General features: G+C 48.5%; 1 protein-coding gene across 1 annotated transcript; it reads left to right on the top strand.

The window, feature by feature from the left end:
- The first annotated feature begins 236,326 nt into the window (after positions 1-236,326).
- Positions 236,327-852,189, top strand: LARP4 (La ribonucleoprotein 4). Its single transcript, XM_069653450.1, has 16 exons — positions 236,327-236,502; positions 318,592-318,736; positions 340,586-340,744; positions 367,150-367,237; positions 399,174-399,310; positions 419,781-419,884; positions 446,571-446,681; positions 538,567-538,620; positions 570,700-570,912; positions 608,486-608,589; positions 665,976-666,209; positions 690,639-690,687; positions 718,919-719,077; positions 793,784-793,905; positions 824,629-824,794; positions 847,931-852,189. The coding sequence occupies exons 1-16, from the start codon at positions 236,485-236,487 to the stop codon at positions 848,264-848,266; spliced, it is 2,199 nt and encodes a 732-aa protein (XP_069509551.1). The 5' UTR covers positions 236,327-236,484; the 3' UTR covers positions 848,267-852,189.
- Positions 852,190-1,153,433: the final 301,244 nt, after the last annotated feature.

Below are 1,153,433 nucleotides of genomic sequence, written 5' to 3'. Positions count from 1 at the left end.
AAAGCAAAAGGGGCGTATGCTTGAGGAAGGGAACTCCGAGAGGCCTAACAAAGTGGAATACCTATTATTTCATAATATTGAAGGAAAAGCTAAGTACATCCTGACAACATTTTATTTTGTATTGGAAACTAAAAGGGGCCTGAACTTGGGGAAGGGCACCCTGAGAGGCCTAGCCAAGTTGGAGACATATTGTTTTGCCGTGTTGAAAGGATTGAAGCTTGGGGAAGGAAACCTGAGAAGCTTCAAAAGGAACTGTTATATTTCTTTTGTGGTGTTTGGAACTTGGGCAAGTTGAAAGGGGATCGGAGCTTGGGGAAGGGAACCCTGAGGGCCCTAACCAAGTTGGAAACATATTGTTTTGCAGTGTTGAAAGGATTGACGCTTGGGGAAGGCAACCCCAAGGAACTAAAGACACTGACGTATTTGAAAATATTGCAAGGGCTCTGGAGAAGGCCTTACAAACAGTTTTTGATTGAACTCATTTTTGTGACATTAACCACACTACACCTGGTGAGAAGACCACCTTAAACTGTCGTGCGCCTCTTACCGTGGCGCTTGTGGTCTAGAGTGTGATTGGGAGGCCATGGGTTTGGCCGCCGCGTTAACCACGGCAGGTAGCAGTCTAGTGTTTCACACGCACACTGGACGCCCATTGTGCTCCACTCCGCGTTGCAAAGATTTCGGTTACTTTTGCTGCACAACGCTAGTGAGTTTTCCTCTTGTTCCCTGCTAGGAACCCTTCTGTTCCTTGTGTTTCCCTGTTTTTTCCTTTGCCCTCTGCTCCTCTCTGTTTCTCTTTCTGCTCTCTAGGTTGGCCGGCGTTCCCCAATTTGTCCGTGGCTCTCCGGCCCGCTCTCTCTTTCTCTCGCTCTCTTTCCTGTTTACTTGGCAGAAACCTACGGCTCTGTCTCTCCTCCCTCTGCAGCAGCCTCTCCTACCTTCCGTGGTCTTTCCCGTTGGCCCTTCTATTCCTCTGGTAACTGCAGTATTGTACTGTGTTCCTGTCCTTTGGGCTACTCGGACATCTTCCTTGGCTATTCCTCATTACAGTCATAGGAGCCCATCTGTCCTTCATCCTTGTGACAATCATCTGCTGGAATTCTCCTGATTTGCCAGCACAGGGTTTTTTTATGCCGTAATGGGCTTTTTCCCCCATTCTGTCGCCTTCCGGAAGGAGGTCACCAGAGGAGCTGTTACATAGCTTCAATTGTGGCTTCACTTCGGGAGAGAGACTCTCTTCCGAAAAACAAAAGTGAAGGATTACAACGCCCGCAGACCTCTGTTATATACCAACCCTGGTTCTGGATCTGCAGGTGAGGAGGAGGAGGAGGGGGAGAAACAGGACATTGGGAAAGCAGGTGCAGTGGAAGTTGACAGTTTGCAGCGCCCGATTAAAGAAATGGCCACCGCCGAAAAAATCCAGGGGCTAGTTGCAGTGGTCCAGAACATTTCGATTGAATTGCAGAATTTAAAGGCAGAAAACAATGTGCTTCACCAGATGGTGGCTACCCGGGACCCTAGACATGCAGATCTACCCACTATGTCTTTACCTACTGGCAAGTACGATGGGGCCCCAAAGAACCTTAAAGAATTCCTTGATGCTTGTCAAGTACATTTTGCCTTCCATGCGAATACCTTTACCACGGATCACTCCAAGGTGGGGTATTTAATCTCTAACATGACAGGTAAAGCCCTGGCTTAGGCTACTCCACTAGTGACCAGCTCCAGTCCATTGCTGCAGGACTTTGGGGCTTTTACGACTCAACTCAAGCAAACATTCAAGAGGCCAGAGATCGCTTATATAGCATGTTAAGACTTGCTAGATGCCCGACAGGGACAAATGGATGTCCTCTCTTATGTCACTTCATTTAAGAGACTTTCCACTGAAGCCGGATGGCCGGAGCAGTCCCAATATGAGATTTTTCGACACAGACTTAAGGAAGAGATCAAAGACGAGCTGGCAAGGGTGCCCCATCCTGCTTCATTTTCTGAGCTGGTATCTGCTGCTCTGCAGATAGAGTTCCGCCTCCAACAATGAAGACAAGAAAGATGTTGCTTGCATAGCCAATCTTCGATGGGCGAGAACCCCCCTCCTCCGGTCACTGCCTCACAGAGGAATGAAGAACCAATGCAGATTGGCACCACTGGAGCCCATCGAACACCAGAAGAACAGAGACGCCGGAGGGAAAAAGGCCTATGTGCCTATTGTGGTTCGGATGCACATCTGATTAAGAACTGTACAGAACTTCCATCCAGACTTTCGGGAAACGAGCATCCTCAGTCCTAGGAGGGATGAGTAACCGACGGTTTCCTTCTAGTCCCTATGTCTCACTTTCAATTGGACCTACCCCAACATCAGAGGACTCCAGACTCATGGTGATTGGAGTAAGCCTTGATATAGGCTCACAAAAACGTTAGAAGTTCTAGCCCTCCTTGTGGGGCGGCAGGCAACTTTGTGGACACCGCTTGGGCAGACAAGGTGGGGCTTCGCAGGCTGGACCGCAAGGAGGACCAGAAAGTCGAAGGAGTTGATGGTTGTCCCCTCAGTTCCAGCCTCATCACACAGACCACAGAGGACCTACACCTCACCATTCTGCAACATTCAGAAGTGCTGAGGTTTGATATAATATGTGCAGCACATTTTCCCATGATTTTGGGGATATATTGTCTTCGTAAACACAACCCTAGGATTAATTGGTCCACAAACCAGTTGACCTTTGACTCCTATTACTGCAAAACAAACTGTCTCCAGAACTCTAATCATCAGGAAGTGCACACTTTTCCGCCAAATACCAGCACCACTGTTAGGGTACATTTGGTTCCTTTATACGTTACCGAATATGATATGGTATTCGCTGATCCGGCCCCTCTTGAATTGCCCCCTCATAGACCAGAGGACTGCTCCATAGAGTTAGTACCAAATGCTTGGTTCCTTTTGGGCGGATGTTCTCCTTATCACAGATTGAGAAAAAGCTCTACGCTCTTACTTGGATGACAATCTGAGTAATGGACTCATCCAACCTTCGAAGTCACCTGCCGGGGCCTCCTTATTTTTCTTACCTAAAAGGGATTCACAAGAACTCCAGCCTTGTATCGATTTCAGAGGCCTCAATAAGGTCACCATCCGAATACTGTGTGATGCCATTCGGCCTGGTAAATGCCCCTGCGGTATTCCAGCGATTCATGGATCGTATTTCTCAAACCTCTTTTTTATTTCTGTAATCGTCTACTTAGACGATATTCTGTTTTTTTCCCGGAACCAGCGGGAATACGACATCCATCTTAGAGAAGTCTTGAACCGGTTAAGGACTCAACATCTCTTAGCCAAAAAAGAAAAGTGCCTTTTTGGGGTGGAGTCTGTCCCCTACTTAGGGTATGTGCTATTTCAGAATGGCATACAAATGGAGAAGAAGAAGGTAGAGGCCATCCTCAGTTGGTCAGCTCCTACTTCTGTTAAGGATGTACAGAGCTTCTTGGGGCTGGGAAATCTTTACAGACCCTTCATCCCTGCCTTCTCAGAGGTGATTCTACCTATAACACAGTTACTCAAAAATCCATTACTTCTTTTGTCTGGAACCCTAGAGCAGAAGAGAGCTTTATCAGGTTGAAGGAACTGTTCTGTACAGCCCCCATTCTGCTTCACCCATATCAAAGTAAACCCTTTGTACTGGAGACCGACGCTTCCGCCATCAGAGCGGTTTTGTCGCAAGTATCCCATAGGAGAAGAGCATCCGATTGCGTATCTTTCCCATACTCTCATCGAAAGTCAACGGAACTGTTCTGTATTGGAGAAAGAACTCTTAGCCATGAAGTTCGCCTTCGAGGAATGGCGACATCTCCTGCAAGGAGGCTCACATCCTTTCACGATAGGAACCGACCATAAGAATCTCCAGGTATTACAGTCAATGGACTGTGTGAATTCTCGGCAGGCCCAGTGGGCCCACTTCTTTGCCCAATATGATTTCAGGATCACCTACATTCTAGGCTCACAGAGCTCATTAGCAGACGCATTATCACGCAAGACAGCTCAGAAACCCGCCGCAACTCCTCTACCAGACCATTTTTTCCCTCGGAATTGCATCATCACGCAGATCACTAACTTTCTCCAGAAGGTCAAGGAAGCCTCCAGAGGCTGGCAAGGAATTGACAGAGCATGATGGTCTGTTATTCCATGAAGACTGTCTATATTTACCTACAAGTCCTCTTAGATCCCAGGCTCTGGCTTGGTGCCATGACGCTCGGTCAGCTGGGTATCAAGGGCAAACTGGGACACTAGAGCAACTCCAACTGTCTTTCTATTGGCCTACAATGACAGCTGACATCAAGAACTATGTTCAGTCCTGCGCAGTGTGTGCCAGAGCAAATGCTCCACCTCGCGACCTATAGGTCCCCTGAAGCAAGATACGACAACCACACGACCATGGAGCCATATCATCACAGACTTCATAGTTGACTTGCCGCTCTCTCAGTCCTGCACATGCATAATGGTAACAGTGGACACGTTGACCAAATTGGTGCATTTCTCCCCTTTACCTGGAATACGAACCGCCGCAGGTATTGCCAAAGTATTTCTTAAAGACATCTTTCGCATTCATGGGCTTCCAGAAAAGATCACCTCGGACAGGGGAAGTCAATATACCTCTAATTTCTGGAAATCGCTATGTTCTAACTTGGGCATTGAGTGAGCCTTATCTTCGGGGTTTCACCCCCAGCCCAATGGCCACACGGAGAGGTTGAATGCGACTTTGGAACAGTATCTTCGATGCTATACCAACTGTGAACAAGACAACTGGGTGTCCTTATTGCCCAATGCAGAAGTCGCCTATAAAAACTCTTGCCATTCCGCAACAGGACTTACTCCTTTCTATTGTACTTACTGACAACATCCTCTTGCAGTGCTTCCTTCTTTTCCGGTCCAGTCCAAACTACCTGCCATTGAGGACATTTTGTTCAGGTTATCGGAAGCACATAAGACTGCCAAGCTTAGCCTTATAGACAGTCGGAAGACATACAAGACCCAAGCGGATCGTCACCGCCAAGCGGTGCCTGAATGGAAGGTGGGCTGCAGGGTATGGCTATCCACTAAGTACTTACCTCGTTGGGTGTCACCTACTAAACTCTCACCAAGATATATTGGCCCTTATCCCATTACGGCTAAACTCAATCCAGTCACTTTCCGTCTTAAGTTACCCACTAGTCTTCAGCGCATTCACGCTGTTTTCCATTCCTCTCTTCTTAAGAGGGTATCTCCTGCCTTGGACTCTCGTCCATACCCTATTGGAACTCCCAGTCCCTCTGATCTAGAGTGTAAGGTGGCTCAGATATGTGACTCGAGATACAGACCGGGTCACCTGGAGTACTTGGTTCATTGGAAGGGGTACCCTAGATCTGAGCACTCTTGGGAGCCGTTTTCCCATATTTTGGCTCTGATACTCCTGAGGAAATACCACCGGGCGCATCCCGGAAAACCAGGAGGGAACCGTTTTGTTAGGAGGCATACTGTCATACGCCTCTTACTGTGGCGCTTGTGGTCTAGAGCACGATTGGGAGGCCATGGGTTTGGCCGCTGCGTTAACCACGGCAGGTAGCAGTCTAGTGTTTCACACGCACACTGGATGCTACTTAGCCACGCCCATTGTGCTCCGCTTTGCGTTGCAACCATTTCGGTTACTTTCACTGCTCGCTCCGGCTGCACAACGCTAGTGAGTTTTCCTCTTGTTCCTTGCTAGGAACCCTTCTGTTCCTTGTGTTTCCCTGTTTTTTTCTTTGCCCTCTACTCCTCTCTGTTTCTCTTTCTGCTTTCTAGGTCAGCCGGCCAGCGTTCCCCAATTTGTCCACAGCTCTCCGGCCCGCTCTTTCTCGCTCTCTTTCCTGTTTACTTGGCGGAAACCTACGGCTCTGTCTCTCCTCCCTCTGCAGCAGCCTCCTTTGGGCTACTCAGACATCTTCCTTGGCTATTCCACATTATAGTCATAGGAGCCCATCTGTCCTTCATCCTTGTGACGATCATCTGCTGGAATTCTCTGGATTTGCCATCACAGGGTTTTTTTTATGCTGTAATAGGCTTTTTCCCCCATTCTGTCTCCTTCCGGAAGGAGGTCACCAGGAGAGCTGTTACATAGCTTCAATTGTGGCTTCACTCCGAGAGAGACACTCTCTTCCAAAAAAAAAAGTGAAGGATTACAATGCCCACAGACCTCTCTTATATACCAGCCCGGGTTCTGGATCTGCAGGTGAGGAGGAGGAGGAGGGGTGAAACGGGACATTGGGAAAGCAGGTGCAGTGGAAGTTGACAAAAACCAACCTTGGTTTCCTATTTTCTGTTGAACCATTATTTTTCCCTTTAAAGACTTCCTAACACATTTTTGTAAAGAGTGAAGGCAAGCATAGGTTTAGACACAGACAGATTTTCTTTTTGGACTATCCCACAGTGACGGCCCTTTGAAACATTAGTTAAGGGAACCATCTCTTTAGAGTTAGGGCTAGTTAGGCATTACACCAAACCAGGAACCTTAGTGAATAAAGGTTTTGAAACTAACATCATTGAGTCTGTGTCTCTCTTGATACCATGCCTGTCTCACATCTGCCTGGCCATCATTAAGGGGACATGCCAGACCTCTACCTCTGCTGTTCACAGCACGCCTCTTCCTCATCCCAGCACCTAACTGGTGAAATAAACTAGTCTTCGTTGTTCCCGGTTGCTTCGTCCTCCTCTCAGTACTTTCTGTAGTTATGTATGAAGAATTCAGGGGAGTTGATTTTAATACCTGATGAAGATGGGGGAAGGGTTGAGTTGGTCATGTTTAGGAAAAGAGGGGTAACATGTCTCTCCCAAAGGCATCCCACTCCCAGTTCCCACAGACCCTCTACCCAGGTGATCCTCCTTTTCCTGTCCATCCTCAGGGTCAGGATACAAGGGTGATGGCCTTTCCCTTACCGCCTGTGCAGAGGATCCATAGGAAATAGGAGTGAGAACACCCTCATGTTTCTCACAGTAAGCACCTCTTTCCATTCCCCTCTCTCCATGTGACCTGGGAGCGTTTGTGAATAGAGCCCCTGTAACTCTTGTCTGGATTCTCTTGTAAAGTGGCCCCCTGCCTTGAGGCGGCCTCTTGCGTCCTCCGTCTTGGATTCGAGTCCCCGTAATAGCAGCAAGCTATATTTGTTCTCACTCCTTCTTCACTGCCACAGTGTTCATGATCCTTCCTTCCTGAGCTCGAAATTGCGCCCAACCGAGTTACATCATTTCTCGGCAGCCTTGTTCCTAACCTCGCTCCCTGCACCATCTACAATGTGTTCATACTGTAACTATAACCAACCTGCACTGAACCATAAACTTTCTACAAATCACTTTGCTACATGACTTTTAACCTAAGTGTTCCTATGGTGGATCTGCCCTTGCTCTGCGTGCATACTGGCCTGCACTGAACTATTAACTTTCCTGCACACTATACTACCTGACTTTTTATCCTAAGTGTTTCAATGGCTGTGCTGCCTCCATCTGCATTAGCCTATTACCTGCCTAATCTCAACCTGTAACTCGTTACTGAGACCAGCAAAATCTATCTGTGTACTACTTGGCAATTGCTTGCTATGTATTGTTAGGTTTTTTACCCCTATTTTAGAAAATCAAATTGGGGTGTTCTGAAACTACTGAATGTGTTTAAAAGTTAGGCTTTTTACCTTATTTTAGAAGACTAATCCATGTGCTTTTGTAATTGCTGCTGTGCTAAAAAATAGGGTTTTTACCTTATTTTAGAAACTCAAATCTGTGTGTTTTGAAACTCCGGGATGTGCCTTCATATTTACTTTCTCCCTCTCTTGGAAAGTCACATCTGTGTGTGCTTGCAATTGCTAGCTGCACCTAAGATTGTCCCCTCTGTCCTCTCATCTTGCTTCCTGGTATCATGCTTTCTGCTGTTTGTTGTAACCTTGGCCCTATCCCTCCTGGACACTTGACTTATTGTTAATTTGATTAGACTGCGCCTGTCCTGCTGCTAGGCCGCCTGGTGAGTTCCTCATGCACTGTGCAGTCCCCATGTCCGTTTCTCTCCCCCCTGCCTCCATGGTGCTCTCCATCTCCCCTATCTACTCTAACTGCTACTCTATAACCTATCCCACCTCCCTCTCGAAGACTGGAATGAAAAGGTTTAAGAAAGTACTCCTGGTCTCCAACCCATGCCTGCCCATCGCGGATACCTACGTCAATGCTTCCTCCAGGCAGACTATCACTGACAGCCTTTTTGTCGCCCCCTCTCCGGACCTATAGGCTCCCCATATGCTCTCAATCCTCTCCCCTTTCTCCTCTTCGCCCATTAATGGTGGAACCAGATAGGAAGAACTCTTGTCACACTTCCCATCCTCTAGGTGTATCATTAATGTCTATCAGAATGGCACTGCCATGGCCCAAGGCTCTCAGCCAAACCTCCTCCTTCTTGATAGGTGTCTTCCATCTCTCATCAACTTCCTTCTCTTGCCATTCCTCCTTCTGCCACCCCTGCGGTCCCTTCACCACCACCAAGTGTGCCACATCCCTGTAACCCTCTTCGGAAAACCTTCAAAGGAGGCAACCAGCTTCACTTAGCTACTCTCAATGCTCATTCTGCTATTAAACTGTCTTCTGACAACTGTCTACTTCTTAAAGACTCTGGCCTTGATGTTCTCGCCCTCACTGAGACATGGTTCAATGCCAGCTCTGTCACTTTTTTGACACTCTTTTTCCTGAGGGCTACAAGATCCTCTCTCTTATTCCAGGTCCAACCAGTCAGGAGGCAGAGTGCCCTGATCTTCCCAGAATAGGTCCCTGCTACCATCATACCTACTCAACCCTATTCTTCCTTCTAACGCTTTGTCTGCAGGCTTGGTGTTTCTTTTTTTCTTTTACATTTATTATATTGTTATTACTATCAACCTTTAATAACAATTAGATAATAGAACAACATTCATTTGTTTTAAATACAATTTAAAATTCATAGTAAATTCATAGAGAATAGCTAATTTCATTTCATATCACAAAACTCATAGATACACTTCTAAACAGTAATAAACATTTAGCAGCATATATATTTAAGCATTACAAAGTCCAATGGTTCATCATATGTTGTCAAATTGCAAGTTCAATGATTTTATACACTCGACAACTTCAATGACTCAAGAGGTTCTGCACCCAGATAGACATAAATCCCAAAAAACATCTATTCCAACAGACTGGAGTGTTGATCGATGTTTCCCAAAATATAACAAATGAGCATTCCCCAGACATGAACATTCAGTTACCAAGTGCCTTAGGGATTCGGGTGTGCCTGGTATATGGCAAAAGCGACAATTGGACTGTTCAGAAGAGATAATATGATATCGCACAAGGATTTGTTGGTAAGCAGCAGATTCCAATGAAAATGAAGAAAGGTGTCCCTTGTGAGCCTGTCGGGATAGATGCATAGAAAAGGTGCTGTGATACCCAGCTTTTTGTGATCCGTGCATAGATGACTTAATGATGGATAAGAATGCAACAAATTTGTTGTATTAATCCGATCAAAATGATGCAAAGATAATTTCACTTTTGCTGGGAAATTCACAATATCTTCAATAGAAGAATTGATGTTATCAAGTATAATATTCCATCTATTCATGATTAAACGAACCCAGGCACATACATCTATCTGCAAGATGTTAAAATCTTCAAACAAAGAGCCCTTGATAGGACATATGATCTTCTGATAGAGTGACAAAAATGTCCAGTCAGCTCTTGCCTGTAAAGATGTTATGCCAAGTTTGTATCGTATGGCAGCAATTGGTAAGGAATTTGGAAGTCTAAGTGTTAAGGGCTTCAAGAACTGGGAGACAATTTGTCACATGGGATAGGTCTCTATGGCATAAAGTAGTTTAGGTACCAATTTGCCCTCATACTTGTGATCAACCTTCAGTAGTTGAGAGGGCAAGGCATTAACACGATCTTTGAACCACTGTTTTAGACTTTCTATATATGGTTTTGAATGAATCAAGAATCCTAAATAGATCAATTAGGATACAGTGTTGCTATTTGAATCTCTGATCCTCCAACAGTAAGAGCTCTTAGTCCTAGATTTAGAAAATTGTAGCACCTTTGTCTTTTCAGGATTGAATTTCAGGGAGTGGGCTTCAACATAAGCAACAAAATAATGTTTTAAGCATTGAAGACCCACTGCAGGGAAGTCAAATAGTAGGTTATCATCAGCATATGCCAAGGAATGTAGTCTAAAATGACACAATTTGGGTGAAACAAGTACTGCCGATTTTAGATGGTCATCAATATCTGCAAAATAGAGATTAAATAGACATGAGGCCAAAAACACATCCTGTCGACCCCACAAGCAGTGGGAATAGATCTAGAAAGACCACCTGGGTTGTTCAGTCAAACCTCTATGTGAGTGTTGGTGTAAAGTCCCACAGTTAATTCTGAATCTTAAGCCTGATCAACCATATCAAATGCAGAACTAAGATCGAGTGAAGCAAAGAAAATTGACTGGTACGCCAGCCGAAGCAAGAAGTTGTAATGAATTGACCATCAGGCCATTTAACGATGTTCCTAAATGACGCCTGAATCCAGTTTGCCAATTGCCCAAAATTTCAAATTCAGTTATCCAAGACTCCAGATGGAATAGGAGTATTGAGGCAAATACCTTGCTTTCTGCATCTTGGATTGAAATTGGGCGATAATTCAGCGGGCAGGATCTATCCCCTCTTTTTTAAATTGAATAACAATGGCAGATGAGCAAAGAGGAGGGAGATCTCCAGTGATGACTATGTTCTGAAAGAGAGTTGACAAGACTTCAGCCCAAAGAGTAGGATCACTCTTAAATAAGAGGTTGGAAAGCCCACCGGGACCCAGAGCACAAGAGGAGGTAAGATTTAGTAAGGTTCGATAAACCACTTCAGGTCCAAAATGTTCAAAATTCATATGTGCAGCAGCATCAGAGAATGAATGCATAGAAAAGGTCTCATGAGTGTTTTTAAGAGAAAAAATATCCCTGAAGTGGTTGACCCAAACCTTTTCAGTGACTGCATTGATTTGTGTGATAGATTGTGATGGCTCTGAGTTGTTAATTTCCAAAATGCTCTAGAATTCATGTTCTTAAGACAATTTAGCATGGATTCAAAGTCCATCTGGAGTCTTTGTGCTCTGGTGTTTCGGATCCAGTTTTTATAGGACTGACAAATATCCCTAATGAGCTTTTGAGCATCATGTAATAGGATTCCGGATTGAGATCTGAGTGGTCTTATGCTCTTTCTCACGATTCTCCTTCTCATAACTAGTTCTGCATTTGTCGAAGTGAATGCTATGGCGAAGGAAAGAAAAACAGTCATTCATCAGATGCAAACGAAGGCCATTCATACAAGTCAGCCACCGCCTTCAATTACCTCTTTTATTAGAGGACCACACTCTTTTCCTACCAACTTCCCCCAAAGGTTCCGGATTGATGCAGTTAGAATTTAAATCCCCAACTATTATTAACTGACTGCATGGTGGGTATGTATGAGACCGGTCTTGTGCAAAAACAGTTACACAACAGAGTAGGGAATCAATATGTCTCAGTTTGTGGTGCCAATAAATGTCCACAATTAGATCATTCATGAGTTTTTCCCTATTGTGTTGTGTGCGAGTGGCCAAAATTCCAGTACATACTTGATATGATCCAAGTACTAACAAGTTGGGGGATGAACGAACACCCGTAATCAGGCCACCACAGGGGTAACCTAAAGGACCTTGCTTGGCAGGAGAGATGGTAACCATCCATCACAGGAGTTTCGACCAATCAAGTCTTCTGTAAAGCAAAAACAAATGCAGTTTGTAGTTTATGTCCAAGTTCAACATTAATGAACAGGTGTGCATGACCTCTTGTGTTTCATGAAATTACATGAGATTCTGATGTCGGGAAATTGTCAAGAGTAACAGAGGTTCACTTTTGTTGTGATGCTTTTATTAACCATGACCAGTTATTAGTGTGCTCAGAGGTTTAAATCATGTTTTTTAAGCATTGAATTTCAGCAGTTGCCACAGATTGTTTTCCATTCTCACATGCTTTGAGGTCTTTAGCGTGGGGCCATGTATGATGAGAGATATCAAAACCTAATGGTATTAAGCGCGTTATAAATAACATATCCTATCATATCATGTCATAATATGTTCAGAGACAAATTTCGATTTAAGATAGACAATAGAGCAACTTGCTCTAGAGCGATTGATAGAGTCTACTCTTTGTAAATCATTAGAAGACATTTCAGAGAAATCAGGTATTGCCGAAAACAATTCTAAGATGGTAGATCTTTTCAATATTACAGAATTGTTTTCGGGCAAAAGAGCTTCAAATAGAATTACATATAGGTGCTGCTGTAGATGTTCTTTTTCCTTGAACAAATATTCCATATTAGGCACATGCTGTAAAAGTACACTTGGGCCCACTAGAAAGCGCATGGAAAGACCCTTAATCAATTGGTCGGATGCATCATTCAAAACTTGGGATTGAGTAGACACCACGCCCATCATAGAATTGGCAGAAATTATGACAGGCTGTTGTATTATACTCAATTTTGAAGTAGGCATATTGTTGGAACTTTCTACTCATGTCATATGGGTTTTCCAGTTTGTTTGCCCAGAGGCAGGTACACTATAACCTTGTTCTGTAGGTGTTAACTCCGGAGAAACACCCATTTCCCAAATGTTCCTAAATGCTCTTCCCTAATGGGTTAAGGAAGAGCATCTAGGAACATGTGTCCCTTGTAATAGGGATGCAAGTTCTTGGTGACTGACCGAATAATTGTATTTTGAATTAAACTTAGATGGTTCATTAATCTCGCCTCCAAATCTTGTAGGTAACATTGTGAGCTTGTCATTGTGCTCATGATGGAGGAGGGACATTTTAGGTTCTCTGGAGTCTGAGAAGCATTCTCCAGATTCAACCTAAGCGATGCATGGCTGCATTTAGCTGTGCCATGCTTCACACTTATGTTCAAATTAACAATAGGACTATGTGTCATCACATGTGCTTTCCCAGGACCATCTTTAGAGTGCCCAATGATAAGGTAATGTTTAGCATCTTTTTCCTTATTTATAATTAGAATAGGTTTTGATTTGGTTGTGCACAAAGGTGGTTTATGTTCGAACCTTTGAGACAACACAGCTTTCACTGTGGGCTGATTAAGAAAAGAGGATATAAAATGTCTAGATGATCGATTGTTATTATTGTTATATAGAGGAGTGTATATTTTGTGTTTTAATCTGTTGCTGAAATTCATCAAAGTTGTTTTTTTCTGATAAATATTGGTAGTTATGATGGCCAAAGAGGAGGTATTTGTTATAGAACAAGAAGCCTCAGTATTAGAGTCAATGTTAATAATAATCGGAGGATCCATAGTTGTAAAGCAAACAATTTCGTCCTCAGATGCAATGGGCAGGCGATTTAGATGTTGATTTGAGAGAAGATGCTATATTTGATACCAATGTAGCCAATGATGGAGCATTCGCACTGGAACTTTCCTTGTGCACAAGGTCATTGTCAAAATTAGGATTGTTAGCTGTAATCCCCCACCTCAAATAATTCATAGTCGTCGTTTGTTCGGGCCCTATTGTTTGAAGTCATAAATGTTGTCGAATTTGAACATTAATGATTCCAGAGCCACAGAGTTTGCTTTTGCTTCCAACTTCAAACCTTCATAAAGCAAAACTAATATTATACACAGGACTAGATTGATCTCAATTAAAGTTTGATCAGATGGAGTGTTCCATCTGAAGTGCACGCCTGGAGTTATTGTTGAAAGTTTTCTGGGTTGAGCAGTCGCAGGTGAGGAGTCGAAAAAGGAGTCTGTGCATGAAGCAGCGATAGTTGGAGGAGTATCAGCAAAACTATGCTCCAAGAAATTCGACTTTTAAGAGTTGTCAAGAGTCAACCCTAGTTCACTTTGTGGGGTTGGTTGAAACATTGATAATGTAGATGGTATTAGAGTGCATGTATAAGTGGTACATTTATTTCCAATTTTAATTGTTCCTAACAAGGGAAAGAAGGATGTTATCAAATTGGTTTTGGCGGCATAGATTCTGAATAATTAGACTCAATCTCAGGAGAAAGAGGGAGAGTTACGTTAATAGCCGCTACAATTTCTACATCCGAAAAATATTGCGTTTTTTTCCACTGCAATGTGACAACGTTTTTCCACTACGTAGTTCACACATGAAGAATGAATTGCTTCCACAATGATAAACAAATAAAATAGTTTGATGTATTGTCTTAAAAAATGGGATGACAAAAATCAATTGGAATGTGATATTAATCACACAAATAAATAATTCAATGACGTAAATACTGTGGAAGGGCTATGTGCATGACTCCAATGCACACACTCCCAAACTGTGTGTCAGCCAGTAGTAAAAACAATTGAAAAGGAGCACATGGGTTATGAGCAAACCTTCTTCGCTCCACCAAGCCACTTTTTCACTCTGTTTATATCAAGAGAGCTTAGTAAAAGTGGAGGGGCTATGAGTATGTTTTACGTGCTCACACTCCCAAACCACATACAGGTTTAGTGCTAAGCAGCTGTGCAATAACGGAGGGCAGATAGTTCACAGGCACAGTTTAGATCCCAGACGTAATTCCAAAATACACACTAATGCAGTCACAATTGAGGAGTAAGTGGCAAAGGAGCTGGTTCTCACCACAACATGGGGTATCCCCTCACCAACTCCAGCTCCGCTTTCCAAACTCTTAACACAGAACACACTGCTAGCACACTGCGCTGCTCTCTGTGCAGGCACAGTGTATACAGAGTCAGAACTCCTCAATGCAGGGGAAAGTGAGAACAGACTGCAAAAGATCCAGCAATGCGATGTAGGTCCTTCCATTAGCCCGACACACTGCTAGCACACTGCGCTTTGTGGTTCACCTATCCTCTGAATGGGCCAACCTCACCTCTTCTCTCCTGACTTCTAACTCCAAGCTTCTCCACCTCAGAGACTTCAATATTCAGCTTGACTCATCTGATGCAGCCACTGTACTTCTCCGCGACCTCTGTAACTCTCTTTCCCTCACAATACTTCCCTCTGGTCTGACCCACTCAGCCGGGCACACCCTGGATGCGCTCATCTCAGCAGACATCCCCATCTCTAACCCTCTCACCACACCTCTCTCCTGGTCTTACCATGCTCTCCTCTCGCCTGGAGCTCTTGGGCCCCCTGGGTAAGATCTGCCTGCACCGTCAGTCTCCTCCATCATTCAACTGATGAAGCGAGTGTCATGAGGATTCGTATGAAGCCTGCTTCCAAGTTCAACAGCTCGTATGATTCCGACCTGTCTGAAACGCAAGTGCAGAGCTGCTGAATGGAAGTGGCAGTCATCAAACACATCCACTGACAAACTGGCCTGTTGCCTGCTCCAAAGGCAATACTGTCTCTCCATCCGCCCCAAGAAGAGGGCCCATATCCAATCTCGCATCTGTGGGTCCACAAACAATATGGCTGAACTGTTCAAAATCTGTATGGAACTCGCCAATCCTATTGCAGTTTCCACTTCTCCTCTTCCATCCGAGGCCCTCTGTACTGCACTGGCCTCCGATTTTACAACCAAACCCCAGGACATCCCGTCCTCAATCTCCTCTACCCCTTCCCTACTCCCCCCTGCTATTTCTCTCATCCATCGCACTCTCTACCAGCGGTGTCCCTCAGGGCTACATCCTATTGCCCTAACTCTTCAACATCTACCTTGCCCCTCTGGCCCACTTGATTTCCTGCTTCTCTGCTCATTTTCAGTATTATGCAGATGAGTCACAGCTCTCCTTCAAGCTTCCCTCCACTACCTCCTCTTCTTCCTCTCTCATTCCTGAATGTCTGACTGCTATTCAGGCATGGCGCACAGCTAAGTAGCGGTTCACATAACTTAATGCAACTACTCAATCTGACTACTGAATTGAATGAAAAGCACTGTTTGAAGATAATGACCTAATTTTGAATACCGAACTAAAAGAAAAGCTCAAACTTAACGAAAGGCACTACTTGAATCCAATTGCTTAATCCTGAATACCGAACGGAACAAACAATACTGTCTGAATGCAATTTCAGTCTTAAATACAAAACTGATTGTGAAGTACAGTGTGAGTGAAAATATGCAATATTAAATACTGTGATCAGTTTTTACTATGATCCGTTGACCCCACAGGAAGAATTTAAAATGCATAATGGCACGGAAAACAGCCAAAGCTTCCTTTAAACTACTAAGTAGTTCCTCTCAGCGCCCCTTAATGGCCTAGAAACAAAAGCTACCACGTGTTCCTCCTTCCCACTATCTTGTTGTGACAGTGACGCTCCCAAACCTAAAAAACTGGCAATCACGGTCAGTAATGTTTTCCACCCACTCACAAATCTCCCTAAAGATGGTGCATTGGTGATCTCCTTTTTATCTCTTGAAATGCCTTCCTACACTCTTCTGACCATGTAAATGTAACTCCTTTCTTGAGTAATGTCCTCAAGAGAGATGAGGCGAGGGCAAAGTTATGTACGAATTTGTGATAAAACTCTGACATGGCCATACATGACCTCAACTGATCCTTGCCTTGTGGTGCCGGGGCTTTACTGATAGCTTCCACCGAACAATATTTCGGTGACATTCCCTGAGCTGAAACTTTGTGCCCAAGATACTCTACATCACGCACACCAATCTTGCATTTGCTGTGCTGCGCTGTTAAACCAGCCTCACTCAACCTCTCTAGCACACTTCTCCGTATTCTGTCATGTTGCTCAATGCAATCTGCCAAGATAAGAATGTCATCCTGAAATATAATCACATTCCTGACACCCGCCAACACTTTCTCCATAATGCAGTGAAATACAGCTGCTGCTGAAGCCTATCCAGAGGGAATTCTGCAAAACTTGAATGTTCCTTCTGTGGTGATGAATGCTGTTACTTCCAGACGCACCTGCGACAACGGTACTTGGTAGTATGTAGCAGACAGATCAATCACTGTGAACCAGCTTGATTCTCCAAATACAACCAGAACCTCTGATATGGCAGGTAAAGGGTGTCCCTCTACTAAAATTTTCCTGTTCAGGTCTCTCAAATCAACACACAAGCAAAGCTTTCTGCTGCTCTTTGCTACTAATACCACTGGGGATATCCAATCTGTCCCTTCTATTTGTTCTATTACTCCCTATTGTATAAGAGTATCAGGTTTTCCTTGTAATTGCTCCTTCAGGTGGTGAGGCACAGGCCACATCTTGTGTACTAATGGTTGAGCATTTACTCTCATTTTGATACAATGCGCATAGTCTTACAATCTCCCAGGTTCCTCTGAGAACACTGTAGGAAACTCCAAGGCCCATTTGTCCTCTATTTCTGCTATTGTCACTAAGTCAGAAGCACATGCCTGGATGCGAATCCCTAAGTTCCTCTGTTCCTCCCATCGTAGCAAAGAAGATCCTTTCTTTGCCACAAAAAGTTCTGCTATACACTCTCTGCCCTTGTAGCCGATGTGTTCCTTGAACTTCCCCAAGAATTCAATTTCCGTCTCGCCATACCCACATGGCTGAATGTGGGGATCTTCCAACTTTTGCTCTACCACTGACAAAGGCCTTGTGAACTTATCTTTTGAGATGATAGTCCAAGGTGATGCGCTATCCAATTTCATTGAGAGGTGCGAGCCATTTATGCAGAATATATCTACCAGCCCTCTTTTTTCCCCCAGATAGTGCAGAAATTTCAAAGACCTAATGAGGTCTTTCTTCACTATGTTGAGATATTCGTGCTGTCTCCTGCTCCGACTGTGATTGTCTATGTTATACCACATTGATGGACTTTTCTTTGCACATGCATGTGACATGTACCTTGAGCCTGCACTTAATTCAGTCTGCATTCGTGGCTGGGCAGAATTAGCTGGACGCTCCATGTCTTGTGTTTCCACATCTGAAGCATTTTAGTTCTCTTCGTCCCTCACTGTTCTACCTTTGCCTCAAGGAACACACCTAATAGTTGGAGTTTTCTATTTGCATCTCTTTCATGTATTACGCCATCTGTTCAATACTCCTTGTAAGTTCCACAGCCTTTTCCAGCGTTACATCCTTTGCCAATAATTACTCTTGCACCCTGGTATTATTGGTGCATCTTACTGATTGATCTCTGATGAAGGAGTTGGTCAATGTGCCAAATACGCAGGTGTGGCTTAATATCATTAAGACAGCAATATACCCTTCCACAGGTTCCATTGGTTCTTGTACTCTTGGAAAGAATCTGTGTCTCTCAAAAGTCAAATCTTTTCTTGGTTCGAAATGGGCGTGGGTGTTGGCGCAGATGGCTTACAACTGGCACCAGTTCTGCTGGAGGAAGAGGCCTCTGCGCTCGCTTTCCGCACTCTAGTGTGGTGGTCTCCCAGTCGTCGCTAGTGTGAGGTTCATTAATTCACAACTATGCAGTTGGTACCGCAGCCGCAGGCAACCAATCTCCTTCCTAACTCATGTCCATTCTGGAACACAACTAAACCATAGCAGAGGGCTTTTTGTTCTTTTTAAAACATGGCTTACTATATAGAAGAGACACAACCACTGAAAGCCTGACCAAAACTCAATTGGTAGTCCCCAGAAACCACACAAAAGTGGTCCTTGAAATAGCCCATTCTCACCTAACAGGAGGACACTTGGGAGAGACCAAAACACAAGCACACATTAGCAATGCATTCTATTGGCCAGGTTTTCATGCAGATATTAAGACCTTTGTTCAAGACTTTGATATGTCAGAGAAGTAGTACTCATATACCACCATCAGCTCCATTGAATACCTTACCCATTATTGAAATGATTTGGGATGGACATAATCGGTCCCCTCGAGCCTTCTAAAATGGGTAACAAATATGTGCTAGTGATAATGGATTATGCGACCCAATACCCCAAGGCCTTTCCCCTGAGAAATAATACAGCACAACACATTTTAAAACATCTGCTCCCTTTCTTCTCTCAGGTTGGTTTCCCCAAGGGAAATATTTACGGATCAAGGCTCTAACTTCATGAGTAAGCGTATTGGATAAGTTAAGGAACTATTACATATAACTTCTTTGCGTACATCTGTGTATCATCCTCAAACAGATGGCCTTGTGGAATGGTTTAATAAGACTCTGGACAAAAATGAAGAAAGCTGGATTAACCATCCAGCAAAGATTGGTGCTCACACTTGTGTTCAGAGCTCTGGATAATGTTATTCAATTTTATAAATGGTTCTTGAGTATTCAATCAGAGTTCTTAGGCAAGTTCTTAAAAAAATTGTTACTTCACAATTTTATTGATGTTATGGTGCATGTACTTCATTCATTAATCTGCATGAATCATGTACTTGAAACCATCCGAGTCGACTGCAAAGAAAATATGGTTATCTGTGCCTATGCATTTCGGAGTCTAGCTCCTTCCTCAGGGCTGAAACCATATTTAATTAATTCTATTCCAATATAAATTAACAAATGCATTTCATATTCCAAAGAAAACACAATCACAATGTGAACAAATAATTAGTAAGCATACAGTACATATAGCAATACATACCACATTTCATGTGCAGTGTGTTGTAGAGAAAGGGAAATAAAAAAGGGAAATAAAAGATAATATGTATAAGGTTCAATAATCTATGCAAGATACTCATGATTCAGCCAATGTTAATGCCCAAATAAAATTATTAACAGTTTCTGTACCTGTTAGTCAACTCTCTTGTGACTTGTGTGTAGATCAAATCAAAGGAGTAAATAAAACTCCCTTGAATGCTAAGGGAAAAAGATGCACAGAAATAAACACGACTGTGAGTGGTGAAAAGTCTATAAGTATAAAGAAATTCATGTGAGTGCTCAAAATGGTAGTGCTGATGGTATCAGTTTGCTTATCAATGCATTCAAATGCGCGTCGGAACGCGAAAACCTCGCGGATCCAAGGATGTGAACCGCGTTCACTTCCTTGCTATATTAGTTGTCATGGCATCCCCGGTGAGGCACTGCGTAACGTCGATGGACGTATCGACGTAGCAGTGCCTCGCGTCCCGTATCTCCATGGTTACAGGTTTAATTAAGTAAGTATGCGGAAAGTGCCTCTTGATCTCCCCAATTGGTGAAAATGCGTTCAAAACATAATAGAAATTAGACTCGTGTTTAAAGAAGAAAATAAATGAAAGATCAATAGATGATTGTGCGAGAGAAAATAAATAAAGCCTGGAAAAATGAAAAGCCTGGAAAAATGAAAATATTCATGTAACAAAGAAAAATGTACTTAAGTACAAACATAAACTAAAATAAAGAAAATAAGCATCATGAATTGTTAGAGTGAAAATATTTAACAGTAGACCAAAAGGTATAACAACATTATCCGTAAATAAGGATACAAATAGGTTCACAGATAAGAAACCCCAGTATTGTCGCAGTCAGTATGTTGATAGAACTAATTCAAAATAAAAGAGTGAAGGAGAAATGGAAAGCCAAACAGTTACGGGAACATAAACACAAGAGTCGAAAGTCATGTCAGGTGCAGGGTACACAAATAGAAAATCACATCTGTGCATAAGCATCATTGCATGCTCTATATTTACTGCATATATTGTGTGCTTAATACATGCTCATGATTGTGGCATAAATGTATATGCTGGTATCTGCAACCTGTTATTACCTAATTAATCTACTATGGTAATAGATATCTCTGCAATATGTTCAAAAGCCAAAATTAAGAAATTAAAAAAATAGAATATAACATGGATAGGTTATAATGTGAAACTAAATCAATTTCTGTAAACCTAATCAAACTATATATAAAAAGTAATGAATACCTACTTTCTAACAGCATCATAAAAGTGTATGCAATGTACTATATGTTGTTATCACACTAAAAATAACAAGACCAGTTAATCTCCTCATTGAGTCCTCTGGGGGCAAGTGTTCCAAGTCTGTCTATCCAAAAACACTCTCTTCTGTCAAGTCTTAGTTGCAGATTCTCGTGAGGTTCATGTCTATGAATCACTTCAAATATCAGGAAACGTATTTGTGCCAAATTGTGCCCCTTCTCTACCCAATGTTTGGCCACTGATGAAGTGGTGTTTCTGTTCCGGATGCATGACCGATGCTCATTCCAGCGTAATTTCGCCTTTCTTTTCGACTGACTCACATAAACAATCCGCATGGGCATTTAATTGCATAGATAATGTTTGCCGTTTCACATGTCGCAAAATCTTTGATGGGTAATTTCTCACCAGTGTGAGGATGATTGATGCTTTGTCCTTTTAGTATGTACCCACAGTTGCTCCATTGTAGGCATGGGAATGTTCCTTTCCGTTTCGTCTCAAGTTTGTTCTGTACTGGACGTGTTTGTACCAAATGGTCTCTAAAATTCCTACTCCGTTGGTACGCGAAAGTGGATGAATCTTTGAACAAGTGTGCAATTTTTTTATCACATGATAACATGACCCTAAAAGTCTAGACAGAAATTAAGAAAGCTGGATTAACCATCCAGCAAAGATTGGCGCTCACGCTTGTGTTTAGAGCTCTGAATAATGAATTGAATTTTATAAATGGTTCTTGAGTATTCAATCAGAGTTCTTAGGCAAGTTCTTAAATAAATTGTTACTTCACAATTTTAATTGTGACTCTGAAAACTTTTTTATGGAAACTGGTAGATCAGGATGGGAAGAACTGGGACCAAATGATTCCGGGGGCTTTGTTTGCCATCAGGAAAACACCTCAGGCCTCCAATGCATTATCTCCATTTGAATTAATTTATGGACAGGAACTCCATGGACGTCTTAGACATGTTGAGAGATACTTGGGAGGAAAGAGAAGAGGCCCCAATTCCCCTCTCACAAATGGCAACCTGACTTAAAGAACACATGACTGCCGTGAAATCCTTTGTACAAACTTAGATGGTTAGAGGCAAGGAGCAAAATAAAACTTCTTATAATCAAAAGTTTTCTTGTGAACCTTCTCTATCAGACAAAAGGTATTGGTACTTCTACCTACGTCTGATAATAAGTTGGTTTCTAAGTGGCATGGGGCATATGAGGTAGTAGAGCAGGTGGGACCATACAATTATAAAATGTTGCTGTTAGATCGCTGCCAAAACACACAGGTTTATCATGTAAACCTGCTCAAGGAGTCGAAGGAAAATCGTGCTGAGGCCAATGCTACCATACTGTCCTGTTTGGTCCTAGAAGAAGTAGAGAATGCCACCTTAATTCCTTCTGACATTATGAATAATCAGACCTAGTTTTGTGAAGAGCCGGGATGTATGAAAGATATAAATCACCACATTGCCACGCCCCCAGGCAAGGTAGTACATTTAAAACCTTATTGACTACCTGAATCTCGAAAGAGCATCTTCATTAAGGAAATGGAACAAATACTCAAAGCCAATATAATGGAACCTTCAAACTGTCCCTGGTCTTCACCTATCATATTGGTAGCAAACCCTAACGGTAATTGGAGATTCTACATAGACTTTAGGAAAGTGAATACGATCTCAGCTTTTGACGCTTACCCAATGCCACATATTAACAACCTTATAGATAAATTGGGTAATGCTGTCTACTTGTCAACCCTAGATCTCACAAAAGGGTATTGGCAGGTTCCACTATTTGAACCTGACAAAGAAAAAACAGCATTTTCTGCTCCCATAGGACTATTCCATTTTAAAGTCCTGCCCTTTGGATTACATGGTGTTCCTGTAACATTCCAGGGATTAATGGACCGAATATTACAACCTTACTCAGATTTTTGTGGGGCATACATTGATGACATCGTACTCGACAGTAGAACTGGGAAGAGCATCTATACCATCTATATATAGTCATGAGAGCTCTAAGAAAAGCTGGTTTAACTGCCAACCTGAAAAAGTGTAAACTAGCCCAATCTGCTGTTCAATATCTTGGGATTTTCGTAGGTAATGATATTGTACAACAACAGGAAAGAGTGAGAGCTGACTTTGAAACCCCTACCCTAAAAACTAAACAGGACCTTAGAGCTTTCCAGGGACTAATAGGATATTTTCTATTATTTTTTTTTTTATTTGTTTAAACTGTTTTTGGCAGTTTTTACAAAATTGAGATTTCTGTTCCTTTATTTGACCGTTTCGTTGTCATTGGTTGCATCGTGTTGTAGGATATTACTGTAGGTTTATTCCAAGTTTTACTAATAAAGACCTACATACTTATACATTGCTAGCAGCACCTGCAGTTTTATTGCTGCCCCATTTTTTTGCTACAGGCGTGGTGATTCTTTCCCCTGAAGCATTTATGCACCAATTCAGCGACGCAGCTACAAAGTGATGTAGTACCTTCATGATGTTGAAAACATTTGATTAGTGACTTAAAGCAACTTTGTTTTGCAAATCAAGTAGACATAATGGATATAAACAAATCTTCAAATTGGTGCTTTCTGTTGCTCACTTTAACTTGCACAGATTTGCAAGGTAACTGGTGTTTTGTGAACTCTTTGAGTTGGAAATGTTTCATCATGCATATGAAAGGCTCTGCCACTGATAAATGAAATGTGTTTGGAACCTGAGCACCTTAATGTCCTGCATAGCCACGGATGCCCTGTGTGTGTGTCTACCTAGCTTTGACTTGGGAAACGAGCAGTGCTTGAAGGTCCGGCCTGAGCCGATTCTATATTTGGTTCAGGAGAAAGACAAAGCGTCAAGGATGCATTTCTTGAGCCTTTGAATTAAAGGTACACTCTGTAAAAATGAAAAGAACTACTGGTACAGTGTACCAATGATTTCTAATACACTTCCAGCTCTGGCCTAACCTGTAAAAATTGTCAGGCCCAGTCCCTATTATTTCAAAATGGTCAGCTCCTCTGAATAATTTAGTTCTCAGTACGCGCACTTCAATAAATCTGCACTCATGGTTTAATTGCCGATAGAACTGCTTCATGTATGGTAATAGGGAGCTCTGGCATATAGCGCATCAAAATTTGTTTCTTGGCTCACTCCTTATACTTCCTCAACCCATGTGTGCTCCTTCCCCATCAATTCCACTACTAGCCCATGCCAGCAGTTGCTTCTGCACCAAACATGTGGCATGGAGCAGCGGCAGTGTGATGGATTGGTGGCGGTTTGATCTATCACTGAGCCGGGCCACCGGCATTTGTGAGCCAAGATATTTTGGGCCATTCCACTTATTTTTTTTTACAAATTAAGCACTGAATCCAGCCTAGAGAGGACCAGAACTCTGGAGACATTGAGTTTCTAGGGGAAGGAAAGGAAGAAAGAATTGACCTCTGAGGAGGTGAAACTAAAAGTGGGCCTTCTTGGCAAGGTCTGTGATGTGAGGGGCGAAAGAGAGAGAGGAGTCAAAGATGTCACCAAGGTTTTTAGCCTCACAGGATGGGGAGGGAAGAGGTCCCAAGGAAGGCGGTGTGAGACAGGCATGGTATCACAAGAGATGACACAGACAACCGAACTCAAGTTTCAATGAGCTTTATTAAAATGTCAGGATGGTGTAAGGCCTAACTTGCTCTATAACTAATGTGTGGATTTCTATATCCGAAAGAAAACAAAGGAAAGCATGAGTCTGTAAGTCCAAATCAAAGTTCTGTCTGTGTCCCAAAACCTATACTTGCCCTCACATCTATAAATAATCAAAGTGTGTGATTTCTCTTAACCAAAATAGTTTTTTTTTTTTATTGACATTTAGTTTGCAAAAAAGGACAAACTTTTTAGTCATTCTTATCCACTTCAGCTACGAGCTCAACTTTCACAACGTTTCATGCTATTTCTCGTCAATTTATAACATCAATAGAGATGGTGTGGTAGGATCATGTCCATGAAGTTGTTATGAACCGCCGCCGCGTTCCCCGTCTCCAAGCATCTCCGATCTGGCAACGCTGGAGGTTACCATGGAGACGTGGCTTTTCCGCTGCCCGTGTTCCGGGTAGTCACGTGACACAACGTCTACGCGCAATACGCGCACAGTGACGCCTCCTTCCTCTTCAAATACGAGTGCCAAAGAAGTAAACGCTGCTTCTAATTAGCGTTACTATTGCAATTCCTTTGATCCAGAATCACTTCTTTAAATCTGAACTCGGAACGTCTTTTGACCACCCTACTGGATTACCCTTCGATTTGACGTACCATCCTGGCTGCTGCATCCTTGCAGCAGCTTTTTCAGCGGCTGCTTGCCGTCACTCCTCGCTGCCTTCGTTCCTTCAGGCAAACCATTCTGCCGGCGCGCCGCTCCTTGTAGCGGTTTCCTCACGCTGCCTTCATTTCATAAGGTAAGCCTTCTTGCTGGCCCTCTTCCCTTCACCCGACCACCACTCAGCCTACAACATTCCACATATGAGCAGTTGCTGTTTAAGGGGATACATGAACACATAACAGTCCTTGACCATCTCCTATCATTCTGGACCCATTGTGTGGACATCTGCGTTTGGAACTTTTCCAGCACCTGTGCACATTCTGAACGCTCTCCTGTAGTGCACCATCCCGGATCTAGTTTGCGACCCTCGTGCCGTTCGGGGTAGTTTTCCTTTACTAACCTTCCTGTTTGTTATTTTTTCCTCCCGTTGGTTAGTACTTTCACTACCCGAAAAAACACCTATTGGGTAAACCTTTAGTCATTTAGTTTGTTTTCCTAATAAGCATTAGACTACCATTCTTACCTGTCTCTCCTTATTTTCAGTCTTCTTGTTTTCGGACTACCCATATTGTCTTAGAGTCCTATCAAACCTTTACCAGGTATTGTTTGTTGGTTTACTCTTGAATTCACACAGTTGTCTCCAAGTCAGTGACATAATATTGTGCTTTGTTTCTTACAGTCTGGGTTTGGCAGTGTGGTTCTCCCTGCTCTTTTGGTTAATTGATTCCTCTGACTGTTGTGTTGTTCAGCAGAGGGGTACATTGCCTTAAAGAGGTCCTCGCGTTGAGGAGGTCTGGTTCTGGATTGTACCTTTGTACACTCCAGCTTAGACTGAAAACATTCCGGAGCTGCTCCCTCTTCGGTTATCCCAAGGTCGAGCAACGCCCGACCAGTTCAGCAACTGGTGAGAAACAGAAGTTCACAACTGCGCAAGTCAGTTGGCTGTTGGTTCCTGAGATTAGGTAACTCCACCAATCTCCCATGTTCCCATTTTTTGGTGCATAACTCCCAAGGTGAAGTGAACGCTGAGCTACTATTTTGGGACATCTTATTATCAGATGTTTACTTGTTTCAATGCTTGTTGCACAAAAGTGACATTTGTCACTTTGCGTGTTTCCGTGTTTTCTTCTCCATAGAACCTCATTGGTGGTATAGAGGTTTAGACGTAGTCTGAGGAACTGGTTCCTATGATATCGAGAAGGAAATTTGCTGAGGTATCTTGGTGGTTCGCCTATATTTTGACACAAAGTTCCCAGATCAATTACCAAATGATAGTTGGCTACGTTTTTCTATGTTTGTTATCCAGTACCAGTTCCTAAATTTGACTTTCGCCACTTGTGGGATTTGCAGGACTAGAGACAAACTTAGATCCGCTGCTTTTAGGATCTTCAGTATTTTCTTCTCCCAGATATTTAGTAAAAATGCTGACGGATCTGTGCTTTTTTTGTGTAGTATTTGAAACGATTTCGCGGTTGGCGACAGGCGCATTTTACGCAATACTAATATTGATTTCCACTGAATCATCGAATGTAATGAATCCAGGCCAAGTTTGTGTCTTACTGCTACCATAGATGTACTTTGTGGGAGTTTCAGGATTTTTCTCCAAAACAGACCCTCTAGGGTCGGCCAGATATTTTCGTCGATGTTCCAGCCAGCTTCGGTTCCGAAACAGATTGCTGGCGCAACCTTTTGCAAGTAGAATGTTATTATAGGTTGGAGAGAGAAGAGCCCATAATTAGCGTGCAATTTTGCTCCTTGTTGTGCGAAGGTTTTCATGCGAGTTGTTATGTCATTTATCCAGCTCCATTCTCTTATCGAGATGTTAAAGGAAATTCCTAGATAGCGGATGGCTTCGACTTTAGCCAAGGACTCATCTTGCACCTTCCACTTAAAATTCTTTTTCTTTATCCCTGGATTTGTGCCAATTGCAATGATCTGGGATTTCGTCACATTTATTTCAAGCTGGTTTCCGACTAAGTAGGTTTGCAGTGTTGTCAACAGCCGTTGAAGCCCAATTTCCGTTGAGTCTAGGAGTACTACATCATCGGCATAGATAACATGACTTATGGGCTTGCCATTAATTTTTGGTGGAAAGGTCTTTGCTTTTTCAAGTGCCACTGGGAGGTCCGAGATAAAAAGTTTAAATAGTAGAGCTGCCAGCGGACAGCCTTGTTTTACGCCTTTAGATGTTCTTATTTCATCAGACAAGGTGCCCTCGGCATTTAAGCGCACTCTAATTTTGGTATTAGCGTGCAGTACCATAAGTGGCGATAATAGGTCTAGTGGGCAACCCCATATCTTGAGTTTTTCCCACAGGAGTTCACGGTTTATACTATCAAATGCCTGTTTCAGGTCAACAAACGCAAGAAAAAGTCTTTTTTTGCATCGTAGGGTTTCCAATTTCGCTATGTTCAACAGAACCAAGTTGAGCTCCACCCCGACTCCTTTTGTGAAGCCTCTTTGTCTTTCATCAATTATGTTGGCACCGTTAGCCCAATTTGCGATTTTCTGCTGAAGAAAGGATGCAAAGATTTTTCCCGTGGTATCCAATAGGGCAATTGGACGATAATTTGTTGGATCTTCACGGTTGCCCTTTTTGAAAATTGGGACTACGATCACACTCCGCCAGGAATCTGGGATTTTTGCTACTAGTGCTATTTGATCAAATAACACCTTAATAAATTTTGCCCAGTTTTCTTTGTTGGCTTTGAGCATTGAATTGGAAATGCCGTCGAGCCCTGCTGCTCTCGGGGTCTTTAGATGTTGGATAGCATTTTCAATGTCCTCCACAGTTTCCGTTACTGACCAGTCACAGGGTTCCGTTATTATTGTTGCAATAGATGTTAAATTTTGGTTGTTAAAAACGTTGGAGTAATGTTTTACCCACTCTGATTCACTTACACCATTAGATAGCGCAAATGCCTGGTTTAAATGATCTGAGTTAATAATTTGCCAGATGTTCCGGGTATTGTTCTGAATGATTAGCTGTAACATGTATTCAGCTTGTGATTGTAGCCGTATCTGGTTGAATGACTTTAGCCAGTTTCGGTATTTCAAGTGCCTCTTGGTCGTCAGCAGATGTTGATTTATTCCACTGGTTTTCTTTAAAAGCCTTAAGTCCTTTTTTAGGGATTTCTTCGCCTCATTTAACACTGGGTCGAAAGGATGTTTACTCTTTGGTATTGTCAAGTTGTGTTTTTGAGCATTTTTAGAAAATTGCGTCAGCAAGGGTATGTAGTTAACTTCCACGTCTCTCATATTCATTTGGGTAACATTTTTTGTCAGATTAGTAATTTGATTAGAATTTATTCGTATTCTGTTTTGTCCTTGGTTTATACTTAGTGGACATTTATATTTCAACTGTTTTACGTTTTGTACATCCCAAAGAAGTATTAGAGCGTTGTGGTCGCTTTTTGCAGAATGTCTTATAGATAACTTTCGAATATATGCATGTAGATACCCATATATAATCGAGAGTTTTTTTGGATTCTCCACGGTGCCAAGTGTCTCCTGCTGGAATATCGCCTTTAGTGCATCCATTTAGCATCATGCAATGGCGTTGTGTTAGTTCGTATTGCCACTTTGTCCCTCGCTCTGCCGTTTCAGTAGGCACTTTGATCCTATCTGAGTTTTTGCGTACTTTGGCATCGTCAAACCACGAATAGTTTAGGTCGCCACATATTAGAATAAACGGATTGTCATATTCGTCTAGGCATTCATCAATTTGCAAGGTAATGGCCGCTAAGTAAGTGGGGTCTGTTATCATTGCCGGATTCCAATAAGTGTTTATGATCAGCATTTGTTGCTTGGGGATGTTGTCTTTGTTGTTGTTTTTCCTGTCTATAACTAGAGCCTGCACAAAGAGATTTGGATTGGACATTCTTATTACATTCCATCCTGCTGCATTATCAATCATGGTTATTAATCCGGAGAAAGGACGTCCAAATAGGTTTTTCCCAGCTGCATTTAGATAGACGGAATAACCATCACTTAGGGGTGTTTCTTGTAGCCATGTTTCCTGCAGACAGATTATTGTGCTTTTTAGCCGATTATGGCACTGTCCTTGAAAAAGATGGGCAAAGCCACGAGTGTTCCATGACGTAAGTAACTGGGCCAAGCTTTTTGACCCTTCTTTATCCTAATCATTTTTCCTGGTGTTTCTTGTAGCGTTTGTGGGATCAGATTGGGCTTTCAGCTCTTTCCACAGTTCTGCTCGATTCGCATTTTTTGTATTCGCTGAGCATTTGTTGGTGGGCTAGTTAGATCTTTGTGGATTCTCCTCTTCGCATATTGATAAATCGAAGCCAAAGAAAAGTAAATCTTCCTTGGCGTCGATAAGAGGTTTTGCAAGTTTTGTCGACTTCATATGAAGGATCACCCAGTCTGATCTAGCTTCAGATTTATATTCCACGATCGCAATATCATCAGATGTTAGATTGCGTAAAGCTGGTATATAATGTAATAATCTCATTACATTTGCTCTGTTGAGATTGACTTCGTTCTTGTCTTCCAAGATGTTTTCCAGTTCCAATCTTACCCAGTTGGAGTTCGCAAACTCTCGGGTGGAGATTTTTTCTTTAGTTTTCAGGTGCAATTGTTTTTGCAATTGTGTTGTTGTTTGTTTCGGGTTCAAGGTTGTTGTTTTGGGAGCGATTGACGATACTGCTTTCCGTCTTACCCATGATTCCTCCTTATCAATATGTGAGTTTTTTTTTGGTACAGCTAGGTTTCTAGAAGGAGTTCGTGGAGTGCCATGCCGATGCTGATTTTTTTTACCTATCTTCAGTTTGGCCTCGGCATCATAAGGTATTACTGGGCCGTCTTCTGTTATTTCCTCAAAGTCTTCCAACGCATCCTCGTCATCAATTGAGTATGTAGATAGGTCGCATAAATCAATCGAGGTATGTGTCTCATTTGCAGACGAGGAGGACAGGGAGACTCATCTTCGTTTTATTGATATGTATTTGGGTTTTTGTGGAATTTGATCGCTGTTTGTATTGTTCTTTGACTTTTCTATAGCATTTGCAGCTACAGTCGATGTTGCTGCCTTGGGGCGCGGTGGAGTTGTCAAATTTCTAATAAACTTCTTTGCCTCATTTGATCGTGTTTTTTTTTAGTTGGGGCCCTTTAGCAGTAGTTTTTTGTGCTTTGATTAGTTTACTTTTCAGCGAGGCCAGGTTTGCAGTTTTGGCCTCAAACGATTTTGCAGAACCAGAAAAAATTCCAAAGGACACTTTTGGAAGCACCAACGTCGGTTGTCCTTTCGACTCTTGGGGAACAGCTGAGTTTGAAGGTTCTTTTGGGTTCTTGATTTGTGCATGAACAGGCTCAGCAATTGGTTGTTGCGGAGTTAGCAGATCCTTTACTGCTAGCAAGGGACTTTCATTTCCTGTATTTACTCCTTCCTTTGGTTGTGGATTTTCTTTTACACCTTTTTTGTCCTGATTATTTTTCCGGTTGTTGGTCTTTAATGATTTCTTTGCCTCGTGTGCAATTTCGTCGTTTACTGGCACTTCTGTGTTTGCATGTGCCTTTGGCTGGGTGTTTCTTTGCGGCGACCTCGGCGCCTCAGTGGCCGGCGTTTGACAAGTGCATTTGTTAGCCAGCAAATTGTCACGCGATTGTACTACAACGTTGTGCCTAATCCACTTCGTGCATTCTATTATTGCTTCACTCAGATCAACTTTTTCCTGTACTTCTCTTTTCGTTATTTCATTTAGGCGAGAGTGCCATCCATGGGACGCAGCAGCTTCTGCGTTGAGGCGTTGTACAAGATGTTCATTGAATTTTTCCAATTCAAGTAACTTACTGTTGGGTGAACAGATCAAGGAGTTTTGGTCTTGTATCGAATCATTTAATGCCTCATATAGTTTCATAAATGGCATTAAAGCAATGGAGGTGGCGGCCAGAACATTGTTATGAATTTGAAGTCCTGCGGCGATGGAGATGTTTCCTTTTATTTCCGTGGAGTCTCCAGTGTGATCAACTTCTGGACGATTGCCTGTTCCTTGGTCTGCCGTTTCTTTTTCAATCGTCGTATGTGTGTCATCTCTGTTTCCGTATAGGCCATCTGCACTGCTTTGATGACCTATCGTTTGACAGACGTCAGTTGAATCTAAGTTTATTAGGCGGGCAACCGGAACTGAGTCTTTCCGCAATCATTCGTTCTTGCCTAGAATGGGCGCATCCTTGATTGTAGTACTTGTTTTTCGCTGTTTATCTAACTTTCCATCCTGTTTGTTTGCGAAGCTTTCATTTAGGCGATCGCGCATCAGCATGAAATCTGCCTTTAGACGTTCTGTCAGATGCGCTTCCCTCGCTACCACTTCATAGGACGTGGTGATATTTACAGTCTCTACAGTTCCAACTTCGTTTAAAGGTCGAACATCCGCCATTTCTTTTTTGTCCATTTTTACTTCATGATTTGCTTTTACATTAACTTTTTGAGGTAGTGAGGCGTATTTGTTATTTTTGCCAGAATTAGTGCTTTTTAGCAATCCCTTATCGGCTGAGGAGGTACTGTTTTTTTTTCCTGGTCCCGGTTCGTCAATCGATGATCTTTCGTTAAACAATGTTGAGTTTAGGGATTGCGAAGCAGCATTCTTTTGTGTCAGGAACCGATTGGGGGTTATTTGTATATTCTCTGACGGTGAGCGTATAGCTAATAGATCGGCATCGGTTATTTCGAAGTCAAAGGTGACATCTGATGCGTCAAGATAAATTGATGGAGGACGCAGACTGGGGGACAGTGGCTTTTCCGATCTTTGAGGGTCATCTGTTATGTTCATGTTTGCTACTTGGGCATGCTTTGATTGGTTAGAGGGATGGATTTTAGCACTGTCTTTTGACAATGTCTCTTTTTCGCCTTTGTTGGTCGTTCTGTTTTCATTCATAGTCTCACTCGGTGTTTTCAAAAGTAGGCCTTTGGGTGACAATTGAATGCCGGCTTCTGAGTCTATTTGAGTCGCTGGTCTCTCTATCTCTACCTCTGAGAGCGTATTACCTTGCGTCTTATGTGATGAAGTCAGGTCAGAAGCTCGTCCCGGCGGAGAGCCCGGGACTAGAGCGGGGACCGGGCTTGGAATTTGTGCTAGTATTGGTACAACAGATGTTTCTGGTGGCTTAAGGGTGTGGTGAGGTAGGGCTGTAGTGACAATGCAGTTTTGAGCGCTTACCTTTGCAGTTGCAGTCTTCAGTTTTTGCCGCTTTAACTGTTGTAGTCTGTTGCGGGTATGCGGTCCCCCATCCATCGGCACCGCCTCTGGGAAATTATCTGGGAGCGGCTCCATCTATAGTGTGTCGTGCAGCTCCTCTTACTCGATCGTCTCTTTGTGCCCACAGAGGACTTTGGGGGCGCTAAGGATAAGAACCTATTTTCTGCTGCCAGCAGACAGCAAAGCAGCAAACAGCAAAACAGTCGCTGCAAAAGTCACGCGCCCTTGTCTAGCGCGGACTTATCGCCGCAAGGGCGGCACGGTCGGTGTTTTGTTCCTGCTTCCTGGATGGGCGGAGCCTCGAGACTCCAGACGCTTAAAGGAGAAGGCTTTGATTTCCAGTGCCCAGTGCCCAGTGCTCCGCAGTGCTCCGCAATAGCGAACTCTCAGTCCCAATTTGAGCTCGTGTGGATGCGGATGGAGAAGTGGGCAAATGGTGTAGGCACAGAAGTGAGCGCAGCAACAGCGAAACAGTCGCTGCAAAAGTCACGCGCCCTTGTCGCCGCAAGGGCGGCGCAGGCAGTGTTTTGTTCCTGCTTCCTGGATGGGCGGAGCCTCGAGACTCCAGTCGCTTAAAGGAGAAGGCTTTGATTTCCAGTGCCCAGTGCTCCGCAATAGCGAACTCTCAGTCCCAATTTGAGCTCGTGTGGATGCGGATGGAGAAGTGGGCAAATGGGGTAGGGACAGCAGTGAGCGCAGCAACAGCGAAACAGTCGCTGCAAAAGTCACGCGCCCTTGTCTAGCGCGGGCTTAACCAAAATAGTTTTCAAAGTTAAAGTCTCAGCTGCTCTTAGCTCAAGTTCTTCTTGGGCCTTATACTTCATGCTTAATATAGTTCCAATAGCTGTTGGTCTAACCAATGTTCTGTGAAATTTGGGGTTCTCTTCTGCAAGTTCAATTTAGCACAGATTACAAAAAATGGGTATTGGGGTACCCTTCCCAAAAACAGTGTTTCTCAGTTCTTAAAGTTCTCAGGATTCCCTTCCCCAAGACTACACTGTAGTACTCAATTGACTTGCAACAAAGTCTCAGGCTTTTCACCACCTAGGGCCCCCTGGTCCCAGCGCAGTTGTCGAACCACATGGTTCACCCATCAGAGGTCACACAACCAGGAACCCTGTGCTTCTCCTTGACTTGCACTGTAGGTGAACTTCACAATGGTGAACTCTCAGGTCTAGGTGCAGTTGTCAGACCACACGGTCCACCAATTACAAGTCACATAACCATAAATTCCTCCCCTTTGCCTCTGTTGTTACACTTTTATACATCAGTCTTTTGCAAGTCTCCTCCATATTGGTTTGTTAACCCCTTTGCTTCGGTTCTGGAGTTCTACCTTTCATAGACCAGAGCCTTGTTAAAGGGGTCTAAGGTGTATGCTGTTAGTTACTATTTTCTGACCATAACAAGTCCAATTATTGGGACATGCATGGCCTTCAGTAGTGGATGGCTTCATACTCCTCTTCTTCATCCCAGTACTATAGTGGTGTTTTACACAGGCAGTGTGCATTACTCCGAGTCCCTTCTTCTTCGCCTCAGTACCAGACATGGGTGAATGTGGAGTTATGGGTTTGGATTGCATATAACCCATAAAGGCTGAGGAGGGGTCAGATATGTCATTGTTAGGAAAGGGGGATACCATGTCTCGCTCTCAGGCACTTCCTCCCCAATCCCCAAGAATCCTCCACCTAGGTGAGCCTCCCTCTCTTGTCCACCCCTAGGGCTGAGATCCAAAAACAATGGCCCTTCCTTGGCCACCTGAATAGAATATCTCCGGTGAGTAGACATGACAATACCTTCAGGTTTCTCACATAGCCTTCCCCAATGCGGGTTGGACCGTGATGCTTCACAGGGGAATCTGGAAAGGAAGCCCACATTCCCTTGTTCTCTTCCTTTCTGATGTTCCACTGAGAAACAGTGTGTTTGTAGGTCCAGCAACCACTGCATTACCCTGGGGTTTGATTCCTTTCTTTGGCTAATACAGACTAATGGAGAATTGTCTGATTAATCAGAATTTCTGCCCCAGTAAAAAGTACTTAAGATTTAATATCACCCATTTTATGGTTAAGGCTTCTAGTTCAATAACCAAGTAGTTTTTCTCTCTGTGGAACAATTTCTGACTAATGTACAGTATCAGATGTTCCAGACCATCTTGATTTTGTGATAAGACGCCACCTAGTCCTGTCAGGGAAGCATTGGTTTGTAGAATTCATTCTTTGGAAAAGTCAGCCACTTTTAAAATGGGACTCTGGCATAAAGTCTGTTTTAAATTATTGTAGCAGAAGTCATCTTCCTCATCCCATTTAACCTTTTGGGGCTATTCATTTTTTAGCTTAAGGGCCAGGAGTAGACAGTATACCCAATTATTTTTCACAGTGTTGCATAACTTGGAGAGCCTGCTTTTGAGGAGGCCGTTGATGCGTTTGTCATAAATCTCCCCCGTCTCACCTGTGATCGGGATCTCCCTTGTTCGGCCGCAGGACTCTTCCTGTGGGTGGTTCGGGTCTTGAATAGGTCTGCCCGAGCCTCGTCAGGTTGCAGAGCGCGTTCAGAGTTCCGGGAAGTTCGTGGTTCCAGGGTGTCCAGGATTGGCGATAAACAAGCAATGTAGGGGGGGAAGTCCAGGAACAGGAAAAAAGGCAAGGAAGGAAGTAAGAGGATCAAGGAAGCAAATGTAGAGAGCAAACACACGTCGGGTCACTATCGAAGATAGCGTTGAGACGCGCGGACCCGCAGGGGCGTGACCAATTTATAGTATGTGCTATGACATGAAAGCTAGTGCGTAGCACGGAGCTTGGTACGGCCATGTTGGGAGGAACAAGGAGTACAAGCCCTTCGTGACAATGACCATGAGGTCCAGAAGGGGCAATTTCGCCGGGTTATGACAGCATGCCCCCTCCGAAGACTGGTTCCTCCAGGCTTGTCTGGGTGAATAAGATGGAATCTTCTGAGCAAACGAGGGGTCTTTAAATTAGAAACATGTTCTCTCGCTAGGGGGGTAGCCTTTCCACTCGACCAGATATTGTAATCGACCCCTTCTATACCTGGAATCACATATCCTGGACACCTCATATTCCAACTGGTCGTCCACAATAACAGGTGTGGGTTTGAAGGGTTTTCGAGTAGAACTAACGTAGGGTTTCAACAGGGAGGTATGGAAGACTGGATGTTTCTTCTTCCAGGAATCCGGGAGCTTAAGTCGGAAGGAGACAGGATTGATGATCTCCTTTATAGAAAATGGACCATAATAGCGAGGAGCCAATTTGTTTGGTCGTAGATGTCGAGGTAACAGTTTTGGGGCTAGCCAGACTTGATCGCCAACTGAATAGGAAGGTGATGGTCTTCTCTTAGAGTCCGCATATCTTTTGGTTCGAGTCTGGGCCTGTTCTAACTGATCCTTGGCCTTTCTTTGTAAGTCGATCAGCGTCTGAATCAAGAGTCAAGGGTAGGTACCGGAGTAGATTCTGGAAGAACTGATGGTAAAACAGACGGATGATAACCTTGACTGCAATAGAAAGGGCTGATCTTGAGAGCTGAATGATCTGAGTTATTGTAGGAGAATTCGGCTAAAGGTATAAGGAGAGACCAATCGTCTTGAACCTTGGTGGCAAAACAACGAAGATATTGTTCCAGGGTTTGATTTACTCGTTCCGTTGCCCCATTGGTTTGTGGATGATAGCCTGAAGAAAGGGCACGTTGGATTCCTAGAACATGACAGAGATGTTTCCAGAATTGTGAAATATATTGAGGTCCCCGATCCAAAATAATCTTGGAAGGGAGGCCATGAAGACGAAAAATATGTTCCAGGAAAATTCCAGCAAGTTCTGAGGAAGATGGTAACTTATACAATGGTGTAAAATGAGCTAGATGAGTGAACAAGTCAATGGTTACCATGATGGTTGTATATCCTCGGGGAGGTGGTAATTCAACAATGAAGTCATTGGCAATAACTTCCCAGGGTCTGGTTGGCAACGTAGGTTGTAGAAGCAGACCCGCCGGCCTCTGATTATCCTATTTGTTCTGACTAAAAATTGCACAGGTCTTGATGTATTGAACTACACTGGACTTCATCCCTGGCCACCAGAACTGTCTTTGTATAAGATGGAAGGTGCTGGTTACCCCTCGATGGCCGGAGTGAAGAGTATCATGGCATAGATTCATTACCTTCTGTTGAAGTTCTTTTGTCTGAATGACCACTGAATTGCTCTTGAATAAATATCCTTCCTTGATTGTAAAACGCCAGGGATTTTTCTCGGATATGTCCTTCCAGAGTTCAGATGATTGAGTCTGTACTCTGATTTCTTCCAGGAGATTGATCGCTTGAGCTACAAAGATTGTAGGTGGAAACATTTTAGGATAGATCTCATCCTCCAAGGGAACGTAGTCGGGACGCCGATAAAGGGCATCGGCAATCATGTTTTGCGGTCCAGGAACATGTGAGATTTTAAATTAATATTGAGCAAAGAAGTAGGCCCATCGAGCTTGTCTACTGTTCCTGCACTCCATGGATTGAAGGACCTGAAGATTTCGATGATCAGTATGAACTTGAACTGGACATTTAGCACCCAGGAGTAGATGTCTCCATTCAGTGAATGGCATGACGAATGGGCAATAACTCCTTCTCCAGAACTGAGTAGTGAGTCTCACTGGTAGTCAGGGTCAGTGAAAGGTAAGCAATGGGATGTTCCAACTTATCATCGGATTCTTGTTTTAAAACTGCTCCTATGGCGTAATTGGAGGCATCTGTTTCCACTAGAAAAGGACGATTTATGTCAGGTTGGGCCAGAATGGGGGCCTGAGTGAATTCTTTTTTCAAGCGTTGGAATGCCTTGTCTTGTGGTATAGACCAGTTGAATGGAACGTCTTTCTTCAGGAGATTAACAATGGGTTGAACAATCTCGGAAAAGGTGGAAATGAATTTCCGGTAGTAGTTGGCAAGCCCCAGGAAGGACTGTATTTGCTTTACAGATGTTGGGGCAGGCCAAGCCAGTATGGCCTTCACCTTTGAAGGATCCATACTAATTCCTTCTGAACTAAGGACAAACCCCAGATAGTGAACTGATGTAGCATGAAACAAACATTTTTCTGGTTTGGCTAAGAGTTGGTTTTCAAGGAGACGTTGAAGTACTGCCTTTACATGTTCTTCATGTTTCAAGGAATCCTTTGAGAAGATCAATATGTCATCCAGGTAGACGATAACATTGAGAAATAACATGTCAGAGAACACCCTATCCATAAAACGCTGGAAGACTGCGGGAGCATTAGTCAGACCAAAGGGCATGACTAGGTATTCAAAGTGACCAAAGGGTGTTCTAAAGGCTGTTTTCCATTTGTCTCCTTCCCGGATACGGATCAAATGGTAAGCACCTCGGAGATCCAGTTTCGTGAATATCACTGCACCTCTCACAGCTTCAAGGATATCCGAGATCAGGGGTAGTGGGTATCTGTCTTTCAGGGTGTGTTGATTTAGGCCCCGATAGTCCAGGCAAGGTCTGAGCTGTTTGGTATCCTTTTTAGGAACGAAGAATAATGAAGCACCAGCTGGTGATTTTGAAGGTCTTATGGTGCCATTCTCAAGATTGGTGTCTAGGTATTCCCGGAGGGCTCTCTTTTCTGGTTCTGAAAGGATAAACATCCTGCCAAAGGGAATCACTGCTGAGGGTTCAGTATCTATGGCACAGTCTTTGGGTCTATGTGGAGGTAAGGCTTGAACGATGGCAGTAGAGAATACATCAGCATACCCTTGATAGATCTCTAGAACTTGTACAATATTGGAAACCATGAGTGGTGTCTCTGGACACCTTGGTGGACTTTTAGGGGCTGTGACTGAGGTATCCAGGTTTAAACAATGGTTCATACAGAACTCCGAGCCCAGGAATAAGGATCCAGCCGTCCAGTTGATATATGGATTGTGCCTTTGTAACCAGGGCATGCCCAAAACCAAGGGGTAATGGGCTGATTTTATAATGTCAAACAATTCTTTCTTGATGATGATTAATGGAAAGATGGATCTCCCTTGTTTGCAGACTTATGGGTCCTGAGGAAAGAGGTCTTCCGTCAATCGCTTCCACTGGCTGTGAAAAACTTCTTGCTTCTTACGGAATGTTATGACTTCTAACCCAATCTTGATCAATGAAGACTCCCATTGCTCCGCAATCCACCAAGGCCAGTATGGGGTAGACCTTGTCCTTGGATGGCGATAAAAAGGCCTGTAATATCACCAATTTGTTTTGTCCAGGAGTTCAAGGAAGGAATTGATGTGGAGCAAACATCGCTCTCCCGAAACCTTGTTCCATTCAGGATCGGGAGCTGACGTTTCCCGAGCATCGGGGAGGAGCCAGAGGACATTCTTTAACTAGATGTTTATCCGAGGCACAATACATGCATAAGCCTGTGTGTATTTTTCTTAACCTTTCCTGCGGGGAAATTGGTCCACGAAAGGCTCCAAGTTGCATGGGTTCAGAATCAGTGCTCGGACTCTTGGCAGATTCTGTCCTTGTAGTATTCTCTAGGGAGTATCTTTGAATTGATACTTTATTATTTTTCTTTTCGGCCTTTCTTTCTTGGATTCTAAAGTCTATTTGCATAGACAAGTCCAGGAGGGCCTGGAATGAACTAGGACGTGCCACCCTGGCTAGCTCGTCCTTAATCTCTTCATTTAGACCTCTGCAAAACAAAGTAAAACTGGCTTCCAGGGGCCAGTCCGCCTCTTTGGCTAGCTGTTTGAATCTGGTAACATAGGTCAACATGTCTTGGGATCCTTGTTGGAAGTCAAGTAGCTTTTCTTGAGCACTGTGAACCAGCTCTGGTCGTTCGAACATGGTCTTGAGTTCCGCGATGAACCCTTCATAATCATTCAGGAGAGCATCCCCTGAATTGAGTAATGGAGTGGCCCATGTAAGGGCATTACCGGAAAGATGCGATATTATGAAGCCCACCTTATCCCTAGGAGTTGTGAAATAGTAGGGCTTAAAGGTAAAATGTACCAAACAAGAATCCAGGAATCCACGTAAGGTCTTTGTTGAACCGTCGTATTTATCAACCACTCCTCCGAATAATACGCTGTCCTTGTTCGCGGAGTCACGTGACAAGACGAGCTGTCTTAGCACCACATTCTCGGCTTTTATATTCTGCATCTCTGGGTCATGACAGCGTTCCACCATCCCGTTTGCTAGTGGGTGGTAAATCAAACACATGCAGTGCTTTTTGCCCAATAGTGCTGTGATCTCTTTGAAGAGTTCCATTTAAAAAATGGGTGCCGTTGTCAGACCTCAAAATGTCACCCCCAATCGGGGGGAAAACCTCATGTATGAGGAATTTTGCAGCATACTTGGTATCTGGGTGGGCACATGGACCAGCCTGGACCCACCTGGAGAATGGACCCACCACCACAATTAGGTATCAAGCCCCATTGCATGTTTCTCCCATGTCTGCATAGTCAATATGCAGCTAAACACTTGGAAGGTGGTGCATTGGACCACCATCATAGAGAGGTATTCTTCTTGGGTGTCTGCTGCGATGTGTGGCTTGATTCTTTGACATGGGTATTGCAACTGCTCAAATGCCGTGCGTAGCAGTTCTACGGGCATCACTACTTTCCCATTGCATTGCTGTTTCCATAAGAGGTCAGCTGGAGACTGAGTGCATCGACCTTTGAGGCATATACCTTGCTCCTTATGGGGCACCCTACGTTGAAGCTCTATTACTTGGGTTATGAGCATGGCTGTGTATGGATCAGTGCCTGTCTTGCAGCCACTGCTGCAATTATGTATTCAGCAGGCATGGGCGGTATGCTGCAGCTTTGGATGCCGCGTCAGAGGCTGCGTTCCCCAACAGGATTTCGTTGTGTTGTTGGTGTGTGCTGCGCATTTAACAACTGCTACTACAGAAGGTTCTGCGAGGGCGGAAATCAGTGTATTGAGCAGGGTGGCATGCTGCACTGGTGAGCTGTCTGCCCGCCTGAAGCCCCTCCTTCTCCAGCGTGAAAGACATGTAGGCACTGTGGTGGTGACATATGCAGAGTCTGAGTCGATGGTGGCATAGCACCGCTTAGATGCCCAAAGGGCCTCAATAAGTGCTACAAGCTCCGCTGCCTGTGCTGAGTAGTGCATGAAGAGCCTTTTCATTACTAGTGCCTCATAATCATCACCCTCTAATCGCACCACTGCTGCCCTAACATGTCTCTGCACTGTGTCATGGTCGATTCTCGCTGACCCGTCAACAAAAAGTACTTCCCCTTCCTCTAAAGGGCTGTCTTTGGCTTTAGGGATTTCATCTTCTTCACCCTCATATGTTGCACAGTCATGCAGTTGTAAATCCTCGGCAGTGCACGGCTCTGTGAGGAATGTGGCAGGGTTCACTGTTCTATTCCTCACAATGGGGATGTGTGTGCTTGAAAGAATTATCTCGTATGCTGATAAGTGTGGATTTTGAGTGGTCTAGGATGGCAAATACTGAGTGCTCCACATACAAAGTTACTGAACACCCCATCACAATCGTGGAGCTTTTGTCATTTGCAAAGGCTGCAGCGGTGAGAGCTTGTTCGCAAGCAAACTGCTCCTGCATCACTGAGTCCAATGTGCCGCTGTAATAGGCCAGTGGCTTGTGGCCCATTGTACTCTTTTGTGTGAGTACCATTGTCATTAGGGAGACAATTTGGGAGACAAAGTTTGTTTATTGAAACTTTAAGTGTATGGAGTATCCAGAACCTATACTGAATAAACAAATTGGAATTAACATAACCAAGTGATTGAGTAATTCTTCCCAAGGAGCGCACTAAAGGGTAGCAACTTTATTTCTCACCATTGTCATTAGGTTGCCATTTAAGTTCGAGAGAAATAAAACTCTGCCGTGTAATCCGGCAAGGACGGGGGCTGTTGAAATTACTTCTTTTAAGTCATTAAAACTCTTGATCATATATGCAGTCCAATCTATCTTGCTGTTCTCCTTTTGTGCTTCCTTGAGGCCCTGCAAGAGTGGCCTTGTGTTGGCCGCATAGTCAAGAATCCATACTCTGCAGTAATTGCATAATCCTAGGAATTTCTGAAAGTCTTTCATTGTGAGAGGTTTGGGAGTGGCACACACTGTTGTTGCCCTGTCGGGGATTATTCTTTTTCTATCTGCAGAGATAACCTGCACTTGGTAGAGTAATTCCAGTTGGCAGTACTGGAGTTTTTCCTTGTCTACCTTGTACCCCTTACACACTGTATTCATATAAGGAAACCAGACTCTCCTATTCTTTCTTTTATAGAAGATGGTGCCAAATCTTTTTTTTCACAAGCCAACATGTACTCCAAAACACATGTTCAGTATAAAATATACACTTTTATTTTACATTATTTCAGTTTTCAATAGAAAAAATCTCACAATTTCATAAAAAAGCTTTTTTTCTTTTTAAGTTTAGAACCCTATAGCCAGGTCAGAAATACGAACACTTAGTACACATAAATGCTCTGATTACTTACCGGTAATCTTCTTTACTCCTAGTCCTACTCTTCCTCGTCACAGTACTTACTTCATGAGGCCCCTGCCTCCGACACAGGACCTTTTTCTATTTCTTTAAATTCCTATAACTCCTCCCCCACATCCACGTCACTCAGTTTCAGATTACCAAGCCAGAGCATGGGACCTTCCCCGCAGGGAGGGTGAGGAGGGTCGTCAGTACTGTGACGAGGAAGAGTAGGACTAGGAGTAATGAAGATTACCGGTAAGTAATCAGAGCATTACCTCCACGTCCACTCTTCCTCGTCCCAGTACTTACTTCATGAGGTATACCAAAGCAGCAACGGGGAAAAGGTCCCAATGAGAAACAGAGCTAAAAACAGTGCAGCAAACACACCCACAATAACTCTTAATTCTCATCCCCACAGATAAAACTCCAACCACGAGGGAACCAACCCCCCCCCCCTCCCCCCCGAGTGGGAGAAACTCAACCCATAGCGGTTGATGGAAATCCCTAGACCAGCCAAGGCGGCAGCCATACAAATCTCTTGCAGAGAAAAACCCTCCTTGCATCGGCCCAGGAAGCCGCCAAACCCCTGGCGGACCGCCCCTGATCGTGCGCAGGCACAGGCAGGCCAAAAGCCATATAGGCACTGGGATCACAACCCGGAACCATCGGAAAATGGAAAACCACAGATGCGTTTTGCCCAGCCCCAGCCGGACCACAAGCAATCAGAAGACTATCAGATTGGTGGGAAAAAGCAAACCTAGCCAAATACTCCAACACGTCCCGCCGGACATAATGTTAAGCCAAGCCACCTCCTCATGCATTCTCGGATCATGAAAGAAGTCAGGGAGAACCAGATCCTGAGAGGTATGAAAACCGAGATACAACTTAAGGGAGGAACTTCGGGCCACACCTCAGCAGCACCGAGTCTGGCAGCACCCTCAGGAAAGGAGGGTGACATAAGAGAGCCCCAATCTCCCCAAGCCTACGGGCAGAAGCGAAGGCAATAAGAAAAGCAGATTTCAGTGTAAGATGTTTGATATCAATCTCGGAAAAAGGCTCAAAAGGAGGCCCTTGAATGAACCGTAATACAAGAGGGAGATCCCAAGGGGGAAGCCCTTTATCAGAACACCTTCAGAGTGGAGGGTCTAAGAGCATCCATTATGTACTCAACTACAGGATCTGAGAACCCCAGAGATATCAACCTAGACTGAGCAATAGCCACACTGCCCATTGCATCCAGTGGAATTCCAACCACAGATCCCCTTGAAGGGGACATGGCCACCTCAGAATCAGCCAAGGTTCCTAGGACCGAAGCTCCAACAGAGAGGGGAGCCAACTCCGGCGGGACCAGAACTGAGCTAACTACAACACAGTCACCCTGGACACTCTGATGCGCCAAACCATACGGGGCAGAAGGGGAATAGGTGGAAAGGCATAAAGGAAAACCCCAAGGCCACTGTACAGAGAGGGTGTCCATTCCCCAATCCCCCCGGCCTGAAACCGAGAGCAGAAGAGGCGAACTTCTGCTGAGGCCGGGGATGCAAACAGGTCTAGAACCGGGGACCCTAATCTGACACAAGTCACTGCAAAGACCTGGGCCAACAGGACCAGTTCCGCTGAGGAGTGAAAACCAGCATCTGAGAAGATCCGCTTGAACATTGTCCACCCTTCTGATACGTGAGGCCACCAGAGACACCAGATGAGATTTCTCCCAGGTGCCTATCAGCGCTGCCAGAGCATGCAAGGAACAGCTGGAACCCCTTTTGAAGTTGACATATGCCAAGGCCGTCGTATTGTCCGATCAGATCAAAACCGCCGACCGTCCAGCAACTCCTTGTAGTACACCAGAGCTTGGACAATGGCACAACTCTTGCCAATTGGATGATCGCCGGCTCTCCCCAGATCACACAACCCTTGAGCTGAGAGGACCCCCAATGTAGACCCTTTCTGCTGGCGTTGGTAGTAAGAGAGGCCACAGTAGGATGGACCATGCACACCTCAGCCTGTAGACCTGAAACCCCCCGCTACCACAGCGGGGAGAGTCGCAGCGCTGGGGACATCGAAAACACAACTACGAAAGCCGAGACGTCGGAAACCAGTGGGAGAGAGTATAAGACACCAGGGGACATAACCGAAGACAGGCTCAAGGAACCGAAAAACGCAAGACGCCACATGCCCCGTAACTTCAGCAACAGGCGAGCCGAGACACACTGCCTTCTGAGAACCCAGCGCAGACCAGCCAGCAAGCGCCCCCCCCTGCACAACATCCAGAGTACACTCTCCCCAGACGTCCGGACAAGCAGTGCAGGGTCTCGAGACCCATAAGCAGTTGACACATCCTAGAAGGCATAGGGACCAGGAACACCCGCAAGTAGAAAACTTGACCCTGAACAGGGAGAAGAACGAGCAAGACGGTAACTACTTGGACCGTGAGCTGGGTACCAAAGTCCTAACCATGCAAACCTGGACAGGAGGAGACAAGAACTGCAACCGATACCCCCCTCCGGAAGGAGCCCATTACCCAGGAAGCCGAACCCCACCGGTCCCATACACCTCAGAGAAGATAGAGACGAGGAGCCAGGGAAAACCGCCAGTCACTGCACTTGCACCAGAGGAAAATCACAGGACGTTGAAGCATGCCTGCGCCACAATATAACAGCATGCTTGTCAGCCCACAAAAAGATCCGACTTATCAAAAGGAAGATACAGGACAGCCCAGAAGTCCAGCAGACCAGGGCCCCCCCAGCCGACAGAGGAGCCACCAGGCTGGTGTCAAAAGGGCAGAGTACTGTCACAAAGCAGGGCAAAGCAATCCATCCCGGATAGCAGACATCAAAGGCAACCCCCCACCTGTGGTATTCCTACACTGGAAAAACCCACTGAAGTGACATCCCCCTCCACCGGCACCAGGGGCTCTGAGAACCCCTCTAAGCACAGACATGTGCCACCATGTGCCATATCACTTCCCACAAGTCTAAGAGGAGGCGTGAAAGCAACACGTCAGCACCGGAGGACCTAGGCCCTAAAAGAAGAGACACTGGGAACCGTCTGAATGGCCATTACTTCCATGATGCATTTTCTATAATTCCATGCCGGACAAAAGAAAATCATCTCCTTTGACCTTCCCTCGTGCAGTTCAGAGGAAGAGGACAGGACAAGGAGTCTGCGTCCATAGCTAGCACAGACCCAAACACACCACTAACTCGCCACATTACTGAGAGGTGGCTTGAGCCCTGTATCCAGTAGCTGGTAGCCCCAAGCTCTAAATCGTTCCAATGCATCCGTCTAGGAAGGATGAAATGCCGAGACTCGAACCCAAAGTGTAGACTATGCCAGGCCGGTACCCTTCAGGCCGGTTGCAGACGCGTCCAAATCTGCGCCGTTTCACAGGCTGCATGCAAAGAATGCAGCCAACATTCGGTGCATCCTGGGCTGCGTGTGTCTGAGGAGCGGGTAGTATGTGACATGCCTGTGACAGAACAGAGCCCCAGCACTTTCAAAAACTCTCTGCCACTGTCACCCCACGACAAGAAGCAGAGAGGCCTCACAACAAAAAGGGAAGGCAAAGCCATACTGCCAAGTGCTTGCCATTATTTCCAATAAAGATGTGTAGACAGAGCACGAGGAAACGGCATGTTGAAGGAGTCAAGATGGCCATACCAGCAGGAGAGGGAAAAAATATCAAGCACAGTCCTCCCCTCTCCTTACCTTCCCCCAAAGAATGCAGCTAATATCCGGTGCATCCTGTGCTGTGTATGTCTGAGGAGCAGGTGGTATGTGACATGCCTGCGACAGAACAGAGCCCCCGCACTTTCAAAGACTCTCTGCCACTGTCACCCCACGACAGGAAGCAGAGAGGCCACACAACAAAAGGGAAGGCTAGCCCATACTGCCAAGTGCTTGCCATCATTTTCAACAAAAATGTGTACACAAAGCACGAGGAAACGGCATGTTGAAGGAGTCAAGATGGCCATACCAGCAGGAGAGGGGAAAAATATCAAGCACAGTCCTCCCCTCTCCTTACCTTCCCCCAGAGAATGCAGCTAACATCCGGTGCATCCTGTGCTGTGTGTGTCTGAGGAGCGGGTGGTATGTGACATGCCTGCGACAGAACAGAGCCCCCGCACTTTCAAAGACTCTCTGCCACTGTCACCCCACGACAAGAAGCAGAGAGGCCACACAACAAAAGGGAAGGCTAGCCCATACTGCCAAGTGCTTGCCATCATTTCCAATAAAGATGTGTACACAGAGCACGAGGAAAAGGCCTGTCGAATCAAGATGGCCAAAACAGGAGGAGAGGGGAAAAACATCAAGCCCAGTCCTCCCCTCTCCTTACCTTCCCCCGGGCCATGCAGGACCCGGGACACAATGCTCACGCTGCGGTCCGGAGCCCAGCAAAGAACCGAGCGAGGCAATCCCGCTCAACTGTGACCCCAAGCCCCGCAGGTGGCCCAGGAGCAGCGCCGCACTTGAGGGAGCAGAGGGCCCTGCCACACAGCCCCCCCCAGGGGGCCAGCAATCGGTGCTCCCCAGTGCCCCGCACCGGGAAGAAAAAGTCCAACCTGCCGGGGGCAGGAAAAATTAAACTGAGTGACGTGGATGTGGGGGAGGAGTTATAGGAATTTAAAGAAATAGAAGAAGGTCCTGTGTCGGAGGCAGGGGCCTCATGAAGTAAGTACTGGGACGAGGAAGAGTGGACGTGGAGGTAATGCACATTACACAAAAACCATTTAACATTTTGCTAAAAACCCAACAACACCAACATTTCAAATAAAAACTGACTCCGTTTGTGTTTGCATTTAACCCAACGTGTTTCTGTCTGAAGACCTATTAGTGTCAGACATTCATCTGGGGATCCTGTTGTCGACTTGAATTCCGTGAACGACCACTTATATCCTGGTAGGGGTCATTCTTATTGGGATTCTTTTTGAAGCGCTATAAAAAAACATAAAAAAACTCACTTAAACACCATGACACCATTTTTGCTCAGAGATTAATCCCCACCATCAATATTATGGGTCTCACTTTGTTAATAAAACAGCCCTATGTGTGTCCCAAGAACACAATAGCACAATCTTTCCGCTGTAAAGTACCTGAAATGGTCATGTTCCAATATTCCATTCAATGGGAAATGAAATCACAAATCCTTCTGAGTCGGACTTCTATAATTCTATAACAGCCTTTACGTGGGTACCGGATAAAGTACACTGTATAAACAGCCAACAACCACAAAATACATAGACTGCATTATCATTTAAAATTCACTCCAGTGCTACTCATAAGCCACGCAGTAGACTCACACTTCATACCTCTTGATAACGTAATTTTCCATATATCATAAATCAGCAACCACTTAAAAAGTCATTCCATATTATCACCAACAGCTCATATTAAGGTTCTTCTGCCTTGCTCTCTCCAGCGAGCTGTAAAAGCCAAATGCAGAGTTCTCAACCCCATGTTTTTTCTTTCAAAATGTCAGTGTTAGTTCGCCAACTCCACATAAGTTCACCAGTAATGTGCTGCAACACCAACAACCAACACTATTAATACCTGTATCATCCCAAACAAAATGTGCAAAGCACCGTCAAGAAAAACAACAAAGTTGCACAAAACAACAGCGTGACCCACACCATCGTGAAAATGCCACGTTACCCGATCAAAAAGGTTCGGCCACATTATTTTGCCTGCTTAACATCGAAAACTCCACATATACCGTGCCAGTGGTTTAAGGAGCCCTCACTCGCTTCTGATACTCATGGCGTTGTTAAGGCGTTGTTAACAGCTCATTGATTTAAAGAGCAGCCTCTGCCTCGCGTGCGCCCGAGAATGGTAATAGAAAGCGGACTGCCTAGTTCGTATATTTATGGCAACAACACCCACCATCATATACAATGGAGATAAAAAGAGGACAATTTCTTACCCCAAAACAACAAAAACCGCAACACTTCATATGCCCACTTTCCAATATGTTCTTCCATGGCCATTCACGTCGCCATGAGTGCCATTTTACACCAAAGCATGGTATCACAAAAATAAATGAATGTCATTTGTAGACAAAAGCACGGCATCACACAAGCAAATGAAACTGGACTCACAAGCATTCTTGAGACACACATTCCATCTAATGCACGACTTTGTCCCATACAGTCCATTTTTTAAACAGATGCAATGCGTAAAGACTAACAGATCCAAATAATTGAAGTTTACACTTTCGTTGGTATTTGCCATCACCCCAGTGCCACACTTGCAAAATTTTTAACAGATTTTGCATTTTTCATGACCACTTACATTTTTAGCAAAACAAACTCAATTGTTTCATTTGACCGATGATGTTATACAGTCCAAAAACCAAATGCAACACAGAAAAGTTATTAAATATCCATTTGTGACCCGCTTGATCTAAACAACAAAGCTGCATATTCACATAGAGCACCAGTCTATTGTTAACCAGATGCGATGCCTTACATTTGCACCACACCTATGTGTAAAATCCAACAGATCACAAGATAGGATTTCACACATTCCTAGCTATTTGCCATCACCCCAGAGCCACATTTGCAACATTTATAACAGATTTTTTCATGATCACTTTGATTTTAGCAAAAATGAACCCAACTGTTTCGTTTGACAGATGATGTTATATAGTCCAGGAACCAAATGCAACACAGAACAGTTATTACATATCCATTTGTGACCCACTCAATTTTAACAACAAAGCTGCATATTCACATCAAGCAACTGTCATTGCTAATGATGGCAAACATTATGCCATTCGATGTCCTCATTCAGATCGACTATATGGCTGCGTGTTTTGAAAATTTATTTTAGTTCTAAAGTGATCAACTTCTGATCAGTCACTTATTTCCTTGTACCATGTACTTGTTTCAAGATTACCCATGTAAAGTTGAGAGTTACTTTTCTCAATAAAATGCCTGACCATAGGTGCCTGGATCACCTTTGCTTTAATGCCGCATCTATGTTCGATCAGGCGGGTCTATCATTTACGGTTTGTTTTGCCTATATAGTGAAATTCACACAGAGAGGTGGTCATGTATACCACATTAATCCTGTTACAATTACACAACTCTGTAATTGACCATTTGGATGAAATCCCAATGTCAACTTCTTTGATTATCAATGTATATTGACACATAACACAGCAGCCACAAGGATGATTACCCAGCACCAGTGGTAGACCCCACAGCGTAGTCTGTCTAACTAGGGCCTGATTCTTTTCTCTAATGTTGTTTCTGATTAGAATATTCCTTGAGTTCTAGCTCTTCCTAAAGACTACCAAAGGTGTTGGACTTTCCTTCTTATACACCTTCTTCCAAACCTTGGAAAACAGTTGCAATAGGGCAATGCAGTCTCTTCGGCAGTTCTGCTCACTGTCATTACATACCAGTAAATCATCAACATCTTGAATTATTGTGCTGGATACCTGGATGTTACCTAAGTCTTTGTGCAGTATCCTATTGAATATGCTAGGGCTTTCGCAGTACCCCTGAGGCAAACAAGTGTGTGAGTAGCGCTTTCCGCCCAGGCTAAATGCAGTGAGGTACTGTGAGTCAGAGTGCGGGGGCACTGAGAAGAAGGCATTCTTTAAGTCTACAACTGTGAAATGGGTTGCTTCTTTGGGGATGCTGCACAAAATGGACGCCGGGTTGGGGACAAGTGGAAACTCCTTCTGCACTACGTCATTAATGTGGCAGAGATCCTGGATCATTCTCCAACTACCCCCTGTTGCCTTTTTGATAGGGTATATCGCTGTGTTGCATGGTGAGGTAGAGGGTAATATGATTGCTTGGTGTAACAAGGCTTGCATTGTTTCCCTGAGACCCTCCTCTGCTTTCCTGGACAATGGGTATTGCTTCACCCGGGGGAGCAATGCCCCCACCTTAAGTGTGATTCCTACAGGGGTGACTTCTTTTAACATCCCTAATTCATGTGGGTTGGTTGTTCATAAGTTTGTGGGAACATGCTGTAAGTCTGCCTGACTAAATGGGGGTGATGCGACAACAGCCATGAGGGGGTTCTGAACTTTTTGGCATTGCATCATTATCTCACAGGGTATGCAAATTTCAAGGATGATCTCTCTGTCATTGCTGTCATCTTCAAAAAGCTCTGCATCAGTCAATTCTTTGAGGGACACAGTAGGATCTATGCATAACACGGTGCACTACTGGTATCCGTGGGGGTCAGTGCCTAACACTACGATTCTTTTCGCTGACACTAGTCGGCCCTCTAGGTCTAGAGAGAGTATTGTTCCTGCAACTAACTGAAATGAAATCAGTGGGAAGTTCTGGTAATCCGGGGCATGGCTTGTGCAAGCACTGTGATGGCGTTAACAAACATACTGGAATTGACAGGGATGCCTTGTACCACTACATCATGTGCCATGGCATGTATCACGAGCATTGCGCTTAGTGAACACATGGCAGGTGTGGTGCAGATGATACCACTGTCTGTGAAAGAGATTGTCATGTTTAACTTACTTAGCAGATCCTTACCGAGCAAGTTGACAGGAGAACTCTCAGAGTATAAAAGGGGGGCCTTTACGACCTTCGCTCCCAGCTTCACATCTAAGTCTTTTATGTATGGAATCGTCAAAACAGCCCTAGAGAATCCCTATGTGTTGAGACTTTTTCCTGATAGTGGAAAGTCGCAATCACTTTCCACTCCCTGAGTCCACCCTAAATATGAATTGTTTGTTTCCCTATCTCTGCCCCCATCAACAGTTCTTCTTCTGGATTAAGGGTCATTGACAGTACTGGACACACAAGTGCTCTCTGTGGGCTGTCCTAGTCAGGGTATGTGTCTGTCCCAGGGAACAAAAAAGGGTTTCCCCCTATCACTGTAGCACCTTGAAACGGGGCCACTGTGCCATTAGGCGCACTGCTGAAAGTGTTCCTGTTCTCCACGTGCTCGGTATTGGGGCAGGGTTGGTACTGTTGCACTGCCTGCCCTTGGTTCTGTGGATGACAGGGGCCAGGGATTTATAAGGCTAGCTGTGTGTAAGCCTGGTGAATTTCATATGGTATTGAAGTCATTCTAGGAGGCAACCCTTGCAGGTTCCCCTGATGTGGAGGGTCATAGTACTGCTGATTGTAGTTGTAAATCCCTCCTTGCCTACTTTGGCACTTTCTCAAAAAATGCCCCCATCTCCCACATGTCCAGCACTGTCCTGGACCCGCTCCTCTTAGCCCCCAAATCCACCTCCCCTTGAACCTCAGAACCCACCTTGTCCTCTTTGCTGCTGCCCTCCTTGCCACTGGGGCCCGAGAACTGTGGGTTCCCGCCCCACTGTCCTTGTCCTCCTTCAGCCCACACCGCCGCTATTCTCGCATTCGCCGTATGAGGGGTGTACCCTTCCTCCTCTGCCAGCGCTGGCCCTGGCACTACCACAGCTACTTTCACTAGCTTATTTTGGACCAGTTTTGCTTCCTCTGCCTGTTGCCTCTGAATCGTTTCCTTCTTGCGCTCTTTTATTCCTCTACAATGGTGAACTATGATGCTTTGAATTTCGGGCCACCCTTTGGCTTCTACCCCCACTATTTTGTCAAGCGCGTTCTGTGCTTATTTAAGTAGGCCCTTTTTTACTATAAAATAGAAAAGTGAGGTTGATTGATCGCTGGCGCTGTCCGTTTCTGCTCTCCACATCTCTTGGACCCTGAGAATGTACTGAGCTGCAGCTTCATCATCCCCCATTGTGCACTGCATGATCGATTGTAAGTCTGGGGTATCCGGGAATGTTCGCTGCAGCGTATCCCATCCCCTTGCTCTAATCTTGTTAAACGATGCTCCATCATGGGCATCATTGTTCACCGTTACTCCTGGGTACCCTGCTTTGACCCACACAGTTTCTGCTTGGTCCCCAACTGCAGCCACTAACAGACTTTTAATATCCCTATTGCTAAGGGCACCCCTGCAGTGTTCTTTTCAAACGCATAGATCCACTTCCCAGTCCCTGCTGTGAGTTGTGGGAGCGCTGTCCGGTCATTTGGTCAACAGAAAATTGGTCGACAGACAAATGGTCGACGCAATTTGGTGGAAAGACAAATGGTCGAATTTTTTATTTTATTTTTGTATATATTTTTCAGGTTTTCGTTTAGGAAAATAAAGGGTTTTCTAAGCAAAAAAAGGGGGTTGGGGAGGACCCCCCAAAAAAAAAAAAAAGTGAAAATACAAAAACAAAAATAAATTCGACCATTTGTATTTCGACCAATTTGCGTCGACCATTTGTCCTGTCAACCTTTTTTTTCGACCAAATGACCGGTAACCGTGGGAGCGCCTTACGAAGATTGTTCTTGTTCATTTGCGCCCAGGTGTTATGGCCACTGGGCAAGGACCACTAGTTCCATCATACAAAGGGTCCAGGTGGACTCATGAGATTTCCGGTGCACATGTTATTTCCTCTTCTGCAGGGCCCCACATGCATCCAGATCGGGCGTGGCCATAGGAAAACATTGGGCTGCATGTGCAGCATCCTCTGAGAGTGGCAAGGTGGGGTCACTAGATGGAGTCAAGGGGGCGTGGCTGGGCCAGGCTATTTAAGCCTGCCCCGCCAGCATGCAAGCGCTTTGCGTTAGTCTGCTTATAGCTTATAGCTTATATGTCTTTAGATTGGCCTAGCGACACTAACTGCAACATCAGCTTGCTCTCGAACACTTCTTGCGCCTGGTCTGATCACCATATCATCACCTTCAACATTGAAGCAGTTCTTCCTCCTACGCCTCCCGTCGCTCCAGCCATCCCTACCAGAAATAAAAAGAACATAACCCCTGAAAAGTTACTCCCCCTCATCCTCCCTACCCTCAATAACGCCATTGACTCCTGTTCAGACCCCACTATTTTAGCCGACACCTATAACCAGACAGTGCTTTCAGCCATAAACTCCATCGCCCCGCTCAAACTTAGGAGACCCAAACAACATGCGCACCTCAACTCGTGGTTCACTCCACAGTTCAGAGTGCTGCGCAAAGAGAAACGCTGCGCTGAGTCACGCTGGAAAAGTCAACCTTCTGATGCCCACAAGAACAGCCTCTTCCTAGCCACTCTCAACTATAAAGAAGCTATACTCCAGGCCAAAAAAGAATCCTACAATAACTGCATCGTGTATGCACAATCAAATACCAAGGAATTATTCAAAATCCTCAAGAAACTTGAGACACCTGCAGCCTCCCCTGACTCCTGCCCTAAAGACAGCAATTGTTGTACTAATATACAGACAGCACTCCTGGGCAAAATTGCCACCCTCCAAACCAAAATCAGAGACAAACAAAAGTCCCTACAGCCAGACCAACCTCTGACCACCCCCATATCTAGTATCTGCCAAGCCAACTCGACCTATAAACTGTTTGCCTTCTCCCCTCTCACTACTCTTGAAGTCGAAGGAATTATAAACAACCTCAAGCCCTCCAACTGTCAAGGTGACCCCTGCCTGGCGCCTATCATCAAGGAAGCCTCTCACGACCTAGCCCCTTTTATCACAGCCTTCATAAACACCTCCTTCAAAACAGGTATAGTACCTGACAACCTCAAGGACGCCTGGGTGATCCCACTACTTAAAATACCATCCCTTGACTCCAACATACAGACCAACTTTAGACCGATCAGTACAGTCCCGTTCCTGCTCAAGATCCTTGATCCTTGATCGTGCAGCATACCCTACAATCTCCTGGGGCTAAGACAATCAGGCTTCCGCCCTAAACATGGCATGGAAACAGCCCTGATTGATCTGAAAACTTAGATGGAGACACTAAAGGACACCGGGAAATTAGTGTTACTCCTTCTCCTGGACCTCTCCGCGGCATACGATTTGGTGAACCACCAAATACTTTGCCAACATCTTAAATCAGCGGCTCACTTATCAGACTCTGCCAATGCCTGGATCCACTCCTTCCTTAGCAATAGGTCCATGCGGGTCTTTTCACCCACAGCCACGACAGACCCCTCTCCTATTCATTGCGGCGTCCCTCAAGGCTCATGTGTATCGCCCACGCTTTACAACATGTTCACCAAACCTCTTTTTGATGTACTCGATTATCTGGGTGTCTCCTATATCAATTACGCAGATGACACCCAGATACTCATTCCCATCACTGGTGATTACACAGCCGATACCAAATTCTTGAATGATGTCTACCTGGTCATTCAGGCCTGGATGGCGCAACACAAATTATGCCTCAACGACGACAAGACAGAGCTCCTACTAATAGGTTCAACTCAACGTCTCAACAAATTCGACCAAGCCTACAAGTCTTTCATCATTGATGGTAATGACATCAAGGTCTCGAAAGACACCAAAACTCTAGGCATCTATCTGGACTCTACCCTCTCCCTGAACAGACAAACAAATGGAGTAAGGTCGGCATCAGCATATACTTGCAAACTTATCACTGCTTGCAGGCCTTTTCTGAACCCTCATAACTGCATTACCCTTGCAAGCAGGGGTTTTGCTAGGTCTGGAAAAGACCCGGGGCTACGCTAATGTCGGAACGGTTGGGACCAGGGGCTAGCTAGCCTTTTGGCTGTAGCTCCTGAGATTCTATCCGGGGCTACAGCCAAAAGACCAGGGGCTATAGCCCCGTAAGCCCCCCCCTAGCAACGCCTCTGCTTGCAAGAACACTTATTATGTTCAAAATCGACTACTGCAGTGCCCTCTACTTGGGGACTAGCCAGTCTAACCTCAATAAACTGCAAACTATCCAAAATAATGCCATAAGGGCAGCTCTCAATATCCCTAGACGGTCTCATATTTATAACATCAGATCTGATCTACGATGGCTCCCAGTAAAACAAATAATTGCCCTGAAAACACTAGCCTTGACTTATAAATGCTTGGACAACAATGCCCCACCTTACCTCTCCTAGCCTCAAAACTTTGGCACTCACTGCCTACCTCCACCAGAACTGAGCCCTCATTCCTAACTTTCAAGAATAATACCAAATCTTGGCTGTTCATGCAGAACCTCTGAAGTTCCTTCACTTATGATATGCTAACGACTTGTACTATATCTCACCTATGTATATACGCTATAATGTGCCTGTACTATAACTTGTAAATTGGAACTTGCCTTATTATATGTATGTAATGTGTTTATATTGTATATATTGTAACCCGTATCTAAGATGATGCACCTGGTTGCCCAGGGGCCTGGCTGCTCTTTACAAATAAACTAAACTTCAAACCAAACTTCAAACATAGCAGCGTAACGCTCACCGCCGCCTGAAGCGCTCTTACCTGATTTCAGCACTACCATTGCTTGAAGCGCAGCTTACCTGACTCCAGCAACATCATCTCCAGCACGCATCTTACCTAATTCCAGCAATACCATCGCCTGAGCGCATCTTAACTGATTCCAGCAATACCATCGCCTGAGCGCATCTTACCTGATTCCAGTAATACCATCGCCCAAGCTCATCTTACCTGACTCCCGCAATCCCATCGCCTGCAGTGCATCTTACCTGATTCCAGCAGTCATCGCAGTCGGAGTGCATCCTCACTTGTTCTGGGCATCTAAGCTACGTGGGAGCTCTTCTCGTCCAGCATCCTCGCAAATCCTTCCATCCAGCAACCCCCAGCAGGCCTTGGGATAGCTGCCACTCGTCAGACATCACCAGGCCATCCCTGCAGGAGAAAAGGACAAACAAGGTTAGAAACAACATAAAGACTTTACCCTAAGGTGGCGCGCAGCACATTTCTCGCGCTTGACCTTAGAACCAAACTCACCTTCTACTTGAGACATTGTAAACTCCTCTGGCCCCCATTTGGACTCGCTTCCAATACCGCGACTTAGCTGAGCCCTTCACCACCTATTGGGGAGAAGGAAAGACATTATAAGGGTAAGGACAATAATCACAGAATAAAGACATTGCAAAAGGATACGGACAATAATCATTGTTGAGAAACACTTACCTTAGAAGTGGATCAGTCACAGCCGGTCTGGGCTACCACGCACATGGACCAGTGAAGGAACTAGGTCCATTAAAGGCGACCCTGCAGATGAGAAGCAGGACAGAGAGCTCATCCTCACAAACAGGTGAGACTATGGGCCTCATTACACGGTAGGCGGTGAACCATGGCGCTATTCGGGACCCTACATTCTCATTCTACGTGAACAATTCTTATGGGTGCGCTGTCTATTCTGAATAAAAAATCCCCTGACTTCCACTCATCTCTTGCTGGTTATGCTGGCCCCCCTATAGGCGGCACCGGTGTATCTACTTTAGCTGCATTGAATGCTGCCCTCATCCTGGCTAGTTCAGTCCGTGTGTTGATGCCAGTGCTACTTGTAGGTCTCTTGCGCTCCCCCCGGTGTGGGCAGAAATTTCTGGGGGGAGACATATGGTAGGGTGGTGCTGTACCTGGTGTTGCTACCATCGTGCCCGCCTACACATACGTTGGGTTCATATACCCTTCCGCTGGGCGATTTGCTAGCGGATATATCCCCTTTCTCACCTCCATATTCTTCCCAATTTCTCCTGAGCCTGTCTCTTAGCTACTGTCGTGGGTCGCCCCTTCCCCCTTCGGATCCTCTATGTCTTCAAACATTTTCCAGAGATTCAATACTTCCCTTCTATTTGCAAAGGTATCCCCTTGTATTTTGCTGTCAGTTACGTGGATATATGTTCCAACACGCTTCTGTCAAAAGAGCCCTTGTCTGGCCAGGAGTGGGGCATTCCCCCCTCTAGTCTCAGTTACCCATGGGTTGTGATATTTCTTAATCTTTTTGCAGTATAGGTGCAGGGCCTTGCATATGCGGTCTAGAGGTGTTTCTACCCCCATTGTTGTGTCTCTCATGTGTCTAGCCTAAGCTACTGCGCCACAGTTAAACAGTAATTCATTCAGTTCAATGGATATGCAGTTCAGTTTCGTCTCTAATATATCTTAATACTGTCAACAAATTTCACAGAGCAAAAATCATCAATTCACTTTGCCCCTCCCAATATCCCCCAGTAAAGCTTTTCAGGCATGCACCTCACGTTTTCCTAATACGGCCACACACACACCACATACACGCCCCGCCTGCCCCCCTTACACTTTAAAATACACCAACAAAACAAACTAAAATAACGAGCTAAAACAACAACCACTACTATTTCCAAGCTCTCTAATTATGTGGAGCTCCTATATTTATCCTTTTTTTCCCGCACTCACTCGAGGGGGTTCCGTCTATTCTGTTTTGCTTTACCTTAATATCCTTAAAAATGAATAATAAAAAACGAAAAATCAAACACTCCATAAACATGTCAAATTCTTATTTTCAGTCACCATGTGTTCACACTATACACACTGCTCCATACAGCCAACCCTACTTTGTTATCCCTTGTAGGCTGTACTCATGTACTCATGTGCTTGCATTCACCCAAAGGCCTCCGTTCACAGGGTTCCACAGCCGGCCTGCACCTCTCCTTGGGGCTGCACCCCAACTCCAAAGAGCAGGCGTGATTCTGCAAAGACGGCTCCCACAATGCCACTCAGCGTACATGTTTTGGGACTGTTGGGGCTGTAGGTGGGCACGGCCCTTCCGAAGAGGCCACCTGGATGCCTCTGTAGGTACGGGGGTGATGGGATCACGTCGGCAGGGTCACCAAATGAAGGCAACTCCCTGTTTACGCTCACGCCAGAATGGATGCAACCCTCTAGGGAAACAGGCCAAGAGATAGCTTGCAGGGATAACAAGGTTTAATTGTACAGAATCATGGGCGTAATTATAGGGGGGGACGATGGGTTTTGTCCCCCCCAATTTATGTGTCATGCCTTTTTGTCCCCCCCATCTTTTGGCAGGAGGGGCGGGGGGCAGAATTGCGATCGCCTGATACTTGATTTGACTTGATAATGAATGCGTAATTTGAGATTTGTGCGTGTGAATGTGTTCTTTATAAATGTATTGTTAGGGAACTTTAAAAAGAAGATTATAAATCGCAGTGCGCCGCTTGTTTTTTTCCTTCATTGTATGTAATTGAGTCAGTGGATGTTACTGGTGAAGCATCAGTCCTGAGTTTTATGATTAATAGGGAAACAAATTGGTGTTTGCCTGCAGAGAAAAACGGAGAGGGGAGTGTGTTTTCCATACTACTTGTGATAAACCCTAATCGGGGAAAAAACACATTTGTGCTTGTTGGCCCTCTTTGAGCAACAGCTGCACTCCATAAATAAAGTTGCTGCAAACTATCAGTTTTACCCACTAAAGACTGGGAAAAAAGGATAGCTAGGTAAGTGGGGTATGAGGTGCCACGTGGAAGGGAAGACCAGGAGAAGGTGAGGTAATGGGAGACAGCGCAATGAGAAGCAGAGACCTGAGGGGTGTGAGGTGAAGCGTCGGAGGGAATACCAGGGGGTAGCGACAGCAGCGTAGTCAGAAGCAGACAAGGGATGTGAGGTGCCACATGGGCAGGGATACTAGGGGAAAGTGAGGTGATGGGAGACAGGGCAGCAGCACAGTGAGAAAGCGTCAAGTGGGGGCGGGTGAGCTGTCGCGTGTAAGGGATGAACAGTTGAATATGAGGTGATGGGAGACTTGTCCAGGGGGGTGTGAGGTTCCACACATCCCCCTGGACAAGGAGGGGAGACCGGGGGTAGCTAGGTAGGTGAGGTGATGGAAGAGGAGCTTCGGGGGGAGGAAGCTCGGGCGAGGTGATAGGTGAAGTATAAGTTCAAATTTGGAAAGAAGGGGGTCAAGCTGGGAGTGGGCACATATAAAGGAGAATCTGAGATGGGGCAGATAGGTACTTGAAGATTAAGGACATTCTATGGGGCATGTAAGGGGATAAGAGAAGGGCAGTGATAAGCATAACAGGAAAGCCCAGAGAAAACTAGTGGGCAAAGGTCTAGCTTTGCCTCACAGGTCATTCTGAAGGGATGGGGGATGATAAGGCCGGTCTAGAGTTAGCAGAGGAGGCCTGCCCATGGTCTACTGAGGTAGTGGGGAAGGGGTTGGGTGAGCAGGGGAATTGCACGGCACAGGAATGTGAGGTGGCACAGCTGAGTGAGCTGGTGGCGAGTCATGCGCAGGGCAAGGCAAGGTGTTGCGTGATAGACAGGGCGAGGAGGAACATGCCAGTGTGCGGGAGGGGGGGTGGTAAGGTCAGAGATGGCACATTAAGTGATGTAAGAGGGTGTGGGCTGACCAGAAAGGGCACGCAGGCTGATGTTGGAGGGTCTGGGTAAAAAGCAGGGAGTCCGTAAATTCATAAGTGTTGCGCATTTAATGACCCCGCCCCGAGACTGAGGGAGCTGTAATACTTGTCATGTGTTGCTGTTTAAGTTGTTGGAGTTTCCATAAGTATATTACGACTGTTGCGGCACTCTCCCATCAACGCCCCACCCCCAAAACACCCAGAATTTGAGTGTTCTCATTTGGCAGACATGGGATGCGTGTATGTGGGGTGGGGGGCAGAGGGTGTGTGTGGGGAATCATGTGATTTGTGTGTGGGGAGGGTATGCATGTATGTATTAATTTTAATATAGCATGAACCTAGCCAGTGGTATAGATCATTTACTTGTGGGTGGGATGTGCATGCAGGAGTGCAGGTAGGGCTGGTCCATTTAAAGCACTGGGTGAATCACAATTTCCACCTGGTACTGCCCGTAGCCTTGGGGATTTGTCCCAAATTGTACCGTTTTTCTTAAATTTGTAATCTCCATCGTGATTGTTTCCTAGATCCTAATCAGGGTGCACCTTGATTAGGAAAGTAGAGTTCATTGTCTGTCACCAAGCAGACAGTAGCCAATGGCAAATCAATGCAGTGATATGTATGCAGCAATGGTTTGTTCTCTGCACAAGTCATTACCCAGTTGGTTAATGGAGTCTATGTGGTGCTCCCTTATGTAACAGCACTGTTTTTTTCTGATGTGCCCAATGTCCATACAAGGGCACACTGGAATGTTTTGTGTATGTGACTCTGACGAGCATGCCATACTGTGCCCACAATTAAACACATAATGCAAAGACGTTGCCTCAAATTGTAAATCCACTAGGCCATACACCCTTTCCACACTGCCACACCTTTATTTTCACTAGCTGCAGGACAGCACTAATAAGAGATGCTAATGCCAGCTCTGTTAGATAAAGCATGCGCCTGCTCTTTTTTGCCGAAATAACCCCTGAGGCCTGCGTTATAATGAGGAGGTAGTGGCTGAGGAGCTGTGGACCCTTTACCATTACATTAGAAGGCCGTTTTGTTCAAAACGCTTCATCAGCGTATTACTGGTCAGGCTAAAGTTTGAAAAAGCTACAAGCCTTTCTATGCATTGTTTATTGGGTCTCTCTTGTGCAGTATCCTGCCCTGTATGTAGATATAATTCCCTATAGATGTTTTTGTATTGGCGTTGGCATGCCCACAATGAGAGCTGGTGCCCCCTCCTCTAAAATTCTTCAGAAACAATAAGCAAAAGAGCCCTTGTACCCCATTTGAGTGGCTGATGTTGCAGCCATTTTATACTCGCATCCAAAAATATAAGCTGTCCAAATGAGCATGTATGGTTCATGGTATAAACATTTTAATGTTAGGGTATTGTCAACTGTGACTGTGACCCATCAGTCTTATGTAAGTTATAACCGAGCGCGTTGGCAATGCACTCTTGTCGTGTAGTAGTTTAGTCTTATCCCTCAGTGCAACGTCCGCCCACTCCACCCTGCCCCTTTCTTTCAGTTGTCATGATGCCCCCCAACATTTATAGCAAAGTTAATCCTCTGTACAGAATACAAAATATCAGAAAAAGACTCTGCTGCTCAAGAACGTTCCACCAGAGTCTGCGTGTGCATTATAAGGGCACACAGCGTCATCAGTGACATCATTACATACAGTCAAATTGTGCAAGGCTGGTTGGCGTGCCCCTTATTATGCTCACCTGGTCTCTGTAGAGGCGTTGAGGCACGGTTGCAGCCCTCCCGGGGGTGAGGTCGCTTGGGTCCGGCTCCGCCCTCTGTGCTTATGTGGTTACTGGTGGTAATAGGTGATGCTGCTCAGGACTGTTCCTGCGTGGATCATAGGGGGCGTGAGTATGCCAGCTTGTGCACCTGATCCCCTTCCAGATCCCTTCTCCCAAACCGTGGTACCCGTAGGATGTGCTGCACCTGGAAAGCTCACCTGTTGATTAGTTTTGGCTAGCACTCCGTCCTGCTCCTTCTGGCAGGGGCGCTTGTATGATCTGGACCGAGTTCCTTCACTGGTCCCTTGCACCTGGTAGTCCAGTCCTGCTGCGACTAAGCCACTATACTTCAGGTAAGTGTTACTGTTTGCCTTTGTCTTTCCTCGTCTGTTTTTGTTGTATTGTAAAGTTTGTTGTCTTGTATTGCTGTCCGTTCCACTTTTGATGTTTGCTCTTTTGCTTTCTTCCCTTGCAGGTGATGTTGCTGGCCCGGCTGAAGCTGCGGAGGGATTGAGCAACAAAGCTGCAGCGGTACAGTAGCTGGTAAGTTGTTAACTAGGCGGCGCGCGGGGTTCAAATGCAGTGCGGCCCTAGGACGGATGTTTTAACCTCGTCTTTCTTCTTCTTCACAGGGTCCGAGTCCGTGGATGCGGAGTGCGGTGCTGCGGCGTCGGGATCAAGATCACTGGGTGTCAGGAGATGAGTCTGTAGATGAAGCAATGAAGCATCGGTTTCCTGCAGGTGAGTATGCAGGAGAACGCCTGGTTTCAAAGGTAATGTCACGATGCCTGCCCCCAGACATCCGGAACAGATCCATCTATCCAGGGAACAGGCATCCACAAAGATCTAGGAATTCCCGAAACCCTGTCTAGGGGTTATATGAGTTCAGACCTGGCTCATATTGCCATCTTTAAACTGTGCAGGTCATCCTGCAAATAACTCAAATACAGGCCATCATGAGGCCATGAAGGGACTACTTTCCTTTAGGAACTGTTTTACTACTTGGGTGTGGTACTGGAACTCTTTACCTGGGAACTACTTTTTTGATGCTATTTAAACGACGCCCGAAGAGCAGCACATGCTTCGCGTTATTCTGCATCTCAGCAGCTTAACGCTCACTGTGTCTGCAGTCCAGTATTCAGTCTACAGCTACACCCGTTTGTGTCCGGAGCCGATCCTAGAGAAAAGGAAAGAAGAAGAGAAGGTTAGAACAGGAAGATTCCCATTTGGTCATCATCTTCTCCTGGAGCAGCCGCACCTGTGAGAAAGGGAAAAAACATTTAAAACAACCACGTCGCATTGCCAGCTGCAGCGCCGCGCCATACTCACCTATCATTAGCATCTTCACGACCCAGCGCGGTGCCTGTTGAATCGCCGCTCGCAACATCAGCATCTGAAAAACAAGAACAAACAAAAGGTGAGCGGGGTTCCGCCAAAGGCATTCACTTACTGCAAGATACTTACTTGGCATATTACCGCTCGAGGCAGCGCTGGTCACCATTCTATGCTCAACATTTTCGCAAAGGCGCCGCACCTGCAACGAAGATAGAGAACTATTGGTTAATCGCACTTGGAACAATATTACTTGCTAAACAGTGCTTGGTGCAAGCTGACTCTTACCAAGGCGCTACCTTCATCCATCGAGGCAAACTCGCTCCTTGGACTACGCTGCATGGGGAAAGGTATGAAAGGAGCATGAGTGAATTAACAGACATTTGAACTGTAAAAGAACTATACAGCTGGTTTACACATAACTTACCTCAGAGTCATTATTTGTCTGGAACTCTGCCAAATACCTTCGGATCAGTGAAGTAACTGAAGTTCTACGCGCCCCTGCACTCCAAACGCAGGATGCAGAGTTCATCCTTCCTAACTGTAAGTTGAGACTTTACGAAGGGGAATACTAGACGTTTTCGGGAAGATAGTGTTAGTGTTAACCCCTCTACCAAGGGTGGCTAATTCCCTTTACTGCTTCTAGGAAAATCCTCTTGCGGGCCAGGCAGACGAAACTGAGTGGGCAAGTGTGTTAGACAGAAACCTGTGCAGTTCCCTTAGGGACCACTGCAAAAGATTTAGGACTACAGGTGGTTGGCAGTAAACCCAATTGGTAGCAGTCTGTACCACCCAGATTTACATGGTAGCTGTGGCTGAGCAGTCAGACTTCTCTCAAGATGAGTTAGGCAGTATATAGAGTATACACAATAGGTACCAAGATACAGTAGCACAAGCAAACACTGACCAGAGCTTTGGTGTAAAAGTATATCATTATTTATTTAAAGACACACTTGTAAATTACACTAGCACAAAAAAGAGGTAGGTAAATTTAACACACAGTCACTATTATATATATACAACCCTAATTACTTATTAGACAAGTCCCAGTGAGAAACACCAGTTATTTTCAGACAGAGGTGAGCGCTTAACATAAGATGGCACTCTAATAAGTTATTTAAAAAGGGAGGGAAAAAGGCAGAGTTATGAAAGCACACAAATCTCAATACTTTTCAAAGAACCACAGTGAGGCAGGTTAGGCAAAGTCTACTGGAGAGCAAGGAAGTTCAAATGCCAGGCCCACTCTTAGAGAGAGCAAGCGAATGTGTCCAGGATCACACAGTGGGGTTATGCCCAAAGAGTCTTTGCAAATAGTTCACCAAAGATTGAGATCAAGTCAGGAAAGTTAATTAACAGGCCCTAGGCAAACCCAGGTTAGAAAGTCGAGGATTTACTGTCACCCCGAACGATCTGTCGCAAGGGAAGCCAGGCGGGACACAGTACCAGAAATAGGAAGAACGCTCCAGCGGGGGCAGTTGTTCCTGGCAGCGGGTGCAAGTCAGTGTTTCGTCCAGAGGAAGAGGAGGTCTCGACGTGGAGGAAAGCTGAAGGTCGTTGCACTGCCAGGGAAGAAACCAGCCATGGAGTTTCCCGGTTACAAGGTACTACCCTTTTCTTCGCGGTAGTGGTAAACCGTGGTATTCCGGTTGCCGGGGTGCTTGGCACGGGCAAGGCGGCCATGAGATGGTCCAGGAAGGTGAAAAGACGGGTAAACTGGTTATCCCCACCAGTCAAAGGAAGAAGACTCTCCGGACTAGAGATCTCCTCTGTCGTCGGGAAAAGTGGTGAGACGGTTCAGCGGGGCTCCAACGGTGGTGTCGTCGTTGCAGGTCGGCTCGGCTTCTCCCTCCTCGGTTTCTTTAGGTCCTGTGGTGACTTATGAAGTTCCAGTCCCCAAAGCCCTGCTTTTATGCAGAAAACCCCCATTCACTCAGCCTAGCTGTCACTCAAACATGCTAAGTGGTGAGCCGGGCGGCTCACCACTTGGGCCAATCACACAAGAGTGCGACTTGAGTTGCAGAGGCAACTCAGCCAGGGTGCCTAAACCCCCTCCCACAACCCCTGTGGTACCCAGACAGAGTGGCACCACTTTTGGAAGCTTCTGTGGAGAAGCCAGTCAAAAAGTGGAACAAAGGGCTCGACTTGGGTTGGAGTCACAGAAGCGAACACAAACGCCATTTTGGAACCAAGTTTCGGCAAAAAATACCAACCGGTGAATTTATATTAATTTAATAAACCGGCGGTATGTTCGAGGCTATATTAAAAAGTGGTAGCCTCGAACAATGGGAAAATCCCATAGGAATATATTCGCGGTCGAATATAAAAAGTAGTATACACTGCCACCAGCCAAAACTCAGTCGGGGGGGACTGGACAGTGCCCCCTCGAACAACAGACCCCGGGGTAATCGAATTGCCCCGACCAGTACGTCCACAAAATGATGGTTTGTACTGGTTCTGTTCACAATTTAAGACTAGTAAAGCCAATGGTGACATTACATGCCTTGGGAGACAGTAGTCAGTCCCAGGGTATGGAGTCTATGTTTGGGGGTCGCTACGACACCCCTGGGTTACTGCACGGAGGGTGCTGTGTAACCCATATATCAAAACACATGAAGCCCTATGGGGTAAAGGACCACATATCCCATAGAACACATACAAAGTCAAAGGAACACCTCAAATCATGTCTAAGAGTGGGAGAAAAAGAGTCTCACTCTTAGCAGGAGAAAAAAATAAACCCTAAAAATCCAGCAAAGCTGCTGAGGGACTCACTAAGTTTGGGAAATTAGCCTTTACAGAGAATTCTCCCTAACACTGCCTCCCCCCCCCAGACTAAGGGACAGGAGGATTTAATCGACTCCTGGATGAATCTCATACCTCTAGTCAATGACATACATCCTAGAGAGACCATCAGCATTTTGGTGGTGACACCCTGACCTGTGCTCAATGGTGAAATCAAACCCTTGCAGGCAGATTGACCATCTCAATAGTTTTGGATTTTCCCCTTTCATTTGCATCAACCATCTCAAGGGTTGGTGGTCAGTCTGAATGACTGTTTGTCCTTTGTCGTCTTCTTCTTTGAAGGTTTCTCTGTCTTCCAGGATGTCTGGGACTTGTACAGGTAAGGCCGGTGGTCCTCCGTATCCAGCGTGGAACGAAAGCAGACTCGGAGGAAGACAAGAGTTCAGGATTCCAACAAGGTAAGAGCAGTCAATGTCCGGGATTAAGCGCGGAACCAGGGAAGGGAAGCACTACTCGCAAAGTACTGGGATGAAGATGCGAGCGTGGAAGCATGGAAGTGGGCCCAGGGAGGAATGCACGGACGGCCTCGGAGAAGACAACATGCCGCTTCTAATACTCCAGGAATGAAAAAGGGAATATGGAAGGTATCGGACAATGGTACGAGGAAAAGGAAGGAAACGAGGAACACACTAGCTGCAAACTCGAAAAGGAGCGTTGAAGCGCACAGCGCCGCGGGGTGTGCCCGTTTTCTTGGAAGCCAGGGCTCCGGCGTAAACGCTAGACCGCAGCGTGGCTGATGCGCCAGCCATGTTGAGAGGAGAACGGCTGCAGCGGTACGGTGCACCATGGACCAGGAAGTCCAGAAGGGGAGTAAATGGCGAGTCATGACAGGGCTTGCTCCTTGGGGTTCACCTAGATTGAGTTTATTTTCCGGTCAAGGTGGCCTCCGAGGGAGCTTGCCCCTATCTCCATCAGAAGAAGGAGAGGAAGCCTAAAGAACTCAGGAAATCACGCAAGAAGAAGGACACTGAAATGCCTGACAGTTCTATTAAAGATGCAGGTGAGGAGAAGGATTGGGAGTCATCCCCGGGGTTTGACACCTATCAGAAGGTGTTTGCTGTTTGTTGGCACAGTGGTATCCTCAATACTGTAGGCCCTCTAGCCAAGATCCTCCAAATGGCAGAGGAAGCCAAAGGAGGTGAAGTCATCGGCCCCACATCCTAGCAGGATGGGAGCAACGAGCAGTGTGTCTATTGGGCAATGCAACTGCACCATCACCGCAGAAGAACAGTGGTACATTTTTGTCAAGATCGACCCTAAACTGGGGGAATTGGCATCCTCAGAAGCTGCAATGGCCACAATGGCAGACAAATGACTACTTTTTGGCAAGAACTTTCTCAAATATATGTCAAGGTTTGTCAGTACCCTCACCACCCTGATAAAGCCCAGTCATCCTTGAAGAGAGTATTTGCTCCCCGGGTTTTTGCCAGGGCTAGCAGAGGCTGCTCAGCCAGCCGCAGAGGCAATCAAAGGCCCCACATAAGCAACAGCTGGTGCCAAGAAGAAAGCAGACCCAACCCCTTCTTCCCTTCCCGTGGGCGGGGCAGAGGTCGAGGTTGGCACAGCGGCAACAGAACGCGGGATGCTGATGCAGGTGAGACTGCAGTCGCGCGCCCCCGGCTTAGCAGCAAGCAGCGTGATCCCACCCATCAGGGTCAGACTAGCAGTGCACAAACAGGCTTGGCAAGAGCTTACAGCGGACTCATGGGTCTTAGACACTGTACAAAGGTTCTGTCTCTAGTTTTTTCAAGAGTCAGTGCAAGCAAAACCACCCCTCCCTTGAGCAATGTCAGAAGTAGATCAGGCCTTCTTGGACAAGGAAAGGAACTAAGTGAGCTTCTAAGGAAAAGGGTGATAAGGCCAGTGGTACAGAGCTCAAGGCTTCCTGACCCATGTCTTTTTAGTAAAGAGGAAGCCGAAGGTCAGGCCGGTGATCATTCTCAGAGGCTTTCATGCTTTACTAGTATACCAGCATTTCAAGATGGAGGGCATCCATCTCCTCAGAGATATTCTTCAGAGAGGATATTGACTAGCCGGCAAAGACACGTATTTGGAAGTCCCCATCACGCTACCATTCCTCTGACAGGACGAGAGATGGGAGTTCACCTGCCTCCCCTTCAGTCTTGCATCAGCTCCTTGGTGTTTCACCAAGCTCCCCAGACCGGCAGTAGTGAAGCAACGTGAACTAGGTGCGCGACTGATAGTATGCCTCGACGATATATGCCTCATGGTGCAGGATCCTGACAGGCTGCGAGAGCAGATAGCCCTCACATTGGGGCTTCTGGAATCTCTGGGATTTTTCATCAACTGGGATAAGTCAGACATCAGCCTACAACAGAGAATTTGTCATAGACTTCCAGGTGGGGACGCTGGGTCTCTGTCGAAGGTCAATCGAACAGTCCTAGCCAGGGATCAGATTTTTCTCAGACAACTAGCAAGTAGAGTGGGGCGCTGTGAAAAACCTGAGGGGGTTTCAATGCCTAGATCCCGGGAATCCCTTACTCAGGCAGCCACGGCATGACCATTGCCTTTGGATCCAGACCCTGGGGGTGGACAAGTGCGGGAGGATCGCCTGGGTGAGGGCTCCTTGGGAAGTGGGGGAGGAACGCCCGATGGCGAGACATGGTATCCCCCCTTTCCAAATACCCCTGTCCCATCCTATTTTATAGGATTTTACAACTTCTCAGATCCCCCCTTCCCTTTTCTACACAAACACTGAGCCGAGGAAGAGGAGGTCTGAGGCTGAAAGGAGTACCACCCATGCAATAGATTGGACATGTCCCACTAATAAAATCAGACAGGGTCAAGTACTTGATCATAATTGCATACACTGGGTACGAATTAGCTCTCCTCACATGGTTAAAAGGTGGAACGCCGAGACACGCTCTGAGCAAGGCAGTGCACGAGTAAGAGCACTTATTTCAGAGCGACAGCGAAACAGGCGGAGCAGAGCGACAGGCCGAGGGACAGAACCGAGGTATGGAGAAACCTTGGACACCCCAGCGGGAGTTCGTTACCTCTGAAGGGCCTTGAAGGTTGTGCAAGGAAACCCAGCTAGAGAGAAGAGACAGACTTCTTTTTTGTTTCAAGGATACCAACCCCCCTCCTGGGTGAACAGCAGAGTTGGGGAGGTGCAGCGACAGTGGAGTATCTGCATTGACTTCAGGATCAAAGCCGCAAAAGACAAAAATGAATTAACACAGATGGTGAGTTGATGACAGCAATGAAAGTCCAGTCTGTGTTAAATGAAACTTGATGGCAACAGTATCTGACGAATGAAGGTTGTGCTTGTGCAGATAAGATGCGAGAGAAAGCAAAGCATTGTAAAGAACTGTAAATTAAAGATACAAGGTAACAGAGTGGTCCGGCGAAAGAAGATTGCCCAATTGAAAGTCTCTGTGAAATATCTGATGCCTTAGAAGCAGCGGGAAGAGAAAGAAACTGCGATGCAAGATTGGAACTGTTGTTAGGTTTGATCCCGGCAGATGGAAACCTGGATGTGAGAGATATCTTTGAACTTTGAAATAAGTACTGTGCTCGAAACTACATTTACCAAGAGGCCTTGGTGTAGGAGAGAAAAAGCGACGTTTGAGGACGGAGTGCTCATGCCGAGGTAAGAGCAAAAGCCTTGCAATTTCAAAAGTCTTCGACAGTGGAAAGAAAATGAAAGGAGGCTTGAGCCTGACGAAGGGAAGCCTATGAAGGTGTGATAGAAGCTTGTGGAAGGGACCCCCACAAATTGTGATTGAAAGGTTTGATCCTGGCGCAGGGAAACCTGTACTAAATTGTGGTAACCAGAAGGAAACAAACTTTTGTTGAACTGTATTAAAATCTAAAAGGTGACCTGGGCTGGAGTGAGAGAAAGCTGAGAGGTCTAGTGGCTAAACCAGTGACTTTTCGTGGAAGGCCAAGTGGGCCGTAGTCCATGAAACAAACTGCATCCTTGTGTCTGAAGCCAGAGTGTGTCGCAAGGTCCAAGTGTGCCAATTTATCCTGTGCTACAAAACGTGGGGAAGGGAGATTACTCAGCCATACTGATATTTCTTTTTAACACGGATTTTCCTTTTTGCATTACACATACCCTTTACACATTTATTGTATTAGAAAGAGGGCAGGCATTAGGTCTAATAGTATAGGTCATTATATTTTGACTAAGGACTAACTAGCACTGTATTTTCTTTTTGTTTGATGGTTAACAATACTCCCATCTTATTTTTTCTTTTTCTTAACTTTTTTATTTGCATTTTCAACACAAAACATAACACAAAACCACTTAAAACAACCCCCCCCACAACACATTTCTACTGGCACGTTCAGGTTTGAGTCCATATTATTCTTATCTGCCCGGTTCACGGCTAGGACTCCTTTCTCCCATCCTTGATGTTCATATGGTATTTTGTGCGTTCCACCCAGGTGCAAATGGGCCGGCCCTCTCCTCCCTGCGTCATTTCAGCACGTAGCCCCGAATGTCCTCCATCGTGCAGCAAGTCCTCCTCCTGGTCTCCCGGCTCGCCTATGCTGGCTCTTTCATTGCTTCTGAATAGGTCCTGCACAAAGGTGTTCTATGCTAATAGTTTAGCTCCACTATTTCCTTCGCCCCTTTTCGTCGCCCTTGTCCACACTGATGTTTCAGCTATCGCCCATTTATGCAGGTCCGCCCACCACCCCTCTATCGAGGGTCCTGTACTCGTGTTCCATGCCATTGCGATGCAGTGTTTTGCCAGTACTGTCATCAGGTTTTCATCTTTGCCAGATGTGTTCTCTGCTTGTCTCCTCTTGGGAACAGGCCCAGTACATAAGATGCCGGAGATCAAGCTTGCATTTGGATTCCCGCCTTCAGCACTCTTTCCTTGATTATGTCCCAAAAGGTCGTTATTCTCGGGCATGACCAGAACATATGTACCATGTCCGCTAACTCCGCCTCACATCGTGGGCAGCTTCTGGTCTGTCTATTCCCATACTTGACATTCTTTTAGGCATTAGGTATGCTCTATGTATGAGGTAGAGCTGCAACTCCCTGAACCTTGCGTTCCTGCAAACTTTCTTTGCGTACTGGAGGGCCCTATTCCATTCCTCATGCCTGAAGGGTTTCTGTAGCTCTTCCTCCCATTTGACATGTGTGTGTAATTCTCTTGCATTGTTAGTTCCTAGTAATTATTCGTAAAGTCAGGACACTGTGTTTCCCCCCTCTGAAACATAATACCATGCATCCAGTGCCCCTCCTGTGTCCTCTGCCTCCGGTAGGGTCTCCCATTTCCTCCCTATTGCTCCAACCATGCTATTGTACAGTATGAATTGACCCCTGTGTATGCCCTGCTCTTCTACCAGGGTCTGGAAGTCCACTTAGTGTCCATCCTGCTACAGGTCTCCTATTTGGGCTACTCCCTTATCTTCCCACTGTGTTCTGAACGTTGCAAGGTTTGTAATGCGGGTGTCCACCAATCCCGCTAGGGGGATTTGCCTGGAGCAGGGGACTCTCATGTCCTGGAGTTTCCACGCTCTTTTCCATAGAGCTCGGGGCAGCTTAACCATATTGGGGAGTACTTTGGCTTACTCTGTGTCCACCCACAGGAGTTCCCTTAAGTAATATCGCTGGAGCGACGGTCGGAAAAGTATTGAGTCTATGGATGTGTCCTTGCCCAGCCACTGCACCACGAATTGAAGTTGATCTGCCAAATAATATCGTTCAAAGTCTGGGAGCCTGATGACCCCCACTTGTAGCCCCTTTGTAGTGTGTTCAGCGCCACCCTGTTTCTCCCTCCTCCCCACAGGAAGTCCCTTGCCATGGTGTGCAGCAGTTTAAAGAATGACCCTGGGATGTTATAAGGAATGTTAGTGAAATAATCGAGGAGGCAGGGCAGGACCGTCATCTTCAACAGGGCCGCCCTGCCCATCATCCCTAACGGCAGTGTTCTCCAGAACTGCACGGCCTTCCCTGTTTTATCCAGGGCAACCTGTGTGTTAGCCTCGTGTGTCGCTTTAGTGTCGTGGTATATGTCCACTCCCAGATATCTAAAGGTGAGTGGGGTCCATGTAAGGCCTAGATCCGGAAACTGATCTGGTGGCATGCCTCTCAGGCCCACCAGTGGGAACAGCAAGGACTTTTCTTTATTAACAGCAATTCCTGACAGCCTGCCAAATGCTCCCAGGGCCTCGAGCAGGTCCGGCAAATGAGTCAGTGGGTTCTGGACATAAAGCAGCATATCGCCTTGCGTAGATTGATATTTGGTGCGCTTCCCCATCTACGATTATTCCGACGGCCCTATATTCAGCTCTTAGAAAGGCCGCAAATGGTTCTAGGGCCAGGATATATAGCATCGGGACAGTGGGCACCCCTACTTCGTACCCCGCGCTATACACCACTCCTCCGAAACATGTCCGCCTGTCTTTACCCTTGCCCTTTGTATAAGAGCTTGATCCAACGTAGGAACCCTTCACCTATCCCAAAGTGGGCGAGCACTCCCAGAAGCAAATCCCGAGTCAAATGCCTATATGGCGTCCAGCAATGCTACTGCACTTTCCCCCCCTTCCAGATTTGTATTGTCTATGATGTGGTGGAGTCTTCGAAGATTCCACGCGGTATTCTGTTCTAGTACATACCCCTTTTGGTCTGGTTGCGAGCGTGGAAGAATGGAAGTGGGCCCAGGAAGGAATGCACGGACGGAAGGAATGCACGGACGGCCTCGGAGAAGGTAGCCGTATCATTTCATTTAGGAAGAATGGGGCACATTCGAGTCTGAACAATCTAGATTCTGAGGTTGGTTCTTCTGATAACCATTTCGCCACATATTGTAGTTGGCTTTCTAGATAGTAGATCTCATAGTTTGGCAGTGTTATACCCCCGATATCATACGAATTTTGTAACTTCCAAAGGGCAAGTCTGTTCCTCGTCCCATGCCACAGGAATTCCCTACATATGCTGTGTATCCTAACGAAAAATCGCCTTGGTATCAGATATGGTATATTCCCAAAATAATGCAATAGTCTCGGCAGAACTACCATTTTCATCATTGCCCCTCTTCCCATCATCGCCAAGGGGAGTTTTGCCCAGAACTTCATACTATTTTCAATGCTCTTGACCGCTTTCTCAGTATTGTGTTGGACCACGGGCACCCCTGTCTACTACCCCTACTAAGTTGCCACCTTTCCTATATTATTGCTCCCATTTTAACCCTGGCCAGCGGTGCGCTATATAGCAGTTTCACTCAATTAAGATACCCAGGCCCTATCCCATGATTGGACAGGGCTGCACGCAGCCAAGGCAACTTGACTGAGTCAAAGGCCTTTATTGCATCCAACAATACAATTGCCATTTCGCCCGCGTCCCCTTTCATATGTTCAATAACTTGGTGAAGTCGTCTGAGGTTGTTGAATATATTTCTATGTGGAACATATCCGGTCTGATCGGGGTGTATTCATTTATTAATTTTTTTTTTTTTTTAAAACATTTTATTGGCATTTGTAAAAGTGCAAAACAAACAACAAACAGTGACTTAACAACCAACTGAAAACAAATTGACTAATTAACTACTTAACTTCCACAGCCTTCATAGAGCAGTGTATCGTCCGTGGTGGGGGGCGGAGGGGGGGGTTCGGAGTGCAGCAAGTCCGTGGTCGTGGGGGGCTGGGTATGGTGTTGGCCATTCTTGGAAACCAGTCACAGGCGGTATTCTGTTAGGAGCGAAAATTCAGGGGGGTTTGTGGTCGGAGGCGAATTGAATGTCACGCACCAGGGCCTTCCATGAGTCCAGAGCTTCATTGGAGTCGTCATCGTTCGAGCGAATGCCATCCTGCCAGGCCCTAGTCTCCGCCTCCGTCCACTTTTCCAGGTCTTTGAGCCAACGTCCGTGTCTAGGGCCCCTTGGGGATTTCCATGCCATCGCTACGGACCTCTTCGCAAGGATGCAAGCAAGGTCCATTAGTTTGACCTGATGCTTGTGTTTGCTGGGTCTGGGATGGGCTCCCAGCAGGCATTCCTTTGGGTTCCACTCGTATCTTGTGAGCCCCGCCTCAGTGCATGTACGTTCCACCATGGACCAGAAGTGCGCAGTCTTGGTGCAGGTCCAAAACATATGGATCAAGTCCGCCTTGTCGTTACCGCACCAGGGGCAGTGCGGAAGTGCACGATTGTTGAAGGTGGCAACTCTTAGCGGAGTCATGTATGTCCGGTATAGGACATTTAACTGGACTTGTTTAAATCTGGTATTCCTCGACACCTCTTTGGGGTATAGAAGTATTCGCTCCCATTCGCCGTCGGTGAGCGGGACCCCCAGGTCGGATTCCCATTTTTGTCTCAGCGGCGTGCTTTTTGGGTTGGGTCTGTCGTTCAGCTTGGCATATACGCGGGAGACCGGTCTCCAGCCATCTGCTAGGTCGTACATCTCCTGAAGAAGGGGGTCCGATGGGGGTTCCTCCGGCCAAACGGGCCATTGTGCCTTTGCCGTTCGCTTCCACAAGAACTGGGAGTTTGAAATGCCTTCATTGGCTTGTAGGGATTCGAGTTCTCTGAACATGCCATCTTCGAACAGATCCCCCCATGTGTAGATTCCAGCTCTCTCCCATTGTCTCGCTGTCGCTAAGTCTGCGTGGGTCTTGCACACGTCAGCCAGGATGGGGGCACTGGGGATGTAGGGGTGCTCTAGGTGTCGGAGAGAGCCGGTTCTGGCCCACACCTGCCGGCCCAAGGTGACAATCATGGGGACTCCTGAAGCTTGTTTCAACGGGTTCCAAAGCATCTCCCTGGGGAACAGCTTGGAAGTCGGGTTACGGAGGAGCTTCGTTTCCGACGAAAGTTCATCAGAAAGCCATTTCGTTGTGTGACTGAGCTGTGCGGCCAGATAGTACCTTTGTAGATCCGGTAGTTGTATCCCACCTTCTTTGTGCGGGAGCGTGAGTGTGGGGAGGGAGATCTTGTGTCTGGAGGACCCCCATATGAAGTCCTTGATGAGAGAGTCCAATTTTTTGAAGAAAGGCGGCCTGATGTAAAAGCATACGTTCGTGAAGTGGTACAAGAGGCGGGGGAGAATTATCATTTTGACTATTGCGGCTCTGCCCATTACCGCCAGTGGTAGCTTCGACCAAAAGTTCATGGATTTGCGAAGGGTCCTAACAGCTTTTTCCGTGTTATGGTCATGTGTGAGAGCTGGGGTATGGCACACGTCAATTCCCAGGTATTTAAAGTGCTCTAGTTGCCATCGTATCCCGACGTCTGGGAGGTCTGACTCAGCCAGGCCCCTAAGTCTCGCCAGCGGAAACGCACAAGACTTCAATTTGCTGAATGTTATTCCGGAGTATCGGGAGTAGTTGTCGAGGATATCGAGCGCGACGTGTGCGTTGAGCCGGGGGTTATTCAAGTACAGGAGGACATCGTCCGCATACATGGATATTATGGCATAGTCCCTGCCCAGCCCGATGCCCGCGTCAAAATGTTGTGCCCTGAAGTAGGCAGCCACTGGCTCCAGGCCCAGTATATATAACATTGGGGATAGTGGGCATCCTTGTCGGGTGCCGCGCTCTATCGGCCAGGCCTGGGACATCGTCGTTCCAGTCTTCACCCTCGCTGTCGGGGTGTTGTACAGTACCTCGATCCACCTCACGAAGCTCGCTCCAAAGCCGAATTCCTTTAGTACTTCAATTAACCACTCCCAAAAGATGGAATCAAAAGCTTTTATGGCGTCCAGAGAGAGTATAGCGAGGTCTTCATCTCGGTCGTGGGTCTCCGCCATGATATGTTGGAGCCTCCTCAGGTTCGCAGTGGTGTTGCGACCTGGCACAAAGCCATTTTGGTCTTCATGGATCAAGGTTCCAATCACCCTTGCCAGCCTCTTAGCTAAAATTGTGGTCAAAATTTTGCAGTCGTAGTTCAGCATGGCAATCGGGCGATATGACTCGCAGTTGTTGGCGGGTTTGTTAGGTTTAAGTATAGGGATAATAATTGTCTCTTTCATGGAGTCAGGTAAGGTCCCATTTTCAAATGCCTCCATATAGACCCTGTGGAGTGTCGGGGCAAGGGTCGCAGCGTAGGCTTTGTAGAATTCGGGCGGGAGTCCATCGCTCCCGGGGGTTTTACAAGTGGACAGCGACTGAATCGCATATGTCACGTCCTCAGCGGTGATCTCTGCATCCAATGACTCTCTCTGGGCCTCCGTCAGACTTGGGAGCTCAATCTCGGCCAGTGTGGTCCTGATGTCGTCCACTGGTATTTTGGTGTCATGGGCGTACAACCTGGAGTAGAAGGCCGCAAAAGCTTGGTTGATATCTCGTTGCTTCCGATGAGTCGTCCCCCTTTCATCCGTTATTTCGGTTGGGAGGTGTCTTGGAAACTCGCGCCGACACAGCCAGGCAAGCATTCTACCGGGCTTATCCGCTTCTTTGTGAGTTCTGGCTATGTAGGTCGCGTAGTCGAATTTGGACAGTCTGTTCCATGCCAATAGGCACTCCTCCCGGATGTCCTTCAGCTCTGTCTCGGCGTCGGGTGCATTGTTGAGTTCGGATTCAAGGTGGGTGATCCTGTCTTCCAATTTCTCCAGTTTCAGTTTCAGTTGCTTGCGAATACCTCCGGCACCTGATATAACTTCGCCTCTTGTGACAACCTTCATGGCCTCCCAGAGTGTGCTCCAGCGCGACACTGAACCTGTATTAATGTCGAGATAATCTTCGAGTTTGGTACCCAGTTCTTCCCTGAATGCGTGGTCCGTGAGTGCTGCGGGTGGCATTCTCCATAGCGGGATTGGTGGCCTGGGTCCTCTAGGGATCCATTGCATGATCAATGGCGAGTGATCAGATATGGTTCTACCTAGGTAAAGTGTGTCGTCCACCTGTTGAGCCAGCGCACGATCGATGAACAGATAGTCTATCCTCGTGTGGACCTTGTGGGGGGCCGAGTAATAGGAGTAGCTCCTCTCGATGCGATGTTGTTCCCTCCAAATGTCCACCAGATCGAGTTGTTCTATTGCCGTGTTCAGCGCGTTTGACGCGAGGTTGTTCGGGGAACGGGGGGGGTCCGACCTGTCCAGAGCGCCGTTCCTGACCGAATTGAAGTCGCCACCCCATATGAAAGCGCTCTCTCTCCTGGGAATGATTTTGGCAGTGAGCATTGCGAGGTGTGAGGGTATTCCTTGTTGCGGGAAATATGAGTTCACCAGGCACACCGGTATGGAATCGATGGTGCCCCATATTATTAGATATCTGCCCTCCTTATCGGCTTCGTGGCCCAACAGGTGGAAGGGGACAGTTGGGCTCACCCACGTGAACACTCCTCTGGCGAATTTGGAATAAGGCGCCCCTTTCCCAGTACCTCCCCACTTATCGGAGAGTTTGGCCGTTGCTTCGTCCGTGAGGTGGGTTTCTTGGAGCATTGCTATTGATATCTTTTTCCTACGCAGATAGGAGTGGATCCGATTCCTCCTCATGTACGTGCCCATGCCCCTCACATTCCACGTCATCACCTTGATTTGGGACGCCATGGAGTTATTGTTTCAGCCTCGTCTTCCACGCCTCCCCCGCCTCCAGGCGGTACATTATCCCCCTCAGGGTCTGGCGACGTCCCGTCCGCCGCCCCCAAGAGCCTCCGGTCCCATTTTTCTGCTTCATTAGTAGTCTGAGGGCTGTGGTATGAACAAAAACAAATAACAAAACTAAAACTGGTGCGCCCAGCAACGACAAAGTCTTGCGGGTGCTCAGGCGCTCTCGTACCGTCTGGACCCATCCGGGTATCGGGCACGAGGAAGGTCGGGCAGGCAACTGGCCTGACCTGTTCTGTTCGTGGGGGGTGGGGCCCTGTGCCTGGCGGGGGCCGAGCGAGGGCCGTTTCATCTTTGCAAACTGTTGAGTGATGTTACCTTCTTCATGGGTCGAGTGCCCAACGTCCGAGTTGAGTGTATGACATCTTCGCATCGGGCGTGGGGGTTCATCAATTCGCGGAGAGTTGAGAGTCATTGTCCGCTGCCAGATTGTTGTCCTCTAGCCACATGGTCGCCGCTGCCAGGGATTCCAAGAAGATCGCCCTGCCCTTGTGGATCACTTTTAGTCTGGAGGGGTAGAGCAACATATATTTTAGGTCTAGTTGTCTGAGCCGAGCCTTGATCGGCACGAATGAATTCCTCTCCCGTTGAACTTTCGGGGTGTAATCAGGGTAGATCGTGATCTTAGAGTCGTTGCGTTCGATAGGGCCCTCCTCTCTGGAGTGTCGGAGGATAATCTCCCTATCTCGGAAGTTCAGAACTTTAGCAATTATAGGGCGAGGGCGCGAGCCCTGCGGGGGTTTCTTCTGCAGCGATCTGTGCGCCCTTTCGATCGAGAATCCCTGCGTCAGCTTTCCTGCGCCCACCTCCTGTTGTATCAGGGATTCCACATAGGCCGTCGGATCCGGGCCCTCGCTTCCCTCCGGTACCCCCAGTATTCGGATGTTAGCGCGTCTGGCTCGGCCCTCGGCCTCTTCGGCCCTGGCTTCAAGTGTGAGTACCTTCCGTTCTAGGTCCGTCACCTTGGCCTTCAGCTCCTTTGTGTCTCCCGACGTCTCTTTAATGGTGGATTCGGCGGAGGTCACCCTTTCCGTCAAGTTGCGAGCGTCCTGACGCACAAGCTGCAGCTCAGATTTGAACTCCCCAATTCTCATGTCTATGAACGCACGCAATGACTCAATCGCCTCCAGTACTTGTGCTTGGTTTTCTGGGGAACCAGTTGGTTGCGCTCGGGGGGATTCAGGAGTGGAAGCGCTTGGCTGCAGGGGAGTCTTCGCTTTAGCGGACACGTAGGAGTCCATGGTGCTTGCCTTTGTCTTGTTCCTGGACGCCATTTTGGCGTCACTCGATCGTGTGGAGACAGGCGCCGGGGTTATTTGTCGGAAGCAGGGTGGTCGAGGCTCAAGTTTTCAAGAGGGTGTGCAGTGGGATATTTATTCTGTTGTCGATGGCCGGGGCCGTGCTCGGTGGTGTGGGTCTGAGCCCCGGTTTGGTTTCCCCGGCCAGGGGATCTGGTTAGTTCAGCTCAGCAGGGCCGGATAGAGGTAGAGGCTCCTCACCCCCGATGCAGTCGCAGCAGAGGTTAATAGGTCGGTTTGGCTGCAAGTTCTCCTGCGACATTAGTTTCGTAAGATGGCCGCCATCTTGGGTCCCGCCAAGGGGGGGGGACCGTTATCGGGACGAATCCTTGGGCTCGGGGGCCCGGATCCAGGGGAAGACCCCTGCAGCGTGTCCGGGCTCGGTTCCCCTCTCCTCGGAACCGATTCTTTCTATCCCAGGTGCGATTTTGAGTAGGCAAAAGGATCTGGAAACGGCGCCTCGGCCGGAGGACGGCGACTCAGCTTCCACTCGCCATCAGCTCCAGGCCACGCCCCCCGGTGTATTCATTTATTAATGATCCATCTCATTCTGTTTGCCAGGACTGCTGTGAGCATTTTGCTGTCTTGATTGAGCATTGATAGCGGTCTAAATGATCTGCAATCTTTGCCAGGCTTGTTGGGTTTAGGAAGCGGTATGATAATTGCCTCTCTTAGGGACTCTGGCAACCTTCCTATTTCGTATGCCTCATTTAGCATCTCTAAAAGCGGGGGTAGCACCTCATTTCTATACATTTTATAAAATTCGCTAGGGAGCCCATCGTCCCCCGGAGTCTTGCTGGTGGATAGCTGCACCACCACTTCTTCTAATTCCTCCAGAGTGATCGGGGCATCCAACTCCTCCCGCTCCTCTGTGCTGATTCGCGGCAAGCCTATGTCTTCCATTGTTTCTCTTATTTCCCTGCGGTCGCTTCCCCATTCATCCCCATACAAGTGTTGATAGTACTCTAAATATTCACGATTCACGCCCTCTTGGGTCTCCACTATACACCCATCCTCTTTCGTTATTGCTCTGATTGTGAATCTGGGGTTCTCGCTTTTATATAACCATGCCAGCACCCTCCCTGGTTTATCTCCTCCCGCATGTTGTCTCTCTATATACTTTTTATAGTTTAGATTGCACAGTCTCTCCCAGTCCAGCACATTTCTGTTGTAGCCTTTGTATAGTTTCAGTATCTTCCTTGGTGTTACCTTTTCTGCTCAACGCTGTTTCTAGTTCTTTTTCCACTTCCTGCAGTTCAATTAATCTCCCTCCTTGTAGTCCCTTGGACTTAGCTATGGCTATTCCCCTCACTACCACTTTAAAGGCTTCCCACAGCGTACTAGCTGACTCAACACTGCCAGTATTGGTCTCAAAGTAACTTATTATTCCTTCCCTCAAATCCTCTCTGAACATTGTATCTTTTAAGGCCTCAGCCCAGAGGCGCCACGTTGGTATCCTTGCTCTTGGGGGTCGGTATTGCCATATTAGGACCAGTGGTGAGTGGCCTGATAGGACCCTCGTTTTGTATTCTGTCTGCACTACTTCTGCCATCAGCTCCTGTGTGACGAACATGTAGTCTAACCTAGTATGCAAATTCTGTGGGGCCGAGTGATGTGAATACTGCCTATCCTGCAGGTGGCACACCCTCCATGCATCCTCGAAGCTGAAGTCTGTCAACAATGACTGCAACACCATGGCGGCCGGGGTGGGTCTGTCTATTTTGTTATCTGATCTGTCTATTCTTGGGTTTAGTGTACAGTTAAAGTCTCCTCCCCAGATGACCGCCTCCCCTAAGTACATGCTCATTTTGTTGTATAGTGTCTTAAAGTATGCCGCCATGCCCTGGTCCAGGGCATACATATTGATAATGCATATTTCTTTATTTTCCAGTAGCCCCCTTATTGCCACCATCTTCCCATCTGCTTCCACTGTGGACTCTAGTAACTGAAATGGGACATGCAGCATTACCCAGGTCATCGCCCCTCTAGCGTAAACTGAATATGTTGCACCGACAACGGTCCCCTTCCATTTCTTCCGGATCACCTCTAATCTTTCTTTTGTGAGGTGAGTCTCCTGTATTAGGGCTATATCTATTTTCTATCTATGCAGATACATCATAACCTTATTCCTCTTCAGGTAGCTATTGAGCCCTCTGACATTCCAAGTAATTACCTTATGGTCCCCCATGATCTAAGAACATCCCGCTCCTCTCTGTGCAAGTGTCCCGGTCTTGCTTGTAGGCCATCACACTTGTATGTAGGCTTGTTCCCCAACTTCAAAATAAACATTGCAACTTCCCCAACTCCACCCCTCCCTCCCTTGCCCCAACTTAAACTTCAACCCGTTACAATGAATAAGGATATCAGGATTTAGTCCTTTGAAATGGAGAAGTGTATATTAGATCACAGCGAAAGATAATTGGCCTTGGAGGTGTTTTTTGCAATTGTATATTGCTTGTTTCCATATACATTACTAATGAGGGACGTATTCAGTTTATGACAAGCCTCCCGTTAATCACCAAACCCAAAAACCTTTTTCTCTCAATTTATAATGAATGTGCTATAACGATGTTCTTAATAGTTTAAGACAAGCCGAGCAGGATTTCGTGGTATATTTACAAACTGAGCTCGTATTTCTGTTTACATATGGTAAACACGGGCGTGGTCTTCTGATAACACATTGCCAAGCCTTTAAAAAGAGGCTGAGTTCAAAATGGCACGCTTGTGCCACATGGAATGCTGTGAAAGAGGATTTGAAAAGTTTCACAGGTAAATGCTACAGTAAAGTGTAACATTGGTTTGCCACCAATGATGTGGGTGGCTGTGTGGTCCTGCTTGTTTGGAGTTAGGTTGTATATGTTTTGTTATCACAAGGATTCAGAGTGAGGTTGGAGTGAGAGTTATTTAAATTGTGTTTGAGATAAGAATTGCCATGATAGCGAGGATATGTTTTGAGGTTGCGAGTAGTCGGAAGGAAACAGACTGGGTATCTCTTTTTGTTTTCAGGATTAGCGATAATGAAACATTGCTAGGACTATTTTGAAGCCAGTGACTTGTCTGATTTGGCGCAAAGCAATATCGGTAAGGTCATTATTTTTAGTGAATCGGGAATGATTAAAATAAGCATCTGCTTTTGACCAATAACCTACTCAAACTTGATTCAAATGTGATTATTTTTCAGATTTATAATTTTGAAAATTGAAAGACTTGTTGAAGACTAGGGATTTCCAATTGAACTTTGGCCGTGTGCATTAGTTGGTGAGAATTTAACTTGTCCACTTCAAGCAAAGCATGGACAAATATAATTTTGAATGGACATTATCCCAATTGGGACTAATATAATCAGTGCATTCCAGTTGCAGTTTTGCAATTCATTCAAGGTATTGTTGTTGGTCATTTGAAATGTTGCATTTCATGTTAGCATAAGATTATGAAAGACAGTGTATCATTCAAGGTTTACATTTAAATGTCTCTGCAGATTTATCACAACTTCTTATCACTTGATGTACTCTTGAATTTACATGCGGAATGATTGGCACCTGTGGGTTTTGTTTTTCCGTCATGTTTCTTTAGGCTGGGTCGACTTCTTTTATTAAGTTCCTCACAATTTGCAGCATGATCTTTATTTGCTGCAATTTGAAAGTATGAGCAGATCATTTTAGTTGGATATTGCTCCCCCTCCTTCCTTTATCTTTTTACCCTTGATCATCTCCCTCCCCTCCCCCACCACCCCACTCTCTCCCTTTCACCTCTGTTTCCCTCCTGCTTCTCCTCCTCACCCCTCCCCCATCCCTCTCAGTCCTACTGCACTACTCTCCCTATTCCCTTCAGTTTAATTGCTCTTCTTACTGTTTTGCTGGACTGATTCATAATTGTAATGTGCTTCTACTGTTATAATGTTATATGTATCAAGTTGTTAAATGTTCAGCACTTTGGTGTAAAGCGCTAAATAGACAAAATAAATACAAATACAAATATTCTCATTGAGACTAACAAAGGATCTCAGAACCAAGTCAAGGCAAAGATAGAGTGAGCAGTCAGCTTTATCTGTTCATCAAGATCTCTTTTTTTTTAAAAAAAATTTTATTGTGATTTTGGTTGCTCGTAGTCAACCTTACACAGATCACAAGAAAAATACAGGTCATTTACAATTAAAAATCTTTTCCAATTAAACTAATTCAATTTTTGCAAAAATCAATAGAAAACAAATTTAAAACAATTCATACCCTGTAGAAAACACAAATTCCAATCTACCTATTTTTACATTGTGGCACATAACACTTTTCAAAATATAATTTCTCAGCATGAACCAATATGAGCAATGAATACATTACAATCTTAACTTTACTAAACCTGCTTCAGACAAGATTTTTAGAACAGCAATAGTAGCAAATGTTTCTTCCCTGCTTGCTATTCTTGTAAAAAAAATTGTACCCCAGATCCAACAGTTCATAAATGTGTATAAAGCGGCTTAACCATGTGTTTCTAACAGTTTTCTCTGTTCTGTGAATTCATAACCTGTAGAAAACAAAAATTCCAACCTACCTAGTTTTACATTGTGGCACATTACACTTTCAAAGTATAATTTCCCAGCAGGGCCCAATATGAGTAATACATACATTACTTTCTTAACTTTACTAAACCTGGTTCAGACAACATTTTTAGAACAGAAATAGTGTCAATTGTTTCCTCCCCGCTCGCTATTCTTGTAAAAAAGTACCCCGGATCCAACAGTTCATAATTGTGAATTAAGTGGCTTAATCATTTGGTTCTAACTGTTTTGAAAGCTGGGCAGTTCATAACAATATGTTCTCTGTTTTGTGTTACATGCAGACTTTTGCAGAGTTTACACCCTCTACCCATTTCAGTACCCAATGATCGAATATGGCAGATCTCACCAGTTGGTAACATATTCAGCCTAACTCTTAAAATTTGGCCTGCCCAATAGCCATTAGGACATTTTTTCAGGTATTTGGGAATTACACCCCATGGTTTGTATAGTGGTGACAGGCTATTATAGAATGTATACTCTAGTCTTAGCTATAGTATTAATCCAATAATTTCTAAACACGGTCTTCTTGACCTAATTCGGGTAGTCTGTTGAGTCTCTAGCGGACCGCTTATTTTCACTCAAGACTCGTTCAGCTCTTTCCCTAAAATTATTCAGAGCACTCACAGAACTCACAGTAGAGCGATGTAATGCCTACGCCAGATCTACATAAAGAGTATCTTTTAAGGGGATAAATAAGTTTCTGTACAACAATAGAAGTTTCCATTCCAAAAGGCAGTTCAATGAGGACAAGCCCAGTTCAAACCTTAATGCTGCAATAGGCACACAATCTGGTAGACTCAGAGCTCGCTTCAGAACCCACGATTCAATCTTATTATATGCTAGTGATTGTAGACCATGACTGATCTCAGTGCCATATAGTAAACCAGGTACCACCTTCATTTTATAGAACATCAACAGAAGGCATAAGAGAATCTGCAGTATCGGCATCTCCTTTTTTTCATCTGCGACATGGCATTCTCATGGCATTAAGCACGCCATGAGAATGCCCATATTATCAACTGTATCCATGTGGAATATGTCTCTAATATGCTTCCATCATTTGTATAATTAGAAGTGCAATATTTAATTTGCCTAGTACAATTACCAGGCCGTACTTCAGTACTAGTGCAGGCCGTTGAGAAAAAGTCTAACTTTTCTTTTTGCAACGTTAACAACTTTTGGGATTTAATGCTTATACTTGCTGGAGTTTTGCTTACATCATGTGTATCTTCTTCGTGGATCAATTCCGCCTATAAGGGTAGCTCCCCTGCAAAAAGATTTACTCAGCATCTGATGAAAGTTAGTAAAAAGTACATCAGAACTCAAGGGTACCATCCATTCTGGCGCCTTCATTGCTACTACTGTGTTCTTTCCTTGAGGCTGTGATGTAAAAGATTCTGTGTCCTCCACTGCCTTAAACTGCTTCGTTTCACAACCTTAGCAAGGCCCCTGTCACATCTCCCTCCACATGTTTTTTGCTTTTTGGTTTCAGTGGGGGAGCTATCGCAGAGGGATTTACTCCTGGCTTGTATACCAAATTATCTGATGCCCGTTTGCTACAAAGTTCATACATTTCTAAGCACAGCTAGAACCAGTAATAATCAGATTATCCTCTACTCACGATTCCTTCACCCGCAGTTAATCTTCACCTGCAAGACTATAGTAGTCCTTACTGTCCCATGCTCCCACCACGGACTGCCGTTGACTGACTCAGCACTGACTCCATAGTAGCCTTTCCTCTTTCTCAGCTGCACTGGATGAGCATCAAATGAAGCGGGTAAGCAAAAACAATCAGCTTGACTGCCGTAAACTGATTTAGCACCAATTGACTTAGCACCGGCTCTGTGGCGCTCTGTGTTTTGCATGGGTCTTTGTGTAGTAGCCCTTCCTCTTCCTCAGCTGCACTGGATGAGCATCAAACAAGGCAGGTAAGCGAAACAAACGGCTTCACTGCCGTTGACTGACTCAGCACTGACTCTGTGCTAGTCATAATTCTAAGTCTGTTTTGTCTGTTGATGGTTTGTAAGTCTCTATTATCGGCTTTGCAACACCTGCTATGAGGTCTCTCAGACTGTCATGTGTGAGGAACCTGAGGGCATTCTCGCTTCTTTTCCCCCTGTGTCCTCCTCTTGGGTGGCCAGGGAAAGGCCATCGCTCTTGGATCCTGACCCTGGGGGTGTATATGCAAGGATCACCTGGGTGGAGGGAACTTGGGGAGTGGGGAGAGGACGTCCAATGGTCAGACATAGTATCATCCATTTCCTTTTCAGAATTAACCCTCTATCCCACAAGCCTTCATTTACTATTGTCAGCCCTTTCCCTATTCTGACTGTAACACATTCCTTAAGAAACACCTTTTCAGTACTGGGACAAGGGAGAGACCAACTAGAGAAGCACATACTCATTTTATTAATACACACACATACACATACCGACCTCAACTTAGTAATCAGACGAAGAAGAGGACAACAAGAGCAAGACCAGACTACCATTTCCATAGTGAGCCGTCGAGCCTTTTCCGTGCTAATCATGGTGGTGGGAACTTTAAAAGCTGCCATCCTTGTAAACATGGAGTCGGCTTTGGGAGCAGTGATAAGAACTGCTGGGTACAGGCAGACCTCTCTGAGTCAGCGGTGTGGCAAGCAGAGCCCTCGAGACCTGAGAAAGGATGCATAGTTTATACAGTGGAAAGCAGAACTCAGAACGCTGGATGCCGGTGGCAGACCGAAGGAGGGAAGTTGGCGTGACCAAGCAAATCAGTCGTGGAAGCCCCAAGCTGCAGGAGGAGCATCGCCGGGTGAGCGGAGTCACAGAGAGACGCAGGTAGAAGGAGCGAGGTACTGCACGGGAAAGAGAGCACCCGCGGCTGTAGCGGACCTCGCAGCAAAGCCGTAAACTCCGACCGTTGAGTGTACCAAGAAGGGGCAACACTGGCAGGCAGACAAATATGTAAAGTAGATAACGAACATTGATTAAAAGCAAACTGAGCATTATTGTGAATGCTGAAAGAAGTGATAGTAAAGTAATTTCTAATTCTAAATGAAATTAAAGCAATCATAAGCAAGTTTGAATACTGAACAGAGTGGTAGCAAGTTGGGAGCACTTGTGAATAGTGAACAGAGTAAAAGAAAGATTGTGAATCTACCGGATGCAAATAATTGCAATATAAAGGAAACAAGCCAAGAGAATGCAAAGAATTGTATGTTATGAGGAAAACCCATTGGCAAGAGCCAGGAGAAAGTGTAACAAGTGCATTGTGAACAAGCAAGCCACCACACAGTGTCAGGAGAGTGTGACACACGCAGATAAAGCAAAGAGCACTGTCAAGTTGAAAGAGTGACCTAGTGTTGATGAAAAAGCAGCAAGGAAGAGGGACAGATTGCATGACCTGTAATGGGTGGACTGTGTGGTCTGACAACTGAGCCTAGACCGAGTGCACCCCTGTATGGAAAAGCCACTGAAAGCACCCATAAAGAAGCTTGTGTGTATAATAGAACAGATGTTTGTGTGAACTAGTGAAAAAGAGCCATATCATAAGAGCTGGGCATGGGGCAAGGGATTCCGATTGCAAACCAAGAGCTGGAAGAAGCTCTGAACTTTATTTTGAGCACTATTCATTTTGATGCCGACATCCCTAAAGATTGTATACAGTTAGATGTGAGGGCAAGTATAGGTTTTGGACACAGACATTTGATTTAGATTTCCTGACACAGACTATCCTTAGTTTCCTTTAGGTAGGGAAATTCCACCTTAGTATAGGGCAAGTTAGGCCTTACTCCACCCTGCATTTTGAGTTAAATAAAACTTTGAAGATACAACTTGACTCTGTTGTCTGTGTCTGCTTCATGATGTCTGCGCACATGTTACAGAAGAAATATCTGGTTATGATATGCATGGATGCAATGTTTGCTCCCCTAAAGATATATGGAATGAGAATGGAGTGAAGGTTTCATAGGATGGGATTGTGGGGGGAAAGTCTGGAATTGAAAATAGTATGTACTACCCTAGTTTACGGCAGCATTATAATATACTATTGAGTAGGCACTGCAAACTAACATATTTAAACAACTGTTTCGTGCTTGCGTGAGGTGACACTTCTGGCTTTTCTGCGCATGTCTTTGCGATGAAGGCTCTTTGCCTAGAGTGTAACTATGTTTGCCTTCACATCTCTCGCTTATGATGTGTTTTCCTTTTGGCATATGTATGCGTGTTTAAGGCTGCCGCTTTCTTAGGAAAAGCAGCATTAACAGACAGAAGTCATCATAGTTTAAGCGTCCAACATGTAGCAAAGCAGCTTGTACAAAAAATACTTGTATATTAGGGCTTTGCTTTGTTCCCGGTTGCTAACATTGTTTCAGCATGATTCCTTGCCAAGTCAGAACCCCTTCCATTAATGCATGTGTTCCTTTGGCTATAAGAAAGCGGTTTGTTCTCACTTGTGCCAAAGTCTCGTGCTGTCGTTGGTTTGTTTTTGTGCTGTTTTTGCTTTTACTAATACATTGTTCATCAATCCACTGGAATAGTCAGTGGTTATTTTTCCATGACAATGCTGACTGCCAGCTCTTCTCCTGCTACTCACACTCCTTTTGATTCTACTGCCATTGAAGCTATACTATCCTTCCCAGAGGTTTTTTCACCTGTTTGTTTTGTGCTCCTATCTTAGGCTTCACTCCCTCGAGTCTCCTATTGTCATACATCACCCTTGGAAGTACTGGCAGAGATGGAGATACACCTAAAATGGCTGACTGTAGTCCCACCTTGATGGTCTAGTCCTCCTCTAATATGGCTGCCTACTCTATAACACTAGGGGAAGTGCTCTCACTCCCTGCGTTGTATCTGTCTTTTGGTATTCGCTGCTAGTTCCTGTTTTCATACAGTGTACTCACGTTCTCCTATTCTTCCTCCTGCTTGCTTTCAGCCTAGTCTTCCGTCACCGCTCGGGTGGTTCACTCTATTTCTTCAGGTAACATTTGTAGCTCACTGCTTTCCCTGCGCACTTATTTTTCGTTTCCGTGTTCCCTTTCCTTCTAGCCTTTGGCTGTGTTTCCTTTTGTTTCGTCTCAAATTTCTCTCTGCTCTGATATCATTCTCTTGTTCCTTATCTACCTTTACTTATTTTCCGACTGCTCGTTCGCAGCTGCCGTAGGCTTCCAGCCCCGGGTAGCCACGGCCTTTTTAACTTTCCGCTCTCCGTTGGTCGCATCTGCCGGCTATACCTTTCCTCCCTTCTCCCGTGCTGCGACTCCTCTCCTCTCAGTCTATTGGAGGTCACGTCTGCCGGAAGTGCCTTTTCTTTCTAGCTCCGGGCAGCCGCAAGCAGCTTTACTCTTCCCAGTTCTGAGCCTCTTACACCGGTGTTACTTCTCTCCTCCTCCTGGTTGCCGAGACTCCTTTTCCTTTTTTCCTTTTTGCTTTCCATGCTTTCTTTGGTTTTCTTTGGTTTCTCTTCGGTATTTTGTTCTGTACCTATCTTTCACTAAAAGCTTGCACAGTCCTTTCCCTTCTTGCCCTGCCTTCTTTTGTTTACCTTTAGTTAGGTCTCCACGCCACAGGCTGTTATCTGTGGTATATTGGTCTAAGGAATATTCCCTTACCTGCAAGAAAGATTTCCAGGCTTCTACACCCCTATGGACAGTTTGCTTTGCATACTTCACACCGGATTTCTCCTTTTTCATCTCGCAACTCATCAACCGTCACGGACATTTCATCTTTAGCCAGTCTCCATCTAACGTGCAGCAATCTTGGGCAAACAATGGCAATTACATCTAACAGGGTTTTTTTTACACCAGGTGGCTTTTTCCCAGACTTTTTGGGGGCTTGTCACACTCTACCCCCGGCCTTACCTGTTTGTCCTTTGTCGTCTTCTTCTTTGAAGGTTTCTCTGTCTTCCGGGATGTCTGGAACTTGTACAGGTAAGGCCTGTGGTCCTCCGTATCCAGCGTGGAATGAGAGCAGGCTCGGAGGAAGACAAGAGTTCAGGATTCCAGGAAGGTAAGAGCAGTCATAGTCTGGGATTAAGCGCGCAACCAGGGAAGGGAAGCACTACTCGCAAAGTACTGGGATGAAGTTGCGAGCGTGGAAGCATGGAAGTGGGCCCAGGAAGGAATTCACGGACGGCCTCGGAGAAGGCAACAGGCCGCTTCTAATACTCCAGGAATGAAAAAGGGAATATGGAAGGTATCGGACAATGGTACGAGGAAAAGGAAGGAAACGATGAACACACTAGCTTCAAACTCGAAAGGAGCGTTGAGACGCACAGCGCCGTGGGAGTGTGCCCGTTTTCTAGGAAGCCAGGGCTCCGGCGTAAACGCTAGACCGCAGCGTGGCTGATTCGCCGGCCATGTTGAGAGGAGAACGGCTCCAGCGGTACAGTGCACCATGGACCAGGAAGTCCAGAAGGGGCATAAATGGCAAGTCATGACAGGGCTTGCTCCTTGGGGTTCACCTAGATTGAGTTTATTTTCCGGTCAAGGTGGTCTCCCAGGGAGCTTGCCCCTATCTCCATCAGAAGAAGGAGAGGAAGCCTAAAGAACTCAGGAAATCATGCAAGAAGAAGGACACTGAAACACCTGACAGTTCTATTAAAGATACAGGTGAGGAGGAGTGGCGGGAGTCATCCCCGGGGTTTGACACCTATCAGAAGGTTTTTGCTGTTTGTAGGCAGAGTGGCATCCTCAATACTGTAGGCCCTCTAGCCAAGATCCTCCAAATGGCAGAGGAAGCCAAGGAGGTGAAGCCTTCGACCCCCACATCCTAGCAGGATCGGAGCAATGAGCGGTGTGTCTATAGGGCAACGCAACTGCACCATCACCGCAGAATAACAGTGGTCAGTTTTGGTCAAGATCGACCCTGAGCTGGGGGAATTGGAATCCTCAGAAGCTACTACTTTTTGGCAAGAACTTTCTCAAAGATATGCCAAGGTTTGTGAGTACCCTCACCACCCTGATAAAGCCCAGTCATCCCAGAAGAGAGTATTTGCTCCCCGGGCTTTTGCCAGGGCTGGCAGAGGCTGCTCAGCCAGCCGCAGAAGCAATCAAAGGCCCCACAGAAGCAACAGCTGGTGCCAAGAAGAAAGCAGACCCAACCCCTTCTTCCCTTCCCGTGGGCAGGGCAGAGGTTGAGGTTGGCACAGCGGCAATGCAGGATGCTGATGCAAGTGAGACTGCAGTCGCGCGCCCCTAGCTTAGCAGCAAGCAGCGTGATCCCACCCATCAGGGCCAGACTAGCAGCGCACAAACAGGCTTGGCGAGAGCTTACAGTGGACTCATGGGTCTTAGACACTCTACAAAGGTTCTGTCTCTAGTTTTTTCAAGAGTCAGTGCAAGCGAAACCACCCCTCCCTTGAGCAATGTCACAAGTAGATCAGGCGGGGGGGCGCTGTTGCGCTCAAACAAGATGGCCGCTTAAACGTCTCGCTCCGGACTGGCAGAGCAATCGATCCTGCTTAACACCGCCCGACGCTGCATGTAACCCTGCAGGGCTACCTTCAATCCTCTGTGAGCCTTGCCGCCGTAAGCGTGCAAAGTTTGGAGCCTCTGCGTGTCCCGAGGACGGGGCTGCGCCTCCTTCCCCTGACTGCGGATGTGGCCTCCTGCTCTCTCCGCCCTGCGGCTCCGACGGCATCGGCTCGCTCATCCACCTGAAGCCGCAGCGCTGCGGGCCGCCTTGGGGGAGGGGCGCCCGCCCGGCGGGGCGCACCGGATCTTCGCGGCTGGCCGGACCTCTCCGCGTCCCCTCACGTCCCGACCTGGATCGTTGGTGACTGCCGGCCCCTCCAACTCGTCCGGCGGCCCCCCAGCTCCGGCTGGCTTCGTGCCCCCGAGCCACATCCCGAGTTCCTCCGGTGGCGGACCTGGCTCCCGCTTTCCCTCCCCTTCCCCCACCGCTCCTCCACTCCACTCAGAAGACGGCACCGGAGTGCACCAAGGTAGGGGGTATGGGGGGGGGTTGTGCCTGGCTACTGTGGCCCCGGACCGGAGACTCACTCTCTCTCCTGCTTCGGGGGTGGTCCCCCTGCACACGGGCCGGCGCCGCCGCTGGGCCTGAGGAGGGGCTGACCCCCCCACGCCTGCCTGGGTCCCGCCTGCCTGCTGACATTACTGCCCCTGCCTGAGGCCGACTGGGGGCCCCCGAACTCCTCCTGGTTTACACCAATGCCCCCACGGGCTCAACTGGAGCACCACACCTACCGCTCTGACTTCCATCGCCTGGTCACGCTTGGCCTCACGCGGGCGGCCCACCAGCCCCCCTCCTGCTGTCTCCCCTCGCCACCAATTTCAACGACATCTGCTCGCCAGCCCATGAGGGGTCACAGCCTCCTCTACTCCTCACCATCTGGGCTATCGGTGAGCCCATTAGTTGCCTCACGCTTGCACTGACCCTCTACATGCATCGGTCCTTGTGATCCGGGGAGCGGACCTCGCACTAATATCAAGTTCTCATATCTCCCCCTTCCTTTTCCTCGACCTCCGATACTGTCAGGATGACCAAAGGGGGCACGAGGAAGCAGAGCTCCATCAACATGTTCGCAAAGGCTACGGCGAGATCGCCTGGGGAGGCTGCCGTGCAGGCCCCTACTGCCTCGTCCGACGCAGCCCCGGAACCCCAAAATATGATGGACTTTATACGGGAGGGTTTCACTGCACTTCATTCAAAATTGGACGCGTGAACGGCACTATATCTTCTATCAAGGCCCACATTGAGAGGACTGACAGCCGGGTGTCGGAGGTTGAGACGCGGGTCGGCTCCGCTGAGGATGCGCTGGGTGCACTGCGTTCTGAGGTCGCCGCTCTCTCCAACCGAGTCCTCGAGGTGGAAAAGAAAAATGAGGATTTGGAATCCCGCTCGAGGCGTAACAATCTCCGCATTATCGGGGTTCCCGAGGATGAAGTCCACGAGCCAATGGAGGACTTTGTTCAGCGCACACTGCTGTCGCTCCTCGATGAGCCTGAGCTTTCCCCACACTTCGCAATTGAGCGGGCACACCGCGCTCTGGTGGCTAAACCTAAGCCCGGCGCTCCACCTCGGCCCATCATAGCTCGTGTGCTGAACTACCACGACGGGGACGCCCTCCTCAGGGCCGCAAGACTCAAGGGCGAGCTATTACTGGGCGGCGCAAGGATTCACCTTTACCCGGACTTTTCAACAGCCGTCCAGCGGGAACGCAAGACCTTCCAGGCGGTGAAACGTAGGCTGCGAGACCACTCAATCAAATATGCTATGCTCTATCCTGCCAAGCTTCGCATAGAACATGCCAACCAGGTGTTGTTCTTCACGATTCCAGAGAAGGCCTCCAAATTCATTGACAAACACTTCCCTGGCATATCCCTCTCCTCTGACCTTGGTTCAGCAGTTACCCTAGGTTCCCGGCGGGGGGCGCCCGGGCCCTTTCGCCTTCCCGCACAGGGGTCACGCTGATCCTCCATCCCGTAACCTGCTTGTTCAGTTCATCTTACAGAGTCCTCCCGGATCGCCATGTGCAAGTACTTTGCCCAAGCTACATGTGACTTCTATTGTGGGCATCCTATGTTCTACTGGCTCTGCTGCAACCCGGAGCGATACGGCCAGTCAGGCCTACAGGCCCCCAGGCGCTGATGCCTTTGTTTTGTTTTTGTCTAAGAGGGGTTGGGCTTGTCATCCCTCTGTTTGGGGGGGGGTGTGGGTCATGTTGGGAGTTTTGTTATTGAAAAGTTAGCGCTGGCAGCGAAGGCGGACTGTGCTGAGGCACTCAGGAACTGTTGTCGTAGGACCGCGAATCCGACCCTTTGGTCATTGACATTCTTCTCGTTCCAAACGCTACCACACTGTGATTGAGAGTGCCCTGGCCTTTATGAGCTGGAACGTACGGGGACTGGGTAATTATAGAAAGATGAGGCAGCTCCAGTTGCAGGCCGAGCGCCATGGATCCAAGATTCTCTTTTTACAAGAGACTCATGCCCGCTCCGAACAATGCATGCGTTTCGCCAAGTCCTGGGGCCCCCATAGATTTTTCACCGACTACTCCACTCAAAGCCGGGGAGTCATGACCCTCATCCACAAGAGCCTCCATTTCACCCTCATTTCCTCGATAATCGACCCCCAAGGCAGATATGTACTGCTTCATGCCATGCTACACCACAAGGAAGTGGTTCTTCTGAACATCTATGGCCCTAACCTAGATGACCCGGAATTTTATGTGCAGGTCACCTCCCTTCTCGATGGCTTTCCCCTTGTTCCTATCCTTTGGGGTGGTGACTTCAACACGATCTTCGATGTAGCTCTCGATAGATCCGGCTCCAGGCCCCGTCACCTCTCCAGGGCAGCTTACGCTGCACTGTCTTCCCTACCCCGTCTGGCCATGGTGGATGCATGGAGATTCTTCTACCCGGATTCTCGCATCTACTCTTTCTACTCCTCTGTTCATGATTCCTATTCCCACATCGATAGATGGGTGATCTCCAACGAATTGGTTAAGAATGTAACACAGCTAATGATCCTTCCCAGAACCCTGTCTGACCACTCTCCTGTCACTGTCACCGTCGACTGGGGTCTCGATCCTGCCCGAACCCGCAACTGGAAACTGAAACCCCTCTCCTTTCTGGACCCGGAGTTCTGTTCTGAGCTCGAGCTGTCGATTGAGGAGTTCTTCGAGACCAACACGGGCTCAGTAACGTCTCAGGCCACTCTATGGGAGTCCTTTAAGGTTTATATTAGAGGGATTGCGTTGTCCAAGGAGAATGGGGTCCTTAAGTCGATCCGGAGAGACCTTGCCACTAGCGAATCTAGACTATCAACCCTAGAAGCTGCATGCTCACTTCGCTCTACCCCGGGCAACCTGGCTGACATCGGGATGGAATTGGACAAGTTCCGTTCCCTTGCGAACCGTGAGCAGAGGTTCTTGGATAACCCTGGCATGGCAAGGAGGTATGGGGAGGGTGAGCGCCCCGGCCGATTCCTGGCTCGTTTGGTCCGGCACGAGACGTGGTCCCCACACATCCTTGGTGTTGAGAGGCCTGGCGGCTCTATGGCTGTCTCTTCACAGGATTTCAACAGGGAATTTTTCACATTCTACGAAACCCTATATTCCAACGCTGATGAGGCATCGGTGGCGGAGATCGACTCTTTTCTCGATGCCCTTCCTCTGTCAACTTTGTCTCCGAAGACCGTGGGTTCCCTCGACTCCCCTCTCACGCGGGAGGAGCTGTCAGACGCTATTGATTCCCTATCCTCGAGCCTTGCCCCCGGCTCGGATGGTATCCCGGTCGAATTTTACAAACATTTCAAGTCACAACTGCTCCCTCACTTGCTGGCTCTTTGGGAGGAGTCCGTGGAAGCCGGAGTATTCCCCCCGTCACTCCGTGAGGCTACAATCACAGTACTACTTAAATCTGGTAAACCCCCTTCGCAGTGCGGTTCGTATCGCCCGCTCTTACTTATAAATTGTGATGTCAAGATATACGCCAAGGCTCTGGCTCTCCGGCTGGCTCCCTTCCTGCCATCTATCATCCACCCGGACCAGGCTGGTTTTATCCCGGGTCGCTCTACCTCCCTGAACCTGAGGCGTCTATTCAACATCATCAACAGAATCAGCCCAGAGACGCACGCAGTGGCTGTTACCCTTGACATGCAAAAGGCGATTGACTCGGTTTCATGGAGGTATCTGTGGCGGGTCCTCGATGGTTGCAAATTCGGCCCCTCCTTTCTCTCCTGGGTCAGACTGCTTTACTCTGCTCCGGTTGCCAGGGTCCGCACCGGCGACCGTTGCTCCCCCCTTTTTAAGATCGCCAGAGGGACGAGACAGGGTTGCCCCTTCTCTCCCCTGGTTTTCGCTATAGCAATTGAGCCTTTTGCCGACATGCTCCGCCATCTCCACGCTCATAGGGGCCTCCGCTCTGCGGGACAGACGGACATAGTGTCCCTTTATGCGGATGACGCGTTGTTGTTTGTGCGCTCTCCCTCCACCAACTTACCCCCAATACTAGAGGACATCATTCGGTTTGGTCGAATTTCGGACCTTAAAGTGAATTGCTCGAAATCCACTCTTTTCCCTCTCATGGAATGCACTTCCCCTCCCCCCGACTCTCGGTTTCACATGGGCCCAATCCACATTTACCTACTTGGGGACAGTAGTGACGCGCCAGCGGGCGCTGACCTTCCAGGAAAACTATCAGAAGTATCTCACACACTTGACAGCTAAGATCCAGGTCTGGGATAAACTCCCGATTTCTTTGGCAGGCAGGATAGGTCTGCTGAAAATGGTGGTGTTGCCCCAGTTGCTTTACAGGTTCACTAACGTACCCTTGTAGCCAGGGTGTGGGCTTCTTTCGTGACCTGACCCGCACCGTGAATTCCTTCCTTTGGCACTCGGGTGCTGTTCGCCTTAAAATCGATACCCTTTCCACTCCCATGTCTAATGGGGGCTTCGGTGCCCCTGACTTTCTTAAATACTGGCTGGTGTCCCAAATCCAATATACTTCTCACTGGTTTAATACTACGGATCCCCCCCCGCATGTCCGACTTGAGAAGCTTGCGGTATTTGACCGGGACATCCGCTCCTTGGTGTTACAACCCGCTCCCTTGGTACAGGACTCACAGAGCCTGGTCGCCTGCACAGCCATCGCATTGGCGAAAATGTGGAAGCTGACTGGAACTGCCTATGCCTTCCACGGTAACCTCCCTCTTTGGAACTTTCTCCTGGGGGTCCCGTGGGTTCCACCGGGTACGGTACGCCGCTGGGTGGACGCGGGCTACGAGCTGCTACGTGACGTGTTTGACCAGGGTATATTCGTTGAATGGCCCGATCTCCCCCTGCCCTTGAGAAGCGACCAGAGTGTATGGCTCCAATATACATCCCTTCGTAGGACCCTTAAGCGTAATTACCAAACGTTCCCTCCATTGCCACCAGACGACCCTGCCATTGAGGAGCTCTCCTCCCCCGGCCCCACGAGGGGTAAGATCTCTAGGTTATATACTATGCTACAGTCCAGATCTGTCCCAGACTTCGCTAAACTGAAATGTGCTTGGGAGACAGACCTCAGTGTTGAGATGTCGGTTGAGCGCTGGGCACACCTATGCGAAAGCACACATCGTGTTTCCTTCAACTCCCGGTTTAAATTTATTCAGTTCAAAGTGCTTCAAAGGTTTCACCACACCCCGATCAGACTACATCGTATGTCCGGTGATCACCCTGCCAGCTGCCCCAGATGCGGCCAGGACGATGCCGACTATATCCACATGATTTGGTCCTGCCCCCGCCTCTCACAAATTCTGGGAGGCTGTTTGCTCGACAGTATCCGCTGTGATTGACCACCCCATTGCCCCCTCCCCGGTGGTATGCCTCTTTCACGACCTCCCAGGCCTCCCCCGTGATTCCAAGAAACTAGCTGGCCTCTGCCTGCTTCTCGCGGAGCGCTCCATCCTGCTCTGCTGGCTTCGCCCCTCACCTCCCACACACGCCCAATGGCTGAGAGCGGTCACGTGGGCCTCGGATTCTGAGGAAGCCTGGTCCCACTTGCAACCCACCCACTCCAGACCTAGAAACATTTGGCTCAGGTTCCGCTCTTACATGTCCGACCTTGTCGAGACACCGGATGCCTCCTCCCCTCCCGCTTCCCCCCACCAGCTTGGGTCCTCACCCCTATCATAGTTCCCTGTTGCCCTCTCCACGCTGTGTCTGTGTTCTTTGACTGTTTTCACCATGTGTAGTAACCTCTGCGCACCTACTTTATGCACACTGTTTTCATACTGTAACTGCCTGACGCTGTTCGCCTGTGTTTTGCTGCCACGCTTATAATAAAAAGAAGTTTTAAAAAAAAAAGAAGTAGATCAGGCCTTCTTGGACAACGAAAGGAACTAAGAGAGCTTCTACGGAAAAGGATGATAAGGCCAGTGGTGCAGAGAGCTCAAGGCTTCCTGACCCATGACTTTTTAGTAAAGAGGAAGCCGAAGGTCAGGCCGGTGATCATTCTCAGAGGATTTCATGCTTTACTAGTATACCAGCATTTCAAGATGGAGGGCATCCATCTACTCAGAGATATTCTTCAGAGAGGATATTGACTAGCCCGCAAAGACGCATATTTGGGTGTCCCCATCCACGAATCACACCAGCAGTTGCTACAATTCCTCTGACAGGTCCAGAGATGGGAGTTCACCTGCCTCCCCTTCAGTCTTGCATCAGCTCCTTGGTGTTTCACCAAGCTCCCCAGACCGTCAGTAGTGAAGCAACGTGAACTGGGTGCGCGAATGATAGTATACCTCGAAGATCTATGCCTCATGGTGCAGGATCCTGACAGGCTGCAAGAGCAGGTAGCCCTCACATTGGGGCTTCTGGAATCTCTGGGATTTTTCATCAACTGGGATAAATCAGACATCAGCCTACAACAGAGAATTTGTCATAGACTTCCAGGTAGGGACGCTGGGTCTCTGTTGAAAGTCAATCGAACAGTCCTAGCCAGGGATCAGATTTTTCTCAGACAACTAGCAAGTAGAGTTGGGTGCTGTGAAAAACCTGTGGGGGTTTCAATGCGTAGACCCCGGGAATCCCTTACTCAGGTGGCCACGGCATGACCATTGCCTTTGGATCCAGACCCTGGGGGTGGACAAGTGCGGGAGGATCACCTGGGTGAGGGCTCCTTGGGAAGTGGGGGAGGAACGCCCGATGGCGAGACATGGTATCCCCCCTTTCCAAATACCCCTGTCCCATCCTATTTTATAGGATTTTACAACTTCTCAGATCCCCCCTTCCCTTTTCTACACAAACACTGAGCCGAGGAAGAGGAGGTCTGAGGCTGAAAGGAGTACCACCCATGCAATAGATTGGACATGTCCCACTAATAAGATCAGACAGGGTCAAGAACTTGATCGTAATTGCATGCACTGGGTACGTGTTACCTCTCCTCACATGGTTAAAAGGGGGAATGCTGAGACACCCTCTGAGCAAGGCAGTGCACGAGTAAGAGCACTTATTTCAGAGCGACAGCGAAACAGGCGGAGCAGAGCGACAGGCCGAGGGACAGAACCGAGGTATGGAGAAGCCTTGGACACCCCAGCGAGAGCTCGTTACCTCTGAAGGGCCTTGAAGGTTGTGCAAGGAAACCAAGCTAGAAAGAAGAGATAGACCTCTTTTTTGTTTCAAGGATACCAACCACCCTCCCGGGCCGGGTGAACAGCAGAGTTGGGGAGGTGTAGCGACAGTGGAGTATCTGCACTGAATTCAGGTTCAAAGCCTCAAAAATGAATTAACACAGATGGTGAGTTGATGACAGCAATGAAAGTCCAGTCTGTGTTAAATGAAACTTGATGGCAACAGTATCCGACAAATGAAGGTTGTGCGTGTGGCGATAAAATGCGAGAGAAAGCAAAGCATTGGAAACAACTGTAAATTAAAGAAACAAAGTAACATAGTGGTCCGGATAAAGAAGATTGCCCAATCGAAAGTCTCTGTGAAATATCTGATGCCTTAGAAGCAGCGGGAAGAGAAAGAAACTGCGATGCAAGATTTGAAGTGTTGTTAGGTTTGATCCCGGCAGATGGAAACCTGGATGTGAGAGATATCTTTGAACTTTGAAATAACTACTGTGCTCGAAAATACATTTACCAAGAGGCCTTGGTGTAGGAGAGAAAAAGTGATGTTTGAGGACGGAGTGCTCATACCGAGGTAAGAGCAAAAGCCTTGCAATTTCGACAGCGGAAAGAAAATGAAAGGAGGCTTGAGACCGACAGAGGGAAGCCTATAAAGGTGTGATTGAAGCTTGTGGAAGGGAACCCCACAAATTGTGATTGAAAGGTTTGAGCCTGGCGCAGGGAAACCTGTATTAAATTGTGGTAACCAGAAGGAAACAAACTTTTGTTGAACTGTATTACAATGTAAAAGGTGACCTGGGCTGGAGTGAGAGACAGCTGAGATGTACAGTGGATAAACTAGTGACTTTTCGTGGAAGCCCAAGTGGGCCGTGGTATATGAAACCAACTGCATCCTTGTGTCTGAAGCCAGAGTGTGTCGCAAGGTCCAAGTGTGCCAATTTATCCTGTGCTACAAAACGTGGGGAAGCGAGTTTACTCAGCCATACTGACATTTCTTTTGAACACTGATTTTCCTTTTTGCATTACACATACCCTTTACATATTTATTGTATTAGAAAGAGGGCAGGCATTAGGTCTATTAGTAAAGGTCATTTTATTTTGACTAAGGACTAACTAGCACTGTATTTTCTTTTTGTTTGATGGTTGAGAATAATCGAATCTTATTTTTTATTTTTTTTAACCTTTTTTATTTGCATTTTCAACACAAAACAAAACACAAAACCACTTAAAACAACTCCCCTTGCCCCCAACACATGTGTACTGGCACGTTCAGGTTTGAGTCCATATTATTCTTATCTGCCCGGTTCCCGGCTAGGCCTCCTTTCTCCCATCCTTGATGTTCATATGGTATTTTGTGTGTTGCACCTGGGTGCAAATGGGCCGGCCCTCTCCTCCCTGCGTCATTTCAGCACGTAGCCCCGAATGTCCTCCATCGTGCAGCTAGTCCTCCTCCTGGTCTCCCGGCTCGCCTATGCTGTCTCTTTCATTGCTTCTGAATAGGTCCTGCACAAAGGTGTTCTATACTAATATTTTAGCTCCACTATTTCCTTCGCCCCTTTTCGTCGCCCTTGTCCACATTGATCTGTCAGCTTTCGGCCATTTTTGCAGGTCCGCCCACCACCCCTCTATCGAGGGTCCTGTACTCGTGTTCCATGCCATTGCGATGCAGCGTTTCGCCAGTACTTTCATCAGGTCTTTCATCTTTGCCAGATGTGTTCGCTGCTTGTCTCCTCTTGGGAACAGGTCCAGTAGATAAGATGCCGGCGATCAAGCTTGCATTTGGATTCCCGCCTTCAGCGCTCTTTCCTTGATTGTGTCCCAAAAGGTCGTTATTCTCGGGCATGACCGGAACATATGCACCATGTCCGCTAACTCCGCCTCACATTGTCGGCAGCTTCTGGTCTGTCCATTCCCATACTTGACATTCTTTTAGGCATTAGGTATGCTCTATGTATGAGGTAGAGCTGCATCTGCCTGAACCTTGCGTTTCTGGAAACTTTCATTGCGTACTGGAGGGCCCTGTTCAATTCCTCATCCCTGAAGGGTTTCTGTAACTCTTGACATGCGTGTGTAATTCTCTCGCATTGTTAGTAATTGTTCGTAAAGTTGGGACACTGTGTGTCCCCCCTCTGAAATATAATACCATGCATCCAGTGCCCCTCCTGTGTCCTCTGCCTCCGGTAGGGTCTCCCATTTCCTCCCTATTGCTCCAACCATGCTATTGTACAGTATGAATTGGCCCCTGTGTATGTCCTGCTCTTCTACCAGGGTCTGGAAGTCCACTTAGTATCCATCCTGCCGCAGGTCTCCTATTTGGGGTACTCCCTTATCTTCCCACTATGTTCTGAACATTGCAAGGTTTGTAATGCGGGTGTCCACCAATCCCGCTAGGGGGATTTGCCTAGAGCAGGAGACTCTCATGTCCTGGAGTTTCCACGCTCTTTTCTATAGAGCTCGGGGCAGCTTAACCATATTGGGGAGTACTTTGGCTGACTCTGTGTCCGCCCACAGGAGTTCCCTTAAGTAATATCGCTGGAGCATCGGTCGGAAAAGTATTGGGTCTATGGATGTGTCCTTTTCCAGCCACTGCACCACGAATTGACGTTGATCTGCCAAATAATATCGTTCAAAGTCCGGGAGCCTGATGACCCCCACTCGTAGCCCCTTTGTAGTGTGTTCAGCGCGACCCTGTTTCTCCCTCCTCCCCACAGGAAGTCCGTTGCCATGGTGTGCAGCAGTTTAAAGAATGACCCTGGGATGTTATAAGGAATGTTAGTGAAATAATACAGGAGGCAGGGCAGGACCGTCATCTTCAACAGGCCCGCCCTGCCCATCATCCCTAATGGCAGTGTTCTTCAGAACTGCATGGCCTTCCCTGTTTTATCCAGGGCCACCTGTGTCTTAGCCTCATGTGTCGCTTTAGTGTCGTGGTATATGTCCACTCCCAGATATCTAAAGGTGAGTGGGGTCCATGTAAGGCATAGATCCGGTAACTGATCTGGTGTCATGCCTCTCAGGTCCGCCAGTGGGAACAGCAAGGACTTTTCTTTATTAATAGCAATTCCCGACAGCCTGCCAAATGTTCCCAGGGCCTCGAGCAGGTCCGGCAAATGGGTCCGTGGGTTCTGGACATAAAGCAGCATATTGTCTGCGTAGATTGATATTTGGTGCGCTTCCCCATCTATGACTATTCCGGCGTCCCTATATTCAGCTCTTAGAAAGGCCGCAAATGGTTATAGGGGCAGCATATATAGCATCGGGACAGTGGGCACCACTGCTTCGTACCCCGCGCTATGCACCACTCCTCCGAAACGTGTCCGCCTGTCTTTACCCTTGCCCCTTGTATAAGAGCTTGATCCAATGTAGGAACCCTTCACCTATCCCAAAGTGGCCGAGCACTCCCAGAAGCCAATCCCTGTTCACCGAGTCAAATGCCTTTATGGCTTCCAGCGATGCTACTGCACTTTCCCCCCCTTCCAGATTCGTATTGTCTATGATGTGGTGGAGTCTTCGAAGATTCCATGTGGTATTATGTTCCGGTACATACCCCTTTTGGTCTGGGTGCACCATCATGGGTATCACCCTTTTGAGCCAGTTGGCCAGGACCGCTGTGAGGATTTTGGAGTCTTGATTTATCAGGCAGATTGGTCTAAAGGACCCGCACTCCAGAGGCAGTTTCCCTGGTTTTAGTATTGGTACTATTATGGATTCCGACATGCCCCCTCTCGTATGCCTCTTCTAACGTCTATACTAGTCTTGGGGCCAGTCTGTCATTGTATTTCTTGTAGAATTCCCCTTGTAACCCGTCAGGTCCCAGGGACTTTCCTGTCGGTGGCTGGGATATGACCGCCAACAGTTCTTCCGCTGTGAGGGGCGTATCTAACATACAGGCCTGCTCAACTGTTAGTTGTGGGAGGCTAATTCCTGCCAGAGCGTTGGCTATGTCTAACTCTCCTGCCTCCTGGACTCAGGAGTATAGTTCTCGTAAAATTGCAAGAAAACCGTGTTTATTCCTTCCTGGGTCCTAATCACCTCCTCCTGTTCATCCTTAATTAAGTTTATCGGTTCCCGCTTGCCCTCCTGTTTAGTTAGCCAGGCTAGGAGCCTGCTGGGCTTATCTCCCGCTGCATGTAACCTCTGTATGTACTTCCCATAATCCAGCTTTCCCAGCCTCTCCCAGATTACTATACAGTGTTGTATCAGGATAGTGAGATCTTCCAGTTCTCCTCCCATCTCGCCCGCCCGTGCCTGTACTTTTTTCGATCTCCTTCTCTACTCCCTCTAGTTCAGCCAAAATCTCTCCTCTGAGGCCACCCGTCTTACCCATCGCCGCTCCTCTGACCACCACCTTGAGGGCCTCCCAAACCATTTTGGTGATATCCACACTCCCTGCATTGTGCTTGAAATAGTCATCTATCGTACTCTGGATATACTCTTGGAATTCTCCATCTAACAATGCCTCTGCCCTCAGTCTCCATGTCGGTGTCGGGGCTTTTCTGTATGTGTGTGCCCAAGCCACTCCTAACGGGGCATGGTCGGACGGTGTACGTGCATGAATGTGTGCCCCAGTGAATTCTCCCAGTGTCTCTTGGCCCGTATACAAGTGATTTATTCAAGTGAATGTCCCATGCGGGGCACTGTAGTGTGTGTATCCGCTTTCGCCCTCGTGTACCTTTCTCCAGATATCTTCTAGCTCAAGTTGCTCCAATATCTTCCGTAGTGCTCTCGCCAGTGGCGCTGGTTTCTTATGTTTGTTGTCCGACATGTCCAGTCATGGGTCTAATGTGCAGTTGAAATTGCTGGCCCAGATGATCGTTGCGTCCCTGTATGGGGCCAGCCGGGGCAGAAGAGTCCTAGAAAATTCTGTTGCATTATGGTTGGGGGCGTATGTATTCACCAGGCACACCTCCCGGTTCTCCAGCATTCCGTGTATGATCAGAACCCTGTCCTCTGCGTTCTTTTCTTGGTTTATGAGTTGGAACGGGGTCCCTGGGGCAATTCATGTCACCACCCCTTTTGCATAGTTAGAGTACGTTGAACTGTACATCTGGCCTCCACATTTCTTGGCTACCTTAGCTTACTTTTCGGCTGTCAGGTGTGTTTCCTATAGCATTGCAATGCAGATCCTTGCCCTATTTAGCAAGGCGTAGGCCCTCAGCCTCTTGGCAAGGCGTTTAGTCCCCTGACGTTCCATGTGACTATATTTAGTGCTTCCTGGCCCATGTGTTTGTTGAGTTCGGTGGCCCGTTCGTTCCCATGGGCTTGTGTGCCATTATCCTTCTAGTGTGCGGTGCTTCCGGGAATTCATATCTTTCTTTTCCCCGGCCGTGTTTTTGTCGTACGGTGCTTCCTCCTCTACTCATTGTATCTCCAAACCTAACTAGCCTCACCATTTCTAACATTTGGTCTTTGTTGGCCCTCTTTCCTAGTGCACCACTCTGATTTCCTGTATTTGGTCATAGCTGTGTTTGCTCTTCCTCTGTGCCTCTGACATGCTTTTGTCGTTTGATGTGTCTTCCTCCTCTCGTGCCGTCCCTTAACAAACCCAACCCCCAACTAATACAACTACAAACAAACGCCCAGCCACCCTCCCCCTGCTCGGGCTCCGCTGCATTCTAGGTGCCGCCCTCCTTTCCATGGGCACACTTTTCGCGACGCGGTGCCTTAGAACTGACACCTCAAACTCCATCCACCTTGGGGTCTCTCCAGTGGTTCTTGATGGTACGCTCCCGGAAACTGTGACCTCCCGTGTTCAGACTGCTGGTTCAGGTCTCTTATACAGCTGCTCTGCTGTTTGTTTCGCTTCTTCATGTTCCGTCCAGGTACGACCCCGGGTTCCATTTTTCTGGTAAGTTCTTGTGGCATCCGGCGGCTTGCTCGAAGATTGTGCAAGTTCCCGCCAGTCAGGCAGTTGGTCTATGTCCCTGTTATATGTGCCTGTTCGCCGTTCCGCACTGTACTTCATGGGGTGCGTCCCTGTTTCTCCTGTTCCCTTCTCTTGGCTGTGGGATCCCCTGCTGGTCCATCCACTCTTGGGCGGCAGCTGTAGTCTCAAAGATATGTGGCCTCCCATCGTGTAACACTTTTAGTTTGGACGGGTATAAGAGCATGAATTTCACACCCACCGCTCGTAGGCACTCCTTGGTTGGCCAAAATTGCACCCGTTGTCTTTGCACAAGTGCTGTGTAGTCCAGGTAGATAGTTACTCTGGCGCTATTTCTTGTTATTACCCCGCCCTCCCTTGAAAATGCCAGCATCTTCTCCCTGTCTTTGGAGTTTATGATCTTCGCAATCATAGGTCTTGGGGGTGCTCCTGGGCGGGGTCTCCTGGTTAAAACTCTATGCGCCCTTTCCACTGCGAAACCCTGGGATAAGTCCCCTGCTCCTACTTCCTGAAGCAGCAGGTTCTCTATGTAGTTTGTGTGGTCTCTGCCTTCCTCCCCTTCTGGCAACCCCACTATGTGCACATTGTTGCATCAAGCACCCCCTTCTGCATCTTTAGCTCTGTGTTCCAGTGATGCGGATCCTATCCAGTATCTTTGACATTTGGGATTGGGAGGCAGTCACGTTTGCTGTGTTGCTTTGCACCTGTTGCTCCACCGGTGTCACTCTCTGCGCTAAAATCCTTGTGTCTTGTATGAGGAGCCCCACATCTACTATCACTGCATCTAGCTTGCCCTTTATCGATGCTTTGAGTGCTTCTGTGGCCTCCAGAATGGTTCCTTCTACTTGTCTGATTTCTGATTGGGTGGGGTTTGACATGGCTGTGGCCGCCTCTGTTGCTTTGGGCTGCGAATCCTCATTTTTGTGGGCAAATGTCTCCATGCTACTTTGCCTCCCTTTGCCTCCTTTCTGTTTGTCAGGCATGTCTGCTTCCTTGGCCTTGTACCTTTATGTCGGGGTCCCCTCATCTTCAGTTTTCAGTACAGGTGTCTCTCTTTCGTGGCTGGCGCACTCTCCCCCTGATGGGCCACTTCCGTCCCAGTGCTGCCCTCCTTGAGGCCCTGTTGTCTGTGCTGCTTCTGGGTGCCTTCCCTGTGTCCTGTGTTTGTGGGGACAGTGCCCCCTCAGATGCTTTTTGCTTTTCGGCTGGTCAATGAGTTGTGGTCTCCCACGTATATTGTATTCATTAAATGTGGCCTATCGCTCCTTGTTTTGCCCTTTACCCCGGTGGTGACGTCAGTACTGTTATGTTCCAGTTCTTATTAATGTTTGTGCAGGGGAAGCATTCCCACACGTGGGTCCCCTTATGCTTCTGAGTTGGTGGCGCCCCTTGTCTTGTATTGCCAAGGTCCCTGTGCTTTCCCCTCCTAGCCTCGGGCAATCTGATTGCGTCCCCTCAGGGACTTTTCCGAGGTGGGTTGCGATCTTCTGTCCCTAATATGTCCCTAATATGGAGGCCAGTTTATTGTTTTTCTGGGCATCCCTTTGGCTTTTTGTCTTGCCCCCCTTTCTTTCCCGGCTGACAGGATGGGTCTCTGATATGTAGCGGCTCTGGGGTTCTCACTCTCCGCCGGCTAGCGTTTTTCCTCTTTAGGACGAGTGTTTATTCAAACGGTTATACTCTACACTTTCCTTGCCTCCTTATGGTACAGGTCGAGAGTCCCCTTGCATTCAGCGTAGGCTTTTGGTTAGTGGTGACTCTCGACGGTGTTGGGGCTCTCTATGAAACCCCTCTCCTGTGTTTCACTCACTGGTGCCAGAGCCGATAGTGTCTTTTCTTTTTAGCCCCCACACCCTGATTTGCTCAACCCAGTTACCACTGTTTTTTCCGGTCTTGTTAGTCAGTTTCTGGTGCTCTGCTGGGGTGGCTGCCTGCTTCCTATTATCGGGTGGGTTGGGTGCTCCCACGTGTCCGGTGTCAGTTCGCACGGGACTGTCCCTCCTTTTTTTCCCACTGTTAGGGCCCCCGCTCCACTGTGCCCCTTCATATAGGTTGGGCTCCTCTGCTGTTTTCCTGCTGTCCATCTCACCCCTAGTTTAGTGACTTGTATGCACTGTTCCAGGTGCCTGCCTGCGGTCTCCTTGCTGCTCCCTGCTTCTAGGGGGACGTCCCTCCCCTGACTTGGTTGTTGATACAGCCCGTGTCCGGGTTGACGTTGAGTGGGCTGCACTCACCGGGTCGTTGAAGTGTGCTCCTCCGTTGCAGTATGTTCCTCCGGGCACCCCCGTGGGTCCGCTGCTTGTGTTGTGGCTGTGCACCTCGGGTCGGGCCTTCCTCCATGGCTCTTGGTCCTGTGGCGTTTTCCGGCCATGTAGGTTCCAATCAGCGGAACTTCCTTGTCGCGCCCAGTGTCTTTTGGTGCCAACCCGCCTCACCAGGCATGGGTGCCGGCTTGCCCTCTGTGTGTTCTCCTCCTTCTCCTTCGGTGATGCAGGTCCCTGACTGGGACTGCTGCTCCTCTGCTGCCTACCGCTGTCGACCCCTGCCGCAGCCGTCAGCGCTCCATGCCAGTCCCTGCATGGCTTCAGTGGAGCCCCACCTTGTCTCTTGTCCTCTGCAGGACGAGCTGTCCTCGGCTGCCTCGAGGTGGCGTCCGGTCATCTGGTCCCTTGCTGGGAGGTCTCCGGTGTCCACGGCTCTTCTCTCCCGCGCCAGCGACCTGCGCTCCAGCACCCAGCCTTGTGTCGCTTCTGTCTGCTCCTCTGCTTCCTCGAGGCAGAGCCATTCGTTTGGCGGGCAGCGCCCGCGATTTTGTGTAATGGTCTCTCGCTCGCCTCAGACTCCTTCCTGGCCATAATTCGCTCCGATTATCTTCAGAATTTCGAGCCTCTGGTCTCCAGACCTTCGGACGCCTCCTTGCCTCTTTATTTATTTGTTGCTGTCCTGTATAACCAACTGACAGGATCTAAGGCCGGATCTCTTGGGAGCTCCTAGAATTCGCTGACGCTCGCATGGCCGCCAAGCCACGCCCCATCTACTCCCATCTTAGTTACAGGGCAAGATAGGAGTTTTCCAACCTCTTTTAAACCATCAATAAAGATTTTGAAATGTGCAGCTCTTGTGTCAGTGTCTACTTGTGATACCATGCCTCCCTCACAGTGCTTTGCCTCGTCTATCCAAGCGATAGTTCAGGGGCCCCGTCATTATCGTGCCCTCCAACGGCTCATGATCCTTTTCCTCAGACAGGGATGGTCGTACGAGAAACTGGTTCCCATGTCAGAGGAAGCCAAGGCGGAGCTCAACTGGTGGCTCCGACACATGGAAGCATGGAATGGGAGGGCCATCTTTGGCTCCACTTCGGACCTTGCCATAGAGTCGGATGCCAGCCACAGGGGCTGGGGAGCTTGCTGCAGGTAGCTGACGACCGGGGGACGGTGGTCCTTGGAAGAGTCCAGGCTTCACATCAATTGCCTGGAACTACTTGCAGGCTCCGATTGTAAACAGGCACCCATCACAGGACAGAGTTCAGTGCTGAATCCTCATGAAAATGGACAACATTTCAGCAGGTAGCTGACGACTGGGGTCGGTGGTCCTTGGAGGAGTCCAGGCTTTACATCAACCGCCTGGGGGGGGGTACAAAGTCCAGGTGATTAGCAGAGCTGGCGAAGGATTTTTGGTACTTCGGCTTGGCGAGGGGTCTCAGCGTCACAGCAGAGAACCTTCTGGGAGTTTCCAATCAGGTAGCAGACTGGAACGCCAGACACCCTGAGAATTTCAGCCACTGGAAGCTGAACAGCGGTGTCTTCCATACCCTCATGCAGAGAACGGGTCCTTGTCAGATGGATCTGTTTGCATCCAGACTAAACTGCCAGCTGGTACGGTTCTTCAGCTGAAGGCCGGAGGCAGCAGCCATGGATGCTTTCCTACAGCAGTACGGTCAGCAGAGGAACAATGCCTTTCCCCCTTTGGCCATGATTGCAAGGACGCTGGAATATGCGAGGCAGCAGCGAGCAAGGCTAGTACTAGTGACGCTAGCCTGGAAGAGTTGAGTGTGGTTCCTGGACCTGCTGGAACTCGCCTATGACTCCTCGATTCTTCTGCCGGGCCTTCCAGATATACTATTAGACCGGGCAGGGCTCTTGCACCCGTTATTCGGGCTAAGGACCCTGCGTCTAATAGCCTGAGTCATGTCAGGGGTACCTGTGAAAGCAGAGACTATCAGGAGAAGCTGAGCTCTTCATCAGAGAATCCTAGGCTACCAAGACAGCTAAGTCTTACTGTCAGCTTGGCACAGATGGCACAAGCTGGTGTATGGCTAGAATGTGCATCCCGCTGCAGCGGTTATAGTCCACGTAGTGAACTTTCTGGCTAGTCTCGCCACACACGGCAAAGCCTACCAGACAGTGAACATGTTCAGGTCCGCCATCTATGTGGCGCACAAACAAATTGACAATGCCCCAGTCGGTGAGCATGCGCTAGTAACCCACCTGCTCAAAGCAGTGAAAGCCATCCGGCCTCCAGCACTCAAGTACTCACGTATGTGGGAGGTAAAATACGTCCTCCAGTTTTTCTTGGGTTGGCCGGAAAACAGTGCTCTGACCAGGAAGGCTCTTTCAGCCAAGTTAATGATGCTACTCTGCTTGGTAGCCTGCAGGAGAGTATCAGAGGTAGAAGCGCTGCAAGTGGACAGCAAATCATTTTCTCCAGAGGGAGTCACCTTTCATGTTAGGCGGAGGACAGCAACCTCCACCCGTCAGGCCTGCGGGGGAGTGCAGACTTTTCATTGCACTCTATAAGCCATTCAAAGCTGTATCCACTACCACCATAGCCAGGTGGGTGAGATGGGTTACGCAGGAAGCAAGTATAGATATGTCACATTTCGGGGCCCACTCTGCACAATGAGCCATGGTATTGAAAGCATTTGCTAGCGCAGCTCGATTGCAAGACATCCTCAAGGCCACAGACTGGTCGAGTGAGTCCACTTTCAAGAATTTGTATTTTAAGTCTGTCGAGCAGGTGGCTTTGTTAGTGGTAAGTAAGCTTTGAACAATCATAATATGAGCCTATGGGTCTTGACATAGAATTCAGATTTAACAAGACAAAAATAAGTTCCCAAGATAGGAACTTACGTCCCCTGCACACTATCTAGTATCTGGATGACCAGACCAACATTTATAGAAAGAGTAGTAAAGTAACTCTATGTAATAAAGTCTTAATACAAGTCGTGTTGGTATGAAAACAATAAATTCTTAATAAAGGACAACATTCAATCGTTTAAGGTTACAAGAACAATCTTCATTATTTATTCTTGGTGGTGGAGCTGTGGTAGGCCCAACGCGTTTCGAGTGAAACAGACACTCTTCATCAGGGGCAAAAACAATGATTCTAGGAAAAAATATGCACAATATTTAGTTTAGAGTGATGTATAAATCCAAATGAAAACATTAACCAAATGTCTTATCTGACTCGACAAAGCAAGTGGTAAGTTTTTTTGGATCTGAATTTCGTCATGTCTTAGAATGAACCATTCCAGGGCTGCTATGCCCTCATCGTGGGGGATTGAAGTGTAAAGACTACTAACGTCCATGGAGAATATTAATGGATCATCAAAATTGATCTGAAGGTTCTTGATACTTTGAAGGAAATGTGTAGTGTCTTTCAAATATGTAGGTATTTTTTGTACCAGTGGTTGTAGAGCCGTATCAAGGTAGACAGCCAAGGGTTGAAATATGCTGTCAGTGCCAGCAACAATCGGTCTAAATGGGGGGTCTTTGGAGTTTTTATGAATTTTGGGTAATCCATAGAACACTGGAATTATTGGATTGCTTTTAATCAAGAATTCTTCGGTTTTATCTGAAATCCAATCCATAGTACTAGCTTTCTCTACTGCTTGTTTGATAATGATGCTGATGTCATTTGTGGGGTCATGGCCCAGTGGTAAGTAGGTCTGTCTGTCTTCCAAAAGTTTGAGACACCCAGTGTTGTATAACGTAGTGTCCATGTAATAAGACATTTGGTTAATGTTTTCATTTGGATTTATACATCACTCTAAACTAAATATTGTGCATATTTTTTCCTAGAATCATTGTTTTTGCCCCTGATGAAGAGTGTCTGTTTCACTCGAAACGCGTTGGGCCTACCACAGCTCCACCACCAAGAATAAATAATGAAGATTGTTCTTGTAACCTTAAACGATTGAATGTTGTCCTTTATTAAGAATTTATTGTTTTCATACCAACACGACTTGTATTAAGACTTTATTACATAGAGTTACTTTACTACTCTTTCTATAAATGTTGGTCTGGTCATCCAGATACTAGATAGTGTGCAGGGGACGTAAGTTCCTATCTTGGGAACTTATTTTTGTCTTGTTATATATAGAGCAACCTAGGTGTCAAGGTTGCCTTTCTCTCCTCTGCACCTCTTACCTCTTTCTACTTAGTTTCCTAACAAACTTGAAACCAACCCCATCTTCTCAAATTTGTTACTCCTGTTACTAGGGTGTGCCTGTGGGTCCTACTCTCTTCTTTCCATGTATTGTTACCCTGTGAAGGGTTGACACCTTACCCTGGACCAGAGCACCCCGTCCCATTTGAAATGTCATTTTCAAAAATCAACAGCTTAACTGACAAAGCAGCGACTACTCTAGCTTTCACTGATGAGGAAGCTGTTAGGATTTTAGGCCTTATCAAAGACACCAGTACAGAAACTACTAATAGAGAAAATCCGGAAATACTTATTCAACGATTAGAAAGACTCATTCGGAGGGAGATTTCACAGAAACTCCACGCTACCACGCTTACGCAGTACTATAAGGCCAAAAGAATCCCGAGGGGACTTAGAGTGTATCTCCGTCCGACACTTTGTAAGGAAAATCAAGAATTTGTCAAACGTTGGGAACATATTTTGAACAAATGTTCCCTTGATCTAATATTATTAACCATAGAGGAACTTGCAAAATCACTCCATACAATTAACCAAGAGATTGAAGAGGTCTCTACGCAACTTCTTAAGCTGAAAACTGCATCTGAACTACAGACAATCTTAGAAGATACCAACAACAAGTTGGACAGTTACAAACGCGATATTGAACAACGGAAGATACGCAAATTTCGAAGAGACACATTAGACTACGCTAGAGAAATAGTATACACGTGGCAAGAATACTATAGCAACTACAGATCAAGACCTGGACCATCTGGAGTATTAAAGAAACCTTCCCTGAATAATAATACCGACAGCAGTGACATTACAAGTGGGGAACTAGAAGAACGACCTAGTACAAGCTCAGTTAATCTTACTGCCACACCCATAACAATAGAAAGTGCCATACCCACTCCAAGGTTAACTGATACATTGATTCCCGCAACTCCTGTCCAGCCTTTTTTAGGAGACGCCCGACCAGAAGAGGGAAAAAGAAAACCACGCCAAAAGAACAAATAGACTCTTCTTTGATTATCAATATTTCCTCTAGACAACTCTCTAAAGCTCAAATTGATACTCTGAGTTTAGGGACCTCATTCATCCCTACAAATTCAACGAATCTGTTCGAAGAAGAAGTCAATCTGTTTAAATTAATACGCAAAATGGAACTCAAGATCTTCTTTGATAACCTGGGTCAATTACCTCCAGCTAAAGAACATGATTTTCTAGAGATGAAGAATCAGAGTACGTTCCATCCACAAATTAACAACCCACTCATCAATTTATTCAAAACTAAAACTACTCGTGACCTGAAGAAAATTAAATACGATACATCTACCCAACACAATATTCGGCGACATCAACTAAAAATAATCAAGGAGCTTGCTGATGACGCCTCCCTGACGATTAAACAAGCTGATAAGGGGGGTGCACTTGTACTTATGGACACTACGTTATACAACACTGGGTGTCTCAAACTTTTGGAAGACAGACAGACCTACTTACCATTGGGCCATGACCCCACAAATGACATCAGCATCATTATCAAACAAGCAGTAGAGAAAGCTAGTACTATGGATTGGATTTCAGATAAAACCGAAGAATTCTTGATTAAAAGCAATCCAATAATTCCAGTGTTCTATGGATTACCCAAAATTCATAAAAACTCCAAAGACCCCCCATTTAGACCGATTGTTGCTGGCACTGACAGCATATTTCAACCCTTGGCTGTCTACCTTGATACGGCTCCACAACCACTGGTACAAAAAATACCTACATATTTGAAAGACACTACACATTTCCTTCAAAGTATCAAGAACCTTCAGATCAATTTTGATGATCCATTAATATTCTCCATGGACGTTAGTAGTCTTTACACTTCAATCCCCCACGATGAGGGCATAGCAGCCCTGGAATGGTTCATTCTAAGACATGACGAAATTCAGATCCAAAAAAACTTACCACTTGCTTTGTCGAGTCAGATAAGACATTTGGTTAATGTTTTCATTTGGATTTATACATCACTCTAAACTAAATATTGTGCATATTTTTTCCTAGAATCATTGTTTTTGCCCCTGATGAAGAGTGTCTGTTTCACTCGAAACGCGTTGGGCCTACCACAGCTCCACCACCAAGAATAAATAATGAAGATTGTTCTTGTAACCTTAAACGATTGAATGTTGTCCTTTATTAAGAATTTATTGTTTTCATACCAACACGACTTGTATTAAGACTTTATTACATAGAGTTACTTTACTACTCTTTCTATAAATGTTGGTCTGGTCATCCAGATACTAGATAGTGTGCAGGGCACGTAAGTTCCTATCTTGGGAACTTATTTTTGTCTTGTTATATATAGAGCAACCTAGGTGTCAAGGTTGCCTTTCTCTCCTCTGCACCTCTTACCTCTTTCTACTTAGTTTCCTAACAAACTTGAAACCAACCCCATCTTCTCAAATTTGTTACTCCTGTTACTAGGGTGTGCCTGTGGGTCCTACTCTCTTCTTTCCATGTATTGTTACCCTGTGAAGGGTTGACACCTTACCCTGGACCAGAGCACCCCGTCCCATTTGAAATGTCATTTTCAAAAATCAACAGCTTAACTGACAAAGCAGCGACTACTCTAGCTTTCACTGATGAGGAAGCTGTTAGGATTTTAGGCCTTATCAAAGACACCAGTACAGAAACTACTAATAGAGAAAATCCGGAAATACTTATTCAACGATTAGAAAGACTCATTCGGAGGGAGATTTCACAGAAACTACACGCTACCACGCTTACGCAGTACTATAAGGCCAAAAGAATCCCGAGGGGACTTAGAGTGTATCTCCGTCCGACACTTTGTAAGGAAAATCAAGAATTTGTCAAACGTTGGGAACATATTTTGAACAAATGTTCCCTTGATCTAATATTATTAACCATAGAGGAACTTGCAAAATCACTCCATACAATTAACCAAGAGATTGAAGAGGTCTCTACGCAACTTCTTAAGCTGAAAACTGCATCTGAACTACAGACAATCTTAGAAGATACCAACAACAAGTTGGACAGTTACAAATGCGATATTGAACAACGGAAGATACGCAAATTTCGAAGAGACACATTAGACTACGCTAGAGAAATAGTATACACGTGGCAAGAATACTATAGCAACTACAGATCAAGACCTGGACCATCTGGAGTATTAAAGAAACCTTCCCTGAATAATAATACCGACAGCAGTGACATTACAAGTGGGGAACTAGAAGAACGACCTAGTACAAGCTCAGTTAATCTTACTGCCACACCCATAACAATAGAAAGTGCCATACCCACTCCAAGGTTAACTGATACATTGATTCCCGCAACTCCTGTCCAGCCTTTTTTAGGAGACGCCCGACCAGAAGAGGGAAAAAGAAAACCACGCCAAAAGAACAAATAGACTCTTCTTTGATTATCAATATTTCCTCTAGACAACTCTCTAAAGCTCAAATTGATACTCTGAGTTTAGGGACCTCATTCATCCCTACAAATTCAACGAATCTGTTCGAAGAAGAAGTCAATCTGTTTAAATTAATACGCAAAATGGAACTCAAGATCTTCTTTGATAACCTGGGTCAATTACCTCCAGCTAAAGAACATGATTTTCTAGAGATGAAGAATCAGAGTACGTTCCATCCACAAATTAACAACCCACTCATCAATTTATTCAAAACTAAAACTACTCGTGACCTGAAGAAAATTAAATACGATACATCTACCCAACACAATATTCGGCGACATCAACTAAAAATAATCAAGGAGCTTGCTGATGACGCCTCCCTGACGATTAAACAAGCTGATAAGGGGGGTGCACTTGTACTTATGGACACTATGTTATACAACACTGGGTGTCTCAAACTTTCGGAAGACAGACAGACCTACTTACCATTGGGCCATGACCCCACAAATGACATCAGCATCATTATCAAACAAGCAGTAGAGAAAGCTAGTACTATGGATTGGATTTCAGATAAAACCGAAGAATTCTTGATTAAAAGCAATCCAATAATTCCAGTGTTCTATGGATTACCCAAAATTCATAAAAACTCCAAAGACCCCCCATTTAGACCGATTGTTGCTGGCACTGACAGCATATTTCAACCCTTGGCTGTCTACCTTGATACGGCTCTACAACCACTGGTACAAAAAATACCTACATATTTGAAAGACACTACACATTTCCTTCAAAGTATCAAGAACCTTCAGATCAATTTTGATGATCCATTAATATTCTCCATGGACGTTAGTAGTCTTTACACTTCAATCCCCCACGATGAGGGCATAGCAGCCCTGGAATGGTTCATTCTAAGACATGACGAAAATCAGATCCAAAAAAACTTACCACTTGCTTTGTCGAGTCAGATAAGACATTTGGTTAATGTTTTCATTTGGATTTATACATCACTCTAAACTAAATATTGTGCATATTTTTTCCTAGAATCATTGTTTTTGCCCCTGATGAAGAGTGTCTGTTTCACTCGAAACGCGTTGGGCCTACCACAGCTCCACCACCAAGAATAAATAATGAAGATTGTTCTTGTAACCTTAAACGATTGAATGTTGTCCTTTATTAAGAATGTATTGTTTTCATACCAACACGACTTGTATTAAGACTTTATTACATAGAGTTACTTTACTACTCTTTCTATAAATGTTGGTCTGGTCATCCAGATACTAGATAGTGTGCAGGGGACGTAAGTTCCTATCTTGGGAACTTATTTTTGTCTTGTTATATATAGAGCAACCTAGGTGTCAAGGTTGCCTTTCTCTCCTCTGCACCTCTTACCTCTTTCTACTTAGTTTCCTAACAAACTTGAAACCAACCCCATCTTCTCAAATTTGTTACTCCTGTTACTAGGGTGTGCCTGTGGGTCCTACTCTCTTCTTTCCATAGAATTCAGATTTTCCATACTAACGTTCAGGAAAGTCTTCATTCTATTAAAGACACAGAGGCAAAGTATTATCTCCCCCGTTCAATTGCTCAGTTCTGCATAGGCAGGGCGCAGTAGAGCGAAAAGCAGGGCGACTGCAGGCGCAAGAGGCACGGCCAGGAAGTGATGCAGCACGGCGATTGCCCACCCACAGTTAGTCTGAAATTTGGTTGTGGTTGCTGACACCAAACAGACGGTCTCCTGATTGCCCTCAGGGATGAAGCCACAAAGCGGTGGCAGAGTTTGCAGGTTCCGAGGACAGCATTATGTTCAGAGTTCGAGTTTCAGTCTGCCAGAACTCAAGGCGAATCGTCTCAGCAAGGGGCTGCCGAGAGTCAATAGAAGAAAGAGGAAGTTGTGAGGAGGAATCAGGAGTTGATGGTACAGAGACGTCGTGATTGGTGGACTATTACACGTGACATGGTTGAGGGCATAGAATTTTAAGTTCAAAGAATACATTGTCACAACAAGCTGTAGTTCTTTTTCTTACATATTGTTGAATGTTTATTTTCATGAAGGCTGCTCAAACTTTCAGTAAAGGAAGAGAAACCACAATACTTTGTCTCTTTGTCTTTAATAGAATTATGACTTTCCTGAACGTTAGTATGGAAAATCGTAATCTCGCCATCCTGAGAGAGAACACACTACGAGAGTCCAATGGGGATCAAGGCTAACACAGTCTCACATGAGGTTGGTAGGGTGGACAACTTTTTTATATCCTTTTGCGGGACACTTGCCCACAAGGTGGTGATGATGTCACAGCATCATTCACGTTTGGCCCGCCCCAGTTGTAATTTAAATTTATAAATGGCTCTTAACACCTGGCTTAATTGCAATGCAAATGGTTTGTCCTTGGGAGGTGATGGTCACGTTTTTTAACTGCAAACATGACCATCACTACCCCAGGAACAAAGCATTAGCATTGGAAAGAAGACAGGTGTCCGAGCGTTAGCAGCTCGACCTGCACGATCAAAAGGAGCCGGCCGCGGAGCTGCCCAGAGAAAGAAAGCAGCAGGTGGCAGCGCCATGGTGTGTAGACCGCCTCTTCAGTTTGCAGAGTGGCTGTGCCATAGCTCTCAACCATTTGTGTTGCAAAGGCGGGTGAAATCACCCGATTTTGTTTTTGGCGGGTGAGACGCCCATTGAAATGAATGGGCGTGCAGGAGGCTTGGCGGGTGAGTCAGCCCTTTAGAAGGCGGGTGACACCCGCCAAAAGCGTGTGTGTTGAGAGCTATGCTGTGCTGGACGCAGGTTGTCTCGACTTGCTGTCTCCCGAGAGTCACACTCCAGAGAACAAAGCAAGTCGGGACAACCTGCGTCCTGCACAGCCACTATGCAAACTGCGGGACAGTGTTCCCAATTACGGGACAATCCCGCAAAATACAGGACAGTTGCCCACCCTAGAGGTTGGGGCATTGCCTCGAGTTCAAGCCACAACATAGGCCAGCTACTTTTAAATACAGTCTAATTCCGAACTGTGCAGGATTTCCCAGACCACATGCGGACACCGCCGCACACTAGATCCTGCTGCCAAATGTGGCAGCTTAAAGGAGCTCACCGGCAGGGAATTGGCTTTCCTTTACTGTGCGCTCGTCCCATATAAAGCGGGGAAGACCTCACACTGCGTCCGCTCGGAGCAGGCCTTTACAAACCACATCGGGAGCACACTTCCGCTTATCATCCCAGTGATGAACATGGAGGCCACTCGCCTTCAATTCTGCGGCAGAACTGCGGCCAGGGTACACGTAGAGAGTCCAGGAAGGCCTCAAAGCGCTCTTGAGGATCTCAGACACATAATTCCAACCTTCAAATCTAAAGCAACAAATCCACAGGGGTCCTTTCTTACAGTCATCGCCTTTGGGTGGAGGAGATGACAGGTTGATGACTAGTGTTGCGTAGTGAATACGCTAATGCACGCATGCGCGAGCGGGATCGAGTCTCGCGCATGCACAGTTAAGAATAAAGACGGTCCTCGTCGGTTGACGCCGGGTACCCGAGCAAGCCACACGTCTCCGGCGTGGCTCATTGCGTGAGTGTGTGGGCGCACGTGTGAATGCCGGTGGGGGCCCCTGGCAAACCCCCGCCAACATAACATTGGCGACAAGGACGACTCCGGAGCAGTTCTCTGCTCCAACGGCGTCGGAGGGAAAGAACGTCGCTCCGTGTCGGCACGGATCCACGTGCACGGCCGGCGGCCATCTTGCTTCACACGCAGATTGCCAGCTGCATTTCACCTAACTTTTGGGACCAATTTTTGGAACTCCCACAGTCCTAGCTGCCGCAGGGCTGTGGCATCAAGTAAGAGGAAAGTAGTAGTGAAGGAGAGCAGGAAGAGGACATTGTGTCGCGAGTGGGCCCATCTATCCTAACCACCTCGACACCCACAAGGAACAACATCCTCCTGTGAGTACCATAAACCACCATGGGTGAGGAGGGAGAGCAAGAAGGTGCTGTTGCCCCAGTCCCACGCAGGATGCACAGTACTCTGGCTCCTATGCCCGAATTTGATACCATGGGCCCTCCATCCAAATTAGGACCGAAATGGCTCCTATGGGTCAAAAAATTAGAAATGTCCTCAGAACCTCGGGGGAGACAGAGGACGAGGCGAAGATAGCCATCATGGTATACTCAGCAGGGACGGAGGTTCATAGAATATATGACTCTCTCAACATCCCAGTAGTCACATATGACGCAGTGAAACAAGCACTCCGAGACCATTTTCTTCCCATGGCAAACGTACACTCTGACAGGTTTGTCATGGGCACCGAAAAACAACTGGATGAAGAATCGCTGGACCAGTTTTGTGCTCGGCTGAGGCACCTAGCAATCTCCTGCAGGTGGGTGAATGAAGAAAAAATGGTCCGTAACCAGCTGCTGCAAGGGTACAGTTCGGGGAAACTGAGGAGACAACTCCTGAGAGAACCTGGGCTGACTCTACAGCAGATTTTGGACACAGGGAGAGCCTACGAACTGGCTGAGGCCAGGGGGGCGAAGATTGATGCAGCCACACACTCTAGATTTGTGATCGGACGTCCTGGTCCAGGGAGAGCGAAATGGACACTAAGGAGTGGAGACGGCCCCACAGCACCAAGCACTGCCCCGTCGTGCTCCTTACTGTGGGTATGACTTGCCGCACGTGGGTGAGTGCCCAGCCAATCGAGAGTCTGTGGCCGGTGTGGCCGGTGTGGCACACCAGGACACTATGCTAGGGTGTGCAGGGCAGCGACACCAGCAGCAGCCTCGAGAGGGCCAGAGAGAGTTGGCAGAAGCAACGCTCAGAGAGTGAGGGGTGTATCGGCTGTCGAACAGGGCATGCAAGACCTCAACATTGCAGAAGAGGAAGAGGAAGAAGAAGAGATTTTCTTCATTTCAAGCATTGCCAAGGGCCCTGGCGGAAGTCGACAACCAACGTGTACAGTACTCATTGGAGAAGTCCCTACTCCAGTCCTCATAGACACTGGGGCATCTGTCTGTGTGCTAGCAACTGAACACTATAACACACTCCCAGGCCCGCCAGGTTTGACAGAATCCACAGCAAGGATATAGACATTTGGTGGGGATGCACCCCTTCCCATCCAGAGTGTTTGTGGCTCCAGTATCTCAGGGACAGAACAAAATAAAGCGAGATTCTTCGTCACCAGCGTAAGCCCACATTCCCTTTTAAGTTGTGCTGCATCGGACGCACTGAACATTGTGCACTTCACTTTGGCGGTGTATCATGCTTACCTAGAACGTCTGTTACAACGCTTTGAGATGATTTTCAACGACATAGGGAAACTAAAGGCTGACCCCATACGATTGCACATTGATGGGTCAGTGAGACCGACAGCGCTCAAACATCGCCTCATCCCGTTCCATCTGAGGGCACAGGTGGAAAAAGAGCTACAATCACTGATCGACATAGACATTATCGAAAGAGTGGAAGGGCCCACCCCTTGGGTCTCCCCAATTGTAGTGGCCCCAAAGCCCAAACAGCCGGGCGCAGTACGCATCTGTGTAGATATGAGGCTGCCCAATGTAGCAATCAAGAGAGAACATCACCTCACGCCCACCCTATATGACATTGTTGGTGAACTTCAGGGAGCAAAAGTCTTCTCAAAACTGGACTTGAGATCTGGCTACCACCAGTTGGAACTCCACCCCGAGTCGAGATATATTACCACCTTTACGACTCACAAGGGGCTATACCAGTACAAAAGGCTCCGCTTTGGGGTCTCGTCCGCAGCAGAGGTCTTCCAAAATGCCATTAGAGGGGCCCTGTCAGGACTCAAGGGGGTAATCAATGTGTTGGACGATATCCTGGTCTTTGCACGATCGGAGGCTGAACATCTAAAGCGCCTAGGAAACACCCTCGAGAGACTTCGCAGCCTCGGCCTGACCCTGCACAAAGGAAAGTGTGAGTTCTTGAAGGACAGGCTGGAATTTTTTGGATTCATATTCCATGCTGGGGGCATCTCCCTAGATCCCGAGAAGGTGAAAGATATTCAAGAAGCAGCTCCGCCAGTGTCCCGGGCAGAAATTAGAAGCTTCCTGGGGATGGTCAACAATTGTGGACGATTTATTCGTGACCTAGCATCCTTGTCAGAACCCCTGAGGGCACTTACCAGAAACGACGTAGCGTGGACCTGGACAGGGAAAGAACAGAGGGCATTCACGGCCATCAAGAATGCCCTATCGGGACAAGAGACCATGGCCTATTTCAACTCGGACCGCGAGTCAGAGATTGTGGTCGATGCCAGCCCAGTGGGGCTGGGAGCAGTCCTCAGGCAGGCAGACCATCAGGGGACTATGCGACTCATCGCCTACGCGAGCAAAGCTCTCACCGAGACAGAGAGGAGATATTCACAGATTGAACGTGAGGCCTTGGCCATATTGTGGGGGTGCAAACACTTCCGGATCTACATTCTAGGGAAGCCAGTTGTCGTTGTGACAGATCACAAACCTCTCATCCCAATTTTGTCAGGAACCTCGTCCAAACCACCACCTCGCATAGAAAGAGGGATGCTATCGCTTATGGAATATGGGGTCAGGCTACTCTACCGCCCAGGGACACACAACCCGGCGGACTACTTATCCCGCCATCCGGGCACAGGACGACCCAAGGACTCACAGGAGGTGGCAGACTGTATGGAGTCTACACACCTGGTGGTGGAATCGGCATTGCCTGTTGCCCTAGCGCGCCAAGAGATCGCGGACGAATCCAACACAGATGAAGCATTCCTGATAATAAAAGAAGCGGTGGCCAGTGGGGAGTGGCGTGAAGTTCTCCAGAACAACTCGCGTAGGAACGTCGGGGCACAAAAAGACCTGCAGGTGCTCTGGAAGGCGCGCCATGAGCTGTCGGTAGCAGAGGACGGTCTCCTGCTAAGAGGCCACCAGATCGTGATTCCAAGAACACTGGTGGACAAAGTCCTGCAGCTCGCCCACAAAGGTCACTAGGGGATGGCTAAGACGAAATTACATGTTAGATTGAAGGTCTGGTTTCCTTTCTGAAAGAAGGGTCGAAGAATTTGTGAGAGCTTGCATCTCCTGCCAGGCAGCGAGTCCCGCAGAGAGGGGGTCGCCCATTCAGGCCATGGAGAGGAGTGACCGCCCGTGGGGGACGGTGCATGCTGACTTCGGGTCCACCGGCCGAGGAACACACTTTTTGGTAGTGACAGACCAGTGGTCGAGCTATCCGGAGGTTGAGTTGGTTGAATCCACGGCCAGTGACCACACCATCCTAGCCATGGAGAAGATGTTCGCCACACATGGTTTTCCCCTGGAGATATGCTCGGACAACGGAGTACCGTTCAAAGGACAGCAATTTGCTTGCTATTGTGAGGAAAGGGGGATAAAACATCGTAAAGTCACCCCCCTCTGGCCGAGAGCGAACGGAGAAGTAGAACACTTCATGCGAACGCTCAACAAAGTGTTTCGCATATCCCTGAATGGGGGAGGAGACCTCCGGCGCAACCTGTTTGACTTCCTCCGAGAATACCGCACGACCCCGCACCAATCCACGGGGGTCGCACCTGCGGAGGCCCTCTTCAAACGAGTACCAAGAGGACTCCTACCTGAAGTTGAAGGGAGTGACACAGGTCAAGGGATCTATGGTCACCGCCGCCAATGCACGAGGGACAGTCACCAGGAACGTATCATTCTTCAAGCGCATGGGAGCTGCAAACTTGGAAGAGGTCGTCATGCAATGCCCAGACCATGACACAGAAGTGCCACAGGGAAGCGATGGACCGCCAGAGACTCCTGGGACACCAAAGGCGCCCAATGCTGAGACACTCAGGTACCCGTGCCGGGCGGGGCGCAAGCCGCTTCAGAGGTTCCAAGACTTTATCATGGACCCTGCCTCGTAACCAGTGACACAATGTCAGTTGTAATTCGAATGGAACACTGTTGATGCTAATGTTTGGTAATGTTTATTGTTTAAGGGAAAAGGGAGGGATGTTGCGTAGTGAATACGCTAATGTACGCATGCGCGAGCAGGATCGAGGCTCGCGCATGCGCAGTTAAGAATAAAGACGGTCCTCGTCAGTTGACGCCGGGGGACCCGAGCAAGCCACACGTCTCCGGCGTGGCTCATTGCGTGAGTGTGTGGGCGCACGTGTGAATGCCGGCGGGGGCCCCTGGCAAACCCCCGCCAACATAACAACTAGTCATGTCGCAAGCGTCCCTTCGTGGTCTGAGCATAGCTATTTTAATCACCCTTAAAGGTACCTGGCTCACACGGAATACATTGAAAAACGGGCATCAGCAAAGTCAATGGGTCTTGCTTTGTAAATGAAGAGTATAACATGTCTTCGTTAATATCCCGCTGGACAAAAAACGTTTTGTTTTTTTCACATGCAAAGCCAGACCTATTGGTTTTGTTAGCAGTGGTTATTGTAGATTTGCATTTGAAAAGAATTCTCAATACTTAAAATATTTGTTGATCATAAATGACAGGGTTGTATAACAATCTGCAGGCTGTGTGACATAATGAGCTTCTTATCCATTTTTATTTCAGTTTGTATTTGTATGCTTTTTTGTAGGTTCACATCACTTTGTATGCTGGACCTCGTGGGCTCCCATTCAGGATGGGGAACATAAGGGTACAATTATTCTGTTTTTGCACTTAATGTGTCCACAATTGTGTATACATTGTCAGGTTGGATTACTGTGTGACTTGTGTACTTTTAAAGACATCCCTTAAAAACAGACTATTCATTTAGGTTTTCAAGCCCAAACATGAACACATATTTTACCAATTCGTAGCTGGGAAGATATGTGGTCAAGTGCCTAGATTTCAGAGTAGGTTCAAATTCTGCTTTCCCCAACTAAGCAAAGTTTTTGGGCAACTCATTTAATCTCACTGTGACTTACCTGGCAAAATTAGGAGTTACTGGAAGGGATTCAGTTCGCAGTGTAGGTTATTCCAAAACCCCTCACTTACTGAACGAGTGCTGATCTCTGTATGATAATAGTTTCCATATATATTCACCATAAAAAGAAGCATTTGTTGTTTGCAATGATGTGTGTTGCTGGGAGAATCTTGATTACAGTTGCTGTTGCTCTTGTACCCTGGCTTTCAGTCCTGCAGCCAAACCCTCTTTCACACCCTGAAGTAAATTACGAATGCCCAGCAAAAAATGTAACTTTGTGCTGCAAGATTTTCTTTCCACCAATGCAATTCCATTGCAGAAAACAAACCTCCCTCTTCTCCCTTCACTTATCCCAAATTGTGTTCGCCATGGTTGAAAGATATGAATATACTGCACTGGTTGTAGTGCTGTTAGTATCACTTTAAAATGTATTTTATGTAATGCTTTGGCACTATGTTGTATTTCATTGTACAGCGCTGATTGCAGCGCTTTGGCTGTGACACATAAAAAGCATTAGGGGCCGATTCATGGAACAAACGTGCGCCGAAAATCTTTGCGCAGGCAGGCGCAAGCAGCCGCAAGCAGGCGCAAGTGCAAAAAAACAGGCGCACGCGCACGCGTGCGATTCATGGAAGTCCCTGCGCGTGTTTACCTTGGGATGTGCGCCAAACCCGTGCATGGCACACAAGTCACTGCAACATCCCGAAAGGCGTGCGCGACGCGCTCAGTGAAAGCGCACAACCTCGGCACATACACCAGAAAGTGGCCGGGACACGGGGCGTAATGCGCGAAATGGGGAACAATGCGCGAAAATAAGGGCGTAACTGGGGATGTACTGCAGGGAAGCAGACGGAACGCCCACACGCACTCGAACCACACGTATTCATGGAAACGAATAGGGCAAAGCCACGCACAGCCAAAGACACGCACAAGCTGAAACACGTCCGCCACACGAAGGCAGGCGGTAGAGTCCCAGCGCATCACAAAAGTGGCAACATACAGCAATTGGGCCTCTGCGAGCGGGGCACGTGTATTGCGGGGGTGCGCGGGAAGTTACACACGCGATTGAGCGGGGTACGTGTACATCGGGGGAGCGCGGGAAGTTACACACGCGATTGAGCGGGGTACGTGTATTTCGGGGGCGCGCGGGAAGTTACACACGCGATTGAGCGGGGTACGTGTATTTCGGGGGCGCGCGGGAAGTCACACACGCGATTGAGGGGGGTACGTGTATTTCGGGGGTGTGCGGGAAGTTACACATGCGATTGAGCGGGGTACGTGTATTTCGGGGGTGCGCGGGAAGTTACACACGCGCTTGAGCGGGGTATGTGTATTTCGGGGGTGCGCGGGAAGGTACACACGCGATTGAGCGAGGTACGTGTATTTCGGGGGTGCGCGGGAAGTTACACACGCAATCACATCAGGGTACGTGTATTTCGGGGGTGCGCGGGAAGTTACACATGCGATCTCATCAGGGTACATGTATTTCAGGGGTTTGCGGGAAGTTACGCACGCGATCTTATCAGGGTACGTGTATTTCAGGGTGCGGGGGAAGTCTCACACGCAACATCAGCAGGGTACGTGTATTCCAGGGGTGCGCGGGAAGTTCCACACGCAAATCCATCAGGGTACGTGTATTACAGGGGTGCGCGGGAAGTTCCACACGCGATCTCATCAGAGTACGTGTATCACAGGGGTGTGCGGGGAGCACCACACGTGAATTGCACGTGTGGGTCCTCCCAGGTGTTCCCTCTACACCCTCCACGGCCCCTGCAGGTGGCTCACACCACAGGGGCCTACCCTGCACATGTCCTGCAGGCACCCCATCCACCATGGCCATGCCCCCAGCCAACCCACATGTCAACTTGCACAACTGCCCACCAACGTATGTCCCCCTGCACCCCCAGCCACCAGGGGCACCCTCCACCAGGCCCCCACCCATGTCCCCCACTCCCCCAGCAGTGCAGGGGCACCCTCCACCAGGCCCCCACCCATGTCTCCCACCACCCCCACCCCCCAGCAGTGCAGGGGCACCCTCCACCAGGCCCCCACCCATGTCTCCCACCACCCCCACACCCCAGCACTGTGGGGCACCTGCCAGCAGGCCCCCACCCATGTGCAACTCATGTCTCCCACCACCCCCACCCCCCAGCCACCAGGGGCAGCCTCCACCAGGCCCCCACCCATGTCTCCCAGCACCCCCACCCCCCAGCACTGTGGGGCACCTGCCAGCAGGCCCACACCCATGCCCAACTCATGTTCCCCACCAACCCCACCCCCCAGCACTGTGGGGCACCTGCCAGCAGGCCCCCACCCATGTGCAACTCATGTCTCCCACCACCCCCACCCCCCAGCCACCAGGGGCAGCCTCCACCAGGCCCCCACCCATGTCTCCCAGCACCCCCACCCCCAGCACTGTGGGGCACCTGCCAGCAGGCCCCCACCCATGTGCAACTCATGTCTCCCACCACCCCCACCCCCCAGCCACCAGGGGCAGCCTCCACCAGGCCCCCACCCATGTCTCCCACCACCCCCACCCCCCAGCAGTGCAGGGGCACCAACCACCAGGCCCCCACCCATGTCTCCCAGCACCCCCACCCCCCCCAGCCACCAGAGGCAGCCTCCACTAGGCCCACACCCATGTCTCCCACCACCCCCACCCCCCCGCAGTGCAGGGGCAGCCTCCACCAGGCCCCACCCATGTCTCCCAGAACCCCCACCCCCCAGCCACCAGGGGCAGCCTCCACCAGGCCCCCACCCATGTCTCCCACCACCCCCACCCCCAGCAGTGCAGGGGCACCCTCCACCAGGCCCCCACCCATGTCTCCCACCACCCCCACCCCCCAGCAGTGCAGGGGCACCCTCCACCAGGCCCCCACCCATGTCTCCCACCCCCCCCACCCCCGCAGTGCAGGGGCACCTGGCAGCAGGCCCCCACCCATGACTCCCACCACCCCCACCCCCCAGCAGTGCAGGGGCACCCACCACCAGGCCCCCACCCATGACTCCCACCACCCCCACCCCCCAGCAGTGCAGGGGCACCCACCACCAGGCCCCCACCCATGTCTCCCAGCACCCCCACCCCCCAGCCAGCAGGGGCAGCCTCCACCAGGCCCCCACCCATGTCTCCCAGCACCCCCACCCCCCAGCCACCAGGGGCAGCCTCCACCAGGCCCCCACCCATGTCTCCCAGCACCCCATCCCCCAGCCACCAGGGGCAGCCTCCACCAGGCCCCCACCCATGTCTCCCACCACCCCCACCCCCCAGCAGTGCAGGGGCACCCTCCACCAGGCCCCAACTCATGTCTCCCACCACCCCCACCCCCCAGCAGTGCAGGGGCACCCTCCACCAGGCCCCCACCCATGTCTCCCACCGCCCCCACCCCCCAGCAGTGCAGGGGCACCTGCCAGCAGGCCCCCACCCATGACTCCCACCACCCCCACCCCCCAGTAGTGCAGGGGCACCCACCACCAGGCACCCATGACTCCCACCACCCCCAACCCCCAGCAGTGCAGGGGCACCCTCCACCAGGCCCCCACCCATGTCTCCCACCACCCCCACCCCCCAGCAGTGCAGGGGCACCTGCCAGCAGGCCCCCACCCATGACTCCCACCACCCCCACCCCCCAGCAGTGCAGGGGCACCCTCCACCAGGTCCCCACCCATGTCTCCCACCTCCCCCACCCCCCAGCACTGTGGGGCACCTGCCAGCAGGCCCCAACCCATGTCCAACTCATGTTCCCCACCACCCCCACCCCCCAGCCACCAGGGGCAGCCTCCACCAGGCCCCCACCCATGTCTCCCAGCGCCCCCACCCCCCAGCACTGTGGGGCACCTGCCAGCAGGCCCACACCCATGTCCAACTCATGTTCCCCACCACCCCCACCCCGCAGCACTGTGGGGCACCTGCCAGCAGGCCCCCACCCATGTCTCCCACCACCCCCACCCCCCAGCAGTGCAGGGGCAGCATCCACCAGGCCCCCACCCATGTCTCCCACCCACCCCCACCTCCCAGCAGTGCAGGGGCCCCCACCACCAGGCCCCCACCCATGTCTCCCAGCACCCCCACCCCCCAGCCACCAGGGGCAGCCTCCACCAGGCCCCCACCCATGTCTCCCAGCACCCCCACCCCCCAGCCACCAGGGCAGCCTCCACAAGGCCTCCACCCATGTCTCCCACCACCCCCACCCCCCAGCAGTGCAGGGGCAGCCTCCACCAGGCCCCCACCCATGTCTCCCAGCACCCCCGCCCACCAGCCACCAGGGGCAGCCTCCACCAGGCCCCCACCCATGTCTCCCACCGCCCCCACCCCCCAGCCACCAGGGGCAGCCTCCACCAGGTCCCCACCCATGTCTCCCACCACCCCCACCCCCCAGCAGTGCAGGGGCAGCCTCCACCAGGCCCCCACCCATGTCTCCCACCACCCCCACCCCACAGCAGTGCAGGGGCACCCTCCACCAGGCCCCCACCCATGTCTCCCACCACCCCCACCCCCCAGCAGTGCAGGGGCACCTGCCAGCAGGCCCCCACCCATGTCTCCCACCACCCCCACCCCCCCAGCACTGTGGGGCACCTGCCAGCAGGCCCCCACCCATGACTCCCACCACCCCCACCCCCCAGCAGTGCAGGGGCACCCACCACCAGGCCCCCACCCATGTCTCCCAGCACCCCCACCCCCCAGCCACCAGGGGCAGCCTCCACCAGGCCCCCACCCAGGTCTCCCACTCCCCCCACCCCCCAGCAGTGCAGGGGCACCCTCCACCAGGCCCCCACCCATGTCTCCCCCTCCCCACCCCCCAGCAGTGCAGGGGCACCCTCCACCAGGCCCCCACCCATGTCTCCCACCACCCCCACCCCCCAGCACTGTGGGGCACCTGCAGGCAGGCCCACACCCATGTCCAACTCATGTTCCCCACCACCCCCACCCCGCAGCACTGTGGGGCACCTGCCAGCAGGCCCCCACCCATGTCTCCCACCACCCCCACCCCCCAGCAGTGCAGGGGCAGCCTCCACCAGGCCCCCACCCATGTCTCCCACCCACCCCCACCTCCCAGCAGTGCAGGGGCCCCCACCATCAGGCCCCCACCCATGTCTCCCAGCACCCCCACCCCCCAGCCACCAGGGGCAGGCTCCACCAGGCCCCCACCCATGTCTCCCAGCACCCCCACCCCCCAGCCACCAGGGGCAGCCTCCACCAGGCCCCCACCCATGTCTCCCAGCACCCCCACCCCCCAGCCACCAGGGTAGCCTCCACAAGGCCTCCACCCATGTCTCCCACCACCCCCACCCCCCAGCAGTGCAGGGGCAGCCTCCACCAGGCCCCCAACCATGTCTCCCAGCACCCCCGCCCACCAGCCACCAGCGGCAGCCTCCACCAGGCCCCCACCCATGTCTCCCACCGCCCCCATCCCCCAGCCACCAGGGGCAGCCTCCACCAGGTCCCCACCCATGTCTCCCACCACCCCCAACCCCCAGCAGTGCAGGGGCAGCCTCCACCAGGCCCCCACCCATGTCTCCCACCACCCCCACCCCCCAGCAGTGCAGGGGCACCTGCCAGTAGGCCCCCACCCATGTCTCCCACGACCCCCACCCCCCCAGCACTGTGGGGCACCTGCCAGCAGGCCCCCACCCATGACTCCCACCACCCCCACCCCCCAGCAGTGCAGGGGCACCCACCACCAGGCCCCCACCCATGTCTCCCAGCACCCCCACCCCCCAGCCACCAGGGGCAGCCTCCACCAGGCCCCCACCCAGGTCTCCCACTCCCCCCACCCCCCAGCAGTGCAGGGTCACCCTCCACCAGGCCCCCACCCATGTCTCCCCCTCCCCACCCCCCAGCAGTGCAGGGGCACCCTCCACCAGGCCCCCACCCATGTCTCCCACCACCCCCACCCCCCAGCACTGTGGGGCACCTGCCAGCAGGCCCCCACCCATGTCCAACTCATGTCTCCCACCACCCCCACCCCCCAGCAGTGCAGGGCAGCCTCCACCAGGCCCCCACCCATGTCTCCCACCACCCCCACCCCCCAGCAGTGCAGGGGCAGCCTCCACCAGGCCCCCACCCATGTCTCCCACCACCCCCACCCCCCAGCAGTGCAGGGGCACCCTCCACCAGGCCCCCACCCATGTCTCCCACCACTCCCACCCCCCAGCAGTGCAGGGGCACCTGTCAGCAGGCCCCCACCCATGACTCCCACCACCCCCACCCCCCAGCACTGTGGGCACCTGCCAGCAGGCCCCCACCCATGACTCCCACCACCCCCACCCCCCAGCAGTGCAGGGGCACCCACCACCAGGCCCCCACCCATGTCTCCCAGCACCCCCACCCCCCAGCCACCAGGGGCAGCCTCCACCAGGCCCCCACCCATGTCTCCCACCCCCCCCACCCCCAGCAGTGCAGGGGCACCCTCCACCAGGCCCCCACCCATGTCTCCCCCCACCCCCCAGCAGTGCAGGGGCACCCTCCACCAGGCCCCCACCCATGTCTCCCACCACCCCCACCCCCCAGCACTGTGGGGCACCTGCCAGCAGGCCCCCACCCATGTCCAACTCATGTTCCCCACCACCCCCACCCCCAGCACTGTGGGGCACCTGCCGGCAGGCCCCCACCCATATCCAACTCATGTTCCCCACCACCCTCACCCCCCAGCACTGTGGGGCACCTGCCAGCAGGCCCCCACCCATGTCTCCCACCCCCCCACCCCCCAGCAGTGCAGGGGCTCCCTCCACCAGGCCCCCACCCATGTCTCCCCCCCACCCCCCAGCAGTGCAGGGGCACCCTCCACCAGGCCCCCACCCATGTCTCCCACCACCACCACCCCCCAGCACTATGGGGCACCTGCCAGCAGGCCCCCACCCATGTCCAACTCATGTTCCCCACCACCCCCACCGCCCAGCACTGTGGGGCACCTGCCAGCAGGCCCCCACCCATGTCCAACTCATGTTCCCCACCGCCCCCACCCCCCAGCACTGTGGGGCACCTGCCAGCAGGCCCCCACCCATGTCCAACTCATGTTCCCCACCACCCCCACCCCCCAGCACTGCGGGGCACCTGCCAGCAGGCCCCCACCCATGTCCAACTCATGTCTCCCACCACCCGCACCCCCCACCACTGTGGGGCACCTGCCAGCAGGCCCCCACCCATGTCCAACTCATGTTCCCCACCACCCCCACCCCCCAGCACTGTGGGGCACCTGCCAGCAGTCCCCCACCCATGTCCAACTCATGTTCCCCACCACCCCCACCCCCCAGCACTGTGGGGCACCTGCCAGCAGGCCCCCACCCATGTCTCCCACCCCCCCAACCCCCAGCAGTGCAGGGGCACCCTCCACCAGGCCCCCACCCATGTCTCCCCCTCACCCCCCAGCAGTGCAGGGGCACCCTCCACCAGGCCCCACCCATGTCTCCCACCACCCCCATCCCCCAGCACTGCGGGGCACCTGCCAGCAGGCCCCCACCCATGTCCAACTCATGTCTCCCACCACCCGCACCCCAGCACTGTGGGGCACTTGCCAGCAGGCCCCAACCCATGTCCAACTCATGTTCCCCACCCCCCCACCCCCCAGCACTGTGGGGCACCTGCCAGCAGGCCCCCACACATGTCTCCCACCCCCCCACCCCCCAGCAGTGCAGGGGCACCCTCCACCAGGCCCCCACCCATGTCTCCCACCCCCCACACCCCCCAGCAGTGCAGGTGCACCCTCCACCAGGCCCCCACCCATGTCTCCCACCACCCCCACCCCCCAGCACTATGGGGCACCTGCCAGCAGGCCCCCACCCATGTCCAACTCATGTTCCCCACCACCCCCACCGCCCAGCACTGTGGGGCACCTGCCAGCAGGCCCCCACCCATGTCCAACTCATGTTCCCCACCGCCCCCACCCCCCAGCACTGTGGGGCACCTGCCAGCAGGCCCCCACCCATGTCCAACTCATGTTCCCCACCACCCCCACCCCCTAGCACTGTGGGGCACCTGCCAGCAGGCCCCCACCCATGTCTCCCACCCCCCCACCCCCCAGCAGTGCAGGGGCAGCCTCCACCAGGCCCCCACCCATGTCTCCCAGCACCCCCACCCCCCAGCCACCAGGGGCAGCCTCCACCAGGCCCCCACCCATGTCTCCCACCACCCCCACCCCCCAGCAGTGCAGGGGCACCATCCACCAGGCCCCCACCCATGTCTCCCAGCACCCCCACCCCCCAGCCACCAGGGGCAGCCTCCACCAGGCCCCCACCCATGTCCAACTCATGTCTCCCACCACCCCCACCCCCCAGCACTGTGGGGCACATGCCAGCAGTCCCCCACCCATGTCCAACTCATGTTCCCCACCATCCCCCACCCCCCAGCACTGTGGGGCACCTGCCAGCAGGCCCCCACCCATGTCTCCCACCCCCCACCCCCCAGCAGTGCAGGGGCAGCCTCCACCAGGCCCCCACCCATGTATCCCACCACCCCCACCCCCCAGCCACCAGGGGCAGCCTCCACCAGGCCCCTACCCATGTCTCCCACCCCCCCACCCCCCAGCAGTGCAGGGGCACCCTCCACCAGGCCCCCACCCATGTCTCCCGCCCCCCCCCAACCCCAGCAGTGCAAGGGGACCCTCCACCAGGCCCCCACCCATGTCTCCCACCACCCCCACCCCCCAGCATTGTGGGGCACCTGCCAGCAGGCCCCCACCCATGTGCAACTCATGTTCCCCAGCCAACATGTCATCACAATCTAGATCCCTGGTCCCTATGGTCAGCCTCCAAATGGAAAACACCCACCCGAGTATTGCATCCACCCACTCATAATTTGCAATTACATCACAGAACACCAATTTCAAGTTCCGAAACAAACACATTTCCCTCACATACACCCAATGGGTGTCAGTGAATCTCAAAACCCATATCATGAAATGCATGAAACCAATGAGATACCACACATTGAAGTTCACCAAAAAAGATATGTATTAAAGGAAACATAAATGGAATAAAAAATAAAGAAACAGAAATGTGAATGTACAAAAATTAAAAGAAGCATGTCCGTGAAAAAAAGCAAAACCAAAAATAAAATTCCAAAGTAATGGTGTCCAAAGTCACTGTCCACAAAACAAAATCCAATGAGAAATAAAAAAGAAAGCCATTGCTCCATGGTTAAAATGTGAAAAAAAAATACAATCCAACAGTGAACTATGTACATGGGAACAAGCCAGGGTCCATTATCCCAACAAAAGAAAGGAAACCTATCTAACTACACTAACTAATAAAATAAACTATATACAAAAATGTGGCCAATGTCCGAAAGGTCCAAATAAAATCAAAACAAAAATGAAACCTAACACTACCTACATAACTATGTACAAGGGCAGCGGGCTAGTTTGATGGCTCACTTGTGGATGTCCCAGGCAAGGGCATCATCGAACTCCTGCTCAATGTCCCGGAGGCGGTCCTCCTCCATGGCCCCGAGGGTCCGCAGGGCCGTCGACGTGTCCACCTCCAAACCCCTGCGGATTGCCTCGAGGCACTCGGCCCGCCTCAGGGCCCTCCGCATGGAGTTCTCCGCCCTGACCATTGTGAGCCGTGCCTCTTCTGCCCGCTGCCGCTCCGCATCTATGGCGTGGCCCAACCGCTGCCACACGGAAGACACTCTCTGTCCTGGGTCCTCCTGCCCTCTGGCCGATGCCTGCCCCTCCGATGTTGAAGGCCCCGAGCCTTTATGGCTCCCACCACGTTGCTGCTGCTACTGTGCCTCTGCCCGTGCACTGCCTCCTGCTGCCTGCACATCCTCCGCCGGCTGGGGTGCAGTCGTTGATGTGGCCACCCCTGCTGGACGTCCGACTCCCAACTGTGGCAGGGATGCCTCCTCCACCAGCCTGGCCGCACCGTCAGAGACAGCTCCACAGGGCACCCAGGTGACTGATGGGTGGGAAGATGGCACGGAGGACGACTGGCGCGTAGGGGGTCCAATTGAGGAGGGGGTCGTAGCAAGCCCCATCATACGGAGGAATCCGGCCTGGGTGACCTGTCCCAGCAAACTGACGTGGTCAACGAGCCATTCGAGATGACGTGCAGTCTCCTCATGAAAAGACTGCAGGTCACCTCGCATGGCCCGTTGACGCAACGCCACACCAGTCAGGACAGGCTCAACCCGGACCCGGATAGCCATGTCCGCAGGCAGAGGAAGGCCAGTTGACGTGAGCTCATCCCCTGCCTGAAAACGGGTCTGGACGTAGGCATCCCTGCTGGTGCAAGATGATGCAGGGACAGGATCAGGGACAGGATTGCACACAAGCACCTCCGCGGCGGCCTGTGCTGCCCCCTGTCCCTGGTCCTGCACTGCACCACTAGCACCAGTGGGATCCCCACCTCCAGACTACCGTCTCTGGTGCTTGCACAGCCTCCTCCTCCACCAAACCCCCCACCAACCTGGATGACTCCGTGCCATCTTCCGCTGTTGGGCCCTGTGGGGTCCCAGGGTGTCCAGTCAATTCGTCGAAAAAAAACTGGTCGACTGCAATTTGGTCGACGCAATTTGGTCGAAAACCAAATGGTCGAATTTTTTTTTTATTTATATATTTATTTTTCGGGTTTTCGTTTAGTTAAAAAAGGGGTTTTTAGAGAAAAAAAGGGGGTTGGGGGGGGACCCCCCAAAAAAATAAAAAAAAGGTTAAAATAAAAAAAAAAAAAATTTCGACCATTTGGTTTTCGACCAAATTGGTTCGACCATTTGTCTGGTCGACCAATTTTTTTCGACCAAATGTCTGGCAACCGGGTCCCAGCTGCCCCTTCTGCTGCCGAGGAGTCCAACTCCAACCTCCGCCTCTTGGACCTCCCCCCGGCAGCTGCGGCCTGGGACGCGGCACCGGACTCCTCACTCCCCGACGAGATCACAACATGGGAGGGGAGCCGGGCCTTGCGTCTCCGGCTGGCGGTGGGATCCCCACCGCTGTGCTCCACAGCACCTTCTCCGCCCTCTTCATCAGTTGACGCTGCAGACAGGGAGAAACAAAACACAGGCATCAGGGCACTGTACAGTGGACACATACACACATGACAGTTGTACATGAGTGGCATTGGCAAACCTCAGACATGTCATCACAATCCCCAACACACATGTCATTTCAACTCGCACACATCAGCCATACCACAGCCATATCGCAACTGCCAGCACCATCCATACACATACAACAGCATGAGCAGGCAAAGGTGAGCCAGACATCACATGCAACACAGGAAGTGCACCACACATGTACACACACCACCACACTTGCATGCATGTGTACACCTCTGCCAAGTGTCGCAGTGTTCAGATGGGCATCCATGTCACATATGCCAATCAGGCTTCCACATACCGCTGTCACATGCATCCATGTTGCATCACTGTTGCACCTTTGTCAAATACACACACATGCACATGTACACAATGCTGATACATGCAGCCGAAAACAACATACATGCGTGACATCACGGACATGTCTACTTACATACACATTCATCAAACGTGTGCCCACACAACTGCATTTGGCATGCAAGCCTACACACACAAGCACCATCCATGTCTCACACATTCCAGCCCTCGCATGTGTTAGCCCCACAGCCCTGTACACCCCCCACCCATACTCGACCCCATACAAACAGATGTGCAACCTGCACACTACTGAAAAATCACCACACGCACTGCTCACAATCAGGATGCATGTACACTTACCGCTCGACTCCAGACGGGTCTGCCTCTCAAGGACCTGGACGTGGAGCGCTGGGGATATGCGTTCCAGGACCCTCATCTGTTCTTCCGACAAGTGGCCCCGGCGCCCCTTGGCATCCGCTGCCTTCAAGAGGCGCCGGGCCTTGTTCAGGGTCCTGGACCTGAAGTCCTCCCAGCGCTTCTTGACATGTTGTAAGTCGCGGACTGCCACCCCCTCCGCGTTGATGGCAGTCACAATGTCAGTCCAGATCCGAGTCCGTCCTTCCTTGTCGGCGTGGGAACTTCCGAAGAGGGCATCATACTGCCCCAGGACTTGCTCCACCAGGACACAAGTCCCTGGTGGCACTGAAGCTGGTGCCCCTCTGCCTCTCTGGCCGGGGGTTGTCAGTGGTCTCAGATGGTGTTTGCCCAGACATGACAACCCCAGAGGCAGGAGTGGGTGGGCAACTGGGTCCTGGGGCTGGGCTGTGGAGCGATGGAATCCCAGTCGGGAGTCTTCGGTTCCAGCAGGGGTGGTCACAGCAACAGCACCCCTGGCTGATGTGGAGGCAGCAAATGGCAGGGCACGTCGGCAGCAGGCAGTCAGGCAGCAGCAGATGGCAGGTGGGAGCGTGCTCGGGGCTCTGGGGGGCAGTAGTTCGGCCTTCTGGGCAGGAGCGTGGTCTTCCGTGTGCTTACGCGTGGCCAGCTTGATACGGAGTGATTTGGCACGTGAAAAATCTGCACGTCAGCGTGTAATTCGAGGAAAGGCTCTTAGCGCGTATGCACGGCAGCACGCATATGCGATTTCATTGGACCCGAGGCCCTTAGCGCGTGAGCGCGTCTGTGACGTGACGCGCGCGGGTGTTTCCCTCATTGCACGTGATGACAGAACACACGTGGATTTCCACCAATCGCGTGTGACAGTTCTCACGCACCCCGGAACACACGTACCCAGGCTAATCGCGTGTGGAACTTCCCGTGCACCCCGAAACACACGTACCCAGGCTAATCGCGTGTGGAACTTCCCGCGCACCCCGAAACACACGTACCCAGGCCAATCGCGTGTACGCTCACTCCCCTCCAATCACACGCGATGACACTCGGACGTACAGTCTTACCACGTATCCGAATACGGGAAACCTGCGCACGGCAAAAGACGTGCACAGGTGTGAACGCGTCCGCCCACACGAAGGCAGGCGGAGGCGTCCCCGCGCACAGCATAAAAGTGCGTGCAAACAACAAACGCATATATACAGCTACGATGAATGCCCCATTTGTCGCTGCACTGATCGCGGGACACCGCAGGAGGAGGAGAATAGCTAGGGCACGCATTTTCGCACCACGGCAAGCCTTTTTGGGATGCCTGACGACCAGGTCTACGGCAGGTATAGGTTTCCACCCCATATCATCCTAGATCTGGTCAGGGAGTGGGAAGATGACCTTACATCCCCCACCCTTTGCTCCCAAGCATTGAGCCCCTTGGAGAAGCTGCTCAATGTCCTGCATTTTTTGGCCACTGGGTCATTTTAGCGGACCACTGCCATAGTGGGGGGGGTCTCACAGGCCACGCAGTCACGCTGCCTACACCAGGTACTGGCAATCATGACAGCGCGCCCCTCAGTCCGCAGGCACATATACATGCCCAGAACACCCGCAGAAAGGCAGGCCGTTGTCCTGGATTTTTTCAGGGTGGCACACTTCCCCAAAGTGCTCGGTGCCATAGATTGCACCCATGTGGCCCTACGTCCACCTAGGGCCACTGAGCACATCTACCGAAACCGCAAGCACTGGCATTCCATCAATGTACAGGTGGTATGTGATGCAAAGGGAATCATCACCTCTGTCTATGCAAACTACCCTGGCTCCACCCATGACAGTTTCATATACAGAATGTCCGCCCTGAGCCGGGCCCTGGAAGCTGGGCAGCATGGTGACACATGGCTCCTAGGTCAGTACAAATGCCCTTGCACATGCATGCAAGTCACACACAGACAAATATCCAAACCCTAATAATCTCAAATATTATCACCTCCCCAGGGGACAGTGCCTACCCTCTGAGCAACCACATGATGACGCCAATCCGGAACCCCACCACACCACCCCAGGTAAGATACAACGCCGCCCATATTGCAACCAGGGGCATAGTGGAGCGCACATTCGGAGTGCTCAAGTCACGTTTCCGCTCCCTTGACCGCTCTGGTGGGCAACTACTCTATGCACCACCAGTAGTGTGCAGGATCATTGTGGCAGCATGTGTCCTGCACAATGTTGCAACACGGCAAGGCGTCCCGGTGGACATGGTGGTGCCCCCACATCCCCAACCACAGGCACAGGCGCTGCCCATGGGAGGGGACAGGGTACGTGGCGAGGAAGCCCGGACCCAGCTTGTGGCCACATTTTTCACCTAAACTCCCACCCCTGCGAAGTGCACACAGGCCTGGCACATACCAGGTGACAATCGATGATGACAAAGAGACAGTGAACTGTCACAACCCTACCACCCTGAGATAGTTGCCATGGAACTGCCACATCGTCTGCATCCCTAGCTACTTAAACACTAGCTATCCTGTGTGACCAAAAGGCACACATATGACATATGACATGATATGGCCCATACACAAGTATTTCAAGGCGCAATGGGGCAGGGAGGGGGGAACAAGGGAAGACAGACAACGGTACTACTAGCCAGGTGTCATTGAGATCGTGCAAGTGCAGGGGTAGGGGGAAGGGAAAAGTGCAAGGGGAGGGGTGGGGGGGAGTCCAGTACAGGGGAAGTAGCCCAAAAAACTAATACATAGGTCGGCTGGTGGCAACTGCAAAGGTAAGTGCAGACAAGTGCTGGGAAGGGAGGGCTGTAAGGATAGAGAGACAGTACTGCAGTGCAGGGGTTGCCAGGGAGGCAGTGCAAGTGGAGAGTGGCTGGGCCAGGGACCGAGGTCGGTGATAGTGGCCCAGTTGCATCTCCTGTGCAGTTCCAGTGAAGAATTCTGCAAGGGAGAGGCAGAGAGTAAGCAGAAGCAAAGAGGAAGGTCTTGAGGTGCTTCCAGAACTGGAGATGGTTCCCCTCAATTTCAAGTCAGGCAGGAAGTCTGTTCCAGGGGGAGGGCCCTGCCGCAGAGAGAAATCTACCCCCAGCTAGTTGCTCTGAGAAGCGGATGACCCTGACATGCAAGGTGTGCATCACACACACCTGCATAACAGGCCATGGCCATCACTGTCATGTCACTCAAACCCTCCCAAACATCAACATGACATGGCAAGCAATACCCATACACCAACACAGTAACGATAAGGTACACATTGCCATGTCCTAAATGTACAGTGGCATCAGACAATGATGCCTGACCCGGAATCAGATGAAATGACAGACCAACAAAATCTCCCACCCAAAATAAGTCATTTCCAAATGCATTACAACAGTCGTAGACGTAACATAACAATGAATGCCTGTCTACATGCACATTATGCATTGCAAAATCAACACTGCAGCTCATGTGTGCAGTGTCCTACTCCTGCAACACACTGCTCCGCGCACAGCACAGTGAACAGCCATTGTGTGTGATCCACACCCTGAGCATCACATCTAAGTGACAGACCACATCAAAACATCAAATTAGGCATGTACTGGAACCATAATCGGTCACAGAACATGTGCTGCAGGGACACAGTGGGCACCAGAAGGCAAACAGTGTACACGTGGATATGCAAGCGTGGGAGTACATGTAGTGCATCAGAGTGCAAGTGTGTGGTTCTGCAAGGACATGCACTCCACATATGCATGTGCACTCAAGTGACCATCAGTGTTCCCTACACATCACATGTGAACATTCACCATGTGTACACCCCAGCATGTCAAACCACAACTATCCCCTCGCACCTGAAAGGAAAACACAACACATGAACAGGCATTGATCAGCAGAACACAACATGTACATAGGATACCACCATTACAATGTCAGAGTTCCCATCACACTGCAGGGCAAGGCAACTATCAACAACAACCCCCCCTCCCTCACAAATGACCCACTGAAAAACTGTACCTGGGTCATGGAGCCTCCAACCCTCAATTCCACCTGGCCACAGGATCACTTTTACCCTTCGTCACCATCTCCCACCTTGTGTGTAAAAAGATGCCTGAACCCTCAGAATCCACACTCATTTCCAAAATCACAAAATCCAAGGCATAAAAACAAACCCGAACACCCTCCAGTAGATGACTTGACGTAGCAGTACCTCACAAAGGCCAAGTACTACCACAATGATGCAACAACCAAGGTAGCACAGTAAAACAATGTCACAACAGGATGTGAACCATGTGTGGTACATAAAATAGGAAGATGCATCATGAATGGATGTGTATTGTCACAGGTCCCGTGTACAGGCGCGGGAGTGTCACGAAACAACCACCCCCACCGTGTCCCGGGTGCCTGCAAGGTCAAACTCACACATACACAATCCAAACAAACTTGGACATCATTGTTATGGCCTTCTGTAGTCCAGGCTTAGGAGTGGTACGAACCAACCACCCCCTCTAGGGTTTTGGCGCCTGCAAGTTCGGGGAAAGAGGGGTAGGGAACGTTGCTTGGATAGGTACGGGAAGCAGGAACACCGGGTAGAGGGTACAGGGTTCAAAATTGCATAGGATTCCGGGTGATTAGGGGGAAAAAAACATACCAAATTGAATCACACATACATCCATGCATTAGTGCACCCCCCCCAGCAAGCCTATGCAGAGCAGTTTGAAAGAAAAACAACAAGACACTTAGCTCTGGTTTTGAGTGCTGGCCTCCTGCCTGCGCACTCTCAGGTCCGGTTACAGGAGCACTGCAATGCTGCAAAGAGAGCCACAGTCAACAACCTGTACGTGCCAATTACACAAAAACACAACACCAAACATGCCCCATAGCAACAAACTACTCTACAAACAGACAATCTGGTGTAGATGCTTTGTACCCATATATATCAGTACCCCTGTGACGGGTCATACACAGTCAATGCAGTAAGTCAGCCGCCGGTAGGTGCGTGGCAAATGGAACACCAATGTGTCACAATTCACACAACATGCAATGTTCCCTGGGTAAGCAGACAGACCCATATAGCAAGCCATGACTTCAGTGCAAGTTGCGTACCACCATGACCGAAACAAAGTTGGCAGTGCATTTATCATAAAGTACATGGAAATGAAATGCACTGCACCTGAGTATGTCCCTTGCTGTATGTCCCTGTGAGCTGCCCCTTTCCATGTCTCGGAAGGCTACATGGTTGATACAAGTGCCTCAATGGACCTTGGTGTACCGGAGGGTATGTGCCACTGCACCTGCATGCGTCCCAGACAACCCTACTATCAACAGCCATCAGTCCACAAACACATCTGAGCTGCATTGTGTGCTTCAACACCAATATTCGTCTAAGCTCACCCTCAGTGCTGTGACTAAGCCTGCATGTGCAACTCGCCTGGTGCAAGCTTTGCTGTGTCGTGGCCCCCCTGTGATGCTCACCTTGCCTGGAGTTCCTTGGAACATGTCAGCACCCGGATGTGGGTCTGCAATCACTGTGCCTCTGCTTGTGCACACATGTGCATGTGGGCACCAACAAACGGGTCCAGATTTCCGTCGTCCAATGGGCCATGTCTGCTGGCAAAGGTGCTCTGGAGGCTCATCCCCCTGCAGAAAGGGCATGAAACACATGATTAATGCTTCAAAGTCATCTGTGTGTGTCTCATCAGGCATCTCATTACTTGACCATGTCAGAGAGTCACATCACAAATCACACCATCAGTCCGTCTTTCACATCCAAAGTGTGGTACACTATCTACAGCATGCATTGCAACAAGCACGTGTACAGGAAAGATATGAAACATACTACACAATGCATAGCAATCAATGTACACATTATTCTTGACACACCCCATCTAGCAATAGCCGAACAGTGGACAATGACACCAAAATCATCCCCACTAGGGGTGTCAACACAAGTCACACAGCACCAGACATGCCACAGATATGACAGTCCAAAGCCCTTGTGTAATATTCTGTAACACCGAACCATCCTTGCGAGCCTATGGGTAAGGGCCTATGGATAAGGGAGGCAGGAGTGGCATATGTGAGTCAAGGACCCCAAGCAGCAAACACATACACAAGACAACCATGAAGGGCCGAGCTGGAACAGACAGTGGATGCCTTCAACAATGGAAAACCTACATTACCTATTTAAACTAACTATCAAACAGAAACTTAACTAACTAAACTAAAAGAAAAATCAAAAATGGCCACATACGACCCGGGGGGGAGGGGAGGCACCCAGGAGGGGGGAGGTACAGGGTGCTGCTCAACATCCACATGCGAAAAAAACCTCCATGGGCTCAACGCCTGCACAGCCCGACCTATGTGGGAGATAGATGGTCGTCCGAGTCTGGCTCATCCTGTAAAGGAGGACGTGGCACAGTAGCCTGGCCCCGCCTAGCCTCAGCTTGCCCCTCGTCGGCAGAAAGTCTGCTGGACGGGTGAGCCTGGTTCTGTGTGGCGATGTGACATAGGTCAGCATGCAGAACCTCACGTGATACACGTGCTTCCTCTTGCAAGGTAGCACGTGTAACACGGAGTTCCTCCTGCAAGGCCTGGCTGGACAACCACTGCACCTCCCGGCAAGCCTGTAGCTCAGCCGAGATGGTACGCTCAAGCTGTGCAAACCTCTCCTCTGCCTGCTGCCTCTGGGACATCATAAGGACACCCAGAGTGGATCTGAGGGAAGCATACTCCTCCCTCAGGGCATCCATGTGCGCCTCTGCATGAGCAGCAATTGCTTGACTCAGAGACGACATTTCAGCCTGGCGTGCCCTGTCTGAGGCCGCCATGCCCAGCATGAGCGAGCGGGCCGTGGACCGTGCCGCCTGCTGCTGGAGAAGCACCTGCCTAGCAGGGGGAGCACAGATCGGGCCACACGCTCCATGCTCTCAGCGATGTTCTCCATTGCTGCCCCCTGCCGTTCGCAATTGGCAGTCATGTCTTGCTCCCACTCAGTATACAGCGGTTGCATGCGGCGACCGCGTTGCCGGGCTTGACCCCTGTGGGACCCAAGGACCGGGGGTCCTCGCTGTGTTGGCACCGCCTGCGGCTGCACGACTACATTCCCCCGTCGACGTGATGTCCCAGGCACATCAGTGACTGGTGTGGAGGGTGACCCTGCGTCCCGATCCACCACAGGCGGAGGAACCAAGACTGTCTGATCCCTCAGTGCAGGTGTCGCAGACAGAGGAGTGTCCACATCAGAATCACTCACCCCTGACACATGGACTTGATGCTCATCCAACTCAACATGGACGTCAGAGTCGTCATCAAGGCTGGACTCATAGGCAGCCAGAGACAAGATGGACTGCAGCACTTGGGGGTTTTCGTGGCCTACCACCCCACGACCCCCACTAGTGCCGGGTTGATGTGGTGTTACCAACCCTGTGTCTGGCATGACAACACCATCCTCCGCCACCATTGCGTCATCACCTGAAAAATAGAGAGAAAAAAGGTCACTACACATGTCAGAAGCACACAACACACACATACACCAACAGCAAAGGCATCCGGCAGACATGTGACACACAACATATGACCTGGCATGCATGCTGGGTCTACTTTGAATAGCTTCTGTGATCAGACCTGTTGAAAGGTGGCAGTTTCCATGGAAGTGGGTCTATGCAGTGCATAAAATGTGTACACCACTCACTACCTACATGTACAAGCACTCCATGGTGTGTGCCAGGAAATGTGAAGGCAGTGCAATGTCAAATTCACACATCACGTGCATTGTGCATTCAATGTGTACCATGTTTAGAAGCCAAGCACCCCTCCACCCCAGTACCAAAGCAGGGATGCCTAGCATGGTATCAAAAGGCTGACCATACACCTGTGTATTGACAGGCAGGGATGACTGGCATCAACAGCTTAATGTGATTCAAATTACAACACTGCAAATGATGCTGGGACAGTAGGCAGGACACATGATGAAAACTCTGGAGGCCTCCCACGTGTGAAGAAGACACAACAAGAGTTGGAAAGAGTCATTGGCCATTGAACAGGCTGAGGCCTGTGAGCCACACAGATTGCCAGAGCCTAAACATGTGTGCAACGCAGGACTGAGCCACAGTTGACATGGGGAGGCCGATGATATGGCAGGCAATGTATGTAACCAAGGACTCATATTACAGTGATCATCCAGTCAAGGACACATAGGGGCATGCGTGCAATGCACATGGAGCATGAATGGGCACTCATGTCCCTGCGGGACATCTGACCCATGCACAGTACAAGTGAGATACCCTGCATCGAGTACTAAGGCTGTACCACACGGCATATGTCTGGCAGTTTCTACGCTGGAAGTTAGCATCTACACAGGACACATGAACAAGAAACTACACATTGGCAAGATTGAAGCAGACCAGTGCAAAGGTGGAACTGGGGTGCAGAGTGGCGGAGGAGGGGCAAGGGAGCATGCCCACATGGAGTCCCCCATGCAGGCAGAGGAGGCATGCATGACGGAAGCATTGCATTACTTACACATCAGAACCATGTACATGTCACATGTAGCAGCAATCATGCACAACACATCCCACAAGTGAAACACACACGTCCTCAACAAACACGCATCAACACTCACTGAACTGGGCATCAAAGTCCAGCATCTCTCCCACTCCTTCGGCCAATTCAGGTGGTAGGAACTCCGCAACGAGAGCCTCATGCGGAGTGAGTTCTTCCTCCTCTGGTGCAGGCCCACCGCCAGTCATCAGAGTCAAGTTGTAATTTGAGGCACGCTTGGCCTTAGTGCTGCGCTTGATGTCATTCCAACGCTTTTTGCACTCCTGCGCCGTGCGCACCTCATGGCCGAATGAACTGACATGTTCCGCAACATGCTTTCAGTGGGTGTCACGTTGGGCAGCCGTAGTCTGACTATTGGCACCCACTAGCACGTCAAGGCATGTCAAAAGGCTGACCATACACCGGTGTATTGACAGGCAGGGATGACTGGCATCAACAGCTTAATGTGATTCAAATTACAACACTGCAAATGATGCTGGGACAGTAGGCAGGACACATGATGAAAACTCCGGAGGCCTCCCACGTGTGAAGAAGACACAACAAGAGTTGGAGAGAGTCATTGGCCATTGAACAGGCTGAGGCCTGTGAGCCACACAGATTGCCAGAGCCTAAACATGTGTGCAACGCAGGACTGAGCCACAGTTGACATGGGGAGGCCGATGATATGGCAGGCAATGTATGTAACCAAGGACTCATATTACAGTGATCATCCAGTCAAGGACACATAGGGGCATGCGTGCAATGCACATGGAGCATGAATGGGCACTCATGTCCCTGCGGGACATCTGACCCATGCACAGTACAAGTGAGATACCCTGCATCGAGTACTAAGGCTGTACCACACGGCATATGTCTGGCAGTTTCTACGCTGGAAGTTAGCATCTACACAGGACACATGAACAAGAAACTACACATTGGCAATATTGAAGCAGACCAGTGCAAAGGTGGAACTGGCGTGCAAAGTGGCGGAGGAGGGGCAAGGGAGCATGCCCACATGGAGTCCCCCATGCAGGCAGAGGAGGCATGCATGACGGAAGCATTGCATTACTTACACATCAGAACCATGTACATGTCACATGTAGCAGCAATCATGCACAACACATCCCACAAGTGAAACACACACGTCCTCAACAAACACGCATCAACACTCACTGGACTGGGCATCAAAGTCCAGCATCTCTCCCACTCCTTCGGCCAATTCAGGTGGTATGAACTCCGCAACGAGAGCCTCATGCGGAGTGAGTTCTTCCTCCTCTGGTGCAGGCCCACCGCCAGTCATCAGAGTCAAGTTGTAATTTGAGGCACGCTTGGCCTTAGTGCTGCGCTTGATGTCATTCCAACGCTTTTTGCACTCCTGCGCCGTGCGCACCTCATGGCCGAATGAACTGACATGTTCCGCAACATGCTTCCAGTGGGTGTCACGTTGGGCAGCCGTAGTCTGACTATTGGCACCCACTAGCATGTCACGGCTGTGGCCCCGCACATAGTCCATGAGGAAGTCCAGTTCCTGCTTACAGAAAGGCTTCTTCCTCGACGTGCAGGAGGTCGTGGCTGTGTGTGGGGTCCCAGCCTGTGCTGCAGGTGCAACCTTCCTCCTCTTGGACTGTGGCGCAGACCTTGGCTGGCTAAGGGCACCCTGACCAGTATGGCCAGTGGGTTCGGTGGATTGAGCCAAGGGAGTGGCAGGTGGAGGGATGACCAAAGGCCTGACTTGTGTCAGTGGCAGCTGGGTGCCCACTAATGGACCCTGCGCAGCAACATCAGCTGTGGCAGGGTCATTGACAGCAACGGTCCTGGTTGGCAGACTCACAACCGGGGTGCTGTTGGGTGCATCTGCCCCTGCACTTGCCAACACCCGGCTGTTCGGGGCAGCAGATGACATGACTGCCCCAGGGACACGTGTCTTGGTCTGAGCAGCCCGGCGTGCCCCTATGGTTTCCCCCCTGGCCTGTTGGAGATCTACCAAGAGCTCTTCAAGTGCCAATGCAGCCTGCGCTGGCAGACCCTGAGCCTGGGTGGCGGTGTCCACAGCTGCACCTGCAGCTACCACTACCCTTGGGCCCGTGGCAGTCGATGGAACGGACTGCCGGGTCATACGGGTGCCAGTGCCAGATGCAGGAGCTGCATCCCCCGGAACCACAGGGGGTGGTGGCATGGCTGCACCGACACATGGCACAACATTGTGCTCAAGTGGCGCACCCCTGCCTCTTCCCCCTCTGTGGTTGCCCTGGACACCCTGGAGTCCCCCTACTCTCTGGTCACCACGGCCACGTCCCTGACCACGCCCGCCACGAGGAGGACGCCCAGCTGAGGCACCCCTCACCTTTGGTGCCCTCCCAACCATGGCACATATGTTGTAGTGCTGGCACAGATGGAGTGGTGCCAATGGGAGGTGTACACCACAATTGACCTGGGCAATTGGGGTGAAGGGGGTGGGAAGCAAGATGTTAACAGCCCCCCTGCACCTGCAAGGCTGTATGTGACCCCGGTGATGTGGTGACGGGTCACGCAACGCTCAGGCATCCCAAAACTGCAGTAAAACCGTGCACGCAACCCTGCAGCCTACGTGCGTGGATTCAACCTCCCGCAGTACGCGGTGGCACCCAGTAACACGAATAACGCGTACGCGTGGGACACGCAGGCTACTATGACATTGAAAATGGGTGCGATACACAGGGGCACCCGCAATCGGAAAAAGAGCGTGTGCGACTCACCGTCTGACTAGCGCGATGCAGAAAAACACGCGTAGCCAATACCCCCCGCCAAAAGAAGAGATACGTCCTTGATAGCTGTGAAGTTGTGATGGCGCGCGAAACAACAGGAAGCAGCAACACACGTCGGTCTCCACGAAAGGCACGTACAGCGAACTGCTGGGCCCGCTCACCTTTAACCCGTGCTGAGGGAAACGCACGCGCGCGTCACGTCACTTACGCGCATGGGCCCTCCTCGTATTACACGCGGACGTGCAGTTTTCCACGCGCGCTTACGCGCATGGGCCCTTTCTTCGTATTGCACGCGGATGTGCAGTTTTTCACGCGCGCTTACGCGCATGGGCCCTTTCCTCGTATTACACGCGGACGTGCAGTTTTTCACGCGCGCTGAAATGCCCATGCACGTCTGTACGCGTCACGTCACAGGGCCGCTTGCGCTTGAGGGGCCTTCTGTCCAATGAAAATGCGTATGCGTGCAGACGCGCTTACGCGCTAAGGGCCTTTCCTCGAATTACACGCTGACGTGCAGATTTTTCACGTGCCAAATCACTCCGTATCAAGCTGGCCACGCGTAAGCACACGGAAGACCACGCTCCTGCCCAGAAGGCCGAACTACTGCCCCCCAGAGCCCCGAGCACGCTCCCACCTGCCATCTGCTGCTGCCTGACTGCCTGCTGCCGACGTGCCCTGCTATTTGCTGCCTGCACATCAGCCAGGGGTGCTGTTGCTGTGACCACCCCTGCTGGAACCAAAGACTCCCGACTGGGATTCCATCGCTCCAGAGCCCAGCCCCAGGACCCAGTTGCCCATCCACTCCTGCCTCTGGGGTTGTCATGTCGGGGCAAACACCACCTGAGACCACTGACAACCCCCAGCCAGAGAGGCAGAGGGGCACCAGCTTCAGTGCCACCGAAGTTGGTGTCCTGGTGGAGCAAGTCCTGGGGCAGTATGATGCCCTCTTCGGAAGTTCCCGCGCCGACAAGGAAGGACGGACTCGGATCTGGACTGACATCGTGACTGCCATCAACGCGGAGGGGCTGGCAGTCTGCGACTTACAACATGTCAAGAAGCGCTGGGAGGACTTCAGGTCCAGGACCCTGAACAAGGCCCGGCGCCTCTTGAAGGCAGCGGTTGCCAAGGGGCGCCGGGGCCACTTGTCGGAAGAACAGATGAGGGTCCACGTCCAGGTCCTTGATAGGCAGACCCGTCTGGAGTCGAGCAGTAAGTGTACATGCATCCTGATTGTGAGCAGTGCGTGTGGGGATTTTTCAGTAGTGTGCAGGTTGCACATCTGTTTGTATGGGGTCGAGTATGGGTGGGGGTGTACAGGGCCATGGGGCTAATACATGCGAGGGCTGGAATGTGTGAGACATGGATGGTGCTTGTGTGTGTAGGCTTGCATGCCAAATACAGTTGTGTGGGCACACATGTTTGGATGAATGTGTATGTAAGTAGACATGTCCGTGATGTCACGCATGTATGTTGTTTTCGGCTGCATGTATCAGCACTGTGTACATGTGCATGTGTGTGTATTTGACAAGGGTGCAACAGTGATGCAACATGGATGCATGTGACAGCGGTATGTGGAAGCCTGATTGGCAGATGTGACATGGATGCCCGTCTGAACACTGCGACACTTGGCAGAGGTGTACACATGCATGCAAGTGTGGTGGTGTGTGTACATGTGTGGTGCACTTCCTGTGTTGCATGTGATGTCTGGCTCACCTTTGCCTGCTCATGCTGTTGTATGTGTATGGATGGTGCTGGCAGTTGCGATATGGCTGTGGTATGGCTCATGTGTGCAAGTTGAAATGACATGTGTGTTGGGGATTGTGATGACATGTCTGAGGTTTGCCAATGCCACTCATGTACAACTGTCATGTGTGTATGTGTCCATTGTACATTGCCCTGATGCCTGTGTTTTGTTTCTCCCTGTCTGCAGCGTCAACTGATGAAGAGGGCAGAGAAGGTGCTGTGGAGCACAGCGGCGGGGATCCCACCGCCAGCCGTAGATGCAAGGCCCGGCTCCCCTCCCATGTTGTGATCTCGTCGGGGAGTGAGGAGTCCGGTGCCGCGTCCCAGGCCGCAGCTGCCGGGGGGAGGTCCAAGAGGCAGAGGTTGGAGTTGGACTCCTCGGCAGCAGAAGGGGCAGCTGGGACCCCACAGGGCCCAACAGGGGAAGGTGGCACGGAGTCATCCAGGTTGGTGGGGGGTTTGGTGGAGGAGGAGGCCGTGCAAGCACCAGAGACGGGGTCTGGAGGTGGGGATCCCACTGGTGCTAGTGATGCAGTGCAGGACCAGGGACAGGAGGCAGCACAGGCCGCCGCGGAGGTGCCTGTGTGCAATCCTGTCCCTGATCTTGTCCCTGCATCATCTTGCACCAGCAGGGATGCCTACGTCCAGACCCGTTTTCAGGCAGGGGATGAGCTCATGTCAACTGGCCTTCCTCTGCCTGCGGACGTGGCTATCCGGGTCCGGGTTGAGCCTGTCCTGACTGGTGTGGCGTTGCGTCAACGGGCCATGCGAGGTGACCTGCAGTCTTTTCATGAGGAGACTGCACGTCATCTCGAATGGCTCGTTGACCATGTCAGCCTGCTGGGACAGGTCACCCAGGCCAGATTCCTCCGTATGATGGGGCTTGCTACGACCCCCTCCTGAACTGGACCCCCTACGCGCCAGTCGTCCTCCGTGCCATCTTCCCACCCATCAGTCACCTGGGTGCCCTGTGGAGCTGCCTCTGACGGTGTGGCCAGGCTGGTGGAGGAGGCATCCCTGCCACAGTCGGGAGTCGGACGTCCAGCAGGGGTGGCCACATCAACGACTGTACCCCAGCCGGCGGAGGATGTGCAGGCAGCAGGAGGCAGTGCACGGGCAGAGGCACAGCAGCAGCAGCAACGTGTTGGGAGCCATGAAGGCTCGGGGCCTTCAACATCGGAGGGGCAGGCATCGGCCAGAGGGCTGGAGGACCCAGGACAGAGAGTGTCTTCCGTGTGGCAGTGGTTGGGCCACGCCATAGATGCGGAGCGGCAGCGGGCGGAAGAGGCACGGCTCACAATGGTCAGGGCGGAGAACTCTATGCGGAGGGCCCTGAGGCGGGCCGAGTGCCTCAAGGCAATCCGCAGGGGTTTGGAGGTGGAGACGTCGACGGCCCTGCGGACCCTCGGGGCCATGGAGGAGGACCGCCTCCGGGACATTGAGCAGGAGTTCGATGATGCCCTGGCCCGGGACATCAACAAGTGAGCCGTCAAACTAGCCCGCTGCCCTTGTACATAGTTATGTAGGTAGTGTTAGGTTTCATTTTTGTTTTGATTTTATTTGGACCTTTTGGACATTGGCCACATTTTTGTATATAGTTTATTTTATTAGTTAGTGTAGTTAGATAGGTTTCCTTTCTTTTGTTGGGATAATGGACCCTGGCTTGTTCCCATGTACATAGTTCACTGTTGGATTGTATTTTTATTTCACATTTTAACCATGTAGCAATGGCTTTCTTTTTTATTTCCCATTGGATTTTGTTTTGTGGACAGTGACTTTGGACACCATTACTTTGGAATTTTATTTTTGGTTTTGCTTTTTTTCACGGACATGCTTCTTTTAATTTTTGTACATTCACATTTCTGTTTCTTTATTTTTGATTCTATTTATGTTTCCTTTAATACATATTTTTTTTGGTGAACTTCAATGTGTGGTATCTCATTGGTTTCATGCATTTCATGATATGGGTTTTGAGATTCACTGACACCCATTGGGTGTATGTGAGGGAAATGTGTTTGTTTCGGAACCTGCAATTGGTGTTCTGTGATGTAATTGCAAATTATAGGTGGAAGGATGCAATACTCGGGTGGGTGTTTTGCATTTGGAGGCTGACCATAGGGACCAGGGATCTAGAGTGTGATGATATGTTGGCTGGGGAACATGAGTTGCACATGGGTGGGGGCCTGCTGGCAGGTGCCCCACAGTGCTGGGGGGTGTGGGTGGTGGGAGACATGGGTGGGGGCCTGGTGGAGGGTGCCCCTGCACTGCTAGGGGGTGGGGGGGTGGGAGACATCAGTGGGGGCCTGGTGGAGGGTGCCCCTGCACTGCTGGGGGCTGGGGGGGGGTGGGAGACATGGGTGGGAGCCTGGTGGAGTCTGCCCCTGGTGGCTGGGGGGTGGGGGTGCTGGGAGACATGGGTGGGGGCCAGGTGGTGGGTGCCCCTGCACTGCTGGGGGGTGGGAGTGGTGGGAGACATGGGTGGGGGCCTGCTGGCAGGTGCCCCACAGTGCTGGGGGGTGGGGGTGGTGGGGAACATGAGTTGGACATGGGTGGGGGCCTGCTGGCAGGTGCCCCACAGTGCTGGGGGGTGGAGGTGGTGGTAGACATGAGTGGGGGCCTGGTGGAGGCTGCCCCTGCACTGCTGGGGGATGGGGGTGGTGGGAGACATGGGTGGGGGCCTGGTGGAGGGTGCCCCTGCACTGCTGGGGGGTGGGAGTGCTGGGAGACATGGGTGGGGGCCTGGTGGAGGCTGCCCCTGGTGGCTGGGGGGTGCTGGGAGACATGGGTGGGGGCCTGGTGGTGGGTGCCCCTGCACTGCTGGGGGGTGGGAGTGGTGGGAGACATGGGTGGGGGCCTGCTGGCAGGTGCCCCACAGTGCTGGGGGTGGGGGTGGTGGGGAACATGAGTTGGACATGGGTGGGGGCCTGCTGGCAGGTGCCCCACAGTGCTGGGGGGTGGGGGTGGTGGGAGACATGGGTGGGGGCCTGGTGGAGGGTGCCCCTGCACTGCTGGGGGTGGGGGTGGTGGGAGACATGAGTTGGACATGAGTGGGGGCCTGCTGGCAGGTGCCCCACAGTGCTGGGGGTGGGGGTGGTGGGAGACATGGGTGGGGGCCTGGTGGAGGGTGCCCCTGCACTGCTGGGGGGTGGGGGTGGTGGGAGACATGTGTTGGACATGGGTGGGGGCCTGCTGGCAGGTGCCCCACAGTGCTGGGGGGTGGGGGTGGTGGGAGACATGGGTGGGGGCCTGGTGGAGGGTGCCCCTGCACTGCTGGGGGGTGGGGGTGGTGGGAGACATGGGTGGGGGCCTGGTGGAGGCTGCCCCTGGTGGCTGGGGGGTGGGGGTGCTGGGAGACATGGGTGGGGGCCTGGTGGAGGCTGCCCCTGGTGGCTGGGGGGTGGGGGTGCTGGGAGACATGGGTGGGGCCTCGTGGTGGGTGCCCCTGCACTGCTGGGGGGTGGGGGTGGTGGGAGTCATGGGTGGGGGCCTGCTGGCAGGTGCCCCACAGTGCTGGGGGGTGGGGGTGGTGGGGAACATGAGTTGGACATGGGTGGGGGCCTGCTGGCAGGTGCCCCACAGTGCTGGGGAGTGGGGGTGGTGGGAGACTTGGGTGGGGGCCTGGTGGAGGGTGCCCCTGCACTGCTGGGGGGTGGGGGTGGTGGGAGACATGAGTTGGACATGGGTGGGGGCCTGCTGGCAGGTGCCCCACAGTGCTGGGGGGTGGGGGTGGTGGGAGACATGGGTGGGGGCCTGGTGGAGGGTGCCCCTGCACTGCTGGGGGGTGGGGGTGGTGGGAGACATGGGTGGGGGCCTGGTGGTGGCTGCCCCTGGTGGCTAGGGGGTGGGGGTGCTGGGAGACATGGGTGGGGGCCTGGTGGTGGGTGCCCCTGCACTGCTGGGGGGTGGGGGTGGTGGGAGACATGGGTTGGACATGGGTGTGGGCCTGCTGGCAGGTGCCCCACAGTGCTGGGGGGTGGGGGTGGTGGGGAACATGAGTTGGACATGGGTGGGGGCCTGCTGGCAGGTGCCCCACAGTGCTGGGGGGTGGGGGGGTTGGGGAACATGAGTTGGACATGAGTGGGGGCCTGCTGGCAGGTGCCCCACAGTGCTGGGGGGTGGGGGTGGTGGGAGACATGGGTGGGGGCCTGGTGGAGGGTGCCCCTGCACTGCTGGGGGTGGGGGTGGTGGGAGACATGAGTTGGACATGAGTGGGGGCCTGCTGGCAGGTGCCCCACAGTGCTGGGGGTGGGGGTGGTGGGAGACATGGGTGGGGGCCTGGTGGAGGGTGCCCCTGCACTGCTGGGGGGTGGGGGTGGTGGGAGACATGAGTTGGACATGGGTGGGGGCCTGCTGGCAGGTGCCCCACAGTGCTGGGGGGTGGGGGTGGTGGGAGACATGGGTGGGGGCCTGGTGGAGGGTGCCCCTGCACTGCTGGGGGGTGGGGGTGGTGGGAGACATGGGTGGGGGCCTGGTGGAGGCTGCCCCTGGTGGCTGGGGGGTGGGGGTGCTGGGAGACATGGGTGGGGGCCTGGTGGAGGCTGCCCCTGGTGGCTGGGGGGTGGGGGTGCTGGGAGACATGGGTGGGGCCTCGTGGTGGGTGCCCCTGCACTGCTGGGGGGTGGGGGTGGTGGGAGTCATGGGTGGGGGCCTGCTGGCAGGTGCCCCACAGTGCTGGGGGGTGGGGGTGGTGGGGAACATGAGTTGGACATGGGTGGGGGCCTGCTGGCAGGTGCCCCACAGTGCTGGGGAGTGGGGGTGGTGGGAGACTTGGGTGGGGGCCTGGTGGAGGGTGCCCCTGCACTGCTGGGGGGTGGGGGTGGTGGGAGACATGAGTTGGACATGGGTGGGGGCCTGCTGGCAGGTGCCCCACAGTGCTGGGGGGTGGGGGTGGTGGGAGACATGGGTGGGGGCCTGGTGGAGGGTGCCCCTGCACTGCTGGGGGGTGGGGGTGGTGGGAGACATGGGTGGGGGCCTGGTGGTGGCTGCCCCTGGTGGCTAGGGGGTGGGGGTGCTGGGAGACATGGGTGGGGGCCTGGTGGTGGGTGCCCCTGCACTGCTGGGGGGTGGGGGTGGTGGGAGACATGGGTTGGACATGGGTGTGGGCCTGCTGGCAGGTGCCCCACAGTGCTGGGGGGTGGGGGTGGTGGGGAACATGAGTTGGACATGGGTGGGGGCCTGCTGGCAGGTGCCCCACAGTGCTGGGGGCTGGGGGGGTTGGGGAACATGAGTTGGACATGAGTGGGGGCCTGCTGGCAGGTGCCCCACAGTGCTGAGGGGTGGGGGTGGTGGGAGACATGGGTGGGGGCCTGGTGGAGGGTGCCCCTGCACTGCTGGGGGGTGGGGGTGGTGGGGAACATGAGTTGGACATGGGTGGGGGCCTGCTGGCAGGTGCCCCACAGTGCTGGGGGGTGGGGGTGGTGGGAGACATGGGTGGGGGCCTGGTGGAGGGTTCCCCACAGTGCTGGGGGGTGGGGGTGGTGGGAGACATGAGTTGGACATGGGTGGGGGCCTGCTGGCAGGTGCCCCACAGTGCTGGGGGGTGGGGGGTCGGAGACATGGGTGGGGGCCTGGTGGAGGGTGCCCCTGCACTGCTGGGGGGTAGGGGTGGTCGGAGACATGGGTGGGGGCCTGCTGGCAGGTGCCCCACAGTGCTGGGGGGTGGGGGTGGTGGGAGACATGGGTGGGGGCCTGGTGGAGGGTGCCCCACAGTGCTGGGGCGTGGGGGTGGTGGGAGACATGAGTTGGACATGGGTGGGGGCCTGCTGGCAGGTGCCCCACAGTGCTGGGGGGTGGGGGTGGTGGGAGACATGAGTTGGACATGGGTGGGGACCTGCTGGCAGGTGCCCCACAGTGCTGGGGGGTGGGAGGGGTGGGAGACATGGGTGGGGGCCTGGTGGAGGGTGCCCCTGTACTGCTGGGGGGTGGGGGTGGTGGGAGACATGGGTGGGGGCCTGCTGGCAGGTGCCCCACAGTGCTGGGGGGTGGGGGTGGTGGGAGACATGGGTGGGGGCCTGGTGGAGGGTGCCCCACAGTGCTGGGGGGTGGGGGCGGTGGGAGACATGAGTTGGACATGGGTGGGGGCCTGCTGGCAGGTGCACCACAGTGCTGGGGGGTGGGGGTGGTGGTAGACATGAGTTGGACATGGGTGGGGGCATGCTGGCAGGTGCCCCACAGTGCTGGGGGGTGGGGGTGGTGGGAGACATGAGTTGGACATGGGTGGGGGCCTGCTGGCAGGTGCGCCACAGTGCTGGGGGCCGGGGGTGGTGGGAGACATGGGTGGGGGCCTGGTGGAGGGTGCCCCTGCGCTGCTGGGGGGTGGGGGTGGTGGGAGACATGGGTGGGGGCCTGGTGGAGGCTGCCCCTGGTGGCTGGGGGGTGGGGTTGGTGGGAGACATGGGTGGGGGCCTGGTGGAGGCTGCCCTGCACTGCTGGGGGGGTTGGGGGACATGGGTGGGGGCCTGGTGGAGGGTGCCCCTGGTGGCTGGGGGTGCAGGGGGACATGCGTTGGTGGGCAGTAGTGCAAGTTGACATGTGGGTTGGCTGGGGGTCATGGCCATGGTGGATGGGGTGCCTGCAGGACATGTGCAGGGTAGGCCCCTGTGGTGTGAGCCACCTGCAGGGGCCGTGGAGGGTGTAGAGGGAACACCTGGGAGGACCCACACGTGCAATTCATGTGTGGTGCTCCCCGCGCACCCCTGTAATACATGTACTCTGATGGAATCGCGTGTGGAACTTCCCGCACACCCCTGAAATGCGCGTACCCTGCTCGCACGGGCCCAATCGCGTGTGGAACTTCCCACGCACCCCTGAAATACACGTACCCTGATGGAATCGCGTGTGGAACTTCCCGCGCACCCCTGGAATACACGTACCCTGCTGATGTCGCGTGTGAAACTTTCCCCGCACCACGAAATACACGTACCCTGATGAATTTGTGTGTGGAACTTCCCGCGCACCCCTGAAATACACGTGCCCTGCTGAAGTTGCGTGTGAAACTTCCCACGCACCCCGAAATACACGTACCATGATGAAATTGTAACGCTCACCTGATTCCCGCAGAGGCGCCGGTCTTGACTGGGTGAATGCCGTATCTTCAAAGGTGATGTGTAACACACGGTTGGCGCTTTGGGCTGGACCTCTGTGCACTGTATGTCTGACTCGAAGAGTAAGATGTCTGCAGATAGAAAATATGGGATTAATGAACTGGGGTTATTGGGTGCCTCTCTCCTCTTCCCTTTCTCTTCTCCTGTAGAACCCCAAAGGTTAACGCCCTCACCTTAGGTAAGTGAACGCCGAGCTCTCCATCTGCCTCGGGGCAGGGTGCCGTAACCAGTTTCTTCACTGGATAAGGGTGCAGGCCTCTTGACCTCAGAAGACTGCTGTCCGTCGTTATCTGCACGAACGGTAAGTTCTGGGCACTTCAAATGTCTTAAAAGTCTTTAGTAATGATATCTCTTGTTTTGCAGGGTTCCGGCGATGGCGGATGGCGGGCTGATGAGAGTTGAGGATCGAACCCGCGTGAGGAATAGAAGCGCCTGGAAGCACGTAAGTAAGCGCTTGTAGCCTGCTTCACGATGCGCACTAACTGTCCCTTTTATCTTGCAGGTACAAGTTCGGAGCTTTAGAGAAGCTGAAGGGTGCTGGAATACCCACTGGATTCGGCGTGGGAAGGAGTAATGGCACGTGAGTAATAAAGTTGCCCAATGTCTTTAAACGCACCTTCTTTTGTCTTTCAGATGCGGGATGCAGCGCCGAAGGCCTCCGGAGCGTGCGAAGAGCTGGTAAGCTTTTGTCTTTCAGATGCCGGAATGCAGTGGGAAGACCTCCGGAGCATGCGAAGAGTAGGTAAGCCTTTGTCTTTCAGATGCCGGAATGCAGCGCGAGGCGTTGGTGACAGCCGATGGACCAGGTAAGAGATGCGCTGCCACTGAAGGCCATAGTGCTAACCTGTTCTTTCTTTGTCTTTACAGGTGCTGCTGAAGACTGGATTCCAGGATGGTAAGCCTTTGTTCCCTTAGGCCCAGGATCATAAGCAGAAGACACGATGAGCGTTCTGCTGCAGAGAATGCAGAATAACGCAAAGCAAGATTCATCCATCGGGTGTGGTTTAAATAGCCTCCTGTAGTGCTTAGGTGTCTCCTTCCACAGCCACGCCTAGGTAAGAAAAGAGTTCCTGCTTTCCAGAAGAGTTCCAGTGTTCTGAACCTAGGGAGTGGCTCCTTCCCCACCCAACAGGAAAAGTAGTCCCAAACAGAAGAGGATCAGGGGTTCAACTGGCAGGTAAGTAAGCAGCATGGTCTGCTGCAGGTAAGTCCACCCAAGCATTATGAGCCCGGCACTTCCAGCGCTGGGACTGGGCATCTTTATGAGCCTGGTGCCACTGGCGCCAGGACAGGGTCCAAAAGGTCCCAATTGGGACGGCTGGCACTCGGAACCGGGGTTATGGGTCTGCTTCCAAGGGAGTCGGGCAAGTCCTGATCTTTTGGAAGCAGAGGTCATGACAGAAATTGCGTGTGGAAATTCCTGCGCACCCCTGAAATACACGTACCCTGCTGCAATTGCGTGTGGCACTTCCCGCGCACCCCTGAGATACGCGTACTGTGCTCGCACGGGCCCAATCGCATGTGGAAATTCCCACGCACCCCTGAAATACACGTACCATGATGAAATCGCGTGTGGCACTTCCCACGCACCCCTGAGATATGCGTACCCTGCGGAAATCGCGTGTGGAACTTCCTGCACACCCCTGAAATACACGTACCCTGCTCGCACTGGGCCAATCGCGTGAGGTACTTCCCGCGCACCCCAGTGATACACGTAGCCCGCTTGCCGTGCTGGTACAGGGTTAGCGCAGCCCTTTGCGCAGGATTGGGTATATTGATGGCTTTTCCCATGCGCGAGAGGCGTTCTTGGGGGCGTAACTGGCGCTGCTGCAGGGTCGCTGCGCCACTGTGCGGCACGGCTGGTTTTGGTGGCTGGAATCCATGAATATGCTGTGCGCGGAAATGGATTTTAGCGCACGTGGCTGGCGCAGGGATTCGCACGCGCACACTGTGCGCCAGCCGCGTGCGCCACTTGTGCGCTGAATTCTATGAATTAGCCCCTTAATGTCACGATAACGTTGACAGCCACCTGTCATATCTTGTTCAATATAATTTCTAATGTATATAACATTTGCCTGCAAAGGAAGAGATTCTAAAATAAACAGACAATAGTCAATGTATATTACTGCAACACATATACATAATCTATTTATATATATTGTTCTTTCTTTATTCAAGTGCATATAGTTAACAACGTTTTAGACTATCAATAGAAAGATTTGTTTATTCAAAGAAACCAATTTACAATACACACATTTCTAGTTTAAAAACATCAATATGTTACTATTACTCTATACAAATTGATTTGTTAAAATAATACAATAAAGTAAAAGCCCCCTCCAAAAAGTAAGATAGGTTTCCCACTTGTTCTTCTAAGAAGCCTAAATAGCCATAGCACACAATCTCAAACAAAGCCCCAAAAGAATCAGATCTTTGTATCCAGCATAATTTGAGCTCTCAGCCAGACGTGATTCGCAGCAGAAACAATCACGTATGACTCAGCTGCAAAGAGACTACTCCAAAATTGGTCGCTCTCACGCGACCTATACTTATAATAGGCTTTGTCATAACTAGCACTCAAGTTTGGGCAGGACGTCAAGATATGTTTTGTGGTTTCAATTTGTTGCTCACCAATCCGACAAAGTCGCTGCCCAAGCGGGATGTTCTGTGTGGGCTACATTGACCCACTGAACAGAATTTTGCCAAAACCAAGCTGCATTTGCGCAGTAACAGCAAAATGATTGTGAGGGCTCCTGTGAGCACCATGGCCTTAAAACTGCATTTTGCAGCAACAAAAAGATGGCTGCACCGTCTTGCCAAGCATACATTGGGCAGGATGGAACAAAGGGACACACTGAGGGCGCGTGCCAGTGTGTTCTGACACATACAAATAGAATAAAGTGAAAAGGCATCACTGCTTTGCTGAAAGCGCAAAATCCCCATTAGAAAGGAAACTTTTTCACCTTTAAAAAATGCTGCTCTGACGTTATTTCTATCTGTACTTCCTTAAACCACTGTGATTAATAAGGCCCTGCCATGGCCAGTATATCTCATTGTGCTTCAGCAAAACCAGGCATGATTTCTGAATGACAGGCCCTGTCAAACCAACTCTGAGAAAAATCAACAAGGAACTCCACTTTTCCCCGCACGGCAAAACGCACTTATTTTCTTCACAATGTATCAAAGATCAGTGGTTCAAAAGAAACTCCAGCTATCTGAGCATGTCAATTTCAAGGCATCTGTGCTTCAAACAAAACTCTGGCATACAAGAAATAACTATAACTGCAAGACAGTGTGGAAATCCAGAGGGAGATGCAAAACCGAATTTAAAAAGAAATGCCAGCTTTTCACCACACATGTAAAATGGGCTTTGCAAAACTGAAGTAGAAAAATGCCTGTTTTAAAAAAAGTAAACTGTTGAATGAAAGCCTGCCATTACCTAGCAATGTGAAGGGTTTTGTTGCTGGGGAAAATACACACATGGGTTATTTTATTCAACTGGCTTGTTTAATTCAGGACCAAACATAAGAAAATAAAACTGTTAAACTATATGGGTTGGATTTTGCATGTTTCAAAAGGAAAATACGTTTCTGCTTGTCGGGGATGCTACCAACTGGAGGGCCTCTCTCAGCAGATACTAACACCCCAGTGATAATCATTAGGTTGGATAGAATCTATTTTAGGTTGAACCCACTGACAATGGAATTTCCAGGACAAGGCAAGGCAGTGATAAGTGGGGAGGGGGGGCAATAAACCTTCAATCAAGCTGAGAACCACCACCTTGCTCTGGAGGAATTGACAGTTGGAGGCAGCTGAAGAAAGAAAAAAATGGTCCAGTGACAGACAAAGGACTGCCATTTGTTTCCAAAAACTATTTACGAATAAAAATGTAAAGACTTTTATCTCTGCAGCAAGACTTTGTAAAAATGTAAACATTTCACAGTTTAAAAGTGATTTTATGGGCTTTCATTGAAGACATTGTAGAATTCACTGACCAATTGGGAATAGAAATGGCAAAGAATCAGTTATTACAAGGAAAGTATCCATGATTCAAATGCAAATTTGTATACTTACATCCCTTATGTCAATCCACACATGTGTATAAAGTTATGGAATTTTAGGCTGAATCGTTCATACTCAAAATTACCAAAAAGTATAAAAAGGGCAAAACAATGTCTCACGGATTGCAGAGTTGGAGTGCTATACTCTACATAAAATATGTAACCTGTGTATGTAATTTGCTAAGAGATTTCAATTGTGTAATTGTACCGTTTGTGGCAAATAACTGTGGGAGGTTTTTGTTACGCTCACCGGGACCCCACAGGGGTGTCGATCGGACCCGGACAGCTGCAGTCTCCTTCAATGTGATGCGTAGTGCAGAGATGACTGTCTGGACTGGCCCGCCTAGTCTTGTCTGCTGGACCCGAAGAAGTATTTTCCTGCAAGTGGAGACAGGGATTAACCACCTGTGGGTTTTAATGATGGCCTCCCAACTGTTCTTGCTCTCCCCCATTAATCACCTCCGATATCCCCTGAGTAACCTCACCTTATGTTCGTAAAAGATGAGCTCTCCATCCTGCGTGTCTTCCAGGGGTGCGTAGATACCAGTTACTTCACTGGTTTGAAGGCGTTGGGAGAGTTCCGGTAAGTATTGACTCTGAAGTCCCTGGCGGGATTGGTAAGTATCAAGTTCAAAGAGTTCAATGTGCCCGATGTTCACTCTTGTCCCCTTCCTTCCTTAAGTTGCAACTGAGTTCGTGAGAAAAAGGTCTCGTAGCTGCTGCTGGTGTTCAGGTAAATGTCTGTGTTACCCAATGCTGTCCGGTAACTATTGCATGCGTTAACGTGTTGTTTTTCTCCCTCTTTACAGATGCGGCATATGAAAATGTGGAGAGTTATGGAATAATACCGCCGGTGGTAAGTCTATGGTGGTAAGAGGTTGTATTTGTTGATTCCCTTGGCTCACCTTGTTTTTTCTTGTGTCCCCTAGGTGCCGGATTACGGCGAAGAAATGATGGAGACAGTGCCAGATCGAAAGATGCTGTGAGAACTGGTGAGTATGGCGCCGTGCTGGAGCTGGTGAAGCGACGCGTGCAGGACTGATGTACTTTCCAGGTCCGGAGATGAAATGGTTCCGGAATTAGGTGAGGAATTTGAAATACGTTCGTTTTCTAACCTTGTCCTTTTCTTCTTCTATATTCTAGGAGCTCCGGATTCGAGGCGGGCATGGCAGAAGACTGGATGCTGGCTGCAGGCATGCGGGCGTGGTAGAACACTGGATGCTGGCTGCAGGCACGGTGAGCGTCACGTTGCTGGATGCAGAATAACGCGAAGCATGTGCTGCTGTTCGGGTGTGGTTTAAATAGCCTCCAAAGTAGTTCCAGGTAAGCAGTTCCCTAGAGCCACGCCCGAGTAAAAAATAGTCCCTGTAACAAAATAGTCCCATCCAGGCCTCATGTAGGCTTGGACTCTTTTGCAGCATGGTCTGCATCAGGTAAGTAAAGTCTATGAGCCTGGCGCCTATGGCACCAGGACTGATTTCTATGATGAGCCTGGCGCCTAAGGTGCCAGGACTGGACCCAGACAGCCCCTAGCCGGGGCTGCTGAGGTTTAAACAAATGTCTGGATGCCTGCTCCCGGAGCTGAGGGCCTTGGTCCTGATGCCCGGGGGTAGGCATCATGACAGCACTCCCCCACCAAGGCCCCTCCTAAAGTTGTTCTTCCCCCTGGCCCCGGTTTGTCTGGAAAGTTCCGATGGAATCCTTTCACCAACCGAGGTGCATGAACGTGGTCGCTAGGCTCCCATGATCTTTCTTGTGGTCCGTAGCCCTTGCAATCGATCAAATAAAAAAGTTTTGATTTAATCATCTTGGAGTTCAGGATATTTTTTACCTCGAATTCAGGTTCTCCATCTATCAAGATGGGGTCAGGTGGTTTGGTTAATCTTGTCCCTGGTTGAACTGGTTTTAGAAGTGAAACATGAAAGACAGGATGAATTCGCATATTAGAGGGTAATTCCAATTTGACGGTCACCGGGTTGATAAGGGCCTTAATGGTGTAAGGTCCCAAATATCTAGGATTAAAAGTCTGAGTTCCCTTCAGAGGTATATGTTTTGTAGCCAGCCAAACTTGATCCCCAATCTGGTATTGTGGAGTTTCACTTCTATGTTGATCAGCATTTTTCTTGTATTTCTCTTTTGCTTGTTTCAAATGTTCTGTGGCTTCCTAAAAGGCTTGTGTAATAGTAGAGTGCAAATGACTAACTGCGGGCATTTCTAAGTGCTGAGGCGAATCGAGTTCTGAGGTTCGAGGGTGATGTCCATATATGGTATAAAAAGGGCTTTGTCCGGTTCCTAAATGTACAGATTTATTGTATGCGTACTCAGAAATCCATAAAATATCTTTCCAATTACTTTCGGTCTGGTGTAGCATGCAGCGTAGGTACTGTTCAAGGGTCTGGTTGGTCCTTTCCGTCTGACCATCAGCCTGGGGATGGTGACTTGTTGATAGCCTCACGTCGATTTGTGCCAGTTGACAACATTTCTTCCAAAAATGCGAGATAAATTGACTACCTCGGTCAGAAACCAATACGGAAGGGAATCTGTGTAATCGAACAATGTTTTCGAGGAACTCCTTGGCCAGAATTGAAGCAGAAGGTAACCCCTTTAAAGGAATAAAGTGAAAACCCAATAATCTCCCCTTAGAAAGGGGAAAGTGGTGGTTCCTTTTGCATCCTGAACCAGCCTGGCTTGCTCATCACTAACTGCATGCCCGCTGCAATCCTGCCATCCAGCTGACCTTTAATATCCAGTGACCATAATTGCCATTCCAGAAGTGCCATCCGGTGACCAGAACTGCCCTGCTGTTTGTTAGACGAACTGCCGTGTAGTGACCAGAACCATTGACGGTTCAAAATCCCTAACTAAAAGTGGACTTTAAGTATAATCCCTACCCCATAGAAATTCATAGTCTACTTGTCTAGCATTTGTCCTTATCCCATTCTCTAAGCCATCCTATCCTTATCCTGGTAACTTGTTAAAACTGTCAGAATTATCCGTGCAACCTTGCCCTTGATTTCTAGTGCTAGCACCATCTCTTTAGTAATTTTGTCTTGTGTAATCCTGTGCCATTATTCATATTTCGAGTGATCGGACTGGTTTCCGCCAGGGTTGGGCGCTGGGGTGATAGGGTTGAACTTGCAAATCAACCTTGGATCTTACTGTGTCCGTCTTTGGTGGTCTAGCCTGAATACTCTAGTGTAGAGTAAAACTGTTCTTGTCACAACTGATTTCCTTTCCTACTTCATGGTTTCATTTTACTCAAAGCGCACCTTTTTATACCTTGCATAACTCATCCTGTTTCATAGCTAGAGACCTATTTTCACTTCTAGAATATCCCTGTGATATACCTCTATCCCCGCACTCCAAATCAGTGTATTTCACCCATTTTTATTAAAAACCGTTTGGGTAATTTAAGGCGGGAATTGAAAAAATGCAACTTTTACCTGTGTCATTTGGCTGCAATCTGTTTTAAACTTTCCACTCATTTTTAAACTGTATGCTCTTGGTAATCCATTCTTTGTGATTATTAGTGTCTTTGCATTGTTGATTTAGTGAGGAATTATATTTGCTTCAAGGTTTTTAACACACACTCATTATTTATTTGTCCATTTCCGAGCGTCATTTCATAACATTGCAAGGGGTTTTTTCCTTCCTATTTGGAGAGGGAAGGTCAGATTTGGATTCTGTTTCCTGTTTCTTATTCTTGATTACCTGCTGCTTCTGTTTATCCACTCAGAATTGATTATTTGTGGGTTGAGGGAACATTGCAAGGGGAAATCCTAACTTGGGTGCTATCTTTCCTGAACCAAAAAGTGCTCCTATTCCGCTGTGCTGTGTATATGTTCCACTAGAAGGTTAAACCCAGTGCATTGCTCACATTCTCACTGTAATTATCACTCCATTGGTGATTGCTACCCCATATTTAAAAGTGTATGATTTCTTTTGAATTTTAAAAGAAATAAATACATATTGCATTTTACCAACCAGCCTGTTTCATGGTCCATTGGGACCCAGGGTATTTGAAAAGGGGGTGTGATATGAGTGGTGTACCATCTCAAAATTGAATCTCCATAAAATAAGGAGAAAAGTATCTCAAATGTGCGCTACATACTAGGCCGAGACCAAGGTGTGTGTGTCACTTGATTGAAATCCTTAACACCTGCCATGCTCCCCTGAAACCAAAAAATGGCAAAATGTCCAGGCGCAACTGTAGGACAAAGTGAATCAGAGCAGGGAGACGCCACTTGATCAAATACTGCTTTGGGCCCTGGGGAAAAAAACCTTGATGAGCATAATACGCATATTTACGGCTTCCCTCTAGAAACGCAAGAGTCTGGATCCTATCATGGTCTCTACTTGCAACATCAAGCTTGCTCAGAAAAACAGGAACCTCACGCTCAGAGCAGCATGACAAGGATAGCTCTAAACAGTAAGCTTCTACCATGCGCTCCAATTCCTTTTAGCACAGACTGCGGGAGCATCGTTCCACATGAGTCACACTAAAGTGCAGCAGCGAGAGGTACATGTTTCCGTCAAATCTTATGGTGACCCATAGTTTGCAGGCTGCCACCGTCCAGGTGGAGACCAGCGACTGCAAGCCCAATGCCAGTCTTATCATCTCCACGGGCCTTACCAGGCAAACCTAGCAGAGATCTCAGGATCTTTCGCTCTAATTTGGGAGACAGTTTATGGCTCTCCTGGGGAGAGTCTCCAGGGCGTAAAGAATTCCAGGCACAATGGCAGTTTGATATGTGATTATCTTTGCCTCTAGTGAACGTCCCCCCCACATATCAATCACCTTCTTGATGGTGAACCACTTTGCCCATACCTTGGGTATTATGGTGTTGAATAAATAAGTATGGGTTGGGGATGCCCTTACCTGTAGTCCCAAGTACCTGTAGCTATTCATAAATTCCAATTTATTAGGGCCCAAGTGCCAATTATACATCATTCTCCCCTGTCTTTTCCTACCAGATACCATTACCTTTGTTTTTACTAAGTTTATCCTAAGGCCGTTTTCCTCAGCATATGACTTTAGAGTGTTCACAGAGTATTGTAGGCCCTGGGTGTTCTGTCAAGATTGACAATGTCGTCTGCATATGTACATGTATTTGCTGCTTCTAACCCGTGCTGCGGAGGATGGTTGTGGGCAGCTTTCATCGCCTTGTCCAACTCGGCCATATATAGGTTGTATAATAGTGGGGCCAAGACACAACCTTGCTTTAAGCCCACATTTGTCTCGATGGACTGGGATAAGCTGTGTCCTGTTATAGACGGACCTTCACCGTGGTTTTGTGGTGAAATTGTTTCATAAAATGTAGCAGACAAGGACCTATATCCAGCTTCTCCAGTTTCTCCCACAGTTTCCTGCGGTTAACCTTGTCAAAAGTTGAGCTAAAATCAACAAAACAAATATATAATGGTGCATCAGGGTACCTATAGGCATCATAGATAAGGTTATTAAGTACCCATAGGGCGTGCTTCATGCCAAATCCCTTTCTGAAGCCAAAAGGATGTTTACTCAAAAGTTGGTTTTCATCAGACCACCAAACGAGCATGTCAAGCAAGATGGCAGCAAAGATTTTCGAGCTACAATCCAGCATAGCAAGCAGTCTATAACGGACAGGATCGGTACAGAGGTCCTGTTTATAAATGGGAATTAGAATTGATTCCTGCCAGGAGCATGGGTACCTCCTGTTTTACAAATATGGAGGAAAAGGGTTTTCAGCTGCTTGGCCCACATATCAGGATCCTTCTTCAATACTATATTAGAAAAGCTGTCCGGTCCCGTAGCCCTTGATGGTTTCGCCTTCCTGATTAACGCCACCAGGTGAGTGGCCTCTACCCGAGACCATACACTTGAGGCTTCCCTCGGGCAGACTTTAGTGCTAGGGACTCAGGCTCCCTGAGACCATACACTTGGGGTTACACCCGGACGGACCTTGGTAGTAGGAACAACTGCTCCTTGAGCCCAAAAGCATTTTTTTTATATGGGACACCCAATCCTCGTCAGCAATAGCACTAACCTCTAAGGCCTGTGTCATGATGCCTACCCCCGGGTATCCAGACCAAGTCCATCAACCCCGGAAGCAGGCATCATGTTACCCAGAGAAAACCCAGCAACCCCTGTTAGGGGCTATATGGGTACAGTCCTGGCGTCTATGGCGCCAGGCTCATATGGGGCATCAGTCCTGGCACCATAGGCGCCAGGCTCATATGTTAAAACTTACCTGATGCAGACCATGCTGCAAGAGATGCAAGCCCATGTGAGGCTTGGAAGGGACTACTTTACCTAGGGACTATTTTGTTACTCGGGTGTTGTTGTGGAAGAATACTTACCTGGGACTACTTTGGGGGCTATTTAAACCACGCCCGAAGAGCAAAACACGCTTCGCGTTATTCTGCATCCTGCAGCGTAACGCTCACCGTGCCTGCAGTCAGCATCCAGCCTCTTGCCACGCCCGCCTCGAGTCCAGAGCGCCTAGAAAGAAGGGAAAGAGGAAGAAAGGTTAGAACAAGAACATTATTGGGTTTCTTACCTGATTCCGGATTCATCGCACCTTTGAACCAGAAACAGACTTTATTTTAAACTTGTCGCATTGCCACCAGCAGCGCCTAGCCATACTCACCGTTCCTCGCAGCATCCCTACGATCCGGCGCTCTCTCCATCATTATTTTGCCGCATTTCAGCACGTAAGGGGGACAAGAAAACAACAAGGTGAGCCGAGGGAACAAACAAGGACAATCTCTTGCCACCATATACTTACCTGATTTTACCGCCGGAGGTATTATTCACCAGCATGCCAAATCTTCTTACGCCACACCTGTAAGAAAAGAGAAAGCAGCGAGTTAAACCTTGGCATCATTTAACGGACAGTGTGGGATAACACAGACTCTTACCTGAACGCTTTCAGATGCCACAAGACGATCTTCTTTTGGGTCTAAGCTGCAAGATAAACAAAGGAATTGGACAAGAGTGATTATTCAGACATTTTTGAACTCTTAAGAAAAATATACTTACGGTCCTTCGCCAGAACTCTTCCAATATCCTCAAGCCAGTGAAGTAACTGGCCATCAACGCGCCCCTGCGTTCCTCGCAGGATGGAGAGCTCATCATTCAAAACTATAAGGTGAGCTTTGTGAACGGGAATATCAGAGATGATAAATGGGGACGCAATGAGGGGCTATTACTCAAATCCACAGGTGGCTAATTCCCTTTCTCTGCCTTTAGGAAACTACTTCTAGGGGTCAAGCAGACAAAGCTAGGTGGACCAGTCCAGTCAGTCATCTCTGCACTATGCATCACGTCGGTGGAGACCGTGGCTGTCCAGTTCCGTTCGACACCCCTGTCGGAACCAGGTGAGCATAACAGCCTGTTGTCCACCTCTAATGGAGCATATCATGAACCTGAACTTCTTTGAATCGTGGGTACGTATGAATCTATTTATGTGCTGCCATTTAGCTGTAGTGTCTCTGTATCGATGCTCACTGAGCCACTGCTGGTATGTCCGTCTTAAGACAGACAACTTGTTTGTGATATCATTGGTAGAAAGTGAGCAACTCCTCTTTACTTTACGACACTCTGTGTTCATTATGGGTTTTTTATTCGCAATGGCAGCATCATAAGGTACCCAAGGTTTATTTCCCTTTAAATCAATGGTCCATTTCTTTTTGTCACTACCCTTTATTGAGGTAACCATCGTTTTTAGGTCCCAAACATACTTCACCAGGTATTCCTCACCTTGGTGGTCATGATATTTAATTCCTGTATTCAGATCATCTATGTTTCTAATAGACCAGCAAAGACAGATCACAAACTGCATTCATCATTGCCTTCCCTCTTCTCACTGTGCAGCGTTATCATCAGCAGCTGCTCCTTACCACCGGAGCCTGGCTGCTTTTTTCGCCCTGCTGGATCTACATCACCCTAAAGGTATGAGGGCGAAATTATGATGTTTTAAGCCAACATCTGCTGTTCCAATCTGCAATTTGCAATAAGAAATTAAAAAAAAAAAGATCTTTGTGTTTGGAATGTTCTTCTATCTCACAATGTGAGCCCAATGTTGCACCAATGTGCAACATTGGTTTATGCTTTGCCCTGCTTGGGCAATGCTTTTCTGGCTGATTAACAACTTTTAAGCCCTGTCAGCCTTTGTTTGCCGTTTTGCGGCTATTTCACACATGGCCGCTGCAATATTTTGATCACAGAGGCTGCCTCTCTGGGCCTCCCCACCCTCATCTGCTTACTGATTGGCCAGCAGACCAGACTTATTGGCCAACTGGGGACCAGCAGGCTTTAGCCGGCCCCCTTCTTCCAAGGCCCACTTTCTAAGGCCCCTGTCTGCTCCCTGTACGTTACTTTGGGTTCTTTCTGCACCCTGGCACCAGCACTTTCAATAATGTTGCCACTACACTCTTCTAAGAAGTATAGACTGCCTTGACATTCTCACCACCATAACCATGGGTTAGTTCTCTCCTTTCTGGACACACTTGGACCCCCTTTTGGGCTTTCACTCTCCCTCTCGACTTGTTTCCCCCATGTTCATACTCTGTATTACATTGCATTTGTTTACCCTTTGCTTGCATCTGAACCCAATTGTAAATTCACTTCTTGCAGTTTTTTTTGTTGCTTTTGGCTAAAAAGTCAAATCTTGCAGTTTTTGCTTATGGTTAAAAAGTCAAATCTTGCTGTTTTTGCTTTTGGTTAAAAAGTCATATCTTGCTGTTTTTGCTTATGGTTAAAAAGTCAAATCTTGTTTTTGCTTATAGTTAAAAAGTCAAATATTGCTGTACTCTGCTAACTTGCTCTGCACTTTGCTTGTAATCTGTTGCTTCTCTGTAACTTGCTGGCCCAGTGACTTTACCAATCTTTTTGTTCCACTCCTTCCTGCCTTTCCCCATCCCTCCTTTTCACGCTACCACTGCCATGGCATTTTCTGTTTCTCCTATCTTTTCCAACTGCTTCTCCATTGACTATCCTTCTCACTAAGTCTGGTAGGAAGAAGTTAAAATAATATCTTGGCCTCCAACCCTGGTCTCCCTATTGCTGACACTTATTCCAGTGCTTCCACCGGAAAAGACACTAACCAACATCCTCTTTGTCGTTCCTTTGCCAGATCGATGAACTCTTCATATGATCTCTGTGTCTGTGCTCTGTCCTGTCTCCTCCTCTCCCATTAATGGTTGCACCCAATGGGAAGCTCTCATGGCTCCCATAGACTCCTTTAAAGTCATCATTAATGTCTATCTTAATGGTTCTGTTATGGTCCAAGGCCCTCAGGCCAATCTCCTCCTCTTTGACAGGCGTTTCCCTCACCTCATCAATTTCCTTTCATCTCCTGCTGTCCCCCCTCTCTCCCCTTGGCTACCCTGCCCTCTCTTCCCTCCTCCTCTGCCCCACCTCGGGCTCCTTCTTCACCTCCGCTGGGTGTACCTCTGATTTGTACCCCTTCCCGAAAGGTCTGACCACTCTCAACACTCGCTCTGCTGTCAAACACTCTCTGACATCTGCCACCTCCTGGAAGAACTTGACCTTGATGTCCTTGGTCTCACTGAGACATGGTTCGCAGGCAGCTGTGTCATAAGCTTTGACACTCTCCTCCATGGCAGCTACAAGATCCTCTCGGGACCCAGATCAACACGGTCCGGAGGGGGTGTAGCCCTGATCTTTCCTGAGTGGATCCCTGCCTCTATCATTCCCATGCAGACATACTCCTCTTTTGAATGCCTTGTTGCAGGCTCTCTCTCTCTCCTAGCCACTCTCTTACTGTTGCTACTATCTACCAGCCACCTGGTCAGATCACCACTTTTCTCTCTGAGTGGGCGGCTGTCATGATGCCTACCCCCGGGGAACCAGACCAGGTCCAGCAACCCCGGAAGCAGGCATCAAGTTGTTTTGAGCAAGCCCAAAAGCCCCTGTTAGGGGCTGTTTGGGTGCGGTCCTGGCGCCTATGGCGCCAGGCTCATATGGAGAGTCAGTCCTGGTGCCATCGGCGCTAGGCTCATAGAGTAAACTTACCTGATGCAGACCATGCTGCAGAGCTCCAAGCCAAATGAGGCTAGGAAGGGACTATTTTACATAGGGACTATTTTTTACTCGGGTGGGGCTGGGGAAGAATACTCACCTGGGATTACTTTGGAGGCTATTTTAACCACGCCCGAAGAGCAGCACACCCGTTGCGTTATTCTGCATCCAGCAGCGTAACGCTCACCGTGTCTGCAAGCCTGCATCCAGTCTTCTGCCACGCCCGCCTCGAGTCTGCAGCTCCTTGAAAAAGGGAGGAACAGAAGGAGAAAGGTTAGAATAAGAGCAAACCTTCGATCCTTACCTGGATTCCGGATCCACCGCACCTTTGAACTGGAAGAAAGAAGCATTTACGTGCGCCGCCTCGCCTGCTGCAGCGCCGCGCTGAACTCACCCGCCCTTGCAGTATCCTCACGGTCCACCGCATCCTTCTGCATGTTCCGCCGCATTCTGGCACCTAAGGGGAACACAAGAACAGCAAAGGTGAGCCAAGGAAATAAATAGAGGCAATAGTAACTACCCCATAGACTTACCTGATTACCGCCGGGGGTACTATTCCTCTTCACGGGTCGGCGCAGTCTCCATTGCATCCTCGCCGCACCCCGGCCCCTAAGGGTAACAAAAGGATGACAAGGTGAGACAACGGGACAATAAGGGGAACTCTTCTCACCGCAATAGACTTACCTAATTTTACCGCCGGAGGCATAATTCCTCAAACTTCATATTTTCTCACCCCACCTGAATAAGGGAACAGGCAGCTTACATCCTGGCCTCATTTTATTGAACTGTGTAGGATAAGCCAAATCCTTACCTGAACTTCATCAGCTACCACGAGGAACTCTTCTCTGGGGTCAAGCTGCAAACTGCAAGGAATCGGACAAGAGTGAAAGTCAGACATGTGAACTCTTACGAACTACATATTTTTCGGAGTCATTATTGTTCTGGAACTCACCGATTCCTTCGAGCCAGAGAAGCAACTGGTTATCAGCGCGCCCCTGCGCTCAATGCAGGATGGAGAGCTCATCTTTTCAAACCATCAGGTGAGACTATAGGCGGGGACATCAAAGGTGATCTGTGGGGAGAACAGCGGGTTGGGGGGGGGATTTACACTCGACTCCACGGGTGGTTAATTCCCTTTCTCCATTTGCAGAAGGATATTCCTACGGGCCAAGCAAACAAAGCTAGGTGGGCCAGTCCAGTCCGTCATCTCGGTCCTACGCGTCACATTGGTGGAAACCGCAGCTGTCCAGATCAGATCGACGCCTCTGTGGGAGCCAGGTGAGCGTAACAGAATGCGAAGCCACCCACAAATTCCCACCCCGGCGTTATGGATATCTCAGAGACTGACCAATTGGCCCATTTACTAGGGGAACTGAGCACTGAAGTGCATTCGGCCCGTCAAGAAACTAATGCTCTTAGGAGAGAACTGATTTTGTCTAAGGAGAGAACTGATGACCTTGCTAGGCAGCTATTGCGAAGCCAGGCTGGACAGGCACCCCTACCTGGTTCCGGGGGTAACCCAGCTCCTATGTTATCGAGTAACCCTGTGCAAATAAACCTACCAGGAAATATTCCATTAGCTCCACCCGAACGCTTTGCCGGAGATCCCAAAAGGTTCGCCATGTTTATGAACCAATGCCGCCTGCACTTTTTATGCAGACCTGGAGCCTTCCCAAACGACCAAGCCAAGGTAGCCTTTGTATTGTCATATCTCAGCGGCAGTGCAGCTGATTGGTCAATTCCACTTTTCACTCAGGATGACCCAATTCTTTGGGATTTTCAGGGCTTTCAAACTAGCATGGAAAGACTATTTGCTCGGCACTCCCAAGGACATGCCCTGGATAACAAACTATTGTCCCTACGACAGGGTAACCAAGACCTTCTATCCTACATCGCGACCTTTAATAGGTTGATAGTGGAAACTGGATGGCCTGAGGAAAAACGAATCACGTTATTTCATCGAGGGCTTCGAGGAGAACTCAAGGATGTCTTGGCTCAAGTCGTGAACCCACCTCAAGACTGCGCTGAATATATAGACTTAGTGGTCCAGTTAGATCACAGACTTCAGAACAGAAAGGCTGATCGAGCCAAGTTTTAGAATCGGGTATTGGTCAAAACTCACGCTAACCCCAAAGGAGCATATGCTTCAGAACCCATGCAAATCGGAGGGGTAAAAGGACCCTTAACCCAGAAGGAAAGAGAAAGGAGATGACAAATGCAATTGTGTCTATATTGTGGAACTTCTGTGCATTTTCTACGGGATTGCCCTGTAAAACCATCCAAGAAGGTGGTAGGAGCTGCTGATAAAAGCCATATGGAGTCAGACTCGGGAAACGACCACGCCCGACAAGCGTAGAGGTCCGCTTGCCGAGCTTGAAGAAGGATACTCAGACCTCGCATTTCATCATACCAATGGTCCTCGTAGATCCAGGGCAGCCATCGCGTATGCACGCAGTAAGGGCATACATTGATATCGGGGCCATAGGAAACTATGTGGACTATGAATTGGCTTCAAGGATGAATCTACCTCTCTGCCGAAAAACCACCTCAGATGTCATCACCACAGTCGATGGAACTGAAATTGCCTCTGGGCCTGTAACTCATTCCACCGCAGAGATGACACTATTAGGTCAGGATGGGCATCGAGAGACTATTGTGTTTGATCTAATCAAAGCCCCACAGTTCCAAATAATACTGGGGATACCTTGGTTGGAAACACCTAATCCTTGTATTGATTGGTGAGAGAAGAGAATAACCTTCCCGGATTGTGCACAAACCTGTTACCCACAGAAAAATCAAAACGTAGGCCTGGCCACAGTAACCACAGCAGTCATGCAACTACCTCCAGAATACCAAGAATTCCAGGATGTCTTCCAAAAGGAACAGGCAAACACCTTACCTCCTCACAGATCGTACGATTGTCAAATCGATCTCCTACCCGGTGCACAACCCTCTTGTAGTAGGATCTATGCCCTTACGGAACCTGAAAACCTTCAACTACGACAATATTTAGACCAGTACCTTGCCAATGGCTTTATTCGCCCATCCAAGTCCCCTGCATCTTCAGCTTTGTTCTTCGTGCCCAAAAAGGAAGGTGACCTCAGAACATGCATAGACTACCGCGCATTGAACCAGATAACTGTTAAGAACCGATACCCATTGCCTCTGATCCCTGAACTATTAGACCAAGTGAAGGACGCCTGTGTATAAATCAAGTTAGATCTCCGGGGGGCATACCATCTGGTACGTGTAAAAGAGGGCGACGAATGGAAGACTGCTTTCCACACTAAGTATGGGTTATTCGAGTACCAGGTGATGCCTTTCCGGTTGTGCAATGCACCAGCAGCCTTCCAATACTTCATGAGCGATGTCCTTCGTGAACTCATTGACGTTTGTGTTGTTGTGTATATCGATGATATTCTAGTATACTCCTCTTCAGAATCTGACCATGTGAAGCACGTCCGAGCAGTCCTTGAGAAATTACGCCAGCACAAACTATACACTAAACTAGAAAAATGCGTTTTTCATGCCACAGAAGTTGAATTCCTTGGGTTTATCCTGACCCCAAAGGGAGTCCGAATGGACTCACGAAAGGTGGATGCAACCCTTAAGTGGCCATCACCAAGTTCAGTTAAGGGAGTACAAAGCATGCTCGGCTTTGCCAATTTCTACCGCAGGTTCATCCCAGATTTTTCACATGTCGTACATCCCATCACAGCACTCTTGCGAAAAAATAAACGCTTTATATGGACTGAAGAAGCTGAAAAGGCCTTCCAAGAGCTGAAAGCAAAATTCACGTCTGCACCTGTGTTAAAGCACCCACGCACTGAACTTCCATACCTAGTGGAAACTGATGCATCCAGTCTAGCCATGGGAGCTGCCCTGTCTCAAAAGGACCCTGAAACTGGCCAGCTTCACCCAGTAGCATTTTGGTCCAGAAAGTTCTCGGCACCCGAGTTAAACTATGCGGTTACTGACAAGGAGTTATTAGCCATTAAATCCGCCTTCAAGGCTTGGCGGCATTACCTTCTCAGTGCCAGGCATACCATTACTGTGATCACCGGAACTTACAGTATTTAAAAACAGCCAAGGCCCAATCGTCACGTCAACTCTGATGGGCATTGTTCTTTGCTGAGTTTGATTTCGTGATAACCTATTGACCAGGTTGTAAGAATGGTAAAGCAGATGCCTTATCCCGAATTGGGATGGGAGAGGCAGAAGTGAACCCAGAACCAGTACCGATAATTTCCGAACAAAGGATCCTTGGCATGACTACTCTACAGACACTAGAGGACATTCAGGTAAAGATCCAGCAACTCTTTGATCCTACAGCCCTGCAGGACTGGGTAAAGAAAGGGCCGGACTACTCTGTCACCAATGATCTGCCCTATTACCAAGGGCGACTGTTTCTGCCACACAAGGAACTACAAGAGCAAGTCATTTCTCGTTATCATGATACCCTGATGGAGGGGCACCCAGGTATTGCAAAAACTGAAGCTAAGATTAAAAGACAATTCTGGTGGTCCACCTGGAGAAAGGATATTAAATCATTTGTGATGCCTTGTGGCATTTGTGCCCATAACAAAAGTCAAAAGAAAAAACCAGCTGGACTCTTACAACCTTTAGACATTCCGCCTACACCATGGCACACCTTATCGTTGGACTTTACTACTGATCTACCTCCTTGTAATGGGTTTAACACCATTCTACATATTGTGGATCTTTTTTCCAAGATGGCCCACTTTATTCCTTTAAAAGGACTACCTTCAGCCTTAATTCTGGCCGAAGAATTCTTCAAAAACATTGTTTGCTTACATGGATTTCCGTCCGTGTTGGTCTCTGACCGGAGCAGTCAATTTGTTTTGGAAGAAATGTTGTCAATTGGCGCAAGTCGACGTGAGATTATCGACAAGTCACCACCCCCAGACCGATGGTCAAACGGAGAGGACCAACCGGACTCTTGAACAATACCTGCGTTGTATGTTACATCAAACTGAGAGCAATTGAAAGGACATCCTTTGGATCGCCGAATATGCATACAATAATTTAGTACATTCTGGAACTGGACAAAGGGCCTCATTACACGGTAGGCGGTAACCATGGCGCTAATAGCGCCATGGTTGCCGCCGGCATTTTACCGTGACCGCCTTGGTGGATGGCGGAATTACCGCCCTACTCCAAGGTGAGCGGGGGCGCTAATTCCCCATTCACCAAGGCTCTTCCCCATTCCCATTTTTGCCCCCATAGGGCATAATGGGAATGGGGAAGGTGCTAATTACGGTACCGCAAATTGCGGTACCGTAATTAGCTCCGAGGTCCCTTTGCGGCACCCTACTTTAACGGCTGGTAAAACCAGCCGTTAAAGTCAGGTTCCGCAAAGGGAACTCGTAGTAAGGCGGTAGGGGTTTACCGGTACCGGTGCCCTTACCGGTACCGGTAAACCCTTACCGCCTACCATGTAAGGAGGCCCAAAGTCCCTTTTATACCCTATATGGGCACCACCCTCGAACCTCAGACCTTGACTCACCCCAACACTTAGAAATGCCCGCAGTGGACCATCTACACGCTACGATTACACAAGCCTTTAAGCAGGTAACTGCACATTTGAAATAGGCGAAGGAGAAATATAAGAAAGATGCTGATCGGCATAGAAGTGATACTCCACAGTACTAGATAGGGGACCAAGTATGGTTGGCCACAAAACACATACCTCTCAAGGGAACGCAGACCTTTAACCATAGGTATTTGGGACCTTACTCTATTAAAGCCATTATCAACCCGGTGGCCGTCAAGTTGGACTTACCTGCTAATATGCGAATTCATCCCGTCTTTTATGTGTCACTTTTGAAGCCAGTGCAACCAGGGACAAGACTAACCAAGCCACCAGACCACATCCTTATAGACGGGGAACCCGAATTTGAAGTTAAGAATATCCTGGGCTCAAAGATGGTGAAGTCAAAACGTTCTTATTTAATCGACTGTAAAGGGTACGGACCACAGGAAAGGTCTTGGGAACCCATTGACCACGTGCATGCACCTCGATTGGTGAAAAGATTCCACCGAAATTTCCCAGACAAACCAAAACCACGGGGAAGAACGACTTTAGGAGGGGCCTCGGGGGGGAGTGCTGTCATGATGCCTACCCCCGGGGAACCAGACCAGGTCCAGCAACCCCGGAAGCAGGCATCAAGTTGTTTTGAGCAAGCCCAAAAGCCCCTGTTAGGGGCTGTTTGGGTGCGGTCCTGGCGCCTATGGCGCCAGGCTCATATGGAGAGTCAGTCCTGGTGCCATCGGCGCTAGGCTCATAGAGTAAACTTACCTGATGCAGACCATGCTGCAGAGCTCCAAGCCAAATGAGGCTTGGAAGGGACTATTTTACATAGGGACTATTTTTTACTCGGGTGGGGCTGGGGAAGAATACTCACCTGGGATTACTTTGGAGGCTATTTAAACCACGCCCGAAGAGCAGCACACCCGTCGCGTTATTCTGCATCCAGCAGCGTAACGCTCACCGTGTCTGCAAGCCTGCATCCAGTCTTCTGCCACGCCCGCCTCGAGTCTGCAGCTCCTAGAAAAAGGGAGGAACAGAAGGAGAAAGGTTAGAATAAGAGCAAACCTTCGATCCTTACCTGGATTCCGGATCCACCGCACCTTTGAACTGGAAGAAAGAAGCATTTACGTGCGCCGCCTCGCCTGCTGCAGCGCCGCGCTGAACTCACCCGCCCTTGCAGCATCCTCACGGTCCACCGCATCCTTCTGCACGTTCCGCCGCATTCTGGCACCTAAGGGCAACACAAGAACAGCAAAGGTGAGCCAAGGAAATAAATAGAGGCAATAGTAACTACCCCATAGACTTACCTGATTACCGCCGGGGGTACTATTCCTCTTCACGGGTCGGCGCAGTCTCCATTGCATCCTCGCCGCACCCCGGCCCCTAAGGGTAACAAAAGGATGACAAGGTGAGACAACGGGACAATAAGGGGAACTCTTCTCACCGCAATAGACTTACCTAATTTTACCGCCAGAGGCATAATTCCTCAAACTTCATATTTTCTCACCCCACCTGAATAAGGGAACAGGCAGCTTACATCCTGGCCTTATTTATTGAACTGTGTAGGATAAGCCAAATCCTTACCTGAACTTCATCAGCTACCACGAGGAACTCTTCTCTGGGGTCAAGCTGCAAACTGCAAGGAATCGGACAAGAGTGAAAGTCAGACATGTGAACTCTTACGAACTACATATTTTTCGGAGTCATTATTGTTCTGGAACTCACCGATTCCTTCGAGCCAGAGAAGCAACTGGTTATCAACGCGCCCCTGCGCTCAATGCAGGATGGAGAGCTCATCTTTTCAAACCATCAGGTGAGACTATAGGCGGGGACATCAAAGGTGATCTGTGGGGAGAACAGCGGGTTGGGGGGGGGGAATTTACACTCGACTCCACGGGTGGTCAATTCCCTTTCTCCATTTGCAGAAGGATATTCCTACGGGCCAAGCAAACAAAGCTAGGTGGGCCAGTCCAGTCCGTCATCTCGGTCCTACGCGTCACATTGGTGGAAACCGCAGCTGTCCAGATCAGATCGACGCCTCTGTGGGAGCCAGGTGAGCGTAACAGAATGCGAAGCCACCCACAAATTCCCACCCCGGCGTTATGGATATCTCAGAGACTGACCAATTGGCCCAATTACTAGGGGAACTGAGCGCTGAAGTGCATTCGGCCCATCAAGAAACTAATGCTCTTAGGAGAGAACTGATTTTGTCTAAGGAGAGAACTGATGACCTTGCTAGGCAGCTATTGCGAAGCCAGGCTGGACAGGCACCCCTACCTGGTTCCGGGGGTAACCCAGCTCCTATGTTATCGAGTAACCCTGTGCAAATAAACCTACCAGGAAATATTCCATTAGCTCCACCCGAATGCTTTGCCGGAGATCCCAAAAGGTTTGCCATGTTTATGAACCAATGCCGCCTGCACTTTTTATGCAGACCTGGAGCCTTCCCAAACGACCAAGCCAAGGTAGCCTTTGTATTGTCATATCTCAGCGGCAGTGCAGCTGATTGGTCAATTCCACTTTTCACTCAGGATGACCCAATTCTTTGGGATTTTCAGGGCTTTCAAACTAGCATGGAAAGACTATTTGCTCGGCACTCCCAAGGACATGCCCTGGATAACAAACTATTGTCCCTACGACAGGGTAACCAAGACCTTCTATCCTACATCGCGACCTTTAATAGGTTGATAGTGGAAACTGGATGGCCTGAGGAAAAACTAATCACGTTATTTCATCGAGGGCTTCGAGGAGAACTCAAGGATGTCTTGGCTCAAGTCGTGAACCCACCTCAAGACTGCGCTGAATATATAGACTTAGTGGTCCAGTTAGATCACAGACTTCAGAACAGAAAGGCTGATCGGGCCAAGTTTTAGAATCGGGTATTGGTCAAAACTCACGCTAACCCCAAAGGAGCATATGCTTCAGAACCCATGCAAATCGGAGGGGTAAAAGGACCCTTAACCCAGAAGGAAAGAGAAAGGAGATGACAAATGCAATTGTGTCTATATTGTGGAACTTCTGTGCATTTTCTATGGGATTGCCCTGTAAAACCATCCAAGAAGGTGGTAGGAGCTGCTGATAAAAGCCATATGGAGACAGACTCGGGAAACGACCACGCCCGACAAGCGTAGAGGTTCGCTTGCCGAGCTTGAAGAAGGATACTCAGACCTCGCATTTCATCATACCAATGGTCCTCATAGATCCAGGGCAGCCATCGCGTATGCACGCAGTAAGGGCATACATTGATATCAGGGCCATAGGAAACTATGTGGACTATGAATTGGCTTCAAGGATGAATCTACCTCTCTGCCGAAAAACCACCTCAGATGTCATCACCACAGTCGATGGAACTGAAATTGCCTCTGGGCCTGTAACTCATTCCACCGCAGAGATGACACTATTAGGTCAGGATGGGCATCGAGAGACTATTGTGTTTGATCTAATCAAAGCCCCACAGTTCCAAATAATACTGGGGATACCTTGGTTGGAAACACCTAATCCTTGTATTGATTGGCGAGAGAAGAGAATAACCTTCCCGGATTTTGCACAAACCTGTTACCCACAGAAAAATCAAAACGTAGGCCTGGCCACAGTAACCACAGCAGTCATGCAACTACCTCCAGAATACCAAGAATTCCAGGATGTCTTCCAAAAGGAACAGGCAAACACCTTACCTCCTCACAGATCGTACGATTGTCAAATCGATCTCCTACCCGGTGCACAACCCTCTTGTAGTAGGATCTATGCCCTTACGGAACCTGAAAACCTTCACCTACGACAATATTTAGACCAGTACCTTGCCAATGGCTTTATTCGCCCATCCAAGTCCCCTGCATCTTCAGCTTTGTTCTTCGTGCCCAAAAAGGAAGGTGACCTCAGAACATGCATAGACTACCGCGCATTGAACCAGATAACTGTTAAGAACCTATACCCATTGCCTCTGATCCCTGAACTATTAGACCAAGTGAAGGACACCTGTGTATACATCAAGTTAGATCTCCGGGGGGCATACCATCTGGTACGTGTAAAAGAGGGCGACGAATGGAAGACTGCTTTCCACACTAAGTATGGGTTATTCGAGTACCAGGTGATGCCTTTCCGGTTGTGCAATGCACCAGCAGCCTTCCAATACTTCATGAGCGATGTCCTTCGTGAACTCATTGACGTTTGTGTTGTTGTGTATATCGATGATATTCTAGTATACTCCTCTTCAGAATCTGACCATGTGAAGCACGTCCGAGCAGTCCTTGAGAAATTACGCCAGCACAAACTATACACTAAACTAGAAAAATGCATTTTTCATGCCACAGAAGTTGAATTCCTTGGGTTTATCCTGACCCCAAAGGGAGTCCGAATGGACTCACGAAAGGTGGATGCAATCCTTAAGTGGCCATCACCAAGTTCAGTTAAGGGAGTACAAAGCATGCTCGGCTTTGCCAATTTCTACCGCAGGTTCATCCCAGATTTTTCACATGTCGTACATCCCATCACAGCACTCTTGCGAAAAAATAAACGCTTTATATGGACTGAAGAAGCTGAAAAGGCCTTCCAAGAGCTGAAAGCAAAATTCACGTCTGCACCTGTGTTAAAGCACCCATGCACTGAACTTCCATACCTAGTGGAAACTGATGCATCCAGTCTAGCCATGGGAGCTGCCCTGTCTCAAAAGGACCCTGAAACTGGCCAGCTTCACCCAGTAGCATTTTGGTCCAGAAAGTTCTCGGCACCCGAGTTAAACTATGCGGTTACTGACAAGGAGTTATTAGCCATTAAATCCGCCTTCAAGGCTTGGCGGCATTACCTTCTCAGTGCCAGGCATACCATTACTGTGATCACTGGAACTTACAGTATTTAAAAACAGCCAAGGCCCAATCGTCACGTCAACTCTGATGGGCATTGTTCTTTGCTGAGTTTGATTTCGTGATAACCTATTGACCAGGTTGTAAGAATGGTAAAGCAGATGCCTTATCCCGAATTGGGATGGGAGAGGCAGAAGTGAACCCAGAACCAGTACCGATAATTTCCGAACAAAGGATCCTTGGCATGACTACTCTACAGACACTAGAGGACATTCAGGTAAAGATCCAGCAACTCTTTGATCCTACAGCCCTGCAGGACTGGGTAAAGAAAGGGCCGGACTACTCTGTCACCAATGATCTGCCCTATTACCAAGGGCGACTGTTTCTGCCACACAAGGAACTACAAGAGCAAGTCATTTCTCGTTATCATGATACCCTGATGGAGGGGCACCCAGGTATTGCAAAAACTGAAGCTAAGATTAAAAGACAATTCTGGTGGTCCACCTGGAGAAAGGATATTAAATCATTTGTGATGCCTTGTGGCATTTGTGCCCATAACAAAAGTCAAAAGAAAAAACCAGCTGGACTCTTACAACCTTTAGACATTCCGCCTACACCATGGCACACCTTATCGTTGGACTTTACTACTGATCTACCTCCTTGTAATGGGTTTAACACCATTCTACATATTGTGGATCTTTTTTCCAAGATGGCCCACTTTATTCCTTTAAAAGGACTACCTTCAGCCTTAATTCTGGCCGAAGAATTCTTCAAAAACATTGTTCGCTTACATGGATTTCCGTCCGTGTTGGTCTCTGACCGGAGCAGTCAATTTGTTTTGGAAGAAATGTTGTCAATTGGCGCAAGTCGACGTGAGATTATCGACAAGTCACCACCCCCAGACCGATGGTCAAACGGAGAGGACCAACCGGACTCTTGAACAATACCTGCGTTGTATGTTACATCAAACTGAGAGTAATTGAAAGGACATCCTTTGGATCGCCGAATATGCATACAATAATTCAGTACATTCTGGAACTGGACAAAGGGCCTCATTACACGGTAGGCGGTAACCATGGCGCTAATAGCGCCATGGTTGCCGCCGGCATTTTACCGTGACCGCCTTGGTGGATGGCGGAATTACCGCCCTACTCCAAGGTGAGCGGGGGCGCTAATTCCCCATTCACCAAGGCTCTTCCCCATTCCCATTTTTGCCCCCATAGGGCATAATGGGAATGGGGAAGGTGCTAATTACGGTACCGCAAATTGCGGTACCGTAATTAGCTCCGAGGTCCCTTTGCGGCACCCTACTTTAACGGCTGGTAAAACCAGCCGTTAAAGTCAGGTCCCGCAAAGGGAACTCGTAGTAAGGCGGTAGGGGTTTACCGGTACCGGTGCCCTTACCGGTACCGGTAAACCCTTACCGCCTACCGTGTAATGAGGCCCAAAGTCCCTTTTATACCCTATATGGGCACCACCCTCGAACCTCAGACCTTGACTCACCCCAACACTTAGAAATGCCCGCAGTGGACCATCTACACGCTACGATTACACAAGCCTTTAAGCAGGTAACTGCACATTTGAAACAGGCGAAGGAGAAATATAAGAAAGATGCTGATCGGCATAGAAGTGATACTCCACAGTACTAGATAGGGGACCAAGTATGGTTGGCCACAAAACACATACCTCTCAAGGGAACGCAGACCTTTAACCATAGGTATTTGGGACCTTACTCTATTAAAGCCATTATCAACCCGGTGGCCGTCAAGTTGGACTTACCTGCTAATATGCGAATTCATCCCGTCTTTTATGTGTCACTTTTGAAGCCAGTGCGACCAGGGACAAGACTAACCAAGCCACCAGACCACATCCTTATAGACGGGGAACCCGAATTTGAAGTTAAGAATATCCTGGGCTCAAAGATGGTGAAGTCAAAACTTTCTTATTTAATCGACTGTAAAGGGTACGGACCACAGGAAAGGTCTTGGGAACCCATTGACCACGTGCATGCACCTCGATTGGTGAAAAGATTCCACCGAAATTTCCCAGACAAACCAAAACCACGGGGAAGAACGACTTTAGGAGGGGCCTCGGGGGGAGTGCTGTCATGATGCCTACCCCCGGGGAACCAGACCAGGTCCAGCAACCCCGGAAGCAGGCATCAAGTTGTTTTGAGCAAGCCCAAAAGCCCCTGTTAGGGGCTGTTTGGGTGCGGTCCTGGCGCCTATGGCGCCAGGCTCATATGGAGAGTCAGTCCTGGCGCCATAGGCACCAGGCTCATAGAGTAAACTTACCTGATGCAGACCATGCTGCAGAGCTCCAAGCCAAATGAGGCTTGGAAGGGACTATTTTACATAGGGACTATTTTTTACTCGGGTGGGGCTGGGGAAGAATACTCACCTGGGACTACTTTGGAGGCTATTTAAACCACGCCCGAAGAGCAGCACACCCTTCGCGTTATTCTGCCTCCAGCAGCGTAACGCTCACCGTGTCTGCAAGCCTGCATCCAGTCTTCTGCCACGCCCGCCTCGAGTCTGCAGCTCCTTGAAAAAGGGAGGAACAGAAGGAGAAAGGTTAGAATAAGAGCAAACCTTCGATCCTTACCTGGATTCCGGATCCACCGCACCTTTGAACTGGATGAAAGAAGCATTTACGCGCACCGCCTCGCCTGCTGCAGCGCTGAACTCATCGGCCCTTGCAGCATCCTCACGGTCCACCGCATCCTTCTGCAAGTTCCGCTGCATTCTGGCACCTAAGGGGAACACAAGAACAGCAAAGGTGAGCCAAGGAAATAAATAGAGGCAATAGTAACTACCCCCATAGACTTACCTGATTACCGCCGGGGGTACTATTCCTCTTCACGGGTCGGCGCAGTCTCCATTGCATCCTCGCCGCACTCTGTCCCCTAAGGGGAACAAAAGGACGACAAGGTGAGACAATGGGACAATAAGGGGAACTCTTCTCACCGCAATAGACTTATCTAATTTTACAGCCAGAGGCATAATTCCTCGAACTTCATATTTTCTCACCACACCTGAATAAGGGAATAGGCAGCTTACATCCTGGCCTTATTTTATTGAACTGTGTAGGATAAGCCAAATCCTTACCAGAACTTCGTCAACTACCACGAGGAACTCTTCGCTGGGGTCAAGCTGCAAACTGCAAGGAATCGGACAAGAGTGAAAGTCAGACATGTGAACTCTTACGAACTACATATTTTCCGGAGTCATTATTGTTCTGGAACTCACCGATTCCTTTGAGCCAAAGAAGCAACTGGTTATCAATGCGCCCCTGCGCTCAATGCAGGATGGAGAGCTCATCTTTTCACACCATCAGGTGAGACTATAGGAGGGGACATCAAAGGTGATCTGTGGGGAGAACAGCAAGGGGGTGGGGGGAATTTACACTTGACTCCACGGGTGGTTAATTCCCTTTCTCCATTTGCAGAAGGATATTTCTACGGGCCAAGCAAACAAAGCTAGGTGGCCCAGTCCAGTCCGTCATCTCGGCCCTATGCGTCACATTGGTGGAGACCGCAGCTGTCCAGATCAGATCGACGCCTCTGTGGGAGCAAGGTGAGCGTAACAGTGGACCTCTCCTCCTCCCTCCTGGCCTCAACCTCTTAACTCCTCCTTCTTCGTGATCTCAATATCCATCTTGACACTTCCTGTACCTCCTTTGTACTCTTCCGTGACCTCTGTGACTCTCTCTCCCTTTCTATCCTCCCCTTTGGCCCAACACACTCTGCAGGGAACACACTTTATGTTGTGATCTCCTCTGACCTCCCCCTCACCATCCCTCTGACCACTCCTCTCTCCTGGAGCAATCACTCCCTCCTCTCCTCTTATGTCTCTGCCCCCCAGGCCAGGTCTACCCCAACACTGCCACCTACCTTCTTGGACATCCGGCCCATGAAGCATGGGTTACTGGAGGCGTTTGTGGCCACCTTCTCCCCCCCCACCTCTGCTAACTGTTATAGATAGCGTCACTTGGGCGCTGCGTACCTGTTCGTCCAGTTGATGACTTTGTAGATGATGCCAGAATGCCAGGAGTCCTGTGGAGATGTGAAGAATGACGCGGCGAACCAGCCCTGCTCCCGCCCAAATAGGAACTGGGTTGGAGGTGAATCAGCTCCCAACGCCACGGGTGCGCTCTCCCCTGATTAGCGTGGTGTCAGGACAGTGCAAGCTCTGACAGGGGGAGCCTTGTTGTTTAAAGTTCAAAGTTCTCTGGCGACAACTGGATCTAAATGATGGTGAGCCGAAATCCGGTGGTAAGTTCCAGGGATTGATGCTGACAACAAAAGGTAGAGCAGGCAAGAGGGCAAGGGGCACAGGGAGGACCAAAGACCCTAGACCTGATCCAGAGGAATCCAGGGGAACCACCCCAGAACAGAAAAGCAGGGAAAGCCCTAGAACAGGGAGGCAAGGGGAAACCCCCTACCCAGGACAAGGGGCTGGCAGGACAGAACCACGGACAGGAGGAAGGAACAGGAACCAGGCTGAGACTGACAGGAGGCAGGGAACAAATGGCGGAATAACAGGAGCGAGAAACGACGATCCGATTCAAACCGCACTGAGACGGGATTTGAATGAACCGCCAAGCTCCTTAAATATGGCCACCAACACCTGGGAGGCTTGGAACGCAAGCCATGCTGTTCCCCAGGTGTTGGTAGGCCCAAAGTGAGGCTTGGACAGCAGATCTGTACAAGCCGAGTGCCCTGAATACTGCGGAGGCACGGAAAGCGGGAAGCGGTCACCTGCGCACGTGCGGAACGTCATGCCCCAGGAACCCGGAACGCCCGGAACAGCCGACCGCGCATGCGTGAGACTACACGTCCCAAAGGTCCCGAAGCAACCGGAGCCCAAGACCGCCCTGCACCCCCCAGGCGAAAGCATGGGTACACCCTCCAGGACGTGGCACGCCGCATCAGGTAAGTTGGCTGCAAAGAGCGCAGGGCGGACGGCGTGACAATAACTCACATCCTGACACTGCCTTGTCCATGCTCTACTTTTCTATTTCCGATACTCTTGATGATCTTGCCCCTGTCATGAGGATCCAATTGATGCCCAAAGCCAAGTGCAATTCTTGGTATGACTCTGACCTAGCTACACTTAACCGTGTAGAGTGGCTGAGAGGACTGCTTGTTCATCCTCTTACAAACTGGCTTGTCACCTGCTCCAAAGGCAATACCGACTCTCTGTCCACACTAAGAAGAGGGCTCACATCCAAGCACATGTCTCTGCGGCATCTAACAACTCAGCTGAACTCTTTTAAAATCGCCAAGGTGCTGGCTAAACCTGCTGCAGTCTCTACCCCCTGTCGCCTTCCAGGCCCATTGCACGGCCCTTGCCTCTCACTTCATCTCAAAAACCCAGAACATCCTGTCCACCCTATCCTCCCCTCCACATTGTTGGATATTTTGTGTAAATTTGGGGTTTGGCAGTATTTTCTTACTGCCAAAAGATGAACGTTACCTTGGTAATACCTATCCTTGTGTTTAGATTGGGTTTGGCCTCACATCATTCTAGTGACCATACTTTGTTATACGATATTAGAGAATGTATTAATATGTACTATGGGTGGTATTTTGTGGTAGTAAATTACTAAGTGGTGAGCATAATGTTCCTTCCCTACATTATAACTCCATCATACAAAAAACCTTCCTTTCTATTAGAATACTTCCTAGTGATCTATAGAGGGCCTTGGACCTACACACAAGGGGACCAACAATTTTATGTATAGTGCCACCTACAGCCTGTGGCCGGTATCACTGATTTATTTACACCAATGATCTATGCGCCCATAGGCATCATTACTGGTTCATAGACCCCCAGTAATCTATGGGTTATATTAGAATCCCCCAAACAACATGCAAGGGGGAACACACACATACACCTATTTATAACCGCTTATTCTGTTTGTTATTCTATCTGCATGGGCAAATTGGCAAATGTATTACCGAAGAACACAAATCTTCCCCATGTCCGCATATGCAATTCCCAAAGCAATAAAAACTCTGAACCATTTGTTTTTATATTATATTATACTGCAGACAATTACAATTTCATGATACAAATCTTACCATATACATTTCAGCATTACCTGTAATAAAATAAGAAGAGAAAAAAAAACAACAGATACAGTGCAAATAAACCCTTTTTAAAAATAGGCATCACTTTTTATGATTCTAAACATGGCGAATGAAAATGCAGGGGATTTTCTTTTGCTTAGCTACTCTGACTGCCTGATATTTTTAGATCAGACATTCGTCAAACAACAGCACATGATAACCTCACTTCAACTTTGGATGCTTACCAAAGATTTGTAGTTCTCTTCCCCGGATGATCTTCTTTCACTCGCCTCAGAGGAACAGACCCAGTCAGTATGAACTGCCTCTGTAATCTTGGATGTTTGAAGTGCGCAGCGAAAACATAGGGTTCTCAAGCCAGCGCTAAGTGAGACCAGGCACGTCTGTCTCAGAGCCCAGTCATCCCGAACTAACTTCTCCCTCTGACCTGGTTCCCCCAGCAGAGCTCTGCACCTACCCATTTTGCCTCTGCAGATACTCTGCTCCAATCAGGTTGAAAGGCAGCATCACCCTTCTCTTCTGTACAATAGGCTCTTTACCCAGGAAGCAACTGTATCTAATATAATTTCCTGGTATGCAGGCTCTCTGCTTGCTGCAAACACAGAAAGAGAATGAAGAAAAAAAAAACTCCAGTGCACGTTTGAAAAACGAATTTCAGAATATGTATTTTCACCTCATTTTGCACATAGAGATCACATTATAATCTTAATGAGTTAGCGCTAGTGATTAGTAATTGTTAATTAAATCAGTCAGTTGTATAAATAATGTAGTCTCCTATACATGAGGTATTCCAAAGAAGAGAAGAAAAAAAAATGTGGTGGACTTTTAAACTTTGCAGCTTCACATTGAGCTTTTTGCTGCATTATACATCCTGTACCTTGCATGTCTCCAGCCATATACTCACATGTTATACTGGCAACATAGAACTGGCTATATGTGTGTGCCACATTATTGCTGGCAACAGAATGCCAATACATTCAGTGAAGCACTACACACTCCAAGACGCTGTAAAGCGCTATATATTGCTACATTATCCCTCCTTTTCTGACAATTTGACAATGTTCCAAGCCACAATTGGAAGAAACCCAACTTGCGCTCCTCTTTCCTTTTAAAATGTATGCGTATTGGGATATCTTTCATTCCCTATTGTTATAAGCAACATCTTCACATTTACGGACAAAATGATTAACCATCCTCCCATCACCAGTACCACTACAGCTAAACCCACCATAGTGCGTTCCACCCAGGTTCCCCAATTAAACATTTCCACTTCCATTATATCCAGGCTACTAACTGTAATATTGTTCTTTCTCAGACTCATTTTAACAGTGTGTTTTTCTTTATGATTCAATAAGAACTCCACATCCGGGTCTATTGGGAATGCATCCCTTTGAAAAAACTCAATATTTTCTACTTGGCTTTCCCAAATATTATTTGTAATATGGAACAACGTTAAACCCCCTATCGAAACAACTGTATCCTTTGGAACCTGTATGTAAAATACATTAAATTTCAATTGCTTAACAACGAATGTTCCATGATTTAAATGCACAATTCTTAAGTTCTTCATACAGATGCTGACCAGCCATTTATCTTTGACCATTTTAGCTTGTGCCAATTCCTCACCACCCATATTGCTAATGACTACTTCACATCCTCCTGATATACCCGGATCGGATTTCAAACCACAAATAGCATCTGTAGCATCAGGAACAAATGGATTACCTGGACACATGTAATTTTGTTTTTTTAATTTTATACAGGTTTCTAAGTTCGGGATCAAGAAAACCTCAGGCTCCCATGACTGAAATGCCACCACTTCTGGAGTCTTAATTTTTATAAATGTATCTTCTTGCCAAAATCCCATGTTATATACCCATTTAGTTTGATAAATAAGTTCAGGAGCTATATATGGGATGCATAATAAAAAACACAATTTCCATCCTTTCCAAATTCACATATAAGGGCATTGCATTGCCCATTTCAAATGCAATTTTCACTTGTACCACATCAATCTCCCTCCTGGTCAAACTCTCTATCATTTGATGAATAATATCTTGTGAAACAAAATACAATGGTATATGTACTCAAATTAATTGGGAAATTGCCGGTTGGACCTCTCTCATGTAATTTGTCAACAATCTATCAACAGGGTTTATTACATTCAGGATTTCAGGGGGGCGTGGCAAGAAGCCATGTAATAGGACGTGTCCGGCCAGAGTTCCTGCTGATCCGAACAGAATCCTGTGAACATCGCGCTACAACTGAACTATTTAGCCCGCAACGTAGATGCCCGTGCAGAGGAAGCAGTGGAGCATACATTGTAGACACAACACGCGGACCGCTGGTATTGGAAGCGGCAGCCGAAGCCTGGTTCAGATCGTGGGTGCCGCCTGAATAGCTGGTGAACAAAGAAGAGACTGGCCCGAGCACGGACTGTGTGAGAGGAATGTGGGGAGAGCCTGGCACCTGGACCGGGTGCACATGGTAGGCTCTGAGGTGTGGCACCATAATCCTGAGATCCACGAAGCCAGCGTGTGAAGCCAGCGTGCGAAGACGCCCGCTGCAAGGAGCGCTACGTGCAAGTAAGGAAGAAGCCGGGCCTGTTCGGAGTGCAACATTGTTTCCGACATCACAGGCTCCGGCGCGAGCGTACTGCAGGAGATGCATGTCAGGAGGGGTGGCCACCAGGAGAAACAGGAAGCAGCTGCTACATTTGTGCCCAGGCCGCTTCAGCAAGGTGTGTGGAAGCAGATCACTGCTGCTCGGAATACAGACGTCCATATGAGCGGAAACACAGGACGGTCGCTCGCCTGGAAGCATCGGTGAGCGTGCACGTCTATAGACCTCATTAGGAGGTAGGAACTGTGGCTCATGCATAAAGAAGAGTCCAGCCCTACAAGCAAGCTTCGGGCAGCGCTGGAGCACGTAGACACAAGTGATGCGCCCACACAAAGTAGACGGACATAGCGGACATTAATAAATTGTCAACATGCCCCCCATGATTAAGAGCTGCGCACAGCTGTCATAAAGGCAAGGGGAAGGAGACACCCCCTAGCCTACGCAGTAGGTGAATAGGGGGGGCACAGTGAAGCGTGCCTGGCAGAAAGCTCTGCAATTACCACCCACGTACAGGAGGTAACGGTGACCCGGCGGGGCTCAAGGCTGATACATGTTGGGCCAGCACTTGTACCCGAAGAGATCCATAAGCACTAGGATGTGTGCCCACAGAACTAGACCAACAGTGGCTAGGGCTCGCAGTTTGAGCGGACTGACTCACCCAAGCACAGCTACGTGGGAGGACACAGCCCACTCTAGGAGCGGATTTGGCAGTTCAAGGGAACTCTTAACACAGCCAGCCCGGGCCCTGGCACCAGAAGCAGTCTAACCTAATGAAGGCCAGCTGCCACACGTTGTGGGGCTCGCACACACAGCCCTGACTCACCGAGATGACTAACAAACTGCCTAGAGCGAAGGGCAAGCAACCCACGCTCAATGAATATGCCAGAACATCACCCGGGGCAGAAGGGGCCAGGAGCAAAGACAAAACCCTCTCTGGGGGCATGGACACTATGGGCAATACCAGGAGATCCTCGCTGCGATTGCTGACCTAAAAGTGGCTTGCTTGGGAAACCAAACTAGGATTGGCCATGAACAAGCTGAAGGCGGCACTAGAGCTCAAAGTCGGGGCAGTACAAGAGGAGGTGAACCTCCTTCGGCAAGACGTCAGAGCGCTGGCAGAACGCACAGGTGACCTAGAAAAGGAGGTGGCCCCGAACACAGCAGTGTGTGCAGCCCACAAATCTGAACTTCATGCTCTAGTACAACGCGTGGGCAACCTGGAAAGTAGGGCAGAGGAGGCGGAAGGACGTGCCCGAAGGAATAATATACGTATCGTTGGACTGCCTGAAGGAGCTGAGGAACCTAACCCTATGGAGTATATCGAATCAATGCTGCTGCAGGAGATAACCGGGGGAGGGCTGACCCAGGGGTTTGCTGTGGAAAGGGCGCACAGGGCCCTGATGAGGAACCCACCACCGGGAACACCCCCCTAGGCCGGTGATAGCTAATATCCTGAACTATCGTGAGCAGGAGAAAATCCTTGAGCACTTCCGGAAGGGTGGAACGATAAAAAGGGCGTCGGCAAACATAACTGCATATCCGGATTACACCCTGCAGGTGCAACGCCGACGCATGAACTTTGGGGCCGTGAAAAGAAGGCTGCGTAGCAGGTCACAAGTATATGCTGATCTACCCGGCAAAACTGAAAGTGTTCCATAAGAGCAGAACATTGTTTTTTGAAACCCTGGAAGACGCTATGGAATGGCTAGACATGCAGAGCTGCCCCCAAGAATCGGGCATCCAGAAGGATGATGGCGCAAATAAGTAACAATTGACTGTGGCACCCACGGTGTCGCAGTCTAAGACATTGGGACTTGAATATAGTAAGGGACATAGCCTGCTGGAGGCGTGTGACTAGGGCTATACATATATGCATGATCCTTGAGCACGAGGAACTTAGCTAATGGCGTAGGAGCCTAACGGAACCAGCCCTCATACCCCCACAACAAATAGATTAGTTGGGTCACCGGTAGACCGGTGACACCCTGCCGGGTTCCTGTCCTCGGCATCCCGAGGCAGGACCAAACACAGGGGAGCCTGAGATCCAGGGATGGAGCTGGGCACTTGTTGGGGTTGGGTAGAGTGGGGCGAGGGAAGGGTTGGTGTGCAGTGGTTGACAGTTGTGCAGGGGGGAGAGGGGGTTAGTTGGGGAGTTTTTGTTGGGAGTGGGAGGGGAACGAGCCCAATCTTGTGCCAAATCAGGTGGGAGGGGGAAACTGGGAGGGGAGGCGGGACAACCCACAGATGGCGTCGGGTAGCCTTAGAGTGGTGACCTGTAATGTGAGGGGCCTCAACAGCTACTTGAAGCGAAATAAAGTAATGATGTACCTAAGAAGGCTGAAGATTGACATAGCACTATTACAGGAAACCCGTCTCACTAGGAAGAAGCTGGAGGTGGTCAAGAGAAAGTGGAGAGGGTGTACCACGGGAGCCATATACTCAGATTACGTGAGGGGGGTCATCACGTGGGTGGCACCGCATGTACCATTTCAACTGCTTCAGACCACAATAGACCCAGATAGCAGAATGACAGTGGTGCGGGGGATGCTGGAAAACAGGGAAGTGAGCATTATAAATGTATACGCCCCTAACCAAGATACAGGGCCTACTTTAGGACCCCATATGGCAAAATTGGCCCCCTATTGGGCGGCGCGATCTTATGGGGAGGGGACTTTAACTATACATTAAATCCTAGAATGGACAGATCAGATGGTAAACCAGACAGACCCACTCCGGCCACAAAGGCATTACAGGCCCTGCCTAGAGACTTTGGACTCAAAGATATCTGGAGACAGCTACACCCAGCAGATAGGCAGTATTCACACTACGTGGCCCCACATAACCTGCACACGAGGCTGGATTACATGTTTGCCGCTTTGGAGCTGGTAGGAGAAATGATGGGCACAGAATACAAGGCCAGAGTGCTCTCGGACCACTCCCCCTTGGTCCTGGAGTGGCGACACCAGCCCCCTAGAGCGAGAATCCCGAAGTGGAAGCTCAGAGCTGAGACCTTGCAGGACTCGGGATTCAGGGAGGACCTGAGGGAGGCGATTACTGAGTATTTCAACACTAACACGGGAAGTATTCAATCGGTGGGAACCTTATGGGAGGCATTCAAAGTAGTAGTACGAGGCATAGCCATATCAAAATCCAGAGGGCTCCAAGGGGGCATAGAGCGGTAGTTACAAGAAACAGAGAGGGAGTTGGAAGGCATAATGCGAAAGGGGGGCACCTCACAGGAGGATGAGGAAAGGATGAAGCTGCTACAACAAGCAAGTAGTGAGCACTGGGATAGATTATGCAAGCTGAGTTACAAGAAATACGTCGAAAGGCAACACGCGGGAGGAGACAAGCCGGGTAGGCTGCTGGCCTGGTTATATAAAAATGAAACACCACGGCCAATGATCAGGGAAATCAGAGGGGATGAAGGCCAGAGCTGGGACACCCAAGAGGGAGCAAAGAGGGAGTAAGGGTTCCTTAGATACTACAAACGTCTTCATGCGGACACAGGGGAAGAGATGGAGCAAAAGATTCAGGAAACACTAGAGGCCATTGGCTTGCCCAAATTAGACGATCAGGAGCGGGAAGACCTGGACGCCCCAATCACGTTAGAAGAATTGGAGATAGTGATTCAGCACCTGCCCACGAGCAAACCCCAGGGTTGGACGGGCTCCCCAGTGAATTCTATAAAACATACAAACAAGAGGTGCTCCCCCCGCTGCTGGCCATGCTTATTGAGGTGTTTGAGCATGGTAGGTTGCCAAAGTCCCTACGGGAGGCGGTGGTCATCCCGCTCTTAAAACCGGGTAAGCCAAGCGTACAGACCCCTATCGATGCTTAATCAGGAGAGCAAAATCCTCACAGCAGCGCTGGCAAACAGGCTTAAGCAAGTCATTGGTAAATTGATACACCCCGACCAAACAGGCTACGTTCCTGGCAGGGACACATAACCGACAATCATAGGAGACTCCACCACATTATTGACCAAACAGAGAAGGACCCCGGCGAACTAGTAATAGTTTCGCTGGAGGCCATTAAGGCCTTCGACTCGGTAAAATGGCCTTGGTTGCTAGCGGCTCTGAGAGAATAGGGGTTGGGGCCGGGATACCTGAGGTCAAAATGCTATATAGTTCCCCAATTGCCAGGGTCAAAACGGGCGCAACAATCTCAGACAAATAGCAACTCAGCAGGGGCACTAGACAGGGCTGCCCCTGGTCGCCCATGCTGTATATCCTTGCATTGGAGCCACTGGCAGTCTGCCTCAGGCAACAGTACGGGGAGATAGGGATCCATACTGTGGGGGGTTCGCATCTCATATCATTGTACGCCGATGATATACTCTTATATCTGCGCTTCCCAGAGGAAAATCTACAATACGTCCTCGAGGTGATGGCACGTTACACCACCCTTTTGGGCATAGCAGTGAACCCCAAGAAATCAAGCATGTTCCCCCTGGGGAGGTACAGACGCACCCTGCCGAGGAGCCTACTGGTCTTGCCAATACCCTGGCAGACTGAGACGTTCCGATACTTAGGAATCAATATATACCACACGATGGAAGAGGAACACAAACAATACGGTAAAGGCAGTTGAAGGTATTAAGAATAGCATGGAGTTTTGGTCCAGACTACCCCATGCCATGATGGGTAGAGCGGCTTTGATTAAGATGGTAGTCCTGCCCAGATTATTACATTTTTTCGTAAGCATCCCGCATGTGATCCCCAAATGCTTTTTTTGTCAAACTCCACAGCCTTTGCAGGGATTTCATATGGCACAACTCCAGGAACAGGGTGGCGCTTTGGAAACTACAAAACTCGTGTGACAGGGGGGGTATAAACCTGCCGAACTTTGAGTTATATTATTTGGCGGGACAGCTGCAATATGTGGCCAGGTGGTTGTCTGAAGAAGAAACGGCCGAAGCCAGGCTATTGCATAAGGACCCTGCCCCCTTCTTCCTTAGAGAGACAGTGTGGTTGCCTAAACCAAAGGTGCTAGGAATGGTGAGACTGTTGGAGCTAGGCTGGGAAATATGGCGCAAGGCACGGCAAATAGTGGGAAACCCAACCCCATTCTCCCTGCAGGTGTCATTAGTGGCGCTATGCGGGGAGGACTCCCAAATAATAAAAGGGATCCGCAGATACTGGGAACCGATGGGCCTGGTGACCCTTGGAGATATATGACAGGAGGGGGCGGCACTAGACTTTCAGAGATTAATGGAGGACACCGGGGTGCATAAAGGCCAACACATTACTTATACCATAATTATTAAATGGGTGCGAGAAAGGTGGCCTGAGGTAGTGCTCACTGAACAACCTGATGCAACCATCGAGACGATGTATGATATTTCAGAGGGTTGGTATGAAATATCTCGTCTATATGAGCTACTGGGGACTAGGGTGGGAAAAGAGCTGCTCCAACTGAGGCAAGGCTGGGAGGAGGAGGTGGGAGAACCCATGTCGGATGGGCAATGGGACAGAGCCCAAAGGTATCATAAGAAGGTGTCCCAAAACGCGAGGCTTCAGCAGATTCAGTTATATGTTACTCATAGGGCATACATGACCCCCAGTACAATTGCTAGGTTTGGAGGCCCGGTGGCACAGAAATGCCCACGGTGCAGGGAGGAGGAAGCTGGGATGCTACATATGTTTTGGGCTTGCCCGGAGGTGGGTAGGTTTTGGACAGAGCTGAAGATATGCCTAGCGGAAAAAGGGATTACGCTGGAGGTGGAGTCAGCTTGGGCATGCATGCTGGGGGGTTTCACCAGACCACGCAACCTGAAGCACATCAGTAAGATGAAAGACCTGGCCTACATCCTGGCCAAACGGAGAATTGCAATGTGCTGGAAGGCAGCCAAACAGCTTAGAATTGAGATGTGGTGGGCGATCCTCATGAAGTGGACAGAGGCAGAAACAGCTGCTTGGTACAAAGCAGGCAGCAGGGGGGGAGATGGGACCCCTGAGAGCATGGAGAAAACTGGTGGCCTCAATGATGGGACCCTCCCAGGCCGACCATAGTGAAGATGATACGGAAGAGATAATTGAAGTAGACACACCTGGAGATAAGTAGGACAGTGACATGGAAGCTGGGGCTCGAGTTAAGGGGGCGGGAGGGGGGAGGACTGAAACGTTTAATTTGTTATATAATGATGTGAAGCATAAATGTGGATGTCCTCAACGTTTGTAATGTTTGGAGTGTTGTTAATAAAATAATAAAAATTAAAATAAAAATACATTCAGGAGTTCATTCAATATCCGGTCATGCTTAATTATTAATTTAATAGTACGCTGTACAACTGCAGCTTGCTCATTCGGTATAATTGCAGTTTCATTGATAAACTTCACTTGTTCATCCAATCCACCTCTAATTCCATCCAAAGTCTTTTGGATCATTTCCAAATCGAAACTCAACTGTTGTGCTTTAGTACTCAGTGTCCCTACTGAAATGGCATTGGCTGTTCACATTGTAGTACCTATTATAGCTCTAATAATAGACATTGGGCCTCATGACACGGACGGCGGTAACCATGGCGCTATTAGCGCCATGGTTGCCGCCGGTATTTTACCGAGTCCGCCATGGTGAATGGCGGAATTACTGCCCTATTCCAAGGTGTGTGGGGGCGGTAATTCCCCATTCACCATGGCCCTTCCCCATTCCCATTTCTGCCCCCATAGGGCTCAATGGGAATGGGGAAGGTGGTAATTACGGTACTGCAAATTGCGGTACCGTAATTACCTCCTAGGTCCCTTTGCGGGTCCCGTCCTTAACGGCTGGTAAACCAGCCTGGTAAAACCAGCCGTTAAGGTAGGGTCCCACAAAGGGACCTCGTAGTAAGGCGGTAAGGGTTTACCGGCTCTGGTACCCTTACCGGTGCCGGTAAACCCTTACCGCCGTCCGTGTAATGAGTCACATTACCAATGAGACCGCAAGCATTACTGCTCCTCTTTTTCCTCTCATTTTCTTTATGTCCGTTGAATTCACAAATGTTTTTTCTAATTGCATCAACATATCTCTTATTGACTGCTTGCCGTTCTCTTTTCTCAATTCTAGCCACTCTGTAGTCTACTGAACCCTAATTCCAGTGTTGTTAAAATGTTTTTCCATTAAACTATCAGGATTCAAAGGTATATAAATATTTTGAAAGATCATCCTTCTATTGCTCATTATGAACCCAGGCGCTTCTTCCACCGCAATGCCAGATGCTGGTCTGGGCTCAATGACAACCTGTGCTTCCAAAGATTTGAGATTCCCTACAATCATCAGCATTCCCATCCATGTCGCTGGCGCCATCATCAATGATATCCGTTTTATAGGTTTGGTCTTCGCCCCCGCCCGGGGCTTTTTCGGAATTTCTCCTCGTGGATTATTTGGACTCCATCGTCTCCCGTGTCTTCCGGTCCTGTGACCTCTGACCTCAAAACATAGGTTAATGATTCTACATCAAATAGAAAGGAAACAGATTAAGTACATAGCACAATACCAATGTCACCCTTTTACCAAAAATAAAATATTTAATCCAAAACATTTCGTCCCCTTTTTCTTTGGTCTCTGAAACTAGGCACGTTAGAGAGAAAACAAACATAACATCATTAAACATTAAACATATTTCAACCTTGCAATAAAATAATATCATTAGCTTCAGCCCCCTTTTTAATGTTTATCACATATGGTATTTTTATTTACATCTATTCCATCACAGGAATTACATCTATTTTTATTTCTCTGGTATTGGACACTATAAATAGAACCATGTGTTTTCTTTCATGAATTTAGGGCTCTTGAGTTATTTCTACTTGCTCAAGCCTCCTTACTTAATGTTTGGGATGACAGGACTTAATTTAGTTAACATGCACAAATTGCTCTGTTACCGTTTCACCCTCTGTTCTTACTATTTTATAAACCACTGGAGATACCTTAGCTATGATTTGAAATGGCCCCTGCCAGGCTGCCAGAAATTTAGAATTATTCTGTTTACCCTTTCCAAAATAAAATTTATACACCTGATCCCCTACACTATACTCTTTCACAGATATCTTTTTATCATAATATGATTTTGCACTGTCAGCGGCTCTTTCTAAATTCTGCTGCACAAAAGCAAATGCTTGTTGTAAATGCTTCCTCAGTTCTTCTGTATGTTCATGAACTGTAGATGCGCTTACAAGTGTCTGCTCATGTGTCCTGTATAGCAAGTGTTGTGGCAACACCATTTTCCTACCTGTCAATTCTTCATGGGGGCTGATACCTGTTGCTTTGGCAGGAGTTGATCTGATTGCCATCAAAACCAGAGGTAAACGTAAATCCCAACTGGAACCTGCCTCTTCTACAAACATCTTCAATATATCCACAACAAACCTATTACAACATTCAACATCCCCAGAAGAGGCGGGTTTGTATGCAATATGCAGTTTTCTTTTCACCCCCAGTATATGCCACACTTTACTCATTAAAGCACTTGTGAAATGACTTCCTCTGTCTGATTCTATTCTTTGTGGTAACCCAAACCTTGCAAATATATGATTTACCAGTAATGTAGCTGCTGTTTGCGCGCTACAATCTGGCGCAGGAATACACTCTATCCATTTTGACATCAAACAAACCACACTTAAAATATAACGGTTCCCCCTGCTTGACCTTTTTACAGGCCCTACATAGTCTATTTGCAAATCTGACCATGGAAGGGTTAAGCCCCTTTTCATGAGTAGGGCCCTATTCATTGGTGAAGCGGGTTTAAATTGGGCACATGCTAGACATCCCCTAGTATATAATTCCACATCTTGGGACAAAGGGCCAGTAAGCATAATCTTTCAGTATCTCTAAAGTTTTTTGTGCACCTCTGTGTCCTGCATTTATTGCATCATGTGCATGGTGTAGCATTAGTCCTCTGAATGAAAGGGGTACCACCCACTATATTTGTCCTGTTATGGATTCCCTAATCATGAGTCCATCCTGTAATCTGATTCGTTTTTTTATTCTTTAATAGCACCCTCAACTCTTCTTTTCCCGCACAATAATTTTCAGTTAAGTGATTTTGTTCAGGGTCTATCAAATGATTATAATAGATTGCCCAAATTGGATCATCTTTTTGTGCCTTAATCAGGTCTTGATCTGGTGTATCATAACTCTATTGCACTACTGGTTGTTCTATCTCTTTTGGAGTTTTAGAGCCTGTAACTGCATCAATCTGTATTTCACCAAGTAAGTCTTCAATAGGTAGAAACGCTCCCATCACAGCCCCAATTTTGGCTAAATGACCTCTGCCTTATCATTTCCCTCCTTATCTTCTCCTGGAGTTTTTAAAAGTCCAAGAATTTTCCTCCAGTAAATTGTTAAATCATTCTCTGACACCAATTTGTCTATAGCCTGTATCATTTTTCCATGTTTGAGAGGCTTTTTATTGTATGTAATCATGCCTCTTGCTTTCCATCCAGGCAAATATTCCACAAAGCTATTTCGTGCATAATCAGAATAAGTCACCAGGACAATTTCACTAAATTTATTATCAACTGCGGTAGTAATTGCTTTATAAATGGCTGCCAATTCCGATACTTGACTGCTCCTAGCCCCAATTCTCATCCCTATACTCGGAGTGTCCTCACATTTCAACCAGACATTTCCTATTCCTGATACCAATTGTTTATTACTGTAATTTACAATGTGAAAAGCACAACTGTCAACATATACAGTTGGCAAATCCTGGCATGTCTTTTCATCAAAAGCTTTGTGTGGTGATTGTTCAAACTCTTGTAAAATAGATTCCACTTCTACTTCATTTGATACATGTTCAGCTGCACAGCCATGTAAATCTGCCAAACCTTGAACAACTGGGCTCTTTTTATTTTGGCCATACCTTACTTCTACAGGAAAGTCTTGCAATGCCAGTGTCCATGAAGTAATTCTGGACTGTGCTAGGTTGCCTGACCTAATTCTTTTACTCTCTAAAATTTGCAATGGCTGATGATTTGTCTCAATGATTACCTTTTCTCCCTGAAAAACTGGGCGGAAATGCTGTAACGCCCACACAGTGGTCAAAAGGGCCATTTCACATTCACTGAATTTAATTTCAACTTGGGGAAATGCCTTACTTGCATAAGCAATGGTTTTGTGATTCAAATCATGTTTTGTGATAACACTGCTGACAGACAATGTTCAGGGAAACCTATTTCTATAAAGAAATCCCTATTCTTTATGGGATATGCTAAACATGGTGCCTTTATAAGACATTCCTTTAATTTAGTCACTGCTTCAGATTGCTCTTTTTCCCATTTCCAGGGTGTATTCAGCTTCAGCAGTTTAGTCAATGGCTGAATAATTTCAGCATAATTTTCAATAAACGTTCTGTTATACCCCGTCATTCCTAATAAACTTTTTAATCCTTTCACACTTTTAGGATCTTTTAGTTTTTGTATGGCCTCTACCTTCTTCTTTTGTGGGTTTAGTCCATGTTCGGTCACTTCATGGCATAGAAAATTCACCTTTTTCTTGCACCATTGTGCTTTCTGTAGAGATACTTTGGCACCTGCCTTTTGCAATTGGCCAAGAACATGTCTAATTTCGTCAAAATGGCCTTTTAAGCTTTCATTTTTTATCAGGACATCATCCACATAAACTATAGTTCCTCTTTCCGCTGCATCAGGCATAGCCTTTCTCAAAAATATCCCAAATTCACTCCCACTATTGACGTACCCGAATGGTGTTCTAACCCATGCGTATTGGGTCTTATCAAATGAAAATGAAAACAAATTATGAATCTCCTCTGCCAATTGCACACACCAATATCCAGATGTGAGATCCAATGTAGTAAACACTTTTGAGCCATGCACCTGAGCCAGGCCTTGATCAATGAATGGCAGTGGCCATCTAGACAACGGCACTCTTTGATTGAATCCTCTCAAATCTGCACATAAACGCCATTGACCATTTGGCTTTAACACACCCAAATTTTTAATTATCTCTGCCAACGACTCTAAACATGCCAGTGGTAATCGGTACTGGTGCACAAATACTGGCTTTCTGCTACACCCTTCCGGTAATGTGGCACATGTAAATTAGTTAGTCCGCAATCATATGCATCTTTTGCAAAGACATCTTTAAACTCCATAAATATTTTCCTCAATTATTTTTTATCTTCATCGCTATCGCATGCATCTGCTGACAAAATCTGCTCCTCTACCATTTTTGAGAATTCTGGGAAATCCTCCAGTGGAGGAATCTCTGTGCTTTCTTCCAACTGTGTGGCTGTGTCTCTCTGTAAAGCTGCCACTTTAAAATATTTTGGCATATCAGCTTCCACTTCAATGGGCTGATTTTCTGTTTCATTTTCATTTGAGTCAAATACTATATAATACTCTTGATGACAGCACACTGTCTCATTTGAATCATAAGGGTACACAGATTGAATCTTAAAGATCCCTTTGGGCTGAGAATCCAGGTATTCTGGCAACACACACCCTGCATCTACATACCTTTCAGGGATATTTCCAATTACCATGTTATTGAAATCTGCAGTATAATGTGATTTTTGTATGGCCATTCCTAATGAAGAATTTTCCTCTAAATGAATATCCTAAAACCCTTTATTATTCAACATAGTTTTTACAGACCCTTCTCCAACATCTATCAATGGAATGTATTTATAATCTAGGCCTTGCTGTTTTATGGATTCATTCAAGCACACAAATGCATCAGAATCTTTCATCTGCTGTCCATTTTTGCACTTTACTGTTATTGCAACCTGCTTGGTGAATGCAGGAACAATAGTATCCTTCCTCACCTGTAATTCAATTGCATATGGGACCAGTTGTGTGCAATGCTAAGCCTTTCTTTTGTCTTCAAATTCAGGTGCAGGCCCACCTAGCCATGACCATATTTTTTGATTAAGGAAATCTAACACTATACACATTCTGTGCATGATATCATTGCCCATGTAAACGTCATTTTGTGTTCCATTCACTACCCATACATTATGATAAATTGTCTTCTGCCCAATATTAATCTTTAGCATGCATCTGCCTGCAATTCGGTTTTCAAAGTCTGCACTGTTCAAGCCAGAGACATATTGGTTTTTAATTCTACATTTTGGGATCTCCTCCTCTCCATTCTTTTTCTGCAGTAATTTCTCATTAATAAAGCTTCTTTCCTGTTCAAGTGCTAAGGTGGCTTTTATCACTTTAGAATGGTCATTTATGCCGATGCGAACCCATGGTTGCTCATCTTCCATGTGTATTTCAGCAAGAGTAGTAATGTGTTTTTCTGTGTCTGTTTTAGTAGTAGTATTCTGTTTGCATTTCTTCTCTTCTAAATAGAAGCGCAAAGTGTGCTCATCTATTTCAGTTTGCCATTTTTTTCTAGGGTCTAAAGAAATCTGCACAGATTGTTTCTCATTTTCACTTTGCATTTTATCTTGACACATCAAGATAACAGTAACGCTAGTTATACAGCTATTTTGGAGGTATACCTCCACTGCATCATTCGTTTTGGCAACGGTGTGGCATTCATTTATATTGCTGTTTTGTGATTTTATTTTCTTAGGTCTCAATGGTTTTTTGGTTAAGGACCACAGTACTCCATTCACCCCATCTATGAGAGGAGACAATCTTTTCAGGCAATCTATCCCTATAACTAATGGAATTTCACAAATAGATGTGATCAATACCTCTTGTTTCATTCTGTGTTTTCCTATGTTTATTTCAACTTCGGTAACACCTATAATAGGCACCTCCTCACCGTTAGAATTATGCACTGGACCTTCACTTTGCCTCACTGTGATCTGATTCTGTGGAGATCTCCCTTCATTGATACTTATTACCAATTCTTTGGACATGATTGTGGCCTGTGCGCCGGTGTCAATCATCACAAATGTATTGAATTTCTCTTCTCCAATGATGGGAACATAATACCTGTCTTCAGCTTCCTCTAATATATAAAAAGTGTGAATTCTTACTGATTTTAGGACTCACTTTTCGCAGGCCTTTTTCACTTTTGGCTAAGCACATTGGTAAATGGAAAGACATTCTTCCCTCCTTTCTGCCCATTTCTGTTTGAGAGGCTTTATTCATTTCCCCACATTCAGATGTCTTTTGGAGTGTGGCCACTGTTCACCCTTTCATCTGGGGATCATCAGAGTTCACACTACAATCCTCCAACTGAGCATGTGTAGAGACATTACTTGGTAATTTGACATTTTCTAATTCTGTGTGTTTGTGGTTATTTGATATGGTACCAGTCCTTTTAACTTCTTCAAAAATCTGTGGCTCAAAGAATTCTTCGGGTGATTGATCTGTACCCTCCTTTTGAGTATTTATTTTTTCTGCCTGTGTTTAGTTAGTGTTTTGATTGCCCAGGGAAGGAGTTCTAGCGTCCCCACTTAACTCCCTGTTCACTGGTATTCCCCACGCATGAGTCATTTTTCTTAAATCTGTCTCTTTGTTCTTTTGGAATTTCATGTTTTCCTTTTTCATTTGTACAAATCTCCAATGTTTGACTTAGCTCTAGGTTAAACCAAACTTCTTTTTTAGAAGTATTTGCACTTTCTGTCACATGTTCAGTTCCTGGTACTTTCATTTTTAAATCATTAGGCATCTCAGAGTCATTATGCAAAATCATATCAGAGCAATCTGTTTTCTTAGCACTGCAGGTATCATTAATACTTAGTCACTTGTCAGAAACCACCCGGTCAGTGCTATGGCCTTCTGCCTCCTCCTTTGATGACTGCTTTCGTACTGTACAGAGCTTTCCTAATTGCTCAGCCAACATTTTCACGTGGGCCTCGAGACACTGGAATCTTTTCATTTCTCTAGAATCCTCTCTCTGTGGCCTAGATCGATATTGGTTGTTTTCCCCCTGATTGAATCTATTCTGATACCTCTCAGGAGAATAATTTCTATTGGGATTGTTCCTGAACTCTTGATTCATATGTGGAGGGGAGCGAGGTGCACCCACTCTTTGGTTGTAGTCCCCTGGTGGTGGTGATTCATTGTATTGACGTGCAGCATAATTCATATTCTGCCTCATGTCCTGTCTCTCATTCTGTGGGTACTGACCCCATTGTTGATTCCCATTATCAATAAATTGATCCACATATTGGGGTCTATCCTGATTACCATATATCATGGTGTTAGGGTCAAATCTGCTCTGTTTCCCCAATGTCTGTTAGGGACCATTATTTCTTTGATCCTGGCTTAGAATCTGGTTATTGTTCATACCTGAAATATCAGGCCGATATCGTGCCCGGGACCTGTCTCCCAAGTACCTAGGGCTAATATAGTGTTCCCTATTACTAGGATCATGTGATTGAAATGTTGGTGCAGGAAGTGACAACCTTTGTTGATTACCCCTTTGTTCAGGTACCAAATTATTTTTACCTGGACTTTGAGCAGACTCATGGGACATTTTGGCTGACCTGATCTCCATCACTGTTGCTGAGGGTTCTTTAGATTTTGGTCTAGTGTCTTTCATTTTATCATTTTCTCTACCCTGACAATAGAGTACTTCATACAGTTTTGTGCTTTGGTGTACAATCCATTCAAGGGACTTGTCACGGTCAAATTCACGGACCAACTGTGATATGATGTCTTTCTGTAGCCCATAGAATTAGGCAGTTTAAAAGTCATTGGAATTGGGGTCAAAAGATACATCAAACGAGAAAAAACTATTTTCAAGTCTTGCAAAAATTGTCGAGGTGACGTATTAGGCCCAGCAGTAATTGTGTAAGCAACCTTTTTCGCCTCTTGAAATGATTGGAAAGGAGAAAAATGACATCTAATCTCTTTTTCAAACTCTGCCCATGTCATGTTCTGCTGTTTAATCCTTTTATGATACTGGCTGTGGGAGCATCTAAAGTTTTTTTTTTTTTAATTTTCTATTATATTTTAACCAACAAAACAATGCAGATCAAATATCCAGTACAAGATGCAACAATACAGTTTCAAATGTGTACATCATACAATTTGACCTTCACTCCCCAAAACCCACCCCCCTAACGAGCCCATCAAATCAGTTTGCTCTGGGTTCTCGTTGCGCGGAGGGGTCCGTTCTCCGTTGGAATCCGCCCAAATCTGGCGTTGTTCCAAACAGTTCCGCTAACAGTGTCTTCCAAGCCAACAGGGTTCCTGCCTCTTCTCCCCCTCCCATCATACTGGACTCCTTCCATACCATAGTCTCTGCTTCCGCCCATTTTTGCAATTCCCTCCACCATATCTCCACCCTTGGTTTATGACAAGCCTTCCATCCCATTGCAATCCTCCTCTTAGCCAGCACATATGCCAAGTCCTTCAATTTGTTAACATGCTTCAGCTTCTGCGATCGAGGGAACCCCCCTAATAGACAGGCCCAAACTGATTCTACAACCAGTGTGACTCCTTTATTTGCCAGTTTCGCCGCTATCTCGCCCCAAAAGCACCCAACCACGGGGCAGGACCAAAACATATGCGTCATATCAGCCTGTTCTTCATCACATTTGGGACATGCTTGTCTGCCTGCATTTTTAAATTTTGATATCCTCAGGGGCGTCATGTAAGCCCTATGCGTAATATATAATTGTATTTGTTTCCACCTAGCGTTTCTAGACACCTTCTGATGATACCACAAAGCCCGCTCCCACATAACCATCCTCCATAGGAGCTCCCACCTCAGCTTCCCAATCTAATCGAAGTTGCATTGGTTCTCTACCAATCCTAACCATCAGCATGTCATACAGCCTTGAAATTTCATGCCCTACCTCTGCTATATCATATATGGTGTCTACAACCTCGTCCGGCTCTACTTCAAGAATGGTTTCGGGCCAGGTTTTCTTGATTTCCCGCACCAATCTGTAATATGTAACATATTGACCTACGTGTAGACCTGTTTCCTTGCCCAACTCCTCAAAACTTGCAATGACTCCCTCCCGCCAAACATCTCCCACCGTTGCCAATCCCACTGATTCCCAATGGTTCCTGATCAACCTTGGCAGTTGCACATTTCCCTTAGCCAGGGCCACCAGCGGTATCTGCGGGGAGCACGGAGCTGGGATTCCCATCATCCTGCACGCGCGGCGCCAAATCCTCCAACCTAGTATCATCATGTCGGGGCTCCCCTGCATTTCCGTTTCAGATAACCAGATCATTTCCTTTAAGTAAAATGGGGCACTGTCTGCACTAAACAATCTGGATTCAGGGGCACTTTCATCCGAGAGCCATTTAGCAACATACTGCAGTTGGCCTGCTATATAGCAGGCCTCATAGTTGGGGAGCCGTATCCCCCCTTTTTCATAAAAGTTTTGCAGTTTCCACAACGCCATCCTGCACCTGGTTCCTTGCCACAAAAAGTCCCTGCATATACTGTCATGTTTGGTAAAAAAACTTCCTAGGTATGAGGTATGGGATGTTTCCGAAATAATGCAAGAGTCTAGGCAAAACCACCATCTTAAGCATTTCACTACGCCCCATCATAGCTAGCGGCAACTTCCCCCAAAATTGCATGCTTTTCTCTATTTTCCCAACAGCTACTTCCGTGTTGTGCTTATGTTCTTGTTCAATCGTGTGATACACATCTATCCCAAGGTACCGAAAGGTATCAACCGCCCAGGGGACTTGCAATACCGGCAGCTGTTCTACGGGGAGTCCTTTATAGTTACCCAACGGGAAAATTACAGACTTCTGAGGATTCACAGCTATTCCAGACAACCCCGCATACCGATCCATAACCTCCAATATATGCTGGAGATTCTCCTCTGGATACTCCAGGTACAATAACATATCGTCTGCATATAAAGAAATCAAGTGTCGCTCCCCACCCACTTCTATGCCTATAGTATCATATTGTTGTCTGAGATATATAGCCAAAGGCTCCAATGCCAATATGTATAACATGGGGGACCATGGGCATCCCTGTCTGGTACCTCTACCTAACCGCCATCTCTCTGAGATGACAGCTCCCGTCTTAACTCTAGCAAGCGGCGCATTGTATAACATCTTTGCCCATCTTAAATATCCGGGCCCCATCCCAAATTCCGCCAGTGTCGACAGCAGCCATGGCCACTTAACAGAATCAAAAGCCTTTACTGCATTACAAGGACACTACTGCTAAGTCACTCTCAATTCCCCCCACCCGTTCAATGACTCGATGGAGTCGCCTATGATTGTGAGTTATGTTCCTGCTTGGAACATAGCCAGTCTGATCCGGGTGTATGAGTTTGTCTATGACTTTTCGCAATCTGTTTGCTAAAACAGCTGTTAGTATCTTGCTGTCTTGATTCAGCATTGATAATGGTCTATAGGAGCCACAGCTGTTCCCTGGCTTATTCGGTTTAGGGAGTGGAACTATAATTGCTTCCCTCAATGACTCTGGCAGCTGTCCCGTCTCAAACGCTTCATTTAGCATATTCAGCATCGGAGGGAGCACCTCCGCCATGTATGCCTTATAAAACTCACTCGGGAACCCGTCTGCCCCAGGGGTTTTGCTAGTGGGCAATTGTCTCACCACCGCTTCTAATTCCTCTAGAGTGATTGGTGTATCCAACTCTTCCCTCTCTTCAGCACTTATCCTGGGAAGACCTATATCTTCGAGTGTCTCTCTTATCCTCTCTTGATTATCCTCCTTGGCATCCCCATACAATTCACTGTAATACGTGACAAATTCCTGATGAACTCTCTCCTGGGTGTCCGCTACACTGCCGTCTTCCCTTGTTATTGCCCTGATGGTGGGTCGGGGGGTCTCACTCTTATATAACCACGCCAGAAGCCGTTCAGTTTTGTCCCCACCCGCATGCTGCCTCTCTTTGTGTTTCCTGTAATTCAATTTGCACAACCTATCCCAATGCTCTCCACACTTCTGTTGAAGCTGAAGTATCCTCTCTACATTTGAACTAGTATCATCAGCCTCCCTTTGTGCTTCCTCCAAGTCCCTCTCAGCTTCTCGTAAATCAACCAGGATACCGCCCTGCAGGCTTCGGGATTTCGCTATGGCCACGCCTCTCAACACTACTTTAAAGGCCTCCCACAACGTGCATGCCGAATCAACACTACCCGTGTTCTCCTCAAAGTAATTTATGATCTCCTCCCTTACCTCTTCTTTAAACACAGGATCTTTAAGCGCTTCTGCCCGGAGCCGCCACGTCGGGATCCTTGCTCTTGGAGGGCAGTATCGCCAGCTTACAATCAAGGGCGAGTGGTCCGATAGGGCCCTCGCTTTATATTCCACCCGCACCATTTCCGTTATTAGGCCTGACGTAGCAAAGATATAGTCTAGCCTAGTGGACAACTGTTGTGGAGCCGAGTAATGAGAATACTGTCTTTCTTGGGGGTGCTTCATTCTCCATTTATCAGTCAGGTCAAAATCATTAAGCAACGCTTGCAACGCCCGTGCCGCCGGGGCTGGTTTTTCCAGCTTCTGATCTGATCTATCCACCTTCGGATTCAGTACACAGTTAAAATCCCCACCCCAGATTACCGCACTTCCCATGCACACACCAAGGGCAGCACTCAGGGTTCTGAAATACATCGCTGTATTCTGATTAGGGGCGTATGTATTGATTATACTTATTTCTCTGTTCTCTACCAGGCCCTTAAGTATGACCATTCTCCCATCTGCTTCAGCAGTTTCCTGTAATACATGAAGGGGGACATGCGGAGCCACCCAGATAAGGACCCCCCTGGCATAAGCAGAGTATGTTGAACCCACCACCACCCCTTTCCATTTCTTCTTAATCATTTCCAGTCTCTCTCTTGTCAGATGGGTCTCTTGTAATAGCACAACGTCTATCTTTTGTCTACGCAAGTATAGCAGCACCTTATTTCTCTTCAAATAACTGTTTAGGCCCCTAACATTCCACGTGATTATTTTAAGGTCCCCCATGGCTCGTTATGATTTCCGTCCCCACCCCAACCGCACAGACCACCGCTCGTACCCATTCTTGTCTATATAGGCTCTTAAAACCAAACTCCCCAAAACTATATACACCCCAAACTCCCCACCCGCCCCTTCCCACCGCCCACCCCTTCCCCAACAACTCCCCCCCTAACTGTTGCCCAGCTCCATCCCTGGATCTCAGGCTCCCCCACATCTAGCCCTGTCTAATACGCTCAGAGCTCAGTAGGGTGAAGTCGCCCTAATGGCCACTTAACTATTAATACTGAATGGGGATATGAGGACTAGCCCTACGAAAGCTCCTTGATAGAAGCAACAGTCACAATGCACTCAACACATTATCTATCATACTCCAGTCCCGCCTACAAACAGATCGCAACCATGACTATAATCAAGTCCCATAGTCTGTAGCCGCATCATCTCCATGTACTCCCATTACTCTTTACTTATCTCGATCACCTTCTTCTTCCGCCTGGATGTCAGTCTCCTGGGGGCAGCCCTGCATATCAAGCCAACACATGGCATCCTCCGGAGTGTCGAAAAATAAAGTTCTGTTTTTATGAAAAACCTTCAATTTCGCCGGGTAAAGTAGCATGTATTTGCAACCCGCCTCCCTCAGTCTCCTCTTAACAGCCCCAAAGTTCATTCGGCTCTGCTGCACTGTCAAGGTATAATCCGGGTAAGCCGTTAAGTTTTCCTCCCCCCGTTTGATTGTTCCTCCTTTGCAAAAGTGTTCCAGTATCCTTTCCCGGTCTCGATAATTAAGGATTTTGGCAATAACTGGCTAGGCGGATTGCCTGGCGGCGGCCTCCTCATCAGAGCCCTGTGTGCTCGTTCCACAGCAAATCCCTGAGACAGAACTCCTCCAGTGATCTCCTGCAGCAACATGTTTTCAACAAATTCTGTGGGGTTATGACCTTCCATTCCCTCCGGCATCCCCACAATGCGGATGTTGTTCCTTCGGGCACGTCCTTCCGCTTCCTCCGCTCTACTCTCTAGGTTGCCCACTCTTTGTACCAGGGCATGCAGTTCCGATTTATGTGAGGCCCAGTCTGCTGTATTCAAGCTCCCTTCTTTCTCCAGGCTCGCCGTGCGCTCCGACAGGGACCTCACATCCTGACGGAGTAAGTTCACGTCTTCCTGCACTTCCCCGACCTTAAGGTCCAATGCTGTCTTCAATTCAGCCACAACTATTTCAAGCTTGGCCTCCTAGGCCGCCTTCAAATCCGCTTTCAGGTCCGCAATTGCAGCCAGAACCTCCTGGTTCGGACCCGCAGCGGCCATGCCACTCGCAGGGGGCTTGTCTTTAATCCTAGTGCTTTCCGGGCCCGGCGGTGTTCTGGTAAATTCGTCCAACGTGGGGTGCTTCACTTTTTGTCTCATAGACTTGTTAGACATGACGCAGCAGCCGTATGTTTTGGCTTCGCCCACCGTCTGTGTTCCGCAATTGGGGGGAGAAGGGCGCACACTACAATCCAGTGTCCAATGGTCCTACCCCAGCATGGGGGCCTCAGAACCTCACAAGCTCTGCCAGCCTTCTCCTTGGCGCACCCTATTAGCCTTTGCATACGCCAAGATACAATGCCACTGTGGTTTGCTCTCGTTGGTGGCGCAGCCTGCGTATGTTACAGGCCGTTTGCCATAGTCTCTGCCTTGGTTACACTGATGACACGTCTCATGCAGTTCGTCTGTGCTGTTGCTTACGTTGTAATGGACTGTGCTCTCCCACGTAATTAAACAAAGTTCACTCTTTCAGGGCTGTTCCTGCACTCCATGTCATCCGCACCCACCAGAGGGGGCGCTCTCTTCTTAGTGTCTTAGCACAGTTATACCGTTTTCCACCGTGCCATTACAGTCAGGGCCCACTGGGTCCCTATGATAGCAATGCCCTAGAACCATAAAGGGTGTGTGTCTTATTGTGACATGTGGATGCACATTAACGCCCTTTATGTGGGCTCACAGCCGCCCTACTGCTATTGTTACAAGCTTCTTCCTCAAGTCTCAATACTCAGAGCGTTCCCATTGAATCACTTCGCAACTCCGATCAGATGACAATGTAGCCTCTACCAGAGTGCCTGCCCGTCATCCAGCCTCAGGATCCACAATAGTCTCGTCGCAGGGAATTATTCACCAGCCTAATCCCACAGTCCGGCTCCGGCGTTCACATTAGCATGCAGGGGGGGCTGCTTCCGTACACCCTCCGCTCCAGTATTGGGGAACAGCACACAGTTTATTTCCCAAACTTCTCGGGGTGTCCTCCGCTCATCAGCCCACAACAGTGCATCTTTCTGCCATCCGAATCTTCTGTAGCAGACCCCAACCGCAATCCGTTCTGAGCGCGCTCCAACTGCACTCTAGGTGTTCCCTGCCCATTGATGTCATACAGACGCCATTTTGCGCATCTTGCATAGGGGCTACTTCCGAACAAATACGTGCTGGTGGCGGTGTCCAGCTCTCAGATCCTCTGGAGGGGTCGCCGCCACAATCCTCCACAATGTCAAAGCGCTGGGCCGACCCCTCCACCCAGCCTTTCACTAGTTTCCGGCATTGGGGCTGCACCCGCGTTACGCGCATCCAATCCCCACGCCTGCCAGGCAGACGCGCAGCCAGTGTCACCGATAAGAATTCTCCGCCGATCCCCTTCCGCACCGCTATTATTATCCTTTATGTTCCACACTTTGTATCGTTAGCAGAGTCCGCTAGCAGTTTGGGGGAACTTCCGTTCACGATCACGGCACACTCACACAGACGGACGTCCTTTGTTCTACTGTGGGCGCCATTTTGTATCTCCCTCCATGGTTCTTAAACAATCTTCTTCTGCTTGTATTTCCTTCATTTCAGTGTGGTCGCCTTCCGATCTTTCCCTGCTGCATCCTCGCCATATTCACACGCCTGTACCTTCAAAAGCAGCATCTCCCAGCTAACTCATAGTGCATATTTATCCGGATCAGTAGCGGATCGACAGGAGCACTCCGAAGACACATCCTACACCGTGGCCATGTAGCCACGCCCCTGGGAGCATCTAAAGTTAATTGAAAATATTACCTGTATTGTTCCTGAGGTATCTGGAGTGCTTTAAATGTATCATGCACCACTTGTAAGTGGTCCTCTATGCAACAATCCCCTCCTTTTTTAAATGGTTTGATCAGAGCTTTGATGGATTTCATTATCTTTATGAGGCTACTCGTTGCTATGCACAGAATTGCACTACTTTGTGATTCAATCCTGATTTCAGGTGTATGGGATTGATGGCGGCACCCAATGGGTGTGTCAAATCCCTCAAGGGCACTGCAAACAAGTTCATTCACTGACCCAGTCACTGGGGCTCTAGCTCTCTGTGTAGAAATAGAATTCACCTCAACTCCATTGAATGCGGTGCCCTGCCGTCTATTCTGGGACCTGGACATGCACATTTGCTGTGCTGTTCCAAATTCTTGCATTTTTTAAAGAGCCTCTCTGCCTCATTATGCAAATAGTTGTTTTCAACCCTCATCTTATTAATTACCTCCTGCATATCACCCATTTGCATTTGGCATTCATTGAATTCTTTGTTTCTCTTGTCTCTTTCTTGAAACATTTTAACCATTTCCTGTTCAGCATTTTGGAGATCACTTTCTTTTTCACAATGTTCTTTTTGCAAAATCTGCATTTCCAAAACAACCTCATCTTTGTCTTGTCTAATATGGTCTACCAACACTTTCAAATGTATCAATTCTTGTTCACTATCCCAAAACTGTTTCTTGCTTTGAGACAATTGAGTGTCAAGATCCCTATATTTTGACTGCATGTCTTTTTGACATACCTCCAATTCTGCTCTTAACATCTCCTCTTTTTCACTTGCCCCATCCAGATCAGCTTTTAACCTGCTAATCAGCTTGGCATCATGCTCTTGCATTCACAGGGACCCATTTAGGATAAACCATATCTTGGCACAAAGGCGTATCAGACAATCTTTCTCTGCATGTTTATTAGCTGCATTTAGTAGTCTCAACAGGCAGACCTGAATTATGCTGCCTTCTGCAAAAATGCTGTCTAATGGTTCTTTCTGTACTTCACCATAGATGTGGTCATGCCATTCTGTGGCATTATTTGATGACCATATCCCATGTGCATATAACTTTGCTTCTAGATATTGCACTAGCTCTGGGAATGTGGCTTCCATTTGAGACATTCTGAAATTCACTTTTAGTGTCACACTGCTATCATGAAATGGGTTCCCTCTAATGCACGTATGGTAGTGTGAGACACACTTGCCACGCCCAGTAGGTGCTCTATAATCACATTCCCGATATTTTTTGTACATTTGGGGTTTGGTGGTATTTTCTTACCGCCAAAAGATGAACGGTACCTTGGTAATACCTATCCTAGTGTTTAGATTGGGATTGGCCTCACATCATTCTAGTGACCATACTTTGTTATACTATATTGGAGAATTTAGTAATATATACTATTGGCGGTATTTTGTGGTAGTAAATTACTTAGTGGTGAGAATAATTTCCCTTCCCTACATTATAACCCCATCATACAAAAAACCTTCCTTTCTATTAGAATACCTCCTAGTGATCTATGGAGGGCCTTGGACCTACACACAAGGGGACCAACAATTCTATGTATAGTGCTACCTGCAGCCTGTGGTCGGTATCATTGATTTATTTACACCAATGATCTATGCGCCCATAGGCATCATTACTGGTTCATAGACCCCCAGTAATCTATGGGTTATATTAGAATCCCCCAAACAACATGCAAGGGGGAACACACACATACACCTATTTATTTATTTTTTTAATTTGATTTTATTAAGTTTTAACACGTAACAGTTCTCTCAATGAGAAAAGAGAAAAAAGAAAAAGTTACATATGCATCCATATTCGTTACACATGTGGAAGTAATTCCAATATACAGTGCTTAGTTTCATTTGTATACATCCAACGGTATAACAATGGAAAAAACCAACATATTTTTCTTGTTCTCTTTATACTTTTACACCTTTACCCCTACCCCCACCCCTCACAGATTAAGAAATTGTGTTATCAAGGAGTTGTGTTTTCATGGTCATGCGCTCGTTGTCGCAGGCTGAAACTGTTTCGATGTGGTGTGTTCGGGGACTCGCCATACGGAGGGTGTCTTGTCATGGTTTTACTGATGCCTGAGAGATAGCGTAGAAGCGGTCTCATAACAGGTAGTGGGTGAATGGTACCCCAGAGGAGAAGGACCTAGTTGGGCCCTATGGACAGTGAACCCTATCTCCATTTGGGGTTGGATGTCTGTTTGATGTGTGTTTGCTTAGGAAATCTGCCCACAGGACTTCACACTGTGTTGCCCTGCCGTGGAGTGATGCAGTAATTTTCTCCATGGTACATATGTTCATTGCAACATTAATCCATTCATTCTCGGCCCGGGTCGTAATTGATTTCCATTTGGTGGCAAGTAATGACCAAGCAGCGAGAAACAAATGGGGAGCTAGGCCTTGGACTCTCTGCCACTCGTCCTCTATTTTCTCAAGACCGAACAGGACAAGATGGGGGTCCGCCGTTCTTTGAATCCCGTCCAGGTGTCTAATCCACCCCAAGACCTCATCCCAATAGATCTTAATCTTAGGACATCCCCACCACATGTGCCAATAGTCTGCGACTTGTCCACATTGGCGCCAACAGAGGGGGGAGAATGATTGATACATTTTGGATAGTTTGTAAGGGTCATACTGTCAGCGGTGCAAGAGTTTGATGGAATGGAGTTTATATTGGCACGATATGGAAGTGCGTGTTGCCATGCGGCACATTTTATCCTACACGTCTTCATCAATTTCCGACCCCATGTCATTCCCCCAACGTGCTCTGAGGTTATGTGTGTTCCCTCTACCCGCCTCCACTAGTATTTTGTACATGGCGGAAATCAGGCTCTTCCTGTCAGTCTTGGAGTCCAACAGTTTTTTTCGAAGGGGGTGAGCTCCCTACTCAGTTTTTCCTTCCATGCTGCCTTTGTTAAGACCCCTTTGATCTGTAAGTAGTGGACAGCACGCCTATACTAGGGCCTCTGTTAGCTCCGGGAGAGTGATAAAGGAATCGTTTCGGAGACGCTGGCCCACCCTTTCTAGTCCAGCTTCATACCACGCCTGGAATCTTTCAACATTGGGGATATGGTTATTTATGCCCAGGGACCATAGGTGGCTCAGTGGAGACGGCCATGTTGTGATTTATCTCATCTCTGGACCCTCCCTCCATATTTCCCATATGGTGGCAAAGAGCGGATGCTCCTTCGTCCTCCTCAACACTCTCTTTCGTGGGGCCCATAGCCACTCCGAGAGTGTTGCTGGGTCTAATTAGTGGTTGTCCATTGCTATCCACTGTGGTTCTTTTTGGTTACGTAAGTGAGGGACGAGCACCCGTAATTGGGCAGCAACATAATACTTCTTGAGGTCTGGGAGGCCTACCCCTCCTTTATCTTTGGGTAATGTTAATGTGTTGTAGGCGATCCTGGCTTTTTTCCCACGCCACAGGAATTTCAGGGTCGCTTTTCTAACCTCGGTGAAGTATTGCTCCGGTATTTTAATGGGAAACATCTGAGAGGGGTAGAGAAACCTTGGGAGACAAGTCATTTTAATGGCGTTAAGCCGGCTAAGCCACGAGATTGTCAATTTGTCCCACCTGGCAAGAACTGCATGGAATTTGGCAAGAAGTTGTGGAAAGTTCGCTTCATAAAGAGTGTCTATTTGTTTCGTAATTCGAATCCCTAAATATCGCATGGTGTCCTGCTCAAGCGTTAGTCCAAGGGAGGAATATTTTGTTTCGTTTACCTCTGCCGTCCCCTGGAGGGGGAACAATATGGATTTGGCACCGATTGACCTTGAACCCTGATAACTGACCATATTCTTCAAGGAGGGATATAGCTCAGGGAATGGATCCTTCAGGATTGACCACATGCAGGAGAATGTCATCGGCATACAATGCCAACTTGTACTCTGTGTGTCCCAGGTGCATCCTTCTATACTGGTGTCCGTTCTCATCTTGTGTGCTAATGGTTCAAGCGATAAAGCAAACAGGATGGCCGACAGTGGGCATCCCTGTCGGGTACCCCTCTTCAGTTGGAACCACCTAGAATATACCCCATTTACAAATACCGAAGCTGTAGGCATCAAATAGACTGCCTGGATTCCCTTTCTAAGCTTGGGACCCGTCCAAATTTTTCGAAGGACTCCCATTAGAAAGTCCCAATCTATCCTATCAAATGCTTTTTCTGCATCGATGGAAAATAGTGAGGGATCAGTGTTCAGGTTGTGGGAGGCATGTACCAAGTGCAGGGTCTTGCGCATGGTGTCTGCACCCTGGCAACCCAGTATAAAGCCCACCTGGTCAGGGTGGATGAGGCGGGGCATGTATGATTCAATTCTAGCTGCCAAGACCCTTGTGTATATCTTTGCATCTAAGTTGAGTAGGGAGATAGGACGATATGATCCGCATTTCATGGGATATCTCCCTTCTTTTGGGATGACAGTTATGAGTGTTTTGACAAATGAATCCGGAGGTTTCCCTGTCTCTAGGATCTCATTAAATAGTTTCATTAGAAAGGGTGTGAGCTGTGAGGCAAATGTCTTGTAAAAACCTGCCGTATACCCGTCTTCGCCTGGGGATTTACCTAGTGTTAGTCGTTTGATGGCCTCCTGAATCTCCTCCTCAGTTATGGGGGCGTCCAGGGTCTCAGACTCAATGTATGTCAGTTTGGGCATATCGATACCAGCTAAATAGGATTGAATGCTAGACGGGTCTGATTCCGTCTCTGGGGTATACAGGGCTTCATAGAAGTCTGCAAAGACTTCGGGGATGGTGGTCCTACTTATAACCGTGTTGGGTCCTCCATCAACTATTTTCTGTACTCTGCGTCCTGCCTGCTGTGCTCGTAGCCTGGCTGCCAACAACGCATCTGCTTTGTCTCCTTTCTCATAAAGTGTTTGTCTTAGGAAAAGAAGTTTACGAGCTATTTGGTCGTGTTCTAGGAGACAGAGTTCCTCCCTTTTTTTCCTTGCTTCACTGACTTTTTCATGGTCCATTACGTCCCCTTCCTCTGGTTCGTTATCTAGTTGTGCGATTTCTCTACGGAGTCTATTTTCAATCAGGGTTCTCTCTCTCTTTTTACTGGCTCCCTCCCTCATCAGGACCCTCCTCCAGGTCGCCTTCCCCGCATCCCAAACCCCTTGTGTAGAGACCTCCCCGGTATCGTTCAATCGAAAGTAATCAGCAATTTCAGTTTCCATCTCCGATTTAAAAACAGGGTCTTTCCATAGGGTCTCGTTGCATCTCCATTTTCCACCTCTAACTAGTAGGGATTCCCATATTATATCGGCGGTCACCATGTCATGGTCAGACCATGTGATCGGTGTGATTTCTGTGTGTGAGGCTGTATCGCATAGATCTCTTGAGAGGTAGAGGTGGTCAAGGCGGATGAGTGTATTGTGTGGGGCTGAAAAAAAGGTGTAAGCTCTCACCGTGGGGTGCATTCGTCTCCACACATCAGTCAATCCATACGATTCCATCATCACCCTGAATTGAGCGTGGTCTCCTCCGAGTTTATCACGTGTTTCTGGGATACCTGGTTACCAATCTAACGTGGGATCTGCCCATGTATTAAAATCTCCTCCAAGGATGATATGGCCCGTTGACTCTAGCATGATTTTGGGGATTGTTTTGGAGTGGAATCTGCCCTACGTTGGGGGAGTAAATCGTGGCGATCGTAGTGGACACATTCCCAATGGTCCCTGAAACAAGCAAGGCTCGGCCTTCTGCATCTGACCAAACCTTTGTGGTCTTGAAGTCTATCCCCTTCTTAATGATTATTCCCACTCCCCCCCTCTTTAATGGTCCAGAGTCCCAGAATTCAATTCCGGATCGCCTCCACAGGACCGCCCTCTCCTCACCCTTCATATATTTAGTCTCCTGCAATAAAAGGATATCGATATTTGATCTGCGAAACTCTCTAAAGACAAGTGATCTCCTGGTCGATGAATTAAGACCTTTGACGTTCAGCGTTCCCACCCTTGTGGCACCCCTGCAATATGGTTCAGCGGTCATCGTAACAACGGAATCTGAGACCATACATACTCTCTGACCATTTCAACCCGCTTTCTCGGTGTTTAAACAACCACGTAACCATTGTACTGTTCATAGTTCTTGCATATTCCCTTGATTTGACACGTGCCTTTGTCCGTCTTCCCCACCCCCCCTCCCTTCCTTTCTCCTGAGTTCGGTGGCATCCGATAGAGCTTAGTTAAAGGCACTAGCCCAGAACCGAACCACCAGTGGAGACGGTTACCTCACGGTCACCTTGTAAAATAAGCGTCAAAATAACTAATGAGCCCCCGGTAACCTCCCCCCAGAGCGAGCACATTTCTGCAAGGTAAGTGGAGGTCTCAATCACGTTACCCCAATAAACACCCATGTTTACCCCTTATCAAATGTCAATTCAAGCAAAGAGTACCATACTTGTCGAAGATCAGCTGCCCCCTTCTGGGGAGCTGTTTCCCCTGCGATATTTCCTTGAGCCTTTCACCTTGTTCCTCTTCGGGCCCTGTATCTGCCATTCCCTCCCGTCCTTGGGGGCATGGTCACGGGATTCCTCCCGATCCTGCGGGCCTAGTAAGTCAGATATGCAAGCTTTGATTTGTTGCTCAGAGCTGAACCTGATCCTTGTGCCTTCATGTTCGAAAGAAAGAGAAAAGGGGTATCCCCATCTGTAGCGTGTGTCATGAGATTAAACCATGTCGTGAGTGGCTTACACATTTTCCTCAGGGCCAAGGTCAGGGAGGAGAGGTCTTAGTATATATTTGGGGTCCATTTAGGGAGATGGTGCTCCCGCTCCTCGCCTTTACCAACACTCTCATCCTATCCTGATAACGGTGAAACCTTGTCAGGACTGATCTCAGGCCTCCAGGTGGGCCTCCCGCTCTATGAATGCGCTCTGTCTTGGGTTCATCAATGTTGTCGTCGGCAACCAGGAGCTTGATGATGTCGTGAAAGGTTGTTTTCAGGTCCTCTTCTGTTTCCCCTTCTTTCTCGGGAATCCCAAAAAAACGTAGGTTGTTTCTCCTTTCACGATTCTCCAAATCGTCCATCTTAAGTCTAAACTCCTGCTCTCTTTGTTCTAGCTCAGTTATTCTGTGGGCCAGCTGTGTTTCCAAGACATCGATTGAGGCCTGGTTGTTTTCGACACCTTCAACCCTATCCTCTATGTTGTCAAGGCGCTGTGTAAGTTTATCAATCTTTCCTCCTATATTGGCTCCTATGTTCCTTATTTCCGCCAGTAAATCTGCTATGTCTCCTTTTGTGGCGGCGGTTTTTGTATCTGTGATTGGCGATGTGGCCATTTTGGAGCCGACGTCGATTTGGGGTATCGAACTGTATGTGTATATGGCAAGTTTCTGTCGGGCGTTCATGCGCCAGATGTCGTAGTTTCAACGTGTCGGACAGTGCCGCTGCTAAAATGCCTGTTGCCACAGAGGAGGCACACGCCCCAAGGTCACTTATTTTGTGCTTGTACTTTCCGTCCCAAGACAGACCGTTTTAAAAGTGTCTCCAGGGGCCTTTCCCTCTGTGAGGTAGATGCGTCCGTTATTACAGTCTGGGTAAGGTCCTTGCCCTCTGGCGGGTGAACGGAGGGGGGGACAAGGGCACACTTACTTCTCTTGGGCCGCGGGGAGCGCGAGCACCTCGCCGCGTGCGTCCCAGGTCCCAGGCCGCACCCAAGCCTGGTGACGGGCCCGCCTCGCTTGGTCCGTCAGGGGGAGGCCGCCGCGAAGGTTTGTTTCGGTGCAAGAGGAAGCACGGGGCCCGTGCCTCCGTTTTCTTCTCGGGGTGCCCGGCGTCAGACCGCTTCCAAAATTCTCCCCGCTCCTTTCCCCACTATTGCGGTCTACCGTCTGCTCCGCCGGGTCCACCAATACAGGAGTGGCGTTGTGTGGACACAGGGGTCCAGCCTCCAGCGTGCGCTCCACTGGGTGTTTCTCCCAGCAGGCCAGGAGTTCCAGGCAGAGTCGGGGCCGATTCTAGTTTCGTTTTCGCCTTTACAGTTTCACAATGATATTTGGTGGAAGCCAGGCCGTTTTCGCCTGGGATTTCTTCCGTACGTGGCGAGTACCTTCACAGACCTTTGTCTCGAATTTCCACCCAAGGGGGGGTCAAAAAACAGGGGCTCATTCCATTTTTCGGGACCTCTGCCGGGAGCTCACGCAGGAGAGGATCTCATCCACGCGCCCCCTGGTGGCCACCCCATACACCTATTTATAACCGCTTATTCTGTTTGTTATTCTATCTGCATGGGCAAATTGGCAAATGTATTAACAAAGAACACAAATCTTCCCCATGTCCGCATATGCAATTCCCAAAGCAATAAAAACTCTGAACCATTTGTTTTTATATAATATTATATTGCAGACAATCACAATTTCATGATACAAATCTTACCATATACATTTCAGCATTACCTGTAATAAAATAAGAAGAGAAAAAAACAATAGATACAGTACAAATAAACCCTTTTTAAAAATAGGCATCACTTTTTATGATTCTAAACATGGCGAATGAAAATGCAGGGGATTTTCTTTTGCTTAGCTACTCTATCTGCCTGGTATTTTTAGATCAGACATTCGTCAAACAACAGCACCTGATAACCTCACTTCAACTTTGGATGCTTACCATAGATTTGTAGTTCTCTCCCCCAGACAACCTTCTTTCACTCGCCTCAGAAGAACAGGCCCAGTCAGCATGAAGTGCCTCTGTAATCTTGGATGTTTGAAGTGCGCAGCGAAAACATAGGGTTCTCAAGCCAGCGATAAGTGAGACCAGGCACGTCTGTCTCAGAGCCCAGTCATCCTGAACTAACTTCTCCCTCTGACCTGGTTCCCCCAGCAGAGCTCTGCACCTACCCATTTTGCCTACGTAATCTATCTGCAGATACTCTGCTCCAATCAGGTTGAAAGGCAGCATCACCCTTCACTTTTGTACAATAGGCTCTTTACCCAGGAAGCAACTGTATCTAATATAATTTCCTGGTATGCAGGCTCTCTGCTTGTTGCAAACACAGAAAGAGAATGAAGAAAAAAAAAACTCCAGTGCCGGTTTGAAAAACGAATTTCAGAATATGTATTTTCACCTCATTTTGCACATAGAGATTACATTATAATGTTAATGAGTTAGCACTAGTGATTAGTAATTGTTAATCAAATCAGTCAGTTATATAAAAAATGTAGTCTCCTATGAATGAGGTATTCCTAAGAAGAGAAGAAAAAAAAATGTGGTGCACTTTTAAACTTTGCAACTTCACATTGAGCTTTTTGCTGCATTATAAATCATGTACCGTGCATGTCTCCAGCCATATACTCACATGTTATACTGGCAACATAGAGCTGGCTATATGTGTGTGCCACATTATTGCTGGCAACAAAATGCCATCACATTCAGTGAAGCGCTACACATTCCAAGACGCTGTAAAGCGCTATATATTTCTGTAACGCTCACCTGATTCCCGTAGAGGCGCCGGTCTTGACTGGGCGTATACCGTATCTTCAAAGGTGATGTGTAACACACGGCTGGCTCTTTGGGCTGGACCTCTGTGCACTGTATGTTTGACTCGAAGGGTAAGATGTCTGCAGATAGAAAATATGGGATTAAGGAACTGGGTTATTGAATGTCTCTCTCTTCTTCCCTTTCTCTTCTCCTGTAGAACCCCAAAGGTTAACGCTCTCACCTTAGGTAAGTGAACGCCGTGCTCTCCATCTGCCTCGGGGCAGGGTGCTGTAACCAGTTTCTTCACTGGATAAGGGGAGCAGGCCTCTTGACTTCAGAGGACTGCTGTCCGTCGTTTACTGCACGAACGGCAAGTTTCGAGTAATTCTAATGTCTTTAAAGTCTTTAGTAATGATGTTTCTTGTTTTGCAGGGTTCCGGCGATGGCGGATGACGGGCTGAAGTGAGTTGAAGATGGAGCCCGTGTGATGAATAGAAGCGCCTGGAAGCACGTAAGTAAGCGCTAGTTGCCTGCTTTACGATGCGCTCTAACTGTCTTTTTATTTTGCAGGTACAAGTTCGGAGCGGCTGCAGGGTGCCGGAATACCCACTGGGTTAGATGTGGAAAGGAGTAATGGCACGTGAGTATTAAAGTTCCCCAATGTCTTTAAACGCACCTTGTTTTGTCTTTCAGATGTGGGATGCAGCGCCGAAGGCCTCCGGAGCGTGCGAAGAGTTGGTAAGCTTTTGTCTTTCAGATGCCGGAATGCAGCGTGAGGCGTTGGTGACAGCCGATGGACCAGGTAAGTGAAGAGCTGTCACTGAAGACCGTAATGCTAACCTGTTCTTTCTTGTCTTTATAGGTGTTGCTGAAGACTGGATTCAGGATGGTAAGCCTTTTTCCTTAGGCCCAGGATCAGATGCAGAAGACACGATGAGCGTTCTGCTGCAGAGGATGCAGAATAACGCAAAGCAAGATTCATCCATCGGGTGTGGTTTAAATAGCCTCCTGTAGTGCTTAGTTGTCTCCTTCCTCAGCCACGCCTAGGTAAGAAAAGAGTTCCTGCTTTCCAGAAGAGTTCCAGTGTTCTGAATCTAGGGAGTGGCTCCTGCCCCACCCAACAGGAAAAGTAGTTCCAAACAGAAGAGGATCAGAGGCTCAACTGGCAGGCAAGTAAGCAGCATGGTCTGCTGCAGGTAAGTCCACCCAAGCATTATGAGCCCGGCGCTTCCAGCGCTGGGACTGGGCATATTTATGAGCCTGGTGCCACTGTCGCCAGGACTGGGTCCAAAAGGTCCCAATTGGGACTGGTTGGCACTCGGAACCTGGGTTATGGATCTGCTTCCATGGGAGTTGGGAAAACCTTGACCTTTTGGAAGCAGAGATCATGACAGTACCCCCCCTCAAGGCCCCTCCCAAACCGGGCTTCTCCGGGGGTTTTGGCTTGTCAGGAAATGTTCGGTGAAATCTTTTGATTAGGCGAGGAGCGTGGACATATTCAGCAGGTTCCCAGGATCTCTCTTGGGGGCCGTAGCCTTTCCAGTCAATTAGGTAAAATAGTTTAGATTTGGAGATCTTGGAGTCCAGAATGCTTTTGACTTCAAACTCGAGTTCTCCATCAACTAGGATAGGTTTTGGAGATTTAGTTAGTCGGGTTTGAGGTTGCACGGGTTTTAATAGAGAGACGTGGAAGACCGGATGTATCTTCATGTGCGGGGGCAAGTCCAATTTGACCGCTACTGGGTTTACTATGGTAGTGATGGAATAGGGACCAAGGTATCTTGGGTTGAATGTGCGTGGCCCTTTTAGAGTTAGATATTTGGTGGATAACCAGACTTGATCCCCTACTTGATATTGAGGGGCTTCCTTCCGATGTTGATCTGCTCCTTTCTTGTATTGTTCTTTAGCCCTTTGAAGGTGAGAAACAGCTTCCTTAAAGGCTTGGGTGATTGTAGAATGCAGGTAGTCTACTGCTGGTGTTTCAAGATCTTGGAGGGGATCCAACTCCGAGGTTCGAGGGTGACTGCCTTACAAAAGAAAAAACGGGGTTTTCCCAGTTCCCGAATGGACAGAGTTATTGTAGGCATATTCGGCTATCCAAAGGATGTCTTTCCAAGTTTTTTCAGTTTGTTGCAGCATGCAGCGTAAATACTGTTCCAGAATTTGATTGGTCCTCTCGGTTTGTCCGTCGGTCTGAGGGTGGTGACTGGTCGATAGTCTCACATAAATTTGAGCCGACCGACAGCAACTTCGCCAAAAATGAGAAATAAATTGACTACCTCGATCCGAAATTAGAACCGAAGGAAAACCGTGCAGTCGGACGATGTTTTCGAGAAATTCTCGGGCCAGAGTTGCTGCTGTTGGCAAGCCTTTGAGCGGAATGAAATGCGCCATCTTGGAGAATAAGTCCACGATTACTAGAATCGTATTGTATCCGGAGCATGGAGGTAGATCGGTGATGAAGTCCATAGAAAGCGTATGCCAAGGGCGAGGTGGGATGTCAATAGGGTGTAAGAGGCCTGCTGGTCTTTCCTTTTGACTCTTGTTTTGGGCGCATACTCCACAGGACATTATAAAGTCTCTGATATCTTTTTTCCAAGACGGCCACCAGAAGTAGCGCTTGATCTTTTCTGAGGTCTTGGCCATACCGGGATGTCCTTCCATTAAAGAATCGTGATAACAAGAGATTACTTTTTTCTGTAAATCTGTGCTGGGTAGGTATAATCGTTCTTGGAAATACAATAAGTTGTCCTTTACTGCAAAGTCCTTCCCTGCAGATGCCAATTCTGTATGTCTGCTGGAGTTACAAGTTGCCTGGCTTTATCCTTAACTTCCTCTATGGATTCTGTGGCGATTACACCCAGAATTCTTTGTTCGGGAATGATTGGTACAGGTGTAGGGTTGATCAAGTGTTCTTCCACTCCCATCCGAGAAAGGGCATCAGCTTTACCGTTCTTTGTACCAGGTCGATAGGTAATTATGAAGTCAAACTCGGCAAAGAATAATGCCCAACGGAGTTGTCTAGAGGATTGGGCTTTTGCGGTTTTCAAATATTGCAGGTTTCGGTGATCCGTAATCACAGTAACGGTGTGTCGGGCCCCCAGCAGATAATGCTGCCAAGCCTTAAAGGCAGACTTGATAGCCAGAAGTTCCTTGTCAGTAATCGTGTAATTGATTTCAGGAGGCGAGAATTTGCGGGACCAAAATGCCACGGGATGCAACTGATTGGTTACCGGGTCCTTTTGTGATAGAACTGCCCCCATGGCAAGGCTTGAAGCATCAGTTTCCACGATGTAGGGGAGTTCGGGGCGAGGGTGTTTTAAGATTGGTGCAGAGATAAATTTAGTCTTCAAATCCTGGAAAGCTTGTTCCGCCTCGGTAGACCATTCAAAACGTTTGTTTTTCTTTAACAAGGCAGTGATGGGCTGGACTATTCGAGAGAATTCGGGGATAAACCTGCGGTAAAAGTTAGCGAATCCTAACATGCTTTGCACACCTTTTACGGAGGATGGTGATGGCCATTTGAGAACTGCATCGACCTTCTTTGAATCCATACGCACTCTGCCAGGTGATAATATGAATCCCAAGAATTCAACTTCAGTCACGTTGAAAACACATTTTTCCAACTTAGCGAAAAGTTTGTGTTGACGCAATCTTTCGAGGACCATTTTCACGTGTTTCCGATGTTCAGATTCCGATGAAGAATAAACGAGGATGTCGTCAATGTAAACAACAACACACACATCTATGAGCTCTCTGAGGACATCGTTCATAAAATATTGAAAGGCGGCCGGGGCATTGCAAAGTCCGAAGGGCATGACCTGATATTCAAATAGCCCATACTTGGTGCGGAAGGCCGTCTTCCATTCATCGCCCTCTTTTACTCGTACCAAGTGGTAAGCTCCTCTAAGATCCAGCTTTGTATATATGCATGCTTTTCTGACTTGGTCCAGGAGTTCAGGGATCAAAGGTAACGGATATCTATTCTTAACGGTGATCTGGTTCAGGGAGCGATAATCTATACAAGTTCTAAGGTCTCTTTCCTTTTTTGGAACGAAGAACAAAGCTGAAGAAGCAGGGGACTTGGAAGGACGAATAAACACATTTGCCAGGTATTGATCCAGGTATTGTCGAAGGTGAAGGTTCTCAGGCTCGGTGAGGGCATAAATTCTACTACAAGGAGGAGTAGATCCAGGTATCAGGTCTATCTGGCAGTCATAAGACCTATGAGGAGGTAGAGAGTTAGCCTGATCCTTCCGGAAAACATCTTGGTATTCTAGGTATTCGGGAGGTAACTGGGGAGTCTCTGAAGAAATTGCTGCCAGTGCAACACCAGGTGGAGGGTGACAAGTAGAGACACATTCTGGAAACTGGACCGTTCTTGCTCGCCAATCGATCAGAGGATTGTGTTTCTCTAACCAAGGTATTCCTAGAATAATCTGAAACTGAGGGGCCTTGATCACATCGAACACGATCTTCTCATGGTGTCCACCTTGACTTACTAGCGTCACCTCTTGAGTGGTATGCGTTACTGGCCCGGAGGCTATCTCCGTACCATCCACCGTAGTAATGACGTCCTTTACAGCCTTGGGACAAAGAGTTAGATTCATCCTCAAAACCATTTCATGATCCACATAATTGCCGATGGCACCGCTGTCGACGTAAGCTTCAATTGCATGTAATCGATCCGGATTATCAGGGCTAATGAGGACCATAGGTATCACGAAATGCGAGGTCACGGAACTGGTTTTCACGCTCGGCAAGAGGACCTCTATTCTTGTCGGGCGAGGTCGTTTCCCTGCTCAGAGTTTGTGACCCTGGTAACTGCAGCTCCTACTGCCTTCTTGGCTGGTTTCACCGGACAGTCTCGAAGAAAGTGCCCTGAGTTTCCGCAATAGAGGCATAATTGCAACTGTTTTCTCCTTTCCCGCTCCTTTTGTGTTAGAGGACCTTTCAGACCCCCTATTTGCATGGGTTCCCCGGAGTCTACTCCTTTGGAAGGAGTTGGCGGTTTGGAAAATACTCGAGCATCAAACTTGGAACGATCGGCCTTCCTGTTCTGCAGTCTGTGATCTATTTGAACGACTAAGTCTATATAGTCCGAACAATCTTGTGGGGGATTCACTACTTGTGCTAACACATCTTTGAGCTCTCCACGTAGACCTCTATAAAACAGCGTAATCCTTTTGTCCTCAGGCCATTGAGTTTCCACTATCAGTCTGTTGAAAGACGCAATATAAGCCAAAAGGTCTTGATTACCTTGTCGCAACGAAAGAAGCTCATTTTCCAAGGCCTGCCCCTGTGAATGTCTTGCGAACAGTTTTTCCATACTGAGCTGAAAAGCTTGAAAATCATGGAGGACCGGATCATCTTGATTTACTAGAGGGATCGACCAGTCTGCCGCATTGCCACTAAGGTACGAAAGCACGAAAGCTACTTTAGCTTGATCAGTTGGAAAGGCTGCTGGCCGGCATAAGAAATGCAACCGGCACTGATTGATAAATACTGCAAACCTCTTTGGGTCACCAGAAAATCGTTCGGGCGGAGCCAGAGGTACATTCCTAGGTAGGTTGATCTGCACTGGATTCATAGAGGATGTAGAAGGAAGATTTCCCCCAGATGCGGGTAACGGGGTCTGTCCGGCTTGTGACTGTAGCAATTGTCTAGCGAGATCATCTGTTCGCTCCTTGGAAATAATCAGTTCCCTTCTTAGAGCGTTCGTTTCCTGACGGGCTGCATGCACTTCTGCCCTTAGTTCCCCAAGTAACTGGGCTAGCTGGTCGGTATCCGAGGTTTCCATAGCGCCTGGTCGGGAGTTTTGTGGTAGGCTTTGCGTTCTGTAACGCTCACCTGATTCCCGTAGAGGCGCCGGTCTTGACTGGGCGCATACCGTATCTTCAAAGGTGATGTGTAACACACGGCTGGCTCTTTGGGCTGGACCTCTGTGCACTGTATGTTTGACTCGAAGGGTAAGATGTCTGCAGATAGAAAATATGGGATTAAGGAACTGGGTTATTGAATGTCTCTCTCTTCTTCCCTTTCTCTTCTCCTGTAGAACCCCAAAGGTTAACGCTCTCACCTTAGGTAAGTGAACGCCGTGCTCTCCATCTGCCTTGGGGCAGGGTGCTGTAACCAGTTTCTTCACTGGATAAGGGGAGCAGGCCTCTTGACTTCAGAGGACTGCTGTCCGTCGTTTACTGCACGAATGGTAAGTTTCGAGTAATTCTAATGTCTTTAAAGTCTTTAGTAAGGATGTTTCTTGTTTTGCAGGGTTCCGGCGATGGCGGATGACGGGCTGAAGTGAGTTGAAGATGGAGCCCGTGTGATGAATAGAAGCGCCTGGAAGCACGTAAGTAAGCGCTAGTTGCCTGCTTCACGATGCGCTCTAACTGTCTTTTTATTTTGCAGGTACAAGTTCGGAGCGGCTGCAGGGTGCCGGAATACCCACTGGGTTAGATGTGGAAAGGAGTAATGGCACGTGAGTATTAAAGTTCCCCAATGTCTTTAAACGCACCTTGTTTTGTCTTTCAGATGTGGGATGCAGCGCCGAAGGCCTCCGGAGCGTGCGAAGAGTTGGTAAGCTTTTGTCTTTCAGATGCCGGAATGCAGCGCGAGGCGTTGGTGACAGCCGATGGACCAGGTAAGTGAAGAGCTGTCACTGAAGACCGTAATGCTAACCTGTTCTTTCTTGTCTTTATAGGTGTTGCTGAAGACTGGATTCAGGATGGTAAGCCTTTTTCCTTAGGCCCAGGATCAGATGCAGAAGACACGATGAGCGTTCTGCTGCAGAGGATGCAGAATAACGCAAAGCAAGATTCATCCATCGGGTGTGGTTTAAATAGCCTCCTGTAGTGCTTAGGTGTCTCCTTCCACAGCCACGCCTAGGTAAGAAAAGAGTTCCTGCTTTCCAGAAGAGTTCCAGTGTTCCGAATTTAGGGAGTGGCTCCTGCCCCACCCAACAGGAAAAGTAGTTCCAAACAGAAGAGGATCAGAGGCTCAACTGGCAGGCAAGTAAGCAGCATGGTCTGCTGCAGGTAAGTCCACCCAAGCATTATGAGCCCGGCGCTTCCAGCGCTGGGACTGGGCATATTTATGAGCCTGGTGCCACTGGCGCCAGGACTGGGTCCAAAAGGTCCCAATTGGGACTGGTTGGCACTCGGAACCTGGGTTATGGATCTGCTTCCAAGGGAGTTGGGAAAACCCTGACCTTTTGGAAGCAGAGATCATGACAATTACTACACCATCCTCTCCTCCTTCCTTCTGTGAACTCTGACCCTCCTTCAGCCCTCCGCCCCATCTTCTTTCTCCTCTTTTCCTCTTTTCTCCCCTGACGAGGTTGCTAGACAAGTCCAATCTATTAAAGTCTCATCAAAACAGGTTCATCCTTGTTCTTCTAAAACCATAAAGGACCACATTGACATCCTTGATCCTGCCCTGGCCAATTTCTGCAACCTCTCCTTTGCCTCAGGAGCCTTCCCCTCCCCTCTGAAACACTCCTTTGTGCATCCCCTTCTCAAGAAACCCACAGCTGATCCTTGTTGCCCGGCCAACTATCGTCCAATTTCCATTACTCCTTTCCTGGGCAAGCTCCTGGAAAGGCTGGCCATCTCTCAGCTTAAACTCCACTCTGATTCTGTTAGATGTCTACATGACCATCTGTCTGGCCTTAGAGCTGCCAGAAGCATGGAAACTGCTCTCCTGAACATCCGTGAAGATTTGCTCTCGAACCTTGATTCTAACATTCTCTCTGTCCTCATCCTACTCGATCCCTCTTTTGCCATCGACACGGTCAACCATACCATCCTGCTCAACCTTCTCTATGACAACCTGGGCATCACCGATCAGGCTCTGGTCTGGCTGACCTCTTTCCTCTCTGATCGACCCTCCCAGGTTCAACTTGGGTCCTTCTTTTCCTTTATCACTCTGTCTACCTGCGGTGTTCCCCAGGGGCCAACCTCTCACTGTGGTTCTTTAACTAATACCTGGCAACTCTCGGCCATCGTATTGCCATTTTCTGCTCAAATTTCCAGTGCTATGCTGACGACACTCAACTAATTTTCAGGCTTCCCTTGGCCACCTCTTCTTCTTCTCTCATCTCTGACTGATTATCTGCCATTCAGGATTGCTGTGTCGCCAATGATCTCTGCCTGAATGCCAGCAAGACTGAGATCCTCCTCATCAGCACACCTTCACCCTCCTTTCCTGTCACTCTCTGGCTGGTCTCCATTGCCCCTCCTCCTAACCCCACCTGTGAGGCCAAGAACCTTGTGGTATTCTTTGACTCTGCGCTTTTCTTCTCCGCCCACATCTCTGATTTCTCAAAAAAGTCAAACGCCCTTCGGCACCTCCTCAGAGGTATTCTGCCTTTCCTCTCCTTCCCCCAGAAGCTCACTGTCTCTCGGGCCCTGGTTCTCTCAAGGTTGGACTATTGAAATAGCCACTTTCTAAATATACTTGCCTCTACTCTCCGCCCTCTGCAACTTATCCCAAAGAGGACTGCGAGACTTGTCCTTGGCCTCAAGCCCTAGCATCGTATATCTCCAGCCCTGAAATCTCTCCATTGGCTCCCAGTGGCTGCAAGGATTAAATTCAAGACCCTAGGCATTGTCCAGAAGGCTTTCTGGGGCCCGGGTCCAAAATACCTTCAGCTGTCCCTCTGTAAATACCTTCCCTCTCAAGCCCTTCGCTCCTCCATCTCTAATTCCCTTAGGGTCAACCGTTTTTCTAACAAACAAGCTGGGGGTAGATCTCTGTCTTTGGCTGGGGCCTCCCTCTGGAACAGCCTGCCACTCTAAGACTTTTTGGAGAACCACCTCCGGTTCCGTAGGCACCTCAAGACCTACATCTTTGCTTCTGCCTTCTCTCCTCCTCTCCCCTGTTGATCTGGTCTGTATCAGCATCATGCACCTGATCTCCCTCTGTCTTTAGGGCTCAGGTACCTGCTCACCCTGCTACCCACTTGCACTGCCTCTGGGCAATTCCCTTGCATTGGGGTCTGTATCTGTAACCCTACAGTCCTCACCCCCCCCCATTTTCTTTTTCTGCACTTATTCAAACACATCCTGTCTGTTGCCTTATTCCTAGCACTTGCCACTTGCTTGCTGCACTACCACTGTTTGTTGCCTTTGTTATGTATTTATTTATTCACGTTTTACTTTATTTTTGCTCAGCACTTTCCATCTGTCCTCCTTCAATTGCACTTGCCCCTCTCCCTCTCCCATGCACTTGAGAGTTCTCAATGTCACTGGGCCTACTAAGATCGTTGTTTTTGTTCTCCCTTGTTCCCCTCCCTTGCCTCGTCATGCTCTGAAACACTTGTGTGCAAGCATGATACAAATAAAATATCAATATCAATTTGTGGCCGGGGATTATATAATCCCAAAACCAGTGTATCTCCAGGTACATGGGCAACCCCCCTTAGTACCACTGCCAAAAGAGTTGGATCTTCTTTAATGCACTTGTATTGTCTGGGAATATACTGAAATGTTGCCCATATAAATAAGCCATCCTTCGGATGGCTCCTGGGCACGGAGAGGGAAAGCCGAAAGATTGTGATATAACCATCCATGTAAAAAGGAGCAGTTAACCAGGTTTCCTGTAAGATAAAAAGGTTAGACATCCACAGTTCATACCCACAGTTCATACCCGCCCAGCGGGTTAGACAAAAAGGAACGGTGGCCACGTGTGTTCCAAGATAAAACAGAGGACGAAATCTCTGGACCAGCGAGTGGTCAGTTTCCACTGTCTTGAGCTTTCATCCAGCTGCCATGTATTCTGGGCCAGTTGGCAAAATCTTCATCCCCATAATTGGCCCTCATACTGTCGGCCCAATTATACACTTGCGAAAGGTCCCCGTTGGATGGTCTTTGTGACCTGTGCTTCATCCCTTCTTCGTTCAGTATTTTGTTTGGTACGAACAGAAGGACTTCGAGGCCAGGTTCATAAAAGGACTTGGCATGCATGCACACTCTTTCAGTTATCATTGGCGAAATGAAGGTGATCAATTCCCAATTGGAATGGCTGAAGAATTTTGGAAGCTCTACACACTCTAAGTCCTTTGAGGAGATTGTTGCTAGGTTCAGTATTACATCGAATAAGTCCAATAGCTGTGATCTATTAAAGAAGGGACTATAATCAGTTAGCGTCATTTCCACCATTTTTAGGTATTTAGAGGGAGACGCAATGCCATTTCTTGGCAAATGACCAGGTGGCCTCCGACCTGTCCATTTATGCCATGGAATGGGACATCATTCACCAGCCTGGGCTCCCCTGCTTGTCCATCTTTGTCTTTTTGCTTATGTTGAGAGATGTTGATATTTTCTGAAATAGGCGTTGTGTTTTGTTTGGGCATGGGCTGGCCGGTGGTTCTTTTGGCAAGAGGTGATTTTGTCCCTGAACCAAGGTTCTTCTTATGTTGCCCCCATAGTGGCTGTTTAATTGACCTTGGAACATTTGTTTCTTGTGGCCCAGCTGACACAGAGGAGGCTGCGATTGCGGTAGTAAGCTGAGCCGCGGCGATTGTCCAGGTGGTCCTAGGGCCCTGTAATGTTACCTCCCTTATGGTACCATCTGTTAGTATATTTTTCACTGGCTATCTATCACTTCCCATAGGCCCACAGCCGGTGACACTCGCCTGCCATTTCGCAGAGTGGTTGCTACTGGTTTTCATTATTGATTGTACAACCCCTCCTGCCTGCGAGAGCAGAGCTGTTGAGGTATTCTTCTTTCGAGATGGTCTGCAGGTTCAATTTGGTGCGTTGAGCATGGCCTGCTGTATGGCAATGATTTCAAGAGCTTGTTCCCTAGAGCTAGCCGTAACTCTAACAGTTTCAGCTGCAGTTTCCTGAGTTACCAGGTCAACCACCTTGTTCGTTTCAGGGAGCACAGTGAGATTTCTTTGCTTCGTGCTAACGTGGCAGTTGTTTAGCCCTTTGAATTTGTGGACACAACACTCCCGATGGGTATTAGTGCCCAAGCACTCGTGCTGGGTGTTAGAGTTCAGATAATTCCTATTGGAAGCCATGGCAATATCAGCCACAAGGCAAAACATGTGGTTGGTTTCACGCTGGGCATCGACCATTTTTGTGCACAATTGAAAGTGATTCAAACTTACTCGTTAGAGGGTTCCAGGCTGGGGTCCCTGGTACACTGTTTCCTTGGTAGGTTTGCTCAGGTTCATCATCATACACAGAGAAATTCTCCTGAAGAGCTTTCTGATGTTGTGACCAGTTTCTCCAGGTTCAGACTAGCTGACAGGTTTGCCTCAGAGGCTGAGTTCTCATTGTTACTCCTAGATGGAGTTGAATTGCCTTGAAGGCCCTTACATAGGTTCAACAAAGAACCATTGTTGTCAACAGAACAGCAGCTGTCGGATTTGTCTGCCATTGCGCCGAGTTTGGGGCAATGTTTGGATTTTAAGGTGGCGGGGTGGGGGGGGACCAAGACCCAATTTCCGTGCTCTCAGAGGCTGGGTTGTTTACAGTCTCATTTGGGGATGCAGATACTACCTCTGCCCTCCCCCCCCACTCCCCCATACCCCCTAGAGTGGCTGCCTTACTGCCAGAAAATGCAGAAATATTGCTTTGAGTCAAGACCTTATTGCACGTCTTTTTTCCCCTTCTTAGTGCACGGAGGCAGAGAGGCGTCAATTTGGTCATTTGTGGGGCTGCGTGCCCATTTTCCTGCAGTCGGTCCAGCACTGCGTAGACCTGCCCTGCAGGGTTTGTTTCCCTTCCTTTTTGCTGGCATGTTGGGTGTTTTGATCCTGGGAAAGTGACCGTTATCCAGCAAAGAACACTACAGTCCGAAAGAGAAGGGCCCCCCTCCTAGTCAGTAGGATTATAGTGCAGCCACACCAAGCCGCAGACTGTATGGTCCTCTTTGTTGGTGGGGCCATATGAGGAGGAAGTACAGGCCTGTGAACAAATTGCGAACAAATGACAAGGCACAGGGCATGGGCCAAGTGGGTCTCCCTAGACACAAGAGATGCTTGATTTTTCGTCGGGCTCAGGGAGATCAATATACAGCAAGAATGTTGTTGTTACAGTCCGTGCATATAACAAGTCCCCAAGGGGCTTACCGTGATTTGCCCAGACGGACCATGGCAGGCCACCTCTTCTCCACCTTTGCTACACTTTTCGCCGGTGAAGAGAGTTCAAGAGTCTTTAGCTGGAAGAGTCGGTGGGAGGCCAACCTCCGAAAACAGTAAACACTGTAAAAACACTCTGGGATTTCCGGACAGCACCACAGCAGACCACCTCTTCTCTACCTCCACTCCGCGTTCTGATAAATAAAAGTCAAATAAAGTTAAATAAAAGTCCAAATTTGATTGTGGGTTTGTGGCTTGGTGAAGCGTTGTTCCCTATACAATTCCACACTGGTTCACAAATCTGCACCAAAATTTGCAAAGTTACATGTTAGGACCCTCCAGACATTACTGGCTACTTGACATTTGGACACCCCACCCCTTTCCCAGAGCACCTTCACCATACATGTCAACATTCCGACCACCTGGGAGGGAGATTTCATCAGAGAAATCAGGAGAAAACAAATTTTCTAGAGGAATGCATTGGGGAAAAAATTATTTTACGCGGGTGAATATGAAAAACAGCAATATTTTTCACAGAAAAATTGGGAGTCTCCCGCCTAAATCGGGAGGGTTGGGATGTATGCTTCACACTTGAGACGGTTGCCTGAAATCGATGAAACATCAATGTGGCCGTAGAAGGACCAGTCTCAGTACGAGGAACAAAACTTGACACGTTTCAAAGCCCTAGGATGCATAGTTTCTGAGATATTTGCACTGCAAGGAATTGCACTACGCCAGGGTGAGTTCACAAGTGGGGAGAGAGCACAGAAGGTCCCAGTATGCAGCAGTACACCAACCATCGCCTCCCACCAATGTCTGCTCCAGGGTATGTCAGCCAGAAACACGTGCCCATTCTCAGTGCAGCTTACTTCAGGGTGCAAACCACATCAATAGAAAAGCAATTCAGAACAGGGACTTACAGGATCATTGATTTTCAACAATTGATGAGTGTGTTATCACATCTGTCTACAGAACCCGTTCAGAGAATGGGTATTTTTTGTTAATATATATATATATATATATATATTCACTAACAAAAAACCTTGTTAAAGAGACGTTATGGTTAAGTTGCACTAGCAAAAACCTATGAAATTTGCTGGAAAAACGTTGTTATAGGGACATTATGCTTACAGGTAAAATCAAAAAACCCACGAAATTCGACGGTTATGGTAAGATAAGCAACCATAACTAGTGCCACCAGTGTGCACTGCAAGGACTAACACCAATGACATCAAAGATGGCAACACAAACCTCATTTATGACATCACTCTTTCTTGGAGGGCATACATGCACAGATCTTCCACCAAGCCATCACCCACGATGAAAACTGTTCGTCTTGCCATGTTTGCCAGCCGCAGTACACAAAGTAATGGGGAAAGTTTCCTGTGACGCACACCCAAAGCACCTGATTTTCTGTTTGCCTGTCCTCAAAATTTTACAACATTCTTGTCATTGCCAATGGCGCTCAAATAAATGCCATTTCTACAGAACCACTGCATATTTTGCGACCTCATGATCTAATAGTGCCAGCAGTCTGCATAAACTGACGCATAATTCTGTTTATAACACACCTTCCGACTGCTGGCTGGGGACAAATTACACTGTCATGGACCCACACTGCTCTTGGTGTTATGCAGGAGAAAATCCCCTTGGCCGTAGGAAAAATATGCACCACTGCAGTCAGCAACCTCATCAGTAGACAAATTAATCGCCCACACGACATGTAACCCAAATGTGCACTTCCATAGTGCACCAGGACACAGTCCACGTTCGTTACGGACGCCACATATCTGCAAAGGCGAATCATCCCGCCGAAACTGCAGTCACCCTTACAGGCCCAGAAGGTGTCCACTCTTTCCAACCCGAAATTACCAGCAACGCCTCTTTGCATGCAACACCTGTGCAGATAGCGCACAAAGGTATCACCGACGATAAGCACTGTACGTCTCTCCATGTCGACCACCCTCACGACACAGTATTGTGACTAAATGGTACCGCCCCTTCCCATAAACCATGCCCTAAACTCCTAATTGTCTATTTCCGACAATTCCATTTCCACCCTGCTCATAATGGGAGGACGTGCACGTGTGCTTTCCCAGCTACAGTGAGGGCCATGGCCCAGTGAAGCTCTGACAATACTTCTTCCCTTTGCACTGTCACTTTTTGCAGTATTCCCCAAATTGGGTGCTGTCACATTTCAAAACACGCATGCACCAATCACATACAAAACCTCTGCATTGCACACTGTCATTTCTATACACCACTCCTTATTTACTGTTAAATACTCTCAGTATATGTTCCGTTTGATTGCAAAGCCCCTTCACCAGAAATGTCTGCTACAGAAGGCACTATTGCAGAATCCACAAACATCCTAACACATCCCCAGCACATCTTCAGCAATGCACACAACATTGCAACCCTTTCCACACCTACCACAACACTACACATCCAAGCAAGTGAACATGTGGGCATCTAACATTATGCACAAATGTTACATATGTAGCAGCAATTCTACCCATCTCCCCCAAACCATAAAACACTAATAAACGAAAACGGGTCACGCTTAGCAGAAGCCATAAATATAGTGCAGCCTGCACCACAGTCTATGGGAACAAAAAAATGTGGGACCCCCTATAACTCTCACCCCCCCCACACGAAACCTCACCCATCTTGACAAAAAAATTCAGAGCGGGCCATATACTTTTTTTGCAAAGTTTGGTGAGGGTTCGTCCAGGGGAAATGAGATTATAAGCCGCCGAAAAAGTGCTCTTCCTATTGTTAGGGAGAATTCTCTGTTAAGGCTAATTTCCCAAACCTAGTGAGTCCCCCAGCAACTTTGCTGGATTTTTGGGGTTTATTTCTTTCTCCTGCTAAGAGTGAGACTCTTTTTCTCCCACTCTTAGACATAATTTGAGATATCCTTTGACTTTGTGATGTGTTTATGGGCTATAGGGTCTTTTACTCCATAGGGTTTCATGTGGTTTTTGGTAAGTGTGTTACACAGCACCCTCAGTGCAGTAACACAGGGGTGTCATAGTGACCCCCAAACATAGACTCCATACCCTGGGACTGACTACTGTCTCTCAGGGTATGTAAAGTCACCATTGACTTTACTAGTCTTAAATTGGGAAAATAACCAGTACAAACCATCATATTGTGGAAGTACTGGTAGGGGTAATTAGATTGCCCCTGGGTCTGTTTTTCGAGGGGGCACTGTGCAGTCCCCCCTCGTCGAGTTTCTGGCTGGTGGCAGTGGTTACCACGCAAAATATTCCTTAAGAATATTTACTATGGGATTTTCCCATTCATTTTAAATGCACCACTTTTTGGTGCAATATTGAAGATACCGCCGGGTTATTTATTTAATATTTATTCCCCGGTTGGGTCTTTTCGCCAGGACTCGGTTTTAAAATGGCGTTTGTGTTCGCCTCTGTAACTCCAACCCAAGTCGAGCCCTTTGTTCCACTTTTTGGCGGGCTTCTCCACAGAAGCCTCCAAAAGTGGTGCCACTCTGTCTGGGTCTACAGGATGTGTGGGAGGGGGGTTTAGGCACCCTGGACTGAGTTGCCTCAGCAACTCAAGTCGCACTCTTGTGTGATTGGCCCAGTGGTGAGTCGCCCGGCTCACCACTTAGCATGTTTGAGTGACAGCTAGGACTGATGAATGGGGGTTTTCTGCATAAAAGCAGGGCTTTGGGGACTGGAACTTCAAAAGTCGCCACAGGACCAAAGAATCCGAAGAGGGAGAAGCTGAGCCGACCTGCAACGACGACACCACCGGTGGAGCCCTGCTGAACCGTCTCACCACTTCTTCCAACGACAGAGGAGATCTTCATCCCGAAGAGTCTTCTTCCTTTGACTGGTGGGGATAACCAATTTGCCCGCCTTTTCGCCTTCCCAGATCATCTCGTGGCCGCCTTGTCAGTGCCAAGCACCCCGGCAACCGAAATACCACATTTTACCACTACCGCAAATAAAAGGGTAGTACCTTTTAACCGGAGAACTCCGCGGCTGGTTTCTTCCCTGGCAGTGCAACGACCTTCAGCTTTCCTCCACGTCGAGACCATCTCTTCCTCTGGACGACGCCGTGACTTGCACCCGCTGCCAGGAACAACTGTCCCGCTGGAGGATTCTCTCCACTTTCAAGGTACTGTGTCCGCCTGGCCTCCCTTGCAATGGTCTGTGTGGGGTGTCTCTTAAATCCTCAACTTATCACTTGGGTTGGCCCTAGGCTGGCTAACTGAACTTTTCTGATCTGAACTGATTCCTTTTTAAACTCTTTGCAAGACTTTCCAAGCCTTTTAAACTGTGTGATCTTGGGCGCATTGGTGTTCTACTCTCTCCAAGAGGGAGCCTGGCCTCTGAACTTTTTGCTCACAAGTAGACTTTGACTTTCCTGCCTTGCTGAGTGCTTCTAAAGTATTGTGTTGTGGGCTGTTCCTAATTTCTGCCTTTTCCCTCCCTTTTTCTTAACTTATTGGAGTGCCATCTTTAGTTAAGCGCTCACCTCTGTCTGGAAAGAAGTGGTGTTAACTAAGACTTGTCTAATAAGGAATAAGGGATGTATATATATTAATAGTGACTGTGTTTTTGAACTTGCTTACAATAATAGTGATGGAGTGTTTCCAAGTGTGTCTTTAAATAAATAATGATATACTTTGTTACCAAAGCTCTGGTCAGTGTTTGCTTGTGCTACTGTATTTTGGTACCTATCTTGTATACTCTATATACTGTCTACTCTTCTTGAGAGAAGTCTGGCTGCTCAGCCACATCTACCAGGTAAATCTGGGTGGTACAGACTGCTACCAATTGGGTTTACTGCCAACACCTGTAGTCCTAAGCCTTTTGCAGTGGTCCCTAAGGGAACTGCACAGGTTTCTGCCTAACACATATGAGTTTAGCAACTTATCCATTACTACAAGGCTGCTACCGCGGGCTCGGTAATATTTATATGCTATTTGCAAAAGTAAAAATTCTATTGGAAGTTATGTAAAACACCACCAATCCTGAAGATTTTCTCAGTATGAAAAACACATACAGACCAGAAAACACTTTAAATCTGCACAGCTGACATATGAAGGAATTCTAATTTGTATCAGTCACCCCCCACCCCCTTTACTCTTAAAATTCAGGCCAGCAGAGAAGTGGCATTTTTGGTTCAAAATGCTGCTCTGACTGCATATGAATGTGAGGGTCTCCATTACTACTTTACCCACCAGCATGACGTCCATTGCTGACTCCGTTTCTGGCGCAATGTTAGCCATCTGTGGCCAGATTACAGAAATGTCGCATTGGTTGAAGTGCAAGGTTTGCACGGTATTAGCACTAGGGCAAAGTTTGCTCTATTTTTAAAAACACTGGGACACATTAAAAAGCCATTGCACCTCGACAAGTGCAGTTTGCCATATTAAAAGCACCAGGGCTAAAACTTCCCTAGTGCTATAAATATATTTTTCTGTATTAGCACTAGTGCAAACTTTGTCTGGGTGAAAACGTAGTGAAAATACATATTATTTTTCACTACAACAATTTTTACTCTGGGGCTCTTAATAGGCAAAACTGAACTTGTCAAGGTGCAATGGTTTTTTAATGTAATGTGTCCAAGTGTTTTTAAAAATAGGGCAAACTGTGCCCTAGTGCTAATACCATGCAAACTTCACACTTGCACCCGTGCAAAGTTTCTGTAGTCTGCATGGTTCTTTATGAGAACTCTGTGATACTGTTCTTATCTGCTTTCTTCATTCATTGGGGAAAAAAATCGTCCCGTTTCACGTGTTCTATTTTGTTCAGCAAGCATAATCCACTAAATTCTAATAAAAAACTAGTAGGCCAACATTCCAAGAGAACCTGTGTCAGTCTTGGACGCCATGATGGAGTAAAAGCACGTTAATTTCCATTGTTTCTTATGGCAACTTTTCCGCCTACACGGCTGCTAAATGAACGGAAAACGGCTGCTTTATGTTTTGCTCTGTAAAGTATGTTATGTTGGCCCTCTAGTTCTTTATTAGACCTCTGTGGAAAATCTTACTCTCTCCACAGAGTTCTGTATCGCTGCTTCCAGTCTTTCCTTTATGTCACTGCTGTCTGGATTGATCCCGGAAGCGCTCTTTCTGAAGGTAGGGTGACCCGGAAGCGGTGTGGTGTAGCGTGGTGCCCGGGATGTGACAAGCTCTCGCTAAGCGTAGAGTGTCAGGCTCCGCCGTGGCCTCTGAGTTCGCCCCGCCCCTCCCCCCGTATACCGGGTCCTCTCCAGCTTCCAATCCCGGGGGAGAGGATGCTCCTGTTCGTGGAGGTGAGTCCCCTAACTCTTGTCCCTCCCAATGCCGCCATGTGCCGCACGCAGGCCGCGTCTGACACAGCAGCTGTGGGCCGCGGCCTAGGTCTGCTCCAACCTCCTGAACCTGCTAGTGGTGTGGATTCTGTGTTGAGCTAGTGTGGTCTTTTGGTCATGGTGGGATCAAGTGACCTTATACAGTCGGCACAGGTTGAAGGTTATCCAATGGGGGAAAGGGGACTGGCCATCACATAGGGAGGCGCTGGGGGAGGGACGGTGCTGGGGATTGTGACGGAGACGGCTTTCGTGTGGGTAGGGTGGGGGGAAGGGGATGTAGGCAGTATCACATAGGGAGAGGGCCCTTCCGTGTAAGGGACTTTTTTTTATTTATTAAAGTTTTTACTCCAACTGTGACAACCAAAAACACGTTTGGCAACTGCTAATATAGTGTTATTGGCACCGCCCCCGCTTCAATTTATCTGGTACTCGCTCTCGGCCGTCTTTCTGTTTTTTATTTTGAATTTTAAACGTGTCATCCACTAGATGAAGGTCATTTGTCGTTCCCGTGGAAAAGTATAACATTGAACTTCTACCGTCCCCTGTAGCAATTTTGTTTTCTATAACTTGTGAAAGGTATACTATATTTAGCTCATTTCTACAGTACGGTTCTTTCTCCTGGGTCTTTCTAATCGGCATAACAAGTGCACAGTAGTGATAACCCCGTCCAAAACAATTCCCCACCGCCCCCACTGTATCCTTATCTCCACATGTAGGGATGCCCCTCCAACTCAGCGGGTCTCGGTATCCTGTCATACAGGGTATATAATGTTGTCTTGCTTTCCCAGCAAGAAATGCTTTTTAGCCGTTAACTAAAGCATGGCATTTTGGTTCCAACACTTGACCTTTTTGAAACCTAGTGGTCCATTTGTTTGCCCCGAATCTGAGAGTTTCTGGGTTCTTTCATCTAAGGGGGCGTCAACTCGCTGCTGAAAATGTTCAGGCTACTTGTCAGCGGGTTGAACGGTGACAATCTCTGATGGAGCCGCTTATATATCCCAGTAGAGTGCATTCGTTACTGACAGTGCTCCGAAACTTCGCACGGCGTGGTGATTCATATTGCCCAACCCATTGGATGGGTAGTTGAGTTTATTTGGGACTTCTTCTATTGATAATTATTTTGTGTCCTTGTGCGTTTCCCCTACACCCAAATAATGTTCTCGCAGAATCCAATGACTGACTAAACCCACGACGATGTCATGGTAACTCCGATCCAATGGAGGAATCTCGTAGCCCTTTTTGTAATTAGTAAAACGCAGTTTGAAAAAAAAAAACTTTTGAGGTGCAATTGTATTTTTATAAGGCCTGGTCAGTCAATTTAACGTAGACTTGTTTAATGCATTGTGGCATTTTCGGAATTAAACCGCTTCATCCTACTTGCCGATTGGGAAGGAACAATTGTTTACCCACTTAACTTGTGGAAAAAATGGTTCAGCTTAAATTGTTGGCAGGGTATCTCGACCACCTATTCTATCTAATGTAAGTTTGCAATCCCTTTGCTCTTTTCGCATATGCAATTCTAAATTTCTCCAATACTCTTGGCGAGCCCGTTTATGCGTCAGATAGCCACAGGCGTTCTCGCCCTTTTCGGCGAAAGGCTGTTGGCGTGTGTCGGAATCAGCTGACCGGTTTCCCAGCTCTGATCATATTGTTCGGTGGAAACGTCAGCCAGCCAAAGCTGCAACTTAGCAACTCGTGTCCATAAATAGAGGGGGCCGCCGCGTGAATGAGTCCAATCAGCAGAACGGTGCTTTTGGTGAGGGGGCCCGCTCTCTTAGCATTTGAGCTTATGATTCAGTTTATGTTCCGTTTTCCAAAATTGCTCTTCGTTGCTCATTTTAAAGTAATGCCATTTTGCGCACATAGCCATAGTACTGGTAATTGTTAATTAAATGAAAATAGTCGTAAACCTAGTAATTGACACTCCTTTACAAATATTTCCCAAACGCTCTCACTGGAACCTGTTTTTTAAATGCAGTGGACTCAGTTGGAGTCTCCATTGGTTACTGTTGTATAACATCTCCTATCCACATTGTTGCTACGAAGTATCGAAATGTATTTTTATGCGTTTTGTGCAGTATACTTTTGGAACGCATGACGGCAGCCCATCCAAGATAGCTGGTCCTTTCGTTTGTTTTCGTACCCCCCCCCCCATTTTTTGTTTTTGTTTGGTACTTGGCATCTGATTTTAACATAATAAGGGAAGCACCAACATTTCCAAAAGTATTTAAGTGGTGTTGAAAATTGGTATACGATGGTGAACTGCCTAATTTTTGTCAAACGTGTTATGGAGATTATTGTGCCACCTTCAGCTACGCAATACGATTTTATATACTGTGGCAGATTACCATGGTTGTCTCCTGGAGTCGAGATTTTGTTTGGTGAAATATTTACTTTTTTACTTTTGTGTAAAGCAGTACCAATAGCTGAAGTTTATTTTTTTTAATGGCAGAATGTTAGTTTTTAATTGCTAGGCCGGCTGCCGGCGGTGTAGGTCGTCATTGAAATAGACCATTGCATATTAATTTCTTAAATGCTCCATATTATTTTAATAATCTGCTTTGAAGCAATATGATTTCTGCACACTGAATATTTTTTATGGTTTGCATGTATATTTTTCATGCATATTTGGTTCCTGCAGAGTGCTTATCTCTTCCAAGACTACTGCACAGCACTCGAAAGGATGCCCCTGTGGTAAATGTTTTTGGTCATTACTCTCGTTTAAGGGGGCAGTTACATGTTGGGCTTTGGTCTTGAGTGCTGGAGAAGATTGTTTTGTGATGAGAGTTTGCTGCTGATGACCATTATGCAATTTTCTGTTGCGCTCTAGTTGTGGTTTATTCAGCTCTTGAATTCCGTGTGGCAACTTACCCTTTCAACGTGTGGCTCTGGATTTCCTTGCCATCTTGGGTTGTTCGATGAGAACACATTTTATGAGAGCTAATAGCAGGGAAACAAACACATCTATAAGTAAACCGTGTGACACTTCTAAATAAGATTAGAGCACAATGGGTCATAAATAATGTATACAGTTAAGTTGGCATTTTATATGAAAGTTAGGTTTAAATAACACGTACTAGTTCCTTAGTGGTAGCTCCTGGTAACTGCGTGATGCAGGATATCTGGATATCCAGCAGCTGCGTGTAGCTCCTGTTTACCCAATCCTAATTTCGAACCCTGAGCTTTATCCATGCCACTTGCAACCTCGTATGCCTATATACTGAACTGCCACTCCTGCCAAGGTAACCAATGCCAGAATTGTTACTAGCTCTATAAAGTACAAAGGTACCACAGGACTATATATTACCTACAGGCACTGCTTATTCGGCGAGAAAGCTCAATCCTACTCTTACATAACTTGGTTCATTAAGTAGAAATGGTCAAAAGTTTCCCACTTCGCCCACTAACATTATGGAGGCCCCAAAGAACTTCACTTCAACTAATGCATTTTGCCTCAGGGGGCATTATGTTCAGAACGCATCATGTCCTATTAATTTCAATATAGGCATTAATTACACTATACATATAGTACAGGGTCTCCGCCAATAAACTAATAATGTGCTTTTGGAAGACTTTCTTTTTTTATTTTGATTTATTATGCAAATTCAACTGTATCGTTGCCGAATTCCATAGGGCAATATTTTGCCTTTAAGTGCATATTGCAGCTTCTATTCCCAGGATGCATTCGGCCGCAGTACAGATGTCGCACCACAGAAGTTATGCCTCCAGTAGTGCAAATAACAGATTTACTTTTTTGATTTAACCCAGAACCCCCTGCTGCTAGCTATGTATGCTGCATCAAGATTTCCCATAAACCTTCTCCCCTCCTTTTTGTGTATTGGCGTTGACACTACATGCTACAGGAGGCATTCTGCTTTCCCATCTTATCACACAGGATAATATAATGTACATTGGTGAATTTCATTATAGCACAACAGAAAGGTTTTGGCTGTGAATTAATCATAACCACGGGCAAAGGTCTGGGCAACCCTCCAGACCATCGTTTTCCAGCCTGCCAAGCCATTACAGAAGTGGGAAAAACCATATGCAAATCAGACTTGGTCCTACCCCAAAAGGGGTAGTCCAGCCCGAACTGCTAGGTCACATCCCTTCTGCACGAGACCACAAGCATCCCCAGACATGTTTCAGCCCTATTGGGCGTCATCAGTGAGCAGTAGCTTGGGTCTCTAGGCCCGGCAGACTCAGGACCCACGTCTGGGCATACCCGTCCCACTCGGGGTGACTTTAGCAAAAGTGGTGGGGCCAAGCCTGATTTAAATATGGTCTTTCCACTTCTGTAATGGCTTGGCAGGCGAAGAACGATGGTCTGGAGGGTTGCCCAGAGCAACGCCAGTGGTTAAGATTTATTCTAAACCTTCCCGCCATCACCCCTGTTTCTGCTTTCATTATAGCATGCCTACATTTTTACAAATGCATTTAGTCTCACTCAATACACAAGCATTCAGAGCGCTACATGACCCCATATGATTTACTGTTGAAAAATAATTAAAATCAGTTCAGAACCCTTAAAGTGCTTACCCATCCAACGCACGTTATTACTCAGTACAGAGGTTCTTGCTGGATCACACATTTCGAGTAGCCACTGTTTCGTGTTTGTGGCAGATAGCAGGACATACCATCGAATACACCATAGTGAGGCAGGGGACATCCCTCCCTCCCCTACAGCAAGCTTGCTTGTCATAAGGAGTCCTCCCCCTAACTACAGAGACTTTAACATAGCAGTACCTGTCCCAAAATGTATGATTCAGTAGATCAATCTCAAGAACACGTGTCCCAAATCTCTTCCTAATTATTGCAGTTTTGCACTTTATGAATAACCTGCTGAACTAAATGGTAGTTGTCCGACTTGAGGGTGACGTGCAGAGTTTGCTCTTGTAGAATTAAAATAATTACAATTAAGTGAATTTTGGCGGTGTTCCTCTCTTGTACGGTCAATTTTTAGACCCTTAACTTGGACTGATATTCACCAGTGAGTCAAAGTGTATAGGGAAGATGGGTAAGTGATCTGCGCCAGCGCTTTTTTTTTTCTTTTCAAACTTTATTTCTTATTTTCAACAAGAAAGAAACATATCAACTACAAAACAAATGTTACTAGGCCAGCAGGCCATCATCCAGGTAACATGAACCTGAATCAAAGAAAACAATAACCTCGAAATGCATATTAACCGCAACACATTTAAAAACGTTGCCATGAGCGGTGGCCTGACATTCCCAAACATAACACAAGCATCCCCCCAAAACGTATCCATTAGATCTGATGCAAACCCATTCTATTACACAATTCCACTTTTTGTATAGATCAAATCAGCAAAGTAGTTTATTTTTAGTGCTGTTCTATTTGTATGAACATTGGTGCCAACATTATACAATTGGAGGCACGTACTTGTTTCTCCTGTATCTGGGATTTTTCAAGGCACAGTAGTGACTATGAAGTATCATGTACTCATTTCCAAATCTTAGTATCGGATATTTACATACATTGCAACATTGTTTTATCAATATTTACATTTTTGTTGTCTTAACATCTTATTGTTTCATCGCAATGAGCCAATGTGCATAGCTTTTTGTCTATAAAACTGCTTCCCAACGTTCATTCACAGTGGGCTAATGTCCATTATTCATTCTGTAGAAATAATTGGGTGGCGAAAGAGAGAAAATACGGATAGTTGGGGACAGCGTTCCAGATATGATTTTGCAGTGTGTGTTTTCCGCCCCATTTTTTTTAAAAGTTGGGAGTAAAATTATTTTTTGGGGAGTAAGTGTAACTCTAATTCCCCTTGGGAGTATTTTATAAGAGTGAAAATCTGGGAAACTGAAATATTCTTGTAATTATTTCTTTGCACCTATTTATTCAGACACATTAAAAGATACGTTTACTTCTTTCAAACAGGCATTAATAACAATTTCTTTTGTGGTACTACGTGAACTGCTGGTCCATATCCATTGAGCTGTGGGAGCGAAAACGGGGGCACATTGTCCGTTTCCCATATTTTAGCTTTTTTTTTTCTCCCTATTTTTTGGCAGTTTTGCTTATTTTTTGTGAGTAAAAGTTGCCGATGATGGCCCCTTACCTTTCGGTGGTTGAGCATTAACCTCCGTACAGAATGGTAGTATTTATTCTTTTTTTTTTTTAACAGTTCCAAATATACTGTTTCCAACGAGTGGGACAGTCTGGCAACGTTGCAGCTGATCTGCTAAAGTATGCTTTAATCAGGAACTTAATTTGATGCTTGAGGGAAATACAGACATGCTTGAATTAACGACTCTGGAGTTGATTCCCTATTGGAGGTTCAAAATATCACCCCGACAAGTTTGAAATAATCTTTTTGCCTTGGGAAAGACAACCGTCGACAACACGTGTTTGCTGTTCTCTGCACAAGTTATTACCAGGGAATAAACTGGATCGATATCTCACATAAGAGCCTGGGATCCAATTTTATGGATAACCTTTGTCAAAGATACTGCCTAACTGTACTGGCCAAGCGCTTCGCATCTCACCCAACTGTATGTTTAGTGGCATACAGGTTTACCACACACCCGTCACCACGAAGCTGGCACATAACATTGCATTTCCCCAGAGCAAGAGGACAGTTTACCCATGCCTAGCTTCTTACCCCTTATCTGTAGGGCTGTTTAGGGAGGGTTATGTTTCCAGTGTTAGGCTTATAAACATTACTAGTTATGGGCTCATCTTGCCTATAATTATTCTGTTATTAGTATCCCGGAGGATACCCGATTCTGTTCCTTCAGTTCATAGTATCTTGCTTCAGTATGTTTGTTAAATAACAATTTCTGAAACGCTGGAAAGAGTAATTCAACATGACCTATTCCTAATGTTTACTCTTTCAAATTACATATCTCTGATTTAAAATTATATTCCTGCTACCTCTTATGATCTGAGTATAGTGTCCACAGGTGGGTTTATTCAATATTCCTTTACGGTTGACCGAGCCATACTTTTCTATCTTTAGACCTGTGGAATTCAGTATCTCCCTCAGATAAAGGCACATCAAAGTGTAATGCTGGTAATTTAATGTTGCATGTCTTGAATGGTCTCTGATCTCTTTTCATTGTTCTATTGGTGGTTCAGTGACTTTATTTATTCATTTTATTGTGCATTTGTAAGGATCTTATGCACCAAGAGATTGTTTCAAAGCGCCCACAGGGCAAAGGGGAGGGAGGGTACAGGGGAACAAAAGGCACAATCAAACACTGATGAACGGACCAAGGTGGTCCTACTAGGCCATGTGAGCATTTGGAATGAGCGCAGAGAGAGAGGGGGAAGAGGGTAAGGAATATGAAATGTATTAGTTATGATCCAGTTAATACTCCACCATATATTATAGATGAACTGCTTGAAGTACTATGTGGATTCTCTCTCTACACCAGCACAATTGATATTAGCATAATAACACATTGCTGTTTAGTATGTCCGAGTATGAGTTCCACCTTGTCATATTGTCCTATTGGCTTTGACCACATTAACCAATACTTTCACGGTGCAACACCTGCCCATCTGACCCTTAGTTCGGCATTTCAGGATGTGTAATTATGCTACTCTGCATAGCTAGTAAGTCTCTTTAAGGTCCAACCACCTTGGTGCGTGTTCGTGACTATTGCAACGTGCATTATCAAATCGACAAGCCCTTTGTAAACTTAATATTACTGGCCTTCTTTTTAACGTTATTCAGAAGTCTTGAGTTTCAACACTTGAGCACCTTACTAACATTTTAATGTTTGAATAGGTAGGCACTGCACTTTAACCATATGATGTAGTTCAATGAAGATTTTTTTCTCTATAAAAGCCCCATGCACAAATGTGCGCAAATGTTGTTGTAAGATTGAATTCTGCTTCAGTTGTTGGTGACCTGTTTGGGTCAGTTTTATGTCCCTTCAGAACTTTTTCTAAATGGAAAAGTATCTCTTGACCATGTTTAACCCTGCCAAGTGTCAGGAAATATATCTTAATATTGCTTGCAGCTAATGATTTAGAATGTGAATAGTTACCTTGAAAGGCGGTTGCTTGTTCTGAGTAAGGTGTGACAAACCAGTTAAAATACTAGTTTCCTTTACCCTGGTAAGTGAGTTGCAAAACTTGTTTTAGGCAGACAAATATTCAAATTGTGCAGCAGACCTTAAGAAATTACCATATTTTGCTAGTATATCCTCCAAACATCTCGTACCAGATTCCACTCTTGCAGAATTTAGCCACGAAGGGCATTGAGTGGGTTAAACTTGCTAACCAAAACAACTATAGAGTGCTGTGCAAATTACAGTCCCAAATAATTACTAAGCTTATCCTGGATCACAAGGAGGACTTTGAAACTCTGGGTGTCTATCCCCATCTTTTTAACAGGATGGACATCGCATGGTCCTTCTTGGACTTTGCCTTACCGGCACCGTAGGACAGGGTCCCAAAAGGCCCTGTTTTGACTGCAGTAGTGGAGCCGAATAGCGAAATACTAACCCAACTTGCCTCTCTGACCAAGGCTCTAAATGGTTTAAGAAATTTGGAGCCACTTATTAAAGCGGCAGCTATAATGAAGGTAAGTATTCCTACTTATAACTATCCAAAATATCGTCTTGGAAGGTTATGCCTCATTTTGTGTTCAAGCACATCGTGTTTCTGTTGGCCGTCCTAGTGGCTGCCTTGCTATGCTTATTAAGACTAGTTTAAGATTAACAGCTAAGTTACTGGACCACACTGACTTTCGTGATTGTCGAATTGACCATTGTCGGAATTCCTACCCAGAAAATATTGTTTCAGTATATGTGAACCCTATGGCAGTATCTTTAGAAACGATTTTTCAATGTTTCAATGCTATGTTGCGGCACCCCATGCATGAAATCTTAATTGGGGGCAATTATAATGTAAGTTTGGATATGGAAGGAGCTAGCCCAGCTTCCATTGACGCTACGCTATAGGCAAAGCAGGCTGGTGCTAGGGGTAAGCAATGGACTGAGTTTCTCGAAGCCTGGCACATCCACCCACTTCCTTTAGCATTGCATAGTATTAAAGCCTCTTGGCAGCGTGGTACTTCTTGCTCTTCGGTTTTATATTTTGGCATCAAGTGAGTTGTCTGGTCTCCTCGATCCAATCCTGATTACCAACTTTGGAGTGGGCGATCATGGTGCCTTGCACCGATTTTCACCTCACTCTGACAGATATGCTCTTTCTGTCCGCTGGAATCCAGGCAACTGTAGGAAACTCGGTCAGTGTCCTGGGTCAACCGGGACATTTTGGTTAGTGCTGACCCTACTGCATCACCGCTCTATTTAGAAAAGGTCACTGCTATCAACCTAAAGATGATACGAGAACATCTAATAACTCTAACATTTGCATTCCAACTCTTAAAGCATCTGTCCGACGTCGCCGCTCTGAAACACACTGCGAAACGCCTGCATCGAACTCCTGCACTTTATTTATCTTATAAAAGTTCTATATTGGCCATATATAAGAAAAAATTGAAAGAACTACGTCATGCCCGCCATATTCTTGAAAATCTGAACATGATTGAGCTATTCAAGCGCAGCAAGGTATTTGTGGGTGATTATTGGAAAACCCTTTACGCACGCCAGCAAATAGCTTGGTTGCTGCTATAAACGGCGACAACTGGCAGGCCTAATTTAAGGAGAAATATGCCTTGTCTTGGCACGTGGACAGCTGTCCCCCCTTTTGATTATCGCACCCACATGCACTTGGGTGCTCAAGGACGTAATATGGGCAATCTCCAAATTAACATTCTCTAAATCGGCTGGTCCGGATGGGCTTCCTCCCTGCGTCGTCAAGGACGACCCACGTTTTTGGTCAAAGCACTTGCTTCTGCGCTGAGTCTATAATCCATTCTGGGATAATCCCTCTTCATGGCTGATGGCTATAATCATCCCTATCCACAAAAAGAGGCCTCTTGATAATCCTGCCAACCTTAGGCCCATGGTCCTAATTGACGTAGCAGCACAAATATTTGCTAGTCTTATACTAAACGATCTGGAGGCCTGCATAGCAACATCTGCAATTCTATCAAAGGCACAGGTTGGGTTTTGTAAGGCGATGGGCACCCATTTGAATGCCACCATCTATTGATGTCATCGCCTAACTCATCTAATGGGCCTATTTATATGGCCTCATTGGATTTATCATCGGCATTCAACAGTGTTCTTCGAAATCACTTATGGAAGAAAATGTTGGTATATGGAATTCCAGCAAATGTAGTAGTGTTGATTGCGCTCTTGCATAAAAACCTCTTACAGGTTGTGCATCAACTCTGAGGGTCTTTTGTCGGACAATATTCCCACCACAATTGGTGTGAAGCCAAGGATGCAACCTTGCAGCAATCCTTTAATTTGTATCAGGCAGACATTGACACTATATGGCATGCAAATGACCTCTTTGCTGTGAAATTGGTAAATCTCCGCTTAAAGTGGTTAGCCTTTGCTGACGACTTTATCCTGTTTGACAGAACGCCATTTGGGCTGCAATACAAGCTGAATTATTTTCCCCAATGCTGCTTGTTAAAAAAACTTGGTTATTCAGCCAAATCGAACATTCTAGTCTTGACCGCGAGGAGAAACTTGCCTAGATTTCGGTGGTACGTCGACTCAATGCAGATAGCCCAGATACATCATCTCGCTCTTAGTGGTTATCAGCTTTCAACAGCACCTCGCTTAACAAATGGCAAATATCTCTAAACTTTAAAGTGGTGCAATTGATAGCGCAGATGAAACTTATGTCATCTCCACTGCAAATTTTCTTTGCTTCCATTGAAACTTCTCAGTTGAAGGTCGAGCCTATACTACTGTACAGATTGGACCTGTGTTTGTTAGTTAAGCCCATTATTGAACAAAATCCAAGTGTGGAAAAGTGTTGGGGTTTCCGGGATATCTTCCAAGCCCTATCCTGGTTTATTAACTTGGTCTATATGCACTTGCTCACAGATTTGAATGGCTTATGCTAAATAACTTTATTAAGATGGTTTCACCCCCACCACGTTCTTTATACTAGGATCTCCATGAGATGCTGGCTGTTGACCACCCAGTATCAATCTCTCGCTTTCATGCATGCATGAATAAGGTTCTTGTTTCTCTTAATCTAACCAAGCAAGTCATCATGGAGCGCCCAGGGTTGGTAAAAACGCTTTCACTTGAATGCTTGGGCCAGGACAAAATTGCCGGCTATGCTTCCTTTACAAACTATACCAACTTTAGACGCGCGCAGAATCCACGTAATCGTTATCTCTTGTGCTTTCCCGATAATAAAGCTCGGGCAATGACTTGATGCACACAGGTTTCTGAATTAGTAAATGGAATGGTTATGGAGCATCTGATCTCGGGCATAATTGCAGATTTTGTGCAAACTCAAATGAAACAAACTCTTCAGCATCTATTCATGTATTGTCCCTAGTTTGAATGCAAACGACAGACATGTTTTGGTCCTTACATAGCAACTGCTTTGAACCATGATCGTCGCACTGTTTGGCTGCATTGTATGTGGGGTAGTAGCAACCCGATAATATTGGCCACGACTTGTGGGCAAGATTGAGGTTGCTCTAAAAGTAATAAACACTGGGCTAATAAATGTGATTGACTAGGTGCAAGTATGTGTATCTTACATATGATGGCGCTGTTGGGGGATGCTCATCTTCTGTTGGGGGGGGAAAACTCGATGTAGTATTCATGTTAAAATCCTTTTGGGTTACCTCTTAAGATGTATATCCTAAATACAGCATGTGGTAGATGCCATTAGATGTTTTTGACTCGGGTAGCACCCTGCGTTAGCAAGATCTTTCGCTATATTCCCTCCTCAGGATCGATCGAATTAACTGATCTCTGATTGTACCATGATGGGCCTAAAGGGAATAATGTGTGGAGTGCTTAAAGCAGAGCAGGGCCTCTGGCAAATTTGAAATGTTTTAGACCTGATGCAAGTATCACTAAGTTTTCATTTTTATGTGATGTCATTTCTATTTTGATTATGAATGAAAACATTTTACTAGGGAATTCACCCTGTTTGCTGTTTATCGAACCCTAATGAGAAATGGGGAAGTACATTTTATCTTTAGTAACACATTGTGGTGAGAATAATGCTTTTATCTTAAATGAGCTAAATAATTGTAATGTGTTAAACAGTGTTTTGGAATTTTTTGTACTATTATATTTTTGTCCGCTAATTTGTAAAGGTGTAATCTGTTTCACCAAAAACAAATAAAAAGAATTAAAACCGTTGTCTTGCATCAGCAAACTTCTTTTGAATGCAGAATCGCAGGTACATAGCTTTGTAACTGTTGTATTGTGATTGGAGTGAATGCAGGTGCACGATGATGCTGAGAATGTTGGTGTGCAAATGCAGGAATGACAGTCGCAAAGGTTCTGTGAGTTGAGCAGTTGGAGAAGCCTAGCGTGGGTGATGGGACGCAGTGGTTCACTGTTCTGAAGTTGTAACTGGAATAAAGCTTACCTGTGGAATCTGCTTTTCTATAGTAACGCCGACCATAATCTGCTAGCTCTGCCTCATATTTGTACGACATTACAACTCTTGCTCACCCTTCCCTTCTTTGAAGCCCATAAAGAATGCCCACACTCTTGGTGTGGGTTCGGATTTGTTTTGCTTTCCAAAAAGTGCAGATATATTACTTATTTTTCTCCTCAGTACACAAACTGAAAAAACAACCTTGGACGCTGGGAGACAATTATTCACACAGGCTCAGTTAGAGTATAATCTCAATCAGCATAAATAACAAAATAAATGCAGTAAGGAAAATGAATGATTAGTAGAAGAGTTTAAAATACGTCACTGTTGAGGGCACTGCAGAACACCATCTTAGTCAGCATCACAGATAAGCTCTGAAAACAGGACGGGCACAAAAGATTCCCCCTTCCACGGGAATGGATAGCTGCACGTCCATGCTTCGCCAAATCTTTTGGGTCTGGCTTTCCTCAGTGCTTGTCATTTTATACATCTCAGAAATGCGTAATGGCTTTTTTCAGAATTTTCTGGCTTTCCACCTGTTGCCAATTTCCCATGTATCCTCAGCCGAATGACTCGTGGAGCACGAAAGACAGCATAAGTTTCCTTCGGCTCATGCAACGTTATCGGGCGCCAGCTGGTACCTTTCTTCAAAAACAATCCTTGAAGCAGTGTGGAATAATATAAGCAGTGATCCTCGCTGAAAAACATTGGCAGTGAAAGTGTTCAAACTTCACATTAAATGCAGATCTCGCGGAGTAAGAAAATGCCCATTGCTGCTCTGGGCGCACCCAGAATGCATTTCACAGACTCCATATTTTAGTAAAAAACTTTACAATTCAAAAGCATTACAGGATTCCGCTCTAGTCTATCCCAAACTTAATGTCACACCAAAAAACGCAGCTCTACACCTTTCCTTGAGTACATCAGGACATTCAAATACATTTCACCCCTAACCTCTGCGCCAATCTCCCATCTTGGGGCGCCGCCCCTGTGCCTTCGGTCTCGTAGCTAGTAGCAATCGCAGTGCCAAGACTCTAACCACCCCTTTGCCTTATCCGCCCTTCCCATGAGGTAGAAGCTCCAGCAGGCAGGATTTCATTGTAAGCTGAACCCTACCTCGACCAATTGAAACAGCTTGGAGCAGGTAGCCACTACTTGATCACATTGCCACCACCACATGTGTACAATGTGCCGACCCCACCCCAATTCTCCAGCCTGTTGATCCCACTCTGCCATTTTAGCAACCTCAACTGGGGTAATGTTCTCCTGTTGCACTTCATTTGTACTGTGTCCACTGGAATGTAATATTCCTGGATACCCATTTCGTATAGGCCCCTGGCCCACTTGCCACCAGATAGTTGGACGACAATATCTGCCTGTCCGCTGAGTTTAAAGGCATGGTGTAGTAAAAAATGTTATTTAAAAAATAGATAGGCAACATAAAAAATACTAGCATTCTCTTTTTTAAAACTTCCTGTGTAAAATTTTGAGCTATTCAAGCTCAAAATTCGCAAAAGCAAGCACATGGGCGCATCCATTTTGTGAAATGGATGCCCTCCTGTGCTGGCTTTTGCTTTTGCGGCACTAATGAAGGAAAAGCCAGCCAGCTGTAGTAAACAAAAGCTACCGCTGGGTGGCTTTCCCTTCATTAGTGCTGTACGCGGAGGACGGGGACCGGAGACCAGAGCAGGAAACTGCAGCTGAATCTCGGTAAGTGCTATTTAGAATAGACCATGTAGTAGTTGTGCTGAACTGTGGTCCCAATACACAATGTTATCATTTATGCTGCAGAAGGAAAAACGGTATAATCCTGCTTTGGAGGAGTTACATTTTTTGAAAGCATTCATTTGTGGCAAATCATCCTGACAGACTATTTTGTTTTAACTTGTGGATAAGATTATTTTGAACTTCATTCTTAAGTGAAGCAGAGAAAGAACACGTTTGAAGTATTAGAACTTTCATTGTCCAGTGGAAGGTTCGAACTTTGTTACCAACCAAGACCTTTTTTATTTTCTTTTGAACTGTGGAATAAGAATCCTGGTTGAATCTGGGGAAGGGGAATTAGATCATAAGCCAGGACTGCGGTCCTGTTGCAGGTTCAATTGTCCTGTGTTGAACTGCCATGTATTTCCTTATTGATTTGTTGAATGTATAGTGTGACGGACAGTCGGATATACTTTTTAGAGTGTTTCTATTAGTTGCTTTAGGCAGAGAAATCTGGTTATGGTAGGGACAGTGAGACTTCATCCAACCCTTTTACATTATTAAAATGGGTAATTTTGAATACTCTTACAAAGTTGCCCACCTCACGTTTCTGACCCCTCACAACATGCACCGATATAACATATCAATTCACAGTGGAAAAGGGGTGCAGAATGGTGCTATATAAATGACAATACACCTGCCCTTTCAATACCTCGATACCTTTGTCAATGTGATATCCTTGATGGACAATACTTCTCATACTCCCTATTTGTAGAAGGTAGCGAGATGAGGGCTGCAGAATACTGGATGCCTGGAGCAGTCTGCACAGTCCAAGAAAAATGGGAACAAATATATAAAACCATAAAGGATAATTGCAAGAACCATCCGCTCGGTCAGTCCAAGGCATGAATTCGTTTTCAAAAATTGATTAGCACAGTGTGCTAATACACTTTTTCGTGATTAGCAAACAAACCCATTTGATTAGCAATTTTGTACTGTTTATAACGCCACCCGAAAATACTTGTACCAAAAATATAACCTGAGCAACAGAGACAGCAGTTTTGTATACTGCTGAAGTAAGACATTAGTGAGATGTCAGGCCTTGCACCATTTTATAGAAATAATTTCCATGTCACGCCAAACCAACTTCAGTTTGGCACACTGCTGCCAGCCATGCACAGTGAAACCTTTATTTGACATTTACTGCAAACAAAGTAAAGTTTAAATAAGTTTCCAACATCTCCTGCAAATAGTACTGGCCCTTCTTAAAATCTACTCGACAATGCGAGTGGGCAAAAATGCTTTGCAAGCCCTGGCTGAGCATCTGTAAAAAGGTTAGCTGCATGAATGGACACACATGGATATGATAAAAAGGCTCTGGAAACAGTTTGGCCAGGTCACTCTATTTCAGGTGCAAATATATAATGTAATCATAGAGTAAAGTGAGCTCTGGAGGCCATCTACAGTGTACAGTTTTGCAGTAGGTCTGTAGATGTACAGACTGGATGAAACTATTCATCGCTACTTTACCCACCCACACCTGGTCACTGCATTCGCATGGTGTCTTCACCTCACTGTGTTCCACAGTTGTGGTAAACTAGTGTTTTTCTCCCCTCGCAGGATTTTCAAACATAGGTGGCCTTTCCACTGTGTACCTAATATGCATTACTGTTCTGAACTGTGGTAAACTTGTGCCTGCCGCTCACTTCTGTCTGCGTGCTCTCGTATCGCCTGTCCCCCCCCCCCCCCCCCCCCACCCACCCCCACTCCCTTCTACTCCATGGTGCTCACTCCATGGTGCTCTCTATCTCGCCTATCTTCTCTAACTGCTTCTCTATTGACTATCCTGCTTTCCTCACTAAATCTGGTAGGAAAAAGTTTAAAAAGGACATCCTGGTCTCCAACCCAGGCCTCCCTATCGCTGACACCTACCTACACAAGTGCCTGCTCCAAGGAAACTCTCACTGACATCCTCTTTTTTGTGCCTTTGCCTGACCTATGGGTCCTTCATATGTGCTCTCTCCTTTCTCCTTCTCCCATTAATGGTGGCACCCATTGGGATGTCCTCTTGGCCCCCTTCTGCTCCTCTAAGGCCATCATTAATGTCTACACTAATGGGCCCGTCTTGGTCCAAGGCCCTGAGGCCAACCTTCACCTCTTTGATAGACGCTTCCCATGCCTCATCAACTTCCTTTCCTCTCCTGCTGTCCCTCCTCCTCTGTCCTCGGCTACCTTGCCTCTACCCTCCCTCCCTGCCCCCTCTCGTGCTCCTTCACCTCCTTCTACACCGCCGCAGGGCGTACCTCTGATCTGTACCCCACCCCGGAAGGCAAGGATGGCAACCTTCTCCACATTGCCACTCTTAACTCTCGCTCTGCCATCAAGCATTCCCCTATCTGTCGCCTTGAGGAACTGGACCTTGACGTCCTCTGTCTCACTGAGACATGGTTCACGGCCAGCTCTGACACACTTTCTTGACGGTTACAAGATCCTCTCTGTGCCCAGGCCCAACCGTGCAGGGGGGTTGTTGCCCTTATCTTCCCTGAGTGGATTCCTGCCACTGTCACTCCTACGCAGACCTACCCCCTCTTTTGAATGTCTTGTCTGCCGACTCTCTCACTCTCTCTCCCCCAGCCATTCCCTTACCGTGGCTACTATCTATCGGCCACCTGGTCAAATTGCCTCCTTCCTCTGAGTGGGCTGACCTCTCCTCACTCCTGTCCTCAACCACTCAACTCCTCTTTCTTGGTGACTTCAACATCCACCTGGATGCCTCCTGTCCCCCCACTGGACTCTTTCGTGACCTTTGCGACTCTCTCTCTATTCTCCCATCTGGGCCTACTAATTCTGCAGGGCACACTCTTGATGCTCTGATCTCTTCTGACCTTCCCCTCTCCGTCCCTCTCCTGGAGTGATCACTTTCTCCTATCCTCCCACCTCACCCTCCCTCCCCCACAGGCAAAGCCACCCTCATCACTGCCACCCACCTTCTCGGTCATCCGACCCATGAAGCGCGTGCCAGTTGAGGCTTTCGCTGCCACCTTCTCGCCTCTGCCTCCCCCTCCCCCTTCGGCTGACTCCCACCCTGACACAGCCCTCTCCATGCTCCACTCTGCTATATCTGATACTCTTGATATCCTTTCCCCTGTCATGAGAATCCGCCTGAAGCCCAAAGCCAAATGTAACTCCTGGTATGACTCGGATCTCGTCACCCTAAAACGCAAGTGCAGGGTGGCAGAGAGGAAATGGCGTGCTTCATGTTCATCCTCTGACAAACTGGCCTGCCGCCTTCTCCAAAGGCAATACCGTCTCTCCGTTCTCACCAAGAAGAGAGAGCCCTTATCCAAGCCCGCATCTCTGCGGCATCTAACAACTCGGCTGAACTAGCTTGCCAACCCTGCTGCAGTCTCTACCTCTCCTGCCCCCTCCCAGGCCCTCTGCACTGCACTGGCCTCTCACTTCATCTCTAAAACTCAGGACATCCTGTCCTCACTCTCCTCCTATCACCTCCCCCCTCTTCCCGGCTCTTCCTCTGGCCCTTCTGCAGCCATCCCTCCTTCTCTGCCTTTCCCCTGTTCTCTGCTGACGAGGTTTCCAGACAAGTCTGATCTATAAAAGTCTCGTCTAAAGAGGTTCACCCCTGTTCCTCCAAAACTATCAAGGACCACATCGATTCCCTGGCTCCTGCCCTGGCTGACTTTTGCAACCACTCCTTCGCCTCTGGAGTCTTCCCATCCCCCCCTCAAGCACTCCCTTGTGCACCCTCTTCTTAAGAAACCCTCTTCCGACCCTTCCTGCCCAGCTAACTATCACCCAATCTCCATCACCCCCTTCCTGGGCAAGCTCCTGGAGAAACTGGCCATCTCCCAGCTTAACCTCCATGCTGAATCTGTTGGTAGTTTTCATGACCATCAATCTGGCTTCAGAGCTGCCAGAAGCACGGAAACTGCTCTCCTGAACATCCGTGAGGATCTGCTCTTGAACCTCGACTCCAACACTGTGTTCTCATTCTGCTCGATCTCTCTTCTGCCTTTGAAACTGTCAACCATGCCATCCTGCTCAACCGTCTCCGTGAACCCTGGGTATCACTGGTCAGGCTCTGGCGTGGCTGTCCTTTCCAATCGACCCTCCCAGGTCCAACTTGAGTCCTTCCTCTCCGACATCTTTTTCTCCACCTGTGGTGTTCCCCAGGGATCTAATCTCTCTCCCTGGCTGTTCAGAGTATCTGGCACTCCTTGCCCACCGTATCCCCGCTCTCTGCCCCAACATTCAGTGCTATGCGGACGATACCCAGCTCATTTTCAGGCTACCCTCGGCCTCCTCCTTCCCTCATCTCTGACTGTCTGCTATCCAGGAATGGTGTGCCGCCAATGACCTCTGCCTTAATGCCAGTAAGACTGAGATTCTACTCATCGGCACACCCACTCCCTCCTTCCCTACAGCTCTCTGGCCAGCCTCTCTTGGCCCTCTTCCTACCTGCAAGGCAAAAAACCTCGGGGTCATCTTCGACTCCACACTCTCCTTCTCTCCTCATATATCTGATGTCTCTAAGAAGTCACACTACCAGCTGCACCTCCTCAGAGGTATTCTTCCCTTCCTCTCCTTCCCCCAGAAGATCACTGTCTCCCGAGCCCTGCTTCCCTCGAAGCTGGACTACTGTAACAGCCTCTATCTTAATCTGCCTGACTCTACTCTCCGACCTCTGCAACTCATCCAGAACAGAACTGCGAGACTTGCCCTTGGTCTCAAGCCCAGGGACCGTATCTCTCCAGGACTGAAATCTCTACACTGGCTCCCAGTGACTGCAAGGATTAAGTTCAAAACCCTCTGCATTGTCCACAAGGCCTTCTGGGGTCTGGGGCCTAAATACCTTCAACTCTCTTCCTAAATATCTTCCTTCCCGAGCCCTTCGCTCATCCGTCTCCAATTCCCTCAGGGTCAGCCGCTTCTCGAAGCAACGAGCTGGGGGTAGATCTCTCTCCGCGGCAGGGGCCTCCCTCTGGAACAGCCTTCCTGCCTCCCTGAAACTTGAGGAGAACCATCTCCGGTTCCAGAAGCACCTCAAAACCTTCCTCTTTGCTTCTGCTTTCTCTCTCCCTTGCTAAATTCTTCACTGAAACTGCACTGAATCTGCAACTGGGCCACTCTCGGCGACCTCGGTCCTGGGCCCAGCCACTCTCCACTTGCACTGCCTCCCTGGCAACCCCTGCACTGCGGGACTGTCTCTGTATGCCTACAGCCCCTCCCTTCCCAGCACTTGTCTGCACTTACCTTGCACTTGCCACCATCTGGCCCTATTTATTTATTTTTATTCTACTTACTTTGTACCCCCCCCCCCTTTCCCTTTGCACTTTTTCCCTCCCCCTACCCCTGCACTTGCGCGGTCTGAATGACACCTGGCCTAGTAGGATCGTTGTCTGTCTTCCCCTTGTTCCCCCTCCCTGCCTCGTCGCGCCTTGAAACACTTGTGTATAGGCGCGTTACAAATGCCATATCATATCATTTAAGTAAATATCAAGTTGGCTTTGTGTATTTATGTAAAAGCAGAGTGGATGGCGTAGCAGGCAGAAAACTAGGCAAAATATTGTAGTTTGCAACCATCTCGCTTTCAGGCTAGCGGGTATAAACCACGTGGTAAGGTGGATGTCAAGGAGTATAGGGTCAGCTCATGGGTTGAGCACCAGTTGCAAGCTGTACATAACCAGCAGGCCACAGGACTAGGTTTTCTATCAAAGCATTTGACCTCATGGTCATGTACATTTTCAAAAGTGTTCACTCGTCGATTTGATGCCTCTTTCCCAACAAAATTAAATCTAGATTTACACTTCACTGTAAAGCATGGAGACAAAGCAGTGTTTTACAGTAGCAATACTGTAATTATGTTTTGCAGCCTATTGCATTTTTTAAAAAAGGAATTAAAAGCCTTTTGTAAAAAAAAACATACTGGTCTTTGGCAGGTAGGTTACAGACAGCTTAATAACAGTATTATCCCGATTTTATTTCTGGTTTGCAATTATTAAATGTGTAGCCCTTCCACACAGGCCCTTTGGCATATGCGTGAAGGGGATGATTACTGCTGCACTCTCATTAGCCCCTTTGAACTTGAGTGATCAGAGAAAAGAGGGTGGTGAGAGCTCTGAAGGAATGCAGGGTGAGCTGTGCTTTCATTGAACAGGGTGACTTAAAGAGCAACTTTGCTACGCAAGTGCCAATTTAATTAGCAAACCTACGGAATTGCATAGCACATTGCTCTGCGACACTGCTTATTTCTATGCCTTGTAGTCCTTTGCTCTGAACACCCTAATGAAATTGTTTAAATAACCAAAGTTGCTTGAAGTATTTAAGAAATATAAACTGGAAGCTAGTCTTTAGGAACAGCTGCAGGATCACAGGATGCTGGTATGGAGCTCGGAGCAGGACTGCAAGGGGAGTTTCGGGCTGCCAAATGGCATCACTAAAAGGTGGTATGGGGATTCTACCCTACCTTCTGCCCTTACATAGACGCCCTGTGACAGAAGTCTAAGTGAGGTTCTTGATGAATCTAGTCTGCAGTCAGACCCTGGATGATGCTTGTAGGTCCCCTGACCTCTGCAGACAGCTGGAATGCGTGCCTATGGTGGTTGTGTGCGGAGTTCTGTGTTCCTCTCAGCCCAGTGTAATCCCCTTCTGAGGATGGAAAGACTAATCAAAGATGGTGGTTCTGGGATCGGGGGTAGGGTGGGTTCACGTGATCAGCCTGTGGATCGATGCTGGATAAAATGTCCCCTGACCTCTTATTCAAAGAAAATGTTCTAATGAATTTCTGTTCTGTTGATTAATATGGCAATCTAAAAATGCCTTAATATAGGCAGTGGCTGCAGCATAGAACCTTGAAGTATAGTATTTTTTTTCTTTATCTGGTACATTTTGGTCAATTGGCTTTAGAAGGCCTAACCTCCTGTTGGCACCACAAGTACTGTTGGGGAAACAAATACTATGATCAGAGAATGCAATTAATATTTTTCAGTCATCTACATATAAAGGGTGTATTGTATGATCTGTCTGGCACTTGTGTTTGTCCACCATGACCTTGGACCAAGCCAACTGACAAGGTGAATGTTCACAAACATAACGCCTTTTAAAATCATTGTCCTGTTTACAATGCATTTCCTCCAGGTAGTGCTTAAACTGCATAATGTCACTAAACGCACAACTACCCCAGGAAATGTGATGTCCTTTTTGATGTTCTGTTAGTCTGAGCAGTGCACGGTGGTGGCGCAAGTTATGGTTAAATAGTTTACCATAACTGGAATTTCTTTGGATTTTGCTGCTGCCATAAGGTCCTTGTAAAAAGATTTTATTGAAGCTAGTTAACCAGAAGGTTATGTTGGTAGACTTCATACAATGTGCTACTAGGCTAGTCTAACCTAATGTGACATTGAATGACTAGTATACATATGTCATTTATAACGCGCCTGTAAATAAGTGTTTCTAGGCACGGCAAGATGAGGGAGGTATGACAGAGGGAGGACCAGAAACTATCTTGGACCTTGTCATTCAGATTGTGCAAGAAGTGCAAGGGGTGGGAGAAGTGCAAGGCGGAGGGCCAAACAGGGCAGCAATGTTGGAAGTGCAGCCAGGGCAGCACAGCTCTGGGTAGTGCAAGGAGAACAAGGGACTGTAGGGTCAGCCCCTAAGTGCGTGGTAGGCCCGGAGGCAGTGCAAGGGTGACTGATCAAGAAAGAGCCTGGTACCCAGTAAGACTCTTGAGGGTAGCCACACAACTAGTCGGTATGCAAATTAACCCAAATGCAAGCCTGTTCTCTAGGGAATTGTCTTTGACAGTGCTACCTTGTACATGGCTTAGTGCTACTTTATACATGGCTTAATCAACCCAAAACAGACATTTTGCAAGGCTGTCGTGACCAATACACCGGTTTTCACCCTTAGACCTGATCAGTGCAGTATTGTCTGGTTGGGGCAGTATACAAAACACCAATAAAGTTAAGGTGGATTTAAAAAGGCTTGTGGGGGAGGGAGAATGAAAATGTGAAAGCAGGATCATCTTTGAGCCAGATCACACACACTCCACAATGCCACCCAGTAGCAATCGCTGGAAGTTCACCTCCCATTCCGAGCCACATCAGCAAAACAGTGTGGTTATGCAAATCAGCCCAAAGTGTCCTGGAGAAAAAGGCTTTAATTTGGGCTAAATTGCATACTCTCGATGCCTTGCCGATGCAGCTTAGAAGTGGAGATGAACTTCCAGCAGTAGCCACTAGGGGAGCTGTGGAATGTGACCTGGCTCAAATGGACTATCCGTATTCCCACATAAGAGTATACTCATGGTTGCTTTGCATGTTACGCCAGTAACGATACTATAGGAAAACATGTAAATGCTGACTCTCCCAGTATAGGATGACTTTACCAACATATGCCAGTATCACCATGTACAAGCCTACTCCTGTTGGCTTTGCTCGCATTGCCAGTAAAAGTTATGCCACTGTAAGAAAACGTGTCCATACAAGCTGTACAAAAACAGGTCAGTATGGCCACTTACGAACACCCACCATGTTGGCTTTGCCAATAATATAAGAAAAAAAGGTGATGGGTGGAAGGTGATTAATTCATCTTAACCACTGGCAGTGTCCTGCGCAAAATTCCACACCATTGCAAACCTAAAGGGACCAGCCATTTGGAAATCCCTGCCCAACTGCTAAATCTAATCCGCCCGATCTCTCTCATTCCCTGGGCAAACTCCTGGAGAAATTGGCAATCTGGCAGTTTTCCCTCCAAACTGAATCTGTTGGTTGTTTCCATGACCATCACTCTGGCTTCGAGCATCCAGAGGCACAAACTGCTCTTGACCTGCTTTACCCTCCTTCTGTCCCAATTCTTCTCGACCTCTCCTATGCCTTCAATACGGTAAACCACAACATCCTGATTCCCACGTCCCTGTGATTCTCTGGGCATCATAGATCTGGCCCTGGCGTGACTTGCCTCCTTTCTCTGACAGTCCTTCCTAGGTGGAACATGGGTCCTTTCTCTCTTTCTACATGTGGTGTCCCCCAGGGTTCTATTCTATCCCCCTGTTTCTGCAATCACTACATGGCCCCTCTGGTCCACAGGATCTCTACCTTCAGCTCTAAATGCAGATGACATGCAACTCTTTCAGGCTACCTTTGGCCTCTTCCTCCTTCTCGCTCATTCCTGACTGTTCACAATTAAGTCTTGCTGTCCTACTGATTTCTGCCTCAATGCCAGTAAAATGGAGATCATCCTCATTGGCACCCCTGCTCTCTCGTCCTACTTTCCCGCTGGCTGGCCTCCCTTGGCACTGCGCCCCCTCCTGTTAGTGAGGCAAACTATCTGGGTGTATTTTCGACTCCACTCTTTCCTTTTCGGCAGCTCCAGAAAGCCCCCCTTCAGCTGCACCTCAGAGGTGTTTGACATTTTCTCACTTCCCCAATGGCTCACCATCTCCAGAGCCCTGGTTCTCTCTCTGCTGGATTACTGCAACAGCCTCTAATCTTCCTACTTCTACTCTCTGTCCCCTACAACTCACCCAGAACAGAACTGCAAGACTTATCCTTGGCCTCAAGCCCATGGACCACATCTCTTGTGTGCTGAAATCCCTCCACTGGCTCCCTGTGGTTGCAAGGATCAAGTTCAAGACCATCTGCATAGTCCACAAGGCCTTCTGGGTCATCTACAATACTCTTCCTAAATACTCTCCCTCTAGAGCCCTCCTAACTCTTTGCAGGTGAGCTGTTTCTCCAAACATAGATTTGGGGGTAGATCTTTATCCCCTCCCGGTGCCTCCCACTGAAACAGCCTCCCGTCTTGAGCCAGGCCCCTCAAGACCTTCCTCTTTCTCTCTCCCTCTCCATTGTTAACCTCCTTCCTTTGCCCTTCTGCCTTTCTCCTCCTCTTCCCTAACTGTTCAGTTTTTGCTGACTGGTCGCCCGGTTCACCTCTAGAGTCTCTCAGGTCCCAGGCTCCTCCGCCAGTCTTTGCATTTGCCTTTGGGCCTCTACAATATGATCAGCACCACTACACTTTGAGCATTCGTTTCCATGAGAAGGGTAACCTTTCTGCACTTAACCCAGGGCTCTGCTGGACTGGATGCACCCGCCCCCCTTCCCCTCACACTTCTGTCTGTACACATGCATGTACCTGAATGTTCATTTGTCATCTAGGATGGCTCACCGGCAATGTGTTTGCCTTGGAAGCAAGACGACACGAAGCAACGCAGGTTTGATCCCCGGGTCCGCGCTTAGAAATCTCTGGGTATTTAAGTGTTATAAATACGCAACTAAAAACAAAAAAATAAACAATTAGTGCCTCAATGCCTGCAGGCTGTGTGAGCGCTTTAAAAATGCAAATAAATAAAAATCTCTCCTCCCTAACATGGTTGCACCTGAAACACTTTAAGAATGACTACTGTATTTCCTTGCTCGCTTCCTACCTTGAAGCACTTTAAAGCACTTAACCTGTGTATAAGCATTGTACATAAAAATAAAAGTAAATGGAACTACAAACAAACCCACACACGTCTGCATTATTGGCCTCCTGAGTGAGATGCAGATTTGTTCCCTATGCAACAGTGAGCAAGGGACTCGCTCTGGGCATGCCCTTACCACGTGGGGAGACGACTATAGCCAATAATGGGAAGGGTGGAAGTTTATGAATTCTCACTAACCACAACATTGCTCTGGGCAACTTGCCACACTATTGATTTTTTTTTTTTTAAAGCCTATCTGCTACTGCAGAAGGACCTGTCCCATGAAAACAGATTTGTTTGTGCTAACAAAGGGAGCAGTTTACATTGATAGATTTGAAATGGGGTTTATTTAAATGTGAAAAACGGAGTTGTTGCTTCGCAGGCTTTAAGGATACCAGGAATGTTTGTTGGGGTTTGATGTGTAGCAGTTAGACTTTTTTTGGAATGTGCTTAACCAGTTTATTAAAATTCCCTAGTCACTCCTTTATTCATGACATATAATTTAACCCATTAAGATTATATGCACGGTCTCAACATTCTATACACAGGGCACTGTCACTTTTCACATAAGGAAGTCTTGGAGCACACTTCACCAATTTTTACCTTAATGTAAAGTTCACAAAAACGTGCTTTTTAAAATTGTGCTTCATGCCAGAGTCCAGACTTTGAACACGGGACTGTGCTGCTTTACATTGTCTTTTTTCCAAGACACGAGTGTTGTCACTGAGCTATACAACTGTATACTTGTGTTATTTATAATGGTACTTGTGCCTGGCCTGGATCCTGCCCCTGCTTGTTCAGTGGGGGGCAGGAGAGGGAGGGGGTGCTAATTTTTTTGTATTTGCTGGGTTTTAAGATGGCGTTTGAAGTTTAAAAAAATAGGGCCTCTTTAATTTTTAATTTTGTTTAACGAGTTTTTAGCATATTTCTACTTTTTCAAATCAACTTGGGACACTATTTGCTACAATGTATAATGCCACTGAGGTTGGTTGTTTTGTAGTCTTTAATGCACGTATAAAAAATTTGAAAACCGTATCTAAATCTATTTCTTGATGAATTCAAGGCTTCATAGTTCCTGACCGTGATGTGCCCGAGTAAGTCCTAATGTAGTATTCATCTGTATGCTTCATATTTAATGATGGAATATAACTGTTCTCGGTATAGTATGTGCATCTCCTACTCTTTGACCATCCTTATGACATCTGTTTTGTGGGGTGAGGGGGGGGGATATGTATAATTTTATTTTGTTGTAAACAAAGCTTTCGCTTTTTCAAGTTTAGAAAAACGTTGGTCGACCGTCTTACTGCTTTTACATACCATGAGCCAATCCTGAGACTGGCTTTTTATTCCCCCTCTGATCTGCAGATCCAGCCTTTTTTTGGCTGAAACAATCATTTCATAGTTCCCAGGACAGAAAAGCAAAAAGCTTGACCAGAAATCATCCCAGGTGGCAGTTTTCTCAGGTAAGTACACAAGGTGGTGTGGATTTTACATGTGCAACAAATGCATTTACCGATGGGTGCATGATTCCATTTAATGCCACTGTTGCACTTAAACACGATTTGTACTAACATTATTTTAGTGAGAACTGTAATCGTCCTTTTCACAGCATAGTTTTTGTGCCTTTAACAAACGTGGCTTCATATTTAACCGGTAGTTTTTATACAATTGCAATCTGAAATAATTGATTAAGACTTTAATACGTTGAAAATATTATCTTTTGTTGCTTGAAGTTTTCTGTTCTCAAAATATATATAATAAATATTCTCTCCCCTAGTACAGGAAATTAAATGTGGTATTTCCCATAAAAATGGAAGGCTCCCTGCCTCAATTTCTTTTGTGGCCTCATTGCGGCGAAGGAGGGTTATGAGGGTACTTGCCCCCTTTGTTCACAATAGGCATGTATTTGCAGCAGACACTCATTTCACCCTTGATGTTTTTCCTGTTTGGTGCCAATAGTCACACTGTCCAGTTCTGAGGGCTGTACTTTGTGTTGATGACCCACTGCTTGTGTTCCAGGAGCTTTATTTGTTCAAGTCTAGTGCTTCTCGCTCAGTGTCACCATTGTTGCAGTTAAATAGAGAACACTATTTCCAGCTTCCAGTGCTGTTAGGCAATATGTCGATTTACTCCCGTTTGTATGGACCCCCAAACTTTTTGCTTTTCTTTAAATCTGATCTAACATCCCCTTTTTGCAGTGCAACGTCCAGTTTCAAAACGCTGGCTTTTGCTCGTTTTTCATGGGCAAACTGATTATCATTGTACCCCATTGTAAGATGCCCTAGATTAACATTCAGAGGATTTTTGGTTACTCTAGTTGTGCTAAAAGGATAAGCTGGTGGCAGCAGTTAATTTTGCCTTTTTAGTTTTTTTGGAGTGTTTGAATATAGCCTTCTGGCTACCAACTGTGGTTAGTGTTCAAACATGGCAGTGCAATAAGCTTTTCACTAACCTTTCTTCCTGGCCTATCCGGCCAGGAAAATCCTTATGCGGACTTCCAGTGTCCGGGAAAGCAGAGGCTTTTCGCAGGCTGCTTCAGGGTCATGTGTTTGCTGTCACGAAGTGGGTTGGGACTGTCTGGTTCCTAGCCACAAACCGGTTTCATTGTATCTGAATGGGATGCATGTGCCACCAGTGGTCCTGATTGGACCACTACTGGATTAGGTGTGGGCCAGATCTTTGATTGGCTACTAGGAGTTTCGGCTCTTACCTGACTTTTTGGATAAGCGGACCCCTGCACCCATCTGGTGAGATTTTGAATAAACCTGAAGGATTAAAGTATCCTGTGCAGCTGCAGGACCTGTAAGGAGACCATGGACCTGTCTGAAGGAGGCTGGCGATCAATTTCTGCTGCTGTCCTGGAAGAGCCTGGGTGTGATCAGCAGTTCTGCAAAGGAGCTGCGACCCTTCGAGTGGAGGGGACATCCCTTCTGCCAGCTTGGATTCCTGCAAAGAAAAGCCTTCGGAAGTGCCGGTGGACCACCCAGTGGCTGTCGAGCTCAAAGTTTAAGCTACCGTGCTGCAGAGGTCACCATTAAATCTTGAGGCCTGGCACTTGGGGAATGCCGGCTTATGCTACGAGACTCACCCCCCTGCCAAATGTCATGGTTCCAGTATCAAGGGGACCCTAGATAGGAGGTAATGTCTGACTGCGGCAAGTGTCCCCCTGTGTCTCCATGCATCCGTGGCTGTCAACCGAAACAGCTTACTTGTGTTCAATCCTGTGCCGAGAGGGGCCCTGGCATTTGTAGCTGACAGGCGAAGTTCTCGAACTTGCAATCGATGGGCATCAAGGGCTGAAGCTGATGGTGGGGGGGAAAAGCAACTTTGGAATCTCTTCAGATGACCTGCCAAGTCCTATGAAGAATCTGAGTACGGGGGTGAGTTGTAACCATACTTAACTGAAACCCTATCTCTCCTTTTTAAAAGTTTGGTAACTTTTTAAAATAAACTTAAGTTTGGCTTTGCCATTGCTTGCTCGATGAAACACTCCAACGTTGGACACTTTAGTTGGTTAGAATAACTTGTCTCCTACCACTTGGAACTCTTCGCTGGACCCCAGCAGTCCTACACTAATTTATTTAGTTTCACAAAATTGGGTGTAACTTAACTTTGGGCACAATATCCCATACATTTTAGGGATGGAATTCTAAAGTTAGTGTATCTCTGTGGACCTGTAGTGCTGCATATTAATACTTGCCTTACATTGGTTTTATATGTATTTTGCCCTACTCCAGTGATTGTATAGATCTTTTTAGTGTTGTCTAATAATCCTAGTAATTGTTATAGTGTTATATGGCCATCAATAAGTATTTGTATAACTGATTGTTGTCTGCTGACTTTTCACTGTGCTCATTGGGGGCCCCTTACAGTCTTGCCACCTCTTGAGACTCAGCCTAGACCATGCATCCACCTACCTTGAACTGGTTTGGCTACAGCTCCCAAAGTTGCCCCTGTCACTAGACTAGGATGGCCTTGTAGACATCTGTCCACCAGGCCAGAGTATAGAAAATCAGTCCGAACAAGTGCAAAATAAGTTTGCTCTGCAGCAAATCACAACAAATCCTGTTCAGTCAAAACGGAGGCATACAACTATGCTGTAGAATACACCATATAATTGTATGCTTGATTTGTGTATTGTGCTTAATGTGAGACTAATTTGCACTTTTAAGAATGCAAGCAGAACAGAATAGTGTTGATTGTCACCATTTTAAGGCTGAACGACCCAATGTCTGCCTTTTTGCGATAAAAATGTGCTTGTCAAACTTAAAAACTATGCATGAATTAATCCTCACAGTAGCAGATTTCAGAGCATGAAGGCCAAAGGATACAGAATAGTCAAGGGTTCCAGTGCACTCAACCTGTAAGGTAGGAAGCGGGGCCCTTTTGATGAAGGGGATGTAATACTAGGACTTCATCTCTGTATTTCTAACCTCACAATAAAAATTGTGCTTTGAAATTCGGATCTGTGATGCAATCCTAGTATTTAGTGTGCAAGGAATAACATGATATGAAAGGAACACAAGTCTTTAGTGCCAAAAGGTGTTGAAAAGTTTGCTGCCACAAAAATCGGTAACTGGAGTTGGAGAAGGTCTACATGAATATAGCCAGCTATGTTTGTTTAAAAATATTTAGTTTGTGCATTAATTTGAATAGGAGTTAATCAAATATGGCGTAATGTGTGTGGGAATTTGCTATAATTTGAATTTTCGCATGGAAACTCACATTTAATTTGTGTAAGGCCTGGGTGTCCGTCCTCTCAACCAACTGATTGATTTCACCCTTGTTTATAGGGGTGTCAAGAAATTGAAATTTTCCAAGCTTTATAATCTTGTAGAAGGAAACATTACCAGTAGGATGAGTTTTGCTACAGGTCAATGGCATGCATCTCACTTGAATTGTACGTAAAACGGTGGAAACGGAAACAAAATGGGGGAGAGGGGGGCACAAAATATCACAAGCGAAATCATTATGAAAGTCTTGGAGCTCAGTACCACAATATTGGTAATGAATAGACCTATTTTTACATTAGTACTGTGGAAAACTTTTAGCCTGAAAAATCCATGTTGGCGAAAACTGAGCGTTCTTAACCTGTCAAGAAGCTCTCATATCTTAACATAATCGATCGATGAGAGCCACTATTGTAAGGAATGGTGGCAGACTAATCGCCAAGAGCAGATATTCTCTGTATGGCTAATACTTCCATACCATAACTTGACAGGGGCTGTATCAAAGAGGTGTATATTCAGTTTAGTTGTGGGGCTTAGCTAAAAATGCATCCTGTCATTTTTGTTCCCTCAGACCCAGTAACAGTTAAAGGGAGAAGAATGCCTGGACTCTTCTTTATATGGGCAATGACATGTTTACAGTACTGGCTCACTGGATAAACTTGACTTGTCCCAGATCGCCCCGTTCCCACACTTCGTCCAGCATAAGGGGGTTTCATTGTGATAGTCTCTGTAGTCTTTGTGGGGTCATGTACCATCCAAGACAGACTTAGTACAACACTAATTGTGGTGCAGCTAGATTTATCGGATTGTGTGCCCAAGGGTCCTCCGAAACATGCACCCACAATTCCTGTTCCTACTTGTGTACATGTATGGTAGAAGATCCCTCGGCTGAGAGCTGTCGAGCAACTTGTATAAGCAAGAGATCCTCACTCTCTCCATGGTGACCTTTACTGTTCGATGTCCAGGCGTTTTGGTTCCAATATCCTTAACTGCCTGGTTTGAAATCCAATGGTGCACTTGTATGAAAGATCTCTGATCCTGCCTAATTGAAATTTGGTCTTGTATTCAATAGAAGTTAGTGGCCCACCTTTGTGAAAAGCCTACCTTAAAGGGTCCATGCCCACCAGCTTCCCCTACTCTTCACAAGAGTCCAGGTTTCCAATCACTTGTGACAGTGGAAACAAGCCAGCTGTCATACCAACAGAACCTATAGATCAAGGCACATGTAGTAACTGGAAATAAGGTGCTATTCCTGCCCCCATTATCCTCCCCGGTCCTAATTTGGATTTAAAAGGGTGGTTCTTTTAAGAACCCCGTGCTAAAGACCACCCCAAAATGGGGGCAATCTGAGGTGGTTGGGTAACGCTGTAATGAAGCGATTCCCAGCCCACCGAACATCATTTCGCAGAGGATTGTTTTGGAGGTACTCTGGCCATTTATTACTACATGTAAAGATGATTCTCCACTGGATGTTTAAACGGGACTATCGTGGATATTGATCAGTAGCGAACAAAAAAATAAGAATGCTAGACTCCGGGAAGAAGTAATTTTAATGCCTGCCACATGACCAAAACAGGCGATTCCTTGGATGACAATTGTACAAGTTCTCCCTTGCAAAAATTCCATATTGGAGGAATGTTAACTTTGTGTATTTATAGTCTATCTTTTACCCAGGTAGTTGAGATGCTGCCCTACAACTGCAAGGCATGAAGTGTTGCATAACAATTTGCTATGCAATTCTGGAGGTCATTCTGTAGTTGTGCTCATTTAAATTGGCACTTGTGTAGGAAAGCTAGCTATTTAAGTTGCCCTGTTGAATGAGCACACATCTCTTCCTGTATTCCTCTTGTCTTCAGGGCTTTCTCCACCCCCCTTTGTCTGCTGCAAGGTCAAAGAGGCTAATGGAGAGGCAGTGCAGTAGTAATAGTCTCCTCCACTCTTATGCCACCGGCTGCGTAAGAGTGCTGGGCAAGTATTTTTTCTTTATTAAATAATTGCAAACCAGAAGTAATAGTGATTACTTTTATTAAGGTAACTGTATCCTGTTTGGCAAAGACCAGTATGTGCCAACTTTGTTAAAGACAGTATTGCAATGCCATTCCTTAAATTGCTTAATTACAGAATGTAAAACATTGCATTGGCTGTAGGGTATATAGTAAAGTGTAGATTAGTGTACCGAAAACTCAGTGTGCACTGTTTCTTTTTGTTGGGGAAGATGCATCCTATTAACGAGTGAGCACTTTAAAAAAAAAAGTACATTATCACCCAGCCAAATGTTTTTAATGGCAAACCTTGTTCTGTAACATGCTGGCTGCATACTTCTGTAGGAATAGTGCTTAACCCATGAGCTGATAACGTACGCCTTGACATCCTATTTTATCACCCTATTGCGTTATACCAGCTACCCTGAAAGTGAGATTGCCACAAACTACAATATTCTGCCATGTTTTCCCAGTTTTCTGCCTGGTACGCCATCCAGTCTTAAATAGTACTTTCACATGATGACTACACAAAGCTAACGATGTTTGTAATGATCAATAGTTCCCTGTAGCCTTCTGCTCAAACTATTGCGTGCTGTCAACTCTGAGGGAAGTAAATGACGATGAGCACTGGAACCCTGAAAGTCACCAGGCTCCTTGAACTTCGGCGACAGTAGTGCCCTCTATCAATCCCACGTTCAACTCCTTTCTTCTTGCTACCACTGCGAATGTGCTCCACCAATCTCTATATATATCGCGCTTGCATGCTTATAACACGTTATAATAAACATTATATAAAGCCACTTCATACATCAATCTTAATAAGGTAATGCTAGGTACTTAACGGGCAGCCCGAGCAGCAAAGAAAGTGGAATGACTTGAGTGTTGGAGGATAATGGACATGGGGTGTGATGATTGGTGGAAGGAATCGTGTGACTTATTTCACGGACATCAAAAGAATGAAACTTTCGCACAAGACATTGGGAAATGTAGATTGGATGTGTTTATTTTTTGATGATGTAAAGTTTGGTTTGATTTATGCTGCTGGAGTTTGAGTAAAGATTGAAAAGCATGATACGAGCCTCCGTGTCTTGACCTAGAATTTCTAGACCTCCATCAGGGACATATCTCCTAGCACTTTAGCTAGGGCCTATAGGTTACTATTGCTTATAGTAGAGCATAGGGTCCTAGTTGCAAATAGTCTAGCACAGTTTTGATCCCCATCCCTTTCACCTCACGCACTAAAATTGCTCATGATGGGTATGGTTGTTGGGTTTGAGATCTCTGTGGGCTTCTGTCTGAAGGGTATTTCTGTGGAGAACGGCTGCATACTTAATCTGTAGTAACCTCCACAGCGATCACGCACGCACATACTGGGTTATTTTCACAGCTATATTTTGATACCATAACCACAGAAGGAATGTACACGTTTAGATGTTTCTCTTGTCACCAGCCCCTTTCACATGACATTTTCAAGGATGGAGATGATGAGCTGAATGACCTACGCTCATTTTTATCTAAAAGAGGAATGTCCTTCCTTAGGGAGGTTCCCATCTATTGACTGCTAGCTTTTGCAGTGACCCCCCAGGTTTTCGCTCCTGTTGCATTAGCATGTGATCAGGTGCACATGTTCCAAAAAAAACTTTCTAAGAGCAAGCATTATTGTAAGCACAGGTGTCGTAATTAGCAAGACAAAAATGGCAACTTAACAGTCTACCGCACCCCCTAGTCTAAACCTGTTAGTAAGCCTAAGTTATTGTTTAGTTTGGTCGTGCACCTGCACCTTTCTGGGGTAATGTGTTAAACGTTATACTAGTAATCCATTTCATACTACTGGTGCACTATGCATTGACTAGCAACCTACCCTTGAGTATGCCTTTCAAAAGAAACCTGAAATTATTTGGTCCCCATGCTTCAAACGTATTCGTGAATGTTGCACACTAGTCCATAGTGATCTGTAGGGACATAGGCAATGTTCCTAATGTGTGCTGCATTGTCGTGGATAGCTTATTCGTGATCGGGTATGAAAACACTGCAATCGTGTCTTATTAATGCACACATGCCACCTTTGCTGCTTCAAGGCATAAATTAATTTTAAGAAATTGATTAGTAGAGTTTGCTAATTAAAAGTATTTTGATTAGCAAACGGACCCATTTGATTAGCAATTTATGACTAATATTGTTAATGTCACCAGAGGTTATTTGTAGCCAAGACATGAAATGAGCAACAATACAGCAGTTTTGCATACCACTGAAATAAGACATTAGTTGGAGTCCGGCCTTGCAAATTCTTTAAAATTCAGCTAGAACTGCAGGTCGGGTAACTTAGTTTAACTATTCAACCTAAAAGAAATGCACTTGACCATAGCAATGGACGACAACAAAATTAAATTGCGATTTGTATGTATGTCACTACAAACCCGCTTTGTGTGGCACACTGCTGCCACACAGAGGCCAACCATGAACAGTGAAACTTTTGGTTGACATTAACTGCTTAGTAAATGTTGCATAAAAGTTTCAAACATCGCTTGCAAATTCTACACGCCATTCATAAAATGTACTCGGCTATGCAAGTGGGCGAAAAGACTTTGCAAGCCACAGCTGAGTGTATGTAAAATGTAAAAGGTTAGCTGCATGAATGGACACAAACAGATGTGATTAAAAAAGGCTCTGAAAACAGTTTGGCCACCTGTCTCCTGCAGGTGGTGATATATAATGCAATCATGATCATAAAGCAAAGCGAGCTCTAGAGGCTAACTACAGTGATTGGCATTGCAATAAATACAGATTGGATGGAACTATTGATCACTACTTTGCGTAAGCATCTAGTACTCTTTGTGTATTTATTATGTAAGAGGAAAGAAAGATGCATAGTGAATTGCGTAGCAGGCAGAGAACTGAGCAAACTAGATGGAATGTTTGTGGTCCTCTCAATTTCAGGGTACCTGGTATAAAGCAACTGGGTAATAATTTAGAATGTCAAGGAATATGGGCTCGCTCTGGGTGATAATTTAGAATGTCAAGGAATATGGGCTCGCTCATGAGTTGAGAGCCAGTTGCAAGATATATGCAACCTGCAGGTTACAGAACCTGTAAAGTTTCAAGTGTTCATCATTAGGATACATCTTCCCCAACAAAATGAAATGTAGTTGACACAATTAAATGTAGGTACACTAACCTAAACTTTACTATAAAGCATGGCAATGATGCAGTGTTTTACAGTATCAATACTCAAATTATGCATTATGTAACAACCAAAGTTTTAGGAATGGAATTGCATGGCTGTCTTGTTAAAATCTATAAAAGGTTGACCCATATTGGTGTTTCCCAGACAGGATATAGAAAGGTCAATAAAAGTAGCATCCCGATTATTTTGGGTTTGCAATTATTTGAGAAAGAAAAACATTCTTGCCCATCACTCCCACACATGCCTTTGGCACTTAGAGTGAGGGGATGATTATTGCTGCACTTTCTCTCCATTAGGACTTGAAGCAGAAAGAGTGGGAAGAGAGCACAGAGCAAGAGAGGAATGCAAGGCGAGCTTTGCTTTCATTGAAGTGGGCAACTTAAATAACTATCTTTGCTACATAAGTGTCCATTTGATTAGCAAACTGACAGAATTGCATAGCAAATTGCTATGCGACACTGATTATTTTATGCCTTGTGCTAGCGTCCTGTCTAGCGGCAGTCAGTTTTGCACGAGCATTGTCCTTAGTTCCCCATGTTCCTTGAACAGGGCATTTAACTGGTTTCATTGGCCACTAGCTCGAGCACTGCCTGCAGTCTCAAAAGAACAGTTCAGTCCGTGTAACAGCATATCGACAATCTCAAAGGCCCCAAAATACTCACCCCACTGCTACCCCACGCTAACCTCCCACAGACCATGAGAGCCCGTCAGGGCTCGCAAATTCTACTAGCCCCCTAGCATTGATGAGTAGTTTGGAAAGTATCATTTGCATGATACTCTACCTTGCTGGTTAAAATGGGGTGTTTTTGAGAATCCATTTACTGTAAACGCACTGTTGCAGTAAATGACAATGTGTTTCACTGTGCATGCTTTGAAGCATTGCACCAAGTATTGTGCTTATGGCGACATGCACCATTTTACAAAAAGCACAGGTAAATATTGTCACCCGTCACGTTGAGGCAAGTGCATTTCTCGTAGGATATGTGCCCCTATTTTTTTTTATTTAATAAACCCAGCCTGAGAACCTCACCCAATGCGGTGTCGATCTCCGTACTATAGATTGACATCTGTATTCAGTAGGGCTTTGGGGCGATAAGCCAAGCGATCTTCAGGATCCTCTCCCAGCCTCGGGAGCAAAGACGTGGCCGACTCTGCAATTGACTTTAGACACTTTCCATTTCCAAAAAGTTGTTCAACAACCTGGTGTGATGGAGGAAACGGGGCATGGGCGAATGATTTATAAAATGTGTGCTGAAGCCGTCGGGACCTGGGGCCTTCCTCAGGGGGGAGTGTATGGATTGCTTGCACAACTTGTTCCGTTATCTCGGACTACAGGGCTTCCTGTAACTCCCCAGGGATTTGGGGGAGAACCGCTGAGTCAATAAATGGTTGGTTGTGAACCAGGTCACCCTGATGCCTAGCCGAGACTGCCCTAAAGTACTCCATTATCGCCAGTATCCCAGAGGCTGTGAACACTTGAAACCCCTCTTTATCCTTTAAGGACACTATGGTTACTGATTGCTAACTTTCATAATTTTGCTTCCAGTAGTTTGTCTGCTTTCTTGCCTTTGGAATAATGTTTCATAAAGAGGATGGAGTGGCAGCTCTCTTCGATAAAGTGAGTTTCTAGCACCTGGTGTGCTATTCTAAGAACTCGCAGGGATCGGGATGCTCTTTGTGCGTGCTCCCTTTATTTATCCTTAACCTCCCATTACAGAAGGGATTGGTGAGCCATTAAAGATTTCTTAGAGCCGCAGTTTTCCCAATTATGGCACCTCTAACCGCCTTCCTAGTGTCCCATATTGTGCGCAAGTCTAGGTCGTCTATCATTTTCTCAAAAGTAATTGGTCAGGGACTCCAGAATGTGCCTTTATTGCTGTATCGCGGTGAACAAAATCGTTCAATCGCCAGGGAGGTCTGGCGGGTGGTGATGTCCTACCCGGATCCAAGGTCAGTTTAACAGTGGTGTGATCGTAGAGGGCCTTGAGATGCAAGTATTCCAGGGATCAGGGTACTGTCCAGGAGAACCATATAGTCTTGAGAACCCCTTGTCTACCACCAAGTAAAGTACAATCCTGCTCCGCGAGAAACGCCAAGTCTCAATGAGCGAATGGTCACGCAGAAAAGTAGTCATTGCCCGAAAAAATAAATAAATAATCCTCCTGCAATTGGTGGGTTCCAGGGATTTGTCCATGGTTGGGTCTAACACAGTTAAAATCCCCCAGTACTATCGCCCCCTCCTACCCCTCAGCAAATCCTGCCTGGGACCCCAGAGGTTGGTAGGAGAGGTGTCCTGCCCATCATTTGGAGCATAGAGTCCAGGGTAATCCTATGCTTTAGTGCTGTGAGTAATATGTTCCTGCCCGCCTCATTTTAGTGAATTCAAAACTCTTGCAGATGTTCACTTAATCATAATCGCAACTCCCTGTTTTGTGATGCACCTACTCACAAAATAGATCTTGGGGTAATTTCTGTTACATAGCCAGGGTTCATCTTTCGGTAGGAGATGGGTACGATGGCCACATCAAACATGCTATGCAGTACCGCTCTCTGCTTAACGGTCGAATTAAGCCCTGAACATTCAGCGTTAAAATAGATGGTTCAGGAGACACAATTATTAATCCTGTCAGTAGGTGACACTAACCTTGACATCAGTATAAATTGGAGCTTATAATCACTGCAGCAGCTCAATCTTAAAATGAAAATCCCCAGAAAGATGAACTAAATGTTAGACTTCTTGCGACAATTGCAAAACCGCGTAGAACATGTAATTCGGGGGATTTCAAGGACCGTCCCACCCAAATAACCCTGCCTGATTCTATGAACCATTTCTTTCTGCGGCCATGATGTATGATTTGGTTATTTATAACGCGATTAATACCTAGACGTTTCTAAGAGCAGACCCGGGTATCGAACCTGTGTTGCTCTGTCTGGCTTCCAAGGCAGGCACCTTGCCCCTGAGCTATCCTCCCGAGATGATCTGCTCTTTCTATTGGGAATACGTGTATTCCGGAAAGTACGTTGGGTATAACACAAAAGGAGGGGGGTAGGTAAAGGCCCTATGTGTGCGCTCTGTGCGTCCCAAAGTAGTTTAGGAGTTGAGCTGCGCTGCAAAAGCCAGGCATACCTACTCATACCCGGTAAAATGATAAATCTTTATAGGTAATAACCCGCAAATCGCGCTCTTCCTTGAATTAATAGTTTTTTGTACAAGCAAATATCGTGTCTGTATCAACCATACATAGATTCACAAGAACCTAGGTGAGACCTAATCTATCTTGTAATCATCTCTTAATTTGGCACTGAGCATGGTAATGTCATCAGTTACTCTTTCACTGTAATTGCACCACATATATCAAGGGCACTCATCTAGTACTGCCTCCTTGGATCTTTAACAGCTACTATAAAATGTTATTCTTTGACTTATAATTAAGTCAACACACCTAATTTTGGGGTACAGTTTGGTGTCCCTCTAAGGTGCTGTCCGCACATGTCTAATGCCTGACATACATGCTGAAAGCAATACCAATTTGTACCAAAAAAAGTAACAATCTGTCCTCTCCTGTTCGCTCTCTGCAACGCTTGTACCTGTCTTCACAAACTGGGTATGTGAACCCCTTACGTTCATTCTTTGATTATTTGATACTCTGTTGAACTAATGTGTGATGTTATGCTTATTCAATGTGAATTTACTTCATTACATGGGACTGTAACAATCTCTATCTACTTGAGAACGGCTTTTTTGTTGAAACACTTGTCGGCTGACACTGCGTGACAATAAATATTTGGTACTGACTCCGATTGTCTATATATATGTATATACTCATCTCACTAATTACAAAAAACTTGATTAATTCAGGGAAGAGCGCGATTTGCGGGTCATTACCTATAGATTTACATAGAAGGTTGCAGTGTTGCTGGAACGAGGAAGTAGACCCGATGTGTTCCTATCCAGTGAGAGCTCTGCACCAAGGAACAAACTAACCAACTGAATAAGTCCTGAAGGAATAGCTCTCGATCTTGCACCTGGCATAGAATTCGGTGCATCCGCACGTTGTTTCTACCTGAATTGTTCTCCAGTCCTCCTGCTTGCCCCACACCAGTTCAATCTGCTCTTCAAACAAGACTACTCGATTAAGAAGCTCAGCCTGATCGTGCTCACAGTGGTTTCCATGTTTTGCAACTTGAATTCTACTGCCAACGTGTCAATATCGGCAATGGATTTGATTTATCACTAGAGGCCTTGATCTCCGTTTTGTGTCTGACAGCATGCAAAAGAGATCCTGCCTAGGTATCAGTGGAGTACTGAGGGAAAGGAGGGTGGTGTGTGGGGGGCACAAATGAATCTCTGCCTGAGATTGCTTGGCCCTACTGTCCTGCATGATAAGTAAAGATGTGTCTGCAGGTTTGGATTTGCTGCTGATTTGGCTATACTGAGGTGAAGAGACTCCCACCTGACTCCGATCCCACTATGGCGGCACAGCATGTGACGTCAACTTGGTGAGGCGGTTACCTGCTGAAGGAGGGAGAACAAAGCTTCTCCGGGCCTCCCTTTTGGGGACAGTCCAGTGAGTGGCCAACAAAACATCTCCCAAATCAAATTGTGGGAGTGCACAGGGTAATGTTTTGGCCTGTCATTGGCGCACTCCCAAACACTGTGGTGCTGTTATTAAATTAGACCAGGGCTTACTCAGATTGGCTGGGACTACCTCTGGGCAAACCCTCTGCAGTCTCCTTTTTGGTGGAGTTGTGGGTCCGCGGCCACTCAATGTGCCGCGCAGCAGCCCTCCAGCCCCATGATGGGGACACTTCATGATGGGCGCAGTGAAGCCCCAGCTCCCTTTGATTATTCCCTCACCTGCCGGGAGTCGCCACAAGTATTCTATGGCCACTGACCTGTAATCCTTCTCATATGGCCTGCACTGCTTGATATTCGTTGACTGTGCCCTTATAAGACTGCTTGAATGCTGTGCTGATCCTTCAGGAGACGCAGGCTCTGGGAACCCTGCTTCAACGCACTGCCACGCTGGAGTGTGGCGCCGATCGCAATGCCCACTCTGGGTCACTACTCTCTACAGACGCTCTGGGCTGAGCTGGAAGTAGCCAGTCACGTCAGTTACCAGGTCTCTGCCAGCCACTGCTCTCAAGGTCTCCAGGGATCATTTGCTTCGTGTGCCTGGTCTCAAACTTAACTCTGCTGCTGCCACCATCGCCCATTTGAATAAATTGGCCGCTCGCACCTGGGTAATTTGTACTACTCCGCATTCCGCAAGACTTCAGCACACCCTGGGTGTCTCGGGTGTTCATGCAGATATCGAGCAGGGAAATTAATATATCTCCATGGGGGTTATGTAAGGTACAGCCTGGACACCCCATCTCCATTTCACTTAATATTTGTGATTGTTTTGGGGGTACGGATTTAAGTAATCCTGCCAAATCTGCAGTGTCTGGTTATTTGAATTTAGGATGCTTTATAGTTCCCTAACACACTTTTTACGGTTTGTATGAAGTGGCAGAAATGCTTCCTTTAAAGGATCGGATCTGATGTCCAGGCCTCGTGGTACGGCAGTGTGGAAACCCATTGGGTGCAGGATAATTATGTGCTTCTCTTTCCATATTATCCAGTAGATCTCCCCCTTAGTGTCTTTACCCAACTGACACTTTTAGTAGGTCCTCTTGAAGACATCACTTGTTTTGACGAGCCCCTCTCCCCCTTTCTGAAGTCACTTGACAGTTGTGGACTCTTGAAGGGTGAATGGTCCTTAAATTATTTTGTATTCTTTGAAATGTATGTGTCAGAAAGGCGGTGCTGGAGAGTGTGGGTCAGTGGAGTCAGGTGACTCAGACAATGGTGCTGAGGGGATTGGTTGGGTGATGTGGTGGCACTGTAGCTATAGGTGGGTAGTATATTGGAGGTGGGTCAGTCCTCATTACTGGGCAGTGTACTAGTGGGTGCTAGGACAGGGTGTTTCATGCTTCATCAATTAAGTTTCTTATTTAGTTTTTACTACCTTTGTTCACACAGTAATTCCTGTGCCTTACTTGCAGATTTCGTTTGTTCAAGGTGCAAAAATTGACTATTCTTTTGGATGTGGCTTATACCCTTTGGCATACAGTAAAACATGAACAGAGTTCAATTGTCCCTCCTGAAACGTGCCCCATCTGTGAAAACTCTTTACATTAAGTTCCAAGTGTTTTTCTGCTCTTCTACTACTGGTATTCCGACATCTTCTATTGCTACCTTTTACTAGACAAACACTGAACTCAAATTAACCATCCTTCACCCCCAAAACGGGGACAAGAGGGGTCTGAGCGTGAAAAAAATTGCTAAACCAGTGCCTTGAATATGCCATCAAACTGAGAAATCGCTACCTATGGAGAACAAGAAGTTATACATAGCATGATACAAATATATTTAACGTGAGACTTTCAAAGTAAATGGGCCTAGTTGTGATTAAATGTGTTGGACGGGTTTACGAATGCATATATACAATTTCCCAAACGCTGCATAGTTTCTTTGTATGGCTCCTGCTAGCTTTGGGAGTTAAAAGCTAACCAGGGGTCTTATAGGAAAATGCATCTCAAATAGTTGTGCCTTAAGAGGTGGTGTTGGGTATGCCATGCTACCAGCCCCTGAAAACTGCTCTTAATAAATTAATGGTAACCACAAACCAATCCGAGCTAATGGCCATCATTTATTTGGTTGACAGGAGTTCTAAAAAGGACTTTTGCAACTGACTTGTTCAAGTTACTGAAATCATGCAAAATCAAGGAGCTGTGTGGACAAATGGCTAAATAGTATGCACTTCGACTGTTGCAATGACGAGCTTCAGCCAAACAGTACATTGCAGTGGTTCTGGTCTCATTTACTCGTGTTAAAATATACCAAAGAGTTAGCCACAGGAACAGTACTGGGTAACGTGTCCACGTTTTTGACCTAATTAAATCGAGAGCTGTGTCTTCTCATATTTAAAATTGTGAAGGAAACGGGAAGCAATTTATTTCTATTATATCACTTCGAAATGCACTGGCTGATTGGGGTACGTTTTAGTAAACCCGTTGGAGCTCTGTGACAATGATAGAATTTATGATTTGAAATTAATCGGATTGCATAAAATTGTTCCATGATGGTCCTGGCTGAACAGATCTTAAGTATTTAGTATACTGTTTGTACAAATTAAATGGATTAAAAACTGTTATGCCGTGAGTAAATAACACGTAGATCACTGCTTGAATAGATTCAGGTGGTGGAAAAATGACAACCGGTAGCTTTTACAAGTGGCAGAATTGTTTGATCCAGGACAAATGCACTTATTATGAGGAAACTATTGATAGGATTAGATTTACAATCTGCTGAAACTGCAACACAAATAATGCTTCTTAGGGAGTTGGCTAACCCCAGGAGTAAACAAAAATACAGGGACTTTTGCAACTGACTTGTTCAAGTTACTGAAATCGTGCAAAATGATTTTTTACTTCAGCAATGCACAATTTTTTAGCGTCCAGTGAAACAGAAATATTGAATAACTTTTGGGAGGCTATTTAGTTTCTTGCTACAATTTCCCAAGATGGTTCAGCGAAATTAGTATATCAATACTATCAGTATAAAAACTGAAAGGCGGCAGGTTTGTTCAAGTTGCACAGAGAACGAAGAGTAACTCTTTCCAATATGAAACCAAATGGGTAGCGTTTGCTTCACAAAACCTATGCACAGAGCTCCATGAAAGAGTACAATGTACAGTTTCATTTTATATGCAAGAATAAATGCACGTCAACTTTTCCAGCTTCAAGCATTTTATTTTTTCAAACTTTATTTTGAGTCATAACAGCACCAACATATCACAGGTACATCACAATCAATACAACACAATTATGTTAACGCGTGCGTCAAAGGAGAGGTGGTATATCAAGGCGTAGATGAGGGGTAAGAATCATTATTGGCCAGTGTGTTGCACAGAATTTCTGAACGGAGCCCGAATATATTTGGGTCGGTAATTAGCTGATAGTACATATTATTCGGATTCATTAACTAGTACGAGATCTCACAGAAAATCGTCAATACAGGGTGCATTTATGGATTTCCAGTATTTCAATATGCAACGTTTCGCAACAGCACAAGAAACATTAAACGTGTGGTGGTGTTAGCCTCCTTGCCAATATCCCCAAACAAATATTTCAAGGGGGATAGTGATGCAGGGATTGACGCAATCTGTTCAAGGATATCTGCGACTGAGCCCCAGAAAGTAGTCATCGAAGGACATGCCCAATACATATGGCAGGCGCCCGCATTTGGTGCACCACATTTCAAACACTCCCCTGTGCAGTCGTCCACGAACTAGGCAAGTTTTGCAGGGATGTAGTTGAGCTGGTTAAGAATCTTGAATTGTATCAGCCGCAGACCAGAGTTCAAAGACACAGACTTGGTAAGTTGGCAATATCTGAGCCATTGGTCATCATTCAGCGTTTCTGCCAAGTCTGTTTCCCAAGTTAGTTTCATCGTATTTAAGAAGCTGGAGTGCAACTGCACTAAGGAATATAGGTTTGAGACCCCCCCCCTCCCCCACTCCCACCACTGGTCGTTGTCATGGCCCGTGTACATTCATGTGTGGAGGGTTCAATAGGAAATGTTGGCCATTTCGCGGCAAACGCAGCCTTCATGCGGTAGTACTGAAGCTCCCAGATTTACATGGGTACCCCCGGGGGAACATATCTTGCATTTTCAGTTGTTTGGATGGCTCTCGTGTCATTTGCATTACTTTATCAAAAGTGGGGGAGATGCCAGGAAAATGCCATAGTGGAACCTCGGGGTCATGGGGAACTGTAACTCGAATTCTTCATATAACTTGGACCATGCCTGAGCTATGGTACTCACAGGGTCGAACTTGCAAGGGTCCCTGTGGCTGGGGCTAAAAACGACAGACCACAGGTCGGCCGGGGGAGCTGTTTCTCAATGGGGATACGGGTGGCTGTATCGTCGGGGTCGAATGTGTTTGGCGAATTGGGCTTGAGCTATGAAATAATAGCAGCTTCAAGCATTTTCGTACTCTGCCATGTCCATCAGTGGGCCAGCTCTCCTCAACCCACCGCACACCCACCCCCCCCCCTAACACACTTGTTTTTTTAAATGACAAAATAATTCATTTTTCTTTTTCACTCTTCCTTGTAGCTGGAAAATGCAGGGGGAGGGAAATCCCACCCACAGTTTATTTATTTGTATTTGTAACGTGCAACTTACAGCCCGGAGGCATCGAGGCGCTTTCACAAGAATATGAAGGAGGTTTTTCATACAGGTTAATACAAGGCTTCTTGGTTAGTTACACATTACAGGAAACACATTTCATGGAATACAAAGTGATCAACGTGATAATCAAAGAAAGTAACATTAGCTTTTAGTTGAATAGCTTAGTTTTGATGGCTTTGCGGAAAACTTGTTGGGATTCGATCTGTCTTAGGTGAGAGGGGAGTGCGTTCCAGTGAGTGGCGGCCAATGTAGGAAAGCTGGAGCCGCCTGCACGGGCTCTACGGATTCTTGGCGTGAGGATCGTGTTAGAGTAGCCTTCTCTGAGTGGCCTAGTGGCAGTATGCCTGGTGAATCTGTAGAGGTATGGGGGTGCGAGCTCATGGAGGCATTTGTGGGTGATGACAAGGGTTTTAAACACAATTCTAAAGACAATTCTATCTTTGACCGGGAGCCAGTGAACCGGTCTTCTCACTTCAGAGATGTGGTCTCTTCTGGAACTTCCTGTGGCTGCCCTGAGTGCGTTATTTTGTACCAGCTGAAGTTTGTTGATGTTTTTTGGGATGTTCCAATGAGGAGGGCATTGCAATAATCAAGCCTTGAGCCGATTATAGCCCTAGCAATGGTGAGGCAGTTCTGGCGTGATAGGAAGGGTCTGGCTGCGTTAAGCACTTTCGTGTAGTACGCGGTTGATGATGCAATGGCGTTGACCTGTCTGTCCATAGTCAAGTCGGCGTCTTGGTAGACTCCTAGGGTCTTGACGTCGTTGGAGACTTTGATCGGGATGTTATCAATGGAAAATGAGTACTGCTTATCGAGATTGTCCAGGGTGGTGGGTGACCCTATGAACAGAGCACAGTTTTTTCGCTGTTGAGGCAGAGCCAATTGTCTTCTTTCAAGATTGGATGGTGGAGTAGATGGTGGTGAGTGTGTTGATCTGCTTCATAGTCCCCTGTGAGTGGGATAAGTACCTGCGTGTCATCCGCATAATTCGTATATGAGATGTGCAGGGCGTCGAGGATGCTGAACAGTGGTCTTGTAAAAAGGTTATAGAGGGTAGGTGCAATGCACGATCCCTGTGGAACTCCACATTTGATGTGGGTAGGGGTGGCACAGGCAGTCAGAGAATGCTTCCATGACACTCTGCTGGAGAAAGGAGGTGATCCAATCACAGACCTTAGGGGAAAAATTGGCTTCAGTAGCTAGATGGCGACACAAAGTGTTGTGATCAACCAGATCAAAGGCTGCTGATAGGTCTAGGAACAGAAGGAGCACAGGTTTGCCTGAGTCTCTGATATCATCCATTTGGTTCTTAAGGTCTAAGAGGGCCGTCTCCGTGCCATGACGAGGGCGGAAGCCAGATTGCCGCAGGCCAAGGAGACGATTCTCTTCCAGGTATTCTTGGACTTGCAGGTAAGCTGCTTTGTCGAGAATTTTAAGTAAAAATGGGACGGTGGTGATGGGCCTATAGTTCCCTGGAACTGTGGGGTCAAGGGTAGGTTTTTTGAGGAGCGGGTGCACCCATGCTTCCTTGAGACTAAATGGAACGTGCCTAGACTGGAATGGCGAATTAATGAATGCAGTAAGGAAGGGGGCTAGAATTTGTGCCGAATCTTTGACGAGTTGGGCAGGACAGGCGTCTCCTTTACAATTTGAGCGTTTGATAGATTTGAGCAGGGTGATTACAGTGCCTCATTTGCTCCAAATCTACCCACAAAACCCCCTTTCCTCATTCCCAAAATTATACTGATGCATTTCTTTATCCAGTAAATATTCTGGGTGAATTTCCTGAAAAAACATTCTGCACTAATTTAGTGCTGGAAACATTCTGCAATGAAATTACTGGATACAGTTTGTGGGTCGCACAAAAAGTAAAATGCCCTTCTAGGTTTCTCCTTTGGATCTTTGAGGCATTTGTGTTTGATATGATGGAATGTCAGTTATCAGCCTCCGGAAAGATGTTGCTACGATTTGCAGAATGTACAAAGCGGATGGCAGTGGCCAAACTGCTGTGCCTTTAAAAGTTTGTGTCGGGCCATCTTAAACTCTTCTTGCTGGAAATCTCCACCGAAAATGACTTCTAGTCTACTTTGTGCTGTGCGAAGCCTCCCTGTGTTCTGCTCTTTACCATTACTGCCGATTTGAACAAGAATAATATTTCTCTGCCCCAACCGTCAGTCCCAGGAGACTATGTATCTCTGCACTAAAACCTCTCATCTCACGATTTTAAGACCGCAAAGCCTTTTTATTATGTTCATTTTTGGTTGGCCACTGCCCACTGAGCATGCTTGTGGGGGTCAAAATGGTTGCTTGAGTGCAGACTGCAATTTTAAACTGGGACGTTACAATGGCGTCATGCCATAAATGTACAGGGTGTTCACCACTTCACTCTCATGTCCACATCTTCTAATTAATAGCCGAGCTGTCTTCTGAGATTCATATCTGTGCTGGTAACGGGCACAAGAAGCAGGCACTCTAGCTTTCACCAGAACACACGATCAATTGCTTCTTTTTACAGAACTACTCCAGTGCTGAGAGTTCTCTTTTGGTTACAAGTTTAACAAATGCACTTAAAAGCACTGTTTTTCCCACCGATCCCTTCAGGGCTGTGGCGCCTAATTCAGAGCAAAGATAACCAAATATCAACCTAAAAGGACACTGAGGTCCATTGACAATGTATTTGAAACCATGCACTACAGTAGAGTGGCATAGTGGATCAGCCTTCTCGAACATGGTGGTCAAACTCTGAACCATTGTTCCAAATCTGCACCTACCACCCTACTTAAGGAATATGCTAAAGACCAGAATTTTACATGTTCAGTCAACACCTGCTCAGCAACTAATGGGCGATTGGTCTTTGTGACGGCAGTTAACCTCGTCTGGAGGGCAAGACTGCTACTGACTGCCTAGGTCTTGACCAGCTTTTGCGGGGAATGCCATACTCCGGACCCCACCATCAATATTCAATGTTGCCAATTACCACACCAAATGCTTAACCCAAGGTGCTCACCCAGCCCTTCACTAATAACCTCCCACCCTAACACCACCCCGGTAATTTCACTGCGCTCATGCTAAATTTCTATAAAGTAAGCACATCAATTAAACAACCTTCCAAACGGACGTCAAACGGAGCTCTACAATCAACATGAAACAGCCCAGGCACGAAAGGCATACAAAGCTCTGTTGGGGAGAATTGTCATTTCTGTGCAAATTCCCTTCAACCTTGGAAGCCCCCAGCTCTTTTGCTGGACTTCAGGACTTTTTATAAAATGTTAAAACTGGAGTAGGATTTTTTCTCACTCTTGCGTTTTGACTGGAGTTGTATCGTTTCCTCTGTTTTTGGAGTCTGACAAACTTCATAGGCATCTACTTTTTGTATGGTGACACACAGCACCTTCAGTGCAGAGTCACTCAGAAATCTTTTGATTTCACATAAGGTTTAAATACCTTTCTTATGTGAACTACTGTTCTTAAGAATAGTAAAGTAAAATTGACTTCACTTACCTTTTCTCTTTGTGGGTCCAGCACACACACCTGGTGGCAGTGGTATGTTCCTACCATTGTGCTTTTCTACTGCAGGCCGACTCCTTGGCTGTAGTATAGCACCCATGGGTGACCATTTTGTCCAAATGGCCTGGTCTTTTTTTCACCATTTTTGTTTGAGGTCTTTCTTGGGTTTTACTCTGCACGCTGAGCATGGTTTGGGTCCTTTGTTCATTTTGCCTTTGGCGGGCGTCAGCCCTGAAGCTTGCCTCTGGCTCCACTGTCTAGAAAGGCAGGATGTGAGGGCGTTTCCTAAAACTCGCCTGTCCTTTTTGTTTCTAGAAATGCCTGATGCAAACAGTCCTGATTGGCTGGCTGTCCTAAAAGGACAGTCGCTCTGCTGTGATTGACAGCCTAGACTGTGCATGAATGGGAGAAACCCGCTTAAAAGGCAAGTGTTTTGGGACTAGAGGCAGAGTCAACCACTGGGAGAAACACCTGACAAACCATGAACGAAGCTTGCTGCATCCTCCTTGACCTTTTTGAATTGCACGATGAAGCCCTGCTGCTGTGCTGAAACTCCATTTTCTGATCGACAAGAGAATCTCCGGAAGGGACAACGGCTTCACTTTGTTTAGTGGGACCAACTAAACCTTGTTTAGTGGGACCAACTAAACCAGTACGAAATCCACTGGACCATCTTCCCTGATTGGCTGTACTTATTTGTTGCTGCGACCACAGTGTGCCAGGAGTCGCAAAATCCATAGTAGAGTAGGTTTGCAGTCTGGCCGGAAGCTACAAGAGTCTCATATGGACCCTCCAGAAGTAGGACAACCAGAGCTAGAGTCCCTTCTCCAGAGTGCAGGACCCAAGGAGAGAAGTCCAACCGGTATCGGACATCCGCAGTTGTGCTGTTTACCGAGCGCTGAAACAGCAAATTGCCGCTGATACGAAAAGAGCATGTAGCTGCTGCCAACCTCCAAATTGCTGCTGCAAGAGTCCTCGACTACCCCCCCCCCCCCATTCCCCCTACCCCCCCATGTCCCCACAACTGAGACCCAGGATCTGCATCGCAGCAACAGGACAGAATCCAGGTGGACCACTCTTCTTCAAACCAGGGGTACTATTTAGACTTGGGGTAATTACCTCGGTGTCTTTGAGCTGTGCTTTTCTCAGTTGAGACTTGCAGTGGCTTACCTGGAGTTGATGCCAACTCTGCTTTTCGCATGCTTAACCGTTTGTGACCCTACAGTGATTTTCTACGAAAACTTAACTTTTTGAAATACTTTTATTAACTATGAAGTACCTCAGCTCCATAGACTGTGCTCCAATTGACTCTTGCTGTCCTGGCTCCCTGCAGACTCCTCTAGTCCATTGACTTTGATATTTCTGTCCCTCATAGCTGGTAACCTGGTTTTAAACTTATTGCTCGGACTGGCTTGTCTAGAGGTCATTGGAAAATGAAGTATACTTGCATGCCCTGAAAACCTGTTTAACCTTGTTCCTTCCTTTAAGCTTTCCTTATACAACCACAGAATCTGCACTAGTGCTTGTGAATGAAGTCGCCTCTGGGTGCAGGAGGTGTGTAAAAAGTATCTCTAAAGAATATAACTTGTGCTGATTCTCGAAAGTATTTCAAAGTATATTTGTTACATATCTTTCCCTTGAACGCTTATTTCAAAATTGATGTTGGATAAAAACTATAACTGAAACCTTGAGTGGAAGTGTTACTTGGCTACTTGTATTTACGAATTTCATTGTTACAGCTCACACCTCTTGAGATGGGCCTGGCTGCTCGGTCACACTACCAACTTGTGTAGTACAGACCTATACCAAATGGTGGGTTACCTAATTCCAAGCAGATAAGTGTTGTCTAGTCTGTTACTACATGAATTTTTGCCTAACAAGCTCCACCTTGGACACGTCCCTCGAGTCTCTCGACTTGGGACACTTCGAAACTGACGATTGCGCAGAGCTAGGCGTTCTGGTTTGCAAACATCAACACAACAGCATCCTCCTTTTTCATTTCTTCCAACCTACCCCAGCCTCCTTTTCAGTTCTTCCAGAAGAGGTTCTGTAGACTATGCAAATGTCAGTGATACGCTGTTCAAATACCAATTACAAAACACTATTTGAGTAACACTAAACCAGGCGATCGCATTGGGACTGGCTACTTGAAGAATGACAGTAGAGCTAGAGCAGAGTCAGTTACAAGCGTGCCTGACCTGACTTTTGATCCCTTTTTAAGTGAAATCAAAGGAGTAACATTGGCAGGGGACACATGAAATGGAAATCTGTGAATGATCCAGGGATTGAAATAAGGATTTGATTAGCAGTAGCTAAAAGCATCTGAGTATGCAGGTACTACCTCTAGAAACCTGGATCTATTACATCGTGCCACAAATTGAACTCCCGCATTAGATGCCAACTATAACTGTCAATTTATCACCCATTGCTTTTTAAACATTGTCTGCATGTTTCACAGGGCTAATTACTAAATGCACCGGATTAATGTCATATGGGTATATTTATATAGCACCAGTTGGCTTGTGGAGGCAAATGTAGATCCTTATAGCTATTGGTTTCATGCCAACCTGGCTCTCCTGGGCTATAACATTAACAGCTAAATGGCTCTCGGCTCCCTTCAATTTCGAACCCTGATGATGGGAGGCTGATCTGCAAGACAAAGGCCTGTGAGTTAATGCAATATGAGGAATGCCATTGAAATCGGCAATACAATGTATCAATTTAATAATAGTACTTCTGAAACTGGCAAGTATAGTTGGTCATAAATCAGGTGTCGAAGGAAAGGGGTGAGCAAAACCGACTCTTCGTGCACTCTAGTCCTGGCAGGGTGTGCTGCGCAACTAGAACCTTCAGGTTCTACTCTCAGCCTCAAACAGATGCTGAATACTCGCATGTTTGTTCTGGTTGTTTGTGCTAACCTATGTAATAAAGATTACAATGATCGTATAAATTGGTAAACGGAAAGCTTGTTTTGTTATACAATGGGTAGAATTGTGACCGCCAACATCTTTCGACACTGGGCCTTTATCAAGGCTGATATTTACACAATATTCAAATGAAATCAATCAACCCAATATATTTTACGATGACGTTCATGTGAGTAAAAGTTGATGATGCGTACCGTTGTGGTGGTGGATGGGGAGGGAAAGGGGACAAATGTGGGGGAAAATCATACATTGAAAGTTCGATAACGGCACTATTCATCCATTGTCTTGGAGTCTAAAGTATGCATTGGCTCATTTGAGCTGGTGTCATAGGTGAAAGCGACCAAGTTCCCCAAATTGGAGGAATTTGGGTGCTTTCTCCATTCCACCTCTGCTCTTGAATGAACCAATGCACACTTAGAACAATGTTTCTGTATCCACTATTGATCTGTTCATATTTATTGTATATTACAACCATGTAATTTTTTAAATGCCAAAATACAAGCCTACTTCTATACTTGTAGAGTTGATACTGTCTCATATACATGTTATTCATTCAAATAACTAGGGCCTCAATTTCGATCCAGAAAATGTATCATGTAATATATCTCAGTGTCAACCCCTGTAGGTTATTGCTTCATGATATATATTTATATCCCACTCATACCCAAGTGTTTCAGGGTGCAACGAGGCAAGGGATGGGTACAAGGGAGGACAAAACAATCTTACTAGGTCCAGTGACATTGAAAATGTGCAGGGGAGTGGGGAGGGAGAAAGTGCAAGGGGACGGGGAGGAGTGGAAAGTGCTGAACACAGTGCAGGCAAGGGGACTGTAGGTTTGCAGATACAAACCCAAGTGCAAGGGTTCCCAGGAGGCAGTGCAGGTATGCGGTTGGATGGGAAGGGATCTGAGCCAGAAGTCGGAGGGTATCCAGGTGCACACTGCCGAAACACAGATCAGCAGGGGAGAGGAAGCGGAAGCAAAGGGGAAGGTCTTGACGTGCTTCTGGAACTGAAGATGGTTATCCAAGTTTCAGAGAGGCTGTTCCAGCAGGAGGCCCCTGCCAAAGAACGAGACCTACCCCCAACTCGTTCCTTGGAGAAGCGACTCAGCCCAAGGAGTTAGAGGAGCAAAGAGCTCGAGTAGGAAGGTATTTCCGAAGGGAGTTGAAGGTGTTGCGGACCTAGGACCCAGGCGGCCTTGTGGACAATACAAATGGTCTTGAACATAATTCTTGCAGCCACTGGGAGCCAAATAAGAGATTTCAAGGCTGGAGCGAAGTTTACTGGGCTTGAGGCCAAGGACAAGTCTTGTAGTCCTGTTCTGGTTGAGAGTGTTGAGAGTTAGTAGCATGCAGATTTAGAAAGAAGCTGAAGTAGTCCAGCCTAGAGAAATTGACCTCTAGACAGTGAGCTTCTGGGGAAAGGAGGAATACCTCTGAGGAGGTGCAGTTGGTAGTTTGACTTCATATTGAAGTCGGAAATGTGTGGAGAAAAGGAAAGCGTGGAGTCGGATGACCACGGTTCTTAGCCTCACAGGTGGGAGCAGGAGAGGGTCAAGGGAGGCCGGCCAGAGTGACAGGAAAGGAAGGTGCAGGAGTGCCCATGAGGAGGATCTGTTTTACTGGCATTAAGGCAGAGGTGGTTGGCAGCTGACCACTCCTGGATTGCAGATCTGAGATGAGGGAGAAGAGGTGGCAGAGAACCTGAAAATGAGCAGAGTCATCCGCAGAGCACTGAAATTGGAGCAGAGAGCAGCAATGCAGTGGGTGCCAGGAATTGGTTGAAAAGAGGAGGAGAGCAGTTAGTCTCCTCGGGAACAGCACAAGTGGAGTGAGAGATGGAGGAAAGGAAGCACCCAAGTTGGACCTGCGAGGGTCGGTTGTGGAGGAAGGTCAGCCAGGGCCTGATGGTGATACCCAGGTTATCACGGAGGCGGTAGAGCAGGATAGCATGGTTGAACGTGTGAAAGGCAGAAGAGATGGAGTAGGATGAGGACAGCGATTAGATTCAAGGTTGGAGAGCAGGTCTTCACAGATGTTCAGGCTAGCAGTTTCTGCTCTGGAGCCAGACTGATGCTCATGGAGACAACCAACAGAATCGGTGTGAAGATTAGGCTGGGAGAGGGCTTGAATTTCAAGGAGTTTGCCCAGGAAAGGAGTGGTGGAGCTCGAATGATAGTTAGCTGGACAGGAGGGGTCAGCTGTGGGTTTAAGAGGGTGCACAAGAGTGCTTCAGAGGGAGAGACGGACAGGATGTCCTGGGTTTTATAGATGGAATGAGAAGGCCAGGCTGGGCCGTGCAGAGGGCCTGAGGGGACTGGAGAAGCAGGGATTGCAGTTGTTAGATGCCGCAGGCTTGCATGTGGGCTCTCTTCTTAGTGCGGAGAGAGAGCTGGTATTGCCTTTGGAGCAGGCGACAGGCCAGTTTGTCGGACGATGTACAAGATTCCTGCCATTTCTTCTCAGCCACCCTACACTTGTGTTTTAAGGGTGACTAGGTCAGAGTTGCACTTCGCTGTGGGCTTCAAGCAGATCCTCATCACCGCAGCAAGGACATTGAGTTTCAGAGAGAGTGGAGCTTGGAAAGGGCAGTGTCAGGATGAGTCAGGTGGAGGGAGGGGCGGGAGGAGAGAAAGTGGCAGCAAAAGTCTCAACTGACACGCTTCATGGGTCGGATGACCGAGAGGGTAGGTGGCAGTGCTGGAACAGGCTTGGCCTGTGAGGTAGAGGGGAAGAGATGGGAGGAAAGGAGAAAGTGATCGCTCCAGGAGAATGGTGAGGGGGTTAGAGAGGTAGTTCAGAGGAGATGAGAACATCCAGAGTGTGCCCTGAAGTCGGGCCAGAGGGAAGAATAGGAGTCACAGATGTTGCAAAAGAGTAAGAAGAGGCAAAGGAAGCATCCAGATGGGATATTGAGGTCTCCAAGGAGGAGTGGAGTGGAGTGGTTGAGGCCAGGTGGGAGGGGGAGATGTCAGCCCACTCTGAGAAGAAAGAGGTAGTCTGACAGATGGTAGCAATTGTGAGTGGCCTGGAGTGAGAGCCTACAGATGAGGCATTTGAAGGAGTAGGCCGGAGTAGGAATCAGAGGCAGGAATCCCCTCTGGGAAGATCAAGGCTACACCCACACCGGATCTGGGCGTGAGCCTCTTGTAGCCATGAGGGAGGAGGGTATCAAAGCTGATAATGATATTTTATTTCTATCTATCGCACTCATACACAAGTGTTTCAGAACGTGACCAGGCAAGGGAGGGGAACGGGAGAAAAACAGCAATCTTACTAGGCCGTGTGACATTGAGAACGTGCAATTGCATGGGGGGAGAGGGAGGAGAGTGGAAAGTGCAAAGCAGAGGAGAAACAGATGAATAACGATTAATAAAGGCAACAAACAGTGGTAGTGCAGCCAGAAATTTGCAAGTGCTGGCTTTAAGGCAGCAGACAGGGTAGGTCAGATAAGTGCAGGAAGAAAAGGGGGGGGGGGGGGACCCAATGCAAGGGGTGTCCCGGAGGCAGTGCGGGAGGGTGGCCGGATGAGCAGGTACCTGGGCACGGAGGACAGAGGGTCGCCAGGTGCACGGTGCCAAGAGAACAGATCAGCAGGGGAGAGGGGGGCAAAGGCAGAAGAGGATGGTCTTGAGGTGCTTCCAGAACCGGAGATGGTTCTCCTCACGTTTTAGAGTGGCAGGGAGGCTGCTCCAGAGGGAGGCCCCAGCCAAAGACAGATCTACCCCCAGCTTGTTTCTTTGAAAAATGACAGACCCTGAGGGAGTTGAAGGTAGAGGAGCAAAGAGCTTGAGAGGGGAGGTATTTGCGGAGGGATAGCTGAAGGTATTTTGGACCCAGGGCCCAGAAAGCCTTGTGGACAATGCAGAGGGTTTTGAATTTAATCCTTGCATCCACTGGGAGCCAATGGAGAGATTTCAGAGCTGGAGAGATACGATCCCAGGGCTTGAGGCCAAGGACAAGTCTCGCAGTCCTGTTCTGAATTAGTTGCAGAGGGTGGAGAGTGGAGGCAGGTAGCTTTAGAAGGAGGCTGTTACAATACAAGCTAGAGAGAACCAGAGCTTGGGCTACCATGAGCTTCTGGGGGAAGGAGAGGAAAGGCAGATTATCTCTGAGGAGGTGGTGCAGTAGTAAGTCTCACTTTTTAGAGACCTCAGATGTGGGCGGAGAAGGAAAGGGTGGAGTCAAAGATGACCCTGTGGTTCTTAGCTTTGCAGGTGGGGTTAGGAGGGGGGGCCAAGGGAAGCCAGCCAGAGTGAGGGCAAAAGGTGAAGTTGTGCCAATGAGGATCTCCGTCTTGCTGGCATTCAGACAAAGATAATTGGTGGCACACCAATCTTGATTGGCAGTTAGGCAATCCGAGATGGGGGAGGAGGTGGCAGAGTCAGCCTGACAATGGGTTGTCAGCATAGCACTGGAAATTTGAGCAGAAAATGGCAATGCAGTGGGCGAGAGTTGGCAGGTATTGGTTGAAAAACCAGGGCAAGAGGTTAGACCCCTGGGGAACACCACAGGTAGAGGAGGATAGATAGGAAGGACCCAAGTTGGACCGGAGAGGGTCGATCGGAGGGGAAAGAGGTCAGCCAGGCCAGAGCCTGATCAGTGATACCCAGGTTTTCACGCAGACGGTTGAGCAGGATGGTATGGTTGACCGTGTCAAAGGCAGAAGAGAGATCGAGGAGGATGATGACAGAGGGAATGTTAATCAAGGTTGGAGAGCGGGTTCCATGCTTCTGGCAGCTCTGAAGCCAGACTGGTGGTCATGGAGACAGCCAACCGAATTGGAATGAAGGTTAAGCTGAGATGGCCAACTTTTCCAGGAGTTTGCCCAGAACGGGAGTAATGGAAATTGGAGCGATAGTTGGCTGGACAAGAAGAATCAGCTGTGGGTTTCTTAAGAGGATGCACACGGTAGTGCTTCAGAGGGGAGGGGGGGGGGGATCCTGAGGAAAAAGGAGTGGTTGCAAAAATCAGCAAGGGCCGGAGCAAGGGTGTCAATGTGGTCCTTGATGGTTTTAGAGGGATGGACCTGTTTTGAAGAGGCTTTCATAGATCAGACTTGTCTAGCTACCTCGTGAGGGGAGAAAAGAGGAAAGGACTAGGATGGTTGGGGGGGAGGAGTGGCTAAAGGAGAGGTCAGTAAGCCCAGATGGAGAGGGGTGGGGGATGGAGATGGTGGACAAGATGTCCTGGTTTTTTTTAAGTGAGAGGCAAGGGCATTGCAGAAAGCCTGGGAGGCAACAGGAGGGGTAGATTGGGAGCAGGGTTGGCCAGCTCTTTGCAGATTTTAAAGATTTTGGCCAAGTTGTTAGATGCCGCAGAGACACGAGCTTGAATGTGGACTCTCTCTTCTTGGTGAGGACAGAGAGTCGGTATTGCCTTTGTAGCAGGCGACAGGCCAGTTTGTCAGAGGATGAACGGGAAGCCCTCCATTTCCTCTCAGCTGCCCTACACTTACGTTTAAGTGTAGCTAGGTCAGTCATACCAGGATTGCACTTGGCTTTGGCCTTCAAATGGATCCTCATGACAGGGGCAAGAGCATCAAGAGTATCAGACATTGAAGAGTAGAGCAGAGACAGGGCTGTGTCAGGATGTGAGACAGCCAAAGGTGGAGGGGCAGGGGGAGAGAAAGTGGCAGCCTCAACTGACGCAAGCTTCATGGGCTGGATGTCCCAAGAAGGTAGGTGAGTGTTCGGGGTAGGCGTAGCTTGGGGGAGGAGAGGTGGGAGTGATCACTCCAGGAGAGAGGAGTGGTCAGAGGAGATCAAGACATGAGTGTGTGCCCTGCAGAGTGAGTCGGGCCAGAGGGAAGGATGGACGGAGTCGCAGAGGTCACAGAAAGAGTACAGAGGAGAAACAAGGAATCTAAATGTATATTGAGGTCAGCGAGGCGCAGGAGTTGAGTGGTAGAGGCCAGGGAGGAGGGGAGGTCTGCCCACTCAGAGAAATTAGGTGATTTGACCAGAAGGCTGGTAGATGGTAGCCGAGAGAGCCTACAGACAGGGCATTCAAAAGAGTAGGTGGTATGAGTGGGAATGATGGAGGCAGGAATCCACTCGAGAAAGATTAGGGCTTTCCCCCGCCCCCACCGGACCAGGAGGATCTGAGTGCAGGGAGGATCTTGTAGCCATCAGGGAGGAGTGTCAAAGCTTCTGACTGAGCTGACTGTGAAACATGTCTCAGTGAGACCAAGGACATCAAGGTCTAATTCTTCAAGAAGGTGGCAGATGTCGGAGGAGTGTTTGACAGCATAGCGAGAGTTGAGTGGTAATATGAAGGTTGCAAGCCTTAAGAGGAAGAGAAAATACAGAGACTTGACTTTTCAATCTTGGAATCAGATGTTGGCAAAGGGTTTTAGTAAGCACTGCGCATCAGAAAACAGTGATATTCAAAGGTGGTAGGAGTGAGTCCATAAAGAGGGAACTAACACATAGTTCTGGAGGAGGCAAAATCACAGCAGTCCAGATTTCTTGGTGTATTGAGGTGGCAGCATCATTAAGGTGTAGGGAGGACCCCAATTAGCGTTCCAGAAGCAGACAGGGGCCTTGGACGTGGGCCTTTGCTGAGAGGGCTGGCTAAAGCCTGCTGGTCCCTGATTGGATGGAAGAAAACACCCAGCAACCAATGGGAGTGCTGCACAGGGAGAGGTGGTTCAGCACAGCCTGTCTACACAACAAAGAAAACCACAGTGGCCATCTTGGAAGGGCCAGAAAACAGTCAAATAAGCACGCAATAGTGGGAAAAACTTGTGCTTCAAAAATAGCACAGCAGCTCCACGTATTAAAAAGCTCTAGAAATGGCAGCACAAAGAAAATGCCAAATAACGGTCCTTCCCAACAATTTTATACAAAATAATAATTCCCCTGGAGGTGCAGTAATGCACAAAGTGCACCTACCTAATGGAATGGTCAGCAGCCAGGCACAAACTCCACATGTGCAGGAAATCGGATGGCCAGGAGGGTGGGAACGGGACCTCTCACTCAGTGAAAAGCAGGTGAAGGAACCAGTTCCAGGCAGTGGGCCTTTCTGAGAGGGCCGGCTAAAGCTGGCCATGAACCATGTCTCGGTGAGGCCGAGAACATCGAGGTCGAGTTCTTCCAGGAGGTGTCAGATGTCAGGAGTGTGACAGCAGAGCGAGTGGCAATATAGAGGTTGCCAGCCTTGAAAGATTTCCAGGGAGGGGTACAAATCCGAGGTAGGCCCTGGAGAACTAGTACTAGTAACATCAAACTCTAAATAGTACCAAATAATGTTATCACAGCTGCACTGAATATACATGAGAATGAGCATTTTGAATGCATTGTGCCCTCCAACGAATTCCACATCTTTGACATGTAATGTCCACAGCTGTATACTTCGGAAACTTTTTCGGCAGAGGGCGTTGATGTCCCTCAAAGGCCTCCGTCGAGGGCGACGTCACCAGATGTTATAAATAGGACGCACGGCGCCCGTAGCCTCAGTTCCATTTTTTCCGCAACGTGTTTGCTTCAGAGACTCTGTGAGCCTCTTGTATTCCTTGTGAATATGTAGTCTTCTTCAACCTCTCTGACTCCGCGGTCTGGCTTTAAGACTTGCCAGGACTGCAAGTCTTAAATGTTCATCACGGACCCGCATCGCATTTGTTTGTGGTGTTTGGGTAAGCGTCATGACACTGACAGTTCCAAATGCCAGTCGCCTGTAAGGCCTTGCAGGAGCATAAGGGCAAGCTTCAGGTAGGTAGGGGGTTCTAAACCCGTAAGTCTCGTAAAAAGACTAAGGGATGTCCCGCAGTGGTTCCCTCCATTCGTCCTCGTCTCAGCATTCCAGGAAGCACCGTCATCGGTCGCCTTACCCATCGTCTTCAGAGGATGGCGCCACGAGGAAAGTGGCTTGCCCTACTAAGTCCTTGACTCCGGAGGAGTGGGCGGCCTTCAGAGAGCAGATGATGGCGATTTTCCAATCGCAGGGCACAGTTCCGTCTGTGCCTTCGCAAGAAGACGGCAACGAACAGTCTCGGTCTGTGGCTTGTGCGCCTTCGGGCTCGGGTCCTCTGTGTGATTCTCATCGGGAACCTTCGATGTCCCGTTCGGACAAGGTTCCGGTTGACCGCATGAGACTTGCTTCCAGGTCTCGGTCCTCGTCCCTGACAAGACCACAGAAATCTGGCAAGGGCTTGAGGTCGGCGTCGACTGTGTCCATCAGATAAGTATGTTGAAGCTTTGTCTTCGCACCAGCCCTCAGCGCCGTTATCGACATAGACGCCGAAGCCGTCGACGCCCTCGGGGCCTTTTGGCTGGAATTTGCCAATGGAAGTCCCTGGTACTGTGGATCCTCCAAGGAAGGCTACTTCAAAGTCTGTGAGGCCTGTTAAGGATTCCAGAACCTCATCTGTCCCGAAGCAGTTTTTTTTTCTCCCTCTGGATGACATCGATGAGGAGAGGTCAAATTTAGAATTTGAGCCTGATGTGGCTCCTGTCTTTTCCGGGGACCGTCAGTTGGAAGAGCTATGGCACTCTTCATGATGCAAGCGGGTTGGACACTTCTCCTGAGGTGGACTTTGGCAGACCTGAGCCTGAGTCTCATGCTGAGTCGTCCTACAGGAGACTGATGGCGAGGTCACTTAATATCTTGGTTGGTCTAGTCCTCCTGAAGCTTTTGTTCAGGATGACTTAACTGATATTTTGGATTAAGGTCTGTCCTCTGACCTGGAGTTACCTTTTCATTTGACGTTGCAGAAAAGGGTGGCGGCTGCTTGGCAAACACCGGAATCTCTTCAGGCAGTTAAATCGTTAACTAAAAAATAGTTCCCTTCTCGTAGCGACCCCAGCTACCTTTCCTCTCACCACACTTCCGAGTTTTTGGTGGTTCAGGCTGCTACGGCCACCTCGAGGCTGGCGGCATACCCTTCCTTCCATCCCTCCTGATGGGACGACCAACGCTTCGATGGTTGGACACGCAAGGTGTTTTCTGGAAGGAGTATCGCGCTGTAGTCAGCCAACTCCACTTGTGCCTTTGCAAGATTTTCACACACTATGGAATTGTTTCTCTAGCAGCTGAGCATATTCCCAAAGGGGAAGAAAGGGAGGGGTTCTTTGCTCTCGTGCAGGATGGCAAGGATGCCATGTCTGAATCTCTTCAGTCGGGTTTGGACACAGCCGACAGTGTTAGCCTGTCCATAGCTGTGAGCACCGTTAGATGCAGGTTTGCGTGGTTGCAGAAGTTTGGTTTTGCTCCTGATGTGTAAGCCAGTCTTCTGAACATGCCCTTTGATGGCGCGCATTTGTTTGGCAGCAAGGCTGACCAGAGCCTTGAGAGGTTGCAGACCTCCAAAGCTGCTGCTAAATCTTTGAGCGTAGCTGTGTCAACCTCCACCTTTTCGTCCTAGGGGACAGCAATGGAGGGGAGGTTTTTTTTGTTACTACTCCTCGTTTGGTAGGAGAGGAGCCACCAGTCAAGTGCCCAAAAAGTACTGGTGGTGGTTGGGGGGGAAATAGGGGTGCCAAAGCCGCTCAGGCAGCTGCCTCTTTGCCTTCAGGCGCTGCCTCAGCCGCTCCGAAACAGTCATGGGGCCATGTTCCATGGTTCGCTGGTTGGGGCAGACTGTTTCAGCATCTCGAAGAATGGTGAGCTATTACTTTGGATGTGCGGGTTCTGGATACTATAGCCCACGGCTACTGCCTTCCCTTCCTAAAGTGGCCTCACGACAATCCACTGAAGAATCTCTTTGAAACTTCCAGATCAGCCCCTTGTGCAGGAAATCCTGATCCTGCTGGAGAAAGGCACTCTAGAACTGGTGCCTGTAGCGGAGAGGAACAAGGGATGGTATTCCCATATTTTATGATTCCTAAGAAGGACGTGGGATTGAGACCCATCTTGGACTTGAGTTGGTTGAACAAACTTCTCAGGAAGGACAAGTTCAAGATGGTCACTTTCTCAAGTCCTCCAGGCCCTTGGTCTCCTGGATTGGCTGGTGTCTCTAGACCTACAAGATGTTTACTTCATGTGCCGATTCATCCAAAGCACAGACTACCTGAGGTTTGTGGCTGGCAGCTCGCACTTTGTTTTGGGTCCTGCCGTTCAGATTGATGTCCGCCCGAGGGTCTTCACCAAGCTCATGGTGGTGGTGGCAGCGTATCTCAGGCAAGGGGATTCACGTCTACCCCTACCTGGAGGACTGGCTGATCAGTGCACGTTCTCCCGAGCAAGCAACGGATAATCTCGGTCTCGCCTGCCACTCCCTCCGCAAGCTGGACTTCTCCCTTGATTTCAAGAAGTCTCATCTGACACCTTCCCACCAGCTTCAGTACATCGGGTCTGTATTGGACACGTCCTTGGAAGTGCTTGCCTCCCCAGGTGAGGGCACATCACATTGTGCTGATGGACAAGTTTCAACATGCCCAGCGTCTCCCGATTTCATAAGGTTGCTAGGCCTCATGACATCCTGCATTTTTCTGTTGCCATAGGTCACGCTGAGGATGAGATCCCTGCAATGGGTCCTCAAGATGCAGTGGTCGCAATTATCGGGCAAGATGTCGGATCCTGCTCATCTGTCTCCTAGGATCTTCTCTGGTGGGCCAACGAGGGGAACCTGATGAAGGGAGAGCCGTTTTGGCAACCGTGGCTGGAGGCGACTGTAGTGACGGACGGTTCCCTCACAGGATGGGGAGCTCGTGCTGACGATTTGACCGCCAGCGCTCATTGGTCTCCGGAGTCCAAACTCCACATCATTCTGTTAGAGCTGAGGGACATGCGGCTGGCCCTGAAGGCTTTTCTGCCGTCTGAGCGGGGGATGAGTGTCATGATCATGACTGACAAAGGTGGCCATGCATTACCTCAACCAAAAAGGGGGGGGGGACGGTAGCGTCACTCCCGTTTTGCAGAGAGGCAATCCAGCAGGGAATTTCGCTCTCAGCAGATCTGGCCGGACAGGACAATGTGGCGGACAATCTGAGCAAGCAGAGCACAATCTCTCACGAGTGGGAGTTGGCTCAGGAAGTCCTTCTGGAGATTTTTGCATTTTGGGGACTCCCACAAGTGGTTCTCTTCGCCACCAGTGGCAACAGGAAGTGAGAGATTCTGCTCAAGCGAATGTTCTCATAGGAGCCTTAGACTAATTCGTAGTGGATTGGTCATTCCCACTTCTGTATGCGTTCCCACTTCTGTATGCGTTTCCTCCGGTCCCCGTCATTCCCCAAGTGTTGAGGCGGTTCGGATCCCACATGATCCTCGTTGCTCTGGACTGTGCCAGGAGAGCGTGGTACCCGGACCTTCTAGAAATGACCATCTGCCCTCCACGCAGTCTCCCCTACCGACAGGCTGTTCTCTCTCTCAGGGAACGTTCGGGTTCTCCATCCAGAAGTCAGGACTCTCAACCTTCACGCTTGGTATCTGAAAGGTTGAGGTGTAAGGATTGGGACCTCCCAGTTGACTTAATGGAGGTGTAGCTTTCAGCCAGGTGGCCGGCAACCAAATCCCTGTACCATTTGGCGTAAGTTTTGCGACTGGTGCAGAGGACAAAATGTTTATCCTTTTCAGTGGTCCATTCCTGTGGCTCTGTCTTTCTTGCTTTCTTTGGCCCACAGGGGCCTTCACGTAGGTACCATTAAAGGGTTACCTGGCTGCGCTGTATATTTTAAGCGCTCGTCTGAAGAATGTTCTTACTGCCGATTCCTTTTTGATTTCTCAATTTCATAAAGGGCTCCATGTGTTCTCACCGTCCCCATTCCAGGTGCTGGTTTGGGATCTGAATTTGGTCTTGAAATTCCTGATGGGTGCTCTGTTGGTAACTTTGCACTTTTGCCCTTTGAGACTATTGTCTTTCAAGACCGTGTTCTTGGTTGCGGTTACTTCCTCGCGCAGAGTGAATTGCAGGCACTTTCATCTAAGCCACCCTTTACTGTGTTTTACAAGGATAGGGTTGTACTGAGGGTACATCCTTCCTTTCTACCTAAGGTAGTGTCTGAATTTCATTTAAGCCAGAAAGTATCCTCATCCTGGTGAGGAAGTGGAGACACTCCATAGGTTGGACCCTAGGAGAACTGAGCTTTTATATTTCCACGATCAGAATGGACAATCGACTCTCTGTGGGGTATGCTGGACCCCAATTGGGCCAGGCTGTTACCAAAAGGACCTTGTCCAGGTGGATTATCCTCACCATTATTGAATGTTAAAGATTGGCGGGCACGGACCCTCCTGAATGGTTGCGAGTGCATTCCACTAGGGGCGTGGCTACTTCCTCAGCCCTGCAGCGGGGATTTCCCATTAGGAATATTTGTGATGCAGCCACATGGGCTTCCATCCACACCTTTGTTAAACATTACTCCCTGGATGCACTCCATGGTCAAAATATGGGCTTTGGTAAGACGGTTCTGTATTCTGCCATCTGATTGGGTACTCCAAATTCTTTCCCCTCCTCCATTTTCTTGTACTGCTTTTGGAGTCTGTCAAAGGTGTTGAATGCGCTGGATACAATCCATTCGAAGAACAAGTTACTTACCAACTGGTAACGTTCTTTCGATTGGCTGTTCCTCCAACGTACTCCACACCGTCCTCCCAGCGTGCCCCTCTGGAGAATTTGATTGCAGCCTACGTTTCCGCAAGGCTATGTGCAGTCAAGCAGGCATTGGCTATATGTGCCCTCCTTCTCTGCTTTTCCACCTTTTTCTGCTGATGAGGTTTCCAGACAAGTCCGATCCATGAAAGCCTCGTCTAAACAGGTTCACCCCTGTTCCTCCAAAACCATCAAGGACCACATCGACTCCCTGGCTCCTGCCCTGGCTGACTTTTGCAACCACTCATTCGCCTCTGGAGTCTTCCCATCCCCCCTCAAGCACTCCCTTGTGCACCCCCTCCTCAAGAAACCCTCTTCCGACCCCTCCTGCCAACTATCGCCCAATCTCCATTACTCCCTTCCTGGGCAAGCTCCTGGAGAAACTGGCCATCTCCCAGCTTAACCTCCATGCTGAATATGTCGGTAATCTTCATGACCATCAATCCGCCTTCAGAGCGGCCAGAAGCACGGAAACTGCTCTCCTGAACATCCGTGAGGACCTGCTCCTAAACCTCGATTCCAACACTCCATGTGTTCTCATTCTGCTCGATCTCTCCTCTGCCTTTGACACTGTCAACCATGCCATCCTGCTCAACCGTCTCCGTGATAACCTGGGTATCACTGGTCAGGCTCTGGCATGGCTGACCTCTTTCCTTTCCGGTCGACCCTCCCAGGTCCAAATGGGCTCCTTCCTCTCTGACATCTTTTTCTCCACCTGTGGTGTCCCCCAGGGATCCAACCTCTCTCCCTGGCTTTTCAACCAGTATCTGGCACTCCTTGCCCACCGCATCGCCGCTCTCTGCCCCCACTTCCAGTGCTATGCGGACGATACCCAGCTCATTTTCAGGCTACCCTCGGCCTCCTCCTCTCCTTCCCTCATCTCCGACTGTCTGTCTGCTATCCAGGAATGGTGTGCCGCCAATGACCTCTGCCTTAACGCCAGTAAGACTGAGATTCTACTCATCGGCACACCCACTCCCTCCTTCCCTGCAGCTCTCTGGCCGGCCTCCCTTGGCCCCCTTCCTGCCCCTACCTGCAAGGCTAAAAACCTCGGGGTCATCTTCGACTCCACACTCTCCCACTCTCCTTCTCTCCTCATATATCTGACGTCTCTAAGAAGTCACACTACCAGCTGCACCTCCTCAGAGGTATTCTTCCCTTCCTCTCCTTCCCCCAGAAGCTCACTGTCTCCCGAGCCCTGGTTCTCTCAAGGCTGGACTACTGTAACAGCCTCTATCTTAATCTGCCTGCCTCCACTCTCCGCCCTCTGCAACTTATCCAGAACAGAACTGCGAGACTTGTCCTTGGCCTCAAGCCCAGGGACCGTATCTCTCCAGGACTGAAATCTCTTCACTGGCTCCCAGTGGCTGCGAGGATTAAGTTCAAAACCCTCTGCATTGTCCACAAGGCCTTCTGGGGCCTGGGGCCTAAATACCTTCAACTCTCTCTTCCTAAATATCTTCCTTCACGAGCCCTTCGCTCATCCGTCTCCAACTCCCTCATGGTCAGCCGCTTCTCGAAGCAACGAGCTGGGGGTAGATCTCTCTCCGCAGCAGGGTCCTCCCTCTGGAACAGCCTTCCTGCCTCCCTGAAACTTGAGGAGAACCATCTCCGGTTCCGGAAGCACCTCAAAACCTTCCTCTTCGCTTCTGCCTTCTCTCTCCCTCTCCCCTGCTAAACCTGCTTAACTCCCCACTGAATTCTGCACTAAACCTGCATCTGGGCCACTCTCAGTGACCTCGGTCCAGGGCCCAGCCACTCTCCACTTGCACTGCCTCCCTGGCTCCCCCTGCACTGTGGGACTGTCACTGTATCCCTACCGCCCCCTTCCCAGCACTTGCTCTGCACTTACCTCGCACTTGCCACCAGCTGGCCCTTTTATTTATTATTTATTATTATATTACGCTACTTAGCACTTTCCCCCCCACCTCCTCCCCCTGCACTTTCTCCTTTTCCCCTTACCTCTGCACTTGCGCGATCTGAATGACACCTGGCCTAGTAGGATCGTTTGTCTGTCTTCCCCTTGTTTCCCTCCCTCCCTGCCTCGTCGCGCCTTGAAACACTTGTGTATAGGCGCGTTACAAATACCATATCATACCATATCATATCATATCAGGTCGCACGTTATGCAGGAAAAAACAGAAACTGAGGCTACTGGCGCAGTGCATCCAGTGACAGGGTATGTTTCTCGTCCCCTTCACCTGGTAGGCACCAAGAACACAATTGCAAACTCGCTCAGCAGAGAACTACGTTCTTGCCACGAGTGGGAGCTTCGCCAGGACCAGCTGGTTTATTTTTTATTCCACAAATGGGGTCAACACCAGATCCATCTCTTCGCGACGGCGACTAAACAAAACAGAAGTTTGCCAGCAGGTTACCACAGTCAAGGAGCATGGGTTATGCATTCTCGTTCCCATGGGAGGGACGGTTCCTATAAGCTTTTCCTCAGTTTCTGCTACGAGTGATGAACACACTCCCAACAGTGTCACTGCAGAATGATACTTGTCGCTTTGGCGTGGCTGCCACAAATCTGGTATCCAGACCTGCTACATCTGTCAGTGGTTCTGTCCATCAAGCTGCCACTACTTCTGGCCCTTCTGTATAGAGGAGGCGCGCAGAGCTGCACGCCACCCAGTGTTGCTGAACCTTGGGGCCTGGCTCCTTCATTACTGGAGTTTGGACATTCAAATCAGCATATATCGAGTTACTCTTGTAAAACACAAGTGGCGACGTAGAAGACCTCCAACTACAGGCAGATCTCTAACATCCCCTACCCGGCAAAACTCCTAGAAACCTACGTATATAAACTAACCCAAGAACACGTAGGAAACACCACCTTCTGGACCAGGCCCAAGTCAGTTTCAGACCAGCAAGAGGAACGGAAACCGTACTATCCATCTGGGACGACCTCAAAACGAACGCAGACTCGAACACTACCTCAGCCCTTATTCTGCTCGACCTCTCCGCAGCCTTTGACAGTTAGCCACGACCCCCTGACCAAAACACTAGAAGACAAAACAGACACAGCACTACTCTGGACCAAATCATTCCTAGCAGACAGAACAGAACTCGTATGGATTAAGCCATTCAAATCCACTCCATGAGTTAATGACTGTGGAATGCCACAAGGATCCTCACTATCTCCACTATATTTCAACGTCTACCAGACTCCGGTCATCAGAATCTTCAAAAACTACAATATTACATGCTACAACTACGCAGATGATACTCCAATAATATACAAAATCAAAGACGGTGAAGCCGATAATTCAAACCGAATTGGCTACCTAAAGGAAGTCTTCAACTGGATGAATGCCAATAACCTGAAAATCAACCCAGGAAAGACAAATCATGATCGTATCGAAAGACCAAGAGAACGAAACCACCATCCTGTGGCCTACGGAAATGGGAAATGCACCAACACCATCTAAGGTAGTACAAAATCTGGGAGTACTAATGGACACCCTAACCTTGGAACCACAAATAAATGCAACAGTGAAGAAATGCTTTTTTCCTCCTCCACACGGCGAGAAGAATTCTACCTTTCCTCTCCTTCGCACACAAAACTCGCTATCGTCGCCCTCATGTCAAGAATCAACCATGCAAAAAGCTTCTACCTCGGAATACTGGACTACCTCCTGAAGAAACTACAACGGATCCAAAATGCAGCAGCAAGGCTACTTAAACTATCTAGAAGAGACCACATCACTCCTGCCCTAAAAACACTTCACTGGCTCCCAGTAAAACATTGCATCACCTTTAAAACAATGTGCATAGCGCACAGGGCAATCAGCGGACAAGGAGCTGAATTCCTACAAAAGAGAATCTACAAACCGAGACCCCCCAGATCAAGCAGCGAAATCCGCCTGGAACTTAAACCATATCTGAAGAAAAAACCTGGAGGCACCTCCTTCTACCACTTAGCCGAAAAAACATGGAACATCATCCCAAAAGAAATAAACACAGAAGATCACCAAAAATTAAGAAAATCACTAAAAACCTGGCTCTTCAACACCACAGACTCAAACTGAAAACCGAAACAAAGAAAAGATGACTAACCGGGAAAGGACGCAGAAAACCCCAGAACTGACAGGAAAGCTCCCACGGCACCCAGACGGGTGACTCTGGACAGACTAATACAGCCAACCCCACTCAACATCTTTACCCGCCCTTAGTAAGTGTTGTGGATTTGTAGAGAAATTGACAACCACCACTCTGAGTTGACATTGGCAGGGGCACTGGCCACAGGAGTGTGATGGGAGGACAGGTGGGACTGAGAGAGCCTGATAGAGGTGGGGGCCAGATGAAAAAGGGACCTTGAATGCCAGACGGGCCCAGATCAGGACAGAGGCGCATCAGGGGAGACCACGCAAGCCCAGCGCCTGAATTCAGGATAGAAATACCAACTAACCAACTCCACTAACCATTTCACCTTCTGCATACACCTCTCAAACTCCAAACCAAATGCAACCAAAAACCTACAGCACAACAAACCGCACAAACTTCACTACATTGCAACAACAAAACAATATTCACACACAGACTTGCACAACAGTACACAACGCCTAACGGCCGCAAACACCCCAGGCACAGCCAACGGACCCACTGGGCTGAGGCCGACAACAGCACATCACTGCTCTCTTGCACTTTTCCTGCTCCCCTCCCCCCACTAACTCAACCTCCCCTCCTCTTTCAGAGCCGCCAGGGGACCACTCCAGTGGTGATAGTGCGCGGTACAAATATCCTTTAACATTATGCTTTGCGAAGTGTAAGGACATCCTCTCCACAACCAGGGCCTCTTCAACGTTGACTTTCTACAGCCATAAGTGGAGGCGTTTTTCTGTATGGTGCATGACTCAGAAGATTAACCCTCTGCATGTCACAACTCTGCAGTTCCTGCCATACCCTCTTTCTTTGGCCAAGGGTAGACTGGCTCATTCCACTATCAAGGTTCACCTGGCGGCCATATACCATTAAACCAGGGTGCCAGGTAGTTCCTCAAATGACTATTCAGAACTTTTCCACCTGTGAAGGCTCCTGCCCTGGTTTGGGAACTCAAAGTGGTTTTGATTAAGCGCCTATGCACCTAGCCCCGCTTAAGTTTCTATTGTGAAAGACTGCTTTCCTTGTGGCGATCACTTTGACCAGATGGGTCAATGAGATTCAGGCCCGATTTTCCAAGTAGCCTTACTTGTCCTTCCATGCTTAGAGGGTGGTAGTGCATACCCACTCCATGTTCATTCCGAAGTTCCATATCAACAAGCCTTTGGTGTTGCCTGTCTTCTTGAATCCGTCTCCAGCGTAGAGGGCTTTGCGTTTGCTGGACGTTGCTCCTGCCTAGAGGTTTTAGGTGGCACATATGAAGAGTTTTTGAAAGGCTTCTCAGCTGTTTGACAATTATGGTCCTGTGAATCACAGACAGGCCTTGTTGAAAGCTTCCATCTCCAGGGGGCTCTCCGGCTGCTTCATGCCAGGTCATCGGCTGGCAAACAGACCCCTTCCAGGCCTGCTGAGAGCACATTCCACCAGACACATCGCAGCAAGTACAGCATTTCTCTGGTGTGCTCCTGCTCGACATCTGCAGGGCTGCTACATGGATGTCCATGCACACCTTCATGAGGTTCTACTGCATCGACAAGGATTCCAGGGAGGAGTTCTGAGTCGGTTGTGGGAGTCTGTTCCAGCAGTGACTGTTATTGCTTCTGTGTAGCCTTGCCACCTTCCATGGTTGTGTATGTACTGCTGTGTAATCTTTATTCATGAGCTGGTGAATACAAGCAAGACCCCATGCTGGCGAAGGTTTAAGTTAATTACTGTAACTATTGTTCTCCAGCCTGTCTGTCATGGATTGGCATGCAAATCCTCCTGCCTTCCCCTCTGGCTCTTCTTGGTTCATACTGACACTTAACGTGCTTACCAAATCTGAAGATGGCCACCAGTGGTGGAGCTTTGGGAGAGGACTCATTGGCTGGGGGCAGTATGAGCCAGAGAATAAGTGATTGCTTTAGAGGAGCAATACAGTTTTAAAGTGAGATTTTTTGTTTTTACCAAGGATTCTCAGCCTGACTGAAATATTAATGATCATGTGAATCCATGCCAGACCCAACCCAGGCTGCAAAGCAATAGTTGCAGGTAATTAACTTAAAACCACACCCTGCACATTTGATTAGCCTTGATCACACCTCTGAACGGGAATCCTGCATTCCTTTTGCACAATTGTTGCAGGGAGCTCGGATATAAGTGGTACCAGTGAGGGTCAGGAGATGATGCAAGCATGAGATTGCTGTTACCCCTATTCCCCCTCTTTCAGTCTACATGCTTCTTTCACCTTCCTGTGGCACAGCACCTCTTTAGGCCCAATGGATTGTGCACTTTGAGGAATCCAGACTCCACCTTTTAATATTTCCTGCTCCTTTTCACCATTATTAAACCTTGGCATGGTTTCGGCAATTTATGGTATGGCTGCAAAACCAGGCAATGGTTTACAGTAAGTGGGTGGGGGAGGGATTTAATTTTACTTTATTTTAGCATGTTAATTACGAGAGGAGTTTAAAGCTTGTTGGAAGCTATGGGGTAGACGTTTGTTGGAAACAAGGGATTCTGTCCCCTGCCACAGTTGCCTGCCAAGTGCGGCCAGATTGCCCAGATGTACTTTGCCCCAACAGTTCAAAGCACCAGCTCACCACACAGCATGGTAGCAGAACAAGTTGAGGTCTGTCAATCTACATACTAAGTAAGTTAAAAGGGAGGCCTCGGGCCTTGCTATGTCAAGCAGCTGTTTCTCTGAACCAACATTTTCTTGACTTGCATAAACCTAAACACCTGGCTTAAGCCAATGAGTTCATACAGACTCCTTTCTGCATCTGCAAATTTCCATATCCTTATGGCCCGCGAGTTAAAATGTATCTTTTGAGACTGGGCCTGATGATGGCAACCTGGGAAAGTGAAATGGGGCTAATCTAAAGGAGGCTAGTGTAGGAGCACATGGAGGACACCCGGCTTTTAAGGCTTTTTCCAGGTGCTTCTTTAATTTCTAATGTTTGGGCTTTCATGCTTTTTTGTATGCATTGCTGTGCCATGTTATAATCGGTTATGTGGTTTTAGGTTAGTTTGTCCATTGAAGTCTGAATGTTCCCCTCACTAAAACACTTAAATTCTAGGTTCCAAAACACAATCCGCTAAGCTGCCCACACACGGGCATCGACTACCTCTCCCAGACACGCAACATTAATAACATTAGTGCACTATACTTATAACCAACTTGTGTGCCGCTCCTTGGGCCATTGAATCCTAGGACCGTGGGCACATCAGGTTCCACTTCTGGTACACATGCTTCTATGCTCTTGACCCTGAACACCTATAAAATTATTCAAACGCAGAGCTCCAGGTACCTCTGGTGTCTCCCCATCCACACAGCAAAATTAGCTTGCATGTTCCCCTCTTACCCACTAACCTCACCCACCATCCTCTGTCAGATCCACCATTTGGTGTTATTTGCATTTTCTTTTCACCTCTGCTGTTTCAGCCCTACTATAGTTATTGCACTTGAGGCTACTGCATCTTGTAACAGTGAAATGTTTCATACTAATCAAAATGCTACATTTGTAATCACCAGCAAATGAAATGGGAATACAATCAATTGGTTAAGTGATTAACAAAGCTATTGTAAAGCGATACATTGCTTCCCGAATTTGGGTTCGTATTCAATCGCCATAATCTATTTAGTTTCCATTAATCTGGCTGTATGTTCTACCCAACCTTATTCGGAGTGAAACATCATTGAGCAGATTAACCATAATAGAACACAAGTAGCGTACCGCTAGCTATAGTTAATTGTGTACATTACTTTTCCCTAGAACCAGTTGTTGGCTCCCCACTAGTCACCCCTACGCCACAACCTGGTGAGTAGAATTAATTCTCAGTTGGGTCCCTCATTTAAATACTTGCTGGCCATGTATTCATGCTCTTCACCTTTCCCTCTATTTCTTTAACTTCGGACTTATCTGTCCATGATATGTATATGCACCCTTCTGTAGGATTGTAAAATGCTTACTACGTTTAATGTGTTCCTACATTATTGTGGATAAATGGAGCCATTGCGAGCAGGTAATGGTTGGCGTAGGCAGGGGGTACATTATTATTTTGAAGTGATGGGCTTTTATAATTGCATTTAAGTTTTGTTTAGTTACTCTGCAATCAAAATAATGTAACGGTATGGTTCAGATTACGTTTACTTGTGGAACCAGTCAGCAGCAACTTTAACTTTTCTGCTTGCCCTTCAGTAGTTTACTCTTTGGCACCAAAAGTCTGATATTGATTGCCTTCCATTTCTGTAGTTCTTGTTACTTCCTTGTAGTCCTAAATGCTTTTACTTTTAAGATGAGTGGGATACCCAGTTAAATCCTGGTAAAAGTGGGCTTTGCCTTGCACAATGTAAATTTGGATTGTATAGTGTTTTACTTTTTTATTTTTTTTTTCCGGTGGCCTTGCTGTGTGTGTAGCCCAGTAAGGAAAGCGTGGAGGGGCGGTTGGCTTTTAGTCGGATATAGAGATAAATGTTTGAATCCTGTGGTGATGTGTACAAGCTTGAAGTTGGATTCCTGAGTGTTTGGTATGGTATGCTTGGGGTATGTGTTTATCCAGAGGTAGAGAGCAAGATATTTTAACTTAGTACTGCAAATTCAGGTTAGCTGCTGATGTGGAGATTTGTGATACCTCTAAAGAGGTTAGCCTGGTGGTTAGCTTCACTAATCATGGTATCCTATAGGAGTGATATTGTAATATGCAGGGTATTTGTGTGTAATGTAATATGGTAGTAGATTTTAGATTTATAATGATAAAGTAAAAGTAGCAGGAATTGATCAGGTTGGTAACAGATGGCAGGGTGCATTGTCCACTTTTAATCCCTAGAAATGGGTAAATACTCTCAATAAGAAAGACATGTAGAATCTTGGGCCCCTGCTTTCACCATCACAGCTCCATGGTTATGTTTGCACCAGAAGTATGCATCACGTAGAACCGCAGGAAGAAACTATTTAAACTTTCGATTGCATGACTTAGCCATGCATCTAATGTGCATAAATAATTGGGTACACAAATTAATATTAGATTTTTATTCACTTAAAAAATATTCTCATTGGGAATTGGACTTACCCCCCACCCCAATCATTGTACTCCCAACTTTAAAAATGTGTGGAGTAAATTACTCCCACTTCCAAATCTTATCTGGTTGCACTGTTGGTAAGGGTCTATTCTATTAAAGTAATGTGGTGCCTAATCAATAACCATTTGCGCAAGTCACCTGGTCTTGTGGTATGTTTGTCTTTGGACAGAGGTGGTAGTAGTGCGCAGTATAAATCAACATAACACAAGCCTTGCTAGTCTTAACATTAACATGATTTTGGTTCTTTCAGTAAGCAGTGCCGTGATCCTGTGATGTCCTTTGTTCTTTATAGTAACTTGTGGCTGATGGCTGCAGAAATGTCCAGTATGATGGATGCATTAAAGAAAGTTACAAAAAGTTAATGGTTGCCCCTTAACTATTTATAGGATTTTACCAATATTGCTCCTTATTCATTCAAGTAATCTTAAATCCTAATTCCTCAGTCCATGTAAAATGCCCAAGTGTCTCGTATTGCTTCATAAAAGGCAGTGTGAATCCAAAGGTGTCCAAAACAAGATGATGCATTTAGGAATCTAGTCCGTCTTCAGTGCTCTGGAAGCCATCAACATGTTCATATACTGTAAATACAATCATGCAAACACATTAACAATCAAATACAATTGACACATACGCACCCAATGCCATAAGACAGACAAAAGGAAAAGGATCCATTCAAAAATTGCTAAATAACAATGTAACTATACAGAAGTCTAGTAGGTCAAAAAAGCAACCCATTTACATGACTGCTTTAACAATAATGAACATCTGTAGACTGACAAAGCCAGAACGCATGTCATACATTACTTGTGCACCATCAATTCTTTCAAACTACATTTTAATGTGTTAGAATGCGATGTACGGTATATTTACCTGGGCGAATCCAGTTATCACTGAAAGTAGATGAAGCAAGACTTGTCTACGTCTGTCTGAACAAAAATATGTACACCAAGAAAACGAGAACCATGCCTGTAAATTCATGATAGTTGGGGGTCGCTGTCATGATGCCTACCCCCGGGAACCCAGACCAAGTCCAGCAACCACGGAAGCAGGCATCAAGTTACCCCAAGCAAGCCCAACAACCCCTGCTAGGGGATATTTGGGCTCATGGAGAGTCATTCCTGGCGCCATAGGCGCCAGGCTCATAGATTAAAACTTACCTGATGCAGACCATGCTGCAAGAGCTCCAAGCCAAAAGAGGCTTGGAAGGGACTATTTTACCCAGGGACTATTTTTTTTTTTTTTTTTTTTTTTTTTTTTTTTTTTAAACTCTGTTGGGGCTGGGGAGAAATACTTACCTGGAACTACTTTGGAGGGCTATTTAAACCACGCCCGAAGAGCAGCACACGCTTCGTGTTCTGCATCCAGCAGCGTAACGCTCACCGTGCCTGCAAGTCTGCATCCAGTCTTCTGCCACGCCCGCCTCGCGTTTGGAGCACCTAGAAAAAGGGAGAAAGAAGGAGAAAAGGTTAGAACAAGAGCAATACCTTTGATCCTTACCTGAATTCCCGATCCATCGCGCCTTCGAGCTGGAAGAAAGGTTATTTTATGCGCGTCGCCTCATCTGCTGCAGCGCCGCGCTGACATCGCTTGCCTTCGCAGTATCTTCACATTTCACTGCATCCTCCTGCATGTTCCCGCCGCACTCCGGCACCGAAGGCGAAGACGAGAACAGCAAGGTGAGTCAAGGGAATACACAGAGGAATGCCCCCCCCCCCCCCCCCTCCTCCCAATAGACTTACCTGATTTTACCACCGGGGGTACTATTCCTCTTCACGGGTCGGCGCAGCTTCCACTGCATCCTAGCCGAACCCCTGCCCCTAAGGGGAAACAAAAGGACAGCAAGGTGAAACAAAGGGACTAACATTTTCTGGATATATTTGGACTAATTGTAACTCTGTCTTGGTATACTACCCGCATGAGAGTGGAGCCTTGTCACCATTCCCACACTACCCACTTGTAAAAGGTTTGGCTTGCCCTTCTTGTCCCTTTCTTGTTTTAGACCCCCCCCCCCCCCCATGGTTAATTTTAGCATCCTCAATAGAGGGTGGTGCAAGAACTGCCTCAATGCCCATGACCAACCTGCCCTGGAAGGCGAGGCATTACATAGCCCACAGAAATTTCACAATGAAGTTGCAGAATGCTTGATGATGGTACTCTTGATTTTTGTGGATTTTCAAAACTTTTCTGGCAGTTATTTATTCTCTTGAATGGGCAAAATGGGATTTTTTTTTTTCCTCACAACGGAATTAGATGATGGCAGGCTAGTTCATTAGCATTTTTATTTTGTTACGTTGGTCATCTGGCCTTACAGCTTTAGTGGTAGGTGCGCAATGGCTTCTGGTGTTTCCAGGATGAGATCTTGCTTGGATCTGATTAACGTTGGTTTAGCTTTGGTTGATTTTCAGGCAGTGGTGCTTTGGTGAAAATGCTGAATGGTATGGAGAGGTGCTCTCCCAATGGTAAATTGACTGGTGAGGAAACTGTAGTGAAACCCAGAAGACCGTGGCTGAGGTGTCCAGCCTTGAGTGGTTCCATGGTATGCTGCTTTTGCTGTTTGATAACCCTGACAATTGGACCTTCCTCAAAGTTGATAAAGATTGTAAGACCTCTGTTTTCCTCGGTTAGATAATTGACCTGAGTTGCAATGCTGACTGCAAGGAAAGGTTTGCAAGGAACAGTTTAGCTTTTGGCTTTGAAAGGTCGGTTGGGGTGCAGGAGAGCATTCTATCAATTTTACCTCAAATGAAAACTTATTTATACTTCCCTTGGACGGGTTGACCCACCTACTAGTATATCAAAACGCCAGTTAGAGGCAGTACTGCAGTATTGATCTTAATTTATATAGCTAGGTATTCATAACTGCGTTGATAGCAGGGTCGCTGTGCCCAAATTGCATTAGGTTTGATCCCAAACTGCACTGGTAGGCCTCTCTCCCACTATACAGGTGTCTCAAACTTAGCATGGCCTCTCTCCCACTGTAACACTCACCTGATTCCCGCAGAGGCGCCGGTCTTGACTGGGTGAATGCCGTATCTTCAAAGGTGATGTGTAACACACGGTGGGCTCTTTGGGCTGGACCTCTGTGCACTGTATGTCTGACTCGAAGAGTAAGATGTCTGCAGATAGAAAATATGGGATTAATGAACTGGGGTTATTGGGTGCCTCTCTCCTCTTCCCTTTCTCTTCTGTAGAACCCCAAAGGTTAACACCCTCACCTTAGGTAAGTGAACGCCGAGCTCTCCATCTGCCTCGGGGCAGGGTGCCGTAACCAGTTTCTTCACTGGATAAGGGTGCAGGCCTCTTGACCTCAGAGGACTGCTGTCAGTCGTTAACTGCACGAACGGTAAGTTCTGGGCACTTCAAATGTCTTAAAAGTCTTTAGTAATGATATCTCTTGTTTTGCAGGGTTCCGGCGATGGCGGGCTGATGAGAGTTGAGGATCGAACCCGCGTGAGGAATAGAAGCGCCTGGAAGCACGTAAGTAAGCGCTTTTAGCCGGCTTCACGATGCGCACTAACTGTCCCTTTTATCTTGCAGGTACAAGTTCGGAGCTTTAGAGAAGCTGAAGGGTGCTGGAATACCCACTGGATTTGGCGTGGGAAGGAGTAATGGCACGTGAGTAATAAAGTTGCCCAATGTCTTTAAACGCACCTTCTTTTGTCTTTCAGATGCGGGATGCAGCGCCGAAGGCCTCCGGAGCGTGCGAAGAGCTGGTAAGCTTTTGTCTTTCAGATGCCGGAATGCAGTGCGAAGACCTCCGGAGCATGCGAAGAGTAGGTAAGCCTTTGTCTTTCAGATGCCGGAATGCAGCGCAAGGCGTTGGTGACAGCCGATGGACTAGGTAAGAGATGCGCTGCCACTGAAGACCGTAGTGCTAACCTGTTCTTTCTTTGTCTTTACAGGTGCTGCTGAAGACTGGATTCCAGGATGGTAAGCCTTTGTTCCCTTAGGCTCAGGATCAGAAGCAGAAGACACAATGAGCGTTCTGCTGCAGAGAATGCAGAATAACGCAAAGCAAGATTCATCCATCGGGTGTGGTTTAAATAGCCTCCTGTAGTGCTTAGGTGTCTCCTTCCACAGCCACGCCTAGGTAAGAAAAGAGTTCCTGCTTTCCAGAAGAGTTCCAGTGTTCTGAACCTAGGGAGTGGCTCCTGCCCCACCCAACAGGAAAAGTAGTCCCAAACAGAAGAGGATCAGGGGTTCAACTGGCAGGTAAGTAAGCAGCATGGTCTGCTGCAGGTAAGTCCACCCAAGCATTATGAGCCCGGCGCTTCCAGCGCTGGGACTGGGCATCTTTATGAGCCTGGTGCCACTGGCGCCAGGACAGGGTCCAAAAGGTCCCAATTGGGACTGGCTGGCACTCGGAACCGGGGTTATGGGCCTGCTTCCAAGGGAGTCGGGCAAGTCCTGATCTTTTGGAAGCAGAGATCATGACACCCACTATACTGGTGTCTCAAGCTTAGCGGGGCCTCCGCGCCCAAGTTGCATTGTGTGATTCCAAACTGTATTGTTGGGCCTCTCTCCCACTATATGGGCGTCTCGGGCTTGGCGGGGGCCTCTGTGCCCAAATTGCATTAGGTTTGATCCCAAACTGCACTGGTAGGCCTCTCTCCCACTATACAGGTGTCTCAAATCTAGCTCCCTCGCACATTTAGTAAACTCCCAAGTGACACAGAAACCACCAGCGAATTATGGTGGTGGGTCACTCTGACTAGGGCCTCTCGCATCACAAGGCGAAAGTCCAAGCCACCCTCCAACCAGCTGATACCCTACCCACACAGCCTGCTCACCACTATAAACCGCGCGTAGGGGAACAGACAGTAAAAGAGAGCCACGATAACACCCAACTTAATAAGCCTTACCACCCCTCCTCCCCCCCCCTTCCCCTCCTAGGACAGCGACTGAACGAGTCGTCAACTCCAACTGGAATACCACCCATAGACGGAGCCAAATTAGTAGCGGACACCCCCTCACCAGCCACTACACCACAAGACAACTGGTCCAAAGCAGGACCAACTAGACTTAACCAAAAAAAGACTAAACCACTCTCAATCCTACAATGCCGCGCAAACGACCAATTCCGAGAAAAAGGCAAAGAGACGAAAGAACAAACACACCAGAACAGCAACCTAGAACAACCATAGACTGGACCCCCACAGGCAGGAAGACAAACCGAAGGAACTCTGAGAGAAGAGAAAAATCCCTCTACCTAACTCCATACCTCGCAGACAACTGGCCACCACCCCAATCCAACCCAACATTAGAAGCAGCAACATCATTAATCAACCTAACACAAGCAAGTAGAAGGATGATCAAAAAACAAACATACAGACGATCGACCCAATAACCACCTACATCACCAAAGCAAGAGGAACTTCCAATCAACAACCACAACCCCCGATGAAAACACAAAAAACCCAAGACAAAACCTAGAAGAACTCTTCGAACACGCTGACACCCCAAACCCCGCAGCCCAACAACTGACCGACCAAGAAGGAAACCTCCACCGAGCGGAAGACTACCTCGACAACCCAAACCAAACACCTCCAAACTTCACTGCAATCTAATAAACGCAAGATCCATGTCAAAATACTCAACAGATCTTCGACCTACTCGACGACAACGGCATTGACATCCTGTTCATCACAGAAAAATGGCTGGACGACAACTACAAAATCACACTCCAAAGCTGCCTTCCGACAGACTTCAAATGCCTACAAACAAACAGAAAAAAACAAAAAAGGAGGCGGCAACGCTATAGCATTCAAAGAACGCCTGAAAATAAAAACTGACAAACCACTCAACATCCTCAACACGAAACCATGGTAATTCACTTAACAGCGAACCCAAAAACCAACATCACATTCATCCTGGTATACAGACCACCAACATATGATGCAACATTCGTCGATAACTTCATAGAAGCCATCACCAATTTAGCCATCAACCACGAACACCTAATCATCCTGGGGGACTTCAACATCTGGTTTGAAGACAGCCACGCAAACTCCCAAAACTCACTAATTGAACAACTCAGCACCATGAAACTACAACTAGTCAAAGGAGCAACGCACTCGGCAGGTCACACCCTAGACGCAATTTTCGCTAAAGAAACTCATCACCACGGCACCTACGATACAAATACTATGGAGCGACCATCTCATCATCCCATTCGTGATCACTCTGCCTACCCAAGCCTACATCCAACACCCGAAACTCACAAACACCACCAAAAGAAACTGGAAACACGTTAAAAAAAACAACCTATTAGAACAACTGGAATTAACGAAACCCTCAACTACAGAACTAGAGCTAGCTGACCTAGCCGGCAAAGCAGAAATATTGCACAAATGGATCGCAGATACGATAAACAAGGGCCCCGGAAAAACCGTTCACCCCATCAAAAAAAGAGCAATGGCAAAATGGTTCACCCCACTATTAAACAACCTGAAAAAGGGAAACCAAGATGGAATTGGAATGGAGGAAAGAATACAACCCAGTGAAAAAAACACTGTACCTGAAACAAATCCATGCATACAAGAATGAAATTCAAAGGGCAAAGAAAAGACATTACGATAACAAAATCAACAATGCCACCAATAGTTAATTCTCATTGAAGACCCCACCAGGCTGTGATAACACCCCAACCCCCTCAGAAAAACTATGCAACGACCTGACTTAACCCTTTAAATGCCAGCGACGAGCCGGCTCGTCGGTAAAAACCGCTCTGACTCGTCGGTGGCACTTAAGGGGTTAATGAGGGGGGAAATGTTGGCGGGTTTGGGCGGTGAATACCGCAATTTAAAAAAAAAAGCCATTGGCACTGGGGGGGGGGGGGACCTCAATGGCACTTAAGAGGTTAAAAAAAAAAATCGGACATCCGTCAAACCATACGAAAGCGACCAACCACAACATACAACCCAACAAACCCAACTCGGAACCACAACACAAACTCTGAAGTTTTCCTGAAATATCAGCAGAGGTATTCGCAATGCTGGTTAAACGAAGCAAGAAAGTAGGATCACCCATGGGCCCATGTTCCCCAGACATCTACAAATCGATCCTTGCGCAAGGATCGCCAGCAGAACCCTACAGAAACGTTCTAAATCCATCGCTATCAACACGGACTGTACCAAAGATCTTCAAATCAGCATACATCAAGCCACTCTTGTGTCGATCTCTAACATCCCCTACCCAGCAAAACCTCTCGAAACCTATGTAGAAAAACAACACCTGCTGGACCAAGCTCAAATCGGTTTCAGACCAGCGAGAGGAACGGAAACAGCACTATCCATCTGGGACGACCTCAAAACTAACGCAGACTCGAACACTACTTCAGTCCTTATTCTGCTCGACCTCTCCGCAGCCTTAAGCAGGTAGCCACGACACCCTGACCAAAAGACTAGAAAACATAGGCATAACGGACAAAGCACTACGCTGGACCAAATCAGTCCTAACAGACACCGTATCGATAAAACCTTTCAAATCCACTCCACGAGCTAACGATTGTGAAGTACCACAAGGATCCTCACTATCTCCACTATATTCCAAAATCTACCAGAGACTGGTCATCAGAATCTTCAAAAAATACAACATTACATGTTACAACTACGCAGATGACACTCGGATCATCTACAAAATCAAAGACACCGATGCCGAGCATTCAACCCTTACTGACTGTCTAAAAGAAGTCTTCCACTGGATGGATGCCAACAACCTGAAAATCAACCCAGGAAAGACAGAAATCATGATCGTATCCAAAGACCAAGAGAACAAAACCACCATCCCATGGCCTACGGAAATGGGGAAACGCACCAACACCATCGAAGGTAGTAAAAAATTTGGGAGTCCTAATGGACAACAACCTAACCCTGGAGCCACAATAAATGCAACAGTGAAGAAATGCTTTTTCCTCCTCCGGACGGCAAGAAGAATTCTACCTTTCCTCTCCTTCGCGCACAAAACACTCACTATTGTCTCCCTAATCGTGTCTAAAATAGACTATGCAAACAGCCTCTACCTCGGAATACCTGAATACCTCCTGAAGAAACTGCAACGGATCCAAAATGCAGCAGCAAGACTACTCCTCAAACTATCCAGAAGAGATCGCATCACTCAAGCCCTATAAACCCTACACTGGCTCCCAGGTAATCATCGTATCGCCTTCAAAACAATGTGCATAACGCACAGGGCAATCAGCGGACAAGGAGCACAATTCCTACAAAAGAAAATAAGTCTACAAACCAACGAGACCCCTCCGATCACGCAACGAAATCCGCCTGGAACTCAGACCATACCTTAAGAAAAAACGTCCTTCTACCACTTAGCCGCAAAAACCTGGAACAACATCCCAAAGGAAATAAACACTGAATATCACCTAAAATTCAGGAAATCACTAAAAACCTGGCTCTACAACACCACAGACTAAACCTGAAAAACGAAACTGGTAAAAAGGATAACTAAACCGAAAAGACATGGACATCCCTGACAGGGGAGAGTAAAGCCCACGGCAGCTGGACGGGTGACATCGGATAGACGGGAACACAGGCGGCACACAGAGACTGAGTCAACTAACCCAGACAATCCCACTAACACTTTCGCCCGCCCCGTAATTTAATTACCGCCAGGTAACACGTTGGTGTGGAATTTTCGAGACATGGGCAATCTCCCCACTATATGAGAGGTTGTCATTAGCAGATGCACTGGCCATTAGTCTAAATGAAGGATAAGGGGAACCATGAGAGAGCATGTTAGAGGCGAGGACTAGAGGAGTATGGAACCTGTATGCCAGTCAGACCCAGATCAGGACAGAGCCGCAACAGGGGAGACTACGCAAGCCGAGCGCTTCAATTCAGGATAGAGATGCAAACTAACCAACCCTACTTGCAATTTCCATTTCTGCATACACCTCTCAAACTCCAAACCAAACCCGACCAAAACCTACAGCACAACAAACTTCACTACATTGCAACAACAAAACACACCACACATGGCCTTGCACAACAGTACACGACTACCGGCCGCAAACACCCCAGGCCCAGCCAACGGACCCACCGGGCTGAGGCCGCCAACAGCACATCACTGCCTTCTTGCACTTTTCCTGCTTCCTCCCACTAACTCAACCTCCCCTCTTTCAGAGCCGCCACAGCGCCAAGGGACCACTACGGTGGTGATAGTGCGCGGTACAAATGTCCTTTAACATTAACATTGTCCAGAACTGAATCAGCATCTTAAAAGAATTCCACTCTTGCAAGTGACATGCATATCCCAAAAAGTCTTGCGTGCCAGTTGCAAAACGAGGAAGAGGACTTCTATGTACAAGATGGCAGTTTGTCCTAGTCTTTGCTCAGTGATGCAACCTTGCTTTAGCTTTTTGAAAGCTGACCAAGAAATTAGCATGCACGCTGACGTGATTGAACTACAGTTGTTTGCCAATGGATGTGCTTTACTATAAAATCAAAGCTGGTTTCTCAAATGCCCATGACGGTCCATGGAACCAAACCTGTTCTGCACCTTTATCACATCACAACTAGAACCTTTATGAGAAGCCCTACAGTGTGTTGAAGTGCAATCTCGTACTGTCTGCTCAAGCTCCTAGAAATTGATGCAGCAGGACATCTAAATGTCAACCCTTGTAACTATTTTTTTCTTCAGATTTAATTGCTTTTTTTATACTCTTTCCTAAAATGAAAATGGGAGTAACGATTATAGTCCTATTGGTGCAAACAAAGCCAGGCTATCCTATTTACATGTAAAGGTCAGGGTGAGTTTTCAGAAGTAAATTTTGTCGGAGTAGGTTTCATGTTCAAAGTGGTATTCCGTTTTTGGCAATGATGGATTTTTCTAATTTCTGTTGAAATGTTCAAGTTGGTCCTTCCTATAACAACTTGTCAGTGCTTTAGAAGTAAACCTTGATATTGGCGATTAATTTGCTCAATTTGGTGGAACAGAGCTTCTTTTTGCAAATCCACAAGTTTGATGGTGAGAAGGGTTGCCTACCTAATTTTCCACCAAGGTTAATTCAATCTGTACCCGGGGTTCAATAGCAATACATGTTACATTTACAAGAGACTTGAATGCACCACTTTGAGTTAATAATTGTAATTCTTTTTAGGTAACATCTAAAGGTACTGGCCTCAACCCCAATGCAAAAGTATGGCAGGAAATATCACCAGGAAGCACTGAAGCAACGCAAGCAACCAATGGCACTTCTGACACTTGGCCGGAGCCTTCAACCTCAGCAAGGACACAGACTGAAGGTAGCACTTGACTCTAAATGCTGGTGTTTATCAGACCAAGATGAGTGTTATGTTCATGTGCTGATCCTTCATGACGTTCAGCTTTCAATTAGATTAAGTATTCACACTGGAACGAAGCCTTAGTTGACCACTGGTTTGGGGCGCTAGTAAAGCAAGTCTGAAGACTTAATTCAATGGGGACAGAATCCATTCTGTACTTGATTTGACAATCAAGGACCAGGGCTGCATTGCAGGTCTTATTTTAGTGGACCGGTCTGCTGCCATTGATACTATTGACCATATGCTTTTCTTATCCAGATGGCAGTGCGCTGGCATTGCTGGGTCAGTTCGTGAATGGTTTCATGCTTTAAAAAAAAAAATTCGTATGCAATTTGGTCACCTTTTCCTCTTTTTTAGATCTTCCCTTCAAGCTGTTACGTGTGGGATCCTGCAGGACTCTGCCCTCCCCTCTCCCCCTTGCTTTTCAACATGCACATGTCGGCCCTCATTCGCTCCTTTGGGTTCCAGTTATCCTATGCAGATACTCCAATCCTGTTTAGGCTGGATCTGGACCCGCTGTCCAATTGAAATCCTGTCTAGAAGTGATATGGGTCGGGATGGTGTCCAAATAGTAGAAACTCGAAGACCGAAGTCTTGATTATTGGTCCCGTCGCCACTTTGGAATGCTCAGCCTCTGATTTCTGCCCAGTGTTGCTGGCCCTCTCCTGGTTCCAGCTAAAACAGTTAAAGTGGGCATTATTCTAGTCCACGTGGACTATGAAAACCCAGATTAACACCACTTGTAGTTGGGCTTTCTTAAGCAATTTAGGAAAGTTCTCCTTTTATTACTAAGGATCTCCCCGCACATGTGGTATCAGCATGCCTCAATGGTAGTCTTGATTACTGCAACGCCACCCTTCTTTCCTAGCTGGCATATTTCATTAATTGTTGCAGGGTTTGCAAAAAAACAGCTGTTCGCCTGGTTAAGAGTAGTACCTTTGGACAACATGTATCCGTAGCACAGCATGCGCTACACTGGCTGCCTTTGCCAGAATTCACCTTAAGGCCTTGTGCATTATTTTTTGGCCACTGAATGGGAAGGGTTGCTTAGCTATGCAGGTCAAGATTGAGCGATATTGGCCAAGGTGCATACTAAGGTCAGTGGATTTAGTGCTACTGAAGATCCCGGGTTATCCTCCTGAACTGGTAAGAGGCAGAGATTTTTCGATTGCTGTCTTGAAACTCTGGAATGCTGCCTTTTTAGTGCTTGCTTTTCAAACAGTTTAAAATCCCACCTGTTCACCTAGTGTTTTCCTTGCCTTCACACCTCGATAGCGTCATGGTGACCATGCGCTCTACAAATACTTGATTGACTAATTGAGAGGGCTCTATAGATCATAGACCAAAACATGGCGTGAATTGAGCACTATTTTTTTTTTATTAAGCACTTGTAAAGCACTTGATACAGAATTGTTTCAAAGCGCCACGATATACCCAGGAGTGAGTGCACAAGAGCCATATTATAGGTATGTTGTAAGAGGTAGGTCGTCAGTTCTTAAGCGGAAGTAGACTGAGTTGTCTCGATTGCCACAAGGATGGAGTCAAAGGAACGGAGTGGAACATGAAGACTGGCCTTCTTTTCTCCTTGCAGGTCTTCCAGTTTATTGAAAGTTATTGCAAGGTGACTGTGTGCTGTCTGTGTTTATTTTTTAATTTCTGTTTGGCCGTTGGGTTGGCAGTTGTACCAGCACTGGTTGCCTTGAAGGTGAGGTAGTTTTAGACCAGATCCCAGCTGGGATGGGGAGGGGCAGGGGGGCCCATTGCAATTTGCACAAGGTGGGGAGGGGTGGCAGATTTCGAATATCCAGGAGCCAGTGTTTAGGAGAACCTGCAGCATAGTGGGCTGCTTTGATTGGGGGATGGAGTGAGGGGGCGGGAGGGTGGTCGGGCGAGCAGTCAGTAGCCCTGTGAGAATTGTTTCATCCCCGTTAGGACTTGCATAGCTTGATCTTGCGGAGTGGAGCTCTGATAACCAGCCGTTTGATCAATTTTTGTCAAGTTCCAAGGATGGATGGCAATAAAGTGAAGCCTAGGTATTTTTCTGAGGGTGAGCGGATGGTTGAGCCCATCCAAGCCCATTTCTTCCAGCCTTCGATTGGGTGTCTGCTTGGATGGGCCTCTCGGAAGTAATGGGATTAGTTTTAAATACACAACATACATGTTTGGTGGCAATACATGAGATGAGAGCGATGCCATTGGGGCCCCTGACCTTTAGGTACAATTATTTGCTTACTAGTGTATTGCAAAGTAGGGCGAGTCTAGGAATGAGCCTAGAGAGTACTTCACGAGATCAGATGACTGGCGAGAGAATACAACCCTGTGAAAGTCCACTGTGGGCGGCGTTCAAATCTCAGGGAGCCCATCTGTAAATCCTGGTGTATGCCAGATGGGTAGGATGTTAACTGATTCAAGATAGTTCCAGAGAAGCCCATCCTGTGTGCAAGGTGTGAGTAGTGTGCGATGGTAGACGGTGTTAAATGCATCAGAGGTCTAGCAGGCACAAGTCCCCTTTGATGCATTTTTGGTGGTACCTGGATTGGTAATTGTGCTGTTTCTGTTTAATTCGGTTACCAGCTACCATCTGATTAACTTGGCTGATAATGGTAGGCTCATGATGGATCGGTTTCAAAGCTGAATGTGGATTCTCCAGAAGTGGGTGTCAAAATCCTGTTTTTATCTAGGAACATACCCTTGCTGAGGGATATGTTGACTAGCCTAAGAGCAGGACCTGTGTTGGTGTTTTTTTTTTGCTTTGTTCTTTTGGGTATGGTGGCCTGGTGGATATCGGTTAGGTCTGCTTTTAAGGGTTTTATCCTCCTGGCCTGCCTTAACAGGGATAAGATTAACTGTGTACCTTTTTAAAAGAAATTGTAAGTGTGCTTTATGTTGCTGCTGAAATCAATTGCCACTACACCCCTGAAAGTTGGCAGAGAGGCAACCAAATGCAGACTAAAATGATCTCTGGCTATGCACACCCGGGGAAAAGGTGAGTCATTGGGTAACTGGCTTCTCATCTGGGTTAACTCTCCTCATGGCAGGCTCCCGGAGTAGGTCCAAACACATATGAATGGGATGTCAGTATGGTGAAATTTCTTTTTAGTACCTGGGGTTTTCCACTCCTAGACCTATTTGCCACACAATCAACTTAGAAATGTCATCTTGGCATTCTTGGGATGGGGGCCTAGGTGTGATTCCCTGCTGGGGGCAGATTGTCAGACTTTCCTCCTTTCTCCCTCGAATCTGAACTCGAGCGGGTCTCCGACTGCAGGATGCAGCCCATCCCATCCCATGCTGTCCTAGCAGTTATTGGCATTTCAACCTGCCTGAGAGGTCATTGGTTCCGTACTGCAAAATCCTTGTTGGAGCAACCTTATCCACAAGCTGGGTGGTTGTGGTTTTCCATCCCTCCCCCCAATCTGTAAGCTTGGCAGTCTGTCCCTTTGAACATTGTTTTTGAGAACCTAGACCGCAATCAGAATTGCTGTCTCAGGACAGCATGAGGGCAGCCGGGAAGACTTCTAGTTTCATTATGCCAATAAATGGACCATATGTTTCTACTGGTGACTGCACAGCAATATAAAAACCTTTAGGCTGCCCTTGGTTAAGTGTTCTTTCAGTACTCCATTTGCTGTATTTCAGGGATATGACTGGACTGTCCTTGCATATCTCTTACAAGTGCTTCCAAGGCTTAAAGCAGTATTTCTCCCTGCCAAACTGCATAGTGGAAATATTTCAACTTGCCTGTTTCCACAGGTTGGACCGTGCCATCCTTGTCGGAACGTCATGCTTTCAGCTGACGTGCAAGCCTTTTGAGCCCATTGCCAGCACACGTGACAGGGAAGACCTGCTTCCTGGTTGTAGTCATATCGGCACCCAGAATCTGGTGTATACTAACAATGGACCATAGAATTGAGGATGTTCAAACGCTACTCACTACCTATTTTCTTACAGTATTTTTATAAGAGGTTTGAACAGTCATTTGTGGAAGAAAAAACACCATAGGTCCTTCTCAGTCATACAATCCATTAAAAATTCTATTTAATTCCTCCATCGCTCACTTGCACTCAACCAATCATACACAATTTATTTTTGTCAACAGTAATGCATGGTTCCATAATACATATAACCAAGCTGCTCTGTACAGCTAGAAAATGCTTATGACTGGAGCTTCTCAGTGGGTATCTCTCAAATGTGCTGTCATTACATGCCTCAGTTTAGTCATGGGAACACTGGAGTGGAAACTTCCTCACGTTCGTGGGCAGTTCTGCGCACAGTGATTTCTTTAAACTGAATCCATTGCCAGTGGGAGGTTATCTGTACTTTCTATGGATTAGATTAAAATTCCTGAACGCTAATGAAATCTTGGGGGGGGGTTAGGCGGAATATTTCTAGGAAAAATGGAACTTGCAGATTGTGTAAAGGTACGCTATGGGGTCTCTCCGGCAGGAATGTGAGATACTGAATGATATAAGGCAATTATATTTAGATACACTTTTATTAGGTTTTCGGTGGAATATGCTGGAGGGGCCTAGTGTGAGCTTTACATTGTATCTTGTGAGGTATTTTAAATCTACTAACATGTTTCATTTTGTAAGATCTTTTATAGATTGTATTTTCAAATTTTATTTGTAGTTTCTAATGTCTTTTGCTGCTACAGCATGTGATGTGTGCGTGATTTAATTGTAATGTTAGTTTATTTGCTAAATTCATTTGTTTTCCTTAGTTGTGAAAGGTTTGAGCCAAGTGCAATAAATAATAAATACATTTTATCTTGGCAACTCTCCAGACCATTGTTCTTCGCCTGCCAAGCCATTACAGAAAGGGGAAAGACCATCTGCAAATCAGTCTTGGTCCCACCCCACATGGGGCAGTTCAGCCCGAACTGCTTGGTCACATCCCTTCTGCACGAGACCAATCCTGATTTGCATATGGTCTTTCCCTTTTTTGTAATTGTTTGGCAGGTGGTCAAGGCTCTGGAGGGTTGCCCAGAGCAATGCCACAGGTTAAGATGAATTCTAAATCTGACAGGTAACAACCTTTTTGTTTTGCATTGATTTTTAATGTCACCCCTGTTCATTGGAGGGTGGTTTTAAGGAACAATAGTCTATATTCCTAGTCACCATTTTTTTGGTTATCAAAACTGCTTCTCTTCCCAGCTTTAGATGGCAATTGTTTCAGTGCTTGGAAGACCGGTCTGTTGCTAGAACCTTTGTGAGCCAGTTGTACAGAGATTGCACTTTTCAAATGGATTGTATCCTTCAATGTATTCCACATCTTTGTCATGTCCAGTCCACAGCTGTGCACTTTTGAAACCTTTTTGGCAGAGGGCGTCCTGTGTCGATTACGTCTGGTTCGATGTCCCTCGAAGGCCTCAGTCGAGGGCGACGTCACCGGATGTCATAAATAGGATGCAAAGCACCCGTAGCCTCAGTTCAATTTTTTTTCCTGCAAACTTGTTTGCTTCAAGAACTCGGCGTGCCTCGTGTCATCGCAGAGATGGCTTTTTCTTCGACCCCTCTGACACTGCGATCTGGCTTCAAGACTCACCGGGACTGCAAGTCAAATGTTGCTCACTGACCCGCATTGCATTTGTTTGTGGTGCTTGGGCGAGAGTCACAACACTGTTTTGCTGACTGCCAAGGCCTTGCGGGAGCGTAAGGGGAAGCTCCAGATAGGGGTTCTAAGCCCATTAAGTCCCGTACATCTAAATCGAAAACCAAAGGGGTGTCCAGACTATTCGAGGGGTGGCTCTCTGCATCGATAGGAGGCCCGGGGTTGTCGCCCTGGAGTGCTTCCCACCTTTCTTCCTCGTCGCGGCGTTCTCGGAAGCGCCGTCACTGTTTGCCTTCCCAGTCGTCCTCGGAGGATGGAGCCGTGAGGAAAGTGGCATGCGCAACAAAGTCCTCGACTCCGGAGGAATGGGCTGCCTTTAGGGAGCAGATGTTGGCAATATTTCAATCGCAGGGCTCGTTTCTGGTCGCGCCTTCTAACGAAGACGGCAAGGAACGGTCTCGTACCGTGGTTTGCACGCCTTCGGGCTCGGGTCCGCGACACGACACCCACCAGGAGCATTGGAGGTCCCGTTCAGACAAGGCTTTACATAGTCTCAAGAGACGTGCTTCCAGATCTCGGTCCTCGTCTCCAGCGAGACCGCTGCAACCTGCTAAAAACTTGAAGCCGGCGCCAACTCGGTCGGCGCTGTGTCTGTCCGACAACGCTTTGCCGTCTTATCAGCCCACTCCACTAGTTTCGATGCAGAGGGTGTCGACGCTTTCGGTGTCGAAGCCCTCGACACCTTCAGCTATTTTTGCCCACAATTTACCATTGGAACACCCTGATCTGGTGGATCCTCCAAGGAAGGCTACGGCAAAGTCTGTGAGGCCAGTATTGGACTCCAGGCCCTCTTCTGTCCCCAGGCCAGGTTTTCACCTCCCTCTGGACGACCTATAAAGAGAAAGAAAGGTCTGAATTTGAGAACCCTGTGCAGCATGAGGTGGCTCCAGTCTTTTCTGGAGACAGTCAATTGGAGGATTTGAGTAAACCCTTCATGATGCCAGTGGATTGGACACTTCTCCAGAAATGGAATTTGGCCGGCCTGAGCCTGGGGCTCATGCGGAGTCTTCATACAGGCAGCTCATGGCTAGGGTCTTGGAGGATCTGGGCTGGTCCAGTCCTCCTGAAGACTTTGTGCAGGATGATCTAACAGACATTTTAGATCAAGGTCCATTCTCTGACCCGGTGTTACCTTTTCATCTTACTTTACAGAAAAGGTGGCAGCTGCTTGGTAGTCCCTGGAATCTCTTCCGACTGTTAATAATTGGCAAAAAAGTACAGCCCTTCCGTTAGCAACCCCAGCTAATTATCAACTCACCCCACTCCCGAGAGTTTGGTGCCGGCTATGGCCACCTCGAGTCAGGCAGCGTACCCTACCATCCCTCCTGATAGGGACGACAAACGCTTCGACGGTTGGGCTTTGAAGGTATTTTCTGCTGGGAGCATGGTATTTAAATCGGCCAACTCCACGTGTCTTACCAAGGTTCTCACACTCTGTGGAACTGTGCTCCTTTAGCGGCTGAGCATATTCCTGAGGGGGGGAGAAAGGGATGGGTTCCTTGCTCTCGTGCAAGACGTCAAAGATGCCATGTGCGAATCCCTTCTGTTGGGTTTGGATACGGCCGTCTGTTAGCTGGTCCATGGCTGCAAGCACCATTATACGCAGATTTGTGTGGTTTCAGAAGTCTGGTTTTGCTCCGGATGTGCATGCCAGTCTTCCAAACATGCCCTTTGATGGCGCACATTTTTTTGGCAACAAGGCTGAGAGCCTTGATAGGTTGCAGACCTCAAACTGCAGCAAAATCTTCAAGCGCAACTGTGCGTCAACCTCTGCCTTTTCCTCTTAGGGGACAGCAGTGCAGGGGAGGTTCTTTTCGTTACTACGCCACCTTTGGTAGAATGAAAGGGGCCAGCGGGAAAGTACATGTGGTGGTTGGGGAAATAGAGGTGGCAAAGCCACTCGGGCAGCAACCTCTTTGCCTTCAGGCACAGCAGCCGCCGCTCCAAAACAGTCATGAGGCCATGTCCCATGGTTTGCTGGTTGGGGGCAGGCTATCATCTCGAGTAGCGAGCCATTTCTTCGGATGCGTGGGTTCTGGATACAATAGCCCGCGGCTACAGCCTTCCCTTTCTAAAGCGGGCTCACGACAATCCACCGGGGAAACTCTTTGAAGCTTCCAGATCTGTTCCTTGTGCAGGAAATCTTACTCCTGCTGGAGAAAGATGGTATAGAACTGGTGCCTGTAGCACAGTGGAACAAGTGATGGCATGCCCCTTATTTTTTATTCCAAAGAAAGAATGGGGATTGAGACCCATGCTGGACTTGCGCTGGTTGAGCAAACTTCTCAGGAAGGACAAGTTCAATATGGTTACTCTTAAGTCCTCCAAGCACTTCACCTTCAGGATTGGTTGCTGTCTCTGGACCTACAGTATGCTTACTTTCATGTGCCAATTCATCCCAAGCAGAGAGTACCTGAGGTTTCGGGTCCTGCTGTTCGGATTGACCTACGCCCGAGGGTCCTTCACCAAGCTAATGGTGGTGGTGGCAGTGTACTTCAGGCGAGAGGGGTTTCATGTCTACCCCTCCCTGGACAACTGGCTGATCCGGGCGCGCTCTCCTGAGTAAGCATTGGATCACCTCAGTCTCACCTGCCGCTCCCTCCACAGGCTGGGCTTCTCGCTCAATTTCAAGAAGTTGCATCTGACACCTTCCCAACTCCTGTACCTTGGGGCTGTGTTTGACATGTCCTTGGGAAGTGCTCACCTCCCAAGGTGAGGTCTCATCACATCGTGCAGATGGTGGACAAGTTTCAACATCCCCAGTCTCCTGGCTTTTGAATACTTAAGGTTGCTCGGCCTCATGGCATCCTGCATTTTTCTGGTGCCAGAGGCCAGGCTGAGGTTGAGATCCCTGCAATGGGTCCTCAAGATGCAGTGGTTGCAGTTCTCCGGCAAGATGTCAGATCCTGTTCAGATTCTTCTCTCGGTCTCCCAGGATCTTCTGTGGTGGGCCAACCAAGGGAACCTGATGCAGTGGTTGCCATGGGCTGAGACGGATGCTTCCCTCACTGGATGGGGCGCTCATCCAGATGACTTGACCGCCAGCGGTCGGTCTCCGAGTCCAAACTCCACATCAACCTGTTAGAGCTGAGGACCATCAGGCTAGCCCTGAAGGCTTTTCTGCCGCCTAAGAGGGAAGAGTGACCTGATCAGGATGGGACAACACAGTGGCCATGCATTACCTCAACAAAAAAGAGGGGGTAGGGTCACTCCTGTTGTGCAGAGAGACCATGCAGCTCTGGGCCATCCAGTAGGGAATTTCGATCTCTGCAGTTCATCTGGCCGGAGAAGAAAATGTGGCAGCGGATGCTCTGAGCAGGCAGAGTGCGGTCTCTCAAGAGTGGCAGTTGGCTCAGGAAGTCCTTCAGGAGATCATCCCCCTTTGGGGAACACCACAAGTGGATTTCTTCACCACCAGTGCCAACCGGAAGTGCGAGAGATTCTGCTCAAGGGAATTTCCTCCGAGAGGAGCCTTAGACTTGTTCGTAGTGGATTGGTCATTTCCACTGCCATACGCATTTCCTCCAGTCCCTGTCATTCCTCAAGTGTTGTGGAGGTTATGGAGGTTCGGTTCCCACATGATCCTCATTGCTCCGGATTGTGCCAGGAGAGCATTGTACCCGGACCTTCTAGAAAGGTCCATCTGCCCTCCACGCAGTTTTCCCTACTGTGAGAATCTGCTCTCGTGAATGGGGGGGACATAGGGGTGGGGTCAGGTTCTCCATTCAGAGGTCAGGACTGTCAACCTTCATGCTTGGTATTTGAAAGGTTGAGATATAAGGATTTGGACCTCCCGGATGATGTGATGGAGGTGTTGCCTTCGGCCAGGCGGCCAGCAACAAAATCCATGTACCGTTTGCGTAAGTTCTGACTGGTTCAGAGGACAAAATGTTCATTTTCAGTGCTCCATTCCTATGGTTTTCTTTCTTTAGGCCACATGGGCCTTCAAGTGGGGTACCATTAAGGGTTACCTGGCGGTGCTGTCTATCTTTTAAGCGCTTGTCTGAAAAATGTTCTTACTTTAAGATTCCTTTGATTTCTCAATTTCTTAAAGGACTGACTAATGTGTTCCCGCCGTCCCCTTTCCAGGTGCCGGTTTGGAATTTAAATTTGGTTTTGAAATTTCTCATCGGTGCTCCGTTTGAACCTTTGCACTCTTGTCCTTTGAGATTGTCCAAGACTGTTTTTGGCTGCGGTTACTTATGCTCACAGAGAGTGAATTGCAGGCACTTTCCTCTAAGCCTCCCTTTACTGTGTTCCACAAGGACAGGGTTGTACTGCAGGTACGTCCCACCTTTCTACCTAAGGTAGTATCCGAATTTCATTTAAGCCAGAAAGTGGTTCTCCCTTCTTTATATCCGCCTCATCCTGGTAAGGAAGAGGAGCGACTCTGTAGGTTGGATCCTAGGAGAGCTCTGATCCTGGCCATCCTAGAAATGTAAAAGCTCAGTGGACAATCAACTCTTTGTAGGATATGCTGGATACCGATTGGGCCAGGCTGTTACCTAACCGACCGTATCCAGGTGGATTATCCTCCCCATTACGAAGTGGTACCGATTGGGTATTCGAAATTCTTTTCCCTCCCATTTTCTGGTACTGCTTTGGGAGTCTGTCAAAGATGTAGAATACGTTGGAGGACACAATCCATTCTAAGAACAAGTTACTTACCAACTGGGAACATATTTTCGACTGGATGTTCCTCCAATGTATTCCACATCTCCCTCCCTGCCGCTCTTGAGAATTTTCTATGCGATTGCAGCTTCTGTTTCCGCAAGGCCATGTGCAGTCAAGCAGGCATGAGACTGGTGCCACATGTTCTCGGGGGGGGGGGGGGAACATAATCTGAGGGTACGGGTGCCGTGCGTCCTATTTATAACATCCAGTGACGTCTCCCTCGACAGAGGCCTTCGAGGGACACCGACCCGACGTCAAACGCAGGACGCCCTCTGCAAAAAAAAGTTAGAGGTGCACAGCTGTGGACATTACATGTCAAAGATGTGGAATGCGTTGGAGGAACATCAAGTCGAAAGAACGTTACAAGTTGGTAAGTAACTTGTTCATTTGAGAGATTCTGAAGCATGCCGACCACACTTGCGGTTGGAGTGTAAAACCTTCCAGTATGTTAAGAGGAAGGTGCCTTCCTCGTCTTGAAAGTGGGAATTCTCTAAAGTCAAACAATTCCTCTGCTCTACAAAAGTATGGATTGTATGACTCTGAAAGGCTTTTCCCCCCAGGGCATTTGTCTAGCTGTTGAGAATGTTTGGGCTATGAAGTCCGTTCAAAATGCAAGCTTCCCACCAGTTACGTCACTTGCCCCGTCAATTAGCCACATGCAAAAACAGCACACCATTTCTTTTTTGCCAAGTGTGAAAAACTTGACAATGGATGGTGGCGAGTACGCATATTGAGACTTGATTTGGTGAGGTACTCCATATTTGGTGACATGCTTTAAGCTTAAGCCATTCAGTGGGAATCAATTGACACTTCTGATATCTGGTGGACCACTAAGCTCCATTCGGACTCTCCATAAATGAGTCTTATTTCCTTTTTCTTATTTTTTTTAAACTGAACTCGCAACCAGGAACCCAAATGCTAGGTTTAGTACTTTCTGTCTTTGATATGCATCAAAGCGTTGATCTTGATGCGCAATGCTGATTGTTGACCTGAAACACTACCTGCTTGAATGTCTTGAAAGTGTTTTTTATGGAGAACGGTTTTGATGAATTGTGTAATTGCTAATTTCTTCCCAGTGGAGATGCATGCTAGTATTGAAATGTTTAATGCATGCGGTCTGAACTTTCTGATTAATATAGTTTGATTGCGGGGGATTGTAACAAACCCCTTTCTCTTGAGGCCCATTATTTTAGGTATTTGGGCACGCACCCATCTTGTGAGTTAAAACAAATTTCAGTAATGGGCGGAACTCAATCATAAAGTTATTTAATGTGCTTTAATAGAAAGATGCCAGTATTTCTACACCTGAAAATCTCGATGTCCTGATAATAAGATTATTCAAGTCGGAGGGAGGGTGAGAGTCTTAAACAGTGTTATTTGTTGCTTATCACCCAGGGTTATCTTGAAGCTAGAATAAGAGGTTTTTGGAGAGGGGATAAATCGGCTAGGTTGAATTGGACTACGGCAGACGAAGTCTTCAAACAATTTTGAAACTTTATGTAGTCTTCAATCAGTCGGAGAGCAAGTGGAAGTGTTCGAAAGGGAATGAGCAGCCACTGAAAATGCTCTGCCACCTACGGAGGCCTTATTGATGCAAGGGACTCACAAGACCAAGGTTGGCTGAGTGAAGGGCTCTGTCTGGCTTATAAGGGATGACCTTTTCCTGAAGGTAGGAGGCACCATGCCCATAAAGGGAAAGGGCTCTCTGTGCGTTAGGCAGAGAGCTTTACACTTGATCCTCTCTGCAATGGGAGGCCAATGTTAAAGGATATTTGTACTGCACACCAACACCACTGGAGTGGTCCCCTGGTGCTCAGGCGGCTCTGAAAAAAGAGGGGGTGGTGGAGTGGAGTTAGTGGGAATAAGCTGGAAAAGTGCAAGAGAGCAGTGATGTGCTGTTGGTTCAATCGACCCCAAGACAAACTCATCTGCAAATCCTCTTGGAGCTAGCTATACTTCCAATGCTGCTACAGTAACAGATTGCCAGGGAGAGCAACACTAGAATAGTGTTGTGTAAGTTGGACCCGAGCTCCAGGAAGATCTTCCGGACTGCCATGAAGCAGGACTGGCCAAGCCTGAGCCACCTCAAGAGTGCTGGACCCCAGATGCGAGGAAAGTCCATAAGGTATCCAAGAAGTCATGGTGCTATTCGCGAGAAGCTGAAACAGCGAAGTGCCGCTGATCTGAAGTTTGGCCATTGCTGCTGCCAACCTCCAATTCGTAGTGCAGGAGTCCCCAAACGTCCTCCCCCTTGTCCCAACGACTGAGGCCCAGGAACAACAGAATCTGCTGTACTACAACTGGAACATAAGCCATCTGGAACCAATTTCTTCAGACCCTAAGGTATTATAAACTAAAGGGTACTCTCCTTTTGTTGTGTAGCCTTGCTAGCTCTACAGTTGAGACTTGTCTTGGCTGCTTTTGCAGAGTTGCTTGTAGCTTTATCCCTCACAAGCTTCCCAGCTTGTGGCCCAACAGTGATTTCATTTTCTACAAAGATTTCTAAAACTTTGCAAGACTTTTTTTTTCTTACCTTAAAGAAGTGCTTCAGCTCACCTAGACTTTGGCTCGATTGACATTGGCTTTCCTGGCTCCCTGAAAGACTATTCTATCCTCTTTGTGCTTAAACTATCCCTCAACAAAAGTCACACATTCCATAACTTGTGTAGCTGGGAAAGGGTAAATTTACTTTGCAATGTGGGGGGCTCAAAAAGTACGTAACTGCTTAAGAATATTTAACCATTGTTTTTATTCCCTCATCTTTTACTTTTGACACTCATTGCTCTAAATGTGCCAGTGATCTATCAGTGTCCTCATTTAAGTCGTCTCACGGTGTAGGCAGTATCTGTGTGCCATCTCAAATGGCTATCCACTGATTTATTGAAACGGAGTATGTATTTTTGAAGTATATTATTGTTACATATGTTGCTCCCTTCTAAGGAAGGCTTGTTCGACTGTTAAATTAATAAATAATTGTTTAATCAAGAACCCTTGAGTTTTTGTTTGAATACTGGTCACTGTGAAACTGTTACAACCCTACAGCTCAAATTGACTCCTTTTGAGATAAGCCTGGCTGCTCACTCACTACCAACTTCAAAGGTTGGGTTAACCATTGCCAAGAGGACAAAGCTGGTGCAGTCTCCCACAGGGTACTGCATACAATCTTGCCTAACAGACTTGATCCTTGCCCACAGATGGTAAAGATCTGCACCATTCAAACAGCCAGCAGTGGTCCATCGGGGGTCCACTGTGGGTTTTTCCCATGCCACACACCTAGACTTTCAGGCACCATGTACGTGGAATGGAACCATGCAGTCCCACCCACTTACTGAGCCACAAACCACCATCAGTAGCCTGCAAAAACATCAGCTTTCCTGGACAGGTTCATGAACTTGAATGGAATTTCCTGACCTGGCAAGAAGACAGGAAGGCCAAACAAGAATATGGCCAAAGAACAAGTGCAAATCTCGTTGCATGGCCATTAGCCACGTTCAGAAGCCATACATAGCGAATGCGCCCACTAGAAATATAGTGCAAAATGGTAATACTCCTACGTCCCGCCCCCTTCCCTCCATGCTAATGGGACATTCCTCCGTCCTGTGGGACGGGACCAGAGCACTTTGTAAAAAGCATCATATTTTTCAGAAAATGTCCTTTTTACGCGGGGTACCAGACGCGGCCGTAACCCTGCCCTCCTTGGCTCCACCCAGCGCATCACCCATCCGTCCTTTTCTCCGCCCGTTCGGGACTGGACGCACTTGCATCTTCTGAAGATTTTTTCCTTCTCTCCTGCTCTGGCTTAGCGGTCGCGTGGTAGACTGTCTATGCTGTTTTGGTTAGATTTTCCTAATTGTTCTTCCTGCGGAGGACGTTTCGCTAGGACGGATCCCAATCCTCTTTGTCTAGAGTACCAGTGCTTCTATTGCGATTCCCTTTCGGTCCGGGCACTTCAACGTAGTCTGTAATGGTGCGAGGAGGTGTTTGAGCCTCCTCCGCATTTTCAGAGGTTCATCGAAAAGAGACGCCCGGTAAGTTCTTTAGTTTGCAGGGCATACTGGTTCTGCTGAGGGGGGCACAGAGTGAGGTCACTGACTGCAATTCCTGTCTTACCGGCATTGCCGAGGTTCCTTTTCAGAGGTTAATTTGGCTATTAGTATGTCTCAAACATCATAGGCCACACAGTACCAGCTCCGCTGAGGTTCCTTGTGTCGAGGCTAAAGTCAAGACCCCTGACCTGTCTGTGGAGACCACTGCCTCACTAACATATGACGCAATGCTCCTCGGGTGTTGACAAAATGGTGCCCGGTCCCGTGCCAAATGCAACGCCCATTATGGGCTCTTCCCTTACACATCAGCATTCGGGCCATTTTTTTGGGTGAACAGAGGTTTCCTTGTGCACCGCTTCATCCAGTTTGACTGGAACGCTTGGATGCCATTACAGCACTCGGTCTCGCTCCTGGCAGCGTCTGTGCCATTGATCTACGTCAACCCGGCTGGTGAGGGCCCCTCTTAACCCTCTCCTTTGCGGCCCGGGAGCTATTCCTCTCATGAGGCCTCCGCCTGCCAGTGTCTAAACCTTCGGCGGGGAATGTCTTCTTCGGAAAATGCCAGAAGCTAAGTCACTCAGACCCCATGAAGGACATTTTCGGAGATCTTTTTTAGGAAATCTGCCCTCCAGGGCTGGATTCTGTTTTGACAGTTCCCGTCGCAGCACTGGTTGTTCCGGCAGCTGTCCCACCCCTACCAGTTACCCCACCTCCAGCCCTTCTGCCTTTGTCTCCAATAGACACATCTTTGACAGAGCCAGATGTAACGCAGGTTGATCCGGACGCATTCGATGACGCCCAAGGGGATCAAGATAGGGATGACCAGCCCCGCTCTGTTAGGGTCTTCCCTGACCGGGTACTGTACATGACTCTTCTGGATGTTCCAGTACCTGAGGCACCACCTCCGCAAGAAGGGGTGCTTTCGGGGGCGTTCACCTTCGCTCCTCAGGAGCGCACCGGCTTGCTCTTTCAGAAGGATGTTTTGGCCGAGATCCGCAAAGTCTGGGATAAGCCACACTCTGGACGGCATGTTAACAAAAAGATTGACACTCGTTATAGGCTTCATACCTCGGGGGAGGCAGCCTTAGCGTCTGGCCCACTTCCTTCCTCCACAGTGGTGGCGGCAGCTACACTTCAATCTCGACCTGCCTCGGTGTCATCTACAGTGGCAGCTCAGGTTCTGGCCAAAGAGGACAAGTTGCTTTACTCTTTGGGGAGGAAGATCTTTGCTAATTCGGCTCTGCAGTTGCGCCAGGAGAACGTGGAGCTCATTTTAGCGGGGGCAAATGTGAAAATGTGGAAAGGTCTCTCGGAATTTGAGTTCATTCCTGCTGACAAGCTGGGCGATTTTAAGGCTGGCTTATCAGATTCCAGAGTCCTGGCACAGGATATGCTTGAGGCTGTGGGGCATCATGTCGACACCTCTGCTCGGGGCCCCATGCTTGGCGCGACACGTCTTGTCAGGCTTGGCTTCATGTCACAAAGTTTTCCAAGGAGGTGCAGGTTAAAGTTCTGAACCTGCCTTTTCAAAGCAAAGAACTGTTCCATTCGTCAACAGATGTATAGCGGACTAAAACTAAGGACAGCACTCTGACGGCCAATTCTTTGTCCGTTCTGGTAAACCACCTTTCAGGGCTCAGCACGCCTTTGCAGCCTCGTCCTTCCTCTGGTTTTTGAGGGTTTCTTGATCGAAAACACTGAGTCGATCCTCCAGCTGGAAACTCCTGCCGGCATCGTCAGCGGGGCCAGTTTTTCTCTCGGTCCTTGGCCGCCATCTCAGGATCTGGGGGCCCCGCCTCTGAGAAGCCCGCTAATTGAGTTTTTGGCGCTCACACCAGACCCCAGTGGGAGGTCCCATTGCGTCTCACTGAGAGGCGTGGCAGACTATCACTGAGGACCGGTGGTTCTTGTCGTTCGGGCTTGCGCAGTGGAGTGGAGTGAGCACCTATTTTTTAATACATAAAACAATGTGTAGTCAAGGCAGGAAAAACAGAACAACATTATAATGTCAACGTAAAGATGATCGATTGAGATTCCACTTTCTATGGCTTGACGCGTTTCGAGGCGTGGCAGACTATCACTGAGGACCGGTGGTTCTTGTCGTTCGGGCTTGCGCTTGCCCCTTCCCACCCATCAATACTCCCTTTCAGCAGTCAGGGATGCCGTCCCTCAGAACTGAAGTCGAGAAGCTTCTGGATCTCAAGGCCGTGGAACCCGTTCGCATAGGGGAGCGATGGGAGGGCTTCTACTCAAGACTGTTCAGTGCCCAAACCCAACCAGGCTGGCCTGCACACCATCCTAGACCTTTCCCAGTTAAACTTTTCTCCCCCCCCCACCTCCCCAAAAGAGAAATTCAAGATGATCACTCCTGGTCAGATAAAGTCCTCTCTACAGTAGGGCAACTGACTCTACGTGGTGGACCTGACCTTCAGGATGTTCATATGCATATACTCGGTTGCCAGTCAATTCGTCGAAAAAAATTGGTCGACCAGACAAATGGTCGAATCAAATTGGTCGAAAACCATTTCGTCAATTTTTTTTTTCTATTTTAACCCTTTTTTTTTTTTTTTTGGGGGGGTCCCCCCAACCCCCTTTTTTCTCTAAAAACCCATTTTTTAACAAAACGAAAACCCAAAAAATAAATATATAAATAAAAAAAATTTTCCGACGAAATGGTTTTCGACCAAATTGCGTCGACCAAATTGCAGTCGACCAGTTTTTTTTCGACGAGTTGACTGGACACCCATATACTCATTTGGATCCCGCATCGGAAATACCTAGTTTTCCATGGGGAGGAGCATTTCCTGTTTTGCGGCCTCCTGTTTGGTCTCAGCTCGGCACTGCGTGTCTTTACGAAGATATCGGCCATCACAGCTTATCTTCGGCTACAGGTTATCCATGTGTATCCATATTTGGACAATTGGCTGCTGCGCAGTGCCTGTCCACTGAAAGCCTCGAGCAACCTTCAGTATCGCCCCAGCTCCTGTTCCTCCTTGGGCTGTCGCCCCAGCTCCTGTTCCTCCTTGGGCTGTCGCCCCAGCTTGATTTTCCTGGGTTTTCGTTGGAACATGATCAATTGCAGTGTGTACCTGACTGGGGACAGAATGGCAGATCTGTTGGCCACGTGTCACGTGTTTATGCAGTAAGAGCATGTCGGCCTGGTGGTTCCAGAGGCTCCTGGGCCTCTTGACTTTGTGCGTGCTGGCTCATCCTGTTGCTCGTCTCAAGATGAGGCGGACATAGATGCTCTTCGGAGCCCCTGGCTTCAAGCAGTGGACCCAGATTCCAAAATGATACTGTTTCCACCTTTCATGATGACTGACCTCTTGTGGTGGTCATCACTCAGCAATCTGTCGGTGGGCGCTCCCTTCCAGGACCCTGGCCTGCTACTGACTGTCACGACGGACTCCTCCCTCCTGGGTTGGGGTGCAACACTGGATCATCTTCAGGTTATGCTTTCCACAGGACAGACAGCTTCATATAAATTATCTGGAGCTTCTGGTGCTGAAAGCGTTCAAACCAGGCATTGTCAACAAGGTGCTCCGTGTCCGTGCGGACAATGCAGTGTCCATGTTCTATATGAACAAGCCCGGGGGTACCAGGTCTCCTCTTGTGGATCTTGCCATTCTGATTTGGGAATGGGCCATTCAGCATGGCATCTGGCTGGTAGTTCACAGCCCCGGCCAGCTGAATGTTACTTCGGATGCCCTCAGCTGACAAGTAATTGATTGGCTACGAGTGGTAACTGAAGACAGACATCCTCTGGGACATTTTCCGCTGTTGGGGCACTGGAGAAGTGTACCTCTTTGTGAGCTCTACAAACGAGAAGCTTCCCCTGTATGCTTCAGGAATAGACTCGGAGCCTCCTCACTCGGCGATGCTGTTGAAATTCCATGGCACAACATGAAGGCCTACGCTTTTCCGCCTCCTCTCTGATCCATCGGGCGCTTTGCAAGCTGAGGAACATGGTGAATTGCTACCTGCTGTCCGATTAACCTTGGTGGCCAGCCAGGTTATGGTTTTTGGAGCTTCAGCATCTATCAGTGTGCCCTCCGCTCAAGCTTCCTCTGGTTCCCGACCTGCTTCACCAGAGCGATCGACAGCTGTGGCACCCCTCCCCACAATCGTTCAGCTTGGTGCCTGAGTTCAGATCTTTAGAGCGCTTCAATTTGTCTCTGGATGACATGCACATTATTCAAGCGGCTAGGAAGCCCTCAACATCTCAGTATAGAAGTAAATGGCTACGCTTCTGTCACTGATGTTTGGCTAGGCAGCTAGACCCCAGGGAGGCTACTATCGACATGGTCTTGTCTTTTGTCTCACATCTGGAAGAGTCTTGCATCCATGTCTTGTCATGCAGGACATATTTATTGGCTGTTGCTGCTTATTTTCCACTGACCAATGCCCCTTTTCACTGTCTAATCCAGTCATTAAAAGACACTTTGCGGGCCTGATGCATCTTTATCCTCCTGTTTGCAGCCTGCATCCAAGGTGGGATTTGAATGTGGTCCTTGCGGCCTTGTCATAAGCCTTTTTAGCCCATGGCAACTGTTGATGATACTTACCTTTCCTGGAAAGTGTCCTTTCTGATTGCTGTGACTTCGGAAAGGCGTGTAAGTGAGCTTCAGGCCTTGTCGGTTGAGCATCCATGCTTTACTTTTCATAAAGATAAGGTTGTCCTGCGAACGAATCCCGCCTTTCTTCCTAAGGTGGTCTCAGATTTTCATCTGAATCGGTCGATTTCATTGCCTGTATTCTTCCTCGACACAGCCTCAGGCAGAAAGGGTTCTGCACTGCCTAGATGTTAGAAGAGCCCTTAAGTTCTATGTGGACAGAACATTGGAGTTTAGGAACGCTTCGCAGCTTTTTGTGACCTTTGGAAATGCGCATGGGAAGCTGGTCTTGAAAGCGACCATCTCGGTGGATCGCGGCTTGTACTTCGAAGGTGTATACCATTCAGGGTCTTCATGCTCATCTTGTGCGGGGCAAGGCAGCTGCCGTTGCCTTCCAAAAATGTTCCATGGGAGACCATCACGAAAGTGGCTACGTGGGCCTATTTCGGTCAAGCTGTGCTTAAGAACCTGTTTCAATATGGAGTTTCGATGCACCCATAGTTCCTGTGAGGAGTGCTTGGGAATCTCCCATAAGTATGGAGGAAAGGGGACGGGATTTGGGAGTATAATAGTTATTTACCGTAGTGACTACCTTACTCCTAGTCCATAGCCGTCCCCTCTAAAAAGGTTCCTTGGTTATTGCTTAAAGGTCATAGACCTGGCACTAGAAAAGGACTGATGGACGATGTGCTGGGGGGAGCTAAGGAGGGCGGGGATACGGCTGCGTGCAGTACCCCACGTAAAGAGAATGACACATTTTTGAAAAATGTGATGCTTTTTACAAAGTGCTCTGGTCCCGGCCCACAGGATGGAGCAATGTCCCAGAAATATGGAGGAATGGGGACTATGGACTAGGAGTAAGGTAGTTACTACGTTGAGGAACTTTATTGAAATGTTTGCTGCTGCCAGTTTCACTTTAGGCACATATAAAAGTAAGCAAAAAACCCAGGTGTCAAAGACTAGGCTGATGCAAAAAGATAATTCCCAGTGCTGATAGTCTTGAACAAAATGAGCAAAAGGTGAGGGGTGAATCTTAATGCTTCACTTCTCTGTAAGCAGCCAGGACCGCTTCACAAGCACAATGTTTGGGGATTTATAGGACCATGGAGAGAAAGTTGCTAAAATAGAAATCTTTCCTTGGAGGATGGATGTAAGTGTTCCTTTCCTTTCATCCACAAGGCACTTGGGAGATTGTCAGGTTGGGGGGGTTTAGAGGAAGGGGTAGGTGGGAGTGAGAGGTAATGGTGGAATGTAAGGTTTGAGAACTTGGTGTCCTGCCTCTTCAGTTCTCAGCCAGGTGCCTGAGGACGTGACTTTGGCGTTGTCCAGAAGGAACCTTGATCATAGCTTCATGTTGGCCCTTTGAAATGGAACAGTTTCTTCATTGGTGCTTTGAGTCAAATCCACCCTCTGTCCTGTAGCTTGGACACAGTTCTGTCCCTTATTTTGGATTTTGCATCTTCATGGTCATTCAAGGAACCCTGCTGTATATTGCTGTAGCAGCCTACAAGAAAGTGAAAGGTGGTGCCTTCTCACTATCTAATGTGGTGGCCAAATACCATTTTGATGCGCTCCAGTGACTGTTTCCACCAGTGAGAAGTACTCCCTACCTGAGACCTCAATATGGTGCTCTCTGCTGGCTCACAAACACTTGTACCTATGGCTTCAGTTGACTTGAACGTGGTGTCTTGGCCGATTGCATTCCTAGAGGCCATCACTTGAACTTCAAGGTATGTCCTCAGTCAGTCCTTGCGTGAATTTTCAAAGACCATGTGAAGCCCCATATGCATGCATCCTTTCTGCCTTGGATTAATGCAGAAATCTGAAAGCATCATGGGATCACAATGCCTTTCTTCCATACTATGTCCTTTGAGTGGGAATATGTACTCTTCCTAATTTGGGTATTTGTTGAGCTTTGAATGTATCTACTTGCTAGAACTATGGAGATCAGGTCATCAGACTTTGTACTTATTTCAGGATTTCTCAGACTAGCGGCTTCTAAAGCTCCTATTGCTCACTTGATAGTTTCCTGTGTTATATGGCGCTAGACTTGCCAGGGATTCCTTCCGCTGAAGGGTCTACATGCTCATTCTTGGGGCCAAGGCAGCCTCTGTGCCCTACCAGAAGAGTAATATTTCTTTGAGGTCCTTAACAAGGCTGCCACTCTCCTTGCTGTCTTTTTGTTGGAATTACTGCTTGGACTCCAGCACCCATGCTGATGCTGGATCTGGGGGGGAAGCTGTTCTGCAGAACCTTTTTGGTTTGTGGCAGGTGGACTTCCTCCAATGTGTGAATGCTAATTAATCTTTGACAAGAATTGAGGAGAGCTATGGACTAGGTGTATATTGGTCACTACAGTGGGTAATGTTGGGTTTTGTTCCCCTCTTACCTTTAACCTAGCTCCTCTGTTGCAGATTGACTGTGCCTGCAGATCATGCAAATGTTGTGACCTAAACCTACTGTTCCTCTGTATTCCCCCTACACCCCCAAACACATTATGATTTTAATTGGTTATTTATGGCGCGTTTTAATACACAGAGGTTTCTAAGCGTGGACCCGTGGATCAAACGTGTTGCTCTGCATAGTCTTGCTTGCAAGGTGAGTGTGTTGGCCCTTAGCCATCCTCCCAAGACAAAGTGAATCCATACATTGAAGTGCCTACAGGTGGCACAAAGTCCTTACAAGGAACCAACATAATGCTGTAGGGAAGATTTAATATTGTGTTCCTTGTGATTTAAAATCTATCCTGCATTAAATGCCAGTAGCAAGGTTTTTAATGTTTCCTGACTGCGTCAGAACACTGATGGAGAATTCGGTGCATCCTTTTTAGGATTCATTTGATTATAAACATTTTTTTTAAACAGGTAATTTAACGGCTTTGGATGGTACCTCGAAGAAGTATGAAGTAATGTATTCCTCCACTACCGAAGTGGCACGAAATGGCACGGATGCAGAGGTAGAATCAGCTAACGGAATGGATTTAGCACCTGGAGAGCTTGCGTACCCCTTGTATGAGTTTCCTGGTAAGTTAACCAGCTTGTGTTTATTGCTACATTTTTCAGTATTTTTCTTTAAACAAGATGACCCCCACAGCCGCCCCATACCAAGATGGAAACTGACTCATCACAAAAGTTGGCATCTTCACTAGTCGGAGGATTGAAGAATCCTCACTGTGCCTTCCAAAGGATTGAGGCCTAGGTTGTAGGGGGAGCGCATAGAGCTGGTTCCTTTACTTGAAGGCCTTAGTCATTTACCAAGACTTAGCAATTAGTGAATGTCAACCCTTTCTATTTTTTAGTCCATCTAAATTATTCCTTTTCTCCTTTCACTCCCATGTTGTATTTTCTCAGTTTTAAGGGCATTTCAAGAAATGTCTTGGTTATGGTGGAGAGATGTTGCTTTTTAGTAAATTCTGCAACCTTCAGCACTTGTGGGTTTGTGCAAGTAATGGCTTGTTGCTGCTTTAAAGTGCTTAATATCAGTCCAAACGTGAATATGACGAAACAAAAAATAAGATTTGTAGTTAATATGAACAGGGTATTTTGCATCAATGGGTGCTTGTTTTTGTGCTTTGTGCTTTTTGCAGCTTGTTCCCTCTATGCCATTTCTTTTTTGTTCCTTTTGACCTCACACTTCAGTGCGTGAAGTGGCTTGTTGGCAACTTGAACCCTATACAGCTCAATTTGGGTTTCCAACTATTGCTAAAATCACCTGGAGTCTGGGTTCTTTTGGGGCGCATATACTGGTGGATGTCCTTGCTTACTTTTTTTATTAAGTGGCATTGGGGAGGGACATGGGAATGATGGCCAATATAACAATGAAAGAGCGAGGCAGTCCTACTAGGCCTGTGAGCATTTAGAACGTACAAGTGCTGTCACTTTATAATTTGTTTCGGTTGCCTGTTGGCAGAATATCCTCTTATGGTCCGTTGCAGTGTGGGATCACGAAGACTGTGGCCAGGATTTGTGATTTGCTTTTACCCCAATGAATGGATCTATTTCAAAGAAAAATGCAACTCTTAAGGGCGGGTTAAGTTCTATCACCTATTTTATTCATTTCCAACAACTGTTGTGCTTTAGAGTTGACACTTTTTTTCAAATGGGAAATGCTAATTATAACAACCTTTACATTATCTGCATTTTATTTTGGCCCTGATAAGTGTTGTGGAAAAATGGCCAGACTTTATTCTGGTGGATTGATGAACACTGTGTAAATCAGTCGCAGACACATCTGTTAGGATGAATTTCTAAACTCTGGCCTTGAAAGAAATTTAGGAGGCCACCCACATTATGTAACGTGGGGAAACTGGGTGCTTATCCAAACCAATCAAGGTAGAATGAAGAGTGGTCAAGGCTTGGTCTCGGGGTAAGTGAGTTGGGTCAGGGAGTCCACAATGAGCAATGAAGGATTACACTGAGGTTAGTACAAAAATAAATTGTATTTATTATTGGCCAAAGGACACAAACCATGATTAGGAACAGGTGGTCATGCAGAATGATCCATTACCACCACAATCCCTGAGAGAAGGTAAAATGGTCATAGTACTGACGGTCCATCGGGATTATAACCCTATATTATAAAGTCCAACCCTAAATTGATTGGGTCCTTCTGCCCAAAAGCTCACAAAGCTTTGTAAGTGTTTTAGGATTTGTGGGAGAAAGGGAGGATGGTGGCTGAGGATGTGAACAAGGGTAGGTGGGTGTGGGAGGCACTAGCTTGTGACGAGGTTCGGCAATGGCACTTAATTTGCATTAAATAGATGAAAGATGGAGTCTAGTAATTTCAGGTGCAATAGGTTTAAAGCCTCAAGGCCACTTGAGACGAGGGAAAACTGCACAGAACAAAACCAATTGTTGCCGAAGAGTGGCCCTAAAATGTCCTCCTTGGAGGCCGTATGGTCCTAGACAATTCAGTGGTCTTGGTTCTGGAACACCCAAACTGGTTGAGTCCCAAACAGACCAGTACGATAAGTATGTGTTAACGGTTTTAGCAAATCAAATTACGGAAGAATTTTAAGAGCAAGAATTAAAAGAATCAACATTCAATGATGGTGTTCAAGTAAAATAATTCAAGAGTGAATGCAGATCATAAGTTTTCGTAAAAAGAATCAGTTTTTATCGTTTTATGGTCAAAGTAAATGAGTGGTAATATTTTTTCATAGTAAGTCAAACCCCCCCCGCCCCCCACAAATCCATGACTGCTCATAATGCAAGGAAAGGACAAGACCAGGCACACCTACTAACACCCCTGCACCCCCAGCATTGCCCATCCAACTACTTGGTATTGTACCTGATTATCTCATCTTTCGACCCTCGTGTAACCATGGTCAACCAGCACTTATTTTCTACTGGTTTCCCCTACTGCTACCGTCTAAACTGTAACTCTTGTATAAGCTTTAAGTGTCCAGTTACCTGAGGATTCGATGTGTGGTACAAATAAAGAAACTAAACCACTGCAAAACCTCACTGCCCACACCTAACCCAGTCCTCGCTTTATGTCCCCCGCCCCCTCTGCCCCTAGCCAGTTGCTCTTTCTCCAAATTCCACCTCACCAGATCACTCCCTCTGCACTGCCAGCCCACACGTCCTACGCCGCTGCTCCCCCTTCTCCCAACTACCCATAAGGGCAACCCACCAAATGTCCTGCACTCATCAATGCTAGGTCAGTTTCCAAAAAATCAACTCTGCATCTATGATCTTATCATGGATGCAAACCCAGACATCATTTTCATTATGGAGACCTGGTTCTGAGTAAGAGCCCCTCGCGCACGAGACCTTCCCACCTGGCTACATTCTCACTGTCGAACAGATCACGAATGGGAGGGGGGCTCGCAATATTTCACAAACACCAATGCAAGCTCTGCTCCAGCTGCAGATTGAGCAAATGCTCCCAGTGCCTCTGTCTCCATCCGGATTACAAGGAAGCAGAAAACCAAATTTGCCTAGGTTTCTCCAAACGCACTGTCAAGGATTGGCACAGTAGGTTGGCGACATGGCTCAATGCCCAGGCCTCTACCCCATGTGGCAAGCAGGGGCATGCCTCCCCCAGGACCAGCCGATCCGAGGGGCCTATCTGGCTTTGGAGGTAGGCTCGTCCCGCTGGGGCAAGGCCTCTACATCTTCCAAGCGGTTTCCAGCACACCAGAGGGTGCGCCTAAGAAGCCGCCCACAAAGGCCAGGCCGGCGTTGGATTTGGTTCTGGTCGGCGTGTCTGAGTTGGCTAAGGGAGCATTTGGTGTGGCTTCGGGGACGGACTGGCCTAAGGACTCTGGAGTCATGGCCGGAAAAGCCAGGCGACGCATCTCACAAGACCAAGGTCGGACAAGAAGTCCAGGACTCCCTCCTCCTCCTCGTTGGATGGGAAGTAGTCTACGGAGAAACGTTGCTCTTCTTCGGACCAATGAGTCGTCCGAACTCTGTTCCAAGTCTTGGTCCAGAAGTGCCTCTTCTCTGTTGAAGGATGGGTCGGTGCCGCTGGCCATGCTAGTACAGACTATTCCTCTGCCCTTCCACATTTGACGCCCATGGCCCCGTTGAACATGTAGTTGGGGACTCCGACCCTGCTGGTGATCCAGGAAGCTCAGTTGCTGGTGCCGACGCTGACTGCTCCATCTACGGTTTCTATGGCGGTGGAGGGGTAGCTGTCCAGGGGACATTTGCTGGTCAGTGTGGAACACCCGTCTAACGATTCGCCGTGAGTCTGGGGCGGCATGCACATCCATTCTTCCGATGGATATTCTACAACATGTGCCGCCTTCTACCTAAAAGTTGGGGTCTGACCAGGTAGAGGGACAACCATTTCTGGATCCTTTGGCGTTTGGTCTGCAAGAGGTTTGTCTGTCTACGTCTGGGGGGGGGGATATCCTGCCTCAATACCCTTTGGTCACTGCATTCTATGCTCTCCATGCAAGTGCCGACGACGCTACAAGCACTTCTGGGCCAGTTCGACACCCAGCTCCTGGTTCCTCCGGTGCTGGTGGTTCCTGTGCTTGAACCCTTCTAAGGGTGGTTTCAGCTGCCCCTCGTAGTGGAGAGCCTTCTTCCGGGGGTGGGTTGGCCGTTTCTGCCTTCTCCCAGAGGGTTTGTTCTACCCAGGAGGGATCAGGACGGTGAATTGCTGGAGTCTGAGGTGGACAGCATTCAGCAGGATATACTCTTTCGAACGGCGAACACCTGGGACACTGATTCGGAGGTGGATACTTGGAGTAGCCCGGCTCAGCCCTCGCCGCGATGACATTGGTGCTTTTCATGCAATGACGACGAAGGCCTGTAACGAGTTCAGCCTCATCCCGGAGGAAGAGGAAAGGGTTTTCTGGTTTCCCATATGGGGAATATGGGGAAGAGGCAGAAGGTGGTTTTCTCGAGCCCCGTATTGTTGGACCACGTATGGCAGGAAGGCCTTCGTACAATGCACCACCTGTTTTCAGAGCCAGTAGTCAAAGGCTGCCTGGAGGAAAAAAAATTCAAGGTGCTGGTATTGACTTGCAAGTGCCTAACGTCGCAGCCTACACTAGTCGGTGGTTTTGGCGGCTGCCAGTAGGAAGGTGTGTTCCCAGCAAAAGTGTGCAACCCCCCCTCCCCCCCCCCCCCCCCCAGCCCCCTAGAAAATGGGGGACAGGTGTTTCTGGCCTCATTTGATCTGGAGGATGCATACATTCACATCCCAATGCAACCCAGGTTTCTACGGTTCATGCTCAGTGTGAATCATTATCAGTTCTGGGTCCTCTCCTTTGACCTAAAGTCGGCTCCCAGTACTTTGACCAAGTGCCTGGCGCCGGTGGCGGCTTACCTTCGCAGAGAAGGAAATCATGTGTATCTGTACCTCTGACTGGTTGGTGAAGGGGGCGACTCGTCAGCAGGTGGCGGACTCGCTCAATGCAGCTGTGTGCCCGTTAGAAGTGTCTGGGCTTTGCCGTCAACTTCAGAAAATCCTGTTTGACTTCTTCCAAGGAGTTGGTGTTTCTGGGGGCTTGTTTTCAGACAGAACTCTATCAAGTCAGGCCGGCCCAGGAAAGGATCGAAAAGCTACTGTCCTTGGCAGGTTTGTTTGCACCAGGAACGCCGGTCATGGTCCGAGCGTACATGTCTTTTCTCGGCACCATGGCATCCTGCATCCCACTCATTCCGAAATGTCTGTTCATGCGACTTGCACAGGAGTTCCTCGCTTCAGTGGTTTCAGAGTCACAGCTCCTGGTCCGACAGGGCGATCATCTCCCTGTCGCTAGCCAAAGCCCTGAGGTGGTGGACTCTGACAACCTTATGAAAGGCATGCCTCTGGTGGAGCAGGAGTTCCGGTATACCATCGTCACTGATGCCTCCCAGGTCGGTTGGGGTGCTCACCTGGATGAGTTTCGGGTGAAAGGCATGTGGTCTCCCCCCCCGCCTCCCCCTGCCCAAGAAAGTCTGGTTGCATATGAACATTCTGGAGTTCAGGGCGGTTCACTGAGCTCTGAAATACTTTCTGCCCCTCATTCAAGACTCAGTGGTTTGGTTTCTCAGACAATACCACCGCAATGTTCTATCTATGCAAGCGGGTGGGGGACGCTTTCGGCGTCCCTGTCCCAGGAGGTTTAAGCCATCTAGCACTGGGCCTTGGCACACATGGGTCAGCTCTGGGCATTTTACCTACCAGGGATTGAAAACATTCAGGCAGATGCTCTCAGCAGGGAGTCTGCCCAGATCCACGAGTGGCGGCTGAAGGGCAAGCAGGTGGCGAGGATATTCGCGAAGTGGGGCTACGCCTCCTTGACTTGTTCGCTAGACCCAAAAACGAGCAGGGCAGTCTCTTTGCCAGCCAAGTGTCTCATTCGGGCTCAAAGGGGGACTCCTTCTCTTTTCCGTGGATAGGCCTGTTCGCCTGCGCCTTACCTCCGATTCTGCTGATCAGAAGAACGATTCCGATTTGCAAGGGTCCATGCAGGATCATCCTGGTGGCTCTGTTCTGGCCCAGGCAGACTTGGTTTTCAGACCTTCACCTAGCGAGGGACAACATGCTTCATCTGGTTTTAGCACTGTAACTGCTTTCACAGGACCAGTGGATGGTGTGGCATCAAAACCCGGGCTCACTTCGCCTAGCATCGTGCCTCCTGACCACTCTGAATTCGGAAGTCTGACAATCAGGAATGTTGCCGCATTTTGGCTGTGGCAAGGGTGCCGTCAACCTGTCCTACGCTAGGAGGTGGAAAACATTCTGTGCCTGGTAGTCTCTGCAGCAGGGCTTGCAGCTGTTGGGAGTTTCGTCTCTAACTCCTTCCTTACCTTTTCATGTTGGCAGAAGAGGCTCTGGCATAGTCATCTATCAAGGTCCACTTGGCAGACATTTCAAAGTTCACGCTGCATCTCAACTCTACGTCTGTTTAGTGATGGATTGGTGACCCTTTTCCTCAAAGGTTTTTTAGGACTTTACCCCCAGAGAAGAGGTTTTGTCCAGTCTGCAGCCTCAACTTGTTTCTTTCTCGCTGCCCTCATGAAACCTCCGTTTGAGCCTATGTCAACGGCTGCCATCAAATTTCTTTCATGAAAGGTCGTGTTTTTGGTGCCCATTACCTCTACCAGGAGGGTCTCAGAACTGCAGGCCCTGTTCATTGACCCTCCATACCAGCGTTTCATGAAGGCCAAGTTCTCCTCTCTACGAATCCCCATTTTATTCCTAAAGTAACGCTGCACTTTCACAAAAATGCTAAATAGCTTTGCCAATGTTTTTTCCTTAAGGCTTTCACTCCAGCAACGTGAGCGTTGCATCCCTTGAATGTCAAGAGGGGGTTGAAGTTGTATCTGGACAGGACTAAGTCTTTCAGAACTTCAAGCAACTCTTTGTGGCGTTTAGCCCGCCCAGCAAGGGGAAGCCGATTTCGAAGCAAGTAATTTGAAGATTGGTGTCTACGATAACTTTCTGCTATGACAGAGCCAACACACCTCTACAGTCGACCACCAGGTTCTCATTCTACGAGAGCCACAGCGTTGGCGGTGCGTAGGGCAGGCATACCGCTCAGTGACAATTGCCAGAAGCGACGTGGTCGGTACCACAATTTTCCACCAGACAGTACTGCCTGCATCTGCACCATGTGCAGGTTGGGCGTGCTGTGCTTCAACGCCTATAGTAAGGTAAGCCCTGCAGCTGGGTTAGATTTTTTGGCTCATATGTTAATGTTCCTTTTAACTGAAGGGTTATCTTTCGAATGGATTGTGTCCTCCCACATATTCCTCATCTTGTGATAATTTGTTATCTCCAGCTTTGCTGCTTTGGAAAAAATTCTCAGCAGAGGGCGCTGTGCTCGAGGTTGTGGCGTCGAGTCCCACGACGTACTCTGTACTCTGTCGATGTCACCGATGGTATAAATAGCTCGAGCCGCGCCCGTTGCTTCAGTTCAGTTTTTCCGATCGCTTCGCTATCGAGAACGGCGCGCTTCTATTTTCTGTGAAGAAAATGTCGTCATCTTCGACGCCCAGAACTGGGTTTAAGAAGTGTGCAGATTGTGGATCCAAGATGTCGATCACCGATCCCCACCGGATTTGTCTCTGGTGTCTCGGTTCCAGTCACCGGACCAACGACTGCGGGTCCTGCCATCTATGACTGAAAAAGCTCTTCGTGAGAGGAGATGTAAACTGTCGGTGGGGAGGGAGGCCTCAAAGGTTTCATCAAAAAGACACAAGAAAGCGACTGATTCTAAGGAATCGGATCGCCATAGGCACTCAAAGAGATCTCGATCTAGGAGTCGGTCGAGACACTCTTCGTCGTCGTCGAAAAAAAAATGAAGAGGAGACATAGATCGCCCTCATCTTCAGTCGACCGAAAAAATGTGTTGTCCGACTAAATCGGATTCTCCCAGTAAGTGGGGAGAATTCCGCAAAAAGATGATGGAGGTTTTGGAGAATGCGGCCCTGACCCCCTCGAAAGACCCTCGAAAAAGCCATACCCCTAAAGTCGCTCCATTGGACGACAAAGGGAAGTCCAAGGCTACCATGGCTAAGACCGGTAGCGTCGAGGAATCCAAAAAACCTCCAGTCGACGTAAAACCGTCGAAGACTCTTTGAGAGTCGAGCACCTCTCCATTGCCATGCAAGAAACGCAAGTTGTTGAAGACTTCGACAACTTCGTCAACGCCCTCGACGGCGATAATTTCGACGCCAAATGCGTCAACGCCATTATCGAAGTCATCTTCGAAGACACCTTCGAAAACTTTGAGGGAATTGCCAATTCCTTCGAAGCAGATGGAGGAGGAAGAAAGGAGATTTACTCCTTTGCCCAGGTCAGACTTTTTCAAATCTGTCAGCAATCTATGAAGAGTCTGCTTCAGACGAAGACGGTTACTCCTTTGGGAGTTACTTATGGTACAAGACAAGTTCCTGAGGAACTTATTGACCAGGAATCTAGAATGAGAGACCTGAGTGGTACTCTACATTCTGCCAGTGGAGTTGACACATCCCCATCGCCAAACCTGATCCTGCAGAGCATGCAGATGCTGGGTACAGGGGTCTTATGACCAGGGTAGTTGAATATATGGGTTGGGGTAATACTTCACCCATTTTTGAACAAGATGACATGACGGATATAATCGTCAAGGGACGAATCGGCGTCCTCTGGGAGTTCTCGATCAAGATCGCTGCATGACTCCAGGCAATCATCCACTGTTGCCAAGAGTGCCTCGCTCCCCAAGGTAACGTAAGTTCGATCGTCGGAGGACGAAGCCGACTTCCATCCCCAGACCGCACGCCAGGAGTCGGCGCCCGCAGACCGCGTTACGGCGGCTCCCGAACCCCTACCTCCACACTCAAAGGATAGGGACACCACCCCCGAACCTAGACGCCAGGCGTCGAAAGGCTCCGAAGGGGCGAAAAACAGGGAAAACACTTCTCCTCATGGGGAGGGGGAAAAACAACAAAGGAAGCAGCCTCTGCCTACTTCCACACCTTTAAGACACTCCACTCCTCATAAACAGACAGACAAGTCCAAGTCTTCTGCTATCACAAAGACCCCTACTCAGATCACTAAGTCTAGTCAGGATAAGTCAGAGCAACTTCCAGAAAGTCATCCCCAGTTCTAGAGAATGGTTTAGTGATGACATAGACGGGGTCATGTCAAGGATGTCGTCATTGGCAGATTTTTACGCAAAAAAAACCCTGAACACTTTCTCTTATACTCCCGACGGGTCAGCACCCTCGGGCTCTAAGGATCCTATAGTTCCAAGTAAAAAGTCCCAGTTTGAAACACCAGCACCGTCTTCGGACCCCTTCTATGTACAGCCCTACTCTCAGTATCAAGGAGAGACATCCTTTTGTGAGTATCCAGATTTGTGCATGTTGGAAGAACAAACTGGTACGGGCTACTATGGGGATGATGACCCGGAAACCTACAGAGTAGATTCCCCGGTAGAGCAGGAACCCCCGGTTACCGACTCCCCTGTCGACAACCAACCCCTCCTGAATGAAGTTCTGTCTCGAGCAGCTGAACATTTCCACATTGACACCCAGGGTGCTCAAGAGGAGAGGGACTTCGCCGAAGAGTTAGTGGGAGAAAGGAGGCCTGTTGCTCAGGCCATCCCTATCCTGAAGTCTATTCAGAGGAGAATAGACCCTTCACTCATAAATCCTAACATCACCAGAGCAGTGAACCCCAGGATTAAGAAACTTTTCAGGGCAGCCCAATCAGACCCACTGTATATAAGGAGGCATCTGAAGCCGGACTCTCTGGTTGTTACAAACACCCGTAAGAGGGCTGGAACACCCTTATCATCCGAAGCTCCTCCCAACAAGGAGAGCAAGAAACTGTATGGTTTGGGCAGGAAAGTAGCCTCCACTTCCGCCTACCAGGCAAGGATTGCCAACTCCACCACCCTGTTGGCCAGCTACAACTGCCATCAGTGGGAAGAAGTCGCGGCACTCATAGACTCAGCCCCAGAACCCTTAAAGAGCCAGTTGGCACGAGATTCGGCGGAGGGAAGAGCCGTGTCAGGTTGCATTTTAAAGGCAATCTTTGATGCCGCGGATAACGTTGGCAGATTGATAGCAGAAGGAACTGTTGTCAAGAGACACGCTTGGTTAAGGCAGTCTGGATTCAAAGCTGAAACCCAAGCATCATTGTTAGATAAACCGGTGGAGCCGGATCTGTTTGGTAAGGCGGTCGAGGACGCGCTGAAAAAAGCCAAGGACGAGTATGAAACGCTCAAATCCCTAGGCCAACTAACAATAAACCCCCTAATCAGAGAGGTAATGGCAATTTTCGTCGCCCACGTGGCCAAAATTCCCAGAGAGGATCTAACCATTCCCATGGGCAGGGTACACCGTGGAGCAATAATCACCAACAGTCTACCCGGGGTTACGGCAGGGGTAATAAAAGAGGATGCGGAAAAGGTAGAGGCAGCCCCAGTAGAGGAGGCGGCACGCCTCCACCAAAACAGTGATGCTCCGTTCAGGGTCCCTTCTCACGCAACCCCAGTAGGGGGACGCATTTCCAACTTCACCCAAGCTTGGGAAGGGATCACATCAGACAGATGGGTGCTGTACACAGGATCCGCAGGGTACTACATAGAACTGTTGGAGCGTCCCAGAAACCATCCTCCACGACAATAAATACATTGCTTGGACCACCAGAAGATCCTCCTTGATCGTCAATCTGCTAGCAAAGGACGCGATAGAACTCGTCCCGGGACACCAGGTAAACAAGGGTATTTATTCAACTTACTTCCTTGTGCCAAAAAAAATTTGACAATGCGCCCAGTATTGGATTTATGGCCTGCAAACAAGTATGTCAAGCCCCAAAAGTTTCGCATGACTACTCTCCAGGAGATAATCTCCCTCCTAAAAAAGGGGATTACATGGCAACATTGGACATGAAAGATGCCTATTTTCATATTTCAATGTTCCCAGCGCACAGAAAGTACTTGCGCTTCAAGGTGGACAGTCGGCACTACCACTTCAAGGTACTGCCCTTCGGGATAGCTTCGGCTCAAAGGGTATTCACCAAGGTACTGGCGGTGGCGGCAGCACACCTACGCAGGGAGGCAATCCCAGTGTACCCTTACCTGGATGACTGGCTCATCACAGGGGAGACCCCAGTAATTTGCAGAGCAAACATTCAAAGGACTATCGACCTCCTCTTCGAATTGGGCTTCTCAATAAACGAGAAAAAGTCAAGTCTGGTGCCAAGCACATCCAAACAGTTCCTAGGACCTATCCTAGACAATCAAGAGGGGTTAACCTTTCGTTCCGAGGAAAGAATTTGGAATATACTGCTGCAAATTCCGCAATATCAGTCCGGTCGCCAGATGACGGTACGCAAAGCAATGCGTTTGCTGGGCATGATGGTGTCCTGTATTTACCTGGTCCCCCACGCGCGCCTGCACATGCGTCCCATGCAGGAATGGTTGACGAAACAGTGGTCTCAGGCAAGTGGTCAGTGGGACGATCTAGTGGTCCTTTCGCCAACACTTGTACAAAGCCTTCACTGGTGGATAAGAGAGAATCTGTCCAAGGGGAAACCCTTTTACGATCCCGAGATACAGGCGGTAATCACAACCGATGCATGCCTGACTGGGTGGGGAGCTCACCATCTCCACCACACAGCTCAGGGTCTCTGCTTGCACTCAGTGGCCAAGACTCACATCAACCTGTTAGAGCTTCTGGCAGTTTTCAGAGCACTTCAAGCGTTCGAGCCCTACCTGTTAAATCTGTCAGTGCAAATCCGGACGGATAGCACTACAGCCATGTTCTACCTGAACAAGCAAGGAGGGACTCGGTCGCCAAATCTATCCAAGCTTGCCCAGAAAATCTGGATATGGGCACTCAGACGGAACATCTTCCTGTCATTGCAACATGTTCCAGGGGATCTCAATTCCCTAGCGGATGCTTGAAGCAGAGGACCCCCCCCCCCCCCTCCCAGAGGAACACGAATGGTGTCTACTATAGACTTATTTGCCACAAGCGAAAACGGACCATGCCCAGGGTTTGCATCCAGGTTCCCCCAACCAGACTCCCAGGGGAACGCCCTGTGGATGAACTGGTCAGGGATGTTTACGTACGCTTTTCCACCAACTCCTCATCAGGAAGGTGGTCAACAAGTTGAACAAATCGATGACGCTCGTCCTAGTTGCACCCATGTGGGCAAGACAACCGTGGTTCCCACACTTACGCAGATTGGCGTTGTGCGAACCCATCAAACTTCCGGGCTGGTACAACCTACTGTCCCAGCACCAAGGTCAAACAGTGCATCCTCAACCCCACTCAATGTACCTGGCAGCATGGCTCCTGAGGTCATAGAGTTTGGACATCTCAGTTTACCACAAAGGTGTATGGGCATCCTAAAGGAATCTAGGAAACCTAACACGAGGCATTGCTACTTTGACAAATGGAAGAGATTTGTTATCTGGTGCCAGAATAAACAAGTCAACCCAGTTGATTGCACTCCTTCCACTATTGTTACATACATGCTCCACCTGCTGGACGCAGGACTGGTTTTTAACTCACTGAAGGTACACCTGGCAGCCCTGTCAGCATACACCACTTCCCATAACAAGGTGTCGTGGTGGAAAGTACAAGTAGTTAAAGCCTTCATGGAAGGAGTAAAGAGACTTCACCCTCCTATTTCAAACCCACCACCAGGATGGGACCTTAATGTGGTGCTTTTTAAGCTCATGGGCCCCCCATTCGAGCTCATGCACAAAAGCCGTCTCAAACACCTGACTTACAAAACGGCCTTCTTGGTAGCAATTACATCTATAAGAGTCGGTGAAATTCAGGCTCTTTCAGTGCAAGATCCCTTTTTTACTAGCCATAAAGATAAACTGGTTTTATGCACACACCCTAGGTTCTCACCTAAGTTTATTTCAAAATTCCACGTGAACCAGTCCATGCGAGCTTCCGGCTTTCTTCCAAGACCCACAAAGCTCGGCTGAGGTGAAACTACACACACACTAGATGTGCGTAGGGCGGTCCTCTATGTAAACAAGACCAGACCGCTAAGGAAAACAGATCGGCTGTTTGTCTCCGTAGCTACAGGCAAAGAGGGGGATCGCGTCTCTAAAGGTGTCATCTCTAAGTGGATTATTAACTATATCCAGCTGTGCTACTCACTTTCTGAAAAGACTCTGCCTTTCACGCCTAGGGCCCACTCTACAAGAGGCATTGGGGCCACTCTGGCTTTCATTGCAAATGTACCCCTTGACACCATTTGCAAAGCAGCTACTTGGAGCTCTATTCACACTTTTACTCAGCACTACTGCATTGACACTCATTCCAAGACAGATACCCAAGTGGGACAAGCAGTTCTAAGACATTTATTTGCTCATGACCCTTCTCACATCCCACCGCCTGCTTCAGGTACTGCTCGCTAATCTATGCATAGCATGTGATCTAAGCAGATTCCACAAGCCTCAGAAGGGATTCATTACTCACCGTAATCGTATTTCTGATGCTTGTATCTGCTTAGATTCACATGCGACCCACCCTTCCTCCCCTCTGAGAGAAGGCGCATGGTTGCTTGTAGTCTTACCTTTCTATCGATCTGCTTGGATTATCTGTACTCGCGCTACTCCTCATGTCAGAAAAAATACAATCTGAGGGTCCTAGACGCGTGAGGGATCATGGGTACAGTGGACGTCACACTAGGGATAGTATTACTGGCATGCCCTGTGTCGACGCCCTTTTTTGAGTTTCGAAAAATAAACTGTAATACTCTGCAGCTTTCACTAGATGGCCTATGCACAGCATGTGAATCTAAGCAGATAGAAGCATGAGAAATACGATTACGTTGAGTAATGCATCCCATATTATTTCATCGAAAAAACAGAACTGAAGCAACGGGCGCGGCTCTAGCTATTTATCCAATCGGTGAAGTCGACGGAGTACGTCGAGGGACCATCAACACCTCGAGCACAGCGCCCTCTGCCGAGACATTTTTTCCGAAGCTGGAGATAACTAATTATCACAAGATGAGGAATATGTGGGAGGAACATCCAGTCGAAAGAACGTTAGTTGGTAAGTAACTTGTTGTTCTGTGATGGTGTATATTGCCGCTCTTATGAGTTTTGTTTGCCTGTTGTGCACCGCCAGGTATTTCTTACTGCTACGTAGTCCATTCTCAGCATGTGAATCCATGAAAGATCCAAGGCTGGAAAAGGGAGTAGTCTGACCTGTAACTCCATTTCTCAAGTGTTGGTATCTTGCATGGATTCACATGCGCCTAACCTCCCCCCCCCCCCTTCCTCCCTCCTTTTTCAGGTGAAAATCCTCTTAAGGTGCCCTCTGGATAGGGGCGGGGCTCTATATATTGGATTTGGATGGCCCATTGGTGCTGCCTAAAGACCCATGAAGACGTCAATCGGACACTCAAGGTGTCGAAGGTTTTCCATCGGAAAACCACTATATTAAAGTTACCAAGGTTTCACAGCCTGATGACGGGGGAAATATTCACAGCATGTGAATCCATGAAAGAATTACAGGTAAACTACTCCCAGCTGACGCTGGAAGAGACCAAGAAGGAAGGTCTCCTTTACCAGCGCCGAGAGGCAGACATTCTGGCGGTGCCTCTCCTGGACTACATTTGGGATTTAGGGCCTGGCGCTGATGAGGAATTCCGTCTCAGCCCAGGCTGGAAAAGAAGTATAGGGTTTCACTTCTGAACTGTCTTTCTCCTAAAAACCAATCGCTGGTCTCTGGGTCATACTGCCCCAGCCAATGACTGCCCTCTACCTAAGCCCCTCTGGTAGCCATCTTCAGATTTTTACCGCATGTTAGAGTGGTGGGAGTCCTTGTGATTAGCTCTCGGGCTTTTTACTGCATTTTGTGCTTTTTCTTAGTTTTCTCTACATTGTTTCGGTCAATCGAGCCTCAAGCTCCATCGATCATCCGACTAACGACCCGTTTTTCGGCACTTTGTACGCCCCTCAAGAGCGATTTATCATAGAGTTCCCTTCTTGGAAGATTCCGGAAGTTTCTTTGAGGCCTACTCGGCGTGGACATGGCTGAAGATAAAAAAGAGAATGCCTCTGTTCAGGATCTGCCCTGGATGTGGACTACGGAACATTTTCTCGGACGATGGGCATTCCCTGTGCCTTTACTGCCTACATTCCGACCAAACGCATGTGGGAGACCTGTGCGTTCCGCAAGGATATGGTGCCTTGCACCATGAAGTACCGTCGCAAGCGGCTCGCCGAGTGGCTCCAGACTAAGATCCCCGGGCAGCAATAGGAAATCTGAGTGATCTTCTAAGACCTTTGAGGGCGACCGGAGCCCAACATAAGGCAAAGCACCGCGGGCACCAGGAGCGCCGTTGGGACGGTCTCCTCGGCGACCAGGTCGGGAACGGCATCTCCAGCACCATTCACCACAAGTCAATGTTCTGGGTCATTGAAGAGAAAGTCGGACCATCTGGGTAAACATCCGGAGAAGTCCCAGCTGACTCTGACGGAGAAAGCCAAGGGGGAGCAGGGCACTGACCCCCCCCCCCCCCCCCAGTGAAGGCCTCCAGTGCGCCCAAGGTCTCGAAAGCCCAGGTTCACCAGGCAAAGACCTCCCTGGAAGGAGTGGTGGCACCCCTAGCGAAGGCCATAGTTGCAGACTCGCAGGAGGCTGCCCCTAAGACTAGTTTTCCTGCCTGCTTGGAGGGAATTATCTTTTCTACCCATTGAGGACACTGGTGAAGACTACGCCGATAATCTCCCCTAGACAGTCCCTGCTGGTCGAGCAGAAAGGGGGAGGGGGGCAGTAGTCCTGCAGAGCTCGGACATCTCTTCCGAGGAGGAGCTTTCTGGGCTGAAGGGCGTACTGGACAGTTTGTTGAGGCCAGGTCCTATGGGAAGGATCCCGGCGAAGCGCATGTTGAGAGGCGAGGATACAGACCAGGAGCAGCAGGGTGCTGAGGAGCCAGAGGACATCACACCACTGCCATCGCTCCTGTTGCAGCCACCACAGCAACCTCCTCCACCAGCGGACGTGTTGGCGGACATCCTACAGGCTCTGCACACCTTATGTTCAGAGATCCGGGTAAGGATGCCCCTGTTGCCTGCAGGAGATTCCGTGGCACCTGGGCTGTCGGGGGAGCCCCCACCTCCCCCCATCCCCCCCTGTTAAGAGGAGAGTCCTTCCTCCACCTCCTTGCCATCCTTCGCCGTAGTCCCCTATGAGGGAGGATACAGAACTAGATGGGGCAACAACGAGAATGGACGATTGAGTGGAATTCCCGTCGCCATTTCCCAGGGCCTCGCCACCCGGCTTGATTGTCCTTTTCCCTGCCATGATCGCTAGGGCCTCGTAGATGTTTCAACTAACCCCTGAGAAGGAAGGCTTCCTGTACTAGGGTCGGGATGCCAAGAGGAAAACCGTACTTTCTATCCCGACATTTGGGACGGGGAGCTGTCCCTCATGAAGAACCCGTCCTCTGCAAAGAGGGACCGGTGTGAGAAGTAGTACAGGGTGCCAGACTCTGCACCCAAATGTCCCAGATACCAACTGTCTCTGGACTCGGTGGCAAAGAAGTCGTCCTCCGGATTTTGACGTCCTCTCCCTCTCACAATTCCCCCAAAACCCCCCCCTCCTACGCCCCCCCCCCCCCCGACAGCGAGGGAAAGAAGCTAGACGCCATGGGGGCGGCGAGTCATCTCGTCTGCTGCGACGACTATCAAGGCGGCCAATGCCTTGGCCACCGTGGCCTGTTATGACAGCGAGCTGTGGTTCAAGATCGCTCTCCTCCTGGACTTCCTTCCCGACGATTAGAGCGTGGAAGCGCTGGATATCCTGCAAGAAGGCGAGGTGGCATCAGACCATGTCATCACGGTGGCCACGGTATCGCTGACATGCTCTTCTGTCAGATGGCCAACAGCATTTGCCTTTGGCGGGGTTGGTTGATGGCCACTAGCTTTTGCCAGGATATACTGTCGAGGGTGTTGGACATGCCATTCGACAACTTATTTGGTATGACAGTGGACGAGTCTCTTCAGGCCATCAAGGCGGATACTGAGACGGCATTGGGCACGCTCCAGCTGCGACAGTCCTTTCGGGCCTCCGCAGGGATACTTTAAAGCTTTCGCTGGTGGCTCGTCATCCTATAGTCAACTGTTCCGCTCTTCGGCTCAGGAAGCCTACAGGGGAAGCAGCAAGTCCAGAGGAGGTCGCCGTTGTCGCCAAGGTCCCCAAGGTGGCGCCCCCCACAGAGAAGCAGGATTGAACCGGTCATGATGCCTGGCCCCCACTGCATCCCGGTGGGAGGCCGGCTGGCGAACTTAATCAGCGTGTGGAAGTTAATCTCCATTGACTGTTGGGTGCTGGACGCCCTGTAATTTCTACGGATGTGCCTGCGCATTCCACCGGTGGCCAGGAAGGAAAACTACGTCCCTCAACTTCTGCTGGAGGTACGGGCCATGCTTCAGGACGTGATAAAACTCGTTCCAAAAAGGCTACAGGGCTTCGGAGTGTACTCCAGGTACTTCCTCGTCAGAAAGAAGACTGGCAGTTGGAGAGCCATACCAGACCTCTGCCGCCTCAACAAGTACATCCGGTCACAGAAGTTTCAGATGGTCACCCTTCAGCACGTGCTGAGACAACTGGAAGATTTCATATCGTGCCTGGACCTGGAGGATGCCTATTGCCACATTCCCATTCACAAGTGACGCAACGTTTCTGTGCTTCGTGGTCCAAGGGCAGTATTACCAATTCAATGCCCTTCCCATCGAATTGAAGTTGGCACCAAGTGTCTGGGGCCAGTGATGGCTTGGTTGTGCCTGCAGGAGATTCAAATCTTGCCCTACCTGGACGATTGGCTCATCCGAGCGAAGTCGAGGGAGACTGCCGTCGAGCACACGTCTAAAGGTTTGTCTAAACAAGTTGTTGCATCTAAGGGACAGAAAAGTCTGCAGGGAGCATGGACAGCCCAAGTCAATTGGAGCACAGTCTATGAAGCTGAGGCACTTCGTAGTTAATAAAACTATTTAAATTTATAAACTGGAGAAAGCATGAAGTTCCATGTTGGAGTCTTGCAAAAATTGTTTATTACAATTGAGTCAAGTAAAATAAAAAACAAAAAAATAAGTCTTGCACACTGAGTTTTTTGTAGCAATCACTTGTAGGGTTACAAGCTGTTATGCTTGTGGAAAGCAGAGTTGAAATCAACAAAAGTAGCACTGCAAGTCTCAACTGATTAGAGCGAAGCTAAAAACACTGAGGTAAGTACTCCAAGTCTCAACAGTACCTCTGGTTTGAAGCAGGATGGTCCAGCTGTATTCTGTCCTGTTGCAGCGATGCAGATCCTGAGTTCCTGGCTTCAGTCATGGGGACAAGAGGAGGATGTCTGGATGGCTCCTGCCGCAGCAATTTGGATGTCGTTGGCAGCTACATGCTCTTTTTGCATCCGCAGCACTTTGCAATTTCAGCGTGTGGTAAGCCGCACCACCGCAGATCTTGGTTACCGGTTGGGATTCCTGCACTCTGCTGAGGGGACTTGAGCTCTGGGCGTCCTGCTTCTGGAGGGTCCTTGGGAGACTCGTGGAGCTTTTGATCAGATAGTAAACGTTGCACTCTACTATGGATTTGTTGACCCCTGGCACTTGGTTTCTGCAGCAGCAAAGAAGTACAGCCAGTTGTGGAGTCCAGTGGATTTTTGTCTAGTGGTGGGTTAGTTCCCATTAACCCAAGGGAAGAAGTCCCTTCCTGAGCTTTATCGATCAGAAAAAGCACAGCAGCAGGGCTTCACCGGGCAATTCAAAGGTCCAGGAGGATGCAGCAAGCTTTGTTCACGGTTTCTTCGTCGGGTGTTCTTCCCAGTGGTCGACTGTCTCTAGTCCCAAAACCCTCGCCTTTTTAAGCAGGTTTCTCCCATTTCTGCACAGCATAGGCTGTCATTCACACAGCAGGGTGGCTGTCCTTGAAGGCCAGCCAATCGTGACTGGTTGCGTTCTGGCCCTCATAGAGACAAAGGACAGGGGATTTTCGGGAACCTCCCTTGCATCCTGCCTTTACAGACACACTGGAGCCAGAAGCGGGCTTCAGGGCTGTAAGATTTCTGCGTTTTTCACGCTTTTTGCTAGGAAAATTTTAGATTTGCTCTATCATGTCCTTGTGCTCATTCGTCTTTCTCAGACGAACGGGGGATCTGTTTTTTGGCATCTTTCATTCGCCCTCAAGGGCGAATCGTCAAGATTCTTCTTAGTTTCCAGAAGGCCATCGGGCCTATTCTGCACACTGGACCATGTCGGAGGAGAAAAGTGGGGCTTCCCTCCAAGCCCTGCACCAGCTGCAGTTTGTGGCATGTTGTCATGGAAGACTAGCATTCCCAGTGCCTTTATTGTCTGCACCCGATGAACAAGGAGGAGGATTGAGATCTGTCGTGGCATTACCAAGCGCACGATTAAGGATGAACACATCAGACTGGCGGTGTGATTCAAAGCCAAGGCCTCTACCCCATGTGGTTCACAGGGGAAGGCCGTATCCGGATCCAGCAAGAGCAGGCTTAAAAGTCCTTTGAGGGCACTCCATCCATGGGGCCCCAAGACGAGGCCAAGCGCCGCCTATCCGCTTCAGTCGGGGTCGCCAGGCAAGCAGTCCGACGACCGTCGGGGCGCGTTAAACATCAGCCTCAATCTCCAGCCATCGCTCAAGTCCTTTGAAGAGAAAGTCAGCTACCCCAGAAACCGGAGAAGGCCAGAGAGCAGGACACGGTGTCTGACCTGCCTGTGAAGGCCCAGGTGAGGCTGAGACGTCCTCTGTTGCGTTGGTTGCAGCCGCCATTTTGAAGGTGAAAGGTGAAAGGGGATGACCTGAGTCCAGTGTACTCCAAGGGTGGCCAAATCACTGGAGAAGACCCCGGAAAAGAGAATGCCGTCCCTTAGCCTGAGGCCGACCCCTCAGGACCCCAAAAGGGGGTAGGTAGGTTTTGAACTCCATGGCAGATATTTCTTCTGATGAGGGTTCCGTCCACACCATCCCAGACATTGGGAATGGCGATGATATGAATGTTGAGGGTAGTCCCCTGCCTCCCCCCACCCTCTTAGGAGGGGGAGGGCAACTCAGGCAGCGGGGACGGCATAGGTGCTGGGCCTAGCAACCCTACTCCCCAGGCACCTCCCAGAGATCTGTTGCCTGGTAGTCTCTCGATCCTCCACAAGCTAGTGTCTGAGATACAGAAGAGAATGCAGACTGTGCCACCTACTGCACCACCGGTGACCCCCCCCACCACTGAAGAAAAGGAAGAGGCACCCTACACCTCTGCTCCAGCTGCCACTGTCATCCCCCCCCAGGGATACAGGGACCGACACGGCAATGACACACTGGCGGCATTTCTCCGCCTCCAAGGGCATCTCCCGGGCCAAAGTGGGCTCGTTCCACTCCATGGCGCCCGCGCATCGAATCTCTTCCAGCTCACTGGAGACGAAGGAGGAGGGCTTCATATCTGGTATGAGGGTTCGGCGCTCGCTGCTGAAGAATCCTGCCTCAATCCCGGCGAAAAGATACTGGGGTGCCGGCGTCTGCACCCAAATGTCTGTGGTCACAGCCATCACCGGACTCTGGTCTCGGCGGCTGCTCGGAAGAAGTCGTCCTCTGCCTTCCTCCAACCATAGGTTGGAAGGTCCTCTACTCAGCAAAGACAGTCAAGGTGGCAAACGCTTTAGCTATCCTGGCCAGGTATGACCGGGAGTTATGGTAGAAGATGGCCCCGATACTGGATTTCCTCACAGAGGGCAAACTGGTTGAGGCAATGGAGATTGTTCAGGAAGGCGAGGTGTTGTTCGACTACGCTATCACTGTGGCCCTGGACATTGCAGACATGGAGTTCCGCCAGATGGGAAACAGGGTTTGCCCGTCATTGTGGCTGACTGAAGGCCAGTGTTGGGCACAACTGTATGCAGTACCCTTTGGGTGCACTACAACAATCCTGACCTGGCACTAGGAACCCAACCTTTGGTATAAGTCTGTACTACACAGGTTGTTAGCGTGTTGAGCAGCCAGGCTTATCTCAAGAGAGGTCAATGTGAGCTGTAGGGGAGTTGCACAGAGATTCAGTGACAAGTATTCAAATGAAAATGTACACACATGGTTTCTTGAATAACCAATTGTTAATGTATCAGTCATTTAGAATAAGTCTTCTTCAGAAGGGAGCAATATAAAAGCAACACAAATGCACTCAAACTACCCTCCTAGTTTCTAAATCAGTAAAGACTCTTTTGGGATGGCCCACAGTCACAACCTACACCTTCATGTGAGTTCAATAGCTAGGGTGCTGGGGACATTAATCTTACTGTAACATTTAGAATACTCTTAGGAATTGGTCAAAGGAAAAGGTTATTGGAACAAACGAGCACAAATATTCTAAAGCAGGCAAATACGTATGTATCCCCTAAGCCAGGGTTGTCCAACTCCAGGCCTCGAGCGCAGGATCCATGTCGGATTATCAGGATACCTCTCATTAATATTCATCAGATACATTTGCATACAACTATCCTAAATGTGTAAACGCTTTTGCTCATAAATACTGAGGGACATCCTGAAAACCCGTCCGGTTTCCAGCCCTCGGGGCCTGGAGTTGGACAACCCTGTCCTAATCAGTGTCATTTAGTGTAACGGGTTAAGCCAAAGTCAATGGTCAAAAGTCTGAGCTGAAGCACTTCTGGTAGGTAAGTAGAAAGTCTTTGCGCAATGTTTTAGAAGTCTTTGAAGAAAAGAAGAATCAATGTAGGGCCACATGCTGTTTAGACTTGAGTAGTAGAAGATGCAAGCAACTCTACAATAAGAGGTAAGTTCTCTCAGACTTTACACTAACTTTGGATTGAAGAAAGTGCAGCAGACTCCTGTTCCTGTGCAGCTCTGCAGATCTCACTGATCCTGGGCCTCAGTCTTGGGGACAAGAGTGTGGACTTCTGGGGACTCCTGCACTGCAATGGGACGGTCACAGCTTGCAATCTTCAAACAAGTGGCACTTTGGTGTTTCAGCTCCTCGCGACTACCGCAAATAGCAACACTGTGGTTCCTGGCTGTCGAGATGCTTCTTGCTTCTGGGGATCCAGCACTCTGAGGGGGCTCACGCTCAGTCAGTCCTGCTTCCTGGGAGTCCGGAGGATATTCCTGTAGCTGTTCGGCAACTTAAAAGCAACGCCCACCATCTGGTGTTCCTCTCCCTGGCTATTTGGTTTCCGGCAGCAACTCTGTGGAAATTTAACCAGCTCTGAGAAGATGTCCAGTTGGCTTACTTTAGAGTTCATTGGTCTCACCAACTCAAGGGGAGAAGTTTCCTTGCAGGTGCGTCTGTCAATACGAATTTGGAGTTTCAGCACAGCAGCAGGGCTTCACTGGGCAAACCAACGGTCCAGGAGTTGCAGCATTCTTCCTTCAGATCGTCTTCGGTTCTTTCGTTCCAGTGATCGACTGCCTTCCAAGCCAAAAGTCTCACCTTTTATTCAGGCTTCTCCCATTTCATTCTAGCCTAGCTGTCAGTCACCCAGCAGGGTGGCTGTCCTTGCCGGACGGTCAGCCAGCCAATCACCAGAGTGCATTTGGGTCTCCTAGGAGACCAAGCACAGGGAGTTTTGGGCACCTCCTTCACCTCCTGCCCCCGCCAGACACCCTGGAGCCAGAGGCGGGCTTCACTCGTGAATCCCGCCAACAGCAAAGTGAACAAAGGGACCAAACAAGGTTTGGTGCGCAGAGTAAATCTCAAGAAGGACCTTTCCACAAAGAAATGGTGAAAAAGAATACCGGGGCCATTTTGACAAAAATGGCACCCTTGTGTGCTTTGCTGTAGCTGCAAACGTAGCCCGCGGTAAAGGCACACCACAGTAGTTCAAATTAAACCACTGCCACCAGCCATTCAGTGAGGAAAGGGTAACGTTAAAATGTTACATGAGAAGCTGGACAAAGGTAGGTAATCCCCTCCAAAACCATGTTGTAAAATGGTGTGTGCTGGTTCTAGAAAGCTACAAAATGTAACGTCAATTTCACTTCACTGCTCTTGGAAACGGTAGTTTCACAAAGAGAAGGTATTTAAACCTTTGGGAAATCTGAGACTTCCCTGTTTCACTGCACTGAAGGTGCTGTGTGTCACAATGTAAAGATGATGCCTATGGAGTTTGTCCACTTAAGTCCTACAGTCCAGCAAAAAGAGCTGGGGGGGGGTCTCTAAGGTAGAAAGGAATTGGCACATTTCTGAGAATTCTCCCTTGCAGAAGCGGTTCGACTTGGTGCTGTTCGTAGAAGACTTGACCTCTGAGGCTCACTGCCCCCAAGTCCTTCGGTACTCGTTGTTGTTGGGTAAGTAGCGCTGGTGCACACCTCCATCAAAGTGCTTCTGGCAGCGTTCTCCTGCTACACCAGATCTCTGGTCTGGTCTTCTTTCGTATGGCCTGCTGCCCCTGGGTATGGTGCGCCATATAAATAAACAAACACTGTCTAGTCGGAGTTCTTTGAAGGACTGTTTTGATCGTTCCTGATGGTGAAGGCGCCTGCCCCAGCGTGGGAACTAAACGTGGTGCTGACTAGGGTTATGGGGCTCCCTTTGAGCCTATGCATCAAGCTCCGCTCAAGTTTCTTTCTTGGAAGACCGTTTTTCTCGTGGCCATCACCTCTGCCAGGAGAGTGGGTGATATCCAAGCCCTGTCCTGCAAGTGGCCCTATTTGACTTTCCGCGAGGCGAGGGTGGTGCAGCGGACGCACCTCTCCATGCCCAAGGTTTTGTTGGAATTTCATCTCAAACCCTTGGTGTTGCCTGTTTATTCCGACGCCTTCGTCACAGCTGAAAGGACTTTGCACTCACTGGATGTGGCTCGAGCGCTGAAGTTGTGTGGTCCCCATGAAGAGTTTCTGCAATAAGTCTCAGCTTTTTGTGAACTTTTGGTCCTGTGAATCCTGCAAAGGCCTTGTCCAATGCTTCCTTCTCCAGGTGGCTCTCCGGCCGCATCACTCATTGTCACCAGTTGGCAAACCGACTGCTGCCTGGCTGTCCGAGCCCATTCTACCAGAGCAATCGCTGCAACAATGGCATTCCTGTCTGGTGTTCCCCTGATAGACATCTGCTTGGCTGCTATGTGGGTCTACACACACCTTGACGAAATTCTACTGCATCTACAGGGATTCCAGAGGAGTCCAGAGTCGGCCAAGCAGCGCTACGCAACCTGCTGCACTTGGAAGATGAGCCTGGTGAGGAGGTATGAGTAAAACTTATGTCAAGCCTATTCGCCTCCCTTGGTTGTGTATGTACTACTATGAATTCTTTATTCATGAGCATGTGAATCCATGCCAGACCCATGCTGGAAAACAGTTACAGGTAAGTAACTTATTCCTTACTGTCCTTGTGAATGAAGTCGCCTGCGGGTGTAGAAAATGTGTAAAAAGCAAGAGTATCTAGTAACTTGTGCTGATTCTGGAAAAATATTTTAAAGTATATTTGATCCATAACTTGCGCTTTTTAAAAAGCGCTTACTTAACAAAAAATTTCAATAACTATTTACAACTAAAACCCTGAGTGTAAGTCTTACTTGGCTACCCTTTTTAATTGTGAATTTCATCTCTAAAGCTCACAGTTACTCCTCTTGAGATAGGCCTGGCTGCTCAGTCACACTACCAAGTTGTGTAGTATAGACCTATAACAAAAGGTGGTTTACCTAATACCAAGTAGATAAGTTTTGTGTAGTCCTGCAGTGTTACTACACCAATTCTTACCTAACGAATGCTCACTGCACACTCTGGATGTGGTGCATGCTTTGAAATGCTACTTAATCTGGAAGACCTCTCAGAGCTTTGTAATATGTGCTCCTCCCCCCACCCCACTTGGTGTACCCCACTCTTACCCAGGGCCAGTCCCTGCCTACTTACTCCTTGACAGAGGTGCAAGCCAACAGCGTGTTAAGAAGATCATAACTTAAATGTTAAATGAAGAGCACCGCTCTAGAGATCTTGACTAAAGGGTACCATTTAAAGTCTGATTTATGAAAGCCTCATCAAAACGGGTCCATCCCTATTCCTCTAAAACCATTCAGGACCACAATGATACACCCTTGCTGATTTCTGTAACCATTCTTTTGCAGCTGGTTCTTTCCCCTCCCATCTGAAGCACTCCTTTGTTCATTCTCTCCTCAAGAAACCCACAGCTGATCACTCTTGTCTGGCTAACTATTGCCCAATTTCCATTACTCCATTTTTGGGGAAGCTCCTGGAAAAGCTGTCCATCTCCCAGCTTAACCTTCATTCCGACTCTGTTGGCTCTCTCCATGACCACCAATCTGGATTCAGAGCTGCCAGAAGCACAGACTGCTCTCCTGAACATCTGTGAAGACATGCTCTCCAACCTTGACTCCAACATTCCCTGCGTCGTCCTCCTACTTGATCTCTCCTCTGCTTTCGACACGGTCAACCATAACATCCTGCTCAATTGTCTGTGACAACCTTGGTATCACTGATCAGGCTCTGGTCTGGCTTACCTCTTTCCTTTCTGATCGACCCTCCCAGGTACAACTGGGGTCCTTCCTATCCTTTATCTCCCTTTATATCTGCTGTGTTCCCCAGGGGTCTAACCTCTCGCCCTGGCTTTTCAACCAATACCTGACTGCATTTCCATTTTCTGCTCAAATTTCATGTGCCATACTGTGACACCAACTCATCTTCAGTCTTCCGTCAGACACCTCTTCTCCGTCCCTCATCTCCAATTGTCTAAGCGCTATTCAAAATTGGTGTACTGCCAACAAGACTGAGATCCTACTCATTGATAACACCATCACCATCCTTTCCCCCTCACTCTCTGGCTGGCCTCCCTTGGCCCTCTTCCCCCTACCTGCAAGGCTAAGAATACACTGTCCTTCTCTGCACACCTGACGTCTCAAAGTCAAACTTCTTACTGCACCTCCTTAGAGGTACTCTGTCTTTTCTCTCCTTCCGTCAGAAGCTCACTGTCTCCCAAGCTCTGGTTCTCTCTAGGTTGGACTGCTGTAATATCCTTTCTAACCTGCCTCCACACTCTGTCCTTTCCAACTAATCCAGAACAGGACTGCAAGATTTGTCCTTGGCCTCAAGCCCTGGGGTTGTATCGCCAGCTCTGAAATCCCTTAATTTGCTCCCAGTGGATTACATTTTAAAACCTCTGCATTGTCCACAGCTTTCTGGGGCCTGAATGCTACACCTCTACAGTTGGATTGTCTATCGGCCCACCTGTTTAATCCTAGCACCACAGCCACACAAGGTTCCTGACTTGGTAGCATTTAAGATCATATTTTGGCTTCAGTGTTACTTCTAACTTTTCTTGCCTTCTTGGTTCCCCGAACTTCATATTCTAGTGGCTGTGATGCAAAAGTATGTTAGCATTGAGATATCTATGAACTGTCTTAAGACCATGCTAGATGCCTATAGGACCCAGATTGTTTTGTGGAAAGAAGTCAATTTAGCTTCACAATTCCTAATTCCCAGAATGAGATGCAACACAAACTCTTTGCTTGTCTTCCTTAAATTCGTCCCTTTTTTTTCAGGTGAAGGTAATACTGCAGTTACTCCAGCAGTTTCTGAAGAAGATCTTCGAGAATGTTTGAAGAAACGGCTAGAATTCTGCTTCTCGAGGTATTGTAGAACTGATATTTGTTGGCAGAGATTATACTTGGCATTTTATAGAACTTGCTAACTTTTTAAAGCTTCCTGGATATACTGAGCTAAAAAGCAGCATCTGAAGCAAAATGTTGCCTTTGGTTGTCGTCTTTGCAGCCAAATAAATGTAAATTTGTATATTTGTCTGTTGCAATCATCATTTTGTTACTGTTAAATGGGAGTAGCAGATCATGCCATAGGGGTTATAATTTATAGTTGATGGAAGATCAGGAATTGAACCTGCAACAAGGAGCCAATACATAGCTTTCTGCAAATCTAACATCAACATAAAGTGCAAACCTAATTTCTGGATTTATGACCCCATATGCATTAAATATTGTATAGATGCGTCCTAATGCATATTTATGCTGTCCCAAATGCACAGTTAAATTAATCAGTTGGCAAGAGGAGCCAGAATGAGTTCATGGTCTCAAGCTAGCCAGGCTCTTCTAGGCTACAAGCAGGAGCTAATGCTCCCAGATTCCCTCAATTTTGAAACCCGAAGATTAAACATAATCCAAAGCCTGGGATAGCTTCTTTAGAAGGTCTAAACCGAGCCACTGAGGTGTATTGTAGTGCAGGACACTTGCAGTCCTGAACAATATTGTAATATAGAATGTGACCAATGCAATAGGAACATAGGTTCTCATGCATATAAAGGTGGAGGATAGTTAATTTCTTGAACCTCTCAGTATTGCATAACACTAGCAATCTTTCAACCTAACCACCCTTGGTGTCAAACGGCAAGCCCATGGCCCGTGGAAGGGGGAGGGTGGGCCCGAGAACAGTCTTGGTGTCATGATGCAAAACAAGAGCCATAGCACATCAGCAGTCCACTGCAGTCTGGCTCCTCCTTAATTACCTGGTCATTTAAGAGTCCATAGATTCCGTAGTATGGTCTGAAGAATACCCACGATACTTGGCAATTTTGGTCTCCTTAAGTATTGCTGTATTATGTTGTGCATGTTCGTTTATTTAGACTGCATTTAAAATGTATATAAGCAATGTGTTCCTCAGATTTCATATGGAAAATATTGGTTATCCCTTTCTACCTAAAGCCTAATAGGTCATCTGGCAAAGAAACTAATCACTCTTGATTTGGGCCATATGTTTGAAACACCATAAGTCTGCCTGGTCCCCTTTCTTCCATGCTCTTTGGATGTCATCACCAGTGCATGGTTCTCAGAGGAATTGATATTTTATTTATACCTTGCTCGTACACAAGTGTTTCAGAGCGCGGCAAGCGAGGGAAAAGGGAGTGAACAAAACTGCAATCTTACTAGGCCCAGTGACATTGAGAACGCGCAAGTGCATGAGAGGGGGAGGGGGAAAAGTGCATTGAAGGGTAGAAGTGGAAAGTGCGAAGCAGAGGAGAAACGGAGAAACAATTTTCAAGTGCTTGATTTAAGGCAGCAGACATGGTAGGTCTGATAAGTGCAGTAAGAAAAGGGGGGCTGTATGGGTAAAGATGCAGACCCCCAGTGCAAGGGGTAGGCCGGAGGCACTGCAGCAGTGCGGGAGGGTGGCAGGGTGAGCAGGTACTTGGGCCCAGGGGACAGAGGGTGGCCAGGTGCATGGTGCCAAGGGAGCAGATCAGCAGGGGAGAGGGGGAGCGAAGGCAGAAGAAAAGAGGGAGGTCTTGAGGTGCTTCCAGAACCGGAGATGGTTCTCCTCGTTTTAGAGTGGCAGGGAGGCTCTTCCATAGGGAGACCCCAGCCGAAGACCGATCCATCCCAGCTTGTTTATTTGAAAAACGACTGACCCTGAGGGAGTTGGAGGTAGAGGAGCGAAGAGCTCGAGAGGGGAGTTATTTGTGGAGGGATAGCTGACAGTATTTTGGACCCAGGCCCCAGAAATCCTTGTGGACAATGTAGAGGGTTTTGAATTTAATCCTTGCATCCACTGGGAGCCAATGGAGAGATTTCAGAGCTGGGGAGATACGATCCCAGGGCTTGATGCCAAGGACAAGTCTCGCAGTCCTGTTTTGGATTAGGTGCAGAGGGTGGAGAGTAGAGGCAGGTAGATTTGGAAAGAGGCTTTTACAATAGTCCAACCTAGAGAGAACCAGAGTTTAGGATACCATGAGCTAATTATAATTAGATGATTAAAGTAAGGAGTGCATTTGTCAGATTACTGTGTGGCAGCAATTGGAGCTGTATGGTGGCTATTTTCAAACGCATTGTTTTTCATTTTTGGTTGGACCTCCCCATTTTCAGTGTTGCATGTCATGCAGTTATCGTTTTTTCAGCTCTGTTGGGAGATTATTCCTAAAGTCCATCTGGCGGTAAGACTATGAAATGATCCCTTTCTATACAGGTCCCCAACTCTTAGTGCAAGTCTGTACTACCCAAAGGATCCTTCGATGCGGATTTCAGCGCCACAAACCTTTCCTGTTTCTCCACACCCCCTAACCTAGACAGATCACTCGACAATCTTCTCCTTACCATCTTCACCCCTGACCACCTCCCAGGACCATGTCCGGCCTCCACAAACTCGGCCCCCCCCTCGCTCCCAGTCCCCTGCATTTCACTCTCAAATGTCATGATCACCCCAGACCTAGCCAGTTCACTCAACTGCCTTCCAGTACTCTCCCTCTATGAAGGCCACCCCTTCCCCCATCTACCTCTTTGATCACTGAATCTCCAGTGCCCTCACACCAGCAAAACCGACCCCTCAGATCAGGCCCCACCCCTAAATTGTTCACCACCCACCTCCAATCGATCAAAACTCTTAACACATCTGTAACAGACCTGGAAAACCAACCCCCCTGTTACTCACTGTGCCATCCACAACACTGGTACCGAATTCCTCCAAGATAAACTCACATGCTAACAACCCTCCAATAACCTCAGATACAGTGCTGCACTTCTAGTTCTCCTCCAATCTAACTGCACCAGGCAGGGTGGATCCTCGTCCACCAAGCTCCCACCATCTGGAACTCTCCCTCTTCATATCTGCCGCCTTGATAACCACCTCTCATCCAGAAAGGCCCTCATCACCTGGTTTTTTCCTTCGTCATCCTGAATTCCTCTTCCTCACTATCCTTTGCTCCTCACACACATTGGCCCAGACCTATCCAACACAAGCAATTTCAGACCACAACAGATGCCGTCTGTTTGCAGTGGCTCACTGTGATTGTCATACCCCCCCAGGGAGGTCAGAAATGGGTTGTACTTAGATGGATTTTGGGTTTTGAAAATGTGACAGTTGTATTAGGATTGTCCTTCTGTGCTTGGAGATCCTGTTAAGGTAGTTCATGACTGTTCTGCGTACGTCCAGTATATGAAGAGCTTGTTCTTGTGAATTTTGAATTGTTTTGAAAGAGTTGGTAGCTTAAATTGGGGTAGGTTTTGGAAAGCAACATCGTGTTAGGACAGCCTTTTTTATTTTAATGCACTGTGACGAAAGGTTTGGATACTGAAAGCTTGAAGCTCACTGATTATGCAAATTGATGTAATAAGTTAGGTCTTGTCTGTGCATTTCAAAAGCTGGACCCATCAGTTTGCTTAGCACAACAGCTAATGTTGAACTCCTTCAATGGAGGCTTTGATAACTGGCATTCTGCACCAGATACTTTTTTGAGATGTGTAAGCAGACGGTGCCGCCAGATCAACCTTTAATTGTAAAGTAAGCCTGACTCTAGTAAACGAATGTCTTATAACGGATGCAATCAATAGGATGGATGTTGATATTTTACACCATATGCCAAATCTCTTCCACTTATTAAAGTAGCTGTGCCTAGTGTTTGGTAATGCTTTTAAGATCCCAATGCATTATTTTGATAACATTTAGTTGACCAAAATCTGTGACCTCAGGTGCAAAGCTGCTAAGGTGGAAATATGTGGATGTAGGACCTGACATTGACGATAAATGCGGAGTGTCAACTTTATTGGCAGGCAGACGTCTTCAGGAGGTGAGTACCATGTTTGCCATGCCCAAATTAGTGCAATGAATATCATTACCCCTACCCAGAGGATGGCGAGACCCCCTCGATCACCAGCAAATTAGCCATACCTCGACGTGCTGTACACCAGTACCAGGGGACCTCGAGCCTGAGTGCTGTGCATCTTCTGAAGTCCGATTGTCGCTGAAACTTTGGATTCCTGCTGGACCTCGAGAGACACAATTAGAATGCTTGAAGTCCCATCACCAGATTAGCGAGGAGAACTCGACCAGTGACAACCGCCGTCCTGGTACCTGAAATATGGTTCCAGAGCCGCAAGAAGCACCCAAAATTCCTTTGAGAGCCTTTTCTGTTGACGCTGCTGCAAGTTGCCATTAACAGTATTTCCCCTCCACGACCAAGAATCCAGTGACTGGGTCCTGTGCTGTTGCATTGTAAAAGCGCCATTCTTCAAGCGTATTTACTGCTGAGGTTCTGTGTTGACTTGGGTAATACTTAGTCTTGTGTCATCCTGTGTGGAAGATTTGTGTGTTTGGGGAGTTCATCCATACTGTTCGCCCAGGCTTAACGCTGGAAAGGCTCTAGGTTGCCTTCTACAAAGTCCCTGAACACTTTCTATTAACTCTGAAGTATGTACTTAAATGAGGAATCCTTTTTGAATTTACTTTCCTGCAGCTGGACCTCACCCTGAACTGCCTTCTGTTGCCCTCTAGGCCATTGGTGTCCCTTTTCTGCTTCTGGGATCACTCATGCCCTAGAATAGGGAAGGACTTTAGTGTCGGTCTGTCTTGGAATTATAACAAGTACTAACTTGCTGGTGTAATTGCCTCAGAAATGGAATACGTTACAAAAGTGTACTAAAGTGCTTACTTACCTGTGAATTGTTTGTTCGGGGGAGTTTTCCTAAAGTCCTACTGTCAGTTATACTTTAGTGAGCTATCTCAGTGGTTTGTAGATCCCCCCCCCCCCTCCTGTTAGGGAGAATTCTCTGTTTAGGCTGAATTTCCTAACCTAGTGAGTCCCCCAGCAGCTTTGCTGGATTTTTGGGGTTTATTTTTTTTCTCCTGCCAAGAGTGAGACTTTTACCCTCATTCTTGGGCATGATTTGAGTGTGTTTCTTTGACTCTAGATGTGTTTAATGGGCTATGGGGTCTTTTACCTCATAGGGCTTCATGTGTTTTTGTGATGTTACACAGCACTCTCAGTGCAGTAACACAGGGGTGTCATAGTGACCCCCCAGTATAGACTCCATACCCTGGGACTGACTGTCTCCCAGGGCATGTAAAGTCACCATTGACTTTACTAGTCTTGAATTCTGAACAGAACCAGCACAAACCATCATATTGTGGACGTACTGGCTGGTGCAATTCAATTGCCCTGGGGGGGTCTGTTAGTCGAGGGGGCACGTTTCCGTCCCCCCTGATTGGAGTTTTGGCTGATGGCAGTGGATACTACTTTTTATATTCAACCGCGAATATTTTTCTATGGGATTTTCCCATTGTTCGAGGCTACTATCTTTATTTAATTATGATAGCCTCGAACATACCGCCGGTTTATTTAATTAATAATAATTCTCCGGTTCGTAGTTTTTGCCAAAACTCTGTTATAAAATGGCGTTTGTGTTCTCTTCTGTGACTCCAACCCAAGTCGAGCACTTTGTTCCACTTTTTGGCGGGCTTCTCCACAGAAGCCCTCCAAAGTGGTGCCCCTCTGTCTGGGGTACTTAGGAGGGGTGGAGGGGGATTTAGGCACCCTGGACTGTGTTGCCTAGGCAACACAAGTTGCACTCCTTCCTGATTGGCACAAGTGGTGAGCCGGCCAGCTCACCACTTAGCATGTTTGAGTGACAGCTAGGCTGAGTGAATGGGGATTTTCTGCATAAAAGCAGGGCTTTGGGTACTGGAACTTCAGAAGTCGCCACAGGACCTAAGAATCCGACGAGGGAGAAGTTGAGCCGACCTGCCACGACGACACCACCGGTGGAGCCCTGCTGGACCATCTCACCACTTTTCCCAACGACGGGAGATCTCCCGCCGGAGAGTCTTCTTCCTTTGACTGGTGGGGATAACCAGTTTCACCGTCTTTTCGCCTTCCCGACGCATCTCGTGGCCGTCTTGCCCGTGCCCCGCACCCCGGCAACCGCAATACCACATTTTACCACAACCGTGAAATAAAGGGTACTACCTTTAACGGGAAAACTCTGCGGCTGGTTTCTTCCCTGGCAGTGCAACAACCTTCAGCTTTCCGCCAAGTCGAGATCTTCTCTTCCCCTGGACGACGCCGAGGCTTGCAACCACTGCCAGGAACAACTGCCACCGCTGGAGGATCCTTCCCACTTAAGGTACCGTGTTCCGCCTGGCTTCCCTTGCCACCAACTGTACGGGGTAGATTTAGCCCCCAGCTTTCGAACCTGGGTTAGCTTGGGACACCCTGGCTAAACTTTTCGAAGCCTCCCTAAACACTTTTCGAACTCCCTGCAAGACTTTCTAAGCCTAGTGTAACTGTGTGATCTTGGGCGCATTTGTGCTCTGCTCTCTCCAAGAGTGGGCCCAGCCTATGGACTTCGGCTCACAAGTGACTTTTTGCTCTTCTACCTTGCTAATAGTGTTCCTAAATCTTAGAGTGGTGTATCTTTCCATATTCTGTCTTTTTCCCCTCCCTTTTTCATAAACTTATTGGAGTGCCATCTATAGTTAAGCACTCACCTCTGTATGAAAATAAGTGGTATTAACTAAGACTTATCAGATAAGGAATAAGGGTTGTCTATATTATAATAGTAATTGTGTTTAGAGTATTTTACAATAAGAGTGCTGGTGTGTTTCAAACAGTGTTTTTAAATAAATAATTATATACTTTGCTACCAAAGCTCTGGTCAGTGTTTGCTTGTATAGTTGTGTCTGAGTGCCTATTGTGTATACTCTGCATACTGCCTAACTCATCTTGAGAGAAGTCTGACTGCTCAGCCACAGCTACCAGGTAAATCTGGGTGGTACAGACTGCTACCAAGTGGGTTTACTACTAACACCTGTAGTCCTAAATCTTTTGCAGTGTTCCCTAAGGGAACTGCACAGGTTTCTGCCTAACACCCCCCCACCCCCTCCCCAACTGTTGGTTTCAGTCTGTACTAGCTCAGGACCTTGGTAGTGTGGCAGAGCAGTCACTTCTCCAGCATGGGGTCTGGCATGGATTCACATGCTCATGAATATTCCCCGTCGTCAGGCCGCGAATCCTCGGTATAGGAAAAAAAATCAGTATCAGTTTCATTTCTGATCTCTTTCTTAGTAGTAACCAATCACTGGTCTCTGGGTCATACTGCCCCCAGCCAATGACTGCCCTCTCCCTAAGCCCCGCCTCTGGCAGCCATCCTCAGATTTTTACCGCACGTTCAAGTGTTGGGAGTCCTCGTGCTGTAGCTCTCGAGCTTTTGCTGCGTTTTCGCGCTTTTTTCAGGAGATTGTTCTCATTTTTCGGTTAAATAGAGCATCCAGCTACACCGTTTCTACATCCGATCAATGGGGATCCGTTTCAGAGTTTTCTACGCCCCTCAAGGGTGAAGATTTTGTCGAGTTACGCTTTTGGAGGATTCCAGAAGTTCCAAGGCCTACCCCGGACATGGCCCAGGAGAAAGGAAGCTCGACGCCTGGGAAGCTGTTCAGGACCTGCCCTGGATGCCAGCTTCAGAATGTTATCAAGGAGGACGAGCATTCGTTATGCCTCTGTCTCCATGAGGACAAGACTCGCACAGAGAAGGACTGTGCGTTTTGTGGGAACATGTCGGAGCGGACCATGAAGGATCGCCACCTTCGTCTCGCCAACTGGCTGTAAGGGAAGAGCCCGTCAGGCGAGAAGAAGAAACAGAAGTCCGAGCAGACTTCTAAGTCCTGTGAGGGCGCCCCCGCGACGGGGGCCCAACAGGCTAAGCACCGCGAGTCCGCGGGCACCGGGAGCGCCGAACGGTCGGGCTCCTTGGCTGCCAGGCAGGGTGCATTCTCCCCGGCGCCATCAACCACGAGCCAAAGCTCTGGCTCGGTTAAGAGGAAGTCCGAGAACCCGGCGAAGCTTCTGGAGAGGCCCCGGTCGATCTCGAAGATGCCGGCAGAGGGGGAGCGAGGCTCGGAGACCCCCGCCCCCCCACCCCCAAGGTGAAGGCCCCAGGTGTCCAGAAGGTGATGAAGGCCTTAATTCACCCTGCTAAGACCTTGATTGAGGACGTTGCAGCGGCCCTGGCTCAACCTGTGGAGGCTACACCAGTGGAGGTGCCCTCAGGACCCAGTCTCACTGCCACCGCGGAGGGGGGAGTCTTTCAGGCCCATTGAGAAGACCCCCACGAAGTCCTCGTTGGAAAAGGTGGGGGAGGAGCTGGTGGCCATCGTGGATACGGACACGACCTCTGAAGAAGAGCTCATCGAAGTCGGGGAAGAGGCCCAGCCCATCGGGAGGGATCTCGACGAGGGCGACGAAAGCGACGGGGTCGCCGACAAGGCTCCTCAAGAGCCCTCGCGCCTGTTTCCGGCGCCGCAGGACACTTCGGCAGCCATTTTGTCAGCGATTCAGTCCTTAAGTTCGGAGATGAGGACAAGGTTGCCCCTCCCCCCGACCCTCCCCCCGACGGAGTTACCTGAGCCAGACCCGATGGGGGAACCGGAGCCAGGACCTACGGAAAGTCCACCGCATAAGAGGACGCTGCATCCTACGCCACCTCTCCCACCTCTGCGGCCTGTCCTGCCTTCCCCCGGTCTACTACCCACGGGGTACGGACACGGCTATGACAGGTACAGGTGACGACGGAGGCGACGACGGGACGTGTCCACCCGTCGCCCCGCCCAACGAAATTGGATCCTTTCATGCCATGATTTCCAGGGCATCCGAGCTCTTCCAGCTCTGCCCAGAAGAGCAGGAAGGATTCCTTTACCAACGGCGCGAGGCTAAAAGGAAGACGGTCCTCGCCGTACCGCTTCTTGATGACAACTGGGATGAGGGGCTCGCCCTCCTCAAGAACCCTGCCACGGCGCCGGCAAAGAGGGACCGGTACGAGAAGTACCGGGTCCCCGACGCTGCCCCCTTTGTGCCTTTGGGCACAACCTACCCCGGATTTGGTCGTCTCCGCGGCGGCAAAGAAGAAAGCTGCGGGGGCATTGGCCTCGACATCGACTTCCCTGCCGGACGGCGAGGGCAGGAAGCTGGACACGATGGGACGACAGATCTCATCCGCAGCGACGACTATCAAGGCGGCCAACGCCCTGGCTATCGTAGCACGCTACGACAGGGAGTTGTGGTTCAAAACCGCCCCTCTTTTGGACTTCCTTCCGGACACCAAAAGGGCTGAGGCCCTTGAAATCCTACAGGAGGGTGAGATTGCTTCGGACCACGCCATCACGGTGGCAATGGACATCACCGACACCGGTTTCCGTCAGTTGGGCAACAGCGTTTGCTTGAGACGACGAGGATGGCTCAAGGCCACGGATTTCCGCCAGGACGTACAAACCAAGGTTTTGGACATGCCCTTCGACGGGAACAACCTGTTTGGGAAGGCGGTTGATGATGGCCTGAAGGGACTCAAGACAGAGACTGCCCGGGCACTGGCAGTGCTCCAACGACGGCCGTCCTTTCGGAGCACCGGAGGCAGACAAGGTGCCTCCAAGGGATCCGGCAGTGGCTCCTCCACGTACCGCCAAGCGGCAAGATCTTCGTCCCAGGAAGCCTACAGTGGATGCGGCAAGTCAGGTGGTGCCCGTCGTTGACTGGGAGGTCAAGGAGGCAAGGCGGCCTCCAAACGAGATTGAACTGACCGTGGGGTCGGGCCCCCGCCGAAGCACCCCGGTGGGAGGCCGGCTGGCGAGGTTCGTCAGCGTGTGGGAGTCCATCTCCACCTACCGTTGGGTGCTGGACGCCCTGGCCGAAGGGCACGCCCTCGAGTTTTAGAAGTGCCCTCGCGTTCCACCCGTGGCCAGGAAGGAAAATCACGTCCCTCAACTACTGTTGGAAGTAAGGGCGATGCTCAAGAAGGGTGCCATCGAGCTCGTCCCAAAGAGGCTTCGGAGTTTACTCAAGGTACTTCCTCGTAAAAAATGAGACAGGAGGATGGTGCCCCATCCTGGACCTACGACGACTGAACAAGTACATCAAGGCACAGAAGCTCCGTATGGTCACCCTCCAGCACGTGCTGGGACAGCTGGAGGAGGGCGATTTCCTTTCGTCGTTGGACTTGGAGGATGCGTACTTCCACATCCCCATTCTAAAAAGACACTGAAAGGTCCTCGGGTTCCTGGTCCAAAAGCGGCACTACCAGTTCAAAGCCTTCCCGTTCGGATTGAAGTCGGCACCCAGGGTGTTCAAGTGCCTTGCACCGGTTGTGGCGTGGCTGCGCCTACAGGGATCCACGTTTACCCCTACCTGGACGACTGGCTCATCCGGGCAAGGACAAGGGAGCTCACCATGGAGCACACTGCGAAGACCGTCCAGCTGCTCACGGACCTGGGATTCTCCAACTTTCCAAAATCCCACCTGGTTCCGTCGCAAGTCGCCATGTTTCTGGGAGCCAAGCTCGACACAGTGGCGTGGCTGGCCTCACCGTCGGAGGAAAGGACCAGGACCATTCTGGGCAAGGTGCAGCGTCCATCAAGTCCCTCCTCGGGATGTTGTCCTCCTGCATCTATCTCATGAGCCTGTGCACGCTCCGATGCACTCTCTGCAAGAGTTCCTCGACGCCCGCTGCATCCAAGCGACGGGCAGCTTCGAGGACAGGATCCCGCTCAACGAGACCTTCCGATGACCGATCCGGTGTTGGGGCACCTGCGCTCATCTGACGGCGGGCACAGACTTTCAGACCCCATCCCACCAGATAACGGTGACGACGGACGCTTCCCTGGAAGGTTGGGGAGCGCACTCCGGAGATCTTCACGCGAGAGGCCTTTGGCTCCCGGAGGAGAAGTCTCTCCACATCAACATCTTGGAGCTCCGCGCAGTGTTCTGGGCCCTTCCTTCCGTCCCTCAAGGGCAAGGTGGTGAGGATCTTCACCGACAACACCACCACGATGTTCTACATCCAGATGCCGGGCGGAACCAGGTCCCCTGCCCTATCCAAGGAAGCCCAGGATCTGTGGCATTGGGCCGTCGCCCAAGGGAAGTTTCTGGTGCCTCTTCATCTGGCAGGAATAAAAAACACGATCGCTGACTCACTCAGCAGGGAGCTGCGCTCGTGCCACGAGTGGGAAATACGCCAGGATCAAGTGGGTCGACTCTTCCGAAGATGGGGCGAACCCCAAATCGATCTCTTCGCGACGGTGACGAATTCCAAGTGCCGGAGGTTCGCCAGCAGGGTACCCCAGCCGAGGAGCATGGGCGATGCTTTATTGTTCCCCTGGGACGGCCTATTTCTTTATGCGTTCTCTCCGCTGCCGTTGCTGCTCCGGCTCATCAACCAGCTCAAGAGGTCCCGGTGCAGGATGATCCTCGTCGCACCGGCGTGGTCGAGACCGATCTGGTTCCCAGACCTTCTGGACTTGTCAGCGTCCCCACCAGTCAAGCTACCGACGGACGCAGACCTTCTCTCCAGAGAAGGAGGCACCATTCTTCACCACAACCTGGAGTCGCTGAACTTGTAGGCCTGGCTCCTGCAGCACTAGAGTTTGGAGGGTACGACATCCCGGCTACTGCAGAGAGGTTCTTGCAAAGGCCAGGGCGTCCTCAACTCTCAAGTGCTACGGACATAAATGGAAGAGGTTCTCTGTCTGGTGCCGTGCACAGAAGATTAACCTTCTGCGGATTACGGCCCCTCAGGTACTGCCGTACCTACTGTCGCTGGCCAAAGCTGGACTGGCTCACGCCTCCATCAAAATACATCTGGCTGCAATCTCCCGATATACCAGGACTACGGGACAGGCGTCCTTGTGGTCTCATCACCTGGTGAAAGAATTCATGAAGGGACTATTTCGATCATTCCCGCTGGTGAAAGCTCCTGCCCCAGCGTGGGAGCTTAATGGGGTGCTGACCAGGCTCATGGGGGTCCCATTCGAGCCTATGCATTCTGCGCCTTTGAAGTTCCTGTCATGGAAGACGGCTTTCCTCGTGGCCATCACCTCCGCACGACGAGTGGGAGAGATCCAGGCCCTATCTTGCAAGCCTCCATACTTGACTTTTCATGACACGAGGGTGGTGCTGAGGACACACCCCTCCTTTAAGCCCAAGGTGCCGTCGGACTTCCACCTCAACGAGCCCTTGGTGTTGCCGGTTTTCTTCCCGTTGCCTTCGTCGCCGGCCGAGAGTTCTTTGCACTCGCTGGATGTAGCTAGAGCGCTGAAGTTCTACGTGGACCGCACAAAGGGTTTTCGGAAGACGTCAGCTGTTTGTGAACTTTGGGACTGTGAATCAAGGGAAGGCTCTCTCGAAGACTTCCATTTCCAGATGGCTCTCCGGCTGCATCATGCACTGTCACCGGTTGGCAAACCGACTGCTGCCCGGCCGTCCGAGAGCCCATTCGACCAGAGCGATCGCTGCTACCACGGCATTCCTGTCTGGTGTGCCCCTGTTGGACATCTGCAGGGCTGCGACGTGGAGGTCGACGCACACCTTCACAAGATTCTACTGCGTTGTTCGGGAGTCCAGGATCGGCCAAGCAGTGCTGCGCAACCTGTTCGCCTAAGGTGAGCCTGGTGAGGAGGTAAGAGTTGCTTAATGTTGAGTTGTTGTATTGCTTAATGTTGAGTTGTTGTATTGCTTAATGTTGAGCCTGTTGCCACCTCCCGTGGTTGTGCATGTGTGTACTGCTATGTATTCTTATTCGTGAGCATGTGAGTCCATGCCAGACCCCATGCTGGAGAAGGAACAAGTTACTTACCTGTAACTGTTGTTCTCCAGCATGGGTCTGGCATGGATTCACATGCGAACCCTCCCGCCTAACCCTCTGCGGCTCTTCACTTGGTCATACTGGCACTTAACGTGCTACCAAATCTGATGATGGCTGCCAGAGGCGGGGCTTGGGGAGAGGGCAGTCTTTGGCTGGGGGCAGTATGACCCAGAGACTAGTGATTGGTCACTACTAAGAAAGACCGATCAGAAACAAAACTGATACTGATTTTTTTCTATACCGAGGATTCCCGGCCTGACGACGGGGAATATTCATGAGCATGTGAATCCATGCCAGACCCATGCTGGAGAATAGTTACAGGTAAGTAACTTGTTCCTTATTCTACAGGAAGATGGGAGCTTTATGCAAGTACACTGAATCTTAGCTAGATGGGCACAACAAAGAAGCACGTATACCTATATTTATATACAAGCTATATATTCATTATATTTATACCAGAATCACTTTAAATACTTCAGACGTTTACGATAGAACACTTAGGAATACTAGATAATGCACTTCAAAGTGCACTTTCGCTTTTGTGTTTGTTCGTGGTTACATTTGTAGCAATGTTAGAAAGGGAAAAGACAATGTTATCGTATTATCAGTTCTCCAGCATGGGGTCTGGCATGGATTCACATGCTCATGAATATTCCCCGTCGTCAGGCTGGGAATCCTCGGTAAAGAAAAAACCAGTATCAGTTTCGTTTCTGATCTGTCTTTCGTAGCAATAACCAATCACTGGTCTCTGCGTCATACTGACCACAGCCAATGACTGCCCTCTACCTAAGCACCGCCTCTGGCAGCCATCTTCAGATTTTTACCGCACGTTCATGTGTTGGGATCCGATTAGTGGAACATTAGCTTAGTTCAAGGTTCTAGAGACTGGTTCTTCGCCTGGCAAGTCCAAAAACACAACCCTAGCTAGAGGCAGTTCGTAGAGGGCTTGATGTCTTGGCAAACGGGGAGTTATGAAGAGTGCCTGCTAATTTTTTCCAGTGTTATTATTGAAGCTGCAAGTTAGCAACAAACAAAGGAGACCTAAAAACAGACTAAAAGGGGACATAAGCAGCGTCTTGGGTTTAAGATAAGAAGATAAGAAGGGGGTTACCCTGGACAACTCTGTGCACTCCAACGCTCTGGAGCGACTCTTTGGAATCCGGTAAGCAATTCCCCCCAGTAGCTTTTGGGCTGAAGAAAGTTTGTGTTGGCTTCTCCGCAATGTGGCAGCTCTGAACCTGACCTCCCAGGTTTCCTTTGTCTGACAAAAAGGCAGGACATTGGACGGTGTTTCTTAGCAGCAGTCTCACGGGAGGACCTGTAGCACGTCTTTCCGCAACTACTTGTTTCACTCTGTTTTGGCACCTTTTCGGTAGCACCAACAAAGGACACTGATCGCCCATTCAATCTTCGCTTTCTGCAGTCCCACAATCTGATGAGGGGCTATGGGTGAATTGGATCTCTGGAGTGTCCTTACAGTTTCAGCAAAGATTTGGACGGATTGCACTCAACATGGTTAGCTGGCCCTGCTACTTGGATTCTGCAGCTCTGGAAGCTCCTAGGAAGTTAGTTTTGGGACTGGTTGTTCCAACCAGCCAAAGGGAACGCGTCCTCTTTGGAGCTCCTGCCGCATAGAAAACTGGATCGGGACAGCAGTGGTTGCTTCAGACTTGCAAAGGTCTGGCCATCTTCTTCAGTTAAGTCGGTTTACTGTGTTTGACTTGCGTTCCACTCCGGAAGCCTCACCTTTGTCATGCAGTTCCAGCTCACTCCTCTGCAATCTCTCAGCATTTTACAGAAATGGGCGTTTGGCTGTCCAATTAGGTCCAGCTCCCACAGGGGTCTGGCTGTCCCTCAGTCAGGCATTCTGGCAGACAAAGGGCAGGGGGTGGACCACTGATCTCTCCCCCAAAGCCGCCCACCCCCTACCCCCACTCACCTGCCCAGACACTCTGGAGCCTAGGCAGGGATACCTACTGGTTCCTGCCAAAAGCAAAACGCACACAGACATCCCCCGTCAAGAATGGTAGAACAAGGGCTAAGAAAGAACAACCACGATAGTAATGGCAAGAAAAGTAGCGAGGCCCCATGTTGGTAATTGGCTGCCCCTATTGTGCACCCAATTATATAGTTTTGGGAGACACACCAAGTATCATTAAGAACTGTAGTTACTGAAGGATATAAAAAAGAATCATCTTAAAGGAGGACCCAAAGGGTCCCCAGCAACACTTCCCATAAGGAGCTGTGTGCTGCAGTAGAAAAATGGATGCCTTTAAGAGGTATGGAGCAGACAGACTCCATAATACAGGTAGAAGACAAGGAATAGAGTTCCAAAAGACAGAGCCCTCAAGAATGAATAAGTGCAGAAAAGCTCCACTCGTTCAGGCTTGAAAGAGGTCTAGAAGTCCAGCAAAAATTGCTGGGGTGGGTTCACTAGGAGAGGATGAAGCACCAAAAGGATACATATTGCTTAGTGCCATTCTTAAACGTATAACCAGGTTCTCCAGCATGGGGTCGGGCATGGATTCACATTCTCAGGAATATTCCCTGTCAGGGTGGGAATCTAATCCTCAGTAAAAGTTTCAATTTTACTGTCTTTCTCCTATAAACCAATCACTGCGCTCTGGGTCATACTGCCTCCAGCCAGTGACTGCCCTCTCACTAAGCTCCTCCTCTGGTTGCCATCTTCAGATTTTATCGCACGTTCAAGTGTTGGGAGTCCTTGTTTTACTCTGAAAGCTTTTCTACGTTTTCACACTTTTTCGATAGTTTGAATTTTTGTATAATGTAGCCTTTGTGCTCTTTGATTCCTTTGACCGGCAAGCAGGGATCTGTTTGTCAGCGTCTTTCATCACCCCTCAAGGGCAAGAAATGTTGAGAGATTCCTCGAAGATTCCAGAAGGCCATCAGGTCTACACCACATGCCGGACCATGTTGGAGGAGGGAGGCTCCCTCTTCAAGCTCTGCTCCAGCTCCGGATTGGGGAGTGTTTGTGGAGGACAAACCCTCCCAGTGCCTCTACTGTCTGATCTGGACCACGGGGAAGTGGATTGGGAGGTCGTCTTTAGGCCCTCCAAGTGCACAGTCTGGGATCGTCACAGTAGGTTGGCAGCATGGCTCAGTGCCAAGGCCTCTACCCCATGTGGCAAGCAGGGGCATGCCTCACTCAGGATCAGCCTGTCTGAAGAGAGGGCTTTTGTTCATTGAGGGTGCTCCATCTGTGGGGGCCCAAGACAAGGCCAAGCACCACGGTCTGTTTCTGTCGGGGTTCCTGTACAAGCGGCTGCTGCGACGGGCCGGGCACGTTATCTTCCTATGTCTCCAGTAATTGCTCCAGCTCCTCCTCAGAGGAAATCGGCTAACCCGGGGAATCTGCAGTAGAATACTAAGACGCAGGGAAAGGTGTCCGTCCTGCCCCTGAAGGCCTGGCTGGTCCAGACTGTCATCCTCGATTGAGCTGGTGGCGACTGCCCTCTCAAAGGTGGAAGGGGCTGACCCGGTCCTGGGGACCCCGGCGGGCCCCAGAGTGGCCCTACCCCACAGGCGGGAGGCCTTTGCCAAGTCGGTGGTGAAAACGGCAGAGAAGGGGATGCCATCCCTAAGCCTGAGACCGACCACTTGGGATGCAAAAAAGAAAAAAGGGGGGTGGTGAGCGGAGGCCTCAACCATGGTACAGGGCACAGATATTTCTTGCTCAGATGAGGTTCTTGGTGTCCATTCAGAGTCCCGGGAAGACTTTGGGAACGGCTACAGTGGGAACACAGGGGATGGTAGAAACACTGACGGGGGACATGTCGCTGGACCTCCTCAACTCTCCACCCCCTGATGTCAGGGGGGTCGGGGGGAGGGGTTCCAGAAGAGGATGCTGACGGCACCTGTGGCACCTGGCCCACCAGCGAAGAGTAGGTGGCACCCAATGTTGCCTAATCAACTGCCACACATGCCCTCCACCCCTAGGGATACGTGGTTGGACACGACAACTACAGACATGGACAAAAACGTTTGTCTGCCTTAAAGGGCTTCTCCCCCAGGCAAAGTGGCGTAATTCCACGCCATGGTAGCCCGAGTGACCATGAAGGAAGTTTGCTTTTACCAACGACTTGAGGCCAAAAGGAAGATCATTTTGGCAGTACTTCTGCTGGACAAAGTTTGGGATGAGGGCCTGGCACTGATGAGAAAACCAGCCTCAGGTCCCAGCGACGAGGGATCGGCTTGAGAAGTACTGTCTTACGGAGTACGCACCCAAGTACCTATGGTCGCAGCCCTTCCCTAGACTCGGTGGTCTCGGAGGCAGCGAGTAACAAGTCTTCTAATGCCTCATCTTCAGCCACCATTCCCCCGGACCGCGAGGGGAGGAAGTTGGACGCCACGGGTAGGAAAGTGATGTAATTGGCGACAACAGTTAAGGCAGCAAATGCACTTGCAATACTGGCCAGATGCGACAGGGAGCTGTGGTGGCCCTGCGGCTGGAATTTCTACCTGACAAGCGGGTTGAGGCGCTTGAGATCCTCCAGGAAGGCAAGGTGGCATTGGACCATGCCCTCACTGTGGCCCTGGACATCGCAGACACAGGGTTCTGACAGATGGCGGAACGGTGTCTGCCTCTGTCGCCGTGGCTGGTTGAAGGCCACCAACTTCTCCAGCATGGGGTCTGGCATGGATTCACATGCTCATGAATATTCCCCGTCGGGCTGGAAATCCTCGGTAAAGAAAAAATCAGTTTTATTTTCTGAACTGTCTTTCTCTTAATAACCAATCACTGGTCTCTGGGTCATACTGCCCCCAGCCAATGACTGCCTTCTACCTAAGCCCCTCCTCTGGCAGCCATCTTCTGATTTTTACCGCACGTTCAAGTGTTGGGAGTCTTCGTGCTATAGCTCTCGAGCTTTTACTGTTTTGCGAATTCTTTATTTTTTTGTTTTTTTTTTCCAAAGAGTTTAATCTAATTTTTTCAGTCAATCGAGCCTCCAGCTCCACCGTTACCACTTCCGATCAACGGGGACCCGTTTCGGAATGGTCTACGCCCCTCAAGGGCGAAGTTTTTGTCGATCTTTGAGGCCTACCCTGCGTGGACATGGCCCAGGACAAAGGAAACACGAGCTGCCCTGGATGCGGATTGCAGAATGCTGTCAAGGAGGATGAGCATTCCAGATGCCTCTAATGCCTGCACGAAGACATAACGCAAGTGGAGGACTGGGCGTTTTGCAAGAACATCTCGGAACGGACTATGAAGGATCGGCGTATCCGCCTCACCAACTGGCTGGAAGGGAAGAGCCCAGCGGTAGGTGAGAAGTCTGAGCGATCGAAGACCTTTTAGGGTGCTACGGGGGCTCAACAAAAGGCAAAGCACTGCAAGTCCGCGGGCACCGGGAGTGCCGATCGGTCGCGCTCCTCGGTTGCCAGGCAGGGTGCACTTTTACCGACGCAATCAACTACGAGCCAACGCTCTGGCTCGGGGAAGAGGAAATCTGAGAACCCGGGTAAGCTTCGGGAGAAGAGCAAAACTGTCACTGTACCGTAACCCCCAGGATGCACACCAAAAGGGTTCATCCGAACTCACAGCTAATTGTATATACTAGGGTCTAAGTGTAATGTCAAAGTACCCCCTTCATTCAACTTCATCAAAACATTTATACACAAGGTTCCTTTGATCACAAAGGTATGTAAAGAAAAATATCTTATTTAATCAACCTAGAACAAATTGTTAATTTGCATTTCAATAAATTAACACAAATTCAGTACCTTTTTCTTCAGTTGTACTTCAAAATTCTGTTTACAACTAACACATAAACCTGTTAATGTCATGTCGTACTTCTGTGATTATAATAAATTCAAATACAAAATCAAAGTCTCATTGATCATACTCTGAATTTCAACGTATCCACTTTGTAACATGAATCTTCAGTCCCACATGATGAAATTCCATCCATAGATACCAGGAATTATCATATGCGAGAAATGAAGGTCAAATTGCTTCCTTCTATACAAGTTTACAAACAGGCTTCCATATAAGCTGTTACAAAGCTGACGCGTTACGGATTGGATCCATCTTCAGGGCCAAATAAGCCTGATTGTTCCAAATATGATTTCACCAATGCGGGTAACCTATGAAGGCACAGACAATCGCACGTCTGGATACTTAATTACATGTAAATCACTGCCACCATGTACCAACCTTCATATTTAGGAAGAAAGAACAATATCTCACAAGAGGATCCTAATCAAAAGACAGCCAGAATGTCATGTGACACTAGGTTCACTAGGTGACCCTGAAGTCCTCCATCTCTTATTCTAACTACATGTAGATTACTGTCAAGGCAATTTCCAAGATAAACTCCTAACACCACTCAGTGGACCAGATGTACAGTGTTCAATTAAAAGTGAATAGAATCCCAAATGAGACCCGCAAGCACCAACGTGTTATATCACATTGTATACTCGCCCCAACCGGGGATTATGAACCACAAAACTCAATGAAGAGGCTGGGTGGATTCCAGAACATCAAACTCCTCCAGAGAATTCCAAAAGGCCTCGGCTTTGTGCCGTACACCTACAGTTTTTCAAAATAGCCTACAAATGACAAACTGATAGTAAACCCTGGGCACAGACAAAACCAATATTACGTTGGTCAGCGATTATATCCTCCCAAATGTCAGTAAAACTCTGCTCTCAGGCATCTCCTTGAATTTTAAAGCGCTTACCTGTAATGCAACTGATTCCTGTGCAACTCATTTCCATGAACTAGAAGCAAACCGCCCCGGAACTGTCCTTCCGTACTGCTACACCCTGCCAGTGAATACGTGCGCATGCGCATCCTGGTAGATATCGGGAGAAGTCCCGGTCGATCCGAACAGAGACTGCCGAGGGGGTGCGAGGCGGTGACCCCCCCCCCCCCCCCACCCCCAAAGGTGAAGGCCTCAAGCATGTCCAAAGTCGTGAAGGCCCTGATTCACCCAGCTAAGGCCTCTATCGAGGGAGTCGTGGCTGCCCTGGCGAAGCCTGTGGAGGCTATCCCCGTGGAGGTGACCTCGGGGCCCAGAGTTTCCCTGCCACCGCGGAGGGAATCCACTTTTCAACCCATCGATAAGACCCCCGTGAACACCCCAGTGGAAAAGGGGGGGGGGGACAGTGGCCATCACGGACACAGATGCAGCCTCTGAGGAGGAGCTGGCTGGAGTCGGTAGAGGCGGACGAAGAAAGCAACGGTGGTGCTGACGAACCCGTGGAGGTGGAGGATTCCACTCCCCAACCATCACAGCCGGTACCTGGGCCACAGGACAGCTCGTTAGCGATCTTGATGGCGATCCAGGCCTTGTGTACGGATATGAGGACAAGGTTACGCTTACCCCCAACGGACGATCCAGCGGAGCCTTGGCCGTCGGGAAGCCCTCCAAGCAAGCAGAGGAGAATTCACCCCTCCCCGCCTTACGGCCTTCGCAGCCCTCGTCTCCTTCCCCTGATCTGAGGGATGACACAGGAACAGACAGCCACGACAGGGACGGATGACTACGCTGGTGACGACAGGATGGGCCTTCCAGCACCACCCCCTCGGGCCTCCCCGCCCGAAGAACTTGGCTCCTTCCAGGGCATCCGAGTTCTTGCAGCTCTTCCCCGAGGAACCGACGAAGGAAAGTGGTCTCTATCAACGGTGTGAGGCCAAGAGGAAGACTGTTCTCTCGGTGCCATTACTTGACGACATCTGGGACGAGGGGCTGTCGCTCCTGAAGAACCCGTCCACGACTCCTGCCAAGAGAGACCGGTACAAGAAGTACCGGGTCCCGGATTCCGCCCCCATGTGCCTTAGGGCGCTGCCGACCCCGGATTCGGTTGTCTCTGCGGTGGCCGAGAAGAAAGCGGCAGGGGTGGCGGCTTCAATTACAACCTCCCTGCCGGACGGCGAGGGGAAGAAGCTGGACACCATGGGACGGCGGGTCATCTTATCGGCGGAGACCACTATTAAAACGGGCAAAGCCCTTGCGATTGTGCCCCGCTACGACAGTGAGCAGTGGTTTAAGATCGCTCCCCTGCTGGACTTCCTCCCGGACGACAAGAGGGCTGAGGCCCTGCAGATCCTACAGGAAGGCGAGGTGGCGTCGGACCATGCCATAACAGTAGCCACGGACATTGTTGACACCGATTTTCGCCAGATGGGAAGCAGTGTTTGCCTTCGCTGGCGTGGTTGGCTCAAGGGAACCCGATTTCCGCCAAGACCTGCAGACCAGAGTTCTGGACATGCCTTTTTTGACGGGAGCAACCTGTTTGGCAAGACAGTGGACGAATCCCTGCAGGCCATCAAGGCCGACACGGAGACAGCTCGGACCTTGGGGGTGTTGCAGCAATGACGGCCGCCCCTTCGGAACTCCAGAGGCAAGCAAGGTGCCTCCAAAGGATTCAGCGGCGGCTCCTCGTTGCCGGAGGCCTACAGAGGACGCGGCAAGTCAGGAGAATCTTGTTGCCAAGGCCGCTGCCAAGCAGGACTGAACAGGCCGTAGCGACGCTGCCCCTGCCTGAGCACCCCAGTGGGAGGGCGGCTGGCCAAGTTCGTCCGCGTGTGGTAGTCCAGCTCCACTGACCGATGGGTGCTGGATGCCGTGGCCTGCGGGCACACTCGAGTTTCTAAAGAAGTGCCCCCGCATTCCACTCGTGTCCAGGAAGGAAAACCACGCCACTCAACTGCTCCTGGAAGTAAAAACGATGCTGAAGAAAGGAGCCATCGAGCTCGTCCCAAAGAGGCTCCTGGGCTCCGGAGTGTACTCGCGATACTTCCTCGTAAGAAAGACCGGCAGCTGGCGACCCATCGTGGACCTTTGTCGTTTAAACAAGTACATGAAGTTCCGGATGGTCACCCTCCAGCACGTGCTGGCACAGCTGAAGGAATCTGACTTCCTATCGTCGTTGGACTTGGAGGATGCCTACTTTCACATCCCCATTCTAAAATGACATTGAAAGTTCCTCAGATTCGTAGTCCAAGGGCGACACTACCAGTTCAAGCCCCTTCCCTTAAGATTGAAGTCGGCGCCCAGGGTATTCACCAAGTGCCTAGCACCAGTGGCGGCACAGCTGCGCCTGCAGGGGATCCACGTCTACCCATACCTGTATGACTGTCTCATCCGAGCAAAGACAAGTGAACTCTCCGTCGGGCACACGGCGAAGACCGTCCAACTGCTCACGGATCTCGGATTTTCGATCAACTTTGCCAAATCCCACTTGGTACCATTGCAAGTCGCCCTGTTCCTAGGAGCCAGGCTTGACAGTTGCGCGATTGGCCTCCGTCGGAGGAAAGGACGAAGGCAATCCTGGGCAATGTACAACAGCTGTCGACCATGGACATGGCCAGGGTGAGGTCCATCAAGTCCCTTCTCGGCATGATGTCCTCGTGCATCTACCTCGTGCGCCTGTGCAGGCTGCGTATGTATCCACTGCAAGAGATCCTCGACGCCCGTTGGATGCAGGTGGCGGGCAGCTTCAAAGACAGGATCCTGCTTGAGACCTTCTGCCAAGCAATTCGGTGGTGGGGCACCTACGCAAATCTGGCGGTGGGTATGGACTTCCAGACCCTGGCACATCAGACTGATGACAGACGCCTCCCTGGAGGGATGGGGAGCGCACAGCGGAGATTTCCACGCAAGAGGCCTTTGGTCCCTGGAGGAGAGGTCACTACACATCAATGTCCTGGAGCTCCTAGCCATGTTCTGGGCCCTCGGGTCATTCCTCCCATCCCTCAAGGGCAAGGTGGTAAGGATTTTCACCGACAACACCACCATGATGTCCTACATCCGACAGCAGGGAGGCACCAGATCCCCGGCCCTATCCAAGGAAGTCAAGTATGTGTGGCACTGGGCCGTCACCCAAGGGATGGTTCTGGTACCCTTCCATCTGGCAGGAATAAAGAACACCATCGCCGACTCACTCAGCAGGGAGCAGTGCTCGTGCCACGAGTGGGAACTGTCAGCATCCAGTGGATCTGCTATTCTAACTATAGGTCGATCTGGGGATTGCCCCATTTGCGAGGTTCGCCAGCTGGTTTCCCCAGCCGGGGAGCATAGGCAATGCCTTATCATTCCCTTGGGACGGACTGTTACTGTATATGCATTCCCACCGTTGCCATTGCGACTAATCAACTCAGACGGTCCCGGTGCAGGATGATCCTCGCACCGGCATGGCCGAGACAGTCCTGGTTTCCGGACCTTCTGGACATGCCGGCGTCCCCTCCACCCCCGTCAAACTGCCGACAGATGCGGATCTCCTCGCCAGAGGAGGCGGCGCCATCCTCCAAGACGACCCGGCTCCTGCAGCACTAGAGTTTGGAGGGTACGATATCCCGGTGGACTGCAAGGAGGTGCCAGGGCGTCCTCAACTCCTAAGTGCTATGGACACAAATGGAAGAGGTTTTCTGTCTGGTGATTGGCACAGAAGATTAACCCTCTGCGGATTACGACCCCTCAAGTGCTGCCGTACTTGCTATTGCTGGCCAAGGCGCGGCTGGCCCATGCCTCCAAGGTCCATCTGGCGGCTATCTCCTGCTACACCAGAACTCCGGGGCGCTCATAGCTGTGGTCCCATCGCCTGGTGAAGGAGTTCATGAAAGGGCTGTTCCGCTCGTTCCCGCCGATGAAGGCTCCGGCCCTGGCGTGGGAGCGCAACGTGGTGCTGACCAGGCTCATGGGGGCGCCATTTGAGCCTCTGCATTCGGCACCGTTGAAGTGCCAGTCGTGGAAGACAGCATTTTGTGTGGCCATCACCTCCGCACGACAAGTGGGAGATCCAGGCCCTCTCCTAGAAACCTCCATACCTGACTTTCCACAAGACGAGTGTGGTGCTCAGGATGCACCCCTCCTTCATGCCCAAGGTGCCGTCGGACTTCATCTCAACGAGCCCTTGGTGTTACCTGTTTTCTTCCCGTTGCCGGCTGAGAGGACTTTGCACTCGCTGGATGTAGTTAAAGCGCTGAAGTTCTGAGTGGACCGCACGAAGAGTTTTCGGAAGACATCACAGCTGTTTGTGAACTTTGGACCTGTGAACCAAGGGAAGGCTCTCTCGAAGGCTTCCATTTCCAGATGGCTCTCCGGCTGCATCATGCACTGTCACCGGTTGGCAAACCGACCGTTGCCCGGCCGTCCGAGAGCCCATTCGACCAGAGCGATCGCTGCTACCACGGCATTCCTATCTGGTGTGCCCCTGCTGGACATTTTGCAGGGCAGCTACGTGGAGGTCGACACACACCTTGACGAGATTCTACTTCATCAACCAGGATTCCTGGGAGGAGTCCAGAGTCGGCCAGGCAGTGCTGTGCAACCTGTTCGCCTGGTGAAGGGGTAAGAGTTGCTTAATGTTGAGCCTTGCCACCTCCCGTGGTGTACTGCTATGTATTCTTGTATTCAAGAAATGTTACTTACCTGTAACTGTTGATCTCCAGCATGGGTCTGGCATGGATTCCCATGCAAACCCTCCCTCCTACCCCTCTGCGGCTCTTCTCTTGGGCCTACTCCCACTTTACTTGGTACCAAATCTGAAGATCCCTGCCAGAGGAGGGGCTTAGGTAGAGGGCAGTCATTGGCTGGGTGCAGTATGACCCAGAGACCAGTGATTGGTTATTAGGAGAAAGACAGTTCAGAAACTAAACTGAAACTGATTTTTTCTTTACCGAGGATTCCCAGCATGATGACTGGGAATATTCATGAGCATGTGAATCCATGCCAGACCCGTGCTGGAGAACAGTTACAGGTAAGTAACGTGTTCCTTCCATCAAGAGGTCCAGACGAGGGTGCTGGACATGCCCTTTGGGGAAAAAGCGATAAAGCTGGTTTTTAAAGGCATACTTCTTGGTAAAGAGACCCATTCCAGACCTACGGCGCCTCAAATACCTTAAGTCACAAAAATTCAGGATGGTCACGTTGCAGCACGTGCTCGGCCAACTGGAGGAAGGAGACTTCTTGTCACTTGATCTGGAGAACGCCTACCTCCACGTCCCCATTCTCGAAGCATCACAAGTGTCCTGCACTTTGTAGTACAGGGAAGGCACTAACAATTAAAGGCCCCCCCCCTTGGACTGAAGTCGGCGCCCAGGGTGTTCACGAAGTGCCTGGCACCAGTGGAGGCCCATCTTCGTCTAGAAGGGATTCACGTGTACCCATACCTCCGACTGGCTCTTCCACGCCAAGTCCATGGAAGTAGCTGTTGAACACATGAAGAGAACAATCCAGCTGCTGATGTATCTGGGGTTCTCCGTCAAGGATCCAAAATCCTTCTTAATACCCTTGCAGAACGCGCTATTCCTGTGGGCCGAGCTCAACACGGCCCCCTCGGAAGGGAGGATAGTGGCCATGCTGGCCAAGGTGCAACGGCTGTTGGCATTGAAGACTGCCACGGTGCTGGCCATCAAGTTGCTGCGCGGCATGTCATGTATTTACCTGATCCGACTCTGCAGAGGTTACAAATGCGACCCCTTCAAGAATTCCTGGATGCTCTGTGGATCCAGGTATCCAGAAGCTTTGCAGACAAGATTGTTCTCGACAGATGAGTTCTGTCGTGCAATAAGGTGGTGGGTCGTGCGCTCCAACATCACCAGGGGCACATATTTCCAGAGGCCCCCATATCAGGAGACTGTCAACATGGATGCTTCCCTGGAGGGCGGGGGAGCCCACACCGGACTTCTCCACACCAGAGGCCTTTGATGTGGAGATCCCTCTCCTCCAGTAGCCAATTTCCTGGAGCTGTGGGCAGTGTTGCAGGCTCGAGGAGTTTGTTCTGTACCCTAAGGACAAGGTGGTGAGGGTCTTCACGGACTATCTCCCCACAATGTTACCAGATCCCCCACGCTCTCCAGCAAGCTACAGGACTTGTGGCAGTGGGCCGTCGCCCAATAGATGTTCCTCAGTCCTTTTCACCTGGCAGGAGTCGAGCACCATTGTCGACTCCCTCAGCAGGGATCTGCGTTCTTGCCATGAGTGGGGAACTTCGACACAATCAAGTTGACAGCCTCTTCCTCAAATGGGGCAGACCCCAGATCGATCGGTTTGTGACGGCAGCAAATTCCAAATGCCAGAGATTCGCCAGCAGGTTCCACCAGCCGTGGAGCATGGGTAATGAGTTTTCTGATGCTTGTTAATCTTCTTAGAATCACATGCTGTGCATATAGTCTGACATCCAGTGGTCACTGTGGAGTATTGCAGCTTGTCTTTGGAGAATCAAAAGGGGATGTCGACATGGGCGTGCCTGTAATACTATCCCTAACGTGTAGGGTACCCAAAATCCCTCACCCGTCGATGTCCCTCAGATTTTTTTTTCCGTCCAGCATACTGGTCGCCTTATGCGGAGCTCGTCCAGAGAAATTGCTATTTTCTTTGACCTTTGGTCACATATATAAAAGTTATAGATATTACCCTACCGTCCCTTCATCGACTGCTGTTTCCAGGTCGCCGAAGACGGTTACATGGTTCTTCGACTGACAGTGTTCCGGTCGGTGCTGCCGGCCTACACAGTAGGGAGTGGGGTCGGGGTGGACATTCCCCTTTCTGAGAATGCCTTGACTCTTTGTTCCCTGGGTCTTTGTCACTTTCTATTCCTTCAGCTATTGAAAGGATTCATATTTAGGTTTTTTTCCTTCCTGTAAGGCCAAATTCCCTTGGAAAGATAAACACTGTAAATGCAATCAGTGTTTGCCCCTTAATCACGACGAGACGTTTGTGCGGCTTGCAAGCTCCTGCGCCCGAAAACTTTGAAGGAGTGCTGTTAAGCTGTGGGCGGCCTATGGAATGTCGCAAACTGAGTCTAGCTCTCCCGCTGCTACAACTGCTGATTGTGACGAGGGGCTGAGTAACAAACAAGCCTCTGATTCAGAGGCGATTGACCGCTCAGCGGAGCACTCTCGCTCTGCATAATCTGTCCCCAGCCCCGCTAGGCAAAAATCTGGTCCTGCTATGGGGAATGTACACCCTGGTGCCAAAGACTCACATGTTTTACACACTAAAAACACAACCCCAGGGACCTTCTACGGAACAGTCAACTATCCATAGCGCCAACGGGCACATTGATAACTTCGGGCCTGCCCGCCGACCCTCAAGATCGGCAACCCTCCCTCCAGAAGCATCTTGCGACTGGGCCATCTAAATCGCAGGGCACTGCCCCCAATATTTAGGTATCAGTCGAGACGCATCAAAAGAAAGCGTCCTCGGCCCAGGTTCAACCGAAGTTGTCGCTCAACCAAAAGCCTGAACTTCAGAACTTTCCGATTCTGAAGTGATTACTGAAAGCATTGCCACGATCATTTCGGCGGATTCTGAGAAGCATCGGTCCAAGGATTCACTGAAACCCAAGGACCAGCACCGGGATTTGTCGAAATCCAGCGATAGACCGAAGGATTTACCAGAACCTACGGAAAGGGCCACAAACAAACAGACACCGGTCACCCGTCGGAACCCCTTAAGAGACTTTTCGGAAGCTCCTGAAGGGATTTCTTCGACGCTAAAGAAGTAATCTCAGCGGTTGCAAACAGAAGGTCCACTAGAAGAGCCCTTTCCACCCTAGACTATTCTGGTTCATCTGTTTGGACCAGAGAAAAATTTGAAGGATGCATGGACAGGCTAGAGAGGCTTGTGGAACTCTTTGAGAAGTCGACACCCAAGAGATCTAGGGAGGAAAATCCCCCCTCTCCCTGTGGCTAAGCTGCAGAGGGTCTTTGACCCTATTCAAGATGAAGAGGAATATATCTGACATCACTGAAAGGGAAGCTCAAGATGAAGATACCTTTGCCTCTGAGGAGGTTCATTTTGACCCCACTGAGGGTTTGGGAGTTAACCCAGACCCCATTGATCCTCACCCTTGGCAGTCACCTACTCCAACACCGGAACCTGATGCCCAGGAGGCTGTTTTGTGGAGGACATTTTAAAAGAAAAAACACCCGCCAGCCAAGCTATTCCTCTACTAAATTCAATCAAGAAGCGACTGGCCCTTTCTTTATTAACACCTGCACTTACTAGAGCAGTGAATCCGAGGGTAGAAAACTTGTTTGACCCTCCCCCTGCAACCCCTTACACATCGGGCATCTTTACTCCAGATTCACTGGTTGTGACAACTACCAGGAAAATAGTAGGGGTTCCCCTATCTACCGGGGAGGTACCCCCTGACTAGGAGTTTAAGACTTTTACGCTCTGGGGAAAAGGATCACTGCAGCGGCGGCTTACTCCACTCACATCGCAAACAATTCAACTTTGTTGGCCAGCTATGCTGATGCACAATGGGCCAAGCTAGAGGAGGGCCTTCAAGAAGTCCCTGAACTACTGCAAGCCTGTCTGCTCTGTGGCAGGCAAGTTAACCAAATTATGTTAATTTATGATGCATAAGAAACGGCTCCAAGATCTTTGGCTCAGGGTACCCTCCTGAAAAGGCACGCATTCCTAAAAAAACTGTTTCAAGCCTGAAACACAAGCTTCACTTATAAATAAACCAGTGGAAGAAATTAATTCCTTTGGAAAGGCAGTGGAGGAAGCCCTTGAAACTGCAAAGGAGGAGCATGACACCCTTAAGACTCTGGATCAGATCACCCAGAGACCTTCACAAAGAAGGGGGAGCGGGAATAGACTGTCCTTTCATGGCCAATGTTTCCCGTAAAATCAATACGGCTCGGGAAATAACTGGTCCTCTTCCCAAGGAACCAGTAGCTACACCACCCCATATCCCACAAGGGGGCAACAACGTAGTAAAGGAAGGGGCTGGAAGTCTACCCCTCGATGCTTCCCACCCCCCCCCCCGGGCAGAAATGACCTACAGTTCCGGGTCCCCTCCCGTGCATCCCCGGTTGGGGGCTGGCTAACATTTCTTCAAGCAAGGGAGGGATTAACTACAGAGCAGTGGGTGCTAAGGACCCTTGCCCCGGGTACTGTACAGAACTCTGCCGGACCGCCCAGTTCAGACTGCCACTAGCAAGACGCCTGATGCCAGAACATCTGTGCATCTTACTACAAAAGGTCGAAACCCTGCAGGAAAAGGGCGCCATGGAGGTCATACCTCTTCTACAGGTAAACAAGGATATTTATTCAGTGTACGTCCTTGTACCCAAAAAAATCTCACCATGCGCCCTGTACAAGATTTGCATCCAGCGAACAAATTTATTAAGCCCAAAGGTTTCGTATGGTCACACAGCAAGAGGTAATTCCCTTGCTCACACAGGGATTACATAGCAACATTGGACATGAAAGTTGCATATTTTCATATTTCAATGTTGCCGGCACACAGAAAATACCTCAGATTCATGATACAAGACGAGCACGATCAGTTCAAAGTACTACGCTTCGGCATAGCCTGTGCACCAAGGGTATTTACAAAGGTAGTGACAGCAGCACACCTGCGCAGGCATTCCATTCCAGTTTCGCCTTACCTCGACAACTGGCTCATAACAGGGGACTCCTACAAAACATGTCTGTCAAATACCCAAATAACTATCGCTCTTTTAGTCAGTTTGGGGTTTTCCATCAACGAGAAGAAATCCAGCCTAGTCCCCAGTCAGGTCAAGCAATTCCTAGGGGGTCTAATTCGAACAAAGGACTGCCTCTTCTTCCCCTCCAACGAGAGGGTCCAAAACATGCTGTTTCAAATCTCAATATGTAGCCAGTCCAGAGGTGACGGTACGCAAAGCTATTTGTCTGAGATTGATGGTGTCATGCATTTATTTGGTTCCTCGCACACGCTTGCGTCCAATGCAGGAGTGGCTTAACAGCCAGTGGTCAGGCCAGCGGACAATGGGACGATCTAGTGGTTGTTTTGCCAGCCCTCGTTCTCTCGCTATGGTGGTGGCCGAGGGAGAACATCTTGAAGGGGAAATCCTTCACCACCCCGCAGTGGAGGCCACTCTAAATACATATCTCACAGGGTGGGGCGCTCACCTGCTTCAACAGACGGCGCACAGAGGAGTTTGGCCGTCAGACATAGCATCCAACCACATAAACTTGTTGGAACAGTTAGCGGTATTGAAAGCACTGAAAGCTTTTCAGACACAACTGCAGGGAAAGACGGTCCTGATCCTCAGACAGCATCACGGCCACGTACTGTCTGTACAAGCAAGGGGACACGCACTCTCCAGGGCTGTCCAAACTGTCCCAGAACATTTGGAAGTGGGCTCTCAAGCACATGTTCCTGTTGTCACAACATGTTCCAGGGAACTCAATCTTCTGGCAGACTTACTCGGCAGATATTTCCCACGACCCATGTAGTACGAATGGCGATTACACGAAGACATACACTCCCACCATTTTAGCAGAGTGGGGTTTCCCAGAGATCGACTTGTTCTCAACTCTGGAGAACACTGAATGCCAAGACTACACCTCCAGGTACCCACAGAACTGCTCCAAGGGGAACTGGCTCTGGATAGCATGGTCATGGAAATGTGTTTACACTTTTCCCCCGACTCAACAAGATGGTGCGTCTTGTGCACTAAGAACCAGTCACAATGATAGGTGGCCCCGTGTGGGCCTGCCAACCCTTGTTCACTCATCTGATGGAGCTGTCCCCATCTCCTCCAATGACTGCCTTCCCATACAACATGTCGCAAGACAAAGGGGAGACACTTCACCCATGCCCGCAAAACGCTGAACTTCGCATCCTGGCTCCTGAGGTCATAGAGTTCGGGCACTTGCAACTCCCTTAGATTTACGGACGTACTCGGAGGCAAGGAAACCTAACACACGATATTGCTATTCGAGTAAGTGTAATTGTTTTGCCATCTGGTGCAACTCTAAAAGCATCAACCCCATTGACTGCTCTCCTACACATCGTTTTGTATCCGACTCATTTACTTGATTCATGCCTAGTCTTTAACTCTCTAAAAGTTCACTTGGCTGCTCTTTCAGCCTACACTACATCGCAACAAAAGGTCTCGTGGTGGGAGATACCAGTTATTAAGGCTTTCATGGAGGGGGAGTAAAGAGAATTCACCCTCCCATTTCTAACCCAGCTCCCGGATGGGACCTTAACGTTTACTTGACTTATGGGGTCTCCTTTCTAGGCCATGCATAAAGCAAACCTCAAAGATCTCACCTACAATACTTCCTTTTTAATTGCCATTACTTCCATTAGGAGAGTCCGTGAACTACAAGCGCTCTGTTCTTGACCTCTTTGTTACAGTTCAGAGATGGTGGTTCTGTGCACTCACCCTAGCTTTGCGCCTAAATTTCAAAGTTCCTTGTGGACCAATCCATAGAACTGCCAAAGTTATTTCAAAACCCCTCAAACATGGGAGAAAGAAGCCTGCACACACTGGATGTACGCAGAGCAGTCCTGTTTTACATGGAAAAAACTCGACCACTAAGAAGAACAAATCAGTTTTTCGTTTCAGTGGCAGCAGGTAGAGAGGGAGACCCTGTCTCCAAATCTACTTTTCTCTAGGTGGATTGTCAAATGCATCACACTCTGTTTCCCTCTTTCTAAGAGAACTGCCCTTCAAGCCTAGAGCGCATTCTACTCGAGGCACTGGGGATTCCATAGCATTCATTGCAAATGTTCCTCTGGGGTCCATTTGCAAAGTGGCAACCTGTAGTTCTGTACACAGCCTTACAAAACACGATTGCCTAGAAACGCAATCTAGGTCTGATTCTCAGGTGGGACAAGCAGTACTAAGACATCTTTTCACTACTGTTCCCTCACATTCCACCTCCAACTCCGGGTACCACTCTGGGTATTAAGCGCGTTATAAATATGCAACTAACACATAATTCATGTAACAGTGCCTCAATGCACCCTGGCGTGTGAGCATATAAAAAAATGCAAATAAGTATTGTTGGTTTTTTATAGTTATGATGTAGTACTTACCTTGGCAAAGATTTCCTTGCCTATGTGTATATAAAATAAAAACTTAATTTTACAAAATTTAAGTCATCAGTCTTTCTCTGGACAATATGTATACTAAAATGTCTGTGTACCCATCTACAGCCCTCTCTCCCTCCTAAGAGAAGAGCATGGCTGGTTTGTCAGTTTCCTGTCTCCCAAGCCCGCTTCTTAGGAGAACCCTTTAAACCCAGTTATGGTTTGTTTTGCCCTACAAATGGGGCTGATCTGGATTTTCTTAACACTGGGAAATAGAAAGCAACATGAGAATATTGTGCTTGTTATTTAAATGCAAAGGTCCAGAATCTGTAAATAGTAAAACCTGTTTGTAAAATATTCACTTGTAGGGAAAACCTATCAAAGGATCTATACTTGATGTCCCAGATGGATGGTGATCAATTTGTTCCAATTTGGACTATTGCCAGCATGGAAGGAGTGAAGAAGCTGACCACAGATATGGATCTCATTCTTGATGTATTGCGATGTATGTATGCTCCTTTCTGAAACATCAGTGTTTGTGTGCAAATTTTGCTTATGTTTGGAGTCATGATGTCTGGCATACATATTTATTAAATTGTGTAGTATATTTGGTTAATATCAAAGCATCCAAAAGGCTGTTGAAATGTATTGCTATTTAACGTTCTGAAGTGTTCACTTTACATAGAAGTTCATATGTTGAATGTGGACTACAATTCAGCTCATTTGAAAAGTGTAGAACAAAGTAGAAATCCATACAACTATGTGCTTGAATAGCATTCACTGTTTAAATGTGTCCGGTTCTGTTCAACTAAAGGTTACTAATGAAGCAAATTTAACAGCAGAGCATTCGTGTAAATAAGTTTCGGGAGCGTGTGGATCTGGTTAAATCACATGCTCTGCGCAATTTGAAACTGAGGCCGACGGGGCGGGTTTATTAATACTATCCCTTGTGCGAAGTGTACTGTTCCCATGGTTCTTCATGCATCGAGGTCCCTCCGATTGTTTTTTTTCTGCCATCGAAGTCTGTCGCAATGCAGAGTTCTCTTCCAGGTTGATGCCTTTGACTAAAGTTGTAGACTTTCTTCTTCAGCATGGGGTCTGGCATGGATTCACATGCTCCTGAATATTCCCCATGGTCCGGCTGGGAATCTTCGGTAAAGAAATAATGACTGTTTCATTTCTGAACTGTCTTTCTCCTAATAACCTCTGGCAGCCATCTTCAGATTGTTGCCACACGTTCAAGTGTTGGGAGTCTGTGTTTAGCTCTCAAGCTTTTACTGCATTTTTTCCGCTTTTTGGAACAGTTTTACTCTATTTTACGGTCAATCGAGCATTGTGCACAATCGATCAACCTTCGAATGAACAGGAACCAGTTTTTTGGATTCTTCAGCACCCCTCAAGGGCGAATTTCATTGCGTTTATTCATGGATGCTTCCAGAAGATTCTTCAGGTCTACACCTTGTGGACCCTGTCGGAGGAGGGAAAAGGATTCAACACCCCTGTTCAAGATTTGCTCTGACTTTTGATGGTGCCCTCCTGTAGGCGTCCAACAAAATACTAAACACTGCGCGTCCACTACCACCGGGAGTGCCGTTGCGACGGGCTCCTCTGTGGCCAGGGCACGTTTGACGTCTCCAGCTTCGGTCACCAGTCAATGCTCAGGGTCTTCGGCCAAGAGGAAGTCAGACCATCCGGGCAAACGCGATGAGAAGCCAAAAACCGACCTGCCGGAAAAGGCCAAAGGGGATCGGGGCGCAGGGGGTGGTGGCATCTCTTGTGAAGGCTGCCGAGACAGCTCTGCATGGCACAACCCCGAAGGCGAGGGTATCCCTTTCTCCCAGGAGGGAGGCTGCATTCTGGCCCATAGAGAAGACCCCAGAGAAGATGCCAGTCATCTCTGAGACCTTCCCCTCTGGAGGTGAAGGGGGAGGTGCAGTGGGCCCTCCAGAGTGCAGATGTCTCCTCTGAGGAGGAGCTTGTCTGCCTGCAAACCATCCAGGAGGAGCTCTACGATGAGCACGCCGATGAAGGTGAGGTTACTGTCGAGTAAGAGCAGCAAGGCAACAAGGGCCTGGGCTCCCAGCTGGTTACCCAGCTGCCTATTCCACCTCCGGTGCTACCCCCCTGCATCAGCAGCTTCCTAGAGGCTTCTCGGTGGACCTTTTCTCAAGCATGGTGTCTGGCATGGATTCACATGCTCATCATGAATCCCTGTCAGGCTAGGAATCCTCGGTAAAGAAAAAATCAGTATCGGTTTCGTTTCTGATCTGTCTTTCTTAGTAGTAACCAATCGCTGATCTCTGGGTCATACTGCCCCCAGCCAATGACTGCCCTCTCCCTAAGCCCCGCTTCTGGCAGCCATCCTCAGATTTTTACCGCACGCTCAAGTGTTGGGAGTCCTCGTGCTTTAGCTCTCGAGTTGTTGCGTTTTCGTGCTTTTTCAGGAGAATTTTTCGGTTTAATCGAGCCTCAAGCTCCACCGTTTCTACTTCCGATAACGGGGGCCCATTTCGGAATTCTTCTACGCCCCTCAAGGGTGAAGTTTTCGTCGAGTTCATGCTTCTTGGAGGATTCCGGAAGATCTGCGGCCTACCTCAATGTACATGGTCCAGGACAAGGGAAGCTCGACGCCCGGATCCAAGCTGTTCAGGTGCTGCCTGGATGCGGATTACAAAATGTTTTCAAGGACGAGCATTCGCGATGTCTCTACTGCCTTCATGAGGACAAGACGCACGTGGAGAAGGACTGCATTCTGCAAGAACCTTTCGGAATGGACCAAACAAGAGTCGCTCTCGCCTGTAGAAGGGCACAGCAGGTGAGGAGAAGAAAAAGTCTGAGCGGGCTTCTAAGTCCTGTGAGGGCGCCCCGGCGACGGGGGCCCAACAGAAGGCCAAGCACTGCGAATCCGCGGGCACCGGGAGCGCCAAAAGTTTGGGCTTTTCGGCTGCCAGGCAGGGCACGACTTCCCCGGCACGTTCAACCACGAGCCGGCGCTCTGGTTCGGGGAAGAGGAAGTCCGAGAACCTGGGTAAGCTGCTGGAGCGGCCCCTGTCTCGCTCGAAGGGGGAGCGAGGCGCTGACAACCACCCCCAAAGGCCCAGGACGCACCTAAGGTGGTGAGGGTTTTGATCCAGTGGGCAAAGGCCTCTATCGAAGTGGTCGCTGCGACCCTGGCGAAGCCGGCTGAAACTACGCCAGTGAAAATGGTCTCTGGGCCTAGAGTATCCCTGCCACCGCGGAGGGAATCCTCTTTCCAGCCCATCATTAAGACCCCCGTGAAGTCCTCGGCGGAAAAAGAGGGGGGGGGGGGAGGTGGCGGTGGCCATTACAGACTATCAATCAGCCTCTGAGGAGGAGCTGGTGGAAACCGAGAAGGGCCTCAATGAGAGGTTCGAGAAGGTTCAATCCCAGGGGACGGTCCCCGCTGACGTGATCTAAGATAGCGACGATGGTGACGAAGAGGGGGCCAGTGGAGCGGCCTTCCCGTCCGTCGCAGCCATTACCCAAGCCCCAGGATAGCTCGGCGGCCATTTTGTTGGCCATCCAATCCTTATGTACCGAGATAAGGACGAGATTACCACAGACCCCGACAGAGGATCCAGAACCAGGCCCGTCGGGGAAACCCTCCGAACAAGCGGAGGAGAGTCCACCCCTCTCCGCCCTTCCTGCCCGCAAGGCCTGTGGACCCCTCATCCCCCTCGCCGGACCCTAGAGAGGATACGGCGACGGATACAGTGACTGGGACCGACGGCGGCGATTGACACAGCAGACATCCCGTCATCACTCCTCCTCGGGCTTCTCCAGCCGACGAAATTGGCTCCTTTCACGCCATGATAACCAGGGCATCTGAGCTCTTCCAGCTCTGCCCTGAAGAACAAAAAAAGGAAGGGTTTCTTTACCAGCGACGAGAGGCCAAGAGGAAGATGGTCCTCGCGGTGCCTTTGCTCGACATCTGGGACGAGGGGCTTGCTGTCCTCAAGAACCCTTCCACGACACCCGCCAAGAGGGACAGGTACGAGAAGAAGTACTGAGTCCCCGATGCCGCCCCCTTGTGTCTCAGGGCCCAGCCCACGCCGGACTCTGTCGTCTCGGCAGCGGCTAAGAAGAAAGCAGCGGGTGCGGCGGTTTCAACTTCCACTGCCCTTCCGGACAGCGAGGGCAAGGAGCTGGACTCCATGGGACGACGAATCATCTCGGCAACGACGATTAAGGCGGCCAATGCTTTAGCGATCGTGGTCCACTACGACAGGGAGCTCTGGTTCAAAATAGCTCCCCTGCTAGACTTCCTACATGACAAAAGGGCAGAGGCCCTACAAATTCTGCAGGAAGGCGAGGTGGTGTCGGATGACGCCATAACGGTGGCAACGAACATTGCCAATACCGGATTTTGCCAACTGGGCAACTTTGCCTCAGACGAGGATGGCTCAAGGCGACACTTTCGCCAGGACGTCCAGACCAGAGTGTTGGATATGCCGTTCGGCAACAACCTTTTTGGTAAGGCGCTGGACGAGTCTCTCCAGGCCATCAAGACCGACTCAGACGGCCCGGGCCCTAGGGGTATTTCAACAACGACGGCCCTTTCGGAGCTCCGGAGGCAGACAGGGTGCCTCCAAAGGATCCAGCGGTGGCTTCTTCCCAGGAGGCCTACAGAGGTTGCGGCAAGCAAGGGGATCCCGCTGTCGTTGCCAAGGAGGCCAAGACGGCAAGGCAGACTCCAAGCAAGACTGACGCTTCTGTGTCGTCGGGCCCCCACCGAAGCACCCCGGTGGGAGGCCGGCTGACTAAGTTCATCAGCGTGTGGGAGTCCATCTCCACCGACCGTTGGGTGCTGGGCAGCCTGGCCAACGGGCACTCGCTGGAATTCCAAAAGAAGTGCCCTCGCATTCCTCCCGTGGCCAGGAAGGAGAATCACGTCCCTCGTCAGAAAGAAGACAGGTGGTTGGCGCTCCATCCTGGACCTGCATCGGTTAAATACATCAAGGTGCAGAAATTCAGGATGGTCACCCTCCAGCACGTGCTGGGACAGCTGGAGGAGGGCGACTTCTATCGTCGTCGGACCTGGAGGATGCTTACTTCCACATCCCCATTCTAAAAGGGCACAGGAAGTTTCTCAGGTTCGTGGTTCAGGGATGCCACTACCAATTCAGAGCCCTACCTTTTGGATTAAAGTCGGCACCCAGGGTATTCACCAAGTGCCTGGCACCAGTGGCGGTGCGGCTGCGCCTGCAGGGATCCACATCTACCCCTACATGGACGACTGGCTAATCCGGGCAAGGACAAGGGAACTTGCTGTCGACAGCGAGGACCATCCGGCTGCTCACAGAACTGGGGTTCGCCATCAACTACCTCAAATCCCACCTGGTTCCGTCGCAAGTAGCACTGTTTCTGGGAGCGAAGCTCGATACAGTGGGGCAATTGGCCTCCCCGTCAGAGGAGAGGACCAAGACAATCTTGGGCAAGGTGCGGTGCCCACTAGCCACGGACGTGGCCAGGGTGAGGTCCATCAATTCCCTCCTCGGGATGATGTCCTCATGCATCTATCTTGTACCCCTTTGCAGACTTCGGATGCGTCTGCTACAGGAGTTCCTCGACGCCCGCTGGTTTCAGGCGACCGGCTGCTTCGAGGACAGGATCCCTCTCGACGAGGAGTTCCGTCGGGCGATCCTATGGTGGGGTACCCGTGCTCACCTCACTACAGACACGGACTTTCAAACCCTGGCGTTCCAGGAGACGGTGACGACGGACGCCTCTCTGGCGGGTTGGGGGGAGGGGGGGCCCACACAGAGATCTCCAGGCAAGAGGCCTTTGCCTCCCTGAGGAGAGGTCTCTTCACATCAACTTCCTGGAGCTCAGAGCAGTGTTCTGGGCGCTCAAGTCGTTCCTTCCGTCCCTCAAGGACAAAGTGGTGAGGATCTTCACTGACAACACCACCACAATGTTCAACATACGGAAGCAGGGGGGCACTAGATCCCCAGCCCTATCCAAGGAGGCCCAGGATCTGTGGCACTGGGCCGTCGCCCAGGGGATGTTTCTGGTTCCCTTCAACTTGGCAGGAATAAAAAACACCATCGCCGACTCACTCAGCAGGGAGCTGCGCTCATGCCACGAGTGGGAACTACGTCAGGACCAGGTGGATCGGCTCTTTTGACAATGGGGCAAACCCCAGATCGACCTTTTTGCGACGAACTCCAAGTGCCAGAGGTTTGCCAGCAGGTTCCCGCAGCCGAGGAGCATGGGCGATGCTTTCTCGTTCCCCTGGGACGGCCTGTTTCTATATGCGTTCCCTCCGTTCCTGTAGCTGCTCCGCCTCATCAACCAGCTCAAGAAGTCCAAGTGCAGAATGATCCTCGTCGCACCGGCGTGGCCGAGGCAGATCTGGTTCCCGGACCTTCTGGACTTGTCAACGTCCCCACCAGTCAAGCTGCAGGTGGACGCGGATCTTCTCTTCAGAGAAGGGGGCGCCATTCTCCATTTGCAGCCCACAGTCGCTGAACTTGCAGCCTGGCTCCTGCAGCACGAGTTTGGAGGGTACGATATCCCGGCTGACTGCATAGAGGTTCTTGCAAAAGCCAGGGCGTCCTCCGCTCTTAAGTGTTACGGTCATAAGTGGAAGAGGTTCTCCGTCTGGTGCCGTGCACAGAAGATTAACCCTCTGCGGATTACGGCCCCTCAAGTACTGCCGTACCTACTGTCGCCGGCCAAAGCTGGACTGGCTCAAGCCTCCCTTCAAAATACATCTGGCTACCATCTCCCAATATACCAGGACTACGGGACGGGCGTCCTTGTGGTCTCATCGCCTGGTGAAGGAATTTATGAAGGGACTATTCCGGTCGTTCCCGCCGGTGAAGGCTCCTGCCCCGGCATGGGAGGTTAATGTGGTGCTGACCAGGCTCATGGGGGGGGCTGGGGGCGCCCCCATTCGAGCCTATGCATTCGGCGCCTTTGAAGTTCCTGTCATGGCGTTCCTCGTGGCCATCACCTCCGCACGACCAGTGGGAGAGATCCAGGCCCGATCTTGCAAGCCTCCATACTTGACTTTTCACGACACAAGGGTGGTGCTGAGGACGCACCCCTCCTTCATGCCCAAGGTGCCATCGGACTTCCACCTGAACGAGCCCTTGGTGTTACCAGTTTTCTTCCCGTTGCCTTCGACGCCGGCCGAGAGGACTTTGCACCCGCTGGATGTAGCTAGAGCGCTGAAGTTCTACGTGGACCGCACAAAGAGTTTTCGGAAGACGTCACAACTGTTTGTGAACTTGGTTCTGTGAATCAAGGGAAGGCTCTCTCGAAGACTTCCATTTCCAGATGGCTCTCCGGCTGCATCATGCACTGTCACCGGTTGGCAAACCGACCGCTGCCCGGCCGTCCGTGCCCATTCGACCAGAGCGATCGCTGCTGCTACAGCGTTCCTGTCTGGTGTGCCCCTGCTGGACATCTGCAGGGCTGCTACGTGGAGTTCTACGCACACCTTCACAAGATTCTACTGCGTCGATCGGGACTACAGGGAGGAGTCCAGGGTCGGCCAAGCAGTGCTGCGCAACCTGTTCGCCTAAGGTGAGTCTGGTGAGGAGGTAAGAATTGCTTAATGTTAAGTTTTGGATGTAATGCTTAATGTTGAGCCTTTGCCACCTCCCGTGGTTGTGCATGTGTGTACTGCTATGTATTCTTATATTCATGAGCATGTGAATCCATGCCAGACCCCATGCTGGAGAAGGAATAAGTTACTTACCTGTAACTGTTGTTCTCCAGCATGGGTCTGGCATGGATTCACATGCGAACCCTCCCACCTACCCCTCTGCGGCTCTTCACTTGGTCATACTGCCACTTGGCGTGCTACCAAATCGGAGGATGGCTGCCAGAGGCGGGGCTTAGCGAGAGGGCAGTCATTGGCTGGGGGCAGTATGACCTAGAGATCAGTGATTGGTTACTACTAAGAAAGACAGATCAGAAACAAGTGATTTTTTTTTTTTCTTTACCGAGGATTCCCAGCCTGACGACGCGGAATATTCATGAACATGTGAATCCATGCCAGATCCATGCTGGAGAACAGTTACAGGTAAGTAACTTGTTCCCTCTCTGCAATGCATACTCTGGTCTCAGAGAAGCAGACAAGAAGAGGAGAGTACACCATCCACCTCCTTGCCACCCTTCGCCCCCTACACCATCCAAGTGATTAGACGGATCCTGACACGGCGACGATGATGAGATGGGGAGAACCTCCTGTGGCCACCTCCCAGATCTCCTCGCCGGACGAGATAGGCTCATTCCCCACGATGATCTCCAGAGCTTCGTAAATCTTCCAGCTTGCTCCGGAGGAGAAGGACCATCCTCTCGGTTGTACTCCTGAATGACATTTTGGACAAAGGTTTATCTCTCGCCTTGATAAGTACATGGTGCTGGACTTCGCGCCCAAGGTCTTGCAGGCCCAACCGTCTCTGGACGCTGCTGTCATCAGTGGCCAAGAAGTCGTCCTCAGGCGCTTCTTCCTCTGCAGCGTCCACCCCTCCGGACAGCAATGGCAAGAAGTTAGATGCCATGGGACGGCTGGTCATCTATTCTGCGGCGACGACCATCAAGGCCGCCAACTTCCTCGCCATCGTAGCAAGCTACAACCAGGAGCTGTAGTTCAAGTTCGCACCCATTCTGGACTTCCTCCCAGACGTCAAGAGGTTGGAAGCACTGGAAATTCTGCAGCAAGGCGAAGTGTTGTCGGACCACGCCATCACAGTGGCCATGGACATTGCTGACATGGGGTTCTGCCAAATGGGCAACAGCGTTTGCCTTGGTCGTCGTCGCTGGCTCAAGGCCACCAACTTTTATCAGGACTTTCAGTCGAAGGTGTTGGACATGCCCTTTGATGGGGACAATTAGTTCAGCAAAGCTGTGGACGAGTCTCTACAAGCCATAAAGACGGATACAGAGACGGCGCCTGCCTTGGACACTCCCAACAGTGGAAGCCGCCCTTTCGGCCCTCGGGTAGCAAGTCCCAAGGATCATCCAGGGGTTGCTTCTTACCACCAACCCCCCCCCCCCCCTCTCCCCCTGCTCTTTGGCCCAGGAAACCAACGAGGGCTGCTCAAAGGCCTTCGGAGGCTTTTGTCGCCAGGGTCCCTAAGACTGTCCTTCGACGTTCAAGCAGGATTGAACCGACTGGTGTCGGGGAGGGGAGGAGGGGAGGAGGTGGGGGGGCACCCGTACACCCCGTTGGAAGGCAGGCTATGAAATTTCTTCAGCTTGTGGAAATCCATCTCCACTGACCGTTTGGTGCTGGACGCTCTTGCCCACGGACACACCCTGGAATGTCAACGAAGTATCCCCGAATGCCACCGTTGGCCTAGCAGGGAAACCACATCCCTCAGTTGCTGCTGGAGGTGTAGGCCATGTTTAGGAAAGGCGCGATAGAGCATGCCCCAAAGAGGTGTGTAAGGTACTTCCTCGTGAAAAAGACCGGAGGGTGGAGGCACATCCTCAATCTACATCGACTAAAGAAATACATCAAGTACTATAAGTTCTGGATGGTCACTTAAGCACGTGTTCGGACAGCTCGAGAAGGGAGACTTTGTCGTCGCTGGACTTGGAGGGTGCCTACTTCCACATCCCCATTCACAAGCGACACCACGTTTCTGCGCTTCGTGGTTCAAGGGAAGCGCTACCAATTCAATGCCCTTCCCTTCGCATTAAAGTCAGCGCCACGGGTTTTCACCAATTTCCTGGCACCGGTGGCAGCGCAGCTGCGACTGGGGAATCCACATCTACCCTTACTTGGACAACTGGACATCGCTGTTGACCACACAGCGAGGACTTGTCACCTAGCTTCGGGGCTGGAGTTCTCTGTGAACTATGCAAAGTCCTGCTTGACTCCATCACAAGACACGCTGTTCTGGGTTCCCCACTAAAGTGTCATGCCTGGCGTCTCCGGCAGAGGAAAGGATAGCAGCCATCTTGGGCAAGGTGCAATGACTCTTTGCACTCCAGGTCGCCATGGTGAGGACCATCAATTCTCTGCTCGGCATGATGTCATCATGCATTTACCTCATCCGACTATGCATGCTACGGATGCGCCCACTACAGGAGTTCCTTGATGACCATTGGATGCAAGTGTTGGGAAGCTTCCCGGACAAGATCAGGTTGAGCGATAAGGTGGTGGGTAGTTCGCGCTCATCTGTCAGAGGTGCAGATTTCCAGACCCAACTGCACCAGGAGACGGTCAGGAAGGATGGGGAGCTCACAATGGAAGTCTTCACGCAAGAGTTCTGTGGCTGCCAGAGGAGAAAAAGTTGCACATCATGCTGGAGCTGCGGGCAGTGTTTTGGGCCCTGAAATCCTTCCTACCATACCTGAAGGGCAAGGTGGTGTGGGTCTTCATGGACCATACCACCACAATGTTTTACATCCGGAAGCAGGGTGGCAACAGATCCCGGCGCGCTCCAAAGAAGCGCAGGACCTATGGCACTGGCCCGTCGCACAGGGGATAGTCCTCATTCCTTTTCATCTGGCAGGAGTAAAGAACACAGCAGACTCTCTCAGCAGGGAGTTACGCGCTTGCCATGAGTGGGAACTTTGGCAGGATCAAGTGGATCATTTGTTTTCGCAGATGGGGCAATCCCCAGATCGATCTGTTTGCAACAGCGACGAACACCAAGTGCCGGAGGTTCGCTAGCAGGTTTCCCCAGCTGGGAAGCATGGGGGATGCATTCTCATTCCCCCTGGGACGGCCTGTCTCTGTATGCGTTCCCTCCATTGCCGTTCCTCCTTCGACTCAATCAACTCGGACGGTCCCGGTGCAGGATGATCCTTGTCGAACCAGCATGGCCGAGGCAGATCTGGTACCTGGACCTTCTCAGCATGTTAGCCTCCCTTCCAGTCAAGCTTCCGGTGGTCCCAGATCACGCCAGGGAAGGATGCACAATTCTACACCACGACCCAGGATCGCTGAACCTGAAGGCCTGCAGTGCTAGATTTTGGGGCTACGATCTCCCAGCGGATTGCAAGGAGGTGCTTGCCAAGGCCAGAGCATCGTCCCTTATAAAATGCTCCGGACATAAATGGAAGAGGTTCGCCGTTTGCTGTGAACGGATCGATCCTCGGTCCTGCAGGTACTACCATATTTGCTGTCATTGGCCAAAGCAGGACTGGCTCATGCCTCCATCAAAGTTCATCTGGTGGCTATTTCCTGCTACACCAGATCTCTGGGACTGTAGTGGTCACACCATCTGGTTAAGGAGTTTGTTATAGTACTATTCCATTTGTTCCTGCCGGTGAAGGCTCAGCGTGGGAACTATATGTGGTGCTGACAAGGCTAATGGGCCCTCCATTCGAACCTATGCAGACAGTTCCACTGAAGTTCTTGTCGTGGAAGACCATGTTCCTCGTGACCATCACCTCTGCACGACGAGTGGGTGAGATTCAGCGACTGTCATGTAAGCCACCTTATTTGACTTTTCTCGACATGAGGGTGGTGCTGCCGACGCACCCCTCATTTATGATTGAGGTGCCGTCAGATTTTCAGCTAAATCAGTCCTTAGTGTTGTCGGTGTTCTTTAAGACTCCTTCGCCGGCTGAAAGGACTTTGCGCTCGCTGGATGTGGCTAGATCGATGAAGTTCTAAGTGGACCGCACAGAGTTTCCGCAAGACGTCGCAACTTTTTGTGAACTTTGGCTCTGTGAACCATGGGAAGCCCCTCAAAGTCTTTCTTTTCCAGGTGGCTATCTGGCTGCATCACCCGTTGTCACCGGTTGGCAAACCGACCGCTGCCTGGCCGTCCCAGGGCCCATTTAATCAGAGCGATCGCTGCAACTACAGCGTTCCCGTCTGGTGTGCCCCTGCTAGACATCTGCAGAGCTGCTATGTGGAGGTCGACGCGCAACTTCAAGAGATTCTACTGCATCGACCGGGAGGATTCCAGAGTCGGCCAAGCAGTGCTGTGCAACCTGTTTGCTTGAAGGTGAGCCTGGTGAGGAGTTAAGAGATGCTTATGTTGAGCCTTGCCACCTCCTGTGGTTGTGCATGTGTACTGCTATGCATTCTTTATTCATGAGCATGTGAATCCATGCCAGACCCCGTGCTGGAGAAGGAACAAGTTACTTACCTGTAACTGTTCTCCGGCATGGGTCTGGCATGGATTCACATGCAAACCCTCCCGCCTGCCTCTTTGCGGCTCTTCTCTTGATCTCACTGCCACTTTAAGTGCTAGCAAATCTGAAGCTGGCTGTCAGGAGGAGCTTAGGTAGAGGGCAGTCATTGGCTGGTGGGGGGGCAGTATGACCCAGAGCTCGGATGTTGGGAGAAAGACAGTTCAGAAAATACATTTTTTTTTTTTTTTCTTTACCGAGGATTCCCAGCCTGACAGGGAATATTCATGAGCATGTGAATCCATGCCAGACAACAATTACGGGTAAGGAACTTGTTCCTTCGTTTCCTTGGTTGTAGGCCTCGCTGCACAACTGCTTGTTAAGGAGAATTCTCTGAAATGTTCCAATTCCTCCCACCTTAGAGACCTCCAGCTTTTTTGCTAAACTTTGGGACATTTAACTTTTCAATTCAATGTGTTTTCTGTTCCATAGGCAGCTATTTTTACAACTGTGTCCCAAAGCACCTTCAGTGCAGTGACACAGGGAACTCTTCCAGATTTCCCAAGGTTTAATTACCTTCTCTGGGATAAACTGTTTCCCAAAGCAGTAAAGTGAAATTGACTTTACCATTGTAACTTTCTAGACCCAGTACACACTATCTTACAATAGGGTGCTGGAGGGGTTACAAAGTGTCTTGTGTCTAGATCCTCATGTAACATTGTTGATACCCTTTCCTCACTGAATGGCTGGTGGCAGTGGTTTCCTTTTGAACTACTGTGGTTTGCATTTGCCGCGGCTGTCCATCTTTTTTCAAAATGGCGCAAAGCCATCTTTGATAAAATGGCCCCCGTTCTTCATTTTTCGCCATGTCTTCAAAGTCCTTCTAGAGTTTCTCTGCGCGCCAAAACCAGGTTCGGTCTTGGTTCATTTCGCCTTAGGCAGTGTTTGAGTGAAACCTGCGTCTGGCTCCAGGGTGTCTGTGGTAGGCAGGAAGTGACGGAGGTGCCCAAAACCTCCTGTGCTTCGTCTCCTAGGAGACCCAAATGCACTCTGTGGTGATTGGCTGGGTGAGTGACAGCTAGGCTGGAATGAATGGGGGAGAACTGAATAAAAGGAGTCTTTTGGCTTGGAAGGCAGTCGACCACTGGAAGAAAGAACCGAAGAGGATGCCTGCTGCGACTCTTGGACCGTTGGTTTGCCCAGTGAAGCCCTGCTGCAGTGCCAACTTGCCAAGTTTGCATCGACTGAGAAACCCCTGCAAGGATGAAATCTCCCTTTGAGTTCAACTCCAAAGTAAGCCACCTGGATATCCATCTCTGAGCTGGTTGAATTTCCAGAGTTCCTGCTGGAAACCGTAGAGCCAGGGAGAACACTAGATTATGTGCGTTGCTTTTAAGCTGGCCTAGAGTTTATGGGAGATCCTCTGGACTCCCAAGAAGCAGGACTGTCCAAGCCTGAGCCCTCTCAACAGAGTGTGGTACCCCAGAAGCAAGGAAAGCCCAGGAACTGCGTTGCTATTTGCGGTGGTCTCAAGGAGCTGAAACGCGAACCGGCCACTGAAAGTGAATTTGCTGGTTGCCAGTTTTTGCTAGTCCCAGTGCATTGCAGGAGTCCCCTGACGTCCTCACTCTTGTCCTCACGACTGAGGCCTAGGAACAGTGAGACCTGCAGAGCTGCACAGGAACAGAAGTAATCAGCTGCGTCTTTTCTTCATTGCTAAGGTACTGTAAAACAAGTCGAAGAACTTACCTCTTACCTTGGAAGTACTTGTAACGTCTGCAACTCGCAAGTCTAATCAGCTTGTGGACCTACATTTTATTCTTTTTTTTATCAAAGACTCCTAAGAATGTGTGCAAGGACTTTTCCATTTGCTTACCTGAAGTGCTGCATCCTATACAAAGACTTTTGGCCATTGACTTTGGCTTAGCCTATTGAATAGTATGGCTCTTCTAAGGGGATCTTGAAAGTATTTTCCCTGCTTAAGAATATTGGTGATCGCTTATGTTCTAATAACCTTTGCCTTTTACCAACTTTTAAGAGTATTCTGAATGCCAAGAGTTAGATATTAGTGTGCCCAGCACCCTTGTTGTGCAAGTCACCTGTGGTTGTAGGTTGTCTGTGGGCCATCCCAAAAGGCCCTTGTCTGATTCAGAAAATCGAAGTGTACAGTATTGAAGTATATTTGTATTACTATTCTATTGCTCCCTTTGAAGAAGGCTTTATAACTAATAAATACACTCAAGGTCTCTTGGATAGACAATGTAAGAGTTTATTTGAATACCTGTAACTGTGAATCTTTAACTCCACTACAGCGCACATTTCCCCTCCTGAGAAGCCTGGCTGCTCAACACGCTACCAGAACTTTGTAGTACAAGCTTATACCAAGGGTTGGGGTTGCCTATACCTGTAGTCCTAGTTGTTTGCAGTGTTCCCAGAGGGTACTGCATTAAAACTTTGCCCAACACTGCTCAACCACTCGACTGCTCCTGACAAACTCCCACATTGCCGACGACTCATCTATCGACCAGACGTGGCCTTTATTGGCCTCTTCGTGCTTCGGCCCGTTAATGTAGGTAGAGGTTCTTTATAGTGATCTATTTTAGAGAATGTTTTTAATCATCTCCTCCGATTTTCGCCCAGCTGCCCTTTTAAAATATAACAGACCCCATTTAAATTTTTCCCCTCGTGCCACTGTAAATTCCTGTGGAAGGACACGCACCAAGTGTAAAATCACTGTCTCCCGAGGGATCAGGCCAAAAAGCATTGTAAATCCAGTCAGCTTTTCTGGCCTAAAACCCTAAAGGATCAGGGGACCAACCGCTGGGTCGCTCACGCCATGCAGGCTGAGGCCTCCATAGATGTGACAGAAGATTCCAGCGAGGGCAGTGTCTCGGCCATGAGTGACACCAAGGTTGAACAGGTTCCTTCGGAACCCTAAGTGTGTGTACTCCCCCCCCCTTCCAAGAAGCATGCCGGCCGTCCTTTGATGGAGAAGACACTTGGCGGCCAGGGCGCACACATGGTTGGCTCTCATTGACCCTGTTGAGTGTCGAGGCCCATGCAGTGACGGGGGATAAAGCCTCACTGTCCTCTGGGCCATCACACACGCTTTCGTCGTCATGGTGGTTCTCAGAAAACGGAAGCGAAGGTCTGTCCGACGGTGCATATAAAAAGGCCCTCCTTTCGCATACCGAAGAACAGGTGGCGATGCATGTCTGCATCTCCAAAGAAAAGGGTGAAAATAAGTGATAATTAAACACGTCCGTGCTTCACTGCTTAAAGCAAGGTCACTGAAAAAACACACTTTCCATGCCCTTTACCCCAAAGGACTCGGTTTTCTAACCGCATAAAGTCCCAGTCTGGGGCTATGCTCCATAAAGATGCCATTCCCTCCCAAGCACCTGTCATTTCGGGCTTCCCGACTTCATGCCATTTGACACTGGAACAATTTAATAAAATTTTAGGGAGAATGTCTTGTTTCGTGTACTTCATGGACAGACGCCCCAACCAAGTGACGGTTCTTAGAGATGACTCACAGCCAGGGGCACCAGCAGGGCTACCTCCTGCCAAGAAGTCTGGCTATGAGCCACAGCCAAGCAGCTCTGCTCTAGGCAATCCGGCCTCAGCATTCCAAGTCACCTCTCAATACCAAGACCCTGCTCGGGCCTCATATTATGACCAAGCACACCCAGGGTGTCGGGGGAGGAGATGTCCTCTATGGCCAAGACCAGTTTTACAATGACATTTGCATAATTGTCTACAGACCATCATGACCAGCCTGTAGCAGATTTGCTGGTTGACAATTGACTCCAGTACAGCGAACTGCTACTAAAGGCAACGCAACATTTCAATAGCGACACTGAGGAAACGCAGGTCGACAATGACTTTGTGAAAGATATCTTTGGGGGGCAAAAGGTCCGCCACCCAGTTTATACTTCTCCTGCAGTCAGTACGGGGACTTATCCAGCCATCCCTACTAACGTCTACTCTTATGAGGGCGGTCAACCCAAGAATAGAGAAGCTGTTCAGACCTGCACCCACTGACCCCCCTATATATTAGGGGTCAGCTCAAACCATATTCCTTAATGGTCACCACCACCAGGAAAAGGGCAGGCACTGCCCTGGTGTCGGCAGAAGCCCCGCCAGACAAGGAGAGTAAGATTTCTGATGCTTTTGAATCTGCTTAGAATCACATACTGTGCATATAGTCCGACATCTAGTGGTAATCGCTGAGAATTGCAGCTTCTTTCTCGCGGATTGGAAGGGGATGTCGACATGGGCATGCCTGTAACACTATCCCTAACGTGTAGTGTACCCAAAATCTCTTGAGCGTTGAGATCCCTCGGATTGTTTTTTTCCGCCCAGCTAACTGGTCACCTTAATGCAGAGTTCGTAAAAATGCCAATTGATATCTTTGTCTACGACCTTCAGTGGTTTATATATTCGCCCCCTTAGACTACTTAACCACTGCGGAAGACAACTCAAGACTTAGGCTGGTGCTCCGGTTGACACTGTCGACCACGTGGCCTTGGCCCGCAGACCAGACATACACAGTAGGGAGAGTGGGGTCTGGGGCGCTCTTTCTTTTGAAGAATAGATTTACTTTTTCCCTCTTCCCCTTCTGGTTCTGCTGTCGCTAGCTATGGACAGGACACCTTTTTAGATCTTGTCCTTCTTGTAAAGGCAAGTACCTCTGGAAGGACATGCACTCACCACAAGGATGTCGATAAAGGAACGGCGCGTTAAACAGTGGGCTACAGCATGATGCACGCCAAAGGTAGCTCCCCCGGCACCAAGAGTGACTAGGAATTGAGCGACAGCCGTAACTCCAAAATGGATGCCATCAACCAATATTCTGAGCAGGCATGCTCAGTCGTCCGTCCCTGGCAGGCAGGCCACAGGTTCTGCTATGGGGAAATGTACACCCTGGCGACAGGGATGCACACGCTAATCATAAAGATACAGAGCCCCCGAACCGCCTCAACAGACTCGTTGGGACGCCTACTCTGCAGCATACCAAACAAGAATTGCTAACAATACTACACTTAACTAGTTACAGCTGCTACAAATGGGATTTGCTGGGACTGTTTCTATTTGGCTTTCCAGAATCACTAAAGGCTCAACTGCTTAAGACTACCTCAGAGGGCAAGCAAATATCCAAATGCATCCTGAAGAAAAATCTTGATGCAGCGGATAACGCAGGATGCATCGTAGCAGAGGAAACACTTATTAAAAGACCTGCCTGGCTTAGGCAGTCAGGGCTTAAGCTAGAGACTTGAGCAACACTCTTAAACATGCCAGTGGAGCCAAATGTATTATTTGGGAAGGCCATGGAGGATGCCCTCAACAGTGCCAACGAGGAGCACGACACTCTTAAATTCCTTGGGCAGCTAACAAACCCTACTCCCAACTGGGTTCCCCCAACTCATCAGGGTGCGCCAAGCTCCTCAGGCTACTCCTAAGGTGGACAGGCCTCGCCCTAGTGCCAGTCACAAGACCAAGGTTCATTGCCCAATTTTCAAAGGGGGAATAAAAGGGGCAGAGGTAGGGGGCAGAACCTCACCGGGCAGAGGTAGGGGGCAGAACCTCACCAGGCAGAGGCTCAACCCCCTTCCAAAGAATGACGCACCGTTTCAGGTCGCCTCCCATGCCACTGCAGTAGGAAGCCGATATCGCTCAATACACTCACGCATGGGAGGCGGTAACATCAGACAAGTGGGTGTTGTCCACTGTAGCAGGTGGGTACTGTATCGAATTGATTCAGAAACCACCACACCCCCAGCCAAGACAAGAGGACAGCAGAAGAGCAAATACTGCTGGAGAAAATAAAGGAGCTACTCGACAAGGACACCATAGACCGTCCCGGCAAACCATTTAAACAAGGGTATCTGTTCAACTTACTTCCTTATGCAAAAGAAAGACCTTACTATTCGCCCAGTACTAGATCTGCGCCCTGCGAACAAATGTCAAGCCAAAAGTTTCATTTGACCACTCTCCAGGAAGTGATCCCACAACTGAAACGCAGGGACTACATGGAAACATTGGACATGAAAGATGCATACTTTCGTATTTCAATGCACTCTGCCCACAGTACCTGCGTTTCAGGATGGCGGGAGTACACCATCAGTTCAAAGTATTCCCATTCAGCATCACCTCAGCACCAATAGTATTCAGAAAAGGTGCTTGCGGTAGTGGCAGCACACTTGTGCAGAATGTCGGTTCCAGTATACCCTTATCTGGACAACTGGCCAATCACTGGGAATCTCCTCAAATCTTCAATCTGGGTTTCTCCATCAATTAAGACATCAAGCCTAATCCCCAGCCAAATAAAACAATGTCTAGGGGTTAGACAAGAGGTGCCGGCTCTCCCCCTGCGACCCCCCCCACCCACCCCACCCCCCCTCCTCAAACGCGAGAGTAGAAAATCTGCTGTTGCAGGTACCTTTCTACAAGGTCAATCGCCAGAGAACAGTACGCAAAGCGATTCGCTTGCTAGGGATGATGGCCTCTTGTATTAATTTGGTTCCTCACTTGCTTCCAATGCTGGAATTGTTAGTGAAACTGTGGTCCCAGGCAATTGGACAGTGGGACGATCTAGTGGTTTCGCTAAACATTTTTTGATCTACAGACACCTCACTCGCCAGATGGGGTGCCCGCTTCCTCCAAGGACAGTGGACACATGCTACTGCCTGCCCAAAGACATCAACTTCCTGGAACTCTTGGCAGTCCTTAGGGCTCTCCAGGCCTTTCAGCAACATCTCCCGGGTGAAACAGTGCAGGTCCTCAGATGGCACCACGGCCGTGAAAAAGCAGGGAGGCACACTCCAAGTCTGTCCGAGCTATCCTAAAAAATATGGAACTGGGCACTCAAGCGGAACATATTCCAGGGGAACTCGATTAGACACCAGCTACCAGAAGAACACGAGTTGCAACTCAACAAAGATTTCCTAGACAGAATATTCTCACTATGGGCGCCCCCCCCACTAGACTTGTTTGCCACAAAGCTAAACACACAATGCCCAGACTTTGCGTCCAGGTTTCCCCAGCCAAGGTCCAAGGGAAATACACTGTGGATTTGCTAGTCATTGAAATTTGTTTACACTTCCCCCAATACCACACCTGAGCATGATGGTGCACAAGATGCACCAGGAACAAGTAACCGTGATCCTGTTTGCTCCTATGTGGGCACAACTGCTCAAACTGGCAATAAAGCTCCCGTGCCCACACATGTTGACACAATACAAGGGGCATCCCTTCAAACACAATCGGTGAACTTAGTAGCTTGGCTTCTGAGGTCAGAGTTTGGCCACTTGGAACCTTCCACATAGGTGTATATCCTTGGAGGCACAAAAACCCAACACAAGGCATTGCTATTTTAATAAGTGGAAGGTATTTGAGATATGGTGCACATCACAATCACTAATCACATTAGAATGTTCTCCAGCTAACATGCTACACTGCATGCTTTACTTACTAGACTCCGGCCTAGTATTTAATTCCTTAAAGGGGCATCTGGCAGCCCTATCGGCTTAAACCACTTTCACAGAACAAAGTGTCCTGGTGGAAAGTCCCTGTCATTAAGGCATTCATGGAAGGGCTAAAGGGGATATAACCCCAATTTCCAACCCTCCTCGAGTTGGGATCTCAATCTTGAGCTCTCGAAGCTCATGGGCCACCCTTTGAGCCAATGCACAAGGCCAGCCTAAAACATCTTGCCTATCAAACTTCATTCCTGGTTGCTATCACCTCCATAAGTCAAGTCAGTGAGCTACAGGCTTTGTCTGTAAAAGACACCTTTTTCATTATACACAAGGACAAGGTTGTCCTCCAAACGCATCCTAGGTTCTCACCCAAGTTAATTTCAAGTTACCATATAAACCAATCCCCAGAACTTCCCACCTTCTTTCAAAATCCATCAAACTCGGCCGAAAGAAGTCTCCATACACTTGATGTACGGATGGCGGCCTTGTACTATGTGAACAAAAGAACAAACCCTAAGGAAAACAGACCAACTGTTTCCATAGCGCATAGTAGAGAAGGCGATCACAGATCATAGAATGCCGTCTCCAGATGGATAGGCAAGTGCATACAGCTCTGCTATTCCTTATCCAAGAGTTCGACCGTTGACACCAACGGCACTCTACCAGAGGTACAGGAGATACCTTAGCTTTCATTGCAAATGTCCCTCTGGACACCATCTGCAAGGCTGCAAGATGGAGCTCCATCCATACGTTCCCACAGCATTATTGCATCTACTTTAAAACAGATTCACAGGTTGGACTATCGCTTTTAAACGTCTTTGCCGCTGTACCTTCTAACTTCCCACCTCCTTCTATTTCTGGTGCATGTAACTGCTTAGATTCACATGCGCCCACCCTTCCTCCCCTACTGGAGTAGAATGCGCATAGATGTTTTCTGGGTTATCACTGTTTCTGCTTTCACGTCTGTACTCGCGCCACACTTCATGCAACCTGTCAGAAAAAATGAGGGACCTTGCGTTAAGGACCATGGGTACAGTATGTCACATTAGGGATAGTATTACTAAACCCATCCCGTTGATTTTTATTTTTGAGTTTCAAAAACAAATCGTGTAATACTCCAAGACTTCCACTAGATGTCGCACTATGCAGAGCATGTGAATCAAAGCAGATGCAAGCACCAGAAATAAGACTACGGTGAGTAATGTATCCCTTACTTGTTCAGCGCTACAATGATCTACCTCTTAATCATTTTGCTTAACTGTTCTCTGAATTTTTTTTTCTTTTAGTAACATCTGAACTTGCTGTGTTGGCACTTTTCCACTGCCGTTATAAGATCCAAACCTGAATTGTTTCCATCACTTTTGTTAGATTATTTTTGTATGTTAATTTTAAAAGCTAACTAAAATGTAATTTAATTTTTAGCATCCCCAATGGTGCAAGTTGATGAGAAAGGCGAGAAAGTGAGACCAAATCATAAAAGATGTATAATAATCTTACGTGAGATTCCTGAAACTACGCCGGTTGAGGTACTAAATAGTTATTTTTTTGTGCATCTCAATACAGTATTTGTATGAATCCGAAAGTGTCTCCATTCAGCCAGTGCTAATAAACCAACAATTTGTATAGTGTTACAGGGTTCCTTACATATTAATATAGGTTTGCTTTTGGAACACTAGAAAAAGTTTTATTTTCAGATGTAGTGTCCCGCTCCACAACAGTTCCTAAAAGCCCACCTTGGTCTTCTGCACAGGGGGTATAAAATTAAGATGCATTCGTTGAAGTTTTGCATGCAATCTGATTGACTGCCTTATGAGACAATTCCTAGGTGCGAAGATATCCTCACTAGAATTGCCTTAAGCAGCTACTAAAATGGAAATGTAAACTGTGGACCACCTTGCTAAGCTGAGAATGGACTTAAGAAGCCCTTTGAAGCTAATGTTATGTTCTCCAGCATGGGGTCTGGCATGGATTCACATGCTCATGAATATTCCCAGTCAGGCTGGGAATCCTCGGTAAAGAAAGAAATCAGTATCAGTTTCGTTTCTGATCTGTCTTTTTTAGTAGTAACCAATCACTGATCTCTGGGTCATACTGCCCACAGCCAATGACTGTCCTCTCCCTAAGCCCCTCCCCTGGCAGCCATCCTCAGATTTTTACCGCACGTTCAAGTGTTGAGTCCTCGTGCTTTAGCTCTCGAGCTTGCTGCGTTTTCGCTCTTTTTCTTCAGAGATTTTCCCTTTTCGGTTAAACAGAGCCTCAAGCTCCACTGTTTCTCCATCCGATCAACGGGGACCCGTTTCAGATTTTCTACGCCCCTCAAGGGTGAGATTTTCATCGAGTTGCGCTTCTTGGAGGAGTCCAGAAGTTTCTGAGGCCTACCCGGACATGGCCCAGGATAAAGGAAGCTCGATGCCCAGAAAGCTGTTATGGGGTTGTCCTGGATGCCAGCTACAGAATGTGTTCAAGGAGGACGAGCATTCAAAATGCCTCTACTGCCTTCATGAGGACAAAACGCACGTGGAGAAGGACTGTGCGTTTTGCGGGAACATGTCGAAGCGGACAATGAAGGATCGACATCTTCGCCTCCAACTGGCTGGAAGGGAAGAGCCTGTCAGGTGAGAAGCCTGAGCGGTCTTCTAAATCCTGTGAGGGCGCCCTGGCGACGGGGGCCCAACAGAAGGCAAAGCACCACGAGTCCGTGGGCACCAGGAGCACTGAACGTTCGGGCTCCTCGGCTGCCAGGCAGGGCACATCCTCTCTGGCGGAATCAACCACAAGCCAACGCTCTGGCCTCAGGGAAGAGGAAAGCCGAGGACCCGGCAAAGCTTCTGGAGAGCCGAGGGGGAGCGAGGCAGTGACCCTCTCCCCAAGGTGAAGGCCACAGGCCCACAGAAGGTGGTGAAGGCCTTGATTCACCCGGCTAATGCCTCTATCGAGGAAGACGCAGCTGCCTTGACGCAGCCTGTGGAGGCTACATCAGTGGAGGCGACCTCGGGGGGGGGGGGGGGGGGGGGGGGGCGGGGGGTTAGAGGGGAGCCAGGCCCGACGGAGGAGCCGGAGCCAGGCCCGACTGAGGTCCCCCAAGCAAGAGGAGACGGACCCATCCAGCACCGCCCTTTCAGCCCTCTCGGCCTGCTCAACCTTTGCCCCCGTCCCTGGGGATGACACGGGAACGGACATGGCCACGACAGGCACAGATGGCGGGGACGACAGGACGGATCTCCCATCGCCTCCGACTCTGGCCTCCCTGCCCGATGAGATTGGGTCCTTCCACGCTATGATTGCCAGGGCATCCAAGCTTTTCCAGCTCTGCCCCGAAGAGAAGGAGGGGTTCCTTTACCAACGGCGCGAGGCCAAGAGGAAGACTGAATGACATCTGGGACGAGGGACTCTCCCTTCTCAAGAACCCGTCTACGACGCCTGCTAAGAGGGATCGGTACGAGAAGTAGTACCGGGTCCCTGACGTGGTTCCCCTGTGCCTTAGGGCGCAACCGACCCCTGACTTGGTTGTCTCAGCGGCGGCCAAGAAGAAAGCGGGGGAATCAGCCTCAACATCAACTTCCCTGCCGGACTGTGAAGGAAAGAAGCTGGATGTGTTGGGACGACGAGTTATCTCGGCGGCAACAACGATTAAGGCGGCCAACGCCCTTGCGATCGTGGCCCGCTACGAAAGGGAATTGTGGTACAAGATCGCCCCCCTGTTGGACTACTTACCGGACGACAAGAGGGCGGAGGCCCTGGAGTTCTTGCAGGAAGGTGAGGTGGCGTCGGGACCACGCCATAACGGTGGCAACAGACATTGCCGACACCAGTTTCCGCCAGCTAGGCAACGGCGTTTGCCTTAGACGGCGAGGGTGGCTCAAGGCGACGGATTTCCACCAGGACGTACAAACCAAGGTGTTGGACATGCCCTTCGACGGGAATAACCGGTTTTGGAAAACAGTGGATGAGTCCCTCCAAGCCATCCAGGCAGACAGACGGCTCGGGCCCTAGGAGTTCTCCAGCAACGACAGCTGTCCTTTCTGAACTCTGGGGGCAAGCAAGGTGCCTCCAAGGGATTCGGCAGTGGCTCCTCTACGTACCGCCAAGCGGCCCGCTCCTCGTCGCAAGAAGCCTATAGGGGACGAGGCAAGTCGGGTGGATCCCGCCGTCGTCGCCAGGGAGGCCAAGGCGGCAAGACTTCCTCCAAGCAAGACTGTGGCCTTGGGCCCCCACCGAAGCACCCCGGTGGGAGGCCGGCTGGCGAAGTTAGTCAGCGTGTGCGTGTGGGAGTCCATCTCCATCGACCGTTGGGTGCTGGACGCCCTGGCCCAGGGGCACACCTAAAAAAGTGCCCCCCCGCATTAATCCCGTGGCCAGGAAGGAAAACCACATCCCTCAACTACTACTGGAGGTAAGGGCGATGCTCAAAGGTGCCATCGAGCTCGTCCCGAAGAGGCTCCGAGGCTCCGGAGTATACTCAAGGTACTTCCTTGTGAAAAAGACAGGAGGATGGCGGCCCATCCTCTGGACCTGCGACGACTGAACAAGTACATCAAGGCACAGAAGTTCTGGATGGTCTCCCTCCAGCATGTGCTGGGACAGCTGGAGGAGGGCTATTTCCTGTCGTTGGATTTGGAGGATGCATACTTCCACATCCCCATTCTAAAAGGACACCGAAAGTACCTCAGGTTCGTGGTCCAAGGACGGCACTACCAGTTCAAGGCCCTCCTGTTCGGATTGAAGTCGGCACCCAGGGTTTTCATCAAGTGCCTCGCACCAGTGGCGGCGCGGCTACACCTGCAGGGGAATCCACGTCTACCCCTACCTGGACGATTGGCTCATCCGTGCAGGGACAAGGGTGCTCGCCGTAGAACAGAGGACTGTCCAGCTGCTCACGGACCTGGGTTTCTCCAACTTCCCGAAATCCCACCTGGTCCCCTCGCAAGTCGCACGGTTTCTGGGAGCCAAGCTCGACACAGTGGTGTCTGGCCTCGCCGTCGGAGGAAAAGACAAAGGCTATCCTGGGTAAGGTGCAGCATCTGCTGACCACGGACGTGGCCAGGGTGAGGTCCATCAAGTCCCTCCTCGGGGTGATGTCCTCTTGTATATATCTCGTGCGCCTGTGCAGGCTTCGGATGCACCCTCTACAGGAGTTCCTCGACGCCCGCTGCAACCAAGCGACGGGCAGCTTCGAGGACAGGATCCCTCTCAATGAGACCTTCCGGCAAGCGATCCGGTGGTGGGGCACCCACGCTCATCTGGTGGCAGGGACAGACTTTCAGACCCCGGCCCACCAGGTAACGGTGACGACTGACTCCTCCCTGGAGGGGTGGGGAGTGCACACCGGATATCTTCACACGAGAGGCCTCTGGCTCCTGGAGGACAAGCCGCTCCACATCAACATCCTGGAGCTCCGTACAGTGTTCTCCCGTCCCTCAAGGGCAAGGTGGTGAGGATCTTCACCGACAACACCTCCACGATGTTCTACATTAGGAAGCAGGGCGGAACCAGATCCCCTGCAATATCCAAGCAGGCCCAGGATCTGTGGCATTGGGCCGTTGCCCAAGGGATGTTTCTGGTGCGGTTTCATCTGGCGGGGATAAACACCATCACCGACTCACTCAGCAGACAGCTGCGCTCGTGCCACGAGTGGGAACTACACCAGGATCAAGTGGATCGACTCTTTCAGCGATGGGGAAACCCCAGATCGACCTGCTTGCGACGGCGACGAACTCCAAATGCCAGAGGTTCCCCTAGCCGAGGAGCATGGGCGATGCCTTCTCATTCCACTGGGAAGGCCTGTTCTTATATGCGTTCCCTCCGTTGCCATTGCTGCTCCGACTCATCAACCAGCTCAAGAGGTCCCGGTCCAAGATGATCCTCATCGCACCGGCGTGGCCGGGAGAGATCTGGTTCCCGGACCTTCTGGACATGTCAGCGTCCCCACCGGTGAAGCTGCCGACAGACGCGGATCTTCTCTCCAGAGAAGGAGGCGCCATTCTTCATCACGACCCGGAGTTGCTTTACTTGCAGGCCTGGCTCCTGCAGCACTAGAGATTGGAGGGTATGATATACCGGCTGACTGCAGAGAGGTTCTTGCAAAGGCCAGGGCGTCCTCAACTCTCAGGTGCTACGGACACAAGTGCAAGAGGTTCTCTGTCTGGTGCCATGCACAGATGATCAACCCTCTAAGGATTACGGCACCTCAAGTGCTACCATACCTAATGTCGATGGCCAAGGATGGACTAGCTCACGCTTCCATCAAGATGCATCTGGTGGCGATCTCCCGATACACCAGAACTACAGGACGGCCGTCCTTGTGGTCTCATCACCTGGTGAAAGAATTATGAAAGGACTGTTCAGTTCGTTCACGCCGGTGAAGGCTCCAGCCCCGGCGTGGGAGCTCAACGTGGTGCTGACCAGGCTCATGGGGCTGCCATTCGAGCCTTTGCATTCGGCTCCTTTGAAGTTCCTGTCGTGGAAGACGGTGTTCCTGGTGTCCATCACCTCCACTCGACGTGTGGGAGATTCAGGCCCTGTCCCGCAAGCCCCCATACTTGACTTTTCACGATATGAGGGTGGTGCTGAGGACGCACCCCTCCATGCCCAAGGTGCCGTCCGACTTCAATCTTAACGAGCCCTTGGTGCTACCTGTTTTCTTCCCTTCGCCGCCGGCCGAGAGAACTTTGCACTCGCTGGATGTAGCTAGAGCGCTGAAGTTCTATGGACCGAACTAGGTTTTTGAAGACGACATAGCTGTTTGAACTTTGGACCTGTGAACCAGGGGAAGGCTCTCGTGAAGGCTCCATTTCCAGATGGCTCTCCAGCTGCATTATGCACTGTCACTGGTTGGTAAACCGACCATTATCCGGCCATCCGAGAGCCCATTCGACCAGAGCGATCGCTGCTACTACGGCGTTCTTGTCTGGTGTGCCCCTGCTGGACTTCTGCAGGGCTGCTACGTGGAGGTCGATGCACACCTCCACGAGATTCTACTGCGTCGACCGGGATTTCAGGGAGGAGTCTAGAGTCAGCCAAGCAGTGCTGCGCAACCTGTTCACCTGAAGGTGGGCCTGGTGGGGGAGGTAAGAGTTGCTTAATGTTGAGTTTATGTAATGCTTAATGTTGAGCCTTTTGCCACCTCCCATGGTTGTGCATGTGTGTACTGCTATGTATTCTTATATTCATGAGCATGTGAATCCATGCCAGACCCCATGTTGGAGAAGGAACAAGTTACTTACCTGTAACTGTTGTTCTACAGCATAGGTCTGGCATGGATTCACATGCGAACCCTCCCTCCTTCCCCGCTGTGGCTTTTCACTTGGTCATACTGCCACTTTATGTGCTACCAAATCTGAGGATGGCTGCAAGGGGAGGAGCTTAAGGAGAGGAAAGTAGTCATTGGCTGTGGGCAGTATGACCTAGAGATCAGTGATTGGTTACTACTAAGAAAGACAGATCAGAAACGAAACTGATATTTATTTTTTTCTTTCTTTACAGAGGATTCCCAGCCTGACTGGGAATATTCATGAGCATGTGAATCCATGCCAGACCCATGCTGGAGAACAAAAGTTACAGGTAAGTAACTTATTCCTTATTTGGACTCATGCCACTGGTGTTGGAGCTGAAGGAGAAGTTGTGGGAAGTAGCAAGTGGTTAGTGGATTAGCAGGAAAAACAGATGTTCTGAACTGTTGGTGCTGTTTGACTAAGTTGTGGGCCCAGGTATGCATTTTATCTGCTTTTTGTCAGCGAGTTGGTGCACGTGTGAGGTAGTTGAAAAAGTTAGGTAATTAGGTTGTTTTGACTGATCTACTGAGCTAGATTGTTGACATGTTTTTCATTGTCCTGGAAATTAGCTGCTTGTATATGTATATTTCAATGTAAGAATTGAGCATTCTTTGTGCTGTGGTGGTGGCTTGGAGTATTGGCCTGCTAAATGGTCCTTTATGGTGATTCTATCTTTGTCTGTGTGTTGCTCCTTGGCGCCTGTTTTGGTAGTTATTTGTTTATGCTGCTTTGGATGGATGGAATGACTATAAAACTTGGACATTGTTGGGGAGAATTCTGATTTCTCTGCTATTTACCTTCAGCCTTAGACCCCAGTTCTTTTGCTGGACTTTAATTTTAACCCTATAGTGAGACCTTTTGTTCACCCTCGTATGTATTTTGACCTGATTTTTTTTTTATTATATTTCATCCGTTTTTGGAGTCTGACAAACTCCATAGGCATCTACTTTTTGTATGGTGAGACACTGTGAAATCCTTTAGATTTCTCATATGGTTTAAATGTCTTCATGTGTTAACTACTGTTTCCCAAGAATAGTAAAGTGAAATTGACTTAACTTTTCTCTTTGTGGGTCCATAACGCCCCATGTTATGTGGCGTGCTGGAGGGGGTTACCTGGTAGCCCCTTGTCCTACATTCACATGTACCATTTTTTTGTTAACCTCACTACTTTAATTGGCTGGTGGCAGTGGTTTAATTTTCCTACCATTGTGCTTTTCTACCGCAGGCTGAATCCTCCGCTGCAGTATAGCCACCCATGGGTGAACATTTTGGCAAAATGGCCCGGTCGTCTTTTTTTCAAAATGTTCTGTTTGGGAGATCGATCTTGGGTTTTACTCTGTCGAAACAAATTAGAGCCCTTCGTCTTGCCTTTTCATGGCTACAGCCCTGAAGCTCAATCATGACTCGAGTGTGTCTGGAAGGACAGGATGTTGGGAAGGTCACAAAACTCCCCTGTCCTTTATCTCTAGGAATTCCTGAAATGCAGCCAGTCCCAATTGGCTGGCTGTCCTTTGATGACAGCCACCCTGCTGTGTGATTGACAGCCTCAGCTGTACATCAATGGGAGAAACCTTCTTAAAAGGCAAAGTTTTTGGGACTGGAGGCAGAGTCGACCACTGGGATAAACCCCAGACGACGAAAAGGTGAGTGAAGCTTGCTGCATCCTCCTGGACCTGTGAAGCCCTGCTGGTGTGCTGACATTTCCTTTTCATTTCGACAGACGCTCCGGAAGGGACGACTTCCTCCCCTTGGGTTAGTGGGACCAACTATCCAGAGACTAACTCCACTGGAACATCTTCCCAGACTGGCTGTACTTTCGCTGCTGCATGAACTGAGTGCCAGGGGTCGAGTTAACTAGTCGAGTGTAAAGTCTGAAATCCAGTTAGAAGATCCAGGAGTCTCCTAAGGACCCTCCAGAAGTGGAATGACTAGAGCTAGAGTCCCAGTGCAGGACCCAAGGAGTGAAGGAAGCCCAAATGTTATCAGATTTTCGACAGTGTTTAAGTGCTTCGGACAGTCAGCCAGCCAATCAGGCCAGAGTGAATTGGGTCTCCTAGGAGACTAAGCACAGGGAGTTTCGTGCACCTCCCTCACTTCCTGCCCACCCCAGAAACTCTGGCGCCAGAGGCGTTCTTCAGTCCTGAAGCCTGCCAAAGGCGTACGAACAAAGGGACTAAACCTGGTTTGGCACGCAGAGTACATCTCAAGAAGGACCTTTCTCCAAAGAAATGGCGAATAAAGACAGGAGATTCTGTGCGTTGCTTTTAAGCTGGCTAAGAGCTCCAGGAAGATCCTCCGGACTCCCAGGAAGCTGGACTGACCGAGCGTGAGCCCCCTCAACAGAGTGCGGGACCCTAGCTAGAAGCAAGGAAAGTCCATTTCGAAAGCCGGGAACCGCAGTGTTGCCATTTGCGGTAGAAGCGAGGAGCTGTAACACTGAACAGCCTCTTTTAAGATTGCTGGTTGTGAGCAGTGACCATCCCATTGCAGGAGTCCCCAGAAGTCCTCTCTTGTCCCCATGACTGATGCCCAGGAACAGTGGTGAACTGCTGCACTTTTTATTCAATACAAAAGTACTTTAAAAGTCTGAGAACTTGCCTCGTGCTGTGGAGTTGCTTGCATCTTCTACTACTCAAGTCTTAACAGCTTGTGGTCCTACATTGATTCATCTTTTTCTTCAGACTTCTGAAACGGTGTGCAAAGACCTTTCTTATATGCAAATAAGTGCTTCAGCTCATGTACACTTTTGCCAGTTTACATTGGCTTAGCCTGTTTCACTGAATGACTTATTGGGGGATCTGAAAGTAATTGCCTACATAAAGAATATTTGGTCTCTTACATGTTCTAATAACCTTTTCCTTTGACTTGCTCGTAAATGATTCTAAATACAACAGTGATATATTGGGGTCCCCAGTACCCTAGCTATTGAAGTCAAATTGTAGTTGAAGCCCACACAGAGTCTAACCTTGCTGGGCCTCCTCTGGAATACGGTCTCTGAAAGGATTTCCCCCTAGAATGACAAGATCACAGCCATCAAGATGCTCCCACGGCATTTCCTCAGCAGAGCAGCGAACTCAGTGTGGTGGTACCAGCCCCTCCTGGGCATCATGGCAGCATGTCTCCTCACAGTGCCGCATACGAGGCTCAGGGTGAGGCACTTGGAGTTGCCTTTCACAGCCTCCTGGAGTCAGGAGAAGGGTTCCCCGGGCGGCACAGTTCAGCGTCCCTCCTCTCCACCAGGACCTATTCTGGTGGAGCATGGACAACCACCTGCGGATAGGCATGCCCTGCTGTCCTCAAGCGCCTCAGGTCACCACCACAGATTTGTCCTTAGAGGGCTGGGGAGCTACCTTGGGCAGTCAGTGTCCATGGTCTAGTCAGGAGCAGACAGCCCACATCAACTGGCTCGAGTTGATGGCCATCTGGCTCGCTCTCAAAGCTTTACTTCCGATCAGCGGCAAGGCTATCCTCAAACAGACTGCTCCACCAGCATGTATTGAATCAACAAGCAGAGTGTGCCAGGTCTCCTCCCCTTTGCACTCTAGCAGTTCACATTTGCTAGTGGGCTCTGGAAAACAGCATCCACCTACCGGGGTCGTCCAACCTGGAAGCGGACAGGCTCAGCCGGTAGGGTGCGGACCACTACAAATGGCAGTTGGACGAACAGGTTTTTCAGATCTTCAACAAGTGGGCTCATCCTCGGGTGGATCTCATCGCCACCCGGTCCAATAGGAGGTGCAGGGACTGGGCTGGGGCTCTTTGGGCGGCATGATGCAGTTAGTGGGACAATAAATGCTTATGCCTTCCCTTCCCCTGGTCCACAGGTAATCTGCAAGATTAGGGAGGCCCACCACCTCCATATCATCATGATGGCTCTGTGCTGGCCAGCAAGTCAATGGTTTTCGAACTACTCAGCCTGTCGGATCAGGCCCTGATGCACCTTCTGCTGTGCCCAGCACTCTTACTCTCTCAGCACCCTGCGCCCCAGAAGTTAGCCCTTACAACGTAGTTCTTGAGCAAGTCACACTGAGGCATCTGCATCTGTCACAAGCTAACCTGGACATTCTACAGGGGGCAAGGAGCGATGCTACCAGAAGCCAGTACAAAAGCAAGTGGACCAGGTTTTGTCACTTGGCGGAATTCAAGGCGTTCAATCCGTTGACTTGCATGTTGGATGACGTCCTATCCTTCTCGGCACACCTCGCACACTCGGGGATGCAGGTAGACGCATGCCACACATTTAGCGGCATTTGGAGCCTACAGGAACTGTTATTTTCATCCTCTAATCCGGTGGTTAAGACCTGTGGAGGGCCTGACCAGGCTTTATCCGCCCATCAAGAAACCACACCCAGTGTGGGACGTCAACGTGGTCTTGGGCACCCTGGCACGTAAACCATTCGAACCTATGGCGTCTGCGGACATCAGGCTAGTCCCCATTAAGACAGCCCTCCTGGTGGGCCTTACCTCGGCACGCCAGATCAGTGTAATTGTTGGGGAGAATTCTCAGAAATAATTCTCTTCTGCCTGAGACCCCCAGCTCTTTTGCTGGACTGCAGAACTTTTTATCTTTCGTAATTTTAATGTGCTTCAAATTCTGTTTTTTTACTTTGGTGTCTGACAAACTCAATGGGCATCATCTTTACACTGTCACGCAGCACCTTCAGTGCAGTGACACAGGGAAGTCTTTAGATTTCCAAAAGGTTTAAATACCTTCTCTTGGTGAAACTGTTTCCAAGAGCAGTAAAGTGAATTTGACTTTACTTAAATTTGTAATTTTCTAGACCAGCACACTCTTACCATAGGGTGCTGGGGGGGGTTACTTAGTATTGCCTTTGTCTAGTTTCTCCTGTAACATTTTTGTTACCTTTTCTACAATTGACTGGTGGCAGTGGTTTACTTTTTACTACCATTGTGTGTTTTTAATGCGGGCTGCGTTCGCAGCTGCAGTCAGGCACCCATGGGTGCCCATTTTGTCAAAAAGGCCCCGGTCTTTTTTCACCATTTCTCATTGGAAAGGTCCTTCTTGAGATTTACTTTACGTGCCAAACCAAGTTTAGTCTTTGTTCGTTTTGCCGTTGGTGGGATTCACGAGTGAAGCCTGCCTCTGGCTCCAATATCTCTGGCAGGGGTAGGAAGTGAGGGAGATGCCTGATCCCTGTGCTTAATCTCCTTGGTTACAGGAATGCACCCAAAGGTGATTGGCCGGTCGGTTGTCCGACAAGGACAGCCACCCTGCTGTGATTGACAACTAGGCTGGAATGAATGTGAGAAACCTGCTTAAAAGGCTAGGCATTTTGGCTTGGGAGGCAGTCGACCACTGGACAAAGGAATCTGAAAAATAACTTGGAAGAGACGCCTGCTGCAACTCCTGGACTGTTGGTTTACCCAGTGAAGCCCTGCTGAAGCTCCTAATTCGCCTCTACTAGAAAGCCCTGCAAGGAGGACTTCTCCATTTGAGTTGGTGGGGCCAAGCAACTCTAAAGTAAACCCGTCTGGACATCATCTGGAAGCTGGTTGTATTGCTACTGCTGCAGGAACCCGAAGTGCCTGGGAGAGGAATACCAGATAGTGTGCGTTGCTTTTAAGTCAGTGCTAGGAAGATCATTGACTTCCCTGATGCAGGACTGACCAAGCATGAGCCCACCTCAACAGTGCTGGACCCCAGAAGCAAGGCAAGTCTGAAGTGGTATCCAAGAACCACAATGTTGCTATTTGCTGTCAGAAGCGAGGAGCTGGAACACTGCTCGGCAAGATTGTAGCAGTACCTTTAGGGTGCACTACAACTTCCTAGCAGTAGTGACCCATAGGTCTGTACTACACATTTATTACAAGGCCTTTGTAACTAAACACACAGTAAAAGAATCACAGCAATCCTACAAAACCAACACCATCAATACAAAATATATACAAGACCATTGGTTTCTAAAGGGTTAAAGGCACGAAATATGTTCACAACCTAGAGGGGAAGGAAAATAGGCAGTGCATATAGTTTTTAGTCCCCTTCAACATAAAACACACCTAACTAAGAGGCAGTCCAAACCCTAAGAAGAGGGGAGCCTTTATGCTCAATAGTACATGTAGTGCAGGCACACGTGGTTGATGGGGAGGGGGGGGCATAGGGGGGAGTTCTCAAGCAGCTCAGGAAGGTGGGTGAGGCGATGAAGAATAGATTCCCACTATTCGAGGAGGGCCTCCACTAGAAGGCAAAGGTGATTCAAAGGTTCAGGAATAGGTTGCTAGTTTGCACTAGGAAAGGAGGGACCCCCATGGGTCACTCGTGTGTAAAAACAGATGGCGGTGCTAGGGGCCACTGGTTAAGGTTAGGGTTACTCACCGGCCCCAGGTGCTCTCCGGACCAAACTTTGCCAGTTGGATCCACTGCGGCTGCAGGTTCAAATGCAACAAAAAGGACGTCTCTGCGGCTTTCAGTTCCGGCGATAGTGATGATTCCCAAATGGGACCGTGGCGATTTCTCTGCTCCTGATGGATGTATCGGACCAGTTTCACTGCAGCAGGCTTCAGGGGCAAGAGGGTCACAAATGCAGCACACCTGCAAAGATTGTTGCCGCGGCTGGGCAACACGGTAACCATGTTTACTCCGGTTCGGCGCACTCGTCTCACTTCAGACCTGGGAATAGCAAGTGTTTGAAATTTGGTGTGTGGGTGCCGGGGACACAGAGCTAGCAGTATACCAAGTTTCGCGGGCCTCCTCGAAGCGATGGCAGAGACAGCGCAAAGGTCCTGCGTATGCTGGTCAGCCCACTGCTTGACCCAGGGACACTTCCGAGAAGGCTTACTTGCAGGTTTTGTTGAAGGTGCCGAGAATAGTTGGTCCCACTTTTCTAATGGGTCAAAGCATCTTCGCAGACCTTCTAGGATGACCAGATGCAGAGGGGTCCCAAGGGACGACAGCAGGCTCAGGGCGCCAAACCTTCCAGCGGTTCCTCTATTTGGCTTCTTAGTTTCAGGATACTTGGATCATATCCTTCGTTCAGTGAGAACTCCAGAGGTCGACATGGTATGGGTGCATTTGGCCTCCTTTTATCCAAAATTCCCTTCGCTCCAAAACGGAGGGGACCCAATGGGAGACCTGCTCACACACTCCATACGTGGACCAATCACAGACCACGGTGGTACCAGGCATTCACAGCACTTCTGGCACTCAGGATGTGTATTGGGGACAGGCACCCCAGCCCACATCCCAGAGGCGCGCACACACAACGCATGCAGAAGCCCGCAGGAAACTGCTTGACCAAATAAGGACTGACCCGGGTCGGCTCGACCTGGGTAAGGCAAAAGGGCAAGATGGCCAAAGGACAGGACAAAGAACCTTGTGGCATAGCCATTTTGGAGCCAGATGACCTATTAATGCCAAACGCGGTAAGCTTGGTTAAAACGGCAGGAAAGGGTTCAAATTACATGAAAAGATAAGCTGCCACCAGTCCTGTCCATGACACATCTCCTACGAGAGTATCTAGGGTCTTTTGCAAATGACTGACCCAAGTGCACTGTAAGGTACTTTGTGCACCTGTTACATGTTGCAGAAAAGGTGCAACATTGGAAAAAGGACTAATGGAAACAGTCTCCCAGTACTGACTGTCTTAAGGGCAGGTCAGTTCCCCATAAAAAGTGAGCGAAAGCCCAGTGGAGTGCAGCAGAAGAATGTGCTCTCCTGGCAAAGCCAGACTAAGATTTTTAAACGGCAGCAAAAAGTTTGGGGGGGGGGGTGGCAACTGGAGGGAAAATTACATATAAAATGATCTTTCCTAACACACCTCCCACCCCCTAATAAAATCGGTGTCATTAGGCAATGGTAATATTGTTGATGCATCAAAGGGGACTTGGGAGTGGCGCAGGTGGGCTGAGTCAGGGGAGCGCATGCTCCCAGGGTCATGCCCTGCATGTCTAAATTTAAAGGGAATATGATTTTTCTGGTAAAGGTTCCGGCTCACGGACATAACAGTATGGAGGAAAGGGGACTATGGACTAGGAGTAAGTTAGTCACTACGGTAAGTAACATCATTTTCAGCAACCCGTGGATTCTACCCATAGTCTCCACGGGCTTCAGTCTTCCTCTCTTTGCTGCTAACATGTTCTCCTCTTCGTCATTTTGGGCCTCCGGTGCTTCTACGGGGAGGTCCTTTCGCTCTTGGAGACATTGATATTTTATTTCTAACGCGCTCATACACAAGTGTTTCAGAGCGCAACAAGGCAAGGGGGAACAGGGGAGAACAAAAACAATGATCTTACTAGGCCCAGTGACATTGAGAACGTGCAAGTGCAGGGTAGAGGGAGAAGGGGGAGAAGTGCATGGAAGGGGGAACAGAAGGAGAGTGCGGAGCGAGAAGGAAAAAACAAAATAATAAATAAAAAGGCAACAAACAATGGGAGTGCAACCAGCAAGTGCTGGGTTTATGGCAGCAGGCCATGTAGGTCTGAAAGTGCAGGAAGAAAAGGGGAGGGCTGTATGGATACAGATACAGACCCCAGTGCCGGGGGTGGCCCGGAGGCAGTGCGTGGGAGGGTGGCAAGATGAGCAGGTACCTGGGGCCCGAAGGACAGAGGGTGGCCAGGTGCATGGTGCCGAGGGAGAGTAGAATCAACAGGGGAGAGGGGAGGAGAAGGCAGAAGCAAAGAGGAAGGTTTTGAGGTGCTTCCGGAACCAGAGATGGTTCTCAAGTTTTAGAGTGGCAGGGAGGCTGTTCCAGAGGGAGGCCCCAGCCGAAGACGGATCTACCCCAGCTCGTTTCTTTGAGAAACGATTGATCCTGAGGGAGTTAGAGGGTAAAGGAGCGGAGTGCTCGAGATGGGAGGTATTTGCAGAGGGATAGCTTAAGGTATGTTCGACCCAGGCCCCAGAAAGCCTTGTGGACAATGCAGAGGGTTTTGAATTTAATCCTTGCATCCATTGGGAGCCAATGGAGAGATTTCAGAGCTGGAGAGATACGATCCCAGGACTTGAGGCCAAGGACAAGTCTCGCAGTCCTGTTCTGGATAAGTTGTAAACGGCGGAGAGTAGAGGCAGGTAGATTAAGAGGCTGTTGCAATAGTCCAACTTGGAGAGAACCAGAACTTGGGAGACAGTGAGCTTCTGGGGGAATGAGAGGAAAGGAAGAATACCTCTGAGGAGGTGCAGTAGGATGTTTGACTTTTTTGATACATCAGCGATGTGGGCGGAGGAGAGTGTGGAATCAAAGGTGACACCAAGGTTCTTGGCCTCGCAGGTGGGGATAGGAGGGAGGGTCCAGGGAGGCCGGGCAGAGTGAGCGGAAAGGAAGGTGATGGTGTGCCAATGAGGAGGATCTCTGTCTTGCTGGCATTAAGACAAATATCTTGGCGGCACACCAATCTTGGATGGCAGTTAGGCAATCAGTGATGAGAGGGGTGGAGGAGGTGGCCGAGGGCAGCCTGAAAATGAGTTGTCGTCTGCGTAGCACTGGAAATTTGAGCAGAAAATAGCAATATAGCAGGCGAGAGTTGCCAGGTATTGGTTGAAAAGCCAGGGCGAGGTTAGACACCTGTCTAACACAGCTGATGGGAAGGACCCAAGTTCAACCTGGTAGGGTCGATCAGAGGAAAGAGGTCAACCAGGCCAGAGCCTGATCAGTGATGCCCAAGTTATCCTGGAGACGGTTGAGCAGGATGGTATGGTTGACCGTGTCGAAGGCAGAGGAGAGATCAAGTAGGATGAGAACAGAGGGAATGCTAAAGTCAAGGTTGGAAAGCAGATCTTCATGGATGTTCAGGAGAGCAGTTTCCGTGCTTCTGCCAGATCTGAAGCGAGACTGATGGTCATGGAGACAGCCAACAGAATCAGAATGAAGGTTTAGCTGATGGCCAGCTTTTCAAGGAGTTTGCATAAGAAGGGGTAATGGAAATTGGGTGATAGTTGGCCGGACAAGAGGGATCCGCTGTGGGTTTCTTGAGAGGATGCACAAGGGAGTGCTTAAGAGGGGAGGGGGAAGGATCCTGAGGCAAAGGAGTGATTGCCGAATTCGGCAAGGGCTGGAGCGAGGGTATCAATGTGATCCTTGAGAGTTTTAGAGGAACAGGGATGAACCTGTTTTTTGATGAGGCCTTCATAGATCGGACTTGTCTAGCGACCTCATCAGGGGAGAAGAGAGCAAAGGAAAAGGCGGGTGTGGGGTGGCTGGAGGAGGGTCAGTGAGTACCGACAGGGGGGGGAGAGGAAAGGGGGTGGAGGAGAGTGTGGACAGGAGGTCCTGGGTTTTGAGATAGTTTGAGGCCAGTGCATTGCAAAGAGCCTGAGAGTCAAGGGGAGGGGTAGAGACTGCAGCAGGGTCCGCCAGCTCCTTAGAGGTCGGCCGAGATGTTAGATGCCGCAGAGACACGGGCTTGAATGTGGACTCTCTTCTTAGTACGGACAGAGACGGTATTGCCTTTGGAGAAGGCGACAGGCCAGTTTGTCAGAGGATGACCTTGAATCCCTCAATTTTTCTCTACGTTTAAGTGTAGCTAGGTTGGAGTCATACCAGGAATTGCACTTGGCTTTGGACTTCAGGCGGATCCTCATGACGGGGGCAAGAACATCAAGAGTATCAGAAATAGAAGAATGGAGAGAAGACAGGGCTGTCTGGGTGTGAATCAGCCAGAGGAAGAGTGGGTGGGGAGAAGGTGGAAGCAAAAGCCTCGACTGACACACGCTTCATGGGCCGGATGTCCAGGAAGGTAGGTGGCAGTATTGGGTTAGGCTTGGGGGGGGGGGAAGAGAGAGATGAGGTGAGCTAGTGGTCACTCCAGGAGAGGGGTGGAGAGAGGGGGAGGCTAGAGGAGATCAAGACATCGTGTGTGCCCTGCAGAGTGCGTTGGGCCAGAGGGGAGGATGGAGAGGGAATCGCAGATGTCGCGAAAGAGGGACGGAGAATCAAAGTGAATCTTGAGGTCACCAAGGAGGAGTTGTTGAGTGGTTGAGGCCAGGAGAGAGGAGAGTTCAGCCCACTCATAGAGAAGGTGATTTGACCAGGGGGCCGGTAGAGAGTGGCAACAGTAAGAGAGTGGCTAGGAGAGATTGAGAGCCTGCAGATGAGGCATTCGAAAGAGTAGATCTGAGTGGGAATTATAGTGGCAGGAATCCACTCAGGAAAGATCAAGGGTACACCCCCCCTCCAGGGCGAGTGGATCTGGGTGCGGAGAGGATCTTGTAGCCATCAGGGGTGTCAAAGCTCGTGACAGAGCTGGCCGTGAACCATGTTTCTGTAAAACCAAGGACGTCAAGGTCAAGTTCTTCAAGGAGGTGGCAGATGTCAGGGGTGTTTGACAGCATAGTGAGAGTTGAGTGGCAAGATGAAGGTTGCCGGCTTTAAAGACCTTCCGGGGAGTGGTACAAATCAGAGGTACGCCCTGTGGAGTTGTGGAGGGAGCCAGAAGATAGGCAGAGGAGGGAAGGTTGGGCAAGATAGCCCAGGAATGAGGAGGGGACAGCCGGAGAAGAAAGGAAGTTGAAGAGGCGAGGGAAACACCTATTGAAGAGGAGATTGGCCTGGGGACCTTGGACCATGACAATGCCATTTAGGTAGACGTTAAGGATGACTGGAGGAGTCAAAAGAAGCCATGAGGCCTTCCCAGCGAGTGCCACCATTTATGGGAGAGGAGGAGACAGGACAGAGCACAGATCATATGGGGGGGGGGGGGTGGGGTCCATAGATCAGGTGAAGGAACAACAAAGAGGATGTCGGTGAGGGTCTGTCTGGAAGAGGCACTGGTATAGGTATCAGCAATGGGGAGACCAGGGTTGGAGGCCAAGATATCCTTTTTAAACTTCTTTCCAGACTTAGTGAGAAGGGAAGGATAGTTGATCGAGAAGCAGTTGGAATAGATGGGAGAAACGGACAGCGCCATGAGTATGAATAGAGGATGCAGGGGGGGGAGAAAGCAAGTGAAGCACTATGGAACAGTCACTGGGCTAGCAGGATTACAATCAATGGGCAAAGTTAAATGCAAAATACACCCAAGTTTGACTTTCAGGATAGATGAAGGTCCTGTAGTCGAGGAGAGAAGTGGGAGTCAGATGGTAAGGGTGAGTACAGACACGACTACAATTTGAGAATATAACCAGGAGAGCTGAAGGAGTGCCAGCAGAGTAGTTAGTACAAAGGAAGTCAGAAAGGAGGGACTAACCATGGCAGAATGTGTTGTAAAGGGCATGGTAGTCCAATAGTCCAGGGGTAGCAGCCTCAGGGAGGGTTTGGCTGTGGCAGAAATATCATGTAGCAGCCTGTAAAGCAGACATGGGAAGCTGACGGGAGCCTTTGTGGGGGCCTTGGTGTACTGGGTCGGCTCCCGCCTCCCGGTTGCTGCTATTGGTCTATGGCGACCTCTGCAACCAATGGGAGGGAGAGACCAGTGCAGGCCCAGTGGAGCTTAGGCAAAGGGACAATGAGCAGCCATCTTGGAGGCAGGAAAGAAACAATGGGCTCCAATGAGAGAGAGGCAGAAATAGAGTGGAAACCAGGGTTTTTGGAAGAAAATGAGCCAGGCGAGGGCTCTCCAGGTAGTTGGTGCTTTGCCAGCAAGGTATTTTTCCAATTTAGAGCAAAAAATGCTGAGCGCGACGCATCAGGCGCAAAACACACCAAAAATGGAGCGCTTACCCATTGAGAGGTGCTGCTTGTGCTGGAGTTCTTTGTAAAGCAGCAGGAGGTCTTCTAAATCAAAAACGAGGGCTCCAAAGGTGCAGAGGATCGAAGGAGAAATGAATGCAGGGCCTCCTTTGGGCCTCGGTGCATTGGGCAGGCTCCCGCCTCCCGGTTGCTACTATTGGTCTATGGCGACCTCTGCAACCAATGGGAGGGGGCGACCAGTGCATGCCCAGTGGAGCTTAGGCAAAGGGAAAATGAGCAGCCATCTTGGAGGCAGGAAAGAAACAATGGGCCCCAATGAGGGAGAGGCAGAAATAGAGTGAGTGGAAACCAGATGCTTGTTAGGGAGAATCTACATTTCTTTGCCAATTTCTTTTAACCTTGGAGATCCATAGCTCTTTTGCTGGATGGACTCTGGCATTCTAACTTTTACTCTAGAGTGGGACTTTTTCCCTACTCAATGTGTTTTTCTGAATAGGAGTTTTGGTTTCTTGCTGTTTAATGGTGTCTGGTAAACTCCATAGGCATCTGCTTTTTGCATGGTGACACACAGCACCTTGCATGCAGTGCCACTGAGGTACCTTGGACTTCTCTTAATGTTTAAATATATTTTCTCGGATGAGCTACTGTTCCCAAGAATAGTAAGATGACTTACTCTTTCTTTTGTGGGTCCAGCACACACCACCCTATGTGGAGTACTAGGGGGGGGGGGGGGGTTATATAGTAACTCATTGTAAGAACACGCTGGACAGCTTGTGCTTTTGCAAAGAAAAGTAGTCTTTTATTGACACAAAATAAAATTGGATTGTCAGCTGACCGTGTTCCCCGGGCACTTGTCCTTCGGTCTTCGGTACAAGCCCGTTAATAAGGATGTTACGATCTTCATGGCTATGGGCCTTACACTCATTATACCACTTCTCTTGTAACGTTTGGTTACTCTAACTTGAATGGCTGGTGGCAGTGGTTTCTTTCTTACTACCTTGGTGCCATGTATCTGCAGGCTCAACCCTCAGCTGCAGTACAGCACCTACAGGTGAAAATGTTTCTAAAAAAAGCCTCCTGCCCCCCCACCCAATTTCTTGCCAGTTCTTTATGGGCCTTCACTCTGTTTGAATAGGGTTTGTGTACTTTGTACATTTTGCCTTTTGCAGGCTTCAGCCCTGAAGCCCGCCCACGCTCCAGTGTGTCTGGAAAGGCAGGAAGTCGACGGGTGTCCTGAAACTTCCCTGTCCTTGGACTCTAGGTGTGCCTGAGTGAAACCAGTTCTGATTGGCCAGCTGTCTGTCCTCCCGGCAGCCACACTGCTGGGTGATAGTCGGCCCTAGGGCTGTGAAGGAATGCGAACTTGCATAAAATGCGAGGTTTTTGGAACTAGAGGCAGTCGACCACTGGAGGCTGACATCCGATGAAAATGTGAAGATGCCAGCAGGGGACGGCTTTCTCCCTTGGGCTGGTGGGACCAACTGTTCTTGAGACAATCTACATTTTGGTGTAAACCCCGACTTGAGCTTCTGTGATTTTATACTGAACTACCATTTTAAAACCTTGTTCTACGAAGAATGCATTAGATCTTTGAACTGGCCCATCGACTTTGGCTGTACGAGCTCTTCTGAACCTATTGGCTTTGGCAGTCCGTGTTCCTTCCAGGTTTTGTTTAACACTATTGCTGGGATAAGACTGCCTACACCCCCCTCTTTGATAGTATAACTGTTTTACTACTTGCAAAGTATGTTCTGAACTGACTTCAACTCTCCCCCCCCCCCCCCCCCCCCTTGAAATTCAAAATTGTAATGGTGATAACCAGTGATAATACTGACATGAAATGACGTTGGCATGTTGGAATGTTTAGCACAAGAAAGATTTACTTACCTTTTGCTTTTGTAGAACTGAATTTTAACTTTTATATGTCCATCATTGAAGCTTTTTAATGATTGTCTGATTATACTTGTGTATATGTATATGTAAATGCATATTTATACTATAACTTTAAGTGTCTCGAAGAGTTTACGTGGATACCTTCATTGTACAGCTTTTCAGTTCACGTTACCCCTCTTAAGATCAGCCTGGCTGCTCAGTCACACTATCAATTTGTCTAGTTCAGGCCTGGATTAAAAGGCAGGTAACCTACTACCAAGAGATGAGTGTTGTAAAGTCCCACACCAGTTGGACTAGCCACATTTGTACCCAACAATGCAGGCGATGGAACCAGTTCATCTAGTAGACGGGGGTTTCCATTTCTATTGCAGGATTTGTGCTGTACCCGAGAACGTCCATGCTGGCCTGGGGGGTAGTCCTGGACCAGTCATTTCTAAATGTCTTTACCGCTGGAACGCTTCAAGATGGGAACTCCTGCGCACATAGCAGTCTGTTTGCTGGGGATTGGATGTGTTCCCTGAACATCGAGAATGCGTACCTGCATGTGCCCATCTATCAACCGCATCGGAGGTTTCTGTGGTTGGCGATTGTCACACCACTTTTAGTGCAAGGTGCTGCCCTTTGGCCTGTACTTGGCCCCTCGTGTTTTCACAAAGTTGAATAACGCAGTGGTGGGCTTTGACCGCTTAGAGGGGCATCATTTATGCTCTTATTTGGACAACTGGCTGAGGGCGGGGTCACCCGAAAGGGTGATGCACTTCTGCTAGAGATTATCGGCCATCCTTCATTAGCTGGGGTTTTCCCTCAACCAGAGGAAATCATTAATGCCTGTCTCAGGAACTGGTCTTCCTACCGCTGCATTGGAACACTACAGTTCAGCGGGTTTTCCCACACCTGAGATGCGTATGACAACTTTCTGGTCAACTGTCACCTCATCATGGTGGTTCCAGCACATTCTGGGCCCTATGGCCTCTGGAGTGCTCACTGTACAGCACGCTCCCCTTAAGATGAGACTTCGCCAGCTCCACCTGGCGGCCAATTGGGATCAGGAGACAGGGTCTCAGTCGGACAGGATCCCAATACCACCACTCCTGCTGCCTGAACTTTGCTGATGGAGAGCAATGTCACAGTGGAAGCCCCCTTCACCTGTCCGCAGCCTACCCTGGTGACTGACCCCTCCCTCACAAGTTGGGGGCTACTCTGGAGGGCAGTGAGATTCATGCATCCTGGTCCAGGATGGAAGCCCTCTTGCAGATCGTTCTGCTCAAGATCAGGTCAGTGGGCCTGGCCCTCAAGGCTGTGCCCCTCATCAGGGACTGATCTGTTCTGGTCCAGACGGGCAATTCAACTGAAATGTTTTACCTGAGCAAGCAGGGTGGTACCCCTGCCCCCCACCCCCATCTCGCCGCCTCTGCATAGAGGCAGTTTCAATCTGGGAATGGGCCCTGACAGAGGGTTTTGGATCGCAGCAGTCCACCTTCTGGGGGACAGCAATGCAAAAGCAGACCAGTTGATTTGCGGGAGTCTCACCTATGAGTGGGAGTTGCACAAAGACTACTTGTTGTCCCTGTTCCAGGTTTGAAGGAGGGGGCGGGGGGGGGGGGTTTGGTTCGCGGACATGGATTTGTTTGCATCCCCCAGGAAGCAAAGTGTTCTGGAATGCTTCGTGGACAGGTCTGGGGGTCACTGGGAAACACCTTCCAGATCTTTTGGCACAGCTGCAGGTGTTGTGCCTTCCCGCTCACCTTCTGCTCAAACGGACCCTCTGCAGGTTCCAAGACTTTGTGGTTTGCAGCCTCATCTTGGTGACCCCACCCCCCACCCCCCACTGGCCTTCACGACCCTGGTTTTTGGATCTGCTGCAGTTGTGATCCCAGAGTACCATTCATCTCCCAATCCGCAACAGGGGCTTCGTGACACAGTAAGGTGGGTGTTAGGCAAGATTGTGTGCAGTATCCATTGGAAGACTATAGCAACCATGACCTCCTGGCAATAGGAAGCCAACCTTTGGTTTAAGTCTGTACTACACTGGTTGGTAGTGTGGCTGAGCAGCCAGGCTTATCTCAAGAGGGGACAATGTGAGCAGTAATGTGACAGTTTCACAGTACAGTTATTGAAATAAACACTTACACTCAAGGTTTTGTGATTAAACAATTTAAGTCAAAGGCGCAAAACAAGTAACAATTGTAATACACTTCAAAACTGTTTCTCTAAATCAGACGGTACCCATTGGGGATGGCATACAGACTTCCTACACCTTCAGGTGACTTAAATAGCTAGCACACTGTGGACATTGATTTATCACTGGTACATTTAGAGCAATATTGAGTTTGGTGTGCCAAAAATAGAATAGAGGAATCATTCATAAACTGGTAAGTACTTTTTAAAACCTTCCAATGCAAAGTAAATTCACCCTTTCCTGGGGGGAAAAGTCAAAAGCACACAGTCAGTGGTAAAGAAGAGTCTCTCAGGAAGCCAGGACAGTGAATGTTACTTCAACAAAGTCTAGGGGAGCTGAAGATATTCTTTGCAGGTAAGTCTGTCTTGCACAATGTTTTTAGAATAGTTTGTAGCAATAAGATTCGCTTGAAGGGCCACAAGCTTGGAGGCTTTTGAGGGGCAAAGCTGCAAGCAATTCTGCAATGGCAACCAAGACACCTCTCAACTGAGAACAATATCAAAAAACAAATGAGCAAGGTCAGGTCAATCTCTGCTGAAGAGTAACCACTGCTACACCCTGAGTGGGTGACCCCTTGTGTGGGTGGTCACAGAATTCTCATGAAACTGTTCTTCTGCACAAAAGGGTTTTATTTTGAAGTGCAGTGGTGTAGTAATACACTGGTATTTTTCAGAAAACATAGGAGATTCACATTTGAGGACATACAAAGTGTAGTACCCAAGTACGAATGATCAAGTAGTCAATATTTGAGACATCTACTTGTACAGTTTGTTCATTCTCTATAGGTTCCTTGGGAAGGAAGCTTAGAGAATTCAGTGGAATCAAACAGGTGGGGGGCCCATAGAGTGGGCACAATCAAGAGTTGAACAACATGATACGTGTCAACACGACAGTTTTTCGGCCATTTTGCGTGGAGCTAGGTGAGCTCTAATGGTGTAGGCCTTCATCGGGACAGGAGTGTCTTTACGAGTGGAGGGTCCTATGTGGTCGAATCCGAGGAGCTTAGTGACTCAGATTAAGAGGTGGAAGGATCCACTTCTTTAGGATGCAGTCGTCATCTTGTCAACCGGCGCGGTCACGTCTATTGTCGGTGCATTCAGCTGCCAAGATCGTTGAAGCAGCAGTGTGATGTCGAGGATGCAAGAGGCTACACAACAAGAGGTAAGCCCTCTTAGGTTTATAGTACCTTTTGGTTAGAGGAAATGGTTCCAGCTGGCTTCTGTTACTGTGTGGTTCTGCAGATCCTGTTCCTGTGCCCCATTTGTGGGTACAAGAGGGAGGTCTTCTAGGGACTCCTGCAACACAATGGGAAGGTCGGCGGCAGCAAAGGTCAAACGTCAATTCAGCTGCACTTCACGGTTTCAGCTCCTCGCGCCTACAGCTAATAGCGACACCACGGTTTTCACATACGTCTTTAGACTTTACTCGCATCTGGGATCAGTACTCTGAGGTGGCTCAGGTTGGTCAGTCCTGCTCCAGGGAAGTCCAGAGGAACCTAAAAGCGAAACTTGATCTAGTGTTCCTCTCACTGGCACTTAGGTTCCAGCAGCAGTGGAAGTACAGCCAGCTGCGAGAGGATGTTCAGACGAGTTCACTTTGGGGTTGATTGGTCCCACCAATCCAAGGGGAGAAGTCGTCCTTGCATGGCTTCTCTAGTCGAAACTAATTCAGAGCTTCAGCACAGCAGCAGGGCTTCACCAGGCAATCCAATGGTACAGGAGTTGCAGCAGGCATCTCTTCCTAGTTGTTAGTTGGATTCCTTCGTCCAGTGGTCGAGACTGCCTCCCAAGCCAAAAAGCCTTGCCTTTTTATGCAGGTTTCTCACATTCACCCCAGCCTAGCTGTCATCACACAGGGTGGCTGTCCTCCAAGGACAGCCAGCCGGCGAATCGCCTTTGGGTGCATTCCTGTAACCAAGGGAATTTAGCACAGGGATTTTCGGGCACCTGTCACTTGCTGCCCCTGCCAGACCTACTGGAGCCAGAGGCGGGATTCACTTGTGAATCCCGCCAGAGACAAAACTAACCAAGGGACCAAACCTCATTTGGGGCCTATAGGACATTTCAAGAAGGACCTTTCCAACAAGAAATGGCAAAAAAGACTGGGGTCATTTTGACAAAATGGGCACCCATGGGTGCCTTACTACAGCTACTAACGCAGCCCGCGTTTAAAACGCACAATGGTAGTAAAAAGTAAACACCTGCCACCAGCCAGGTCCTTCAGTACCTATTGACATTGGCTAAGTCGGGGGCTGGCGCACGCCTCAAGGTGATTCTGGGGGCTATCTCCCACTACACCAGGTTTCCGTAACCGTCTTCTCTTTGGTTGCAGTGTCTATTGAAGGAATTCTTCAAAGGACTGTTCAATTCGTTCCTGCTGGTGAAGGCTCCTGCCCCGGCGTAGGAACTAGACGTAGTATTGACTAGGCTCATGGGGGGGGGGGGGGCCCATTCGAGCCGATGCATCAAGCTCTGCTCAAATTCCTGTCTTGGTAGACCGCCTTCGTTGTGGCCATCACCTCTGCCAGGAGAAGGTTGAAATCCAGACTCTGTCCTGCAAGCTGCCTTACTTCTCTTTCCACGCGACAAGGGTAGTACTTCGGGTGCACCCCTCCTTCATGGCCAAGGTTCTGTCGGAATTTCACCTCAACGATCCCTTGGTGTTGCCTGTTTCAGACGCCTTCATTGCTGGCTGAAAGGACTTTGCACTCGCTGGATGTGGCTCAAGCGCTGAAGTTTTGTGCCCTGCACAAAGAGTTTCCGGAAGACTTCTCAGCTTTTTGTGAACTTTGGCCCTGTGAAACATGGGACGGCCTTGTCCAAGGCTTCAATCTCCAGGTGGGCTCTCTGGCTGCATCACTAATTGTCACTGTTTGGCAAACCAACCGCTGCATGGCCGTCTGAGAGCCCATTCTACCTGAGCCATCGCTGCTACGACGGCGGTCCCCTCTGGTGTGCCCCTGCTGGACATGTGCAGGGCTGCTTTGTTGAGGTCTACACACAACTTCACGATTCTACTGCGTCAACAGGGATTCCAGGAAGGAGTCCAAAGTCGGCCAAGCAGTACTATGCAACCTGTTCGCTTGATGGTGAGCGTGGTAGGAGGTAAGAGTAATTGCTTCTGTTGAGCCTTGGCACCTCCCGTGGTTGTGGATGTATGCAATGGATGTATTCTTCATGAGCATGTGAATCCATGCCAGACCCCATGCTTGAGAAGGAACAAGTTCCTTAGCTGTAACTGTTCTCCAGCATGGGACTGGCATGAGAACCCTCCTTCCTGCGCCTCTTCTTGGTGATACTGCCACTTTACGTGCTAACAAATCTGAAGATGGCTGCCAGAGGAGAGGCTTGGGGAGAAGACTGCCATTGGATGGGGGACAGTATGATCGTGAGGACAGCGATTGGTTTATGGGAGAAATACAGTTTGTAAGAGAATCTGTTTATCTTTTACTGAGGATTCCCAGCCTGATGGCACGGAATATTCACGAGCATGTGAATGCGAGACCCATGCTGGAGAACAGGTGCAGGTAAGTAACTTGTTGCTTCTTTGTACCAAGCTACAGCCCTCGCTCCCTTCAAAGATGAGCGTGGCTGCTCTGCCTACATCACCAAATGTTCTCAGGTGTACAGCATTATACTACGAGTGGAGTTTTTGTACTGCTTCAGATAGGGTCTTATGAAGCCCTTAGTTGGCCTTTAGAAAAACTGTCCCTAGCACTCATCAACCATCATCCCACTGCATGCAGTACCTTTGGTCAAGTCCATGGTAGTTTTATATATAGCATTCCCACTCCACATACTGTATGGGCTACTAAGCCTTTTGCATATTTCCAGTGAATTTAATCTTCAGAGCCGAGGCTTCTTTGCTCAATCAGTTTTCACAATTTCCAATGAGTGAACTACTTTACCTTAAGTATTTAATCCTTTTCCTTCAACCAATCACACCATCACACCATCACACCATTACAATTTAAGTCACTAACCTGTTTATTGCATTAAGGGCTGCTGTTGGGGGAAACTAGGTTGGAGATGGTTTAGTTTCAATCTCTGAATCCCTTAAAATGTTCTTATCTGTAGCAAGCAGTGCCGAGTTTTGCACCCTGACTATTGCAGAAATGTTTTGAAAAGAACCATTAATTAGGAGCAGTTTTCAATATGTGGATTGATTCTAGTCCAGTGAATCAATTTAAGCGATTGACTATTGAGAAGGTTTGACTATTTTGACTTACCTGTGAAAGATTAACGTTTGAAACCAATTTTATTAACCGCTTCTTTTGTTTGTATTTCAGGATGTTAAGGCACTCTTTCAAAATGAAAATTGTCCAAAAGTGATAAATTGCGAGTTTGCACACAATAATAACTGGTATATCACATTCCAGTCTGACACTGATGCACAACAGGTAGATTAACAATTATTTGAAAAATGATTTTACTATATTCCTGTAAGGCTCTTTTCACTGAATAGTATGACTATCACAAACTAGCAATTTCCCTGGTTCTGGTTGCCTTCTAATCCCAGATCTCTGGCAAAGGACCTCTGTTTCACATTGGTTTTATTTGTAATAGTGAAAGATGCAAACAGTGTTTTTTCTTGGCTTTTTGTGTGCTTTCAGGAATGTTTAGTTTTATAGGATGTGGGGAGATTTCTAGACATGGAACGAGGCCTGCATTAGATATTGAGAAAGCACTCTATTCTACCTGTTGTAGCTTGCTTTCATTTTCTGTTCCCACTTTACTCAATTATTCTTTGGTTTGCTCATTTAAATCGAATGGCCAAATTGACAAATGATAGAACCTTCTTTGTTTCTTGATTTTTAATGTTTGATTTTGATGTGTGCGTAGCTATTGATAGTCGGTTTTTGTCCTACCATCTTTGTTGAAACATACTCTCTACCCATGTGTAGACTTTTTTACTTTAAAAAAAAATATATACAAATTATATAACAATGAACAATCCATCAAAGCATATTTACAAGAATCAGAACAATGTAACAACATGCAGAAATACAATAAATACATTTACAGAAAAAACTAGTACATATTCAAAGTCATCCCAAATCTTTGCATGTAATGAGTTTCCCTTGCCTCTTATAAATCACTTTCCATGTTTGTAAGACTGGTCATCCCATCAATCTAATCGTTGGGTGCAACCTGGGATTTCCAGCCCCTTAACACCATCTTTTTGGCCACTCCTGCTCCATGAAGCAATATTTTTTTTCTGAGACAAAGGTCCTCAATTAACTCGCCAACTCCCAAGATCATTGTTTTGAAATCAAATGCAACATCCAAATTCAAAACACGTAAACAGATGCAACACACGTCCTGCCAAAATCCCCTTACACTCACACAATCCCACAGCAAATGTTCTTAACTGCCCAATCCATTCCCACAACACCAGCACTCACTCATCTCCACCATAGCTCTCTTAAACAGTTGTTCCGGACTCCAAAACACTTCTTTAGTATCTTTCTGTCTCGAGTGTTCCTCCAAATTTAGAGAACATAGCTTAACATTAGCACACATCTCCAACCACATCTCTGGCGTAATCTCACACCCCCAATCTCCTGTCCCAATCCGCTCTCAATTCACAAGTCTCATTATAAGCAGACACAATTCGATTGTATATCGTGCTAGCAATTGAACCACATCCTGGCTCCCTCTTCTTAAGAGATACATTATTGCACCCCCTTGATCTGCCACATCACTTATACATCTTTTCAATTTTCTAAAATCCTCAGCTTGGACATTTACAATGTTACATTTCTCACATAACTTTCACCAATCCACTCACCATCCTTAATGACATCTCCAATCCAGTATATACCACTCAGAAACTACTCCGGCCAGAATATTCTTTCGCCCAACAGCTATCGACGGATTCAGCCAAATGGAAGCATGAGTGGTTTTCAAAGCATTCGACCCCACCAATTCATGTATATTTTTCCAAGTCTCTCTCAAAAAGACTGTCATTGGCATTTTGCCTACAAGACCTGTTCGTGGCCGTGAGAATCGCCCTAGGAGGCAGCGGGCCCAATAAACTTGCCTCCGCGATAGCCCATTTATCTGGTGATTCCTTCAAAAAGGGTACAATAACATGACTAGAGAAAGCCAAATGATACGCTTTGAAATTAGGGACACCCACTCCTCCTTTTTCTACAGGCCACTGAAGTTTCCACAACTTTAGCCGTGGCGGTTTGTTGTCCCAGAGAAAGGACTGTAACAAACCATCAATTTTCTTCCCAAAAAATTGACTAATTTTCACTGGAAGCATACCTAGAATGTAATTAACTCTCGGAGCAGCATTCATTTTTAGAGCATTCACCTTGCCCCAAAGGGATTAATGAAATTACTACACAGCTCATTCATATTTATTCCTGCCATGTCATCCACCAATGGGTTCAGCCAAACACCCAGGTATTTCAGTTTGCTGTCACACCATTGGAAACCCAGTCTAGTAATCAAACTCTTATCACAGTATCCAGATATTGGTAGCGCCTCAGATTTGGTCCAATTCACCTGGTACCCTGCAACATCATGAAACCTGTTTAATACATTTAACAAGGCAGGTAGTGACACTTCCAAATTCCGTAACAATAGTAGCAGATCGTCCGCATATAACCACAATTTATGCTCAACTCCATGAAAGTTTAGACCTCGGACTTCCATGTCACATCTCGAGGGTATTGCCAAAGGTTCCATGGCCAAAACAAATATAAGAGGAGACAGAGGACTCCCCTGTCTAGTACCCCTCTGCAACTCAAAAGAATCGGGAAGTTGGCCATTGGTTCCGACCTTGGCTGTCGGACATGCATATAACGGGGAAATCCAGGAAATAAAGTCCTCTCCCAAGTTCATAGCACGTAAGATCGAAAAAAACTTCCAGTCAACTCAATGAAATGCCTTTTCCACGTCGAACACTGCTACATCATCTTCCAAGCTACGGGCATGTGTCATCAACAAATTTCTAAGATTACTAGATGTCCTACGTCCTTGAACAAAACCTGACTGAGTGCACCAGCTTCACTAATAAAGGATCCAAGCGCAAGGCTAACCACTTTGCCAGTATTTTGTTGTCCGTATTTATTTAGCTGATGGGATGATAGCTAGAAGTCACGCTGCTATCTTTACCTTTCTCAAGAAAAACTGATATAGTTGCATGGTTGGTAGAAAACGGAAGACCAACCTCCCTAGACTCCGTATACATATCCCGCAAAAGCTCCACTGCTGAATCAGGTGGTAATTTATAAAACTCAGCAGGCAAACCATCAGGCCCAGGAGACTTGCCCGAGTTTAGCTTTCCAATTGCAGATCTCAATTCATCAACAGTCGCTCCAGTACTCAAAATCGATTTTTCTAAATCTACTCTAGGAATTGCTAATGCCAACTTTTTACATTGGAGGGAACTCCATAGTTTAACTCTTATGTATGTATTTGGTTGCTTGTGAATCTGCTTAGAATCACATGCTGTGCGTATAATACGAAATCTCGTGGTAACCGCAGGGTAGTGCATCTTGTCTTTGCTTTGAGGACTGCCATGAGGAAGGATATGGCAGGAGAAACCACGGTGGTAGCACCTTTAGGGGCTGGTTGATTCTGAGTAAGTAGTTTGACAATGACTGTAATCCGTTTTTGGCATGCTTTATGCACTCTTTAGGAGTGGTGAGTTTTTTCTAATATACATTTAAAAAAATAATTGATTTAATCAATTATGTATCTATATTTTTTGGTGAGCACTGTGTGCTAATCTGGTGTCTCTCGTGTTTCTTTTGGCTTGTGAGCCTGTTTGTTCTGAACTGCATCCAAAGGGTGCAGTCTGTGGGGTGTAGTCCTTAGTTTGTCTGGCCTTTTCAGTCCCACCCTGCCACTCCAACCCGCCCACCACCCGGGATTGGTGCGTCCACCTGGTCATAACTGACCTTCCCAGAGCATCCCTCTGCCCGGCAGCCCCCCCGGCTAAGGGCCCCGAGGCAAAGCGCGGCTTCTACAGTAGCGGCTACAAGGCGTGTCTACAGGTGTCCACATGGGAAGCAAAGGAAGCCAGCAGCCAACAGACACCAACAAAACTAAGTGTGGCATGTGTGGGGTGTAGAGCAATTACTCAACTCAAGAAAGCCCTCGCCACTCTTCCTTACCTCTCTAATGTAAACTGCCAGACTCACACCATGCACACCTAGAGAGATTTGACCACCAAGCTAAATCCATTCAAGGCTGGACTGTAAATGCTGTTCTGTATAACATACTTACCAATGTTAACTTGTGCCACTCCCAGAGACAATGATGAAGATTAGCCAGCTTCACACTAAGACAGGTGCAACAATGTTACCAAGAGCCACGGTTAGATGGAATCATGTGAAAATAGCATACGCCACACTTAGGTAGATTTGTGAATGATTGAATGTGCCTCATCTAGATAAAATTATGATTGGTAGCATATAGCTCACTTAGTTGGAATTGTCAATGTCATGTCCCACACTTCGATGGAATTGTGAATGATAGCATGAACCACACTTAACTAGTGCCAGACCTATACAGAAATGTTAAGATTAGCCCGCGTCATCTTTAGACAGGTATAACAATGTTAGCATGCGCCACACTTAAATGGAATTCTTAATGCTAGCTTGCGTCACATCTAGGTGGGATTATGAATATTAGCATGTACCACACTTCGATGGCATTCTTAACTTTAGCCTGCGTCACATCTAAATAGAAATGTGATGTTAGCATGTGCCACACTGGATGAAACTGTGAATGATAAGTGCAACACTTGATTGGAATCGTGATCACTAGCCTGCCTCACATCTAGACAGAATATTGAAAATTAGCAACGATGGAATAGTGAATGATAGCAAACATCAGACATAGACATAACTGCAAGGACAGCAATGCCAACTAACCAATCCACTAACAATTTCATCCCTCTGCATACACTTCTCAAACTCTAACCAAACACAACAGCAAAACAAACCCCACATAGACTTGCACAACAGCACACGACTACAGACCGTAAAACACCCCAAGCCCAGCTGACGGACCCAACGGGCTGAGGCTGCCATCAGCACATCACTGCTCTCTTGAACGTTCCAGCTTATTCCCACTAACTCACCCCTCCTACCTCTTTCAGAGCCACTAGAGCGCCAGGGGACCACTCCGGTGGTGATAGTGCATGGTACAAATATCCTTTAATATTAACATTGAAGGGGACGTTGACATGGGCATGCCTATACACTATCCCTCATGTGTAGTGTTCCCAAAATCCCTCACGAGGCAAGGTCCCTCAGATTGTTTTTTTCCGCCCAGCTAGCTGGTTGCCTTATGCAGAGCTCTTAAATTGCAAAAATAAATTTGTGAGGGGATGAGGGGAGGTGATTGGGAGGGGGGGGGGAAGGGGAAGGGGACGGGGTGAGGGGAGAAGGGGACGGGGTGAGGGGAGAAGGGGAGGGGGAGAATATTTCATTCTCCACTCTTTGCAGTCGCTATGGACAGGACTCCTATACATTTTACCCTTCTTGTAAGGGCAAGTACCACTGGAAGGACACACTGGAGGTGCAAGAAGTGTCCATCGATCATCACAAGGCTTCCTGTTGGTCTTGTCAGCTCTTGTGGCCTAAGATCAAGGAGCGTTGAGTTAAACGATGGGCGGCCTACGCCATGATGCAGGCAGAGGGTAGCTCCCCTGCCGCCACAGGCGCTAGGAGTAAAGCGATAGCCATGGCTACGATACAGATGCCATCAACCTTTCAGCGGAGCGATCACGCTCAGAACAGTCCGTCCACAGCAGGCAGAAAGATAGTTCTGCTATGGGGAGTGTGCATCCCGTTGACAGGGACGCACCTGCTACTGTAGGGCAAGCACATAACCCCCAGTACCGCCTCGACAGATTCGTTGGGACGGTCTAAGGCACCAATGGGTATGCCAAGCTCCTTGATGGCACCAGCTGATCCGCGTGGTTGGCAGCCCTCCCTGCAACTGTGTAACCGGCATGCATCTGGGCACTCCAGACAAGGGCACCAAAAGTCACAAGGCTGTCGACACCTTATGTTAAAGGTATTTTTACCGTGCACCGTCACCAACGGAATTGGTCCCCAGGTGCTCTGGTGGATCTTTAAATGATAAAGGTGGGATGGGTTAGAAAGGTGAAGGGAGTAAGATAGTGAGAGGAGTGGTCTTCTGTGGGCAGCTTCAACTCGGTATACACCTGGTGCTGAACTTTGGTGCGGGTATTGGATCGGTTTCAGTCCGCGTGTGCTCTTGGTCCGGCTTATGTGTTGCAGTGTTGTGAAGTGCGTGCGGCTTGTTGTGCGAGAGATAGTTGTGAGTTTTTTGAGTGAGAAAAGTATGCAGAGTTTGAGCTTGTATTGGTTAGTAGGTTACCTGACCTTTAGCATGCGACCATTCACAGTTTTGTCTAAATGTGGCACTTGTTTGCCTTCCTAATTCTATCTAGATGCAGCACAGACCAATGTTCAAAATTGTAAGTGTGGCATATGCTAGTCATTCAGGTTTCGCCTAGGTGCGGGCATGCTAACATTCACAACTCCAAGCGTGGACATGCTAATATTCACAATTCTATCTAAGTGTGCACATGCTAATATTATGGCAGTCTGTTAATTGGGAGGTAAGATAGTGGCAGGGTTTTTCTGGAGTATAGTAATTGTTCTACTCCCCACCCATGCCACACTCAGTTTTGTTGGTGTCTGTTAGTTGCTGGCTTCCTTGGCTTCCCCTGCGGGCACCTGCAGACACATCTTGGAGCTGCCAATGTAGGAGCCGCTGTTTGCCTCGTGGTCCTTCGCCGCGGGGGCTGCCGGGCAGAGGGATGTTCTTGATATGGGGTATGTGGGCCAATCTGGGTGCAGTGGGCTGGTTGGGAGGTGGGTAGAAGGGAAACCAGGAAGCGGCCAGCCCCGGGGAGACCAACCACGTGCCGAGTGCGCAATGGATGGTGCTTTTAAGCACCATAATTAATTTAAAGTTGCCTTCTTGGGAGGTGAGGGTTGGGAGACTCCTTGCCTTGTCAGGGGTCTGCTAGTAATGGCGCATCGACACATAAGTTTCCGGCAACGTCAATCTATGGCGAAGTCGCTTGAACAGCAAAAACCCCTCCCAGAGACGCTGAACATCCGTGAGAGCCTGGCTATGATTTTTTTGGGCAGACAACAAGACGGAAGACTGGTCAAAAGACACGTCCACACGCCGGGAAAGGCAGGAAGACTATTCGGAGAGCCCAAGCCGTTATGCAAGACTCTTTTAGAGAAATATCGGCGTTCCAAGCAGGTAGATCCCCCAGCAAGAGCCCTCCCCTCCTGTTTCTTCTTTATGGACCAGGGAAACATTTGGAGGGTGTATGAATAAGCTTGCTAAATTTGTGGACTTCTCAGAAAAGTTTACCCAGCCCAAGAGGCCTAGTGAAGACTTTTACCCCACAGTATCTAAATTCCAGAGAACCTCCTGCCCACTTCATGAGGAGGTCTTTGACCTGATGGATCAGGAAGAGGCTCCTCATTACCCCTGTTTACAAGAGGATGATCCCTTTGCGGATCACATTGACCAGGCCACAGATTGGGTGGTATGAGCCACCGGTGGGTAACCCACCATGGTTGTCACCTACCAATACCCCGGATCCTGACACAATATGCATGGACCTCACCACCTCTGCGGCAGGCAGCTCCCATAGATGACCAGATGGCATTCAATGCCATTCTTGAAAAAGCAGCCGAACATTTCCAAATAGCCACGCAGAAGTGGTACAGGACTATGATTTTGTGGAGGATATTGTAAAGCAGAAGCCACCTACCACCCAAGCTATCCCTTTACCTCCATTAAGGGGCACATCACATCTTAGTTACTGACCCCTTCACAGACCAGGGCTGTGAACCCACGGGTGGAGAAACCTTTTTTCGCCCCGCCCCTACAGACCCTCTCTATATTCGGGCACATGCCACCCAAGATCCTCTCGTGGTCACTACAAGAAAGCGGGCAGGGGTACCCTTGTCCACAGGTGAAGCACTGCCGGACAAACACTGCAAAAAAGGTATCCCCTAGGAAAGCGTGTCACTACTGCGGCAGCATATTCCACCAGGATCGCCAACAACACCACGCTGTTGGCCAGCTATTGGGATGTGCTGCGACATCTGCTTCAGGAGGGCCTGCAGGAGGTCCCTGAATCGGTATGTTCATGTCTGCTCACTATTGTGTCAGAGGGTAGAAAAGTAAATCGTAATACCCAAGAACACCCTAGATGCTGCGGAGACAGCAGGGAAGACTCTTGCCCAGGGTACCCTTTTGAAACTCCTGCCTCGACATCTGCCTAGAGGACAGCGCCTTGTGAAATGAAGGGGTCGCAATGCCACACCTAGAGGCTCACAGGCCTCCAGTCAGTAATGACTCTAATGAGGTCCCCTCTCATTCCTTCCCAGTCAGGGGGTGCATAACCTCATTCTTACACGCATGGGAGAGCATTACCACAGACTAGTCAGTGCTCAAGACTGTCACCCAGGGTTATTGCATGGAGTTCAGCCGGCTACCTCAATTCGGACCACCAAAGTCCAGCCGTCTTACACCGGAACACCTCGAGATCCTGCAGGAAAAGGGCGTAATCAAAGTCGTCCCCGTTATACAGGTAAACAAGGAAATGTATTCAGTGTATTTCCTTATACCGAATAAGGATCTCATGCGCCCTGTGCTAGCCTTGCGCCCATCAAACAAATTTGGCAAACTGTTGGGCAGAATTGCATGCAGTACCCTCTGGGACCACCACATACAAATAGGACTACAGGTGTAAGCAAAACCAACCTTTGGTATAAGTCTGTACTACAGTTTGTGGTAGCGAGCTGAGCAGCCAGGCTCATCTCAAGAGGGAATGTGAGCAGTAAAAGGATGTTACGCAGAGGTCTTACAATCGGTGGTTAAATTAGAAACACGCAAGGTTTCTTGGTAAAACACTTATTAATTTATTACACAGCCATTTAGAAAACATTCACTAGGAGGCAACTTAATATCATACACAAATACACTTCAATACCAAACCAATACGCTTCTGAGTAAATTGGGCTCCCCTGAAATCGGAGCAAAACGGCATTTCAGTTACTTTGGGGGTAAAAAGGCACAAGATAATAGAATTTCTGATGCTTGTTAATCTGCTTAGAATCACATGCTGTGCATAGTCCGACATCCAGTGGTCACTGCAGAGTATTGCATTTTGTTTTTCGTAGTCGAAAAGGGGACGTTGACCAGGCTCGTCTGTAACACTATCCCTATAATGACAAGCATTGTACCCACAATCCCTTACGCGTCGAGGTCCCTCAGATTGTTTTTTTCCGCCCAGATATTGGTCGCCTTAACACGGAGCTAGTTCGAGAGAAATTGCAAAACATATTTATTCAACCCTTTGGTCGTTATTTATTATACATTACATTAGATCCCTCTTTCGGCTAAGTTGCTTCACCGCTGAGTAAGAACTTCGACGCCGGTGGCTTAGACGGAGGAGATCCTTCGGCGCTGCCGAACACGTGGCCCGGCCTCGCCCGGCCTAAGACAGTAGGGAGAGTGGGGTCGTGGGACATTTCTTCTAATTCTAAAAATGCCTTTCTCTTTCATCCCCCTTTCCTTCGGGGTCGTTATCACTCTTAACTGTATCCTCAGCTATGGAGAGGAGTCAGTTTAGATTTTGCCCAAGCTGTAAGGGCAAATTCACATGGAAAGATGAGCACAAGCGGTGTAACCGTTGCTTACCCCTCGACCACAACGAGGACGGCTGTGCGGCCTGTAAACTTCTTCACCCAAAAACTTTAAAGGACCGCAGGGTCAAGAGGTGGGCAGCATACGCTATGTCTAGAGCTGATTCCTCACCTGCCACTGAGTGTGACGAGGACAGTGATAACCCGACCTCCGCTTCAGAGGTTGTAGACCGCTCTAGGGAGCGTACCCGCTCCTCGGAGTCTGTCCCCGGCCCCGACAAGTTCAGCTCACACCCTACTTATGGGGATGAACACCCCGGCGACACTGACGAACACAGAAAATATAAACATAAGCACACAACCCACGGCACTTCGTCGAAGAAAGCCCAAGCGCCAACGGAGACGCCGGACCCACTGGCGTCCTCCACTGACCGTAAGGGTCGCAAGCCCTCCCCGCCACCACAGACGCGACTGGGCTACCTGCAGACAAGGGCGCTACCACCAAAACGCCAGGAAACGCGCCTCGTAAGTGTGCGACGGTCGTCGAAAGACTCTGCACCGCCCAGCACGACGCCAGACGCACCCTCGACAGAGAAATTAATCGTCCAGAGCTTGGCCCATATAGTTTCCACTGACAGCCAGAGACGGACAGCGAGTGATACGCCGAAGCCCGTTCACAAGGCCAGGGAGACGCCGAGAATGCCGGAAGGGAGGCAGGGGCCGCTCTCACCGTCAAAGGAAGGCCCTAGCCCACGAGAAGGTTTCTCAGAAGGCGAAGGGACTTTATCCTCGACGTTACGGGACAAATCTAGACGGCTACAGGCAGAAGAGCCTCCTTTTTCACCTCAATACCTTTCTGGGTTACCACATTGGACATTTGAGAGATTCCAATCATGTATGGACAAACTGGATACATTTATGTCCACTCCTGAACATAAAACGCCCAAGAGGCCAAGAGGGGTACTTCATGAGGACCCCCTGGGCTAAATATCCTAGACTATTTAACCCCCTTCAGGAGGAGACTTAATACTTATGACCTCACTGAAGAAGACTCACTTCCAAGAGGATGAGGAGTTCTTAAATAGTGAAGACCAACAGAACCTTGAAGATTTTGCGGAAAACCCTGACATAGGTGGGAGGGGCTTCGAAGAAGACCCAGATGATGGTGGCTCACATCCTTGGCAGTCCCCAACAGTGTCTACAGACCATGAGATCCTAAACCTTTCCTCTCCTCAAACCACACCGGTCCGGAATCCGTCACCGATGGATGACCAACCCACTTTCAACGCTTTACTACGGAAAGCAGCAGCGCACTTTGAAATTGGGACTGGGGAAATTACTCCCGATATTTTGTAGAAAAATCATTAAGGAAAAACCTCCCATTAGCTAGACTATTCCCCTCCTCAGTTTAGAGACAAATCATCCCATCGCTGTCTAAACCTGCGTTGGTTAGAGGGGTCAACCCAAGAATTGAAAAACTGTTTACTCCCTCTCCTTCGGACCCATTATACATTAAGGGTCACTCAATACCAGATTCCTTGGTAGTAACTACTACAAGGAAAAGGGCAGGGGTTCCGCTATCAACTAGCGAAGCACCCCCAGACCAGGAAGGAAAGAAACTACACCCTGGGTAAGAGAATTACAGCCTCGGCAGCTTTTTCCACCAGAATTGCCAATAATACCTTACTGGCAAGTTATGCTGATGCCCAATAGCGTAACGCTCACCTGATTCCCACGGAGGTGCTGATACCGGCTGGGCTGCTATCGTTTCTTCAATTGAGAAGCGTAGAGCTCGAACGACTCTCAGGACTGGGCTTCCTCTTATCGAATGTCTGACTTGCAGGGTAAGTTTTCTGCAGGTGGAAGAAAGAGTTAATCACCGTTTGATGGGATTCCTTCTCCCACCAATCGCCAGTTTCTCCCACAGCCTAGCTTTCTACTTGTCTCGGCGAGCTCTCACCTTAGGCGTATAAATGCTGAGCTCTCCATCCTGCGTCTGGTGCAGGGGTGCGTGGATTCCAGTTACGTCACTGGATGAGTTCAGTGTTGAGGCTCAAGTCTTTTGCGGCCTTAGTTGTGCCACTGGTGCTGGGATGTGGAAGAGCGATGCCGCCGTTACTGCACGAGCGGATGCCTGTAAGTATACTGTAGTCTTTAGGCTTTAAAAGATGGGCACCTCAATAATGTCCCTTTTCCTTTGTTTCAGGCCTCGGGATGCTGTGGGCGTAGTTTTCCGTTGCCGCTGCACGTGCCGATGCACGTAAGTGTAATGTTCGTTGGCAGCTTTTAATGGCACCTCTAATAATGTCCTTTTCCTGTTTTTCAGGTGCCGGAATGCTGCGGTTGATGCGGCCGCTCCTGCGCGTGCAAAAACTGGTAAATTAAGATGATTGCGACTGCCTTCACCCGAACCCCTTTTTAATTATGTCCTTTGCCTTTCAGGTGCAGAGAAGCTGCCGAAGAGAAGGCCGCGGTTAGCTCCGTTGCAATCACGGATGGATCAGATAAGCGGGCGCGGCTGCGAGCGAGTTGCACTTTTCTAACCTTGTTTATTCTTTGCAGGTTTTGCTGGTGACTGGATTCCGGGATCTGGTAAGTATTGTTCTGTGTCTTTCTTCATCCACAGGTTGCTGCGCGGAAGCTGAAGATGACCCTGGACCTGGAATGCAGGAGCCGACTCGGTGAGCGTCCTGCTGCTGCAGAATAACGCGAAGCACGTGTTTTCCATCGGGCGTGGTTTAAATAGCAGAGAAGTGCTTCCAGTGTGTGTTCTTCCACCGGTTCCACCCAGGTAAGAAAAGAGTTCCTGAATGGAGGGAATAGTTCCTCTCAGCCCTGATGGCTGGGGACTTCACCCAGACTGGATTGTTCTGGGTAAATATGCAGCATGGTCTGCCTCAGTTAAGGCCACCCAAGCATTATTGCACTGTTTATCAATATGAGCCAGGCGCCTATGGCGCCGGGACTGAAACCCTTCATGAGCCTGGCGCCAAAGGCGCCAGGACACGGTCCAAAGGGCCCCTGTAGGGGTCTGCTGGGTCCGGAGTAGTGGAAGACGGGTCTGCTTCCGAGGGCGCTGGGCCAGTCCTGGCCCCTCGGGAGTAGCGCCCATGACAAATAGGGAACGTTATGCCAAGACCTCGAGGTCCTTGAGCCCTTAAGAACTCTCTTGTTAACCACTGTAACAGAAGGAACTCTGGTTAACCAGAGCATCATTAAAAAACACTTGATGCTGCAGAAACGGCTGGCCGTTCTTTAGTCCAGGGGATACTTCTGAAGTGTTGTGCCTGGCTCCGCAACTCAGGTTTTAAGCCAGAAACCCAGGCGTCACTCATTAAACCAATAGAGGATTGTAACCTCTTTGGGAAAGCGGTGGATGACGCACTGGAGACCACGAAGAAGGATTCCGACACCCTAAAGACTTTAGACCAGATCTCAAGGCCTCCCAATAAGCGAGGATTCGGCAACAAACGCTTTTTTCTAGTCCGTCAACAGCAGTACACTGCAGGCAACTGGTCCTCTACTCAGGGAACCAGTGGTCAATGCACTCAACGAAGACAACACCGTGGCAAGGGTAGAGGTCAGGCCCCACTCCTAGGGGTTCCCCGGCTAGCAACACCAAATGACCCCATGCATCGCCGGTCGGGGGCCGGTTAACATTTTTCCTACCAGCATTGGAGGTAATAACATCAGACCGCTGGGTATTGTCAACTATAGCCCGCAGTTACTGCTTAGAATTCAGTCGGTCCCCCACGTACAAACCCCCAAGGGGACGGCGTCTATCACCGGAGCACCTCGCCATCCTGCTTCAAGAAGTGGAACTGCTGCTACTAAAAAGAGCAATAGAGGTTTTGCCTCTATCACAGGTAACGGAAGGTATTTATTCAGTGTACTTCCTTGTACCCAAAAAGGATTTAACCATGCGCCCTGTACTAGATCTGCACCCAGCGAACAAATTGGTCAAACCTCAAAAATTTTGCATGGTGACCTTACAGGAAGTAATCCCCCCTGCTTTCACAGGGAGATCACATGACAACACTGGACATGAAAGATGCATACTTTCATATTTTAATTTTGCCAGTGCACAGAAAATAGCTCCGGTTCATGATGGAGGGCAAACACTACCAGTTCAAAGTGCTACCCTTTGGCATAGCGTCAGTGCCGAGGGTATTCACGAAAGTACTGGCAGTGCCAGCAGCCCACCTGTGCAGGTTGTCCATCCCAGTATACCCTTACCTCGACGATTGGCTCATAACGGGGGATTCTTACGAGACATGCTTCACAAATACCCAAAAGACACTAGACCTTTTGTTCCAACTGGGCTTCTCCGTCAACGAGAAGTCCAGCCTAGACCCCAGCAAGATCAAACAATTCCTAGGGGCTCTAATTCGAACGCCCTGGTCTTCCCCTCCAACGAGAGGGTCCAAAATATGCTGTTTCAGATCCCTCAATATGTGGCTGGTCGAGAGGTGACGGTACGCAAAGCAATACTTTTACTAGGTATGATGGCGTCGTGTATATATTTGGTACCTCACGTGCATCTGCGCCCAATGCATGAGTGGCTCAACAGCCAGTGGTGTCAGGACAGCGGACAATGGGACGATCTAGTGGTGGTCTTGCAGGCCTTGGTTCTCTCGCTGTGGTGGTGGTCGAAGGAAAACCTAATAGGGAAACCATTTGCCACCCCCGCAGTGGAAGCCACTCTAACCAGACTCATCCCTCACAGGATGGGGCGCTCACCTATCCCATCAGACTGCTCATAGAGTTTGGACTCCGAGTGTAGCGTCCAAACACATAAACTTGCTGGAACTGCTAGCGGTCTTCAAATCACTGAAGGCTTTCCAGACACACCTGCAAGGGAAGACCGTGATGGTCCTCACAGACAGCACCACAGCCATGTAGTACCTGAACAAGCAAGGGGGCACGAACTCTCCAGGACTGTCCAAGCTGTCCCAGAAAATCTGGAAGTGGGCTCTCAAACACATGTTCCTGTTGTCTCAACATGTACCAGGGAAACTCAATTTGCTAGCAGACTAACTCGGCAGAGACTTCCCTCTGCCCGCAGAGGACGAATGGCGGTTACGAGAAGACATCGTCTTCTGCGTTTTCACACAATGGGGATTCCCAAAAATAGATCTGTTCGCAACCCCCAATGCCAAGATTACGCCTCCAGGTACCCCCAGAACCGATCCAAGGGGAACGGTCTCTGGATAACATGGTCAGGGAAATTTATTTACGCTCCTGACTCCCCTTCTCTACAAAATAGTGCACAAGATGAACCAGGAACCAGTCACCATGATTCTAGTGGGCCCGGCAGCCATGGTTCGCTCACCTGATGGAGATGTCTTTATCTCCACCGGTGAAACTACCCTGCCCGCACAACATGCTGTCACAGGACAGGGGCAAGACGATACACCCATGCCCACAGACCATGAATCTAGCAGCCTGGCTCCTGAGGTAATAGAATTTGGACATTTACAGCTCCCTCAAAGATGCATGTAAATTCTTAGCGAGGCTAGAAAACCTAACACACGTTACTGCTATTCTAGCAAGTGGAAGAGATTCGTCATCTGGTGTAGAGGTAAGAGCATCAACCCTGTTGACTGCTCTCCCACACAGATTGATCTTTACCTGACTCACTTATTCGACTCAGGATTGGTCTTTAATTTTACTAAAGTTAATCTAGCTGCACTTTCCGCATACACCACTTCTCAACAGTGTCCTGGTGGAAAGTCCCAGTTATTAAAGCCTTCATGAAGGGAGTAAAGAGGATACATCCCCCTATAGCTAACCTAGCTCCTGGATGGGACCTAAATGTGGTACTTACCAGGTTTATGGGCTCACCCTTTGAACCCATGCACAAAGCATCCCTTAAGAACCTCACTCTTAAAACTGCTTTCTTAATAGCTCTTGCCTCCGTTAGGAGAGTGAGTGAACTACAAGCGCTCTCTGAACTAGACCCATTTGTAACAGTTCACAAGGATAAGGTGGTTCTACGCACACATGCTAGGTTTGCACCAAAATGTATTTCTAAATTCCATGTCAGTCAATAGAACTACCAACGTTCTTTCAAAACGCTTCAAATTTGGGAGAAAGGAGCTTGCATACACTGGATGTGCGCAGAGCCGTCATGTTTTATATGGAAAGAACTAGACCGCTGAGAGAGACTAATCAGTTCTTTGTCTCGGTGGCAACAGGAAGAGAAGGAGATGCAGTTTCAAAATCCACTATTTCTAGATTGTCCAATGCATCACTCTTGCTAAGAGAGGACTACCCTTCAAGCCCGAGAGCACATTCTACTCGAGGGGCTTCCATAGCATTCATTGCAAATGTCCCTCTTGAGTCCATTTGCAAAGCGGCAACCTGAAGTTCTGTACACACCTTTACAAAACTGTCTAGATGCCCACTCTAGATCTGATTCCTAGGTGGGACAAGCAGTATGAAGTCATCTTTTTTTTTTTTCTATTGTTCCTTTTCACAACCCACCTCAAACTCCAGGTACTGCTCGCTAGTCTATGCACAGCATGTGATTCTAAGCAGATTAACATCCATCAGAAGACAATGCATTACTTACCGTAAAAGCATTTCTGATGGCTGTATCTGCTTAGATTCACATGCGCCCACCCTTCATCCCCGCTCGGATGGAAGGAACATAGACATCTTATTACTTTTTCTCTTTTCTGTACTCACTCGCGTCTAAGAAGGCTCCCTCGGGGCAGGAAAAAATAGAAGTACCTCGACGCGTGACGGATTTTGGGTGCAATGCACGTCACTATGGGAAAAGTGTTAGACAAGCCTTGTCGTCGACCCCTTTTATACTACGAAAAACAAAATGCAATACTCTGCAGTGACTACTCGATGTCGGACCATGCACAGCATGTGAATCTAAGCAGATACAACCATCAAATGCTTTTACGGTAAGTAATGCGTTGTCATACCACAAATACTTCTTAGGCAGTGCAAATAGTTTCAGTTCACTAGATGACTCGATTCAGTTGATAGGCCTAGGCCAACGTCAATGGACTAGTGTCTTGGATAGGAATGAGCAGTTCTTGTAGTAATTATATGTTGGGTCACAAGCTGATTAGGCCTGCAAGTTGGGAAAGTTTCACAAACTTGCACCACAAGCGTTTAGTTCTCTCAATCGGGTTGGCAGAGTACCTTAATATGTAGAAAAAGATGCAGCTGAAGACGTTGATTTCTGGCAGTTCCTGAAGATCTCGCTGTTCTTGAGCCTCAGTCATGGGTACAAGTGGGAGGATGTCTGACTCCTGCAATGCACGGGGTCAAACAAGCTGGCAAAATGGAAGATCTTTGGTTCGAGTAGCTGTTGTCAAGCGCACAAGCTGGTGAAGCCCCCCCCCGGTCCTCCCCACATGTTAATCCTAACCAGCTCCGAGAATGGTATCCAGGTGGCTTATGAGTTGATTGGTCCCACTAACTCAAAGGAAGAAGTTGTCCTTGAAGGGGCTTCTCTGTCAAGATAAACTTGGCAATTTGGACCTGCAGCAGGGCAAAAAACGGTCCAGGAGTTGCAGCAGCTGTCCTCTTCCAGCTCGTCTTTGCTTCTTTCATTCCAGTGGTAGACTCTGCTTTCCAGTCCAAGAGACTTGCCTAACAGTTTTCTCCCTTTCATTCCAGCTTAGATGTCACTCACCTAGCAGGGTGGCTGTCCTTGCCGGACAGTCAGCCAGTCAATCACACCAGTGCATTTGGGTCTCCTAGGAGACTAAGCATAAGGAGTTTCTGGTACCTCCCTCACTTCCTGCCCACCCCGGACACTCAGACACCATAGGTGGTCTTCAGTCACAAAGCCTGCCAAAGGCATAGAAACGAAGGGACCAAACCTGGTTTGACGCACAGAGAAAAGCACTAGAAGGACCTTGCCAAAAAGAAATGGCGAAAAGACCAGGACCTGTTTAAACAAAGGGGCTTAAGGCACCATCTTGAAAAACATGACTCTCGCAATTTTTAGCTACCGGCGTTCGCGGTCGGGAAAAACCATGGTAGTTGGTTGCAAAACCACTGCCACCAGCCATTTCGATAGGAAAGGGTAGCATTTGACTGCTACATGAGTTTCTAGACACAGGGGATACTAGGTAACCCCTCCAGCACTCTATAGGAAGTTAGTGTGTGCTGGGTCTAGGAATTAAAAAGACTAGTAAATCCAATTTAACTTTACATTTTCTGGGAAACAGTTCATCCTAGAGGTATTTAAACCTTTTGGAAGTCTAAAAGACATCCCTGTGTCAATGCACTGAGGGTGTTGTGCAATACACATGAAAAGATGATGCTTATAGAGTTATCTAAAACTCCATAATCAAAGAACACGAGTAAAACGCACACCAAAATACAAGAGTGGGGAAAAAAAGCCTTGCACTCTTTCTAGGTCAAAAAAATCAAGTCCTCAAAATCCAGCAAAGTTGCTTGGGGTCTATAAGGTGAAGGAAATTAGCACATTTATGAGAATTCTCCCTAACACAAACCAAATGTTTTGATTGAAAATGCTGCAAGATGTAATCCTTCTGCTTACGCAAGGGGAATTACATGCCAACATTTGACATGAAAGATGCATACTTTCATATTTCAATGTTGCCGGCACACAAGAAATACTGAAGATTCATGATAAACACTATCTCTTCAAGGTTCTCCCCTTCGGTATTGCTTCAGCTCCAAGAGTGTTTACAAAGATGCTGGCAGTTGCAGCGGCTCACCGGCGCAGGTAATCTATCACAGTATATCCTTACCTCGACGACTGGCTCATAACAGGGGATTCCTATGCTACATGGGTGTCAAACACCCAAAGGACTATAAACCTACTCTTCAGTATGGGATTCTCCATAAACTCAAAGTCCAGCCTAAACCCCAGTCAAGTAAAGCAATTTCTGGTGGCCATAATTTGGACAGAAGACTGCCTTGTCTTACCCTCCAACAAGAGGGGTCAAAACATGCGGTTTCAGATCCCTCGTATGTGTAGCCAGTCGAGAGGCGACGGTACGCAAGGCCATGCAACTGATGGGAACGATGGCATCCTGCATTTATTTAGTCCCTCATGCAAGTTTGCGCATGCACCCCATGCAACAGTGGCTGAACAGCCAGTGGTGTCAGGCCAGCAGACAATGGGACGATCTAGTGGTTGTCTCAGCAGCCCTCGTTCTCTCTGCAGTGGTGGTTGAGGGAAAACCTCTTGAAGGGGGAAGACCTTCACCACCCCCACAGTAGAAGCCCCACTCAAGATGGACGCATCTCTCATGGGGTGGGGGCTCGCCTCCTTCAGCAGACAGCACTGTGCTTGGTCCCCAGCGGTAGCATTAATCACATAAACCTGTTGGAGCTGTTACCAGTGCTCAAGGCTCTGAAGGCTTTTCACACAGTTGCAGGGAAAGACCGTACTGGTCCTCACGGACAGCACCAGAGCCATGTACTTCTCCAGCATGGGGTCTGGCATGGATTCACATGCTCATTAATATTCCCTGTCATCAGGCTAGGACTCCTCGATAAAGAGAAAGAGTTTCAGTTCCATTTCTGAACTGTCTTTCTACTAATAACCAATCACTGGTCTCTGGGTCATACTGCCCCCAGCCAATGACTGTCCTCTACCGAAGCCCCTGCACGTTCAAGTGTTGGGAGTCCTCATGTTTGGTTCTTGAGTTTTTAATGCGTGTCGCGATTTTTCAAAGGGTTTACTCTATTTTTTTCCGGTCAAATCGAGCCTCAAGCTCCAACGGTGGTTCTTCCAATTAACGGGACCTGTTTTGGAACTATTCTACGCCCCTCAAGGGCAATTTCTATCTAATTTAATTTCTTGGAGGATTCAGGAAGATCTTTTAGGCCTACCCCGCATGGAAATGGCTCAAGAAAGACACGACGCCTGTTGGATCCAAGCTGTTTAGGATCTGCCCAGGATGTAGACTACATAACGTCTTCAAGGAGGATGAACACTCCCGGTGTCTCTACTGCCTGCACGCCGACAAGTTGCACGTGGACGACTGTGCATTCTGCAAGAAACTCCGTACGAGCCATGAAGGACCGTCGTAAACGATTCGCTGACTGGCTGGAGTTGACAAGCCCGTCTGCATGTGAGAAGTAGTCTGAGCGGTCTTCTAAGACCTTTGAGGGTGCTCTGGCAACGGGGGCCCAACAGAAGGAAAAGCACAGTCCGCGGACACCGGGAGCACCGTTGGTTCGGGCTCCTTGGCTGCCAGGCTGTGTGCAATGTCACCAACTCAACCACAGGCCACCGCTCTGGCTAGGTGAAAAGGAAGTCCGAGAACCTGAGTAAGCTTTGGTAGAAGCCCCGGCCGGTCCGGACGGGGGAGCAAGGCAGTGATTTCCCCCTCACCCCCCCCCCCCACCACGATGAAGGCCTCGGAGGCACCTAAGGTCGTGAAGGCCCAGATTCACCTGGCTAAGGCCCCGTTTGAGGGAGTCGCTGCATCCCTGGCAAAGCCCGCAGAGGTGACACCAGTAGAGATAGCCTCCAGGCCTAGAGTTTCCCTGCCATCCCGGAGGGAATAGTCTTTCCAACCGGTTGAAAAGACCACTTTTAAGCCCTGTGCCTAGAAGGGGCTGAGGGGAGGGGCGGGTAGTCTTAGCAGACTGATACCTCCTCGAGGACGAGCTGTCTCATCAAGTTGGACCTGGACAAGAGGTTCGACGTCACACCTACGGGCAGGATCCTGACAAGGTGGATGTGGAAAGCGAGGGTGAAGCCGACGAACGGTGGGTTGATGTGGAACAAGGGGGGCACCACACATTTGCCGATGCTCCCGTCGCAACCGATGCCACTTCCGTCGGACAGGTCGGAAGACAACTTACTGGCGCTACACACCCTGTGCACAGAGATGAGGACAAGGTTGCCCTTACCTCCAGCGGCCTCTGGACCGTCGGTCCTCCAGCCAAGCGGAGGAGAGTCCATTCTCCCCCCACCTTTCCACCCTTCACCTCATCCCCTCCGCCGAGGGATGAGACGGAGACTGAGATAGCGACGACTGGGATGGACGACGGCGATGACGGACAGATCTCTCGTCACCCCCCCCCCCCTTTCCAGGCTTCCCCTCCCGACAAAATTGGCTAGTTTCACGCCGTGATCTCCAGGGCCTCGGAGCTTTGCCAGTCCTGCCCTGAAGAGCAGGAGGAGGGATTCCTCGATCAATGACGAGAGGCCAAGAGGAAGACTGTGCTCTGTTCCACTGTTGGACGACATTTGGGACGAAGGACTGTCCCTTCTGAAGATCCCGTCCACGGCCCCTATGAAGAGACGCAGCAGTCCATAGACTCGGTGGTCTCAAATGGCGGCTAAGAAGAAAGCGGCAGGGGCGTCTGCATCCACTTCCCCGCCGGACGGCAATGGGAAGAAGCTAGACTACATGGGACGTCGGGGTCATTTCGTCGGCAGTGACTACCATCAAGGCGGCCAATGCTCTCGCTATCGTGGCACGCTACAATAGGGAGCTGTGGTTTAAAATCACCCCCCCCCCCCTCCTGTACTTCCTTCCAGACAACAAGAGGGTGCAAGCCCTTGATCCTACAAGAGAGCCAGGTGGCTTCGGACCACGCCATCAAGGTAGCCACGGACATCGCTGACACCGGGTTTCGCCATATGGGTAACAGTTTGCCTTTGCAGGCGCGGTTGGCTCAGGGTCACCGACTTCAGTCAGGACGTACAGACCAGGGTACTGGACATGACCTTCGGGAACAACCTGTTCGGTAAGGCGGTGGACGAGTCCCAACAGGCCATCAAGGCACACTGAGACAGCCCGTGCCTTGGGCACGCTTCATCAGCGACGGCCGTACTTTCGGGCCTCCAGTGGCAAGTCTCAAGGTGCCTCCTAAGGATTCGGGGCAGCTCTTCATTGTACTGTCAAGCAGCACGCTCTTCGTTGCAGGAAGCCTACAGAGGCCGCAGCAAGGCCGGTTGACAGTCGTCGCCAAGGGGCCTAAGGTGGCAAGGCCTCTGCAAAGCAGGATTGAACTGGCTGTGATGTCAGGCCCCCACTCGAGCACCCTGGTGGGAGGCTGGTTGGCGAACTTCGTCAGCATGTGGAAATCAATCTCCAACGACCGTTGGGTGCTGGACGCCCTGGCCTACAGGCACACAGAGTTCCAAAGGAAGTGTCCCCACTTTCCACAGGTGGCCAGGAAATAGAACCACATTCCACAGCTGCTTCTGGAGGTACGAGCGATGCTGGAAAAGGGTGCTAAAGAGCTTGTCCCAAAGAGGCTCTGGGGCTCTGGAGTATACTCGCAGTACTCCCTCGTCCGAAAGAAGACAAGCGGCTGGCAGCCCATCCTAGATCTCCGCCGCCTCAACTAATACATAAGATCCCAGAAGTTCAGGATGTTCACCCTTTAGCACGTGCTAGGACAGCTGGAAGAACGGGACTTCCTGTCATCACTGGACGTGGAGGATGCATACTTCCACATCCCCATACGCAAGGGGCATCGAAAATATCTGCACTTCATGGTCCAAGGGCGGCATGATCAGTTCAAGGCACTGCCCTCCGGTTTGTAGTCAGCGCCAAGGGACTCCACCAAGTGCTTGGCGCCAGTGGTGGCTGTGCCTCAGGGGATCCACATCTACCCCATCTGGATGATTGGCTCATCCGAGTGAAGTCGAGGGAACTCACTGTCGACCAAACAGCGTGGAGCGTCTGCCTGCTCACGGAACTGGGGTTCTTGATAGACAATGCAATGTCCTGCTTGGTGCCATTGCAGGACGCCCTGTTCCTGGGAGCCAGGATCAACACGATGCATGGCTGGCTTCACCGTCGGAGGAGATATTAAGGGCCATCCTGGCAGAGGTACAACGGCTGTTGACCATTGAAGTTGCCAGGGTGAGGTCCATCTAGTACCTGCTCGGCATGATGTTGTCATGCATCGACCTCGTGCAGCTGTGGCCGCTGCAGCAGTTCCTCGATGCCCGTTGGCTACAAGTGGCGGGAAGCTTCAAGGACAAGATCACCCTCAACGAGACTGTCTGACAAGCGATGCGCGCGGGTGCCCCACCACCGGATCTCACGGCGTGCATGGACTTCCAGACCCCAGCGCATCAGGAAACAGTGATGACTAACTCCTCCCCGAGATGGGGCGCGCACACCGGAGAGCTCCATGCAAGAGGCCTTTGGCTCCCGGAGGGGAGGGAGCTGCACATCAGCGTCCTGGAGCTCCGGGCTGTATTCTGGGCTCTCTGGTCCTTCCTTCTGTCACTCAAAGACTAGGTGGTATAGGTCTTCACCGACAACACCACCACAATGTTCTACATCCGGAAGCGGGGGGGTCACCAGATCCCAGCCCTCCAAGGAAAGCGCAGATCTGTGGCACTGGGCCGTCATCCAAGGGATGTTCCTGGTACCCTTTCACCCTGCAGGAGTGAAACTCTGTTGCTGATTCGTTCAGCATGGAGCTGCGCTCTTGCCACGAGTGGGAGCTTCAGCAAGATAGGTAGATCTCCTATTCCGATGATGGGGCAAACCCCAGATCGATCTGTTCGTGACGGCGGCGAACAACAAATGCCGGAAGTTCGCCAGCAGGTTTCCCCAGCTTGTGAGCTTGGGGGACGGCCTGTTCTTCCATGCATTCCCACTGTGGCCATTGCTTCTGCAACTCCTCAGTTAACTCAGACGGTCCCGGTGCAGGATGATCCTTGTCGCACCGGCGTGGCCGAGACAGATATGGTTCCTGGACCTTCTGGATATGTCAGCGTCCCCTCCAATCAAGCTGTCGACGGACGCAAATCTTCTCGCCAGGGAAGGAGGCACGATCCTGCATCATGACCCAGGATCGCTGAATCTGCTGGCCTGGCTCCTGCAGCACTAGAGTTCGGAGGCTACGATATCACAGCAGACTGCAAGGAGGTACTTGCCAAGGCCAGGGCTTCCTCGACTCTTAAGTGCTATGGACACAAATGGAAGAGGTTTTCTGTCTGGTGCCGGACACAGAAGATAAACCCTATGCGGATTATGGTCCCTCAAGTGCTGCCATGCCAGACCCCAATCTGAAGATGTTACAAGTTACTTAGCTGCAACTGTTGTTCTCCAGCATGGGTCTGGCATGGATTCACATGCAAACCCTCCCTCTAACCCCTCTGTGGCTCTTCTTGGTCCTACTGCCACTTTGCGTGCTACCAAATCTGAAGATGCCAGAGGAGGGACTTGGGTAGAGGGCAGTCATTGGCTGGGGGCAGTATGACCCAGAGACCAGTGATGGGTTATGATTTTTTTCTTTAGCGAGGATTCCCAGCCTGACGGGGAATATTCATGAGCATGTGAATCCATGCCAGCCCCATGCTGGAGAACAAGTTACATGTAAGTAACTTGTTCCTACCTGAACAAGCAAGGGGGCACTCTCACCAGGGCTATCCAAACTGTCCCATAACATTTGGAAGTGGGCTCTCAAACACAAGCTGTTCCTACTGTCTCAACATGTTGCAGGGGAACTCAGTCTTCTGGCAGACCTTCTCAGACTTCCCACTAACCTTGGAGTACGAATGCCGACTACACTAAGAAATAATTTACAATGTTTTTGCAGAATGGTGCTTCGCAGAGATCGACTTGTTCGCAACTCTGGAGAACTCACAATGCCCAGATTAAGATCCAGTTACCCTCAACCGATCCAAGGGAACAGCCTCTGGATAACATGGTCAGGGAAATTTATCACCATGATATTGGTGGCCCCGATGTGGGCCTGCCAACCCTGGTTCTCCCATCTGATGGAGATGTCACTCTCTGCCGATGAAACTACCTTGCCCATACAACACGCTATCTCAGTACATTGGGGGGGGGGGGTTTGCTTCACCCATGCCCGCAGACTCTGAACTTAGCAGCCTGAGGTCATCTTCGGTAATCTCCAACTGCCACAGATGCATGGATATACTTGGGGAAGCAAGGAAGCCTAACACCAGACATTGCTACTCCAATAAATGGAAACGCTTAGTCATTTGGTGTAATCCCAAGAGCATCAATCCCATTGACTGCTCTCCTACTCATATTGTACTATACCTGACCCACCTACTAGAGTGGGGTTGAGTTTTTAATTCCCTGAAGTTCCACTTAGCTGCACTTTCAGCCTGTACCACGTCCCAGCGAAAGGTGTTGTGGTGGAAGATCCCATAATTAAAGCTTACTCCTATGTCCCGTCCCCTTTCCTCCATACTTGTGGGACATTCCTCCGTCCTGTAGGACAGGACCGGAGCACTTTGTAAAAAGCATCACATTTTTCAAAAATGTCCTTCCTCTTTTTACATGGGGTACTACACACAGCCGTAGCCCCACCCGGCTTAGCCCCAACCCCCTTAGCTCCGCCCAGCACATCGCTCATCAGTCCTTTTCTCTGCTCGATCGGGATTGGATGCACTTGCCTCTTCAGAAGATTTTTTTCTTCCAGTGTCGTCCTCTCCTGCTTCGCGGTCATGAATCGGTCTATACCATTTCCGTTAGATTTTCCTACTTGTTCTTGTCAGCGATGTTTCTCTAGGGCGGATCCCCATCCTCTTTGTTTAGAGTGCTTGGGTCCGAACCACCAGTGGGACTCGTGCTTTTACTGCAACTCCCTTTCGGTCCGGGCACTTCAACATTGTTTGGAGCAGTAGGAGGTGTTCCAGCGCGCTCCCCATTGCATTTTCTTACTTTCATTGAAGAAAAGAAGAAACGCCCAGTGAGTTCTTTACTTTTTAGAGCACCCCGGCCGGGGGACTCCTTCCCAGTCCGGGAGGAGCGTCAAAAGCTCTATTACCAGGGTTGCCCTGAGGTGCCTTTTTAGGCCTAAAGAGTATCAGTTTTCTCTGAGGGCCTCTATAAGGGGCCCATTGACACCGGGTTACTATCAGAGGCCCCTCCTGTGGGGGCTATTTGTGAGCCCAGTTCTTTTGTGGCGGCATGTACCGGAGCTTGCTTCAAGGTCTGCTTGGCTGGAGCTTCCCGTAAAAACACTGGGGTACGCCCTGAGGCCTCAGTTGAGGCTGTTGGTACCGAACGAAAGTTTGAGGCCTGTGGTGAAGGGGCTTTGGATACCAGGCTCCGGTCTGAGGCCCCTCGTTTGGTGGCTAGGGTGACCAAAAGTTCTCTTACTGGTGATGTGTGGTGTTCATCGCTCCCGTTCAAGCGGTGACACCAGACCTGTTGAGGGGGAACGGAGTGAGGTTGAGATTCTTTGTATCAAGGCTAAGATGAAGACCCCTGACCCACCTGTGGAGACCTGTCTCATTTCAACACGTCAGTTCTCAGGTGCTGACAAAATGGCGGCTGCTCCCGCCAAGACTACGGTGGCCATTTTGGATACCTCCCTTACAACTACGCCATCGGCCCTAGGTGTGGGGAGTGCGTTTTCAGGTGAACATCGATTTCCTTGTGCACATCTTTTTCGTCCAGTTTGACTGGAATGCTAGGATGCTCCTGCCACACAATGTCTTGCCTCCTGCATGTGGACTCCAGTGGAGAAGGGCCCTCTTGGAAACCCTCTCCCTTGCTTCCCTGGAATTACTCCGCTCATGAGAGGCCTCCTCCAGTCGTACCTAAATCATTGGCGAAGGACTTCTTTTTCGGCAAGTTTCAAAGACTTGTGCATTCCGACCCCATGAAGTATTTTCGAGGCTTGTTTAGGGCGATATGCCCACCTATGCAGACAGTCCCAACAACGACACCTGTCGTTCCACCGTCGTTGCCTTTGCCGGCTGGACTTCCCCTGACTCCATTTTCCCCAGTGGACAAGTCTATAGTGGTGCCTGATGCAACTCAGCCTGATCTGGATCTGTTGGACGATGCACAAGAGGATCAGAACTGCGATGACCAGCCCCGCTCTGTCAGATCCTTTCACGACTGGGTGCTGGACATGTCTGTTGGGTGTTCCTGTACCCAAGACACCCGCTCTGCAGGAGGGCATGCTTTCGGGGGCGTTCACCTTGTCTCCTTCGGAGCGTACCGGCTTGTTCTTGCAGAAGGACGTTTTGGCCGAGGTCCGTAAAGTTTGGGAAAAACCACACTCTGGACTGTTTGTCAACAAGATTGCCGCACATTAAAGGCTCCATATTTTTGGGAAGATGTGGCTTTAGCGTCATGCCAGCCCTCCTCCACAGTAGTGGCTGCTTCCACTTTACAATCCAGACCTGCTGCATCGTCTTCCAGAAAGGCTACACCGGTTCTGGCTAAAGAGGACCAGCTTCTTGACTCTTGGGAGGAGGATTTTCGCTAATTCGGCTCTGCAGTTACGTCAAGCGAATGCAGAACTGGTGTTAGCGTGGGTGAATATGAAAATGTGGAAAGGCCTGTAGGAATTTGAGGAATTTATTCCTGGTGAAAAGCTACAGGATTTCAGAGCAGGTTTGTCGGATGCTAGGGTCCTGGCGCAGGACATGCTGGAGGCCCGGTGCATCGTGTCGACACCTGGGCCCGGGGCCTCATGCTTGGCGTGGACACCTCGTCAGGTTTGGCTGCAAACCACCAAGTTCTCTAAGGAGGTGCAGAATAAGGTTTTGGACCTGCCTTTGATGGCAATGAGCTTTTTCATTCCACAATGGACGTTGAACTGACCAAAACTAAGGAGAGCACTCACACCAACAAGTCTTTGTCGGTCCTGGTAAAACCGCCTTTCAAGGCAGAGAAGGTCCTCGCAGCTTCCTCTGGTTTCAGGAGTTTTCTGGACCGAAAGTCACTCAGGGTTAATACCCCATTGGGAAATTCCCGCCGAAGGCAGCAATGGAGCCGGTTTTTCTCCCGTTCCTCATCCTCTTCAGGTTTAGGTGGCACCGCCACCGAAAAAAACAGCTAAATGAAGTTTCTCTGCGCCTGCACGAGAGACCCCAGTGGGAAGACGCATTGCGTCTCATTGGGAGACGTGGCAGATCATCACAGAGGAACGGTGGGTCTTGTCAGTCGCTCATGCGGGTTTCCGCTTACCCCTTCCCCACCCATCAATTCCCCCCCCCTTCCAGCAGTCAGGGTTGCCCTCCCTCAGAGCTGAGATTCAGAAGTTGCTGGATCGCAGGGCGGTGCAACCTGTTCCCCTAGGGGGGATGGCTTCTATTCCTGGTTGTTTACGGTGCCCAAACCCAACCAGGCTAGCCTGCGCACCATCCTAGACCTTTCCCAGTTCAATCTCTCTACCCCAAGAGAAATTCAAGATGAACATGCCCTGTCCGATAGTCCTCTTTGCAGAAGGGCAATTGGCTCAGCGTGGTGGACCTCCAGGATGCATATATGCATATCCTGATCTGGAAACCGCATCGGAGATGCCTACGGTTTTCCGTGGGGGAAGAGCACTTCCAGTTTCGAGTGCTCGGAGTGCGAGATGTCAGTTATCGCAGCTTATCTTCGGCTTCAGGGTATCCACGTGTATCCGTATTTGGACGATTGGCTGCTGTGCAGTCCTTGTCCTTTGAAAGCCTTGCGCAACCTTCAGTCTCTCCTCCAGCTCATGTTACACCTTGGGCTGTCAGTGAACTGGCAGAAATCCTCCATGGCTGTCTCTCAGGACCTGATTCTCCTGGGTTTTCGTTGGAACAAGATCGACTGCGGAGTATACCTGACTGTGGACAGAATGGCAGATCTGGTGGCCACGTGTCGGGTCTTTGAGCAGTCGGGGAGCATGTCAGCCCGGTGGTTCTAGAGGCTTCTCTTGTGTGTATTGGCTCTTCCTCGGCTCAAGATGAGGCGGACGCAGATGGCTCCTCATAGTTCTTGGCGTCAAGCTGTGGATCCGGACTCCAAGATATCGATTCCAGCTTTCATGAGAGCGGACCTTTTGTTGTGGTCGTCTATCAGTGGGCGCGGCTTTTCAGGACCCCGCTCCGCTGGTAAATTACCAGCGTAAATTACCAGCGGAGCGGGGTCCTGAAAAGCCGTGGACTCTTCCCTTCTGGGGTCGGATGCAACATTGGACCTATATGTTTCTGATCTCTGGTCGCCCCAAGACAAGCTCCTTCATATAAATCACCTGGAGCTCCTGCCGATCTTCCTGGCGCTCAAGGCGTTCAGGCCGGTCATTGTCAACCAAGTCGTCCGTGTCTGCATGGACAATGTGGTGTCCATGTTTTACATCAACAAGCAGGGGGGTTACCAAGTCCTCCCCTCGTGTGCATCTTGCCTTTCAGATTTGGGAATGGGCGGTGCAGCATGGCATCTGGCTGGTGACAGTTCACATACCGGGCCATTTGAATGTTACTGTAGATGCCCTCAGCCGACGAACTATGGTCCGCTACGAATGGGAGTTGAAAGCGGAGGCCCTCTTACGAATCTTCCAATTTTGGGGCACTCCAGAAGTGGACCTCTTAGCAACTTTGGCCAACAGGAAAATTCCTCCTATATGCCTCCAGAAACAGACTGGGAGTTTTTCTCTGGGGGATGCTCTCGAGATTGCCTGGCACAATGAGGGCCTATGTTTTTCCGCCTCTGATTCATCGGACAATTTTCAAACTGAGGAACACTGTGAACTGTTCTCTTCTGCTCGTAGCTCCGTGGTGGCTGGCCAGGTTCTGTTTTTCAGAGCTTCAACATATGCCGGTGTGTGCTCCGATCAGGCTTCTGTTGGTTCCAAACCTGCTTCACCAGAGAGATCAGCAGCTGTGGCACCCCTCCCCACAATCGTTCAGCTTGGCAGCATGGTGCCAGAGTTCAGATCTTTAGAACATCTGAACCTGTCTGCTGATAACATGCGCATTATTCAGGCAGCCAGGAAGCCCTCAATGAGATCTCAATACAGGAGCAAATGGCTTCAGTTCTGGCACTGGTGCTTAGCCAAACAATTGGACCCCAGGGTGGCTACGATTGACACGGTGCTGTCCTTCGTCCCTCACCTAGCCGAGCATTCATGTCATCTCATGCAGGACTTATCTTTTGGCTGTTGCCGCCTACTTGTCCACAGACCAGTGCTCTTTTTCACTATCAAATCCAGTGGTTAAAAGGCACTTTGCGGATATAATGCATCTTTACCCTCCTGTTCGCAAACCGCATCTGATGTGGGATCTGAACGTGGTCCTTACGGCATTGTGCGATAAGCCCTTTGAACGAATGGCTACGGTAGATATTAAGCACCCTTCGTGGAAAGTCCTTCTTGGTCACTGACTTCGGCAAGACGCGTGAGTGAGCTCCAGGCTTTGTTGCCGGAGTATCCCTTCTTGGTTTTCCACAAGGATAAGGTGGTCCTGAGGACGAATCCTTCTTTCCTGCCAAAAGTGGTCTCTGATTTTCAGCTAAATCAGTCAATCTCATTGCCCGTCTTCTTCCCAAACCCGGCTTCGAAAGCCGAAAGGGTTTTGCATTGCCTGGATGTTAGACAAGCTCTTAAGTTCTTATCTTTACAGAACATCTGAATTTAGGAGTTCTGAACTATTGGTGACCTTTGGTAATCTGCAGGGTAAATAGTCACTTTGGAAGCCTATCTCCAGATGGGTTGCTGCCTGAATTATGGAGTCTTACTGTCCAGGGCCTCCAACCTCCTAAAGGGATTCACGCACACCTGGTACGGGGCAAGGCAGCTGCTGTTGCCTTTCAAAAGTATGTCCCCTGGGAGACCATTGCGAACGCGGCTAGATGGGGCCTCTCCATCGGCTTTTTGTAAACACTGTTTGGGCCTGACTTCCAGATCTGATGCCCAGTTTGGCCAGGCTGTGCTAAAACCCCTTTTTTCAATAGGGGGTTTTCAATCCACCCATAGTTCCTGTGAGGAGTGCTTGGGAATCTCCCATAAGTATGGAGGAAAGGGGACGGGACGTAGAGTATAAGGTTACTCACCATAGTGACCACCTTACTTCTAGTCCAAAGTCCCCTTTCCTCATATGCCCGCCCACTGTCTTCTCTAATAAGGTTCCTCTATTATTGCTTAAAGGTCTCTGACCTGCCGATAGAAAAGGACTGATGGGGGGGGGGGGGGGTGTGGTGTGCTGGACGGAGCTAGGTCGGCAGGCTTATGGCTGTGTGCAGTACCCTGCGTAGAAAGAGGGACACCTTTTTGAAAAATGTGATACTTTTTACAAAGTGCTCCGGTCCCGTCCCACAGGAAGAAGGAATGTCCCATAAGTATGGAGGAAAGGGGACTATGGACTAGGAGTAAGGTGGTCACTACGGTAAGTAACCTTTATTATTCATCGAAGGGGTTAAAAGAATACACCCCCCCCCTATTTCTAACCTGGCTCACGAATGGGACCTAAATGTGTTATTAGCCAGACTTATGGGTTCTCCTTTGAACCTATGCACAAGGCAAGCCTCAAAGCACTCACAAGCGTTCCTAATGGCAATCCCTTGAATAAGGAGTCGGTGAACTACTGGCCCTTTTAATCCTAGACACCTTTGTCAAAATTCAGAGAAGGTGGTTCTGCGCTCACCCACGGGTTACGCCCAAATTCATTTTTTAAGTTCTATGTGAACCAGTCTGTAGAACTAGCCACATTCTTCTAGAACCCCACTAACATGGCAGACATAAGCCTACAAACACTAGATGTGCACAGGACAGTCCTGTACGATCTGGAAAGAACTAAACCACTAAGGAAAACAAACCAGTTTTTTGTTTGTGGCGGCTGGTAGAGAAGGGGACCTTGTCTCTAAATCAGCCATCTCAAGGTGGATTGTCAATTGCATCACACTCTGCTACACTCTTGCCAAGAGAGATGTGCCTATTCTACTCTGGACACTGGGGCCCCATAGCATTCATTGCTAAGGTTCCTCTGGGGTCATTTGCAAAGGGGCAACCTGGAGTTCTGTACACACCTTTATAAAACACTAATGCCTGGATAGATACTGTCTGATTCTCAGGTGGGACAAGCAGTACTAAGACACCTTTTCACTACTGTTCTTCTCCCATCCCATAGTTTATGCACAGTGTGTGATTCTAAACAGATTCACAAGCATCAGAAGACAGCTTTACTTACTGTAATAGCATTTCTGATTGGATCTGCTTAGATTCACATGCGCCCCACCCACCCTTCCTCCCCGCTCGGATGGAAGGAACATAGACCTCTTTCTACTTCTATTTTTGTACTCTCGATAGTCATAAGGCTCCCTCATGACAGAAAAAAAACCATTTAGCGGACTTGGATGCGCGAGGGATTTTGGGTACACTACATGTAACGTTAGGGATGGTGTTACAGGCACACCCATGTAGGCGTGCCCTTCGATCTTCGAAAGACAAGATGCAATACTATATGCACAGCATATGAATCTAAGCAGATATAATCAGAAATGCTATTACGATACGTAATGCATGTCATACGGATACCGCTCGTTCCCTGAGCGCACTTAAACAGCACTGCACGTCCTTTCGTGCCTGCAGCGGAAAGTCTGGCATATCATCAGTGTTTTGGTGGAGGCTACTCATCCTACCGGCATCCTTCACGGTCGTCGACCGATGAGACACACTGTGTTGGAGGGAAGGTCTGAAAAATCCCTGTCCTCTGGACTATTGCGTTCGCCACATGACTGGCCCCGGAAACAGAAACTGCAAGTAAATCGGGAAAGTCCTCAGGTTCCGGCAAACATGCGTCGAAGGACGCGTCGATGGCCATGCGAAAAATAAATAATGAGCGAACTCATTAAAAACACATCTCGCACTACTCAAAGCAAAGACGTCAAACTCCAAATCTTCGCCCCTATCACAGGTTCCAAAGGATAAAGAACACTGCCCCTAGTGAGACTCTCTCACGGGCAATGCACCACAAACAGCCCCCTCTGCTGCAGAGACTTTCCCGTGTCCCTGCTTGCACAGTGTTACCAAGCTCCCACCAATGGACCCTGTAACAGTTTGATAGTTATGAGGAGAGTGTCTAGCTTTGTTAACTTTTTGGAGCAACACCCAGATCAATTTACCAACCGCCAGGGGCCCCCTCAAGGCGAAGCAGCTAATGAGCAGCTTGATGCCAAAAGAGCCTTCCTGGACAGGACACAACCTTGTAACTCTACCTATAAGGACGTGTCTGACCGTTAACTATTATGACATTATAGGTTTGCAAAACCCTGGGTCATTAGCAGACCAGGAGGCCAAGGGGACATGGTGGATACAGACCAATACTATAACAGAGATGTATACATCATTCAATCTCCAGACCATGTTGACCAACCAGTGGCTGATTCCCCTGTGGATAACCAGCTGCAGTATTCTTTTTAAAGCTGCAGAGCACTTTAAAATCGATAGCCAGGAGGCACAAGTCGATATATTTTGTTGACATTTTAAGGGATAAGATCTGCAGCACAGTTCATTCCACTGCTCCAATCTATCCAGCGGCGCATTCAGCCTTCTCTACTTGCCCCAAATCTTTTTTTTAAACTTTTCTTTATTGGCAAGAAGCAGTAGCTGGCACGGTACATGTTATAGCAACAACACAAATTTCATATTAGAGGAGTAGGTGACAATGCACAGGCGCAACAGAGAAATCGCTCACGCTCCTAACAGCAGGTCCATTACAGCAGGGCCATTCAACTTACAGCATGATCAATCCCCTGCTCAGGAGATGGGGGAGAAGACAGAAGCTCCAAATCAACCCTTCTGTTCAGGTAGCTACAAAACTCAGTCCAAACATTTTTAGGTCGAGCATTCCCAGGCAACATGTTGATGTAGTCCTCCTCACACATGTGTCCATGTGAGGGCTTTCAACCACATCTCTAGTGAAGGGGGAGGGGGTCGCAGTTTACAACACTGCAGAATGCATTTCTTATCCACAATCACAGCCACATTCAGAAATCTAGCAACCCGCTTCGCATCAGTCCCCTCCCAGAGCCCGAATAGTAGAGACGGGGGGTCATGGTCAATACAAAACCCCACCATCTCAGAGTCCCAAGCACCGCCTCCCTAAACGGAGCCAATGCCCCACAAGACAAGAACATGTGGGCGTGGTCTGCATTGCTGGATCTACATCTGACAGGAGTGGTCCCGTGCACATTTCCCAACCGCGTGAGGAGTGTAATACAGGCGATTGAGTAACTTGTATTGAACGCATCTGACCCTAGAATTGAGAAACCTTGCATGTATGCATGCACATTTTGGTCCACATACCATCTGTGATGTCCAACCCCAGATCGCGGCTCCAGGCATCCCGGACAGCATGGGGGGGGTTCTGCAGCTCGCGCCATCAACATTTTATACAGGGCGGACACTATGCCCCTGCCCCCTGCGGAATTCGCAATATAGCAAATCTCAGGGGGTTCATCAGGATACGAAGGGCACATGTCCTGGACAGCCGCTCTGAGTCGAAAGTATTGCAGCAGCTCCAAAGAGTACTTGGAGTGCCCTGGCCTCCCTGTATGCGGGGTGATAAATTTCCCATCGGGGAACAGGTCGGAGAATGATCTGTATCCCAGGTCCAATCAGTGACGCATCAACAGTTTATCTTGTGTGGGAGTGAGGCCAGGGAACGACCACAAGGGAAGCCATTTATAGTACGTGGGGGGACAGAGTGGGGCAGCAGAACCTGTCGCCACGCTCTGATAGTAGAGGCCACCCGGTCAGCAGGGGCGTCCGAGCGATACGAGTGGAAAAGGATAAGAGACATAACATTTACTTCCGCAGTCGCGAGGACCTCAAGCTTAACATGGGGAGGAGGGTCCTGGTGCTGGTACGTGTGTAGCGTGCTGAGTTTATGCGGCTATCCAATACTGAGTAAGATCAGGCGCATTGAAGCCCCCCCTTCTCGTAGGGCAGAGTCATAAGTTGCCACTTCCTAGGCACGGCACCGGAATGCCACAGGTAGCGAGCGCACCCCGCATGCAAGTCCGCAGTATTGTTTCCCGGGCCAGAGTGGGACGTTAGCAAATATATATAGGAGCTTTGGGACTATGATCATCTTGATAAGGGACAGCCTCCCTGATAGTGAGAGGGGAAGGTTACACCATCTTTTCATCCTAGTCTCAGTATATTGCGCGGCCGCCCCATAGTTGTCAGCCAATAGAGAGGACTTCGAGAGGGACACCTGGACCCCCATATATTTGATGCCCTCAGGGGCCCACTTGAGCGGGAATTTGCATGCAGGTTGGGAAGTTGCGGGTGTGAGGGGAAAGATTTCTGATTTAGTGTAATTTATAGTGAAGCCCGAGAATGTGCCAATTTTGATTATTTCACGAATGATCGGGTCGAGATGGACCAATGGGTCTCTAGTACAAGAGCACGTCGTCCGCATAAAGTGATGATTTTGGGCGTGTCCCGTAGCCGTATCCCTTTGCGGGTATGGTTGTCTCTGACACTATCTGCCATGGGCTCAATAGCCATCGCAAACAGGAGGGGAGAAAATGGGCAACCCTGACGGGTCCCTCTATGGAGGGTGAAGGGAGCTGGAAGGTGAAAGTTAACCAGGACTCTGGCCACGGGGTTAGTATATAGCAGTTTAATGCAGGCAATCATGTATGGGCCGATCCCCATCTTCTCCAGCACCGCCCACAGGTATTGCCATGAGACCATGTCGAACGCCTTTTGGGCGTCTAGCGTCACGGCAACCGCGTTGGCTTTGGGGTCTATCCTAGAGATAACATTGAATAACCGCCGGATGTTTAAGGCAATGGAGCGGGCAGGAACAAAACCACTTTGATCCGGGTGGATCAGATATTTCATGATGGGGAGGAACCTATTTGCTATGACCTTGGTGAAAAGGTTGATGTCGGTATTGATGAGGGACAGGGGTCTGTAGGAGCCGCATTCATCAAGAGGCTTACCTGGCTTGGGGAGCACGGTGATGACAGCCTCACGCAGGGACTGGGAAAGGGTGGCAAGGCGCAGCGACTCGACCCAAACCTCATGAAGCCACGGGGCAAGAAGGGCAACGTGCTCTTGATATAACTCGGCAGTTAGGCCGTCTGGGCCGGGAGCTTTCCCCTTAGGGAGGGCCGAGATGACAGAGGCAATCTCATCAAGGGTGAAGGGTGTATCTAATTGTTCTTTAGTAGCTAAAGATATGTGGGACATTGGGATGCGATCGAGGAGGGCACTCAGATCCTGCGGGCTGTGCTCCTGCTGTCTGGCATAGAGGGTAGCGTAAAAATCTGCGAAGGTCTCAAGAATGGTCCGATCGGACCAATGCCACACTCCGTTATTGTCGATGATACTATCAATCCGGGCTCTGCCCCCTCCCCCGGTCCGGACAAGACGGGCAAGGGTACGTCCCGACCTCTTCTCCCTCCCCGTACCTCCGGGCCGGGCAAGGTATCTTATCTCGCTGAGGGCGAGGAACTCAAACGTATCCAGTTCAGTACGCATCTGTGGCAGCTTCGGCGGGGAAGGGGTGGCAGCGTACTCACGCTCAAGCCCCCTAAGTCTGGACTCAGAGCGGCGTAAAGAGTTTCTAATATCTTTCAGAACCCCAGCCTCCCTGGAGATACACATGCCTCTAATGAAAGCCTTGAATGCCTCCCATCTCACCCCATCCGTTGTGTCATGTCGTTTGTTATCAAAAAAACGAGGTGATATCAGCAAGGATGTCGGCCCTGAAGACAATATCCTGAAGTGCCTCTGACTTAAAGCGCCAGTAAGAGTGATGGGGAGGGCCGGGTGCAGAGCTATGTCCAATGTGATCGGGAAGTGGTCAGACAGCGTGCGCGGCAGAATCTGTGTGGTAAGTGTTTTGCCCATGAGCCCAGCAGAGAGAAGGAAGAGATTGGTTCTGGAGTGACTGTCATGGGCAGAGGAGTAAAATGTATACTCTTTAGACAATGGGTAGAGTGCTCTCCAAGCATCGACCAGACCAGCTGTTACCATGTGTGCATGGAGGCGGCGAGCAGCCCTGGACACCACCCTGGGTGCAGTTCCGGAGTCTAGAATGAGATTCATGTCAAACTCCCCCACCCCCCAGATAATTGAAACCCCGACGTATCTAAGGATCATGTCAATAATGTGATCAAAGAAATCGGGTGTATCGATGCTCGGGCGTATGTTAATGAGCAGGCATTCAGTATTAGCGAGGAAACGGTGGAGGATCACGTACCTGCCCTCAGTATCTATATGGCTGGTGCGCAGGGAGAATTCCAAGGACTTGTGAATCAAGGTAAGGACACCCCTGGACTGTGAGGAGTACACCGTTTATTTGTTGGGGCCCCATGCCGGGGCGAGAGAGGACAAGGGGTGTGCGAGGGCGTGGGTTTCTTGCAAGAGAAGTATTTTGACCCCATGTCGCTGGACATATGCAGTAATCCTGCGCGCCTTCGTGAGGTTGCTGAGCCCTCTGACATTCCATGACATTAGCCTAACCGCCATTCAGTAGCGTTTTAAGGGGGATTCCAGTAACGCGTGACAGTCTGTCGAATAGGTGTCGGTCACCCATACAATGACAAGCTGCATTGCGCCATGAGCCACTGCTACCTCGCCATTTTTACCATAACATCCCACAACTGAACCTTCCCTCCCTCACTGCCTCCCCCAACACAGCAGTGCCCAAATACCCACCCAGAGAACCAAGGCAAGCGTGCCAAACCCAACAGGGCACCACTTGCTCACACACCCAACTGGGGCGCAACCAAAGATCAGAACAAGCCAAACTCGGCGTTGCAGCTGCAGCGGGGGTCGCTGCTGCCGTGGGCCCGACTGAGATGACATTGGTGGTATACACCGTGTACCGTACAGCGGTAAACATGGTAAGTTTCCATGAGACACCACAACAGAGTACGGTTAACAGAAGGTATAGTAATGGAAGTCCCCAGTGGTCGGTGGAATATACCGTAGATCTTACCCCGGTGTCACATATTAAATTTCAGGATACATTACAAGTTACAACAAACAAATGATATGCAAGACAAAGGATTCATGAGATAGCAAGGCAAATGCAGATGGCGAGGAAGCCACCGGTACAATAGAGGATTCAGGCCTTGGGGCGAGACCGACCAGCTCAACCCTCCTCCCATGGTTCGTCAACTGGGCCAGAGGGAGGAATATGGGACTCAAATTTCACTGCCTCCTCTGGGACCGTGAAGAAGTACAACTTATTGCGGTGGGTGAGCTTCAGCCTTGCGGGGAACATGGCGTATTCCACCCTCCTCTCCATGAACAGTTTTTTCACACCATTGAATTGTCTGCGCTCCATTTGGACGTCGGGAAAGATGCGGATTGTCTGGGACTCAAATTTCAGTTCACCCTTTTCTCGAGCCAAACGTAGAATGTGATCCCTATCTCTGAAGCTGAGAACCTTGGCGATGATTGGTCTTGGGAAATCGCCTGGCTTGGGACGGGGGGGGGCCAGTGCGCGATGAGCACGTTCAATAGTGAAAAACGGGGAGAGTTGTGGATTGCCCAAAAGGTCTTTCAGGAGATTTTCAACAGCATGTTCCATTTTGCCCTTGAGGGCCGCCTCTGGGACCCCCACAATGCGGATATTGATCCTGCGGGATCTGGACTCAGTCGTCGCACTTCGCCTTGACCTGCTTCATATCGTGCACCAAGTCAGACACCGTGCTCTGGAGCATGTGCACCACATCCTCATTGGCCCCGATCCTGGTCTCGGCCTCAACCAGCTGGTCCAATTTGGTGCGTAGTGAGGCTACACTGGCGTTGATGTCGTCTAATTTTTCATGAAACGACGCAAAGTTCTTGCCATAGACTCCATCAATGTTGTAAGGTCTGGCTGAGGGGAAGATGAGGGAGCATCAGGGTCGTCCTGAGGCAAGGCTGCCCCTCCCTGCTCTTGTCTAGAGAGGTTTTTGGCATATTTGTCCATCGCCCCGGTTTTGTTGGCCCCGGGTGACTTGCCAGACATATTTGGCGACACACCAAGATCCCAGAGGGCAGTTAAGCAGAATGCACGTACCAGGCCACAGGGCAGTTGGGGGCATGGGCTACAGGAGGGGGCAAGCCTCCCAACCCATGCAGGGCCAACCGCCGTATAGGCATGAGAGCGAGGTATACAGTAGGCAGGTGTGTTGCGGGGTGCAGATATCACTGTGAAAGAGCAGTGCGTCCAGCTGGCAGGAGTGGTAGGGGATTATAGCGGGGGAGACCGCTGAGACAGGCACATCAAAGATCCAGTTGGGTCGCTACCAGAGAGTGCCCGCCGTGCAGTGCAACACGGGCCCAGGGCGCCGGGCGGGCGAGGGGCGCTGGCAGGAGGATGTTGTTCTTGGGACAGCAGGCAAGGTGCCCAGGCGGCAGGGTGACAGGGAGAGGGCGACAATGGGAACAGCAGGACCAGAGCAATGTCCCACAGGCCGTCCGTAGTGCAGGCTCAGCAAGGTTTCAGGCCGATAGTCTCACAGCAGTCAGGCAAATGTGGGGGAAATGGTGCTCTGCAAGGCCGCCACCCCCAGGATTGATAAGTTGGAGAGGGCGGTGAGCAGCAGTGATGGGCCCCCTACTCCTCACCTGTGATCAACAGACTGATGAATATGGTGCCGATAGCGGGCCAAGTCCAGCACGGCCCCACCAGGATCTGTGGGCAGCCCAGGAGGGACCAGCCATAGAGCCCCGCCACCACCGGAGGACCAGGGCAACTTCACGGGAGCCCGGCGTCCGAGCCGCGGGGGTCCACCCCAGCGGGCCCCGCAGTGTGATGTGCGATGGGCTGCGGCCGGAGGAGTAGCAGGAGGAGGGATGTTGTGCAGGCGAAGCGAAGGTACTGGGCCGCAGGCAGAGCCGGTCGGGGAAATGAAGGCACCAGTGCTCCAGGGCCCGAGATCACAGCACAGGCGGGAGGAGCCACCGGGCAGCCCACAATGTCAGGACGGCTGCCTCCGGGGACCCCAGGTTGTCAGGGCCGCAGGTAGAGGACACAATCGAGGGGGCACAACAATCCGGCAGCTGGAGCAAGAGCGGGGCGTCCAGCCCACGCGAAGTCAGCAGATCAGCGGGGGGAGCTGCTCTGGCGGCGCCCGCAGGTCAGTGTTGGCGGGCCTGCCCGCCCCACTCGAGAGGCAGGCCGGGAAGAGGAGTCGGGCCAGGCCGGCGGCGGCACCAGGTAGTGGGCAGCAGGGAGAGCAGGGGCGGGATGAGAAAGCGCCGCCCGAGGCCCGGTCACGAAGCGGGGCGCTCGGGAGACTGGGGCGCCGCTCAAGTGCCAGGACCCCAGGCAGCAGGGCAACCAGACGGCCAGGAGACCCAACTCCCGGAGGGCCCCAGCAGCCGGGGCCGCGGCTTGATCACGCGGCAAATGAGGCCTCAGCCGTCCGGCGAGCTTCACAGCACCAGAGCAGCCCGGACTCTAATCTCGTTCAAAAGATATCGTAGTGTCGCCAATTACACCGGCAGCACGATTCTCGCACTCAACTTCGGATGAGATATAGAACCACTGATATAGCCGGATGAACAGCGGCCGGGCCACGGAGCAAGAAAGCTAAGCAGCCATCTTGCAGGCTGCTCAACAGCGCCCCCCCCCCCCCCCAACTTGCCCCTAATCTGACCAGGGCTGTCAACCGTTGCATTGAGGATGTCTATACCAGCCCCATCAGACCACTGTACATCAGGGGGCATCTAAAGCCTGACTCTCGTAGTGACAAACACAAGGAAAAGAACGGGCCCACCTTGGTCTCTGCCGAAGCCCCTCCTGACTAGGAGACCAAAAAGATTTACACCCTAGACAGCAAAAAGGCTTCCTTGGCTGCTTGCCAAGTGAGGATAGGGAAACACTACGGGCAAGTTATGATTGCCACAAGTGGGATGACAAACCACAACAGACTCGGTCCCAGAGCCCCTAAAGACACAGTTTTTGTAATTTGTAGTTGAAGGTAAACGGGTGGCAAGCTGCATCCTAAAAACAATCTGGATGCAGCAGACAATGCAGGCCAGATAGTATCGGAGTACCCTCATCAAACCCCATGTATGGCTACCCCAATCCGGTTTCAACCTGGAAACCCAAGCCACCCTTTTTAAATATGTAGTTGAGCCTAGTGCCTTATTTGGTAAAGCGGTCGAGGACGCACTGACCAGCAGTAAATTGTAGTACGACTCCCTCAAATCCCTGGGACAACTCGGAAACAAACCTTTTGTGGTGTAATGCACGCCGTTTTAGAGGACAAAACTCCCAGCGGTGGTCCAACTACAACCAAGGCGGGCAAAATTCATTTTGCGATTACTCACAGGGGCAGTCCTCGCAAGAAAACTTTCAAAGGCGGCACAGCAGAGGAGGCAGGCTGTTACTCAAGATTGTATGCAGTACCCTGTCGGAGACTGCACCAGCCTTTTCCTCTTAGGCAATAGTCAACCCAACCTTTGGTATAAACATGTGCTACACAAGTTGGTAGAGTGACTGAGCAGCCAGGCTTATCTCAAGAGGGGTCACTGTGAGCTGTAGGGGAGTTGAAGATTCACAGTGACCAGTACTCAAAACTTGAATAAGCCTTCTTTAGAAGGGAGCAAATATGTAACATACAGTTTACTGCAAAAATATACAGTTTCAATAAATAATACATTTTCCAAGCCCCATTCCCGCCTCTCATCCCTCCCATGTGCCCTGATTGGTTTCTCCTCTCCATATCATGTACATTCCAGGGCAGCCGCCTGCCTGGCAGCCCCTTCGGCTAAGGACCCTAAGCCAAAGGGCTTCTCCTACATTGGCAGCTCCAAGGGGTCTGTAGGAGAAGCCAGTGACCAACCATCAACCAGCAGCAACTACCAAAGGAAGTGTGGCATGGTTGGGGAGTAGAGCAATCACTCTACTCGAAAGCCCTGCCACTCTAAATTGCCTTACCTCTGAACATACCTTGCTAGGCGAATAACACTTGCATCACTGTCTTAGGGAATACTGAAGACTAGCAATCGCCCATTATAAATCTACTCTGGTATGAGTGTATCAGACGGTCTTTCTGCTGTAAAATTAAACCGACTTATATTTTGAAACCTGGCGCATTGTGAAGCCTGGGCCTTTCTCCCACTTAAGGCACACTTCAATCTAGGCATAGCCTCTTTATATATGGTTAATACACCAGAAAACTGCCGTACCCATACAGAACTATGAAGGATAGCTAGTGCCCAATTAGAAATCGAACTTCAGCTTGCGTCGCATCCGGACAGAATTGTGAATGTTAGCAAGTACTCCGCGCCAGAATTGTAAATGTTAGCTAGAGCCCCGCCAGAATTGTAAATGTTAGCTAGAGCCCCGCCCGAATTGTAAATGTTAGCTAGTGCCCTGCCCCGACAGCATTGTACACATTAGCCTGCGTGGCACTCTCTGCAGGTCTTTCAAATTTAGGTGTAGCCTCCACCTTTTTCTATTTTACAGTGAAACCCAGTTATTGTGGAACCTAGGCCTCCCCCACTATACAGGGCTCACAAGTCTAGGTGTAGCCTCCATCTTTGTCTACTGTATGATGAAACTTAGTTTCTGATGCTTGTTAATCTGCTTAGAATCACATGCTGTGCATAGGTCCGACATCCAGTGGTCACTGCGGAGTATTGCATTTTGTTTTTCGTAGTCGAAAAGGGACGTCGACAAGGCGTGTCTGAAATACTATCCCTATAGTGACGTGTGTTGTACCCACAATCCCTCACGTGTCGAGGTCCCTCAGATTGTTTTTTTCCGCCCAGCTACTGGTCGCCTTTACGCGGAGCTCCTCGAGAGACATTGCAGATTCCATCTCCTCGACCTTTGGTCGTTTTTTCCTGTTTAAAGATTTAATATATCGATCCCTCCCTCGACGCAGTTGTGAAGCTGTCTCCGCCGAGCAAGATCTTCGACGGAGGGGACGAGCGGAGGAGATCCTTCGGCGTTGCCGAACACGTGGCCTGGCCTCGCAGGCCAAATACAGTAGGGAGAGTGGGGTCGTGGGACATCTCTGATTCTTTTTCTGAGAATGCCTTTCCTTTTCCCCTTCCTTTCCCTTGGGGTAGTTATCACGGTTTATTGCCTCGGCTATGGAGAGGACACCCTTTAGGTTTTGCCCACTTTGTAAGGGCAAGTTTACTTGGAAGGACAAGCATTCACGGTGTAACCGCTGCTTGCCCCTCGATCACGTAGAGGAGGGTTGCTCGGCTTGTCGGCTTCTAAAGCCAAAGACTCTAAAAGACCGTAGGGTCAAGAGGTGGGCGGCCTACGCTATGTCGAAAGCCGGGTCTTCACCTGCCGCTGCTACCACCGACAGTGATGAGGAACGTGATAACACGACCTCCGCTACGGAAGTTGTACACCCCTCTAAAGAGCGCTCGCGCTCTTCGTCGTCTGTCCCCGGCCCCGACGGGCTCGGCTCACGCCCTGCTTATGGGGATGAACACCCCGGCAACACTGACGCACACGATACAACACATAAACACACAACCCATAGCTCTTCGTCGAAGACGAAGAAAGCATCGGCGCCCAAGGAGACGCAGGTTACACCGGCGGCCTCCTCGGACCGTTCGGGTTCGAAGCCCCTCTCGCAGCCGCGGCCAGCGACTGGGCTTTCGGCAAACAAGGGCACCGCCCCCAAACAATCGGCCGGCACGCACCAGCAGAGAGCGCACGCCGGCGTACAAGGTTCGACACCCGTAACGTCGAAACCACAGCCCTCCGCTGACAAACGAGTCACAGAGAGCTTGGCGAGGATCGTTGTGGCCGACGCCCAGAAGCGTACGCCGAAAGACACGTCGAGCGCTACACGAAGGTCGAAAGACACGCCGGAAAAGCCCGAAGAAAAACAGGGACTACCCTCTTCAGTCGGGGGGGGGACCCCCAGCATACCGGAAGGCTTTTCGGAGGGCGACGGGACACTTTCCTCGACGTTGTGGGAGAGGTCGAGCCGTTTTCTGCAAGATACCACTAATTTTCCCCCGCTAGACCACTCGGGTACCCCATGAAACCATGGAAAGGCTCCATCTCTGCATGGAGAGAATGGAGAGGTTTATGAACACCCAGAACCCTCCCACTCTCAAGAGAACAAGAGAAGGGCCTCAGGAGGACCCCAGGGCCACATACCCGAGGCAGGACACACCCTTAGACTTCCATAAAGTGTATGACCTCACTGTTGAGGAACAATACTTAGAAGAGGAGGATGATTTTGTGGACAATGAAGGACAGAACCAAGAGGAAGGTCTGGAAGACAGCCCAGACATGGTAGGAGAAGGCTTCGGAGAAAATCCAGAAGGACCTTCTCATCCCTGGCAATCCCCATCAGTATATTCGGACACTGATGTCCTGAACCTAAATCCTCCTGACAATTCACCTGTTAGAAACACGTCTCCCATTGATGATCAGCCCACATTCAATGCCCTGTTGCGCAGAGCAGCAGCGCATTTCGAACTGGACACTGGGGAGATCTCTCCGGAAATAGACTTTGTGGAAAGAGTAAGGAGAAACCCCCAGTCAGCCAGACCATTCCCCTCCTCGCTTCAGTGAAGAGAAGAATCATCCCTTCGCTATCCACACCCGCACTAATGAGAGGAGTCAATCCAAGGATTGAAAAACTTTTCACTCCTTCACCCTCAGACCCGCTGTACATCAGGGGACATTCCATTCCGGATTCCCTTGTAGTAACTAATACAAGGAAGAGGGCAGGGGGGCCGCTGTCCACCAGTGAGGCACCACCTGACAAGGAGGGCAAGAGGTTATATGCCCTTGCTAAAAGAGTCACATCCTCGGCTGCCTTTTCGGCAAGAATTGCGAACAACAATTCTTTGTTAGCTAGCTACGCGGACGCGCAGTGGGCCAAACTGCGCAAGGACGCCGAAGAAGCGCCGGAACCATTACGTACACGCCTGCTTTCAACTATTGGCGAAGGAACCCAGGTCAACCAGAGTATTGTAAAGAACTCTCTGGATGCTGCTGAAACAGCGGGACGTTCCCTGGTTCAGGGAATACTCCTAAAACGCCATGTATGGCTGCGCAACTCAGGGCTCAAACCGGAGACACAGGCGTCTTTAATAAACCTGTTGAAGACTCAAACCTCTTCGGGAAGGCGGTGGATGAGGCTCTGGAAATGGCTAAAAAAAGAGTTCGATACTATCAAGACTCTAGACCAGATCTCTAAGCCCACTACCAGACGCAGCTATGGCAACCAACGCTTTTTTCGTGGCCAACGCCAACAGCAGAATCAGCAGCAACAGTACCCTGCCACCATTACCAGACCAATAGAGGGCAGTACAGCCAAAGAGGACAGCGCAGGGGCAAAGGGAGAGGGCGGGGGTCCACCCCCAGAGGCTCCCAAGCCCCCAACAACACCAAGTGACGCGAAGATTCGCGTCCCCTCCCATGCAACACCGGTCGGGGACCGGATAACATCCTTTCTTCCAGCATGGGAGGGAATAACGTCAGACCGCTGGGTACTTTCCACCGTAGCCTACGGATATTGCATCGAATTCAACAGTTCCCCAACATACAGACCCCCGAGGGGACGACGCATGACACCGGAACACCTTGCCATCCTTCTCCAAGAAGTACAACAACTGCTGGAAAAAGGAGCCATAGAGGTCGTGCCTCTATCTCAGGTAACGGAAGGTATTTATTCAGTGTACTTCCTTGTACCCAAAAAGGATCTAACCATGCGCCCTGTATTAGATCTGCGCCCAGCGAACAAGTTTATCAAACCACAGAAGTTTCGTATGGTGACCTTACAGGAAGTGATCCCACTGCTATCACAGGGAGATTACATGACAACATTGGACATGAAAGATGCATACTTTCATATTTTAATGTTGCCAGCGCACAGAAGATACCTCAGGTTTATGATAGAGGGCAAACACTATCAGTTCAGAGTGCTACCCTTCGGCATAGCATCAGCACCAAGGGTATTCACGAAGGTACTGGCAGTGGCAGCGGCCCACCTGCGCAGGTTGTCCATCCCAGTTTACCCTTACCTCGACGACTGGCTCATAACAGGGGATTCTTACAAAACATGCTTCTCCAATACCCAAAAGACTGTAGACCTTTTGTTCCAGTTGGGCTTCTCCATCAACGAAAAGAAGTCTAGCCTAGACCCCAGCCAAATCAAACAATTCCTAGGGGCTCTAATTCAAACAAAGGACGGCCTTGTCTTCCCCTCCGAGAAGGTCCAAAACATGCTGTTTCAGATCCCTCAATATGTGACCGGTCGAGAGGTGATGGTACGCAAAGCAATGCGCTTGCTAGGCATGATGGCGTCGTGCATTTATTTGGTACCTCACGCGCGCCTGCGCATGCGCCCTATGCAAGAGTGGCTCAACAGCCAGTGGTGTCAGGCCAGCGGATCATGGGACGATCCAGTGGTGGTCTCGCAGGCCTTGGTTCTCTCGCTACGATGGTGGACAAAGGAAAACCTGGAAAAAGGGAAACCCTTTGCCACACCCGCGGTGGAAGCCACTCTAACCACAGACGCATCCCTAACAGGATGGGGGGGCTCATCTATCCCATCAGACTGCTCACGGAGTGTTGACTCCGAAAGTAGCATCCAAACACATAAATCTACTGGAGCTACTAGCTGTGTTCAAGGCGCTAAAAGCCTTCCAGGAACACCTACAAGGCAAAACTGCGTTGGTCCTTACAGACAGCACCGCAGCCATGTACTACATCAACAAGCAGGGGGCCACCCACTCTCCAGGACTGTCCAAACTGGCCCAAAATATATGGAAGTGGGCTCTCAAACAAAACATGTTCCTACTGTCACATGTACCAGGGGAACTCAATCTGCTGGCAGACAAACTCGGCAGAGATTTCCCCCTGCCCGAAGAGTACGAATGGCGACTGCACGAAGACATCGTCTTCGACGTCTTCACACAATAGGGATTCCCAGAAATAGACCTGTTCGCAACCCTGGAGAACTCACAATGCCCAAGTTACGCCTCCAGGTACCCCCAGAACCAATCCAAGGGGAACGGTCTGTCGATGCAATGGTCAGGGAAATTTGTTTACGCTTTTCCCCCCCGACTCCCCTTCTCAACAAGGTGGTGCACAAGATGCACCAGGAACAAGTAACCATGATACTGGTGGCCCCAATGTGGGCCCGACAGCCATGGTTCGCTCACTTGATGGAGATGTCTCTATCTCCCCCAGTGAAACTCCCCTGCCCGTACAACATGCTGTCACAAGACAAGGGCAGGACTCTGCATCCATGCCCCCAGAACATGAACTTAGCAGCTTGGCTCCTGAGATCATAGAATTCGGACAGCTACAGCTCCCGCAGAGATGCATGGACATCCTCAGGGAAGCCAGAAAACCTAACACTCGACACTGCTACTCTAGAAAGTGGAGATTTGTCATCTGGTGCAGAGGAAAAAGCATCAACCCGATTGACTGCTCTCCCACACATATTGTTCTATACCTGACCCACTTGTTGGATTCAGGTCTAGTGTTCAATTCCATTAAAGTCCACCTAGCGGCACTTTCTGCATACACCATTTCCCAACTCAAGGTGTCGTGGTGGAAGATCCCTGTTATAAAGGCCTTCATGGAGGGAATAAAGAGAATACACCCCCCGATAGCTGACCCAGCTCCCGGATGGGACCTTAACGTGGTACTTACCAGACTCATGGGCTCACCTTTCGAACCCATGCACAAAGCATCTCTTAAAGACCTCACTCTTAAGACTGCTTTTTTAATAGCTATCACCTCCATCAGGAGGGTAAGTGAACTACAGGCTCTTTCTGTTCTAGACCCCTTTGTTACAGTTCACAGAGATAAGGTGGTTCTACGCACGCACCCAAGGTTTGCTCCAAAGTTCATATCGAAATTCCACGTAAACCAGTCTATAGAACTGCCAACGTTCTTTCAAAATCCTTCCAACTTGGGAGAAAAAACTCTACACACACTAGATGTGCGCAGAGCGGTCATGTTCTACATGGAAAGAACGAGACCACTGAGGAAGACTAATCAGTTCTTCGTCTCGGTGGCAGCAGGAAGAGAAGGGGATGCAGTTTCAAAGTCCACTATTTCTAGATGGATTGTTCAATGCATCACTCTCTGCTATACTCTTGCTAAGAGAGAACTGCCCTTTTAGCCTAGAGCACACTCTACTCGAGGCACTGGGGCGTCCATAGCATTCATTGCAAATGTTCCCCTTGAGTCCATCTGCAAAGCGGCTACCTGGAGTTCTGTGCACACCTTTACAAAACACTACTGTCTAGAGGCACACTCGAGATCTGACTCCCAGGTGGGTCAGGCAGTATTAAGACATCTTTTCTCTACTGTTCCTTCTCATAACCCACCGCCAACTCTGGGTACTGCTCGCTAGTCTATGCACAGCATGTGATTCTAAGCAGATTAACAAGCATCAGAAGACAATGCATTACTTACCGTAAAAGCATTTCTGATGGTTGTATCTGCTTAGATTCACATGCGCCCACCCTTCCTCCCCGCTCGGATGGAAGGAACATAGACTTCCTTTTATATCTCTTTTCTGTACTCACTCACGTCTAGAAGGCTCCCTCAGGGCAGAAAAATACAAAGAGGGACCTCGACGCGTGAGGGATTGTGGGTACAACACACGTCACTATAGGGATAGTATTTCAGACACGCCTTGTCGACGTCCCTTTTCGACTACGAAAAACAAAATGCAATACTCCGCAGTGACCACTGGATGTCGGACCTATGCACAGCATGTGAATCTAAGCAGATACAACCATCAGAAATGCTTTTACGGTAAGTAATGCATTGTCATACTGTGAAACCTGGGCCTCTCGCCCACTTTAACGGGACTCTCAAGTCTGGGTGTGGCCTCCATCTTTGTATACTTTATGGTGAAATGTATTGTGAAGCCTGGGCCTCCACTTTGTGGGACACTCTGCTCTGGCCTACATCTTTGTCGATTGTATTGTGAAGCGTAGTGTATTGTGGGACCTGGGCCTCCCCCACCATACAGGAAGGTCCGCTCCGAGACATATAACCCATTAACCACATTTTATGCATACTTGACTCTCTCAAATACCCACACAACCACCTCTCACACAGCAAGCCGCACGCACTTCACCACACCAACAAACACATAAGCCGCATCAATCTCACACGAGGACCGACCTCGAGCCGATATTCTTACCCAAGCTCAGTGCATGCTGTAAACCGAACTGAAGCGGCTATCAGGACACCACTTCTCACTATCCACTCCTTCTTCCCCTTACCCACCCCGCCTTCTCGTTTGCAGATTCGCCTGAACACCTTGAGACCAATTCCGTTGGTGAAGGTGCGTGGTACAAATACCTTAAATCAGATACCCATTTGGGATGGCACAGACACTTGCTACACCCTGAGGTGACTTAAATAACTGGGACACTGTGGACATTGATATATCACTGGCACTGTTGGGGAGAATTCTCAGAAATGTGGCAATTCCCTTCTACCTTAGAGACCCCCAGCTCTTTTTGCTGGACTTTAGGACTTTTAATTTCTAACCTGGAGAGAGTGGGTCCTTTTTCCCCCCTACTCGCTCATGTTTTTTTTCATTGATTTGAACACTTTCTTTTGACTTTGGAGTCTGACAATCTCCAAGGCATCATCTTTTTACATTGTCACACTGCACCTTCAGTACAGTGACGCAGGTACGTCTTCCAGAATACTTTTTCTTGGTTGAACTTCTGTTTCCAAGAGCAGTTAAGTGAAATTGACTTTACTTACCTTTTTGTAACTTTCTAGACCCAGCACACCCTATATTACAATAGGGTGCTCGAGGGGTTACTTAGTATCCTTTGTCTAGCAGTGTTACTTCTTCCTACCATTCTTTCTAACGTGGGCTGCAATTGCAGCTGCAGTAAGGCACGTATTTTGTCAAAATGGCAACAGTCTTCTTTTTTCGCCATTTCTTGTTGGAAAGGTCCTTGAGATTTACTCTGCGCGCCTGTTAGGTAAGATTTTCACCGAACTCGTAAATCTTCCTGAGCTGGGTCAACCCCAGAACTCTTTGCTTTATTAGTGGGATATTTTCCCTTAATACCGGTAAGTGGGAACCTTTTTCCACACTCTCAGAATCTGTAACTCTTTTTGGGGGTGTCATTTTTTTTTTAGCTCCATAGTGTTTTTCTAAAGTTATCATCTTTAACCACTTATTGGCAATAAGTGCCTGTTGCTGGGTTGCCCTAGGGGCTCCACTTTTAACTTTCTTTTGTTAACCTTGGGTGAACTGCAGTTCCCAAGGGTTGAAAGGATCTTTGGACCCCTTTTTACATTTTATTCTGTGAAGCTAGCACACCCCACCTTATATGGAGTGCTGGGAGATGCCATGTATCCCCTTTGACATTAAAACTAACAATTCTGTTAGATACAAGGTTACCTTCAATGACTGGTGGCAGTGATACCTTGTATTAATTTGGTGCACTTTTACCGCAGGCTGTGTTCACAGCTGCAGTAAAGGCACCTAAGGGTGCTCACTTTACCAAAATGGCCCCCGTCTTTTTTCGCCATGTTAGTGTTTCCTTTCGTTTCTTCCTTCCCCTGACATCCAGGGCAGGAAATTCCTTTGTATGATTTTTATCTCCAGCGGGAGTCCCCTGGACTCCCTGCCCAGGCTCAAGTCGGTCTGTGATGGCAGGAAGCGAGGGAGGAGTCCAAAACTCCATAGCCCTTTGTCTTCCAGATTGCTTGAATGGGGTCAAATCCCACTGGGGGGGGGGGGGGCGGGGCGCTGGCTGTCCTGATCGGACAACCAGACCGCCCTTCTTGTAAAATGCATGGCGGGAATGCAGAGCTTGTGCTGTAGTTCTTGATAAATATTGCGAACCTGGGAGCTGAAGAGAAATCAAACACTGGAACCGAAGAGGAGGAGGAAGGTAAAGCGGCTGAAACGATTTCCAGTGATCAGAGAGCCTGCTGTGTATCCGGAGCCTGCTTATAGCCTTCTGTCTAATCGGCCTGGAGACTCCGAAAACGACAACCCTGGCCACGAGCCTGGTGAGACCCACTAGACTAGAGACCTGCATTTTGAGCCATCCCATGCATTTTTCCGACCTTGCGTTGCTGCAATACACCAATACCTTGGGATCTCAAGCCACTGTGCACTGCACGGTCTTCCGAATTTCCCTGAAACTTCGTGGGCATCCTGGTTTATCTCCAGAGACACGAGTCTAGTCTGAAAAGTCACCAACAGAGTACTGGACCTTTTTAGCGACGAGAATTCTACTGCGATTTTCTGTCTTTTGTGCTCCTTGAGAAGGCGCCAAATCCGCAGAACCACATTTAGCCGCGAGGGCAACTTTGCCTAGAGCCTTGTTCATCAATCCCTGCTGCAAAGTTTGATGTGAGGTCTTGTTTTCAGTCACCACAACAAGGAATCCACTGACTGGGTATTTGGCTGCAGAGCCTGAAGTCCTCCTGTTGCTAAATCTTCAATGCTGAGGTACTGCTGGCTTGTGTATGTACTTACCTTAAGCCTGTTAGGATTTCTGTGTAGATGGGTGTTTACTATGATAGGGAGGCCTCTCATCCAGTGCACCCAGTTCCACTGGTAGAATCCTGCTAGGGGGGACTTCTGCCTAGCCCCTGCACCCTCTTCTAACTCGGAAGTAAAGTACTCCACTGTTCGCCCAGTTTTCCTAAGGAACTCTGACTTTGGCTACTACAAAAGCTATTCTGACACTGCCTGTTGGTCACTAGTCCTAGTGACTCTGCTTCTGTCACTGAACACTGATGCTCCAAGAATAAGGGAAATACTTTGAAGGGATTGGGACTTTTCCCTAGAAAACAAAATAAGTGTTTGAAAATTACTTGTAAAGAGTTGGTTGGTAACTGTAACTCTAAACAGTTACAAAAGCTCTTACTTACCTTGGATGTGTAATGCACTATTCTTAAAAATATGGTTAACATCTTTTCTTTCCTTTAGCAACTGTTTTGCCAGTATAATAGAAAGTTGTTGTGAAGGTATATTGCTCTCCTGTGGTTATGCTGTACCTCTTCCCAAAAGTAATGTTCGTTTCACCAGTTTAGTCCTTTGTGGATAATTGTATGTCTTCCCTAGAATTACTGTTGGGTGTTCCAAATAAGGTTTATACTTGGTCTGTGTAACTTCAAGTATATTATTGTTTTTATAATTGTGATTACATGTGATAGTACTCATTACCCCTAGATTTATCTAGGCCTACCTACATTTAAATAAATGATTTATCTTTACATGCATAGTTTGTTTCTTTGGACCATTAGTATCAGTTTAATTTGTTCTGATGCTACAGCCCTCTTTCCCTCCTAAAATAAGCCTGGCTGCTCTGTCTATGCCACCCTGTACTCAGGTGGTACAGCCTTACGTTAAGAGTGGAGTCTTGTACTGCCTCAGTTGAATGGTTTTACTAAGCCCTTAGTTTGACATCAGAAAAACTGTCCTAACAGTGCCAAACCAGGTTTGGTCCCTTTATTCGTTTCGTCTTTGGCGGGATTCACCAGTGAAGCCCGCCTCCGACTCTAGTGTCTGGCAGGGCAGGAAGTGAGGGAGGTGCCTGAAACTCCCTGTGCTTAATCCCCTTTGTTACAGGAATGTACCCAAAGGTGATTGGCTGTCCTTGGAGAACAGCTACCCTGCTGTGTGATTGACAGCTAGGCTGCGAATGAATGGGAGAAACCTGCTTAGATCACACGCTGTGCATAGGCTAACATCTAGTGGAAGCTGAAAAGTATTAGTTTTCGAAACTCAAAGGGATATCGACGGAGTGCCTGGAATGCACTGCCCACCGCACTGAGAGCCAACCTACCCTACACCAGATTTAGATGCAAAGTGAAAAGTTGGCTTTGGACCAATGACAACCTACAATTGCGCTAGGCCAGGACCGATTCACATTTTTAACTGCCTTGGTACCTCTGTTACCTGACATTAGACTACCTCATACTAGGAACCTGTATTTCACGTATCTTGTACCTAATGCACTCTGTATACCTGTTCTGTAATTTCTTCATGTACTGCATTCCTTGTATGTAACCTAAGCTCAAGTATTCTTATGACTGCTGTGCCCGGCTACCCCTGGGTTTTGTGCGCATTATCAAATAAACAAACAATAATACTATCCCTAGTGTGACGTCCACTGTACCCACGATTCCCTCACACGTCAAGGTCCCTCAGATTGTTTTTTTGTTTTCGCCATTCTAGAGGGACGCGTATAGCAGAGTACCTCTTTCGGCGTAACGCCATTGACTTAGTTCAATTACGGATAGTTCATTCTTTCTATCCTTTACTTCACTGACCATCGAAACATCACGCCGGTGAAGACAAAGAGACTGCCTGTTGGAAGACTAACGCGACAGACCATTTCGGCCTTGGAAGGCTGCCCCGGGCCTCAGCCCAGACAGTAGGGAGAGGAAGGTCATTTTAGGATGTATATGCCCCTCTTCTTACACTACTTTCGCCCAGCTGCCATAGTTTGTAGATATGGACAAAACCCCATTTAAATTCTGCCCCAAGTGCAATTGTATATTCCTGTGGGTGGATAAGCATTTAGTCTGTAACTTGTCACCCAAGAGACCACATCGAGACGTCTTGTCGAGCGTGTAGGCTCTTCAAGCCCAAGACTTTAAAGGTCTGCTCCATAAAACACTGGGCCCACTACGCCAGGCAACTAGAGGCCATGGAGGTAGAAGGCACTTTCAGTGATGGCAGCAACTGAAACTGTTTCGGAGGGTGACTGGGTAGCTGCAACTCCCCAAGCGCAGGCCCCCGAGCCTGGAGGACAGGCCGGCGGCCATGTTGTGGGGACTAAACCCGGCGGCGGAAGCGCATCCAAACCACCCACCACTGAAGACATAACCCCAAGTCAAGACTAGACACATGGGTTGAGCGTTCAACAACACACAGCACCCAGTGAAAGGTCTGAGCCCCCGTCTTCAAGATCGCCACACGACAGGACCCAACTGTCGAAAAACGGTGAGGGTGTTGCACGTGAAACTCCCTCCGAGGGCTGGTTGTCCGCAGACGAGGCTTCGGCTCTTCCCACACCCGAAAGTCGACTGTGTCAGATCAGTTGGTAGGCCCTAAATAGTCGGATAAACACGGCTGTGGGGGCAGAACATAAAAATAAGTCCTCAAAGACCCCCTCATAGGGATAAAAGCCCTCATAGGGAAAGCACTTCTCATAAAAAGAAGCCGAAGTAAACCAGGCCCATCCCTCAAGGATAAACCTGTAGAGACTAGGCTTAACAAATCTGGGGTTATTCCTCCCACAGATGAAGACTTGGGACTTCCTTCCCAACCCTTGGTAACTTCAAGTTCAGCAGAATGGCCTTCACAAGAAATAGATAGGGTCGTGAGGAGAATGTCCTTTATGGCCAATTTCTCCAAAAAGGACCCTGCATACTTCTAGAGTTTCCAATCGACTCCTCTGACCACAGTTCCCTCTGGGTCTCATGTCTCTGCTCATCCTTCTGAACCCCCCCCCCCTTCTAAAAGGTCTTGTACATAAATTTCAGTGTGTCGCACAGTCTTAGAGCTCTATGACCCGGACTCCATACACAGACCTCTCAATCGTAGAAGCTGCTGACCCTCAGTACAACGACGAGAAGGCAGCAGATCCTTATTGGGACGATGAGGACCAAGTGGCTTACTCAGAGGCCAATATGTATCCGATACACTCACCTATCGATCAGGATACTCCTATTATTGATTCTCCTATTGACAACCATCCCCTTCTTAATGAGGTGCTAGCCAGGGCGGGAGAGCACTTTCAAATTGACACCCAGGAAGTACAGGAGGATAAGGACTTTGTAGAACGGATCCTTGGGGACAAGAAAACAATGGCAGTTTATTATACAACTCTCATTAGAAGCCCCTAACCTCACACGGGCTGTGAACCCACGTGTAGAAAAGCTTTTTAAACCTGCACCTTCAGACCCACTGCATAATAGAGGGCAGCTGAAGCCAGACTCCTTAGTTGGAACTACAACTAGGAAAAGAGCAGGCACGCCCATTGGTTCCTGAGGCTCCACCGAACGAGGAAAGCAAAAAGATTCCTACCATGGGTAGGAATGTTGCCCCCTCCGTGGCGTCCCAAATCAGAATTGCTAACAATGCTACCCTTTGGGCCAGTTATAACTTCCACAAATGGGAGGAAGTGTCGGCTCCACACTGAAATCCCAGCTAGCAGAGGTGGCTGCAGACGGTAGGGCAGTGTCGAGCTGCTTACTTAAGACCAACCTTGATGCGGCAGACAATGCCGGAAGAATCCTTGGTCAGGGTACTGTTATTAAACGTGCGTGGCTGCGGCAATCCTGTTTCAGACGAACGATAGCCACACTAACATGCCTATTGAACCAATGCGCTCTTTGGCAAGGCCGTCGAGGACTCCCTTAAGACAGCCAAAGAAGAGTATGACACTTAAATTGTTCGGCCAACTCACCAACAAGCCACCCGGCCAAAGGGGTAATGGAATTTCTTTTGCTGTTTTCGCTGCTAAGGTCTTCAACGGGGTTCTAATTACAGTTCAAACCAAAGCTCCTCCTGGGGAAATAATCAGTCCTCCCAGGGCTATCCTATAGGGCAGTGCAGAGGTCGCGGAACGGGCAACCCCTCTCTAGATGGCACCCCACCTCAGAAGCGTTGACATTCCGCTTCAGGTGCCCTCCCATGCCTCTCCAGTAGGAGGGTGCATTTCCAGCATCACCTATGCATAGAAGGGAATCACCTCAGACAGATGTGTGCTGTCTATAGTAGCAGGGGGATACTGTATAGAACTCAAACGACCCCACGGCCACCCACACCCCTCAACACAGGATCCACTGAAGAGAACACCAGCGTATCCTCCTTGAGGGGAGAGCCACTCTTCTAATAAAGGACGCAATCAGTCGTCCCTGCCAACCAGTTAAACGGGGGTATTAATTCTTTCCTTGTGCCAAAGAAAGATGCGCCCAGTATTAGATTTGCACCCTGCAAACAAGTATGTCTAGCCACAAGTTCTGCATGACTATGCCACAAGAGATAATCCCTCAACTAAAAAAGGATTACATGCCAACAATGGATATGAAAGATGCCTATTTTCATATTTCAATGTTCCCAGTGTACAGAAGATATTTGTGTTTCAAGATAGCGAACCAGCACTACCAATTCAAAGTGCTGCCCTTCAGAATAAATTCTGCTCCAAGGGTATTCAAAGGTACTGACGGTGGTCGCAGTGCACCTACGCATGGAGGCAATCCCATTGTACCCTTACCTGGATGTCTGGCTCATTGCAGTGAAGTCCCCGCTAATTTGCAGACAAAACATTCAAAATAATCAACCTCCTCTTTCAATGGGCTTCTCCATCGAGAAAGTCAAGCCTAGTGCCAAGCACTTCCAAACAGTTCCTAGGAGCTGTCTGAAACACACAAGAGGTGTTGGTCTTTCTGTCCGAGGAAAGAGTCCAAAATGTGTTGCTGCAAATACTGCATTATCAGGCCGGCCGCCAGATAAGGGTGCGCAAAGCTATGCGTTTGCTAGGTATGATGGCATCTTGCATTTACCTAGAGCCTCACCCGCACCTGCGACCCATGCAGGAGTGGTTGGCAAAAAGGTCACGGGCAAGTGCTCAGTGGGACGATCTAGTGGTCGTTTAGCCAACACTTGTTCAAAATCTCCGCTGGTGGACAAGGGAAAAATCTTCTGAAGGGGAAACCCTTCTACGATCCAGAAATAGAGGCAATTGTCACGACAGACGCCTCTCTAGTGTGGTGGGGCGCTAATTACTTTCATCACACAGCTCAGGGTCTGTGGTCTTGCATGGCAGCCAACACCACATCAATATGCTAGAACTTCTGGCAGTATTCAAAGCCCTTTAGGCATTTGAATCCCATTTAAAGAACCAATTGGTGCAAGTCCTGACACAGCACTACAGCAATGTTTTTTTTTATCAACAAACAGGGGGGCACAAATTCTCCAAATCTGTCCAGGCTTGCGCAGCAAATTTGCAAATGGGCACTCAAACGGAGAATGTTCCCATCGTCGCAGCATGTTCCAGGAGAACTCAACTCTTTAGTAGACTCAATGAGCAGAGATCCCCTACCAGAGGAACACGAGTGGCGTCTACACAAGTGTCGTAGAACACCTTTTCTCTCTATGGGATTTCCCCACAATAGACTTGTTTGATGCAAGCAAACAGTCAATGCCCAGACTTGGTGTCCAGGTTCCCCAAGCCAGGCTCCAAGGGCAACGCCCTATGGATTAACTGGTCAAGGAAATTTGCTTACGCTCCCCCCCCGCCCAACACCTCATGAGGAAGGTGGTGAACACCTCTTTGCTTAGATTCACATGCGGCCACCCTTCCTCCGCTGAGGGAAGGTGCATAGATGTTATGAGCTTTCTGTTAACTATCTGCTTCCTGTACTTCCGCTACACTTCATGCAACCTCATGTCAGAACAAAACCATCTGAGGGACCTCGACGCGTGAAGGACCATGGGTACAGTGGACAACACACTAGGCATAGTATTACTGGTGTTTGGGAGAATTCTCATAAATGTGCTAATTCCCTTCACCTTGGAGACCCCCAGCAACTTTGCTAGATTTTGAGACTTCATTTTTTTTTTTTTTTGTTAACCTTGTGTGAGCCTTTTTTCCCCACTTTCATGTATTTTGATGTATGTTTTACTCTTGTGTTCTTGATTATGGAGTTTTAAGATAACTCCATAGGCATCTTTTCATGTGTTACACAGCACCCTCAGTGCAGTAACACAGGGCTGTCTTAGACTTCCCAGAGGTTTAAATACCTTCTCTGGAATAAACTGTTTCACAGAGAATGTAAGGTTAAATTGACTACTAGTCTTTTTAAATTCACAGACCTAGCGCACACTATCTTCCTATAGAGTGCTGGAGGGGTTACCTAGTATCCCGTGTCCAAGAAACTCATGTAGCAGTCAAATGCTACCCTTTTCTATTGTAATGACTGATGGCAGTGATTTTAGAACAAACTACCATGATTTTTCCCGACCGCGAATACCGGTTGCTAAAAATAACTGGAGCTATGTTTTTCAAGATGGTGCCTTTAGCCCCCTTGTTTAAATGGGTCCCAGTCTTCTTTTTTCGCCATTTCTTTTTGGAAAGGTCCTTCTCGTGTTTGTCTCTGCTCGCCAAACCAGGTTTGATACGTTTGTTTTTCATGCCTTTGGCAGGCTTCAGGTCTGACTACCACCTCTGGCGTCCGAGTGTCTGGTGTGTGCAGGAATTGAGGGAGGTGCCCGAAACTCTGTGTGCTGTAAATGCACTCTGGCATGATTGGCTGGCTGGCTGTCTGGCAAGGACAGCCACCCTGCTTGGTGAGTGGCAGCTAGGCTGGAATGAATGGGAGAAATCTGTTTATGGAGTTTCCTGGACTGGGAAGCAGTCGACTAATGGAACGAATGAACCGAAGACGAGCTAAGAGGGCGGCTGCTGCTACTCCTGGACCATTGGTTTGCCCGGTGAAGCCCTGCTGCAGGTTTGAATTGCCAAGTTCATCTCGACAGAGCAGCCCCTTCAAGGACGGCTTCTTCCTTTTTGAGTTGGTGGGACCAATCAACTCGTACGCCATCTGGATACCATTCTCGAAGCTGGTTAGGATTAACCAGGGAGGGGAAGGACACCAGCTTGTGTTTGAACAGCTACTCGAACTGAAGTGACTCCATTTTGTCAGTTTTCCGACGAGCCCGTGTAGTGCAGGAGTCCCCGACGTCTTCCAGCGGTGAAAGTTAGTGGAACTTTCCGAACTTGAGGACCTCATCAGCTTGTGACCCAACATGATTCTTTTTCGAACAAACTACTTCTGAGAACTTTGGTGAAGACTTTACCGTTTAATTCAAGAACTGCTCTAGTCCATTGACTTTGGCCTATGCCTATTGAACTGAATGGAGTCCTCTAGTGAACTATTTGCACTGCCTAAGAAGGTATTTGTGATCTATTTTGCTAACTTGTACCTTTTTGCTCCCATTGAAAGTAACTGAAATGCCATTTTGCTTCCATTTCAGGGAAGCATAATTTGTTCAGAAACTTTTTGGTTTGCTATTGGTGGTTGTGTATAATAGTGTTTTACCAAGGAACCTCGAGACGAAGTGTCTACTTGAACCACTGTGATTGTAAGGCCTCTTTGTAACCTCTTGTACTGCTCACATTCCTACTTGAGATGAGCCTGGCTGCTCAGCTCGCTACCACAAAACTGTGTAGTACAGACTTGTACCAGAGGTTGGTTTTTGTTTACACCTGTAGTCCTAATTGTATGTGGTGGTCCCAGAGGGTACTGCATGCAATTCTGCATAACTTGCACACCCTGTCGACATCCCTTGTCGAATTTTAAAAAAAAACTAATAATCTGCATCTTCCACGAGATGTCTGCCTTTGCTTAGCATGTGAATCTAAGAAGATACAAGCATCAGATACAATTACGGTGAGTAATGTATCCCATATAATCTACATCTGAGACTTGTGGAATCTGCTTGGATCACATGCTGTGCATAGGCCGACATCTAGTGGAAGCTGTGGAGTATTAGTTTTTGAATCTCGAGAAAGGGACATCGACAGGGCGTTCCAGTAGATGCACAGCATGTGAATCTAAGCAGATATAAGCATATTTCTGAGGCTTGTGGAATCTGCTTAGATCACATGCTGTGCATAGGCCGACATCTAGTGGAAGCTGCGGAGTATTAGTTTGTTTTTCGAAAATCGAAAAAGGGCGTCGACACAGGGCGTGCCAGTAATACTATCCCTAGTGACGTCCACTGTACCCATGATCCCTCACGCGTCTAGGATCCCCAGATTGTTTTTTTCCGCCATTCTGGTCGGAAGCACTTCATCGGAGTTCCCTGGCTTTGCCATATTTACACTTAAAACTAATTCGCCCCGTTTTGTCACCCTTACGTCGACCAGCATCTCGACGCCGAACCGGGGAGGAGATCAACGTCGAAACCCGACGGATTGGGCCTTGAGGCTTCCGCCTCGGCTCGGGCCTGGGCCGCTGGCCTCGGCCCTACAAGTAGGGAGAGTGGGGGGTGGTACACTTCCACACTCGGTTATAGACACCTTCTTACCTACACACACTTGCCCGCTGCCCACAGGCGCGTATGGAGGGTACGCCCTTTCAGTTTTGCCCCAAGTGTAATAAGAAATACCCTTGGGTAGATAAGCACGCTACGTGCAACCTTTGCCTGCCCAGAGACCACCCCGAGGCGGGTTGCAGGGCCTGTAGCAGGTTTAAGACCAAAACTCTTAAGGACCGCTCCACCAAGCGTTGGGCCCACCACGCCAAGCTAGCAGCTATGAAGGCGGAGGGTACCTTCAGCGACGGCAGCGACGCCGGACTTTCGGACGGCGAGGGCACCAAGGCGTCGAAAGACAGCCTAACGCACGTCCCCGGCCTCGGAAGGTCGTCCGTCCCGGCGACTATGGGGAAGTCCCCCGGCGACAAGAGCGTTACACATACACACGCTAAACACAAAAAACCCACCCGAGATTAGACGTCGTCGAAACCTCGGAAAGAGGCACAGAAGGAGCGGTCCGAAAGGACGTCCTCTGGGCGGTCCCGGTCGAGGTCGCCGCACGACGTCAGGCAAGCCTCCACACTTGCACATAGTGCCTCGCCCATTAACATCACGGAAGATCACTCGTCCGGAGACGAACACGGCTTCCATCCCCAGCCTGCACCCCAGGGAAAGGGTACATCACTTGGGAGTGAGGAGGGCCCAGTTTCGAAGCCTAGTTCGAAACACAGGGATTCCACCTCCGATCCTCGACGCCAGGCGTCGAAAGATAAGGGAAAGGGTAAACACACTTCCACCCACGGGGAAGGGGGTAAGCAACAAAGGAAACAACCCTTGCAATCCCCCACAACAATAGAACTGACTTCCCCGTCCAAGTCTTCTCAGGGACAGTCCATAGAGAGTTCCAGCAAGGTCACCCCAAGCTCAAAACTCTGGTCATGCGAGGACATTGACAGAGTAATGTCAAGGATGTCCTCCTTAGCAAATTTCTTCGAAAGACACCCTGACCAACTACTAGCTTTAAACCCTCAGGAATCTTCTCCCTCAGGTTCAAGGGAACCTATCCCTTCAAATAAAAGGCCCCGGGTCGAGACACCAGTAAAGGCTTCAGACCTCTTCGAGGTCCAACCCTATTCTTGCCTTTTCCCTACAGGCCAAGGAGACTCTTCCCTTATAGAGGGCCAGGATTTTGAGACGCCAGAAGATCTCGCAGTGTCAGATTATTACGGGGAGGACGAAGACGAGGATGAGCCAGAAAATAGCCCAGATATTTTCAGAATGGACTCACCAGTCGAAAGGGAAGCCCCAGTGTCTGATTCCCCAATAGATAATCAGCCCCTCCTGAATGAACTGCTCTCTCGGGCAGCTAACCACTTCCACATAGACACACAAGGTGTCCAAGAAGAGAGGGACTTCGCGGAGGAACTAATAGGGGAAAGGAAGACAGTAGCCCAGACCATTCCCATCCTGAAATCTATTCAACGCAGAATAGCACCATCCCTTGTCAACCCAAACCTGACAAGACCTGTAAACCCGAGAGTAGAGAAGCTGTTTAAAGCAGCCCAGTCGGACCCTCTATATATTAGAGGCCAACTTAAGCCAGACTCTCTAGTCGTAACTAACACCCGCAAGAGAGCTGGAACCCCATTATCTTCCTCGGAGGCTCCCCCCGACACGGAAAGTAAGAAACTCTATGGTTTTGGTAGAAAAGTAGCTTCCACGGCAGCCTACCAAACCAGAATCGCGAATTCCACCACACTGTTGGCCAGCTACAACTGCCATCAGTGGGAAGAAGTGGCAGCACTAATGGATTCCGCTCCCGAACCCCTTAAGAGCCAGCTATCTCGCATTTGTGCAGAGGGAAGAAACGTCTCAGGCTGCATTTTAAAAGCAACTTTAGACGCCGCAGACAATGCGGGTAGAATTATAGCAGAGGGGACTGTCATCAAAAGACATGCTTGGTTGAGGCAGTCGGGATTCAGAGCAGAAACACAAGCTGCACTCTTAGACAAACCAGTGGAAAGTGATCTCCTGTTTGGAAAGGCAGTCGAGGACGCACTAAAAAACGCTAAGGAGGAATTCGACACCCTCAAATCCCTTGGCCAGTTAACTACAAAACCACCTAACCAAAGAGGGAACGGCAATTTTCGTCGCCCCCGCGGCCAAAATTCCAATAGAGGAAATAGCTATTCCCACACCCAGGGTACACAGTGGAACACCAACTCACAACAGTCTACCCAGGGGTATGGTAGGGCTAGTAGAAGAGGACGTGGTAGAGGCAGAGGCAGCCCCAGTAAAGGAGGCGGCACGCCTCCACCAAAGCAGTGACGCTCATTTCAGGGTCCCTTCCCATGCAACCCCAGTAGGGGGACGAATATCCAGCTTCACCCGGGCATGGGAAGGGATAACATCCGACAGATGGGTGCTGTCGACGGTATCCAAGGGGTACTGTATAGAACTACTGCAACGTCCCCGAAACCACCCTCCAAGACAAAAAGTCCACTCTTTAGAACATCAAAAGATCCTCCTCGAGGAAATCTACAATCTGCTCCTAAAGGACGCGATAGAACTCGTCCCAGGACACCAGGTAAACAAGGGTATCTATTCAACTTACTTCCTTGTGCCAAAGAAAGATTTAACAATGCGCCCAGTATTGGACTTACGGCCTGCCAACAAGTATGTCAAGCCCCAAAAATTCCGTATGACCACGCTACAAGAGGTAATCCCACTCCTAAAAAAGGGGATTACATGGCAACCTTGGATATGAAAGATGCCTATTTTCATATTTCCATGCTCCCGGCGCACAGAAAATACTTGCGCTTCAAGGTGGACAGTCGCCACTACCAATTCAAGGTACTGCCCTTCGGGATAGCTTCAGCACCAAGGGTATTCACCAAGGTACTGGCGGTGGCAGCTGCACACCTACGCAGGGAGGCAATCCCAGTGTACCCTTATCTAGACGACTGGCTCATAACGGGGGAAACCCCAGGAATCTGCAGATCAAACATTCAGAGGACTATCGACCTCCTCCACGAATTAGGCTTCTCTATCAACGAGAAGAAGTCAAGTCTGGTGCCAAGCACCTCAAAACAGTTTCTAGGAGCTATCCTAGATACTCAGAGAGAATTGACCTTCCCTTCGGAAGAAAGAATTCGGAATATACTTCTGCAAATTCCGCATTATCAGTCAGGTCAACAGATAACAGTACGCAAAGCTATGCGGTTACTGGGCATGATGGCGTCATGCATTTACCTGGTCCCCCACGCGCGTCTGCGCATGCGTCCCATGCAGGAATGGTTGGCGAAACAGTGGTCTCAGGCAAGTGGTCAGTGGGACGATCTAGTGGTCGTTTCGCCAACACTCGTACAGAGCCTACACTGGTGGACAAGAGAGAATCTCGCAAAGGGGAAACCCTTTTACGATCCCGAAGTACAGGCAGTGGTTACTACAGATGCATGCCTGACTGGGTGGGGAGCTCACCATCTCCACCACACAGCTCAGGGTCTCTGGTCTCACTCAGTAGCCAAGAACCACATCAATCTGCTAGAGCTTCTGGCAGTATTCCGAGCGCTGCAGGCGTTCGAGCCCCATCTACTGAACTTGTCGGTGCAGATCAGGACGGACAGCACGACAGCCATGTTCTATCTGAACAAGCAAGGAGGGACTCGTTCGCCAAATCTGTCCAAGCTTGCCCAGAAAATATGGATATGGGCACTCAGACGGAACATCTTCCTGTCATCGCAACATGTTCCAGGGGAGCTCAATTCCCTAGCGGATGCTCTAAGCAGAGACCCCCTCCCAGAAGAACACGAATGGGTCCTTCACAGAGACGTAGTAGAAGATCTCTTCTCTCAGTGGGGTTTCCCCACTATAGACCTATTCGCCACAAGCGAAAACAAACAATGCCCAGGATTTGCATCCAGGTTCCCCCAAACGGACTCCAGGGGAATGCCCTGTGGATGAACTGGTCAGGGATGTTTGCGTACGCTTTTCCACCAACTCCTCTCCAGGAAGGTGGTGTACAAGATGAACAAGGAATCAATGACGCTCATCCTAGTTGCTCCCATGTGGGCGAGACAACCATGGTTTCCACACCTACGCAGGATGGCGGTGTGCGAGCCCATCAGACTCCCAGCCTGGTACAACCTTCTGTCCCAGCAACAAGGTCAAACACTGCATCAGGAACCCAACTCTATGAACCTAGCAGCATGGCTCCTGAAGTCATAGTTTGGACATCTCAAATTACCACAGAGGTGTATGGACATTCTAAAAGAGTCCAGGAAACCAAATACAAGACACTGTTACTTTGACAAGTGGAAAAGATTTGTTATCTGGTGCCAGAATAAACAAATCAACCCGGTTGATTGCACTCCTTCCAACGTTGTAACATACATGCTCCACCTGCTGGATGCAGGGTTGGTTTTTAACTCTCTGAAAGTACACCTGGCAGCCCTCTCGGCTTACACCACATCCCATAACAGGGTCTCGTGGTGGAAAGTACCAGTGGTTAAAGCCTTCATGGAAGGAGTAAAGAGACTTCACCCTCCTATTTCGAACCCACCGCCAGGATGGGACCTCAACGTGGTGCTAGCTAAGCTCATGGGCCCCCCCCTTCGAACCCATGCATAAAAGTAGTCTCAAACACCTGACTTATAAAACGGCCTTCTTAGTAGCCATTACCTCCATAAGAAGGGTCAGTGAAATTCAGGCTCTGTCAGTGCAAGATCCTTTCTTTACTATCCACAAGGACAAACTGGTTTTACGCACACACCCTAGGTTCTCACCAAAATTCATATCCAAGTTCCATGTAAACCAGTCCATCGAGCTTCCGGCTTTCTTCCAAAACCCACAAAGCTCGGCTGAGGTGAAACTACACACCCTAGATGTGCGTAGGGCGGTCTTATACTATGTAAATAAAACCAGACCGCTAAGGAAAACAGATCAACTGTTTGTCTCCGTAGCTACAGGCAGAGAGGGGGATCGCGTCTCTAAGGGCGCTATCTCTAAGTGGATTATCAACTGTATACAGCTGTTACTCTCTTTCTAAAAAGACTCTGCCGTTTACACCAAGGGCCCACTCTACTAGAGGCATTGGGGCCACTCTGGCTTTCATTGCAAATGTTCCCCTCGACACCATTTGCAAAGCAGCTACTTGGAGCTCTATTCACACTTTTACTCAGCATTACTGCATTGACACTCATTCCAAGACAGATACACAAGTGGGACAAGCGGTTCTAAGACACCTGTTTGCTCATGACCCTTCTCACATCCCACCTCCTTCTGGTACTGCTCGCTAATCTATGCACAGCATGTGATCTAAGCAGATTCCACAAGCCTCAGAAGGGATACATTACTCACCGTAATCGTATTTCTGATGCTTGTATCTGCTTAGATTCACATGCGACCCACCCTTCCTCCCCTCCGAGAGAAGGCGCATGGTTGCTTGTAGTCTAACCTTTCTGTCTATCTGCTTGGACTATCTGTACTCACGCTACTCCTCATGCTACCTCATGTCAGGAAAAACACAATCTGGGGATCCTAGACGCGTGAGGGATCATGGGTACAGTGGACGTCACACTAGGGATAGTATTACTGGCACGCCCTGTGTCGACGCCCTTTTTCGATTTTCGAAAAACAAACTGTAATACTCCGCAGCTTCCACTAGATGTCGGCCTATGCACAGCATGTGAATCTAAGCAGATACAAGCATCAGAAATACGATTACGGTGAGTAATGTATCCCATATTTATCTTGTGGTACTTGCTTAGATCACATGCTATGCATAGGCAGACAACTAGTGGAAGCTGCAGGCTATTACTTGTTTGAATGGATTGTCCTCCAACGTATTCCACATCTTTGACATGTAATGATCACAGCTGTGCACTTCGGAAACTTTTTCAGCAGAGGGCGTCATGCGTCGATGACTTCGGGTCGATGTCCCTCGAAGGCCTCCAGCAAGGGCGACGTTACTGGATGTTATAAATAGGACGCACGGTGCCCGTAGCCTCAGTTCAGTTTTTTCCACAAACGTGTTGCTTCGTGAAACTCTGTGCGTTCATCGTTGAGATGTCATTTTCTTCGACCCCTCTGACTCTGCGGTCTGGCTTCAAGACTTGTCGGGACTGCAAGTCAAAAATGTCGACCCCTGACCTGCATCACATTTGTTTGTGGTGCTTGGGTGAGTCACACGACACTGACTGTTAGAAACGCCAGTCGCTGACTGCCAAGGCCTTGCGGGAGTGTAAGGGGAAGCTCCAGGCAGGTTGGGGCTCTAAGCCTAGTAAGTCCCGAAAATCTAAATCGTCCAAGGGGGTTTCCACCGATAACTCGAGGGGCGGCTGTGTCAGGTGGTGGCCCGGGGATCTCAATACCGGTGTGGTTCCTGCCATTCTTCTTCCTCGTCCCGGCACTCTAGGAAGTGCAACACCAGTCGCCTTCCCCATCCCCGAGGATGGTGCCTCGAGGACAGTGGCATGCCCAACTAAGTCCTAGACTCCGGAGGAATGGGCTGCCTCTAAGGAGCAGATGTTGGCGATATTCCAATTGCAGGGTCCATGACGCAACCCGCACCGGGAACCTTCGAGGTCCTGTTCGGACAAGGCTCAGGAAAGTCGCCAGAGACGTGCCTCCAGGTCTCGGTCCTCGTCTCCAGTGAGACCACTGCAACCTGTCTGCGCCGTGTTGTCCGACTCGGACGTCAACGCTTTGCCGTTTTATCAGCCTATGGCGCCGGCGGTACCAGTGTCTATGCAGAAGCCTTTGGCAGTCCCAACGCTTTTGGTTATTTTTTGCCTGCAATTTGCCCGTGGAGTACCCGGATCCTCCTAGGAAGGCCACTGGGAAGTCTGTGGGACCAGTTTTGGAATCCAGGCCCTCTTGTGTCCCCAGGCCAGGGTTTCAACTCCCTCTGGATGACATTTAAGAGGAAGAAAGGTCTGATTTTGAGGACCCTGGTGAACTTTGTGTCTCCAGTTTTTTCTGGAGACAGTTAATTGGCGGAGTTGAGGCAAAACCCTTCATGACGCTAGTGGGTTGGACACTTCTAAGTCCGCTCTTCCGTTAGGAACCTTAGCGATTTATCCACTCACCCCACTCCCGAGAGTTTGGTGTTTCAGGCGGCTACGGCCACCTCGAGGCAGGAGGCGTACCCTACCATCTTTCCAAATAGGGCTGACAAGCACTTCGACAGTTTGGCCCAGAAGGTATTTTCTGCTAAGAGCATGTCCTTGAAATCTGCCAACTCCACTTGTGCCTTGGCAAGGTTTTCACACACCCTGTGGAATTGTTTCCTTGGCGGCTGAGCATATTCCCGAGGGGAAACGAAGGGATGGTTTCCTTGCTCTTGTGCAAGACGGCAAGGATGCCATGTGCAAATCCCTTCAGTCGGGGGTTTGGATACAGCCGACAGTGTTTGCCAATCCATGGCTGCAAGCACAGTTATACGCAGATTTGCATGATTGCGGAAGTCTGCTTTTGCTATTATCCATACAAAAGTCGAATACAAAAAACAGAAAGCTCTCAGACTAAGAGTTGCTTCCCCCAGACCCTTAGTGTCCTAATTAGGCGAATCCTTGCTGCACAAGGTTCTAATTAACTTAATAATTATTTAACAAATGTTGCCTTAGAATGTAACGACGCCCAACATGTTTCGTTCTGTTTACAACATTCTGTTAGAACAATGATAGAACTTCTTCAGGGGAAATTTGACATGTAGGTTTTCTTTTTCGTTCACACTTCGTGTAATGTTCATCTGTGACCCTATAGGGAACAGCATAAAAAAAGCCATAATTATTGCTATTACTGAATTGGGCAACTCACCAACAATGGAGCTATTAGTCTCCTGTGGTAGGCTCATCGTGATAGCTTTAATAAATAATGCTGTCCACAGCGTACTAGGCGCGTCTTCAAAGTAAAACAGCCCTCTGTTGTAGTAAACGCAACGCGCAGTTTTCTGCACCAGGTTACAACTCTGCAAAAAAGATTTACTTTAAATAGGTATGCATACCAGTGTCAAACTGCACTAGAGTACCTATAAACAGTTTCCTCTAAACTCCTCCTCCCTCTCTATTGTGCCATTCGCACGTCCATGCGTGGTTTGCTCTCACTAAACTTAAGTGCAAATGGGATGAGCGCCAAACCTAACTAGTGGAGGGAGCGGGTAGAAAAGCACAAATGAATAAATATCCATGATGCTCAACACACCCCTCCTAACTAAGAAGAGGCATCCATGCAGACCCTAACCTTCCAATTACTAGTGCCGTATGCAAAGAGTGCACATATATGTGTAAACACTGCTCATCAAGTGTAATCCTTATACCCACAACAAAAGTACTTAACTTCAGTGGCTACTCACTTGTATTGGTCATATCGATCTGTTTGCGATAGTCTTGATTGGCTTATAACCTTCGCTGGTCTTGTACCACTCACTACTCCCAACTTTTACTGCTGAACAGAAAACGTGCCTCCTCTGGCCGTGGCAGCTAGGTTGCAAAAGGCTGGTGGTAGCGTACCTAAGACGAAGGGGGGGGGGGATTCGCATCTACCCCTACATGGGCAATTGGCGATCCGGGCGCGCTCTGCCGAGCAAGCGTTGTATCATCTTTGTCTCACCTTCTGCACCCTCCACAGGCTGGGCTTCTCCCTGAATTTCAAGAAGTCGCATCAGACACCTTCCCAACAGCTCCAGTACATCGGGGATGTTAGACACGTCCTTGGAAGTGCTCGCCTCCCAAGGGGAGGGCTCATCACATTGTGCAGATGGTGGACAAGCCCCAACATGCCCAGAGTCTTGCTGCTTTTGAATTCTTAAGGTTGCTCGGCCTCATGGCATCCTGCATTTTTCTGGTGTTAGAGGCCAGGCTGAGGATGAGATCCCTGCAATGGGGTCCTCAAGATGCAGTGGTCGCAGTTCTCCGGCAAGATGTTGGATCCTGTTCGGATTCCACTCTGTGTCCCGGGATCTTCTGTGGTGGGCAAACAAAGAGAACCTGATGAGGGGGGCAACCGTTTTGGCAACCGTGGCCCTAGGTGACTGTAGTTAACAGATGCTTCCCTCACAGGATGGGGTGCGCATGCCAACGACTTGACCGCCAGCTCAAAATAAAAAAATAAAAACGGCTCATAAACAGCCAAGCCTTTATCCAGCTTGACAAAGACCATGCCCAAATGGTACACCCAGTCAAAGCAGCGCTCCGACAAGGGGTGTACATATGGAGGGTTCCGCAGCTTCCAGTCCCCCTCCTCCGCGACAGCCTCTGAGGGAAAGCAGGCATGACACGTCCCTTCGGTTCCACGTGTCTCCAGTGGGGGGGCAGGCTTGCTCTCCAAGCACATTTCTGGCACCAGAATTTCGCAGACCCCTGGACCCTCTCCATAGTATCCATGGGGCCTACCCATCCAGCCTCTACTCCCTCCCTGAAGTTGGGACAGCAACTCTTCTGGCAGAGATCCGGTCACTCTTAGAGAGCCAGGCCGTGGAGGAAGTCCCAGCGCGGCTTGGGATTTTACTCCAGGATTTACGCCATTCTGAAAAAGAACCAGACGGGCCTGAGAGTTGGGCCGGACCTTTCCACCCTCAACCTCTCGTTACCTCTACCAAAATTCAAGATGCTTACGCCAGCTTTCATAGTGGAGACATTGTGCAGGGAAGACTGGATGTGCTCCCTTGATCTGAAGGACTTGTACCTACACGTCCTGATTTGGCAGCCCCATTGTTTTTTCCTGCGGTTCAGGATCATGGGTTACCATTTCCAATACTAGGTCCTTCCTTTTGGCCTCAACTTGGCCCCCAGTGTCTTAACCAGACTCATGGATACTGTGGCTTCCCTCCTCAGAGTGCACAGCCTCAATCTACCTATACCTTAATGACGGGCTCGTCAGGGCTACACCTCCGGAAGCTGTTCACCACTCTTGCCATGTCCTTATGAACACACTGCACAATCTGGGCTTTTCGCTCAATCTTAAGAAGTCGCAGCTGCAGCCCACACACAGGCTGACTTTATTGGACCTCATCCGGGACATGTGCTCTGCAATTGTTTCTTTCGGAGGACAAGATCTCGGCCATCAAGGGAGCCACCAACCATTTCCTCAGCAGATGAGTGACCTCGGCATGGTGGTACCAGCATCTCCTGGGTCTCTTGGCGGCGGTCCTACTAGCCATGCTGCACAGGAGACTGAGGATGAGCAGGATTCAGCTGCAGTTAGTGGCCTCATGGAACCGGGAGTGGGGCTTTCAATCCAAGATGAACGTTCCTCAACAGGACCTCACATGGTGGTCCATGGACTGCAACCTACGGATGGCCAAGCCCTTCCGGCCTCCCACCCCGCAGGTCACCATCACCACAGACTCCTCGCTCGAGGGCTGGGGAGCCACCCTGGACGATATCTCGGTCCACAGCGCCTGGACTCGACACGGGCAGGAGTACCACATCAATTGGTTGGAGCTGAATGCCATCTGGCTAGCGCTCAAGGCATTCCTTCCTCTTCTCAGGGGTAAGGTCGTTCTCATCCAGACACTCTCCCAGCATGTACTATGTCAACCAGCAGGGAGGCACCAGATCCCCTCCTCTGTGCAAACTGGCAATAAGCATGTCGGAGTGGACCCTGGAAAATGACATCTACCTCACGGCAGTCCACCTTCCGGGGGAATCCAACCTGGAAGCAGACAGGCTCAGCAGGTTGGGAGCGGACAACTAAAAGTGGCAGAGCTAAACAACTTCGTTATTCAGGAGATCTTCAACAGATGGGGCCTTCCCCAGGTGGATCACTTTGCCACCTGACACAACAAGAAGTGCCCTCAGTTCGCTGCCTCTCAGTAGCAGGGCCTTTGCTCCCTGGGCGATGCGTTTCAGATACAGTGGAATGGCATGACAGCGGATGCATTCCCATCTACCCAGCTGATTCACAGTGATTTGCAAGATCAAGAGTCTCGCCAGCTCACCATCATTCTTATGGCTCCATGGTGGTCGGCCAGGCCATGGTTCTCCGAGTTGCTCAGCCTCTCGGATATGCCACTGATTCAGCTTCTGACGGGCCAGCACATCAACTGGCGCAGCAGGGGGGCAGGGTCATCCACCCTGCGCCACAGAAACTAGCCCTCACAGCGTGGTTCCTGAGCAGGCAACACTAAGGCACCTCAGCCCCTCCTAGGCTAATCGTACAGGGAGCAAGGCTACCAGTGCCCAGTATAAAAGTAAATGGACCATGTTACTCTTTGGAATGTACTCTGGACGACATGCTCTCCTTCTCGGTGCACCTCGCCCACTCCGGCATGCAGGTGGACACTTGCTGCACTTGCCTCACAGCCATCGGGTCTTATAGGAATTCTGAGGGAGGGGTCTTCTCCAATCTGATTGTCAAACATTTGACGGTGTTCGCAAGTCTCGAACCGCCCATCTAGAGGCCATACCCTGTGTGGGGGTTGAACATAGTCTTGGGCCCCCTGGTGCCCAAACCATTCAAGCCAATGGCATCCGTGGACATCAGGCTGATCACCATTAAGACCGCCTTACTAGTCTGCCTCACCTGGGCTCGTAGAGTCGGCAAAATCCAGGGGCTGGTCGCCTCTGAACCATATACTACCTTTCACAGGGGAAAGGTAGTCCTGTGGACTCATCCAGCATTTCTGCGTAAGGTACCGTTGTCTTTCCATTTGAACAAGGTAATAGTCCTTCCTACGTTTTTGCCGATCTCCAGGACGAGGAACAGAAAGTTCTGCACTGCCTGGATGTCGGACATGCCCTGAAATTCTACCTCGACAGGACCAAGGGCTTGCGGAAATTGGACGCCATGTTTGTCACTTTCGGAGGTGCATGACCCGGCCAGCAGGCCACTAAGGCCTCCATATCCGCTGGATGGTCTCGGCCATCAAAGAATCCTACGAGGGTCAGCACAAGCTGCTTCTGGTGAACATGCACGCCACGCAGTCAGGGCCAAGGCAACGGACCTCGCATTCCAGCGCCATGTCCCTTGGCAAGTCATAAGCAGGGTGGCCACCTGGGCCACTCCCTCTTCCTTCTGCCATTACTGTTAGGATGCCAGCTCCAGATCTGATACAGCTTTCGGACAGGCGGTTCTCAGGAACCGATTTGCTTAAGGAGGGTCTTTTCTCCACCCTGGGGCTACACTCAGTTGTAATTGCCCATGCAATATTGAGGAAAGGGGACGGGATTGAAGAGCAATTATAAATTACCATAGTGACGAACGTACTCTTAGACCTTTAGTCTTCTTTCCTCCATATGTCCCACCAGCCCCCCCACCTAATACTGGTGTCATTGGGCAATGTTAATTCTATTGTCGACGCAGGGAGGCCTTTTTTTTTCTGGTGAAAAAGGTTGTCTCCCGTCTGTGGAAGGGACACCCATGCAGTATGGAGGAAAGGGGACTAGGGACTAGTCGCTATGGTGAGTAACTTACAATTTTTCGAAACTCGAAAATGGGAGTCGACCGTGCGTGCCAGTAATACTATTCCCTAGTGTGACGTCCACTGTACCCATGGTCCTTCATGCGTCGAGGTCCCACAGATTTTTTTCCGCCATCGTCGGACGCTAGAACATGGAGTTCAGTTTCAGCAAACGCAATTTATATTCATGTAATTGGAGCTTGTACTCTTTCTATCCTTTACCGACTTTAGGCTAACCCCTTCAGCGGTGGAAAGGACGAATGTTTCTCCTTTACCCACTCTATTTTCGCCTATCTGCCCTTCCATCTAAATATGGAAAACACACCATTTACATTCTGCCCCAGTTGCAACAGGAAGTTCCCCTGGGGAAAAAAGAGCACCTGTCTTGCACGGGACCATCACTAGGGCCATTGTCGAGCTTGTCGGCGCTTCAAACCAAAAACACTGAATGACTGAAAGACCAAAATGTTGGGGTCCACCACACCATGCAGGCCGAAGCCGCCATGGACATGGAGGGTGCATCCAGCGACTAAAGCAGCAGCATCTTTTCGGACAACAAAAGCGATGGAGCTTACTGATTCTGACGTGCTAGCCTCCGATTCCATCAGACTAGCTGGCACCGCTATTACGGGGACAACATTCGGCGGCTATAGCACACGTGTCAGCCCACACTAAACACATACCCAAGGGTCGAGAGTTGACGACATAGTCTATACGCCCGCACATGGCATTGAGGTAGGTCCACTAGTTCCCTGTCCTCTGGGCACTCGAGATCCTGATCGCCACACGACAGGCCCCCAAAGTTGCGAGACTACGTGGACGCTGTGTCCAAATCTGCCGAGCGTTGAAAGCTGCAGCCTTGTATCTCCCGTCCACCCAAATTCAACATTACTCACAAAAGTCAAAATCTGAAAAAGCTCCAGAACATCAAAAATAGCACAGCTGGTGCAAAAGCATGTGTCAGAATCTCCTTAAGGGAAAACTGCCAATAAACACTCTTCACCACACCGGGGGGGGGGACGTTCCTACGGTTAGGCAGAATTGCATGCAGTACCCTCTGGGACCACCACATACAATAGGTGTAAGCAAAACCCAACCTTTCATATAAGTCTGTACTACAGTTTGTGGTAGCGAGCTGAGCAGCCAGGCTTATCTCTAGAGGGAATGTGAGCAGTTAAAGGATTTTACACTGAGGTCTTATAATCAGTGGTAAAACACTTATTAATTTACTACACAGCGATTAGAAAAAAGAACACTAGGAGGCAACTTAATATCATACACAAATACTTAAAAATCAAACCAATACGCTTCTGAGTAAATTAGGCTCCCCTGAAATAGGAGCAAAATGTCATTTCAGTTAATTTAAATGGGAGTAAAAAGGCACAAGCTAATAGAATATACCACAAATACTTTCTTAGGCAGTGCAAATAGTTTCAGTTAGAGGACTCCATTCCGTTCAATAGGCCTAGGCCAAAGACGATGGAAAGGAAAGAGCAGTTCTTGAAGTAAACAGGGAAAGTCTTTGCCAATGTTCTCAGAAGTAGTTTGTATGAAAGAGAATCGTATGTTGGGTCACAAGCTGCCTGCAAGTTGGGGAAGTTCTGCAAACCTTGAACCCCAAGAGGTCAATTCTCTCAATCGGGTTGGCACAGTACCTTAATATGAAGAACAAGATGCAGCAGAAGACATTGGTTCCTAGCCGTTCCTGCAGATGTCACTGTTCCTGAGCCTCAGCCGTGGGGACAAGCGGGAGGACGTCTGGACTCCTGCACTGCAGGGGATCGTCGTAAAAAAACAGACAAAATGGAGTCACTTGAGTTTGAGTAGCTATTCATCAAGCACATAAGCTGGTATCCTTCCCCCTGGTTAATCCTAACCAGCTCTGAGAATGGTATCCAGGTGGCTTACGAGTTGATTGCTCCCACAAACTCAAAGGAAGTCGTCCTTGAAGGGGCTTCTCTATCGAGGTGAACTTGGCAATTCGGCTTTGCAGCAGGGCTTCACTGGGCAAACCAACAGTCCAGCAGTTGAAGCAGCCGTCCTCTTTTTAAACAGTTTTCTCCCTTTCATTCCAGCATAGCTGCCACTCACCCAGCAGGATGGCTGTCCTTGCCGGTCAGTCAGCCAGCCAATCACGCCAGAGTACATTTGGGTCTCCTACAGCACTTCCTGGCCACCCCAGACACTTGGACGTCAGAGGCAGTCTAGAGTCCTGAAGCCCGCCAAAGGCATAGAAACAAAGGGACCAAACCTAGTTTGGCGCGCAGAGACAAAAACTAGGACCTTTCCAAAAATAAATGGCAAAAAGACCACCGGGACCTGTTTAAACAAAGGGGCTTAAGGCGCCACCTTGAAAAAACATGGCTCATGTGATTCTTAGTTCTGATTTGTCAATCTGCTTAGAATCGCATGCTGTGCATAGTCCGGCATCCAGTAGTAACCGCAGAGTATTACATCTTGTCTTTAGAGAATCGAAAGGGGACATCGACATGGGCGTGCCTGTAACACTATCCCTACGTGATGTGTAGTGTATCCAAGATCCGTCACGCATCGAGGTCCCTCCGATTTTATTTTTTTATGCCAAAAGGGAGCCTTGGGACTATCGTGAGTCATTACAGAAAAGAGATGGTACTAAGACGTCTGTTCCTTCCATCCGAGCGGGGAGGAAGGGTGGGGGCATGTGAATCTAAGCCGATGCAACCATCAGAAATGCTTTTACGGTAAGTAATGCATGTCTTCTGATGTTTGTTAATCTGCTTAGAATCACATGCTTTGCATAGACTAGCGAGCAGTACCCGGAGTTGGAGGTGGGTTGTGAGAAGGAACAGTAGTAAAAAGATGTCTTAGTACTGCCTGTCCCACCTGAGAATCAGACCTAGCATGCGTGTCTATGCAATGGCTTTTTGTAAAGGTGCGTACAGAACTCCAGGTTGCCGCTTTGCAAATGGACTCGAGAGGAACATTTGCAATGAATGCTATGGACGCCCTGATGCCTAGAGTGGAATGTGCTCTAGGCTTGAGGGGCAGTACTCCCTTAGCAAGATAGTAGCAGAGTGTAATGCAATTGACAATATATCTAGAAATGGTGGATTTGGAGACTGCATCTCCTTTTCCTGTGGCCAAAGACAAGAAAAATGGATTAGTCTTCCTTGGAGGACGAGTTCTTTCTATATAGAACATGACAGCTCTGCGTACATATTGTGTGCAGGGTTCATTTAAAAAGCAGTCTTGAGGGTTAGGTTCTTAAGACTTGCTTTGTGCATGGGCTCGAAAATAGCTCCCATAAGTCTAGTTAACACCACATTTAGGTCCCATCCGGGAGCCGGGTTAGAAATGGGAGAGTGAATTATTTTACCCCTTGCATGAAAGCCTTAATCACTGGCATCTTCCACCACAACACCTGATGTTGTATATGCTGAAAGTGCTGCTAGGTCCACCTTCATTGAGTTGAAGACTAGGCCTGAATCAATTGAGTTGGGTATAGGACGATGTGAGTGGGAGAGCAGTCGATTGGGTTGATGCTCTTTGAGTTACACCAGATGACTTTCCATTTACTAGACTAGCAATATATAGCGTTTTCCTTGCCTCCCTCAGGATGTCCATATATCTTTGAGGGAGCTGCAGGTGTCTGAATTCTATGACCTCAGGAGCCAGGCCGCTAAGTTCAATGTCTGCGGGCATGGGTGAAGCATCTCCCCTTGTCTTGCGACATTTTGTATGGGCAAGGCAGCTTGACTGGAGGATATCGGGACATCTCATCAGATGAGCAAACTGTCATGATCTCTGCTTCCAAAAGGTCAGGGTTTTCCCAACTCCCTTGGAAGCAGATCCATAACCCAGGTTCCGAGTGCCAACCAGTCCCAATTGGGACCTTTTGGACCCAGTCCTGGCGCCAGTGGCACCAGGCTCATAAATATGCCCAGTCCCAGCGCTGGAAGCGCCGGGCTCATAATGCTTGGGTGGACTTACCTGCAGCAGACCATGCTGCTTACTTGCCTGCCAGTTGAGCCTCTGATCCTCTTCTGTTTGGAACTACTTTTCCTGTTGGGTGGGGCTGGAGCCACTCCCTAGATTTAGAACACTGGAACTCTTCTGGAAGGCAGGAACTCTTTTCTTACCAGGAACTCTTTTCTTACTTAGGCGTGGCTGTGGAAGGAGACACCTAAGCACTACAGGAGGCTATTTAAACCACACCCGGTGGATGAATCTTGCTTTGCGTTATTCTGCACCCTCTGCAGCAGGACGCTCATCGTGTCTTCTGCATCCAGTCCTGGGCCTAAGGAAAAAGGCTTCCCATCCTGAATCCAGTCTTCAGCAACACCTATAAAGACAAGAAAGAACAGGTTAGCATTCCGGCATCTGAAAGGCAAAGGCTTACCTACTCTTCGTGCGCTCCGGAGGTCTTCATACTGCATTCCGGCATCTGAAAGACAAAAGCTTACCAACTCTTCGCACGCTCCGGAGGCCTTCGGCGCTGCATCCGCATCTGAAAGACAAAACAAGGTGCGTTTAAAGACATTGGGGAACTTTAATACTCACGTGCCATTACTCCTTTCCACATCTAATCCAGTGGGTATTCCGGCACCCTGCAGCCGCTCCGAACCCGTACCTGCAAAATAAAAAGACAGTTAGAGCGCATCGTGAAACAAGCAACAAGCGCTTACTCACGTGCTTCCAGGCGCTTCTATTCATCACACGGGCTCCATCTTCAACTCACTTCAGCCCGCCATCGCCGGAACCCTGCAAAACAAGAGACATCATTATTAAAGACTTTAAAAAGACATTTGAATGACTCGAAACTTACCGTTCGTGCAGTAAACGACGGACAGCAGTCCTCTGAAGTCAAGAGGCCTGTGCTACCTATCCAGTGAAGAAACTGGCTACAGCACCCTGCCCCGAGGCAGATGGAGAGCTTGGCATTCACTTACCTAAGGTGAGAGCGTTAACCTTTGGGGGTCTACAGGAGAGGAGAAGAGGAAAGAGATAGGGACACCCCAATAACCCCAGTTCATTAACCCATATTTTCTATCTGCAGACATCTTACTCTACACGTCAGGCATACAGTGCACAGAGGTCCAGCCCAAAGAGCCAACCGGGTGCTACACATCACCTTTGAAGATACGGTAGTCGCCCAGTCAAGACCGGCGCCTCTGCGAGAATCAGGTGAGCGTTACACAAACCAGGTTGACGGGCCCACGTGGGGGCCACCAATATCATTGTGACTGGTTCCTGGTGCATCCTGTGCACAATCTTGTTGAGAAAGAGTCGGGGGGGGGGGGGGGGGGCGTGGTGGGGATTGTAGACAAATTTCCTTGACCATGTTATCCAGAGTCCGTTCCCCTTGGATCGGTTCTCGGGGTACCTGGAGGTGTAGGCTTGGGATTGGGTGTTTTCCAGGGTTGCAAACAGATCGATCTCTGGAAAACCCCATTGTGCGAAAACGTTGGCGATGCTGTCTCCGTGTAATCGCCATTCGTACTCCCTGGACAATGGAAAGTCTGCTGAGTACGTCTGCCAGAAGATTGAGTTCCCCTGGAACATGTTGTGATAACTGGAACATGTTGCGTTTGAGAGCCCGCTTCCAAATGTTCCGAGACAGTTCGGACAGCCCTGGAGAACGAGTGCCTCCTTGTTTGTTCAGATAGTACATGGCCGTGGATTAGGGTAGTCGTTCCCTGTAGTTGGTTCAAACGCTTCCAGTGCTTTGAACACTGCCAGCAGTTCCAGCAGGTTAATGTGGTTGGACACCATATCTGGTGACCAAAAATTGCTTGCTGCTTGCTGTCTGCTGGAGCAGGCGGGCTCCCCACCCTGTAAGGAAGGCATCTGGAGTGGCTTCCAAAGTGGGGGTGATGACGGATTTCCCTTAAGTTTTTCCCTTGACCATCACCGCAGCGAGACAACTAGGGCCCACAAGACCACTACTAAATTGTCCGTTGGCCTGACACCACTGGTTGCTTAGCCACTCTTGCATTGGGTGCAGGCACGCGTGAGGAACGAAGTAGATACATGACGCCATCATTCCTAGCAGACGCATAGCCTTGCGTACTGTTACCTCTCGACTGGCTACATAGTGAGGGATTTGAAATGACATGTTTTGAACCCTCTCGTTTGAGGGGAAGACAACGTCGTCCTTTGTTCGTATTAGAGCCCCTAGGAATTGTTTGACTTGATTGGGGTCTAAGCTGGATTTTTTCTCGTTGATGGAGAAAGCCAGGCTGAATAAAAGATCCATCTTATTTTGGATATTTGACAGACATGTTTCGTAGGAGTCCCCTGTTATGAGCCAGTCGTTGAGGTAAGGATAAACTGGAATAGATTGCCAGCGCAGGTGTGCTACTGCTAGTACCTTCGTAAATACCCTTGGTGCAGATGCTATGCCGAAGGGTATTACATTGAACTGATAATGTTTGTTTTCTATCACAAACCTGAGGTCCTTTAATATTTCGATGTTGCCAGCGCAATGAAAGTATGCATCTTTCATATCCAGAGTTGCCATGTAATCCCCTGTGTGAGCAGAGGATTTACTTCCTGCATTGTGACCGTGTGAAATTTTTTTTTAAAAAAATTATTCGCTGGGCACAGATCTAGAACAGGAAGCACAGTTAGATACTTTTTGTGTACAAGGAAGTACACAGAATAAATACCCTCCTTTACCTGTGAGGTACAATCTCTATGGCTCGTTTTTGTTCCAGTATGTCGCCTTCTTGAAGTATGCAAAGATGTTCTGGTGTTAGTCTTCGTTGACGTGGGGGTCTGTATTTTGGTGATTGGTTGAACTCTACACAGTACCTCTGGGCAATGGTTTTTAGCACCCACTGGTCCCTGGTTATTCCTCCCTTGCTTTCAGGAATGTCAGCCGGCCCCCGACCGGAAAGTAATGGGAGGGGACCCGAATCTTTGAGTCATTTGAAGCCTGAGGCAGGAGAACCTCTGGGGGGGTCGGTTCCTGCCTCTTCCCTTACCCCGCCGCTGTCCCCTTTGGGGGTACGGGGTATTTTAAGTATTGGTTCCCTGTGGAGAGTTAGTTGTTTCCTGAAGGGTATTGTTGGTGAGTGGAGCATTGGCCACGAAAAAAATGCTTTCCTCGCCCTGTGGAAGGCCTGAGTAATTTGGTCCAAACTCGTTAGGGTTTCATGTTCTTTTTTCGGTCTCTAAGGCCTCATCGACCACCTTTACAAAACAGTAAAGATTCCTCCACAGGTTTGTTTATAAGACGCTTGCGTTTCAGGTTTAAACCCTGAATTCCGAAGCCATGCGTGTCTCTTGAGAAGAATGCCCTGAGCGAGAGCTCGGCTGGCTGTCTCAGCAGTATCCAAAGTGTTTTTTAAAATATTTTGGTTAACTTGCCTACCTTCGGAGACTGTGGTAAGTAGTCGGGTCCGTAGAGGTTCTGAAGCCTCTTGTAGGGCTTCTTGTATTTAAGCCCATTGCGCATCTGCGTAACTGGCCAATAGAGTGGTGTTATTGGCAATACGCGTGGAGTATGCTGCCGCTGTGGTAACCCTCTTACCCAGGGCATAAAGCCTTTTCTCTTCTTTGTCAGGGGGAGCCTCGGCTGTTGATAAAGGAACCCCTGCTCTTTTCCTTGTGGTAGTGACTACCAAAGAATCTGCTGTGGAATGACTTAATATTTAGAGGGTCTGATGGAGAAGGGAGGAAGAGTTTCAATTCTTGGGTTTACACCTCTCGTAAACCGGTGTAGACAAAGATGGAGCAAGGCATTTCTTAATCGAATTGAGTAAAGGGATGGCTTGGCTGGTTGGCGGCTTCTCAGAGTATATACTCAGTCTGCTTCAGGAGCTGCCTCTTCAGTGGCAATTTTAAAGTGATTGCCTGCTTTACGTACCATTACATTAAGAGTCCAAGGCCAGAATGTCTGGGTCTTGTGGCTCTGGGGACTGCCATGGTTGAGGCTCACCCACATCTGGTTACTCCAGCCTTCCATAGGTTCATCTGCAATGGGCTCATCGCCAATGGGCTCATGTTCCTCTTAGTTATATAATGGATTCTCCTGTATCTTAACTGATAGAATGTTTTCTTCATTAAGGTCATAATTATATATGTCCTCTTATAAAGAGGGTTCAAAGTCTTGGGAATTTAGATCTAGGGTAGGCAGGGCTTTCCTCCCATGGCCGCCATGGTGTAGGTGGTTCTGCTCGTGAAACAAACTTTTTCAGCCTTTCCATGCAGTCCTCAAATTTTTCCCTAGTCCAGACTGACAATCGAGAACGGTCTAGGGGTGGAAAGGCATCTCCCACAGTCTTCCGTCGAAAGTGTTTCTAGCACTCTTCGAAAAACGTAGAGCTCTGTGCCTTAGCGTTGAAGAAAGTACTTCCCTCTCAGAAGTCATCTGGTGGGACCGATTAAGGTGGGGTATACGTTCTGAACGGTATCCTTGGATCTCGGCGGATCTTTGGGTCTTTGAGACTTTCGGAGAGTCCCTAGCCTGCTGTTTATGGGAATCGGCTGCCATAATTCTTGCCAGACTTAACCTCAATGTCCTCACCAGTGGGGGAACCGCGTAGGTACATCTGATGGTTGTAAGGGAGTCTGTTTCAGCGGAATTGGGGCTGTGTCCCCATCAGCAACATTTTCAGGCACTGCCGTAACTTTCGATGGTGGTAAGGCCTTGTCTCGAGTCTTGTTTGTCGTCATACGCTTTCCTGTGATGCGTGTCGACGGAACAATGTGTTTTTGCGGATAGCGCCCTTTGACTTGGATTACCCAGTCGCTAAGCGCACATGCGGCTGCGAGGAAAGCTGTTACCCAATCTATACCTATTATTCATTCAGTTCAAAGACTAATCCACCCCTCTTTAGAGACTCCTAACCAAATGCAGGCGGTGAACCCACGTATTGAAAAGATGTTCTGCCCTGCACCCACAGATCCAGTGTACATCAGAGGGCCAACTAAGAGCAGACTCGCTATTAGTGACCACAACTCAGGAAAAGGGCAAGAACACCTATAGCCTCATCGGAAGCACCCCGGATAAGTAAAGTAAAAAACATTCTACTCTCCGGAGAAAAGTGGCAATCTCAGTAGCTTTTCAAACCAGGATTGCCAACAACACTACTTTATTGGCAAGTTACAACTGCCCACAAGTGGGAGGAGATTGCTTCCCTAATGGCCTCGACTCTAGAACCTCTAAAATCACAATTGTCCCTTGCAGTAGTGGAAGTAAAGGCGGTGTCATGCTCTTAAGTCCCGTCCCCTTTCCTCCATACGGCCTGGACGTCCCTTCCTAGGGATGCGAGACAGAACCCTTTTCACCAGAAAGACAACCTTCCCCTTTGAATTTAGAGCCGTGTGGGGGTGTGGCCCTGGGAGCATGCACTACCCGGACTCCTCGCACCAGTGCCAGACCTCGGTCCCCTTTTCCACGTCAACGGGAACAGGCCGATTTCTTCAGCGCTCCTAGATTTGGCTTTAGCGCTCCTAGATTTGGCTTCAGCGCTCCTAGATTTGGCTTCATTTTGGCTTCAGCCATGTAATGCCACATGCTCTTCCCTGGATACTTCTGTTTTTGTCTTTCATCAATCGGGTCCTCTGGCGTCAAGCCCCTCCCCGGCGCATTTTTGTTTTTCCATCAGATCACCATGCTCTTTGCCTCTGCTGCCTTGGCCCCGACCATGGATGGGAAGGTTGTACCGCGTGCAATTAATTCTCTTCACATATCTTGAAGAATAGACTGGCTAGGTGGAGGGAGCTCTTTGAGAAGTCTCCTCCAGAGGACCTGAAGGACTTCATGAAACATCAATCAAGGCCCAAGGGTAGGGCTGCTTTTTTCCAACGCACCCCACAAGGGCGACAACTTCCCTAGGAAACGCCCGAGCGGAAGGAACCTCTCAGTTTCTCATACCAGCACAAATACTGAGGCAACCGGCCGCCAGGCTGGGGGAGGGGGGGTGTAGATCCTCCCGGAGATGGTGCTGAGGGACGGAAGGTTCTTTTTACCGGGGGTACACCCGAGGGGCTATGCCCTTATACCGGCAACATGGCTGAGGGGGTGCCTACACGCAGCACTACCAGTGACTTTGTTGAGGGCAACACGCCTACCATGCCTCGGCTTGAGGGTCAGGGCAGGTCTCAAGCTCCACTGCCGAGTCTTGCAGGAGGCTGGGCCCAATGAGCCAAGCACAACTTCGGCACGTGGCATGCAGCTCGACAAGATGGCTGGTGTGCCAACCAAGATGGCTACTCTTCCGATGCCTCCCCGAGCAACGGTCTAGGTAGGTGAACGAGTTACAAGGTGGGACTGGGGTCAACCAGGTACCTGGCCTCCTGCTTATCCATCAGCAGCGCAGGGCAGGTTTGCGCTGCAATCAACCAGACAGAATACGCTACGGCCCCAGCAGCCGCCGGCGATCCCGTCAGGATCACCTACCACCCCACCGGCCTGCGAGGACTGTTTCTTTGAAAAGTTACTTACTCATGAGATCTCCTTTGATGGAGGGGGGAGGGGGCGGGTTTCCTCATGGATGCTATCGCGGACATACTCCCTCTGGCCCCGCCGCCCGCGCCCATAGTCATTCCTCCTAATGGGCTCCGCAGGCCCCGTTGCATCCCCCGCTGCCCGCGCCGGCTCCTTGGATTCTGTACCAGCCTCCGCTGCAGCCTCTGGTCTCCACGCCTCAGCCCTCCTGTGCTAGACTAGTTGGATGCCCAGATGGACACAGACGAGGAAGAAGACCTACCATCGTCAGCCAAGGCCTTCCACGAACAACTTGCAGGTCTGGCAGAATACTTGAGCCTTCCACAGCACAAAGTCAAACAACCAGAGGCAGCGGTGCTCACCGAGGTCCTCACTGTACGCCCCTCTGCTAGAACTGGGATCCCGATGCAAAAGGACATTGTCGCCTGACTTAAAAGGGGTGGGTCAAACGCCACTTGGTCCAGCCAGTCAATTGACGCCTAGACGCCGAGTACAGGCAACTGAAGGGGCATACCCTCTTGCTGTCAGCCCACACTACTCAGTGATTGCTGTGGTGTCACTTGACTGAAAGCCTCAGTAGTCCTCGTCCTTGGCACTGCTAGGCAAGGAGATTATCTTGGAGGCGTACGAGAAGAAGCTTTATGCCAACGCTTCGCTGAATCTTAATCAGGCCAACGCGGAAGCCATGCTGGAAGCGGTTCACCAGAGGCTTTGGCAGGAAATGGCTGACTTCCTTCTACAACTTCCGGTACAGAGCCAGTCATGCTTCAAGGCGGGACTGACGGCAGCTAAAATGGTGGCTCAGGACATCATGGAATCCACTGTGGCCCATATTGACGCCTCTGGCCGTGCCATATGCATCGCCGGAGACATGAGGACGGCCTGGCTCTGGGCTACTAAATTTAATCCGAATGTGCAGGAAAGCATATTTGACCTTCCATTCGAGGGTGGTGACCTCTTCCACCACCGAGTAGCTAGCTAAAAAGAAAGTTTGCAAACTGCGTAGTCTTTATCCTTACAAAGGCCACGCCCAAGGCGTACACCCAGTCAGATCAACGTCGGACAAGGGCATGAGTTTGGAGGGTTCTGCGGCTTCAAAGAGCAGAGGACCAGGCAGCCTGACTGTTCGCTGGGTCAACACCGACTCAAACAAAAGGGGGGCTGGAGTAAGGGCTTTTTCCAATCCCTCTCGTCGGCAACAGCCTGAGGGGGAAAACACATGATGCACCTCTTCAGGTCCACATGTCTCCGGTGGGAGACAGGTTGACCTTCATGCGCAGTTCTGGCATCAGAAATTTGTGGTCCCCTGGATCCTCTGTAGTATCCACAGGGTACCGCCTACTGCTCCCTTCCTCTCCACACCTTCCCTCCCACATATTAGGACAGCAACTCTATTGGCGGAGATTCGGTCGCTCGTTGAGAGGCAGGCAGTGGAAGAAGTCCCAGCCTCCCAGCGAGGATTGGGCTTCTATTCCAGGATTTTAGCCATACAGAAGATCCAGGCTGGCCATGAGAGTTGTTGGACCTTCCCACACTCAAGCTCTCCCTCTTTGAAAAATTCAAGATGGTTACGCCAGCACTTATTGTGCAGGGAAGACTGGATGTGCTTCCTGGATCTGAAGGACGCATATCTACACGTCTATTTGGCAGCCGCCTGCGGTTCAGGGTCCTGGGCTACCATTTACAATACAAGGTGCTACTTTCGGCCTCAAATCAACTCCGAGGGTGTTTATCAGACTCCTAAATGCAGTGGCAGCCCTCCTCAGGGCCACCATCTCTACCTGGACCACTGACTCGTCGATGTCCAATTGCCAGAGTCGGTGCCCCACACTTTCTCTGCTCTTATGAGCACACGCCACGAATATTGATTTTTGCTCAACCTCTTATCAGCTGCAGCTTAGGCTGAGACTGACTTTCCCGGGCCTCATATGGGACACAAACTCAGTGTTTCCCCTTTGAGGACAAGATCACAGCCATCAAGAGGGCCATTACTCCCTTCCTCACCAGACAAGTGACTTCGGCCTGGTGTTAACAGCATCTGTTGAGTCTCATGCCAGCCATCCTCCTGGCCGTACCCCACACGAGACTCGGGATGAGATTACAGCTGCACTTTGCAGCATCTTGGAATCGGGGACGGGGCTCCCAAGCGGAGCTGGTCAACGTTTCCTCCTCTCAGCTCGGATCTCGCATGGTGGTCCTGGGACTGCACATATTTGGTAGCCGTAGGAGCCTACAGAATTTCAGAGGAGGTCTGCACCTACTCCAACCCGATAGTCCAGAGACATTTGACGGGCCTTGCCAGATTCTACTGCTTTCTAAAGACCACACCCTGTGTGCGACATCAATGCAGTGTTGGGCACCCTGGTGCACAGGCCGTTCGAGCCAATGACGTCCAGACATCAGGCTGGTCACCATTAAGACAGCTCTGTTGTGGGTCTCTTCTCTGCTTGCAGAGTCAGCAAGATACAGGCTCTGGTGGCCTCAGAGCCCTATACTACCTTTCTCAAGGATAAGGTGGTCCTGCGGCCCCGCCCCAGTCCCCTTTTCTGCATCAGCGGTAACGGGCCGATTTCACCAGTGCTCCTGGGTTTGACCTCGCCGTGTAATTCCATGTGCTCTTCCCCGGATTCTTCTCATTTTCTTTGTCATCTAGGTACTGGGTCCTCCGGCATCTTGCTACTCCCTGGCGCATGTTGACTACAGCGGGTTTCAGCAAGTGTCCAGCCTGCAAGGGACTCTTTCCCACGTTTGACCCCCACGCTCTTTGCCTCCTCTGCCTTGGCCCTGACCACGGCTGGGAGGGTTGCACTGCGTGCGACTCTTGACTCCACGTGCACTGAACAGGCTAGCCAGGTGGAGGAAACTCTTACAAGAGTCTCCTCCAGAGGACTTGTTTGTCCAGCAGAGATCAAGGCCCAAGGGAGGGCCGTTATTTTCCATCGCACCTCATAAAGGTGACTCCTGCCCGAGGAAATGTCGAAGTGGGAGGAACCGCTCGAGTTCTGTTACCAGCACACGCATTGATGCTAACCCAGCTACCGGCCTTATGGCCGAGGGGGTCTCCGGACCCTACCGGTATCAGTGCTGAGGGACCGCAAGGTTTTTCTACTGGGTCAACACCTGAGGGGCTTCTTCCTAGTACCAGCACCATGGCCGAGGGGGGCGCCTGCATGCAGCACTACCGACGACAGTGCCGAGGGCGGTACGCCTTCCAGGTCTAGACCTGAGGTGCCGGATAGGCTTCATGTTCCAACACCAAGAGTCTTTGGTGAGGCCGTGTCCAGAAGGCCATGCACCACGACTCTGGCACACAGCCCGACAAAATGGCAGCCATGCCAGACAACATGGCCACTCGTCCAATGCCACTGCTAGGAACAGAGCAGGCGGTTGAACAAGTTTCAAGGTGGGACTGGTGTCAACCAGGTATGTGGCCTACTGTGTATCCATCAGTAGTGCAGGGGGCAGGTTCCCCCGGCAACCCAGACTGAGTATGCTGCAGCCCCAGCCACTCTCAGTATCCCCTGCCTCCTTGTCAGCCTCCGAGGACAGGTTCTTTGAAAAGGTTTTTGGGGCTGATGCAAACCCACCCAAGTGGGTGCCATCCTGAAGGATGCAGTCAGGGACTTGCTCCCTCCGGTCACTCCACCGGCGCCTAGTCATTCCTCCCATGGCTCCAGCACCACAGGCCCCAGCGCAGCCCCGCTGCCGGCTCCATTGAAACCGCCCCCAGTTCAGCCGGTTCCGAGCCAATCTCTGCAGCAGCCTCCGTCTCCACACTGCAGCTCACGGCGCCCAGCACTCCTCCCACGGTCGACCAGCCTGACAGCCAGGCGCATACAGATGAGGACCACCCTGACACGCAGTCAGCGAAGGCCTTTCATGACGGGCTTGGCAGAATATCTGGCCCTTCCTCATCCTGAGGTAGAGCAGCCTGAGGAGGCGGTCTTGGAATAGGTCCTCTCCCTAACACCCCCTACCAAGACGGGTATCCTGATCCAGGAGGACTAAGTCGCTCTGGCCAACCAGGGCTGGCTCAAGCCACACTTGACCCAGCCTTTCAATGGGCACCTCAATGCCAAGTATAGATAGATGGAGGGGGAATACACTCTTGCTGTCAACGCACCCCCAACTGCACTCGTCGGTAATCGCTGCAGCGTCACTGTACTCCAAGCCTCAGTTGTCCTCGGCGCTGCTAGGCAAAGAGAAGATCTTGGAGGAGTACTGGGAAAAAGCTGTACTCGAACACCTCCCAGAACCTGCGTCAAGCCAACACAGATGCCATGCTGCTAGCCACTAACCAGAGGTTGTGACGGGAAATGGCAGACTTGCAGAGCTTCCGGTGCAGAGCTAGGCACGCTTCATGGCGGCTCTAGGAAAATAGTCTGGTAGTGCAAGATGACATGGAGTCCACAGTGGCCCACAGATGCCTCTTGCCGGGCCATCTGCATCGCCACAAACATGAGGACGGCCTGGCTTTGCGCTACTAAGTTTAACCCTGATGTCCAGGATCGCATATTGGACCTTCCGTTCGAGGGTAGTTACCGCTTCCACTCTACCACAGACGAGGAATTGGATAAGAACCGCTTGCAAACGGCGAGCTTCTATTCCATGATTTTGCCATACAAAAAAGAACCAGACTGGCGCAAGTTGTTGGACCTCTCCATCCTCAACCTCAAGTCTAACCAACTCTATAGGCATCATGTTTTCATTTGTCACACAGCACCCTCCGTGCAGTGGCACAGGAAAGCCTTTCAGGATTTCCCAAGGTTTAAATACCTTCTCTGGGATAAACTGTTTCCCAGAAGTAAGTAAAGTGAAATTGACTGTCTATTAAATTCCTGGACCCAGCACACCCTATCTTACAATAGTGCTGCAGGGGTTACTTAGTATCCCCTATGTCAAGATACCTTCCCCTCAGAATGGCTGGTGGCAGTGGTTTTACAACAAACTACCATGATTTTTCCCAACTGCAAACTATTTGTAGGTCCGGTAACGTTAAATCGCGGAAACCATGTTTTTCAAGATGGCGTCTGAGCCCCCTATGTAAAAATTGGTCCCAGTCTTCTTTTTTTGCCTTTTCTTTGTGGAAAGATCCTTCTAGAGTGTTTCTGCGCGCCAAACTGAGTTTGGTCTCTTTGTTCATTCGCCTTTGGCGGGCTTCAGGACTGAAGACCGCCACTGGTGCCTGAGTGTCTGGGGTAGGCAGGAAGTGATGAAGGTGCCCAAAACTCCCTGTGTTTAGTCTCCTTGGAGGCCCAAATGCATTCTGGCGTGATTGGCTTGCTGACTGTCTGGCAAGGACAGCCACCCTGCAGGGTGAGTGACAGCAAGGCTGGAATGAATGGGGGAGAACTGAATAAAAGGCAAGTCTCTTGGCTTAGAAGGCAGAGTTGACCACTGGAACGAAAGAACCAAAGACGAGCTTGAAGAGGACGGCTGCTGCAACTCCTGGACTGTTGGTCTGCCCAGTGAAGCCCTGCTGCAGGTCAGAATGGCCAAGTCCACCTCGACAGAGAAGCCCTGTGTTAGGAAGAATTCTCATAAATGTGCTAATTCCCTTCACCTTAGAGACCCCCAGCAACTTTGCTGAATTTTGAGGACTTGGATTTTTTTTAATCTGGAAAGAGTGTGAGCCTTTTTTCCCCACTCTTTCGTATTTTGATGTGCGTTTTACATTCGTGTTCTTTGATTATGGAGTTTTAGATGACTCCATAGTTATCTTCATGTTACACAGCACCCTCAGTGCAGTGACACAGGGATGTCTTTTAGACTTCCCAAATGTTTAAATAACTTCTCAGAGTTGAACTACTGTTTCCCAGAGAATGTAAAGTGAAATTGACTTTACTAGTCTTTTCTAAATTCATAGACCCAGCACACACTATCTTACAATGGAGTGCTTGAGGGGTTACTACATAGTATCCCCTGTGTCTAAACACTAATGTAGCAGTCAAATGCTATATTTTCTTAATGAAAAGGCTGGTGGCGGTAGTTTTACAACGAACTAGGATCATTTTTCCCGATCGCGAACACCGGTAGCTAAAAATCACGGGAGCCATGTTTTTCAAGATGTCGCCTGAAGCTCCTTTGTTTGAACAGGTCCCGGTCTTCTTTTTTCACCATTTCTTCATGGAAAGATCCTTCTAGCGTTTTTCTCTGAGCGCCAAACCAGGTTGTCTGGGGTGGGCAGGAAGTGAAGGAGGTGCCTGAAACTCCCTGTGCTTAGTCTTCTAGGAGACCCAAATGCAGATTCAATGGGAAGGCATGACAACATATGCCTTTTCTCCCACACCCCTGATCCCCAGGGTACACCGCAAGATGATGGAAGCTTGCCACCTCAGTATCATCTTGATGGCTCCCTGGTGCCAGTGAGACCGTGGTTCTTCAAACTGCTCAGCCTCACGGACAAACCACCCATTCACCTTCCGCTGGGTCCGCTCCTCTCCTGTCTCAGCATGGGGGAGAGTCTTCCACCCCACACCTAGAAGTTAGCATCGCCGCATGGTTCCTGAGCTGACCACTCTGAAGCACCTGAGCCTATCACAGGTTAACCTGGAGATCATTCAGGGCACCAGGAGCAAGGATCCAATATAAAAGCAAATGGAGCCGGTTCTGTCACTGGGTGGACTCCTAAGGAGATCGACCCCCACCCCTTACGTGCACACTGGACCATGTATTCTCCTTCTCGTTGTACCTTGCGCACTCAGGCGTTCAGGTGGACACAAGTCGCACTTACCTGGCAGCCATAGGGGCCTACAGAAATTCAGAGGAGGAGGTCTTCTCCTCCAACCCGATTGTCAAACATCTGGCAGGATTGTCCGGACTTTACCCGCCCATTAAGAGGACACACCCTGTCTGGGACCTCAATGTGGTGTTGGGCACCTTGGCGCACACACCATTCGAGCCAATGGCGTCTGCAAACATCAGGCTGGTCACCATTAAGACTGCTTTGCTGGTGCGACTTTCCCTCTGCTCGCAGTGTCAGCGAGATCCAGGCTCTGGTGGCCTCAGAACCGTAGACCAATTTCTACAGGCATAAGGTCGTCCTGCCGACTCTCCCGGCGTTCCGCCCTAAGGTACCTTCCACCTAAATGAGGAAATAGTCTTACCTATATTCTTCGCTGACCCCAAGTTCGAGGCTCAGGGTCTTGCGCTGTCTGGATGTCAGGCGCGCTCTGATATTCTATCTGCACAGGACCAAGTGCTTCTGCAAGTTGGAAACACTTTGTCACCTTTGGGGGGATCCGGTTATCGGGCATCCAAGGCTTCTATTGCACGGTTGATGGTTGCGGCCATCAAAGAGGCCTATGAGGGGCAGCACAAGCCACTGCCAGCCAATATGCACAGTCATGCGGTCAGAGCCAAGGCCACGGCCATTGCCTTCAGGTTCCGTGGCAAGTCATAAGCAGGACGGCTACCTGGGGCCACCCATTCGGCTTTCTGTAAGCATTGCTGTTTGGACGCCGGCTCTAAATCACTTTGCCTTTGGACAGGCGGTTCTAAGGAATATATTTGCTTAAGGAGGATCTCCTCTCCACCCTGGGGCTACATTCAGTTGTAATCGCCCTTGCAGTATATAGGAAAGGGGACGGAAGAGTAATTATGAGTTACTCACCGTAGTGACTAAGTCCCCTTTCCTCCATACGTCCTACCATCCACCCTAATAATACTGGTGTCATTAGGCAATGTTAAAGGTTGTCAATGTGTCAATGGGGACTGAGGAGTTGTGCCGGGGGCGTAGACAGGGTAGCCCATGCGCCCAAGGCTTCACCCCTGCGCGCCTCTAAATTTAAAGGGTCAGGTTTTTTTTCTGGTGAAAAAGGTTCTGTCTCTTCCCTTGGAAGGGTCACACATGTATACAGGAAAGGGGACTAAGTACTTTAGTCACTATGGTGAGTAACTCATGATTTTTTTAATACACCATAAATAAAGGTTGCTCATCAAGGAGGGGAAATTAAATAATGCAGCATAACCATAGACTTTCATACAAAGTTAGATATTCTTTTTTTGGATTTATTACGGTCGCTCCCTACTTGCTTATTACTTCCATCTTCACTCCCCTTCCCATGGCCCCTCTCCCTTTCTTGTATCCCTCCATTCTTCACTCTCCATCCCCTTCTCTTCTCAACACTCACATCCTTGTTCTGCATCTTGTCTCTATTTTCACCCTTGCAAATCCTGAATCTTGTGCTGTCTCACCTTGCCTTTTTGCAATCTCCCTAGGTTCTCCCGTTCACTCCCTCGCTTATCTTTTTGCCTCCAATACTTTGTTTCCAATTCGTCTCTCCCTCTTGTTTTGACACCTCTAATCCTTGCATTCATTCCACATTCAGCTATTTCAGCCCCTTCTTTCTCTTCTATTTTTTCTTTTCCTTACCCGTGTCTTCTATCCATTCCTTTTCCTGTTCATTTTGTTTTAAGCCACTCTCCTTTATCCTTCTGCTTCGCTATCTATATCTATCTCCCATCACCTTTAATTTCTGTTCTCCTGCATTCCTTTCAGTCTGTCCTCTCACTTTAGTGGAATGTTTTGCTCTGTTCAGTTCTCATTGTCTCGCCCTCAGTGTCTTACACATTTTTTTTTCTTCACTCTTCAACGGAGTCTCCTTTTTCACTGGCATCCTCTCCTTTCTGTCTCTTGCCCCTCACTCGCGTTCACTCCTCATGATCTCGCCGTTTTTCTGGTTCCTTCTCATTGTCCCACTCTCCGATTTGGATTCTCCATCTCCCTCTTGTTCATTTCAGTGCTGTTCTTTCTCCACTTTTTCTCTATCCCATTCTGTTTCTCTTCTTTCATGCTGTTCTGCTCGTTTTCTCTCCCTTTCCTGTTATTTCCACTATTTCTCCTTCACTCCACTTGTCCTTCTTTAATCTTTCCCTTCGGTTCTTTAATCTCCTCCTTTCCTATTTTCACTGTTAACTCTTTCCATTTGGTCTGTCAAGCCCCTTCAAGTATTTTCCTCATTACTATGCACCCCTTTCAGTTTACACCACTCATTGCACTCTCCTATTTTTCTATGTCCCCTACACAGGAAGAGGCATGGATCAGTGCCTCTCTGCCTTCCTCATCCCTACCTAGTGTTTTCACTGCACCAGTTAATTAAATAAAACCATGAAGTTGCTTCCTGGCTGTGTTTATTTGCTTCCAAAGTGCTGCTCTGTATTGCCTCAAGCCCCATTCGCACATGCACGCTGATGGGCTTAGTTAGGCTTAGCAACTGTATATGGGGCTTCAAGCTGTGGGCTTTGCGCCCCCTGTCATCCCTGGGCCCCACCAGGGGGAGCACTCCCCAGTTGGAAGACCAGTGGTCTTTTGTAGAAAAAATGTACATCAGTGGGAGAAGTGACAATGTAAACTCCACCCCCCCACCCCTGGCATCCTACATAAGGTGGTGTGTGCTGGACCCACAGACTCCTCAGTGGCACTGCAGAGGGTGCTGTGTGAAACTAAGTAAAAAGCAGATGCCTGTATTCACATATGGAGGTTACCAAACTCCATCAAAAGGAGAATACAGATCCCAGTCAGAGAATGAGTGAATGACAAAATCAAGATTATCCATAGTCCAGTATGAGTGCTGGTGGGGGGGGGGGTCTCTCGGATTAAAGGGAATTTGCACAGAGCAGGCCAGTGTCATATAGAACTTCGACTGTTAGGGTGTGTTGTAAAATGTGTAATGACTGGATCAAGTGAAGGTTGAGTATTCATTTGTTAGTGCAATCCTTCCACTCAATGGTTAGTCTGGCAAGCAGCCACATTCCACATTAGTACCCTAAATCACTGGGTCCAAATGAGCAGCTTTGGGCTTGCAGTTAGTGTTTCATGTATTATAAATGTACCTTAGCTTTTGTGTTTGAGACCTTGTGGCTGTAGCATTAGACCTGAAGCCCTGCCTTCCAGAGCAGCTGAAACGATTTTTAATGTTTCACAGACCTAAGAACCACTCCCAAAAAAATCATGTCGATCGGTGTACTTGTTTCCATAGGTCCCCTTTAACCACAATGCTTTTTACCTTGATCTAGTTTTCAGCCCACTGTTAGCTGACAGTTAAATTAAGTTCTGTTTTTGTCCTATATATAGAAAGCTTGTGCTTTTCAGCAAACCGCTTCAATTTTTGTAATAACACTTTTTTTTCTTTTACACAGGCATTTAAATACCTAAGGGAAGAGGTAAAAACCTTTCAGGGCAAGCCAATAATGGTAAGATGAGTATGCCCATGAAATATCCATTTACTTTTTTATTTCAAATCCTATTTGTGGGGTGGACATTAATGTGGACATTTACTCTTGTATGTGGAGGCATTGTTTTTTGGTATTTTAGTCTTACTCCAAAAGCTGTGCAATGTAAGGCTAACTGTGCTGTCTAAACATTTCTCGCAGTCCACATGCACATCAGTTTAGCTTGAATTTTCAAAGGAATCTAATCGATGACGTTAATTCAGGGAGGAGCATGTTGACCAGAGATCATGGGAGTACCACAGCATGCAATATCTGCTTTAATGCACCCCATTTGTGACCTCAGCGTGACTTTTGTTGACAACTGAAGTTTGCTGTGGTGTGGGACATTGGTATTGTTTAGGCTTCAGCGAGCCGTTCACCCCTAGTTGGATTCAAATTTCTTTTTCTTAATGTTGGATTTCCCACCAGAGATTGCAACTTAAGCCCCCAGTTGCTTTGTCTGGAAATTCTGACCAACATTTGAATAAGTAAAGCCTTTTTAGCTCCACTTGCCGGCTCGGGTCCATTTTGTTTTTGTGCCATTGGGGAGTTGTAAGGCTACTGTTGTAGGGCTGCTTCCCAAAGTTCTGTTCTGCAATATTTAACTCTAGGAACATTACCTTACAGTGGTGTGCTGCAGGGTTCTTTTGTATTCTCATTTCCCTTTTTGTCTAGCTGCATTCCTTAAGCTTTTTTTAATGATAATCCTTAAATGGATTGGTGACAGTGAACAATGTTAAATTTTTCCCGGTGCACAACTGCTTTTTGTTTTTAGTGTTTAATGCCATTTTTAGAACCAAGTATTTTATTCATCAATGCGCTTTTTGTTTGGGAGATTGCAGGAATTAACTTTTAGATGCATGTTCACTTTGCCAGGTTAGGACTTGGGTGGGCTGGCTAGGCTCTAGTTGGCAGCCTGGAGGTCCAGCCCGTCGGCGGGTGCTTTTGATGGTTCAGGTTGTGCTAGCGCCAGAGACTTGATGTGTGCCCAGCTAGACCCTCATTTTTTGTAGGTTCTCTGTATACTAATGGCAAATGTGTTGAGTACGATTTGAACTTTACAGCTAAATCTACGTGAGAACCCCAGAACTTTCTTCTGGACTGGTAGATTATTTTTCCTTAACTCAGTGAGTGGGAACCTTTTACACACACTGGTATCCTTTTACTTTTTTTTTTTATGGGTAATTTTTAAAACTCTATGGTGTCCTTTTTAATCCTGACAACTTTCGGTATATACCTTTTCTATTGTTACAGGGTCACCCTTTGATCTCCCCTTTACTTTCTCTAGTTAACCTTGTGAGAATACAGTTCCCAAGGGTAAAAATGTCTTCACCTTCTACATTGTTAGGGTAACCTTATGTGCAGTGCTGGGGAGATGCAATGCAGCCCTTTCACTAGCACTGTAAATGGGTGGTGGCAGCAAACCTTTTTACAAATTTGGTGCACTTTTACTGTGGCCTGCCTGCACAGCTGTGGTAAAGGCACCCAAGGGTGAGTCCAAAACTTGGCAGCCCCTTTGCCTTCTTGCCTGCGAAAATCCAGTTCAAACTGGGAGGCTGGATGTTGAACTGCCCAACCATTTGGTATAGGCCGTATACTCAAGGTTTTGTATAGTTTTAAGTCAGTTTTAAAATAAGCCGTCATTAGCAAGGGCAATAGGCAACAATAAAGTACACATCAAAAATAAACTACTTCAGTTGAGTATGTAGATAGCCTTTTGGAATGTGTCACACATACACAATTCCTACACCCTCAGGTGACTTCAATTGGCAGGACACTGTGGACATTGATATAGCACTTTTAACACTTAATGCAATAATGAGGGTGTGGAAAAAGGAATAGGTTAGGGAAGGAAACGGAGGTTAACAAGTTTTTCAAAACAGGTAAGCACTTTTAAATCACCCAATGAAATATAGGTTAACCCTTTCCCAGCTATACAAGTAAGATATGTATGACTTTGATGGATAGATCAAAACAGTCTGGGGAGTGGGGGGTAAGATGATTTGTCGGGGAGCCTGGACAGCCAATGTCAATTGAGCAAAGTCTAGGGAAGCTGAGGCACTTCTTGCTTCTTGAAGATGGCCCAAGTCTTGCACAATGTTAAATGGAGTTTGTTGAAAAGAATCACCGTTTGGCCAAATACTGGGAGGCTTGTGAAAAGCAAAGCTGCAAGCAACTCTGCAAAGGGCAGCAAATGCAAATCTCCAGTGAGAGCAAGCAAACTACACACAATAGGTAAGTACCCCTAGTTGCACAGTACCTTGAATCTGAAGAAAAAGTTCCATTGGCTTCTGTTCCTGTTGTAATCTTGCAGATCCTCTTCCTGGGCCTCGGTCATGGGAAAAGAGGGAGGATGTCTGGGGACTCCTGCACTATGTTTCGAAGGTCAGTGGCAGCAATGGGCACAATTCAGATCAGCAGCACTTCACGGTTTCAGCTACTCACAAATGGCACTACCATGGTTCTTATACCCCTTATGGGCTCTCCTTGCCTCTGGGGTCCATTATTCTGAGGTGGCTCAGGCTTGGCTAGTCCTGTTTGGGATCTTCCTGGAGCTCAGGCACGGCTTAAAAACAATCCACTCGATGCTGGCGTTTGTCACCTGGCGCTTGGTTCCAGCAGCAGCAAAGTTGTACAGCCAGCAGGGAGAGGGGTTCCAGTCAAGTTAGTCTTGGGGTCAGTTGGTCCCACAAACACAAGGGAAGAAGTCCTTTCCGGGCTCCTCTAGCCAATTTAGAAATGTGGAGCTTCAGCACTGCAGCAGGGCTTCACCGAGCAAACCAAGGGTCCAGGAGGGTGCAGCTAGCTTCTCTTCCAGTTTATTCTTCAGTTCCTTAGTCCAGTGGTTGACTCTGCCTTCCTTGCAGAAGACCTTTTTATGCAAGTTTATCCCACTCATTTGCAGCCTAGCTGTCACTCACACAGCAGGCTGGCTGTCTTCAAAGTTTCGGGAACATCCCTCGCTTCCTGCCCTGCCAGACACGCTGTTGCCAGAGGCCGGCTGCACCTGTTTTTTGGCATCTTTAATCGCCCCTCAAAGGCAGAAATAATCTAGTGTTTGTTCTTGGCAGCTTCCAAACGTTCTTCAGGCGTACACCACGCCAGATAATTTCGGAGAAGGACAGAGCTTCCCTCTTGAAGCTGTGCAGCACCTGCAGTTTGCAGAATGTTTTTACCGATGACAAGCATTCCCAGTGCCTGTATTGTCTACACCCGACGCATAAAGAAGATTGTGAGATCTGCCGTGCCTTCACCAAGCACACGATGAAGGATCGACCTGTCCAGTTGGCAGCATGGCTTAAGACCAGGGCCTCTACCCCCCAGGTGATTCACAGGGGCATGCCTCTTCCGGATTCAGCCAACCTGAGCAGGTTTTAAGTCCTTTGAGGGCGCTCCATCGGTGGGGGCCCAACACAAGGCCAAGCACTGGAAGTCAGCTTCCGTCTGGGTCAGCGTGCATGTGGGTCCTGCAATGGTCGGGGCGCGTTTTGTCTGTCTGCCTTGATCTCCAGCCACCGCTATAGCTCTTCATCCAAGAGGAAGTTTGCTACCCCCCGGGAAGCTGTGGGAGACACCAGAGAAGGCCAAGTAGGGCAAAGTGTCTGAGCTGCCCGTGAAGAAGGCCAAGCAGGACAAGGTAGCCGACCTGCCCGTGAAGGCCGAGGTGATCCAGGCCAAATCGTCGTCTATAGAGTTGGTGAGGCCTCCCTTTCAAAGGTAAAAGGAGCGGACCAGTCCAGGGTGCCCCGGTGGCAGCCTGAGTGTCTTTCCCAGAATAGAGTTTTCATTCGAGCCAATAGGAAAGACTATGGTGAAGAGAATGCCAGAGCTTAGCCCAGGAACGACCCTTTGGGGCCCGAAGAGAAGAGGGACAGAAAAACTACAGGCCATGGCCATTTCTTCATCTGTCAAGACTTTCCATCTATGGTAGTGATGATGGGAACGTCGGGGAGACACCTGCCGAAGGTGGTAACATGGTAGACTGGGATGACACGGGCTCTGGGCCCAGCAATCCTGTTTCTGGGTCCCTCCTAGAGACATATTGCAGGATAGCTTCTTGGCCCTCCACACGCTTGTCTGGGAGATTCAGAGGAGGTGACCGACAGCACCCCCAGTGGCACCACTGGTGACCCCGTTGACACTGGGGCAACCACAGGCGAAGAAGAGACATCCTACACCTTCATTCCAACAGTTGCGCCCCCCTAACTGCCGCCCACGCCCCTCCCTTGCGGGCCCGGAGACAGTGACTCGTACGGACCATGATGCAGGAATAGGAGATCCTGCTTCCTCAGCGCCAAGAGTGTACCCACCGGATGAAGTGGGATCTTTTCATTCCATGATTGCCCGGGCGTCAGCTTTTCCAGCTCACGCCAGAGGAGGGTGGCTTCCTCGAACGCCGGGAGGCTAAGAGGAAGACTATCCTCAGTACTGCTCCTGGATAACGTCTGGGCGGAGGGGCTGGTGCTGCTGAATAACCCCTCAGCCCCACCAAAGAGACAGACTTGGAAAAGAAGTACCGGTTGCCGGAGTCTGTGACCAAGTGTCTGAGGTCTTAACCGTTGCCGGCCTCTCGGGTCTCGGCAGCTGCCTTCACCGTCATGGTTGGCTCAAGGCCACCAACTTTAGGCAGGAGGTCCAGACGAGGGTCCTGGACAAGCTGTTGGGAGACAACCTATTCTGTAAGATCGATGAATCCCTCCAGGCCATCAAGACCGACACGGAGACGGCCCATGCTTTGGGCACTCTGCAACAACACGGGCCGTCCTTTCGTTCCTCAGAAGGGAAGTCTAGCAGGTCTTCGAAAAGTTTTGGCGGGGGCTCATCCTCTTTCCGACAACCCTCCTGTTCTTCGTCCCAGGAAGCCACCGGGAGGTCGCTCGAAGGCCTCCAGAGGTGGCTGCCATCAAGGACCCCAAAGCGGCACGCTAACCTCCAAGCAGGATTGAACCGACCAGGACATCGGCCCCCACCAATGCACCCCTGGCTGGCGAACATCGGGCGTTGGTCAGGTGAGTAGCCTCCGACCACTACCCTCCTGGGCCCCATACATTGTTTGAAATCCTTTGTTGTGCCCCTCTGGGCCTTGCGTCCACTCTTGCATTTCCTCTGACCTTCTGTGTTTCCTTGTCCCATTCCTCCCTCTGCCCGCCTCCCAGCTGCCCTTCCTCCCCGATAGGCCACCTCAGAGCTTTTAAACCTCCTTCACAGGGTAGTCCTCGGCCCGCCAGCCCCTGTGCGGAGGGCCCCAAGGCAAAGGGCGGCTCCCAATTGTCTACAGGTGTTGGCAGGGGAGACCAGCAGCCAGCTGCCAACCAGCAGCAACAATCAAGATTGGTGGCGCCTGGGCAATCACTCTACTCCAGAAGCCCTGCCACTCAGACCATAGCAGACCAGGATATTATCACTAACCTGCTTCACAACTAGATAAAATTGTGAACACGAACCTGGGTCAAATCTAGATAGAATTGTGAATGTCGGCCAGTGCCAGACTTGGATCTGTGAATGTCGGCCAGTGCCAGACTTGGATCTGTGAATGTCGGCCAGTGCCAGACTTGGATCTGTGAATGTCGGCCAGTGCCAGACTTGGATCTGTGAATGTCGGCCAGTGCCAGACTTGGATCTGTGAATGTCGGCCAGTGCCAGACTTGGATCTGTGAATGTCGGCCAGTGCCAGACTTGGATCTGTGAATGTCGGCCAGTGCCAGACTTGGATCTGTGAATGTCGGCCAGTGCCAGACTTGGATCTGTGAATGTCGACCAGTGCCAGACTTGGATCTGTGAATGTCGACCAGTGCCAGACTTGGATCTGTGAATGTCGACCAGTGCCAGACTTGGATCTGTGAATGTCTGCAAATGCGTCATATATAGACAGGATTGTGAATATTGGCCAGTGCTGGATCTAAATAGAAATTCAGAGAGATTCACGCGCCACATCTAGAGAAAATGTGGAAATTTAGCACATATCACTTCTACGTAGCGAGGCCAATAACCAACCGCCCACTCTGCATACACCTCGAACCGAACACAACCACAACCCTAAAGCAGAACAAACCGCACAAACTTCACTAAACCGCAACAACAAAATAAACCACACATGGCTTCGCTCAACAGCATAGGACGGCTGCTGACGGGAAAGCCCCCACAAGCTCAGCTAACGTTGTTTGCCGAACTGAAGCTGCCAACAGCACATCACTGCTCTCTTGCACTTATCCTGCTCATTCCCACTAACTCACCCCCACCCCTTTCCTTTTCAGATCTACCACAGCGCGATTGGCTGGCTGTCCTCCGAGGACAGCCACTCTGTTGTTGTGGGATTGACAACTAGACTGGGATGAATGGGAGAAACCTGCATAAAAGGCAGTCTTTTTCTTGGAAGGCACTCGACCACTGGACGAAGGAATCAAAGTAAGAACTTGGAAGAGACACCTGCTGCAACTCCTGGAACATTGGTTTGCCCGGTGATGCCCTGCTGCCATGCTGAAGCTCTGAATTCGCTTTGACTAGAGGAGCACTGCAAATGATGACTTCTCTTTGGGTTGGTGGGACCAATCGACCCTAAGACTAACTCATCTGGAAATCCTCTGAGCTGGCTGCACTTCCGTTGTTGCTGCAGGAACAGATTGCCAGGGAGAGGAACACCAGACTCAAGTGTGTTGTCTTTAAGTCTGACCCAAGCTCTAGGAAGATCCTCCGGACTCCCATGAAGCAGGACTGACCAAGCCTCGGCCACCTCAACCGAGTGCCGGACCCCAGATGCGAGGAAAGACCACAAGGTATCTGAGAACCACAGTGGTCCTATTTGCGAGAAGCTGAAACCGACAAGTGCTGCTTATCTGAAGTTTGCCCATTGCTGCCGCTGACCTTCAATTCATAGTGCAGGATTCCCCAGACGTCGTCCCTCTTGTGCCCACGACTGAGGTCCTGGAACAGTATCTGCCATAGTACAAATGAAGCAGAGACCAGCTGGAACCAATTTCTTCAGACCGAAGATACTGTAAATTATGGGGAACTTACTACTTGTTGTGTAGCCTTGCTAGCGCTCAGTTGATACTTGTCTTGGTGGTTTTTGCTGAGTTGCTTGCAGCTTTGTTCCTCACAAGCCTTCCAGCTTGTGGCCCAACAGTGATTGTATTTTCTACAAAGATTTCTAAAACATTGCAAGACTTTTTTACTTGACTTCAAGAAGTGATTCAGCTCAACTAGACTCTTGCTCAATTGACATTGGCTGTCCTCGCTCACAGAAACTCTTCTGTCCTCTGACTTTGTGGTTTAACAATCCCTCAACAAAAGTCACACATTCCATAACTTGTGTAGCTGGGAAAGGGTTAATTTACTTGCATTGGGGTGGTTCAAAAAGTACTTATTTGCTTAAGAATATTTGTTAACCATTGTTTTATTCACTCATTTTCTTGTCACTAGCCTCAGTATTGCTCTAAATGTGCCAGTGATATATCAATGTCCAGAGTGTCCTAGTTATTTAAGTGACCTCAGGGTGTAGGAAGTATCTGTGTGCCATCCAAAAGGGGTATCTACTGACTTAATGAATTTGAGTTGTATTTCTGAAGTATATTATATATTTTGCTCCCTTTTAAGGAAGGCTTAATCAAATGACTGTTAAATCAATGAATAGTTTAATCAAGAAACCATGAGATTAAGGGTTGATTTGTATACTTGTCACTGTGAGTCTGTTATAACCCTACAGCTCACATTGACCCCTCTTGAGCTAAGCCTGGCTGCTCAGTCACTCTACCAACTTGTGTAGTACATGCTTATACCAAAGGTTAGGTTAACTATTGCCAAGAGTACAAGGATGGTGCAGTCTCCCAGAGTGTACTGCATACAATCTTGCCTAACACTTGTCATCTTGGTAATAGGTAACCCACCTATTGGTATAGGTCTGTACTACACAAGTTGGGAGCAGCCATACTTGCCTGAAGAGGAGTAAATGTGAGCTGTAGAGATATAACACTGAGATTCACAATTACAAGTATTACATAACAATTTTACTCAAGGTTTCCAGTAAGATATTTAATGGTCAGTTTTAAATAAGCCTTCGTTAGAAAGGGCAATATGCAACGATAAAAATACACTTCCTCCAATTTAAAAAAAGCAAGTAGATACCCTTTTGGGATGTCGCACATACACTTCCTACAGCCTGAGGTGACTTCAATTACTAGGTAACTGTGGACATTGAAAAGTCACTTTTTAGACATAATGTAATACTGAGGTTGTGGGAAAGGTTAGGGAAGGAAATAGGCTAACATGTTCTCAGAGCATGTGAATACTTTACAATCGCCCAAAGAAGTCTAGGTTCCCAGCAATAAAAGTTAAACTTATGCATCACCTATGAGGAGGGACAGTTAAAACCAAAGTCAATGGGTCAGAAGAGTGTGCAGGGAGCTAGGACAGCCAAAGTCACTTTGTACAATGTCTAAGAAGCTGAGGCACTTCTTCAGATAGCACAAATGTCTTGCACAATGTTTTAAGTTTGTAGAAAGTCACTGTAGGGCCACAAGCTGTTAGGCCTGTGAAGGGCAAAGCTACAAGCAAATTGCAGAAAAAACAGCTACTGTAAGTCTCCAGTGAGAACAAGCTATAGACCAAAAAAGTTAAGTACCCCTTTAGTCAAGACACCAACGTTGGGTTGGAAGAAGAGGATCCAGCTGGCTTCTGTTCAGGTTGCAGTCCTGGGTTCCTGGGCCTCATCGTGGAGACAAGAGGGAGGGTGTCTGGAGGACTCCTGCACTGCAGTTCGAAGGTTGACGGCAGCTAGGGGCTCTTTCCAAGTCAGCTACACTTGGTTTCAGCTACCGGTCAATAGCACCTCCATGGTTCGTGGACATTTGATGGAGTCCCTTGCTTCTGGGGTCCAGCACTCTTTTGAGGTGGCCCAGGCTTGTGGCCTCCTGCTTAGAGAGGGTCCTCCGGATCCTCCTGGAGCTTGGGTCCAGCTTAAAGACGATGCACTTGTTTCTGCGGTTCCAGCAAGGAAGTACAGCCAGCAGGGAGAGAGGTACCAGCAAAGTTTGTCTTGGGATCAGTTGGTCCCACCAACTCAAGGGAAGAAGTCGTCCGTTCCGGGCTTCTCTAGTCGATACGAAAGTCAGACCTTCAGCACTGCAAAAGGGCTTTACCGAGCACTTCAAGGGTCCAAGATTTTCATCCGTGTTTGTCAGACTCCAAAATCGCAGAAACTGAGTCCATGTATTTCTCTCTCACTCTAGGATAAAAATCAGAAGTCCCAAAGTCCAGCAAAAGAGCTGGGAGTCTCTAAAGTTCAAGGGAATTAGCACAGAAATTGGCTCTCCCTAGCGGTTAAAAAAGAACATGAGATGCTGAAATCACTCAATTGGATTACAGCCAAGCATTTCCAACAGCGGAGAGGTACAAACTCATTCCTTTCGAGGTCTGTTCTTTTACCGATGGCCCCACGGGCAATATGGTGCTGGAGGCACCCCATGGTCCTCCGGACAAGGTTCATCAGAAACTCCACCCCAAGAGGCTCCCCGGCCTCCACATAAAAATGACTCGCCAGTCCGGTCCCCTCATGTCTTCCCTGTCGAGTGATGGTTGTCATTCATTCACGCATTGGAGGGATCGCATCACACGTGGGTGCTCAAGACCGTCAACCAGTTATTGCTTTGAGGTCCATCGGCCACCTCAATACCACCCACCAAAGAGCAGATGCTTGTCATCAGCACACATGCAAATCCTGCTGGAAGAGGTGCAGATTCTGATCGAAAAGGGCGCCGTAGAGTTTGTCCCCATTCACCAGGTAAACAAGGGTATTTATTCAGTGTACGTACTTGTACCCAAAAAGGATCTCACCATGCGCCCTGCATTAGACTTGTGCCCAGCAAACAAATGACAAACCAAAAAATTCAGAATGACATTAAGTAAGCCCACTGCTGGTGCAGGATTACATGGCAACATTGGATATGAAATATGCATACCTTATTGTTTGTTGCCAGTACAGAGTAAGTACTGAAGGGTCATGATAGAGGACACGCACTCAGTTCAAGGTTCTTCCCTTTGGCATTTCCTCAGCTCCACAGGTGTTCATGAAGGGACTTGCGGTAGTAGCTGCTCTCCTGTGCAAGCAGTCCATCCCAGTCTACCATTACCTCGACGACTGGCTAATAACAGGGGATGCGTACGGAACATGCTTAACATCTACCCAAAAGACGGTAGATCTCCTTCAGTCCAGCCTAGACTCCAGCCAAGTCTGTTTCTGGAGGCTCGAATTCGGACCCAGCACAGCCTAGTCTTTCCCTCCAACAAGAGGGTTCAGAACCTGCTGTTCCAGATCCCTCACTATGTAGCCAGTCACGAGGTGACCATTCGCAAGGCCATGCGACCATGCCACACGTACGTTTGCGCCCCATGCAAGAGTGGCTTTCAAGCCGATGGTGTTAGGCCAGCAGAAAAAGGAACCATCTCGTGGTCGTCCCAGCAGCCCTCGTTCAGTTTCTGCAGTGATGGTCAAGGAAACCACCTGCAGGGGAAAACCTTCACCACCCCCACAGTAAAAGCCACTCGCCAGGCTCTCCTCTGACAGGGGCGGGCCCACCTCCTTCAGCGCACAGCGTGTGGTCCCTAGCGGTAGAAACCAACCACATACACCAATTGGAACTGCTAGCAGTGTTCAAGGCCCTGAAGGCATTCCAAACACACCTCTAGGGGAAGACCGGTTTAGTCCTCACGGACAGTACTTTGGCCATGTCTTACCGACACATACAAGGGGACCACTCACTCTCCAGGGCTATCCAAACTGTCACAGAACATATGGAAATGGGCTCTCAAACACAAGATGTTCCTCCTGTCACAACACATTCTAGGGCAACTTAATCTTCTGGCGGGCGTACGCAGCAGAGACTTCCCACTACCTGTAGAGTAAGAGTGGCGATTACACAAGGACATTGTTCTCCAGTCTTTACAGACTGGGGCTTCCCAGAGATCAACTTGTTTGCAACTCTGGAGAACACACAATGCCAAGATATTATGTCTCCGTGTACCCTCGGAACCGCTCCACGGGGAACATTCTCTGGATAACCTGGTCAGGGAAATGTCTGTCCCATCCTCCCCCACACCCCAGATCAATAGGATAGTGCACCAAGAACCAGTCAGGATGAATCTGGAGGCCCCATCTCATGGCGATGTCGGCCTCCCCTCCCAGGAAGCTGCCATGCCCTTATAACATGTCACAAGACAAGGGGAGACACTACATCCATGCCATCAAACTCTGCTTCGCAGCCTGGCTCCTGAGGTCATCGGGTACCTCCAACTCCCTCAAAGATGTATGGACATACTTGGGGAAGCATGGAAACCTAACAGATATTGCTACTCAAGCAAATGGAAACTTTCCACTAGGATAAGGTAGTTCTGCGAACTCGCCCACGATTTGTGCCTACATTTATTTCAAAGTTCCATGTGAACCAATCCATAGAACTGCCCACCTTTTTCCAGAACCCCAGTAACGTGGCAGAAAGATGCCTCTGCACACTAGATCTGAGGAGAGCAGTGATCCATTATCTGCTAACGACAAAACCTCTAAAATGCCAACCAGTTTTTCATTTCAGTGGCAGCTGGTAGAGAAGGGGGCCCTGTTTCTAAATCTACTATTTCAAAGTGGATCGTAAACTGCATCGCACTGTGCTACACTCTTGCCAAGCGAGATCTGCCCTTCACGCCTAGAGCACACTACTCTGGGCACAGGGGCTACCATAGCATTAATTTCAAATGTTCCTCTTTCATTTGCAAAGCAGCAACCTGGTGGTCTGTACACACTTTTACACAACACTACTGCCTATATACACACTCGGTCTGATTCTCTGGTGGGGCAAGCGGTGCCAAGTCCTCTTTGCTACTGGTCCTTCTCGCATCCCATAACCACCTCTGGGTACTGCTCGCTAGTCTGTGCACAGCATTTGAGTCTAAGCAGATTAACGAGCATCAGAAGACATGATATTATGGTAAATAATTCATTTCTGATGATTGTATCTGCTTAGATTCACTTGCTCCCACCCTTCCTCACCTCATGGAGGAGAAGGAAGACATCTTACACCTTCTCGAGCATTGGATCGTTCATGGATTCACATGCTGCAATATTTCCAGTCAGGCTGGGATACAGTGGTAACTTTAATATAGCGGTTTTCCTATGGAATACTTCGACACTGAGTGTCCTATCAACTTCTTTAAAGGGTGCTTTAGGCGGCACCAAAAGGACATCCAGTATAAATAGCCCGTGGCTTCCCTTCAGATTTCAACTGTCTCCAAACTGTGGGATCCCCTCGTGTTCTCTTAGAACTTGCTCTTTGTTTTTCTATGCAGCCTTTGCTGTTCCAGTGTTTTTCCAGGCCCCATCATGTCATCTGTGGGCCCATAGAAGTCGTTGTTTCGGCCGTGTATGACCTGCGGCCTCAAACTTGTCTGAAGGAGATGGCCATGTGGACTGCCTTTACTTCCTGTACCCCAATCACTCTGTGGAACTGAGATTTGCCAGGGGTTCTCCCAGAGGACGCTCAAAGACCGTAACTGGCGGTTGATTTGCTGGTTGAACGAGGGGTCCTATCTGGAATCCGAAGTAGACTCGGCCCGCTGGGCAAGTCCTCTACTCCTTCGGCAAAGAGGTCAGCTTCGTACCAGAGGGCATGGTCGGCGGAGCGAACACCTAAGAACCAGCGGACAGGGACAGGCCCAGCATCAGATTTGGGAAAAGGCGATGAGTCGTCTGTGGCATGGCTGGTGCGAAAGGGGTCACAGGGCCCCTTTCAGGGCATGCCTGCACCAAGGGCTGAGGTCCAAAGATGCAAGTGGCCGGCGAAACCGGCAGAACTATTGTGCAAGCCCTCGTATTCGCACAAGGATAAGTTTGAGGTCACATTCGTCCTTTTCGACGAAGAAATAGTCTTCGAAGGACCGGCGGAATTCATCTTCAGGACTTCTAAACCTCACTCCAGCTCTGCCTCTAAGCGTTCCGCTTTGCCGGCGAAAGCCAGGCCACCAGCTGGGTTGTTGGTTCCGACGAGGGACCCTCGTCAACAGATGTTTTGCTACCTTCCATCCCTTTGTCGACCATGCTGATGGCCCTGTCGGCGACCTTGCTGACAGCTGCAACGTCGACTGCCTCGTCAACGACTGCTTTGGCAGCTGTGGAGTTACTGAATTCCTGGGCTCCGCTGGTGACCAATGGTGGTCGGTTGCCTTCGGGGGAAGTGCTGTGGCAGTCTGGGACTGACTTTGCACCTTTACTCCCGATGGCGATTCTTCAGCAAGACCCCTCACCCTATGACTTTGACTCTAGTCCTCAATCCTATGGTGTTGGGCCTACAGCTGGTGGTTGCATCCACGTCGGGAAGCCTGGGGGCTGTCCTGCCTCAGTATCCATTGGTCACTCCTCACTCCTTGCTCTCCATGCAGGTGCTGAATATGCTGCAGTTACTCTTGGGACATTTGGATGCCTGACACCCAGAACCTCAAGTCCGGTAGGTCCCGTGGGGCAAGATTTGCCGGTTGCTCCCTGGCAGAAGGATGTTTTAGGAGCCCCTCGCCAGGATCACCTGTTTAAGTCTTTCCCTGGGTTGGCCGTCTGTACCCTCGCCGAGAGGGTTCACCCCTCCTAGTAGGGATCAGGAAGAAAAGGAACTGGTGGAGTCTGAGCCAGATGGTATTCCACATAATACGGTCAACGGTCTCGTCTCCCAGGCGCGCTGATACCTGGGGTACGGACCCTGAGGTGCATTCCCGAGTAGCCCGGCACAGCGTTCCCCGCCAGATGATATGGGTGCTTTTCATGCCATGATGGCAAAGGCTTGCCATGAGTTTGGCCTCACTCTGGAGGAGGAGAGGAAAGACTGTTTTTTTTTTGTTTCACCATATGGGAAAGAGGCAGAAGGCAGTCTCCTCTATCCCCAGCTTGGACCACGTGTGGTAGGAAAGACTGTGCTCAATGTGACATCGGTTGACTGAACCTGCAGTCAAGAGCCGCTTAGAGAAAAAGTTCAATGCGCTGAATCAACACCCAAGTGCCTCACGTCGCAACCCACTCCGGAGTCTGTGACGGCCATTAGGAAGGCGCGTAGCCAGCACAAGTGTGCGACTACCCTGAACAATGAGGGCTGTAAGCTGGATGCTTTTGGCAAGAAAGTGCTTACTGTGGAGGCTATGGCGGTCAAGGCAGCCAACTCGGCGGTCATGGCGCGATGACAAATGTGGCACAGATTGGCTCCGCTACTGGACCATCTGCCTGAGCAACAAAGGAAGGCGGCAATGCTTCTGGTTCGAGAGGGGCAGGAAGCCTCCAATCATAGCATTAATATTGCCATGGACCTGGCAGAATCCGGTTTCAAACAGATTAACAATTGAGTCGTCGTCTGGCAGCAGGCCTGGCTGCGCGGTACTGATTTTTGGCCTGAGGTTCAGCACAAGGTGGTAGACATGCCTTGCGAGGGAGAGCAGCTATTTGGGGAGAAGATTGACAAGGCACTGGAGAATATGAAGGAGGACTCTGATACGGCAAGGTCCTTGGCGACTCTGAAGGGTAGGCACTCTTTTTGCCCATTTCAGGGAGCTTTGGGCAACGGCAGGTTTGCAGGATCTTGCGACAAAAGCTCAGATTGCTCTGGCTATTCCACCCAGGGTTTCCGGCGATCTTTCCAGTCCGCTCAGTGGAACAAGGACTATCAAACTCGGCAAAAGCGTGATTCAGCCTCCTCTGCACATTGACTGCCATATGGGCAGTCAACTTGGAGGGAGAGTGGCGCAACCTGTCAACAAGTGGCGTTTCATTACAACGGACCAATGGGTGCTGGCTGCAGTCCAATACGGCCACTCATCCGCCTCCCTATTCCACAAGTGAAGGTGTTGCAGCCGCATTTACAGTTCTTGCGGCAGGAGGTGTCTAATGTTGCAGAAGGGGGTGATAGAGAAGGTCCCGGCGTTGGACAGAGGGACAGGAACCTACTCCTGTTTTTTTGTCATCAAATAACCAAACGGAAAATGCCGTCCCATTTTGGATCTACGGCCACATATTTGAAATGCCAAAAGTTCAGTTTGAGGGTATTGTGTCCTCCGACGTAATCCACATCTTTGACAGTAATTGCCACAGCTGTGCTGCTTCAGAAAACTTTTTCGGCGTAGGCGTCCTGGGTCTATGACGTTGATACCCTGTCCCTTGAGGGCCTCTGTCTACGTCAATGGATGTTGTATCCAGGACGCACGACGCCCGTAGCCTCAATTGTGTTTTGTTCGGTGAACGTGTTCGCTTTTGAATCTCGGCGCACTCGGTTCTGCTACTTCGTTTGAGAAAATGTCTGTCTTCTTCTACCCTGAAGTCGGGCTTCAAAAAGTGTCGGGACTGCGCTTCCAAAATGTCTATCACGGACCCGCACAACGTTTGCCTCTGGTGCCTTGGCGAAAGCCACGCCACGGACTATTGCAATGACTGCCAGTCCCTGACTTCGAAGGCCTTGCAGGAGCGGAAAAGGTTAACGGTAGGTAGGGTATCTAAAACCTTTAAGCCGAACCTGCTGGACTTTCGACCGACGACTCGAGGGGAGACACTACGTGTTGGCGCAAGTCCCGGGGGTATCTGTCTCGGAGTGGGTCCCGCAATTCCTCTGCTGCTTCTAGGCATTCTCGGAAGCGCCGTCACCAGTCGCCTTCCTCGTCAGAGGACTCCGCCAAACGGAGGGTGGCTTGTCCCACCAAGCATTCTTCGCCGGGCGAATGGGACGCATTCCGCCAGGAGATGATGGCGATTTTCGAATCGCAGAGCACCGTTCCGTCCGCGCCTTCAAGAGAAGCCGGCAAGGAACCAGATAGGGCCACTGCTCACACGCCTTCAGGCTCGGGCGGTCGCTGCGATCGGGAGCCGTGGAGGTGCCGATCTGACAAGATTGATCGCTATAGCTGGTCCAGGTCCCGGTCCTTGACACGGTCGAGACCATCGGAGCCTGTGAGGCCTTCTAAGAAGGCTTAGACGCCGTTGCTGCGATGTCCATCGAGGGACTCTCTAGAGGCTGCAGCTCCGAGGAAGTTCCGGAAGTCGTTGGCGCCTCGGTCGACACCAAATCAGCTACCTCGATGCCTTTTGAGGAGAATTTATCGGAGGTGCCCCAGAGGGTTGTGGCAACTTCAAGGAAGGCCCCTCAGTAAGTCAGTGAGGCCCGTCTTTGGGCCCTTCTCTGGTCATCCCCACCCCCAGGCTTGATTTATTCCACCTCTGAAATGTAGTCTAGGGGCTGGACCAAAGGTCGGATGAGGAGGGGTTTGTGGCTCCTGAGGTTCCTGATGGCCTGTTGTCTGGTCACAACCAAATGGAAGACCTATTTCAGTCCTTGCATGACGCCAGTGGTCTGGACACCTCGCCGGAGGTTGAGTTTGGCAGACCTGAGCCTGGTACGCATGCAGAGTCCTCGTACAGGCGTCTCATGTCGAGGGTGACTGAGTACTTGCGGTGGCCTGCTCCACCTGTGGATTTTCTGCGGGATGACCTGACCGATATCTTGGACCAAGGTCCACCCACCTACCCGGTGTTGCCATTTCATATGGCTTTACAAAGAAGGGCGGCGGCTTGGACTGCCCTGGAGAGTCTCCTGGCAGTGAATAGGTAGCTTTCGAAAAAATACCATCCAGCCAGTGGTGACCCCTGCTACTTGTCTACGCACCCCTGTAAAGATACTGGTGGGGGGGTGCCTGTACATCCGCTCTGTATATGGAAGAGGAGAGGCACAGAGGACCCAGCCAAGATGCTTTATAAGGTAGCAATGGACGAGCAATCAAGGCCTAGCTTCTCAGGAGGTGATGCGGGCTGGTTCTTAAGTGCAGTGTAGTCCCCGAACCCCCACAAAGGAATGTCCACACACTGTATTACTGAAAAGTCTTTATATAATTAATATTCAAAGGTATGTACATGATCACAATAACGCACTTTGTACTCGGAAATCAACAATGATAAATATATACAATTCTAAAGTGGTACCACCAATGTTATCAAATCTCATTAAAGTGCATAAACTGTACGGTTAAAATGTTACACAGACCAATAACAAGGAAACCAGCAATAGAGATGGGAAGGAACGCAAGATGGTTGAAACAGTAAGAATACTGGCCCCTACCGATAGACAGTTCTGTGTGGAGAACCCCCCCCCCCCCCCCCAACCCGGGCAACCTGTAAGATAAAGATATATAGCGCAAGCCCAGTCCATATATTGTTCAATCGTCTCATTTCCTCCTATGTTTTACCCCCCAATGTACCCGGTGGAGTAGAGTTCTTCGAAGACGCGAAGGATCCTTCTTGAGTGACTACCTTTAAAGCAGGAGCCACTGACCGTCGAGAGTCGTCGAAGATGGTGAACTTGGCGTTGATGAGAAGTTCAAGGGTGCCCAGACCACGACGTCGATCCAGGCGGTGCTCGTCAGCAACGTCCTGCAAGGGTGAGGTGTGCGGGGCACCTCGGCGATGGATTGTTCAGGACCGTAAAGAGTTTCAGAAGAACTGTGGCCCAACAAAGGACATCGAGTCGTCAGTCTTTGTGGCCTTCAGGTGGCGTGAAACCCACTGGCGGATTCTCCTCAGCGCGTTGGTCATCCTCGACTTTTTCCGGCGGGACAAAGCGGTCGACGTTGAGGACAAGGGAGTCCTTCGATTCAAATGTTCTTAGGCAAAGGGGCGGCTCCGGTCGTTGGCGGCATGGCGCCAAGTGGTCCCCGCGGCTGGGCAACACAACCTCGACGGGCCTCCAGCGGTTACACAAACCTGCGAACCCTGGTCAATGGCAATAGACTTAGACAGCGGCGAAGTCCGGGTGCTTGGCTTCATTCTCCTCAGCGGTCCCGTCTCGGCAGCCTTTCGAGGGTCTGACTTCCAGGGAGCTTCGGCGAAGGTTAGCGGTGCTCGATGATCCCTCGGAGCACGGGAAGAGGGTGCCTTATCAGGTCCTCTCTCGGATCAGTCATTGACGAGTTTGGCAGCTTTCAGATCAGGTCGAAGCAAATGCAACAAGTCTTCTCCAGCATGGGGTCTGGCATGGATTCACATGCTCATGAATATTCCCCGTCGTCAGGCTGGGAATCCTTGATAAAGAAAAAATCAGTATCAGTTTAGTTTCTGATCTCTTTCTCAGTAGTAACCAATCACTGGTCTCTGGGTCATACTTCCCCCAGCCAATTACTGCCCTCTCCCTAAGCCCCGCCTCTGGCAGCCATCCTCAGATTTTTACTGCACGCTCAAGTGTTGGGAGTCCTCGTGTTTAGCTATCGTTTTTTGGCTGAGTTTTCATGGTTTTTCAGGAGATTTCTCATTTTTTCGGTTTAATCGAGCCTCAGCTCCACCCTTTCTACTTCCGACATCAGGGACCCGTTTCGGAATTCTTCTACCCCCCTCAAGTGTGAAGTTTTCGTCGAGTTTACACTTCATGGAGGATTTGCACTTCATGGAGGATTGCGGAAGATCTGCGGCCTACCTCAACGGACATGGCCCAGGACAAAGAAAGCTTGACGCCCAGATGCAAGCTGTTTAGGTGCTGCCCTGGATGCGGATTACAGAACGTTTTCAAGGAGGACGAGCATTCCCGACGTCTCTACTGCCTTCATGAGGACAAGACTCACGTGGAGAAAGACTGTGCGTTCTGCAAGAACCTTTCGGAACTGACCAAACAAGATAGTCGTTCCCACCTCGCCACCTGGCTGGAGAAGGGCACAGCAGGTGAGAAGGCGAAGAAGTAGTCTGAGTGGGCTTCTAAGTCCTGTGAGGGCGCACCGGCGACAGGGGCCCAACGGAAGGCCAAGCACCGCGAGTTCGGGGGCACCAAAAGGTCCGGCTCTTCGGCTGCCAAGCAGGGCGCTACTTCCCCGGCACGTTCGACCACGAGCCAGCGCTCTGGTTCGGGGAAGAGGAAGTTGGAGTACCCGGGTAGGCCGCTGGAGCGTACCCTGTCTATCTCGAAGGGGGAGTGAGGAGCTGACCCCTCCCTCGGCGAAGGCCCAGCACGCACCTAAGGTGGTTAGGGCTTTGATCCACCCGGCAAAGGCCTCTACCGAAGTGGTTGCTGCGACCCTGGCGAAGCCGGCTGAGACTACACCAGTGGAAACGCCCTCTGGGCCCAGAGTATCCCTGCCACGGCGGAGGGAATCCTCTTTCCAGCCCATCGTTTAGACCCCCGTGAAGTCCCCGGCGGAAAAAGAGGGAGGGGGGGCCGGTGGCCATTAGACTCGGAATCAGCCTCTGAGGAGCTGGTGGAAACCGAGAAGGGCCTCAACGAAAGGTTCATAGTCCTCAACGAGAGGTTCGAGAAGGTTCGTTCCCAGGGAGCGGTCCCTGCTGATGTGATCGAAGATAGCGACGATGACGACGAACAGGGCTCAGTGGAGCGGCCATCCCGTCCGTCGCAGCCATTACCTGAGCCCCAGGATAGCTCGGCGGCCATTTTGTTGGCAGTCCAATCCTTATGTACCGAGATAAGAATGAGATTACCACAGAACCAGGCCCGTCGGGAAGCCCTCCGAACAAGCGGAGGAGAGTCCACCCTGCTCCACCCTTTGTGCCTGCGAGACGGGTGGACCCCTCATCCCCCTCGCGGGACCCTAGAGAGTATACAGCGACAGGGATGGACAATGACGGCAGAGATGAGACAGTGGACATCCCGTCATCACCACCCCCTCACCCTCTCCCGTCGGGCGTTTCCAGCCACCGACGAAATTGGCTCTTTCCACGCCATGATAACCAGGGCATCCGAGCTGCCCTGAGGGGTTTCTGTACCAATGACGAGAGGCCAAGAAGACGGTCCTCGCGGTGCCTTTACTCGACGACATCTGGGACGAGGGGCTTGCTGTCCTCAAGAACCCTTCCACGTCACCCGCCAAGAGGGACAGGTACGAGAAGTACCGAGTCCCCGATGCCGCCCCCTTGTGCCTCAGGGCCCAGCCCACGCCGGACTCTGTCGTCTCGGCAGTGGCTAAGAAGAAGGCAGCGGGTGCGGCGGCTTCCACTTCCCCGCCAGACAGCGAGGGCAAGAAGTTGGACTCTATGGGACGAGTCATTTCGTCGACAAGGCGGCCAATGCCTTGGCGATCGTGGCCCGGTACGACAGGGAGCTCCGGTTCAAGATGGCTCCCCGCTAGACTTCCTACCTGATGACAAAAAGGGCAGAGGCCCTAGAAATTCTGCAGGAAGGCGAGGTGGGGTCAACGGACATTGCAGATACCAGATTTCGCCAACTGGGCAACGGAGTTTGCCTCCGACGAAGAGAATGGCTCAAGGCGACACTTTTGCCTGGACGTCCAGACCAGAGTGTTGGACATGCCGTTCGACGGCAACAACCTTTTTGGTAAGGCGGTGGACGAGTCTCTACAGGCCATCAAGACCGACTGGGAGACTGCCTGGGCCCTTGGGCTGCTTCAACAGCGACGGCCCTTTCGGAGCTCCGGAGGCAGACAGGGTGCTTCCAAAGGATCCAGCGATGGCTCCTCCACTTACCGCCAGGCTGCCCGCTCCTCTTCCCAGGAGGCCTACAGACGTCGCGGCAAGCAAGGGGGATCCTGCCGGTGGCAAGGCCGCCTCCAAGCAAGACTGACCTGGCCGGGTTGTCGGGCCCCCACCGAAGCACCGCAGTGGGAGGCCGGCTGACTAAGTTCGTCAGCGTGTGGGAGTCCATCTCCACCGATCGTGGACACCCTGGCCAACGGGCGCTCGCTGGAATTCAAAGTGCCCTCGCATTCCTCCCGTGGCCAGGAAGGAGAATCGCGTCCTTCAACTGCTGTTGGAGGTGAAGGTGATGCTCAAACGTGCCATCGAGCTTGTTCCCAGGGGGCTCCGGGGCTCTGGAGTGTACTCAAGGTACTTCCTCGTCAGAAAGAAGACAGGCGGTTGGCGCCCCATCCTGGACCTGCGTCGGTTAAACAAATACATCAAGGCGCAGAAATTCAGGATGGTTACCCTCCAGCACGTGCTGGGACAGCTGGAGGAAGGCGACTTCCTCGTCGTTGGACCTGGAGGATGCTTAATTCCACATCCCCATTCTAAAAAGGCACAGGAAGTTCCTCAGGTTCGTGGTGCAGGGACGTCACTACCAATTCAGAGCCCTACCGTTCGGATTAAAGTCGGCACCTAGGGTTTTCACCAAGTGCCTGGCACCAATGGCGGCTCGGCTGCGCCTGCAGGGGATCCACGTCTACCCCTACCTGGACGACTGGCTAATCCGGGCAAGGACAAGGGAACTCGCCGTCTAACATACGGCGAGGACCGTCCGGTTACTCACAGAGCTGGGGTTCGCCATCAACTACCCCAAATCCCACCTGGTTCCATCGCAAGTAGCACTGTTTCTGGGAGCGAAGCTCGATACAGCGGGGCAATTGGCCTCCCCTTCAGAAGAGAGGACCAAGACCATCCTGGGCAAGGTGCGGGGCGTGTTGGCCACGGACGTGGCCAGCTTGAGGTCCATCAAGTCCCTTCTCGGGATGATGTCCTCCTGCATCTACCTTGTACCCCTTTGCAGACTTTGGATGCGTCCACTACAGGGGTTCCTCGACGCCTGCTGGTTTCAGGCGACGGGCTGCTTCGAGGACAGGATCCCTCTAGACGAGGAGTTCCATCGGGCGATCCTATGGTGGGGCACCCGGGCTCACCTCACTACAGACACGGACTTTCAAACCCCAGCGTTTCAGGAGACGGTGACGACGGACGCCTCTCTGGAGGGTTGGGGGGGGCCCACACCGGAGATCTCCACGCAAGAGGCCTTTGGCTCCCGGAGGAGGTGTGTCTCCACATCAACATTCTGGAGCTCCGAGCAGGGTTCTGGGCGCTCAAGTTGTTCCTTCCGTCCCTCAAGGACAAAGTGGTGAAGATCTTCACCGACAACACCACCACGATGTTCGACATACGGAAGCAGGGGGGGCACCATATCCCCAGCCCTATTGAAGGAGGCCGAGGATCTGTGGCACTGGCCCGTCGCCCAGGGGATGTTTCTGGTTCCCTTCCACTTGCCAGGAATAAAAAACACCATCGCCGACTCGCTCAGCAGGGAGCTGCGCTCGTGCCACGAGTGGGAACTGCGACAGGATCGTGGTTCGGCTCTTCCAACGATGGGGCAAACCCCAGATCTACCTGTTCGTGGCGGCGACGAACTCCAAGTGCCAGAGGTTCGCCAGCAGGTTCCCACACCTGAGGAGCATGGGCGATGCTTTCTCGTTCCCCTGGGACGGCCTGTTTCTCTACGCGTTCCCTCCGTTGCCATTGCTGCTCCGCATCATCAACCAGCTCAAGAGGTCCAGGTGCAGGATGATCCTCGTCGCACCGGCGTGGCCGAGGCAGATCTGGTTCCCGGACCTTCTGGACTTGTCAACGTCCCCACCAGTCAAGCTGCCACCTCAACGAGCCCTTGGTGTTACCAGTTTTCTTCCCGTTGCCTTCGACGCCGGCTGAGAGGACTTTGCACTCGCTGGATGTAACTACAGCGCTGAAGTTCTACGTGGACCTCACGAAAAGTTTTCGGAAGACGTCACAACTGTTTGTGAACTTTGGGTCTGTGATCATGCACTGTCACCGGTTGGGAAACTGACCGCTGCCCGCCCGTCCGAGGGCCCATTCGACCAGAGCGATCGCTGCTACCACAGCGTTCCTGTCTGGTGTGCCCCTGCTGGACATCTGCAGGGCTGCTACGTGGAGGTCGACGCACACCTTCACAACATTCTATTGCGTCGATCGGGACTCCAGGGAGGAGTCCAGGGTCGGCCAAGCAGTGCTGCGCAACCTGTTCGCCTAAGGTGAGCCTGGTGAGGAGGTAAGAATTGCTTAATGTTGAGTTTTGGATGTAATGCTTAATGTTGAGCCTTTGCCACCTCCCGTGGTTGTACATGTGTATACTGCTATGTATTCTTATTTCTGATGTTTGTTAATCTGCTTAGAATCACATGCTGTGCATAGTTCCGACATCCAGTGGTCACTGCGGAGTATTGCATTTTGTTTTTCGTAGTCGAAAAGGGGACGTCGACAAGGCGTGTCTGTAACACTATCCCTATAGTGACGTGCTTTGTACCCACAATCCCTCACGCGTCGAGGTCCCTCAGATTGTTTTTTTCCGCCCAGCTTATGGTCGCCTTACGCGGAGCTCCTAGAGAGACATTGCTAAACAATTACTACGGACCTCGGTCCTTAATATATACTTATTAAAGATCCCTCCCCTCGACGTTAGCTGTGAAGCTGTTTCTCCGCCGAGCAAGTTTTCGACAGAGGAGATCCTTCGGCGCTGCCGAACACGTGGCCAGGCCTCGCCGGCCAACATACAGTAGGGAGAGTGGGGGTTTCGAACTTTTACCTTCTCGTCGAGAATGTCTTTCTTTCTCCCTATCTTTCCCTTGGGGTTGTTATCACCAGTTTTTATTGCCTCAGCTATGGAGAGGACACCTTTTCAGTTTTGCCCACGCTGTAGGGGCAAATACACTTGGAAGGACAAACACAAGCTCTGTAATCGTTGCTTGCCCCTCGATCATAAAGAGGACAGCTGCGCGGCCTGTAAGCTCTTGAAACCAAGAACTCTTAAAGAACGGAAAGTTAAGAGGTGGGCGGAATACGCAATGTCGAAGTCAGTTTCCTCACCTGCCGCCGCTGTTACAGAAAGTGACGAGGAGGGTGATAACTCAACGTCCCTTATGGAAGTCATTAACCCCCAGAAGGAGCGCTCGCGCTCCTCGATGTCCGTCCCCGGCGGGCTCGGCTCACGCCCTGCTTATGGGGATGAACACCCCGGCGACAAGGACGCACACAGACCCCATAGGCCTAAGCACACAACCCACGGCTCTTCTTCGTCCAGGACGAAGGATCCACCAGCGCCGAAGGGGACGCAGGGCACTCCGGCGTCGACCTCAGACCGCAAGGGTCTCAAGCCCCACCCGCAAACGCAGCCGCGACCAGCGATTGGGCTTTTATCTAATACGGGCGCTACCCCAAAAACATCCGACGTAACGCTCCATAGAGCGGCCGTCGAGAAACAACATGCAACGCAGGCAACGCCGACTCCAGAACCCTCGACTGACTAACTCGTCGTCGAGAGTCTGGCGAGAATTGTTTCCGAGGACAAACGCAAGCGGACGACGAAACAGACGTCGAATACCGCACCCAAGGATACAGAAACGCCGAAAAAGCACAAGAGTAGCCAGGAACTGCCCCATCCATCTAAAGGCACTTCTGAACTACCGGAGGGCTTTTCTGAGGGCAACGGAAACCTTTCGTCGATGTTGTGGGAGCGTTTTGAAGCCGAAAACACTGATTTCCCCCCTCTAGACTATTCAGGGGTTCCCCATGAGACCCTGGAAAGACTCCATTCTTGTATGGAAAAGATGGAGAGGTTTTTGGGTAGCCAAAACCCACCCACACCCAAAAGACCGAGAGAATGGACCCAGGATGACCCTAGGGTCAAGATTCCTAGGCTGTTTACCCCTTCTACAGATGCATATGACCTCACTGAAGAGGAGCAATACCTCCAAGAAGATGAGTGTTTAGGTGGAGAGGAAGAACTTGAGGAGGAAAGGTTTGAGGAAGACCCTTACACAAGCGCAGGAGCTTTTGAAGAAGATACAGCTACCTCACAGCCCTGGCACTCCCCATCAGTGCAGCCTTGGCAATCCCCATCAGTGCACTCAGACCCTGATGTCTTTCATCCTTCTCCTCCCAAGGACTCACCTATTGGGAACACCTCCCCCATAGATGACCAGCCTTCACTTAATGCACTATTGCGCAAGGCAGCAGCGCATTTTGAAATAGACACAGGGGAGACCCTTCCGGACATAGACTTTGTAGAAAAGGTTATTAAAGAAAAAGCCCCGGTCAGCCAGTTCATTCCGCTCCTGGCTTCTATAAAGAGAAGAATAACTCCTTCCCTTTCCAATCCGGCCTTAGTCAGAGGGGTCAACCCTCGGATAGAAAAGCTCTTCAGCCCTTCATCTTCTGACCCTTTGTACATCAGGGGACATTCTATCCCGGACTCTCTGGTAGTGACTAACACAAGAAAGAGAGCGGGGGTACCACTATCTACTAGTGAGGCACCACCTGACGAAGAGGGCAAGAAGCTCTATGCACTTGGGAAGAGAATCACGACATCCGCCGCCTTCTCAACCAGGACCGCGAATAATAATTCCCTACTAGCTAGCTACGCAGATGCGCAGTGGAGCAAGCTGCGCAGCGAAGCCGAGGACGCACCAGAACCCCTGCGCTCACGCCTGTTGGCCACTATATCAGAGGGAACTCTTGTAAACCAGGGCATCGTAAAGAACTCCTTAGATGCCGCAGAGACAGCTGGCCGCTCCCTGGTTCAGGGAATACTTCTCAAACGCCATGTCTGGCTGCGCAATTCGGGATTTAAGCCAGAAACCCAGGCTTCCCTAATAAATAAGCCCATAGAGCAAACACATCTGTTTGGGAAAGCAGTTGATGAGCCCCTAGAACATGCGAAGGAGTTTGATACCATCAAGACTCTTGACCAAATTTCTAGGCCACCTAACAGACGCAGGTATGGCAATAGACGCTCCTTTCGTGGCCAACGCCAGCAGCAAAGCCAACAACAATTTTACTCTGCTACCAACTGGCCCTCTAACCAAAGCACCCAGTTCAGTCAAAGAGGCCAACGTCGTGGCAAAGGAAGAGGGCGCGGCTCCAGTCCAAAAGGCCCCACGCCCAATACCAAGAAATGACCCAAAGATTCGGGTCCCCTCCCATGCATCACCGGTCGGGGGCCGGCTAACATCGTTCCTTTCAGCATGGGAGGGAATAACGTCAGACCGCTGGGTATTATCCACCGTAGCCCACGGATACTGCATCGAATTCAACGGTTCCCCGAAATACAGACCCCCACGGAACCGGCGCATGACACCGGAACACCTCACTATTCTTCTTCAAGAAGTAGAAGAGCTACTGAAAAAAGAAGCTATAGAGGCGGTCCCCCTATCTCAGGTAACAGAAGGTATTTATTCAGTGTACTTCCTTGTACCCAAAAAGGATTTAACCATGCGCCCTGTATTAGATCTGCGCCCAGCGAACAAGTTTGTCAAACCCCAAAAGTTTCGTATGGTGACCTTGCAGGAAGTAATCCCACTGTTATCAGAAGGGGATTACATGACAACACTAGACATGAAAGATGCATACTTTCATATTTTAATGTTGCCAGCGCACAGAAAATACCTCAGGTTCAAGATAGAGAACAAACCCTATCAGTTCAGAGTACTACCCTTCGGGATAGCATCTGCACCAAGGTTATTTACGAAAGTACTGGCAGTGGCAGCTGCCCACCTGCGCAGATTATCCATCCCGGTTTACCCGTACCTCGACTGGCTCATAACAGGGGATTCTTACGAAACATGCTTCTCCAATACCCAGAGGACCGTAGACCTTTTGTCCCAACTGAGCTTCTCCATCGAAAAGAAGTCCAGCTTAGACCCCAGCCAAATCAAACAATTCCTAGGGGCTCTAATTCGAACAAAGGACGGCCTCGTCTTCCCCTCCAACGAGAGTGTCCAAAACATGCTGTTTCAGATCCCCTCAATATGTGGCAGGTCGAGAGGTGACGGAACGCAAAGCAATGCGCTTGCTAGGGATGATGGCGTCATGTATTTATTTGGTACCTCGCGCGCCTGCGCATGCGCCCAATGCAAGAGTGGCTCTACAGCCAGTGGTGTTAGGCCAGCGGACAATGGGACGATCTGGTGGTAGTATCGCAGGCCTTGGTTCTCTCGCTACGGTGGTGGACAAAGGAAAACCTGTTATTAGGGAAAACTTTTGCCACACCCGCAGTGGAAGCCACTCTAACAGACGCATCCCTTACAGGATGGGGGGCTCACCTATCCCATCAGACTGCTCACAGAGTGTGGACTCCGAGCTTAGCATCCAAGCATATAAACCTGCTGGAACTATTAGCAGTGTTCAAAGCACTGAAAGCCTTTCAGGAACACTTACAAGGAAAGACAGTGATGGTCCTCACAGACAGCACCACAGCCATGCACATCAACAAGCAGGGGGGCACTCACTCTCCAGGACTGTCCAAGCTGTCCCAGAATATATGGAAGTGGGCTCTCAAACACATGTTCCTACTATCACAACATGTACCAGGGGAACTCAATATGCTAGCAGACAAACTCAGCAGAGACTTCCCCCTACCCAAAGAGTACAAATGGCAATTACACGAAAACATCGTCTTAGACGTCTTCACGGAATGGGGTTTCCCGGAAATAGACCTGTTCGCAACCCTGGAGAACTCACAATGCCAAAGTTACGCCTCCAGGTACCCCCAGAACCAGTCCAAGGGGAACGGTCTGTTGATTCAATGGTCAGGGAAATTTGTTTACGCCTTTCCCCCGACTCCCCTCCTCAACAGAGTGGTGCACAAGATGCACCAAGAGCAGGTTACCATGATACTAGTAGCCCCAATGTGGGCCCGGCAGCCATGGTTCTCTCACTTGATGGAGATGTCCCTATCTCCCCCAATGAAACTTCCCTGCCCGTACAACATGCTGTCACAAGACAAGGGCAGGGCACTGCATCCATGTCCTCAGACCATGAACTTAGCAGCCTGGATCCTGAGATCATAGAATTTGGACATTTACATCTCCCTCAGATGTATGGACATCCTCAGGGAAGCCAGAAAACCTAATACTCGCCACTGCTATTCTAGCAAGTGGAAAAGATTTGTCATCTGGTGTAGAAGTAAGAACATCAACCCGGTTGACTGCTCTGCCACTAACATTATTCTGTACTTGACCCATTTATTGGATTCAGGTCTAGTGTTTAATTCCATTAAAGTCCACCTAGCGGCACTTTCTGCATACACCACTTCCCAACTTAAAGTGTCGTGGTGGAAGATACCAGTTATCAAGGCCTTTATGGAAGGGGTAAAAAGAATACACCCCCCGATAGCTAACCCACCTCCCGGATGGGACTTAAACGTGGTACTTTCTAGACTCATGGGCATTCCTTTCGAACCCATGCACAAGGCAACTCTTAAATACCTCACTCTTAAGACTGCTTTCCTAATAGCTATCACCTCCATTAGGAGAGTAAGTGAACTACAGGCTCTTTCTGTACTAGACACCTTCGTATCAGTTCACAAGGATAAGGTAGTTCTTCGCACACACCCAAGGTTTGCACCAAAATTCATCTAAAAATTTCATGTTAACCAATCTATAGAACTACCAACGTTCTTTCAAAACCCTTCCAGCTTGGGAGAAAAAAGTCTGCGTACACTAGATGTATGCAGAGCTGTCATGTTCCTCATGGAAAGAACCAGATCACTGAGAAAGACTAATCAGTTCTTTGTCTCGGTGGCAGCAGGAAGAGAAGGAGATGCAGTCTCTAAGTCCACTATAGCTAGATGGATTGTACAATGCATCACTCTGTTACACTCTTGCTAAGAGAGAACTACCCTTCAAGCCAAGAGCACATTCCACTCGGGGCACTGGGGCTTCCATAGCATTCATTGCAAATGTTCCCCTTGAGTCCATCTGCAAAGCAGCTACCTGGAGTTCTGTGCACACCTTTACAAAACACTACTGTCTAGATGCACACTCTAGATCTGACTCCCAGGTGGGACAGGCAGTATTAAGACATCTTTTCTCTACTGTTCCTTCTCATAACCCACCGCCAACTCCGGGTACTGCTCGCTAGTCTATGCACAGCATGTGATTCTAAGCAGATTAACAAACATCAGAAGACAATGCATTACTTACCGTAAAGGCATTTCTGATGCTTGTATCTGCTTAGATTCACATGCGCCCGCCCTTCCTCCCCGCTCGGATGGAAGGAACATAGACATCCTCTACTATATTTCTCTCTTTTCTGTACTCACTCACGCCTAGAAGGCAGAAAAATACAAACAGAGGGACCTCGACGCGTGAGGGATTGTGGGTACAACGCACGTCACTATAGGGATAGTGTTACAGACACGCCTTGTCGACGTCCCCTTTTAGACTACGAAAAACAAAATGCAATACTCTGCAGTGACCACTGGATGTCGGACCTATGCACAACATGTGAATCTAAGCAGATACAACCATCAGAAATGCCTTTACGGTAAGTAATGCATTGTCATTCATGAGCATGTGAATCCATGCCAGACCCCATGCTGGAGAAGGAACAAGTTGCTTACCTGTAACGGTTGTTCTCCAGCATGGGTCTGGCATGGATTCATATGCGAAACCCCCCCTCCCCCCCCCACCCCTCTGCGGCTCTTCACTTGGTCATACTGCCACTTGGCGTGCTACCAAATCTGAGGATGCCCGCCAGAGGCGGGGCTTAGGGAGAGGGAAGTCATTGCCTGGGGGCAGTATGACCCAGAGATCAGTGATTGGTTACTACTAAGAAAGGCAGATCAGAAACGAAACTGATACTGATTTTTTTTCTTTACCGAGGATTCCCAGCCTGACGGGGAATATTCATGAGCATGTGAATCCATGCCAGATCCATGCTGGCGAACAGTTACAGGTAAGTAATTTGTTCCTTATATAGGCCCAGTCTTGAAAAGGACCCAAGTGGGTCGAAACACGTGTTGGCTTCTTAATGGACTTTTACAAGGGCAACACATAAAACCCTTACATGTGTAATTGGTCGCTAAATGGGCAATAAATAAGACCCATATGTTTTCAATTAAACAAGTCCCCCAACAGGAGTATCCAATTTGTATTGTTGGTTGATTCACATTTGGAATAAGTGACAGCACAAACTCGCTACCAAACATTTCCTGTTTTCAACTATGTAACCAAGCAAGCTTTTTTAACAGCGCCACAATGCTTCAGGGCAATGGGCGCTTTACAAATTTAAACAAACGAGGGGGAAACCAAGGGAGGACAAAATAACGATTTTACAAGGGCTTGTCATTCAGATTGCGCATGAGGGGAAGGGGAGAAGTGCCAGGGGGAGTACAGTTAACTCACAAGTGCAGCCTGCGGGTGGCTTCTAAGTGCAGAGAGAAGGGACTGCAGGGTTGCAGATACACACCCCTTACTGGGTAGCCCAAAGGCAGTATGAGCGCAACTGAACATGCCTGGGCCTGAGTTCAGAGGGTGACCAGTGCGCAGAGCAGTCGAGTGCATCAGCAGGGGAGCGGAAGAGGGAAAGCATAAACGAAAAGGAAGGTCTTGAGTTGCTTCCGGAACCAGAGGTGGTTCTTCTCAAGTTTGAGGCGCAGGGAGGCTGTTATAGAGGGAGGCCCCAGCTGAGGAGATAGATCTGCCCCAACTCTCTGCTTGGAGAAGTGTCTGACCCTCTGAGTTGGAGGTGAATGATTGGAGAGCTTGAGAAGGAAGATGTTTTGGGAGGGAAGTTTGGAGGTAGAGCGGTCCCAGGCCCCAGAAAGCATTGTCGATGATGCAGAGGGTCTTGAAGGTGATCCTTGAAGCCACGGGAAGCCAGTAGAGATTGCATAGCTGGAGAGATGTGCTTGGGCTTGAGGCCAAGGACCAGTCGCGCAGTCCTCTTATATTGATAAGTTGTACAGATCGAAGGGTAAGGACGATTTAGAAATGGGCTGTTGCAATAGTCCAGCTTAGAAAGGACCAGATCTCTGGAGACAGTGAGCTTCTGGCGGAAAGCGAGACAAGGAATACCTCTGAGGAGGTGCAGCTGATAGTTTGACTTCTTAGAGACGTCGGAGATGCGAGCAGACAAGGAGCGGGTCGAGGACCGGGTCGAGTCTTAAGATGAAACACCAAGGTTCTTAGCCTCACAGGAAGGAGCAAGAAGAGGGCCCAGAGTGGGCAGCCAGAGTAAAGGAGGTAGCGTGTTTCCCAATGAGGAGGATCTGTCTTACTGGCATTTAGAGATTATTGGCGGCACACCATTCCTTAATTGCTGGCATACAGTCTGGTATGAGAAGCAGAGGTGATTGAGGGGAGCCTGAAAGAGAGCCGAGTCATCTGCATAACTTTGAAAATTGGAGCAGAAAGTAGTGATGCAGTATGCAACAGGTGCCAGGTAGTGGTTGAAGAGCCGGGGAGAGAGGTTAGTCCCCTGGGGAACACCACAATTAGAGAGATGGAAGAGCGGAAAGACCCCAGTTCGACCTGAAGGTGTCGGTCGGTGAGAAAGGTCGGCCAGGGCCTGATCAGTAATACCAAGTTTGTCGTGGAGACTTATGAGCAGGATGACAAGGTTGACCGTGTCAAAAGCAGACGATGGATCGAGGAGAATGAGGACAGAAGGGAGATTATAGTCTAGATTGGAGAGCAAGTCTTCACAGGTGTTCAGGAGATATGTTTCTGTGTGTCTGGCAGCTCTGAAGCCAGACTGGTGGTTATGGAGGCAACCAGCAGATTCAGTGTGATGAGCTGGGGTCATTTTGGTAAAATGAGCACCCATGCGTGCCTCTACCGGGGCTGTGCAAATAGCCTGCGGTAAAGGCGCACCGAATTAATAAAAAAAAGTTCACTGCCCCAGCCATTAAAGTTAAGTCAGTCCTTGTTACATAAATGTTAAATTTTGATTTAGGAAGGGATCCCCTGTATCTCCCCAGCACTACACATAAGGTGGGGGGTGCTGGCCTCACCTTTTAAAATGTAAAAGGGATCCGAAGATCCTATCTACCCTTGGGAACTGTAGTTTACACATGCTTAGCCACAGAAAGTTAAAAGGGGACCCCTAAGGGCAACTCTGCAACAATAGGCAGCATGTGACAAAGATTGTCGGAGGATAAAATAAAAGACACTTTGGAGTCTTAAAAATGACACCCATAAAAAGAGTACAAGATTGTGTTGAAAAAGTTCCCAGTCACTGATGTATAGGGAAAAATAATCCACCCGTAAAGCAAAAAGGTCTGGGGTTGACACGTCAGGAAGATGTATCATTGCTATGAAAATCTTGACATGTACCCTATCAACACCCTAATCCACTTCTAAGAGCATAGCCAGGATGCTCTGTCACTTTACTAATGTGACTCCGATTGACGTGTGGTTAACTTTCCCTAGTAACAGGTTACTTTTGTACATTTTGCTAAGAGGACACTTGACAAATAGGACAGTTTGGTTATAGATATTCATTAAACTGCATTCTGCTAGAATGTTTGTAATCTTGTTTTTCTTTTTCTTTAGGCAAGGATAAAAGCCATCAACACATTTTTTGCAAAGAACGGATACAGAACAGTGGACTCAAGTGTGTACACTCAGCCAGTTCAAACACAAGCACAGTTTGCTTCGCCGCTCTTTATGCAGCCTGTATATAACCCTCAGCAGCAGTACTCCATATATAGCATTGTGCCTCAAACCTGGTCTCCAAACCCCACACCTTACTTTGAAACACCACTGGTATGTAGCATCAGAACATTAACCTGTTATTTACTTGTCCGTAGCAAATGTCAATTTGTTTAAACATGGCAATTATTTTTTTTACTTTGTCAATATGTCAAGACTAAATTGGCAACATATTTAGCCTCCCACAATGCACAACCCTACAGTTGGTGCCTATAACCTTTTGCTAAAATGTATGTACAGCCATGGAATCATCTCTTAATGTTGAAATCACGGTATTTGTGAATGCAATTTCTGTTATGTTTCAGACTTGAGTCTAATGGTAAACCGTTCAGATACAGTAATGGCTTCTAATTGTCTCTCAATGGACTACACTGTTAACATTTTCATAGAAATGGTAAATCGTCCTGACCTGGGTCAACCCAGTACTTTACTAGTGGGATATTTCGCCTTAATACCTGCGTGGAGCAACCTTTTTCCACACTAGCAGAATCTTGTTCTCTTTTTATGTGTCAATTTTTAGACTCTACGTAGTGTCTTTTTAAAGTTATCCTATTTTAATAACTTATTTGCAATATGCGCCTGCTGTTGCTGGGTTTCCCTAGGGGCTACCCTTTTAACTTTCACTTGCTAAACTGGAGTGATCTACAGTTCCCGAGGTTAAAGGATCTTTGGATCCCTTTTATGTTTTGTTAGGTGAAAGCAGAACACCCCACCTTATGTGGTGTGCTGGGGAGATGAAATGTATCCCTTTTCACACTAAAACTGTAACAATTTTGTTACAGGGACAAGCTTGCCTTCAATGTTAGTGCGCGGTACAAATGTCCTTTAACATTATCACCACCAGAATGGTCCACTGGGGCTCTGGTGGCTCTGAAAGAGGAAGGGAGGGTGAGTTAGTGGGAGGGTGCTGGAAAAGTGCAAGAGAGCAGTGATGTGCTGTTGGTGGCCTCAGCCCGGTGGCTGGGCCTGGGGTATTTGCAGCAGGTAGTCGTTGTGTACTGTTGTCCGCGTCTGTTTTTTGTTTTGTTGTTGCAATGTAGTGAAGTTTGTGCGGTTTGTTGTGCTGTATGTATGTTTGTCTTTGGTTTGGAGTTTGAGAGGTGTATGCAGAGGGGGGAATTGTCAGTGGAATTGGTTAGTTGGCATCTCTATCTTGAATTCCTGAATTGAGGCGCTGGGCTTGCATAATTTCCCCAGATAGGGTGCGCAAGCACCCCTGCCCTGGGCTCGTCCGGCATTCAGGTCCCTTTCACATCTGGCCCTCACCTCCATCAGCCTACCTCACAGCCCTATCTGTCCGTCCTCCCTACTCATATGGCCATTGCACCTGCCAATGTCCACAACTCAGCTAGAGTGGTGATTGCCAATATCCTGACAATTACACAACACTGTGGTATCTGGTAGCAACTGAGGGGTGAGTGAAGATGTTGGGTGGGGTTGTTGACTTTGTCTCCATGGGTGTTGCCTGTGTTTCACTCTACCTGGCGTCACCGGTCCAGGTGCCGTGGGAGCTTCCCTGTCGGTTCTGGGAGCTGTCAGTGTCCTCCATTTTAATAATAGTTTGTCCTTTCTGTTTCGGTTTTCAGTTTGAATCTGTGGTGTTGAAAAGCCAGGTTTTTAGTAATTTCCAGAATTTTAGGTGATAGTTGGCGTTTAGGAACAAGTTACTTACTCTAGTCGATAGAACTACCAATGTTCTTTCAAAACCCATCAAACTTGGGAGAAAAAAGCCTGCATACACTTGATGTACGCAGAGCGGTTAGGTTTTATATGAAAGAACTAGACCACTGAGAGAGACTAATCAGTTCTTTGTCTCGGTGGCAGCAGGAAGAGAAGGATGCAGTTTCAAAATCCACTATTTCTAGATGGATTGTCCAATGCATCACTCTGTTATACTCTTGCTGAGAGAGAACTACCCTTCAAGCCAAGAGTACATTCTACTCGAGGCACTGGGGCTTCAATACCATTCATTGCAAATGTCCCTCTTGAGTCCATTTGAAAAGTGGCAACCTGGAGTTCTGTACACACCTTTACAAAACACTGTCTAGATGCCCATTCTAGATCTGATTCCCATGTGGGCCAAGCAGTATTACATCTTTTCTCTACTGTTCCTTCTCACAACCCACCTCGAACTCCGGGTACTGCTCGCTAGTCTATGCACAGCATTTGATTCTAAGCAGATTAACAAGCATCAGAAGACATGCATTACTTACCGTAAAAGCATTTGATGATTGTATCTGCTTAGATTCACATGCGCCCACCCTTCCTCCCCGTTCGGATGGACGGAACATAGACATCTTATTACTTTCTCTCTTTTCTGTACTCGCTCACGTCTAAGAAGGCTACCTCAGGGCAGGAAAAAAGAGGGACCTCGACGCGTGAGGGATTTTGGGTACACTGCACGTCACTATAGGGATAGTATTACAGACACGCCTATGTCGACGTCCCCTTTTCGACTACGAAAAACAAAATGCAATATCCTATAGTGACCACTGGATGTCGGACTATGCACAGCATGTTAATCTAAGCGGATACAATCCTCAGAAATGCTTTTATGGTAAGTCATGCATGTCATATAGGATTTCATTACCTTGAATAAGCTATGTGCCTTCTTAAATAAGTATTCTCAAAGCATTACTTTCGTTAGAAACTGCCTCACCATTTAAACAGAGATAGAATGTTGATTTACCTGTGGATTGGGCTCCCATCTTCCCAAAAGTAATGCTGTTGGTTTCACTTTATTATTCTTGTCACGATAATTGTATGAGTGTCCCCAATTGGGTCTTGGTTCAACTGACTGGCAGTTGGCCTGTCCAGAATACGTCTGCCTAGGTCATTCTTACCTTTTATGTTGCTGGAAGCTCCTGTAAAAAGTACATAGGTTTTACTTAACTTGAGTATAACTGTTATCCTAAAATAACTTAGTTATTGCTTCCCTTGGTCTGTGAACTGAAAAGCAACTGTAATTTAATATTATACCCAGAGTTCCAACTCCCCTAGACCGACAGTTATCCTGAATCAGAATTGTAGTTTAATACTGTTCCTCGAAAGTGTTCCAGTATTCTGAAAAGTATAGTGTCCAGTTAACCTGTGATTTCTTGCTGAGTATCAAATACAACTGATAGGGTCTACTTCCCTGGTCTTACTGGAAGTAATCTAAAAGTAACTTTTGCTTTTGACTTCCCTAGAATTACTGTTTTTTTTTTTTTAATAAGGTTGCATGTTTTTTAGTCTGCATACCTTCAAACATGGTTTTTTATATGATCTGTGATAATACTAATTTCCCCAAAGATTTATCGGTGCTTGCTTGTATTTAAATAAACAATTTATTTTGTACAATACATAGTATGCTAGGGAGAATTATGTTATCTGTGCAAATTCTGTTCAACCTTAGAGACCTCCGGCTCTTTTGTCAGACTTCAGGACTTTTTATTTTTAACCCTGGAGTGAGTGAGCCCTTTTTCTCTCTCTGATTTGGATTTTATATTTGCTATGTTTTTGGAGTCTGACAAACGCCATACGCATCTACTTTTTGTATGGTGACTCACAGCACCCTCTGTAGTGTCCCAGAGAAATCCTTAAGATTTCTCCTAAGGTTTACATACTTTTTCTTGGGTGAACTACAGTTCCCAAGAATAGTGAAATTGACTTACTTACCTTTTCTCTTTGTAGGTCCATCACACCCCATCTTGTGTGGAGTGCGCGGTGGGAGGTTACTTAGTAGCCCCTTTCCCTACTTGGTCATGTAAGATTTTTTTTATCACCCTGACTACTTTAAATGGCTGGTGGCAGTGGTTTAATTTTCCTACCATTGTGCTTTTCTTCCACAGGCTGAATCCTCATCTGCATTATAGCACCCATGGGTGGCCATTTAGTCAAAATGGCCCTTTTCGTTTATTTATTTTTTGCCATTTTCTGTATGTGTGGTCTGTCTTGGGTTTTACTCTGCGTGCCAAACCAGGTTTGACCCCTTTGTTATTTGTCTTTGGTGGGCTTCAGTACTGAAACCCGCCTCTGGGTAAGGGCAGGAAGTCGGGGAGGGGCCTGAAACTCCAGTTTCGTTTGTCTCATGGTTATCTGAATGCACCCAGTCCTGACTGGCTGTCCTTGCAGGACAGCCACCCTGCTTTGAGTGACAGCTAGGCTGTGCATGAATGGGAGAAACATGTTTAAAAGGCGAGGCTTCTTCAACTGAAGACAGTTGACCACTGGGAAGGACATCCCGACAAAGAAAACATGAACGAAGCTTGCTGCATTCTCCTGGACATTTGAATTGCCCGGTGAAGTCTTGCTGCTGTGCTGAAACGCCTTTTTCTAATCGCAAGAGAAGCTCTGGAAGGGATGACTTCTTCCCTTGGGTTAGTGGGATGCTCCGCAGTACCTTATGGATGAATTCTCAAAAACCCATCATGCCAGACTAACAAGATATTCCAACTCAGGATGTTTACAAGTACATGGATACAAACTTAAAAAAGCAGGTGGCAGCAGCTGGAATACTCTACCCACGACTCTTAGAGCTGACCAGCCCTTCTATAAATTTAGGAAAGATATGAAAAACTGGATCACCACCAATGATGCACCTTACTGTCCTATTCTGTCTTCCTCACCGGATACCTGTACCTGACTTGACCCACCTAAAATGGGTACAACACTGTAACCTGTAAATATTAGTCAGACCATCCACCTTATGGCGATTTTGCGATTTGCAAAAAAAAATCGCAAAATTTGCCATTTCCCGCAATTGCCGCTATAAATCATTAAATGAGCGCAAAAAAGACACGTTAGCTTAGTGTCTTTTCACGCTCATTTAATGATTTAGAGCGAACACAGCTGGCTGCTGATTGCAGCAGCTTGAGGGTTAAAACCTCGGCTATGCGTTGCAGGCCCAGGATTGGGGGAGGGTCACGCAGGCCTGGGAGATGCACAGCATTTGGCTGTGACCCCAGGCACCTCCAAGGCTCATTGAGTGCCCGAGCTGACAGTTGGTGAAGCTAGCCAGGTAAGCACTGGCCTGTCCACTCATCTGCCCCCAACTCAGAGCACCCAAAGAGGCCACTGGACTGTTTTCATTCCCGGCGCTCGACAGGAAAGTAAATTACTTTCCTGTCGAGCGCTGGAAAAGAAAGCATAAACTTAATGCTTCCTGACGCTCGTCTACAATTGGTATCATGCAGCCCAGCCTCAAGGCTGGACTGCATGATACCAATTGAAGACTCTCGTAGCTGTATTAATTTCAAATTGCTTTACAATTGGTATCATGGGCTGCATGATACCAATTGTAAAGCAATTTGAAAACGAATACAGCTACGAGCGTTTGTATCATGCAGCCCAGCCTTGAATCAAGGCTGGGCTGCATGATGCCAATTGAAGACTCTCGTAGCTGTATTCGTTTCAAATTGCTTTACAATAATTGTAAAGCAATTTGAAACGAATACAGCTACGAGCGTTTGTATCATGCAGCCCAGCCTTGAATCAAGGCTGGGCTGTATGACACCAATTACGCACAAAATTGGGTGTTAAAATTTATGAAAGGCAAATGCCATTCGTCCTGTGCAATTTTGGTGGTTATGCAAAGCCAATTTAATGATATATGCATATTTCACCTTGATATGCTAATTTCTGATGACATCACATGCCATTGCATTTGTTAATGAGTTCCCTCCCCCACTTTAATTTGTAGGACTTGACCCCTGGTAGTGTTGTGATGTTTCATTTCTGTTTGTGGGTGTGTTTAGTCACCATGTGTGGGTGGCATAACCAAGGAATTATGACCACCCAAGAGTTCATTGTTTGGCTAGGTATTATGGGCTTGCAGTTACTGCCACTACATTGCCCCTGTGTCTTGGCCTCATGGATTCCTTCCATGGAGAAGTGTAGAGTTGTTCCCCCCTCTCTCCTGGGGTCATAGGACAAGTAAAAAGCAAACCTATGGGCTTCAACCAGGGTTACACTTTTGAATTCAAGCCTATCTGTTTATTTGCTTTCCACTTGTCTGCTGGAAGTAGTGGCACAGCACCATTTCCTTGGAGCACATCAGGCTGTATCCCCCTTCCCCCACCACAATCCAAAATGTTAGGCTGTGGTGACTCGACCTGGCTGTCCTACAGAGCGCAGCCAGACAGAACACATTTTGTTCCTCACTAACAAAAGCCTTGCAATTACTTAGTTTTAGGATAAAAAAGATGTTAAATGATATATTTTTCAACGTTAGAAAATGCCGCAAAAAACGCAGTTGGGTGTCGCAATTTTTTTCTTTTTTGTGCCGCAATATTTTCCATTTCATGCCGCAATTTTCTGGAGGGTCTGATTAGTGTATATTCTTAGCATTGCTTCCTGTCAGCTGTAATTGCCTGTATGTCATCTTGTGCTGTCCATTGTATATAGCATACTGTATATGTGTACATACTATGTGTAACTAAGAAATTGCATATCCTTTGTATTGCGCCCAGGTACCTTAGGGTGCGGCGCGCACTATAAATAAACTAACCCCCCGAGATGAACTGCTGGCAAACCTTCCCCCAACTGGCTGTACTTTGCTGCTGCAGGAACTTTGCAAGACTTTTGCTATCTAAGAAGTGCCTCCGCTCCATAGACTTTGCCACAATTGACTTTGGCTGTCTTGGCTCCCTGCAGGCTCTTCTATTCCGACGACTTTGCTTCTTACTGTCCCTCATAAGTGATGCATTGGTTTCAAAATAATATTGCTGGGAAAGATTTTTATCTACACTTCATTGGAAGATATAAAGTACTCACCGGCTTTGAGACCTGTTTTACCTTTCTACTTCCTTTTTTAAACTTTCCTTTCGACCAAACTCAGAAATTACAAAGTACACAAGTGATATATAAATTTCATTTTTCAGCATGGGGTCTGGCATAGATTCACATGCTCATGAATATTCCCTGTCAGGCCTGGAGTCTGCTGTAAAAGCAAACCGTTTCACTTTCACTTACAAACTGTCTCTCCTATAAACCAATCACTGAGGTCTGGGGTCATACTACCCCCAGCCAATGACTGCCAGAGGGGCTTAGCCCCTCTGGTAGCCATCTTCAGATTTTTACTGCACGTTCAAGTGTTGGGAAGCTTCGTTATCGGTTTGTCGGCATCTTTCGTCGCCCATCAAGTGTAATAATCATAGTTTTCATCAGATTCCAGAAGGCCATCATGCTTGCACTGCATGCTGGACCATGTCGTAGAAGGACGGAGGTTCTCTCCAAGCTCTTCTCCAGCTGCGGATTGAGGAACTTGTTTGTGGAAGTCAAACCCTCCCAGTGCCTCTGTCTCCATCTGGATCACAAGGAAGCGGATTGTGAGATTTGCCTTGGAGTCACCAAGGGCACGATCAAGGTTTGACACAGTAGACAGGCGGTGTGGCTCAACACCAAGGCCTCTACCCCATGTGGTAAGCAAGGGCATGCCTCACCCAGGAAGTCATTTGAAGTCACCCCATCCCTGGGGGTCCAAGACAAGGCCAAGCGCCGCGAGTCAGTTTCTTTCGGGGGCGCCACGCAAGCAGCTCCTTTGACGAGCAGGGCGTGCTCATCGCCATCAGCCTCCATCTCAAGCCATCGCTCCAGCTCCTCCTTGAAGAGGAAATCGGCTAATCCGGTGAAGCTGCTGGAGAAACCGAGAAGGTAAAGGCACAGGGTAAGGTGTCTGACCTACCCCTGAAGGCCCAGGTGGCCCAGACAACATAGTCCTCGACTATTGAGCTGGTGGCGGCCGCCCTCTCGAAGGCTAAAGAGGCTGACCCAGCACAGGGGGCCCTGACGGCGCCCAGAGTGTCCTTCCTCCCAGGAGATCCTACAGGAAGGGGAGGTGGCGTTGGACCACGCTATCATGGTGGCCCTGGACATTGCGGACACAGGTTTCAGTCAGATGGCAGGCTCAAGGCCATAAACTTTAGACAAGAGGTCCAGACAAGGGTCCTGGACATGTCGTTTGATGGGGACAGCCTTTTTGGGGAAGGCAATCTATTCATCCCAGGCCATCAAGACAGACGGCCCGTTCCTTGGGCACTTGGCAACACGGGCCGTCCTTTTGTTACTCAGGAGTGAATTCTAGCAGGGGTTTCAGCAGTGTTTCGTCCTCTTACCGCCAAGCCTCCTGTTGCACAACCAAGGAAGCCAACCAGGGTCACTCCAAGGCCTTTGGAGGTGGCAGTCGTCGGCCACCAAGCAGGAATGAACCGACCGATGCATTGGGCCCCCACTGCTCCAACCGGTGTGAGGCTGACTGGCTAACTTGGTTAGTTTGGGAGACCATCTCCACTGACCAATGGGTGCTGGACGCTCTCGCCCACGGAAACACTTTGGAATTTCAACGGAAGTGTCCACGAATACCATCTGTGGCTCGACAGGAACAACACATCCTTCAGCTGCTGCTGAAAGTTCGGGCCATGTTAAGTAAAGGGGCGATGGAGCCAGTTCCTAAGCGACTCCGGGGCTCCAGAGCTTACTCAAGATACTTTCTCGTAAGAAAGGTCCAGGGACTGGAGGCCCATTCTTGATCTACGATGTAGATGATGTAGTGGACGACTCCACTACATCAATTCCCAGAAGTTCAGTATGATCACGCTGCAGCACTTGCTCGGCCAGCTGGAGGAGGGAGACTTTCCCGTTGTTGGAACTCGAGGACGCGTAATTCCACATCCCTATAGACTAAAAGCATTGCAAGTACCAGCGCTTTTTTCGTAAAAGGGAAGCATTACCCGTTCAAGACTCTCCCTTTCGGTCTGAAGTCAGCGATCAGCGCCCAGGACGCGCTGTTCCTGGGATCCAGACTCCACTGTCCAGCCTGGTGTCGTCTGAGTAAAGCAGCAATCTTGGGCAAGGTGCAACGGCTGTTAGCACTGAAGATCGCCGCGGTGAGGACCATCGGATCGCTGCTCAGCATGATGTCGTCATGCATATACCCAATTCGGCTCTGCAGATTGCAGATGCATCCACTCCAAGAGTTCCGTCGTGCAATAAGGTGGTAGGGCATGTGCTCCACCATCGACTGTGGCACGGACTATCAGAGCCTCCCCATAGCAGGGGACAGTCATGGAGGACGCTTCCCTGGAAGGATGGGGAGCCCACACCAGACGTCTTCACGTTAGAGGCCTGTGGCTGCCGGAAGAGAAGACTCTACACATCAGCGTACTAGAACTATGGGCGGTGTTTTGGGCCCTTGGTCATTTTTGCCATCCCCAAAGTGCAAAGTGGTGAGGGTGTTCATGGACAATACCACCACAATGTTTTACAACTGGAAGCAGAGGGCACTAGAGCCCAGCGCTCTACAAAGAAGCTTAGGACTTGTGGCACGGGGCAGTCACTCGGGGGATGTTCCTCATTCCATGCCACCTGGCAGGAGTAAAGAACAGTCGCTGACTTTCTCAGTAGGGAACTGCGCTCTTGCCAAGAGTGGGAGCTTCGGCAGGATAAATGGGGCAATCCCCAGATCAATCTGTTGGCGATGAACACAAAGTGCCGGAGGTTCGCCAGCAGGTTCCTCCAGCCAAAAAGCATGGGGGACGTATCATTCCCTAGGAAAGGCCTGTTTCTGTATGTTTTCCCTCCGTTGCCGCTACTACTTCGAGTCATCGGTCAACTCGTATGGTACCGGTGCAGGATGATCCTTGTTGCACCAGCGTGGCCGAGGCCGATCTGGTACCCGGACCTTCTGAGCATGTCTGTGTCCCCTCCGGTCAAGCTGCCAATGATCGTGGATCTCCTTGCCAGGGAAGGAGGTGCAATTCTGTACCACGACCCACGATCTCTGAACCTGTATGCCTGGCTCCTGCAGCGTTTGAGTACAGTGGTTAAATACTGGTTGCAAGCTTCCAGCGGACTGCAGGGAGGTACTTGCCAAGGCCAGGGCTTCGGTGACTTTGAAGTGCTACGGACAGAAATTGAATTGTTTTGTGACTTGGTGCCAGTAGCAGCAGATCAACCCTCTGAGGGTCCTGGTCCCTCAAGTACTTCCATATTTGTCATTGGCTAAATTGGGGCGGCACACGCCTCCATCAAGTTATATCTGCTGGCTTTCTCCGGCTATACTAAGGCTCCGGGACGATCTTCACTAACGTCGCACCGTCTAGTCAAAGAGTTAAGGGACTGGACTATTCCGCTAGTTCCTGCATGTGAACTCAACGTGGTGCTGACTAGGCTTATGGGGGAGGGAGCCCTATTCAAACATATGCATTGAGCTCCGCTCAAGTTTGTCGTGGAAGTCCGCTTTCTTCATGACCATGGCCTCTGCAAGAAGAGTAAGTGAGATCCAGGCCCTGTCCTGCAAGCGGCCTTACTTGGCTTTCCACAAGATGAGGGTGGTGCTACGGACGCATCACTCCTTCATGCCCAAGGTTCTGTCAGAATTTCATCTCAACAAGCCCTTTGTGTTGTATTTTCCGACGCCTTTGTTGCCGGCTGAAAGGACTCTGCACTCGCTGGATGTGGCCCGAGCGCTAAAATTTGTGGCCTGAACTTCAGACCCCCACGCCCTCTGCCTACGTTGTCTTGGGCCAGACCATGGTTGACAGTCATGTTCGGCATGTGACTGGCTGTCCTCGAAGAACCGACTCGCCAGGTGGAGGGAGCTCTTCCAGAGGTAGCCTCCATAGGATCTCAAGAACTTCGTAAAGCATCGAGCCAGCCCCAAGGTAGGGCCAGTATTTTCCAGCGCACCCTGCAAGGGAGACTCCTTCCCAGGAACTATCTCGCGTGGGAGGGACCGGCCAGGTCCTTCTACCGGCACGTGCCCCAGGGCTGCCACAGCTACCGGCTTTTGGGTTGAGGGGTCCTCGGATCCTCCCGGGCTCAGTGTCGAGGGACCGGAAGGTTCTTGTTCTGAGTCTACACCCAAGGGGCTACCCCCTTTCACCGCCACCATGGCCGAGGGATGTCGCCGTAATACCGGCAATACGTCCCAGGGGGGCGCCTCAACGCAGCTCTGTCGACCTCCGGGTTGAGGGTCTTCACCTACCGGGCTGAGGAGCAGGGTAGGCCTCGTGATCCACACGCAAGAGTCTTGGACGAGGCCGAGCCCAGCGGGCATGTGGCTGGCAACTCGACAAAATCGCCGCCGCGCCGGAAAGAGACCCCCGTCCGAGGTCAAGGTGGGACTGGCCTCAGCCAGGTACGTGGCCTACAGTCTACCCTTCATTTGCGCACAGCAACTTCCCTTTGCATCCATATGAACAGGGTACGCAGCAGCTCCTGCAGCCCCTCGCTACCCTGTGGGTACCCCCTGCCACCTCTTTAGCTAGTGAGGATGTGCTCTTAGAGCAGTTTCTCAGCCTCATGAGGTCTCCTCAGATGCGGGTTATCAAAGACGCAGTCAGGGAAGTCCTCCCCGCCATGCTAAAGGCACCAGACTCCTTCATCGGGTCCCCATGCACCGGTGTAGCCGCCTCTGGCTCCTGCCAATGCTGCAACCTCCTCAGCCTCCGCCTGTGGTCCCTGTACCCCAGCCTCTGGCGCCATCTACCCCTCCTCCACAAGATCCTCCATATTCGCAGGATACGGGCGAGGAGGAGGATCCGGACACGCCATCCTTGGCCAAGGCCTTCCATGAACATCTTGCTGGCCTGGCGGAGTACCTGGGCCTCCCCCAACCTGAGGTCGAACAGCCGTCGGAGGGGGTTGTGGCTGAAGTCCTCACAAGACGCCCCTCTGCCAACACAGCGATTCCACTGCTAACCGATGTAGTCTCCCTGGCCAAGAAGTGTTGGCTTAAACCACACTTGGTCCAACCATTCAATCGACGCCTGGACGCCAGGTACAGGCAGATGTAGGGGATATTCTTGCTCTCGACCCATCCTCAGCCACACTCTTTGGTGATCGCTGCGGCATCATTATACTCCAAGCCTCAGTCGTCCTCTGCAGTGCTGCTAGGCAAGGAGAAGATCTTGGAGGCGTACGGCAAGATCATCTACTCCAACGCCTCCTTGCACCTGCTTCAGGCCAACGCAGATGCCATGCTGGCTGCTGCCAACCAACGGTTATAGCGGGAAATTGCGGACTTCCTCCCCGAAACTCCCCAATGCCAAACTTGCTTTAAGGCAGGCCTAGCGGAAGCCAAGCTTGTAGCGCATGACATCTTGGAATCCACAGTGGCTCATATCGATACCTCAGGCCGTGCCATCTGTATTGCCATGGACATGAGAACATGAGGAGCGCATTCTAGATATACCGTTCAAGGGGCCGGCGGTGGGGGGGGGGTCTCTTCCACTCCTCTACGGACAAAGAGCTGGACAAAAAACAGCTTGCAAACGTCAAGTCTTTATCCATCCTTACAAAAACCATGCCCAAATCGTACACCCAAACTCAGCAGTGCTATGAGAAGGGTCATACATATGGATTGTTCTGCGGCTTCCAGGAACACAGATCCTGGCAACCTGACTGCTCGCCGTCTCAGAACCAACAAAAACAAAAAGGGGGTGGGGGGAGTAAGGGCATTTCCAGTCCCCCTCCTCAGCCTCCGAGGGATAGAAGTTACTTCTTATCTTGTAACATTCTTTCGATGGGATGTTCCTCCGACGTATTCCTTCTTAGATTATCTCCAGCTTGCTGGCCTCGGAATTTTTTTTTTTTTTTCAGTAGAGGGCGCTGCACGTCGACGTCCCTCGAGCCGATCTCCCTCGACGGCCTCTATCGGCGCCAACGTCACCACACGTATAAATAGACTTGCGCAGCGTCCTTTGCTCAGTTGACGTTAATAGATGTTGTACATGAATTGGTTATTGACCTTGAAGGAGCGTAAGCTGCAACCACAAGGAAAGTATTACTGCGGGGATGGATGGGAGGGGCGATGAGGAATACGTCGGAGGAACATCTCATCGAAAAAACATTACAAGGTAAGAAGTAACTTGTTCTTCGAAGGGATTGTATCCTCCGACGTATTCCTTATCTTTGATAGACTCCCATAGCAGTGGTGTGGAATTGGAGGTGGGAGTAAGACTACATGTTTCCATTTAGGAATGAACAGAATGTAATACGGCTTTGCCAAACCTTCTCTCTTGACTGGAGGAGGAATCCAGGTTGTAAAATCTTGTGAAGGTATGTGCGGACGACCATGTGGCAGCCGCACATATGTCTCGAACCGGAACCCCTCTTTGGAGGGCCGAGGAGGCAGCGATACCCTTGGTTGAATGAGCCCTAGGATTTTGAGGAGGCTCTTTTCCTGCCAGTTTGTAACATTCCAGGATGGCCAAAATAATCCATCTGGAAATGGTTTGTTTTGTTATCGGTAGTCCCAACCTGTGTCCTGAGTAACCCACGAACAGTTGGTGTGCTTGTCTAATCCTAGCAAGTCTGCTGATGTAAAAGCTTAAAGCCTGCCTTGGGTCCAGCCTATGTAGCCTTTCTTCCTTTCCCCGGATGGGGAGGCGGATAGAATGAAGGTAAGGTCATTTTCTGAGTGATGTGAAATTCAGAAACCACCTTTGGGAGTAAATTAGGCTTCACCTGTCGGACAACCTTGTCTTTATGGAAAATTGTATGCGGGGGTTTACAAGATAGAGCTTGTAATTCGCTCACCCTTCTAGCAGATGTTAAAGCCACTAATAAGACAGTTTTAAGGGTGAGAAATCTTAGCGAACAAGAGTGAAGTGGTTCGAAAGGAGTACCCATCAGGAAATTTAAGACTAAATTTAAGTCCCATAAAGGAACCTGGAAAGGTCTTGGAGGGTAGACATTAGTTAATCCCTTTAGAAATTGTATTAATAAGGGTAATTTGAAATACGAAGGTTCCTCCGCAGTGCGCTTGAGGATCGATAGCGCTGCGAGATAGCCCTTGATAGTGCCAACTTGAAGGCCTGAAATTTGCCAAGTAGAGTAGAAAGGATAACACTGTTGGTGTACCGCATGAAAGGGGGTCGATATTCTCTTCTCTACAACAGCTGTAAAACTTGTTCCAGCAGCATAAAGACTTTGTTGCTGGCCTGCTGGCCGAAAGCAACACTTCCATGACGTCATCAAGGAGGTCCCAATCCTTGTATCTCAACCTTTCAGAAGCCAGGCGTGAAGGTTGAGGGTTCCGATGTCTGGATGGAGAACCTGACCTCCCTTCTGTGAGAAGATTCTCCTTGAGTGGAAGACGAATTGGAGGGCAGATGGACATGTCCAGAAGGTCTGGGTACCACGTTCTCCTGGCCCAGTTTGGGGCAATTAGGATCATGGTTCTCCGGAATTTTCTCAACCTCCTGATCATTTGAGGAATGACAGGGACTGGTGGAAACGCGTACAGGAGTGGAAACTCCCAGGCCACTACAAACGCGTCCCATAGAGCTCCTCTCGAGGGAAATTCCCTTGAACAAAACAGATCGCATTTTCTGTTGGTACTGGTGGCAAACAGATCCACTTGAGGGGTTCCCCAAAAAGCGAAGATCTCCTGAAGGACTTCCTGAGCTAGTTCCCACACGTGGGAGACTTTGCCCTGTCTGCTCAGAGCGTCCGCCGTCCAGTTCTTCTCTCCGGCTAGGTGGACTGCCGATAGAGAGATTTCTTCTTGAATTGCCCAAAACCAGAGCTGCATTGCCTCTCTGCACAGTGGTAGTGATCCTACGCCTCCTCTTTTGTTGAGGTAGTGCATGGCCACTGGGTTGGCCGTCATTATCAGGACATTGTTGCCCTGTACAGATGGCAGAAAAGCGTTCAGCGCTAGTCTGATTGCTCTCTGCTCTAACAGGTTGATATGTAGTCTGGACTCCAACGACCGTTGATGATCAAGTCGTTGGTATGGGCTCCCCACCCTGTAAGTAAGGCATCTGTGACTACTGTTATCTCCGGCCATGGTTGCCAAAACAGTTCCACCTTCAAGATGTTTTCCTGGCAGGCCCTGCACTGAAGGTCTCAAACCACCTTGTCCAGAATCTGAAGGTCTGTCATTTTCCCTGAGAATTGAGACCACTGAATTCTCAGTGCCCACTGAAAAGATCTCATTCTCAGATGAGCCTCTGGCACAAGGAAGATGCAGGATGCCATGAGGCCTAGCAACCTCAAAAAGTCAAAGGCTGGGAGACGTTGGGCATTTTGAAACTTGGTGACCATCTGCAGAATATCCTGAGCCCTCACCTCTGGTGGCGAGGCTTTTCCCAGGGAAGTGTCCACGACCGCTCCAATGAACTGGAGTCTCTGTGATGGTATCATCTGTGACTTCTTTAAATTGAGGGAGAAGCCCAGTTTGTGAAGGAAGTGGCAGACATAATCTAGCTGGATCTGAGCTTGTTCCGAAGATACATCTCTGATCAGCCAATCGTCCAGGTAGGGGTAGACTTGGATCCCTTCCCTCCTTAGACTTGCAGCCACTACCGACATTAGCTTGGTGAAGACCCTCGGGCGGAGGTCAGCCCAAATGGCAGAACTCGAAATTGATAGTCGCCAATTGCGAACCTCAGGTATTTCCTGTGTTTGAGATGGATTGGAACATGGAAATAAGCATCCTGGAGGTCCAGAGATACCAGCCAGTCCTGGAGCTGGAGGGCCTGAAGGATCTGAGAGAGTTACCATCTTGAACTTGTCCTTTCTGAGGAATTTGTTCAATTCTCGTAAGTCCAAGATAGGTCTCAGTCTTCCGTCTTTCTTCGGTATGAGAAAGTAGGGGGAGTACCAGCCCATGTTAATCTCCGCTACAGGTACCGGTTCTATGGCACCTTTCTCTAGCAGGTCTACAATTTCCTGTAAGAGGTGCGGATCTGGAAATCTCAGAGCTGTTCCCCGGTGGATGACTGAGGGATGCATAGAAAAAGCAGCCAGTAACCTTGGACAACTGTCTCCAATACCCAAGCATCTGACGTAATAGCCTGCCATTCCGTCAGATGTTGAGTTATCCTGCACCCTACTGGTGTTTTGTGAAGAGTCCTCAGAGCGGTTTGGAGGCAGCTGATGCCGAGGGTAAAGAGGCACCTGCTGCGGCTTTTGTGTTTTTACCCCGTCCACCTCGGGTGAATTTCTTCTGACCCCTTTGAACCGGCTGTCCTCTGCCCTTTCCGAATGTGGAATATAAGCAAAAGGACTTGCCTCTCCAAGAGGTTCCTGAGGGGCGATATGGTGTCTGGCGGATTGCAGCTCCTAAGGATTTTCCTGCTGCCTTTGATGATTGTAGTTTTTCTAAACTGTCGTCCGACTTCTTACCAAACAAAGCCGTCAAAGGGCATATTCAAGAGTCTGCTTTGCGCATCTGGAGCAAAACCAGACTTTCACAACCAAGCAAATCTCCTGGTGGTTCTACTTGCCGCCATGGCCCTGCTGATACTGTCAGGAGAATCGATGCCAGTCTGAAGGGATTTGCACATTGCATCCTTAATGATGAGAAACGCTTCCCTTTCTTCTCCCTACGGGAGGCAGTAAGCCGCTGATGAAGCACACTCCCAAAGTGTGTGGCTGAACCTTGCGAGCCTACAAGTAGCATTGATGGATTTCAATGCCATGCTACATGCGGAAAATACTTTATTGGCCATAGAGCCATATCTCATCATCCCTGTCCTGTTGAACAGTAGGGTAAGCCGATTTACTGCCTGATGAAGTAGCTGCCTGAACAACCAGACTCTCCGGAGTTGGGTGTTTGGATAAATATTCAGGGTCAGCAGAAGACGCCCGATATTTAGCTGATAGTTTTTTGTTAACTGCTGGGATAACCTCAGGTGTTTCCCAGATTGCCAATATTATCCTTTGTAATGCCGCATGAAATGGCACTACAGGATCTTCCTGTGGACCTTTGACTAAGATGTCTGTGAGGTCGTCTTGCTGAAAAGCAGGTGAAGGTGTGGACCATCCCATAAACTCTATTATCCTTGCCATCAAGGTTCTATAAAGGGTTTCAGCATGTTCCCCTGGGTCTGGTGTGGCAAATTCCACTTCTGGGGAAGTGTCCAACCCACTTGCTTCTTGTAGGGTTTTATGGAGGTCTTTCAACCTCCCTTCCTCAAAGGTAAATTCCTCTAGTGCAGGAGTTGCAGATCCCTGCAACTCAAAAGGCCTTTCTTGATCTGAATCCTCCCCTTCTTCATAAATGGAAGATAAGACCCTGGAGTGGTCAGGTCTTGAAAATGGTATGAATCCCATTTCCAGAGCAGAAGGAGTCAGATTTGTCATGATTGGCTGAGAAAACGTCAACGTCGTCGACGCAGACGTTAAAGGCTTCGAAGCCATCGAAAAAGGCGTTGAGAAAGCTGATAGAGGCCTCGAACTCGAGAGTATCGGGATTCTACTGCCGACATTCTTGTGCTCTGGGTATGGCCACTGGTTGTGGGGTGGCTGTGGGTTTGTCCTTTCTCGGCGGCGAAGACGGCGTCAACTCGACTGACCTGTGCGTCGAAGAACCCTTCGATAATGGCATCGACAACGCCGATCTATGTGTCGAAGGGATCCTCGACGACGGCGTCGAAGACGCAACTTTGCCTTTACTCAAAGGTTCGTGACTCTCTCGAGTGGCTTCTTTCGCCGGGTACTGCAACTCGCGGCTTTTTGATTTTTCGAGTCTTTCACCCAGGGTATCACCCTCGGCAGTCTTCGAGGGGGTCGAGGCCGCTTTCTCGAAGACGCTTAGCATCTTTTTCCTGAATTCCTCCCACTCAGCCTGAGAGCATGTTTTGTGGGACAGGAGTCCCTTTTTGGGGAAACTGAAGAAGACGAGGAAGGGGATCTTCAACGTCTTTTTTGAATGCTAAGATCTCGAAGAGTGATGGGAACTGCTTCGAGATCTAGAACGAGAATGTCTTTTATGATGGCGAGGAGACGAATGGCTCGACTCTGCCGAGGAAACTTTCAAACAAGTTTTAACCGCCTTACCTCTCTCGAGCTTCCCCTTGCGCTCCTTCAAGGCTTTCGCCGTCATGGACATGCAGTCCTCGCACTCCGAACAATGGTGCTCGATTCCCGGGCACCACAAACAGATCCTGTGAGGATCCGTCAACTATCTTTTCTTTCCAGTCTCGACATTTTTTGAAGCCGGACCGTGGAGTCGCCGGTTCGGGTGAGGAACTCATCGAGTACAAGTCGGTATTCACGAGGAATATATCGATATATTTGACTGAAGAACTGAGCAACGATATTCCGAGACCCCACGAAGCGTGGAAAAACGGAACTGAGCAACAGATGCTGCGCGATCTATTTGTGTGGTGACGTCGGCGCCGGTACGGAGGCCGTCGAGGGACATCGGCGCAGCTCCCTCTACTGAAAAAAAACTCCGAGGCCAGCAAGCTGGAGATAATCTATCAACGATCAGGAATACGTTGGAGAACACAATCCCTTCGAAAGCATGATACGCCCCTTCGGGTCCATGTGTCTCCGTAGGTGGGAAGGCTTGCATTCTATGCACCATTCTGGTGCCAGAATTTCGCGGATCCCTGGATCCTCTCTGTAGTATCCACAGGGTACCGCCTTCCCATCCCAGCCTCTCCTTCCTCCTCCATTCCCATTGGTTGGGACAGCAACTCTTTTGGCAGAGATCCGGTCGCTTGTAGAGAGCCAGGCAGTGGAGGAAGTCCCAGCCTCCCAGCAAGGCTTTGGCTTCTACTCCAGGATTTTTGCCATTCAGAACACCCACCAGGCAGGCTTGAGAGTTGTGCTGGACCTTTCCACCCTCAACCTCTTCTTACCCCTGCCAAAATTCAAGATGGGTACGCCAGCTTTTATAGTGGAGACATTGGACAAGGGAGACTGGTGGTGCTCTCTGGACTTGAAGGATGCGTACCTAAACGTACCGATTTGGCAGCCCTATAGTTCTTTCCTACAGTTCAGGAGCATGGGCTACCATTTCCAATATAAAGTCCTCCCGTTTGGCCTCAACACGGCCCCCAGGGTCTTTACCAAACTCATGAACGCTGTAGCGGCCCTCAGAGCGCAGGGCCTCCATCTACCCATACCTTGACGACTAGCTCGTCGGGGCTACATCTCCGGAAGCAGTTCGCCACTCTTCCCATGCCCTTATGAACACACTGCATGACCTGGGCTTCTCGCTCAACCGCAAGAAGTCACAGCTGCTCCCTACACAGACTGACATTCCTGGGTCATGTGCTCTGAGAGGGTTTTCCCATCGGAAGACAAGATCTCGGCCATCAAGAGGGCCACCGCCCACTTCCTCAGCTGATCAGTGACCTCGGCATGGTGGTACCAACATCTCCTGGGTCTACTAGCGGCAGCTTAGTTAGCCGTGCCGCACACAAGACTAAGGATGAGAAGGATTCAGCTGCACTTCCCCGCCTCATGGAGTCAGGAGTGGGGCTTGCAATCCAAGATGATCAACGTTTCTCCATCTCTCCACCCTCACCTAACTTGGTGGTGCATGCACTGCAGCCTATGGACGGGCAAGCCCTTCTGGCTGCCCTCTCTGCAGGCCACCATCAACACACTCCTTGCGCGAGGGTTAGGGAGCCACCCTGGACGATCTCTCGGTCCACAGCACCTGGACTCTACAGGAGCAGGAATACCACATCATTTGGTTGGAGCTGGATGCCATCTGGCTAGCACTCAGAGCATTTTGTACCACTTCTCAAGGGCAAGGTTGTCGACCAGCATTTACTAGGTCAACCAGCAGGGAGGCACCAGATCTCCCCCCCTTCCCTGTGCAAACTGGCGATCAGCATGTCGGGGTGGGCCTTGGAAAACAAAATTTACCTTGGGGCAGTCCACCTACAGGGGGAATCCAACCTGGAGGCCGACAGGCTCAGCAGGCTGGGAGTGGACAATTACGAGTGGCAGCTAAACAACCTTGTTGTTCAGGAGATATTCAACAGGTGGGGTCACCCCCAAGTGGAACTGTCACCTGGCACAACAAGAAGTGCCCCAGTTTGCATCCTGGCAGGGTCAGGGCAATGGCTCTCTGGGCGACTCATTTCACCTCCAGTGGACCGGCATGCAGGCCTACACCTTTCCGCCCACTCCCCTGATTCACAGGGTAACTTGCAAGATCAAGGAGTCGCACCGACCCCATTGGTTTTCGGAGCTCCTCAGCCTCTGGACCAGCACATCTTCTGGCACAGCAAGGGGGGGCAGGATCATCCATCCTGTGCCAGGGAACTAGCCCTCAGTGTGGTACCTGAGCAGGTAATGCTTCGGCATATTAGCCTCTCGCAAGCCAATCTTGATCATACAGGGCGCCAGGAGTAAAGCCACCTGGGCCCAGTACACAAGCAAATGGACGAGGTTCTGCCACTGGGCAGACTCCAAGGGAATTGACCCCTTGGCCTGCTATGTGGACGACGTGCTCTCCTTTTCAGCGCACCTCGCTCATTCGATTGTACAGTTCGGCACATGCTGTACATACCTTGCAGCCATTGGGGCTTATAGGAACTAGGAGGAAGGCATCTTTTCCTTCTCCAACCCTATCGTCAAACATCTGACTGGTCTTGCTAGGCTCTACCCGCCCATCAAGAGACTGCACCTTGTGTGGGACCTTAATATAGTCTTGGGCGCCCATTCGATCAAATGGCATTCGTGGACATTAGGCTGGTCACCATCAAGACGGCGTTACTAGTCGGTTTTACCTCAGCTTGCGAGATTCAGGCTCTGGTCGCCTCTGAACCATATACCACCTTTCACAAGGACAAGTTAGTCATGCGGACGCACCCGGCCTTTCTGCCCAAGGTTCCATCTGCATTTCACTTGAACGAGGAAATAGTCCTTCCTATGTTCTTTCCCAAGGACGAAGCATAGAGTTCTGCACGGCCTGGATGTCGGGCGTGCCCTAAAATTCTACTTGGACAGGACCAAGGGCTTCTGCAACTCAGACGCCCTGTTTATCACTTATGGCAGCTCGAGGCCAGGCTATCGGGCTTCTAAGACTTCCATATCCCGCTGGGTGGTCTCTGGCATCAAAGAAGCGTATGAAGGCCAGCACAAGCCGCTCCCGGCCAACATGCATGCCCACGCAGTCAGGGCCAAGGCAACGGCCATCGCATTCCAGCGCCATGTCCCTTGGCAAGTCATAAGCAGGGCGGCCAATTGGGCCTCTCCCTCAGCTTTCTGCAAGCATTACTCTTTGGATGCCGGCTCTAGATCTGATGCGGCTTTCGAACAGGCAGTTCTTAAGAACCTATTTGCTTAAGGAGGGTCTGCTCTCCACCCTGGGGCTACAATCAGTTGTAATTGCCCATACAGTATGGCGGAAAGGGGACGGTACATAAGAATAATTATAAGTTAGTCACTGTAGTGACTAACGTACTTGGTCTATAGTCCCTTTTCCTCCATACTTCCCCCAACCTTCCCCCCAAATAATACTGGTGTCATTAGGCAATGTAAAATCTATTGTCAATGCTGACTGAAGGGTGGTGGTGGAATCAGGGCAGCCTTCCCCAAATTTAAAGGGGAAGGTTTTTTCTGGTTAAAAGGTTCCGGCTCCCGTCCCTTGGAAGGGGCGCCCATACAGTATGGAGGAAAGTGGACTATGGACGAAGAGTACATTAGTCACTACGGTGAGTAACTTACATTCTGATGTTTGTTAATCTGCTTAGAATCACATGCTGTGCATAGTCCGACATCCAGTGGTCACTGCGGAGTATTGCATTTTGTTTTTCATAGTTGAAAAGGGGACATCGACAAGGCGTGTCTGTATCACTATCCCTATAGTGACGTGCAGTGTACCCTCAATCCCTCACGCGTCGAGATCCCTCAGATTGTTTTTTTCCGCCCAGATATTGGTCGCCTTTACGCAGAGCTCCTCTAGAGACGTTGCAAAAACATTTATTCGACCTTTGGTCGTTATTAACTTATAACTATATTACTTTACATCCCCCCTTCGGTGTCGTAGCTGCGAAGCTGTTCACCGCTGATCAATATCTCCGACGGTGGTGCCTTCCACGGAGGAGGTTGTTCGGCGTTCGCCGAACACGTGGCCTGGCCTCACTGGCCAAATACAGTAGGGAGAGTAGGGTCGTGGGACATTTGTTTATATTTGAGAATGCCTTTCCCTTTCCCCTCCCTTTCCTTCGGGGTTGTTGTCACATGCAATCTGTTCCTCGGCTATGGAGAGGACACGCTTTAGGTTTTGCCCGCGTTGCAAGTTCAAGTTTACCTGGAAAGACAAGCATAAACGGTGTAACCATTGCTTGCCCCTCGACCACAAGGAAGACGGCTGTGCGGCCTGTCAGCTTCTTAAGCTGAAGACTTTAAAAGACTGCAGGGTCAAAAGGTGGGCAGCCTATGCCATGTCTAGGTCTGATTCATCACCCGCCGCCGCCGAAAGTGACGAGGAATGTGATAACCCGACGTCCGTTTCGGAAGTCTTAGACCTCTCTAAGGAGCGTTTACGCTCCTAGTCTGTGCCCGGCCCCGGCAAGCTCGGCTCACGCCCTGCTTATGGGGATGAACACCCCGGCGACACTGACGCACACAAACTCCCATAAACACACGACCCAAGGCTCTTCCTCGTCGAAGACTAGGAGCATTAGTGCCAACGGAGAAGCAGGTCCTACCGGCGGCCTCCTCAGACCGTAAATCTTAAGCCCCCTTCGCAACCGCAAACGTGACTTGCGACTGGGCTACCCCCTGATAAGGGCGCTATCGCTATACCGCCAGACGACGCGCACCGTCAGAGCGCCCGTTGGCATAGAGCAAGCAACGCCTGTAACGTCGACGCCGGAGGTACCCTCGACAGTTTAGTTGTCGAGAGCCTGGCCAGGATTATGTCCACCGATGACCAGAGACGGACGGCGAAAGAAACGTCGATCACCGCTCACAAGGCCAGGGAGATGCCGAAAAGGTCAAGAGGGACTCCTAGCCTAGCAGAAGTCTCTTCAGAAGGCGAGGGGAATCTTTCTTCGACGTTATGGGATAGGTCGAAGCGTTTTCAAACTGAAGGCCCTCCCCCCCTCCCTGACCGCTCTGGGGGTACCTCAAGAAACCCTAGAGACACTCCAGTTTTGTATGGACAAAATGGAGAGGTTTATGGAGACTCTGAACCTTCCAACACCCCAGAGATCAAGAGAGGGACCTCAGGAGGATCCCAGGGTCAAGTACCCTAGGCTGTTTGATTTCCCCCCCTTGCCCCCCAAGAGGATGTAGATTTATATGACCTCACTGGAGAGGTCCCCCACTTTCAGGAGGATGACAAATTCTTAGGCAATGAAGGGGAACAAAACCTAGAGGAGGAAGGTTTTGAAGATAACCCAGATATGGGTGATGGGGGCTTCGGAGAAGATCCAGAAGAGGGCACTTCACAGCCCTGGCAGTCCCCATCAGTGTTTTCAGACCCTGGCACCCTAAACCTGTGCCCCCCCCCCCCATCAAGGACTCGCCTATTAGGAATATGTCACCTATAGACTATCAACCTACCTTTAATGCACTACTACGCAAGGTAGCAGCGCTTTTCTAAACCGAGACCGGGGAAATTTCCCTTGACACAGACTTTGTAGAAAAGATAATCAAGGAGAAACCCCCTGTCCTGCAAACCATTCCCCTTCTCGCCTCAGTGAAGAGACAAATTATTCCTTCACTATCTACACCCCCGTTGATCAGAGGGGTCAACCAGAGGATAGAAAAATGTAGTCCTTCCCCCCCATCTCACCCGTTATACATCAGGGGCCACTCTGTACCAGACTCCATAGTGGTGACAAATACAAGGAAAAGAGCAGGGGTCCCGCTGTCAACTAGCAAGGCACCACCAGATAAAGAGGCAAAAAAATTGTATGCCCTAGGAAAGAGGATTACAGCCTCGGCTGCCTTTTCCGCAAGAATTGCCAACAACTCCTCTTTGCTGGCAAGTTATGCAGATGCACAATGGCGCAAACTACGTAAGGACATCGAGGAGGTACCAGGAGGTACCGGAACCCCTACGTATTAGCCTTCTTGCCACGATTACTGAAGGGACCTTAGTCAACCAAAGCATCATTAAAAATACTCTGGATGCTGCAGAAACGGCTGGCCGTTCCCTAGTCCAAGGAATCCTCCTCAGACGCCATGTATGGCTACGTAATTCAGGCTTTAAACTTGAAACACAAGCATCTCTAATTAACAAACCTATAGAAGATGCCAACCTCTTTGGTAAGGCGGTGGATGAGGCACTAGAGACCACAAAGAGGGAATTTGACACCATCAAATTCTAGACCAAATTTCAAGGCCTCCCAACAAACATGGTTATGGCAACAGACGCTTTTTTCGAGGCCAACGCCAGCAGCAGCAGCAGCAATACTCTGCAGGTAACTGGTCCTCTAACCAAGGAACCAGTGGACAATACAACCAAAGAGGACAACGTCGCAAGGGAAGAGGTTGGGGTCCCATCCCTAGAGGTTCTCAAGCCACCAACACCAAATGACTGAAAGATTCGGGTCCCCTCCCATGCATCGCCGGTCGGGGGCTGGTTAACCTTTCTTCCAGCATGGGAGGGTATAACATCAGACCGCTGGGTACAATCAACCATAGCCCGCGGTTACTGTATAGAATTCAACAGTTCCCCTACGTACAGACCCCCAAGGGGACGGCGCATGTCACCAGAACACCTCCACATCCTTCTTCAAGAAGTGGACCAACTACTAGAAAACGGAGCTATAGAGGTCGTGCCTCTAACTCAGGTAACGGAAGGTATTTATTCAGTGTACTTCCTTGTACCCAAAAAGGACTTGACCATGCGCCCTGTACTAGATCCACGCCCAGCGAACAAATTTGTCAAACCTCAAAAGTTTTGTATGGTGACTTTACAGGAGGTAATTCCCCCGGCTTTCACAGGGAGATTACATGACCACACTGTATACTTTCATATTTTAATGGTGCCAGCGCACAGGAAATACCTCAGGTTTATGATAGAGGGCAAACACTACCAGTTCAGAGTGCTACCCTTTGGCATAGCATCAGCGCCAAGAGTATTCACGAAGGTACTGCAGTGGCAGCGGCCCACCTGCGCAGGTTGTCCATCCCAGTATACCCTTACCTCGACGATTGGCTCATAACAGGGGATTCTTACGAAACATGCTTCTCAAATACCCAAGAGACTGTAGACCATCGAGAAGAAGTCCAGTTTAGACCCCAGCCAGATCAAACAATTCCTTGGGGCTCTAATTCGAACAAAGGACTGCCTCGTCTTCCCCTCCAGCGAGAGGGTCCAAAACATGCTGTTTCAGATCCCTCAATATGTGGCTGGTCGAGAGGTGATGGTACGGAAAGCAATGTGCTTACTAGGAATGATGGCATCATGTTTTTATTTGGTACCTCACGCGCGCCTGCACCCAATGCAAGAGTGGCTCAACAGCCAGTGGTGTCAGGCCAGCGGACAATGGGACAATCTAGTGGTCGTCTCGCAGGCCTTGGTTCTCTCGCTACGGTGGTGGTCGAAGGAAAAATGGTAATAGGGAAACCACTCGCCTCCCCCGCAGCGGAAGCCACTCTAACCACAGACTCATCCCTCACAGGATGGGGGGGGGGCCTCACCTATCACATCAGACTGCTCACGGAGTTTGGACTCTTGAGCATAGCATCCAAGCACATAAACTTACTGGAGCTACTAGCTGTGTTCAAGGCACTGAAAGCCTTTCAGGCACCCCTGCAAGGGAAGACCGTGAGGATCCTCATGGACAGCACCACAGCCATGTACTAACTCAACCAGCAAGGGGGCACTCGCTCTCCAGGACTGTCCAAGCTGTCCCAGAACATCTGGAAGTGGGCTCTCAAACACTACATGTTCCTACTGTCACAACATGTACCATGGGAACTCGATCTGCTAGCAGACGAATTCAGCAGAGACTTCCCTCTGCCCTCGGAGTGCGAATGGCAGTTACACGAAGACCTCGTCTTTGACGTCTTCACACAGCGGGGATTCCCAGAAATAGATCTGTTTGCAACTCTGGAGAACTCCCAATGCCAAGATTACGCCTCCAGGTACCCCCAGAACCAATCCAAGGGGAACGGTCTATCGATACCGTGGTCAGGGAAATTTGTTTACGCTTTCCCCCCCTCCCCTTCTCAACAAGATAGTTCACAAGATGCACCAGGAACAAGTTACCATGATACTGGTGGCCCCTATGTGGGCCAGACAGCCATGGTTCGCTCACTTGATGATGTCCCTATCTCCTCCAGTGAAACTTCCCTTCCCGTACAACATGCTGTCACAGGACAAGGGCAGGACACTACATCCATGCCCTCAGACCATGAACTTAGCAGCCTGGCTCCTGAGAACATAGAATTTGGACATTTACAACTCCCGCAGAGATGCATGGACCTTCTCAGGGAGGCTAGAAAGCCTAACTCTCGTCACTGTTATTCTAGCAAATGGACCCAACAATAGCCCTAGCAACAGTCTCGCAATTAGTTTGAGGAAAAATAGGGTCTAAGCTAGGCCTGCAGTTTGACATATTAAGACGTAGAAGACATCAGGCTACCTGTGTGCTTTCACGTTGAAATTCTGGTGAAGGACAACCCCCCCAGGGTCTTCCCTTTCTTTTTTTCTATATCACACCCAGCTATTACTAAGTGTTTGTAACCTTCTTCCAGTTTATTTTATTACTTGTGCCGATTAACATCAACTGTTTTTTCTTAGTGCCTGGCAATTTTCCATCAACAATTGGATGATTTCATAAGTCTCATTTAACCTTTTTTCATCCTCATCTTTGCCTAACAGGAATGGTACATTGGGTGTCATCAGCAAAGTTAGTGAACCCCATGTTTTTTTTTTTTTCTCCAACAAGTTGAAGAATGGCACTGTAAATATATTGTGTAGTGATGGGGAGAGGCATGCTCCCTGTGGCACACCACACTTCAAAATTATGGGAGTATCCTCTGCATTCCCACTCCATAATCTACAACTTCGACTGCTCAGGAATGACTAAACCGATAAAGCTGCGGTCTCTGAGAATCTCGCTACCTCCCTTAATCTGGTGACCAATTTACCATGGTCCACCAGATCAAAGGCGGCAGACAGATCGCGCAACATCAATGTCGCCATTGATCTGCCCTTTATCCATATGTTGTAGCAGTCGTGCCTATGTGGAGTGCTGGGGGATATAGTCCTTCCTTTAACCTATTCCTCATGTAAAACTTTGTTACACTAACTCACTTGAACGGCTGGTGGCAGTGGTTTCTCTTTTTACTACCAAGTGACATGTATTTGCAAGCTGATACCTCAGCTGCAGTGCTGTACCCAAGGGTAACCATTTCCCAAAATGGCCTGGTGTTCTTTTTTGCCATTTCTTGTTAGTTTCTTCTAGGCTTTTACTCTGTTTGCATCAGGTTCAAGTCCTTTGTGTAGTATGCCTTTGGCGCGCTTCATCCCTGAAGCCTTCCCAGGCTCCAGTGTCTGGAAAGGCAGGTAGTGAGGGAGGGTCCAGACACTTCTGTCCTTTGTCTCCAGGTGTGCCCGAGTGAAACGAGTTCCAATTGGCCAGCTCGCTGAATAAAAACCAAGGTATTTGGGACGAGGAGTGTTGACCACTGGAGGACAACCTCCAAAGCAGAAGACGCCAGCAGCACCACCCTGTACAGCAAAGCGCCCGGTGAAGCCCTGCAGCTGTGCTGACCCAGTTTTCAAATCGACAGTGAATACCCGTAAAGGATTACTTTAGGACACCCGCTGGTGGGACCAACTAGTGTTGTTTTGGTACAACCCGTGACTTGCTGATACTTTCGAAGGCTGCCAAAGCCCAATACCTGGGGTACCTTGACCACTTGTGAGTGCATTGTTGTCCGGATCCGGCCAGATCTTCGTGGGCATCCAGAGGACCCTACAGAAGCAAGAAATCTGCATCCAGAGTCCCCACACCAGAGTTCAGGACAGAGGGGATGAAGGAAATCCTAAGCAGAGCTTTTGGTTGGTGCTGAGAAAAAGGCAACAAGACCACAAAGAGGCGTTGAATTGATGGAAAGCCATTGCTGCAGATTCCCTCCCTCTCTCTCTCTATCTCGAGACTGTTGCTGCAGGAGCCCGCCAGACGTCCTCCATTTAGTCACCACGACCGAGAAAGAGGGTCTTCTGCATTGCATTATGAAGGCAAGCAGCTGGAACACTCCATTCTCAAGGCACTGTGAGGCTTGCTTTTTTTAAAAAAAAATCATTTTGCCATTTGGGGTGCTTCCTATCTTTGGGAGTGCAATTTAACCCTATACTAAGTTGACCTCAACATACCTGCTTGGCCTTACAGCTTGTGCTTTCTAAAGGTGACTTAGTTGCTTTGATTTCTCCTTTCTCCTTTGAACAGACTATTGGAGAACATGTTTCTAAGAAGAGCACCTGAACATTGACCTTTGACTTTGGATGTCCTGGTTCCCTAAAGGCCTCATTCTAAACCTATTGGCTTTGGCAGTGCTTGTTCCCTTACAGGTTTTAAATGTTGAACATTTGAATGCTGGGATAATACAGTCTGCATCCTTTTGGGAGAATCTAAAAGTTCTTATAACCTATCAGTCTATACTGATCTAACACTTCCTTCCTTGACAAAATCAATATTGCAAAGGAGATACTATATAAATGCTATACTGACCTCAAATGAAGTCACCTCCGGGTGCTGGAACATATGAATTACGTGCCTGCTTTATTCAGTTTCTGAATTGAATCTTAACTTGGGATTATTGTTACAGCCAATTACTGCTTTTTAAAGTGTTTTAATTATCTTGGTGTACAAATTATCTACTATATATCTAAGTGTTTAATTGGATACTTGTATTTACTAGTTTTATTGCACAGCTCTAAATCTCACATTATCCCTCTTAAGATGAGCCTAGCTGCTCAGTCACACGCTAACAACTTGTGTCGTACAGGCCTATATTAAAAGGTGGGCTACCTACTACCAAGAGCATTCTTGTGAAGTGCCACACAAGTTGGACTGCACTACTTCTTACCTAGCGGTTCACACTGGGTTTTGTCATTTTCTCTGCCCTTCTCTACCCACCTGCTTCCTCAAGTTAAACCCTATTCAGGGCCTCATTGTCCCTAGAGTTCCTCAGTCACTGTGCTCAAGACACCTTGTGCTCCTTCCCCCCTCCACGCCCCCCCAAGAATGTCTCATTGCTCTGTCCTTGTGTAAATCACTGGCTGTGACTATGTAAAAAGCCAGCAAGCTGCTGCCTCCGTTTTGTGTTCAGGGAACACAGGCTTAGTCTCTGCAGGTGTCTGTTAAAAGGGCCACTTGGATTTAGAAGTCTAGTGAGACTAGACAAGAAGGTAGTATTTAATTGGCAATCAGGATAAATCGGTCTTTACCAGATTTTACTGGATGATGTGTTAGGCGAGGTTGTATGCAGTACCCTGTGGGAACACCACACAATTAGGACTAGAGGTGCAAGCAAAAACCAGCCTTTGGTTTAAGTCTGTACCACACACTTTTGGTAGCGAGCTGAGGGAATGTGAACAGTAAAGGAAGTTACACAAGTATCACAATCAGTGGTTCAAGTAGACACACTCAAGGTTTCTTGGTAAGAAATACTTAAACATTTATGTACACAATCATTTAGAAAACTTCACTAGTGGAAATAAACTCAATATTAAACGCCAATATACTACAGTACAAAACTTATTGGTGGGCACAGTTGGAGCCCTGAAAAAGGAGCCAAATGGCACTTCACTTATTTCAAATAGGAATAAAAATGCAGAAGTTTGTACATTGTGTTAGCAAACACTTATTTTAGATAATGCAAAGGTTCAATGTACCAGGAGGGTCAGTTCAATTCAATAGGCCAGGCAAAAGTCAAAAGTGTAGTGTTCTTGGATGGGACAGCACAGTTCTGGTACATATGCAGAAGTCTTTGTAAACGTTTTTAGAAGTAGTTTAGACGAAAACAAATGATATGCTGGGTGACAAGCTGATTAGGCTTGCAAGTTGGGAAAGTTTCACGAACATTCACCGCAAGAGTTAGGATCTCAACCGGATGGCACAGTACCTTAAAGTGAAGCAAAAAAGATGTAGCTGAAGACGTTAGTTCCTGGCAGTTCCTACAGATCTCTCTGTTCCTGAGTCTCAGTCGTGGGGACAAGAGAGGACGTTGGGGCTCCTGCATTGCGCGGGATCATCGGAGCAAACAAAATTGAGTCACTTTGGTTCAGTAGCCGTTGCTTCAAGACAAACTGGTTTCCCTCTCCCTGGCTAAACCTTAACTAGCATTGAGAATGGTATCCAGGTGTCCTCTTAGCTGACTGGTCCCACCAACTGCAAGGAAGAAGCCGTTCTGGTAGGAGCTTCTCCGTCGAATGGAGATCTGGCTATTCGGAGGTGTAGCAGGGCTTCACCGGGCAAACCAACAGTCCAGTGGTTGCAGCAGCCGTCCTCTTGCAGCTCATCTTCGGTTCTTTCGTTCCAGTGGTCGACTCTGCCTTTCGGTCCCAGAGACTCGCCTTTTAAACAGTTTTCTCCCATTCATTGCAGCCTAGCTGTCACTCACCCAGCAGGGGGGCTGTCCTTGCCGAACAGTCAGCCAGCCAATCATGCCAGAGTGCTTTTGGGTCTCCTAGGAGAACAAGCACAGGGAGTTTCGGGCACCTTCCTCACTTCCTGCCCACCCCAGACACTCAGACTTCAGGGGCAGACTTCAGTCCTGAAGCCCACCAAAGGCTCACGCATAAAGGGACCAAACCTGATTTGGAGCGCAGAGTTAAACACTAGAAGGACCTTTCCACAAAAACGGTGAAAAAAGATGACCAGAGTCTTTTTCCATTGGTTGGGGACACAGCTGAGTCATTCACAGCCAGACTCTGGTTTCCATGGAATAGCATTGTTTGTCCTGCACGGCCCTCTGAGTTTCTACAACCCAGAGGCCAGCAGAAGACTGGTTGTGGAGTCTACTTATTGCCAGTCATCCAATGACTGCCGTGCACAAAAGTGTACTTTTGTTAAACCTTTGGCTATAGAAGTAGCTAAACTGTAGTGCAGCATCTGGTTTATCTTTTCACTGCAACATTGTACAGGGTCCATCTTTTGTCCTTTTTAACCCAAAGACTCAAGCTTAAAGAAATGGGGATGACGTTTAGAGATTGACTCCTTGTTAGTGTCACATTAAATGGCATTGAACCATAACCCACTTTTCGAAGAGATTGGGTCCTCTGACGTATTCCTTACCTTTGTTATCCATTCCAGCTTGCTGGCCTCGGAAATTTTTTCAGTAGAGGGCGCTGCGTGTTGACGTCCCTCTAGCTGGTGTCCCTCGACAGCCTCCGTATCGGCGCCGACATTGTGCGTAAAAATACTCACGCAGCGTCCCTTGTTCAGTTCCGTTTTTCCTTGCTTCATGGGCCTCAAACGTGTCTCTCGGTTCCTTTCTTCAGGAAGATTCTGCTTATTCTTCGAAGATATCATATAAATTTGATGGCTTTTTCATCCGAACCATCGACCCCACTGTCCGGTTTCAAAAAGTGTTGTGACTGGGAAGAAAATGTCGTTGACGGATCTTCACAGGATCTGTTTGTGGTACTTGGGATCTGAGCATCACTGTTCAGAATGCGAGGACTGTATGTCCATGACGGCAAAAGCCTTGAAGGAGCGTAAGGGGAAGTTAGAGGTAAGACTCTTAAAACTTCTACTCCCTCGAAAGTTTCTTCGGCAGAGTCGAGACATTCGCCTCCTCGTCACAAGAAACATTCCCATTCAAGGTCTCGAAGCGGTTCCCACCAGTCTTTGAAATCAAAACAATCGAAGAGAAGTAGATTTATTTATTCGCATTTGTTGAGCGCACAGCAGACCGAAGGCATCGTGGCGCTGGTTACAGTGTTTCTTAAGCTTAGTTACATACAGTTGGTGCCCGTGGTTACATTGGGCAGTGATTATGCTTTATAGACATGTACATAATGAACACGAGAGTGGTCAGGTGTGCAAGTTGGTTGAAGAGGGCAGTTTTGAGTTGTTTGCGGAAAGAGAGGAGGGATGTTTCTGCCCTGAGGTTGGTGGGCAGTGCGTTCCAAAGCTTTGGTGCCAGGTAGGGGAAGCCTATACCTCCAACCTTGGATCTTTTGATACGTGGTATGGTGGGACGGTTGGTGTATGTAGATCTCCCTCTTCTTCCTCTACCTCCCCAGAAAGGGTCACCTGCTCCAGGAAACACAGCTCTCCAGCTAAGTGAGAGGAATTCCATAAGAAAATGCTTAGCGTCTTCGAGAAAGCGGCCTCGACCCCCTCGGAGACGCCTAAAGGTGATGAGCCAAAAAAACAAAACGCTGCGAGTCGTTGAAGCTGACGAGAGAAACTGCCTGAGGGCGTCTTGAACCCTCGAGTAAAGGCAGTAAGACTGCATCATTGACGCCGTCGTCGAGGGTTATCTCGACGCACAAATCTGTCATTGACTCCTTTGTCGAAGGGCCCTTCGCATAAATCGGTTACATCAACGCCATCTTCGACGCCACTGTCGACTCCGATAAAGGACAGGCCTACAACTGTCACTACATTTCAAACAGAGGTGTCGAGGACTTCGACCATTATTACATCGAGGATGCCGTCAACAATTTCGGAGTAGGATCCTGATCCTCTTGAATACATCGTGGTCCTTTCAGACTTTTTCGATGCCCTTTTCGGGATTGTCGAAGCCTTTGACTTCTACGTCGACAACCTCGACGTTTTCTCAGCCAGTGAGAACCAGTTTGGCTACTTCTGCTCTAGAAATGGGTTTTAAACCATATCCTATGTCTGACTATTTTAGAGGCTTGTCCTCTATATAGGAGAAAGGGGAGGATTACGACCATGAGGGACCTTTTGGTTTGCAAAGGACTACAACACCCATGCCAGAGGAATTAATCTCTGAAGAGAACAGATTAAAAGACCTTTAGGATTCTCTACATGAGGCAAGTGGTTTAGATACTTCTCCAGAAGTAGAGTTTGCTAAACCAGACCCTGGGGAGCATGCTAGGGAGCATACTGAGACCCCTTATAGGGCTCTGATGGAGGATCATGTAGTTCCCTTCCATACTGCCGTGTAGAGAAAAATCTCTACTGCCGGGATAACTTCAGAAGTTTCCCAATTTGCAAACACTTTCTGCTAAGTACAGGGTATATGCTTCAGATGATGAATATTTGAGCAAGCGCCCAACTCCAGAGTTTGGTTGTACAGGCAGCAACTTCATCTAATAGTAGGTCTGCATACCCCACTATTCCACAGGACAGGGATGATGAAAGATTTGATGCCATGTCAGTCTTTTCGGCATGTAGCATGGCGCTTCTATTAACGCCACTTGCACACTAGCAAGATTCAGCCATCCACTTTGGGAGTGTGCTTCATCTGTGGCTGACTGTCTCCCAGAAGGAGAGGAAAGGGAAGCATTCTTAAACATCAGGGATGGAAAAGATGCAATGTGCGTATCCCTTCAAACAGGCATTGATTCTGCTGACAGTATCAGCAGGGCCATGGCGGCAAGTACCACAATCCGCAGATTTGCGTGGTTGTGGAAGTCTGGTTTTGCTCCAGATGTACATGCCAGACTTTTGAACATGCCCTTTGATGGCACTTCTTTATTTGGTAAGAAGGCTGATGACAGCCTGGAGAGATTACAAACATCCAAAGCAGCAGCAAAATCTCTTGGGGCTGCAATCCGGCAGACTCTGAATCGTCCCTCAGGAGCTTCCTGGTGGGGTAAGTCCTTTCGCCTTTACTCCGCTTTCGGAAAAGGCAGAGGATAGCCAGCTCAAAGGGGCCAGAAACGATTCACCCATGGTGGACGGGTCAAAGATACAAAAGCCGCAGCAGCAGGTGCCACTTTACCCTCGGCATCTGTGTCAACCGCTTCTAAACCCCTCTGAGGTCTCCCCTCACAAGACACCTGTAGGGGGCAGGTTAACTCAACATCTGGCAGAATAGCAGGCTATTACGTCAGATGCTTGGGCATTTGAAACAGTTACCCAAGGTTAACGCCTGCCCTTCCTACACACCACTGTCATCCACCGGGGAACAACTCTTTGAAGTTTCCAGACCCGCTCCTTATGCAGGAGATTGTAGACCTGCTAGAGAAGGGTGCCATAGAGCCGGTACCCGTAGCGGAGAGGAACCATGGTTGGTATTCCCCCTACTTCCTAGTACCAAAGGACGAAGGAGGACTGAGACCCATCTTGGACTTGCGAGAATTGAACAAATTCCTCAGGAAAGACAAGTTCAAGATGGTAACCCTTTCTTAGATCCTCCAGTCCCTCCAGCTTCAAGACTGGTTGGTATCTTTAGACCTTCAGGATGCTTATTTCCATGTGCCAATCCATCTCAAACACAGGAAATACCTGAGGTTCGCAATTGGCAACTCTCACTATCAATTTCGAGTTCTGCCATTTGGGCTGACCTCCGCCCCGAGGGTCTTCACCAAGCTAATGTCGGTAGTGGCTGCAAGTCTAAGGAGGGAAGGGATCCACGTCTACCCCCTACCTGGACGATTGGTTGATGAGGGCAGTATCTTCGGAACAAGCTCAGATCCAGCTAGATTATGTCTGCCACTTCCTTCACGAGCTGTGCTTCTCCCTCAGCTTAAAGAAGTCACAGATGATGCCATCAGAGACTCCAGTTCATTGGAGAGGTCCTGGACACTTTCCTGTGGAAAGCCTTGCCACCAGAGGGAAGGGCTCAGGATATTCTGCAGATGGTCACCATGTTTCTAAATGCCTAACGTCGTCCAGCTTTCGACTTTTTGAGGTTGATAGGCCTCATGGCATCCTGCGTCTTCCTAGTGCCAGAGGATTGCCTGGGAATGAGATCCCTCCAGTGGGCACTAAGAACCCAATGGTCGCATTTCTCAGGAAGAATGTCAGAGCTTTGTCCCGGACAGAGTGGCTCGAGACCTTCAGTGGTGGGCCTGTCGGGAGAACATTTTGAAAGGACAGTTTTGGCAACCATGGCCGGCGATAACAGTAGTCACGGGGTGCCTTACTCACGGGGTGGGGAGCCCATGCCAACGACTTGATAATCAGCACTCGTTGGTCTCCATCGGAGTCCAGACTACACATGAACCTGTTGGAGCGGAAAGCAATCAGACTAGCGCTGAAAGCTTTTCTGCCATCAGTACAGGGGAAAAAACATCCTGATACTGACTGACAACACAGTGGCCATGCACTACCTCAACAAAAGAGGAGGCGTAGGGTCAATGCCACTATGCAGAGAGGCAATGCAGCTCTGGTTTTGGGAAATTCAGGAAGGAATCTCTCTCGGCAGTTCACCTAGCTGGAGAGAAGAACTTGACGGCGGACGCTCTGAGCAGGCATAGCCGTCTCCCACGAGTGGGAGCTAGCTCAGGAAGTCCTTCAAGAGATCTTCGCCCTTTGGGGAACCCCTCAAGTTAATCTGTTCGCCACCAGCATCAACAGGAAGTGCGATCAGTTCTGTTCAAGGGAATTTCCTCAGAGGAGCTCTGGGTGACGCGTTCGTAGTAGACTGGGAGTTTCCACTTCTGTACACGTTTTCTCTAGTCCCTGTCATTCCTCACATGATCAGGAGGTTTAGAAGATTCTGGAAAACCATGATCTTAATGGCCCGGATTGGGCCAGGAGAACGTGGTACCCTGACCTTCTGGACATGTCAATCTGCCCTCCAATTCGTCTTCCGCAAAGGGAGGATCTTCTCTCGCAGAAGGGAGGTCAGGTTCTCCATCCAGACATCAGAACCCTCAACCTTCACGCTTGGTTTCTGAAAGGTTGAGATACAAGGATTGGGATCTCCCGGATTACGTGATAAAGGTGTTGCTTTCAGCTAGAAGACCAGCAACAAAGACTTTATGCCGCTGCGGTTGGAACAAATTCTGCAGCTGGTGTAGAGAAAAGAATATCGAACCCTTCTCATGCAGTTCATCAATGGTGTTGGCTTTCTTAATCTACTTAGCAAATTCAGGTATTCAAGTTGCTACGATCAAGGGTTACCTCGCAATGCTGTCAATCTTTAAGCGCATTGCGGAGGAGCCTTCATATTTCAAATTACCCCTGGTAATCCAATTCCTAAAAGGTTTAACTAATGTTCCCCTAAAGCCTTTCCAAGTTCCATTGTGGGACTTAAATCTAGTATTACATTTTCTGATGGGTACTCCTTTTGAACCACTCCACTCTTATTCATTAAGGTTCCTCACTCTTAACAGTATTCCTAGTGGGTCTAACATCTGCCAGAAGAGTGAGCGAATTACAAGCTCTATCTTGCAAACCTCCTCATACCTTTCATAAAGATATGGTTGTTTTACAAGTGAAGCCTCATTTTCTCCAAAAGGTAGTTCCTGAATTCCACATTACGCAGAAGATAACTTTACCTTCATTCTATTCTCCCCACCCAGGGAAAGAGGAAGAGAGGTTAGATGGGCTGGATCCAAGGCGTGCCTTGAGGTTTTTATATCGGCAGACTTGCTAAGTTAAGGCAAGCAGACCAACTGTTTGTAGGTTATGCAGGGCTCAAATTGGGATTGCCAATCACAAAACAAACCATTTCAAGATGGATTATTTTAACCATTTTAGAATGCTACAAATTGGCAGGGAAAAAACCCCCTCAACTTCTTGGGGCTCATTCAACCAGAGGTATCGCAGCCTCTTCGGCTCTCCAAAGAGGGGTTCCGATTCGAGACATTTGTGCGGCTGCCACATGGTTGTCCGCACATAACTTTACAAATTTTACAGCCTGGATTCCTCCTCCAGCCAGGAGACAAGATTTGGGAAAGCTGTGTTACATTCTGTACACTCTTAAAGGCAAATATTCTAATTTTACTCCCTTTTTTACAGTACTGCTATGGGAGTCTTATCAAAGATGAGGAATACGTTGGAGGACACAATCCCTTCGAAGAACAAGTTACTTCTTACCTTGTAACGTTCTTTCGATGGGATGTTCCTCCGACGTATTCCTTATCGCCCCTCCCATCCATCCCCGCAGTAAAACTTCCCTTGTAGTTGCAGCTTACGCTCCTTCAAGGTCAATGACAATTCATGCACAGCTAATTTTAAGCTTCAAAACGGAACAGAGCAACGGACGCTGCGCAAGTCTATTTATATGCACGATGACGTTGGTGCCGATACGAAGACTGTCGAGGGACACCAGCTCGAGGGACGTCTACGCGCAGGGCCCTCTACTGAAAAAATTTCCGAGGCCAGCAAGCTGGAATGGAGAACATCAAAGATAACGAATACAGCGCAGGAACATTCCATCGAAAGAACGTTACAAGGTAAGAAGTAACTTGTTCTTCTGTGCCAGCTGAGTCCAACCATTACTTGTGACCGGCAAAATAAGTATTCAGTGATCTTCATGAACCCTAAACTGTCCAGTGAAGTCTTAAGCTCAATGTACTGTTAAAAATGTTCTTGAGGAACTCAAATCTCAACAGCCTTGCCCTAATGTCCCTTTCACCCTACGCACATATATGCTTACAACACTTTTGTGCTCCTGGCTGACCCTGATTACCAATACTCATCACTGCCTAAAGCCACTTATTTGACAATTTCCTCATCAAGTAGCTAAATGTACATGCTGTTCCACTGGAATGACAGTGTATGTAAAAGCTGGCATTACTGGAAGACCTTTTTAAAGTAGGCTTTCGAAAAAAAACTTAACACCACTTCATCTACTTGAGGCTTGTGCATTTAATGTGCTTTTGTAACCCTGCTTCTTCCAGAGCTGTGCACAACTCTGCTTTATAGTCCTGCATGGCCATAGAAATAGCATATTTCAATTCTCTTTAACATTTAGCAACAGTTTTATTTTAAATAAAGTTTAATAGTTGCATGGGCCAGTGTGTAAGTAGATGGCCATTTTGAATGGGACACCTTGTGGGATTTACTGTTTATTTTTCTTTAATCCTGTTTCTCAATTGCAGGCACCGTTTCCCAATGGTGGGTTTGTGAATGGCTTTGGTTCCTCTGGGTCGTACAAAACAAATGCTTCCTCGTTAAGTATAGGTCGGGCATTCCACAGAAAAAAGTGAGTAGTATTAATCTGGCACTTAATTATGTTTTGGGAATATAATTACCTGTTTGTGAATGTTTGCATCATTTTGGCAGCTTTAATTCAAATATTTCTTCTGATGTTCCTGGGGCCTCTGGCGCCACGCTCTTGTGTTTGCTGGTCATTCTCCTGAAACATGACCCCCCCACTTTAACACATGTATAGAAAGAGGCTAACCATATGAGAACAACCTACGGTCACATGATGGTCATTGTTCTGCAGAAGGCAAGGAAGTGGATAGAATTAAAAAAGAGCTATACTTGTCCTGTCAAACTGAAGCTGGTTAACTTTTGTCCCACCATCTGATTTAGCTTGGAGGCAGGGCTTGTTGTAATAAAACATACCAATAGACTTCTTGCAAAGCTACTGCCCTTAACCCTATGCCCCTGTTAGGAAAGATCTCTCTTGGGGCAACTTTGCCTCCATATTCTGTTGACTCACACCTCCACCCCCCCCCCAAATATTTAGCTTTTGTTTTTTTAACCTTGTCCTGACTGTTTACAGTGAAGTGAAGCCTTCAGCTTCTCTTCCCTTTTGCTCACTTGTTATGGGGAAACTGACTAGTCCTTCATACTGTCAGTACTTGGAAACTGTTTCCCCTTTCCCTTTTTCTTTTTACATGTTTGTTTTGAGTGACTTGCGCAATGCATCTTCCAATGCAGTGAAATGGGGGAGTAGTTAACTCACCCTAGAACTACACTTTGGTAACTTTTAAATGTGTAAAGACAAGCTGGTCGCAGTAGTTGTATTTTTACTGTGTTTTTATTATTATTTTTTTGCTCTTTCGTGCGTTTACTGCTTTTTGCGGCTAGTGTCATTGCATAGCCGCGCAACAAATTTTTTCGCTTTTTCTTTTGGCATTTTGTTCTTTAGCTTTATTCCTGCTTTGCCAAGTAAGGAAATTCTTTTTCTGGTCATGCATTTGCCCAGGAAAGCGGTACTTTTCACAGGCTAGTGCAGGCCACGTGTGTTGGCAGCCAGGATTCCAGTTGCGACTGGCTGGTCCCAATCCACAAACTGGTTTCTGTATGCCTGGAATGTATGCATTTGTTCTCCAGCATGGGGTCTGGCATGGATTCACATGCTCATGAATATTCCCCGTCGTCAGGCTGGGAATCCTCGGTAAAGAAAAAACCAGTATCAGTTTCGTTTCTGATCTGTCTTTCGTAGTAATAACCAATCACTGGTCTCTGCGTCATACTGACCACAGCCAATGACTGCCCTCTACCTAAGCACCGCCTCTGGCAGCCATCTTCAGATTTTTACCGCACGTTCATGTGTTGGGATCCTCGTGCTATTGCTCTCGAGCGTTAGTGCTATTTTTTTCGCGCTTTTTCCACAAAACTTAGATTCTTTCGGTCAAAAGAGCCTCAAGCTCCACCGATCCTACATCCGATCAACGGGGACCCGTGTCGGATTCATCTGTGCCCCTCAAGGGTGAAGATTTCGTCGAGCTACACTTCGGAGGACTCCAGAAGCTTCTCAGGCCCGGTCTCGGACATGGCCCAGGAGAAGGGAAGCTCGACGCCCGGAAAGCTGTTCAGGGCCTGCCCTGGATGCCAGCTGCAGAACGTCTTCAAGGAGGACGAACACTCTTTCTGCCTTTACTGCCTTCATGGGGACAAGACGCACGTGGAGAAGGACTGCGTTTTGCGGCAACATGTCGGAACGGACCATGAAGGACCGCCATCAACGTCTCGCCAGCTGGCTGGAGGGTAAGAGCCCGTCTGGCGAGAAGAAGAAATCTGAGCGGTCTTCTAAGACCTTTGAGGGCGCCCCGGCGACGGGGGCCCAACATAAGGCCAAGCACCGCGAGTCCGCTAGCACCGGGAGCGCCGAACGGTCGGGCTCTACGGGCGCCAGGCAGGGCGCACCCTCCCCGGCACCATCAACCACGAGCAACGCTCTGGGTCGGGTAAGAGGAAGGCCGAGCACCCGGCGAAGCTCCTGGAGAGGCCCCGGTCGAGCTCTAAGGCAGAGGAGGAGCGTGGCAGTGCCCCCTCCCTCAAGGATAAGGCGGTGAGCGCACCTAAGGTGGTGAAGGCCTTGATCCATTCGACCAAGCCCTCTATCGAAACGGTCGCGGCGGCCCTGGCCCAGCCTGTGGAGGCTGCACCAGTGGTGGCGGCCTCGGGGCCCAGAATCTCCCTGCCTCCTCGGAGGGAGTCTTCTTTTGTGCCCATCGATAGGACCCCCGTGAAACCCTCCGTGGGGAAGAAGGGGGGGGCAGGGCGTCGTCGTAGATTCGGCCTCAACCTCAGAAGAGGAGCTGATCGAGGTCCTAAGCCACGGCCTAGGCGTGGAACAAGACCAGCCCGTCGGAATGGGCCCCGACGCAGGTGACGACGACGACATCGTCGAGGATACCGACGGGGCCCCTGCTCGCCCGTCGGATTCCCCTCTGCCAGCGCCGCAAGACAACTCAGCGGCCATTTTGTTGGCTATACAGTCCTTATGCTCCGAGATAAGGACGAGACTACCGTTACCGACGGAGGAACCTCTCCCGTCGGGGGATCCAGAACCGGGACCTTCTGGTGTTCCCCCTACCAAGAAAAGAAGGATCCATCCACCGCCTCCTTTTCAACCATCGCGCCCCGTCCAGCCCTCCTCCCCGTCCACCCGAGGGGATGATACGGGGACTGACACGGCAGCGACGGGTACGGACGACGAGGCATACGATGAGGATTTTCCGTCGTCGCCTCCCACCAGGGCTTCTCCGCCCGACGAGATTGGATCGTTCCACTCAATGATCGCCAGGGCATCCGAGCTTTTCCAACTCTGCCCTGAGGAGAAGAAAAAGGAAGGCTTCCTTTACCAACGGCGCGAGGCCAAGAGGAAGACGGTCCTCGCTGTGCCTCTGTTGGACGACATTTGGGATGAGGGCCTTTCCCTCCTCAAGAACCCTTCCACGACGCCAGCGAAAAGAGACCGGTACGAGAAAAAGTACCGGGTCCCGGACTCGGCCCCCCTATGCCTCCGGGCGCAGCCTACCCCGGACTCCGTCGTCTCCGCGGCAGCCAGGAAGAAAGCGGGGGGGGGGGTGCGGCCTCCACGTCGACTTCCCCGCCGGACGGCGAGGGAAAGAAATTGGATGCCATGGGACGTAGAGTCATCTCGTCGGCAGCGACGACGATTAAAGCGGCCAACGCCTTGGCTATCGTGGCCCGCTACGACAGGGAACTCTGGTACAAGATAGCTCCCCTGCTGGATTTTCTGCCGGACGACAAGAGGGCGGAGGCCCTTGAGATCCTGCAGGAAGGTGAGGTGGCCTCGGACCACGCCATCACCGTGGCGACGGACATCGCCGACACTGGGTTCCGCCAGATGGGCAACGGCGTTTGCCTTCGACGTCGTGGATGGCTCAAGGCTACGGACTTTCGGCAGGACGTCCAGACCAGGGTCCTGGACATGCCCTTCGACGGGAACAACCTGTTTGGGAAGACAGTGGACGATTCCCTTCAGGCCATCAAGGCGGATACTGAGACGGCCCGGGCCCTTGGAGTACTGCAGCAACGGCGGACGCCCTTTCGGAGCGGCGGAGGCAAGGGCGCCTCCAAAAGTTCCGGCGGCGGTTTCGCTTCCTACCGTCAAGCGGCCCGCTCGTCGTCGCAAGAGGCCTACAGAGGACGAGGCAAGTCTGGCGGACCCCGCCGTCGTCGCCAAGGAGGCCAAGGCGGCAAGGCCGCGTCCAAGCAGGATTGAACCGGCCGTGGGGTCGGGCCCCCACCGAAGCACCCCGGTGGGAGGCCGGCTGGCGGGCTTCGTCAGCGTGTGGGAGTCCATCTCCACCGACCGTTGGGTGCTGGACGCCCTGGCCCGGGGCCACGCGCTCGAGTTTCAAAGAAGGTGCCCGCGCGTCCCCCCCGTGGCCAGGAAAGAACTTCACGTCCCTCAACTTCTCCTGGAGGTAAAGGCGATGCTCAGAAAGGGCGCCATCGAACTCGTCCCAAAGAGGCTTCGGGGCTCCGGAGTCTACTCGCGATACTTCCTCGTGAAGAAGAAGACGGGAGGATGGCGCCCCATCCTGGACCTGCGACGCCTGAACAAGTTCGTCAAGGCGCAGAAGTTCCGGATGGTCACCCTCCAGCACGTCCTGGGTCAGCTGGAGGAAGGAGACTTCCTATCGTCGTTGGATTTGGAGGATGCCTACTTCCACATTCCCATCCTAAAGGGGCACCGAAAATTCCTCAGATTCGTGGTCCAAGGGCGTCATTACCAGTTCAAAGCCCTTCCCTTCGGACTACGGTCGGCACCCAGGGTTTTCACCAAGTGCCTCGCACCGGTGGCGGCGCAGCTGCGCCGCGAGGGGATTCACGTCTACCCCTACCTGGACGACTGGCTCATCCGCGCCAAGACGAGGGAGCTCGCCGTGGTCCACACGGCAAGGACCGTCCAACTCCTCACGGACCTGGGATTCTCCGTGAACTACGCCAAATCCCACCTGGTGCCCGCGCAAGTCGCACTGTTTCTGGGAGCGAGGCTCGACACAGTGTCCCTTCTGGCCTCCCCGTCGGAGGAGAGGACCAGGACCATCTTGGGCAAGGTGCAACGGATGTTGGTGGCCGACGCGGCCAAGGTGAGGTCCATCAAGTCCCTCCTCGGGATGATGTCTTCCTGCATCTACCTCATTCCCATGTGCAGGCTCCGGATGCGCCCGTTGCAAGAATTCCTGGATGCGCGCTGGATCCAGACGACGGGCAGCTTCGAGGAAAGGATCAAGCTCGACGAGAGTTTCCGACGAGCGATACGGTGGTGGGGCACCCGCGCGCATCTGACGGCGGGCATGGACTTCCAGACCCCAGCCCACCAGGTGACTGTGACCACGGATGCCTCCCTAGAAGGGTGGGGAGCGCACACCGAAAATCTGCACGCAAGGGGACTCTGGCTCCCGACGGAGAAGTCCCTGCATATCAACGTCCTGGAGCTCCGTGCAGTGTTTTGGGCCCTCCGGTCCTTCCTTCCGTCCCTCAAGGGCAAGGTGGTGAGGATCTTCACCGACAACACCACCACCATGTTTTACATCAGGAAACAGGGCGGAACCAGGTCCCCAGCGCTGTCCAAGGAGGCGCAGGACCTGTGGCATTGGGCCGTCGCCCAAGGGATTCTTCTGGTGCCGTTTCATCTGGCAGGGATAAAAAACACCATCGCCGACTCACTCAGCAGGGAGCTGCGCTCGTGCCACGAGTGGGAACTACGGCAGGATCTGGTGGATCGCCTCTTCCGACGGTGGGGCACACCCCAGATCGACCTGTTCGCGACGGCGACGAACACCAAGTGCCGGAGGTTCGCCAGCAGGTTTCCCCAGACGAGGAGCATGGGCGATGCTTTCTCGTTCCCCTGGGAGGGCCTGTTCCTCTACGCGTTCCCTCCCTTGCCTCTGCTAATCCGGCTCGTCAACCAGCTCAAGAGGTCACGGTGCAGGATGATCCTCGTCGCACCTGCGTGGCCGAGGCAGATATGGTTCCCGGACCTTCTGGACTTGTCGGCGTCCCCGCCAATCAAGCTGCCGGCGGACGCGGATCTACTCTCCAGGGAAGGAGGCGCCATCCTCCACCACGACCCGAAGTCGCTGAACTTGCAGGCCTGGCTCCTGCAGCGCTAGAGTTTGGAGGATACGACATACCGGCCGATTGCAGAGAGGTTCTTGCAAAGGCCAGGGCGTCCTCGACTCTTAAATGCTACGGACACAAATGGAAGAGGTTCTCTGTCTAGTGCCACGCACAGAAGATTAACCCTCTACGGATTACGGCTCCCCAAGTACTGCCGTACCTGCTGACGCTGGCCAAAGCTGGTCTGGCACACGCGTCCATCAAGATTCATCTTGCTGCGATCTCCCGATACACCAGAACCACGGGCCGGACGTCCTTGTGGTCTCATCGTCTGGTGAAAGAGTTCATGAAGGGACTGTTCAGATCGTTCCCGCCGGTGAAGGCTCCGGCCCCGGCGTGGGAGCTCAACGTGGTGCTGACCAAGCTCATGGGACCTCCGTTCGAGCCTCTGCACTCGGCCCCGTTGAAGTTTCTATCGTGGAAAACAGCTTTTCTCGTGGCCATCACCTCCGCACGACGAGTGGGAGAGATCCAGGCCCTTTCCTGCAAGGCCCCGTACTTGACTTTCCACGACACGAGGGTAGTGCTCAGGACGCACCCCTCGTTCATGCCCAAGGTACCGTCGGACTTTCATCTCAACGAACCCTTGGTGTTACCTGTGTTCTTCCCGTCGCCTTCGTCGCCGGCTGAGAGGACTTTGCACTCGCTGGATGTGGCTAGAGCGCTGAAGTTCTACGTGGACCGCACGAAAGGTTTTCGGAAGACGTCACAACTCTTTGTGAACTTTGGACCTGTCAATCAGGGGAAGGCTCTCTCGAAGGCTTCCATCTCCAGATGGCTCTCCGGCTGTATCATGTACTGTCACCGGTTGGCAAACCGACCGCTGCCTGGCCGTCCGAGAGCCCATTCCACCAGAGCGATCGCAGCTACCACGGCGTTCCTATCTGGTGTGCCCCTGCTGGACATATGCAGGGCTGCTACGTGGAGGTCGACGCACACCTTCACGAAATTCTACTGCGTCGACCGGGATTCCAGGGAGGAGTCCAGGGTCGGCCAAGCAGTGCTGCGCAACCTGTTCGCCTGAGGTGAGCCTGGTGAGGAGGTAAGATGCTTAATGTTGAGTTGATGTGATGCTTAATGTTGAGCCTTTGCCACCTCCCGTGGTTGTGCATGTGTGTACTGCTATGTATTCTTTATTCATGAGCATGTGAATCCATGCCAGACCCCATGCTGGAGAAGGAACAAGTTACTTACCTGTAACTTTTGTTCTCCAGCATGGGTCTGGCATGGATTCACATGCGAACCCTCCCGCCTACCCCTCTGCGGCTCTTCACTTGGTCATACTGCCACTTCACGTGCTTCCAAATCTGAAGATGGCTGCCAGAGGCGGTGCTTAGGTAGAGGGCAGTCATTGGCTGTGGTCAGTATGACGCAGAGACCAGTGATTGGTTATTACTACGAAAGACAGATCAGAAACGAAACTGATACTGGTTTTTTCTTTACCGAGGATTCCCAGCCTGACGACGGGGAATATTCATGAGCATGTGAATCCATGCCAGACCCATGCTGGAGAACAACAGTTACAGGTAAGTAACTTGTTCCTTAGACTTGCTCCCAATAGCCTTTCCGTGGTGAATCGCATTTTGAAGTGTGCACAATAGCCTCTGTGAAAATTGCATGTAGAAGTGTACCCAAAAACCTAATAGTATATCATGCTGAGCCGCACCGACTATTCGAGTGGATTGTGTCCTCTGACGTATTCCTCATCTTAGATGTAGTCCATCCAACTTTGCTGCTCTTTGGAAATGTTTTTGGCAGAGGGCGCTGTGCGTCTATCGTCGAGTCGATGGTCCCTCGAAGGCCTCCGTCGAGGGTGACGTCATCGGGTGTATAAGTAGCACCCGTTGGCCTCGGTTCCGTTTTTCCGCAGTTACGTTGCTTCTGACATTTGGCGCGCCTCGAGTTCTGTGAAGAATATATATTTCTGATGTTTGTTAATCTGCTTAGAATCACATGCTGTGCATAGGTCCGACATCCAGTGGTCACTGCGGAGTATTGCATTTTGTTTTTCGTAGTCGAAAAGGGGATGTCGACTAGGCGTGTCTGTAACACTATCCCTATAGTGACGTGTGTTGTACCCACAATCCCTCACGCGTCGAGGTCCCTCAGATTGTTTTTTTCCGCCCAGCTACTGGTAGCCTTTACGCGGAGCTCCTCGAGAGACATTGCAGATTTCATCTCCTCGACCTTTGGTCGTTTTCCTATATTAATATAGAACATATCGATTCCCCCCCCTCGACACTGTTGTGAAGCTGTCTCCGCCGAGCGAGATCTTCGACGGGGACGAGCGGAGGAGATCCTTCGGCGTTGCCGAACACGTGGCCTGGCCTCGCAGGCCAAATACAGTAGGGGGAGTGGGGGTCGTGGGACATCTCTAATTCTTTTCCGAGAATGCCTTTCCTTTTCCCCTTCCTTTCCCTTGGGGTGGTTATCACGTTTTATTGCCTCGGCTATGGAGAGGACACCCTTTATGTTTTGCCCGCTTTGCAAGGGCAAGTTTACTTGGAAGGACAAGCATTCACGGTGTAACCGCTGCTTGCCCCTCGATCACAAGGAGGAAGGTTGCACGGCTTGTCGGCTTCTTAAGCCGAAGACTCTAAAAGACCGTAGGGTCAAAAGGTGGACGGCCTACGCTATGTCGAAGGCCGACGCTCCACCCACCGTCGCTACCTCCGACAGTGACGAGGAACGTGATACCACGACCTCCGCTACGGAAGTCGTAAACCCCCCTAGAGAGCGCACACGCGCTTCGTCGTCTGTCCCCGGCCCCGACGGGCTCGGCTCACGCCCTGCTTATGGGGATGAACACCCCAGCGACACTGACGCACACAAGACCACACATAAGCACACAACCCATGGCTCTTCTTTGCCGAAGGCAAAGAGAGCATCAGCGCCCAAGGAGACGCAGGTTTCACCGGCGGCCTCCTCGGACCGTTCGGATTCGAAGCCCCTCTCGCAACCGCAGCCGCGACCAGCGACTGGGCTTTCGGCAAATAAGGGCGCCACCCCCAAATCATCGGCCGGAGCGCATCAGCAGAAAGCGCATGCCGCCGTAGAGCGTTCGACACCCATAACGTCGAAACCACAGCTCTCCGCTGACAGACGAGTCGCTGAGAGCTTGGCGAGGATCGTGGTAGCTGACGCCCACAAGCGTACGCCGAAAACACAGGGACGATCTCCTTCAGTCGAAGGGATTCCCAGCACACCTGAAGGCTTTTCCGAGGGCGACAGGACACTTTCCTCGAGGTTATGGGAGAGGTCGAGCCGTTTTCAGCTACAAGACACCAATTTTCCCCCGCTAGACCGCTCAGGGGTACCCCATGAAACCATGGAAAGGCTCCATCTCTGCATGGAAAGAATGGAGAGGTTTATGAATGCCCAAAACCCTCCCACTCCAAAGAGAATAAGAGAAGGGCCTCAGGAGGACCCCAGGGCCAAAATTCCAAGATTAGGCAATCCCCACCAGGACACAGCCTCAGACTTCCACAGTGTGTATGACCTCACTGGGGAAGAACATTATTTTGAGGAGGAGGATGATTTTATGGAAGAGGAAGACGGACGGAACCAGGAGGAAGGTCTGGAAGACAGCCCAGACTTGGTAGGAGAAGGCTTCGGAGAAAATACAGAAGAAGGACCTTCTCACCCCTGGCAATCACCATCAATATATTCCGACACTGATGTCCTGAACCTAAATCCTCCTGACATTTCACCTGTTAGAAACACGTCTCCCATTGACGATCAACCCACATTTAATGCCCTGTTGCGCAGAGCAGCAGCACACTTCGAACTGGACACTGGGGAGCTCTCCCCTGAATTAGACTTTGTAGAAAAGGTAATTAAGGAGAAACCCCCGGTCAGTCAGACAATTCCCCTCCTCGCTTCAGTGAGGAGAAGAATCATCCCTTCGCTGTCCACACCCGCACTAATCAGAGGGGTCAATCCTAGAATTGAAAAACTTTTCACTCCTTCACCCTCAGACCCGCTGTACATCAGGGGACATTCCATTCCGGATTCCCTGGTGGTAACCAACACAAGAAAGAGGGCAGGGGTACCACTTTCCACCAGTGAGGCACCACCTGACAAGGAGGGCAAGAGGTTATATGCATTTGCAAAAAGAATTACATCCTCGGCCGCCTTTTCGGCAAGAATTGCCAACAACAATTCTTTGCTCGCTAGCTATGCGGACGCGCAGTGGGCCAAACTGCGCAAGGACGCCGAAGAAGCGCCGGAACCATTACGTACACGCCTGCTTTCAACGATTGGCGAAGGAACCCAGAGTATTGTAAAGAGCTCTCTGGATGCGGCAGAAACTGCGGGACGTTCCCTAGTTCAGGGAATAGTCCTAAAACGACACGTATGGCTACGCAACTCGGGGTTCAAACCGGGGACACAGGCGTCTTTAATAAATAAACCTGTTGAAGACTCAAACCTCTTCGGGAAAGCGGTGGATGAGGCTCTGAAGATGGCTAAAAAAGAGTTTGATACGATCAAAACTCTTGACCAAATCTCTAAGCCCGCTACCAGGCGCGGCTATGGCAATAAACGCTTTTTTCGTGGCCAACGCCAACAACAAAACCAGCAGCAACAGTACCCTGCCACCAATTTCCAGACCAATAGTGGCCAGTACAGCCAAAGAGGACAGCGTCGGGGCAAAGGAAGAGGGCGAGGGTCCACCCCCAGAGGTTCCCAAGCCCCTAACAACACCAAGTGATGCGAAGATTCGCGTCCCCTCCCATGCAACACCGGTCGGGGGCCGGATAACATCCATCCTTCCAGCATGGGAGGGTATAACGTCAGACCGCTGGGTACTTTCCACCATAGTCCACGGATACTGCATCAAATTCAACAGTTCCCCAACATACAAACCCCCGAGGGGACGACGCATGTCACCGGAACATCTTGCCATCCTTCTACAAGAAGTACAGCAACTGCTGGAAAAAGGAGCCATAGAGGTCGTGCCTCTATCTCAGGTAACGGAAGGTATTTATTCAGTGTACTTCCTTGTACCCAAAAAGGATCTAACCATGCGCCCTGTATTAGATCTGCGCCCAGCGAACAAGTTTATCAAACCCCAAAAGTTTCGTATGGTGACCCTACAGGAGGTGATCCCACTGCTATCACAGGGAGATTACATGACAACATTGGACATGAAAGATGCATACTTTCATATTTCAATGTTGCCAGCGCACAGAAAATACCTCCGGTTCATGATAGAGGGCAAACACTACCAGTTCAGAGTGCTACCCTTCGGCATAGCATCAGCACCGAGGGTATTTACGAAGGTACTGGCAGTGGCAGCGGCCCACCTGCGCAGGTTGTCCATCCCAGTTTACCCTTACCTCGACGACTGGCTCATAACGGGATTCTTACGAAACATGCTTCTCCAATACCCAAAAAACGGTAGACCTTTTGTTCCAGTTGGGCTTCTCATCAACGAAAAGAAATCCAGCCTAGACCCCAGCCAAATCAAACAATTCCTAGGGGCTCTAATTCAAACAAAGGACGGCCTCGTCTTCCCCTCCAAAGAGAGGGTCCAAAACATGTTGTTTCAGATCCCTCAATATGTGTCCGGTCGAGAGGTGACGGTACGAGGCATTATGGCGTCGTGTATTTATTTGGTACCTCACGCGCGCCTGCGCCCAATGCAGGAGTGGCTCAACAGCCAGTGGTGTCAGGCCAGCGGACTGTGGGACGACCTAGTGGTGGTCTCGCAGGCCTTAGTTCTCTCGCTACGGTGGTGGACAAAAGAAAACCTAGAAAAAGGGAAACCCTTTGCCACACCCGCGGCGGAAGCCACTCTAACCACAGACTCATCCCTTACAGGATGGGGGGCTCACCTATCCCATCAAACTGCTCACGGAGAGTGGACTCCGAACGTAGCATCCAAACACATCAATCTTCTGGAGCTGCTAGCGGTGTTCAAGGCGCTAAAAGCCTTCAAGGAACACCTACAAAGCAAGACAGTGATGGTCTTTACAGACAGCACCACAGCCATGTATTACATCAACAAACAGGGGGAACCCACTCTCCAGGACTGTCCAAACTGGCCCAGAACATATGGAAGTGGGCTCTCAAACAGAATATGTTCCTTCTGTCACAACATGTACCAGGGGAACTCAATCTGCTGGCAGACAAACTCAGCAGAGACTTCCCCCTGCCCGAAGAGTACGAATGGCGACTGCACGAAGACATCGTCTTAGACGTCTTCACGCAATGGGGGTTCCCAGAAATAGACCTGTTCGCAACCCTGGAGAACTCACAATGCCAAAGTTACACCTCCAGAACCAATCAAAGGGCAACGGTTTGTCGATTCAATGGTCAGGGAGATTTGTTTACGCTTTTCCCCCTACTCCCCTTCTCAACAAGGTAGTGCACAAGATGCACCAGGAACAAGTAACCATGATACTGGTGGCTCCAATGTGGGCCCGACAGCCATGGTTCGCTCACTTGATGGAGATGTCTCTATCTCCCCCAGTGAAACTCCCCTGCCCATACAACATGCTGTCACAAGACAAGGGCAGGACTCTGCATCCATGCCCCCAGAACATGAACTTAGCAGCCTGGCTCCTGAGATCATAGAATTTGGACATCTACAGCTCCCACAGAGATGCATGGACATCCTCAGAAAAGCCAGAAAACCCAACACTCGCCACTGCTATTCTAGCAAATGGAAGAGATTTGTCATTTGGTGCAGAGGAAAAAGCATCAACCCAATTGACTGCTCTCCCACACATATTATTCTATACCTGACCCATTTATTGGATTCAGGTCTAGTGTTCAATTCCATTAAAGTCCACCTAGCGGCACTTTCTGCATACACCACTTCCCAACTCAGTGTTGTGGTGGAAGATCCCTGTTATAAAGGCCTTCATGGAGGGAGTAAAGAGAATACACCCCCCCCCCCCCGATAGCTGACCCAGCTCCCGGATGGGACCATAACGTGGTACTTACCAAACTCATGGGCTCACCATTTGAACCCATGCACAAAGCATCTCTTAAAGACCTTACCCTTAAGACTGCTTTTCTAATAGCTATCACCTCCATCAGGAGAGTAAGTGAACTACAGGCTCTTTCTGTTCTAGACCCCTTTGTTACAGTTCACAAAGATAAAGTGGTTCTACGCACTCACCCAAGGTTTGCTCCAAAATTCATCTCAAAATTCCATGTAAACCAGTCTATAGAACTACCAGCGTTCTTTCAAAATCCTTCCAACTTGGGAGAAAGGACTCTGCACACACGATGTGCGCAGAGCGGTCATGTTCTACATGGAAAGAACCAGACCACTGAGGAAGACTAATCAGTTCTTCGTCTCAGTGGCAGCAGGAAGAGAAGGGGATGCAGTTTCAAAGTCCACTATTTCTAGATGGATTGTTCAATGCATCACTCTCTGCTATACTCTTGCTAAGAGAGAACTGCCCTTTAGGCCAAGAGCACATTCTACTCGAGGCACTGGGGCGTCCATAGCATTCATTGCGAATGTTCCCCTTGAGTCCATCTGCAAAGCGGCTACCTGGAGTTCTGTGCACACCTTTACAAAACACTACTGTCTAGATGCACACTCTAGATCTGACTCCCAGGTGGGACAGGCAGTATTAAGACATCTTTTCTCTACTGTTCCTTCTCATAACCCACCACCAACTCCGGGTACTGCTCGCTAGTCTATGCACAGCATGTGATTCTAAGCAGATTAACAAACATCAGAAGACATGCATTACTCACCGTAAAAGCATTTCTGATGGTTGTATCTGCTTAGACTCACATGCGCCCACCCTTCCTCCCCGTTTGGATGGAAGGAACATAGACATCTTTCTATATTTCTCTCTTTCCTGTACTCACTCACGTCTAGAAGGCTCCCTCAGGGCAGAAAAATACAAACAGAGTGACCTCGACACGTGAGGGATTGTGGGTACAACACACGTCACTATAGGGATAGTGTTACAGACACGCCTTGTCGACGTCCCCTTTTCGACTACGAAAAACAAAATGCAATACTCTGCAGTGACCACTGGATGTCGGACCTATGCACAGCATGTGAATCTAAGCAGATACAACCATCAGAAATGCTTTTACGGTAAGTAATGCATTGTCATATATAAACGAGAAAAAATGTCCTGGTCATCGACACCGACCCTGAGATCTGGTTTCAAGAAATGCAAGTCGTGCGGATCAAAAATGTTGATCACGGACCCGCACCGCGAGCGTTTGTGGTGCCTCGGAGAAGGCCACGACATGGAGGCCTGTTCGAAGTGTCAGGCGATGACGGGGAAGGCCTTGCGAGAAAGGAGAGGAAAGCAACAGGTAGGTCGGAAGGATTAAAAAGCCTCTAGCGTCGACGAAATATTAGTCTTCCGAAGAGTGGGACGCTTTCAGGGTCAAAATGATGGAGGTGTTTGAGAAGGAGAAGCCTCGGTCCGCGGCTTCTTCGGAAGCCGGCCGGGAGCCTCATCACTCCGACACTCGCGCGGGTGATCGTAAAAGGGGAAGGATAGGGAACCTTCCAGGACGCCGAGCGATAAACGCTCGAGTCGACCTCTCGAGTTCACCGACGCCGTCCGAGACCTGTCGCACCACAAAGGGCAAATCGTCGAAGACTGCCTCGACGCTCTCGAAGCAGACCCTGTCGACGACTACTATGTCGTTGATGCCGAAACCCTCAGCGCCAAAGGCTGCAACCAAGCCAGGGCTGCCAGAAAAAGAGGAGGAAAAAGTTACAAAACATGTAATTTCTTCAGAGCCTGGTACTACACCTCTTCCTCCTCCTCTCCCAGAGAAGGTGTTCAAGCCTCTACCTAGGAAGGAGTTTTTCAAATCCTTGACCTCAGTTTTTGAGGAACAGGAGAGATCTGAGGATGAAAATGTACCTTTTGGATTGGAATATGGCACCCCAAATGTCCCAGAATGCTTTATCTCAGAGGAAAGCAGAATGAGGGTTTTGGTGGAGTCCTTACAAAGTGGCATTGACACTTCTCCTGAGTGACTTTGGTAGACCAGATCCAGGAGAGCATGCCAGTCCATCTTACCGTCAGTTAATGACCAAGGTGGTAGATTACTTGGGATGGGCTAGACCACCAGCCCAATTCGTCCAAGACGATTTAACAGACATATTGGGCCATGGTCCCACTGAAGACCCAGTACTACCTTTTAATTTAGCCTTACAAAACAGGGTGGCCAAGAATTGGGAAACTCCGGATTCTATTCCTCCGGTAAATGAGTCCCTCGCATCAAAATACTGGCCAGCCAGTAGCGACCCCGGCTATCTGTCAAAACATCCAACTCCCGAGAGTGTGGTTATAAAGGCAGCCACAGCTTCCAACAAACTTGTGTACCCGTCTATCCCTCCAGACATGGACGATAAGTGTGTGGATGGTTGGGCACGGAAGCTATTTTCAGCTGGGTGTATGGCGTTAAAATCGGCCAACTCCACATGTGCCTTGGCAACATTTTCATACACTCTGTGGGAGTGCATCACCAGAAGGGGAAGGTTTCCTAGCCATCGTTGGAGATGGAAAGGAGGCCATGCAGGAATCCCTTCAATCTGGATTGGATACTGCGGATAGTGTAAGCAGGTCCATGGGCACTAGCACAGTAATGCGCAGGTTTGCGTGGTTACGGAAGTCGGGTTTTGCATCGGACGTACAGAACCGCCTTCTGAACATGCCTTTTGACGGGTCTCACCTTTTTGGCAACAAGGCTGACGAGAGCCTTGAGAGGTTGCAGACCTCAAAAGCAGCAGCCAAATCTTTAGGAGCTGCTATTAGGCAACCGCAGCCTTTTCGTGCGCAAGGGCAATCATGGAGGGGACAATCCTATCGTTGTTACACCTCATATGGAAAGACGAGAGGAATGTCCAGTCCAAGGGGCCAAAGAAAGGCAACTCGTGGTGGATGAGGAAAAGTTGCTAAGCCAGCTCCAGCTGCAGCCTCTTTGCCATCAGCGGCTACAACATCCGCCACAAAACCACCTTGAGGACTTGCACCACAAAACACCTGTAGGAGGCAGACTGTTGAGCATCTGCAAGAATGGCGAGTCATTACTTCAGATGTTTGGGCTCTAGAAATAATCGCCCAAGGCTACTGCCTTCCTTTTCTAAAGCAACATCAAAGCAATCCACCAGGGAGACACCTTTGAAGTTTTCAAACCCGCTCCTACAGCAGGGAGTTCTAACCCTGCTGGAGACAGGTGCTATAGAACCAGTACCTGCAGCGGAGAGGAACAAGGGATGGTACTCCCCGTATTTTTTGATCCCCAAAAAGGACAGAGGACTGAGACCCATCTTGGACTTAAGAAACTTGAACAAGTTCCTCAGGAAAGAGAAATTCAAGATGGTTACCCTTTCTCAGATCCTTCAGGCCCTTCAACTCCAGGACTGGTTGGTGTCATTGGACCTCCAGGATGCTTATTTTCATGTGCCGATTCATCTCGCACAGAAAATACCTGAGGTTCGTAGTGGCGACTCTCACTTTCAGTTTCGAGTCCTGCCATTCGGGTTGACCTCCGCCACGATGGTCTTCACCAAGTTAATGTTAGTGGTGGCAGCACACCTCAGGAGAGGCGGGGATTCATGTCTACCCTTACCTGGACGATTGGTTGATCAGAGCGCGCTCTGCTGAGCAAGCACTGGATCATCTGAAAGTCACCTGCCACTTCCTCCACAAACTGGGCTTCTCCCTCAATTTCAAGAAGTCTCAAATGACACCTTCCCAACAGCGTCAGTACATAGGACCTGTACTAGACACATCCTTGGGAGAAAGATCGCCTCCCAAGACAATGGCTCAAGATATTCTTCAGATGGTTTCCAAATTCCCCAAAATCTCCAGGCTTACGACTTTTTAATGTTGCTCGGCATCATGGCATCCTGCATCTTTCTGGTGCCAGAGGCCCGCTTGAGGATGAGATCCCTTCAATGGGCCCTAAAGACTCAGTGGTCCCAGTTCTCGGGTCAAATGACGGATCTTCAGATTCCGAACAAGGTAAGACAAGACCTTCTATGGTGGACCTAAAATGAGAACCTTTTTGGCAACCATGGCCAGAGATCACAGTAGTGACGGACGCCTCACTCCTGGGGTGGGAAGCTCATGCCAACGATTTGACAATCAACGTTCGTTGGTCTCCATCGGAGTCCAAACTACATATCAACCTTTTAGAGCTGAGGGCAATCAGACTAGGGCTGAAGGCCTTCCTGCCATCTGTCGGGAAAGAATGTCCCGATAGTGCATGGCCACTGTGGTGTGTCATTATCTATAGAAAAGAGGTGGTGTGGGGGTCACTACCCCTGTGCAGAGAGGCAATGCAGCTCTGGTATTGGGCGATTCAGGAGGGAATCTCTTTAACAGCAATTCATCTAGCCGTGGAAGAGAATATGACGGCAGATGCTCTGAGCAGGCAGAGCACGGTGTCCCACGAACGGGAACTGGCTCAGGGAGTCATTCAAGAGATCTTCGCCCTTTGGGAAACTCTCAGGTAGACCTATTCGCAACCAGTACCTACCGAAAATGTATTACTCAAGAGAATTTCCCCCGAGAGGAGCCCTGGGGGACGCGTTCGTGATGGATTGAAATTTCCCACTATTGTACGTGTTCCCTCCGATGCCTGTCATTCCTCAGGTCATCAGGAGGCTGAGATGCTTCGGGAACCGCATGATCCTAATTGCCCCGGATTGGGCCAGGAGAACGTGGTATCCGGACCTTCTAGATATGTCCATCTGTCCTCCAGTACGTCTGCCTCAGAGAGAGAACCTTCTCTCTCAAATGCAAGGTCAGGTTCTCCACGCAGAGGTCAGAACACTCACCCTTCATGCTTGGTATCTGAAAGGCTGAGATACAGGGATTGGAACCTTCCAGATGATATGGAGGTGTTGCTTTCGGCAAGAAGGCCAGCAACAAAGTCTCTATACCGTTGCCGTTGGAAAAGGTTTTGCAACTGGTGCAGGGAAAAGAATGTCGATCCTTTTCTATGTTCTATTCTGGAAGTACTATCTTTCCTTCTGACCCCTAGAGGTCTGAATATCGGAACAATAAAAGGTTACCTTGCGGCGCTTTCCATTTTCAAGCGCTCATTGAAAGAATGCTTCTACTTCAAAATGCCTTTGATAACACAATTCTTAAAAGGTCTCATTAATGTTACCTCTTCACCCATTTCAAGTACCGATTCCTAAATTCTTAATGTGTGCCCTTTTGAGCCTATGCACATGTGTCCATTAAGATTACTAACATGGAAAACGGCCTTTTTAGTTGCTCTAACATCGGCAAGAAGAGTGAGCGAATTGCAGGCACTGTCTTCTGGGCCACCCTATACTGTGTTCCACAAGGACAGGGTTGTATTGAGGGTTAAACCATCATTTTTACCAAAAGTAACATCTGATTTTCATTTAAGTCAGAAAACTGTTTTACCCTCATTCCATCCTCCACCTCATCCTTCTAAGGAGGAAGAAATATTACACAGACTGGATCCAAAAAGAGCTTTAAGCTTTTACATCTCTAGACTTTCTAGGCTTAGAGTGGACAACCAGTTGTTTATAGGCTACACAGGAAGGCAACTGGGTCATTCGGTAACACAACGGACAATTTCACGCTGGATTGTACTTTGCATTTCAGAATGCTACAGACTAGCACAAAAAGACCCACCAGAAGGGTTGAGGGCACATTCCACCAGAGGCATCGCCTCTTCCACGGCCCTTCAAAGAGGTGTCCCAATAAGGTCCATTTGAGAAGCAGCAACTTGGTCTTCACTTCACACCTCCTCAAAATTCTATAGCCTGGAAGCTTCCCAGTCTAGGGAGCCGACTTTTGGAAAAGCAGTGCTTTATTCCGCCATCTAAAGGCATTAATAAAAAAAAAATAATAATCTGACCCCTCCTCCAGAGAAAGTAACAAAATACTGCTTTGGGAGTCTATCTAAGATGAAGAATACGTTGGAGGACACAATCCACTCGAAGAACAAGTTACTTACCAACTGGTAACGTTCTTTCGATTGGATGTTCCTCCAACTTATTCCTCATCGCCCTCCCAACCTACCCCTCTGTAGATTTTTCCGGGTTATTGCCATCTCAAATCTCGCAAGGCTGATACCTGTCTGCACATTACAAGACCACAGGCAAAAAAAGGGGGAAAAACAGAACTGAGGCCAACGGGCGCCGCACGTGCTACTTATACACCCGATGACGTCACCCTCGACGGAGGCCTTCGAGGGACCATCGACGCACGGCGCCCTCTGCCGAATAAATTTCCGAAGAGCAGCAAAGCTGGATGGAATACATCTAAGATGAGGAGTACGTTGGAGGAGCATCCAATCGAAAGAACGTTAACATTTGGTAAGTAACCTGTTCATCTCCCCAATAACCTCTCTGTACAAAGTTGATTCAGATTCATGCCTAATACCCTCCCTGTATAATGTTGAATGGAAAGAAGTGCACCTATTAGCGTGCCCTAATTAAATCTTACTAGTATAACCAACAGTATAGCTGTGTAATGTAGAATCTAGAACGGTGCCTAATAATCTAATACCCCCTCGATTCGAATTTAATCTGGAGGTAGACCTAATATCTGGTGAACCTAGAAGTGTGCCTAATAGTACCTAATAGACTAATATCGTCTCAGTCTACAATTGAATCTAGGAAAGCACCAAATCCTAAATCCACCTAAAAGCTCATACCAATCATGAGTGCACCGACTCCGGCACCATAGTCTGTCGGAAACGACCACTGTGGATTGCCCCCACTTCCCGATCTGTCTTCTCCCCTTCCCCCCTTCCCAAACCACCCCCACCCTCCTACCCACTCCCTGCCATTCCCCTCTCCAAACACCAAGCCAGAGGGGCAAGATGGCGAGCCAATCACCCTAAGACCACCCCTCCCCTGTACCCCACCACCGACCAGACAAAGTTAACCACGCCCACTCCCCTCACTATCATACCTGGCACCCCCCGCCCTGCCCTCAAACCCCTGCCACCTTCCCCCCCTCCGACCGCACCCTTTACCCTCCCTAAAAAATGCGCGCCCTGCAAGAACCGAAGCTGCTTCCCTCTCCTCCTCTGTCCCCATACCCTCTCACACACCAATCGCAACAAAGAAACTAAAGAGGAAACGTACCTGGTCCTCCTCAATCTCTCAGCACTCTTCGCCTCCCCTGTCTCGACCCACCTCATCATCCCCCCAATCACCTTCTTTCCCTGTAGCTTCGCCCTTCCTGAAACCCCTCTCCCCCGCTTTCTCATCGACTACAACTGAAACTCCTAACCGCCCACACCCGACCTTCAAACCCCCCGAACCAAACCTGATCATCCTAGCACACGCAGCCACCGAACCCCGCCCGAAGCCTGCCAAATTTTCAGCACACCCACTATTCCCATCTAGCATCACCCACCCTACCCCTCTCCCCCCACCGCCCCCTCCCGCACCAAGACCAACTTCGCCTGCCGATGTGAACTGCATCCTATTTAACGCCTGCCCCATAGCAAAAAAGACACTGCATCTTTGACCTCCTCACCTCTGTCAAACCAGACCTAGTTTTCATCAATGAAACCTGGTTCTGACGACTTTGCCACAATCGCTAATGAAGCCTTTCCCCCTGACTACACCCTCATCCCACTGAACCATCCCTCCAGAGGGGGAATAGCATTCGTCTTCAAATCTCTTCCGCGCATCAATCGACAACCAACCCTCCATTCCCTCTTGCAAATCTCTCCTCGTTAAATTATCCCTCTCCCCGTCGCTCTCACACAGCTTCCTAATCTACAGACCCCCTGGCTACGATAGACAATTCGCAAACAACCTCTGCGACTCTATTGCCACCCTTCAACTAAACCATCCCAACCTCACCCTTCTTGGAGACTTGAACATATGGCTCGACATCCCCACCAACCCTATGACACACTCCCTGGTTGACGGTTTAGATGCAATTAATCTCCAACCCCACATAAATGGCCCGACTCACTATAAAGGACACACTCTTGATGCCATCTTAAGCTCCAACACCCTGATTCATTTAAAGCCCCCCATCCCTATCATCTGGTCCGATCATTTAATTCTCTCGTTCACCATTTGCTCACCCGGCCCCTTCTCTTCCCCCCCCCCCCCTTCCTGTACTCGAATCTGAACCTCTGAATCTACGCAAATGCTGGAAAAACCTAATAATCACCCCAGACCTAGCCGAAGCACTCCTCCAGTCCCCACCTCCTACCTGCCATCTCAACAACTTACCCCTGAGGCCTTTGACTCATGGCTCAACGCATCTCTGATGCGGCTGACACCCCCTTGCAAACCATCAACCCGCCGTGGCCTTTTCCCCAGATGGTTCACTCCAGAGTTGAAGACCACTAAACAACTATACAAATATCCAACGCAAATGGCAGAAAGACAAAACCCAGGAGAAAGGGCCACCTTGGCCCAACACCTGTACCAATACAAGGAAAGCAAAAAAACCCACAACACCCGAATCCTAAACTACAAAAACCCAAGCAAAGAACTCCACAAAATGATCTCCGAATTCACTATTCCGGCTTGCACCACGATTGTCCCGACCCCGTCACAATCACTGTGCGACTCCCTCTCCCTCCACTTTTACACCACGGCTATCGAAAGGACAAAAAGTCTAACCACCAAACTAGCGCTCTAACATCCACCAGGCAATTCTCCGCCCGTACCCATCAGCTGCAACCTCTACACAACCAACGTTCGAATCCTTTAGTCCAATATCACCAGAGCAATTTCTAAAACTTCTATCTGCCCTCGAACCATCTGGATCACCACTGGACCCTTGCTCAGCGACAACCCTCAAAGAAATTTTCACTTCCACCTGCGCAGGAGAACATGAAAGATCTATCATAAATGCCTCCCTTTCCTCTGGTATCTTTCCCAAAGCATTCAAAACGGTTCACGTCAAACCTCTAATTAAAAAACCTTTGCTCGACCCTCTCGAGCCCAAATATTACCGTCCCATCTCAAACACCAGGTTCCTTGCCAAACTCATTGACCGAACCGCCTAATCCCAACTAAATGCCTTTGTCGAAGCCACCAATTTCCTAGACCCCGCCCAATCAGGTTTCAGAGCCCGTCACAGAACTGTAACCACCCTAACCTCAATCTGGGATGACCTAAAAATGACGGCTGACTCTGCGGGATGCGCCGCACTAATCCTTCTCGACCTATCCGCCGCCTTTGACACGATCAATCACTCAATCCTCCTAGACCGCCTCCACTCCCTAGGAATTCGTGGAACCGCTCTTAAATTGATAGCTTCATTCCTCAAAGATAGGTACCAAATAACGATACTCTCCAGCTATACCTCCCAAGCCCGAACAGTCGATACAGGAGTCCCACAAGGAGCATACCTATCTGTTCAATCTTTACCTGATCACCCTCCCACCAATAATTCGTTCACAAAACATCCTGTGCTACAACTATGCCGACAACACTCAACTAATTCTAAAACTCCTGGACTCAAAACCCAACTCCTGACCTGGCCTCGTGCCTCCTTGACATAGATCTCTGGATGACCCAAAGCCACCTCCTGTTAAACCCCTCTAAAACGGAAATCATGGTATGTGGCAACTCGAAACTTCTTCCGCACCCACTACCATGGCCATCCGCCATGGGCAACTCACCGACCGCCTCCAAATCAGTAAAAAAATCTTGGATGCACCCTGGACTCTGACCTAACACTCTCTCCAAGTCCACAACATCTCAAAGTCCTGCCACTACAACCTTAAACCCTTAGGCGCATATTTCCATATCTCTCCTTTCCCAACAGACACTCTGCGGTCCAATCAATCGTTTTATCAAGACTGGACTACACAAACCCCCTATACCTCGGAGTCCATTCGTACCAACTCCAAAGAGCACTAAATGCGGCAGCCAAATTGCTACTTGCACTTGGCCCAAGAGACCACGTCTCCCCAGCCCTTAAGACGCTGCACTGGCTTCCAGTAGCCCGAAGGGTGACTTTCAAAACCTTATGCATCTCCCATCGAGCACTGCATAAAACCAGCCCTCAATATCTTCAAGACAAACTAAAACCCTATCACCCCCCATGCACCCTAAGATCGAGCTCAGCCAGCCTCTTTGTCATACCGAAGACAAACTCAGTCAGATTAGGCAGATCATCATTCTCAGCCTTGGCCCCCACGCTATGGAATTCACTCCCACCTCACATCCGCCTAACTGAGGACTTAACGTCTTTCCGCAAACTGCTGAAAACCTGGCTCTTCCCATAAAACCAACCCGTACCATACTAACCCAAACAGTCCAACAGCAACTCAATGACACCAATCCAACAAACTACCTGATGCGAGAAATCGACAGTTAATAACCCCTAATTTAAACTAGAAGGACAAACAGAATTAAACGCATAAAGTAGATCAAAGCATTAAAAAGGGTCAATAAGAATAAACCATACGCAAACAGTAAAGAGTTAAACTGCTGAAATGGATGGAATGCATGAGGAATAAACGAAATGAATGGCATGGATGAGATAGTTAGAATCAATGAAGCAGATGGAACACATGAATGCGCTGAGTGGAAGAATGCACGAATGGAAGAATAGATAACTACATAGTTCAAATGAGTGTGGAAATTGAATGAATAAGTAAACTGGATGAGTGTATAGAATGGATGAACATCTCGAATGGATGAGTGTGTAGAGCGGATGGGTGTGTTGCGGACGAACGTGTAGCTCGGATGGTTACGCAAATACAGTGAAACGTATAGAACTCGGGAGTGCGTAAAACAGACGAATGTGCAGAACGTAGGAGCGTAATCCGAATGATTGTCTAGTACTGATGAGTATCTGGAGTGGATGAGTATGTAGAGCATGTGACAGATCCAGGTTGTATCTGCAGGAGAAGCAAGTAAAGAGCGGACAGAGTGCGTAGAGCGGACCAGTGCGTAGCACGTATGAGCGCATAAAGCGGAGGAGTGCCTAGAGCAAACGATGGCATAGAATTGCGTACATAGACGTGTATAGTATGGCCTAGAATGCAAAGAACGTTTGAAAGAACAAATAACCCATCATATCTCACCACCACGCTCACTCCTTTACATCACCACTCAACTAGAACACAGATACTATGACACCATTCGGTATAACTGTTATCATACCAACATCCGCTGCTCACTCCACATCACTCTAAGTAAACACTGCTGGCTGGACACCCCAGCCAAACTTTCTCCACAGGCCTAACGCAGCCACATCCGGTCTGGATAAACCCTGCCGGAACGAACACAAACTCCTGATCTCTCAACCACTGCACCTACAGCTAAGAAGCAGCTATTACACGAATAACACATGAGCTGTACACATACCCGGTGCTCACATGCACCTTTTGACTCCCTCTACTGATCTGAACTTCGGTTCCCATGGACGTTCAACATATCTGCGCCTTCAGACCATACCAATGGTATACAAGGCGCTATATAAATGCAAAATAACATCACAATGACAGCCAGCCGGCTAATCACCTTTTGGGTGAATTTCTGTAACCAAGGAGACTAAGCACAGGGAGTTTCGGGATCCTCCCTCGCATCCTGCCCTTCCAGACTCGAGCCAGAGGCGGGCTTCACCAGTGAATCCCGGCAAAGACAAACTAACAAAGGGACCAAACCTGGTTTGGCATGCAGAGTAAGTCTCGAAGTACCGTTCCAACAAGAAATGGTGGAAAAAGACTGGGGCCATCTTGACAAAATCGGCATCCGTGGGTGCTTTACCGCAGCTGCAATTGCAGCCTGGAGTAGAAACACAACGGTAGTAAAAAGTAAACCACTGCCACCATCCCTTAATTGTAGAAAGGGTAACATAAAAATGTTAAATGAGAAACTAGACAAAGGGTATACTAGTTAACCCCTCCAGCACCCTATTGTAAGATGGTGTGTGCTGGGTCTAGAAAGTAAGTAAAGTCAATTTCACTTCACTGCTCCTGGAAACAGTAGTTATCCAAGAGAAGGTATTTAAACCTAAGCAGAAATCCTCTGCACTGAAGGTGCTGTCACAATGTAAAAAGGTGATGTCTATGGAATCACAGAAAAATACATGAGTGGGAAAAGGACTCTCTCCAGGTTAGAAAGTAAAAGTCCAAAAGTCCAGCAAAGGAGCTGGGGGTCTCTAAGTTAGAAGAGAATTAGCAAACTTCTGAGAATTCTCCCTAACAGTTAGCAGTTTTCCCCAGCCAAGGAGCGTAGGATACGCATAATTCTTCCCTTGAAGGCCTGTTTCTGTACGCGTTCCCACCGTTGCCACTACTGCTACAAGTAATCAGTCAACTCGCACTGTACCAGTGCAGGATGATCCTCAATGCCACCAGCGTGGCTGTTAAGAAAGATTTTCATAGAAATGGTAAAATCTTCCTGACCCAGGTCAACCCCAGAACTTTTTGCTGTACTAGTAGGATATATTTCCTGAATACCTGCATGAGTGGGAACCTTTTCTACACTCCCAGAATGTTTTAGTCTTTTTATGGGTTTCATTTTTTTGACTCTCCATAGTGTCTTGTTAAAGAGGATAACTTTAAAAACGTATTGGCAATAAGTGCATGTTGCTGGGTTGCCCTAGGGGCTTTCCTTTTAACTTTCTTTTGCTAACCTTGAGAGAACTACAGTTCCCAAGGGTAGAAAGGATCTTTGGATCCTTTACATTTTATTTTGTGAAACCAGCACACCCCAACTTGTGTGGAATACTGGGGATTGATATTTTATTTCTATTGCGCTCGTACACAAGTGTTTCAGAGCACGACAAGGCAAGGGAGGGGAACAGGGGAGAACAAAACGGCGATCTTACTAGGCCCAGTGACATTGAGATGGCGCAAGTGCATGGGAGAGGGGGGGAGGGGAAAAGTGAATGGATGGGGGGAGAGGTGGAAAGTGCGAAGCAGAGGAGAAACAGATAAATAATAAATAAATAATAAAGGCAACAAACCGTGGTAATGCAGCCAGCAATTTGCAAGTGCTAGGTATAAGGCAGCAGACAGGGTAGGTCCGATAAGTGCAGGAAGAAAAAGGGGGGGCTGTATGGGTACAGATACAGACCCCAGTGCAAGGGGTGGCCCGGAGGCAGTGCGGGAGGGTGACGGGATGAGCAGGTACCTAGGCCCAAAAGACAAAGGGTGGCCAGGTGCACGGTGCCAAGAGAGAACAGATCAGCAGGGGAGAGGGGGAGCGAAGGCAGAAGAAAAGAGGAAGGTCTTGAGGTGCTTCCGGAACCGGAGATGGTTCTCCTATTTTTAGAGTGGCAGGGAGGCTGTTCAGAGGGAGGCCCCAGCCGAAGACAGATCTACCCCAAGCTCGTTTCTTAGAAAAACGACTGACCCTGAGTGAGTTGGAGGTAGAGGAGGGAAGAGCTCGAGAGGGGAGGTATTTGTGGAGGGATAGCTGAAGGTATTTTGGACCCAGGCCCCAGAAAGCCTTGTGGACAATGCAGAGGGTTTTGAATTTGCTCCTTGCACTGGGAGTCAGTGAAGAGATTTCAGAGCTGGAGAGATACGATCCCAGGGCTTGAGGCCAAGGACAAGTCTCGCAGTCCTGTTCTTGATTAGTTGCAGAGGGCGGAGAGTAGAGGCAGGTAGAGTTAGGAAGAGGCTGTTACAATAGTCCAAGCTAGAGAGAACCAGAGCTTGAGATGCCATGAGCTTCTGGGGGAAGGAGAGGAAAGGCAGAGTACCTCCTGAGGAGGTGCAGTTGGAAATTTGACTTTTTAGAGACCTCAGATGTGGGCGGAGAAGGAAAGGGTGCAGTCAAAGATGACCCTGAGGTTCTTAGCCTCGCAGGTGGGGGTATGAGGAGGGCCAAGGGAGGCCGGCCAGAGAGTGAGGGGAAAGTATGGTGAAGGTGTGTCGATGAGGATTTCCGTCTTGCTGGCATTCAGACAAATATCATTGGCGGCACACCAATCTTGAATGGCAGTTAGGCAATCAGAGATGAGAGGGAGAGGAGGTGGCAGAGGGCAGCCTGAAAATGAGTTGTCGTCAGCGTAGCACTGGAAATTTGAGCAGAAAATGGCAATGCAGTGGGCGAGAGTTGCCAGGTATTGGTTGAAAAGCCAGGGCGAGAGGTTAGACCCCTGGGGAACACCACGGGTAGAGAGGAAGATAGATGAAAGGAAGGGCCCAAGTTGGACCTGGGAGGGTCGATCTGAGAGGAAAGAGGTCAGCCAGGCCAGAGCCTGATCAGTGATACCCAAGTTTTCATGGAAACGTTTGAGCAGGATGGTATGGTTGACCGTGTCGAAGGCAATAGAGAGATCGAGGAGGATGAGGACAGAGGAAATGAGAGTCAAGTTTGGTGAGCAGATCTTCACAGATGTTTAGGAGCGCAGTTTCCGTGCTTCTGGCAGCTCTGAAGCCAGACTGGTGGTCATGGAGACAGCCAACAGAATTGGAATGAAGGTTAAGCTGAGAGATGGCCAACTTTTCCAGGAGTTTGCCAAGAAAGGGAGCAATGGAAATTGGGCGATAGTTAGCTGGACAAGAAGGATCAGCTGTGGGTTTCTTGAGAAGAGGATGCACAAAGGAGTGCTTCAGAGGGGAGGGGAAGGATCCAGAGGCAAAGGAGTGGTTGCAAAAATCAGCAAGGGCCGGAGCGAGGGTGTCATTGTGGTCCTTGATGGTTTTAGAGGAACAGGGATGAACCTGTTTTGAAGAGGCTTTCATAGATCGGACTTGTCTGTCTAGCAACCTCGTCAGGGGTGAAAAGAGAAGGATGGTTGGAGGGTGGCTAAAGGAGGGTCAGCAAGCACAGATGGAGAGGGAAGAGGAGTGTGGGTGGAGAGGGTGGACAGGATGTCCTGGGTTTTTAAAATGAAGTGAGAGGCAAGGGCATTGCAAAGAGCCTGGCAGGCAACAGGAGGGGTAGAGACTGCAGCAGGATTGGCCAGCTCCTTGCAGATTTTAAAAGAGTTTGGCCGAGGAGTTAGATGCCGCAGAGACACGAGTTTGAATGTGGACTCTCTTCTTGGTGAGGAGAGCCGGTATTGCCTTTGTAGCAGGCAACAGGCCAGTTTGTCAGAGGATGAACAGGAAGTCCTCCATTTCCTCTCAGCTGCCCTACACTTACGTTTAAGTGTAGCTAGGTCAGAGTCATACCAGGAATTGCACTTGGCTTTGGACTTCAAACGGATTGTCATGACAGGAGCAATAACATCAAGCGTATCAGAAATTGAAGAGCAGAGACAGGGCTGTATCAGGATGAGAGATGGCAAAAGGTGGAGGGGGGGAGAGAAAGTGGCGGCAAAAGCCTCAACTGACACACGCTTCATGGGCCGGATGTCTGAGAAGGTAGGTGGCAGTGTTGGGGTAGGCTTGGGGGGAAGAGAGGGAGAGATGAGATGAGGGAGTGATCGCTCCAGGAGAGAAGAGTGGTCAGAGGGATGGAGAGGGGGAGGTCAGAGGAGATCAAGACATCGAGTGTGTGCCCTGCAGAGTGAGTCGGGCCAGAGGGAAGGATGGAGAGGGAGTTGCAGAGGTCACGGAAGAGTACAGAGGAGGAGCAAGGAGAGTCCAAATGTATATTTAGGTCACCGAGGAGGAGGAAGAGTTGAGTGGTAGAGGCCAGGTGGGAGGAGGAGAGGTTTGCCCACTCAGAGAAATTAGGTGATTTGACCAGGAGGCCGGTAGATGGTAACCCCAGTAAGAGAATGGGTAGGCGAGAGAGATCCTACGGACAAGGCATTCAAAAGTAGGTCTGAGTGGGATAGATAGAGGCAGGAATTCACTCAGGAAAGATCAGGGCTACCCCCCACTGGACTGGGAGGATCTGGGTTCCTAGAGGATCTTGTAGCCATCAGGGAGGAGAGTGTCAAAGCTCGTAACAGAGCTGGCCGTGAACCATGTCTCAGTAAGACCAAGGACATCAAGGTCTAGTTCTTCAAGGAGGTGGCAGATGTGAGAGGAGTGTTTGACGGCAGAGCGACAGTTGAGAGTGGCAATATGAAGGTTGCCAGCCTTAAAGAGCCCTTCCGGGGAGGGGTACAGATCAGAGGTACGCCCTGCGGAGGAGGAGGAGGAGGAGGAGGAGGAGGAGGGGCAAGATAGCCAAGGGGGGAGAGGATGGGATAGCAGGTGATGAGAGGAAATTGAGGCGAGGGAAGCGCCTATCAAAGAGGAGGAGATTGGCCTGAGGGCCTTGGACCATGAAAGTGCCATTTAGGTAGACATTAATGATGACTTTAGAGGAGTCGAAGGAAGCCATGAGAACTTCCCAGCGAGTGCCACCATTAATGGGAGAGGAGGAGATAGGGCAGAGCACAGAGACCATATGAGGAGTCCATAGATCTGGCGAAGGAACGATGAAAAGGATGTTGGTAAGAGTCTGTCTGGCGGAAGCATTGGAGTAGGTTTCGGCGATAGGAAGACCAGGATTAGAGGCCAAGATATCCTTTTTTGAACTTCTTCCTACCAGACTTAGTGAGAAGGGAAGGATAGTCAATGGAGAAGATGGGAGAAACAGAAAGCACCATTGGGGTGGAAGTAAGGAGAGGATGGAGATACTGGGGGGGGTGTGTGTTAAGGCAGGTAGGTGTGAGACAAAAGAGAGTGGTGAGGTCACAGGGCTGGCAAGTTACAGAGAAGAAACAGTATACAAGCAAAATGGACAATTTTGCACTGGGCAGCAAGATATGACTTTTAAGAGCAAAGCAGAAACAGCAAGATTTGACTTTTTAGCACAAAGCAGAAACGGCAAGATTTGACTTTTTAGCACAAAGCAGAAACGGCAAGATTTGACTTTTTAGCGCAAAGCAGAAACGGCAAGATTTGACTTTTTAGCGCAAAGCAGAAACGGCAAGATTTGACTTTTTAGCGCAAAGCAGAAACAGCAAGATTTGACTTTTTCAATCTTGGACTCGGATGTTGGCAAAGGGTTTTGTCATGATCTCTGCTTCCAAAAGATCAGGACTTGCCCGACTCCCTTGGAAGCGGACCCATAACCCCGGTTCCGAGTGCCAGCTAGTCCCAATTGGGACCTTTTGGACCCTGTCCTGGCGCCAGTGGCACCAGGCTCATAAAGATGCCCAGTCCCAGCGCTGGAAGCGCCGGGCTCATAATGCTTGGGTGGACTTACCTGCAGCAGACCATGCTGCTTACTTACCTGCCAGTTGAGCCCCTGATCCTCTTCTGTTTGGGACTACTTTTCCTGTTGGGTGGGGCAGGAGCCACTCCCTAGGTTCAGAACACTGGAACTCTTCTGGAAAGCAGGAACTCTTTTCTCACCTAGGCGAGGCTGTGGAAGGAGACACCTAAGCACTACAGAAGGCTATTTAAACCACACCCGATGGATGAATCTTGCTTTGCGTTATTCTGCATTCTCTGCAGCAGAACGCTCATCGTGTCTTCTGCTTCTGATCCTGGGCCTAAGGGAACAAAGCTTACCATCCTGGAATCCAGTCTTCAGCAGCACCTGTAAAGACAAAGAAAGAACAGGTTAGCACTGCGGTCTTCAGTGGCAGCGCATCTCTTACCTGGTCCATCGGCTGTCACCAACGCCTCGCGCTGCATTCCGGCATCTGAAAGACAAAGGCTTACCTACTCTTCGCATGCTCCGGAGATCTTCGCACTGCATTCCGGCATCTGAAAGACAAAGGCTTACCTACTCTTCGCATGCTCCGGAGGTCTTCGCACTGCATTCCGGCATCTGAAAGACAAAAGCTTACCAGCTCTTCGCACTCTCCGGAGGCCTTCGGCGCTGCATCCCGCATCTGAAAGACAAAAGAAGGTGCGTTTAAAGACATTGGGCAACTTTATTACTCACGTGCCGTTACTCCTTCCCACGCCGAATCCAGTGGGTATTCCAGCACCCTTCAGCTTCTCTAAAGCTCCGAACTTGTACCTGCAAGATAAAAGGGACAGTTAGTGCGCATCGTGAAGCAGGCTACAAGCGCTTACTTACGTGCTTCCAGGCGCTTCTATTCCTCACGCGGGTTCGATCCTCAACTCATCAGCCCGCCATCGCCGGAACCCTGCAAAACGAGAGATATCATTACAAAAGACTTTTGACATTTGAAGTGCCCAGAACTTACCGTTCGTGCAGTTAACGACGGACAGCAGTCCTCTGAGGTCAAGAGGCCTGCACCCTTATCCAGTGAAGAAACTGGTTACGGCACCCTGCCCCGAGGCAGATGGAGAGCTCGGCGTTCACTTACCTAAGGTGAGGGTGTTAACCTTTGGGGTTCTACAGGAGAAGAGAAAGGGAAGAGGAGAGAAGCACCCAATAACCCCAGTTCATTAATCCCATATTTTCTACCTGCAGACATCTTACTCTTCGAGTCAGACATACAGTGCACAGAGGTCCAGCCCAAAGAGCCAACCGTGTGTTACACATCACCTTTGAAGACACGGCATTCACCCAGTCAAGACCGGCGCCTCTGCGGGAATCAGGTGAGCGTTACAGGTTTAGGAAGCACTACGCAGCATGGGAGCAACAAGCAGAAAGAACAGTGATGGTCAAAGGCAGTAGAAGTGAGTCCATAAGGAGGGAACTAACCCATAGTTCTGGAGGTGGCAAAGTCCAGGCAGTCCGGATTTCTTAGAGGAGAGCGGTTGCCGCATCATTGTGGTTAAGGTGCAGGGAGGACCCCAATTGGCGTTCTGGAAGCGGACAGGGAGCAGACAGGGGCCTTGGAAGTGGGCCTTTGCTGAGAGGGCCCCAGGGGAGATGGAATGTATCCCCTTTCACATTAGAGATGTAATAATTCTGTTACAGGGACAAGCTTACCTTCAGTGGCTGGTAGCAGTGATACCTTGTATTAATTTGTGTTCAAAACTGCATTACAGGCACTGAACAGTGCTCACTAATGGCCCCTGTATTATTTTTTTTAAACATTTTTTTTATTTTTGCCATTTTAGTGTTTCTTGTCCCGTCTCCTGACATCCAAGGTGGGAAATTACTTTGTGATTTTTCTTTTTTAATTTTTATTTTTATTTTCGGCGGGAGTTCCCTGGACTCCCAGCCCAGGCTCAAGTCTGAGGGCAGGAAGCGAGGGAGGAGTCCAAAACTCCACAGCCCTTCGTCTTCCTCCTTGCCTGAATGGGGACAAATCCCAGTGGGGGGGGGGGCGGCTGGCTGTCCTGATTGGATAACCAGACCGCCCCTTCTTGTAAAATGCAGGGAGAGCATGCAGAAGTTGTTGTAATTCCCGTTAAATATTGCGAACCTGGAAGCTGAAGAGAAGTCGACCACTGGAACTGAAACCAAAGCGGATGATGAAGAAAAGCGGATAAAAAGATTTCCAGCATCGGGAGCCTGCTGTAGCGCTTCCTTCCAATGGACCTGGGAACTCCAAAAATGACGACCCTGACCCTGGTGAGACCCACTAGACTAAAGACCTGCATTTTGTGCCATCCCAGGCGTTGCTGCAACTTTGCGTTGCTCCAATACCCTGAGACCTCGAGCCACTGTGCGCTGCACTGTCTTCCGAATCTCGCTGAAACTTCGTGGGCATCGTGGTGGATCTCCAGAGACAATCTAGTCTGAAAAGTCCCCTCAACAGAGTGCTGGACCTTTGTAACGAGAATTCAACCACAATTTTCTGTCTTCTGTGCTACTTGAAAAGGTCCCAAATCCGCAGAACCGCATTCAGCTGTAAAGAAAGGCTTGCCTAGAACTTTCATCGATCCCTGCTGCAAAGTTCCTTCTGAGGTCTTGTTTTCAGTCACCAAGACGAGGAATACAGAGACCGGGTATTTGGCCGCAGACCCTGAAGTCCTCCTGCTGCAAAATCATTAATGCAGAGGTACTGTCGGCGTGGGTGTGTACTTGCCTTAAGTCACTTGATATTTCTGTGTAGCTGTGGTGTGTTTTCTGTGATGGTGAGGCCTCTCATCCAGTGCACCAAGCCCCACTGCTAGAATCCTGCTAGGCTGTCTTCTTTGAAGCCCCACTCTGTTGAGGGGGCTCAGGCTTGGTCAGTCCCGTTTCCTGGGAGTCCGGAGGATGTTCCAAAAGCTCTAGGCCCGCTTAAAAACAAACCGCACAATCTGGTGTTACTCTCCCTGGCTATACAGTTTCCGCAGCAACTCTGGAAATTCAACCAGCTCAGAGATGGATGTCGAGGTGGCTTACTTTGGAGTCGATTAGTCCCACCAACTCAAAGGAAGAAGTCCTCCTTGCAGGGGCTTCTGTCGATTCGAACTTGGCGTTTTGGCACTCCAGCAGAGCTTCACTGGGCAAACCAACGGTCTAGGAGTTGCAGCAGGCGTCCTCTTGAAGCTCTTCTCGAGTGGTCGACTCTGCCTTCCAAGCCAAAGGACTCTCCTTTCATTCAGTTCTCTCCCATTCCAGCCTAGCTGTCCCTCACTCAGCAAGGTGGCACACAATAAATCACTATTTTGATTCATGTTTCTTTTGGTAAGGCCTCCAACCCGTCTCGCACCCGACCCGAGAAATATCTGGTGCCACAATGGACTAGGAACCAGGCCGGTGTGTAGTAAGAATATAATGTATTACTTTATTTAAACCAAATTTGACACGATTAACATCAGCCACCAATGCTGTGGCAACACGAGGAGAAAATTGACTTCGATAATGGCAGATATGCAGTCACAATTTCCTGCAGCTTTTTTTTTCTAATAGTCCACTGTTGGGGAGAATTCTCAGAAATATGTTAATTGCCTTCACCTTGGAGACCCCCAGCAACTTTGCTGGATTTTGAGGACTTTTTTTTTTACCTGGAAAGAGTGAGCCTTTTTTCCCACTATTGCATGTGTTTTGATGTGTTACATTGTGTTCTGATTATGGAGTTTTAGATAACTCCATAGGCATCATCTTTTCATGTGTTACACATCACCCTCCGTGCAGTGACACAGAGATGGCTTTTACACTTCCCAATTGTTTAAATACTTTCTCTGGGATAAACTACTGTTTCCCAGAGAATGTAAAGTGAAATTTACTTTACTAGTACTTTCCAAATTCATAGACTCTGCACACACCATCCATGGAGTGCTGGAGGGGTTACATAGTATCCTGTGTCTAAATACTCATGTAGCTGTCAAATGCTACCCTTTCCTATTGAAAAGGCTGGTGGCAGTGGTTAAACAACGAAAAACCATGATTTTTCCCGATAGCCACCACCGGTAGCTAAAAATCACAGGAGCCATGTTCAACATGACACCTTAAGCCCCTTTGTTTAAACGGGCCCTGGTCTTTTTTCGCCATTTCTTTGTGGAAATGTCTGTCTAGTGTTTGTCTCTGTGCACCAATCTAGGTTTTGGTCCCTTTGTTAGTGTGCCTTTTAGCGGGCTTCAGGACTGAAGTCCGCCCTTGGCGCTAGTGTCTGGGGTGGGCAGGAAGTGAGGGAGATGCACAAAACTCCTTGTACTTAGTCTCCTCGGAGACCCAAATGCACTCTGGAGGGATTGGCTGGCTGACTGTCCGGCTAGGACAGCCACCCTGCTGGGTGAGTGACAGCTAGGCTGGAATGAAAGGGAGAAAACTTTTTAAAAGGATTCTCCAGGACTGGAAAGCAGTCGACCACTGGAGCGAAAGAACCGAAGACTAGCTGGAAGAGGACGGCTGCTGCAACCACTGGACAGTTGGTTTGCCCAGTGAAGCCCTGCTGCAGTTCCGAATTGCCAAACTCCATTCAACAGAGAAGCTCCTTCAAAGATGGCTTCTTTCTTTGAGTTGGTGGAACCAATCAACTCATAAGACACCTGGATATCATTCTCAAGGCTGGTTAGGTTTAACCAAGGAGAGAGACACCAGTTTGTTCTTGAATCTACAGCTACTGGAACTGAAGTTACTCAATTTTGTTTGCTTTCTTCAACGATCCCGTGCAGTGCAGGAGTCCCCCGATGTCCTTCCTCTTGTCCCCACGACTAAGGCTCAGGAACAGCGAGATCTGCTCTAACTGCCAGGAACCACGACTTCAGCATCATTTATCTTCACAAAAAGGTACTGTGCCAACCAGATTGAGAGAGCTCCACTCTCGCAGAGAAGGTTTGTGAAACTTTCCCAACTTGCAGGCCTAATCAGCTTGTGACCCCACAAATGATTTTTTCATCTAAACTACTTCTGAGAACCTTTGCAAAGACTTGACCGTTTCATACCAGAACTGCTCTTTCCTATCCAGAACACTAGCTCATTGACTTTGGCCTGGCCTATTGACTTGAATTGAACTATTCTGGTGAACAAACCATTTGCACTGTCTAGAAAGTATATATAATATATTCTACTTACTTTTGTCCTTTTTGCTCACTGTGAAGTAACTGAACTGCCATTTGGCTCCATTTTCAAGGGAGCTCAAACTGGCTCGAGTTTTGTATTGAAGTGTATTGGTCTATAGTAAGTTGCCTCCTAGTGAAATGTTTTCTAAATGATTGTGTAATAAATTAATAAGTGTTTTACCAAGAAACCCTGAGTATAAGTGTCTACTTGAACCACTGTGATTGAAAGTCCTCTGTGTAACTACTTGTACTTCTCACATTCACTCTTGAGATGAGCCTGGCTGCTCGGCGCGCTACCAACAAACTGTGGTACAGACTTATACCAAACGTTGGTCTTGCTTACGCCTGTAGTCCAAATTGTGTGTGGTGGTCCCAGAGGGTACTAGATGCAATTCTGCCAACACCCACCAATACAGGAAAAGAACAATTCAAGACAGTGATTGCTGATTTGGTTGATACTTTTCTCCCAGCAACCCCCACCCTCCAAATAGCAATTCGATTTTGCTCCTCTGAATTGAAGGCTTGTGGCAGAGGGTGCAAACCCAATCGGAAATTATTTTTGGATTTCTGATAAAATGCACTGTTTGGAGAAGGGATTCAAGGGGGGAAATCGTTTTTTCTACTTTTTTCCACACATGCAATGTGAGGTAAAGAAAAGCAATGTGGAAATGTTTTGAAACCTAAGCTCAAGCACTGCCTTCCTAGCGATACATCCTCTAACTGTCGGTATCAGAGGATCTGCCTGCTCGACCTTTGCCCCAACTCTGTGGAACTCGCTACCCCACATATTCAACACCAAAGACTATTGACTTTCTGCAAAGCTCTAAAAAACGTGGCTCCTCCGTAATGCCAAACACGACCATGTGAAGCGATTGAACCATCGCAACCTGATTAATGCTCAATGACATCCCGAGCAATGTCGCCACTGAATACGCTTATTAACCGCACGCCTGAAATCAAGAATATCGATCCCGAGATTGCAACTCCACCCAAACACTCATCTCCCATATCACTATGCTTACTCTATGCCATCAGACAATTAAGAGCGCAGCCACACCCGTAGATCCATTTCGGCCTAGCTGCTCACATATAAACATTACCCCATGAACGCCTCATTCTAATAAAACACAGCTATATCCCATGACAAACTGGCCTAGCTGCACACCTAAGCGTCCTACAGGCCTAATGCAACCAGAACCCAGTCTTCTTGTCCACCCACCAGACTGCACACATTCAACTGATATCAATACCACTGCACCTAATGCTAGGATGCTGCTACCATCAGACAATTACATCCGCTGCACACAACTGGTGCACTCAAGCTCCCACTTACACTCAACTGACCTGGACTATGGTCTCTGAGGACGTGCAATTTACCACCGTTTTGAGGTCACACCAATGATATATTGAGCACTATATAAATGCCAAATACCATAAAATAACACCTACAAAGAACAGGCGGGACTTTGTGGTTTAGGCCAAAGCACAATGGGAACCAAGGGGGCAATTTCATTTTGCACACTTGCATGGAACCGGGGTTTTGGGATTAATCTTTTGACAAATGTTTGTCTATACCGGCTCAAAACACACTGGGAAGAGCTTCTTAGTTTCAATTGCAAACAAAACACATACCGTGATTTCTATAGGGGAATTAATTGATTTACTTGAAATATGAGGATCTACACGGACAAACAGGATATGTTTGTGGAAATACTAAACCAATGCTTGAAAATGCAGGGCCTACATAATCTGACTTTGGGCATAGTTTTACTTACAGGAGGCCTTGTAATGAGCATCAGGAAACAGCAGGGAACCTCTGCAACAGCAAGTGTCAATCCAGTATAATCCCCTCTGGCTCCTCCAAGGGGTCCCAGTCTGCTTCTAGGTCTCCTGGCTGCTGTCTCCAATTCAAGATTTGGGGCTTCTCTGCTTGGATGTTTCTCGCAAGAGTTCAGCAGCAAGTTACTTCCCGGAATAAGTGGGAAAAAGTCCAGTTCTAATGCAAACTGTATTACTTATACGGCAAATGACATCACAAACCTGTCATGATTACCGTGAAAGGGATTGGTTGGTTTTCTCTACCCACCTGTGTGCTAATAGGACAAGGAGATAAGGGTTGCGAGTTAGGAAAGCTGTGGAAGGAGAACACTGTCATCCCAAACTGACATGTGGGTTCGGCCTGTTGAGCTAGCAGTCTACTAACATGGCAAGTACCCTAATTTTCAAATCTTTACATGTATGCATATATTTTTAAGAACTACATTTTAAGCCAAATCGGATGATACTAATCTGAAGTCGGCACGCCCTTCCTATGCAGAGATCGTTTTTTCTTTTACTTTCATTTACTCAGGAGCGATATCAGTGAAAAATATGCCACTTCATAGTTCCGTGTTATTTCCTTCACCCTCACACCAGCTTTCAAATCTCTAGCAATCAAGGGAAGGCCCATGTAAGGCAATATTGTATGCAGTGAGAATGCACCAGCCTTGTCCTCTTGGCAATAAGTAACCCTAGCTATGGTATTAGTCTGTACTACACAAGTTGATAGTAAGCAGCCAGGCTTATCTCTAGAGGGGTCAATGTGAGCTGTAGGGTTGCAACATAGTTGCACAGTGCCAAGTATCCAAATAACAAGGCGTCTTGATTAAATGATTTTCTTATTAATTTGACAGTCAGTTTTAAAATAAGCCTTCTTTAGAGGGGAGCAAATGTAACGCTTAAATATACTTCAAAATACACATTCCGTTTCAATAAATCAGATACCCTTTGGGGAAAGCACACACTCTTCCTACATCCTGAGGTGACCTCAATAGTTAGGACACTGGACATTGATATATCACTGGTACATTTAGAGCAATACAGAGTTTGATGTAAAAAAGGAAAAGTTTAGGGAAGGAAACGAAGGTTAACAAAAATCTCGAACAGGTAAGCACTTTTGAACTCTCAGTTCACAGTACCTTGGGTCTGAAGAAATTGGTTCCAGCTGGCTTCTGTTCCTGTTGTAGTTCCTCTTATTCCTGGGCCTCAATCGTGGGGACAAGAGGGAGGAAGTCTGGGGTCTCCTGCACTATGATTCGAAGGTCGTCAGCGGCAATGGGCAAAGTTCAGATCAGCATCACTTGAGCTTCTTGCAAATAGCACCACTGCAGTTCTTGGAAATCTTGTGGACTTTCCTCGCTTCTGGGGTCCAGCACTCTGTTCAGGTGGCTCGGGCTTGCTCAGTCCTGATTCGAGGGAGTCCAGAGGATCTTCCTGGTGCTCGTGTCCCACCAACCCAAGGGGTGAAGTCGTCCTTTTGCAGGGCTTGTCTAGTCGAGGCAAATTCAGAGCTTCAGCACTGCAGCAGGTATTCACTGAGCAAACTAACGGTCCAGGAGTTGCAGCAAGTTTCTCTTCCAAGTTGTTCTTAGGATTCCTTCGTCCAGTGATCGACTCTGCCTTCCTTGCAGAAGACCTCTCCTTTTATGCAGGTTTCTCCCATTCATTTGCAGCCTAGCTGTCACTCACAGAGCAGGGTGGCTGTCCTACAAGGACATCCAGCCGGCCAATCAAGTTTGGGTGCATTCCTTTAACCAAGAAAACGAAGCAGAGTTTCGGGCAACTCTCTCGATTCCTACCTTGCCAGACATGCTGGGGCCAGAGGCGGGCTTCACCAATTGACCCCACCAAAGACAATAAAGGGACCAAACATGGTTTGGTCCACAGAGTAAATCTCAAGAAAATCATTCCAACAAGAAATGGTGAAAAAAGACCGGCTGTTTTGACAAAATGGGCACCATGGTCTCTATACTGCAGCTGCGAACACAGCCCGTGGGGAAAACGCACAATAGTAGGAAAAGGTAAACCACTGCCAGCAGCCATTAATTGTAGAAAGAGTAACATAAAAATGTTACATGAAAAAGTAGATACAAGGGGGTGCTAAGTAACCCCTCCATGCAAGCTGGTGTATGCTGGGTCTACAAAGTTATGAAAGTTAATTTCACTTTACTGCTCTTGGAAACAGTTTAATCAAGAAAGGGTATTTTAACCTTTGGGAAGTCTTAGGCCTTCCCTATGCCAGTGTACTGAAGGTGCTGCGTGTCGCAATGTAAAAAGATGATGCCTATCGAGTTTTTCAGACTTGAAAAACAAACGCAGAAAACACATAGGATTAAAAGTACAAAGTCCCAAAGTTCAGCAAAAGAGCTGGGCGTCTCTAAGGTCGGAGGAATTAAACACTAAAGTGAAAATTCTCCCCAACAGCCCAAATCAAATTTTTTTTAATAACTTTGGTTATATTTATCACACACATTTCTAGCTTTGTTCAAAGGGGCTTACTGTCGCCTTTACTAAAAGTCTGGAATGACTGTTGTGGCATATACGCTGCCCTTTTTATGCAATATTCATTTGTCTATTTACTAAACTCCAGCCTATTCATTTGTTCTTCTAAGTTGAATTTACCCTTAAGCATGTGATCAACCAGAAGCTGGCTCATGTTTATGTTCGCCTCCCCCTTCAAGGCCTGTAATGGCCCGGATTACAACTCTAATGGACATTTTATGGGAATTATGTCGGTCCATTAACAGGCATGGCCTTATCTATTTCCACTGTGGTTTAAATCTAAACAGTGTATTGCTTTCTATATTATTAAGCAATGGCCCTGATGGATGATAGACCTCCCTTTCCAGGATCAGCAGGGGAAAGGTCTTGGAGGTCAAGTTTCATCTTTAGGAGAAATGACCAGCTGCATGTAAAATTCTGCAAGAAATTGCTTTTAAACTCGCACACAATCCATTTTACATGACATTTTATAAAGCACCTGGACATTATACATGAACATCACTTCTGGATTGTCCAAAGGTATAGGGCATTTATATGATAAAGTCTTATGTGCCTTTCTTAGTATACTGTCATTTGGATGAGAAAAAAGGAAGTTCTTTTACTTATAATTGCAATGAGCTCGGTTTCACTTTAGATGACTGGAGCGCACGATCTGGTATTACATTGAAGATATTGCACGCACTGCTGTCAGTCTTTGTAAAAGTGCAGCTCTCCAAGGATTTAGAAAAACCGCATTGTCAGCCGCATGTCTTTTCCATGCTGAAATGCATTGGACATATGTTAAGGAGAATTCTTATAAATGCTAATTCCCTTCACCTTGGAGACCCACAGCACCTTTGCTGGGTTTTGAGGACTTGAGTTTTTTACCTGGAGAGAGAGAAGTTTTAGACAACTTAATAGACCTCATCTTTTCATTAGTCACACAGCACCCTCAGTGCATTGACACAGGGGAAGCCTTTTGGGCTGTCCCAAGGTTTAAATACCTTCTCTGGGATAAACTGTTTCCCAGACAAAATAAAGATGAAACTGACTTTACTAGTCTTTTCAAATTCCTAGACCCAGCACTCCCTATCTTACAATAGAGTGCTGGAGGGATTACTTAGTATCCACTATGTCTGGAAACTCATGCAGCAGTCAAATGCTACCCTTTCCTCTCAGAATGGCTGGTGGCAGTGGTTTTACAACAAACTACCATGATTTTTCCTGACCGTGAACACCAGTATCCTTAAATCACGGGAGCCATGTTTATTAAGATGCCGCCTGAGCCCCCTTTGTTTAAACAGGTCCCGTCTTCTTTTTTTGCCATTTCTTTTTGGAAAGGTCCTGCTAGGGTTTCTCTGCGCGCTAAACCAGGTTTGGTCCCGTTGTTTCTGTGCCTTTGGCGGGCTTCAGGACTGAAGACCGTCTCTGGCGCCCGAGTGTCTGGGGTGGGCAGGAAGTGAGGGAGTTGCCCAAAAATCCCTGTGCATAGTCTCCCAGGAGACCCAAATGCACTCTGCTGTGATTGGCTGGTTTACTGTCCGGCAAGGACAGCCACCCTGCTGGGTGAGTGGCAGCTAATTCGAGCATAGAGGACGGATGCTGCAACTCCTGGGCGGTTGGTTTGCCCGGTGAAACCCTGCTTCTAGTCTGAATCGCCAAGTTCATCTCGACAGAGAAGACCTTCAAGGACTAATTCTCCCCTTGAGTTGGTGGGCCAATCAACTTGACCTGTAAGCCACGTGGATACTATTCTCGGAGCTGGTTGTATTTTCCTCAAGGGTGCTGCAGGAAACCGAATGACCAGGGAGAGGGACACCAGTTTGTGTGCTTAACTACAGCTACCGGAATTGAAGATTTGCCTTTGCCCGCTTTTTGACCAGTCCCAGTGCAGGAGTCCCCCGACGTCCTCCCTCTTGTCCCCACGACTGAGGCTCAGGAACAGCGAGATCTGCAGGAACTGCCAGGACTTCTTCAGCTGCATCGATTTCTTCATTGTAAGGTACTGTGAAAATCCGACCGAGAGAACTTACCTCTTACTACGAAACTTGCAGTCCTAGTCCGCTTGTGACCAACACATGAATCTTTCTTTTACATACTACTTCTGAGAACTGTGGCAAAGACTTTTCCATTGAACTGCCTATCCCATACAAGACACAATGACTTTGGTCTAACCTATTGCATTGAATTGACTCCTCTGGTGAACTCAAACTATTTGCAATGTCTAAAAGTAACTGTAATATTCTTTTACTGTTTGGTCCCGTCCCCTTTCCTCCATACTGTATGGGTGTTCCTTCCAAGGGACGGGTGACGGAACCTTTATCACCAGAAAAAAAACGTCTTCCCCCTTCCTCCTCCAGCGCCACACCTCGGTCTCCTTGGAACAGGCCAAATTCACCAGCGCTCCTGGGTTTGGCTTCGGCCATGTAATTCCACGCGCGGATGATAGTCTTTTTTGTCTTTTCTATCATTCAGGTACTCGGTCCTCAGGCGTCGTGCTCCTCCCCGGCGCATGTCGACTTCTACAGGGTTCAGCAGGTGTCCATCCTGCAAAGGGCTCCTCCCAACTTCAGACCCCCATGCCCTCTGCCTATGTTGCCTTGGCCCAGACCACAGTTGGCAATCATGTTCGGCATGTGACTCGCTGTCCTCCAAGGAGCTTAAGAACAGACTAGCCAGGTGGAGGGAGAACTTCCAGAGGATCGCTAGAACTTCGTGAAGCATCGCCCAAGGTAGGGTAGGGCCGATATTTTCCAGCGCACCCCGCAAAGGAGACTCCTTCCCAGGGACTCTCCCGCACGGGAAGGACAAGCCAGGGCCTTCCACCGGCACGTGCACGGAGGCTGCTACTAGACTTCGGGTCGAAGGGCCCTCGGATCCTCCCGGACACAGTGTCAAGGGACCGGAAGGTTCTTTTACCGGGCCTACACCCGAGGGGCTAGGCCCCTTTTACTGGCGCAACGGCCGAGGGGCTATGCCCCAACACCAGCAATACGTCCGAGCGGCTATGCCCTAATACCAGCAATACAAAAGGGACCGGAAGGTTCTTTTACAGGGGCTACGCCCCTTTTACTGGCGCAACGGCCGAGGGGCTATGCCCCAAGACCAGCAATACGTCCGAGCGGCTATGCCCTAATACCAGCAATACATCAGAGAGGGGGTGCCTAAACGCAGCTCTATCGACCCCCGGGTCTAGGGTGTGTAACCTACCGGGCCGAGGCCCAAAGAGCAGGGTAGGCATCGTGATCCACACGCAAGTGTCTTGGACGGGGCCGGACCCAGCGGGCTGGCCAACACGTCGCAGGCACGTGGCAGGCAGCTCGACAAGATGGCCGCTGCGCCAGACAGGAACACACGTGCAACGTCATTCCACAAATTCGTCGAACAAGTCTCAAGGTGGGACTGGTCGCAACCAGGTACGTGGCCTACAGTATACCCTTCACATGTGCCCACCATGCTAGCAGCACCAGATTCCTCCATCGCGCTCCCTGACCCTGGTAAAGCCGGCTCCACAGCTAACTCTGCAACCTCTGCTGACTCCTCCTCAGCCTGTGGTCTACCCCTCCTCCACAAGATCCTCCTTATCCACAGGACACGGACGAGGAGGAGGATCTGGACATGCCATCCTCAGCCTTCCACAAACGTCTTGCTGGCCTGGTGGAGTACCTAGGTCTCCCTCAGCCTGAGGTTGAACAGCCGGCAGAAGGGGTTCTGGCTGACGTCCTCACAAGACGCCTCCCTGGCCAAGAAGGGTTGGCTTAAGCCCCACTCAGTCAACTGATGCCTGGATGCCAAGTACAGGCAGATGGTGATTTTTTTATTGATATATATTGCGCACATGACCGAAGGGTATTCGGGCGCGAAGGCAGAAAGAGGATTGTTCAACTTGGGTTACATATTGCATATGAACAAGGGGTACAGCTATGGTTAGTGCTGTAGACGAATGGAGACAAAAGAACAGAGTATGTACAGCAAATTTACAATATGCAGATGTGGCAGATATAAACAGTTAAATATACAGAGAATACATGAGATCTTAAGTGACAGTACCGAGATGTTAGACATCATGATCTTTAAACCATTGGATCAGGTTAGATCTGAATTTCTGGTAGGGGAGGTCTTCTCTTAGATCGGTTGGGAGGGAGTTCCACAGTTGTGCTGCTTTAACAGCGAAGCTACTCCCGCCAGATTTAGTGAGATTAAATCTGGGTGCTAGTAAGAGGTTCGAGTTGGCTTTTCGTAGGGGACGGGCGGCTGTTTGTCTGGTGAATCTGTCTATTAGGTATTTTGGGGCTGCATGGTTAAGGCATTTATGAGTGAGGGAAGCTGTTTTAAGGAGGATTTTGTCTTTAGTGGAGAGCCCGTTAGTGGATCTCCTAAGGTCTGATATTTGGGCATTTTTAGGGACGTTTAGTGCGGCTCTCGGGGCATTATTTTGCAATGTTTGAATTTTAGAGGCGATGTATTTGTTGCTGCCTATGTAAAGGACGTTGCAATAATCTAGTTTCGATAGGATTAATGCTCTTGCTAAAATGACAGTTATTGGGTGAAAGGAAGGGCTTAGCTGCTCTGATTAGTTTACATGCATAAGAGGTAGCTGAGGCCATGGCATTCACTTGTTGGTCAAGAGGGTGGAATCTATGTAAAAACCGAGGGTTTTAACTACTTTGGCTACAGTGATGGTGGTGTTATCAATTATGAAGGAGTCATATTTGGTGCCCAATTTTTTGATGTTGGAGGAGGTGCCTAGAATGAGGAGTTTGGTTTTATCATTCAGGCATAGACCGTGAGCGGCCATCCATGCCTGGATGATGAGGTAGACTCTGTTCACAAAGGGCAAATCCTTGTCATAATCTCCTGTCAACGGGATGAGGATCTGTGTATTGTCTGCATAGTTGGTGTAGGTGATACCAAGACCGTCTAGATCATCGAAAAGGGGCTTTGTGAAAATATTCGAGTGGGCGATACGCACGATCCTTGGGGTACGCCGCAAGTGATGGGTGCAGGGTCTGCAGCTGCTAGGGGAGAGAATACTCGCATTGTCCTGTTGTCTAGGAATGACTGGATCCATGCAACTGCTTCCTGAGAGAAGCGTGCGGCCGAGACCAGGTGATTGCATAGTATTGTATGGTCTGCCAGGTCGAAAGCGGCAGAAAGGTCAAGGAGTAGTAGGAGTGAGGTTGTGCCGTTATCTCCAAGTGTGTCTATTTGTGCCTTGAGGCCTAGGAGTGCAGTCTCAGTACCGTGTTTTGGTCTGAAGCCGGACTGTCGGACTCCTAGGAGGTTGTTTAGTTCCACGTGGTGTTGAATTTGTTGGTAGGCAACTTTTAGTATTTTCAATAGGAATGGCACAGTGGTTCTAGGGCGATAGTAGGGATAGATGGGTCCAGGGTTTGCTTTTTGAGGGGGGAGGACCCAGGAATTTTTCAGGTTGCTAGGTATGGTGTTGAATGTGAAAGAGGCATTTATAAGTTTAGTAATGAAAGGAGAGAGATCACGGGCGCCGTCTTTTATGATTTGGGCTGGGCATGGGTCGCCCTGGCAATTAGAAGGTTTGAGGGTGAGGATGACTCTCAACTTCTTTAGTGGATACTTTGCGAAAGTGGAAGGGGGTGTTGTCTAATGGTTTCAGAGTTGGTAATGGGTTAATAGCAGGGTCTAGGTTAACAGCGTTTGGGGCAGTTATGGACACTTTTTTGTTATTGATCTTCGCCTGAAGCATAGTTATCTTGTTGGCAAGGGCATTTTGGATACCTGTGCACCAGTTCTTATCCTTGAGGCAAGAATCGTGGACTTGGGTGGGGGATTCGACTTCCTTCAGGATGGCGACTAGTTCTTTTGTGTTGGATTTAGCTTGAGTGATACTGGTGTTGTAAGAGGTTTGTTTCGCTAAGATTTCTTTTTTGTAGAGGGTGGCTAGAGTCTTTAAGTTGTTTTTGTTGGTGTCTGATGGGTCAGATCTCGAGGTTTTTTCGCTGAGGCGTTTCTTTTGTCTGATTTCTTTGAGCTGGGGTGTGAACCAAAGTATTTAGGTGCTGGTGGGGTTTACTCTTCCTGACTTTTAGTGGTGCAATAGTGTCCAGAGAGGCAAGCATCACTTCGTTGTATATTTCTACCATAGAGGCTGGGGCACACTCTTGCTCTTGACCCATCCTCGGCCACACTCCTCGGTGATCGCTGCGGCATCACTTTACTCCAAGCCTCAGTCGTCCTCGGCCTCTTCCTCTGCAGCGCTGCTAGGCAAGGAGGAGATTATCTTGGAGGCTTACGGCAAGATCTACTCCGCCTCCTTGCACGTGCATCGGGCACCGCAGTTGCCATGCTGGCTGCCGCCAACCAATGGTTATGGCGTGAAATTGCAAACTTCCTCCTGGAACTGCCCTCCCAGTGCCAATCACGCTTTAAGGCGGGGCTAGCAGAGGGCCAAGCTCGTGGAACATGACTTCATGGAATCCACAGTGGCGCATATCGATACCTTGGGCCGTGCCATCTGCCTTGCCACGGACATGAGGCGCACAGCCTGGCTCCAGGTGACTAAATTCAACCCGGATGTCCTGGAGCGCATCCCAGATCTGCCGTTCAAAGGGGGGGGGGGGGCCTCTTCCACTCCTTTATGGATGAAGAGCTGGACAAAAACAGCGCGCGAACGGCAAAGTCTTTGTCTGTTCTTACCAAGACCACGCCCAAATCTTGCACCCAATCTCAGCAGTGCTCAAGAGAAGGGTCATACATATGGAGGGTTCCGCTGCTTCCAGGAACGCAGATTCAGGTAGCCGGACAACTCGCCGGCTCAGAGCCGGTGCAAACAGGAGAGGGGGGCTTTTTCCAGTCCCCCCGCCTCAGCCTCTGAGGGAAAGAAGGCGTGCCACGCCCCTTCGGGTCCACGTGTCTCCATTGGGAGGCAGGCTTGCTCTCATGCACCTTTCTGGCACCAGAAGTTCGCAGACTCCTGGATCCTCTCTGGTATCCATGGGGTACCGCCTACCCATCCCAGCCTCTCCTCTCCTCCCACAGGTTGGGACAGCAGCTCTTCTGGCGGAGGTCCAGTCGCTCGTAGAGAGGCAGGCAGTGGATGTAGTCCCAGCCTCCCAGCAAGGCTTGGGCTTCTACTCCAGGATTTTTGCCATTCCGAAGAACCAGGCCCGCCTGAGAGTTGTGATCGACCTTTCCATCTCCACCGCTCCATTCCCCTGCAAAAATTCAAGATGGTTAGGCCAGCTTTTATAGCAGACACATTGGAGAAGGGAGACTGGATGTGCTCCCTGGACCTTAAGGACACGTACCTACACAGCCCCATCGTTTTTTCCTATGGTTCAGAATCATGGGCTACCATTTCCAATACAAAGTCCTTCCGTTTGGCCTCAACTCGGCCCCCCGGGTCTTTACCAGACTCATGAATGCTGTAGCGGCCCTCCTCGGAGGGCAGGGCCTCCACATCTACCCATACCTCGACGACTGGCTCGTCCGGGCTACTTCTCCGAAAGCGGTTCACCACTCTTCCCAGGCCCACATGAACACTCTGCACGACCTGGGCTTTTCACTCAACCTCTAGAAGTCACAGCTGCTCCCTACACAGTCTGACATTCCTGGGTCTCATTTGGGACATGTGCTCCGAGAGGGTTTTCCTGTCGGAGGATAAGATCTCGGCCATCAAGAGGGCCACTGCCCACTTACTCTGCAGAGGTGACCTTGGCATGGTGCTACCAACATCTCCTGAGTCTACTAGCGGTGGTTCTGCTAGCCATGCCGCACACAAGACTAAGGATGAGAAGGAATCAGCTGCACTTCGCGGCATCATGTAAACAGGAGCAGGGCTCTCAATCCGAGATGATCAACGTTCCGCCATCGCTCCTCCTGGACCCATCTTGGTGGTCCATGGACTGCAACCTACGGACGGGCAAGCCCTTTAGGCTGCCCCCTCCGCAGGCCACATTGCCACAGACTCCTTGCTGGAGGGCTGGGGAGCCACCCTGGACGATCTCTCGGTCCACGACACCTGGACCCGGCAGGAGCAGGAATACCACATCAATAGGCTGGAGCTGAACGTCATCTGGCTAGAGCTTGGAGAGTTCCTTCCACTTCTCAGGTGCAAGGTTGTCCTCATCCAGGTAGACAACTCAACCAGCATGTAATAAGTCAACAAGCAGAGAGGCACCAGATCCCCCTCCCCTGTGCACACTGTCGATTGTTAGGCAGAAACCTGTGCAGTTCCCTTGGGGACCACTGCAAAAGATTTAAGACTACAGGTGTTTGGCAGTAAACCCACTTGGTAGCAGTCTGCACCACACAGATTCACTTGGTAGCTGTGGCTGAGCAGTCAGACTTCCCTCACGAAGAGTTAGGCAGTATATAGAGTATACACAATAGATACAGAGACACAGTAGCACAAGCAAACACTGACCAGAGCTTTGGTGTAAAAGTATATAATTATTTATTTTGAAGACACGCTTGTAATTTACACTAGCAAAAAAAGAGGAGAGTAAATTCAGCACACAGTCATTATCATATATATACAACCCTAGTTACTTATTAGACGGGTCTTAGTGAGAAACACCACTTATTTTCAGACAGAGGTGAGCGCTTAACATAAGATGACACTCTAATAAGTTATAAAAAAGTGAGGGGAAAAAGGCAGAGTTATGGAAGCACACAAGTTTCAATACTTTTACAAGAACCACAGTAAGGCAGGATAGGCAGAGTTCTACTGGAGAGCAAGGAAGTCCATTGCAAGGCCCACTCTTGGAGAGAGCAAGCAGAAGGGGTCCAGGTTCACACAGTGGGGTTATGCCCAAAGAGTCTTGTAGATAGTTCGCACAAAAAGGATGAAATTAAAGTCAGGAAAAGTTAGCTATGTTGTCCCAGGCTAGCCCAGGTTAGAAAGTCGAGGCTTTACTGTCACCCCGCACGATTTGTCGCAAGGGAAGCCAGGCGGGACACAGTACCTTAAGTGTGAAGGAAGCTCCAGCGGGGGCAGTTGTTCCTGGCAGCTGGTACAAGTCGGTGTTTCGTCCAGAGGAAGAGGCGGTCTCGCCATGGAGGAAAGATGAAGGTCGTTGCACTGCCAGGGAAGTAACGAGCTGCAGAGTTCTTCGGTTAAAAGGTACTACCCTTCTCTTCGCGGTAGTGGTAAACCGTGGTATTCCGGTTGCCGGGGTGCTTGGCACGGGCAAGGCTGCCACGAGATGCTCCAGGAAGGTGAAAAGAAGGCAAAACTGGTTATCCCCACCAGCCAAAGGAAGAAGACTCTCCGGACTGGACATCTCCTCTGTCGTCGGGAAAAGTGGTGAGATGGTTCAGCAGGGCTCCAACGGTGGTGTCGTCGTTGCAGGTTGGCTCAGCTTCTCCCTTCTCGGATTCTTAGGTCCTGTGGTGACTTTTGAAGTTCCAGTTCCCAAAGCCCTGCTTTTATGCAGCAAACCCCCATTCATTCAGCCTAGCTGTCAATCAAACATGCTAAGTGGTGAGCCGGCTGGCTCGCCACTTGGGCCAATCACACAAGAGTGCGACTTGAGTTGCCAAGGCAACTCAGTCCAGGGTGCCTAAACCCCCTCCCACACCCCCTGTGATACCCAGAGTGGCACCACTTTTGGCGGCTTCTGTGGAGAAGCCCACCAAAAAGTGGAACAAAGGGCTCGACTTGGGTTGGAGTCACAGAAGAGAACACAAATGCCATTTTAGAATCGAGTTCTGGCAAAAAATACAAACCGGTGAATTAATATTAAATAAATATACCGGCGGTATGTTCGAGGCTATAAGAATTAAATCATTAATTAAAGTTCGGTAGCCTCGAACAATGGGAAAATCCCATAGAGATATATTTGCGGTCGACTATAAAAAGTAGTATCCACTGCCACCAGCCAAAACTCGATCAGGGGGGACGGAGACGTGCCCCCTCGAACAGACCCTGGGGCAATCGAATTGCCCCGACCAGTACGTCCACTATATGATGATTTGTACTGGTTTCTGGTCATAATTTGGGACTAGTAAAGCCAATGGTGACTTTACATGCCCTGGGAGACAGTAGTCAGTCCCAGGGTATGGAGTCTATGTTGGGAGGGGGGGGGGTCGCTACAACACCCCTGGGTTACGACACGGAGGGTGCTGTGTAACCCACATCAGAAACACGAGACCCTATGGAGTAAAAGACCCCATAGCCCATAAAACACATGGAACACCTCAAATCATGTCTAAGAGTGGGAGTAAAAGAGTCTCACTCTTAGCAGGAGAAAGAAATAAACCCCAAAAATCCAGCAAAGCTGCTGGGGGACTCACTAGGTTTGGGAAATTAGCCTTTACAGAGAATTCTCCCCAACAGCGATCAACATGTGGGAGTGGGCCCTGGAAAACTACATCTACCTCGGGGCAGTCCACCTCCCGGGCGAATCCAACCTGGAAGCGGACAGGCTCGGCAGGCTGGGAGCAGACAATTACGAGTGGCAGTTAACAAACTCGTTATTCAGGAGATCTTCAACAGGTGGGGTTACCCCCACGTGGATCTCTTTTCCACCTGGTACAACAAGAAGTGTCCACAGTTCGCATTCTGGCAAGGTCAGGGTCCAGGCTCTCTGGGCGACGCATTTCACATCCAGTGGAACGGCATGAAAGCCTACGCCTTTCCGCCCACTCCTCTGATCCACAGGGTGATTTGCAAGATCAAGGAGTCTCACCGACTCCTCATCCTGATAAGTCCATGGTAGCCGGCAAGGCCATGGATTTCGTAGCTACTCAGCCTCTCGGTGGTGCCCCCTATACACCTCCCGACGGGCCCAGCATATCTTCTGGTGCAGCAGGAGGGCAGAATCATCCACCCTGCGCCAGGCCCAGTACAAAAGGAAATGGACCAGATTCTGCCACTGTGCAGACTCCAGGGGAATTGACCCCTTGGCTTGCACCTTGTACGACGTGGCTCTCCTTTTCGGTGCACCTCGCTCATTCAGGTGTGCAGATGGATACCTGCCGCACATACCTTGCAGCCATTGGGGCTTACAGGAACTCGGAGGAGGGCATTTATGCTTCCTCCAAACCTAGCGTCAAACATCTGATGGGTCTCACTAGGCTCTATCCGCCTGTCAAGAGCCTGCACCCGGTTTGGGACCTCAACCTAGTCTTGGGCGCACTGGCACACAAACCATTCGAGCCAATGGCGTCCGTTGACATCAGAATGGTGTCCATCAAGACGGCCTTACTAGTCTACCTTACCTCGTTTCGTAGAGTCACCGAGATCCAGGCGCTGGTCGCCTCTGAACCATATACCACCTTTCACAAGGACAGGGGTAGTCATGTGGACGTACCTGGCTTTTCTGCCCAAGGTTCCGTCTGCATTCCACCTTAACGAGGAGTTCAGATGTACTCAGAAATTCTACTCAAGTCGGAAGCCCCGTTTGTCACTTTTGGAGGCTAAAGATCAAGCTTCTAAGGCCTCCATATCCTGCTGGATGGTCTCTGCCATCAAAGAAGCATACGAGGGCCAGCACAAGCCACTTCCTGCCAACATGCATGCCCACGCATTCAGGCACAAGGCAACTGCCATCGCATTCCAACGCCATGTCCCTTGGCAAGTCATAAGCAGGGCGGCCACTTGGGCCTCTCCCTCTGCGTTTTGCAAGCATTACTGTTTGGATGCCGGCTCTAGATCTGATGCGGCTTCCGGACAGCCGGTTCTCAGGAACCTATTTGCTTAAGGAGGGGCTTCTCTCCACCCTGGGGCTACAATCTGTTGTAATCGCCCATACAGTATGGAGGAAAGGGGATGAGACGTAAGAGTAATTATAAGTTACCGTAGTGACTAACATACTCTTATTCCATAGTCCCCTTTCCATTATACATCCCACCAACCTCCCCCCCCTAATAATACTCGTGTCATTTGGCAAAGTTATTGCTATTGTCGACGCGTCAATGGGGACTGAAGTGTGGTGCCGGAGGGCGGCGTCAGGGCAGCGCATGCTCCCTGGGCCATGCGCCTCAATTTAAAGGGGATGAAGGTTTTTTCTGGTGAAAAAGGTTTTGTCTCCTGTCCCTTTGAAGGGACACCCATACAGTGTGGAGGAAAGAAGTCTGTGGACTAAGAGTACGTTAGTCACTGCGGTGAGTAACTTATCATTTATTAACATAGGTCTTTTTCCTCCTCCTTCAAACTGATAGTGTGAAGTGTTAGGCAAAGTTTGTATGCAGTACCCTCTGGGACCACTACACACCACTAGGACTACAGGTGTAAGCAAAACCAACCTTTGGTATACGTCTGTACCACACCGTTTTTGGTAGTGGGCTGAGCAGCCAGGCTTATCTCAAGAGGAAATGTGAGCTTGTAAGGGTGTTACACAAAGGTCTACAATGACAAGTATTCAGATAGACACTTATACTCAGGGTTTCTTGGTAAAACATGTCTTAATTTATTACACAATCATTTATAAAGCATTCACTAAATAGGGAAACCAATATCACACACATTATACTACAATACTGAATACTAAGCACTTGAGCTCCCTTGAAGTAGGAGCCAAATAGCATTGAAGTTGGAGCAAAAAGGCAGAAGTTAATAAAACGAGTATTAGTTACTCTAAAACGGTGCAAATAGTTTGAGTTCACCAGAGGAGTTGATTCAATGCAATAGGTAGTCCAAAGTCAATGGGCTAGTGTCTGGTATAAGTAAAAATGGTTCTGGTATTTAAAACGGAAAAGTCTTTGCCACGGTTCTCAGACGTAGTTCACAGAAGAAAGGTTTGTATGTTTGGTCATAAGATGACTAGGCCTGCAAGTTGCCAAAGTTCCGCAAACTTTTGCGGTGAGAGCGAAGTTCTCTTGGTCGGGTTTTCACAGTGCCTTATATTGAGGAAAAAGATGCAGCTGAAGTCTTCTATTCCTTTCGTATCTCGCTGTTCCTGAGCCTCAGTCGTGGGGACAAGAGGGAGGACGTTGGGAGACTCCTGCACTGACACTGTTCACAAAATGGCAAATCTTCGGTTGCTGTTTATTCAAGCACACAAGCTGGTGTCCTTCTCCCTGGTTAATCCTAAACGGCTCCGAGAATGGTTTCCAGGTGGCTTAAGAGTTGATTGGTCCTACCAACTCAATGGAAGAAGTCGTCCTTGAAGGGACTTCTGTCGAGATGAACATGGCGATTCGGACCTGCAGCAGTGCTCCACCGGGCAAACCAATGGTCCAGTAGTTGCAGCAGCCGTCCTCTTCCAGATCGTCTTTGATTCTTTCGTTCCAAGGGTCGACTGTCTTCCAAGCCTAGAGACTCGCTTTTTAAACAGTTTTCTCCCTTTCATTCCAGCCTAGCTGCCACTCAACCAGCAGGGTGGCTGTCCTTGCCGGACATTCAGCCAGCCAATTACACCAGAGTGCAGTGCTTTTGGGTCTCCTCCTAGGAGAGTAAGCACAGGGAGTTTCGGGCACTTACTTCACTCCCTGCCCACCCCAGACGCCAGAAACGGTTTTCAGTCCTGAAGCCCACCAAAGGCATAGAAACAAAGGCACCAAACCTAGTTAGCCGTGCAGAGACACTAGAAGGACCTTTCCAAAAACAAATGGCAAAAAAGACTAACCTGTTTTAACAAAGGGGCATAAGGTGCCATCTTGAAAAACATTGTTCCCCCGATTTTTAGCTACCGGTGTTCGCGGTCAGGAAAAATCATGGTAGTTCTTTGTAAAACCACTGCCACCAGCCATTTCGATAGGAAAGGGTAGCATTTGACTGCTACAGGAGTTTCTAGACCTAGGGAATACAAGGTAACCCCTCCAGCACTCTATTGAAGATGGGGTGTGCTGGGTCTAGGAATGAAAGACTAGTAAAGTCAATTTAACATTACATTCTCTTGGAAACCGTTTATCCCAGAGAAGGTATTTAAACCTTGGGACAGCCTATAATGCTTCCCTGTGTCACTGCACTGAGGGTGCTGTGTAACACACATGAAAAGATCATGCCTATGGAGTTAACTTAAAACACCATAATCAAAGAACACAAGAGTAAAACTCGCATCGAAATACATGTGTGGGGAAAAAAAAGCTCTCTCCCCAGGTAAAATAAAGTCCTCAAAATCCAGCAAAGTTGGAAGAGTGAGCTCTGCTCCGGCGGTGATCCTTATTTGAAATGAATCCCGATCTGGGGCCACCGGTATATGATATGGCATTTATAATATGCCCATATACAAGTGTTTCAAGGTGTGATGAGGCAAGGGAGGGGAACAGTGGGAAGACGGACAACGATCCTACTAGGCCAGGTGTCATTCAGATCGCGAAAGTGCATGGGTAGGGAGAAAGGGAGAAGTGCTTGGGGGAAGGGAGATGGGAAAGTGCAGTACATCGGATAAAATAAATAAGATTAAAAAAAACTGGCCAGATGGTGGCAAGTGCAAGGTAAGAGCAGACTGTAGGGATACAGAAAACAGTCCCCAGGTGCGGGGGTTGCCAGGGAGGCAGGGCAGGTGTGCAAAAGGCGGGCCTGGCCCCAAGATCAGAAAGCGTGGCCAGGTAACCAGTGCAGTTTGAGCCAGGAATTTCAGCAGGAGAGAGGCAGAGAAAGCAGTAGGAAAGAGGAAGGTTTTGAGGTGTTTCCGGAACCGGAGATGGTTCTCAAGTGGCAGGAAGGCTGTTCCAGAGGGATGACCCTGCCGAAGAGAGATCGACCACCAACTCGTTGCTTGGAGAAGCGACTGACCCTGAAGGAGTTGGAGGCAGATGAGCGAAGAGCACGAGAAGGAAGGTATTTGTGAAGAGAGTTGAAGATTGCGTCCCCAGAAGGCTTTGTGGACAATGCAGAGGGTTTTGAACTTAATCCTTGCAGCCACTGGTAGCCAGTGCAGAGATTTCAGTCCTGGAGAGATACGATCCCTGGGCTTGAGGCCAAGGACAAGTCTTGCAATCCTGTTTTGGATGAGTTGCAGAGGGCGGAGAGTAGAGGCCGGCAGATTTAGATAGAGGCTGTTACAATAGTCCAGCCTAGCGAGAACCCAGGCTCTGGAGACAGTGAGCTGCTGGGGGAAGGAGAGGAAAGGAAGAATGCCTCTGAGGAGGTGCAGCTGGTAGTGATTTCTTGAAGTCCGAGATGTGTGGAGAGTGTGGAGTCGAAGATGACCCTGAGGTTTTTAGCGTTGCAGGTGGGAGTAGGTAGAGGGCCAAGAGGCCGGCCATAGAGCTGCAGGGAAGAAGGGAGTGGGTGTGCCGATGAGTAGAATCTCAGTCTTTCTGGCATTAAGGCAGATGTCATTGGCGGCACACCACTCCTGGCTAGCACAGTCGGAGATGAGGGAAGGAGAGGAGGTGGCTGAAGGTAGCCTGAAAATGAGCTGGCTATCATCCGCATAGCACTGAAAATTGGGGCAGAGAGCGCCGATATGTTGGCAAGGAGTACCAGGTATTGGTTGAACAGCCCAGGAGAGAGGTTAGATCACTGGGGGGGGGACACCACAGGTAGAGAAAAAGATATTGGAGAGGAAGGAAGTTGGACCTGGGAGGGTCGGTCGGAGAGGAAAGTCAGCCACGCCAGAGCCTGTCCAATGATACCCAGGTTATCGTGCAGACGTTTCATCAGGATGGCATGGTTGACAGTCAAAGGCAGAAGAGAGATCAAGCAAGATGAGGACACACGGGGTGTTGGAGTCAAGGTTGGAGAGCAGGTCTTCACGGATGTTCAGGAGAGCGGTTTCCGTGCTTCTGGCAGCTCTGAAGCCAGGCTGATAGTCATGAAGACAACCAACAGATTTGATGTGAAGATTTAGCTGGGAGATGGCCAGTTTATCCATGAGCTTGCCCGGGAAGGAAGTGATGGAGATTGGGCGATAGTTCGCTGGGCAGGAGGGGTTGGCAGAGGGTTTCTGAAGAGTGTTCACAAGGGAGTGCTTCAGGGGGGGTGGGAAGTGGTGAAGCCGTGATTGCAGAAATCAGCCAGGGCAGGAGCCATGGAGTCTATGTGGTCCTTGATAGTTTTGGAGGAACAGGGGTGAACCTGTTTAGACGAGACTTTCATAGATCGGAGTTGTCTAGAAACCTCATCTGCAGAGAAAAGGGGAAAGGCAGAGAAGGAGGGGGTGGGGGAGGTGGCGGCTTCAGAAGGGCCAGAGGGAGGCGATAGGAGAGAGGACAGGATGGCCTGAGTTTTTGAAATGAAGTGAGAAGCCAGTGCCATGCAGAGGGCCTAGGAAGGAACAGGAGAGGTAGACATTGCGGCAGGATTGGCCAGTTCCTTGCAGATTTTAGAGTTCAGCCGAGTTGTTAGATGCTGCAGAGATGCAGGCTTGAATATGAGCTTTCATCTTGGTGAGGATGGAGAGCCGGTCTTGCCTTTGCCTTAGTAACTTTCTAGACACAGCACATACTCGTTCAATAGGGTGTTGAAGGGGTTACTTAGTATCCCCTTTGTCTAGCTTCTCATGTAACATTTTCCTGACTGGCTGGTGGCAGTGGTATGCTTGTTACGACCATTATGGGATTTTACCAAAGGTTGGGTTTCTATTGCCAGGAGGTCAGGGTTGTTGTAGTGCACCCACAGGGTACTGCATACAATCTTGCCTCACAATCGGCAACAGGATCTGCAGAACTGTACAGGAACAGAAGTCAGATGGAACCATTTCTTCTAACCAGAGGTACTGTAAAGTCTAAACTTACCTCTTGTTTAGCCTTGCTTGCTGTCAGTTGTAACCATTCTTGGTTACCTTGCAGAGTTGCTATCGCTTTGGCCCTCACAAGCCTCCCAGCTTGTGGCCCTTCAAGTGTTCTATTTTCTACATACTATTCTAAAAACATTGTGCAAGACTTTACATGTCCTCTCTCCCTGAGAGACTCTTCTTTAACTCTGACTTTGTGCTTTGGCTTTCCCCCAGGAAAGGGTTAATTTACTCTGCATTGGAAGGTTCCAAAAGTACTTAACAGGTTGTGAATTATTTGTTAACCTTTGTTTATTCCCCATCTATCTTTTACACCAATCTCAGTATTACTCTAAATGTACCAGTGATAAATTGATGTCCAGTGTCCTAGTTATTTGTCACCTGAGGGTGTAGGAAGTGTGGCGTACCACCCCCAATGGGTGTCCCCTGATTTAGAGTGTTTTGAAGTGTATTATAAGAGTAACCTATATTCTTCCCTTTTGAAGAATGCTTATATAACTGACTGAAATACATTATTTTATCAAGAAATCTTGCGTGTAAGAGTGTATTTGAATATCTAGTACTGTGAAACTGTCACATTACTGCTCACATTGACCGCTCTTGAGATGAGCCTAGGTGCTCAGCCACACTAACAACCTGTGTAGTTCACAACTATACCAAATGTTGGGTCCCTGTTGTCAGGAGGTCAGGATTATTGTAGTGCACCCAAAGGGTACTACATACAATCTTGCCCAACAACTTGTCTAAAATGTAATGGTCTACCCACAATGGAGATTGTTGCCACCTTTCAAAATAAGCAATCAAACGCTAGAAGATGCTGGATGAAACATTATTGCAAGGATGTGGAATCTTTTAAAGAATGAGACCTCAAATACCACTCCCCTTACCTAGGTATCTGTGCCGGAGAAAACATCTGGATTAAAATTATGCACGGCAATGACTGTTACCTAATCCACTGCATAATTTCTGTTTTGGTATGTGATTGCTAAATTCTTAGTTGCAAATGACGGGCCAATTTAGTCAGGATGTCGCCATGGTAATTTATTATCTTTAAGGTTAAGTTTGTGATGTGCTGTTATTTTACTGAATATTCTACAATAAATTAGTATGTTTTATTTTCCTTTGTTCTATGTACTCTAAAATTGAAGAAAAAAAGCGATCAAACAAATTAAGGCAAGTTTACCGCAGTCCCTGAAATCAGCCAGGAGCTAGACCGAAAGCAGATCTGCAGGGCAAACGATAACTTGACACTCAGATTAGATGCTGGCAGAAAATTACCCGGCTGAGGGTGACGACTTCTAAGAGTTGTAGGAAGCATGTACACATACTACAGGGTTAATGTTACTGTAGCGCCCCTGACCATGTTGGACTTTCTCAATGCAGGTTGAAATACCCTTGACCAACCATTGGGTGGCAGACTGCACAGTATTTTGGTTAGCTAAAACATAGAGCCAAAAGGACTGTGACTAGTACATTTTAAATATATTGTTGATCTTGTCCATCCAACTCGAGGCTTTCAGGTTAGATTCAAGATTGCTTGAAGACTAGGAGTTTGTAATTACTATGGTAAACTATGTATTATGTTTAGCTGGCCGAAAGATGGTGCAGGTGGTCAGGTTTGATAAATTTTTGGGGGCTAGGTGTGCACTCAACTGAACTATAGGTGATCTGTAGTTCCTTGTAAATGATGTACTAATCAGTTCATTCTTCACAGTGTAAAACCTCACTTCCGATCATCCTCGAGCAATTCGGAACGTTCTGGAGAGGGCAGCACATCAATTACCAGTGTGTCGATAGGGGAGGGACCATTAAATCGCACAAATTCCAGACATTTTCCAGCTGAGCGACATTCAAATGTATTGACTGGACATCAAGATCTCATCTTTTCACCAAAGGACTCCCCGGTAGTGCAGCTGGAGCAGAATGGTGGTGATGTCGGCAGGGGCAGGTATGGACTCCTGTTATGACTATTGTTTTTTTTATTTTGCATTTACTGAAGACTGTAATTTGAAGCCGAATAGGCTTCCAAAGTATGCAACACAGAGGTCAGGTAGTCTGTGGGGAAAGATCTTTACATTAGAGCATTGTCTGAATGATGTAGGGAGGTTGAGTAATTCTGGTAAAATATACCAGGGATATGGCAGCCATAATAAGCTTATTTCTGATGCTTGTTAATCTGCGTAGAATCACATGCTGTGCATATGGTCCGACAACCAGTGGTAACCGCGGAGAATTGCATCTTGTCTTTCAGGGACCGAAAGGGGACGTTGGCACCGGTGTCTGTAACACTATCCCTATCGTGACGTGTAGGGTACCCAAAATCCCTCACGCGCCAAGATCCTTCAGATTGTTTTTTTTTTCTTTTTCGCCCAGATAACTGGTCGCCCTATAGCGGAGCTCTTACTAGAAACATTGTTTACCTTTACCGAATTGTCGGTTATTTCTGCGTTAAGTATCTTCGGTCACAAGAACATCTTCGACAAAGACTACGTGAGATTCGTCTACGGCTGTGTATTTCGGCGCCTAAAATCCGGCGGCAGGATTTTCCACGTGGTTGGGCCCTCTGGCTGACCTATACAGTAGGGAGAGTGGGGGTCGGGGTGGCCATATCGTGGTATGTCTTTCCTCCTTCCCCTCTTTTCCCCTTTGGTCTGGCCATCCTTCCCTTTAGCTATGGAAAGGACTCCTTTTAGATTCTGCCCTAAGTGTAGGGTTAGATATCCTTGGAAGGACTAACACAGGACGTGTAACGTCTGTCTCCTCCTAGAGCACAACGTGAAGTGGTATGCGGTCTGCAAACTCCTTCGGCCTAAGACCCCTAAAGAGCGCCGTGTAAAGCGGTGGGCCGTGTATGGTATGTAGCGGGTGGAACTCCCTTACCCCACTGCCACACCCGCTCAGAGTGACGGGGGTACTTCAGATGACCAAACATCTATAGACCTTGAGGCGGACATTTATGTCTGCCACGCCTGTCCCTGACCCTTTAAGACCTGACTCTGGTCTCCCTACAGGGACAACACCTGGCGACAGGGGCGTACAAGTGCATCACAGTAAGCAAACCACCCCTACACCGTTTTCGACGTCTTCGCTGAAAAAGGTGAAAGCGCCAACAGGGCAGCCGAAATCTTCGCTGGTTTCCTCAGATCGTTCAGATCCAAAGCCTTCCCCGCATCCGCAGCAGCATCTTGCGACTGGGCAATCAAAATCAAGTAAGGGCGCTAATCCAAAAACTACGCATGTCGGAGCGCGGAAATCCGACGGTCCCAAAGGCCGCGGTAGGCCCGAAAACTACGGCCAGGCCTCTACCCGGAAAACCAATCTCTAGGCCCTCTAGCGCCGCGGAAGGTAGTACACCTACCGATAAACCATCGGAGCCACTGTCTCAAGTCGATTCAGCGACTATCGAAAGCGGCATTGAAAGAATTAAGGCAGCGGTGTCTTACCCCGGTTCCGCCTAAAGTTATGGGACAAGCCACGGAAAAAATGTCCGATGCGGATTGGGATCCCGATTCTTACGAAGATAGTCAAGAGCTTCTTTCCGACACCCTAAGACTTTTTGACGCCGTAGGGTGGAGAACGCCGTTCTTCGATCTGTAGGGCCGCTTGGGTCCACTAAATGGACTACAGAGAATTTCGAAGGGTGTATGGATCAGCTGAAGAAGGTTATCAGTTTTTCTGATCATCCTTCCCCAAAAAGGGCTTGGTTAGACCCTAGTCTCTAAATTCAAGATCAGTCTTCTCCCTTTCAGCAGGAAGATGTTGTCCACATGGACACATAGGGACATTTATAATGAAGAGGAAGAAGCTTCATTTCTACAAAGTTATGAGGAAGAATAGGATACTATGGACAACTGGGAAGAAACCCAGCAGGAAGGTCAGGACCCCTGGACACAGCAAGATCAAGACAAGCCTCTCCTGTAGTTGACCAAAATTTTAAAATGTCCACTCAAGAGGCTGTGCCTGAGCAGGATTTTGTAGAAGATATCCTTAAGGAGAAACCTCCATCTAGCCAGGCCAACCCCCCTCCTTAATTCTACTAAGAGAAGGGTGGCCCCCTCATTGGTATCACCAGCTCAAACTCGGGCAGTGAACCCAAGAGTCGAAAAATTTAGTCCTTCCCCTTCGGACCCTCTATACATTAGAGGGCACGCTGTCCCAGATTCATTGGTAGTGACTACCACTCGGAAAAGGGCAGGGGTACCCCTTGCCACGGGGGAATCACTGCCAGACAAGGAATCCAAGTGAGTGTATGCCCTTGGCAAACGCGTTACGTCAGCGGCCGCATACACTACACGGATTGCTAATACAACACTATTGGCAAGCTATGCTGACGCCCAATGGAACTTGCTCCAGGAAAGCCTCCAAGAGGTTCCTGAACCCGCCAAATCAAAGCTTCTCCTTTGTAATGGAGGGAAGACAAGTTAATCAGCATGTGATCAAGAACACCCTGGACACTGCGGAAACTGCAGGCGGGTCTCTGGCCCAACGGACCCTACTAAAGACACGCTTGGCTGCTTACCTCCAGGTTTTGAACCAGAAACTCAAGCCTCCCTCATCAACAAGCCCATTGAGGAGTCTAACCTCTTCGGGAAAGCACTGGATGAGGCTTTGGAAACAGCCAAGAAGGAGCATGAGACTCTGAAGTCTCTGCAACAGATCACACAGAAACCTTCCACCCAGAGGGGTAATGACTCTCGGCGGTCCTTTCGAGGGCAAGCCCGTGCTGGTCAAAACCACTACGGCACAGGGAATTTCAACTCGGGACACACTTATGGAAACACTGTGTACTACCTGTCAAAGGGTCAGACACGGCAAAGGCAGAGGTAGAGGCCCCAATCAGAGAGGAGCCACAGCCTCTGGTCAGAAATGACCACCAAATCCAGGACGCCTCCCATGCCCCCCCCCCCCCCCCCCCCCCCCGAGTCAGGGGGCGATTAACATCTTTCCTCATGGCATGGGAGGGGATGACTTTAGACCAGTGGGTCATAAAGATGGTCGCCCACGGTTACTGCGTGGAATTCGCCTGACCTCCACAATTCAGACCGCCACGCTCACGGCGCCTTTCACCGGACCATCTGGAGATCCTGAATCAAGAGGTGGAAGCACTGCTGGGAAAGGACGCCATAGAAGCCGTCCCTATTCTTCAGGTAAACGAGAGTATTTATTCAGTGTACTTGTACCCAAAAAGGATCTCACCATGCGCCCTGTTCTAGAGCTTCGCCCAGCGAACAAGTTTATAAAACCCCAGTAGTTTTGCATGGTAACACCGCAGGAGGTGATCCCATTGCTGAAACAAGGACTATATGGCAACATTGGACATGAAAGATGCATACTTTCATATTTCTATGTTGCCAGCGCACAAATATCTAAGGTTCATGATCCAGGACCGGCATTACCAATTCAAGTTACTCCCCTTCGTCATTGCGTCGGCGCCAAGGGTGTTTACCAAAGTCCTGGCAGTGGCAGCACCACACCTGTGCAGACAATCAGTCCCAGTTTACCCTTACCTGGACGACTGGCTCATCACGGGGGCTCGTTCGCATGTTTTTCGAACACCCAAAAAACAGATCTCCTCTTCAGTCTGGGTTTCTTAATCAACAAAAAGAAATCAAGTTTAGTCCGAGAGGGTTCAGAACATGCAGGTTCAAATCCCTCAATAAGTAGCCAGTTGGGAGGTGACGGTGCGCAAGGCCATGAGTTTGCTAGGAATGATGGCGTCATGCATATACTTGGTTCCCCACGCGCGGCTGCGCATGCGTCCCATGCAAGAGTGGCTCAACAGCCAGTGGTGTCGGGCCAGCGAACAATGGGAAGATCTAGTAGTCTTGCCAGCCCTCGTTCTCTCTGCAGTGGTGGTCAAGAGAAAACCTTTTGAAGGCGATGACCTTCACCACCCATGCAGTGGAAGCCACTCTCACTACAGACGCATCTCACGGGGTGGGGCGCTCATCTGCTTCAGCAGACAGCGCATGGAATTTGGTCCACTGAAGTAGCGTCCAACCATATAAACCTACTGGAACCATTGGCAGTGTTTAAGGCTTTGAAGGTCTTTCGGGTGCAACTGCAAGGGAAGACAGTGCTGATTCTAACGGACAGCACTACAGCTATGTATTACCTGAACAAACAAGGGGGCACTCACTCTCCAGGGCTATCCAAGCTGTCACAAAACATATGTATATGGGCTCTCAAACACTGTTTCTGTTGTCCCAAAATGTTCCAGGGGAACTTGGTCTTCTGGCAGACTTACTCAGCAGAGATTTTCCTCTGCCCGAAGAATACGAATGGCGGCTACACAAAGACATTGTGTCCAATGTCTTCGCAGAATGGGACTTCCCAGAGATCGACCTGTTCGCAACTCAGGAGAACGCCCAATGCCAAGACTATGCCTCCAGGTACCCCCAGAACCGATCCAAGGGGAACAGTCTCTGGATAACATGGTCAGGGAAATGTGTCTAAACTCCCAAACCCCCCTCCCACCCCACCCCCCCCCCCACACCCCCCTCCCATCCCCGACTCCCTTTCTCAACAAGATAGTGCACAAGATGCACCAGGAACCAGTTACCATAGTACCATAATGCTGGTGGTCCCCATGTGGGCCCGCCAACCCTGGTTCGCTCACCTGATGGAAATGTCCCTCTCCCCACCAGTGAAACTACCCTGCCCGTACAACATGTTGTCTCTGGACAAGGGGGGGGGGAGACCATACACCCATACCCACAAACTCTGAACTTAGCAGCACCTACAACTCCCTCGGAGGTGCATGGACATACTCGGGGAAGCTAGAAAACCAAATGCACGTTATTGCTATGCCAGCAAATGGAAACGTTTTGTTATCTGGTGCAATTCCAAGGGCGTCAATCCCATTGATTGCTCACCCACACACATTGTGCTGTACCTAACCCATCTGTTTGCCACTGGGTTAGTCTTCAATTCCCTAAAGGTTCATCTGGCTGGATGGGCATCTAAATGTGGTTTTAACCAGGCTCATGGGAGCTCCCTATGAGCCTATGCATAAAGCAATTCTAAAAGACCTGAGTTATAAAACAGCCTTCCTATTGGCTATCACTTCTATCAGAAGGGTTAGCGAACTACAGGCACTTTCTGTTCTAGACCCCTTTGTTACAGTCCACAAGGTAAGGTAGTTCTGCGCACACATCCCAGTTGTGCGCCTAAATTCATATCAAAGTTCCATGTGAACCAATCAATCGAACTACCAACTTCCTTCCAGAACTCTACTAGCATAGCCGAAAGAAGCCTGCACACACTAGATGTGCGCAGGGCAGTCATGTTCTACCTGGAAAGAACTAAACCACTGAGGAAGACCAAACAATTCTTCGTTTCAGTGGCAGCTGGTAGAGAAAGGGATCATGTCTCTAAATCAGCTATCTGAAGGTGGATTGTCCAATGCATCACACTGTTACACTCTTGCTAAGAGAACTGCCCTTCAAGCCTAGAGCACATTCTACTCGAGGCACTGGGGCATCCATAGCATTCATTGCAAATGTTCCCCTTGAGTCCATTTGCAAAGCAGCAACCTGGAGTTCTGTACACACCTTTACAAAACACTATTGCCTAGACACTCATTCTAGGTCCGATTCTCAGGTGGGACAAGCAGTACTAAGATCTTTCTGTACTGTTCCTTCTCACAACCCACCTCCAACTCCTACTCGATAGTCTATGCACGGCATGTGATTCTAAGCAGATTAACAAGCATCAGAAGACATGCATTACTTACCTTAATAGCATTTCTGATGATTGTATCTGCTTAGATTCACATGCACCCTCCCTACCTCCCCGCTCGGGGTGGAAGGAACATGGACGTCTTACTTTCTCTTTATGTACTCTCAATATAGCCTTGGGCTCCATCATGGCAGAAAAAATACAATCAGAGGTCACTCAGCGCGTGAGGGATTTTGGGTACACTACACATCACGATAGAGATGGTGTTACAGACACGCCTATGCCGACGTCCCCTTTCGGTCCCCGAAAGACAAGATGCAATACTCCGCGGTTACCACTGGATGTCAACCATGTGCACAGCATGTGAATCTAAGCAGATACAATCATCAGAAATGCTATTATGGTAAGTAATGCATGTTTTAGCATAGACTCTGAGGCCAGTGTTCACACATTTACAAATTATAATGGTCCTGAAAGCAGAATGTCTGAGGTGGGTTGTGCAATTTGGATCGGGGCAAGGTGGTGGGGGTGCGCAATCGCCTGCAGTGGCATTTGTGGCATGTTATGAAGTGTTTCATTGAAGATTGCTTTAATGGCTGTGGTGTGGGGAGGGGAGCCGGGTCAAGCATTACAGGTGGGTGTTAAATAGTTTATCCTTAACACTGGTTCGGGGTCCTTTGCTATATCTTCCCAATTGGTACTACTAGCAATTTCCTTACTACCTCCAGTGAGTGGGAACCTTTTTCCACACCCACAGAATCTTACTCTTTATATGGGTGTCAGTATTTAGACTCTCCATAGTGTCTTAAAGTTAACCTTTTGGCAATAAGTGCCTGTTGCTGGGTTGCCCTAGAGGCTCCCCTCTTAAACTTTCTCTGCCTAGCCTTGAGAGAACTATTGTTTCCAAGGGTAGAAAGGATCTTTGGATCCCTTTTACATTCTATTTGGTGAAACCTGCACACCCAAACTTATGTGGAGTGCTTGGGAGATGCATTGTATGACCTTTTTATATACTAAAACTGTAACAAATCTGTTACAGGAACAAGCTTCCCTTCAGTGGCTGGTGGCAGTGATACCTTCTATTAATTTGGTGCACCTTGACCACGGGCTGTGTACACAGCTGCAGTAAAGGCCCTGAATGGTGCTCATTTTGCTATTTCAGTGTTTCCTGTCCTTTCCTGTTCCTTCCCCTGACAATCCGGGTGGGAAATTCCTTTCTGTGATTTTTATCTTTGGCAGGAGTCCCCTGGACTACCTGCCCAGGCTCCAGTCTGTCTGTGAAGGCAGGAAGTGAGCGAAGAGCCCAAATGTCTGCAGCCCTTTGTCTTCCTCCTTGCCTAAATGGGGACAAATCCCAATGGGATCCCTGAATGGGCAACCAGACCACCCCTTATTGTAAAATGCAGGGAGATAATGCAGAAGTTGTGCTGTAGTTCCTGTTCATTACTGTTAACCTGGAAGCTGAAAACAAGTCCACCACTGAGAACCAAAACCGAAGAGAATGATTAAGGAAAAGCAACAAACTATTTCCAGCGACTGGATAGCCTGCTGTGTAAGCGGAGCCTGCTGTAGCCCTTCCTTCCAATCGACCTGGTGACTCCGAAAATGTCAACCCTGACCCAGAGTCTGGTGTGACCCACTAGTCTCAAGAATACCTGCATTTTGAGCCATCGCGTGCGTTTCTGCGACCTTGCAGGGCTGCAATACCCCAATACCCTGCGACCTTGAGCCATTGTGTGGTGCGCGGTCTTCTGAATCTGTCGGGAACTTCATGGGTATCCTGCTGTATCTCCAGAGACACAAATGGTCTGACAAGTCCCCTCAACAGAGTGCCAGACCTTTGTAATGATGAGAATTCAACTGTGATTTTCTGTTTTCTGTGCTCCTTGAAAAGGCACCAAATCCGCAGAACCGTATTCAGCCGCGAGGAGAACCTTGCCTAGAGCCTTCTCCATTGATCCCTGCTGCAGTGTTAAGCAAAGTTTGCATGCAGTACCCTCTGGGACCACTACACACAACTATGACTACAGGTGTAAGCAAAACCAACCTTTGGTAAAAGTCTATCAGTTTTTGGCAGCGAGCTGAGCAGCCAGGTTTATCTCAAGAGGGAATGTGAGCTGCAAGGGTGTTGGAGGTCTATAATCACAAGTATTCAGACACTTATACTCAAGGTTTCTTGGTAAAACACTTATTAATTTATTAGTCAGTTTGAAAACATTCACTAAAAGGAGGCAATCAATATCACACAAACATACTACAGTACTTCACACTACCATGTTCTTAGCCATTTAAACTACTTTGAAGGAGGAGCACAATGGCATTCAGAGCATTTGAAGTAGGAGAAAAAAGGCATGTTAATAGAATTAATATTACAGTTACTCTTAAACAGTGCAAATAGTTAGAGTTCACCAGAGCAGTTGGTCCAATACAATAGGTAGGCCAAAGTCAATGGGCTAGAGTCTTGTATAGGTAAAAACGGTTCTGGTAGTTAAACGGAAAAGTCTTTCCCACGGTTCTTAGAAGTAGTTCATAGAAGAAAGATTCATATGTCGGGTCACAAGCTGACTAAGCCTGCAAGTTGCCAAAGTTTCACGCTCTTTCGCGGTGAGCGGTTAAGTTTTCTCGGTCCGGTTTTCACAGTACCTTATGTTAAAGAAAAATATGCAGCTGAAGACTACTGTTCCTCAGTCCCTGCTGATCTCTGTTCCTGAGCCTCAGTATGGGGACAAGAGGTAGGATGTCGGGGGACTCCTGCACTGCACGGGGTCTGATCAAAAAGCAAATCTTTCATTCTGGTAGCTGTAGTCGAACATAAAACTGGGGTCCTTCTCCCTGGCTATTCAGTTTCCTGCAGCACTCTAAGGAAAATACAACTTGCTCCCAAGAATGGTATCCAGGTGGCTTACAAGTTGAATGGTCCCACCATCTCAAAGGGAGAAGTTGTCCTTGAGGGGCTTCTCTGTCGAGATGAATTTGACGATTCTGACCTGCAGCAGTGCTTCACCGGGCAAACAAATGGTCCAGAAGTTGCAGCAGCCGTCCTCTTCCTGCTCTTCAGTTCTTTCATTCCAGTGGTAGACTGCCTTCCATGCCAAGAGACTCCTTTTTATCCAGTTTCCTTCCTTCCATTCATTCCAGCCTAGCTGCCACTCGCCCAGAAGGGTGGCTCTCCTTGCAGGACAGTAAGCTAGCCAATCACGCCAGAGTGCATTTGGGTCTCCTAGGAGACTAAACAAAGGGAGTTTGGGGCACCTCCCTCACTTCCTGCACGTGCAGACACTCGGGCGCCAGAGGCGGTCTTCAGTCCTGAAGCCTGCCAAAGGCAAAGGAACAAAAGGACCAAACCTGGTTTGGCGCGCAGAGACAAACTCTAGAAGGACATTTCCAAAAAGAAATGGCGAAAAAAGACTGGGACCTGTTTAAACAAGGGGGGCTCAGACGCCATCTTGAAAAAACATGACTCGCGCGGTTTAACGCTACCAGTGTTCGCTGTCGGGAAAAATCATAGTTTGTTGTAAACCACTGCCACCAGCCATTTCGAGAGGAAAGGGTAGCATTTGACTGCTACATGAGTTTCTAGACGACATGGGGGGATACTAAGTAACCCCTCCAGCACTCTATTGTAAGATAGGGTGTGCTGGATCTAGAAATTTGAAAAGACTAGTAAAGTCAATTTCACTTTACTTTCTCTAGGAAACGATTTATCCCAGAAAAGGTATTTAAACCTTGGGACAGCATAAAAGGCTTCCCCTGTGTCACTGCACTGTGGGTGCTGTATGACGCACATGAAAAGATGATGCCTGTGAAGTTATCTAAAACGCCATAATCAAAGAACAAAATAGTAAAACATTCAATATACGAGAGTGGGGGGGGGGGGGAAGACTTGCTCTCTCCAGGTAAAAAAAAATCAAGTCCTCAAAATCCAGGAACGTTGCTGGGGGTCTCTAAAGTGAAGTGAATTGGCACATTTGAGACTTCTCCCTAACATGGAGCATGACAAACTCCATAGGCATCTTTTACATTGTCACAAAGCACCTTCAGTGCAGTGGCACAGGGAAGTCTTTCAGATTTCCCAAAGGTTTAAACGCCTTTTCTGGGATAAATTACTGTTTCCCAGAGCAGTGAAGTGAAATTGACTTTACTTATATTGGTATCTTTCTAGACCCAGCACACACTATCTTACAATAGGGGGCTGAAGGGGTTACCTAGTATCTCCTGTCTAGCTTCTCCTACACTTGACCTCCTATTCCACCCATCTGGTGGTTTCCGTGGTCCCCCTACCCCCTCGATAGGCCATGCGCCTCCCTCTCCCTTCCCGCATCCATTTCCTTATTCCCCGGCCCTCCCCGCCTCCCGCTCCCGCCCACCCCCTCCCATTGGTCAATCCAACTCACGCTCGGAGCCTTACGACCCGCGTGCCTGCCCCGGCTCCCTTAGCCCCCCAGAGCCAGGTGAGTGCAGCCGCCTACACTTGACCTCCTATTCCACCCATCTGGTGGTTTCCGTGGTCCCCCTGCCCCCTCGATAGGCCATCCGCCTCCCTCTCCCTCCCCGCATCCATTTCCTTATTCCCCGGCCCTCCCCGCCTCCCGCTCCCGCCCACTCCCTCCCATTGGTCAATCCAACTCACGCTCGGAGCCTAACGACTCGCGTGCCTGCCCCGCCTCCCTTAGCCTCCTAGAGCCAGGTGAGTGCAGCCGCCTACACTTGACCTCCTATTCCACCCCCCTCCCATTGGTCACATCAAGAGGACTTCCATTCATAGCCAATCTCCCCAGGGCAGCCCCTGCCCGGCAGCCCCATCGGCCAAGGACGGCTCCAACTAGACGGCTCCAGATCGTACCTGCAGGTATCCGCAGGAGAAGCAAGAAGCCAACAACAAGTAAGTGTGGCAAGGGCAGGGCCAGAGGCAACTACTTCAGGCCATACTACCCTACCACCCCTCTAACTCAGCATCAATCCCTCCATAGTCAAACTCGGAATCCCAGCATTGCATTGTTCCCAATTGCATTAGCAATGTTCCCAATTTGGATTTAGGTGCTGCGCCCAATAGCCTCTTTGAGGAAAGTTACATTTAGAAGTGTTCTCAATTTGCATCTAGAAGTGTTCTCAATTTGCATCTAGAAGTGTTCTCAAATTGCATTCTTGAAGTGTTCTCAAATTGCATTCTTGAAGTGTTCCCAATTGCATTCTTGAAGTGTTCCCAATTGCATTCTTGAAGTGTTCCCAATTGCATTCTTGAAGTGTTCCCAATTGCATTCTTGAAGTGTTCCCAATTGCATTCTGAAGCTGCGCGCAAACGCCTCTCTGAGAAAAGTTGCATCTAGAAGTGTTCCCAACTGCATTAGCAATGTTCCCAAAGTTCCCAAGTTGCATTTAGAAGTGTCCCCAACTGCATTTAGAAGTGTTCTCAATTTGCATCTAGAAGTGTTCTCAACTGCATTTAGAAGTGCTCCCAACTGCTTTTACTAGTGTTCCCAATTGCTTTTAGAAGTTGCACCCAATAGCCTCTTTGAGGAAAGCTGCATTTAGAAGTGTTCTCAACTGCATTTAGAAGTGTTCCCAACTGGATTCTGAAGTTGCGCCAAATAGCCTCTCTGAAGAAAGTTGCAACTGCATTCTTGAAGTGTTCCCAACTGCATTCTTGAAGTGTTCCCAACTGCATTCTTGAAGTGTTCCCAACTGCATTCTTGAAGTGTTCCCAACTGCATTCTTGAAGTGTTCCCAACTGCATTCTTGAAGTGTTCCCAATTGGATTCTGAAATTTAGGTGCTGCGTCCAATAGCCTCTCTGAGGAAAGTTGCATTTAGAAGTGTTCCCAATTACATTAGTAGTGTCCCAATCGCTTTCTGAAGTTGCGCCCAATACCCTCTCTGATGAAAGCTGCACTTAGAAGTGTTCTCAACTGCATTTAGAAGTGTCCCCAATTGCTATTACTAGTGTTACAAATTGCATTTAGGTGTTGCGCCCAATTGTGTCTCTGAGGAAAGTGGCATTTAGAAGTGTTCTCAACTGCATTTAGAAGTGTTCCCGATTGCTTTTACTAGTGTTCCCAATTGCATTTAGAAGTTGCACCCAATAGCCTCTCTGAAGAAAGTTGCATCTAGAAGTATTCCCACTTACATTTAGTAGTGCTCCTAACTGCATTTAGCAGTGATACCAATCGCATTCTGAAGTTGCGCCCATTAGCCCCTCTGAGGAAAGTTGCATTTAGAAGTGTTCCCAATCACACTAGCGGTGTTCCCAATCGCATTCCGAAGTTGCGCCCAATAGCCCCTCTGAGGAAAGATCCATTTAGAAGTGTTCCCAACTGCATTAGCAATGTTCCCAATTGGATTTAGGTGTTGCGCCCAATTGCCTCTCTGAGGAAAGATCCATTTAGAAGTGTTCCCAACTGCACCTAGAAGTGTTCCCAACTGCACCTAGAAGTGTTCCCAACTGCACCTAGAAGTGTTCCCAACTGCATTTTGAAGTGTTCCCAACTGCATTTTGAAGTGTTCCCAACTGCATTTTGAAGTGTTCCCAATTGCATTTTGAAGTGTTCCCAACTGCATTTTGAAGTGTTCCCAATTGCATTTTGAAGTGTTCCCAATTGCATTTTGAAGTGTTCCCAATTGCATTTTGAAGTGTTCCCAATTGCATTTTGAAGTGTTCCCAATTGCATTTTGAAGTGTTCCCAATTGCATTTTGAAGTGTTCCCAATTGCATTTTGAAGTGTTCCCAATTGCATTTTGAAGTGTTCCCAATTGCATTTTGAAGTGTTCCCAATTGCATTTTGAAGTGTTCCCAATTGCATTTTGAAGTGTTCCCAATTGCATTTTGAAGTGTTCCCAATTGCATTTTGAAGTGTTCCCAATTGCATTTTGAAGTGTTCCCAATTGCATTTTGAAGTGTTCCCAATTGCATTTTGAAGTGTTCCCAATTGCATTTTGAAGTGTTCCCAATTGCATTTTGAAGTGTTCCCAATTGCATTTTGAAGTGTTCCCAATTGCATTTTGAAGTGTTCCCAATTGCATTTTGAAGTGTTCCCAATTGCATTTTGAAGTGTTCCCAATTGCATTTTGAAGTGTTCCCAATTGCATTTTGAAGTGTTCCCAATTGCATTTTGAAGTGTTCCCAATTGCATTTTGAAGTGTTCCCAATTGCATTTTGAAGTGTTCCCAATTGCATTTTGAAGTGTTCCCAATTGCATTTTGAAGTGTTCCCAATTGCATTTTGAAGTGTTCCCAATTGCATTTTGAAGTGTTCCCAATTGCATTTTGAAGTGACCCAATCGCTCTCTGAAGTTGAGCCCAATAACGTCTCTGAGGAAAGCACCTAGAAGTGTGCCCAATAGCCCCTCAGAAAAGTTGAATCCAGAAACGCACTTAGAAGCTGCATCTAGAAGTATACCCAACAAGCTAAACTGCGAATCTAGAAGTGCGCCCAACAACCTGTCTATGCAACTCTAACCTAGAAATAACTAACAGTATAACTGCGCAATGTAGAATCTAAATAGTGACTACAAAGTTGATTTAGATCCACACAACACCGTCCCTGTATAAAGGCGAATTGGAAAAGTCCACCACCACCGTGCCCTACCCAATCCTATTCAGTATAACCAACAGTACCACTGTATATTATTGAATCCAAAACTGTGACTAATAATCTAACACCCCCTCTAAGCAAATAGAATCTAGAGGCTGACCGAATATCCTCCTGGGGACAAACAAACTTAGAAGTGTACCCAATAAACTAAAACAATCTCTATCTACAACTGTAACTAGAAAAGCACCAATTAAACCTAATACCATCTTCGAGCAGATGAACCTTGAAGCGTACCTAAAAGCGTGTCATCACTGATCTTAGAACTACAATCAGAAAACCCTCCTGAACCATCCTTTAAGCCTACACCAATCATGAGTGCACCCACTCCACCAGAATCAGTCAGAAACATCTCTCATGGACCACCCCCTTCCTCCGATCAGTCTTCCTTCCCATCCCGCCCCCCCGAAACCCCCGCACCCTCTCCCTCTCTCCCTGCCTTTCCCCTCTCCAAACACCAAGCCAGGGGAGCACGATGGCGAACCACCCACCCTAAAACCACTCTTCCCCTGAACCCCACTCCCGACCCACCAGCACTCCCCATACCCGCTCCCATCACTATCATACCTAGCACACCCCACCCTGCAATCACCCACCTCCCGCCCTCCCCTCATACCCCTGCCATCACCCACCTCCCGCCCTCCCCTCATACCCCTGCCATCACCCACCTCCCGCCCTCCCCTCATACCCCTGCCACCCTCCCCCCCCGACCACACCGTTTCCCCTCCCTAAAAACTGCACGGCTAGCCCTAGCAAGAACCGAAGCTGCCTCCTGCTCACCCTCCGACCCCCCTACTCTCTCCCACACACCAGTCGCAACAAAGAAACTAAAGAGGAAACGTTCTTGGTCCCCCTCAATCTCCCAGCACTCCTCGCCTCCCCTGGCTCGACCCATCACCTCTATCCCGCAATCCCCTCCTTCCCCCGTCGCTTCTCCCTGCCTGAAACCCCTCTCCCTCGATTTCTCATCAACTCCAACTGAAACTCCTAACCGCCAACGTCCCTCTTCCAAACCCCCCAATCAAAACCCGACCATCCTATCACACACTGCCTCCCAACCCCTCCCGAACCCTGCCAATCTCACTGCTCGCCCACTATTCCCATCTATCACCACCCACTCTACCCCTTTCCGTCCACACCCCCCACCACCGCCCCGTCCCGCTCCAGCACCGAGACCATCCTCAGCTGCCGATGTGAACTGCATCCTATTTAACGCCCGATCGGTAGCAAAAAACACATTCCATCTTTGACCTCCTCTCCTCTGCCACACCAGACCTAGTTTTCATCACCGAAACCTGGTTCTCTGATGACTTCGGCCCAATCGCTAATGAAGCTTTTCCTCCGGACTACTCCCTCATCCCACTGAACCGCACGTCCAGGGGAGGAGGGGTAGCATTCGTCTTCAAATCCCTCTTCCGCGCCTCAATCATAGACAACCAACCCTCCATTCCATCCTGCGAATCGCTCCTTGTTAAACTATCCCTCTCCCTTTCACTCTCGTACAGCTTCCTAATAATCTACAGGCCCCCTGGCTATGACAGACACTTCGCAAACAACCTTTGCGACTCCATCTCCACCCTCCAACTAAACCATCCCAACCTCACCCTTCTTGGAGACTTCAACATATGGCTCGACATCCCCACCAACCCCATGACATACTCCCTGATTGACGGTTTAGATGCAATTAGTCTCCAACCCCACATAAACGGCCCGACTCATTATAAAGGACACACTCTTGATGCCATCTTCAGCTCCAACACCCTGATTCATCTAATGCCGCCCACACCTATCATCTGGTCCGACCACTTCATTCTCTCGTTCGCCATCCACTCACCTGAACCCCTTCCCATACTCGTATCTGAACCTCCGAACATTCGCAAAAGCTGGAAGAAACAATCACCCCAGACCTAGCCGAGGCACTCCTCCAGTCTCCACAACCTACCTGCCATCTCAACAATCAACTAACCCCTGAGGCCTTTGATTCATGGCTCAACTCATCCCTGATGCGCCTGACCCCCTCGTGCAAACCATCAACCCGACTTGGCCTTTTCCCCAGATGGTTCACCCCTGAGCTAAAAAACACTAAACGACATTACAAATACCTAGAACGCAAATGGCATAAAGAGAAAACCCAAGACAGCAGGACCATCTTGGCACAACACCTGTACCAGTACAAAGCCGAAATCCGGAAAGCAAAAAAAGCCCACTACAACTCACGAATCCTAAACTGCAAAAGCCCATGCAAAGAACTTCACAAAATTATCTCCGAATTCACCAAACCGGCATGTAACACAACCATCCCGACCGCGTCACAATCACTGTGACTCACTCTCCCTCCACTTCTACTCCACGGCCATTGAAAGGACAAAATCTCTGACCACCAAACCGGCTCTCTTACAACCACCAGGCAATCCTCAGCCCGTACCAGCCAGCCCTCCAACTGCGACCACTACGCAACCAACGTTCGAATCCTTCAGTCCAATATCACCAGAACAATTTCTCAAACTCCTATCCGACCGCAAGCCATCTGGATCACCACTAGACCTTTGCCCAGCCACAACCCTTAAAGAAATCTTTGCCTCCACCTGCGCAGGAGAACACGCAAGATCTATCATAAACGCCTCCCTTTCTTCCGGTATCTTTCCAGATGCATTCAAACTAGTGTACGTCCAACCTCTGATTAAAAAACCCTCACTCGACCCTCTCGAACCAAAAAACTACCGCCCGATCTCTAACACCAGGTTCCTTGCCAAACTCATTGACCGAACAGCCTACTCCCAACTAAACGCCTTTGTTGAAGCCAACAATCTTCTAGACCCCGCCCAATCAGGATTCAGATCTTGCCATGGAACTGAAACCACCCTAACCTCGATCTGGGATGACCTAAAAATGACTGCTGACTCTGCAGGATGCGCCACACTAATCCTTCTCGACCTATCAGCCGCCTTTGACACAATCAATCACTCAATACTCCTTGACCGCCTCCACTCCCTAGGAATCCGTGGAACCGCCCTTAAATGGATAGCCTCATTCCTCAAAGACAGGCACCAAATAACGACACTCTCCAACTTTACATCACAAGCCCGACCAGTTGACACAGGAGTCCCACAAGGAGCATGTCTATCCGCCCTCCTGTTCAATCTCTACCTGATCACCCTCCCACCAATAATTCGTGCTCACAACATCCTGTGTTACAATTACGCAGATGACACTCAACTAATTCTAAAGTTCCTGAACGCGAAACCCAACTCCCAACCTGACCTGACCTCTTGCCTCCTTAACATCGAGTGCTGGATGACCCAAAGCCACCTCCTGTTAAACCCCTCCAAAACAGAAATCATGGTCTGCGGCAACTCAGATTTTCTTCCGCACCCACTACCCTGGCCACCCGCCATGGGCAACTCACCGACCCCCTCTAACACAGTAAAAAATCTTGGGTGCACCCTAGACTCCGACCTAACACTCTCGCGCCAAGTCAACAATGTCTCTAAGTCCTGCCACTACCACCTCAAAAACCTTAGGCGCATCTTTCCATATCTCTCATTCCCTAACAGAGTCTCCGCGGTCCAATCAATCGTCATATCCCGACTGGACTATGGTAACCCCCCTGTACCTCGGGATTCATGCCTACCAACTGAATAAACTACAAAGAGCACAAAACGCAGCAGCCAAAGTGCTTCTCGCGCTCGGTCCAAGGGACCACGTATCCCCTGCCCTTAAGACACTGCACTGGCTTCCAGTAGTCCGTAGGGTAGCTTTCAAAACCCTATGCCTCACCCACCGAGCTCTACATAAAACTGGACCCCATTATCTTCAAAAAAAAGCTAATACCTCATCACCCTACCCGGACCCTTAGATCAAGCTCAGCCGGCCTCCTAGTAATTCCTAAAACAAACTCAGTCAGGTTAGGCGGAGCATCATTCTCAGCCCTGGCCCCAACCCTGTGGAACTCGCTCCCACCCCACATCCGTCGAACTCAGGACTTAACGGCCTTCCGCAAACTACTGAAAACCTGGCTCTTTCCCTAAAACCAACCAGCCCCTTACCACCATCATCCCAAAAAAAGAAGAAAAAAAAAGAAAAAAAAAACAAAAAAAAAATATTAAAATAAATAAAATAACTGAACCAGATTGTAACCTACATTGACAAACAGAACTAAAACGAATAAACTAGATCTAAACAGGGAAATGATTAAATAGATAAAGAATCACTGAATAATGGAAAGAAGAGAACGTGGAGAGCGGATGAACAAGGAGAGCGGATGAGCATAGAGGGCACGACCGGATGAGTAGAAAGAACGAATGAGTATGGATGAGTATAGAGGAGTATGGATGAATGTGAAGATAAATGCTGTTGGCAAATGAGCCTGGAGAATGTGCAGAGCGCAAGATCATGCAGAACGGAAGAGCGCTGAGAACAGAGGCACATATAGAGCGGAGAAATGTGGGGAACAACCGAATGGGGGGAGAGACTGAGTGTGGGGAGCGTATGAATGTATGGAACACATGAGTGTGGGGAGTGTATGAAAGTGAGTAGCGGATGGGTCTGGAGGGCGGATGAGTCTAGAGAGCAAATTATTGTAGAGCACATGAGCACGGAGTCTGCAAAGCGCATGTGACTGGTGAGCGGATGAGTCTAGAGAGCAAATGATTGTAGAGCGTATGAGCACGTGGACTCAGATGAATGTCGAGAGTGGACGAGTGTCGAGAGCTGATGAATGAAAAGGGCAGAAATATGTGGAGGATGAGAGGGCGGAGGAGAAAATAGCTGAATGTGGGAATGGCCGAGTGTGGAGAACGGCTGAGTGGTGGGGAACGGCTGAGTGGGGTAGGAACGGCTGAGTGGGGTAGGAACGGCTGAGTGGGGTAGGAACGGCTGAGTGGGGTAGGAACGGCTGAGTGGAGGGAATTAGCTGAGTGTGGGGAACGTACATAATATGCATTGATTTGCGGGAACATTCGAATGAACATATATGATACCACACCTCACACCTAATCTCCTCTTTACACCATCACTCAAATAGAACACAGGGATACTATGACACCATTCGGTATAACTGTTCTCATATCAACATCTCCCGCTCACTCCCCATCACTCTAAGTAACCACCGCTGGTTTAACACCCCCAGCCAGGCGTTTCTCCTCAGGCCTAACGCAGCCACTCTCGAGCTGGATTAATTCTGCCGGAGCGTACACATTCTCCTGACCTCTCAACCACCACACCTACCGCTAAGAAGCAGCTACCACATTAACCCCGCACATATACTTTTTGCGCACACGCACCTTTTGTCTCTCTTCACCCTCTCTACTGACTCGAACCTCGGTTCCCAAGGGCGTTCAACCTACCAGCGCCTTCAGACCATACCAATGGTATATAAGGCGCTATATAAATGCAAAATAACAATTTTGTTACCCTTTCCTCACTGAATGGCTGGTGGCAGTGGTTTCATCTTAACTACTGCGGTGTGCATTTACCTCGGGCTGGGTTCGCAGCTGCAGTGAAGCACCCAAGGGTGCCATTTTTGTCAAAATGGCCCGGTCTTTTTTTATTTTTATTTTTTTTGGCATTTCTTTGTGGAAAGGTCCTTCTTGAGTTTTACTCTGCATGCCAAACCAGGTTTGGTCCCTTTGTTCACTTTGCCTTTGACGGGATTCACGAGTGAAGCACGCCTATGGCTCCAGGGTGTCCGGGGTAGGCAGGCAGTGAGGGAGGTGCCCGACCCTGTGCTCGTCTCCTAGGAGACCCAAATGCACTCTGTAGTGATTGACCGGCTGACTGTCCGGCAAGGACAGCCACCCTACTAGGTGACTGACAGCTAGGCTGGAATGAATGGGAGAGAACTGAATAAAAGGCAAGGTCTTTGGCTTGGAAGGCAGAGTCGGCCACTAGACGAAGGAACAGAAGAACTTGCATGCTGCAACTTCTGGACCATTGGTTTTCCAGGTGAAGCCTGTCAAACTCCAAAATCATATCGACAGAGAAGCCCCTGTAAGGACAGCTTCTCCCTTTTGAGTTGATTGGTCCCACCAACTCAAAAAGTAAGCCACCTGGGGATCCTTCTCGAAGCTGGTTGAATGTTGAGAGTTGCTGTTGGAAACCGTGTAGCCAGGGAGAGGAACACCAGATTGTGTGCATTGCTTTTAATAGTCTCCGGACTACCAGGAAGCAGGACGGACCGAGCCTGAGCCCCCTCAACAGAGTGCAGGACCCCATAAGCAAGGAAAGTCCATCTCGACAGCCAGGAACCGCAGTATTGCTATTTGCGGTAGACACGAGGAGCTGAAACACTGAACAGCCACTGATTTGAAGATTGCCGGTTGCGAGTGGTGACCATCCCATTGCAGTGCAGGAGTCCACAGAAGTACTCCCTCTTGTCCCCTCAACTGAGGCCCAGGAACAGTGTGATCTGCAGAGCTGCACAGGAACAGAACAGAAGATCTGCTGCATCTTTTCTTCATTTCAAAGGAACTGTACAAAGTCTGAGAGAACTTACCTCTTGCTGTAGAGTTGCTTGCATCTTCTACCACTCAAGTCTAACGGCTTGTGGCCCTACATTTGATTCTTCTTTTCTTCAAAGACTTCTAAAACATTGAAAGACTTTTCTACTTACCAGAAGTGCTTCATCCTATATATGACTTTTGCCCATTGACTTTGGCCTAGCCTGTTAACATGAATGACTCTTCTGTGGGGATCTTAAAGTGTTTGCCTGCTTAAGAATGTGGGCTCTTGTTCTAATCTTTTCCTTATACCAACTTATAACAATATTCTAAATGTAAACATTAAAATATTAATGTCCCCAGCACCCTAGCTTTTGAAGTCACCCGAGGGTGTAGGTTGCGTCTGTGGGCCATCCCAAGAGGGTCTTTAATGATTTAGAAACTGATTATACAGTATTGAAGTGTTTGGTGTTTGTGTGTTACTATATTGCTCCCTTCTGAAGACTTATTCTGACTGATAAATGAATAATTGTTTATTAAAGAAACATTGGGTGTATGTTTATTGGAATACCTGTCACTGTGAATCTGTGTCTCCCCTACAGCTCACATTGACCCCTCTCGAGATGAGCCTGCTCAACACGCTACCAAAACTGTAGTACAAGCTTGTACCAAAGGTTGGGTTTTCAATACCTGTAGTCAGTTGTTTGCAGTGTTCCCAGAGGGTACCGCATACAAACTTTGCCTAGCAAGTTGCACTGTGTGAGACTACACAACACGTGTCTACTTGGTCCTAGGTAACACACCTTTTGGTATATGGCTGTTCTACACACAAGTTGGTAGTGTGACTGAGTAGCCAGGCCTATTTGAAGTGGGGTAAATGTGAACTGTAGCAATGAAATTCGCAAATACAAGTAGCCAAGTAAGACTTGCACTCAAGGTTTCAGTTAGTTATTTAACATCAATTTTCAAACAAGTGTTCTTTAAAAAGGTAAAGATATGTAACTATCAAATATACTTTAAAATACTTTTCCAGAATCAGCACAAGTTTAGTAGATACTCTTTAGAGATACTTTTTACACACTTCCTACACCCGTAGGTGACTTCTTTCACAAGGACAGTAATGGAATTTATATATCACTAGTTATACTTTGCATATTCTGAGGTTGCATAAAGGAAAGGTTAAAGGAATAAAGTTAAACAGGTTCTCCGGTCATGCGACTATACTTATATCTTCCAATGAAGTCTAGACAAGCCTTTCCCAGCAATAAAAAAGTTACCACCTATGAGGGACAGAAATATCAGTCAAGGGACTAGAGTCTGCGGGGAGCCTGGACAACCAAAGTCAATTGGAGCAGAGTCTGTGGACCTGAGGCACTTCGTAGATAATAAGTCTTGCACAAAGTTATTTTTTTAGAAATCACTTGTAGGGTCACAAGCTGTTATACTTGTGAAAAGCAGAGTTAGACTCAACTCTATAAAAGCTAGCCAATGCAAGTCTCAACTGAGAAGATCACAGCTAACGAGACATCAAGGCAAGTACCCCAAATCTCTGGTTTGAAGAAGTGGTCCAGCTGAATTCTGTCCTGTTGCAGCGATGTGGATCCTGGGTTCTTGAGCCTCAGTCATAGGGACAAGAGGGAGGACGTCTGGAGGACTCCTGACTCCAGCAATTTGGAGATAGTCTGCTACAGGCTCTTTTCGGATCAGTGTACTTTGTGGTTTCATCGCGGATACCTGTTGGGCTTACTTCACTCCTCGAGTCCTACCCTCTGGTGAGGGTACTCTAGCTCTGGTTGTCATGCTTCTGGAGGGTCCTTGGGGAAACTACTAGAGCTTCTGGCTGGATTGCAGACATTTCACTCAACTACTGATTTCTGGACCCCTGGCACTTCGTTCTTGCAGCAACGAAGAAGTACAGCCAATCAAGAAAGATAGTCCAGTGGATTTCATCACTGGGTTAGTTGGTCCCACTAACCCAAGGGCAGAAGTCGTCCCTTCCGGAGCTTCTCTTGTCGCTCAAAAAATGTAGTTTCAGCACAGCAGCAGGTCTTCACCGGGCAATTCAAAGGTCCAGGAGGATGCAGCAAGCTTTGTTCAGTTTCTTCTTCGGGTGTTCTTCCCAACGGTCGACTCTGCCTCTAGCCCCAAAACTCTCGCCTTTTAAGCGGGTTTCTCCCATTCATGCACAGCCTAGGCCGTCAATCACACAGCAGGGTAGCTGTCCTGAAAGGACAGCCAGCCAATCAGGACTGGTTGCATTCAGACACTCCTAGAGACAAAGGACAGGGGAGTTTCAGGAACCTCCCTCACATCCCGCCTTTCCAGACACACTGGCGTGATTGGCTGACTGTCTGGCAAGGACAGCCACCCTTCTGGTTGAGTGGCAGATAGGCTGGAATGAATGGGAGAAAACTGTTTAACGGGCAAGTCTCTTGGACTGGAAAGGAGAGTCGACCGCTGGAATGAAAGAACCGAAGACGAGCTGGAAGAGGACGGCTGCTGCAACTCCTGGACCGTTTCTTTGCCCAGAGAAGCCCCTTCAAGGACGACTTCTTCATTCGAGTTGGTGGGACCAATCCACTCGTAAGCCACCTGGATACCATTCTCTAAGATGGTTAGGATTAACCAGGGAGAGGGACACCAGCTTCTGTGCTTGAATTACAGCTACTGTAACTGAAGTGGCTCCATTTTGTCAGTTTTCCAACGATGCAGTGCAGGAGTCCCCCCAACGTCCTCCATTTTGTCCCCACGACTGAGGCTCAGGAACAGTGAGATCTGCAGGAACTGCCAGGAACCAATGTCTTCAGCTGCCTCTTGTTCTTCATATTAAGGTACTGTGCCAACCCGATAGAGAACGCTTCTCTCGCGGTGAAGGTTTGTGGAACTTTCCCAACTTGCAGGCCTAATCGTCTTGTGACCCCACATATGATTCATTTTCGTACAAACTACTTCTGAGATCTTTGGCAAAGACTTTACCGTTTACTTAAAGAACTGCTCTTTCCTATCAAAGAGCCATTGACTTTGGTCTAGGCCTGTTGAATTGAATCGAGTCCTCTAGTGAACTAAAATGATTTGCACTGACTAAGAAAGTAATTGTGATCTATTCTGCTAACTTGGGCCTTTTTACTCTCATTGAAAGTAACTGAGATACCATTTTGCTCCTATTTCAGGGGAGCCTAATTTGCTGAAATGTATGGTTTGGTATTGGAAGTGTTTGTGTATAATAAGTTGGCTCCTTCTAGTGAATGTTTGCTAAATGACTGTAATAAATTAATAAGAGTTTTAGCAAGAGTCCTTAAGTGTAAGTGTTTACTTGAACCACTGTGATTGTAAAACCTCTGTGTAACATCCTTTTACTGCTCACATTCCCTCTTGAGTTAATCCTGGCTGCTCATCTCACTACCACAAAACTGTAGTACCGATTTTATACCAAAGGTTGGGTTAGCTTACACCTGTAGTCTTAATTGTGTGTGGTGGTCCCAGAGGGTACTGCATGCAATTCTGCCTAATAAGGAGAAAGACGGTTCAGAAATGAAACAGATTGTTTCTTTTACTGAGGATTCCCAGCCTGATGGGTAATATTCATGAGCATGTGAATCCATGCCAGACCCATGCTGGAGAACAGTAGTTACCTCTATGGGTCTTTTCCTTATCAGTTCTGCTAAGCATTAACTCTACTACACAAGTTCCCCCTTTCTCCTTGGTGCAGCTTTGCTGCTTGAGCAGCTCTAAGAGAATGGCCTTGCTGAGCTGGTAGTGTGAATAGGCAGGCTTTTCCAAGTTCTACCCAGGGTGTTTACTTTGAAAAATCCTTTAAACATAGGCGAACTAAGGAAACCTCCCATTTTGTAAAATTGAGGTTTAGTATTTGCCCAGCTAGGTTAAAGGGATTCTACCCTATGGAAACTTTAACACACGTGAAAAACACCAACCTAGTTACATGCCCAAGATAATGGGGCACTAAGAAGTACTTTGGGGTACCCTGCCTTAAGAGTCAAGTGACTAGGACTCGAGGCAGAGCATGTAGGAGCCACACTGTCGGACATTATTCTAAGCCTGGCTGGGAGAAATAAAGTCCAAAACCCTGCAAAGCCAACAACAATGATGGGGATGTGTGTGGAATTATTTTTTTAAAAGTGGGCTTTCTACCCAACATGGCCTTGGGTTCTTGACCACTGCAACCTTTGAGCTACTGGACATCTCGAGCAACCAGTCACTTTGGCTTGATCATGGTTATCTAGAGGAATGAATACAAACATCAGCCCATCACTCTTAACAGCTCCGCCTCACCATCACCAAAGCACTCTTCTATACACATGTAACCCCAAGGAATGCCTCTTGACCGCATCCTGATGTTTAATGGTTTTTGAATAATGATGGTCTTTAAATTCTGACAAATTAAACTCTTGCTTCTTGTCCTGAAAGTAGTTGGGTTCCATAACTTTTTGTTAGAAATTGATTCCTGTGAAATGTCTTAAGAAATGGTAATCAGACAAATATAGATGTTGGGACATGGTTAATAAATTTGTCATTTTGCACTTAAGCCTCAAGTTATTCATGGCTGCAAACCTTCCTGGTTTCTATTAGTGCCAGGGAACTTTGCAAAATATAATTGAAAAAATGTGAACATGATGCACATGGTAAACTGTCTTAATGAAATATTTTTTATGTTTAAGGCGAAATGTTTACAGAGGAAGACGAAGACGAGAAGATGAGAGAATTATAGTGAGTTTGTAATCTTTTTGCAGTACCTGTTAAACCTTAGTTATATATACTGGCATGTAGTGTCCCCAGACTAGAGATGAGCATACCAGGACAGGGAGACTAAGCATTGTTCTGTGGCAGCAAGGAAAAACACATTTAAAGCAATGGAAATTTCTGTGAATTTGTACATCCCACATGCAACTTTGCTAGCCCCTCTCCTGCCACATCAGACACCCTTTCCCCAGTCAATTTACTGGGGAAATGAGACGGGCCATGTTCTGCATTTTGCATGTTATTTTTCCTTTCTGTTTTTACTGCTGGCACCTCATTTCAAGCTAGTCTTTTGGTTTATATTATACCGTGCATTAACTGCTGTTATGGAGAATTTTCAGTTGCTGTGCTAATTCCCTTTAACCTGACACCCCCAGCACCTTTGCTGCACTCTGGACTTTTTTGAATTATTCTCCTGAGTGCGGAACATTTTACCACTCTTTTGCTCTCTGGGATTCCTAGTTTGCTGCTTTTGTGGAGTATGCTTTCCTCCATGTGTTTAATACAGGCATCTGTTATTGACATGGTGACACCCAGCACCCTCTGTACTGTCACTTAGGAGTCCCTTGGACTTCTTTATTTGATTTCATTCTCTAGTGTGATCTACAGTTCCCAAGAGTAGTAAAAGCTTTTCTCCAGCATGGGGTCTGGCATGGATTCACATGCTCATGAATATTCCCCGTCGTCAGGCTGGGAATCCTCGGTAAAGAAAAAACCAGTATCAGTTTCGTTTCTGATCTGTCTTTCGTAGTAATAACCAATCACTGGTCTCTGCGTCATACTGACCACAGCCAATGACTGCCCTCTACCTAAGCACCGCCTCTGGCAGCCATCTTCAGATTTTTACCGCACGTTCATGTGTTGGGATCCTCGTGCTATTGCTCTCGAGCGTTAGTGCTATTTTTTCGCGCTTTTTCCACAAAACTTAGATTCTTTCGGTCAAAAGAGCCTCAAGCTCCACCGATCCTACATCCGATCAACTGGGACCCGTGTCGGATTCATCTGTGCCCCTCAAGGGTGAAGATTTCGTCGAGCTACACTTCGGAGGACTCCAGAAGCTTCTCAGGCCCGGTCTCGGACATGGCCCAGGAGAAGGGAAGCTCGACGCCCGGAAAGCTGTTCAGGGCCTGCCCTGGATGCCAGCTGCAGAACGTCTTCAAGGAGGACGAACACTCTTTCTGCCTTTACTGCCTTCATGGGGACAAGACGCACGTGGAGAAGGACTGTGCGTTTTGCGGCAACATGTCGGAACGGACCATGAAGGACCGCCATCAACGTCTCGCCAGCTGGCTGGAGGGTAAGAGCCCGTCTGGCGAGAAGAAGAAGAAATCTGAGCGGTCTTCTAAGACCTTTGAGGGCGCCCCGGCGACGGGGGCCCAACATAAGGCCAAGCACCGCGAGTCCGCTGGCACCGGGAGCGCCGAACGGTCGGGCTCTACGGGCGCCAGGCAGGGCGCACCCTCCCCGGCACCATCAACCACGAGCCAACGCTCTGGGTCGGGTAAGAGGAAGGCCGAGCACCCGGCGAAGCTCCTGGAGAGGCCCCGGTCGAGCTCTAAGGCAGAGGAGGAGCGTGGCAGTGCCCCCTCCCTCAAGGATAAGGCGGTGAGCGCACCTAAGGTGGTGAAGGCCTTGATCCATTCGACCAAGCCCTCTATCGAAACGGTCGCGGCGGCCCTGGCCCAGCCTGTGGAGGCTGCACCAGTGGTGGCGGCCTCGGGGCCCAGAATCTCCCTGCCTCCTCGGAGGGAGTCTTCTTTTGTGCCCATCGATAGGACCCCCGTGAAACCCTCCGTGGGGAAGAAGGGGGGGCAGGGCGTCGTCGTAGATTCGGCCTCAACCTCAGAAGAGGAGCTGATCGAGGTCCTAAGCCACGGCCTAGGCGTGGAACAAGACCAGCCCGTCGGAATGGGCCCCGACGCAGGTGACGACGACGACATCGTCGAGGATACCGACGGGGCCCCTGCTCGCCCGTCGGATTCCCCTCTGCCAGCGCCGCAAGACAACTCAGCGGCCATTTTGTTGGCTATACAGTCCTTATGCTCCGAGATAAGGACGAGACTACCGTTACCGACGGAGGAACCTCTCCCGTCGGGGGATCCAGAACCGGGACCTTCTGGTGTTCCCCCTACCAAGAAAAGAAGGATCCATCCACCGCCTCCTTTTCAACCATCGCGCCCCGTCCAGCCCTCCTCCCCGTCCACCCGAGGGGATGATACGGGGACTGACACGGCAGCGACGGGTACGGACGACGAGGCATACGACGAGGATTTTCCGTCGTCGCCTCCCACCAGGGCTTCTCCGCCCGACGAGATTGGATCGTTCCACTCAATGATCGCCAGGGCATCCGAGCTTTTCCAACTCTGCCCTGAGGAGAAGAAAAAGGAAGGTTTCCTTTACCAACGGCGCGAGGCCAAGAGGAAGACGGTCCTCGCTGTGCCTCTGTTGGACGACATTTGGGATGAGGGCCTTTCCCTCCTCAAGAACCCTTCCACGACGCCAGCGAAAAGAGACCGGTACGAGAAAAAGTACCGGGTCCCGGACTCGGCCCCCCTATGCCTCCGGGCGCAGCCTACCCCGGACTCCGTCGTCTCCGCGGCAGCCAGGAAGAAAGCGGGGGGGGGGTGCGGCCTCCACGTCGACTTCCCCGCCGGACGGCGAGGGAAAGAAATTGGATGCCATGGGACGTAGAGTCATCTCGTCGGCAGCGACGACGATTAAAGCGGCCAACGCCTTGGCTATCGTGGCCCGCTACGACAGGGAACTCTGGTACAAGATAGCTCCCCTGCTGGATTTTCTGCCGGACGACAAGAGGGCGGAGGCCCTTGAGATCCTGCAGGAAGGTGAGGTGGCCTCGGACCACGCCATCACCGTGGCGACGGACATCGCCGACACTGGGTTCCGCCAGATGGGCAACGGCGTTTGCCTTCGACGTCGTGGATGGCTCAAGGCTACGGACTTTCGGCAGGACGTCCAGACCAGGGTCCTGGACATGCCCTTCGACGGGAACAACCTGTTTGGGAAGACAGTGGACGATTCCCTTCAGGCCATCAAGGCGGATACTGAGACGGCCCGGGCCCTTGGAGTACTGCAGCAACGGCGGACGCCCTTTCGGAGCGGCGGAGGCAAGGGCGCCTCCAAAAGTTCCGGCGGCGGTTTCGCTTCCTACCGTCAAGCGGCCCGCTCGTCGTCGCAAGAGGCCTACAGAGGACGAGGCAAGTCTGGCGGACCCCGCCGTCGTCGCCAAGGAGGCCAAGGCGGCAAGGCCGCGTCCAAGCAGGATTGAACCGGCCGTGGGGTCGGGCCCCCACCGAAGCACCCCGGTGGGAGGCCGGCTGGCGGGCTTCGTCAGCGTGTGGGAGTCCATCTCCACCGACCGTTGGGTGCTGGACGCCCTGGCCCGGGGCCACGCGCTCGAGTTTCAAAGAAGGTGCCCGCGCGTCCCCCCCGTGGCCAGGAAAGAACTTCACGTCCCTCAACTTCTCCTGGAGGTAAAGGCGATGCTCAGAAAGGGCGCCATCGAACTCGTCCCAAAGAGGCTTCGGGGCTCCGGAGTCTACTCGCGATACTTCCTCGTGAAGAAGAAGACGGGAGGATGGCGCCCCATCCTGGACCTGCGACGCCTGAACAAGTTCATCAAGGCGCAGAAGTTCCGGATGGTCACCCTCCAGCACGTCCTGGGTCAGCTGGAGGAAGGAGACTTCCTATCGTCGTTGGATTTGGAGGATGCCTACTTCCACATTCCCATCCTAAAGGGGCACCGAAAATTCCTCAGATTCGTGGTCCAAGGGCGTCATTACCAGTTCAAAGCCCTTCCCTTCGGACTACGGTCGGCACCCAGGGTTTTCACCAAGTGCCTCGCACCGGTGGCGGCGCAGCTGCGCCGCGAGGGGATTCACGTCTACCCCTACCTGGACGACTGGCTCATCCGCGCCAAGACGAGGGAGCTCGCCGTGGTCCACACGGCAAGGACCGTCCAACTCCTCACGGACCTGGGATTCTCCGTGAACTACGCCAAATCCCACCTGGTGCCCGCGCAAGTCGCACTGTTTCTGGGAGCGAGGCTCGACACAGTGTCCCTTCTGGCCTCCCCGTCGGAGGAGAGGACCAGGACCATCTTGGGCAAGGTGCAACGGATGTTGGTGGCCGACGCGGCCAAGGTGAGGTCCATCAAGTCCCTCCTCGGGATGATGTCTTCCTGCATCTACCTCATTCCCATGTGCAGGCTCCGGATGCGCCCGTTGCAAGAATTCCTGGATGCGCGCTGGATCCAGACGACGGGCAGCTTCGAGGAAAGGATCAAGCTCGACGAGAGTTTCCGACGAGCGATACGGTGGTGGGGCACCCGCGCGCATCTGACGGCGGGCATGGACTTCCAGACCCCAGCCCACCAGGTGACTGTGACCACGGATGCCTCCCTAGAAGGGTGGGGAGCGCACACCGAAAATCTGCACGCAAGGGGACTCTGGCTCCCGACGGAGAAGTCCCTGCATATCAACGTCCTGGAGCTCCGTGCAGTGTTTTGGGCCCTCAGGTCCTTCCTTCCGTCCCTCAAGGGCAAGGTGGTGAGGATCTTCACCGACAACACCACCACCATGTTTTACATCAGGAAACAGGGCGGAACCAGGTCCCCAGCGCTGTCCAAGGAGGCGCAGGACCTGTGGCATTGGGCCGTCGCCCAAGGGATTCTTCTGGTGCCGTTTCATCTGGCAGGGATAAAAAACACCATCGCCGACTCACTCAGCAGGGAGCTGCGCTCGTGCCACGAGTGGGAACTACGGCAGGATCTGGTGGATCGCCTCTTCCGACGGTGGGGCACACCCCAGATCGACCTGTTCGCGACGGCGACGAACACCAAGTGCCGGAGGTTCGCCAGCAGGTTTCCCCAGACGAGGAGCATGGGCGATGCTTTCTCGCTCCCCTGGGAGGGCCTGTTCCTCTACGCGTTCCCTCCCTTGCCTCTGCTAATCCGGCTCGTCAACCAGCTCAAGAGGTCACGGTGCAGGATGATCCTCGTCGCACCTGCGTGGCCGAGGCAGATATGGTTCCCGGACCTTCTGGACTTGTCGGCGTCCCCGCCAATCAAGCTGCCGGCGGACGCGGATCTACTCTCCAGGGAAGGAGGCGCCATCCTCCACCACGACCCGAAGTCGCTGAACTTGCAGGCCTGGCTCCTGCAGCGCTAGAGTTTGGAGGATACGACATACCGGCCGATTGCAGAGAGGTTCTTGCAAAGGCCAGGGCGTCCTCGACTCTTAAATGCTACGGACACAAATGGAAGAGGTTCTCTGTCTAGTGCCACGCACAGAAGATTAACCCTCTACGGATTACGGCTCCCCAAGTACTGCCGTACCTGCTGACGCTGGCCAAAGCTGGTCTGGCACACGCGTCCATCAAGATTCATCTTGCTGCGATCTCCCGATACACCAGAACCACGGGCCGGACGTCCTTGTGGTCTCATCGTCTGGTGAAAGAGTTCATGAAGGGACTGTTCAGATCGTTCCCGCCGGTGAAGGCTCCGGCCCCGGCGTGGGAGCTCAACGTGGTGCTGACCAAGCTCATGGGACCTCTGTTCGAGCCTCTGCACTCGGCCCCGTTGAAGTTTCTATCGTGGAAAACAGCTTTTCTCGTGGCCATCACCTCCGCACGACGAGTGGGAGAGATCCAGGTCCTTTCCTGCAAGGCCCCGTACTTGACTTTCCACGACACGAGGGTAGTGCTCAGGACGCACCCCTCCTTCATGCCCAAGGTACCGTCGGACTTTCATCTCAACGAACCCTTGGTGTTACCTGTGTTCTTCCCGTCGCCTTCGTCGCCGGCTGAGAGGACTTTGCACTCGCTGGATGTGGCTAGAGCGCTGAAGTTCTACGTGGACCGCACGAAAGGTTTTCGGAAGACGTCACAACTCTTTGTGAACTTTGGACCTGTCAATCAGGGGAAGGCTCTCTCGAAGGCTTCCATCTCCAGATGGCTCTCCGGCTGTATCATGTACTGTCACCGGTTGGCAAACCGACCGCTGCCTGGCCGTCCGAGAGCCCATTCCACCAGAGCGATCGCAGCTACCACGGCGTTCCTATCTGGTGTGCCCCTGCTGGACATATGCAGGGCTGCTACGTGGAGGTCGACGCACACCTTCACGAAATTCTACTGCGTCGACCGGGATTCCAGGGAGGAGTCCAGGGTCGGCCAAGCAGTGCTGCGCAACCTGTTCGCCTGAGGTGAGCCTGGTGAGGAGGTAAGATGCTTAATGTTGAGTTGATGTGATGCTTAATGTTGAGCCTTTGCCACCTCCCGTGGTTGTGCATGTGTGTACTGCTATGTATTCTTTATTCATGAGCATGTGAATCCATGCCAGACCCCATGCTGGAGAAGGAACAAGTTACTTACCTGTAACTGTTGTTCTCCAGCATGGGTCTGGCATGGATTCACATGCGAACCCTCCCGCCTACCCCTCTGCGGCTCTTCACTTGGTCATACTGCCACTTCACGTGCTTCCAAATCTGAAGATGGCTGCCAGAGGCGGTGCTTAGGTAGAGGGCAGTCATTGGCTGTGGTCAGTATGACGCAGAGACCAGTGATTGGTTATTACTACGAAAGACAGATCAGAAACGAAACTGATACTGGTTTTTTCTTTACCGAGGATTCCCAGCCTGACGACGGGGAATATTCATGAGCATGTGAATCCATGCCAGACCCATGCTGGAGAACAACAGTTACAGGTAAGTAACTTGTTCCTTATCTGAACTTTCCTTTTATGGGACCACCACACACCACCTTAGCAGTGCTGGAGGGGGGTTTGCATTGTAACTCCTCTCCCACAACTCATGTAACGTTTAGTTACAGTAACTAACACGGCTGCTGGCAGTGGATACGTTTTCTACTCTTGGGCATGGTTCTATGCAGTACAATTTGGGTGCACTACAATAACCTTGACCTCCTGGCAATAGGGACCCAACCTTTGGTATTAGTCTGAACTACACAGGTTGGTAGTGTGGTCGAGCAGCCAGGCTGATCTCAAAGAGGGGTCAATGTGAGCAGTAGGGTTCTCCAGCATGGGTCTGGCATGGATTCACATGCTCATGAATATCCCCCGTCAGGCCGGGAATCCTCGGTATAGAAAAAGTCAGTATCAGTTTCGTTTCTGATCTGTCCTTCTCAGTAGTAACCAATCACTGGTCTCTGGGTCATACTGCCCCCAGCCAATGACTGCCCTCTCCCTAAGCCCCGCCTCTGGCAGCCATCCTCAGATTTTTACCGCAAGTTCAAGTGTTGGGAGTCCTCGTGCTTAGCTCTCGAGCTTTTGCTGCGTTTTCGCTCTTTTTTCAGGAGATTCTCATTTTTTCGGTTAAGAGCCTCAAGCTCCACCGTTTCTACTTCGGATCAACGGGGATCCGTTTCGGAGTTTTCTACGCCCCTCAAGGGTGAAGATTTCATCGAGTTACGCTTTTGGAGGATTCCAGAAGTTCAGAGGCCTACCCCGGACATGGCCCAGGAGAAAGGGAGCTTGACGCCCGGGAAGCTTTTCAGGACCTGCCCTGGATGCCAGCTTCAGAACGTTTTCAAGGAGGACGAGCATTCGTTATGCCTCGACTGTCTCCATGAGGACAAGATGCACAAGGAAAAGGACTGCGTGTATTGTGGAAACATGTCGGAGCGGACCATGAAGGATTGCCACCTCCGTCTCGCCAACTGGCTGGAAGGTAAGAGCCCGCCAGGCGAGAAGAAGAAAGTCTGAGTGGTCTTCTAAGTCCTGTGAGGGTGCTCCGGCGACGGGGGCCCAACAAAAGGCTAAGCACCGTGAGTCCGCGGGCACCAGGAGCGCCGAACGGTCGGGCTCCTTGGCTGCCAGGCAGGGTGCACCCTCCCCGGCGCCATCGACCACGAGCCAACGCCCTGGCTCGGGTAAGAGGAAGTCCGAGAACCCGGCGAAGCTTCTGGAGAGGCACCGGTCGATCTCGAAGACTCCGGCAGAGGGGGAGCGAGGCTCGGATTCTCCCCCGAAGGTGAAGGCCCCAGGCGTACAGAAGGTGACGTTGCCCGTGATTCACCCTGCTAGGACCTCGATTGAGGATGTCGCCGCGGCCCTGGCTCAGCCTGTGGAGGCTACACCAGTGGAGGCGCCCTCAGGTACCAGAGTCTCCCTGCCACCGCGGAGGGAGTCTTTCAGGCCCATCGAGAAGACCCCCACGTTGGAAAAGGGGGGGGTGGGGGTTGGTGGCCGTCGTGGATACCGACACGACCTCTGAAGAGGAGCTCATCCAAGTCGTGGAGGAGACCCAGCCCATCGGGAGGGCTACGGTGACGCAGACGCTCAAGAGCCCTCACACCCGTTGTTTCCGGCACCGCAGGACACCTCGGCGGCCATTTTGTCAGCCATCCAGTCCTTATGCTCGGAGATAAGGACTAGGTTGCCCCTTCCCCTGATACAGGCATGGACACGACTACGACTGGTATGGATGACGACGGAGGCGACGACGGGACGTGCCCCCCGTCGCCCCCTGCCCGGGCGTCCCCGCCTGACGAGATTGGATCCTTCCATGCAATGATCTCCAGGGCATCCGAGCTCTTCCAGCTCTGCCCCGAGGAAAAGGAGTGGTTCCTTTACCAGCGGCGCGAGGCTAAAAGGAAGACGGTCCTCGCCGTACCGCTTCTTGATGACATCTGGGATGAGGGGCTTGCCCTCCTCAAGAACCCTGCCACGGCTCCTGCGAAGAGGGTCCGGTACGAGAAGTAGTACCGGGTCCCCGATGCTGCCCCCTTGTGCCTTAGGGCGCAACCTACCCCAGACTCAGTCGTTTCGGCGGCGGCCAAGAGGAAAGCGGGGGGGGCATAGGCCTCGACTTCAACCTCCCCTCCGTACGGCGAGGGTAGGAAACTGGATGCAATGGGACGACGGGTCATCTCATCTGCAGCGACGACCATCAAGGCGGCCAACGCCCTGGCCATCATAGCCCGCTATGACAGGGAGTTGTGGTTCAAGATCGCCCCTCTGTTGGACTTCCTTCCGGATGCCAAGAGGGTTGAGGCCCTGGAAATCTTGCAGGAAGGTGAGATTGCCTCAGACCACGCCATTACGGTGGCTACGGACATCGCCGACACCGGTTTCCGTCAGTTGGGCAACAGCGTTTGCCTGAGACGACGAGGATGGCTCAGGGCGATGGATTTCCGCCAGGATGTTCAGACCAAGGTTTTGGACATGCCCTTCGATGGGAACAACCTTTTTGGCAAGGCGGTTGATGAATCCCTTCGGGCAATCAAGACAGACACGGAGTCGGCCCGTGAACTGGGTGTGCTCCGACAACGACGGCCGTCCTTTCGGAGTTCCGGAGGCAGACCCGGTGCCTCCAAGGGAGCCGGCAGCAGCTCCTCTACTTAACGTCAAGCAGCAGCTGGAGGCCTACAGGGGATGCGGCAAGTCAGGTGGATCCCACAGTCATCGCCAAGGTGGTCAAGGAGGCAAAGCGGCCTCCAAGCAAGATTGAACCGTCCGTCGGGTCGAGCCCCCGCCGAAGCACCCCGGTGGGAGGCCGGCTGACGAAGTTCGTCGGCGTGTGGGAGTCCATCTACACCGACCGTTGGGTGCTAGACGCCCTGGCCCTGGGGCACGCCCTCGAGTTCCAGAAGAGGTGCCCCCGCATTCCTCCAGAGGCCAGGAAGGAAAAATCACGTCCCTCAACTTCTGTTGGAAGTACGGGCGATGCTCAGGAAAGGTGCCATCTAGCTCGTCCCGAAGAGGCTTCGGGGCTCGAGTTTACTCAAGATACTTCCTTGTGAGGAAGAAGACAGGAGGATGGCGTCCCATCCTGGACCTGCAACGACTAAACAAAAACATCAAGGCACAGAAGTTCCGGATGGTCACCCTCCAGCACGTGCTGGGACAGCTGGAGGAGGGCGATTTCCTGTCGTCGTTGGACTTGGAGGATGCTTACTTCCACATCCCTATTCTGAAGAGGCACCAAAAGTTCCTCAGGTTCGTGGTCAAAGGGCGGCACTACCAGTTCAAGGCCCTCCCGTTCAGTTTAAAATCGGCGCCCAAGGTGTTCAAGTGCCTAGCACCGGTGGCGGCGCGGCTGCGCCTGCGGGGATCCACGTCTACCCCTACCTGGACGACTGGCTCATACGGGCAAGGACAAAGGAGCTTGCCGTGGAACACACTGAAGTCCGTGCAGCTGCTCACGGACCTGGGGGTTCTCCAACTTTCCAAAATCCCACCTGGTCCCGTCGCAAGTCGTCCTGTTTCTGGGAGCACAGCTCGACAGTGGCGCGGCGGGCCTCACCGTCTGAGGAAAGGATAAAGACCATCCGAGGAAAGGTGCAACGTCTGCTGGCCACGGACATGGCCAGAGAGGTCTATCAAGTCCCTCCTCGGTATGATGTTGTCCTGCATTTAGCTGGTGCCCCATTGCAGACTTCGGATGCCGCCCTTGCAAGAATTCCTCGACGCCCACTGGATCCAGCCGGGCAGCTTCGAGGACAGGATCTCGCTCGACGAAACGTTCCGTCGGGCGATACAATGGTGGGGTGTCTGCGCTCATCTGACAGCGGGAACAGGTTTCCTAGCCCCGCCCCACCAGGTGACGGTGACGACGGATGCCTCCCTGGAAGGTTGGGGCGTGCACAACGGGGGCCTCCACGCGAGAGGCCTTTGGTGCTCGGAGGAGAAGACTCCACATCAACATCTTGGAGCTCTGCGCAGTGTTCTGGGCCCTCAGGTCCGTCCTTCCATCCATCCCTCAAGGGCAAGGTGGTGAGGATCTTCACCGACAACAACACCACGATGTTTTACATTTGGAAGCAGGGCGGAACCAGATCCCCTGCCCTGTCCAAGGAAGCCCAGGATCTGTGGCTTTGGGCCAGCGCACAAGGGATGTTTCTGGTACCCTTTCATCTGGCAGGGATAAAAAAAACACCATCGCCGACTCACTCAGCAGGGAGCTGCGCTCGTGCCACGAGTGGGAACTGCGCCAGGATCAAGTGGACCGACTCTTCCGACGATGGGGCGAACCACAGATCGATCTCTTCGCGACGGCGGCGAACTCCAAGTGCCGGAGGTTCGCCAGCAGGTTTCCCCAACTGAGGAGCATGGGCGATGCTTTCTCGTTCCCCTGGGACGGCCTGTTCCTTTATGCATTCCCGCCGTTGCCACTCCGGCTCGTCAACCAGTTAAAGAGGTCCTGGTGCAGGATGATCCTCGTCGCACAGGCGTGGCCGAGGCAGATCTGGTTCCCAGACCTTCTGGAATTGTCAGCGTCCACACCAGTCAAGCTACCGACGGACGCGGATCTTTTCTCCAGAGAAGGAAGCGTCATTCTTCATCATGAACCAGAGTCGCTGAACTTGCAGGCCTGGCTCCTGCAGCACTAGAGTTTGGAGGATACGACATCCCGGCCGACTGCAGAGGGGTTCTTGCAAAGGCCAGGGCATCCTCAACTCTCAAGTGCTACGGACACAAATGGAAGAGGTTCTATGTCTGGTGCCGGGCACAGAAGATTAACCCTCTGCGGATTACGGCCCCTCAAGTATTGCCGTACCTACTGTCTTTGGCCAAGGCTGGCCTATCTCGCGCTTCCATCAAGGTACATCTGGCTGCTGTCTCACGTTACACCAGAACTACAGGACGGGCGTCCTTGTCTCGTCTGGTGAAGGAATTTATGAAAGGACTGTTCGGATCGTTCCCACCGGTGAAGGCCCCTGCCCCGGCGTGGGAGCTCAACGTGGTACTAACTAGGCTCATGGGGGGGCCCCATTCAAGCCTATGCATTCAGTGCCGTTGAAGTTTCTGTCGTGGAAGACAGCATTCCTCGTGGCCATCACCTCTGCAGGACGAGTGGGAGAGATCCAGGCCCTGTCTTGCAAGCCTCCATACTTGACTTTTCACGACACGAGGGTGGTGCTGAGGACGCACCCCCTCCTTCATGCCCAAGGTGCCGTCGGACTTCCACCTCAACGAGCCCTTGGTGTTGCCTGTTTTCTTCCCGTCGCCGGCTGAGAGGACTCTGCACTCGCTAGATGTAGCTAGAGCGCTGAAGTTCTACGTGGACCGCACTGAGTTTCCGGAAGACGTCACAGCTGTTTGTGAACTTTGGACCTGTGAATCAAGGGAAGGCTCTCTCGAAGACTTCCATTTCCAGATGGCTCTCCGGCTGCATCATGCTCTGTCACCGGTTGGCAAACCGACCGCTGCCCGGCCGTCCGAGAGCCCATTCGACCAGAGCGATTGCTGCTACTACGGCGTTCCTGTCTGGTATGCTCCTGCTCGACATCTGCAGGGCTGCTACGTGGAGGTCGGCGCACACCACCATGAGATTCTACAGCGTCGACCGGGATTCCAGGGAGGAGTCAAGTGTCGGCCAGGCAGTGCTGCGCAACCTGTTCGCATAAGGTGAGCCTGGTGAGGAGGTAAGAGTTGCTTAATGTTGAGTTGTTGTATTGCTCGATATTGAGCCTTGTGCCACCTCCCGTGATTGCATGTGTATACTGCTATGTATTCTTACATTCATGAGCATGTGAATCCATGCCAGACCCCATGCTGGAGAAGGAACAAGTTACTTACCTGTAACTGTAGTTCTCCAGCATGGGTCTGGGATGGATTCACATGCGAACCCTCCCGCCTACCCCTCTGCGGCTCTTCACTTGGTCATTCTGCCACTTCACGTGCTACCAAATCTGAGGATGGCTGCCAGGGGTGGGGCTTAGGGAGAGGGCAGTCATTGGCTGGGGGCAGTATGACCCAGAGACCAGTGATTGGTTACTACTGAGAAAGACAGATCGGAAACAAAACTGATACTGATTTTTTCTATACCGAGGATTCCCGGCCTGATGACGGGGAATATTCATGAGCATGTGAATCCATGGCAGACCCATGCTGGAGAACAACAGTTACAGGTAATTAACTTGTTCCTTGTGACAGTTTCTCAATAGTTAACCAAATACACTTGCACTCCAAGTTTCTTGATAAGGCTTCACAGCCGAGCTCCGGTGAGTGAACAGGCCGCTCCCAAGCACCTGTGTGCCCAATCCTGTGATTTGCACGTGTTTCTTTGCCATAGGCCCCATTTTTAGCCTGTGTCCCTGCCTCCCCACCTGGCTCCCGATTTCCCCTTCCAACCTCCAGCCTCCCAGCCCGCCCACCCCCTCCCTGATTGGCTGTTCCTACTGGTCTTAAATGACCCTCCCAGGGCAGCCCTCTACCCAGCAGCCCCCTTCGGCTAAGGGCCCAGAGGCCAGGGGCGGCTCCAACAGTGTCAGCAGGTGTCCGCAGGGGAAACCAGTGAAGCCAGCCTTAAAACATCAACTACAAGGACCAGTAAGGTAGGAGTGGCCAGGGCTAGGAGTAGAGCAACTACTCTACCCTAGAATCCTAGCCACTTAGCAAACCTATATTAAGCAAGGTGACTACTCCGCACTGCATCTCTCTCCCTCACCGTCCAACGTAGTCAAAATCCGATCATTGTTTTAATATTGGACTATTCTGACCTACTCGCCACAGACCTCCCCTCTTATAGACCTAAACAGGCCTCTCAAATTTAGCAGAGGTTCTGTGCCCAAATTGCATTGTGGGACATTTTAGACTGCATTGCTAGGCCTCTAAACTGCACTGTATGATGTTTACACTGCACTGATAGGCCTCTCTCCCACTATACAGGTCTCCGTAATCTAGCAGGGGTTCCGTGCCCAAATTGCACTGTGACATTTAGACTGCACTGATAGATTTTTCCCACTATACAGGTCTCTCGAATTGTAGCAGGAGTTCTGTCTCAAAATTGCATTGCAGTACATATAGATTGCATTGATGGGCGTCTCTCCCACTATACAGGTCTCTCAAATCTAGCAGGGGTTCTCTGCCCAAATTACATTGTGGGACTTTTAGACTGCATTGATAGGCCTCCAAACTGCATGGTGTGATATTTACACTGCATTGATAGGCCTCTCTCCCATTATACAGGTCTCTCAAATCTAGCAGGGGTTCTGTCTTCAACTTCCCTGTGTGATATTAGACTACATTGGTGGGTGCCTCCCCACTACACAGGTCTCTCAAACTTTGCTGACCAACCCACTCTAAAGTGAGACAGAACCCACAAGTGAATTGCTGTGGAGGGCCACTCTGATTAGGGCCTCAAAAGGCGTAAACCCTAGCCACGCCCTCAAGCCGCTCTTCAACTAGTAGATATCCTTCTGTAACCCACATAGCTAGCCCACCGCAGTGAACCTCGTACAGGGAAACAGACACTAAACAGAGCCACCGATAACACCCAACTGTACAACTCTTAACCACCTCCCCTATCCCTCTCAAGACAGTGACTGAACAGGTCTGCAACATCAGCCGGAATACAACCTACAGAGAGCCCAACCTAGTAGCGGACAGCCCTCCACACCCACTAGTACACCACAAGACAACCAAACCAAAGCATAACCGATAGGACATCACCAAACAAAGACTAAACAACTCTCAATCTGCTAATGCCGCGCTAATGACCCATTCTGAGGGAAAGAAAAAGAGAAGAAAGAACAAACACTCCGGACAGCAACAAAGAAATATAACTACAGAACACACCCCCACAGACAAACACAAATCAAACCAACACTGAGAGAAGAGACAAATCCCTCTACTTAACTCCATTCCTCGCTGATAACTGGTCACCACAGCAAACCAACCCAACGCCTGAAGCAGCAACATCAAACAACCTAACACAAGCACGTAGAAGGATGAACAACAAAAAAAAACATACGAATGATGCCATAACACCCTACATCACAAAAACAAGAGTAACTTCTAATCGGCAACCACAAGTCCTGGAAGACGAACCCGATGAAAACAAACCCAAGACAGAATCTAGAAGAACTCTTCGAAGACACTGACCTCCCGAAACCTACATCCCAACAAGAGATCGACCAGGAAGGAAACCTAAACACCGATCAGAAGACTACCTAAACAAAGTCCAAACCAAACACCCACAAACTCCACTGCAATTTATTAAATGCAAGATCCATGTCAGAACACTCAACAGATCTTCGACCGACTCGATGACAACAGCATTGACATGGCTGGACAACTACAAAATCACACTCCAAAGCTGCCTTCCAACCAACTTCAAATAAACAGGAAAAACAAAAAAGGAGGCATCGCAATAGCATTCAAAGGACACCTGAAAATAAAAACTGATGAACTCAAAATCATGGTGATAAACCTAACGGCGAGCCCGAAAACCAACATCACATTCACCCTGGTGTACAGACCAACGACATATGATGCAACCTTCCTCGACCACTTCATAGAAGCCATCACCAACTTAGCCATCATCCATGAACATCTAATCATCCTGGGGGACTTCAACATCTGGTTTGAAGACAGTCACAGTTTGAAGACAGTTACGCCAACTCCCAAAACTCAGATTGAACAACTCCCTACCATGCTCCTACGACAACTAGTCAAAGGAGCAACACACCCGGCAGGACACACCCTCGACACAATTTTTGCCAAAGAAAAACTCATCACCACAGCACCACCGATACAAATACTGTGGAGCGACCACCTCCTCATCCCATTTGTGATCTCCCTACCTACCCAAGTCTGCATCCAACCTCCTAAACTCACAACAATCACAAAGAAACTGGAAACGCATCAAAGAAAGCAACTTATTTGAGCAATTGGAATTAACCAAACCCTCAACTACAGAACTAGAGCTAGCTGACCTAGACTGGAAAGCGCAGCTACTACACAAATGGATTGCAGACACAATAGAGATCGCCCCAGAAAAACCATTCACCACAGCAAAAAAAAGAGCAATGGCAAAATGGTTCACCCCACTATTAAACACCATGAAAAAGGAAAACAAAAAGATGGAACTGGAATGGAGGAAAGAATACAACCCAGACAAAACTGTTCCAGAAACAAATCTGCGCATACAAGAAGGAAATTCAAAAGGCGACGAGAAGTCATTATGATGACAGAATCGCCAATGCCACCAACACACAAAAAGAAATGTTTAACATTAAAGAGATGAGAAACCCACCAGGCTGCGATAGCACCCCGACCCCCTCAGAGAAACTATGCAACGACCTGGCAAACCACTTCAAGAAAAAAAATCAATGACCTCCAACAAACCATACAAGAGAGACCAACCAACCACAACATACAACCAACCGAACCTCACACACAACCACAATGCAAACTCAAACTTTGCTGAAATATCAGCAGAGGCATTCGCAATGCTGGCAAAACGCAGCAAGAAAGCTGGATCACCCATGGATCCCTGTCCCCCAGACATCTACAAATCAATCCTCGCCCAAGGAACGCCAGCAGAATATTACAGAAACCTTCTTAATATATCACTAGCAACAGGGACTGTACCAAGGATCTTCAAATCAACATATATCAAGCCACTTCTGAAAAATACAAGTGGCGATGTAGAAGACCTCTCCAGCTACAGGCCGATCTCAAACATTCCCTACCCGACAAAACTCCTGAATAAACTTACCCAACAACACGTAGAAAAACACCACCTGATAGACAAAGCTCAAGTCGGTTTCAGGCCAGCAAGAGGAACGGAAACAGCACTACTAGCCATCTGGGAAGACTTAAAAACTAACAGATTCAAACACCTCAGCCCTTATTTTGCTCGACCTCTCCGCAGCCTTTGACACAGTTAGCCATGACACCCTGACCAATAGACTAGAAGACATAGGCGTTACAGACACAGCACTACTCTGGACTAAATAATTCCTAGCAGACGGAACAGCAACGGTATGGATTAAACCCTTCAAATCCACTCCACGAGTTAACGACTGGAGTGCCACAAGGATCCTCACTGTCACCACTACTTCAACATCTACCAGACTCCAGTTATCAGAATCTTCAAAAAATACATTACATGCTACAACTACGCAGATGATACGCAAATCATCTACAAAATCATACACCAAAGCCGATCATTCAACCCTAATCGTTTGTCTGAAAGAAGTCTTCAACCTAAAAATCAACCCAGGAAGACAGAAATCATGATCATAGCCAAAGACCAAGAGAATGAAATCGCCATCCCGTGGCCAACGGAAATGGGAACTGCACCAACACCATCTAAGGTAGTAAAAAATGTGGGAGTCCTGATGGACAACACCCTAACCCTAGAACCACAAATAAATGCAACCGTGAAGAAATGGTTTTCCTCCTCCACACGGCAAGAAGAATCCTACCTTTCCTCTCCTCACAGAAAAAACTCACTATCGTCGCCCTCATGTCAAGAATTGATGATGCAAACAGCCTCTGCCTCAGAATGCCAGAATACCTCCTGAAGAAACTAGAACGGATCCAAAACGCTGCAGCCAGACTACTCCTCAAACTGTCCAGAGTAGACCACATCGCTCCTGCCCTAAAAACACTACACTGGCTCCCAGTAAAACATTGCATCACCTTCAAAACCATGTGCATAACGCACAGGGCAATCAGTGGGCAAGGAGCAGAATTCCTACAAAAGTAAATGCCAATCTACAAACCGAGACCCCTGCAATCAAACAATGTAATCCCCCTGGAACTAAAATCACACTTTAAGAAAAAAGAAATGAGAAACACCGAAGATCACCACCAATTCAGGAAATTACATAAAACCTGGCTCTTCACCACAGACTCAAACCGAAACAGAGAAAAGGATGACTAAGCAGGAAAAGACACTGACAGCCCAGAACCAACAGGTAACAACCCACGGCACCTGGACAGGTGACACTGGATAGACTGGAACACAGGCGACATGCATGGAGACGGAGTCAACTACCCCAGCCATTGCCACCCAACATCCTGACCCGCCCCTTAGTTGTTACCAGATACCACAATGTTGTGGACTTGTCGAGATATTGGCAATCACCACACTAGCTGAGTTGTGGACTTTGTCAGGTGCACTGGCCACAGAATTATGAAGGGAGGAGAGGTGGGGTTGAGGGAGGCTGGTGGAGGTGGGGGCCAGATGTGAAAGGGACCTTGAATGCCAGACGGGCCCAGACCAGGACATAGGCGCCTCAATTCAGGCTAGAGATGCCAACTAACCAATTACACTAACAATTTCCCCCCCTCTGCATACACCTCTTAAACTCCTAACCAAACACAACCACAAACCTACGGCACAACAAACTTCACTACATTGCAACAACAAAACAAAAACACACATAGACTTGCACAACAGTACACGACGACCAGCCGCAAACACCCCAGGCCCAGCCAACGGACCCACCGGGCTGAGGTCACCAACAGCACATCACTGCTCTCTTGCACGTTTCCTGCTTCCTCCCACTAACTCATCCTCACTTCCTCTTTCAGAGCCGCAAGTGGCAAGCGGACCACTCTAGTGGTGATGTTGCGCGGTGCAAATGTCCTTTAACATTAAACAATTTATTTCAGTCAGTTATATAAGCCTTTAGAAAGGGAGCAAATCATACTACACTTAAATCTACTTCAAAACACACTTAGTTTCACTAAATCAGATGAAACCCATTGACGATGGCGCACACACTTCCTACACCCACAGGTCACTTAAATAGCTAGGACACTGTGGCCATTGATTTATCACTGGTACATTTAGAGCAATACTGAGTTTGGTGAAAGAGGAATAAAACCAAGGTTAACAAATAACTCAGTCGTACTTTTAAACACCTTCCAAGGTACAAAGTCTGAGGTAAAGCAGTGTCTCCCAGGGAGCCAGGACAGCCAATGATAATTGCACAATGTCAAGGGGAGCGGAAGATCTTTGTAGGTAGGTAGTTTTGCACAATGTTTTTAGAAAGGTTTGTAGAAAATGGAACACATGAAGGGCCACAAGCTGAGCGGCTTGTGAGGGCAAAGCTTTAGCAACTCTGCATGGTAACCAAGACCGGTCTTGACTGAGGGCAAGTATGGCTACACATCAAGAGGTATGTTCTGTTAGACTTTACAGTACTTCTGGTTAGAAGAAATGGTTCCAGCTGGCTTCTTTTCCTGTACAGCTTTGCATATCCTGTTTCTGAGCCTCAGTCGTGGGGACAAGAGGGAGGACGTCTGGGGGCTCTTGCTCGGCAATGGTAAGGTCAGCTGCCGCAATGGGCAAACTTCAGTTCAGCGGTTCTTCAACGTTTCAGCACCTCGCGTCTGACAGCAAATAGCAACACTGCGGTTCTCGGGTACCACTTCAGACTTTCCTCGCATCAGGGGTCCAGCACTCTGAGGTGGCTCAGGCTTGGTCAGTCCTGCATCAGGCAAGTCCGCAGGATCTTCCTAGCACTCGGGTTTGACTTAAAAGTGACGCACGCAATCTGGTGTTCCTCTCCATGGCACTTCGGTTCCAGCAGCAGCATTGGAAATACAGCCAGCTCCAAGAGGATATCCTGACGGGCTTACTTTGGAGTTGATTGGTCCCACCAACTCAAAGGGAGAAGTCGTTCTTGCAGGGCTTCTCTAGTCAAGGAGAATTTTGAGCTTCAACACAGCAGCAGAGCTTCACCGGGCAAACCGACTGTCCAGGAGTTGCAGCAGGTGTCTCTTAAAAGTTTTTTCAGATTCCTTTGTCCAGTGGTCGACTCTGCCTTCCAAGCCAATACTCCTCGCCTTTTATGCAGGTTCCTCCCATTCTTTCCAGCCTAGCTATCAATCACACAGCAGGGTAGTTGTCCTTGCCGGATAGCCAGCCGGCCAATCACCTTTTGGTGCATTCTGTAACCAAGGGGATTAAGCACAGGGAGTGTTTGGCACCTCCCTCACTTCCCGACCCTGCCAGACATACTGGAGCCAGAGGCAGGCTTCACTTGTGAATCCCGCCATCCAAACTTGGTTTGGCACGGAGAGTAAATATGAAGGACCTTTCCAACAAGAGATAGCGAAAAAAGTAGGGGGGGGGCTTTTTGACAAAATGGGCACCCAGGGGTGCTTTACTACAGCTGCGAACGCAGCCAGCGGTAAAAACACAGTTAGTAAAAAGTAAACTACTGCCACCAGCCATTAATTGTAGAAAGGGTAACATAAAATGTTACATTAGAAACTAGACAAAGGGGATACTAAGTAACCCCTCCTGCACCCTATGGTAAAGTGTTTTGTCAAAGTTACACATGTAAGTAAAGTCAGTTTCACTTCATTGCTCTTGGAAACCGTAGTTTCACCAAGAGAAGGTATTTAAACATTTGGTAAATCTAAGATGTCCCTGTGCCACTGCACTGAAGGTGCTGAGTGTTGCAATGTAAAGATGATGCCTATAGAGTTTCAGACTCCAAAGTTAAAAGGAACACAGAATACAAGTACAAAGTTCAGCAAGAGATCGGGGTTCTCTAAGGTGGGAGGAACTAAGCACTAAACTGAGAATTCTCCCCAACAGCTTGACTCAAGTCGGGCAAGGCCACTCACTCAGCCTCAATGCATTGTCAGACCTCATCTAGGACCAGCTGGTCCGAGGAACGCTCTCCCTCCAAGCAGAACGCGATTGCCATCAGCCTCCACTGTGAGCCTGCCGACGACAGGGGCCTCTTCGAAGAGATTCCTTAACCCTGCTCAACCTCTGTGTGTGAGCAGATAAACCGACTACTCTGGAGAGGACTTGTGAAATCGAACACCTGCCAGGTCAACTGAGTCGTCAACTGTGCCGTTGACAAGGGCCTTGATGAGCCCATCGTCTACTAAGCCAACAATGTCTACCACCACCGCGTGGAAGTAGTGGGTCCGTGAAAGAATTGTCTTCCCTGACCACCCCATGGTTGTCCGTACTGCTGAGGCGAGATACAGCTGCGGAGACAGCGTCTAAGGCAGCGGCCACTCTGGGGTTGGTTAAAGACAGACTGCAACAACCCAACAGCCGTATGAGGGGGGACAAATCCCCCTTCCCACCCCAGCTCCCCCCTCCATTGGAACCTCTTCGGTATGTGGAGACGGATCACGAAGTGGGGGGGGGGGGGGTGGACACAGGTCCCCTGCTCGCAAGAGGAGACTCATCAGTCCAGACCCTATGCCACTGGCTCCTTTCACCCCTTGATCGATGGATGCATCGCTGGATATTCTAACGACTGGTCATGGAAATCCAGCAGAAGATGCCTCTGGCACAGGGGCCTACGCCTCCACTGGACCCTCGAGCCTCCGAGGTTGAGCCTGTCCCCATGGAAGAGAAAGTCTAGTGGGGGGTTGGCGCTGGTCCTCTGTATCATCCGACCCATCCACCTCGCCGCTACACGGCTCTGCACATGGCTAGGGGCACCGACAAGCACTGTCCTGTTTCACAGAGAAACGCCACATGTGGACGAGCCCCATAGTGCCTCCCCACCGGGCGAAGTTGGATCTTTTCATTCCATGTTGTCAAGGGCCTTTGAGCTGTTTCAGTTAGTTCCTGTTGGGAAGGATTTCTCTTTACTGCACCTTTCCTTTCATTTTAATGGACCCCCAAACTTTTTGCTCTCATTTCTGATACTGACCTGTACTTTGTATAGTGCAATGAAGCCATAAGCTTCACTATACTCTTTTGCTCATCTGTTATGGGGAAACTGGCATGTCCTTCGGGCTGTCAGTACTGGGAAACATGGTTTCCCTTAGTCTTGCAACTTTGTTACTACTTAGTAACTTTTTATCACTAGTGGTTACTTTTATCATTGTACAATGCATTTTACAATGCAGTACAATGGGGTACACATTTTGTTTTGCCCTAGACTAACACTCAGAGGATTTTTGGTTATTCTAGGTGTGCTATATGGATGATCTGGTGGCACCAGTGTTTTTGTCGTAGTTTTCGTTTTTAGCCTTAACGCTTTAACCCCATTTGTCTACTAACTATGGCTAGTGTCCAAACGGGAGAGTACCATATGGTTTTTCGCTTGTCCTTTGGCCATCTTGTTCTATAGCCTTCTTCCTGGCCTTACAGGCCAGGAAAATCCTTACATGGACTTCGTGCCCAGGAAAGCAGAAGCTCTTGTCGGGCTATTGGAGGGCTATGTGTTTTTGCTGGCAGGATGTGGGCTGGGACTGTCTGGTCCCAATCCACAAACTGGTTTGTGTTTCTTGAATGGCATGGTATGAATGTTCCTGCCAGTGGTCCTGATTGGACCACTACTAAGGGGTGCTAGTCCTGCTATTGGCTAGTTAGTTTTGGGTCTTAGCTGGCATTTAGGATAAGAGGACCCCTACACCCATTCCTCAGAGATCCTGGAGTAACCTAAAGGAGCCAAGACTCCTGTCCAGCTGTGAGAACTGTGAAGAGATTGGAGACCCGACTGAAAGAGGCCTTGCGACCAACTTCTGCTGCTGCTGCTGTCCTGGTGGAGCCCTGGCTTGCTCGTGATCTTCAGAAGTCCTGAAAGGGTGCTGTGACTCCTTTGAGTGGAGGGAACATCCATTCCTGATGTCTGCTCGGTACCCTGCGAAGAAGAGCCTTCGGAAGTGTCCTCAAACCGGCCTGTGGCTGACGAGCTGAGTTTGAGCTACTTTGCTACCAAAGTCACTGTTCTGAGCTTCGACCTGGAACTTTGGGGATACTCTGCTTGTCCTACAAGGCTCGCCGCGGCAAAATGTCGGCGTCCTAGCTTCAAGGCGATCTGAGATGCGAGGAAAAGTCTGACCACGACAAGCGTGTCCCTTTGTGTCGCCGTGCTGCCGTGACCTCCATCATCTGAAACTGCTTACCTGACTCTTGTCGTGTCTGGAGAGGGGTCCTGCATTGAGTTTTGGTGCATTCTTCATCCGAGAGTCCTTGCAGCAGCGAAAGACACCAACCAGAGATCAACTCGAACCTGCCACCCCTGCGGATAGAGGACTGCGATTGACAACGGGAAAAGCAACTTCGAACCCTCTTCCATTGACCTGCCAAGTCGGGGGAAAGAATATGAATATGGGGCGGTGGCAGGGGGTACTTTACAGTTGGAGACACTTCTACTAGTTATATCACTGGACCCCAGAGACGCTACCTTCATTTTTTCTCAGCTTCACCCCGCCCAAGCTTGACAGATTGGAGAAAAAGTACAGGGTACCAGATTCAGTGCCCAGGTGCTTAAGGTCTCAGCCCTCACGCGACTCAGTGGTCTCAGCTGCAGCAAACAAGCGTTCCGCAAATCCATAGTCTGCAGCCATGATACCTCCGGACCGGGGGGGGGGGAGCTGTATGCAATGGGCAAAAGAATAATTTATACAGCAGCATCTTCCATTAAGGCAGCCAACGCCCTAGCCATTTTGTGCCGATATGACCCGGAACTATGGTACAAGCTGGGATCTATTCTAGACTTGCTGCCAGAGGACAAGGTTGAGGCACTAGAACTTTTTCAAGAATGGGAAGTGGCCTCAGATCACGCCATCACAGTGGCAGTGGACATCGCAGACACAGGTTTCCACCAAATGGGGAACAGGCTCTCCATGCGTTGGCAAGTATAGTTGAAGATGACAAACTTCTGCTATGATGTTCGGACGAAGGTGCTGGATATGCTGTTTGACAGAGAACCTCTTTTCGGAAAGGCAGTCGACGAGTCTTTGCCAGCAATAAAAACCAACATTTAGACACGCTCCCTGGGAACCTTACAGCAGCGATGGCTGTCCTTTTGTTCATCCAGAGGAAAACCCTGCAGATTTTCCAAGGGTTATACTACCCATGCCGGCAGCCTTCATGCTCCTCCACGCAAGAAATGGACAGGGGTTGCTCTCAAGGCAGCAGAGGATGGCACCGCACGCAGGGCAGAGCTACCCCTCCAAGCAGGCCTGAGCCAGCTGTGGCTTCAGGCCCCCACTTAAGCACCCCAGTGGAAGGCCGGCTGGCGAAGTTCATCAACACGTTGAAAAAGAACAGTACGGGCAGATGGCTGCTTGTCGCCCCGGACAGGAGCACAATCTTGGAGTTCCAACACAGGTGTCCTCGTATTCCCCCGATACTGTGACAAGAACACCACATACAACTTCTGCAAGAGGTGCGGGCCATATTGCAGAAAGGGGCAAAATAACCCATCCCAGAGTGTCTCTGGGACTCTGGTTCGAAAGAAAACTGGGTGGGGAGCATATAGGGGTGGTGCTTGGCCAACTGGAGGAAGGTGATGTTCTGCCATTGTTGGATCTCGGACACCTACTTCCACATCCCCATTCAAAAGAAACACTGCAAGCTCCTACAATGTGTGGTTCAGGGTCAGCCCTTTGGCCTGAAGTTGGCCCCTACGGTCTTTACGAAGTGTCTAGCCCCGCTGGCGTTGCATCTTCGTCCACAAGGCATCCATGTATACCCTTATCTGGAAGACTGGCTGGTGCGTTCCCACTCGCACACTCCGAATAGTTTAAGTAGAACCCTAACTTCGTCAGCAGACGAATGGTCCTTGATGTGTTTTCGCTTGCCAAAGTCCTGCTTGAAGCCATTTTAGGATACGCTGTTCCTAGGTGCCCGACTCAAAACAGTGATGTGTTTGGTGTCTATCTCAGAGGAGAGAGTGGGAGCCATACAAGGCAAAGTGCAGCGCTTGTCATCAGCACAGACCGTGGGGTCCATCAAGTTGCTGCGATGCAAGGTGGATGCAAGAATCTGTTAGGCATAATTGCATACAGTACCCTCTGGGACCACCACATACAATTAGGACTACAGGTGTCAGCAAAAACCAACCTCTAAGTCTGTACTACAGTTTTGTGGTAGAGAGCTGAGCAGCCAGGCTTATCTCAAGAGGGAATTTGAGCAGTACAAGAGGTTACACAGAGGTCTTACAACAGTGATTCAAGTAGACATTGACACTCAAGGTTTCTTGGTAAAACACTTATTAATTTATTAGTCATTTAGAAAACATTCACTAGAAGGAGGCAACTTGGTGTTATACACAAAAATACTTCAATAGCAAACCAATAGGTTTCTGAACAAATTAGGCTCCCCTGAAATGGGAGCAAAATGGCATTTCAGTTACTTTCAATGAAAGCAATGAGGTATACGTTAGCAGAATAGATCACAAATACTTTCTTTCTTAGGCAGCGCAAATAGTCCTAGTTCACTAGAGGACTCGATTCAGGCCTATGTCAGTCAATGGACCAGTGTCTTGGATGGGAAAGAGCAGTTCTTGAAGCAAACGGTAAAGTCTTTGCCAAAGTTCTCAGAAGTAGTTTGTATGAAAAAGAATCGTATGTTGGGTCGCAAGCTAATTAGGCCTGTAAATTGGGAAAGTTCCACAAACTTACACCGCGAGAGAAGCGTTCTCTCAATCGGGTTGGCACAGTACATTAATATGAAGCAAAAGATGCAGCTGACGACGTTGGTTTGTGGCAGTTCCTGCAGATCACTGTTCCTGAGCCTCAGTCGTGGAGATAAGGGGGGCGGGGGGGCCTCCTGCACTGCACGGGATCGTTGAAGAAAGCAAACAAAATCCAGTAGCTGTAGATGCAAGAACACAAACTAGTGTCCCCCTCCTTGGTTAATCCTAACCAGCCTTGAGAATGGTATCCAGGTGTCTTATGAATTGGTTGATCCCACCAACTCAAAGGAAGAAACCGTCCTTGAAGGAGCTTCTGTCCAATGGAGTTTGGCATTTTGGTCCTGCAGCAAGGCTTCACCGGGCAAACCAACGTTCCAGTGGTTGCAGCAGCTGGCCTCTTCCAGCTAGTCTTCGGTTCTTTCGTTCCGGTGGTCGACTCTCCTTTCCAGTCCTGGACTCGCCTTTCAAATGGTTTTCTCCCCTTTCATTCCAGCCTAGCTGTCACTCACCCAGCAGGGTGGCTGTCCTTGCCGGACAGTCAGCCAGCCAATCACGCCAGAGTGCATTTCCGTCTCCTAGGAGACGGAGCACAGCGAGTTTCGGGCACCTCCCTCACTTCCTGCCCACCCCAAACACTCAAGTGCCAGAGGCGGTCTTCAGTGCTGAAGCCCGCCAAAGGCTCGCGCACAAAGGGACCAAACCTGGTTTGGCGCGCAGTTAAACACGAGAAGGACCTTTCCACAAAGAAACAGTGAAAAAAGATTACCATAGTCTGTATTTACAGGGGGGTTTTGGGCGCCATATTGAAAAACATGGTGCCCCCAATTTTTCTCTACCAGTGTTCGCTGACGGTAAAAATAATGGTAGTTCGGTATAAAATCACTGCCACCAGCCATTTCAATAGGAAAAGGTAGCTTTTGACAGCTACAAGAGTGTTTAGACCTAGGGGATACTAAGTAACCCATCCAGCACTCTATAGGAAGATGGTGTGTCCTGGATCTATGATTTTAAAAAAGACTAGTAAAGTCAATTTAACTTTACATTCTCTGGGGAACACTAGTTCATCCCAGAGAAGGTATTTAAACCTTGGGAAGTCCCCATCCCTGTGCCACTGCACTAAAGGTGCTGTTTGACACAACAATGAAAGGATGATGCCTGTGGAGTTATCTAAAACTTCATAATCGAAGAACACAAGAGTAAAACACACATCAAAATGCAGGAGTGGGGGATAAAGGGCTCACTCTCTGCAGGAAAGTCCTCAAAATCTAGCAAAATTTCTGGGGGTCGCTAAGGTGAAGGGGGAATAAGCACATTTCTGAGAATTCTCCCTAACAGGACTCTGTTGTATTCTAGTGGCAGAGGTGATGTGCAATATGAGTAGTGAATTATTGCTGGCGTATGTCGGTTGCTGTACCCTTGGAGCGATACGGCTATGTTCAATTGTGATGGAGTGCTATACGTGCCAGAGTCATGCTTGATAACTAGTTGCGATGAGGATAAACTGATCGTATTGTACTAATTGACTGGAATCCTTTATGCATGCTAGGTACCATCTTGTCTTTGTGGCTCATAGGTGCTCCACTTACCTGTCTGTGGGTGAAAGTTCACCCAGGAGGTGGACTAGGTCAGTCAAGATGCAGAACAGAAGAACCAGGTCTTGTGCACCTTCTGAAAGGCAATGTGATTGTCTGTGGTGAATGCTAAACGATATGGAGTTCCAGATGGTGGGAGATTGGGTGTAGAAACGGGATCCTCGATTCTGGTTAATTTAGCGACTGGGTTGACCAGATGGAGTGTTCTCATCTCGGGTTTCTTGAAGGCCTGTAGGGTGTGAGCTTTTTTGTAGATGGTGTGGTGAGGGGAAATGGACGGGCGACAGACAACAGTCCTACTAGGCCAGGAAACATTGAGATCGCGTGTGCTGGGGTGGGGAGAGGGGAAAGTGCATAAGATAACCATAAAATAAAGACGGATGATAAATACAGTTGGTGGTGCACATTGCCTTATAGGGGATTGTCACCTGATCGGCAGCCAGTGATGGACAGAGGGCGGGTGTGATGTGTTCTCTGGAGCCAAGGGCAAGAAGCTTTGCTGCAGTGTTTTGGACCCTTTGGGAGATTTCTGAATTGTTATGCGGGGCAGCCATGCCTTCGGAAGTGTCCTTGGACCAAACTGAACAGATGAAATGCAGAAGATTGTGTACCCAACGGAATCCGGGAAACAAGCAGTGGTCTCTGGGCAAATCGGAGCCGGATTGGGGGTGGGTTTGTTTACATACCAGTTTGTTGCTCCCTTCCACCATGCCCTAAAAAAGGATTTCATGGACGTTAGAGGCATGTCCCTGTAATTGCACTTTCCTGCCTGGTCTGTGTAGGCCTGGCCAAGGATTCCTTCCTGGTACTTTCCTAAAATGAACTTTAACTTTTGACTCTTATTAGTCATAACCACTTGCATAGTCCATCTTTTAATAAACCTACCTGTGATGTATCCACTTTGGAACTGGTGACGTTTGGCTACAAGGCCCCAAACCGTCTTAAGGCTGGACTTTAGAAGAGCTAGGGAAGCGGTTCCATGATTATCCTGAAGTTCTTTCCATTTCTAATACACCTTTTATAAACCATTATATTTTTATACTTGCCTGGCTAACTTCAATTATTGCTGTTGCTGTGTGGAATCATTGTAGCCCTAGACCACTCTGTGCTTCCCGAGACTAGGCATTGCTGCTCTCCTACCTTATTATGTTTGACTAAACGGTCTTCCCTTTTGACCATACAGGGTGTTTCTTTTTTAGAAATCAATCTTAACTGCTTAATTGGGTACATTTTGCATATCTAAAGAACTTTGACTAAAAAATCAAGCCATTGTTAACATTTTAAGCTGTGCAATAGTGTTTTTGATGGCCTTTTTGTGTTAAAATTCTATCATCTTAACTTGTGCATTGATGCAGTGCCTTTACAACTGGATATTAAATAAATGTTTGCTTTTGATGTAGCATTTAACTAGGGTCCAACTTTATTGTCCTGCTAGATCATGCTTTTCTAAGTCGTGTTTAATTGAGCTGCTTCCCTTTCAGCGACCGACACCACCTCCGGAAGTAAAGGTTCAGACACCAAAGTTCGACTTGTTGGCATCCAATTTCCCTCCTTTGCCTGGCAGTGTGGCCAGCCCCCCAGGGGAGACTGTTCTTGAGAGCAGAATGTCTGACATCGTCAAAGGAATTTGCAAGGAAAAGGTAAGCCAAACTTTGCGTGCCAAGAAATCTGTTCTGGGAGATATTAATTTCTTGCTATCTTTGTGACTGCCTTTTGGGATCACAGAACTCTATTCTACATTGGGTCTATATATTTCTGATGCTTGTGAAACTGGTTAGATTCACTTTCTTGGGATATTCCTCAAACCAGTGGTTGGTCCAGGGGGCGTTGACAGAGGAATTCCGGTCATCCTACCCCTATACAAGTGTGCAGGTGCCTATATTGTTTGTGGGGCAAAATTAAATTTTGACTTTTTAGGTCTCAAAATTCAACAGTGAAACGGTCTTCCCTCTTCCCCTAAGCCCACCCCCTCACCCGTTTGATTTTTGCTATCTGCCTTCATTCTGTGATCAGGGACTTCTACTGAAGTCACCCTGCCACTTGAATCTTTCATCTATGGTCTTATGGTAGCCCATATGGCTTATAGGACAAGGGTACTGATATAAGTACCCACTTAGAACCTGGTGTGATTACATCCTACTTTTGTTTTAGGGAGCAGGCTGGTGGCAGCTTTAATTTTGGCTTTACCTGGGATGAAGCCAACTTACAGCATTCGTAGCCTATGTACCTTTTTTGTAGCCTTTGTAGGTCTAATGTATTAAAGTCCTGTCCCAATCTATTTTGTTTTGGGGCCATTCCTTTACGGGAACAATGAGATGGGCCTAAAATGGCTGTTGAGCAAACATGAGCTCCTCCTGCTCCCTGCCATGTACACTATATTGTGGTTTGAACTGGTTTAACGCAGTCCCCGACAGACAGGACGCATGCTGTGTAAGTCAGTGTGTTTGGTAGTTTTTACTCTTCACACTGCCCTTTTAGTGCCCCTTTGCGTGACTAGAAAGCTATCTTAGACCAGCCCATGTGTGGAGATGGATTTTCAGAATCAACACTGGGTGTGGATTTTGAGGCCAATTTATTATGGTGAACAAGAGACACTGAGCCAAACCCAGTCAAGGTTGAGTAGCAGAGCAGTAAGACTTGCAATCTGGAGGGTGAGTGGTCTAGTACTACAATGGGACATACACAGAGCACTCCAATAATTCAATTTAGACCGAAGATGTACAGAAATACACAATTTGGTATTGGGCCTTCAACATACTCTTAGACTGGAATTCTGTTTAGGAGGCCAGTCTAATTAGAGTGAAGAAGGGAACTCTGGGAGCTTAGTCAAACCTATTGGGTAGCATGGGGAGGGGTCAAAACTGAGTCTCAGGAGAGGAGTGTGGTCTTCAATAAGTGCACACAGTGAGCAATCAATGATTACACTTGGACAGGTAAGGACACAAATACTCTATCACTGGCCGAAAACACACTATGAAAAATGACTACAGGTAGTAAAATCAAACAATACTAAATATAAACCATATATACAGTCAGTGTCGCAGCCAATAGGAATTGCAACCTTCACTTAAGAATTCCAACCTGAAGTTGACTGGGGCATTGTGCCCAAAATTCACGTTTGCACAAGTTTTTGGAGTTGTGTACAAAATGAGGGGGAGGTTCATGATAATAAGAGGGGTCCAAAAGTCAGATGAAGACACATACTGGTAAGACTTTAGCTTTTGCAGGGCTCTTGGCAACCAGTATTGCCAAACCATAAAACGATTTAAAAGTTGCTCAATCTTTTAAAAGGGTATAGATGGGTGGAGGGTGGGGCCAGGGGCAGAGATGAGGGACTAGAGAAGTACAACTAACTTACCTCCCCATACAGCGGGGCATCTGAGGTTGGTTTTCCCACCATTATTCCGGTCGAAGAAGCCCATGAGCTGCGGATGCAAGAGTGCCAACTCTACTCATGGAGCAATGCAGCAGGCACGGGTGCATGGATACTTGACTCGATGCAGGAAAGCTGGTTTCACTGCCTGTTACTGATGCATGTCGTCCGGGGACTGACTTTGCGTTAAAAGTTGGTACTTTGGCTCTGTCAATGCTCAGACCCCAAGATTTTGCAGGACAAGCTGACAGCTGCTTCATTTCTGAGCTGTAACACGGACCAATGACTTCAATTTGGGCTACTGCAGTAGGAGTCGGTCAGCCCACTGGATGGCCCAGTAATGCTTCTGAAGACTCGACAGGCACCAAGAAGTCGAATGGTTGTTCCCAACACTCCAAAGGGTTGAAGCAGCAACAAAGTACTGAGTCTAAAAGTCTAGTCCGTTCCCAATAAGTATGAGCAAAAAGCCAGTGTAGTGAAGCTGAAGGCTTCACTGCAAAAAGTCAGGACAAAGTGCAAAAAAAATGAAGGAAAAGTTGAGATCTATATTTCGAATGGATAGTGTCCTCCAACGTATTCCACATCTGACATGTAATGTCCACAGCTTTGTACTTCTGAGATGTTTTCAGCTGAGGGCGTCCTGTGTCGATGGTGTCTGGGTCGAAGGCCTCCGTCCAGGGCGATGTCACCGTATGTTATAAATAGGATGCACGCCACCGGTAGCCTCAGGTCAGTTTTTTCCGCAAACGTGTTTCCTTCGGAGACTCGGCGCGCCTCGTGTATTCCTCGTGAATGCCATCATCTTCGACTCCGCGGTCTGGCTTTAAGACTTGCCTGGACTGCAACTCTAAGATGTCGATTACGAACCCGCATCGTATTTTTTCTGATGCCTGGGCGAGAACCATGACACGGACGACTGTTCCAAATGCCAGTCGTTGACTGCTAAGGCCTTGCGGGAGCGCAAGGGGAAGTGACAGGTAGTAGGTAGGGGTTCTAAACCCAGTAAGTCTTGTAAAACTGCTAAGGGAATGTCCACCGACGATTCGAAGTGCGACTTTCCTTGTCAGGAGTCCTGGGGATCTCGATCCTAGAGTGGTTCCCACCATTTGTCTTCCTCGTCTCAGCATTCCAGGAAGCGCACTCACCAGCAGCCATCCCTGTTCTCAAAGGATGGCGCTGCGAGGAAAGTGGCTTGTCCTACCAAGTCCTTGATTCTAGAGGAATGGGCAGCCTTCAGGGAGCAGATACTGGTGAGTTTTTCAATCCCAGTGCACAGTTCTGTCCGCGCCTTCGGAGGAAGCTGGCAGGTAATGGTCTTGGTCCGTGGCTCGTGCGCCTTCGGGCTAGGGTCCTCAGTGCGATTCTCATCGGGAACCTTCGAGGTCCTGTTCGGTCAAGGTTCAGGTTGATTGCCAAAGAGACCGCAGAAATCTGGTAAGGGCTCGAGGTCGGCGTCGACTAGTCTGCGCTGTGTCGATCGGATGCGGATATCGAAGCTTTGCCTTCACACCAGCCGTCGGCACCCTTATCAATGCCTAAGCCGCCTGCGCAGTCAACGCCTTCGGGGCCTTTTGGCCGGAATTTGCCAATGGAGGTCCCAGGTACTTTGGATCCTTCAAGGAAGGCTACTTCGAATACTGAGGCCTGTTACGGATTCCAGACCCTCTTCTGTCCTGAGACCGGGTTTTTTTCTCCCTCTGGATAACATCTGAGGATTCATAAGTTACTCACCGTAGTGACTAACGTACTCTTAGTCCATAGTCCCTTTTCCTCCATACTGCCTGGGTGTCCCTCACGAGGGACGGGAGATGGAACCTTTTTCACCAGAAAATTCTTCCCCTCTAAATCTAGAGGCGTCCTGGGAGCATGTGCTGCCCTGACTCCGCCAACCCGCGCCACATCTCAGTCCCCAAAGACGCGTCAACAATAGATATACCATTGCTTAATGACACCAGATTATTACGGGGGGTGGTGGGACGTATGGAGGAAAGGGGACTATGGACTAAGAGTATGTTAGTCACTACGGTGAGTAATTTATAATTCTCATGCTTGTTAATCTGCTTAGAATCACATGCTGTGCATATGGTCCGACATCCAGTGGTAACCGCAGAGTATTGCATCTTGGCTTTCGGGGGCCGAAAGGGGACGTCGGTATAGGCGTGTCTGTAACAGTATCCTGATCATGACGTGTGATGTACCCAAAATCCCTCACGCGCCGAGGTCCATCAGATTATTTTTTCCACCCAGATAACTGGTTGCCCTGTAGTGGAACTCTTACTAGAGACATTGTTTACCTTTACCCAATTGTTGGTTTATTCCCCGTTAAGTCACTTTGCCCAACAAGAAAATATTTGACGAAGACTACGGGGGAAATCGCCTGCGCTCTGGATTTCGGCGCCTAAGATCCGGTGGCTGTCGGATTTCCACGTGGTCGGGCCCTCTGGCCGACCTATACAGTAGGGAGAGTGGGGTCGGGGTAGCCATATTGTTTAGTATGTCTTGTTTAGTATGTCTTTCCTCCTTTCCCCTCCTTTTCCTTGTTGGTCTGGTCATCCTTCCCTTTAGCTATGGAAAGGACTCCTTTTTAGATTCTGCCCTAAGTGTAGGGTCAGATATCCTTGGGAGGACGAACCCAGAACGTGTAACGCCTGTCTCCCCCTAGAGCACGAGAAGCGGTGTGCGGCGTGCAAATTTCTTCGGCCTAAGACCCTGAAGGACCGCTGCGTAAAGCTGTGGGCCGCGTATGGTATGTCACGCTTGGAGCCCCCACCGCTACGCCAGCTGAAAGTGACGGAGGTACTTCGGGTGACCAAGCGTCCATTTTGTATGTTATAGACCTTGAGTCGGACGCTTCTAGGTCCGCCATGCCTGTCCCCTGACCCTTTAAGGCTCGACTTTGGTCTCCTACAGGGAACACACCCGGCGACAGGGGCGTACAAGCGCATTGCACTAAACACACAACCCCTACGCCAATTTCGACGTCTTGGTCGTAAAAAGCGAAAGCGCAAACAGGGCCGAAAAACGTAGCCGGTTCCCTCGGATCGTTCAGATCCAAAGCCTTCCCCCGCATCCGCAGCAGCGTTTCGCAACTGGGCAATCCAAATCTGCTAAGGGCCCTACTCCGAAACCTACACGCGTCGAAGTGCGGGAGTCTGACGCTTCGGTTTCTAAGGCCTCAGTAGGCCCGAAAACTACAGCTAGGCCTCTACCCGTAAAACCGACCGCTAGGCCCTCTAGTGCCGCGGACGGTATTACAACTGCCGATAAATCAGAGCCTTTTTCTCACAACGATTAGGCGACTATCGAAAGTAGCATCGGAAGAATTACAGCGGCGGTGGGCCTTATTCCGGTTACGCCTAGGGTTATGGGCTAGTCCGCGGAAAGCTTTTCGGTGGATTGGTTCCCGGTTCCAATGAGGCTTACAAAGATAGTTGAGAGCCCCTTTCTGACACTCTGAGGGGTTCGTTTCGACGCCGTAGTGCGGAGAACGTAGTTTCTCCTCACATAGGCCCATTTGGCTCTTCTAAATGGACTACAGAAAAATTTGAAGGGTGTATGGATTGGCTGGAGCGGATTATCAGTTGTTCTGATCATCCGCCCCTGAAAAAGGCTCAGGTAGACCCTAACCTCCAAATTCAGGAAGATCAGCCTCATGTTTTCCAACAGGAAGATGTGGTCCAGATGGACACACAGACATCTATAATGAAGAAAAAGCTTATTTTCTGCAAAATGATGAGGAAGATCAACCGGATACTACGGACAACTGGGAGGAAACCCAGCAGGAAGGTCAAGACCCATGGACACAGCAAGATCAGGACTCTGATGTTTTGTGCGTAGACTCTCCTCCGTCCACCCCAGCTCGCCAGGCCTCACCTGTAGATGACCAAATGGCATTCAACTCAATGTTGAAAAAAGCAGCTGAATACTTCAAAATTGCCACTCGAGGCGGTACCTGATCAGGATTTAGTGGAGGATATCATTAAAGAAAAACCTCTGGCTAGTCAATCCATCCCCCTCCTTAACTCTGTTAAGAGAAGGGTAGCTCCCTCATTGGTGTCAAATGCTCAAACACGGGCAGTGAACCCGAGAGTTGAAATTATTTCGACCATCTCCTTCCACCCTCTATACATCAAAGGGCACGCCATCCCAGATTCACTGCTAGTGACTACCACTGGAAAGAGGGCAGGGGTACACCTTGCCACGGGAGAATCACCACCGGACAAGGAGTTGAAGCGGCTGTATGCCCTAGGCAAACGTCACATCAGCAGCTGCATACACCATACGGGTTGCTAATACTACTCTATTAGTAAGCTATGCTGATGCCCAATGGAATTTGCTCCAGGAAGGCCTCCAAGAGAATCCCGAACCCGCTAAATCAAAACTTCTCGCCAGTGTAAGGGAGGAAGACTGGTTAACCAGAACTTGGTGAAAAACACCCTGGACAATGCGGAAACTGCAGGCAGGTCTCTGGCTCAAGGGACTCTACTGAAAAAACAAGCTTGGCTGCGTACATCAGGGTTTAGACCTGAAACTTGGGCCTCCCTCATTAATAAACTCATTGAGGAGACTAACCTCTTCGGGAAAGCAGTGGATGAGGCGTTGGAGACAGCCAAGGAGGAGCATGGGACAGTAAGGTCTCTGCATCAAATTACACAGAAACCCTCCTCCCAGAGGGTAATAACTCTCGGCGGTCCTTTCGAGGGCAAGCCTGTGCTGGTCAAAACTACGGCACGGGTAATTTCAACACCATTCAAACATCTGGAAGCCCCACTTACTACCCCTAAAGGGGTCAGAAATGCAGCAAAGGTAGAGGCAGAGGCCCCAATCCCAGAGGGGACCTGGCTTCTGGTCAGAAATGACCACCAAGTCCAGGTCCCCTCCCATGTCACCCCGGTCGGGGGGTGATGACATCTTTCCTCAGGGCATGGGAGGGGATAACTTCCGACCAGTGGGTCTTAAAGACGGCCGCCCACGGTTACTGCGTGGAATTCCCTCGACCTCCACAGTCGAGACCGCAGCGCTCAACGCCTTTCACCGGACCATCTGGAAATCCTGATCCAAGAGGTGGAAGCACTGCTGGGAAAGGACACTATAGAAGCCGTCCCTATTCTTTAGGTAAACAAGGGTATTTATTCAGTGTACTTCCTTGTGCCCAAAAAGGATCTCTCCATGCCCCCTGTTCTAGTCCTGCACCCAGCGAACAAGCTTATAAAACCCCAGAGGTTTTGCATAGTAACAGCGCAGGAGGTGATACCATTGCTGAAACAGGGCGACTTCATGGCAACATTGGACATGAAAGATGCATACTTTCATAATTCAATGTTGCTAGCGCACAGAAAATATCTGAGGTTCATGATCAAGGACAAAAATGGCCAATTCAAGGTACTCCCCTTCGGCATCGCCTCGGCGCCAAGGGTGTTTACTAAAGTCCTGGCAGTGGCAGCAGCACACCAGCGCAGACTATCCATCCCAGTTTACCCTTACATTGACGACTGGCTCATCACTGGGGACTCGTTTGACGCTTGTTTTTCGAACACCCAAAAAAACAGTCTCTCCTCTTCAGCCTGGGTTTCTCGATCAACGAAAAGAAATCCAGTTTAGTCCCCAGCCAAGTAAAACAAATTCTGGGAGCTCTAATTCGGACGGAAGACGGTCTCGTCTTCCCCCCTAGCAAGAGGGTTCAGAACATGCTTTCACAGATCCCTCAATATGTTGCCAGTCGGGAGTTGACGTTTCGCAAAGCAATGCGCTTGCTAGGAATGATGGCGTCATGCATATACTTGGTTCCCCACGCGCGGCTTCGCATGCGTCCCATGCAGGAGTGGTTCAACAGCCAGTGGTGTCAGGCTAGCGGACAATGGGAAGATCTGGTAGTTGTCTCGTCAGCCCTCGTGCTCTGCAGTGGTCAAGATAAAACCTCTTGAAGGAGAAGACCTTCACCACCCCTGCAGTGTAAGACACTCACTACAGACTCCTCTCTCACAAGGTGGGGAGCTCATCTGCTTCAACAGACGGCGTACCGAGTTTGGTCTCCAAGTAGCATCCAATCAGATAAACTTACTGGAACAGTTAGCAGTGTTAAAAGCTTTGAAAGCCTTTCAGGTGCAACTGCAAGGGAAGACGGTGCTGATTCTGACTGACAGCACTACAGCAATGTATTACCTGAGCAAACGGGCGCACGCACTCTCTAGGGCTATCCAAGCTGTCCCAGAACATCTGGATATGGGCTCTCAAACACAGGATGTTTCTGTTGTCCCAACATGTTCCAGGGGAACTCAATCTTCTAGCAGACATACTCAGCCGGGATTTCCCTCTGCCCGAAGAATCCGAATGGCAACTGCATGAAGACATTGTGTCCAACTTCTTCGCAGAATGGGATTTCCCAGAAATCGACCTGTTCGCTACTCAGGAGAACGCCCAATGCCAAGACTAGGCCTCCAGGTACCCCCAGAACCGATCCAAGGGGAACAGTCTCTGGTTAACATGGTCGGGGAAATTTGTCTACGCTCCCCCCATACCCCCGTCCCCTGACTCCCCTTCTCAACAAGATGGTGCACAAGAAGCACCAGGAACCAGTGACCATGATACTGGTGGCCCCGCCAACCCTGGTTCGCTCACCTGATGGAAATGTCCCTCTCCCCACCAGTCAAGCTACCCTGCCCGTACAACATGTCTCAGGACAGGGGGGAGACCCTACACCCATGCCCACAAACTCTGAACTTAGCAGCCTGACTCCTGAGATCAGAGTTTGGACACCTGCAACTCCCTCAGAGGTGCATGGACATACTCGGGGGAAGCTAGAAAACCTAATACACGTTATTGCTATGCCAGCAAATGGAAATGTTTTGTCATCTGGTGCAATTCCAAGGGCGTCAATCCCATCGATTGCTCACCCTCTCATTCTGCTGTACCTAACCCCCACCTGTTGGACTCTGGGTTAGTCTTCAATTCCCTAAAGGTTCATCTGGCTGCTTTGTCAGCCTACACCACACTGCATCACAACAAAAGGTATCGTGGTGGAAAATACCAGTGATTAAAGCCTGTATGGAAGGGGTTAAGAGGATTTATCCTCCTATCTCACCCAGCCCCTGGATGGGATCTGAATGTGGTTTTGACCAGGCTCATGTGAGCTCCCTTTGAGCCTATGCATAAAGCAAGTCTGAAAGACCTGACTTATAAGACAGCCTTCTTAGTGGCTATCACTTCTATCAGAAGAGTTAGCGAACTACAGGCTCTTTCTGTCCTAGACCCCTTTGTTACAGTCCACAAAGATAAGGTAGTTCTGCGCACACATCCCAGGTTTGCGCCTAAGCTCATCTCAAAGTTTCATGTGAACCAATCAATCGAACTACCCACTTTCTTCCAGAGCCCTACTGACATGGCCGAAAGAAGCCTTCCCACACAAGATGTGCGCAGGGCAGTCATGTTTTACCTGGAAAGAACTAAACCACTAAGGAAGAGTAAACAATTCTTTGTTTCAGTGGCAGCTGGTAGAGAAGGGGATCCTATCTCTAAATCGGCTATCTCAAGGTGGATTGTCAATTGCATCACACTGTGTTGCACTCTTGCTAAGAGAGAACTGCTCTTCAAGCCTAGAGCACTCTACTTGAGGCACTGGGGCATTCATTGCAAATGTCCCTCTTGAGTCCATTTGCAAAGCGGCAACCTGGAGTTCTGTACACACCTTTACAAAACACTATTGCCTAGACACACATTCTAGGTCTGATTCTCAGGTGGGACAAGCGGTACTAAGACATCTGTGCTCTGCTATTCCTTCTCACAACCCACCTCCAACTCTGGGTACTGCTCGCTAGTCTATGCACAGCATGTGATTCTAAGCCGATTAGCAAGCATCAGAAGACATGCATTACTTACCTTAATAGCATTTCTGATGATTGTATCTGCTTAGATTCACATGCGCTCTCCCTACCTCCCCGTTCGGGGTGGAAGGAACATAGATGTCTTACTATTTTCTCTCTTTATGTACTCTCACTATAGCCTTGGGCTCCCTCATGGCAGAAAAAATACAATCGGAGGGACCTCGGCTTGAGGGATTTTGGGTACACCACACATCACGATGGGGCTAGTGTTACAGACATGCCTATGCCGACATCCCCTTTTGGTCCCCGAAAGACCAGATGCAATACTCCGTGGTTGCCACTGGATGTCGGACCATATGCACAGCATGTGAATCTAAGCAGATACAATCATCAGAAGTGTTATTACGGCAAGTAATGCATGTCTTACTCTTATGTTCTGTCCCCTTTGCTCCATACTGCATGGGCCAATGCAACTGAATATAGCCCCAGGGTGGAGAGGAGACCCTCCTTAAGAAGACAGGTTCCAGAGAACCGCCTGTCCGAAAGCCGCACCAGAGCTGGAGCCAGCATCCAAACAGTAGTGCTTGCAGAAAGCGATGGGGTGGCGACCTGCCAGGGGACATGGCGCTGAAAGGCGATGGCCGTTGCCTTGGCCCTGACTTTGTGGGCATGCATATTCGCCGGAAAGGGTCTATGCTGGCCCTTGTACGCTTCCTTGATGGCCAAGACCATCCAGTGGGAAATGGAGGCTTTGGAGGCCTGATAGCCTGGCGCCTCCAAAAGTGATGAATAGGGCATCTGACTTGCAGAAGCCCATGGTCCTCAGGAGGGAGGATAGGCATGAATAGGTAGGTGGTACCCCGAGGATGATACTGACAGGATCCAGGGGTCTGCAAATATCTGTCACCCAAAGTGTGCGTGAAGAGCAAGCCTGCCTCCCACTGGTGACACATGGACCAGAGTGGGTCTGTCATGACTTTTTACCATCCAAGGCAGAGGAGGGGGACTAGAAAAAGCCCCCCCCTCCAAACTTTTTGATGCTTGCGCCGACTAGTGGTCCTCCGTTCCTGGAAGCCTCCATATGAGCGACCCTTATCTGACCTTTGCTTAGACTGGGAGTATGCTTTGGGCGTGGACTTTGTCAGAATGGATGAAGACTTAGCCGTCTGAGAGTTGTTCTTCTTGTCCAGCTCTTCGTCTGTGCTGGTGTGAAAGAGGTCACTGCCTTCGAAGGGCAGGTCTATAATATGTTCCTGGACATCCGGGTTGAACTTGGTTGCCCGGACTCAGGCCATCCTTCTCATGTCTGTGGCAATGCAGATGGCACGTCCAGAGGTATCAATGTGTGCCAGCGTGGACTCCGTGATATTCTGAGCCACAAGCTTGGCCTCGGCTAGCCCCGCCTTGTAATGTGATTTGGTGTGGGAGGGGAGTTCTGGGAGGAAGTCAGCAATTTCAGCCATAATCTCTGATTAGCGGCTGCCAGCATGGCGTCTGCGTTGGCCTGTCGCAGGTGCAAGGAAGCATTGGCATACAGCTCCTTATATGCCTCCCAGGTGTTCTCCTTGCCTAACAGCGCAGAGGGCGACTGAGGCTTGTAGTGATGCTGCTGCAATCACAGAGGAGTGTGGCTGAGTTTGGGAGGAGATTAAGAGTGTATTACCCCCTCCATCTGCCTGTACTTGGCGTCCAGGTGGCGGTTGACTGGCTGGACGGAGTTGGGTTTGAGCCAACCCTTCTTGGTGAGGGAGACTAAATCGGTTTGCAGTAGAATTCCTGTTCTGGCAGAAGGGCGCCCCGTGAGGACTTCAGCAAGGACACCCTCTGCCGGCTGTTATACCTGGGGCTGGTGGAGACCAAGGTATTCTGCCAGGCCCGAGATACATTCGTGGAAGGCCCTGGCTGATGATGGCATGTCAGGATGATCCTCCTCATCAGTATCCTGAGTGTCTGGGGGATCCTGTGGAGGAGTAGTAGTAGTAGCCAGAGGCAGGACCACAGGGATCGCCGTCGGAGGCTGAGGAAGAGGAGGCTGGTATGGAACCGCCTGCGGAGTAGGCTGAGGAGCCGGAGGAGGCAGCTGTGCCGGTGCCAAAGGAGTAGGTGGAGGCGTTTGTGGTGCCGCTAGCATAGCGGTTAAGGACTTCCCCGACTGCATCCTTAATGATGGCCCCCATATCTGGAGACTTCATGAGGCTGAGGAACCTCTCAAAGATCTGGTCCTCCCTGGCCAAAGAGGAGGAGGAGACGACTGACGGGGTAGCTAGAGGCCGCTGCCAACCCTGTACTTATGGACGCATGGGAAAACAACCTTGCACATAAGGGTAGGCCATGTACCTGGTTGATGCCAGTCCCACCTTGATACTGTCTTAGCCAAAGTCCTGAAGAGGCATCGAACGGGTGTCCTTTTCTGGCACGTCTGCCATTTTGTTGAGCTGCTTACTACGTGGCTGCGACATGTTGCTCAGCTCGTTGGATGCGAGCCTCTGCCTAGTCTGAACGACGTGCGACTTGCCCCACTCCTCGGGCCTGTGCCTGGTAGGTGTATCCACCTCGACCCGGGGGTCGTTAGAGCTGCGTTCAGACACCTCCCCGCCCGACGTGCTGTCGGTAACAGGGCATAGCTCCTCGGCCATGATGCCGGTACAAGGGCAGAGCCCCTCGGGCTCAAGCCCAGTAATGGAGCCTAGCGGCCCCTCCACCTTGACACCGGGAGGATTCGAGGACCCTCAGCCCGAAGCTGTAGCATCCTTGGCGTGAGTTGGAATAAGGACCAGACCGGTCCCTCCCGCGTAGGAGAGTCCCTGGGAAGGAGGCTCCCTTGCGAGGTGCGGATGAAAATGTAGGCCCTACCTCGGGCATGGATCGATGTTTCATGAAACTCTTGAGATCCTCAGAAGGAGACCGTTGGAAGAGCTCCCTCCACCTGGCTAGTCTGTTCTTCAGCGCTTCCGAGGACAGTGAGCTGCATGCCGAACAGGCTTGCCAACCGTGATCTAGGCCAAGGCAGCGTAGGCAGAGGGCGTGGGGGGTGGAGGGGGTGTCTGAAGTTGTTGCAGGATGGGCACCTGCTGAACCCTGTCGAAGTCGACATGCGCCGATGAGGTGTGGCATCTGAGGACAGAATACCTATTGAAAAAAACAAAATAGAGGAAGAATCCGCGTGTGGAATTACATTGGGGGGTGGGGGAGGCTCATCAAACCCAGGAGCGCTGGTGAATTTGGCACCCTTCCCGTTGACGCGGAAAAGGGGACAGGGTAGTGGCGGCGGAGTTAGGGCAGCGCATTGCTCCCAGGGCTGCGCCTCTGAGTTTAGAGGGCAAGATTTTTTTCTGGTGAAAAAGGTTCAGTCTCCCGTCCCTCGCGAGGGACGCCCATGCAGTATGGAGGAAAGGGGACGGGACGTAAGAGTATGAGGAGAGGTCAGATTTGGAATTTCACCCTGTTGAGCCTGATGTGGTGCCGGTCTTTTCCGGGGACAGTCAGTTGGAAGAGTTGTATCAATCTCTTCATGATGCCAGTGGCTTGGACACTTCTCCTGAGGTGGAGTTTGGCAGACCTGAGCCTGGGGCTCGTGCTGAGTCGTCCTATAGGAGACTGATGGCAAGAGTCACTGGGTATCTTGATTGGTCTAGTCCTCCGGAAGCTTTTGTTCAGGATGACTTAACTGATATTTTGGATCAAGGTCCGTCCTCTGACCCGGTGTTACCTTTTCATTTTAAGTTGCAGAAAAGGGTGGCGGCTGCTTGACAGAAACCGGAATCTCTTCCGGCAGTTAAGAAATCGTTAACTAAAAAATACTGCCCTTCCAGTAGCGACCCCCAGCTACCTTTCCTCTCACCCCATTTATGAGTTTGGTGGTTCAGGGGGCTACTGCCACCTTGAGGCAGGCAGCGTACCCTACATCCCTCCTGATGGGGACTACAAACGCTTCGATGGTTGGGTACGCAAGGTGTTTTTTGCAGGGAGTATTAAGCTGAAGTCAGCCAACTCCACTTGTGCCTTAGCAAGATTTTCACACATTCTGGAATTGCGTTTCTCTAGCGGCTGAGCATATTCTCGAAGGGGAAGAAAGGGATGGGTTCCTTACTCTTGTGCAAGATGGCAAGGTTCCATGTGTGAATCCCTTCAGTCTGGTTTGGACACGGCCGACTGTTAGCTGGTCCATGGCTGCGAGCAGAGTTATACGCAGATTTGCGTGGTTGCACAAGTCGGGTTTTACTTCGAATGTGAAAGCCTGTCTTCTCAACATGCCATTTGATACCGCACATTTGTTTGGCAGCAAGGCTGATGAGAACCTTTAGGTTGCAGACCTCAAAAGCTGCGACTAAATCTTTGAGGGGAGCTCCGCGGCAACCTCTGCCTTCTTCGTCCTAGGGGACAGCAGTGGAGGGAAGGTTCCTTTCATTAATACCCCTCCTTTGGTAGGACGTGAGGAGCCGCCAGTCAAAGGGGTCAGCATAAAAGTACCCGTGGTGGTCGAGGAAATGGGAATGCCAAAGCTGATCGGGCAGCTGCCTCTTTGCCTTCAGGCGCTGCCGCAGCTGCTCCAAAACAATCATGAGGCCATGTTCCATTGATCGCTGGTTGGAGCAGATTGTCTCAGCATCTTGAAGAATGGCGAGCTGTTACTTCGGATGTGTGAGGTCTGGATACAATCCCCACAGCTACTGCCGTCCCTTCCTAAAGCAGCCTCACGACAATCACTGGGGAGTCTCTCTTTGAAGCTTCCGGATCCACTCCTTGTGCAGGAAATCTTGATCCTGCTGGAGAAAGGCGCTATAGAACTGGTGCCTGTAGCAGAGACTAACAAGGGATGGTATTCCCCATATGAAAGACGGGAGGATTGAGACACATCTTGTACTTACGATGGTTAAACTTCTCAGGAAGGGCAAGTTCAAGATGGTCACTCTCTCAGGTCCTCCAGGCCCTTCGACTTCAGGATTGGTTGGTGTCTCTGGACCTACAGGATGCTTACTTTCATGTGCCGATTCATCCAAAGCAGACGGTACCTGAGGTTTGCGGCTGGCAGCTCGCACTTTGTTTCGGGTCCTACCATTTGGATTGACCTCTGCCCAAGGGTGTTCACCAAGCGAATGGTGGTAGTAGCATCATCTCTCAGGGGGGGGGGGCGGGCGGTGGAGGGAGGAGATTCACGTCTACCCCTACCTGGACGACTGGCTGATCTCTGCGCGTTATCCCAAGCAAGCGATGGATCATCTCACCTGCTGCTCCCTCCACAACTGGGCTTCTCCCTCAATTTCAAGAAGTTGCATCTGACACCTACCAACAGCTCCAGTACATCGGGGCTGTGTTGGACACGTCCTTGGAAGTGCTTGCCTCCCAAGGTGAGGGTTCATCACATCGTGCAGATGGTGGACAAGTTTAAACATGCCCAGTGTCTCCCAGCTTTCGAATTCTTAAGGTTGCTCGGCCTCATGGCATCCTGCATTTTTCTGGTGCCAGAGGCCAGACTGAGGATGAGATCCCTGAAATGGGTCCTCCAGATGCAGTGGTCACAATTCTCAGGCAAGATGTCTGATCCTGTTCAGATTCCACTCTGTCTCACAGGATCTTCTGTGGTGGGCCAACGAGGGAAAGCTGATGAAGGGGGAGCAGTTTTGGCAACCGTGGCCGAGGTGACTAGTGACGGACGCTTCCCTCACAGGATGGGGAGCTCATGCCGACGATCTGACTGCCAGCGGTCGTTGGTCTCTGTCAGAGTCCAAACTCCACATCAACCTGTTGGAGCTGAGGGCCATCAGGCTGGCCCTGAAGGCTTTTCTGCCGTCTGTGAAAGGGAAGTGCCCTGATCATGACGGACAACACAGTGGCTATGCATTACCTCAACAAAAGGGGGGGGGGGGGGGTTAGGGTCACTCCGATTGTGCAGAGACGATGGGGGTTCTCCATCCAGAGGTCAAGAGACTCAACCTTCGCGCTTGGTATCTGGAAGGTTGAGAGATAAGGATTGGGACCTCCCGGATGATGTGATGGAGGTATTGCTTTCAGCCAGGCGGCCGGCAACCAAATCCCTGTACCGTTGGCGTAAGTTCTGCAACTGGTGCAGAGGACAAAATGTTGATCCTTTTCAGTGTTCCAGTCCCATGGCTCTATCTTTCTTGCTTTCTGTGACCCACAGGGGCCTTCAACCAGGTACCATTTTTAAAGGTTATCTGGCGGCGATGTTTATCTTCAAGCGCTCGTTTGAAGAAATGTTCTTTAAGATTGTCTAAAGAAATGTTCTTTAAGATTCCTTTTGATTTCCCAATTTCTTAAAGGGCTCACTTATGTGTTCCCGCCGTCCCCGTTCCAGGTGCCGGTTTGGGATCTGAATTTGGTCTTAAAATTCCTGATGGGTGCTCCATTTGAACCTTTGCACCCTTGTCATTTGAGACTGTTGTCTTTCAAGACTGTTCTTGGTTGCGGTTACATCCGCTCACAGAGCAAGTGAATTGCAGGTACTTTCATCTAAGCCACCCTTTACTGTGTTCCACAATGATAGGGTTGTACTGAGGGTATGTCTTTTCTTTCTACCCAAGGAAGTGTCTGATTTTCACTTAAGCCAGAAAGTGTTTTTTCCTTCTTTCTATCCTCCTCATCCTGGTAACGAAGAGGAGCAACTCCATAGGTTGGGCCCTAGGAGAGCTCTAAGCTTTTATATTTCAAGGATGTCCAGGGGTCACAGTGGACGATCAACTTTGTGGGGTATGCTGGACACTGATTGGGCCAGGCGGTTACGAAACAGACCTTGTCCAGGTGGATTATCCTCACCATTACTGAATGTTACAGATTGGCGGGCAAGGACCCTCCTGAAGGGTTGCGAGCTCATTCCACTAGGGGCTTGGCTACTTCCACAGCCTTGCAGCGCTAGGAATGTTTGTGACGCAACCACATGGGCTTCTATCCACACATTTGTCTAACATTACTTCCGGGATATGCTCCATGGTCAAGATATGGCTTTTGGTAAGGTGGTTCTTTATTCTACCATCTAATTGGGTATTCTAAATTCTTTTCCCTCCTCAATTGTCTGGTACTGCTTTGGAAGTCTGTCAAAGATGTGGAATAAATTGGAGGACACAATTAATTCGAAGAACCGGTTACTTACAACTGTTAACGTTCTTTCGACTGGATGTTTCTCCAACGTATTCCACATCCCCCTCCCAGCCTGCCCCTCTGGAGAATGTCCTATGCTATTGCAGCTTACGTTCCCTCAAGGCTATGTGCAGTGAAGCAGGCATTTGGTATGAGCAGGTCACACGTTATGGAGAAAAAACAAACTGAGGCTACGGGCGCCTTTGGTCCTATTTATAACATCCGGTCAACGCCCTCGACAGAGGCCTTCGAGGGACATTGACACAACTCCATCGACGCAGGATGCCCTCTGCTGAAAAAAAGTTTCCGAAGAACACACCTGTGGACATTACATGTCAAAGATGTGGAATACGTTGGAGGAACGTCCAGTTGAAAGAAAGTTACCAGTTGGTAAGTAACTTATTCTTCTAGAGAATGGGGTCTGGCATGGATTCACATGCTCATGAATAGTCCCTATAGTCAGGCTGTAAATCCTCTGTAAAATAAAAAAAGTTTCAGTTCCGTTTCTAAACGGCCTTTCTCCTATAAACCAATCACTGAGCTCTGGGTCATACTGCCCCCAGCCAATGACTTTACTCAATCCAAGCCCCTCCTCTGGCAGCCATTTCTGATTTTTACCGCACGCTCAAGTGTTGGGAGTCCTTGCTTTTCATGCTTTGGTTTTTTTTCCACATTTTTTGTTAGGAAAACTGTTTTTTGGTTCATTTGAGCCAGTGTGCTCCATTGCTTATGTTCCGATTAACGGGGACCCGGTTTATGGCATTTTTCATCGCCCCTCAAGGGCAGAAATCAAGTGTTTCTTTTTGGAAGCTTCCTGAAGTTCATCAGGCCTACACAGCGCTGGACCATGTCAGTGGATGGAGGGAGCTCCCCTATTCAAGCTGTGCACCAGCTGCGGTTTGCGGTATGTGTTCACGGATGACCAGCATGCCCATTGCCTGTATTGATGCATAAGGAGGAAGATTGTGAGATCAGCTGTGTCTTCTCCAAGCACATGAAGGGTTGACCTGTCCGGTTTGGCGACGTGGCTCAAGGCCATGGCCCCTGCTCCGGGTGGGTCACAGGGGCTTGTCTCTTCTGGGTCCAGCCAACCTGAGGGGGCTTCTAAGTCCTTCAAGGGTGCTCCATCCATGGTGCCCAAGCACTGCGAATCTGCTTCCGTCGGGTTTCTCGCGCAAGCGGGTCCCGCGACGGTCCTGGCACATTCGTCGTCTGTCTGCCTCGATCTCCAGCCACCGCTCCAGCTCTTCGTCCAAGAGAATGTCAGCTAACCCGGGGAAAGCTGCGGGAGAAACAGGAGGCCAAGCAGAACAAGGGGTCCACTAAGGCCCAGGTGGTCCTGACAAAGACGACCTCTTCCATTGAGATGGTTGCTGCCGCTCTCTTGAAGGCCAGGGGGACTGATTCGGTCCAGGGCGTCCGGCGATGGCCAGAGTTGCGCTTCCTCCTAGGCGGGAGGCTTTGGCCAAGCCAGTGGAGTAGACTCCGGGGAAGAGGATGCCAGAACTTAGCCCGACCCCTCAGGACCCGAAAAAGGGGGAGGGTGGAGATCTCCAAGGCACTAGCATTTCTTTGTCCGAGGAGGAGATGCTTTCAGTCCACACCCTCCAGGGTGGTGACGACTATGGGAATGTCGGGGAGCCGCCGGCCTGGAGGCGGCAATGACACTGTCGACTGGGTTGACCTGGGCACTGGGCCTAGCTACCTTATTCCCCAGGTGCCTCCTAGAGACCTATCGCAGGATATCCTCTCGACCCTCCACAAGCTGGTGCCAGATTCAAATGAGGATGGCGTTGGCACCACCAGCAGTGAACCAGTTGACACTGCGGCAACCACTGGTGAAGAGGAGGAGACATCCATTCCAACATCACTGCCCCCAAACCTTCCCCTGGGGTACGGACACAGCAACAGACGGCGGCAGGCTGGGAGACGCTGCATCACCGCCGCCAAGAGTTTCTCACCTGGACAAAGTGGGATCCTTCCATTCCATGATCGCCCGTGCTTCAGAGCTTTTCCAGCTCACCCCGGAACAGGAGGGGAGGGCTTAAATTATTAATTCCTGCACCAGCAGGCAAAAAGAAGGGGAATTCCATGTGTAGAAAGGCCATCGAGACTGCGGCAGCGACAGTCAAGGCGGCCAACGCCTTGGCAATCGTGGGCGGATACGACCAGGAGCTTTGGTACAAGATGGCTCCGCTCTTGGATTTCCTCCTTGATGACAAACTGATCGAGGCTTTGGAGATCCTCCAGGAAGGCAAGGTGGTGTCAGACCCCCGCCATCAGTGACCCTGAACATTGCGGGCCCTGGTTTACGCCAGTTGGGAAACAGGGTTTGCCTTAGCGGCTGGCTCAAGGCCACCAACTTTAGACAAGTGGTCCAGACGAGGGTCCTGGACATGCCGTTCGAGGCAGTCTATGAACCCCTCCAGGCCATCAAGACTGACAGACTGCCTGTGCCTTGGCCACTCTGAAACACTGGCCGTCCTTTTCCTCAGGAGGGAAGTCTCATCCTCTTACTGCCAACTTTGTGTTCCTCGACCCAGGAAGCCAACCGAGGTCGCTCCAAGGCCTTCGTAGCTGGTTGTCAATGCTGCCAGGGCGGAACGCCAACCGCCCAGCAGGACTGAACTGGCCAAGATGTTGGGCCCCCACCACTGCACCCTGGTGGGAGGCCGGTTGGTGAACTTAGCATGTGGGAGACTATCTCCACCGATCAATGGGTGCTGGACGCTCTCGCCCACGGACACACTTTAGAATTTCAACAGGTGTCTGCGAAACCACCGGTGGCCCGACAGGAGCAACACATCCCTCAGCTGCTGGAAGTTCAGTCCATGTTAAGGAAAGGGGCGATAGAGGTGGTTCCAAAGAGACTCTGGGGCTCCGGAGTTTACTCAAGATGCTTCCTTGTAATAAAGAAGACCGGGGGCTGGAGACTTATTCTTGACCTACGTCGCCTCAACTACATAAAGTTCCAGAAGTTCAGGATAATCACGCTGCAGCACATGCTCGGCCAGCTGGAGGAGGGAGACATTGTCGTCGTTGGATCTAGAGGACGCATACTTCCACGTCCCCATACACGAAAAGCATTCCAAGTTCCTGCGCTTCGTCGTACAAGGGAAGCATTAACAGTTGAAGGCTCTGCCCTTCGGACTGAAGTCTGTACCCAGAGTCTTCACCAAATACCTGGCTCCAGTGGCGGCCCATCTACGACTACAGGGGATTCATGTGTATCCTTACCTGGACGACTGGCTCAACTGATTACTTAGTATCCCCTTTGTCTACTTTCTCATGTAACATTTTTGTTACCCTTGCTACAATTAATGGCTGGTGGCAGTGGTTTACTTTTTCCTACCATTGTGTGTTTTTACCGGGGCTGTGGTCGCAGCTGCAGTATAGCACTCAAAGGTGCCCATTTCTTCAAAATGGCTTTCTTTTTTCACCATTTGTTGTTGGAAAGGTCCTTCTTGAGATTACTCTGTGTGCCAAACCAGGTTTGGTCCCTTTGTTCACTTTGCCTTTGGCGAGATTCATGAGTGAAGCCTGCCTCTGGCTCCAGGGTGTCTGGCGGGGGCAGAAAGTGAGAGGGGTGCCCGAAATGCCTGTGCTTAGTCTCCTTGGAGACCCAAATGCACTCTGTGGTGATTGGTCAGCTGACTTTCCGGCAAGGACAGCCACTTTGTCCAGTGGTCGACTCTGCCTTCCAAGCCAAAGGAACTGATGATGAACTTGAAGAGGACACCTGCTGCAACTCCTGGACCGTGCCCTGCTGCTGTGCTGAAACTCCAAAATCCTATCGGCACAGAAGCCCCTGCAAGGACGACTTCTCCCCTTGAGTTGGTGTGACCAATCAACTCCAAGTAAGCCACCTGGACATCCATCTCGGAGCTGCTTGAATTTCCAGAGTTGCTGCTGGAAACCTTAGATCCAGGGAGAGGAACACCAGTTTGTGTGCGTTGCTTTTACATTGGCCAAGAGCTTCAGGAAGATCCTCCGGACTCCCAGGAAGCTGGACTAACCGAACCTGAGCCCCCTCAACAGAACGCGGGACCCCAGAAGCAAGGAAAGTCCATTGCGTCAGCCAGGAACCACAGTGTTGCTATTTGCGGTAGACGTGAGGAGCTGAAACACTGAACAGCCACTGAAAATGAAGTTTGCTGGTTGCAAGTTTTGACAGTGCCAGTGCAGGAGTATCCTGACGTCATCCCTCTTGTCCCCGGGACTGAGGCCCAGGAACAGTGAGATCTGCAGAGCTGCACAGGAACAGGAGTTGTCTGCTGCATCTTTTCTTCAATGTAAAGGTACTGTACAAAGTCTAAGAACTTGCCTCTTGCTGTAGAGTTGCTTGCATCTTCTACTACTCACAAGTCTAACAGCTTGTGGCCCTATATTGATTCATCTTTTTCTTCAAAGATTTATGAAACATTGTGCCAAGACCTTTCTACTTGCCTTCCAAGAAGTGCTACAGCCCATGTAGACTCTTGCCTATTGAATTTGGCTTAGCCCGTTTTAACTGAATGACTCTTATTGGGGGGGGGGGGGGGGGATCTGAAAGTATTTGCCTGCTTAAGAAACATTTATGGTAACTTGTTTGCTCTAATAATCTTTGCCTTTTTACTTGCTCTGAACTAATTCTGAATGCCATCAACAATACATTAATGTCAACTGCACCTTAGCAATTGAAGTCACCTGTGGGTGTAGGTGTCTGCTGTATGCCATCCCAAATGGGTATTTACTGAGTCTGAACTAAGATTGTTTAATTTTGATATTTGTGTGGTGTTTTACAGTGCTCCATTCTGAAGAAGGCTTACATTAACTGGCTGGTCATTAAATTAATTGTTTTATCAAGAAACCCTGTGTTTGCTTGGATACTTGTCACTGTAAATCTTGAACTCCCCTACAGCTCACGTTGACCCCTCTTGAGATAAGCCTAGCTACTCGTCCACACTGCCAACCTGTGTAGTACAGACTTATACCAAAGGTTGGGTTACTACTGCCAGGAGGTCGGGTTGATGTAGTGCACCCTATGGGTACTGCATACAATCATGCCCAACCTGGCTTATGGGAGCGCCCTTTCTAGCCTGTGCATCAGGACCCTCACGTTCCTCTTGTGGAAAACTGCTTTCTTTGTGGCCATCACCTCTGCCAGGAGGGTGGCTGAGATCCAGGCCCTATCCTGCATACCGACATATCCAACTTCACGGGTTGAGGGTTGTGCCGTGAATGCACCCCTCTTTGATACCGAAGGTTCTGTCGGAATTCCACCTGAACGAGCCTTTGGTGTTACCTGTCTCTTTCCCAAAGCCTTAGTCACCGGCTGAAAGGGCCTTGCGCTTGCTGGACATTGCTTGTGCCCTGAAGTTCTACATGGCACGCACAAAAAGTTTTTTTCGGAAGACCTCAACTGTTTGTGAACGTTGGTTCTATGAACCATGGTAAGGCTTCCATATGAAGGTGGCTCTCCGGCTGCATCCCGCGCTGTCATAGGTTGGCGAACTGACTGATGCCCGGCCGTCAGACCCGACTCCACCAGAGCGGTCACAGCTATGACAGCGTTCCTGTCTGCTGTGCCCCTGCTGGACATCTGCAGGGCTGCTATGTGGAGGTCCACGAAGACATTCACAAGATTGTATAGCATCAACAGGGATTCCAGGGGGGAGTCAAGAGTCAGCCAGGCAGTGCTGCGTAACCGGTTTGCTTGAGGTGAGCCTGTTCCAAAGGTAAGAGTAATCGTTTCTGTTGAGCCTTGCCACATTCCTTGTTTGTGTAATGTTGTACTGCTATGTATTCTTTATTCAGGAGCATGTGGATCCATGCCAGACCCCATGCTGGAGAAGGAACAAGTTTCTTTCCTGTAACTATTTGTTCTCCAGCATAGTTCTGGCATGGATTCACATGCAAACTCTCCCTCGGACCCCTCCGTAGCTGCTCTTGGTCATACTAACAATTTAAATGCTTTAATCTGAAGATGACTGCCAGAGGAGGGGCTTGGGGAGAGGACTGTCATTGGATGGCGGCAGTATGACCCAGAGGACAGTGATTGGTTTAGAGGAGAAATAGTTTATAAGTCAAAGTGAAACTGTTATTCCTTTAGAGGATTCCCAGCCTGACAGCTGATATTCATGAGCATGTCAATCCATGCCATACCCTTGCTGGACAACAATAGTTACAGGTAAGTAACTTGTTCCTTATATAATCTGTGATGGTACTTATCCTTGCCCCCCTCCCATAGCCCACCCCCTCCAGGTTTATCTGGGCCTACATGTATTTAAATAAACCATTTATAGTTTACAATACATACTGTCAGTGTTTCCTTGGACCATTTCTATTACAATTTCTTTGTACTGATTCTACAGCCCTCTCTCCCACCTAAGATAAGCCTGGCTTGTGTCTACACTACCATATACTCGGGTGGTACAGCCTTATACTAAGAGTGGAGTCTTTTACTGTCTCATTTGAATGGCTTTACTTGGACCTTAGTTGGACTTCAGAAAAACTGCCCTAACACCCAGAATGAAATAAACAAGAAATGGGTGGGGGAAAAAGACAGAGGCCATTTTGAGAAATCAGCCTGCTAGTACCCCGCACAAAAGGTAGTAAAAAGAAACCACTTGCACCAGCCATCCAAGTTAGTGTAACAAAGCGTTACATGAGAAGTGGGTTGTTACTATGTAAACCCCTCGCGCCCGCCCCCAGCCCTCCACATTAGAGTGGTGTGTGCTGGACCCACAAAAGGAAGGGTAAGTAAGATAAGTTATCTCACTGTTCTTGGGAACTTCGCACAAGAAAATGTATTTAAACATTAAGAGAAGTACATTGGACTTCTCAGAGGCACTGCAGTGTGCGCTGTCACTATGCAAAAAGCAGATGCCTATGGAGTTTACCAAACTTCATTAAACGGTTAAAAAAAAAAAATCCGAGAAACTCACATGAGTGAGTGGCAAAAGTTCCACTCACTCGGGAGGTTAAAAATCAAAAATATACCAGATTCCAGCAAACGGGCTGGGGGTCTCTAAGGATAAAGGGAATTAGCAAAAACTGAAAATTCTCCCTCAAGCCAGAACAAACTGCTCAGCAGCACGGCAGTAAACAGTCACAGGATGGAGGAGACGTCTGGTGACATCCTCGGCCGTCACAAACTGATCTGGTGATTAACTCTCAGCACCTCTCTGGACAGCAACCCACAGACAAGCTGAAGATCCTGGCAGTAAACTGCAGGATGTGGCAATGAAACAGCCCAGAAACGGTCCGAACAAGGAGGGCTTGGCCTGGCAGATGTGGGGAAATCAGTTGGAGTCTTTATGAAATCCGGACTGAATTTCAAGCCTCAACAGCCCTAACTAGGCTATGCCAAAACCACTGTACCAAGCCAGTATGTCCAGGTAAAGATTAAAACAGGAATTGCAGCAACAATCTCCCTTCAGCAGGTCGACAGACATGCTTACCACTAACTTCTCCAGCATGGGGTCTGGCATGGATTCACATGCTCATGAATATTCCCCGTCAGGCTGGGAATCCTCGGTAAAGAAAAAACCAGTATCAGTTTCGTTTCTGATCTGTCTTTCGTAGTAGTAACCAATCACTGATCTCTGCGTCATACTGACCACAGCCAATGACTGCCCTCTACCTAAGCCCCGCCTCTGGCAGCCATCTTCAGATTTTTACCGTACGTTCAAGTGATGGGATCCTCGTGCTATTGCTCTCGAGCGTTGGTGCTTTTTTTTCACGTTTTTTCTCAAAAACTTCGATTTTTTTCAGTCAAAAAGAGCCTCAAGCTCCACAGTTTCTTCATCCGATCAACGGGGACCCGTGTCGGATTAGTCTACGCCCCTCAAGGGTGAAGATTTCGTCGAGCCACGCTTTTGGAGGACTCAGAAGTTTCTCAGGCCCATCTCGGACATGGCCCAGGAGAAGGGAAGCTCGACGCCCGGAAAGCTGTAAAGGGTCTGCCCTGGATGCCAGCTTCAGAATGTCTTTAAGGAGGACTAACACTCCTTTTGTCTTTACTGCCTACATGAGGACAAGACGCACGTGGAGAAGGACTGTGCGTTTTGCGGCAATATGTCGGAGCGGACCATGAAGGACCGCCATCAACGTCTCGCCAACTGGCTGGAAGGGAAGAGCCCGTCAGGCGAGAAGAAGAAATCTGAGCGGTCTTCTAAGACCTTTGAGGACGCCCAGGCGACGGGGGTCCAACACAAGGCCAAGCAGCGCCAGTCCGCTGGCACCGGGAGCGCCGAACGGTCGGGTTCTACGGGCGCCAGGCAGGGCGCATCCTCCCCAGCCACCATCAACCACGAGCCAACGCTCTGGTTCGGGTAAGAGGAAGGCCGAGCACCCGGCGAAGCTCCTGGAGAGGTCCAGGTCGAGCTCGAAGGCCCCATCGGAGGGAGAGCGAGGCAGTGTCCCTTCCCCTAAGGAGAAGGCGGTGAGCGCACCCAAGGCGGTGAAAGCCTTAGTCCATCCGGCCAAGGCCTCTATCGAGACAGTCGCAGCGGCCCGGGCTCAGCCTGTGGAGGCTACACCAGTGGTGGCGACCTCGGGGGCTCAGTCTCCCTGCAACCGCGGAGGGAGTCCTCTTTTATGCCCATCGACAGGACCCCCGTGAAACCTCCGGAGAAGAAAGGGGGGGGCAGGAGGTCGTCGTGGATTCGGCCTCAACCTCTGAGGAAGAGCTGATCGAAGTCTTAAGCCACGGCGTTGGCGTGGAAGAAGACCAGCCCGTCGGGAGGGATCCCGACGTAGGAGACTACGATAACGTCGAGGGTGCCGACGCGGCCCCTGACCGCCCGTCGGACTCCCCTTAACCAGCGCCGCAAGACAACTCGGCGGCCATTTTGTTGGCTATACAGTCCTTATGCTCGGAGATAAGGACGAGACTGCCGTTACCACCAGCGGGGGACCCAGAGCCAGGCCCTTCTGGGAGCCCTCCCCCTAAGAGAAGAAGGATTCATCCTCCACCTCCTTTTCAGCCATCACGCCCTGTTCAGCCCTCCTCCCCGTCCACGACTCGTGGGGATGATACGGGGACTGACACGGCCGCGATGGGTACGGACGACGAGGTTTACGACGAGGATCTGCCGTCGTCACCTCCCACCCGGGCTTCCCCGCCCGACGAGATTGGATCGTTTCACTCCATGATCGCCAGGGCATCCGAGCTCTTCCAGCTCTGCCCGGAAGAGAAGAAGGAAGGTTTCCTTTATCAACGGCGCGAGGCCAAGAGGAAGACGGTCCTCTCCGTGCCTCTACTGGACGATATTTGGGATGAGGGCCTCGCCCTCCTCAAGAACCCATTCCCCGCCGGATGGCGAGGGAATGAAATTGGATACGATGGGACGCAGGGTCATCTCGTCTGCAGCGACGACAATTAAGGCGGCCAACGCCTTGGCTATCGTAGCCCGCTACGACAGGGAGCTGTGGTACAAACTGGCCCCCCTGCTGGACTTCCTACCGGACGACAAGAGGGCGGATGCCCTAGAGATCTTGCAGGAAGGAGAGGTGGCGTCGGACCACGCCATTACGATTGCGGCGGACATCGCTGACACTGGAGTTCGCCAGTTGGGCAACGGCGTGTGCCTTAGGCGGCGTGGATGGCTCAAGGCTACTGACTTCCGTCAAGACGTGCAGAGCAGAGTCTTGGACATGCCGTTCGATGGAAACAACCTGTTTGGGAAAACAGTGGATGATTCCCTTCAAGCCATCAAAGCAGACACGGAGACGGCCCGGGCTCTTGGGGTTCTCCAGCAACAGCGGCCGCCCTTTCGGAGCAGCGGAGGCAAACAGGGTGCCTCCAAAGGTTCCGGCGGCGGATTTTCCACCTACCGTCAAGCGGCCCGTTCGTCGTCGCAGGAAGCTTAGAGGACGAGGCAAGTCAGGCGGACCCCGCCGTCGTCGCCAAGGAGGTCAAGGCGGCAAAGCCTCGTCGAAGCAGGACTGAACCGGCTGTGGGGTCGGGGCCTCCACCGAAGCACCCCGGTGGGAGGCCGGCTGGCGAGCTTGGTCAGCGTGTGGGATTCCATCTCCACCGACCGTTGGGTGCTGGACGCCCTTGCCCAGGGTCACGCGCTCGAGTTTCAAAACAGGTGCCCGCGCGTCCCCCCCTGTGGCCAGGAAAGAACATCACGTCCCTCAACTTCTCTTGGAGGTAAAGGCGATGCTCAGGAAGGGCGCCATCGAGCTTGTCCCAAAGAGGCTACGGGGCTCCGGAGTTTACTCAAGATACTTCCTCGTGAAGAAGACGGGAGGATGGCGTCCCATCCTGGACCTACGACTGAACAAATTCATCAAGGCACAGAAGTTCCGGATGGTCACCTTCCAACACGTCCTGGGTCAGCTGGAGGAGGGCGATTTCCTGTCGTTGTTGGATTTGGAGGATGCCTACTTCCATATTCCCATCCTAAAGGGACACCGAAAGTTTCTCAGGTTCATGGTCCAAGGGCGTCACTATCAGTTCAGAGCCCTTCCCTTCGGACTAAGGTCGGCACCCAGGGTGTTCACCAAGTGCTTCGCACCGGTGGTGGCGCAGCTGCGCCGAGAGGGGATCCACGTCTACCCCTACCTGGACGACTGGCTCATCCGAGCCAAGACGAGGGAGCTCGCCGTGGAGCACACGGCAAGGACCGTCCAACTTCTCACGGACCTGGGATTCTCCATAAACTACGCCAAGTCCCACCTGGTGCCCGCGCAAGACGCACTGTTTCTGGGAGCGAATCTCGACAGTGTCGCTTCTGGCCTCTCCGTCGGAGGAAAGGACGAGGGCCATTCTGGGCAAGGTGCAGCGGATGCTGGTTGCGGACGTGGCCAGAGTGAGGTCCATCAAGTCCCTCCTCGGAATGATGTCGTCTTGCATTTACCTCATCCCCCTGTGCAGGCTCCGGATGCGCCCGTTGCAGGGGTTCCTGGACGAGTGCTGGATCCAGACGACGGGCAGCTTCGAGGAGAGGATCACACTCTGCGAGAGTTTCCGACGAGCGATCCGGTGGTGGGGCACCCGCGCACATCTGACGGCGGGCATGGACTTCCAGACCCCCGGCCACCAGGAGACAGTGACCACGGATGCCTCCCTGGAAGGGTGGGGAGCGCACACCGAAAATCTGCACGCGAGAGGCCTTTGGCTCCCGACAGAGAAGTCCCTCCATATCAACGTCCTGGAGCTCCGTGCAGTGTTTTGGGCCCTCAGGTCCTTCCTTCTGTCCCTCAAGGGCAAGGTGGTGAGTATCTTCACCGACAACACCACCATGTTCTACATCAGGAAACCGGGAGGAACCAGGTCCCCAGCCCTGTCCAGGGAGGCGCAGGATCTGTGGCATTGGGCCGTCGCCCAAAGGATGTTTCTGGTGCCGTTTCATCTGGCAGGGATAAAAAACACCATCGCCGACTCACTCAGCAGGGAGCTGCGCTCGTGCCACGAGTGAGAACTATGACAGGATCTAGTGGACCGCCTCTTCCGACGGTGGGGCACACCCCAGATCGATCTGTTCGCGACGGCGACAAACTCGAGTGCCGGAGGTTCGCCAGCAGGTTTCCCCAGCCGAGGAGCAGGGGCGATGCTTTCTCGTTCCCCTGGGAGGGCCTGTTTCTATACGCGTTACCTCCATTGCCATTGCTGATCAGGCTCATCAACCAGCTCAAGATGAGGTCACGGTGCAGGATGATCCTCGTCGCACCTGCGTGGCCGAGGCAGATATGGTTCCCGAACCTTCTGGACTTGTCAGCGTCCCCGTCAATCAAGCTGCCAGTGGACGCGGATCTTCTCTCCAGGGAAGGAGGCGCCATCCTCCATCACGACCCGAAGTCGCGAACTTGCAGACCTGGCTCCTGCAGCGTTAGAGTTTGGAGGATACGACATACCGGCCGACTGCAGAGAGGTTCTTGCAAAGGCCAGGGCGTCCTCCACTCTTAAATGCTACGGACACAAATGGAAGAGGTTCTCTGTCCGGTGCCACGCACAGAAGATTAACCCTCTGCGGATTACGGCTCCCCAAGTACTGCCGTACCTACTGACGCTGGCCAAAGCTGGACTGGCGCACGTGTCCATCAAGATTCATCTTGCTGCGATCTCCCGATACACCAGAACCACGGGGCGGACGTCTTTGTGGTCTCATCGTCTGGTGAAAGAGTTCATGAAGGGACTGTTCAGATCGTTCCCGCCGGTGAAGGCTCCGGCCCCAGCGTGGGAGCTCAACGTGGTGCTGACCAAGCTCATCGGACCTCCGTTCGAGCCTCTGCACTCGGCTCTGTTGAAGTTCTTGTCGAAAACAGCGTTTCTTGTGGCCATCACCTCCGCACGACGGGTGGGAGAGATCCAGGCCCTTTCCTGCAAGGCCCCGTACTTGACTTTTCACGCCACAAGGGTAGTGCTCAGGACGCACCCCTCCTTCATGCCCAAGGTGCCGTCCGACTTCCACCTCAACGAACCCTTGGTGTTGCCTGTTTTCTTCCCGTCGCCTTCGTCGCCGGCTGAAAGGACTTTGCACTCGCTGGATGTGGCTAGAGCGCTGAAGTTCTACGTGGACCGCACGAAGGGTTTTCGGAAGACGTCGCAACTCTTTGTGAACTTTGGACCTGTCAATCAGGGGAAGGCTCTCTCGAAGGCTTCCATTTCCAGATGGCTCTCCGGCTGTATCATGTACTGTCATCAGTTGGCAAACCGACCCCTGCCTGGCCGTCCGAGAGCCCATTCCACCCGAGCGATGGCAGCTACCACGGCGTTCCTATCTGGTGTGCCCTTGCTGGACATCTGCAGGGCTGCTACGTGGAGGTCGACGCACACCTTCACGAAATTCTACTGCGTCGATCGGGATTCCAGGGAGGAGTCCAGGGTCGGCCAAGCAGTGCTGCGCAACCTGTTCGCCTGAGGTGAGCCTGGTGAGGAGGTAAGATTTGCTTAATGTTGAGTTTGATGTGATGCTTAATGTTGAGCCTTTGCCACCTCCCGTGATTGTGCATGTGTGTACTGCTATGCATTCTTTATTCATGAGCATGTGAATCCATGCCAGACCCCATGCTGGAGAAGGAACAAGTTACTTACCTGTAACTGTTCTCCAGCATGGGTCTGGCATGGATTCACATGCAAACCCTCCCGCCTACCCCTCTGCGGCTCTTCACTTGGTCATACTGCCACTTCACGTGCTACCAAATCTGAAGATGGCTGCCAGAGGCGGGGCTTAGGTAGAGGGCAGTCATTGGCTGTGGTCAGTATGACGCAGAGATCAGTGATTGGTTACTACTACGAAAGACAGATCAGAAACGAAACTGATACTGGTTTTTTGTTTACCGAGGATTCCCAGCCTGACGACGGGGAATATTCATGAGCATGTGAATCCATGCCAGACCCATGCTGGAGAACAACAGTTACAGGTAAGTAACTAGTTCCTTACAGGAACCAGCAAGCAAGAGCGAGCTGGGGGCAGGGCAGAACCTAAATGCCTCTGGGAAAAGGGCTTGGCTGTTAGCAAAGATTCCTTTTTAGTGCACCTTTTCTTCCATTTTATATGGACCCCCAAACCTTTTGCTTTTCTTTCTGTATCTGACCTGTTTTTTTAACGGTGCAGTGAAGTCTTGAGCTTCACTGGTTTTTTCTAATCTGTTATGGGGAAACTGACGTCCTTCAGGCCGTCAGTACTCTTTTCCCTTTGTCTAGTTAATTAGTTACAACTTTTAGTAACTTATCACTTGTGGTAATGTTTTATCATTGTATAATGGGGTACACTTCTTGTTTTGCCCTAGATTAACACTCAAGAAGGTTGTTGGTTACTCTAGGGGTGCTAAATGGACAAGCTGATGGCAGCATTGACTTTTTTAAAAACCTTTTTCTTTTTTTGTGTGCATTTCATTTTAACCTTACTGCGTGTGGCTAGTGGTCAAACATGGCCATGCCGCAAGATTTTTCTCTTGTCCTTTGGCCAACTTGTCCTAGCCTTCTTCCTGACCTGTGAGGCCAGGAAAATCCTTATGACTTCCAGAGCTCAGGAAAGCAGAGGCTTTTGGCGGGCTACTAGGGGGCTATGTGGGTTTGCTGCCAGGAAGTGGGCTGGGACTGTCTGGTCCCAATCTTCAAACTGGTGCCAGTGTGTCTGAGTCATATGCTGCTCTTACCTGGCTTTTAGTATAAGCGGACCCCTACACGCAGGCCTCCAAATAAGGTATACGTGGCCTTTTTACACATGAAAATCTTGTGAATACGGCAGCTTTAGATTTTTTCTGTGTACATTTACACACAAGTTTAGAACAGGTATGGTGCAAAGGTCTGGTTACTTGACCGAAACCAGAACAGGTCTTTTTGGTTTTTTTCTTTTTTTTTTATCTACATGTATGTATTTGCAAGCCATGGAGAAAAGCCTCTGAAACAGAATGCATTTCTCTGTAGCCTTTCAAAAAAAGAAACTGCACACAGTGATCAAAGAAATGGTGTCTTTCCATTCAGCTTTTGTTGTGTGTAGATGCTCATGGAGCAAAGGGAATCGCTATTCATATTTATTTTCCTAGCATTTTAGGAGTAAATAATTAAGATGGGAAACTAAGTTGCAATTGAGACTGAATCTTTTCTAACAAATTGTTTTTTTTTCCAGTGAAAGCAAACCTTTGAAAATACAATTGTGCAATAGAGTTCCTGTGCTGTCTGCATAATTCCGAGGCAGATTTTTACACTAATTCAATTTAAACTCTAATTATAAAAAATGTGTGCAATGATGAGTATGCACAGTCTAGTTTACATCCATTCAACCTTGCAGTCAATGAGTACATTACTATAAATGGTCAGTGGCAGCAGAGTTTTTGCTCAAGGGTGAGAGATTGTCATTACACCAATCACAGGTGTTATAGCCTCTCAATTCTTCAAGACTAAAATTAAAACATCCAAAACCTGACTCTCCAGGAAGCACAGCACTGTTCAAAAAGAAATAAATGAATGTTCTATTTATAATTGTAAAAGAAGTCAGCAAAATCTGTCCGTGACAGTCCATATAGGTATTTAACTTTATGTAGCGCTTCATATGTCGTTTGTCCAACATTGAAGCACTGCGATTATACCTAAGTTATTACTCAGTTTACTGACCTCTGAGCAATGTTGACCAATAAGATAGCTCAGCTGGTTGGGTGCTCGTTACTGCAATTTGTGCGTGATCTGTAGTTTGCAGATTCAAATCCCGGCAAGGCCAACTCAGCCTTTCAGGGTCAATAATGGAGTACCGACTTCAGTTTGGTGGCAATTGTGATAATTGTTTTATGCACAGTGTTTGCCAAAAGCACTATATATATATGTATATATGTATATTTGAGGCTTGTGGAATCTACTTAGATCACATGCTGTGCAAAGGCTGACATCTAGTGGAAGTTGCGGAGTATTAGTTTGTTTTTTGAAGCTCAAAGGTGCGTCGAACTAGGGGGTGCTAGTAATACAAACCCTAGTGTGATGTCCACTGTACCCATGATCCCTCATGCGTGTAGGACCCTCAGATTGTTTTTTCCGCCATACTTGTTGGAAGCATATCGCAGAGTTCCCTTGGCTTTTGTAATATTGATAAATGGCTAAATGTCCCCGTTTTCTCCAACCCTACCCTGAAGATCAACATCAGTGAATCGAGACTGAGAAAATCAGCCGTCGAGACTACACAACAGACTTTTGGCCTCGCAAGGCCTCTGGCCTCGGCCCTGTGCAAGTAGGGAGTGGGGGGTGGTCACACTAGTTTCCTACATATACCCGCCTGCTGCCAATTAGTAACATATGGAGAATACTCTCTTTAAATTCTGCCCAAAGTGTAACCGAAGGTTTCCCTGGGTAGACAAAAACAATACATGTTACTTGTGTCTCCCACAAGACCATCCCGAGGATCACTGTACAGCTTGTAAGCTCTTCAAGACCGAAACACTCGAGGACCGCTCGACGAAGCGCTGGGCCCACTGCGCAAGGCAGCTAGAGGCCATGGACGCCGTGAGTTCCTTCAGCGATGGCAGCAACGCTGCCTTATCAGACGGTGAAGGCACAGGGGTGACTTTAGACACAAACGCTCAATCCCCCAACCTCGGAGGACTGACCGACGGTTCAGTTGTGGGGACAACAACCGGTGGCTAGAGGGCAACACACCCCTCTTCCACCAAGCACATTAGCTCCAGCCGATATTCAACACTTATGGCAATTGATCGGCAACAGAAGGGAATTAGAGAGCGGTCCACTGATTCGGCTTCCTCTGGGCGTTCCCGGTCACGTTCGCCTCACGACAGACAACCGTTCACGGTTGCAAAAGGTGCCACATTACCAAAAGTCATTGAGGCCCTGTCCTCACACTAATCGGACCTCTTCCCCCAAGTAGCAAGTTCGACGTCTACTTCTGAGATTCGACGCTCCTCTTCCAAGACTTCTAAATCTCGTGCCACCACCTCTGCGTGTTTTGACACCTGGTGTCGAGATTCAGAAGACCCTAAAGGTTTAAGAAAACATTCCTCTAGTCATAGGAAGGGGCGGGGGGGCATTTTTTTTTAAAAAACTCCGAACACCAGGTTCAAAAGGAAAAGCAAAGACCCTAAATTTGTATTAAAATCCAAAGTCCCTGACACTGTCACCAAGGAAAAGATTGTTCCTCCCACTCTTCAAGATATGGGCATGGATGAGGAACCACAGAAAGAGAGGGTTATTCCCAGTTCGAAGCAATGGAACTCGGAGGACATTGGTAGGGTAATGAGAAGGATGTCCTTTTTTGTAGACTTCTATGAAAAAGACCCTAATTATTTCCATAGTTATCAAAACACACCAGCTACCTCTGCCCCTTCGGGATCCAAGGACCCTCAACCCCATACTAAAAGGCTCTGTTCTGAGACTCCAGCGCAGGGTTTGGTTTCAGACCCTTCAATAATTCAGCCTTACCATCCAGAGCCATATAGTGAGGAGACAAACACAGATGCTGGAGGACCAGAAAGGGGTTGATTCCTATGGAGATGAGGACCAGGAAGAGGAAGTTGAGGCGCAAGCCTACAGTCTTGACTCCCCTATTCCAAAAGATCCCCCAGTGAATGACTCACCGGTTGATAATCAACCATTACTTAATGAGGTACTAGCTAAAGATGCAGCTCATTTTTAAACACACACAGGGTGTCCAAGAAGATAGAGATTTTGCAGAAGAAATCCTAGGACAGAAAATCCAGTGCCTAAGCTATCCCCATATTAAAATCATTCCAGCGCAGAATTGATCCTTCTCTGGTAACCCCTAATCTTACTTGGGCAGTTAATCCACGAGTAGAAAAATTATTTCGGGCTGCTCCCTCCGATCCCTTATACATAAGGGGTCAGTTAAAACCAGAATCATTGGTAGTAACAACCACCAGAGGGCAGGCACACCACTAGCTTCTGCAGAAGCACCCCCCTGACAAAGGGAGCAAGAAAATATATGCTCTGGGGAGGAAGATGGCATCCACGTCAGCATACCAAGCACGGATTGCAAATACCACAACTGTTAGCAAGCTACAATTGCCACCGATGGAAACAAGTTGGCCCAAATTGCATCAGACGGAAGATCTGTGTCTGGATGAATCCTTAAGGCAAACTTCGATGCAGCAGATCATGCAGGGAGATTAATAGCAAAAGGTACTGTAATTAAACGCCATACTTGGCTAAAACAATCCGGGTTCAAGCCCGAGACCCAAGCCACTCTCATAGACATGCCGGTAGAGCCGAACGTCCTATTTGGGAAAGCGGTGGAGGAGACACTAAAGACGGCTAAGGACGAATACGAAACCTTATAATCCCTCGGGCAAATGACAAATAAGCCCTCGGGTCAAAGGGGAAATGATCATTTTCATCGCTTTCGCAGCCAAAGCTCCTAGAGATATTCCAACCATCAAAATCAAGGAACCGCACAGGTCAGCAATCAATCCAGGCTACTCGGGGTTTCACCAGAGGTCAATACAGGGGCCCCACTACAGGTAGAGGCAATCCCGGTAGAGGTGGTACGCCACCCAATAAAGTGATGCTCCGCTCCTGGTCCCTTCCCATGCATCCCCAGTAGGTGCGGTGCATTTCTACCTTCACCCACGCATGGGGAAGGAATCACTTCGGACAGATGGGTGCCGTTTTCAGTGTCCGCAGGGTACTGTATAGAGCTACTAGAACGCCCCCCGCAACCATCCTCCAAGACAGAGTACACTGCTTGGAGCACCAATGAATCCTCCTTGAGATTGTCATTCTTCTTGCAAAGGACGCAATAGAACTCGTCCCGGGCAACCAGGTAAACAAGGGTATTTATGCAACCTACTTCCTTGTGCCAAAAAAAATCTAACGATGCGCCCAGTATTAGACTTGCGCCCTGCAAACAAGTATGTCAAGCCACAAAAGTTCTGCATGACAACACTCCAAGAGGTAATCCCCCCCCCCCTACTGAAAAAGGGGATTACATGGCAACATTGGATACAAAAGATGCTTATTTTCCTATTTCCATGTTCCCAGCGTACAGAAGGTTCTTGCGTTTCAAGATGGACAGCCAGCACTACCAGTTCAAGGTGCTGCTAGGCATGATGGCATCTTGCATTTACCTGGTTCCCCACGAGCGCATGCAACCCATGCAAGAATGGTTGGCGAAACAGTGGTCTCAAGCAAGTGGTCAGTGGGACGATCTAGTGGTCGTTTTGCCAACACTAGTACAGAGTCTTCGCTGGTGAACAAGAGAATCTTACAAAGGGGAAACCCCTTTACGTTCCAGAGATACAAGCCATCGTCACAACAGACGCCTCACTGGCAGGGTGGGGAGCTCACTACCTTCACCACACAGCTCAGGGTCTCTGGTCTCACACAGTGGCTCAGAACCACATCCATCTGCTAGAACTTCTGGCAGTCTTCAGAGCGCTTCGGGCCTTCGAATCCTTCCTATCCAACCTGTCAGTGCAGATCCTAAGAGACAGCACAACGGCAATGTTTTACTTAAAAAAGGGGGCACTCATTCGCCAAATCTGTCCAAGCTTGCCCAGAAAATTTGGAAATGGGCGCTCAGGCAGAACATTCCAACATGTTCCAGGGGTTCTCAATTCACTAGTAGACCCTCTGAGCAGAGATCCCCTTCCCAGAGGAACACTAATGGTGACTACATTAAGTCGTAGAAGATCTCTTCTCTCAGTGGGGTTTCCCCGCTATAGATCTATTCGCCAAAGCCGAAAATAGACAATGCCCAGACTTCGCATCCAGGTTCCCCCAGCTAGGCTCCAAGGGGAACGCTCTATGGATGAATTGGTCAGGGATGTTTGCCTACGCTTTTCCACCAACCCCTCTGATGAGGAAGGTGGTGAACAAGATACACCGGGAATCGATGACGCCCCTAGTTGCTCCTATGTGGGCGAGACAACCATGGTTTCCACACCTACGCAAACTGGTGGTGTGCGACCCCCCCCCCAAATCAGACTCCCGTACTGGTACAACCTACTCTCCCAGCACGAAGGACAAACCGTGCATCCTCAACCCAACTCGAACTTGGCAGCATGGCTCCTGAAGTCAGTTTTGCCATCTCAATTTACCCCAGAGACGTATGGCTATCTTAAGAGTCAAGAAAATCTAACACAAGACACTGCTACTTTGATAAATGGAAAAGATTTGTTATTTGGTGCCAGAATAAACTAATCGACCCAATTGATTGTACTCCTTCCAATATCGTCGCCTATATGCTCCACCTAGTGGATGCAGGTTTAGTGTTTAACTCAAAGTGCACCTGGCAGCTTTATCAGCCTAGACCACCTCCAATAACAAGGTGTCATGGTGGAAAGTGCCAGTGGTTAAAGTATTTATGGAAGGGCTAAAGAGACTCCACCCTCCAATTTCTAACCCACCACCAGGTTGGGACCTTAATGTGGTACTTGATAAACTCATGGGGCCTCCCTTCAAGCCCATGCACAAATGTAGTCTCAAACATTTGACTTATAAAACTGCCTTCTTAGTAGCTATCATTTCCATAAGAAGGGTCAGTGAAATCCAAGCTCTGTCAGTGCAGGATCCTTTCTTTACTATACATAAGGACAAACTGGTTCTACAAACTCATCCTAGGTTTTCACCGAAGTTTATTTCAAAATTACATGTTAACCAGTCTATTGAGCTACCGACCTTCCAAGAACCCATAAGCTCTACTGAGGTAAAACTCCACACACTAGATGTGAGGAGGGCAATCCTCTACTACGTAGACAAGACCGCTAAGAAAAACAGACCAGCTGTTTGTCTCCATAGCGCCAGGCAGAGAAGGAGATTGCGTCTCTAAAAACGCCATCTCAAGGTGGATAGCTGGATGTATCCAACTGTGCTATTCCCTTTCAAATAAGACACTGCCTTTTACGCTCAGGGCCCACTTCACAAGAGGTACTGGAGCCACACTGGCTTTCATTGCGAATGTTCCTTTAGACCGTATTCGCAAAGCTGCTACATGGAGCTCTATACATACTTTCACTCGGCACTACTGCATTGACACCCATTCCAAGACAGATACACAAGTGGGACATGCGGTTCTAAGACACTTATTCGCTCATGAACCTTCTCACATCCATCCTCCTTCTTCCACTGCTCACTAATCTATGCCCAGCATGTGATCTAAACAGATTCCATAAGACTCAGAAGGGATACATTACTCACCGTAATTGTATTTCTGATGCTCGTATCTACTTGGATTCACATGTGACCCACCCTTCCTCCCCTCGGAGAGAAGGCACATGGATGCTTATGAGCTTGTCTAATAGTATCTGCTTGGATATAGCTACACCTCATGCTACCAGATGTCAGAAAAAATAACAATCTGAGGGACTTCGATGCGTGAGGGATCATGGGTACAGGGGACGTCACACTAGGGATAGTATTACTGGCATGCCCTATCTACATCCATTTTCGAGTTTCGAAAACTGTAATACTGCGCAGCTTCCACTAGATGTCGGACTATGCACAGCATGTAAATCCAAGCAGATGCAAGCATCAGAAATACGATCACGGTGAGTAATATATCATATGTATATGATATATATCTCGTGAGTATAGGTGTAGAATTTAGCATGGAGTCCTTACCTCTCTGCCCTGTTGTATCATAACATTGACATACCACTATGTAGTAATGGCTCCAGGAAATTAGGACTTTTATTAAAGATCAAGACAATTCTGCTGGCAAACCTCAAAACACAAAAATAACATTCATGTTGGCTTTACTTTTTAATTGGCAAGGTTTTGGTGTTTTCAACATTTAAATATATACAGGACAGACCAAATTGACAGATAATGAAAGGTGTATTCTGTCACAATGCAGAAAGTTGCCGCAGGGTAATGATTTTCGTAGTTTTTGCACACGTCGGCAGGATGTCCCATACATTTTACTCTTGCAAAGAAGTCATTTTTACTCTTTAAATCACATTTACTCTCAAAGTTTAAAAATGGTGAGTACAACCTTCCCACCTCCAAAATAGTATCTGCAGCACTGCCTGCACCCACTCTACAGAGGTCCTGTAAGAAACCGAAAGAGCCCAGACTCCTGTTTAGCTACAGGACTTCCAAGGATACGTTGGACCCATCGGAAGAAGGCTTGGTGGCTAACTTGCGCTGCTGCCCTGGTACAGCCCTGTCCTGTGGAAGATAACTAGCAGTCCTGTGAAGGAGCTGCAAGCCTTTGAGTGGAGAGAACATCCATTCTCCACAAGCTCGGAGCTCTATTAAGAGCCTTCAGAACTGCCCCACGACGGCCCTGTGGCTGACCAGTTCTGAGTTTGGGCTACCATGCTGCAAACATCGCCATTCTGAGTTCAGGCTTGTGCAATAAGACTTAACTCTGTGAAATGTTATAGTCCTAGCATCAAGAACACCCGAGATGAGAGGTAAAGTCTGGCCGTGCTAAGTGAATCCCTTTGCATTGGTGACAGTTGTCCAAAACTGCTTATCTGCGTCCATTCCTGTCCTGAGAGGGGCCCTGCAACTAGTTCTGCTGCAGTCTTCAACTGGGAGACCTTGCACCAGCATTGGAAACCGGCCGGAGAGCTGCTCGAACCTGCAACCCTTGCGAATCAAGGGCAGAGACGGACGTCAGGAAAGTGACCTTGAACCTTCAATCGACCTGCCAAGTCCTGTGAAGAATTTGAGTGTGGGGTGGGTGAGTTCTAGCAATACCTACCTGACCCCTAAAGTCCATTGGGACCGGAGACCCTACCTTTAATTTTTCCAGCTTCTCAAAACTGTATTGAACTTTGCTGAACTCTTGGGCACAAGGCCCCATACATCCTAGGGATGAGGATTGAATCTCTGTGGACTAGTAGTGCTAATATTAATCTGTACCTTCCTTTTCAGGGGTTTGATATGTATTATGCCCTACTCCACTAATTGTATCTAACTTTTAATATTGAGTGATAATATCACCGGTTAGTCATTTTTCACTGTTATTTGGCCATATGCAAAGAAGCATTTTTATACCAGTTTAAGTATTTTGCTTGAATATTTCACTGTGTGCTTATTGTGGACACCTTACAAGCCTTGCTACCTTGAGCTGGTTTAGCTAGAGCTCCCAGAGTAGTCCCGGTCACAACATGGGTTGACATCTATACATCTGTCCACCAGGCCACAGTATAGAAAATCAGTCTGCACATTGGCCACAAGCCAAATAGCCAGTCATGAAAAGGTGTTGGGATAGAGGGTCAGATTACCAATCATACTAGTTCCTCAGTGACTGCCAAAGGAACCTCCCCATGAAGTGAGAGGGTTGAGAGAGGGATAGTGCAGGGACCTACTAGCCTTCAACCGCTTCAGGAAAGCTTATTTTTGCTGCTTGCATCCCCTCGATCTTAATGGTACACCTCATCTTTTGCTATTGTTTACTTGCTGGCCTGACCTTTTGGGGGCAAGTAAAGCGCTCTGCTTTTTTCTCACTCTTATGGGGAAACTGATTAGTCCCTAGGACTTGCAGTACAGAGACTGTCCCCCTTAGTGGTTTTCTTGTATTTGTAATACTTAACGCATCACAATGGTTAAAATTACTGTGTCCAGGATGGGTTGGTGGCAGCATATGTGCACGTCTACATTTTACTGCATAATGCTATCAAGAGTGCCATGTACTATGAAATGGCTGTGCCATAAGATTTTTGCCTATTCATTGACCTTCATCCTGCCCTCTAGGGTCTGCAATTGCCATTTATGGAAAGCCCCTGCCCAGGCAAAGCTCATACTATCTTGGGCAAATTTGTGGTTTGTGTGGTGCCGAATGTGAGGGCTGGGACTGTCTGGTCCCAGTCAAAATCTGAGCTAGAGTTTCTGTTGCTATGTAGAATATTTGACCAGTGGCTGGCCCTGGTTACATCTTGTGGGGGAAATGGTTATGGTGGCTACCCCCAGAATATTTTTTCCATTATAGTAATTTGTTATAAAATAATCTGTTATAAAGACATGTAACCTGTTAAAGCTGACCAGCATTGACATCAGCACAGTCTGGGTGAAGTTGTGCTACTCTGTCCTGATATCAAGAAGGCCCTTGTCTGGTAGGAAAAACCTGTAGCAACCCGTCAAGGATCTGTGTCTGCTGAGCTTTTTGAAGTGTCCCTGGACCACCCAGTGGATTGTCAAGCTGTCTCATGCTACCTAGCTGCAGCTGTCGCTGTTCAGAGTGCATCCCTAGAACTTAGTATTAGAAGTACCCAACTTGTACAAGATGTCTGCTCCTGTGATTTCCGCCTTAACACTGATGAGAAGAGGTGGGCCTGCTGCTTTGTTCATCCTATGAATATCACAGCCGGTTCGTGGTAACTCACACGGAGGTGGTGCTAGGGAGGGTGGGGGGGTTTGGTGGGTATAGCCCAGAGTCTTTTGGTTGTAGCACGGGATAGAAGTTCAGGTGCTACAACCAAAATGCTACCTAGCCCCGAGTCCTGCCAATCCCGACATTAGCTTTAGCCCCTGATCTTTTCCAGACATAGCAACACCCCTGCTTGCACAGGAAACTGACTTTGTGCCCTGGATGTCTTGATATGTTTGTTTCAAGGGTGTTCAGCCGTCCAGTCTTCAGAACTGGATCACCTGAACCACATACTGTGAGACCAAATCCCAATGTTAAAACTAACCTCCGCACCTCAGGCCTCTGGACATCCCTCGGCCAGACTGTAGGGCAAAGTTTGTATGCAGTACCCTCTGGGACCACTACACACGAGGACTAAAGGTGTAAGCAAAACCAACCTTTGTATAAGTTTGTACCACACAGTTTTTGGTAGCGAGCTGAGCAGCCAGGCTTATCTCGAGGGAATGAGAGCTTGTAATGTTACACAGAGGTCTACAATCACAAGTATTCAGACATTTAATTTCAAGGTTTCTTGATAAAACACTTAATTTATTACACAGTGAGTTAGAAAACATTCACTACACAGAGGCAAGCAATATCGCACAAAAATTTAAAATACTTAACACTAACCAGTTGTGAAACATGTACACTACTTTGAAGGAGGAGCAAAATGGCATTCAGAACATTTGAAGTAGGAGCAAAAAGGCATAAGTAAATAAAATGAATATTAGTTACTCTAAAACAGTGCAAATAGTTTGAGTTCACCAGGGGAGTTGATTCAATGCAATAGGTAGGCCAAAGTCAATGGACTAGTGTCTTGTATAGATAAAAACGGTTCTGGTATTTAAACGGAAAAGTCTTTGCCATGGTTCTCGGAAGTAGTTCACGGAAGAAAAGTTCATATGTCGGGTCACAAGCTGACTAGGCCTGCAAGTTGCCAAAGTTCCACAAACTTTCGCTGTGAGCAGTAAGTTCTCTTGGTCTCGTTTTCACAGTACCTTATATTAAAGAAAAAGATGCAACCGAATACTTCTGTTCCTGGCAGTTCCTGCAGATTTCGCTGTTCCTGAGCCTGTCGTGGGGACAAGAGGGAGGACGTTGTCGTCCTGCATGAGGACTGATCACAAAGCTGGCCAAACTGACAATTCTTCAATTCCGGTAGCTCTAGTCCAGCAAACAAACTGGTGTCCTTCTCCCTGGTTATTCGGTTTCCTGCAGCACTGTGAGGAAAATACAACCAGCTCTGAGAATGGTGTCCAGGTGGCTTACGAGTTGGTTGGTCCTACCAACTCAAAGGAAGAAGTTGTCCTTGTAGGGCTTGTCTGTCAAGGTAAACTTGACGTTTCGAACCGGCAGCAGGGATCCACCAGGCAAACCAACGATCCAGGAGTTGCAGCAGCTGTCCTCTTCCAGCTCGTTTTCGGTTCTTTTGTTCCAGTGGTCGACTCTGCCTTCCAAGCCAAGAGACATGCCTTTTAAACAGTTTCTCCCTTTCCAGCCTATCTGCCACTCACCCAGCAAAGTGGCTGTCCTTGCCGGACAGTCAGCCAGCCAATCATCCGAGTGCATGTGGGTCTCCTAGGAGACTAAGCACAGGGAGTTTCGGGCACCTCCATCACTTCCTGCCCACCCCAGACTCGTGTGCCAGAGGCGGTCTTCAGTCCTGAAGCCCGCCAAGGCATAGAAACAAAGGGACCAAACCTGGTTTGGCGCGCAGACACACACGAAGGACCTTTCCAAAAAGAAATTGTGAAAAGACTGGGACCTTTTTAAACAAAAAGGGCTTGGGCGCCATCTTGAAAAACATGGCTGCTGCGATTTTTAGCTACTGGTATTCGTGGTTGGGAAAATCATGGTGGTTCGTTGTAAAACCACTGCCACCAGCCATTTCGATGGAAAAGGGTAGCATTTGATTGCTACATCAGTTTCTTGACATAGGGGATACTAGGTAACCCCTCCAGCACTGTATTGTAAGATGGTGTGTGCTGGGTCTAGGAATTTAAAAAGACATAGTCAATTTAACTTTACATTCTCTGGGAAACAGTTTATCCCAGAGAAGGGTTGTCACACTGCGGGTGCTGTGTGACGCACATGAAAAGATGCCTGTGGAGTCATCTAAAACCCCATAATCAAAGAACACATGTAAAATACATGAGGGGGGGGGGGGGTTCCCTCTTTCCAGGATAAAAAAAAAATCAAGTCCTCAAAATACAGCAAAGTTGCTGGGGGGGTCTCTAAGGTGAAGGGAATTAGCACATGTATGATAATTCTCCCTAACAGATACATTGCAGAAGAGGGCTCAGCAGATCTAGGAACTCTTGTAGTGCTCCCTTAAAGAATAAGAGTAAGTGGAGTAAGTTGCACCTACGAATCCTGGTCCCCTCCCAACACCTTGTCAGTGTTACTTAGGCATGAAGTCCTCACTCGATCCTCCCTAGCCGAACTAATATCAGTGGGTGTCAAGGTTCCCTCCTGCCTTTCCTTGAATGGTGGGAATGAGTAATAAACTTTCCGAACTTGCCTTGGCTTTAGATCGCATACCTGCAACCTGTGGTCTTTTGTGTAGTAATTGTATAGCAGATGAGCTCCTGACCCAGCACTATCTAATGGAAATGCATATTCAGACTGAGGCTCGTCCTGATGAAGGAATAATATTCCGGAATGCATTGGCACTAGAACCCTCACATGTATCTGTGTGTGTGCTGAAGTCTGCCTCTGGACTCTTTTCAGTTAGCTCCTACAAAATATATATACATTAAGGGATACACGATTACCCACAACTACGCACAGAAATACGTGTGGCCACCTTTCATGCGTTGTTACCTTTTGTGTAGTGATTGTAATAATCCATTAGTAACCCACCCACCACCACCACCCCTCCTCCCCCCTGAACAGTGTGTTGTTGAACTGGTCACTTTTGGGCACTAGGCCTCATTCCCCATTGGGTCTGGACTTAAGTGCAGTGTACCTTGTCGGTTCACCAGTATGTTTTCTACCTACATTTCTTAACTGGGTTTAATGGTACTAAAATGAGTAGTGACGTTAATGAGAAATAAGTGTCAGATATTGAGTGTTGCTTCCATTTCAATAGCATAATGTTGCTAAAATTAGTGATGTTCTATTGGCCCAATATAAATGTATATATGTATTTTAATTATAGTTGTGATACCTAATTATCAATTGCATAGCGTGCATCTTAAAAAGCCCAATCAATAATTGTATATGTTTGTGCTTCTGTCCAACTGGAATTATTGGAATGCTCTGTGCATGGCTCATTGTAGCCCTAGACCACTCGCACCCCTCCTGAGTCGAAGGCCTTACTGCTCTGCCAATCTACTTTGACTGGGTTTGGCTAGACATCAGTGTCTTTCTGTTTGCCATAATAGTTTGGCCTCTCAGATTCCACCCCACGGTTGATTCTGAAAATCCATCTCAACCAGTTAGATATAGAGACTGCAATGATGGGAGCCCACAAAGAGCCCATGTGACCAGAAGAGCCATTTTGAGCCTACTTGTGGTAACCAGTGTTAGGCAAGATTGTAGTAACCCTGTGGGAGACTACACCAGCCTTGTCCTCATGGCAATAGGGAACCCACCTTTGGTATAGACCTGTACTACACAAGTTGGTAGAGTGACAGCTGCCAAGCTTATCACAAGAGGGGTCAGTGTGAGCTGTAGAGGTGCAACGTGGAGATTCAGTGATAAGTATTCAAATAACACGTATACTCAAGGTTTCTTATTAAAATAATTATTTGATCTGATATAACCAGGGACAAAGAAGGAAGGTACATTGTGGTAAGAACGAACCAACGCAAGGCCAAAACCAACTACATTAAACAACCTAACAAAATCACGAAGAAGGACGAAGCCCACCAGATACAACAAGCACACAACTGAAGCAATAACACCTTACATCACCAAAGCAAGAAGAAACCACAACCCCTGGAAGACTAACCAGATGAAAACAAAAACCCTAGACTAAACCTAGAAGAACTATTCGAGGACGCAGACAACCTGAAACCTGCTCCTGAACAATATCAGAAAACGACCCTAACAAAAAAAGCCAAACCTCTAAACTCCACTGCAATCAAACATCCTCAACTGCGGGTCCATGATCATACACTTAACAGCTAGCACAAAAACCAACATCACATTCATCCTGGTGTACAGTGTACAGACCCCCAACTTATGATGCATCCTTCGTCGACCACTTCTTAGAAGACATAACCAACATAGCCATCTACCACGAACACCTAATCATACTGGGGGACTTCAACATCTGGTTCGAAGATAGTCATGCCAACTCCCAAAACTCACTGATTGAACAACTCGCCACCATGAAACTACGACAACTAGTAAAAGGGGCAACTCACTTGGCAGGACACAACCTGGACGCAATTTTCGCCAAGGAAAAACTCATCACCACGGCACTGGCAATACAAATACTGTGGAGCGACCATCTCATCATCCCATTCGTAATCACTCTGCCTACTCAAGTCTGCATCCAACCTCCTAGACTCACAACCACCAACAAAAGAAACTGGAAAGATGTCAAAAAGGCAACCTATTCGAACAACTGGAGTTAACCAAGCCCTCAACAACAGAACTAGACCTAGCTGAGATATTACACAAATGGATTGCAGATACAATTGATCAGATGGCCCCAGAAAAACCATTCACACCATCAAAGAGAGCAATGGTAAAATGGTTTACCCCACTACTAAGCACCATGAAAAAAGAAAACAAAAAGATGGTAATGCAATGGAGGAAAGATTACAACCCAGGCAAAAAAACACTGTTCCAGAAGCAAATGCACTCATACAAGAAGGAAATTCAAAAGGCAAAGAGAAGGCATTATGATGACAGAATCACAAATGCCACCAACACAAAAAAAGAAATGTTCCGCAACATTAAAGAAATGAGAAACCCACCAGGCTGTGACAACACCCCAACCCCCTCGGAGAAACTATGCAACAACCTTGCAGACCACTTCAAAATAAAATCAATGACATCCGACAAACCATCCAACACAGGCCAACCAGCAGCGACATACAACCAAACGAACCGAACTCAGAACCACAGCACAAACTCAATAACTTTCCAGAAATATCAGCAGAGGCATTTGCGATGCTAGTAAAACACAGCAAGAAAGCGGGCTCACCGATGGATCCTTGTCCCCTAGACATCTACAAATCAATTCTCACACAAGGAACGCCAGCAGAATACTTCAGAAACCTTCTAAATCTATCACTAGCAACAGGAACCGTACCAAGGATCTTCAAATCGGCTTACATCAAACCACTTCTGAAAAACACAAGCGGGGACGTAGATGATCTCTCCAACTACAGACCAATCTCCAACAACCCCTATCCGCCCAAACTCCTTGAAACCTACATATACAAACTAACCCAAGAATATCTTGAAGTATCTTGAAGAACACCACCTGCTAGACAAGCTCAAGTCGGCTTCAGACCCACAAGAGGTACAGAAACAGCACTACTATCCATCTGGGATGACCTAAAAACAAACGCAGACTCCAACACAACATCAGCCCTTATTCTGCTCGAATTCTCCGCAGCCTTCGACACAGTTGGCCATGACACCCTAACCAAAAGATTAGAAGACATAGGCATAACAGACAGCGCTACGCTGGACTAAATCATTCCTAGCAGACAGAACTGAAACTGTTTGGATCAAACCCTTCAAATCCACCCCACGAGTCAACGACTGTGTAGTACCACAAGGATCCTCACTATCACCGCTGTATTTCAACATATACCAAACCCCAGTTATCAGAATCTTCAAGAAACGCATCAAATGCTACAACTACGCAGACGACACTCAAATCATCTACAAGATCGAAGACACCCAAGCCGATCATTCAAACTTAACCGACTGTCTAAAAGAAGTCTTCAATTGGATGAATGCCAACAACCTGAAAATCATCCCAGGAAAAACGGAAATCTTGATCATATCCAAAGACCAAGAGAAGGAAACCGCCATCCCGTGGCCAACGGAAATGGTATCTGCACCATCACCATCTAAGGTAGTAAAAAATCTGAGTCCTGATGGACAACACCTAACCTTAGAACCGCAAATAAACGCAACAGTCAAATGCTGCTTCCTCCTCCACACGGCAAGAAAAATACTACCTTTCCTCTCCTTCACACACAACGCTCACTATTGTCGGGTTCACCATGTCAAGTATCAACTATGCAAACAGCCTCTACCTCGGTATACCGGAATATCTACTGAAGAAGCTACAAGGGATCCAAAACACAGCAGCCAGACTACTCCTCAAACCATCCAGAAGAGACCACATCACCCCGGCCCGAAAAACACTACACTGGCTCCCAATAAAACACTGTATCACCTTCAAAACAATGTGCGTAACGCACAGGGCAATCTGCGGACAAGGAGCAGAATTCCTACAAAAGAAAATATTCTACAAGCCAACCAGGTCAACCAACGAAATCCGACTGGAACTAAAACCTTACATCAAGAAAAAACTCGGAGGCAAAGCCTTCTACCACTTAGCCGCGAAAACCTGGAACATCCCAAAAGTAATGAACACCAAAGATCACCTTAAATTCTGAAAATTACTAAAAACCTGGCTCTTCAACACCAGAGACTAAAACCGAAACAGTAAGACAAATGACAACAGGAAAGGACATTTACAAGCCCCTAGAACCGACAGAAGTACTCTGAGCACCAGTAGGGCTGACGCTGGACACAGGTCCACCTGCGAGACCCAGGGAGACGGAGGCAACAACCCCAGCCAATCCTTACCATCCCCCACCGCCCGTACAGCTACAACTAGGTACCACAGGGTTGTGGAACGGACGAGATACCACCAATCACCACACAATCTGAAGTATGTGCACTGGTCATGTGGGTGGGGGTGAGAAGCATGCAAAGTTATTGAGGGAGCGGACGGAGGGGACAGCTAAATGCTCAAGGGGCCTCGAATGCAAAATGGGCACATACCTTCTTAGGCACAGGGTGCGCAAGCACCCCATTGTGTATGATTACACGAGCCCAACTGGTCAATCCAGGGTAGAGATACCAACTAACCAATACCACTAACAATTTCCTTCTCTGCATACACCTCTCAAACTCCAAACCAAACACAACCACAAACCTCCAGCACAACAAACCGCACAAACTTCACTACACAGCAACAACAAAACAAAAACACACAGACTCGCACATCAGCACACGACGACTACCAGCCGCATACACCCCAGGCCTAGCCGACGGAACCACCGGGCTGAGGCTGCCAACAGCACATCACTGCAATCTTGCACTTTTCCAGCCTTCACCCACTAACCCACCTCTCCCTCCCTCTTTCAAAGCCACCAGAGCGCCGGGGTACCACTCCGGTGGTGATGGTGCGCTGTACAAATGTCCTTTAACATTAAGGGGGACACACCATGAGGCCCAGTACACATTAGCGGTGGTGTACGCGCCCAACTCTGGTCAGGAGCAATTCTTGCATCGAGTGCTGAAGGTACTGGAAGAACAGTCTTGGGGCCATATGGTTTTATTGGGAGACTTAAATATAGCTTGGGCTAGGGAGAGGGACAGAACTGGAAATCTGAGAGACGGGGTGGCGCAGTAATGTCCACGGTCCTGAAAAACAGGATTGGTAAAATGGGGTTGCGTGATGCATGCAGGGAGATAAAGGGAGAGGAGGAGGGTTATACCTTCTTGTCAGGGGTACATGGCTCACAATCCAGAATCGACTACATATGGGTCTCGGCGGGGTTGTTGGGCTGCATACGGGAGGTGCACACAGGCCCAATGGGGATTGCGGACCATACAACTGTCTCGGCTGTGCTGGATCTGGGTCAGAGGGCGAGGGGAGTTTGTGGATGGAAAGTCCCGGGGGCCATTCTGAGAGATTCAGAAGCTCGGGGAATACTTGAAGAGAAGATTAAGCTTTTTTTCGCCACTAATAGAGAAGAGGATACAGGAGAGGGTATTAGATGGGACGCCTTCAAGGTTACTCTCAGGATAGAGATAATCGCATTGTCTGCTTTCCGAGCGAAGCAATTGAAAACATTGGAATGTCAGAAGCGGCTAGACGGGCAGCGGGGGGCACCCCCTCTAGGAGGGCGATGCGGGAATATAGGAAGGCGGTGGGTGAACTAGAATTATTGCGGACCGAAAAGGCAGAGGGGGCACTTCAAGCAGTGAGGCAAAAATATTACGCAAAGGCCAATAAGACAGATGCCCTTTTAGCGTGCCTCCTGAGGGGCAGAAAGACAAAATTTTATTTTGGCGCTGCAATTAGGTCCGGGTGATCGGATTACTAGGCAAGAAGACCTGCAGGAGGCCCTAGCGCAGTTTTGACTCCCTGTATGCCTCACAGTACCCCCAGATTGATAAACAGGAATTATTCCTTCAGAGGGTTCGGCTGCAGGAAATAAGTAGAGATACGAGGGAAGCCCTAACCGAGAAATCTCGGAAGAGGTTGTTAGAGGGGTTATCAGGGCTCTCCCGGCGCATAAGGCACCCGGTCCAGATGGCTATACCGACACTTTTTATAAATTGTTTATTTCTCAGCTAGCCCCGCACTTAACATCGCTATATAATTCATTTCGGCAGACTGGTCGAATTGCTCCGTCCATGGAGGAAGCCAAGGTTACCCTCATCCTTAAACCGCAAAAAATCCCAGAGGGGAGAGCTTCGTATCGCCCTATAGCCCTAATTAATATTGACGCAAAGATTTTCACTAAGATCTTGGCGAAGAGACTCGATTCTATCCTCCCGTACCGGATTCACCCGGAACAGGCAGGGTTTATTAAAGGCAGGCAAACCGCAGACAATATTAGGAGAGTGGCCCATATAGTCGAAAAAAGTACAGAAGATGAGCACTCTCGCGGTCCTAGTAGCACTGGATGCGGAGAAAGGTTTTGTCCGCGTGGAATGGGCTTTCCTGTTTCGGGTAATGGAAAGGATGGGCTTCGGAGGGGAATTCCTGACGATGGTCCGGGCTAACTATCAAGCTCCATCCATTCGAATAATGGTAAACGGCACGGCCTCAAGACAAGTATGGTTGCAGAGGGGAACTAAACAAGGTTGTCTGCTTTTCCCAATCTTATTCGCAATCTTTTTGGAACCGTTGCTGCAAGCAATAAGGGAAGCAGTGGAAATTCCAGGGCATCCCTTTTGGGGAGAGCAGCAGAAAGTCACAGATTTTGCTGACGATATGCTGCTTATGCTGACAGCGCCAAGAAAATCACTTTGAGCTAGTATTGCCCTCCTCGAAGCTTTTGGTGAAGCCTCTGGCTTAAAGATCAACGCCAACAAGTCAGTGTTAAATTTAACATTGGGGCGACGGAGCGGGACAGGCTGAGGGAGAGCACCCTTTTCCAGTGGAGCCCCGGAGGGGGGGCGGATTTGTTACTTGGGGGTGAAAATCACTGCGTCCCTTGCTGGCTGGTATGGGGCTAATCTTCCCCCCTCTTCTTAAAGCAATTCAGAAAGACTTCTAAAGGTGGCGAGGCCTCCGGGTGTCATGGATGGGGCGGATAGCCGCGGTAAAGATGGTCACTCTCCCGAGGCTTTTGTATTTATTCCAGGCGATCCCAGCGAGCTTCTTTAAAGAATTGGAAGCGCTGACTAAGGGTTTCATTTGGGAGGGGAAAAGAGGTAGGGTGGGAATTAGGCTTCTGATGGCGGCCAGGGGGGAGGGCGGTTTGGCCTTGCCGAATTTCAAGCGTTATTACGAAACCACCCAAATCTGCATCATCAGAGTGGTTGAGGGGAGAGGAGAATGTGCACGACAAGATATGGGTGAGAATGGACAGAGCTGTGGCGCACTGTAACTTAGCGGAGGTGTTGTGGCTCCCTAAGTCGCATAGACCCCCGCATCTATATGAGTGCTATTACCAAACCTATGGCCGACGCTTGGGACAGGTTAGCGGGAGCTGAGGGGATTACCACTTTTCCTTCTCCTTTCACGCCCATCTTCGAGAATAAAGATTTCACCTCAGGTTTAGAAAGGGGAGCATTTAATTGGCGGGAAGGTGGCTGTAAAAAGCTGGCAGATGTTTTGTGGAGGGGAATTGTTGTCTTTCTATGACTGCAAGAGGGTATTAATGGTACAGTAGGGAGAAAGGTTGCGCTATGCGCAGATACGGCATTGGCTTCTACTGTCATGATCTCTGCTTCCAAGAGGTCAGGGTTTTCCCAACTCCCTTGGAAGCAGATCCATAACCCAGGTTCCGAGTGCCAACCAGTCCCAATTGGGACCTTTTGGACCCAGTCCTGGCGCCAGTGGCACCAGGCTCATAAATATGCCCAGTCCCAGCGCTGGAAGCGCCGGGCTCATAATGCTTGGGTGGACTTACCTTCAGCAGACCATGCTGCTTACTTGCCTGCCAGTTGAGCCTCTGATCCTCTTCTGTTTGGAACTACTTTTCCTGTTGGGTGGGGCTGGAGCCACTCCCTAGATTCAGAACACTGGAACTCTTCTGGAAGGCAGGAACTCTTTTCTTACCAGGAACTCTTTTCTTACTTACACACCCGGTGGATGAATCTTGCTTTGCGTTATTCTGCAACCTCTGCAGCAGAACGCTCATCGTGTCTTCTGCATCCGGTCCTGGGCCTAAGGAAAAAGGCTTACCATCCTGAATCCAGTCTTCAGCAACACCTATAAAGACAAGAAAGAACAGGTTAGCATTCCGGCATCTGAAAGGCAAAGGCTTACCTACTCTTCGGCGCTGCATCCCGCATCTGAAAGACAAAACAAGGTGCGTTTAAAGACATTGGGGAACTTTAATACTCACGTGCCATGACTCCTTTCCACATCTAATCCAGTGGGTATTCCGGCACCCTGCAGCCGCTCCGAACTCGTACCTGCAAAATAAAAAGACAGTTAGAGCGCATCGTGAAGCAGGCAACAAGCGCTTACTTACGTGCTTCCAGGCGCTTCTATTCATCACACAGGCTCCATCTTCAACTCACTTCAGCCCGTCATCCGCCATCGCCGGAACCCTGCAAAACAAGAGACATCATTACTAAAGACTTTAAAGACATTTGAATGACTCGAAACTTCCCGTTCGTGCAGTAAACGACGGACAGCAGTCCTCTGAAGTCAAGAGGCCTGCGCTACCTATCCAGTGAAGAAACTGGTTACAGCACCCTGCCCCGAGGCAGATGGAGAGCTCGGCATTCACTTACCTAAGGTGAGAGCGTTAACCTTTGGGGGTCTACAGGAGAGGAGAAGAGGAAAGAGATAGGGACACCCCAATAACCCCAGTTCATTAACCCCATATTTTCTATCTGCAGACATCTTACTCTACACGTCAGGCATACAGTGCACAGAGGTCCAGCCCAAAGAGCCAACCGGGTGCTACACATCACCTTTGAAGATACGGTAGTCGCCCAGTCAAGACCGGCGCCTCTGCGAGAATCAGGTGAGCGTTACATCTACACCCAGGGGTTAAATTGGCAGCCACACGAGAGGCCACGCATTTTGAGAAATTTCTTCTCACGATGGAGCGAAAGGCCTCATATCCAACATTTACAAAATCTTGATGGAGACAATGCAGGCACACGCTGGACCTATGAGGGACTGGGAACGAATTATAGGGCGAGAGGTTGCTAGGGTGGAATGGGAGAAATTATGGAGGATTCCCAAACTGACTAAGGCACCCCAATTACAGGAAATCTGGTATAAAATACTTTTCGGGTGGCATTACACCCCGGTCCGACTTCACAGGATGTTCCCAAAAAAGTCGGAGAAATGCTGGAGGGGCTGTGGGATGGCGGGCTCAGCAAAACACATTTGGTAGAAATGCCCCTTGATTGAGCCTTTCTGGGAAGAGATATGAAAAGGCGCAGGAGCAGGCCTTCGGGGAGGTAGATGACAGAACACCAGCGCAAATCCTGTTAAGCATTCGAAAGACATCGGTGGAGGGAGATCCGAGAGTTAGGGAAAAGGCTAAAACTATACTGGTCTTGGCGGCTATGTTAATAGCCCAGAGATGGAGGGGCCCGGAGGTGCCAAAGTGTCAGGACTGGTATCGGAAGATTTGGGAAATAGCAGCTCTGGAATGGGCTACGTTCGCCATGGACAAAGTGTAGAACTTTGCAGCAGAATTGGGAGAGATTATGGAATTTCTAAAGGACGATTTCAGGGTAATGTGGTGCCCGCAGCGCTTGAAACTATTGGACCTACAATGAGCGTGGGGTGTCTGCCCGATAGGACGGTGATTTTGGAGGTTTTTGCTTGTTGCCGTAGGGGGGAGGGGATTGTTGTAGGGAGGGGGGTTGGAGGGACTGTTTCTTTTGTTACTTGTTGGTCATCTTATACAATTCAATAAAAAGAGTTTTCCAAAAAAAATTTTGAGTCTGTTTTTAAAATAAGCTTTCTTTAGAAAGGGCACTATGCAATAATGAAATGCACTTCAAAAATACACTCCTCCAGTTTATTACTTTGACATTCAATGTAATACCCAAGTTATGATAAAAGGATACGGTTAGGGAAGGAAACAAAGGTTAACAAGTTTCCCTCAACAAGTACGTACTTTACACTCACCCAATGAAGTCTAGCTTAACCCTTTCCCAGCTATACATGTAACTTAAGTTGGACTTTCTGGGGGGGGGGGCAGATAAACAGTTGGAGGGTAATATGTCTACAGGGAGCCTGGACAGCCAGTGTCAATTGAGCAATGTCTAGGGGAGCTGAGGCACTTCTTGAACATAGCACAAAAGTCTTGCACTATGTTAAGAGAGTTTGTAGAAAAGAATCACTGTTGGGCCACCACAAGCTGTAAGACTTGTGTAAACGCAAAGATGCAAGCAACTCTGCAAAAGGCAGCCAAATGTCTCCAGTGAGAGCAAGCAAGCTTACACACAAGAGGTACGTACCCCTAGTTACACAATACCTTGAGTTTGAAGAAAAGGTTCCAGCTGGCTTCTGTTCCTGTTGTAGTACTGCAGATCCTGTTGTTCCTGGGCCACAGTCATGGGGAAAAGAGCTGCACTATGTTTTAAAGGTCAGCGGCAGCAATGGGCACGATACAGATCAGCGGCACTTCGTGATTTCCGCTACTCGCAAATAGCACCATCGCAGTTCTTGGACACCTGGTGGACTATCCTTGCTTCTGGGGTCCAGCACTCTCAGGTGGCTCAGGCTTGGTTGGAGTATATATATATATATATATATATATAAAGTGAAGGTAGATGCATTAGAAAAACTGAACATCCACACTCAATCAGTACAAAAGGTTTCAATTGAAAAAAGATTTTTAAAACAAAGTTAGAATTTACAATTTCTAAAGAACAGTCTCAAAACATAAACTTTTAAATAGTCTTCCTGACTCTCAAAAACGTATATCCTTTGACAAATTCACAACCAATCTTAATAAAACTACAAAAACACAATTTCAGGATAGAAACTAATTATACTATTCCACTGGAGTACGATCTCATATGATCCAAATGTTAATCTAATACAAATACAATCTAATACAAACTGGTACTAGTTCTCGCCCTCAAAATGTTTCAGTTCACTGTTTGCATCTGGAACCTTCTTCAGGAGGATAGTAAATGGTCACATTTACTTTCAAAGTAGATTGTAGATCTATTCTGTCGCACCAAATTGTGTATTGAAAAATGGATGACTGTAGATGGATAAAGCAGGTTTCAGCTCAGCATGCCTAATAACCTAGCAGCAAATAGTCTGCACCAGGCTGGGGTAAGGAAAAAAAGCCTTACCTCGCCCGAGAGTGAGTGTAGTCTACGCAGGTGACCTGGAATTATCAATATTCTTAAGGTTAGACTCTGGTCCTCACTGGACGGACTGATCCAGGGGATACATATAAATTATCAGACTACCTTATTAAACTGGTCTCCATGGTCACCCTGCTCTTTGCAAAATGTTTTAATTCCTCTCTACCTTGGAGACCCCTAGCTCTTTTGCAGAACATTGGGACTTTGTACTTTTAATTCTAATTGTTTTCTGTTTCTTTTACTTATGTAGTCTAACCAACACCATAGGCAGCTTTTTCAATTGTCACACAGCACCCTCAGTGCAGTGACACAGGGAAAACTTTTCAGGTTTTCCAAAGGTTTAACTACCTTCTCTGGGATAAACTACTGTTTCCTAGACTAAGTGAAATTGACTTTACTAGTCTTTTTAAATTCCTAGATCCAGCACACCCTATCTTACAATAGTGCTGGAGGGGTTACTTAGTATCCCCTGTGCCTAGATACTCATGTAGCAGTAAAATGCTACCCGTTCCTCTCAAAATGGCTGGTGGCAGTGGTTTTACAACAAACTACTATGCTTTTTCCCGACAGCTAACACTGGTAGCGTTAAATCGCAGGAGCCATGTTTTCAAGATGGCGTCTCGGCCATGTTTAAACGGGTCCCATTCTTCTTTTTTCGCAATTTCTTTTGGGAAAGGTCCTTCTAGAGTTTCTCTGTGCGTCAAACCAGGTTTGGTCACTTAGTTCTTACGCCTTTGGCGGGCTTCAGGACTGAAGACCAACTCTGGCGCCTGAGTGTCTGGGGTGGGCAGGAAGTGAGGGAGGTGCCGGAAACTCCCTGTGCTTAGTTAGTATCCTAGGAGACCCAAATTCACTCTGGCGTGATTGGCTGGCTGACTGTACGGCGAGGATAGCCACCCTGCTGAGTGAGTGGCAGTAAGGCTGGAATGAATGGGAGAAAACTGTTTAAAAGATGAGTCTTTTGGACTGGAAATCAGTCGACCACTGGAACAAAAGGACGGCTGCGGCAACTCATGGACCGTTGGTTTGCCTGATGAAGCCCTGCTGCTGGTCAGAATTGCCAAGTTCATCTTGACAGAGAAGCCCTTCATGGACGACTTCTCCCTTGAGTTGGTGGGGCCAATTAACTCTTAAGCCACCTGGATAACATTCTGGGAGCTGGTTGAATTTTCCTCAGAGTGCTGCAGGAAACCGAATAGCCAGGGAGGAGGACACCAGTTGGTGTTCTTGACTACAGCTACCAGAATTGAAGATTTGCCTTTGCCAGCTTTTTGACCTGTACCAGTGCAGTGCAGGAGGCCCCCAACGACCTTCCTCTTGTCCCGACAACTGAGGCTCAGGAACAGCGAGATCTGCAGGACTTCAGCTGCATCTGTTTCTTCATTGTAAGTACTGTGAAAACTTGACCAAGAGAATTTACCTCTCACTGCGAAAGTGCTTGAAACTTTGGCAACTTGCAGGCCTAGTCAGCTTGTGACCCAACACATGAATCTTTCTTTTACAAACTACTTCTGAGAACTTTGGCAAAGACTTTTCTGTTTAGCTTCCAGAACTGCTTTATCCTATACAAGACTTTAGCCTATTGACTTTGGCCTAACCTATTGGATTGAATCAACTTCTCTGGTGAACTCAAACTATTTGCATTGTTTAAGAGTAACTGTAATATTAGTTTTATTTACTTATGCCTTTTTGCTCCTGCTTAAAATGTTCGTAATGCCAAAGCTCCTCCTTCAAAGTAGTTTCAATGCCTCAGAACCTGATATTGTCATGTACTAAGGTACATTTTTGTGTGAAATAGATTGCCACCTTTTAGTGAATGTTTTATAACTAAGTGAAATAAATGAATAAGTGTTTTACCAAGAAACCTTCAGTATACGTCTATTTGAATACTTGTAATTAACCTCTGTGTAACATCCTTACAGCTCAAATTCCCTCTTGACATAAGCCTGACTGCTCAGCTCGCTACCAAAAACTGTGATACTTGGTTTTGCTTACACCTGTAGTCATAGTTGTGTGTAGTGGTCCCAGAGGGTACTGCATACAAACTTTTCCTAACGCACCGGAATTGAAGGTTGCCAGTTGCAAGCTTTTGACTAGTCCCAGTGCAGGAGTCCCACAACGTCCTCCCTCTTGTCCCCACGACTGAGGCCCAGGAACAGCGAGATCTGCATGAACGGAAGTAATCGGCTGCCTTTTTTTATTCATTGTAAGGTACTGTGAAACAAGACCGAGTACTTACCTCTTCCGGTGAAAGTGCTTGAAACTTTTGCAACTGGTGGGCCTAATCAGCTTGTGACCCAACATATGTTTCTTATTTTTACAAACTAGTTCTGAGAATTTGTGCAGAGACTTTACCATTTACTTACCATGACCTGTTTATCCTATCCAAGATTTAAGCCCATTGACTTTGGTCTAGCATATTGAATTGAATTGACTCTTCTGGTGAACCAAAGTATATGCACTGTCTAAGAATAATTGTAACCTTTCATGTTATAATAATCTTTGCCTTTAACTCCTCTTGAAAAGTATTCTGAAATAGTATTGAAGTAGATTTGTGTTATTATATAATTGCCTCCTATTGAATGTTTTATATCTGACAAATTAAGTATTTATCAAAAACCTTGTGTAAGTGTATTTGAACACCTGTGATTGTAGACCCCTGTAACATTACTACTCACATTCCTCTCTTGAGATAAGCCTGACTGCTCAGCTCGCTGCCAAAATCTTTGATACAGACTTTTACCAAAGGTTGGTTTTGCTTACACCTGAAGTCATAGTTGTGTGTAGTGGTCCCAGAGGGTACTGCATGCAAACTTTGCTTAACACTGCAACAGGGAGCCATGGAGAAGGCTCTAGGCAAGGTTTTCCTCTCAGCTGAATACGGTTCTGCGGCTTTGGTGCCTTTCAAGGAGCGCAGAAGACAGAATCGCGGTTAAATTTTCATCATTACAAAGGTCTGGCACTCTGCCCCGCTACCAAAACTGTGTAGTACAGACTTGTACCAAAGGTTGGTTTGCTTAAACCTGTAGTCCTAGTTGTGTGTAGCGTTCCCAAAGGGCACTGCATACTAACTTTGCCTAACGAGTATCGACCAACTTATGCTTACCTAATGTCAACTTGTTGAGTTTTAGCTCGGAACTAGTTCAGTTGTAAAATCTTCTCCCAATGTTTCTATATTCTGATCCAGTCCTGCCCTTCTGAACAATCTATCAAAAGAAGAAGCCGCACTCCATTGGTGTGGTGAGATGTCCAACAACAGAGTGCTCTCTAGTCATGGTGTCAACCCTCATACAATATCTTTAAAAAGCTTACCGGTCCCTTGGTGTAGAGATTTGGGAACAAACTTGCAGTACAGTATCTCCCAAAAGTCAACAATTAAAGGCTGATCTTGCCTACACCATTATCTGCAACAACAGAAAAATGACCGCAGTCCCAAATTACTAAGTGATCAATGGCCTTTACCAAACGAAACTGACAATGCATCTTATTGTGAACTCCTTCACATAGAGCACTTATTCAGAAAATCCTACGGTGCGAGTTGACTACTGCAAATTCAATCCTGAATTGTTTCCACTCGGTTCGGATAAATATCGAACTGTACTAGTTGGTCCTCACATTCATCAACAGAACAGAGCAACCCTCTTACCTGCTGCCTGTAAATCGCAGTCTTAAACACAGACTTCTGATTACGTCTGCTCTTCCTAGCAAGCCCCTTTCTCTCGCCGCTGGTAAGGTTTCGCTCGCGAGCGGCTACTCTTCCAACAACCACAATTTCAGTTAAAAACACAAAAAACTGAAGGCGGACCGGGTATAAATGCGTTGGGCTTGGTTAGTCCTGCTTCGTGGGAGTCTGAAGCATCTTCCTGGAACTCGGGTCCAGCTTAAAGGCGATGCACTCGTCCTGGTGTTCTTGTCCCCTGGCACTCTGTTTCTGCAGCAGCAAAGTACAGCAAGCAGAGAGGGGTTCCAGGCAAGTTCGTCTTGGGGCTGATTGGTCCCACCAACCCAAGGGGAGAAGTCATCCTTTCCGGGCTTCTCTAGTCGATTTAGAAATTTGTATCTTCAGCATTGCAGCAGGGCTTCACCGGGCAAACCAACGGTCCAGGAGGCTGAAGCAAACGTCTCTTCCAGTTTCTTATTCAGTTACTTGGTCCAGTTGTCGACTCTGCCCTCCTTGCAGAAGACCTCAACTTTTTATACAACTTTCTCCCATTTATTCGCAGCCTAGCTGTCACTCAACCAGCAGGGTGGCTGTCCTCCAAGGACAGCCAGCAGACCAATCACCTTTGTGTGTATTCCTGTAACGAAGGAGAGTAAGAACAGGGAGCAGGGGTGTTATGTCTGGAAAAGATCTGGGGATATGCCAATTTTGGGGCTGTCTGGATTGGGTGCCAGCCTTTTTGGTTGTGACCCCTTGTTAAGCAAAGTTTGTACGCAGTACCCTTTAGGACCACTACACACAACTAGGACTACAGGTGTAAGCAAAACCAAACTTTGGTATAAGTCTGTACTACAGTTTTGTGGTGGAGTTGTTGAGCAGCCAGGCTTATCTCAAGAGGGGAATGTGAGCTGTAAAGATGTTAGAGGTCTAGAATTACAAGTAGTCAAACTCTTACACGCAAGGTTTCTTGGTAAAACACTTAATTTATTTCAGTCAGTTCTAAAACATTCACTAGAAGGAGGCAATCTGTATCAAAAATATACTTCACACTGTCCGGTTGTGAGGCATTTTAAACTACTTTGAAGGAGGAGCAAAATGGCATTCAGAGCATTTGAAGTAGGAGCAAAAAGGCGTAGGTTAATAAAGAATATTACAGTTACTCTTAGACAGTGCAAATAGTTTGAGTTTGTCCGAGGAGTCAGTTCAATGCAATAGGTTAGACCAAAGTCAATGGGCTAAAGTCTTGTATAGGATAGGCAGTTCTGGTAGTTAAACAGAAAAGTCTCTGCCAAAGTTCTTAGTAGTAGTTTGTAAAAGAAAGATTCATATATTGGATCACAAGCAGTGAGAGGAATGGTCTCACAGTACCTTACAATGAAGAAAAAGATGAAGCTGAAGACGTCTGTTCCTGCCAGTTCCTGCAGATCTCGCTGTTCCTGAGCCTCAGTCGTGGGGACAAGAGGGAGGACGTCAGGACTCCTGCACTGCACAGGGACTGGTCAAAAAGCTGGCACTTGGCAAAGTAGACACGCACACAAACTGGTGTCCCTCTCCCTGGCTATTCGGTTTCCTGCAGCACTCTGTAAAATACAACCAGCTCTGAGAATGGTGACCAGGTGGCTTACGAGTTGATTGGTCCCACCAACTCAAAGGGAGAAGTCATCCGTGAAGGGCATCTCTGTCGTGATGAACTAGGCGAGTCACAGGGCAAACCAAAGGTCCAGGAGTTGCAGCAGCCGTCCCCTTCCAGCTCGTCTTCGGTTCTTTCGTTCCAGTGGTCTACTCTGCCTTCTAAGCCAAGAGACTTGTCTTTTGTCTAGTTTCCTTCTTTTCATTCCAGCCTAGCTGCCACTCACCCAACCGGGTGGCTGTCCTTGCCGGACAGTCAGCCAGCCAATCACAGCAGAGTGCATTTGGGTCTCCTAGGAAACTAAGCACAGTTTTTCGGGCACCTCCCTCACTTCCTGCCCACCCCAGACACTCAGGCACCAGAGGCGTTCTTCAGTCCTGATGCCTACCAAAGGCATAGGAACATAGGGACCAAACTTGGTTTGGCGCACAGAGACAAACTCTAGAAATTCCTTTCCGAAAAGAAATGGCGAAAAAAGTAGACTGGGACCTGTTTAAACAAAGGGGGCTCACACGCCATGTTGAGAAACTTGGCTCCCGCGATTTAACATTACCGGTGTTTGCAGTCGGAAAAAATCATGGTAGTCGTTGTAAAACCACTGCCACCAGCCATTTCAAGAGGAAAGGTTAGCATTCGACTACTACATGAGTTTCTAGACATGGGTGGAGGGATACTAAGTAACCCCTACAACACTCTATTGTAAAATGGGGTGTGCTGGGTCTAGGAATTTGGAAAGACTATAGTAAAGTCAATTTCACTTTACTTTCTCTGGGGAACAGTAGTTTCTGATGCTGCTTGTTCTGCTTAGAATCACATGCTGTGCATATCGTCCGGCATCCTGTGGCAACCAGAGTATTGCATCTTGTCTTTCGGGGACCGAAAGGGGACGTCGGCATAGGCGTGTCTGTAACACAATACCCATCGTGACGTGTGTAGTACCCAAAATCCCTCACGCGCCGAGGACCCTTAGATTTTTTTCCACCCAGATAACTGGTCGCCCTATAGCGGAGCTCTTACTAGAGACATTGTTTATCTTACCGAATTGTCGGTTTATTCCCCATTAAGTCACTTCGCCATAAGAACACCTTCGGCGAAGAATACGGGGGAATCGTCTACAGCTGTGGATTTCGGCACCTAAGATCCGACTGCCGGATTTTTCCACATGGCCGGGCCCTCTGGCCGATCTATAGAGTAGGGTCAGGGTGGCCATATTGTTTAGTATGTCTTTCCTCCTTTCCCCTCTTTTCCCTTTCGGTCTGGTCATCCTTCCCTTTTACTATGGAAAGGAATAATTTTAGATTCTGCCCTAAGTGTAGGGTCAGATATCCTTGGACGGACAAACCCAGGACGTGTAACACCTGTCTCCCCCTAGAGCACGACGAGAAGCGGCGTGCAAACTCCTTCGGCCCAAGATCATTAAGGAGCGCCGTGTAAAGCGGTGGGCCGCGTACGGCATGTCACGCATGGAGCCTCCCTCTCCACCGACACAAGAGCCGAAAGTGACAGGGGTACTTCGGATGACCAAACGTCCAATGCGGATGTTATAGACCTTGAGGTGGACACTTCTAGGTCAACCACGCACGTCCCGACCCTTCCAGGCTTGACTCTGGTCTTGCTACAGGGACTACACCCGGCGCCAGTGGCGTACAAGCGCATTGCACTAAGCACACAACCCCTACGCCAATTTTGACGCCTTTGTCGAAAAAGGAAAAAGCGCCTACGGGGCCGCCGAAAACTTCGCTGGTTCCCTCGGATCGTTCGTATCCAAAGCCTTCCCTGCATCCTCAGCAGCGTATTGCGACTGGGCAATCAAAACAAACCAAAGGCGCTACTCTTAAATCTACACACGGCGAAGATCGGGAGCCAGACGCTTTGACGATTTCCAAGGCCTCAGTAGACCTGAAAACTACGACTAGGCCTCTACCCAGAAAACCGACCACTAGGCCTCCTAGTGCCACGGACGGTATTTCTACTGCCGACAAATCATCGGAGCCTTTGTCTCACGACGATTCGGTGACTATCCAAAGTAGCATTGGCAGAATCGCAGCGGCAGTGGGCCTTATTCCGGTTACGCCTAAAGTGATGGGCCAAGCCGCGGAAAAGATTTCGGGGGATTTGGTCCCGATTCCGATGACACTTATGTAGATGGCCAAGAGCCTCTCTCAGACACCCTGAGAGGTTCCTTACGACTCCACAGTGCGGAGAACGTAGTTTCTCCTCGCGTAGGCCCGTTTCGGTCCTCTAAATGGACTACAGAAAAGTTCAAGGGTTATATGGATCGGCTGGAGCAGATAATGGGTTCTTCTGATCAGCCTCCCCTGAAAAGGGCTCGGGTTGACCCTAACCCCCAAATTCAAGAAGTCCAGTCTCCTGTTTTCCAACAAGACGTGGTCAATATGGACACATAGACATCTATAATGAAGAAGCTTCTTTTCTCAAATTATGAGGATGATCAACAGGATACAACTGACAACTGGGAGGAAACCCAGCAGGAAGGTGAAGACCCTTGGACACCGCAAGATCAAGACAATGATATTTTGTGCCTAGACTCACCTCCGTCCACCCCATCTCGCCAGGCCTCCCCTGTGGATGTCCAAATGGCTTTGAACTCCATGCTGAAAAAAGCAGCTGAATACTTCAAAATTGCCACTCAAGAGGCGGTACCTGAGCAGGATTTTGTGGAGGACATTAAGGAAAAACCTCCGGCGAGTCAATCCATCCCCCTCCTTAACTCTGTTAAGAGACGGGTAGCTCCCTCATTGGTCACACCGGCTCAGACACGGGCTGTGAACCCGAGAGTCGAAAAATTAATTCGGCCTTCTCCCTCCGACCCTCTGTATATAAAAGGGCACGCCATCCCCGGCTTACTGGTAGTGACTACCACTCGAAAGAGGGACGGGAGAATCACCACCGGACAAGGAGTCTAAAAGGTTGTATCCCCTGGGCAAACGTGTCACATCAGCAGCCGCATACACCATTCGGGTTGCTAATACTACGCTATTAACAAGCTACGCTGATGCCCAATGGAACTTGCTCCAAGAAGGCCTTCAGGAGGTTCCTGAACCCGCCAGGACACAGCTTCTCTCAATTGTTGCGGAGGGAAGACTTGTTAACCAGAATGTGGTGAACACCAACCTGGACACTGCAGAAACAGCAGGCAGGTCTCTTGCACAAGGGACTCTTCTGAAAAGACACGCATGGCTGCGTACATTAGGATTTAGATCTGAGACTCTGGCCTCCCTCATTAATAAACCCATTGAGAAGACTAACCTCTTCGGGAAAGCAGTGGATGAAGCGTTGGAGACAGCCAAGAAGGAGCATGAGACTATAAGGGCTCTGCGCCAAATTACACAGAAACCCTCATCCCAGAGGGGTAATAACTCTCGGCGGTCCTTTCGAGGACAAGCCCGTGCTGGTCAAAACAACTACGGCACGGGTAACTTCAACACAGATCAAACAGCTGGTTGCCCCACTTACTAACCCCTCAAGGGTTCAGACGCGGTAGAGGCAGAGGCCCCAATCCCAGAGGAGCCACCGCCTCTGGTCAGAAATAACCAAGTCCAGGTCCCCTCCCATGTCTCCCCGGTCGGGGGCGATTAACATCTTTCCTCAAGGCATGGGAGGGGATAACTTCCGACCAATGGGACTTAAAGACGGTCGCCCACGGTTATTGCGTGGAATTCCCCCGACCTCCACAGTTCCGACCGCCCCACTCACGCCTTCCACCGGACCATCTGGAGATCCTGATCCAAGAGGTCGAAGCACTGCTGGGAAAGGATGCCATAGAAGCCGTCCCTAGTTTTCAGGTAAACGAGGGTATTTATTCAGTGTACTTCCTTGTACCCAAAAAGGATCTCACCATGCGTCTTGTTTTAGATCTGCGCCCAGCGAACAAGTTTATAAAACCCCAGTAGTTTTGCATGGTAACACTGCAGGAGGTGATCCCACTGCTGAAACAGGGGGACTTCATGACAACATTGGACATGATAGATGCATACTTTCATATTTCAATGTTGCCAGCGCACAGAAAATACCTAAGGTTCATGATACCGACAAACGCTACCAATTCAAGGTACTCCCCTTCGGCATTGCCTCGGCGCCAAGGGTGTTTACCAGAGTCCTGGCAGTGGCAGCAGCACACCTGCGCAGACTCAGTCCCAGTTTACCCTTACCTCGACGACTGGCTCATTACGGGGGACTCGTTCGACGCTTGTTTTTCGAACACCCAAAAAAACAGTAGATCTCCTTCAGTCTGGGTTTTTCAATCAACAAAAAAAAATCCAGCTTAGTCCCCAGCCAAGTAAAACAATTTCTTGGAGCGCTAATTCGGACAGAAGACGGTCTTGTCTTTCCCTCCAGCGAGAGGGTTCAGAACATGCTCTCAGATTTCTCAATATGTAGCCAGTCGGGAGGTGACGGTATGCAAAGCCATGCGTTTGCGAGGGATGATGGCGTCATGTATATACTTGGTTCCCCACGCGCGGCTGCGCATGCGTCCCATGCAAGAGTGGCTCAACCTCCAGTGGTGTAAGGCCAGCGGACAATGGGACGATCTGGTAGTGTCGCGCCAGCCCTCGTTCTCTCTGCAGTGGTGGTCAAGAGAAAACCTATTGAAGGGGAAGACCTTCACCACCCCCGCAGTGGAAGCCACTCTCACGACAGGCGCATCTCTCACGGGGTGGGGGCCTCACCCGCTTCAGCAGACAGCACACGGAGTGTGGTCCCCTCAAGTAGCATCCAACCATATAAACTTACTGGAGCTATTAGCAGTGTTCAAAGAATTTAAAACCTTTCAGGTGCAACTGCAAGGGAAGACGGTGCTGATCCTAACCGACAGCAATGTATTACCTGAACAAACAGGGGGGCACTCACTCTCCAGGGCTATCCAAGCTGTCCCAAAACATTTGGATATGGGCTCTCACACACTGTTTTTGTTGTCCCAACATGTTCCAGGGGAACTCCATCTTGTGGCAGACTTACTCAGCAAAGATTTTCCTCTGCCAGAAGAATACGAATGGCGACTGCACGAAGACCTTGTGTCCAACGTCTTTGCAGAATGAGGTTTCCCAGAGGTCGACCTGTTTGCTACTCAGGAGAACGCCCAATGCCAAGACTACGCCTCCAGGTACCCCCAGAACCGATCCAAGGGGAACGGTCTCTGGATAACTTGGTCGGGCAATTTGTCTATACCCCCTCCACCAACCCCCCCCGTCTTCCCCCTCCCCCCCCAAACTCCCCTTCTCAACAAGATGGTGCATGGTTCGCTCACCTGATGGAAATGTGCCTCTCCCCACCAGTCAAGCTGTCCTGCCCGTGCAACATGTCTCAGGACAGGGGTGAGACCCTACACCCATGCCCACAAACTCTGAACTGAGCAGCCTGGCTCCTGAGATCATAGTTTTGACACCTGCAACTCCCTCAGAGATGCATGGACATACTCGGGGAAGCAAGGAAACCTAATGCACGTTATTGCTATGCCAGCAAATGGAAACGTTTTGTCATCTGGTGCAATTCCAAGGGCGTCAATCCCATCGATTTCTCTCCCTCACACATTGTGTTGTATCTAACTCACCTGTTGGACTCTGGGTTAGTCTTCAATTCCCTAAAGGTTCATCTGGCTGCTCTGTCAGCCTAAACCACATCGCAGCAAAAGGTATTGTGGAAGATACCAGTGATTAAAGCCTTCAGGGAAGGGGTTAAAAGGATTTATCCTCCCATCTCTCACCCAGCCCCTGGATGGGATCTGAATGTGGTTTTAACCAGGCTCATGGGAGCTCCTTTCGAGCCTATGCATAAAGCAAGTCTGAAAGACCTGACTTATAAGACGGCCTTCCTGTGGCTATCACTTCTATCAGAAGGGTTAGCGAACTACCGGCTCTTTCTGTTTTGTACCCCTTTGTGACAGTCCACAAAGATAAGTTAATTCTGTGCACACATCCCTGGTTTGCGCCCAAGTTCATTTCGAAGTTCCATGTGAACCAGTCAATCGAACTACCCACTTTCTTCCAGAACCTGACTAACATGGCCGAAAGAAGCCTTCACACATTAGATGTGCGCAGGGCAGTCTTGTTTTATCTGGAAAGAACTAAAACACTAAGGAAGACTAAACAATTCTTTGTTTCAGTGGCAGCTAGTAGAGAAGGGATCCTGTCTCTAAATCGGCTATCTCAATGTGGATTGTCAAATGCATCACACTGTTTCGAAGGGATTGTGTCCTCCGACGTATTCCTTAGCTTGGATATCTCTTTCCAGCTTTGCTGGCCTCGGAAATTTTTTCTCTAGAGGGCGCTGCGCGTCGACGTCCGCCGAGTCGATGTCCCTCGACAGCCGCCGCGTCGATGTCATCCTGTCTATAAAGGTCGCGCGCAACGTCCGTTGCTCAGTTGTTTTTCCGCGCTTACTCAGTGCCTCGGAATATCGTTGCTTAGTTTCGTAGATATATTATTCCATTTTCCTCGAGATATTCGATCCATACTCGATGGCTTCCTCGTCTGAACCGACGACCCCTCGGTCCAGCTTTAAAAAAATGCAGAGACTGAGGAAAAATATGTCTAACGGACCCTCACGGGATCTGTCTGTGGGGTTTGGGAGCTGAACACCATTGTTCAGAGTGTGAGGACTGTATGTCCATGACAGCTAAAGCCCTGAAGGAGCGTAGGGGGAAGCTGGAAAAAGGTAAGACTTCTAAAGTTTCTTCTTCCTCGACGAAGTCGAGACATTCGTCTTCTCGTCACCATTCGTGCTCCAGGTCTCGAAGCGGGTCCCATCGCTCTTCGAGATCGAAGCACTCGAAAAGGAGACGCCGAAGATCCCCTTCTTCGTCCTCTTCCTCTGTTTCACCTAAGAGAATCCCTTGACCCACGAAGCATAGTTCCCGGGCTGAATGGGAGGAATTCCGAAAAAATATGAGGAGCGTCTTCGAGAAAGCGGCCTCGACCCCCTCGAAGACTGCCGAGAGCGATGCTCTGGTCGAAAGACCCAAAGGTCCAAAACGCTGCGAGTCGCAGCACCCGGCGAAGGAAGCTTCTCGAGCGCGTCACGAACCCTCGAGTAAAGCAAAGACCTTGAATCCTTCGAAGGTTCCGTCGACGCCGAGGTCGGTGTCTTCAACGCCGTTGTCGAAGGGACCTTCGACACACGGGTCTGTCGACTCGACGCGATCCTCGACACCGGCGTCGACGCCAAGGAAAGTCACGGTTGCGGCGCACCCAGTGGCAATTCCCAGGTCTTCGATGTCGTCGAGATTGTCGATATCCTCGAGCGGAATTCCGATTCTATCGAAGACCTCGAGGCCTCCACTTTTGTTTTCGACGCCACTTTCGAAGCCTTCGGCGTCGACGACATCGTTTTCGAGGCCGATTACAATTTTGGCACCCTCTGCCTTGGAGATGGGTTTCACGCCCTTTGTGAGCTCAGACCAATTGAGAACAATGTCTTCAATTATGGAAGAGGGAGAACGGTCTGATCAAGAAGAGCCATTTGAGTTGCAGGGATCTGCAACCCCAGTTCAAGAGGAGTTATCCTCAGAGGAACGCAGATTAAAGGAACTCCATGATTCCTTACATGAGGCAAGTGGTTTAGACACTTCCCCAGAGGTGGAGTTCGCTAGGCCAGACCCGGGGGAGCATGCTGAAACCCCTTATAGAGCCTTAATGGCCAGGATTACAGAATTTATGGGGTGGTCACACCTTCACCGGATTTCCAACAAGATGACCTCACGGATATTCTTGATAAAGGTCCACAGGAGGATCCTGTAGTGCCTTTTGATAAAGCTCTTCAAAGAAAAATAATGACGAACTGGGAAACCCTAGATGTCGTCCCGGCAGTAAATAAAAAACTGTCTACTAAATACAGGGTATCTTCTGCAGACCCGGAGTTTTTGTCCAAACACCCATCCCCAGACAGTCTGGTGGTACAGGCAGCATCTTCTACTGACATCAAGACTGCTTACCCTACCGTCCCACGGGATAGGGACGATAAATACGATGCTATGGCTAAGAAAGTCTTTTCGGCATGTAACATGGCGTTAAAATATATTAATGCTACTTGCACCCTTGCTAGATTTAGCCATACACTTTGGGAGTGTGCTTCTACAGCGGCTGACTGCATCCCGGAGGGAGAAGAAAGGGAGGCGTTCCTAAATATCATAAGGGACGGTAAAGACGCTATGTGCGAAGCCCTCCAGACGGGCATTGACTCGGCTGACAGTATCAGCAGAGCAATGGCGGCAAGTACAACAACCAGGAGGTTTGCTTGGTTGAGAAAGTCTGGTTTTGCCCCAGATGTGCAAGCCAGGCTCTTGAATATGCCATTCGATGGCTCTTCTTTGTTTGGGAAAAAGGCAGATGACAGTTTAGAAAAACTGCAAACATCAAAGGCAGCAGCAAAATCCCTAGGCGCTGCAATCCGCAGACACCTTTTCGTCCCACAGGAACCTCTGCGAGAGGCAAGTCTTTTCGCTTCTACTCTGCATTCGGAAGAGGTAGAGGACGACCGGCTCAAAGGGGACAAAGAACTACCCGAGGTGGACGGGGTAGATATTCAAAAGCCGCAGCAACAGCAGGTGCCTCTTTACCATCTGCATCTGCGTCAGCCGCCCCTAAACCACTCTGAGGACTTCCCTCACAAGACACCTGTAGGAGGCAGGTTAACTCAACATCTGGCGGAATGGCAGGCTATCACGTCAGATGCTTGGGCATTGGAGACAGTTGCACAAGGTTACTGCCTGCCTCTCCTATGCATACCTCAGTCATCCACCGGGGATCAGCTCTCAATAAGCTCCAGATCCGCTCCTCTTGTAGGAAATTTTAGACCTGCTAGAGAAAGGTGCCATAGAACCGGTACCTGTAGCGGAGAGGAACAAGGGCTGGTACTCGCCTTACTTTCTCATACCAAAGAAAGACAGAGGACTGAGACCCATCTTGGACTTGCGGGAATTTAACAAATTCCTCAGGAAAGACAAATTCAAGACGGTAACTATCTCTCAGATCCTTCAGGCCCTTCAGTTCAAGGACTGGTTGGTATCTCTGGACCTTCAGGACGCTTATTTCCATGTGCCAATCCATCTCAAACACAGGAAATACCTGAGGTTCGCAATTGGCAACTCTCATTATCAATTTCGAGTTCTGCCATTTGGGCTGACCTCCGCCCCGAGGGTCTTCACCAAGTTAATGTCGGTAGTGGCTGCAAGTCTAAGGAGGGAAGGGATTCACGTCTACCCCTACCTGGATGATTAGTTGATCAGAGCTGTATCTTAAGAACAAGCTCAGATCCAGCTAGATAATGTTTGCCACTCCCTTCACAGAGTGGGCGTCTCCCTCAATTTAAAGAAGTCACAAATGATAACATCGCAGAGACTCCAGTTCATCAGAGCAATCCTGGACACTTCCCTGGGAAAAGCCTCGCCACCAGAGGTGAGGGCTCAAGATATTCTACAGATGGTCACCAAGTTTCAAAATGCCAAACGTCTCCCAGCCTTTGACTTTTTGAGGTTACTAGGCCTCATGGCATCCTGCATTTTCCTTGTGCCAGAGGCTCGCCTGAGAATAAGATCTCTCCAGTGGGCACTGAGAACTCAGTGGTCACAATTCTCAGGGAGAATGACAGATCTTCTTCAGGTTCCCGAAAGGGCGGCTCGAGACCTTCAGTGGTGGGCCTGTCAGGAGAACATTCTGAAAGGAGCAGTTTTGGCAACCTTGGCCGGAGATAACAGTAGTCACGGATGCCTCACTCATGGGGTGGGGAGCCCACGCCAACGACTTGACGATCAGCGGTCATTGGTCTCCATCGGAGTCCAGACTACATATCAACCTGTTAGAGCTGAGGGCCATCAGACTTGCGTTGAAGGCTTTTCTGCCATCTGTACAAGGAAAGAATGTCCTGATAATGACAGACAACACAGTGGCCATGCATTACCTCAACAAAAGAGGCATACGATCACTACCACTGTGCAGAGAGGCGATGCAGCTCTGGTTTTGGGCAATCCAAGAAGGAATCTCTATCGGCAGTTCACCTAGCCGGAGAGAAGAACTTGACAGCGGACGCTCTGAGCAGGCAGAGCACAGTCTCCCACGAGTGGGAACTAGCTCAGGAAGTCCTTCAAGAGATCTTCGCCCTTTGGGGAACCCCTCAGGTGGATCTGTTCGCCACCAGTGTCAACAGGAAGTGCGATCTGTTCTGTTCAAGGGAATTTCCCCCGAGAGGAGCTCGGGAGACGCGTTCATAGTGGACTTGGAGTTTCCACTCCTGTATGCTTTTCCACCAGTCCCTGTCATTCCTCAAATGATCAGGAGGTTGAGAAGATTCCGGAAAACCATGATCCTAATTGCCCCGGATTGGGCCAGGAGAATGTACCCGGACCTTCTAGACTTGTCCATCTGCCCTCCAATTTGACTTCCACTCAGAGAATCTGCTCTCACAGAAGGGAGGTCAGGTTCTCCATCCAGACTTCAAAACCCTCAACCTTCACGCTTGGCTTCTGAAAGACTGAGGTACAAGGATTGGGACCTCCCTGATGACGTTATGGAGGTGTTGCTTTCGGCAAGAAGGCCAGCAACAAAATCTTTATACCGCTGCCGTTGGAACAGATTTTGCAGCTGGTGTAGAGAAGAGAATATCGACCCCTTTTCATGTGGTACACCAACGGTGTTATCCTTTCTACTCTACTTGGTAAATTCAGGCCTTCAAGTTGGCACTATCAAGGGCTATCTCGCAGCGCTGTCCATCTTTAAGCGCACTGCGGAAGAACCATCCTATTTCAAGTTACCCTTGGTAATACGGTTTCTAAAGGGGTTAACTAACGTTTATCCCCCAAGACCATTCCAGGTTCCCCTATGGGATTTAAATTTAGTCCTAACTTTCCTGATGGGCACACCTTTCGAACCACTCCACTCTTGTTCGTTAAGGTTGCTTACCCTTAAGACTGTTTTATTAGTAGCACTTACATCTGCTAGAAGGGTGAGCGAGTTACAATCTTTCTTGTAAACCCCCCTCATACAATCTTTCACAAAGACAAAGTTGTTCTGCAAGTGAAGCCTAATTTCCTCCCAAAGGTGGTTTCTGAATTTCATATCACACAGAAGATTACCCTTCCATCTTTCTATCCTCCTCCCCATCCGGGGAAAGAGAGAGAGGTTACACAGGCTGGACCCAAGAAAGGCATTAGTAGACTGGCTAGGATAAGAGAAGCAGACCAGCTGTTTGTAGGCTACGCAGCTCACAAGCTGGGGCTACCGATAACTAAGCAGACCATTTCCAGATGGATTATTTTACCCATTTTGGAATGTTATAAACTGGCAGGAAAAGAGCCCCCTCAAAATCTTAGGGCTCATTCGACCAGAGGTATCGCAGCTTCATCGGCCCTCAAGAGGAGTGCCGGTTCGAGACATATCTGCGGCTGCCACATGGTCGTCCGTCCATACCTTCACACGGTTTTACAACTTGGATTCCTCCTCCAGTCAGGAAACTAGGTTTGGAAGGGCAGTATTGCACTCTATTCATCAATAAAAGGAAGCATGAAGTCAGTACTCCCACCTCCAATAACAGAATACTGCTATGGGAGCCTATCTAAGATAAGGAATACGTCCGAGGACACAATCCCTTCGAAGAACAAGTTACTTCTTACCTTGTAACGTTCTTTCTATGGGATGTTCCTCCGACGTATTCCTTATCGACCCTCCCATCCATCCCCGCAGTACTACTTCCCTTGTTGTTGCAGCTTACGCTCCTTCAGGGTGAAGGGAAGCGCCCCCAATTCAGCACGATCCTCCCCGCAATGAGAGACAATAAGGGACTCTCCCGTAGTGGGAATAAGACCAAGACAGAGTGCGGGTGAGCGTAAGTGGGAGTTTATCCAAGGATAAGGCATGCAAAGAACTCTGCAACCTACGAGAGCGCTCTGTCTGACAATAGCAAAGACAGGCGTATTTCTAATACAGAAAACGTCATCAACACCTAAACACTATAGGGGGCACAAGTTAATTGGGATTGGGTATCGTCGACTAACTATAGGTGTTGCTGCAGCATGGTTGGTCTTGGCAAGACGACGTCACTGGTCAGCCTCGTGGGTTGGGTTGGGCCTGGCAGGCCGGCTTGAGGTCATCCGTGCGGTGTTGGTGCGCTGGGGCAGCCTGTGACAATGATGAATACCTTTCCTGTCTTAGTTGCCCTAGGCCATGCACACTGCAGTTATTCAGAAAATGACATTTACGTTCACTAATAAATTGTTCCGTAGCTTATCTTATAAAATAAACGCAACACATGAGGAATGCACCTCGTGAGAGGTCTGGTGGTTATCGGTTGGGGTGAGATTTACCTGTGTCCTATTGACCGGTACTTTAGGTCGTAGGACGGGGCTCTGGGGCTTGGGCCGAATGATACATGTCTGTCTGCTGCGTTAGAAGTTATTATATAGATGGGTCTCTGTGTCTTGTCTCAATGATGGGGGTCGTCCTTACACGGGGTCAGGATTCTTGGGGGGTTCGTGGGATTTATGAAAGGGTGCTGGTAGATCAGTGGGTTCATCTGTGGGTTTATTACCGTGCTGTAAATAACACAGGTGGCAGGCTATGGCCTTGGTTGCGGCGCCGGGGCCTCTGAAGTAACGCCAGCTTGGTTGGGGGAGGTGAGGGAGCGCGGCACAAGTCTTAGCTTTTTTATCTTGCAGGCTTGGTAGGGTGGGAGAGGGAATGGCCTTGCATATCCACAAAGGTATTTTCCTCGTGCGTTGCTGATCAGTAAATGCAGAAGTTTTATACTGTTCTGCCTTATTTTGACGTTATTTAGACACACATATATATTTCAATTTCATTACACATTTCTTTAAGACAGTCGATTCCAGTACCTTTTCATTGCCTAACATTACATTCATTACATTGTGTGCGTATTGTATGTACATTTAGACGTTATACGAGGGATATCTAGGTTATGGCCTACAGAGATTGATGCTTGCCACTTTGGGTGGTTCAGTAAACATATACGAGTTCCAGTTTCTACATACTATGGAAAAAACACTTTTACAGATAGAGGTTATACGTTTGGTCAACATCTTTCTCCGTGGTTATAGCAGCATTAGTCCAGACCTGGAGGGATATCATATAACGTTACATTTTTATGGCTTATTCACATTTTAAAACAGAGGTAGTTCATTAGTACCAATACTTGAATTGTTTTCTACCTTCTTCAGATTGTGATGCTTCAGCTTTTTTCCTCGCTACCCCGGCCTTGCGGTCCGGGTCATACGGGGTGCAATATCACATTGTTACTAATATAATGTTGCCGTGTTGACATCTCGGGTTTAGCTCATCTCCGACTTTCTCATGGGAACGCGCTCGCAGCGGATCTGCCAGTGCTGCTGAGGCGACAGAGATGCATGAAAGGCCCTCCAAAGGTGGGGGCCTCGTTACAGTGTGCTAAACTCACGCCGTGTTTGCTAGACAAGATGGCATCTAGGCCTGACTCGATTTTTGGTAAATGCAAAGACGAGGTGCGTGTGGGCAATGTCGTCGGCGGGCGAATCCTCCTCCACCTGGGCCCGGGTGGCATGAGGGGGCGTCCACCGAGTCATGGTCCTCACCTGGGGAGGAAGCTGTAGGTGAGGAGGGCCTCGCGGCCAGTCCTCCCCTACAAGGGTGATTAGTCTGGTCCAGAAAGAATTATTGTGGGCTACAAAACGGAACTGAGCAACGGGCGCTGCGCGCGGCCTTTATAGGCAGGATGACGTCGATACAGCGGCTGTCGAGGGACATCGACTCGGCGGACGTCGACGCGCAGCGCCCTCTAGAGAAAAAATTTCCGAGGCCAGCAAAGCTGGAAAGAGATATCTAAGATGAGGAATACGTCAGAGGAACATCCCATCGAAAGAACGTTACAAGGTAAGAAACTTGTTCTTCTCTCTTGCTAAGAGAGAACTGCCCTTTAAGCCTAGAGCACACTCTACTCGAGGCACTGGGGCATCCATAGCATTCATTGCAAATGCTCCTCTTGAGTCCATTTGCAAAGCAGCAACCTGGAGTTCTGTACAAACCTTTACAAAACACTATTTCCTAGACACTCATTCTAGGTCTGATTCTCAGGTGGGACAAGCAGTACTAAGATTTCTTTTCTCTACTGTTCCTTCTCACAACCCACCTCCAACTCGGGTACTGCTTGCTAGTCTATGCACAGCATGTGATTCTAAGCAGATTAACAAGCATCAGAAGACATGCATTACTCACTGTAATAGCATTTCTGATGATTGTATCTGCTTAGATTGACATGCGCCCTCCCGACCGCCCCGCTTGGGCTGGAAGGAACTTGGACGTCTTACTTTCTCTTTATGTACTCACTATAGCCTTGGGCTCCCTCATGGCAGAAAAAATACAATCAGAGGGACCTCGGCGCGTGAGGGATTTTGGGTACTACACACATCACAATAGGGATAGTGTTACAGACACGCCTATGCCAACGTCCCCTTTCAGTCCCTGAAAGACATGATGAAATACTCTGCGGTTACCACTGGATGCTGGACCATATGCACGGCATGTGAATCTAAGCAGATACAATCATCAGAAATGCCATTACGGTGAGTAATGCATGTCTTATCCCTGAGAAGGTATTTAAACCTTGGGACAGCCTAAAAGGCTTCCCCTGTATCACTGCACTGAGGGTGCTGTCTAACACACATGAAAAGATGATGCCTATGGAGTTGTCTAAAACTCCATAACCAACGAGAAAACACAAAGAAAACAAACAGAATAAAAAAGTTCAAAGCCCCAAAGTTTAGCAAAATGTTTATCCCCAAAAAGTGGCCGTAGAATCCCCAAAATAGGAATTATAGCTGAACACAGATCATTAATTGTTGCTGAATGCAACCGTATTAAGTGGATAGACTGCTGTAAATGTTGAATTCTGTTAACACTGCGTGAATGAGTACTATACAAATACCTTATTTCAATGCACTGCGATAATGCTGAACTAGTAATGTTTTTCTTCTCATATAGCCATAGCTTGTCTTCAGTGCATTTGCGCCATCTACCCCCATAGTTGTTGTTTATGGTATTCTTATGCCGGCTTTAACCTAATTGCTTACCAACTCACTGACAAAGTAAAATTGCTTTAACACTTTGAGGACAGGGCTTATTGCAAATACTTGAATGATAAAGTCAGCATTTGGAAGATGGTGGTTCACCCCAATACTTGAATGTAAGTGCTATGGAGTTTTTATGAACATTAAAAATGTTTATTTACACTGTTTGAAATACTAAAATATTGTCTCCTTTCATTTTTCATTCAGGAGAGCAAAGAAATGTGCGGAAGTAGCCCTGTCACTGCTCTAGAAGAACAAGCACCAGGCCCAATTCATCTGCCTGTTTTAAGTCCAGGCTCACAGAGCACAGTGGAGGTTATTCCTCTGAGGTATGTATTGGCCTGAAATATAGGTTGATTTTGAGATTTACCATGATAGTTATGTTCGTCCAATATGTCTACATTGCATATTTTGGAGTTAAGGCAGGGACAAGTGAAGAATTTGGTTAGTGGTCTGTTAGGGCAGTTTTTCTGAAGTCGAATTAAGGTAGGACTCTATAAAACGATCCCCTTGGTATACAGAGCCCTAACTTCTAGTAGAAGTGTTAAGGTGAATTCTCAGAAATGTGCTAATTCTGCACTACCTTAGAGACCCTGAGCTCTTTTGCTGGATTTTAGGACTTTTTAATCCCTAACCTGAAGGGGGCGAGGACTGTTTCCCATTCTCTCATGTATTTTTCTGTAATTTGGACTTGTGTTTCTTTTGACTTTGGAGTCTGACAAACTCCATGGGCATCATCTTTGCATTGTGACGCACTGCACCTTCAGTGCAGTGGCACAGGGAAGTCACTTAGATGTCGCAAAGGTTTAAATACCTTCTCTTGGATAAACTGTTTCCAAGAGTAGTAAAGTGAAATGTACTTCACTTGCATTTCTCTTTGTAGACCCAGCAGACACTAATTTACAAGAGTGCTGGAGGGGCTACTTGCTATCCCCTTTGTCTAGTTTCTCATGTAACATTTTTGTTACCCTTTCTACAATTAATTGCTGGTGGCAGTGGTTTACATTTTACTACCATTGTGTTTTTACCGTGGGCTGCGTTCGCAGCTGCAGTAAGGCACCCATGGGTGCCCATTTTGTCAAACTGGCCCCGGTCTTCTTTTTCTTTGCCATTTCTTGTCCAAAAGGTCTTTCAGATTTAATCTGCGTGCCAAGCTAGGTTTGGTCCTTTTTGTTCGTTTTTCCTTTGGCGGGATTCACGAGTGAAGCCCACCTCTATCTCCAGTATGTCTGGCAGGGGCAGGAAGTGAAGGAGGTGCCCGAAACTACCTGTGCTTAATCCCCTTGGTTACAGGAATGCATCCAAAGGTGATTGGATGGCTGGCTGGCCGGCAAGGGCAGCCAACCTGTTGTGTGATTAACTGCTAGGATGGAATGAATGGGAGAAACCTGCATAAAGGCGAGGCTTTTGGCTTGGAGGGGATAGTCGACCACTGGACGAAGGAATCCGAAGAAGAACTTGGAAGAAACACCTGCTGCAACTCCTGGACTGTTGGTTTGCCCAGTGAAGACCTGCTGCTGTGCTGAAGCTCTGAATTTGTTTCGACTAGAGAAGCCCTGCAAGGACGACTTCTCCCCTTGAGTTGGTGGCACCAATCAACTCCAAAGTGAACTCATTTGGGCATCGTCTAGGAGATGGCTGTACTTCCACTGTTGCTGCTGGAACCAAGTGTCAGGGAGAGGAACACCAAATCGAGTGGATCACTTTTAAGGTGGACCTGAGCACCAAGAAGATCCTCCAGACTTCCCTAAAGCAGGACTAACCAAGCCTGAGCCACCTCAACAGAGTGCTGGACCCCAGATGCGAGGAAAGTTCGAAGTGGTATCCGAGAACCGTAGTGTTGCTATTTGTTGTCAGACGCGGGGAGCAGAAACCGCAAAGTCGCGCTGAATTGAAGTTTTCCCATTGCTCCCGCTGCCTTCGCATTGCAGAGCAGGAGTTGCCAGATGTCCTCCCTCTTGTCCCCACGACTGAGGCCCAGGAACGAAAGGATCTTAAGAGCTGTACAGTAAGAGAAGCCAGCTAGAACCATGTCCTCTAACCAAAGGTACTGTAAAGTCTAAGAACTTACCTCTTGTGTAGCCTTACTTGCTCTCGGAGACTTGTCTTGGTTGCCCTTGCAGAGTAGCTTACAGCTTTTCCCCACACACACCCCCCAGCTAGCTTGTGGCCCTCAAGTGACTCTTATTTCTACAAACTTTTCTAAAAACATTGTGCAAGACTTTTACTCCCCTGCAAAGAAGATCTTAAGCTCCCATAGACATTGTTCAGTTAACATTGGCTGTCCTGGCTCCCTGAAAGACTCTTCTTACATTTTGACTCCGTGCTTTTACCTTTCCCTCAGGAAAGGGTTCCATTTACTTGACATTGGAAGGTTCCAAAAGTACTTACCCATTTATGAATTATTTGTTAACCTTTGTTTTATTCCTAGATCTAACCTTTGCACCAAACTCGGTATTGCTCTAAATGTATCAGTGATCAATGTCCAGTGTCCTAGCTATTTAAGTCGCCCGAGGGTGTAGGAAGTGTCTGTGCGCATTTGTGTTTTTAAGTGTATTATAATTGTTATAATTGTACATTCTGAAGGCCTATATGACTGACTGTTACATTAATAATTGTTTAATCACGAAACCTTGAGTGGAAGTGTTTATTTGGATACTTGTCACATTGAATCTGTGACCACCCTACTGCTCACATTGCTCCCTCTTGAGATAAGCCTGGCTACTTGACCACACTACCAACCTGCATAGTACAGACTTATACCAAAGGTTGAGTTCCTATTGCCAGGAGGTCGGGGTTGTTGTAGGGCACCCAAAGGGTACTGCATACAGTCTTGCCTAACAGTCTTGCACAAAGTAAATTTTTGTAGAAATTCACTGCAGAACTGAAATCAACTCTTAACAAATGTAAATACTGCAAGTCTCAACTGAGAAGAGCAAAGCTAAAGACACTGAGGTAAGTACCCCTAGTCTGAACAGTACCCCTGGTTTGAAGAGTGGTCCAGTTGGCTTCTGTCCTGTTGCAGCGATGCAGATCCTGATTTCCTGAGCCTCAGTCATGTGGACAAGAGATAGGACGTCTGGAGGACTCTTGCTGTAGGAAATTGGAGGTCGGTGGCAGCCATAAGCTCTATTCAGATCAGCAGCGCTTTGCATTGTCAACGCGCGGTAAAAGGCACCACCGCAGATTTTGGTAGCGATTGAGCTTACTTCATTCCTTGAGTCCTGCACTCTGGTGAGGGGACTCGAGCTGTGGTTGCCCTGCTTCTGTAGGGTCCTTAGACTCTGGAGCTTCTGGCAGGATTGCAGACATTGCACTTAACTGGATTTCTCGATCCCTGGCACTTGGTTCCTGCAACAGCAAAGAAGCACAGCTAGTCGAGGAAGATCTAACCCAACGGAAGAATTCATCCCTTCCAGAGCTTCTTGTCGGTCAGAAAAAGGAGTTTCAGCACAGGAGCTGGCTTTCACGGGGCAATTCAAAGGTCCAGGAGGATGCAGCAAGCTTTGTTCACTTTCTTTGTTGGGTGTTCTTCCCATTGGTCGACTCTTCCTCTGGTCCCAAAACCCTTGCCGTTTTTAAGCAGGTTTCTCCCTTTCATTCACAGCCTAGCTGTAACTTGCACAGCCAGTCACCACTGGGTGCGTTCAAGTAACCAAGGAGACTAAGGATAGGGAGTTTCAAGCACCTCCCTTGCTTCCTGCCCTGCCAGCCTCACTGGAGCCGAGGGGTTGGGGGGGCTAGGGGGTTCAGCATTGAAGACAGTCACTAACAAAGGGGTTAAACCTGGTTTATCGTGCAGAGTAAAACCCAAAAAAGACCTCACAAGCAAGAAATGGTGAAAAAAGACCTGGGCCATTTTAACAAAATGGGGGCCATTACTGCAGCTGAAGATTCAGCCTGCAGTAAAAACGCACAATGGTAGGAAAATTAAACGACTGCCACCTATTAAATGTAGTGAGGGTAACATTAGAAATGTTACATGAGTAAGTATGCAAAGGGGCGACTAAGTAACCCCCCAGTACTTCCACATAAGATGGGGTGTACTGGACCTACATAGGAAAAGCTGGTAAGTAAAGTCAATCTCACTTTACTACTCTTGGGAACAGCAGTTCACCCAAGAGAAGGTGTTTAAACCTTATGAGAAATCCAGAGGATTTCTTATGACACTGCACTGAAAGTGCTGTGTGTCTCAATACGAAAGCTAGATGCCTATGGAGTTTGTCAGACTCCAAAACCAAAGAAACAGTCCAAACCAGATTTTAAAAAAGTACATGAGTGAGAAAAAGGTCTCTGCAGGATAAAAATGAAAAGTCCTTGTTAGAGAATTCTCAAAATGTGCCAATTCATCTCTACCTCAGAGACCCCCAGCTCTTTTGCTAAACTTTGGGACTTTGAATTTTCACATCGTTTCGGCCAGTTTACGACTGGAACGCTCGGATGCCCCTTCCTCACAATGTCTCGTTGCCTGTGGGTTCGGCACCCTTGATTTTTGTGGACACTTCGGGGGATGGGCCTGTGTGGCAAACCTCCCTTCTGCATCCCTGGAATTATCCTCCATGAGAGGCCTCCTCCGGCAGCTCCAAACAGTCTCCAGAGGATGCCTTTTTCAGCACATTTCAGACGCTCATGCGTATCGACCCCATGAGAGTATTTCAAGGGTCTTTTTAGGGAGATATGCCCGCCTCCGGTTCCACCCGCTCCCCAGTGGCTCCGCCGGCGCCGCCCTTGCCTACGGTGCCTCCCCTGACCCTTCCGCCCTTGCCTACATTGTCCCCAGTGGACAAGGCAGTGCCTGACACGGTTCAGCAGTATCCTGACGTGTCGGATGATGCGCAGGGCGATCAGGACAGCGAAGACCGGTCCTGCTCTATTAGAGCTTTTCATGACCGGGTACTGGACATGATGTGCCTATTGGCTGTTCCAGTGCCCGAGGCACTCGCTCCGCATCCTCTTCTTCGACGGCTACTCGGGTTCTGGGGAAGGAGGACAAGCTCCTCGACTCCCTTGGGAGGAAGATTTTCACTAACTCGGCCTTGCAGCTCCAGCAGGCTTATGCAGAACTGGTGTTAGCCGGGGCGAATATGAAGATGTGGAAAGGTCTGTCGGAGTTCGAAGAGTTCATTCTGGTCAAGAAGCTGAAAGACTTTTTAAGGCGGGTTTATCCGATGTCGGGGTCTTGGCCCAGGATCTGCTTGAGGCCGCGGCTCATCACGTCGACACTTCGGCTCGGGCCTTATGCTGGGAGTTGATGCCTCTGAACTGGCGTGGTTAAATGCCACCAAGTTCTGATAGGAGGTGCAGGACAAGGTGTTGGACCTGCCGTTTGACGGTAAGGAGCTTTCTGATGCTTGTTAATCTGCTTAGAATCACATGCTGTGAATATGGTCCGACATCCAGTGGTAACTGCGGAGTATTGCATCTTGTCTTTCGGGAACTGAAAGGGGACGTCTGCATAGGCGTGTCTGAAACACTATCCCTATCGTGACTTGTGTAGTACCCAAAATCCCTCACGCTCTGAGGTCCCTCTAATTGGTTTTTTTCGCCCAGATAACTGGTCGCCCTATAGCAGAGCTCTTCATGAGACATTGTTTATCTTACCGAATTGTCGGTTTATTCCCCGTTAAGTCATTTTTCCCATCAAGAACATCTTCGCCGAATACTAAGAGGGAATCGTCTACGGTGTGGGTTCCACGCCTAAGATCCGGCATTCGGACTTCCACGTGGTCGGGCCTTCTGGCCGGCCTACACAGTAGGGAGAGTGGGCTCGGGGTTTGCCATACTGTTATGTCTTTCCTCTTTTCCACTACTTTCCTTTTTGGTCTGTTCACCCTTCCCTTCTACTATGGAAAGGACTCCATTTATATTCTGCCCTGTGTGTAGGGTCAGATATTCGTGGAAAGACGAGCACACGTCGTGTAACGCTGGTCTCCCCCTAGAGCACGACGAAAAGCGGCGTTTGTCGTGTAAACTCCTTAAACCCTTAAGGAGCGCTGGTTGAAGCGGTGGGCCGCGTACCGTACGTCACACGTGGAGCCTCCCTCGCCTGCCGCGACACCAGCTGAAAGTGACAGGAGTACATCGGGTGACAAAACCTCCAACGCAGATGATGTAGACCTTGAGGCAGACTATTCTAGGGCAGCCAAACCCCGTCCCTGACCCTTCCAGGATCGACTCCGTTCTTGCTACAGGGACCACACCCGGCGACAGGGGCGTACAATCGCACCACACAAAGCACACAACCCAAGCGCCCTCCTCGACGACTTTGTCGAAGGCCAAAGCGCCAACGGGTCTGCATCCGCAGCAGCGCATGACTGGGCATAACAAACATAACAATGGCGCTACTCCCCAAACTATACGCGCCGGAGTTTCGGTACAAGAAACTTCGAAGGTTTCCAAGGCCCGTACAGGCCCGAAAACTAAGAGTAGGCCTCTACCCGAGAAGCCATCCACTGGCCCTTCTGGAGGCGCAGAAGACATTTTCACTGCCAACACATCATCGGAGGCGTTGTCTCCCGAAGATTCGGTGACTATCCGTAAAAGCATTAATAGGATTGCGACGGCGGTGGGCCTGATACCAGTTCCGCCACAGTTATTGGCCAATCTGCCGAAAGGTTTTCCACGGATTGGGAAGACGATCCCGTAGACTCTTACGAAGAAAGCCAGGTACCCCTCTCATGCACCCTGAGAAGATCCCTTCAACGCCCTATGACGGAGAACAGGGTTCCTACTCAGTTAGGTCCATTTGGATCATCCAATTGGACCACGGAGCAATTCGAGGGGTGTATGGATCGGCTGGAGCAGTTTTTCAGGCCTTCTGATCAACCTCTGCCGAAAAAAGCTTGGGTAGACCCTAACACTCAAACACAACACCTAGATGTCCAACACCTAGTTGACTATCAAGATGATGTTCAGATGGACACCTATAGAGACATCTATAGAGAAGAAGAGGTTTCTTCTTTTCTGGACAACTATGGGGAAGATCAAGGAACGGACAACTGGGAGGACACCCAGCAGGACGATCACAACTCTATCGTTTGCCTCAACTCTCCCCCATCCACCCCGATTCGTCAAGCTTCCCCGGTGGATGATAAAATGGCTTTCAACACCATGTTGAAAAAAAGCAGCAGAATTCTTTAAAATTGCCACGCTTGAAGCCTTGCCCGAGCAGAATTTCGCGGAGGACATTATTAATGAAAAGCCTCCGGCAAGCCAGTCTATCCCTCTCTTGCTCGGTAAAGAGACGGCTGGCCCCTTCCTTACTCACACCTTCTCAGACTAGGGCTGTGAACCCAAGGGTCGGAAAACTTTTTCGACCCTCCCCCACAGACCCGCTTTATATCAAAGGACATGCAATCCCAGACTCGCTGGTGGTGACCAACACTCGCAAGAGAGCAGGGGTTCCCCTTGCCACGGGAGAGTTCCCGTAACGCCCCCCCCCCCTCACTCCCCCACCCGGACAAGGAGTCCAAAAGGCTGTATGCCATAGGTAAACGGGTTACATCAGCGGTGGCCTATACCATCCGGATTGCCAATAACACGTTACTAGCGAGCTACGTCGACGCGCAATGGAACCTACTCCAGGAAGGCCTTCAAGCGGTTCCGGAAGCAACCAGAGCCAAGCTTCTCGCCTTTGTCTCGGAGGGCAAACTTGTCAATCAGAATGTGGTAAAGAATACCCTGGACACCGCAGAGACAGCAGGCAGGTCTCTCACTCAGGGTACTCTCCTAAAGAGGCACGTGTGGCTGCGCACGTCGGGTTTCAGGCCCGAGACCCAGGCATCCATTATCAACAAACCCATCGAAGAGGCCAACCTCTTCGGGAAAGCGGTAGACGATGCGTTGGAGACAGCCAAGAAGCAGCACAAGGCTATTAAATCGCTGCACCAAATTTCCCAGAAACCCTTTTCATAGAGGGGCATTAATTCTCGGCAGTCCTTTCGAGGACAAGGCTGCGCCGCTCAAAACAATTTCGGCAAGGGCAACTTCAACTCAAGTCAACCTGCTGCAAGCCCCACTTACTACCCCCAGAGGGATCAGAAGCGCGGAAAGCATAGAGGCAGAGGCTCCAATTCCAGAGGAGCGTCAACTTCGGGTCAGAAATGACCACCAAGTCCAGGTCCCCTCCCATGTCTCCCCGGTCGGGGGGGCGATTAACATCTTTCCTCAAGGCATGGAGGGGATAACTTCAGACCAGTGGCTCTTAAAGACAGTCGCCCACGGTTACTGCATGGAATTCGCCCGACCTCCACAGTTCAGACCGCCGAAACATCGACGCCTTTCACCGGAACATCTGCAGATCCTGATCCAAGATGTGGAAGCGCCATAGAAGCCGTCCCGATTCTTCAGGTAAACGAGGGCATCTATTCAGTGTACTTCCTTGTACCCAAAAAGGATCTCACTATGCGTCCTGTTCTAGACCTGCGCCCAGCGAACAAGTTCATAAAGCCCCAGAAGTTGTGCATGGCAACACTGCAAGAGGTGAGCCCATTGCTAAAATAGGGGGACTTCATCACAACATTGGATATGAAAGATGCATACTTTCATATTTCAATGCTGCCAGCGCACAGAAAATTCCTAAGGTTCGTGATTCAGGACAAACACTACCAGTTCAAGGTACTTCCCTTCGGCATAGCCTTGGCGCCAAGGGTGTTTACCAAGGTCCTGGCAGTGGCAGCGGCACACCTGCGCAGACGTTCAGTTCCAGTTTACCCTTACCTCGACGATTGGATCATCACGGGGGACTCGTTCTACGTTTGTTTTTCGAACACCCAAAAAACAGTAGACCTACTGTTCAGCCTGGGATTTTCTATCAACGAAAAGAAATCCAGCTTAGTCCCCAACCAAGTAAAACAGTTCGTGGGGGCTCTAATTCGTACGGAAGACGGTCTAGTCTTTCCTTCCAGCAACAGGGTTCAGAACACGCTCTCTCAAGTTCCTCAGTATGTAGCCAGTCGAAAGGAGACGGTATGCAAAGCTATGCGTTTGCTAGGGATGATGGCGTTATGCATATACTTGGTTCCCCATGCGCGGCTGCGCATCTGTCTAATGCGAGAGTGGCTCAACAGCCAGTGGTGTCAGGCCAGCAGACAATGGGAAGATCTGTTGTCTCGCCAGCCCTCGTTCTCTCTGCAGTGGTGGTCGAGGGAGAATCTCTTGAAGGGGAAAACCTTCACCCCCGCAGTGGAAGCCACTCTCACGACAGACGCATCTCTCACGGGGTGGGGGGCTCACCTGCTTCAACAGACAGCGCACGGAGTGTGGTCCCCCTCAGGTAGTGTCCAACCATATAAACCTACTGGAGTTACTAGCAGTGTTCAAAGCAATGAAAGGCTTTCAGGAGCAACTGCAAGGGACGACAGTGCTAATCCTAACCGACAGCACAACAGCAATGTATTACCTGAACAAACAGGGGGCACTCACTCTCCAGGGCTATCCAAGCTGTCGCAAAACATCTGGATATGGGCTCAAACACAAGATGTTCCTGATATCCCAACATGTTCCAGGGGAACTCAATCTTCTGGCAGACGTACTCGGCAGAGATTTTCCTCTGCCAGAAGAGTACGAATGGCGACTGCACTAAGACATTGTATCCAACGTCTTCGCAGAATGGGGGTTTCCAGAGATCGAACTATTCGAGGTCGCCCAATGCCAAGATTACGTCTCCAGGTACCCCCAGAACCGATCCAAGGGGAACGGTCTCTGGATAACTTGGTCGGGGAAATTTGTCTACACTTTCCCCCCCGACTCCCCTTCTGAACAAGATAGTACACAAGATGCACCAGGAACCAGTCACCATGATTCTGGTGGCTCCCATCTGGGCCCGCCAACCTTGGTTCCCGCACCTGATGGAAATGTCCCTCTCCCCACCAGTCAAGCTGCCCTGCCCATACAACATGTCTCAGGACAGGGGGTAGACTCTGCACCCTTGCCCACAAACTCTGAACTTAGCAGCCTGGATCCTGAGGTTTTAGAGTTTGGACATCTGCAACTCCCTCAAAGATGCATGGACATACTGAGGGAGGCAAGAAAGCCTAACACACGTTATTACTATGCCAGCAAATCGAAACGTTTGGTCATCTGGTGCAGTTCCAAAGGCGTCAATCCCACTGATTGCATGCCTTCACACATTGTGTTATATCTAACCCATCTGTTGGACTCTGGGTTAGTCTTCAGTTCCTTAAAGGTTCACCTAGCGGCGTTGTCAGCCTACACCACGTCACAGCAAAAGGTGTCGTGGTGTGAAATACCTGTGATTAAAGCCTTTGTGGAAGGGGTTAAAAGAATATATCCGCCCATCACTCGCCCAACCACTGGGTAGGATCTAAATGTGGTTTTAACTAGGCTCATGGGACCCCCTTTTGAGCCTATGCTTAAAGCTAGTCTGAAAGACCTGATTTACAAGACAGCCTTTCTAGTAGCTATCACTTCTATCAGAAGAGTTGGCGAACTACAGGCCCTCTCGGTTTTGGACCCCTTTGTCACAGTCCACAAAGATAAGGTAGTTCTGCGCACACATTCCAGATTTGCGCCGAAATTTATTTCGAAGTTCCATGTGAACCAGTTAATCGAACAACCCACGTTCTTCCAGAGACCTACTAACATGGCCGAAAGAAGCCTTCACACACTAGATGTGCGCAGGGCAGTCATGTTCTACATGGATAGAACTAAACCACTGAGGAAAACTAAACAATTCTTTGTTTCAGTGGCAGCTGGTAGAGAAGGGGACCCTGTCTCTAAATCAGCAATATCAAGGTGGATTGTCAAATGCATCACACTGTTACACTCTTGCAAAGAGAACTGCCCCTCAAGCCTAGAGCAAATTCTACTCGAGGCACTGGGGCATCCATAGCATTCATTGCAAATGTTCCCCTAGAGTCCATTTGCAAAGCGGCAACCTGGAGTTCTGTACACACCATTACAAAACACTATTGCCTAGACACTCATTCTAGGTCTGATTCTCAGGTGGGACAAGCAGTACTAAGACATCTTTTTTTCTACTGTTCCTTCTCACAACCCACCTCCAACTCCTGAGTACTGCTTGCTAGTCTATGCACAGCATGTGATTCTAAGCGGATTAACAAGCATCAGAAGACATGCATTACTTACCGTAAAAGCATTTCTGATTGTATCTGCTTAGATTCACGCTCGGGGTGGAAGGAACAGACTTCTTACTACTTTCTCTCTTCATGTACTCACTCACTATAGCCTTGGGCTCCCTCATGGCAGAAAAAATACAATCGGAGGGACCTCGGTGCGTGAGGGATTTTGGGTACTACACACGTCACGATGGGGATAGTGTTTCAGACACGCCTATGCCGACGTCCCCTTTCGGTCCCCGAAAGACGAGATGCAATACTCCGCGGTTACCACTGGATTTCGGACCAATTGCACAGCATGTGAATCTAAGCAGATACAATCATCAGAAATATTTTTACGTTAAGTAATGCATGTCTTTCCATTCCACAACGGATGTTGAACTCGCCAAAACGAAGGACAGCACCCAGACAGCTAAGTCCTTGTCCGTCCTGGTTAAAACTCCTTTTAGGACCCAGAGACCGTTGTCACAAAGCCGGCCCTCCTCTGGTTTCAGGGGCTTTCTAGACCGGAAATCCCGCAGAGTGGATACCCCTTCAGGTAATTCAGGCAGCAACCGACTCGGTTTTTCTCCTGCTCCTCAGCCTCCTCCTCAGGTTCAGGTGGTAACACCACTGAAAAGCCTGCCAAATGAGGGTTCTCCACGCTCACACGAGACCCCGGTGGGAGGCGCATTGCCTCTCATTGGGAGTCGTGGCAGACCATCAACGAGGATGGGTGGGTCTTGTCAGTCGCTCGGGCGGGCTTCCGCTTAACTCTACCCCCTATCCCACCCTTCAACCCTCCTTTCCAGCAGTCAGGGTCGTCCTCCCTAGAAGCCGAGGTTCCGAAGCTTCTGGACCTCAGAGCTGTGGAACCCGTTCCCCTTGGGGAACGAGGGAGGGCTTTTACTCCCGGTTGTTTACGGTGCCCAAACCCAACCAGGCTGGCCTGCGCACCATCCTAGACCTTTCCCAGTTCAATCTTTTCCTACCCCAAGAGAAATTCAAGATGATCACGCCCGGCCAGATACAGTCCTCTTTTCAGATGGACGATTGGCTCAGCGTGGTGGACCTTCAGGGTGCGTACATGCATATTCTGATCAGGAATCCACACAGGCGATATCTCCGTTTCTCTGTGAGAGAGGAGCACTTCCAGTTTCGAGTGCTTCCTTTTGGCCTCAGCTCGGTGCTGCGTGTCTTCACGAAGATGTCAGTGATTTTGGCCTATCTTCATCTGCAGGGTATCCATGTTTCTCCAGCATGGGGTCTGGCATGGATTCACATGCTCATGAATATTCCCCGTCGTCAGGCTGGAAATCCTCGGTAAAGAAAAAACCAGTATCAGTTTTGTTTCTGATCTGTCTTTCGTAGTAGTAACCAATCACTGGTCTCTGCGTCATACTGACCACAGCCAATGACTGCCCTCTACCTAAGCCCCGCCTCTGGCAGCCATCTTCAGATTTTTACCGCACGTTCATGTGTTGGGATCCTCGTGCTATTGCTCTCGAGCGTTAGTGCTATTTTTCACGTTTTTTTCTCAAAAAACTTCGTTTTTTTCGGTCAAAGGAGCCTCAAGCTCCACCGACTCTCCGATCAACGGGGACCCGTGTCGGATTCGTCTACGCCCCTCAAGGGTAAAGATTCGTCGAGCTACGCTTTTGGAGGATTCCAGAGGTTTCTCAGGCCCATCTCGGTCATGGCCCACGAGAAGGGAAGCTCGACGCCCGGAAAGCTGTTCAGGGTGTGCCCTGGATGCCAGCTACAGAATGTCTTTAAGGAAGACGAGCACGCCTTTTGTCTTTACTGCCTACATGAGGACAAGACGCACGTGGAGAAGGACTGTGCGTTTTGCGGCAACATGTCGGAGCGGACCATGAAGGACCGCCATCAACGTCTCGCCAACTGGCTGGAAGGGAAGAGCCCGTCCGGCGAGAAAAGGAGGAAGAAATCCGAGCGGTCTTCTAAGACCTTTGAGGACGCCCCGGCGACGGGGGTCCAACACAAGGCCAAGCACTGCGAGTCCGCTGGCACCGGGAGCGCCGAGCGGTCGGGCTCTACGGGCGCCAGGCAGGGCGCACCCTCCCCGGCACCATCAACCACGAGCCAACGCTCTGGGTCGGGTAAGAGGAAGGCCGAGCACCCGGCGAAGCTCCTGGAGAGGCCCCGGTCGAGCTCGGAGGGGGAGCGAGGCAGTGTCCCCCCTCAAGGAGAAGGCGGTGAGCGCACCTAAGGTGGTGAAAGCCTTAATCCATCCGGCCAAGGCCTCTATCGAGACAGTCGCGGCGGCCCTGGCTCAGCCTGTAGAGGCTACACCAGTGGTGGCGACCTCGGGGCTCAGTCTCCCTGCCACCGCGGAGGGAGTCCTCTTTTATGCCCATCGACAGGACCCCTGTGAAACCTCCGACGGAGAAGAAAAAGGGGGGGCAGGAAGTCGTCGTGGATTCGGCCTCAACCTCTGAGGAAGAACTGGTCGAGGTCTTAAGCCACGGCGTTGGCATGGAAGAAGACCAGCCTGTCGGGAGGGATCCCGACGCAGGAGACGACGACATCGTCGAGGGTACCGACGGGGCCCCTGACCGCCCGTCGGACTCCCCTCTACCAGCGCCGCAAGACAACTCGGCGGCCATTTTGTTGGCTATACAGTCCTTATGCTCAGAGATAAGGACGAGACTGCCGTTGCCAGTGGAGATCCCGTCGGGGGACCCGGAACCAGGCCCTTCGGGCAGCCCCCCTCCTAAGAAAAGGAGGATTCACCCTCCACCTCCTTTTCAGCCATCGCGCCCCGTTCAGCCCTCCTCCCCGTCCACGACTCGAGGGGATGACACGGGGACTGACACGGCCGCGACGGGTACGGACGAGGTGTACGACGAGGATCTGCCGTCACCTCCCACCCGGGCTTCCCCGCCCGACGAGATTGGATCTTTTCACTCCATGATCGCCAGGGCGTCCGAGCTCTTCCAGCTCTGCCCTGAGGAGAAGGAAGGTTTCCTTTATCAGCGGCGCGAGGCCAAGAGGAAGACGGTCCTCTCGGTACCTCTGCTGGACGATATTTGGGATGAGGGCCTTGCCCTCCTCAAGAACCCATCCACGACGCCGGCTAGAAGAGACCGGTACGAGAAGAAGTACCGGGTCCCGGACGCGGCCCCCTTGTGCCTCTGGGCACAGCCTACCCCGGACTCTGTCGTCTCCGCGGCGGCCAGGAAGAAAGCGGGGGGGGTGCGGCCTCCGCGTCGACTTCCCCGCCGGACGGCGAGAGAAAGAAATTGGACACGATGGGGCGCAGGGTCATCTCGTCTGCAGCGACGACGATTAAGGCGGCCAACGCCTTGGCTATCGTAGCCCACTACGACAGGGAGCTGTGGTACAAACTGGCTCCCCTGCTGGACTTCCTACCGGACGACAAGAGGGCGGATGCCCTGGAGCTCTTGCAGGAAGGTGAGGTGGCGTCGGACCACGCCATCACGATTGCGACGGACATCGCTGACACTGGATTTCGGCAGTTGGGCAACGGCGTGTGCCTTAGGCGGCGTGGATGGCTCAGGGCTACTGACTTCCGCCAAGACGTACAGACCAGAGTCCTGGACATGCCGTTCAATGGGAACAACCTGTTTGGGAAAAGAGTGGACGATTCCCTTCAAGCCATTAAAGTGGAGACGGCCCGGCCTCTCGGGGTTCTCCAGCAACGGCGGCTGCCCTTTCGGAGCGGCGGAGGCAAGGGTGCCTCCAAAGGTTCCGGCGGCGGATTTTCCACCTACCGTCAAGCGGCCCGTTCGTCGTCTCAAGAAGCTTACAGGGGACGAGGCAAGTCAGGCGGACCCCGCCGTCGTCGCCAAGGCGGCAAAGCCTCGTCTAAGCAGGATTGAACCGGCCGTGGGGTCGGGCCCCCACAGAAGCACCCCGGTGGGAGGCCGGCTGGCGAGCTTCGTCAGCGTGTGGGAGTCCATCTCCACCCACCGTTGGGTGCTGGACGCTCTGGCCCAGGGCCACGCGCTCGAGTTTCAAAGAAGGAGGCTTCGGGGCTCCGGAGTTTACTCAAGATACTTCCTCGTGAAGAAGGCGGGAGGATGGCATCCCATCCTAGACCTACGAAAGCTGAACAAGTTCATCAAGGCGCAGAAGTTCCGGATGGTCACCCTCCAGCACGTCCTGGGTCAGCTGGCGGAGGGCGACTTCCTGTCGTCGTTGGATTTGGAGGATGCCTACTTCCATATGCCCATCCTAAAGGGGCACCGAAAATTTCTCAGGTTCGTGGTCCAAGGGCGTCACTATCAGTTCAGAGCCCTTCCCTTCGGTCTGCGGTCGGCGCCCAGGGTATTCACCAAGTGCCTTGCACCGGTGGCGGCACAGCTGCGCCGAGAGGGGATCCACGTCTACCCCTACCTGGACGACTGGCTCATCCGAGCCAAGACGAGGGAGCTCGCCGTGGAGCACACGGCAAGGACCGTCCAACTTCTCACGGACCTGGGATTCTCCGTGAACTACGCCAAGTACCACCTGGTACCCGCGCAAGACGCACTGTTTCTGGGAGTGAAGCTCGACAGTGTCCCTTCTGGCCTCCCCGTCAGAGGAAAGGACCAGGGCCATCCTGGGCAAGGTACAGCGGATGTTGTTGGCCGACGCGGCCAAGGTGAGGTCCATCAAGTCCCTCCTCGGAATGATGTCTTCTTGCATCTACCTCATTCCCATGTGCAGGCTCCGGATGTGCCCGTTGCAGGAGTTCCTGGACGCGCGCTGGATCCAAACGACGGGCAACTTCGAGGAGAGGATCACACTCGACGAGAGTTTCCGACGAGCGATCCGGTGGTGGGGCACCCGAGCGCATCTGACGGCGGGCATGGACTTCCAGACCCCAGGCCACCAGGAGACAGTGACCAGGGATGCCTCCCTGGAAGGGTGGGGAGCGCACACCGGAAATCTGCACGCGAGAGGCCTTTGGCTCCCGACGGAGAAGTCCCTCCATATCAACGTCCTGGAGTCCGTGCAGTGTTTTGGGCCCTCAGGTCCTTCCTTCCGTCCCTCAAGGGCAAGGTGGTGAGGATCTTCACCGACAACACCACCACCATGTTTTACATCAGGAAACAGGGCGGAACCAGGTCCCCAACACTGTCCAAGGAGGCGCAGGACCTGTGGCATTCGGCCGTCGCCCAAAGGATGTTTCTGGTGCCGTTTCATCTGGCAGGGATAAAAAACACCATCGCCGACTCACTCAGCAGAGAGCTGCGCTCGTGCCACGAGTGGTAACTACGGCAGGATCTAGTGGATCGCCTCTTCCGACGGTGGGGCACACTCCAGATCGACCTGTTCGCGACGGCGATGAACTCCAAGTGCCGGAGGTTCGCCAGCAGGTTTCCCCAGCCGAGGAGCATGGGCGATGCTTTCTCGTTCCCCTGGGAAGGCCTGTCCCTAGACGCGTTCCCTCCTCTGCCACTGCTGATCCGGCTCATCAACCAGCTCAAGAGGTCACGGTGCAGGATGATCCTCGTCGCACCTGCGTGGCCGAGGCAGATATGGTTCCCGGACCTTCTGGACTTGTCAGCGTCCCCGTCAATCAAGCTGCCAGTGGACGCGGATCTGCTCTCCTGGGAAGGAGGCGCCATCCTCCACCACGACCCGAAGTCGCTGAACTTGCAGGCCTGGCTCCTGCAGCGCTAGATTTTGGAGGATACTACATACCGGCCGACTGCAGAGAGGTTCTTGCAAAGGCCAGGGCGTCCTCGACTCTTAAATGCTACGGACACAAATGGAAGAGGTTCTCTCTGGTGCCACGCACAGAAGATTAACCCTCTAAGGATTACGGCTCCCCAAGTGCTGCCGTACCTGTTGACGCTGGCCAAGGCTGGACTGGCACACGCGTCCATCAAGATTCATCTTGCTGCGATCTCCCGATACACCAGAACCACGGGGCGGACGTCCTTGTGGTCTCATCGTCTGGTGAAAGAGTTCATGAAGGGACTGTTCAGATCGTTTCCGCCGGTGAAGGCTCCGGCCCCGGCGTGGGAGCTCAACGTGGTGCTGACCAAGCTCATGGGACCTCCGTTCGAGCCTCTGCACTCGGCCCCGTTGAAGTTTCTGTCGTGGAAAACAGCGTTTCTTGTGGCCATCACCTCCGCACGACGAGTGGGAGAGATCCAGGCCCTATCTTGCAAGCCACCATACTTGACTTTTCACGACACGAGGGTGGTGCTCAGGACACACCCCTCCTTCATGCCCAAGGTGCCGTCTGACTTCCACCTCAACGAACCCTTGGTGTTGCCTGTGTTTTTCCCGTCGCCTTCGTCGCCGGCTGAGAGTACTTTGCACTCGCTAGATGTGGCTAGAGTGTGAAGTTCTACGTGGACCGCACGAAGTGTTTTCGGAAGACGTCACAACTCTTTGTGAACTTTGGACCTGTCAATCAGGGGAAGGCTCTCTCGAAGGCTTCCATTTCCAGATGGCTCTCTGGCTGTATCATGTACTGTCATCGGTTGGCAAACCGACCGCTGCCTGGCCGTCCGAGAGCCCATTCCACCCGAGCGATCGCAGCTACCACAGCGTTCCTTTCTGGTGTACCCCTGCTGGACATATGCAGGGCTGCTACGTGGAGGTCGACGCACACCTTCACGAAATTCTACTGCGTCGATCGGGATTCCAGGGAGGAGTCCAGGGTCGGCCAAGCAGTGCTGCGCAACCTGTTCGCCTGAGGTGAGCCTGGTGAGGAGGTAAGATTGTTTGATGTTGAGTTTGATGTAATGCTTAATGTTGAGCCTTTGCCACCTCCCGTGGTTGTGCATGTGTGTACTGCTATGTATTCTTTATTCATGAGCATGTGAATCCATGCCAGACCCCATGCTGGAGAAGGAACAAGTTACTTACCTGTAACTGTTGTTCTCCAGCATGGGTCTGGCATGGATTCACATGCGAACCCTCCCGCCTACCCCTCTGCGGCTCTTCACTTGGTCATACTGCCACTTCACGTACTTCCAAATCTGAAGATGGCTGCCAGAGGCGGGGCTTAGGTAGAGGGCAGTCATTGGCTGTGGTCAGTATGACGCAGAGACTAGTGATTGGTTACTACTACGAAAGACAGATCAGAAACGAAACTGATACTGGTTTTTTCTTTACCGAGGATTCCCAGCCTGACGACGGGGAATATTCATGAGCATGTGAATCCATGCCAGACCCATGCTGGAGAACAACAGTTACAGGTAAGTAACTTGTTCCGTATCCGTATTTAGAGGGACTGGCTTTTACGCAGCCCTTGCCAGTTGAAAGCTGCCTGCAATCCTCAGTCTCCCCTCCAGCTCCTGTTCCGCCTCGGGCTGTCGGTGAACTGGTGGAAATCTTCCATGATGGTCTCTCAGGACATGATTTTCCTGGGTTTTCGCTGGAACACTATCGACTGCAGGGAGTGTACCTGACCGGGGACAGAATGGCAGATCTGTTGGCCACGTGTCCGATGTTTGCGCAGTCGGAGCATGTCGGCCTGGTGGTTCCAGAGTCTTCTGGGCCTCATGGCCTTTGTGTGTTGGCTCTTCCTCTTGCCTCATCTCAAGATGAAGCGGACTCAGATGGCTCTTTTGAGTTCTTGGCTGCAGGCTGTGGATCCGGACTCCAAGTTGATAACGATTCCGGCTTCCATGAGAGCGGACCTGGAGTGGTGGTCGTCTCTCAGCAATCTGTTGGTGGGGGCGGGATTTCAGGACCCAGCCACTATGGTGACAGTCAGAACGGACGCCTCCCTTCTAGGGTGGGGTGCGACGTTGGATCATCTTCAGGTCTCAGATCTTTGGTCGCCTCAGGACAAGCTCCTCCACATAAATCTGGAGCTTCTGGCAATCTTCCTAGCGCTCAAGGTGTTCAGACCGACCATTGCCATCAAAGTGGTACCTATCCGCACGGACAATGTGGTTTCAATGTATTAAATCGACAAGCAAGGGGGCACCAACTCTTCCCCCTCGCTTGGACCTGTCCATCCAGATTTGGGAATGGGCGATTCGCCATGGTGTCTGGCTACTTGCAGTACACATTCCGGGCCAGCTGAATGTCACGGCAGATGCCCTCAGTCGCGGACGATCGTCAGCTACGAGTGGGAACTGAAGGCGAAGATCCTCTCATGGATGTTCCTGCGCTGGGGCACTCCGGATGTGGACCTCTCGCTTCGGCGGCAAACAAGAAGCTTCCTCTGTATGTCTACAGAAACTGGCTGGGAGCCTCCTCTCTAGGGGATGCTCTCGAGATTCCATGGCACAACATGAGGGCTTATGCCTTCCCGCCTCTGGTTCATCGGACGATTTACAAACTGAAGAACACAGTGAACTGTTCCCTTCTACTCATAACCCCGTGGTGGCCGGCCAGGTTTTGGTTCTCAAAACTTTAACACCTGTCGGTGTATCCGCCGATCAGGTTACCAGCGACCCCCGATCTGCTTCACCAGGGGTAGCAACAGCTGTGGCACCCCTCCCCACAGTCGCTCAGCTTGGCGGCATGGTGCCTGTGTTCAGGTCTTTAGAACATCTTAGCCTGTCTGCGGATAACATGCGTATTATTCAGGCAGCCAGAAAACCCTCGACTAGGTCCCAGTACCGAAGCAAATGGCTAAGGTTCTGTCATTGGTGTTTAAACCGGCAGCTGGACCTACAATTGACACGGTACTGTCCTTTGTATCCCACGTAGCAGAGTCAGGAATTCCCGTTCCGTCATGCAGAACTTATTTTTCGGCTGCTTCCGCCTACCTATCTACGGACCAATGCTCTTACTCTGTCTAATCCAGTGGTTAAGAGACATTTTGCAGGCTTGACGCGCCTTTATCCCCCGGTTCGTAAACTACACCCGGCGTGGGATCTGAACGTGGTCCTTATGGCATTGTGCTATAACCCCTTAGAACCAATGGCCTCGGTGGACCTCAAGCACCTGTTGTGGAAGGTGTCTTTTTTTTTTTTTTTTTTTGGTTGCCGTTACTTCAGCAAGGCATGTGAGTGAGCTCCAGGCTTTGTCGGTGGAGCATCGCTTCTTGGTTTTTCACAAGGATAAGGTGGTCCTATAGACAAACCCTTCCTTCCTGCCGAAGGTGGTCTCTGATTTCCATTTGAACCAGTCAATCTCCCTGCCTGTCTTTTTTTTCTGAACTTTGCTTCAGAAGCGGAAAGGGTTCTGCATTGTTTGAATGTTAGAAGGGCTCTTAAGTTCTATCTGGACAGAACGTCCGAATTTAGGAGCTCTTCTCAACTGTTGGTGACCTTTGGTAATCCACAAGGTAAGCAGGCCTCTAAGGCAACTATCTCCCGATGGATCGCTGCCTGCATCACGGAGTCTTATACTGTTTAAGGGCTGAAGCCTCTTAAAGGTATTCATGCACACCTGGTGCGGGGCAAGGCAGCCGCAGTTGCCTTTTCAAAAATGTCCCTTGGGAGACCCTTGCAAAGGCGGCTACTTGGGCCTCCCCATCGGCTTTTTGTTAGCATTGTCTAGACCTGAGCTCTAGATCTGATGCTCAGTTTGGGCAGGCTGTGCTGAAGAACCTGTTTCATAAGGTTTTTTTTTCCCCATCCACCCATAGTTCCTGTAAGGAGTGCTTGGAAATCTCCCATAAGTATGGCGGAAAGGGGACGGGACGTAGGAGTATAACCTGGTTACTCACTATAGTGGCCACCTTATTCCTAGTCCGTAGTCACCCTTCTTCCATACGCCTGCCATCCGTCCCCTCTAATAAGGTTCCTCTGTTATTGCTAAAGGTCTCTGACCTGGTGATAGAAAAGGATAGATGGGCGATGCGCAGGCTGAGATGGGTGGGGCTACGGCCGCGTCCTGGGCCTTGTGTAAAAAGAGAGGAAGGACTAGCATTTTTGCAAAATTTTGGATGCTTTTACAAAGTGCTCCGCTCTCCGTCCCACAGGATGGAGGAAAGGGGACTATGGACTAGGAGTAAGGTGGTCATTACGGTGAGTAAGCTGGTTATTCCTAGACCAGCACACCCTAGCTTACGATAGGGTGCTGGAGGGGTTACATCTAGAAACTTATGTAGCAGTCAAATGCTAACCTTTCCTCTCAGAATGGCTGGTGGCTACAACGTTACAACGAACTACCATCATTTTTCCCGACTGCGAATACCGGTAGCTAAAAATCGCATGAGCCATGTTTTTCAAGATTGTCTCTGGTCCCTTTGTGTCTATGCCTTTTGGGGGGGGTGGGGGGGGGGTTCAGGACTGAAGACTGCCTCTGGCGCCCGAGTCTGGGGTGGGCAGGAAGTGAGGGAGGCGCCCGAAACGTCCTGTGCTTAGTCTCCTAGGAGACCCAAATGCACTCTGGTGATTGGCTGGCTGACTATCCGGCAAGGACGGCCACCCTGCTGGGTGAGTGGCCGCTAGGCTGGAATGAATGGGAGAGAACTGAATGAAAGGCGAGTCTCTTGGCTTGGAAGGCAGACTCGACCACTGGAGCGAAAGAACCGAAGATGAGCTTGAAGAGGGATGGCTGCTGAAACTCCTGGACCGTTAGTTTGCTCGGTGAAGCCTTACTTCAGGTCCAAATCGCCAAGTTCACCTAGCCAGAGAAACCCTACAAGGACGACTTCTTTTGAGTTGATGGGGCCAATCAACTCGACACTAAGACACCTTGATTCCATTCTCGGAGTTGGTTGTATTTTCCTCAGAGTGCTGCAGGATACCAAATAACCAGGGAGATGACACCAGTTTGTGCTTTACTACAGCGACCGAAATTGAAGATTTGCCAGTTGCCAGCTTTTTGACCAGTCACAGTGCAGGAGCCCCCCTGACGTCCTCCCGCTTGTCCCCTCGACTGGGGCCCAGGAACAGCGAGATCTGCAGGAACTGCCAGGAACCGAAGTCTTCAGCTGCATTTTTTTTCTTCATTTGTAAGGTTCTGTGAAATCAGACTGAGTACTTAACTCTAGCGGTGAAAGTGCTTGAAACTTTCCCAACTCGCAGGCCTAATCGGCATGTGACCCAACATGCTTCTTGCTACAAACTATTCACAAGAGCCTTTGCAGAGACTTTTCCGTTTATCTTCCAGAACTGCTTTATCCTATCCAAGACTTTAGCCCATTTACTTTGGCCTAGCCTATTGAATTGACTTGACTCTTCTGGTGAACTCAAAAGATCTGCACTGCCTAAGAAATAACTGTATTCTTTCTCTGTTCTGATAACCTATGCCTTTTTTACTTCTCCAAGTATTCTGAATGCCTCAAACTTAGTGTACAATACTGAAGTATATTTGGGTGTGATTATATTGCCTCCGTCTCATGAATGCTTTATAACTGACAGATAAATAAATGAATAAGTATTTATCAAAGAAACCTTGTAAGTTTATTTGAACACCTGTGATTGTAGACCTCTGACATCATTACAGCTCACATTCCCCTCTTGATGTGCCTGGCTGCTCAGCTCCGCTACCAAAAATTGTGCGGCACAGACTTGTACCAAAGGTTGGTTTTGCTTACACTTGTAGGCCTAGTTGTGTGTAGTGGTCCCAAAGGGTACTGCATACAAACTTTTCCTAACCGTCCTAAAGTTCAGCAAAAAAGCTGGTGGTCTTTATGGTTGAAGGGAATTGGCACAGAAATGGGAATTCCCCCTAAAAGACTCCAGGGAATGTTTCTTGTCTAATTCTCCTCACTTGCTCCGTCCTGCACTCTGGTGAGGGGAATCCTGCCTTTGGAGGTCCGGAAGGAGTCCATTAGTGTTTCAGGAGGATTTGTTTGTGGAAAGACTATGAACTGCAAAGTGGTCGCAGGTCCCCTGGTATTGCCGGTTTGCAGCTCAGGAATGTTGCAGCATGTCTAGGGATGGCCCGGATTGAAGGTACACTTAGGACTGATTATGCCCACCAGTCCAAGGGAGGAAGTCTTTTCGGAGCGTCCCTGTTAATTTCAAAACCGGGTCAGGGCAGCAGCAGTCACTTCAGCAGGCTTCCCCAGTTGCTGGAAGGTGCTGCAGGGGGTCTCTGGTTGTCATCTTAGGTTCTTCTGTTTCAGTGGTCGACTTGTCTTTTGCATCAAGGTCCTCGCCTTTTTATCCAAGAAACCAGCCAATCAACACTCCAGCTACATTCAAACTTTAAAGGAATGCCTGTCCTTCAGGACAGCCCGCCTCGCAATTGGAACTGGTTCCAGGCTCCTCTCCCCTTGCTGATCTCCTGGCTGAATCTGAAACTGCACTGGTCAGCTGGCTACCCTCTTATCTCGGGCCCAGGTCCCTCCCCTGCCAGTTGCACACCTGTACTGCCCCCCTGGCAAACCATGCACTCGGGGACTGTTTCTGTATCCCTACAGCTCCTATTAGCACTATACTCCTGAAGTCTACACTTACCCATGTACTTGCCAACAGCTGGGCGCACTTTTATTGGTCTTTATTTTTGCTGTTATCCTATGTACTGCACTGCACCCTCACCTTTCCCCTCGCCCTTTTTCCTTCCCCCTCCTCCCGTGCACTTGCGCGATCTCTATCACCTGGCCTGGTAGGATCGTTATCGGTCTTCCCTCGGTTTCCCCTCCCTTGCCTCGTCACGCCTTGAAACACTTGTGTATAGGCGCGTTATAAATGCCATATCATCCCACATGACCAAGAACAGCAGAGGCAGGCTCCGCCCATACTTTCTGTCCTCGCAGACTCACTGGATCCTCAGCGGGCTTCCCAAAGTATTCCCATCAATCAGGACCTCCCCCACCCAGGATGGCAGAAGGACCAAGAAAGGACAAGCGCACAAGAAATGGCGAAAAAAGAAATGGGCCACCATTTTGTGTCAGTGGTGACCGTTCTGTGTATTACTATGGCTTGGTTACTTTGACAATGTGCCTAAGCCAAGCTGCTGGCAGCTGTGATTTTTAGTTTTTGTGATATTTTTCTCGTGCACTTTAGCATTTACCGTAAACGTGGCTGGGTCACGAGATTTTGCTTGTTTTTTGGCCATTCTGTCCTTTGGCCGCCTTCCTACCTTCACAGGTCAGGAAATCGGTCCATGGTAACGCGATTCCCAATTAAAGCTGCTGCCTTCGCTGTCAAGTGTGCTTTGTGTGTGTGCACCAAAGGACGGGATTGGGGCTGTCTGGTCATGTTAGAAAAGACTTCTTTTCTCAACTTTCCTTTCCTTGAAAACCCATTCTTTTTGCTTTGTTTTTGAGCCTGACTTTAATTGAAGCCTTCAGCTTCACTTCTCTTTTGCCTTAATATTGGGAAATTGATCAGTCCTTCAGTACTGGGGAGCTTTGTGTCTCTCTTGAATTCATGTACTTTTTAACATTGGACACAGCACCTTGCAGTGCAAAGCCTCTACCTTAGTATCACCCTAGCTTTTTACACAGAATTTGTAGCTACTTTTGTATGTGCCTGAAGAAATGCTGGTGGCGGCAGATACATTTTTACCATTTCTGCTTTTTTTTCATGTTTACCATGTATGGCTACTGAACCTGGCTAGTGCCCTAAATACAGCCAGCTCTGAGAGGATGTCCAAACAAGTTCACTTTGGAGTTGATTGGTCCCACCAACTCAAGGGGAAAAGTCAGCCTTGCAGGGCTTCGCTAGTCGAAATTAATTTGGAGCTTCAGCACAGCAGCAAGGCTTCACCAGGCAAACAAACGGTACAGGAGTTGCAGCAGGCGTTTCTTCAAAGTTATCTGGATTCCTTCGTCCAGTGGTAGACTCCGTCTTCCAAGCCAAAAGCCTCATCTTTTACGCAGGTTTCTCCCATTCATTCCAGCCTAGTTGTCAATCACAAAACAGGGTGGCTTTCCTTGCCGGACAGCCAGTCGGCCAATCACCTTTGGGTGCATTCCTATAACCAAGGGGATTAAGCACAGGGAGCTTCGGGCACCTCCCTCACTGCCTGCCCCTGGAGCCAGTTGCGGGCTTCACTCGTGAATCCTGCTAAAGGCAAAACGAACAAAGGGACCAAACCTGGCTTGGCGTGCAGAGTAAATCTCAAGGACCTTTCCAACAAGAAATGGTGAAATAACTGGTGCCATTTTGACACCCATGGGTGCCTTACTGCAGCTGTGATCACGGTAAAAACCAACAATGGTAGTAAAAAGTAAAACACTGCACCAGCCATTAATTGTAGAAAGGGTAACATAAAAATGTTACATGAGAAACTAAACAAAGGGGCTATACCAAGTAACCCCTCCAGCAACCTATGGTAAGATATTGTGTATGCTGGGTCTAGAAAGTTAAACCTAAGTAAAGTCAATTTCACTTAACTGCTCTTGTAAACAGTAGTTTCACCAAAAGAAGGTATTTAAGCCTTTGGGAAATGGACTTCCCTGTGCCACTGCACTGAAGGAGCTGTGTGTCAATGCAAAGATGATGCCTATGGAGTTTGTCAGACTCCAAAGTCAAAAGAAACGGAGGCCAAATCACCGAAAAATACATGAGTGGGGAAAAAGTTTACTGCAGAATAGAAGTGAAAATTCCTAATGTTGAGCAAAAGAGCTGGTGGTCTCTACGGTAGAAGGGAATTGGCACATTTAAGTCCCCCTAGCCTGGGAATTGTAAGGACTTGTGTATAGAATAAGTTTCACTTCCAGTGAGGTCTTGGAGTAGGACTCAGCGGGTGGGGAAAAAGTCGAGTAATCACAACTTCATAGGTCTCACCCAAGCTAGTCTGCAATTTTCCACCCAACAGCAGATGCTTGCGAACACTTTGTGAAGGAAGGGTCTCTGCAAAGACAGCCCTGTGCAATAACTACCTTGCTGCAACACACCTCAGCATCCAACCTCCGGCACTACGGGCCTGGGAGAAACGAGCGAGGAGTATAGACTAGAGGGCCTTATTGGCAGCACTTCACCTCCTGCTGGTAATTATTGGAAGGACCCCTTACATGCAGCATGGTAAATGGATCTTGTAGATGGTCATCCTTTAGTGGTAACCGCAGAGTATTGCATCTTGTCTTTCGGGGACCGAAAGGGGATGTCGGCATAGGCTTGTCTAACGCGCCGAGGTATCTCATTGTTTTTTTCCTGCCGAGATAACTGCTCTTGCATAAGAAATTCTTCATCTTAAACCGGCTCGTTGGTTATTCCCCCTCCAGTCAGTTCAACGGCAAGAACATCAATGAAGACTGTGGGGGACTTGTCTACGGCGGTGGATTTCGGCACCTAAGATCTGACGGCTGAAGCATCCATGTGGCCAGGCCCTCTGGCCGGTCTTCACAATAGGGAGAGTGGGGTCGGGGTGGCCATATTTCCATTATGTCTTTACTCTTCCCTCGCTTTACCCTGTAGGTCTGGTCAACTTTCCCATTTGCTATAGAAAGGACTCCTTTTAGGTTCTGCCCGACGTGTAGGGTCAGATACCTGTGGGACGACGAGTAAAGGACGTGAAACTCCCGTCTCCTCTTAGATCACGATGAGAAGCGGTGTGTGGCTTGTAAACTCCTCGGCCTAAGACCCTTTTGGAGCGCCATGTAAAGCGGTGGGCCACGTAAAGCGGTGGGCCACGTACGGTATGTCGTGGGGAGAACCTTCTTCCCTCACCGCCACACCCGCCATAAGTGACGGGGGCACCTCCGATGACCAAACATCCGTTGCGGATGTGATGGACCTCGAGGCGCACACTTCTAGGTCCTCCACGCCTTGAAAGCCTGACACTAGTCTCACTTCAGGGACAACACCCGATGACCCGATGACGGGGGCGTACAAAGAACGCATTCCACTAAACACACAACCCCTCCACCTATTTCGACAGGTACGTCGATAAAGGTGAAAGCGCCAGCAGTGCCGTCAAATTTCGGAAGATTCCATGAATCATTCAGATCCAAACCCTTCCCCCGCATCCGCAGCCGCGTTTGGCTGGGCATCCCAAAACAAACAAGGGTGCTACCCCTAAATCAAGTGTGCCCGTAGAAGCGCGGAATTCCGATGATCCCGAAAGGCCCGAAAAATACGAGGCCTCAAGGCGAAAAACCTACTGCTAGGCCCTCTAATGCCACAGTAGGCAGTAAATCTACCGATAGACCTTCGGAACCACTAACTTGCGCCGATTCGACAGAAATTGAACACAATATCGCAAGAATTACTTTGGCGGTTGGGCTTATACCTATTCCGTCGAAAAAACATGGGGCAGGCCGCTGACAAATCTATAGATACGCCATGGTGCCCTGATTCTGGCGATACCTAAGAGGACAGTCCAGAGCCTCTTTCCAACACCCTGAGTGACACATTTCGGCATCAAGTGGCTGAAGATGACATTTTTCCACCCGTAACCCTTCCAATTCCTTTAAGGGGACAAGGGAGAAATTTGAAGGGTGCATGGATAGTCTTAAAAAAATGTATTTTTCTGAACATCCTTCCCCGAAAAGATCTTGTGAAGAACCTAATCTTAAATCTGCTTCTGACTTCCAAGAAGATCAGCCCTCAGTCCCTGTCCATCAAGACATCGTTCAGATGGATACTTGCCATGTTAAGGAAGGCAGCAGATCACTTTCAAATCACTACTCAAGAGGTGGTGCCTGAGCAGGACTTTGTAAAAGACATTCGCAAGGAGAAACCCCCAGGGAACCTTACTTAAGAGGCACGCTTGGCTTCATACCTCAGGGTTTAAGCCTGAGACACAGGCTGCTCTCATCAATAAACCCATTGAAGAAACTAACCTCTTCAGAAAGGCGGTCGATGAGGCCATAGAAACAGCCAAAAAAGATCATGAGACTTAAGTCTCTGCAACAAATTACTCAGACCCCCCCCCCTCACAGAGGGGACGTACTTCTCATCTGTCCTTTTGAGGGCAGTCCCGTGCAAGTCAGAACAACTATAGCACAGGAAACTGTAATGCTGGACAAAAATCAGGAAGCCCTGCATACTATCCACCAAAGGGTCAGCGACGCGGCAAAGCCAGAGGCCCCAACCCTAGAGGAGCCGCAGCCTCTGTTCAAAAATTACCATCAGATCCAGGTCCCCTCCCATGTCACCCCGGTCGGGGGGCGCTTAACATCTTTCCTCCCAGTGTGGGAGGGATAACTTCAGACCAGTGGGTCATAAAGATGGTCGCCCACGGGTACTGCGTGGAATTCGCCCGACCTCCATAATTCAGACCACTGCAAAGATGTATAATTTCATATTTCAATGTTGCCAGCGCACAGGAAATATTGAAGGTTCATCATAGAGGACAGGCATTACCAATTCAAAGTGCCCCCCTTCGGCACCGCCTCAGCGCCAAGGGTGTTTACCAAGGTACTGGCAGTAGCAGCAGCGCACCCGCGCAGACGATCTGTCCCAGTTTACCCTTACCTCGACGACTGGCTCATAACAGGGGACTCGTACGACACATGTTTCTTGAACACCCAAAAGACCATAGACATTCTGTTCAGTCTGGGTTTCTCTATCAATGAGAAAAAATCCAGTTTAGTCCCCAGTCAAATAAAACTATTTCTGGGAGCTCTTATCCAGGCGAAAGTCGGCCTCGTCTTCCCCTCCAACGAGAGGGTTCAGAACATGCTTTTTCAGATCCCTCAATATGTAGCCAGTCGGGAGGTGACGGCGCACAAAGCCATGCGTTTGCTAGGAATGATGGCATCATGCATATACTTGGTTCCCCACGCGCGGCTGCGCATGCGTCCCATGCACAAATGGCTCAACAGCCAGTGGTGTTAGGCCAGCGGACAATGGTAATTTAGTAGTTGTCTCGCCAGCCCTCATTCTCTCTGCAGTGGTGGTCAAGGGAAAAACTTCTGAAGGGGAAAACCTTCACCACCCCTGCAGTGGAAGCCACCCTCACGACAGACTAGTCTCTCACGGGGTGGGTGGGGGCTCACCTGCTTCAGCAGACAGCACATGGAGTGTGTTCCCCAAAAGTAGTGTCCAACATATAAACCTACTGGCACTATTAGCGGTGCTCAAGGCATTAAAGCCTTTTCAGATGCAACTGCAAGAGAAAACGGTGCTGATTCTAACAGACAGCACTACAGCCATGTATTACCTGAGCAAAAAGAGTGGCACTCTCTCCAGGGCTATCCAAGCTGTCCCAAAACATTTCGATGTGGGATTTCGAACACAAGATGTTTCTGTTGTCCCAACATGCTCCAGGGGAACTCAATCTTCTGACAGACGTGCTCAGCAGAGATTTCCCTCTGCCCATAGAATATAAATGGCGTCTGCATGAAGACATTGTGTCCACGTCTTCACAGAATGGGGCTTCCCAAAGATGGACCTTTTTGCGACTCAGGAGTACGCCCAATACCAAGACTACACCTCCAGGTACCCCTAGAACCGCTCCAAGGGGAACGGTCTCTGGATAGCATGGTCAGTGAAATTTGTTTTCCTCCTCCCCACCCCCTATCCGCCCACACCCCTTCTCAACAAGATAGTGCGCAAGATGCACCAGGAACCAGTTAACATGATACTGGTGGGCCCCATGTGGGCCTGCCAACCCTGGTTCGCTCACCTGATGGAAATGTCCCTCTCCCCACCAGTAAAACTACCCTGCCCGTACAACATGTTTTCTCAGGACCGGGGTGAGACCCTACACCCATGCTCACAAACTCTGAACTTAGCAGCCTGGCTCCTAAGATCATAGCTACTCTTTCAGCCTACACCACGTCGCAACAAAAGGTGTCATGGTGGAAGATACGGGTGATTAAGGCCTTTATGGAAGGGGTTAAAAGAAAATATCCTCCCATTTCTCACCCAGCTCCTGGATGGGATATAAATATGGTTTTAAGCAGGCTCATGGGATCTCCCTTTGAGCCAATGCTTAAAGCAAGTCTAAAATACCTTACTTATAAAACAGCCTTCCTAGTGGCTATCACTTCTATCAGAAGGGTTAGTGAACTACAGGCCCTTTCGGTTCTAGACCCCTTTGTTAGTCAACAGGGATAAGTTAGTTCTGCGCACGCATCCCAGATTCACGCCTAAATTAATTTCTACGTTCCATGTGAACCAATCGATTGAACTACCTACCTTTTTCCCGATTCCCACTAGCATGGCCGAAAGAAGCCTACACACATTAGATGTTTGCAGGGCCATCCTGTTTTACCTGGAAAGAACAAAACCACTGAGGAAAACAAACCAATTTTTCGTTTCAGTGGCAGCTACGTTACTCTTGCAAAGGTAGAACTGCCCTTAAAGTCTAGAGCACATTCTACTCGGGGCACTGGGGCAACCATAGCATTCATTGCAAATGTTCCCCTAGAGTCCATTTGCAAAGCGGCAACCTGGAGTTCTGTACACACCTTTACTAAACACTATGGCCTAGACACGCATTCTAGGCCTGATTCTCAGGTGGGACAAGCAGTACTAAGACATCTTTTCTCTATTGTTCCTTCTTCAAACCCACCTCCAACTCCGGGTACTGCTTGCTAGTCTATGCACAGCATGTAATTCTAAACAGATTAACAAGCATCAGAAGACATGCCTTACCTACCGTAATAGCATTTGAGATGATTGTATCTGCTTAGATTCACATGCACCGTCCCTACCTCACCGGTTTGGGCGGAATTAACATACACGTCTTACTACTTTCTCGCTTTATGTACTCACTCACTATAGCCTTGGGCTCCTTCATGGCAGAAAAAATACAATCAGGGGGGGTCGGGGGTGGGGGCCTCCGCGCATGAGGGATTTTTTGGGTACGCTATACGTCAAGATAGGGATAGTGTTAGACACGCCTAAGCCGATGCCCCCGTTTGATCCCTGAAAGACCAGATGCAATATTCTGCGGGTACCACTGGATGTCGGGCCAAATGCACAGCATGTGAATCCAAGCTGATACAATTTTCAGAAATGCTATTACGGTAAGTAATGCATGTAGCTTTATATACATTTTTTATGGCTTGTATAATTTATTGCCTTTGTTCTTTGTTGCATTTGTATTTTGCTTAAGCCTTCAGTTGGTGATTTGCAGTTTCTTTGTTTTCAAAAATAAATGCTTGTGAACTGAAAAAATGCAATTCGTTTTTTTTTCTGTAAACGTATGGTGAACAATTACATGCTTTGTATGACCTGCAAGTAACACTTGCTTTGAACTCTAAATTGGTATTTTGTGGATCTTTTTCAGCATCACAGCTCATCTGGAAAGGAAACCAATTGAAATCTCCATACAGAAAGATGTTGCAATTCAGACGCCTGCAAATTTACCTGCATGTTCATCAGATGTGCCCAAACCACCAAGGCCTAATAGCACTTTACCACCTGCCAGTGTAATGCCAGCTGTGGTTGCACAGGTAATGGTTTGATTTTGGAATTGATCTATATTGTGTATACATATTTTAAGTTTGTCAAAGCAACCTGATGTGTGGTGGGAATCCTCTCCTATGAAGGGTATTTAATTGGGAAGCAATTAAAAACAAGAAATATTTTATGTATTCTCTTAGAGCCTATATAGAAAAATATTCTCCATGACAGTTTGTGGTGGGGGATGAAGGGGTGGAATGACTTTTTTTCATCCAGCCACTACCTAGAAATGTCCATGTCAATTTAAAGAGCATGGCTTGTTAGTTTTGGTCACCATGGTTTTCAATGTCTCTGGTGTTTGGTTTTCTTTCGTTTCATTTGTTTCCAGTACTAAAGACGGTCTTAAAATTGTCTCTGAAGGCAATGGGTATCAAACATGTCCATACTTATTGCATTTCATAAGTTTATTTCGACAATGTCATAAAAGCAAAATTCGCCGCAATACATAAAACAGGGAGTACGTTTTCACACTTGGACGTGGGTCCTGCTGCGTCTTCCAGCCACTGGGTGACTTTTGTAGGTCAGCAAACGTGAGGGGGGGTGGGGGGAGTGTGTTACTCCCTGTTGAACATGTAGGAGTAAGGATGTGCCTGTTGGTCTCCTGTGCCGTGCATGGAAATTTGACCTTCCCGTTTAAGGATCTCCTTTTTTAGACCCCTTGAAGTCACAAAGAGAGGGGAAGTGTGTTCAGTGGCGTTCAGCTGTGCGAGGTCCTACTGCTACATTGAGTTTGCTAGCTGGGGCCAGTGTTGTTAGTTTGGGCCAGAGTTATGACGCTCGCCTAGTGTTCCATCAAGTGGGTGAGTGGTCTACTTTACACGCAAAGCATTTTGCGGCTAGCAGCAACTTTATAAACTGTGACGTGGGGGGAAAGCTGATAGATTGGTTCTCTTATTAACCCATTTTAGCCTGGGAGCATGTTGCTCCGCGTTGAAGGTGGTGTTAGTCCAGTTGCTCCACCTGCTGAGTTTACGTGTGTACGACTTCTAAAGCGAGTTTTATATATTGACCTCTTGGCAATAGTTAACCCAACCTTTGTTATAAGCATGTACTACACATGTTGGTAGTGACTGAGCAGCCAGGCTGATCCCAAGAGGGGTCAATGTGAGCTGTAGGGTTATCACAGATTCACAGTGACAAGTATTCAAATAAACTTACACTCATGGTTTCTTGATTTAAACAGTTATTCATTTATTAAACAGTCAGTTGAGTAAGCCTTCTTTAAAAGGGAGCAATATATATGTAACACAAATATACTTGAAATACAGTTTCTTTAAATCATAAAATACCCATTTGGGATGTCGCACAGATACTTCGGTAAGTACTTTTTTTAAATACTCTCCCCCATGCAAAGTAAATTAACCCCTTCCCAGCTACACAAGCTATGGAATGCGTGACTTTTGTTGAGGTGTATAGTTAAAGCACAAAGTCAGAGGGTAGAATCTTTCAGGGAGCCAGGACAGTGTTACTTGAGCAAAAGTCTTGGTGAGCTGAAGCACTTCTTGCAGGTAAGTAAAGTCTTGCACAATGTTTTAGAAGTCTTTGTAGAAAAGGAAATCACTGTAAGGCAAACAACTCTGCAAAAGCAACCAAGACAAGTCTCAACTGAGAGCAAGGCTACACAAGAGGTAAGCAACCCTTAGTTTTACAGTACCTTTGGTTTGAAGAAATTGGTTCCAGCTGGCTTCTGTTCCTGTTTAGGTCTGCAGATCCTGTTCCTGGGCCTCAGTTGTGGGGACAAGAGGGAGGACGTCTTGGGACTCCTGCACTACGAATTGAAGGTTGGCGGCAGCAATGGGCAAACTTCAGATCAGTGGCACTTTGTGGTTTCAGCTCCTTGCGGCTCTCGCAAATAGCACCACTGTGGTTCTCGGATAGCTTATGCACTTTGCTTGCATCTGGGGTTAGCACTCGGAGGTGGCTGAGGCTTGGTCAGTCCTGCTGCATGAGAGTCCGGAGGATCATCCTGTAGCTCGGGTCCGACTTAAAAATTAAACATTATTCTGGTGTTCCTCTCCCTGGCAATCTGTTCCTGCATCAGCAATGGAAGTACAGCCAGCTCCAAGAGGATGTCCAGGTTAGTTCATTATGGTGTTGCTTGGTCCCACCCAAGGGACGAGGTCCCTTGCAGGGCTTCTCTAGTCCCAGTGAATTCGGAGCTTCAGCAATGCACTAGTGCTTCACTGGGCAAACCAACAGTCCAGGAGTTGCAGCAAGCATCTCTGCCAACTTATTAGGATTCATTCGTCCAGTGGTCGACTGCCTTCCAGGAAAAAAGCTTAGCCTTTTATGTAGGTCTCTCCCATTCATTTGCAGCCTAGCCGTCACTCGCACAGCAGGGTGGCTGTCCTCCAAGGACAACCAGCTAATCACTTTTTGGGTGCATTCATGTAACCAATGGAATTAAGTGCAGTTTCGGGCACCTCCCTCGCTTCCTGCCCTGCCAGACATGCAGCAAAGACAAAACAAAGGGACCCTGGTTTGGTGCACAGATTAAATCTCAGACCTTTCCAACAAGAAATGGCGAAAGAAGACTGGGGCCATTTTGACAAAATGGGCACCGAGGGGTGGCTTACTGCAGCTTCAATTACAGCCCACGGTAGAAACAAAAGTAAACCACTGCCACCAGCCATTAATTGTTAGAAAGGGTAACATAAAAATGTTACATGAGAAACTAGGCAAAGGGGACACCAAGTACCCCCTCCGGCACCCTATGGTAAAATAGTGTGTGCTGGGTCTAGAAAGTTGCAAAATGTAAGTAAAGTCAATTTCATTTCACTTCACTACTCTTGGAAACAGTAGTTTCACCAAGAGAAGTTATTTAAACCTTTGGGTAATCTAAGACTTTGAAGATGCTATGTGTCACAATGCAAAGATGATGCCTATGAAGTTTGACTCCAGTCAAAAGAAACAGAGTATAAATCACAAAAATTATACATGAGAAATAGAAAGTCCAGCAAAAAAATGCTAGGGCTCACAAAGGTATGGACAATTCTCAGAAATGTGCCAATTCCTCCCTAACATTTAAGAAGACTGGGCAAACAGGTGAGTACTTTACTGCTAGAGTTAGTGCGTGGTACAAATATCCTTTAACATTACGACCACCGGAGTGGTCCCCTGGTGCTCCTGCGGCTCTAAAAAAGGGAGGGCGGGGGGCCAGTAAGTGGGAATAAGCTGAAAAAGTGCAAGAGAGCAGTGATATGCTGTTGGCGGCCTCAACCCGGTTGGTGCGTTGGCTGGGCTTGGTGTGTTAATCGTTAGCCGTCGTGTGCTGTTGTGTGTGGTTTGTTTTGTTGTGGCAGTGTAGTTTGTGCGGATTGTTGTGTTGTAGGCTTGTGGTTGGAGTTTGAGAGGTGTATTCAGCGAGGTGAAATTGTTAGTGGATTGGTTAATTGGCATTGCTGTCTGGAAGTGAGGCCTGAATTGCTGTATTCTTTCCAGGTGGGGTGTGGGAGCATCTGTGTCTTTGTCCTGATCTGGTCCGTCCGATATTCAGTCACTTTCACACATGGCATCCATTCATTCATGCCCTTACCCTAGTTCAGCCACGGCCACCTACATGACACCTATCTGTATGCGGGGCAGGCAGGGGTTTGTGTGTCCCTTCAAATCTGGCCCAGAGAGCATTCCCAATCCAGTCGTTGCACGGCATGTACTAGCCAAGGCTTCCCCATCTATGTGGCCGGTGGTTGGCATTCATCTTAATCAATTCTTTATGCAGGCTATCGCTCCTAGCCCCTTTGATAGGTGGCACATGCCAATGCTTGCGATTAGAGACTAGCATCTTCAGGGCATTAAGACATTGAAAAAGAAGAAACCCACGCGTGTATACTGTCGGGCAAGCAGGGATTGTACATCTATGGGATCCAGGGGTGTCACAGAAGACACTGTAGCAGGATTCTAGTAGTGGGACTGGGTGTACTGGATGAGCGGCCTCCCCATCACAGAAAACACCCCACAGCTACACAGAAATCTAACAGACTTTTGCTAAGTACATACCCAAGTCAACACAGTACCTCAGCATTGAAAACTTTTCAGCAGGACGACTTCAGGATCTGCAGCCAAATACCCGGCAGTGGATTACTTGTTGTGGTGACTGCAAACAAGACCTCAGAAGGGACTTTGCAGGAGGGATCAAGGGAGAAGGATGTAGGCAAGGTTTTCCTTGTGGCTGAATGCGGTTCTGCGGATTTGGCTCCTTTTCAAGGAACACAGAAGACAGAAAATCGCGATTGAATTCTTGTTGTTACAAAGGTCCACCACTCTGGTGAGGGGACTTTTCGGACTAGATTAGTGTCTCTGGAGATGCACCAGGATGTCCACGAAGTTTCAGCGAGATTCGGAAGACTGTGCACTGCACAGTGGCTCAAGGTGCCAGGGTATTGGGGTATTGCAGCAATGCAAGGCCGCTGCAATGCTGCGGATGACTCAGAATGCAGGTCTTGAGTCTAGTGGGTCTCAGGCTCTGGGTCAGGGCCGTTTCCGTAGTCCCCAGGTCAATTGGAAGGAAGGGCTACAGCAGGCTCTCTGGTAGCTGGAAATCGTTTCAGCTGCTTTTCCTTAATCCTCTTCGGTTTTGGTTCCAGTGGTCAACTTGTCTTCTGCTTCCAGGTTCAGAGAATTTAACTGGAATTACAGCACAACTTCTGCATTCTCTCCCTGCATTTTACAAGACGGGCGGTCTGGTTGACCATTCAGGCAAGCCAGCCCACCACTGGGATTTGTCCCCATTCAGGCAAGGAGGAAGACTAAGACAAAGGGCTGCAGAGTTTTTGACTCCTGCCTCGCTTTCTGCCTCCACAGACTAGAGCCTCAGCGGGGGCCCGGGGGGCCCAGGGGACTCCCATTGAAGATGGGAAAACTCACAAAAAAGTCCCGCCCTAGATGTCAGGGGAAGGAACAAGAAAGGACGAACACTATAAAATGGCGAAAAAAGGTGGGGGGGGGAATTATTTTGGTAAAATGAGCACCCTTCAGTACCTTTACTGCAGCTGTGAACACAGCCTGCGGTAAAGGTGCGCCAAATTAATACAAGGCATCACTGCCACCAGCCATTGAAGATAAGCCTGTCCCTGTAACAATGTTAGTTTTCGTATGAAAGGGGATACATTGTATCTCCCCAGCACTCCACATAAGGTGGGGTGTGCTGGTTTCACCTAACAAAATGTAAAAGGATCCAAAGATCCTTTCTACCCTTGGGAACTGTAGTTCTCTAAAGGCTAGCCAGAGTTTAAAAAGGGGACCCCCTAGGGCAACCCAGCAGCAGGCACTTTTTGCCAATAAGTTATTAGAGGATAGCTTTAAAAAGACAATATGGAGAGTAAAAATGACACCCATAAAGAGCAAGATTCCCACTCGCAGAGGTATTAAGGAAAAATATCCCACTAGTAAAGCAAAAGGTTCTGGGGTTGACCCAGGTCTGGAAGATCTACCATTTCTATGAAAATCTTCCCTAACAGTAACCCTAGTTAGACAGTACCTTGAGTCTGAAGAAAAGATTCCAGCTGGCTTCTGTTCATTTTGTAGTCGTGCAGATCCGGTTGTTCCTGGGCCTCGGTTGTTGGGACAAGAGGAAGGACGCCTAGGGACTCCTGCACTATGGTTTGAAGGTTGGCGGCAACAATGGGCACACTCCGGATCAGCGACACTTTGCAGTTTCAGCTACTTGCAAAGAGCACTGTTAGGCAAGATTGTATGTAGTAACCCTGTGGGAGTCTGTTGGGGAGAATTCTCAGAAATGTGGTAATTCCCTTCTACCTTAGAGACCCCCAGCTCTTTTTGCTGGACTGTAGGACTTTTAATTTCTAACCTGGAGAGAGACCTTTTTCCCACTCTTATTTTCCCTGTGACTTGGACTCTGGTTCTTTTGACTTTGGAGCCTGACAAACTCCATAGGCATCATATTTGCATTGTGAGACACGGCACGTTCAGTGCAGTGGCACAGGGAAGTCTTAGATTTCCCGAAGGTTTAAATACCTTCTTTGTGAAACTACTGTTTCCAAGAGCAGTGAAGTGAAATTAACTTTACTTACGTTTTGTAACTTTCTAGACCCAGCACACACTATCTTACAATAGGGTGCTGGAGGGGTTACTTAGTATCCCCTTTGTCTAGTTTCTCATGTAAGATTTTTGTTACCGTTTCTACAACTAATGGCTGGTGGCAGTGGTTTACTTTTTACTACCATTGTGTTTTAACCGCGGGCTGTAATAGCAGTTGCAGTAATGCACCCATGGGTGACTTTTTTGTCAAAATTGCCTTGGTCTTTTTTCACCATTTCTTGCTTCTACGGTCCTTCTTGAGATTTACTCTGCGCGCCAAACCAGGGTGGGTCCCTTTGTTCATTTGGTCTTTGGCGGGATTCACGAGTGAAGCCCGCCTCTCGCTCCAGTATGTCTGGCAGGGAGTGAGGGAGGTGCCTGAAACTCCCTGTGCTTAATCCCTGTGGTTATTGGAGTGCACCCAAAGGTGATTGGCTGGCTGTCTGGCAAGGACAGCCACCCTACTGTGTGATTGACTGCTAGGCTGGAATGAATGAGAGAAACCTGCATAAAAGGCGAGGCTTTTAGGCTTGTAAGGCAATCGACCACTGGATGAAGGAATACAAAGAACTTTGAAGAGACGCTTGCTGCAACTCCTGGACCATTGGTTTGCCCAAGGAAGCCCTGCTGCTGTGCTGAAACTCAGAATTCACCTAGACTAGAGAAACCCTTCAAGGACCACTACTCCCCTTGAGTTGGTGGGACCAGTCAACTCCAAAGTGAACTTGTTTGGACATCCTCTTGAAGCTGATTCTGCTGCTGCTGGAACCAAAGTGCCAGGGAGAGGAACACCAAATCGAGTGCATTGCTTTAAAGTTCGGGCCTGACCCTCAGGAAGATCCTACGCACTCCCTTGAAGCAGGACTGACCAAGCCTGAGCCACGTCATGGTGCTCGACCCCAGATGTGCAGAAGGTCTAGTGAGGTATCCGCAATGGTGCTATTTGCTAAGACGCAAGAAGCTGATACCACAAAGTGCTGGTGAATTGAAGTTTGGAATTGACCGTCGTATTGCAGTGTAGGCATCCCCAGAAGTCCTCCCTCTTGTCCCCACGACTGAGGCCCAGGAACAGGATCTACAGAGCTGAACAGGAGCCAGCTGGAACCATTTCTTCTAAAGAAAGGAACTGTAAACCATGAGGACTTACCTGTTGTACAGCCTTACGTGTTCTCAGTTGAGACTTGTTTTGGTTGCTCCTGTAGAGTTGTTTGCATCTTCTACCCCTCAAACCCCCCCCCCCCCCCAGCTTGTGGCCCTACATTGATTCTACTTTTTCTACAAAGACTTCTAAAACATTGTACAAGACCTTTACTTACCTGCAAGAAGTGCTTCAGCTCGCCTACACTTTTGCTCAATTCACATTGGCTGGTCTGGCTCCCTGAATGTCTCTTCTCCTCTGTTTCTCATCTTCCGTCCAGGAAAGGGTTAACTTACTTTGCATTGGCGGGTTCAAAAGTACTTATCTGCTTCAGAATATTTGTGTGATCTCTTGTCTTATTCTGAAACATCTTTACTTGAACACTCATCTCAGTATTGCTCTAAATGTACCAGTGATATATTAATGTTCACAGTGGCCTAACTATTTGTCACCTGAGGGGGGGGGGTGGTGCTGTGTGTGTGTGTGCGCGCGCGCGCCATGCCAAATGGGCATTTGCTGATTTAGAGAAATTAAGTGCATTTTGGAGTGCATTTGTTTGACTATTATATTGCCCCTTCTCAAGAAGGCTTATTCAAACTGACCATTAAATAAATGATTGTTTAATCAAGAAACCTTGAGTATAAGTGTTTATTTGGATGCTTGTCACTGTGAATCTGTTCAACTCCCCTACTGCTCACATTGACGCATCATGAGATGAGCCTGACTGCTCAGCCACACTAGGGATAAGGAATAATGGTGCACACCAATATTCAGGAATAAGATTTTACAATGGTTTAACTAATTCATAAAATGAGGTTAGAGGTGCAGGGGAGGAACTGTGATCCTGGCACAAAACCACCACATAAAGCAAAGAAGAAAAGATGATTCAAAATTAGAATCCTCCCATCACCTGCACAGTGTCAAATGCTGTAAAATACAGTCAGGGTTTCTGATAAAGGACTTTGTTTCAATGAGCCTATTCATCAAAAACGTATCCAGTCAGTTATAGTTTCAAACAAACCATATTGTACAAAGCAAAATTGCAAATCCATTTTCTGTGGCTGACACGTTTCGAGGACTAAATCATCTGGAGCCTGAATGAACTGTAAAATGAATATCCTACAAAGATGTCATAGTTACGTACATTCAAACTTATAATAAAAAAAATCTAGATTTGAATTAAACAATGGATCCATAGAGGCAGAATACCCACAGCAACAAATCTGTACATACTGGAGTGTTCATACATGTAATCTTCACTACATGATAATCTCTAGGCCTATTATACTCCTACAGTACATGGAATACCATTTTTTTTGTGTATATACCCTAATGCAGAAGTTCCAAAACAATAATGGAATCATGGGAAGGTTACCAAGTGGTAGGATGAGAAATGTCAAATATTGATATGCTTGAATTTCAACTAAATTCTCTCGTGTTCTAGGACTCAAATGTGACAAAGGTCACAGATCACCTCATGGTGCTCAACTGGTCATATCCGGTCAGTGTAGCTTGTAAACAGAATACATTTAATGAACGTATGTAGATTATATAGCCTACAGGCATGGGTCGTTTAGCAACTGTCCACACCTGGTCATTATGATTAGATACCTAGCAGTGATCGTTTACTGGAGACAAAACCATTTACTAATGTATAGAGATGTATAGCATTGGTTTCCTTAAACATCTTTAAGCTATATAACCTGACTACTAGAGAGCGCTCAGCTGAGTGGCGTGTCCCCCAGATCTTGTTTTATCTGATTGTGAAAATGGAAGTGAGAGTAGGAGTGGAAAGAAGTTAACCCTCTCTGGTGGTCTTAAGTGGTGAACTGATAGTTCGGGAAGCTGGTTGTTGGTCAAACTAGAGGTGGTAAATTATCAAAATCCTCATGTCAATCTAGTCACTTAAGGATAAGGTGAACATATTTACAATACTGACTAAGCATGAAGTATCAATCCCATTAAACAGACACTCAACCTCGTACAACTCTGTATAGCTCTAAATGTACCAGTCATAAATCAATGTCCATAGCGTCCTAGCTATTTAAGTCACATGAGGGTCTAGGAAGTGTGTGTGCCATCCGCAATGGGTATCCTCTGATTTAGAGAAACTAAGGGTGTATTTTGAAGTGTGTATTAGAAGTTTTATATACATTCTTCCCTTCTGAAGAAGACTTAAACAACTGACTAAAAATATTGTTTTATCAAGAAACCTTGAGTGTGTTTATTTGAATAACTGCTACTCGTTACTGCTCACATTGACCCCTCTTGAGATAAGCCTGGCTGCTCAGCCACACTACCGACCTGTGTAGTACAGACTTGTACCAAAGGTTGGGTTCCTATTGCCAGGTTGTCAAGGTTGCTGTAGTCTTCCAAAGGATACTGCATACAATCTTGCCTAACACCCAGTAATCAAAGCTTTCATGGGAGGGGTTAAGAGACTTCATCCCCCCATTTCTAAATGTGGTACCAACCAGACGTATGGGATCTCCCTTTGAACCTATGGATAATGCTAGCCTTGAAGCACTCACAAGACAACCTTCCTGGTGGCAGTCACTTCTATAGCAAGGGTTGGTGAACTACAGGCCCTTTCAGTTCCAGACCCTTTTTTCACTATCCACAAAGACATGGTGGTTCTGCACACTCGCCCACGGTTTGCGCCCAAATTCATTTCAAAGTCCCATGTGAACCAATCAATAGAACTACCTACTTCTTTCCAGAACCCCACTAACGTGGCAGAAAGAAGCCTACACACACTGGATGTGCGCAGGGCAGTCATTAATTATCTGGAAAAGGCTACACCACTATGAAAGACAAACCAGTTTTTCGTCTCAGTGGTGGCTGGTAGGGGACTCTGTCTCTCAATCAGCCATCTTTAAGTGGAGTGTCAGTTACATTACACTCTTGCCACGAGAGATCTGCCCTTCAAGCCTAGAGCACACTATGCGGGGCACTGGGGCTTCCATAGCATGCATTGCTAATGTCGTTCTCGAGTCAATTTGCAAGGTGGCACCCTGGAGTTCTGTACACGCCTTTACAAAACACTGTTGCCTAGATACATACTCTTGGTCTGACTCTCAGGTGGGACAAGCGGTACTAAGACATCTCTTCACTACTGTTCCTTCTCACCTCCCTCCTCCAACTTCGAATACTGCTCGCTAGTCTATGCACAGCATGGGAATCTAAGCCGATTCACAAGCATCAGAAAACACGCATTACTCACCGTAATAGCATGTCTGATGATTGTATCCGCTTGGATTCAAATGCGCCTCCCCCCGCGGATGGAAGGAACATAGACATCTTACTACTACTTCTCTTTATGTACTTAGTCATAAGGCTCCCTCACGGCAGAATAAATACACTCAGAGGGACCTCACCGCGTGAGGGATTTTGGGTATGCTACATGTCACAGATAGTGTTACAGGCACACCCATGTCGACGTCCCTTTTTTGATCCTCGAAAGACAAGATGCAATACTTTGCGATTACCACTTGATGTCAGACTATATGCACAGCATGTGAATCTAAGCAGATGCAATCAGAAAAGCTATTAGGGCAAGTAATGCATGTCTTACATCCTTAGGCTCATTTTCAGGCTACCCTCGGTCGCCTCCTCTCCTTCCCTCATCTCTGACTGTCTGCTATCCAGGAATGGTGTGCCGCCAATGACCTCTGCCTTAATGCCAGTAAGACTGAGATCTTAATCATCGGCACACCCACTCCCTCCTTCCCTGCAGCTCTGTGGCCAGCCTCTCTTGGCCCGCTTCCTGCTCCTACCTGCAAGGCAAAAAACCTCAGGGTCATCTTCGACTCCACACTCCTTCTCTCCTCATATATCTGACGTCTCTTAAGTCACACTACCAGCTGCACCTCTTCAGAGGTATTCTTCCCTTCCTCTCCTTCCCCCAGAAGCTCACTGTCTCCCGAGCCCTGGTTCTCTCGAAGCTGGACTACTGTAACAGCCTCTATCTTAATCTGCCTGCCTCCACTCTCCGCCCTCTGCAACTCATCCAGAACAGGACTGCAAGACTTTTCCTTGGCCTCAAGCCCAGGGACCTTATCTCTCCAGGACTGAAATCTCTACACTGGCTCCCAGTGGCTGCGAGGATTAAGTTCAAAACCCTCTGCATTGTCCACAATGCCTTCTGGTGCCTGGGGCCTAAATACCTTCAACTCTCTCTTCCTAAATATCTTCCTTCCCGAGCCCTTCGCTCATCTGTCTCCAACTCCTTCAGGGTCAGCTGCTTCTCAAAGCAACGAGCTGGGGGTAGATCTCTCTCGGCGGCAGGGGCCTCCCTCTGGAACAGCCTTCCTGCCTCCCTGAAACTTGAGGACCATCTCCGGTTCCGGAAGCACCTCAAAACCTTCCTCTTTGCTTCTGCTTTCTCCCTCCCTCTCCCCTGCTAAATTCTTCACTGAAACTGCACTGGACCTGCACCTGGGCCACTCTCACCGACCTCGGTCCTTGGCCCAGCCACTCTCCACTTGCACTGCCTCCCTGGCAACCCCTGCACTGTCTCCGTATCCCTACAGCCCCCCTTCCCAGCGCTTGTCTGCACTTACCTTGCACTTGCCACCAGCTGGCCCTATTTATTTTTTATTCTACTTACCCTGTACTGCACTTCCCGCCCCCCCTTTGCACTTTTCCCTTCCCCCTACCCCTGCACTTGCGCGATCTAAATGACACCTGGCCTAGTAGGATCGTTGTCTGTCTTCCCCTTGTTCCCCCCTCCCTGCCTCGTCGCGCCTTGAAACACCTGTGTATAGGCGCGTTACAAATGCCATATATCACTCCCCTAGTATAACTGCGTGTCATCACAAAAGTAGTTGTAGGTTTTTACTGTACCTATAATAAGTGTTCCACTATTCACAAAACGTATACTGGCCAGTTAACTTATGTGATTTGTTACTGAGTATCACTGTACAACTGGTAGGGTCTATGACCCTTGAATTACTCAATTTTAAACTGAAAGGAAACCTTTACTCCCCAAGAATCGGTGGCATATACTGAATGTATATGAAAAGGAGTGACTTCCCTAGAACTACTGTTAGGTGTTCCAAATAAATAAGGTTTATGCTTTGGTCTGTGTAACTGATGGCATAGTGGTTTGATAATTATGATTGCATATATTGTGTGATAGTACCCATTTACCCCTAAATTTATCTGGACCTTCTATTTAAATAAATAATTTATTTGTACATAGTGTTTCTTTGGACCATTCGTATTACAATTTCATTTGTACTGATTCTACAATCCTCCCTCCTAAAATGAGCCTGGCTGCTCTGCCTATGCTACCTAAAACGCAGGTGGTACAGCCTTATACTAAGAGTGGAGTCTTGTACTGCCTCAGTTGAATTGTTTTAGTAAGCCCTTAGTTGGACTTCAGAAAAACTGACCTAACAACAACCCTCTATGCTTCCGCCTCTGCGCTTCGCAGATGTTTTAAAGTCTTTGACTTCCCAGGGTGCTCCCCTTTAATCTTCAACACCTGTTTGACACGTTGAAACGCGCATCATCTGGTAAAACACAGCCTAAATTGAGGGAGAAGTTAGCCAAGACAGTATCACAGCCTGATTCCCAGGTTTCTGGCCCCCAGGCTCATGTAGTTTTACATCAGGGGTCCAGGCTTCTTCCTTATTGTGGAGTCCCTACATGGTTCTAAAGCACCTGTTCTAGTTGTTAGCTTTCCCACTCCCGGTTACACCAACTACAGGGACCTAGACTAAGGCTAGGTTTGAGGAATGGATAGAAATGGTGTTGGTTCATTGATTTCTCACTTATTTGAGGAGAATACCCGTAAAAGGTCACCTCCCTTGTTTGACGATCCTAGTCCCCTCAAGTCACCTAAACTCTTGTCCCAGTTTTCCACTCTACCTCTCCTGTACATCCTGTAACTGATCCCTTGGGGACTATATTTCAGGATGATCAATATGATCATTAAGAATTACATTATGTCGCAGACCAGGGAGACGACTTTAAAGATCCTGCCTCCCAAGACCCAGATGCATAGCTGGATGTCACTGATTAGGGGGCTTGGCCTACTACTCGTATTCATGATGCAGATCCCGACGACCTCTTTGTAGATGACACACCTGTTGTACAATCCAGAGCCGCTTCTCCTATTGATTACCAGATGCTCTTCAACAATATTCTTAAAGGTGGTGTATAATTTCAAGATACTCACTGAAGTAGGGCCTGACTGATTTTTATGTAGGGTGTCCTTGTTAGGGAGAATTCTCAAACTGTGCCAATTCCTCCCACCTTGGAGCTCTCCAGCTCTTTTGCTAAACTTTGAGATTTTGAACTTTTTAATTCTGTTTGTTTTCTCTGTTTATTTTCTTTGGTTATGGAGTTTCAGACGGTCCCAAAGTTTAAATAACTTCTCTGGGATAAACTACTGTGTCGCAGAGAAAATAAAGTTAAATTGACTTTACTAGTCTTTTTAAATTCCTAGACCCAGCACACCCTATCTTTCAATAGTGCTGCGGGGGTTACCTAGTATCCCCTATGTCTAGCAGTCCAGTGCTACCCTTTACTTGCAGAATGGCTGGTGGCAGTGGTTTTGCAACAAACTACCATGATGTTTCCTGACCGCGAACACTGGTAGCGTTAAATCGCAGGAGCCATGTTTTTCAAGGTGGTGTCTGAGCCTCCTTTGTTTAAACGGGTCCCGGTCTTCTTTTTTCGCCATTTCTTTTTGGAAAGGTCCTTCTAGAGTTTCTCTGCACGCCAAACTAGGTTTGGTCCCTTTGTTCCTATGCCTTTGGCGGGCTTCAGGACTGAAGACCGCCTCTGGTGCCTGATTGTCTGGGGTGGGCAGGAAGTGAGGGAGGTGCCCGAAACTCCCAGTGCTTAGTCTCCTAGGAGACCCAAATGCACTCTGGCGTGATTGGTTGTCTGGCAAGGACAGCCCCCCTGCTGGGAGTTGCTGCTAGGCTGCAATGAAAGGGAGAAAACTGTTTAAAAGGAGTCTCTTCACTTGGAAGACAGTCAACCACTGGAACAAGAAAGAACTGAACACGAGCTGAAAGAGGACGGCCGCTGCAACTCCTGGACTGTTGGTTTGCCCGGTGAAGCCCTGCTGCAGGTTCGAATCGCCAAGTTCATCTCAACAGAGAACCCTTTCATGGACCACTTCTCCCTTTGAGTTGGTGGGACCAATCAACTCTTAAGCCACCTGGATACCATTCTCAGAGCTGGTTGTATTTTCCTCAGAGTGCTGCAGGAAACCGAATAGCCAGGGAGAAGGACACCAGTTTGTGCTTGAAGACAGCTACTAGAATAGAAGATTTGCCAGTTTGCCAGCTTTGTGACCAGTCCCCGTTCAGTGCAGGAGTCTGCTGAGGTCCTCCCTCTTGTCCCCTCGACTGAGGCTCAGGAACGACGAGATCTGCAGGAAGTGCCAGGAACTGAAGTCTTCAGCTGTATCCTTTTCTTCAGCATAAGGTACTGTGAAAATCCGACCGAGAGGACTTGCCTCACTGCGAAAGTGTGTGAAACTTTGGCAATTTGCAGGCCTACTCAGCTTGTGACTCGACATATGCATCTTTCTTCTATGAACTACTACTGGGAACCGTGGCAAATACATACACGTTTAACTACCAGAACCGTTTTTACTGATAGAGGCCTACTTTTTGCATTGGACCAACTCCTCTGGTGAAATCAAACTATTTGCACTTTTTAAGAATAACTCTATTTGTTTTATTAACTTATGCCTTTTTGCTCCTACTTCAAATGCTCTGAATGCCATTTTGCTCCTCCTTCAAAGTAGTTTAAATGCCTCCGAAATTGGCAGTGTGAAGTACTGTAGAATATCTTTGTGATATTGATTGCCTCCTTTTAGTGAATGTTTTCTAATAGACTGTTTTACCAAGAAACCTTGAGTATAGGAGTCTATTTGAACACTTGTAATTATAGACCTCTGTGGAACACCCTTACAGCTCACATTTCTCTTGATGAGCCTGGCTGCTCAGCTGGCTACCAAAAAACTGTGTGGTACAGACTTGTACCAAAGGTTGGTTTTGCTTACACCTGTAGTCCTAGTTGGGTGTAGTGGTCCCAGAGGGTACTGCATGCAAACTCTGCCTAACAATCCTCAAAGAGAAAAAGCATGGCAGTCCATCGCTCTTTATAATTCTATAAAAAAGCGCATCATCCCTTTACTCATGCTCTCCCTGATGTGGGCCGTTAACCTGTGTATTGATAATGTCAGACCTCCTTCAAACCCCCATTATATTAGCACACACTCTATTCCTATTCACTGGAGGTCCCAAAACCAGGAAGCGTGCAGGCGTTCATTTGTCATCAGCGCAGACTCATCCTGATATGAACTGTAAGAAATGATGTGCCTTGGGCAAAAGGACTAAGTCTTCTGCGGCCTACAGTCCAGAATTGCAAATAACACCACGTTGCTTGCCTGCTTGAGTGATGTCCAGTGGGGCCTTGAGCAAAACGGACTAGATGGTGTTCCTGAACCTTCAAAGTCAAAGCTACTTGCCATTGTTCAAGAACGGCATGTCACCCCAAATACTTTGTACGCCGCTGCGACAGCTGGCAGAGTACAACTCCGGTTTCAAACCCAATACGCAGGCCTCCCTTATCAAGCTGATAGAGGGCTGTGTTATGTTTGGAAAAGCAGTGTATTTACATACTTGAAATGGTGGAGAGCATGAGACTCGGAAGTCTTTAAATCAAATAGCCAGCAAGCCGTACTTGCAGCACAGGGTTTTCAATATCCGTCACTCCTTTCGAAGGCAACCTTTATGCAGGTCTGCAGAGACTTCTTGGGGCACAGGAGGTTTGCCATGTTACTCCAATCAAGGATCCTCCAGTGCCTATTTTTGGTCAAGTTTTCCTAAAGTTCACTTGATGTAAGACTTCATACAACTATCCCAATGATATACAGATCCCAAAGTATTAGTATCGGTCTATATTACGCATTGAGCCTTGTCAGAGTGGCAGAGCAGTCAAGCTCATCATAAGAGTAGGTTGTGAGCTGTAGGGTAAGTACACTGAACCCAGTTAATGTAGCAGATCAAAAACACTTATACCAATAAATGTATATAAAATATATATTTACACAAGGAATGTTTAATGTAACCAACATACATCGGAATACTTAAGGCCACTGCTTCGTTTTTAGTTGCCTGCAGTCCCAATTGTTGGACAATAATGTCAGTGTTAGCATATCGGTAATACCGTGCACTTGGCCACAAAGATATACGGTAATTGCATTTAGTTAGCAAAACCACATAAGATGAAATCTTTTAGGAAGGAAAACAGTTGGTTAGTCAAACCGTAGCAGAGCTCAAGGTTCTAGAGGCAGGTTTAGCTCAAGTTAACACTTTTAAAAGTCCAGTCCCAAACTGTGTAAGTCTTTCGAAGCAGCAGACCAGCAAAAGTTCCTGTGGATACTTTCAGTATCTTTAAGGATGCTAGAAGAATGGACACAACATTTGAGACCCTGTTAAGTTTTGCAAAAGGGACACAAACCAGCAGCTTGGGTCAGAGATAAGTGGGCGCCCTAGACACCTTTGCGTACTACTCCAACACTCCGAAGCCACTGCTTGGTTTAAGGTAAGCAATATCGTTTCACCCCACAGTACCTTAGAAGAAATGTGTTTGGCTGGATTCTCCTCTGGACAGCAGCGATGGACCCGATATCTAGATTCCTTGGTATGGTGAAGAAAGGCAGGACTCTGATCGGGGATATCTCAACAGCAGTCTCGAAAGAGGGCCTCTAGCACTGGTTTCTTCAGCCTGTCCCGAGGACAGCCATCCTGCTCTGTGATTGACAACCTAATCTGTGCATGAATGGGAGAAACCTGCTGAGAAGGCAAGGGTGTTGTAACTACAGGCCACTGGGAGGAACACCTGACAAAGAAACTGTGAATTAAGCTTGCTGCAACCTCCTGGACCTTTGAATTGCCTGGTGAAGCCCTGCTGCTGTGTTGACATCCTTTTTTCACCTCGATAGAGAAGCTCCTCTGGAACGACTCCCCCCGACCCCCCCCCCCCCCCCCCCCCCCCCCCGCCCCCTTGTGTTGGTGGGACCAACTAACCCTGAGACGAACCACTATCTTTGACTTGCTGTGCATCTCCATTGCTTTGGGAGCTCAATGCCAGGGGTAGTGTCTGTAGTCGAGTGCAACGGCTGCTGCGGAACAAATCCGGCTAGAAGCTCCAGAAGTCTAAGGGTCTTCCAGAAGCAGGACGTCCAGATCCAGAGTACAGGACCGAAGGAGCAAGGAAAGCCTGACCAGTGTCAGAGATCCGCATCAGTGCCGTTAAGCGATGAAACCGCGAAGTGCTGCTGAACCGAAAAAAGCCCCTTAGCTCCCGACTACCTCCTAAGTACCGCTGCAGGAGTCCTCCCTTTTGTCCCCCACGACTGAGGCTCCGGAACCAGGGTCTGCACCGCTGTAGCAAAACTGAATCCAGCTGGACCATTGTTTATGCTTGCTGTACTTGCCTTATTGCCTTTAGCCACACTTTACTCACTTGGGAATTTGTTTGCCTTACCTTTTTCGAGTTGATTTCAACTCCCTTCTCACAGGTTTCACAGCTTGTGGCGCTGCAGTGATTTATCTGAATTCTCTAACTTTGTGCAAAACTTTAATCCAAGTGCATCGATCCACAGACAGTGTCCATTTGACTTTGGCTGTCCTGGCTCCTTAAAAGGCAATCTTCGAAATCCATTGACTTTGATACGGTTTGTCCCTCATAGGTGGTACTTTGTTGTATACTGGTACTGCTGGGAAAGGCTTATCTAGACTTCATTGGGGGATTCATTTGTCCTCACAATTGCTGAAAAATTGTTCTAACATTTTTATTTCCCCTAACCCTTTCCTTTCTGCAACTAAGTCTACAAAAGTGTATTGGTGTGATAGTTAAATGCAAATACTATCCTTGTGATTGAAGTCACCTCAGGGTGTAGGAATAGTGTATGAAGCAGATCCAAAGAGTATCCACTAGCTTGATTTAGCTCTGAAAAGTAATTTTAAAGTTTATTTGAATTGTTACAATAAAATGCCTTTTTAAATGATGCTCATTTTAAAACTGATGTTAAATAACTATAACAAACATTGAGTGGAAGTGTTACTTGGCTACTTGTATTTACAAATTTAAATTGTACAGGTATACAGCTCACATTTACCCCTCTTGAGCTAGGCCTGGCTGCTCAGCCACACTATCAACTTGTGTAGTACATACCTATACCCAAAGGTGGGTTACCTAATACTAAGCAGATAAATGGTGTGTAGTCTCGCACACTGTGACTGCACCAATTCTTACCTAACCGCCACAACCAAATTACAGGTGAGTAAAATAACCTTACATGCTGTCAGAATGACACAACACACATTCAAGGTAAGGACCTTTGTAACTGCTCACCATTAGTTGGTTACCAACCAACTCTTTCACAGGTAAGTGAACTTTTAAACACTTGTTCTCTTTTCAAGGCAAAGGGCCCAAGCCTCATGACGTCTTGAACTTATTCTTAAAGCATGAGTATTCTCAGTGGCAGAAGTGGGATCACTAGGTCCTTAGTGTCCAACCGACAATTCAGGTAGGCACAGAAGTAGCAAAAGTCTGAGTTCCTAAGGAAGACTGTTCAAACAAGTAAATCTTACTTTAGAGAGATTGAAAGGGTCCAAGGACTTGAAACCCGCAGTGGGCCCGGATGTACTAGATGAGAGGACTCCCAATCACAAGAAACAACCAAAAGCTGCACTGGAAACACAAAAGCTTACTGTAGGTAAATACCTCCGCCAACACAGTACCTCAGCACAGAAGAGTTGCAGTAGGGGTGACTTCAGGATCTGTAGTGAAAAACCTGCTCGATAAATTCCTTTGTCATGAAGACGGACTGTGGAAGAGATTTTGTCACTAGAATTATCGGGGAAGTCTCAGGCAATTGTTTGTTCTTGGCTTGATGCAGCTTTGTGGTTTTGGCGCCCTTGTCGGATGCCAGAAGAAGACAATATCACTGATTAGATTTGCGTTGCAAATCTGGCCAGTACTCTAGTGAGGGGCCTTCAAGGACTGTAATCGTCTCTGGAGGGTCCAGCAGGATGCCACCAAGGTTTCCGCTCGATTTGGAAGACTGTGCACTGCATGGTGGCCCTGTGTTTTGCAGCCCTGCAAGGTCATAACTCGATGTGGGATGGCTCCAAATGCAGGTGGTCAGGAGTCCAGTGTATCTCACTAGGCTCTGTGTCCTCATTTTCAGTCCCCAGGTCGCTTGTGAGGAAGGGTAACGGCAGGCTCTGGTTACACAGCAGGCTCTCCAGTCGCTGGAAATCATCTTTGCTGCGGTTTCTTCATCTTTCTATTTGGATTCAGGTCCAGTGGTAGACTACCTCTTCACCTTCCAGGATCTGACGTTTATGCAGGAACCCAGCCAATCGAACGGACATGCAACATTCAAACCTGGGGGTTGAGGGGTGATTGAATGTCCCTTTCGGACAACCAGCCTCTGTTTGAACTGTATTTTCGTATGCAGGCTGGAAGACAAAGGGCTGCAGCATTTTTGACTCCTCACTTGCTTCCTACCTTCACAAACACTCTGGAGCCTTGGCACGATTAACCAAGGCCTCCCGGCGAAGATGGAAATCGCACAAAGGACCAACAAGGGACAAGAGCATAAATGGCAAAAAAGATTGCAGCCATTTTGGTAAAATTGGCACACATCGGTGCCTTTACCGCAGTTGTGAAAACGTCCTGCGGTAAAGGTGCACCAAATTTGTAAAAAGGCTCACTGCCACCAGCTATTTAAGGTAAGCTTGGCCCTGTAACATATTTATTACAGTGCTTGTGAGAAGGTGGATACATTATAACTCCCCAACACTCCACATAAGGTGGGGTGTGCTGGTTTACCCTAACAAAATGTAGAAGGGCTAGAAATATGAATTCTACCCCTGTGAACGGTAGTTCTCACAAGGGTAGCCAGAGAAAGAGGGGAGGCCAAAGGGCAATCTAACAATCAAAGGTATATACCAAAAGTTGTCGGACGATAACATTAAAAGGACACTATGGAGAGTCTAAAAAATGACACCATGAAAGGAGTAAAAGGATCTGCGAGTGTGGAAAAAGGTTCCTGTCACTGAGTTATAGGGAAAACTAATCTACCAGTCCAGCAAAATGTTCTGGGGTAGATTTAGCTCTAAAGTTAAAATCTTACCTTATAATTATGGCTAGCATATCACACTAAATCGATACGCCACAAAAATATGTATTACTGTTTAAACGGTTGGGAAAGAATTGGTGCAGTCACACTGGGTGAGACTACTGAACATGATCTGCTTGGTATTGGGTAACCCACCTTTTGGTATAGGTCTGTACTACACAAGTTGGTAGTGTGACCGAGCAGCCAGTCCTTTCTCAAGAGGGACAAATGTGAGCTGTACAACTGAAATCCGTAAATACAAGTAGCCAAGTAACATTAAAGTTCAGTTATAAATAGTTATTTAACAACCGTTTTAAATGAGCATTCTTTAAAAAGGCAATTCGCTGTAACAATTCAAATCTACTTTAAAATTACTTTTTCATACAGTACTCCTACACCCTGAGATGAATTCATTGTGAGGACAACTGAATCCTCCAATGAAGTCTAAATGAGCCTTTCCCAGCAGTACCAGTATACAAGCTACCACCTACAAGGGACAAACCATATCAAAGTCAATGGATTTAGAAGACTGCCTTTAGGGAGCCAGGACAGCCAAAGTCATTTGGACACAGCCTATGGATCGGATGCACTTCTTGGATAAAAGTCTTGCACAAAGTTAGAGCGTTCCGAAAAATCACTTGTGGGGTCACAAGCTGTTAAACCTTTGAGAAGGGAGTTGAAATCCACTCAAAAAAGGTAAGCCAATGCAATTCCCAAGCGAAGTGTGGATACAGGCAATATGGTAAGTACCCCAAGCCTAAACGGTACCTCTGGTTAGAAGAATAGTGGTCCAGCTGGATTCCGTCTTGAGGCTGGTTCCTGAGCCTCAGTTGTGGGGACAAGAGGGAGGATGTCTGGAGGGCTCCTGCGGTAGTACTCGGGAAGGTCGTTTGCAGCTCCGGGCTCTTTTTGGTTCAGCAGCACTTCGCGGTTTCATCGCTTAGCAAACAGCATTGATGCAGAACACACTGGTTGGACTTTCCTTGCTCCCTCACTCCTGCACTCTGCTGAGGGCACTCTGGATCTGGAACATCCTTGGGAGGCTCCTGGAGCCTTTAGCAGATTTGTTCTGCGGCGATGTTGCACTCTACTATGGACACTCGACCCCTGGCATTGGGCTTCTGCAGCAACGGAGAAGCACAGCAAGTAGGGTATGACGTTCCAGTGGAGTTAGTCTCTGGGTAAATTGGTCATACTAGCCCAAGGGAAGTTGTTCCGTCCCGAGCTTCTCGATCGAGGTGAAACAAAAGGTCAGCACAGCAGCAGGGCTTCACCGGGCAATTCAAAGGTCCAGGAGGTTGCAGTGAGCTTCATTCACGGTTTCGTCAGGTGTTTCTCCCAGTGATCGACTCTGCCTGTAGTTCCAAAACCCTCTCCTTTTAAGTAGGTTTCTCACATTCATGCACAGCCTACGCTGTCCATCACACAGCCGTGGCTGTCCTCGGGACAGCCAGCCGGCCAATAAGTACCAGTTGCATTCAGGCATTCCTAGAGACAAAGGACAGGGGAGTTTCGGGACCCTCCCTCATATCCTGTCCTTCCGGACCTACTGGTGCCAGGGGCGGGTTTTAGGTCTGTAGCACGCCAAAGGCAGAACAAAGGGCTCAAACCGAGCTCAACGCACAGAGTAGAACCCAAGAAAGACCTTGCCAACAAAACATTGGGGGGGGGGGGGAGAGAGAGAAAGACTAGGGCCATTTTGACAAAATGGTCACCCATATGTGCTGTACTGCAGCTGAGGGTTTAGCCTGTGGTAGTAAAGCACTATGGTAGGAAAATGTAAACCACTGCCCCCAGCCATTTAAAATAGTGAGGCTAACATAAAAATGTTACGTGAGAATGTAGGGGAAGGGGCTACTAAGTAACCCCCCAGCACTCCACTTAAGATGCTGTGTGCTGGACACAGAGAAAAGGTGACTAAAGTCAGTTTCACTTTACTCTTCTTGAACTGTAGTTCACCGAAGAAAAGGTATTTAAACCTTAAGAGAAAGGATTTCTCAGTGGCACTGCACTGAAGGTGCTGTGTCACCATACAGAAAGCAGGTGCCTATGGCGTTTGTCACTCCAAAAAACACAAAATCCAAATCCAGTAAAAACACATGAGTGAGAAAAAGGTCTCATTCACTCCAGGCTTCAAATTAAAAAGTCCTCAGTCCAGCAAAAGAGCTGGGTGTCTCTAAGGTTTAAGAGAATTGGCACAGAAATGAAAATTCTCCCTAACATCAAGTAACTTCTGTCTTTACATAGGCATTCACACAGAGGGAAATGCTATTTATTGGTCGGGCTTAGCCTTTTGGGTATGGAGCATTTTTAGGGCATTGACCTTTTTCATAAGTCACTCAAGGTTCAGGGCATCAATTTTGGTTCAAGATCAATGTTAGAGGGATTTTAAAACTTATGTAAAGTTGCAATGATAACCCTGGTGCTAAGTCAAAAGGAAAGCTCTGCTTTCTAGCTGCCCCACCAATGGCGCTACTGTGCACGTTCTGCACCATCTTAAACGGAACATCTGGTGGTTTTTTATCAAGCTATGCCACAATAATTGTGAGCCTACAAAATGTTTTATGTAATTCACTAACATAGTCACATTTTTCACTTTTTCAAGAAAACCATCTCACACTGAAGGTAAACGCAATGGATGTTTTTTGTATTAGATGTTTAATTGGTTACTAGAAGTTCTTGTTGGATGCTTTTGTATACATTGGTGTTAATTTGGCGAAATGTGTGCTGATGCCATTTAAGTGAAATTTGAGTTTTTAACACTTGTTTATTGTCCTTGTCAAGGAGCCAAGGAAACTAAGCTATGCTGAAGTATGCCAGAAGCCACCAAAGGATCAGTCTCCAGTTCCTACACAACCACTGAGGGAGATTCGTTCCAATGTCTCGCCGTCTGCCAAAAATGAGGACAGTGGTACTCCCGAGACTACTCCGGAAAGATCACATGAAAAGTTTGATGGACGTGTTAGGGATCCATCTGGACTAAGAAGCAATGTAAATCCCAGAGGGGGTGCTGGTAAAATCAGGGAACAGAGGCGCCCATTTGGACGCAGGCCATCGCCTCAGGGAGCCAATAGACGTAATGGCAAGGAACAGTATGTGCCACCCAGATCACCAAAGTAATAGACATTTAAACTCTTATTTACTCTTTAACTGTGGACTGATTAACAGCAACAGACTAAAATGTAAAGAAATTCAGCAGCAACCACTGAATCTGCCGAAAATGAGGAAACATTGGATCCCGAAGTTCATCTCTAAGAAGTCATTACAATGCTGGAGGATTCCAATTTGGATATAAATACATATATATTATTTTTTGGTATTTTTCTTTTTTCTTTTTTTAGTTTGAATGTTAAGTTGCAGAAGTTCCTGCCGAAGAATCAGTTTTGGTGTTAAGAACATGCAGTGGGAGGGAGAAGGGACAAAAAATAAAGATTACTAACCCCTCGTGGTAGTAGAGGGAAAGAAAATATTTTTGCGAAATAAGCAGTTCTGTAAAAATTAGAAATTACTTTTTTAAATCTATTTAAGGTTTTGCTCGTCGGATGTGTATGCCGTTATGGCTTTGCATTTCAAAGCTGATCTCTGAACTGAGTGGCCTGGTCCAGTGTGTGTGATTGTGGCCGGACACTATTAATGTCATGACTTAGTCACTGATTAATGATGAAACTGAATGTACTACTATAGTAGAAAGATGTTTGTAGTTATGAGCATTTTTTGTTCCTTTGAGCATTATTAATTTGAGACGTTTTTAAGTATGATTTTACTGGATATCTGATTATTTATCAGAGTATTAAATCGTGTATGTTTAGAAACTCTTTGAAGGCAAAGACATGGGATATTCAGTCGACCTCCTGTTTTTGTTTTTTACCCTTTTCTCCAACCCTTGCATCTCATGGACACAGGTTTTCAAATATTAAACATTACTGGTCTGAGAACATTTTTGTACACAGGAAGTCCTTTTACAAAGCTGGTGTGATCAGTTGTAAAAGAAGGGGTTGATTCTAGATCTGTAATCTGAATGGTTTCTGATCTTCTGTTACTCTGGCCTCAAGTCTGTTCTAGTAAATCACATTTGCTGTGTTGGCAAAATGGGGTTTCATGTGACATTTAACTGTTTGTTTGCCCATAGAACTTAAAATAATTGTTTTGATGTGTAAGTGTGCCCATGAAAACGTATTTTTTTTGCATTTTTTTTTTTTTTAGGATTCTTTTATGACCTGGTAAGTTAGATACTTGAAAGTAATTTTATATTTATGTTGGCTAAATTGCAACTCAGTTGTGCACTAATCAAAAAGGTTTACAATCAACTAATCATTAGGCGAATTTAAAACCATATTGCATTAATCTGCCAAAAGTTATCAAAGTGCAAAGGGTTTTAGAAGTGAAGTAATATAGATTGTAACGCCAAGTATAGACTATTCAGTTGTTTGTATATACAGTACATTTCTTTGTGGATATATACAAATGTTAACCTGAAAAATGAATTGAAATAGACGGTTAAATGACATCACTGTGACCTATTTTTCAATCTTTTGCCAGGTAGCATTATAGTATTTATAATGAATAGGCTGCTTCAGGAGAAGCTTTCATGTTAGTGTTATTTTCATGATTTACTGTTTCATTTTTACAAATAACCTAGAAATGTCCAATGCACGACTCGCGTAACTAGCTTTGTTTTGCATTTAATTTGTAGCATATTTTAATTCCTTTTTAGTTCAGAAAACCATTTCATGGAAAAAATGCTACTTGATTTTGTGGATGTTAACTTCACAAAATTTGAACAAGGTTTTAATGAATGTCATTGGCCAGGTCTGTGGTAAAGGTGTCTTCTGACCCATCACTAGTTGAGTGCTATATTTGTGGGCTATCTCGAGGATGAATTTGTGTTCTTTGTAAGCAGTTGCCCTCAAGGTATCTGCTGCGCTGATTCTGCAATCCTGGGCTGTTAATCCTGACCCAAGAAAGCAGACTTTTGACGCAGTGCATTTAATAAAATTCACTTGCAAGATAGTACTTAAGTATCTCTAACATGTATAAAAGTAATTTTTATTTTTAATAGATGTAAAACATTTTTTCATTTATTGTAACTTACAGAAATTTAAGATAATGACAGAACTTGAGGTTTGAGAGGGAAGCATTGTTTTACAGTTGTGTATAGTTTATTTTTCTGCATCAAATTATGGCTTATGTACAGTGTATGCCTTTAAACATGTGACATGTTTGGCTTTTCCAGCAGACTCTAATGAATGGGAGGTTGACGGCTCTCCCCAGAACTAAAGTATTTATTTGATTCTTGTTTTCAAGAATTTAATGTTAGCATTCCCCCTTCCCCTATGGGCCTTTTGTTTTTCATTTTTGGAGCTGACAAATTAATAAAGGCTGTGAAAACTTGTGTAAAAAGATACATTTCTCCTGCAGTACTCCATATATTGCATGACAAGCACATAGCCTAGTTTGGCTAGCTGCTAACTGTCATATTCTTCAGATGTATTCTCAGGCAAAGTCGGGTGTCCCTAATCACTGCGTTTTTAATCTCACCAACTCCTTATTTGTGAGGTTTCAAAAATCCAAATGTATTAATGCTAGTGTCTTCAAATATTGAAGCCTGTGCTAACCTTGGTTTAAAATTGTGCATGTGACTGATCAATTTCTATTCTACTGACTAAAGAGGTGTAAGTATAACTTACATTAATTGTGGAGATTGGTTTTGTTTCAGGCATCATCTTGCGTCCTGATTTTGACATTAGCAGTAAGAGTTCCTTGAAGCTTTTCTTTAATGTCTGTGACAAAGATTGTAGAAATCTTTATACTTGCTTTTGTGGGATTAGGTGCTACCAATATTGAGACTGCACAGCCTACTAAAAAAAGAAATTGAAGAATGTGTAAGCTGTCTCCTAGCTTAATGAGCAATGGATTATGTGGTATACTACATTCTGATTTGTTTGTAGCATAGTATGTACCTGCTCAATTTTGGCATGAGTTTTGCGAGTAAATAAAGTATAGAATGGACGGCATTGCTGTGTAGGCAGACCAGCAGCAGTTGAAGTCCTTTGTTCATCAGAGTTACTGTAGTTGTCTTGCCTTTCTGCGTTGCTTAAGTTGCCCACAGTCTTTGCTGTTTTCTTGAGGAAATTGATGACCTATACAGTACCGGGTACAGATAATTTTTAAATACCTAAACTACAAGGTGGTTTAGCAGACCGATGCAAGAAAAATGCACTTGAGGGTAGGGAGGGGAATAATCGCAGAGTAGGTTTTATGCATTTTCAATTACGATGGTAATGCAGTATAACTTTGTTTCTAATCTTTGATTTCTTCTCACATGTAACCGATTTAAACTTTCCTTACTGGTTCTTGATGCCTACTTTTTTGTACATTACATGTAGTCTGGACTTCCTGTAGAATGCTACCACAGTAAATTCAGCTTGGTAATTTTCTCATGAGGGTCCCTAGTGCTGATGGTTCAGGAAGTAAGTTTGAAGGGTGTGTTGTGATTTTTTTTTTTTTTTTTTTTTTTTTTTTTTTTTTTTTTAGTTTCTTTTATTTTTACTTTGCAATTAGGAGGAGCACATTTGTCAGCTAATTTGTATCTGGAAATTACCCTGACAAGTTGAAATGTCAGTCTTAGCTGAGTTTTTCTTATGCAGCTACAGTTAAGAAAACAAATTGCAAATGTGAAACTAATGAATGCTGATAAGCCGCAGATAAAAATAGTTCCAACTGGTGAGGATATTTAAATTTCCCGATTTGTTTGTACCATAGGTACACTTTCACAAACGTATTCCTCCTTGGTAATTTTTGATTTCCTTGGCATTGCCTATTTTATTTTCGCCCCATATGATGGAACTTTGGTGAAACAAACTGTCTTCTTCTTTGTCCACTGTTCTAGTTTATTCCTGTTGTCTGTCCTTAAAATTGTGAAGTAGGTTCATGCTTTAAATGTTAATGAAATGCAAACACATTTGTGTCCTGTTTCGACATTGCCAAGGTGCTATGGGATATGGAAACACAGAATAAGAGAAATAAAGCTGATTCAAACTGTGTCTGTTTTCTGGTTTCATTTCACCAAAATACCTTTGTTTAAATCCTGCACCTTGAAGAAAACCTAGTAATCGCCCTAAAATATAGTACAGTATCATACTACGAAGATTTGATTGTACCAACTTAATTTTACAGGATCCTTAAATTCCTTCATCTTCCTTGTCATACCTCAGCATGGATTCCAGATTCCTTTTGCCTGAAAAGTTAGTTTTCTCGGTCAATACCATAGTAATATTTGTAAGTTCACAGCTTCAAATAAACATTCTTGAGTCCATATGTTTATATGAAATAAGTCATTTATAACGCCTGTACAAGAGTTTCTGGGCGTGTGAAGACTGGGAAGACAGAGGGAGGACAAAACAAACTATCTTACTAGGTCTGGTTATTCAGATCGTGCAGGACGCAAGTGGGAGGCAGAGGGGGGAAGTGCCGTGGGAGGGAAGGGAGCAGTGTAATCAGGGCAGCAATGCGGAGTAAGTGCAGCAAGGGCAACGCGGCTCTGGCTAAGTGCAAGTAGGCAGGGGACTGTAGGGCTACAGATAAAGCCCCAAAGTGTGCACTAGGCCTGGAGGCACAGTGCAGGGGCTACTGGTTGAGGGGGGGTGCGGGCTGGTACTCGTGAGACTGAGGGTAGCCAGGCAACCAGTCGGCGCAGCATACAGATTGATTTGTTTATTTATAGAGCGCCTTACACCAAGGCACTGTACAATGGAACAACTCATACATTGAACAACATTGGGAGCAAAAATTACATTATGAATCATTCGACAAAAAAGTGCAAAGAGCAGTTAACTGACGGGGAGGGGAAGTGGAGTGGGAGTAGGATTGGTGAGGGGGGTCCAGAGAAGGATAGAACGAGTGAAAAATAAAAGGGAGAGAGTGAAATGGGAGTGGGGAGAGGAGTTAAGAGGGAAAGAAGGGGGGAGGAAGAGAGGACAGGGGAGGCCTTCAAGGTGGAGAATGGATTTAAGGGAAGTGCGAAATGAGGGGAGGGTCGTGGAAGAGGGGATTGAGAGGGGGAATGAGTTCCAGTGAAGAGGAGCAAGGAGTTGGAAGGAGCGGAACCTGCAGGAAGCACACAGGGAAGGGGGTACAGTGAGGAGGAAATGGTCAGCAGAACGAAGTGAGCGAGAGGTGGAGTAAAAAGGGAGAAGGGAGAAGAGATGAGGAGGAGCAAGACCATGTAGGGATTTGAAAACAAGGCAGAGAAAGCAGAATTTTAACTAAGTGGAAAGGTAGCCAGCGAAGGTGAGAGAGCGAGGAGGAGATGGAGTCAGATGTCATGATGCCTACCCCCGGGGACCCAGACCAAGTCCAGCAACCCCGGAAGCAGGCATCAAGTTACCCCCAGCAAACCCAACAACCCCTGCTAGGGGCTATTTGGGTGCAGTCCTGGTGCCTATGGCGCCAGGCTCTTATGGAGAGTCAGTCCTGGCTCCATAGGCGCCAGGCTCATACATTAAAACTTAGCTGATGCAGACCATGATGCAAGAGCTCCAAGCCAAACGAGGCTTGGAAGGGACTATTTTAGCTAGGGACTATTTTCTTTTTTGTTTTTTTTTTTCTCGGGTGGGCTGGGGAGGAATACTTACCTGGGACTACTTTGGAGGCTATTTAAACCACACCCGAAGAGCAGCACACGCTTCGCGTTATTCTGCATCCAGCAGCGTAACGCTCACCTTGCCTGCAAGTCTGCATCCAGTCTTCTGCCACGCCCGCCTCAAGTTTGGAGCTACTAGAAAAAGGGAGAAAGAAGGAGAAAAGGTTAGAACAAGAGCAATACCTTTGATCCTTACCTGAATTCCCGATCCATCGCGCCTTCGAGCTGGAAGAAATAAGTTATTTTATGCAATTCGCCTCGCCTGCTGCAGCGCCGCACTGAACTCACCGGCCTTCGCAGCATCTTCACATTTCACCGCATCCTCCTGCATGTTACCGCTGCACTCCGGCACCTAAGAAGACAAGAACAGCAAGGTGAGCCAAGGGAATACACAGAGGAATATTAGTTTCGAGGGGATTGGGTCCTCCGATGTATTCCATATATACGACGGGTAATGTCCACAGCTGTGCTGCTTCGGAAAATCTCTGGTTCCTACGTCGATGCGTCGTCCCCGAGGACCTCCTCAGATTGCCGACGTCACCCGATGCGATATGTAGGACACACGACGCCCATAGCCTCAGTTCCGTTTTTTCCGCGAACGTGTTCGCTTCGTGAATCTCGGTACGAGTGGACTGGACACCTCTCCAGAGGTGGAGTTTTGTCGGCCGGAGCCTGGCATTAATGCCGATTCTTCCTTTCGGCGCCTTATGTCTCAGGTTACTGAGTACTTGGGTTGGTTAGCTCCCCCAGGGGAGTTCGTTCAGGATGATCTCACGGACATCCTTGATCTCGGTCCTCCAACTGACCCGGTTTTGCCTTTTCATATGGCACTGCAGAGAAGGGTGGCGGTGGCTTGGACTGCTCCGGAGAGTCTCCCGGCAGTGGGCAAGTCTTTGTCGCGAAAATACCGTCCAGCCAGTAGCAACCCCTGCTACTTGTCTAGGCACCCCACCCCGGAGAGTTTGGTGGTGCAGGCGGCTACGGCAAAGCAGGTGTTGTATCCTAACATCCCTCCGGATAGGGAGGACAAACGTTTTGACGGCTGGGGGAAGAAAGTGTTTTCTTCTGGGGGTATGGCGCTTCAGGCGGCCAAATCTATGTGCCTTGTCTCGTTTCGCACATACTCTGTCGAACTGTGTTGCATTAGCGGCTGAACATATTCCCGAAGGGGACGAACGGGATGGTTTCCTTGCTATGGTTCAGGATGGCAAGGATGCCATGTGAGGCCGTTCAGTCGGGTTTGGACTTGGCAGATTGTGTCAGCCGGTCCATGGCGGCGAGCACCGTGATGCGCAGGTTTGCGTGGTTGCGGAAGTCTGGGTTCGCTCCTGATGTGCAGTCCCAGCTCCTCAACATGCCCTTTGACGGTGAACACCTTTTTGGCAGCAAGGCGGACCGGAGCCTTGAGAGGTTGCAGACCTCCAAAGCTGCAGCGAAGTCGTTGGGTGCTGCAGTTCGCCAACCTCTGCCTTTTCGTCCTATGGGACAGCAATGGAGGGGAGGTTCCTTTCGCTATTACTCGTCTTTCAGTAAAGCGAGAGGAACTAGCAGTCAGAGGCCATCGTAATAGTGCCAGAGGTGGAAACAAAGGTACTCGAGGTGCCAAGGCCGCTCGGGCAGTTGCCTCTTTGCCCGCGGGCAACGCCGCAGCCGCTACCACTCAGTCATGAGGCCAGGTCCCATGGTTCGCCGGTTGGGGGAGAAGGCTGGCGCAGCATCTTGTAGAGTGGCAAGCCATTACTTCGGATGTGTGGGTTCTAGAGATCATAACCCACGGCTATTGTCTTTTCGGCAGAGGCCTCACGACAATCCACCAGGGAACCTCTCTTTGAAGAGTCCGGATCCGCTCCTTGCACAGGAAATTCAAGCCCTGCTGGAGAAAGGCGCCATAGAACTGGTGCCTGTAGTGGAGAGGAACAAGGGATGGTATTCCCCTTATTTTTTGATTTCAAAGAAAGACTGGGGATTGAGACCCATCATGGACTTGCGCGGTTTGAACAAACTCCTCAGGAAGGACAAGGTCAAGATGGTGACTTTCTCAAGTCCTCTAGGCCCTTCAACTTCAGGACTGGTTGGCGTCTCTCGACCTCAAGGATGCTTACTTCCATGTGTCGATCCACCCCAAGCACAAGTACCTGAGGTTCGCGGTTGGCGACTCGCACTTTCAGTTTCGGGTCCTGCCGTTCAGATTGACCTCCGCCCGAGGGTTTTCACCAAGCTCATGGTGGTGGTGGCAGCGCATCTCAGGAAAGGGGGATTCACGTCTACCCCTACCTGGATGATTGGTTGATCAGGGGGAGCTCTCCCGAGCAAGTCCTGGCTCATCTGTCCGTCGCCTGCCACTCCCTTCACAGGCTGGGCTTCTCCCTCAATTTAAAGAAGTCCCATTCGACACCAACGCAGCGGCTCAGTACATCGGAGCAGTGCTCGACATGTTCTTGGGGCAATGTTTTCCTCCTCAGGTGAGGGCTCTTCACATTCAGCAGATGGTGCACAAGTTTGTTTGCCCAGAATCTCCCAGCGTCTGAATTCTTGAGACTGCTCGGCCTCATGGCATCCTGCATTCTTCTGGTGCCAGAGGCTCGTCTGCGGATGAGATCTTTGCAGTGGGCACTCAAGCTCCAGTGGTCTGTCTTCTGGCAGGCTGTCGGACCCTGTTCAGGTGCCGCCCTCGGTTGCCCGGGACCTTCTGTGGTGGGCAGTCGAGGGCAATCTGATGAAAGGGGCCCCATTTTGGCTGCCCTGGCTGGAGGTGACGATCGTGACGGACGCAACCCTCACGGGATGGGGAGCTCATCCCAACGATTTGACAGTCGTTGGTCTCCGTCGGAGTCCAGACTCCATATCAATCTGTTAGAGCTGAGGGCCGTCAGGCTAGCCCTGAAGGCTTTTCTGCCGACTGTGCACGGAAAGAGTGTCCTGATTCTAACGGACAACAGTGGCCATGCACTACCTCAACAAAAAGGGGGGGTGGGGGGGCAGGGTCACTTCCGCTGTGCAGGGAGGCGATGCAGCTCGAGTTCTGGGCCATCCAGCAGGAAGTTTCGATCTCAGCGGTTCATGTGGCTGGAGACTACAACGAGACGGCGGACTCTCTGAGCAGGCAGAGCACGATCTCTCACGAGTGGGAGCTGGCTCAGGAGATTCTTCTGGAGACCTTCGCCCTTTGGGGGACCCCTCAAGTGGAACTCTTTGCCTCCAGTGTCAACCGGAAGCGCGAAAGGTTTTGCTCGCGGGAATTTCCTCCAAAAGGAGCCTTAGGAGACGCGTTTGTGGTGGAGTGGTCATTCCCACTGCTGTACGCATTTCCTCCAGTCCACAGGGGCTTGCAAGTGGGGATCATTAAAGGTTACCTGGCGGCGCTGTCTATATTTAAGCGCTCGTCTGAAGAGTGTTCCAATTTTAAGATTCCTTTAGTGAGCCCTTTCAAAAACTGCGAAATTAATGTGTTCCCTCCGTCTTCTTTCCTGGTGCCCGGTTGGGATTTAAACCTTGATCTTAAGTTTCTTATGGGTGCTCCATTTGAGCCTTTACATTCTTGCCCTTTGAGGCTGTTGACTCAAAATGTTTTTGGTTGCGGTTACTTCCGCTCGCAGAGTGAGTGAGTTACAGGCACTTTCAGTTAAGCCACCATTCACTGTGTTTTATAAGGACAGGGTTGTCCTTAGAGTTCGTCCTTTTCTTCCGAAGGTGGTTTCGGAATTTCATTTGAGCCAGAAGGTTGTTCTTCCGGCGTTTTATCCTCCTCCACATCCTGGTAAGGAAGAGGAGAGTCTCCATAGGCTTGATCCTCGGAGAGCGTTGAGCTTTTATATTTTGCGCATGTCCCGGGTCAGAGTGGACAATCAACTTTTCATTGGTTACGCTGGAAAGCGTTGGGGACAAGCTGTGACGAAACAGACTGTCTCGTTGGATTATTTTAGCTATCTCCGAGTGTTACCGCTTGGCGGGTAAGGACCCTCCGGCTGGCTTGCGGGCCCATTCTATCAGAGGACTGGCTGCGTCTACTGCTCTGCAGAGAGGAGTTCCTATTCGTCACATCTGTGATGCAGCCACATGGGCTTCAGTACATACTTTTGTACGTCACTATTCCCTCGATTCCATCAGAGGGCAAGATCTGGCCTTTGGCAAGGCAGTTCTCTAGTCCGCAATTTGATTGGACATACTAAATTTGTATTCTAAATTCTTTCCCACTTCCTTGCTTGGTACTGCTTTGGGAGTCTGTCATAGATATCGAATACGTCGGAGGACCCAATCCCCTCGAAGAACAAGTTACTTTCTTACCTGGTAACGTTCTTTCGATGGGGTGGTCCGACGACGTATTCCATATCGCTCCCTCCCTGCCTTCCCCGCTGCAGAATTTCTTTTGCGATTGCAGCTTGTGTTCCGCAAGGCCTTGTGTGTCTGACTGGCAGAAAACTGGTGGCACACGTTCTGGGAAAAAACTATAACTGAGGCTATGGGCGTTGTGCGTCCTACATATCACATCGGGTGACGTCGGAGGAGGTCCTCTGGGACGGCGCCTCGATGTCATCGACGCAGACGCCAGAGATTTTCCAGAGAGCACAGCTGTGGACATAACCTGTCATAGATATGGAATACGTCGTCGGACCATCCCATCGAAAGAACGTTACCAGGTAAGAAAGTAACTTGTTCTACCCCCCCATAGACTTACCTGATTTTACCACCGGGGGTACTATTCCTCTTCACGGGTCGGCGCAGCTTCCACTGTATCCTAGCCGAACCCCGGCCCCTAAGGGGAAACAAAAGGACAGCAAGGTGAAACTAGGGACTAACAAGGGGAACCCTCCTCACCACAAAAGACTTGCCTAATTTTACCGCCGGAGGCATTCTTCCCAGAGACTTCATACTTTCTCTCAGCGCCTGAGTAAGGGAGAAAGCAACAGGTTACATATGGACATTATTTTATCGAACTGTTGGATAGTACAAATCCTTACCAGAACATTACCGGTTGCCACAAGGAACTTTTCAGAAGGGTCAAGCTGCAACCTGCAAGGAATCGGACAAGAGTGAAAGTCAGGCATTTGAACTTACGAACTGCGTACTTACGGCGTCTTGCCAGGAATATCGGAGTCAATATTGTCCTGGAAATCGCCAATTCCTTCAAGCCAGTGAAGCAACTGGTTATCTACGCGCCCCTGCGCTCAATGCAGGATGGAGAGCTCATCTTTTCAAATCATCAGAATATTCCTACGGGCCAAGCGAACAAAGCTAGGTGGGCCAGTCCAGTCTGTCATCTCGGCCCTACGCGTCACATTGGTGGAGACCGCAGCAGTCCACTCCAGATCGACGCCTCTGTGGGAGCCAGGTGAGCGTAACAGATTGGTCAGCAGGGGAGAGGGAGAAGGCAGAACCGAATAAGTTGTTCCTGTGCTGCATCCGGAACGTCCGGTGTTCCTGCTCAAGTTTGAGAGGGGCAGGGAGACCATTCCAGAGGGAGGCACCTGCAAAGGAGACACTTCTACCCCTACTTTCTGCTTCCAACCGTCTTACCCTCTGAGTTGGAGGTGACTGAGCGAAGGGCTCGAGACGTGCAGTGTTTAGGAAGATAAAGTTAGATGTAGTGGGGGTCTCGGCCCCAGAACGCTTTGTGGCTGATGCAGTGTGTCGAACTTGATCCTTGTAGCCACCGGGAGCCAGTGGAGAGATCAAGGCTTGAGAGATGGTTCCTGGGCTTAAGGCCAAGGACAAGTCTTGGTCCTTTTCTTGATTAGTTGCAAAGGCTGGAGAGTAGAGGAAGGCAAATTGAGAAAGAGGCTGTTTCAGTAGTCCAGCCTAGAGAGAACCAAGGCTCTGGAGACAGTTAGCATTTGGGGGGGGGAAATGAAGAAGGGAAAGTACATCTTTGGTGGTGCAGCTGGTAGTGTGCCTTCTTGGCAATGTCTGTGATGTGAGGAGCAGAGTGTGGAGTCGAAGATGACGCCAAGGTTTTTGGCCTCACCGGTAGGTGCAGGTAGAGGGATGAAGGAGGGCAGCTAGAGGGAGGGGAAGCGGGAGCAGGGGTCCCAATGAGGGCAATCTGTCATACTGACATTAAGGCAGTTTGTTGGAGGCGCACCACTCCTGAATCGTGGATAGGCAGTTACGCATGAGAGGAGAGGAGGCTGAAGGGTAGCTCGAAGGAGAGCAGTGTGTCATCTGGCTAACACAAAGTTTAAGGAGAAGGTAGAGTTAAGGTGTGCCAAAGGGGCCTAATAGACATTGAAGCGCCAGGGTGAGAGATTAGAGCCCTGGGAAACGGATGTGTAGAGAGGTGGTGGAGAAAAAGGACACAAGTTGGACCTGGGAGGGGCGGTCCAGGAGGAAGGAGGTCAGACAAGTCGGGGCCTGATCTGTGATGCCCAGGTTCTCAGACGATTGATCAGGCTGGCATGATTGACCGTGTCAAAAGCCGAAGAAAGATCAGGAGGATGAGGACAGATGAAATGCTAGAATCGTGATTTGTGAGCAGATCTTCACAGATGTTCAGGAGAGCAGTTTCTGTGGCTCTGGTTGCTCTGAAACCAGACTAATGGTCATTCCATGTGGAGAATAAGCTGGGAGATGGCCAGCTTTTCCAGGAGTTTGCCCAGGAAGAAAGTAGTGATAGAGATCGGGCGGTAGTTTGCCGGACAGGAAGGATCGGCAGAAGGCTTTTTCAGGAGGGGGCGCACAAGGGAATGCTTGAGGGTGGAGGGCAATTTTCCAGTGGCAAGAGTGATTGCAGAAATTGCCTCAATAGTGGGCTTTGATGGTTCTGGAGGAGCAGGGGAGCACCTGCTTGGATGTCAATTTCATAGATCAGACTTGTCCAGAAACCTTGTCGGGAGTGGTCGAGGAGAAAGAGGGAGAGGTGGCCAGAGGGGGGTGGGGTGGTAAGAGATGGAGGAAGAGGAGAGGGAGGACAGCCTGGCCTGAGTTTTTTTACTGGTGAAGTGAGAAGCCAGAGCCATACAGAGGATCTGGGAGGGAACCAGAGAGGAGGAGACTGCAGAAGGATTGGCCACCCCCTTGGAGATTTTTAACATGTTTTCTGTTATTAGAGGCCACAGAGACGCAGGCCTGAATGTAGGTTCCTTTCTTGGTCAGGACAGAGTCTGTATTGCCTTTGGAGCAGCAGGTAGGTCAGTTTGTTTGAGGATGCATCTGACGCCTTCCACTGAGCCGCTCTGCACTTGCGTTTCAGGGTTGCGAGATCGGGGGTCATACCAACTATTGCACTTCGAAGTAAGCTTCAGATGGATTCTTATGGCAGGGGCAAGGCACCCACAGTGTTTGAGATAGAAAGATGGAGGTTGGACAGGGCTGTGTCAGGGTGAGTCAACCGCAGGTATAGTAGAAGAGAAAGTAGCGGCAAAGGCGTCCACTGACATGAACTTCATGGGCCGAATGATCGAGAATGTTGTTGGCTGTGCTGGGGTCGGCTTTGCCTTGGGGACAGAGAGCTTCAGGTGAGAGGAGAGCAAAAAGTGATCAGTCCAAGAGAGGAGTGGTGAGTGTTCAGGAGGGGGATATCGGACGAGATAACATCAAGGTGTGTCCGGCAGATTGTCGGACCAGACTGTAGAATGGAGAGTGTTGGAGGTTGCAGAAGAGCCCCGAAGAGGGATTAGAAGCATCCAGATGGATGTTGAGGAGTCTGAGAAGTTGAGAGCAAGGAGCGAATAGGTCAGCCCACTCTGAGACGAAGAGGGTGGCCTGTAGAAGGTGGTCAGTCAGAGGCTGGGAGAGATGGAGACCCTGCAGACCAGGCATTCAAAGGAGGATTAGGCCTGCGTAGGAATGACAGAATCAGTTATCCACTCCGAAAAGATCAGAGCTACTTCACTGCCTGGCAAGTTGGTTCTGCGTTCGGAGTGGATCTTATAGCTTTTAGGGAGGAGTGTTCAGGCTTGTGACAGAGTTGGCATCACCATATCTCGTTGAGAGCCAGGACATCCAGGTCAAGTTCCTCAAGGAGGTGGCAGATGTCAGAGGAGTGTTTGACAGCAGAGTGAGAAATGATAGTAGCAATGAGGAGCAGGTTGCCACATTTGAAAGACTTCCGTGGAGGGGTGCAAGCTTGAGGTGCGCCATGCGAAGGTGGTACGAGGGGGCCAAGATTGGGCAGTGGTGGTAGAAGGGGATGTCAGGGTAGCCAGAGAAGAAGTGGAGGGTGACAGAAGAGGTACTTACCAGGAACCAGAGATGAGCTGGCAGGAGTGGCAGGAGAAGGAAGTTTATAAGATGCTGGAGATGCCTATCGAAAAGGAAGCGATTGGGCCGAGGGCCCTGGACCAAGACTGCCATTCACATGGACCTCAAAGACCTTCGCGTGAGTGGAAGGAGGCCAAGCGGACCTCATGGAGTGCCAACATGAATGGGGAGAGGAGGAAAACGGCAAGAGCAGACACATTGAGGGGTCCATAGGTCTGGAGAGGGAACAGAGGATGTTGGTAAGAGTCTGTCTGGAGGAAGCAGTGATGTAGGTATCAGATAGTGAGGCTTAGATTGGAGACCAGGATGTCCCTCTTGAACGTCTTCCTTCCTGAATTGGTGAGAGGGATAGGATTGGAGTTGAAATAGCAGTTAGAGAAGATGGGGGCGACTGAAAGCACCATAGAAGGTGCAAGGAGGGAAGCACAGCACAGGATGTGCAAAAAGTGGAAGGGACACAGAGGAGCGATAAGTACACTCAGCAGTACAAGGTACTCCTGGCGGGGTCAAGAGTTTGGGAGCCTAATATGAGAAGGGAAGCAGTACCACAGCTAACCCAATGCAAACCACCCAGATTAAACTTTCCTAAAAGAGGGAGAAATGCCTAGATAAACATAGCAGCAATGCAAAAGCCCAGATTCAACTGACCTGGTCAGTTGCAGCAGGTTGACTGATGTAGGCTCATTTTTTCCCCGGTGGACACTGGCAGACACCAGCAGGAGGCTGCTTCTGTGGGAGCTGGCCCTGCTGTCGGGAGGGAGGGGAAGCAAAACCAGGAAGCAAGCACACAAGGAGTGTGGCCAGGAGAAAACACGCGCTGCAGCACCAAAAAAGGATTTTTTAAATTAAATCGATCAAAACGTTGCACTTACTACTGCACCAGAGGAAGTAAAATGGTGCATGGCGCCTACCAGCAAGGGTGTAGACCCTCAGAGGCGGCATGCTGGCCAATGTAATCCACTTGTTTGATTTTATAGTATTAACTGCTTCCTCCAACTCCTTTGATTGTTCCATTCTAGAATGGAACAAAACATTGCATCACAAGACCAAAAGATTACAACATATCTTTCCCCTTTACACTAAACTCCCTGTTCCATTCACTTTGCTACCGTGCCCAAATTCCAACAGCGTCCATCTACAGCCATCACACTGGTCCTGCTTACCCTTTTTACTCTGATGGACATGCCATATCTGGTGTCACTTTGTGAATTCCATGCGGTAACCTTATGCAGACCATATAACCCACTCACACCAACAAAACCCACTCCTTTCCTCCTATCATACTGTTCCTTCATCTTTTTTGTTTTCTTTCTCATAGTTTGATGGTTGAATCTTATCAGCCAGTTGCCCACTTTTTACTGATGTCCAGGATGCTTGGAGTTCATTGAGCACTGAATACCTCCCCATCATAATTGAAATGGTAATCTATTGTTTGTTGCATTTTTATTTACCCAAGAATTCATAGAAGAGCACGGCCTACTAGACCAGACACAAGTTGGCTTCAGACCAATTAGAGGAACAGAATCGGCTCGCCTCTCCATATGGGACGACCTAAAAATGAACGCAGATTCAGACAATAGCACTGCCTTGATACTCCTAGACCTATCAACAGCTTTCAACACGGTTATTCACGACACCCTCATAATGAGATTAGTAGGACTCGGAATAACTGACACCACTCTTATACGGATCAAATCTTTCCTAACTAACAGAAGGGAAACCATATGGATGAAACCCTTCAAATCGAGCCTGAGAGATTCCACCTGTGGAGTACCACTTGGATCATCCTTCTCCCTGCTACTATTCAACATCTACCTGTATCTACTTATCAGAATAATAAAAAGTCACAGCCTCGCCTGCTACAACTATGCCGATGGTACACATCTTCAAACTACAAGACAACCTGGAAATAAATTCAACGCTAGAAAACTGCCTCTGCGATGAATTGATCTGGATGAACTCGGACTGCCTCAAAATCAACCCTGGCAAAACAGAAATGAGGATTGTCACAAAAAATGTAGGAGAAAAGCACTTCAACCCTTGGCCAAGGGAACTCAGGACAACCCCAGAACCCTCGCCGATTGTAAAAGGAAAAAAAAAACCTTGGGTTCCTGATGGACCATCTCACGCTAGAGCCACATGTAAACGCTCTTCTGAGGAAATGCTTCTTCCTCCTGCAAGCGGCAAAGAGGATCCTACCATTCCTATCATTCGCCAACAAAACAACCACTATCATCGCCCTCATCCTGTCCAGAGTAGACTACACCAACGGCCTATACTTGGGTATGCCTGAACTACTTTTAGAAAAACTACAACACATACAAAATGCTGCAGCCAGGCTGCTTCTAAAACTACCCCAAAGAGAACACATCACAACAGTGCTGAAAACACTACATCGGCTACCAATAAAACAGTGTGCATCACACATAGAGCAGTACACAACCAAGCCGCTGAGTTCCTGAGAGACAAACTGCATATACATCAACTGACAAGAACGCTCCGATCATGTACTGACCTCCACCTGGAACCGAAGCGTTACAACAAAAGAAAACTGAGGATCTTCCTTCTCACCAAGTGCCGAAAACCTGAAACGACCTTCCAAAGTACATATGTAACACAAGTAACCACCTACTATTCAGGAATCTACTCAAAACCTGGCTCTTCACGTCATAACTAGAAAGACCGGCCACAGGGGCACACTCGCAACTAAAACATCGAACAAAGCAACAGGCCCAACACAGCAAGACGAAGACAAACAGGATGATTGATCAATAGGACCTTGACCCTAAACTGTAGCCATTCCAACGGACCTGATCACCGCACGCAGCAAGGGAATAGGAAACCCTGTAGCATTAGCTCCAAACCAGAGGGTGAGAAACAGGAATAAGCACCCACATTCCACAATGCTCATCAAGATACAGCGCAAAGCACAAAGCGCCATCACACACAAACTACAACTAAACAATAGCCTAACAAAGTCACCCCACGGAAACCAAAGAACTAACTGAAAGATAGTCATGATAGAAGGAAACCAACGACTGAACACACAGGCTGACCAAGACTGATGGAATAGGACGACGCATCAACAGCACTCTGACCCTGAACCATTCAAATCCTCAACTGACCAGCGTCACTTTAAATAAGAGAATAGATGGTACCAACCCAGTTCCACACCTGAAGAAAAGGTTCAGACACACCTATCACTCCATACAATACCCACTATGATACAGCTGGATCTGCGCAGCACCACCACAGCGAGACGGCCCACAAGGAACCAGCAACAACCCACCCACAGGGATACAGCTCGAACAGAACCAGAAGTACCTGAATCAGGATACAAAACCCACTAATCCCAACCCTCAATTTTCTGTATACTCAACCAACACAACCCACACAACCATCTCTCTCCCAGCAATCTGCACGCACTTTACCACACTGCGTCAATAACACATAAACAGCACCTACAGCACATGAGGTCTTGCCCGATCCGATACTTGCACCAAAGCCCAGCACCCGGTGTATACCGAGCTGAAGCTGCCAATGGCACACCCTCTCCTGCTACCCTCCTCCCAACTAACACTACCCGCCCTCCTTCCCACTTACAGATCTGCCAGAGCGCCTGGGGACCAATTGCATTGGTGACAGTGCGCTATATAAGTACCTATAACATAACCCTATACGCTAACATGTGAAAAACCTCTTCCAACTCCAACCTACACATTCTGCTCAATTAGTTTCTTTTAACAACCTATTAAAACGCTCAACTGCCCCATTTGCTTGAGGGTAATAGTGATGTAGTGATGTTTGATTCCACTCTCTCTCAAATTTAGTCAAGCTATCTGACATTGTGTCCCATTATCCAACACTTTCTCAGGGTGCATCCTCCCTACTGAAAATGTCCTCTAAAAATGTAATCACTACTTCAGTGGTGCTGTCCCTAACAAATCTTACTTCCAGCCAACGCGTAGAATAGTACATCAACTCGAATGTATAACCTTTCCCTGACTTCACACTGTGATACCGAATAATATCATCCATGGCCACCCTATTCCATCGTGTTGACTGCAAATCTCCCACTGTCAACAGTGGAGTTCTGGTGATCAAAACCTTACCACTCCTACATTGCACACACGTTCCAACATTGTTGGGTACAATTTCATTTTTGTGCAATATTCTCTCCACTTGTTAGTCCCTCTGCACTTTTTCCTGGACTTTTGGATTTTTTATCAGTTCTCCTGATTGAGTAGGGACCTTTCCCCCCACTTAGTATTACTCTACGTCTGAACCTTTTTCAACCCTTTTGATTATCTTTTTGGAGTAATGCTTTACTACACCTTTTTTAAGGTATCTGAAATTTATTATTGCAGTGCACAGCACTTTCTGTGCACTGTTGCTGAGTGCTTTGTGCTGCCCTTAATTTCCTTGTAACTGTTTCCAAGGATAGAGGGATATATTTTAACCTACCTTACTGTTCTGTGGAATCTGCACACCCAACCTTATGTGGAGTGCTGAGGGGGACACAATGTATAACTTTTTCCACTGCTCTGTTCATGAGGGGCTGGTGTCGGTGAATGCTTTCTACCATTTTTTTGTAGAACTTGCTCGCATGGTGCCGTGTTCTTTTTCTTGCAACTCTTGATGACTTGTCATTTCTTCTGCTGTCCTGGGTGGGGGAGGTCCCACTCACACTCTTTAGATTTGTGAAGCACCTATTGGGAAGCCCGCCCGAGGGTACCATTGTGTCTGGCAGGACAGGAAGCGGGGAGTGCATCGAAACGCTACATGTCTTTGTCATCCAGCAGGTATTCTTTAATCCCGTTCTGGCCTATCCATACTTCCACACTAGAAAGTCTCCCTGACGCACCCTTTCATGCCTGTCATGCCCGAGTGTCCAATACGTGCATTTGCTGTTCTCTGAATTCTGTCTCTGGGAGGTATCGCTCTCGCCCCTCTACAATATTTCTTCTCCCACTAGACCAAGATGCTTAATGTAACTTGGCTGATTCTTCTTTAGAGGAGGTTACTATAGTACTTATCTGCATACTTCTTATCTCCTCATCACTACTTTGCACCAGTATCCAATTCTCCTTAGATATTCCACTGCCTGCCAATACACAATTCACCATTCTCCGATATGTCCATCTCGACATTTTACGTTTCCAATATTGGTATGCTAGACAAACAATCCGTATTCTTGTTCTGCTGGCCTTCTATAAATTCTATATAGTAATTATATTCTACTATTGATGCTATACTGAACCATCTTGGCAAAGCTTGCACAAACCATTAACAGAATATTTTTCAATAATTTCTGATCTTTCCAACATTTTATTAGGTCAGTGTTCCCAGTGTCCGTTTTCAGTTGGTCGTTAACCACTTTACAGCAGTTATTCTAAGGGGTAGGTTCCAGTAGGAAAAAGTTGAGATGGCAAGTCACATCCTGTGTCTGTGGCATGAGGATGAAAACATTTTAATGTCTTAACTGCTTTACCTGACGATTTATTAGTAAAAAAAAGGCTGCCTCAAAGGCAAATACTTTGTTTACTGTGAGGAACCTAAGGCCCAGAAGATCAGGTTACACATTGTTTTCCACGTGATTCTCTTTGCATAGTTTGTGGTCTGAAATGGAGGCAACATTTTGGAGACTGTATAGTACAGCCAGGGTTGTCACTCCCAGGAACCTTAGTACTAGTTTCAACATCCAGATTTTGTTCTGGTGAACGATCTACAGGTGTGGCCATGTCTGCACATAGTTACCACCTGCATCTGAAGGAATGCTTGATTTTCCAGGACTACTAAACCAGTTTTTCGATTGTTTTTTGTTCATTTTCTTTTCTTCAGGTTTGAATCCCACACATTAATATTGTTGTGAGCCTGGTTTCTCTGACATGGTTAGGAATAACGTGCAAATAAAATATACCGTGTTGTAAGGCACATTGAGGCATCCTATGATTTTGACTGACGGAAAGTACAGTGTTTAATACGTTCAAACATCTAGTCCACCACCCGGTCATGGGATTTTGACCATTCTACCCTGCGGAGGTAAGAGGAATAGGTAAAGCACCGTCTCGTTTCTGAATTTCCCCTCATAATAGAACATAACTATTTTAGCGTTGGCTTTATAAGGCAGAGTGCAATATAGTGCCTTGAAGGGGATAAGCAAATGGATCCCTAAATTATATCCTGTGAGGCTATATTAGGTTGTGTTTAAGTATAGACTGCAAAACTGTAGTGATGAACGCTGCAAAATTATACTCCAAGCACTTTAGTGATCAAATGTGCTCCTAGAGGCTTCTGCTGCGAGCTCACTCATCCTCCAGCCTCTTGAACCCCCACAAGAGCATGGATGCTGTGCACATGAATGAACCTTCATGATGTTTCTGATAAGATGACCGCCACCGGCACACCGCGAGAAGCATCGCCTGCATTGCAACCTGAAGACCAAGAGAACAAAAAGGGAGGTGTAAGGGAAATGGAGCCCACATCTAGCGGTCCCTCAATTAGGCGAAAGCCTTTAAAAACAAACTTGTGCTACGGGGTGGACCTCTATATTGCGTAAAGGTAAATGCTTACTAGTGCTGGTTAGGAGAACCAAATGCCCTAGTCACACTTGTGAGACTAAATTACAAAAAATATAACATTTTTATTAATCTCAATAGTTGTAAAAACACAATCAAAATTAAAGTTAATATATGACCATCATCGGTCATCAATTCAGTGCAAAAAGCATAACAGAATAACAGACAATTTGTCATATCTGGAACTTCTAATAACCAGCCCTGTAATATTTCACAGGGAAAAGTGCTTTGTGCTGACAAATTCAAACCTTGACCCATATCAAGCACTCCACTCGTACTGGTCTTCTCTCACTCATACTCCTTTCTCAAACTCATCCCAACATGTTTCTTTCCATTCAGGTGTAATCAAATACAATGGGAATTCTTCCTGGGTTGTCTGCAAATGGCAGAATGCACTTAACAATGTTTCTTCTAAAAACAAATTATTGGTTCTAACACTTGAGATAGTTTAACTCTACAATCACTGTCAGTACGAATAGATGCCAAATCGTCTATTGGAGAAATACTATATGGAGCCAATCTATCTTCTATTGTCGACCAGCAGTGGGAAGCATCACCTGCGACGAAATAGACGATATCAATATTGATATATCTAATAGCTGACTTGAAAAATGAGTCAGCACTTTCTATACTAATAAGATACAGTACTTGTATTAATGATTCTTAAGCTTGTCATGTTAACATCAGCTCTAGAACTTGAACATTGGCTTTAGAGCTCAAAGTAAGCTCTTACAAAATTATTTCCTTGGTGCACAGTTTTGAAGCTATACTGTTAAGTTGGTGTCATAATTCTGATGTAATGACCTAAAGTTTCCTTTTTTCTAACAGAGCGGGTACTAATTTGGACTAAAGGTAAGGTCCATAACATACCATAAGTGAATGTCTTGATCACTAAGAGTAGTGGATGATTTAAGCATATCCCGTTGATCTGGATGAATGCTAATTAGTGCTGGTTCACCATCGTTTAGAGTACGAGATGAAAAATTGCTTCCTTTAGTAAGCTGGAATATCCCAGCACCAAGTGATCTGTAGATCGAAATGTAAATATTCACAACCTAATGACCACTGCGTTTGGAGTACAGAAAGTTAAACTGAGTCGGTGATGCAAAAGTCGGGGATTTACCTTAATGAGTGTTTTTCTGGGTCCACTTCCTATAGGTCGCTAGATAAACTTCACAGGCTGGACTTCCTATGGATACTTCCGCAGCCTGGGGCACGGTGAACTCCTGCGTCTAAACCAGCCGTAATCGTCTTCAAAGTGGATAAGCGATACAGCATTATAAATACGCTCTAACAAGAGAAAGAAAATGCTTGATAAGCAATCTTGTTGCTTCGGCACTACCTATTTCTTAGTTATAAGTATCAGTGCTTACCTGTACAGTATCTGCATTCCGGATCCTGAGATGCTTCCGTAGTCCGACAGCAGTTCGGCGATTGTGATCACATGATCAAACTGTTTGTAGTTATACGTTCTTGATGTCGGGCGACCTATCTCATTGGTTCCCAAAACGCCATCCTCTAAACTTGATGATCCATTTGTTCCACAGGATAATTAACCTAAAGAGCCGGCTGATTGGCTCACGCACCAACTCTCCGCCCCAAAAGCTGGATGGCGGAGCTGGTCAGCTGATCTAAAAGGCAGCTGATCTTTAAGGCCAATGCTACTCTCAGCAGCTCTCCACTGCTCGCTGCAATTGCAGGAATCGTCCCCATATAATGCCCTTCTGATCGCCAAAAATCCCAATGAAGGTAACCCTGATTTAATGTTTTGCACGGCTGGCTCCTTTGTTATGCTTAATGATTTAGCTTGCATTCACTTCCCCGCCATGCCCCCAAACCACTGTTCCAAACTCTCCCTTCATACCACATTCCCTGCAATGTGCTGCCCCAGTGTTAGCAACATCTTACCCCTGGCCATGCTAGTGATGTTCCGATACCTGCTTCCTGTTCTGATCCATTGTGTGCGGCTGCCAATCATATAGCGCATGAACGCAAATTGCAAAAGAGGCAATCCTTCAACCCCCCTCCCCTCCCAACTCATTCTCATATCATGCCTGACTGGCCTGCTACAGTTTCCTCGACCGGCCCATCCATGACTTTCCACGCACTGCGGTCCACACCAGGACAACCATTGTAGGCAGGCGGAATCTTTGCTCCAGGCACGGGTAGGGACCTCCAGCACAGCCTACCATAGGCGAGCCAAAAATGCTCCAACTCCCACACATACACAGCTCCACGAATCACTAAGCAGCATATGCCTCGCTTGTGCTCCTCCCTCACAACTACTGCATTTAGGAACATAAGACTGGGTACGAGATCACAAAACCTTCCTGCCACCTTGTTTATAAGATACCTTCATCTTGAAGCCAGAACTCATCCCATATGCCTACAAGCTGGCAGATCCACACTCCAATCTTACATGTAATAGCAAATCCTCGTTGGCCAGCCAACTGAGGGACACTGCCCACCTACAACATATCAGCAAACTCAGCCGCCGCCCCCCCAAAACTATACACTTTCCAACAAACACATTAGAGGCCTGACCGCCACACACCGACTAGCAACAAAGCAGCACCTAATAGAAGGATTCTTAGACAGCAGAAATCCACCCCACCCTCAACCAAGCCAGACTCCTTCACCCCGTCCACTAATGCCCGACCCTCTCCTCTTTGGTGCCCTCATTAACGCCAGATTCCTCCTGGCACATGAACTGGGGATAAATGACCTAATCATATCCAATCAGCTAGACCTATTGCCAATCTCTGAAACGTGGTTTCACCAAGCCTCAGAAGCAGCATATTCCCTATCCTAGCCAGAAGGCTTCACACAACTTGGATGTGACAGAATTGATTCCAGAGGAGCTCTTGGCCTACTCTGTAGAGAATCGTTACAAATCAGATCGATACATGGCTCTTTTGAAACCAACTGTGAGATTCTCTCAGCAAAATTGACAGCATCCCCTACAGACTCGATTACACTGCACATCTTGTACAGGCATCTCCCCTTCCCCCACCCCCCCAACCGTTGAGGTAGAAAACACATACCTAATCACTGACTTCAAACCATCCTCCAGAGTTCTACTACTTGGAGACCTCAATCTGAGACTACAGGACCCTCTTGACGGCAGCAGTAGCAAACGCCCTCAAAGATCTTGGCTTTACAGATCGAGTTACAGACCCAACGCACGATTACTGGATTGGGTAACTGATCTGAACTGTCAAATCGCGATCAGTTGTAATACCTCCTGCCCTTGGTCAGACCATCATCTGCTTCACATTCCCTTCACTTAACTCATACCCACCTGACAGCACAAGCATACCACCATCGCTTGCCTGCCGCACCAGAAACCTCATTAAAGACTCTATATCCCCACTTCAATCACCGCTGCACCTTCAACACCCCAGCTCCGTGAACCATATGATTGTGGCAGACCTCTACTCCACTACCCTAACCAGAATGTGAGCCATGTGGGTCCAGGCTGCCTTAGAAAGGCCAAACATAAAGCTCAAACTAATTCATGTTTCTCCCCGGACCTATCGGCCCTGCACGGCCATAAAAGACAGGCATTAAATATGTGGAAGAAAGACCCCCACCCACCTTACCAAAACCACATTCATCACTGTAGCTAAGGAATACAAACGGGCCATCAGCACAAAAGCTGCAGTCTACAATTCTAGGATAGCGAAAACCAGCTCCAACTCACATGAGCACTTCAAAATCCTCCTTGAATGCCTCCTTCGCATCCAGCCAGGTTCCCACCACCCTAAAACAATCATGGGTTCTCCCATTGCTATAAAAAAAACTGCCTAGACCCCAAGGCACCCAACAACTACAGACCCATCACCACAACTCCTTCTAAAGTTTCTGGACAGGGCTGCATACTTACAAATACAAGCCTATCTAGAAACCTACCCATATCCTAGGCATGCATCAATCCGGCTTTCGCCTGGGTCACTGCAAAGAATCAGCTTGGACCTCAAAATCCAACTCTACTCATTCTGCTCCTCCTACTTATCTTCCGCCTTTGATCTGGTAGACCACTTTGCCAGCACCTCACAGGCTCAGCCAACTTCTCCCGTAAAGCAACCGCTTTGATAGCCTCCTTCCTAGAAAAGAGGACCATGAGTCTTCTCTGAGACTGCCAATGCCCCGCCTATCCCTACTCCGTGCAGCGTTCCCTAAGGCTCCTGTGTCTCCCTTGCACTCTACAATATATTCACCAAACCCCTCTTTGACCTCCTCGGCATCTCCTACACTAACTACACCAATGACACCCAAATCTTCCTCCCACCGACCGGCTTGTTCCAAGAAGACTACATCACCTGCAACAAAATATGCCACAATTCAGACCTGGATGGCCTCGAACCACCTATGCCTTAATGATGAAAAACAGATTCTTCTAGTCGGTTCACTGGCCATGCTTAAACCCATTGGAGCATGGTGAGTCCTGCCCCTGTCTGCTGCTGTGGGTTTGTGTATTCCCCTGAGGCCCTCCGCATCCCCCGCTCCGGCCCACTCCCACCCCACGCCTTCTTCCTGATTCCCCTTCCATCCCGCCTCCCATCCCGCCCCCCTGCTCCCATTGGTGCCCGTAGTATAGGCACAGAGCAACGCTCTCCAGCCCCATCTCCACCGGAGCTAGGTGAGTGTTGCCCCATTGTGCTGCGGCTGGTTCCTCTGCCCTTAGCCTGCATTTTGTGTATTCTTCTTGGCCCAGAGGCCCCGTGCAGTCCCCGCTGCCACCCCGCGCCCACCTCCTGAGTCTCCTCCCTCCCACCACCCATCCCGCCCCCCCCTGCTCCCATTGGTCTGTTGGCCCTGGTGCCTGTAGTATAGGCACAGAGCAACGCTCACCAGCCCCATCTCCACCGGAGTTAGGTGAGTGTTGCCCTGTAGTGCCCACCTAGCTCCATAACGAGGAGGCCAGTGTGAGGTGGCCGGCCCACCCCTGAGCACTTGGGTGTTTTTCTGACCCAAACTGTGCCCCAACCCACCTGAAACGTCCCTCTCCCACCCCGCACCCGCTTCCTGGTCTCTCTCTTCCACCCTCCCAACCCACCCATCACCACTCATTGGCCCTCTCGGCCTTCATCACTGAATTCTCAAAGTGTAGCCCGCAGCCCTCTGTGCCCAAGGGCCCCAAGGCCAAGGTCAGCCCCAACTAAGGCGGCTCCAGGAGGTATCGGAGGGGAAGCCAGTGGCCGGCCGTCAACCAGCAACTACAAGGACCAGTAAGGTAGGAGTGGCTTGGATAAAGGGGAGAGCTATAGCTTTACCCTTGAATCCTGACCACTTGGAAAAACCAATATTGAACACTGTTCTATTCCCCATTGCCCCTCTCCCTCTGGACCCAAACTGCGTCGCAGGACAGTTCAGTAGGAGGTGGCGAATGGTTTCCTTTACAGTGGGAGATTTACAGATTCGGCAGCAGTTGGGTGAAGATAATTGTCTGATAGCTAAAACTTTGTTGGTTTCTAGAAGGTTCAGACAGGTTTTGAAGAAGTAATTGCGCGCCGACCTATTCGGAAAAAGTTTTAAGTAAGGTTGAACTGAATCCAGTTTCTTAAAGAAGGGAGGGAGGTGGCTGGTGAGTTTATATTTGGCTGCGGTCTCATTGGTGTTGATCCAATCCAGCTTTCTGATCTTTTTGGTGGCTCTAACTGGGTTAGTTATAAGCTCTTCTGTGTCGCATGCTACTGAGTTTAAGATGGTCAGATTCTCAGTTTCCCATCTTGACAGCATTTGGCAGGTTCCAAGCCGAATTTCCTCACTTATCAGGTGGTAAGCATAAGGGGAGTCTTTCTGTATACATTTTCGGTATAGGAAAACGCTGTTAGTCTATAGTTGTTTTTAAAGATGAGAGGGTGACTTCACGTCTGATTAATGTTATCGTTGTTGATTTTGGGAGGCCAAAGATTAATCTCCAAAAAATTGCTTCAAGTTTTGGCCACAGTTCTGGAGGGAGATTCGACGTTGCGTCCGCACCATAGGTCAAAGATGGTATGACCTTCTTTTTGTAGAAGTCTCGCACAGGAATGATTGAGAACCTGCCGAATTTGGTGTCAATCGCTTTTCCTTGGGTAGCCAATTTAGTAGTTTTTGCATACAGGGCCAATTGCATCGCTTTTTCTTTGGGCGTGCTGTCTAATATAACGCCAAGGTACTTAAAGTTAGTAACTCTCTCGATTGCGGTCGTGCCCAATTTAAGTTCTTTATATTTTCGATTTGTTGATTTCCAAGTTGTTTTCCGTCATATATTGTTGCAGGTTAGTGAGTTGGCGTTGTAGGCCTATAGGGGTGTTGTCCAATAGAATTAGGTCGTCTGCGTAGAGAAGGCGACTAATCAGATCACCTCCAAGTTTTGGAGGGAAAGTTCGTACTGATTTTTCAGATTCCTGGAAGTCGCCTAAGTAGGACCAAAACAAGGCCGGAGCCAAGGGACAACCCTGTTTGACACCTCTGACCGTTATTTCCTCCAATAAGGCCCCTTGTTGATTGAGGCGGACCCGCATAGACTTATTAGAGTAGAGAGCTTTGATTGGATGAATTGTGTCAGGTGGACATTTCCATTGGATACGTTTCTGCCACAATCTTGCACGATCGACTTTATCAAACGCCTGGGTAAGGTCGACAAAAGTGATGAATAAACGGGGTCGGCCTTCCAAAATTTTACTTTTGAGCGAGCTCAGTATTAAGATGTTAGCGTTTGTGCCCAAGTTCTTTTTGAAGCCACTTTGCAGTGCGTCATGGCAAGGGGCTTTGTTGGCCCAAGAGGTAAAGTGTTTTAGGAGAAGAGACCCGAACAGTTTGCCTATCGGGTCAAGAAGTGCAATGGGGGCGGTAGCTGGCTGGATCTGACCTGTTTCCTTTTTTTATAGATGGGCACTACATTTGCACATGTCCACGATGGAGGGATGGACTTGGTGGAGGAACAGCGTCTAAAGATTTGGCTCAGGGGAGATGACCAGGCTTCAGGGTGTGATTTCAGGTCGAAGTTGTTGATTCCATCAGGGCCTGGGGCACGTGATGGTTTTAATTTTTTAATCAAGTCTTGAATATCTTCAGTGTTGTCCAAACGGATCCAAGGAATTTCGCTGTTACCCGTCATTGGTTCGCTGGTTGTGGGGCTCTGTAAGAGAGTTTCGAAGTAAACTTCCCAAGCCGATTGACCAATTCCGTTTAGTTGGCACAGACGAGCACCTGGTCTCGAATGGAGCAGGGACCAAAAGTCTCTGGCATGGTTGCCAGAAATAGCCTTGAGGATGTCTTCAGCGTCTTGTTGGTAAAGCTTATGTCGATGGCCCCTCAGCCATGATTTGTAAGTTTTTTTTTCGCCTACTTTGATGAAAGAAGACAGCTGAAAGTCTAGTTTCTGTGCCTGCCTTTTTGTTTTTCTCAGATCTCTTTTTTCAGCGATCAATTTGTCGTAAATGTTTTTGGTCTGCCATTGTTGACTTTTTTTCCTCTGAGACTCTAAAGGTGGTCAATAGTGGGGTATAGTCCACATCCGTCCTGGGCAGTTGGTTACTACAGTCTTTGTATAGAGCTGTTATAGAGGTTATGGCCTTTTCTGTCACCCTGAGTCTTGTTCCCTGCGAAGTTACTTCAATATTTGCACTCATTGTTTGATTTATGGGTGGGCTCGAAGTCCAGGTTGTTTCTAGGAGGTTGCGGTCGCTTTCCAGTGGTTTGACCACCTTATATGATGTGATGAGCAGTAATAGGGAACGTGACGCAAAAATGTGGTCGATTGTTGAGTTTGAGTTCCCTCTTTCCCAAGTTGGTAATATGTTTGGGTCGAAAAAGACTTGATCAAGGTTGTCAAATGATCTAGATTTCATCAGGCTTTGCCATTTAGTTGACCTCTGATCTGCTGGTAGTTTTTTTGGTTTAGTCGCCGTAGCTTTGGCAGGAAGTTGGCAGTTAATGTTAAGGTCTCCACATACCACTGCGTGGTCCGGCTGATAGATGACTTGGGCTTGGTCGAGTTCTTGTTCGTTCGTATTGGTGAATTTTGAGCACTCTATGGTAGCTGGGTTCCAATAGATTGTGACGACTATTATCTTCGTCGATGTTTTGTTTGTTTTTCCATCCCTTGTTAGCCAATTTAATTTCACCATCAGCATGAAGTGATTTTCCTTCAGTTTTTGTAATTCGGTTAAGCCACGTCCACTGCGGATTGCAATGAGAAGGCCCGCTGTTGGACGACCTGAAGGGCCTTTCTTGGCCAACACTATATTGGTCTCGTAGCCGTCGAGAATTGGAGGTCGGAGAAGCCATATCTCTTGTAAGCAGATAATATCATAGTCGTTCAGGTTTATGGAACCAGGCGCAGTCAAGTGGAGAAATCCTCGTGTGTTCCATGAACACATTTTTATTCGGACTTGGACGTTGGATTTCTGAATGTCACTTGTGTTGCTGTAGATCTTGTTCTTCAGTGGCTATTTTTGTTGATTTAACTTTAGGGCTTTTGGCAGCCATGACCAAATAGAGTGCAGTGACGAACTTGGGGGGAGTGTGGGTACCTCAGAGCAAAGTTCGTTCTGTACTTTCCTTTGAATTTTCAGGTCTTCTTTTGGATATCTGGTCCTGGCGTGTAAGTCGGGGACTTTTGGGTTTTTATGCACCGATTTGAAGACTATGTTGATTCTTTTTTCTGGGGAGCTTTGTTGGAGCTTTCTTTAGGTTCCGAGGTGGTTGTGGTGGTGGTTTCCTTCGGTACAGAACAAAGTTTTTGGCGTAGTGTGCCAGGTCGGTCAGTTACTTTAGCATGTTCTTGAGTCTCTTTATGTTCCCAGTAATTGCATGGTTTTATTTTCCTCGAGGATTCAATAAGATCGTAACTCATTATTAGTGGTTCCTCTAGAGCAGATTTTAGGAGAATGTTTGTTGTTAGTGACGCTATGTACAGATGTGAGATCGCCTTAGAGCCCTGATGACTTGGATCGACTATCTGGAGGACGGCTGATTTCACTGAACATAGTTTCGGAATATGACTGAATAAATCAATGACTGCTCTTCTGTTTAGTATCACTACGTCGTGGTTCCCCGGAATTTGCTCTAGTTTTAATATCAATCGAATTTGAGGTTTCGTATGGTATTTGTCAGTTTTTGATTTGTAGACCGTCCTCGGAGCTTGCTTTGTATAGTCTCTTAATGGGGGTTTCTCTTGCTGAGCTTTTGAGCGGTGTACCCGGGGGCTTCTATGTGTTCTGTCTTCCTGTCCCGTGGGCAGCCGATGTGTATGGCTGCCACGCTTGTTTCTCTTGTTTTCGAAGGTTAGATCTGGGTTGAGGTGTGGCGCAAGGCTCCACGGGTAGATTTTCTTTTGAACCGTAACTGTTCTTAATATCTCGATGTCTTCGTTCTTCAAAGGTAAAGAATGGAGATTCGGTGGTCTCTGTTTCTTTGTTGGTGTGTCGTTGTAAATGTGAAAGAATTACGGTGGAGTCTGAGATTTCTTGAAACTCCGAATGAGAAGTTATGTCTGTAATGTGTTGGGTGATCATCATATCCTCATTATTTAAGAAGGCTTCGACCCCTCTCGGGGATTGGTTGAATATCTCAGGTTCATCCTTGTTTGAGTCACATGCATCTTTTACTTGCACCTTCGATTTCAGAGGATTCGGAGGGTGTTTTTTGGGAATAATCGCCTTAGGTCTGGCTGGCTCTTGCTGATGGAAAATTGGTTCCAATAGTGAAGTTGTTTTACGTTTGGGATTAACTTCTTTATTTCCTTTAGGTGACCTGAACTTTTCGGTCGGTAAAGACGACGGGACTGTTAAGTCGGTAAATGGTAGAGTTTGTGTGCCTTCTGATTTTGTAACTGGCTTTCCTGGGGCCGTATATCTCGTGGTCAGGACCAGTTCTTGAATTAGAGGTGTAGGTAGGTCTTGAATGGATTTGTCAACAGTCTGTAATTTCTTTGCCTTTAAAGCCTTGATGTAGCCTTCCAGAAAAGTCAATTTATTTAGCATTGACGCTTGGATCGATGTGTGATCTTTCATCGTATCTCTGATTGTTTCGTACAGTTTGACGAATGGATTGAGGGCTATCGTTAATGCTGACATCGTGCATGTGTCATATTTTTTTGGTTGTGGGTTATTTGAAGATGTGGAACAATGAGGGGCAGGTCTACCCCTTATTGGAGACGGTGGGTGCGTATTTGGCATGTTTACAAACAGTCTTCTAGGTGGGTGATCTGAAGTGTCTTCTTTGATTATTGTAATTGTCTAAGTTTGAGTAAAAGGAATCTAAAGTTTTCTCAAATTGAAGTCTATTTTTAGATTTCAGAGGGTACTTGTTTCCAAGGTCCTTTTCTAAAGTTTGTATGTTGGGTCTGCAAGGCTCACTTAAGGGCGAAGTTGAAGAGACAAGTACCTGGCCTTTATAGTTGTCAGTGACACTTGATCAGTGTTTTGGATCGCAATCGGGCGACTAAACTTGTGACGAAGGTTGAATTGGTCTGACTGTATCAGGACACCCGCGCGTTGGTAGAATCGGGCTGTTTGAAAGAGATATGGACCTCTCCGCCTCTGCTAACTCTAGAAGGTTGTTCCAACTTTGATTTTGTGGTTCATGATCATTAATGTTGGAGTTTTGTAGAGCTTCTGGAGTGGGGGCAGAGGGTTTGTCATTTTCGTTGATGGCTTTAGGCGTGGCTGTTAGAGAAGACATTAAGGGAGTATTCAGATTTCGGGCAGGCTGAGCCCCCAACTATGCCGATGCTGTTTGGCACTTCACAGGAAATGTGACTCCTGCAAGTGCACAGTTAGCCCTTTCTATGTTATGGGCAAACCTGTTTTCTTTTGATGGGAGTAGAGAAGGTTTTCGTTGTGCTAGTAACAGCCTACGATACTTGCGAGGTGCTGTGATTTCGTCGGCAGCCTCAAGAATTTCAGCATCTGTCAGCTCTTTACATTTCTCTTGCATGGCTTTTGAGTATTTGTGGAAAAAGTCTGATAGTTTTAAGGGGCGTTGGGGCTTTTTAATACCCTTTCTTGTGCCTTTGGGGCCAACACGGACCATTTTGATGGATTTGTCCTGTTTTTATATGATCTTGTGGATAGATGAAGATTTTACTTGTTTGGTTGGTTTGCCTTGAACATGGTTTTCCTTAATTAAATGTTCAGTAGGTCGAATTCTTTTTTTTTTTTTTTTTTTTTTTTTTTTTTTTTTTTTTTTTTTTTGGTTTTCAAGTGGGGTTTCCCCCTTTTCATGAATCGTTGGTTGTATTGATGGGATGACAGAACTTTCATCCGGACTCACATTTTCAGAGGATAGGTTTGAGGACTTGGCCCTGTGGATCGTTGCTATTACCGTTAATATGGTAATAGGTGGAGCTGTCATGTTTTCGCTTACAGGTGCCGGCGTTGAACACAAGGCTCCCGGCACACACGGGCGTCCTTGCTCTCTCGCTCCGGGCTGAATCTCCTCGATAGAATTAGGACCCTGGGCCTCTCTCCTCCCAGGCTGAAGACCAGGCACGCCGCTCTCCTGAGCGACAACCTCCTCCGGCCCCGGCAAGTCGAATTCACGCCTCGCCAGTACCGGCCCTGCCTGCAAGCTCAATGCCGCCTCCCCTCCGGGAGACCGCGAAGCGCCGGCCGCTGCGGCAACCATCACGGCCGGCTCAGGGGAGGCACCAGTTGGCAACGGTGCGGGACTCAAAGCGGGCCCCCCTCTGGGGGACCGCCGAGCGCCGGCCGTGGCACACTCAGATGGGGTGCCAGCCGTCCCGACCGGAGTGCTCGAAGAAGCCCCCCCTCCGAGGGGCCGCAGAGCTCCGGTGAGGACCAAGCCGACGTGCAGGGATTCAGTAGTCGCAGCAGGCGTAGAGGAGGAGCGAGTCCCGTCACAGCAGCCATCCTGGGCTATGATGCCTCCACGAAGTAAGTCAGCTTCACTTTGGAGTAAAGGAAGTTTATCGTTGGAGAGGTGTAGATGATTTTCACTGCCTATTGTGTGGGGAAAAAGAACGCTGGCTCCGTTTCCATTTCCGTGGTGTAATGGTTGATTAAGACCCGGATAACCAAGTCATCGGTGGTTTGAGTAGGAGAAGATCGTTTAAGGTCTTGTGTAAAGATTGTAGTTGAGGTTTTTACTGATGACGACTTCGAGTAGCTTCTTAGGCAGCGTCCTGTAGTATCTTCTGGATCCAGGAGCAGCTTCGAAGACAGGAGAATAGGCGGCCTTGGCTGTCTTGCCTGGCATGACTGCAAGACTGCCACTCGCGTCCGCTCCGCGGAGTATGTGAGCCTTTGTAGGGTCAGGTGTAACAGGAAACACACCTCCAACAGTAGAACTGGAGAAAAGACTTGGTGGTGGCAGTGAGCTGCAAGACTGCCACTCGCCGCCACTCCACATCCGCTCCGCGGAGTAAGTGAGCCTTTGTAGGGCCAGGTGTAACAGGAAACACACCTCCAACAGTAGAACTGGAGAAAAGACTTGGTGGTGGGAGTAAGCTGCAAGACTGCCACTCGCCGCCACTCCACGTCCGTTCCGCCGTATGATATTAGACTGCATCAATAGGCCTACAAACTGCATTGTATGATATTTAGACTGCACTGATGGGCCTCTCCCACTATACAGGTCTCCCAAGTCTTGCTGCGGTTCTGTCCCCAGTTGCATGGTGTGATATTAGACTGCACTAATAGGCCTACAAACTGCATCGTATGAAATTCAGACTGCATTGATGGGCCTCTCTACCACTATAAGGTCTCACTGGGGTTCTGTCCCCAATTGGACTGTGTGATATTAGACTGCACTAATAGGCCCACAAACTGCATTGTATGACATTCAGACTGCATTGATGGGCCTCTCTCCAACTATATGGGTCTACCAGGTCGGGTTGGGGTTCTGTCCGCAATTGCACTCTGTGACACTAAACTGCATTGATAGGCCTATAAACTGCATTGTATGACATTTAGACTGAATTGATGGGCCTCTCTCCCATTATACAGGTCTAGTTGGGGTTCTGTCCCCAATTGCACTGTGTGATATTAGACTGCACTAATAGGCCCACAAACTGCATTGTATGACATTCAGACTGCATTGATGGGCCTCTCTCCAACTATATGGGTCTACCAGGTCGGGTTGGGGTTCTGTCCGCAATTGCACTCTGTGACACTAAACTGCATTGATAGACCTACAAACTGCATTGTACGATATTAAGACTGCATTGATGGGCCTCTCCCACTATACAGGTGTCCCGGGTCTGGCTGGGGTTCTGTCCCCAATTGCACTGTGTGATGTTTACACTGCATTGACTGGCCTCTAAACGACATTCTTTATATTTTTTTTATTTGACATAGTTTTACAAAAAAAGTAGACTAAAAGTTAACATTTCTATACATCTTCGTTTCTTTCCTAGACAGTCTTTCACGCGTGCTTGTGTCACTTCTCTTAACAATTTAACAGTTTAAGCATAATTAATTCAAGGGAAGAATGATGTCCAAAAAGTTAATTACTCCACATGTTAATTGTTGATTTGTGCCGGTGATTAAATAACTCCACCAGTCTTCCATGTTGTCATTTTTTGGTGCATGTTTTCCGATGTGCAGGGATCTCACTGCAGAGATTTCAGAGCATCTAATTATCAGGTGTTTTGCTGATTCAATCTCTTTATTTGAAAAAAGACATACATTGTCTGTTGTTTTGGGATCTTTTTTCTACGTGAGCGTCTCTTTTGTTTTATATAGGTTTAATCGAAGTCTGATAAATTTGTCCCTATGTTGTCTGGAAGGGAATTTTGCAAGATATTTCGGAAGCACTCCTACTTTGAGTCGAGAAACCAAAATCACAAGCTGTCTTCATTTGACTGCGTTTTTCTTCGTTGATAATCCAATTCCATCTTTGCAGTTTTTTTTGTTGCAATTTGAGGCCTTAACAATACCTCCTCTAAGGATATATCTGCCTCATTTAGTATTTTTGTTAGTTTTACTTCCCATATTTTTAGTAAGTCGTTTGAGGGACAAAATTCTCTCCGGTTTAGGATCTCGTATGGTTTGGCTATTGGTTGAAGATACATTTTCTGTAGCATTGCTGTCGATTTCCACACCACTGTGTTATATAGTGATTCTATGCTTAGTTCGTGTCGAATAGCAACCATTGATACATTGGATGGTAGTTTTAGTATCTTTCGCCAGGATAAGGCTTCCATTTGATCCCGAAATTTTGCTCTTATGTTCCATCCAGCTCCACTCCCAAAATTCAGTGTCGGCACTACTTTTTGTAAATAGAAAGTTAGTACTGGAGTCAGTGTGAATTTGCCAAACTTGGCATGTAAATTTGCTCCTTGTACTGCAAAAGTCTGCATTCTTGATCTTAGAATTTGTTTCCAGCAACGTTCCTCAATTGAGGTATTGAACATGATGCCGCCAAAGTATCGAATATTGTTGGTTTGTTCGATCTCCTTTCCATTTACTTTCCACTGGAATTTGTTCTGGCGTGTTTGATATTTGTAGCCAAGAGATATTATTCTTGATTTTTGTACATTCATTTCAAGCTCATTTTCTGTTAAGAGCTGGAGTGCAGAGAGAAGTCTTTGAAGACCTATTTGCGTCTGATCTAAGAGCACAATATCGTCTGCATATATTAACCAGCTAATGGACTTGCCGTTGATTTTTGGCGGGAAGGTCCTTGGTTGAATTAGTGTTTTAGATAGATCTGCAATGTACAATTTAAACAGGAGAGCTGCCAATGGGCAACCCTGTTTTACTCTGCTTTTAGTTGGGATTTCATCAGTTAAAACTCCCTGTTTGTTTAGTCTTACTCTAATTGTGGTGTTTGAGTATAGAGCCGTTATTGGTAGCAGTAGAGTTTCTGGGCATCCCCATGTCTTTAGTTTCCTCCACAAGATCTTTCTATTGATGCCATCAAAAGCTTGCTTGAGGTCGATGAAGCCTGCAAACAATTGTTTGTTGTTCTTTAGGGTTTCCAGCTTCGCTATATTTAGCAATATTCGATTCAGCTCCACTCCTACTCCTATAGTGAATTCCGTTTGTCTCTCATCGATCACATTGGCATCTTTAGCCCATTTCGACAATTTAGTTTGTAAAAATGAAGCAAACACTTTCCCGGTTGTGCCAAAAAGGGCGATAGGATTATAGTTAGCAGGATTGCTTCGATCGCCCTTCTTGAACACTGGCACAATCACAGCTTTCTTCCAAGTATCTGGGATTCTTTTCTCTTTTGCGATTTTATCGAATAAGGTTTTAATAAAGAGAGCCCATTTGGTTTTGTTTGTGTTACGTTTGATATGCCATTTGGTCCAGGTGCTTGGGAGTTTTTTTAATTTTGTATGGCTTTCTCTGTCTTCTTGTGTTTCTATTACTTTCCATGTTGATTCATTTGGTGGCTGACATGGTATGGTCATTATCAGGTCAGATTTGAAAAAAGATGAAGTGTCTCACCCACTTTTCAGCATTTACTCTGTTAGCCATCGCAAACGCTTGTTTGAGCTGCCCTGTGTTGATTATTTCCCAGATGTGGCGGGTGTCTTTGGATATAATTAATTTTAACATCTGTTCGGCCTGCTCTTGTTCTCGCACTGCATTGAAGGATTTCAGCCAATTTCGATATTTCTGACGTCTTTGGTTTTCAGATTTTGTTTCTTATACACTTGTAGTTTCCTTGTGGTTCTTGGATCTTGTTTTATTTTTTTTTTTCCTTCGGCACTGTAGGAGTGTTTTGCAGTTATTAATTCAATTTTCTGGCCGTTTCTCTTGGTTTTAAATTTATGCAACAGTGGTTCATAATGCACTCCACTTTCTTTTTTTACTGTTTAGCTTCAACGCCATCGTTAAGTCTGTGATTTGTGATCCATTTATTCGTAATCTGTTATTTCCGGTATTTATTTCTACAGCGTGGGTGTATCGGATAGACTTATCATTGACCAGCGTTTGCCAAGAAAGCGTCAGCGGGTCATGGTCACTTTTTTCGGTAGTTATGATGATTAATGTGTCAATTAGGCTTAACAGATTTCTAGAGGCCCAAATGTAGTCAAGAGTATTTTTTGAGGAGCCTCTATGCCATGTTTTTGCAGCAGGAATGTCGCCTTTGATACATCCGTTTAGCATTGCACATTCTCTTGTCGCCATGTCACTTGTCCATTGATGACCTCGATCTTGATGGAGTTCTAAATGTTTGATTCTTCAGGTCCCGCAACTCAGCAGCATTGTTAAACCAAGAGTAATTCAGATCACCACAAATTAAGAAAGATAGATCCTGGAAGCATAGTAGAGAGTTGTCAATTTCTTTGGTTACTGCCGATATAAAGTCGATCTGCGATATCATCGTCGGATTCCAGTATAAATTTATAATTCTAATCTGTTTGTTCTTTTCAGGTGGCTGTGTGTTTTTCTCGAGAGTCGTGATTTGGATAAACACATTAGGGTTTCTAGAGCTCGTAACTTTCCAATTATTACTTATTTTGACCATTGTAATCAGTCCCGGATATGGTCTTCCAAACAAGTTTTTACCTGCTGGGTTTAAATAGATTGCGTATCCATCACGACTTGGCATTGAGCGCATCCATGTTTCTTGTAAACAAATTATAAAATGTGATTCGCTGATCCAGGTAGCATCTTCAAAAAGATGCGCGAAACCTCGAGTGTTCCAGGATGTTAGTAAATGTGAGTTGGTTACTTCTGTCTGATTAAGTTAGTTACTGTTCTTTGATTTTTCTTTTTGTCTTGCAGAATTTGTGTTGACTTTCTTTTGCTTTTGTGCAATGGTCGATTCCGAGGAAATGTTGAATCTTCTCCATAGATTGAGTCTGTGTTGTTCATGTGAACCGCTTGTTAGGGGTTCATCATCACCTTCAACATATATTTCTTCATTGTCAGTTTGAGGTTTTGTATCGAATCCGGAAAAAAGGAGATCTCTCGCATCAATTATGGATTTGGCACTGAATTTAGATCTCATGGGCAATATCACCCAATCGCATCAGTTTTCCAATTTATATGCTACGATTGCAAAATCGTCAGATCGAATGGTCCGAAGAGCTGGAATACTGTGTAGCAACTTCATTGTGTTTCTATTTAAATTGACTTCGTTCTTTTCTTCCAAAATGTATTCTATCTGGATTTTCCATACTTCATTCGAAGGTTGGTCTCTTTTTTTTTTTATTATATTATATTCAGTTGAGACTGTTTGCTCTTCTTGTTGCTGTTTTCCTTGGGTTTAATTTCAATGAAGTTTTTAAACTTGACTTTACAACAGTTTTTTGGAGTTTCCCAACTTCATCTTGTGAGTCTGATATTCTAGATATTGGTTTCTTTATGATTCTTCCCGCGGTGGGTTTTTCCACGTCTGTATTTTTTCCAGTTGGTCTAGTCTGACCATTGCATGCTTTTGAATTAAATATTTTTACGTTCATTTATACTTGTCATGTTCTCAGATTCAGACTCATCTTCTACATCATCAATTGAGTATGTAGAGAGGTCACATAGGTCAATTGATTTGTCGTCCTCTATATATTCGTGCTCTTAGGTTTCGGCACGGGATCTTTTGTTTGGATTTAGGGAGAGAACTGGCGTTGGTTAACTCGGATTCTCGTTCAGCAATTGTTTCGGTTTTTTTTGGTTTTGTGTTTTGCTCAAAGAGCCCTAATCTTGGTGGAGTAGTCAGGTTATGTATAAAAGTTTTTTGCATTGTTAGGGCGGGCTCTTTTTGCCTGAGGTTCTTTTTTTTTTTTTTGCTGGTGCCTTCCTTAGCGTTCGTATTTTTTGGAATGGAGAAGTCAATTGGCTTCTCTAGGGAGACAGCGCGACCAGTAAAGATACCAAAGGAGGCTTTGTTTGAAGAAATTTGATTCCCACCGGCTGATGATATCACTAGTTCGCCCTCCTTGTCCACCGGGGTGGTAGTTGTAGATGTGTGTTCTTTAGCTTTGGGCAGGTTTGCTTCTCTTATTTCAGGTATCGCTTTTTGGGTTGTATGATTTTGGGCGGCAGAAGTATGTCCTACTTTTGAGTAAGTAGTTTCGTGATCTGCAGTTGTTAGCTCGACTGCTAAGATGGAGCTTTGCGACAACATTGGATGCATAGCTGGGCAAGGGCTAGTTTCTGTTGGCAGAGATGTCGCCTGAGCAGACAAGCTTACTTGGGATGATTTACTTTGGCCATTGCACATGTAAGGATTGCAGCTTTCACGGGAAGATACATTCTGACGGATCCACTTGCTGCATTTGAGGACGGCGTCAATGAGGTCTGATCTTTCACTTTCCTTGCGTTTTATTCTCATTCACGCGGGAATGCCAATTTCGCGAAGTCTCTGTTTCATATTCTAATCTTAGAGATAGATTTTCTGCGAATTTTTCTAGAGATTCTAGTTTGTTCATAGTGACCAGCAGTGAACTTTGATCCTTCATGGAATCATTTATCGTTTCATACAGTTTCATGAAAGGTAAAAGTGCTATTGAGCTTGCTGCCAATACATTATTATGTATTTGTACACTAGCTGCGACAGACAGATTTTCTTTTGTTTCTCTGTCAATGGCTCTAGTTGTAGATGACGTTTGTATATCTTCATTTTAAAATTGTATATTTGGCTCATTGTATTGAGCATTTGAGGCTGGCAGCTTCTTCTCACTTTCAGAGTCTGCCTGCCTTATACTGGGTTGTACTTGTGAGATTGCTTCCACCGCATTCTGTTGAGGTGATTTTCCGCAATGCAAGTTATCTTCAAAACTTTCTTTCCCTAGAACACTTTTTTCCTGAGTATATCTTTTTGATTGCGGCATTGTTGCATATTTCTGTGAGTAACTTGCTTCCAGACGCTTCTGTATTTGCAGGTAATCTGCTTTTAATTGTTGTGCTGCACTGCATTTAGCAATTGATTTTGTTTTAGAGTTACTGTTAGTGTCTTTGGATATTCCACTTAATTGATCAATTTGGGCATTACGATTAACCTTTCTTTCGTTGGTCGTTTCAGGTTGACGTTTGGTTTTACAGATCTCTTTTGCTAGGTTTTATTGTGGTCATGTTTGAGGTATTGCAGTTATCAGTATCAGGGTTTAATACTGGACGTACCTCCTCCTCGGGATCTGCTTTTTGCGATATTTTATTTGTTTCAGTACTAGTCATGTGTCATGGAAGGAGTATTTGCAGGTAAGTGCAGTTCGAGCAGCTCTCAGTCCGTTATATCCATAATATCAAAGTCAAATGGCGTTTCCAAGGCATCAACATACGTTGAGGAGGGGGGGTGGAGGCCTTGGGAAGGACGCCTATTTGAATACAGTGACGAGAGATTTCTTACGCTGTTTTCATTGATATACTCGCGAGGGTGTTTATCGCTGTCTTTGTCATGAGCGTATCTGTTTCTAATGTCTCTGGCTAGCTTTGTACACAACCACATTGTTTGTTGGTGATATAAAAACGGAGAAACTAATGCACTCCAGGTTGGAGGATATTGTGTGAGGCAAACTTGCATGTTCGGCTCTTTTGGCACCACACTCGCTCGTGACCACAGTGATAGTATTGGATGAAACATTGCTTACCTCACGTGTCTCTGCAGTCAGGTTGGGTTGGTTTCCAAGTTTCCTCCTCTGCTGTAAAAGTTTGACGCGTTTGTGGACCACTTTTGTCGCAATTTATCTGCGTGTTCTTCATGTTACTTAGGGGCAGATTATTGTCACTCACTTCGATTAACACGCTTTACACGGGGAGTTCATGTTATGGGTAGAGCAGTCTCTCCTCGGTGGTAGAAAACAGTCAGAACCTCACTGCGAAGTCCTGCTTACTTGAATGACCGTAAAGGGCAGGGAGTAAAGGACTCAGCACGCCCCACGCGCCAAAACAGCTCAACCGCACTGCCCAGCCCTTATGTCCTCAGGGCTTACGCAGCAAGGGTGCTGTAGGAGGGGCTATGAGCAGGGAGCAGGTCATGTGTCACGTGATTCTGTCAGGAATATGCAATAAACACGGCGTCCTTTTCACCGTTCTCTAGTGTAATTATCCACAGCGGGGCACACAGGGGGCACTTTACGCTGTATTTCACATGGAACTCATGCAACTCCGAAGGAAACAAGGCACCAGTAGCAGCTCCAGCTGATTTAGATCAGTTGCCTCGTAACGCCGCCTCAGCTCAACAGCACTGCCAAGCCCTTCTGTCCTTACATGACATTCTACGATGTTTAGATTGCATTGATGGGCCCCTCTCCCACTGTGCAGGTCTCTCGAATTTAGCGGGGATTCTGTCTCCAATTGCACTATATTTTTTTTAAGACTGCATTGATAGGCCTCCAAACTGCATTGTTTGATATTTAGATTGCTTTGCTGGACCTCACACCATACATGTCTCTCGAATCTAGCTGGGGTTCTGTCTCACAATTGCACTATGTGAGATTGGACTGCATTATACTATATTTAGGCGGCACTGCTGGGCCTCTATACCCGCAAGAATTTAGAAGACGTTCTCGGTCCAGACTGCTTTGTTTGATACTTAGATTGCATTGATTGGGCCTCTCACCCACTGTGCACATTTCCCAGCTCTAGCAGGGGCTGTGTCTGCATTAGCACTGCTTGAAATTAGATTGCATTGATAGGCGCACCCCCATCATAAAGATGTCTCAAATTTTGCTGACCGACTCACCCTAAAGTGAGACAAACCCACTAGTGAACTACTGTGGAGTGACACTCCAATTAGGGGCCCACGCCTCATAAGGCGTTATTCTTAGCAGCATCCCCCCCCCACCCACTCTTCAATTAAGAGATACCCTTCTCAAACCCACATACCTAGCTAACCACAGTGAGCCGCGTCCAGGGAGACGGTCACTAAAGAGAGCCACCGACTAATCCTATAACAACCTCCCCTACCATCTCAAAGCAGTGACTGAATGAGTTGGCACCTACAAAGCCCAAACTAGTAGTGGAAAGCCCCCTCACCCACTACTACACCACAAGACAACCAGACCAAAATAGAACCAACAGACATTACCTAACAAACAAACTAAACAACTCCCAACCTCACAATGCTGTGCAAATGACCCATTCCGAGGGAAAGAACAAACACTCCGGAGCAGAAACAAAGAAAGAAAACTACAGAACACACCCCCCACAGACAGGAACAAAAATCAAGCCAACACTGAGAGAAGAGACAAATCCATCTACTTAACTCCATACTTCGCTGACAACTGGGCACCACAGCAAACCAACCCGACGCTAGAAGCAGCAACATCAAATAACCCAACACAAGCATGGAGAAGGATGAACAATACAAAATACAACAAACACACGACCGATGCGCTAACACCCTACTTCACCAAAACAAGAGGAACTTCCAATCAACAAACACAACCCCCCTGGAAGACGACCCCGGTGCAAACAAAAAACCAAGACAGAACCTAGAGGAACTCTTCGAAGACGCAGACACCCCAAAACCTACTGCGCAACAAGAGCTCAACCAGGAAGGAAACCTCAACACCGATCAGAAGATGACCTCTACTAGAAAGTCCAAACCAAATGACACTTCCAAACTTCACAGCAATTTAATAAATGCAAATCCATGTCAAAACACTCAAGAGAGATTTTCGACCTACTTGATGACAACGGCATTGACATCCTATTCATCACAGAAACATGGCTGGGCGACAACTACAAAATCACATTCCAAAGCTGCCCTCCAACAGACTTCAAATGCCTTCAAATCAACAGGAAAAACAAAAAAGGAGGAGGCATCGCAATAGCATTCAAAGAACACCTGAAATAAACGGATGAACCACTCAACATCCTCAACTGCGAAACCATGGTAATACACCCAACAATGAGCCCAAAAACCAACATTACATTCATCCTGGTGTACAGACCACTGACATATGATGCAACCTTCGTCGACAATTTCATAGAAACAATCACCAACTTGGCCATCAACCACAAACACCTAATCATCATAGGAGACTTCAACATCTGGTTTGAAGGCAGTCACGTCAACTCCCATAACTCACTGACTGAACAACTAGCTACCATGAAACTACGACAACTAATCAAAGGGGCAACACACTCGGCAGGACACACCCTCGATGCAATTTTCGCCAATGAAAAACTCATCACCACGGCACCGCCGAGCAAATACTGTGGAGCGACCATCTCATCATCCCATTCATGATCACCATGCCCACTCAAGTATGCATCCAAACTCCTAAACTCACAACCACCACAAAAAGAAACTGGAAACACGTAAAAGAAAGCAACCTATTCGAACAACTGGAATTAACCAAGCCCTCAACTACAGAAGTAGTTAGCTGACCTAGACGGGAAAGCAGAACTACTACACAAATGGATTGCAGACACAATAGATAAGATCGCCCCTGAAAAACCATTCACCCCATCAACAAAGAGCAACAGCAAAATGGTTCACCCCACTATTAAGCACCATGAAAAAGGAAAACAAAAAGATTGAACTGGAATGGAGGAAAGAATACAACCCAGACAAAAAAACACTGTTCCAAAAATAAATCCGCGCATACAAGAAGGAAATTCAAAAGGCAAAGAGAAGGCATTATGATGACAGAATCACCAATGCCACCAACACAAAAAGAAATGTTTAACCTCATTAAAGACCTGAGAAACCCACCAGGCTGTGATAATAACCCAACCCCCTCAGAGAAACTGCAATGACATCTGACAAACCATACAAGCCCAACCAACCACGAGATACAACCAAAAGAACCTAACACAGAACCACAGCACAAAACAAACTCAAAAACTTTCCGGAAATTTCAGCAGAGGCATTCGCAATGATGGTAAAATGCATCAAGAAAGCTGGATCACCCATGGATCCCTGTCTCCCGGACATCTAAAAATCAATCCTCACACAAGGAATGCCCGCAGAATACTACCGAAACCTTCTAAATGTATCACTAGCAACAGGGACCGTACCGAGGATCTTCAAATCAGCATATATCAAGCCACTTCTAAAACACACAAGTGGTGACGTAGAAGACCTCCAAATACAGGCCGATCTCAAACATACCCCACCCAGCAAAACTCCTGCAAACCTACGTATATAAACTTACCCAAGAATACGTAGAAAAACACCACCTACTAGACCAAGCTGAAGTCGGCTCCAGACCCGCAAGAGGAACGGAAACAGCACTACTATCCATCTGGGACGACCTAACTACCAACGCAGACTCAAACACAACCTCAGTCCTTATTCTGCTCGACCTCTCCGCAGCCTTTGACACAGTTGGCCATGACACCCTGACCAAGAGACTAGAAGACCTAGGCATAACAGACACGGCACTACTCTGGACTAAATCCTTCCTAGTGGACAGAACAGAAACCGTATGGATTAAATTCTTCAAATCCACTCCACGAGTTAACAACTGTGGAGTGCCACAAGGATCTTCACTGTCCCCACTATATTTCAACATCTACCGGACTCTGGTCATCAAAATCTTCAAAAAATACAACATTACCTGCTACAACTACGCAGATGACACTCAAATCATCTACCAAATCAAAGATTGCGAAGCGGATCATTCAGCTCTAATCGACTGAAAGAAATCTTCAAATGGATGAATGCCAACAACCTGAAAATCAACCCAGGAGAGACAGAAATCCTGATCATATCCCAAGACCAAGAGAACGAAAACACCATCCCGTGGCCAACGGAATTAGGAACGGCACCAACACCTTCTAAGGTAGTAAAAAATCTGGGAGTCTTGATGGATAATACCCAACCTTAGAACCACAAATAAATGCAACAGTGAAGAAATGCTTTTTCCTCCTCCGCACAGCAAGAAGAATCCTACCTTTCTTCTCCTTCACGCACAAAACACTCACTATCGTCGCCCTCATGTCAAGAATCGACTATGCAAACAACCTCTACCTCGGAATACCAGAATACCTCCTGAAGAAACTACAACAGATCCAAAATACTGCATCCAGACTACTCCTCAAACTATCCAGAAGAGACCACATCACTCCTGCCCTAAAAACACTACACTGGCTCCCAGTAAAACATGGCATCACCTTCAAAACCATGTGGACAAGGAGCAGAATTCCTACAAAAGAAAATAACAATCTACAAACCAAAGAGGCCCCTCCGACCCAGCAACGAAATCCACCTGGAACTAAAACCATACATTAAGAAAAAACTTGGAGGCACCTCCTTCTACCACTTAGCCGCAAAAACCTGGAACAACATCCCAAAAGAGATCAAACCCTGAAGATCACCACAAATTTAGGAAATTACTAAAAACCTGGCTCTTCAGGACCACAGACTCAACCAGAAAATCGAAACAGGGAAAAGGATGACGGAACTGGAATGGACACTAACATCCCTAGAAACAACAGGGAAGCTCCCGCAATGCCGGACAGGTGACAGGATAGACTAAAACACAGATGACGCCCATTGAGACAGTCAACTATCCCAGCCTATCCCCTCTTCCATCCACCTCAGTTGCTACCATGTACCAAATATCAATTGGATTGAAGAGACCCTGGTAATCACCACACTAGCTGAGTGGTGGACATTGGCAGGTGCACTGGCCACAAGTGCAGGTTAGGAGGACAGGAGGGATTGTGATGGAGGCTGGGTGAGATGGGGCCAGATGTAAAAGGGAGCTTAGTGCAAGATGGGCCCAGATCAGGACAGAGGAGCATCAGGAGAGACTTCGCAAGCCCAACGCCTCAATTCAGTATAGAGATGCCAACTAACCAATTCTACTAACAATTTCCGTCTCTGCACACACCTCTCAAACTCCAAACCAAACAAAACCACAAACCTACAGCACAACAAACCGCACAAACTTCACTACACTGCAACAACAAAACAGAAACACACAGACCTCCACAACAGTACACGACGACTACCGGCTGCAAACACCACAGGCCCAGCCAACGGACCCACCAGGCTGTGGCTGTCAACAGCACATCACTGCTCTTTTACACTTTTTCTGCTTCCTCCCACTAACTCACCCTCTCTTCCTCTTTCAGAGCCGCCAGTGTGCTTAGGGGACCACTCCGGTGGCGACAGTGCGCAGTAGAAATGTCCTTTTAACATTAACTCAGCGCAGAATTCGCCGCCTCCTGCATAGATGGAATCCAGATCCCTGTATATGTAAAAACACTAGGTGTCCACCTGGATGCCACTCTCTCCCTTACCAAACAGGTGAAAGCAATTCCATCCACATCCGCTTATACAACAAAGCAAATCAATGCAGCTAGACACTTCCTCTCTCCGACCAACTCCCTTTCCATAGCCGGAATAATCATTGATGCAAGAGTAGATTACTGCAATGTCCTTTTTGCAGGCACCGCTAAACAGAACCTGTCCAAACTGCAGGTTATTCAAAACAATGCCCTACGAGCGGCCCTGACATCTCCTAAGGAGACCACATCTCAATCGTTTGAAGAAAAGCCCATTGGCACCCTGGTCGAGAAAGAATCATCTTAAAATCTTTCCATCATGCACAAGTGTCTGTCAAACACAACCCTGCAATACATATCCCGGAAAATTGAACGATCCAAATCCTCCAGATTAGTAAGAACCGCTGGGGCACACAGGCAAGCCCTTCCAAAGGTAAAAAAGAGTGAGTAGCTGCTACCCAGTGGAATGCCCTCCCTCAGAAACCGCCAACCTGTTAGTCCAAAAATATGAGGCTACTGCAAAGGAATGAAGACACACCATTCATGAGGAACAAATATATCAACAGTTTATTCATACTCGAGGGGGCTCGACTTTAACAATGCGTGGTATACAAGCATAGGAAAAGTGAGCAGAAACGTGTAGGGGTGTTTTATCCACCTCCAGAATGCCATGACTGATTCGGGCTAGCTCATCATGTGATAATGACTTGTGACCCACAGACCCATGAACGTGGGCAATTCACCATGGCAACATGTGCTCGAACACTCCATGTCACCCTACAGACTATTTACTGTCTGGGAAGCAAAGGAAGATATTGTGTTCTCCAGCATGGGTGCTGGCATGGATTCACTGTTCCTTCTACTGTTCCCCTCTCCTCTTTGGACTACCTACCTCTCATCTGATCCCCCCCTAAACTCCATCTCATACGTACTCTCTGCCTCCTCGGCCCTGGCAACTCTATTTCCTCCTCACTTTCTCAACTCGGCTGGCTTCCCTTCCCCTCCCAACTTAAATTTCAATTTCTCTGTTTGGTGTTCAAATCTCTCCATGACCTTGCTCCCCCTATCTCTCTTCTCTCCTCTCCTCTCCACTCTCTTGCTCTCTCTGCTCCACTCTTTCTACTTACTGTACCCCCGTCCCCTTGTGCTGCTTCTTGCTTCCGCTCAGCTCCTGGCCCCCCTACATTGGAACTCCTTAACTCTCTGTATCCACTCCACCCCCACATACACCTCCTTGAAAGACCTTCTCCACTGCCCCCCTTGACCGCCTACCTCCTCTCCTCCCTTCTCCCCTGTCCCCATACCTCCTCTTCCCTGCCTCTCACATCCACTTGACCTTATATCACATCATTGAATCTTGTTCCCCTTCCCTTCTCTACCCCTTCTCACTTTTCTCTCCTCTCCAATATCCAAGGAAACTGTTCTACATATTGTTACACTTGTTTGTCTCATGTTTAACTTGCTTCTTGCATTATTGTATCTAGTTGTTTTATTGTAAAGCACTATATAAAGTTAATAAACATAAACATGCTCATGAATATTCCCATCGTCAGGCTGGGAATCTTTGGTAAAAAAATCTGTTTCAGTTTCGCTTCTGAACTGTCTTTCTCCTAATAACCATTCACTGGCCTCTGGGTCATACTGCCCCCAGCCAATGACTGCCCTCTACCAAAGCCCCTCCTCGGGCAGCCATCTTCAGATTTTTACTGCACGTTCAAGCGTTGGGAGTCCTTGTGTTTAGCTCTCGAGCTTTTATTGCGTATTGCGTTAGAGTTTTACTCTTTATTTTTTCAGTCAATTTGAGCCTCAATCTCCACCGATTCATTTTCTGATCAACAGGGACCCGTTTCGGAAATCTCTACGCCCCTCAAGGGCGATTATTTTTATTTTTATTTTTTTTTCAGTCTAATTTCACTTCTTGGAGAATTCCAGAAGATCTTGGAGGCCTACCCCTTGTGGTCATGGCCGAAGACAAAGGAGACTCGACGCCTTTGTTTAGGATCTGCCCAGGATGTGGACTACAGAACGTCTTCAAGGAGGATGGGCACTCCAGGTGCCTCTACTGCCGTTACGCGGATACATCGCACGTCGAGGAGGCATGTGCGTTCTGCAAGGACGTGTCCTCCCGGACCATGAAGGACTGTCGCAAGCGACTTGCTGACTGGCTGGAGTCGAAGAGCCCGACGGCAGGTGAGCACCGGCAACGTACCTCTCCCAAGAGGAAACCTGAGCAGTCTTCTGAGACCTTTGAGGGCACTCCAGCGACAGGGGCCCAACATAAAGCTAAGCACTGTGAGTCCGCGGGCACCGGGCGCGCCATTGGTAGGGGCTCCTCTGCTTCCAAGCCAGGCACAGCATCAATGACGATGTCGACCACGAGTCAACGCTCCGGCTCAATGAAGAGGAAGTCTGACAACGTGGGGAAGCTTCTGGAGAAGACCCGGTCAGTTACGACGGAGAAAGCCAAGGGGAAGCGAGGCGGTGACCCTCCCCCCGGTGAAGGCCTCAGGTGCACCTAAGGTTGTGAAGGCCCAGATCCTCCAGGCTAAGGCCTCGATTGAGGAGGTGGCAGCGTCCCTGGTGAAGTCTGCGGGGACAGCCCCAGTGGAGATGGCCCCCACGCCAAGAGTTTCCCTGCTTGGCCGGAGGGACTCTTCTTTCACACCCATCGATAAGACCCCCCTGAAGCTCCTGGGTGAGAAAAAGGGGGGGGGGGGCACGATAGTCCTACCGGACTCAGATATCTCCTCAGAGGACAAGCTTTTCGGGACTCAAGATGGTTCTTGACAAGTGATTTGCCGAGATCAGGGCCTATGAAAGGACCCCGACAAGGAGGACGTGGAAAGCGACGGGGACAACGACTAGGATCAGCAGATCGACGAAGAGCTGGAAGATCCAACACTGCTACCGCTGCCTCCACCGGTGGACAGGTCGTAGGACATCTTGCTAGCCTTGCACACTCTGTGCACAAAAATAAGGACAAGGTTGCCCTTGCCTCCGGCAGACGACCTAGCGGCGCCTGGACCATCGGAGAGCCCACCATCCAAGTGAAGGTGGATCCATCCTCCCTGCCCTTCCATCCTTCACCTCCATCCCCTCCACCGATGGATGAGACGGAGACAGACAGGGACGGACGACGACGGAACTGATCTCCCGTCGCCCCCATCCCGGGCTTCTCCTCCCGATGAAATTGGCTCCTTTCACACTATGATCGCTAGGGCCTCAGAGCTTTTTCAGCTATGCCCCGAAGAGCAGGAGGAGGAGGTATTCCTTTACCAACGACGGGAGGCCAAGAGGAAGACCGTGCTCTCGGTCCCGTTGTTGGACGACATCTGCGATGAGGGGCTGGCCCTCCTGAAGAACCCATCCTCTGCCCCGGCCCTCCTGAAAAACCTATCCTCGGCCCAGAGGGACCGGTATGAGAAGTAGTACTGGGTCCCAGACTCTGCACCGATGTTCCTCAGAGCGCAGCCGTCCCTGGACTCTTGGTCTCTGCGGCAGCCAAGAAAAAATTGGCTGGGGCAATGGCGTCTACTTGCACTTCCCTGCCGGACGGCGAGGGGAAGAAGCTGTACACCATGGGGCGTCGGGTCATCTCGTCGGCAGCGATGACCATTAAGGCGGCCAGCGCTCTCGCTATTGTGGCCCACTACAATAGGGAGCTGTGGTTCAAAATCGCCCCCCTCCAGGACTTCCTCCCAGAGGACAAGAGGGCGGAAGCCCTTGAAATATTTCAAGAAGGCGAGGTCACTTCGGACCACGCCATCACGGTGGCCACAGACATCGCTGACACCGGCTTCCGCCAGATGGGCAACAGTGTTTGCTTTTGCCGGCGTGGCTGGCTCAGGGCCATGACTTCCGTCAAGATGTTCAGACGGGGGTACTGGACATACCCTTCGGTAGGAACAACTTGTTCAGCAAGGCAGTAGACAAGTCGCTGCAGGCCATCAAGACAGACATTGAGATGGCCTGTGTGTTGGGCATGCTCCATCAACAACGGCCGTCCTTTCGGCCCTCCGGAGGCAAGTCGCAAGGTGCCTCCTAAGGATTCGCCGGCAGCTCTTCCTCATATCATCAGGCAGCCCGTTCTTCGTTGCAGGAAGCCTACAGAGGCCGCAACAAGGCCAGTGGACATAGTTGTCATCGCTCAGGGGCCCAAGTTCGTAACACCTCAGCGAAGCGGGACTGAACTGGCCATGACGTCGGGCCCCCACCCGAGCACCACAGTGGGAGGCCGGCTGGCGAACTTCGGCGCGTGGAAATCCATCTCCACAGTCTGTTGGGTGCTGGATGCCCTGGCCCACGGGCACACTCTGGAGTTCCAAAGGAAGTGTCCCTGTTTTCCACGCGTGGCCACGAAAGAAAACCACATTCCTCAACTACTTCTAGGGGTACGAGCAATGCAAAAGAAGGGCGCGATAGAGCTCGTCCCGAAGAGGCACCGGAGTATACTCGCGGTACATCCTCGTTCGAAAGAAGACTGGTGGCTGGCGGTCCATCCTAAATCTCTGCCTCAACAAATCCATAAAATCCCAGAAATTCCAGATAGTCACCCTTCAGCATGTGCTGGGACAGCTGGAAGAAGTGGACTTCCTGTCGTCGCAGGACCTGGAGGATGCCTACTTCCACATCCCCATTCACAAGGGGCACCGAAGATTTCTGTGCTTCGTGATCCAAAGACGGCACTACCGGTTCGGGGACCTACCCTTCGGTCCGAAGTCAACGCCAAGGGACTTCACCAAGTGCCTGACACTGGTGGCGGCGCAGCTGTGCCTGCAGGGGATCCACGTCTACCCCTATCTGGACGATTGGGTCATCCGAGCGAAGTCAAAGGAACTTGCCGTCGAACACACGGCGAGGACGGTCCGCCTGCTCACACAACTGGGGTTCTCGATAAATTAGAGCCATCACAGGACGCCCAGTTCCTGGGAGCCAGACTCAACACGGTGGCGCACCTAGCCACACCGTCTGCGGACAGGGCAAGGTTCAATGGCTGTTGACCATTAAGGTTGCCAAGGTGATGTCAAGTCCTTGCTCGGCATGATGTTGTCATGCATCTACCTCATTCGGCTGTGCAGACTGTGGATGCGGCCACTGCAGGAGTTCCTCGACGCTCGTTGGGTGCAGACGACAGGAAGCTTCGAGGACAAGATTGTCCTCAATGAGACCTTCCGTTGGGTGATTCTATGGTGGGGGTCTGTGCATATCTGGCAGGGAGCACGGTCTTCCAGACCCTGGCGCATCAAGAGACGGTGACAACGGACGCCTCCCTGGAGGGATGGGGAGCACACACCAGAAATCTCTATGCAAAAGGCCTTTGGCTCCCGGAGGAGAAGTTGTTGCACATCAACGTCCTGGAGCTCCGGGCCATGTTTTGGGCTCTCAAGTCATTCCTCAGGGGCAAGGTGGTGTGGGTCTTCACCGACAACACAACGATGATGTTCTACATTCGGAACCAGGGGGCACTAGATTCCCTGCTCTCCAAGAAAGCGCAGGACGTATGGCACTGCGCCGTTGCCCAAAGGATGTTCCTGCTACCCTCTTATATGGCAGGAGTGAAGAACACTGTCGCCGACTCACTTATCAGGTAGCTACGCTCTTGCCATGAGTGGGAACTTCGGCAGCATCAGGTGGACCACCTGTTTCGACAATGGGGCAATCCCCAGGTCGATCTATTTGCGATGGCAACAAACACCAAGTGCTGGAGGTTCGCCAGCAGGTTTCCCCAGCCGGGTAGCAAGGGGGATGCATTCTCCTTCCCCTCGGACGGCCTGTTTCTCTATGCGTTCTCACTGTTGCCGTTGCTCCTATGACTCATCAGCCAACTCAGACTGTCCCGGTGCAGGATGATCCTCGTCACACCGGCGTGGCGGAGGCAGATATGGTACCCGGACCTTCTTGACATGTCGGCGTCCCCTCCAGTTAAGCTTCTGGAGAATGCAGATCTCGCCAGGGAAGGAGGTGTGATCCTGCAGCACGACCTGTCGTCGCTGAAGCTGCAGGCTTGGCTCCTGCAGTGCTAGAGTTCTGAGTATACGAGATCCCGGCAGACTGCAAGGAGGTACTTGCCAAGGCCAGGGCTTCTTCGACTCTTAAGTGCTACGGACATAAATGGAAGAGGTTCACCATCTGGTGCCATGCACAGAAAAACCCTCTATGGATTAGGGCCCCTCAAGTGCTGCCGTACTTGTCGCTGGCCAAGGTGGGGCTGGCGCATGCCTCTGTCGAGATCCATCTGGTGGCCATCTCCCGCTACACCAGAACTCCGGGACGATCGCCGCTGTGGTCGCTTCGCCTGGTTAAGGAGTTCATGAAAGGACTTTTCTGTTTGTTCCCGCCGGTGAAGGCTCCGACCCCGGCGTGGGAGCTCAATATGGTGCTGACTAGGCTCATGGGTCCCCCGTTCGAGCCTCTGCATTCGGCACCTCTGAAATTCCTGTCGTGGAAGATGGCGTTCCTAGTGGCCCTCACCTCTGCACGACGAGGGGGAGAGATCCAGGTCCTCTCCTGTAAGCTGACGTACTTGACTTTCCATGCAACGAGGGTCGTGCTGAGGATGCTCCCCCTCCTTCATGCCCAAGGTGCCGTTGGACTTCCGTCTCAGCGAGCCCTTTGTGTTACCTGTTTTCTTCCTGTCGCCTTTGTTGCCGGCTGAGAGGACTTTGCACTCGCTGGATGTGGCTAGAGCGCTGAAGTTCTACGTAGACTGCACAAAGTTTTCAGAAGACGTCACAGCCATTTGTGAACTTTGGCGCTGTGAACTAGGGGAAGGCCCTCTCCAAGGCCTCCATTTCCAGGTGGCGCTCCGGCTACATCACACACTGTCACCTGTTGTCAAATCGAGTGTTGCCTGGCTGTCCGAGACCCCATTCGACCAGAGGGATCGCGGCAACTACGGCGTTCCTGTCTGGTATGCCCCTGCTGGTCATCTGCAGGGCTGCTACTTGGAGGTTGATGCGCACCTTCACGAAATTATACTGGGTCGACCAGGATTCCAGGGAGGAGTCGGCCAAGCAGTGCTGCGCAACCTGTTCGCTTGAAGGTGAGCCTGGTGAGGAGGTAAGAGATGCTTAATGTTGAGCCTTACCACCTCCTGTGGGTGTGTATGTGTGTACTGCTGTGTATTCTTGTATTCATGAGCATATGAATCCATGCCAGACCCCATGCTGGAGAAGGAGCAAGTTACTTACCAGTAACTGTTCTCCAGCATGGGTCTGGCATGGATTCACATGCGAACCCTCGCGCCTACCACTCTGCGTCTCTTCACTTGGGCCTACTGCCACTTTACATGCTACCAAATCTGAAGATGGCTGCCTGAGGAGGGGCTTCGGTAGGGGGCAGTATGACCCACAGGCCAGTGATTGGTTATTAGGAGAAAGACAGTTCAGAAATGAAACTGATTTTTTCTTTTAATGAGTATTCCCAGCCTGACGACGGGCACTATTCATGAGCATGTGAATCCATGCCAGACCCATGCTGGAGAACAGTAGTTACAGGTAAGTAACGTGTTCCTTCTTCAGTACAAGGTAACATTCCTTTTGCTACTTTGTTTGTGTTAGGCTAAAAGGTCCGTCCGTCTGTATGTCTGCTCAGTAGTTTGGTCATCTAGGAAACAGAATATGCTGGAAATCGTGCTTCGCTTTAATTGTCTGGATCGCACGTTCACATTTAACTGCGGAAAACAAGACAGTCAAGGAAGACCGGATTGCACCTAATTTACAGATTAGCTAAGTTCGTGCCAGTGCTTCAAGGTTCTCTGTTGCAGAGTTCAGCATGCCCAGCGGTTTTAGCATTTCTGTGTGGGGGCATGTTTTAGGGAAGCTTTCGAAGCAGTGTTTTTGTGAGCTTTCACCGCTTTCAGAATGAAAACTTGGAAATGAGAGCAAAGCAGCCATGATGGTGTTTTCAGCAACCATGATAGCGCTGTTCAATGTGTGTGTGTGCTTAGGCAAATATTATAATGCAAAGTATATATACTTTTACAAACCAGCACTTTGGTAAGGCCCTAAAAACGTAGCTGTTTGTGTGGAGTGCTGCTGAGTACCCACACAATTTCGGAGGAATTGTCTTGCCCCGCCCCCATGCTGCCTCCTGACTCTCGGCCCTCCCGTACCTCATGTGCCTGCTGTGTACTTTTTGTTATTGTTAAGATGAATATAACCGGTTGGAACCGGCACCTTGATGCCCTTGGGCATGGGCACTTTACAAATGCAAATAAATATTAGCTTTATTGTGAAAAGCAGAGGTTCAATGTTGTTTTTCCGAAATGAATAACTACGGGGTAATTTATTTCTAAGACATAACTTTGAAATTTTGCCTTCAAATTTGTTTTTTAAATTTGGGGTGGGTAGTCACCCCCAAAACCCAATCCCTTTCACTACTACCCCTCCCCAAACTTCGCCACACCCTTCTTGCCCCACCACTATATATACAAAATTCGAAGTAATGCCTTCGAAGTAAATTACTTCAGTTAATTTGTGTGTTTAAACGGGATACCAAAGCAGCTATATAGCAAAGGAGCTTTAGTAGTATTATCTGGCACGGTGAAAAGTGTATTTTTAAGTTTCCATTAATTTATCCATTCAGAATAGCAAGGTGCTTAGCAGCTTGACCATACATGCTTACATATGTGATGTATTTTTGAGCAGTCAAGTACATTCATCCTACATGTATACTTACATGTACATGTATACTAACATGTATGAGTAGGCAGTGGAACCAAATCCAGTCCATGTTCATTTTGGCAAAATAAACCGCATCTTGCTTCGGAGCTAAGGAAAAAGCACCCTGTGACATTGACGCCTTGAGCTGGGGACATTCAGGGCACATGGCATGTTGGATACAGCCTACTGTTAGCAGCCTAGTCACTGATAATTCAGCTTGAAGACGGTACGCAAAGTGCTAAGGGGTGGTAATGACGAATATTGTTTACCATTATTGTAAGGCGAAAGGGGGGGGGGGTACTCCCATTCAGAAAGCCAGAAGCTGAGTTATTCATCTAACAATGACAGAATGTATGGTAAAGGGGAATTTCAAGTGAGAAACATAAATAGCCTGCCTGCCAATATACCAGAGCTCCTGATGCCGATGCCATGCAAGGGATTAATTGAATGCGGAGGAGGGTTGGTGCTCCCAGCCTCACCTTAAGGTTGTTTGATTTATACATTGGGTTTTGCTTGACTGAATTGTGTGCAATTTGGATCCTGTGGCTTTGTGCTTTGCATGGAATTGCTTCAATTCTTGAGATGCACAGTATTTCTTCAGTGGAATAAGCTTTTGATTTATTTTTGAACCGTTGTAACTTTCCTTGGAGAAAAGATGGGAAGGGCTTTTTGTATTCGGAACGTGACTTGAGCCCCAGTTTGGGAGAATTAATGCCAGTTGGTTTAGTTCAAGAAAAGTGACTTGATTCTCCTCATGTAGAGGTTTGAGCCATGAGAATGGTGATGTAGAAAATAACAAATGTGCAATAACAAATGTGTTGAATCATTTGTTTTTTTTAGTGATAAAAAACTGAGGGACATTTGTGATTGTACATAAAAAGCTTATTTTATTTACAAGGCTGGTCTTTTTTTACTCTGGTATGTTACTGACAGTGATTATTGTGAGAACAGCTTATCAGAAGCACTGCGTTTTTCTTTTGCTCCTTAGTCTTTCGAAGGGATTGTGTCCTCCGACGTATTCCTTATCTTTGATAGATCATCTCCCAGCTTACTGGCCCCGGAAATTTTTTTTCAGTAGAGTGCGCTGCGCGTCGACGTCCCTCGAGCCGATGTCCCTAGACAGCCTCCGTATCGGCGCCGACGTCATCACGCGTATAAATAGACTCGCGCAGAGTCTGTTGCTCAGTTCCGTTTTTCCGCACTTCGTGGGGCCTCGGAATATAGTTGCTCAGTTCTTCAGTCAGATATACTTCATTATTCCTCATGAATACCGACTCGTACTTGATGGCTTCCTTACATGAACCGACGACTCCACGGTCCGGCTTCAAAAAATGTCGAGACTGTGGAAAGAAAATGTCGTTGACGGATCCTCACAGGATCTGTTTGTGGTGCGTGGGAATCAAGCACCATTGTTCGGAGTGTGGGGACTGCATGTCCATGACGGAGAAAGACTTCAAAGGAGCGTAAGGGGAAGCTCGAGAGAGGTAAGGCAGTTAAAACTTCTTCGAAAGTTTACTCGGCGGAATCGAGACATTCGTCTCCTCGGCATCACAAAAGACTTTCTCGTTCTAGGTCTCGAAGCAGTTCCCATCACTCTTCGAGATCTAAGCATTCAAAAAAGAGACGTTGAAGATCCCATTCCTCGTCTTCTTCTGTTTCCCCAAAAAGGGTCTCCTACACCACAAAACCTAGCTCTCAGGCTGAGTGGGAGGAATTCAGGAAAAAGATGCTGAGCCTCTTCGAGAAAGCGGCCTCGACTCCCTCAAAGACTACTGAGGGTGATAGCCTGGGTGAAAGACCCGAAAAATCAAAACGCTGCGAGTCCAGCACCCAGCGAAAGAAGCCATTCGAGAGCGTCACGAACCCTCGGGTAAAGGAAAAGTCGCGTCTTCGACGCCGTTGCCAAAGATCCCTTCGACGCATAGATCGGCGTCTTCGACGCCGTTATCGAAGGGTTCTTCGACGCACAGGTCAGTCAAGTCGACGCCGAGAAAGGACAAACCCATGGCCATCTCACAGCCAGTGGCCATACCCAGAGCCTCGATCACGAGAATGTCGTCGACAACCTCGAGTAGAATTCCGATACTCTCGAGTTCATCGAGGACTCTACCACCTTTCTCGACGCCTTTTTCGATGGCGTTGAAGCCTTTAACGCCTGCGTCGACGACGTCTGTTTTTTCAGCCAATCATGGCGTATTTGGCCCCTTCTGCTCTGGAAATGGGATTTATACCATTTTCAAGACCTGATCACTCCAGAGTCTTTCATCTATTTATGAAGAAGGGGAGGATTCGGATCAGGAAAGACCTTTTGAGTTGAAGGGATCTGCAACTCCTGTACCAGAGGAATTTACCTCTGAGGAAGGTAGGTTGAAAGACCTCCAAGAATCTTTACAGGAAGCAAGTGGGTTGGACACTTCCCCAGAAGTGAAATTTGCCAGACCAGACCCAGGGAAATATGCTGAAACCCCTTATAGAACCTTGATGGCAAGGATAATAGAGTCTATGGGGTGGTCCACACCCTCGCCTGCTTTTCAGCAAGACAACCTCACAGACATCTTGGTCAAAGGTCCACAGGAGGATCCTGTGGTGCCATTTCATGCGGCATTACAAAGGGGAATATTGGCAAACTGGGAAACACCTGAGGTAATCCCGGCGGTGAACAAAAAATTATCAGCTAAATATAGGGTGCCTTCTGCTGACCCTGAATATTTATCCAAACACCCAACTCCGGAGAGTCTGGTTGTTCAGGCAGCTACTTCATCAGGTAGTAAATTGGCTTACCCTACTGTTCCAGAGGACAGGGATGATAAGAGATATGACTCTATGGCCAAAAAAGTATTTTCTGCATGTAGCATGGCGTTGAAATCCATCAATGCTACTTGTACGCTCGCAAGGTTCAGCCACACACTTTGGGAGTGTGTTTCATCAGCGGCTGACTGCCTCCCGGAGGGAGAAGAAATGGAAGCGTTCCTAAACATCAAGGATGGTAAAGACGCTATGTGCGAATCCCTTCAAACCAGCATCGATTCTGCTGACAGCATCAGCAGGGCCATGGCGGCAAGTACAACAACCCAGAGATTTGCTAAATTGCGAAAGTCTGGTTTTGCGCCAGATGTGCAAAGCAAACCTTTGAATATGCCCTTTGACGGCTCTTCTTTGTTTGGTAAGAAGGCGGATGACAGTTTAGAAAAACTACAAACATCAAAGGCAGCAGCAAAATTCCTGGGAGCTGCAATCCGTCAGACACCATATCGCCCCTCAGGAACCTCTTGGAGAGGTAAGTCCCTTCGCTTCTGTTCCGCATTCGGAAGAGGCAAAGGACAGCCGGTTCAAAGGTGTCAGAAAAAATTCACCCGATGTGGACGGGGTAAAAATACAAATCTGCATCAGGTGCCTCCAAACCGCTCTGAGGACTCTCCTCACAAGACACCAGTAGGGGGCAGGTTAACTCAGCATCTGACGGAATGGCAGGCTATTACGTCAGATGCTTGGGCATTGGAGACAGTTGCCCAAGGTTACTGCCGGCCTTTTATACGCATCCCTCAGTCATCCACCAGGGAACAGCTCTCTGAAAGTTCCAGATCCGCTCCTCTTGCAGGAAATTGTAGACCTGCTAGAGAAAGGTGCCATAGAACTGGTACCTGTAGTGGAGAGGAACAAGGGCTGGTACTCCCCTCCCCCCCCCCCCCACTTTCTCATACCGAAGAAAGACGGAGGACTGAGACCTATCGTGGACTTACGAGAATTGAACAAGTTCCTCAGGAAGGACAAGTTCAAGATGGTAACTCTCTCTCAGATCCTTAAGGCCCTCCAGCACCAGGACTGGCTGGTATCTCTGGACCTCCAGGGTGCTTATTTCCTTGTGCCAATCCATCTCAAACACAGGAAATACCTGAGGTTCGCAATTGGCGGCTCTCATTATCAATTTCGAGTTCTGCAATTTGGGCTGACCTCTGCCCGAGGGTCTTCACCAAGCTAATGTCGGTAGTGGCTACAAGTCTAAGGAGGGAAGGGATTCACGTCTACCCCTACCTGGACGATTGGCTGATCAGAGCTGTATCTCCAGAACAAGCTCAGATTCAGCTAGATTATGTCTGCCACTTCTTTCACAAACTGGGCTTCTCCCTCAATTTAAAGAAGTCACAGATGATACCATCACAGAGACTCCAGTTCATTGGAGGGGTCCTGGACACTTCCCTGGGAAAAGCCTCGCCACCAGAGGTGAGGGCTCAAGGTATTCTGCAGCCTTCGACTTGTTGAGGTTGCTAGGCCTCATGGCATCCTACATCTTCCTTGTGCCAGAGGCTCGCCTGAGAATGAGATCTCTTGAGTGGGCACTGAGAACTCAGTGGTCGCTTTTCTCAGGGAGAATGACAGACCTCCTTCAGGTTCCAGACAAGGTGGCTCGAGACCTTCAGTGGTGGGCCTGCTAGAAAAACATCTTGAAGGGAGAACTGTTTTGGCAACCATGGCCGGAGATAACAGTAGTCAAGGATGCCTCACTCACGGGGTGGGGAGCCTATACCAACGACTTGACCATCAGCGGTCGTTGGTCTCCATCGGAGTCCAGACTACATATCAACCTGTTAGAGCTGAGAGCAATCAGACTAGCGCTGAAAGCTTTTCTGCCATCTGTACAGGGGAAAAAATATCTTGATAATGACGGACAACACAGTGGCCATGCACTACCTCAACAAAAGAGGAGGCGTACGATCACTACCACTGTGCAGAGAGGCAATGCAGCTCTGGCCTTGGGCAATTCAAGAAGGAATCTCTCTATCGGCAGTTCACCTAGCCAGAGAGAAGAAGTTGACGGCGGACGCTCTGAGCAGGCAGGGCACAGTCTCCCATGAGTGGGAACTAGCTCAGGAAGTCCTTCAGGAGATCTTCGCCCTTTGGGGAATCCCTCAAGTGGATCTGTTCGCCACCAGTACCAACAGGAGGTGCGATCTGTTTTGTTCAAGGGAATTTCCCCCGAGAGGAGCTCTAGGGGATTCGTTCGTAGTGGACTGGGCGTTTCCACTCCTGTATGCGTTTCCACCAGTCCCTGTCATTCCTCAAATGATCAGGAGGTTGAGAAGATTCCGGAACACCAGACTGGGCCAGGAGAACGTGGTACCCGGACCTTCTGGACAAGTCCATCTGCCCTCCAATTCGTCTTCCACTCAAGGAGAATCTTCTCTCATAGAAGGGAGGTCAGGTTCTCCATCCAGACATCAGAACCCGCAACCTTCACGCCTGGCTTCTGAAAGGTTGAGCTACAAGGATTGGGACCTCCCTGATGACGTCATGGAGGTGTTGCTTTCTGCCAGAAGGCCAGCAACAAAGGGCCTCATTACACGTTGTGCGGTAATGGAATACCGGTACCGGTAAAGATTTACCGGTACCGTTAATTCCCTAAGCCAATCACGACCCGAACCCAGCGCTATCTGCGCACCCGTTAATTACGGTGCCACTAATAGCGGCAAGACCGCGGGCGCGCGACCCCCAGGCCGGAATTAGCGCCATGGCGCTAATACCAGGCCATCACAAGCCATGCGGACATGGTATTAGCGGCATGTAAAACACCCAAAAACCCCTTACCGGCATGGCGCTAATAACGGCATCGAAAAGCACCCGTTAAGAGACATGAGCAGTTTACCCATCAACTACAGGTGGACACAATCAGCACAGGTGCATGCAATGGAGACAGGCAGCACAAAAGAGCACACCACACCCCTACCCACACCCCTTCCCACACCAAGATGGTGCCAATAGCAGCAGCATGACATGACAGCCTTGACTACATGATAGCAGTGCAGCACCAACAACAACAGCCCACACCAGAGGTGACCCGTAACAGGTACCCATTCCTCACACCATACAGGCAATGCCAGCGATCCACTGAGGAGGTGGCTCCCAACACCTGTACCGAAACCACAGAACCAGCAGGAAGAGGACAACAATATAGTACATCCCTCCAATGACAGTGCTCCGCTGCCTAAGCGGCCTGGGTGTGGCACTCCTGTACGGCCGTGTCAAAGTGGCAAAGACAACCATGGCATGTGTAGAGCATCACAAAATGTGCATATGATGGAACGTGCCTATGCCACCTGAAATTGACATGCAACCACCAGAAGAGTATGATGTGGCTGAGGATGAGTGCGGGTGGAATGCCCCGGCAGGACATGAAAGAGGCAGTGCCAAGGAGGCACACGATGTACATCAGCATCTGATTCTGTAATCTCATCATGCACCAAGGTGAAATAGCATGGACGTAGATGGGAATTGTTGCCCTGGTGCATGTTTCGAGGCCCACAAAGGACCCTGTCCACAATGAATGACACATACACAATAATGGAGACCACGCTTGGGTTTCAAACTCTGAACAGTGTATATTGAACATATTGTGGTATGAAAGTGCATTACCCAAACTCCCAAAATACACCCTTACCCCCCTCCCCCCTCAACACACCCAAACAGACCCTTACCCCCCTCCCCCCTCAACACTCCCATGTGAGTCTCATGACGTGATTGTGTCCATCGCCACATGTGGCACACAAATCCTGGTGGCCCTATTTGCCAGTGCCTGCATCGTCATCTGGTGGTTGTGAAGCCGTGCGCCGCAGGTTCCGCATAGACCGGCGCAGGGGACTAGTCTGGCGTGAACTCCCAGATGAGGAGGGGCCTGGTTCTTCCTGGGCCGTGAGTGGGCACCGACGCTCAATAGCGTCTGCTATGCGGTTCATGGCCTGCCGCAGTTGGGCCATTTCACTGCAGATTCGGCTGGTGCATGCCTCCATGCCCTCCCTTGTCTGCTGTGCCAATGTAGCAATGTCCTCCCTCAGGCGGACTGTCTCTGCCACATGTTGACCTACTAGGCCACTCATCTCGTTCTGCCTCTGGTAGATGCTCGAGAGGTCATGTCGCATGGTGGGTGCTGGTGGGATGGCTGATGCACCTGGTCCCATTGCACTTGCATCAGGAGAGGATATCTGGGGGCTCCATATCCCTTCAGGGGTGGGTGAATCTCCATGACTACCCGGACCTGACGAGTACCTCGGGCTTGCCAGTAAGGGGCTTGTTGGTCTGGGGCTCTGGCTATCTGCATCAATGGCAGGTGTGTCCTCCTCATCTGAAGGTGGGGCCGTGGCTGCTGCTTCACCCGTTGAGCTGGTGGCAGCAGAGTGCATTCCCTCGATGCTGCCCTCACCTGCTGGGAGACACACTTCCGTGGGTGCCACGACGGGAGCAGCCATGGCCTGTGGATGCGTGCAACTGGTGTTCTGGCTGCTTTTGTCCCTGTGGTCATGGACACTCGTCCTGGCTGCCCTTGTGGATGTGGTGGTGTCCCCTGTGGCATCCCTCCTTGCTTTTTTGCTGGATGTGGGAGCAGGTGTGGAAGTGTGTGCCTCCTCAGTGTCAGTGTGTGATCCTGCAAGGGTGAGAAATGTTGACAACCATCAGTAATGGGTCGATCTGCCTTGAGCAAAATGAATACGTCATGCCGTTCTATGCATTCCGGGCTCTTCAGTGTGGATGCAGGTAATGGGGATGTTGGGTGGGTCATGCATGAATGGGTCTGTGTTTGGGCATGTGGTGATGCATGCATGTCTGTTTGTGGCTGGAGCCACGGCATTGATATGGACACATGATTGGGGGGAACATCACACTTCACTGTGCATTGTTTGATGCATACACTCACCTCCATCGGACGAAACGGCCACACCATGCTCCATTTGTCCAACTTCCTCAATGCATTCCACCCCGATGGTTGATGCGCATGTCTCCTCCCACTCGGTGAGCTTGATTGGCGATTCACTGCCTCCTCTTGTGCCCGTAGCCAGGTTGCGGTTCACGGATAGAATGTTCCGCACACGGAGCCGGAGGTCATCCCACCTCTTTCGGCAGTCTTTGACTGTGCGGGTTGTGGTGCCTACCGCGCTGACCTTGTGGGCTACCTCTTCCCAGATGGCCTTCTTCTTCACAATGGTCTCCCGACGCATGTCGTTGTTGAAGACGACATGAGCATTGTCTGCTAGTGTCTGCGTTAGCATCAGGAGCTCCTCCTTGCAAAACTTCTCCTTGCGTTGCCGCTCAGACGATTTTTTAATGGCCTTGGGCATCTTCACGGTGTCCTTGGTGTATTTCCCAACATGGTTCCTGGTAAGGTGTCCTGGATAAGGGGGATGGCAATGGATTGTGTTTTAAAAAGATGGCCACCGTGCTCTTTCCCGTTCCGGTGCGATGACGCTATTTCCGTTTCCGCAATATAGCGGTGACCGCTATTAGCGGTGACCGCTATTTGCGGAAACCGCTATTTGCATGTGGCGGCAGGGCGGAAGTGCTAACAGCGCTTTCGCAGATGCCGTTAAGGGACTTTTTGGGGACTTTTGAGGCATGGCGGTAGGCTCATTACCGGCATGGCGGTAGGCTCGTGCCCGCGATCTCATAATGGCATGCAATTTGCGGCCTCTTGCGAGGGCGGTCACGCTATTTACGCCATGCCGGTAATTGCCGGCTTTTACCGCATACCGTGTAATGAGGCCCAAAGTCTTTATACTGCTGCCGTTGGAACAAATTTTGCAGCTGGTGTAGAGAAGAGAATATCGACCCCTTTTCATGTGGTACACCAACTGTTATCCTTTCTACTCTACTTGGCAAATTCAGGCCTTCAAGTTGGCACTATCAAGGGCTATCTCGCAGCGCTATCAATCTTCAAGCGCACTGCAGATTACCCTTAGTAATACAATTTCTACCCTCCAAGACCGTTTCAAGTTCCTTTATGGGACTTAAATTTAGTCTTAAATTTCCTGATGGGTATTCCTTTCGAACCACTCCACTCTTGTTCGCTAAGATTTCTCACCCTTAAAACTGTCTTATTAGTGGCTTTAACATCTGCTAGAAGGGTGAGCAAATTACAAGCTCTATCTTGTAAACTCCCTCATTCAATTTTTCATAAAGACAAAGGGCCTCATTACACGGTATGCGGTAAAAGCCGGCAATTACCGGCATGGCGTAAATAGCGTGACCGCCCTCGCAAGAGGCCGCAAATTGCATGCCATTATGAGATCGCGGGCACGAGCCTACCGCCATGCCGGTAATGAGCCTACCGCCATGCCGCAAAAGTCCCCAAAAAGTCCCTTAACGGCATCTGCGAAAGCGCTGTTAGCACTTCCGCCCTGCCGCCACATGCAAATAGCGGTTTCCGCAAATAGCGGTCACCGCCATTAGCGGTCACCGCTATATTGCGGAAACGGAAATAGCGTCATCGCACCGGAACGGGAAAGAGCACGGTGGCCATCTTTAAAAACACAATCCATTGCCATCCCCCTTATCCAGGACACCTTACCAGGAACCACGTTGGGAAATACACCAAGGACACCGTGAAGATGCCCAAGGCCATTAAAAAATCGTCTGAGCGGCAACGCAAGGAGAAGTTTTGCAAGGAGGAGCTCCTGATGCTAACGCAGACACTAGCAGACAATGCTCATGTCGTCTTCAACAACGACATGCGTCGGGAGACCATTGTGAAGAAGAAGGCCATCTGGGAAGAGGTAGCCCACAAGGTCAGCGCGGTAGGCACCACAACCCGCACAGTCAAAGACTGCCGAAAGAGGTGGGATGACCTCCGGCTCTGTGTGCGGAACATTCTATCCGTGAACCGCAACCTGGCTACGGGCACATGAGGAGGCAGTGAATCGCCAATCAAGCTCACCGAGTGGGAGGAGACATGCGCATCAACCATCGGGGTGGAATGCATTGAGGGAGTTGGACAAATGGAGCATGGTGTGGCCGTTTCGTCCGATGGAGGTGAGTGTATGCATCAAACAATGCACAGTGAAATGTGATGTTCCCCCCAATCATGTGTCCATATCAATGCCGTGGCTCCAGCCACAAACAAACAGACATGCATGCATCACCACATGCCCAAACAACACAGACCCATTCATGCATGACCCACCCAACATCCCCATTACCTGCATCCACACTGAAGAGCCCGGAATGCATAGAACGGCATGACGTATTCATTTTGCTCAAGGCAGGTCGACCCATTACTGATGGTTGTCAACATTTCTCACCCTTGCAGGATCACACACTGACACTGAGGAGGCACGCACTTCCACACCTGCTCCCACATCCAGCAAAAAAGCAAGGAGGGATGCCACAGGGGACACCACCACATCCACAAGGGCAGCCAGGACGAGTGTCCATGACCACAGGGACAAAAGCAGCCAGAACACCAGTTGCACGCATCCACAGGCCATGGCTGCTCCCGTCGTGGCACCCACGGAAGTGTGTCTCCCAGCAGGTGAGGGCAGCATCGAGGGAATGCACTCTGCTGCCACCAGCTCAACGGGTGAAGCAGCAGCCACGGCCCCACCTTCAGATGAGGAGGACACGCCTGCCATTGATGCCGATAGCCAGAGCCCCAGACCAACAAGCCCCTTACTGGCAAGCCCGAGGTACTCGTCAGGTCCGGGTAGTCATGGAGATTCACCCACCCCTGAAGGGATATGAAGCCCCCAGATATCCTCTCCTGATGCAAGTGCAATGGGACCAGGTGCATCAGCCATCCCACCAGCACCCACCATGCGACATGACCTCTCGAGCATCTACCAGAGGCAGAACGAGATGAGTGGCCTAGTAGGTCAACATGTGGCAGAGACAGTCCGCCTGAGGGAGGACATTGCTACATTGGCACAGCAGACAAGGGAGGGCATGGAGGCATGCACCAGCCGAATCTGCAGTGAAATGGCCCAACTGCGGCAGGCCATGAACCGCATAGCAGACGCTATTGAGCGTCGGTGCCCACTCACGGCCCAGGAAGAACCAGGCCCCTCCTCATCTGGGAGTTCACGCCTGACTAGTCCCCTGCGCCGGTCTATGCGGAACCTGCGGCGCACGGCTTCACAACCACCAGATGACGATGCAGGCACTGGCAAATAGGGCCACCAGGATTTGTGTGCCACATGTGGCGATGGACACAATCACGTCATGAGACTCACATGGGAGTGTTGAGGGGGGAGGGGGGTAAGGGTCTGTTTGGGTGTGTTGAGGGGGGAGGGGGGTAAGGGTGTATTTTGGGAGTTTGGGTAATGCACTTTCATACCACAATATGTTCAATATACACTGTTCAGAGTTTGAAACCCAAGCGTGGTCTCCATTATTGTGTATGTGTCATTCATTGTGGACAGGGTCCTTTGTGGGCCTCGAAACATGCACCAGGGCAACAATTCCCATCTACGTCCATGCTATTTCACCTTGGTGCATGATGAGATTACGAATCAGATGCTGATGTACATCGTGTGCCTCCTTGGCACTGCCTCTTTCATGTCCTGCCGGGGCATTCCACCCGCACTCATCCTCAGCCACATCATACTCTTCTGGTGGTTGCATGTCAATTTCAGGTGGCATAGGCACGTTCCATCATATGCACATTTTGTGATGCTCTACACATGCCATGGTTGTCTTTGCCACTTTGACACGGCCGTACAGGAGTGCCACACCCAGGCCGCTTAGGCAGCGGAGCACTGTCATTGGAGGGATGTACTATATTGTTGTCCTCTTCCTGCTGGTTCTGTGGTTTCGGTACAGGTGTTGGGAGCCACCTCCTCAGTGGATCGCTGGCATTGCCTTTATGGTGTGAGGAATGGGTACCTGTTACGGGTCACCTCTGGTGTGGGCTGCTGTTGTTGGTGCTGCACTGCTATCATGTAGTCAAGGCTGTCATGTCATGCTGCTGCTATTGGCACCATCTTGGTGTGGGAAGGGGTGTGGGTAGGGGTGTGGTGTGCTCTTTTGTGCTGCCTGTCTCCATTGCATGCACCTGTGCTGATTGTGTCCACCTGTAGTTGATGGGTAAACTGCTCATGTCTCTTAACGGATGCTTTTCGATGCCGTTATTAGCGCCATGCCGGTAAGGGGTTTTTGGGTGTTTTACATGCCGCTAATACCATGTCCGCATGGCTTGTGATGGCCTGGTATTAGCGCCATGGCGCTAATTCCGGCCTGGGGGTCGCGCGCCCGCGGTCTTGCCGCTATTAGTGGCACCGTAATTAACGGGTGCGCAGATAGCGCTGGGTTCGGGTCGTGATTGGCTTAGGGAATTAACGGTACCGGTAAATCTTTACCGGTATTCCATTACCGCACAACGTGTAATGAGGCCCAAAGTTGTCCTACAGGTGAAGCCTAATTTCCTCCCAAAGGTGGTTTCTGAATTCCACATCTCTCAGAAAATTACCTTACCTTCATTCTATCCGCCTCCCCATCCGGGGAAAGAGGAAGAAAGGCTACGTAGGCTGGACCCAAGGCGGGCTTTAAGCTTTTACATCAGCAGACTTGCTAGGATTAGGCAAGCAGACCAACTGTTCGTAGGTTACTCAGGACACAAATTGGGACTACCGATAACAAAATAAACCATTTCCAGATGGATTATTTTGGCCATTCTGGAATGTTACAAACTAGCAGGGAAAGAGCCTCCTCAAAATCTTAGGGCTCATTCAACCAGGGGTATCGCAGCCTCCTCGGCCCTCCAAAGAGGGGTTCCAGTTCGAGACATATGTGCGGCTGCCACATGGTCGTCCGCACATACCTTCACAAGATTTTACAACCTGAATTCCTCCTCTAGTCAAGAGACTAGGTTTGGCAAAGCCGTATTACATTCTGTTCATTCCTAAAAGGAAACATGGCGTTTTACTTCCACCTCCAATTACACACCACTGCTATGGGAGTCTATCAAAGATAAGAAATATGTCGGAGGACACAATCCCTTTGAAGAACAAGTTACTTCTTACCTGGTAACCTTCTTTCGATGGGATGTTCCTCCGACGTATTCCTTATCGCCCCTCCCATCCATCACCGCAGTAATACTTCCCTTGTGGTTGCAGCTTACGCTCATTCAAGGTCAATAACCAATTCATGTAAAACAACTGTTAACGTCAAAACGGAACTGAGCAACGGACGCTGCGTGAGTCTATTTATAGCGCCCTCTACTGAAAATAATTTCCGAGGCCAGCAAGCTGAGAAATGATCTATCAAAAGATAAGGAATACGTCGGAGGAACATCCCATCGAAAGAACGTTACCATGTAAGAAGTAACTTGTTCTTCTATCTCATACCAGTGTGTGCATTAGGTTACATCATAACAATTGACAGTGAGCTATTGCTGAACCCATGAGTAAACTGTTAGTTTCTGAGGGTTGTATATTAATGCTAAGATAGTGAGGGAGGGAAATGGAAGCCTGCCTTCAAGCCCACACATCTAATTCTACACACAGCACAGATCAGCTCTGTAGGGGCTTGGGGGAGACATCCCTGACCCATTTTGGGTGATGACAAACCAGTCTTCTTTATTTGTTGTCTTGCAAGCCAAGGAATACAGCAACTTGCACCCACTAGCTTCCAACCTGATCCGTCATTCAAACCCCTTATTGAAACTTGTTCTTGTTTGGGAACAGATCACTAGCCCTTAAACATCTGCTCGCTGATGGGCAACCTCTCCTGATCTGGTAAGAAACATCACTGGTGACTTAGCAACCAGTTCCTGATGAACAGCACTTTTAGTCCATTATTATAATAGGCTTGTGCAAAGAACAAAGTGTCAAATTGTACATAATAGGGGCATTTCTATGGAGTTGACTAAAAGAGAAACTAGGTCCTTGGGGCTCTGATGTAATGGGGGCAGGGACGAATGTATGCCATTAATGGGTGTTGTCCACATGCTATTTTTTGCTTTATTTATTCACTTGTTCATTATTGCCAATCAGTCACCCCTTTTCACTACAGTGCATTTCAAAAGCAATTCAAAACATGCTTTATTTTAAGCATGTTCTCATCTCACCCTGTTAAAAAAAAATAACTCTAATTTCATGGCAAATGAGCCAATGCAGAACTTTGAATTCTCCTCTATATTGCAATCTATTTTTAAGTGACTATGGGCATTCACCTCTGTTTAATATATTTGGTTAAATGTAAAGATCTTGAAACATTATTGCAGAAGAAAAAAGGCTCATTTGACCTTTTCTGGAGGGGATGGTGTTAACAATTATGCTGTCTCTGCCTTTGGGTTTACTGCAGAACAAGATTGTTTCTGCTACGAGAACAAAGAAGTGTTTGACAGGTGGCATAAAGAAAGGTCTGTCCTTTCCAACTTGAATAACATGGCATAGCCCAGGGGGATTAATGAGTGGCTGTCCATTGAAAGATGTGCAAGGCCTGCTTCTTAATGGTAAAATGATCCTGTAAACTAACTCTTTGAACATATATTTTCAACCAGTGCCAGTAACTTGAAAGGTCTTTCAAACCGTCTAGGAATCCAGTCTGTTCAATCCTGCTCAAACTCAACATGCAACCTTACCATACGCTTCTGTTCTACTAGCCAATGCAAGAAATCTTTTTGTTTTAGTCTGCAAACCAAAATGAATATCTGCAGGCGGCCATGCAGTCAACTCAAAACAATCATTTTCTTGAATGAGTAGCTAACATACCTTGCAGTGGCACTACTGTTGCATGACTCTCCCAACATATCCTGTTTGCCACTAACACCTTTCCAATTAATAGTTGTAGCTTTGGAGATTGCGGAGGCCATACATACCAATTTTTGCCTATGTCTATCCAGAGGTTTGGGTTATTTGTAGGATGGATGGCAAATAGCAGATGGGACTTCCAGGAGGTGGCACTCCCACACATCTTGATTAGTGACAAAGTCTGTCTTGCAGCTTGTCCCAAGGACTAGTACTATTTTACTTGTTGAATCCCACGTACCATTCCCTGGCATATTAGCTTGAAAGGTACCTGGCCTGCTACAGATCTATCTGCTATAACTCCACAGTGCCATGGGTTTTCAGGGATTCTTGAAATCCCTTCAGGCCAGCTATGCCAAGGCACTATCTTTTCCGATGCTAAATAGCTGATCTTGAACTTTGGCACAGACAAACTCCTGCTCCAGTCCTTACCATGCCTGTCGGCGCTCTTAGCTCCCTCCTAGGCAAAAACATATCCTTCTGTTGTCCTAACTGTATGGTTGCTCCTGAGCCATGTGTAAACGGAGTAGTAGCCTGAAAAGCAGAGACATTGATTTACAAGACAATTGTTCGTAATGATGCGGTCAATATAACATCTTTACCCCAACCTAACATCACACTAAAAGTAGTATACCATTGAGGCTGAGAAATCACTTTGGTAACATTGTGAAATTGAGACATTAAAGGTTTGTGACAGTGATTGCTGGTGGCCTGCAGGTGGGCTGTTGTGCTGTGGGACATCTTGTTGGCCACTCCTTGTGGACCAAAAATACGAGTCTGCAAGAGGAAGTATTGTGTGTCTGTTGACACGAAACACGAAGGAACCACTTTCTAAGTAATTATCTGCAACGTTTGGTAAGTGCTGGGACTTGTGCTGGGTCTCTGACATGCGAGTTACAGCCTTTCTTCTCTTTTTCCTTAGTGTTCTACTGATGCTGTGACTCCGCCTCCTCCTCGAACCAGCCCACCTACTGAACCGCATACGTACACGCATCCGAGCGCGCACCCAGACGTGGGCTGTTTTGCTGTTAGGCAAGTGGGGGAGAAATCTGAAAGTTTATAAAGTTCATAATGATTAAACATTACAGATGGGCTTTAGGTGCATTTAATGTGGAAGTTTGAACTAAACCTACTTAAACACGAGTATGAGAAATTACCACCTAGACTTGAATATTTGAAAACTGTCTAAGCGAGTTGTAATCAAACGCACATTTTGTTTTGCTAAATGGACAATCCTGTTTTGGGTACCCGATCCTTTCACTGAGAGTATTGAATTTTGATTCCTTTTTGATGGTGAATTAAAGGGTAAATCTTTTGTACGCCGATATTTCATATTGTATTTTAGAATTTATGATATTTTGGGTGAGTCTGAGATTAACATGGTCAATGGGCTAAGAAGTGGCAGAAAGCTACATGGGACTGCTTCAACAGAAACTCAAGAACTTGCAGATTCAGGGTTGCATCCTTTACCTGTATGATTCTGAAACACTTGTGTACGAGCGCAATATAAATAAAATATCATTTCATTTCAAATATCATTTTTACCAGATGATGAAACTAAGAAAAGTGTGCAGTTGGGTTTAGAGGAGCAAATACACCAACCTTGCACTCTTGAACCCCAGGTTATTACTGTGGCATAGACTCAAAGATTACATCTGAAACAGTGCTCCCACAACGTTCTGCTGTTATCCTCCCCTTAACATATTCTCTTGAAGTAAATGATGTGGATCATAATGTCTCCGCTATTGCCATTTTAGTGAAGGAGGATGCAAGCATGCAAAACCCCTCGTTAAGTGGAGATTTATATGAACAGTTTAATAACATTTCTGACTGCTCTATTATCGCCCAGGCCATAGAGGTGGAACTAGGCAGGTGTATGAGACTCTCCTTGGGGCCTTCGACTCCCGTGACCCAAAGGCGGACGGAAGTTGAAAATGTCTTTGTTTATTAATAAAGCAGGTAAAGAAAATCCTACATGTACATCTTTTAAAGTAATGCCATTAAGTGGGAAAAATATCACTCCTAAACCACTTGACCATCTGGATTCAATAGGCACATATATGCCAAAGTCAAGTTCACCTGCATTCCATTCAAAGACTAACTCTTCCTATTCTGAACCGGATAGGCAAAGGGGTTTGGAACATGAGAAATAACTTGTGGTTCAGGATTTGGAGACTGGCCATTCTTTTGCTGGGGAACCAGATCCCTCCCCCCCACTCAGCTGATAGCAGTATGAATGATAATCATTAATTCCCTGTAATAACATGCATACTAACCCTGCTTGACAAGAGACACAAGCAAACACAATTGGAGTTAAGAGTAACGGAGCTGGGCTTGGACGAGATTGTTGGCAAATTAAACAAGGTAGAGGGTATATTATTTACCTGTGATTCTATTACAACACTGGCATGAAGAATGGCGGTTGTGGGGTCGAAATATCTACTCGAACCTCTAGCATCTCTTTTCAACCCAAGCATAATTTCAAGACTTATGCAGAGGTTGTATCCAAAAGTAATCCAGGTAGGCAAGTGTGTGAAGAGTCACTGGAGGGAATTTTATCCAAAGCAGTTGCCCTTAACTTTGAAAAAATTGAAGAGCTTACGAAGGCTGTAAAAAGTGTGAGGTTTATAAGCCGCAACCAATCCCAACAAACGATTTTACCAGTTTACCGTGTCCCACTCATACGATACTGAGGGTCCAAACAGTCCATCGGCATTGACCGACTTAATTAACTTAGTCAGAAATTGATGGTCATGTGGTTCAAAACGAACTTGAGGATGGGGAGAGGGAGGCTGACCCTTATGAGATTTCTGTGGTAGTGCTCACCCGGAAAGAAAAATGCTTGGCACGAAGAGCGGAAAAACAAAGAGCAAATCAAAGAGAAACTCGGATAAGTTTGGGGAAAAAAAAACAGAAAAATCGATCCAGTGAAGATGTATTGAAAGATCTTCAACAATTAGATGAGAAATCTAAATCCTACCTGGAGATAAGGAAAGATGAAGATGTGACTGGAACTACGAGGCCCCTTAAAATACTCCAAACAAAAATCAAAACCTAAAAAAACAAGGACTTTAATAGGTCTACTAATCTTGAAACCACTGGAACTCCTAAAAATAAACGCATTAAAGGAGTTGGTACTGCCTGCTTTGGAGTTGGGCTGGGACAACAATTTGGTTGAACTGCTGGTAGAACAGGCAGGGACCAAATTGGCCACAAATACTCTGTCTGAAGAAATGCAACATAAAGGTACAAAAGACAACAAAGGGGTAGGAAGTAAAGAAACGTACCAGCTGTGTTCTGAAATTTCTCACAATCAATCTGCCTCCCCAAAATCTCTACCAAAGGCCCCAGTAAAAAAATAAGGTCTTTGCCAATAACCCATCTACAAGACTAAAGAAAACTGTCTTTATCGGGATTCCACTGGTACAAACACCGTTGGCCCAGGATCTTTATGGTTGTACCTCAGAAAATCAGCCTCTAAATGGCGTACACATATAACACTTGAAAATACTCAATTGTCAGTAGGTTCACAAAAAGATCAGCAAATAGGCCCGAACACCTTTCGAGAGGTATTCCACGAGCAGATGGGTAACACCCATCCGTCACCCGCAAAAATTAGTGAAGGAATAAGACAAGATCAAGATACAAGACCCCAATTAAGTCCAAATAACACTAACTGGTGCGCTACGACTGATAAATCATTTATTGATCACCCTACGCTGGTGTCTATTATCAAACAAACCATAGAACAAACATTAAGTCATATGCCAATATCTAATGAGCAGCCCTCCCTAGTCCTAGATATCACAAATATGCTCATAAAGACTGTTAGTGTGCCTAATCGAATTGCTCTTATGCCTGGAACGATGGAGTGTGAACAAACGGTGAAGGTGGTGGAAATCCCAAAACAAATTCGAAAAGGCCACAAGAAGACCGAATTGATCAGACAGTATCAGGTGAACCTATGGGGAATTTGTTATGTAAATCAACACAGGAAGATCTGAATAATAATCAGTGGCGTAAACCAATTTTCCCAGATAGTCCAAGCATCTTTCTGTTCAATTATGGGGGTCCTGCCTCTTTATATAGAGGTTGGGTGCTATCGCTATTCAATCAGATACCCAATTTGAGACTCTTGACTTCCGCTGATATTAAATTTGTTGATTTTATACATCCTGAACGTTATGATTTTGTTCGTATTGATTTCCATTCCTGTATGGTTCATGATTTGGTTCTTAAAGAAACAGGTTGGGTTACGATGTTAAAGACTTTAACCTCACTTTAAAAATACACAATTAGGGAACTCTATTGCCTGAGATCAAAAGAGAGGATTGGAATGTTAGAGGGGTAATGAATAATCGGTGGAATCCCCTGAAACAAGACAACGTCCAATTTGAGATTGAGAGATGACGTGAATGTAAGAACCGTAATGCATAATCACTGGTATCCACCAAAATAAGATGATGTGCAATCTTGGACATGGCGGCCCTATCTTTGAGAATCGATCGCCCAGCATAAATCTCTAAAACCAGATCTTTAAGCTAAAAAATGACATACTGTTGGTTTCTTGGAATTCTAAGGGTCTCTCTTTTATTTTCCTCAAAAGAGTTGTTTCAAATTAAGAAAAAACAATATATTTATTCAGGAATCTTGGATAATAAAATAATACCACCTAAATGGCTATGATTCAAGATCCCAACTTGCAAAAAGGTGAAGGGCCACCCTTCTGGTGGTCTTATTATTGCAGTAAGGTCAAGCGAGGGGTTAAATATCTTAGAGTCCGTCTCTTTGGTAATTGGGGTGTTGGCCGTCTTGGTGGAACTAAAAATTGGACAGGTAAAAACTTATATCCTAGTTGTAAATATTTACTGGAACCCGTTGTATGACTTATAATGTACCATCAAGAAGATAAATGCTCTCTTTTCGGACAAGATCATGAAATATAAAGGCCTTCATTTCATAGTCACTGGCGACCTTAATGTTCAGATTCCTATTACCGATAACCTGAATAGCAACTTGGAATCTGACTTGGGCATTATGACAATGCTAAAGGGCGAGGGGAAATGTAATATTGTAGGGGGACCAAAGGGTTCAACAAGGAAATGTCTTCAGGGATGCATTTGATACACACTGTTTAATAATTGGTGTCTATCCCATGTAAATCCCATTTTAAAACAAGAAAAAGACCCTTATGCGTGGTCAAATGGGATAAAACAATCAAATCTTGATCACATCTTTATGTCCGAAAAATTATTTGAAACATGCAACTCTTTTAAGCTGATTGACACAAACTTTAGTGACCATATACTATTGGAAGTAGTAATAAACATAAGGTGCAATACACTCGCTAGAGAGTATACCAACAATAACTTATTTATATTTTCATTTGTTTCACGCCCAGATCCTGTGGTATCACGGTGTGGTTACAGACAGCTTAGTAATTGGTAATACATTTGAGGTAAGAGCAAAATAGAAAATATTTACACACAATAACTTATTCATACAAAGCATAGGTAAACAGTATATACAGGTGGTTGCACTGATGTCCGTTCAGCAGTGTGCTAGTATTGATTAAACAACCATGTCTTTAGTTGCTTTTTGAATCCAGGGAAGGAAGTCTCCGATTTGCAGTTAATGGTGAGGGAGTTCCAATGTTTGGGGGCTAGGACCTGGAAGCTGCTGCCCCATTGCTCTGGTGTGATCTGTTAAAGATTTCAATCAGGCAATACACCCTGGTCTCAGCCTAGTATGCAGTGCGCAAATGAAACTTATTTTATTGTGTCTATATGTTCAATATTCTGAGTGATATACCACAATGGACCAGGAATCAGGCTGGTTGGTAAAGGTAATATTTATTTATTTAAAATTCAAATAAAACATATGTTTTAATATATGGAAGTCACTGCTAAAAAACGTAGATTGCGCATGCCCTATGAACAAACATGGGACCTTACAAATCGCATCCAATTACCAACAACAGATGCAGACAAGCTCAACTGATACCTTTTTGATTCAATTTTTAAAACCAAATAGGATGAATGAAATGAAGTTACACAACCACCACTACAACGCTGAGCTTGCACAGAAAAAAAGAGATGCATAAGGCCATACACACCCTAAAACCTCTGAATGGAATGTCAATCAGCTCACAGAAGAAAAAGATAAAACAAGCTTATGTGAACTCGAGAAAATCCTATCCTGCAACACTATTGCAAGACGATGCAGAAGCCATCATGAAGGCATATAAGAACCACAATTCAAGAGCCTTGTGGAATCTCTTAAACAACGACAACAGCAACCAATAAGCACTGATAGCAAACGTAACCAAACAGAACTGGATTGACCACTTTACATCCATGTATAATGATCATCTTACAGCTACGAGCAGTACAGAACAGACTCTGAACAAGACATGGGAAATCTGTTATGACAAACAAGACCTGTCTGAGATCTTCCACAAATGTAACACTTCTCGAGCCCCGGGACCGGATGGTCTTTCAAACGCGGCTTTGAAACAAAATACTGAGCTTTGGATCATCTTTATGATACAACTATTAGAGATGATAAATAAACTAAATCAAATCCCTCCATCATGGCGAACAGCAACCATTGTCCCAATATACAAACAGGGCCTACGAGACACCCCCCCAGCATTTCAGACCCATTGCATTATTAGATCCACTAGGTAAAGTCTTTGCTGTGATACTTCTTAAACAACTAAAGGAGTGGACCACGAAAACCAATCGATTTTCCACAAGGCAAACAGGTTTTACGCCTAATGTCGGTACAAATGTAAACCTATTCATAATGAACTTGATTAAGGACGAAGCCATAGAAAAGAAAACACTGATCTATGCAGCATTCATAGATCTACATATGGCATTTGACTCCATATCAAGAACAAAGTTGTGGAAAACGCTAACAGCTTGGAACTGCCCGACTGAAATCCTATAACCAATCAAGCTGTTATATTCTAACACCTCTGTTTCAGTGAGAGTTTCAAAAGACGGCATAACAACTCCCCTGATAAAGACATCAAAAGAGCTAAAACAGGGATGCGGTCTGGCTGCTACCTTGTACAATCTGTATACAGCGGACGCTGAAGAACACTTAAACAACTCTGCCTTAAACCCTCTGAAACTGAACTCTGTTTCCGTGCCCGCATTACTCTACGCCGATGATATCATAGTATTGGATAAAACTATCTCAGGTCTGCAACAGAGCCTACATCTTATAGGGGATTACATGAAGACCAACGAATTGCGTATTAACGCTACAAAGACCAAAGTCATGGCTCTGGTAAAATACCCGTTCAGGAAGCAAAGACCCTTGAAACTGACCATCGAAGAGAGCTGCCTGGAGGAAGTGTCAACTTTTAAATACCTTGGAATTATGATAAATCAGTCGAGAATAAAAAAACAATGGTTTACCACCCTAGAAAAAAAAATCAATCTCTAGCCAGACAAGGATGCGTCTTCCATCGGAAGTTTGACAAATTTTCTTTCAAGCCTACTATATCTTTTAACAGACAGAAAGTGATTCCAGTAATCGCTTATTGCAGTGATGCAATGATATATTCACAACCAAACAACTGAGCAAGACTAGCGGCAATGTTTTGGAGAAAAATCCTAAAACTGTCTGATTCGTATCCAATGGCACGAATTTGACATGAAATTGCAACATAGTCGCTGTCATCAATAGTTACATGGAAGCAATTAGACCTCTTGCGAATAATTCTGAGAAAATACCAGCAATTGAAATCCTGAAAAGTAACACTTACGCCATGAATAATAATGTCCTGGAAGGAACATCTATTTCGACACTTAAAGGACGAAGACATATCGGTCTAAATGCTAACAAACAGACCACAGCATGCAAAAAACAAGTTGTCAAGAAATGACTGGATTAAGACTTGTAATGCTAAAACTCTGTATTGCAGAAATCTCCAGTGCCAATCTGACACACGATCTCTAAATGAGATCCCAAAGTACATGGAAACATTTCCTGATTACAAGGTCCGTGCAGTTTACTTGGAAATTCGACTCAACTTACCAACAAGAGAAAAATTAGCAATGATACGGCAAATTCCTAAAACAGATCAATACTGCCATTTCTGCAAAAACAAGGAAGCCCCAGAAACACTATATCATTTATTAATGATATATCCAGAACTAATGCAAAAAAGACTGATCTTTGGCAAATATTTCAGCATATCAGCTGAACAGATGGACAAAGATACTCGAGGGTCATTAATAATGAATGGACGAGAAAACAAATTAATCTTCACGATAGTGCAATTCTTGCAGAATATATTGGGACTTGGCAATAGAGCGTTGACGAATCAAAAAGAAACCCTTTGACTATCTACCTTGTGTGCTTTTTTATAGACTGAAATCAACTAGCTTTCTTTTCTTTTTTCACTTTTGATATTTTTGCCGAATTGCTGTTTTATTTTAATTGATTTACCCTATTCTTATCTCTTGTGCTTGTCTTTTCCTTTTCCTTTAAGTGCTAGATTAAGACATTTGAACCACATTTGAACATTTGAACCGTATTATCTATAAATGAAAAGTTTGTAACAAACTATATCATTTTAAAATATAGAAAAATATATGGGGCAGAAATGTGGTGACAATACAATTGAGAAAGTAGGTAATGCAGTTGAATTCACTTTTTAGCAACACAGAGTATAAAACACAGAGAAAAGAACAGTTTTGGATTGTTTGGAAGATGGCGCTTAAGTTAAGATTTCCCCCTGCACATTTTTCAACACACAAATAAGCAATTCTACACAGATGTAAGGGGGTAGCAGGTATTCAGGAATAAAGAACAGTGTACAGGGTTTGAAAACAACCTTCCCTCCCCCAACAAGAGAGAAACGGTTTGGAAATCTTACACTTTTAAAATTAATTTGAAAATGGCTGAGCAAAACAATGAAACGTGTGCAAAAGTCCTTAAATCAATATAATTCTCTATGGGAGCAACATGGGAAAGATGTCAACAATCATAAGCTTTAGTATGACCAACAGTAAACACTTTGAATCTTAATGGAAGTTTGGAAATAATAGAACTTGAAAATCACACGTGTAAACTTTTGCAGATATGCAAATTTCCGCCTAAAATTCACTAAACGGTTTTTAAGACAAACTGGTGCAATACACTGTTTTCGGATGTGGGTTTTGTGTTGGGATGTAGCTACAGGTATTATGTTTAAGTCTCTAACTATTAAATAGAGCAGAGAAAAACAGAAAATTGGTTTTAAAATGACCGATTAATTTTTCTTAAATTAGATTTAATGGCTAAGAAAAAGAGAATGCCACACGTAAATCTCCACAGTTAGGCGGCCGTTTGTAACCCTTCACGTGGCGAATACCCAGTTTTCTTTATGGGAATTATTTTATTTAATCAAAATCACTAATGGCTTATGGTCTAGTAAAACAAAAATGAAGAGAAGATCGGCGCTAACATTAAGAATTACAGACGGGATTGCAAGAATGGTTCTAACAATATTACAGTTAAAGATAGGATGGTTTCGAGATTGGGATAGGACAAGGCAAGATAGGCCATGGTTTACTATGATTCCTATTAATACTTAGTCCACTTTAAGATTTTGGACCGTCAGGGGCTCTGGTCATCACACAGATCGGGTCTAAAGGACAGCAGGGCACATCTGGCGGGATTGGGTCAGCTGGGCGGTTCTGGTCACCTGGACTGGCACCTCGGAGTGGACTGCACTGAACTGCATTGGTTACTGGAGACTGGAGATCAGTGGGATGGCGAGTTTGTAGTAGGCAAGCATTTAGTGGTAGCAAGCCAGACTGGATCAAAATTCTTCCCTTAAGTTTTGGGACTGCTTCAGAATTTGGGCCTAGCTGAAAAGGAGTTCAGCAATGCAGAGGCCTTGCAAAGAAATCTGGAATCAAGAACAAAGATGGAGAATTCAGGAACAGGGCGCCATGAAGAAATCAGGATGAAGTCAGGAATCCGTGTCCTGTGTGTTGCGATATTCCCTTATTTATCATGCCAAATGACATCACTAAAATTTATGGTACGGGCAGACTTACTATCCACACCCACAAGGCTATGACTGGGCAATAGCCCAGTTCCCGCCTTGCACTTTGCTGGTTGGATGACAGAAAGGGATGCCCAGTTTTATGAGATGATCTGGAAACCTCCCATAGTTATTGGGACCAAAATCTAACTTTCCCACAAATACATATTTATGTAGTTATGCCCTCTAAGAAAATCGGATACATAAATTACATATTTCATGGGTCACATTCCAAACCAACTCCCAAGTCGGTGGTACCTGGTTTAGTCTTTCTGTTGAATTTTGGCAATTTTAACCATAACGGTTTGGCCTAACATTTCCCAATTCTGTACATATATGCGCAATTACCCCTAGAATATGGGTACACAATATTATATTTGCAACATTAATAGTTCCTGCGCAATTGGTCATTCTTTATAACTTCTGTTCCTTACGCAGTAAGAAATTCTACCACGTTTCAAATGAATAGCAGAAATTCAGATTTAGATGTATGCACTTTTCACCCTTTTTCTTATTTTTGCTGCCAAATTAAATGTCTTGAAGTTCAGTGGCAAAATAAGCATTTTAAACCCAAAAGTCACATGTCCGTTTTTTTCTTTCTTCCCAAGTGTGAGCAAATGGCAAATCCTTTGAAGTTGAATGAGGGGCCTCTCCCTGGAGAGTGGAGCTTCCTGCCCCTCCCCTGGAAGGGTGAGTGTCCAAGCCTGCTATTGTCCTCACCTGGGGCAAAGAATGTCTAATGAAGTCCCTTTGTCATGAGTATTTGAGGCCTCGGAGCAGCAATTAGCCTTTCCTGCCAGCAGTGGAGATGTCAACCTTTCTCAGGCTAAGAACTGTCAGAGCAGGGTTGTTTTTTTATATAGATGATTAACTCAGACTAGGTTCAGCTTTAAGTTCCACCATTTAAATCTTTAATTTAAACATCTAAAATTAACACATTTTATATGTGGATTTTTAACATTAGCAATCCTTTGACATTCTTAAAGAATTAAGCCTGTACACAAGAATATACTTTACAACAGGCGATTTTGCTCTTCATACCTGAAAAAACACATTAAACTTATTTTTTTAATCCGATTTTCATCTGCAGCAAATACACATTTTAATCAGCATTAGTTCTTCCCTTGAGTGCTGGAGTTGTTTTCAGCATGACTAAATGTATCTAGTCTTTGTGTACAGTCTTTCTCTGGAGAGCTGTTTCTGGATACTTGTAGCAAAGAATTAGCTGCGTTTTTCCTGTGGAAAATGAAAACAAGGGTTCCTGGGTTGCTTTTCATAGATACATTTCATAGGAACTGTCATTTCATTGAGGCCCGGTTCCTCTGAGCCACAGTGGATGATCCTGGACATTGCAGGGCCCTTTAACGTCAATGATTCAGTCGAAATGAATGGATCTGGTGCCAAAAACAGCACTTATTAAGGTTAGGAAAATGTCATTTTCAAAGGCATTTTTCGGGTTTTCAGCACCATTCATTCACTTTGCTCAATGTTGACTGTGGCAGAGCCCACTGGCATGCTCCTGCAGTGAGAACTTTCTTTTCACCCCACGCCTGACTCTGTGTGGCAGGGTGTGCAGCCTTTTTCTGGTTGTGCCACAAACGCAGTTTTAAAGATTTTGGCGCGCACAGGAGTCAGCGCGGTCATTTTGGGCTGTTTCCTTCACCATTGCAGTAAAGTGATGTAGTTAGGCATATTGGAATGGGTCAAAATATCCCACATATTGTAACAGGGTAACACAAGGTATTGACTGTCGTTAGATCTCTGTGTTCTGACATTTACTTTTTTCTGAAGGGTGGTGTTCAGATAAAGGGGGGCTTTTTTGTCCAGGCATTTATGCGCGATGCATAGAATTTTAAAGATGATTCTGGCTTTGACAGGTAGCCAATGGACATCCTTCCTACTCTTAGAAATCTGATCCTTTTTTTTTATCCCTAATGCTGCACTTAGGGCTTTGTTTTGCAGGAGTTGCAATTTGCAGAGGTTGGTGTTGGAGGTCCCTAGTAGGAGCACATTGCAATAGTCCAACTTTGATAATACCAGGGCTCTGGCCAAGGTAATGCAGTTGGTCGGTGTCAAGAATTGTCGACTTAATGCTATCAATTTGGCTGTATACGAAGTGGATGAAGACAGGGAATAGGTATGTTTGGTCATGTTAAGGTTGGCGTTAAGGTGAACACCTAGCATATTTACCTGTTTGAGGACTGGAATCATAATAATAATAATAATTTAGCATTTATATAGCGCTATGAACCCTCGGGTATCTGAGCGCTGCTTATTATTACCCACGGTGTGTGGTGCTCATTTATCGATCGACCTCGGAAGGATGAAAGGCTGAGTTTGGCCCTGCCGGGATTCAAACCTGCGTCAGCAGGCTCTGCACGGATGTCAAAGCGAGCACTCCTACTCGCTGTGCTATCGGACCGGCATGGATCAAAGATCCATCTATGTTGATGGAGTTGTAGTCTGCATGGAGTGTTGCTATTTTGGTTGGTGATCCAACAATGAGGATTTCTGTCTTCCTATCATTGAGAGGCACAGATCCACCCTACTGATGAGGTCCAACCAGACCGAAACACGCGTCTGGGTTTCTGTTGGTACTCTTGTTCAGAGGAGAATTGCCTAGCATTTCGGTGCTGGACTGCCCCAGGGCAGGACAAAGACTGATATGTTTGGGATATTTCTTCTCTGTGAAAGATAGTGAGCTAAAGACTCTGGGTAAGTCTCTCGTAACCAGGACTAATGTCTGGCAGAGGGACTCCCAGGACCCCCCTTGTTAATTTGCATATTTAAGTAACTTTGGGTCTCACCCTAAGTTACTAGGGGAATCCAGACGTGGACCCCTTGTTCACTATTCTTAGAGAGGCACAGATCCCTCCTACTGATGAGGTCCAACCAGACCGAAACACATGTCTGGGGTTTCTGTTGGTACTCTTGTTCAGAGGAGAATTGCCTAGCATTTCGGTGCTGGACTGCCCCAGGGCAGGACAAAGACTGATATGTTTGGGATATTTCTTCTCTGTGAAAGATAGTGAGCTAAAGACTCTGGGTAAGTCTCTCGTAACCAAGACTAATGTCTGGCAGAGGGACTCCCAGGACCCCCCCTGTTAATGTTCCATTCATTGAGACAAAGGCTATTTAGCGCCATCCAGTTCTGGATGATAGCATATATTTTATTAATGGTAATGGTATCCTGGGCGTATATCCCTGTGATGGGTACGAGGATCTGGGTGTCATCTGCGAAATTCGTATAGATGACACCCATGTCGTCAAGGGCAGAGAAGATGAGTTTTAGGCATTATAGAGTGTAGGGGAGAGGCTCGATGCTTGGGGTACTCCTAAGGTTACTAATATGGGATCTGCAGCTTCCTTACCTATAGTCACTCTAGATGTCCGTTCAGCCAGGAAGGATTTGATCCACAGCGTCGCGTCTTTGGAGAAAAAGAAGTAATTGGCTAATGAAGTGCACAGCTTATCATGGTCCACAAGGTCGAAAGCTGCAGAGAGGTCTAATAGCACCAGGATACAGAGTTTCCCTTGGTCCCTGATTGTATCCATCTGGATTTGTAGATCCAAAGGGCAGTTTCTGTGCTATGATTAGGCCTAAAGCCTGATTGTCTGGTTCCTAGGAGCTGGTTCTGTTCAAGATGAGCTTGAATCTGTGTATACGCTATTTTGTCTGAGTTTCAGTAGAAATGGGACTGTTGTTATTGGTCGATAATTAGTGGGTACTATGGGGTCCAATGTAGGTTTTTTTAAGAGGGGTGAACCAGGCATTTTTTATGCTTGCTGGGACTGTGTTGGTGTTAAAAGAAGAGTTGATAAAGTTGGTCAGGGTGGGGATGAGAATGGTTGCACAAGCTTTCACTAGTTTGGCTGGTTCGCTATCTCCTTTGCAATTCAATGCTTTTAGTTTGGAAATGGTGTCAAGTACCATTTCTTGGGTGACTGGGGAGAAGTGGAAAGAGGAGTTAGGATTTTCCGGTGGGGAAGTAGGGGTGTTAGTCGCAGTGGTATTTTTAGCAAATAATGCTAGTCTTTTTGGCAGAGATTTTATTTTGTAACAAGACAATTTTAGCAGATAATGCGTCTTGAATAGTGGTGCACCATTCTTTGCTGGAATTGATGGGGGTCGTATTTGGGGTGGGATTTTCTAATTTCCCTGAGAATGGAGGAAAGTTCTTTGGAATCTGATGCAGCATTGCTGACGAGGGTGTTAAAGCCATTGGTTTTATGGGAGATGATGGATGTTTTATAGATTTTGTTAGCATCCTTGAATGCTTTGGCAGTCTCTGGAGTAGGATGTTTAGTGAGGGCGCGTTTAGTTTTTCTTAGGGAGGCTAGTTCTTCGTCAACCCAGAAGTGGTTCTTTTTGTCAATTCAGCGTGTTTTAGTTGACAAAGGGGCAACTTTATCAATGATGAGGGTGTGGTAGCGGTCTGTAATGATACTGGGATCATTGCTGGTGACTAGGTTAGATTCGAGTGTTTTGATGAGGATGGGGCGAAATTTTCTGCCGTGAGTTTGCAGGGATTTCTGGTTTCAATGGTCTCTGTAATATTGGTCTTGGGAGGAAGAAGTTCCTGGCTCATGACTGTGAATTCTATGCAGTAATGGTCTGTCCAGTTGAGGAGGGTGATTGAATCGATAGAGTGGTGTTAAGTGATAGTATCCAATACAGGATTCTACCTTTGACATGTGTGGGCACATTCACCAGTTGGGTGAAGTTCTGTCTTTGAAGGCTAGGTTTAGTGAGGCGGCTTTGTGATCTTTGTCATCGTTGAATCCTAGATTAAAGTCTCCAAGGATAATACATTTAGTATTGAGTTTAATAAGAGGTGTAATCAGTAGTGGGATATCTATTTCGGGATGGCTGTTGGCGCTCAGTGTTCTGTATATCACTATAATGTCAATCGTGGTTTTGTCATTCATGGCGAGTTTGACTAGCATGATTTCATAGCCCGGAATATCTTCGATAGGGCTGGATCTGATTTGTAGGTTGCTCTGTGCTATGATGGCAACACCACCTCCTGTGGTGTGGGTTCTGTCTGTTCTAAATATGCTATAAGCAGGCTGTATGGCAAGTTCGAGTAGAGTTCCTGAGGCTTGGTAAAGCCAGGACTGTGATTATTAGTAAATCAAGGTTTTGCTCTATGATTAGATCATGGATTTCAATGGCATGGGCTCCTAGTGAACGGGCATTAATAAGGGCACTTTCCGACTAGTCGGGGGCTTAGCGGTAACTGTTTTGCTGCTCTTAAGGGTCTGAAACTGTGGGGAGTATGTATTTTTGTTAGTGGTCGGGGGAGAGGGTGACTCATTTTTTTTTTGTTTTGGTGAGGGTCACTATGGGTGGGTGTTTTAGGTGTTCTGGGTGCAAGTGAGAGGTGAGCAAAAGGAGGCTTGGTGCGTAATCTGAGGTGAATGGTTCTGTTGATACCAACAATAGGGTTTGTATCTGTTGAGAACTTGTAGGCGATAGCAAGGTCTGGTATTTGGTTAGAGGTTATGCACTCACTAGGAGGAGAATTTAAGGTAACAATGGTATTATGAGCATGGTCAAGGCTAGTTGGGAATGGTGGCATGGGTGAGAGGAATGGAGTTGGGAAGGGTATAGGATGGTGTCTGGGGCATGCCAGTCTAGTGAGACCATTTCTGAATACCAGAAAGTGGTTACCTGTGAATGGCGTATTGTTAGGTACAACACAGTAGGGGAGCATGGCGAGGAGTAGTCAGGCTAGCATAATTGTATTAAGAATGAGGTGTAGCTGAATAGAGGTGAGAAAAGAGTGGATTTGGCAGACTTGTGATAGGTAAGAATATGATGGGAGGTACACCTAAAGTGTGGGCGCTAGTCTGATCAAGTCAGAAACACTGGTTTGGGTAGAAATTACTAGGTAAGGTGGGATCAGAGTTCAGTCGGTGTCATGACCAGGTACCTTAGCCCTAGAAGCCGTGGACTGTTAATAATCCCAATTAACTTGGCATGTAACGCACCAAGAGTTTCAGGATGACAGAGTTGGAACAAGTGTCAATGGCTGTTGAGAACACAATATGGTTTGATGTGCTAGGATACAATAGCTGAGTTATACTGGGTGTGTAGAGCCTGAAAAACCTGGCAGTAACACGGGGGCAGGATGGGCTAGAAGCAGTTAGAATATTAATATAGCGCTTTGACTATGACGACTGAGCTTTCACTGGCACAGTAGTGCTAGGTACGTTAGAGCCTTATAGTAGTACTATGGATGCTGTATGCTACACAAGGTGGAATACTACTAACGCAGAATGGAATAGTGCGCTTGTGTGCTGACCAGGGGATAGCTTACTCTTATATGAACGGCTAGCATTGCGACAGTAATACAGGCGAAATTACGTAGTCGAACAGAATAATAACCATAATGGGTAGAAGCAGTGTTATTGGTAAGCATGACGAAGGTAAACATCACTTTGTGATGGTGGTTTTTAGCTGCATTATGACCAGCGTGAAATCACTACAATGAGCGTTTTCTTATAAAATTATTTGGGAGTGCACAGCGATCCCTCCTTGCGAGTGAATGGGAAAACAGAGCAAACATAAATGGGGCCGTTATGGGCAAAGCAGCACGATTCAACTTGTGTATACCGGCATACTTGATGTCCACAGGGTTATGAAAGAGCAGGTTGACGGGCGTGCGCGAATATTCTGAAAGGGGTCACTGCAGGCGCTTTTTGCAGCGCTGAAGTATTATGCAAAAAATGTACTTACAAAGAAGTAGAAACAGGGGGGTACTTGTCTCTTTGCTGCCCGACGCGGACAGGCCCTTTTGCTGGGCCCTTTTGCAGTGGGTGCTTCTTCCGCCTCACGGTGGGGGCAGGCACGGATAGTTAGTCGAGCAGCCAATCGTGGGTTAGGAGGCTGGCTCAGGCTACAGTGTCATCCTGGCCAGGCAAATAATGTGGCGGCCATTGACCTTGTTGAAAGCAATGTCGAGGGTGGCAAATACATCCGAAAAACAAACAAATGGGGCACTAGGCATGATATTAGCAATTCCGTGATCCTGGAGTGAGCGGGTTGCTTATTTTCGGCAATTTCGGCAGTTTTGGACAGGCTGGTTGAATCTCATCGTCGAGGTATCTGGTCACTCCCTAGTCGAGGGGAGCTCTGCGGGTGGGTGGGAGGGGGAACCTCACAACGAGCTGATGGAATGACTGATCCGGGTGCATACAGGCCCTTTTGCTTCATAGTGAATGTCAATAAAAACAGAATAATATGGCATGAAGGAAATGTGGGAAAGGTGAATGCGGTTTTTATATCAGGCTGCCACTACCTGCAGCTAGAAGAGAGAAGTTTGTTGTTTAATTGTGGACAATTTCCTGGTTATATTGAGAGAATGATTACGAGATCAATTAAAATAAAGACGGGTGGCAAAACTAGAACTAAGCACACACATGTATTTGACCCTCTAGTCAACTTGCAAAAAAACTTGTGTAATAAAGAGATCGGAAGACTTGGAAATCTTTCCATGAATTGGGTGGAAGAATCAATAAGAATTTGTAGGGAAAAACTATAGTTGAAAAACTGGATTAAAGTCCATTGGAGTGCAATGCTACAAGTGGCTAATGAGACCATGGTATCCGCTCTTAAAGATGCATCAGCACGCCAATTCTGGAAGTTGATGAATTATATAGTCACCTAAATTGGCGACTCAAACGAACTGTGTTTCAGAGGAGGTATGGCTGGGCCATTTTGGGAACATATATGCACCCAAACACTTGCCCCCAGCAACAATTTTAGCTTTCAATACACATTTATGGAAATGTCATTTCTCAATCGCGGAGATGGTGACTCAAATTCAAAAATCAAATCCATCTAGAGCCTCAGGTCCAAATGGCTTAGCCAATGTCATTCTTAAGGCAAACCCTGAGATGTGGGCAAAGGCTCTCTATATGTTGTTCTCTATCATCATAAATAAACACATCCCTAGTTCTTGGAGAATTTCCTATATAATGCCTGTGTATAAGAAAGGGGAGAGGAGCAACCCAAAAAACTACCGCCCTATTGCGATAATGGATGCCGACTCAGATTTTCGTAGGGCTGGATTTAAAGCGCATGGATGATTGGTCAGAACAACATTCTATATTTTCATATAAGCAATTTGGATTTAGGAAGCGAATGGGCACATCACTAGGTGGCTTGTTGTTTTCTTTACTTAAAAAAAAGGCATGAAAAAAGGGGTCTTCCCCATTTACGGGGCGGCCTTAGACTTGTCGCAAGCATTTGACCAGGTTGATCGGGTTCCATTATGGTCAAAATTGCTTCTGTTAGGGATTCCCCTGGACATCTTATCAATTGTAAGCCACTTACACGAAGGATCAATGATCCAGGTACGTTTGAATAGGGAGGGTAAACACTGAATCCCAATTAGAACTATGAGCGGCTTATGCCAAGGGTGCATTTTTAGCCCCACCCTACTCACAGACCCTGCATCCTTTATTACTCCTAAAATTGAAAAGGGGGGTACTAAATTGGTGCGCCTACGCTAACGACTTATTATTGATCCACAACACACCAATAGGTCTGCAGAGTCTAATAAATGCCTTTAAAAAAATTCTTTGACTCAAATGGTCCCAGGATAAATGAGAAGTCCATGATTCTAAGTAACCGGGAAAAACTAGCATTGTTTAGTTGGTATCTAAACAAACATAAATTGCAAGAATTCACTTAAGTATTTGGGTTAACCTGTCTTTAGAAATTTTAAAAAATGTGCCTATTTGAATATTCTGGAAGAACGTATGGGCCATTTGATCGCACAACTGAGAAGGGTTAATACAAAGGTTTGTAGATATTCTGTGCAGCCGTTGATTTGGTTTTACAAACTAAAGACGATCCCTAAATTAAGCTATGGTCTTGAATTCTTTCCAGTAAGCATGCAACATGAGTTGTGAAGGATGAAGTCAAACATTTGGAGGAGTCTGTTATATTGTCTCCCTAAATGCATTTTGCTTTTGGCTCTCAGGTATGAGTTGGGGCTTCAGTCTCTGCCAAGTATAGTTGCATGGAAGAAAATTGCACTATTCAGAGAGATGATTCTGGAAACTGGTAACAACTTGTATACAATTTTGGGTTAAAAAAATGAGGGCTGGGAATTCGAATTCGCAGTTATTGCTATCTATGTTTGAATGTTGTAGAAACTCATTCAACATAATTGGTGTAGATATTGAACTCCTGGTTTCAAACCCAAAGAAAGTTAAACGCTTGTTGCAATATTCCGACTGGGTGGAAACAACGCTGAAAGTAACTAATATATCTTTGTATGGTCATCTGATATCAAACTGGAAGTCTCTGGGATCCCTGCAACCATACCTGAATAGATTCCCTGACAGAGAGTGGAGGCATTTTGTTATGCGATTTCGCTTTAATGTGTTGCAAACGGGACATTTCTGAGAGTAGAGATCGCTCTGGGGGAGGGCATGTGCCTTGTCGTTTCTGCAAGAGTTAAACAGTAAAGAAAACTATTGGACAGTTGCTTCTGGATTGTGAGTCTCTCTGAAAATCGACCTGATTACTTCAGTAAATGTGTGTCTAACACTGAGATAGTGTACCCAGAAGTAATTTGGTGGAATATGTTTCATGGCAAATTGGTATCTTTAAAATTGGCAGTTATATAATTTCTATCAACAGTATGTGGTTTGATGGACACAGAAGGATTTTAATTAAACAGGAAATATTTGTTTTACTTTTTTGTGTAATGGTATGGAAGATTATGTATATATTTTAAATCTTCACATGTCATAAAAGATGTAACTTGACTTGTAAAATGCAATTGTGTCATAATTTTGAAAAGGTTTTTTGTGAAAAATCAGAACAAATATTTTTTTTTAAAGACAGTGATTGCTCAATTACTGAGCAAAACTTGTTTTGTTTTCCACCACTGTTTTGGCAAATTACCTGAGATTTAATGAACCGCATAATATAGATCACAAACATCCACTGCATTTAAAAAGAGTGTATGGGGGACGACCAAATGTCTCCCGAGATGGATTTGCTTCTATACAAGTTTCCATCTCTTGCTCACTTCCACTGCAGCTTCCTCGCACTTCCACTGTGTGTTCGCTGTGGGATATTTACTCTCTGGTAAACCACATGATTGGTTTGTTGTCACATTTACCTCCTTTGTTTTCAGTCCCCTTTTCTGACCAGATTTGCTTCTCTATCCCAACCATCATCTGTAAAATACAGGAGAGAAAAACAATACAGCAAGCCAGATAAATGTATATTGCCAGGCCAATTCATTGCATCACCTGTAGCAATCCCAATCAGTCTGAGTTCGACCACCTTGGGCTGAGGCATTTGGCTGCCATTCTGCTGCCATGGCTCATAGATAATGTGCTGCAATATCCAAGAAAGACCTTCACATGTATAGGGAACTTGACATGGTTGACACAGCTGGTTTTGGGGGGGAAATCCCTGAAGAGAATAATATCCCAATCTGACATGGGTACCTCCTTGCCGTGTGACTAAGTACAGTTTTATACCGGGATCAAGATTTCACTTCAGAGATGGTTGTTAACCACGAAAGATTCAATTTTCTTATGCAGCCATGTCTAGTTGCGACTGGTTTATTTGACAGTAAAAATGTATTAATCGTGATGATCAAATAAGACTACTAGGAGCGCCTGGCCCAATAGATTCTAGTGTTCAATTACAGGTGGTGCATTGAGACTTGTGGATCTAGGTTGGAGGCTGCCTCACTTTAATTGCAGAATTAGTGAGGATTACCTGGAATGGCCCATGTGATCTGGGAGTCGGAACAAGTTTCTCCTGTTTGCTTCTGACAAGAACAAAGTCCTTTGTTTACAAAGGAGGGCAGGCTTTGATTGGTTCCTTCCCGCACCTATGCATGAGGAGAGCTGATTGTGGCGATAAGTATTGTGTCTGAATGGTAGTGTGGTGTGGGAGGCTGCTGGAATTGAATGGGAACTTGGTGACTACTTGTGAGCTAGTCAAGTTCTTGGAAGGACAGTTGGAGTCTGGACGGAGCAAGAAGAGCCCGGATTGGGGTTGGGGGGCCTCTATATAATATGCATACGCGAGAAATAACTATCATTTCCAAGAGAGCATGCAGTGTCTTCATTACAATGGCGACAAGTTGGTAGGCTTCGTATTGGTGCAACGGCCAGGCTCCCACCCTCACGATTTGTACAGGTTGCAGTTCACGGTGTCGCAAGCAGGGGACCTGAGTGCAGTGACGTTTCTGGATGAGTCGGCACGATATGCTGGATGACCGTGCCATAGGTTTCGTCTGGGAGGCTCTGTGAGGAGTGGGTGCTGGCAATGGTAGGCTGTGCTGACGTGTCGCACATGCTTGGTGAGTGACCTCAGCAGTGATGACGGCCACTGCTGTTGCCTAGTGATGTGTACATTTTCTTTGTTCATGTCTGAGACCTTTGGTCACTCAGGTGCTGCCTGGGACATGGAAAGAAGTGAACGAACGTGGATAGATTATGAAAGCTCACTCGTTCAGCGCAGTAGTAGCTAGTGATTGAATTTTTTTTAACATACTGCCAGAAGGAAGGTGGCTGTGCAAATGGAATAAAATGCCAATGCCAAGTGTTCCTGTCCCTGCAATATTTATGGCATCACATGGGCCAAGGAAAATAAAGTGGGCTCAGTGGAGGAAGGGATTTGTCACTGTAAAGGCGCATGTGGCAGTGCCTTCGATATGGATAGAAAGGTGTTGCTGCTATTGGGATATAAGGGGCAATTAATTTTTTAAACATTGCCTGACTTTCAAGATGATGGTGAATCTAATGAGTTGTATATAGTGATGAAAAAACTTGATGTACTTTTTAACCCCAAAACTGGCAGCATCCTGCAACAATATAAATGTGGGGTTTGACTCCAGGAGGATGGAGAAACTGTTGAAAACATTACAGGTCTTCGTCACCTGGATTTATCGTGAAACTTGGGCAATTCTTTGGATGAGAAGATTGGGGATCAACCTATAATACACTGCAATGACAGACAGGATAAGAAAAGAACTTTGGCTGAAAGATGACCCTGGCTTTGGAGGAGATGATTGGTATTGCGAAACATGTAAAATGCTTGATTGGCATGTGTGGCATAGTTTTCCAGTGCAGGGATTAAAGGTGGGTAACCTGAAATACTGAAAATAGAGTACAACAATAAGAATAAAGCAGCAACTGGAAAGGAGATCAGTGTATGGATGATGAAAATGTGTGAAGAAGTGAACGAGGACAGTCTAAAGGCGGTAGAGCACCATCTAGTGATGATCATTTCCAGGAAGAAAAGTTATATTTTCCAAATGTAATAGATGGGACATTACGCAAATTGCTGTAAATATGTCCAAGGAGTTTTTATTACAAAGTGCAGTTTAACTGTGATGACTCATCATCTGATGATGAAGAAAACATTGACACTATCACTGCTAACATGGTGGGGGGGTCAGAATATTGAGGATGATTGTGAGAGTCTTGATGGTGATGGATGGCAAAAGGGTACTTATGATGGCAGATTTGGCAGCGAAAGTTTCTCATGTCAAAATTATTTTGAAGAGTGTTACAAGGATCGGTATAAGACTTAATTGCTCCAGATATAAAACCAGGAGGTTACAACATGGATACAATTTGTTGTAGGGTGTTGCTAGGAGCGCCATCAAGGAAGATCGATCCCTAAGAGCCTCGGGTGATGCAAGGGTGAATGGCACGACATACCCCTCTTCCAGAGGCCTGACGCAATGCATGAGTGAGTTGGGGTAGTGACTGAGTAACCTGCGGGTGTTCCTCCGATGTTTGGGGTGCCTGCAAGCAGAAGATGACATCCTGGAGAGTGAGCCTGGGTGATCCCAAGATGGTGCCGGCTGATGCAGGCCATATGGCTTAACTGGCTGCTTGGTATTGTTGCAGTTCGGCAAGGTGGATGGAGTGTGGGTTTGCCTCGCGCCTTCTGTCTATGATCTCCAATGAGTCATGATGGGCTCAGATGGCTGCCTGCCCGTAGCAGTGAATGGGGCTTGCAGTATGGGTGGGTGGCTTCGTGGACCCCTGTTGCTGTTTGAGTCCGCTTGTCTCAGGGCCGTATGTACTCCCTGGGGGTGGTTGACTGAGGTGGAGGCAGCATGCTCGGGGACCTACGCTTCACATCCTGATTAAGGTGCAGGTGCGGCAGAGACACTGTTAATGTTCAAGGATATTTGTACCGTGCACTATCACCACCAGAGTGGTCCCCTGGTGCTCTGGCTGATCTCAAAAGGAAAGGAAAGGGGGTGGGGTGAGTTAGTGGGGCCGAGCAGGATAAGTGCAAGAGGGCAGGGATGTGCTGTTGGCAGCTTCAGTTCGGTTAACAGCATTCGCTGAGCTTGGGAGTGCTTTCCGGTTGGTAGCTTTCGTGAGGCTTTGTGTGGTTAGTTTCTGTTGCGGTGTAGTGAAGTTTGTGCGGTTTGTTGTGCTTTAGGGTTGTGGTGGTGTTTGGTTAGAGTTTGAGAGGTGTAAGCAGAGGGGTGACATTGTTAGTGGGTTGGTTATTGGCCTTGCTATCTAGATGTGATATCTGTAGTTTCCACGTTCTTTATAGAAGTGGTGCGTGAGTATCTCCCCATTTCTATCTAGATCCGGCATTGGCTGATATTCACAATCCTGTCTATATGTGTCGCACACAAATATTCACAATTATATCCAAATGAGGCACGGGCCCATATTCACAAACCTGTCTAGATGCGATGCAGGCTTGCATTCACAATTCATTCTAAATGTGGCACTGGCAATATTCCCAATGCAGTCTAGATGTGGCCATGACTAATATTCACTCTTCTCTCCAAGTGTGGCATTTGCTGATAGTCACAATCTTATCTAGATGTTATGCAGTTTAATGTTCGCAATTCTATCTAGGTGGGCCGTTGCAATCAATCACAATTTTATCTAATATCTAAGTAGGCACATGCTTACATTCACAAATCTATCTAGATGTGATGCAAGCCAACATTTACAATCCTGTCTAGATGCGACGCAGGTTAATGTGGTACTTGCCAACATTCACAATTCTGTCTGGGTGCAAAGCAGGTTAATGGTATATTAACCATATATAAAAATGGAGGCTACGTCTAGATTTGAGAGTCCTGTATAGTGGGAGAAAGGCCTAGGTTTCAAAATGCAGCAGGATTCAGAATATAATATGGTAGGTTTATTATTATAGCAGACACAGATGGTGTGATATACCTATGCTTGAGAATACATTTATAATGGGCGATTGCTAGTGTTGAGTATTCCGTAAGAGAGTGATGCAGGTGACATTCGCCTGGCAAGCTATGTTCTGTGGTAAGGTAATATAGAGTGACATGGCTTTCTTGAGTAGAGTGATTGCTCTACTCCCCACCAATGGCACTTACTTTTGGTAGTTGCTGCTGGTTGACGGCTGGCCACTGGCTTCCCCTGCTGACACGTACAGACACTTTCTGGAGCCACCCTTTGCCTTTGGGCCTTGAGCTGCAAGGGTTGCCCTGGGGTGTCCTTAATGAGGGTGTAAGCACCATCAATCAGGGCCAGGGGGAGGTCTGGGAGGTGGGATGTAGCGAAAACCAGGAAACGGGTAGGCTGGGGGACAGACCGCACCACAGCCTCAGCCTCACACTACGTGCTTTTTAAAGCACTACAACTATTTTTAAGAGGCTGAACGAGGTGTTGGGGGCAACACGCAACTCACCTTGCTGGGGGTTTGCAGCAAAATCTGGATGAAACACTGGATGAAAAGCGTTGCCCCTGGCTTGGGTGAGCCGGGAGGGGAATGCCCATTACATTGTAGTGAAGTGAGTGTGCAGCTTGGTGCCTTTCCGGGGTGCCGTGGTGGGGATTTTTGAGACATAGGCATGGTGCTGTTGGAGGCTGGAGGTGGTGATGGAACTCATGAGGAGTAACACTGACACATGGGGTTTTCTGCTGGCCCTGCCTGAATGAGTGCAGGTTTAATCTGGGAAGCTGATAACGACTAGAAGACTGTCCGGGCAGCTTCTGTATTTGATACTACTGCTTGCAATGGGGCCCTTGTGGCACAGCGACTCACTGTTGGGGTATTGGGTTAGCCCCAGTGCGGTGTTCAGGAGGGAGAACTGTGGAAGAGTGCGACACTGGGATTTGCGCACAGGGCATACATACCTCGTAAACACCCATATTTGCAATTTGCTTGCAGCTGCATCATGGTGAAAACTCCCAAATCTGTGATGCATGGTGACATCTCCTCAATGCTGCAACTGGCTGACAAGAATAAACGCAGCAAAGTGGTCGAGGTCTAAGTTCATGCCATGGACCTGCTTCCAGCCCTGCTCACTCAGGTGTCCGCTAAGACGGACTTACAAGAACTGTTGGCTGAAATAAGGAAGGAAACTCATAAGAGCATGGATGAACTTTCTCGCAAGATTCTGGTGCATGATAAGAGTGTCTAAAACAGTGCAGAGACTCAGAGGTGGAAGATACATTATGTGAGAAATCTTATGAGGTGAGAGGGTGTTCCAATAAAATAGAAACTCTGGAAGCTCGTTGCAAAGCCTTGGAGGATAAACAAGAACATGATGAAAATTGTTCTCGCAGGAAAAACATTTGAATCCGTGTTCTCTCTCCGGCTGTGCAGGATGATGAACATCCAGACTTTGTGGCAGGCCTCTTCCGATACCTTCTGGACCTTCTTGATGACTCTGCCATTGAACTGTACATGACTCGTAGAACAAGGGCCGGACTTCCTTCTGAATGTGTTCCGGTTACATTTCCTTAAGTGGAAGGAGTGCATAATGGCTGCAGCTAGAACTTCTCCAACAATCACCTTCTGTAATATGTCCATTTATTTGTCCTAAAATTTGGCTTCCTCCACCGTGCCGAAACGGAGAGCGATGCTTTCATTAACTGAATGGCTGAGGGAAAAGAAGTGAATTACAAATGGGTTTCCTACAACACTCCATTTCTTGTATCAAGGGAATCGCTGGGCTGTTTGAAGTCCGAAGGAGGGAGAGAGCTTGTTGATGTGAGGATAGGCGATGGATGGGGGCGGGGAGGTTGAGACAGAGGTTTTGAACTCTGCCCCTAGCTTGGGCAGGTCACAAGTGGCTGAAAGTGGGTAGAGGCAGTAAAGTGAAGGGTCAGATCTGGAAAACCTGAGGGAGTGTTATGCTTGAACTAAAACATGGCGCTGATGCGCAGTGCATTCTGTGGGCACTCAGAGCTATAATGGATATTTATTCCATGCCTCAGTGAAAACTGCACTTGCTTTGCTAAAAAACATGCTTTCAATGTTATTCGTTGCTGAGCTTGGTATTCAGGCCTCAGTGAAGGACATTGTGCTGGGAAAGCTGCTGGGATCCACAGGTGCCGGCTGGCACCAGATATTTAAAAAAAAAAAAGGGTTTTGTTATGTCTTGCTCAGGATGAGTTATGGAATTGTTTTCCATGGTGCTTTAGAAGAGGGAAGCTTTGCTCCTTGGGGTTACTGTCGGTTGACCTGGCCGGCAACCAACGGTCACCCAGCAATATGCAAGCACTAATGCCAGAAGGTTTGAGAAATTGCCACCCCTTTTTGAGGAGGGCATATATGCAGAGCTCTGGAAAGGTCAGGTGGAAAAAAACACAAAGACCTCAGTCAGGGAGGGACGCCTTGTTCCGACCTTCCTGTGGGCTGTTGTGCTCTCTGCCTGGCTGTTACCAGGGTCTTCCAGCCGCTTCTGGCGAGATGAGGGATTCAGTTACGCCCATGATGATGTATTTCCTTTATTTCTCTATCTTTTCTGTGATTTATTTCTGTTTTATCACTTGTTGCTTCTTAGCTATGAATAAATAGCCGTATAAGTGCTCATTATTTTGCTAACTGCGTGTCTGGTTGTGACTTATTGCTCCGTCTACCTGCGTTCAAAGTATTTGCTCTGCTCTGCAAATGTACTGGTGATAAATAACTGTCCATGCACTCTTGGCAAGCAATACATTTTTGGCGACAAGGATGGGATGTTTGTGATGAATTGCTACAAATATTAAAGAATCTGTTTGAACGCAGAAAGGCTTTGCTTACATTGCAAGCAAAGGTTTGTTTTCATTTGGCAGTGAGCGTTGGACTGTGTTCATTTTTTTTTTCATGTGTGCGTGTTTGCGCGAGTGACTGCAGTGTGGAGAAAAAAGAGGTTTTACAAATTACTGTAATGATGAATAGTTTGTTCAGGAAAAAGGGTGTCCCACTGGCGGTGAATGCCCTGAGGTATTTATTCCAGGTTGGGCTAAAAGCCCATATGATAAATTAGCCCAGGTATGGGTGTGCGGAGCTGGTCTGAGTGAAACATGGGACTGTAGTTTGGGAGAAGCTGCTCCGTCAGAAGTGATGCTTTGTTTACAACAGATTTCAGTAGAGAGGGGAAGGGAATGCATTGCGTGGGGCAGGCGGGGTGGGTCCTCCTGCATGCCTATAGGAAAATACATTTAAAAAATGTAGAAATGAAAGAGCATATTTTACAATTGGAAAAAGAGTTAGCTGCCAAGCAGCAAATAGTTTTGATGCAGGAAATTCAGATGAAACTTTAAAGACAAGGCTGATAAATATCAGGCTGTGGCAGAGCAGGCCGTGGTTAAGGTAGCTCGCTACAAGTATAAAAAGAGGCAAGGGGGGGTCAACCAAAGGAAAGTGGCAACTGTAATCTCTACTGCAGGTGTAGATTGGGACCCTGATAAGTGGGATGGAGACATTTTTGACTCAACAAGCCCAGAAAGTAGCTCGGCAAATGAGTCTGATTCTAAGGCAGAACTGAAGCAAAAGACAGTGGCAGTGAAGCCGGTTAGGAGACGTCGTGCAAGACCCCACCCGCAGAATCCTGCAGACGGGGTTGTGGAGTTAACCACTCTGGAAGATTACACCCAGCAGGAGGTTGGGGAAATCATTACTTGTTTGAGGCAAAAGTCAGGAGAACCTTTACTGACATGGATGGTGAGATTGCTAGATGGGGGCGCCGCAGGGTTGTTGGTAGATTCCACAGACTCACAGCGCTTTTTGCCTTTGTCAACTGACACCAATGTACAGGAGGTCTTAAGGGCAGGGCTGCCCTTGATGACAATGAGCAAGATTCAAAGGTGTCTTTGGTGCACCTAGCAGCCCAGGCATGTAACCGTAAGTATCCCATTACCACAGATTGGCCTAGCGAGGAAAAGAAGTGGTACACTTTGAAAGAGGCGATTCAAAAGGTCAGAGAGCATGCTATAAAGGAGGCAATTCATGTTGATGCTTCAGGTCATATGGGAGCCGTGCCGCTCTCAGTTTCAACCAGGAATATGGTGATCAGAACTGCACCGCCCGCATACAAAAGTGTCATTATGACTTTGCTCGTAGATATGACGGGCAAACCCACTGATGAAGTAGTGGATGCCATCTGGCAATTGGCAGACTTAGGGGAGTGGGACAAGAGTGATGACAAGCCTCGAGAGAGAGCGAGGGGCGTAGTGAGAGAAGAACTGAAGGCAGAAGGCAAGGTAGTAGAGACTCCCAAGTGTCCAGAAAGGACATATTTTTGGCTTTGTTAAAATATGGTGTGCCACGAGAAGAAATTGATGGCATTGAAACCAGGGTAATGTATGAACTATACAAAAGAAGAAGGCTTTCAGCCAAAGAGTGCTATAAACAGGTTAAGAAACAGTTGGTGACTAAGCCACAGAGGGACACCTCACCTTCCACCCCTCCAGAGGGACACCTCACCTTCCGCCCCTCCTGAGGAAGAACAGGAACAAGGGCCTATGGGGACACCTTCCCCGTACCAGCCAACATATGCTGATTTGAGAAAGGCGGTGAGTGCAATGTTAGAGGGAGAGTCAGGTTACACTCATTCAAAATTTGACTAAGGTTATGGCCAAGCTCCGGCAGCGTCCGCTCGCATAAAAGTTGATAGGCGGCCCCATATTAATGTTAAGATTTTTTGGGGGCCGGGAAATACACAAGGGGTGCGAGCATTGATAGACACCGGGGCGGAGGCCTCTCTGATTCATGGAAATCCAACACGATTCAAAGGCAGACACTTTACCATTACCGGGCTAGGGGGAAAGGAGACCCCCACAGTACAAACAGAAGTGGATATGAAAATAGGCAATTTGACTAGGCAGAAATACCAAGTGTTGATTGTCCCGATACCCAAGTACATAATTGGCTTTGACATTCTAGAAGGATTGACTTTGGGACTAGGAGGTAAAACTTATCAGTTTGGGGTGAGTGCATTGACCTGCACACCCATTACCGTAGGCAAATTGAAGATGCCCCCAGTGCAGGTGCCTCTGGCGACCAAGCGGGTAGCAATGAAGCAATACCGCATTCCCGGGGGAAAAAGGAAATTTCCGACACCATCAAAGAGTACGTAGAGGCGGGTGTAACTCTCACCTGATTCCCACGGAGGCGCTGGTCTTGGCAGGAAGGTGTCTGTGACCCAAAAAGTGATGTGCAGGACTCGATTTGCTTCTGGGGCCGAACCTCTTCGCACTATGTGTCGAACTCGAAGGGTGAGATTTCTGCAGGTGAAAGAATATGGGGGTTAATGATCTGGGTTGTTGAATGTCCCTCTCTCTCTCTCTCTTCCTAGCTTCTCCGTAGAGCCCCCAGGTCAACGTGCTCACCTTAGATAGGTGAATGCTGGACTCTCCATCTGCGTCTGGTGCAGGGTGCCGTTGCCAGTTCCTTCACTGGTGAAACATAGGCCTCTTGACATCAGAGGATCGCTACCGTCGTTAACTGCACGAGTGGTGAGTTTCCGGACACCTTTTTAGTCCTTATAGTCTTTAGGTGCGTGGGCACGTTAATATAGAACAGGACTCTGTATAATGCTTTTTCCTATTTGTCTTGCAGGGCTCTTGAGATAGGAGATGGTGTGAAGAGAGCCGAAGTTGGAGCCAGAGCCTTGGAATGAAGCGCTTGGAAATGCGTAAGTAAATGCAAGCGCTCTAACTGTCTCTTTTCCCTTGCAGCTGTGAGTTCGTGCTGAAGAGATGCTGGAAAACGCCAGAGTATTTGCAGGCGTTCTATTGTGGCGAGCGCGATGGACGTGAGTAAATACCTGTCTAATGTCTCTTCGTTTGTCTTTCAGATGCTGGGTTGCAGCGTTGAAGAAATCCGGAATTCGCGGAATGCCGGTAAGTAATAACAATGCTTTTGTCTTCACAGGCGGAAGTGCAGCGTGAAGAAATGTTCGCTGCCGATGGATCAGGTGAGGAAATCGCTGCGTGTAAAGGTTGCCGTGCTAACCTGTTGTTTCTTGTCTTTGCAGGTGCTGCTGAATACTGGATACAGGAGTGGTAAGTATTGTTCTTGCAGGTTCAGGATCGGAACGAAGAAAGGCTGGAACAGACTCAGTGAGCGTTCTGCTGCAGATGCAGAATAACGCGAAGCACGTTTGTTCAATTGGGTGTGGTTTAAATAGCCTTGGAGTGATGAGGCGTCTTCCTCCACGGCCCCGCCTAGGTAAGAAAAGAGTTCCAGTTCCAGAAGAGTTCCCGTGTTGTATCCAGGGAGTGGAGCTTGCCCCACCCAGGTAAGAAAGTAGTTCCTGTTCACATAGGATTCCTATGTGGCTGGTAAGTAAGCAGCATGGTCTGCTGCAGGTAAGTCCACCCAAGCATCTTCATACATATTATGAGCCCGGCGCTTCCAGTGCCGGGACCGATGTCTTTGATGAGCCTGGTGCCACCGGCGCCAGGACAAGGTCCAAAAGGTCCCAGTGGGGACCGGCTGGTGCCTAAAATAACGGTTAGTGGCCTGCTTCCAAGGACGTTGGGCTGTTCCTGACTCCTACGAAGCAGTGATCATGACAGCACCCCCCCTCAAGGCCCCTCCCAAGCGTGCCTTCTCCAGGGGTTTTGGCTTGTCGGGGTGATTCAAATGGAATTTCTTGACCAGACGAGGTGCGTGGACATGCTCTGAGGGTTCCCAAGACCTTTCCTGGGGGCCGTATCCTTTCCAATCAACCAGGTAATATAATTTAGATTTGGAGATTTTGGAGTCTAGGATGTTCTTTACTTCGAACTCAAGTTCTCCATCTACTAAAACAGGTTCCGGGAGTTCGGTCAATCGGGTTCCTGGTTGCACTGGTTTTAGTAAGGAGACATGGAATACTGGATGTATTTTCATATGCGAAGGCAATTCCAATTTAACAGCCACCGGATTAATTATGGCAGAGATAAGATAGGGTCCAAGGTATCTCAGGATGAAAGTCCGGGGTCCTTTTAGAGGTAGGTGCTTAGTGGATAACCAGACCTGATCTCCCACTGCATAGTGAGGGGCCTCTTTACGGTGCTGATCTGCTCCTTTCTTAAATTGAGCTTTAGCTCTTTGCAGATGGGCAGTGGCTTCCTTAAAAGCACAAGTGATCTCCGAGTGCAAGTGATCCACAGCAGGTGTTTCGAATTCTTGGGGAGGATCCAGGTTAGAGGTTCTAGGATGGTGTGCGTATAATAGGAAGAAGGGAGTCTTCCCGGTTCCAGAATGAGTCGAATTGTTATAGGCGTATTCAGCGATCCAAAGAATGTCCTTCCAAGGGTTTTCAGTTTGTTTGTTTGTTTGTTTGTTTATTTATTTAGTATAGCGCGCAAAACCCAGAGGTAACAGGGCGCAACAGAGGTCAGGAAGATAGGATTACTTAAAAACTTGGTTACAGAATAAGATAGGCATGAGAAAAAGTGCATTGCATTTACAGTTACATTGTGTGGGATGTGCATATATACATATAGTTGAGCGAAGGCTTACAAATTTACATATTAATACTGTGCGTAGGGGCAGTTCGGTTGCATTTACATATTTACAAATTTAAGGCTGTGCATGGTAGTCAGGTTATAGCACTGGCATGATCAGATTAGATGGCAGGGTTAGTCGTGAGGATCATTGGCCCGCAGCCAAGTGAGGGTGTTTCGCCTGAAGCTATAGTAGGATTGGTCAGTCCTAATGTGGAGTGGGAGGGCGTTCCAGTGTTGGGCTGCCAGGACAGGGAAGCTGCTGCCGCCGGTTTTCTTTTGTCTGAAATTGGGTACCTGCAGGCAGTAGGAATTGATCGATCTGGTGGGGCGGGTGGACGTTTTTTTCTTTATTCTGGATGCGAGATAGGGGGGGGCTGCGTTGTTTAAGCATTTGTGGGTGAGTGATGCCGTTTTGAGGGAGATGCGGTCATGGATTTTAAGCCATTTGTGTTCTCTTCTTTTGTTGGAGATGTGTTCCTTAGAGGGTAGGTTGAGGGCTGTTCTGAGAGCGTTGTTTTGTAGTGTCTGTAGTTTGTTGGTTATGCATTTGTTGGCTCCTAGGTACATGGCGTTGCAATAATCCAGTCTGGATAGTATTAGGGCGTTGGCTATGATGATGCAGCTAGCTTGGGTGAGGAAGGCTCTACTTGCCCTAATTAGCTTGCATGTGTAGGCGGTGGAGGATGCTAGTGAGTTGACTTGTTTTTTTAGTGACATGGTTGCATCAAGGTGAAAGCCTAGTGTTTTCACTGTTTTGGCCACTGTGATGGTATTGCCATCAATGTTGAAGGCCTTGTAGTTGGAACTGAGTTTTTTGAGATTGGTATTGGATCCGAGGAGCAGGATTTCGGTTTTCTCATCATTTAGACATAGACCGTGTGTGGCCATCCATGCCTGAATGATGAGATATATTTTGTTTACCAAGGCCGTATCTGAAGCGTAGTTGCCTGAGAGGGGTATGAGGATCTGGGTGTCATCTGCATAATTGGTATATGAGACACCCAGTCTGTCCAACTTGTCAAATAGGGGCTTGGTAAAGATGTTGTAGAGGGTGGGAGAGACGCAGGAGCCTTGGGGCACCCCACAGGTTATTTTAATGGGGTCTGCTGAGGCTAGGGTGGAGAAGACCCTCATAGTTCGGTTGTCCAGGAATGATTGGATCCAGGCTATGGCCTCTTTCGAGAAGTGGGCTGCTGAGGCCAGGTGTTCGCACAGGACTGCGTGATCCACCAGGTCAAATGCTGCCGACAGATCGAGGAGTAGTAACATGGCAGTGTTCCCTTTGTCGTTAATCTCATTGATCTGGGTTTTAAGATCGATTAAGGCTGTCTCGGTGCCGTGCTTCGGTCTGAAGCCTGATTGGTGGGTGCCTAGTAGTTTGTGAGTTTCAAGATATTGCTGAATCTGCAGGTATGCTACTCTATCTATTATCTTTAACAGGAATGGCACCGTGGTGATGGTCCTGTAATTGGTGGGAATGGCGGGGTCTAGGGTTTGCTTCTTGAGGAGAGGCAGGACCCAAGATTCTTTGAGGTTGCTTGGTATGGTGTTGGAGGAGAAGGATGCGTTGATCAGCTTGGTTGTTGGAGCATGCAACGTAGATATTGCTCTAGAGTTTGATTTGTCCTCTCGGTTTGTCCGTCAGTTTGGGGATGGTGACTGGTAGAAAGTCTCACATCAATTTGGGCTAAACGACAGCAACTTCGCCAAAAGTGGGAGATGAATTGACTTCCCCTATCGGAGACCAAAACCGAGGGGAAACCGTGTAACCGAACGATGTTTTCTAAGAATTCTCGGGCCAATACTGAAGCTGAAGGTAGGCCCTTCAGGGGAATGAAGTGAGCCATCTTGGAGAATAGATCCACGACTACTAAAATGGTATTATACCCTGAGCATGGAGGTAAGTCTGTGATGAAATCCATGGACAGGTTATGCCATGGACAGGGAGGGATGTCTAGTGGGTGTAAGAGACCGGCTGGTTTCTCCTTCTGACTCTTATTCTGGGCACACACACCGCAGGAGATTACAAAGTCTCTAATGTCCTTCTTCCATGATGGCCACCAGAAATGTCTTTTGACCTTTTCCATGGTTTTGGTTATGCCAGGGTGACCCTCCATTAGTGAATCGTGATAACAGGAGATTACCTGTTTTTGTATTTTCTCACTAGGCAAGTACAATCGTCCTCGGAAATATGGTAGGTTTCGATCCACTGAGAATTCTTTTCCCTTTAATTGCCAGTCCTGTAAGTCGGTCGGAGTTAAAAGTGATTTGACTGTAGTCTTAATGTCTTCAAAGGATTGAGCGCTGACCAAGCCCAAAATCCTTTGTTCTGGGATTATGGGTATTGGTTCTGGATTGGTCAAATGTTCATCTATTCCCATCCGGGAGAGGGCATCTGCTTTTCTGTTTTTACTGCCTGGTCGATCAGTAATTATAAAGTCAAACTCAGCCAAAAACAGAGTCCAGCGAAGCTGCCTGGAAGACTGAGCTTTGGCTGTCTTCAGATACTGTAAGTTGCTGTAATCAGTCATTACGGTGACTGTGTGTCTGGCTCCCAAAAGATAATGCCGCCAGGCTTTAAAGGCCGATCTGATAGCTAAAAGTTCCTTGTCTGTAATTGAATAGTTGATCTCGGGAGCCGAGAATTTGCGGGACCAAAAGGCTACAGGATGTAATTGGTGTGTGACCGGATCCCTTTGTGATAAAACTGCCCCCATAGCAAGACTAGAAGCATCTGTTTCTACGATGTAGGGGAGTTCTGGCCGAGGATGTTTTAGAACAGGTGCAGAAATGAATTTAGTCTTTAAGTCCTGAAAAGCTTGTTCTGGCTCGGTAGACCACTCAAAACGTTTGTTTTTCTTTAACAGAGCGGTGATGGGCTGGACTATTCGAGAGAATTCAGGGATGAATCTACGGTAAAAGTTAGCGAAGCCTAACATGCTTTGGACTCCTTTTACAGAGGTTGGTGAAGGCCACTTGATGATTGCATTGACTTTCTTTGAATCCATATGGACTCCGTTAGGTGACAATATGAATCCCAGGAACTCAACTTCAGTTACGTTGAAAACGCATTTTTCGAGCTTAGCAAAAAGGTTATGTTGACGTAATCTCTCGAGGACCTCTCTAACGTGTTTGCGATGTTCTTCTTCAGATGATGAATAGACGAGGATGTCATCAATGTAGACAACAACACACACATCAATGAGTTCTCTAAGGACATCATTCATAAAATACTGGAAGGCGGGAGCGTTGCAAAGTCCAAAGGGCATAACTTGATATTCAAACAGCCCATACTTGGTGCGGAAGGCCGTCTTCCATTCATCGCCCTCTTTTATTCGTACCAAATGGTAGGCTCCTCTGAGATCCAACTTTGTATATATACATGCATCTTTGACTTAGTCCAGGAGTTCAGGGATCAAAGGTAACGGGTATCTGTTTTTAACGGTGATTTGATTCAGGGCGCGGTAATCTATACAAGTCCTAAGGTCTCCTTCCTTTTTCGGAACGAAGAACAAAGCCGAGGAAGCTGGAGATTTTGAAGGACAGATAAACCCGTTAGCTAGGTATTGGTCCAGATATTGTCTGAGGTGAAGATTCTCTGGCTCGGTGAGGGCATAAATCCTACTGCAAGGAGGAGTTGTTCCGGGTATCAGATCTATTTGACAGTCGTAAGACCTATGAGGAGGCAGGGTGTTAGCTTGGTCCTTCCGAAAGACGTCTTGGAATTCCTGGTATTCGGGAGGTAATTTGGGAACCTCAGAAGAGATTGCCGCCAGTGAAACATCAGGCCGAGGATAACAAGTGGTAAAACATTCTGGAAACTGAACCGTCTTTGCTCGCCAATCGATCTGAGGATTGTGCTTCTCTAACCAAGGGATTCCCAGAATGATCTGGAACTGAGGGGCCTTGATCACATCGAACACTATTTTCTCCCGGTGTCCATCTTGGCTCACTAACGTCACTTCTTGGGTGGCGTGCGTTACTGGTCCGGAGGCTATCTCTGTGCCATCCACTGTAGTAATGACGTCTTTTACTGCCTTAGGGACAAGAGGTAGATTCATCCTTGATACCATTTCACGGTCCACATAATTACCGATTGCTCCGCTGTCGATGTAAGCTTCAATTGCATGCAAACGATCCGGACGTTCTGGACTAATGAGGACCATAGGCACCACGAAATGCGAGGTCACGGGACAGATTTTAACGCTCGGCAAGAGGACCTCTACACTTGTCGGGCTAGGTCGTTTCCCTGCTCAGAATTTGTGGTACAGGTATCTGCGGCTCCTACAGCCTTCTTAGCTGGTTTCACTGGACAGTCTCGAAGAAAGTGCCCCGAGTTTCCGCAATAGAGGCATAATTGCAGCTGTCTTCTTCTTTCCCGCTCCTTTTGGGTTAAAGGTCCTTTCATGCCCCCTATTTGCATGGGTTCCACAGTGTCAGCTCCCCTAGTAGAGGTCTGTGGTTTAGAAAACATTCGGGTATCAAATTTGGAACGATCAGCCTTCCTGTTCTGTAATCTGTGGTCCAATTGGACAACTAAGTCAATATAGTCTGAGCATTCTTGTGGAGGATTCACGACTTGAGCTAACACATCCTTGAGCTCTCCACGCAGGCCTCTGTAGAAGAGCGTTATTCTCTTTTCCTCAGGCCATTGAGTTTCCACTATAAGTCTGTTGAATGAGGCTATATAAGTCAAGAGGTCTTGATTACCCTGTCGTAACGAAAGAAGTTCATTGTCCAAGGCCTGCCCTTGTGCATGTCTTGCGAACAGTTTCTCCATGCTGGACTGGAAGGCCTGGAAATCATGCAGAACCGGATCATCCTGAGTGACTAAAGGGATCGACCAATCTGCGGCGCTGCCACTGAGATAAGAAAGCACGAAAGCCACCTTGGTCTGATCTGTTGGGAAGGCAGCTGGTCGACATAAGAAGTGTAGGCGGCACTGGTTAATGAACACTGCAAATTTCTTTGGGTCACCAGAAAAGCGTTCGGGCGGAGCCAAGGGCACATTGCCAGGTAGATTGATTTGCGCTGGATTTAAGGATGATGCAGAAGGATAACTTCCTCCTGGAGCGGGCAAAGGTGTCTGTCCTGCCTGCGTTTGTAGCAATTGCCTAGCGAGGTCCTCTGTTCGCTCCTTGGAAATTATCAGCTCTCTTCTTAGAGAGTTTGTTTCCTGACAAGCTGCATGTACTTCTGCTCTTAGTTCCCCAAGCAACTGGGCTAATAGATCAGTGTCTGAGGTTTCCATTGCGCCTGGGTAGGAGTTTTGCGGTGGGCTTCGCGTTCTGTAACGCTCACCTGATTCCCACGGAGGCGCTGGTCTTGGCAGGAAGGTGTCTGTGACCCGAAAAGTGATGTGCAGGACTCGATTTGCTTCTGGGGCCAAACCTCTTCGCACTGTGTGTCGAACTTGAAGGGTGAGATTTCTGCAGGTGAAAGAATACGGGGGTTAATGATCTGGGTTGTTGAATGTCCCTCTCTCTGTCTCTCTTCCTAGCTTCTCCGTAGAGCCCCCAGGTCAACGTGCTCACCTTAGATAGGTGAATGCTGGACTCTCCATCTGCGTCTGGTGCAGGGTGCCGTTGCCAGTTCCTTCACTGGTGAAACATAGGCCTCTTGACATCAGAGGATCGCTACCGTCGTTAACTGCACGAGCGGTGAGTTTCCAGACACCTTTTTAGTCCTTATAGTCTTTAGGTGCGTGGGCACGTTAATATAGAACATGACTCTGTATAATGCTTTTTCCTATTTGTCTTGCAGGGCTCTTGAGATAGGAGATGGTGTGAAGAGAGCCGAAGTTGGAGCCAGAGCCTTGGAATGAAGCGCTTGGAAATGCGTAAGTAAATGCAAGCGCTCGGAAATGCGTAAGTAAATGCAAGCGCTCTAACTGTCTCTTTTCCCTTGCAGCTGTGAGTTCGTGCTGAAGAGATGCTGGAAAACGCCGGAGTATTTGCAGGCGTTCTATTGTGGCGAGCGCGATGGACGTGAGTAAATACCTGTCTAATGTCTCTTCGTTTGTCTTTCAGATGCTGGGTTGCAGCGTTGAAGAAATCCGGAATTCGCGGAATGCCGGTAAGTAATAACAATGCTTTTGTCTTCACAGGCGGAAGTGCAGCGTGAAGAAATGTTCGCTGCCGATGGATCAGGTGAGGAAAGCGCTGCGTGTAAAGGTTGCCGTGCTAACCTGTTGTTTCTTGTCTTTGCAGGTGCTGCTGAATACTGGATACAGGAGTGGTAAGTATTGTTCTTGCAGGTTCAGGATCGGAAGGAAGAAAGGCTGGAACAAACTCGGTGAGCGTTCTGCTGCAGATGCAGAATAACGCAAAGCACGTTTGTTCAATCGGGTGTGGTTTAAATAGCCTTGGAGTGATGAGGCGTCTTCCTCCACGGCCCCGCCTAGGTAAGAAAAGAGTTCCAGTTCCAGAAGAGTTCCCGTGTTGTATCCAGGGAGTGGAGCTTGCCCCACCCAGGTAAGAAAGTAGTTCATGTTCACATAGGATTCCTATGTGGCTGGTAAGTAAGCAGCATGGTCTGCTGCAGGTAAGTCCACCCAAGCATCTTCATACATATTATGAGCCCAGCGCTTCCAGTGCCGGGACCGATGTCTTTGATGAGCCTGGTGCCACCGGCGCCAGGACAAGGTCCAAAAGGTCCCAGTGGGGACCGGCTGGTGCCTAAGATAACGGTTAGGGGCCTGCTTCCAAGGACGTTGGGCTGTTCCTGACTCCTTGGAAGCAGTGATCATGACAGCGGGTGTGTTACGCCCTATTACTACCGCGTGGAACAATTCACTCTGGCCTGTCAAAAAAGGGGACAGGTCTTGGAGGATGACGTTGGATTACCACGAGTTAAATAAACACACTCCTCCCTTGGTGCCCGCAGTCCCAGATGCCATTACCTTGATTGAGAATGTCCGAAAGTTTGAGGGGACCTGCTATGTAGTGGTAGATTTAGCCAATGCATTTTTCTCTGTGCCAATTGCTGAAGAGTGCCAAGAACAGTTTGCATTCTCTTGGAGCGGGCGTCAGTACACCTTCACGAGGTTACCTATGGGGTACATACATAGCCCGACTATCTGTCACCGGCTGGTAGCAGAGCACTTAGACAAGATACCGTGTAAACCTGATATACAGATCTCTCACTACATTGATGATATTTTGATTCAGGGCAAGGATGAGCACAGTGTGCAAAGCCAGTTAGAAGTCATTATGGAAGGTTTGAAGAAGGAAGGGTGGGAGATTAACCCGAACAAAATCCAAGCGCCAGCTGAGACAGTGATATTCCTAGGGATTCAGTGGCATAATGGGCATCGCGAGATGGTGCTGAAGGCCCGACAGAAAATTCTTGAGTTCACCACTCCATTGAACAAAAGGCAAGCTCAGCAGTTCATAGGGCTGTTTGGGTTTTGGAGACAGCACATTCCCCATTTAGGGCAGATACTGGCTCCCCTCTACAAAGTGACCCGAAAGAAATATGAGTTTCAGTGGGGCGAAGAGCAGCAAAAAGCATTTGATTTGGCGAAAGAAACTGTGCAGTAGGTGCTTGATTTATGGCCATTGAAGGAAGGCGAAGTGGAATTGAATGTGTCTGTGCAAGACAATTACGCCAACTGGAGTGTGTGGCAGAAACAGGTAGGAAACGTGTGCCATTGGGGTTTTGGAGTCGTAAATTGCCCGATACTGGTAACTCAAACACTCCTTTCGAGAAGCAGTTGCTGGCATGTTATTGGGCCATGGTCGATACTGAGCAAATGACAGTGGGGCATGATGTGTTGATGAGGCCTGAAATCCTGATTATGCAATGGGTGCTGAGCTCTCCTAAAACACACAGAATAGGACACGCTCAAGAAGCCAGCATAATCAAATGGAAATGGTATACTCAAGACAGAGCTAAATCAGGGAAGGGTGGGGTTGCCAAATTACATGAGCAAGTAGCCAACATACCACCCTCAGATTACATACCACCAGAAGTGACTGAAAAACGCAAGTCTCCCGTGAAATGAGGAGTACCTTATGGCGATCTGACCGTAGAGCAGACAGAGCATGCCTGGTTTACAGATGGCTCGGCCCGATATGTGGGAACCGAGCGATACTGGAAAGCGGTGTCTTACAATCCCAAGATAAAAAAGATTTTGACAACCTCAGGAAAAGGGAAGAGCAGTCAGTTTGCAGAACTTTACGCAGTTTACCAAGCATTGAAACAAGAGACCCCTGGTTGATGTCATTTGTACACAGATTCATGGTCAGTGGCGAATGGATTGGCAGTGTGGCTGCCAACCTGGCAAAAGAATGGGTGGATGATTCATTCAAAAGAGTTGTGGGGAAAAGAACTGTGGCAAGATATTGCTGAAATGTTATCACAAAGTGAAGTCACTGTGTATCATGTGGATGCGCATTGTGCTGAAGATTCGTTAGAACGTTGGTTTAATTCTGTTGCAGATTAACACACTAAGATTTTATCTGTGGGTGCGGAGGCTCAGGAAGACGATTTGGAGGGTTAGACCAAGTGGGCCCACCAGAAATGTGGGCACCTTGGAGAAAAGGCTACTACCAGGTGGGCACAAGCTTGAGGAAATAGTATTCCTTTAGAGTTAGTGTAAACAATCACTTTGCAATGTCCAGTGTGCCAACACCAACAGCACAGGCCTATCCCTCAGACTGTCCAGGGTATGTTGCGAAGAGGAAAATTACCAGGTCAAATTTGGCAGATTGATTACATCGGTCCCCTGCCAATCAGTAAAGGCTGTCAGTATGCATGCACTATTGTGGATACATACTCTGGATATATGATGGTTTTACCGTGCAAACGTGCCACACAACTGAACACCATTAAGTTGTTGTATCAGATCACGTTGCATTACGGGGTGCCTTTGCAGATTCAAAGTGACAATGGGTCACACTTCAAAGGTAAATTAATTCGGGGAATATTGTCAGGAAAAGAGTATTGAATGGCTCTACCACGTGCCCTATTACCCTGCAGCTTCAGGATTAATTGAACGGATCAATGGTTTGTTGAAAGAACAGCTGTGCAAATCTGGAGATGGCAGTTTAGCAGGCTGGTGTGATTGTGTGTTTGATGCGGTGCAAGTGTTAAACAATAGGCCTGTCAATAATCATGAAACAACTTTGATGCAGCTAATGACTCCTGCTTTACAGATTCAACCCAACTCAGTCATAGAGACCCTATTGTACTGGGAAATTACCCCGAGTTCTTTAGCTCCCTATCGGGCGACTCCGGAGTCAGCAGGGGTAAACTTGCATTCTCATGAGGAAATCAGATTAGACCCGAGAGGGATTGTTGTGATTGGAACAGGGATTGGGGTACAAATTCCTCCAGAGCATATTGGATGGATTGCCCCTAGATCTGGCCTAGCATTGAAGGGAGTTCAATTGTTGGGAGGGGTCATTCATGCCGATTACCAAGGCGAGATCAAAGTCATCTTGATGAATAGTGGGTACCAATTGTTACCGATCCATACGGGCGATCGGGTGGCCCAGTTGATTATTGTTCCTGTTAAGTTGTCCATGATTAAAAAGGGGGAGCTTCCTACAGTGTTAACTACCCATGGGGATTGTGGTTTTGGCTCTTCGGACAGTATGGTACCGGGTGCGAAGATGTGGGTTGAAAGACCAAGTGGCCCACCAGTGCCCGCAGATGTTATTGCATCAGGTAAAGACCAGGTAGTCTTAGTGATGGAGCCCGGTAGAAAGAAATAGCAATATGTGCCAGCAGACAAATGTTACCTAAGAGAGTGATTTCCAACACTGATATCTCTTTTCTGGGTTTGCCTTGTAGATTCTGTATCTGGCTGGTGTAATTGTGGGACTAAATGTACTCTGTTTGGGAGAGTCAAACGGCATGCTGCTCCCCACGAAACATGTCGCATCTGTGCCAGCGATCCATGGGAAACCGATGATGATGAGCAATGATGTCCAAAGGCAGCCCTATGCTGATGACGAAAAGCCAGCCAGACCGAAGAAATGGATTTGTGGAATGCGAAAATCACGTCAAGTGCAAACGCAAATAACGTTTATGCTAGCTATGCAACAGATGTCTTTAGGACGGCGTAAATATTCCCCGGTTATTACCCAGACAGAAAATATGTGGACATATTTGACACAAAAGGTATTTAACATAACGCACTTTTGCCTTACTGATGTGCATCATGCAGAAGCTTTGCTGACTACTTGTTTAGTAGCGGTGCTGACACCAGTTCTGGTTCTAAAGCACATTTTTGGCATCATGCACAATGATTCTGCAGTTCAAGATTCCGATATCAGACAATCCTTTTCAATCTATGAGTAATGCAGGTTTTGCCAGGAAACAGATCGCAAGTGGAGAAACTTGACACGTATTATAACATACAATATAACTCAAGGTGATGTGTGTTACTTTATGACCTGCAATGTAAAAGAAATTGGCAAATGCTAACAGCTGAATTTAACCAAACAGAAAAATCAAACTGCGTTTGAGAAAAGGTTGTGTTCACGAGTTCCAAGCACATTTACCAGTGTGAATAATACTATGTCTTGCAATCATACAGTGATAGCTGCCAGTCATATGAATCACGTAAAACTTCCAACAGGATGGCTCTTCTCATGTGGAAACATCACATACACTTACATTCCAGCTAACATTTCCGGGGGTCCATGTGCCTTAACTCGATTAGGGCTAATGATGTTCCCCTTACACCTAGCAATGTCTCGAAGCAAAAGGTCAACTTTTGAATCTGTGGGTTTATCCCCAGATTGTGATTCACATGTGCATTTGTTAACAGAGGCTGAAGTTCTAGCATTAGCCCTTTCATTAGTGGGAGTCTGGGGTTTAGCTGCTGGGGGTTACAAATCTTTATTTAAAGTAGCATGTTTAGTGGTAAAAGGACTTAATCATACTTCTCAAGCATTAGAAGAGCTGCTCCTTGATAGCAAAGTTATTAGAAAAGCAACTTTGCAAAACAGGGCTGCCGTTGATTATCTCTTGCTGAAATATAATTTGGGCTGTAACGCAGTTGAAGGTATTTGTTGGTTCAATCTAAGTGACCATTCACGATCCATTGAAAGTCATATTAGAGGTTTAAAGGACCTCATTTACCAAGTGTCTCAAGATCATACTGGGAATTGGTGGGATTGGATATTTTCATGGATTCCTGACATTGGGGGTACACTGTGTTACGTCTTTGCTTGCATTTGTATTATTTTGACTATTATAATAATTGTTTGTTGTTGTATCAATGTATTCCCAACTTGGTTCTGATGTTTCGTCGGTTTCAGAGACCGGCTCCTCTACCAGTGGTCTATGGAAGATAAATATCCAAGGGTGGATTTTTATGCTTGAGCTAAAACATGGCGCTGATGCGCAGTGAATTCTGGGGGCACTCAGAGCTTTAATGGATATTTATTCCATGCCTCAGTGAAAACTGCACTTGCTTTGCTAAAAAAACATGCTTTCAATGTTATTCGTTGGTATGCAGGCCTCAGTCAAGGACACTGTGCTGGGAAAGCTGCTGGGATCCACAGGTGCCGGCTGGCACCAGATATAAAAAAAAGGGTTTTGTTATGTCTTGCTCAGGATGAGTTATGGAATTGTTTTCCATGGTGCTTTAGAAGAGGGAAGCTTTGCTCCTTGGGGTTACTGTCGGTTGACCTGGCCGGCAACCAACGGTCACCCAGCAAAGCGCAAGCGCTAATACCAAAAAGTTAGAGAAATTGCCACCCCTTTTAGAGGAGGGCAAATATGCAGAGCCCTGGAAAGGTCAGGTGGAAAAAACACAAAGACCTCAGTCAGAGGGGGGGACGCCTTGTTCTGACCTTCCTGTGGATTGTTGTTCTCTATGCCTGGCTGTTACCGGGGTCTTCCAGCCGCTTCTGGCGAGATGAGGGATTCAGTTACGCCCATGGTGATGCATTTCCTTTATTTCTATCTTTTCTGTGATTTATTTCTGTTTTATCACTATTTGCTTCTTAGCTATGAATAAATAGCCGTATAAGTGCTCATTGTTTTGCTAACTGTGTGTCTGGTTGTGAGTTACTGCTCCGTCTACCTGCGTTCAAAGTATTTGCTCTGCTCTGCAAATGTACTGGTGATAAATAACTGTCCGTGCACTCTTGGCAAGCAATACAGGGAGTTAATCAATAGGTGTAATGGGGGTGTCTGTTATTTGCTGGGCTGTTATCCTTGGGTCAGAGAGCTTGATAGAGGACAGTGATGGGTGAGAATTTTTGGCTGTGTTGGGTTACGGGGGAGCTTTTTTGAAAGGGAGTTAATGTTCCCTCCAAGCCTGATCCCCATACCTTGGTTCTTGTGGTTGAATCTAAGAATGTGTTTGACAAATGTTTATTGGCTGTATTGGTCGTTGTGAGGGTGGGGAGTTGCAGGAGTTAACTTACAAATGGTTACTGGGGGGATGACTATGACTACACATCTCCTACCTCTCGCCCGGCTCTTCCCACAGTGGAGAGGTAGTGGGAGCAGCTTTGGCTAGTGATCACCCGCCTGGAGAGGCCCGTCTCCTGGACGTTTCCTGCATGGCCTCTACCCCTCCTCCACCATCGTGGAGGCGACCTGGGGAGCCTCCCTTGGTTCTCCGTATTGGCCCACAACTTGGGAGCTGCAATGTCTGGGTGCTGCGCTGAACTGGGGCCACCTCCCTGCTGATAGCAGGGCAATGCTGCATCCTTGCTGGGAAATCGATCTATCCTTATGTCCCTTTCACAAATGGAGCGCTTTTGCATCTGTGCCTTTTTTTTTTTTTAAAGGAAATTCGATTTTGGCTGTGTACCCTTTACATCTGTGCACCTCTTATTTCTTGTTACTATATTCCATTCTGGATTGCATGTATGCCTTTTGACTACTTCCACTAGGCCTCCTTGTGAGTTTAGCTAGAACTCTGCTGTGCAGCCAATCTTCTTTCATTCCTCAACTATTTTCTGCCGCCACTATGGCTGTCTCCAGCTCTCCTATTTTCTCTAACTGCTACACTATCACCTATCCCCCCCCCTCTCACAAAGTCCGGTAGGAAAAAGCACAAAATCTTGAGTGCAAACCATGGGCTACCCATCGCAGGCACCTACGTCAGTGCTTCCTCCAGAGAGGTTTTCACTGATATCCTCTTCTCTGTCCCCGCTCCAGATCTATGGACCTCCATCTCATCTACACTCTCTCGCCTTCCACATCTGCCACCATTAACGGTGGCACAAAGTGGGACGTTTTCTTGGCAGGCTTCGTATCCTCTCGTTGCTTCATTAATGTCTATCACACAGGCACTATCCTGGTTCAGGGTCCACAGCCCAACCTCTTTCTCTTTGACCGGATCCTGCCTTCTCTCGTTAACTTCCTTCGTTCTCCTGCATCCCCCCGTCCTCAGACTGATGTTCCACGCCCCTGTATACCACCTCAGAAAACTTTCAAAGTCAGAGACCTCCATCTGGTGACTCTTAACGGCTGCTCGGCAAACAAACACTCCGCTGACATCTGCCTCCTTCTTGAAGCGTTGACCTCGACATGCTCACACGACTTGGTTCAATGCCAGCTCAGTCACTGCTTTTGACTCCCTCCTCCCTGATGGCTTCAAAATCATCTCCAAGCCTCAATCTCACTGCACTGGTGGGGGTGGGGGGTTGCTTTAATCTTCCCTGAGTGGATTCCTGCTTCTATGTTACCCACCCAGTACTACTCTTCCTTTGAAAGTCTGATTTGCAAATTGGTCATCTCTCCCATCTCCACCCTGACCATTGCTACCATCTACCGGCCTCCAGGTGCCACCACCCTGTTCCTCTGAGTGGGCTGACTTAAGCTCTTCCTTACTTTCATCCACCTCCAACCGCCTCCTCCTGGGTAATTTCAATATCAAACTGGGCTCCCCTGGCTCTGCACCCACTCTCTTCAGACCTCTGCAACTCTTTCCCTCTCCATTCTACCTTCTGTGCCAGCCCACTCAGCTGGGCACACTCCGGGTGCCCTTGTACACTCTGACCTCTATCTCCTGGTCAGACCATTCTCTCCTCCCACCCCCATGGGTCCCTTTGGCCCCCTGTCTGCCCCCCAAAAAGCCCCTCCATCCTCGTTCACTAACATCTGCCTGATGGAACGAGTGACTGATGCTTCCTACATTTCCACCTTCCTTCCCCCTGAACCTCCTACCTGTGACTCTACCTCTGACTCTGCTCTCAGCAACTTCCACCTTTCCATCACCAATACCCTTGACATTCTCGCCCCAGTCATGAGGATCTGCCTGAGACTTGCCTCTAAGCGTAACGCCTGGTACGATCCGCCTGCTCCAAAGGCAAAACAGGCAATACATCTGTGCCAAGAAAAGAGCCTGCAGACAGGCACAGGGTTCCGGTGCATCCAGCAACACGGCTGAACTTTTCAAGATCTGCAGGGAACTAGCCAACCCTTCTGCAGTGTCCTTCTCAGGCCTTTTGCAACATACTGGCCATACACTTTGCCACCAAAACTCAGGACATCCTGAACTCTCTTGCTAGCCAACCTCTGAACCATCCATCACCGCCTTGCCTCCCTTGGCCCCCTCAATCTCATCCACCTTCTCCCCTGAAGAAGTTACCAGAGTTGTCTGCTCTGTCTCTTCTAAACAGGTTTTCCCTTGCTCATTCTGAACCATCAAAGATAGCATTGGCTCCCTTGCCTTGCACTCTCTGATGTCTGCAATCACTCTTTTGACACTGGATCTTTCCCCTCCTCCCTTAAGCACTCCCGTTTGTGCCCACTTCTGAAAGAACCTTCAGCAGACGCTACATGTCCTGCCAACTACCACCCTATTTCCATCACCCCCTTCCTGGGTAGGCTGTTGGAGAAGCTGACATTATCCCAACTCATTCTCACACACCAAACTTGTTGACGGTCTCCACGAACATCAATCTGGATTCCAAGCCTCCAGAGGCACGGAAACTGTTCTTCTGAACTACCTTGAAGAACTGCTTGCATCTCTGGACTCCAACTCCCCTTCTGTCCTCATCCTGCTCGATCTCTCCTCTGCCTTTTACACAGTAAACCAATCTATCCTCATGCAAAGGCTCCACGATCCCCTTGGTATCTCGAGCGGGCACTGGACTGGCTGATATCCTTCCTTACTGACCGCTCTTCCCAAGTCATCTTGGACACCTTCTCCTCTCCTTCCTTCTCCAGCTGTGGTGTACCTCAGGGTTCTATCCTCTCCCCCTGCCTCTTTAACATCTTCCTTGCCCTGCTTGCATGCCTCATCTCCTCATTATCTTCCAACTTCAAGTGTTACGCAGATGGCACACTGCTCTTTCTCAAACTTCCTGCTGTCCCTCTTGCACCCTCCATCATCCCAGACTGCCTATCTGCCACCCAGTCCTGGTGCATCTCCAATGATCTCTGCCTTAACACCTGTAGCACTGAGATCCTTCCTATTGGGACCGCTGCTCCCTCCTTCTGCCCTTCACTCTGGCCTTCCTCCTTGTGCTCTCACCCTGCTCCTTCTTCTGAAGCCAGGAGCCTTGGAGTCATCTTCAACTCCTCTCTCTTTCCTCCTTCACACTCAGGACATTGCCAAGAAGTCCCACTTTCAGCTCTTCCTTCTCAAAGGAATTCTCCCTTTTCCCCAGAGGCTCTATGTTACCCGAGTCCTGATTCTCTCTAGGATTCACTATTGCAATAGCCTCCTCCTGAATCGACCTTCTTCCACTCTGCGACCCCTCCAGCTAATCAAGAATAGGGCAGCAAGACTTATCCTTGGTCTTAAAGTCACTTATCCTTGGTCTTAAACCCAGCGACTGCATCTCTCCTGCCCTAAAAAGTCTTCATTGGCTTCTGGTTGCACGGAATAAATTCAAATCCCTCTGCATCATCCACAAGGCTGTCTGGACCCGGGGACCACACGATCTCCACCTTTATCTTACTAAATACCCTCCCTCTTGACCACTTTGTTCCTCTGGCACCAACACTTGGTGTGTGTCACGCTAACCTGATTCCCACGGAGGCGCAGGTCTGGCTTCGAGTGCTGATGCTTCTTCTATGGTGAAGCGCAGGATTCTGAAGATGGACTCACTGGCTCACAGGAATATTCCCCTGTGCGTGAAAAGGGAGTATTACCTACTGACGGAATAATGCTCAAGCATCCCACTCCCTTCCAACCCTCCACGATACCCTTCCTCGATTCCCCGTGAAGTCTCACCTTAGGGTCTGGAAGGATGAGTTCTCCATCCTGCTTCTGATGCAGGAGCGCGTTGAAACCCAGTTAATTCACTGGATTGAGGTTTGATGGGAGTTCAAATAAGCTTGACTATTCAGGTAAGGCGCTCTAAGAGTTCTGTAGCAAGTTCAAAAGTTCAAGCTTAATAATAATGTTCATTGTCTTATTGCAGCAAGCGCTAATGCTTATGTCTTTTTCCCCTTAGGGGCCGGGGTTCGGAATGCCGGAGATATAGCGCTGACCCGAAGTGAAACGTGCAGTTCCAGTAAATGACAGGTAAGTTCTGGATGAGCGTTCGGGTAATGTCTTTGCATTCGCTCATTCAATGTCTGTCTTTTTTCCCCATAGGGGACGGGGTCCAGAATGCCAGGAAGCGGCAGGACCCGAAATGAAATGGGAATGACCCAACAGGTAAGTCTTAGAAGGAAACTGAGCTTTTCCTATTCCCTTCCTTCTCTCACCTTGTGTTCTTGTCTTTTTCTCTCTAGGCTCTGGGAAGTGGCTGCGGATCCGGATGATCGCTGCTGAAGATGGAGGTGCCCAGGAAAGGTGAGTGAAATGCAGCGCTGCAGCGATCGAAGCAAAATGCTTTTAAAATGATGTCTTCCCTTTCAGGATCGTCGGTGTGAAGTCTCCGTGATGCAGCTTTAGCAGTTAAGGTCTTCTTTCTCTCCAATTCTCTCTTAGCAGGTGACCCAGGATGCTGACAGGTGTGGCTGAAGTCCAGATGCAGGAGCTGACACGGTGAGCGTCCAGCTGCGAGGAGCAGAACAACGCGAAGCGTGAGTTGCTGATCGGGCGTGGTTTAAATAGCTTTGGAAGAAGTTCCAGGTATGTATCCTTCCACCGATCAGGTATGTACCCTTCCCCGACCACACCCAGGGGAAAGTAGTTCCACAGGTAAAGTAGTTCCATTCAGGCCTCAAGAGGGCCTGGATGTAGCAGCATGGTCTGCATCAGGTAAGTGCACCTTAAAACACTTGAACACATGTCTAGCTTTATGAGCCTGGCGCCTAAGGCGCCAGGACAGGGGTCCAACATGAGCCTGGCGCCTAAGGCCAGGCTGGAAGTGCCAGCTTGGGCCCGCTGGCACTTCCCTGGGGGAAATGATGCCTGCCTCTGGGGTTGCTGGGTCGGACCTGGCTCCTTGGAGGAAGGCATCATGACAGTACCCCCCCCCCTCAAGGCCCCTCCCAAGGTTGTTCCCTCCGGGGGTTTTGGCTTGTTCGGAAATCTCCAGTGGAACCTTTGAATTAATCGAGGTGCGTGAACATGGTTACTAGGCTCCCACGATCTCTCCTGAGGTCCATATCCCTTCCAGTCAACAAGATAGAAGAGTTTGGACTTTAACACCTTGGAGTCTAAAATGTCTTTAACTTCGAATTCTAATTCCCCTTCAATTTGAACTGGGTCTGGAGGCTTGGACAGTCGGGTCCCTAGTTGTACTGGCTTCAAAAGTGATGCATGAAAAACTGTATGAATACGCATGTTAGACGGTAAATCCAGTTTAAAGGCCACGGGATTGATTATAGCCTTGATGGGATAAGGTCCTATGAATCTGGGATTGAAGGTTTGCGGGCCCTTGAGGGGTAAATGTTTCATTGCTAGTCATACCTGATCTCCTACTTGGTAAGGAGGAGTTTTACTTCGGTGCAAATCAGCGTTTTCTTTATACTTTTTCTTGGCTTGCTGTAAATGAGTTGCAGCTTCTTTGAAGGCTTGGGTTATTGTGGAATGCAGATGATTTACTGCGGGCATTTCCAGGGTCAGAGGTGGATCTAGATCAGAGGTCCGAGGATGGTGACCATACAAAGTATAAAAAGGAGTTTGTCCGGTTCCAGAATGCACTGAATTGTTGTATGCATATTCTGCGATCCAAAGGATGTCTTTCCAATTTAACTCGGATTGATGTAACATGCACCGAAGATATTGCTCGAGAGTCTGATTGGTTCTCTCGGTTTGTCCGTGGGTCTGGGGGTGGTGGCTGGTGGATAGCCGCACATCTATTTGTGCTAGTTGGCAACACTTCTTCCAAAAATGGGAGATAAATTGACTTCCACGATCCAAGACTAATATGGAAGGGAAACCATGTATGCAAACTATATTCTCTAGAAATTCCTTGGCCAAGGTGGAAGCTGAAGGCAAACCTTTTAAAGGGATAAAGTGGGCCATTTTGGAGAATAGATCCACAATTACAAGGATAGTGTTGTAACCAGCACAAGGAGGCAGGTCAGTTATAAAGTCCATTGACAAGGTGTGCCATGGTGCCGGTGGAATATCCAAGGGTTGAAGTAGGCCGGCTGGCCTTTTTTTTTTTTTTTACCCTTGTTTTGGGTGCAAATTCCGCAAGACAATACAAAAGACTTTATGTCTTTTCTCCAAGAAGGCCACCAGAAGTGGCGTTTGATTTTTTCCTCCGTTTTAGCAATACCAGGGTGTCCTTCCATTAATGATTCATGATGATGGGCAATAACAAGTTCTTGCAATTCTTTACTAGGCAGAAACAACCGCTCCTGGAAGTAGGGTAAGTCATCCTTAACGGTGTAATGAGGACCCTTTTGACTCCATTCCAGTAAGGCTGAAGAGTCTAGAAGTTGTTTTACTTGCGTTTGGATGTCCTCAATAGTTTGCAATGACATTAGGCCTAAGATTCTTTGTTCAGGTATGATTGGCACAGGTTCTAAACTCGAATTGGGTTCTTCCATGCCAATCCGGGATAAGGCGTCCGCTTTACCATTCTTGCAGCCAGGGCGATAGGTAATTACAAAATCAAATTCTGCAAAGAATAGAGCCCATCGGAGTTGTCGTGAAGATTGAGCCTTGGCCGTCTTTAAATACTGTAAATTTCTGTGGTCCGTAATTACGGTGATGGTGTGTCTTGCCCCGAGAAGGTAGTGACGCCAAGCCTTGAAAGCAGATTTAATAGCCAGTAACTCTTTGTCGGTAATTGCGTAGTTGATTTCAGGAGGAGAAAATTTCCTGGACCAAAAGGCCACAGGGTGTAGTTGGTTAGTTTCTGGGTCTCTTTGCGACAGGACAGCTCCCATGGTCGAACTGGATGCGTCGGTTTCCACAATGTAAGGGAGATCTGGGTGCGGGTGCTTCAATATAGGTGCAGAGGTGAATTTGGTTTTCAGGTCCTGAAAGGCTTGTTCGGCCTCAAGAGTCCATTCAAAGCGTTTGTTTTTCTTTAGGAGAGCTGTGATGGGTTGGACTGTTCGGGAAAATTCCGGGATGAATCTTCGATAGAAATTGGCGAAGCCGAGCATGCTCTGAACTCCCTTCACCGAGCTAGGAGATGGCCATTTGAGGATGGCATCCACCTTTCGCGAGTCCATTCGGACTCCTTGAGGTGTCAGGATGAATCCGAGAAACTCCACTTCTGTGATATGAAAAACGCATTTTTCGAGCTTTGCAAATAGTCTGTGCTGGCGCAATTTCTCAAGAACTGCCCTAACATGTTTTCTGTGATCGGATTCTGAAGAGGAGTAAACCAGGATGTCGTCAATATAAACAATGACACAGACGTCGATAAGTTCCCGAAGAACATCATTCATAAAGTACTGAAAGGCGGCAGGTGCATTTCACAAACCGAAGGGCATCACCTGATATTCGAAGAGCCCAAATTTGGTGCGGAATACAGTCTTCCATTCGTCGCCTTCTTTTATACGCACCAGGTGATAAGCTCCTCGGAGATCTAACTTGGTGTACACACAAGCGTCTTTCACCTAGTCGATAAGCTCAGGGATCAGGGGCAGAGGATAACGATTCTTAATCGTTATTTGATTTAGGGCGCGATAGTCTATACATGTTCTAAGGTCGCCCTCTTTTTTCGGCACGAAGAACAGAGCTGAGGAGACAGGAGACTTGGACGGGCGAATAAAACCATTGGCTAGGTACTGATCTAAATACTGACGCAAATGTAGGTTCTCAGGTTCCGTAAGAGCATAAATCCTACTACAAGGTAGTTGAGCATTGGGTACCAGATCGATTTGGCAATCATAAGACCGATGGGGAGGTACCGTGTTAGCCTGTTCCTTCTGAAAAACGTCTTGGAATTCTTGGTATTCTGACGGTAGCTGTACAGGGGTGGAAGTTGCTGAGGCTAGACCCATAACTGGATTTCTTGGGTAACAAGTTGGTTCACAATCAGGAAAACCTATCTTCTTTGCTCGCCAGTCAATTCTGGGATTATGTGTTTCTAACCAAAGAATTCCAAGAATTACTTGAAACTGTGGGGCTTTGATCACAACAAAAACGATTGCTTCCCGATGTCCATCCTGACCCACCAGTGTCATTTCAACAGTGGAATGCGTTACAGGCCCTGAGGCTATTTCGGTTCCATCTACTGTAGTAATGACATCTTGGGTTACTTTCGGGCGGAGAGGGAGCTTAATCCTGGAAGCCAATTCACGGTCTATGTAATTTCCAATAGTTCCACTGTCGATGCATGCTTTTATAGCATGCAACAGCTGAGGCTGTTTTGGGTCCACGAGCACCATTGGCATGACAAAATGCGAGGTCAAAGAGTTTGTTTTCAAGCTCGGCAAGCGGACCCCTACGCTTGTCGGGCTAGGTCGTTTCCCGAATCAGGTGTCAATAAATCGTTATCTGTGGCTCCAACCACCTTCTTAGGCGGTTTAACCGGACAATTTCGAAGAAAGTGACCGGACGTCCCGCAATGCAGGCAAAGTTGCATTTGCCGCCTTCTCTCTCGTTCCTTCTGTGTTAATGGTCCTTTAACACTGCCGATTTGCATAGGTTTGGATACGTCGGTACTCTTGGAGTTAGCGTGGGTTTTGATCGATACTCGGGTTTCGTCCTTGAACCGATCTGCTTTTCTATTTTGAAGTCTGTGATCAAGTTGAACCACCAAGTCTATGTAGTCTGCGCAGACCTGGGGTGGATCTACTATCTGAGCTAGAACATCCTTAAGCTCTCCGCGCAGGCCTCGATGAAACAATGTGATCCTTTTTGTTTTCTGGCCATCCAGTTTCCACAACCAGTCTATTAAAGGTGGCAACGTAGGACAGAAGATCCTGATTACCTTGTCGTAAGGATAGCAGTTTGTTATCAAGGGCCTGTCCTTGAGAGTGTCGAGCAAACAATCTTTCCATGCTGGCCTGGAAACCCTGAAAATTCTGGAGAATGGGATCATCCTGACTTACCAATGGAATAGACCAATCGGCAGCACTGCCACTGAGGTAAGATAGTATAAAGGCTACCTTGGTCTGGTCGTTAGGGAAGGCCCCGGGTCTGCATAGAAAGTGTAAACGACATTGGTTCATAAAGACGGCATATTTCTTGGGATCCCCCGCAAAACGTTCAGGCGGGGCCAAAGGCATGTGTCCAGGTAGATTGATTTGTACCGGGTTATTCAAACCCATTGATGTGGAAGTATCTCCGGAATTAGGTAAAGGAGTGTGCCCTGCCTGGGCCTGCAATAACCTTTTGGCCAGGTCATCTGTTCTTTCCTTGGATAGGATCAGTTCTCTTTTGAGAGCGTTAGTCTCCTGGCGGGCTGAGTGCACTTCTGCCCGTAATTCCCCCAAAAGCTGGGCCAGCTGATCTGTCTCGGAAGTCTCCATAGCGCCCGGGTGGGAAATTGTGGGTAGGCTTCGCGTTCTGTCACGCTCACCTGATTCCCACGGAGGCGCAGGTCTGGCTTCGAGTGCTGATGCTTCTTCTATGGTGAAGCGCAGGACACTGAAGATGGACTCACTGGCTCGCAGGAATATTCCCCTGTGCGTGAAAAGGGAGTATTACCTACTGACAGAATAATGCTCAAGCCTCCCACTCCCTTCCAACCCTCCACGATACCCTTCCTCGATTCCCCGTGAAGTCTCACCTTAGGGTCTGGAAGGATGAGTTCTCCATCCTGCTTCTGATGCAGGGGCGCGTTGAAACCCAGTTACTTCACTGGATTGAGGTTTGATGGGAATTCAAATAAGCTTGACTATTCAGGTAAGGCACTGTAAGAGTTCTGTAGCAAGTTCAAAAGTTCAAGCTTAATAATAATGTTCATTGTCTTATTGCAGCAAGCGCTAACGCTTATGTCTTTTTCCCCTTAGGGGCCGGGGTTCGGAATGCCGGAGATATGGCGCCGACCCGAAGTGAAACGTGCAGTTCCAGTAAATGACAGGTATGTTCTGGATGAGCGTTCGGGTAATGTCTTTGCATTCGCTCATTCAATGTCTTTGTCTTTTTTCCCCCATAGGGGCCGGGGTCCGGAATGCCAGGAAGCGGCAGGACCCGAAATGAAATGGGAATGACCCAACAGGTAAGTCTTAGAAGGAAACTGAGCTTTTCCTATTCCCTTCCTTCTCTCACCTTGTGTTCTTGTCTTTTTCTCTCTAGGCTCTGGGAAGTGGCTGCGGATCCGGATGATCGCTGCTGAAGATGGAGGTGCCCAGGAAAGGTGAGTGAAATGCAGCGCTGCAGCGATCGAAGCGAAATGCTTTTAAAATGATGTCTTCCCTTTCAAGATCGTCGGTGTGAAGTCTCCGTGATGCAGCTTTAGCAGTTAAGGTCTTCTTTCTCTCCAATTCTCTCTTAGCAGGTGACCCAGGATGCTGACAGGTGTGGCTGAAGTCCAGATGCAGGAGCTGACACGGTGAGCGTCCAGCTGCGAGGAGCAGAACAACGCGAAGCGTGAGTTGCTGATCGGGCGTGGTTTAAATAGCTTTGGAAGAAGTTCCAGGTATGTATCCTTCCACCAATCAGGTATGTACCCTTCCCCGACCACACCCAGGGGAAAGTAGTTCCACAGGTAAAGTAGTTCCATTCAGGCCTCACGAGGGCCTGGATGTAGCAGCATGGTCTGCGTCAGGTAAGTGCACCTTAAAACACTTGAACACATGTCTAGCTTTATGAGCCTGGCGCCTAAGGCGCCAGGACAGGGGTCCAACATGATCCTGGCGCCTAAGGCGCCAGGACTGTGTCCAAAGGGCCCCAGCTTGGGCCCGCTGGCACTTCCCTGGGGGAAATGATGCCTGCCTCTGGGGTTGCTGGGTCGGACCTGGCTCCTTGGAGGTAGGCATCATGACAGTGTGTAAAGTGCTTTGCTGAAAGGAGCGCACTGCTGTGTACACACTTACCTTGCCTACAGTACTCCACGTGTTCCCAGCACTGCGAGCTAAGCAGAGCTCTTGCTGGGCCTTCTTTCGCTTCCTGGAGGAGGCGAACTTCGTTGCTGTCACGTTTCGGATCACGTGACTCTTAGCCCGCATTTAGTGCCAGCCCAACCACCCGAGCAGCGTGTTTTGTTATTCCTGAAAGGAGCGCACTGCCGTGTACACGCTTACTTGCCTGCAGTACTCCACGTGTTTCCAGCACTGCGAGCTAAGCAGAGCTCTTGCTGGGCCTTCTTTCGCTTCCTGGAGGAGGCGGACTTCGTCGCGGTCACGTGATGGATCACGTGACTCTTAGCCCGCATTTAGTGCCGGCCCAACCACCCTTGCAGCATTAAGCCCTGGAGGCAGTAAGGGCTGGAGCTGCTGTTTTGCTGTTCGGCTGTGACCTGTGATTGTGTAACGGTCTCGTGAGTAACACTGACTTAGGTCCTACATTCCATCACCAGCCGAATACTAAATAGTATTTAGGGTAAGGGGGGAGAGTCGGACTCTGGCCGCTCCTCTAGCTGTCGGGCGTTCCTTACCCTAGTACTCAGAGCTCCTCAAGATCTACGCTACCTAATGGTTTCATCATTTAAGTATTCACCCTTTTCGGAACATTCAACCTACATACTTGCTGCTGTATTCTGCTCCGATTTTTATGCCTATTTTTGAAGGAGATCTATAGTTAACTGTATTTTATTATAGTGTTTTCAAACTGTACCGGTTGGACTATTTCATGTATTTCTGCTAATTCTTGTATTCAGTGCATTTTTAAATATTGTTTACTACTCTATTGGTTATAGATTTTATCTCTAGGAGCCCCTCTACTTTATTACCTATAGAGATTTTCGCTGTTAAACCCTATGGCTCTCTGCCTCTGTCCCTTCGTGTTCTCCACTGGTTTGAATGACACGTACAGGACTTAGGAGTCAGGCTGCTATGGAGGCTTCTCTGGACTCTCCTCTCCCCTTAGTGTTGGCTCTTTCTCCTCCCTCGATACATTGTATTCCATCAGTAAAATCCATTACCATTCCTTTGTGCAAGTCACAACATACAATAGCAGACATTCTAGAGGATTCTGTTTCCAAAAAATGTATGGCTCAAGCCCAAATTCACTCGCAAGATAGGATTTATTTACTTAATTTGATGGGTATTATTCCACGTACCCCAGCCAATAACAGTTGCATCTTTTCTGGAAAACAAGATATCTCCATAGATGCACAGGAAGATCGGCTGGCAGCCACTATAGCTTCAAACTTGGAGGAAGGGGGCAGCCTATTTAGTGCAAGGATGCACACTGATCACCTGAATGTTAGTACGGTGAACTCTGTGCACCCAACCCCCATTCCATTCCAACCTAGGCTGCTTTTACCTACCTTGCTGTTGGATGACTCTGTTGTGAATGTTATTGAATCTCCTGTTCTTTCTAAAGAGTCTACTGTGCAACAACTGCCTCCACCAGAGGTTGATAGGAACTATGGTACTTCTGGTACTAATTTATTAACTGAGGTATTTTCCTCTGGTAAGGGGGTTAACCATACTTCCTCTATTCATGTTACTCTCTCTGCTACACCTGCTGGCATTGCCAACACTCCCACAGTGAAACCCATATTGTTTAAAACTCCACTCACAAGACCTTTGGTTAATTCTCCTAAAATAAAATCTTATACGGGTTCTCAGGGTAAACCTATCCAAGGGAACAAAATGTCGAATTTCTTTGGAAAAAGAACAGCCACTAGTACCCTTATCAAACCTCCGCATTCAGTATTAACAGTGGCTGCCTTGGATCACAAGCATTTGGTGGATGTAGTGAAGAAGTTGGAGACTGAAGACCCCGGAGATAATGATATTGATGATATTAGTATCATAGATTGTGAAGAGGCAATAGCTGAGTCATTTGGATTCTTATTCATAATAATGTAACTCAGCAAACTTGTGATGCCTCTTACGTGGGCTCTCCCTCAGAACTCACTCATTTTATTGATGAGTACACTGAGAAGCAAAATTGGCTCCGAGAAAGGGGTCTACTTTCAGACTCACAAAAGGATCATGCTAGCCAGTCTGCTATGCACCACACTCTGAAAGAGGCAGATGATAGAATACAATTAACTCAACCCACTTTATCTGCATTGAACATGGTTCTCAGTTCTTTTGTGAGTCTCTAAGACAATATATGGTCAGAGGTTAGATTGCATTCTCTTTTACTCTCTGAAATCTATAACAGGCTGGAAGGTCTGGACAGATTTGAAGAATTGGTTAAAATTATCAAAGAAGAACATCCCTCAATAATAAAACAGTCTCCAGACTCTGCTTTCCCTACGCAACCAACTACGGAAGTTCCTTCGGTTAAGATAGCCTTAAGCGTTCAAACGGCTAGTTTCCCAGGGGACCCCACTAACAGGGCCTCAGGGACTTCCCTTCGTGGTATGGACAGGGGAATTTCTAATCAACCTCCTTTGATTTCCCCTACCAAGGCTGAGGCTGTACAAAGGGGCTACATCACTGATGCATATCTCGCTATCACCTCCACAAAAGTAATTACCAAACCCCTAGTAGAGAAAGCCCTAGAGGGGCCGATCCTTAAATCTTTAAGCCCAATCTCTTTGGGTTTATCCTCAGGACCTACTATTCAGGCAATGGCTGAATCACCTAAAGGAAACAATATTGCTCCGTTATTTGATTTTAAATCTGATCTTACTTTAGAAAAACCGGTTGACACTATCAACCTTACTAAGGTTTCGGTGCAGTCAAAGGGCTTTGCTAATATAGTTAAAAAAAAACATAACCAACAAATAAAGAAAACAAAAAATCAGAAGAATATGAAAAAAATAAACTCTTATACTAATCAAGTCTTTAAAAATCTTTTTTTGGCAAGCGCCCCTGTGTGTGCAACAATTCCTACCCCTCTCAAGGGGATTAAGAATCCGGTGGAACTAGCAGTACCTGAGACTGCTACTTCAACTGTAGCTACTGCTTCTGGTGGACTAACCTCACTACCGTCTACTCTGGCCATACCTAGTCAGCCTGATCCTTTGGTAGTTAGTCCTACACAAGGGGACAATATCCCTGGGGTGGAGGTTGGCTATAGTGGGCGGGTCGAGGAAACTCCTGTTACCTGCCCCCCAAAAATGGTTTCAATTCAACCGGAGCCTATAAACAATAACGCTCCAATTGTATTGGATGCCCAAATTATATGTAAGCAGATGGCACCCGTTTCGGACGCAGCTCCCCTTAATACCCTCTGTAATGCTTCATCTACATCAGTTTCTATCCACCCTGAGCCTATTATCCCTCCTTTATCGGCGAATCTGGTTAATCTCAACATGGTAAAACAATTATTTCAGGAGCTTCTTAGTACAAATTCATTTACTGGGGGGGGTCCTACTCCAATTACATGTTTGACTCAGGACGGGGCCCTTAATACCTCTTCTCTCCCTATAGATACCCTTCCATCTTGTCACTCTGATGGTCATTTGACCAATAAAGAGTCTATAATGGGGGCAAGTGTTATGGGATTTAGACCAGTGGAGGGCCTCTATGTTCCTAATTCTCTTAATTTAACCAATTCTAAGCCGCCAAATGGAGGCTTAATTAATGGATATCATAGCTCTTCCACCAGCCCCGAACTAACTCAAAATGAGACTTCTCCTCATTTGTCTGAAAGATTTCCTTTGGGACCATATGCTTCTCAAAATAGGTCTCTTTTAAGGGGTGCTAGAGGCTCTGATCTGGAAGCTGATTCTCTAAGTCAGTTCACTAAAAGTATAACTGACTCTTTACCTCATTCTTTGGAGGTTAAAGATTCTCTAGATATCTTGCAGCTTACTAGCCTTTGGGGTCAGGATATGCCTATTTGTCTCAATCGTGGAAATATTTTAAAAATTTTCCATCAACTTCCCTCTCTTTCACTCATTTCCTGCTATGATATGGAAAGGATTTTCTTTCCCATTAAGGGACGCGTAGATTTGAGCAATATTGTTCTTAAATCCAGAGTGGTTTTAGAACTAATAATGGCCCAAAGGGACGGTTTAATGCAGCTTGGTTTTGAAGTAAATTTGTTACAAACTAATCATCCGCCTGGTAAACATGGAGGGTGTGAAGAGTATAGGGGAAACCTTACAATGGTGTACCTTCCGGAAAGAGCTCCTCAGTATCGGCGGAGGCAATTTACGCCCAGATTCAATGGAAACGCAAGCTGGGCTCAGGTTACCTCAGGTCTGTGGAAATGATCTTTCTTCTAAGTGCTCTGTTACATCTACGCATGCTCTGTCCATGAATAAGTTTATTTTTCTCTCCTGGAATTCCAGGGGAAGTACCCATCTTTTCACCAACACTGATACAGTACGTATGATTAGTGCTTCACATTGTTTCTTCTTACAGGAAACCTGGTTGCTCTCCCCACCCGTTGTTGTTCGATTTGTTATCCATTCTCAAAATGCTAAATCCAGTTCAGGAGGGAGGACCTCAGGGGGCCTTCTTATTAGAACTAGAGCTTCTCTTGGCCTCAGGAGCAAGGTTATTGCGGATACGCCTTTTGGTATTTTGGCTTTGGAGGTCACGTCCCTTGATGGTTTGGTTAATATTCTTCTGATTAATGTATATTGGCATAAGGGCATTGCTGTACTTGATTCATTTTTGGAAAGTCTTACGGATATGGTAATTACATGGAGATCTTCATGTCCCAAGGGGAAGTTGATCTTGGCTGGTGATCTTAATTCTGACTGTTCCATTTCATCCGAGGCCAAATATGATGATTTGGCCTTGGTTTGGGAGGATGATAATCGGCGAGGACACACATTTGATTGGGGTAAACTCTGGAATCTAGCTCTGGATGTGACTTGACAAGTACCCTTGGCTGAGTTTCCCCTGTACCCACGTTCTCCTCACCTGAGCTTTCCGAGTCAATGGTTCCTTGCAGTCCTCGATGTGCCAGGTAGTCTTTCTCCTTTTTCTGGTGCGTGTGCTTGTCATGGGGAGAAGCCACTGTGGCCGCTGGGTGAGAACAGCGGCACAGTGACCTCCTTTCCGGGACCAAGCCAGAAAATGCAGGGAAAAACCCGCAAAGGGGAAAAAACCCTGATAAGAGGTGCCAAGGCTTGTCGGTGAGGGCCAGTTGTTCCCAGGTGAAAAGAAGGAAGCGAAGGATCTCCAACAACTGACGGGGGCAAATAATGTCCAAGTCCAACAATAGCTGTGGGCCTGAAGCGCAGGCGGAGAAGGCAGCGGCTGAGGAGGCTGCAGTGAAGGTCGAGAATGTTCCAGAAAGGCACTGTGGAGGAGCACGGAAGAAACCCTCACGCTGACAAGGTGAGGGAACAGGAGAAAAAGAGGGAGAGAGAGAGAGAGAGAGAGAGAGAGAGAGAGAGAACGAGAGCCCGTCGGAGAAAAGCACAGCTAGGGCGAAGAAGAAAAGGAAACAAGTACGGTGTTCTGAAATGTCGGAACCCCGGAGTAAAGTATCCAAGGGGAAAATCCCCAGAGAAATTCCAAAGCGAGGTGCAGAGGAAGAGCGAAGGACCCAGAGTCGAAAAGTAAACAACAGAGGAGGGTTGCAACGCAACGACCTGCCGGGAGGCGGGGATTTAAATACTCCCGGCAGCGTCGCGTCCCGCGTTCGGAGCTGCGGAGCGAAACACAGAAAAAGGACTAAAGTAATCCTCCTCTACATCCTCTCGAACTCCAACGCGGAAGAAATCGCCAGTCGTGGTGATGACCGCGACTGCGAGTGACAGTATGCCCCCCCTTAGAGTGCAACCACCCGGGCTTACCCGGGTGCAAGCGATGGAACCTAGCCAACAGCTGAGGGGCATGGACTTGAGAAGCAAGCTCCCAGGAATCCTCCGATACCGGGTAGCCCTTCCATGACAGGAGGTATTCCAACCGGCCACGACGAAATCTAGAATCGCGGATGGCAGAAACTTCGTATTCCTCCTGGTTGGCAGCAGTGACAGGAAGATTCCGGTTGAGAGGCCGGTGATGTGGATCAGAGTAGTAGGGCTTAAGAAGAGAGGTGTGAAAGACAGGGTGTATGCGTCTGAGAGATGGAGAGAGTATTAGACGGTAGGCAACAGGATTGACCTTGGAGAGGATGGGGAAAGGTCCCAAGAATCGCGGAGACAGTTTAGAAGGTCTTGTCCATCTGGGAAGGAATCTGGTAGACAACCACACCTTGTCCCCGGGTTTCCATGAAGGTGCTTCCCTGCGGTGTTTGTCGGCTTCAGTCTTATTCCGCTGTCTACAAACCTTCAAGCTTAGCAATGCACTGTCCCTGGCCTCCTTGACATCTCTTAGCACCTCTTCTGCAGTCGGAGAGTTAGAGTACCTGGGCACCTCGGGCATTAGATAACGCGGGTGAACACCGTAGGTACAAAAAAAAGGGGATAGGCCTGTGGCAGTGTGCCTGGAGTTGTTGTAGACGAATTCTGCAGTAGGGAGTAGAGAAACCCAATTATCTTGACGCTGGGATATAAAGCATCGCAAGTACTGCTCTAAGGTTGCATTGAGTCGCTCCGTTTGGCCGTTCGTCTGTGGGTGGAACCCAGAGGAAAGGGCCCTTTCCACTCCCAAACGGAAACACAAAGCTGTCCAGAATTTGGAAATGTACTGGCTTCCTCGATCGGATATTATTTTGTCGGGGAGGCCATGAAGCTTGAAGATATCTCGGGCAAACGTCTCTGCCATCTTGGTGGCAGAGGGAAGTCCAGGAAGAGGAGAAAAATGGGCTAACTTGCTTAGAGAGTCCACCGTAACCATGATACATTTGCATGACTCAGACTCAGGAAGCTCCACTATGAAGTCCGTGGAGATGAGTCCCCATGGGCGAGTTGGTATCTCCACTTGGGTGAGAAGTCCTAGGGGCTTCCACGAGGCATATTTGATTCTGGCACAAGTTGGGCAGGTCTTTACGTAGTTGAACACGTCTCTCCTGATGTTGGGCCAAAGGAATGACCTCGAGATAAGTTCCATCGTACCATTTCCGCTTCTGTGTCCGCCTAGACGAGAATCGTGACACCATTTAAGGATCTTCTGGCGCAACGACCCTTCAGGGATATACCACCTCTTCTTGTAGAAGACCCAACCGTCCTTGATTTGGAAAGGGGAATCAGCTGAAAAAGAGATATGAGGAGCCTCTTGCGCAACAGCTGCCTTGACCTCCTGAAGAAAAGAACTCACCATGGCTAGGATCCGATTTCTGTGGAACATTGGCTCAGACTTGACAGCTACCGTTTCCAAGTGGGAATCCTTGCGAGACAAAGCATCAGCCAGACGGTTGAGAGACCCAGGGATGTACGTGATCTGGAAGTCGTACTGTGAAAACAGGTAGGCCCGTCTGGCTTGTCTGGAGTTTGAACATTCCATGTCCTGTAAAGCCTTTAGGTTCTTGTGATCGGTGCGAATGAGGAACCGATGACGGGCACCCATGAGAAGGTGCTTCCATTCCTCACAAGCCAGTTTCATCGCTAACAATTCTTTCTCCAGAACCGAGTAGTTGAGTTGGCTGGGGGAAAGAGTCTTGGAGAGATAGACAACCGGATGCTCCACGTTGTTAAAGGACTGGAGCAACACTGCTCCGACAGCTATGGCAGAGGCGTCTGTCTCCAGAATAAATGGAAGAGATTGGTTGGGATGTTGCAGAATCGGGGCAGAGCAGAAGAGGGTTTTTAGATAACAGAAACTCTTTTCCGCCTCAGTAGACCAGGAAAAAGGATAGGCCGTCTTCTTGAGTAGGCGGGTGATGGGGTATACCACCTCCGAAAAGTTGGGAATGAATCTCCTGTAGTAATTCGAAAGACCCAGGAACCTCTGGATCTCCCGGACGGAGGTCGGGGCCGGCCAGTCAAGAATAACGTTCACCTTGTCAGGATCCATGGCTATCCCTCCTTCTGATAGAACATATCCCAGATAATGTACTGATGATACAGCGAATCTGCATTTCTCCTCTTTGACCAGTAGATTGTTCACCTTAAGACGCTCCAAAACTCGTCGTACTTGTGTGATGTGTTCTCTCATGTTAGGGGAAAAAACCAAGATATCATCTAAATAGATGATAACCGAGATAGAAAGCATGTCAGAGAACATCCGATCCATAAATCTCTGAAACACCGCTGGGGCGTTCACCAAACCGAACGGCATAACCTTATACTCAAACAGGCCCAGGAGAGTACGAAACGCGGTTTTCCATTCGTCACCCTTGGCAATCCGCAACAGATGGTATGCGTTGCGAAGATCCAGTTTGGTATATACTCGAGCACCTTGCACCGCCTCAATAATGTCCGTAATAAGGGGCATCGGATACCGGTCACGGACCGTCACTGTATTCAGGCCCCTGTAGTCAATGCAGGGTCTAAGATCGGTGGAATCTCTCTTTTTAATGAAAAACAAAGGGGCTCCTGCTGGAGACTTTGAAGGTTGAATGAGACCATTTTCCATGTTGGTATCCAAGTATCTCCGTAGGACTTGTCTCTCGGTTTGGGTGAGGGCGAACATCCTTCCAAACGGAACCAAGGCATTGGGCTCCAGATCAATAGTGCAGTCCTCTGGCCGATGGGGTGGAAGTCTGGCATGGAGGCACTCCTGAAATACCTCAGAGAAGCCAGAGCAGAAATTGGGTAAAGCATGGATACCAACATGGTTGTTGGAAAACACCTTGACTGGCTGCAGATCAGCTCGACCTTCCAGTAAAAACAGTTGGTTGCGCAATACGGGGAACTGAAACTTATTTGATTTTCCGTCCAGTTGATCAGAGGATTGTGTCGACGGAGCCAAGTAATGCCCAATATGATGGGGAAATGGGCGGCCCTGATAATATCAAAACTCATGACTTCCTTATGTTGGTTAATCGTCAAGGAGAGATCTTCGGTGGTATGGGTGATGGGACCTGAGGACAAAGGTGAACCGTCCACACCTTCCACCTTCTGACCTTCTGCCCGGGGAATCCTACGGAGACCCACTTTGTCTGCCCACAGGGTGTCAACGAAGTTTCCTGCCGCGCCACAGTCTAATAGGGCCAGTGTCTCCACCTGATGTTTTCCGAGGTTGAGCTGTACTGGAATGACCATCAGTCTGGAGTCCTCCTTGGTTTCAGAGGAGGTCACTGACAGAGAGACATAGGGACGATGAAGATTGCTCAAAGACCCTCGGTCGCTTGTCCCTACTGACGCCGAGGGTAGTCATTTCCCGACCTCTTATTGGACAGCTCTGAACAGTCTCTGAGAAAATGTTGATCTGATCCGCAGTAGGCACACAGTCCTTTCTCTCTTCTGCGACGTCTTTCAGCTGCAGACAAGGGCGCCCTGGTGGCACCGATCTGCATGGGTTCTTCAGTAACGATGTTAGTAGAGTGACTAGGGAGAACGGGTACAGAGGGGTCTGTGGTATGGCCAGGAATCCTTTGCTTCCGACGTTCAACTCTTCTCTCTTGAAGGCGATACTCTATATGAAGTGCAGCAGAAAGTAGATCTGAGAAAGTAGGAGAACGAGGAGATCTGGCCAGTTCGTCTTTAATTTCCTCCTTCAGTCCTCTTCTGAAAATGGCATATTGTGCTGTCTCGGGCCATCCTGCTCCGGCTGCTAATGTCTTGAAAGAGGAAATATATGATAAAACATCTAACGAGCCTTGCCGGACATCCAACAGATCTTCGCAGGCTGTGAAGGAGAGCTCGGGTCGTTCAAAGGCCTGTTTGAGAAGATTCTGAAACCCCGAATAGTCTTGCAAAATGGCGTTTCCACTAGTCACCAATGGGGTGGCCCAGGACAGAGCGTTTCCAGTCATGTTGGATATCAGGAAACCTACCCGGGCCTGATCCGTAGCAAAGGTACGAGGTCTGAACGTGAAATGAACCAGGCTTGCTTCAAGAAACTCCTTCACCTTCTTGGGGGAGCCATCAAACTTCCCAGAGGACAGCGCCATGGGTGGCAATTCCGAGGGAGTCGGTTCCCTAGCCGTAACCATTTGTTTAAGCAAAGCGTTTTCAGTCTTGACCCCTTGTAGCTCCTGGGACATAGCTTGAAAAGCCTTCCACAGCTCTTGGACCTGTTCCTCAGCTGACATCGTGATACTCTTTGGCGTTGCAATCTGTGACTTGACAAGTACCCTTGGCTGAGTTTCCCCTGTACCCACGTTCTCCTCACCTGAGCTTTCCGAGTCAATGGTTCCTTGCAGTCCTCGATGTGCCAGGTAGTCTCTCTCCTTTTTCTGGTGCGTGTGCTTGTCACGGGGAGAAGCCACTGTGGCCGCTGGGTGAGAACAGCGGCACAGTGACCTCCTTTCCGGGACCAAGCCAGAAAATGCAGGGAAAAACCCGCAAAGGGGAAAAAACCCTGATAAGAGGTGCCAAGGCTTGTCGGTGAGGGCCAGTTGTTCCCAGGTGAAAAGAAGGAAGCGAAGGATCTCCAACAACTGACGGGGGCAAATAATGTCCAAGTCCAACAATAGCTGTGGGCCTGAAGCGCAGGCGGAGAAGGCAGCGGCTGAGGAGGCTGCAGTGAAGGTCGAGAATGTTCCAGAAAGGCACTGTGGAGGAGCACGGAAGGAACCCTCACGCTGACAAGGTGAGGGAACAGGAGAAAAAGAGAGAGAGAGAGAGAGAGAGAGAGAGAACGAGAGCCCGTCGGAGAAAAGCACAGCTAGGGCGAAGAAGAAAAGGAAACAAGTACGGTGTTCTGAAATGTCGGAACCCCGGAGTAAAGTGTCCAAGGGGAAAATCCCCAGAGAAATTCCAAAGCGAGGTGCAGAGGAAGAGCGAAGGACCCAGAGTCGAAAAGTAAACAACAGAGGAGGGTTGCAACGCAACGACCTGCCGGGAGGCGGGGATTTAAATACTCCCGGCAGCGTCGCGTCCCGCGTTCGGAGCTGCGGAGCGAAACACAGAAAAAGGACTAAAGTAATCCTCCTCTACATCCTCTCGAACTCCAACGCGGAAGAAATCGCCAGTCGTGGTGATGACCGCGACTGCGAGTGACACTGGACTCGGTTGGGCTAACCTGCCTTAACGTTTTTTTTGATGCTACTCTTCCATCACGCCCTACTTGGCATAGAGGTCTCTCAACGTCTACTATAGACTATGTCTTCGTAGACCATTCCTTGTCTTCTCTTTCACCTGAGGTTGAGGTTTCTTTTAACCCATGGAGTGACCATGGGTCTCTGGTGGTTATCTTTCCCTCTCCTTTCCCCATGAAATTGTTGCCCACTGGGGGTCCTTCCTATCTTAAAACAGTGGGACAAGGAACAGGGATACGTTGGTCACGTGCTAATATTAATCTCCTTAATTGTAAATTGATCTCCTCGTTTAACCATACTTCTTTCTTGTGGAAATTGGCAGTATTTGACACTTTACACTTGGATAGCTTTCTCAGTGCTCTCCATAGTAGTATCTCTGGCTCTCTTAGGAAGGGTTTCCCTAAAAAATCCCATTCTTATAGGTTTGATCAGGAGTTGGCCAATGAAAAGGCATATACTTGGAAACGTATTAGAGAGGTTAAAGTACTCGACATTGATTGGGATAACAAAATTAAAACTATCTGCCAAAAATATAAAAATTATTGCAAATCAAGAAAAGCTAGTTTGCTACAAAATGATGCAGAGTCTATGCTTAGAGTACTTGTTAAGAGAGATCTTAGCTTTTTTGGGCCATTTTTTCTAGCCAAAATGATGTGATGATGGCTGACCAGCTGAATGCCATTCCAGAGGATCAATGGGTCGAGCATTACACTGAACTCTATGGCACAGGGGGAGAGGGGCTAGAACATTGTACAACGGGGCAGAATGATCTAAATGATCCTTGGGTCCCCCTCATTGATTACGAGATAATATTTGGTCTCATTGCCAGAGCTAAGAATTCAAGGGTCCCTGGGCCCAAAGGTTTAACAAATAACACTTTTAAAGCGGAACCGAAAATTTGGGCAAAACTATTATGTTTGTTATTCCAAGATATCGTTGACTCTGGCAATGTCCCAACTAGTTGGCAGACGGCACACATTGTCCCCATCTTTAAGAGAGGTCAACGAACTTTGGTCAAAAATTATAGACCAATCTCCCTTATTGATGTAGACTGTAAGCTCTTTACCTCTATGCTTCTCTTCCATTTGACTGTCTGGATTAAGGAAAACCATATTCTCCCGAAGCAACAAACCGGTTTCAGGGCTGGTCATTCTACCAATCTTAATGGTTTCATTCTAACTGCCCTCCAGAGCTCAACCTGGGGAAAATATGGTGCTTCTCTGTATGTTGCCTCAATTGATTTGTCAAATGCTTTTGACTTGGTAATTAGGTCAAGACTTTGGGGAAAGCTGTCAAAGTGGGGGACCCCCCCAGGTCTTCTCTCCTTAATAATGGCAATGTATGAGAACTCAGGGGTCCATATTAGGATTGATCTTGAAGGAACACTTTCTAGAAGGATTAGGACTCGTATTGGGGTTAGACAGGGTTGGGGTTAGACAGGCTGCTCATTAGCCTCATGCCTCTTTATCTTCCATCTTGCAGATGTTGAGGAATTTCTTGGAAATTCAGGCATGGTGAATGCTAAACTGGGGGATGTTAGGCTTTCATGGTTGGAATATGCCGACGATTTCCTTCTCTTTGACCATACTAAAGTCAGCCTACAGAGACTTATCTGCAAATTCGAAGAATATGCCATTCTTAACGGGTTAAAAATCAACCCGTGTAAAACCCGCACAATGGTCTTCTCAAGGGGGACAGAGGGGAACAATAAAATCTGGAAAATTGCCAGGGAAAACAACCAGAGCACACAAAATTGTCTATTTGGGATTCCTTATTCTGGCCCAGCCATCAGCCATTGAATTAAGACGTTCCCTTAGACATAAAATGCTCCCGCTTATTTAACAATCAATTAAGCTTGATAAAAAATATGGTATGTTCTCATTTAAGCCTATTGTCGATTTCTTCAATGGTAAGGGGACCCCAAAGCTAATTTATGGAATGGAATTTCACTATCTAGCCCTTCTGACCTTTTGGGATACTCTTGAGGGTATTTATTGGAGGAAAATCATGAAATTGCCTAATTGTGTCCCAATAGTGGCTATAAGATATGAATTGGGCTTGGACTCTCTGCAAGCCAGAATTCTTTGGAGAGTCCTAACCCTTTTTTCTGCCTTGCTCTCTCCCAAACATGACACCCCCTACGTTTATGTGGGTAAAACCCTCTTTGCAAAGGGATCCTTAGATCGTAACCCATATTTTTCTAGTTGTTGTGACCTCTGTGACAGGACATTATCAGACCTTTCCACAGATAGGGATACCCTGTTAACTAACCCTAATAAAGTCAAGGAATACCTTTTTAGTGCTGATTGGAGTCACACGCTTGAAAAATTGCATCTTTACCCTTCTCTTAACGGGCTACAATTTGACCATAAGAAGAGAGGCTGCTTGTCTTTTATACTGACTCAATTCCCTAACCGTCATTTTCGCTTACTCCTTCTTAAGCTTAGATGGAATCTCCTCCCTACTGGGGAGGTTCTTCATAGAAGGAAGGTGATTAGTGATTTAGACCTTTCTTGCCGGTTTTGTCATACTCCTGGGGTAATTGAATCTACTCGACATTTCTTTTTAGACTGCATAGCTTTGAAAGGTCCTAGGGATCTTTATCTGGGAAGATTCAATACCCTGGGTATTTTGGGGGCAGAAAATCTCATCTGGTCTCGGTGTCTTGACATCTCTAATATTAAAGATGGTCTTCCTGTGGCTGGATTTATCAAATCTTTAAATCTGTATGCGCCTTCCCTCTGATTAAACTGTATGATAATCTGTATGATGAAATTTTGTAACATTACTGTTATCTCTTTAAGATTTGATGCTATGTAAAGTGAAGCTGCCTTTTTTATCTTTAATCGGCAAAATCAAAATCATTTTGCATTTTTTAACTTGCACTGAATTCTTTTATCTAAAACTGATTTGTAATGTGTTTCTCATCCTCAAAAAGGGATAATTGGGTCTTTAAGTATCTTTCTAATATATATGAAATGAACATTTTTTCCTTTCTTGTGTTTTCTACTTAATGTATTTGTAAAGGTTTCTTTTGTAAACCATATACAATAAAAAATAAAAAAAAAATGCTTTGCTAAACAGAGGGTACGTGGTCGATTGTTTTCCTCAGCTGGCTCCCTCCTATGGAACAGCCTCCCCCTGCATCTGTGGCTTGAGCAGGACTTTCTTAAATTCCGGAAGCTCCTCAAAACCTACCTCTTCACCTCCTCCTTCACTGCTAATCCCACAGTTGCTGTGATTGGTTTCTGGGGCCCTTATGCATCCTCGGACATCTGACCTCCCACACCCAATCTGCCAGCTCCTGTCCACCCTCAGCACTTGTCTTGGCACACCCTCTGCCTCAGAGGTTCGAACTTACTCCTAACTTGGCCCCTGGCCTTGTAGCACTCATCAACCCAACCACTTCATCTGTGGCTCACCCATGAGCATGGACTCTCCAACACTTTTTTTTAAAAATATATTTTATTAGTTTCATAACATAAGATAACAAAAACTGGCATCAGTGGTAATAGGTCAAGCATATCAAAAGGTAAAGTCACCAACTACCCTCCACCCATCCCTCCCCTTCCAAGACCACGGTTAGTTCTATGTTCATCATGAGTCCATGCCCGGGCCTGGGTCGCCTTCCCCGATTATCTTATCCTCCTGCGACTTTGGTTGGAGCAGGGGTACTGTTAAGGCCACCCAACGGTGTAGCTCCTCGCTAGAATCAAGTCTCTGCACTTGGATCGCTGTCTCCCATGCTGCGGTTTCGGCTGTGATACACTTCGCAAGATCTCCCCACCATAGGGCTTTTCCACCCCATAGCTATACGCCTTTTGGTCGTTATATATATAAGGTCTCTGAGCTGTTCTCTGTGCTGCGCCTATACCCGCCCAGGATACATGCCGAGGGTTCGTCCACTTCAATGTCAATGTCTGCACCAGCCACTTTTTCCTTCACTTGTGTCCAGAATTCTCTGATCACTGGGCATCCCCAGAACATGTGGGTCATACCAACCTTGGGCTCACTGCATTTGGGACATGATTGGGTGCCTGCACCGGTAAATCTTGTTATAGCTTCCGGGGTGCGGAACGCTCTGTTCATAACATACAGTTGGATGAGCTGTAAGCGGGCGTTTCGGGAGATTTTTTTGTGGTAGTGGGTTATATCGCCCCAGGCTTTATCTTCAAAAACAAGGTTTAATTCGGTCTCCCATTTGTCCTGGCATTTGAGGTCATCTTTGGTGGTGCCCCATAGTAGGGCTTCGTAGATACGTGAGGTTTCGTGGCCCCCCCTCAGCAGCGTTCAGTATCGTTTCGATACATTCGTTTTCATCAATCTGGTCGATGGCGACAAGCCATCTGCTATTCAAGGCCTGTATGACCGCTCTGTGCAACATAAATTGCCCGGCCGGCAGGCCCGTGGCATCGCAGAGGTCCGGGAAGGCCAAAACCGCCTGTTCTTGGATTAGGTCCCCCAGTGTGGCCACCCCGAAGGGCTCCCATTGTGTACGGGTCTCAAGTTGCCCCCAGGAGTGATTGGACATGAGTGCTGCAATGGGGATCTGTAGGGAGTACGGATCCTCGGACCCAACCAGTTTGCAGGCCCTTTTCCAGAGTCGGATCCGGACTCCCTAACACTTAATCCCCTCTGCCCTTTTCCTTGCTGCACCTGCACATTTTGAATATTCACAAGGCATAGTAGGTTCATCCTTCCTCATTTTCCCTCCACTGCTTTTATTAATTATTGTGAAATATATTTCACTCCCATGTTCCCTAGCCATGTGGGCTGTTTGAAACTGTATTTTACTTGCTGTATAAGCACCCAACAAGCAATCAATAAATAAAAAAAATGGGCGTGCTTATTGTATATAGTGATGTTTGATGCTGAGAGCTTTTTATTGTGCCAGGCTGTGCCGATTGGGTGTCATGTCACGGATGAGTTGGAAGTAGAGGGTGAGGATCGTATCTAGCTGATAATGTGGAACGTTCAGGGGTTGTACTCCCCTGGGAAGAGTAAGTCACAGGCAATTAAGTGAAATGTCTCTGTCCATGGTATTCCTGCAGGAAACCTTTCTGCTCCTCCAGATTTAAATGTGCTGCAAACGAAAGCATTCCCAACGTAGAGTGGCAATTCTGCTGCATGAACAGGCCCCCAGGGTTAACGTTTTTGGGGACCCCCAGGTGAGATATGCATTTGTCAAATGCCTCATCTGGGAGTGCATGTTCTCTCTAACATCTTTCTATGCTCCAAATGTGGGGCATAGTGGTTTTTCTGCATGGTTTGCTATTGCGAATATAAGCCTTTGCTGAGGATCAAATTATGTTTTGGTGGGAGGGGTGGGGGGTGGCTACTTTGATCTGGTGCCTAACCCTCTGCTGGGAAATTCTTTAACGGACGTCGACGCTTTGCAGTCTTATCAGCGCACGGCTCTGTCGGCGCCAGTGTCGACGCTGAAGCCTTCTGCGCTCACGACGCCGAGGATGGCAACGCTTTCGGCGTCAAAGCCCTCGATGCCTTTGGGTATTTTTGCCCGCAATTTATCATTGGAGTACCTTGATCTGATGGATCCTCCAAGAAAGGCTACGGCGAAGTCTGTGAGGCCAGTATTGGACTCCAGGCCCTCTTCTGTCCCACAAGCCAGGTTTTCACCTCCCTCTGGACGACATATATAAAGAGGTAGAAAGGTCTGAATTTGAGGACCCTGTGGAGCATGATGTGGCTCCAGTCTTTTCTGGAGACAGTCAATTGGAGGAGTTGAGGCAAACCCTTCATGATGCTAATGGGTTGGACACTTCTCCGGAAGTGTTATTTGGCAGGCCTGAGCCTGGGGCTCATGCTGAGTCTTCATACAGGCGGCTCATGGCTTGGGTCTCGGAGTATATGGGCTGGTCCAGTCCTCCTGAAGACTTTGTGCAGGATGATCTAACTGTCATTTTAGATCAAGGTCTGTCCTCTGACCCGGTGTTACCTTTTCATCTCACTTTATAGAAAAGGGTGGCAGTTGCTTGGCAGTCACTGGAATCTCTTTCGGCTGTTAATAAATGATTTTCAAAAAAGTACCGCCCTTCCGTTAGCGACCCCAGCTATTTATCAACTCACCCCACTCCCGAGAGTTTGGTTGTTCAGGCAGCTACGGCCACCTCAAGGCAGGCGACGTACCCTACCATCCCTCCTGATAGGGACGACAAACGCTTCGATGGTTGGGCTCGAAATGTATTTTCTGCAGGGAGCATGGCATTGAAATTGGCCAACTCCACTTGTGCCTTGGCAAGGTTCTGACACACTCTGTGGAACTGTTTCTTTAGCGGCTGAGCATATTCCCGAGGGGCAAGAAAGGGATGTGTTCCTTGCTCTCGTGCAAGATGGCAGGGATGCCATGTGTGAATCCCTTCAGTCGGGTTTGGATATGGCTGACAGAGTTAGCCGGTCCATTGCTGCGAGCGCTGTTATATGCAGAATTGCGTGGTTGAGGAGGTTGGGTTTTGCTCCGGATGTGCAAGCCCGTCTTTTGAACATGCCCTTTGATGGTGCACATTTGTTTGCCAACAAGGCTATCGAGAGCCTTGAGAGATTGCAGACCTCGAAAGCTGCAGCAAAATCTTTAAGCGCAGCTGTGCCCACTGGCGTAACAGGGGCCCCCGCAGCCCCCGCGGTGCGGGGGGCCCAACCAGCACATGTCCTGGGAGGGGGCCCCAATAAAAAAAAAATATATATATATTTTTTTTCTAAAAATAAAAAAAGTTTCTTTTGAAATTCACTCTGCATTCATAAAGAACATTTCTGAAACAGAAATAATTTCTTTATGAAGGCAGAGTGACTACAAAAAGAAACTTTCTTTTTGAAGTCCTAGGGCCCCCCCTACCCCATGACATGGAAGACCCTAGACTGGAGGCGTCCATGTCATGAGGCGGGGGGAGCCCTATGACTTCAAAAAGAAATAGTTAGTTTTTGAAGTCACTCAGCCTTCATACAGAAATTATTTTGGTTATGGTTCGGTCCTTAACTGAAATAATTTCTTTATGAAGTTATAGTGGGCCTCATCACGAGTTGGGCGGTAACGCAGGTGGTATTACCACCAGCGCTATTAGCCCTACCGCCAAACCCCCCGGCGCTATTAGCGCTGATCACGGGTTTTGGCGGAACGGTAAGTGCCCATTCCCCATTGGGCCCAATGGAGAAAATTTGTGCTATTACCGTCGGCGAATTTCCCGCCGGCGGTAATAGCGCCAAAAATCAGCTCAGAGCTGGGGGGAAATCCGCCAAGGCCATGATCTGGTGGACCCTTAAATGCGGTGGTAATAGCACTACCGCTGCATTTAAGGGTTACTGCCAGACTCGTGATCAGGCCCAGTGACTTAGAAAAAGAAACAATGGGGCTCATTCTCAACATGCCGGTCTGGAAACAATGGTGCTGGTAAGCTTACAGGCACTGTTGTTTCCGGACCGGCATATTACAGGTCTGCCTGCTGGGGCTGCCGTGTCTGACCCTGCCAGGCACAGCAGCCACGGTAGGCAGACCCGTCATGGAAGCACCGGCACTGTTAACAATGGTGCAGGTGCTTCCGTGTCCCCATTGCCGTGGAGTCTGGGGATTAGGGAAATTACCGGCGCCTGATTTCCCGGCCGCCAGACTTGAAATAGCACAGTGGCACCGGGAAGTCAGGTGCTAGTAATTTTTTACGGGTCTGGCGGCAAACCGCCGGTAGCACCGGCACGGTTAACGCTGGACCTGTAATGAGGCCCAATTTCTTTTTTGAAGTAATATTCTTCCTCATCCCAGTACTTATGTGGATTTCATAATTGTATGTAATTTTCCCTCCATGTGGCAACCCCCAAACTATTTGCTGTTGTTTTACACCCTGATCTAGACTTTTCCAGAGAAGCGCAGCCTTCCGCCGCACTCCTCTGGGCTATCGCTCAAATCTTATGGGGAAACTGACATGCCCTTAAGACAGTCAGAACTGGGAGACTTCGTTTCCCTTAGTCCTTTCCTCATGTTGCAGCTTTTGTGCAACATGAAACAAGAGTGCACCGTAACTTACATTACTGCACTCTTGGGTCTCTAGTCATTCCAAAGGCCCTAGAAACTCTCGCTGGACTTATTATGAACTGTGCAAGTGTGTCACAGACGTGGCTGGTGGCATCTATCGTTTCTCTTGTGTTTTGAACCCTTTTTCGCCATGTTATCCGCGCTTACCGCGTTTGGCACAAATGAGTGGCCAGGCTCCAAAATGGCCATGCCACGAGGTTCTTTGTCCTGTCCGCTGACCGTCTTGCCCCTTCACCTTCCCCCAGGTCAAGCCGACCCGGGGAGTCCTTATTTGGTCATGCACTTTCCTGCGAAACCCCAAAGCTTTCGTGGGCTTCTGCAAGCCTTGTGTGTGCCTCCAGGATGTGGGCTGGGATGTCTGGTCCCAATCCACATCCTGGGTGCCAGAGAGTCTGGAGTGTCCTGAATGCCTGGGACCACCGTGGTCCGTGATAGGTCCATGTATGGTGTGAGTGTTTGTGAGCAGATCTCCCATTGGGTCCTCTCCGTTTTGGCGCGAAGGGAACTTTGGATAAGAGGAGGCTGAAAACACCACTACCATGTCGATCTCCTGAGTTCACACCAAACAAGGGATAAGGAGCCAAGTATCCCTCAACAAGAAGCTGAGTCGAGGAACCGCTGGTGCCCCGCTGAAGGTTTGGCACCCTGAGCCGCTGTCGTCCTGCGAGGCCCCTCTGCCTCTGATCATCCTAGAAGGTCTGCCAAGGCGCTTCAACCCATTGGAATAGTGGGATCAACTATTCCCGGCACCTTCATCAAACCCTGCAAGTAAGCCTCTTCGGAAGTATCCCTGGGCCAACCAGTGGGCTGACCAGCTTACGCAGGACGCTTTGCTCTGTCACCACCGCCGTTTTGGGGAAGCCCTCGAAACCTGGTCTACTGCTTGCTATGCGTCCACGGCACCCGCACACTGAATTCGTACACTTGGCATTCCCAGGTCTGAAGTGAGACGAGTGCACCCAGATCAGAGTAAACGCGGTTGCCGTGTTGCCCTGCTGTGGTAACAACCTGTGCACGTCCACTGCATTTGGGACACCCTCGACCCTGCATCCTGCTACGCAGAATTTACACGGTGTCGAGACGTCCTGATCATTGCAGCTGAACCTGCCAGCAAAGTGGACTGAACTGGAGAAGTCTGGGTCTGCCTGCGTCGGGGACCGGTGAGTAGTCCATACCCCAAAAGGTTCTTTTCTAACGCTGTTCTGAAATATCGACTCTATCCCGCACTCTCACCCTGCCTCTGCCCACAAGTGGAGGCCTTGTTTGAGTAGTGGGGACTTGTTCGGCATCGCTTCTTTCACCTTCCTGAACTGCCTGATATCCTTGAAGAGGCCCTCTTTTGTCCATTGGCACCAGCGCGTGCAGGTACTTTTGAGCATAAGGCTCCTCTCTTCGTAGGGCTCGGACTTCCTCCTAGTTAGGTGTATTTCGGATGTCGAACTGGGCCTAATGATTACTTGCACTGCCTGTTTTCCTCCCCATCTAGGTGGTCTACATATTACGTGCTCCTAAGTCCTTAGACCCCTTGGTCTTGTATATATATTGTCTATTGATTGTGATGTGTTGGTTTACTTTAGTATTATTGTGATTCTTTGCTATGGTCGATGTTACAAAGGCCTTGTAATAAATGTGTCTATATTTTTAATATAACACCTGTCTGGAGTAATTTGTAAGTGTCCTTGCTTTGTGTGCTCATTGAGGTCTTTCCGTCACCCTCACCCCTCTTGAGACTTAGTCTTGACCGCCACCATGCTACCCTGATTGGTCTGGCTTGTCCAGAGGTTACCCTATTCCAAGAAACTAGGCTGGCCTTCTGAACCTCTGCCCCTCCAGGTCAGAGTTCAGAAATCCATCTTAACATTATGTATGAGGCAGTACTTGTGTGTGAGGCACTCATGGAGGTAATGCCTGATTTAGCTACCTGTAATCTTCATCACTCCTAGTCCCACTGTTCCTCATCCCAGTACTTACCTATGGGACAAGAAGCCTCATACGTAAACTCTGGGACAAGGAAGTGGAACGTGGAGGTAATTCTGGGCCAAGGAGCTGATTGTGGAGGTTGGAGTAGTAGCTGGGAGGGAGAGGGGATGTGTGGGGGGCGGGACTGTGTGATAAATCATAATGGATGTCCATTTCCAGGCTAAGCAGGCATGATATGTGGTATTAGTGGCTAGAGAGGCATTTTGGTGCAGCCAGTCTAGTCATTCCTCAGTTTGGTATGACTTTCTTTTAACTGGACATTTCTGATAAAGCAGTCCTGCTAACCTTAATTACCTGGCTAGATTGGCATTTGGGTGCTGCCAGTCTAGCCATTTCGTACTGCGGCATTGTATATTTTTCATTGCATCTGTGATAAAATGATATGATATGATACAAGTCATTTATAACGCGCATGTACACAAGTGTACACAAGGGAGGGAAGATAGAGGGAGGACAAGATAAACAATCTCACTAGGTCTTGTTTCATTGCGAGAACGAGAAGTGCAAGGGGGAAGGGAGGGGTGGAAGTGCAAGTGAGTGGGGAGGGGAAAACAGGGCAGCAATGCTCTGAGTAAGTGCAGCCAGGGCAGAGCGGCTATTGGTTGTGCAAGGAGAACAAGGGACTGCAGGGTTACAGTTACAGCCCCTAAGTGCATGGTAGGCCCGGCGGAAGTCCAAGGATGACCAATCAAGGAAGAGCCTGGACTCAGAGAGACTCTGAGGGTAGCCAAGCAGCCAGTCGGTAAAGCAGACAGGTAGGTCAGCAGGGGAGGGAGAGAGAGAGAGAAAGCAGCAGAGAAGAGGAAAGTTTTGAGCTGCTTCCTAAACTTCAGGTTGTCCGGCTCAAGTTTGAGAGGGGCAGGGAGGCCATTCCAGAGGGAGGCACCAGCAGAGGAGAGAGGTCTACCCCCACTCTCTGCCTGGAGAAATGTCTAAGCCTTAGAGAGTTGGAGGTAGCTGAGTGAAGGGCTAGAAAAAGAAGGTATTTCGGAAGAAAGCATTGGATTTAGTGTGGGCCCCGGCCCCAGAAAGCCTTGTGGACAATGCAAAGGTTCTTGAACTTGATCCTTGCAGCCACCGGGAGCCAGTAGAGAGATTTCAGGGTTGGAGAAATACGATCCCAGGGCTTGAGGCCAAGGGTAAATCTTGCAGTCCTGTTCTGGATTAGTTGCAGATGACGGAGACTAGAGGAAGGCATATTCAGAAAGTGGGTGTTGCAGTAGTCCAGCCTAGAGAGAACGAGGGCTCTGGAGACAGTGAGCTTCTGGTGGAAAGTGAGAAAGGGAAGAGTCCCTTTGAGGAGGAGCAGCTGGTAGTGGGACTTCTTGGCGATGTCCGAGATGTGAGGAGAGAAAGAGAGAGTGGCGTTGAAGATGACACCAAGGTTTTTTGCCTCGCAGGAAGGCAATGGAAGAGGGCCCAAGGAGGTCTGCTATCGTGAGAGAGGAAACGCCGAGGCAAGGGTCCCAATGAGAAGGATATCTGTCTTACTGGCATTAAGGCAGAGATCGTTGGAGGCGCACCAATCCTGAATCGTGCATAGACAGTCAGGAATGAGCAAGAGAGGAGAGGAGGCTGAGGGGAGCCTGAAGGAAAGCTGAGTCATCCTCATAACACTGAAAGTTAGAGGAGAAGGTAGAGATAAGGGAGGCCAAAGTGGCCAAGTAGAGATTGAAAAACCAGGGTGAGAGGATAGAGCCCTGGGGTACACCACAGGTAGAGAGAGGTGGCAGAGAGAATGGGACCAAGATGGACCTGGGAGTGCAAGTGCGGTCCAAGTGGAAGGAGGTCAGTCACTCTAGGGTCTGATCCGTGATGCCCAGGTTCTCACATAGTCGATTGATCAGGATGGTGACGTTGACCCTGTCGAAAGGAGAGGAAAGATGAAGGATGAGAACAGAAGGAATCAAAGCTAGAGAGCAGATCTTCACGGGTGTTAAGGGGAGCACATTCCATGCTTCTGGCAGATCTGAAGCCAGACTGATGTTCATGGAGACAACCAACAGATTCAGTGTGGAGAGTAAGCTGGGAGATGGCAAACTTTTCCAAGAATTTGCTTGAGTGATAGTTTTCCGGGCAGGTAGGATCAGCAGACGGCTTCTTGAGGAGTAGGTGCACAAGGGAGTGCTTAAAGGGAGAGGGGAACGTTGCAGTGGCGAAAGAGTGATTACAGAAATCGGCCAAGGCTGGAGCGAGGGTGTCAATATGATCTTTGAAGGTTCTGGAGGAGCAGCGGAGCACCTGTTTGGATGACACTTTCACAGATCGGACTTGTCTAGAAACCTTGTCAGGTGCTGTCAGAGAGAAAGAGGAAAAAGGAGCAGGAGAGGTAGAGATGGCCAAAGGAGGCCGAGAGAGGAAAAAGGAGATAGAGGACAGGATGTCCTGAGATTTAGCAGAGAAGTGAGAGGCCAGAGCTTTACAGAGAGAGGGCCTGGGAGGGAACAGGAGAGGTATAGACCACAACAGGATTGACCAGTTCCTTGCAGATTTTAAAGAGTTTGGCCGTGTTGTTAGAGGCCGCGGAGACACACGCTTTAATGTGTGCGCTCTTCTTGATGTGTGTTATTACTTGGAGTGGCATTTTGGTGTAACCACTCTAGGTATGTCTAAATGTGGCCTGTCATGCTTTACTATAATGTTATTACGTGTTTACACTGGTCTACATTGTGCAGCCAGTTGGACATGTTTTCATTGTGGCATGGCATTTTTAATAGCAAAGCATTAATGTTCCTGTGCACTGTTGGTGACTTGCATGTATTGGATTGTGTTACCCTACAAAACAATTGCAAACACTCAGGCTTTAAAGCCAATTTATCTAAGAAAGTGTGCTGTATATTGCATTAAAACACATATGTATATCTTTCTCCTAGTGCAGTGTGCGCCATACCCCTTCAGCAGCACGTTCATGCGTATCGCGCAAGCGTGACAATCTAGGCCGGTCCAGAGTGTGGCACGACCCGTGATTTGTTTACCCAGTTGGGGGGCCCCCTCAGCATGGCTCGCAGGGGGGCCCCCACATTTTGTGTTACGCCACTGGCTGTGCCTGAACCTCTGCATTTTCGTCCTAGGGGACAGCAGTGGTGGGGAGATTCTTTTCGTTACTACTCCTCCTTTGGTAAAAACGAGAGGGGCCGCCAGACAAAGGGGCCAGCGAAAAAGTACCTGTGGTGGTCGGGGAAATAAAGGTCCCAAAGCCGCTCAGGCAGCTGCCTCTTTGGTTTCAGGCACTGCTGCAGCCGCTCCAAAACAGTCATGAGGCCATGTCCCATGGTTCGCCGGTTGGGAGCAGGCTATCTCAGCATCTCGAAGAGTGGCAAGCCATTACTTTGGATGCGTGGGTTCTGGATACGATAGCCCACGGCTACTGCCTTCCCTTCCTAAAGCGGCCTCACAACAATCCACCGGGGAAACTATTTGAAGTTTCCAGATCCGCTCCTTGTGCAGGAAATCCTAACCCTGCTGGAGAAAGGCACTATAGAACTGGTGCCTGTACCGGAGAGGAAGAAAGGATGGTATTCCCCTTATTTTTTGATCGCAAAGAAAGACTGGGGATTGAGACCCATCCTGGACTTGCGTTGGTTAAACAAACTTCTCAGGAAGGACAACTTCAAGATGGTTACTCTGTCTGAAGTCTTCTAGGCCCTTCAACTTCAGGATTGGTTGGTGTCTCTGGACCTACAGGATGCTTACTTTCATGTGCCGATTCATCGCAAGCACAGAAAGTACCTGAGGTTTGCGGCTGGAGACTCGCACTTCCAGTTTTGGGTCCTGCCGTTCGGATTGACCTGCGCCCGAGGGTCTTCACCAAGCTAATGGTGGTGGTGGCAGCGTACCTCAGGCGAGGGGAGGATTCATGTCTACCCCTACCGGGATGACTGGCTGATCAGGGCGCGCTCTCCCGAGCAAGCATTGGATCACCTCGCTCTTACCTGCTGCTCCCTCCATAGGCTGGGCTTCTCCCTCAATTTGAAGAAGTCTCATCTGACACCTTCCCAACAGCTCCAGTACATCAGGGCTCTGTTAGTGTTGGAACAGATGTCGTGTTTGGGATCGCTGGAAGGGGAGCCGCCATTGATTGTTCCAGCACGTTTTGTCTGATACGTGCCTTGCCGGTCTAGTTCTTGTCTTCGCGTCCGTCACTGGTAGTTTTTAACCAGCTACTCCCGGGTGACGGACGTGTTGCACCTTTCAGGCTTTCTCCTCTGTTGCTACGCTCCGTATCATTTCCTCTTGCGATTTCCACCCACTTACCTGTCTTCTGCTGTTTTCTCATTTTATCCACTCGCTTCCACCATTCCTTTCCTTCGCCGCGTTCAGCTCCTCCCTCTCCTTCTGTCCTCCAGCCTTCTTGTTCTTCGCTTATCTTTCTACGTTTCCTCAGCCAGTTCTCATTACGCCACTTATTACTTTCTCTTTGTCTATCTCAATTTCTTCAGAGCTTTTGACCGGTGTCAATTGTTCTTTTTGTGAGCCTCCTCGCCCTCAGAGTCCTCGACCCTACTTACCTTCCGGTGGGTAGTTCCATCATCTGCCTTCTGTCCTCGCGGTTGGGTTTTTTGTGCCTCTGGCTTTTTCCCCATTTCCGACAGTCACGGGGAATCGATCACAGCCCACTATTCCAGTGGCACTGTGGCGTCCTTCCGTAGCCGTCCTTATCTTCTCAAAAAAAGGAGAAACCCAACCAGAAAGGAAAGAAGAAGAGAGACCCCAAGTCTAAAGTTAAAGGTGAGAGGAGGAAGGGGCAGGAGGGGAGCCGGACATTTCTTCAGAAGAAGAGGATGTCACCGATCCATGTGATGGATTGCAACGCCTAGAATCCAACATGGCCACTGCCCAACAAATCCAAGAATTAGTAGCTGCGGTCAAAATCTGAATTTGGAGGTTCAGATGAAGGGGCCCCTGAGGGACCCTCGGATGTGGAAACAAGGCACAGTCACCACACACGAATAGATACACCAAACACGAGGTTCTGTTCCCAAAATCTAGGGTTTATTGCAATACAAAGAAGTCCCAGTTGGCCAAGTGGTCCCACGCCCCGCGACGTGTGTCTAACAGACCTCGGGGAACGCAAGAGAGCGTGAAACGTACATCAGTTACATATATACAAACGGAACATCTTACAATCAGCAATGACACAGTATGAAACATTCGATGCCGCCCCCAATTCATTTCCCTTTGAATTAGAGGCGATGATTGACCATTGTGACAAATATGACATCTTAGACCACCATATTTAGTAACAGTTTGCAATCTCCAGTTCTACAGACACCATTCTTTGTTTGCGAGAACACAGCGTTTCTGTTTTTCATGGGCAAGCTGCGCGTAGGAGACTGGCACATACCAGGCCTCACCATCTCTAAGTTTCGATTCTCGCTCTAGAAGTCAGCCCGCTCTCCGGGGCCTCACTGGGCTCAGAAAGGGGGGCCGTAAAGAAGATCATAATTCAACTCTTTTAATGCTAGTTTCATACATTGCTATTCTTTCAGGAGACTCGCTGGCATTCGTGTACTGATCAAATGCCTTGCTCCCTGTCTTCAAGGATATGTGAAAGAGGGAATCGGGCATTTCTGTCTGGCTCTCCAGTGTAATGTTTCAACATGTTTCTTAGCCTTGCAGACCACTGAAGCGAAATAATATCTACAGCAAAGCAGTTTTACATGAGGCAAAGTGGCAACGTTAGAGAGAGCAGAGAGAGAAAACAAAATGGCGATTCTGGTCATCTTAAAATGGCTTCACTCTAGTTAAACTAATAGCTACATAATAACTAATGACTAATGAATATATATTCTTACACTGTAAATGAGGCGGTTGGTCTTCGGCCAACCAATTATCATTCATTTCCGGACCCTCAGGGGTGTTTGGTTTTTCTGGACTGACACAGAATCTGAAAAGTTCCAATGCTACCTTGCAACAGAGAATAACTGAGAGGGAACAACCCTCAACCGATCTCCCCCACTACCATTGGTTTCGGGGAAATTTGCCGGTTCGCCTAAAAGAGTTAAGGAGTTTTTGGATGCCTGTAATCTACATTTCACCTTTCGGACACATACCTTTTCCTCAGAACATGCTAAGGTAGGGTTTATGATCACCCACATGACTGGAAACGACCTAGGTTGGGCTACTCCATTGGTGAATCAAGCTGATCCGGTACTCCAAGATTACAGCGCCTTTAAGACGCTCCTTCAGCAGACATTCCTGAAGTACTTACATAGCTTCAGAAGACCTCCTGGATATAAGACAAGGGAACACTGACCTGTTGTCCTATATTACATCCTTCAAGCAACTCACTTCCGAGGCAGGATGGCAAGAACCAGCACAATATGCCATTTTTCGCAGAGGCCTAAGAGAAGATCTGAAAGATGAACTTGCTCGTATATCCCGATCTCCGACACTTGCCGACCTACTTACAGCTGTACTCCGCATAGATTTCCGCCTAAATGAACAACGGTCAGAGAGAAAGAAGAACAAGAACTTGCAGTCTCTCCCAGAAGCACTTTTCCCCGACTTCCTCACCTTCCTCCCGACAGCCTAAGGAGGAACCAATGCAAATCGGCACTACCCAAGCCCCTCTCACCCAGGAAGAGCTCAAGAGGCGAAGAGAAGGTAGTATATGCATGCATTGTGGGTCCTCCACTCATTTGTTAAGAGATTGCCCTGATGTCCCTCCTAGACGGTCGGGAAACGATCGCTCTCGGTAAGTGTAAGGACTAACTTCCGAGGGGCTCATTCAAGTCCTTATCCTACCCTTTCTGTGACGTCCTCCCAGATATCGGAAGACTCCCGTCTCATGGTGATTGTTGTGACATTGAAGTTAGGGGATTCCTACATCCAGACACAAGCCCTCCTGGATTGCGGAGCTGCCGGAAACTTCATCGACATACAGTGGACGGAGAAGATGAGTCCACCCCGCGTTCCCAAGAAACAAGATCAGAAAGTAGAAGGTGTAGACGGTGAACCTTTAAGTTCCGGTCTCATAACCCATACCACCGAAGAACTCACGATGAACATCTACCAACATTCAGAAAAGATCACGTTCGATATCATCCGTGCCACTCATTTTCCTCTTTTTCTCGGCATAGGTTGGTTACGGAAACATAACCCTACCATTAATTGGACCAATAATATCCTCAGCTTTCATTCCTCCTATTGCAAGACAAGATGCCTTTATGACACCCATTTTGAGACCATCAAAGCAGTTTGCTGCTCGGAATCGAGTGCCATACATTGTCTACCAAGCTATCTCAGAGACTACTCGGAAGTAGTTACAGAAAAGATCCCCTTAGAACTACCTCCTCATCGGGCAGAAGACTGCGGTATTGAACTCACTTCTGGAGCTCTAGTGCCCTTTGGTCGTATGTATCCTCTGTCATTAGAAGAGAAGAAATACCTTAGAGAATACCTGGACAAAAACCTCGCCAACAAATTGATTCAACCATCCAAATCCCCAGCAGGAGCATCCTTGTTCTTTATCCCCAAAAGGGGGTCCCAGAAATGATGACCCTGTATTGATTAAAGGGGACTAAACAAAGTGACCATCAAAGATCGGTACCCGATGCCACTCATATCCGATATAATACAAGCTGTTCAAGGGTCCAGGGTGTTTACAAAGTTGGACTTACGGAATGCCTACCACCTGCTCTGGGTCGCTAAGGGTGACGAATGGAAGACGGCTTTCCGTACTCCATTCGGACTTTACGAATACCAAGTAATGCCTTTTGGATTAGTGAATGCCCCTTCAATCTTTCAGCGATTTATGGATCGTCTCTTCTCGGACTTATTGTGTCAAACCACCATCATCTACTTAGATGACATCTTGATTTTCTCTCAGACCCAAAAGGAACATGAGGGACATGTCAGAGAGGTCTTCCAAAGGACACAAGCAAATCATCTCTCTGTAAAACTCAACAAATGTGTTTTCTCGCCTCAGCCATCCATTACTTGGGATTCATCCTGTCCGAAGTTGGCATCTCAAATGACCCCCAGAAAGTCTCCTCCATCCTGGACTGGCCTTCCCCCAAGACAGTTAAAGAAGTTCAGAAGTTTCTCGGATTTGCGAATTTCTACCGGAAATTCATCCCAAATTTCTCTCAGCAAGTTTTGCCCATCACCACTCTCCTTAAAAAGTCTTCAACCCCTTTTTTCTGGCTCAAGGACACCGAAAACAGCTTTTGTCGCCTTAAACAGTACTTTTGTTCCGCTCCGATATTACGTCAACCAGATCAAAGCCTTCCTTTCATCTTGGAAACTGATGCATCCTCCGCGGCTGTAGGAGCAGTCTTACTCCAATTCCATCAAGATAAGGAACACCCCATTTCCTACTTTTCTAAAACACTCACCATCAGTCAGAGGAATTATTCTGTTATTGAACGGGAACTTTTGGCCATGAAGCTGGCTTGTCTGGAATGGCGCCATTTACTCCAGGTTGGAGAACATCCTTTCACCATCCGTACGGACCATAAGATCCTACAGGTATCAGACAGTTTGAATGCTATGACACTCGCCAAGCAAGATGGGCTCACTTCTTTGCACAGTTTGACTTTAACATCTCTTACATATCGGGTTCTCAAAATCTCTTGGCCGACGCTCTTTCTCGGCGCAGCGACTACTTATCTGATACAGAATCAACAAAGGAACTCATGTTTCCCCAATCCAAGAAGATCAGTGTTCTCTCCACCTTTTTACAGCAAGTTGGAGGAGCCTCAGGTGGAGTATTTGTGGTCGAAAAGCACCCCAAGAATACGCCTTACGATATCAGGGATGGCCTCTACACTGTTCATGGGAGATTGTACTTACCCACGCAACCTTTGAGGAAGATCGCGTTATTTTGGTGTCACGACTCTAAGATCGCCGGACACAGAGGGTTTAAAGGTACTCTGGATTTCCTCCAACGGTATTTCTATTGGCCGAACATGAAGAAGGATACCACCCAATACGTTCAGTCCTGTACTACTTGTCTACGCAGCAAGAACCACACACAAAGGCCTTTGGGACTATTAGAACCTAGTTATGTGCCATCCGGCACTTGGCATACCATCTCTACTGATTTCATTGTGGACCTACCGAAATCTCAGGGCTGCACTTGCATAATGATGGTAGTAGACTCCTTGTTGGATCTGGCGCATTTCTCTCCTCTGCTGGGAGTACCTACCGCAACAGAGATGGCAGAGGTATTCTTGAAGGATGTATTCCGTCTCCATGGTATCCCTGTCAAGATCATTTCCAACAGGGGCTCCCAATATACTTCACACTTCTGGAAGGCATTCTGCGAGAAACTGGGGATAGAGAGAGCCCTGTCATCTGGCTTCCACCCTCAATCCAATGGTCAAACAGAACGCCTAAATGGCACCCTTGAACAATATCTCTGTTGGTTTATCAACACACAACAAGACAACTGGGTAGCACTTCTACCTACTGCTGAATTTTCCTACAATAACACTATTCACTCAGCTCTAGGAATGAGTCCATTTTACTGTACCTATGGCTACCATCCACGTTCCATTCTATCCATTTCTGGGATATCATCTGGGATCCCTGCTGTCGATTCTTCTTTGGCTCACATTCAAGAGGCGCAAGCCAAGGCCAAGACAAGTCTTCAGGAAACTGGCCACCGTAATAAGATCCAGGCCGATAGGCACCGCAGACCGGTTCCGGTCTGGGACATTGGTTCCAAGGTCATGCTCTCCACCAAATACCTACCCAGGTGGGTACGGCCCTCTAAGTTATCCCCCCGTTACATCGGACCCTATGAGATCACACAGAAAATAAACCCTGTGACCTTTCGCTTTAAACTTCTGGTGGGTTTACGGCGAGTCCACCCAGTTTTTCACTCATCTCAACTAAAGCCGTTTCAGGCTGATGAATGGTCACGGACTCCGAGGAAGGTTTCAATACCTTACGGTTCCACTGGTGAAGAATATGAAGTTGCTAAAATATGTGATTCCAGGTATCATAGGGGGAGACTAGAGTACCTAATACACTGGAGAGGCTACCCTTGGTCAGAAAATGCCTGGGAACCCAAGTCTCACATACACGCCCCACTATTGGTGCGCAGGTTCCATCGAAGTCATCCAGGCAAAACCGGGGGGGTTTGCCTTCGGTGGGGGCATTCGGTCCTGCCCTGGAACAGATGGTGTGTTTGGGATCGCTGGAAGGGGAGATGCCATTGATTGTTCCAGCACGTTTTGTCCGATACGTGCCTTGCCGGTATAGTTCTTGTCTTCGCGTCCGTCACCGGTAGTTTTTAACCAGCTACTTCCGGGTGACGGACGCATTGCACCTTTCAGGCTTTCTCCTCTGTTGCTATGCTCCGTATCATTTCCTCTTGCGATTTCCGCCGGCTTACCTGTCTTCTGGTGTTTTCTCTGCTCGCTTCCACCATTCCTTTCCTTTGCCACTTTTGGCTCCTGCCTCTCCTTCTGTCCTCCAGCCTTCTTGTTCTTTGCTTATCTTTCTACGTTTCCTCAGCCAGGTGTCATTACGCCACTTGTTAATTTCTCCTTGTCTATCTCAATTTCTTCAGAATGTTTGACCGGTGTCAATTTTTGTTCTTTTTGTGAGCCTCCTTGCCATCTGAGTCCTCGACCCTACTTACCTTCCGGTGAGTAGTTCCATCATCTGCCTTCTGTCCTCGCGGTTGTTTTTTTTTGTGCCTCTGGCTTTTTCCCCATTTCCGACAGTCACGGGGAATCGATCACAGCCCACTATTCCAGTGGCACTGTGTCTTCCTTCCATGGCCGTCCTTATCTTCTCAAAAAAAAGGGGAAACCCAACCAGAAAGGAAAGAAGAAGAGAGACACCAAGTCTAAAGTTAAAGGTGAGGAGGAAGGGGCAGGAGGGGAGATGGACATTTCTTCAGAAGAAGAGGATATTACCGATCCATGTGATAGTTAGACACATCCTTGGGGAAGTGCTCGCCTCCCAAGGTGAGGGCTCATCACATTGTGCAGATGGTGGACAAGTTTCAACATGCCCAGAGGCTCCCGGCTTTCGAATTCTTAAGATTGTTCGGCCTCATGGCATCCTGCATTTTTCTGGTGCCAGAGGCAAGGCTGAGGATGAGATCCCTGCAATGGGCCCTCAAGATGCAGTGGTCGCAGTTCTCAGGCAAGATGTCGGATCCCGTTCAGATTCCACTCTCGGTCTCCCACGATCTTCTGTGGTGGGCCAACGAAGGGAACCTGATGAAGGGGGAGCTGTTTTGGCAACCATGGCCGGAGGTGACTCTAGTGACGGATGCTTCCGTCACAGGATGGGGTTGTCATGGCGACGACTTGACCACCAGTGATCGTTGGTCTCCGTCTGAGTCCAAACTCCACATCAACCTGTTAGAGCTGAGGGCCATCAGGCTATCCCTAAAAGCTTTTTTGCCGTCTGTACAAGGGAAGAGTGTCCTGACCATGACGGACAAAACAGTGGCCATGCATTACCTCAACAACAAAAAAAGGGGGCGGGGGTTGGGTTACTCCCGTTGTGCAGAGAGGCAAAGCAGCTCTGGTTCTGGGCCATCCAGCAGGGAATTTCGATCTCGGCAATTCATCTGGCCGGAGAAGAAAATGTGGCGGTGGACACTCTGAGCAGGCAGAGCGCAGTCTTTCATGAGTGGAAGTTGGCTCAGGAAGTCCTTCAGGAGATCTTTGCCCTTTGGGGAACCCCACAAGTGGATCTCTTCGCCACCAGCGCCAACCGGAAGTGCGAGAGATTCTGCTCAAGGGAATGTCCTCTGAGAGGAGCCTTAGGAGACGCGTTCGTAGTGGATTGGTCATTCCCACTGCTATACGCATTTCCTCTAGTGTCCGTCATTCCTCAAGTGTTGCGGAGGTTAAGGAGATTCAGTTCCCACATGATCCTCATTGCTCCGGATTGGGCCAGGAGAGCGTGGTACCCGGGACCTTCTAGAAATGTCCATCTGCCCTCCCTGCCGTCTTCCCTACCGAGAGGATCTGCTCTCGCGAGAGGGGGGGAGGGTCAGATTCTCCATCCAGAGGTTGGACTCTCAACCTTCACACTTGGTATCTGAAAGGTTGAGATATAAGGATTGGGACCTCCCGGATGATGTGATGGAGGTGTTGCTTTCGGCCAGACGACCAGCAATAAAATCCCTGTACGGTCGGCTTAAGTTCTGTGACTGGTGCAGAGGACAAAATGTTGATCCTTTTCAGTGCTCCATTCCTATGGTTTTGTCTTTCTTACTTTCTTTAGCTCACATGGGCCTTCAAGTGGGTACCATTAAGGGTTACCTGGCGGCGCTGTCTATCTTTAAGCTCTTGTCAGAAGAATGTTCTTACTTTAAGATTCCTTTGATTTCTCAATTTCTTAAAGAACTGACTAATATGTTCCCGCAGTCCCCTTTCCAGGTGCCGGCTTGGGATTTAAATTTGGTTTTGAAATTTCTGATGGGTGCTCCGTTTCAACCTTTGCACTCTTGTCCTTTGAGATAATTGTCCTTCAAGACAGTGTTCTTGGTTGCGGTTACTTCCACTTGCAGAGTGAGTGAATTGCAGGCACTTTCCTCTAAGCTGCCCTTTACTATGTTCCACAAGGACAGGGTTGTACTGTGGGTATGTCCTTCTTTTCTCCCTAAGGTAGTATCTGAATTTCATTTGAGTCAGAAGGTGGTTCTCCCTTCTTGCTATCCTCCTGCTCATCCTGGTAAGGAAGAGGAGCGACTCCATAGGTTGGATCCTAGGAGAGCTCTGAGCTTTTACATTTCTAGGATGTCCAGGGTCAGAGTGGATGATCAACTCTTTGTAGGATATGCTGGACACCGATTGGGCCAGGCTGTTACCAAACAGACCTTGTCCAGGTGGATCATCCTCACCATTGGGGAGTGTTACCAATTGGCGGGTAAGTACCCTCCTGAACGGTTGCAAGGTCATTCCACTAGAGGCATGACTTCCACCACCCTCCAACGGGGTGTTAATATTCGGAATATTTGTGATGCCGCTACATGAGCTTCGCTCCACACCTTTGTTAAACATTACTCCCTGGATATGATGCATGGTCATGATATGACCTTTGGTAAGGCGGTTCTTTATTCTGCCATATGATTGGGTACTCTAAATTCTTTTCCCTCCTCCATTTTCTGGTACTGCTTTGGGAGTCTGTCAAAGATGTAGAATACGTTGGAGGACACAATCCATTCGAAGAACAAGTTACTTACCAACTGGGAACGTTCTTTCGACTGGATGTTCCTCCTACGTATTCCACATCGCCCTCGCACCCTGCCCTTCTGGAGAATTTCCTATGTGATTGCAGCTTACGTTTCCACAAGGCTATGTGCAGACATGCAGGCATGAGACTGGTGCCACATGTTCTTGGGGAATAAAACTTAAACTGAGGCTACGAGCGCTGTGCACCCTATTTATAACATCCAGTGACGTCATCCTCCACGGAGACCTTCGAGGGACATCGACACAACGTGGGACGCCCTCTGCTGAAAAAGTTTACAAAGTGCACAGCTGTGGACATTACATGTCAAAGATGTGGAATATGTTGGAGGAACATCCAGTTGAAAGAACGTTACCAGTTGGTGAGTAACTTGTTCTTCATTTCTAGCCGGTCTCTTTTTGCCGGGGCTGAGGCGAGGTTCTTCAGCAGCGCCAGACCCTCATCCCAGACGTCATCCAGCAGTGGTACTGACAGAATGGTCTTCCTTTTTGCCTCCTTGCGCTGATACAGGAAGCCCTCCTTCTCCGGGTTGAGCTGGAAGAGTTCCGACGCACGGGCGATCATGGAGTCGAAGGAGCCCACTTTGTCTTGAGGAGAAGCCCTTGGAGGCGGAGAGATGCCATCATCTGTGTCTGTTGTCGTCGTGTCTGTCCCTGTATCCCGTGGGGGGAACGCAGTGGAGGCATAGGGTGCCTGCTCCTTTACTTCCATCCCGGAAGATGTTGGGGATGATGACGTCAAGGAGGTACCCGCCGCGGTTGTCGCTGTTGGTGGTGCCGTCAGCATCCTCTTCAGAAGCTCTGACACCAGTGTGTGGAGGGTTGAGAGAATATCATGTGACAGATCTCGGGGAGGTGCCTGGGGAATAGGGTCGCTGGGACCAGTGCCTATGTCCCTGTCGTCGCCTCCGGCGGGTACCTACATCTTCCAGGATGGTGTGGACGGAACCCTCGTCCTCCACATCAGAAGAAGAAATATCTGTGCCCTGGACTTCTTCCAAGTCCTACTCCCCACCTCCTTTTTCGGGTCCTAAGTGGTCGGTCTTGGGCTAAGGGATGGGATCCTCTTCTCCGGAGTCTTTTCCACAGGTTTGGCCGAAGCTTCCCACCTGGGAGGAAGAGCCACCCTGGCCATTGTAGAGGCACCCTGGGCTGGGTCAGCCCCTTTTGCCTCTGAAAGTGAGGGCACCACCAACTCGATAGAAGAGGACGATTTAGCCTGGATCACCTGGGCCCTCACAGGAAGGTCGGACACCTTGCCTGCTTGGCATCTCCAATTTCTCCCGCAGCTTCCCCGCGGTAGCTGATTTTCTCTTTGACAGAGAACTGGAGTGATGGCTGGAGAATTAGGCAGATGGAGGTGATCGCCCTGGCCATCGCGTAACCCGCTTGTGCGGTGACCCCGACAGAAGTGGACTTGCAGTGCTTGGCCTTGTCTTGGGCACCCATGGCTGGAGTGCCCTCGATGGACTTAGAAGCCCGCTCTGGCTGGCTGAATCTGAATGAGGCATTCTACTGTGGACCGCACGGGGTAGAGGCCCTGGCTTTGAACCACGCCGCCAGTCTGACGTGCCGATCCTTCATAGTGCGCTTGGTAAAGCCACAACAGATGTCACAATCTTCTTCCTTGTGCGTCAAGTGAAGACAATAAAGGCACTGGGAATGCTTGTTGTCCATGAAAACATTCCGCAAACCGCAGCTGGTGCAGAGCTTGAAGAGGGAAGACCCGTTCTCCTCCGACATGATCCGGCGCGGTGTAGGCCTGATGGCCTTCTGGAAACTTCCAAGAAGAAACCCTCGATGATTCCGCCCTTGAGGGGCGATGGAAGATGCTGAAAAATGGATCTCCATTAATTGGATGAAGAAACGATGGAGCACACGGACTCGATTGAATAAAAATAGGGTTTTCCCAGCAAAAAAGCATGGAAAACGCAGAAAGCGCAAACAATGAAACACGAGGACTCCGAACAGTTGAATGTGCTGTCAAAATCTGAAAATGGCTGCCAAAGGAGGGGCTTAAGTAGAGGGCAGTCATTGGCTCGGGGCAGTATGACCCAAAGCTCAGTGATTGGTTTATAGGAGAAAGACAGTTTATAAACTAAACAAACTGTTTTTTCTTTTACAGAGCATTCCCAGCCTGATTACTGGGAATATTCATGAGCATGTGAATTCATGCCAGACCCCATGCTGGAGAACTTCAAACATGTCCTACTGCCTTGGCGCTTTGTGGCAACCAGGGGATACTAAAGCTGGTGGTAGCTGATGAATTGGAGATATTTCAGACTCCTTTCAAGGAAGTGTTTTTGCAGGGGATTCTTGCTTATAGGATATGGAATCTAGATATTTGGAGGGATGCAGGGCTACGGAGACTGTATGGGGAGGAGCGTGATTCTCTGGAGCGTACCTTTTTGCCTAGCGAAGTGGAATGGGTTATTAAAACCTTGACAAACAAGGCACTGAGTCCTGATGGGTTTATGGCTCCCTTTTACAAAATGTATTGCTCCGTCCTGGTCCCGCCCCTGACAGCTTTCACTCATTTTTGGGGACTAGCAGACTACTCCTATGGGAATTTCTACTACAATACTGTGCCCCCAAAGCAGGGAAGGATCAGGCTCTTGGTGACTGCCATTGCCCCATTACTCTCACCTTATTGACTCTTAAGCTGTTCTCCAAGATTTTGGCACGCTATATGATGGGGGTGGGTTTATCCCAAGGGTCAAAGATACTGATCAGGGGGGGTGTGGCTACAGGGCCATGTGAAGAAACGCGTTCTCGGAGGAGCTCCTGCCAATCCTGCCATGATCTGCATTAAAAGTGCTTACAATGACGCCCGCAGGAGAGGAAAACATGTGTGCATGCACATGAACTTGTAGAGTGGGACTGCAAGACGCCTGGAGCCCACGAAATTGGTTGTGTAGGAAGGTCTGAGCCCAGTTGTGATTGCGGCGACCCGAGCTGCGCGGGTCCAAAATGGCACTCCAACAAAGAACAAAGGGACTATTGAGCGGAGAGATGGAGCAGGAAAGGAGAAGTGACACCGATAACCCGCTGGTCTCCGTTGAGCAGGGCAAGCCTACCTCGATGTCCTCACACCGCACTAGAGGAAGGCTGCTGTGTTAGGCATGCGCTGTAATATGGCGAGCTGACGGCCCCCATGCACTTAAGAACAATATATACAAAAGTGGGCTGCAGCTATACGCAGTGCACACACAGGCGCCGACACACAGCTGCCGTGGCCCGGGCTTAGAGGCCGTATGTGATACTTTGTGTTGGTGCACTAGGAAAAGGCTTTGAACGGGCGCTGCGTCCGGCGGATAGCACCAGCGTGCAACATTGTAGCGCGGTGCCTGCGAGGAGGAGTGAGCGGCAAGGGCCGCACTCGCAAATACTGGCAGCTGCTTGAAGATAGCCGCGTACGTATGTCAAGCATGCGAATGACACGAGGAGAGACTCAAGGGAAGCACAGAAGCTGCCAGCAGATCAAGGCAGATTCTCCATGCGACCTGGGACACGGCAGGCTACGTTGTTCGTGGTGGGGGCCACCACTGATACTGTGAGGTTCGACAGGTCACAGGAGACCAGGTGCGCCCCAGGGGGTCGCCCCCATTAAGTATTAGAGGCAGTGGATGGCATGATACCAACGTGAACTAGGATAAACAAGGCACCACACCAGAGTACACCCATGAGAGACAGTGCCCAGCACTGGGTCACGCTGGAGCACATCATACATGTGCCAACATCAACACTCCACATGGGTGGGGACCCAGATGGAAGCTGGCCCGGAATGAGCAGTATACACAACAGCCGCCGCGGCTAACATTGGAAAAAGGAGATGGAATGGCTCCATTACTTCACACAGCGCGTGCCCTGGACACAGGCTGCTACACCAAAGCCTCTGCCTGCGAGACTAACATTCCCACAGCGGGGGAGAGGGGGCAGGGGAGGCTAAGTGCAGACGGCTTCAAATGCATTGAACACACAGAATTGACTAGCAGTGACGCTGGTGGTGGGAACGGCCCAAAGGCAGTAAGGGGCTTGCGGTGGGCCACACCAAGGAGCTTTCGTGGGAGCATGGACACGGCTCAGTCAAGAGGCCATGGCTGCTGGCTGTCGTAGAGAAATTTGGAATAGGACCTGTGTACTTACAATGGGTGAAACTATTGTATAATGAACCAGTGGCCAGGGTCGGACGGGCCCGGTGGTTTCCGAGCGACGGACCTTAAGCAGAGGCACTAGACAGGGTTGTCCTTGTTCCCCGATGGTATTCATCCTGGCGATAGAACTAATATCTGCATACCTCAGGCATTACTACGTGGAGGTGGGAATGGCTATACGCAGATGATATGCCGCTGTATTTGCGATACCCGGAGGAAAATCTGCAATACATATTGGAGGTACTAGAAAGATTCGCACAGTTGTGGGGTATAACAATAAACGCACGGAAATCTAGTGTATTCCCCCTGGGCAGATACATAGGAGTGCTGAAACGCGAACTACCTGTGTTACAGATCAATTGGGCAGTGGACACCTTTCAATACCTGGGCATTGACATATACCACAAACCTGAAATTGAACATGAAAATCACACTGTGAAAGCAGTGAAAGGAATTCAACGTAGTATGACATTTTGGACGAGATTGCCCCTGAATATGATGGGGAGGATGGCCTTGCTCAAAATGATAGTACTACCTAGGCTGCTACACAACTTTGCAAATGTCCCATACCTAATACCCAAACGATTTTTTTCTAACCTGCATAGCATTTGCAGAGGGAGAGGCAGAGGCAGAGGCAGAGGCAGAGAGAGAGACTCTCTCTGACTACGACACTACTCAGCACCACACGGAACACACACCAGAATAGACTCAGGGCCTCATTACGAGTCAGGCAGTAACCTGACAGTTTTTCTGGCTCGGTTACCGCCGGACTCGTACTACCATTCCGCCTCCGTATTACAAGGAGGCGGAATTCAGTAAATCCCCATTTTCATGGGGACCATGGAAACACCGGCACCATCTTTTGATGGTGCCGGTGTTTCCACGTCCACCTGCAGGTGGTGTTAAATCCGCCAGGTCAGACCTGACGGGAATGACACCTCCACCTGCAGGACTCGAGAACACTTGGTATGGAAACAACGGTGGTGGCGGGTTTACCGCCACCGTTATTTCCATACCGGGTGACTTGTAATGAGGCCCTATAATCTTTACAGGAATTGAAACCCTGGGTGAGTTTGGGAGGACTGAATACAATGCTAGGGTACTATCAGTTCACGCCCCATTAGTAGCATATTGCCAGATAGACACCCTGAGATCCCCAATACCAACCTGGAGATTGAGGGCTGAAGCCCTGCGTGACGACGTCTTCAAAAACCACCATGGAGACACAATATCAGAATACTTTGACACCAACACGAGTAGCGTAGCAATATACACAGACACTAAGGGAAGCCTTCAAGGTTGTCATGAGAGGTGCGGCAATAGGAAAAATGGGTGACCTGAGGGCTGACCTACAGAGGACCCTGCAAGGCATGGAAAGAGACATAACACTTTGTGGAATCTACAGAGATTACAACACGTAATTGACAACAAATACTACTAGGAGGAAGACTGTGCAGTAGCCTCCCTCGATGCAGTTAAGGCCTTCGACTCGTTCTGGTGGGGCTGGCTCATGAGGGCTCTGGAGCGGTTTGGGGTTGGTGACGCCTTCATGAGGTGGGTGAGGATGATGTATATGGTGCTTAGGGTGGATGTGAGAACAGGGAAACAAATATCAGAGGGATGGGTCGTACAGAGAGGCACCAAACAGGGCTGCCCACTGTCGCCAATGCTATATATCCTGGCGCTGGAGCTATTGGCGGCCTTCCTAAGAACAGAGTACGCGGAGGCAGGGATAGAACTGGACAGGACGGTACACTTGATTTCCCCATATGCATACGATGTGCTACTGTACGTCAACAACCCTGAGGATAATTTACTGCATCTGTTAAATGTCATAGACCAGTTTGCCAAGCTCTCAGGAATTAGAGTAAACCGAGAAAAATATAGCCTATCCCCGCAGGGGGGGACTGAGGGAGCGAGCCAAGGAACAACTGCCAAACATGGGGCTGTGGTTGGAGACGGAATCCTTTCTGTACCTGGGAATAAACATGTGGCACGACCCTGCGTCTACTCACATAGAGAATGCACAGAAGGCCCTGAAGGGAGTTGGAGAATGCTGATATTCTGGAAGAGGCTACCACTGGGAGTAGGGTGGCATTATTAACGATGGTGGCACTCCCGCGCCTCCTATACCACTTTAACATACCTAGAAGATTCTTTAGGCGGCTGAAGGGGAGCAGAATCGCCCTCAGCACACTGCAGAGGGATTATGGTGGGGCGGGATGGGGGCGTGGCCTGGAGCTCATGGCGAGTACAGGCTGAGTTGCCGAGCTCTGGCCGAGGCGCCGCATCTTGATCCTTTTCGCCTAACTTAAATCACATCCACTGCGATGAAAAGCAGTTACGAGGGCAGCGGAAGCGGACCCCAACACGTTCCCACAAGTTTGCTGGAAAATCAGATCTGTAGAACCTGTGGGACCCCACTCGAACTGATCCCCCCCCCTACCTCCGCCTGCATCCAAGATGGCGACCGGCCTGTGATTCCAGTGCCGTTCGCGACAGCGACGCCATCTGCATCCGTTGCTGGGAGCACACACGGCGGAGCAACTGGTGTGAGCCGCGGCCTCGGCGTGTCCCGCCCTCCCGCCCAGGCACATACAGATATAGAGTGAGATCCCAGCCCCGGCGACCCGCACTGCGGGCTGCTGTGGAGCACCGGCTCCAATGAAGGGAAGAAGCTCCGCCGGTCGGAAGAAACAGCCGGGAAACGCTGGGAGCAGACATCCGCGACCTTACCCCAACGCTGCTGGGAAAGCGAACCCATACGTAGCAGGAGAGAGCGACATGCATCAGAGGACGGCCCAGAAAGAGAAAAGAAGGCATTATACAAAGCCGATGAGAACGGGGGAGCCCTTCCTTCCATCTAGTCCCAGAACCGGCCGGCTTCGGCGAGGTGGAGACAAAAAGCCTGAGTTTAGAAGAAATGTGCGGCGGGCACGCTGACAGCAGGGCGCTGAAACTGTCCAATAAACTGGGGCACAGACACACGCCACCTGCACAACAGGAGGCCCCTCCCAAGAACTGACCAGAAGGTCTGAGGCACCGGGCCCTAGTGGCCACAGAAGAGCACCGATCCATCACCGGGGGAGCCCCACACATCATAACGTGGCACTAGATAAACGCCCAGTGACACCCAAAATAACGAACCACGAGTGCTGGGAGTAGCGAGATTAGCTCCTACCTCAATAATAGGTTACAGCAATTTAAGCTTAGTGCACCTGCCCAGTACTGCAACCCTCCTCCTAGGGCAACACTGTATCCATAACACCCTACCTCTGGAGCAGGTTGGGCAACGCACTAATAAAGCTTCAACATGACCGCCAGAAACAAAGGGAAACCAGCCACTATGGACCCATATGTCTCCACCAAAGCAAAGACCCCTGTGCAACCTTGCCTCTCCACCCCTGAACCTGCGCAGACAAGAGAAGGGGAACCCTCTGACAATCAATCCCAAGTGCTGGAAGCTTTTGCATCACTACAAATATTTATAGATTCAAAGATCGACAAATTCAAGTCTGACATCCAACTCATGCGCCAAGATGCCTGAAACTTAACCGAGAGAGTGACAAATGCCGAGACAACCTTAAGGGAAACATAATATTTAGAAATTGTTGTTTCTTATTTAATACAGGAACAAAGGACCAGGGATGTCCATTTTTGCCACACCCAAGAGTCCGACCAATCTCAATAGTCCAAACTACAGTTCATGGACTATAGGTGGGTCTAGTGTGTGTGTCTAGAATAGTATAAACTAGCCATCGCCTTGATCCAGTTCAGTTGAGATTTACAATCTTTCTGTCTCTTTTTTATATTAATACGTGTTCACTTATATTTTTTTAGATGTGCTAGTGTGCTTAATGGGGAACAAGATTGATCCACTAAAAAGTAACCGTTGTCCTGAAGATGGCCCCACATTCATCTCTGTGACCACTGTTGACATAAGTGGTATACTATAACGGGCCGAAACATATGTCGACTGCGAAAGGAAAATCTAATGTTTTTTTCCCATGTAAAGAACGCATATTTTGATCAGGTGTTATGCATAAAGCCTTTTTTTAGCTTTAGTACTCCCCTGTTAGAATAGATGAATGATGACTGAATGGTATGATTCATGTCTGTAATGTTTTTTTAAGATATTTATATGATTATTAAAGAGATAGATATTTTGTAATAAGTTGCAGTGTTCTGCACAATTTTTCTCAACAAGGCAAAAACCTAGCTAATAAAGTGTATAGGTTTACCTTCACCCTTACCTGTGATCCATATAGGACTAAAAGAGAGGGGTAGTCAATCTGTTTTCCATAATGTCTCTTTACAGACCGTCCCTTCCTTCAGATTTGACCCCCCGTTAACAAAAAATAGGGATTACCCATTTATTTAAACCTACTTTGGACAACCCTTGGTTGTTGGGTTAAATTTGTCCTTAAACGTACATCAGTAAGCTGAGAATCGTTAAAATGGACAGCGGGAATTTAGTTTACTTTTCGGACAAATACTATCAAAAAATTATGAGTATGCCACTATTGTTAGGAGACAATATTGAAAAGGCAGTCCCTGTATCACAATTCAATGATGCAGAACTCTTAATGCAAAAAAAGAAAAAACTTATATGCACTGAGTTCCATGGCCAATTAATGTTGGCTTACTTGAAAGCAGGCACAATACCAGAGGGATTGCAAATTAAAAATATTCCCAGAGTATTTACCAATAAGTCAAGTTCAAATGTAAGTTCAGTGGGGTTAGTAATAAATGCTCAAGGGATCTATTGATATTAATCATAGACACAGCAGAAGAAGAAGCAGCCCTACAATAAATAGAAATAACAGCACTAGAGGAAAAATTAAACAAGATAAAACAATCAAAGACATTAAGGAAACTTTAGAAAAGATTGATGATGTAATAAGTAAATTCAAGAAATTAACTCTAGACAAAAAAATCTGGAAGTTGAAGAAGGATGTTGAACAATATAAGGAGATAAAAACTTACCTGTATCTTGTAGAAAGCTATTACGAAGATCTACAGAAAATGAATCAAGGCAGTGCATACAATGTAGGTAATAGGAAGAAACCATTTGTAAATTTTTCTAATTCCTCAAATGCGTCCACGAGCAGTGGTTCTGATACTAGTCAAACATGACCACCACCCCAATTTTTTCGGGGACGGGGGCAATGCGGTCGCAACAAGAACCAAGGACCACCCCGGATGAACACCAGGAATTGGCAGGGCCCTCCCCAAACCTGGTAGTTCCAATTGTCAATCTAACCTCCTACATTCTCTCTGCTACTGAAATAAGCGCCCTCTCCAAGGGCCTGTCCTTCGTGCCAACTACTAGAGCGAAATCCTTCAATACGGAAATAGAACTCCAAAAGTTCTACAGAATAATACGTCTAAAATATTTCTTTAGAAATCCAACATCCTCTAGAAAAGAATCGACAATCACAGGTCTAAAACCTCCGTCAAAATGTACTCCCACAAATGCAATGGTTAGTCCAGCAATAGTTGCGTTTGAACAAAGGATTTCCCATGAAATCCAAGGAACAATAAGAACTAAAAATAATTCCAGAGACAATCTTACAAGATCTGAGAGAGAGGCTCTAAAATCCCTACAGCTGAATGATTCATTTATAATCAAGCCGGCCGACAAAGGGGGGAGGGATAGTGCTATGGGGAAAAGAAGCGTATGAAACAGAAGTCATGAAACATCTTAATGTCAAAACTTCGTATAGGGAACTGGTGCAGGACCCCACACCAAGGCTCCAAGGTGAGATAGGAAGTCTCATGTAGCATGCTATGGATGAAGGATGGATAGACCCAGAGGAAAAAGACTTCTTAGTTAATATACATCCCACCACCCCGGCTTTTTATATCATTCCAAAAATTCATAAAAATGACAAAATTCCCCCGGGCAGACCCATTGTGGCGGCAATTAATTCAATTCTCGAGCCGCTCTCAATCTATTCCGATTGGTTCCTTAGACCCTTTGTGTCTCAAATGACATCATATGTAAAAGACAGGACAAGCATGTTGAAAATATTAGTGACCTTCCAACTAAATCCATTTGACATCTTGGTTACCTTGGATGTGATTAGCCTATACACCAGCATCCCTCAACAGGATTGTTTAAAGGTGATGGCTAAGTATTTAGACAGACGCACTAGAACACTCAACAGTGTCCCCACCGCATTCATTCTAGAATGCATAAGACTAGCCCTAACAGAGAACTTCTTTTTATATAATGGTCGGTTCTATAATCAATTAAAAGGCACGAGTATGGGAGCAACCTTTGCCCCAGACTTGGCTAATTTATATATGGACGACCTTGAACAACAATTCATTTTTGATTCCTCCAACCCTTTTTCCGGATTGATTATAACATGGCTACGATATATTGACGATGACTAGATGATTTGGAGAGATACATCAGACAATCTGCCAAAGTTTCATGAATGGTTAAATGCTCAGAACCCTAACATACAGTTTACCATTCACACAGACTTACATACCATACCGTTTCTTGATCTTCAAATACGAAAAACAGATACAGGAAATATAGAAACGGCCTTATATAGGAAGCCGACAGACAAAAATACGTTGCTCAATTAACACAGCTTCCATCCGCTGAGCCTAAAAGAAGGCCTTCCATATGGGCAGTTTCTGCGCATTCGCAGAAACTGTACGCAAGTTGAGATGTATAAACAACATGGCAAATCCTTGAAAACAAGGTTACAAGATAGAGGTTATCCGAAAAAGACCGTCCACAGGGCATATAAAAGAGCATTACCCATTAACAGGACTACTTGTTTAGAACCAATGCACCGGAACAAAGAAGAGAAAATCACATGTGTAAGCACATATAGCCCCATTAGCAGCCACCTCAGAAAGATCATTAAAAGATACTGGTACATGGTTAAAACAGAGGATTTCAATCCCCCTATGCCTCATTTTGCATTCAAAAGACAACGGAATATCAAAGACTCTTTGGTCCATACTTATCCCAGTCTCCCAAGGGCAACAACTACCCAAACTCAATTTTGGGGTTTACCACCAGTAGTGGGTCACCATCGCTGTGGTAACTGTTCGGTCTGTGCACAGACTGCCACTATGAAAAGCATCCAATTACGCAACACTATAGTACAGCTGAAGACATTTACCAATTGTCTTACAAAATGGGCTGTATATGCTATCAAATGTCCATGTAACCTAGTATATATAGGGAAGACCAAACGACAGGTACGCCAAAGAATCTGCGAACACAAATCTTGTATCCGGAACAAAATTGATAATAAACCTTTAGTTGCACATTACATCCATAAACAACACAAGTGCACAGAGTTATTATGGTGTGTCATCCAGGTTATCAAATCATCCCCTAGAGGAGGTAATATGGCCCTTAATCTTACAAGATGTGAGCAGAAATGGATCTATAACCTAGACACAGTCAAACATGGCCTAAACATCGCCATAGAATGGAATGCACTCCTTTAATGCAACCAATAGGTAACCTGTTCAGATGAACACTGGTTTTCTACCCTAATAAGGTCGTCTTGCATCAGCACCCCTAACGCTCAGGAGAATAAACTAAGCATAACTATGTCAGCATATGACTAAGATTACAACCAGTAAGTTTATAATACAAGCACAGACTATATCATGCGTTCTATCCAGCTATAACAAGCATGGTACAATTGCGTGGTATAAGTTCTATCCATTTCTCTTTATAGTGACAAGTCACCAATCCTGAACAATGACTAGATAGTCTCCGAGGGCATATAGAGGGTTGTACGACCACGTCTATGTTTTTCATCGTGGAGAACAACAAACAGATTCATTAGAAGGAATACATTTTTTCTTTTCTACATCTACTTTTTAATGAATGGAAATACAGTTAATCGTTTCGGCACCCTCTCCATACTTTTAAGAGGCGTGATGTAATTGTTAACATCATATGGCCAAACAATATAAGTCTGGTGCAAACCAGCACGGAATACGGTGACTCTAAGATGCGGCACACGCAGCTGGTGTCAATGGTGAAAACACATTATTTAAATGGGTCTCACTAACACAAGACACGCGACTAATGCGGTGCTTTTCTTATAGTTTAAAGAATAATAAAATACGGCACTTCCCTGGTATCATACTACAAGTTCCAGCAGCCCCGCATTCGGGCTATAATACGCTGAGAGATCACGGGTTTTTTAGACCACGTGACTCCATTTAAACACGCTATTACCCTGCAACGCGAGCTCTTGCCGACTCGCGGAGACAGGGTCCCATTCCAGTGCACGCAAGGCACATACCAAGGTAAGCGTGGTAGAAGCTTTTTTCTCCCACAATTGTCAGAACTCAAATGAGTATTCAACACCATATGCCTGTCAATTCAGATGATACATTAGATGTATGTGCCCCTTTAATTCGATCGTTTTCAATAACAAGCAGGCTCAACATCAATGACTGATGCATGTTTTAAGCACAGGCCCCTTTGCCAATTTCTGGAATAAGGTTTGTTCACAGGCTGGTCACACCGGTGCAAACAAGCTTGAATAGGGTGAGTGACAACATGCAAAGGTAGCGGACACGAATATTGGGAAGTACAATAAGGTGCTCCTTTTATTAAGATGTGAACTTCCCGTTTAGAAAACGGCTATGACAAACCGCTTCAGAACATTATGTATAAGGCGTGCTCACAATTGCATTCAGCCTTAAATGACAATCTGTTCGAAACTGGGAACTAATATATCATTGCGCTCCCTTTGATTCAATTCAGGCAACACACCAGCTACTGGAACATATGTTCATGTTAAGCCTCTGAATGGTACCTGGCCGAATTAAGTTAAATCAAGACCGGCTCCTAAGACATACAAACAGAAGTTGCTTACCTGTATGTTCTTTTTCATTTATCAAATATTCATCAAATATAATTTATATACCAGTAGGACCATAACATCAAGAAATTGTTGTTTCTAATTAAACATAGGTACGAGCATCAGGGATGTCCATTTTATGCCACTCCCGAGGAGCCGACTAAGCTTAATAACTAAAGACATCGAGCCAGCCTTAGTCTAATCAAGACTGGTTTCCAAGATTCACAAACAGCAGTTGTTTATTTGTAAGTTCTTTTTGGTTCACCAAATATATTGTGTAAACTAGCAGGAACATAATATTTAGAAATTGTTGTTTCTTATTTAATACAGGAACAAAGGACCAGGGATGTCCATTTTTTGCCACACCCAAGAGTCCGACCAATCTCAATAGTCCAAACTGCAGTTCATGGACTATAGGTGGGTCTAGTGTGCGTGTCTAGAATAGTATAAACTAGCCATCGCCTTGATCCAGTTCAGTTGAGATATACAATCTTTCTGTCTCTTTTTTATATTAATACGTGTTCACTTATATTTTTTTAGATGTGCTAATGTGCTTAATGGGGAACATGATTGATCCACTAAAAAGTAACCGTTGTCCTGAAGATGGCCCCACATTCATCTCTGTGACCACTGTTGACATAAGTGGTATACTATAACAGGCCGAAACATATGTCGACTGCCAAAGGAAAATCTAATGTTTTTTCCCATGTCATGAACGCATATTTTGATCAAGTGTTATGCATAAAGCCTTTTTTTAGCTTTAGTACTCCCCTGTTAGAATAGATGAATGATGACTGAATGGTATGATTGAAAATCATGTCTGTAATGTTTTTTAAGATATTTTTATGATTATTAAAGAGATAGATATTTTGTAATAAGTTGCAGTGTTCTGCACAATTTTTCTCAACAAGGCGAAAACCTAGCTAATAAAGTGTATAGGTTTACCTTCACCCTTACCTGTGATCCATATAGGACTAAAAGAGAGGGGTATTTCAATCTGTTTTCCATAATTTCTCTTTCCAGTTTCTATGGTACCATCGACTCAAACAGACTGCCAAGATGAAATGGAACAACTGGCCAGAGGAACCTACCCCAGAACCACTTCTACAGGAGATGCACGACCTCACAGACGGCTGGAAACCAGTAGCCCGGCTCTACAGTCGGCTGATGGACAAACCCAACCCCAAAGGTGCAACACTGAAGGAAAAGTGGGAAGCAAATCTAGAAATTACGCTGACCAAAAAGAGTGGGAAATAATATTACTTTACCCCAAAGAGGTGCCTAGAAATGCCAGATTCAGGTAGATACAATTGAACGTCTTATACAGGACGTACATGACCCCACAAAGAGTGGCCAGCTTCAACAAACGGGCATCGTCAAAATGTCCCTGGTGTGAAGACGACAAAGCAGATTTTACCCACATGTTCTGGACTTGTACCAAGACGATGAAATTCTGGTCCAAGGTAAAGCAGAGCAAAAACAAAGAGGTGATGGCTGGAAGGTTTAGAATGAATCTTAACCACTGGCATTGCTCTGGGCAACCCTCTAGACCACCGTTCTTCGCCTGCCAAGCCATTACAGAAGAGGAAAGACCATATGCAAATCAGGCTTGGCCCCACCCCAAAAGGGGCAGTCCAGCCCGAACTGCTAGGTCACATCCCTTCTGCACGAGACCACAAGCATCCCCAAACATGTTTCGCCCTGTTGGGGCTCATCAGTGAGGAGTAGCTTGGGTCTCTAGGCAAAATGTCCCTGGTGTGAAGACGACAAAGCAGATTTGACCCACATGTTCTGGACTTGTACCAAGATGATGAAATTCTGGTCCAAGGTAAAGCAGACCTGCACAGATGCTGGGTTAACCAGATTCGAGTGGAACCCAGAAGAATGTTTGCTAGGAGCCCATCCCAGATTGAGCAAATACAAACACGTAGTCAAGCTGATGGACATCGCCTGCATCCTCGCAAAGAGAACCATAGCAATGGCATGGAAGTCACCAGGGGGCCTGAGGCACGAACGCTGGATCAAAGAGCTGGAAAGATGGACTGAGGCAGAAACCAGAGTCTGGCAAGATGGAGCCAACGCAGGTGGGGATAACACGAACGACACTCTCGATTCATGGAAGACCCTTTTGCGTGATATACACTTCAACGCCGATCATAAGCCCCCATGAGAGCACCAGCCAAACCAACATAGTTGAATAATGAACCATCTAAGCATTGGGAGCCCCCCGACCTGGGTCCCCTCTAACTCCTGAACTGGTCGTCCCTTATACCCCCAGCCCAAACTGAATGCCAAGAACACTATAACATACCATGAAGACTGTTTTGGTTAACAGTTTACTATGTTAGTACTTGTTAACTGTTAATATCTGTATGCATTTGAACAAATGTCAATAAAATACGTTACAAAAAAAATGGTGGGGGTGGGATGGGAGTGCCCAACTTTGAACTATGCTACTTGGCCGGAACAGCTGCAGTTTGTGGCAAATTGGCTTGAAGATGAAGCCTCGCTGGACACCCAGCTCCTATAGCCCATGTTGAAACATTATCTGAAAGCGGTGACCTGGGTGCAAGAAATGAGGCTACCAAGACCCTCTGGGTTTTTGACACTCGGTAGAGACTTATGGAAAAGGGGCTGGAGACTCTTCGGTACCCCAGACCCTGTCTTGATATTGGGCAAAATCTTCCTCGGGGCCAGCCCTTTGAGAGCAAAAATACCCAATTCAGCCCAAAATACAGGTTCTATTGTGCTGAGCAGTGATCTCATGCAAGTGACAAATGACACCCTCAAAGTGTTATTAGCATATTTATTCTAAGCAGTGAATTTCATATACATTTGGTATTAATGTTAGAGAATATTACAAAGCATAAACCAAAGAGCAATGCAAAATATAGTGAAACATGGAACTTAGATAAACATAGAGAAACATAGAGAAATATAGAGAAACATAGAGAAACACAGTCTTACGTCCCTTAATCAGCCCTGGGAGACCTGGGTTTCTCATAAGCTAGCTGTAAAACAAGCCCCGCTCATAGAAAAACAAGGCTGGAGGACACCGTGAGAGCCAATTCCGGGCACCTGACTGTACACGAATCAAGTCCACAGGCGATCTCCCCCTGATCCATGTGTGCATGGATATTTTATAACTTCTTGCTGTCAGTCACCATGACGCACAGTTCCAGAACTTTCCCTGTGCAACTGGCTCATGGAAAAAACCCAGCTCTCTCTGAGATGCTCTCTGCTCGCTCCTACCCCCTCCCTTGTTCCCATCTGCGCTGGCTGAGGAATGTCTTATCAGTACCTTCCCAGAGAAAAGGAAGATTAGCTTGGGGCCAGGGCTAACGTTAGTGAGGCTGAATATTCCAAGGGAAGCAGGGATGTATTAACCCCATCTGCAAGCTCTAAAAGGCATGCACTCATAGCTTAGTGTTTATAGCGCTTAAGACTGGCTATCTAAGCGCTATATAGGTGCCATGATGTTCCAAACACTCCAAAAACCTATTAGCTACATGGCTAGGGGCCCTCCCTGCCTGTCTATCAACAATGTTTAATTTGACCTATCTCATACTAGGCCTGCATATTCCTTGTAGCTCACTACTGCATAATGGAAGTGCTACAACAGACTACTGTCAGCATTTTTAGCACATACTTTGAATACACTATTGGCTTTCAGCGGCTAATGCTGTCATCTAAAGCCCTGATTGGCAAGGTTGCAATTTCGTGTATCACTACATTCCACCCCTATTCAACGTTTGTGCGACAAATGCTGACTAATACCTATCAACATAGTATTTAGTGCAGTGATAAAGACCTAGGGGCTTTGCAAGAGGTTTAAGCAAACTATCTTCTAGCGGTTAGTTAGCGTGGCATGCAAGGTAAAACACTACCTAAACAAAAATGTACACAAAGTGAACAGTGACATATACCCTTGCCAGAACCTGGCCTACACAAAAATACCTACGCCAAGTGAACATGGACATTTACTCTAGCCAAAGCCTGGCCTACACAAAAATACCTAAATCAATTTTGTATAACTGATTGTCAGTTAAAAAGCAGCATGCAGTTAAAATGTCAAGGCAATCCAGTGTAGTCTAATCTACAATGCACTATTGCATTTATGTATGGTTACCAATTCTAAAACCTGGCAGCCTTTCACCCTAAGGGCCTACCCTCCCCCTGATCCCAGGGCATTCAAGCGTGACTATGGGCTGTGTGACTAGACACTTCCCCCAGGTAGGTGGAACCCAACCAGAAACCATCTAATTTCTTGAACAAGGTGAACCCATGGGCACCAGGTTGTCTAAATAAAAACAATTCTACTAATTTACATCAAAGCATGGCATGTGTTATTCATGCAATCAAAAGCAAGCAATTCAATCCATATGTATGCTGGTAACTGTAGCTCTGCGTGCCAGTGTGTGGAGGATGGTCGCCCCCACCCAGTAAAAAGCCAACACCTGCTGATTTAACAATGTTTGCCATACAATGCATTGTGTGTATTTAGCAGTCTTGTTGACCTGCCCTATGGCAGACAAAAATGTCTTCATGTCTAAAATACTGTTATCTTCAATTGGCTGTCAATACTTGTAGCAGTGCTGGGCATATCAATGGGCCCCACTAGGCCAGAAGTTCTATAGCAGAGCTGGCATCAGAACCCATAGTGGCTAGCTTATTGTGCACAGTTTCTATGTCACAAGCATATAAAGCTCCTGCAATTAATGAATCTAGCTCCCTAGCTACGCGCACTTTAGTGATGGGCCATAGAAATGGACTCCATTTGTAGCAGCTTGGTAGTACTAAGGAAACATTGCCTCATGATAAATCTATGTCTAAGTGTAGCACTGTAATAATGAAGGTGTGCATTACCAGTCTACAATTTACATGTTGTCTTACTACTGGAAAATCTAACAGGTTCACAGTGTCTACCTTCTGTGACTTGGAGAATACCCTTCTTCAAGTGGGATATCTACCATATACAATATTAACTTTAGCCACAAACACCATACTACTATCCGGCAGTGGCTGTTTCATCACACCATGGAAAAAATTCATTTAGTCAAGTTATAGTTCATTAAATCTTGGCGAGAACACTCGCTGCAGTTCTTGGTCAGAAAAACATCACATTAGACAAATTAAACAAATGGTATCCATTCAGTGACAAAAGATGCCTGACAATGTGCCAGGCCAGTACTCTAGCAATTCCATGTGGATACTCATTTGCAGCGCTTTTCCAAAGAATTATTCCAAATGTTTACAATCAAAAGGTGACTCTTTGCATTAGTGTGCTGGAGACAGCTGTCCCCACAAAAACATGAAACTGGTTGGTTTAACAAAAAACCGTGTCACACTCTGTGTCATAAAATCAAACATCAAGTCAGTCATGGTTTCATTTACCTGCCTTAAGCTGGCTGTAAAAGTATCCAGTGTTTCAAAGATTACCATTTCAAATTATAGCTCATACACTTGGCAGCATTACTTCAATTAAGAATCTTAACCTACGCACAGGTGACTTTGATGTGCGCACCCATCTTATCTCAAAATAAATTACGCTCCTGCTTGCATAATTCTGCTGCCCCAACAGTTCATAAATCATTCTCCTGCCTACGTGCAATGTAGAATATTTTTTTTTTCAAAAAACAAAACATCTCTGGTTAAAGCCATTCAGTTGGAAGAGTAAAACCATTTGGTTTTTTCAGATTCATCTCAACAGTGCATTTAAAAACCATTTTTCAATGTGTTAGCATTCAATTGCTGTGTCACACAGCTGTATGTGGTGCCTGATGTTACAGTCCACAATTCATTGTCCATAGTCCTTTAAACAAGAAAGGGCAAAACATGTCATTTAAATGTGTAGCATCAAATACTTGATAATTAGCCAAGTCTGCACCGTGCCAGTTCAGTTCGCAGTGGCTCGCTTTCTCTGAGAATGCGTCTGACCCTTCTTTGATCAGTGTCACCCACAAACTGCACATTATCTTCCTATATTATGAAATGTCTTGTCGTGCTTTGCCTAGGCAAAATACAAACAGAAATGTTAGGATGTCATCAAAACTTCAATATCAGCGTTATCCACCCCTTCCCATAATACCACCCCCATCTTCAAAAAGTCTCATCAGGTAACTACACACTTTGTCATTGCTACTGCAATTATTTATCACCTTTCTGCATGTTTCTGGGGGCTTATTTACACTCAACCATACGGGGTGTAACTGCCTAATCACAAACTCATTTGTGCAATGCAATCATAGCTGGTCAATGGTACCTCAGACTGATCTGTGCTTTTACAAAGCCATATAGTAAGTACCCAGGTCGCACAATGCTTTTCTTTTTCACCAAAGCGATCACCAATGCCAGGCGCCAACTTGCTTCCAGTGTCCCATGATCTTGGTTTAGGTTGCCCTGCTGGCATCACTCCATTTTTCAAAGGTAAAGTCTTTCAGTATTTATCTTTCTTTTCTTAGCAGTGTCTTTTCAAGCCTCTGGTTTTTTCACTTGTCATCATTTTTTTTTCAAAGGGCGTTTGCTGTTTTTGAACCACTCCTTTGAGTGCGATAGTCTGAGTCAGTTTCTTTTGTTGCTTCAACAAATCATTCATTCTTGCACTAAGCCGTGTGGCTTCTGGATCATGGCTAATGTGCAGTGTTCATGTTTTACTTCAAAGCCCCGCTCTGCATGTTGTCTCTTGCAAAACGGCTAAGCACTTTTGTCAGTTTTGCTTCCATCTGGAAGGCCATAATGTCTTTGTCAGTTACTCCATCCCCTGGCAATGTAGCTTGCAGTTTGCCAGATGTGTATTTTCTCTTCTCAAAGCGCCTAGAGGTTTCTTCTCCAGTGCACAGCGCTTTACTTCAGTTCACATCACATGGGAATGCGGTTTGCACAGTAATATCTGTTGGAATGGGCAGCTGTCTTTTCTTGGCCCATTCACAGATGCATAGGTAAATGTTCAGATGTGATGTGCCCGTCTGCCATCCTGCATGAAGCCTTTGCTCCGTACCACAGTTTACTAGGCAAATTCTTTACTTTTTGAACAGCTCTCTGTTTTTGCTCCCCCTTCCTCAGGAATGCAGGCATGTTTATCTTTCGTGTGCACCTGGCAGCGCCATTAGCACGCAGCTTATCTCTTTTGCCTATAACTCTTATACTGTGGCGGCTTCACTCGTTTCAGACAATTCATCCAGATTAACTCTTTCTTGTACTGTTTCTGCTTTTGTTTGCCTTCACGCACCTCGCCCAAGACAGCTTCAAGGCACAAGCTCTGCACACACAGCAAGACTCTTGTTTTCAAAAGCGGCACTTTTCTTGTCATTTTTCTACTCCATGTAATTTTGCAAAATGTCAAAGCGTCTTTTTTTTCTTGTAATGTGCGATCTTTCAAGAGAACTCACAACCCATTAAATCTTTGTGCTATCTTATCACACACAGATGTTTCATTCTGTTGTACCATTGCCAAACTATAACCACTCAGTTCAGTGCATTTAAAAAATAAAAATGCCATATTTAGTGCAGCTCCCTGCACGTTTTTTTTCTGCAAGAACAACCCACACTCTATTGCTTGTGGGCTGTTTAATGTGTCAACAACATTTTTCCCCATGTATCACAGTCAACAGGTCACTATTTTCAAAGCATACATCACTTTTGAGGCAACAGCACAAATCCATGGCATAGCATGGGGACAGTCAAAAATACTCCAGGGGCAATTTAGAAAAATATAAATTGTTTTTCCCCCCAACCATTGCAAGCTGGTTCTGCAATTTCAAATCAGTACACAAAAATCGAAAATCCAAATAACATTCACTCACTTTCCTTTTAAGTGAGTCTCTCACCCAATAAAAGCATGGCACAGCCTAAAATGCAATATAACCATTTTAGTGTGTTTCCTTTAAACAGAATTTGCCACCATTAGCACATGGAATTTTACAGTTGCCAAAAGAAAGAAAAAAACTCTTTAGGCTCTCAGCACAGATGTTACTCATTCTCCTAAGCATGGCTCATTCCCCTTCCTCATTATTCAGGAATGCCAACCCTTCAAAAGCATACATCAAAAAAGACGAACCTTCGCCTCCGAACATTACAGCCCCCACTCGCTAGCACACTGGGGCTGAGTCAATGGTTAAATCACTATTCACAATTTGCATGTCAAATCCCTGCAATTATTATTTTTTTTCCTGCCCTCATGACAGAATAGAGATGAGAACTCCGTCTCACTATGCATTCCAAATTACAACTTTAAACTTGGGAAACCACATGATAAAATTCTTTTCTAATTGAGCATACATCTTTCTTAACCATTCATCGGAGTGCTTTAAACAAAGCCATTTCCCGCTCGTTTATTGCCTTGTACTCCCTGGCACCAATCCCATGAAGGGAGTCTTAACCACACAAGCTATCGGCCACGGCAAGCCGACACAACATTGCTGCCTTTTGAAGTCTCAGAGCTGCAGTGAGACCATCAAGGAAATGCGACAGCCTGCTCCCCACTCTACACTGTGTTCTCTCACACCATTTGTCATGTCAGCATGGCACTGCTCTTCACAATCCCACAAAGCTGCCACCAAATGTCTTGATATTGGGCAAAATCTTCCTCGGGGCCAGCCCTTTGAGAGCAAAAAATACCCAATTCAGCCCAAAATACAGGTTCTATTGTGCTGAGCAGTGATCTCATGCAAGTGACAAATGACACCCTCAAAGTGTTATTAGCATATTTATTCTAAGCAGTGAATTTCATATACATTTGGTATTAATGTTAGAGAATATTACAAAGCATAAACCAAAGAGCAATGCAAAATATAGTGAAACATGGAACTTAGATAAACATAGAGAAACATAGAGAAATATAGAGAAACATAGAGAAACACAGTCTTACGTCCCTTAATCAGCCCTGGGAGACCTGGGTTTCTCATAAGCTAGCTGTAAAACAAGCCCCGCTCATAGAAAAACAAGGCTGGAGGACACCGTGAGAGCCAATTCCGGGCACCTGACTGTACACGAATCAAGTCCACAGGCGATCTCCCCCTGATCCATGTGTGCATGGATATTTTATAACTTCTTGCTGTCAGTCACCATGACGCACAGTTCCAGAACTTTCCCTGTGCAACTGGCTCATGGAAAAAACCCAGCTCTCTCTGAGATGCTCCCTGCTCGCTCCTACCCCCTCCCTTGTTCCCATCTGCGCTGGCTGAGGAATGTCTTATCAGTACCTTCCCAGAGAAAAGGAAGATTAGCTTGGGGCCAGGGCTAACGTTAGTGAGGCTGAATATTCTAAGGGAAGCAGGGATGTATTAACCCCATCTGCAAGCTCTAAAAGGCATGCACTCATAGCTTAGTGTTTATAGCGCTTAAGACTGGCTATCTAAGCGCTATATAGGTGCCATGATGTTCCAAACACTCCAAAAACCTATTAGCTACATGGCTAGGGGCCCTCCCTGCCTGTCTATCAACAATGTTTAATTTGACCTATCTCATACTAGGCCTGCATATTCCTTGTAGCTCACTACTGCATAATGGAAGTGCTACAACAGACTACTGTCAGCATTTTTAGCACATACTTTGAATACACTATTGGCTTTCAGCGGCTAATGCTGTCATCTAAAGCCCTGATTGGCAAGGTTGCAATTTCGTGTATCACTACAGACCCATACTCCAAGTATATACCCATAGTGGGAATCTTAGGGAAAGGAATAGCTGCAGTGCAACAATTCAGAAAGCACTGGGAGGGCAGAGGTATCGCCACGGTGGTTGACCTATTGTGGAAAAATTAGCTGCTGGAATTCCTGGCCCTGGTTAGCGAATATGGATTACATAAGGGACAATTCTTGACGCACTTGGGTGTGGTTGGTAGGATGGACAAAAGATGGCCAGTCGCTACAGGCGACATAGACTCCAGCACCCCACTTGACAAAATATGTATGATATAGGAGATGGGGGACACGCAGTATCCAGATAATACGACCTATTAGTAGGAGAGTTAGACACGGGAACTGGTGGTGCACAGTAAGTGGGAGCAAGACGCGGGAAGGGCCTTTACAGACACTGAATGGCAGAGGGCACTGCAGTACACCAAGAGAGTTTCTAGGAATGCTAACTTTAAACATGCTCAAATATACGTGACACACAGGGCATACCTCACCCCACATAGGATTTGCGCATCTACAAGAATAATGACCAGGCTTGCCCAAGATGCACCCAGGATGGCGTGGACATGAGGCACATGTTCTGGAATTGTCCAGTGATTGCGGGCTTCTGGGAATCTGCTGCAGAAAAGGTGAAGTGAGGGGGATCTAGATGCAAGCATGGCCTCTGGAGTTTTGCTTTTTGGGGCTGTTCCTGTGGAGGGGGAAGCAGGGTGCCCATCTTTTCAAAAATGAAAGACTTGAGTTATGCATTAGCAAAGAGAAAGATAGCGATGGCCTGGAAATCGGTCGAGGGACCCAGCATAGAGGCTTAGTGGTCAGACCTGAATGACACAGATGATGTTCGACACTGGGGATATTGGGGAACCCTTGAATAGGAGTTAGGAATGGCACTTCATCATAGACCACTGGAACCAATGGCACACATGGAATGTTTGAAGGCAGTGACCAAAGCACTAGCATAAACAATGTCTGGGGAGGCTGCCAAAAGGCTGAACTAGTAATAATGATGGAATGTAGCATGCACCTGAAAGTATATGTAGCAAAACACATGTCACAAAGCAGATTGTTGATGTGTATTTGTATGTTTGTTAAATAATCAAAAATAATAACATTTAAAAAATAAACAGGGGGACCAAAGAAGGATGCCCGTTGTCCCACTCGTGCTTGCAATGACAATGGAGCTGCTTGCATGTTGCATTGGAATAATGCGGCAATGGAAGGCTAAAGGTGGGAGGGGCAGAGTAAAAATTTTCACTTAATGCAGATGACATGCTGCTGTCTCTGCGGAACCCTTGCGCCTCCTTGATGGCGGTGTTGCAGGAGCTAGCAGACTTTAGGCAGGTCTTGGGCTTTAATGTCAATTATAATAAATCTCATGGGTTGAACGTCTCAGTGCAACCTTCAGATTGGGCTCTTTTGAGTACACTTGCTCTGATAAAAATGGAACAAGGTAGCCTTTCCATAATCGTGCATGCAGATTCCACATAGGGTGACAGAGGTCTTTCGGCGGAGTTTCCGCCTTTGTTTATGGAGCCGTCAGAGGACTTAGTAAGATGGGGAGGGCAGGAGATATCTTGGTTCGACAGAATTGCTGCGATTAACATGAACTTGGTCCCCAGACTCAGAGCTGGGTGCAGTACAGGGAAAGATTCTCAAATTTATATGGGGAAATAAGTGGCCGCGGACATCCAAGAGTATTGTTGTGGCCATTGAGGGTAGGTGGGCTGGGGGTTACTGATGTCTTTCGCTACAATTTGGCTGCTTAGATTTTACATGTGACCTGGAGTGATATTGACTAAATGCCCAAATGGAAATTGATTGAGCAGGCCTACTCTACAGTGGTGCTGGCACGGCTTCCTTATGTGGAAAGGGGTGGTGGCTGGGTTCCCATTGCTAATAGCGAATACACTTTACTACATGGGGAGGGCGCTTCGCAGTTGGGGAACAGTACAAGGAATAGGTCCACTCTCATCTATTTGGAATAATCCATACTTTCAACCAAGGTGTGAAAAGGAGAGGTTTGAGTCCTGGACCAACTGGGACTGGAGAGGTTACAGCAGCTATATAGAGATGGGTGCCTACTAACTTGTCTAATGAGGTTTTTGCTGTTCCTGAAACTGAGCGTTTTCTCTATGCTCAATTGTGTCACTGGACTACTCACCCTCCCACAAAACGTGGGGCTACCAGGCAATTGAAACCACTGGAATTATCCATTCAGGGGGAGGGAATATCCAAGGGCAGAATCTCAACTGTACAAGTTACTGGACACAGGGGAACCAATAATGTGTCTGCGTTGCATGTGTAAATATGAGGAAGGTTATGGGGTTGTAATAGAGGAGGAGGCATGGCTGCGCATATGGGCTGGGATGCACAAATCCTCTACATGTGAAACAGGTAGACAGAGCTCCTACAAACTATGCTGTAGATGGTACCTTAGACCAGAGAGAATTCATCATATGTCTGCTGAGTACTCTTCTAATTGCTGGTGGGGATGCAATGAAGTGGGGTCTCTCTAGAACATGGTATGGACTTGTGGGAAAGTTAACCATTTTTGGAAGGAGGTGCTGGCGAAAGTTAAAGAAATTCCAACTGTTGTGGACAATGGACCCCCGGGTGGTGGTGTTGCGGTATATGGGAGATGGGACATTCCCCTTGTCGGGGCCCATGGATACTTTGATTGAGCACTTTATCCTAGCAGCCAAGCTGACCATTGTCTGTAATTCAAAGAACTTCGAAGGCCCGTTAGCCAAGATATGGTAGGTGAAAGTATGGGGTTGTTGTTGGTACTCTTGTTCAGAAGAGAATTGCCTGGCATTTCGGTGCTGGACTGCCATTGGGCAGGGCAAAGACTGATATGTTGTGGAAATGTATTTTCTGTGAAAGGATGGTGAGCTAAAGACTCTGGTTGAAATTTTAACCTGGGATATAGGCCAGTAGAGAGACACTCCCAGGACCCCCTTGTTTGTGGGTGAAAGTATGGGCCATTTTAGTTGCAGATAAAATCACCACCCTGTGCGAAGGGAGATATGCCAAGGATATATGCTTGGAAGCCTTTCATCGAATATGTGGAAAAATACTCTGCTATGGTTGCAAAACCTCCACTTATTTGACAGTTTTCACTACTGTAATGCTCTCATTGAGCGGAGTGGACATAGAATATCTTGTACACACTCGGCACCTGGTTTCTTCCTCCCTCCGGCTTGCCCTCATCACCACCTTCCCTCTCCCAGCCCGCCTCCTCCCCTGCCCTTTGCCCACTGATTGGCTTTTGTAGCTTGAATTAACCAGAAGCTGTGTAGTAATAAAACCTCTGCAGCTGAGCTCTTCATGACTACTCCTGAAATCGCAATCGGGTGAGCAGCATCACTGTGCCCTAGCGATCCCATTTTCGTTTTTCCTTAAAAGAAATGTGTTAGTTTTCATAAATGCATCCTGCTCCATAGAATATCTTGGGCGCACTCAACACCTGGTTTCTTCCTCCGGCTCGCCTTCTTCACCACCTTCCCTCTCCCATCCTGCCTCCTCTCTTGCCCTCTGATTGGCCTTTGCAAGCCCCTGCCCAACACCATGTCTTACAACACCATTTCAATAACACTCCAGGGCAGCCTCTCAGCTAAGGGCCCGGAGGCAAAGGACAGCTCCTGTGGAAATTGCTCCAGACCGTGTTAGCCTGTGGGAAAGGCAGGCGTCACCCAACAACCACTGCCCGAGTACGTGTGTTTATGGGCGCGGGGTGCAGTCATTACTGCTCCCCATTAACCTGACCAACCTAAACCCACCTTATCAACTCCACTGCTCCACTCTGGCATCGAAATGGATCGCCTCCTTCTTAGGACCACGCACAGTGAGGGTTTGTGTTGGCAACAATCACTTTACTCCCATCCCTCAAACATGCAGTGTTCCGCAAGGCTCCTGCCTGTTGCCGCTACTTTTCAACTTGTATATTCGGCCACTGTTAGACCTACTGAACAACCTGGGTGTCCAATACACAAACTACGCAGATGACCCCCAGGTTGTCATTCAGCTTAGTGGCCAATACAAGAAAGACGCAGCAACCCTTTACAACATCTACAGTGCCATCCAGATCTGGATGGCCTGTAATTCTTTGGCTCTCAATAACAAAAAAACAGAGCTCATGATTGTCTCTACCAAAAATACTCTGACCAAGTTAACACCAGACTTCTCCAACTTCCTGATTGCAGATCATGTCATAACAGTCTCAATAAAAGTGAAAACACTGGGCGTTAATTTGGATGACGAATTTTCAATGAAGTCTCATGTATCCAACATCCGGTCGAGCTGTGGACGCATTAATAAACGTATACAATATATACAACCTTTTATAACAAATGACAAATGCACTATTTTGTCCACCGCGCTGATAAATTCCAGGCTGGACTATTGTAATAGTCTGCTGACCGGCACTACTGCTGCCAACATACAAGCACTCCAAGTCACACAGAACAATGCAGTATGCACCATTTTTAAACTATCGTGTCACACACACATCTCCACATTCAGTAAAACTCTACACTGGCTTCCTGTAAGACCAAGAATATCACACAAAGTGCTCACTCTGGCTCATAAATGTGTGTCTCTCTCAAGCCCTGAATATCTATCAGAGCGCATTAAGATCAAGCCAAACAATAGGAATCTTCGGTCAACCACGGCTACGGTACTTGGTCAGCCGAGATTCAAACTGCCCCGTTACGGTGGCATTAGCTTTGACACTCAGACTCCTACTCTCTGGAACTCTCTTCTGGCTGCTATACGTCAAATACAGAACTAACCTCTCTTCAAAAAGGCCATAAAAACTCACCTCTTCAACTTTAGCCCAGACAAACTGGCCTATGTTTTGGCTCATCTACTTCCTCTGCCTGTTCTGTGTTTGTGCGTCCTGTCGATTCATATGCGCCCTGAGGCCTGCAGGCATGTGGTGTGTTACAAAAATTAAAATAAATAAATAAACTCTCTAATAGCATTGGGCACAATGTGTACAGTCCAGTCATTTTTATGATGAACTGTATTGAATCTTAATAAAATTTTGTGATATTGTGTTTCCACTTTTGATGTGGGAAGAGTGTTGAGTGACACCTGTGGAATGCCGGACTTTCTTTTTGTAGATAGAAATGACTATGTCACCAACAAGAACACTTTAAGCCTCAGAAGGAGAGCTCAGGCTCGAAACACCTGTCAGGCTGATTCTGGAGTTAATAAATACATATGCATTTATGCATGAAACCTCACAGTGATTGCCGCAGTGTGATTGTATACATCTACTAACATATTATTTTCCTTGTGGAGTATTCGGCCAAATACCCACGACATAGAACCACCCGCTGCCATCTAGGCTTTATCACATAGTGTGCAAGTGCTTGGGTTTCTTTGAATTTTGTGCCACTGTTTTTTTACTAAAATCTTGCATTTAGCCCAATTGTGCCAGATAGTCATACTTTGCATCATATGGGAAAGCCATTTCTGTTTGTTATTAAACTTCACCACCACTCGCATTTGCAATTAGCCTTTAACTAATTCTCACCACAAGCACCACTTGTCTACTGCACATAGCACAGCGCTCTTTTCCACCCATAGCTGCACGCTAGAAATCTATTGGAAAAAGCAAATCCAGATGTGTGTTCTTTCATCAACTGCTACATTCTGAAACCTAAACCTAGGCAAGGTCCGGACAGGGGGACCAGCCATCACTGCTCCTAATTAGACTCTCCAACCCGATCGTGTCCTATCCTTTCTCTAATAGCATTTAGCGTGATTGTGTGAGTTATCCATATCTCGCATTTAGCCTGATTGTGCGAATGAGCCATATCTTGCATTTAGCCTGATTGAGTAGCTAGCCTGACTGTGTAAGTTAGCCATATCTCGCATTTAGCCTGATTGTGTGATTTTGCCATATCTTGCATTTAGCCTGATTGAGTAGCTAGCCTAATTATGTAAATTAGCCATTTCTCACATTTAGCCTGATTGTGTAAGTTAGCCATATCTTGCATTCATTTAGCCTGATTGTGTAAATTAGCCTGATTGTGTAAATTAGCCACATTAGATTGTGTAATTTTAATCTTGTGTGCACTTAACATCTAGTGCCCCCATTTTTGCTTTGTTGTACCTCTCTTGAAATCCCCTGCAGGCCGCTTGCCCCCTGTGCCTCCCTCGCGACCTGTTTCTTTTGTTGCCAAGGCGTAATCTCACCCAGATGTTAGGCCCAGAGCCCTTATAACACTCAGCGTGTGAGGGCAGCCCCCTGCCCGTTGCAGGCCCTGTGGCGAAGGACTCTGAGGCAAAGGACAGCTGCTACAGAAGCAGCTCATGATGGTGTCTGCAAGTGTCAGCAGGGGAACCGGGAAACAGGCAGCTGTCAACCATCGTCAACTAGCAAGTTCGGCAGAGTGCAAACAGTGAGGACATCTGTCTGTTAGTCTTTAAACCACACCACCTCTCACAAACGCAAATAATACTATTTAACTCTCACCGTGAACACGCAAGAGATCCTTCAGAAATGCAAATGTAGATCTAAGTTCATTTCACTGATGGCTGTACTTTGAAACCTAGGCCTTTTTCCACACTATCGAGGAAACTCAAATCTAGGTGTTTCATTGACTGCTATACTGTGAAACCTAGTCCTTTCCACCCCCACTCTTCCCCCACTATCCAGGAAACACAAATCTAGGTGTATTTCATTGACTGCTATACTGTGAAACCAAGGCCTTTTCCCCACTATTCAGGAAACTCAAATCTAGGTGTATTTACCCCCAGCTTTGTAAACTACTGTTTTTTTGTGCATACACGTGTCTTCTGTAATGCCACCTCCAGGCTCCATGTCTTTGTATATGTGTTCTGTGTAACAAATGTAACTTTTTACACTCTGTAAGAAAGCGCCCAGATGCCTTTGGGATTGGTGCATTTTATAAGCTTCAAAATAAATAAAATAAATAAATGTGCACTGACGGTTAGATCTAATCTGAAACTCAGGTCCTGCCCTCTCTTCTACCAACCAACAACCAAGTATGTTGCTACCTGGGTAGCCCTCCCTGATACCCCCACCAACATATCCACAACCCTAGAATCGTATCAAGCCTTGGGCCCCAGCTACTACTTCCCCAGGTCAATCTTACTGCAGGATAAGGCCACCCCAGTCAATCTCCCACCAGCCGCTTCCCACCATCACCGGATTACCAGCTAAGTATCAAGTCACAAGACCACTGAGATTACACGTTTATAACTTATAATCACAATGCAAGGAAGATGAGAGCCGCCACAATCCAAACCCTGCAAGGTGCTACACGTGGGCTACTGCCCCTGTGACCTAACTCAAACATCCAAACCAACCTACCACTAAGGACCACAACATGCCACGACACAGAACAGGACAATGCCAAAGATAAATGGAACAAGGAACAAACCAAATGGAACCACACCCTTTCCAGTAGGCACTACTACAAATGCAAAACACCCCCCCCCCACACAAACGCTGTGGGCAACAGAGCAAACCTCATGAGAAGAGAAAAGACTCTATATCTAACACTGTACCTCGCAACTAACCACGCACCAGAACATCTCAACACCACGAGCCTCGCTAGGCGCAGTGAAAACATACTGGAACAACGCAGAAAAAGAAGATACACCTAGAAGAGAAAAGAATGAAACCGACACCCTCACCCATCTATCACAAAAACATGAGGACACCCCCACAAACTACAACAAAACATAGAAGAGGAAGAGGAAAAAATCAGCAATCCAATAATTAACCTAACAAACTGGTTCAACGACAAAACAGATCACACTGAGCACCGATCAAATCCTGAGAGGAACATGGAAGCTGACTGACATAACCGCGAGACAAAGCGAATATCAAAAACTAAACTAAACCGCATCGAAAGGATCCACTGAAACCTAATCAACGCAAGATCGATGTCCAAACATGCCACAGAGATCTACGACCTACTGTGCGACAGAGGTATCTGCATCCTATTCATCACAGAAACATGGTTAGACGACAACTACAAAATCACACTACACAGCTGTCTCCCGTACAACTTGAAGTGCTCACAGGTAAACAGAAAGAAAAAGGAGGAGGACGACTTGCAATAGCATACAAGGTGCATCTGAAAGTAAAAACAGAGGAACCCCTAAACATCAAAACTGCAAATCCCTAATCCTTCACTTGACAATGAACCCCAAAACAAACCTCAAATTCATTCTAGTTTACAGCCCACCAATCTATGACGCTGCATTCATGGACACCTTCACAGAAGCCATCACCAACCTGGCCATTGAACACGAACATGTGATAATCCCCGGGGACTTCAACATCTGGTTTTAAGATGAAAATTCAAACTTGCATAAATCATTGTCAAGCAATTGAAGACAGTGAAATGACATCAGTTGGTTAAAAGAGCAACACACACAGCGGGACACACACTTGATGCAATGTTCGCCAACAGAAACCACAGCACCACCAACACAGATACTCTGGAGTGACCACCTCATCCCATTTGTGATCATGCTACCTATGAAAGCAGACAAGCAGATAAACAACACAATAAACTTCCAACTGTCATGAAAAGAAACGAAAGCCATGAAAGGTAGTATCTTAGTAGAACAACTTGAACTCACAAAACCATCGACCACGAACCTGGACGAAGCCGACCTCGATAGAAAAACAGAACTGCTTCATAAATGGGTCACCGAAACAATCGATACAATCTCCAAGGAAAAACCTTTCAACCCATTGCGCAAGAGAGCAATGGCAAAATGGATTACTCCGCTCACCAGGGACATGAAAAGGAAAAACAAGAAGCTGTAACTAGAATGGAGGAATAAATATGGCCAGGAAAACAAATCTCAATTCCAGCGACAAATCCGTTCATACAGAAAGAAATTTCAAAAGGCCAAAAACAACTGTTCAACATTATAAACGAAATGAGGAACCCTCTTCAACGCAACAACATTCCGGTACCCTCAGGGAAACTATGCAACAACCTTGCAAACCACTTCAAAAACTAAATCAGCGTCATCCAACATAGCAGACCAGTCAACCAAAATACACAACCCACACCCGAGGATCGTCAGAACAAACTCCAAAGCTTCCCCCAAATATCGTAGAGACATTCGTCAAGCTGGTAAGAAAAAGAAGCAAAGCAGGCTCCGCCATGCACCCTTGCCCTCCAGACATATACAAATCAATCCTCTGTTATATTGTAGGTCTTGTCTTGTTACTGGTCAGGAATGCTTGCTATTAGAATGGTGATGCACAAATGCAGCTCAGGAGAATGTTGATTGGATCTGTGTGTGAATGTTCTGGGAGTGTCAGTTCGGGGCCTGAGCTGGGATGATAGGATGGCCGGTGGGTCTGCTCCTTTGTGTGTACTGTACTTACCCATCCCTCCTGTCCCTGTCCAGTCATCAATGATATGATATGATATGATATGGCATTTGTAGCGCACCTGTACACAAGTGTTTCAAGGCGCAACGAGGCAGGGAGGGGGGAACAAAGGGAAGACAGACAACGATCCTACTAGGCCAGGTGTCATTCAGATCGCGCAAGTGCAGGGGTAAATGTCACTATATATACTTTAGAGTAACAGGATTATGTACAAACTCTATAATAAAGTCTGCCTGGACCAATCTGAGACTCCACAGCTGGTCTGTGTCTGAGTGCTTAGCTGAGTGACACCAAAGAGACTTTATAACATTGGCCACGAGTGAAAGAACCTGGAAGCGAAAAAGAAATATGTGATGGACGGACATAGAGAAGCTGTTGCAACTGAAAAGACAGTAAGGAGAGCTGTGGGGGTGGGGGGGGGGGAAACAGCTGTTGATAGAGAGACCCACCGTTCCCCCATTGTTTATAGTAAAACCATCCTGCCCAGCAAAATGAGTAATCAATTGCAAGGGATTCCCTTGGAGGGAGGCCTTTATCAACAGATGTGCTTAGGAATCCCACATCCCAGGAACACTTGGTGCTCTGGTTTATGGGACTTTGGACATGACAGTTCACATTGAAAAGAGGAGTGCACAATGGCACCAGTATTGGGCACGCACATTTAAACGTACACTAAATGGAGGTCTAACGGGTGGGGCTGTGGATGCTGGTGCCCCACCATGTATCCATCAATGATATTGGAAAAACGTTCAGTGCGCCATGTGAAGAGTGTTGTTTTACTATGCCAGTGTTTTCTCAAGGGTGTAACTAAAGGCCAGTGAAGGTTGGCAACCACGGACAGTACAGGGTTTAACGCAGTAAGGGCACAACAAAGGGATAAATAAGTACAGTGTGCCGGATTGAACGGACTGTTAGCAGAGCAGAGAGTTTGCCTGATTTAAAGAATGCTGCGTTGACACGATGGTTGGTGTCAGAGGTCCAGCGAGATCCGACCTCTTCAGTGATACCTAGTGAGTGATGACGTGATGCAGTACGTGGCTGGTATTGGCGAAGCACAGAATGCGGGGAGTGGAAGCCTTTGGAGCGAGACGGCTTCTTCCTACGATGTCAGATGTGGACTATTAGAGTAACGCACCTCTGTAAACGTGCAACGTGATGAGGAAATAGACAATGTTGCAATGTCGGAGCAGAATTGTGATTTGTTCTCCCGCGAGCTGTGAAAGGGAGTTTTGGGAGCAAGTCTGTCACAAGCTATGGTACAATTGCGCACTTTTGGAAATCGTTTTTACACTGGAGCATGACTGCATCGAATTCATTACATTTGTATGGACATGGGAAATGCATATGTACTGGATGGCGGATGAAGAAAGATTTATCTGCACCTTGAGGAACAACATATTTACTAATGGAAGGTGTGCCGCATAAGTGTGATTACATTTGGGGGCCGATTCATGGAACAAACGTGCGCCGAAAATCTTCGTGCAAGCAGGCGCAAGCGGAAAAAAACAGGCGCACGCGCACACGTGCGATTCATGGAAGTCCCTGCGCGTGTACACCTCGGGATGTGCGCCAAACCCGTGCATGGCGCACAAGTCACTGCAACATCCCGAAAGGCGTGCGCGACGCGCACAGTGAAAGCGCACAACCTCGGCGCATACACCAGAAAGTGGGCGGGACACGTGACGTAACGCGCGGAATGGGGAACAACGTGCGAAAATAAGGGCGTAACTGGGGATGTACTGCAGGGAAGCAGACGGAACGCCCACACGCACTCGAACCACACGTATTCATGGAATCGAATAGGGCAAAGCCACGCACAGCCAAAGACACGCACAAGCTGAAACACGTCCGCCACACGAAGGCAGGCGGTAGAGTCCCAGCGCATCACAAAAGTGGCAACATACAGCAATTGGGCCTGTGCGAGCGGGGTACGTGTATTTCGGGGGCGCGCGGGAAGTTACACACACGATTGAGCGGGGTATGTGTATTTCGGGGGTGCGCGGGAAGTTACACACGCGATTGAGCGGGGTACGTGTATTTCGGGGGTTTGCGGGAAGTCACACACGCAATCTCATCAGGGTACGTGTATTTCAGGATGCGGGGGAAGTATCCTACGCAACATCAGCAGGGTACGTGTATTCCAGGGGTGCGCGGGAAGTTCCACACACAATCTCATCAGGGTACGTGTATTACAGGGGTGCGTGGGGAGCAGCACACGTGAATTGCATGTGTGGGTCCTCCCAGGTGTTCCCTCTACAGCCTGCACGGCCCCTGCAGGTGGCTCACACCACAGGGGCCTACCCAGCACATGTCCTGCAGGCACCCCATCCACCATGGCCATGCCCACCAGCCAACCCACATGTCAACTTGCACTACTGCCCACCAACGCATGTCCCCCTGCACCCCCAGCCACCAGGGGCACCCTCACCAGGCCCCCACCCATGTCTCCCACCACCCCCAGCCACCAGGGGCAGCCTCCACCAGGCCCCCACCCATGTCTCCCACCACCCCACCCCCAGCAGTGCAGGGGCAGCCTCCACCAGGCCCCCACCCATGTCTCCCACCACCCCCCAGCCAGCAGGGGCAGCCTCCACCAGGCCCCCACCCATGTCTACCCCCACCCCCCAGCAGTGCAGGGGCAGCCTCCACCAGGCCCCCACCCATGTCTCCCAGCACCCCCAGCCACCAGGGGCAGCCTCCACCAGGCCCCCACCCATGTCTCCCACCACCCCCACCCCCCAGCACTGTGGGGCATCCACCACCAGGCCCCCACACATGTCCAACTCATGTTCCCCAGCACCCCCACCCCCCAGCACTGTGGGGCACCTGCCAGCAGGCCCCCACCCATGTCCAACTCATGTTCCCCAGCACCCCCACCCCCCAGCACTGTGGGACACCTGCCAGCAGGCCCCCACCCATGTCTCCCAGCACCCCCACCCCCCAGCACTGTGGGGCACCCTCCACCAGGCCCCCACCCATGTCTCCCACCACCCCCACCCCCCAGCAGTGCAGGGGCACCCACCACCAGGCCCCCACCCCTGTCTCCCACCACCCCCACTCCCAGCAGTGCAGGGGCAGCCTCCACCAGGCCCCCACCCATGTCTCCCAGCACCCCCACCCCCCAGCCACCAGGGGCAGCCTCCACCAGGCCCCCACCCATGTCTCCCACCACCACCACCCCCACCCCCCAGCAGTGCAGGGGCAGCCTCCACCAGGCCCCCACCCATGTCTCCCAGCACCCCCACCCCCAGCCACCAGGGGCAGTCTCCACCAGGCCCCCACCCATGTCTCCCACCACCCCCAGCCACCAGGGGCAGCCTCCACCAGGCCCCCACCCATGTCTACCACCACCCCCACCCCCAGCAGTGCAGGGGCAGCCTTCACCAGGCCCCCACTCATGTCTCCCAGCACCCCCACCCCACAGCCACCAGGGGCAGCCTCCACCAGGCCCCCGCCCATGTCTCCCACCACCCCCACCCCCCAGCACTGTGGGGCACCCACCACCAGGCCCCCACCCATGTCCAACTCATGTTCCCCAGCACCCCCACCCCCCAGCACTGTGGGGCACCTGCCAGCAGGCCCCACCCATGTCCAACTCATGTTCCCCATCACCCCCACCCCCCAGCACTGTGGGGCACCTGCCAGCAGGCCCCCACCCATGTCCAACTCATGTTCCCCAGCACCCCCACCCCCCAGCACTGTGGGGCACCAGCCAGCAGGCCCCCACCCATGTCCAACTCATGTTCCCCACCACCCCCACCCCCCAGCAGTGCAGGGGCACCCACCACCAGGCCCCCACCCATGTCTCCCAGCACCACCACCCCCCAGCCACCAGGGGCACCCACCACCAGGCCCCCACCGATGTCTCCCAGCACCCCCAACCCCCTAGTCACCAGGGGCAGCCTCCACCAGGCCCCCACCCATGTCTCCCAGCACCCCCACCCCCCAGCCACCAGGGGCACCCACCACCAGGCCCCCACCCATGTCTCCCACCACCCCCACCCCCAGCACTGTGGGGCACCTGCCAGCAGGCCCCCACCCATGTCCAACTCATGTTCCCCACCACCCCCACCCCCCAGCACTGTGGGGCACCTGCCAGCAGGCCCCAACCCATGTCCAACTCATGTTCCCCACCACCCCCACCCCCCAGCATTGTGGGGCACCTGCCAGCAGGCCTCCACCCATGTCCAACTCATGTTCCCCACCACCCCACTTCCCCAGCACTGTGGGGCACCTGCCAGCAGGCCCCCACCCATGTCCAACTCATGTTCCCCACCCCCCCACCCCCCAGCACTGTGGGGCACCTGCCAGCAGGCCCCCACCCATGTCCAACTCATGTTCCCCACCACCCCCACCCCCCAGCACTGTGGAGCACCTGCCAGCAGGCCCCCACCCATGTCCAACTCATGTTCCCCAGCACCCCCACCCCCCAGCACTGTGGGGCACCTGCCAGCAGGCCCCCACCCATGTCCAACTCATGTTCCCCAGCACCCCCACCCCCCAGCACTGTGGGGCACCTGCCAGCAGGCCCCCACCCATGTGCAACTCATGTTCCCCAGCCAACATGTCATCACAATCCAGATCCCTGGTCCCTATGGTCAGCCTCCAAATGCAAAACACCCACCCGAGTATTGCATCCACCCACTCATAATTTGCAATTACATCACAGAACACCAATTGCAAGTTCCGAAACAAACACATTTCCCTCACATACACCCAATGGGTGTCAGTGAATCTCAAAACACATATCATGAAATGCATGAAACCAATGAGATACCACACATTGAAGTTCACCAAAAAGAATATGTATTAAAGGAAACATAAATAGAATAAAAAATGAAGAAACAGAATTGTGAATGTACAAAAATTAAAAGAAGCATGTCCGTGAAAAAAAGCAAAACCAAAAATAAAATTCCAAAGTAATGTTGTCCAAAGTCAGTCGGCCTCATTACACGGTAGGCGGTCATGCCGGTAATTTACCGGTACCGCCTTGGAGGAAAGGGGAATTACCGCCCTATTCCAAGGTTGGCGGGGCGGTAATTCCTCCTTCCCCATTCCCATTTTTGCCCCATAGGGCATAATGGGAATGGGGAAGGTGCTAATTACGGCACCGCAAATTGCGGTACCGTAATTAGCTCCACTGGTCCCTTTGCGGGTTGGTTTTTAACGCCTGCAAAAAGCAGGCGTTAAATTCACCACCCCGCAAAGGGACCTCGTAGTGAGGCGGTAAGGATTTACCGGTACCGGTAAAATACCGGTACCGGTAAACCCTTACTGCCTACCGTGTAATGAGGCCCAATGTCCACAAAACAAAATCCAATGGGAAATAAAAAAGAAAGCCATTGCTCCATGGTTAAAAAGTGAAAAAAAAATACAATCCAACAGTGAACTATGTACATGGGAACAAGCCAGGGTCCATTATCCCAACAAAAGAAAGGAAACCTATTTAACTACACTAACTAATAAAATAAACTATATACAAAAATGTGGCCAATGTCCGAAAGGTCCAAATAAAATGAAACCTAACACTACCTACATAACTATGTACAAGGGCAGCGGGCTAGTTTCACGGCTCACTTGTGGATGTCCCGGGCCAGGGCATCATCGAACTCCTCCTCAATGTCCCGGAGGCGGTCCTCCTCCATGGCCCCGAGGGTCCGCAGGGCCGTCGACGTCTCCACCTCCAAACCCCTGCGGATTGCCTCGAGGCACTCTGCCCGCCTCAGGGCCCTCCGCATGGAGTTCTCCGCCCTGACCATTGTGAGCCGTGCCTCCTCTGCCCGCTGCCGCTCCGCATCTATGGCGTGGCCCAACCGCTGCCACACGGAAGACACTCTCTGTCCTGGGTCCTCCTGCCCTCCGGCCGATGCCTGCCCCTCCGATGTTGAAGGCCCCGAGCCTTCATGGCTCCCACCACGTTGCTGCTGCTGCTGTGCCTCTGCCCGTGCACTGCCTCCTGCTGCCTGCACATCCTCTGCCGGCTGGGGTGCAGTCGTAGATGTGGCCACCCCTGCTGGACGTCCGACTCCCGACTGTGGCAGGGATGCCTCCTCCACCAGCCTGGCCGCACCGTCAGAGGCAGTTCCACATGGCACCCAGGTGACTGATGGGTGGGAAGATGGCACAGAGGACGACTGGCGCGTAGGGGGTCCAGTTGAGGAGGGGCTCGTAGCAAGCCCCATCAGACTGAGGAATCCGGCCTGGGTGACCTGTCCCAGCAGGCTGACGTGGTCAACAAGCCATTCGAGATGACGTGCAGTCTCTTCATGAAAAGACTGCAGGTCACCTTGCATGGCCCGTTGATGCAACAACACACCAGCCAGGACAGGCTCAACCCGGACCTGGATAGCCACGTCCGCAGGCCGAGGAAGGTCAGTTGACGTGAGCTCATCCCCTGCCTGAAAACGGGTCTGGACGTTGGCATCCCTGCTGGTGCAAGATGATGCAGGGACAGGATCAGGGACAGGATTGCACACAGGCACCTCCGCGGCGGCCTGTGCTGCCTCCTGTCCCTGGTCCTGCACTGCACCACTAGCACCAGTGGGATCCACACCTCCAGACCCCGTCTCTGGTGCTTGCACGGCCTCCTCCTCCACCAAACCCCCCACCAACCTGAATGACTCCGTGCCATCTTCCCCTGTTGGGCCCTGTGGGGTCCCAGCTGCCCCTTCTGCTGCCGAGGAATCCAACTCCAACCTCCGCCTCTTGGACCTCGCCCCGGCAGCTGCGGCCTGGGACGCGGCACCGGACTCCTCACTCCCCGACGAGATCACAACATGGGAGGGGAGCCGGGCCTTGCGTCTAAGGCTGGCGGTGGGATCCCCGCCGCTGTGCTCCACAGCACCTTCTCTGCTCTCTTCATCAGTTGACGCTGCAGACAGGAAGAAACAAAACACAGGCATCAGGGCACTGTACAATGGACACATACACACATGACAGTTGTACATGAGTGGCATTGGCAAACCTCAAACATGTCATCACAATCCCCAACACACATGTCATTACAACTCGCACACATGAGCCATACCACAGCCATATCGCAACTGCCACCACCATCCATACACATAAAACAGCATGAGCAGCCAAAGGTAAGCCAGACATCACATGCAACACAGGAAGTGCACCACACATGTACACACACCACCACACTTGCATGCATGTGTATGCATGGACCCTCATCTGTTCTTCCGACAAGTGGCCCCGGCGCCCCTTGGCATCCGCTGCCTTCAAGAGGCGCCGGGCCTTGTTCAGGGTCCTGGACCTGAAGTCCTCCCAGCGCTTCTTGACATGTTGTAAGTCACGGACTGCCACCCCCTCCGCGTTGATGGCAGTCACGATGTCAGTCCAGATCCGAGTCTGTCCTTCCTTGTCGGCGCGGGAACTTCCGAAGAGGGCAACATAATGCCCCAGGACTTGCTCCACCAGGACACCAACTTCGGTGGCACTGAAGCTGTTGCCCCTCTGCCTCTCTGGCCGGGGGTTGTCAGTGGTCTCAGATGGTGTTTGCCCCGACATGACAACCCCAGAGGCAGGAGTGGGTGGGCAACTGGGTCCTGGGGCTGGGCTGTGGAGCGATGGAATCCCAGTCGGGAGTCTTCGGTTCCAGCAGGGGTGGTCACAGCAACAGCACCCCTGGCTGATGTGCAGGCAGCAAATGGCAGGGCACGTGGGCAGCAGGCAGTCAGGCAGCAGCAGATGGCAGGTGGGAGCGTGCTCGGGGCTCTGGGGGGCAGTAGTTCGGCCTTCTGGGCAGGAGCGTGGTCTTCCGTGTGCTTACGCGTGGCCAGCTTGATACAGAGTGATTTGGCACGTGAAAAATCTGCACGTCAGCGTGTAATTCGAGGAAAGGCCCTTAGCGCGTAAGCGCGTCTGCACGCAGACGCATTTTCATTGGACAGAAGGCCCCACAAGCGCAAGTGCCCCTGTGACGTGACGCGTACAGACGTGCATGGGCATTTCAGCGCGCGTGAAAAACTGCACGTCCGCGTGTAATACGAGGAAAGGCTCTTAGCGCGTATGCACGGCAGCACGCATATGCGATTTCATTGGACCAAAGGCCCTTAGCGCCTGAGTGCTTCTGTGATGCGACGCGCCCGGTTGTTTCCCTCATTGCATGTGATGACAGAACACACGTGGATTTCCACCAATCGCGTGTGAAAGTTCCCGGCACCCCGGAACACACGTACCCAGGCTAATGTCGTGTGGAACTTCCCGCGCACCCCGAAACACACGTACCCAGGCCAATCGCGTGTACGCTCACTCCCCTCCGATCACACGCGATGACACTCGGACCTACAGTCTTACCACGTATCCGAATACGGGAAACCCGCGCACGGCAAAAGACGTGCACAGGCGTCAACGCGTCGGCCCACACGAAGGCAGGCGGAAGCGTCCCCGCGCACAGCATAAAAGTGCGTGCAAACAACAAACGCGTATATACAGCTACGATGAATGCCCCATTTGTCGCTGCACTGATCGTGGGACACCGCAGGAGGAGGAGAATAGCCAGGGCATGCATTTTCGCACCACGGACAAGCCTTTTTGGGATGCCTGACGAACAGGTCTAAGGCAGGTATAGGTTTCCACCCCATATCATCCTAGACCTGGTCAGGGAGTGGGAAGATGACCTCACATCCCCCACCCTTTGCTCCCAAGCATTGAGCCCCTTGGAGAAGCTGCTCAATGTCCTGCATTTTTTGGCCACTGGGTCATTTCAGCGGACCACTGCCATAGTGGGGGGGGGTCTCACAGGCCACGCAGTCACGCTGCCTACACCAGGTACTGGCAATCATGACAGCGCGCCCCTCAGTCCGCAGGCACATATACATGCCCAGAACACCCGCAGAAAGGCAGGCCGTTGTCCTGGATTTTTTCAGGGTGGCACGCTTCCCCAAAGTGCTTGGTTCCATAGATTGCACCCATGTGGCCTTAGGTCCACCTAGGGCCATTGAGCACATCTACCGAAACCGCAAGCACTGGCATTCCATCAATGTACAGGTGGTATGTGATGCAAAGGGAATCATCACCTCTGTCTATGCAAACTACCCTGGCTCCACCCATGACAGTTTCATATACAGAATGTCCGCCCTGAGACGGGCCCTGGAAGCTGGGCAGCATGGCGACACATGGCTCCTAGGTCAGTACAAATACCCTTGCACATACATGCAAGTCACACACAGACAAATATCCAAACCCTAATAATCTCAACTATTATCACCTCCCCAGGGGACAGTGCCTACCCTCTGAGCAACCACATGATGACGCCAATCCGGAACCCCACCACACCACCCCAGGTAAGATACAACGCCGCCCATATTGCAACCAGGGGCATAGTGGAGCGCACATTCAGAGTGCTCAAGTCACGTTTCCGCTCCCTTGACCGCTCTGGTGGGCAACTACTCTATGCACCACCAGTAGTGTGCAGGATCATTGTGGCATCATGTGTCCTGCACAATGTTGCAACACGGCAGGGCGTTCCGGTGGACATGGTGGTGCCCCCACATCCCCAACCACAGGCACAGGCGCTGCCCATGGGAGGGGACAGGGCACGTGGCGAGGAAGCCCGGACCCAGCTTGTGGCCACATTTTTCACCTAAACTCCCACCCCTGTGGAGTGCACACAGGCCTGGCACATACCAGGTGACAATCGATGATGACAAAGAGACAGTCAACTGTCACAACCCTACCACCCTGAGATAGTTGCCATGGAAGTGCCACATCGTCTGCATCCCTAGCTACTTAAACACAAGCTATCCTGTGTGACCAAAAGGCACACGTATGACATATGACATGATATGGGCCATACACAAGTATTCCAAGGCGCAATGAGGCAGGGAGGGGGGAACAAGGGAACACAGAGAACGGTACTACTAGGCCAGGTGTCATTGAGATCGTGCAAGTGCAGGGGTAGGGGGAAGGGAAAAGTGCAAGGGGAAGGGTGGGGGGGAGTCCAGTACAGGGGAAGTAGCCCAAAAAAATAATACATAGGTCGCCTGGTGGCAACTACAAAGGTAAGTGCAGACAAGTGCTGGGAAGGAAGGGCTGTAGGGATAGAGAGACAGTACTGCAGTGCAGGGGTTGCCAGGGAGGCAGTGCAAGTGGAGAGTGGCTGGGCCAGGGACAGAGGTCGGTGAGAATGGCCCAGTTGCAGCTCCTGTGCAGTTCCAGTGAAGAATTCTGCAAGGGAGAGGCAGAGAGTAAGCAGAAGCAAAGAGGAAGGTCTTGAGTTGCTTCCAGAACTGGAGATGGTTCCCCTCAAGTGCAAGTCAGGCCGGAAGTCTGTTCCAGGGGGAGGGCCCTGCTGTGGAGAGATATCTACCCCCAGCTAGTTGCTGTGAGAAGAGGATGACCCGGACATGCAAGGTGTGCATCACACACACCTGCAAAACAGGCAATGGCCATCACTGTCATGTCACTCAAACCCTCCCAAACATCAACATGACATGGCAAGCAATACCCATACACCAACGCAGTAACGATAAGGTACACATTGCCATGTCCTAAATGTACAGTGGCATCGGACACTGCTGCCTGACCCGGAATCAGATGAAATGACAGACCAACAAAATCTCCCACCCAAAATAAGTCATTTCCAAATGCATTACAACAGTCGTAGACGTAACATCACAATGAATGCCTGTCTACATGCACATTATGCATTGCAAAATCAACACTGCAGCTCATGTCTGCAGTGTCCTACTCCTGCATCACACTGCTCAGCGCACAGCACAGTGAACAGCCATTGTGTGTGATGCACACCCTGAGCATCACATCTAAGTGACAGACCACATCAAACATCAAATTAGGCATGTACTGGATCCATAATCGGTCACAGAATATGTGCTGCCGGGACACAGTGGGCACCAGAAGGCAAACAGTGTACACGTGGATATGCAAGGGTGGGAGTACATGTAGTGCATCAGAGTGCAAGTGTGTGGTTCTGCAAGGACATGCACTCCACATATGCATGTGCACTCAAGTGACCATCAGTGTTCCCTACACATCACATGTGAACATCCACCATGTGTACACCCCAGCATGTCAAACCACAACTATCCCCTCGCACCTGAAAGGAAAACACAACACATGAACAGGCATTGATCAGCAGAACACAACATGTATATAGGATACCACCATTACTATGTCAGAGTTCCCATCACACTGCAGGGCAAGGCAACTATCAACAACAACCCCCCCCCTCCCTCACAAATGACCATGACCCACTGAACAACTGCACCTGGGTCATGGAGCCTCCAAACCTCAATTCCACCTGGCCACAGGATCACCTTTACCCTTCGTCACCATCTCCCACCTTGTGTGTAAAAAGATGCCTGAACCCTCAGAATCCACACTCATTTCCAAAATCACAAAATCCAAGGCATAAAAACGAACCCGAACACCCTCAAGTAGATGACTTGACGTAGCAGTACCTCACAAAGGCCAAGTACTACCACAATGATGCAACAACCAAGGTAGCACAGCAAAACAATGTCACGACAGGATGTGAGACATGTGTGGTACATGACATAGGATGATGCACCATGAATGGATGTGTACTGTCACAGGTCCCCTGTACAGGCGCGGGAGTGTCACGAAACAACCACCCCCACCATATCCCGGGTGCCTGCAAGGTGAAACTCACACAGGCCCCTGAGACCCTGGTGGGGAATGAGGTTCAGGGATATGCAGTCGGGACAGGGGTTGACACACTGGATGACTGGAATGAGTGGCAGGAGAGGGGAGGAGGAATGACACATGAAACTAGGGAATGCACGAAAATGTACAACCTGCATGAACACATACACAATCCAAACAAACTTGGACATCATTGTCATGGCCTTCTGTAGTCCAGGCTCAGGAGTGGTACAAACCAACCACCCCTTCTAGGGTTTTGGCGCCTGCAAGTTCGGGGCTTACACAGGCATCCGCAACCCCAGTGGGGAAAGAGGGTCAGGGAACGTTGCTTGGATAGGCACGGGAAGCAGGAACACCGGGTAGAGGGTACAGGTTTCAAAAGTGCATAGGATCACAGGTGATTAGGGAGAAAAAACATACCAAATTGAACCACACATACATCCATGCATCAGTACACTCCCCAGCAAGCCTATGCAGATCAGTTCGTAAGAAAAACAATAAGACACTTAGCTCTGGTTTTGAGTGCTGGCCTCCTGTCTGCGCACTCTCAGGTCCGGTTACAGGAGCACTGCAATGCTGCAAAGAAAGCCACAGTCAACAACCTGTACGTGCCAATTACACAAAAACACAACACCAAACATGCCCCATAGCAGCAAACTACTCTACAAACAGACAATCTGTGCTCGATGCTTCGTACCCATATATAACATCACCCCCGTGACGGGTCATACACAGTCAATGCAGTAAGTCAGCCGCTGGTGGGTGTGTGGCAAATGGAACACCAATGTGTCACAATTCACACAACATGCAATGTTCCCTGGGTAAGCGACAGACCCATATAGCAAGCCATGACTACAGAGCAAGTTGCGTACCACCATGACCGAAACAAAGTTGGCAGTGCATTTATCATGAAGTACGTGGAAAAGACATGCACTGCACCCGAGTATGTCCCTTGCTGTATGTCCCTGTGAGCTGCCCCTTTCCATGTCTCGGAAGGCTACATGGTTGATACAAGAGCCTCAATGGACCTTGGTCTACCGGAGGGTATGTGCCACTGCCCCTGCATGTGTCCCAGACAACCCTACTATCAACAGCCATCAGTCCACAAACACATCTGAGCTGCATTGTGTGCTTCAACACCAATATTCGTCTAAGCTCACCCTCAGTGCTGTGACTAAGCCTGCATGTGCAACTCGCCTGGTGCAAGCTTTGCTGTGTCGTGGCCCCCCTGTGATGCTCACCTTGCCTGGAGTTCCTTGGAACATGTCAGCAGTTCTAGGATGTGGGTCTGCAATGACTGTGCCTCTGCTTGTGCACACATGTGCATGTGGGCACCAACAAACGGGTCCAGAATTCCGTCGTCCAATGGGCCATGTCTGCTGGCAAAGGTGCTCTGGAGGCTCATCCCCCTGCAGAAAGGGCATGAAACACATGATTAATGCTTCAAAGTCATCTGTGTGTGTCTCATCAGGCATCTCATTACTTGACCATGTCAGAGAGTCACATCACGAATCACACCATCAGTCCGTCTTTCACCTCCAAAGTGTGGAACACTATCTACAGCATGAATTGCAACAAGCACGTGTACAGGAAAGATATGAAACATACTACACAATGCATAGCAATCAATGTCCACATTAATCATGACACACCCCATCTAGCAAAAGCCGAACAGTGGACAATGACTCCTAAATCATCCCCACTAGGGGTGTCAACACAAGTCACACAGCACCAGACATGCCACAGATATGACAGTCCAAAGCCCTTGTGTAAAATTCTGTAACACCGAACCATCCTTGCGAGCCCATGGATAAGGGAGGCAGGAGTGGCATATGTGAGTTAAGGACCCCAAGCAGCAAACACATACACAAGACAACCATGAAGGGCCCAGCTGGAACAGACAGTGGATGCCTTCAAAAGCCACAAAGCACCGAACCGTCACATAAAAGCACAATAGACTAGCAATTTTAAACTAACTCAACTATTAACTAATTACACTAACTATGGAAAACCTACATTACCTATTTAAACTAACTATCAAACAGAAACGTAACTAACTAAACTAAAAGAAAAATCAAAAATGGCCACATACAACCCGGGGGGAGGGGAGGCACCCAGGAGGGGGGAGGTACAGGGTGCTGCTCAACATCCACATGCGATGATGCTGAGCCAAAAAAAAAATCCTCCATGGGCTCAACGCCTGCACAGCACGACCTATGTGGGAGATAGATGGTCGTCCGAGTCTGGCTCATCCTGGAAAGGAGGACGTGGCACAGTAGCCTGGCCACACCTAGCCACAGCTTGCCCCTCGTCGGCAGCAAGTCTGCCGGATGGGTGAGCCTGGTTCTGTGTGGCGATGTGACGTAGGTCTGCATGCAGAACCTCACGTGATACACGTGCTTCCTCTTGCAAGGTAGCATGTGTAACACGGAGTTCCTCCTGCAAGGCCTGGCTGGACAACCGCTGCACCTCCCGGCAAGCCTGTAGCTCAGCCGAGATGGTACGCTCAAGCTGTGCAAACCTCTCCTCTGCCTGCTGCCTCTGGGACATCATAAGGACACCCAGAGTGGATCTGAGGGAAGCATACTCCTCCCTCAGGGCATCCATGTGCGCCTCTGTGTGAGCAGCAATTGCTTGACGCAGAGACGACATTTCAGTCTGGCGTGCCCTGTCTGAGGCCGCCATGCCCAGCCTGAGCGAGCGGGCCGTGGACCGTGCCGCCTGCTGCTGGAGAAGCACCTGCCTAGCAGGGGGGAGCACAGATCGGGCCACACGCTCCATGCTCTCAGCGATGTTCTCCATTGCTGCCCCCTGCCGTTCGGAATTGGCAGTCATGTCTTGCTCCCACTCAGTATACAGCGGTTGCGCGCGGCGACCGCGTTGCTGGGCTTGACCCCTGCGGGACCCAAGGACCGGGGGTCCTCGCTGTGTTGGCACCGCCTGCGGCTGTACGACTACATGCCCCGTCGACGTGATGTCCCAGGCACATCAGTGACTGGTGTGGAGGGTGACCCTGCGTCCCGATCCACCACGGGCGGAGGAACCAAGACTGTCTGATCCCTCTGTGCAGGTGTCGCAGACAGAGGAGTGTCCACATCAGAATCACTCACCCCTGACACATGGACTTGATGCTCATCCAACTCAACATGGATGTCAGAGTCGTCATCAAGGCTGGACTCATAGGCAGCCAGAGACAAGATGGACTGCAGCACTTGGGGGTTTTCGTGGCCTACCACCCCACGACCCCCACTAGTGCCGGGTTGATGTGGTGTTACCAACCCTGTGTCTGGCATGAAAACACCATCCTCCGCCTCCATTGCGCCATCACCTGAAAAATAGAGAGAAAAAGGTCAATACACATGTCAGAAGCACACAACACACACACACACCGACAGCAAAGGCATTCGGCAGACATGTGACACACAACATATGACCTGGCATGCATGCTGGGTCTACTTTGAATAGCTTCTGTGATCAGACCTGTTGAAAGGTGGCAGTTTCCATGGAAGTGGGTCTATGCAGTGCAGAAAATGTGTACGCCACTCACTACCTACATGTACAAGCACTACATGGTGTGTGCCAGGAAATGTGAAGGCAGTGCAATGTCAAATTCAGACATCACGTGCATTGTGCATTCAATGTGTACCATGTCTAGAAGCCAAGCACCCCTCCACCCCAGTACCAAAGCAGGGATGCCTAGCATGGTATCAAAAGGCTGACCATACACCTGTGTATTGACAGGCAGTGTTGACTGGCATCAACAGCTTAATGTGATTCAAATTACAACACTGCAAATGATGCTGGGACAGTGGGCAGGACACATGATGAAAACTCCGGAGGCCGCCCACATGTGAAGAAGACACAACAGTTGGACAGAGTCATTGGCCATTGAACAGGCTGAGGCCTGTGAGCCACACAGACTGTCAGGGCCTAAACATGTGGGCAACGCAGGACTGAGCCACAGTTGACATGGGGAGGCCGATGAGATGGCAGGCAATGTATGTAACCAAGGACCCATATTACAGTGATCATCCAGTCAAGGACACATAGGGGCATGCGTGCAATGCACATGGAGCATGAATGGGCACTCATGTCCCTGCGGGACATCTGACCCATGCACAGTACAAGTGAGATACCCTGTATCGAGTACTAAGGCTGTACCACACAGCATATGTCTGGCAGTTTCTACGCTGGAAGTTAGCATCTACACAGGACACATGAACAAGAAACTACACATTGGCAACATTGGAGCAGACCAGTGCAAAGGAGGAACTGGAGTGCAGAGTGGCGGAGGAGGGGCAAGGGAGCATGCCCACATGGAGTCCCGCATGCAGGCAGAGGAGACATGCATGACGGTAGCATTGCATTACTTACACATCAGAACCATGTACACGTCACATGTAGCAGCAATCATGCACAACACATCCCACAAGTGAAACACACACGTCCTCAACAAACACGCATCAACACTCACTGGACTGGGCATGAAAGTCCAGCATCTCTCCCACTCCTTCGACCAATTCAGGTGGTATGAACTCCGCAACGAGAGCCTCATGCGGAGTGAGTTCTTCCTCCTCTGGTGCAGGCCCACCGCCAGTCATCAGAGTCAAGTTGTAATTTGAGGCACGCTTGGCCTTAGTGCTGCGCTTGATGTCATTCCAACGCTTTTTGCACTCCTGCGCCGTGCGCACCTCATGGCCGAATGAACTGACATGTTCCGCAACATGCTTCCAGTGGGTGTCACGTTGGGCAGCCGTAGTCTGACTATTGGCACCCACTAGCATGTCACGGCTGTGGCCCCGCACGTAGTCCACGAGGAAGTCCAGTTCCTGCTTACAGAAAGGCTTCTTCCTCGACGTGCAGGAGGTCGTGGCTGTGTGTGGGGTCCCAGCCTGTGCTGCAGGTGCAACCTTCCTCCTCTTGGACTGTGGCGCAGACCCTGGCTGGCTAATGGCGCCCTGACCAGTATGGCCAGTGGGTTCGGTGGATTGAGCCAAGGGAGTGGCAGGTGGAGGGATGACCAAAGGCCTGACTTGTGTCAGTGGCAGCTGGGTGCCCACTAATGGACCGTGCGCAGCAACATCAACTGTTGCAGGGTCATTGACCGCAACGGTCCTGTTTGGCAGACTCACAACCGGGGTGCTGTTGGGTGCATCTGCCCCTGCACTTGCCAACACCCGGCTGTTCGGGGCAGCAGATGACATGACTGCCCCAGGGACACGTGTCTTGGTCTGAGCAGCCCGGCCTGCCCCTATGGTTTCCCCCCTGGCCTGTTGGAGATCTACCAAGGGCTCTTCAAGTGCCAACGCAGCCTGCGCTGGCAGACCCTGAGCCTGGGTGGCGGTGTCCACAGCTGCACCTGCAGCTACCACTACCCTTGGGCCCGTGGCAGTCGATGGAACGGACTGCCGGGTCATATGGGTGCTAGTGCCAGATGCAGGAGCTGCATCCCCCGGAACCACAGGGGGTGGTGGCATGGCTGCACCGACACATGGCACAACATTGTGCTCAAGTGGCGCACCCCTGCCTCTTCCCCCTCTGTGGCTGCCCTGGACACCCTGGAGTCCCCCTACTCCCTGGTCACCACGGCCTCGTCCCCCGACCACGCCCGCCACGAAGAGTACGGCCAGCTGAGGCGCCCCTCACCTTTGGTGGCCTCCCAACCATGGCACAGATGTAGTAGTGCTGGCACAGATGGAGTGGTGCCAATGGGAGGTGTACACCACAATTGACCTGGGCAATTGGGGTGAAGGGGGTGGGAAGCAAGATGTTAACAGCCCCCCTGCACCTGCAAGGCTGTATGTGACCCTGGTGATGTGGTGACGGGTCACGCAACGCTCAGGCACCCCAAAACTGCAGTAAAACCGTGCACGCAACCCTGCAGCCTACGTGCGTGTTTTCAACCTCCCGCAGTACGCAGTGGCACCCAGTAACACGAATAACGCATACGCGTGGGACACGCAGGCTACTATGACATCGAAAATGGGTGCGATACACAGGGGCACCCGCAGTGGGAAAAAGAGCGTGTGCGACTCACCGTCTGACTAGCGCGATGCAGAAAAACACGAGTAGCCAATACCCCCGCCAAAAGAAGAGATACGTCCTTGATAGCTGTGAAGTTGTGATGGCGCGCGAAACAACAGGAAGCAGCAACACACGTCGGTCTCCACGAAAGGCACGTACAGCGAACTGCTGGGCCCGCTCACCTTTAACCCGTGCTGAGGGAAACACACACGCGCGTCACGTCACTTATGCGCATGGGCCCTTTCCTCGTATTGCAGGCGGACGTGCAGTTTTCCATGCGCGCTTACGCGCATGGGCCCTTTCCTCGTATTACACGCGGACGTGCAGATTTTTCACGTGCCAAATCACTCCGTATCAAGCTGGCCATGCGTAAGCACACGGAAGACCACGCTCCTGCCCAGAAGGCCGAACTACTGCCCCCCAGAGCCCCGAGCACGCTCCCACCTGCCATCTGCTGCTGCCTGACTGCCTGCTGCCCACGTGCCCTGCCATTTGCTGCCTGCACATCAGCCAGGGGTGCTGTTGCTGTGACCACCCCTGCTGGAACCGAAGACTCCCGACTGGGATTCCATCGCTCCACAGCCCAGCCCCAGGACCCAGTTGCCCACCCACTCCTGCCTCTGGGGTTGTCATGTCAGGGCAAACACCATCTGAGACCACTGACAACCCCCGGCCAGAGAGGCAGAGGGGCACCAGCTTCAGTGCCACCAAAGTTGGTGTCCTGGTGGAGCAAGTCCTGGGGCAGTATGATGCCCTCTTCGGAAGTTCCCGCGCCGACAAGGAAGGATGGACTCGGATCTGGACTGACATCGTGACTGCCATCAACGCGGAGGGGGTGGCAGTCCGCGACTTACAACATGTCAAGAAGCGCTGGGAGGACTTCAGGTCCAGGACCCTGAACAAGGCCCGGCGCCTCTTGAAGGCAGCGGATGCCAAGGGGCGCCGGGGCCACTTGTCGGAAGAACAGATGAGGGTCCTGGAACGCATATCCCCAGCGCTCCACGTCCAGGTCCTTGAGAGGCAGACCCGTCTGGAGTCGAGCGGTGAGTGTACATGCATCCTGATTGTGAGCAGTGCGTGTGGTGATTATTCAGTAGTGTGCAGGTTGCACATCTGTTTGTATGGGGTCGAGTATGGGTGGGGGTGTACAGGGCCGTGGGGCTGACACATGCGATGGCTGGAATGTGTGAGACATGGATGGTGCTTGTGTGTGTAGGCTTGCATGCCAAATGCAGTTGTGTGGGCACACATGTTTGGATGAATGTGTATGTAAGTAGACATGTCCGTGATGTCACGCATGTATGTTGTTTTTGGCTGCATGTATCAGCGCTGTGTACATGTGCATATGTGTGTATTTGACAAGGGTGCAACAGTGATGCAACATGGATGCATGTGACAGCGGTATGTGGAAGCCCGATAGGCAGATGTGACATGGATGCCCGTCTGAACACTGCGACACTTGGCAGAGGTGTATGCATGCATGCAAGTGTGGTGGTGTGTGTACATGTGTGGTGCACTTCCTGTGTTGCATGTGATGTCTGGCTCACCTTTGGCTGCTCATGCTGTTGTATGTGTATGGATGGTGGCGGCAGTTGCGATATGGCTGTGGTATGGCTCATGTGTGCGAGTTGTAATGACATGTGTGTTGGGGATTGTGATGACATGTCTGAGGTTTGCCAATGCCACTCATTGTCATGATGTCTACCTCCAAGGAGCCAGGTCCGACCCAGCAACCCCAGAGGCAGGCATCATTTCCCCCAGGGGAGTGCCAGCGGGCCCAAGCTGGGGCCCTTTGGACGCAGTCCTGGCGCCTTAGGCACCAGGCTCATGTTGGACCTCTGACCTGGCGCCTTAGGCGCCAGGCTCATAAAGCTAGGCATGTGTTCAAGTGTTTTAATGTGCACTTACCTGATGCAGACCATGCTGCCTCATCCAGGCCCTCTTGAGGCCTGAATAGGAACTACTTTACCTGTGGGACTACTTTCCATCCGGGTGTGGTCGGGGAAGGATACATACCTGATCGGAGGAAGGATACACACTTGGAACTTCTTCCAATGCTATTTAAACCACACCCGATCAGCAACTCACGCTTCGCGTTGTTCTGCTCCTCGCAGCTGGACGCTCACCGTGTCAGCTCCTGCATCTGGACTTCAGCCACGCCTGTCAGCATCCTGGGTCAACTGCAAAGGGAGACAAGAGACCTACCAGGTAATCTGCACCACGGAGACATCACCGACGATCCTGAAAGGGAAGACATCATTTTTAAAAGCATTTCGTTACGATCGCTGCAGCGCTGCATTTCACTCACCTTTCCTGGGTTCCTCCATCTTCAGCAGCGATCATCCGGATACACAGCCACTTCCCAGAGCCTAGAGAAAAAGACAAGAATAAGAGGTGAGAGAAGGAAGGGAATAGGAAAAGCTCAGTTTCCTTCTAAGACTTACCTGTTGGGTCATTCCCATTTCATTTCGGGTCTTGCTGCTTCCAAGCAGGACCCCGGCCCCTATGGGGAAAAAAGACAAAGACATTAGATGAGCACGTTTCACTTCGGGTCGGCGCCATATCTCCGGCATTCCGAACCCCGGCCCCTATGGGGAAAAGACATCAACATCAGCGCTTTGTTGCAAGAAGTCTCCAAAGGAATCTTCATTCATCACCTGAAAAAAGACAATGAACATTATTATTTAAAGCTTGAACTTTTGAACTTGCAACAGAACTTTTACAGCGCCTTACCAGTATAATCAAGCTTACCTGAACTCCCATCCAACCTCAATCCAGTGAAGTAACTGGGTTCAACGCGCCCCTGCGTCAGAAGCAGGATGGAGAGCTCGTCCTTTCAGACCCTAAGGTGAGACTTCACGGGGAATCGTGGAAGGGTATCGTGGAGGGTTGGAAGAGAGTGGGAGGCTTGAGCATAACTTAGTCAGTAGGTAATATTCCCTTTTAACGCACAGGGGAATATTCCTGCGAGCCGGAGAAGCCAGAGTAGAGGGCCATTCCTGTCCATCTTCAGAGTCCTGCGCTTCACCATTGAAGAAGCATCAGCACTCGAAGCCAGACCTGCGCCTCCGTGGGAATCAGGTGAGCCATACAGAACGCGAAGCCTACCCACAATTTCCCACCCGGGCGCTATGGAGACTTCCGAGACTGACCAGCTGGCCCAGCTTTTGGGGGAATTACGGGCAGAGGTGCACTCAGCCCGCCAGGAGACTAACGCTCTCAAAAGAGAACTGATCTTATCTAAGGAAAGAACTGATGACCTAGCCAAAAGGTTATTACAGGCCCAGGGAGGGCACACTCCTTTACCTAATTCCGGAGATACTTCCACATCAATGGGTTTGAATAACCCGGTACAAATCAATCTACCTGGACACATGCCTTTGGCCCCGCCTGAACGTTTTGCGGGGGATCCCAAGAAATATGCCGTCTTTATGAACCAATGTCGTTTACACTTTCTATGCAGACCCGGAGCCTTCCCTAAAGACCAGACCAAGGTAGCCTTTATACTATCTTACCTCAGTGGCAGTGCTGCCGATTGGTCTATTCCATTGGTAAATCAGGATGATCCCATTCTCCAGGATTTTCAGGGCTTCCAGGCCAGCATGGAAAGATTGTTTGCTCGACACTCTCAAGGACAGGCCCTTGATAACGAACTGCTATCCTTACGACAAGGTAATCAGGATCTTCTGTCCTACATAGCCACCTTTAACAGACTTGTTGTGGAAACTGGATGGCCAGAAAGCAAAAGGATCACATGGTTTCATCGAGGCCTGCGTGGAGAGTTTAAGGATGTTCTAGCTCAGATAGTAAACCCACCCCAGGTCTGCGCAGACTACATTGACTTGGTGGTTCAACTTGATCACAGACTTCAAAATAGAAAAGCAGATCGGTTCAAGTATGAAAACCGAGCACCGATCAAAACCCACGCTACCTCCAAGAGTACCGACGTATCTGAACCTATGCAAATCTGTGGTGTTAAAGGACCATTAACGCAGAAAGAACGAGAGAGAAGGCGGCAAATGCAACTTTGTCTGTATTGCGGGACTTCCGGTCACTTTCTTCGAAATTGTCCAGTTAAACCACTTAAGAAGGTGGTTGGAGCTACTGATAACGAATTAGTGACACCTGATTCGGGAAACGACCTAGCCCGGCAAGCGTAGGGGTCCGCTTGCCGAGCTTGAAAACTAACTCTTTGACCTCGCATTTCGTCATGCCAATGGTGCTCGTGGACCCAAAACAGCCTCAGCAGTTGCATGCTATAAAAGCATACATCGACAGTGGAGCTATTGGAAATTACAAGGCCGTGAATTGGCTTCCAGGATTAAGCTTCCTCTCTGCCCGAAAGTAACCCAAGATGTCATTACTACAGTAGATGGAACCGAAATAGCCTCAGGGCCTGTAACGCATTCCACTGTTGAAGTGACACTGGTGGGTCAGGATGGACATCGGGAAGCAATCGTGTTTGATGTGGTCAAGGCCCCACAATTTCAAGTAATTCTTGGAATTCCTTGGTTAGAAACACATAATCCCAGAATTGACTGGCGAGCAAAGAAGATAAGTTTTCCTGATTGTGAACCAACTTGTTATCCAAGAAATCCAGCTATGGGTCTAGCCACAGCAACTTCCACCCCTGTACAGCTACCGTCAGAATACCAAGAATTCCAAGACGTTTTTCAGAAAGAACAGGCTAACACGTTACCTCCCCATCGGTCTTATGATTGCCAGATCGATCTGGTACCCAATGCTCAACTACCTTGTAGTAGGATTTATGCTCTTACGGAACCTGAGAACCTGCATTTGCGTCAGTATTTAGATCAGTACCTAGCCAATGGTTTTATTCGCCCGTCCAAGTCTCCTGTCTCTTCAGCTCTGTTCTTCGTGCCAAAAAAAGAAGGCAACCTTAGAACGTGTATAGACTATCGCGCCCTAAATCAAATAACGATTAAGAATCGTTATCCTCTGCCCTTGATCCCTGAGCTTATCGACCAGGTGAAAGACGCTTGTGTGTACACCAAGTAAGATCTCTGAGGAGCTTATCACCTGGTGCGCATAAAAGAAGGCGACGAATGGAAGACTGCATTCCGCACCAAATTTGGGCTCTTCGAATATCAGGTGATGCCCTTCGGTTTGTGCAATGCACCTGCCGGCTTTCAGTACTTTATGAATGATGTTCTTTGGGAACTTATCGATGTCTGCGTCATTATTTACATTGACGACATCCTGGTGTACTCTTCTTCAGAATCTGATCACAGAAAACATGTTAGGGCAGTTCTTGAGAAACTGCGCCAGCACAGATTATTTGCAAAACTCGAAAAATGCGTTTTTCATACCACAGAAGTTTTGAGTTTCTCGTATTCATCCTGACACCTCAAGGAGTCCGAATGGACTCGCGAAAGGTGGACGCCATCCTCAAATGGCCATCTCCAAGCTCGGTGAAGGGAGTTCAGAGCATGCTCGGCTTTGCCAATTTCTATCGAAGATTCATCCCGGAATTTTCCCGAACAGTCCAACCCATCACCGCTCTCCTAAAGAAAAACAAACGCTTCGAATGGACTCTTGAGGCCGAACAAGCCTTCCAGGACCTGAAAAACAAATTCACCTCTGCACCTGTATTGAAGCACCCGCACCCAGATCTCCCGTACATAGTGGAAACCGATGCTTCCAGTTCGGCCATGGGAGCTGTCCTGTCGCAAAGAGACCCAAAAACTAACCAACTACACCCAGTGGCCTTTTGGTCCAGAAAATGTTCTCCTCCTGAAATCAACTACGCAATTACCGATAAAGAGTTACTGGCCATCAAATCTGCTTTCAAGGCTTGGCGTCACTACCTTCTCGGGGCAAGACACACCATCACCGTAATTACGGACCACAGAAACTTACAGTATTTAAAGACGGCCAAAGCTCAATCTTCACGACAACTCCGATGGGCTCTATTCTTTTCGGAATTTGATTTTGTAATTACCTATCGCCCTGGCTGCAAGAATGGAAAAGCAGACGCCTTATCCCGGATTGGCATGGAAGAACCTAATTCGAGCTTAGAACCTGTGCCCATCATACCTGAGCAAAGAATCTTAGGCTTATCTTCATTGCAATCTATTGAGGATATCCAAACGCAAGTAAAACAACTTCTAGACTCTTCAACCTTACTGGAATGGAGTCAAAAGGGTCCTCATTACACCGTTAAGGATGACTTACCCTACTTCCAGGAGCGGTTGTTTCTGCCAAGTAAAGAATTGCAAGAACTTGTTATTGCCCATCATCATGAATCTTTAATGGAAGGACACCCTGGTATCGCTAAAACGGAGGAAAAAATCAAATGCCACTTCTGGTGGCCTTCTTGGAGAAAAGACATAAAGTCTTTTGTACTGTCTTGTGGAATTTGCGCCCAAAACAAGGCTCAAAAGAAAAGGCCAGCCGGCCTACTTCAACCCTTGGATATTCCACCGGCACCATGGCACACCCTGTCAATGGACTTTATAACAGATCTGCCTCCTTGTGCTGGTTACAACACAATCCTTGTAATTGTGGACCTATTCTCCAAAATGGCCCACTTTATCCCTTTAAAGGGTTTGCCTTCAGCTTCCACTTTGGCCAAGGAATTCCTGGAGAATATAGTTTGCATACATGGTTTCCCTTCCATTTTAGTCTCAGATCGTGGAAGTCAATTTATCTCACATTTTTGGAAGAAGTGTTGCCAACTAGCACAAATAGATGTGCGGTTATCCACCAGCCACCACCCCCAGACCGACGGACAAACCGAGAGAACCAATCAGACTCTCGAGCAATATCTTCGGTGCATGTTACACCAATCCGAGTTAAATTGGAAAGACATCCTTTGGATCGCAGAATATGCATACAACAATTCAGTGCATTCTGGAACCGGACAAACCCCCTTTTATACTTTGTATGGTCACCATCCTCGGACCTCTGATCTAGATCCACCTCTGACCCTGGAAATGCCCGCAGTAAATCATCTGCATTCCACAATAACCCGAGCCTTCAAAGAAGCTGCAACTCATTTACAGCAAGCCAAGAAAAAGTATAAAGAAAACGCTGATTTGCACCGAAGTAAAACTCCTCCTTACCAAGTAGGAGACCAGGTATGGCTAGCAACTAAACATTTACCCCTCAATGGCCCACGAACCTTCAATCCCAGATTCATAGGACCTTATCCCATCAAAGCTATAATCAACCCAGTGGCCTTTAAACTGGATCTACCGTCCAACATGCGTATTCATCCAGTTTTTCATGCATCACTTTTGAAGCCAGTACAACCAGGAACCCGATTGTCCAAGCCTCCATATCCATTTCAAATTGAAGGGGAATTAGAATTCGAAGTTAAAGACATTTTAGACTCCAAGGTGGTAAAGTCGAAACTCTTCTATCTTGTTGACTGGAAGGGATATGGACCTCAGGAGAGATCGTGGGAGCCTAGTAACCATGTCCACGCACCTCGATTAGTACAAAGGTTTCACCGGAGATTTCCGAACAAGCCCAAACCCCCGGAGGGAAGAACCTTGGGAGGGGCCTTGAGGGGGGATACTGTCATGATGTCTACCTCCAAGGAGCCAGGTCCGACCCAGCAACCCCAGAGGCAGGCATCATTTCCCCCAGGGGAGTGCCAGCAGGCCCAAGCTGGGGCCCTTTGGACGCAGTCCTGGCGCCTTAGGCGCCAGGCTCATGTTGGACCTCTGTCCTGGCGCCTTAGGCGCCAGGCTCACAAAGCTAGACATGTGTTCAAGTGTTTTAATGTGCACTTACCTGATGCAGACCATGCTGCCACATCCAGGCCCTCTTGAGGTCTGAATAGGAACTACTTTACCTGTGGGACTACTTTCCACCCGGGTGTGGTCGGGGAAGGATACATACCTGATCGGAGGAAGGATACACACTTGGAACTTCTTCCAAAGCTATTTAAACCACACCCGATCAGCAACTCACGCTTCGCGTTGTTCTGCTCCTCGCAGCTGGACGCTCACCGTGTCAGCTCCTGCATCTGGTCTTCAGCCACGCCTGTCAGCATCCTGGGTCACCTGCAAAGGGAGACAAGAGACCTACCAGGTAATCTGCACCACGGAGACATCACCGACGATCCTGAAAGGGAAGACATCATTTTTAAAAGCATTTCGTTACGATCGCTGCAGCGCTGCATTTCACTCACCTTTCCTGGGTTCCTCCATCTTCAGCAGCGACCATCCGGATACACAGCCACTTCCCAGAGCCTAGAGAAAAAGACAAGAATAAGAGGTGAGAGAAGGAAGGGAATAGGAAAAGCTCAGTTTCCTTCTAAGACTTACCTGTTGGGTCATTCCCATTTCATTTCGGGTCTTGCTGCTTCCAAGCAGGACCCCGGCCCCTATGGGGAAAAAAGACAAAGACATTAGATGAGCACGTTTCACTTCGGGTCGGCGCCATATCTCCGGCATTCCGAACCCCGGCCCCTATGGGGAAAAGACATCAACATCAGCGCTTTGTTGCAAGAAGTCTCCAAAGGAATCTTCATTCATCACCTGAAAAAAGACAATGAACATTATTATTTAAAGCTTGAACTTTTGAACTTGCAACAGAACTTTTACAGCGCCTTACCAGTATAATCAAGCTTACCTCAACTCCCATCCAACCTCAATCCAGTGAAGTAACTGGGTTTAACGCGCCCCTGCGTCAGAAGCAGGATGGAGAGCTCGTCCTTTCAGACCCTAAGGTGAGACTTCACAGGGAATCGTGGAAGGGTATCGTGGAGGGTTGGAAGAGAGTGGGAGGCTTGAGCATAACTCATTCAGTAGGTAATACTCCCTTTTCACGCACAGGGGAATATTCCTGCGAGCCGGAGAAGCCAGAGTAGAGGGCCCTTCCTGTCCATCTTCAGAGTCCTGCGCTTCACCGTTGAAGAAGCATCAGCACTCGAAGCCAGACCTGCCCCTCCGTGGGAATCAGGTGAGTGTTACACTCATGTACAACTGTCATGTGTGTATGTGTCCATTGTACAGTGCCCTGATGCCTGTGTTTTGTTTCTCCCTGTCTGCAGCGTCAACTGATGAAGAGGGCGGAGAAGGTGCTGTGGAGCACAGCGGCGGGGATCCCACCAACAGCCGGAGACGCAAGGCCCTGCTCCCCTCCCATGTTGTGATCTCGTCGTGGAGTGAGGAGTCCGGTGCCGCGTCCCAGGCCGCAGCTGCCGGGGGGAGGTCCAAGAGGCAGAGGTTGGAGTTGGACTCCTCGGCAGCAGAAGGGGCAGCTGGGACCCCACAGGGCCCAACAGGGGAAGATGGCACGGAGTCATCCAGGTTGGTGGGGGGTTTGGTGGAGGAGGAGGCTGTGCAAGCACCAGAGACGGGGTCTGGAGGTGGGGATCCCACTGGTGCTAGTGGTGCAGTGCAGGACCAGGGACAGGAGGCAGCACAGGCCGCCGCGGAGGTGCCTGTGTGCAATCCTGTCCCTGATCCTGTCCCTGCATCATCTTGCACCAGCAGGGATGCCTACGTCCAGACCCGTTTTCAGGCAGGGGATGAGCTGACGTCAACTGGCCTTCCTCTGCCTGCGGACGTGGCTATCCAGGTCCGGGTTGAGCCTGTCCTGGCTGGTGTGGCGTTGCGTCAACGGGCCATGCGAGGTGACCTGCAGTCTTTTCATGAAGAGACTGCACGTCATCTCGAATGGCTCGTTGACCACGTCAGCCTGCTGGGACAGGTCACCAAGGCCGGATTCCTCCGTCTGATGGGGCTTGCTACGACCCCCTCCTCAACTGGACCCCCTACGCGCCAGTCGTCCTCTGTGCCATCTTCCCACCCATCAGTCACCTGGGTGCCCTATGGAGCTGGCTCTGACGGTGCGGCCGGGCTGGTGGAGGAGGCATCCCTGCCACAGTCGGGAGTCGGACGTCCAGCAGGGGTGGCCACATCTACGACTGCACCCCAGCCGACGGAGGATGTGCAGGCAGCAGGAGGCAGTGCACGGGCAGAGGCACAGCAGCAGCAGCAACGTGGTGGGAGCCATGAAGGCTCGGGGCCTTCAACATCGGAGGGGCAGGCATCGGCCAGAGGGCAGGAGGACCCAGGACAGAGAGTGTCTTCCGTGTGGCAGCGGTTGGGCCACGCCATAGATGCGGAGCGGCAGCGGGCAGAAGAGGCACGGCTCACAATGGTCAGGGCGGAGAACTCCATGCGGAGGGCCCTGAGGCGGGCCGAGTGCCTCGAGGCAATCCGCAGGGGTTTGGAGGTGGAGACGTCGACGTCACTTTTTAACCATGGAGCAATGGCTTTCTTTTTTATTTCCCATTGGATTTTGTTTTGTGGACATTGACTTTGGACAACATTACTTTGGAATTTTATTTTTGGTTTTGCTTTTTTTCACGGACATGCTTCTTTTAATTTTTGTACATTCACATTTCTGTTTCTTCATTTTCTATTCTATTTATGTTTCCTTTAATACATATTTTTTTTGGTGAACTTCAATGTGTGGTATCTCATTGGTTTCATGCATTTCATGATATGTGTATTGACATTCACTGACACCCATTGGGTGTATGTGAGGGAAATGTGTTTGTTTCGGAAGTTGCAATTGGTGTTCTGTGATGTAATTGCAAATTATGAGTGGGTGGCTGCAATACTCGGTGGGTGTTTTGCATTTGGAGGCTGACCATAGGGACCAGGGATCTAGATTGTGATGACATGTTGGCTGGGGAACATGAGTTGCACATGGGTGGGGGCCTGCTGGCAGGTGCCCCACAGTGCTGGGAGATGGGGGTGGTGGGGAACATGAGTTGGACATGGGTGGGGGCCTGCTGGCAGGAGCCCCACAGTGCTGGGGGGTGGGGGTGCTGGGGAACATGAGTTGTACATGGGTGGGGGCCTGCTGGCAGGTGCCCCTCAGTGCTGGGGGGTGGGGGTGGTGGGGAACATGAGTTGGACATGGGTGGGGGCCTGCTGGCAGGTGCCCCACAGTGCTGGGGGGTGGGGGAGGTGGGGAACATGAGTTGGACATGGGTGGGGGCCTGCTGGCAGGAGCCCCACAGTGCTGGGGGGTGGGGGTGCTGGGGAACATGAGTTGGACATGGGTGGGGGCCTGCTGGCAGGTGCCCCACAGTGCTGGGGGGTGCGGGTGGTGGGGAACATGAGTTGGACATGGGTGGGGGCCTGCTGGCAGGAGCCCCACAGTGCTGGGGGGTGGGGATGCTGGGGAACATGAGTTGGACATGGGTGGGGGCCTGCTGGCAGGTGCCCCACAATGCTGGGGGGTGGGGGTGGTGGGGGACATGAGTTGGACATGGGTGGGGGCCTGCTGACAGGTGCCCCACAGTGCTGGGGGTGGGGGTGGTGGGGAACATGAGTTGGACATGGGTGGGGGCCTGCTGGCGGGTGCCCCACAGTGCTGGGGGGTGGTGGGGAACATGAGTTGGACATGGGTGGGGGCCTGGTGGCGGGTGCCCCACAGTGCTGGGGGGTGGGGGTGGTGGGGAACATGAGTTGGACATGGGTGGGGGCCTGCTGGCAGGTGCCCCACAGTGCTGGGGAGTGGGGGTGCTGGGGAACATGAGTTGGACATGGGTGGGGGCCTGCTGGCAGGTGCCCCACAGTGCTGGGGGGTGGGGGTGGTGGGGAACATGAGTTGGACATGGGTGGGGGCCTGCTGGCAGGTGCCCCACAGTGCTGGGGGCATGCTGGCAGGTGCCCCACAGTGCTGGGGGGTGGGGGTGGTGGGGAACATGAGTTGGACATGGGTGGGGGCCTGCTGGCGGGTGCCCCACAGTGCTGGGGGGTGGGGGTGGTGGGGAACATGAGTTGGACATGGGTGGGGGCCTGCTGGCGGGTGCCCCACAGTGCTGGGGGGTGGGGGTGGTGGGGAACATGAGTTGGACATGGGTGGGGGCCTGCTGGCAGGAGCCCCACAGTGCTGGGGGGTGGGGGTGCTGGGGAACATGAGTTGGACATGGGTGGGGGCCTGCTGGCAGGTGCCCCACAGTGCTGGGGGGTGCGGGTGGTGGGGAACATGAGTTGGACATGGGTGGGGGCCTGCTGGCAGGAGCCCCACAGTGCTGGGGGGTGGGGGTGCTGGGGAACATGAGTTGGACATGGGTGGGGGCCTGCTGGCAGGTGCCCCACAGTGCTGGGGGGTGGGGGTGCTGGGGAACATGAGTTGGACATGTGTGGGGGCCTGCTGGCGGGTGCCCCACAGTGCTGGGGTGGGGGTGGTGGGGAACATGAGTTGGACATGGGTGGGGGCCTGCTGGCGGGTGCCCCACAGTGCTGGGGGTGGGGGTGGTGGGGAACATGAGTTGGGCATGGGTGGGGGCCTGGTGGCGGGTGCCCCACAGTGCTGGGGGTGGGGGTGGTGGGGAACATGAGTTGGACATGGGTGGGGGCCTGCTGGCAGGTGCCCCACAGTGCTGGGGAGTGGGGGTGCTGGGGAACATGAGTTGGACATGGGTGGGGGCCTGGTGGTGGGTGCCCCTGGTGGCTGGGGGGTGGGGGTGCTGGGAGACATGAGTGGGGGCCTGGTGGAGGCTGCCCCTGGTGACTGGGGGGGGGTGGAGGTGCTGGGAGACATGGGTGGGGGCCTGGTGGTGGGTGCCCCAGCACTGCTGGGGGGTGGGGGTGGTGGGGAACATGAGTTGGACATGGGTGGGGGCCTGCTGGCAGGTGCCCCACAGTGCTGGGGGGTTGGGGTGGTGGGGAACATGAGTTGGACATGGGTGGGGGCCTGCTGGCAGGTGCCCCACAGTGCTGGGGGGTGGGGGGTGGGGGGTGCTGGGAGACATGGGTGGAGGCCTGGTGGTGGGTGCCCCACAGTGCTGGGGGGTGGGGGTGGTGGGGAACATGAGTTGGACATGGGTGGGGGCCTGCTGGTGGGTGCTCCTGGTGGCTGGGGGGGTGGGGGTGCTGGGAGACATGGGTGGGGGCCTGGTGGAGGCTGCCCCTTGTGACTGGGAGGGTGGGGGTGCTGGGAGACATGGGTGGGGGCCTGGTGGTGGGTGCCCCTGGTGGCTGGGGGGTGGGGGTGCTGGGGAACATGAGTTGGACATGGGTGGGGGCCTGCTGGCAGGTGCCCCACAGTGCTGGGGGGTGGGGGTGGTGGGAGACATGAGTTGGACATGGGTGGGGGCCTGGTGGAGGCTGCCCCTGCACTGCTGGGGGGTGGGGGTGCTGGGAGACATGGGTGGGGGCCTGGTGGTGGGTGCCCCTGGTGGCTGGGGGGTGGGGGTGCTGGAAGACATGGGTGGGGGCCTGGTGGTGGGTGCCCTTGCACTGCTGGGGGCTGGGGGTGGTGGGAGACATGGGTGGGGGCCTGGTGGAGGGTGCCCCTGGTGACTGGGGGTGCAGGGGGACATGCGTTGGTGGGCAGTAGTGCAAGTTGACATGTGGGTTGGCTGGGGGTCATGGCCATGGTGGATGGTGTGCCTGCAGGACATGTGCAGGGCAGGCCCCTGTGGTGTGAGCCACCTGCAGGGGCCGTGGAGGGTGTAGAGGGAACACCTGGGAGGACCCACACGTGCAATTCACGTGTGGTGCTCCCCGCGCACCCCTGTAATACACGTACCCTGATGGAACCGAGTGTGGAACTTCCCGCGCACCCCTGAAATGCGCGTACCCTGCTCGCACGGGCCCAATCGCGTGTGGAACTTCCCGCGCACCCCTGGAATACACGTACCCTGATGGAATCGCGTGTGGAACTTCCCGCGCACCCCTGGAATACACGTACCCTGCTGATGTTGCGTGTGAAACGTCCCCCGCACCACGAAATACACGTACCCTGATGAGATTGCGTGTGGAACTTCCCACGCACCCCTGAAATACACGTGCCCTGCTGATGTCGCGTCTGAAACTTCCCCCGCACCCCAAAATACACGTACCATGATGAAATCGCGTGTGGAATTTCCCGCGCACCCCTGAAATACACGTACCCTGCTGAAATCGCGTGTGGCACTTCCCGCGCACCCCTGAGATACGCGTACCCCCAATCGCGTGTGGAAATTCCCGCGCACCCCTGAAATACACGTACCCTGCTGAAATCGCGTGTGGCACTTCCCGCGCACCCCTGAGATACGCGTACCCTGCTCGCACGTGCCCAATCGCGTGTGGAAATTCCTGCGCACCCCTGAAATACACGTACCCTGCTGAAATTGCGTGTGGCACTTCCCGCGCACCCCTGATATACACGTACCCTGCGGAAATCGCGTGTGGAACTTCCCGCGCACCCCTGAAATACGCGTACCCTGCTCGCACGGGGCCAATCGCGTGAGGTACTTCCCGCGCACCCCAGTGATACACGTAGCCCGCTTGCCGTGCTGGTACAGGGTTAGCGCAGCCCTTTGCGCTGGATTGGGTATATTGATGGCTTTTCCCTGCGCGAGAGGCGTTCTTGGGGGCATAACTGGTGCTGCTGCAGGGTCGCTGCGCCACTGTGCACCACGGCTGGTTTTGGTGGCTGGAATCCATGAATACACTGTGCGCGGAAATGGATTTTAGCGCACGCGGCTGGCGCAGGGATTCGCACGCGCACACTGTGCGCCAGCCGCGTGCGCCACTTGTGCGCTGAATTCTATGAATTACCCCCTTAATTAATTGCTTTATAAGAAATGCAGTAGGATTCAATTTTATGGAGTTCCGTGTGACAATTACAACAATTAACAATTAATGTTTTTTTTTTTTGGTAAACATTTGTTTATTTATGGACCAGATGAGCTACAGATATGGAACATTATTATCAGAGTTTTTGAAATGAGACAATGGTAGTATTAATACTAACTAAATGCAATTGAGATAAGCCACGAAGCAGAGGATGGAAATCCACAGTAACAATGACATTAATGTCTGGTAGAAATGACGTGTTTCAATATAATGTGTGTTTTTGCTGCATATTTTTAAGGAACTTGGTAAGTGGCCCTGATCAAGACACCACATTTTTTACAATGGTTGGTGATAATGCAGCATTTCAGTATTTTTAAATGAAATCAATAAATGAATTTTGGGAAAGTGCATATTCTCAGGTATGCAAAGACAAAAATGAATGTTTTTGATTAACACTGTGTCATGAGGAAATGGTCATATAATTGGAAAACTGTATTAGGGTTATCGTGTTACCGTTTGGCAAGAACTGGACAGTACATAGATACCTTGAAAGGGTGTTGGGCCATTGTCTTGGTATGTTTGTGTGATGTTGTGGCCTAATTGTTACTTGTCTCATCCCGACCATGACGCATGTGTTTGCTGATTTTGGCCTAAGTGCAGGGTATTCTGGATTTAAATTGTGTGCTGGATAACACGTTTTCGGGAGGTATTTGGAATGAGAGGAAGAATTCCACTTTACCATGAGTGCCATAAAATGTGGCGGTATGTATGCTCATAGGTGAGGTACATATTTGGTGCATACGCTCAAACTTGAGGTACAGGGGTGGCCAACCGGGTTGCGCCAAATGTTATTAAATTATGTTTAATGTGGAGGATTATTTGAGAAGGTATACGGTCAACCATTAAAAGGTCGCCATTGTGTGAGGTATAGTGGAATATATTTAGTGTGAAGTTATATCAACCATAAAGGGTTGCATATGCCGACAGATGTATGTAAAATGTATATATTGTGCACTCTAGTTAATAGGCATTGTTATGCATTTTAACCACTGTTTCATATAGGGTAAAGTTCAAGTTTGTTCAATGCATTAGTGCTACCAGGGGCACATCATTTATTACATGTGGTCTTTATGTGTGTGATTCTGGTAGTGTTTGGGTTGTATGACGCTTGCATGGGTGTATGAGTGAGGATGCACGTGGCGCAGTTGGAAATGATAGGCCCATCTGTTGTTGAGAGGACTGGCTGGTGTATGCCGCCTCGCTCCACCGTCCCCCTATGTTCATGTGAACCCTGAATGTGTGTTGCGAGTGATGTACGTTTGTTTACTGGAGTTGGGTTGGAGGTTGCTTGTCGTGTGGGGTGGTTGCTTTATATATTCTATGGTTAAAAATCTGTGGGATGTCTGAAGGGAGGTGAGTCGGAGCGGTTTGTGGTTGAATGAGACAGCTGTGTGCAGAGAGGAAGAAGTGCAATCAAAGTACCCCTTCTGCAAACGTCCTGTGCGTGGCAACACCTCTTTTTGTTGGTTAGCTTGCTGGACTTTCACGGACAAGAGTTTCCGTAGGGTGTTGCTTCACGGATGTGGTTGCACCCAGGTCAGTTGTGGGGCAATCCGTGTTCCCCCCTCCTATTCCCCACCTGGTTGTATGGATGATGTCCCATTGTTTGTGTTGGTTCTGTGCCAGAGTGTGGCAGGCTCTGTTTGGATGTGGCGGGTCCAGATGGAAGGTGTTAATTGTTGTCTGAAGGCTTTTGTGTGAAAGGGAGATGTTGTGGTTGGATCTGGTATGAAAGGGAGATGTTGTATGTTGTGGTTGGATCTGGTATGAAAGGGAGATGTTATACTGTATGTCTTGTCTTGTTTGTGGTTGGATCTGGTATGAAAGGGAGATGTTATATTGTAGGTCTTGTCTTGTTACTGGCCAGGAGTGCTTGCTATTAGAATGTTGATGCATGAATGCAGCTAGGAAGAATGTTGAGGGGATCTGTGTCTGAATGTTCTGAGAGTGTCAGTTAGGGGCCTGAGCTGGGATGATAGGATGGTCGGTGGGTCTGCTCCTTTGTGTGTAGTGTACTTACCCTCCCTATCCCTGTCTAGTCATCAATGTCACTGTACATAACTGAGAGTAACAGGATTATGTACATACTGTATAATAAAGTCTACCTGGACCAATCTGAGACTCCACAGCTGGTCTGTGTCTGATTGCTGAGCTGAGTGACACCAAAGAGACTTTATAACATCCTCACACAGGGCACACCTTTGGAATATTACAGAAACCTATTCAACCAATCACTCGCAACAGGGAAATTACCATGATCATTCAAATTGGCGTACATCAAATCACTCCTCAAGCACACGACCGGCAACGTGGAAGACCTTTCCAACTACAGACCTATCTCAAACATCCCCTACCCAGCAAAACTACTTGAAACCTATGTCTATGGTCTAACACAGGAACACATAGAAAAACACAAACTGCTGGACCAGGCACAAGTCGGCTTTAGGCCTAAGAGAAGAACTGAGACGGCACTCCTCTCAATCTGGGATGATCTAAAGACAAATGCAAGGTCAGCTCTGTGACGCCGCAGTGAGGTCCAAAAGTATCAGTTGGCCATGACATCCTCATCAAGAGACAAGAAGAAATAGGACTCAACGACCTAGCCCTACTCTGGATTAAATCATTCCTAACAGATAGAATGGAAACCGTCTGGATTAAACCTTTTAAATCCACTCCAAGGGACACCAACTGCAGAGTACCACAAGATAGTGCCTATCCCCACTGCTCTTCAACATCTGCCTCTAATCAATCTAATTGAAAGACCTGGCTTTACATGCTACAACTACGCAGACGCCACACAAATCATCTACAAAATAGAAGACACACAAGAAGAAAACACAACACTGGAAGGCTGTCTACAAGAACTCTATGAATGGATGAACAAAAACAGCCTCAAACTCAACCCAGGCGAAACAGAAATAATGGTTATAACAAAAACCAGGAAAACAACCACTACATCCCATGGCCCATAGAACTAGGAACTGCACAGATGCCGTGGACAACAGTCAAAAATCTTGGAGTCCGATGGGCAAGGAACTAACACTAGAACCACAAGTAAACACAATAATCAAGAAATGTTTCTTCCTCCTGCCCACCAGTAAAAAGGATCCTACCTTTCCTCTCCTTCACCCATAAACCACCATCATCTCCCTCATCATGTCCAGAATAGATTATGCTAACAGCCTATAACTTGGAATGCCGGAACACATTCTAAAGAAACTGCAACGTATCCAAAACGCAGTGGCCAGACTCCTACGGAAGGACCACATCACCCAAGCGTTATAAATGCTACATTGGCTACGCATCAAACAGCAAATAAGGTTCAAAACAATGTGCATAGCGCACAGAGCAATCCAAGGCCAAGAAGCAGAATACCTACAAAAGAAAATAACCATTTACCTACCGGCAAGACCACTCAGATCAAGCAACAACATTCGCCTAGAACGGTACCATACAAACAAACAAAACTTAGGGGTGTAGGTGGCTCTTCATGCTCCCACCTGGCAGCAGAAACATTGTATTGCTTTGTATTGCATATGTTTTTTGGGAGGCAGTTCCAAAGATCATCTAAAATTCTGAAAACGACTTAAAACTTGGCTATTAACCTCAGAATCAGAAGGGAACGACTAGAAAAAACAAAGACTCAACTGGAAACAGAGCACATCTCAACAAGCATACATGGAAAGAACAAGCCAAGGAGAAAGCACAAGAAAGAAAACCCCCCTAAAATACCTCACTCTAGTCATTACCCTAGAGACAAGAACCCCAGCTGCAGACAAGGAGCATTAACCAATAACGGGCCCCCGGGAGCCCTTAGTGTGACCTGTCCTCGGTGGGTGGGGATCCTGCACAAGAAACCCAGAAAGGCAACCTAAACCCCCAACCTTTGCCATCTCCAGCCTGCGGGCAGGGGGTAGGCCCTCACAACCTCATGCCCACCAGCCACTAGACCATTACAGAGGAAAGCCACTGTGCCCATGCCCCATATCCAGCGAATAAACTGCTACAAAAGGCCCAACACACAGCATGGACAGAAAGAAATGCGAAGAGAAGTCTGAAGCGAGGTAGGAAAAGCCCTACTAACCCAACCCTAAAGTTCTGCATACACTTCTCCAACGCAAAACAAACACAACCACCTCTCTGCACAGCAATCCACACACACTTCACCACACTGCCATGACAAAAGAAACCACACATAGCTCTGCACAACAGCACATGGGAATCTACCGAGCCATAAACCGCACCCAAGCTCAACGAACCTTGCAAACCAAACTGAAGCTGTCAACAGGACATCACAACTGTCGCTCTACCTATTCCCGCTATACCCTACCCCCATCACACTTTTAACTTTCAGATCCGCCAGGGGACCATTCTGGTAGTGATAATGCATGGTAAAAATGATCTTTATCATTAACATATATAATGTATGGTTTATTTGTACATGCCATTTCCCACCGTGTGTTAAAAAAAGTTTTTGAAAAAGAAAAATGGGGTTGTTGTAATATTTTGTAACTAACTTGGAATTCAAGGGATGGAAAGCGATTTGGTAAATGTATGTAACAAAGGTATGACACTATAAGTATGGCGTGAGCAGAAAAGTTGTACATAAGATTAGATCCCAACACATATGACCAAGTGCTAGAAGCAGGACAAGATAATGTCTCCAGAGAAGTAAAAAGGTAGGAGATGGTGTACAACAACTGGGCAGGAAAACTTAAAGGTATGCCCCGCATCAGGAAAGACTGATGCACAAGGAATAACCAAAATAGAATCAACCAATAGTAACAACCTCATCACATCACACCCAGGAACCAACCTATACCAAGAGATGACACACCTTGGTGTCCACTACAAATGTGTCCCTTCGCCAGAGCATGACTAAAATCGCTCTACTTATCACCCTACCTGTCAACTTACCACCCACCTGGGCAGTTATCCATCTTCCAGAACCCTAAGCACGTAAGGAGGATAGCAAGAAATCCAATGCAAAGACTGGAAACTCCCAGAAACAAAACTGAAAGGAGCGACATCACATGGGTTCCATGTGTTAATATCCCCCGCAAACATATCGCCATACAAAAATATCGCCATATTTTTGCGCCGATATTAAGGCATGGAACCTGTGGGGGACACCCCTGCAACCCCTGCATTATTTTTAAAGGAGCGGGCGGCACCCACGTAACCCCTGCTCCCAAAAAACCCAAAAATGATCCCCCCCAAAAATATAGCCTATGGCCTTTCCAGACAACCATATATTTGGCAATATTTTTGGTGGGGATAATATGTAGTGATACCATCACATGTCATTCATCACAAAAAATTGACATGACACACCAAATCATCAATGTCAGCAGGAAGATGACCTTGAAGAAAACATCAATCGAAGACAGAACCTTACAGAACTACTTAATGAAGAAATAGAAACAGCATAACTGAATACACAAGTAGGTGGAAAAATTGACCACTATCAACGCAATATCCCAAATACACAGGCAAAGACAAAACAAACTGCATAAAACAAATAGATACAATGCACCATAGTCAACTCCAGATCAATGTCAAAACACACAACAGAGATATACGAACTACTAAGCATTGGAGGGACAGATGTCCAATTCCTCACTGAAACCTGGCTAACTCAAAACTGCAAAGTAACGACTGCCTACCCAACAACTTCAAACTTAACAAGCCAACAGAGGAGGACAAAGGAGGTCCCGCTGTTGTACACAAGGACCAGCTAAAAACAGCACCACCACTAAAAATCCCAAATTGCGAATCACTCCGCCGTAGATCACCAAACCAACCTAACGTTTCTACTAGTCTACAGGCCACTGATGTGCAACCCTACATTTACAGTCACTCACTTTCGTGGATGCCATCACTGACATCGCCATTAAACACGATCATAATGGTAAACTTCAACATCTGGGTCGAAGACAAAAAGTTGCTCAAAACTTTAATTTATCAACTAGCAACAATGCATCTGCAACAACTGATGAAAGGAGCGACACACATCAGGCCACACACTAGATGCAATCTTCTGCAACAAAACCCTGGTCACAACTGCACCACCAATGCAAAACCTCTGCAGCAACCACATAATTATACTGTTCGTGATCCACCCGCCAGCATGGTTACTTGTTAACCCCCCACAATCCTCCAATTCTGAAAAGAAACTGCCAATGCATTGACAGTGTGGATCTAAACGCAAGACTGGAAGCCACAAAACCATCAATCACCATTCTAGACTCAGCCAGCATAGAAGAAAGAACAGAGACAATCCAAAAATGAATTGCAGAAATATTGGATGATGTTGCTCTAGAAAAACCATTCAGCCATCTGTAAAGAAAACGATGGCAAGATGGTTCACACCACAGCTCCAGAGCACTGAAAAAAAAATGAACACAAAACTGGAACAAGAATGGACGAAAAACTACAGCAAACAGTAAATAAGAGCATACCTAAGATAGATGACTATACAAAGCTGAAATACTCAAACCAAAAAGGATATTGTACAACGAATCATAAACTCCAACAGCACCCTGAAGGAGATGTTCAACATCCTAAATTAGTTAAGAAACCCAGCAGCATGCAACCGCACACCAACCCCATCACAAAAACTTCAAAAACATCCTGCAAATCATCGAGAGCAAGCTAAAAATCATCATCAACCACCTCACACGGGAACAGTCTACTAGATTGCACCACTGCCCGCTGATACCAACAGAAAAATTCAAGTGCCTGGTGAGCAAAAGGAACAGAGCAGACCCCTGCCCAACAGATATACACAAGACTATCCTCAACCAGAAAACACCTGCAGAATATTTTTTCAACCACTCACTAACAGGAACCATGCCACAAGCCTTCAAATTGGCATACTTCAAGCCACTCCCTAAAGATCCATTGGGAAACACGTAAGACCGAACCAACTACCGACCAATCTCAAACATCCTATACCCCTTGAAAGTACTAGAAAGCTATGTCTAAAAACAAATCCTGGAACATGTAGAAAACAATTGGATACTAGACCCGGCACAAGTAGGTTTCAGACCCACGAGAGGAACGAAAACTGCATTAATATCTATATGGGATGATCTAAAAACCAACCCAGACTCGACCTCAAATCAGCACTAATACTTCTCAACCTGTTGGCAGCCTTCGCCACAGTCCACCGCGAAACACTCATCAAAAGACTCAAGGGTATTGGATTCGGCAGCACAGCACTCCTCTGACTAAAATCCTTTTTGACTGAAAGAACAGAAATAACTTCGATACCACCATTCAGGTCAGCACCTCGTAAAACATGTGGAGTACCAGAGAGATCATTGCTATTGCCACTACTCTTGAGAATCTACATGACACCCCACCCCCTGATTAACCTCATCAAAAACACGGCCTCACCTGGTACAACTATGCAGAGGACACTCAAATCATCTACAAAATCAATGCCAGCAAAGAACAAAACCCAACACTTATCAACTGCCTCACTGACTTAAACCAGTGGATGAGCACCAGCAGCCTTAAACTCAATCCGTAGAAAACAGAAATCATGATCGCACCCAATGGCCCGTTGAACAATCACGACATGCCGTGGCCTACTGAACTGGCAAATCCACCAGAACCATCCCAAGTTGAAATACAATCTCAGAATACTGATGGACAAAGAACTAACACTAGAACCACAAGTCAACAGAGTAATTAAGAAATGCTTCCTCCCCTTTCACACAATCCAGAGGATACTCCCCTTCTTAACCTCCGCACACAGAACGCTCGCCAACGTCTTTCTTGTCATGTCAAGGATTGGCTGTGCCAATAGCATATCTTGGAATGCCATAATGTTATGAGAAAACTACAACGAATTCAGAACGCAGCAGCAAGGCTACTCATTGAACTCACTACGAGAAAACACATCACACCAGCACTGAGAACACTACATAGGTCATAAAATGAATTGTCTTTAAAGCACTCTGTATAACACACACAGCAATACACTGCCAAGGAGCGGAATTCATACAAGGACAAATCTACATCTACTAACCATCACAAACACTAAGGTCCAGCATCGACATTTGCCTTGAACCAAAACAATACACAAAACACAAATTTGGGAGATCATCATTCTACTGCATGGCAGTGAGACTTTGGAACTCATTCCCAAAGGGAATACAGACAGAAGGTTGCCTAAACTTTGAGAAACTGTTAAAAACATGGTTACTTGGCTCAACAAGCTAAAGAGAGAAAACTGGTGACGGAAAATCGCCAACCCAACACGAAACTCTGAAACTGGATCACCCAGAGAAATAAAACACTCAACCCCAAACATCATAGTAGAAGATTAACCCAACGCTCAGAAAACGAATCAGATGACCGCCGACTTACCCTACTAATAACTCTTATACTCTGCATACCAACCCTCCATTACTGAAGAAAGCAGACGCATACCTTTGCCACAAAAAATAAAAACATTGGAGACTACAAGCACTTTACTTACTCTCCACAAGACCAATACGCACATAAACCACCCATATACAAGCACCCATCAAACATCGATCAACTAAAACAAACCAGCACACAGTAACTGTTTTTTCCAAACTGAAGCTGCAAACAGCACATCAAAGCTCTTTTTCCGCTCAATCCTAACCCATCCCAACCTCCTTCCTTTTCAGATCCCCCTCAGCACCTGGAAACCATGAAAATGGCATGGGTGTGCGGTAGAAATCACAATAATATAACAGAAAATTGTTTAGAAGGAAGTGTGCCAGTTGCCACTAATTTAGGTTCTGTTCCATTAGTGCTCTCTGATCAGGAAAAAAGTTAGGAAAGCTATGTGACATGGGAACGATAGTGAATGAGTGCCATGGAATGGGTTTCGCCTTTAAGATCAACACAGAAATGCAACTTTGTTTTTGACAACTATCAGACAGCTCACACAGGGCCTCATCACAAGTTTGTCGGTAATGCAGCGGTTTTCCCGTCAAATGTAAATAGCGCTAACGCCAAGGCCCCGGCGGATAATCCGCCAAATCACGTGTTTTCGTGCATGCGCACCAAGACATGGCATTAGCGCAAATAGCATGCCACGGGTAGAACCCTTAAATCTGGCGCACCGTGCGCTACTGCCATATCGAGCTAAAAGCGCGCGCCATGTGCGTGCGCTATTAGTGCGCGGGAAACGCGTCACCACCGGAATGGGAAACAAAGCGGCAGCCATCTTGGAAATCACAATTCGTCGGATATCACAGCCCCTGGAAGCCATCCACCCCATCTAACACCAAAACATGCCACAGGAGCGCACTAGGGGCAAGACTGCCATGGACAGGGTGAAAAAGCCCAAATTCAGCGACCAGGAGCTGGCTGTACTGGTGGAGGAGGCCGAGACACATCATGAGGAGCTGCATCAGCGCAAAACCAGTTGCCAGCGCAGAGCACAGATTTGGCGCAACATCAGCCAAAGGGTCACTGCAGTGGGGCGAGTGCCCTGGGATGGGGAGGATTGCCGCAAGCGCCTCAACGACCTGCGTGTGCGAGTCCGCGCCATCCTCTCACAGCACAGGAGTGCAAGCAGGGCCACTGGACGAGGGCCACCACCACCCCAACCCGAACTCACACCTTGGGAGGAGAAGATGAGTGCCCTGATTGATATTGGCACCATCGAGGGAATTGGTGGAGCGGAGGCAAGCACTGGCATCGATCCAACTGCAGGTGAGTCCCACCCCGAATGCATGCAACTGAAAGTACCACACATGCAGACCCTGAGTGAATGAATGTGAAGAAATGTGTGTGAGAAACTGCAGACACCCATAAATGAGCCCTACATCCATTGAACCGTAGTGCTGCCTAGACGAACTTGCACATGCAGTGCATTAATGTTAGGGGCAGGGGATAGATATCCATAGCCATGGGACAGCCACGTAGAGTTTGAGTGTGCAGGAATACACCCCAAGACCCTGAGCGCAGTGCACCCCAACCACGCATGCAATCTTGTCACTCAAACATTCCCATGCAGTGTACCTCCATACTCACTCACACCAAGCACCACATGGCGACTGAACAAAATGCAAGTTGAATGCATGATTGATACTGTCTGCAATCCCACTTGTTAGCATGAACTGCATTACACTAATGTAGGTAGCATTTAACTCACACCACACCCTATGTACCCCACAGGCACACGTCAAACCCAACGGGACAAAGATGATGGGCAGGAGGCCACACCATCACGGTGCCCACGGCAGCGAGCCTCCACCAGCACCACCACCCCACAAAGAGGCCGCACGGAAGGGAGCCGATGCAGGCCACCCCCCACTTCACCACAATGCAGCCCTATCAGACCGCAGCAGCACCCACATGCCCACAGGGAGGCCACGGCCAGCTCGCCCCAAGCCACCAGGCACAGCCCCGATGAAGAGGGACTGACCGGTGGATCGGAGCCCGACGTGGGAGTGACACCTCCACTTGCACATCATGCAGGAGGACTGCATTCACCCAGAAGCAGTGATGCAGAAGGGATGGTCACACCACAGGGAACCCCAAGGCCAGGCACACAGCAAGCACAAAGTCCACATGTGCATGTGCGTCGTGTCCGCACACCACAGCCGGACGAGGACATGCCATCTTATGGCAGCCCTGAGGACCGGCACTCAGAGCCTGGCCGCCCAATCCAAGCCGGCGCCATGTCCCCATGCAGCTCCCCCCCCGACAGCGCACAAGTGGCAGGCGGCAGCTGCCACTCCAGGGGTGCCCTTCATCACAGGGGCAGCAGTGATGGGCCGACTGGACATGGTTGAGGCCAAACAGGCCAAGGTAGAATCAATGGCCAAGGTGCACAGCTGGCACATCAAGGCTATCAGTGCATCCATATGCCATGGATGCAACTACATAGCGCGTGACAATGCGCGCACACGCAGAGTTGTAGAGCAATGTACTGCTGCCCTGACTGGGTTTGGACAAAGGGTGAGGGAGTTGTGTGAGGCAGTGTCAGCACTTGCTGAACAAACAAGGGAGGGAAACCTCATCCGACAGCACATGCAGGCAACCGGGTCAGTCCCTTCGACCTCAACCATACCCACGGAGGGATCCCTTGAGCCATCTCCTAGGCGCTGGTCTGTGCGCCACCTGAGGTCACACACACCAGAAGGGCCCGGACAAGGAATGCGCCCACGACCATCCTAGTCGTACATGGCATCGTTGTTGGTGCCCTGATGAGACACATGTACCAACCTGCACAGTTGTGGGGAGTTCACTGGGGGGAAGGGGGATTGTGTGCTGGGTGTTCACTGGGGGGAAGGGGGATTGTGTGCTGGGTGTTCACTGGGGAGGGGAGTTTGTTGCACTGAAAATAAATCACGTTTCAAAAATCACAAAGCATGGACAGTAGTGATTGTGGAAAAATTCTATTTCATTTTGAAGTGACATCTGTTCAATTTACCCATCACCCGTGTTAGAAAAATACATCAATCAATCCCTGTCTGGCCAACCTCCCCTCCCTCAGCCCAACCCTTTGTGCACGTGCAACACCTTCAGGCACATCATCACCCTCGCTCCCATCCTCAGGTGGCTGCACATGAGCATCAGGGGGCAGTGGCACATTTCTGCAACAGCAGATGTTGTGCAGCATGGCACATATAAGTACAATTTTGCCAACTTTTTCTGGTGCATACACCAATGCCCCTCCCGTGCGGTCGAGGCACCGGAAGCGTGCCTTCAGCAGTCCAAATGCCCTCTCCAAGTAGATCCGTGTACGAGCATGGGCAAGGTTGTATGCCCGCTCCGCTGCTGTGTGTGGATGACGCACAGGGGTCATGAGCCACGTGTACTGGGGATATCCAGAATCACCTGCAGGGGAGAGAAAGCCGGTATGGGGACAAGGTAAGTCCATTGAGTGTACAGAGCTCCGTCATCAGAGTCATTTTGCCATACTTGTCATTAGGTCAACAACATTGTGGAGTGTGCTGTGCTACGAGCAGAATTAAATCAATGAGGTACTCTCAGCTAGGTACGCCTCTGTTTCGGAATGTGACTGTACTCATTCACTTGTCACTTGGTAAAGGGGCCCTTCCATCTACTTCTGCATGAGAGATGTGGCTGCCTCATGTGTTATTGCCATTTCCTTTGGCTGCAGTTGCATTTGCTGGTTGTCACTATTCTGTACTGTTCTCCATGCATTTCCTTGGCCATTCTGGGGACAGTGTTTGTGGGATGTACATTGCCATTACTCAGGCTACTTATGTGTGGTGCATTTGTGGATGTGGCAATTTATGGGTTACATTTGCATGACTGTCGGGTGGGCAGGGTGGCATGTCTGTACTGTGTCAGTGTTGGGAGCCATAGTGCTACTCACACAGGAGGCTTTATGGTGGTGGCCCTTCCATATGTCACTGTGCTGCCACATGTATTTTACATACTGAATGGGTGTGTTCTGCTGTGTTGGACATGTCCAAGCTTTCTCGTGCAAGCTGCTTGAATGGGAATGCTGCAGTAATGGTGCTGCCTATTGAGATTCATGGATTTCATTGTGTGTGACCCGCACCATCAGTTGTGGATTGACATGCATTATGGTATACATTTCTACTCACCCAGCAGCCATGTGTTTTGCCCTTGGTGCCTTTCCATGTACGCTGGCAGAGTACTGTTGCGCAGGATCTTGGAGTCGTGGGTGGATCCTGGATAGTGGGCACAGCAGTGGCTGATGGTGAGGTTAGGCCCACATGTCATCTACACATTAAGGGAATGGTACTGCTTCCGGTTTCTGTACGCTGCCTCATGTGCCTGGGGTGGTACAAGTGCTACATGTGTGCAGTCCAGGGCTGCTATTACATTCGGGACTCGGGCAATTGCATGGAATTGACCCTTCAGCAGGTTACCTGTGCCTGTGTGGTTGGCAATGCGATGTGCTCATTCACATGATTCAACAGTGCATCGAGCACCTGTCCCAGCATGGCACTGAATGTGGACTGGGCCATTCCATGCATCATGGCAACGGTATGTTGGTAGCTGCCAGTCCCAAGGAATTGAAGCACAGACATGAGCTTCACTAGTGGAGGTACTGCTGTGCTGATGGCTATGCGGCTGCCGATGTCAGCCTCGATTGTGTCCAGCAACTGGGTGATGGTTGTCCTGTCCAGCCGATAGTCACCAACTGGCCATCAGTCAGGGCCCAGGGTGTTGGCCTGACCCTGGGGATGGCTGGCCCCTTGCTGGTGCTGCTCTCCTCCTCCTTCTCCTCATCCCCACCACCCCCTGCGCTCCCAGGGCCCTGGCCTGGTTGGCTGGCCTCTGTAGCTCCAGGCGCAGCAGGTTGCAGTCCACATCAAGGCTCCCGGCTCCAAATGGCAGCATTGTGTTGGGGAGGGTGTGTGGTGCATGGGTGGGTCCTTTGTAGGCCTCTGAATTGCGTTGGTTTCACCTGGGCCCTTATTGATGTCTCCTCCCTGCTCCTACGGGTGTAATGGTGTTGGGGAGGGTGTGTTGTGCATGGGTGGGTCCTTTGTAGGCCTCTGAATTGCATTGGTTTCACCTGAGCCCTTATTGCTGTGGCCTGTGTTCTTTTACCTCCAACATTTTGCTGGGGGTACTTTCGGCAGATTATCTGCCGCTTTTCTGGCGCTAATTGCACCTACGCCGGACTCGTGATTACTGATGTTTTAGCGCGAATGGTTACTGGCGCTTGTACAGCCAACGCTTGTACAGCCGGCTGTACTTACGCCGGCTGTAATGGCACCGGCGGTATTTGGACTTGTGATCCGACGGACCCTTAAAATCGGCACTGATAGCGTTACCGCCGATTTTAAGGGTTACCTCCGAACTCGTGATGAGGCCCACAGTGTGGTGTACTCGAAAGACCTTTTCCAAAAATGTTGGAAATGTTAACCATGGTTGGAAAAGCAAAGGTATGTACAAAGTTAGATCTGGCATCTGCATATCAAGTGGAATTGGACATGCAGTCTTGTAAATTGACAGCGTTTATATCGCACAAAGGGAAATGTACATTTTTAGGAGTAGTGTTTGGGTTGGTTTCAGGATCATCTGTTTTGCACAAGGTAATGTGTATGTTGGGTAAAAGAAGGCATGGTATCAACAGTAAGACAGACACAAGTGACCACAGTTCAAGGGTGTTTATTGAACTTTCACAAGGGTGTGATAAAAGCCTATCTAAACCTAAATCTACAGATGGGAGCAAGCTATGACCATCAAATAATAATAATGCAGTCTTAGTGGAGTCTTTGCAAAATAAAAGGGCCTATTACTAAATAAAATATTGCCAATCCTTCCCACTAATTTACAAATAATATGTGGGTAATGTACATGAAAAAGAAAGAAGAGTTCACAAAATGATATGTCAGGATGCTTGGGCCGTTGGCCTCCCTTCTCCACGTTTTCAACACTGGGCAAGTGTCATGATCTCTGCTTCCAAAAGATCAGGACTTGCCCGACTCCCTTGGAAGCAGACCCATAACCTCGGTTCCGAGTGCCAGCCAGTCCCAATTGGGACCTTTTGGACCCTGTCCTGGCGCCAGTGGCACCAGGCTCATAAAGATGCCCAGTCCCAGCGCTGGAAGCGCCGGGCTCATAATGCTTGGGTGGACTTACCTGCAGCAGACCATGCTGCTTACTTACCTGCCAGTTGAACCCCTGATCCTCTTCTGTTTGGGACTACTTTTCCTGTTGGGTGAGGCAGGAGCCACTCCCTAGGTTCAGAACACTGGAACTCTTCTGGAAAGCAGGAACTCTTTTCTTACCTAGGCGTGGCTGTGGAAGGAGAGACCTAAGCACTACAGGAGGCTATTTAAACCACACCCGATGGATGAATCTTGCTTTGCGCTATTCTGCATTCTCTGCAGCAGAACACTCATCGTGTCTTCTGCTTCTGATCCTGGGCCTAAGGGAACAAAGGCTTACCATCCTGGAATCCAGTCTTCAGCAGCACCTGTAAAGACAAAGAAAGAACAGGTTAGCACTACGGTCTTCAGTGGCAGCGCATCTCTTACCTGGTCCATCGGCTGTCACCAACGCCTCGCGCTGCATTCCGGCATCTGAAAGACAAAGGCTTACCTACTCTTCGCATGCTCCGGAGGTCTTCGCACTGCATTCCGGCATCTGAAAGACAAAAGCTTACCAGCTCTTCGCACGCTCCGGAGGCCTTCAGCGCTGCATCCCGCATCTGAAAGACAAAAGAAGGTGCATTTAAAGACATTGGGCAACTTTATTACTCACGTGCCATTACTCCTTCCCACGCCGAATCCAGTGGGTATTCCAGCACCCTTCAGCTTCTCCAAAGCTCCGAACTTGTACCTGCAAGATAAAAGGGACAGTTAGTGCGCATCGTGAAGCAGGCTACAAGCGCTTACTTACGTGCTTCCAGGCGCTTCTATTCCTCACGCGGGTTCGATCCTCAACTCTCATCAGCCCGCCATCCGCCATCGCCGGGACACTGCAAAACAAGAGATATCATTACAAAAGACTTTTAAGACATTTGAAGTGCCCAGAACTTACCGTTCGTGCAGTTAACGACGGACAGCAGTCCTCTGAGGTCAAGAGGCCTGCACCCTTATCCAGTGAAGAAACTGGTTACGGCACCCTGCCCCGAGGCAGATGGAGAGCTCGGCGTTCACTTACCTAAGGTGAGGGCGTTAACCTTTGGGGTTCTACAGGAGAAGAGAAAGGGAAGAGGAGAGAGGCACCCAATAACCCCAGTTCATTAATCCCATATTTTCTATCTGCAGACATCTTACTCTTCGAGTCAGACATACAGTGCACAGAGGTCCAGCCCAAAGAGCCAACCGTGTGTTACACATCACCTTTGAAGATACGGCATTCACCCAGTCAAGACCGGCGCCTCTGCGGGAATCAGGTGAGCGTTACAGCAAGGCAGGTCACACTAGCAAAGCACACACTCTTGCTACTCCGGCACAATGATACAGTTCCATTTTCATGTTCAGGACCTTCTGTGTACAAGCCTCTTTACTTCTTGCCAGTCTCTTGACTCAGAGGGCCCGCTGTACAAAAAAACAGGCAAATTTTCTTTTCCTTTCACCAGTATTCAATTTGGGCGCTCGGACCAATTGCGATGTACATTAAACTATCAAAGACTTTCGAATATGCACAGGGTTTAGCTTGACCCATTGCATGACCACTTGGATCTCAATATTCCTTTTCTCACACTCAGCATCAGTTGGATACCTAACAGAGACTTTCGAATGAGCACCCACGTGGCGCCGGACCACTCTGTGTATGGTATTCTTTCTTGTCCTCCCAATGTTCAATTATAAAGTTCAACTACTCCTTTTTGGTTTCCAAATATAGTCGCATCATCACAAATGCCTCACACACTGTTCTCTTTATACAATGTTGCTGCTTTCAACCTTGGTTCAAAACACAAGTTGGCTTGGTATCCGTCCTTCTGACTCACTGGCTGTGCTGTCTTTTCTAACACTGCTTTTTTGTAGGAGCCAAGGACATTGCCATGGCAGCAATCACTCCTACCCACCTTGGTTATCGACACAGGAAAGCTACAGGTACCTCCGACATACTGTGCAGGTTTGATCAACCTTAGTTCCTGGTCTTAAGTTTCTTACTTTCCAAGGCTTACGAAAGTAACAGTCTTTAAAGGTCAAGGGTACTTCCCTCCTTGCAACCCTCTCTGATCTTGCTGTTTTTCTCCTTGTATTAAACTGCCATCTTGGAACTGCTGCTTCCTTGTGTGTTTTACCTCGCTCAGAGTGTGCTTTCATGCTCTGCCTGTTATCCATGTGGGGAAGTGTGATGGAAGTCGGGTGTGTGTAACGTAATTGCCTGACCATGGTGTTGGGACATGTCACGTGTACAGCTCTGGTGTTAGTCGGTTGTCGCTCACGGTGAACTGTCCGTGAGAAAGTGTTTGTGTCAGTGAAAGGGGAGGGCGGGTTGAGTTCCTAGGTATCCTACCGGGTAGAATGGCGGAAAAGGTGTTTCAAGGAAGGGGATACCGCATCTCACCCTCCGGTGTCCCACTTCTACTCTCCGAGGACCTCTCATCCAGGTGGGCCACCCCCAGGAACTGGATCCAAAAGCGATGGCTGTGTCCTGGCCACCTAGAGGACCGACCCCGGGGACTAGCGGGTGAGACACCTTCAGATTTCTCACAGTTGTTTGATGGAACTACTTTGCTTTCAAGATGCCATTTTGGTATATGGAGAGAATTTGGAAGAACATAACCCAATATTGCTGAAAGTAGTTGATATTTTGGAGAAAAGAGGGATGATGTTGAGAAAAGAGAACTGTATTTATTTTAAAGCATAGGTAGAATACTTTGGGCTTAAAGTTGCAGGAGATAGTGAGAGATATGTTTGAGAGTGTTTCCAAGGTTGAAGTGCCACAAATAAAAAGTGAGCTGCACATTTTTAGGTATGATAACATTTTACCAGAAATGTAAGAAATGTTATGCTGAAAAAGTATGTCGGATGAAGAAATTAACAAAAGGTGTGGATTTTGTGTGGAATGATAAGTGTGGGGACGAATTCCGCAAGATAAAAAAGGAAATCGACTTGGCTAGAATGTTAGCGCAATTTGATATGAGCAAGAGGATGGTAATAATGGTAGATGCCACTGAGGTGGACATTGGTGTGCAGTATTGTCTCTGATTGTTGAACCAGGAGAAGAGCGGATAATGACTCATACATTGGAGTTTTGCGTGGACCTGAGAAGGTATTCTGTGCTGGATATAGACTCTGCAGCGTCTTTGGGCAGTTGAAAAATTGCAAAATGTTATATGGAGAGCCAAAGTAATTTTAAGAACAGCTCACAAACCTCATTAGGTGATATTTGAAAGGCGTATATAAGGTATCAACAAAAGTTGCCATTTGGGTGGCGAGAATGAAATGTTATGCATTTATCATGAAAGTAATTCCAGGACGGAAAAATGTTTTAGCTAATCATTTATTGCGATTAGGTGGTAAGGATGACGTCATGGCAGTGGAGACAACAGAGCAGGTGTGTGAGACACATGATGGGGAGATCAGCCGATTGAAATTGGAGCGGGTAATGAAAGAGGGTAAGATTATGTTTGCTGTACAGGTGTAGAGGAAGGATGAAATGAGAAATGGAGGTTGGCAGGAGAAGAAAGCCCACACTGTGCGCTGAACTTTGGTGCAAGTATTGGATCGATGTCAGTCCTCGTGTGCTGTTGGTGCGGCTTATGTGTTGTTTGTTTCCCAGCCTGACATACTCCGAGAACAATACAAGAGGGGAAACTGCAACCATAGCAGAAGTCTGCTACAACATCTGCAGGAAGAGACTCAAGCACATTGCAAGGCGTTTGTTCCCTGAACCAAGAAGGGATCAAAAATTACAGAGGATGCCATCCAGACAAGGGGAGGTGAATAAAGGGTGAACCCGGGGTGAAAAAGGAATCTCCTGTTTTTCACGCAGCATTCTGAACAGAACACAGCAAAATTATTGGGAGGTGGTCAAATAATATGGGCAGCGAACTCACAAGCCAATTCAAAACAGTCATACTCCCACACTGGCACGTGTTATGCGGTACAAGAAGGTGGGTGAACGCAAAGTTTCAAACAAAATGCAACAGAAGGCAGATACAACTCACGCAACAAGAGAAGAAACACAGGTAAATGTTTTCCCGGACAATTAAGGTGAGCAAAAAAAATCAAAGAAATACCATCCAGACAATGGAGGGCAAACCCAGTTTCACACATACACTCCATACGGAGTGCAACAAAAGCAGGCCGGGTGCACATATTTGGGCAGGTACAACAGCACAGAAGCACCAAACGAGGTGACAACAATCCAGCGAAAGAAACACAGAAACCGGCTGGACACCGGGCAGCTAGAAGATGTTAACGAGCCAAGAGGAGAAGTAGAGACAGCGCCAAAACACCAAGGCCAAGGTAAGCAAGAAAGCACCCAGGGTGGGGATAAAAGAAGGCACACATTGTGTGAAATGCCGTTGGCACCAGCCGGCCGGGGGGTGAAAAGCACCCCACAGGCAGACAAAAGCCAGGGCTAGTCCCTGAAAATTTTTGAGAACTAAACAAACAACATGAAAGTATAGGCAGCATTGGGACTCCGAACGGAGCACCGAACAAAGCAGCTAACACACAAGACAACTTGGGCGAGGGCTAGTAGCCAACAAAGGGCACAATAAGGTGCCGTGTTTTTTGTGACCACCGCCAACAGGCCGATGGGGGACAATAGAAAACCCCACAGAAATATAAGGGTAATACAAGCAGTAGAACAAGATAAGTAGAGGGCAAGGAACCAGTACATTAGCTCAGGGTTGGAGTTTCCTAGATTTGCAGCACAAGGTGCGTGAGATGAAGAGCACAGGTTCCAGTTTCAGATCCCGGCAAGGACAACCCCGTTTTTACACGCCCAAGGAAAACAAAGGAGCACTGATTTCGGTTAGCTGATAATTTCAGGTACACATGTACAACGCTTGGCGACAGCACTGTACAAATAATGTAGCATTGTTAAAAAGGTTTTCCACTAAGAGCCTACCCAGATGTTAAGAAGCAGGCACAACAGCTTAAAGAAGCAGTGCACTAGCAACCAAGATTTGGGACTGAAAAAATCTAGGCACTTACTAACAGGCAGCCAAAAGGGCAGCGGGGGTGAGAGTTTCCAATAACATAGATGCCACTGCAAAACAGCATTAAAGCAGAAAAGCGGGGGAAGATAAAATGGGTGAATCAATATTATAAAGAATATGCAAAAATAAGGGCCACGCAGACAGCGGTATATGGTAAAGTAAACACAAAGGAGGCAGTGGGTTACAACCAACCCCCTCCAGGAGCAATACGCAACCCCCCCCCTCAAAATAGGCTCAAGAGAGGCGAGAATCGCCATGCCAATCAAACCCCCTCACCCCAAGAAAAAGCAAGACAACAACAGAGAGGGGTAGAAGTGTTTCCAACACCCACAACCAAAGAACGCACCCGATACAGGGGATTTTGGCGAATTAGCTTGGCTCCAACACGGTCACACGGAAAATGCATAATGATGGGGCAGAACTTAAGGACGCCCCCGAACACACATTTTTCACCAGCACAGGCATATCTTGTCACATAATAGCGAAATGGTAAGTAAGCAATTAAGGAGATATCAGCAACTACCACAAAGGGACACAAGTGGGGCAAACCAGATAAACGGCAGCTAGAAAATTAAGGGAACAGGATACAATAGAAGCCTGACGGACGCCAACAAGGATCGGCAGAGTACTTCAGGAAAACCCAGAAAAAAGATAAATGAGTAAGGAGACAAACCACAGACAAAACAAGTCAATTAATAGATATATAGAAATTTAGTAAAATAGGGCAACAATAGCCCACCAGATACCGTCAAATACCGGAGGAAGTACGTTTAAGAAATAAGTAAGGCAACAACAGGTGAACGCTGGACGCCGGGGCCTAAGGGCTGCATGTAGCATGAAACGTGAAAACGGGTTTAAAAAATGAAAGGGGACTCGCTAAGGAAGCAGTGGCGTACACCACTCAACACAATATGGAAGGCCAACGCCGGACCACAAGGGCAAAAATGGGGCTGCAAGTAGCACGAAAGCAGTGGGGTACACCACTCAACACAATATAGCAAGTGGCTAAAAACAATAATACTAGAAACTAAGTTAGTACTTGGGGGCTCCCAGAAAGAATATGTACAAACACTAACATAATACAGTAAGTGAATTAATAAAAATACAGGGCCAGCCACATTGAATACAATATAAACTCCAGCTAGGCAGCATACCTCAAACACTGCGCACGCAGAACAGGCGCAAGGAGAAGGGCCAGGGAAGTCATAGGCCCAGCAAAAGGGCCAGAAGGCCAGGTTTGGGTGGGTCGTAAGAAAGTACTCCAACAAATGTAAGAAATAGAAGGGTGCTCAGCACCGATTATAAGCAGAAACGGTTAGAGCAGCAGCCACCAGGGCTCAGGGGAAGGAAATGGACAGCCTATCCTAAACAAACAGATGTTTTAATAAAAAGCAGATACCTAGGCAAGGAAAAATTAAGAGTCCGAAACATAAGGGTAAGGCCATACCAAGCTGTAGTCATAGCAAAGAGCCGGACCAATAACGGACAGAATAATAACAGCATTACAATGCAACCCTACAAGAGCAAGACCAGGTAATGACACAAACCCCACAAGAGCAATACTGGTCACAGGGAAGGGGCAAGCCCCACCTGTAATTAGCAGATCATTTGGCCATTGATAGAAATAGAGGAGCAACTTTTGGGGGAAACCTGAATGGCCAGTAACCCATCCAGGTGTCGCGGCATGGGCCAAGGGGCACAACCTTGGACCTTGTGCCCAAAAGTGTACATTATGTATGATATGGCTATTATTATTATGACTATTATTTGGTGTAATATTACATAATGTACAATAAAAACCCACTGTCTTTTATTGCCAACACTTTCACAATGTGTCAGTAATCATTGGGGAAGCATAATATGGGTAACTGTCACCAGCATCTTGGCTCCACTGGTTATAGGCAGCACTGCTGAGGGGGCAAGCTGCAGCTTGAAAGTAACCTGGGGGGCAAGAGGGCAGAAGGGGAGGGGGAGAACACATGCTGCTGGACACCTGGGCTGCACACCCCCCTTCCCATCTCCCTCATCTACAAAGAAACAGGGAGGACAGGATGGGGCCGCATCAAGGTGCGAAGGTGCATTTATATGCACAGCACAGACAAAGGATCTAAAGGGCAGGAAACAGCAACTGGTGACCTGCGAGGGTCACCAGGAGGCACAAACTGCTGTCTGCGCCAGCCGGCTGGGGGCGGGGAAGCCGCCCCCATACACAAACAGCACCATGGGGCATTTCTGGTAGGATATAAAGAAGAGCACAAACCTGGGCGCTCTGTACGGAGCACCATAAGTGATCTGCTCGTGCAGATAACTTCTCTTTTCCCAAGAACCCACCCACCCTAGAAAAGACAAAGAAAAGGGGAAGAGAAAGTAGAAATACAGGGCCACGAAGGGGCCCCCATCGCTGTGGGAAGAGGAAGGCGGCACAGGCCAGAGGACACAACCCTGGACCTCGTGCCCAAAAGTGTACATTATGTATGATATGGTTGTTATTCTTATGACTATCATTTTGTGTAGTATTACGTAATGTACAATAAAAACCCACAGCCTTTTTATTGCCAACACTCACACAATGTGTCAGTAATTATTGGAGAAGCATAATATGGGAAACTGTGGCAGCATCTTGGCTCCACTGGTTACGTTGGTGACGGCGTGCGGTATGAATACCTTTAACATGCAACATGAACGCCCCGCTGAAAAGCAGGCTGTTGGGAACTGATTCGCTTGGCAAACCGCACAAAGAATTCAGCAAAGTCCCCACTGATGTCGCGCTGGTTTTCTATAAAATGGTGGCTGGGTGAGTGCTTTCTTATCAATCCATCTTGCCTATGTATGACTGAAATTCGTCTTATTTATAATATTTTGAGGAACACTTGCCTAAGAACAGAATTAGCTATAAGACTCCACTTGTGAGGGACACATCCAGAAATGACTTGCAGTGGTAGGTTTGTGCAAGTGAACGAGGTGGCAGCGCATTAAGCTGAGATGTGTGTGCCTGTAAACACATTTGCAGCGTGTTCATGACGTGTAAAGATGTATGATTACTCAAAAAGAAAAAGGCACGCATTCAAAGCAGGCCCCACGCGTCCTATTATTTATTTGTGAAATGCATTGCTATGTGGGTTCCATGTGATTCCGTCGTGTAGATTTGGTTGCAGCCAAATCCTCGCATTTTCTTTTCAACCATTGTGCTGCAAATAGATGTGGGGGAGACCCCTCCCCTGCAGCCTCCTCTTGTCTCCCACCACCTTATTTATTACCCTTAACCACCCCTTAACCAATACGATGTGGTGGGCAGTGACCAAATCCACAGTGATGACATCTAATCTCCCGTTCCCGCAATTTTGTGGTGATGGGAACCTTTATATAATTGTACATTTTATAACAGCACGGGATTGGGATTCGAACCTGCGTTGTGCTGCCTTCGTTGTCTTGCATCCAAGACTAACGTGTTGCCCTGAGCTATCCTTCCTCACCAATGGCTAGAAGTGCTGGATAAAAGGTGACAATTCTAAAGTAGAGCTGTGGTCAAACCCCTCCCCCCGACCCCCTGTGTTGCTCCTATTGCATTGTGCTTGACAAGTGTATAATCGCGAGGAACAATATAACATTGAAAGTCTACCAATAAATAAAAATCCAATAGAATTTATTACAAAAATCACCCACGCCAAACCAACCTAAATGGGCTATAACAAGCAATAGATAAAGCACTGCTTGATAAGGCCAGGCCAAGCCTGGAGATGGGACTTTGATCAATGATGAGGAGGGCTGGAGGGTCACTACCTGCTGCAGACCAATGAAGTAGATGAATAGTGGGCCCTTGTTCTGACATACCTTTTGGAATGCCCTTGTGAATGGAGCAATGGGACATGTAACTCCACGCAGCTGATTTTATGGCGGTATTGCAGGAGGATAGGTGTGCTGATTGCTGCAGCTTAGCACGGATAATAATCTATTTTTCTGGATGGGAATTTACCCCATCAGGTATCTAGGTGCCACTCTTCATACATTTAAGTGCAAAAACGTTTGTGGCCCTTAAAACATTGTCACTGTACATACACACTGTTCTTTATGGAGGATTTCCTCTGCAAACATTTTTTTTTGCACCACACTATCACCAAGGTGGGTGACGCTTGTATATTTACAGCAATCACTTCTATGTTCATGAGAGTTTTTGCACACACCAACTTGCGTTGAGGAGACTGAGGTTTTGTCCACAGTGAATGATATGCACCATGTCTAGGTGTTTTAGCATGTTTTCCTCTGTAATGCACACTGACACCTAGGATATTCTGAGATTCCTAATGTAAGCACCTTGAATCACCTCAGGTGTTTGCATGGATTTTCTGGAAAAGATCTGGGGCTATGCTAATATCAGGACTGTCAGGACTCGGGACTAACTAGCCTTTTGGTTGTAGCCCCTGAGCTTCGATGTGGGGCTACAACCAAAAGACCCAGCGCTATAGCCCCCTCAGCTCTCCGAGTTTGCGAGATTATTTGTGCATGACGTGCACACACCAAATCGTGTTCATATGATTACATTTTCTTGTACAGTGCCCACAAATAGCCTCTAGGTAGTTGTTGGTTTTCTTGTTTAGAGGACAGTGCACACTGCGTCTTCTCTAGGAGCTTGATTGATTTTTCTTGTACCATGCAGTGTAATACATTTGCTGCTTGTACTTTTGTTTTCTTGTATAGCGCCCACTAGGTCCCTCCTGGTTGCTTGAGTTTCTTGTCCAAGGCACACTCCAAAGTGAATTATCTCTAGGGGCTTCAGTGAAGCTTCTGGTTTACAGCAGTCAACCAAGTATAACCACAACAATTGTGGAAACGAGTGTGTGGGTTGGGTGTTTGCTACAGGTGCCAATGTGAGCGAATTGGCCTGAAGTTAATGTGCTTCTTGGAGCAAATATGAATTTTCCCGAGGACTCACTCATCCTTTTATTCTAGTATCAGAGTTACTAATGAAGAAAGTAACTGTGATTCAATGGATTGCTTTTCTCCTGCAGATTCGTCATCTTGACAGATATGCATCATCTAGTGCTGCTGCTTGGAAACATTTTGCCAGAGGGGCGTAGTGGTCCTCGACTCAGCTGTCGATCGTCGATCTGTCTTGTCCGGCTCTCCATCGTCGGCTCCTGAACTGACATCAGGCGTCGTATATACAGCACTTCACTACGCCCCATGCTACAGTTCCCTTTTTCGGGGCGCTTGCACGTTGCATCAGAAACACGACGTGAGATGAATCAATGTTTATTTTAAACGATTTTTACATTTTCCTTTGAAAACCACAATGCAATGTTGTCTCACAGGGTTTCGGGCTTCAAACAATGCAGCGATTGCAAGGCCAAAATGTCTGTGACTGACCCCCACTATGTCTTTCTATGGTGTCTAGGTGTAAGTCACGATACGGAGGCCTGCGTGCCCTGTGCAAAGATGCAGCTGAAATCCCTACTTGAGAGGGCCGGGAAACTGGCCTTGTGCTGACAGTGCATCAAGTCTCCGTCGTGGTCGCTTGTCCGGTCTTCGGAGACCGAGTGTTCCGCCGACAAGGGGAAGCAACGACATTGAAGAAGACCGAGAAACTGTCCCATTCCAGCAGCCATTCTTCATCTTCCTCGGAGAAGAAGCAGCAAAACCGCCATCAACGCAGGTCCAGCTCGTTGTCAGAACGAGTGGGAAAGTTTTTAAACTTCTAAGTTCGAAATGTTTAAATGGCAAGCTACTGTAGCTGCAGCACGTCCCCCTGACCAGCAAGCTTTGGCAGCAAAGGTGGTGCTCGGTGCTCCAGATGCCAACCCAGCCATTCCGTTGATGTCGAAAATGCCTTCGGGTATCATGCCTACTAGGCAGAAATCACCAGAGGGCTGAGGCCCAAAGGTGCCCGTCGGTCATCCGAGCGTCCCTCCGCGCCAAAAGAACCATCAGCATCGAAAGCCACTTTCGCCTCAAAGCCTATTCCGTCGGTGATCAAGTCTTTGGCTCCGGCAGTTGGCAATGGTTCGTTTGTGCCTTTATGCAGATCAGGGTTCTTTGACTTGATGCAGTCCATCTTCGGCGTCAATGACTCTGTTTACACGGGAGCCGGCAGCGCAGATTCTTTCGAAGACCAAGCAGATTTATTGGCCCTGACACAAGGTTTACAGGACGCTAGTGGCCTGGATACTGCTCCAGACCTAGAACTACATCAAAACCAGCCCTATACCATGCTAACTTCAAGTTCAGGGCTCTGGTTGGCAGGGTTGTTGACACCCTTGGGCTGAAGGAATCTACCACATCTCTCCCAGGGTATCAGTTCACTGATATCCTGGATGAGGGTCCCACAGTCGAGCATAACATGCCATTTAACCCAGTCATTGCAGACCCTTTATCCTCTTTATGGCAGCACCCTTGTACTATTCCCCCTGTAAACGCCAATTTTATGGGGAGATATAGGCCAGCAAGAGGAGACCCTTCCACGCCACACACCTTTCTCCGGAAGGGCTGGTTGTATAGGCTGCCACTATTTCCACCAGACCAGCGTCATCCACGTCCAATCTGCTAGTGGGCAGAGAGGGGAAGCAAACTGATGCATTAGCCAGGAAGGTGTTCACCTCTGCCAGCGTGGTGCTCAAAGCCACAAACATTGGCTGTGGCTTCGCAAAGTATTAATTCGGCTTATGGAAAGCTGTGGAACATGCTGCTGAATTCGTCCCCGAGGGTGCCATGCAGGATGGATTTTTACAGTAGCGGACTGAATTGGCCGATCGATGGGTTCAGCAGCGGTAATGAGACAGCAGGCCTACCTGAAAACTTCTGCCTTCTCCCCGAATGTTCAGAACAGGTTGCTGGACATGTCCTTTGAGGGAGACATGCTTTTCGGTCAGAAAGCTGAAAATTCCTTGGTAAAGTTTAAGGAATGAAAGTTGGCTGCTAAATCACTGGGCCTAGCAGCGCAGCCGGCAAAGCCTGCCTTCAGCTTTGCCTCCCGAGGCAGGGGCTATAGGCGTTACATACCCTATGGCAGGAAGGTGCAGCTCCTGCAAGCCAGGCAGGGGCAGAGGCACTTCTCGCATCCCGGAAGGGGCAGAGGGGCCTCTAGAGGCCAAGAGGCAGCAACAGAGGCAGGGGCGCCCACACCCTCTAAGTCGCTTTGATTACACTCCCACGATGCACTGGTTGGTGGACGGTTAGCAGGGCATTGGCCCCCGTGGCAGGAGATAACCTCTGATGCCTGGGCCCTGCAGTTGATGCAGTGGGGTTATTGTTTGCCCTTTCTAAAGAGACCACCATACAGACCCCAACCTACCCCAATCCAACCGGGACAGGAGCTGCAGGAAGAACTGAGAGCCCTGTTCTTGAAGGGTGCTGTGGAAGAGGTACCTCCCAAGCAGAGAGGATTGGGCTGGTATTCCTGGTATTTCCTAGTACCCAAGAAGGGAGGAGGTTTCCGTCCCATTCCGGACCTGATGGCTTTAAACAAGTTTCTGAGGAAATCAGATCGTGACGTTCAGAGAAATTCTCCACGCTCTCGAATTTCAGGACTAGCTGGTGTCGATAGCCCTGCAGGACGCTTATTTCCCATGTGCCAATACACCAAAAGAACAGGAGGTTCCTAAGGTTCCTAATAGCACTATCAATTCAAGGTGCTGACGTTTGACCTCGCTCCAAGAGTCTACATCAAGCTCATGGCAGTAGTCGTGGCTCACCTCAAGAGATCCGGGGTCCATGTATTCCCATACCTGGACGACTGACTGATCTGGGGAAAGTCAGCGGTGGCACGTTTTGTCTCGCTTGGAAGACACCTGCCTACTTCTGCACATGCTGGGCTTCTCCCTCAACTTGAAGAAGTCGATTTTGACACCAGTTCAGCGGGTCCAGTTCATTGGAGCAGTCCTAGACATGCGGGTAGAGAAGGCTTTTCCTCCCGAAGTGAGAGTCAGCAATAAGGCCCAGATGGTGCATTTGTTTCAGAACCACGCCACCCTATCAGCGGCTTCTTTCCTCTGCCTTTTGGGATTGCTGTATTTTTCTAGTGCCAGAGGCCAGGCTGCGCATGAGACCCCTGCAGTGGCTACTGAGGGACCAGTGGTCTCAGTATTTAGGAACACTCACGGATCAGCTTTGTGTCAAGCCAGGTAGTCCACGGCCTTAGCTGGTGGAGCTCGTGCAGCAATCTCATGGTGAGGGGAACCCTTCTGGTCTCAGGCCAGAGTGGTCACGGATGCGTCTCTGAAGGGTTGGAGCGCTCACTGCGACGATTTTCAGGTGAGCGGCCGTTGGTCTCCATTAGAAGTCAGGTGGCACATCAGGTTAGCCCTGAGGGCCTTTGCCCTGTTTCTCATAGGGAAGCATGTCCTCGTCCTGACAGACAACACGGTGTCCATGCACTACCTCAGCAAGTAGGGTGGTGTGCACTCCCGACCCCACTGCACAGAGGCAATACAGCTATGGTTCTGGTTACGGGAGAACCAAATCTCAGTCTCGGCAGTTCATCTGGTGGAGACGGAGAACATCTTGGCTGATGCTCTGAGCAGGCAGTACACAGTGTTGTACAAGTGGGAAGTGTGCCAGGAAGTCCTAGAGGAAGTCTACGCTCTCTGGGGTACCCAGCAGCGGATCTGTTCATCACAGAGTCCAACAGGAAGTGTGAACAGTTTTGCTTGAGGGAATTCCCAGCTAACGGCGCACTGGGGGACAGGTTTCTGATGGATTGGACCTTCCCCCTCCACTACGCATTCTCTCCAATTCCAGTCATTTTGTGGGTTCTCAGGCGGTTGAAGAGATTTTAAGTGACCATGATCTTGATTGCGATTGCCCCGGATTGGGTGAGGTAGACGTGGTACTCCGATCTCTTGGATCTGACAATATGTCCGCTTCACTGGTTGCCTCTACGTCCAGATCTCCTTACCCAGTCGGAGCATCGAGTGCTCCACCCAACCCCTGATTCCCTCAACCTACATGTGTGGCTCTTGAGAGGATGAGGTATGATGACTGGGACCTCTCAGAGGAGGTACTTGAGGTGCGCTGGCTGCATGTAGACCTTCTACAAGATCTCTGTGCGTGTGCAGGTGGAGAAGATGTGAGGCACGGTGCAAGAAACGCGAGATTGACCCTATGTCTTGCCCCACCACCACAGTGATGGAGTTCCTTCTGTCACTGGCCTCTTCAGGCCTTCAGCTTAACACAGTAAAAGGGTATTTGGCAGTCCTGTCTGTGTTCAAGAGGTCTCCAGACCAAGATTCCTTCTTTACTATTCCGGTCATGGCTCAATTCCTGAAGGTACAGTAAAACAAGAATTGAGTCAAAGCTACCCTGACCAAAAGCGTGACATAGGATCACCGAGGTTTGCATGGAGCTAGATCGCTGCTAGCTCAAATTGACAACAAACACCTGAAGAGGTGATAGTAACAAAAAGAGGTTTTTTTTATTTTACACTAACAAAGAAAACAAAACCAACATTTTTACAGACTGCGCCGTGGCGCTGAAGGTATGCATTTTGTGGGTTAGTATGCTTAGTGAAACAAACACAGTTTTTTACATATGCTGTTTTAAATGATAAGACATTTAGCCACAAGGCCTTGTGGCTAAATGTCTTATCATTTAAAACAAAATATGTAAAAAACTGTGTTTGTTTCACCTTGCATACTAAACAACATATGTAAAAAACTGTGTTTGTTTCACCTTGCATACTAACCCACAAATATGCATACCTTCAGCGCCACGGCGCAGTCTGCTGTAAACATTTTGGTTTCGTTTTCTTTATTGGTGTAAAATAAAAAAAACCTGTTTTTGTTACTATCACCTCTTCAGGTGTTTGTTGTCAATTTGAGCTAGCAGCAATCTAGCTCCACTGCAAATCTCGGTGATCCTATTTCACGCTTTTGGTCAGGGTAGCTTTGACTCAATTCTTGTTTTACTGTACTTATTACCCTCCCGTGTCAAGCCCCCACACAAAAAAGAGGGTTTGCCCACCTTTCTCTCATCAATTCCTGAAGGGCCTTCTCAATAGGTTTCCGCCAACCCCTTTTGTTGTCTCATATTGGGATATTAATCTGGTTTTTACCTACTTGATGGCGGCTCTGTTTGAGCCTATGCACTCATGTTCTTTATGGCTGTTGTCCCTTAAGACAGCCTTTTTGGTGGCAATTAGATCTGCCAGGAGGGTTAGCAAGCTGCAAGCTTCGGGCTGCAAAGCTCACTTTCTAAGGTTCTTTCGTGAGAAAGTCTAGGTGAGTTTCACCTGTCCCAATCTATCGATTTGCCTGTCTTTTACCCTTCTTCTCCACATCCCTCAAAAGAGGAAGAGCGGTTCCACCTCCTTGACCCAAAGAGAGCCTTGAGCTTCTATGTTGCTCGCACATCCGAGTTTCGGAAAGCAGTTCAGTTGTTATTGGCCCATTCTTTGTCTTGAAATGGTCTTGCCATAACAAAACAAACTCGGTCACATTGGATTGGTTTGTGCATGTCTGAGTGTTACAAATCGGCAGGCAGGGAGGTTCCAGAGGGCATCAGGGCCCACTCAAACAGAGGGGTTTTGGCATCTACTGCCCTCCCAAGAGGGGTTCCTGTTAGGGACATGTGTCGGGCAGGCACATGGCCATCCTTACATACATTTACCAAGCACTATGTTTAGATGTTGCGCAGGGAGCTGATACAAGGTAGGGCGGTTCTACAGAATTTACTTGTTTAAAAAGTTATCCCCTCCTCCGTTATTCTAACTGTTTGGGGAGGCTATCAAAATGAGGAATCTGCGGGAGAAAAGGAATCCATTGAAGGAAAAATTACTCACCGTAATGATCTTTCTAGGTATTCTTCTCCCACAGATTCCTCATCAACCATTCCGTCCATCTCTGCTCATAGTTCTGTGGCTTGTCACTTCTGTCCAAATGAGAGGGCATCTGGTGATGGCTCTTAGATGACCGCTTCTGTCTCATTAAAACAAAAAACAAAAAATGTTCGATCATTCTCTGTGGAATAACCCTGTTGGGATGTAATCTTGTTATGTTTTTACTGGCTGATTAGCCTCCTGTGGATTTTTTCTTCTGCAGCATTTAGGCACGGGGAGACAAAAAAGAGAGGAACTGAAGCATGGGGCATAGTGACGTGCTATATATACGACACCTGATGTCACTTCCGTGGCTGACGATCGAGAGCTGGACAAGATGGATCGACGGCCGAGTCGAAGTCCACTATGCCCCCTGGCAAAATATTTTTGAGCAGCAGAGCTGGATGATGGATATCTATCAAGATGAGGAATCTGCGGGAGAAGAATCTATAGAAAGATCATTACGGTGAGTAATTTCTCCTTCTTTGCACAAAGGAAAATATAGGATTTTGCATTGTGATTCTCTAATCCTGTTCTCTCGGTCTATGCTGCGTTGTGACCTTGTTACTCCATTATACATTAATTGAGCTGCCGGAGTAAGATCATTATAGCTTCTCCTCACAGCTTCATACTCTTCTACAAATGGCAGGTTTTCATGTGGTTGTCAATCATAAAATCTAACCAACCGCCTGGTCTTTGTGAAATGCAAGCACAAGCTAAATGTTAAGAAAGCCACTGTTCTCATACTCTCACAAACAGCATATATTTATATTTATTTATTTATATAGCGCACCTAGTCCTCAGGCATCCAGGCACATTACTTAGGTTACATTAGTGCATAGTTACAATGGTGGGGTACATAAAACACACGAAACAAGAGAAGCAGAGGATACAAAGGCATTATGTACAGTCAGGGATAGGGGGCATGAGGGTCAGTTACATTAGATAAAGTAGGTAAACTAGCATCATATACAGTTTGGAGAAGATACACATGAAGGGCGAATGTTAATCGCCAGTTTAGCTGGATTCCTGAGAGAAGAGGCAGTTTTTAGCTTTGGTTCTGAAAAGGGTCAAAAAAGGCTCTGCTCTTAGGTTTGTAGGTATGGCGTTCCAGAATTTGGATGCTAGCACAGGGAAACTGCAGCTTCCTGATTTTTTAAGGTTGTACCTAGGGACTGAGAGACAGTGCAGTTGTGCTGATCTGGTAGGTCAATTGAAATGTCTTTTGGTGAATTTGCAGATTAGATACTTGGGTGCTGAGTAGGACAGGAGTTTTGAGTCACTGGGCCTCATTACGAGGCTGGCGGTAGCCGTGCCCTTATTAAGGGCATGGCTGCCGCCGGTAACGAAATGTTACCGGGTCCATGGAATGTGCAATTACCGGGTCATGCCGACCTTGGCGGACCTGGTAATTACCCATTCCATGGACCCGATAAAAATGAATCCCCATTCCCATTTGAGCCACGTAGGGCTCAGTGGGAATGGGCAGGGAGCTAACACCAAGCCTGTTAATAATTGGCCCGTTGTTAGCTCCCTGGTCCCCTCGCGGGACCCAGAAAGAACGTCTGAGGGAACCTCGCAATAGGGCAGAGTGGGTTTAACAGCACCGGCACCATTACCAGTGCTGTTAAACCCATTCCGCCTGCCTCGTAATGAGGCCCATTGTCGTGGTTGCCAGAAATAGGGTTCAGGACTTGGGTGTCATCTGCATAGTTAGTGTAGGTGACACCCAAGCTATCCAAATCAGCAAACAGTGGCTTGGTAAATATATTATAGAGTGTTGGTGACACACAAGAGCCTTGTGGTACCTCGCACGTTAGTGGGGCTGGGTCGGCGAATGCTGTGGGAGAAAAGACTCATTGTTCTTTTGTCTACAAATGATTTAATCCAGGTTGTAGCTTTCTCCAAGAAGTAAGCTGAGGAGGTGAGGTGTTACATAAGACTTTGTGGCTAACGAGGTCGAACGCAGCTGATAAATCTAGCAAGAGGAGGAATGTTATGTTGCCTTTGTCCTTTTGGTCATCTGTCTGTGTTTTAAGGTCTATTAATGCGGTTTACGTACCATGTCTGGGTCTGGATTCTGATTGTCGAAGCCTAGGAGATTATTTTATTCTAGGTGTGTCTGAATTTGAAGATAGGCTGCCCTGTCCAAAATTTTCAATAGGAATGGCACTGTGGTGACAGGCCTATAATTAGTGGGAATGTCAGGGTCTAGGTTCGGCTTCTGAAGAGTGGGAGGACCCAGGCATCTTTTAAGTTGGTAGGTACCGTGCTGGTTTCAAAGAAGGAGTTTATGAAGGACGTAATGGCAGGTGCTAGTTCTTATGCTTCCTCCTTAATGATGGTCGCAGGGCATATTTCACCCTGACAATGAGAAGGTTTCAGGCCGAGGATTATGTTTTCCACTTCTCTGATGGAGAGAAGGGAGAATTTGAAGGGGGTGCAAGGTTTTCGAGCTGGGATCTGAGATTTAGGAAGGCCTGTGTTGGAGCTGATTTTAAGTTTTTTATTTTCTATTTTGCCTGTAACAATGATATTTTATCAAGTAAGGCTGCTTGTATTTTAGTGCACCACATCTTGTCTTTGATGCAACTATCAATGGGAGGGATAGGTGACTCCAGCTCTCTCAAGATCTTGAATAGTTCTTTTGAGCCAGATTTAGCATTAGTCATTCTTTTGTTGAAGGCTTCACTTTTTGTTTGTAAGATGGCTAGTTTATGTCACTTTGCAGCTTTTAAAGGGGTGTCTCTGTTGGCGGCTAAAGGGTGATTTTTCCAATCAGATTCAACCTTTCTTTTGTTACCGCGTAAGATTTTAATGCTAGGGGTGAACCAATTGTTAAGGTGGGATTGAGGCTTGGCTTTCCGTAGTTTTAAGGGAGCAATAGCGTCAATGCTTTGTGGAGTGTCTGGTTGTAGAGATCCACAAAGGTGGAAGGGCCTGCTTCAGTATTCAAGTGGTTTAGTATTGGTTGCAGAAGTGGGATTAGGTTTTCTAGTGTAAAGTTTTTGTTATTTCTTATTAGTGCTGGGGGAGCCAAGGTTTTGGCTGTACTAGGTTGCATGCAAGATTGTATCATGAACATTATAGAGTGATGGTCTGCCCAAATGCAAGGTGCATTGGATATGTTGGTGGTTTGGCAATTGAGGTCGGCTATCCAATCGAGGATTCTGCCTTTGTTGTGTTTAGGTTTGGTGATACAGTGGGAGAATCCTAGTCCTGAGATTGAGTTGGCTAGGGTTTTAGGTGCAATGTCATTCGGGTCCAGGAGGCCAAGGTAGAGATCGCCCAGTAGCAGGATTTGAGAGTTAGGCTTGGTGTCAGTGGAAAGGAGTTGTAGCATGTCGTCCTCGAATGAGGATATGGGTCCAGGTGGTCTATAAACAATATAAATCTTTAAGGTGTGTGAGGCTGAGAGAGGGAGTTTCACAGAGATGAGTTCAGCAGAAGGGAATGAGTGGTGGGGGAGGGCTCCTAGGCCGAGGACAGTTTTGCTAATGATGGCAATGCCACCTTTGGAGGTTTCTCTGTCGAGTCTAGTGATGGTATAGTTATCTGGAATCGCAAGGGCAAGTGAGGGGCCTGCTGCGGCATGCAGCCAGGTCTCTGTTATGGCTAAGAGGTCTAGTTGATTAGCAGTGATGAGGTCAGCCACGTCTAGTGTATGTGCTGTCAGTGATCTGGCATTGATAAGCGCTCCTTTGATTGGGATGGATTTGTTGCTAGGCTTATTCGGGCCGGAAGAGGTCTTCGTGGAGGGGGATGGTCCAATGTTGGTGGTAGTCTTATGTGACTTCCATGTTTTTCCTCTAGTGGTTGTGGTTTTGACCTTGAATAAGGGTTTGGTGTTATGGGAGTGGAGGTAGGGTAGCTGGAGTCTGGATCCTAATCTGAGATTCCTAATAGCTGTAGTGCATGGTTGATTCAGCATAGGTCTCAAAGCATAGTGTTGGATCCATATGGAGGGTGAGAGATCTTCATTGTCGTTTGCTAGAGTAATGGCTTGATAGTGTTGAGGTGTTAGTGCAAGCAGGAACTGCGTAGGTGCTATAGAGTCATGGTGGGGCAAAACAGCGGACATTGATATGGAGACTGTGCTCTTCAAGAGGGGAGAGACAAAGTCTGGAGTGGTGCTAGTGACGTACTTAATATTGCCTGGGATGAAGGCTTGGACTAGCGAGGACAGAATGGTCAGAGTAGTCAAGGTAAGGCTAGGTGCGAAAGACCTCTTCTGCGGGGGGGGCTAGAGTTATGCAGAGGCATGACTAGCTACTAGAAGTTTGCTAGGTGCCTAAGTTGCATTTTAGTGTGTAGGTGAGGTGAGTCTAGATGGATGTCAAGTGTGGAGTGGTAGTGTAGACAATTAAGAAGGCATGTTTCTAAGCAAAACTGGTACGCACAGCTATAAATACGTAAAGTATTGGCTAGCTTGAGCTCTAGGCTAAGGCGATTTGCAAATATATGGTATCTATGTTAAGTGAGGCCTTTGACATCAAGTAGATACGATGTGTGTGTCAACAAATGCTAATATGAATCTCGGACTTATGTAAAAATACAAACCCACCTTCAGGAACACCCGGATCAGAAGCAGCAGTGTGGAGATTAAGACCCTCCCTGTGAACTCTGAGACCTGTGCCAGTGTACGGCTGAAGATTCAGGGCTCCCAGGGAAACCCTCTGGGGAAATAAACCCTAGACTTCGGTGGAAGGAGACAAGCCTAAAACGGAGTCAGGAGATGAAGTAATTCAGTCTACTAAGCTGGATTGGCCTGAGTGATGTCAGAATGAAGTTTGCTGTGATAATACATAAATGATAGATAAGATTAGTAGAAGGTAGATTAGGAAGAGGTGAAGATATGCTAGAGAATAGCAGAGAATAGCACCTGTTAATGGTTCACGGTAAGGAGTGTTTCCGGAGAGCTGTTGTGTGTTTGCCATCGTCAGGCAGAAAAGCATTGATCTTCTAAACATACACAAACATAAGGTTGTGAGAAAAAGGGAAGGTGAGTTCGTTAATGTATCGGTAAAGAAATATCTCTTCCTTTGAATTCCTACCCTGTGTGGTTGACGTGCAATGATATATGGAAGCGATTCCGTTCCTTCCGTTTGCTTGAATATTCGTGGGTGGAGCGAGTGCAGCACGATACCAGATGACCGTGTAGTTCGGCTAATCTTTTCAAGGCGATTGGTAGAATCGGTTCTGATAAGTAGGAAACAACTGAATGAGAAGACCGACCGGGGAATATAGTTGCAATAGATGAAACGTAATGAAACTACCTGGTCAAATCTGTAGCGGGAAGTAGGTAGCGGGAAGTCGTGTAACAGGTTTGAGCGAAGCACGGAGCTAAAAATAGAAGAGGAATAGAGATTAGAGGCAAGTAAGGCAAGAGGAATAAGTAGCAGGAGATAATTGCACTCACGGAACGTTCGCTATCAGGAGTAGCAACGCGGCGACTTCCGGAATTCACTGACTGAAGAATCCTCACCGGAGAGGGAGGCGGGGCCAGGGAGTCATCTGATCCTCGGTCGACTGCAACGTTACCAACGGTAGTCAGCTCCATGTTGGATGGAGGGCTATGTACACACGTTATACGCTTCCATCGGTGCCCCAGAGACCAACAAAAGCGGCGCCGTATAACAGTGTGCTTTAAGATTGAACACATTGTTTGGTCTTAAAGAGCATTTAGCATCGAGCAAATGCAGAGTATGCTTAGTCCTATGGAGCATTTAACATTTTGCATCAGACAAATGCGGTATATGCTGACAGATGAGGCACGTGGTTTAGTCTTGTAAAGCCTTAACATCAAGTAGGTGCAGTGCGTACTGAGTATGGCACGTGATATGGCCTATCTGAACAGTAGCACGGCACATTGGCGAATGCTAACTAGGTGGGTGAGTTGAGAGGGTGTAGAAGCGTTCGTATAAATACATACTAGAGTGCGAGTGTTAGTGACTGAGCTAGTGTCATTAGGTAGTTCTTACCGCTGTGGGTGTCAATCTTAGGGTAGGTGCGTTCCGTAGTCTCTTCGGTGACGGTATGTGTATAAGGTGGTGCACACCTAAGACTAGGTCAGTCGGTTGGGTAGAGTGGCGTGCCCCGCGTCACAGGCGATACAGATAGGTACAGACAGGTTCTGGCCTAAGATGAGGGCCTTCAGATGTGGGTCCGGCTTGCGCCTGCCGGTGGCATCAGTTGGGCAAAGTAGATGGAGGCAGCCTACAGGAGCGCTCGGCTGGGCTGGTAGCGTTGCTTAGCAACGTGTAAACAATGTGCAGATGCAGGTTCACTTTGTTTCACAGAGCTGCATGCCTGTGTCAAATGAGGACCATGCACAGGTGACTTCATCACAGTTTCCTTTGTCTTTTAAGTCTTGAAAGTACAACAGTAAATGCAAGAGCAGAAAGGACCTGATTATGAATTTGGAGGTTATAGCAGTGGTAATTCCCCAAATTCCCCAAATAGGTATTACGGTTACCACCAGTGGCAACTGGTGAATCTCCACCCTGATGAGTTTTGGTTAGTTCCTGTTATTAAGTGCCACAGGACTTAATTGAAGAATGGGGGAATTTCCTCAAGATGAAACCCCCAAGAGTTATTATTACATCTATATGCAGTTAATACCTCTATGCAAATGCTGAAAGTATTTCTTCTTATGGTTATGTGCTTGAAACTCGTAATCTGGTGTGCTGAAAAACAGGAGGGAATTTTATTGCCGCATTTTTCAGTTGCCTTTAAATTCGCAATGAGGACCTGTAAGGAACTCATGGTGGCAACAGTAAAGACGGGCACAAGTGTTCACAGTTCAAGGGTGTTTATTAAACTGTATAATGGGTGAGAAAAATGCCTAAATTAAACCTACATTTAAGATGGGAGCAAGTTACGACCATCAATTAATAATAAAGCAGTCCTAGTGGTGTTTCTATTGTCAATCCTTACAATTAAGTTACAAAATAGTGTGGGATAATGTTCTCAAGAAAAGAAAGAAGTGTTCACCAAATGATAAGTCAGGATGGTATGGCTGGGTCTCTTTTACTCACGTATTTAGATTGGGACAAGGCAGGACCTTTGAGCACGCACACTCCTGGGTCTCGCCAGCACGAGGTTGCAGTTCCTTTCAACGATGCCGGGACCAAGTCTCTTTCCTGCAAAAGTCTCTTGCCTTAGAAGGCAGCTGTACCAAAAACAATAAACAAAAGTTCCTTGGGCAATAGTTTCACATTGGGCGACTGCTCTTTGCCTCTTGGATCCCCCTCAACCGGGCTCCGATCCTTCTTACAACGTTAGCCTCCCTCAATCGGGTTCACTATGGCCTTTCACTCAAAAACGTATCATTTTTCACCAACTATGCATTGTGGACATCCCTCAGCAGGGTTCACATTTGTTGGCACAATGTTCACAAGTATATTTCTATTTACTCTTAATTCGCAGGCATCCCTCTGTCGGGTTCACATTTGCCACAGTTCACAAAATCTTTTATGTTCTTCTCTTTATTTAAGCTTGGGTCTTAGCCCCCAGCCAGGCTTCCCATAAACCCCCAGCCATGCTTCACACAGTTCTAGTAATATCTGGTTCCCGGGTGTGTCCATGGTTACCCTGATTTGTAGGCATCCCTTTGTCAGGTTCACATTTGCCAGTTTCACAGGTGCATCAGTTTTCTCCAATGTGTCAAAGACTTTCGAGTGTACGAGTTGTTTTGCTTGAACCTCGTGGGACCAGTTTGACATTTTACACTAGCCTCTCCTGAGGTCTCTTGGTCTTTGTAGTTTCAACAAAACAACACAACCCCAAAAAGGCTTGGAATGACCGCCAGCGTGACGCTTGACCACTCTGCTTCTAAACCTTTTACTAGGGTTTCTTTAAAGTTCAATTGCATAGGTTCTTTGCTCAACAAGGTTGCTGCCTGCAACCTTGGACCCAGCACAGTTTGGTTTCACTATCTGTCTTCCCTGTAGGAGTCTGTTGTCTCGGCAGTCAAGTCAGCACAACGTTGGCAAGCATTTCTCCCCGCTTTGACTATCAGCGCGGGATGTCCCTGTGTGGCGTTGACACCTGTCACACCACATGCCAGCTGGACTTCAGTCTTATGATTTCCCTTTTTGGTGGCTTTGGTGGTCTGAGGTGAAAAGGGCAAGGGCAATTCCCTCCTCGTTGTCCCTCTAGGTCTTTCTGCCTTTCTCCTCCGTTTGAACTGCCAGTCCGGAACAGCTGCTACCTCGTGCGTTCGGCCTTGCTCAAAGTGTGCTTTCGTGCTCTGCCTTTTATCCCAATGGGAAGATAGGCTGTCGGGTGTGTGTAATTGTTGGCAATTGCCTGACTCTCCCTGACCCTTGTGTTGGGACATGTACGGTAAACGGCTTTGTTGTTAGTCCAGTGACTTTCACGGTATGGGATAGTGTTTGTGTGGAAAAAAGGGGGAGGGGGATAGAGTTTCTAAATAACCTACTGGGCAGGATGGGGAAAAAGTGTCATAAGAAATTATATCCCTCATCCTAGGGGTTGTGGTGAGCTCAGAAGGGTGGGTTGTGTAGGGTTTGTGAAATGAGTAGGAGGGATTGTGGGCACTATAGTGTTTTGCCACAGTCGACTGGGAGTTTGGAAAATGATAATCAGGGAGATGGAGAGAAGAATGACTCTGAGTACTTGGGTAGGTAACCAGAAAATAAGTATTCTGGGAGACGTTATTACCCACAGTAACGTTGTTCAGGTTCCTCATTGGTTTCGCAGAAAAGGAGGGGTTGTTTGATTTTGATAAGGGAGAATGACTGTCTGGAAAGGGGCTTAATTTGGAATAGCCTATAAAGGCCTCAAGGACTTTATCCTCCTCCCTGGTGTAATACTGCATCCCGCATGCAGTATTTCCCTGAGCATAATCCCGGGTTCCCCTACCCAGGTAATCCTCCCTCACTTGTCCACCCCCAGGGTTGGCATCTGAGAGCACCAGCCCTTCCCTGGCAACCTGAATAAGGGATTCTCAAGGTCTACTTGGGAGAATACCCTCAGGTTTCTCACAGACCCCAGTCTCATATTACTCAGCTACTTTTTCTTTTCCACTTAAAATGGAAAACAAAGCTTCAATCATACTCTTTTTGTAACTTGTTTGAATAACTATTTACAAAAATTCATTTATTGTCCGGATGGTTTTTCATAAAATGTCGTCTAAAGTGCAAGTCAACACTATAAAAGAGATCACAATTTCAGACCGTAAGATATCACAAATGTACAAGTAATGTTATCCTGGTGTACGAATTAAACTGCAAATCAATGAGGTTGAAGTATGTAAATTGGCATTTGGGCTCAAATTAAGGTTTCAACACTTAAGTGTGTGATCGTGTGAATCTCCTTTCCTCTCACTGTGCCATGAATTCCAGAATTGATAGTCCCTAGAGATGATTTAGTTCACGGTATGCCATAAAAACAAATAGTCTTATTTGCAGTTTACAAATGCGGGCCACATTTTCTTGGTAGTGGGCCACTTTTTTGTGTGTGCCCTGACTTATTTCTTGTCCCAGTCCGATCCTGGTTATGTGAAGGTCTGCAATGGTCAAGTGTGGAATTTAAGTAGGGTGGCGTAGGTTAATAGACGTAAAGGTAGAAGGATTGATGAGTGAGGAAGGAGGAGAGGTGCATTATATCTGTCTGGTAGCTTGGTGTGGGAGGCTACTGGAATGGGAATGTGGTGACCACTCGTTAGGTAGTCAGGTTCTTGGAAGAACGTTTGGGGCTTGGAGGGACATGGAGGGCATGGCTGGGGGCCTGTATCTAATACCCATAAGCGAGAAATAAATACAATTTTCAAGAGAAGCCACGCAGCGTCTTCATTACAATAAGCTTTTTGACAAGGTGGTTATCAGTAATGAGTATATTTTATACATGCATTCTTCAAAGACTGAGATCAAGGCAATAGCGTAGGGTGTCCATTATTTTGGTTAGGGGTGGTCCTGATAATAAAAAATATCAAGGGGATGGTCTCGGCCAACTTGAAGCCAGCCTCGGCACATATCTTGGCCAGCGGATTCTTGATACCGTTCTGCCTTGCCACTGCAACCATTGACTTACGATGATGGGGCAGTGGAGATTGTACTGCTAAATGACAGCATTACATAACTTTCATGATCTGATTGACAAAGTGAGAGCCCCATTGCTGTTTATGTGGAGTGGTATTCCAAACCTTGGTATGAGATCTCTGAGCAAATGCTTTATCTAAGAAACCGTGTCTGCTCTCCGGCATGGGTAGCTTTGCCCCAGCCAGAGAATGTCCAAAACTACATGAACATACTGTGAGACTTTACATCAGGACAGTTGAATAAAATCAACTTGGATATCAATAAATGGTCCATAGGTTGGTCGATGTGCCTTGTGTAGTGGGTAGAATTTACAGCATTGCTTTATAGATGGAGACCGGTCTATAATAATAACTAGTCATTTTTGTAGTGCTTTTATCCAAAAGATTTACATAGAACATATTTATGTACATTATTACCCCATCAAAATTGGCACTGGCTTTAGCGACCTCTGAAGGAAGAAAGGCTGAGTTGGTCATGCTGAGATTTGTACCTGGGACCTGAAGATCAAACACAAATCACAGCAACAAGCGCTCAACCCGCTGTGCTATCTTATCTATAATAGTCATGGTTGTGAACTCTGGAGGAAACCAGTTTGATTTACTGTCCTTTGCCCACATTGGCAAACTCCTTATATGATCTTTCCAAATACGAAGTTATCTTTGGAGCAACCAAGCGTCCAAATAGACACTATTCTGCCATGAAAAAATGCAGTCCCTTCATGTAAGCGGCATCCTTTATGTATCCTTAACTCCTTTTCTAATGAATTCCTTCCTCCCACAGATTCCTCATCTATGATAATGCTATCAGCAGCACAGCTGGTCTTTAGAAACTTTTCCACCACCACGGGGCACCTTTGCGGCTCCACATTGGGTCCGCCAGATGACTCTACGCGTCTCCTCACCAGACATGATGCTGAGGCCAGCATATAGGCGTTGTGCCCTGTAACCTCTGTTCTTTTTTAAAGAGCACAGCTCTTCTACCCTTTTTTTTCAAAGCACAATTTCAGTGTGAGAGTCAGAAATGCCCACCAATAGCAGTTGAAGCTGCTAATGTATTCCCACAGCTAACGTTGCTATCTAAAGGTTGGTGTGCTGCACAACTAATGGGGATCTGGTTGAGCGACATAATGGTATCTAAGCACCTACCGAGGTATGATTATTTATGGCAGGGCGGGGGTGGGGAGGACACCAGATGATGTTAAGAAGCTGCCCAAAATCATGGACCACTCCAAAAGCATACCAGGAATCTGTATATATCTTCACTGACTGTGTTTCTTCTAGCTGGCATGCACTTTTTAGTGTGACTAACTCTGCCACTAGTGCTGAAGTGACATTTGCCAATCTGCTACTTTCCTTCACTATGGGGTGACGGCCCTTCGGAAGACAACATAAAAAGAGCATTACATTACATGTGAATTGTGACTAGAATTAGCGGACTATTCAATTACTAGCAGATATGACTACTTTAAAACATAGGAAACATGCAGAGCTGTGTCTTTGAAGTACTTGGGGTATTGATTGAATTGTTCTTTTACATTTACAACGTTTACACATGTTTGTAAGATGTCTTGGGGAAATGTCAGATAAGGCAGCAGAAGTACACCACACTCCTAATATGGGCAGCTCCTCTGTGTGCCCTCTGACCACAAAAGCAATGATAAATTGCCCTCCCTCGGTCTCATGCTAAAACAGCTAATCAGTGTTAAATCAGGGATGTGCAGCACACAAAGGAAGCCTGCAGCTCCCTGAAAAGTGACCAGAATGCCATTTGTGAGGCTAGGATAAGGCATTTTGAAAGTACTGTGTAAGCTTAGTATAAGATTGCAGAACGCTGCTGTAAGAGCTCCTTTAGTTTATCCTGACCAGGGATTTGTGAGACACTGACATGATTTGGTACTTGTACCCTTTTCTTCTTGCTGTTTGCCATGTTATGGCTAGGTCCAAATAGTGGCGCCTGGGAGGCGCCTAGACCTTGATTTCTAGCCGATTCTAGCAGTTTTACTTCTGCTGGCAGCCACAGCCTGTTCACTATCTGCTCATTCAGGTGAGCACCCTAGGGATTCAAGAAAACAGTCGTAACCTCGGTTGCTTCCAAAAAGGTTCTCCGCTCATCAAGTTCTCCCTATGGAACCACGATAGAAGGTCCTGTAAACCCTGCTCTGGACCTGAAGGAGGTCTGTCATACTGCCTGAGAACAGCAACCACTGAGAGATGAGGTCCCTCGGAAGGGACCTCATTCCCAAAGGAGATTCTGGAGCCACGCAAATGCAGGATGCAATGAGACCCAGCAATCATAGAAAGTCTAGGGTTGGCAAAGTAAGGACACTTTAAAATGCCTGCCCTCTGGAGGGAAAGCGGGAAAACCCCTGCCCCGTAGAGTCCAGGACTGCTTTGATGAAATGGGCTGCTTGCCATGGTGTCACATAGGACTTCTTGAAGTTTAGGGAGAAGCCCAGTTTGGGTAAGTGTTATCAGGTGTAGCTGAGGATTTTCAAGCCTGACCCAGGGGAACAGGCTCTGATTAGCCCATCGTCCAGCTAAGGCAATGCTGTCATGGGTGCTACTCCCGAGGGGCCAGGACTGGCCCAGCGCCCTCGGAAGCAGACCCGTCTTCCACTACTCCGGACCCAGCAGACACCTACAGGGGCCCTTTGGATCGTGTCCTGGCGCCTTTGGCGCCAGGCTCATGAAGGGTTTCAGTCCCGGCGCCATAGGCGCCGGGCTCATATTGATAAACAGTGTAATAATGCTTCGGTGGATTTACCTGAGGCAGACCATGCTGCATATTTACTCAGAACAATCCAGTCTGGTTGAAGTCCCCAGCCATCAGGGCTGGGAGGAACTATTCCCTCCATTCAGGAACTCTTTTCTTACCTGGGTGGAACCGGTGGAAGAACACACACTGGAAGCACTTCTCTGCTATTTAAACCACACCAGATGGAAAACACGTGCTTCGCGTTATTCTGCAGCAGGACGCTCACCAAGTCGGCTCCTGCATTCCAGGTCCAGAGTCATCTTCAGCTTCCGCGCAGCAACCTGTGGATGAAGAAAGTCACAGAACAATACTTACCAGATCCCGGAATCCAGTCACCGGAAAAACCTGCAAAGAATAAACATAAGGTTAGAAAAGTGCAACTCGCTCGCAGCCGCGCCCGCTTACCTGATCCATCCGTGATTGCAACGGAGCTAACCGCGGCCTTCTCTTCGGCACCTTCTCTGCACCTGAAAGGCAAAGGACATAATTAAAAAGGGGTTCGGGTGAAGGCAGTCGCATTCATCTTAACTTACCAGTTTTTGCACGCGCAGTAGCGGCCGCATCAACCTCAGCATCCGGCACCTGAAAAACAGGAAAAAGACATTATTAGAGGTGCCATTAAAAGCGGCCAACGATCATTATACTTTCGTGCATCGGCACGTGCAGTGGCAACGGATATAAAGCCCGCAGCATCCCGGCACCTGAAAACTAAAAAAAGGACATTATTAGAGGTGCCATTAAAAGCGGCCAACGAACATTATACTTACGTGCATCGGCACGTGCAGCGGCAACGGAAAACTATGCCCAGAGCATCCCGAGGCCTGAAACAAAGGAAAAGGGACATTATTGAGGTGCCCATCTTTTAAAGCCTAAAGACTACAGTATACTTACAGGCATCCGCTCGTGCAGTAACGGCGGCATCGCTCTTCGGCATCCCAGCACCAGTGCCACAACTAAGGCCGCAAAAGACTTGAGCCTCAACACTGAACTCATCCAGGCACGCACCCCTGCACCAGACGCAGGATGGAGAGCTCAGCATATATACGCCTAAGGTGAGAGCTCGCCGAGACAAGTAGAAAGCTAGGCTGTGGGAGAAACTGGCGATTGGTGGGAGAAGGAATCCCATCAAACGGTGATTAACCCTTTTTCTTCCACCTGCAGAAAACTTACCCTGCAAGTCAGACATTCGATAAGAGGAAGCCCAGTCCTGAGAGTCGTCCAAGCTCTACGCTTCTCAATTGAAGAAACGATAGCAGCCCAGCTAGGATCAGCGCCTCCGTGGGAATCAGGTGAGCGTTACAAATACATGAATCCCTCCCCTTTTAGATTGACTAGCACCACCGACAAGAACATGGTGAGTACCCTCTGTACGGCGGATAGCCCAAAAGTACTGTACATGTGACATCACCCGTTGTAGTAATAACTATGACCATGTAACAATGGGAATAGTGATATACAGAGAAGATATGTATTTTGTGTAGATCCCTGAAAATGATAGAAAAATAAACATTTATACTTTTAATAAACGTTTGCACACTCTGGCAATAAACAGAGTGCAGGTACCTGTTAATCTATCTTTTATAGATAGATTCTGCCAGAGGGGGAAACTAAAGACATGACCTTTTTTCCTGTAGGAATCTATTGGGAGTCAACTTTGCGAGAGGCCCCGATACCAATTAAGAGACTGTGAATGTCAGGTGGGTGTACTACTTGCCTTTTTTGTAAACTAGAAAATGATGAATGGAATTATTTTCCAATTAGAAATGGATTTGTCTATAATAAGACACCCTGTATGTTTATTCAACAGGAAACTAATGTGTCTCCAGTAATAGGAACCCGCAAAAGCTGTCCCTGTTGGAACTCTACCAAAATAAGGTTGGTAGATAGGCAGCACGCTGAACAGCAACAGTTTTTAATTTAAATTGTCCATCCAACTGACTCAGTTCTTTATCATTTTAAATTAGGAAGAAATAAGTGTTAGAAGATCCTTTAGCGACTTGAAGTTAACCATCTGTCCTGATGAAGGCCTCCGGAAAAACCTTCTCTAGGATGGGGTTTATTCTACAGATATAGGCCAAACCGTGTTGGCTTTACATCCCGCAGATATATTAATTTGAGTAACAACTTGTTTGGATTTCAACAACTTTGCTCTAATACATTTGAAATTGTGACTAGATGAAGAAAAAATCTTGTCTAGAGATAACCCTTGGAATCATAAGTTTTTAGTTATGTTCTGTGATGTTTTTTGTATAAAATGTTAAGAAAAATTAATGTAATGAAATAAATTATGTATATCTAATATCTGACTAGGAACTTTGAGTCGGGGAAGTTCAAAGAAATTGAAGAATGACATATTATTATATGTCAGGGAGTGTGCTGCTTTCCGAGTGAGAAACAAACAGGAGGCAGGGGTAGACTGTGTTTCACTTCATACCCTATATAAGTTCTGCCCTTTTATAACACAGTCCCCCCATTAACAAAAAAGTGGTTTTGGGCATGACCTATCATATATACTAAATAACCTCAAGTACTGCCTGGGATGGATGGATGGATGGATGGGTGGGCACATGGAATTAAATCAAGTGACACTAACCAATCATGTAACTCAAGGGCCTGCAGTATTTTCAACAGTGTTACCATCTTGAATTTGTCCTTCCAGAGGAACTTGTTCAAGTGCCTCAGGTCCAAGATGGGTCACAGTCCTCCACCCTTTTTTGGCACCAGGAAGAAGTGTAAATACTACTCCTACTTCCTTTCTTCCCTGGGCACCCGCTTTTTGGAGCCTTTCTTCAGCAAGGTATCATTCTCCTACTGATGGGGCGAATCGGGTGGCTGAAAAGGTTGTGAAAGCAGAGGGTGGGGATGGGAGGCAATAGCCCTCCCTCACCAATTGGTTAACCCATGTATCAGTAATTTGCAACCGTTCTTCGAACTGCAAAGCTATTCTCCCTCCTACTGCTGAAGCATGTAACAATGCCTCAAAGTGGTTTTGGTGCAGTTGTGGATTCTGTGGGCACGGTAGTGGTGGGTGGTTGTTCCCTTTCCACCTCTGGCCCTCACTGGTTTATATAGTTATCTTGGACCTTGTTTTGCTGAAGATCATCCTGTGCCTCTTTTGTCGAAAGTGCTGAAATATCTAAAAATCGTAGTCACCATTCCTTTGTCGTTGTCTGTACTGGTTGCTGTCAGACCACTGTTACTAAAATTTTCGCAGCTGCCTTGGATGCGCAAAGCTTTTCTAAACCATCTGCTGTGAGCCTGAACAAGTGGCTGCCGAAGTGCACGTCGAAGCTCTGACTGCACGTCTTGAGTCGAACCCCAATTTCCTCAGCCAGTTACTCTGGTAACTGAACTGGTGCCCTTACCCCTTCTGACTTTCTGCAGCATTGAACCCAGACTGTAAATCTTGGCAAACTGCCTCCTTCCCGTCAGGGACAAGATCTTTAAAGCCATCCTTGATGTCACCTTTGGTTATGCTGCTGAAATACCTGCACACAAAGTGTGGGTACACTTTTCCAGGACACAAGATACATTTATAGTCACCCCTAGATTTTTTGCAGAATCTTGCAAGACCTAGGCAGATATGTACTTTTTGATTTTATTTAAAAGTCAAACATCAATACATTAGACATTAAAAGGCAAAGGCACAATTAATGCGCATTACTAACATTTTATACCCATGAATTCACAAAATGTTACATGCACAAGTGTTTTCTGATTCCTCCCATAAGTATCTTTGCCCAACCTGCTTTTTCCCTTAAAAGACACCAAAGGAACTTCTTAAAAAGGCTGTAGGCTTTTATTGAAGGGATATTTGCAGGAAAGGTGATATTTAAGAAGATCATTTGTCTACACTCACATGGAGGGCAAACACTTCATGCTAGCTTTTTCTTTTCCGACTTAGGACATGGCTGTTCCATAGTGGACTGAATCCCATTCACTCATTAGACACAAATTCATGGACTTGTGTGGGAAGATGTATGCTAAAGGCATCACACACCGTCCTGTGAATCAATGGAGATAGCAGCGATGGTCAACTTCACCAACTATCAGAGCTCCCATCTTGATTATTCAAAGGTTTTGATTTGGAGAATTTAAATCGTTCAACTTATACAAGTTGCGCGCCTAAATATATACTGGTCACAAATGGTGAGATCTCAATGTTGGAAGAGGCCGATAGGTTTAAGCCATAGCAAAATTCCATATCTAAATTAAGAGCAAATGCGTTGGAATGTACTTGTGCGAGTACAAGCAATTTCTTTGCTGTAGATACAACACATGTTTAGCTCATGGTTCCGGAATATTAGTAAAAAGTTGGACTTATTAGTGCTTACCACCCGGAGGCTGGAACCTAGAGAGTGCCTTGAAACACTTGTGTAGAAGTGCGTTTGTGACAATGAGACAAACAGCCGGTGTTAAAGTGAAAATTAAAGCTTGTGTTTATTCAGACTCAATAAGTTTGACAGCCAAGTCAATATCTCAAAGCCCTTTCTAATTAATTTCCTTCTTGAAGTTCTACTTGTTGACCAAGGCTTTCACTGTTTCTCCTGTAGGGCACAGCATAAGGACCTCTTTCCAACCTTTTCTTCTTAGTCCTTATATGCCCAGGTGCTTCCTGTAGCTCCTGATTCCACGTCTGGTCGGATCTGTGAAGAGAACAAGAATGAGCACCCCTTGTCATACTTTCAGGCTCCTTATATAGGCAGCACTTAACTGTCCAATCGGTGTCTACTTCCGGCCACAGACCATAAGAACCCTCCCAAGCCCTGCCCCCCTTTTCCTGAGTGTATGGCGTCTGATGTGTTCCTGCGGCTGGGTCTAGTGACCCCCTCCCGTTGCCCCGGTAAGTATAGAGTGAGGGAAGGTATGGTTTGTATTTCCTTGTTTTTTTAAGATCTTTATGTTTTATGCTCCTTAGTGGCCGGCCATCAGAACTGTGTGCTTCCTCACTGCATTGCAGTCTCCCCTTGACCGCTCCGTGGTCGGATATCCTGCCGCCATACAGTGTTTTCGCGGCTCGGCCTTCAGCCGAGCCTCCCCCTCCCTCCGTCCTCCTGGGTCTGTGGTCAACATGCGGCCTCCCTCCAACCGCGACCGGCAGACGGATTCCTCATGCCGGGAGCCCTGGAACACCCCTCGGCATGCTTGCTCGCACAGCCGTGGAGCCGCCACTTGGCACTGCATCGGCTGCTCGCGGATGCAATGTTAGCCCCGCAGCGTTCCCCGTCCAAATTCCCCCTCCCTCACGGGTACGACGGGAACTGGTCTCTCCATGGACTGCCCCTGCCATTCCTCCAAGGAAGGTTCTGCCATGCTCCGTTGGCCACGGCAAACTGGGTCTCGGTTTGGTGGGCTCCCCCGTCCCTTCTCTGCGCTGGCCGCGGTACGTTCCTTTTCTCTGTTTTCTTTGGGTGTTGTAGCCTCGTCTCCACCGTCCTTGCATTTTTCATAAGGGAATAAGCTGTCTTCTCCACTATCCCTGGAAGTTTCACATGGGCATGGGTTGTTCAGGTCTTCACATACTGTTACGCTCACCTGGCTCCCACAGGGGCGTCGATCGGACCCGGACAGCTGCGACCTCCTCGAACGTGAAGCATAGTGCAGGGATGACAGACTGGACTGGGCCGCCTAATCTCGTCTGCTTAACCCATAGAAGTATTCTCCTGCAAGTGAAGAAAGGGATTTAGCCACCCGTGGATTTTAGTAATGGCACCCCACTGTTCTCCCCACTAATCACCACTGATATTCACTTTCAGTAAGCTCACCTTATGTTTGTAAATGATGAGCTCTACATCCTGCGTGGAATTCAGGGGCGCGTAGGTACCAGTTACTTCACAGGTTTGAAGGCGCTGGAAGAGTTCCGGGTGAATATTGACTCTGAGGTTCCAGTCGAGAACCCGTAAGTATAAAGTTCAAAGAGTTCAATATGTCCGATGTTCACTCTTGTACATTCCTTCTTGTGTTGCAGCTGGGTCCAAGAGAAGATTGTCTTTTGGCAGCTGATGGTGTTCAGGTAAGAGTCTGTATTACCAAACGCTGTCCGGCAAAAGATGCTTGTGTTTAAATTGCTGGTTTCTCTCTCCTTACAGGTGCAGTGTAAGAAGTTGCGGTTTGTTACAGAATAATGCCTCTGGTTATTAATCAGGTAAGTCTATGGTGGAGAGATTGTATTTGTTGGCTCTCTCGGCTCACCTTGTTTCTTTGTCCCCTAGATGGTGGAATTCGGCGGAGAAAATGTTGGAGGCTGCGCCGGATCGAAAAATGCTCTGAGGACTGGTGAGTATGGCGCGGCGCTGCAGCTGGCGATGCGACGCATGTAGAATAATGTCCTCTTCAAGTTCGAAGACGTAATGGATCCGGAATTCAGGAAAGGATTGAGATAATATCTGTTTTCTAACCTTTCCTTCTTCTTTCTTCTATTGCTAGGAGCTCTGGATTCGAGACGGGCGTGGCTGAAGACTGGATGCTGACTGCAGGCACGGTAAGCATTACGCTGCTGGATGCAAAATAACGCGAAGCATGTGCTGCTGTTCGGGCGTGGTTTAAATAGCCTCCAAAGTAGTTCCAGGTAAGAAGTCCCTAGAACCACACCCGAGTAAAAAATAGTCCCTGTAGTAAAATAGTCCCATCCAGGTCTCACGTTGGCTTGGATTCATTTGCAGCATGGTCTGCATGAGGTAAATAAAGTCTATGAGCCTGGTGCCTATGGTGCCAGGACTGATTCCTATTATGATCCTGGCGCCTAGGGCGCCAGGACTGAACCCAGACAGCCCCCAGCCGGGGCTGCTGGGGTTTCATTAAATATCTGGATGCCTGCTCCCGGGGCTGATGGGCTTGATCCGGATGCCCGGGGGTAGGCATCATGACAGCACTCCCCCCCCAAGGCCCCTCCTAAAGTTGATCTTCACCTTGGTCCTGGTTTGTCTGGGAAGTTCCGATGGAATTTCTTCACCAACCGAGGTGCATGAACGTGGTCACTAGGTTCCCATGACCTTTCTTGTGGTCCGTAACCCTTCCAGTCGATTAAATAAAAAAGTCTTGATTTAACCCTCTTAGAGTCCAGGATATTCTTTACCTCGAACTCAGGTTCTCCATCTATTAGGATGGGGTCAGGTGGTTTGGTTAATCTTGTCCCAGGTTGAACTGGTTTTAGAAGTGAAACATGAAAAACAGGATGAATCCGCATATTAGAGGGTAATTCCAATTTGACGGCCACCGGGTGGATAATGGCCTTATTGGTGTAAGGTCCCAAATATCTAGGATTGAAAGTTTGAATTCCCTTTAGCGGTATGTGTTTTGTAGCCAGCCAAACTTGATTTCCAATCTGGTATTGTGGAGTTTCACTTCTATGTCGATCAGCATTTCTTGTATTTCTCCTTTGCTTGTTTCAAGTGTTCTATTTCTTCCTTAAAGGCTTGTGTAATAGTAGAATGCAGATGAGTCACTGCAGGCATTTCTAAGTGTTGAGGCGAATCGAGTTCTGAGGTTCGAGGATGATGTCCATATATGGTATAAAAGGGGCTTTGTCCGGTTCCTGAATGTACGGAGTTATTGTATGCGTATTCGGAAATCCATAAAATATCTTTCCAATTGCTTTCGGTTTGGTGTAGCATACAACGTAGATATTGTTCAAGAGTCTGGTTGGTCCTCTCTGCCTGACCATCAGTTTGGGGGTGGTGACTGGTTGATAGCCTTACATCGATTTGCGCCAATTGACAGCATCTCTTCCAAAATTGCGAAATGAATTGACTACCTCGGTCAGAGACAAATACGGAAGGAAATCCATGGATTCGAACAATATTTTCGAGAAATTCCTTGGCCAAAATAGAAGAGGAAGGTAATCCTTTTAAAGGAATAAAGTGGGCCATTTTGGAAAAAAAGATCGACAATCACTAGAATGGTGTTAAATCCATTACACGGAGGTAGATCTGTAATGAAGTCTAAAGACAAGGTGTGCCATGGTGTAGGTGGAATATCCAAAGGTTGTAAAAGGCCAGCTGGTTTTTTCTTCTGACTTTTGTTTTGGGCGCAGATACCACAAGACATCACAAATGACTTTACGTCCTTTCGCCAGGTGGGCCACCAGAATTGTCTTTTGATTTTAGCTTCAGTTTTTACGATACCTGGATGTCCTTTCATAAGGGTGTCATGATAATTGGAGATGACTAGTTCTTGTAGTTCCTTGTGTGGTAGAAATAGACGTCCTTGATAGTAAGGCAGGTCATTGATGACTGAATAATCTTGGCCTTTCTTTACCCAGTCCTGCAGGGCTGCTGGATCGAAAAGTTGTTGGATTTTTAAATGAATGTCTTCTAGAGTCTGTAGAGTAGTTATGCCAAGAATTCTTTGCTCTGAAATTATAGGCACTGGTTCCGGGTTCGAATATACTTCTTCCATCCCTATTCGGGATAGGGCATCTGCCTTGCTATTTTTACAATCTGGTCGATAAGTGATCACAAAATCGAATTCGGCAAAGAATAATGCCCACCGAAGTTGACGCGATGATTGGGCCTTGGCTGTTTTCAAATACTGCAGATTCCTGTGATCGGTGATTACAGTGATGGTATGCCTGGCACCGAGAAGATAATGCCGCCAAGCCTTGAAGACGGACTTGATGGCTAATAACTCCTTATCAGTAACCGCATAGTTTAATTCGGGTGCTGAGAACTTTCTTGACCAGAATGCTACTGGATGAAGTTGACCGGTTTCGGGATCCTTCTGGGACAGGACAGCTCCCATGGCTAAACTGGATGCATCGGTTTGAACTATGTATGGAAGCTCAGGGCGTGGATGCTTTAAGACAGGTGCAGACGTGAATTTCGATTTTAGCTCTTGGAAGGCTCTTTCAGCCTTTTCAGTCCACAAAAAATGTTTGTTTTTTCACAGAAGTCCTGTGATGGGGTGTACAATATTTGAGAATTCAGAAATAAATCTGCGATAGAAATGAGCAAATCCAAGAATGCTTTGTACCCCTTTAACAGAACTCGGTGATGGCCACTTGAGGATTGCGTCCACCTTTCGAGAGTCCATTCAAACTCCTTTTGGAGTCAGGATAAATCCCAGGAATTCAACTTCTGTAGAATGAAAAACACATTTCTCCAATTTTGCATATAACTTGTGCTGGCGTAGTTTCTCTAGGACTGCACGAACGTGCTTCACATGGTCTGATTCTGAGGAGGAGTACACTAGAATATCGTCTATGTATACGACAACACAGACGTCAATGAGTTCACGAAGGACATCGTTCATAAAATACTGGAAGGCTGCTGGTGCATTGCACAACCCGAAGGGCATCACCTGGTATTCGAATAACCCGTACTTGGTGCGAAAGGCAGTCTTCCATTCATCGCCTTTCTTTACACGTACCAGATGGTATGCCCTTCAGAGGTCTAACTTAGTGTAGATACAAGCATCCTTTACTTGTTCTAGTAATTCGGGGATCAGAGGCAATGGGTATCGTTTTTTTACCGTAATCTGATTTAATGCGCGGCAGTCTATGCACGTTCTAAGGTCACCTTCCTTTTTAGGCACGAAGAATAGAGCTGAGGATGCAGGAGATTTGGATGGACGAATGAAGCCATTAGCAAGGTATTGGTCCAGATATTGTCGTAGGTGAAGATTTTCGGGTTCCGCAAGGGCGTAGATTCTACTGCATGGAGGTTGTGCCCCAGGTACTAGGTCAATTTGACAATCGTATGATCTGTGAGGTGGTAAGGTATTTGCCTGTTCTTTTTGAAAGACATCCTGAAATTCTTGATATTCCTGAGGTAACTGCACAACTGGATTAGTAACGGTGGCCAGGCTTTTGTTCAAGGTTTTTTCCAGGTAACAGTTGTGTGCACAATCTGGGAAGGTCACTCTCTTCTCTCGCCAATCAATACATGGATTGTGTGTTTCCAACCATGGCATTCCCAGAATTATTTGGAATTGCAGGGCCTTGATTAAATCAAACACAATAATTTCTCGATGCCCATCTTGACCCAACAGTGTCAGCTCAGTAGTGGAATGAGTTGCAGGCCCAGAGGCAATTTCAGTTCCATCGACTGTGGTGATGACATCCGAAGCGCTCTTTTTGCAAAGGGGTAGATTCATCCTTGAGGCCAATTCGTGGTCCATGTAGTTTCCTACAGCTCCGCTATCAATGTATGCCCTTACTGCATGCATACGTGATGGCTGCCTTGGATCAATTAGGACCATTGGTATAATTAGGTGGGAGGTCTGAGTGTCCTTCTTTAAGTTCGGCAAGCGGACCTCTACGCTTGTCGGGCGTGGTCGTTTCCCGAATCAGGCTCTATTTGACTTTTGTCAGCAACTCCTACTACTTTCTTGGGTGGTTTTATAGGGCAATCCCGTAGAAAATGTCCTGCGGTTCCACAGTACAGACACAATTGCATCTGCCGTCTCTTTTCTCTTTCCTTTTGAGTTAAGGGTCCTTTAACCCCCCTGATCTGCATAGGTTCTGATGATTCCTTTGGGGGCTAGCATTGGGTTTAACCCATACCCGACTCAAACTTAGCTCGATCAGCCTTTCTATTCTGAAGTCGGTGGTCTAACTGGACCACTAAGTCTATATATTCTGTGCAATCCTGAGGTGGGTTCACAACTTGAGCCAAAACATCTTTGAATTCTCCCCGAAGCCCACAATGAAATAATGTAATTCGTTTCTCCTCAGGCCCTCCGGTTTCCACCACCAACCTACTGAAGGTTGCGATATAGGTTAGCAGATCCTGATTACCCTGTCGAAGGGATAAAAGTTTGTTATCCAGGGCCTGTCCCTGTGAATGTCTGGCGAATAGTCTTTCCATGCTTCTTTGAAAACCCTGAAAATCCCAAAGAAGAGGGTCATCCTGTTTGACTAGTGGAATTGCCCAGTCAGCTGCGCTGCCACTAAGATATGATAGTACAAAGGCTACTTTGGCTTGGTCATTTGGAAAAGCTCCAGGTTTGCATAAAAAGTGTAAGCGGCATTGATTCATAAACACTGCAAACCTTTTTGGGTCCCCAGCAAAGCGTTCGGGTGGAGCTAAAGGAATAGCCTCTGGTAGGATTACTTGCACAGGATTGCTCGATGAAACAGGAGCTGGGTTTCTCCCGAGTCCAGGTAGGGGTGTTTGCCCAGCTTGATTTTGCAGCAGTTGTCTAGCAAGATCATCTGTGCGTTCCTTTGACACAATCAGTTCTCTCCTGAGGGCATTAGTCTCTTGGCGCGCAGAGTGCACTTCCGCCCTAAGCTCCCCTAATAATTGGGCTAGTTGGTCTGTTTCAGAGGTTTCCATAACGCCCGGGTGAGAATTTGTAGATAGGCTTCGCGTTCTGTTACGCTCACCTGGCTCCCACAGGGGCGTCGATCGGACCCGGACAGCTGCGACCTCCTCGAACGTGAAGCGTAGTGGAGAGATGACAGACTGGACTGGGCTGCCTAATCTCGTCTGCTTAACCCATAGAAGTATTCTCCTGCAAGTGGAAAAAAGGGATTTAGCCACCCGTGGATTTTAGTCATGGCCCCCCACTGTTCTCCCCACTAATCACCACCGATATTCACTTTCAGTAAGCTCACCTTATGTTTGTAAATGATGAGCTCTCCATCCTGCGTGGAATGCAGGGGCGCATAGATGCCAGTTACTTCACTGGTTTGAAGGCGCTGGAAGAGTTCCGGTTGAATATTGACTCTGAGGTTCCAGTCGAGAACCCGTAAGTAAAAAGTTCAAAGAGTTAAATATGTCTGATGTTCACTCTTGTACATTCCTTCTTGTGTTGCAGCTGGGTCCAAGAGAAGATTGTCTTTTGGCAGCTGATGGTGTTCAGGTAAGAGTCTGTATTACCAAACATTGTCTGGCAAAAGATGCGTGTGTTTAAATTGCTGGTTTCTCTCTCCTTACAGGTGCGGTGTAAGAAGTTGCGGTTTGTTACAGAATAATGCCTCTGGTTATTAATCAGGTAAGTCTATGGTGGAGAGATTGTATTTGTTGGCACTCTCGGCTCACCTTATGCTTCTTTGTCCCCTAGATGGTGGAATTCGGCGGAGAAAATGATGGAGGCTGCGCAGGATTGAAAAATGCTGTGACGACTGGTGAGTATAACGCCGCGCTGCAGCTGGTGATGCGACGCGTGTAGAATAATGTCCTCTTCAAGTTTGAAGACGTGATGGATCCGGAATTCAGGTAAGGATTGAGATAATATCTGTTTTCTTACCTTTCCTTCTTCTTTCTTCTATTGCTAGGAGCTCTGGATTCGAGACGGGCGTGGCTGAAGACTGAATGCTGACTGCAGGCACGGTGAGCGTTACACTGCTGGATGCAGAATAACGCGAAGCATGTGCTGCTGTTCGGGCGTGGTTTAAATAGCCTCCAAAGTAGTTCCAGGTAAGAAGTCCCTAGAACCACACCCGAATAAAAAATAGTCCCTGTAGTAAAATAGTCCCATCCAGGTCTCACGTTGGCTTGGATTCATTTGCAGCATGGTCTGCATGAGGTAAATAAAGTCTATGAGCCTGGCGCCTATGGTACCAGGACTGATTCCTATTATGAGCCTGGCGCCTAAGGCTCCAGGACTGAACCCTGACAGCCCCCAGCCGGGGCTGCTGGGGTTTTATTAAATATCTGGATGCCTGCTCCCGGGGTCTGATGGGCTTGATCCGGATGCCCGGGGGTAGGCATCATGACACATACACCCCCCGAAGCATTCAGCCGAGCGGGCTGATCCAAGCTCCGAGACAAGTAATCAGGTATTAACTGAAAAGTTGCTGGTTTGTGAATTGTTTCAAAGCAAAACTCTTGTAAAGTGAGGAACCACCTTAATACTCGTTGGTTGGAATCCTTGTGAGTAGCCAACCACTGTAAAGGGGCATGGTCTGTGAAGACCGTGAACTTCCGCCCCACTAAATAATAACAGAGCGTCTCGATTGCCCATTTTATTGCTAGACATTCTTTTTCAATGGTTGAGTAACCAACTTCATGCGGTAGCAGCTTTCGGCTGATGAATGCCACTGGATGTAATTCGTCTTCTTTGCCTAGTGAGAATACTGCTCCTAATCCTAAGCCCGAGGCATCTGTTTGAACAAAAAAACGTTTACTGAAGTCCGGACATCTCAATACCGGTTGAGCTGATATGATTTTCTTTAGTTCCTGAAAAGCTTTGTATGCTTTTTGTTCTGTCTCCACGTTTCCCGTATAGCTGGATTTGAGGGCTACTGTTAACGGACTGGCTATGGTGGAAAAATGAGGAATGAACTTGCGATAATATATATGAAATCTAGGAAGCCTCTGACCTGTTTCTTGTTACTGGGCATCGGTAGTTTTTCAATGGCTTCTACTTTGTCCAGTTGGGGTTGAATGGCTCCATTCCCAACCAATGTCCTAAGTACCAGGTTTGATTGCTGGCCAAGACTGTTTTCTTAGGGTGGATATGGAGTCCTACTGTCTGTAGAGAGGATATTACTGCTGTAAGATGTTCCTTGTGTTCTTCCCATGTTTTACTATATACTACTATGTCGTCCAAATAGGCAGAACTATATCAATGGTGTGGTGCCAACACTTGATTCATCAGTGACCGAAAGGTGAATTGAAATAGCCCAGATGGGGTTGAAAAAGCGGTTTTTATCTTATCTTCTGAACGAAGTGGGATTTGCCAATATCCCTTAGTCAGGTCGATGGTACTGATATAAGTGGCAGAACCCAGTTGTTCTATGAGTTCGTCAATTCTGGGCATAGGATAAGCTTGATAATTTGAAATGGCATTTAATTGTCTATAGTCCATGCAAAACCTGGTGCTACCATCTGGCTTCGGCACTAAAACTATAGGAGAGGACCAGTGGCTACTGGAGGGTTCAATCACCTCTAATTTCAGCATTTCTTCAACTTCCACTTGTACAGCCAACCGTTTGGATTCCGGAAGCTGATAAGGTCGTATTCTCACCGTTTTTCCTGCTTCCGTTTCTATTTTGTGTTCGGTGAAGTGAGTCTTCCCCGGAAGATAGGAGAACACGTTTTGTACAGGTTGGAGTTGTTCCTCCATTTCTTGTTTTTCTTTGGAAGTAAGTTGTTTTCCCCACTGAACGGCCGCAAAGGCCGTCTCCGGTTTTTCACGAGTGGTTACTCGAATGTTAGTGGTCTCGCGGTCTGACATTTTCCACTCTTTCAGCAGATTTATATGGTAATTCTGGAATCTGGTTTTTCGATCAGGTTGTTCTACCATATAATTTACTGGTCCCAATATCCTTGTTACTTTGTACGGCCCCCTCCATTGTGCCAGCATCTTGTTATGGCTGGTGGGTAACAACACCAGTACCTGGTCTCCAACCTTGAATTGCCGGGCTCTGGTTCTCTTGTTATATAGTACTTTTCTTGGGTTATCTGTGACCTTCCAAGATTACTCCTGGCCAGCTCTCTCAATTTAGTGAGTTTTTCCCTCATTTCTAATACGTAATCAGTCAGTGCAGTGGTTTCTTCTTGTTCCTCCCACTCGTTTTTAGTGATGTCTAGTACTGTTCTTGGTTGGTGCCCACATAGTAATTTGTAAGGGGAAAAACCTGTGGATGACTGCGGGGTGTCCCTTAACACCATGAGGACCCAAGGCACTGCTTGATCCCAGTTTTTTCCTGTGGGAGCTGTTATTTTCTTCAGCATCAGTTTGATAGTTATATCGTTCTACAAAACCGTCTGTCTGGGGTTGATATATAGAGGTGTGTAGTTGTTTGATTTGTAACTGTTGACAGACGTTCCGCATTATTCCGGATACAAACTTTCTACCTTGATCTGTTACGATTTCTGATGGAATTCCTACTCGTGAAAAGAACGGTACCAACTGGTTACAGACTTGTTGTGCACTGATTCCCCTCATGGGGAAAGCCTCTGAATATCTGGTCGCATAGTCAACTATTACCAACAGATATTGGAACCCATGACTGCTGGGTTCTAAAGGACCCACCACGTCCATTCCGATTCTAAAATATGGTTCTTTTATCAAGGTCATTGGTAACAGGGGTGCATGTAATGGTTTGATGGGGTTTGTTTTCTGGCAAGTTGGGCATTCTTCACAATGTTTGGTTACTTTGCGGTAGACCCCCGGCCAATAGAACCTTTATAGGATTTTTTCTAGGGTTTTCTCCCTGGCCATATGCCCTCCAGTTGGAGTGTCATGACCCATCTCCATAATAGCTTGCCTGAAACTCGTGGGTACCAGTAGTTGTTCTACCACCTGGTCATTCTGGTCTTTGGTAACCTGGTATATGAGTCCTCTCCTATGTTGAAACCTGGGATATGAAGTCTGACTGTCTGGACCTTCTATGGCACTTTCCTGGGCATTTTTGAGGGTTGGGTCTGACATGGTTTCACTTCTGAACGATACTCTTTTATCCTCTGGAATCCTATCTACCAGTCCGCTGAATTTTCCCACCCATTTCTTTTTCTCTTCTCTTATTTCTCTCCTGGATTTCTTTTTCTGCGATCTTTATTTCATTGTGACTTCTTCATTACCGTAGGGTGCGATTTTTAGCCATTCTAACTCTTTCACACAATCCCCGAAGTTGGGTAGATCAGTTCCTACTAGTACTTGTGTGGGTATATGTGGCATGATGGCTACTTCCATAGGTGTACTAACCCCATTTATTTCTAGGGTGACCTGTTTGGATGGGTATACCCGGACATCCCCATGAAAACATTTAACTGGAATATCATGATCCCCATTATTCCCAGAGTCACTTACTTCTGGCCTTATGGCACTCTGTTCGCTTCCGCTATCGATCAGGCCCTGCCGGGGTACCCCGTCAACCCAGACTTTCAACAGGTAGGGCTCTTGTCTTCTTCAGAACTCTCTCTTGGTATATCCGATTTCCATGGGTTCTGGTCTGATTTTCCTTGGGCAAAATCGGGCTATATGGCCCTACTCCCCACAATCGAAGCATCGGGGTTGTCTGTTGGTGGGGGTGCATGTTGGTCCCTCGGGTTCCGTTCGTATGGTTTTGGTACCCACTGGCTCTGTGCTTCTGTTAAGGGTTGGTTTGATTGTCTCCAATGGTCCGCCCCTTGTTCCTCCGGCTTTTTGGAATGCAGAAGCGATGTCTATGGCTTCATTAAGGGTGGGTCGATGGTGTTGGCGCACCCATCTCTGCAGATTATTGGGGAGGGCTTCCACAAACTGTTCAAGCTTCACTTTTTCTAGTACTTCTGGAATTGTCGAACGGTTGGGTTTTAACCACCTTTCGGTTAAATCAGGTACCCGGTAATACAGTTGTCGTGGAGTCTCCCCAGTGCATAGCTTGGTTTCTCTTAGCTTCTGGCGATAGGCCTCCTCATCTACACCCATCCTTTCTAGAATAGTTCTTTTGATGGCGGCGAAGGCAGTGTCTCCATTGGGGTTTGCCGCCTGATAGGCCCCTTGCATAGATCCGGTTAACAAAGGGGCAATAAAATGGCCCCATTTTTCTACGGACCATTGGGAATTTCTGGCCACCCTTTCAAAGTTCGTAAAGAAATATCCCGGATCGTCCCCTGGTTGATATTTCTGCAGGATGTTGGAGGGAGCTGGTGTTGCTCCTCTAAAGGCAACCACGGCTTCCGTGACTTTCTTGAGGGCATCCTGGCTGGCAGCTTGTAATTGTAGGGCCTGTTGTAGAGCTTGACGATCTGCTTGGGCCTGATGTCTTTCCACTTGTAGTAGCTGCTGTAGTGGTTGTTGTCCGTCAGCCAATGCCTTGATAATTGCCTCCATGTCCGGTTTCCGATCCCACCGCTGCCACCAAATTATGTGACAATGAGACAAACAGCCGGTGTTAAAGTGAAAATTAAAGCTTGTCTTTATTCAGACTCAATAAGTTTGACAGCCAAGTCAATATCTCAAAGTCCTCTAAATAATTTCCTTCTTGAAGTTCTACTTGTTGACCAAAGTTTTCTCGGTTTCTCCTGTAGGGCACAGCATAAGGACCTCTTTCCAACCTTTTCTTCTTAGTCCTCATACGCCCAGGTGCTACCTGTAGCTCCTGACTCCACGTCTGGTCCGATCTGTGAAGAGAACAAGAATGAGCACCCCTTGTCATACTTTCAGGCTCCTTATATAGGCAGCACTTAACTGTCCAATCGGCATCTACTTCCGGCCACAGACCATAAGAACCCGCCCAAGCCCCGCCCCCCTATGGCGTCTGATGTGTTCCTGCGGCTGGGTCTAGTGACCCCCTTCCGATGCCCCGGTAAGTATAGAGTGAGGGAAGGTATGGTTTGTATTGCCTTGTTTTTTTAAGATCTTTATGTTTTATGCTCCTTTGTGGCCGGCCATCAGAACTGTGTGCTTCCTCACTGCATTGCGGTCTCCCCTTGACCGCTCCACGGTCGGAAATCCTGCCACCATACAGTGTTTTCGCGGCTCGGCCTTCAGCCCGAGCCTCCCTCTCCCTCCTTCCTCCTGGGTCTGTAGTCAACATGCGGCCTCCCACCAACCGCGACCGGCAGACCGCTTCCTCATGCCGGGAGCCCTGGAACACCCCTCGGCATGCTTGCTCGCACAGCCGCGGAGCCGCCACTCGGCACTGCATCGGCTGCTCGCGGATGCAATGTTCGCCCCGCGCCATTCCCCGTCCAAACTCCCCCTCCCTCACGGGTACGGCGGGAACTGGTCTCTCCATGGACTGCCCCTGCCATTCCTCCGAGGAAGGTTCTGTCATGCTCCGTTGGCCACGGCAAACTGGGTCTCTGTTTGGTGGGCTCCCCCATCCCTTCTCTGCGCTGGCCGCGGTACGTTCCTTTTCTCTGTTTTCTTTGGATGTTGTAGCCTCGTCTCCACCGTCCTTGCGTTTTTCATAGGGGAATAAGCTGTCTTCTCCACTATCCCTGGAAGTTTCACAAGGGTATGGGTTGTTCAGGTCTTCACAGCGTTATAAATGCCATATCATATCCTCAGGGAGTGTTGGTCTGCAGAGCCACTTGTTGCTGCACTCACACATGCTGCTGGAGACCAGGCAGTGCGACTTTGCTGCTCCTCTGCCACCATCCTTGCTGTTCACAGGTGTCTTGCCAGCCTGAATGTTGGAGACCCTGGTTTACTGCGTCCGCAGGTCTCTGTAATGGGACAGCTGGCAGCCTGCTAGAATACCCACAAAGCTGAAGTGGCAAACGTCTGGTACTTCGGTTTGGTCAGCCGCAGAGGGCTCTAGTCTGAGTGGGGTTTCAAAGGTCCCACACTCCTAGTCAGTCAGCTGTGCATCATCTCCCAGCTTCCCACTCTTTCTTTTTTTTTCTTCCAGAGAAAAACGTTCCTTCCGTCTGCTTGGAATGTTCCATTAGCAACAGAGTTAGAGGTGGGATTCCTGACTTGAGCCTTTTCCCCTAGATATTGGAATTTATCATTTTCAAACCAGTAATATGCACTCCCACGAGGCAATAGATAAATTAAGCTAATTAACTTGCATTTACCTAATCCATATCTTGCATTTTTTTGCATAGTGTCCAGCGCATTTTATCAGTAGTCATGACAGACCCTCGGAGAGTGTTACTTAGTGGCTGTTTCCGGTTACGGATACAATATCATCACAATCCTATGACAGGTTTACAATCATTTCTACGTGACCAATCACGACCTTGAAGTTCAATACAGGCTCCACAGAGATTTATGGTGACCACATGCTTATTACATGAGTTACACTTGGAGTGTGGGTTACTAAATCTGACAGGACACAATACTGAAGATTGTGAGGCATGCCAGTCTGTGCCCTAAAGGCCATGCGGGACCATATGCCCAAGATGTGTGTCTTGGGATAGGGTAGAAGCCATCTTCCGCATCACCTAGTGAGCAATCTTCTAAGCCTAGGCATACAGTATTCCCCCATGTCTTGACACCCACGTGACTACTCTCAGCACAGGGTTCTCACTCTAAAGAGGAATCTGCACCTACATTGATTAAGGTATGCAACCAACCAGGGTTCTGTTCCCGTCATCCACTTGAGGAGCGGGAGGCATTACACATCCAATGCTGAATGTTTTTAATTGGGGTACAGAACCCCTGACCTCATTTTAATGAGTGCCCTGCTGTTACTCGTATGTGCAGGATTTTATATTGCACCAACCTATTTGTGCACCACAGCGGCATAAAGTAACAAGATGAAATAATAGGTTTACTATATGTAATTGTTTCCTTTGGCAAACCAGTACGCTGATATGGAAAATATATTACTTAACACGATTTTCACACTTTGTTCAACACATTCTTCCACAGTGTGTTCTTTTTCCACCAAGTGGGAAACACATGCTAAGTAATAGATTTTCCATATTTGCACATTGGTTAGCCAAATAAATCAATTACTAATATTGTGGGCATTATAACAGGTGTACTGCATTTAGCATCCCAATAGCTGCATGGATTAGTTACATCATTTAGAATCATTAGGGTAGGCTGTTTTGGAACACCGGGTTACTTTCTAGCATATGCAATAGGCAATAAAACAGCCCTACATATAAGCATCACATTAGCCACTTGTACTCCCTAAAAACAGGCATAGAGTCCCAACATAACAATGGGAAAAAATGTGCACATAGAAGCCTGCCCCCGTTTCCACTGATAAATATCAGTTCCCGCTAACTAGTGTCACAGGAAGGAGTTCTAATATTACGGCCTCTGAAGAGTAACTTGTAAACATGGACCACTCCATTAGCAAAAATTACTTGGTGTGAAGAAGTATGCATCACACAACCTCTTCCTAATTTATAGTTAAAATTGATTAAAATAAACCTTGCCTAAATATACTCCAATTAGGAATGGCCATGACTGTTATTATTATTAATATTAGAATATTTATTACTCATGGACCTATCTTCAGGAAGCAATGAAGTGCTTTACAAGCCATAGGGGGAAGGACACAGTGAGGGAAGCAGAGAGACAATGGAGGGGATAGCTCACAACGGATGAAGGGGAGGGGAGGCAGTCTGGCAGCAAGGGATCTACAAGCAACCCAGGGAGGAAACTAAGACAAAGGGAGGGGGGTGGATGGGGGCGGTCTGATGCTGGAAATACATCGGAGGAACGGGGTCTCTGCATCCTTGTCCTTTGCTGCTTTTTATCGTGTGTTCTGTTGTGTTTTCCGCGCAGGAGTTCATGTGGGACTCCTGGTGGTGCAGCTCTCTCTCTTTTGGTTTGGTGAACCGACCCGTGGGATACCCTTATGGCACCCATGGGTAGGGGTACAACCTTGTGCCCCTAGTGTATGTTATTGGGCACCTGTGTGTGACCCACAGAGCAGGGTACGGGCTGGTGGCAGCTCCGTGCTGAAATGACTGGTGCCCTGAGCTTCCTCCATTTTGGGATGCCCAGGCCTTGTCATTGGAATCAGTAGATTCCTGATGGAGACAAAATAGCCCCCATGGCCTCTTGCCTTCCATCACCTGTTACCTTGATCTTCCCGAAGTCCCGGGAAGCCCTGCCTCTGTCCCTTCCCCCTGACTGCCTTTTGGGTGGAAATTACGTATATGGTAGTGTGGGGAAGTGCCGACCAGACTGGCTAGAGCCTTCTCAACGACCGTGTGTTGTGGGTACGCCTATGGGTGGGACCTGGGTGAATGGAGTGTGTGACGAATATACATTCTATGTTGTGGCTGTCTAGTATCTGGTGGTTGACACAATGGTTGAGACAGCCCTGCCCGAAACCAGTATGAATGCAGCTTGGAGTGTTGAATGGCTTGGTACTTGTCCCAATACACATAACTTGTTGTGAGTGTCTGGAGAGAAGTGAATGACCTGAATACCTTGTGTGCCTGATTGGCTGTCTGCCTGCATGAATGCCCGTAGTCGTGATTGGACGCTTGAGTGTGACCCAGCGGAATGAATGGGAGATCAACAGTATATCTGGGGACCTCTCACTGCTAGGGATCTTGTTCAGAAGCTGAAGTCCACTACGACGAGTAACTGGAGTAACTGAAGCTTGATCCTGAATCCCTGCTGGATGAGAAGAATTGCTGTTGCTCTCCTTCACAATCTGAAAGCTGCTGTGCTTCAAGAACTGACCCAGAGAGGTCCTGGTAAGGCGCCCTCTTCCCGAGCTACGAGGGACCATTGTGCACAGCTGATCTTTGCCTAAGATCCCTGGTAGACAGACCTTCGACAGGCTGCTGACCCGATACGAGGACTGCTGCGGAACTCCAAGGAGAAGCGCCCGGACTGTTGTCCGCCACTGTCGCCGACCGCCGTCGCTGACTGGAGCCGCTGGGCTCTCACTGCCTAAGAACTTCATTGATCCAAGGACGCTCTCGTCCGCATCGTCGCCGCCGTATCCTGCTGGAGAAGGCCTGACCGTCGACGCGCCGAGGAGCGTCCACCGGTGGGTTTCCCGCCACCCAAAGACAATAGAGACAAAGACGACTCGACGCCCTTGGTGGGCCACAGTTCTTCAACTCTTTGCGGTCCAGAACTATCGACACCGAGGTGCCCCGCACGCCTCTTCCTTGCAGGACGTTTACGCTTCCCCGTCAACGAGCACTGCTAGGAACGACGCTGCCACTTCAACGTCGTAGTTCGACCTGTTCTCCGTCGGACGTTCGCCGACCCGTGACTCCTGCCTGAAAGGGAGGACACTCAAGAAGTGTTGTCGATTTCCCTGACGAGGAACACTACAACGCCAGGTACTTTGGGGTTGCAGAACTATTGGAAAGTCTAGTGTGAACAACATATGGACTGGGCTTGTATCTTTCTTCTACAGGTTGCCCATGTGTGGGGATCTCCACACAGAGCTGTATTTAACGGTAGTTACCGGTATTCTGCCTATTGTTCAACCATCTTGCTTTCCTTCCTCTCTCTACTGCTGGTTTCCCCTTTATTTTGATCTGTGTGTCATTCTGACCGTATGCACTTTAAGGAGATCTCATAACGTTAGTGGTACCACTTTAGAATTGTACATATTTGCCATTGTTGATTTTCAGAGTACAAAGTGAGCTATCATGATATTGTATATACCTTTGAACATTAATTATATAAAGACTGTGTTGTAACCGATACAGTGTGTGGACATTCCTTTGTGGGTGCTTGGAGACTACACTGTACTTAAGAACCAGCTCACATCAACTCCTGAGAAGCTAGGCCTTGATTGCTCGACTACGTTACCATAATAGAGAATTGTGGCAGGGGTCTCTGTGCCCCCCCTCTACCATATAGAGAGCGGAAGTGCAGACCCCCCCTCCGGTCTTTACAGGCAGGCGTAGAGAAAGAAGGCCTGTCTTCCCCTCCTGCAACAGTCGAGTTGAAGTCTACGCATGCCCTTATTATGCTGGATCGTAGGCCTCGAGAGATGCTAAGCTTGTCAGCAAGGTTGCTTGGGTGGGAACTTGACAGTGATGGCGTTGTAGATTATGCAGCAGAATTTGCACACTATCTGTGTGTGGTGTCTTGGGACGTGATACGGGGAATTGTAGTTCTTGTCTGGGGATAAACCTTAAGAGGGTGAAGTAATGCTCAGCAAAATTGGCGCTCAGCAGACCTCTGTCGAAATATCCAGGGATAGCCACTTCCAAGGTCCTGGGAGCATGATACCGAAGAGCCTACTCCTGAGGAACATTGGGAAGGACGTTGCCACAAGAAGTCCAAAAAACATTTGCACCCACATAGCGAATCTCACCACTCCTTGTCTCACAAAAAGAAACGCAGACTTGAATCTGTTTCGTCGGATGACGGGTAAGTCGTACCTGGATAGGGGTGCATCTAGGGAGGAGTGGGAGGACTTCAAGAACCAAATCTTGAAAGTCTTTGAAAAGGCCTCGGCTGATATGTCTTCTGCCTCGACACCGAAGGTGAATTTGCTCCAACTGCGCAGGCAGCCAAGGGAGGTCAAACGCCCTTGAGCAAGACCCCAAAAGAGAAACCTCCCTCTGTGCCAATACTGTCAGCAGCCACCTTGTGCCTCGCAAGATGAAAGCTTTGTACCGGACACTAGATCTGTGTTCTTCGACACAATGCGGTTGATTTCTGACAAGGATGGTGACCCAACGTCATTCCTGTTCAAGCTGATGAGGGGTGCAGCCTTGGATCCATTGCTGGATTTTATTGCACACCAGGCTTGGTTATTGCAACTGGCGGAGGGACTCCACGATGGCACTGGTTTGGATATGTCTGTGGATGTCGAATTTCAGCATTTAAACCCATGTGTGCACCCGAACGGTCAATTACCGCAGGCGGTCGAAAAGGTTGTTGTGGACATAGGGTTCAGAACACTGATGAAACCGGTGTTGCAGGATGTCCTCACCAACATCCTCTGTCATCGACCACAGACTGAGTGGGCTTTGCCATTCAATGTTGCCATAGCTGACTCGGTCATGGCCGTGTGACATTCCCCGTGTTCGACACCGGCAGTCGACACAGAGCTCGCAAACATTGTAAGACGACTAGAGGCGACCTTTAGTTCTTGACAGCTCACCCTAAGGGTTTGGTGGTGCAAGTCGTGATGGTTACATCCACGTCCCCACATTGAACCTCCCCACCAATAGGGAGTAAAAAAAAATCTCCACTTGGCAAAGAAGGTTTTCGCGTCTGGGAGCATGGCTCTTAAAGGAGCAAATGCCTCTTGTACCCTTACTAAATTCTCCCATATCCTCTGGAATACCATTTCTGAAGTATCTGATTACTTCCCAGATAGAGAGGTTTAGAATGGCTTCTTGGAGATGATGGCTGATGGCAAAGAAATGGCCTGTCAAGGGCTCCAAGCAGGTTTGGATGCAGCAGACTGTATGGGTCGTGCCATGGGCACCTCAACAGTCCTGCGCAGTTCTGCTTATCTGAGGGGCTCTAGTTTTTCCCTGAACCTTCAGTCGAAGCTGTTGGACTTTGCCTTCAATGGTGAACATCCGTTTGCCCCAAAGCCAATGAGTCACTAGAAAAGTTCAAGGACTTTAGGCTGACAGCTAAGTCACTACGATTAATAGTACAGCAGCAGCCTCCCCTGCAGAAGTTTGCCATTGGGTCCAGAGGATTGAGTTACAGGGGATACTCCACCTTTCCCGAAGGGCGCAAGCACCCCAGGCCAAACGGGGGCAATAAAAGTTCCCACAGCCAGGTTAGGGTAGAGGAGGATTGAGATAGTCGACTAAGGCTGTAGAGTCTATGGTGCTTCAGAAACCTCTTTGAGCCCCCCACCCCACGGTCCCAATGCTTCCCTTAATGGAGGGAGATTCTCCAGGTTCTTGGGCAAATGGGAGGGAATTACATCTCATGCCTGGGTCCTTCTTTTAATCGAGTGGGGTTACTGCCTCCTGTTTATGAAGAGACCTCTGGGCATTCCTCCACCTCCCTACTGACAGCCGCAATGGAGGCTCCAGGAAGGGTTGCAGGCCCTCCTTTTGAAGGGAGCAGTAGAGAAAGTGCCAGCTGAAGAAATAGGCTCAGTTTGGTACCCGCGATACTTCCCGGTCCCCAAGAAAAGGCGAGGACTTCATCCCATTCTGAATCTCAGGGATTTGAACGAAATCTTGAAGGAGGACACATTCAGAATGGTGGCTTTGAAGGACATTCTCCAGGTTAGCAGTTCCTAGATTGGTTGGTGTCGCTGGACCTTCAGGATGCCTATTTTCACATGCCTATCCATAGGAAACACTGTTTGTTCCTAAGCTTTGTCATCTGGGACACGCATTACCAATTCAAAGTGCTCCCTTTTGGCTTAACGTCCCATGGTCTTTACCAAGGTGATGGTAGTAGTAGCGGGCCACCTCAGTAGAGACGGCGTCTTTGTGTTTTCATACTAGGACGATTATGGTTGCTGGAACAAGTTTCGAGGCACCTCGAGGACACCTGTTTGTGACTGCATGACTTGGGTTTCTCCCTGAATTTACAGAACGCAGACCTCACCAGCGCAAAGGCTCCAGTTCGTTTGGAGCAGTCTTGGATATCTGTGAGGGGAAGGCTTTTCCTCCTGAGGAGAGAGTCACCAATGTGGCACATATGGTCGGTCTCTTCCAGATTTCCAGCAGTCCCAGCATCAGCTTTCCTGGGCCTCATGGCATCCTGTATTTTCCAGGTGCGTCAGGCAAGACTCCGGATGAGACCACTTCAGTGGCTTCTTAGGAGTCAGTGGCTGCAGTTTTACGGTGAGATGTCTGATGTCCTCCAGGTGTCGAGGTCTGTGGTGAACGACCTGGCCTGGTGGAGCGACAGGACAAACATGTTGGCGGGAGATCCTTTTTGGGTGCCATGGCCAGATGAGTTGGTTGTGATGGACGCCTCGCTGAAAGGCTGCGGAAAGCTCATTGTGACTCTCTCCAGATCAGCAGTTATTGGTCTTAGAAGGAGAAAAGGTTACCACATCAATATGGAGCTGCAAGCAGTCAGACTAGTGCTGACACCTTTGCACCTTCTCTGTCCTGCTGTTAACAGACAACACTGTGACCATGCACTACCTCATCAAGCAAGGTGGCATGAGATCACTGCCCCTATGCAGGGAGGCGATGCAGCTATGGTTCTGGATGCCAGAGAACCACATCTCAGCCTTTGCAGCTCCTCTGGCAGGGGTGGAGAATGGTTTGGCAGACGCTCTGAGCAGTCAGAGCGCTATGCCCAGAGGCCATTACAGAGATCTTCCCCCCAGTGGGGCACCCCGATGGTGGACTTTTTTGTGACAAAGGACAACACGAAGTACAAGCAGTTCTGTTCGAGGAAATTTCCCCCCAGGGGGACATTGGACGTTGCATTTTTTGTAGAATGGGTCTTTGACCTCTATTATGTGTTCAAGTCGCTACCATTTAAGCCTTGGGTTCTCCGGTGTTTGCCAAGATTCAGGGCTCACCTGATCGTCACGACTGGGTGAGGAGGACGTGGTACCCGGATCTACTGAAACTGCCCATATGCCCATCTGCCCGGCTTCCTCTGAGTTTGGACCTCTTGTCACAGTCAGAAGGCAATGTCCTTAACCCAGACCCTCTCAAGCTGCACACTTGACTCTTGAGAGGCTGACGTAGAGGGGACTGGGACTTCAATGAGGAGGTGCTAGAGGTATTGTTGGCTACACAGAGGCCGTCCACTAGGTCTCTTTACGTGTGGATCCGATGTCGTGTCCCACATCCTCCGTTATAGTTTCTGTTGGCAAGTGGGCACATGAAGGGGTATCTGGCGGCTCTTTTCCCATTTAAAAGGACAACAGAACAAGGTTCCTTCTTTACAATCCCAGTGGTAGCCCAGTTTTTAAATGCAAAAAAGGGGATGGAGGCGGGTCTCGCGGGAATGGAAGAGGTTCACAATTAGAAATACAACATGGGGCTTATTAAACCATATTGCAAAATAAACAGGGAGGATAGTGGCATAACAGGTTTTCAATAAATACTCAAATCTCATATACTACATTTATTTTATTAAACGACACATCACATCAAACATGTAATAAAAGTCCCTGTCAGGACATAATGAAATCACAATTCATATACAAAACATTAAATAATCACCTATGTAAACATTATTGTTTTGCAAAATATAATTTAATAATGCAGGAAATACCACAATACACACATACAAATCTTTTTTCATGTATCAGACAGAAGTCTGTATCAATGTATTTAGGATATCAATGTTCACGATAGGCCATACACTGCTCAACATGGTCTAATCCCAGACCATTGGTAGAGGAAACCTGTCAACTATGAGGTGGTGAACGGCATGTAAGTACCTTTTCGTAAAGCCCCCAATTCTAAATTTATCGAACCATCCTTACAAATAGTTTCGACAAAGAGTGCTAGTGCACCCAAATTGTTAGTCTTCCTCAGGACCTAAATAGCCAGTCGGCCGCTTCCCTTTGCTTCTGGACTTGGGATATGTGTCTCATAGGATACACTTACTCATTCTTCACTGGCTCTGATAATCTACATACAAAGAAAATTTAAAAACATACAAATTGGAAAACAACAACATGCCACTATAATATTATAAACCAAATAACGTGAATTTGTTTGTGCAAGGCTATTTAATTACCGCCTATGAACATGGGATGTAGAACACAGCCATCATCATGATAAGTAAGTATGGTTTGCAAGGTCAGCATCCCTGGAAAAAATACTAGCAACTACGGTAGTACTGCCCGTAGTGGGTCCTCCGGCAACCAAGACTCCAAAATCAACGTTATCTACCAAACTGCACTTGCCGCACTTTTCCCATGCTTGTGCTCCATGCAACGTGTCTCGTACAAAACAGCTCCTGCTGCGCCCCAGTCAAAATGGTCCTCTGGCAACTAAGACTTCAAAAGCAAAGCCCTATACCTGCAGATAATGATTGAATTAATGTTTCTGCGGGATAATTCACTGCTGGGCACCCCCTGCACCAAATTCCTCCCAGTGCACGCTACCTGTAGGTAGGTTTCAATTGGTTTGTGTTGGTGATAGTTTAAAACTTCTACAAAAATGTTACCAGAGGCAAGTATGTGTTTTCCTTTCTTCCAGACCCAAGGCTAAACCAGTGGCACAATACTCGACCCAGGTTTGATGACCAAAAGGTGAGTGGAATGGAATAAGGAGACAGGCACTTTCCCCCAATGTTATCATATGTAGGTTTGGGGTGGGCACAGGCATACTGAAGTAACTTACACGTTGACTCCAATTTCCCCAGATTACTTTGTGGATGGTCTCTGGGTTGCTGAGGGGTGGATCTTCCACTGGTGGCTCCAGTGAGCAGTGCCCAGGAGTTGTGGGTTTGAGTATTCTTCCGGTCGGGTGCAGCTGCAAGAAACAACCTCTGGTAAGGAAGAAATGCAAGAACCACCAATGTAGGCCTCTTCAGGACACTTCACAGGTTGGAGGAAGGAGAGTTCCAGCAACTGTCTCTGCAAACATGCGACAACAGGCATCCTTCCAGTCACAGCAGCTGCTCCAGGACAGCTTCCTGTGAAGATGGAAAGCTGAAATTTGTGGAGAAGGCTACTATTTGGAAAAGCTGGCGACCATCAAAGTACTGGACTCAAACTCAGAACGGCGATGCTTCTGGTGAGGTAGCCCACAAGAGAGCTGATCAGTCCACCGGGCAGTCTAGGGACACTTTCGAAGGCTCAGAAGGGAAGGATTCTCGAGAAGGCATTGAGACTAGTTGGTCCCACTAGTCTAAGGGCAGAAGAACCACTAAGGGTCTTCGAAGATCAGACAGGGGAGCAGGGCTTTACCGGACTGGCTACTGAAAGGCATGCTGGGCCACTTCAGGAGTTGTCTTCGGATCTTCAGCAGGCTGCTCTTCTTTGAGGGTTTCTTGGCTCCAACAATGATCTGAAGAAATAGCTGCAGAGAGTCCTCATTTTATCCAAAATCCGAGCTGGAACCAAGTGCAATCCCACCAATGGTAAGGAATCGGATCTGCACCATTCAAACAGTCAGTAGTTGTCCAATCAGGGAAAACTACTGGTTTCACATTTGTCACACGACTCTCTGACACCAAGAATGTGGACTGGGACCAGCTAGCCCGCTAAAGCAGCAACTTTCCCGCGCAAGTGCATGGCCTTATAAGAGAATTCCTGACCTGGCAAGGCAGGAAGCAAGCCAAACAACAATATGGCAAAAGAACAAGTGAAAAATCTCTTTGCATGTCTATTTTGGGGCACTAGCCACGTTTAGTATCCATACGTGATAAATGCAAATGTGCACTCCAAAAATAATGCAAAAAATGTGACTGCTGCCCCCAACTTGTCCTTAGGCACATATAAAAGTAACCAAAAATCTCATGTGTAAAAAGTTAGGGTGATGCAAAAGTATCCTTATTGCACTGCACTGTAAGGTGCTGTGTGCGATGCTAAAAAGTACAAGAATTGAGGAAAGGACTAAGGGAAACAAACTTTTAGGAATTGGGTGGCAGGAGGCCTCGAATAGCTGGGGCAGCTCTTCAAGGGAGATGCCCCTCATACCTTTGAGCAATGCAAGGTAACCTTCCAACTCTCAGAAACAGATAGATTCACCTACGCCCAACTGAGACACTGGTGCTCCCACCCCGAGACCCGAGCTGCGGCAACACGGGCCCCTGCCCCTTTAGAGCTTACGATACAAGACCTGCCAGCCTGTGGCAAGATCTCGGCTCTTTATAAACTATTGCAGGAGGACCCCCTCCGCAGCAAACCCTCTTACATGGCCCTGTGGGAGGCGGACTTGGGTCACGCTATTGAGGACCATACCTGGATGACATCTGGACGAGAACATGCACGGCCTCCCCCTGTATCACCAACCGGGAATGTGCCCACAAACTGCTTTTACGCTGGTACCTCCCCCCTCTCTGTCTTCATCACTTCCACCAAGCACTGGATCGACATTGTTGGCGCCTTTGCGGCTTCCCGGGATCCTATTTCCATATGTGGTGGACATGCCCTAAGGTAAAGGAGTGCTGGTCCCAATGTCTTGCCATAATAAAGGATATTACCCAAGTGACGATACCACAGGCCCCCGACCAGATCCTCCTGGGGATTCGGATCCCAGGCTCCTACCCGAGAACTGGAAGGAAAGCGGCGTTGATAACTCAACTCCTGCTGGCGGCCAAAATCACTGTGGCTCGCACCTGGAAGTCCGCAGATGGCCCTCTGACGACGGTGGGTAAAAATTTGGGACATTCTAATTGCTGAAAAGGTCATGGCAGCCAAAGCGGGCTTCCTTCATCAGTTTACGAATATTTGGGCCCTGCTGTTAGACTATGACCAGACTTATCCAGCATTGACCTATAAGCCATGCCTGATTGCGAGAGCACTTCACGTAGCCGACGAACACTCGTCGCAGGACCCGGCCCAGTAAGAATGCGAAACAAGCGCCATCGGGGGATATCGAGGGTGGGGTGGGGTACTTGTTAATGAGTAAAGCATTTTGGGGGCAGTAAATTAATGTAAACTAATGTTAATGTATATGTTCTCCTGTTGCCATATATTAAATAAACAAAGTTAAAAAGTACAAGAATTTAAAAGGGAAACCTAGTGTCCCAGTACTGATTGTCTGAAGGACTAATCAGTTTCCCCATAAATATAAGCAAAAGGCAAGACAAGTGAAGCTGAAGGACATGATAAAGCAAGAGCAAAAAGAATGGGGTTGCATGGGAAACTATGGAGGCAAAGTTAGAAAAAATAAAATCTTTCCTGACAAGCAGCATCAAATGAACACGTGCCAGGGCTCTTGGGTGTCCATGCCCCCTTCATGGGATCTCCCCCGTGCATGCTCTCGGTCCAAACCGCCAGTCCTTTTCTCGACTTCAAGAATGCTGCATCATGCAGTGGCTGCATAGGATTTTCCCTTATTGGAGCGCCTGCATCTATGCTCCCATGAAAGGGTTCAGATACTGCAATAAGAGGTAAGTGTGTGTTCCTATGCCACTCTGCACACCTTATGCTTGGTGTCTCTGGCCCAATCATGCCTAGGTGCTATGATTTCTGAAATGTGATTTTGGTCAAAGCGCCCCATCCGGGACTGTGAATCTGAAAGAAGCTGTGCAAGTACCACAGGGGACCGTGAATAACTTGGAATGGAAAAGGTTATGTTCTTTTCTTTTTGCTTCAGCACCACATGCAGGGGGACCTATTCTCTGTGTGTCAGGAGGGTGTGATGGACTCAGTCCTTCCTCGTGCTTTCCACTGGGGCTAGCACAGAGGTGCGTCAGGGCCTAAGGCCATGCACAAGGATCCCTTTGCAGATGACTTCCAATCGATCAAGTGGAGGTGAATTGGCAGAGGATAAACTGCCATCCTCCATCTGGGCCTTCCATGAAAGTCCTGGGAATTCGTTCCTCAATCGTGCCTGCATCGCAGTTGGCTTTGACCCCTTATGGAAATCAGGAAAAATATATCATTACAGTGGAGAAGAAAGTAGGCCTCACAGCTCTTCCTCCATGCGTCAAGCAAATGCAGACACCGTCTGGGCAACACACCATGCTGGATTATGGAAATGCATTGCAGAATTTTCTTCAGACCACTCAGATGATGGGAAAAAGCAATTCCTAGTAAGAAGAGCAGAGGTCATGCTGAAGGCCACAGCGGCCAACGTCAAATAGACTGCAAGTGGCATGCTCCTAGGTCTGGGTATCAGATGAAATGCCTGACTAATCAGGGCAAAGGTCATTACTGAGGGGATAAGGTGAGTTTGAGGCCAACTGTTCTCACCCAATCGCAAACTAAGGACTTTTCAAAGAAAGCCCAACACATTGGCTTCTAAATCTTTTGACCACTATCCCAAAGCAAGGAGAGAAAACCTTGACCTCCTGATAGTCACACAGGTGATGGAAGTGGTTTGGTTTTCAAGCCAGGCTTAAGTGAGTGAGTGAGGGAGAGGGAGAGAGAGGGGGAGCCAGGGAGGGAGGGAGGTCTTCTTTTTTTTGTCTGGCTGCTGTTCTCAAGATCTGTATGGATCGTTGACGTTTCTGGGCCCTACCTGAGATGCACCACTACCAGGACATCAGCCTATCCATACATGATGGATGCTCCAAAAGCCGATTGAGATCACCATTAACTGCTCTGCGAACTAACGTTATGCAGTGATTATATCGAATACAAAACAACTAACGAAAACATGAAAAAACAACTAATACCAAAATAACTAATTCTGGAAAAAACAAAAAATGGGGTTGTGAGAGGGAATCGTGGTTTTGAGGGTCGGGGAAAGTATTATTAAAACAAAGGAGGGGTGTGGAGGGGGATACCCCTTCCCCCCGAAAAACTACAAAAAGGAAATTCGTTATTTTGGAATTCGTTTTTTTATTAGTTATTTTTTCGTTAGTGCTTTTTCTCATTCGTTATAATTGCATGTAACCCGCACTAATTCTGCATTCCAACACAATACGCATATCAATTATGCCTGCCACAAATATGGCAATTAGCACCCCTCTAAAAAGTAATCAGAACACCACACCTCATCAACCCATATCACCCCTGAACAATGAATCAAAGCACTGGCGGTACAAAGGGCTAATCTCTGGACACATTGCTTAATTGCCTTCAACAATAACCACCTAGAAACAGGCCAGAAAGTACCTGGCTACTTCCTAACTGCAACAAAAGCAAAGCCATCTAGCATGTTCCCTCTTAGCCCACCAGCCAAACCCCATCACCCCCATCTCTGATCCACCAAAGCGCCAATAGACAATGCAAATGGTAGCAGAAGATGCTATCACAGCCAATAACTTGCCACCCCAGAAGCTTGGCAGAAAGGGGATAAGAGGCAGGTGTAAGGACTGAGGAGGGGAAGCCTTTGTGCACCCATGTAAGAGTTCATGGTAGAGGAATTGGCAACAGTTTTACAAAAAGCTCTTAGAAAACATGCACCCATAAGAAACTTCAAGATCTGCAGTAAGAAAGCCAATTCACTCAGCTTATTTCCATGTGTCTTCACAATGTGCTCGCATACCAGCCCAGAGTCCTCGGCTAGTCATGCCCTTGGTTGCCAAGAGCAAACCCTCCCAGGAAGGCCCTGTTTGTGTTAGACGCCACATGCATGAATAATACATTATGAGAGCTAGGTTTTTATAAAATACAAGGGAGAAAATAGAAATGTGATGTGCAGTGATTCAGTCTGTAAGTGCGCTGTTGGAGTTGCTTATTTGTTAAACTCCACAAACTGTACAAACCCCTTTACAGGACCACTGAGCTGTGCAGTGACTGCATTCAGACAATATACTATTGAAATATTACACTATTACCTGCTGCTGAAAACGTTCCTGGGTTTTTATGGCACTTTGTGGGACAGCCCGAAAACCAGATTTCTCCTCCCTGTGTCCACCTCATTCACCTTCGTACAGTGCTCTTTCGGCTCTGCGGTTATGGCAAACCCTGCCAGACAATAACACCACAATCCTTCAGTGGTGTATGCTGGAACCCCATCAAAACTATCGTGCAGCCACTTACTTATTGCAGTAGTTCAAGTGCTGGAACACGAGCACATACATAGTTGCGCGTTTTTTTCTTCAGCACTTTTGCTTTGATCACTACACCCCCCACAGGCAGACAAACGGAGACTCCACCTGTAGCACTGATTTGCCATCGAACTATTACAATACTTTCATGCGCATTTCAAACTTACTTCCCTCAGCTGCCCTTTTCTATTCTCCTGGCAGGGGTGTACCCTGGCCCATTATGACAACGCACGTTTTAGGTATTCTCTTTTTAACTTAATATACCACATTGGCGTCTCCCACAAAGCCACAATGTATTGGCATAAAACATGTCCTACTACTAGGGTGCAAAGAGGTGCACAGTTGCATTTCTTTTCACCCATCTTCCCATTCACCAATCACACCGCCCCTTCTGGTCCATGCCCACCTCCTAGCACTCAAGCTTGGCAGTTCACTGTTACATTGCTATTTGCTTTGTTGGGGTCATTAAATGCCTTCTCAGACAACATGCTTCAAGGAGTCACTTGAGCCTAGGCGATCTGAGACAACCATCGTGGTGATTTGGCCCAGTATGAAAACGTTAACTCCTGTTACACAGCTGAAGACAGTGTTGCGGGTATGAGGGAGGACCTTCAACCACTTGAGAGACCATACTCCTTTTTCACATTATTTTAGGTTTAGAATGTAAGGGGCAGGTTAGGATTTCGGACACAGGACGGGGAACTCATTTGCTTTTGAGCATTCTGATATTGACATCCTTACTCCTGATGCCTTACAATGTATTGTCTTCATAAATTGCATTTTATGCCTATAATATTAACAGCTCTAAACTCCAAGCCAGGCCACATCAGCCTGTAGCCGCAAATAAAAACATCCTGTTAGCATTTACAGAGCTACATTTCACACATGTGCATTCCAACTATTGACTTTGCCAGCATTCTCTTCTCAAGCATAACTAGATGCTTCCAGAATGCATTATGGGGTTAATATGTTCATTAAAAACCTAAAATATGAACACATTTAAAAAATAATGTATTTTCTTTCTATACTGCATGCACAAGATAAGAGATTGCAAAAGCAACAAGTTTATCCACAAACCTAATCCAGTTTGCTGTATTGTTTTTCAAAACAATCAACCTGCAGTTTTTTAATGAGTGTGGAGCAACTTGTGTGCACTATTATTAAAACATAGCAGCAGAGTGCACAAAGAATTCAAAAAAATATCCACATTCAATACGTTTATATAAGAAAAAAGAACATAAGTCTTTGCCAACATTGATAAAACACTAACCAAGGTTGAATGCTTAATTGGGAGATTCAGAAATCAGAAAATGTTTTGAATAAAGCATTAGCACCTTTGTTTGTGTACAAGCCCATCTTATTCAACCATGCAAGTTAATAGGTACGCAACAGATAACAAGAAGTTTGGCTTCAAAACAAATATGAACAAGCAAGAGGTCTTGTTGCAATGTTCCTACTGATTATATTAATTACATCATTATCTGTTGGAATGTGATTGGCTATAGGGGAAATAGGAGTGGGACCTAGCCTTTAAAAGGAAGCTGTTTTAGCAGCCTATAAGAATTCCTAAGAATTCACCGAAGGTCACACTATGCTGAACTACGAAGGATCGGGCATGGAGGACACTGCTGACCTACAAGATCTTGACCTGCCCTGGTAAGAAAATCAAGCAGATTAAATGGGTAGGCCAAGACTGTAATTATAGTCTTTGAACATAAAACTGACACTTTGACAATTTTCCCAAATTCTGATTTTTAATGCTTGCTTCATTATTTTGGAGGCGGAACTAATTTACAAAGCTGAACTGCCTTGGAAACAAGCAGCAAACTGCTTTCAGATGCCTGCAACCTGAGGCAGTAAACTACTTGTGGGGCTAAAAAAATGGCACTTGGCCAATTTTTCAAAATTCTAATTTTTACACTGTTTCAATATTTTGATGGCTGTAATAAGCCATTTTTTCAACACACATTTTCCTTTTCCATGGGAGGACAATTAAAGAACCATAATGTATTGGTTTGTCTTTTAGTCCTTCCTGTGCTGGTGACACTCTGAATTTAGAGTGGTACTGAGTTTTAAACAGTGTTCATATGTAACCTGTGTTGAGCCTCGTACTGTAAATATGCATTCATTTTAGTACTGCAATGGTATAATGTTGGCCTATGCACAAACGCATTGAACCTCGATATGCTCTTAGACTGCCATTTTGTTTTTTCGCCATATTGGTTGCTTTGTTCGATTCACTGTACATTCCATCATGCACGCGGTAAAAGACCGCTCCATGAACCTTTCTGACACTCCCGTACAGGAATGCACAAACTGCTGAACACATTGTTTTTCTTTCAGTAAAGAACCTTGAAGCTCTCACACAGAGCGTATTTAATCTGTAAATTAGGTGCCATCCTGTCAGGGATGTGTTTTTTCTCTCCACTGTTAAATGCAATAAAGTAACTCTGAAACAGGCTTCTTTAGAGAAACAGTATTGCTAAGCTCAAATGCAGACTGACCTTAGGCTCCAGTAGCAACACAGATAAGTAGTGTGAGGAATGTTACCTTGCACTAGAGAACAAGATATGCTCCCACACTCTGTTTTGCCCTGTTCCCAGACAGTAAATTTTCTGAGACATGACGTACAGGTTTTAGTTATATGTTGCTATGGTAGTTGTCCACGTGTACAGGTCACGAACCCTAATACATGAAGGGGTAGACAAGCTTGGTATAGGCAATCTGGAAGGTATATAACGGGCCGTTGCACAGAGTTCTGGGCTCACTCTACGCTATGTCTGTGTACATCCATGATTGAGACTGAGACTTTCGTACGAAATCCAAATAAACGTTGTACTTTGCTCCTTGTGACTGGTGTGTTTTCATTCCTTTGTAGTAGCCTCATTTCTGGACTAACAAATAATGGCACTTGGCCAATTTTTCCGAATTCAAATTTTTAGACTGTTTCAATATTTTGGTGGCTGTAATAAGCCATTTTTCAACACCCATTTTCCTTTTAAATGGGAGGACTATTAAGAGACCATAATGTATTTTGTTAGGTACGTCTTTTACTCCTTCCTCTACTGGTGACACCCTGAATTTAGAGTGGTACTGAGTTTCGACACAATGTTCATATATAACCTGTGTTGAGCCTCGTACTTCCATGGCCAGGATAAGTGGATCCATCAGAGCATAGAGAAGGGCATTTGGAATCATGTGCAGGGGGGTTTGAAAGGTTTCACCTGTCGTCTTTTTGTGATCCATGGCGCTAGATTGTTTTTAGTTAACTGCCCATAGAAGCATTAGACTTTTGACAGAGCTTTTATTTATTTCTGCCTAATGGGTTATCCAGAGGTTGGTCTCCATAACCTCTCCTGTCCCTTGGCTTGCCAATCCACATCATCACAATTGTGAGTAGGATTTTGTTTTACTTGGCTACAATGGCTACATACACACTTGTTATTGGTAGTAGGTGGTTAAAAGTAAAAAAAATGCAACTTTACACAATAGCAACATTGATTGTACAAGTATAAAAATCACTCTGCATCTTAAATTAAAGGCAGAAACAAATGTAAAGGGGTCTATACTATCAAATGCTGCCTTTGGGTTTATACATGTAGCAAACAATGGTATTCCATGGTCTAATTGTATTTGTCTTTACAACAGTTTGAGCACAAATACATTCAGATTGGTTCCATTCCTTTATGGAATCCTGTGTGCATAATATTTAACCTAGAGATATTTAACTCCAACCTTACTACTTCAATAAGTAACATTTTCTGAAACATTTTACTAGTTACGTCAAGAAGGGCTGTAGGTTTATACTTTTTTGGCTTGGACCTATCATCCTTCTAGAACATTGGTAGTATGCAAGATAGTTGCCAGGAGCCAGGGGGAACAAGCTGCACTATTATCTGCTGAAAAAGGCAAAATAATATATTACCCCCAAAGGTTCAGAGATTGCTTGAGAGTGACATTTGATTGGCAATCTAAGACACAAGCTCTAGATGGTTTAAGAGCTTCAAAAATAATTATAACCTTCTATGGTCTTATTCAAACTCCATGGAGTAAGCTGTCTGTTCCCCTCTTGTTTCAGTTCCTCCCATTGAGAATCACTGTATAAATCGTTCCAATGACTACACCATGTAGTGTTTGTATTGGGGTTAATTAGGGCTTCAGCTTGGTCCACAAACATACCATTAAGCAAAGCCCCAAAAATGTTGGTATTATTGGAAGTTAATATAGCCAACATCTCATTCCTTTTCTGTAACATCATACATTTGTACCACATTTTTTAAATATTCTTTGCTCTTTTTAATGGCAATAGATTTCTCTTTCTGATCTTTACATTGTTTATTTATCCATCTCATTTTCCGCCTTAATCATTTTTTTAAAATCTTGAATGTGAGCATCCCAGGTGGTCTCGGCTGAGTACCTACTCACTTCCTTGGTCCCTTTTTCTTTAGAAACCAACATTTGTCTTTCAATAAAAAGGGCAGAAAATCTTTGTGGACAAAATTGAAAGAACTGCTCATGTTCTGATAAAGAATAATTCTGTAAGGGACTCATTGTGGCAACAGTAAAGACAGATATAAGTGATCACAGTTCAAGGGTGTTTATTAAACTGTGTAAATGGGTGAGACAAACACCTAATCTAAACCTAAATCTAAGATGGGAGCAAGCTACGACCATCAAATAATAATAAGGAAGTCCTAGTGGCATTTTGTCGAATAAAAAGGGCCTATACTAAAAAACCTATTGCCAATCCTTACAACTAAATTACAAAGTAGTGTGGGATAATGTTCACCAGAAAAGAAAGAAGTGTTCCCCAAATTATATGTCAGGATGTTAGGCATGGGGTCTCCCTTCCCCACTTTTTTAGCAAAAGACAAGGCAGGAACTTTGAGCACAGCACACTCCTGGGTCTCACCAGCACAGGATGACGTTCTTTTCAACGATGCCATGACCTTCTGAGGCCAAGTCTCTTTCCTGCAAAGTCTCTTGCCTTAGAAGGCCATCTGTACCATAAACAATAAGCACACAAAGTATCGTGCCTTAGAAGGCTGGCTGTACCGTACACAAGAAGCAAAACATAAGTTCCTTTGTTAATCCTTCACGTAGGGCAATTGCTCTTCACCCCTTGAATCCCCCTCAGCCGGGCTCTGATCCTTCTTGCAAAGTTAGCCTCCCTCAAACGGGTTCACTATGGCCTTTCACTCAAAAACATATAATTCAACAGTTGCAATAGCTTTTAAACAACTATCCATTGTGGACATCCCTCAGCCGGGTTCACAATAGTCGTCACAATGTTCACAGGTATATCACTGTTTACCCCTAATTTGCAGGTATCCCTCAGCCAGGTTCACATAGCCATTCTAACACAGTTCAATATTTGTTAATCTCATCAGAAAGTGGGGTTCCCTTCCCCTGGCTTTCTCTTGGCATCCCTCTGTCGTGTTCACACTTGCCACAGTTCACAAGACGGTCCTTTAAGACACCTTAGGCTCTTCGCTTTTCCTAAGTCTGGGTCTCAGCCCCCAGTCAGGCTTTTCTTAAAGTCCCAGCCAGGCTTTATAAAGTTTACTCAGTTTTCTTTGCAGGCATCCCTCTCTCTGGGTCTCGTTTCAACAAACAAAAAATGCAACCCAAAAAAGGCTTCAGTTGGAGTCCTTCGTATGAGGGCCCCGCGACGCCTGACCACTCTGCTTCTGAACCTTTTACTGGGGTTTCTTCAAAGTTCATTTACACCAGTTCTTTGTTCAACAAGTTCGCCACCTGCAACTTTGGGCCCAGTACAGTTCGGTTTTACTATCTGTCTTCTTCGACTCACCAGCTGTGCTGAACTGTCTGCGTTTTCTTGTCTTGGGAGCCAAGGACGGCACCACAACGGCAAATGCTTCCCCCCGTTTTGGCTATCAGCGCGGGGGAACCCCGTCTGCCACTGACACCTGTTGCATCACATGCCAGCTGGAGTTCCCGGTCTTATGATTTCCCTTTCGGAGGCTTCACAGGTCTGAGTTGAAAAGGGCAAGGGCAGTTCCCCCTTCATCGTCCCTCCAGGTCACGCCGCCTTTCTCCTCCGTTTGAACTGCCGGTACAGTGTAACTGTTTCCTCTTGCGTTCGGCTTTGCTCAAAGTGTGCTCTTGTGCTCCACCTTTTATCCCTGTGGGGATGGGAAAGGACCGTCAGGTGTGCATAGTTATTGTCAATTACCCGACTGCCTAACCCTTGTGCTGGGGCATGTCAGTTAAACAGCTCTGGTGTTAGTCCGTTGTCAGTCACAGTGTAGGAAAATGTTCGTGTTTTAAAAGGGCAGGGTGTAACGCTCACCTGACTCCCACAGAGGCGCTGGCCTAGTTCGCGCTGCTGTGACCTCTTCTAAGGTGATGCGCAGGGTTCGGACTGGACCGGGCCCCCAAATCTGGCTTGTCTGACTCGCAGAAGTATCCTTCTGTAGGCGAAAATAGGTGATTAACTGTCTGCGGGGTAATGCAATCGGCCTCCCACTTTCCCCTCTCACCCTCCTCGAAACCTTCCTGTGATTCCCCTACTCACCTTAGGGTCTGGAAGGACGAGCTCTCCATCCTGCTTCTGATGCAGGGGCGCGTTGGTATCCAGTTACTTCACTGGATTTTCGGATTGGTGAGAACCAAACTTGCTTGGCTTCCAGGTAAGTTTTTTTGATAAGAGGTTCCCCTTGTGTCCATGCATTAATGTACTAATGCTAGTGTCTTTTTCCCCATAGGGGCCGGGGTATGGAATGCCGCGGAACAGGCACCGACCCGAGATGAGAGGTGAAATCCTTGTAGAAATCAAGTAAGTCTTTAATGAGTGTTTTTTGGTAATGTCTTTTCATTCGCTCATTAACACTGATGTCTCTTTTTTTCCCCTTAGGGGCCGGGGTCTGGAAATACCAGGATGCGGCGTGGACCCGAAATGAAGAGGGAATGAATCAACTGGTAAGTCTTAACATGGAGGTTTAGCTTTCCTTATTCCCTTCTCTCTCTCACCTTTTGTTCTTGTCTTTTTCTTCCTAGGCGCTGGGGCGTGACTGCG

The sequence above is a fragment of the Ambystoma mexicanum genome, chromosome 3q (genome assembly GCF_040938575.1).
Source record: "Ambystoma mexicanum isolate Mex_15411 chromosome 3q, UKY_AmexF1_1, whole genome shotgun sequence".
NCBI classification, from domain to species: domain Eukaryota; kingdom Metazoa; phylum Chordata; class Amphibia; order Caudata; family Ambystomatidae; genus Ambystoma; species Ambystoma mexicanum.
This window is presented reverse-complemented; position numbering and strand designations above follow the sequence as displayed.

What these genes read in the sequence shown, in the direction of transcription:
- LARP4 (XM_069653450.1), top strand. An exon ending in CTGACACTGATGCACAACAG is followed by an intron (nt 446,682 to 538,566) that starts GTAGATTAACAA and finishes TCTTTTACACAG; the next exon opens with GCATTTAAATACCTAAGGGA. An exon ending in TGCCAGCTGTGGTTGCACAG is followed by an intron (nt 824,795 to 847,930) that starts GTAATGGTTTGA and finishes GTCCTTGTCAAG; the next exon opens with GAGCCAAGGAAACTAAGCTA.